General features: G+C 46.8%; 5 protein-coding genes and 1 non-coding gene across 8 annotated transcripts; 5 read left to right on the forward strand and 1 right to left on the reverse strand.

The window, feature by feature from the left end:
• Positions 1-122,141: 122,141 nt before the first annotated feature.
• On the forward strand, positions 122,142-778,719 carry Dpp6 (dipeptidyl peptidase like 6). 2 transcript variants are annotated; one of them, XM_059257772.1, is made up of 26 exons: positions 122,142-122,366; positions 450,735-450,849; positions 471,016-471,114; positions 522,601-522,695; positions 541,510-541,584; positions 591,060-591,112; positions 609,533-609,614; positions 658,402-658,522; positions 685,745-685,899; positions 689,120-689,217; positions 704,039-704,162; positions 705,756-705,794; positions 716,224-716,331; positions 718,210-718,301; positions 719,569-719,616; positions 721,406-721,524; positions 750,696-750,743; positions 764,007-764,105; positions 766,255-766,324; positions 767,635-767,829; positions 771,359-771,413; positions 773,750-773,861; positions 774,845-774,903; positions 775,634-775,706; positions 775,795-775,868; positions 777,733-778,719. In XM_059257772.1, exons 1-26 carry the CDS (start codon positions 122,142-122,144, stop codon positions 777,877-777,879), a joined length of 2,580 nt encoding a protein of 859 aa, XP_059113755.1. In that variant the 3' UTR covers positions 777,880-778,719. The 2 variants fall into 2 exon arrangements, with proteins under 2 accessions (XP_059113755.1, XP_059113756.1); XM_059257773.1 differs by lacking the exon at positions 122,142-122,366 and adding an exon at positions 335,014-335,409.
• A 14,847-nt stretch (positions 778,720-793,566) lies between these two features.
• Positions 793,567-841,921, reverse strand: Paxip1 (PAX interacting protein 1). The gene is made up of 21 exons (XM_059257774.1): positions 841,829-841,921; positions 838,946-839,080; positions 833,968-834,011; positions 831,617-831,680; positions 824,208-824,321; positions 820,929-821,555; positions 814,285-815,050; positions 813,833-813,927; positions 810,320-810,415; positions 809,176-809,313; positions 808,554-808,675; positions 807,600-807,784; positions 806,681-806,724; positions 802,831-802,901; positions 800,973-801,075; positions 799,605-799,773; positions 798,163-798,263; positions 795,734-795,868; positions 795,573-795,648; positions 795,426-795,490; positions 793,567-793,905 (listed from the first exon to the last, which is right to left on the reverse strand). The coding sequence occupies exons 1-21, from the start codon at positions 841,907-841,909 to the stop codon at positions 793,894-793,896; spliced, it is 3,243 nt and encodes a 1,080-aa protein (XP_059113757.1). The 5' UTR covers positions 841,910-841,921; the 3' UTR covers positions 793,567-793,893.
• LOC131907610 (U6 spliceosomal RNA) lies at positions 816,234-816,340 on the forward strand. The gene has a single exon (XR_009378499.1). It is a non-coding gene; the product is annotated as a U6 spliceosomal RNA (small nuclear RNA).
• A 42,902-nt stretch (positions 841,922-884,823) lies between the features above and the next one.
• Positions 884,824-899,512, forward strand: Htr5a (5-hydroxytryptamine receptor 5A). Its single transcript, XM_059256649.1, has 2 exons — positions 884,824-885,564; positions 899,180-899,512. Exons 1-2 carry the CDS (start codon positions 884,824-884,826, stop codon positions 899,510-899,512), a joined length of 1,074 nt encoding a protein of 357 aa, XP_059112632.1.
• Positions 899,513-1,031,765: 132,253 nt separating this feature from the next.
• Positions 1,031,766-1,041,171, forward strand: Insig1 (insulin induced gene 1). Of its 2 annotated transcripts, XM_059257775.1 has the most exons (5): positions 1,031,785-1,032,189; positions 1,034,074-1,034,198; positions 1,035,111-1,035,277; positions 1,035,767-1,035,866; positions 1,039,301-1,041,171. In XM_059257775.1, exons 1-5 carry the CDS (start codon positions 1,031,838-1,031,840, stop codon positions 1,039,328-1,039,330), a joined length of 774 nt encoding a protein of 257 aa, XP_059113758.1. In that variant the 5' UTR covers positions 1,031,785-1,031,837; the 3' UTR covers positions 1,039,331-1,041,171. The 2 variants fall into 2 exon arrangements, with proteins under 2 accessions (XP_059113759.1, XP_059113758.1); XM_059257776.1 differs by lacking the exons at positions 1,034,074-1,034,198; positions 1,035,111-1,035,277; positions 1,039,301-1,041,171 and having other exon boundaries at positions 1,031,766-1,032,189; positions 1,035,767-1,035,849.
• Positions 1,041,172-1,126,992: 85,821 nt separating this feature from the next.
• En2 (engrailed homeobox 2) lies at positions 1,126,993-1,133,217 on the forward strand. The gene is made up of 2 exons (XM_059256650.1): positions 1,126,993-1,127,968; positions 1,131,176-1,133,217. Exons 1-2 carry the CDS (start codon positions 1,127,308-1,127,310, stop codon positions 1,131,490-1,131,492), a joined length of 978 nt encoding a protein of 325 aa, XP_059112633.1. The 5' UTR covers positions 1,126,993-1,127,307; the 3' UTR covers positions 1,131,493-1,133,217.
• Positions 1,133,218-1,153,433: the final 20,216 nt, after the last annotated feature.

Here is a 1,153,433-nt window from a genome sequence, read left to right on the forward strand (position 1 = left end):
AAGACCTTTTAAGATTTGTGTTATATCTGGTGGTTAGCTGTGGCTGGTTCTGTCACTCTGATCTTTCAGTGTTCACCCCAATACCTGGCTCTGGGTTTGTTTTTTGCTAATAAGACTTCTTAAGATTCATGCTACAAGGCCCTCAGATGCTTTACTTTTTCTAGTGTGACCATTCCATTTTAAATCTGGTTGACAGAATAGTGCTTACATGGGTAGAATTAGGATGGGAGATGTCTTTCATTCTGGTGTTTTCTTATGAAGGAAAATTTTCTTAGGGGGTTTATCTTTAGCTGTGGTTATTTAGTGTGTCTGTTTGTTTTTAAGGCATTTTCTAGGAAATGTTAATTATCACAGATTAGACAATCATTCTAGACTCAGTCACAAAGGTTTTTCATGGAGTCCTTTTCGATACATATGTAGGAGGTATGTTGACATGCTTTTATGCAAATTCTAACATTCTCTGTTACAATAACAATGCTAAAGAGAGTTAATGCATTTCTAAAGTTTTATGGGACCTAAAACTTTCAAAATGCTGAGAAATGTTGCAGAACCACTGTGCAGATATTGGTGGAATGGAATTTCTCAGAGTAGTTACGCCTGGAGATGGATTCTATGCTGGATGCGGAAGTGCTGAAGTATTGAGAGGTCTCTACAGCTTGGGCCCCATCTTCCATCCACTCCAGGGACGAGTGCAGCATCTGAAACGATGGCCACTGTGGTTAAAAGAGGAAAGCAGAGCAGAATATGGGGAGGAGATGCTGTGACCAGTCAAGTGATGGCAATGGAAAAGCTTCCTCTTCTTTTGGAAATATCAACTAACACTAAAACCAAGTGAGGTAAATTCAGCAATGCATCATCATTCAGGAGATGTGCCAGTCCACTTTCCATAACTACAACAAAATATCTGAGATATATCTACAGCTGTTAAGAAAGAAAGGCTTATGCCGGGCGGTGGTGGCGCACGCCTTTAATCCCAGCACTCGGGAGGCAGAGGCAGGCGGATTTCTGTGAGTTCGAGGCCAGCCTGGGCTACCAAGTGAGTCCCAGGAAAGGCGCAAAGCTACACAGAGAAACCCTGTCTCGAAAAACCAAAAAAAAAAAAAAAAAAAAAAGAAAAAAAAAAAAAAAGAAAGAAAGGCTTGTTTGGGTAATGATTTCAGAAGTTTTGACCGATTGTCAGTCCTACTGATTTGAATGCGCAGAGTACCATGGGAATGCACCAGGTAGATCAGAACTGTTCATCTCATGGTATCAGGGAGCAAAGAGCAGGAAGAGTAGGACCGAGAGTCCCAGGATCACTTTCAAAAGCACACTCACAATAACTTCACCTTCTTTCCCCAGGCTTGCTGGAGTCTAGTTTCTGTTGCTGTGATAAAACAGTCTGACAGAAAGCAACTTAGGAGAGAAAGGAGTTTCTCTGCAAATCAATGTAGAATGGAATTTTCCATGGAGATTCCTTCTATGGGAGTGGGTTCCATGTTGGATTTCAGCTTATAATTCCAGTTCATTGTCCATTATTTTGGGGAAGTCAAGGCAGGAACTTCAAACGGCATCTTGCGTTACATCTCCACTCAGGAACAGAAAGAGAATAAATACACACATGATCACCGGCTTGCTTGTGTTCAGCTCAGTTTCTCCACTCTTACACAGTTCAGGACCCCTGCCTAGGGAATGGTGACACTCACATGGGTTGGGTCTTACATCAGTTAACTTAATAATTAAGACAATCCTCTACAGACATACCCATAGGACAATACAATGTAGACCATCTCTCATTGAGACTCATCCCAGGTGATTCTGAATTGTGTCAAATTGACAACTACTTCCTAGCAGCGTCTCAGGCTGGTGACCAAGCCCTCAGTCCATGGACCTTCAGGTGACGTTGAAGACCTAATCCATAATGGTAGAACTGTCTTTTGATCCCTGGGGATTTCTTCCTGGAACCCTGTTTGAAGAATGTGTACTCAGTCCCTTCTCTGACGACAAATTTTAGATTAGTATGGATCACTGCAGGTTCATTTTGCAATGAATATTATTCACAAAGCTTTTGTGATAACATTAACCTGTATTTCTCTTCCCCTCTTCTTTTCTTGAGCTCCTATCTGTTGAACACAAATGGGAGAAGCATGTCCAACATTATGGGTTTGACATAGTAAAAAATGCGAGCTGTGGGAAAGTTCTGGTTTTCTTGTGTAGATCCAGAATTTGAGTGTGGAGGTTGTGAAACACACTGACAATGGGCAGATTCACAGGAGAAGATGCATGCAAGTTTATTGACGCATAAGTCCACAAGAGCCATACACAATGTGAAGCTTAAAAAGGGGCCAGATGGTCAAGGCTTAAGTGCTTTCAGAGGGTAGTTTGTCGTAGGGGTGGTAACCAGTTTTAAAGGAGGCGTAGGAGAAATGACTGGACCAAGGAATGGAATCTGCAGTACCTGAGACAGAGTTCCTTGCTGTTGTGGGTGGGTCTAACCCTTGGTCTCCTCCCCTGTGGTGCTAGCCAAGCCTTCCTTGGTTAATGGCATTTCAGAAAAAGCTTGAAGGCAACTGTGTTCTTGGTGTGTCTCATCCTTAGGTCAAGAGAGATCATTAGGAAAGCCATTCCCTGCATCTGTGGCCCTTTTGGGGCTCCCAGTCTGAAGTCCAAAGCAGCTTATTTGGGGATATTGTTTTCTGAACCCTGACAGGTGCCTTCTGGAATTCCCCTGAGGGATATTTATGTTGAGCCCATTGAGGAGAGTGTAATTATAACCCAAATCTTCTCTCAACTCAGAAATCTCCTCCGTAAAGATCATAGAGACAAATAATACCTTCAGTATTTGAGTAAGCATTAGGCAGAATGTGGCATCTCGCAGGCAGTATGCTCTAAGATGGCACAGAGAGAAATGTTGCTCCACTGTGCAGCCAAGCAAATGAAACCCATTACATTCGTGTTTCCAAGATATACACAAACTAATACTGAGTAAAACAGCTTGACACTGTCCTTTTTCAGTTCATCCTAAGCTGGTCTGGTAGTTAGGACGTGTATCTGTATTGGCTGTTTATGGTTTCATCCTGAGGAAAATCAAGGTCTCCTATCTCTGTGGTGGGAGGTAGGTGGCTTTGCATCCTCGAGGAAGGTACCCAAGGAGGTTAGCCTGTGAACCTGGGAGAGAAGAGAGCTCTCTTCCTTCAAAGTGGGTTCCAAAAATTAGGGAAATGTATTCCTGGACCACAGGATGACAGAGGTAGCCCAATCCAACCACAGAGAGCTCTGAAGAGCTGACACAATGCGAACAACCACACATTCTGGGAGGAAAATGCTCTGAGAAAAGGGAGACAAGACATGCCTTCCCCCGGCTCCTCAATGAGGACAGTTAAGCCTTGTTTTTAATTTGTGTCTGTCTCACAAGCAGAACATTGAGGCCAGGACACCACAGATGCCCAAGCTTACAGACACTCAGTCCCTGAAATGTCATCATGGTTTGTCCAGAATTGATCCTGCTGGATGTATTCTTTCTGCTGATGATTGAACAGCAAGAAAACAGCCGAGCAGGACACTTGGGGTGAGGACTTCTGTGTCCTCTAGTCAAAGCATCAGCTGCTGCCCAACAGTGGATGGAAGAATTCTGAGGGATAGGTCCTAGGGCACTGAGCAAAGGGAGCAAGCAGCCCCCAAGCCAAGCTGTTCAGGAGCCTCACTGTAAGGCTGCTATTTATTCAGTGCTAAGATGTGGCAATCGGGATATACACCCTGTGCATACCACTGCTTACTAACCCAACTAACCCTCTACATATCTCTGTTTACTAGCCCAACTAACCCTCTACATATCTCTGCTTACTAACCCAACTTCTTCCCACTGCATCTCTGGATATAAGGAATACCTCCAGTCTTCCAATGAGGCTCAAGAAAGTTCAGTCAGGAAGTCATCTAGGTAGTAGAGAGGAGGCCAGCATCCAGTTCAGATATGCAAGGGTGTGTTGCTACTGCTGTATTCAAGACCTGACACTTTCTCTACCCTATGAGGTCAGCAACCATATCTGTCTCCTGTAACACAGGGAGAAGACATTGTCTACCAGTGCTGTTTGTGTTTTCTGAAATTGTCAGCCATTATACCTGACAAGGACAGGGCTCCTGGGTCTTGGCCACCCATGCAGAGAAGCAAGGATTTTCCCACCCAGGGAACTAAAGTGAGGCTCATTTAGGATTCTCCTGTGTGATCTTCAGCATGTTACTCTCGAGACAATCCGTTCTCAGCATCCTCATTGGTGCACTCCATAAGGAGAGAAGATGGGAAGTACCCCTCGAGGACTAACAATGCTTGAGTGTTCTTGGGAAGACAGTGGAGGACTGGAGTGGTAATGTGGGCACTTCATTCCTCCTCACCCTGACATTTTCCAGAACAATGGGGTGACAGAGGCGACACCCGTGCACTGTGCACTGAACAGTCTATATTCTAGAAACCTGAATGTACAAAACACAGCCCTGCCCCCACCCCAGGACCTGCTTTCTAGCACCAGAAACCTATGGAATGCCACCGATCCTATAGCTAATTGTTTAATGACAGGCCAGATGTGTTCTTTCTAGAAAGGAGGCTGAGATTTTTATCATTTCAGCATAGACATTGCAGTCTGGGGGTGATTTTTACAACTGAGAAATGTGTTTGGAAGCTCATATGTTCCAGGAAGACATGACAGATGAGAGAACTGTTTCCCTTAAATTGTCAATCCGTGGTAGAGTGAGATGTCATCATTAAGAATATATCTTACAGATGAAATAGCTGAACAGTTTCCAAAGAGAATAACTTAAATGGAGTTTAAAGGGAAGTCTATAATTTTTGACTGTTGTGAGGGACACCTGAGGAAGAACATAAAGGCTCTCATGACCAGGTGTAAAGATTTGCTTATTAGGAGCTTGAAACGTGGAGTGTGTGAAACAAATGAGCAACCTGCAAGGAGCACCACACTTGAGCTGTGGAGATGGGATAATGATGGGATCTTGGGACCAAATAACAAGGAACTGAGCTCAAGCGAGCCTTGGCGGTGAGATGTACAGGACACAAGAGCTAGGGAGAGTTACTGCTTGCAATTTCTTCATCCATAGGTTTATGACAGCTAAAGGGCCTGTGATCCCAGCTTTCATGAATAAATATAAACAAAGGTAGAAGGAAAATACCAGAGGCTTTGGTTTAACCAATACGAAAATCCCATTAGCTGAGAGAGACACTGACACTCCAGGGGCCCATATCCTGATGCTGTGCATGCCCATGGACTGGCAGCTGGAGTCCCAGTTCTGCGTTCCTGACAGAAATGGGAAGAGAGAAAGAGATCAGCATGCATCAGGACCACAAACAAGTAGAAACCATATCAAGGAAGGAAATTTGAAGTCAGTTGTGATGCTTAATGCAGGAGCGAGGGTTAGTTTCCTCTATCAGCTTGGCTGCTCAGTGCCCAGGCATGTGGGCAAACACCAGGCAGGGAGGACACAGTGCAGTGGTTGAAGATGAACCTGACACTTCAGCTTGTAGCTTTTGAGCAGAGCAAGTGGTCCAACCTAATGTGAGTGGATTTTGTTCGGTACTTGGAAGGCCTAAAGAGAGTCCCACCATGAGGGAATTCCACAGCTGATGCTCTTGACTGAGGCTCTCCTGGGCTCCTGTGCTATCCAACCTGCAGACATTGGACTTGACAACTCCCATGAGCAGATTCCTGGATGAGTGTTGTTCCTGTGGCTGTGGGTCTGTGCATGCTCTGTCTCCCCGCCCCCCTTCCCCAGGTTCTGTTTTTCTGGAGAGCTCCACTAACACACTAGGAAAGCAGAGAAAGAGGTGGGCAGTGTGCTGAGCACTGACCAGTGGCTCTCAGGGAAAGGTGGTCCAGCTCCTTTCAAACAATTATTAAAAGATTCATAACCTTTGATAGAAATGACAAGATAATATCAACAATCAAAATTGATGCAATGATATAAAAAATTTTAACTAAAGATTGACACACGAGGGAACGAAGTTCAAGCCCAGGTCCATTTATACAATTCAGAGATCACAGGGAGTCATAGTCTTGACTCGATATGTCTGCTGGGAATTACACTCAGGGAATTCTCAAAGTTTCTGATCTAACAGTCTGTATTTCTGGTAACACATATTATGAAGTGGTGTGGACCGCATGGTAACCATTGCTGCTTGACAAGGTTCCAGCATTTCAACATTGCAGACCACACTTCTCCAGAACCTTTTTACTTTTATTTTTAATGATTCTCAACATTAATGCCTTTCCTTTTGGAAAATTTTGTGTGAGTTTTGGTGAAGGATAAAAATGTGTATAATGGTAGCCTCTCTAAACAAAATAATTCTTTGGGAAAAAAATCCTCACCACCTTGGAACCAGGAATTCCACTGTGCCATCCCAATTACACCAAGAACAGGAAAGTTATTATTTGACACACCTGATCTCAAGGATGAAATGCCTACAGTTCAGATCCAGAGCTGAGGCCATTAAGGGCAAGAGTTCAGTTAATAAATACAGAGAAATCAGAATGGTACAGTATAATGGGAAAAGAGTAAGACATCAGGACCTTCCCTTTTGGAAGTGTTATGAGGGGAACAGGCCCATATAGTGAGACTAAGAAACTGTAGTATAGTGTCTGCTCCCCAGAAGAAGTCCTTTTCCCAAGGTCAAACATTTGGAAAGGGTCTCCATTCCCTGGGGGGCTTGAGGAAAGTTCCTGCTTGATAAAGCAGTCATTCTTCTTACCTCTAGCAAGAGGAACTTGTGGCCCTTCATTAACATATGACTGGTGCCTATTGTCAAGGTCAATGCTAGATTCCTCTACCTCTGATCTCTAGCCACACCCCAACTCACACGCCCCTTGTCTCCCCTTTAATCCCATGTGCAACTGTAGAGTGTAAAAGGCAGCCATCCTGATTCTGATTCACCCGCAGATCATGTCCATCTCCTCCTTCTCCCCATCCAACTCCACACATCCTCTTTGGGACCTGAACCCCTCCCCACCCCCACCTCCCCCACACCCCCATCTCCTCCACCCCCTATGATTCCCACCCCCCATCAATCTCCCTTCCCCCACTGAAGCAGGTCTTCAGCAATGAAGGGCTGGGGAAAAAAATTAATCTATTCCATTGAGGACACAGTGATAGTCTTAATTCAGAGGACACTGCTGTGGGTTTGAAATGGAAAAATCCAGACAGCCAGATAGAAGCAGAACCATGGAAATAGAGATTTAGGGTTTGGTTGTTTTGACACCACTCATTTCAAGATATGGCTAGAAAATTGCATATAGCAACTTATCAAAAATAGCCACTGGAAGGACTAAGGGTGGCGATCAGATGATCTTGGTTCCTGTTCTGACCTGACCCTCGGAAACCAATGTTAGTATTCTGACCCACCCCTTGGCTCCTGATGTAAAAGCCTCATTTTAAGGAAAAAATCCTCCTCTTCCTCTTCTCCCCCACAAGCTGTGCACCCCTGGCCCTTCTCTCCCTCTTTCCCTATCTTTCTCTTTATCTCTCTATTATAATAAACTTATTTCTGTGCAGATGCAGGTCTGGGTTGTAAACGTCCACCCACCACCCCGCCGCTGCCATGCCTGCATGGCATGGATTGCCCGCCAGCCCACCACTGCATCTGCCCAGCATGCCAGCATGGTTCCCTGCACACGTGGGATACCCTGGCCCAGCCAGCTAGGAATTCCCCATGCATGCAAATTCCTAACAGTCTCTACAATCAGAGAGCAGAGACCCTGTGGACTAAAGCTAGTGTCACCAGGGAAACTGGGGCTCCCTTTCAGCGTTCTTAGTGTCATTAATAAACGTGCTTAGAAATAGACTCAGAAGGAAGATCAATGGCAATTCTATTAGGGGTTTAAAGAGAACGTACAGGTTAGGTGGAAATCCCTCAGCCACCAGGAAGAGAGATGGAGAGAAGATCACACCGGCCTTTTTTGCTTGTTTGTTTTGTTTCTTTTTTGTTGTTGTTGTTGTTGTTGTTTTGTGAGGAATAGGCAGATTATGGAAGGAAAAAAACTCTCCCAAGAGTGGACATGGGATAGTGAGCTGAGGAAGGAGCCCCAAAAGGCATCTGGCAATGGTGTATGGTCTTCTGTAGGTCCCCTCCCATTCTGTTCGTATTTCGAGCACTTTGTTCAATGCATGCTCTGTGTGTTAGATGATGTCAGGGTGAGGAATCACTTCCAGTCTTCCTGTGTAAGCTGGCTTCTTGCACATGTTAATTTTTATTTAATGCTTTAAGTTCCTACTCCCCTGTCACACTCGTAAGGATTTTGTGGGAACTCTTCCTAACCAAGTCAACACGTGCCAAAGGAACTCAGCACTTCCACCTCTGGGGATTTCACTGTAGGGTTTCCTATCGACACGGCATGAAGGGAGTGACTCTCTGGTCCAAGTTTTTAATGAATGGGTGAAAATACCAGTGGCCACATAGAAATTAATTTAAAAGCCAGAGAGGATGGTACATGCCCATGATCCCAGAATACGGGTAGGAGGCAGAAGCAGGAGGGAATCCTCTGCACTCAGATGCTGCTTAGAGACAGAAGAGTGAGGCCATCTAGGAAAACGAATGGGAGAGAAGGAATGGAGACAGAGAAACTAGGGAAAGAAGACATGAGTTGTGTGGGAATGGACAACTTCAGCTGCTGGGGGTTCCAGATCAGACAGGACTGAACTAAGATGGCCTCTTCCCTGCTTTTGCTTAGGTTCATAGACATCATGTCTCTTGGAGTCTCCAGAGTGACTGTTGAAGACAGATAGCTCTCCCAGCTTCCTGCTGTTATAAGACAAAATGCCAACTTGGTAGTGTGGCTCTGTCCAGCTGCTGCACAGGCCTGTCTTCTCACACCCAGTCCCTCAGGAGTCCCTGGAACCCATAAGGTCTGTCCAGCCTCAACTAGTTTTGTACCTGCTATTCCTTCCCCAGGATGTTCTTTCTTTCTGGAATGTTCTTTGTTTGTATACTTTCAGGCTCCATGTGTTAACCATGTAGTTTTCTTGAAATTATAAGCTCTATTAGCTCAGTAGATTGGTTCACCTTTGACTATAACTCTAACAGGACATCCACAGATAGAGGTCTTATACCTTCCTGTTCACATTTTATATCCCATGTCTGACCATAGGCACTTAGCGTAATCCTAGATTAAATCAACAAATGTTGAATGGTCGGTTGCTTAAAGTATGATATTTTTTTAACCAAAACCTTTTTGTTGCCCATCTGCCCCAGTATAGAATTTTAGGGTACAGATAAGACAAATTGGGAAAATAGGTGTGCATAGATTATCAGGGAAGTCCTGAGCGCATGGTCACCATGTTAACAAAATCATGCCTGTGATATCAGCCATGGCTCTCAGTGGAGGCAAGGTGATGTGGAGGTCCAAGAATGGAGGTGGTGAGGAATGCCTTCTGCACACACATCGCACCGAGGGAGAGAAGTGTGCGTGGCCTCACATCCCTGCCAGCATTTGGTGTCAGCGCCCCTGTATTCTGACACCACTTTTCAAGTAATCTTCTTGTCCTGTCTCCTCCTCTTCAGAACACTAAGTGCTGACAGAGCCACTAAGCACCCACAGCAGCTAATGCCAGGCTCTCTGGCCAAAGCCTACACATGTCCATCACCATTTATCTGAAAACTTGGGTTGACATTAGCAATTCAGAACTTTCTAGAGTTTCAGAAACTTGATGCTTTTATTGTGTGTTATGCAACACCTCCAAGTGGTTCCTGAAGCACCATGCCATAACCATATTGTTTTTTTCTGTGTCAGAAGAATGATAGCTGCCTTAAGTAGACCAGATACAACTATCGACGGCCTGAGAACAGTTCCAGTGAGTTCCACAGTCAAAAGCATTCAGGGCACACCAATTGTCTGGTTCCCAAATGAGTCTCTAGGAGCCTCGTGGACTTTGCAGGTCTGGCCTGCCTGCACTATCTCCCTTGCTTGCTCTCTGCAAGCTGACATCACTGCAAGGCCACTTCATACACACCCAGATAAAATGGACAGGCATGGATGTCGAGGATGCAGGGAGGAAGTGGTTCGGGGTCAGCAGTGGGGAGATCAGTGAAGCCAGGGATGGGGCAGGGAGCCAGCCTCCCGAGACAGGTGCACCAGGAGCTGCACTTCAGTTGAAGGGCCCCTCTGCAGAGAGCTTGGATCCTCCCAGCCTTCATCCAAACTCTCTTTCCTATTACATTTCAGCTGCCAAAATAGCTCTTTGAATTTGGTGCTTAGAAGGATTTAGAGATGCTAAAAATTGCAGCTTTTCCTACAGAGCTATTTGTAAGAGGAAAGCAATGGAGGCCGAGAAGTGGGTTGTTGAGAAGAATAGGCTGGGGTTGAAAGGGGAACAGAAATGAGGATCAGAATTGGGGCAATCTTCTGCATATTGAAATTTCCCAAACTCAGTTTTCCCTACAGAGTTTAATTTTTCTTAAGGGAGGGAGAATTAAACTTCTCAGGTTTTGTTCACACACGGACATGCATTCTGCAGTAGGGGTAGCCTGAGCTATAAGAGCCTCCTGGCCAGACAGTCTGGGTGAGGTTCCATTAAACACTAATCAGCCCTTCGTAGCAGCTTTGTCTGAAGAATAGGAAACGTCAGTATCCCATAAGAAGGAGAGTGTTCTTCAGCCTGAGTCTGAGGCACCATGATGTCTTTTGAAAACCCTGCAGTTAAACTCACTTGGTGACCAAGGTTAGAGTCTCTCATCCATAGGACAGTGCACTCAAAGGCATCGCATAGACATGGAGCCTGGCTGAGAGTTGTCAGTCCTTCCCATCTTCAAATAATGGGCTGCAGATGGGCACCGTGGCTCCTCCCACTCTTACCATATCCATTATTTGATTTCAGCTGGAAGTCTGGAATTACTGCTTTGTCTTGAGTCTATAGGCTATATAAAACAACCTTAAAATCAGGGACCATCCCAGCAAAAGGCTGTTTTCTATTGTTTCTCCTAGATGGTCAAAGTACTTTTACTGATCATCATTCCCTCCTGTCTGGGTTCACTGGTCTTAGAGCTACAGTTTAGTGTGTTTGTGTGCATGTGTGTATACATGTGTATGTGTGTATGTGCATGGTCGCATGTGTATACACCTGGATGTATGTCTGTGCCTGTGAATGTGGAGGCCAGAGGTCAACACCATGTCATTCCTTAAGGGCTGTCCACCTTGTGTTCTGGGACAGGCCTGGAGCTCATGGTCGTTAACGTTGGCTGACCTGAAGGCCCCAGGGATCTACCAGTGTGTACATTGGCCTCACCCTCCAGCACTGGGATCACAAGATCATACTGCAATGGGCAGCTTTTCGCATAGGTTCTGAGGGTCAAACTAGGGTTCTCATGATGGCACAGCTAGTACCTGAGCAACCACACCATCTCCCCACCCCAGGAGCCATAGTTTCGATCAGTACAAAGACTGTTTTTCACCTGACAGTATGAAGCAACCAAGCTCAATCCCTCTTAGCACTGCTTTGCATGATACAAGATTACTGAATCCAAGCTTCAGGGACATTGTCACAGGTTGCTGTTTTAGATCTGAGAGACATTTTAAAGCTCTGCGTGACCAAGCCTCAGAACCTGGATGGATGTTGTGTGTGTGCCTCCATCTGAGGAAGGACAGGGGAAGTGCTCAGGCAATTCTGGAAGATTCTCGTTTGCAATTAACAAATCTTTACATACCAGAGCTTCATGCTAGAAATGTAAACTTTTGAAAATGTGTGTCAAAATCCTAGCTGCTTCTCTTGCTGTCTGAAGAGCTGGAGAGAAACCTACATTTTGTGTAAGTCCTTTCTTCCTTCCCTCCCTCCCTCCTCCCTCCCTCCCTCCCTCCTTCCTCTCCTCCTCCTCCTCCTCTTCTTCTCCTTCTCCCCCTCCTCCTTCTTCTTCCTCTTCTTTCTCCTCCTTGCCTCAAACTCACAGATCTGCCTGTCCCTGGGATTAAAGGCACATTACCACATCAAGTTTCTCTTGAGAGTCCAGTCTTGAACCAGGAGCTTCCCATCCCCTTCACCTGCAACCTGATATTTATTAGAATTCTTTCTTTGGGAGGAATCCTGTCTTCTGATCACACCTGTTTTTTTAAAGCATATTCATTTTCTGTCCTTTACACAGCATATTTGATTGTATAACCTCATTCATTTTAATATGTTTACAGAGCTACACTACCATTACCAGCTAGTTCTGTGCTATCTCACCTTAAAAAGAAACTTCATTCCATCTCCTAGGCTTTTCTTGAATGTATATCTTCTTGGGGGAAAGTTGCTCATTCTTTCTCTCTACAGATAAAGACACCTAGATCCAGAGAGACCGGTGGCTTTTGTTTCTCACTTACTGGGGTCAACAGTGCACCCCAGAGGAGCCTCTTTGGTGCACCAATGCCAAGTGTACTTGCCTCCGCTATGGCTGCCTCCTCTCTTGTCTCTCCCACACTCATCAATAATTGGGTCTTAACCCTCACTTTTATTCGCAATTTAAAATTTCATGATACTGTCTAGCTAAAAATCACTAATGTTTCCTTTTAGTTTTAATTAATGATGCAATTTGCTATTTAGCAGTGGAAGCTTTTCTGTCTTACAGGTGCATCTCTTAGAAGGAACAAATTTATTCTTATAAACTGGCTGGAAAATGTGTCAAGGGGAATGCACTAAAATTAGACTCAAAGTTGGAGACAAGACTCTATAATTTCAATTTTATAGAGTGCAGAAATACACTGCCTTCTCTGTAAAAGGTAATAGGAAAGTTTTATTCCAAAAGCATATCCAAAGTCACTGGTCTAGTAGGGAGTAGACAAAGTCAAGTTTTTGACCCATTTTTCTGGCATCCTGAGGGATGACTAAGAACGTAGTGCCTGGAAGTGACCTCCCAGTTCCATTCCTGGTGCCAAGCCCATCCCTCGCTGTCCTTAGAGCCATATAACATCACTCCCTCTCCATGGAGCTAATGATTGTAGTACATCCCACTCACTTTGAAATGATCAACACTTTAGGCCAGGCTTTGTGGTTTCCTTTTTTCAAATATGAGCTTGAGATTAGTGGGAACTGGGAGGCTCAGAATTTAAGATGATGAAGACAAATCTTTCATAAGGCTCTAAGGAAGGTCAGGTCATGTGTAAAGAAAGACAAGTCAAAGTCAGGACTGGCCACTGATGTTGGGGACACGGTTGTTGGATAGGGAATGCCCTGGGAAGTATGGGAAGCTGTCCATCACCTGCCCTGAGCTACTGATTCCCATGGGGTCTGAGCATCCAATGGGGTTTGAGGCTTCTCTCTGCATTTTTAATGAAGAGGTGATAAATAACTGCCTCCAAAGGTGGATGCTTTAGAATGTTAGAGATGGCATTAGTACACATGCCTGTGACATGGGAGCTGCATCTGTGAGCCACACTGCACAGAAAAGGTTCTTATGGGGACTTCAGTTGAAGAGCTTGGCAAGGCCAAGTGATGTGAGTTACCCCAGTGTGGTTCTCCTGGCTCTCCATTCCTAGGGTAAGGCAGGTGGTATTGGTGCTGGGTGGGTGATAGTATTCTGGGAGGAAAGCCTTGCTGAGAGAAAAGATGTCCTCTTGCCTTTGTCTCACCAGGCTTTAAGCTGATTCTGCGTGGAATCAAGTATGTAGAAAGAGCCATTGGGAACCCCAGGGTTCACCCATAGTGCCACAAAGTCCCTTTACTGATGCCACCTCCTCCTGGGCATTCTGCAGGGTTTGGGAATATAGAAGAGTTGCCAAACCTTATCACTGACTCAAATGTGTGAGCTGGTTTTATATGGCTACCCTATGTACGTAATAATGTATGGCCATTCTAGAGCTGTGTACTCAGGGCATGACAGGCCTCCTTTTTACAAATCGTGCTTCTTCAGAGTTTTGAAGCTTCTTCAGTAGCATCAGACTTGACTTCCAGCAGAGCTGTGTGTTGTCTCTACCTTTCTATTGATGAGGCAACATGGGACAATAGTGTCATAGCTTCTTGAAAATGGTTCAACTTTATCAATATTAAATGTTTTAATTCCAAATTTCTTTATAATCCATTTATATGATGAGTTGTGATGTTTGCTCTCAGACTGGAAGAGTCGTATGAAGACATGGGGGCATAATCGGGTATGTTGATAGCTGAAAGTAAATAGAGGAACTGTATATTAGCAGTAACTGCTCCGCAGTGTATCGTTCCCGTCGCTTCTGAGTCAGACACACTTTTCTGGGATAAAAACAAAACCATAAATCTTGGCATCTTCTTGGTCCCTTCCACATGACCCAGGGTACTCTGCTGGCTGTGGAGGCAGACACTGGGGATAGGGTGAAATATAATTTTGAACTGCCTGTTGGAGATGTCTCCATCACTCCTGATGATAGGCTGTGGAAAAGATATTCTGGTAAGGGCCCTTTCAGCTGAATCTTGGCTGGTGATTGATCACATTTGTCCTTTGGCTATTTCTCCCTAGGCAAAGGGATGAAGTAGGTTTTTAAGAACAGCAATGATGCCACCTCTGCAAGGCCAGGCCAGTCATGTGGATATCAGTGTGACCAAGGAGTTCTGGAGAGAAGAGCTGAGTGTTTCCCCATCCCTCAGCTGCATGGCTGGGAGAGGTGTTCTTGGGTTCCCAAGGACAGTGGCCAGGATTCACAGCTTGGAAAACCTTCTAAATCACACTTTGGTCCTGTGGAAGAAGTTGGGGAGATGGCTGAGAGGTTAAGAGCACTTGCTGCTCTTGCCAAGACCCAGGTTCAATTCCCAGTGCCCAGCCTGGATGACTCACTATCATTCATAAACTTCAGTTCCAGGGGATCTGATGCTGTCTTCTGGCCCCCACAGGTACTGTGTGCATGTGGTTCACACACTTACATACAGACACAGGTATACATATGAAATAAAAGTAAATAAATCTTAAACCACATTTGGATCTCCTTAGTGGTGTTTAGGAATGGCTGGCAACTGGTAAGAATGCTGTCAGGTGGATGGATAGAGAGGGGACAGGGAGAAGATCCTGGGTCCTCCAGGTGTAAGGTGAGCTGGCCTCAGGTCCTTTGTCCACCTACTCCGTGCCTGTGCTGGCCTTACATGTTAGCAGCCTCTCAACACAGTCTCCTGGGACAGCAAATTTGCAGAACTTTAGAGGAAGCTTGCTCTAGAGCAGTGGTTCTCAACCTTCCTAATGCTGCAACTCCTCAATACAGTTCCTCATGCGGTGGTGACCCCGACTATAAAATCATTTCCGCTGCTACTTCATAACTGTAATTTTGCTACTGTTATAAATTGTAATGTAAATATTTTTTGGAGATAGAGGTTTACCAAAGGGGTCATGACCCAGAGGTTGAGAACTGCTGCTCTAGAGGGACAGAGGCAAAGGAGTGTCCAGTTGCTATTTTGTGCACATGTGATTCTGCCATAAACTCTGACTCTAAGTTATATCAAAGAAAACAATATGTTGAGTGTTAAGTATCCAACATTAGCAAATTGTAATTGATAATTTGCCTATGGCTAAAAAAGGGGAATATGCTTTAGTCAGGGAAACACAAGCTCCACAAGCTCCAGTAGAAGGACTTTATTTATAGAGAGCGGCATTCTCTCCGCAGGGAGAGGGTAAGGGGGTGGGGGCGGGGTGGGATAGGGAGTGGGGGTGGGAGTGGGGGACGGTATGAGGCATTGTTGAAGGACCATGAGTGACTTCAGCCCAGCCCTCTCCTTACTTGGTTGGTGAGAAACAACAGGAAAAGGAAAAGCCAGCAAAACTGCTCTTTCCAGGGCTTGCAAGTGTGATTCTGGTGAATGAACCTGGGGTTGGAGGAGACCCAGGGCAAAGACTTTTCCTGGAGGCCAATCTCCCTACCCACTCCTTCAGGAGGAAGGCCCCATGTGTGGACAGATGGGAGGACTGGACACACAGACATAACCCATATCACACTTTCTGCAGCCCCAGGTTTGCCCTGGTATTAGGAAGGCATGCTTTCAATTCCCCACAGACGTGCTTTCATTCCCATAGCAGGGCTTCCTGATGTCTACAGCAGCCCACCTTCAAGGGCGATCTGGAATCTAATTATCAAGAATCAAATTGGACATGGAATACCTTTTAGGAGACTATGCATTCAGAATAACCCTATTAAAGATCTTTTGGGAAGTGCAAAATTAGCCTCCAATTTTTCTGTTTCGTAAGTACATAGAATAGACTCTAATGTGCCCAAAAACTTTTTTTAAAATGATAAAAACCTAAGCTTTGACTTTACTAATTTCCAATATTACTCTCCAAGATTTATGAGCCTTTATATTTTATATCAAACTAGATTGGTAGCTCTGTATTTGTTTTCAGTGGGATCATTTGTTTATAGAGGTCTTTGTGAAGTTGGAGAGTAGGTGAGCTCTTAGGTTATAAGGACACACAAGTATAGGCAGGGTGAGCTCTTTGGCCCTGTCTTAGTGTTGTTTCCTGTTGCTGTGATAAAATATCCTGACAAAAGTAACTTATGGGAGAAAGAGTTTATTTTAGCTTAGAGTTCCAGGGTACAGTCCACTGCAGCAGGGAAACATCAGGAACTTGAAAGAACTGGTCATATCACATCCACAGTATAGAGCAGAGACAATGAATTGGTGTGAGCATACCTGTTCTCAGCTCACTTTCTCTTTTTGTATAGAGTCTAGAACCCAAACCTAGGGAATGGTACCTCCCACAGTGGGCTGGGTCTTCTTTGTACATCAATTAACATAATCAAGACAATCCCTCCCTCCAAAGACATGCTCCCAGACCAACCTGATCTAGACAGTTTTCACTGAGAATAACTTCCCAGGTTATTCTGCATTGTGTCAAGTTGACAATGAAAAGCAGCACCTTCAGCTAATGGAAAGGACATTGCTCACTAGAACTGACGGAGGTGGCGTGAGCCCAGGGCCATTCTTTACCACAGTGGTGATGGCATGGGTACATCTCACAGTAAGTCAAGTGAGGTGACGGAAGGAACGAGGATGAAAATCTGTGTGGTTATGGAGCCCTTCTTCCTGCTAGATATATAGCAGGGCTTCTGTGGTCACTGATAATTAGCTTCTCTGAAGGGTGTTGAGAGAGGCAGCACCTGTAGACATGTCCCTGGGTGCTGTGGTTTGGATGTTGAATACCCCAAAAGTCCACGTGTTAAAGGTATGGTCCCTCTCGTGGTGCTATTGGGAGTTAGTGGAACCTTGCAGAAGTGGGGCTACCTAGAGACCTTCAACTCAATGTCACAGTCAGTATATACTCAATACATCACTTCATCGATTAAAAATAAAGGCTGGGGCTGAAGAAGCTCCAGTGGTATGTATGTGCATGATCTTGAAGGACAAGGGGGACACTATATGTTGGCAATTTCTCAGACCTGCACTCTGGAGAGAAGAGATTTGGCCATATGGTTTGTGTCAGCCAGCAGTGTGTGTCCCAGGAGGGAGTGATGTGTAGGCATAGGAAATGCTTGTGGCTCCCCATGCCTCTCTCTGCTGTGGTTCCAGAGCAGTGCATAGCCCAGAGAGAAGATATGCTGGGGCCAGAGTGAGGAAAACACTGATGACACATGACAGATAATGGACAATGAACAAAGAAAACACCTACACTCCCATGAGCCTCCAGAATACTGGAGCTGCTTGTAAACACAGTACAACCCAGCCCACAGCCCCTGGCAACAGGCTCCATCAGCAGGAGCCTCCCGAGAGCCTTTGATAATGACATTTAAAGTCTTACATTGTCATATTGTCCTAGAAAAGGGTTAAATGCTACTTTAAAAAACTACACCCGACTCAGTGGAATTCAAAATACATGTATTACATAACACAGGCAAAGTGGCTAGCATCTGACCCAGCCAGTGTGTGAGGAGCTTCCTGGGCAGGTCTTGGCACCATTATGAAGCAAGGGCAGGTTGCTCAAGGCTTAAGTAAACCAATGTTCCCATCTCCCATGAGTACAGCACACCACAAGCAACAGCAGAGTGAGAATTAAAGTATCCTGGTCTATTAGCAGCTGAGCAGGACATAATGGCCCCTGAAATAAGATGCTGGATCAGGACACGTCTCTGAGGTATGCAGAGTCACCAGAATGTTCCTCTTCTCCCTATTCCTTCCTTACCCACCCACCCCCAAGTTGAAATCTTAATTCTAGGACTTTCCATCCTGTCTGCAGGGGGTGGAGGAAGAGGCTCTGAGGAGTCTACTCCAGCCAAGCTCCTCCACCGAGCTGCACAATGGAGAATGTGCGAGGTGGCATCAGACCAGGAGAACCTGCCTATGCTGGCTGCTGTGGAGCAGAAGGCTGAGAAGAAGGGCTAGAGCTGATGTTTTGAACATCAAGCCAAGCAATGTGATACACCATCACACAGTTCAGTTGACATCTTATTCTTGAGTGGGGTTAGAGGCAAGAAAGCAGCCTGCAGTCCTGAGAACTCTGAGATGTGGGGAGCACAGCACCCCACCCCACCACATCTCCACCCAGCTGCCTATCATTGGCTTAATATTGTTTCTTCAGTTCTGAGATGAAAAATGATCTTTTCCCACATTTCATGTGTGTATGTGTGCATATGTGTATATGTGTGTTTGCCTGTGTGGAGGTATATGCGTGCATGAGTGTGTATTATGCACACGAGTATACACTTGCATGTGACACCTGGATTCTACCTTATTCGGTAAGCCAGACTCTGCCAGTCAAATCCAGAGCTTACTAATATGGCTAGTCTGGCTGGCCAGCTTGCTCTGGGGAGCCCCTGCCTCCAACCTCTGAAGCTGATATTACAGGCAGGCTGCCAGTGCCCATCTGGCGTTTATGTGGCTTCTGGGGATGTGAACTGTAGTCCTCACATGTGTGCTGCAAACACTTACCACTGAGCCATCTCCTCAACTTCTAATATAAAAATTATTTACATATTTTTCTATCTGTAGTATCATGGAGTATCTAATAAAGAATGGCATGTTGTGTTTTAGCAGAAACTATTCCTCCTTGTGAGTAGTCCTTGAGTTTGAAGAAGTCTTAGGAAAGGAGATTTCCCATGACAAAATCATCCTGCATCACAGAGAAAAGGTTTTGTCCTGCAGAGACTGGTCTTTGGAGAATAATTAAGAACAGAAAATCCAAGGCAGAGAAAGTTCCAGAAAAGCGACACAGGGCTCTGTAGTCCTCACACTAGTGTTACAATAACAACTACATGAGCTAAACGAGAATGACAAAGTTTCCTGGAGCTCACAGTTTGGAGGTGCGGTTCAGTGACGGATTGACCTGTTTGGGGACTTGTTACTCAGTCAGCCCAGGGTGATTTTTGTTCATCTGATACAAGGTAGAGTCATTTGGGAAGAGAGAACCTCAATTGAGAAAATGTTCCCACCAGGTCGGCCTGTGTGCAAGCCCATGGGGCATTTTCTTGACTAATGATGGACGTGGGAGAGCTCAGCTCATTGTGGGTAGTACATGGGTAGGTGGTCCTGGGTTCTACATGAAAGCAGGCTGAGCAAGCCATAAGGAACAAGCCAGTAAGCAGCATCCCCCCTGTGGCCTCTGCATCCGCTCCTGCCTTCAGGTTCCTGCCCTGTTTGAGTTCCCGCCCTGACTTCCTTCAGTGATGGAGTATGGCCTATGAGTTGTAAGGAGAAATAAATCCTTTCCTTCCCAAGCTGGTCTTGATCTGGTATTTTAGCATAGTGTTAGCAACCCCAACTAAAATATGTGATAAACAATATGTTTTATAATTGTTGCTGATAATTTTTTATTACTTACTGTTACGTACACATGCGCACTTCTAGAAGATGGAGCACAGCTTCCCGGTGTCAGTTCTCTCCTTCTGCCATGTGGGTTCTGGGAATTGAATTCAGGTCAGGTTTGGCAGTCAGTTCCTTTGTCTGGTAAACCATCTCACCAGCTTTGTATGCAGCATTTTCCTTGCTAAACAACCTTAGGCAGGTTGGCTGACAACAGCTAATAATTTGTACCTTACTTCCTTCTATGGAACATGGGGTGACTGTAGTTTGTGCCATTCATGAAGTTAAAATGAGTGATCCATTGGTGGTGGTGCTGATGGTGGGGTGGGGGTTAAATTTGCTGTCATCATCCCTCCAGATGATCAGCTTCTCTCTTCTCTTCACCTTGTGCCCTTTTTCTACCTCTGCAGACCACGGGGATGGGCACATGCTGTGATTTCAGGTCACAGAACAATGTCAGGTCTGATTGACCTTTGACACTGGAATAGAGATTTAGTTGTTGGTCTGAGTCATCGGTGGCTGATGCCAACAGGAGAGGAGTCCTGGGTCCTGGGTCCCCAGATGTGATGATGCGTGTGGGTCTGCCTGCTGGTGTGGACAGAGCAGTATCGTGAATGCACATGTTCTGTGCTAGCCAGGTGAGAACCAGAGGCCCACTGAGAAGCAAAATGCTGGGTATCAGGTATGACAGGTGGTGTCTGTCAACATGAATGTTGTAGTCCAAGACCAGATGTGGGGAATCTGCTGACGTTTTTCCCCGGCTCAGCTGGGCTGGGAGAGGTCATCAACTTGCAAGGCTGTGGATTCTCCAAGATTAGGCCAGATGCCCACCAACTGATCCTAAGAGTGGATGGTGGGGCTGTGGAATGATGCTGAGGATGGGGAACAGACAGTGAATAGGGAGCTTTGAGAGGTCTCCGATCCACTAGGACACTGGTTCAGGGTCTGCTGAGTGAAGTCCTAGGTTCTGATTTGGTGTAGAGGACAAATATGGACACTGGATCCTGGCTGTGTGCCTCAGGAGGTCCCTTCATTTCTCTGAGCCTCTGGATCAACAAACTCAGATACACTACCCCGTGAGTGAGTGAATTTACATGAGCAGGTGCCTGGTAGGTTTCCTACTGTGACACAATGGGGACACATTATGACACAGTGCTCTACGAACAGCAGTACAGAGCTGCAGCCGCTCCTTCCTGGGGACAGGATCTTTCTCGTGTGCCGGAGTGTTTTACCACTGTCTGTCACTCAGTCATCTAGTCATTCAACAGAGACTTACAGCACACCCCCAGAGTGCCAGCCACAGGCCTGATTCACAGCACCCCGGCCCTTACGTAATCCATGTCACCTGTCACTGCTCACCAGAGGGTTCCAGTGCATACATAAATCACGGCGGAGTAGGGATTGCCTCACATGTCTGGGAAACTCTCCCGCAACGTGCTTGCAGCCACATTTCTGTCTCACCAGCCAAGAAAAAGGGAGGGAAGACATTCCGGCAGCCCAAGCTCTGTGCAAGAGACCAGACATGCAAGAGGGAAGGAGGTATGGAAGGGCGGGGCGGATCCTTTAGGCTGTGCTTCTCATGTCTCTGCCACCCAAGGTGTGGTGCAGTTTTCCATCTGTTTTCAGAGTGTTTTAGAAACAATAGTGTATGTATGTGTGCTAGCACATGAGTGGTGTGTGTGAGTGTGTGTGTGTGCTGGGGGTGTCTGGTTCATAGATGGTACCTGTCCCTGCCACTGCATCTTCATCTGTTGGACAAAGACACAAGCTCCCCCGGGGCCTCTTTCATAAGCTTTCATGTGTTTGTGAGATCTCCTTCATTATGTAATCACCCCACAGCCCCACCTCTTAGAATCATCACAGTGGCAGTAGGACCCCAACACAGAAATGTCTTACAAGGAGATACAAGCATTCAGTCCACAGCAGACTTTCTGTCTGCTTTTTGTAGGTGCTAAGGTTGCTTCCCAAGGCTTTGTGTGCTCGGAAAATGTTCTTCCATATAGGCATGCTGTCAGTCTTAGCCTTATTGGAATATCAGAGGACATTGTCGCCCAGGCATTTCCATATCAATGTAAGGCACCTAATTAGAAAGGTGTAATGAAAGGTAGGAAATCTCAGTGTTTTGGCATCCCCACAGGAGGAGCCAGGGCAGGACAGGTGCAGAAAGGGCAGTACCCAGAATAGAGCGAGCATGAAAAGTGTTAAGAGGAAGCAAGCAAGTGACTTCGCTGTGCTTCTGGGCTCCTTCATCAGGGAACTGGCCACTTTGGATAGCTTGGGGTGAAGAAGTAAGGTAGAGTTACTCAGAATTGGCAGGATGGGGCCGCTAGGTTAGTAATAGATGACAGGTGAGGGCTGGTGGGATAGTCCCTCCTCAACAAGGGGTATCTAAAGTGTGACAGGACCACGGAGGTGGCCTGCAGGTGTGCAAACAGGATACAAGGTTTTGAGGAGAACAGGATGGGGGCCAGGGTCAAGGACAACAAGAAGATTTGAACCTGAGCAACTTCAAGACTGAGTCTCTTGAAACTCATGAAACCACAGTTTGAGGTTGAGAAATGATTGAGGAAGGCATCAACTTCTGGTGGTAGGGAGAGGGAGAGAGAGAGAGAGAGAGAGAGAGACTTAAGAAAGGAAGGCTTTACTTAGGCTCCCAGTTAGAGGACACAACCCATCATGGGGGGAAGTCACAGTAGCAGGGGTGTGACAGAGCTGTCCACACGGCTTCTGCAGTCCAGAAGCAGAGAAGCAGGGAGAGGCCATGGCTGGGTTCACCTTGCCTTCTTCTCTTCGTTTACTTCAGAGACCCAGCTGGTGGAACGGTCCCACTCATAGTGGGCATGTGTCTTCCTGCATCAATTAACCCAAGCTAGGCTCTGTTTCCTTGGGGATTCTAGTTCCTGTCGAGTTGATAGTATTCACCACATGGCTATAGCATTAGGAGCCCCCTTGCTAGATCTCAGAAAACCTGACATGCCTAGCTCACAGTCCTGGAGTGAAGAGCGTAGGGGAGCAGACTTCACCGTTTTGGGAATGCCTTTTGGACCTGGGACATAGTCCAGGGGCATATGTTCTGGACTGCTGTGATTACGCAGAAAATGAGTGTCTATTGATTGTGTCAACGGTGCAATGCTGACTTGGGAAACGTTAAGCTTGACTCCCTACGTGAACAATGCCGACTGCTTTGCCCACATGGCTCATTTCAGAACAATGAAACTAATTTTCTTTTATAGTTCTGAGAACAATTCTCCAGAAGAAATTCCAAAAATATTTTGAACAGAGGCTCTGCTCTCTGGATTGGCCGTGTGCCACCCCAAGGTGACTCCTGTGCAGGGAATTCTGCTCCCTGGGAGCCAGCTGTCCTGGGTGGCCTTTAGAGTGAGGTTTTGGTAACACTGGAGTCATCACTATTATGTTCACACTGCTTCTCTGCTAACTAAAAACACCAGCTAATTACTGGCAAGTCTAACAGCAGCGGGGATGAGTCAAGCTGGACCTGCTCACAGCAACACTTCCCATTCAGAGGGATGCACGTGCGCACTCACTTTCCCGAGAAAGACAGTTCCTCCTCCTCCTCACTCAAGCTCTGGCAGTCTTACTTTGTTGGTCCATGAGACAAATTTTGCCATCATTTCAGGTTTATCGCTAATTTAATTCTACTTTATTTATTTATAAAACACCAAGGAAGAAAAATCTTATTAATTGTAAATACCTAAAATATCTTATGAACATTGAAAAAAAAGAGAGAGAGAGAAAGAACTCTTCAAATTTATTATTCTGTCAGCCTCTCTCCAGAATCTTTCAGACTGTCAGACTCACATCTTTTTCAGAGATTTGTTTCTGTCCTGCCTTGAGTCCACAGGTTCTTTTTGTGTTTTTTTTTTTTCTCTCCCTTAGAAAACAACTGAATTCTAATATGCTGATTTTGACTCCTCTTGGGACTAGCAGGCTCTTAAAGGCCTCTGTTAATGGATGTGGAGAACCAGAGTGCTTATCCAGTGGTTTGCAGCTGTTTGTGACTTCATTTGCATAGTCCCATCAGCTGATCGCCGCCAACCGCAGACACCTTCTCTGCATGCCAGTTAATTTATGGCATTGTTGAGAAGTGGCGGCCTAAACAACTCATCAGGAAACCGCTCCCCCTCGTTTGTTCTCTCATCAGACCTGGAAAAGCACTGTCGATCATTTAGAGATGACAAAGACGGGAGCCGTAAAAGGCGAGAGTAGAGCTATTTCATCGTGTTATTGTACGGCTTGCCTTTGATGGATCAGCCTGCGCGGAGCAGAAGGGCCTTCTGATGGATAAGCCTTCCTTTTCCAACAGAAAAAGAAGAAGCCCCAACAGCAGAAGGACAGGAGGCTCTTTTGTCATCTCCCCAATCCCATGTGACAAGCCTGGGTATCAGGATGCAGCAAAGAAGTATTACTCCTCAGGCTGACCTTGAACCTCAGAAGGAAGATGAGCCATTCAAGTGATGGAAACTAGAGAACATAAAACCATTATGGCCTGGTCAACCATGCACAAGGTTCCAGAGCCACCTTTCTGAGCCAACACACTTTCTTTGTCTCTCTATGACTGTCCTCAGTTTCCTGTGAGCAAGGTGTATATATGTGTGTATGTGAATGTATACATATATATATACATATATATATATATATATATATATATATATATATATATATATATATGTATACATATATATTTCCAAAATCCCTCTTTAGTCTCTGAAGAGCCCATGAATATGGCTACTGCATGTGCCAGCCTTCTGTACCATGCTGGTTCTGGCTGGCTGGGACAGAGGACCATCATTGGACATTCCTCCTCGGGCTCTTCTGTTTCATTTAGGTAAACCACGTCCATGCTGAAAATGCAATTCAGTTCTCTCTAAGCAAAGGGAGAAAGAGACAGGGCATTCGGTATCTTTATCAGCACTGAGTGCTTCTGCCACCTTAAATCAATTAATTCCTTCTGATGATTCACCAAGTACCTGGCCATGTACCAGCTGCCCTGGGGCACGTTAACAGGCCAAGAGGAAATAGCATATGAGTCTTTCAAGGTTATGCTGAGTTATTTCTCCTTCCGCCCCATTCTTACCTTTGGTCAACATAGTCTTGGTGTCCTGTACTTCCCCCAAACCCCTCCTCTTTACATTTCCAATGTGCAGCACTAGACAGAAGACATTGTCTGGCAAGTTGTGACAAGCTTTTAGAGAAGAGTTGAGTAAATCTCTAGGATGGGGAGCCCAGGCAGCAACAAACTAGTCATCCACGTGCTTCCTCTATTGGTGAGTGACAGGCACCTGTAGATGAATTCCTAAACAGTCTTATTAAATAAACACAGAGTCAAATACAGGGGTAATAGCCGAAGAGATCAGAGCAATAGCCACGACTAGCCTTAGCTTACCACCAGCAGTAGCTTCCACAGAGAGAGCCTCTTCCTATGTAACCTGTGTTTTTATTGCCTTCCTATTCTGCCTTCTCATTGGTTCTAAGCCCAGCCACATGACTTTCTCGTCACTTCCTGTCTATACAGACCTCCAGGTCTCTATGGTTGGTACTGGGATTAAAGGCTCGTGTCACCACGCTTGGCTGTGTCCTTGGCCACACAGAGACTCTGCCTGCCATGTGATTGGATTAAGGGTGTGGGCTACCACTGCCTGACTTCTGTTTATGGCTATTTGACCTCTGATCTCCAGGCAACTTTATTTATTAACATACAAATAAAATATCACATTTCAGCACAAATAAAGTATCACCACAGGCACCCTCACTTCCATATAGCTAGATGGTACCCTGGGGCTGAGAGCAGTGACTTATGGCAATGTGTGTGCTTAGCTGAAATGCTGAGTCTCTGTTCACAACACCTGGCTTATGTTACTGTGCTCTGGTGGCCCTGCAGGAGCCCAGCTGCAGCAGGCCAACACTACATCCTTGAGGGTTGACTTGAAATTGGGTTAGAGACCATGGCCAGTGGTGGATACAAGAGCAGAGAAGGGATAGTTGGGGTCCAGCTTTTGGGGGGGCTGGTCAGTGGAAGATAGACATCCGGCTCTGATGGAAGAAAATCTTCATGTCTTAAACTCTAAGGTCACCTTAGGGTACCGAGGGGAGGGTCTGAAGAGCCCCAGGAGACTGTAGTTACCAGCTTCAGATGGTGAGGAAATGTGCTGTAGAAGAATGAAGCTAGAAATGGTCATACAATACTAAGTGTATGACATAAAAGCAGCACCAGTTTTTCTTAATTGTGACTACAACGGGAGCTGCGCTAGTCAGCGTGTCTGGGATTCTTTGATTTAATTTGTGTTTTCTTCCTCTTTTGCAACTACTTTCAACACCCTTTCACTCTGTGCTCATGGGAGAGTTCACCAGGACAGCTGTGCCAGGAGCTAGTTAGGAGAGGTTCTGGAACTACCCCTCATAGTGCCCACAGCATCAGGTGGGGCTGGAATCCACTGCGCTGCCTAAGTCTAGTTATTTATTTATTTATTTATTTTTGGTATGAAAATCTCATTCTGTTAAGAGAAAGGTGACAAGGAGCCAGCATCATTTGGGGAGGCCCAGGGGGTGTTCTCATTCTTGTGTTAGTGAGGAGAGCTCAGACGTGAGGATGGGGGTGGAGGGTTTTCTGTGTATCTCTCTGGCTTAGCAGAGTCCATTTCTCTCTGAAGAAATTATATCAGATCTTGGGTCCTTCCTCGCTGGAGGGAGTGGCAGACTCTGAGGATATGGCATCTCCACTGCACAGGCCCCTGGTATTTCTCACCCTTTCTCTCCTCTTCATTCTATTCATGTATTTGCCCCAGATGAGTGGGTAATTGGTCAGACCCCAGTGATGAGGAATACCCCACTTTGTATAGAAGCCCCACCACTGGGACAGCTAAATGGTGCTAAAAGTGTCAGTGGTATTTTCCACACAGAAGTCTAGCACTGGCATTCAGAACTTATTAGAATAAATGCACCTTTCCAGGGTAGAGCCCAAACCTCAAAGTCTTAAAGAGAGCAAAGAAAATGGCATTTCATCTTTCAGAAAACCATGAAAATTCTGTCTGTAAGTGACCAGATGCTAGAAAACGCCTAATGGATGAATTGAGAAAAAGCAGCATGATTCAAAACTGCTAATGTACTTGTGGCATGCCTGCCCACACTTTGCTGTCTAAAGTTATCGACGTTCAACCCCATGAGACTTCTGTGTCTCCGCTGAGCTTAATTTCTCTCCTGTCAACTTCTCCCACCCTCCCCCAGCACCACTGTTACCCAATCTTTCAGTCCTGTCCCTTGAAGAAAAAAAAAAACTGCAAAAATTATTGAAATACCTATTCTCAAGGGCAGGGAGCTCCAAGGGGGTCATCTGAGTCATCATATGGCAGAACATGCAGGAAGCTTAATTGAATCTCATCAGTACTGTCTGTGGTGGTTAGACACACTCAATTTGCACAGCCAAATCCCTCCTGCTATGGGATGTCGTTCTGTATGCTGTGAATATATGTTGCTCCCATTGGCTAATAAATAAAGCTGTTTTAGCTCATGGGAAGGCAGTTTAGAGGCAGGCGGGAAATCCAAGAAGAGATATAAAGAGAAGAAAGGAAAGTAGGGAGAGACGCCTAGATGCCCCCCAAGGAGCAGCAAGATGCCAGCAGACCAGTAACGCCATGGCCACAAGGCAACTTATAGATGAATAGAAGTGGTTTAAGTTATAAGAGTTAGCTAGCAAGAAGCTTGAGCCATAGGCCTTCCAGTTTGTAATTAATATAAGCCTCCAAGTGATTATTTTATAAGCAGCTGTGGGACCATGGGGCTGGACGGGACACAGGAAAATTTCCAGCTACACCCTCCATTAAAAATTCCTAGGTTGTAGACACAGAAGCACTTTTCCCACATCCGCCAATGACAACCCCAATGTAGAGTGGAACTCACTGGTGTGGTCTTCCACTATGACATCTTCCCCTCCTACCAAGAAGTAGAATTCAGTTTTCTGGGGTATTGCTTTAATTCTCCATAATCAAAATAAAAATATTCTGTAACATGGAGTGATGCCATTTGTGATGATGCCATTCTTACTTTCCAGTGCCTGGAAGAAAGTGCATGGCCATCACCCTTAGTCTCATCGGACCCAAAGCTATTAGCCATGACTATACATAGAAAACTCATAATAGCCTGCTAGATTTGACCCAAAGTCCATGAAGTGCAGGCATTGCGTTACTGCAGGTGTAATTTCCCTTCTGACTGCCAAGCAGTCTTCTCTCACTTCATTCAACAAATGTTTATAAAGAGCCTGTCCCAGGCCACAGCTGTGCATGAAACATGAGGCCCAGGGCTCCTTGGAGTTCACAGTGTCAAAATGGAGAGAGGCATTAGACAGTCACTGAGATTAGTGAAGCTATCCCTGTGACAGCTGTAGAGATCAGGGAAGGTCACTGCAACAAGTATGGCAGAGATCCAACTCATGCCTAGCTTGGAGACTCCTCCCCAAATGGGCTTCTTTTCAAGGCCTCCTTCTTTTGCTTGATACTTGTCTGAACCCATCAAGTCCTATGCTGGAGTTACAGAGATAAAAAGACGAGTTAGACATGCTTGTTATCCTCAGGGGACTCCACACTCCAGTATGAAAGACAGCCAACTTCTGTCACACCACTGAATGCTCTTTACCATGAAAGTAATGTGCTCATATGTTCTCTCAGAAAGAGGAGCTGAGTGGTACCTGTAGAAGGACTGGCAGAACCCCCTGATCTTGTGGGAATGCACGGCCACAGGAGAAAGATGTCACTGGCCATTGAGTAGCAGGGAGCCCCATCAGGGAGCAGAAAGAAGAAAGGAAAGAAAGCGATCTGCTTAGCTAGACATGGGCCCTTACCACAAATAACACTAACTATGGCATATGGCCTCTATCTCCTGTCTTCTTCCTCCGGTCCTGTGTACTGGGATCAAACCCTGTACAGATTCTATGTCATAATGCAAAAAGCTACTCACTAGCTCCATTTGGATACAGCTGGGACTTAGCCCTGCCTTCTTTCACACCAGAGGATGAAGGATACAGGGGTTTCTCCATCACAACTCCCGGTTTAGGCTTTGGTAGGGTTGATGCAAACTGTGGGGACAAGAATTCAAGAGCCTGGCAAATTAGACCAGACCAACGCTTGTCAGGAATAGGGTTTCAGCCATAGACTAAGATATAGCTGGGACATTTTTGCAACCAAACAGCCTTTTTTTTTTTAAAGTAGGCTGTGCTGGTTTGGCCAGGCAGTAGTGGCACATGCCTTTAATCCCAGCACTCGAGAGGCAGAGGCAGGCAGATTTCTGTGAGTTCGAGGCCAGCCTGGACTACAGAAGGAGTTCCAGGAAAGGCACAAAGCTACAGAGAGAAACTCTGTCTCGAAAAAAAAACAACAACAAAACAACAACAAAAACCAAAGTAGGCTGTGCTGGGTCAGCCTTCATTTCATTGCTGGGATATAAGGTCTCAGAGAGGTGAGATAATGTACCTAATACCCACCGTGTGTTACTCACACACAGGTTTGCCCATAGTCTAGCTACTCCATCAGCATCTATTATGTCCCCATTTCCCCTTGAGTGTCCCACAGGTCTCTGATGATTCATGTGGCTGAAACATCGTTTTTTAGTTACTCTTCTCATTGCTTCAAAACGCCTGACAAAACCACCTTCCAGGAGGAAGAGTTTGTTGAGACTCACAGTTCAGGGTGATACAGTCCATCACGGCAGTCAGGGTGTGGAGGCAGGGGTGGGACATGGCCAGGCTCATGAATCCTGAATCCAGTTAGGAAGCAGAGAGTCATGAATGCCAAGCTCCTGCTCAGCCTCCTTTTTTGTTAACGCAATCCAAGACCATAGCCATGAAATGTTGCCATCTACATTCAGGGTAGATCATTCCACTTTCATTAACACAACCAAGAAACCTCACTGACATGCCCAGGGGCTTGTCTCTTTAGTTGTTCTAAAACCTGCCAAGTTGAAAGGCAATGGTAACCATCAAAGTAAAGGGCACAGGTGGGTAGTTAGGTAAGGAATCTATTGTTGGACCTTGGAGAAGACAGCCTATGTCACAAGAAGTAGGTTACCAACCTAACTTCCTCTTGGGGTAGGACCCATGGTCTCCTCAAAATGTAGTACCCAGATCTGTTTGTTCTCCTGAAGTCCATGTAGCTTCAACATGAGGCATGTGGCCTTTTTCCACAGATTGCTGTAAGTAAATATTTCCCTCAGTATGCTCAGGTATTTGAGGAAACCAGAATATCTGCAGACACTGCTGGCCAGGGGTTCTGCATCTGGGAGAGCCATGGGGGTGCTGAGAGTGTGTTCTGCTTTCTAGGACTGACCAAATTGCCTTGAGAACTTTTCAGTCATAGACAGGGGAAGTAAGCGTGGGTAGAATAATAACTGCCGATGTCATGCCGTGCGTGTTTCCAGCAAGATGCTATCCCTGCAGGAAGGGTTCTGTGATGTTTGGAGAAGCATCCACAGTGACAAGAATTCCTGAAGGTTAGATGAGTGGATGCACCATGGGTGTAGAGCACACCATGGCTCTCCCTGATGTGCTAAAGGATGTTATTATTCTGCACTGACTGCTGCTGGGACCAGGGTGCCACATCTCTACCTGTAACCCATGGGTACCAGGTGACCAAGCCAAGGGTATTGTAGTCTTCACTCTAAACAGGGATAGTGGGGAGTTTGTCCTGTAGCCTAAGGCCTGGATTCCATAGGCAACAGAAAATCCCTGTTGAATAGACTTCTAGACCCCCAAGGAGCACATTGTCTGGGATGACCTGTTACAGCCCAGCCAAGTTCAGGTTGAACCAGTGCTTGGAGCCTTGTGTTTCATGTGTGTTAGAGGCAAAAAGGAAGTGGGGCAAGCTAGCAAGTGATTGTACTTGTTCACACACACACACACACACACACACACACACACACACACACACACAGAGAGAGAGAGAGAGAGAGAGAGAGAGAGAAAGAGAGAGAGAGAGAGAGATCTCCTCAAGAAGTCTTAGTTGCCACCGACCCTTCATAAGCTCTGGATCTTGTAGGAATGGACAGAAGTAGAGATCGATGGTTAGGAACAAAGAGGGTGGGAATAAAAACTGAGGCCTCTGAAGGCACGTGCTAAAGATATGTCAGAAGACAGACCCCCACCCCCACGATCCACAGACAGCCTGACCAGGTTCTGGCTGCTTATGGCAGGGAGAGTTCTATCTCTTGCCACAGGCACCTGAGAGACAGCATCCTTGGGTCCCTGAATCTGTCCATGCTCAGGCCTGGAGACCTGCCTTCTGGATCCACTGGCTGCATCCCTTACCAATCCTTTCGCTCTAGCTGCCTCTCAGCTCCTGCTTAGCAATTACTTGGGCAAGTCAGAAACCACCCTGTTCCACTCAGCACTGACCTTTACAAATTGTTGAGCAGGCTAACTCAAAGGTAGTGCTGGGCTCATGCTAAATTGTGGACATGGCTGGAAGTCTGGTTTTATTTTTCTTTGAATTTTATCTCCGTTTCCCTCACATTTACCCTTCTCTCAACTTTTATACTTCAGATTATGTAAGAACCTGCTTCTCACTGGCTACATATCTCAAGTGGAGTTTTCTTGATGAGGGGCTTATTAGGGACCCAAATATAATTATTCTATTGACTAGGCACTCCCTAAATGCTATGCCTGAAGATCCAGAGGCCTGAATGGCCAATGCATGATATCTCCTAGGAGCTAGAAGGATGTGTGGATGCCAAGAGTTCCTCCCCTCAGCCTCACATTCTCAAATGGAGCATCTGTCAGCGTGTATGTGTTTGTTTGTGTGTGTGTGTGTGTGTGTGTGTGTGTGTTTGTATGTGTGTGTGTGTGTGTGTGTGTGTGTGTGTTTGTATGTGTGTGTGTGTGTGTGTGTGTGTGTTACAGAGTCCAGACAACACCTGAGGTTTTTCAAGGACTGTGTCAGGGCCCCTGAAGCCCTCCCACACACATCACATCCTCATCCTGCACTCTGTCTTGTTCCTCCCACACAGAAAGACAGGACTGGGCAGCCTCATTAAGATTTCCTTAGGCATAATCTGACCTCAGATAGTTCCTTGTTTTCCTTCCTTTTATGTGTGAGGATGGGTCACAAACATCCCCAGGAAGCTGAACACTGGCTCCATTCAGATCCCACCATGGTGCGAATGAACAAGCCAGAGTTATTCATAAATTATTTCCAGAAAAATGTGCCCGCCAGCTTCAGTGTTTATAAAAAGCAATTTTGCTTCCCCATAAGCTAGGAGTGTTTATTAAACATGTAATAGAGAGTTTGTGTTTAATATTTACAGTCACTGTGTCCTCATCTGAGTAATGCCATACTACATTTAGAAAAGAAAAAAAAAAAAAAAAAAAAGAACCAGCACCCAGCCAGAAATGGGCCCTTCCCTTCCAGCCCGCAGTCTGTCTGCTTCCTCCCTCCTCCCCACTTTTTGCAGCTCCATGGTTCCCCACTTAGGCAAATGAGCATCTGCTGTGTACATGGAGAGTGGGCCAAGTGACACAACACAGGAGCCACGTGCCTGCCAGGGAAGCCAGCCCCAAGTCACCCACTGAAGGGGGATGCAGGATGAAGCCTTGCTGTACTGAGCTCTGTTGTGCCATTTCCCAGACTAGCCACTGGTGGAAGGGTGCATCAGTGGCTTGCTTGAATATAGGGGAAAGAGGAGAGTGACATGGCTTCAGCTCTGCTCCTGTGACAGTGAAGCTGTGTTCTGAGAGAGAGCCAGCAGCCGACCTGTGGAGGGAGGGAAGGTGGAGAGTGAATGACACTGCTGTGGTGAGAAGGACTGTAAGGGCCGGAGGGTCAGCCAGTCTCACTGTAACAGGTCAAGGAAGCCTGAGGAAAACACAGAGGAGGCTGATGCTCAGGTCACACGGGGTCTTGAAGGCCACCATGGAGTGGAGTGGCTGCTCGTTCTTGAACAAGCACTCGCTTTGAGGCTACAGACCTGGTTGTTTCTTACTTTTGCCTTCTGCTCTCTCTTGCTGTCTAGGAACACCATGGAGCTCCCTGACCACAGCCCAGGGCCACCCACCTTGTTGGTTTTGTGCCTGTGGCTCTATCTCTGTATAGCATGCCACTCTGTGCATTCCCCCGTGGAGCACGGGGCAGCTCTCTCTATTCTTCACTGAGAGCCCCTCACTTCCATATCCTCCTGTGATGCTGAAAGCACAGGCCTGCTTCTCCACATCCCCTCTACCCAAGGACTTAGTCATAGCTGCCAGGGGGTGCACTGTCAGTATTTGCAAATGGAATGAATAGAGCCTGAAGCAGGGATCCCAACAGAGACCATTGAACTGTCCCAGTGAGGAGATGCTGCTGCTTGGGTTGAAATGGAGGTAGAGATGGAATGATGGATTGGTGTCTCCTGAGAGAAGGACACTAGGAAAGCAGAGAGATGGAATGATAGGAGGTCACCTTGCCTGGGTGCTGGTGGTGGGTAGTTGTTAGATATGTGAACGGATCTTTCTCACTGATTACACTCTCCTTGGAGGTCTGCCTAAGGTCTTGTTTATGCCAATAAAACTGTTAGATGCTGTGTTTCCCCCAGGGTGCCTTTCTCAGTCAATTTGTGTGGAAGAGACAGACCAAGAGGTAAAGGGGTGTCCATAAAACTGGGGGAACAATTTCCAGTGGCATTGTGGGTCATGCTGTCATGTGCGTCCCTACTCCACATGGCATGCTGACCCAAGATTGGCTTTTCCCCAAATCTTTCTTTGTATTACAGTCAGACAATATTGACTTTCATCAATGAAGTGTCCACATAGAGCCTTCACTGTACAAGTTCATCTTTTAGAGAAAAATCTGGAAGAAGTCTATGAGAAGGTTCTATTTTTCTATAATGCCATAGCGTGCCTGGTGAGAAATGGTCAATAAATAAGGGAAACCCTTGATGAGGACTATGCAGAGAGCAGGCCAGGGTTGAGTGCCTAGAGGTTTAGAGGAGTAACAGGTGATTGGATATGGTTTTCTGGCTGAGGACGGCTTTCTGGAAGGTGTGCTAAGTCAAAGATGGATAAGATTTGCCCTCATCAAAGAAGAATTGAAGGGCTCAGAAGAAGGCACGTTGGTTAAAGGAAGTATAAAGACTGGTGCCATCTGCAATCCCAGCCTTGGAAGAAGGAGGCAGAGCCACTGACTAGTGAGATCAGCTATATCCTCAAGCTCTGGGTTTGACTGGGAGATGCTGCCTCAATGAATAAGGCAGAAGTGTGATTAACTATGATTCCTAACATCAACCGCTAGATTCCACATGCAAACACCCGTGTGTATGCATGCTCACACACATGCACACCACACTCACATGAAAACTAGAAGCAAGAGCAACTGAAAATTTTAGGCAGTATAGGAAGCAGTTTGGGCATGGAGGGAGAGGATGATGTAGTTATCCGTGCCTGCTGGTGCAAGCTGCTCATCCCCAGACGGTGGCAGAAGGACAGCTCTTATCCCGGGGATGCAGACCCCAAAGGATGAGCCCGATTCCTTCTTGACAGTGTGATGTTCCTCAGATGAACAGGGTCTCGTAGTGTAAAAGATGCCCTCTCCTGGAAGCAAGTTTCCTTTTAGCCAAAGGAATACACAGGAAGTCAAGGTACCCTGTGCAGGAAGTGCAAGCTTGCCTTTGAATACACTGGGCCTCAGCACCCAGGTTGCGGGTTTTGGTGTCCTGGGTTACAGTCACCTCAAAGCACAGGCTGCAGCTGAAATGACAAGAGCATCCATCTCACAGCTCTGAAGGCTGCAAGCCTAAAATAAGGACAGGGCAAGGTTGACTTTCCAGGTTGTGATGGAGGATTGACCCAGCCTCTCCCCTTCTTCACATTCATGTCTGGAGGAAAAATTGAAATCTTTTCCCTCCTAGGGTTTCTACAGTCCTATATGGAGTCCTGTAATTTAGACTACCAAAAGTGAGATTAATAAGGAAGAGAAGCACTAGGTTAGGAAGTCAAGTTATGAAGAGCAGGTCTTGCTGATAGAATGGGCAGTCTTGGGGGTTGGGGAGAGGGTGGCAGGACCAAGGAGAGGAGCTAAAGGAAATCAATGGAGGCACTTGGTGGCTCAGTGAGGCCCAGAACTCTGTCCCCTGTGCCAGACTCTGCTGTGACGTTTGCCTCCAGTTTCCAATGTCTTCATGCCCCTGCCTGGGAGACTTCGTGCCTGGGAGACTTGCAGCCCAGGGTCCTGCTCTGCTTTCATCGCCCGCACGGGGAGGAAGCTGTCCACACCTAGCTGCTGGTTTTTCCTGCCTCCCAGCTTAGTGAGCATCTTTGCAGCTGGAAGGGAAGGGGAAGTACCACAAACTGCCAGAGGAAATGCGGAATTGATTTTCTTTTCCAGAGTGAGCAGGCTCATTCGGTTGTTTTTAGCTAAAGTTGTGAGTTGGCATGCACAGTGACAGGCTTCGTTGTGACAGTGTCATGTGTGTGTCATAATACTTTGTTCTAACTCATGCCCTTCCCTACCACCCTCCCTATGCTCACAGCCCCCTCTGCTGCTTCTCTTCTTCCACCCAAACAGTCCCACAGGCCCCTGTCTATCTTCCTGTCACACACTCCATTCCCCTCTCTTCCTCCTTCCCTTAAGAACAAGCTGAGTGTTCATCACCTAAATGTTGAAGCTTTTTGTAACTTTAGCTCTGGATGTAATGCCCCAAACTATGCATATGTCTCTTACTTATAAACCTAAGTTCCCCCCTCAGGGATGCACTCACTTTGCTGCTAATGCAGTGAGAGGCACCTGGGAACAGGTAGAAAATTCCTCCTTCCCCAAAGCAGCTAGAAGAACGGATATAGTCCGAACGCAGAGGGCTCACAGGATAGGAGCTCCTGGAGCCTTGGGCAGGTGGCTGCTCTCTCAGGGGTATCCAGGAGTACAAAGGGGCTAAGCAGGAGTCACCCAGCCACAAGCCCCAGTGGTTTCCCTTTGGCCAGCAGCAAGTAAACCTTGTAGTGAGGGTGGAGGAGAGCATATAGCTCAGTGGTGGGCACAGGCCGGGGAGCTGCCAACTCTAGACCCAGGCTCAGAGTAGAGCATGTGTATATCCGGAAGAACCCAAGCATACTGGGGGCAAGGCAAAGAAGGTTACCTGAGATGAATATTTAAGAAATTGAAATTCAGGCTGGAAAGAAGGCTCAATGGTTAAGAGCACTGGTTGCTCTTCTAGAGGTCCTGAGTTCAATCCCTAGCACCCACATGGTGGCTCATTCCTGGCTGTAACCCTAGTCCCAGGGGGATACAGTGCCTTCTTCTGGCCTACATAGGTACAGTACACAGACATGCAGGCAAAATACTCCTGCACATAAAAAAATAATAATTAAAAAAAAGACATTGGAATTCGGCTCTGAGGATGGAGGTTGAATAGCAGTTTGTCAGGGGACATGTCAGTGTGACCAGAGGTCCCAGGGCTCAAGCATGGGTTGAGTCATACTGGGTTGGTCATGATGTGCTGGGGAGCTGGGCTAGAACTGAAACAGGATGGTACAGTGACAACCTTTTTCTATAAGTTCCACAGAGGGTTTAGTGGTCAATGGGGCCACAGCATAGTACAATCTCGCTGTGAGCACAGTTGCTTGTTAGCATTATCTATGGGCTAGAAAGGAGCCATGGGAAGCGAGGCTAGGGAAGAGAAAGACGATGAAGGTGTAGCCATCGCCCACAGAGGAAGATGCAGACAAAGAGGGAGGAAGACAAGGCAAGAAGATTGGGTGACAGGCTCGTTAATTCCTCTCAGAGAAGACTCTAGGGAGAGGAGACTCAGTTCTAATTTGACACTCGGGTGGGTGTTGAGCTTCTCCCCTGAGACAGGTGAGTGGGAACAGCAAGGGGCAGAGGTGATGGAAATTTAGTCAGCCAGATGTGGACATGTGGGGCTGAAAGGGGCATGGTGGTGGCACAAACCAAGCAGGGCATGGCTGAACCAGCAGATCAAGTTGGGGTCTCACTGCACATGTGGTGACGGAAGCCACAGTTATGCATGTTGTTCCAGGGGGAGTGTTCAGGGGCTGGAACCCAGAGCCCGACCCACACTTGGGAGGGAAGTGGGTAGACAGGTCTGTGGGAAAGCAGGGAGCAAAGACGATGAGGTGGGAGGTGGAAAAATGAGTATACCAAGAGCAATACTCAATTAGAAGAGAAAACTGCACCGTACTCAAGGATAACGCTGAAAACGCTCTATCAGTACACATGAGTGGTGAGCCTGGCCAGGGCCACTGCGTGGGCAATGAGGCTCAAAGGAAAGAGGAGGTGGACATGGGAAGCTCTGGGGTGAGTGACACACACGCTTCCAGGAGCTGGCTGTTCCTGGGGGCACTGGCACAGCAAGGAAGGAGAAACAGAGGAAGGGGGCATAAGAGACTGACCTTGCAGGGTGGTGGGGAAAGACCCTAGGGCCTAAAGCATGCCAGGCAAGTACTCTACCACTAAGCTGTTTACTGGAGACTTTTAATTAAGAAGGACCTGAACATGTGCCTGTTTGTGGTGGAGATGCTGATAGGTGAGAGGTTTTGAGCTGACTCAGGTAGGAGGAGAGGAGCCCGAGTACATTGTATGATGTGTTGGTCCCTTCTTATATGGACTAACCCAGGCATTGGGACTGCCCTCTGTCTAAGCCTTCCCTAAATGGAGACAAGCTATCTTGTTGAACACGTGTGATGTTAGTCATCCTACCCACCAAGGAATGCACATTTGAGTCATTGAGTGTTTGTTCACTTTAGCTTTGGTGGGAAGCTTCCTAAACTTTCCAATACTGTACATCAAATAATTCCCCCTGCCTGTTGTCCCCCAGGAAAACTCACTGCAGGGGAACAGCTCTGTCACCTGGGAAGCCTATCTTTGTGGGTTGTGGTGGAGCTTGCTCTTCTAAAGCACCAGGCCTGATTCTTGTTACTGCTTGCAGGGAGGATAATGACTCAGCCCATGGCCCGTGCTCAGTTAGTCCTGCGTCCACTGGACACAACTTTCTACTTCTCACTCACTTCTGGACACTCACCATCATGCATCACATCCCCAATGTACAGGTGATTGAAATAAGGCCCAGAAAAGTCAAGCCCCCACTGAAAGCTTTGTTGGCCCTTGTTCTGTCTTTGGTATCCTTGAGTGAGACTTGCTGAGATTCCAATTGTGCTTTGAATCCTTTCAGGAATGTGGAAATCAAATGAAATGTTTAATGAATACTCTACTGGGGGCGGTTCCAACAAGGAAGCCAGTGTGGACAACCTGAGGCTGCACAGACTGGGTTACCACAGCTCATAGTGACGGCTTACACTTCACAGAACCCAGTGTCCTCAGTCCTGTCTGGATAGGAGTTGGTCAGGTAGGGCTTCAGAGGCCTACTAGGGAAAACAGCCTTGCCCAGTCATATTTGATCAGCCCTTAGGATGAGGAGGACAGCAGGGAGGAAGGCTCTGAGAGACTGTTTTTGTTTCCTGTTTACAGCCATTAGAGGAGACTGCACTTGGGTAGCTTCAGGAAACCATGATTATTATGTGGTGTGTGTGTGTCTCTCTGTGTGTGTATGGCAGGGGGTGGGGGGTGGGGATTCTTTCTCATTGCCTAAAACATTTTTTAATCATTCTTACCCTAAGATCTGATTTTTATTTTATCACCCAAACCACAAGAATTAAATAAGAGTTGACACTGTCATTGCCCTTTGTGATAAGGGAATGGAAGCCAAAGAAGTTTGGGAAATTTGCCCACGATTGCAAATATAGTGAGAGATGGAATTAGGACAATGACACATATCTTCCAGAGTCTTGTTCTTCTAAGTACAAAGTGTCTAGTCTGCTGCCCACTTGGCCCTTAATGAGTAGTCTCCTCAAGCTCATTCACAAGTTGCTGTGCCTCCGGCAAGAAGTGGTGGACAAGAGATGAGGCTTGAAAAGGATGGGCACTTGCCTCCTCTGGTGACCTACTGCAAGGGCTGTGACAAGTCTTCTGTAATCTGGAGAAAGAGAGAGAGGGATAGAGAGAGAATATAAATGTGTGTGTTGGAGTTGGAGGCTGGGTACTAAATCCAGATCCTTATGCATGCTAGGCAGGCGTTCTACCATTGACCTGCCCCACAAGCCCCAATTTCCTCCACTGTCAGCCAAAAAGGTTAGATACAGCATTCAGATAATGATTCCCTGGGTTAACTGCTCAGACCTGATGTCCATTTTGAGACACTGTGGCATCATTCAGAGATCTCTAGAGAAAGAGAACTTCCTCCCCTTTCTACACAGACACACCAGGAAATGGATCACAGGATTGTGGGGCCAACAGGTTTAGAACCTGAGCCATACACTGGCACACTAGAAACAGACATGATTTCCATATAAGTCTCTCAGGGCAGGAGGCCGCCTAAGAATCCTTGGGGTTTGCTCTTATATTCAGTCCGTCTCCTATTTCTGGTTCCATTTCTTTGGTTGTCCCTAATACACAAACACAGGCTAAAAGCTCTTCTTCCTCTCCTCATCCTGCCCTGTCCTTGGGCTGGAGGACAGCAGGGTCATCTCAGCTGGCTCCACTCACTGTGGCTTCATGGCCATCCTGCCCTGGAGGACATCAGCTTGGCACTGCTAAAACAGACATGAAGACCTTCAGAGAACACTGGCCAGGCGTTCAGATGTCATTCTGCTGTCATACATATTTCACACACGGCACTGACCTTCGAGACCAGGAGGCCCATGTGGACAGCGGGAGCTCACCTGAGCCAGAAAAGCAGAAATGCTCTAATGACATGTATGAGGTGGAGAAGGTTAATTGTGGATTGTATTGGTTATTTTCTCCTTGTAGCAAAAAACACCTGATAAAAGCAGCTTAGGGGTGAAGGGCTTGTTTTTGGTTTAACAAGATACTTTTATGGCAGAACAGGCATAACGTCAGGAGCGTGAGGTAGCTGGCCACATAGCAGCCACAGCCACATAGCAGAGAGAGCTCAGCTTGCTTGCTCAGCCTGGATCCCAGCCCTTGGGATGATGTCTTCTACATTCAGGGTAGGCTCTCCCACCACAGCTAACTGAATCTAGAAACGCCCTTATTGTGTGCCCGAAAGTTTATCTTGCAGCTCATTCTAGATCCTGCTAACAATATTACCTACCACACGAGTATTATAAATGTGGGCAGACATTGTCCTTGCTCCATTCTCTTGGTGGGCTGCTGTAATGAAAGTGAGAAGATCGCAGTCACAAGAAGTCATGGCTTTGCATTTAGCCGCAGGTGTCATCAACCAGCAGACGTGGGATTCTGACTTTGGCTCACAGAATTCTCCTTTCCTTTACCTCCTGACCTGCTCATTTTTCATGGTCCTAAGGGAACCTTAAGTGTCCTGGTTCTCAGTGGGTTGAGTCTCAGGTGCTCGGTGAGCATGGACTCCACCTACCCCCTAGATTCATTGTATTTTGAAGGGACTCAAGATATAACCATCTTTCCCCCATCCTGAGGAAAGGGTGTGATTTATGGAGACAGCAAACACATTCCTTCAGGAAGGCCCAGTTGTGAGCTGTTTTTCTCCTAATTAAGTTATACTGTAAAAGAACTGTGTAAGTTCACTTGTATCTCAGTCTCAATGCCAAGAGAACTGTGAGATTTCTGCTCGCTTCCATTACAACTCACACCCGGACGTGATTACATGCAATAAGACGCTTCTTCTCTTCAGTTTTTAAGCAGCTTACCTGTTCTGCATGCTTTCCATCAACACGTATTAGGGCTAAAACTGCTGTGAGCATTCAGTGAACTTCTCGGCACCACTGATGTCAAATGGACCATAGGGCCTGGCTGGAGGCTTCCGAGGGCTCAAAGTCATAGGGAAAGGGCTGGACTCCTCAAAGGTTACCAAAGCTGTATGTGCACTGTGAGGGGGCTATGCTGTGTGTGAAGGTGTGAAATGCAATTACTCATTCCCTTCTTGACTCCTCTTCTCATTCCTATGAGTAACTTGTAATTCGAGTGACCGTTTAAAAATGCAAGACAAAGACAGATATTTGTCTGATTACATCTAATCCCCTCATAGATTTCCCTTGTTATCCTATCTGTCATGACTTTGGCAGACAAATTACTAGTCTCTCTCTCTCTCTCTATATATATATATATATATATAGAGAGAGAGAGAGAGAGAAAGAGATAGATAGATAGATAGATAGATAGATCAAGAGAAGACTAGTATACATGTATACATAGATGTATATGTGCTTGTGTGTACATATATAAACGTATGCATTTTCATATATGCACATGTAGATACATATATTTATATACCTAGGAATATATATGGATTGGGAATTGATAACTTCTGGGAATGAGATGTCAGTTTTTCTCAGGGGTGTGGCCTCTGCCAGGTCAAACCACATTCCAGTGGAAGGCTATACACCCCAGAGTTTATGGGCAGCACAAACTGTATTTAATTGATTTAAGGAATAAAAGAGGATAAAAGTTGGCTAAGTAAGGAATGGGAGTGTATCTGGAAGGATTTGGGTGAATATGATCAAAATATACAATGTGAAATTCTCAAAGAACTAATAAAAGTAAGAACACAATAAGTAGCATGTGATAGTATTTTTTTCTAAACATACATTTCACACAGCAATTTACTCATTGCGCTTTGAAGTACACCCATGTCAACCTAACAAATTGCCACACAGCCTTCTATGGTGTGCACTGATCACAGTCTCTACGTGGATATGCAAGTGACTTTCAAATTCTGCTTTTACCAACAGTGGCACAATCAGCACCATGACCTAGCCCCTCCCTGCACGGAATGCTGACCTTCCTCTCACAGAAGTACTGAGAAATGGGATGGCTGGGTAGGAGTTACAAAACAGAAATTGAATCAAAAGTGACAAGGAAGATTGCAAAGGGGTGGCCCCATCGCTTTATATTCCCGCCGATCTTACGTGGAAATACAAACTGTTCCCTTGCCTTCTCTGATAGAGTGTATTTTTTTAAACAAGGTAGTGTGTTGAGGTAGAATCCAGGGAGACACAGTCATGCCTTTGTGCCCATCCCAGCATGTTCTGTGAGTGCATTCACAATTAAGCATCTGTCATGACTCAGATTTGGGAGTACTTGTTGAGAAGTCCTGGGGTTGGTTCTCATGTCTGAATACAACATTCCTTGTGTGTCATAGATGCATTCTGTAGCGACACCAGTGGCAGTTTGATGTAGCCTTTTTGTAACTTTGTGTGTGAAACAAAGTTGAATGATGCAGGGATTCTATATGTGGACTCTAGTCAGTACCCAAAGGCCTTCAGACTCTGGGGCATTATGAACTTTCCAGGTTAGCAAAGCTTGACCTGTATCATTTCCTTTAAAGTACAGATGAGGTAAGAATGCAGTGAGTAAACAAACAGATGTTTCCCTCTCAAAGTTACTATAAGTCATGATGCTTATGAGTGCTGTCCCCCTTGGCACACACCATCACACAGCTGTCCTGTGCACGGTTTTGTACGTATTCTTTGGAATTCCATGGCAATCTCTCACACTACTTCAGAAATCAGGGGCAGAGGTTGATGCATTTTGACTTTTGAAAAACTCTTAAAAGTCATTTGGAGTGAATTCTAGCAAATGGGGTGCATGGTCAAACTCTAGTACTAGATATATGGTGTCACAAATACGGTTAGCAGTGAGGCTGACTTCCTTATGCATGCATCTCATCATTTGAAGCATAGTTAGCATGGTTTTAGTTTATCAAAACATATTGGTCATATGCTACAGTATGGCACCCCGCTGAAGTGAGGAACGTTCTTGCAGGAGAAAACCGTGATAATTTTCAAGAGACCCATAAAGGCTGCTAAGTGGAGGGAGTGGAAGATCAAGGACAATATTGAAGTTCAATTTATCACAGAGAATAGATGGAATGTTTTCTTCACTGTGCTTAATCATCATCTTGTTGGACCACAGCCAGCTCAGCAGCCTGAGAGTTTGGTTTGTTCTTCAGGAATAGTGTGTGTGGTTTTATGTTCCCTTTAGGGCCCTCAGAGACCATAGAGGACATCAAGTTATAGCCTACCTGAAATAATCTGAGATTGCCTCATGGCCTGAATGTACAGGTACATCCCCTTTGGCTTCCCATTAGGAAAAACACCAAGCATTCACAGATATCTCTCCAAAGGGTGAGAGGTCCTGCAGCCTTCCCAAAGGGTGAGGTTGGGAAATCTCCACTCCTTGGATGACTGGTTGGTATGCTAATGAGACAGCTGGAAATCGTGCTGTGCTTTGAGCCTGCGCGGATGTGATCATTCCTAACACCTCTTTTAATGACTATTAGGCTTTGAAAATTGCTCCGAGCTATTTTTAAGGCATCTCAGGATAAAAGGAGATTATCCAGGAAGGCGAGAAAGAGAAGCAGATGCCCTGCACTGCTCAGAACGATGAGAGTTGCTTTATGTGGGCTCTTTGTCCTCAGGGTCCAGAGTGAGGCTCACCTCGCCAGGCTGGTCTGTGCAAGGAATCAGAAAGCTGGAGCTCACATGGCTGTGAACTACATGTTCCTTCCCTTCACATATGCCCTGGTGTTGAGCTTGGGTATAGGCAGTGTAGGTACGGCACAAGGGCATTCAAGGTGGATGGAAGGGCTGAGGATATCGCTTTAGGAGGTAAATTACTGGCCTTGCAAGTGTGAGGACCTGAATTCCATCCCAGAACACATCTTTTCATTGTTATTTGTTTGTTTTTGTTTTTGAAAAGCTGAGCTTGATGGTATGACCTTATATCTCAGGGTTGGGGAGGCAAAGGCTCACGGGCCAGCCAAATAGGTCAGTTCTAGGACAGTGAAGACCTCAAAAAACCCTAAGGTAGATGATGTCCTTAGGAATACTACCTAAAGCTTACCTCAGGTCTGCACATGCATGTGCACACTTGGGCAACGACATTCACACACTTACCCGAACACATGACCACACACAGATATGCATCTGGAAAGCCGAGGGTCTCCTACAATACCATGCATCCAGGAAATTCTGCCCCAGAACCCAGGAGTCTATGTAAAGGAAGAATGTATGGTCCCTCAGAAGGCTTACTGTACTTGAACTTGAGTATGTGCTCAAGTCTCGAAGAGAAAGTTGCTGACAGGGGTGGAAGATGTGATGATGATAAAGGTCTTTCCTGCTACAGTAGTTTGAAGATTAGCCCTCTGAGATGACTCTTTTCAATCTCAGGCCCATTTGATACTGTCTGCAGAGTTTGTTGCTAATGACCAGCTCTTTTTTTTTTTTTTTTTAAGTCTGGTTTCTCCCACTGTTACTATGACAATAGTCTCTGGATTTTCTGTAAAGCTTTAAGAGTTTATTTTATTTTATTTTTTTGTTCTTGGGTACCACAACTTTACATGTTCCCCGATATTGCTACCCTTCTGGTCCTCACTGGCTGATCACATAAGTTGTATCACAGGGTTACTGAGTGATTTAGTCTGCTCCCTTTATCTCATCTATTACCTCCCGAGTACTGTATTTCTCATCTCCATCCCTTATATGGGTTTGCCTTTTTTTTTAAACTTCTTAGCTAACTTTTCTAACTGGCGCCCCATGGAGACCTCACTTTCAATGTGTCAGAATGTACTTGGTACTCCTTGTATTATCTGTCTTAGTAATGGTACCATTATCTCTCCAAGTGGAACAATCTAGAAATCTATGAACAATCTTCAAACACTGCTTCTCTAACCTGAAACAATTGTGCATTTTAGTAATGTCAAACTACAAGAAGTTTCTTGACGATGACACGAAATTTCTGGTTTTGTTCATAGTGTTCTCTTAGCAGATTCTCCTTCCTTTCTGCAGTCTCTACTCCTGACCACCCTTCAGGGCCCAGTTCAAGTTGTGACCCTCCTCCAGGCAGAATGAGCAGCTCCTATGCTCACATTCTCTGAAATGGTTTGCACCACCATTCATGATGCTTACTAAAGGCCCAGGAGCTAAGAAAACAGCTCCACAGGCACTTCTTTATATAAGGAATCTGCCTATGGAAACATGTGCAGTAAGAGCCAAGGAGGGCAATGCTTACATAAGAGAGAAGGTGAAAAGAGGAAGACAGTATGTTCCCGGAGTGGGAGGAGGGTGACCCACACAGGAAGGAGCTTGCTGTTCCTCTGCATTTGGAGCACCTTGCCAGATCAAGGAACTGTGGGGACTTAAGGTGACTGAAGGCCAGAAGACAGCCAGAAAGTACAGGTTCCCTCCCTGGTCTTCAGTTCATCTTGTTTGAGCTGGAAATGCTGTTTGTGTCCCTGTGCTGCTTGCTGGGAAGTGGAGGCAGGTGCTTCTTCATGCACAGCATGCACAGTAAAGCAGACTGTGCTGAGCAATGCAGCCAAATCTGCAATGAGAATATGCATAGGGAATGGTGTCACCCACAGTGGATATATCTTTCCACTTATCAGGATAACCCTCCACAAATAAGCCCACAGGTCAATAATCTAGTTAGTCCACCAAAGAGACTCCCTTCTAGGGTGATTCTAGACTTTCTGAAGCTGACAGTAAAAGCTAACTACCATACGACCTAATGATTGATTTTTGGTTCATAATCTCAGTCCTTTGTGGTGTTGAAGGTGTGGGAACTACAGTGTCTCTGACCACAATGGCAGAGGGAAGCAGATGCTGCCTCTTACCTGCTGACTGACCAGGAAGTCCAGAGCTGCAGACAAGAATTAGAGATGTTTATCACCTTCAAGGTGATATTCACCTCCAGTGACTTGCTGCTGCCAGTGAAAGTCCATCTGGAAGGTTCCACAACCTCCCAAGCAACAGCAACAGCTGGGGACCAAATTTTCATACACACAAGAGACCATGAGGGAGCATTTCACATTCAACAGCTTCCACCACAAGGACCTGTGAGGTCTGAGATCAGTGACATCCACTTGGGAATCTCAGTAGCTTCACCGATCTTCCAAAAACAGAAGAAAGATGGGTACTCAGCTCCATGACCCAGTGATGTGTTCATCTTTAGAGGGCCTTACATCTGGTAGGAACTGGCAAAAGTCAGCAGTGGATCACGTAAGACTAGCTCCTGGCCTGACACACTCTACTCTACTCTACTCACGTGATTTCCCCTATATTCAGCTCTATTCAAAGAGGTAGGATTTCCATGAATCATGACAAGGCTATTAATAATTTTTGCTCTATTAATTTTCTTGCATGGCAAAATAATTTATCTTTCAGCCAAGATTTCCTCAGTCTCAAACCATAACTCTTATACAGCTCATCTCATTATATTTATGTTCTAAAGTAACCTGGAACACATGCTTACTAACGCTCACATTAATTGACATTTTAGAATAGATTTTCAGTTTGTAAATTTTTTGAATATGTACATACTCATGTGTGTGCAGGCACATGTGTGTAGGTGCATGTGTGAGTTTGGAGGCCAGAGGACAACTTTGTCCACTGTGGGTTTTAACACACAGTTATTCACGAACCTGGAACTGAACAAGTAGGCGAACCTAACTAGCCAGTGAGGCCACAAGGACCTGCCTGTCTCTGCCACTCCAAGCCTAGTATTGCAGGCATACTGCCACACCTAGCTTTTTAATGTGAGTTCTGAGGATTGAACTGAGTTCATCATCTTTCAAAGCCAGCACTTTGTCAACTGAATCATCCCCTCAGACCCAGTCTGAAGTCTTAATAACAGCATGATGTCTCAGCATCTAGAACTCTCACTGTGGCGATGATTTCAGTGTTTGGTTATTTCTCCAGTTTCTCATCATCTACCCTTTGGTCATTCCCTTGGCCACTTTCACATGACTGTTAGGAATGAAGCCACACCTCCTTCGGTAGCATCCTCCACGGACTGGAGTGTGGGCAGCTTAGTTTCATCAGTGTGTGGAAATCGCACACACATTTCCTGTGTCCTGTTTCTGAAGTGTTACTGTTACTATGAATCCTGAAAGAAACCCTGCTGCTGGATTAGCCTGGAAACATGCTTAGTTTTACTCAAAAGTATAACCTGCTTCTGAATTTCACTAGCTTGAACTTAACCTTTCTGATCATACATACAAACTAGATGATGGTTGAATTCTCTGTGGAGAAAAATCATACCAGACAGATGTGTGTGTTAAGACCCTAGGGCTTGGTGAGAGCTTTAAAGAAGAGATAACTTTGGAAGGAGTTTATAAAGAGGAAGCCCCTGGCTTAGTGACAGACTGGCTGTGGAGGATGAATGAGAGAGGAATCAAAGAAGAATGATGAAAGCATGCTCTCTGGGGGTGTGGGGAAGGATTTATGTTGTCAAGCAACTGAATTGAAAACTTAACATATTCTGGCTTCTGTTAAGCCATCTTCAATTTCATTACCAGTGGCTCACATGCAGGCAGGTGTTGCATGGGTGTGTGCATGGGTGTGTGCATGGTGTGTGTGTGTGTGTGTGTGTGTGTGTGTGTGTGTGTGTGTGTGTGTATTGCCCCTCTGGGTCCAGCATGTCTTTCTTTAGCTCAGGAGGATCCTAGCCTTGTCATATCTGCTACCTTCACATTGTCCCCTTCCTATGGCCTCCTCACCCTGACCTGAATCTTTCCTTGAATGGACATTGTTATGACTTTCTGTTCCAGGGCAGAAAGAAAGTAAATACACTCCTCTGTGTTGCCTTTCTTTTTCTATGTTGCTTTGCAAGGACTAAGGTGTTATAAAAATCACAGTGAGCCTTAGAGAAAGAGGAGAAAATGAATGGTGTCATTTATCTTAAAGTAGGGCATCTCTGGTTAGAGCAGGACCTCAGGAGATGCAGCCTTCAGTGGGAGGGAGGTCATGTAGCATCCAGGCAGGTTTGTTCTATCTGCACGATGTATCCTAAGTTGGTTGTCTTGTTGGCGGTATGTAGACCTGTGCTGGGGTCAATACGCTAAGACTCCCCCCAATTAAATCAGCAATCTGTAATATTTAAGGGCATTTCTCTGGCTGTTCCCAGGAATCTCTTGTCAGGAAGAGGCTGGAGCATCTGATAAGAGCATGGCTTCAGCCTGAGCAGTCACCAGCCCATATAGCAGAAGTCACAGCAGGAACCACACAGAATGTCACTGTGCTTTTTGCAGTGATGGCAGGGAACAGGGTCTTACTGTCCCTTAATTTTGGTGACTCTGGTATCACCTGACCACTGGCAGTGTTTCTCTGGCTTGTAGTATGCAGGGCAGAGGCTCCCAGTCTCCCTTTGACTTTCTCTTGTGAACCTTAAGAGCTAGCTCAGCAATACAGGGGTCAGTGCTCTGTGGAACGAGTAGGGTGTGTTGTGAGAGAGTGTCAGCCCTCACTCTCCAGACTATAAAGGAACCCAAGCCAGGGTGGTTATAGCTGAGGAGGAGGAACCATAGACACCTTTAATTGCTTGATTTAGTCAATGATAGATGTGCTATGGCCAGAACATCTGTGACTGAGCCCATAATGCTTGCCCCTGATGATGGAGACTATACCTAGTTTTCTCTTGAGCTGCAAAGAGGGGACAAGGTATGCATTTGTTAGTGTTGCTGTTACTAAGGATACCCATAAATCTTGCAAGACACTGGCAAGTCAAGCTCACCTGGCTGTGCAGTCAGTCTACATCCCACAGCTCTGTCCCTCTACAGAACAATGTCCATGCCACGGCCCTGCAGCTCAGGGACCCAAACATGCTGCACAGTGACCTCATCCATCCTCCAAAGTGGTCCTGCAGTAAGAGTAATGGAAGGACAGAGGACTCCAGGAACTCAATGCAGAGCAAGGCTTCATATGGAAAACTTTTTATGCACCAGTGCACAGAGTTCTGTGATGCTGGTATGGGGTCTCTTCTCCTCCTGTTCCCAGGTTCTCCTGTCCTTACCTTTGTCCTTCATTCTGACAGGTTTGATACGTTGTTAGATTGTTTACTATAGAAAGTATATATCATTATATTCGTGAATTGTCATAGTTAATTTTGATTATCAACTGGATGAGATTTAGAATCACCATGGAAACATAACCCTGGGTGAGTCTAAAAGAGTATTTACAGAAAGGTTTGCTATAGTACAATCTTAAATGGTCTTATTAATAAAAACAAATCTGGAGCCAGGTATTGGGGTGAACGCTGGAAGATCAGAGAAGCAGAACAAGCCACAGCCACCTCACCTCGCCAATTCCTCCACTGATCCTGTTTTCTCAGACTGGAAGCCCCTGAGTCCTCATCCAGAATGAATCTCAGCTGAACTGTGATGCTACAAGCCTAAAAGCTTAACCAGCCAAATGCTTCTAGTTTCTGGTCCTCACGCCTTATATACCTTTCTGTTTTCTGCCATCACTTCCTGGGATTAAAGGCGTGAGTCACCATGTCTAGTTGTTTCCAGTGTGGCTTTGAACTCACAGAGATCCAAATGGATCTCTGCCTCTGGAATGCTAGAATTAAAAGCATGTGCTACCACTGCCTAACCTCTATGTTTAATATTATGGCTGTTCTGTTCTCTGACCTCCAGATAAGTTTATTGGGGTGTATAATATATCAACCACAGTTTGCCCAAAATAGAAAAGTAAATACTGAGTGGTAGAACATATTTTCCATGACAATTTTTATTAATATGTAATTCATAAGTTGACATTTTTTTAAAAGTATGCAATTCTGACACTTTAGTATATTCACAGATCTATGGGACCTACACTATGACCTCAACTGAAAATATTGTGGGTTGTTTAAATGGCTCCATAGGTAAAGGTGCTTGTTGCCAAGGCTGACAACCAAAGTCTGGTTCCCAGAACCCACATATTGGCAAGGGCGAACTCACTCCCATAAGCTGTCCACTGACCTCTGCATTCATGCCATAGTATATTCACGTACAGGTGCACAAAGCACACACACACCACCACCACCACCACCACACCTACACATACACAAAAAATAAATGCATGTAAAAATAAGTTAAAAAATTTAAACTTAGCACATTGTGGTCACCTTATGTAAGAAACCTTGCATTGCCTGGTGTGATGGCTATTCTTAGTTGTCAACTTGACTACATCTGGAATTAACTAAAACCCAAATGGCTGAATATACCTACAGAGGACTTTTTCTTAATTAAATTATTTGAAGTAGGAAGACCCACTTCTAATCTGGATCTTTGAAGTGGGAAGATCCACCTTTAATTCAGATCTTTTGAGGTGGGCCACACCTTTGCTGGCATCATATATAAAGAACATGAATATCACTGGCAAATCCATTCCTTCACCGGCATTAGAGCCTATTTTTTGAGATTCCAGCATATACTGAAGATCAGCTGAGCCATTCAGCCTCATGAACTGAACAACCACTGGATTCCTGGACCTTCCATTGGTAGACAGCCATTGTTGTACCAGCTGGACCACAGCCTGTAAGCCACTCTAATAAATTCTATAAATCCCATGTGTATATATTCATTCTATCAGTTCTGTTCCTCTAGAGACCCTAACTAATACAATTGGCATCCATTCTCATTCTCTCCTCTCATAGCCCTGGGAAGCCTTTCAGTTTTCATGGATTTGCCGGCTCTCTACACTTGGTACAAACATATTCATATGGTTAGGTCTTTGGGGACTACCATCTTTCTCATGGCATGCTGCTTCCTTGGTATGTGTGACTGAATCATCTCCACCTATGGTCCTGCCACATTTTCTTTGTCCATTCATCAGTTGGGGACATTTAGACTCTGCTCTTTAGGACCATTCTGATTAGTGGTGCTGTGCAGATTCACATGCAAGCTTCCTGCAGATATGCATCCATTTTTCTGGGCTAGGCACTTAAGAATGGAATTGCTGGGTCCTCAGGAAGCTACCCTTGCCCTGCCCTAATGGAGGAGAAGTTCAGGCTGCTGGAGAGACACAGTGGCATAAAGACCCCCCTCTGTCCTGGCCAGGGTCAGGGCCATTTGTCTATAGTAAAATCCAAATTGTCACAAGGTGTCAGTTGATTTCCAGAGTTATAAAAGCAGGTTTTGATGGTTCTTGTCAGTCAGTGTTCTCGACGCTGTGAAAGACGTCCAGATTTTAGGGCCCTCCCTCCAATGGTCCCTTGATGTCTCCTTCTCTTCACTCTTTCCTTGATGATATGCTAAGGCTCTCAGCCACCTTCTTTTGTGTTAATTCCTTTGCTTTTAAACTATATTAATGTTACTTGAACTTTGCTTTTAGCAGATGTATTGTGTTCTAGAAATCAATCCATTAAAGTACATTTTCCTTCCCCAAACTCTGACAGGAAGACACCCTAATCAGGGTACTTTGGTGAATAACATTTCCCCTGAGATACTTGCCAGTCTCTCTCTCTCTCTCCTCTTGCTCACTCGCTCTCTCACTCTCCCGCTCCCTCCTTTTCCTTCATCCATTTTGTGTTATCTTCTTTGAGACATAATTTGCATTCATTAAAAAATCTCCAATTTAACAGTGTAGTTTAAGGAGCTTCGGAAACACACAGTCATGCAGCACCATCGTGTTTATGCTGTTTTTAACAATTTTATGCCTAAAACCAATCCCTTCCTGAAATCTTGGCCCTTGGAAAGCCCAGGTCCATGTTCTATTCCTCCGGCTAGAGCAGTCCTAGGGTACCACTGGAGTGTCCTGCGTGGAATCATCCAGCACAAGCCCTTGTCATCTCTAGCCTCTTGGTGTCATGTTTTCAAGCTTCATTGTCTCTGCTGTGTGTTTTAGAAGTTTGATTTGTATGTTCTTGTTTGCTTTTTTCTCAGGATTCCATTGTGGGCACATAGCACAGTTGCATTTTCCATTTGACAATTGTTGGGTGCTTGGGTCATTTCCTGTTTGAGATTATTTCAAATAAAGCTCTTATCATTCTTATGAAGGTAATTCTGTGATAATAAGTTTTTATTTCTTGTAGAAAAATAACTAGGAATAAAAATGCTGCTTTAAAGTGAACTGATTTGACTTTGGGGGAGAGTTGGCCAATTGTGACTTGTGGAGCCAAAGATTTTTCTGTGTGTTCTTTTCTTCTATGAGTTCTGCTTTTGCATGTCTGGTTTAACAATTTCCCCCAAAGTCATCATGGTTTTTCTCCACTTGTTTCTAGAAGTTTCAGAGTTGTGATTTTTGCATTTAGTCCCACAACCCACTTAAAATCTGTTAGAAGCTGACATGCTAAATTCAAAAATGGTGCTTGGTGTTGAAGCTCAGCACACTGACATGGTGGTCAGCTCCCACCTGACCCTCCCAGCTGCTGCTTTGTTAGAAAATCCCTCAACCACTGAGTCTCAGGTCCATCTCTAGCTCTGTGGACAGTCTGACTCCCTTTATAGTACCTATTCAATGTCATGGTTAAGGATGCTTATTTAAAGTCTTGAAGTTTGGGTCTCATTGTATCATTCTGAAATCATTTTGTCTAGGCTGCAGGGATGGCTCAGTGGACTAAGAGCACTTTTTGCTCTGCAGAACCCATGTTCAGTTTCCAGCACCCACACTGTGGCTCACAACCATCCATAACTCCAGTTTCAGGGGATCAGAATGCCCTCTTCTGACCTCCTGAAGCATCAGGCACGCAGGTGGTACACATATATGCATGCAGGCAAAACATGCATATACAAAAAATAAAATAATTACACATTAAAAAAATAATAAATTGTCCGATATAGTGTATGCATAGTTCAATGTGAACTTTAGAATGAGTTTGTCAATTTCGGGAGAATTCAGCATCAAACAGGCTTGTGTGGACTCTGTACATCACTTTTTCAGGGTTGATGTGTTGGTGATGTTGACGGAATGTACAGGTAGACATCTTTACTTGGCTCTTCTGAAATTGCTCTTCTTTGTTTCTGTAGCTATAAATGCCTCACATTTTAAAAGGATCTCACTTAGTTCATATTTCCAGTGGCACATTGACATCTTTAAACTGTACTTTAATTGTTCACTGTTAGTGTGTAATTATTCACATTCATAGAATTATCTTTTTTCCCACAACTTGATGACCAGATGCATCAGTTTCCTTAGCTTTTCTGCAGATGTGATCATGTCCTTTGCAAATAAAGCCAGTTTCACACACTCCTTTCTAGTTTGTAGAATATCCATTTCCCTTTCTTGTCTTGGTGCACTGATCAGCACTGCCAGAACACCCACGAACTCACCTGGGCATGATGGAGCCCACACCTGGTTCCTAACTTGAGCGTGGTCACTCTTAAACCAAGAGGAAAGTTTTCTGAGCTTTCTCTAGGCAAAGTACATGTGGGAGTTCCTGGCATGTGAAATTGCCAGTATTCCTTCTTTCCCTTGCCCGAAGTGAAGCCCACATTTTTAGAAATAAATAAAGTGTTTTTCTTATAAAGTTTGATTTATTTATTATTTTATGTGTGTGAGTGTTTTGCCTCCACGCATGTCTGTGCACCACATGTGTACCTGGTACTTGCAGAATCCAGAAGAGGGTATCTGATCCTCTGGAACTGGAGTCACAGATGGTTGTTCCCTGCCATGTGGGTGCAGGGAACTGAACCTGCATCCTCTTACAAGAGCAGCCCGTGCTCTTATCTGCTGGGCCACCTCTCCAGCACCCAGCCCATAATTTTGACATGTGCTTAGTTGGGCTTTGTTCTGGTTTTACCTGCACTTGTACACAGGTGCATATTCAGCCAGAGACTCCATGAAGCATGCTAGAGATGGCCAAAGGTCCCACTGAGCACTTGGCTTCACAGTCTAGCCTCACTGGCCTCATCCAACTTCGGACTCTGTCCTCTGTTTTTTATGCTCGCTGTTCTCTTATGCTGTAGCTAGGAAGCCTGCTTCAAGCAGTGAGGTAGGCACTTAGAAACGCAGTGGCTTGTTCCCATCTCTCCGGTTTGCTGTGTGATATCGTCTACTATCCAAAGTCTGAACACTGTCATTACACATGTGTCTCTAATGACCATACTGAGGCTGAGACGAGAGAGTGTATCTAGGTCCTATTGTTCCATTGTGGCCAGAATCAAAACATACTCCAGGCCTACTTGAAATCTGAACTTGATCTTGTTACTATATGTTCAAAAGGAATGTGCATGAGATAGAAAATTCCACGAGTTCATTTCTCTAAACGGAAGAAAGATCAGAATTGGCAAACTGTGATTCAAGATGGCTGAGGGAACTTCTGAGAGGTACATGGTTCTCAGATATGCTTTAGCTGGGCCTAGACAAATAGCAGTGCTCAGACTACCTTGGAGGAAGATCAGAATAAGCACATCAGCATGTTGTGAGAGCTACTGTGCCCCACATGCACCCTGTCCTCAGAATGGCTCGGCCACCTCCTGCAAATTGGTTCTGGCCTGTCCAGCATGAAGTGGTTCTGCAAAGACTGCTAAAATTGTAGCATATACAAACTAATTTAGGCAGCTTGGCATAGGAATGCGTAGGCTCTGATGTCTTCAGACAGGCTGGAATTATTCCCAGGCTCAGAGAAGCAGTGGGGTTTGACCTCAATCTGCAGGACAGTAGCCCCCGGGAAGCAGCAGTAAACACATACTGATTGTGTTTGGGGCTGTGGGCAGGTGTTTAGACCTGCCCATTAAGTCTCTTGGTAGTGAACTTGTAAATGACAATGGGATTGTTGTATGAATTTGGGCAGGGCATTTAATATCTCTGCCTCTTTATTGTTTTAGAAGTCCTGAGTGTGAGAGGTCCACTGATTTTTGTCTTCTAATATTTGATGATGCTCAAATAATAAACTGGGCAAAAGCATTTTAGAGATTCATGAAAGAGAGGACCACACATCTACTAAGCATACTATATATTTTAAATAAGATAACTTATTAAAATTATAAGCCCAAAGTGGTGCAAGTATACTGACACGTTTAGAAATTAGCTAATTTGAGCCACTAATAGAGAGAACCAGGGTTTTTGAAGGAATTAAGAAATTTTGTTTTTAAAATAAAAATGATGATGAGCAGGCTAGAAAAAATGTACGATTAAAAAAAGGTAGCAGTCACCTTTCTAGTTAACCACACTTTAAACCTGGGCTACCGACAGCTCCATTGGTAAAGTGCTTGCCAGGAAAGCTTGAGGACCCAGGGGTTCCATCCCCAGGGCCTTCACCAGGTGTGGAGGCTTGTGTTGGTAATCCCAGTGCCGGTGGGGTGGAGACAGGAGAACCACTGGGATTTGTTGGCCAGTTAACCTGGCCTAATCCAGGAGGCCCAGGGTCCCTGTGAGAGACCTTGTCTCATAAAACAAGATGGAGAATTTCTGAGGAAGGATACCTGGGTTTGACCTTTGACTTCCACACACGCATGTACACAAGCACACATCTGCAGCATTGACATACACAGACACAGTCATACACCTGCAGTGCCTACACACATACACACACCCACACACACGCATACACACCCACACCCACACACAGTCACAACACACACATAATCACACACACAGTCACATACACACATAGTCAAACACACAAACACACACAGACACAGAGAGTCACTCTTTTTTTTTTTTTTTTTTTTTTTGGTTTTTGGAGACAGGGTTTCTCCGTGTAGCTTTGGTGCCTGTCCTGGATCTCGCTCTGTAGACCAGGCTGGCCTCGAACTCACAGAGACCCTCCTGGCTCTGCCTCCGCCTCCCGAGTGCTGGGATTAAAGGCATGCACCACTGCCACCAGGTGAGAGTCATTCTTTTTATAGATTTGAGTCTCCTTGGATTTCTTTTCTCCTTCACTCATAAAGAACAGCCTTGGTCAGTGACAGCTGCAGCCCTTGCTTGATTCGGGGTACCTTGGCTCCAAAGCCCCCACTCCTGTTCTATGCTATACTGTCTCCACCATGTTTCCAGACTAACGAAGATTAACAAAAATCATGATCGTGACCTAAATTTCATGTTCTCCCATGTTGATATTGGGCCAAAGCATAAAGAGAAAACTTTCATTTGGACTGAGGCCTTCCAGAAACGTTTTAGATCTGTGCTATTTTGCCAAATAAAGAACAAGAACGGTCATTGCAGTATTTTTTAGAAAATGTATCATATTGCCTTTTCCCGTTGACACTGCTTTAATTCCCTGTGGACCCATAACAACAAAACTCTGCTTGGAAGCTCAAAAGGCCTCTGGGCAAAACGACCCCAATTTCCCTGAAAGATAACCTTTTAGTAAAATATTTCTAATTGAGATTCTAAAAAACACTCTCCAGGCTTAAGTTGCCAGGCGCTGTTTCAGATGATCTTACCTCAGGCTGGCTCCACAGAATTTGTGAAATATTTCTTCCTCTTTTTTTTGGAAAGAATTGAGGATTCTTTCTCTTTTTTTAAGATTTATTAATTTCCACATATAAGGATGTCTGCCTGCATGTATGTACGCACACCTCAAGTTGTGCATGGCTGGTGCCCATGGGGACAGGAGGGGGTATGAGATCCCCTGGGACTAAAGTTACAGGTTTTAAGCCTCCATGTGGGTCCTGAGACTTGAACCCAGGTCCTCTGGGAAAGCACTTCACCTTTGAGCCATTTTCCCAGCCCTCCTGAATTGCAGCTTTATAAAAATCATCCTGGAACTTTATTTGAATAGGCAGCGGTGAAGAAACCCGGGCCAACTGTCAACATGACAGCGTCAAAAGCCAAGGGCCACTGTATGTCAAGTCAAGGTTGCTGTGACAGTCCTGTGCAGTCCTTGCAGGGATGTAGAGCTCATGGTGAAGATGGCTTTGAGAAAGTGTGTTTGTACAATATGGTCTTCATCATCATCCCTTAACAGTTTCAGTAGATGTGAAATGTGTTGTTTAATCAGGTTGAGATGGGTATTAGGTATGGGGTAATCAAGAGTTTTGATGCAGAAAAAAAAATGTTAGCAGTTTTGAAAAGCTCGCTGTCTGGAAATCATAGAGAAGCATCAAGTAACATAAAGGAAGGGTTGAAATCCAGCAAGGTGTTAGCCTTGGTGTTCCAGGACATGGAAATAAAGTGTCAGTCTGGGCTTTTCGGGAGAGGAAAGGCTACTGGGGTCTATGAACTGGCGCTCTGTTCATCCACTAGCCCCATAAGTCTCCTGCTGTCAGGCACCTTGGGCCTGCTAGAACACAGCACCCTGTTTCACCACCCACTCCAGGCTCCCACTGCCTTCCTGCAGTCCTTGGCAGACCCAGTCTCTGGGCTCTCTTGCTTTTCTCCCTCCTGTCCCCAACTCCCCTTTCTCCTGTGCCCTAGCATGTACCCTTTCCTAAGTAGATGCCAGGAAGTATGTAATGCGTCACGTGGTTCAACTCACGGCCAAGGTAGACTTCAGCCATATCCAAGTGCTCGGGCACTGCTTACAGGTGACTCGTGGGGCTGGGGAGCTGTCCACTCATGACTAAGGCTGATGGCAGCTGCCTTTGCCGTAACACACTCTGTGCTTCAATGACATTTCTTTGGTTATCCAATGGCATTCACCACGGAGGCTCCATGAGTATGTACTCAGGGTCAGCAGCTCCTTGAGATAAGTGTCATAGTGTGTGTGACCTTGTTCCCCAAGAACCAGCACTGTCCTCACACACTCTGACAGTCCTTCCACATTTGTGCACTTGTGCATGCATCATACACACACACACACACACACACACACACACACACACACACACTTTACAGATGAAGTTTAGGACAGAATTCACTGAATATCAATTATGCGGTGAATCTATGGTTACTCTGGGATCAGAAACTGCCCCAATTCTTAGTTCAGAGTGATTTCCCCTTATGTCTGCTTTTTCTCTCCAACATATTCTTTTTTTTTTTAAGGATAAAAAAATGCAGTAATTTAAAAGCTCCAGAAGTTTATATCATAAGACACCTTCAGTCATATGACTGGTCCTAGACAAGTTCACCAAAGCCTTTCACAGACTGGCATATCCAGATGCTTCCACCAGAAATTCTCACAAACTCAAGGCTAGCGCAGGCAGGGGAGCGGCTTGCCCAAGCTCACTGTGAATCTTGGTGCATGGGCTGTGTCATCAGGTATAGCTGTGTGGGACTCACTCTGATTTTGTTGCAGCCAAATGAATGTGATGGAAAACCACAGTGTCCTCTGATTGTATATTTGTCTACTGGCTTTAGGAAGGGGACCAGAAGGCGGCATGCAGAGCCCTGGTGCCATGAGAATCAGCATGTCATTCTTTCTTTCATGGGCACTTTGTTCATTGTTTAATCATGCTCTCATAATGTAAGCTTTTTAGAGCAAAGAGTTTCCACCTCATTTATAGCTTCTGTGATATGTTTCCTCCAGGCAGAGCAAAGTTGTGACCTGAAGTGAGGCAGGGATACTCCTGATCAGCCATCCTGATAGCTGGGAGGAAAGGACACTTTGGTAGCTCACCTAACACCAGAGGCACTAGCCTCTTCACTTCACAAGGTAGAGTGTTTTCCTGACAATCTGTGGAGGCTGAGCACCTGCTTGCCACTGGTCACCATATTAGAAGTAAGATGGACAGGATGGTGTAGGCAGCCTGTGTCTGCAGCTGATGTATGACTGAGCATTGCATCATGGCGTGTGTCTCTGTCTCCTGATAAGATGGACATCCCAGGATCCAAGTCTACATGCCTCCCCCTCATCCACGCAGATCTCTCTCAGTTAGCAGTCAGAGAAACTCAGGATGCCTTGAGAGAAGCAGCAGAAATGGAGGGTTGATGCAAAAGCAGAGAAGAGAGAATTTATTCTAGAGTCAAATACGAGTGATCACAACCTGGGGACACAGATTCAGCTTATCCCAAATTCCATGTTCCAACATGGTAACAGTTTGATGAAGTTTTCATAGTGACAGAATAAAGAATGTCATAAACAGAGGCACTTTTCAAATACATTGATAACATTGGGTAGGCGGTAACAGAGAAGTGGGGACTATACTGTAAGTTAGGGGTCGGTTAATATGTTCTAAGAGGTCTTTACCTGTCAATCACAAGAATGTTAGGTGGTTACAGAGATAGGCAACAACCGTTATTAAGGGACTAAAGATATCCCACTATGAATTGTGTGTGGGCCCAAGACTGCAACATTCCAACCTCTCCTTAGTCATTGAAGTTCTAATCAACAAGGCATACTGTGGTTTTCTGAGGAAAAACTGGTTGGGTGGGCTGAGATTCTTGGGGCAGGAAGCATTTCTGAGAGCCGCTATGCAAAGATGGGCCCACTCACGGGAGTCCAGATGGTCCAAGTTGAATCATTTCATTTCAGTGAAGCTTTGAAAGAGGCTCTTTAAAAATACTTTGCAGAAAGGTTTCGACCTTGGGCAGGCTTGGTGTGGTCATTCCCCATGCTGGCACAGATGACTTAGCAAATGAAGATGCTTTTCAATCCACTAAGGTGTTCTCAGCTGTCTGGGACGGTTCCTGAGTGCTTGCGTCATCAGGCCAGCTGGCTCCATCCTGACTCGCAGAGCAGTGTGGGTAAAGAAGTACTCCAGTAGACTTCCTTGTTTCCCAGAGCTTTCCAGTTCCGCACGTCACTAAAGGGAGTACAGGTGCCATGAGGACAACTCAGAGGACTCTTCCTTCTACCAAATCACTCATTTGCAGACCCCTCTGGTGACTTGAGCTGGTTTATGTTCATCCCACCAGGTGAGAATAAGACCACTACCACAATTTTGAGACAAATTTGAAGCAAGCTTTAATTAAATACTGGTCAGGATGATGGACTCTGGCCAGGTCCATTCCTGGGTTCCCAGAAAATGGCCAAGAACTACATTAACTAGGTGCTTATAAAGGCGAACCCACGAGACTAAGTACTTCTTGCCTTCATCCAATCAGGGACAAGCATACATCCTGACATACTTCTGACTAAGCACTTCCCACCTACATGTGTGCACATCTGGTGCAGCTGGGTCAACCAAACTTGTTTAGGGGAGTGAAAACATGTGGCTTTTTATCTCCCATAAACAATAGCCTCCAGCATTTCAGGGAGTATCTATCCTTGGGCAAAGGGCTTGCAGGTTAGAGGCATTTTTTGTTTCATGGATCTCTTAGGCACAGTAATGAAAACTTAAAACACAACATTGGCTCTTACAGTTTATAAAGGTCACCTCAAAGTCATTCCAAGGCCACAGTCTTGGTATAGCTTTGTCCTTGAGAGCTGATCCCCTCTGGAGAACTGGGGACAGGTTCCCAGTGCTGTCTGAAAAAAAGTAACTTCTTGGTGATTCTCACATCGTTTAATACACAGGGAAAGGAAAGAAATACGCCAACTCGCGCTTCTACCCTAAACACCGTCCCCAATGCACTTCCTTGGGACTTCATGGTTTGGTCCCACAGACCCTGAACAGCTGCTGGGTAGACTGGTATGTGCTGATCTCAGCCAGGCCAGCCATCAACAAGGGCCCTCAGCACCACCCTGAGAAAGTGCACAGGTCTCGCTCCATCTGCTCCCCTTTGGTGTCATTGATTTGTTGTCTGATTTAAATATGGAGTTCACTGTGCAGGTGTGTGAGTATAGCATAAATAAAAGGGCATCCTTCATGACCTGGGACCTTGACTGGGAGCAGATATAATTTATGAAGACAGAAGAAGCAGCCTGAATCTGCAGGATGCTTTGTCCCAGGCCAGGATAGAGCTGGTCAGAGAGAAGCTTGGAAGAGGGGGATGGAGGGGAGGGAAGACAGAATGTCATGGGGACCTGAACCTTGGAAGCTAGCCCCAAATACACCGAGAACAGTTCACAGCCACTTTCTAATTCCTCGCATCCCCTGGAGACTCTGTGGCACAGATGGGATTTCCTTAGTGAATGCGGTCCTAGGTTAGTGGTCCTCCCTTCCTGGTTCCCTTGGGTGGAGCATGGAGGGAGAGCATGGAAGGGCGTTTCATCACAGGCTGCATGACAAGAAGCTGGCGGCTCCAGCTCGACTCCCTGGCCAGGAAGGCTGACAGTGCTGGAGTGGACGCGTCGGCAGTATCTGGGGTCTGTATGCGCTCAAGGTGTTCACAGGAATGGCCACAATGTCCCTCTTGGTAGCATCCCATCAGAAGGTGGATACCACTGTGTCCTGGGGTCATCCTGTCATTCTGGTAAGGTGGCCTGTGTGTGAGTGTGTTGTGTGTGGAGGGGGAAGAGCAGAGAGCATGTCGCATTTGTTCTTTAGGAATGACAATTATTGATATTTGCACCTTTTTTTTTTGGTCTTCCAAGTTCCGACCTCACCTATCTTCTTTCTGAAGGGTGAACCTGACCCAGGGAGCTGAGGAAGGAGGAAAGAGTGGGTGGAGAAACAAGTCTCTCTCAGCCCACCTGGCAAAGAGGGTCATAGGGTAATCTCAGCAGCAGAAAATGGGAGAAAGACCAGATCCAGCCCTTACCTCACTGGCAGGGTGGGCAGCCTGCAGGAGTGTGTGAGCTTCCCACAGTGGATGGGGAACTGGAGTGGAGGAGTTACTAAGACCCGAGCAGTGAGTCTGGGGAATAAGTAAATTCCAGAAGGGCAGTTCCTGGGAACCTAAATTACTATGGAGATTGCATTGGTTTACTAAGACATGAAAACCGGGAATCAGCAAAAGGTATAGAAAGGAGCCTGATGCATGGGGACAGGCAGTGAGCACAGGGGCCACTGGAGGGAGATGGATTGCTCCATTCATTAAGCAGGGACAGCTTGGTGTAAGAAAGGAAGTCAGCATTCTGTGGGTAGAGCTCCGATGTACATGTCTGAGCATGCCCTTCCTTCACCCTTTCAGACAGGGTCTGGTAGGGGAGAAAGCCTGTGGGGGTGAGATACAAGTGGCCTCTGGTCTTGGGAGCCAGGAGTGCAATGCTCTGGTGTGAGGGTGAGTGTCTAAGTGGAGTGTGTGTTTGGATGAGTGTGTACATGCATGCTAGAGCAAATGTGTAAATGGGTGCCTCTGAGGAGTGAGCCAGAGGAGAACCAGGAGTATATTATGGAAGAGCAAAGCTGAATGGGAGTTGTGGAGAGTGTGGCTGTGCATGTAGCATTTGGAGTCATCCTGGGCTCTGTTGCCCCTTAAAACTAACGTGCAATGCTATGCTTGACTTTGCCAAGGTAGCACGCAGCTCCCAGCTGAGGTGAGTGTCAGGAGGGACCCTCTGAGTGTGCTAAGGAAAACATGGTTGGATAGCATTGGGTACAGATGGCACACTGGGAGAAAGACATGGGTGTCTGGAGGGATGCAGATTTGTGGGTGGTAGAAATCCAGGACTACCATGTCAGCCAGGAGAGTAGCTACAGACAGGAAAGACAGTGTCCACCAGGGACAGTCCCACATCAGCAAGCCCTTCCTGCTTCTGTCTATACCCCTTGACCTTACTTCTGTCATAGGCTTAGTTCTTAGCATGCTGCTGCCCCTAAACACTGGATTAACCCCAGGATACCTGGCATGGCCACCCAAAAAGATCCACCCTTTTAGGACAGAAAGAACAATTAAAATAGAAAAAAAAAAGAGAAATTGTTGGATTTCTTTTTGTCTTTCTCAAGATGCTGCAGTCACTTAGGCATTGGTGTGGGGATGTGTGCTGGGGAAGAAGTTTCTCCTTTATACCAGATCTTACTGCTTGGAAATTGTGGAGGGCTTCCAAGGACAGCTGCACTGAGCCTGCCTCTCACCCTGTTAAGTGCTTGGAGAGGCCAATGCCCCTCATGCTTGGAGCAGGATGGTCAGCAGGGCACAGAAGCCTCTCCCTCCTCTGTGTTTCCCTGGCACTGCCTCAGTGGTGCATCCTGGGGCCCCAGATCTAGCCAATAAGCTTAAAGCACCCTGAAGGAAAGGAAGACACCGAGTTCACTGAGCTTTGGAGTTCACTGAGCTTTGGAATGACGGCGATTGGATCTTGATGAAGGATTTTTCTTCCGTGTGAGTTGCCTCGCTTGTCTCTGAAACCAAATACCAGAAGAGACTTGAGGGAAGAAGGCTTTTTATGCTGGCTTATTGTTTCATGGAGAAGGATGGAGGGGGGACCAGTTCTTGTGGCTAGTGGTGGGAATTCCACATCTGCCAGCTGGGACCCACATCCCAAAGCTCCCACAGCCTCCAAGATAACACCACCATTGCTGGACCAACTGTTCAAACACATGGACCTGTGGGGGCATTTCACATTCAAACCATGGCAGCCTGATTTGATGAAATAGTATGTAAATTTTATCTCTCCTCTGCACTATTAAACGGTTGGTGTTTCCAGACACTGTGTGTGCAGTGCCCCACCTCAGTCTCACAGTGGGAGAAGATACGATTCCCCAGAAAGATGGAGAAGGAAGAGAAGGTGTTTGAAGACAAATGCACAGAAGAAAAGCCTGATGGCTGTCGGCACAGCTGGTGCATGGTTTAATACCAGAACTCGGTGGGGGAGGGGCTGAGGCAGGAGTGGTCGGAGTCTGAGGGAAGCCTGGGCTAAGAAATGGAGCCCTTGTCTCAAAATTAAATACAGGAACCAGGAAGAAAGAGGAGCAGAAATGGTGGAGAAGGTGTTCTGGGGGCTGCCCACTGTGGTCAGCACCAGGATGGGCGGGTGTTGGGCAGGAGGAAGAGGCCACCCCAGCCTGGGCAAGGATGGCTCGCAGCTTCTTGTAGAATGTTCCATGGCTCTTGCCTGCCTCTTCCCTCGGGTTCAACAACTTTAAAATAGCTATATTTATTTTTGCGTGAGCTTTTGGTGTTGTGCTATTTTTATACGATCTCTTCATTTCCCACTTTAGTTTCTTGAATTAAATGCTTTTCATTCTTAGAAGACAATAAGCGTCGAGTCAAAAGGTGTGAAAATGCCTCTGTAAGCTTTTAATAATTCCAACGAGATATAATAGGCTTGGGGTCTAAAAATGCTGTGTTTTGGTTTTGTCTTTTAAAGAGAAGTGGAGTTTTTAGCAACCAGGTCTTTTAGAGTTCCCTTTCCTGGTGTGAACCTCTGTGATCTTCTGTAACTACAGATCCTGCCCACACCTGGCTTTCCTCAGTGTTTCTAAACCATGGGCAAGTCTAAGCCCCAAGGGGCTTTAGCTGCTCATGGGAACTCACTCTGGGAGCAGCAAGCTGACTCTGGAACTGAGGCTCCAAAATGCATGCATGTGTGTATGTGTGTGTGTGTGTGTGTGTGTGTGTGTGTGTGTGTGTGTGTGTATGTTTGCATAGGTGTGTATATACTTGTGTGTGTGATTGTGTGCTATTATGTGTATGTATGTATGCTTGTGTGTGTGTGTGTGTGTGTGTGTGTGTGTGTGTGTGTGTATGCAGATCCATGTGGAAGCCAGACAACAATCTTGGCCCTCATTCCCCAGGAGCTATCCACCTTGTTTTTGAGATATGGTCCCTTAAGCAGGCTAGGGTGGCTAGCCAGCACACTGCAGGGATTAGCCTGTCTCTCCCTCTTCAGTATGTGTATATGTGGCGGGGTGGGGGTGGGGGGTTTCCAAGCACATGCTCTTTGATATGGTTTGATATGGGTGCTGGAGATAAAGCTCAGGTCCTCTGCGCTTAGTTTCACAGGCTGGGCCAGTTCTGCAGCCCCTCCAAGGGCTTTGAGTTTTAGCCTCCCAACCTCTCCAGCACTTAGTGTTTCTCCTCTTTCTTTCTCTGCTCCCTCCTTGCTCTCCTTGTTCAGATGCTTCCTTCTACGCCCAGCCCCTCTGTGCTCCACTACCAGGCTCCCCTGCGTTTCTGCCTTCCTTAGCTCTTTCGGTTTACAAACCCACCCACTGGGAGTCCACCTCTGCTGTGACTCCCATCCTCAACTGCTCACCTGCATCTGCCTCCGGTTCTGCAGTGACAAGTCTCACAGGCACGCTGCCATCAGCAGCCCATGCTGTGGGACTCTCCCACCGGCTAGTTCTTCAACTTCTGCTGTTTACCAAAGTCTCTGTTCTTCCAATGGTCTGCCTTGCGTGCCTCCATCAACATCTCTAATTTGTACGGAGTCTTGGCTCTAACTATGACTTTCGTCTGTAAATGTAGGATTCTTTGACAGTGTTCACTTCTCCTATTCCCTACCCCTGCCCCCTCCTCTGACCCGTGGGTCCTCTTTCCAGTCCCCTCTGCTCCCATTATACCTTTTTTTTTTTTTTTTGGTGTGGGAAATTTAAAGATTTGAGAAAATGCATGTTAACTGGGTATGGATTAATTTGTTTAGCATGATGGCCCTCTGGTTCCATCTATTTTCTTGTAAACAGCATTATTTTTTTTTCCTGATTGAGTACTACTCCAATTTATATACACCACATTTTCTATATTCTACCGTCTGTTGACCTTGGCTCATTTCACAACTTTGCTATTGGGGATAGGATCCATGAACTCAGATGTGCAGGAATCCCCGTCATAAGCTGCCTTTCAGCCCTTTGGGTGTGTGTATACCCAAGAGGTCACATCTGGATCCAAGAGCAGTTCTACTTGTAAATAGTTGAGGTATCTCCTTACTGACCTCTGTGACAGTTCCTCCAGTTTGCACTTCTGCTAATCATGGATAAAGGTCCATTGCACCCTCTCCAGTAGGTTGCTGTTTCCTTAATGGTAGCCATTATTACCAGGGTAAGATAAAATCCCAATGGAGTTTAAGAAATTGAGTGCATGATGTGAGCTCTAATTCAGACTGGACCATTGACTCCAAGTTCATGCGTCACTGTGACTTGGTGCTTTCACCCCCAAATACTGACAGGAGAAAATTTACAAGGAGAGACTAAGTGCCATGGGTATTTTAAGAAGTTGGTTCCCCTCTGAAGCTGTACCATAGGATATCAACCCCTCGGGGCCAACATCAGCTATCCCAAGTAAAGCTGCAGCTGTGGAGGCCAGAGACTAGCAGGGTGTGTGCTAGGGCCTTGGGTTTGAAGTTACTCAGGGCATTTTCAAATAATTTCAGTGGCCATCATTTTATACACATTTTATAATAATATTAGCTCCATGCAATACATGTCCGAGGTAACTTCTGTGTCCTGACAAAAGGTGTCTAGAGAAAGCATCCATTTGAGCGATAGCCTGGGTTGTTGAGGGAACTGGAAGTTTAGAGATATGACTATGTCTGTGATGATTCTCAAGAACCAGACAGGAGGGCTTGCTCCAATCAGAGACTGAAACTCATTTTTTTCTTGGTGTTCTGTTTCTTTCTATTAAAACGTTTCTCCTAAAATTCTAGTTTAATGAGAATTCTGATTGACTGAAAAGTGAATTTTTTCTTAATTCACATAAGTCAAAAGTAACACTGATGACCACTATGGAATCGATTTATTACTTGTTGTGTCTGTCAAAGATTGCAACTGGTCTGGTTACAAAATGTTCTCCTAGACAGCGCCTCCCTTATCCTGCAAACATGCTGGGCCTTCTGAATTGCCCCGAGCAGTGCTCAGTACCCCTCAGGCAATGTGTGCTCTGTTGTTTGAGAGTGCTGTTTACTTCACTTACTTCTGACTGTCTTCTGGTTTCCTCAGGAGCTTCAGAATTCATTCTTCTTTACATTGATGCCCAGTGGAAGGTGTAACCCTGAAGGGAAGGGAGGAATCGCAAGACTGGTCACGGGTTTTGTGAAACAGCATGGGGCTGAAATCAGTGTGGGTGCTGAAAGTGAGCCACTGGCTGGCTTCCCCATAGCCTAGGGGAGGACCAACAGCCAGAGAGAAGCTGTTCATGGCAACTGCCTGGTAAATATCAAGCATGCATCCACTGGCCATTTTCTGCTAGTAAAACTAAAGGGTGACTTCTCTCCCTTGTTCATTAAAGAAAAAACCAAAGAAAGCTGATGCAGTGGGAAACAGGCATTTATTTGAAAACCTCCAATAGAAAGCTCCGTACAGCTTTATTTGGGCTGTACCACCAGCATATAATGTGTACAAATGGTGATATAACAGGACTCAGGTCATTCCCAGCCACATGGAAGCACCAGGTAAGGCATGGCAGTCACTCTTACCTACCTCCTCTGTAGATCTAGGTGACCCATCATTTCTTCCCAGAGGTGAAGACCAGTGTAGTCTCAGCAAACATGACTGCTTCCGTCTCCAGGATGCTGACCCGTTCACCTTTCACCCAACATGTGAGGGAGCCTGGAAGAACCCTGAGCTCTAACTGTCAGTCAACCTGACACAAGGGCAGGGGCGGGGTGTGCCACATGCTGCAGTCGACCCCTGCTGACTGCATCACCTGCACCCACTGGGCCCTGTTGTTGCTGCCATGCATGAGCCTGTGACCATGGTGTAGAGCACAGCTATTGGACCAATGTTGAAAAGACACCCTGACTGTGCCTATGAATTACAGCAAAAGAGAAGCTCATCCTACAGAAAGAAGCAAGTGTCCATTGTTACTTCACTAGGGAGAAGTATTCTTCTTAGGACGATGAGAAAAATAAAGTATTCTGAGTCATTTTAAGAAATCTTTCTTTTTAAAAATATTTTTATTTTATTTTAGTGTGTGCGTGCACGTGTGTGTGTGTGTGTGTGTGTGTGTGTGTGTGTGTGTGTGTGCGCCACATGCAGGCAGGTGCCCCTGGAGGCCAGAGAAAGGCATCAGATCCCTTGGAACAGGAGTTACAGGCAGTTGTGAGCCAAACCCAGGTCCTCTGTGAGAGCAACAAGGGCTCTTAACTGCTTCACCATCTCATCGGCCCTAAGTATTCTTTTTGAGACAGTCTCATGCAGCCCAGGCTAGCCTTGAACTCACTGTGTAGCCAAGTACCTTGGATTTCTGATCCTCTGCTTTCCAAGTTCTGGGATTACAGACCTGTTCCACCACACCTGGTTTGATGTGGTTCTGGGGACTAAAGCCAAGGCCTTGTGTAAACTACATCCCCACCCCGACATTGTTTCTTAAATGTAGACACTAGCTAACCGATTCCTTTCTTAGAAGAGGGGGGATGGGGACCACGTGGATGCTCCTGCCTGTCTTCCAGGATTCAGTCACAGACTCTCTCAGGAACAGCTTCTGTAGCTTCACAGCTCAGGCAGCCATGGCTCCCCAAACCCCCCAAGCACAGCTGTTGGACCCCTGAGAAGAAGCGGACTTCAGTGTGTCAGTGTTGTACAGCTAACGTGTACAGGAGATGACTTATAGGAAAGGACAGTCAGAAAAGCACCCCAAGTCTGTAGTGGTCCCTGGACCTACCTGCGGACTTTGACAGTCCTCAAGGTCATTTCCTTTCAAGACAGGAGTTGTCACATTTTAAAATAGCCCCTAACAGATAATTTTTGCAAACCATTTTCCAAACAAGGTAACCGTAGGCCAAGAATAACAACCCATAAAACAGGAATTCAGAATGGCTGATATGTAGTATGAAGTTTGGGTTCCAGCAAAGTAGTTGTCCTAAAAACAAAGGGATTGATTGTTCCTGTGCTTGGTTGTTTCAGTAAATAAAGGTGCCCCGCACCATGGCAGGGACAGTGAAATGGAGGACAAAGGAAGCTCTTTGGAAAGAGGATTTCCCCCTGGAATGAGAAATCCATGGTCACTCTGTCCCACATGTCACCACACCAGGTGGTCCATTCAGTCACACTGAGAACTGCTTCAGACATCAGGATACTGCACTTATGCAACGACACCCATGTGACTCTGGAGGCTGGGTTCCACCCAGGAATGCAGGCTTGTTCTGCATGGACTGCAGCTCAGAGGCTCTGGAGACCTCTAGGTTGTTGTGAGCCTTGCTGCTGCTCTTCACTCTCCGCCCCAGCCTAGTATGCTCCAGTGTTCTCCTGAGCTGTCCAAACTGGGCCATGGCTACTCTATTTACATTTTAAATATCCATTTCCCACACACACTTTAAGCAAAGTCTTATCTGGTGAGAAAAAAAATGAAAAAGACATGATTTAGAAGTCAGTTTCATCAGTACTCATTTGGGGCTGAAGAGATGACTCAATCATAAAAGCATGGACGGTCCCTGCAGAGGATCCAAGTTCAGTTCCCAGCACCCATGTCAGATGGCTCACAGCCATCAATAACTCCAGCTCCAAAGGCATGTCGCCCTCTTCTGGCCTCTGCAGTCATTACACTCACACGCACATAGACACATAATTAAAAATTAAACCTCACTATCTGATATGCACCTACTCCAAACTTCACATTCCCTAACAATGGCTTCAGGCTTCTATCCCTGTTCCCAGCTTCTTTCCCCAGGATGGAGGTCTTTTTATTCTAAGTGTGATCACACACACACACACACACACACACACACACACACACACCTGCTTTTTATTCAGACGAGCCGATCATACTCATTTGTGGCTTTCTCTTTATCTTGGACACCACGAAAACCAGGCAGCTGACCATCAGATAAGACAGGTACATTTGTCACACACCCGACACCACGAAAACCAGGCAGTTGACCATCAGATAAGACAGGTACATCTGTCACACACCCAGCAGCAGTCGTTGCTAGGCGCCCACCCAATCCGTGCTGCTTGGGGTCTGGCATGCTACTTACATGTTAATAAGAAGATATAAACAAAGAGAGGCCTGTTGGGGGGCCATGAGTGCTAAGGAGAGCGATGAAGGGAGGGACGGGGAATGGGGAGGAATGCTCATTAGAGGGTGAGATGGCAGGAGGCCTCTCTGCCTCGGGAACAGCAGTGCTGAGAGAGAAAGGGCTGCATGTGGGGACATCTCAGAGGAGGGAGCACGGTGCTGGTTGCGTGCCTCTTTCTCTGGAGCCAGGGTGCAGGAGTCTCGCGAGCCAATGCCTTTTGTTCCTATCAGTCAAGCGGAGTGACTGACGCTGCTGTGCTTTTACTGGCCCAAGTTCAGAGGGAGAGAGACGCGTCACACCAGTTTGAGGGGAAAAGAGAAAAGAAAGGACACACTACGTTTGAGTGTACAGAGAAATAACCAGAAACGTCTAATGAGAAACACAGGTGGGACCCGAGAGGTTGGTTCCTACATAGTTAGCCAGTGGTCTGGAGTTGTTTTCTTTTTCAAAATAAAATCGCTTTATTTTAATTAACCCCCAAATAAAACATCGCGCTTGCCCATCTGCCAACGCCATCCATCTCTGAAGTTCTGTTCAGTGAGAACTCTCTTCTGTGGCCATTCTGAAGCACGGAGCTATAAAGAACAGGAGGTTTACTCAAGGTTCACACTTCCACTCTTGCATTTTTACCCTAAGGTAACCTGGTGCCAGAGCCATTGTTCCATATCTTCAGTTTAAACATCTTGATTAAATCAATCCTGCATTTGCGGGTCAGCCTGGCTTCAGTGTTTCCTTGGTCCTCCCAGAGTCTGACATCACTCTGGTTCTGGGTACACTCTGGACACAGTTTGATCTCAAAAGAGACTGCTGCTCTGCCAGCTGGGCTCCCTGCATCCTGCCCTCCGTGTTAGTGCCTCTCCTAAACCTCTCCAGTAATGGTCTGCTGCAGAGTGTGCCCCACTGTGGAGTCCTCGGCCACACTGCTGCAGCCCTTGCCATCTATCAGGCCTGGCTCTTGACGCGCAGTGGCAGATGAGTCTGCTGCTGGAGGCAGAGCTGCAGGGGTTGGCCTAGAAGCAGCTCTCAGCTAAAGGGCACAGTTGGTCAGAGGGATCACTCGGGAACAGCGGCTTCAGTGTCCATGGCTTATCCTGATTATGTGTCCACTCAGCATCTGGAAACACCTGTGTTACTCTATCAATGGCAAACAGACGCTTCTCTGATGAGGACTGAGAGATGCACTAATCTATGGGCATAACAACAAATCTCTAAGAGTCAACTTACTACTACGTCCCTTTAGCAAAGTAATAGCACTAGATTCCCCCTAGGGCCTAGTTCACAGTTTTAAAGACTGCCCCCTCCATGAGTCCGAGTTCCTGAGGCCCTGTCTCCTCTTACTAAATCTTGCATTGTAGTTGATGCTTCTAGAACTGCCTATCTTTTACCTTCCTCTGAGCACCATGAGATGCAACTATGTGAACCACACTTTCTGTGGCATCCCAGTGCTCCCTCAGTCAAGTTCTTAGTAGTTTTTAAATAAGTAGACTCCCTTGCAGGGTTCTGGATAGGGAGGGACTCATGAGGATCCACCTCTTCCAGGGGAGTTGTGGATGGCTGATGGTTGCTGTGGGAAGGGGGAGTCACACTCCTCAGTGGTATAGCAGCAGGTAAGTTACTCTTATCAAGTAAATGAATCCCCGTCTGTGCTCATGCCAGCAATCCTGATTGAGTGCAGGAGGTCCCAGAAGAATTGAAAGGGCATGAAAGTAGGAGAAAAACTTGTTGGAAATAAGGAGTTTGGTTGTGGAGTGGAAGGCTGGTAAAAGAGAATAAAGAATTGGAAGAATATGATCAGAGTATATTTTACGTATGTGGCTATATATGCTATACATATATACATATATTATATATATATAAAATATGTGAAAGTATAAATGACAAATAGTAAAAACATTAATATTTTGCTCATTAAATTAGAAACTGTAGAGAGCCAGTAGGGTAGGAGCTGCGGGGGGTCTTCATGGGACTCCTAAATTACTGAAAGTGATTGACAGCAGATTCTCCCTATGGGAGCTTCCCTGGCCAATGTGTCCATGTACCATACCCTCCAGCTTGGGTTGAGCATCTCAACACTCCCCTGTGAGAATCAGTGGCCATCATGTGAGTCCTGTGACCCCAGCGACTGAGCTGCATAGTTTCTTAGTATGCACTAACTTTCTCCAATGGCACCAATACTGTAGCTGTGAGGGACAGGAAGGAACTGACCTGAGCAAACTTACCAAGTCTGTGTCAAGTTTCAGACTCAGAATCGATTCCCGGGGCTCATCTGCTGACACTTGAAGTTGGCATGGGAATTGTGGACCTGAGAAAACAATGGTTACTCTATGAAACAGTACTTCCACTATCTCTCTACCCAGCATGCCTTCCCCTGCCAGACCTGTGAGGCAGACCCATGAGGCTTAGCTTGTCCTTGATGGCTCAGTGGTTTTGTTTGTTAGGCATCATCTAGCACCTACTATAAATCTCTGGTATTTTTTAGCGCACACACTGAGCACTCACTGCACTTATTGCAACATCATGTTAGATACTTTTCTGTTATTGTCATAAAATATCCTGACAAAGCAGCTTAAGGGAGAGAGGATTTTTTATTTCTGTCCGCAGTTCAAGGGTATTTCCCATTGCGGGGAAGTCATGGCAGCAGGAGCCTGAGGCAGCTGGTCCCATTTCATCCACAGTCAGGAGGTAGAGAGAGACAAATGCTGGGGGCTCAGCCCACTTTTTCCTTTGCGTTCATTCCAGGACCTTAGCCCACAGAATAGTGATTCCGAAGTTAAAGAGGCTCTTTCCATCGGAGTTATCTAAATCTAGATAATCCCTCACAGGTGTGCCCAGAGACTTATCTCTTTGTGATTCTAGATCTTCTTAAGTCTACTGTGTTAGGCATCAGAGATAGGGACAGGGACGATAATGAAAGACCAGGGAACATGCAGAGTCTAATTCTTGTCTGCCATTGTTATTTCCTGATTTCTACTTGAGTAGAGAAACAAGACTGACAGACATTGACCAGCCCAAATGCCTCCAAAGCAGAACATGGACAGAAAACAGTCAGGAAAACAAGACTAAGGAACTTGGCTTAGTGATGCCTATAGAACACTATGCATTTAGCCTTTGCTTTGGAGGTGGATGGGGAAAATGGGTTGGTTCTAGGTGTGAGATTTGAACAAAATGTAGTTGATGATTGTCAGAACCAGTGAGGGAACTACCAAAGAGCCTAAACACTGTTTTATAAACGCACATATATTGATGTTTATTTCAAATAAAAGAGCTGTAGGACCAGTTTCCCCAAAGCCAGAAACTTGGAACAGGAGCCAGAGAATGGACAGAGCTTGGCTGATAGTAGATGTCTGCATTCACAACGCTGGTCCTCCCTGCTGGTGTAGCGAAGAGTGAAGGAAGCAGAGGTTGATGGGGCACTGAGCTGCCCATGCTGTCCCTGATGTGGAGACATCCTGGAAAGAAGCCCATGCAGAGGTCCTCATCTGCTCTCAATAGGTGAGACATTGTCCCTGCAGACACAGGTCTCCCTGCGACCTCCCCCGCCCCCATCAAGACTGAGAATGTAGACTTCAGACCTGACTCAAGCAGGTCCTGGCTGCTGATCTCGAGGAAATATTGGTTTTCATGTGTTCATCTTTAAAAGAGGGTTTGGAAAAACAAGAGAAATCATCACAGCAGCTAATGTTTCCATATTTGTGATAGTGTCTCTTCTGCAGGAGTTCCCACCTACAATCTCAATGGGAATCTAGAGGTTACTACTCCCCCCGCCGCCATGGCTGAACTCTTGATTGGCTTCCCTCAGGTAATGCAGTGTGAAGGCCGGTCTAGGAGGCTGGGTGCCGAATCTATGATGTCAGATCTAGACCTAGACAGCCAAGCAGAAGGAGAGGCCCATGGAGGAGACAATGGATGCTTCACAGTGTGTGATGCTCATGCTGATCCCGGTAGCCTCCCAGGATGCCTGAGAACCTTCATTCTACTTCCCTCTGCCTTCCTCACCATTTCCACATCTTTGCAGACCAGCTAGCAGTGATGCACCATGGGACCTGAGGTGCCATGGGAGGTCTATAACATTCTCTTTTCATCTAGAAGACCTCTCAGTGAGGACATTGAAAGCCCAGGAAGACTCTCACCTTCTTAGCCTTTTTGGAGAAAGTCTTCCCCACCCTTCCTTAGAGGAAGGTATGAATGAGATAAGACTCCTCATGCCTTAATCAAGAAGTCATATGGCTTAGCCATGCTATACCTTGCTGTAATCCCCTGAGGAGGGATGAACGCTAATGTTGAATGATAGAGGTCTTTCTTCAAAGTGTTGAAGGAAGGCCCATGTGCAAAAACACAGTTTAAACATATGTTGGCCTTCTCCACTTTTTAGTATCTCTTCCTCCATCCATTCTCCTCTCACCTCCTCTTCTCCTGCTCTTTTTTCTGTTTCCTTTCACCTTCTCCTCTTTTGTCCTCTCTTGCCTCCCCTCCCTTTCCTCTCTTCTCTTTCTCTCCTTCTTTCTCCCCTCCCCCTTTCCTCTCTCTCTGCTTTCTTTCTCCTCTCTAGTGAACAAATGAGAATAAGAATTTCCCAATGGCCAGCTCTCACCTGGAATATAGCACAGAGCATTACAAAGCAAAGCCCTGCCCTGGGCACCGCAGGATGAAAACAGGAAGGAGGCTCTCAACTCCCCTCCCTTGCAGCCACATGGATGCTGGGCCTCACCCACTCCCTAGGAAATGTCTTGGGCCACTGGACCACTCAAAGGCTTGCTGGTGTCAGCAACAGCTATTAAATCCTCCTGAACTCTGCAGCTCTATGGGAAACCTTCAAATACCTGCTGCATGCTGGTCACAGGTGCGTGGCTGCAACATCGCTGATTCTGTAACTTTCTGTATGCTGCTGAATTCAGAAAACACTTCATCTTTAAGGATGCAGCAGGCAGTAGGTTTAGCTTTATTCACTATCTGACACCTAAGGGTGGGAAGTAGCTTCCTCTGTGATAAAACGAGTGTTCTGCTACAAGCAAGACATGATTCCACTTTTCACTCTTCATTTTCATTTCTCTCTCTCTCTGTCTCTCTCTCTCTCTGTCTCTCTCTCTCTCTCTCTCTCTCTCTCTCTCTCTCTCTCTCTCTCTCTGTGTGTGTGTGTGTGTGTGTGTGTGTGTGTGTGTGTGTGTAGGTGTGCCATGTGTGTGTAGGTGTCCACAGAGGTCAGAAGAAGGTATCTGATCCCCTGCAGCTAGAGCTGTAGGCAGCTGAGAACAGTTCTGTGTGGATGCTGGGAACTGAACTTGGGTCCTCCGCAAGAGCAGTAATCACTCTTCACCACAACCACCACAATCCATCTCTCCAGATGCCACCATCCCCAATTTCACTCATATAGACCAGCAAGGTCTGTATTGCTCCACTTTTTGCCACTTTCTGAAATACAGGAATCCCTGCAGGAGTTGGCCATGCCTCATTCATCATTGGATGTCAAGTCTTTGTCTCATGCCTACGATAATGTAGTTATCTCAAACTCACTGTAGAACTTCTTCCCCACCTCAACCCCCAACATTGGGAATTGAACCCAGGGCCTCATGCAGAAAAGCTAAGTGAACTATGGTAGACTACCTCCCCACAACCAAGCTTTGTGGAACCTCTAGTAACTTGATGCAGGATTTTGTAGCAAGCTCAAATCAGAGCTGGGATGTGAAAGGTTCCAGACAAGAGAGTCGGCTCTTGGGATGAAACCAGCTTACTGGGAATGGTATTAGAGCATAATCTGGATGATGTCTGTCCTGGGTATATGAGGAGATGAGGGAGGACTGAGACTACTGTGGCTCATGTCATCTTCTCTGTCACAGTGCTTGAGCATAGGGGAGAATGACTGACTGTAGAATTGAAAACCACCATATGTTAGGTGCTGTGTCCCTCCTGGGCTTCTGTGTTGGAGATTCAGCCCTGAGCATGGCCAGGAGGCAGGAAGACCCTTTAAAAGTGAGACCTCTTGGCAGGAAGTTGGGTTATTGAAGATGTTGGGAAAGGTTAAATTTATTCTTGTGGGATCCAGTTAGATCCTGCAAAATCAAATCACACACACACACACACACACACACACACACACACACACACACACACACGTATATGTATGTATATATATTTAAGTAAGCCTGATTTCCTGTCTTTCCATGCGACCTTCCCCCTTGTATAAATATACTACCACCATGATGCTGTGTCCATCCACATGTGCTGCAAGAGAGCTCTTACACATGCTAGACCATTAGGGCTGCCTTAATTTGGAGTCCATCCTCCCAAATGGAGAGCTAAACAGACATTTTTATAGAGTAACCAGCCTCAAGCATTTTCCTAAAGCAGTGAAAACACATTAATACACTATGTTTCTGAGGAGGAGAATGCAGTGATGACACATTTTGTCTGTGAAAGAAAGCCCAGGACACCTCCCCACCCTGCAGACATCTGTAACAGTCTTTGTCTTCTCAAAATGTCAAGGTAGCCTTCCTAGTGTGATACAGTTCAGGGGCTTGAGTTCAAGGGGAAGCAAGACCTTTAGGGAAGAAAGGCAAAAGGAAAGAAAACGAAGAATGGAGTGTGGTTCCTCAGAACCCTTCTCAAAAAGCTAGAACGCTGACTGTTGAACTGTTGAGACCTTTGAAGGTCACACACACGGCAGGTGCAGGGGAAGGTTCTGTGAACACTTGGTGCATGCCTCCCCAGTCACAAGCAGTGGGAGCCTGGAACTCCCAGACCAGCAGCCCAGGTCCAGGGACAGCATCCAGAGGACTGCTGAGAGCTTACAGGTCTTGGCTAAGTGTGCACATCCCAGATAACAAGATTTGAAGAGAGAAATTAAACCCTTGGGTCTGAAAGTTTTGAACAAAGATGAATTTTTTAACAGAGAAAATGGTATTACATCAGTTTAGCCATGCTCAAAATCAATTAATACTTGATAAAAGCAGAGCGTTTCTGATAAGCTCCTGACAGCACACTGGGATTCTTTGTAGGCTGCCTGCTGGGCAGTTAAGCTGTCCAGCAGACACCCGGTGCTCAGTAGTTTGACACCATAAAAGTTAGCTGTGATGGCCCCACATCTAAGCTGGCCTGTCCTTGGTCATGCTTCCTTATAAGTCGGGTTATAGGACAGCTTGCTAGTGGCCTGATCTAGGCTGAACATGCCAGGGTCTCTCAGCTGACCCACTTGCTCGCTCTACATCTCTCCTCTCCCCTTTTCCTTGAATCTAGGAGCTATGGTCTTTGCAAGGCCTCTGCAGAGGCACAAGGCAGCAAATGGATGCAAATCTGAGACTGAGACTCAGAACAGGCCTGTGGTCCCTTTCCCACATACTGATCCCAGTAAGTCAAGTGGCTGATGAGTGGGGAAACATTGCCTATCCCTTCTGTGGAAGAAACTACAGTGCCATGTGAACTATGACCACTAAAAGAAGCACAGAGATGTGAGGCACTGGTACTGATGGCCACGCTTTGACTGTTAAAGTGTCCCACTGATACTTCTGGCAGTCCTGGACTCTGAATATGGTAGACCAAGCCACCTGTATCTAGACTTCCGTCACGATCTCTTCTCAGTACCATTGAGGGGCTTTCTTAGGCTTGTTCAGGTTCAGACTGTTGCATTGGCAGCGAGCTTTTTTCCTTGGGGTTACTTTATATCATGGAGGGGGGTAATTTCTTCTGCCTTTAGTGTACCCTCCAGAATGAGATGAACCTGCCACCTGAATGGCTCATGGGGACACCGGACAGGGAATCAGTGTTGCTAGCTTGTTGCCTCCGGTCAACAGCTGTGTGAAGAATCTTGTAAATAGATGGACAGGGTAGTGGAGACCTCTGGGGTGTTTTTGTTAGTTAATACCTGGAATGGAGGGCAAAGAGCTCTGGGAACTGAGAAGAATCAAGGAAGGAGGTGCTGCCAGGGTGTGGCTTGAGGACAGAAAATAGTGCTTTATCAGCGAGAGTTTTCTGTGCCTGTGCTTCTGGCTGAGTGTGAGTATGCTTAGGTGTGTGTGTGTGTGTGTGTGTGTGTGTGTGTGTGTGTGTGTGATGTGTGTATGTGGAGGCCAAAGGATAATATCAGTTGTCTTTTGTATTCCACCTAATTTGAGACAAGGTCTCTCATGAAACCCAGAGCTCACTGTTTCTGCTAGGCCGTGTGACCATCGAGCGAGCCCCAGGGATCTTTCTATCTCTACCTCCCATCACTGGGGTTACAGATGCACATACCACCGCACCCAACATTTTCATGGGTACCAGGGATCAAACTCAGGTCCCTCAAGCTTGTGTGGGAAGCACTTTACAGACTGAGCCATCTCCCCAGCACTCTGAACTTTGGATACGTAGGAAGTGATGATAAATTATCCTTCTCCATACTCCGAGTTGTTTTTTAGAAGAACATCTGCACACGCAGCTTGAAGTCCCCCTACACCAGCTGAATCCATATCTCCTTGTCTCGGTAAGGTTATTAAGACCTCTGCCCACAGCTCTCAGGGATCATGTAACCACAGTTGACATGAAGACCTTCTGCAAGTTCTGACCTGGGCAAATGATGTGTGTGCTGTGTGCAAGGAAATCATGTGTTTATGGGCTGTTTCTCTCACACTAGCTCCCTGTGTGTCTATCTCCAGTGGTGGTTGCTACTAGTTTTAAAGAGGGTACAGCAGTTTTGTCACAAGACACAATTGCCTTCTGCTTTTTCTGTGTATTCATGGTTTCAAGAATGAGTGTAGACCTAACACAATAATTTGGTTTCATGTTCTATTAAAGCAGTGTCAAACACAGTGCAAACTCCTTTCCAAGTCTTTGATGCCTGACAGACAAACCTGGGATGGGCAGGAAAGGCCTATATTGTTTAGGTCTCATTTTTGATATATTTTATCATAATTCCTAAGTAATTTAGTCTGTGATACAGTTCTGTTCCTTATGGAATTATCTGGAACAATGTCTGGGCTGGCTGAGAAGTTGGCAGACTTTATGCAAGTGCGGAGGTGGTCTGCCTAGATCTACTCAGGAGGTTTCCTCAGGCTATGTGCAAGGGCTGCAGTGGCCTGTCTGGAATTGCTCAAGGGGTTTCCTCAGGTTATGTGCAAGGGGCTGCAGTGGACTGCCTAGATCTCCTCAGGGGGTTTCCTCAGGTTCTGTGCAAGGTCTCTGATACAGGGGACTGCTTGCATCCACTCATGGGATTTTCCTGGAGCTGTTTTTTCTAGCTCAGACTAGAACTCCACAAAGTATTTGGTGGTTAGTCCTTGAGGTCAGACCAGCATCTAACTGTCAAGAATGTGGAAAGAACTTCTTAAGGAAGAAAGGACATGGAGGAAGCCAGTCATCACATGCTTCATCAAGAGTAAGTCTGCTGAAGAGATGCCTTAAAATAAATCTTGTTTTAAAAAGTAGGTTTGGGGGCTGGGAGAGGCTAGGAAGGGGTAAGAAGGGGTTGCAGGAGGGGGGCTGAAGGGAGCACAGCAGAGAGGAAGTGTGGCCTCACCATTGGCAGAGGGAGAGAAGTGGACTTCACCTTCTTACTGTGTGTTTTGAGGAGTGGGGGGGGGGAGGCATCAGTGATGCAGAAGCTGGCTGCAGTGGAAGCCCCTCAGACCTCCATACTATCGCTTACTGCTGTTCATTTGCCCAGCACTACAGGCCATGAACTACTGGGCCCCCGCCTGCCTTGTCTCAGTTGGGTCTGCTAGGCAGAGTGGTTCCTGGGGCTCAAGGGTTGGACTTCTCCAGGATGGACAACCAGCAGCTGCTAGAGTAAGCCAGACCTTAGATTAGAAAAAGCCAGACCTGGCAATTAGCAGCCTGACTAGTGGTCATTGCTCAAGGTCCTGACAGATGAAGGAGGTACAATGATGAAGAGCCACACTGATGGACCCTTGACATTATCCTTGGCCCTGTGATGGAGGAAGCTGATGAGAATCAGCAGTAACTGATAGCAGGCTCATCCAGCTGGGTGGACCTGGCACCCTGGAGCTGATGGATCTCACTGCAGCAAGAAAGGCAGTGAAGAGTCTGGCTGCAGATGGAGATCTCAGTCTGGCCTTGCTGTCTCTGAAGCATTCCAGAGTCTTTTCTGAGTGCCCACAAGTGAGCTCATGTGCTATATTGAGCTACCTTTGAAATCACAAAGAGGGCCAACAACAATCCCTTTCTCTGACAAAGCGAACACTTGCATAACCAGCCACCAGGCTCCAGGGAGAGCTCCTGATGCTCATGGCAGAGACAACCCTAGCCCTATCCTGACAGCTGCTGGGACTATGCCTATGTTATTAAACCTCTCAGCCCCCTAGTTTCCCACTACAGATCTAGGACAGAGGACCCTTACATCATGGACTACCATGAGGACTAGAGTTACAGTCATCCCTCTCTATCTATGGGTGATTGGTTCCAGGGTCCCCAGATGATGTCCTCATCACCTAGGCACTCAGTCCCTTCTGTAACATGGCCTTGTTTTTGCACATTCCTTACTTGTGCTTCACACATTAGATATTATTTCTATATTACTGAAAATACCAAATACAATATACATTCCATTTCAATGGTTGTTATATATATTTTAAGCCATCTCTAGTTTGCTCATTATATCTAATGCAATATAAAAATCATGTGCAAGTTCTTACATCACATTGCTTATGGAATAAGAATACAAACAAATCTGTGAATGTTACATATAGATGGAATCCTTCCCATTTTTGCTCTAGCTGGTTGAATCTAGCTGTTGTTAATGACCATCCTGTATATAACCAACTCTGTTAGGGGTTCATCCCTTACATACCCAAGGACCTTAGTTGGTTCTGGGAACAGAGTTGAGGGCAGCCTGGCCTTGTTCAGTGTGTAGTCACTTTCTTTAATGGGGGCCTGGGCTTTGGTCTCACTGCATCAGCTCAATGAGAGACTCATTCTTCCTAAGATCCTAGAGGTTTAGGAAGAGGCCATCGAGAATCTGTTTGCAACATGGATTCTGAGGTGCAGGGCCATAGTCTGCCCCAGCCTGGGTATCACTCTGTGAGAGTACCTCCAGATTGTACCAGGCACCCTTCAATGCTGTGAGGAGTAAATAGTTCCAGAGGAAGCAGCACTGAATGTTTTCTACTCAAGGCTTCCCCTGGGAAGGGCTCTCACATTGCTTCTGCTTCACTCTTTGGTGAATGATGAATATTTGTGATAATGAGTTTCATAGCTCACTCTACTTCTAAAGCAGCATCCAATGTGTGAATTGGGTCATGCAACCCAAGGGAAGAACCGGAGCCTCTTAGGAGGACTCAGGGTCCCTCCTGCTACATATCCTCAGAGGAGCAACCAGGAGGATGCTCCCAATTACTTCTCTTGTCCTGTCACCAAAACCTATGAGCTGCCTCAATCTGTTTCATCTATAAAATTCTTATTTCCTCATATATCTTGAAAGATACATTGATTGGTCTAGCATTCCTGGTCTGTAGTTATTTACCTCCAAAGCTCCAAATGTTTCTTTTTTTCCTCCTCCTCTTCCTCCTCCTCCTTCCTTTCTTTTTTTTTCTTTTTTAGACAGGGTTTCTCTGTGTAGCCCTGGGTGTCGTTCCATAGACAAGACTAGCCTTGAACTCTGAGATTTACCTCAGCTCTGGTTTTAAAGGCAAGAGCCACCACATCTGGCTTAGAGCTTGAAATATTTCATTCGATGGTTTTTATAGTTGGTCTTTCTTTTTAATTCCATTGACCCTCTGCACAATAGGAATTAGACAAGTCTAGTCACTGAAGACATTTGTCACACTGACCCATTTGGAAAGGTGATTTTAAAATATTTTCTTTTCAGAGGAGGGATTCTAACTACTTTAAGCTGTTCTTTTTAACACATTATTTAATGGTATTTTAGTGTTGTTTTATTGTTGTTTAGTAACAATTTAATACATTGTATTGGTGTACATGGAATAAAGACTTTTTTGTACTTTATTAAACCAGTGAGTTTATTTCCCGTGTCTCCTTTTGTCTACCCACTATTTCCATGTCTGACGACCGCTCTCACTATGTCTCACCCTAACATCACATACATACTTAGAACCAACAGGGTGAAATTCCATCATTAAAAACTAAAGAGGCATGTTAGACAGCACGCTATTGGCAATGGAACCTGGACAATACTTATCAAACACAATAGGGAAAGATATCACTTTGCATTATAGAAAGTACAACCAGATGTCAACTGTTATAATAAATAAAGTGAGATGGAATATTTCAAACTGTTTAAACCATTTTCTTAAAGAGACTTCTTCCACTGCCAGAGATCTTGAGTGACCTCTGGGTCAGTCTTCTGGAAGCAATTTTTCATAAACTTGACTTCCACCTTGGGAAAACAACCACATTTTCTACACTCACTTGCATTTTTGCCTTACTGTCCTCTGGGTCCTTTAGGTGTTTTAGGATTTTTTTCCTCTGTTTTTTTTTTTTTAATGTGTGTGTGTGTGTGTGTGTGTGTGTGTGTGTGTGTGTGTGTTGTTGTTGTTGACCCTTTGACCTTGATGTTGATAGTTTTACGTTTTTTTCCATTCTGGTTTGAATTTTGTGCATTTTGGCTTGAGTATCTCACACAGATTTCTTCACTAGAGCTTTTTCTTCAGTTTCCTCATCATCTAAATCATCATTAGCAGCACAGTCATCATCATCAGCCACAGCAGCAAGTTGTGGTTTTTCTGTGGAACCTTGTTACCCCTTTCAAGGCAGCTCACTCCCAGACATGCCTCAGTCCTCCTGACTTCATCTCCTGACTGCACTGTAGGTGGTGTCCACTAATGTGCACAGGTCCTGACCCACACCCACACCCCCCGGAGACCACAGAGGACATCACTTCAAAGCCCCCGAGAGAAACTGCTGGTTGTACAGACATTTCGCGGTTGCCAGTGTCGCTTTAATCGGACCGCATTTGTAAGGCATTGCTTCTGCTTGACCATGTGTCATCTGTCTTCTGCCCCAGTCCCTAAACTGACGGTTCTTAATGGTAATCGGTGCTCATTTTCATCATTATCCACCTCAAAGTGATCATCTTATTTCTGAGGCCTCACAGGGTCACGTCCACGTCCATGGTGTCTTCATGAGGTGGAGGCATGCACTCTGTGTGAGAGAAGCCGGAGGGAGATAACTGTCTGCTCCTCCTCAGGACAGACAGGCAAGACAGACTTACACAGAGAAAGAATGGAAAGAAAGGAGGAAAAGAAGGAAGGAAGGAAGGAAGGAAAGAAGGAACTAAAAGTAGTAAGTATAAGCAGATATATAAAAATACCTATGAGAGAATAGAAATATATTTTTCCTGTTTTGTAGATGAAACACAAGTTAAGGCTTGTCATGTCTGTAGTTAGAGTGTCTTTCATGGTGGTTGAGGCTTACTTTCTTGTCCAGTAATACTTTGTCTCCATAGCTGAAGTCAAGATATATATTCCTTCTAGCACAGTAGAACACTGGCCAGTGGCTCCCTAGGCACTGACCCCAACTGGATCTTAAGGATCGTTTCCATGCTCCCGGTCTTGCCTCACAACTTGGGACCATCTACTTCATGAGTGAGTGTAGTCATACTATGACCAGGCTGGACATGGACAGTCATCCCCCCAGCCCACATTCCCTCGGGTAGAACTCAGGTATAACATGTCATGTGGCTCATGCACCCTGATGCAATATGTCTGGGCCATGCCTTCTCCTCATGTATTAGAACAACATCACCCACATTTCTGAGCTTATGCCAGCGTCTCTTTCATTGCTAAGCACTTCAAGGCACTGAGATCTAAACAGTGAAGACCTTTGTATTTTCTCTGGCATTTTCCTCCCAAGACTGGTGATTCAGTGAGGCCATATTCTATCTCATTTTACAAGAATGGAAAACTCGGAATTAGAGAATTTAAGTGACTTCCAAAGGAACTTGAGCTATCTATCATTCAAGTCCAGGGCCATGGCACCAGTTCATCCTCACCTAGCTGCCATTTGAAAACCTAGCATGGAAGAAAGCAGGAACCAGTCTCTTTGATGGCCATGCTGACGTCATGTTCCCAGCACCAGCATGTTCTTACTCCTTTGATCATGCTCTGTTACCACATGTACCTCAGGCAGCTGTGAGCGTTAAGCCTGACATCAGCTTGACAAGACCTAAAATCACGTAGGAGACAGGCCTCTGGGCATGCGCTTGAGAGACTTTCCAGACTGAGGTGATTGAGATGGGAGTGCCCACTCTACATGTGGATGGCACCATTCCATAGGCTGGGGTCCTGGACTGAATTAAGAGGGGAAAGTGCACTGAGCACCAGCATCCATTTCTCTGCTTCAGTGTGGATGCAAAGTGACCAGGTGCATCATACTCTTACCACCATGTGCTACGTTCCATGGTGTAACCTTGAACTGTGAGCTGAAATGAAGCCTTCCTTCTTTCAGATGCTCCTGGTCAGGTAGTTGGTCTCAGCAAGAAGGGACAGAATAAACCCAGTAGGTCTTTCCTGACTGGAAGGCCTCAATGCATAGTGGAAGTTGCTGCGAAGTTTTCCTGTTACCACAGAGAAATAGTTTCCCTGCCTGCTTAAACCAGCCCATTCCTCTCCTGAGGGTCTTCCGCACTTAGCTCCAGCCCCTGCCTCCTGGCAGAATGAACCTCTCTTCACACGTATTTGCAAGTAAGTCTACCCCTGTGTACTTTGCCGGGGCACAGCTAGTGGCCGTACAAGAGCTCCTTGTGGCTGGCTGTATTTCTTCAGCCCTTAGCTTCCTCTCCCTATTGGTAAGGCTTGTTCAAGTTGAGCTCAGCAGAGGCCAGGCCCTCTGGGAGTTGAGAGCCCCTAGCATGCCCAGGAAGCCACCACCTGTCCACAGCATATGGCACATGGCATCTCCGCAGCTCCAATTGCACCGGCAGCTGAGGTTTCCAACTGTGAGCTCAGCCGCCTTGGAAGACAACAGGGTTTAGCCGGTACTGACCTTGGCCTGCTAACCTTCAAAGACACCTGGTAGATGAAGTAGGTGCCTAAGCCCTTGTGGGCATCCCTGAATCTCCTCTCTGGCTCCATAGGAAGGCATTCTGAGGCCTACCTGGCCAGCCTCCTATTGATGAGATAGAAAATGGCCAGCCTCCTATTGATGAGATAGAAAATGAGGATTCTTGACCACAAACTCAGAATGTGAAGTCCCCTCCCTGGTATCCCAGCTGATTCATTCATTCAACACTTACAGCCAGCTCTTTCAGTCTCACTGTCCTCCCAGCAGGAAGGGGTCCCCATGCCTCTTGCTGTTCTGCTAGACCCTAGGCCCTTCATCATAAGGTAGCCTCACCCTGATGTGGCTTCCACCATGGAAAGATTCCTGGATGTGATTAAAAAAAAAAAAAAAAAAAACAAAAACAAAAACAAAACAAAACAAAAACAACAACAACAACAACAACAAAAAAACCAAGCATGGAAACACCAAGTGTATACAAACCACATACCAGACACTTTAGAATACTAGGACTTTGTATTCTGTCCAATTTACATAACTTACCTAAGGAAACTGACATCTTGGTGAAGCATGCATGTCTGAAGCCTCCTGGGTGATTTAGGAGGAAGTGTGCTGCAGTGCCCATGTGTGTGGGGGTGGGGGGTGGGGTGGGAGAGGAATCATAGGGTTTCCTTCTCAGGTTTGTTTACTACCTGACTTTTCCTGCCCCAAGACTGACTTTGCCTCTGAGTGGCCAAAGCAACTTAGCTTGCACGGAGTCAGGGTTTTGCCTTCAGTCAAAAGCTTCTAAATCAAGAATACAAATCAACTGCCGTTCTCCTCCAGCTGTGCTTTAGAAGCTCTTCTGAAACAGAATGCAGTGAGTCTGCCCCAGCAAACACAGGCATACAACTTTCATCCGCAATACCAGGCCAGCAATCTATAGACAGATGCAGCTGAGGCCCAGAGGGCGCTGGCACATTGCAAAATCAAACACAGTCCAGAAAACCCCCTGCCCAGACCACAGCTCAGGTACCATCTGAAATAATGGCAGTTGGAGCCAAACCTATCAATTAAACCAGAATCATAGATTTATCATTATATCTGTGGCTTGCTGCTTGCAGTGATGCCTCGTGAATTAATGAGCCCGTCACGTATCAATACTTTGTGTTGTTTTTAAAGCAGAAGATAAAACATGGAACTAGGTCCTGCTCCCAGGGACTCCCTTTCCATTGTATTGATTTAGATAGAAATGAAACACTGAACTCAGAGTGGTTCTGTAATTCATTTTTTTAAATGGGCTTTTATTTTTATCAGTGATGACTGGCACAGACTCTTACCTTGGAGAGATTCAGACTGAGGTCATTGAAATGGTCCAGAGTTTAGAAATTCTTATAAAACCCAACTGCGCAATTGGGTTGGAATCCTGCTAAGAACAGGCTTGCCTGTGCCAGGCTTGTGCCCGGTTCCATTTGGTTCCTGGCAAAACAAGCTTTGAAGAATGGCACTTGGTTTTGTTTATTTGGCATTTCAAATTCTGAACCTGCTGGCTCCCTTCCCAGTCAGAACTGCTGATGACCAAAGGTGTGAACTGCAGTAGCTCAAAGTGAAGTCAGTGGGGGTGACAGCAGTGTGTCACAGAGGGTATGCAGGGTGTATGGTACCTGGTGTGCCATGGAGTGTGCTTGCAATGCAGGGTACCCAGGTCCCCGTGTGCCGTGGAGGGTGTTGTAGTTCATGGTACCTGGGTCCCACATACCACGAGGTTGCTGTACAGTACAAGGTACCCAAATCTCAATGTGCCATGGAGAATGCTTTGGGTTTTATGGTACCCAGGTCACAGTGTGCTGTGGAGGGTGATGGGTGATGCAGGGTGGTGCAGAGTGAGCCTCCATAGTGTTCCTTTGGCTAATCTGATCGGTTTCCCTGGAACCACAAACATCTCTGCTCCTCCTTTCCCAAGGAAGAAAGCTCTGACAAAAACATGCTGGGCTCTAACTCTCTTCCTGAGATCTTGTAGCTCCTCACCAAATACGGTGGGGTAGATAGATGCCTGTCCTGCTTTCCAGCCGTGGAAAATGCATGCTCAGAGCCCACACCCCAACCCTAGTGAAAGCTGGCCTCTTTGATGGTGTTTTCATTCGGGCCCACTGCTTGGTTTGTCCTGTGTTGGGTTAACACTCTGAGCTCTGTCTTTGCATCATTCTGCTGCACAGTAGGCAGCTGAAATCTAAGCATCAATGGAGAGAGGGGAGAAAAAAAGACTCCTTTTTAAAGTGGGCTGTGAGGCCTAAAAAAGAAATCTCAGTTTGGGAACTTTACAAGCTCAGAAATGATTAAAATTGATTTGCCTTTTTACTGATAATATGGTATCCAAGGCGAGGGACCCCTATTTTGTGTATTATCTTCTCTACTGGGGCATTTGTCTTTACTTAAAACACTCTCTTACTTAAAGCAGAGGCTGGAGAAATGGCTCAGCAGGTAAGGGCACTTGCTGCCTTTCCAGCACCCCTGTTGGGCCATTCAGGACCACCTGTAACTCCAGCTTCAGGGAGCCTGACGCTCTCCTCTGGCCTCCTTGGGACCTGCACATATGTGCTTATATGCACAGACAAATGAAAGTAAATGACTAGATTAAAAAATAAGTCTAAAGCAGAGGTTTGTGTTGGCATGAAACCATCAAACAAAAAGACAAAAAATAATGAAGTGTTTGAACAAAATTCTGTTCCTTAAGGTGGATCTAAACAGTTCACCAAATATATTCTAGGGATTATTAACTGAGGATCAGAAAGACATGTTCTGGCATCACAGGATTCATATGTGATACAAGAACAGCAACATAGAGTGGGTACCACTAGACCTTTTCTTACAGCATCTAAATTACAATAGCAGGACAGAGTAGGCCCTCACACACAGCAAAGCACAGTGACATGAAGCCTCTTTCTTGGGGTTGCAGAAGATAGGGTACTGGAGAGGCTTCATGCATGCGCTGTCAAAGGGCCAGCACCTCTGTTCATTTCCTTTCTGCTACATGAGAGCTTCTTGTTACCGACTTTTTATTCGTTTGTTTTTTCAAGACAGGTTTTCTCTGTGATCCCTGGCTGTCCTGAAACTTGCTCTGTAGACCAGGCTGGCCTCGAACACAGAGATCCACTTGCCTCTGCCTCCTGAGTGTTGGGATTAAAGGCATGTGCCACCACTGCCCAGTTTTTCTGACTTTTAAAAGGAAATATTTTTCTAAAAGTGATGAACAAACACCTACTTGTGAGAGCTAAAAGAATAAAACCTCTAGAAGAAAATATGTGAAACAGAACCAACTGGAAATTTTATAACTCAAAATATCATATTCCATAAAAATATTAAGATAACTTTGGATTAAGCATTCTCTTTCTCTGTCTCTGTCTCTGTCTCTGTCTCTGTCTCTCTCTCTCTCTCTCTCTCACACACACACACACACACACACACACACACACACACACACACACTCCAAAAGCATAAATAACAAAGCAAAAACAGCCATGTGGACCTCATGAATAGTAAAAGCTTTTACACATTAAAGCACAACATCAACGAGGTGAGAACAATATGGAACCCTTCCCCTGGTCAGGCACATGGCTGCTACAAAGGTCTTGTCCTTATTCTGTCCATCTTCTGTCCGTTCTTCAGAACTCTTTTCTTCTGCTTATGGTGACTGTAGCAGATCGTGGATTCCATCTTAAGAACTTGAATTTTTAAAGTTTCCTGGGAAGACTTATGTTCTGTTGGGGTGGGAGGAGGGAACATTATTTTGCTGGTTTGACTGCTCAGTCCGTGCAGCTTCCTTTCAGGTTTTGTCCAGATAGATGTGTACCCAAGGTAGGTCACTGGACCTGCTGGTCCAGCTGCATCAACAGACTCTCTGATCTCTGCTTCTCCCACCTGTGACCCTGCTTCTTCGTGATCTCTGCACCTGTCCATGCCACAGGTTGAAAGCATCACTGGGCAGAGAGCTCAGGATGGCTTCTGTGCTTCCCTTCTCCCCCAGGCCAAGGTGTTGTATTGTTTGTAATCCACTAACACTTTTCTGAAAATGGCAATTGCATAAGTCTTGCCCAGGTTTGTCAGTGAGAGGGTAAATATGGCCACCCACAGCTCTGCCTGGCTAGGGGAACACGTCTCTCTCACTTTATTTTCCTTTACTCTGGTCTTGGTATATATACTTCAGCATATTCAGTATCTTGATTCTTTCTTGGGGAGAAGTTTAAGGTAAGTCATAAAGGAACCAACCACATTCCGAGTCCACAAAACTTTCAAGTTCAAGGGTGGGAGAAGTGGAGAGAAGACCCAGATTCAGACAGTTCTCAGCACTCATATTAGTCAGCTCACAACAGCCTGTAACTTCAGTTCCAGAGGTTTTGATGGTCTTTTTTGGACTCTGTGGACACCTACACATATGTGCACAGACATGCATATACAAATAAACAAAATTTTTAAACCCTCAAGTTTAAGCAAATTTAAGCCTTCCTGTTTTTTCTTTAAAGAGGGTTGAAAAATACATACATCGCAGTGTCCATAAAAAAGAAAACAGATTTGAATGCTAAAATTTGGGAGGACCTTGTGGAAGTCTCACTGTTTCCATGTAAATGGAGGCTGGTCTTTGGGTGTGATTAGATCTCACAGCAAGACAGCTAGGAGCATGGCTGCTGCCTTTATCTCTCAGTTCAGAGCCCCTGCTCTGTATTCCTGTCTGGGTCTCCCGTCTTGATTGGCATGCAATTTCTCCTGCTCCCTCCTGCCTCCATTCACTTAGGAAATTCACTCAGATTGTAAGAGGGACAAAATGTAAGATGTCTTCTGAGTCCATTTCAAATAACTGCTTGATTCTTGGACTTTAAATGAAGGCAGGCTGAGCTTTGTTCTGATCTGAGTCTAACAGAAAGGGGAAGGGGAAGGACCACCCACCCTCAGGCCTCCACTCAGGTACCCTCACTCTGCCTGGGCTCACCCTGGCCTGTGCATCTCTCTCTCTGTTCCTCAGGCTCTGTCACAAATGGTCTAATTTCAGGAAGGCAATAGTGTCTAAATTGGGCTTGGTGCATTTTGTTAAGCATGGATAAGATAAGGAGGCCCGACAGACAGGTCCTAGGTCATTTCCCTCAATGCCATAAGAGCTATAGGTAGTACAGAAGCATTGGAGGTTGGAGCATGTCTTTCTCCAGGGAGATCCCCTCCCCCATCTACGTAATGCCTCAAATCTGTACTAGCTCAAGGCCAACCTCATCTGTAGGTACAGATACGCTGTTTCCTGACTTCCCACTCTGAGTAAAATAATACAAGTGCTGCATTATTCACAGGCAGCTTTATGTCCTCAGTGTTCTGAGAACAAAACCTCCCTTCAGATCACCACTGTGCCTCCTGAGGGTGGGTGGTCAGAACCTGACTAGGATCCCATTCAAGGTCCAGCTGTGCAGTTCTTTACCTCAAGATGCCTGCATGGTATAATGGAGACTTAGGACGCTCACTCTGATGAGCATTGGCTTCCATGGTGATCTAGATTTCTTTTTTTTTTTTCATTTAGACACTTGAACTCCATTAAACGAAACACCAGGAGACTTTTCCACAGAAAGCTTATCTCAGTAGAACCAGAGGCGAAGAAGTTCCAGAAGAGTGGTCAATGGCTTCCCTCTGCCTTTGCTGTGGTTTCTGCCCTCATCTTACCTCTCTTCCCGGGGATGCAGGACATAGCTGGGCTTTGGCCTGCAGGGTCAGCTGCCCTCTCATCCTATTTTCCTTATTATATGTACTCAGAGGACCAGCCAGGCACCGTGTGTAGGAGTCTGAGCAGGGTGATTGTAGTCACCCACCTCAGCAGTGCCACTGAGAGCCTCTCTTCTGGTTGTGGGCCACCTGAACTAGGGGTCCATCTAGAGATTGCTCCCTCTTGGCGTTGGCTGTGTGCATCTGTCTGGTGCATTGTAGCATCTCAGAGCACAGCCTGGCTCCTGCTACACTCTCAGTGGTAGGTAACGTGTTCAATAAGGGACACTTAACGGCTACTAGTGTTACACGGGGAGGGAGACTCTGGAAATGAATGAGGGCAAAGGCCAGAGGCCATTTTTGCTCATTCAGTAAATTTCACTCAATCTGTAATGGGTCTTAACCACAGCTTTACTGTTCTCCTGAAAGAGCAGACACTAGTTCTTCCTGGAGTCTAGGCAGGCGATGGTCCCAGAGCGGGGACAGGAAGAGCAGCTCACAGTCTTCCAGCACTCGTATCCCAGCTCGTCTGGGCCTTCAGTACCATGGTTACCATGACATCACTCACAGGAACCTTCCAGGCAGTTCCCATGCTCAGGGCACAGGGTGACTGTGATATTAAAAGTAGCATTTGTTGCTCTTTATGCTCAAAGGAAATCAAGGTGAACTTGAACTCATTAGAAGCAGGGCTGAAAGCTCATTTGCATGAGCAGAATGTAGATTGGGGGCTTCACTCAGCTCAGACCCAGGGCTCCTCCTGAGCCCATTTGTTCTTAATTAAGAGCGATCCTGGGGGATAGGAAAGAGTTCAGAATGGCATCCTCACCCCCTCACCAGAACTGCTCAGTTTCCACTTCCCCCTTATCTTCAAAGCTTCATGCTCAGCCCTTAAAGCAGGTTCAAAAAAAGGAAACAGGGAAAATATAAAACAAATACAGTAAGTTAAAAAAAAAAACTACTTAAAATGCGTCTCTACACAGATGAATAATGCACATGATCCCAGCGTTTATTATCTGTGATGCATCTACTTAATATTAATAATCCACAGAGGAAAATGGCACCATTTTTTTTAACAAGTCCTCTGTGTTTTGCCTGTGAAATCTTTTGTGAATATCTTTTCTTACCTTGGCCCACCTTGCTAAGAGTTTGTTATCTCTTTTCAATTTAATTTTGTGAATAACATGGCCTTTCTAAAAGGAAAGCAAATATCCTGTCTACGGCTGGACGCCTCTCGTTCCCTTCAGCCACCGTCAAATATGTCTTCGGCTCTGCCATGTTCCTTCTTTTGTTCTTCATTTGTAGCCCCTGGGTCCTTGGTTGGTGTGCAATGTCACTGGCTTCCCTAGCTTTCATTCTGTCTCCAGAGATGTTTTATTGCGAGGCCAGGAGCCCATCTAAAGTACTTGAATTGTTTTCTAAATTCTCTCTCCTGTGAACGCAGCCATTAAAGACTTGTGTGAAGAATAAACACTTTTATAATGTGGCTGTCTCAAATTCTCAGGATAAGGTGGCTATTGATTTAGTAATAGCTAGCTAATAATGATCACATTGGTTCTCCCCCGCCCCCACTTCTGTTTTCTTCCTGTGTAAAACCTTTGTTGAGTAACCACAGCCAAGGTAATAATGGTTGATAGTCCATTAAAATTTAGTCTTCCTTGAGGCCATAGAAAGGCTTCTGTGGGACCTCAGATAAGGATCTCTGCAGCTTTGCTTGCTGGTTCCTATGGGAACCTTTTCTGTCTCAGAGTCTGGTAGCAGGTGGGTCTTGCAGCAGCAGGCCAGGGAACACAGATGACTTTAGTAGCTCTCACTGGACACACCTTGGGGCTCAGAGCAACTGACACACACGCAACCTTTCACACACACAGCCCTACACAGAGCAGGCCTACTATCTAAGATGTGGAGCTGAATGTTGGGCTTGACTTGTTTACATCTTGAATTTTATGCACATAGTTTAAATTTTCTCTCGAAATGAAACCCTTGCCAATGTTGTCCATAGAGACCTGATTACAGAATCTTAGATGTTTAGCATGGAATGGGGTGGGGGAGGGGGCAAATCTGGAGGACATGTAGAGGGACAAGTAGAAAGCACACTGACTGGTGTTGACTCTGAGCCCTGTGGGTCACAAGGCCTAAAGCTCATGTTTTGCCTGAAGATGGTACTTGTGAACAGAATAGCCTGGAGTCACAGTCAGTGAGAGCAGGGGTGCCAACTCCTCTCTGTTTGATCCAGAACCTTCTCTTCTACTCAGCCACTGCTGTATTTGGAGCATTTCAGCTAGTGTCCTTTACAGACTAGTTTTCCCAGCACAGCCAAGGCTCTGAACACTGCAAGGGGTGAGGAGATACAGAGTCCCTGACCTCAGTGAGCTCCACCACAGCTGTGTAGCATTTAGAGCAAGGATAAGAACAGACAGAGGATCCTGTGAGGCCAGAGCGATGCCCAGGGAGGAGTGGCAGGAGATGGGAGTCAAGTCCTTAAGAAGGGCTGTGCAATGATGGAGGGCAAAGGTAGAACTTGGAACAAGACACAGCTCCACGGTGAGTTAAATGCATAGGCATAACAAGTTGCCCTCCGCTGTGGCAGAATGTGATGAAAGCAGCTATGAGCCATTTCACCAGGGAGTTTATGACCAACCTGGAAGATACCTGATGTGTGTGGGAAGCATCAGGGACAGACAAGGAGAGAGAGCATGCCAGGGCCTCTCTCTGTAAGAGCCAGTACCACAGAGAGACTGATAAGAAAAGGACCCTGCCATCTCTGGCAGCACTGACCCTGTGTTCATATATCTCACACTTGGGGAGGATTGGGGGGCCCCAGGAATATCTAATGGTGGTCATTATTGATCACTCACATGCCCCCTGACAGCATTTTGTGGTCAAGTGAATATTTACCATGTTTCTACTTGTAGGATGAGGGCAAGAAATCATGCAGGGGACCTCAGATCCTAGCCTATGAGGAGTCATTCAGCTATAGGTGGGTTTCCCATGATTCCCTTCTGTCCTCTCAGAGCAGAAGATGCTGGGACTCGGGTTCATTGGTGCATGCTGTGCTGCTGCAGAGCCCTGCTCCCAATTGATGTCGCTGTACTCCAGGGAATGTGTCCCCTCTCTAAGTGGGATGAACCGTCCCTGTGTAGAATGGTCATTTGCCATGTGGGAGACTCCTCCTTACATGGGATGACCCTCCACCCTCCCCAGGTGGAATACCTTTCCAGGTAGGATGAACCACCTCCTCAGGTGGAATGAAATTCCTCAAGTGGTGTGACACATCCTTATGTGAGATGCCTCCTCACCATGTAGGATGACCCTCCCCATGTTGGGTAAACCCTTCCCATTTGGAATGATCCACTCCAGGTGAGGTGACTCTTTCTTACGTGGGATTGTCTTCCCCAAGTGGGATGACCCCTCCCTAGGGGCAGTGGCTCTAGCAGAGGCCTTTGTGCCCACTGTTTATCAGAAGCATCTCCACGAGGGAAGAAGACTACCTCTTCCTGTCTCCCACACAAACCCGTACCCATCTTCACATAAAATTGAGAAAACTTTATGAGAAGCCTTGCATATCAAACCAGCCCAGCCATCTCCCTGATGTGGAGCTGCATTGTGATGCTATGCTTCAGGTATTCTCTTTCCTTCCTTCCAGTATGTGTATAAGATGGGCATATACTAGGTCTTCAACTGGCTCGTTTCCTACTGGGTACCATGTACCTTGGCACATGTATGTAAGTAGAAAGTAGCATGCATCAGTTACTCTTTATATTGCTGTGATCAGGTACCTGACAAGCAACTTACTGTAGGAAGTGTTCATTATGGCCCACAGCTGGAGATCACAGTCCATCATAGCAAGAACTCACTGTGGCAGGAGCAGTGCACAGCTGTGGCAGATGTAGGGGCCCTCTCACATCTGATGGATCAGAACATGACTGCTGGTACTCTGCTCACTTAGTCTTCTTGCCCTCCTTGTTTGGTCTGGAACCTCAGGCCATGGAATGGTGTCACTCACATTCAGATTGGGCCTTGTTGCTTCAGTTAGATCTCTCTGGAAACACCCTCGCCCTCAGAGGTATGTTTCTCAGGGATTTCTAGCCCAGTCAGGTTGATGAGGATGAGCTGTCACCTGATGGGCTATCCATTGATTTCTTCTGTTCCCCCCACTGGTCCCTGAGTCTCTTTGACCCTCTTATTGAGGCATTGCAAGATGTTCACTCATGAGGGTCATCCTCTTTATTCGGGGGCCAATTCAAATGAGAGATTGACTCACAGATGTGAGCCAGAGATGTTGTATGTCAGCTATTTAGGTATGCTGAGACCCAGGCAAGTTCACATATGAACATATCTTCCAAAGTCGTCAAGACCAGCTCAAGTCTAACAGGTGGGAGCTGGTGTCAACCTCTCCTTAGGAGGACTCCTCTGGTTGCCCAGGCTTTCTCAAGACACAACATGTATAGGAGATGTGGAAAGAAGCAGGTCAGGAAGCTTCATGACAGCTCTAATTCCACTTCCTTGCTTGTTATGGAGAGAAAGCAATCTGTCGTGCCATTTATCAACAGACCTTTCCTTAGCAGAAGAACCACACAAGAGGTGATGACAGGTGCTGAACCTTTCCCCCTCCTTCCCCCTACACACTTTCTCCCTGTGTTTGCTCCTCCTCACCTCTCCTTCTCTCCTTTCTCCTGCTCCTCTTCTTCTGTCCTTTTCCTCCCTCGCTTGTCCCTCCCCATCCCCTCTCTCCTCTTCTCTCCCTCTCCTGCATCTGCATTTCACAAATAATAATAAGGGCGTGTTTTCTCACAACCCTTTGCACATCACAAGCCCACAGGGCTTTGCTTTCTGCCTCAGGGAGTCACTACATTTGAAGCCTTGTCTTCAAAAACAATTTTAGACATACAAAAGACTACTCTCTTGTAAAATATTTTAGATTTTTTTAAAAATTACTGCAAAATGGAGTAAATGGTGACAGAAGATATGCCTCTGTTAGAAACAAGTGTAGTCAGCTCTTAGGAGCTGGGGCTTCTGAGGCCTCTTGCCTGTAGCAGTTCCAGGTTGAGTTCTGCTTTCGAGCACTCACCTGTGAGCACTGATGCTATTATGTTCTGGAAGCTTCTGGAAGGTGCACTCACACTGGTGGCCACAGGAGGAAGTTACAATAGCAATCAATATCATTCCCTTCTCAGCAGCAAAAGATCTCTCTCTTTTTTTAAAAAAAGGTATGGATGAGAAGGAATCATGGGAATAAATATAGTGTTTATGGCTTGAATTAAAAGACCAAGCCTGGCACACAGCACAGCTATCAATCAACACAGAGTGTGTGTTGTCAGCAGCTTGATTCAGAGTCTGGTGAGTGGAGGTCTCTATGTGGAGTGTCATAAGCATCAAAGCTACTTTTCTGTGTATTACTTTTCTCATCTCCCACAAATCATGTTGCAGGAGATTGATGGTAATTGAATAAATTGCTGCGTGTACTTTGAGCCTGAGCTTGTTGCAGGCAGAACAGATTTATTAGATGATTGGTTTGATTTTTTTTCTCATGCCCATGCCCCTGGAGCAGTACTCTCCAAACAAAAGCAGAGCAACCTCCGCAGGGCTGGATGAGCAGGCTGCTGTCTGGAGGGTACATGGCAATGTTCATCATTGAGAGTCACCAAGGGAATCACTGATGGCCTCTCTGGCTGAGAGAGTCTCTGGAATCTCTTCTTTTGTGTTTTTCATGCCATAATGCCACTCTGATGGGCACTTTGTCACCTGACTCTGACTCATGTAATTCCCCTGTCTTACAAATGGAGAGATAAGCTCTCTCCCAGTGAGGAGGGCTTGGCTGTGTGTGGCCATCTTTGATCATCTGTGTTCCTTAGATGATACTTGCAGAATTGTTGTTGATGGGTATTTTGAACTCTTTATTTATGGGCATGAACTGAAGTCATCCAGGGTCACACAATCCAACAAGGTCACTTTACAGATGATGTCATTTGGCAGAGCCTAGGAATCATGCATGTCCCATGTCATCACTTACAATGTCTCCAGACCATTGTGAAAGGAGGAGTGTCTTAAAACCACAACTCCTAGGAATCCTCGGATGCTGGATTGTTTACTTTCCTTGTTGCTGTGGCAACAACAACTTAAGGAAGAAAGAAGGGTTTATTTTGCCCCACAGTTCCAGGGTACAGTACCTCATGACAGGGATGTCATGGCAGTAGGCAGTGATTCACATGACATCTGTAGTCAGGAAGCAGAGAGCAATGGGTGCTGATGTTCAGCTAGATTTCTCCTTTTATTGACCCAGGGCCCCAGCCCATGAGACACTGCCTACATTCAGGGTAAGCCTTCCCACTTCAGTTACATCCCTCAGGAAACATGCTCAAAGGCACGTGGAGTCTCCTGGGAGAGTCTATATCTGGTCCAGATGAACCATCACGAATGCTTTTAAGCCATAGTTCCCAGTGGCAGTAATGGCTGGCATGTCAGGACTTGACCTCCAGTGTTAGCTACATTTTCTAAGTAGTTTTTCTCTTATCATTTCATCTGAGAAGGGCTAGGAAACCACAAGAGCCTTGAGCTATATAATGAGGTTAGCAAAGAAACCTTCATAAGGAAAAGAGCCAGATGAATGAGTTTGTGTGGGTGAGAGAGGGTCAGCAGAGGTACCATGAGAAAAACTTTGGAATGAGTTAGAGAAAAACATTGCCCTTCATTGAAATCAGGGCTTGGTGCCTGGGTCTACATGGCTTAGCAGGACACCCCTTTCTTCCTGTAGCCTTTGTTGACCCATGCAGTATCCTTTCTCCCATCAGCTGTCATAACAAATGGGCCCAAGTCACTACTACAGTGATGAACAAGGCTGCCCTTTCTAGAAAACAATGGCTGTGAACTGCTTAGTACATTCAATGTCTTAATCCCCTTGTGCATTTGTTTTGTTTTATTAGGTAGACAGTGACACTTTAGAGGGTCATGAAATTAATTTATTGGGTCATATTTAACTTAAGAAAAAAATGTAATTAAAATTGTGCCTAGTACATGGTTGTTAGTAGAATAAGTGGTTGTATTCTTGGGGTTTGTCATGGGTACTGTGGTGAATGTGTGTGTGTGTGTGTGTGTTCATGTGTTTGTTTGTGTGTGTAAGACAGAGGGTGTTTACTGTATTGCAATATAAAATACATTTCTTTTTATTTAAATGTATTTATTCTTTGGGTATTGTAATACATACATACACACACATACACACACACACACACACACACACACACACACACAATGTATTTTGATCATACCCACCCCTCACTCCCTCCTCCTCCTAACAGACTTCATGTCCTCTTCTTCTTTTTCTTTTTTAACCCACTGAGTCCAGTTTGCACTGCCTTTATGTGCATGGGTGCAGTATGAGCAGTATACCAGGGGCCACATCCCTGAAGAAAATTGTCTTTCCCTTCACTAATAGCTATCAACCACCACAGCTCCTCAGGTAGGGATGAGACCTCATGAGCCCTTCTCCATTCATGCTCCACTGTTGACTGGCTTGATTTTGGTTGGGTCATAAAATGTGTTTCTCATAGCACACTGCAGTCACAGTTTGAAAGCCTTGGAGAGGAAGTAGATATGGACACCAAAGAGCTAATGCAGCAGAGGGCTCTGTTCAGACCCTGCATGCTCTGTCTTCTCCCCGGCAGACATCAGGAAAATTAGCTGTCAGCCCCTGGAATTTTCTGTTTTTCTGTTTGTATGCATCAGGCCTTGGGGCACATTGACCTGGGTTAATGAGATGGTTTACTCTAAGTATGTAACTCACAGTGAAGGTTGGTTTTGTTGTTGGATAGAGTGAGTAACTGAATAAAACCATGTAAACACTACTTGCTGATGTGACTAAACCCAGGACAGCCCTGGTCAGAGCGGATTGGGTAAGCCTCCTGGGTTGGTAGCACAATTTGGAGAGGATTAATTTTGCCATGAGATTCCACTAGCCTCCAGCGGCTTCGCACTGGTTCACCTAGACTGCCTCATGTAGTCTCTGTTTCCTGATTTTAGCCTGTATCCCTTTGCTATGAGGTATCACAGATACAAGGATGACCCAGGAAAGTCATCTGTCTGACCCTTGTGAGTCCGGGGAACCACTGAGGCAGGGTGGGCTCCAGACCACAACATCGGTACCAAACAGGAAGCAAGGGCGGGAGGAGGCTTTGGGGACACAGACACCAAAAGGGACCTTGATATCTAACTAGAACATGAAGCCCTAGGCTGGAACAGGATCTATGTGAAATGAAGTATTTTGTGACCATGGAGAAAAGATATCATGCTTTCCTGTCTGTGACTGCACTGATCTTTGGATATTGCTTGTTTGGGCATCACAGACAAATCTAACTGGGTTAGAACAAAGAGTACTAAATATTTTAATCATTTGCCAGCACCAATCAAGAGCCAATAGAATGAATGTGGAACAATAATAATAAAGGTATATTGGTCCATTTTCCATTGCTAAAATGAAATACTCAGGTTGGGTAGCTTATAAGGAAAAAAAGTTTATCTGGCTTGTGGTTCCAGGGGCACAGGACTGTAATACCAATTGGGTCATGGAGAAAGTGGCCTCAGTGGTGGAATTCTGGGTGAGGTGGAGGGGCTGCATGGGGAGATGAGAAGCTGGGCATCGATTCAGAAGTCAGGCTCACTCTGCAATAGCAACCCTCTGCAAGAATTAACCCTAGTACCAAGCAAACTCCATTAGTTTCTCCTTAGTGAAGCATCCCAGTGACCTAACCACCTCCCGCCAAGCCCCACCCCTTAATAATCCCACCACCTCTCAGGAGCTGAGGACTGAGCTCCCTATGCACACACCCCAAACCTTTGCACAAAGGAACCTCTAGCTTCCCAACATCATTGTTCTGTTCTCTGATTAATGATTTTAGTGACATTTCATTTTATAAATTATTTTTAATTATGATATATTGTAAACAAGTGAGATACGTCTTCAGAGTCCACATGAAGGAAAATCAATATAAAATCAGAATCCAGGGCCCTCAGGGAGAGCTTGGCAGAAGCTTGCCTGCCTGCTCTGCTTCACAGCAAGGATTCTTCTCCTGTTTCCCTGTGTGGTTTGGGAAAATAACACAAAAGAGATTAGTCGTTAAAGCTTTGAAATTTAATTACGATGAGGGAGTTCTAAAGGAAATTAAACATAGCATGATTACTTTTGAAAAATATAAATTCAATAGAGAATATTGGTGAATAATTCTTTCCATACTGCTAGCTCACGTTTTCTGCCATCAGGAGGTAAGAAAGAATTTTGAGAGCCATTATTAACTAATAATGGTTTCTAAATTTTTATGTCACTCCTGTTTCTGAATATTTTTGCATATTAATAATCTCCTTGGTTCTCCAGGTCTTACTTATTAGGACAGCCAGTTTGAGAGCTTTCTCCATCTTCTGATTTGAAGGGAGGCTTTCTTTCCATGGTAGGCTTGTGGCTGGGAAAGGGATGAGGAAGGAAGAGGAGAAATGAATGGCCCTTCATGACCCCACCTTCCTATGGAAGCTGGAGTAGCCACGGGATTCCAGAGCAAAGATATGGTAATCCCTAAAGATGGCAGTCCCTGCAGGACATCAGTAGGTCTTCAATGTCTTAGATCGCTCCTGCTGACACAGATCTCTTTCTCTCAGAAGCTGTGGTCTTCCATGCCGTCTATGGCAGATGACCTGTTTTGTGCATACTGGATTTTTCCCCTTCTCCCATTGTGCTGACCGCACATCAGACTTTGATGAGTTCCCTTTGGCTTGTATCACTGTGTGATCAGAAAAGACCATGCCTTTCATTCTCTTTACACTGCACTGTCATTGTTTCTTGGTGTAAATCTTGTAGCCTTCCCTGCCTGTCTTCATAAACACATTACACTTGCCCATGAATTTAGCGAGTGTCTCTTGATCCTTCATTCCTATAGACCTTGGTCTACGTATCTGATTCATTTTCCATACTTCCCTCATTGCTGGCAGTTAAATCTCTCTCCTAATGCCACCTTCTCACCTGAAAGGCTGCACATCCTTACTCTGTCTCTTCACCACTTGATAACACCAGACGACAAGTAAGTTTATGCATAGGGTCCTTTGGTAGGTTTTGCCTGCCAGGGCACACAGACTTCCAGCCCTAGCCCCAGGCTGCCCTGTGGGGGAAATGCCCTCTCCAAAACCTCCCGTGAGCCCCAGTTTGCCTCTGGAAGCCATTGTCCTTGGTGCCATCTCGCCAGCTGTAAGTATCTCAGGGCATCTGAATGTCCCTAAGCCAGGGGACATACAGACTAACTGAAGCCCTGGCCTGGCCTCTGCAGTGTCTCTGAGGATGACTGATGTAATGGGGGACTCCATCTGCCCATGGCTCAGCCATTACAGCCTCACAGCGGCGTGTGCTGTCACCCTTCTCCTGCTTATTATGCCTCTGGGAAGGAAGGACACAGTTCCTTCTTCACATCCCAAAGATCCTCTCTCTCTCTCTCTCTCTCTCTCTCTCTCTCTCTCTCTCTCTCTCTCTCTCTCTCTCTCTCTCTGTGTGTGTGTGTGTGTGTACATGCATATGTGTTTCACCCCTGAAGTTCCACAAACATAATTTGAAATAGGAAAATCCTAACCCTGAATACTGGACTTCTCCATTCCTGACGTTTTCCCATTTATCACACAGGGAAAATTCATCCTTTACCACAGGCCTGCGCTCTTCTTGTCTCATACATAAACATGAGATGATTTCCCAAGAGGAGCCAGGGCCCCACGCCATTGGATGAAAGAGAATACCTCCTACTTACCTATACAAATGTCTGACTAAGACTAGCTGCTGCCGGGTGGTGGTGCACACCTTTAATCACAGCACTCAGGAGGCAAAGGCAGGTGGATCTCTGAGTTTGAGGCCAGCCTGGTCTACAGAGCAAGATCCAGGACAGGCACAAAGCTACACAGAGAAACCCTGTCTCAAAGAAAAAAAAAAAAAAAAAAAGACTAGCTGCCCCTAGCATGTCTGTGAGTAAATTAGTGTAGTTTCAGCATTCATGGCCTGCAGATACCACAGGTATTTTCATATTACAATGAAAACCTTAGAATACTTGAAATTGAATTTACTCTTGCAGTTGCTTTGAGACATTAGTGGTGTTCAGCCACACACATCTCATGGCTTTGGAGTATAAGCAGATACTCTGGCCACTGTGATGATGGTCTATCCTGGGCAGTCCCAAGCCACACAGTCACCCAGCACAGAGCTTCAAGTAGCTCAACCAGGCATTAGGTTCAAAGCCTTCGGAGAGTGCGGAGTACCTGGAGAGCAGGCTTGCTCCTCCTTATGGAGTCAGCCACACAAATGTGCTTTCCTTATTATTTCCCATCTTTACCATTGAGTTCTGTGCTTACAGCCGAAACAATCAGAACTGAGCATCCATCATGGCATCCTGTTTCCTTGTCAACAGCAGCCCCACAGTCAAACGATATTATACATCTCAGACGAACAGCCACTGCACTGATACCTTAAAAAATACTTTAACTTTGCTGTGTTTTTCTGTGACATTAGCAATTACTAATAAAACAATTGCATTTTATTATGTAGATTTATGACCATGTTTCAAAATAATACACTTTCTCTGTCATCCCATACACTTTAGTTTACACACTTAAAAAGAAGCTTCATTACAGTATCCTGAGAGTTCATTGGTCTCTCTGGTTTGTTTTTGTTTTTGTTTTTTGTTTGTTTTGGTCTGGAGAAAGAAAAGAATGTTGAATCTTTTCTCTCAGCAAATATTTCCTTCTTTTCCTCCCACGTTTAGAGCATCCACACAACACCCTGTTCTTTTCAAATGTTTTTTCTTCTCCTGTCACCTCTTATGTCCTTCTCCCTCCTGTTGTCTCTTACCTTGTTGTGACTGTCCAGCACATTCTTCTGTGCCATCTGCATTCCTGAGTCCCAGGCCTTCCTAAGCTGGGCACCCATACTGCTCATCACAGTTAGCCTTATGTGTTCCCTGTGGTGGGGTTCTCCACTCATTATTTCACAGTTTTATTGAATCCTTTTTCCTAAGAACCTTCAGGGAATGGGGGTAGACTTAGGGTTCTGGCTCTGGAGCCCCACGTCTATCCTATTAAGTGTTGCTCTATGGAATCTTTCTACATAGGTAAGTGCCCATCGTCCTTCCTTTTATCCCCAGAGCACATGGGTACCTGAGGGTTTGGCTGGGTTTTTTTTTGTAAGTGTTCTTTCTGTCTTTCTACCCACCCCCACCCATTTTGTCTTTCTGCACTGGCTACACTGGGAAGAATGTCTTGCATTCTGACCCTGTGCCCTTGTCTCTATATGAAGATCAAGCATAATCTACCCAAGGCCACTTAGGGAACCAGCGTTCTTATTTAAATTCAATCTGCTTTCACAGTGGCTGCCCTGTCAGCCTTCACTGCCAGACTCTTAAGGCCTAGCCTTGCACCTCTGCCCCCGTGGGTTTGAATCCTTGAATTCTTCTACATGCTAAACCAACAGTAGCTTGCATTCCTTGGTTAATGAAGTTTTTTTTTTTCTTTTTTTTAAGCAAAGAAAAGGTCCATTTGTGACCATAGATTTGTTTGTTTATTTCATCTGTCAAACTCAACAGGATTTCCTGTGAACCTGAGGCACTGGCACACAGTACTCTTCTTACTTGGTACTGCTATTTCTGATGAGCAGCCTTCTTAACTCCTCATAGAACATGTTTCTGAACTCCGTTGCTATATGAACGGAACTGATAAACATGAGGTCACTTGTAAGCATCTTTGTAGAGACACCAGCAGCGCAGTCCTGCCCTGGTGACATGGGTGGAGAGTTCCCGATGACTGTGGAATGTGAGCTCTGTGATTCTGGTCCTGGGATTTGTGGCTCTATCAAGTTGTGGTTTTGTAATCAGCCATACAAGGCATGCCTTTATCTTGTATCTGTTGTCAAGAGGAAGGGTTTCTCCCCCTGCCCCCAAATTTAATGGCCATTATTTTCCCTAAAGCCGGAGATGTACCTGGACACATGCTCTGAAAGCAAGGAAGTGCTTCTGTGGTTGATGGTGGTATCCACACAGCTGGGAGAATGAAGGAGCCTTCTGTGTTCAGCTGTCCCAATGTGGCTGAGGGAACTGAAGCACAGGAAGGCGTGTGGTTGTTTAAAGTCATGTAGAAAGGGGAAGTGGAATCTGTCTGACCTTCAGTAAGCCTTCATCCCACCTCTATGCACCATGGGGAGTGGTGGCCTCTTTCCTGTAGCGAGGGTCCCTGAAGCAAATTCAGGAACAGCCTCTGCATTAGTTGCTTTTCTGTTGCTGAGATAAAACACCATGTCCCAAAGCAGCTCCTGGGAGAGTTTATTTTAGCTTACAGTTTCAGGGGGATAAGAGACCATCATGACAGGGAGGCATGGCGGCAGACAGCGGGCATGGCAGCAGGAACCAGAAACCGAGATCACATCTGCAATCACAAGCACAAAGCAGAGAGAGAGAGAGAGAGAGAGAGAGAGAGAGAGAGAGAGAGAGAGAGAGAACTGGAAGTGAGATGAGACTAGGAACTCTCAAAACCCACTGCCAGTGATATTCTTCTTCCCTCAAGGCTGCACAGTCTAGAATCACCTGGAATAGGGAGCCACAACTGAGAAAATCCTCCCATCAGATTATCCTGTAGACAAGTCTGTGGAACATTTTCTTGACCAATGATTGATGTGGGAAGGCCCAGCCCACTATGGTTTGGGTGGTGGTACTTTGTGGGATAAGAAATCAGGTTGAGAAAGGCATGGAAGCAAGCCAGTAATCAATGCTCCTCCATGACCTCTGCTTCAGTTCCTGCCTCCAGGTTCCTGCCTTGAATTCCTGCCTTGGCTTTCTTCTATAATGAACTGTGATGAGGAATGTATAACCCAAATAAACTCTTTGCTTCCCAAGTTGCTTTTGCTCATAGTGTTAATCAGAGCAGCAGCAGCAGCAACAACAACAACAAAGTAACAAAGACACTCTTCTTCTCCCTTTTGCTCCTGCAATCATTCATCCACTCTTACATCAACCATCTCCATGATGTAATGCCATACTAATGTGATCTGGCATCTTGGAACCAACAAAGGACCAATAAACCATCATTGTATATGTGCTACCTGAGCCATACATCTCTGCTGCTCACTTGTGTTTAAGGTTACATTCAGCTATTCTGTTTTTGCTTCTTTTCCCTGTATCATTGACCTAACCAAAGATCATAATAGCTCATCTGAAACAAAGTGGAGAGAGTTATCCCCTAACACTAGTTGACCTGTTCTTGTCATTAAACTCAGTCTCACACCTGCCAGTTTGGGTTGAGAGGGACAGCCTTCTCCAAAGTGGGGTCTTACTATAGCATCCTTCCATCCACCCTGATGATCCCTCAATCCAGCTACCTCTCAGTGCCCTAAGGTTTTGCAGCCTTGGCTGTCCTGAAGCCTCGTTTCTCAAGGAGTCTTTATCCTTGCTTTGGGGAGACATAGATCCTAGATAATGATTAGGTTTGATGGACGATAGATGTTCTCTGAGTTACAGAGAAGACAGAAATCATGGTGTGGTCCTGAAACAAATCTGCCTTTAGGCTTAAAAATAAGTACAATGTGCAAGTTGCACTCTGAAGCCCATCACCTTTATGTGTGGTGAGAATACTATGAAAGTAATGACTTTGGCTTTCCTTGTAAATTATGTGGATGTTGGGTCAGGTGTGGTGGCACATGCCTTTAATCCCAGCACTTGGAAGGCAGAGGCAGGTGGATCTCTGTGAGTTAGAGGCCAGTCTGTTCTACAGAGTGAGTTCCAGGACAGGCAAGGTTATATAGAGAGACCCTGTCTCAAAACAAATAAAAAACAAACAAAATTATGTGGATCCTTTCATTCATTATGGATAATGAATCAATGACATATCCTAGAGTGATGCCTTCCTTAAATGACTAATTTACTTTCCTTCCTGCTTCATATCAGAACACACAAATTTCATTCGTTAGTGTTTTCCTTGTGGAAATTCCATGGCATTGAGTTAGTAAGCCCAGGAATTAAGACATCCAGCTTCTGGTGTGGGAATTCCATCTGTGTGTACTGGTTCAATAATTGCACTTTTATCCTGAAAAATGCCAATGCACTTCAGCACACCTAGGAAGGCTGCGTGGGGTGCGTGAAAATGTCAGGAAACAAATATTTCCAGCAGAGGCAACAGACTGAAAGGTTTAAAGTCTCATCTCACCCGGATATATAGAGATTGTGTCCGAAAGTCATGCCTATGGGTCAAGGGCACAGTGATGCCAGCTGCACCTTGTAAATCTGCAGGATATGGTACCTGTTAGCTCTACTGATGGACATGGAGGTGATGCTTCTATATTCAGCATGTGATAACTTGCTCAGTCTTTAGAGGGATTTCTGGAGTATATTTAATCACTTTTTATTTTTATCATAATTTCTTTTTTCTTTACTTATTATCCGTGTCGGAGGACACAGGTGCCACGGCATGCATGTAGAAGTGAGAGGATAGCTTTGGGTAGTTAGTTTTCATCTTCTATCTTGTTTTGAAATAGGATCTATTTTTAAACAAAATTATTTTTTATATATATTTAAAAATGTGTGTGTGTGTGTGTGTGTGTGTGTGTGTGTGTGTGTGTGTGTGTGTGTTTTGCCTGCATGTGTATAATTGTACCACATGTATACTGGGTGCTGTTGGAGATCCAAGAGGGCATTGGGTACCCTGGAACTAGTTTGGATAGCTTCTGTGTGGGTGCTGAGAACCAAGCTCTGGTCCTCTGAAAGAGAAGTAGATGCTTTTAACTGCTAAGCTATCTCTCCAGCCCCTTATTATTTAATGTGTGTGTGTCTGTGTGTGTGTGTGTCTCTGTGTGTGTGTGTGTGTGTGTGTGTGTGTGTCTGTGTGTGTGTGAGAGAGATAGAGAGAGACAGAGAGACAGAGACAGAGAGAGAAGAATGAGGGAGTACCTGCAGAGGCCAGAGATGGTATTGAATCCCCTGGTCTTAGAGTTATACAGGTAGTTATGAGCTGCCTGACATGGGTGCTGAGAACTGAACCCAGGTCCTCTGAAAGAGCAGCAAGTGCTCTTAATCACTGAGCCATCCACTTCTCCATCCTAAGGTAGAGTCTTTTCCTTTGTTTTTGTTTCTGGCACTCTACATACTACAAGCTGACTGGCCCTTAAGCTTTTTGGAGTTTCCTCTCTGTCCCCAAACTTGCTGTAGTAATGAATATTGGAATACAGGTGTATGGCATCACATCTGGCTTTTTTATATGGTTTCTGAGGACTGAATTTGTTTACCAGATCTTCATGAAAATCACTTTGACCTGCTGGACCATCTCTCTGGCCCAGCAATCTCATTCTCCAGTGGTTTAAAAAAAAAAGGCGGGGGGTGGGGGAGACTGAGTTCAGGTGTCTTGCCCTGCAGTACTTTTGAGCCTGTGAGTTGGAATTTTGTATTCTTCTGTCTGTGAATTAATCTGACACTGGGTCCTGTCTTTCGTGGATAACTGAGTTGTAGAAAGAGCCAGGCTCAGATGGCTTACATGCGCCTAATACCCCAGGCATCACTTTGACCCTTCTTCAGGAAGCAAGATAAGAAATTATAAATGTATCGCATATACTGAACATTTTGCCACCCCCGGCAAGAGTTGTTTTCCCCTAGACTATAATATTTCTGAACAGAATTATTATACTATATCCATTTGCAGCATTCCAGTGTCCACAGAAAACCAATTCTGTACAGTAGGATAACATGGGGATAGAAGCACATCACACACAAGCTGCAACATTCATCCACATCCTACAGGGAGTGGCTAAGAGCCCTGAGGAACCAGGATCCTGACAGGCACATCACTGGTGAGTGTGCCCAGCCATCTGCAGCCACAGTAGCAATTGTATCCCAAGGCAAAAAGAAACCAAGAAGCAGTTTATTTGTGAATAATATTCAAAGCTTGAATATCATTTTGTTGGCTCTTTGTCTTCCTTGTGCAAGGTTGATTTGAGTCTTGATGCAGACATTTGAAAATCTCCTCACTCAATGGAAAACCACACCAAGCACAGAGTCAGTGAGCAAGCCAGACAAGAACATCCATGGGATTGGTAGGAAGATGGCTTCAGCCTGCTCCACAGCCAGAAAGACAGCAGCTGGCTTGGGACATGGAAGAAACAGTGGGAAGAGACTTGAGTTCGTGTGTAGTCTGTTGGCCTGCTCTCTCTAACACACCACTTTCAAGTGTTCACTGAACCAATCATGGTGTGGCAGCAATGGGGAAGCCTCCCAGGACTTTCTGCTAGAACCCTAAAATTCTCACCTAGAGCCACAGGTATCTCTCAGGAGTTCACAGAGAGCATTTCAAGTAGATATCAGTGGAGTGTTTTTTGAGAATCACTGATATTGGAGTTAAAAGCAACTCTTGGCCATCAAAATGATATCACATATGGATAAATGGGTGACTAAATAGTGTAAGTAGTCAATAGCTCCTTCTAAAGAGGTATGCTCAGGACTGCCTCCAAGGTGTGCAGAGAAGCACATGGCATGACAGACTTCCAGACATTGTAAAAGATTATTCTCATGTCATGACAAAGAGGACCCTGTAAAATATGCACACACCCATATGAAATACTTCCAAATGTGTAAAACATATTTTTTTAGCTTCTATTCAGTAGCATCAGCATTAATCTACTCTGGGAAGATAAACAAACATGGGGTTTTCTTCCTATAATAAATGGCATTTTGCAATACTGGTGGTTTCTGTAAGACACTTATTTTCCCAAGGATGGATGACCTTACCAGTAAAATATTTTTAAATCTTCAAGGAAAGCTCTTGCTCTTCACCCTATTAATCCTGCAATGGAGTTAGACTATTTTCAACCCTGAAGGTTGGGAGGCACAAGAGGACTCAGTGACCACTTCGCCTGTATGCCCAGTACTTTTCCTTGTTGAATCAAGGTAGAATCTCACGTGATAATTCATGTTATCACAACATGTTTTGATTGATTAAAATGGAAACTATTTGCCTTTGATATTCAGCCTGGGAGCCAAGGGTGTTAAGAAGCCAGCCAATCTCTCCATCATATAAAGCATATGGTGGCAAATTAAGAGTGAGACTGTCACCATGGCTTCAGTTCTTACACATGAGGTCAACTCAGACTTGCCTCTATGAGTTGTGGATTTTTGTTGTTACAACCTAAACATTTTATTTATCACATATTTGTTCTTCACTATCTGGGTCCCAGGCACCTGAACAGTTCCTGGCCAGGAGCAGTGAGGCAGACGGCAGGAGTCTTTCTCACACAGAAGCTTCACTCTTGGATTATGTACCGATTCCAGAGCTGGCAGGTCCTTCCAGTGGCTTGGAATGCCCCATTAGTGTCACTCAGCAACATCATTCTGCACAGGTTCTAGAGCCCATCATCCATCCCACTGCCTCAGTGAAAATGCTGGAAGATCAGTATGCATGATGAACTTTCTTCTTGTGTGATTTCCTGCTCTGTACATCACAGAGCTTTTGATGGAAACTTCACTCAAATACAATGTTTCTTAAAAGACTACAGAACATGAAAAGCCACAGAAAATGATCAAGGTTGTGTGTCTCCTGACTGAATGAACCATTAGCACAAGGTAAATAATGGTGTGATCTTTGATTCCCAAGACCAGTTGATTTCCTTAAAAATTCACACAATTATGCTTTGCTGAGGGACTATTGACAGTTAATGACTGCTGTGTCATTATGGGGATGCCACTATTTCACTATCCTCAATGGTGTAGTCACTGAGAAGTCGCCCATGTGCCAGTAAATATGCCACCTATGTTCATGCAAACAGCCAGACTTAAACTCTGGGTCCCCCCACACACACAAAGGACATGAAAGTACAATGGGGATTCTTGGTGAAAAGAAGAATTTCAGCAGAAGAGGGACTAGAATTCATTATATGCATGTATGAGGCTGTCAACAATAGACAAATGAATTCACAAGTTACAAACCAGAATTTACAAGTTACAAAGCAATCAGAGGTGGTTCTGATCTGCGCTTCACCAAGACCATCATTACACCACTTGGAAATTCAGTCTCACAGATTTCTGGCATGTGCTTCCAGGGAGGCTCATCACAGGGGAAAGGATAGGGTGTTGTTGGAGACTTTCCAGTGCACTGCCCCACTCAGGGAGACCTTGGTGGGAACCCCAAGTTCTAACACCTTCACTAGAGGAACTTTAAAATTACTAAATAAGAGGGAATATGAAAGATGTGGGATGATAAAGCTGCTCCCAAGCTGAATCTGCTTTTATTAATCTAAGCAACTGTTCCCTGGTTCAAACTCTGTGCCCTTAATGTCCAGCTTCCCTGACACATTCCCAGTCATAGGAGATGATACACATTTTTTAAAATCTTGAAAATAAATTGTTTTGCTTTTTGCTTTTTCCAAAATGAATCAATAAGTTTTTCCAGATTATGAAAATGCACTCTCTCCAAGAAGTCATGTTTTAGATGTGGCCATCCAGGTCGCTCTCCAGGGTCCTGAATTTAATGTACCATTTCTCAGAGTCAGCTCTGCACACATCCAAGTCCAGCTCTTCCCTTGGCTTTTTTTTTTTTTTTAATCTATAAGAGAAAAAGCCAATTCAGGTCCAATAGAGCTTATTTTAAATCCAAGAGTATCCTCATCTTCAGCAGAGACTTCACTACCACCTCCTCTAACCAGCTCTGAATTCCACCCGCCAATGGTCCAGTGGATACAAAAAAAGGCATAAAACCATCCAAGACCCCTTCTGGGCCACAAAGTTCCAAACCCAACTGTAAAATTCATTAAGAACAGAGTGTCATGATGGGACACTAAGGCTGTTATCAGCCCTCCTCTTCTGGTTACCTAGTTGTTCAATAAATAAGAAAGCAGAACTGGTTTATATAGTGACTTGATTTTAATACTTCCCTAAGCATGCAAACACTTGTAAACAAGCAGTCTTCCTTTTGGTAAGAATTAGTCTACCTTGCTGTCTTATTGCCCTCATGACCAGTTGGACACAGACATGGTGTGATCTGAAGGAAGGGTGGCCCTTAGGCAGCCTGGGCTCTCAAACTGAATGAACTCACATTTCTGAACTCCCACAGCACCCTCAAGTGGTGGCATCCAGCTCAGAGTTACTCTGGCACTTTCAGGTGACACCAGTGCTTTTAATTTGTTCTGTTTGGTTGCTTTTCCATAGATGGTTGAATTTGTCGGAGGAACATCGACATGAAAAGCTGAGAGAGAGTGGGGTGTGCATTGGATTGTTGGGTTGTAATGGCAGGGATGCTATCCCAGCAGAGGCTGCTGGTGGAGTTGGGGCAGAAAGAAGCATGGGGGAAGGAGAGCACAAGAGGGGAGACTGTGAGACTGTGAGAAATGGATTTGTCTCCCTCCTGCCTCATCTCCTTCATGTGGATGAATGCAAAGAACAAACAGCACACAGGTCCAACAGCTATGAAAAGCTGCCTGGCACAGAGTTGCATCCTATAATTCAACTGTCCTACTGTCCTTTACCAACATCAGACTCTCTAGAGGATCTTTGAATCACAGATGGTGCCTATTAACCCTGCTTTGTGGCTTGACCCCTTCTGGCAATAATTAAGGTCAACAAATATGAAATAAAGGGAAAATTCATGGTCAAGGCAAAGACCTTAAACATCAACACTTGCTTTCTTTCCAAAATGAAGTATATTTAGGAAATAATAAAAATAGTTATATGTGTTGAAAACAGTTTCTTCCCAGATACATTGGGTGTGGTAGTCTATGTACATCCACCCAAGCTGGGATTTTTCCATTGTTTGGATACTCATTCTGGTAACAGGTGTTTGGAGGCCTGCCTGGCCTGCCTGCTGTTCACTGGCAGGACATTTCAAGACTGTGCTGTCTTCTTGTGGCCCTCAGTAGTCTTAACATAGTAGAGGTGTCCAACCTTTAGACACTGCAGTATGACATTGTGATCTCCGAGTATGCTGGGATGCATGTATAGCTATCCTGGGATATGCATCCATGAGCCACAGGTTGGACATGCCTGATTGTACTATATTTCAAGTCAGCTTTTATGACACCATGTCAAGATTTACATCATTTATATCAGAAACCTTTTTAGGGACACAGGGTCTATATGTCTGAAAAGTCTGGATTATGTGTGTGTGTGTGTGTGTGTGTGTGTGTGTGTACATATATATATATATATATATATAGATAGATAGATAGATAGATAGATAGATGATAGATAGATAGATAGATAGATAGATCAAACTGTTTATGGAATTTCATTCTTGGCACTCAATGTATTTTGATAATATTCATCCCAGATACTTCAAATACCTATCCCTAACTCCTCCCAGGTCCACCTACCAGCTCTTACCCCCATCTCTCTGTGTCTTCTATTTCTGTAGAACCCACTGATTCCAATTTGTGCTTCCCATATAATACTCCTGGGTGTAGAGCCATTCACTAGAGCAATGGTTCTCAACCTTCCTAATGCTATGGTCCTTTAATACAGTTTCTTGTGTTGTGGTGACCCCCAACCATAAAACTGTTTTCCTTGCTACTTCATAACTGTAATTTTGCTACTGTTATGAATCATAATGTAAATACCAGGTGTGCACATGGTCTTAGGCGATCCCTGTGAACGCATCATTTGACACCCCCCCAAAGGGGTCTCATCCCCCAGGTTGAGAACTGCTGCACTGGAGCGTGGTTGTAGTGGTTTAAAGGAGAAATGTCCTCATAGTCTTGAGCACTAGATCACTTGGTCTCCAGTTGCTGGTGCTGTTTGGGGAGTTTTAGGTGGTGCAGCCACTGAAGGAAGACAGTCACTGAGAGTTGAGGGTTAAAAGCACGTACTTCTATTGTGCTCTCTATATTTTATGCTTGTTCTTCAAGATGTGAGCTCTCAGCTTCCTGTCCCAACTGCCATGCATGCTTCTTGTTGCCATGCCTCCCTTCCATAATGGACTCCTATCACTCTGGACTGACCATAAGCCCAAATAAACTCTTCCTTCCTTAAGCTGCCTCTAGTCATGGACAGACAAGTAGCTGATGCAATGGCCAGCCCACCAGGGGACACACCTTTAAAGAAAAATGACTCCTCCCTGCAAAACAAACAAACAAAAACAAAAAACCTGGTCATAGCTCCTGAATCAGAGGTGGAGGCACGTGGGCTCCTCTGCCCTCCGTGCTAGACTGCTGACTGGCTTGACCTCATGCAGATCTTATGCAGACAACAGCTGTTGTGAGTTTGTGAATGTGGTGCTCCAGCCATGTCCAGGAGGCTCTGTTTTACTCTGGTCCTCCCAGACCTCTGACTCCCACAGTCTCTTGGCTCCTCCCTCCTCTGTGGTCCCTGAGCCTCTGGGGGAAGGAACAGCAGTATACGTCCTCATTTGAGGCCAAGTGCTCTCTAGATGGCTGTTCTCTAGGCACTGACCAGTTGTGAGTTTCTGCATCATCTGCCAACCACTGCACAAAGAAGTGTCTCTGGTGATGTCTGAGAGCTGCTGTCATCCATGAGCCCAAAGAGAAGTTGTTGAAGCCACAGTGCTCTTCTCAATCCCTAGGCCCTCTCTCTGCACTTCATCCTGTTCAGGGCTGGTGGTCCTCTGTGCTTCATTAGCCCTGTGCTAGATACTCCTAATCCTTTTGACCACTGAAAAACAGTTTCTTCCACAGGCTCCAGTTGAGGGAATGTACCCTAACCAAGAGAAAGTCCCCCAACAGGGCCATTTAACGCAGAATTAAGGATATTGGCCACCTAAATCCAGAAGAAAAAACAAATGATTTGTTTTGGAGGATTAATTAGGTATGATGACCATAGTATTTTCTAGAAGTTTAAGTAAGTCTCCATCCTTGCCCCCTCCTTCATGTAACATCTGAAGATCTCAAGTGTATGACATTGCTAGGGTTCCCCACTCTTACACTCCCATAGTCCAAATAGAAAACCCAGGCCCAAGCCAGGCCTGTGATGAGCTGGGAGTTCCTGTGGTGGTGTCTGACTGAAAGTTCAGATCCCGAATCTCTGTGCTAAGTAGGAAGGCCCTGGCTTCAGGCAGCAACTTCGAGCTCTAGGTTTACATGGTTGCAAATGTGTCCCTTCTTCCTGTGGTCTCTAAGAGGCTGCAGGCTTCTGAGAACATAACACAGTTACGTTCAGGGACAGACAGCCAGGAGGAGGTGATAGACTGAGTGCTGTGTATGAAAAAGAAACCACTCCCACATTACCAGGAAAGAAAAACTGTAAAAGCTGCCTAGAAAAATAAGTTCTCCTAAGTAAAAGGAACAACTTCCTTGAGAATACACACTCTGCTGGGTGGACAGACAAGAAGGTCCACAGGTGGGCACCTGTCAGTACTGAGTAGTGAGGACTGTGTGAGCCGTGTTCACAGGAACATTTTCGCATCTTGCTTTCAGAAAGCAAAACTAAAGTTTGGGTTTCCTTCAAAGTCGCCATCCAGTGGGTGCTGCCCCCGCCCCAGCTTTCCAGAGCATAGGTTCTAGGGCCAATGAGCCATACATGCTATCTTTCCAGAACTCACCCACCATGAGAAGGTAGCTCTAACCAATGAGCCATACATGCTATCTTTCCAGAACTCACTCACCATGAGAAGGTAGATCTAACCAATACCAGAAAGAGGACATTCTTGTGAACCAGAATTTGAAGGTTCTGTGGCAGGGAGGGGGTAGCCGAAGGTTCCTCCAGTCTCCTTTGGAGGCTACAAACTAGAGTCACCGAACATGGTGATGAATGTAGTCTTCTCAATGCCTGAGGACAGTGGGCTGGAGAGAGCTCAGCAGTTAAGAGCACTTGCTGTTCTTCCAGAAGACTCTGGTTCATTTCCCTGCACCTATATCATAGGACTCACAACACCTTGAAACTCCAGTTCTAAGGAATCTGGCACCCTCTTCTGGCTTTTATGGTCGTATGCACTCATGCTCACACACACACACACACACACACACACACACACACACACACACACACACAGTATTCATGTTTTCTAGAGGAACAGAACTGATAGAATGAATGAATATATAAATTAGATTTATTAGAATGGCTTACAGGCTGTGGTCCAGCTAGTCCAACAGTGACTGTCTTCCAATGGAAGGTCCAAGAAGCCAGTAGTCACTCAGTCCATGAGGCTGGATATCTCAGCTGGTCTTCTGTATATGCCAGAATCCTGAAGAAGTAGGTTCTTATGCCAGTGAAGGATAGGACTTGCCAGTGAGAACAAAAGCAAGAGGCAAAAAGAAAGCAAGCTTCCCTCTTCCATGTCTTTTATATAGACTGGCAGCAGAAGGTGTGGCCCAGATTAAAGGTGGATATTTCTACCTCAAAAAGTTCAAACTAAAAGTGGGCCTTCCCACTTCAAATGGTTTAATTTAAAAAAAAAAAAAATCCCTCACAGGGGTACCCAGCTCCTTGGTTTTTAGTTAATTTCAGATGTAGTGAAGTTGACAACCAAAAATAGCCATCACACACACACACACACACACACACACACACACACACACACACACACACACTTAAATATAAAATATTTTAAAAGTGATGAAAAGACAGCAATGTGAGGTAGAAGAGTATGGACAGCTTCCTGTGAGCCTCTTCTGATAGCCACATAAATTGCTTAAGACATTACATTGCTCTACTTTCATCCAGAGTAGAAACCAAGGCTGGGTGTGACTTATTCCTGGGATGCTCTGCACATCTGAGATGCCATCATTTTAAGTGTCTGTGTGTTACTCCATGGAGAATTCCCAACAGGCTGCCTTCCCAGGAGACCAGAAACTATTTGTTGAGTTCAGGGCCTGGAGTTCTCTTTTTAATCTGCTGACTCAATACAGTCCAGATATGATCAGTGGCTAAAATGTTAGGCTAACGCTTGTCGCAAGCTACCATTCCGGTGTCTGTGACTGTGTCCACGGGCCACACTAGGAGTTGTGTATTTACCTAGTCAGCTTGTTAGTACTTTTGTGTTTTGTCTTAGAATACTTACAACTTCTGTATTCTATTCCATAGTGTATTTTGGATTTGATAATTTTATGTTTCAGAGATAAATTGCCTATTCAAGAAAGATGCTTAATGATTTGACCATCTCTAATAGCCCAGCATCCCCTGATGTCACAACTAGTCATCTCCATCTCATTTGGAGTTGAACTTGACTGAATGGTATCAGAGCCCTGAAATGCAGTTGAAAATATGGCTTCATATTGCTACTTCTTTTATCCTAAGAAGGCTAAGAAATCCTTCAAAGTCCTTTGCAAGCATTAATTTATCCAGCTTTTCCCACAGAGATGGAAAAGGCTCTGTATAAATGATGCAATTTGAGTATTGTTGGATTATAAAGAGATGTAATGACAGTGATTATGGGTGGGTTGCTGAGAGGACTGAGGTAATAGGGCCTATCAGGAGCTCAAATCAAGAGGCAAGGAACAAATGGCACCCGCCTCACCCTATTGTAGTGGAGAGTGGATCCACTTGTTGCCGTCTGTAAGTGAGGAAAAGGGCTGTTCAAACTGCAGGCTTACATGACTAATGGATTTATTTAGCCAACAGGCAATTTCTGTTTACCTGTCAAGCAAAATATAAATATAAGTCATTGTAAGGGGAATTACTTTTTTTTGTGTGTTCCAAATTACTATGATTTGAAATGCAATTAGCTGTATAGACAAATCAGTTTTAACCTTTATGAGGAAGAAATTGTTGAGCAGCGGGTGGAATAGAATGGATGGGGTTGCAGTCCACAGAGATTGAATTACCCACAAGAAATGGGCAGCTTCATTTCGATTTTATTGTTCCTAATAGAATCTGTTTTCATTAACGAGAAGCCACCATGTCTCCTGTTAGGCACACCCACATATGCATGAGTCAGGCTATGTGATGACAGGTCTTGCTTTTGCTCATGAGGATGTGATCACACACAGATTACATGTGCTACATAACTAGCTCATGAACGTGAGTATGTACATATAGATACTGAATATCACCTCTGTCTGTACAATGCATTGAATTTCAAGGAAATATACTGAACTATACCAGATGGCATCAGCCCATTTTTCAACCTGTAGGTATGTGCCATGGGAATTTGCAATGGATCCAAGTAACAGTGAAAAATAAAATAACATGGATTTTTATAATGAACATTTTAATGGACTTTAAAGGAGCGGGTTCAGGAAAATTAAGTTCATAGCAGTGGGTTTTCAACTTAAATATTTTTATTAAATTTATTGGTCTTTAATTAAGGACAGGTTTTCTTTATTGCATTAACTAAGCAGCAAGGCCAAGGCAGAGGTGCTGAGTGCTTTTCATGGGATCAATTTTTGAAAGCAAGGCTTTTTCCCCCTTTGTGGTTTTGCAGAGCTCTCTGCCAAATTGTATGCATTTTGGCAAGAAGGGAGAAGCTCTTTGTTAAAGCACAATGTCAAAATGTCTCTGGAGAGAGGCACCAAGAGAAATGGAATCTTCCCTTTCACTACAGAGGACAGGTCAACTCAAGGGCAGACAACACCCAGACACGTCCTCCATTCTAGGGTAACTTCCAATAAGCTGCTGAGCTAACCTCACATCAGTGAGGAAAGGGCTCTTCTTTTTGGATTCTTAGAAATTTCTTTCCCTGGACTGGATAGATGGTTCAGTGAGTAAAGGCACTTGCTGCCCAGTCTGATGACCTTAGTTCAGTTCCTGGGACCCACACGGTGGAAGGAGAGACAACTCCTGCAAGTTGTTACCTGACCTCCACAGGCACACGTGCACACACATACACATCCTAAACAAACAAACAAACAAATAAATAAAATTTATCCCCACCCTGGAGGAGAATCCTTGTTGACCCTCTAAAGTATAAGTCTCTTCTTGGGAGTGAAGCACCTGGAGACTCTTTCAGGATGCCTTGCTCCCTGTAGAGAATGGCCCGAGTGTGTTATTCTAAGGCAACAATTCTCACCTTTGCGTGTGTAGCAGTTATTCACAGAGGGCTGTTTCAGTATGGCTCTTAATCTTCCAGTCCTAGCTCTCTGTTTGGACAGGTCTAGAGTGGGTATGGCCCTAGAATCTGTATTCCTAACACGTCCCCATTGGAGACCGATGTAATATGCAATTCCCCACAATCCTCAGTGGGTTGAAAATGCTGTCTGATGACCGCACTCTAAAAAGCCCGGTTCTGCAGAGAACACACCTGTAATCCAGGAGGTTCTGGCAGTCGTCTTCTGATAAAGTTGTCTTTTGGTGAGCCTGCACTGTTGTAACTGCAGTGGGAGAAGCCGCATCTCTCCATTTTCAGGGAAGCCCAAGAGTTCATTCATGTATAGCACTCACCTGATGCACGTGAAGCCTGTCTGGTCTGAATGATTGCAGCTTCATCATCCCCACCCTACAACACAGCACAAACAGCAGGTAGTAGTCATTCGGGTACTTTCTGAGCAAAGATGTGAAATGCTTGTAGTAAGCGTTGTTATTTAGCTGTCAGTCATGGCATGCTGTGTAACAAATTGCCCCTAAGTTCAGATGATGATCCATGTTTTTACACTAATGGTTTTCCACTAATGAGTTGAGGTTTTGCTGGTCCACGCTAGGCTCAGCTAGATGCCTTTGCTTTGTGCTTCCCAACTGCATGGCATGGCTACAGCTTTGGGATTAGGTCCAGGTCCAAGTGGCAGCAGCTAACAGGGGACGTGTGTGCTTATGGCACAGAGGCCAGTCAGTGACACAGTGACCAGGCCTCTGCCTGTGTCGTGCTCATGCACTGGCCAAAATCAGTCATACCGTCGGTTCTGAGGTCAGAGAGTCAGGCAAGGGTCACATCCCTGAAATTATTGAGGGCGAGAGAATATTCTCTAAGTGATATCCCTGTCTGTCATGGTTTTGAATATGGAAATGGTGGCTTAGCTCAAAGATGAATCCTAACACCAGAGATAAATGGCTTGCAATTAGAGTCCCGTGTCTTCAATTGTGTTGAGGTCTCCTTTTTTCTCTCTAATCCTCTTCTCTCCAGACGTAGGAAGTTGAAGAAAGCATTATTAAAATGCAGAAAGGAGTGAAGCGAGTAGATTAAAACCTTACTGATTTTATAGAAAGTTTTCATTGAGTTAAAATAAATGTTTTCCTTTAAAACATATTGATATTTAATATGTCAAATAGCTGGAAAAATAATTCTATTCCCACTTTACCTTTGAGGTTTTGCTGAGTGCAGAATATATATATATATATATATATATATATATATATATATATATATATATATATTATGCAGTTCTTGTTTGAAATCTGTGCAGAGCCTACAGCCCAGTCTGTCCTTAGTAGTCATCTTGCAAAATCAGACAAACAAGAAGTGTGTATGTTGGGGTGGGAGGGGGACTGGGGGTAGGGGTGTATTCAGGGTTAAGAATGTGCTTCTCATTTTCAAACACTGTGTTTTATGGATATCTGAACGTTGGTTTCATTTATCCCAATTTATAGAAGTGTGCCCAGTGCTTCAGGGAAGACCTGCCTTCTGGGTGTGCAAAGGTGACCATTTTATCTTTCCAATATTAGTATTCAGGAAGGGTAAGGGTCTTTCAAGCTTCCTTTGTTGTCAGTTTAAAAATATCCTGTTGATCTACTGGATTCGATAATTTCTCATATTTGTTTGTAAACCTGTTCCAGGGAGCAGCGTATACAGAAGCAACCATAAGATAGGACAGAGAAAAGCGAGCAGGTGGACATTGGTTTTAAACAGTAACGAGGAGTGCACATCTTGACATGGAAGAGCCCACGAATCAGCTCACCACATTTCCTCCATTGACTCCAGTGTAGCGTACACCTCACATTTGCTCCTCTAGGCAGAAAAGTTGCTCCCGACTTTTTCTCTGGTTAAGAGTTTTATCGTTTAAATTTTTTATTATACCTGTTTATTTGGTGTGTGTGTGTGTATGTGTGTGTGTGTGTGTGTGTGTGTGTGTGTGTGTGTGTTCCACGGCACACTTGTAGAGGTCAGAGCACAGCTTGCAAAAATCAGTTTCTTTCTACTGCATGGGATTTGGGGATTAAACTCAGGTTGTCAGGCTTGGTAGCAAATACACCTGTGTACCTGCTGAGCCATCTCAACTGCCATACAATTTTTACTTTACAAATAAGATGCTCAAAGCCAAGTTGAGCCAGGGTTCTTAGACCCATTTCCTTCAAAGACACAAAGATCTGATCAAAAGGACCCTGGCTTTATTATCTCTCATAGTATCACATTCCTTACATTATTGAGGAGGGTTTTCCGCTTGATTAATTATGTGTCCTCTAAGCAGCAGACTTCCTCATTCTCTAAATCCCCATGGCCTCACTCAGGGTACAGTATTAACCTGCTTAATCTCACCCAGGGGATTTTACAGCATCACAGTCTCTAAATGTGTTCTGCAGTTTGTGTGCCCATGTTTAGGGGAAGGCTGGATCTGCAGGTGCATTGCCACGGGTTCATGGCTTCACAGTCAAAACCACCCCCTAAGATGGTCCTGAGAGCGCTTTGCTCACTGTGAAAGACAGAGAACATGGCCAAGTTCTCCATGGAGCTGTGTGCCTCCGTCAGAGTGCATCAAGGAATGCCTTGCACACAAACAGCTCTTCCCAGCTCTTCCCAGCTCCCCGACCGCCATTCCTTTCATGCCAGCCTGGCCAGGCTCTGCCTCTTTCTTCCCTGCCTCACCTCCTCTCCATTTCTTCTGTTCATGCTACAGATCTTTCTCTCTAGAGAGGAAATCAGTACTTTAATTCTTTCTCTGATTGTTTATGCAATTTTACAACTTTTTGTTTTACAATATGTTTAAATAGGAAAAATTCGTATTTTCAGAGTAATTTAATCGGAATTTTAAGCTTTGACCAAATTTTAAGTTGAATATTTACAGATTCACCAAAGAAAATAAATCTTGGAGACATATGCCCTTTCTATCAACTTATCATCACTAAACAAATGGTTCAATCTTGGGACTAAGGACAGGACTCACATGTTCAGCACACATAACACTCTAGCTGAGGACCAGAGTTCAGATCCAAGCACTCATATCAGGTAGCTCACAACTGCCCATACATCTAGTTCCAGAAGATCTGGAAGGGTCTTTGAGGGTACCTCATTGATGTGGTCATACTCATGCAGAGACACACAATACACTTAATGAAAATAGTTCTTAAAACTTCTATCATTAATTTATAATGGTTAATAGGCACTCATCTATAAAGTAGTGGACATGATAGTTAATGTAATTTCTATATTTTGCATAAATGTATTAACATATTATACATAGTTATTTCTGCTTGTGTAAAACTGTACATATGTCCTTAGCGTATAATAAGGAAGACACAAGCGACATCCACAGGTAATGATGTCAGAATCCTCAGCTGCAGTGGACGTGAATCCCTGAAAGACAGGGCCTGTCCTTTCAGGTGGCTAGCAGAGAAACCTTTCACGTGAAGGGCTGGGAGCCAATACTTTCTGAACAGAAGATGGAGTTTTTAATTTTATGTCCTTAAAAGCATTCAGTGGGTCATCTGAATTGTGGCATGGTGGCCAAAGCTCTCCCACCGCAGACTTTTGGGGGCCTCCCACGAAGTGAGTTCTGCAGCGATTGTAATGGGGCTTCAAGCTCTTCTTATTTTCTTCATAAAGGGAAATATCTCCAGGGTGCCTTGTGGCTGTCTATTCACAGTGAACACAACGGCTGTGGAGCATAGGATGGGCCGACAAAATTCTCCCGAAAACCAACTTCTGCACTGAGAGCTTGGGAGAGAGAGAGGAGGGCTGGGAGGAATGGGAGGTGCTTTGGGTTCCAACAGCAACCCGTGCTCAACACAGCGCAGCAGCTCACCTTGCTCTCAGCACAGCACGGCTCACCTTCCTCCATGCTGAGAGCTCTGCAGGGCACTCTCTAGCCTCCGCTCAGGGAGGTCCTCAGCTCGCCAGGTCTTCTGAGTGGCTGCCTCCCCTATGCTTTTAAAATTCTCAATAGCAACAGGGAAGCTGAGGGGGCTCCTGGAGCACTGCTGGGTGGTGGGAGAAGTCAAAATGGTCCTGGACTCATTGTGGGAGGGGACAGCTGAGTCCAAGCAGGTGCCAGAATTCCTGAGTCTCTCCAAAGTTCCAACCCTTAGTGGTGCTGCAGCACCCCAGCTCAGCCACAGAGGGCTGGATCAGGAGACTGCACACGGAGGAGGTGAACGACAGAGACCCAATAGTGGCCAGAGAACCACGAAAGACAAGGGCTCCAGAAGCCTACAGGGAAGGGTGGAGGAAGCAAGTAGAGGGAGATGCCAGCCAGGGCCTAGACTCAGTCTGATACAGTTTGCTCGTCTCTCCACACGGGGGCACTCAAGCACGTTCGAATGCGCCAAAATGAGTTTGTTATTGGAAGCCCTGGGTGCTGTACTGCCTTTAGGGTCAAGGCTTCCCTTCTCACTGCATCTCAGTGCCAGGATGGGGGTGGAACAAGGTTTGGAAAGGTTGCTGACCTCCAAGCCCTTTAGCGTTTCCCTGTATTTACACATAGACAGGCAGGCTGGAGCCAGGCATGCCCTTGAAAGGCGTTGCTCCTGAGGCTTGCACTAGGCCAGCACAGGAGTCCCGCGGCCTGTTCTAGACTTGGTCTTCCTTTCTTAAAAAGATCAGAAGAAAAATGAGTATATTTTTGAAATCTTACGTGGTGGAAGGAAGATGAGTCCGGGAACAGATGCTTCTCCGTGCCTACTCCTTACAAGACCTGCCCTCCTCTCCCACCTCCTCCTACCGTCCTGCACCATTCCTACCTCAGGCTCCCAGGGGTCTTTGCCAAAGTTAACCAAAGTCAGAAGAACAATACTAGGTGGGAGTCCCTGGGAGTCCCTGGAAGACAGCTGTGTGCTGCATCCCAAAGAGGATGCGATGGGAGCCATGGCCGCGAAGCCCCGGGATACCAGGGCAGTTAGGGTTTCTTTGCTCAGCCCTAGCCTCTTGAAGCGCTCTCCTCTCTCACTGGGGCATTCGGCCCTTGCCACGCTAGGAGTGCCCTAGCCCCGAACCCTCATCCACGACCCAACTGGTGTTCTAAGAGTCCTTCCGCATCCACCTCCAGCTCCCTGGGACTGGAACTCCCCAGGTGCCATCACGGCGGCAGGAGCAGGGTACCCCGCTGAGGAGGGAAAGGAGGAGCTGCTAGGTAGGGGCCAGGGCGGGGACCAGGAGATGAGCCGGGGATGCGAGCTGGTCTCTAGGTGGTGCCAAATAATGGGGCCTAGACATGTCCCCTCCCTTGGTGTGCTTCTGGTGTTTTGCTTTCCTTCCGTCTGTTTGGTGAGGCCGAACGTGGCTGTGGCGAGGACTTAAAAAAAAAAATAGCAAAGCAGAAAGAGAAAGCGATCACTCCGACCCCTGGCTTCCGCGCCGCCGGGGAGGGGGCGGAGAAGCTGAGCCAGGCAGAGTCGCTCAGCACCCAGGCGACTCGCGAGTGGCGCGGAGCGGCCGGGCTCGCCTTTCTTCTTTCCCCACCGCCTCCTTTTCCCCCCTTCTCTCTTTTCTGCTGGAGGGGGTGGGGAGAGAGGAGAGAGATAGAGAAAGGAAAATTTTTTTTTTTCGAAGCATCCAAGCCAGTAAGCCAGCTTGCGGCGGCCCATGGCTTCTCTGTACCAAAGGTTCACCGGCAAGATCAACACCTCGCGCTCCTTTCCGGCGCCCCCGGAGGCCAGTCGCCTCCTGGGTGGCCAGGGGCCGGAGGAGGACGCGGGCCCAAAGCCCCTAGGGCCGCAGGCGCAGGCGGCGGCACCCCGGGAGCGCGGCTGTGCGGGTGGCCGGCCCCGGTTCCAGTACCAGGCGCGGAGCGACTGTGACGAGGAGGACGTAAGAGCATCGCGGTGGGTGGGTGGTGGTGGTGGGGGCTTCGGCGGGAGTCATGGGCCTAGCGACTCCTGGGGGTCTCTGGGTCCCCTGCTCCTCTCTTGCCGTTCCCCCTGCTGTGCCTGAGCGCGCTCAGACACTCTCCTTGGCTCCTGATCTCAGTCACCATGGTCCGGAGCAGGTCTCTGCGGTGGTAGCCAGGAGTTGGTGGCTGGAGCAGGCAGGGTTTTGGAGCTGCGCCCGCTGGGATGTGGACTATGCTTGGAATTCACTAGCTTCGTGGATGTCTGTTTGTAGCCGCAGCCCGCTGTGGTTCCCAAGGAGGGAAATAGATCTGTGTATGCTTGGAGTTGTGTTGTATGTTTATTTTCCTGCTCTGAGGCTCAGGGAACAGCTAGTCCAGACTCCTTCCCCCTCCTTCCACCTGTCACTGCAACTAGCCAAGGTGGCCCTCCTCTCCTCTTCAGGCTGCCCCCCTTTTCACTGTCCCCAGACACCTTCTCTCTCTACACCCGAGGATTATACCTGTGGTGTGCTTTTCCAGAAAAAAAAAAAAAGAAAGAAAAAAAAAGAAAGTCCTAGCTCCAGAACCCTGGCCTCTGACCCAGGCCCAATACAGCTTTCCCTGCTAAGTACCATGCATGCAAATTTGGGTTGCAAGCCTGTGGGCCAGCAACTCTACTTGGGCCATCCTCCTTCCTTTAGAAGAAGTTCTCAGAGTGGTCTCTTACTCTTGAGGCTGGAAGTCTGGGCTTCACAGACTGAATTTACATACTACCTTAGTAGTCAAAGAGTCTTTCAGGGTACCAGTGGCTCCCGAGGTGAAATGGGTTGACCTTCCAGCGGGTCAGTGCCACGAGGACTTTCAGGGAGGGAGAGCTTTTTCCAAGACCTGGAGGAAACAGCCAGGCTAGCCCTGAGGCAGGCAGGTCGGGCTTGGCTGGTGTAGCCTTGTAGAAATAGGTATGTAGTGTTTGAGGAGTTGCCGCGATCCCTTTGCAGTGCTGTTCTGAAGCACCTGGGTCTTTGTACCAGCCTCTTAGTCTTCCTCACCCTTTCCGGGCAGCCCATTGCCCTGAAGGGAGCAGGAGGTGTGGCCGTGAGACCTGGAGGGTCCAGAGTAACAGGACTGGGTGCTTAGTAAGTTTTGGTGTAAAGGATGTGCATGGTGGGATGGTGCTTCTGGGGGTAGGGGATTTCAACTGCCAGATCTTACAACACCAGTGAGGCCACACTACTGTTAATAGTGGGGTTTGGTTTGTTCTGTGAGGCACAGGGACTACCACAGAAATGACAAGAGTTGGAGGGAAGCCCACAGACCACAGCGAGGCATCGTGCATCTTTTTCTCTGGTCATTTCCAGATTCTTCTGATTAGAAAGAGAAACCAAAGAAAGACTAATGACCCTCACTCCAGTGGGCCAAGAAAAAAGGAAAAATTATTCTGACATCTGTTTCAAAGAACTAGAATTCCTTGAGGAGGGTATCAAGCAATAAAGAATTCTGGAGGTTTCTATTTATTTAGGATCCTGGGCACATAACTGGGTTGCAACACAGGCAGGAAAGATGCACACCCCCCTCCCTGAAATCTGGCTTAAAAGCTTTGGATTGTGGTTCTGGAATGAGCTTGCTCTGCTAAGCAGGCTCTAGATGTCGCTAGCAGAAAGGACAGACAGGGCTGGAAGCACCAGCTGGTCTCCGCCCATCAGGATTGGGTTTGTTTGTTGTTTGTTTGTTTTTTTTTAAGATCCTAGCTGGGAGCATGCATCTCCTTCTTTTCATTTTGATGCATAGCTAGAACTGCTGCTCAGATAAGCCAAAGTCTGAGGTCAGTTGCAGATCAAGGATATTGAAGCAGTGTGACATGTGTCTCTGAAAAGGGGCTTTCTCAAACTCAGATGCATCATGCCCTGACTCTATGTTTGTATCCTGTAAAATACAGAAGTGTGTGTTTGCATGTACCCATGCACATGGGCATTGATCAAGTGTGTTTCGTGTACTGTGTATATATTTTTTCATTATTGGGTCATAATAAGCACATACATGTCCTACAAAGTAGCAGTTGTGTGGGATGAAGAAGCATGAAGGTTATTCATCAAGAGCTTTATAGATAATACAGCTGTCATGTGGAGGATTCTTGATACATGAGTAGATTTTAGCTGTTCTTACCATAATACCAACAAAAGTAGCCGTGTGAGGTGATGGACATGTTCATTTACATACTCATCAACCTTCCTACTTCTTATATGTGCCTACAGCATCATGATGTTTACCTCCTACCTTTACTCAAGAAAGCATAACTAAATTTCAAATGTAGAGTTGAACCAATGAAACAGAGCTAAATGTAGCTCCAATTTAAAAACATCCCTTTAAACAAAACAAAGCAAAACAAAAACTTCCCTTTTTAAAAAAAAAAATGGCAAAACATTTACCAAAAGACAGATGCACAAATCAAACCATTTTTCTTCCAAGAACAGAGGCTGCAGTTTATTTGCAATAAAAGGTCTGGTAAAGTTCTTTGGTTTAAAAACTGCTAGACATGTCAATCTCATCTTATCTTTTTTTTTTTTTTTTTAATCAAGTGGAAATCCTAGCAGAAGATAACGTGACTGGTTAGGACTACTTTGCTTTATGAGGAGAGATGAGGGAGGGACGAGAGAGAGAGAGAGAGAGAGAGAGAGAGAGAGAGAGAGAGAGAGAGAGAGAGAGAGAGAGAGAGAGAGAGAGAGAGAGAAACTAACTTGCACCTACTTATTTGAGGAACCTCAATGCTCCCCTTGGAGCTGTTCCGGGTGCTGAATGCTCTTTCCCCATTAGCTCATAGAAAAATCTCCATCACCTGTGTCTGAGTGAGCAGTCTGAATACAAGACTGGTGACCTCATCACAAGTCTATGTTCTGCCAGTCAGGCATAGCTGTTGCAATATACAGTGTGTTAGTTTGTTTTCTCTTGCTGAAATAAAACACTGATCCTTTGGGCTTGATGCTCCTGCATCAATCATTAATCAAGATAATGTCCTACAGAATTGCTACAGGCTAATCTTATGGACACATTTTCTCAATTGATGTTCTTTGACTCAGATGACCCAAACTTGTGTCCAGCTGACCAAAAAAAGAAAAGAAAAGAAAAACCAACCAGTACATACAGAAACAACTTCCCAGTTGGGGTCATCTGATGCTGGTAAATGACATAACTTTAAAACACAGTGGGTTTTATGTATCTTGCCTTAGACCCAGAGATGGAGATAAAAAGTGATATTATAATGACTAAAATGTGTGCAAACAAACATGAAGACTGGGAGAAGGCTCAGAGAATAAGAAGCTTGCCATACAAGCACAGAGATGTGAGTTCATATCCCCTGAACACATGTAGAAGCTTACCATGGTAGAGTCTATAATCTCAGTGATGGTGGTAGAGATAGGAGAATCCCCAGAAGTCTGTGGGCCAGCTAGCCTGCTGTGTGCAGTGGCAAGCAATGAGAGACCCTGCCTCAAATAAGATGGAAAGAGATGAACAACACCAAGGCAGAAGCATTGTGGTGCTCCCCTATTTTTCTTTCTGTCTCTGTCTCTCTCATTTTTTTTATTAATTAAGTAAAACAAACATGTCTGTGTATGATTGAGAAAAGGTAACTTCCATGAGATTTAAGGTACTTCTACAAAGACCCAGATGAAATCTAAAGAAGTCTGTATGGAACACTCCTCACTAAAGTTGAAGGGCTAGTGATGAGCTAAGAAGATATCACCCAAGTGCAGACGGTGTGACATTGTGACCAATGACCTCTTTGTCACCTGTGCAGGTCCACAGATAACCTCTTTGGGTTGTGTCATGGTTAATCACAATTGCTAAGTTGATGGGATCTGGAATCACCTGGGAACAGGCCACGGGGTGTACCAGTGGGGGATTATTTTGATTTTGGTTAGATTAGTTGAGGAGGGAAGACCCACCCACCATGGGCAGTACCATTCCCTGGGCTGAGATCATAGAGTATAGAAAAATGAGAAAGTGAGCTGAGCACCAGCCTTCATCAGCCTGAAACCTGACTGTGTTTGGATGCTGTGTGACCATGTATCTATCCCAAACTCCTGCTGTTTTGGCTTCTCTGCCGTGATAAACTGTACCCTGAAAATGTGAGTGAGAATCATACATTGCTTTTGTCAAGGCATTCCACCACAGTGACAAGGAAAGAAACTGAGATGATGGGGCTGTCCTAGGAGTTGGAAATAAACCCAGAGGGTCTTTCATTTTAATCAGTTTCCTTGTAAATTTTACATTTATTTAAACAAAAGCAATTGATTGGGCAACCCCTTTGCAGAACCAGTAGTCACTTTCATTTAGACCTCATTGTGTAGAGTTAAAAATAAGCTGACTCTAAAAAGCTACTGAAAGTGGCCTTTAGTGAAATGTAGTGACTTGCCACATCTTGGAATTAACTGTGACTCATTTTAAAATACCAGCTTTTGTCGGGACTGTACTTGAGTATTTCTCTCCCGTCTCTGAAATGGCTGCAGGGGCCTTGCACACTGTCACAGTGGTTCTTCTGTTAAGGATACATAGCCACTTCTGCTTTCTTCATTTTGGGTGACTCACATTCTCCTAATGATATTAACTTGTGGATGGCCTCATTTTAAAACCACCAACTGACCAAAGCTGAGATCCATTGATACACCACTGCCCATGATGTCAGTCAGCCCAACAGGTCCAAGTTCTCCATCCTGCATGTCATTTTAGCCCTCAGTCCATCTTCTTTTCCTCTACCCTGATTTTCCAGTGGGGTGACGTCATGTGTCCTTGGGATTTATCAGTCTTGTGACTTGTTTCTTAAGCAGCTTGCCACCACAAAGATGTCCATATACTCTGAAACCTTTTTCACCAGTGTTAAATGACTTTTAAATTTCAATTGCACATTATTTTCCTAACATGATAAAAAAAAATAATAAGGCTAAAGCTTTCTGCTGTCCTATCCTTCCCAGAACCTTCCTCATCACTTCATTGGCAGTGCCTAGAATACCCACCCCCAGAATGAGTATGGGGAATAAGGGAGTCATTTGGAGCTGTGACCAAGGAGGTGCCCAGTGCAGCAGTGTGCCTTTAACCTCCACATCAGTGGTACCTGCTGGGCAGATGCTGTGGGTACAGTAGAGGTGCTCACTGAGTCCAGCAGCTGCAGGGATGACTTACCATTGTTACCTTCTGCAAACAGTTAAGGTCAGCTTCCATAGTCTTTTCCCTGCCTTGGCAGCTTTCTCCTCTCTCCCCATCTACAACTTCTCATACACTACTAGCTCCAGTTTTCCTCAACAGTCCTCTTTGCCTTGTCTAACTTGGATGTAGATTTGCACTCTGTGCCTCGGTTACTACACAACCTGCACACAGTGTATCACAGACGTGCTATCGACCCTTTGATAGGATGCCCGTGCCATCAGATGATTTTTCCTTTGTCTCGGTGCCATCCTAACCTTTGTTCTAGATGACAGTCAATCTACTCTTCAAAGCTTCGTGCCTTGTGCTTTTCATGGTACTGTACGAATTCTCCCTCCTTCCCTCCCTCCCTCCCTCCTTCTCTTTTCCTACTCTCTCTGCCCATCTCTCCCTCCCTCCATCTTCCTGTTCCCCTTTGATCCCTTTCTGATCTCAGCCTTAGTTCTTTGATAATCATTCCCTCCTCCTTTAAAGTTTGGGTCTCTGGTGTTCTTTTCATCCCCCTTCATGCTTTCTTCACCTTCGTGCAAAGGGAACATGGTGCGTCCTGTGGCTCCTGCAGAAGATTGTGAAGACAGCTTTGTTACTCAGGACGTGCCTCTCTGAAGATAATTTGCTTTTACATTTGTTTTTGAAGTGGGCAATACTAGCATTGCAAGGGCTGTGGGATAACTGGCATGATTGTCCTGCCAAGGTCTCATAAGACGTATCAACAGCTTTGCAGATTATAACAAAGCATCTGCATGAATAGGTCACTAATTCCAATTGAAACTCAGCATAAATGCACATGAACCACATGCCCCAGTGCCCATGTTCCTTTCTTGTACTAAGATTTTCACTAGGTGAGCTTGGAGTCCCCTTGTCTCCCTGTCACACTCATAGCTCACCGCTGGACATAATATTTGGTTTCGTTTAAAAATATCTTAGAAATCTAAATTTTATTTAGATTGTTACTGCAGACTGTATTTAACATTAGAAATGTGAGTGCTCAGGTAAAACCAGTGGTCACTTAGCTTCACTATAAATTCTTTCAATAAACATTGGCCAGAGTCCGTGCTACGTACATAGCAAGGACATGAAAAGTTCTTCCTTCTGAGTACAGTGAACCTGGACACAGGAAGCTGAAGATGCTACAGGACGGTAGCACATTGTTCTGCACAGAGAGGCTTTGCCAGCGGAATGAGGAGGGAAGCCAAAAACAGCATCAAAGATGCCTCACCTCTGCTCTGCACCTGCAAGCTTCGGGCAGCACCACCCCTGCCTCATGTCCCCTGCACAGTTGCCTCGACCTGGGAGGAAAATCAGGACAAGAAACCAATCTTTGCACTTGCAACACTAACAAGAACAGGCTGCCCTGGCTTGTTATCGGGCGGGTCAGTTGTTAACTGTGAACCACAGCAAACAAATTTTGACATGTTAACAAGCTTTTGCTCTTTAAAACCAGCAAAAAAAAAAAAAAAAAAAAATGTGTCTGCGAAGCAGGAATGTGATCCCTTCCCAGGGGACATGAGCTGTTGGCAGTAAGGGATTTTGAGGCAGGTATGAAAGCCAAATTTACATGGCATGCTAGTTTTTTTAATTGCTGCCAGCACACATTTCCAAATTTTACATGGATCTGTTACCTAGAGGTTAAGGAGACCCCAGAGTATTAGAATTTCATAATACTAATTTTGTGCTATGGTGCTAGCTCATTTTTCCTATATGAGATGATCCTTCTTGTATCACTAGTGGGGAAGGGTTGTGTCTAGATGCTGGCCCTAGATGGCCTTTTTTTCCTTCCATATAGTAGAACTTTTTCATTTCTTACCCAAAGCTTTTTATCCTTTCCAGTCGGATTGATGAATGAGTTTAATTTTTGTGAGCAACTGGCAGGAGTTGCTGAGTGAGATGTACATGCTGATTGTAGCCGACCCCGCTCCTTTTAATTACTCTGATGATAATAATGCATTAATCAAGTGCTGGAGAAGTACTTCCCTCGATGCGCGATATTGATCCTCTCGTGCAGTGTTGCCTATAAAAATAATAATCCCGTGATCTTTTTAAAATTAAACTCTGCTTAATAAATTGAATGTTAAGGGCACAAGTGGACCTGCATGCCATGTCATGGTTTTCTTCCATTTCAAGATTATTGATTTGATTTTATAGAGATGTAAAACACGTGTGCCCTTTCCCGGGAACAGCTTTTGCAACATTTTCCTTAAAATTAGGTCCAGCCTTCTGAACTTATTTTGGGTGGAGTTTTTTTTTTTTAATTGATAACCTCTCATTTTCCAGATGACTAGACTACAGTGTCATCAAGTAGATGACACCAGACAAATCACATAGGTTTCTGGATTCCTAGTCTCACTCTTCTTCCTTTTCTTTATAAGCCACTGTAGTTAAGTTGGGAAATTAACTTAATTATGTCAGTGAATTGAAAATGGGGGCTGGAGAGATGGCTCAGTAGTTAAGAGCATTTGTTGCTCTTCCAAAGGAACTGAGTTTGATTCCTAGCACCCATATCATAGCTCACCAGCTGTAACTCCTTCTCCAAGGGATCTGATGCCCCCTCTGGCTTCTACGGGTACCCTCTTACATGTGTATGAGCATACACACAGACACACACAAATGTTTAAAAATATGTAGACATAAAATATAAGTCTAAATATTTTTGATTCTGGGTGGTTATACTGTTTGCTGGGGGAGGGGGGAGGCTGGGTCCAGCTTCATTTTTCTACTGTAAGATTCACCCACTTTCCTCAGTAGTTTTCCTTTTGTGCATGATAAGCAGCTTTATGTTTTCTAGTATCACTCATATGCACATTAAGCCTAGCCTAGCAAGAGTTCATTTTCGTTCCACCACGATGGTGAACATGCAAACACACACACACACACACACACACACACACACACACACACACACACAGGAAAGCTAGACTTCTACAAGACCTCTGAGATGCAGGGAGTGAAGGTACAGGGGTGGAGGGATGCCTGACTCTGGAGGGAGGTTTACTTGTTGGGGTACAGCTCTCAACAGGCCTTAGGGGGATGGCTGGCATAGAAAATGGATAACAGTGTACAAAGGAGGGGGAATCCCATGTCTCCAGATACAAAGCATCTTAGCTCCCCAAACAGCTTCTGTCTCTGGCAGAAGCACATAAACTTATCTCAGCCAATACTGAGTGAGTCTACAAACAACCTGCAGATGTTTGGAAGTCAGAAAAGTCGCCCTGGCTATAATCCTAGTGGGAATGAAAAATAGAAACACACACACACACACACACACACACACACACACACACACACACACATTTATTTTAATTCAAATGAAACCTAATTTTTTTTTTGAAGATCATCAAAGTCACTATAGAAATCAATTTTTAATCTTCTTTAGTGGATAGATTTCATGTCGGCATCAGCATTTACCTTAGATAAGTTGGGGCCAATTTTTAATATAGTGTTAAGATTTTTAAAAGTGGAATAAAGGATGTAGGTTCCTGTCCAAACTGGGAATTGAGAAAGTGGATTTTTTCCCCCTGTCTCCTGCTCTTCACCATTGTGGGAAGGTTTATAGACAGAGCAAATGGAACAAGTACAGCGTCTTTCAGACAGCAGTGGCCTCCTCACTGTGTTACCCACAATATATTCATCTAACCTGTATCTCCTCTCTTATATAAATAATATGTGCATCTATGTTCATAAACCACTCTGTGTGAAATGCACAATGTATGCACCTAACTTTAATATGTCCCCACATACTGCATGTCCAACGTCTCTCACCCCATGTGTCCACTCTATATTATAGATATAATCTGTGACAGAATAGACCTAAGGTGAGGTCAATCAGAAGGAGTGTAGGATTGGAGTGGGGAGTGTGGCAATACTTGGAACCAGAGAGCCTTCCTAAGGGGAGAGGTTGGAAGATGAGGCAGAGGTGGAGGATTTGCTCCAGCTTCCTGAAGATGTGATAATGGAAGACAGTATAGTGCCTCTCACAGAAGCTTGGGGAACAATGTCTGGTTTGCTGTGCCTCCCTGTCCATCTGTCTGTCCATCTGTCTAGAAGACACTGGTGTTGCAGGCCATGGTGCTCAGATCGGGTCTGCCTATATTCTGAGAAGCAAGTTGATGGCCTCATCACAGTCTGGCTAGCCTGAGTGGGCTGCAGCAGAGGACACGTGTCTTTCTTCTATGTCACTGGCCATCCTTTAGTTCTTGGCCCTGGTGTGGGTTCTGTCGTGATGAAGTGGTGGGTTCACAGACTGCTTTCTGAAATTATTATATATATATATATATATATATATATATATAATACGTATATATAAATATATACGTATTTTACACACACACACACACACACACACACACACATATATATATATAATGTATATAATGTGTGCCTGGTGTCAGAAGAGGTCAGAAGAAGGCATAGATCCCTTAGAACTGGAGTCACAGACAGTTGTGTGCTGCCATGCAGGGTCTGGCAATTGAACCCTGGTCCTCTATAAGAGCAGCCAATGCTCTTAACTCTCCAGCCCCCTCTGAATTTTCAGGGCAAATACCTCCTTTTCTGTGTCTCACAGGTTTTACAGTTCTCTGATAAACTGGTGAGGAAATTGTCCACAGGAAGGCTGCAGAGGCTGGGGTGCTAAGGCACATGGGCCTCACTGCTCCTTTCTCAGGGGAGGAACAGAAGGGTGATAGAGTCTGTGTGGGGTGTGTGGGGTGTGTGGGGAGCTGGTGGACCACAGGGGCAGGACCAGGCCTCTAGGTTGACCGCAGCACAAGGCAGCCTCCTAAATGTCTGTAAGGGTTCACTTAGGAATGTGGCCTCCAGGAGCCTGGGGTGGAGGCTGTGAAGTCAGCAACAGAGAGGCCGGGGCAGGCCCTCAGGGTTGACGTTTCTGGTAACGTGAAATTCAATTACTTTGTCCAAGCACTTGGCATTGTTTCTTGTCTCCATGATAGATACATGTATTTGGACCGAGGCTGTTTTTAGCTTAGAAGGTGAAGGTTACGTGCGTGCTTCATCTGAACATTTCCCTTCAATGCAGTCCCCTTTCCCCAGTTACTGCCATGCCTGGGAATCTTTAATTTCTACTCTTACGTGGAAAGGGCACTTGGGGAGTCTCTTCCTTACTTCCAGAATTTTAGCTCTTGCAAAAGTATAAGAAAGTCAACCCCATCTCTTTGCCCTCACTAGCTGTCTATTAAAGGGGGGGATGCTGGGGAAGGCAGGACACTGTTCCTATAGAAACCGAGCTGCTGGTACAGCAGGGCCTCTGGCTTCCATGTTGGGCAGCTGGCCTTGCTGAATGCAAAATCACCCACATTATTCCTCATTGCGTCTTCTGGCCTTGTTTAGCTCATGTCAATCAGCATGGGACAGGAGGCACCTCAGCAGAATCCTGAGGTGGATCCGCCCCTCCAGTGACCCTCGCTGACCCTGCTGCCCCGTGCTTTCATTTCACTACATTAGGGAAATTAGCATCTCAAATTCTGGAATGCTGTACTGCAGGGGTTCATCTCAGAGTCCCAGGATGCAAGGAGGACTTGAATGTTCCCAGCAGTCCCTCTGCATTAGCACCCTCTGCCTGGTACCTCAGAAGCATCATCCTACTTAAACAGAGAAAGTTTTCCAACTCTGCTCAGAGTGTTCCTGTCCCTTTCCCAAGTCCACAGTCGGCTTCCTTGGGTCCTGATCCTAGTTCATCAGGTGTCTGCTGTACAGGAGTCTTGCATAATTAGATTCATCTGCCAGGCAACCCCACCACAGGCAACCCCACCTCATCTCACTCAGAGCAACGACCTGAAGGTGTGATATAGTCTGTCCTTTGATGACATCTGGCTTAGTGGCTCTCATCTACCAAAAACATTCCCATTTATCTATCTACCAACCCCTTCTCCTAGACACCCCCGCCCCAAACACACCTTTATCCTCCTGACTGCTCCCATTGGCTGAGGCTCAAGTTTCCTCTAACATCACTTTCTCAAGAACTCTAGCCCATCCTCCCCTCCTTGGTTAGAATTGGAGCCCAGCCTATTTGCTACCCCCAGGCTTCCCCACCCCACTACCGTTTGATCTTCCATTGCCACAGCATTGAACACTTTCTGATACATTATACAATAGACTTACCGTGTCTCTTTTCATTTCTATTCTCCATTGTCAGAATCTTGGCTGAACTGGGAATAAGGACTTTGGGCTGTTTTGTTATCAAACATACATAATGCCTGTGACATCACAAGGAATAAGTAAGTCTGTTTGTGAAATGACTGAGTGATGGTACCAGACTCTGGTCTCTTCCATCTGAATAAACCTGCTTTCTTTAATCCTATTTGCCAATTTGTTTTTGTTGTTGTTGTTGTTTATGGTTTCTTTTATAAAGATAATGCTGGGGATTTAATTTCAAGTCTGCAGCATGCTAGTTAGGCTGGCCTGTTGATCTATCATGTTACAACTCTAAGCTAGCAAACACATTAAAATTGAAAACATTCTAAAAGCAAAATTTTTAAACTTTTCCTGTGGCCTCTTCTAGGTGTCTGAAAGGGAATTCTCTTTTCAATTCCCAGGTTGTTGGAGTAAGCAGAGGTTCCTTTTGACTGCTCAGCCTAAGAGAACAGATGGGCAAGTGATTATTAGGCAAACAGCGGTGTGGGGACTGGAGAGATGGCTCAGCAGTTAAGAGAAAGTACTGCTCTTCCAGAGGACTCAGGTTTGGTCTCCCACATTGGGTGCTTCATAGCTGCCTGTAACTTCAACTCCAGGTGATCAGATGCCCTCTTCTGGCCTCCTTGGGCATAGCACTCATGTATACATATAGATACACACACATCATACACATAATTACATTTTTGAATCTTAAAAAGGATAATAGAAGAACGTATTTTATAGAATCAGCATTTAGCATTTGCAACATCCTATATTGTTTTAATAAATTTGATAAGTATGAATTCAATTAAAATAGTCTCTAGTCATTTTGCTGAACTTTTTGGTTATTGGAGAATAGAAGCTAATAAATAGCTAAGAGTCCCACAAAGGGAAGTGATTCCTATAAGAACAGCAGGATAGTGAGTCACTTTGATCAGAACTTTGCATTACCTAACTCAATATAATTGAAAAGGAAAAAAAATCCCACACAGCTTCTTTTTCTATGGTCACATCTTTATCTGACAGGTAGGAAATCAAATGAGAGTATTTTTGAACCCTGCATCATTAGAGGCAAACACAAATTACCAGACCAAATGCAATGTTTCTGCCAGGAAAAAAAATGTTCTTGGGTTCTGTAATCTCTCTGAAATTGCCTGAGGCTCTCTGGCTGTGCATAGCACCCATTTCTATGATAATGTAATCAGATCAGTCTTGAAGGATGGAGCTGGAGCAGGCAGCTCACCTTTACCTTAGTTCTGCCCCTCTGCAGAAGAACTTGGACACCTGCCCTTCGGGCAATGTCAGGGCTAAAGGAAACATGTGTAGGACAAAGGTCTGCAGCTGCCAGACAGGGTTGGGTGAGGTCTAGGTTTTAGGTGTCTGCATGTCTACACTCCCTACTGTGAGCAGTGTGACAACCCTGGATACTTGAACCAAAGCCTGCCCTGTGAAGTCAAGACATCTCAGGCAGTATGCTAAGCAAGTAACCAAACCATGTCCTTCATCTAAAGATGCATTGCCATTTGTGACAAGTTCTAGAAGTTTCCCAAGTGTCCTAGTGCCCAGCTTCTTAAACTGTGAGATTCATCACTGGTTCGAGGTCATTTAACTCCATGTAGAGGTCATAGAAGTTTTGGCAACAGAGAGAGGTCTCTGAATGCACAATAACCAAGAGGTCACTCAAATACAAAGGTGCAATGAGTCAGAGGTGTTTCCAGCAACAATGGCCTGTGTTGTGTCCCTTGACTTCACAGCAGCCTTGATCCTGAGCTCATTTTATACGATATATTTATGCGAAGTGATGTTCTCAGCATCAATAATTATAAAATGAAAATATCAATCAACTCTGAAAAGTACTGAAGATGCTCTGTGTCCCAAAGAATTAAATATATATCCAAGATTGAATTATTTATATAAAATAAACAAGCAACCTATCTCATTAATATGCAAATTTATTTGCACTGTTCATAAATGATGGAGTTACATGTATCCCAGAGACTTGTGTGAAAATAAGTTTCTCTGACTGATCACCAGTAAATGTTAGATTTGGAGACATAGTATATATTCCTGTATACCTGGGGTGGAATAAAATTTTCTTAGGGAAAAGGGGTTATAAAAAGACAAAATTTAGGCACCCCACCTTAGTGCCTACGGTTAAAGATGCTGCAAACAGTTAATCCACTCTCTGGTCACTGGGTTTCAGTTGCCAAGGGGTCTCAGAACAGTTAAGAACAGAAGTTGTGTAGAAATACTCTTTCTGCTGTCATCACACCAGGACCAGGAATGTGATTCACTGGCAAAGCTCTAAAGCTCAGCAGCCAGTTCAAGTGCAAAGAAGATGGTGTCGGTAGGTCATCTGAAAAGCGTTGCACGTCACCAGAGATATTTCAAGCTGGCCCTCTGTTCCTGAGATGACCAGAGATCCCTTGTGTATCCATGGGGCAGCCAGCCACCAGCAGGGATGTCAAGCATAAGCTCCACAGAGTTGATTCTCTACCGCTCCTCTTGTATGTCCCCACAGGGCCCAGTGAAGCTCCTACAGGGAGTAAGGGTCTCAAGGCGGTATACACTGTGAGGCCAATTTCTGGATATCACTTCCAGTCTCTGGATATGAATCACAAGGCCCATCCAGTGTAGGACAGACCAATGACCTTGCAAAGAGGGTTAGAGGTTGAGGAAGAGGCAAAAAAAAAAAATGGTGGATAATTGGGGAAGGCTGCCATGGAGGAAACCTCAGAGGAGATGGATGACTAAACACAGCTTGCAAAGAGACATGGGGTATGGATGACTTCCAGGGCTGGTGGAATTTGCCTGTCCTAGCATTCTTCCTGGGTTTCAGGGAAGGCCCAGTGTGCCTGTGAGAACAGCTATGCTCAGCAGCATGTACAAGCCATGAAGTCCACTTTAACCAGCACCCAACGCAGACCTTAGGCTGTGATTTGGAGCCTTGGCTTTAAACTACTGTACTGCTCTGAATCCCAGGGGTCCCAATGAGAGCAAGCAGGGAAGGGCGGGACACACAACTAACAGAATGTTGCCCCCCCCAAAGCAATTGTGCTCTTTAAATATTTTACTTGAATGTGCAATTTCAGATGAAGAAAGAATTTGAGAATTGAATGAGCTCTGCTGGAGGAGCAGCCACTTATTCTATGAACTCCAAGATATCCAGCAGGCTTGCATGATGAGATGTTCTCATTACAGCTGAGAAAGGCACTGCATGGAGAAATGAATTGAGCCTGTACTCACACCACCATTAGGGTTGGCAAGACTAGACATTGTTGGTTGACTTAAAGGCCCCCGGAGACAGGAAAGCACAGTGGCACTGCCCGCTCCAGGCTCCGACCTCAGAGCTTGGACGCCGACCCCCCCATCACTCTCTACTCAAGGGCTTCAGCATTCTTACTTGCAATATGGGAAACAATTGCAGTCTGCCTCATGTCGGTTGGTGGTGAAAGCTGGGTTCATATGTTTGAAACACTGAGAATTGCCCTTGGCAGGCCACAGACTGGTGGAGTAGGTATGTCGCAACGTTCTTTTGAATGCTGTTGCTACAAAGGGCAGAGAACTGAGCGGCTGCAGGTCAGAGCTAGCTTAGGGCTAGAAATGCCATAGGTGCAGGAGGTTGGGTAGGTGCTGGTGACGTGACCGCTCCTGTGTGAAGCCAGCCATGGGCCTCGAGGGAAGAAGTGAAAATAGGCCATTTCCTTTCACCTGAAATAAGTTTCTGCTTCCCCATTACACCACAAGGAACAGAAAGATGTCCCCTCATGACCACCAATAATAACCAACCAGCAGTCATTTCTGTACCTGTGACACCAAATGGGGGCTCTATTAGCAGATGAAAAGCCATGCACAGACGGAAGTGAGAGACACAATCCCCAAGCCAAGAAAAACACATGAACACCTTAGGACCAATAGAGAGGAGAAAGGAAGTCACAAGGATGGAGAGCTGGAACCTAGTTAAAACGTGGTTCCTCTTAGAGTCAGTGGTCTCCAAGTGCTGGAGCCCCTCCTCTGTCTTAGGAGTCTGAACTCTCACCAATAAACTTTACTTCCCCTGGATTTTTCCATCTTTTAATTCCTTAATCAACAGAGGAGAACCCATACCCTAGCAGGAATAGATTGCATTTATATAATTTAATGCACAGGATATTGAGGAGCTTGGTTATGAGACAATTGGCTGATTGCATGCCCTCCTGTCCCAGTTTCCTTGAGCATGGCTTTGGGCTCATACCACCCTTGTTGGGGGTCATCAAGGAGACACGGTGAACACAGTGATAAAGGTTTCTTTCCCATCTGTATTCATATATGATATCCAGGCCCCAAATTATGGGATATAGAACGGAGCATTTGAAAAGTAATTAGATTGTGAGGCTGGGGCCCTGATGAATAAGATTGGTGTCCTTATAACAGACCCTAGAGAGTGTCCTAGCTCTCCATCTTCCTTGTAGGATACATTTGGAAGCTACAGTTTATACCCTAGTACAGGGCCCTCCCCAGAGCCTGACCACACTGACTGTGACCTCAGCAACCAACCTCCAGTGTGTGAGGAGTCGGTTTCTGTGGTCTCTGGTACCCATCTGAGTTCCACTCCACACTTCTCAGAGATGAGGAGGGCCATCCTACTTGGGCTGACTCTGGCTTCCCTGACGTAGAGGATGCAGCCTAGCTGTCTTCCCAGGGCCAGGGTGAAGCACAGGGGTGCAGGCAGCAGAGATGTGTGCTGACATGTCTGCTGTCTCTCCCAGGAGCTTTCACAGTGTCTGAGCTTGCTCACTTCAGGTGACTTATCAGACAGTGTGCCAAAGAAGGCAAGAACAAGAGGGGCCAACACAAGCGACACAGTGGAAATGGACCCAAGTTTGAGCTGGTCAAATCTTTTGAGGATTTTCTACAGGCTCACAGTTATCAGGATGAAACACTATGAGGTTGAAACCTTAGTAAATCAGATATGAGAGAATATCTGGTTTTCCCAGGGAGATGTGAACAGATGTCTATTTATCCCAAACGGAGCACCAACAAAATACCTAATAAAAACTTTGGCTTAGTGAACAAGAAAGTTGGTTGGGGTTACTTACAGGGGTGTGGGTAAGGGGTTACTTACAGAAGCATGGATGACTGACTCAAAGGCAGCATTGTCACCAAGAAGCCACCCCTGCCTGGGTGACAACTCACAAAACCTGTATGCCTGGGACTCTCTGTATGTTTTGCAGGTACCTGGGTTAGTTTGGAAGAATCTCTCCCCAGCAATGACTTATGCTTATCTAACCTTGGGAGGGGCCTTGTGGATCTTGTAATTTTCAGGAGCTTCCTGAGACTGCTTTGTGTTTCCTTTCCAAGTCTTGAAGGGATGTTTAAAGAAGAACTGTCAACACAACAGATGGTACATGGTTATAAAAATCTAACAGTTGGTGCTGTTAGCTAAAACATTCAGGGGCTGTGTGAATGTTCTGGAGGTTCTCACATGACCTGAAGGCCACTTACCTTCAAGAGCCAAAGTACAGTCAGTGTGACAGAGAAACTCTACAGCACTCTGGTACAACCAAACCCGGTGACATCCAGGGTTACCTACCTATATTTCTCAGGCAGGATTTCTCACAGCCTGTGCCTTCTAATCTCAAGCATTTAGGAATAGGAGTGTCTACCTCAAGAAGGTAGGGCACGTTTTGGGAAAGGATGAGAAAGGCTTAGAGAGGGCTTTCTCTAACTGTGAGGCAAGGTGCAGATTTTAGTGCAGTAAGTCAGAGGGAAGAGACAGGATTTTGAGTAGCTCCTTAACAGACAGGAAGGTACGGTGCTTCCTGTATTTTCTTCTAACTCCCCTTCGCCATCAGAGCACATCTGGCAGTTCGGAGTAGTCACCACCCGCTGGCATTCTTCCTGGTTTTTCTGGCTCCAGCTCTGGCCTGTGCTCAGAGCGCAGAGTTCAAATAAACTCTGTTGATGAGAAGAATATAAGATTTCACTTTAAAAATACAATTATGGAGAGCCTCATTTAATCTAATTCATGAGCATCCGTAGTGTGTGTGTATAATCAACTGTCAGCTTTGCAGTTCTGTCCGAGGAAGATTGGGTCCCTGTTAGTGCAGAGCTTAGTGGGGGGAACAGCCAGGGCAGTTTCTAAACTGTCCTTTGAAAATCTCTACACACAGGCTGGGGAGATGTCTTACTTGGTACAGAGCTTGTCTTGCAAGCTTGTAGACCTGACTTTGATCTTGAGGGCCCACGCTAAAAGACAGACATGGTAGAATTATGTGCTTATAATTATATGCTTATAACTCAGGGGCTGGACAGAGGCAGATAACTGGAGCTCACTGGCCAGCCATCCTAGCCTCAGCAGTGAGCCCAGGCACTGAGAGACATCTCAAAACAGCAAACACGTGCATAGTGTCTGAGGAACACCTGATTTTTTACCTCTGGCCTCTACATTCACACATTCACATACACACACACACACACACACACACACACACACACACGTTTGCACATGTATTAAGAGGTTTTCATTACCAAAAGGTTTAGAAAACATTAAATTCTTCAAAGTTGTTTTAATGGCTCCAGTTGCACTTCACAATGAATAGCAGAATACTAAGCAGAGGTATTTTTGGAGAGATTTCACACTTATTTGTGTCGGTTTAGGTTTGTGATGGAGTTTGGGGACAGAATTTGTGTGCCCCTTTTCATTCAGCAGCAAGAGGGATTCTTCACTTCTGTCTCCCATAGCCATCCTCACTGTGGTGGTGTGAGGGAAAATGGTCCCCATAGGCTCATAGGGAGTGGCACTATTAGAAGATTGGTCTTGTTGAAGTAAATGTGGCCTTGTTGGAAGAAGTGTGTCATTGGGGGCGGGCTTTGAGATTTCAGATACACAAGCCAGGCCCAGTGTCCTTTTTTCTTCCTATTGCCTGCTGATCCAGATGTAGAACTCTCGGCTCCTTCTCCAGCACCATGTCTTCCTGCATGCTACCATGCTTCCTGCCATGATGATAATGGACTAAACCTCTGAACTGAACTGTAAGCCAGCCCCAACTAAATGTTTTCCTTTATAAGAGTGTCCGTGGTCATGATGTCTCTCATAGCAATAGGAACCCTAATTAAGACATTCATTTCATTCCATCACACTGGTTTTGTTCTCTCTGCCCATATTTATTCCAGAGTTTCTATAACTAAACACCACTGATGGGAAGACTGAGGACAACTCCTCCTTGTTGTCTCAGAGTTCTGGGTGTTGGAGGCTCAATAACAAAAGTATAGAAGGGTCTCTCCCATCCTGATGATAGGGAGATCCTGCTGTGTCTTTTCTGGCTGTGAGGAAGATCCTTCTTTCTCTCTTCCAGCTGTGTGTCTTTGAACTGTAGAGTCCCTCAGTGTCTCTGTCAGCTACAGGTGGTCCTGGGAACCCAGGCCTTGAGTTGGCATCTCCTTAAGTCCTTGTCCTGACCCTCTTCCAGCCACCTTCTCCCACTCTGTCTCTTCTCTTCCAATAAACACAGTTACAAGAGCCTGATTTCCACATAAGATCATATTCTGAGAGACTGGGTTCAAAGAGCCTCTTCACTGACTGTTAACAGCAGCTAAGATATGGAATTGGCCTAGGTATCTACAGGTGAATGAATGGATTTCTAAATTTATGACATATGCACAATGGATTATTATTCACTCATTAAAAAAATAAATCCAATAATTTGCAGCAACACAGGGAAACGGGTGAACAGTTAAGTGACATAATCCACACAACATGCAATCAGGAAGCGTCTCAGCATCAGAGCAAGCAGATATGTGATTGTGACTTTTTCCTGGCTAAGCAATGCTCCATTTTTTCCCTTTCAGGTCACTGCCATTTTGCTAGAAGCTTTTAGGGCAGGCAACTTAATTTTATGGCTCCTTTTCCTGACAGCCCCACTAATTCCTCAATCTAAGCTTACTGGCACTCTGACATGCTCCAAGGGCCTGCATGCTCTGTACTGGAAGGGCTTGATTCTGTCTCAGTGGACACAGCCGGTGTCCTCCACATTCTCCTCCTACAGAGCCTGAGCTCCTGGTGGGCAGTGCCTTGGGAGCCTCCCTGTGACCCTGAGCCCATGCTGTCCACGTCTGCTCCTCATGGTAGGCATTCATTACTTGACACAACAGGCAGTCCCAGTTGGCAAATGAGAACATCAATGCTATACCTCTAGGGCTAAAACTAGGGAAGATGAAGGAGCCTTGCACAGGCCTCCACTCGGGGCACCCATGGGCTGTGACATTTCTACATTATTCAGTATTTCCACCCAGATGCCCAGCTTCCTGCTGGGTCTGGTTTAATAGGAAGGAAGCTATTTTTAAGTGTGTCCTTTTACAAAGCAGCAGCCACATCTCTTGGGGCTTCTGGTTCCTTCCCAGACAGTGGATAAAATCCATGTTTGGGGGCAAGCAATGAGCAGGAAGTTTAGTTAGGAAAGAAATGTAAAATGTCACAAGTCATTAAGAACAGCAGTGCCTTCGCTGCTCTGTGTGTCCAGCCTGTCAAATGGCTAAGTGTATCCCCCCAGGGACACTTGGCTGCCACAAGTTTGCCTTACAAAGTGACCCATTTCTGCACTCAATTGGGCCTTGCAGCCTGCATACAGCATTATGTCTCCGTCACCCAACCCCTTTGCAGCCTTCCTGACCCCTGAACCTCCCCTTCACATTCCACTCTTCCTGTCTCTTGCCTTGGCTCTCTAGGACCCCTCTGTATATTTCAATTTCTACAAAATGCCAATCAATTTTTTTAAGTCCACTTCAAGGTCATTTTGTCTCTGAGGTAGCTGTTGGAGGTGAGACAGCCCTTTGCTGCTCCTAGAGTTAGTTAATCTGCCAAGTGGTAAATCACATAGGCAGTACACTCCCAGAAACAGCCTCTCCCCCACCCTGCATTCCCACCCCATCAGTGCTTCCTGAATGCAAGGATGCATCTTCGTTCGTGTTTAGAACCTCTAGGGCTATGTAATGGTTATTATTGATCTGCAACTTGACAGGCTTGAGAATCACCTAGAAGATGAGCCTTGGGGAGTCTGTGGGAGATTTTAGTTTGGCAAGAAGACCCTCCCTGAGTGTGGTGGGCACCATTCCACAAGCTGGGGTCCTGGACTGAACGACTGGGGGAAAATGACCTGAGCACCAGCGTCTCTCTGCTTCCCGACTTCAGATGTGATGCCATCTCCAACCACCAAGCCTTCTCACTATGACAGACTGTGACCTCTGAGCCAGAATAAACTCTTCCTTCCTAAGGTTGTTTCTCCAGCCACTTTGTCACCTCAATGAGGAAAGTAACTAAGACAAGATGGGGACAAAGACATGCATCAAGTTTAAGACATGGACATATTTGGTGGAAGACAGACATCCTTCCAGTTTTTTTTTTTTTTAATGTCTCCACCCTGCGATTTATGACACAGGAAGGCATCAATAAATATAGTAGTGAAAGATAAAACTGACCTCCTGAGTACTACTAGTCTAGTCTGGGGACTGATCCATTTTCTCTGGGAAGAGCCAGATGGCAAAAAAAATTGGCTCATGTACCGTATGGTCTCCCCTTCAACTTCTGCCCTCTGTGGTACAATTGAGTCACAGACAAATAGGCATGAATGTGCCTGCTAAACTTGCTTTAAGAATATAGGGCCAGCCGGGCAGTGGTGGCGCACGCCTTTAATCCCAGCACTCGGGAGGCTGAGCCAGGTGGATCTCTGTGAGTTCGAGGCCAGCCTGGACTACCAAGTGAGTTCCAGGAAAGACGCAAAACTACACAGAGAAACCCTGTCTCGAAAAACAAAACAAAACAAAACAAAACAAAACAAAACAAAAAAAAGAATATAGGGCCAACTGGATTCAACCCATGGAAAGTGGTGGGCAACTGTCTAACTGAAAGTAATGGGAATTGAAGATTGCCAGGGATGGGTTGAATGGCCAACAGGCAGGCCAACCATGATATGTGCCATCTCTGCATTGAATAGAGAATTCAAAAAGGGTGGGTTGGCTCCTGGATCTGAGCTGGTGACCCAGTAAGGTAAAGATCTCATGATGGATATGTAGTAGCCATATGTCCTTGCCAGTCAGCCTTGCCTATTAGTGAAAGGTCTCATGGTGGTTGCACCATAGCCAAATGCTGGTCCGCTTTGCCTTTGGTTTGCCATGAAGCTGCTGAGAGGTACCAGCCACACCCATGTTGCAATAGAAGGGAATCTTTGCAGAACACTAATGAAAAAGGCAGCCAAAGGAAATCAGATCTGTCAGCAATGAAGGATGACTGTGAGAGGCTCTGGAGCGTGCAGGGGTCCCAGGGAAATGAGAAACACTTGAGGCCATACAGAGGGCCAAGGAAGAGGGCCTCTGTATAAAAACACAGGTTTAAGAGTCCCCAGAGCCCCAGGAAGGTTAGTCTGAAGAGCAGGGACTCAGGTACAAAAGGCAAATGATGTCTGGGCACATGAGGTCAGTTTGGGAAAAGTCATGTTTTTGTTGTGATTTCATCCCAGAAATGAGGCATCAACTGAAAGAGACAGGATTTGCCATTTGGAGCATCATTCTTACCAGGGCACATTAGTACATTGCTAATAAGGCAATTTTAAAGCCTCTTCAAATAACGAGCCCCCAATCCTCCCATTTGGCTTCATTAAAAAGCTCTGTGAAGATAGACAGCCAGAAAGTTTCCTGGCTATTCCCAGCTCTGGCAGGGCTATTCTGCCATGATGATAACTAGATATGGTCCCTTCCTGCCCCTCTCTGTTCCAACTTAGCCTGGCTCTTTTGAACACCAGAGCTGTTCTTAAACCATCACACTGTATCCTGTCCCTCTGGCCCTCCATGAAGCCGTGCGATGATCTGTTTTGCAGACATTTGCTTTGCCATGGCCACTGGGTCCCTAGTTCCCACAGTGTCAGGGTCTGCTTGCTTTGTTTGGCCGGCCTTGTGTCTCAGTCTCCCATGAAACTTGTTCTTGGTGCCTAGTTTGGGACTGAGCCATGGCCTTGCCTGAGTGCTTGGCCTTTGGGCTTTGTGATGATGGAACAGGGAAGGAGGATAGACGTTACTCCAGGGCTGCCATCACTGCTTCGGCCTCTCTCAGTGCAAGTCCATAGTGTGCTCACTGTAAACTGTCTCCTGGTCTGTCTTGCCACTGTGTGTTTCTCCATGGTTGTCTCAGTTCCCCATGGCTGCTGTTTCCATCACTGTATTTCACTAGTATGAACTCTGTGATGCCCTAAACAGACCCACCATCAGCAAGCTGGACACCTCCTCACCTTGAACACCAGCTCATTGCATTTAGATCAGCTACTTCTCTTTTGAGCTTTGACAAACAGGCACACTCTAAGGTGATTCTCACAAAGTGATGCTAGCTTTTTCACAAACCATCTCTAGTGAAGTGACCTGTTGTTCTTTAGAAACTGGAGCCCACAGATGACAAGACTGTGGTGGAATCTCCGACAAGACACACACATGACGGATCTACCCAGAGCTCTGTTTGTCCATCTCCACAGGAGATTCACTTCCCCCTGGGCAGATGGTGATTGCAGACACACAGCAAAGCTAACCACTGCTCAATCAGGCTTATACAGCTTCTATGTTCTTGATAAAAGAGAAAACAGAGCCAGCTGTTTTCCAACATCTGCACATGACATCCCACTCACATTTCCTCCCTCCTTCCCTCCCTCCCTTCCTTCCTTCCTTCCTTCCTTCCTTCCTTCCTTCCTTCCTCCTTCCCTCCCTCTCTCCTTCCCTCTCCCCCTCCATCCCTCCCTCCCTCTACCCTCTCTCTTTTTCTCTTTTTCTTTCTTTTTCTTTCTTTCTTTCTTTCTTTCTTTCTTTCTTTCTTTCTTTCTTTCTTTCTTTCTCTCTCTCTCTCTCTCTCTCTCTCTCTCTCTCTCTCTCTTTCTTTCTTTTTTAATTTTGGGGTTGAGTCTCATGTAACCCAAACATGTAGCAAACTTTATATGTAGCCAAGAATGATCTTGAACTTCAGATCTTCCTACCTCCACTTCCTCAGTGCTCTGATTACAGGCACATACCGCCACACCCAGGTTTTTCAGGGCAGAAGATGGATCCCAGAGCTTGCATGCTAGACAACCACTCTACCAGCTGAGCCACATTCCCAGCCTTCCACTCAGCATTTCTGGAAAGCTGAATTGATCACATGACTTGGTCATTAGGAGTCAGTCACAGCATCAAGGTGTATGTTCCGGGGACAGGCAGGGGACTAATGTTCTCCAGAGCCCACTGTGTGATCTCCTTGCACAGACTTCCTCCACAAAGCTCCTTTCCAGTGTGCGTTTAATGCCAGCAACACTAGAAGGTCCAGGCTCCCTCCTGTCTCTATCCTGGGAGGTGTGCAGCTCCTGCCTTGACCTCACAGCACCCATCTCAGTTCTGTCTTTGATCTCTCACCACTCTTATCATGAGTGGCAGACACTGGAGCATGTCTGCCATTTAGAAAAGACACCAATAAAGAAGAAATGGGGGGCACCATAAGGGACAAAGAGATGCCCACCTCACTGAAAATAAATACAACCAGGGTCTCACTGCCAAAGTATCCCTCTGTGAGAAAAAAATAAGCCCAAAAGAAAGTAGGTAAGAAAAGTAGATGGTGCCTTTTGCCACCAGTCTTAGTTAGAGTTTCTATTGCTGTGGGGAGACACCATGGCCATAGCAACTCTTATAAAGGAAAACATTTAATTGGTGTAGCTCACTTACAGTTCCTAGGTTCAGTCTATTATCATCATGGTGGTGTGAAGACAGACACGGTGCTGGAGAAGTAGCTGAGAGTCTTATATTTTGCCAACAACAGGAAGTCGACTGAGACACTGGGTGGAATCCTGAGCATAGGAAACCTCAAAGCCCACACCCACAGTGACACACTTCCTCCAACAAGGCCATACCCACTCCAACAAAGCCAGACCTCCAAATAGTGCCACTCCCTATGAGATTTTGGGGGCCAATTATATCCAAACTACCACACCACCCTCTCTGTCCCTACTGGTTAGAGGAGCACAGTCTAGACCCCTCATTAGGTGACATTCCTGTTGGCTAAGTTTCTCTCCCCAATTTGGTATCTGTTGGGGAATTAACCTTAGAGCATGATTGGGAAGGGCCAAGATTAGGACCAGGCTGGTGATGTAATTGACCCCCTCCCCCATCCTTAGCTCCAGAGTTTCTCAGAGGGGCCTGGCCTGCTGATCCCATGAATGTGTCCCAGGAAGGAACAAGGGCTGAGGGACTCTTCTGATCTGCCAGAATGAGGACCTCAGGCTGTGATGGCATTTTATGCTACAGACCCCTCTTGGTATCCCATTCACCTGCTGCATCCCAGTAACTTAGTTTTCTTACTTTACAAGCCCTCACTTGTGTCTAAATCCTTCCTTAATACAGTTGTAGTTATTGATTAGTAACAGCCGTTACTGCCTTCTAACGCTTTATAATCATGTACAGTACCCCTCGATGGACATCCTCTCAGGCCAGAGCCTGCTCCAGTCTATGCTGGAGTCAGGAGGGTCCAGCATGCCCCAGTGCATTTGGTGACAAATGTTCTCTACCCTGTCTCTTCAGATTTGGTCACCAGGGCCACCTGATGAGCATTTGGAATGTGGCTGATGCAATTGGGAACTAAACTTCAAACATTACTTCATCTATTTTAAACATATATCACTGTATATAGCTGGTGACTCCCACACTGGGCATCATGGGTTTGGAGGACCAAGATGGGAAATTTATACTCCAGTGAGTCACATGTTGACTCATTCCTTTTGATGTAAGAACCCTGGATGAATCTCTTTGTAAACAATGGGGTCTCAGTCCAGTACTCCCAAGTGAAACAGTCCTTATGTGAAGTCGAGCTCACTGCCTTACCCTGCCAGCATCTGATTCCACATGCAAAGAGTTTCATGGGAGCAGAGAGGAGACACTAGATTCCATCTCAAGGGTGTCGGGAACTGCTTCCTGGGAGACTGAGCAGCCATTGTGCCTCTGGAGGTGTTAGGCAGCCCAGGATGGAGGAGAAAGAGAACAGGTCCAGGCAGCAGCCATCTAGAGGAAGCTCAAAGCAGCCAGATGGGTGCAGGGATTCAAATACAGTCTGCGAAGGTGCAAAATGCTTAGAAAGGCACCTAGGATGGACTGTGTATCTTTGTAGCTCTTACAGTAGCTTCACGCTTCGGATGACCTTGTCAAGGTGAGGGAGAGTGCTGAGAGACATGGATGCAGACATCTCAGAGGTGTGCAAAGTCTTCTTTAGGCATGTTTGGTTTTGTTTTCTCTGACTTAATTATTCTGACTTCCATCTGGGGAATGGACCATTGTATTTGGCTGGGGCAGGGTCATCTAGAGAGAACGAACTTCATGAAGATCTTGCTGAATGGAACCTGCCTGCCTCCTATCACAAGCAGCGGAGTGGGACATCAGCTGGACATTCATTAGATCCTCATGTGTCCTTGTGAGTGAACTTGTGTCCTCCCCTCCAGTCCTCCATTTTCTGAACACTAACATCATTGGAAAGAAGTATCAGTGGAAACCATGGAAAAGGGGGGTAAGCAGAAAAGGTTTCTTGAAGGTTGGGTGAAACAATTAGGATTTGGTGCTGGGTTAGTGAAAGGTGAGGTGGGTAGGTAAATGGAGGCTTGTGGAAGCACCCAGGGATGCTGACAGGGTGCTTCCACGGAAGAGACAACCTCCATGGAAGAAATGTTCATACAGTGAGACATCGATGCAATGGTCTGCATTTTGATGTCATTATTCACTGTTGATATGAAGGGAGGCTGGGAGCATCAGGGTGCTTACAGTGCAGACTGCAGGATAGCAGGGGGAAAACAGGGAGATTCACTGCTGTGGACTTCAAGGGAAGCTCCTTCTAGAACTCAAGAAGTGTGCGTGCTGGCCTCGGAAGGCAAAAGCCACACAGAGTGTCAGCAGCCAGGGCAGCTCCAGCAAGAGCACAGGCTGAGAAGTTAGGATGCAACCTGAGAGCCTGAGGTGAAGACACAGGAGACATAAAGGAGACATACTCCTGAGTCCTCAGTGCTCTGGAACACGGGCAGCCCCTCCTGACTGCAGCATGGTCACATAGAAGGGCAGATGCCACCAAACAACAGAGTCAGTCATGAAGTACAGAAGACATCCTGTCCAACAAGGTCTGTGAGAACTTAGTAAATCAGGCCACTGAGGACTTCCCTTAAGTCTCTTAATATGAAGTTACCCAGTGAGAATCATCAAATAGCAATAAAGTTTCATCTCCCCTGTACATACACAGTGCAGGTGTACACACACACACACACACACACACACACACACACACACACACACCTCCCTTTAAGAAATAGAAAACCAATAAAAAACAAAACCCAGCCAAGGTGGCAGCAGCTGCTTCCCCATCAGTGTCAGGTGAGCGTCCTGTGGGCAGTAAGTGGGACCTTATTGCTGGCCAGAGGATGTGCTGGGCAGTCAGAGCCCAGGGTCCAAACTACAAACTACTTCCAGTGGAAGAAATGCTTGCCACATGTTCACCTTTCTCCTTTACAATGTGAGACAAGAACAGGGTCACTTCTCAAAAATAGTTGTGGCATATTTATCAATCTATCACATTCCTATTTCTGCAATGAAAACGTTCCGGAAAGTTGAGGTGTCTTCTGGGACCAATTGCATAACATACTGGTATCTAGATGATTCCATGTGATAGTCACACCCTCAGAATTTCACCCAGCTTCTGCAGTTATATCTCTGAGAGTTCCTTCTCCCCAATGACATAGTTAATGAATGTGGTCACCCAAAAGTCTTAAATAAAATAGACAAATCCAGTCTCTTCAATAAAATCTCCCTTAAAAAAAAGGCATCCCTCCCTTGAGCCCTTGGTTAAACAGAAAACCAAACTGACCAGCACATGGTTTTCTTCAAGTGTTTTTGTTAATTGAAGGCATGAGAAATGGCAGTGTTCATTCATACAATTTCTAATAGGTAAATTATCCATGGGTCAGTCTTAGCATTGATGAATAATATCTTTTGCAAGGACAGTATATTATTAAGTCACTCATTCATGGAGCCCTCCTCTCTGAATCCTGGACTCTGGGATGCCCATGTATCACATGTACACATTTTGCTATACAGCCCATCAAGAACCACAGAGTATAAAACACAGCTTATATATGTGTCTGCATGTCATTGTATTTGAGGGTTTTACCCTGAGAGGCTGAAATAGAACAAACCTCTCACACAGGGCTTAGCCCAGGTTCACTAATCAACAGGCCACTTGTACTGGTTGCATCCTTTTAAAGATGGGATACTGGGAATGAAACCAGAGCCTTATGAGTGCTGAGGAAGTGCTCTGCCACTGAGCCATGTTCCAGCCCACTGGTTTCATTTATGACCCTTGAATTTTATCTGAGGATGGAAAAGAGAGACCAAAGGCATGCTGTTGGCCTTCTGTGTGCTGACCACTGTGATCCCTTGCCTTGCTTTATCCCCCAAAGATTTTATTTTTATTTATATGTGGATGCTGGCAGAAGCCAGTAGAGGGCATTGGGACCCTGGAGCTGGAGTTGTAGGTGGCTGAGAACTGACTAAGGCCCCTGCTGGGAACTGAACTCAGGTCCTCTGAAAGAGCGTCCCGTGCTCCTAACTATGGAGCCATCTCTCTAGACCTGTGGGCTTTTCCTCTGAGTTCTCCAGCTGTGGTTGCTCACCCTTTACTAACTGAGACCTGGCAGGATCTACTTTATGGAACTTTCCAAACCTAGGATAAATTGCCAGGAATTACACAGTGAGCCCGTGACACCCACCGCCAGCTGGGTGGTGAGCAATACTCTGACAGACTTGCTGTGACCTGCCCACTCCCAACACCATCTCGCTCCCTCCCCATGGAAACATCCTTCCACGCTTCTTTGGTTCTGATGGTAGGCCTGCCTGTGTTATGCTGGGTACTCTGGTAAGCTCAGCTGTAGCATCTGGTCAATCAAGCAGCAAGTAAGAGGGTCCTCCCTTGTAACACTAAACCAGATTACTAGGGGAAGGGGGAGGATTCATCTTTTTCTCCAACTCTATTTTTTCGTCCATGGAAAAAGTCAAGTTGGCAAAATTAGCCTAAAACCTCAATCATTAAAAACCGAAAAAGTCAATATTCTCAAGCAGACAAAGCATTACCCATCCCCTTGACAGTTTCCATCCACCTGCCTGATCTGCGAAGAGTGGGATGTGTGGTTTGTGAGTGTGGCCAGCAGAGGGCAGAGTTTACTGCTGAGATCCCGGTTTTAAGGGTTGTGTAGAAATGCCGCAAGGCTAAGCAAGCAGGAGGCTTTGGGGGCGGGAGGGGGGAAGGAAAAAGAAAAAAATGATTCCTGTGTCAACAGAGGGGATCATCACATCTGGGAGAAGCTTCAGCATGCCCCCTTTGCACAGAGGGGCAGCCCTTCCCCGTCTCCTCTGATTCTGTCCCTCCCTCCGCGGTCTCTAGGAGGCTCTTTCGCAGCTGCTCTATGGTGTCTGATTACATCACCACAAACAAGACCCGTCCAGAAGCCTGGCCTCCTGCCCATGCTCACGGAACACCCTGAGCTGTGCCACCCCGCTAGGGGACCCTCACAAATGGCATTCAGGACTGTTTTTCTGAACGATGACAGGCCTCTGTGAGTCTCCCAGCCTTGGATCACTCGTGCGTGACTAAGTTGGGTCATTATAGCGGAGTCACTCCCCCAGTAGAGTTAGCAGTGGACTTCCAGCAGGTGTTTCTTCCCCAGCATCAGGGGCCTTCAGCAGGCTCTTGTCTACTAGTTTAGGATTCTGGTGCATGTAAGGGCTGCCAGGTGGTGGTGAGCCCACTGTGAATCTAACAGTTGTAACAGGCGCTGCTACTCCTGAGTGGGCTGTCTGAGCACTCAGCAAGGAGCTGCAGGGGCCGGCCTTCCTTTTTATGGTCCGATTAGAGACTCCTGTGAAAAGGCCGCTGGTCAGCTCGTGTCCCTGGTCTGTACAATCTGCCTGGCACGGGACAACCATAAGGCCAAACGGGGTGGTGTTTTTCATGATCTGTACTGTGTGGGGTGCCCACCGTTGCATATTTTAATTATATGGTTTAGGTAACACTAAACACATCAGAAATGTAACAGACCAAGACTAAGCAAGACAGTGGAGAAGAAAGGGTCTCTACCAACAGGACATTAATCATATGGCGAGGTCTCAGTGATTTTTTGTTTTACTTTGCTTAATTTTTATTTCACATGCATGGGTGTTTTGCCTGCATGTATGTATGTACACTACTTGCATGTCTGCTGCCTACAGAGACCAGAAGAGGGCATCAGATTCCCTGGGACTGGAGTTACAGACTCTCCTGAACTTCCATGTGAGTGTGGAATTGGAACCCAGGTCCTCTGGAGAAGCAGCCAGTGTTCTTAACTGTGGGACCTTCACTCCAGGCCTGTGGCCTTGGTACTTGTGACCTGTACCCTGCACTGAGTAAAGACAGGGTACTCAGACCAATGGGTGGGCAGACAGACACAGCAATAGACAGACACTTGTGCAGCTCCTACTGACTTGAACAGTTTCCAAGTGCAGGCTCCTGTAGCCTTTGCTCCCACCTGTGATGCGGTATTTTTAGCACCTATTTCAGGCTTTAGAGAAAATAGGAAAAAAAAAAAAAAAGGTTAAATCTCTTAAAATGCCAACTTGTACCTGGAAATTAGCATAAGAGAGAAGAGTTTTCACAAGTCAGTGGGAACATCATTTATCCCCCTGTGTGAAGAGTAGAAAGTCAGCTTCCCTTACCTGACTCCAGGAACTAAAGACTAAACTCTTTAAAATATCAGGAGAAAATAGGAACAGTTTCTGCAGAATGAGGCTATGAAAGAGCATTTTAATTAGGACACAAAATGTTCACATCAGAAAGGAAAAAGTGAATTATTTTTTCTGCATGGCAGAAGACAAATGAGAAATCTATAAATTTTAGGAGGCCCTGAGTCTTATGAATCTGGTGGCCTTGACGTCTGGTGACCTTTAATCTGGTGCCCCTGGTGTCCAGAGTTTCTGTATCCTGGGTCTGAAGGCCTTGATCTGGTGACCGTACATCTGGTGGCCCTGGTGTCTAGTGGCTCTGGGTCTGGTGGCCCTGGTGTTTAGAAGCCCTAATGTCTAGTGGTGCTGGATCTCGAAGTCTAGGTCTGGTGGCCCTGGTGTCTGGTGAACCTTCTGTGGCTGTCAGTGTCATAGACTGGTGGGTTCATTCCAGTAAGCCTGCAGAAGCTGAGGATGCCTGGAGCCTCATGGGGCAGGCTTTTCACTCCACAGGATGGCCAGCATACCTGAGCCCTGCCCTAAATGCCAGCAGAGCCCCTCCCTGTGATTCCTGGAAAATCCTTCCCTCTTTTGAATGTTTCTGAGGAGGAGATGGAAGATGAAGTTGAGAGATGAAATGTGTGGGTCCCTCCTCCCCCAAAGCCTCATTGCAAAAGCTTTTCTCTGGTTGAGGCTTTGGGCAGTGACTGCTTCATCCTTGCTTCCCTCAGGCATCAGAAATCCACTTGCCCTGAGCAGGGTCCTGTGTATCACTTCTCCCTACCAAAGCATCATATTTTAATTGACTTTTGGCAGGCAGATGAGAAGTGTGCTGAAAGGCAGAAAGGTCAACTGCTTCTGTGAATGCTGCAGACATTCTAGCACCTTACTGAAAAATAAAATAAAAACCTGCTAATGCCCTGGGGAAGTATTGAAAACCAAGAACAATTAAAAAATAAAGTATTTCTTACTACACATCTCAGCTGTCTGGACACACACCCGTGAACACCATTTCTAACTATCCATTAACCCTGCATAGACCTCCCACCCTGAAAAGAGATTAGATCCCAGGGCATATGAATATTCTCTTACCTGATGAGTGATGGGAAGATGTCTAAGGGATAAATGTCCCTAAGGTCATTTAATGACAGAGCTGTAAAGGGGTGTCTTGTCATGGTGCTGAAGACACTAGAAACCACTGTAAGATGTACATGAGGAAGATCTGGAGGCTAGACGTATTTAGGGACTTTTTGTTGTTGTTTTTAAAATATCTAGCCAACTCCTAAAAAAAAATGGGTGGTTGTCATAGCAACCTTGGTTTCACATGGCTTAGGGAAGTACATTCAAAGGGTTGGATGAGAGAGCCAGAGGAAACCACCTGGTTTAGAATTTAATTTGGGAGAATGAAATTCACCCAAAATGATTTATTAAACATGATTTATTTTTCTTCCAAGATGGTTATAGTTTTTTTTAAGTTTTTCTTTTGTATTTGAAATTCAGACTTCTGTGGATGAATTTCAGTGGAAATGCACAGAGACCTTCCTGGTCAAAGAACCCTGCCCTATTGCACAGGCACACTCTTCAAACCCCCCACACCCTGTGGAGAGTTCTGAGGGAGTGGTCCTCACACAGATAGGTGTGATTGAGCACCTGTTCCCAGCTCCTTGGTGATTAGAACAGGGTTTGAATGTCCTCTGCTCCCTTCATGATTACCCTAAGGAGTCCTGTGTCTTCCACTCCCTGTCTGGATACCCTAAGGAGTCCTGTGTCTTCCACTGCCTTTCTTGATACCCTAGGAAGTCCTATGTCTTCTACTCCTTGCCTGTTACCCTAGGAGCCCTTGCATTCTCTGATCCCTGAGTGGTTACTCTAGGAGTCCTTGGGAAAATGAAGCCCCAAGCAAATAAAGAGCTAGAAGATACTGATATACGAGTTTCCCTTGGAAAAGCAAGGGAAGTATGTGGACATGGCCAGGCTTCCTGATGTCCTGGCCACTATTCAGTGCCCTTGGATATCTGTTCACTGGTCTGCTCTGTCTTACAGCACCACACAGTCACACAGTCACACAGCCACATGGCCCTTCAGAGTTAACAGCAGAAGACCTGGGGAAACCCTGATGGGTAGTCACAGCCTGGCAGTCAGGGGACACAGATGGGCACCCCGATAGGATCACCCTGTGACCATCTTACAACAGCACCTAAACCAAGTTGGAAGTCAAGAGCCATAAGTTATAAGGAAACCTGCAAGTAGGTGGGTGGGGCAAGCCAAGGAGTGGCCATCCAGGAGAAGGCAGTAGAAAAAGACTTTGTTCAGAGGAGTACAGCAAGGGGAGGTGACCGGGGAGAGGCAGAGTAGCCATGCCCCATCACTCTGGTCTTGCTCCCAGGTTCCTACTCAACTTCATCACAGGTCCAAGGTCTTGGTACAAGGTGGCCATGTGTAAGGTGTACTTCCATGCTCTGCATCTAGGTACATGTGGCCGTGCAGGAGCTGCCCTCACTTGTGTCCCAGGTCTTGGTACTCATAGTCATGTATCAAGCTGTTTTCCCATGTCCCATATCCTCTGATTGCCTTCGATTGGGAAATATTATTGATATATCCATGCCACGGCTGACGGATGAAGCTAACTGGTCAGAAGATGGGAGCAACTCCAGAACAGGCTGCAGAGGTGGCATGGGACCTGCCACCACCTCGTGTCAGCAGCTCCTACAGAAAGATGCCACGAGCCAGTGTGGCTTGTGAGGAACAATTGGGTCTTTGTCCTCTGTTTTTAAAATGTCTCAAACTAAATCCCTGTCCTCAGGGTATCGACATGTGCCTGGGTCTTGGAAACACTGAATGTGTGGTGCTCAGGGTTTTGAGCTGTTGCTTAGGGAATTATTATTTTTTTTAAAAAAGGAATTTATGATGGTGATTTTGGGACAATTTAACATTACAAAGATCTTGATGATGAGATGTTGAAGTCCAGACCCACCAGGTTGAGATTGGACAGCAGGATGCAGGGTGAATCCCATCTCCTGATGCCTCATGTCAGGGAGGAGTGTACTCGAGACAACTTGGGGTATTTGTGACTCTGCCCTGCTTCTACCTATGGTGCTGTCTGTTGGACCCCTCTATTTCCATTGCTCATCTCATTGCCACAACAGCCCCTGACAACAGCAACTTAAGGTGAGAAGGATCCATATTCAGGAACTGTCAATCCACTGTGACAGGGAAGCGTGGTGGCAGTCTGCGGTGGCAGGAGCATGGGCTTGAGGCTTCTCGAATCTTGGTGGCTAGGAAACAGAAAGAATAGGACTACACGCAGGGTTGGGTTAAAACCCCCAGAGGCCCTGCCCCTAATACTCACCTCCAAAACCAGACTCTACAACCTCCCAAAATAGTCACCAACTGAGCTGTGTGTTTCAACACATCAGCCTGGGGGAGACCTTGCAGATCCAGACCATAATAGCATCGGATTCCTGACCTGAGTGTTGGGACACATAGGACATCCAATAGGCTATCAATAAGGACACGAAGCTGCAGTGTTCTGTGGCTTGGAAACAGCACCTTTTAGCAGCCATGTGGCCATTGGTCCTGCTACCACCTTTCTATGTCCTAGGCCACAAGATGCCAGAGGAGGAAGCAGTTGCCAGTTGAGGTGGAGAGGCCAGTGAAGGCTGCTAGGAGGGGTGAGCTTTGAGTCATGGTCTATGTAAAGGTTTAGTCAGGCAAGAGTGAAAATACGGACATGTCAGGAGCCAAGTGGTGATGCCACACTATCTGTGGAGTGTTCACAGGTTGTTGCCTGTGCTCTGTTTGCTACTTAGACCCACACCAAACCTTCTGGATGTGCCTTTCTGTGCTGGGTGCTAACTGTGAAGGGAATGTGTCTCTCTTCCTTCTAGACTGTTGTAGAATGCCACAGTTTCTTGTTAGCAAGAAAGCTGGCATGCTGTGTGTCCTGGGGGTGACTTGCTATATGGAATGAGAAATGAGGGGTTGTTTTTAATGTCATTCCTGAAGGTTTCCTGGAGGAAGATCTCCTGGGGCATCCCCCTATTGCTTTACATTAGAAATGCACTTGGTGACCTTTCCCTGGGAATAGACTCTTGTGCTGCGGGGCCTGTTCAGAGCACGCCAGCCCTCCTAGGCCTTGTCCATATGCTCAGACTTACTGGGTACACAGAAACAACAGCCCAAAGAATAATGGGTTTACTCTTCCAGGAAAGAAGGTGCTAGTAGGAACGGGACTCAGTCCTGCCGAAGTCTTGTTTAGAGATCCATAGGCCAGCTCAATATATCAAACACAAGGGCTTGAGTTCATATTCCCAGAACTTATATAAAATCTTGGAGGGTACGGCAGCCTCTTCCAGTGTGTGGGAGGTAGAGATGGGAATCCATGGAACATGTTGGCTAGCTAAATTAGCAGAAAATAGCAAGCCCTGGATTCAAATGAGAGACACAGCTTTGATACATAAGGTGGGGAGTGATGGAGAAACACACCCATCATCAACCTCTGGCCTTTACACACCTGTACCCGCACATGTGATTATACATGAACACGTGCACATATGCCACTCAGGTAAGCATGCAGGAAGACAAACAAATTTCCCAGTCTGGCTTTGAACATCTGTGAATGAATAAATAAGGAGTGTCATGTGTGTATAAAAGTGTTCCATGTCATCAGCCGTCAGGAAAATGCAAAGAAAACTAGGATGGGGCAACAAGCCTGTCACTCCCGTTAGAAAGGCTGTCATCAAAAGAATAATAGCAGATGCTGGTTAGGAAGTGGGGAAAGGGGGGCTCTCAGGCTCTGTTAGTGGGAATGTAAATGAGTGTAGCTATTATGGAGAGCAGGTTCCATGAAAAACTAAAAATAGATCTACCATCTGACTCAGCTATCACACATATTAGTATGTATGAAAGAAAATAAAATCAGCATGCTGATGAGATGTCCATATATCCGTGTTTATTGAAGCTCTGGTCACGGTGGCCAACTCACAGAATTAGCTTAAATGTCCATCAGCAGATGAAGAGACAAGGGAAGCACAGTGTAGATACCCAACAGGGTATCACTAAGCCACGAAGGAATGAAGTCCTGTGGTTTGCAGCTGTTCCAAGAAGAAACAGCGGATGTTATGTTAAGTGAAAAAAGCCAGACACAGAAAGGAAAGGACTGAACAGCCTCCTTGTGGAAACTGAGAAAATGCTGACCTAAATGTGACCTAGGATGCTGTGCTGGTAAGTTTTCCGTCAACTTGACACATGAGTCTAGAGTCATTTAGGAGGAGGGAATGTCATCTGAGAAATTGCCTCCATCAGACTGGCCTTTAGGTAAACCTACGGGCATTTTCTCATTTGATGTTTGTTGTGGGAGCACTGTGTGAAGTGCCACCCGTAGGCAGGTGGTCCTTGGTTGTATATGAAAGCAAACTGAGCAAGTCATAGGGAGCAAGCCAGAAAGCAGTGTTCCTCCATGGCTGCTGCTTCAGTTCCTGCCTGCAGGTTCCTCTCTGAGTTCCTGCCCTGACTTCCCTCAGTGGCTGATTGTGAGCAGGACATGTGAGCAGAGCAAACCCTTTCCTCCCCAAGTCACTTTTGTCATGATGTTCATCACAGCAACAGGAAACAAACTGATGTAGAGAGTGATTGACAGAGGCTGAGGGGGAATGAGACAGGGGATAAGGGAAAGCTGGATCTAATCAGTAGACTCTGCATGTATGGAAATAACACTCTAAATGTTATTAACATGTACAATGTACATATGCTATGAAACATAAAATCACTGAATAACTCGCTTTGAGTACATGCCCTACATCTGCTTGGGCTGCAGAACTCTGTAGTGCATCCCTGTCTGTCTCCTCTTTTTTTTTTTTTTTTTCTTCAAGACAGAGTTTCTCTGTGTAACAGTCTTAGCTGTCCTGTAACTCACTTTGTAAACCAGGCTGGCCTCAAACTCACAGAGATCCACCTGCCTCTGCCTCCCAAGTGCTGGGATTAAAGGCATGCGCCACCACCACCTAACCCATCTGTCTCCTCTATACAGGTCCCCCAAACAGTGCTCTTGCCTGGTCAGGCTTGATGTCCCTTGTAGTTTAGATTTGTAGAGGTGGGTCTCTGGAAAGCCAGAAAATGGATCCACCTGAGTTGGAGTGAAGAATAGGTTGGGGCTTTGGAATAACACTGTAGGGTGCTACTCTGAGTTTTTACAGTGTCGGCAAGTCACATAAAGTCAGTAACACAGACATCCTTGGAATGTGCTACAGCATCGTAAGTTAATAATTTAGATTGTAGATGTAGGAGCTTCTGTAGCCCGGGCTGGGCTCAAACTTGCTGTGTAGCTGAGGATGGCCGTGAACTCTTAGTCTTCCTGCTTCCACTGCCAGCATGCTAGGATATCAGACCAATGTGCTCATAGGCAAACTTAGTTTTTCAACTGTTTGCACTCCACAGTTGATGGAATCTGCAGCTGCAGAGCCTACAAACTTGCCAAGCTTGGTGTTACAGAACACAAGGGAATGGAAACAGGCAGAGACTGCTTTGACATATAGAAGTGACTTATGGAAGAAAGAGTATATTTAGGCTTGTGGTGCCAAAAGGGAGGTCTCTCATGCTGAGGAAGCATTGCACCAGATGGCCAGAGTAGGAAGCCAAGAGATCACATCTTCAACCACATGCAGAAAACAGAGTAAACCAGAAGTGGGGTGAGGTTACAAACTCTCAAAGTCCACTCACACTGACATACTTCCTCCAGCAAGGCTCTGCCTCCTAAATGTTCAAAAACTCCCCAAACAGCGCCACCAGCTGAAGTCTATGTGTTCAAATACCCGAGCATCTTTTTTATTCAAACCATCACAGGGACCAAGATCTCTGTTCTTCCTTCTTCTACAGGGTTGGAACAATCAGTGGGTGAGACTGGACTTGCTTGTGGAGAGATTGATCCCACTGCCATTTACTATAGAGAAGGCCCATGTTAACATTGACAGAAGGGGGCTGTCATGAGACTGTGCAGGTGGCAGTTAGTAGGAGGGAAGAGAGCAGAGAAGAGGGTAGCAAACACATTGGAGAAGCGCTGTGTACCGAGAACAATACAGGGGAACACCAGAGATCCTCCCTAAAAGCCAATGCCCATTCTTCTCCATGGTTTTTCCTCTGGCTGTTCCTAAACAAAAACAAGAGAGAATTAGGCTCTCTAGTAAAGAAAATCCCTCTGTGCTGTAGACCTTTATACTTTTAATCCATACCTATGAACACACACACATACATAGAGGGAGTGATGCTCGGCCAGGTAATGACCAGAGAGGGCTTCTTTGTATAGATGTTGAATCTCTGATGGGCTAAGCCCAGTGTTGGTTCAACAGACATTTGTGGAGCTCTCAGATCTGTGGGTAAAACACCTGTTTTTAAATGGCTTCTTGTAATCTTCATTGTGATAGGGTGGAGTACAGAGTTATGTGTCCCTTATTCCTTCCTGGCCACTTGGGGGGACACACCTTGGAAAGTACATGGAGCCCTTCATGGAATAGATATTTCACCAGCACCATGGACTGAATGGAATACCTAGCCACATAGAACAGTAGAGCCTGCTTCTCATTGACCTCTCCTGGGGAAAGCAGCCCTCCCGCCCCATGACCAACACCAGTTTCTGGACATGTCATTGGAACAGTGACCTTGGGCTCCGGAGTTTGAATCTCATTCTGACTCACCCAACAAGGACCCCAATCAGTGGATGCTGTCTTGTGACATCTCTCTGAGGCCCTGCCTGGTTTGCAAGAGCTGGTACTTGGAGAACTCCATCCTTCAAGGGCCGTTGACTTTTTAATTACATTGTGGGAGACTTGATTACTGCTCAGGCAGTTTGCCCAGGCTGCTCCTTTCAGCTAAACTCTGAGTAGAAGCCTTGGAGATGCTGTCTGAGACAGGAGGACAATGGGGCAATGGACCTTTCATCACCAGGTGCACAAAACCATGACAGTTTGAACTGAGCCTCGGCTGAGTTATCTGGGAGGCATGACCACCAGAAAAAATGACATGGTTAGGAGTTTAGTGACCATCAGTTATGCCTGGAGTCATACATTCACTTCCAGGTAACACATTCTTTTTTTTTTTTTTTTTTTTTTTTTTATAAAATTGTGTTCTCTTCTAGAGAGGTCTTGGTCTGTGTCAACACAAGAGCCATTCACTATCCATGGGTATTTAAATTCTATACAGTTGAGAGTAAAGTTTGAATGTGCTTCTCTGTGTTGGGGAAATTGCTCTATCAGTAAAGTTCCTGCCACACAAACAGGAGGATCTGAGTTCAGATCCCAAGAACCCATGTAAAAAGCCAGGCATAAAGGCAAGTGCTTGTAAACCCAGCCCCCACTGGAGAATAGGCAGATGCCTGAAGGTCTTTGGCCAGACAACCTAGCACAGTCAGTGAGTTTCAAGTTCAGTGAGGCATTCTGTCTGAAAAAGTAAAGGTGAAGACCGACGTGTGGAAGACACCAGAACTCCACCTTGGACCTCCACACACATGCACAAACATGTGCACACACTACACAATACAACAACACTTATACCGTGAAATACACATACACACACAGAGACATGCACACACACACACACACACACACACACACACACACACACACACACACACTAATTGGAGGAAATGGTGTTCTTCTGATACCAGATACATTTGAATGTCCAAGGGCCACTTGTAGTCCCCAATCACAGTGCCACCAGCATGGTGAAGAGCCAACCCTTCTCTCTCGGCAGACCCCTGGACGCCAGATCTAGACAGCGACCATTTAGGGCAATGTCAAAACTGGAAGCCACAGGGAGGGAGCTGTGGTTGAAAGGCAAGTGCTCTCAGATGGCTCAGGGAAACAGAGCTTGGATTTCCAAAGCACAGCTTCTGAGAGCTGAGCTTGGACTAACTGAAGGGCTGTGAAGAGTGGGCCTTGGCTCATGGGTGCCAATGTTTCTGCCAGACTGTTTAAAAAGCAGAGTGTGTGTCTCCAGGAATTGTGATTTTTCATTCCCTCAAGATGTTCAAACAGACCGATGTCCAATTCCTGCGGAGGCTGTGGAGGAGACTCCTGTTTAGATAGATGCGGTAAAGGCTCACAGGAAGAACTTGGAGTTTAGAGCCAGATACATTAGCCCCGAATCCCAGTTCTAGCACCTTCTAAATGTATGAATTTGCTTAACTCTACCCCCTCCAGCGTCTTCTCCATAAGCAATTGTCGTGATAGCATGCTGGGTACCATAGGGGATAACCAACACCTGGTCTTTCAGCCATGTTTTCGTCAGTGTTCATCACTCACCATGTTGTCAATGGCATCCCATGAGCAGGTCTCGCCCCAGACAAGTCTCACACACCCTAATATTCACCCCATCCAAGAAATGGAAATGGAAGGTGGTGAGAGCCACCTTCTCATGGAGAGCCAGATTAATCATCTGCAGCTTTTTTTTTTCTATACAATTTTACTCATGAAGTTTCAACCATTCTTAGCTTGGTTATTAAGGGTTGCAATTTCAAAACAGAGATCCCTCATACTGGGTGATCCTACACCCTATTCAATTTCAGGCATTACAATGCTGTCCTGAAGGTTTAGGGCAATGGTTTTTATTCATGATGATCTTGAGTGAGGCCAGATCACCTAGGCGTAAGTCTCAGAAGAAAGTATTCCAGCTTCATGCTTCTTGCAGCATTGCCTCTGACCATGCAGGGCTCACAGCTGCAGGGGACTGTGAAGTCAGGACATGGTGCAATCTTAGGAGTGGTTTGAGGCGACACTGAGGAGAAGTGGGGTGTTCTGGAAGTCTCAAGTCAGGTTCTCTCTAGGATAAGTAGGCAAGGTGCATCACAGACCTTTGTGACTCTCGGCAGTATTCAGGAGTTTTATTGCTTGTCCCTAAAGTGACACAGAATAGGGGCTACCCTTGTGCCGGAAGGAAGTCTCTCCAGATCCCTCCCTATGCTCGTCTGGCTCTCTCCTTTGCATTGTAACTTTGCTTGCAATATAATTTCAGTTTCCAGAATAGTTGTGTAAATAGTACAATGCGTATTCTGAGGTTCCCCCACGGAGTGCCACCCAGGTTTATTTTCTTCTGCATGCATGTTGGGAAATCTTTTTGTTTTGATTAAACACTTTGAATTTAATTATAGAAATTATTCTTCTTTACCATAAATGCTAAAATATGGACTTGACCAATAAAAAGGACATTTGATTACTGAGGCCCAGTTCCAGAACTAGAGAATTTCTAATGGGCAGATTACTATCCAATCTAGAATCCATATTCTAATTTTACTTGTTTTTACAGTATACTATGAACCGTGTTACCCCATCCTAGGATCTGATCCAGGTCGCCCAGTGTTTAGTTGTCATTATTTCTCTTTAATCTCCTTTGATCTGGAATATTTCTTTGCTGTGTTATGACCTTTATATTTTTTAAAGGGAGCAGAACAGATTTTCTGTAGAAACCTTTCACGCTGCTTTCTGTTTCCTCAAAAGAAGTATCATTAGAATGATTAAAATAATATATAAACAGCATATTCCCATACATACTGTGTTATGTCTTATGAATACATTTTTATCTATAAATACAAGCATACATGCACTTTATATATGTGGTGTGGGGCTTCCTGACTGAGAAAGAGGCTGCTTGTATCCTCATGGATACATCGTCATGTTCAGGGCTGGTTAGTGTGCCCAAATGCCCAGCATGTTCTAGAATCAGGTCAGTAAGCAATGGTTCCCGTTTGCTACAACTCTGTCATTTGCTTTGCTGCTATGGCCATGCAGTTGACAGTCTTCATCCTGGAGAGCCGCCAGCCCTGGTGGAGATCTCTGCTGGGTGTGATTCTCTTGCTGCACGGTGTGTTAAATAGCCCATGGGGTTCGATGTTCAGAGAGCTGCATGCTTTTGTGCCTGTCATCTCCATGTTAGGGTGTACGGCGTGCCTTAGCTACCCAAGCATATAGTGGGAAAGAAAGGGTGTGTCATCCACTGCTTGCTAACATGGGTTGGTCGGACAGGAGCAGCATTGAAGGTTAAGCTGAGAGCCTGACTCAGATAGGGCTTCTCCTATTCTCTGGCAAGGGTCTCTTCCTGTAGAAATCCTGTACTAGGGAGGATCTAAGGTACAGACTCCTCTGTGTACTTCCATTGTTTTCTCTACATTAGAGGCAGTCTGATGAATTGACAGGGTAAAGAAGCCCCAGACAGGACTGTGTACTCAGTGCTCTTCCAAGAGGACCCCCAACCTGAGCAGGACCAATGTGAGAGGTGCCGTATGTAGGGGGAAATTAACATTATCCAGTTCCTCCTGGTTTTGTAGCCTTTCCTGAGTGTGACCTTGGTTCTCTCGCAACATGCAATAGTATCTGAAAGGCTGATAATGGGAGGGCAGGTTGATGTAGATAAGCTAGGAGCTTGGAGTACCTGACTGTCTGGCCTGGGGAAGCTGGCTGCGGTTGCAAGGTGTTCACCAAGAAGGCTGTGGAGATCCAACCTCAGCTCAGCTCTGAAGCCTTAGGCTGGACACAGGGGAAGGACAGCTGCTGGGAGATGTTGCTAGGTGACCTGTGATGCTCAGGCAATGGCTGAGCTGGTACTGACTTCACAAGTGCTGGCAGAGCCTTTTAAATGACCCTTAAGGATTGTCAATATGGAGAACAGGAACACAGTGGGCATCTTAATGCACCATCGTATGCACACAGAGTCCTCAGCTGTGGTAGCCATTCAATGGCATGCATGATAGTGAAAAGTTGTAAATAATTTCACAGCCCATTTTTACAGATAAGAAAAAAATCCCCCAGAGACATTGTGCAACTTGATAAAGGTCTGCTGTGATCAGCCTCCAAAACTCCTGTATAGAAAATGATGCTAACAATAGACCAACAGTAGGTATTTCCATGAGAATAGCCATGTGCCCACTGAACAAGCTGGCAACATGAAGCTACCTGTGTGGCTGAGATGCTATGGGGCAATCCTCTATGCCTCTGGGTGAGGAATTAAAATGCTATCTCTTGGTGTTTTGTTCTATCTGAAACGGAATATTATGTCATCATTAAAACCATTTTTCAAGAGAATTCTTCATTTTGTAAGGAAATTAATATCACAGCTCACATTAAGGGAACATGGTGGGTCAGTAAACACTAACACTAGACAGAGTCTTGTAAATTAGATCAGCATTGCCATGTGAGAAATTATGATTAAGTAATAATTTCTACTTTATTCTTCTGACTTAATTTATTTATATCTTTAAATTAGCTTACAATTTGTGTTATTTTTCCATTGAGGTGATAGAATACTCTGACAAAAAGCATTGTAAGGAAGAAAGGGTTTCTTCTGGCTTATGGTTCCAGAGGGAAAAAGTCCACACTGGCAGGGAAGGCATGAGAGCCGGAGCTTGAGGCCAGCCTGGCAGTCAAGGTGCAGTGAGACCACATTTGAGCTTCACACAAGGAGAGAGAGAGAGAGAGAGAGAGAGAGAGAGAGAGAGAGAGAGAGAGAGAGAGAGAGAGAGACAGAGACAGAGACAGAGAGAACAGGAAGTGAGACCTGGCTACAGACATTCTAAGTCCACCCCCCGTGACAAACTTCCTCCAGCAAGGCCCCACCTCCAAAACATCCCATAACCTCCCTAAACAATACCACCAACTGGAGACCACATGTCCCCACATAAGCCTATGGGGGCACGGGGGAGCATTTTTATTCAAACCACAACACAAGGGACAGGTTTCTTTATGGCATTTGCATAGAGACTTAGTTTCTGTGTCCCCCACCTCCTCTTCCCTGTCTCTCCACTCTGCATGCCCCATTAGCCTTTACACCTAACTGTTCCCCTTTTGACTTCCATATCACATATGGCCTGTTGCCCCCATCCCCTCTCCTTTTAGACCTCTTTTTTCTTCTCCCATGGGAGAGGGAGAACTCCTTTCTGGCTTCCTGTCATCTACACACTCCCACAGGAATACCCACTGCCACAGAAGCTAAGCTCCACATAAGAACAGAGAGCACTGGTATTTGCCCACAGTAAGTTGTGTTTATAACAATGGATCGTGGTGAGTCGGCATAGTTGAGTAGCAAGACCATTAAAGGTCAAATTTGGGTTATACCATCTGCCCCTCCATTAGTGGCTCATGGATGGGACAGAATTGCCTCACCTGTGGTAGTGGCATGTCCCCACATTGCATGGCATGCTCTGGGCAGTTCAGACTTTCCCTGCCTGCCACTCAGCCTTCTGGCTAGTTTGCCCAACAGTGTGACCCACTCATGGCATTTCTCCATGTGACTCCTGGTCACCATGCCCCACCTCCCCATGTCAGTGTAGCATGGGGTACCTGGGTCATCCGGCTGCATTGAACATGCATCTCAGAGGCTGCAGACATGCCTGTCAGGTCACCCCATATCTCCTGTTCTAGAAACACTCTTAACTATGCCTTAGGACAGCAAACACAGCACTGGAACCCCTGAAGCTTGACTGGGTGAGGGGCCCACGTGCACATGAAGTCACATGGCTGCAGTCTGAGTCTGACTGCCTGGACAAATGGATTCCTTCTGATGCTGTGGTACCAGGCTTCTGTCAGTAGGAATGATCTGTGAAGGAGGGGGCAGAGGACAGTGAGGCTGAAGGAGACGGAGTTGCTGTCCGTCTGCGAGGTCCAAAGTTGCACTAGGTCATTTCAGCTTTTCACTGGATGCATCCCAAAGTGCCCTACCCCCACCCCATCCCATGCACTAGACCCCACTTCTGGAAGGGAGTATCCTTAAATAATTCATGGTCTTTTTTTTTTAAATCAACATAATGTTCAAGCTTGGGCAAGTGATAGAAAGACCTTGTTCATATATCATCCTGGAGGCAGCATGGCTTCCACAGAGGGCCCTGCCTCCTAGGGCCATTTTGCTCCTTTGAGGTTAGCCCCACCTGCCAGTGTGAGCAGTGTGGAGGTGCTAAGAGGGAAGAAAGATGTGGCTGTAACTCTCCCACATGCCAGGCTCCAACCTAGGAGGACAGAAGATGGCCTTGTCCCATGCAGCTTCCCTCACCTTCCGTGAAGGGAGCTGAGGATGCTTGATGGAGGGAAGACCCACTTGTAAACATCTACAAACACAGCAGAGCAGGGCTGTGCACAGCTTCAGACTTGCCCTGCAAATGATGGTTCCAGCACTCATTCTGATATCTGGAGACAGCTGAGACTATAGATCTGAGAGAGAATGGCAAGACAGAGAGGATCATATTTTGCACAAACTAAAAACTGTTAATAAAATGGTGGTTTTGATCTGTTGAAAGACAGAGCTCATTCAGCCCAGAAGACAGCAGGATCACCTTTCTGCATTGCTTCACCTTTATACATAAAGATCAACAATGCCAGTGCACACTAAACACAAGCTGGAGCATTCTTCATGCACCGGTTGTTCACAAATAAATGTTGATGAGTGCCCAGTACGTGCCAGGTACCAGGAGCTATTTTGAGAATGTTAGATACAGCCGTGAAAACAGAGGTCTTCACCAGTCTTGCCTTCTGACCACAGCATCTGAAAAGTGTGAACAAACAAGTTACTAAGCATGTTTCTATGCAGGGGCTGGGAGTATCTCCGGTACAGAGCACTTGCCCACCATGCACATTTGATTCCCCAGCACTGCATAAACCAGGCAGGGTGGAGGACACAGGCCTGTAATTCCAGCACTTGAGAGGTGGAAGCAGAAGGATCAGAAGTTCAAGGTCATCCTTGCCTGCTTTTCAAGTTCAAGGCCAACCCTGGGTCAACAACAGAAGGGCTGGTGCTCAGTGGGTCAGAGTGCTTTCTGCTCTTATGGAGTTCAGTTGCCAACACCAATGTTAGGAGGCTCATGACCACCTGTAACTCTAGCTCCAGGGATCCAATACCCCTGACACCCACCCAAACGTGCACATACCCACACGGACACACATATATACATAAATCAATAATCAAACCAATGTTAAAAAGCAGAAAATCATTATATGTTAAATATTGTTAAAGAGAATAAAAACACAAGAAGTGAATATGCATCGTCTAGGGAAATTGCTTTAAATGGTCACATGGACACTCACACTTGCTCAAAAAGCTAAAGAAAACAAGGGTGTGGGCCGTGGGTTATCCAGGGAAAGGAAATCCCCAGAATGTACAAACAATGCAACGATCCTGGGTCACATGGGCCCAGTGTGCTGTAAATTATCAAGGAGGCCACTGTGGGCATAATGGGGGTGGGAGCAGGCAAGAGGAGCAACTATGTTGCCTCTGACTTTGGTATTGCTGAGCACCTGGTGAAGGCTGGAGCAAAGAGGCACATGGGATGATGGGTGCTGAGGACCGCTATGAATGCCTGAGACATGACGGTGGTAACCTGGGCCAGGTTTGCTGTGCTAGAAGACTGGGGAGGTGAGGAGAGGGTAGACTTGACAATACTGACCTGTGAGAGACAGGTCACAGGGGCTCTGAGAATCAGACTTTCAGCCGAGCCCTTTCAAACGTAAGAACCATCTTCTGAGGAGGAGCCATACAGTGTCACAAGGAAAGGTTCAGGGTGATGTGGATTTGGGGAGTGAGATGCCTTGAGCATTCTGGGGAATATTTGAGTTTAGAATTTGGTGTAAGGAATAAACTCAATCAGACTTGGACAAAGGAGCACAGAATTCCAAAGTAGTGGGATATTTTATAACCAGAATTGCTATTTTTTATAACCTAAAGGTCTCTTAGAAAACCCAGTGAATAAAATCTGTCATTAAGTCTCCAAATTACAGTGTCCTTACATATAATTTAGGGCCATCTGTTCTCCAAATGCCTGTTTCCTGCTCCTATCTCCCCAAGTAGTCCTTGGCTTTTAAAGAGAAAAAATACTTTTCCTTTTGCCCTGCATAGCAAACTTTTCCCCATCCCCAATCTTATCCTGGATGATGGCTATCTGTCCATCCCCCACCTTCCTATCTCTTCCTGTTCCCCAAGCCTAGATTCTTCCCTCACTTCTCCATGGAGCTCCAGTAAGAGCCAGGCCGTTCTCCATAGCTACATGGCTCCCCACTGGCAGAGTGACCTCCATCCTGCCCTAGGTGGCTTCTTGGTCAGTATCATCAGGTCTCAATGTCGCTTCTCAGCCTTATCACACATGGCAGCAGACCACTAAGTGTCCTCTTTATCTCTGTGGATGATTGTTCACCTGCTCAGAATGGACTTGTTCTTTGACCTGAACTGACAGATGGTGAAGAGCATTGTGTTCTCCAGGTGTACCCAACTCATCTGTGGCACGGTGGCCATGTTCTTCCCAATGTATGAGGTACCCCCTTCTGGGACTGGGCACTATCCTAGCCCTCTTCAGTGAAATGAGTCGCTGAGTGTTCCCCTCTCTGCCTTGTTTCTCATCTGACCATCTCTCTCCCATGGTCTGATCATGCCTTGTCTTCTATCTCTCTCTTCTGCCTTTGGACTTCCATCTTCCACTGCTCAGCTAAAAGCTCCCGCAGAATGCCACCTGCCATTTCTGGGAGACTAGGCTTCCTCTGACCTTTCTGGTTCAGGTCAGGTGTTCATCCTGCCTGTTCAGTTTTATCCTGCACTTTACACTACTATCACATGTGACTTTGTGTTTAACTGCCTCTGTGCCATTTTCCCTGCAATCCAGAGAGACCTACAGAGAATGGCCTGAGGCACTCGCCATGGGAGCACCCAGCCTGAGCTTGGTTATTTTCTTCTTTTCTCTTTCTTCCCACCTGTTTCCTTTCCATCTTTCCTTCCTTCCTTCTTTCCCTCCTCTTCCTTCAAACACAGGTGGATTTCCAAGCAACAGAGAGAGAAAAGTTAAACAAAGCAGGGCCTTTGGCCAGGTGGATGTGTGGCAAAGGAAGACATATCAGATGAGAGAGGAACCAACAGTTATAAAGATGCAGCGAACCGAACACCACAAGCTGCTCTAATTTCCTTGTGGGCACATCTGAGCTCTCAGTGGGTCTTTGTGTACTTTGCTAGCATTCCTCTGCCTGACTCGGTCCCTCTATCAACACTGACTTCCTGTTTCCTGTCTCCCCGCTGTGCTTCCAGCCCCTTGGATCTTGATGATAAAAGTCTCCCTAGAATCACAGGTTGTCAGGGATCTGAGGCTCCCAAACTGTGAGTTCTTTGTACAGGGCAGAGTTTCCCTGAAGCCCTCCCTCTGCATCCTGCTTGGTTTCCATAGAAACCCCTCATCTGGCTGCACATTCCCGTGTCCAATGGTCACTTAATGTTTCCGTGTGCGGCTGCTTATTTGCCCTCACGTCGTCTTCTCCACTGGAGTGTGAAACACATTTCGTATATTTTAGTATTTTCCTTAGGATCCCTCCTTCACTTCTGCACGTTCCTATCTGCTGTTATGGAACAGGTGGATTAGTATATTGTGGCTCTAATCCTCTTTCATTTTTCACTCCATCTTTTCCATCTAATTCCTTTCCCCTCAAGATTGATGTTTCTCTCCTGTGCTTACAATGCTCAAGATTGGTCTCTAAAGCCATGCCAATTCAAGCCATCCACAGAATCTTGTGAAAGACAACTTTGTATGTCCTAATCAACATACAGTAAGGATAATTGAGTAAGTCTTTGAAATTGGAATCTACCCGTCCCCAGCCAGAGGCCAGCCCCATAGCATCAACCTGTTGACCCAATTAACCTCATCCACCCTGAGTTCCTCACTCACTTAATCTCTGTCCCTAAGTGGTCATCTACTCAGGACACTGCTCCAGAGAGACAGAGTGAAGATTGAGGAGAGGTGTTTCTGTCTGCTGGGCTCAGGGCCAGCACCTCTGAAGGAGGGCTCAGTCTACACAGCCCATCCTTTCCCTTGGGCCTTCTTTCTATGATTATTTTTTTAAAATAATAGTTTTGTTCTTTGAGACTTTCATACAATGTATTTGAACATACCCCCTAACTCCTTCCATTACTACCCTCTGTACCCTCCATCCCTTCCCAACCATGAAATTTTTTCTTTTTCCTTCCCCCACTGAGTTCAATTTGCCTTGCCCAGCTACTCAAGAGTGGGAACTTCTCTGGCATATCACCAACCTATGAAGGGTCATATCTTTAAAGAAAATTGAGTCACCCTCTCTCGGGAACTATAAAATGCCAATAGCTCCTCAGCTAGCAGTGGGATTTCATGCCCCTGCTCCCCAGGCTGGGATTTTTGTCTGGGTGGAGATTGTGAAGATCTTGTGTGTTCTGTCGCAGAAATGACGAGTTCATGTGTGTACCTGCCTTGTTGTATCTGGAAAACAGTTTCCTTGATGTTTACTAACCACCTCTGGCTCTAGAATCTTTTCATCCCTTCTTCCTTGAAGATACATAGGAAGTGATATTCGCCATCCTTACAGTATTGTTTCCTTAAAACATCTGGGCTTCTTTATGGGAAGAAATCCCCACAGTGAGTTTAGAAGTCAGTGACTTTCTTAGGAGATAGTTGGCTAGAACATGTGGCATTTGAACATGATACACCCCTTTCTTGGACTTGAGAAGCTTCTGCTGCAGGCTGCCTCTCTGGTTTTCACAATACATCATGCACACCCCTTCCTTGTTCCTCCTTCACCACCTGCAGGTCCTTATGGCCCCACACATCACTCATGACCTGCTTCACTCACAGTTGAAGGATGCTGCTAGGAAGAACACCTCATCTAGTGGATTAGCGGGTGAAGTTTCCTTGGTATTTTTGTCTAGACCTTGAGAGATTTTGCTTCCTGGAAAATTCAGTCATATTTTATGAAGATCATTTGTCAGTGGCTAGAAAATTGGCCACGCATGATGCAGCCAGGAGGACTAATGAGCTTTTCCTGAAGCACTTTGTCAGTGTCGGGTGCAATGCCCACGGTGGACCTCACTTCCACGGCACCCGCTAGCATGTTCTGGTGACGAGGACTCCATATTCATATTGCAGAGCTCCCCCAGCTGCTCAGAGTCCTCTGCTACACGGAGTTTCTGAGAAGTCCTTCAGCTTTCCCAGAGGCCTCTAGATTGGAACTTTGCACATGAGGAAACCCTGAACCTATGAATAATTCATCCAGAGGGCAACACCAAGAATAAGGCATTCTAAGGAAGATTGATATCTACTCCATCCTCCATGTTCTGGCAGCTAGTCCAAGACGTCAGAGTGTGTATAAAGGCTCAGTGGAAGAACAAGACCCAGGCTGGGGGCCCTGCATCTCCAGGTTTGTCGGATGGTAACACATCTGTAGGGATGATAACAAAAAAGTGTGAAACAGAAGTATTCTAATAGAAGATATATAGTCAGAGCTTCATCACACCTGGTACTCCAGGTCTAGACCATCTGCTAACAGCCACGCTGGTGTCTAGTTCTGTCTGAGTAAAGGCTGGGCTATGGCAGTTTGCAGTGGTCCCCTGTGGCTCTCCAGTGAGCACCACTACATCCATATCCCTGTTGGAGAACCTCTGCCCTCGGGCTTTAAAGAGATGAATCTCAACTCTGTCTTGCGAACCACTACTCAGCTAACTCTAGTATGTGGCTCTTTCCAGTGCTACCCCTTCACACTGCCCATCCATTCTTCATATGTATCTGAGATTTAGCTATGACCCAGGGCCTCATGTTAATTCCCAGTCTTTAAAATCCCACCCACATTGCCTCATGGGGAAAAGGATGCCTTACTGTCTCTCTTCCCTCCTATGGCTCAGTTTTTTACACATGGGAACAGAGAGACAGCCTTCTCACTGTTCCTCCTGTCACTCAGGGAACTGCTCAGTCCCTGGTGTATCTGTTGGCCATAGGTCGGGCACTTAGTTCTCTGGGGTGAGCAGTGGGGCTTATACTCTGGCGAAAGGGCCTAGCAAGCCTGCTGCCCCCTGCTGTGTCCTCTACACTGTGCTAGGTGCTGGGCACTGCAATCATCCCTTCTGTTTGTGGAGATTCAAGGCTATCTAGATAGAAAAAAACGTCAAAATCAAATGGCTAATTTCATAGCAAACAGGAGGCACTGAGGCATGAAGCAGGGCATGCTGGTTCAAATGATCTGGGAAGAGAGCTTCCCTGAGACGATGACAGGTACCTGACACCCAAGAGTAAGCTGGGACTAACCTGTCCCCAGGGTCAGCTGAGAGTCATTGCATAGTTTCCAGAAGGAAACAAGGGCTGGAAGGAAGGGGCCTATGGCTGGGCAGTAGCAAGGCCAAAATTGGGGAAAATGGATTTCAGAGCAGACACCCAAGGAAGCAGATTGCTAGTGATGGCTTCCCCAGGGAAATTGGACCTGGGAAGACACATCCTGTCAGGAATGTGGAGAAAGGGAGCCGTGCACACTGTTGCTGGGAAAGCCAGTTAGGACATCCGCTGTGGAAAACAGTGTGGGGCTTCCTTTAAACAAGTAAGTAGAGTTGGTATTGGACCTAGCATCCCCCAGCTGAGTGTGTACTCAGTGAGCTCAATGGAAATTAGATGAGACTGCGGAGAGACGTCTGCACCTCCATGTTCATTATATCACTGTTTGCAGCACCCAGGTGGGGCATTCCCAGGTAAAATGGGTGGGCTAAAACATTGTACATTAGTTGTTGTCAACTTCATACATACTAGAGTCCCCTGGAAGAGGGACGCTCAGCTGAGGAATTTATTTCATCAGATTGGCCCATAGGCGAGTCTATTGTATATTTTCTTAATTGCTAGTTGATGCAGGAACGTTATGCCCACTGTGGGGTGGTGCCATCTCCAAGCAGGTGGGCTGGAGGGTATGAGAAAGGTGGCAGACACTCCAGGGAAAGGGCGCCCACAAGCACCTTGCCTCCGTGCCCCCTGCTTCAGCTTGTGCCTCTAGTTTTTCCCTTGGCTTCCCTTGATCACAGACTTCGACCTCTAAGCCAAAGAAACCCTTTCCTGCTCACACAGGGTTTGGTCAGTGTTGTACCACAGCAACAGAAAGCAGAGTGAGACATGATATCTAAGTCTACGGAATGCTATTAGACCATACGAAGGAAGGCAGTCCTATCGTTGGTGCAGCATGGGCAAACCTGGAGGACTTTAAATGGAACAAACTAGACATGGGAACAAAAATGCCAAGCACCAACTGCCATGCAGAACCCAGAAACCTCAGGTTCTAGAAGCCATGAGTAGAACAGCAGCTTCCAGGGGCTAGAATCTGTAATGGGTGGATAAGATCAATCCAAGGGAACTGTTTTAGTTAGGAGGAGTAAGCTTGGGTGATCTATTGCACAGTGAGGCAATTAGTTAGCAATGATGTAATGAGTCTTGGGAATTTGCTGAGAGAATAGAAACTAAATGCTCCTCTCTCTCTCTCTCTCTCTCTCTCTCTCTCTCTCTCTCTCTCTCACACACACACACACACACACACACACACACACACACACACAGAGTTAATATGTGAGTGAGGGACCTGTCCATTACAAAGGTTTAAATATTACAAAAGCAAATCTCAAATCCTCCTGTTACATCCCATAGAGATGATCATAATGTGTGTGCCTATGTGAGTTTGTGTATGTCATAGGCCCACACATACCTGTGAGGGCCAGAGGAAGACATCAGATCCCCTGGAATGAGTCACAGGAGGTTGTAAGCTGCCAGTGTGGGTTGTGGGAATGAACCTGAGTCCACTATAAGAGCAGTTAGTGTTCTCAACCACTAAGCTACTTCTCCAGATCTGTTAATTACATTAAAGAAAAATGAAGATTGAAGTTAGAGCTTTCCCCCACAGTGGCTGTGGCTCTCTGCCTTCTGTCAGGGCAGTGGGTCCTGGTGAAGCCAAATAGTAGTCTCAGCCCCGGATTCTCTGTACCTGGTGATCAGCAGACTCAGGGATACCCTGGGGCCCTTGACAAGCAGCCTGAGTATTAGGGCCAGTTGGAGCTCTAGTGTTGATTTGGTTCTATTTGAACTTGGGCAATTTTCATTGCCTTTGAAATCTCATTCAGTTGGGTTTAATAACAAATAAATAATTCATGGGGCCTGGAAAATGAAAGGGAAAGGAAAATAAAGAAGTATGTCCTCGGCAATGAACAAAGGGGCACCTTGGCACTCAGCACCACTCCCAAGTGTCTGCTCCCCGAAGACTCACTCACTGTTGAGCAGATTCATAAGACCAAAAGAGGGAGTGTTAACTCTCTCAGGCACTGAGCGCTCTCCTTCACCCAACTTCTGGGGACCAGGAGTTGGCTGGAGATAGACAAGTGGGCCCTCCCTGTGGCCTTGCCTCCTGCCACCAATCCTTACCAATCCTCTCAGTGGCCTAAGAGTAATCTCTCGCTCTTGTTCCTTTGCATCAAAAATGATTGGCTTAGATAAATGTCAAAAGTGGCTAAAAGAGCTTTAAATATTAAAATGATACAAAAAGTCCCCCAGGGATCACCTGCTGGTTACAAGATGTGTGTGTGTGTGTTTGGAGGGGTGAGTTGGAGCTTTCCTTCTGACTTCCTACGAACAGTGCTGGCCAAACTTAATGGAGTCATCACCCCTTGTATCCCTAACAAAGGGGCAAGCAGAGTATTCTTCTCTGTGCCTAGAATCACTTAAGAGGTAGCTCAAAAATAGGTACACAAATCCAATCAAGGCCACAGGTATAATTTTTAGGCTGTAGAATGTCTGGATACTGGATGTGGGGAGGAAACAAGACAAGTCTATGATGGGACTACTGACCTCTCCTGTTGGTTGGCCAGTGTTGGAACCAGGGTGTTGTCGGAGCAGGTCCTTTCCAAGTCAACTCACACATATCCGCCACAGATGGCATACAGGCTGCAGTTCAAGATTTGACTGTATGGACCAAGGTTTTTTTAATAACTAGGAAAGTAAGATGACATGAGAAAATACTTATTTTAAATTATGAAAATGTTCTTACACAGGAAAAGATCTGGAAAGTAGAGTCTTTATTCTTGAGTTGTCCACCACTCAGATTTCCTTTTTTCAAAAAGATGTCTATTGAATTATTTAGATGCCAAATGTCTGTTTTTATTTTCTTGAAATAATCTTTAAAAATAGGTATGAAATACATAAGCAAAATGTTAGTGATTGTCAAAATCTGAGTGATGGCTATGTGAAAAATAATTATAGTGGATGCCATCTGCTTTCCACAGTGGTTGAAGTAATTGTTAAAAGCTGACCACTAAGAATCTCTTGCAGCTAGGTTCCAATCTTTGCTAGGGAATTATTTGTCCTGATGGGGGACAAGGATTCCCTGATCTGATTGGCAGCCCACTGGCCACCTGATATCACTTGTCAGAGGGGTCAGGCCTCTGAAGCAAGGCCCTGGATTGGCATGCTTTGGGGCTGAATTAGCAACCAGGGACCTCAGAGCCAAGTATTCTTCTAGGGAAGGAAAAGTCCACAGGGTAGGCACCTCAGACCCCTGATGGAGCAGCATGCAGATGTGAGCTGAAGTTCCTGAGGGAAAGAGAGAAACTAAAAAAAGAAAGAAAGAAAGAAAGAAAGAAAGAAAGAAAGAAAGAAAGAAAGAAAGAAAGAAAGAAAAGGAGAAAAGAACTGTACCTATGTTAAAGATTCTAGTAGACTAAATTACTGAACTTCAAAATTATAGGGAACTAAAATGTTGCAGAGCAGAGACAAATTAGCTGTTGTTAGACCCTTTGAAAACCATCCACTGTCATTCTTGGGTCTCACCTCACATCTGTGGTTATCAAAACCTTAAAACGTATTCTACTTCCAACAACTAGCTTCCATCCCATCCCAGCCTCATACTAGTAGGAGCCATGGAGCCACAGTGCCTCCCCCATTATGTCTCTGAGGGTTGAGAGAATCAGAAAGAAGCCTAGCTCTCAGCTCTCTTTGGGTATCCAGGGAAGAATCTTGACTCAACAGTGCATCTGGTGCTGATCTCAAAGTGGACACACTGGACTGACGAAAGTTTGTAACATAGATAAAGACAGAAAGGAGAGGGAAAAGCATAGAGGGAGAGTGGATCCCTTGTCTGACAGAACTCAAAACCTAGCTTCTACCAGCCCCACAGCTGAGAAGGTCCTCAGACAGCATCTGAATCCTCCAGCAGCTCCCTGCTTTGCTGCAGCCCACCCACCCATGGCCCCAGCAAAGTATTTGGAAAACACTTTGATGTGTGATTTCCTTTGTTCTATTGCTAATAAAATTTCATGTACCCTCTTCTATAGTGAAGCACATTATTTGAGGGTAAGCTAAATTTGTGTTGCCAGGCCATGGTCACTCATATTTGGCTCAAGAATAAACTCTCTTATTCCCTTTAGGGTGAGAGCCGTGTTTTGCACTAACAGAGAGAAGGCAGGAGAGAGTCCATGAAACCCTAGTTGGGGTGTGGGGTACAGAGCACAGCTCTTAGTGCTTTGTTTAAATATTGATTGATACTTGATTGATTTTAATTGGCTGCAAAGTTTCATGTGGCTCAAAATAAACTCATGGATAACTTGACAAGTCAGAGCAGTGGGGAGGAAGGCATTCTTGGCTGTAGCTTTCTAATGCAGTGCGTTTATCATCTGTGGTTTGGGGCTGAGGATCAGGTGGGGTGTTCTGAGGTGGGGAGGCTAGTATCCTGCTATCTCCAAATGCAGCTTCTCATGCAGAAATTTTCAACTGAGTGTCTCCTATCCCATCCACCTCTTGTGTGTGTTCTCTTGATGTCTCATCCAGGCTCAGCTTCTTACCCTGAGGGGCCATGGAGCCATGGTACTGCCTAATGATATTACTGAGGCTTGAGAACACTGGAAAGAAGTCATAGCTCTCAGCTCTGCTTGGTCAGTCAGGGAAGAACCTTGACCCTGAATCTGGTGCTGATCTTAAGTGTCTATACAATAGTGAGCAGACTTTGTAAAACAGACAATAAAGGCAGAAAGTAGAGGGAAGAGCATACAGGCATTGCAGGTCCCATCTCTGACAGAAGTATGCAAAATTAGCAGAAGGGAAATCAGCAACATATTATAACATAGAGGCTGCAGCCAGGAAGTGGGTGGGGGCAGTGATGGCCCTGGGTACCTGCCCAGAACAGCAGCCACCCTGGCCTGCTTTGGGGGTTGCATAAAAGGCTTATAGTTCCCATCTTAGAAGAGAAAAGGGCAAGGGTCCTTCATGGACAGAAAGGCAGGGGGCAGGCAGACAGAAGCTGTATTCCAAGTTAGAAAGCCTTCCACAGGAAGGGCATCAAGTTGTCTGGATACAGGGGAGAGGAGTGGCAGGGGAGCCAAGCTGGAGTGCCTACAGATAAACAAATGGAAAAGAATGAGGAGGAGTGAGAGGAAGGTACACTTAAACCAGGAAAAACATAAAGAGCAAAGCTTGAAATGCACATCCAGTCCAGCAGGATAGGGGCCCCCCGTTCAAGTTCACAATAGATGCTTTTGGATGAGTATGGAAAGGAGTTTGGGACTTGTGCACATACAGGCTTGATGGGAGCTACAGACCTCCTCTTGTTTATTTATTTATTTTTTTAAGATTTATTTATTTATTAAATATACAGTGTTCCACCTGCATGTATGCCTACGTGCCAGAAGAGGGCACCAGATGTCACTGTAGATGGTTGTGAGCCACCATGTGGGTGCTGGGAATTGAACTCAGGACCTCTGCAAGAGTAGCCAGTGCTCTTAACCTCTGAGCCATCTTGCCAGTCCCTTGTTTTTGTTTTTATTCATATGTGTGTGTGTGTGTGTGAGTGTGTGTGTGTGTGTGTGTGTGTGAGTGTGTGTGTGTGTGTGTGTGTGTGTGTGTGTGTGTACATGCACACATGCATGCAGGTGCACACGGAGGCCAGCAGGGGGTGTGAATTCCCTGGAGCTGTTGTTGCAGACAGTTGTGGTTACTAGGAACCAAACTCCGATCCTCTACAAGAGCAGCAAGCATTCTCATCTCTGATCCATCTCTCCAGCCCAGCCCCTGTTAGTGTTAGTTTATATTATCTCTGGTGCCATCATTACTGATGGTGAACATGATTTTTCAAGCAGTGCACACTTGATTCAGCTGCTGGGGTTCCATCCATCCATCAGAGAGTGAGACTCCAACAGTGCAAGTTTAATCTGTGTGGACAGAGCCACAGTGGGCTCCATCATTTGTCTCTACGGTGCCCAGGTCTCCCAGCTACAGCACAGCGATGATAATGCCTGCCTTATAAGAATGTCATAACAATCACGCAGGAACAGCCATGTCAAACACTTCTAAATGTGTCTGGCAATCAATAAGCACTCAACAAACACTGCGTGAATATTGTCACAGGTGTATGTGCTGCTGAGGAACCTGTCACTGCGAATCATGATTTATGCCAGGGGCTAATGGAAAATATTTATTTTGGTTATTTTCTTGTCTAGGTAGCACTGGAGGGGATAATAAAAATATAAACAGGCAGGTATTTCCCCTTTGTTGGCAAGCATGATTCGGTTGATGAAATTAGATGTCTCCGCTTGTCTATTTTTGTTCTGTCTTCAGACTGGAGCAGAAAAATCCCATCTAAAAGGAAAGAGACCCTCCAGCAGGGTTTTGATTGACAGGTGACTGAACAGCTGATTGACAGCAAGTTGCTATGGTAGAAGGGTCAGCAATTAAGGATAATGCTTCCACATTGTAGAAGTACTCATATACACGAGGTAAGATCCTTTTCCTTACACAAATAATAGCCAAACAGGAGCTGGAGACATGGTTCGCAGTTGAGAGCACTTGTTGCTCTTGCGGAGGACCCAGATTCAGTTCCCAGCAGCCACATGACAGTTCACACCCATCGAGGTTGTCCAGTGCCTTCTTCTGGACCCCAGGGGTACTGGGCACACACAGTACAATTATATATATATATCTTTTAAAAGACTTACTTTATTGTGTGTTTATGGTATCCTGGCTGTTGAGTCATGGTGCTTACAGTGAATGTGTGGATGACAGTGTTACTTTGAGATCTTGCTTTTAATTCAAGCACACACATGTGCTCTGTGTATGTATGTGTGTGCATGCATGTAAGTACACTCTATGGCCACAGGTCAACATTGGGTATCTTCCTCAGTTGTTCCCTACCTTACTTTTGGAGACAGAGTCTGGCTGAGCCTGGAGCTCACCAATTTGACTAGACTAGCTGACCAGTGAGGTCCAGGGATCCGCCTGGCTCTGGCTTCCCTCGGCTGGGCGTACTGGCCCATGCCACAGTGCCTGGCTTTTCACATGGATAGTAGGGATCCAAACTCAGGTCCTCATGCTTGTACAGAAAGCACTTTTCCAACTGAATATCTGTCTCCCCAGCCCTGGATTTTAATTGTTTGGGGTAAGTAAGTGGCTACAGCTACAGCTGGATCACATGGCTAGTCATTCTGGTTTTACGATTACATGGATCCTCTATGATGCTTCCAATAGAGACTGTATCACTCTCCATTCCTACCCAGTGGTACACAAGGGTCCATTCCACATCTTTTCAACATGTGTTATCATTTCTTATATATAATAACTGTTATGTCTGGCAAAGGTGACATCTCGCAGAGGTTTCAGTTTTTGTTCCTGTGTACCTTGTGGCCATGATGAATCTTCTTTGGAGCTTTGTGCTCATTGTTCAACCGGCTCATTTGATCCTTTCCCATTAGCTTGTAGATCTCCCTCTGCACAGATTATCCCCTGTCGTCAGATGCATGGCTGATAAACATTTTCTCATTGGGCAGACTTCTTTTCCACTCTGCAGACTATTTCTTTGGCCATACAGAAGCTCTGAGTTTCATATAATTCCACCTGTGAACGTTTACTTCAGCTACCTATGCTTACCAAGAAAACATCGACTATATTGATGCCACAAGGCATTCCCATGCAGCTTCTTTTAGAGGTTTCACAGTTCTGGGAGCTACATTTACATCCTCTATCCATTCAGGGTTCTTTTACAATGTCAGAGTCGGGTTTCTTTCTTTGCATGAAAGCCCAGGTTTCCCAGTGCCCTTTTTAGAGATCCCGTCTTTTCGCCCTTGGTGTAAGGCCCAGGCTTCTACTGTCATCAGAGACTGGAAGGTTCCATCAGAGCAACTGTTCCTAAGAAAGAAGTAAACCACTGTATTGCGTAGAGAAAGAAGGTTCTCTGTTTGAAGGTAGTGTGGTATCCCGTACAGCAACAGGAGCTTCCTGGTGCTCGCACACATTCTGTGTGATTCCAGCCCCCGAGAGAGGAACCTGGGCCATTTTCCTCTGGAGAGGAATAAGGTGCTCAAACTGGAGCCTGACTTATCCCAGTTCCCAGAGAACCACCAGGTGCTCAGCAGACACCAGGCACTTTCCAGCTCCGTGGCTGGCTCATTCTCTGTGGGAGAATTTTGTTCAGCATTTACTGAGGTACCCTGAGCAAGTAAAACTCCCTGAAGCTCAATTTTGCTGTGTGAAAAATGGAGGGTGCAGTGTCTATACCACAGGGGTCTTATAAAGGCAAAGAAGGGTCCTCTAAAATGGTTCTTCCCAGTTCTTACTCTGGTACAATCATAAAAGTTAAACTTAGTTACTGAAGGCCTGATGCATCCCTCAGTGGCCAGTCCAAACTCATCAGGAATTACGTCTTCCTAAGAAAGAGGGCCTAAGTTTATTCTATCCCAGCCTGATACAGGGAGAGTTTCAGAGCTTAGAGGCATACCCAAAGCTATGGATGGACCTCCGGGCACCTGGCAGCAGGTGCCAAGTGAGGGACTCCACCCTCAGTACCAATGTTCCACTTTACTTTCCGTAGTGGAAGCCTCACTGTAAGCTTCATTGTAAACATCACTATAAGTCTCACTGTAAGCCTCAAAGCCAGTGGATAATGAGCCTTGGTAAAGGGTTCTTGGATGTAGTTGAAACTATAAACATGAGAACACATCTGTACCCTCATGTCATCGTGAGCTTCATCCTACCAGCTCTCATCTGGGATTGAGCTGAGATGATAATGTATGTCTGCCACCATTTGAATGTAAAACATCTCCCACAGGCTCATGGTTTGAATACTTGTAGCAGCTGGTGGCACTATTTTGGGAGCTTTGTTACGTCCAGGGAAGGAATTTTAATAGTAGTATGGGGGTTGGTAGGGCATGAGTACAGTTGTCCACAGAAACCAAAAGGTGTCAGATCCCCTGAAGCTGGAGTTATAGATGGTTATAAAGCCCCTGGTATGTGTCCTGAGAACTGAACTCCTATTTTCTAGAAAAGCAGTAAGTGCTCTTAACCATCGAGCTATTCCTCCAACCCAGTAGGATCCCTCTTTTGCATCCATCCCTTATGGAAACATCATGAAGAAATTATGTTCTAACTTCAACTATTCTACAAAAGCCTCTCACTAAATTTTAACCTTTAAAAGTTTTCACAGAAATTCCCATGAATCTACAAGGATGACCCCAGCTAAGACTCCTAGTAATAGTGGATACATAGCCTGAATTGGCCATCTCCTATAATCAGATTGGTAACTACCCCAATTGTCATCACAGAGACTTCATCCAGTAACTGATGGAAACAGATGCGGAGACCCACAGTCAAACATTAGACCCAGCTTGAGGAATCTTGCTGAAGAAGGGGAGAAAGGATTGTAGGAGCTAGAGGGGTCAAGGATGATACAAGAAAACCCACAGAAACAACTAACTTGGGCCCCAGGAACCCACAGAGTCTGGACCAGCAACCATGGAGCCTGCATGGGACCGACCTAGGCCCTCTACATATATGTGACAGCTGTGTAGCTTGATCTATCTGTGGGACTCCTAACAGTGGGAGCAAGGGCTGTCCCTAAGGCTTTGGCTGGCTCCTGGAGACCGATTCCTCATACTGCGTTGCCTTACTCAGCCTAGAGACAAGGCAAGGTGCTTGGTCTTACTGCAACTTGATACACCATGCTTTCCTGATACCATGGGAAGCCTGCCTGAACAAACAGAGAAGCAGTGGATTGGGAGGAGGGTGAAGAGAGGAGGGTGTAGAAAATGGGAGGAGAGGAGAGAGGGGAAACTGTGGTCAGGATGTAAAATAAATACATAAATTTTTGAAAAAAAAAAGAACATGGCAACACTAGAAAATTTTTTCCCAGAAATTCATACAACAACACCAGGTTAAACATGTGCTGCTCCCAATAAAACAAAACCTGGACTGAAATACATGTCTGAAAGTTATCTTCTCACATCTGTTCAGGATTCAAGCTCCCTTTAAATAAATGGCCAGGCTGATTTTATACTGAAATACCTTTTCCTTGTATCATTTCCACCTGTCATGGCTCCTCTTTATTCAGCCATTAGCTCAGTCAAACTTTGTTTAATGACATTTTCTCAATTATTCAAGACCTATCTCCTGCCCTAGGTAGTAAACTTGAGAGTAAGGCTAAGAAACAAAACAGTAAGAACTGTAAAAAGAAAATCAACCAAGCTGTGTACTCTGAATGGACTCAGCAAATGTACCTCTCATTTTTATTATTTTTTGTTGAGTCAGGTTTTGTCATGATCCCAGACTGGCCTTGAACTCATGATCCTCCTGCCTCTGCCTCATGTCTAGTGAGAAGCATCAGAATGGTGACCCCAGGACTCCAAAGGCTCTTACAGCCAAAGCCCTCCTTCCTTCCTCAGCCTTTACTTTCTATAGCAAATTGTCAATTTTCATCTAAATCTATAAATTAAAAGATTTCTTAGTTAGACAATCAGAAATTTGATCTAACCCACTCAGTCCCCAAGAATTTCATTTACCAGATGATCTACTAAGATATTCTGCTATTGACTAGAAGTTCAGAAAATTTAAGTTTGCAATTTCATAGCGTGATTTCAAATGAGAAACTCAAAATCACTTCTTAAAGGGGCCAAGGCATGAGACCCTCCCCCACTTAGTTCTGAGTTCTATAGAAGTAGTTTTACATTTTCTTAATGAGATTCTTGAAGGTTCAAGCAGTGAATTCATTGTGTATTTTATAACCATACTTACCAGCTCAATATCTCTGTCTCCCCTTTGGATCAACCATCCAGGTCTAGGACTGGAGAAGGACACAGACACTCTTGCTGCAAGTTTCTATAAGAAGAATGAGTGCGTGAGATTCCTTTCTCCTTTATAAAAGAATGAATATTATTTATTTGTTTGTTTGTTTATGTGTGTTTGAGAGGATGTGTATGCATGTGTGTGTGTGCACCTACGTACATGCACAGAAGAGGGCATTGGGTGTTTCCTCTTTCTCTCCCAGCCTGTTCCTTTGAGGCACAGTCTCACCTGCGGTTCACATCTTCTTTGCTAAGCTAGAAACTAAGAAGCCCCAGCTCCTTCTGCCTCTGCCCCCACACCCACCCTCAGAGCTGGGGATACAGGCATGCATGGGATACCTGGTATGTTGTGTAGGTACTGGAATCTGAACTCCAGTCCTCATGATTGTGCAACAGGTGTTCTTAACCTCTGAGCCCACCCCTCTCCCCCATCATCTGTTGTAGACTTTTCTTTGTTCTGGGATCCACATGACTTGGAAGCTGCTACTCACTGCAAGGAAACATAATGATACCCCCAAAGTGCATGTCAGCTGTCTTGAGCTCGGACAGGTTCAAATTACAGACTGCTGCTTGGTGACTGACTAATTGGTTGTTTGCAGACTCCAAACATCACAGGGCAGGTAGGTGGCAGGAGCTGGATAGGACAGAGGAGGAACAGGTGAGCAGAAAGGTAGCAAAGCTCCATCAAGGTTTTTGCAGTGAAGATCCCAGTGTGGCTAGAACTCTGCCCTGATACAGGGAAGCCTTCTTTGCCATGTGAGGATCAGCCTTGGGCTCCAGGGTTGAGGATGGAGGGAGAACAGGTGTTCCCAAGGTCACTTTTCAGAGACTGAGGCTACTGCAATCTCTTTCTTTGGGGGGAAAAAAAGCAGCCATCTGGCTGAGGTCAAACTGTTCAAGGTAACAAGAGTAGGGAGGGATGCTCAGTTACAAAGTACCTAAATATAGAGTATTGCATACATAGGCACACAGACACACACACACACACACACACACAGACACACACACACACACAGAGAGAGAGAGAGAGAGAGAGAGAGAGAGAGAGAGAGAGAGAGAGAGAGAGAGAGAAAGAGAGAGAGAGAGAGAGCACAGAACCTATGCAGGATGGTAGAGCCACCAAGTTTAGGGTCCAGGCAGCCTTAAAGACACCAGCTCTGCTCTGAAAACTGCAGCTATAGAATGAGTGACAGAAGTACGAGTCATTGTCACCCAACCAGAAAGTGCTTGGCAATCCATTCCTGAGGTCCTAGGAAGTGGCGGTGTGTTCATTTTAGGCAGGGACTCACGGATCTCAGAAGTTGATATGGAGCTGGTGCCACTGCTTGCATTTCCAGTGTGGGGTGGTGTGTGTGTGTGTGTTTGTGTGTGTGTATGTGTGTGTATGTGTGTGTGTGTGTGTGTATGTGTGTGTGTATGTGTGTGTGTGTTTGTGTGTGTGTGTGTGTGTGTTCCTATGCATGGGGGTAAAGGTGCACATGTGGAGGCCAATGGTCAACTTCAGGTGTCAGTGATCCACATTGTTTACTGAGACAGAGTTTCTCACTAGCCTGGAACTCACCATGTTGGCCAGTGAGCTTCAGGAATCTGCGTGTCTCCATGCACACAGTGCTGGCATTATAAGACGTCATGAGTGACTTTTTTAAAATCCGAGTTCTGAAGATTGAACTCAGGTCCTTATGTTTGCATGGCAAGCATTTTCCCGATTAAACTATCTCCATAGCCCTAATATCTGACATTTAAAAACAAACAAACAACTCGGGATTTATTTATTTTGTTTTATATGTATGAGTGTTTTGCCTGATGGGGATAAGAGAGGCTTTGTTATCCTGTAAAGGAGGCAGAGTCCTGCAGTTCCAGTTCATCCCACTTTAGTCTAGAGGTGACCTGCAGCTCCAAGGGGCAGTGGGGCCTCTGTTTCAGTTTCCCCTCTGAGTTTCTAAGGCATCCATTAGAAAAGTCACAGAGGGACCAGAGAAATGACTCATCAGTAAAGTTCTTGCCAAGCAAGCATGAAGACCTGCATTAAGGCCCCTAGCATTCAGGTAAAAATCAAATAAGGCAGCATACATCCTTACCCTATCACTAGAGAGAAAGGGTGTGGAGACTGGCAGATCTCTGAAGCACATTGGCCAGGCAGTCAAGAGATATCAGTTAGCTTCAGGTTCAGTGAGAGATCCTGCCTCAAAATATAAGTATGGAGAGTGATAGGAGAAAGGCAGAAAGATACTCTCTGAAGTCCACTATTAGTTTGCACACTCACAAAACATTTATACATCCATACTACTAAGTACACAAACCACACACACCATACAAAAACACACACACACACAAACCACACTCCACCCTATCACACACCACACTACTACCCCCACAGAAATATCTACACATTGTCTTTTCCCCAATTTCCTCTGAGCTTCCTTCTCTACTGTAGAAACCGGTATAATAACAGTAAACACCAGGGTACACTGTGAGGACAGCCCTGGCATGTCATAGCTCTGCATCAGTCATGGTCACACAGTGCACAGGCTGTGAACAGGTGAGGTCAAAAGCCCAACGTGCCTGGCCATTTAACTATGATGCACCATTTTTGCCATTGATATGTGATGCTAGTAAGTTCTCAGAATCTCTTCTTCACGTGGTTTTGAGCCATTGGTTGCCCATAGTCGTAGCTGAAGAGAATTGGGAAATTCCTTGATGCAGCACAGCCCCCACGCTGTGCTATCTGCATTGCTCACAGGTGGTGAGAGACCCCAGGAGAACCAAAAGAGGGTTCAGACTTGTCTCCCCTCTTCCCTGATACACACCCAAGCTCTCTTTCCAATCACAGTCCTGCTGTCCCCAGGTCTCATACCAGAGCTTCCAGTGCCCAAGAACCACAGTCCAAGTCGACAGTACTTTTATCTCCCTGACAGTGGAGAAGCCCAGTCTCTGGAGGGCTCATTACTCAGTGATGGTCTCAGATCTTAACTGTGACTGGAGTATTACCATGGCTCTCGAGGTACTACATGAGCATTTGAGTCTTACCCCTCCACCACTCTGCTTTTCTGGGTTCTGACTCCTGTCTTCATCATTCTTCCTGTTCCGTTAAAGAGTAGATTATATAGTATCAGGAACTCAATGGCTGTAACAGTTTTAGAATATATGAGAACAGACAAGGCCCTTACATTGTAAGATGGTTCTCTGAACCCTGTTGATTAGATGTTGTGCATGAAGAACAGTGGTGTGGGTGCTGGAATGTGGCCACCCCTGGTAGCATGCTTGACTGGCATGTAGGGTGCCCTGAGTTCCATCCCCAGCTCTCCATAAACCAGGCATAGAGGTACATGCCTGCCACCCCAGCCTACATAGAAGTCTCCAAGCCAGCCTGGGCTACATGAGCTCCTGTCTCCTAGTAAAATTAAATAAATAAAAAAGCAAGTAAGTAAAAGAAGGGTGGTTTGATAGGAAGTGGAAGGAAATACCCTGAGATTAAAAGTTCAGTCAAAGGAACTTATGAAGACTAATGCCCAAGGGCGTGTCAACGAACTGACTCACACTTGGGTAATTTTCTTTAGTATTTTCCTATGCTCTCATCTGGTTCTCTGTGTGTGATTGCATCCTGCCTCTGCTTGCTTTCGGTTTGCTTTGCTCTGGTCTCATCAGTTTATTAAAGATAGTGTGCTATTGATTTGGAGTCTTTCCTCTTTCCTGATATGAGTGCATGCTGTAGTTCCCCTCCCAGGACTGCATTCGTGGAATCCCCTAAGTTTTCAACACAAAACACATTTATTTCCCTGTGGTCTCTTCTTTAATCCATTGGTTATTTATGAGGGCATTGTTTAATTTCCACACATCTGTGTGAGCTATTCAGTTTCCCATCTATTATTGATTTCCAGGTTCAATCTCTTGTGATCCAAACCAAGCTTTTTGGGACTGAATGTCAATCTTTCTATAAGTATTGAGGATTGTTTCATTACCGAGTACCTGGGGAATGTCCAGCAAGCCCTGGAGGGAATATGTGTTCTGTTTGTGGGAAGCATCAGTCATAGTTCACAAAGCACTGAGAGTCTTACATAGGAGTTTTGGCAAGAACATGGCAGGGCTGTGATGATACACAAAAAAATCAGCTCGTTCCTCCCAGCTCAGATATGTCACCTGTTAGTACAGCTTCCGTTCCAAACTCCGTGCTGCCATCCGGGTTTGCATTCCTTAGAATTTTATCAAGCACTGAAAATATGCACACGTCCTTTGATTAAAATAGCATTTTCTCTGAGGCTGACAGTCATTAAGAGCACTCGGTGCTCTGGCAGAGGACTGGGGTTTGGTTCCCAGCACCCGTTTGGCAGCCATCATCCACCAGCTATAACCCTAGTTCCAGAAGCTGACATCCTCTTCTGGCCTCCATGAGCACTAGCCATGCATGTGACACACACACACACACACACACACACACACACACACACACACACACACACACGGTGTGTATGTATTCATGCACATTAAAAAATCTTAAATATCGTTTTCTCATGCTTTCCTTTCAGTACTTTAGAAATGTACACACGGAGCTAAGGAAGAAAGGACACAGTTCCAAATGGGGCTCCCTTCTCTCGGGAGCTGTGAAGATTGTAGTGGAAAGTTAATTAATTTGGGGAGCTCAAGAGTTTAAAATAATGATTAGAAGTGATGATCATGGGCCACTCCAGTGGAAGGAAGAAGGGTCCACAGCATACCACATGATCATGGAACAACATATGCTAAAGATAAGCCTAGGTTCCCAAAGAGAACAGGCCATTGGTGTACCTGCCACTTGCCAGGAGGATGATCGTGGCCTCTGGGAGTCTATGCTTCTCCATCTGTGCAATAAGAATGATAATAGCACCCGGTTTAGACAATTGTTGTAATAACTGGAAACATCCGAAAACTTGCCATGGGTATCTCTAACATCTAGCACAGACTCCTGTTACTTCTTCCCAAAAAAATTATTGGAGTTTCTTATGAACTGTCTGACATCCCTCCTTCTGCTCTTAGACCCTCCTCCCACTGAACATTAGCTGCCCTGTTTCCACCCATCATTTCCCTCTTCATCAGACCAACATTGTTTGGACCATCACATTCTCTTCCCACAGACCATCACCCCTCCCTCTGATCATCACTCTCCTCACTCTGGCCCTTAGACTAGCCTGTTTTCTCACCAGTCAGCCCTCACAAGTGGGCCTTAAGCAAGCAGCTGGCGGCAGCCAGACACCAATCCCTGCTGGCTGTTTATCTGTCCAGACAATCAGAACTCTATCAAAAGGTTGAAGTGTAAATAACACTTCAGATTATTTGTAGTAGGAAAATAGAGTCTCGGGGGACAGAGTTATAACAAAGACTATGAACTCCAATTGACTGAGTTGCCTTCCCTTTGGCCCCCAAGGCTTTTGTGTTTGACCTTTATCAAGTAACAACATCAGTAAATAACTATTTGTACTGCTGCCACTCATGGCCCAGATGGCTTTTCCCTCCAGACAGGTTTGGAGCTGCCCGTGACACAGTATTGTGAAACTGTCATGTATAGTCTACGCTCAACTACTGTTCAGTTAAAGCTCTCTCTCAAGCATTTACCCTGAATGGACATCAAGGAATTCACCATTGGACTTGTTGGGGATACACATCCATTCCAGCAAGGGATCAGAGGATGAGGGTGATGGTTGGTTGGAGGAGACTCTGGTGACCCAAGGGATGTTGCTCTGATGGAAGAGAAAATGACCAATGAAGAGAGAGTCAGTAATATTCAGGGAGAAGAGGATTTTAGGGTGGAAAAGAAGGGTGTGTTCTAGTCTCAGACAGCCCTCATCTACAGAAGGGGTGTGGCAGAGAACAGAAGACTGTGAATGGCTAGTCTTGTGTGAGCAGTCCATGGGGCACTTTGATACCACTGTGGGAAGTTGATGAGAGAAGGTCAGAATCTAGAGGGCCATCATTCAGAGCCTGCTGGGATGCTCATGAGATGCCCAGTGGCAATGTCAGTTCTATGAATGTGGCACACAGCCGAGATGTAGACAGAAATAAAATTCAAGAGCTTTAGTTAGCATGAGACTAGTCATTGCTTACAATAGCACCATGTTAACTGATTAGTGAATGATGGCATGTAGAAAGGAAAGGTTGATCAAAACAGTAGGTGCCCTTGGCACTCCACTGAATTAGACTAGGGTGGGAGAAGGGGCTGGAGGACATGAGAAAACAAGGACATGCCCTAGCATCTATGGGAAGGCTGGAGATGAACCATTAGTGATGCTCTGTGGGATCTGTAGAGATACTGCAGAGAACAATGTACCAAAGAGTATGGGAATCAAAGCCTGACTAGCACTCACTGAAGGGAGAAGTAATGATGTCACAAGAGTGGACTCTGAGAAATTTCAGTGTGAAGAAAAGCTGGGGCTGCAGCAGGGTGTGGTCATGGGTTAGTGGATGACATAGAATCCAATTCCTTGAAGTCCGTTCAGAACCTCACTTGCTCTGTTTTATATACTGACTACACTCCTGGAATTACAAGTACACGGTGATAATGTTAATATGAATTCAAAGCCTGTACTTCATTAAAATGATAGAGTCACATTAGAGGAGAATGTAGCCTGAAGCTACACTAATATGTATAAGAATAGCGGCCTCGCCATCAGGAACAAGGTGCTTCTTTTAAATGCTACAGTGGCTGGCTTGGAAAACAACAGGTTAAATGTGCAACCATGCACACAATGTGGCCTCGTACCATGAAGTCTGTGTAGTTACTTTCTATGTTGCTGGGGGGAATCAAGAGTTCAATTTGGCTCATGGTTCAAGGGTACAGTCCATCTTGGCAGGGAAAGTCTGGTGGCAGGAACATGGGGAAGCTATTCACATCACCTACAGTCAGCAAGCAGAGTGGGGTGCATGCTGGAACTTAGCTCATAATCAACTCTTTACTCTGTCGGGGACTCCGGCCCAGGGGCCAGCCACATTTCAGGTGAACCTTCCCAGTTTAATTAACCCAGGCTAGGAGCTCTTTCATAGAGGTGCATAGAGGTTTGTCTCAGATGATTCTAGATCTTGTCAAACTAACAGTCAGTGTCAATTATCACAGAGTCAGAATTGTAACTCATAGACAGTGAGGAATATGCCTAGGGCAGTTCCCGTGAACAAGGTGGATTTGTACCATGAGGATGTGATGATGGACAGGGTGTACTTGTACTGTGGATATTTACCAGTGGACAGGGTGAGTTTGTAACTTGGCTCTCTGTTGCTAGTACACCTTTGGTATGATAGCTCTCTGCATTTAGGAATGGTGCCTAGGGTTAGAGGTATGAACAAAAATAGTGGACCTCAATTCAGAGATTTAGTGGACTTGACTATTCCTGTTGGGACTGTGGAAGCTCCAGGAGTGTGGTGAAACTGGTTCTCAGGAGAACAGAGGCTTCCAATTCTTTGTTAAAGTATATTTTATTTTATTTACGTGTATGGGTATATGGGTGTGAGAAGGCACACGTGTGTGGGTGCCTGCAGTGGTTTGAATGGGAAATCTCCCTCAGAGTCTCAGCCATTTGAACACTTGTTCCCCAGTCGGTGGTGCTGTTCGGGGAGGTTCAGGGGATGTGACCTTGTTGAAGGAAGTCTGTCCCTGGAGGCTGCTTTGAGAGTTTAAACCCTCATGCCAGTTCAAGTTCACTTTCTGTTTCATAGTGGCATTCAAGATGTGAGCGCTCAGCTTCCTGTTTCTGCTGCCACGCCTTTGCCGTCATCCCTCTAAACATCTAGAGCAGTGAACCCAAATGAATCTTTGCCTCCTGTAAGTAGCTTTAGTAATGGCATTTACTCACAGCAACAGAAGTAACCAAGAGAGTGTCTGTGGAGGCTAGAAAAGGGTGTGTGATCCCATGGAGCTGGAATTACAGGCAATTGTGAGCCATCCATTGTGTGTGCTGGTGATCAGACTCCTATCTTCTACAAGAGCAGCAAGGGCTCTTTCATTTGAAAAAATGGTTTTACTTTTTATTTATTTTGTGTGAGTGTCTGCACATGAAATCAGAGGACAGCTTGTGGTAGTCAGTTTTCTTCTTCCACTATATGGGCTCCAGGGACTGAACTCAGGTCATCAGGCTTGGTGGCAAGCACCTTTCTACACTGAGATATGTCATCAGCCCCCACCCCCCAATTCTTTATTCCATTGCTGAGGTATTCACTGTAAACAGAACTGTCTCCTGGGTCTAACAAAGCCAGGAATACAGTAAAGAACACTTGGTAAAGGTCATTGAACTTAAAAGTGAAAGTTTCAACTTCTTTGGTTTGGGGAGAAATAGAAAACCTATCCAGAGACTCTCCCAGCATTAGCACATATGTAAAATGAACTTAACCTTTCCAGTTGGTTAAATATAGAACCATGAAATAGGGCTAAATGAAATTAACATGAAGGAACTTAAGTGTGTGGTGACCTGACTGTTTATCATCCAAACGAGGCAATGAGCAAGGGGAGAGTGAGGACTCATCTCTGTCAGGACAACTGCAAACTAGGTCATCCCTGGGACAGGCTTGGCTGTGTTGTTGCCTTGTAAGGACTTCTCATTTGTAAGGAACATTCCGTGGCACTCTGTCTTCCTTGGCATGACAGAGGAATGACCAGGACAATTCCCTCTTGATAAATCAGCGAAACTCATTTACAGGGTTTCGACTCCAAGGTCAACACAAGCTCACTTTTCCATCCTCATCACATGCAGTGATTTCTACACACTCCCTTAGGAGTTCTGTCACCCTCTCCCACTGATGCATGCTCCTGTGCCTCCTGGAGTCCACACCCAGATATCTATCTGATTGATATATATATAAAATAGAGTGATGACATTTTGAATATTGGTTATAGCAGTGGTGAAGTCAACTCCAGATGACTTCTGGGATAATATTTATGCTCCCCTGAAAGAGTATATCACTCAAATAAACACATCCCTATTTCCTAGTCATCTTGGCCCTTGTTGATTCCTGCCTGTCTTAGAACCCACTTCTTTGCCTGTGTTGCTGAGCACTTAGATGCAAGGCCCCTTCCACAGTCACATCAGCAGTGATTTGGGTATTCTGTCCTAAGTAACTCTGTTTTAAAGCAATTGGATTAATACCTCAGAGGAAAAAACAAAACAAAAAAGCCAATTCCAATGATTGCTGCATATCCTTTTAAAAAACACTGGAAGAGACAAGGGATACCAAAATAAAACAAGTTCTGCCCAAAACCAAGTCACATTTATAAGAGATACAGGAAAAAGTCCTCTCCTAGCACACATCCTCAGTACACAAGCAAGCAAGAAAAAAACCCTTCAGTGAGGATACAGAGTCATTCAAAGAGTGGACTTTACTCAGGATGCTTCTGCACTTGCTACATACTAGGTGTAGACCCCTGTGACTCCCACAGCCAAGCTCTGCTTGTGAGGACTGCAGTTTCTATTGCCTTGCCTGATTGTCCTTGAGCAAAGGGCAGTAAGGGCAGGGCCAGCATTACAACCTATGGCTTTCCCCTCTGACAATGTGACATGTCCCAACAGGGTACCCAGAGCTGGAGAGGAAGCATGAGTGGGGGTGAGGCACAGGGGAATGTGTGAGAGGATGCTTCTTGGAGGTAGCTGCCACTTCCTGCAGTCACACCATGGTAGACAGGGAAAAACTTGGATGGGAGCCAAATGAGGCATCTGGTAGCAGCTGTGGGATCTGTAGAACTATGTATGTGTCAGTGACTCTTGTCATCCATAGATATGCCCTGCAGTGTCTACCCAGATTTCAGATGACAGAACCATGACATCTTTCTCCCTCTTCCTACGCTGCTTGGGAGATCTGGATACTGGGGTGTCTCACCCATGTACCTCATTTTCTTAGAGTGCACATTTGAGCCTCAAATGATATTCTTCTCATAGTGTCTTATCTGAGGGCCAGCCTCAGGTTGAACACCTGAATCCTTCTGATGTCACATCAGGTGGCTGGGAGGATGAAGTCTCTTTGAGTAGAGAAAGAGAAAGAGGGACTATTCCAGGTTCTTGCATAGTGACCACTTGCAAGCTCAGACTGAAGTCTGAAGCCTCAAGACACAGAGGTCAGGCAAGGCAGATAAAAAGCCACCTCCAGATAGGTCACAAAATATGTCTTGGTTGTGGGCTTCAGGTACTTCTAGAACACGCTGAAGAGAAGTATCTTTGTGTCAGGGGTGGAAAACCAGTGTGAGCTCAGACAAGGCAGAGTGTGTTGACAAGTGAATAAGTGTGAGTGGGAGTCTGCAGCCAGAGGCTGTAAATGTGAGAACTCAGTACCTGCTTCCTGTTCCCACAGATTACTTGGGATGTGCAAAGCTGTGAGGTAGGGAAACACGAACAGTAGGTTTGGAGAATTCTGGATTCCATGCAACTAAATTCAAGGGTATATCCTAAGAGTTAATTTCTATTTTAAGATGATGAGTATTCCTTCAAGGCTTTCTACGTGGAGGTGAAATGCCACATAGCCCAACCTTGCATGGCCATGATCTATTATGCCTATAGACTATCCATGCTGGCTGATCATCCCCTGGGGCCTTACGGGGAAGCTGCTAGCCTGGACCATCCTAAAGCTGTTTTGCCTGGGACATCTCTGACTGTGAGTTCTAAGGGAGGCTTCAAATTAGCTTTTGACGTTCAAGGTCATCACTGGTAAATCAAAAAAAAAAAAAAAAAAAAAAGAAAGAAAAAGGAAAAAAGAAAAGGGCCCCTCTGAAAATGGGTCAACTCCTTCAGCTGCCTCCTGCCTTTTGTTCTGTAATTACAATGCACATCAAGAAAATGATCAAAGTCCTATTTGGAGAATATTGGATTAGCAGAATGTTTGATGAAATCAATAATTGGAATAGCGAGAGACTTTTACTAATTACATCTGGAAGGGCTAATATTGTCTGTGGGGATGAAATAGGAGGCTTTGTTCCTTATGTAAATGATGGTGGTATAAAAAATGTGTCTTGGAAGGATGCCCTTTGGACTCTGGTTTCTATGTGTCTAATGGAAGGGAATTCAAGGAGAAAAGGGTACACAGGCCCCCGAAACTTTAGATTCTAATTACACTAGAAATGAGTTCAGTCCATAAATTGGTACTCCTTTCAAAAGTTAAATATTAACCTAAAACTATAAAAAGAAATTTTATTTTTCATTAGTATAGCTTTACATACACACATTTTTCCTTCCTGTAAATCAAGTGTAACGTGATTTGTTTCGTTTTTGTTTTGAGGCTGGCCTCAAACTCATTATCTAGCCAGTGGTCTTCTGATCTTGCTGCCACCTCCCATGTGTTGGAATTAATGGTATACACCACTTTATGTGATGCTGGGGATAGAGACCAGGGCTTCATGCCTGCTAGCCAAGCACTTTACCAACTACAGCTCCAGCTCCTAACATGTGACATTATTACAGGAACCTGGTGGCAATATGTGTTTAGACCTTGTGGTTAGACCTTATTTATTTCTTCCTAAGCCCATGTTAAGCAAAAGAAAGATTTTTCAAACACCCCACACCCTCTTCAGTCCCATTTGTATCGAGACAGAAATCACCGTACTCAAATCTCCTTCAGCTCATTCTCAGAGAAACTGTGGCTGGACAGCTGATTGATTGGCCGTGTTTACTGCTGGCTTAGTATTGATCTACTAAGCATTCCCCTTGGCTTGCTAAATATATTCTATAGAAATCAAGTGAGGTTTAACTTAAAGGGAAACAAGTAACCCTCTATGGCTCTTGCATGGAGAAAGAACTCAGCTTGGCTATGCTAGCTGGGAAGACACAACGTCCAGCGAGTGGGGACATCTTCCTCCCTGCACAGGCACATAAGTGTGCCTCCTATGCATCCTGTCCTCCCTGTGTCTAGGTCTATGCCCTGTCTCTCTCTTTCTCTCTCTCTTTCTCTCTCTCTCTCTCTCTGTCTCTCTCTCTCTCTCTCTCTGTCTCTGTCTCTCTCTCTGTCTCTGTCTCTCTCTGTCTCTCTCTCTCTCTCTCACACACACACACACACACACACACACACACACACACACACACACACACACACACTTAGTGTCTCTTTACTCCATCACATCTCCTCCCCTCAGCCTGCAGGACTCTTCTGACTTAGCCTTTGTTCCGTTTGAAGGGTCCTGTCCCAGCCCTCCTCTCTCCTTCCTTCCAAAGCTTTCAGAAGCTCTACACAGAATAATACCTCGAGAGTCTCCACTAGGTTTCCTTGTGTGTGTGATAACATTGTAGGGACAGAGAACCTTTTATCATGGGGTCTGGCCACTCAGAATAACCCCTTGCCTTGTCTCCAACGTACTTGGTGTGCACAGGAGGCACAGCTCTCTGGAAACAGCCCTGGCCTCTATCCCTACCATGCATTTCCCACGCTCTCTGCCAGCCCAGAGCTGGTGCATCCTTCATGCCTGGCTCCTGTCAGCCTCTCTTGACACCATCCTCCTCTGTGTGAGTGGCTGCCCCCTCCCCAGTGCCTGCCCTGTGCTGCTGCTACTACTACTGGATCCTCATGCCTGCCTCACCTTGGTCTACAAAGACAAACAGATAAGAATAGGGAGAGATTGAAGCTGTGAGGGAGACAATGAATCATCACAATAGCAGTCGTCTACTGTCATGATTACACAGTAACGGCCACACAGTCAGCTCCAGGCCAGAACTGTATTTATTAATTACCTGTAAAATGGTGTCTTGTTCAGTCTTAAAAACAAGACATATTTTTGCCTACCTCACAGAAACAGGTTCAGAGAGGTCAGTTACCAACCCTGAGGTCACAGAACAGTTCAGCCACAGGCAGCTCTGTGCCCCTCTCCCACAGCTTCCTCAGTGGTACCCTGCCCAATGGGTTGCTAGAGTAAGACAATGCTCCAAGGGGCCCCAGGCTCTGAGTGGCTCTGAAGGGTTCTGCCCTGAGCAGGATCCTTTGTCGGGAGATGTAAAGGCATTTTGAGGAAAGCGGAGACAGAACAGGATGCCCCTCCTCAGAGGCCACGAGGCAAAAAGAGATAAGAAACTTCTTTTAATGTGGCTACAAGCTGACAGCCATCAAACAGCACGCAGTATCTCCATGAGACCATAGGAAAAGGATTCGCCAACTTCCTGGCCTCATAGTTTTTGAACAATTTTGAGTTCATCAAAGACTAGATGAAGAGAGAAAAATGTGTGTTCTATAGGAAAAACGGCAGGTTGGGCCCGTTCTGAACCTGGACAGCAGGTGCCTGCTTGTATCTGGAACAGTCAGATATTTTCAGCACGGCTTTTGACTCTGTGGGGCACCCTTGATCTTCCGCTCAATCAGCTCGGTGACTCATCTTCCTGGTTCAGACTTGGCGCAATCCCAGGGAGGCAGAGGGGCCAGTGCAGTACTCCCCACAGGACCATACGAGGCTCTATGGGCTTCATCCACCTCCCATGGCTGCTGACAATTAGGTCCACACCTCTGCTCAGCAGCCTGCTAATGTGACAAGACTCACTGTGCAGGAGAGCCCCTCAGCCAGTCTATGGAAGTCACGCCTGCAAGTTCACACAGGCGGATTCCATTTCCCATTGCATAGCATGGCTACTTGGCACAATCTTTGAAAGTCTGAAACATTTTCTCCTGTAGGGGGATGCTTGCCTATACTTAGTGAGACACAGTTCTCCAGTACCTCAGGGGAACAGGGAGGATGTGTACACAAAAACAAGACTCACTCTTCCATTCCCATTTATCCACTGGACATTCCTTAGTAGGCCAGGGCTGCTCTTTTGAGCATTGACACCACAGGGAAGAGTTGGAATCTTCTCTAGATTTTTCCAGTATGGTGATCTTGTGTCCATCCTCTCTTGTGCTGAAGTGGGATTACCAGATTTGTTCATAGGTCAATGCTTGCAGAAGGTGGCAGAGAGAGCAGGCAGGGTATTGACTTGGGGACAGAGAAGAAAGCATAGAGAAGACATCCTGACTCCCTCAGGGCAGATTTCCTGGCTGGACTCTGGCCAGTCCTGGGAGGGGTCCTGGCTCCTCACTTGACTTTCAGGAGGTCAGGCATACTGAGAGCTCCTCGGGAAGCCTTCTGGACATGACCTGGCTTTCACACCCATGAACTCGCTGCAGCTGTGGTTACCTCCACATGATCTTCACAAGATAGGACATGGTAACATCTCATAATCTGTGTGGGAGGGGCTTAGATTCCCCACTCCCCCAGGAACTGTTGTCCAGTAATGGCTGCTCAGGGAGGGAGCGTCATTTCTTCAGTGGTGTAGCCACTGGTAGGTTGCCATTGCTGTTGTTTCAGAAAGTAACCCCCACTCACACTCAAGTAATTCTAGTTAAACTCAGTGCATCACACCTAAAACAAGGCATGGGAGTAGGAAGGGGACTTGTTGGATAGAAGGGGCTCTTCAGGGGACAGGGGAAGTGGGATAAGGAAGGAAAATAAAAGATGAAAATGACTAAAATTCATTATGTGCATGTATCAAGCCATCAAAGAATTTAAAAAATGGAAAATAAAGCAAAAATAAGGTCTTGCACGCTATGGACACAGCAGTAGCTCTGACTTCCTATTACATGAGTCCTATGAACATACACTTCCTGTGAGGGCATACCTCCTGTGAACCTAAACTTCCCGTGAGTGAGTGCACACTTCTTGTGTATATAGTCTTCCTGAAACTGAGTATTTTCTGTGAGGTCACATTTCCTGTGAGTGCATCCTTCTGAGTACACATTTCCTAGGGCACATACTTCCTGTGGGTACACACTTCCTTGGAGTCTGTTATTTCCTGTGAGTGCACACTTCCTCTGAGTCTGTTACTTCCTGTGGGTATACACTTCCTCTGAGTCTGTTATTACCTGTGAGAGACACATACTGTAAGTCCATATTTCCTCTGAGCCCATACTTCCTGCGTATACACACTTCCTCTGAGTCCACACTAGCTTGAAGCACACACTTCCTATATGCAATCTCAGTTCCATAGTTGATCTGCATTCTTGAGACAGGAAGTATGTCTTGTCTGAATTTGTGTGTGCATGTGTGTGTGTGTGTGTATGTGTATGTGTGTGAGAGAGTATGTATGTGTGTATGTGTATATGCTGGGACATAAAATGCCCTTCGAAGTCATTGCTTCTTCAGCCTTTGACTTCTCTGTGCTCCTGCAGCACATCCTTGGGAGCTCTCCCTAAATACTATTGGCCCTTGTCCTATGATTTCATGGAAACCTGCATTCTCCTCCTATAGTACTTACCTAATAAGATCATTATTTAATGCCATCTGATGTCATACTAGGTGGTGAAACCAAGCTAGCCTCTTCTCTTCAGTGTCTCCAGGGTCAGATTTCACTGGAGCTCCCCAATTAAATGGGTAAATTACAGGTCAGGGTCTTCTCTCTAGGAGTTGTAATTAAATTTTAAAATGCACATGGGCTGTTTTTAGTATGGATTTCTTGTAAGAGAACGCTATGTAAACATAGCTTACTGATTTCTCTTCAACCTGACATGCAGTGGAAGCTAATGGCACTACAGCATACTCCAGAGCTTTGGAAACGAAGGCAGAACATGAGGATGGGAAAGCAGCAGTTTTGTATTCTGACGTCAGGACACATTCAGACACATTGCTCAAGAGTCTTCTAAAATGCTTCAAAATGTTCTCACAAGCCCTTGAATACAGCACCTCTTCCTGAGACTTGAACATCTCAGGCCTAGCACACAGCTTTCAAAAGCATGATCATAATTCCTCAAAAACAGCTTATTGGAGAAAGGTGGGGGGGCACACTAAAATGTTAACACTAGAACCATTAGACTTGTGAAAAGGCATCTGTATCAGACCCAGAAAGTTCTGGAAAACATTAGGTAATAAACACATTTAATGGTGGGAGACTTTGAGCAGTGGCTGCAAAATTAGGGTTTTCCCACTGGTGAGTTTGAGGTACAAAAATCTACCCCCTAAGATATCACTGTGTAGTCCCCTTGCATCACTGTGTGCAGCCAGTGGAAATGCCTATGGGGACCTCTCCACCCTCAAGCCTAGACCCTCTTCACAGATTCTTATAACTCCCTAAATCACCTACAAGGAAAATTAGCAGAAACCTGTTGCCGTGCATCTGAGGACCATCTCTTAGGTTTTCTTTTATGCTGACCCTCTGCCCTCAAGGACTCTGTCTCTGGCCTGTGATCATTTTGAGGTGACCTCTCCCTGTCTCCCTGCATAATTCTTTCACATATAAAGTTCCTGCTGGAAGTCAGACCCCTTCCCAGCCTGAATCTATCCTTCTCTCCACTCCTTGTAGTATAGTTCCATGCCTTCCACTTTCTGATAAAATCAGACTATACATGTCCACGGCTGCAGAGTTATAGTACATACAGGATCAGAGAAGCAGAAATGCTCAGGTGCAAGGAATCTGGTCCCTGCTTATTACTGATGCTATACAAGTCTGGTTACTGCTTTCCACACACATCCCTACCCTGGTTAAAAAAAAAAAAACAAAAACCTTCCTATCTGTGAAAGACTGAAATCGGCAAAGAATGAGGGTACATGGAAAAATGCACGTATTACCTTTTAGTATGAGCAGGCCCGTGTGAGGTTCTTTGCCAAGGGTCTGTGGTGTGTCTGACACAGGAGAACAATGCTCAGGGAGGAGAGGCAGCAGGAGACACAAGTGAGTGGAATGTAATTACCTAAGTTGGAACAGATCCAGGCTCCTTGGATTAACACACACCTTCATTGCGTGAGGGGAGTGATCACAACCACCAGCTGCCAGGACCAGACCTCTTCTCTCATCCATTCACAGGTACCAAGACAGATATATCACATGTAGCATCATGATTAACTTAAATTAAAAATTACTGGAGGACTATGGGGAGACGGGTCAACAGACAAAGTTCTCATCTCCCAATCATGAAGGCTAGAATTCAGAATCCCAGAATCCATGTAGAAGCCCAGATGGGCATGATGGCCTGCCTGTAATTCTGATACTCTAATACTAGAATCAAGTGATCCCTGGTGTAAGCTGGCTAGTCAGACTAGCAAAAATGATCACTCTGAGCTCAGTGAGAGACACTATCTCAATATATGAGACACTATCTCAATATATAAGGTGAAAAGATCAAGGAAGACATTTTAAATCAACCTCTGGCCTCAACACATGTAGACATACATGTATACCTACCTGCACATGAGCCTGTACACACACACACACACACACACACACACACACACACACACACACACAAAGGGAGGAAGACTGTTGTCTGCAGGACATAAAATTAGAGTGGCTTCTTCCTCCAAAGCATTGGTCACAATTGCCTCTTCTTATAAGAATACTATAAGAACACACTAAGACTCTTGTGTTGTCCCAGTAGTCATAGCAGGCTCATTCCCTGGGCACAGGGTTCAGTATATCTGAGCCCAGAGTCTCTCTCAAGCAGAAGGATCAGTATGCCATGTTGGCAATCTGTTTTCTGCTTGCAATAGACTCCTTTTTCAAAAAGATGTTAATTGTTGTTGTTGTTGTTGTTGTTATTGTTGTTGTTGTTTTAAGTGTTTGTGGGGGGTTGTGTGTATGTTAGTGCAGTATTCACAGAGATCAGGCAAGGGCATCAGATCAACCATGGAGTTAGTTACAGGTGATTGTAAGCTGCCCAATGTAGGCATTGAGAACTGAATCAGTTCTTTTGCAAGAGCAGTACTTGGTCTCATCTCTCCAGCCACAGCAGTAGGCTCTTTTTAATTCATGCCTCTTTACAAGCAAGGTTTGTTTTTTTCTTTTCTTTTTTTTATGGACAGGAATGATGTGGACTTCACTGCTTTGCTTACTTTCTCAGAAGTTCATTAAAAACTTCTACACACCAATCAAGGCTTTTGTTTGTTTGTTTGTTTGTTTGTTTTAATGGGACCCATCCAAGATGTTTCATATGTGTGGTGCCAATAAACACACTTCTCCAGGAGAACTAGTCCTATTTATGTAAAGTAGACACTTAATTTAACTGAATGGAAATAGGAAATGAGAGGAAGCCTGAGTAAGGCCCTGATGATGCTTTCCAGGGTGAAGGCAGCCTTTGGAAAAGCTCCAGATGCTGAAAACTGATGAACATCAGGATTAGGGAGGTCAATCAAAAATTTGGCTAGTAACAAATTCTACCAAGGACAGCTCACCCAGTAAGCTTTCTGAATCATTTTCATATTAACTAGACAAGAAAACCATCCATGTGAATATAGTTGCACCCAAAGAAGCTGAATCAACAGAAGTCTCCAGAACAACAGGGGCTGCAGGGATGGAGATGGAGGCATAGATGGAGACTGACAGGAATGGAGATGGAGGTATAGTTAGAGATTGGCAGGGATGGAGATGGAGGCATAGATGGAGATTGACAAGGATGGAGGTGTAGGCATAGATGGAGATTGACAGGGATGGAGATGTAGACATAGATGGAGATTGACAGGGATGGAGATGTAGACATAGATGGCAGGGATGGAGATGTAGACATAGATGGAGACTGACAAGGATGGAGGTGCAGGCATAGATGGAGATTGACAGGGATGGAGATGTAGACATAGATGGAGATTGACAGGGATGGAGATGTAGACATAGATGGAGATTGACAGGAAGGACTGCATTGGGACAGTTGCTTTCTGTGGTGACAGGGTCTAGGAAGCCCATGTTAGGCCATCTGCAAACTGGAGAACCATGGAAGGTGACTGTGTGGCTCAGTTCAAGTCCAAAGGCTTGAGAACCAAAGAAACTTTCTGTGTAACTGTCAGTCAAACCTGGAGACCTGTAAACCAGAACGCAGTGGTGAAAATTCTGGTGATCAAAGACTGGGATTGTGATGTCTAAAGTCACAAAAGGAAAAGTATCCCAGAAGGAGGTGGGAGACCCCCTTTTGTGGCATTGTCATTCTATCCAGACTTTAGCTGACTAGATGGCATGTTCCCATGCTGAGTGAGGGCAGATCTTCTGTTCTTGATCTGTTGATTCAAATGTCCATCTTTGTCTTATCCAGAGCTCTTCAGACACACCCAGCAATCTCAGCTCACCAGCCATCTGGGCAGCCCTTGATCAAGTTGATGAGACGAATTGCCTTCCCTGTAGAGCAGGGAGGAGGCTGAGTATCTGCTTCCTGGTAGGAATGACACTAACCTGTCAGTAACCCTTGGGGCTCCTCACAGCCTGGACAGTGCACTGATTTTCCCTGTGCTGGCTCCTTCTCTTCCCCACAGCATTCTCTCTGTGAGCTGCTCGTGGAGCAACAGAACTAAGAATTAGTCTCTTTCACACCCCCTACTCACCCTCCACAAACAGGGCAGAATACTCTGTGAAGCTGCCATAGCCACTGTGCCTGAGAGGAGAAGCCGCCCCTGTTCCTTGCAGCAGAGAAGCAACCACCAGCCACCCTCCCATCCCCCCACCCCCTGTTCTCTAAGCTATTCAACTCTGGCCCAGTGTCCTGGCCCAGTGCACCAGCAACATTCACACTGCGCTCCAGTTCCTGCTTCTGGATCCAGTTATTTCCCACCTCACAGGAGGCTTCATGGACCTCTGTGGCCTAGCAATGACAAAGGGCCCCATGAATGCTGGAGGAGCCTTGGAATACACCCATCAGCCTCCGGTGTGCATGGACTAGATCCAGTAGCAGGGGCCCGATGACTGGCTACCATATTTTGCAACTTACACATCTAACTCAACCTCTACACAACCTATCTGTGACCTTAAATGTGAACCCATTACAAATCCAAAGCCCACATCTATACTTAATTTACCCCAATCCCATAATTTCTTAATTTGTGTGTACTTTGAAGAAAACCACCACATTTGATTAAATTAACCATGATTCTGCTTGCCAACAGCAATCCACACATTTTAAAAAAAAAAAGGCACCCAATGTTCCACAGTCAACTAATTTTATTCTCACCAAGTTTTCTCTAAAAGGTTACAGCCCATGGACGAGTAGCCCTTTACTCTAACATACTTCATGCTTCATGCCCTATCCAAACCTAGGAGTCCTTGGAAATACCTGGAGAATTCACACATTAGCACAATGTGATGTAATGAATTGTTCATCTAGCACGAAATAAACCCACTGAGTTTTAGAACCACTGAAGTTCTTCTACTTCCTCCTCTTTCTCCTCTTTATGGTGCCAGGAATAAACCCAGAGCCCTATAGATGCTAGACAAATGCTCCCCTACTGAGGTAAATCAAACTCACTTCTGAATGGGACACCGGTGAGCCACCAAAGTGACTGGAGAATTGCCTCAAAGCCTTCCTGGAAGTAGGCAGATTATCATCAGTTAACACCTAGCTAAAATGCTTTAAGCTTCAAGACCTTCTGGCTCTCAGCTTCCTCTGCATCAATTTCGGCCTGACCCCATTAGATAGTGTCTGAAAGGCTCTTTGGTGAGGAGGTCTGTAAATGTTCAGTTAGTCCCAGGGCTGGTTGGAGGCCACTTTTGTCTTTGTTCTTTGTTGACAGTCTCTGGGAGCAGTTGAATCCACACCTGCTGAGCTCGATGATTGGGGTGAGTGTGTCACATCTGAGCATTGAAAGGGTCAGGGTTATTCGCAGACAGACCTGGCTTTCTGGAGTGCATGGTTGAGGGGGCTATGACAGGCTGAAGCCCCTGTGTGGGAAGGTACTCATTTCAGCTGGACATAATAGAAAACAGAATAGAGTATGTTTTCTTGCCCTATTGAAGAAGTCAGCTTGCGTCCTTTCGGCAAATTAGAGTTTCACTGGCCCTCGCTGTGGAGAAAGAGCAGCTTGCTACAAAAGCACCACATGTGCTTTGTGACTCTCTCGGCCCCTCCTCAGTATGGGTTGCCATTTCACAGGTGGAGACAGTGAGGGCTGTGTCTGCTTACTCTGAGTATCTGAAAACACCGGGCTCAAGTGTTCTGTTTATTACTGCGTCCCTGTCTCTCACTGTCTATGTCCCCAGAGCCTGGTCTCTCAGTGTTGACTTGCCATCATGCAGCTGCTCTTCAGGTACTGTTTGAAAGAACACATGTGGGTCTGAGGAAGGGTCACTAGGTTATGCCTTGGTGCTAGTTCCCAAATTCCTCAGAGCCCTGGGTGTGCTTCACGCCCCTTCCTTTTCTCTTACACCCACACAGATCTGCAGACCCTCTGTCTCTCATCTGCACCTGATTTTCTGTCAGATTTTAATTGAAAGGACATAGCTTATGCCTTTGTCATGCGTGACTAGACTTTAGGTAGCTCATTTCTCGATGTCCCCAGCAAAGACACCCCCAGCCATGACAGTTCTGAAGTCAGCACAGTCAGGAATCAGAAATCTTAGCCAGGGATCACCAAAGACAAGAGGAATTGGCAAACATCATTTATATCAGATGCATCAATGGGCCCTCATAGAGGACAGATTTGCCCTGGAGCAAAATTCACTTTTTTGGCTGCATTAGGACCCATCAAGAGGGGCTAAGCCTAAAGTTACAGCAAAAGATGGATATGGAGTCTAGTTCACATTTATGAAATTAATGAGATATTGCCTATTCAAAAAACTCTTCTTGTTTGTGGCTTCAAATTGAAAGACCCCTTATTCCCAGGACAGCAGCTAAGATCACCACACCATAAATGGATAATGACCTCATGCTTAATTCATTACACATGCACTTTGTTAAGTGGCTTAAATAAGTGATAGAGGTGGAAATTTAAGTACAGTATACAAGTGAAAAATATTTGAATTTAACTGAGATCAACACGAGGTACTAAATATTGGATAAGAAACTGGAACTCGGCTGGCACTGGATAATTTATTTGGTTTGAGATTTGGGTTTGCAAACTGAATATATAATTCAGCATGCAGTGAACATAAAAATAAATAAACAATCTGATTCTCCAAATGTATGCAGAAGTGGGCCAGGAAGGCCACAGAAGCAACTGCCTATGAGGCAGGATGGGGTGGGCTTCTCCTACATCCGATCTTTATGGAATGATGTTTGCACATTTATTTACTTCTGTTCTTTACTGACTCACTCCAGGATGCTCACTTCCACTAAGTCTTCAGCTCTGCCTATTTACACAGTTGACAGAACTGTGGAGACTCGGTCTGTATGATGCCGGCTCTCTTTCTTTGCCATCACTTTTATTTTTGTTACCGTCTTCTCAAAATGTGCAAAATGCAAACACCAAACAAGACCGCACCAACGCTTGAGACGAGTGACATTCACAACGATCTTGGTCAGCATCTCACCGGCGCAGCATCCATTTGATTGTTCACTGTCAACCAATGAAAATGTGGGGTCTCAGTAACCTCGATAGCCTTCCATATGCCAGCACAGCCTCAGAGCAGGTTGTTCCCAAGTCAGCTGACCCTCCTCAAATGGATGCCCTCCCCCTCTTTAAGACACCTTATCCTAAGTAGCAAGGAGATGTCAGAGGAACAAGAAAAGTGTCCTCTGGAAGTGTTGCCCGAGATTTAGGATCAGCCCTGTTGGGCGTTAGTTGAATGACTGCGAGGTTGGGCGTTAGTTGAATGACTGCGAGGTAGTACCTCCAGAGGAGGGAGGAGCAGAACCTGCTGTGCTCCAGAGCACAAAGGCAGCCGTGGCCGGTGCTTTGTGGGCTGACAGGCGTGTCTTCCCTGACCGGCTGCTGGAAAGTCTGAGCATTCTTATACAGGGTGTGATGGGCAATTTTGAGCATCAACTGGATTGAGGAGGGCCAGGGAAAGTAGAGAACCACACCTGGGACGGGGAGCGTGTTGTCCCTGTGAGAGCATCTCCAGACAAGATTGACTAAGCAGTGAGATTTACCTGACTCTGTGAGGCTCCATCCCATAGTCTGGAAACTAGCCAGAAGAAAAAAAAATAGAATTGTGGTACTTTGAATGAGAAGTGCCCTCCACAGTCTCGGACATTTGTACAGTTGGTCCCCAAATGATAACACTGTGTGGGAGTCTTAGGAGGTGTTTCTCCTAAGTAACTAACAGGTAACTAACAGGAAGATACAGCCCAGGCCTTCTCTTGGTCTGCCCCCTGGCCATGACATGAGCAGCTTGCCCCACACTCTAGCCACTGGGATGTACTGAACTCTGTGCTAAAAAAGAAGTTCCTTTTCCTTTAAGTTGTTCATGTCAAGTTTTTTGCCACAACAATGCAAAAGTACATAAAACAGGAACCATGGAACTGTCTTCCAGAGAGATGCTCTTTGGAGCTCATGTGTCCAGTGATCGGCTGTAGGTGGACCTGAAAGGATTCCAGTGGGGGTAACGGAGGATATAGATTGACCTCTCAGACAAGCTATAAAACTACTTAACATTCTAGTTTTGAATAGGCGATATATGTTTAATATAGAAAATTCAGCTGGCCAAGTAAATTAATAGCAACCTAACAAAAGAAGAAAAGAAAATCAAAGGTGATCCATAATATAAATGGCTGACAGTCTGGCAAATCTTCTTCCTCAAATTTTCCATTCCTGTGCAGTTTTATTTCCATCTAGATTCATGTAAACTGTACTTGTTTATTCAAAGAGGGACTCTTATTTACACACAGAAAATGACAGTACTGTGTGTTTTGCCCCGCTATCTTGTACAGAAATAAATTCCAAGCATCTTTGTGCATCACAAACTCTATCTGTCATCTTAACACCTTCCTGTCCTTCCAGGGCCAGCCACACCCCGATACACTCTACACCTAGCTATTAGTCTTTACCTCAGAGTTACATGGTTTTTAAAACATATTGCCATCATGTATTGGAAAGTTGTCCCTTAGGAAAGCCACATGAAACTGTGTTCTCATCAGCAGTATACAAGGGGGATTCCCTCAGGGCATTGTCATTGTTTCAATTGTCGCCAACATGATAGTTGGTAGGCTCCACAAATTTGCATTTTGTTTATTAGAAGAAATTGTACTTCCATGTTTGTTGACCTTTCCGTTTCTTAGCTCTTTGTGTTCATACAGCTCAGGAGTCCCATTATTTATCCAGCCACTCCATCATTTATTTCATCTACACCTGAGATGGTGGAATCTTCTCTATGTCATCCTTCAAGTCCGTGGCAGCCCCTGGCTGGTGCCATCCCAGCAGATGTTCAATGTGGGTTTGAGAAGACAGGTTGCAGTTATTGCCAGCCTCAGATTGGGTAACTGTAGCTGAAGGACCTCATTGAAGAATTTCCCATCACCTCCCTACCTGGCCTGTATGCGCCATGTAACTGTGAGGAGACCTAGCAGTGTGGTTAGAAGAAGTCTGTCTTCTGTGTGTCTGTACCTCTCCAGGTCCACATGTCCGGCACTCCAGCGCCAGGGGAGGCAGTGCTCTGTCCCATGCTGCATGCTTTCCATCTCTGCGGAATAAACCCTTCTCGGAGGAGCTCACAGGGATCTACAGTGTGCTCTCTGCCCCATGTTGCTGCAGGCAGCCTCTTTCAGATCTGCACATCTAGGTACCTGATGTCAGAAAGCAGGACGGTCCAGCAGAGTTGTGAGCAGCCCCTCACTCCATTTGCATAGCTAGGAAACCAGGGACATACTAAGGGTCCAAAACATGCCCTTCCCCTCTCCACCCCACGTACTTGAACTTTCTTTGTAGCCTCCTTCCAACAAAACTGGTCACCAGGTCTCAGGTCTCCACATCCTCACTTCTTTCTCAATCTTACAATGTCCTCTCCATTCTCCCCGCCCCCTCATGCTGCCTCACTCTTTCTTTCCTTCCATTCTTTCCTTCTTCCTTCTGTCCCTTTGTTATTGTGAATGATACAGGCATAAGCATAAGAATGGAGGGAAAACAGAAACATTTTCCTTTACTTTTCAAAATCCCTTTTAGATTACATGAAACACGTTTACACTTTCAACAGACACAGAAACCATGATCTATGTAGCCCAGCCTCATGTTTCCTCAATGAGCCAAGTCTCACAGATATCCCAAACTCTGCCTCTCCAACACACACCAGATCATACCTGACCCAAATGGGTCCCATTTAAGGCCATCCCATTTCGCAGGAGCTAAGGAGAATGGCGTTCTGACAATGGTATCCCTCCAGCCTTCCCTTCATGATGGCTATCTGGGCTCTGACCCAAAGAGCTTGGCAAGAGGCCTCTCTTTCAGATCATTATTGGGCAAGCTGGTAACTGGTGAGGTCCACTGCCTGGCTTTTCCTGCCATCTGGGTCTGTCCACATCTGGTGCCCACAATAGCCTGGAAACAGGTGGACAGAAATACCCATTTCCAGTGCTTTTGTGTACATGGATGACCCATGTTTCAGTCACATGGCAGAATTGGAAGTATATAGCAATATTCTCAGAGAGATATCTCAGTGAGATATCCAGGGCCAGGAGCTGCCCATTTAGACATGGGCCTTCCCATGTCACACTTCTTCCCCTCAGCTGGGATGATAATGCCAGGCACCCCAGAGGTTTCTGGGAGCCGGCAGCCAGTGATGAGCAGCACCACCCTGTGTTGTGCTGCTCTGTGTCACAGACAGAACTCCCTGGCTTCACTTCATCCATCTCTGGTGATTCTGAAGGATTTTCTTTCCCACTGATATTTAACTTATTCGGAAATTTCAAATGTCATTAAAGGGCATGTGCTGTTTTAGGGCATGAGTTTAAATTCTTTCCTATGCACCTCCATCTCCATCCTTATTACACACCAACACTGGTCCCCACAGCTTTTATAAGGTCTACAGAGGGTCACTGCTCCAGGATGTGAACAACAGTGTTGTGTGGCACAGTGAGGACATCATTTGTGTCCACAGGGATGACTTGCCCCATCCCAGGACCATACCCTGTAGCCTGTGACCCCCAAGAAGCATTGTGTCAATGAAATATTCTCAACACCAGTATCATCAGACCGCTTGACCTCCAGCTGGCCACTCTTTCTGGAAGCCTTATGTCCCGAGGTCTCCTTTTGCCTTCTGCTTGGCTCAGTGCATTGCTCAGTGGGGCTTTCTAAAGACCCCCACATCCTGGCAGAAGCCAGCCAGGAGGCTTGGTGCTGAGCCAGCTGACCCAGCCCCTCCCCTTCCTTCTGTATGCTGGATGGGGGTTACAGTGAGAGTCCCTTCCTCCTCAGCTCCATCTGGGGAAGCAGCTGCAGTTAGCCTCAGCATGAGTGTGGACTGAGAACTGTGAGATGGGGAGAGCCAACTTATGTGCAAACAAGATTGCAGATCTTAAATCACTCTAGGGGGTCTCAGCTGCTCCTCTTTGAGGACTCCCCACTGAGAGCATTTCAGGCTTATACATAGTAGGGTTTTATCCACAATGCTTATTCAAGTTCTAACCATACTTCAGGCATTGGAAGACAATGAATGAAGAAAAACTAGGGGCTGAGGAGATGGCTCAGGGGATAAAGCATTCACCGTGCAAGCATGAAAATCCAAGTTTGGATCCCCGGAATCCACATAAATGCCAGACAGGTGTGGCTGTCATGTGTAACCCTAGCACTGGGGAAGCAGAGACAGGGCACTCCCTAGGACAAGCTGACTAGCTAGACTATCAGAATTAGGGAACTCAGGTTTGTGTGAGACCCTGCCTCAGTCAGTCAAGATACCTGACATCAGCTTCCAGCTTTCCAATGAACACACACATGCATGTGCACCTGCACTCATATGCCCACACACATGCAAGCATGCATAAATATGTAACATAGAGAGAGAGAGAGACAAACATGCACACACATGCACAGACAGACAGATACACAGAAACACACACACACAGTCAGACAGACAGGCAGGCAGGCAGACACACATGCACACACATGGACAGACAGGCAGACACATAGACACACACACAGACATACACACACACACACACACACACACACACACACACACACGCATGCATGCACACAGAGAGAAATGGTTTACAGAGAACAGGTAAACACTTTTTAAGCTGCAGGGATTAAATTCTAAGTATTACAGGGGAAATTCTGTGAAGAGGTTAAGACAGGGTGAGGGTTGCAGGATGAGGGCTGCAGGGTGAGGAGAGCTACAACATGAGGGCTGGGGGAGGAGAGCTGTGTGGTGAGGAGGGCTGTGGTGGGAGGGCTGCCTCTACAGCAGCAATGTAATAGGACTAAGAGGTTACAATAAGGCCCTCTCACACCTGGGCTAATTACACTTGCTTCCCAGGCTAGAACAAGTTGGGGAAAGATCTTTTTGATGAACACTTTATTATATTATTGATGTGATTTGTATTATAATTGTTAGCAAAAGGAGACTGTAAACTTTGAGAAAAAACAGGGGCTTTTCCACTTACATCTCTTGAATCTACATCATCACAGACAGAAACTGACTCCATGGAACACTGGTAGCTTGGGGGCTGTGATACTACATGGCAGTCTGATTTTGCTGTTTTAGCTCATCTAAGAAATATGCTGAGTGGACCTTTGAACACATTATCATCCATTTGGAACTTATTTGTTGAAAATACTTTGCCCATAAGCGGAGAATAAGTAGAATTTTTATGATGCTATGTTAACTGTTGGCACCGTGGACCTTAGCATGCAAAGGACAACATGAATGAGCAGGGTATGAGAAACCTATCCTGGAACTACTTAGACGCCCACAATCCTACCCATCTGGAATCTAGTACCAAGGAATTGCCAAGATACAGATTTCTTTTTTCTGGGAGACCATATTGAAAGAGAAAGCAAACAGAAAATGTTTGCCATGTGAGCCGGACCTGATCCTAAGGGAAGGTGATATGGTGCTCATTTGCAGGACCCTTATTGGGTTAATCCATGTTGACAATCACAAAATCTCAAAGGAATGGCAATACTCCTGAGTTGTGGAATCCTGTCATCCCCCTCATCCCCCAGAGGATGCAGTGTGTCAAGACTGAATCCTCAGTGATGGTTCACAGCACTCTGCTCATGGCTCATGCAGCAGGCAGGGGCTTTGTATAGGTAGCAAACCCTCCCCAGCCCTGTGGCACCTGCTACTCTCTGTGTTGTTTAGTTTCACCTATAACTCAGCATCTAGCTTTTGATGACAAGTCCAAGGACATGATGGAGCAAGCAGGTGCTAAGGAAGTGGCTGCCAGTGTACATAAGGGAGCAGGGTGGGTATAAACTCCTCCGCGCAGTGGCCTATGAGTTGACATGATCCATGTAGCAGGTTACTATGACCAGAGAGAAGAGGGTCTTAGAGCTCCATCTGCGCTGTTCTTTCATTGCTGGGCTACTTCACAGAAATCAAAAGTGAGAGGCAGCCCCATTTCTTTGACCTCCTTTTGTAGGTTATAGAAATTCAGGCTTTTATCATTGAATGATAGAGATGGTGGATGTTTGTATAATGTCAGGCCAAAGAAATCTACAGACAGAAATAATGGTCACTAAGTGCTTTGAGGTCTGATCAACCCTATCCACTCTTTCTCTACCTTTCCATGCCAGATCCATACAAAGCAAATGGATGCTTCCAGTAAAATATTACTGACACCATTCAGGAAGCAGATAACACAGCCTCTGACCTTTACTCTCGCTGACCCCAGAAGCCTGTCAGTATAATCAAACCAGATGTTATTTAAATGTGGTGAACAACGTTATACACAGACCCACGTACACAGTTAGTCGTAGGTGGCAGGGTGAGTGAGACCCCTGGAGATGGGATTTGTTTCTTTCAAGTATTTCCAAAGGTACTGTAGTAGAATATAGAAGGTTTCTTTGGAAAAGAAACTGATCACATATTCAGGTGCACACACACGTGTCCAAACACCCAGAGCTGGGAGTCCAGTTCCAATCACAAGCTTGGGATCTCCTATGAAGGATGTGGAGCTGACAGACTGCTCACAGCTCAGACTCTACTTAGAGCTAGGCAGAAGTGTAGACAGAGCTGTTGGACAATACAGGCTGTCCATCTGCTCCACAGAACTGCTACCAGCAGTGCCCAGACTGAAAGGCAGGGCTGGCAAGTGCAGGCTGCTGCAGGTGTTTGGTGGATGGGTGATGGAGTCACCTTAGGTGCCTAGGTCATCTTTCCATACACCATCCTACTTAGAAGAGTTCTGAAGAGAAGCCCTGCAGCTGGTTGTCTCTGTGCTCTTTCCTCTGTAGCCTCCCCCCTTAGGCCCCTGGTGTCTCACACCTAGCAGAGGGGCACGGGTTCAGAGCCCTGTCACAGCCTGGATGTGACACTCCTAAGAAGGGATAGGACCATGGGGTGGCTGGATGGGGCCTGCTGGTCTGTCCTTCAGAACTGTTTGGGGGTCAGCCTCTTTAGGAGTTTATTAAGAATGAAGGGTTGAATGGGCTGCCCGGCAGAGCCTGGCAGGGCAGTCTCTTACAGACAGGTCCAGGCCACAGAGACGATGCCTGTGGCTCTCATCCTGCCCTTCAGTTCTGGCATGGCCAGATATGTTTCCAGAGCTCTGAGGGGAACAAGTCCACTGTTCTAGAAGTTTGGCTCAGGGGAACCCATATAGACATGAGTCAGCACGGCTTCTGGAAAATAGTGACCACTGAAGCAGCTAGGGCTGCCATTTGTGTGGGCAGGAGCCCCTCCTGGGGCACCACAGAACACCGATCCCCTCTTGTGCCTCTCTAGACGGCATGGAGGTACAGGAAAGAGACACTCTCTCACAATGGCCAGTCCTCCTGAAACTGCATGGTGCTTTTATTTTCACTGAAACCCATTTTTAGTTTTGGTTTCTTGAAAGTGATGTATGTTCAAAATTTGTAAAACAAAAGAAAATAACTTTAAGTTATTAAAGTTAAATAAATAACTTTAAATTGTTTATTTTTTTATATTTATTTATTTAGCGGCAGGGAGGTCACACATGCCTTGGTGTATGTGTAGAGGTCAGAGGTAAACTTGCTGGAAGTGGTTCTTTCCCATCATGTAGCTCCCATGCATCAAACTCAGGTTGTCAGACTTGGCAGTAAGCACACTTACCTGCAGAGCCACCTTGCCAACCCTAAAGTTAAGTTTGGTCAATTAAAAAAAAATAACAATCTCCCATTTCTCTTCTCCTTAATCCTAATCTCCTAATCTTGTTATCAAGTGGCTAAACTCTTTCATGTTTTTGGTTTGCATAGCATTTTCTTTTTAAAATTATTGGGGGGTGTGTGTATGTGTGTGTGTGTGTGTGTGTGTGTGTGTGTGTGTGTGTGTATCTGTAGTGTGTAGTGTGGTATTCAGATGACAGCCTATGGGACTTGGTTCTCTGCTTCTGCTCCATCCAGAGATTGAACTCAGGTCATGAGGCATCTGTAGGATCAAGTTTTCTGGGCTGTAGGGTTTCTTTAACCCACTGGTCTATCTGGCCAGCCCTCGTGGCGTTTCCTTTAGTGTGCCACAGGGTCTATAACAAACGTACGTGTTTTATATTTATTCAATAGACTGGACCTATTGCTATCCTGGCACACCAGCTGACAATGTGATATTTACCCTCTTTGACTTTCCCCATCCATACTCAGTGACAGTCAAGCCAATGGGGAATGATAGCACCATTGACCTTATGGACACATTCCTCTGTGTCTTAGTAGACATATGTGGGTGACAGTGTCCTTCCAAAGAAGTTGAACTGAAAGTTAAATGTATGAAAATACAAAGGTAGAAAAGGACAGACACATAGGTTCAGATGTGCAGGATTTCTTCCATCTTGTCCAAGGCCCCTGCAGATATCGGATCCTGGGGTGTCCACATCCCTATGTAAGGCACTGTAGTATTTATATAACCCGCCCCACCCTCCAGGGCACCCTCAATCATTTCTGGAATACTTAAGGACCCAAGACAAAAGAAAGGCTGTGTGAACCTTTGCCACGTGGAGGATCTAGGGAACAAAGGAAGCAGAAGCACCTGTGCCTGTGCAGTACAGAAGGAACTTTTGTTTTCCAAGTTTGTTCGACCCACAGTTGACTGGGCTGCAGAAGCCTCACCGTACTCTGCTGGCCGCTTTACAATACAAAGGTGAAATATGGTAGAAGAGCGCACAAAGGTTAATCATGGCACTGGCTAGTGTGCTGTTTGTCTGGTGGAAACAGACCTGGGCTTGGTCCAGAATGTACTTGGGCAGGCAGTGTGCTGGTTAATTTTCTGTCAACTTGACACAGTCTGGAGTCATCTGGGAATAGAAAGTCTCAGCTGAGGAGTCGGTATCATCCGATTGGCCTGTAGACATGTATGCGGTGCATTTTCTTGACTACAGACTTGTGTGGATGGCCCAGCCCACTGTGGGAGGTGCTACCCCTGTACTCATGGCCATGGGGTCTAGAAGAAAATGGGCTGAGCAAGCCAGTAAGCAGTGGCTGCACTCCTCTACAGCTCCTGCGGCTCCTGCCTCCAGGTTCCTGCCTTTCTTGAGTTCCTGCCTTGGCTTCTCTCAATGACATAAGACAGTGGTCAGGAAATGTAAACCAAATTCTACCCTTTCCTTTCTGCTTTTGATCAGACTAGAACAGGCAGAGGACAGCCTGGCTTGACCTGTGTGCAGTGAGGCTCGGGTCTAGATCTGAGCCCCACCAGAAAGGGGCCTCAGTCTATGGCCCAGGAATGTTTCCAAATGGACAACAAGCATGCAAAGATGGAATCCTCTCCTTGGTCCTTATGAAGAAAGTGACCTATGACCCTGTAGACACGTGTTTTACTAAGGTGTGACACAAAGTGGTAACAAATGGCTATTGAACTTGTGAACATGTGAATAGACACTAGCCTGTTGCCACTGTCATTCCAGGACCCGTGCGGCAATGCATCAGTCTGACCTCCAGCCACCCTGCATGTCACAGAGCCCCTGACTCACAGATCAGTGAGCAGAGCACAAAAGTGACCCCTGGGGCGGGACGCCCACCTGTGCTCCCAGCTGGGTCAGTAAGGTTTTGGATTTCAGTTACACTCATTTTTTGTTTTAACTGTAATTTTTTTATTTTCAATTTAAAAGGATCTATTAGTTACCATTAGTGAGTTGAGTTTTATTCATAGAATATAATTATGGATCAGAGACATGTATATTTTTGTAAAGATAATTGATAAGATTTTTATGTATTGAGTTCAAGAGTAACTCCTGAAGGCCTCAGAAGCTGAGATGAAAGCATCTGAAGACCAAGTGTGCTAGGCCGGGATGCTTCCTTCATGGGATGGTGCATCCATCGGTGAACTGGGGTACCTTGCTGTTCTGTATGAGCGGTACGGTTTATCAGCCTCTGGGGATTCTCCATGGCTCTTGTTTCCTGACAATGATGTCTGGGTGAAGGAGGAAAGCTGCTACTATGGAGGCAGGAGCTGGTGAAGTGGGTAGGATTCATCTATCCATCAGTGTATCCATCCACCTATTCCTGCTAGAGCCCTCTTTCATAAGGGCCACCTTCTTCCTGCCAGCTCCCTGTGGGACAGCTCAGACCTTGTCAAGGAGCCTGTATGACACAGCTGAGACTCTGAACTTGGGACTTCTAAAGGGAGTCTCACCAGGTTCCTGATGACAACCCAGCTGCCAGCACTGTGTGCTGCCTGGCCCGGCTGCACCTTGTCCTGGCACATGTGTCCCCCTACATCTGTGTTTATATCCATGCATTTACACAAAATGTTACAGGAGCCAGCAGGTGATGCTCAGGCCTCTCCCCACCTGCTCAGTGTGTCACAATTATGCCCAACTTAACATGGGACCCCATCTCAACCATCCCATTTATTTTAGAACTTCATTAACATAAAATTTACACACTATAAAATCCACCCCTTTTAAAGCTTATAATTCAGTGATTTTTTTTTTAGTGTATTCTGAATTGTGCAAACATCAACACAATGTGTTTTTCCATCTCTAAAGAGAAATCCTCTAGCCAGCCAGTCTTTCCTTGCCTCTGGCAGTCTTTCATCTACTGCTGTCTCTGTGGAATTACCTGTTCCTGCCATGTTATATAAGTGGACTCACACTCTGTGTGATCTTTTTTTTTTAACTTTTTTTATTGAAAAAATTTATACAATACATTTTGATCATGTTTGTTTTTCTCTTCCTTCAATTCTTCCTGGATCCTCCTACCTACCCAACTCTCTCTCTCTCTCTCTCAGAAAAGACAAAAACAAAACAACAACATCACTAAAATAAAAAAGCACACAAACCAAAAATCAAAATAAACAAGTAAAAGACAATAAGACAAAAAATAAAAGAGCCGGAAGAAAGCAAAACAAGTCCACAAAAATGCCATTGAGTTCATTTTTGTGTTGTCCAACTGCTCCTGGACATGGAGCCTGCCCTGAGGTGTGGTTAATATACCTAGCGAGGAGCTATTGGAGGAAATTGATTTTTACTATGTCAGTGAGTTTTGGTTGCAGATAGCTTTTTGGTTAAGAGTGAGAGCTTGTATGTACTTCCACCTCTCAATGCTGGGACCTCATGTAGCTTGAACTTGCGAAGGCCCTGTGTGTGCAGCCATAATACCTCTGAGTTCAAATGTGGATCAGTCCTGATTTCCTTGGAGCCATCCATCAGCTGTTGCTCCTGCAGCCTTCCCACCTCCTCCTCCACATAGATCTCTGAGCTTTACGGAGAGGGTTTGATAAAGACATTTAGGACTGAGTTCTCCAAAGTCTCTCACCCTCTATACAATGCAAGAAGAAACTTCTTCTCTGCTGAGGGCTAAGTAAAGCACTGAACTATAGACATGGCAGAATGTCATTAGGAGTCATTTTACTGCTCTGTTCCCTTAGCAGAATAATAGTGTTAAGTTTTTCCCTAGGCCCACGACTTGTCTAGTGTCAGATTCTTGTCTGCTTTAGCAGTGTTGGGTATGGGTTCCATCTCATAAAGTGGGCTTTAAATCCAAGCAGAAAATTGTTGGTTACTCCCATACCATCTGTGCCACTAATGCACAACTCTATCTTGCAGGCGAGTCACGGTTGTAGACTGCAGGGTTTGTGCCTGAGAGATATTGATGATTATCTTTCTCCTCCAATGCTGTGTAGAGTGTCTTCCAGTCCCATGAACACTACTCAGGAGGGGCGAAACTTCTAGTTAGGTACCTGCTCAACTTCTCTGTGTTTGGTGACATGTATGTAAGTGTTATTTTCAGCAATAGGGCCTTACCACCAGGTTGTAGAGAGTAACCAGTAACTGTAACAGTAGCCTATGATGTTTGGGGGTTTCCATGGGACTCCTTTACTCAACAATATGTAAGCCGTTCCTAGAAATAGAGGTCTTACTTGGTGGCATAAAATGTCTAGTTGGGGCTGTGTGGTTTTTATGATTAGTTTCTTTCCCTTATTAAGGATGTCCTGAGAGTCAAGCATGTTTTTGCATGTGCCTGAACATTATTTCTTGTTTGCTTGCTGTTTGAGACAGTGTCTTTCTGCATAGCCTGGGCTGGCCTTGAATTTTCATTCCTATTTTCTCAGCCACCTGAGGGCTAGATAGGTATGTGACATGACACTCATACCAATTTTACTTCTTTATACAGGTAGTGACAATCTGTTGCCTGGGCCAATCATGTTTTTTATTCATCCCTTATTTGCTGGACATTTGGGTACCTCCTTCTTTGGGGACTCTTACATATTCATAACACATTGACTTCAGTGAACTGTTATAATAGCTCTATGTAGAAATGTCTGTTAAATTTGTAATGGATATAATTAGCTATTTTTATACTTTTTAAACAAAGCTGGGTTTCTTCTTCCACAGACAGGGAACATTTGGACTTCTAAACATAAATAGTATTTGAAAGTAGGAGTCTACTCACACTGGCCTAAAGTTTAAATCAGCCTGTCAAAGATTTGGCTTGTCCTCACCTAACACTTCTTCAGTGGTTGATTGAGGTCAATGCTTCCCTGCCATTCAGTACAGTCTCTTTCTAACCCTGGTGTCCACAGCACACTAGAAACTGTGATATTTGAAAGATCTTCATTTTAACTGGGCTCTAGCTTCTTCCTGCTCTAATTACAGTTCAGATCAACAGTATCATGAAACTCCTCCACACCAAAGCTGCCTTTCATCCTGGGTTTTGGTTTGCCAATCAAAGAAGTTCTACAGAGCAGCAGCTGTGGCAAGCTGCCCTGGTTACCAAGGGAGGTGCAAAGCTTCATTGCAGCAGGTATGCAGACTCCCACCTGCCACAGAGCACAGTGAGCTGCCAAGGGAGGGAAGGTGTGCATTGCGTGACACTGTTCTTGGGAAGACATGAACAGATGCCACTGGTCCCAGGTAGAGAACCAGTGAGCATGATGATGCCACCAAGTCCACCGTGCTGAACCACTGGGTTTATTTGGGTGTTTACAGGACCGGGTCAAGGGGTCAGATGTTGGCCAGCCCCAGAGAGCAAACATTTCTCTGAGTTTCCTCTTTCTGCCTTTTCTATCTCCCAAATATTCTTCATCTTTTCTGTCTGCTCCACCGATCTGACTAGTTCTTCCTGTGTAACAACTCTAACTTTTGTGACATGGGTCTCTTCATCTCTTCAATGTTTCTTCCTATAACTTGGAAGTATCAATAATGGGTGATTGCCACACACACATACAAAACTTTTTTAAAAACATAAACAAAATAATCTAATTCATATGCTATTACATGTGGTGAGAAAGGAAGCTGGAAGATATTTCACTAGTGCCCACTTAACTCGGGTCCTCCTAAAATAGTGATGTGGTTTCTAGTCTGCTGACAGGGGGTGTGGCCAGTCATGTTTCTCAGCATGGCTTGTTCCCTGCCACTATCCACAGAAGTCTTCAAATTTTCTCTCCTGTCTTCTGGGACAGCACCAGGCTGTCTGCCAGAGGTCTCCACTCACTGACATATTGGGGAAGAAGATACCCTGATTCCAAGAAGTGTAGTACCCTTGTCCCTGTTAGCATTAATTGTTAACTTGACACAGCCTAAAATTACCTGAAGAGGCTCAGTTGAGTAATTGTATCAAGTTGATCTGTGCACATGTCTGTGAAAGATTGTCTTGATTCTTGCTATAGGAATTGCTATAGGAATAGGATTGCTATAGGAAGGCCTAGCCCACTGTGGGTGGTACCCTCCCCTAGTATGTGGTCCTGGTTTGCAGAAGAAAGTTAGATGAGCATGGGTCTGAGAAAGGCAGAGAATAAACCAGCTGGCAGCATTCCTTCATGGAGTTCCTGTTTGAGTTCCTTCAATGATGGACTGTAATCTGGAAGTGTAACCCAAATAAGCCATTTCATCATCTAAGTGGCTTTTGTTCAGAATGTTTTTTTCACAGCAACAGAAAGAAAACTAGAACCTGTCTGAAGAGCTATGATGTTCCAGAGACTCTCTTGTGAAAAGGGCATGGGTATAATTGTGTGTTCCCCCTGCCTGGGGGTTCAACAGAACACTGGTAGCATGTAAGTCTTTGAGAAGAGGGAGACATTAAAAGAGACCCTCTAGGCCTCCAACGTGAGCTACAAAGTGAAAGCAGCAAGGGGTATATTGAGTGATGATTTCTAGAAGGCTGCTCGAAGTCATACCAGGCTTCTGCCTAAATTCAGGGATAAGGGTGCTGGTGAGCTCTGAGCAGAGTTCTGCTTGGAAGTGCTAAACTGGCATCTGCTTTCTCACCATGAACTTACCTGCCGAGCAGTGTGTGCTGGCCAAGGTGAGTGAGCAGTTGTCCACATCTGCTTCTGTCTTTTAAGCCAGACCTTGAGGTTTGGGAAGCTTGACTCTACATTAACATTTTGAGCCTTCAAATGTGAACTTCCCTTTAAGGGGTTCTCACCAACTCTCCTTGCATGGTGCTTCCCAGGTGGGGTCTGATGCAGCTGGCATAGTCACATACTCTTTCAGAGGTTGGGACCCGCAGGGGCTTGGAGGTATCTCTAAGAGGCCCCCTGACATGAACTGCCTGTGGACTTGGTAGGAAGAATCTTGATTTTCAGTTCACATAGTGATTTTGTCACTTCATTAAATCCTGTAAACCACTTAGCATAAATCGTTTTCTTTGATCCCCTATAAAATATTGCTAAACAGTTAGGACGCTCCTTATTTTAGAACAATAAACTGAGGCTCAGGTGGGATTTAACATGGAGTAGGGAGTGTGAGAGATTATAACCAGACTTGTAAGTGTACTGGCCACTTTGGAGATCTGTGAAACCCGCTGGCTCCTAGGGCGGTGCACACAGTGAGAGCACATGCGGCTTGTGTCTTGCTGGGGACAGAAGGCCTGTCTTATGCCTGTCAGGCAACATCACCCCCCACATGGCTGCAGGGTCCGCCCAGCCTCATCTGGAGCTCCTGTCAGTGAACAAACCTGCTTCTTTCTGTTAGCATCGGGAGAGGCAGATGCTGGAGGTTGACAGGTGGCTGTGACCCTAGGGAGACCAGCCTCCAAGCAAGGCATGGCCATTGCAATTAAAGTGTTTCCTTCTTCCAGATGTCTTGTGATCAACAGGAAATCAGCTCAGGGGCCCCAGACTGAGACACAGAAAGTCCAGGCAGAGTGAAGAGAGAAGAGCCCAGAAGGTCTTATTATTCCTGCACTAGGAAGATGCTTAGGATCAATGAAGTAAATGAGCTGTTTCATCCAAGCCAGCTGCCTGCTCCAGGCCTGGAGAGACAGACAGACACATGACGTCATCCACCACCCTCAGATTGTCTCCATGGAAAAGGACTGCTGGATTGAAGGTGAAGGAAGTGGGCTGTGTGTGGTTCTGACCACAGGTCACCTCCTTCCCTTAAGACAGGGCATGCCTACTTTTTATCAGAAGCAGGGGCAGTAACTGCAGAGCAGGCTGGGGCTGAGCGTGGGCCTTCCAGCAGAGTGCTTGCTTGGACCCTCTGAGGGTCTTTAGCATCTCCTGTTAATTAACTCCAACCTGACCAATATTCTGTTGACAAAAGAACTAGCTTAGTGAAGGAATTCATAGTGACTCATAAGAGGGATGGGCAATACATTTCCTTAAATAGTAACGCCATCAGCAATCAACAGCATTCATGCCAAATATCCCACAAGCATGTTCTGCTGAAACATCACCCCTGCTCAGTAAAAAATAAGTGTCTGTCATGACTTTACACGATGTAATTAGTGTTAACAGGGTGGGTTGGTCAGTTGCATCTTGGCTGCAACTGGTTACAGCTGACTAAACTTAAGCTTATCTTCCCCTGAAAGGACAAAAATAAAAGGGTGGACCAGAGCAAAGCTAGTCCTGAGGATGGCCCAGCAGGGACTTGGCTGCTCTTAAGACCCGTCCATCCACTCTCTGCTCCCTCTGATGGCTCCTCCATTCAGAGAAGAGAGTCACTCACGAGTCGCAAAGTTGCATCCTCTGTGTCTGATTAGTGAAGGGGCTTGGCTCCCCTCTTCCAGTCCTAGCTATAAGACTCATGTGGGAGAGCAATGGAATGGCATGAGTTATGGGCTAGTGTGAGTTAAGCAACTTCTAGGAGAAGGGAAGGAAGAGAAGCTGTGGAAATGAAGGACTTTCATTGCTGGAGTTCACATGTTAGCTTTGTGGGTATGCTCATTAAAATATGTACCACAAGGTGCTGGGGAGATGGCCCCATGGTTCAAAACACTTGGTTGCATTCAGTACATACATACTTAAATAAATACAAAAATACGTCTTTAAGTAATAAATCTTCAAGATGTGAAGCAAAGGCTGGTACTGGTGGCTCGTGTCTATATTCTCAGTACTTCTGAGTCTGAGGCAGGAGGCTCACGAGTCTGAGGCCGAGATCCTTGTATAACAGATAAAACTGTTCATCTTGGAGAGAAGCTCACTAAGACACAGATGTTCTAAAGGGAGGTGGAACATTCCATCCATTTACGGGCAGGGAAGCTCCTTAAACCCAGGAAGTCCCTGAAACTGACCAGATTTACTAGCTCCCTTCTGTCTAAACTGTATATAAACAGCAAGGACTTTTGAAAGACAACAAAGCCCCAGCTAGCTAGAAAACACTCAGATCAGCCAAGCCACCTGGAAAGCACCCTCTTCAATCTGCTGAGCCCCAAGCAAGCTATGCAGTGTGTTTCAGGTTTCCAGATTTTGTGAGCTGTCACCCAGGCTAGGGTAGGCTTTAGTGATGCAGCTGTGTTTGAGTCATTTCTCCTCCTGTAAGTAATCCTCCAACCCATATTCCCGTAAATAACTTGACTGAAACTCCTTGGTTCACTCAGTTAGAGTGACGGTATCCTTACTATGGCCTTACCATTGTCTTGGTTACTTTTTAGTTGCTGTGAAGAGACACCATGAAAAGTTTATTTGGGGTTCAGAGTTCCAGGGAGTTAGAGTCCACAACCATCTTGGCAGGGCAGGCATAGCTTTGGAACAATAGCTGAGAGCTTATATTTTGTTACAAAATCATGAGGTAGATAAAGAGCTAACTGCAAATAATGTGGGCTTTTGAAACCTTCTACAACAAGGCCACACCTCCTGATCTTTCCCAAACAGTTCCACCAACTGGGAATATACTTTCAAACATATGTGCCTACAGGGACTATCCTCATTCAAAGCATTACTGCTATCCTCATCAGCTCTTCATCTGGAGACAAGATCTTCATTTAAGTCCCCCAGGAAGAGTGTCACACAACAATCTGCTCTAAAAACAAAACAAAACAAACAAACAAAAAAAAAAACAAGTGGACTGTAACACTCACTGCTCACTGTTGATCTTCACAGCTTGAAGCCTGGACATGGGGTTGCTGTGTGGGTGGCTTCCACCACATTCTATGATCACTGGGGCAAGAAGCTTTATCAGAAAACATTACTTACAAGTGTGTCTTGACCAAGTAGCCTGTTGTGTTTGCTAAAAACCCATAATGAGAATGGAATCAAAGCAAATAAATGACCTGTTTTCACATTTAGAAGCAGGGTTGGAGTAGATAGATGTTTTGGTGGATTACATTCAAATGAATCTTACATGGCAATTACATTCATTGAGGAATTTTGTCAAATAGAGTATGTTTCTCAGCCTAATTGAAATTTAGGTTGACATATTCCAATAGCAATAGCATTGTGAATATTTGTACAATACAAATAGCTTCTGACTGTGTCACGTTGGATGACGTGAAAGTCTCAGAAATGTTTTTAAAGAGATTTAGAAATTTTTAAGGAGTCTGTGAACAGTCTTAATTCTTAGTTGCTTTTCTGGAACTGAAATGAATGAAGCGGTTTGGCGGAGGTCCTGGCTCTTTCTCAGGGTGGAGAGGCTGCTGAGGCAGGAGCAGGGGCACAGGCTCCTCAAGGGGCCCAGTGGGTTAAAGGCACTTGACCCCAAACCTGAATTAGCTGAATTAGCTCCCTAGATTCCATCTGGTGGAAGGAGAGAACCAGTTCCTGCAAGCTGTCTTCTCACTTCTCTGTGCTTACCCACACCCATGCACACAAAACATTTCATAAGTAACAGTATAATAAAAATAATTTTAAAAGAAAGTAAATAAACCCTCTCCAAGGAAACCTGGCTTTCCTCACCCACCTCGTATATTGTACCACTATCCCTGAGCTGCCTGAACCTCCAACTCTGACCTGGCCACTCCTCTCCACCTGCCTCCTCACTCATCCACAGTCTCTCCTGCCCCATTTCATTCTCAACTTCCTGTTTTCTTTTTCTTTTTTTTTTTTTTTTTTGGTTTTTCGAGACAGGGTTTCTCTGTGTAGCCTTTCCTGGAACTCACTTGGTACCCAGACTGGCCTCAAACTCACAGAGATCCACCTGGCTCTGCCTCCCAAGTGCTGGGATTAAAGGCGTGTGCCACCACCGCCCAGCTCAGCTTCCTGTTTTCTATTCCTGACTTCCTTTGCCCCCACTGACCTGCTGTGTCAGTCTGAGCTAATACATGGCTTTTCCTGTCTTCCCATCCACAGCTGAGAATCTGTATCCGTGATGTGCAGCACAGTTCCTGGGACTGTGAAAGCAAGCTCAGCCTTCTTTTAGGCTCCTCCAAGGAAGGTCACTGAGGGAGATGAGTCTGGTTCCTAAAACTCAACATGGCTCCCAGGGGGCCTTGCTCTGACATCCAGGCTTCTGTGTAGAGCTGGAGTGGTTTCCTTGCTTAAGGACCTGCTGCCCACTTTGATTGTGAACAGTGCCCCTTGGATACTGCACAAGTCTAACACTGGGACCCTACCTGTGAGTCCTTCACTTCCATATGGCTTGTTTTCTTAGAGATTATCTGTGTTTCCTGCTTAAGGTGCCTGGTTTCCCACATGTGTCCTTTGACCATCTTTCTGGTCTAGATGAGTGTCCCGGCTAGCAGGATCTTCAGCAGAGACCCTAGAAGGGGGAATGGCGAATGAAGGGACAAGAGACACAAAGAATTGACAGTGAGACAACATTCTGATCAAGCTGCAAAATTTTATTTTTCTCAGGTGGGTTTTATAGAAGCAGACTAGGAAACTTTCTTTGGGAAAAGATCAGGGGACTGTTGAGTTGCCAAGCAACCCAACCAAGCAACCTAACCACAAAACATTGTTACTAATGGTCACTGTAGCAGAAAGATAAGGAAATGTTAAGTTATTTTCTAATAACTCAGGACTTGTCCAGGCATGTCAAAAGTTTCTGGTTAGTGGCTCAATACTGGACAACAGAAACTTAACTCAGGCAGGCAATATGGCATGGCTCTTAAAATTGTCCTCGGCAGATGAGTTTAAATGTGTGAGTCTTGTTCCTGTTTCTGACTATAATCCTTGTTGGGTAGGAAACAGTGTACCCAGTTATGACCCAGAGGCTTGAATTGTGCCGTTGGGGGCTGATGCCAAAGAAGCCAGGCAAGAGTCTTGCTGTTCTGGCATTTCTTTTTCTCCAAGGAAATTAAACAAGTGAGAATCTAACGTGAGTGGGAAGAGAGGCGGACACACAGCTACAGCCCAGGACAGTTTATTCTGTGAAAATGGATCTCTCGGAAGCTGCCATGGCCTTCACTGCTTCACCTGCTCTGTTCAGCAGCCTGAGCTGCCTTGCTGACTGTGTGGAGCAGACCTGCAGTTTCTGAGGCAGGTTTCAGCCTGGATCCACCTTCATGGGAGGCTAAGCCTTTGGTTTCTTGTCTCTGTTGTGACCCCAGGAGTAGAGCTGCTGGCTCATAGATCTGCCTGGCTGTGTTTTGCTCTGTTTTGAATTCTTTTCTCCTCATCGTGTCTTCACATGGCTCTTTGCTGATCAATCTCCACCCTACCAAGAAACAAGTAGAATAAATGGATTTGTTTATGTTGCTGGAGATGCCAGGTCCCAGTACTGAGGGAGCCTCAGCCTCTTGATGCTGCTTGCCTGTCTTCCTTCCCCTCTGCCCTCTCCTCCTGCCACCTCACTTGGCTTCCTCCTCCAGCTTCTCCTGTGTATTTTTTCCTTCATCTCCCATCTCTTCCCTTTCTTACATAGTCTAATTTTTTCCTTTTTTTTTCAATACGGGAATTGAACCCAGGCCCTTCCACATGTCCAGCAAGTGCTCTCTGGGTGGGTAGAGCCATCTCCCTCAGCTCTGGAGTCCTTTCTTTTTTTTTTTTTAGTTTTTTGAGACAGGGTTTCTCTGTGTAGCTTTGGTGCCTATCCTGGAGCTCGCTCTGTAGACCAGGCTGGCTTCAAACTCACAGAGATCTGCCTGCCTCTGCCTCCTGAGTGCTGGGATTAAAGGTGAGCGCCACCACCGCCCGCCCAGAGTCCATTCTTTAACTCAATGCTCCATGTCTAATTCAGTGATACCAAAACTGGGGGTTGTGTAAGTTACTTTTCTTATTGCTCTGATGAAATGCATGGTGAAAGCAACTTAAGAGAGTGAGCGATTCTTTCTGCTTGCAGTTTGAGAGTACTGTCCATCATGGGGGCAGGAGCATAAGGCAGCTGGAGCAGGAAGCAGAGAAAGGGAGGTGCCCATACTCAGCTCTCCTCAGTCCTTTCATTCAGTACAAGCCCCCAGTCCATGAAATGGTGCTCTCCATTTTTAAGGGAGTCTTCCCCTTCAGTTACCCCAATCTAGAAACCCCCTCACAGACATTACTCTAATAGATGGTTCTAGATCCCATCGTCTTGGCAGTCAAAATTGACCATGGCGGGGATGAGCCACTCAAACACAGGTTGGCGTGAGCCAAGCAGCGGCGCTGAAGTCGGGACTGAGGAGCACAGGGAGCCTGCAGGAGTGCTCGGTCCACATAACAGCCACTCTGCACTTACTGTTGGAGATAAATTATTCAGGGATGCTTTGGAGGGCTCTTTCTAAGTCTCCACCTCCAGGACTAGAGCTAAACAGTGTGTTTTGCCTGTGGGGGGATTTTCAGATGAGTTGATGTTCATTAGGTTAAAACCTCATTGATTTAATTAGTATTTATTTTTAATCTTATATAGAGTCATTTCTCAGCTAAACTGATTTATAGTGGGATTATTTTTAATACTTAATCCTGTCCATCACATGAAAATTGTGTCACTGACCCACTGTAGTAGGCTGCATTTTGGGTCCTTTGAGCCTTGTCCCAGTATTTCACCCGTGACTATGTGTGCACACTGCCAGAGGGACTTTGCAGATGGAGCCAAGGTTGATAAATAATCTTGAATAGTCAAGACGGACCCACTGTAATTGAGTGAAACCTAAGAAGCAAAAGAGGAGCTCCAGTAACCTGAAGCTAAGGACAACTTCAGGGGCAGCTGCCTCGAGGGAAAAGGCCTGAGACAGTCCTGCATACTAAGCACAAATGAGTGCACCATGGATTCTCCCTGAGAGCCTCCAGAAGACAGGCAGCTCTGTTGACATGTCCACCTTCTCAGACCCTGAACTGAGTCCAGCCATGTTCTGCTGGGCCTCTAGCTGCACTGGGCTGCAATAAGTAAGCATGGATGAGAGGGTTTCAGTAGGCCACCAAGTGAGTGGGAACCCAGTACATCTGCTGTAGCAGCTTCGTCCTCCTGGTCACCAAATCTCACTCTGTGAAGATGTGTCTAGATGTACGTTTCTGACAAACACCTGGGCAGTTCTTCCACATACCAGCCCTTGCAGACTTCTGTTGTCCTCCAGTACTTCTTAAATAACTCAGGAAGACCCTGTGGATCCTGAAATTAGAGTGCTCAGGCTATTGTACAAAATAGGTAAGCAGAATGCCCATGGAGATGACTTAGTGTGAGAAGCTCCTGCCATGCAAGTGTGAGGACTTGAGTCCACACCCCAGGAATCCACGCAGAAGTCTGGGTATGATGCAAACATTTGTGTTCTTAGCACTCCTGTAGTGAGATGTGAGGCAGAGACAGGGGAATACCCTAGAAGCTCATAGGCCATCTAGCCAGCCTGGTGGTACAATACCACAGAAACAAGAGAGACCTGGCCTCAAAAAAAGGTAGAAGGAAGAGCCAACTTCTGACAGTTGTCCTCTGACGTCTACACATACACCATGGTGTACACTCTAACACACATACACACACACACACACACACACACACACACACACAGAGAGAGAGAGAGAGAGAGAGAGAGAGAGAGAGAGAGAGAGAGAGAGAGAGAAGAGCAAAAAAGATACACATTGTCAGAATGCCTTCCAAAGCATTACAGACAAGAGTGTTGGTAAAACTTTATCAGAGCATGTGTGTGTCCAAGTATGTGTCCATGTGTGTCTGGGTGCATTTGTGTATATGTGTATGTGTGTCATAAAATGAGCATTAGTGTCTAAGAAGTGCTGCTCCAATGGGATCCCTTGAATCTTAAACCTTTCCCATGAAGCCCCCTTCCTGACATGGTGCCTTAGTTCCTTAACTTGTTACTGTGAGAAAACCACCTGACACAGCAACTTAAGGGAGAAGGGGTTTATTTGATTTACATTTCCAGGTTACAGTCCATCACTGTGGGGAAACCAAGGTGGAAGGAACACATCCAGTGTCACATCACGTCTAGTGTCATGTCATTCCACAGTGATATGTCACACCCACAGTATCACACTATGTCCCCTGTCCAGAGCACACACTTTCTCCACTCTTACAGTTCAGAATTCCCTGCCTAGGGAACATTGATGCCCACAGTGGAAGGGTCTTCTCACCCCAGTATAATCAAGATAATCATTCACAGTCTTGCCCACAGGCTCACATCATCTAGATAACCCCTTAGAGAGACTCCCTTCCCAGGGGGTTCTATGATGTATAAAGTTGGCAATTCATACTAACGTACATGGAGTGAATGGTCCATATCTTTCCACTAGCCCCAGTCCCTGAAGAGTTCAGAGGATAAGCAAAACCTAAGTCCAGATTTTACGGCTTGATGAGGCTTCATGTCTATAGAGGTAGCATTTGCACACCTGTCTTCAGTGTACTTTGAGAACACAAGGTCATTGCTAACTTAAAGATGAGACCTTTATATTGACAGCATCCTGCAATTACTATCAAGCGCTCAGCATCCGCCATTTGGTCAGGAAGCAGAGAAGTTGTTGAACAAACTGAAATAGCAGAGGCCTCAAGGACCACTGCAACCCTGTTAGAGTGCTGTCCTGCTGACCGCTGTGTATCGGTTTGTTCATTTTGGCTTCTGTCTTCAGTCTCTGACCGCAAAGCCCAAACCACAGGAAGGCAGAAAAGGACAATAAGTGGGCTTTCTTGACCCATCCCTCACAATCACCTGACCATTTGTGGAGTCATGTGAAAGGAACCACCCTGTCAGATGCCAACTCTAGCAGAGGATCTGTTAGTTCTCTGAAGTGTGAATAGCCAGAGCGCACCCATGATGCCCAGACACTAGACCCTGACAGCTGCTCACACCAGAAGGTGTTCACCAAGCACGGGTGTATCAGGAAATGATTGCTGATGTTAATTCTGGATTTTACAGGGCTTAAAAATACTTGCTGTGGCTTATCCTTTCTGATTCTGAGGCAGCTTCCTGCAGTTTGTGTTGAAGGTATGCATGGAGGTGGCAGAAGTTCTTCGGAAGCAGGAGGAAGAAAACACATCTCCTTACGGGCAAAGGGAGGAGCTCAGCATTCTTGGAGGAGCAAGGTTCTGCTTCGAAATGGAACATCAGTAAAGAACAAGACCCCAGGGAAGGCAGGGCAGTGGCAAAGTTTTGGGTCAGGGCCCTCCAAAGAATTCTGTGTGCGGGGCTGGTCATGGGGAAACAAGGTTAACACACTTGAAGGAGTGGCGGGAGATGAAATGATTGCCCCACCCATGCCAAGAGGAGTGAGGGCTGACCTATGTGCACTGTCAGGATATAGAACCGCAGGACTTCAGCAGGCCAGGAGGGGCACCCCAAGAGGGATGAAGTACTGTCTCCCATGGTCCTGTTAGGACTGAGCACTGGGCTCGGTTCTAGTTGCCTTAATAACAACAAGAAAAGAAGGTTTCTTTGTGCCCTGAATGGCATGCCAAGCATGAGCAGAGCCTCGTGTTTGTGCAAAGAATGCACAGTCACATTGCACATTGCACAGGCAGGAGGGGTGTCCCACGTGGCCCTGGAGCTCAGTCTAACCCACGGGTCCTGAAGTGGCCAATCTCCGAGAAGCCTCCGGCCGGGCGGTGGTGGCGCACGCCTTTAATCCCAGCACTCAGGAGGCAGAGCCAGGCGGATCTCTGTGAGTTCGAGGCCAGCCTGGACTACCAAGTGAGTCCCAGGAAAGGCGCAAAGTTACACAGAGAAACCCTGTCTCGAAAAACAAAACAAAACAAAAAAAAAGCCAGCCTGGCTTCCTGTTGCTTCCTCTCTTCTGAGTCTGAAAGTGACATCCACGGTGGTTTTTAGCACCATCTCCAAATTGTGGCATTTCACACCACTTGGTGGTCACCTAGGTACACAATCACTTTAGACTACTGAAGGAAGGCAAAAGCCCAGTGGAGGTAGCTTTTGGTATTTATTTAAAAAAATCAATAAGTCATTAATGTCCTTTTACACAAGTTAAGCTAAAGATGATATTGCAATTCTTAGTTGACTAATAGCCTAAAAACAATGTGCGATTTCACAGAAGGACTTTGTCTAGACATTTAGAACTTCCATGATGCCCTGTAAATATGCTAATTAACAGACTATTTGAATTCAGGTTAGTGTTTTAAGATTTTGAAAGCATTTTCATTTCCTTGAATCTATGGATGTCCCGTTTTTCTAAGTGGCACAGCAGGGAGACCTAAAGTGTTATAAAAATGTCAGAATCTGGTTTTTAAAGAAAAAGTCCTGCATAATTCAGTATCCTAAGTCTATGCTTTCTTACCCACACTTTCAGTGATTAAACGTTTCTTTTGATGTTCGGCTTCTCTGTGGTCTGTTTCCGGGGTGACGAATCTACCCTGCCTCCTCTCCCACATCATATAAATCCAAGTCCACATTATTTTTACCAACCATCCATTAAAAATTAATCAGTGTTTCTTGGTTTTGAGCCCATAGGTCTTACTTGCAATGGCTAGAAAGCCTGCCAGTTTGAAGCCCTGGGCTTGCTGTAATTTGGCCATAAGTACCAACTCCAGGCTCTCTCTGCTTGACTTGCATCTCTCTTAAGTGGGGAGCTGAACGAGCCTGAGAAATTTTACTTGCTCTGCTGCCATGCTGGCCCCGATCAATAGCGGACATGGACAGTAGATGCGTTTTGATTCCCAAATCTGAGAGCACGCCCCTCCGAAACTGCTGTGAGTGCTTCTGAGTTCCGGAAACCCTTCGCGCTCATGAGATTATGGCTATTCTGTTATCTGGGTTTCCCCTCACATGAGCTAATGGACTGTATTTCAGATAAGGGAGGCGTGTGCTGTCCAGACAGGGTGTAATGGAAAAGATGCTAAAATGTCTGCCCACCCCTACCGAGTGTGCCTTCTTCCAGAAACCAACTGGGGGTTAGAAACTTCCCAAGTTCTGTGGGCTTCTGCCAGACATCTCTGTTCCTGGAGGAAATGGCTTCCAATGAGACAGAAGAACAGTGAATGCTTCCAACTCTCCCCTGTGCCCCTTGGTCCACTGAGTTCAAGGAGCCCCAGCTATTCATTTATATCAACAGGAGGAAAATGCACAGCCTGCTCCACCTGCAGCTCATGGCAGGGAGGGTCCAGAACCAATTTATAAACTCTCATCTGGGTCCTTGCCTCTTTGTATGGCCTTGGACTGTATCCTAACTGGGAAAAGGTGATCTACGTAGATTCAGGATGAAAAAGACAGTCTCCTCACTTAGGACCTTGCAAATGCCACCACACATTGAAAGTTATGGGGAGCTGCGTACTGGTTGCTTAGGGTGACAACAAGGAGAGGAAATAATCTTCTGGATAGACCAGGTGATGACTCCAAGATGCACAGGGTCTGCGGAAGAAAGGCTCATCATCTCTCCTGGTCATTGCTAGTCTAAGAGGGTTCTGCTCTACACCACCCCACAGTGTCAGCCTGCCCGAGTGCTAGACCTCACAGCCAGCCATAGGAAGCATTCTAGCACTGAAGCTGCAAGGAAGTAGGTGCTGCCTGCCACAGCAAGTGGACAGAGCTGTCAATCACTCCATTCTACTCAACCGCCAAAGGCCCAGAATGGTGGTATGATGATAAAAGGCATGTCCAGAGGAAGTGGAGCATGTGGCAGGCAGAAGAATTTGTACCCAGAGATGATAACCGGGATTCCAGCCGAGAGACCAGCCACTCCCACCTTCCAGAGGAGAGGTATCCCCACAGTCTGCAGTTGGAGACGGTACTGCATTCCCAGGCACCCTCGCATGGGCACATTGTCTTCGCCTTCAACAACACTCTGCAGCCTCATGGAGAAAAGCATGGCTACATGCTCAGAGTCATACACAACTCCAGGAGGTCCTTGTGTCCCTCTGTTTCAATGTGCTCAGGACCAGGTTCTTGGCTGTCACGCTTTTCTCCTTAGAACTCTTTCCCTCTTCCTCCTCCTGTACCTTAGCGTCCCTGCCTTCAGTTTCAAGCCAGTGACTGTCCTGGTGATGTTTCACCCTTAGTCCAGAAGCAACCTGTTAAGAGACTAATGATAGCAACTTCTAAGCTCACACTCCAAGCACATTCTTGGCACACTTGTGAACATTTTGCCACTCATCAATCTGAGTTCCCAGTTTCCTTACTCTGGGTCTTCACCACTTTTCCATTCTCCATCTTCCCACGCTTGTCCCATTTGTGTAGGCGAGCGAGTTTTTCACAAGCCTCTTGGCATCCATTTTACCCCTGCCTGCCTCTGTGCCACCTTTCTGGCATGCGACTTTCACTGTATCAACAAACAAGCAAGTCCCACAAAGGACGTCCATTCCCAGCTTCTGTGTGATCATCAGGATCCAGAAGCACCATAATGCTCTTATAGTTCATCACCACATGAAACAAGGTATATGCGTGCCTACAAGGTGTGTATGTGTGTGTGAGAGAGAGACAGAGAGAGAGACAAAGAGACAGACAGAGAGACAGATACACACACACACACACACAGAGAGAGAGAGACAGAGAGAGAGAGAGAGAGAGAGACTGACAGACAGACAGACAGAGACAGAGACAGAGAGAGAGACAGAGCACTTTATTGGTTAGGAGAGGCTCCTGATATTAAGTGGAATCCTTGCTGCTCCATTTCTGTAAAGGTAGAAATACCTCAAAATAGTTGCTCCTCCAACTCGGTGGAGAGAGCACAGAGCCTCAGCATTCACCATCCATCTGTTCTTCCTCCTTTCCTTCCCCCCTCAATTGCTGAGCTCTTGTGTGGCTCCCACACAAACACACTAAGTGCTAGGTGAGGGCCTGAGGAGGTCACTGTAGCTTCTGACCATGATAGGATCTCCCGTGAGAGTAACAGCAAATGACTGAGTCATCCCAACCCAGGAACTGATGTCTGCCTGGCTCTTGTTCACAGCTAGAACATAACTACAGTCACTGGAACAGAGCTTGGCTTCAAAAGCCCTGTGCCTATGGTCTGGAGGCTGTCACAGAAGTGGGTGCTAAGAACTACAGGCTGGTCCTTCTGAACACTGCTTCACTTTGCCAAGCACAGGGCTATTGGACGAGGCCATTTGCTCCTCCGCATCTTAGATCTGCTAATTGTTCCTACTGTTCTCCTGCATAATGTCAAGTCAATCATAGTCAGTTCTCTATTTCTCTCAGTAGCCAAACTTAGCAGCCAGCAAGTAGCCTTTCTCAGGAATCACTGACAGCCCTGTGTCCCTTGGCATGCCAGATACATACCTTCCTGTGGTAAGATCCCAGACAGAATCAGGGACCCCTTGAGGAGAAAACCCTGCCTTGTCATACCTACCCATGGTGAGACCCTGCCCCAAACAAATGCAGGAACTAATTAAAGTACCAGGAGACCCTTGGCATTAGGCTGTCTTCCTACAAGCAGAATGTGATCAGCTATCTATTGTGCAGGGCCCCCCTGAAGGCAGGAGGATGACCAGACCATTCAGGAAACCCCTAGTCTCCCCGTGGGAGGTAGATCCCTCCTGGACCAGAGGCTCAGCCTGCTTGAGGCAGCTCCACAGCCTGTGGTCCCCAGAGGCTCACTGTCCTGTTCAGCTATTGGCTGTTTCTGCTCACCGCGAACTCTGTGGTTGTTAGTAAGCAGCCTTAAAAGCCAGGGAGTGTCCCTGCTGAGAGAGCCCTGAACATCTCTGCTTGCAGGCTAGATTTGGTGGCAGCTGCAGGGGCGGGCCTCACCTGGGATCAACTGGCAAGGATGAATACTTCCAAGCTGTCCCGGGTGAACAGGATAAAACAATTTTGGAGGGTGAGTAGAAGGGCACGAATCCATTTATTGGAAAGAAATGTTTAATTTTGAAGGGGGATGGGGGTTGCCGCTAACCGGCAGGGTGAGACTTGTAGAGTGAGAGTTCTTTATTTTACAAGGCTCCGGCTGGAGGTTGGCTTGGCTGTGTTTGATGCCTTGCCAAAGGTTTGGGATTTAATTCTAACTAATCTGCAGCAGATGCAATCAGCAGCCAGCTCAGCTTTGATATTTGCTCAGAGCAAAAGTTTTCTGGAAAAGGCAGGTTAGCCTTTAGCCACAGTGTTACCTGGTTCCTGGGTACCAGATACCACATTCTGATCGTAACCTCAGGAGCAGACATGGGTGTCGTGGGTGTGGGCTGAGACAGAGTCCTGAAAATGAAGTGCACAGGTGTGTTTCTTTCTGGCATTCTGTTTCTTCGGAAGCCCTGACTGACCAGAGGAAAGAAAGCTAAGAGCTTTGTGTTGCACTCACAGAGATAAAGGATGCAGGAAGGTGACTGCCATCTACTCCAGTATGGAATGTTCTCACACTGTAGACAATCACCATGATCCTGTGCCTTAGACACCAAGCTGGATCATCACAGGCAGCTTCTGGGACCTTTTGGCTCTTGAGCAGGATGGCAGAGCCCTGTGCAAATCACTTCTTGATCTCACATGCAACAAAGAAAGGACTCTTTCCAGAGGAGAGTCTTGGGGTGATGGGTCACATCTGTATTGAATGCCATTGTCAGATTCCAGTACTGCTTAGGGAGCTGGGAATCAAGGAGTAACTGGGCCCATTCTAAAGGGAGGTTTCTGACTTACTGTGATGGTGTGTGAGTCTGTGGTATTTTGAAGCTAGAACTGGCACCTTGCTCGCAGAAATGCCTTTAATCAATGAATAAATGACAAGCAGCCATGCTCTTAACCCCTTTCTTACAGCACAAACTGCTTTCTTCTCTCTGGCTGATGCTCCAAGATACTTAGGAAAGGCCTGCATGTATATACAGATGGGTTTTGTCAGTTGTATCTTGTGACACAATATCCATTAATTTTTACTTGCATTGATCATAACGTGAGTTTGTCAGTAATTCAAGACAAAGGGGTCTATGGTCTGCTTGATACAACCAAACCAATTTCTTCCCAAATTAAAACATATATAAAGTACATAAATATGTATTTCTTCTGAGCAAGGAGAAGGATATTAACATAGTTAAATGATGACCTCTTCAGGTATACTATAGGTGGTCTGCATGGCTCTGGACTGCAGAGACCTGGGTTCTGGGTCAGCCGCTTCATGCTCTTGTACTGTGGATAAAGTAGGTGGTTCCACTTACCTCTGACAGTTATCTGAACAGCATGAATAAATTTTCTCTCTCTCTCTCTCTCTCTCTCTCTCTCTCTCTCTCTCTCTCTCTCTCTCTCCATCTCTCCCTCTCTCTCCCAAACATCTGTCTGTTGGTGACTAGAGAAGTTTGATTAAATTTCTCATCCTGGGCTCTCTAGCTATTAGAGGACTCTCTCGGTATCTTAGGAGCTGGCTCCAGACTTCAAATTCTTCCTCAGGGTCATGGGTATGGTGGATCAGGTGCTTGATGAACCACAGGCTTGCTCAGTTCTGAGTTTCTTCTTCTACAGACTAAATTTCATTTTAGCTATGAACATCTGTATGCTCAGAGAACCCCTTGCACACAGAATCCCAGAGCTTCACCTCGTACTTGAGAAGGGGACCTCGGGGCCCAGAAGTGTTCTTCCTTTTAGCCTGGCCCATGGCAGTTCAAGAGGGCTTCCTCAGGTGGCTCTAAAGCAATGCCCAGGATTTCACCAGCCAACAACAGGTCTAGACAAGGCAGAGAATTCTGCAGAATCTGAGGAATTCCTTAATTATTTAGGAAATGGAAATGGGTGATATAATTACTCTTGTTGTCTGGTCTCTGAATTATTTACTCTCTTTTCAGTAGTAGTTTTATGGTAATTGCTCCAGGCTGCTATTAAGGACTTATTTTAAAACCCAGAAATAGATTAGAAGACAATGCCAAAGAGAGGATTTAAAAGTGTCTTAATGGCCTGGCAAAGTGGTTTTCTACTCACCTCGCCCTCTCGCTGCCTCATCCTGGGTGGATCTCTACTCCCAGGGAGTCTGGACTGCATAGTAGTCCCTGGCACTCTGACCTGCCCAGTGTGAACCATCTGCAGGACAAAGGTGAATTTGAAAGAAGTGCAGCTATATGTGTGTTGGGGGCATTTGAGGGGACACCAGGGCTCCTTTATAATGACAAGGACAGTATTTTAACATTTGGGTTGGGCACTGGCATGAAATAAAACTGTGGTATCATTAATAATGATAATACAATAACCTTAAGAACAGTGTTAGTTCTCTTATGGTTTTGATTTTTGAGGGGTAGTGTTGTCCTGAGACAGAATCTTCCTGTGTAGTTCCAACTGGCCTTGACTTCACTGTGCAGCACAGGCTAGTTTTAGGCTCATCATCCTCCTGCCTCAGCCCCCTGAGTGTGGGGACTATACACATGTGTCATGCCTGGCCCCAACATGGTTTTATTGGTAGTGAATAATTATAAGAAGGTTGTTTAGACAAACCCAGGATTGTTCCTGCCTGTAGTGGTAGGAAGAGTTTGGAATCTCTGTCTCAGTGGCTTCATATTTAGACAGCACATAGAATGGCTTGATTTCACCATGAAAAACTTTCAAATATGTTATTGGGTAAGTCCTAAAGCTATTTGACTCAAAACATATTAGATATCTACATATTGGTAAAGACAACCCAATTTTACAAGAAGAAAATTTGTATACTCTTTTTCTTTTTCTGTGTTATTGTTTGTGATGTGAAATTACTGCGATTGAGACATTTCACAAGTCACAACCATTAAAGGTGGAGTGTTGGGACAGGGCAGAGCAGCTCACAGGTTAGAGTGGGAATGATGGAGCAAGGCATTTCACAGGGTAGTGTTGGGATGATGGAGCAGGGCAGTTCACAGGTGAAGGTGGGATGATGGAGCAGGGCAGTTCATAGGGTTCAAGACATTTAGTTCTGTCATGTCGTTCCCATGTTTTTGTCCAAGGCAGTCAGTGCATCTCTCCATCCCTTACTTTTCTGAGTTGTAATCCTGGGGGGAAGAGGGGCAGATGCAGATCAAGTCAGCAGGCTTCTCTGTGTGGTAAGTTAGTATTGTCAGCAAGGACTCCTTTCCCTAACTTCTGATACTCAGGCTCTTGCTCCCTCTGTCTAAGTCAGAGTTCCATGCAATGGACAAGAACCATGTACACATCTGTAGACTGGGGTTCTCTAAGCAGCTCTAATGGACAGTAGAGTCAGAACAATTGTCTCCCTGAGCTAATCTGCTGGCTCTTTCTCCATCTCCCACTAAGGTCCTAATGGCCATTTCCCAACAACTGAGCTCTGTGCAGAATAGGTTGTGGTTGCAGTGATTCCTCTCCTTTGGTATGACTTTAACCAGCCCACCCCACCCTGTTTGAGGAGCCTGGTCAAGATTTTGGCTGTCTGTGAACTAAGCACTCATCAACCACCTGAATTTTTAATCTCCCAATGGAGCACTTTTCTTCTTGAGAGCTGTGAACTCCAGTTTCTAGGAGTAGAGCTCATGAAAACAATTTACTCCTCCTATGTATGTGTGTCCTGCCTGTACAGCAGTCATCTCAGACACGAAGTATGCAGGGATCAGCCCAGTCCTTTTTTGCTAACAAATCTATAGTATTGTAAAGGTGGGAGGATCAGGAGTCATGATAGGGTGGCTTGGGATATCTCAATCTGGTGTTTGTCTGTTGTGACTCTTTCTAGTCTCAAGAAGTTGACTCACAACCTCCCAGCTGCAGGTAGGACTCCTCTTGTGCTTTACCTCCTCAGTGCAAGCATGAAGCTGTCTGCTCACGACATGTATTCCACATCTGTCCACCTAGATGCTCTGAGAGTGTGCAGCGTTGATTTCAGTGTCCAGCCAACATCTGTGCTTTCCAATATCTTTACATGTTACCTAAAAAAACAACTTCCGTAAGAAGAAGGCACACATCTTTTTGAAACACTTGCCCAGATGGAATTCTGACCCTGGGTAGCTAAAAACATCTTCCATCCCCAAATGGCAAGCCTCCCTGCTCAAGTTTGTCCTGTATGTAACAACCTTAGTCAGGACTTCCCCAGAGAGGAAGACACATCTGAGTCTTTGAATGTGGATTTCAGCTGTGTCTTCACCTCTCTACTACTGGGTGAAAGAAGCTGAGTTGCTCCCTGTGAGAACCTTGGCCCCTTACCTATGATGTGACCAACATCAATGCAAAAGTTCTCATCTTAAAGCAAATATATTATAGCCAAATATGAGTGACCGTGACCAGGGAAGACAGTTGTACACTACCCTTAATACCAAATTCTAACATGGTCACAGTTTCGCGAGGTTTTTAAAGTAACACAACAAAGAAAGCCATGCATAAATAAAGGCAAAATGCATTGGTGGGGACATCAGGCAGGCAGTCATGGCACACTGGGGGGATCTGCTGTAGGACACAAAATCTAGCTGGTAATGTTCTTAGTCTTTGAGTTGGTGGGAGGTCAGAAGAGTCTGTTGGTATACTCCAAAAAGATTTTGCCTAGCAACAACAAAAATGGGTAGTCAAATACAGAGGTGAGCAATGGATGGCTATTAAGGGAGCTAAAACAGCCCAAGATAAATTGTCTCCAGGCTAGTAACATTCCAACTCTTAGCAGCCATGGGCACTCCAACCAGTCAGTCAACCCTTTAGTACCTTTAACACAGGTGTGGCTTTGTTTTCTATGAGCTTCAGTTTACTCTTGTTTAGACTGACTTTCTCGGAGCTCCCCCCTCACATCCCCTGGTGTTTTCTTCATGTAGTTGGGGAGGAGGGAAGACTAGTTTAAATCTGTTAATACACAGAGGAACTAAGGTATTGAGTATGAGCCCTTCTCAACCTGCTGACACACAAAGAATCCATAGACAAGACAAATTGGAATTGGGATTTGGTCCTTGGGCATGTTTTTATCTGTCTGAACTCACATCTCCTCCTCTGTAGATGAAGCTGGTAATAGTATAGTTTTCTTGAGGGAGTGGTGGTCATGTTGGTAGTGTTTATGCACACAGTAGAAACTACACTGGTGAAAGGCTGATCCACAGCTCATAGAGAAGGCAGGCTGAGTGTGCACTCAGAGCCCCGTTGTTTCTCTGGCTCACTCGGAGTTTCCACCCATGTCTTTGACGTGGTATGCAGAGCAGAGTGGTATCAGTGAGGGCTAGGGGTGATACCTGCTGAAGAAGGAAAACATTGCTCCCTCCTGAGCCTGTCAAGATAGTATAGCAAACGAACACTCTCCAGGTGGACCCTTCTTCACTTCCTCCTGTAGCTTTTTGGGGTGGAGATTAACAGTCTTTGCATTTGAACTTTTTCTTGTGTGTTAGCTTTTATTTTACTGTATATTTTTCTGTTTATGCCAGATCAAACTGCTTTCAGCTCTGGGGAGGAGAGAAAGAGCCAATAGGTTTCTTTCTCTAGAACTCTATGATCCAACTCAGGAGTTCCAGTCACCATGACACAGGCATTTTGTTGTCTGATAAGATCTTAATCCCATCGGACAAATTCTTAGATTCTATGGCGGGTAGCAGTGGCGCACGCCTTTAATCCTAGCACTCAGGAGGCAGAGGCAGGAGGATCTGTGAGTTCAAGGCCAGCCTGGTCTACAGAGCGAGTTCCAGGACAGGCACCAAAACTACACAGAGAAACCCTGTCTCAAACAAACAAACATGAAAGTCCTTAGATTCTTTTTAACCAACTCCCAAACATTCTTAATTTGCATCTTTCCTCAACATTAAAAGCTGAAGCTTACTGAGAAGTTGAGGACATTAGCGCTCCAAAGACTGCCTGGTGGATATGGAAAGACGAAAAATCAAGAACCAGGAAGAGCTCTCTTCTTTCCAGAATTAAAAAAAAAAAATCTGTGTGAAGTGGGTTTCCACTAACCTACCAAGGATGTAACTAATGTAGACAGGCAAGACTGGCCAGCAAGGAAGTCCCCACCCCGCTCCAAGGGTCCACTAGGAGAGTCAGAACACCACCATCTTCCCACTCTTAGAGGCAGGGGTGACTGGATCTACATGGGAACTGAGTTGACGGTAACACTCAGGCTTTGTCTGGATGGCAGAGAAGTGCACAGTGACTCTTGGAAGTGTTTTAGAATGCCAAGCCAGCAAGTCTCCCTGCGAGTTAGATTATATTATTCGCTTTTACCTCATACCATATATCCCGCAAACACCCCCCCCACACCCCCCCTCACACCCCCACACCCACCCCCACCCCCGGCAACTGCGTTCTGGAACTCAACAATCACGTGGTTTGCCTTCAAAAGATTTTTGGTCCCCGGTGTGGACCAGACAGATTCTTAGGGGTTACTATTGATTCCATGGATGAATGCTTCTCTCTAAAGGCCTAGAAGAAAAGAGCCAGGGGAAAGAAAGTCGACTTTTTTCTCCAGAATTCTAAAAAGACACAGAAATCTACCATGTTCTCGGGCCACAGTGGCTACTTAAGGAAAACAGCCCTGGTAGTTTTCTCAGGGGACAGTTCATGGAAGAACTATTCCTAAGCAGCACATCCCTCAGCACTTAGATTTGTAGCTTGCTTTAACTGAGAGCCAGGGAAGAACATGGAAAGTGTCTGCTGTCAGGCATTTTTGAAGAAAGCATGGTAAATATTTCATAAAGGGGAAATTAATACATGAAATGTACACTCTCTGATGAATTGCTTGATGCTAGCAATGGAAGATCTAGCCCCTGATACAAAGCTCACAAGCAGACTTGTGAATTGGAAGGTAGGAGTTGTAGTTAGGGTGGGAACTGGCTGCTAGGTTGAGAGTTTCAACTTTCCCTCTGCCATCTCATCCTCCAGAGAGTGGGCCATAGTTGTGATCATTAGAAAGGTGTACACATAATTAACATTCTTATATGGATTTTAGACTATTGTGATTTAAACTTGGCTCTTGAAATCTTAATGAAGAACATTTATTCTTATTATCCTTGACATGAGTTTGCAGAGACCACTTCTCAGAGGCAGAGAGACTTACTAAGATGCCTTGAGCAGCTAAGTACTGTCTTGTGCTCTATCTGTAAAAACTGATGATTACTTATCCTGTGAGTTTTGGTGAGAGATAAATGATGTCACCATACAATGTGCAAGCATATAGCTTCTTTCTCCTCCACAAATGTTACTGTCCCCTCTATCCAACTACAGTCCAAGGCCACATTCTGTCACAGCCAATGTCTATCTATTGAATGGAGAAATGGATGGATTGGATTAGTGAGAACATGAATGGATAAATAGAGCCAACCAAAGTTCTACATTAAGGTTCATTATTGACTTTTGAATCACTTAGCAGGATGTAAAGACTAGTTTTAACTATTTTTCTCCACTGATGAAATTAGCATTATCTAATCATCTGAACACAGCATAAGCATTAAAAGAGAGACACCCCCATTTCTGTTTACCTGTCCCTCCATGGGAAAAATATTAACCTTGGGGAATCCAGGCTAGCAGTCATTATCTATAGACATTTCATGTGCTTTGTTAGTCACTCATCTGAGACTTTGAGAAGGTTCTTTGACTTAGGAAGTATTGCAGACTATATCTACTCTACTATTTATCAATTAGGAAAAGAAAGCATTAAAAAGATAGATATTTGACTCAAGGCTTTCAGGGATGACTGTTGGTCGGTTTGTGTCTGTCAACACTTGAGTATCTTCTCCTGTGTTCACCCACAAGAATGCAGAGAGTAGATCAGGATGATCAAAAGGACCCATGTAGTTCAAGGTGCCTTGTTTTGACAAACATTTTAATACTGAATCAAAGTTTGAATCAAACGTTGCATCAAAAATCTCATTTATAAGTGAGTTTTCTTTTTGATTATGAATATGTTGATGATATCATTGATTTCTCATGAAAATACTTCATGAGGAAATTTATTACTTCCAGATAATAAATATGTCCTAGCCCTAAAATCTCTTCGATTTGTTTCCTCAAAAATTAACTGATGCCTAGTCATTAATTTAAAAGACATTTAATGACTTTACCTTTAGATACCAAGTTTCTTTGGCCTTGAATTGAAAATGTGAATAAAAACATAATAGGTGGGTAAATGATAGCTAGATAAATAGATATAGATAAATGATAGATAGATAGATAGATAGATAGATAGATAGATAGATAGATAGATAGATATAGACAAACAGACAGATAGAGATGATAGACAGGTAATTTCTTACTGTCTAATTTTTCTGACAAAATGCCTGGTAGCAAGCAACTGAAGGAAGAGTGAATTTTGGCTTACAGTTCTTAGGGACACACTCCATCATAGCAGGGACATCATGGGAACAGGAACACCAGGCAGCTGTTGCATTTCATCTGGTCAGGAAGCAGAGAGAGATGAGTGCTGCTGCTGGGTTCATTTCCTCCTGTGTATTGAAGCCGGAACCCAGGCTGCTGGGTGGTGTTGTCCATATATGGAGTCTCTCCATCAAACCTCTCTAGAAATGACCTCACGGACATGCTAGGACTGTGTTTCCAAGCTTATTTTAAATCTAGTCATGTAGAAGGTAAAGGTTAACTGTCATTCACAGATAGACAGATAAAAGATAGATAGAAAGAAAGAAAGAAAGAAAGAAAGAAAGAAAGAAAGAAAGAAAGAAAGAAAGAAAGAAAGAAAGAGGGTCCTTCTGGTAGTTGCAGACAAGCATAGAAAACCAGTGTAAACCATTAGTTAGAAGATGAGAAATAGCAGGAGGAAAGAGGGCTGGTATTCTTCAGCTACTTTAAAAGAGTAAGTTTTCTCAGAAGGCAGAGAACTTAGCACCACAATGAGAAGATATGAGATGCTTGAACAGGGAGTTCAAAAATCTCCACATTGACTAAACAAGCACTAAGCAGAACAATGTGACCCACGGAAAAAGATATGGAATAGTGTAAAATCCTACGCAAACAAGAAACAGTCCCCTTCATCTGGGGAAGGAGGTAGCTTAAAGCGGGAACTGGAGGCTGGGGCAGGAGCTGACCTGAGGCCAGGTGGGAAGACATCTAAGCTGAAGTAAGCCCATGGTCACCTGGGCATATGAACATTTCAAGTAGCTATAGATACCAATGCTTTTGCTATGCATGGTGTTCAGTAAATAATATTCAAGAATGAATGGAACTTTCTGCATATAGGTACATTTATCCCAGGAAATTCTGAGACTCTTAAGTGTTCCTAGTATTGTGAGTTATGGAAGAGTCAGTGTGCAGATAACACATGTGCTGCCCTCTTTCTTCCTGTAGTCCTTGTTTGTGGTTATTTACAGGCAGATTTCAACACCAGGTTAAAATCACTGCAATGACTGCTGTAAATACTCTCCGATCATCCTCTGAATACGTCAGTAATAAGAGGTACAATATATTCTATGATCACCTTTAGGATATGTTAGTGATAAGAGGTACATTATACTCTATGATCACCTTTAGGATATGTTGGTAAGAGTTACATGTGGTACAGACGTATGCAAGAAATCTCAGAGGTGGCAAAAGAAACAGGAGAGAGTCACACTTGTGTGCACAGCAGGGAGATCTTGTTTTCTGCACTCTCACTCATCTATTTGCCATTTGAAATTCTTTTCATAGTTTTGGAGGAGTAAGAGTTGGGTATTTGTTGAAAGAGCTATCAAAGTGTAGTTTAAATACAGGAGGGATGAACTGTTGCTGAAGTCTTGGCTACTGAATACGACTTCAGTAAACATGGAAGTTTAGTTGATGGATGAGGGGCCCTGAGATATCTACTGCCTCTTGGAGCAGCAAGGCTCCTGCAAAGCCCGTGTCCACTAAGAATGGTAAGCAGTTGGTAATGGTTAACACTAAAATTGTAAATGGTCAACACTAAAAATGGACATCAAGTTGAGGACCCAATACATTCTTCTCACATGTCTCATACATGTGGCATCTCCCTGTGTTTGGAAGCCCTGGTAACAGGTGTATGTAGGTTATGGGAAGGAAAGGGAAAGAGATGTGTTACTATGGCAACATACTTCCCTCCATGCACAGCAATGTGAAAAGAAGAGGGAAGCAGAGTTCATTCTTCTTCCCTGTTAAGTGGGTGTTGAGAATCCTGGCACCTTAAACAGCCCTATGCTAAATCCAGTACTGGGGTGTAAACTGGCCTCAGGAGCAGAAAAGAAAGGGGCAGAGCAGAAGTGTAAGCTTTCTGGCCTCTGAGGAGAAACCATGGCCACACATGCAAAGTAGCAACTTTTTCTTTTACTAAAAGAAGCCATTGTGCCCAAATTGAATTAGTCTCTAGGAAGTCTAGAGAAAAGATTATTCATAAGCTGCTAAACCTCAGAGAAAAAAATCTCGGTCCCAGTCTCTCTAAGGGCTTTTCCCTCTTAACTCCTGTTGTCTCACAAGTTAGAAACACCCCCTCTTCAGGTGCTGTCCCTGTCCATGTCCTTTGAAGCATCATGGGCAGTATGCAGATGTCTGTAGGCACCAGGAAGAGCCAAAAAAAAGTCTAGATATCAGAAAATATGACCAGAGGATGAAACAGACAGGAATTAGAAGAACCAGGGCTGCAATGTGAGTTATATGCCTGTGATACTCTTCATCTTCTTAGAGCCAAGACACAGGAAAGGCACTCAACAGAGGCCTCTCCCTTAAGCACTTCCTCCAGCCCTGGCCGCATGCCAGTGACTGCTCCCTGCCTCAGGATGTTCCTGAGCATTTTCTAGAACATTCCATGAGATACTATGGCAGCCTAGTTTAGTTCCGTGCTTCTCATTTTATCCCTTCTCTTTAGGTTTGTGGCGATCTCTCACCCTGGTTCTCTTTGAGACTCCCTCTTGGGGAATGTTGTTAAAAATCCTGACTTCCTTGTCTCCTCTGCATTGTGTTGTCTGGATGAGTCTTGTTCATTCTATAATTGGTATTTTGTTGAGTTTTGGATTTTTTTGTGTATTCAAATCTTTTAGCAAATACATGATTGGTGGATATTTTCCCCAGACTCAGTTTCCTTTTCTGATTATTTTCTGAAAAAATATCCTTAAAATGTATTTATTTTTACTTTATGTATATTATGTTTGCCTGCCTGTGTACTACATGTGTAAAATGTCCCCAGAGACCAGTAAAGAGGGCCCGATCTCCTGGAACTGGTACTACAGACACAGTTGTGAATCACTATTTGGGTGCTAGGAATCAACATGGGTCCTCTGGACAAGTAGTCAATATTCCTAACCATTGAGCTGTCTCTCCAGCCTCCGGAAAGTGTCACCTGACAGCAAAAAGTGTTCTTTGATGGTATCTAATCCACTGTTGGTTTTCTCACACACCCTGCCATGGTAGCATAGTTAAGACATCCTAACCTTGCATAAGACCCCAAGGTTTCCTCCTTCCTTCCAGGCCATCAGGCAATGGATCAACGTTTTGCGTTGGGGTCTGTGGTTTATTTCATGGTATTTCTTTATATTCCAGGAAGCTCATCCTTTTGCATATAGATGTCTGATTGTTGCACAACCTTGTCTTGAGCTGTGGCAACAGTGCATGCTACACGGTCATTCTGTGGTTCACACTGCCGGCAAGTATCAGGCCAGCCAGTCACAAGTGCAGCTCTCCGAGCCAGACTGCAAATATGGACAGCTGCAGTCAGCCAACAAACTGTGGAGTAAACAGTGTTGGTTCCACACAGGGACACTCTCCTGCACAGTGGCCAAGTTCTCCTCGTGTTTAGGACACAATATCCATGTTGAGAAGCCTGTTGAAAAACTACCAAAGAGAGGCTGGGAGAACTCAGTCTGTAAATTGCCTGCCTTATAAGCAGGAGCACCATAGTTTGATCCCTAGAACCCATGTCAAAACCATATGTGTGGTACACACTTGTAATCCTAGGCTGAGGGGTTAGAAAAAGTAGATCCCTGGGGTTCACTGGTCAGCCCACCTAACCTAGTTGGTGAGAACCATACCAGAGAGAGTCTATGTCTCCAGAAAAGCACAGTGGATGATGTCCCAAAGAGTACTTGAGGTTGTACTCTGGTTTCTACACAAATATCCTTACAAACAGGCAAGCACACATGCATATAAGCATGCACTTGCATATGCATATACACATACACAGAGTGTGAAGGACAATTAACACTGAATACCAGAGAAGTTGCCACAGGGCATTCATCTTGTCAGGAGATAATTACAAGGGAAACACCTCCCTTGTTCAAGTCCCAATTCATGGCCCATACAGTTGCTAGGTGATGTTCCTACAGGTGACTTCTATGATATCACTCCTCTTTATTTTATGATTTTCGAGATTATGTCATTTCTTCCCCTCCTTCATTCCTTCTAACTCCCCACACTCCCATTGCTCTTCTTTTCTTTATTAGAAGCCTTCAGCAGGCCTGCGCTCCAGCCCTAGAGGATGTCAGCCATGTCTGAACTTTCCACCATTCCCAGAAGATGGCAGGATCCCTGAGCCTCATCTCATTCTGTCCCTAGCTGTGGTCCTCCTGGCAGCCTCCCGTCTCTCCGATTGTCACACACCTGTTCACTGTTGCCATGGGAACATTTCCTATGTGGCACTGAGAGTTCCTGCCACTGAGCACATGTTTGACAGTGAGTAGGGTCAGTGGGACCTCCCTCCAAGCTTGGCTTCCAGGCCCAGCACTGATGGAAGCCTGCTTCGGCCTGGAGCTACTGTAGCGGTCCAACATCTGCCTGGAGTAAAGAGCTCTTGAGAGCTGGGTAATGAGTGTGTACACTGCGAGCCAATGTGTGTTTACTCCCACTCACCTGAATTTCATGGAGTGCCTTTAATTCCACACTGAATGTTGCCTTTATGAAGATGATTGCCTTTCAGCTGTGGGAAGTGCCTCCCTGCCTCCTTTCAGAGAGCACCTGGCTCCCTCTGCCTTCACAATGTCTCTGCCTTGCTGGGGAGCAGCCGAATGCCTGCACCCTTGAGGATCAACGCCTGCTTTAAAACCCTCCATCAGAGGGTTATCCTGTTTATTTCCATCTGCTCCACTTTCCCCATGAAACAACTTTTTAATTAAACTTCAGCTCTGTCCCTAGATAATTTTAGTGTTTCCCACATTCCTGACCCTGTGTCTGGAGATTCTCTCAGACACAGAGAGGATGTCCTGTGTCTGCTCTTTCAAGCCCAGGTTTCTCTGTTTGGGCCTGGCTATGTTTACCCTGCTATGGCTCGGCTAGGGTTTGTTGCCACTTAAAGTCATGTTGAAGATTAATTCCTCACTGTGGCAGTGTGGAGTAGTGGGATCTCATGGGAAGGACTGGGTCATGGGACAGAGGCCTCCCTTATGCACAGACCAATGCATCCAGTGGCCTGGAGTGAGGCTCCCTCCTCAGAGGACTGGGATAATCCCCAGACTCGGGTTTTCAAAGCATTCTTTGGCATCCATTGCTTTTTTCCTGACTTGGCAAACTGCCTGACAGAAATGGCTTAAAGAAGAAGCTTTATTTTGGCTCACAGGTTCAGGGGCATCATCAGTCTGCGGTCTTCTGGCCCTGCACATTGGGCTGAATATCATGTTGGTGAGGGCATGCGGTAGAAGCAATTCTTCCCCTCATGGTCAACAGGAAGCAGGAAAACAGGGAAAGGCCAGTACTCAAGGCTGTTTCCTCCTTCCCTCTTTTATTCCATGGGGCCCACAGCCTGTAGGGAGGAACTACCTACATTCAGAGTGAATCTTCCTGCACTGTTCTTCCTCTCTGAAAACACTGCCTCATATATAACCATCTGTGATACACCAGCCTCCTATGTAATTCTAAATCCAAGAAGTTCACAGTGAAGACTATGCATTGCCATGGTCTTTTGAGATCTGCCTCTCATTCTCCTACCTCCTGCCTTCACTGGAAGCTAAGCAAATATTGGCACCATGAGCTCCTGAACCATGTGCCTCTTTCCTTTATGACTTACCGGTGTCCTGTTTTCTGTCATAGCCACAAAAGATGGACTGAGGTCCCCTTCCATGCTGCCTTCCTTTCTTAGCTTCAGCCTCATCATAGATTTGACCTGTAACCAGACCTGTTTTGTTCTTGAACTTGGTGTATAGTTAGGTTACCTACATTTCTGTAACTAGGGCAGAGCCAAGTGCATTGCAGTGTCTGTAACACCAAGCGGGACTGTGGAAATACTGAATAGCAGCATCTGCCTTTCTGTCTGAGCTTGGGAGTGTCCTTTTCCCAGAACACCTGCTCATCAGGGACATTGCTGATGCATCCTTGTGCAAGCAATGAGTTTTCCTGGAGTGGGTAAGATAAAGTATTTCCCCAAATCTATCCATGCTCCACTTTTAGCTCTTGGAGATCATGAGGAAGGAGATGTAGGTGGTATCCACTGACCCAGTTCAGTCAGCTTCATCTATCAGCAAGGAGGGACCGTAATGAAGCCCTTGACACATCAATATCCTCATGCCAAGATGCCCATTTGTTCTGAATAAGAATCAATATTGTTCAATTCATATAGATTATGTCATCACACAGTTAATTTAGGATGTCATTGCTTTGCAGTTCATATCCTGACCTGGTTGATCCTAATGATATTTACCTAGAGGACTAACCATTAGGACAGAACAGAGCAAGTACCAGAATTGCCCACCTCCTGGGAGACCTAGGATTTCATCCCAGTAGCACAGCAGGCCCTGCAATGGCTCCCCTCCCCTCAGGAAGCTGCCAGGATTCACCCCCACTGATGACATCACTGGCACCCTGGGCAGAGAGCAAATCCATGTTGAGGGTTGCCTGGAACTGGTTCTCACACTAGGGGCTTGATGAGTCAGACACCCATACATGCTTAGGCGCATAAGCATCCTGGCATACAAGTCCCACAATAAAGGTGGGCTTTTATGTGTATATTACATGGCTTCCCTTATGAAGCCATTTTCCTTTCCTGGCACACAGGCGGGGTTGGTTGACTGCCCTGGTCACACTTGCACACTCTGTGCTCTCTCTCTCTCTCTCTCTCTCTCTCTCTCTCACACACACACACACACACACACATACACTCTCACACAGAAAGAGAGACAGAGAAACAGAGAAAAGACAAATGGCCCCTCGGTGTCATTTTTACTTCTAATATTTTTAAAGATGTATTTTATTATTTATCTACATGTTTGTGTGCTGTGTGTGTGTGTGTTTCTGTGGTGTGTGTGTGTATATGTCTATGTGTCTGTATGTGCATGTGAGTACAGATACCCACAGAGGCCAGAAGAGGGCATCAGAACCCCTGGAGCTGAAGTTCTAGGCCATTGTGAGCTGAGCTGCCTAAATATGAGTACTGGGAACTGAACTCCTGTCCTCTGAAAGCTAATAGCAAGTGGGCAAGAGACGACTTGGTGTCATGAGTGCACACCACTATTGCAGAGGAACCCACGTTACACAAGTGCAAGAGGATGTGGCGTCAGAGGATCCCCATGTTCTCCTTCCTTGTATGACTAGGCTTTGAGTCTCCAGCTCAGAGTGAGAGCTGGAATGGATAAGGGCCTGAGGGGGTGGGCTAATGACCTGGCCATTTACTTTATGTTCCTGTCTTTTAGAATCCTAAGCCCCTTTCCTTGTTTTTTTTTTTTTTGTTTGTTTGTTTTGTTTTTTGTTTTTTTGGTTTTTTTTGTTGTTGTTGTTGTTTTTCTGGTATGTCAGCCCTTGAAGCAAGCCTCAGTTTCCAGTAGCCATCTTTGGGGTCCTCACAAATCCTCTGGTATATATCTCTCACCTGGGCCATCAGTGTGCCAGGAAATGTCTCCATTCTGAGTTTGTTTTAGTACCTAGAAAATGTTAAGTTGCCAAATGTTTACCACTCTGGGCAGGTAACCCCCGTGACCAGGACAGTGTTGTATAGACAGAGAGAACTTTCCACCCTCCTGCTAAGGGCTCTGGCCATGCAATAACCACAGCACCCGTTTCCATTTGAAACAATACCCTTTGACTCTCCCTCGCCCTAGCTAAGGACATCTTTTCCAGATGAACAAAGAAAGCCTAGCTTTTGGCCCAGCATTCCTGGCATATTTCCAACAGGCTTCACCCTTGGCTGTAAAAAGATAAATGGCAGCTATGGTTTAGGGTGGTGGGGAGATGGGCTTTCTACAGTGCAGTTTTCCAGACAGTGGGGGTGGAGGTCAGGTCACTTGCTTGTCTGGTCTCTTTGCTGTGACAGGATTCCTGACATGGCAGCTGGAGAAAGGGACGTCTACTCTGCTCACTGTTTGAGGGTGCAGTCCATCATGGCGGACAGGCATGGTAGCAGGGGCCTGAGGTGACATCCACCGTCAGAGAGCAGAGAGAAATGAAGCTCATCTCGCTTGTGCCTATTGATTTAGTCTGGGTCCCTAGGTCATGAAATGGTGCCACCCATTGAAGTGGGTCTTTCTACTTCACTTTACCTAAGCCAGTGGATCTCTCACAGACATGCTGGAAGTATCATCTTCCCTGGAGAATCCGTCACAGGTCTGTGGTCTCATCTAAGCTCATCTAGCCACATTGAGATGGTACCAGTTCGGTCCCCTTGGTCCCATGGGCCCTTCTACAGTCCCACCATCCTTGCTAGGGGGCATGTCATACTTTTTTTTAAGGTTTATTTTATTTTTGATTATGTGTATAATGATTAGGTATATTTGATTGTGTGTTGTTTGTATGTAGGTGTTTGTACGTGTGTGGACATACATATTTGATTATGTGTTTTGTTTGTATGTGGGTATGTACACAGAGTAAAGTGCCCAGGAGGCTAGAACCAGACATCAGATCCCCCAAAGCTGAAGTTAGGAGGTTGAGAGCCACCCACCTGGGTGCTAGAATCAAAGTCAGGTCTTCTGCCAGTGAAGTGTGTATCCTTAAAGGCTGAGCCATTGTCCAGCCCCTGGGACACAGTTTTTAGTACATGTCCCCTGGTGTCCTTCCACATGCTGAGCTTCCTTAGAGTAGTTAACAGGGCTAATTTTCTTTCTCTGTCCCCACTTTACACAGAGCTGTGCTATCAGAGCTTTCTTCTGTTCCCAAATATCAGCTAACAGCTAACATGCAGGAGCAGGTGCCAACACACAATGTGCACACACACAAGCACACCAGCACCTTGCTTACTCCTGCTCTGGGCACAGACCAGGGCTGGACTTCAGCAGTGGATAGTAATGCTTGCCAATGGGAATGTCAGAAAGGTCAGAAACATGTGGGTTCAAGTTGTGGCCAGTTACTAGGGGTAGGTGACATTGATTAACATGACCAAAATTAAGATCCATCCCCTCACTTGGCAATGTGAGCAACAATAATGATTGTATTCATTCTTTTTTTTTTTTAGCATCAATTATGGGGATGGGCAAACTCAGTTTATCAAGTCAGTGTATACCTGAATGCTAATTTCCCAGCTAGCATTTGGGCACATTTTACTTGTGTTGATGCTAAGGTTCACAAACAGGATCAGACTGTGTTATGGACAGATGACGATCACTGTCTTCAGCTCAGACTCCTATGTTGGGAGCAACAGTTTCCTTGGTCTGAGTTTCCATGTCTTCTCACCGTCAGCAGAGGGACAGGCTGAATGAAGGTGGCCTCGTCACCACAGGTCTCTCTTGAGCCCCTGGACTCCTTGTAGAAGGCCGCCAGAGCTTGTGGGCCTGGCTCAGCACACTTGTCATGTGAGCATTGTGTCTTCAGAGTGTGTAGTCAAATGCCACCAGATGTTCACAGCACCGGTCTCTTCTCTGTGCTAAACCCCAGGAAAGGAGCCCTGGGAAGACACTCATTTCCCGTGCTGATCTTCTCTCTGTCCAACCACACAGCTTTGCCTTCTCTCATGTGCTCTGGCCTGCCTGATCCTCTTCAGGACCCAGCCACGAGGGAAGTAATAATGTATGGGGCTGATGAGTCAGCATCTCATTACCATGGTCTGACCTGGAGTGGCCTGGGCTCTGTCACCACTCTGTCTTCTACCTTGTGGGTAAGAAGATTCCAGAAACTTGACTCTAGGTTGCCTTGAGTAGTCCAGATAGGCATTTGACTTGCACCAAGTTGCTTCCTGCTGGGAGAGTGTGAGGTGGAAAAGTGAGGTTGTATGTTCCTTCTATCCACAGCTTTGAGAAGTCACTCAGGATCTGGGCTCACTGTCCATTGTATAACACAGAAGGCATCAATTCACCCTCACCAAAGGGATCCAGAGGAGGATTAAGGATTCAGTGATTCACAAGGGCTTGTATATCATAGTTCAGGTTAGCTTGGAACTCACTGTATAAACTGTGCTGGCTGCAGACTTGCAGCAATTCTCCTGCCTCAGACTCCCGTTGGTTACAATCACAGACGTAAACCAAGCCAGGCGACCATTGGCTTCTAATATCCAGAGTGACTTGTCATCTTTAGCCCACCCCTTCATGTGTCAGCAAACGGGAAACCCCAAGGAGGTTCCTTGGAAGGTTCCACAGGGACATGTCAGCCCAGCTGTCCAAGAGCAGGTGAAATTCCCACATGGCAAGTCACTGTGGGGATGGATGGGCAGCTAGCTTCTTCTGTGTTGTTGTTTATTCTGCATGGGAGGGTGTGCTTTGATGGAAACAGCAGGCAGTCCAGGTGGCTAGCCCACTCCAGCAGTCTTCCAGGTGGGTTTAGACCATGTCTATACAGAACAGTGCATACCTTCATCCTCTGATCTACTCACATGCATTGAGAGCCACTGTTTCAGCCCCACTGAGAAGACATCGTCATGCTCTGTACCACTCCACTCTGTGTATGCCACCGAATTTGAAGATGGCTTTGCTAGGTGCTCACTTCAATCTATACAGTTTTATCAACACCTTTACTCATGGCCACTATCATGCAACCCCTGACCCCTCATCAACCACCTCAAACATTATTTTCCTATGATTGTTTATATCTCCTTCTTTTGTTTTACATTTTTATGTGCTCTCTACTCTATTTTAGTCACCATCACCCCTCATCTCCCTCCTCTTCCTGCTGATCCCATCCTCTTTCTAACTAGGCCCTGATCCACTTTCATGCTCCTTTGTGCGTGGCTCAATAAGTTCCATTAGGGCTGTTCACAGGAGCATGGGTAAGGATTTACAGGATCACGGGCACCTTATCCATAGATACACTACTGAAGAAAATGATTCTCCCTCCCCCAATAACCATTAACTGAATATAAATCTTCAGGAAGGAGCGGGGGCCTTGTGACCCCCCTCCTTGCTCTGAGGCACAATGTGGACAGGCCCAGTCTTATGCAGGTTTTACAGCTACAAAGAGATCAAGAGTTACAGCCACATTATGCAAAGGAGGGCAGATCTCTGTGAGTTTGAAAAAGAGATGGGAGAGTGCTGGGATCAAAGGCATGCACCACCACTGCCCAGCATGATGTCTTTTTTTTCCAGTCAGCTCCAAAAGGACTCTTTGTCACCCATACTTCCTGCAATGGGAAAGATAGTGCCTATTCATGAGTCCTCTACTCCTGCTCCAGGCCAGCTCAGCACAGGGTAACACATCCCTTTCAGGCTTCAGTGAGTCCTGTTTGTTCACACATATTTGAGTCTAAGGGCTAACACGTCTCTGGCTTTTCTCTGACAGACTCCTAGTTCACCCACAGCTGGACATCCCGTCTCTTCTCAACCGCTCTTCTTCATTCTCCAGGTAGACTCCACCTACAGGAACTGAAACAGCTGGTTTCTCTGACTCTGACCCTTTTCCATCAGCATGTCAGTACCCACAGCCTTCTCTCTGCCCTCATTCTCCAAGCTCTGTCATGCTCTGTCCTGCATACACAGCCACCTTCCTTGGTCCCTCACCCTTTCCTTCCCCTTGCCTAGGATACAAAGTGGCACAGAGGGATTGAGTACAAGAGAAGACAAGAACAGGAAGAGGGTGGCCCCTTGCTGCCCAGAATCTTTAAAGCTTACACATTGTTTGTCCTGATGTACATAGACCGATGTGTCTGAGTTCCTGGCTCCTTTAGAGATTCCTGTCTCTGACCTCACCTGTTGCTCCGTGGTCTCACCTGTCTAACCAAACAATATGGCATGCTGCATGGTTAGCCACTTCCGCTCTAACCTCTTCTCCTCAGCATCTCGGGAAATGGTTGAAATGCCCTAGGAAAATAATGTATGTGACTAGAGGCTGTACTTCAGAGTAGTGGAAACATTCTGGAGAGGCAGAAGAAGTGAGTTTTTCACAAGGCAAATAAATGGACCAAATGAAACGAAAGTGCTCACTTTAACGTGGGTGCCACTATGCTCTCTGAGCTTCACATCCATCATTGTACGTGCATGCGTGTGTGATAGTGTGTATAGACACGAATTTGCAGGTGTGAGTGCATGTGCATGCAGAGGCCAAAAAGAGATATTAAGTGTCTTTGTCTGTCACTTTCTACCTTATTTTTTTTGACACAAGATCTCTCACCTGGATTTTAATAATTCATTGAGACTGGCTGTCCAGAGGACAGCAGGGATCCTCCTGTCTCTGCCTCACCTCCAACGCTGGGATTACAGGTGCATACTCCACACCAATTTTGCTTTTAAGGTGGATGCTGAGAATCTGAACTCAGATCCTCATGCTTGTGTAGCAGGCATGTTACTGAAACATCTCTTTACACCCCCCACACACACACACACTTAGTCATCTACTTGATAACACTTCAGAGATAAAGTGCCCAAAATCCTCTCAGATAATTCCTGGATACTACAACCACAGCCTTCACAAACCGTGGAGGAAAAACAAAGTGCACGAAAGTGTCCCTGTTCCCGGGACCAGCTCCATGTTCAGGTCCATGACAGAAACTCTGTCTGCTCAGATTATGAAAGCTATAAGAGAAATACCAAGAGAGATGTGAAGCATGTCATTGGCAAAGCCCAGGATCACACCCACGGAATATGTGCACCAAAGTTCCCACAGACAGGCCAGCTATTTAAAGTCCGACTCTCAGAATTGGCAAGTTAATCAGGAAGACCACAAGGACTCAGCCGTGTGCACTTTCTGACATTTTGGGTTCACAACTGCTGTCTTCTTTGTTTCCAGGGAGTAAAGGCTGAAATAATTGAAATCTGTACATGTTACTTTTAGATTTCATTGAGTGTACTTGTCACTTTACGTGATATAGGAAAAAAAACCACTGAATATCCAGCTTTCAAACACTTTGTTGAGTGCCGCCTGCTCCGTTCCTCATAGCCTTGCTCAGATAAAGCTGCTCATTAACAGTCACCAGAGAGAGCAGGATTTTGGACTTTTTAGGGCTGTATTGTTACTTTTATTTTCCAAAGAGTAGACCCCTGCAAACTCATTTGAAGTAAAGCAGTTACAGTTGGAGAACTGTCATTCAAATATGAACATTCATTTTTGTTTTTTAAATTTATATTTATTTGTGTGTGTGTGTGTGTGTGTGCCCTTATAAGTCATAGAGAGCATTGGTTGACCTGGAGCTGTGGTTGAAAAGCAGTGTTTTTAGCTGAGCAATGTCAGCGCTGGGAACTGAACACTGGTCCCCTGGCAGCCAGGGTATCCTAACCACTGAGCCATCTCCCCAGTTCCACACATTGATTTTTAAATGAGCCTCTACTTAGCTCTACAGAGTTAGACCCAGAATAGACCTTCAAATGCATCCTCTTGTTTTAACATTGAAGAAACAGAATTTGATCATTTGTTTTGTATAGGACTTTGAAGGGAAAAACTTCTCTTAACATTCCATCTGTTTCTGAGAAGAGTTTCTTCTAGTCTTTTATGTGTACAAGTCATCTTTATTTCTTGTTACTGTGGTGTGACTTGGTTAATGCTTCTTCATTCATTTCAGAAAGAAAGGCAGAAGTGTTGTGGGATGTCTTTCTGTAGGCTGTGAATATGTGTGTTGCTCCCATTGGCTAATAAATAAGGCTGTTTTGGCCTATGGCAAGGCAGCTTAGAGGCAGGTGGGAAATCCAAGGGGAGAGATAGGAAAGGAAAGGTGGAATGAAGGAGATGCCAGCCAGTCGCCCAAGGAGCAAGATGCCAAAAGACAGGTAAAGCTACAGAACATGTGGCAAAACATAGATTAATAGAAATGGGTTAATTTAAGACATAAGAGCTAGCTAGCGAGAAGCCTGAGCCAGTACACCATACAGTTTGTAAGTAATTTAAGCCTCTTGTGTGTTTACTTGTCTGGGTGGCTATGGGATGGCCAGGACACAGGAAAGCTTCTGACTACACAGAAGCATGGGCCTCATAAATGTTTGCTAACATGCCTCAATTTCTAGCAGTCCTATGGGTAGAGAAGACTCACTAATCCTTCTGGCCCCATCATAACTAACATGAACATTCCCACAGGAATCTTTATGACATATGCAGGGATGTAGAAATGAAAGCTTCCAAAATTAATCTTAGGTGAGGATTGTCTAGAGAAATGAAGTATCTCCCTGGCCAGATATAGAGCTGACCTCTGCTCAAGATGGCTGCCCCCCTTTCCCATACATGAATTCCCTCTAGGATGTGAAGAGTGCCAGGCAACCCAAGCTATGGAGGACCTTGTAACATTCAGAGAGCAGGGCTGATTCAGCCCACCCAGAAGAGCCTTGTGTTGTTCATCACCGTTCCAGTCATTCCCAGCTCTGTCCAGGACAATAAATATTAAGCAAGTGCTAGGTTCTTACCTAATTTGCAGAATTGATCAGACATTTCAAAAGCCTGATTCCCCAACAAAAGAAAATGGAGTGCTCTGTGCAAAGGTTAAGTGCATGGTTTAATTGGCAATTGTGCCTTAGGAGCCTATTGTGAAGTGATCACTGTTTGAGGGGATGCTTCGGATGGCACAGTCAGGGAAATACCTTTCATTTTTGACCATTAAAAGCCAAATCCCAGAATTGAAGCAAAGAAATGGGGCGGCCTCTGTCTCACCAGCATGCCATTTTTTTTCCCTCCTACACACTACCTCCAGCTCAGAATTTAGAACATATTAAAAATGCAGAGTTTAAAGATTCCTTCCTTACCTAAATAATTCATCCAAACCCAGCAGACTGTTAAATATCAGAGAGACCAAGTACACACAGCATCAGGATATTTTGGGTATTTACCACTTAAGACTAAGGACATGGCAACCTAACGGAGTCTAATAAAATTAATTTGGGCTGAGGAAGAGCATTTTTACAGCAATCGTTTTTGACAAAGGCATTTAAGGAAGTACCTGGCAGGAAGTGAAGATTGTCAGATTTCCTGTGATGGATGGCAAGTAAATGAAATGCCCTGCCATTTGTTCCAGCCAGGACTTGGAGCAGGCAGGGTGTCTTGGAGGTCATGAGGTCAGAGATGTATGTTGTCCCCAGAGAGAATGGTTAGGCTGCAGAGGCATACACTCTGCTTCATGCAAAGGCTTCCCTGTTCCTGAGGGGTGTTTGACACATTGGAGTGTCCTCTGGGTCCTAGGTTTCTGTCTCAGTTTTCTTTCCAGTTGGCTGTGAGAGAACACCTGACAAAGATGGTGTGGGGAGGAAGGGTTTCCTTGGTTATAGTTTATCATCGTGGGGAAACTGAAGCAGCTAGTCATGTCCACAAACAAGGACAGGGAGCGAATACATTCGTGCTTACTTTGTGCTCAGCCTAATTTCTCCTTTCTGTATACTCTAGGGCCCCATCATAGGGAATGGTGCCAGAGTGGGCAGGTCTTTCCACTTCAGTTAATGCAATCAAGACAATCCCCCCCAGACCTGCCCACAAAGCCAAGCTGATCTAGGCAATCTGTCAATAAGATTCCCATCTCAGATAACTTTACGTTGTATGAAAATGACAGAACTGGCCATCACAGCCACCTAGACCATGGCCCCTCCTTCTTTCTCCATCTTGAGGCTGCTTTACAAAAGGTTCTCCAAAATGTCCATGCTAAGGCCATTTTGATTTGGAAACCTCCACCTTGTGGCTGTGTCTCCCTGTGGCTTTCTTTCTATCTCATTATACTCTGAGCTTCACAGGCATATAGAGATTTCTGGAAGAAGATTAAACACCTTCAATGGACACGTAACTCTGTGGAGAACATCAGCCCTGCATGCTCCAGGCCCTCAGTTTGGTCCCCAAAACTGATGAAGTTCCCAGGCATTTGGGAGCAAGTTGAAGTTGAGGAAGAAAGGCCTTCTTCAGAGTAGATAGGGAAGGACATGATGAGCTAAGTGGGCTTTCTTTCCACCACCACCCCCATGAAACAATCTCTTAAGTATGGAGAAGCCTCATTGAAAACCACCGGGGATTACAATATTCTTACCCTCCAGTGAGTTCAGAAAGGGCTTTGTAGCCTGATGGCTGTAGCACACAGCTTGATCAGGATTCCAAAAGGAAAGCAGACATCATTGCCACAATAACGGCTGCCTTTCTGTCCAGAATAGAAATACCAGGATGGTATTACTCAATCTGCCCTTGCCAAAGAAGGAGTGAGACAGTCAAACACCATTGATACCTAGTCAGCAAGGGAAAACACTAGCAGATGTCCATCAAGTCCCAGTGGGCATTTCACTAATGCATGAGACTTCTGGGAGAAGAGTTCTATTACTTATAGTGTTCTGCCTGCATGTTTCACTGCAGGCCAGAAGAGGGCACCAGATATCATTACAGATGGTTTTGAGCAACCATGTGGTTGCTGGGAATTGAACTCAGGACCTCTGGAAGAACAGCTCATGCTCCTAACCTCTGAGTCATCCCTCCAGGTCAGGAAGGGCATTCTAAATATGGGCTGTAGGATGCTGCCTGAAACATTCCTCCTGATTTCTGATCAAACATTCAGACTTTGATCTCTCTGTCTTGTTTGAAAACACACACACACACACACACACACACACACATACACACACGCACATGCAAGAGAGAGAGAAAGAGAGAGAGAAAGAGAGAGAGAGAGAGAGAGAGAGAGAGAGAGAGAGAGAGAAACAGTGGGGAGGACATCTATCTCAACTGATGGTATTTCTGTTGATCATCCCAACTGATTAGCTAAATGATAGCCAGAGGCAGGGATTAATTGGAAGAAATGGAGTGATGGGAAATTGGTCCTACAAAAGATCAGTCCTTAGGACCGCCTCCTTGCCCCTGCCAGAGGAGGACATGTGTGGACCCTTTAAACTTATTGTCCTTCTAGGCTTTCAGAAACCCAATCTGCCACCTGAGACATGCCCTGTAGGTGTCACCATTGATACCGTGTCCCAAAGAGCATCAAAGTTCTTCCCAAGCAAACTTGTTTCTTCACCAGCCTGTCATGGTTCCCAGCATTCTCCCATGTGACCCTAGGCTAAAGCAGGGCTTAGATGTGGATTCAGGCTGAAGAAGTGGATATGGATTTCACTTAGTCATAACCAGGTGATTCACAGGACAGTACAACATTGTGATAACCTGCCTCACACCCCTGTTGAAGGGTTTCATGGCCAAACACACATCCAGCATGAAAAGCAAAGCCCAGAATGCTAAACCATGCAGAGTAGTAGGACAATTTCATTATAGAAGCCCCAGTGATTGTCTGGCAAGTAGGAGACAGCAAAACCCAGATCACCTCCAGTTCCTGCACTACCCCAAGGGATTGAGCAGAGGTGTTTTGGGGAGGGGAGGGTAGAAAGAGCCTAGATTTGGTGGGTGTGGATGGGTTCTTAGCTGCAAAATGCAGAAAGCCATTCTAAAAATTGATCAAATTGTCTACAATCGATCAAAGACCATTGACATGGCCATTGTGCAAATTGTTTGACTGCAAACACCAGGGATCAGGGGTTCTGCCCATCCCTGCATGAGTATCGTCCAATTTGAACCTAAGACAATTGTTCATGAAAAGTATGTTCTCACTTTATAAATGAAGAAACTGGCCCACAGTGCCTCATAGCTAGAAAATTACAGGCTTTGCGGCTCATCTACTGCTCATACCTGGACCTGTCTATATTCAGCCAAGTTCTCTCCGTTGACACAAGCCTGTGAGCAATGGAGACACAGAAGTATGATTGTCCCAAGATGTGCCAATTGGCACCTTTTCTAGTTTGATGTAGGTTGTCTTGGGAAATCAGAATCTCAGAGACATCCTGCTCCTCCTGCCTCTTGGAACAGAGTCTGTCTTAGCAGCTACTGGAATGGATTTGGTAGCATGCAGCCACATGGCCAGGGTAGGATGGTTGAGAGTGGAGCTATGACAGCAGACAAGTCCTACTTCTGCTCTTTACAACCTAACAGTTGGCTTGTGCTTTTGCTGACTTCTCCAGTGCCTGGGCTCTTTTAGACTCTGAGACAGATTGTGCCAGAAACCAAATGCATTCTATTTCCACCTCTTAAGCAAAAGTAGGAACTGGGCTGCAGGACCCACTAGTCAGTGGCCATGACTGTCTCTGCTCTCCATGGCACCCCAGACTGCCAAAAGGTTCCTCCCAAGGTCCACACCAGGGGTGAGGCCAACCTATCCTGAAAAAACAAAACAAAAAAAAATGACATGAAAATACTCTCTGAGCCTCTGTGGTGAGCTTGGTACACCTCACCCAGACACAAGAAGTATCTGGGGCAGGTGCACAAGCAAAGCGTATAGGCTAGGAAACTTGCCTGTGTCACAGTGGCCTGGAAATGGTGGATATCCAAGTACGAAATCACCCATCCTTGAGCAACCTCCTTTTCTCTGTGGAGGGAACTTCACCCGAAGAGAGCTGTAATGAGCCTTATCATATTTTCATGGCTGCAAGCTCTAGAAGACACCAGTTTTCCAATTTTAGGGCCATTTCCTTGGCATTTTCATTTCTCATATTTTTCTACTTCTTATGCCTCTGTAGAAATGTCAGATACATTGCCTGTATTATTGCAATGTTCCCTGAGAAAATAAAGACATCTGGCCTCTAGGAGCTGTGAGGGGACAATGGAAAATAAATGAGACTCCAGGACACACAAACCAGGGCCTCCGTTTGTGTGAAATGGCTGTTGTGAGAATGCTAACTTGCCCAATTCTGCCTCCATCATCAAAACACCAGAGCGCAGGTGACTGCAGTGCCTCAGGAGCCCTTCGTCCCAAATCGGAGATGATGCTGCAGGACGAAGCTCGGACAGCAGGGAGCCATAGAACTAACAGAGTGTGAGATCTGGAATGTCAATTTAAAAAAAAAAATGCATGTTTTCTGAGCATGGTCGGAATAGGAACAAAGATTCTATTCACTTAATTACAGAAAAGATTAATTACTACTATGTAGTCATACATAGGTAAGAAAAATCCTTGTCTTGATAATCTTGTCCAACTGGCAGAGGACTCATGCGAGCCGCTATCATGCAAGGTGGCAAGTGACAAGCAGACCAATGCAGGGAAGCACAAAGGTGGGGGAGGATGAGCCAAGAGCATGGTGTTGGGGACCTTGAGCAGAAGATATCCCTGAGCTAATGTCCAAAGAACAGCTCAGCCCACGGGACTCACAAGGAGACTCACATTGAGCAAAGCAGGAAAGCAGGCCATATGTGAGCAACCAGGCCAAGGCCTGACTCTGTGCACAACTCCAAGTGAAAAGAGGGGGCCTGGTCAGACATCAAGACAGATCTGGTGGTGACAAGTGTGACATGGCCCGGTGTTCAAGCTTTCCCAAACTCCTCTTAGCTCTATTTCTATTTGTGAGGCTAGACAATAAGGGGGCGTGTTTCCTGCTGGCAAGAGCTGAAGTTAGACATTGTGTCCATTTCCACAGCTGGGTATAACATACGTTGATTTAGAAATTAGGATTTGAATACCCTCACCCCACTGGTGTGAACCCCACCCCAGTCTGACAGACTTCCCCAAAACACTAGTCTCCTTGGACTAATGTCCTGACTGTTAATACAAGGTGAGAGGGGGAGGGGGCAGGGGGCAAAAGCTCCTTGGGAAGGCAGTACTTTTCCAGCCATCCCCCCTCCCATAGAAACATGTGGAGAATGAGCTGTGGGGTGACTTTTGATGGTTACTGCCACCTTCTTCTTTCTCTGACAATTGAGTTGAGTTTGTAAGTGGTGTGTCTTAGCAAACAGGAGGCCTCTGAAGACAGGTGACTAGAAACACTTGAAGCTCAGCAGCTCAGCAGCTAATGAAGAACACAATTGCTGCTGATTTGAAATGACGACAGGGTCCTCAGCTGTTGCCAGTGCCCTTAGCACATTTTGAATCTGTTTAGGTGAAAAATTATGGGAACTTTAAGACCCACAGCTTTCTGGAAATTGTAACAACCCAGTGTATCCACACAAGTATTAAGGCAGCATCTATTTCACACCAGAGTATTAGAAGGGAACCTAGGAGTGTGTTCTGGACGTGGAAATCCAAACAGCATTCATATGCCCATGGGTTCTCTGACATCTGAGGAGTCTTCTGTGAGTGCTAACCCACCTTGGTTCTCACCAAGAAAGAAGGATGGGATGGGATCAACAAATGGTGTGTGTGGAAGAGTCAGATCTACATTCAAACACTCTGGGCCCGCTTCTGATCACTACATCCCTACATTCCACATACTATATAAACTCTAATTGTATATCTAAAGGAGGGATGGAGGTATGCATGCTCCAGGACTGTGGTCTGTCTCAGTGAACTAGTCCTAGTTTGCTAGGTAGGTTTGTTTTTGTTTGTTTTATGTATGTATGTATGTATGTATGTATGTATGTATGTATGTATGTATTTTTCTATTATCAGCTTTATACAGTATAAATTCTTATCCTAATAGTGAAATGTTTCATTGAGGCTTGCCCAGTAATTGAGTAAAACCAAAACTTACTATACGCCACAGTCATCCTAGGGTCCCCCCTGCTATGTAGCCTCCCTGGTTCTGTGGGTTGCAGTCTGATTGTTCTTTGCTTTATATCTAGAATCCACTTATGACTGAGTACATACCATATTTGTCCTTCTGGGTTTGGGTTACCTCACTCAGGATGATATTTTCTAGTTCCATCCATTTGCCTGCAAATTTCGTGCTGTCATTGTTTTTTCTTTGCTGAGTAGTACTCCATTGTGAATATGTACCACATTTTCTTAATCCATTCTTCAGTTGACAGGCATCTAGGTTGTTTCCAGGTTCTGGCTATTATGAACAGTGCTGCTATGAACATAGGTGAGCATGTATCTTTGTAGTATGATTGAGCATTCCTTGAGTATATGCCCAAGAGTGAAAGGATATCCCATGCTCATGGATAGGTAGGATTAACATAGTAAAAATGGCAATCTTACCAAAAGCAATCTACAGATTCAATGCAATCCCCATCAAAATCCCAACACAATTCTTCACAGACTTGGAAAGAAAAATACTCAACTTCATATGGAGAAACAAAAGACCCAGGATAACTAAAAGAATCTTATATAATAAAGCAACTTCTGTAGGTATCACCATTCCTGACCTCAAGCTCTACTATAGAGCTATAGTAATAAAAACAGCTTGGTACTGGCATAAAAACCGACATACAGACCAATAGAATTGAATTGAAGATCCTGACATTAATCCACGCACATATGAACACCTGATTTTTGACAAAGAAGCCAAAACTATACAATGGAAAAAAGAAAGTATCTTCAACAAATGTTTGTTTTTTCTAAATCAGCTTGGCACAGTTAGGTTTATCTAGAAAGAGGGAATCTCAATTGAGAGAATGCCTCCATCGAATTGGCCAGAAGGCATGCCTGGGGGGCATTTTCTTGATTGGTGATGATGTAGGAGGTCCCAGCACACCATATGAGGTACCACCCCTTGGCAGGTGGTCCTGGTCAGTGTTTACTATAGCAACAGAAACCAAATTAGGACATTTAGTGTACAGAAACAGTTTAATACAGGTCTACCTTCCTGGGTCCTTAGACTTCACGGGAATCATCAATATCAAGACATTGTGGACCAAGGTTCACTTGGGAAGATCGGTAGCATGTGAGTGGTTATAAAGGTGAGTGACACAGGACAGACAGATGGTGAAGGCCTTCTACTAGTCATCAAGGTCATGGCTGTGGAAGATGACTTGGCCTTAATAACAGCAAGAGACACCAATCTTTCTCACTTACATCATAGTCTTGCTACTCAAAGGAGGTTCTATGAATCGTGTCCCAACGAAAGTCTTAGAAGGCACAGCCTGCCTCCCTCCAGGCTCAGATGAGATCCCCAGACCTTCAGTTTGCACCTTGTAAAGGTGTCCTGGCCTGTATCCTTGCCTATCTCCAGGTCACTGGCTTCCCTGGCTAAGTCATCTACCCAGCTTAATGAGGTAGGAGAAAGCCATTGTAGTCAGTTTGCTGAGCATGAAGCTAAAATTTTTAACCGTCAAGAAAAATAGACATCCATTCTCTCCTTTTCAGTGAGGTAACCAAGGAGGCAGTCATGGGTGCAGTCAAAAGTTGCATTTCCTGGTCCTCCAAGTGCCGTGCTCTGACTGGAACTTCAGTTTGAGGCTTTGTAAGGGCAAACCCCAAGTAGTTTCTTTCTGAATGTCTGAGCAACATCAGAATCCTGAGCATCCTGGCACCAGTGGGAGCCAGGAAACCTCCAGCCAGCTCAGAGGAGACAGACACAGAAATGGAAGCTCTGGAAAAGGGGGCAGGGAGGCCTCTTGCAATGTGTCCTGAGATGTGCTCTCTCTACCCACAGCTTTGGCCAGCTGCATATCTTTCTGTGTATCCATGGCTCCCTTCTGAAAAATCAGTGGACAGACATGTATTTAAGAATCCACATGCGCCGGGCAGTGGTGGTGCATGCCTTTAATCCCAGCACTCGGGAAGCAGAGGTAGGAGGATCTCTGCAAGTTCGAGGCTAGCCTGGTCTACAAAGTGAGTTCCAGGACAGGCTCCAAAGCTACACAGAGGGACCCTGTCTCAAAAAAAAACAAAAAAAAAGAATCCACAATCAATGCTGTTACCATGTGAAATGATATGTCTAGTTGAGGAAGAAGGTCTAGAGTACTATTGCCCACTCTTGGCCAGGGGACTGGGCAGGATAGTGGAGGCTTATGGTTCCCATCTGGGATGGCTAAAAGAGAGGAGACTGCAATGTGCTTACAAATGTTGTCTGAGCTTCTCTTTAAGAGAAGTGTTGGGAGAGAATGGGTTCAATCATTGTGCTACAAGGCAGCAGGTAGCATGGGGGAGACGGCACCACATTCAGCCACGGCACTGAGGCTCCAGAGATGATGTGTTATCCTTGGACAGGAGAAGCTGTGCTGGACACAGTTGCATCTTGGGATAAAGTGGACTTTATAGCATCATCATCATCATTGGAAGTAAGTTTTTATGTTATTACAGAGGTCCCCTGAGTATTAGGCTAGACTGACGCTTTATCTGATGGTGTACCCATCCACCTATGGAGGAGAGAAGGGAAAGGGCCACAGAGCAGCTGTGAGGTGTGAAGCTTCTACTGGGAACTGCACCTCCAATCTTGAGCCATTTCATTCCCCAAGTCCATGAGTGAAAGACAAAACTGTCCAGGCTTTAAACAGGAGCCTCTCCCTAAGGGAACTGACTTTAAAAAATAATTCTCAGGTTCCCTTTCAGAAAACATTGTACATAGGTGCCTCTTGGCTAAGTTACTAAGGTGAACATATGACCAGGGGTTTGGTGAGCTGTGAGGTCATCTCTTACACAGGAGTGTGGGGGTAAGGGTGTTTCATCCAACACTAGCCCATGGGACTTTCAAAGGTTGTGTCTATGAAATGACTAACAATTACATGATTGTACCCATGTACAGAGATGGGATGGGATGGGATGGGATGGGACAGAAGCTTAACTACAAATACAATCTCTGAGATGTCATTGTATACAGGGTATAGTAAGACTAGAGTATAGACATTAGAATTATCCCTAATTATTTCGGAGTTAGAGACTCTTCCCCCCACTGTGTATATGTCTGTGTTTGTGCATATGCACACACATATGCACATGTGTGTTGGCGTGTGCAGGTCTTCATACGTATACATGCATGTAGAGACCAGAGATTGACCCCAATTGTCATCCCTCAGGATCCTGGTTTTATGAGACAGGGTCTCTCATTGGCCTGGAGGTGACTGATTCAGCTAGGCTAGGCTCGCTGGCCTGAGTCCAGGGATCCTCCTCTGTCTCTCTCTACCCAGTATGGAGATTATAAGCATGTGCCACAAGACAATTTGCACATGGCTTCTGGGAATCAAACTCAAGTACTCACACTTATAAGGCAAGCACTTCATCCTAGGACCCATTCTTACCAAATTACATTTTTAATTAAAATGACATAAGAACTGCTGAGCTATCAACAAACCTCCTGGTTTTGTCGTTGTTGTGGTGGTGGTTTCATCCCACCCGTTGCCTGGCTTCCCTCACTGAGAACAAGGCCCACAGAAGATGGCTACAGAGGAAGAGGTATAACCCAATCCTCTCACTAGGCTTGGACTCATCCTCAGCCCTGCAGCACCCTGCAAGGGTGCCAGTGAACACTTCTACCCACTTCCTTCTGTCCAACTCAGGATAGACAAGCTAAAGAGGACCACTTGACTTCAGAGGAATAGGGAAGGCATGGGCCTGGTTCCTGAATGCACAGTAGTAGTCTGCCCAGGGACACAGCATGATGGACAGGGTGCACATGGGCACAAGTTAACTCATTATGGGCACAGTGAATTCATTATGCATCTTACTCTGCTACAGCCCACTGGGGTTTATTTCTCTATGCAACCTGGGTTAATATTTTAAAAAGAAGCCAAATAAAAGAAGAGAGCAAATATCTTATGTTTTGGCTTGATCTGTCCAGCAAGCATTTTCTGTTAGATCAACAGTCAACAAGCTGAGATGGACTTGGGATAAGCACTGTTTGATGGTGGGAAGAAGGCAACTTGGGTTCCTGGAGTAGACAGCCATCTGCCTGTCAAACACAACAGAAGAGCTCAGTAGAATCCTGGCTTCTCATTCCCAGCTTGTGTGTGTCTCCTCGATATTTCATTAATTACTGTTGCCCAGACTTACACACTACCTTCAGAGGTGTGAAGGGGCAGATTTATCCTTTAAGGTAACTGAAATTTCATGTTAATATTAAATCAGATTATTCCGTCAATTCACCACTGTTATTGGGGATGGAGTACACTTTGTGCTTACTTACCTTTAGGTGGCCTAATGCTCGGGAAAGTGAATTATTCATGGGTTTTCTTTGGGTCACAAGAGACCTTAATATAGCTTTTGTTTCCTAATGTATTTGATAGGCTCTTGTGTAAGATCACATTATTCGCAGATGGCTGGCAGTAAAGTAAATTTTAAATTATACAGTCTGCAGTTTCTCACTAAGAGAGGGTAGGAGGTGATTCATCATTGTGCCCATCTTCCTGTTTACATGAGGACATATAATTCATGCTCAGAAGTCACAGCACAGCTCATATGGAAGTTCTCCATGCATACAGCAGAATCTCACTCCAAGTCTAGCATCATAAATCACATTTCTATCAAACAGCATGGTTAAAAAGGCAAGCATATGTCCTTTAAAATATATGGTTCCATCTCTAAATCCCAGCAGATGAGACAAAATTAAAGAATTACCAAAAAAGCAAGGGCTTAATTTTTTGCTTTGTATGTGTATGTGTGTGGTGCATGTTTCTGTGTATATATGCATGTTTGCATTGTGAGTGCAGGCATGTGGAGGCTTGGGGTTATGTAGAAAGTCATCATCATTCTCCCACTTTATTCAGCAAGGCAGGGTCTCTCAATCAAATCCAGAGCTCATCAATCTGGCTAGTCTGGGGATCCCTGGCCCTGTCTTCCAAGGCAAGAAATACAGGCAAGCTCACTGTTGGTTTGTTTTGTTGCCTTGACACAACCTAGAGTCACCTGAGGAGTAGGGGACCTCAATGGGGGAACTGCCACCATCTAACTGGCCTGTGAACCTGCTTGTGAGGGCATTTTCTTGATTGATAATTGATGTGGGAATGGCACCAACTCTAAACAGGTGATTCTGGGGTCTATAAGAAAGTAAACTCAACAGCTACGGGAGAAAGCCAGTAAACAGTGTTCTTTCATGGTTCCTGCCTCTTCTCTTGCTTGAGTCCCTGACTTCAGTGATGAACTGTTGTAAACTGAAATAAACATTTCCTTCCTGAGTTGCTTTTGGTCGGTGTTTTTCAACAGAAAGAAAACTAATATATTCCCTCATGGCCACCCAGCATCTTATGGGGCTTTTGGAGATCCAAACTTCTGCCTTCATGCTTGCATGGCTGATACTTTAATTACTAAACATTCTCTGTAACCTTCAAGCATTAGAATCTAATGGATGGATGATTTAATTTAAGGGCACCTGAAATTTGCATCTCAGCACGTATTGAAGAGGTGCATGTGCATACACTTTCTAGGATGGGCCAATACAGGGAATGGTGAATTCTGAAGAATCTTTGCAGCATTAAGCTTTGCTTTCTGAACTATATTCCTCCAGGCAGGGTTATATGACAGACTTGACCAAGGAAGAGATAAAAAGGCTTTCTGAAATTCTGTTTAGTGCAATATGAAGCCAACTGTATTAGTTAGTGTCCCATTAACTGTGAGCCAAGACACCCATTAGGGAAGGAAGGGTGTCTTGGCTCACAGTTTGTGGGGATATAGTTTTACCATAATTACATTTTACCATAGTGGAAAACATGGTAGAAAGTACAGCTGCAGGAGTGTGGGGCAGCTGGTCACATTGCATCTGCAGTCAGGAAGCAGCACGAGAGAGGCATGGTGGTTCTCAGTTCACTTTTCCCTTGGTGCCTTTTTAGTCTTTGTAGGACCTGGGCCCATAGGACAGTGCTGTCCACATTCAGAGGGGATATTTCTCCTTCAGTAAAACCTCTTAGAAACACCCTCACTGACATGCCAAGAGGTATGTCTCCTAGGTGATTTGATTTGAGTGAAGTTGATAAGGGAAATTAACCATCACAGAACACTTTGTCTGCCACCTCATTGACCTTCACCTTGTACCATAGGATGAAGTAACTCTGTTAGAATGAGGGACCCCAGACTCAGTCATATTCTTAAATCACCAAACAAACTAATCTAGTTTCCTTTTCATAACTGTGATAAAAAACACTCTGACTAAAAGCACTTTGGGGAGGAAAGGGTTTATTTGGCTAGGTCACTGGCCATCACTGAGGGAAATCATCAGGTCAGGAACTCAAGTAAGTACCTGAAGCAGAAACCATGGAGGAGCACTTCGTTCTGACTTGTTCACTGGCTCACTCTCTGGCTAGCTCAGGCTTGTGTTCAGCTAGCTTCCTCATTTAGCTCAGGGCCATCTTCCTAGGGAGTAATGCCACCCATAGTGGGTGGGGAACTCCTACATCAGTTAACCGTCAGTGGAGAAGTCCCTCACAGTCATTGAGAAAGGTGGACACTCATTTCCCAAGTGACTTTAGGTTGCATCAAGCTATAGTTAAAACTAAATAGAACACAAGGATAAAACTCCATTGTGAAATTTACCTCACCAGGTCTTTGCCTTGCAACTCCCAAGTTTCTACTCATGGTCCAAAAGACTAGATTTTTGTGATGATTTGCATCCTTCTGCCACCCCAGACTTCACAGATTGGAACTTAAACCCCACAGTGATGGTAATCAGAGATGAGGTCTTTGGGAAGTGGTTGTCTCAGTTACTTTCTCACTGCAGTGATGCAGTACCCAGGCAAAAGCAACCTCAAGGTAAAAAGGCTTATATTAGCTTACAGTTCCAGAGGGTTAGAGTCCATCATGCCAGGGAAGACAGAGCAGCAGGCAGAGAGGTCCGAAGGGGACAAACTGGTTCTGTCCAGCACCTTCTGTAAAGTTATCAAACCCTTTGTAAAGGCCTCACTTCTTAGTACCATCTCACTAGTGAGTAACTTCCCATGTGGGTTTGGGACCCAGTCAGCTCTTGGTGCAGACACAGGCTCTTCTCCGCAGCCAGCCCAGCTTCCCTCCTTTATTACCTCTGTCAAGCACAGACTTTTCAATGACCTTTTCAATCCTGTGACTCCATGACTTAGTTTTTTTATATAATAAATCATAAGAAGGTGGCTCAAATATTGAATTTTTTATTAAAATGGTTCTGATAATGACTTCATTGCTCTCTGAGGCTTCCAGGTCTTCCAGGATTCTAGGGAAGCTGGCCCCATGGAGGCATCTGTGAATGGCTATTAACCTCCACCAAATTGGAAATACGGTAGCTGAACAATATTGGAAGGGGGCCAAGCCATTCTCAGAGATGATGGCCACATTACACCATCCTCACTTTAAATATAACGTTTTGCATTATTTAAAAGGCATATTAATTAATGGGAAATTGAGTATCTAATTCAATTTTCCCAAGCCTAGTTATTGGGAAGAGTCTTTACTCTGCTCCATTCACTGGCCATGGGGACAAAAACATCTCTCCAGGTGAATCTCTGCAATGTGGGGCTGCTTCTGAACTCTGCCTTAAACACCAGGTCTACCTGTTCCACTTTTCCACAACCTATCAATCGCTCAGACATACAGGCACATGCGCGTGCATGCACACACACACACACACACACACACACACACAAACACACACACACACACACACACACACGGATTTTTCACTTCTAAGCTTCTATTCTTTCCCACCTCTTCCATCCAGCAGCCCATTTGAATGCCTCTTCCAAACCACATCTAGAATGCCCATGCTTCCTTCAACTCCACCATTCAACACACAGCCCTTAAATGCTGCGGATAAAAGGAAGGAGAAATTAAAAGTAAAACCAAAGATGTGCCTCTTTCAGTAAGATCTGCACAGCAAGAGTGTGTTTCCGGCATCTCCTTACCTGCCTCATGGGCACACACCTCCCTCACAGTGCATCTGTGTTGATAGGTGTGCGGGAGGGATGGGGTTCAAACCACATGAGCTTGACTGACTGTCTCTGGTAGCTTGGTTGGCAAGAGAGGTGACACCCAGCCTCAGGGATCGTGGAAGGATTTCTGGAAGTGGTCATTTTATTCATCACCCAAAGCCCCAATTCTCCCTCCCAAAATCCTGTGTGTTAGTTACATTTTTGTGACTGTGACAAGGATTTATTTTGGCCCAGGATTTGAGGGTCCAGTCCATCATGGCAGAGAAGGAACGGTGGTGACAGGAACATGAGGCGGCCAGTCACATTGCACTCACAGTCAGGAAGCCTAGAGGAATGCTGATGCTCAGCTCCTTCTCTCCTTTTCATTCAGAGCAGGACCCCAACCTATATAGAGAGGGTGCTGCTTGGGTTTAGGGTGGGTGTTCTCACTTCAGTTAACTGAGTCTAGACCAGCAGTTCTCAACCTGTGAGTCACAACCCCCTTGGAAGATGAGTGACCTTTTCACAGGGGTCACCTAAGACCATTGAAAAACATGGATATTTACATTATGATTCATAACAGTAGCATAATTAAAGTTGTGAAGTAGTAATGAAAATAATTTTATGGTTAGGTATTATCACAACATGAGGAATTGTACTAAAGTATCATAGCATTAGGAAGGTTGAGAACTACTGGTCTAGAAACTCCCTCACAGACACCCAGTCTCCAAGGTGATTCTAGAGCCGGTCAAATTGGCAGGCAAGATTAAGACCTCACACCTGTAGTAGAAAGTCTTATTCAAAATATTCTTGATAAAGTTGAAAGTTGGGTTGTAGGAACCAAGCTGAAAATTATTGGAGTAGAGTAGATTGCTAGGGAGATGACAGCCATGTTTCCTGCAGACATTAGACATACTAGCATGTGTAGAATCTCTTCTGGTCTCATGGCACATTCCCAGCCCCAAGCTCACCATTGTAACAAGGCTTTGTTCATCCACAAAGATATGACCAAGAACTGTGGTGTTATCTGCAAAATGGGGGACCTGTGGGGAGCTATGGGAAGACCAAGTCATGACCAGGGAATCATATACACACAAAGGAAATAGCCATTTTTCCTTGGAGTAAAGAATAGATAGGAAGGGCTTGAGTATGCAGCTAAACAGAGCAGCACAGAAGCCACAACAGCTTGATGAGGACAGGGGTAACCTGTCAGATGAAGTTACTTTAGCACAGATGTGGAAGAAAGTGACCTGACCATCAGCTCAAAGGCCACCTGCATCAGAACAGCCTAGACCACAACCGAGGGTGATATGGTGAGAGATACCACATTAAAAGACACCATGATGTGAACTTAACCTGACAAGATGACCCCCTAGCCACGGGCTTGAGAAGAGGCAAGATGCAGGCAACAGCTCCATCTTATGTTTTGAATGACCACAGAACCCAGCTTGTGGGAACAGCACATCCTCTGTGCACCTGAGCTTGTCCCCATGCTCCCAAAATCAAATTCCACAGAACACAATATTAAAATGAGATATAACTGTCTCTTTAAATTTCTGTATACATTAAATTAACCAATGATCAGAGAGTGGACACTCTAAATCCCTTGTTGGATCATGGCAGCTTGAACACTGTTTTCAAGATGGAAATGACCACTGTGCCCAATGTACAGGATTAGATTTTGAAATTGCCCAAAATCAAGCAACACCAAACAAAGACTGCCTGGCTGTGCAGAGGCAGTGAGCACCAGCAGCTCACTGTCGTGAAGGGAGAGGTATCTGCAGCAGACAACTGGCCTCTTAGTTGTGAGCCTTTTGAAAGCATTTTGATTTCAGAGCAAGTTATCAAAAATGGGAAATTGCCCTTACAGCTGTTATACCTTGATTTTCAAAAATAAAAATAAAAATGTGTACAGAAAATACAGTTTTGTGAGAATCATCCATAAAATGTTAAGCAAAGAGTTTCTTTTTAGAGGAACTAGCATACAGAGAGGTGAAGTCTGTGATGGAGCTGGGTAACAAAGCACTGCCTGGCAAGTGCGGGAAGCCCCAGCTTCCATCCCTGGCACATCATAGAAGAGGTAGATGTAGTGGGGTTTTCACCATGGAAAATGGACTTGGGAAGATAACACTTACTGTTAAGGATGTGGAGAAAGGGAGCCTTGCACACTATTGCTGAACAAAGTGAGTTAGGACAGCCACTGTGGAAAACCCTACACACACACACACACACACACACACACACACACACACACGCACGCACACACACACATCTTTGTTTGTGTATCATTTCCTCACAAAACTAAAAGCAGAATCAGCACATGGCCCAGCAATCCCACTTCTGGGTCTATGTCCATCCAGAGGCAATGGATCTGAACCTCAGAGACGAGCTGCATTCTGTATTCAATACTATCCTACCACTCTCAACAGCTAAGATATTCTAATGCCCTAAATGTCCTCGATGGATGGATGGATGGATGGATGGATGGATGGATGGATGGATGGATGGATGGACAGACGGACGGATGAAAAAAATCCATGAACATACTGGAGTACTATTCAGCCTTACAAAGAAGGAAAACCCTGTCCTGTGCTCTGGCGTGGATGAACTGGGGGCATTGTGCAGAGTGGAGTGAGTCAGAACCGGAGGCAAGTGCTGCAGCACACTCTCTACTTTAAGGGTAGAAATAGTCCATCCACCTCAGAGAAGCAGCAGGCGGAATGGTGGCTGCTGGGCTGGGGCAGGGCAAGAGGGGCTGTGGCTCAAGCATTGGGTTCAAGACCTGTTGTACCTGCTACATAGAGAGCGGTTCATTCTCCCTGTTTTGAAATGTGCTGTTAGGAGGGAAGAGCACAAGTTAGCTGTTTGTAGAACCCCACCAACAATAGCACAAGTTAAAGCACTGTGGCAGAGGAACCTAAGTGAGTCCTTCTTCCCCGCTATCCAGCCTCCCGACAACCCAACCCGAGGCCCTCTTCCTAACCTTCAGCTCCTCCTCCTGTCCCTTAGCTCCTCCTCCCTTCCTTGGCCTTTCCTTTCATCCCTCAGCTTCTCCTCCTGACCCTCAACCCCTGCTCCTGTCCCTTAGCTCTGTGCCTAATATTGCCTAGTACCTCCTCCTGTTGCTGGCTTCTCTGTCCATACACTTGCCCACATCTTCCATCCCTTGGCCCCTCTGTACCCTCTGTACTATGCTAAGCTGTCAGCCACAGGAGATCCAGGACAGATGAAGTGGGCCAGGTGAGACAGTGGCCCTATGTATTGTGAGCCGTCTCACAAGCAAAGCTGAGAAGTCCAGGGCTGTCGGGGGCTACCTTTGATCCCAGGTCTTGGCTCTCTTTTTCCCCACAGTTGCAATTTATTTAACCTGCTTAGAAATTTCAGGAGGAAAGTAAGTGGATGCAAAATCAATAGCGATGAGCTGTCTCCCATCCAGAATTATCCTGAGGGATTTCTTTTCTTTACCCCACTAGGAACAGGCAGATTTAAAAGCTATCATTACAAACGCTGCAGTCCGAGCCTAATAGAACTAATAATCCAATGGGGTCTGCAGATCAATAATTCTCAAATTGGTTTTTGGAGCCCAGTAATTCCCAGAGTGCACTTCAGGCTGACTTTGACACTTCATTTTGTGGATGACCAGGGGTGATTTCTGTGCCATTGGAAGATACCAAGAGGAGACTTCAAACACTAGTGTTGGAAGGCCTGCCTGCAGAGATGCCCCTGGCCAGTCATCGGGTCTCTCCTCTGGGTTTTTCCTTGGCATCTTAAGTTACCTGATACTCTGGTTTAATTAGTTTAATCGTTTACAACTTATTTACTATCCATCAGTAGACCTGTATCTGATTGCAAGAGAAGAATAAAAACAGTTGCCAAGAACTTTGTTCCAAACAAGCCACTGCTTTTGTTTGTTTGGTTGGTTGGTTTTATTTTTATGTATTCTTTTTCATTTCATACAAGTATACACTGTGTCTTGATCACATCCACGTCTCACCCGCTCCCTCCAGCTCCCTCTAGAAATCAGCTCATCACATCTCCCTCCCAATTTCAAGTTTTTCTTTTACAGTTTTTTCCATTTTGTATTTGCCTGTCTGTATGTCTGTATCACATGCATACAGTGCCCATGGAGGCCAGAAGGTGTAGTATCCCCTGGAACTAAATGTTACAGGTGGTTGTGAACCACCATGTGGGTGCTGAGAATCAAATCCAGGTCCTCTGGAAGAGCAGACAGTGCTCTTAACTGCTGAGCCATATCTTCAGCCCCTGTACTTAAAAAGAAAAAGATTCCTGAGTCCAGCGAGTGTTTCCCATATGCACATGGTCACTTGGTCATTTACTAGGACTTGAGGAACCTATCAGTGGCCATGTACCTGAAGGGAACAAGCTCTTCCCTCCCAGCAGCCACCAACTGCCAGTAGCATCTCAGCTAGGGTCAGGGCATGTGAGCCCCTGCCCCCATGCTGGAAGTGTTAACTGTCTATCTCATGCCAGTGCAAGTAACCACAACCATTTTGAATTTTTGTGTGTGACAACCATGTCATGTTCTACAACAGTCTCACTATCTGCCTGCTGCACCAAGTGGGAGACTCCAGCATCCCCTGCTTGGGCCCACCTACACAGCCCAGTAGCCTCATCACTATTTTGTGATGATTTTATACCAGAGATTCCGTTCTAGCATAGATAGTCCCAGAAGACAATCAGACTGGTGATCCAGAAGGAAGACAAGAGCCTAGAAACTGGGCACATCTGTCTCCCTTCACTTAGTAAGATCCTTATGGGGCTGGAGATATGGCTCAGCGATTAAGAGTGCTTGCTGTAGGCTGTCGCTTTGCTTTGTTGACCGTTTCCTTTGCCCTACAAAAGCTTCTCAGTTTCAAGAGGTCCCACTGATTGATTGTTTCTCTCAGTGTCTGTGCTACTGGTGTTCTATTTAGAAAGTGGTCTCCTATGCCAATGTGTTCAAGACTACTTCCTACTTTCTCTTCTAGCAGGTTCAGAGTAGCTGGATTTATGTTGAGGTCCTTGATCCACTTGGACTTAAGTTTTGTGCACGGTGATAGATATGGATCTATTTGCAGCCTTCTACATGTTGATATCCAGTTTTGCCAGCACCATTTGTTGAAGATGCTTTCTTTTTTCCATTGTGCACTTTTGGCTTCTTTGTCAAAAATTATTTGTTCATAGGTGTGCGGATTAATATCAGGGTCTTCAATTCGATTCCATTGGTCCACATGTCGGTTTTTATGCCAGTACCAAGCTGTTTTTATTACTGTAGCTCTATAGTACAGCTTGAAGTCAGGGATCGTGATGCCTCCAGAGGTTGTTTTATTGTACAGGATTCTTTTGGCTATCCTGGGTTTTTTGTTTTTCCATATGAAGTTGAGTATTATTCTTTCCAGGTCTGTGAAGAATTGTGTTGGTATTTTGATGGGGATTGCATTGAATCTGTAGATTGCTTTTGGTAAGATTGCCATTTTTACTATGTTAGTTCTGCCTATCCATGAGCATGGGAGATCTTGGGATGGCCAAACACCCTAATTGTCGTGCTAGAAACCTCATCCAACTACTGATGGACCTGGAGGCAGAGATCCATGACTAGGCCCCAGGTGGATCTCTGGGAGTCCAATTAGCGAGAATGAGGAGGGTTTATATGAGAGAGAATTGTTGAGACCAAGGTCGGATAAAGCACAGAGACAAATAGCCAAACAAACGGAAACACATGAAATATGAACCAATGGCTGAGGGGTCACCAACTGGATCAGGCCCTCTGAGTGGGTGAGACAGTTGATTGGCCTGATCTGTTTGGGAGGCATCCAGGCAGTGGGACCGGGTCCTGTGCTCATTGCATGAGTTGGCTGTTTGAAACCTGGGGCCTATGCAGGGTCCCTTGGCTCAGCATGGGAGGAGGGGACTGGACCTACCTGGACTGAGTCCACCAGGTTGATCTCAGTCTGTGGGGAAGGCTTTGCCCTGGAGGAGATTGGAGTGGGGGGCGGGCTGGGGGGAAGGTGAGGGGGGCGGGAGGGGGGAGAACAGGGGAATCTGTGGCTGATATGTAGAACTGAATTGTATTGCAAAATAAAAATTAAAAAAAAAAAGAAAAAAAAAAAAAAAAGAGTGCTTGCTGTTCTTACAAAGGACTGTATTCAGCTCCTAGCTCCCATGTGACAGCTCACAACTACCTATAACTCCACCTCCAGGGCATCGGATGCCCTCTCCTAGCCTTGGTCAGTACTACATGCACATTGCTCATACATAATTGCACACATAAAAATAAAAAAAAATAAGGACCCCAGGCTACTACCTGGTTCACAGGAGCACTGGATGGCTTTAAACTGATTACACATGATTTTAATGACAATATAATGCATTTGACTAGTACTTTGTTTGCTCTGTTGCTGTCTTAGCCTGATGAAGAAAGAAGAGACTATAAGTCAGGATCTATAGCTGGAGGCCATAAAGAACGTGAACAATCTTTATGAGTCTCAGTTGGTCCATGCCTCCCCTGCTCTACCTCCACCCTCACTCCCCATATCAAAACCAGCATATGTTGGGCTGTTGTCCTATTCTGAGACATAGACAGGCCTGTGGGAGAGGCAAGAAGAGCATATTTGGTCCTCCCCCTTCTCAAGAAGCAGATGAAGGTTTTCCCTGTACAGAACACCCAAAAGGAGCTATGTCTGGCTTGCTCTTACCCAGCAGCAACAGTTGACACTGCATCTGTTCAGATGCCAGGACATGGACGCCAGAGGTGTGTTTTGGCCTTCTACCTTCCTGTGGACTGGGAGTGGACCATAGTAGGATAGAACAGGATGATGGCATGAAAAGTGAGAGGTGAGTTTCATGGGGCTGGAGATGGAGGCAGGAGACTCCCTGGATGCTTATGAGCCAGCAAGGATGATGTACATAGCAGTGAACAGCAAAGGAGACCCAGAAGGCAGGGAGCAACACTTGATGTTATCTTCTGACTTATACACACACGTCACACTCTCTCTCTCTCTCTCTCTCTCTCTCTCTCTCTCTCTCTCTCTCTCTCTCTATCTATCTCTCTCTCTCTCTCTCTCTCTCTCTCTCACACACACACACACACACACACACACACACACACACACACGGTGGGGTAATATGCAAGGTGAGGGAAATTTAAAATATGTGTGTGTGTTCTTTTTGTCCAGGCGTTTAACAGCCTTCAGACATCACACCTGCACAGCCCACACGGGGTATCTGTCCCCGCTTCTCTAGCGGTCTCCACTAGTATCCTGATGCTGCCAAGCACAGGAAAGATAGGCAGAAGTCAGCAGAAAACATCTGAGCTCAATTACACACGATGGAGAAGGACCGCAGATGGAAATAGATGGGGGAGGGGGCGCGCTGAAGAGAAGCCAGCAGCCCAAAGGGCTGACGTCTTGAGGAGACTCTCAAGCTTCTCTCACTATTTATGTGACAGATCACCAACTTTGTTACTGGTGATAAAAATAATCCACTGCCAGCCACTGTGTTTTGAAGGGAGAAATGTGGCTAAAATTATCTCACTGAGAAGGAAACTGACATGAGAGAGCATCTAGAGGGAGACAGAAGTCTGCCAACTGGGAACCAGAGCACCCTAGAAGAGCTGAATTCAGAGATGATCCTTTGAGAAAGATCTGGAACAGAGAGAGTAGCACTTCTGCTTGTAATTCTGAAGAGAGGATGGAGTATGAATGGTGGGTAGCTGGGAGGGAAGTGCTTCAGGAAGCATCCCTTCTCTTGCTCATCCCGTGATAATGTAGCCAACTGCACAGTCAGCTTTAGAGAGCAGGATATCAGCAGCCTGGGATTTATGTCTACTCGAGTAAGCGCTGACCTGCCCACTGTAAGCATGGCTATGACCACCCACAGTTCACACGGGGAATCCTGGCCTGACATGGAGAGGTCACCTGCCCAGGTGAGGTCATTCTTGTATAGTATGGACCCCAGTCCTTACAACTGGTGCTCTAATACGAAGAAGGAATCCAGACAGACTCACAGCTAGAGCAAACATGACAGTATCATGTGCAGGAGGAGGTTGAGGCAATCTTAGGTTTTCCCACTCCAACTCACTTTTACCAGAGAAATGTTAATGTGACCCCAATGTAAGTATGTGAAATAGATATACAAATTAAAATTAATCCTAAAGGAATTAATTTAAAACATTCTTTAGTATACATATAATTTTTAAAGATGAGAGCAAGTTTGCGCAATACATTGGTTAATTTTCTGGTTGATGTGATATAAAAACGAAGGGAAAGAGAGTTACTTTCGGCTCACAGTTCAAAGATATAGTCCACCACGGTGGGGAAGGCAAGGAGGCAGGAGAGTGAGGCGGCTGGTCACACTGCATCCTTGGCTTTCCACTCACTTTCTACCTTTTATTTAGTTCTAGTCCTCAACCCATGCTGACGCCCATCTTCAGGGTGGGTCTTCTTTCTCAGTTAAGTCTCCCTGGAAATGCTCTCATCGACACACCCATGTGTCTGTTGACCCATCACACATACTAATGACATGTGCTTCTTTTTACATAGAAAATTAAATCTTGGTTGAAAACTTGATGCTTCAGGACATGGGGCATCTTCAACACTTCTTAGAGTCGATCAGTATTTTGATCTTATGATCGTTAATGCTCAAAACACCACTTTGCATAAATACACAGTACAAAATGGCAGAGCTAAGTTTAGTGCCATTATAGAAGTGCTTGGAAATTCTGTCCTAAATCCTAAGCCAAAAATTCATTTAACATTTTTATGTGAAACTCAAGGCAGCAAATGAAACAGCAGTCTTTACAATCAAACACACTAACACGAGATAATTAAACTACGTGTGAGTCTGGTGCCACATGCAGAGGGAGATTGCTGAAAGTCGTCATTTTCTGGAAGTGAGCCCCTGCTTGCGGAAGAATAGAAAACCATGTGTATGCACGAAAAACCCTGCAGCTCAGACCATGCCACAGTCTCAAACCCGAGTGGGGGTGTTTCAGGCACCGTTCTCTGGCATGGCATGGAGAGGCAGTGTGCACGTCACAAGAGTGCATGTTGTGTGTTCAGAGCCAAGGCTGCAGTGATGGGATTAGGTCTGTGGCACAGAGAAGTGCTCCCAGAAACACCTTGGTTCCACTGGATGTTTGATTTTGAACTATTTTTTGCTCATTATGCAGAAATCTTCCATGTTGCCCCATTTTTCATGAACCCCACATTTAGTTATAAGACAGCTGGGGCAGAATGTGCACTTTAGGAAGCTGGGATCTAGATGATGCGTCTGCTATAAGCTAAGGACTTCCAAATGACCACCCCTGGCCAACAGCAGCAGAAAGAGGCCTGGAACAGACCCATTCTCCATGGTCTCAGAAGGAGCCAACCCGGATGTCACCTTAATCTCAGACTTCTAGTCTCCAGACTGTGAGGACAGCTTCCTGTTGGTGAAGTCATCATCTGCTGGACTTTGTTACAGTTGCTCAGAAATGATACTTTAGAAAAGTACCCAGTAATGCAAAGCAGAAGCTTTGCATGGCTTCAGGAGTTGTGACCACAAATATATGGAGAAGGAAAGAGGGAGGTTAGGGCAACTTTGGAATTTCTTCATGGGAAAATGAAGGTGATTTTTCAGGGCATGTGAGGTTGAGCTAGGAAAAAAAAGTAAAGCGAAGGAGAATCATGTTTCTAACCCCTTCACAGGTCAGTCAGTTTTTCAGAGTGTTTTTGGTGGCAGAGCACATGGGGTGAACCAGGAGGTGAAAAGACTTCCATATCCATGATACCTTTCTTTTAGTAGGAAGGAGATTTCAGCATAGAAAGCAGCAGAAAGGTGACAAATGGGAGAGAGCCTGCTTGGGGGTGTGGCCCTGTGGCTTTGCATGGCTAGATGGAGCAGTCTGGAGTAACAGTCTGTGTGTGGCATTCGACATCAAGGGTGGGGAGTTGTTCATGTTTCCATGACAGTGAGATGTTGTGCCTCCGGGCTGAGAATTTCACAGAAAAAGTCTGGGTATAATCAGTGACCTTTAGCATATCTCTATTTTTAACTTTCTAGACACTTGTCCCAAAAATAGCAGTTCTCCTCCTGAGGTCACAAGGCCTAGGTTCTTCTCAGTGCATTTCCGCGAAGCATCTATTTCTGGGTCCTGAGGCACACCTTTGGTTGTGAAGCTCTGTCTATAATCATTTACCTGGGAAGAGCATGGAATTCATACCCGATCCTCTACCCCCAAAACGTACTTGGCCACAGACAGTTCCCTGGAGAACTGTCTACCCCGTTGGAAAGGGACAGATGGATCAGAGTCCCTTTTGTCACTTCCTAGGTACTAAGGTTCTAAGAGACAGATGTAAGAGTCCTTCCAGAGGCCCCAAATTAAACAAAATGACTGATCTAAGTCTAGAGATGCCAGTAATCTGGGAGCACACATCACGCAGGGGCCTCTAATCCCTAATCGATCTCTTGTGTGAGAGATGTGAAGTTTGAGGTCCCACAGCAGTGACAACAAAGATTCCGGAAATTCAGACATACCTAGGCTATAGTCCTGTCTCAGGTAGATCATGTGAGGTGGGCTGGCCTCAAGATGCCCCTCACAGGTCTGGGTTCCATGGCCCTGTTGGAGACACAGCAAGCCTCAGTGAGCTTTCTGGAAACCTCTGGTGTGGAGAGCAAGAAGGTCAGGGTGGGTCCTGCACATTAGGCTTCTGTTGTTTGGGGAATCGCTCCACTGAGATGTGATTTGTATGCCACGCAACTCAGTCATCAGAAGTATTCCATTCAGGTTTTAAAAGTAGATTTGCATGGTGTTACAACAAGTACTACAATCAATTCTAGAATATTCTCATCACCTGAGAAAGATTCTGGACCAGTCAGGAGTCACTTTCTACCCTGTCCCAGAAGCTGACCACCACCCGTCTGCCTCTATGCATTTGGTGACATCGGGGCATTACAGAGGTGGACCCATTCAAAGGGTCCCTGCTTGCCTGGCTTCTTCACGGAGCATCCTGTTCCCAGGATTCACCTATAGTATGAATGAGAATATTTTCCTCTTTCTTGCCAAGTTAGCTCACATTCAGAGAAACCCCTTTCCACACAGGCTGCTCACCTGCACCTGCTCCCCTGCATCTGGGACTATCCCCTCTCCATTGCTGCAGAGGAAAAGCCACAGGCAGTGGGTGTGTGCTGCCATAATCCCTGGGTCCTTATTTGTCATTTTCTTTCACTCACAAAAAGAAAAAAAAACCCTATGGCACAGTGGATGGGCAGGCTACTTGGAAAATAAGAAAAAGGGTAATGCATGTGGCTTAAGAGTTTGCAGCCCCCAGAGGGTTTGGATGCCTCTGTTGGGTGGCTGAACCCGGTGCCCGTGTGCTTTCCCCTAGGCCCCTCTCCTTCCAAACCGTGTCTGTGCACTCTGGGGCTCTTTTCCTTGGGGTTCAAAATGACTGGCGATGATTTGAAAATGTCCCAACTGAGAGAGAGGGAGGGGCGGCACTGTGGCCCTTGACATCAATGGAATCCAAGGCTAGTGGCAGCCTTTCGGACGGCACGCGGAAGTCAGGGTTCAGCAGCCTTTCTTCTTCGCTGCCTGCCACCTCTAAGCCTGCCCTACAAGTGCCTGCTCTGACTCCTGGCCTGAGGATTGTTTGAGACACCTAGGGGGCTTCCTTAGTATCCAGCGGGCATGATGGTAAAGTGCATGATGGTGAGGTCAGCGCACGGAAAGTGCTAGGGGAGAGAGCTGTGACCTTAGTGGCCTGTCTAAGAGTTGATCGTAGAAGCAAACTGAAATATGGGCACTGCAAAGCAATACCCAAAGCAATCCACTTCACCCAGTATGGAGTTGAAAGTACTCCAGGTGCTCAGAGGGTTCCCTGGACTGAGTAATGAGCAGAGCCCCAGCCAGGTGCCTGCTCACCTGAACTCACCTGGGACCCTGTTTATTGTCCAGCCTCCCACCATGTTCTGGCCTGAGCCCCTCAACCTCAACACTCTTATCATCAAACTTGCGTATCATTCCCACTTTCTTTATCTTCCTCTTCATTTCCCTCCTTCTCCTTTTTCTTCCTCTTCTCTCTTCTCCAGGCCTCTCCTTCCCCATGTGTCCCCACTTTCCCTCCCCCTTTAAGAAGACATCAATGTCATCCCTGTCCAGTCGATCATTCTAGGATCTGTGTCCTCCAGGTACTCAGGCACTCAGTTCCCCTTAAAATCACTGTGCGGAAACAGTACCTTGTTGTGGCAGGGAGGTGGTGGAGAGTCATCTAGGACAGCCCAGCCTGTCCACGTGGTAGCCACGTGGTAGGCATGGTGTCAGGCAATGGGGGAACAGAAGGGGACATCTGACTGTCATGTCTGAGAAGCCCTAGAACATTCCGCACCACCGACTTTCCCTCAGCAGAAGGAAAGCAAGCTTTGGATCCCACGAGGCCATTGCAGATGTCTGAGGCATCTTCCCCTCGCCTGAGAGATGTGTTATCTGGTGTTTTTAATAGCACCGTCTGCCAGTGAGGGTGAAGCGCTGAGCTGCAATATTGATCTTGTCACTTTGGGGAACAGTTTGATATTTAGGGTTATAAATAGCATTTTCATTGCTCTGTTATCATGTTGAAGACTCATTTGATGTCTAAGCCGAAGAATATAATTTTCTTATCAAATATGAAGATACACACTTTTCCTGAGGCCTGAACTCAGGATTCTGAAGTCATATTGACACATACTAAAGAAACAGTTTTTCTGTGAAGCCTTCATAATTCAGGAAGGGAGCAAAACTTCTCTCCTGTAAGATGAGATGGAGTACTCACTGAGTTGATAATCCCATCATTGTTGAACGTTCGTCAAGCCCTGTCTCTAGTCCAGCCAGAGAGTGTATGATTTACATCTTGTGACCACCTGATAAGGAAATACCATACTCATTGCTGTGACACAGTGGCAGCCCAAATCATGGGACACAGTGCCACAGGGCTAACAAGGGGCAGAACTGAGAGAGGAGCAGGAGCCCAGTCTACAGGGCCACGCTGGACACTAACCACAGACTGCCTCCTCCAGTTCGTGAATGTCTCTTAGATTTGAGCAGCCTGTGCGTGTCTCTGTGAGGTGTGATTGGTTTGGGAAACATAAACAGCAGGTGGTCTGGCCAGAATTTTTTCCTGTTTGAAATATTACATTTGTTAGTTTATTTATTTTTTTTATTTTGTATGGGGGATGGGGGGAGGTGTGCCATAGTGTGATGTGTCCACCATGTGGTTCCCAGGGATCAAACTCAGGCTGTCAGGCTTGGCACCTCCTGAGTCATCACACAGGCCCCAACCAGCAAGCTTTCAAATGAGTTCTTGCCCACCCTTGCCTGAGACAGAGCTTGAGGTCATCTCCTGTGAGCCGGCTTAGTAGGCATCTCATTTCCCAGGTGGAATCAAGGCCCTGGGTTTTGCAGGGAGACCATGACACTGCCCCCAGAACATGCCTGTCAAAATTCACTGGGCTGAGTTTACCCTTCATGTGTGTATTTGCCGTGGTGTAGAAACCCTGAGGGCTCCATCCAGTTCATCTTGTGATCTTATTAAGAATAAAATCTACTCTTAGCATGTTTCCTTCTGTGTGTAGCTAAGTTTGCGTGCCCAGGTTTGACTGTAGCCATGTTTAAGGTAGTGCTGCTTGCATGGATTCTCATGGTTGCCTTCGAGTGCCACTGTGGAAAGGACATGCAACCACACAACGGTCACTGCAGTGAGAATCCTCATTCCTAATGTGCTCAGACCTGCCTGGATGAGAGGTTCTGTCTGAGTGTGACCCATGGGCCTGCACTCTCTGAAATGTATTTCCTTCTGGTAGAACAGGAATGGAAAATGGCCACTAAGATTTCCACTTTCCATCCATTCTTCACCCAAGGCAAGATGGCAGAGGAAGAAATAAAAGAGTTGGATAAACCCCTGTCCCCTGCTACATCCTTACTCTGAGCACACAGTGATGTTTGAAAATGACTGGTTGATCTTTTTTTTTCCTGTGAATGTTCTTCAGTGTACCTACATTAAGGACATGGCCCAGGATGCACAGCCAAGGACCTGACCCACGTTTATAAACAGCATGGCTCCATTCCATCAACATTCTCTAATTGCTATAATGATGATTCCTGGAGGAAATGAACAATGGTAGTTGTTTAACTGCTGTCATTACATTTTGAACATAACAGGTAGTGCATCTGCCCATTCCATTCATTAGACATGAACTTTGTTCAGGCTGTGAAACCATGTCATGTGTTTGGAAAGTCCATGAGGTGCTATGAACTTCAGGAAGGCTGTGACGGGAAAGATTCAACATAAGAACAGGAGGCCAGCTCACTTCATTTCCTTCATTTGCTACTGGAACTAACTTTAACTGATGAAGGTATTACTGGGCTTGCACAAGGTCAAGCCAGTCAGCATCCCAGCACAGAGCAGGAACAGGCTGATGAGCCCCATCCCTCGCTGAGGAGCTGTGGACAGTAGATTGCTGCTCAGGGAGAGAAAGAGCCAGTGTTATTTAGGGATATCGCACCTGGTAGGTTGACCCTGCTTCAGTGGATGGCTTTACATTCCTTAGCATTTGGGAAGCATTAATAGGACTTAGTGGGCAAGACAGGGGTATGAAGGTGGGGGGTCTAGGAGAGTAAGGTAGATCTGGGAGGAGTCAGAGGAGCAGGGGATTGATTGATATGATTAAAATACATTGTATGCATGTATGAACTCTCAAAGAATGAGAAACTATATTAAAACCATGTGTCTATGTAACATAAAATGAAATGAAAATAGAAGAAGAGATTAAAACAACCTTAGTCATCCAAGTTTATAAAAGCAAACTTTCCACTTAGAGGAACTGCCTGAACAAATGTAGGAAGGCACTGCTTGTCCATCTCTCTAAAGCAGAGCTGGGATGCTTGGTGCTCTCCCAAGACCTGAACCACACTCCTGCTGAGGATGTTCTTTTTGCTGTTCACAGAAATCTGGGTGCCTGGGGGATGTGAATTGGATTTCACATGTGTGATTATTAGGTTTTTATTGACTCAGCAGGGAAAATATGGGGTGATAAAGCCGGTGGGGGGAAGCTGTTTCGGGCTCAGCAGTCACACCTAGTCTTGCAGTGTCTGTGAGGTGGTCCAGCAGGTAAGGGCACTTGCTGTCAAGCCTGGTTCCCTAAGTTTGATTCCCAGGACCCATAGGACGGGAAAGAAGAACCAACTTCTGAAAATTGTCTTCTGACTGACACACACAGGCTGAGAAAAGCATGCACAAGCACACAAGTACAATAAATCAATAAACGTAGCTAAAAAATTTAAAGGAAAATTTTATAACTAGAAACATATTAATTTATAATTAGTATATGTTAAATAACAATGCAGGACATGGACTTAAGGGTAGCCTGAGGACGGCCGAAGAAATGCTGACCGAAGGAAAAGCAGATCAAAAGAGGTCCCAACAGGGCAACAAAGACAAGAAATGGAAAAACACAATGAGCTGTGTCTCGGTGACTAAAGAGCCACTGAGGTAGGCAAAGACACATGCAATGTGAGTCACAAAAGGACAGAAGAGAAAAAATAACTAAAATACTAACTTTAAACCCAATGCCCGTAATAACAAAATCACTGAAAACATAATATTAACAAGAAATGCTCTAGAGTAGCCTGAGAGAGAAGAAATTCACACAAGGAGACACCGCTCCAGCCAGCATGAAATTTCTCACTAGAAAATGCTAGAACAATTTTTAGAAAGCTGAAAAAAATGGGGAAATGAAAACAGGCAGAAAGATTTTTCTTTCAGGTAAAATAACATTTTTAAATAAGTGAAAACTGGGAATTCAATCCATTCAACCTGTGCTACAGGATACATGGAACAAAATTTCAGGTTAAAGAAAAATAAGACCCAAACTTGAATTTCCAGGATAAACTCAAGGACACAAGTAATTATAAATAAATAGAAAATATTGTGCATGTGTGCATTGTAGTCCTTAACCTACCTCTTAAAATACTTTTATTGTATGTGTAGGGATAGATAGATAATAGCTTTGATTTTTGTATAGCCTCTGTTCATTCATCATGGCCATGTTCTCCTTTAGTTCTTTAGATATACTTACAATAATGGATTTTAAATCTGATGGTTCAACTGCGTGTAACTCCAGCTCCAGGGATCTGATACGCTCTTCTGCCTCCATAGGCAACAGGACTCACTGTGGTGTACATATTCTCACACAATCATACACATGGACACAGGATTTAAAGTAATATAAAATCCTAAATAACACTGGATATGGAGCTGATTGAAATTAAAATTTTATAAATTTCATTAAAATTTATTACTGTCTTATGTTTATGTGAATTATGATAACCCTGAATCCAAGGTGAGCCTGGCCACTGTAATTGTTGGATTACCAAACAATAGAATTCCTGTAAAGTAGTTGAAAAGAGATTGCTAAAAATATTTGATTTGCCACAAGTAAAGCAGTAACAGAGAAACAGAGAGGGATCAGGAACAGCGTGGTGCTCTTCACCTACTGTCAATTGTTTTGATGAAATGAACTGAACACCCAATGGGACAATGAAGGTTATCAGATGGAATATTAAAAAACAAAAACAAAAAACACACCGTGTACAAAGGACTCACTGCAAAAACAGACACATAGGTAGGAGTGGAAAGATTTGGGAATGTAAGCTGTAAACATGACTGTGGAGAGCAGCTACTGGTGAATACCAGGCATGGTGGGCCTGGAACAAGGAATGCTAAAAACAGAGAGAAGGGCAAGAGAGATGGCTCAGCAGTTAAGACCACTGGCTGTTCTTCCAGGGGGCCTGGGTTTGATTCCCAGCACCAATGTGGCATCTCACAAACACGGGTGACTCCAGTTCTAGAGGATCCAGTGCCCTTTTGTGTCCTCCATATGTACCAGGGCACTTACCGGCAAAACATTCACACATAAAATACAATAAACAAATCTTAAAGAAGAATAATTCTAATCAGTTATATAAGCTCTGTGTAGCATTTCTCTCTCTCTCTCTCTCTCTCTCTCTCTCTCTCTCTCTCTCTCTCTCTCTCTCTCTCTCTCGTCCTTCTTCTCCTTCTCCTCCTTCTTCTTCTTCCATATCCCCTCTCCCACTCTCCTCATATTTTCTTTTTTCCACTTACCTGGAGTTCATTTTGCATTTCCTTTTCTGACTTCCTACAGGGGACAGTTATATCACTTTTATGATTTTTCTCTTAATATAAGCACTGAAATCTGCAGGTTTCTCCCCAAGCAGTACTTGCACAAACTCTCAGACCTCTAATATGTTGTTTAATTATCATTTAGCTTTAATCATGAATTTACTTACCCTATTCTTTATGCTTTGAGCTTTTCTTAAATATCTTATTTTTTTATTCCTACTATAATTGTCATATGATTAGACAACATACCCCTCTTTTTTGTTTTTTTTGTTTGCTTTTTTTTTTTTTTTTTTTCTGACAGGGTTTCTCTGTGTAATAGCCCTGGCTGTCCTGGAACTTGCTTTGTAAACATACCTCTTTAAGACTTATTTTTTTTCCTATTTGTTTTAATGGTTTTTGGAAAAAAAAAAAAAAAGATCTCATGTAAACCAGGCTGAAGTCAAACTTGATGAGTATCCAACGGTGGCCTTGAGCTTGCTAAGTAGCCAAGGATGATTTTTGAACTCCTCATCCTCCTGCTTCAGCCTCTCAAGTGCTGGGCCTACCACCTGGGCCACCATGCCTGTTATAAAGAATGCATACTGTTAAACTGTTAGCTAAAAGTTCTATAAGTGCCAATCAAGTCAGGATGACTGATGGTGCATTGTAAATCTTCTGGAATCTTCCTGAAATGATTCTGAATTGTTCTGTCAGTTATAGTGTGAGTGATGTGAGCACCCCAGGACTTTGTAGACTGAGGCAGATTCATCAGGTTTCTGTGTGTCATGTATTTCAATGTTCTGCAATTGTATTTCTATATTATTTTGCATAACTCTAATTAATTGACTACTTTACTATCAAACATCTCTCCTTGAATATAAGGACTTTTTCATTTTTATTTCCTATGTATGAGTGTTTGAGTGTTATACTTGCCTATACATACATGCACTGTGTGTGTGTCTGGTGCTCATAGAAGCCAGAAGAGTGTGCCAGACAGTTGTGAGCTACCATGTGGGTGCTGGGAACTGAACCCAGGTCCTCTGCAAGAGCAGCAAGTGCTCTTAATCACCAAGCCAACTCTCCAACCACCATAATAACAATAATTAAGATATCATATCATTTTCGATTGGCCCATGGCTTATATTAGTTACTTTTTCATTGTTATAGTACCTGAAAAAAGCAACCTAAGGTAGAAAGATTGATTTGGACTCACAGTTTCCGAGGGTGTGGGGGGTCCCCTTTTCCTCTCAGCCTGTCTGACACCAGGTCCAGAGGGCAAGAAGCAGTGGCGGTGACAGAAACCTTTGTATGCAGCTCATGAGCACGAACTGAGACAGACTTTGGTGAATCGGCTCAATTTTATTCCAGAGTATAAGGAATATATAGGATTGGGGAGCCTGGGGACAAACTCTAATTTGCTTTAAGTGGCAAATTCCTATCACAATGCTTTGTATGTGGCAGTAGGGTCCTATCAAAATGGCTAGGGCACTTGCCTAATTACCATGTGGGTCACCAAGGGAAGAACATTTGCAGGTAACTGTGTCAGGGTCACCCTTGAGATAAGTCAGGCATCCTGGACCTAGAGACATCCTCCAGACAAGGGCAGGTAGAGAGCAGGAAGCTTTGCTGGGGAGTTTCCATGTTGCTGAGCTTAGAGAAAGCTGCCAGGCTATGGTAGACTGCCACCTCTGATCAGCAGGGCATTCCAACATGAGAGTTAAAGTGTACCATGGGAGCAGCTCAGACCACAGAGGCAACAGTGTGTGCAGAGGCTGGTCATATTCCCATGGACCCAGGGAAGAGAGGGGAGGGGAATGTGCCTTGGTATATGCTTTATTCTTTCATCTTATTAACTATGAACTTGGGCTACTAGATCATGGAGTGAGGCTATGAGTTATGCTGCCTAAGACTCACAGACATGATTCTGGGACATGCTGGTTTTGTAAGTCCAGTGAAGGCAGCCATGTTCTTCTCTCCCCTATGACATACCCCAGGGAAGTCAGATTTCAGCACTCCTTCAGGGGTGTGCTCCTTAATATTTATAAAGAGCACTCTTCAGGGCTGAAGGCTTTGCTCATGTTCCTCTTGGCAATGAGTAGAAGGTGAGCTCTGGGCCCCAGGGAGAAGTCTAATGTGTCTTGGTCTTAGCTCCTGGAATGCACTAGACCCTGACCATGACACTCATGACCATACCCAAACACACCAGGACTTGCAGCTGACTTTATATGACCCCGGGACTCTCTCTGACCTTCCAGGTTGTCCCCTCTGAATTAGAACTTCAATCATACTCCTTCCATGTCCTCTAATGGCCACCACATGGCCTGTACCCTGCTCACCCCTACGCTACCCTCCAGCATGGCTGTTATGGGAGATAGTGGGTGTGCACATGTAGGTCCTGATGGCTTGTGGATGACCTTGAACTGCTGTTGCAGGCTTTTGACGGGGGCTTGCAGGACATTTTTCTGCCTGTGAACTTGTGGAAGAGACAAATGGATTTCTTTCCTCTTTCTGATCTTATGTGGGAACTATAAAAAAGGTGTTTTTCCCTGGTTAGAAAGAAATGCCTTTCCCAAAGATGAATTCAGACAGCTTTATTTAATAGAAAACCCAGCTTGTCTGTCTTTAAATACAGTCTTCCCTGGTGACTTTTTTCCCAGCAAGAAGAATGAGTGTCTTGACTGAAGGGAGGCTGTGTGGGAACAAAGGAAGGAAGAGCTGTTAGGAGAGAAAGGGGAGGGAAGGCAGTGTGGGGTTGAGCGTGCACAGGGGGAGGGGAGTCGATGCCTGAAGGCACATCAATTCCTCCATCGCTTCTGCCATTTTGAAACTCGCAGTTAATTGAAAAGACAATATTGCAAGCAGGGCACATGACTTTGCCTATAGTCCAAGCACTCAGCAGACTGGGACAAGGGCATCTTTATGAGTTAGTTGGAGGCCAGCCTAGGCTAACAGCAAGGTATAGGACAGACTGAGGTACAAAATAAGATCCAGTCTTGAAAGGAAAAGGGAGAGGAGGGAAAGGAAGGGGAGAGGAAAGGGAGGGAGAGACACAAACACTGCAGTTTGTACCTCAATTTCTCCATTTGCTCATGGGAATGGTCGCACAAGTGTATTACAGGGTAAGGAGAAGTTATTCACAAGGGCCTAGTTTACGCAAGGATGCTATTGCTTCTCAGTGAGAATTTGCAGTGTCCACAGGGCAGTCATCAGAACAAGGGGCAAAGTGCTGCCCAGAGACAGGCAGAGGTCTCCCTAGAACCACTGACCTCACAGGCTGTAGGTGGTCTGGAAGTGAGTGGATTTAAAGGACAAAACGTCCTGAGAATCCTGGGGGAAAGAGAGTCCTACATTCATATAAGAAGATGGGCAGGAGGCCTTTGGAAGTGTCTGCTTCTCAGGCAGAGGTAGCAGGAGACTATGGGGGGACATGACAGAGACAGTAGGGTTCAAATAGGACCTGAAACACTACTGTGAAATAGGTATGACCTGGGGCTTGCAAGGTCCAGCCTAACCTTGACCTAGTATGGTAGGAGGTTATGTTCTTGGGTATAAATGAAGATGCCCAGAAACTAGATTTTATTGGCCTATATGGTGTGTGTGTGTGTGTGTGTGTGTGTGTGTGTGTGTGTGTGTGTGTGTGTGTGTGTTGCTGCAAAGAAAAGAAGCATGGTGGAGATAAAGCTGATTTGGGAGAGAGTGCCATCTGTGGAGGCTGGAGATGAAATCCCAGGCTCTGGTTTCCCAGGCAGGGAGGTCTCTGGTGTTCAGGCTCATTAGGACTGCAGATCTGCTGTTATCGTGAAGCCAACTGACCCTCGGCCACATCTATTGCTGTTTTAAGCTCTCTGAAGACATTTTGCTGTCTTCGTTCCTTCCTCTGAATAGGCTGGCCACAAAGGTGGCTGTTCTACCTATGCCCACACTGTTCCTACCAGCAGCGTATGAGCTAACACTGAAACTGTTCCTCATCAGCTGTTTCTATGATGTCAAAGCAGAATGTGCCCTGACATTTACAGATGATGACCGATTCTTACAATCCCATGAAAGATTTAGGTGGGACCCTACAGAACATCTGCAGTAGCTGGGAAACAGACTTACCTGTCAGGAGCCAGAGGAGATGGCCTTCCCATGGTCACCACTCATGAACAGTCAACTGAAAACTCTGTCACCGCTCTTCTCCAGACTTTCTGTCCTGGAGGAAGACATTAAAAGCCTCAGCTCGAGGGAAGCAGGCCCAGGGAAAGTCATGTGGAAGTTTCCCCTCTGTTTAAGAGGTTTGTAACTGGATGAAATAGAAGTTAAATGAACATCAGAGTAAATATTCCTTCGGTCGCTCCCAGGAAGACTGGAAGCTAACAGTAGGGAAAGTGATGGAAGCTGGCCTGAGGGCTGTCTGGATAAACTGACCATGAGCAATCTGTGCAAGAAAGTTCACATTACTGTCGCCATGCTGTTCTGAGTAAACACCCTTTGCCGAGGAAATAGACATTATCTCAGACTTCTCTGTGGATAAGTTGACTGTGCAAAGAAAAAGTGGGGCTGGGGATGTAGCTCAGCTGGTAGAGTGTTCCCCACACGTTATCCTAGTGCTTAGGAAGTGGACCCATGAGGATTTGACATTCAAGACCAGCTTCAGATATATAGTGAGTTCAAGACCAGTCTAGGATACATGGGAGTCAGTCTCAAAAAAATAAAAAATAAAAAGGTGGAAGGGGGAGAGAAAAGAAAGGCCCAGTGAGTCAGCCCCCCTTGGGAAGGTCAGAGATGGGGTACCCATGAGCCCCCCATACCTCCATGTTAATAGGAAACTGGTATATTGCTCATCAGCTGTAGTGAGCAGAGCCCTCCCCACCTGAAGGAAGTTAGCAAAGCAGCTCCTCAATAAAGATGATGATGGTGACTGATGATGACAAACACATGCTGACTAGAAATAGGGAATATAAATACATATATTATATATACATACACACACATATATATACAGATATATACTCATTGTTGTCATTCATATTCATTATCTTATTCCCTTTCTACAGATGATAAACTCAGCAGTTACAGAGGGTATGGATGTGATTGCTGTCACCTTGACCATTGACTGTGTTTGATGTCCCCAAGTTCCTTCCACTGAAAATATGACCACTGTTGGACACATGTTTGCTCTGACTTGTCTTTTACATCAGTTTTTGCTTTTACCGATACAAAATCAAACCCAAGAATCTCATTGTAACTATGTATTTTATAGATGTAATTAAAGATGGAGTTACTTTATTTATGAGTTAGGTTTATGGTTTAAAAGCTGAGAGCTAATGTCACATATCACAGCCCATTCTGACTTTTCAAAGAGAAATCATGGCCATGCTGAATTCCCTGAGAGAAATCTAAGAGGGTAGACTGAGTTTCATGGCAGTGAGCACAGCCGTGAAAGATGCTTTGGCGACCATGTTATACCTATGGAAACGAAAGGGATATTTAAGGCTGGGTCCGGCAAAGATGGAGTCAGAAGCTGAAAATGATGTGTGTTAGTGTTGAGGTGCAATCACCAAGCTTGGGAGTGGTGGGGGAAAGGGGAGCAGTCACATTTTCAATGAGTTAAAATTAAAGCTCGAAGCTTCAATGAGTGAAAGAACAGATGCCACACATTTTAATGAGTACCAGAGCAGGAGAGAGTCTGGGGTGAGATTTTACAGAAAAAAGCCAAAGGGAGGAGCAACAGGATGCTGAAGCTAATATGGGGAATAAGGGAAGGGGGGATGCATTTTTAAGTAACAGGAAATGAGTAACTGTAAATCCAAAGAAAAGGAGCGATTAAGAGAGTGTGCAGATAGGGAGAGAGGTGTGAAAATCCCATGGGTGGGAGCTAATGAGCACAGGAGGGACTTTCTAGGACCGCTAGCCTGCCCAGGTGGACAGGGCAGGTGTGAGGCATGATGAACGAGGTGTGTTGAGGCTGCGTGAGTGGTTCGCCTCCACACCAGGCGAGAAGAGCTGAAGGTCACATTCTGGAAACGGAAATCCATTTTCCAAGGGGCAGTGTGCAATGTTAAAAGGTTTTATGATTATGCCAGAGGAGACAGTTAGACAATTAGCACTCTCTGAAGGTTGACGAGGCAAAGGCTGTAGATGAATTATATCCTAACAGTGTGGAGAGGAAAAGCCAGTGAACTGTGAAATCCTGAGGGTGTGTACCACTCCCAGTACCTCCGAGGGGCCCAAGGGTAAGGGAAGCCTGGAGTAGAAAGCTGGGGGCAGGCATCTTCCTTGGACACCAAGCAGTTCTGTGCAGAAACACGGGTCTCATCTCTTGCTGTCTCTGCCCTCTTCAAAATATCCCACCTCCTTCTTTGTGTTCAGCCACCCTCCATGCCTTGTACTTGGTTGACTGGTCCAATCCTAACACAGAATGTAGATGTTTCCGGAATGTTAATGCCGCAGAACTGGAATGGTCTCTGGATTCCCAACACTTTCTCAGTTACAGGGCTCATTACATAGTCAACACTTACTTGTGAAAAAGGAGGTAAGACTGAAGACTTGCTTCATTCTTAGATTTATTTTATTTTTAATTATGTGCATGTAATTGTGTCGGGGGTACACATGAGTGTAGTTACCCATGAAGGCCAAAAGTGTGTGTGTGTGTGTGTGTGTGTGTGTGTGTGTGTGTGTGTGTGTGGTCAGAGAACAAGCTTCACTGTTGATCTTCACCTCCCACTTCTTTGAGACAACATCTTTCTTGTGTTCACCAAGTGAGCTGGCCCATGAGCTTCTGGGGTTTCCCCTGTCTCTGCCTCTACCTCTCCACAGGTGTTCTGAGATTGTAGCACATGCTGCCATTTATGTAGGTTCTGGGGATTTGAACTCAGGTCCTCACACTTCTGAGAGAAGCGCCATTTCCACTGAGCCATCTCCCCAAGCAGACATCCAACAGTTCTTGCCACAGAACATTCGTGCCTCGGAACATCTCCACATTTGCTCATCGTGAGTAGACCAGGGTGGTGTTATCTCCCCCTTAGCAGTTCTCTCAAGACTTCAGGAGATATATGTGAGATCTCCCTGTAAACCGCTGCAGAACCTGCAGCACGTCTGCCTCCGTGAGGGTCAGGCAGAACCCTAATTGGCTCTGAGATCTAAGAACTGACATAGGGAAGACAGATTCTGCTGCAGATTCTAGCATGGTATGATTAAAGTCTGATGACCGGAAGAGAAATCACTTCCCGGTGAATTATGAGACTCAATTTATGGAATAAATTATCGGACTAGGTTTTTAGAAACTCCAACAGTGGTTATAATTTATCTTGATTATAGAAAGGTTTCATGAACCATGCTATGCAAATTATTGATCTGCTTCCTAAGCACACAGTGCAGGTGCAGGGCCCTCTGCAAAAGTCAGACACTTCTTTCTCCTAGGCATAGTGCAGCAGCCTGCTGTTGCTTAGAAATGGAAACATTTCCTCCATGATCTTGAATGACTGTATGTGTATATGCATGTGTTCATGTGTGTGCAGGTGCATGTATGTGCAAGTGAGGTTATAAGACAGGCTTGCATGTTAGTACTATCCAACCTTTTATTCTTTGAGAATCTTACACAAGCATCTAATTCATTTTGATGAAATACATTCCTACCCCCACCCCTCCAATTCCTCTCCTACCTCTTTTCCACGGTCTCTCACTGGCCTAGAATTTGTCACATAGCCTGATGTGGTTAGCCAATGAACCATGGTGATATTCTTGTCTCTGCTTCTCCAGCAGTGGGATTAGAAGTGAATTCCACCACGCCTGGGTAGAACTCTATGCAAGGTGTCTCCCCAGCCTTTGAATGGCCATGGAACTGGAGCTCAACTATGCATGCCCTTCACATTATCAGATATCTCTTCAGGAAGCTAGAATCTTCTTCCTGGTGGCTATGATTTGACTGTCTCTTGTATTCTATCTGCTCAGGCTGCAGTTCAAAGACCCTGGGGCGCTGGTGGTTTGTGGTCGGTAAGTTTTAGAGTCATCCTTGCAGAAGGAACAAACATTTAGAATCTGGATTGTTGGCAGGTTGTTCTCAGTTAACCCTTACTAAAGTGAAACTTCTCATTCCCCACAGGAGCATTTCTGGAATTGTCAAATGCCAAATGCCAGCCTGAGGCTCTGTGGAAGCATCAGGAAGTGGTCAAGTTTTGAATTGACCTTGTACTCAGCCTCACCTCAGGGTCATGGAGGAGACTTAGATGTGCCCACCTTCAGCATGAGAGCCTGAACTTTCCATGCAGTTCTTTTGCAGGGTGTGCCCAGGTAGCTCTTTGTCTGTCATACATATTCTTCTGTTTCTTCTTCACTCTGACCACCCCTTTCTACTCAACCCCACTCTCTCCTGGGAAGGTAGATCTCCTGCTTAGAACACTCTAAGCCAATGTCTAGACTAATGGGGAAGGCTGCCAAGTAAGACACACAGGAATGCTTTCAACATCTGAGTCAGAGGCACATTTGGGCAGATACCATGTCTGAGCGATTTGATGGAGAAATGTCCTTGTCTGGCTGCCCTTGGCTGGAAGAGATCCTCAGCATCAACCTTGTCCACTCATTCACCTTAATCTCAGCCTTTCCTCTCCTTGGCTCCCAAGAACCAACACCAAAGTGCAAATTTGATGTCACTTCCCGTTTCCATGCCCTAATGCATCATGGGAAAGACTGGGGAGTCACAGACATCACTAGAAATCACAGACTTACAGGGCAGTCAATGGAACTTTGAACAAGGATGGGTTAGAAAGGGGTTAAGAGGATGGGCAGAGCAGTCAGGTGCCCACCCCTTCACCTATCCAAACAACAACTCAATATCCTAGTACGTTCAGAAGGTGTTTCACTGGGATTCATTAAGCCAGTAAGTTAGTGTTCCTGCTATATGTTCCATCATCAGAACAATCCAGTTTCTGCTTGTAGCATTACCACTTGAACATAAGAAAATGGACACCCAGAAGGACGTGCTGCCCCTTCAGTCAGAGTGGCTTCCCCATAGAATTTGAGCAAGACTGGAGAGCTTGTGTAAAGGAACTGGCCCTACAGACCATGGTAGAGCAATGTCTGCATTTGACCTGCTCGTTCAAAGGCTTTTGTTATGTTTTTTATTATGTTCCTCAAAAAATTAACAAAAGCAATAAATACATGGGATAGGCAATGCAAATGACAACAGCCATGTTTAACCCATGAAGAAATACCTGAACGTGTGAGTTCCCTGGGAGCACGTGCTGTTTAAACTTGTGTGGTCTTTAAAAGTGTTTTAGGGAAAACTGAGTTGCAGATAGGGATGATATGTTTCTTCCATGACACATAAAGAAGACACAGAAGCCTGATTTAAAATACTAGCATAGCTTTGCATATGCTAATTGGTCGAGAAATATATAAGCACTATAGTGGCCTTATGCAAGGCTGGGTCTGCTTGGGAGAGAGGCTATAGCTTGGGAGCATAAGTAGGGCTTCTGATGTCAAGTCAATGTCTGGGAACCCAGATGGGGTTATAGTGACCTGAGGTGGTTGGCAGTTCCCAATGGTTTATGCGTGCATGTGAGTGTACACCCGGTGTGTGGCTATAGGTTCCACTCCGGTGCTCTGTGCTGTTTGCTGTATTGACTCAATGTTCCTTGCAGTCAAAATTATGCAAAAGCAAACATGAGATTAATGCAAGTTTTGAGGTCTGGGGACACACTCGGTGGTTAAAGTGCTGCTATTTACCCAGGAGGACCAGAGTTCAGACCCCCAAACCCACCGAAATGCCAGTGGCCCACCTGAAATTCCTACTTCAGAAATAGGGACAAGGGACTTAGCTCCAGAGCAACATGACTACATCTGCAACGACTGCAGCAAGCTCTGGGTTTGGATGAAAGACCCTGCCTCAATGAAGGAGGCAGAAGAATGATGGAAGGTGATTCCCATCATCAACCCTGGGACCTCACCTACATGCATGTGCTCGTGCACTCATGTGCACCCCCACACATGCATACAAAGCATACACACACACACACACACACACACACACACACACACGCATGCACGCACGCACGCACGCACGCATGCCATATACACACACTTGAAAATGGGAGAAAACAAAGGAAAATTCAGAATGTTTTGTAATCCGACAATAGCCTGAAAGAGAACTGTATCTTTAATGCAAGCATGGCAATAGACCAGAGTATGCCTGGGTCCTCGATCTTTGGAGGAAACTGGGCGGAAATCTACCAAGTGCCTAACCAAAAACACAGATATATAAGAGCAGGAGTTTTGACTCAGTATGAAGCCTTTTCTCAAAGGGAGCAATTCTGTGAGAAATAATCAGAGACCTAGAGATAACTGTGGTGTGGAAAAGAGGGAGGGGGTGTGGGCTCTGAGGACAGCCATTCCCGCAGCTGTACTATGGTATTTAGCTTACCTTAGGCTTACATACATTGAGGTGAGTAGGTGTATTTTACAGTCTAGGTCTCAGTACTGTATAAACTGGGTGTGCTGGGGCATTCCTGCAATCACAGAACTGTGAAGATAGAGGCCGAAGAATCAGAAGTTCAAGGTCATTCTCTGAAATGTTGGGAGTTTGACCTAGGATACATGAGACCTCAAAGTAAGGGAGAGACAGAGGGAGGGAGATGAAGAAATGGGCAAAAGAAGGGGGAGGGAGAGAGAAGGGGAGGGAGATCTGGAGTCAGAATTTTTAAATTTAGAGCAGACTAAAATGTTGAAGGAGAAAAGAAACAGAACTTAATCCTTCTCCATCCTAGGAAGCTGCATAGATGTGGGCAAACTCAGTAGGTGTCCCCCCACCAATTATACAATGAGGTCCTAACTGACTGGCTGGCTTCTGGATACATCAGAGAGTGAGTATGTTGAGATATAATAAAGAAGCCAAGTTACTGTGAGGTGATTAGCAGCAGCCTGATCCAACATGACTGGTGATCTTCTAAGAATGGTATGTTTGATCATATAGTAAAACATCAGGAATACCCTTCACAGAGGGATGGCCACATGAGGATGCAGATAGAAAATGTCACCTACCAGCCAAGGAGAAGAGCCTCAGAAGCAGCCAGCCTTACTCACTTTGATCTTGGACTCCAACCTTCAGGACTGTGGAGAATTAGATTTCTGTCATTTAAGCCATCCAGTGTGTGACACTCTTACAGGAACCCTAGCAAAGAAGTATAAGTAGATTAGGCATGGAGGGTGAGAAATGGGGGCTCTACTTTAAGTGTCCTCTAAAGAGATGTCCAGTAACCCTCAAAGGAAGAAAATGCTATAGGCAAAGTGTACATAAAGTATCCCATCAAAGGTAAAGTGGGATAGAGGCATTTGTAGGCAGTAAAGCCATTCCCTGACTTGGGGCCAAATGTCTTTCAGGGCCTTCCTTGGACCCCAGCTACTTCCACAGCTAGCCTTCTGGATTAACTACATTTTCTACTTACTGACCTTGGCTGACAGTCAGTACAGCAAGGACAGAGAGTGGTTTGTAAGAGTTTCTATTTGATTAGGTACTAGAATGGAGACAATTTTCCCTCAGTCTGGGCCAAGAATCTGCTCACCAATTCGAAGGGGTATAGCTTGATATGAGAGTGTTATCAACTACTCAATACTTTCAGGTGGGTGAAAATTTTGGTTTCCAATCTGGAAAGCAGTCAGGCACAAGGTCACCTTGATGCTCACATCAAAAAGATAGTCCAGACTAGAAACCCATGTCTCTTTCTCAAAAGGACAGGGAAAAGGAGGGCAGAAAAACAGGGTGAGAGAGTCATAGAAACTGCAAGCTATGCCAGATCAGCACAAGAGGGACAGAGAATAGCTGGGGAGAAAACTGGGATGTTCTGCTCTTACTGGGACAGATTCTTCTCCTCTAAGACCCACTTAAGAGAGGCAATTAGAATAGGTTAGGTTCTAGTTCCCCCTGAGTCCTGTCTAATTCCATAGCTGTTTGTGGGAAATGTCTGATGTTAGATCACCCACCACCCACCCACCCCCCCTACACAGCTCAAAGTTTTATAATATTTGATGGAAGGAAATAGACATTAAGATGCAAGACCTCATGTCATTTTGACCAATAGGGTACCATGCAAAGTGAGTGCTTCATTAATTCCTGGTTTTGACATCTATTTTTTCTTTTTTTATTAAGAAAATTTTTCATTCATTTTACACACCAATCAAAGATCTCCTTCTTCTCCTCCCGCCCCCCCCCCACAAGCCTCCCCTCCCAACCAACCCCAGACTCCCACCCACAAGGAGGCAAGGCCTCCCATGTGGAGGCACATTCAGTAGAGATAAGTCAAAGCCCTTTCCTCTGCCTCAAGGCTGCACGAGGTGTCCCATCACAGGTAGTGGGCTCCACAAAGCCTGCTCATGCACCAGAGATGGATTCTGATCCTACTGCCAGGGGGCCTCCCAAGCAGATCAAGCTACACAACTGTCTCACCATGCAAGGGGCCTAATCTAGTCTTGTGTAGACTCCACAGCCATTGATCCAACTTCCATGAGTTTCCTCTAGTTTGGTTTGGTCATCCCTGCATGTTTCCCCATCATGATCCTGATGCACTTGCTCATAGAATTCCTCTTCTCTCTCTCTTTGTGATTGGCTATGGATCTCTGCATCTGCTTTCATCAGTCGTTGGAGGAAAGTTCTGTGATGACAGGGTATTCACTGGTCTGATCTCTGGAGCAAGCCAGTTCAGTTCAGGTACCCTCTCCACTATTGCTTCCCAAGTAATAACACCAGTAGCATAGACACTGAGCACAACAATTAATAAATGGGACCTCCTGAAACTGAGAAGCTTCTGTAAGGCAAAGGACACAGTAAATAAGACAAAACGACAGCCTACAGAATGGGAAAAGACTTTCACCAACCCCACATCTGACAGAGGGCTGATCTCCAGAATGTATAAAGAACTCAAGAAACTAGACATCAAAATAACAAACAATCCAATTTTAAAAAAAAAATGGGCTGTAGAGCTAAACAGAGAATTCTCAAAGGAAGAATTTCAAATGGCCAAAAGACATTTAAGGAATTGCTCAGCATCCTTAATTATTAGGAAGATGCAAATCAAAATGACTCTGAAATACCATCTTACACCTGTCAGAATGGCTAAGATTAAAAACACTGAAGACAGCTTATGCCGGAGAAGGTGTGGAGCAAGGGGAACACTCCTCCACTGTTGGTGGGAGTGCAAACTGGTATAGCCACTTTGGAAATCAGTATGGAGGTTTCTCAGAATATTGGAAATCAATCTACCTCAAGACCCAGCTATAACACTCTTGGGCATATACCCAAGGAATACTCAATCATACCACAAGGACACATGCTCAACTATGTTCATAGCAGCATTATTCTTAATAGCCAGAACCTGGAAACAACCTAGATGCCCGTCAACTGAAGAATGGATTAAGAAAATGTGGTACATATACACAATGGAGTACTACTCAGCAGAGAAAAACAATGACATCATGAAATTTGCAGGCAAATGGATGGAACTAGAAAATATCCTGAGTGAGGTAACCCAGACTCAGAAGGACAAATATGGTATGTACCCACTTATAAGTGGATACTAGATATAAAACAAAGAGTAATCAGGCAACAACCCACAACTCCAGAGAAGCTAACTAACAGGGAAGACCCAAAGAGGGACGAATGGACCACCCTGGGAAGGGGAAATAGATGAGATTTCCATGAGTAAACAGGGGATGAGGGGTAGACAATGGAGGGTAGGAGATAGGGGATGAGGGTATAAGGGAATGGGATGGTTGAACTGGAACAAGGAAGGTGGGGGAATGCAATTAAAGAGATACAATGATAGAGAGAGACATAATGGGGATAGAGAGAAACCCAGTGCTAGCAAAGTTGCCAGGAATCCCCAAAGATGACCCCAGCCTGGACATCCATTTTTGAGTCTTGTTTTTCTTTGGCAGAGCTGAGGTGGAGCCCAGGGACATGCTTGTAGGCAAGTGCTCTACCACTGGGCCATCCCCTCAGACCAGCACATCTATGTTGGCCCTTGTTTTCGAAAGGCATCTCTTGTGATAGCCTCATTCCAGGTTCTGTTGCTTTCTAGACACTTTTCTGCTGTGGTCTTCTTAGAGGCTTGTATGAAGGTGGAATACTATAAAAAAACAAATTGCATGGGCAACTAGATTTCCCAAACACCACATTGACATGGAACTCAAGGAGACTGTGCTTGTTGAAAAGTCACCTTTGTGTTCAATTATCCTTAAATCTCATTATATATAATGCATCTACTAATGAAGAACCCAGGATGTTCAAATCAAAACATGATATGCATGAAACTTGCAACAATGGTTTCAGACTGTGAACTATTTTGTGGTAGGGCCCAGAAGCACACCCAAAGTCAGCACACACACACACACACACACACACACACACACACACACACACACACCTCTCATGGTGCCATTTGTGGGTGTGGGCTATCAGATTTTGTCACAGAGTTTTGGATCGAACTCTTGTTCAAGCTCTAAGTAGATGTTACTTTAGACAAGTCATCTGTCTCTTTAAGTGTACTTCCTCTTGAAAAGTGGAAAACAATAAACGATTTAGATTATTATGAAGGTTAAAATTATATTAGCAAAAAACCTTAGCATAGAACTTGGTGGAGAGTAAGGAGAGCCCAAGTTAATAGCTGTAGTGATGATCATTATGTTGGTGATGTTGATAGCAAGGATAGTGATAGTGGTGGTGATTGTGTTTATAGTGACAGTGGTAGTTAGTGATGGTAATGGTGACAATAGTATTGATGGTGGTGATGTTGATCATAATGGGTTGGCATTGGTGATGTGAAATGGTGTTGATATTGGTGGTGATGGTGATAGTAGTGATGGTGTTGGTAATAGTGATATGATGATGGTATTGCCAGTGACAATGATAATGGGATGATGGTATTGAGAGTGGTGATGGTGGCAATGATGTGCTGGTGATGGTCATGATGATAGTATCAGCTGTAGTGATGACGGTAGTGGGTCACATATGATGTTGATAATTATGGTGAAGGTGATGTCTAATTATTATCTCTTGCTGTGATAAACTATTCTGAAAAAAAAAGCAACCCAAGGAAAAAAAGGTTTATTTGCCTCAAGGTTATAGGGTACAGTCCATCATGGCAGAAAATTGGGGCAGCAGATACTTGAAACAGCTAGTTACATCCACAGTCAGGAGCAGAAGAGCAATGGATGCATGCATGTTGGTGCTCAGCTTGCCTTCCTTATCTTGTATAGTCTAAGACACCCTGCCCATGGAATGAATAGTCCTGCTCACAATTGAGATGGATCTTCCCACGTCAGTTAATGCAGTCCAGAAGTCTCTCAGACATTTCAGAGCTAACATTAATCCAGACAATCCCGTATAGCTGCCAGGAGGCTTGACTCCTAGGTGTTGAGTTGACAATACCCTCACAGACGGTCTTGGTGATGTTGCGTCCTCCTCCTTAACTAAGCTAGAGTCACTGAGTTTTGCAAAAGTATAAACCAATGCCACACTATTGATGACACTTGGAGGAATAAAGCTTTTGGTCAATGAAATATACTAGTGAGGATAAGATAGTTCCTTATCTGAAATAATTTACTGAATAAATATTTTAAATATTTTTTTCCATTTTAACTTTCGCTAGAGACTAGACTAGCCTCCTCTATTTAAAAAAAAAAAAAGCTTTTGGGAGTTCTCAGTAACTTCTCAGAATGTAATGGATTTCTGAAGCTGGGTTGAAGAAGCTGCAGGTTAGCCTTATTGTTTCTCAAGTCTGAAAGTTGTGGCTATAAGGAATTCCCCATACTTGCTGTGTTCCATGAGGAATGGAATTTATGCTTTGTCCTCAACATTATTTGGAAGATGAGGTACATCTATACCAATGTAGTGATCTGGACAGTAGATCAGGGTGTCTGGTGAGGACCTACACCATCTTGGATCAAAGATGGCCATTTTCTGTATTCTCTCGTGGGGAACAGGGGAGGCAGAGTCCTACTCTGGAATCTCTACTGATACAAGTACTAGTTCCAGCTACAAGGGACCCTCGCAACTTCATCGTGTCCTAAGGGCCTCACCTTCTAATAGCATCACATTGATAGTTAGAGTCTCAGCACATGAGTTGAGAGCACACACATTCAGACCACAGCAGACTTTCTCCAATAAACTATATGGTTACTGTCCGTATAAAGCAAAGCAGGCTGAACATGGATCATTTTAAGGTTTACAGCAGGAGAGCAAGGAGCCCATCTTCAGGGGATGGAAGATATCTCTAAGTGCTCATCTCTGGATATGTCTGGAGCCATTTAGCTATAACACAGAACTGAAATGGTGCTAAGGGTAACTGAGCTCTGATTCTAGTCTGTGAACAAGAAACTTACATTTGAAATGAATGCCAAGGCAGTCTAGTTACAGTAATGCCCTGTGTGGCTTTGCTTTTATTTTGCTTCCTGTCTGCAGACAGGCTCCTCAGTTTTGCTGGGCTTTGATTTTTTTTTTTCTGTTAATATGTGAGTCCAGGGGTCTGGGGAGATGACTCAGTTAAGAGCACTCACAACAGTCTGCAACTCCAGTTCTAGGGGATGTAACACCCTCTTCTGATTTCTGTAGGCATTGAATGCAAGTGGTACACACACATACAGTCAAAGCTCGTACACATAAAATAAAAATAAATCTTTTTTTTTTAGTGTGTGAGTTTGGACATATTTAAGTTAGAGTCACGTAGATCTATATCTTATAGATCTTTAGAATTCTTTAAAATATTCACAAACAAGGCAATTCTCCCAAATAACAGAACATTGCTGTTTAAATGCTTCTCCCAAGCCCTGAAGGTATAAATTAGACACCTGCCTTCTGGTATTGTCACAAATAAAAGAAAAGCAGGAAAAACGGGTGTGATTCTCTTGTCATTCTCAGACATGTCAGTTTTGTGTCAAGCCGTAAATAAGGAAAAGCACACATGCACACACACATGCACACACACATGCACACACACATGCACACACGCAGGCATGCACGCATGCACGCACGCGCACACGTGCTGTCTGTGCTGTCAGTTAGGTACTTGAAACTCTGGTCCACACTGAGATCTCCATTTCATGCTTTTCTCCCCATGATTAGCTAGTTCTATCCAGCTCTAATTTTTCTTGAAATTGGAGGAGGAAGATTGAGTTTAACGTGTTGAAAGGAGAGGGGGGTGGCTCTTACGGATTTCTTTTTCCACAGCCGCTATGCTGTGTCGCTATTACGTGTATTTAATCACGCCATTATCAAGTTGGAAATTAAGTGTTGCCATCCAATTTTACAACATGTGCTTGGGGTGTTGATCTGATTATGCTGGATTGCTATGCGTGAGAGATGCCTTACATTAATTTAGAAAACCTGACTACGACTGTTTATGAAGTAATTTTATGGAGGAAACGATTTCAAAGGCATAGTAGAGGGGGGAAATCACTTTTCTGAAGACTAGCAAAAGAGAATCTGGGAAGAATGTAGTGTAACAGCATAGCCTCAGAGGGAACTGGGATCTATAAAGGGCTTAGGAAACCATCACCTCCGATGTGGCATGGGCCCAAATGGAAAATAGAATACCCAGGATTCTGTGTTTGAGGCTCCTGAATTTCAGACTGAGCTGTCTGATCCATTTGGGTCCAGGAGGTCAGAGTGGATTTTTCCTGAGGGAGAGCTAAGCCCCAGCCTTGGGCACGTATGTCCTGAGTTCCGGGAGAAGGAGTCAGGGCAGGGACGCTTCTACAGAGCAGGCAGTGGTTTTGCCTCAGGTATCTTCTCTCTAGTTGTGCCTGTGGGGGACTCCACTGTGGGGCTAGGGCTAGATGTGATTGCAAAGATAGGCCATGCCATCCTACGGCCCATGTGACTGTCTCCTTTATCATCCACAGAACACCTGGTTTGTGAGGACCAATTTTCCTTTTGTTGAAAAATCTCTCTGTGCAAAATAAAAAGGAGTGTTAAGCTCACTAACAAGGCATCTTAGCATGGTAACAAGCTGTGATTAAAGACTGGGCCCCGCTCAGCAGGGCAAGCACTCTTCCTGGAAGTTTCTTGGTTTCCTGATGTCTGTTACTTGGGCTCAGAGGACTTCCTGTCTTCATTATTCAGAGAGAAGAAGCTCAGAAGTTTTAAGTTAGGAAGTAATCTGTGCACATGGACTGTTGTCAGTTGGGTTTGTCTCTATGTAGTGTGACGAGTCAGTGACTCCCTGTTTATATAATCATCAAATCAAACTGGAGATATGTGGGTTGCCCCTTTCTGGGGGAGCCAGGAAATACTCTATCAGCCCTTGCAGTAGCTCCATGGCTCACACTGCCCACCTGAAGTAAAATGATCTCATGCACTCAGTGCTCAGATCTAGTCTTAACCCAAACCCTCAGACTGAACAGCTGGTGTGGATCAAAATTCCTCAGTCCCCTAGGCTTCCCATGTCCTGAAACAATCTTACCCATCCTAATGGATAGATGGGTACCCCTCAACAACAAGTACCCCAATTTTGTCACTTTTGAGCTGCTGGGTGCTACCACAGTGTTGTGAAACGGCTAAGCCGCATGAGCATCTGTGTCTTGCCCCGTGGTTCTCAGCTGGGCTGTCTCCTAATATGAACTCTTAACAGGATGGAATGATCATCACAGTGACAAGCACGGCTCACTAGAGCATCACAGTAGACCTCAGAGGACACACCTGTCACTTCGAATGGCTCTTTGGGGACATCTGTGAATTTAGTTCTTATAGTGTGTTAGTGTAACTGCAAAGGACATTAATCCAAAGGGAAGCATTCTGCAGACTGTCAGGGCGGGCCTGACACGAAGAAGGCTTCATCAGTACTCAACGCCACCTGATTCCACAAAGGCCCCGGGCAGAGAACACAGCACAGTCCCTCTCCTCCAGTCTGGAGTGTGCCTTGCTGTGTTCATAGATGACAGGGACATAGGGGAAAAGGGCTGAGGGAGATAACTCGGTAAATAAAGCCCTAGTTATGAAAGTATGAGGCCCAAAATTTGGATTCCCCCACCCCCAGAACCCACATGCTGTGTTTTTTTTCTTTTCGCTGTGATAAAATACTCAGACAGAAGCAGTTTTAAGGATGAAGACGTATTGTGTCTCACAGTTCATAGCGTGGAAGCCAAGGCAACGGGAACCTGAAGCCGCTGGCTGTGGTACGTCTGCCAGAGTCAAAGGAAGAAATGGATGACTGCTGCTCCTGCTCAGCTACCTCTCTCCACTGAAGTGCAGTCCAGGATCCCAGCCAGGGGATGTCCCCACCCACAGTGGGCAGGTCTTCCTACCTCCGTTAATACAATCAAGATAAACCTCCAGGGGCATACTCAGTGATTCTAGATTCTGTCAAGTTGACTATTAACACTATCACACAGAAAATTCCTAATGGGTGTGGTGGCCCATCTACAATCCTGGCTCTCAGGAAGCAGAATGGAGCAAGCTGGCTACTGACATGAGCTGAATAGGCTAGCTCCAGGTTCAGAGGGTGACCCTGCCTCAGGAAATAGAGAGCGATCAAGAGGATACTTTATGTCAACCTCTGGCCTCCACACAAGTCTGCATACATGTGTACCTACACCCATGTGAGCACACACACACATGTACAACCCACACATATATACAAACACACAAAAGAATATTAGAAGAAGCGATTTCTAAAAACCAGAAAAAAATAATGAATTCTGTTATTTGCAGCAACATGGATTAACTGGAAGGATGTTCTGTGAAATTTACTGATCAGCTGGCTGGGACTCTTTGCTCGAGCTGGATAGGAATTATGGGTAGGTGGAGAAGAGCTCTTCCAGTATCAGCAATCCCAGTCAGGTACCCATGGCCAAGGGGCTTTCAGCTCCAAAATTAGAAGTCCTGGAATCCTTTGCATTCCTAGGCTTCCGAAGCAGTGGGCAGCAGCAGGCTGCAGTGGGTGGTGCCTTTTAGTGTCACAGTTTCCATCCAGGTGTTAGACTTCCCCCTACACCAGCACGTGTCAGGGGCCCGGGCTCACAAAGCTCCCCAGTGCTCTGGAACTCTTGCAGTAAGGACAGTGCCTCTCAATGTCTCACCTTCAGTCTCTGCCTCTTCTCAGCCCTCGCTGGCTCTCTTCACCTCCGCTGCCACGGCTTACGTCCCAGCCATTCCCTAGACCCCCTCCGCTCCTCTCATGGCTGCTGTCACTCACTGCTCTGCAGCCTCTCCTGCTACTCCCATCACGTCCGCTGCTCCCCTCTCATGTCCTCACCAGCTCGGCGTGGTCTGCTAACGACAAAGATCCAAAGGTAGGCAAGGAAAGTCCACTCGGGTCAAACCTTCCATTGACCCTAATGCTGCAAAGGCCTGGGGACCACACAGGAGGGGTCTACCAGCCCACTCTCAAATTGAGCCTGCTTATGAGGTCAGAAAATGGGTGTGTGCACCAATCCAAGCAGCCCTTCATGCAAACGCAGGACTGTTCTGCACAGTCATGGCACAGCCCTTCAGGAAAATGAGAAACTACACTTGTATTAATCCCTTCAGTTCAAAGAATGAGGTTCCCACAGTCACAAGTCTTCGGCTGGGCCGCTGGGAAGAGTGCTCTCCCTCTGGTCTTTGTGGAAGAAACCTCAGGGTCTTTCAGAGTTCTGGGTCTTGTGACAGCAGAAGTCTGGCTCAAGATGTTTGGAATAATCATGGCTAACCTGTACCTTCTGGAGCTGGAGTTGTGTTTCAGCAGCAAGCAGCCTTGATTATCTTGCCATTGTTCTCACGTTGTCTATAGTATGTTCAAAGTGGCCAGTGCTGACACAAGGTTGGCAGGGGGGCGGGGGGGGGGGGGTCCAGTTAGCTGTTTGACCAGCAGTTCTTCCCCCAAGAGAGCACCAGGGAAGAGACTAGCAGGTATCAATTAGAGAGTCAAATAACCCCTGCCCCCAGCATCTTAGCTTATGTAAATAAGAGACTGCCTTTAAAAGGGAAGTCTGTGAGGAAGGTTTACCATTCTCAGGAGAGTGCTTTAACCAGTGCTGTTCCAGGACAGGCTGGGTCCTTCTACTCTGTCTCAGAAATGGACATAAAATCAAACACTGTGGGATCACGATTGCACTCAGATGTAGACTCTATGAAAGCTAATGCAGTAGTAGTTGAGAGTAGACTGGCAGTCATAGAGGCTGGGAACCATGGGAGGTGGGGAATGAGAGAAGTTAATCAAGAGGTATCGAGCGCTAGTGATGGGAGAATAAGCACACCGTATGGTGAATGATTGGCACACTGCACTATTTCCAGATCGCTACAAGAGTATTTTGAATGTTCCCAGGACAAAGGCATCATGCCTTTATGAGATGATAAATACTGTGGAGTACCCTGGTTTCATAGCATAAAACAGCAAAATATCACACAATCGCCTATAAAAATGTGTTACTAGGATGTGTCAATTCAAATCAGAAAAAAGACAATTGTCCTGATGTAGGCTTTCATTGGAATAAAAAAAAAAACAGAGAAGTAGAAAATGCCACTGAATTTAAAACATTTACATTAAAAAACAAAATGTCTCAGAAGGATGGACAACCTGCCTTTGAACCAGCATACTCTCCACAGGTCCTTGGGACATGATGGTAAACCACACATGGAAGTCTGTGCACACACACATACACACACACACACACACACACACACACACACACACACACACCAACAGAAGGTAAAATTATCTTTAGGAGCTCAGTTTTCTTCCTTCCTTCCTTCCTTCCTTCCTTCCTCCCTTCCTTCCTTCCTTCCTCTGTTTCTTTTTCCTTCCTTCCTTTCTTTCTTAAAGAAACCATTTTCAGTTGTACTACAATTACATCACTGTCTTCCCTCCCTTTCCTCCCTCCAACTCCTCTCAAGTCCTCTACTCTCAAGTTGATAGTCTCTTTTTCATCTATTACTAACACTGTGTCCATACACACCACACATAACACACAACTTAAATAATGGAGGAAAGTAAAGCATCTTACTCTGTCTGGTAGCCGTGACTCACCTTGGCACAGATTATGGTGGTGTCCACACTCCTGTGCGGGTGGACACTGACCTCACCATCTGCAGCGTGAAAACCCTCTCACATGAGTGCTCCGCCATGTGTGGTCTGACCCAGGCTGAGTGACCAGGTCAAGGTGAGCAAGGTCAACATGACTCTTTGCTCACACTTCGATGAACAAGGCTCAGCCACTCAACACAAAGCCAGAAACTCCTCCCACCGCACCCCACCCCCGTGGCTGACTCCATCAATAGCTACTCTGTTCTGTTAGAAAGGAAAAAGGGAGCTGGAGATGACCCAGTCAATAAGTGCTGAGGCCCTGCATTAGATCCCTAGCAACTGCTTAAGATAAAACACCCGAGCATGGGGCTGGAGAGATGGCTCGGTGGTTAAAAGCACTTACTGTTCATGCAGAGGGCCTGGGTTTGGTTCCCAGCACTCACAGGTCATCTTATAATATATCTCTAGTTCCAGGGAATCCAGTTCTCTCTTCTGGCCTCTGCGTTCACAGGCTACTACACTGTGCAGTTACATACATACATGTCAGCAAAACACTTGTACACATAAATTAAAGTAAATAAAAAATTAAAAGCCCAGCATGATGCTGCATACTTGTAATCTCAGCTCTTGGGAAGCAAAGCAGACAGATCCCTGAGTCTCGCCTGCCAGCCAGCCTAGCCTAGCGTACTTGGCTAGATACAAGGCAAGGAGAGACCCCGTCTCACACAGCTTGGTGGGCAGCACCCGAGGAACCACACCTGAAGTGGACCTCTGACCTCCACATGCACACACACACACACACACACACACACATACACACACACACACACATATTCACAAAAATAAAATAAATAAAAAGAGGTGGGGAGATCAGCAGAGAGTCCATCCTGGGCACATGGGAGGGATCAGCAAGCAGGGCCGACCAGCCCTAAAGCCACCGAGTGAATGCAAGAAGCCAGACTGAGCAGTACTGAGTTGTCTCAGCCTTTCACTAGCTTGCTGACTCAGAAAAAAAAAAATCCAACTTACAACACTGTGGGAAATAGTTTCGCATTCCAGAAACTTCCAAATGGCTTTCACTTGCTGTCGGATGAGACGCTTTCTTTGAAGAATTTGTTTAGAGCTTTGTTTGCACATGCAGCCCGGAGAAAACTCATGGGCTGCAGTGGCTGTCCTCACCCAGCGTGTCACCAGTGGGAGCAGATGGTGTTTATCATGGCTTTAGCATATGACTGACTGTCTTTTCCTCACTCGAAACTATGTGCAAATGAGAATCTTTGTTTGTAGAGAAGTAATTTATTGGGGCTGGAGAGATGGCTCAGATATTAAGAGCAAGTACTGCTCTTGCAGTGGACCCAGATTCGATACCCAGCTCACAACCACCTGTAAGTCTTACTCCAGAGGATCCAATATCCTCTTCTGGATTCCATAAGTACTCCACTCACATGAGTACATACCTACACACAGACACACATAGATATACACATAGTTAAAAATGAAAGGAAAATATTTATAAAGGTGTGACTACTCAGCACTCAATCTAGCACTTATACAAATATGCATTTTTACCTTCAAAAATGTTACCTACAGATGTACTCATTCTGTTAAGGCACCATCAACTAACATGTTTGCAGATTTTAAGTGTCTCCACTATATTTTGAAATATGTTCAATGGTATCAAATTATAGTCCTTCCAATAAAGATTTGTCTACAAAGTATGTGATGGATATGTGTATGAGCTAGTTTTGTGCCAACTCAACGCAAGTTAGAGTCATTTGGAAGGAGGTGCCCTCAGCTGAGAGAGTGCCCCCACTTTTTGGCCTATGGCCAAAACTGTGATACATTTTCTTAATTGATGATTAACATGAGAGGGCCCAGCTCATGGTGGATGATGCCACCTCTGGGACTGGTGGTTCTAGGTGCTATAAGAAAGCAGGCTAAGCAAGCCATGAGGGACTCGTGAGGAAGTAGCATTCCTTCATGGCTTTGACTTCAGTTCCTGCCTTCAGGTTCCTGCTTTGAGTTCCTGCCCTGACTTCCTTTCATGAGACACTATAACTATAAGCTGGGGGAAAAAAATCTTTAAACTCCAAGTTGTTTTTGGTCATGATGTTTTATCACAGAAATAGAAATACTAAACCAGTATGCTTACATGTGTCTAGTATGTGCATACAGGCATGTATGTATATGTGTTGTGTACATAAGTGTGTTTGTAAGACATATATATGCATGTGAATGAATGAGATTGTGTACTATGGATAATTTTGAGGCAGGTATGGTGAATAGCATGGTGGATTTGCTGTTTGGTGTTAGGGTTTACATAACCAGTGTGTGTGTGTGTGTGTGTGTGTGTGTGTGTGTGTGTATGAGAGAGAGAGAGAGAGAGAGAGAGAGAGAGAGAGAGAGAGAGAGAGAGAGAGAACATAGCTGTTGTGGCCGGTTTTGTGGTCCAAATGCAGCCTTTCATGTCATTATCATAGGAAAGAGAAAATGTCCTTCTCAGGCTACAGCTACTTATAGGACAAACACGTAAATAGAGTCATTTAGAGCACAAGCATGTGGCTCTACTGTCATGACATTGAGTTTCTTTCTTGCTGTGCTTCTATACATAACTGCATAATTGTTTCCATCCACATGTCGGTAGTTTGATTTCTGAGCCTAGTAGGAGCTCCTGAGAGAGTACACCGACATGTCTGCTGGAAAACAGAAAGTCCTGAGTGGAGGATGGCTTCACCTCACACTGGGGTTGGCAAGCTGCCTCTGTGAAGGGCGTGCCACACATCTCTAATCTGCGCCAATGCCCAGGCCTTTTTGTACTCACGGGATTTAGCCTTAAACAAGAACTCACACCCCTCAACTCCAGAGGAAACAATTCCTACGTGAAGCCGTTCTCAATCCCCCATGGTAGACTGTGTTATTTCCTATTGAGATAAACATATTAGCCCGCTGTTTTGAATTCTAATGTTTACATCCTACCCAGAGATTAGAGTGGGATGTAATGCTGAGTAACGTTAAGAACCATCAGTAGGACATTGTCAGAGAAAAGTTGCATTTAACCCAGATCAACGTTAAACAGTTGTTTATCTCCCAGACTTCATTCAGTCAACACGCCGGCAAGGAACCGTTCTGGTAGCTGGTCTGCCACTTCTGCCAGCCTTGTTTCCAGCTCTTCCTGTTCTGTGAGCATTTGCTGTTTTACTTTCGTAAATGACTCCCGTTCCAGGGCTCTGCTGTGTTCGAGTGAAATGTAAACATGAATCCCTCCGGGCATCAGGGACTCTAGCCCTGTGGTCACCTGCCATGGTGAACACATGGTGGTGTCCAGGCTGCTGGAAGGAATGGGCCACTGAGGCAGGGGTCTGATGCACACTCAAGACCCCACTTGTTCTGCTTTCTGCTCTGCCCCTTTGAGCTGCTGATCACTTATGCATGAGATGCTGAGGATGTTGCCGGTTGCTGTGGGGACCAGGCACAACATGTCTAATGCAAAACTTGGTCTTATTGTAGCTGTTTAATAGATAATGGCCACAATTATAACTATTAATAGTTAATTAACTACTAATTCAATTTACATTTGGATTTAATTAATATTCATAATGAATGGGTTCCTTATCTACTCTGAAAAAAATATTTTCAGAGTCAAATAAATCATTCTTACAAAAATGACAATATTGACATTGCTGTGTTCCTTACGTCGCCTCCCTCCAGTTCCTAGATGTAAGCGTCAGCATTGACGGGCTGCTCACCCAGAGCCAGACCCCACTCTACACATCTTACAAATACAGATAGTCCCTGGCTTATGATGGCCCTCCATGGGTGCTTTCAACTACACAATAAAGTAGACATAATCTGAGGTAGGGAAGCCATCTTTCACATTTAAATGTTGACCTTTCCCCAAGTCTATTACATATCTCATAACAATGACAAAGAACGAGACAAATGCCACTTACGGATTTGTTTTGGCTTGCAGTTGGAGGGGGCGGAGAAAACACTGCAGCGGGAGCCTGAGGTAGCAGGTCACATTGTATCCATAGTCAGGAAGCAGAAAAAGACGAATGCTGATGCTCAGCTTTCTCCTCTTTATACAGTCTTGGACCCAGGCTCTCACAGTGGTGCCTTCAACATTAGGGGTGAGTTTTCCCACCTCAGTTAACCCAGTCTAGAGACTCCCTTGCGGACGTGCCCAGGGGGTAACTCTTGAGTAACTGCAGATCCCATCAAGTTGACAGCATTAGCTTCACACCAAGTCGATATGTAATGTGGTTCTCTGTTTTGGAACCAGGAAGTACCAGCTCTCCCTCAGCCCTGATCACAAGGGGAGGCAGCCTACACTCCATGCTACGCTCTTTTGCTGAAGCCAGGAACCTCACCAGCGTGGCAGGTTACATGCAGACTTCAGCTTAGAGGATTGTAAGCTGATAGTGGGCTTTTTGGAGTGTAGCCCCATCCTAAGTCAAGAACTGTCTATCAATGTGCAACCTTCACAGCCATCCCAGAAGCAATCAGTCTCATCCCAGTTTCACAAATGAATCAGCAGGTTAAGAAACTCGACCCCAGGCAGTGATGATACAGCAGACAGCTAGCTGTTAAGTAGCATGGATACCATTTTAAATGTCAGAATGTGTCTGTCAATGGTCAGCTGCGTCTGCTAAGAGGTGTCCTTATCCTGCAGGTCATGTCTTCCTTTGTGCCTCTCTTGTGACCATCCTGCCATAGACTTGCTCCCAGCTTGTTTATGAGCCACACAGGCATGCAGACCCACACAGTGATACCATACATGGTAAAGTCGCCTAATCTGACCGAATCATTAGAAAGCAAGCCTATCTGCAGAGTACAAGTGTCCATCACCTTGTGATGGACAGGATGCGCTGCAAGGTAGTAGGGCTGCAAAGTAGTAGGAGTGTATGTCATGAAGCACTGCTGAGGTCTGGAGTGGGTCTTGCGTGTTCGAAACACTTACAATGTGACATTTTGTTCCTCTACATCACCCGTGTGTGGCCTGAAGAAGACTGGCATCCAGAGTTTCCATCCAACAGTGGCAGCTTGTGCCAGGTTCTAATTCCTTGGCCGTCCCATCCGATGACTGTACCTCACCGAGTTCATCTTACAGCTGTCTGAAAGGGCACATGTCCCTGGCAGTCTGCACAGACTTCTTTAAACAGTGTACAGGTAACAAGGCAGAGGTAGCAGTAAATCATAGTGATCTGTGTTCCCAAGTAACTCAGATTCCTCCTTGCTGGCTCCTTTGGAGAGATACATCCACTGTGGGCAGATACAGCTCCCCCGACAGACTCAGATGAAGGGTCCAGTCTGCAGCCCAGCGGCTTCCTGCCCAGGCAGTCATGTGTGCTTTCCTGTGTTGCAAAGGGAATTATAAGTGCTGATTAGACACCCAAGGGAAAGTGCTTGCACCAGCCTTTCCCTGAGAAGGGAAACTGTACAGAAACCTCTCACGAGTGCCTGGGTAGATCAATACAGAGCGGTTTCCCAGTGGGATTAGAAGTTACTGTAAATGTCTGGTTGAACTGGGAGATTAACTAAGAGAGAATCTTGGCTCTTGAGGGTCGCACCCAAATGCTAAAGTTCCTGTGACATTCAGGTCAGGAATCAGCTCAGTCCGGGCTCAGAACATGGCTGACTTACCTCTCCAGTCTCCGAGGCAATGAGTGTATTTATCTACAGACACAGGATGGCTGACATTCTGCCTCTGGTTCCCATCCTGTTGTGGAATATCGAGTGATCTCCGGAGGCAGCTGTCTCTGGACTGGGACCAGTGCCTCTTTGCCCTGCCCATCTGCCCTCATCACGTAATCTGCTCTCCAAGTTTCCCATTACCATGATCACCAGCATGTGAGACAGAAAAGGGGGGTGTAGACATGAATTCTGCATTATTCGGGATCCTGGATGTGGTATAGTTGTCTAAGTTTGAGCAAAGTACTGCAAGGCTCTTTGCCTCAGTTTACCAGTCATCGAAATAAGAGTCATTATCACCCACTTGACAGGGTTAATTTAAGAATAAATGACTTAGGTGAGGTGGCTCAGTCAATAAATCTCCTGCCTTGCAAGCAAGAGGACCTTAGTTCAATCCCAGAACCTGCATAAAAAGGCAGTGTGTGATGGATCACATTTGTAATTGCAGCTCTGGGAAGGTGGAGGCAGGTGGATTCCCAGGGCTTACTGGTTAGTCAGCCTAGCCTAATCAGCAAGCTCCCAGCCAGTGGATGGTGCTTGAGGAATGACATGGAAGGCTGACCTGCAGCCTCCATATGCATGCACATGCATACACACATACCCATGCACAGATGTAAACCACACACTCACCACACTCATGTACACACACTCATGCACAAATGTGCACTACACACACACGTACAGACACACAGATGCAGTTGCAGCACACACACACACACACACACACACACACACACACACACACACACACCCTGTGGGTGCACACACATAGAGTAAATGATTTAATACTTGGGTAACTGCTGGGAGGCCTGGAATACAGCACTTGCTCATGAGACCAAGACACAGACATCGTGGTCATCTTTATTCTATAATCACCAGGAAGCATGGACAAAGCAATGGGGGAGGCAGCACTTTAGCCATTTGGGACAATCTCACTCCAGGCAGAGCTCTTCTCCTCAAAAAACTTGTTTTCCATTTGAGCTCACCAAAGCAAAGTGTAGGTGGCCGAGTGCTGTAGACTGAGTCATGGTGATCCCATGTTCCCTGAGGCTGAGGTGAGCAGAACTGTCATGGATGTACACACGTTACATGTCACACACACACTGGAGAACATCTGTCTCTATTTCAGTTCTCATCATGGCTGCCCCCTTTGCAGGTGTCAGACATCAGGATAGCTCTTTCAGAATTCAAGCATCACATGGCTCTCTGCTGTTCAGATGTTTCCAAACCGCTGTCTTATTCCATCATTGTGACATGTATGTCAGGTAGCCATGGCAGGAAGCATTTCTCTGACAGACAGATGAAGAAGCCAAGCCAAGAAGCACCTCCTCAGCTCATCATTCTAGAATAGGAAGGTGTGTTCTCAAACTATTCTTCTTTGGCTTTCTGGACCAATTCTTGACCCAGAGAGCCATGAGGTACTTGTGAGGTGGTATTTGTGTTTGCTCATTTATACACCCAGGGATGTAAAATGCTCCTGGATCCTTCCAGAACTATAAAACTTGCAGAAGTGTCTAAGTCCTCTGAATTTCAGCCAGCCAATTGTATTGCTAAAATTAAAAATAGCTCAAGAACCAAAAAGGATAAAAAAAAAAGAGAGGCTCAAAGAATCACAAACAATATTAATTGCAGCATTTTAAACAACAGTCAATGGGGAGAAACATTCAAGTGTGTGGTATATCTATTCAATAGAATATTACTCAGTCAGAAAAAAGGTGAAAAGAGTTTCAGAATGTGTTATAAGATGGATGAACTTTAAAGGCATTATGCTGAGTGAAACAAGGCAGACAGGAAAGGACAAATATTGTATTATTCCACATGTATGAGACATCTAGAACAGACACATTTATGAGACAGAAGGCAGATTATAAGCCATCTTATAGATAGATGATAGGGATAGAGAGAGGGGAAAATATTGCTTAATGGGTAAAAAAAATTGTGTTCATGGTGACAGAGATGGTTTGAGAATTCTGGTGTTGGTTGCAGTGTGTTGGGAACATATTTGTGGCCACATTGTTCATTGAAATGACATATTTGTTACACGGCAAAATTAGAGCTGTTTTTAAGTTTCTCCAAGGAAATACTTTAAAAAAAATATAAAAGCCCACAGTATAAATCCATAGGGAGTATTAGAAATTGAGAGAAGCATAATAGGGTTTTTGTGCACGTGTGTGTGTGTGTGTGTGTGTGTGTGTGTGTGTGTGTGTGTGTGTGTGATGTGCTTCTTGGTATGTATGTGCACTTGTGTATGCAGATGTACAGGTTGTGGGTATGGTGAAATCAAAGGTCGACACTGCCTGTCTTTCCCCAGTCACTTTTCACCTGTATTTTTGAGGTTGTTGCTGATTCTGAAGCTCATGAATTGGCTGACTAGTGAACCCCAAGAATCTACTTGTCTCTCCAACTCTCTTACCCCACCCCACCTGCTGAGGTTACAGACATGCAGCACTACAACAGATATGCAGCATCGCACCTGGCTTTTTACACGGGTTCTGAGGATCCAGACTCAGCTTTCATGCTTGTATGGTGAGCTGTAGTAACTGAGTCATCTATCTCCTCAGCCCCAGGTTTTACGGATTCCATGCAGTAAATTCTGACTGTCACAGTGTGGAGGTGATCCTGTTTTAATTCCTTGTTTCCTCTGCTGTGAATGTGTTAAATGCATGCAGAGTCATGACTACAGAGAGCACTGTCTGTGGGGAGAGGACTGTCCGTGAGGAGAAGGCAGTCTGTGAGGAGAGTACTGTCTGTGAGGAGAAGACAGTCTGTGAGAAGATTGTCTGTGAGGAGAGGACTGACTGTGAGGTGAGGACAGTCTGTATGGAGAGCACTGTGCATGAGGAAGACTATCTTTGAGGAGAGAACTGTCTATGAGTAGACTGTCTGTGAGGAGAGCACTGTCTGTGAGGAGAGCACTGTCTGTGAGGAGAGCACTGTCTGTGAGGAGAGCACCGTCTGTGAGGAGAGCACCGTCTGTGAGGAGAGCACCGTCTGTGAGGAGAGCACCGTCTGTGAGGAGAGCACCGTCTGTGAGGAGAGCACCGTCTGTGAGGAGAGCACTGTCTGTGAGGAGAGCACCGTCTGTGAGGAGAGCACTGTCTGTGAGGAGAGCACCGTCTGTGAGGAGAGCACTGTCTGTGAGGAGAGCATTGTAGACAAGGCAGGCTCTGTTATGTTTCACTCTGTTCCACGGCCTGATAATGAAAAAGATGAGAGTTTACTTTTGAAAACTCATTTACTCTCACACTCTCAAGACCCATTTGTCATCCATTTTTCCTGTCATACTGAAGGGAACCTCTAAGAAAATAGAATTAATTCACAGAACTGGTTTTGTTTGTTTGTTTGGTGTTTTGTTTTTTTAATGTGCGTTCCCTAGCATGGCCTTCTCAGCTTCGGATACTGGAGTAGTTACTTCCTCTTTACAGCGACCAAACACCGGACAAGAAACAATTTAAGGAGAAAGGTTTTGTTTGTTTCTTTATTTATTTGGGTGTGAGTGTGTGTTGGTGTGCACGTGGAAGCCAGAGGAGAGGCCTTTGCGTGTCTTGCTCTATCACTCTCCCCCTCATTGCTTTGAGACAGAGTCTCTCACTAAACCTGCAGTGAGGCTGCTGGCCAGCAAGTCCAGAGGCCCTCCTGTCTCTGTTGCCCACAGTGCTGGGGTTACAGGCACACCCAGACATGCCTGGCATTTTCCCGTGGTGCTTGGATCTGAGCTCTGTTCCTCATGCTTCTACACCAAGAGCTCTTATGCTCTGGGCCATCTCTGTAGCCCCTGCAAGCTTTTATTTTGTCCGGTGGTTTGAGGACACAGCCCATGAAGATAGGGAAGGCTTATTGTCAGGAGAAGCTCATGGTTGTGGCCCTAGGAACATGAGAATGTTTGCTTACACTTCTATGGGTCAGGAGACAGAGAGGGCCAGGAAGCAAGGCTAGGCTGGAAACCCCAAGGCCTGTCCTCTCATAACTTGCTTCTTGTAGGTAGGTCCCATTTCCTATGGAGGACGTTTAACACCAAATCACAATGTATGTATACCATACATTAAGAAAGAGTAGGTCTCATTTCTCCCAAACCAGGGAACAGATAAGGGAACTTACATTTTAAAGAATGCGAAAGGGGTTCACAAAGAGAGAGAGATTTGGTCTGAAGTCAGACTGCAGCTCACTCAGCAGCCCCAGGCAATCCCATCATCTCTGTGAACCTCACCATTACCATGGAGGACATCATGTTGTGATGCTTAATTCATGGGCTTCTGCCCTCGCCTGCCCAGGGTGGACACTGAGCCTGGGGACAAAGCCACAAGTGCCGCAGGCCGTAGCAGGCCATTCAGAGAATGCCGCGCACAGGCAGGTAGGCAGGGCCACAGTCTGCATGTCTCAGGAAGAGACCTCACAGAGTACATTCCCCTCTCAGCAGGGAGCTATGGACAGGTCCTGAATTGTAAGGCAAACCTCCCCAATAACAGATTTTGTGGGCAGATAACCTCAAGCCCAGACAGCAGAAGACTCCGTCCCTCTCCTGGGCCACGCAGCTTCTCTGTGGCCTGGAGAGCTGTGGTGATTTAAATGAGAACTATCTCCATGGCCCGTGTGTATGAAGGCTTGGTCTCCGATTGGTGGTGCTCTTTGTGGAGGTTATGGAGACTTGGGGCTGGATCCTGCTCTGTCACCTTCAGGATCCCCCATCATCCGGGGACAAATGAGGAAACGTCTCTGGCTGGCATCCCTACAGGATGCAGGCCCCATCCTCCTCTCACATGAGGCAGCTCTTTTCTCCACCCGGCAGGTTCCTTCTGTTTAGCAGAGAATGCAAAAAATGACAAGGCCCCTCCCGATGGCCTTCAGGGTCATGTAGTCTGTGCAAGTGCTGTGACCTGCAGTTGCCAGTATGGACATCATGGAGCCAGATGCCGCTCTGACTTATCCTTCCTCTGGCTGGGCTCCCATCCAGCTCTCAGGTCCGGTGTTTCTTCTGCACCTTCTTATTAAGATGAAATTCTTGGTAAGTAGGTGATTACTTCTGAGGATGTGGCTCAGTGTGAATTTTGTCCTCATGTGAGCAGCTGCACAACATGTGGCATTTACTTCAACAGTGACAGCAACTATTCACTGGGGAGATCTGCTCCAGGAAGGATTTGTCAGACTTCTGTAATTTAGCCAGAAGAATCAACCCAAGCGGGACCACCTGTACCCAGGCAGGACCACCTGCACCCAGGCAGGACCACCTGTACCCAGGTAGGACCACTTGTACCCAGGTAGGACCACCTACCTAGGCAGGACCACCTACCCGGGCAGGACCACCTGTACCCAGGTAGGACAACTTGCACCCAGGCAGGACCACCTGTACCCAGGCAGGACCACCTGCACCCAGGCAGGACCACCTGTACTCAGGCAGGACCACCTGTGCCCATGCAGGACCACCTGTACCCAGACAGGACCACCTACCCAGGCAGGACCACCTGTACCCAGACAGGACCACCTGCACCCAGGCAGGACCACCTGTACCCAGGTAGGACCACTTGTACCCAGGTAGAACCAACTACCTAGGCAGGACCACCTACCCAGGCAGGACCACCTGTACCTAGGCAGGACCACCTGCACCCAGACAGGACCACCTGTACCCAGGCAGGACCACCTGCACCCAGGCAGGACCACCTGTACCCAGGCAGGACCACCTGTACCCAGGTAGGACTGTCTCTGCAGCCCAGATGGCTATGATACCTCTTGCTTCAGTGTCTCTTGTCTACCAAGCAGTGTCTCTTGTCTAAGAAGGCTGGTTTCCCCTCTATGTCCATCCAGCTCTCTGAGCTCAGCCCTGAAGAGTACATAGAAGTCTCTGCCTTCCAGGCTGGCTTCCTGCACAGTTAATTCCTGGCTGAGGTGGCCCCGTTCTTTCTTCATCCCTCATCATTCCTGGCGTGACTTCTGTCTTATGACTATTTCTGGGGCCTGGAGGTCCTATGACCTACCACCTTTACCAAAACAAAGTGGGAGACAGGGATTGGTTGGAGGGCATGGTTTCTTCAAGTCTGGGCTTGGAAAATTGGGGCAGAGACTGTACCCTCATTGGAAAGCATTCCCTATTTTCAAAAGGAGAAATAGTCTGGGGTTGGTAAACGGGGTGAGGGTGGAAAGTTCTTTGAAGGTCTTGCAGGCCAAAACTCACTCCATCTTTTCTTTGGGGTTCTCCTTCAGGCCTCCTCCTGTGTCCCTATTAACACACTAATTTTGCAAAGAACAGTGATGGAGGAAGAGGGACAGAGGAGCTGCCACTGACTACACTGAGTTAAGATGAGCCAGGACACGGGCTTGCTTTTCTTTTGCTGATCAAGGCCTAGCAAAGCCAAGGCTTCTCCTTCCTGGGCAGGCATGGCCCTGCTTTATGAATTTATTTTTATTTCTCTGTAATTCCTGTTCTGTTCTGTTCCATGACCCACTGCCCAGAGACATGAGCAGCAGAGGACTCAGCCCCAAAGGGCAGACTCGCAGTGAAAAGATCTCTACCCTGGGCCTGGAACATAGAGATGTGACTAGGGTGTAGGAACCCCATGCCACCCTCTTCCCCGGTTTGTAGGACAGGTAGACCTTATTAAAATGTATCTGCCACTAAAGTCCTATTGGAGGGAAGATAGAAATGTCCAAAGGGCTCCAGATAAAACTCAAGATTTTTGCTCTGCCACCGACCAGCTGTGTGACCTTAGGCCAGAAACACCACTTCTCTGTGCATCTACCAACTTCAGTGACTCTTCCTCAGGGTAGGAGAGATAGACTATTCTGGCCCACTTGCCAAGGCAGCTTTGAATACCCGTCTTCATAAAGTACTAAGGCTGTTGTCCACATGGTGCACTTTAGATTCATACAGGGCTATTTCACCCACTGGACACTTTGCCTCTCAGTTTTTCTTTTTCAAGTGGCAAGAAAGGAACTCTCTGGGCCTGCAAATATCACTGGTATTTAGTGAGTGCTACAGTGCATCGGGCATTGCTGTAAGCGCTTGTATATTTCAGTGGGGAAAAAACATCAGACACATGTTCCTATGCCTGTTGACTTGATATCCTCCTGGACATTTCAGGAGATCTAGCTACACAGAGACAGAATGACAGTTACACACAGAACACACAAGTCAGGAGCTATTTTAAAATCGGGAGTGTGTTGCCAGGCTTGGTCACTTTGTGATGAACTAGCCATTGTCCCGACTCCTTCGCTTAAGTTCAGAGAATAAAAGGGCCGAAGGGTGACAGACATAGGAAAGAGGAGCAGGCAGAGCGTGGAGAGGGGAGTTCCAGGACAGCCAGCACACACAGCAGGAGGCCGCTGGAGGAAGATGAAAAGGCCAGAGTAGACCAAAGGCATGAAGGGGACACAGTCCAGCATAGCCAGGGTGGGAGACAAAAAGCAGAAACCCACCAAGGCAGAAAAATACTTCTTAGCCTTGTACATCTCCGGTTTCCAGCAGGGGATGAATAGACATGTGTGTGGGGTTCTGGGGCCATGCCATGGCAGGTCCTATTATGAGAGACCTCCCCTAAGTCAGTGCTCACCTAAGCCTCAGATGCTTAGGGAGCACCCACAATGCACCAGGTACAGGTGATGGGTGGAAACAAGGCAGGTAGGTCTCTGTCTCCGTGGTACCTCATTTGGGATGGGAGCTAGGAGGTGAAAGTGACTCTCATCTCCCAAGCCACTGGTATCTGTCCTGGACACTATGATCAGATCCAGATGGATTCTGTGCACATATCCAGAGAACAAGACTGAAATTCTATACCTATACTTTCAGCACCCCACCCCCGAGCCCAGAAACCCATGTGAATGTCACCCCCAAACCCTGGTCTCCTGGCCCAGGCTTACTACTGGAGCCAAGCTGACTAGGAATTAGAACATGGGACCAACGGGCAATTGGAGTGAAAGACAATGAGTGTGGAGAAAACGGTGCTGGGTGTGATGGCAGATGGGAAAACTTAACAGATGGATGAGGCGTGGTCATCGCTGTGAAGTCTAGCTGTGGCAAGATCACTGACTATCCTATGTGAGCCTGGTGCAGGGGTAGGAAAAGGGGCACACGACAGAGGAAAACACCTGAAAGACAAATGTATCTAGAATTGGCCAACCTTGCTCTGGGCCTTGGAGAGACTTTGGTCTGCTGTAGCTAAACGTCTCCAAGGAAGCAGTAGATGCTTGCCTAGCTGCTGTAGTTTTCAATGGTCCCCTGATGAGGTCCCAGTTGCTCCCTTTGCTCTTTCCCTTCCGTTTTTACGCAGGTACTCCTTACATATTTCTTGGGCCACTCCTGCAAATTCCCTAACTGAGATCTCTTCCCCACACTGTTTCCCACTCTCTGCTGTGAGCCCTTTCCAAATGGCCTTTTGCCCATAGTATTTCACAGCTAATACCTTTCAATTATCTGCAGAGAAGACTCTGACCCTTCAGCAGTTATGTGTATTCATCCTCGGAGTCCAGCCTGACCCTCATCTGAGAACCTCCTGAACTGCTGCTCCCGCCACTGGCCTTTCCCCACGTGCTACCCAGAGCCTCCATGTTCAAGGCCACTCCACTTGATAGTCCTCCTCTGCCAGTTCTGCTTAAAACCACCTCAGTGCTCTCTAGACTAGTTATATTTATTTCCTTGTTTAGCCCCCAAAGTCTTAGTTTGGGTTTTATTTATTATGCGAAGAGACACCATGACCACAGCAGCTCTTATAAAAGAAAGAATTTAATTAGGTGGCTTACAGGTCAGAGGTTTAGTCCATTATCATAGTGGGACATGGTGGCATGCAGGCAGACATGGTGCTGGAGAAGGAACTGAGATTCCTACATCTTGACCCATAGGCAACAGGAAGTGGTCTGAGACAGTGGATGTGGCTTGAGCATAAATGAGAACTCAAAGCCCACTTCCACAATGGCATACTTCTTCCAACAAGGCCACACCCACTCCCACAAAGCCACACCCCCTAATAGCACCACTCCCTTTGGGACCATTTTCTTTCAAACTACCACATCCACCAAACTAAGAGTCCTTCAGAACCAGGCCATATTTCATGTATCTGTGTTCCTCAGTGTCCAATGGCAGCTGGCATGTTACAAGTGTTCACTAAAGGCTTGGAAATTAAATGAGAAAGAAACAATACGGGTAACTAGCTCAAAACCTGACAATAATCTCTCTCTTTTGATGACTCTCAGTCTGTACTTTCAGTGGATATGTTCAGCTGCAGTCGTAAATGTCCCCAAATTCCTTCTGATTCTATACAGAGAGGTCATTGAGATGAGCAAGCATTGGAAACCCTTACATGTTGATTTGTAAGTGACCTTTGGTCTGTTCTTCACTCACAGCTGACTTTAAATTGGGAATCAACTTGCATTTGAAAAGGAAACTCTGTGAATTACATGTTCCCCTGAATACAGGTCAGAGCTGGTTTAATTTGGTCTTTTGCACTCTATACAACAAGTTCACTTCTGCTCATCTCAAAGAGGTTCCTGTAAGTCCGAAGTCCCCAGAAAATAGGACTTCGGTGGTTACAGACCCTGGGACAGCCCTGGGTCTCTCCAAAGCAGGTCCTACTCTCTTCTCCCATCTTCTTACCCCTCCATGCACACCTCCTCTCCCTCTTTTGGCCTCTGGTATGTGGTCATCACTGTTAGATCTGTTTCTGTCCAGCCTGGGCTGTCCTGCTTGTCCCCGCAGCCTCACCTGTATCACTGGAAGTAATCTACTCTTCGCTCTTCTGAATCCTCTTCTTGAGAGGAAGGGTAAGGTTGGCCTGCTTCATCTCTCCACTTGAAATGTATGCCCCCACATTGGCTCAAACACCCCTGAAATCACTCTCAATTTTGTCCAAAGAGGGAGATACACGGTTGGTTTTCAGTCAGAATCAACCAAACAAGAGGCCTTTTGCCTATTTCTTCTGATGCTATTAACAGCTCAGAGAAGAGAAGCCAATTCTGTCAGCCCTTGATACACTAGTATGAACAAGCACATGGACTCCATTAATTTTTAGAGAGTCAGTAGGAGTCCACACATGTCAGAACACCACTACACCTTAGCTAACGAGAGATGAGGTCCTAAAGGCAGAGGAAGAGGTCCAGGAAGAAGGAAACAGTCTAGAAATGATTTTCTGCCTTCCAGTTACTCCCCTAGGCAGCTCAGCCAAGTTGACCCATGAACAGGTTCTAAACGCTAGCTAGTGCCTTCCATTAGCTGAGTCTGTTTCCAATTGATTTATGAGTGATAATAACCACAGAGCATAAAAACCTAATTGTGGTTTTGAAATCTCCACAAAGATGGCATTTACAAGTTGAGCATCCCTGATACCCGATGCCTTGCTGGTAACCCATGCCTTCCACTATTAACTAAGGGCTTCACCTCTCATCCTACCAAGATGGTGTAGAGCAGTAGTTCTCAACTTGTGTGGGTCATGACCTCTTTGGAGGGGTTGAATGGCCCTTTCACAGAGGTCACATATCAAATATCCTGCATATCAGATATTTACATTACTATTCATAACAGTAGCAAAATTACAGTTATGAAGCAGCAATGAAAATAATTTTATGGTTGGGAGTCACCACAACATGAGGAACTGTACTAAAGAGTCACAGCATTAGGGAGGTTGAGAAACACTGGTGTAGAGGGAGCGCTGGTCTTTGTGTTCATCCTGCCTCCTTCCCAAGCTACGCTTCCAGCCTGGCTTAGACTGAACCCTGGACACCATGATCCATGTCCTACAGTTCTGTCAGCATTCAGTTGGGCCTGTGTGTAAACTGACATACCTGACTATGATCCGCATGCGCTCTGGGAGCTCGCCCTCAATTGCTAGACACCCAGGCGGACTCAGTGTAGTGATGTAGTTTATTGATGGGCCTGATAAAAGGGAAAGTCAGACAGTGTTGGAGCGATGTATGGGAGGTGGGGAGTGGAGCGGAGCTGTAGCACATGGTCATAGGTTCACACAAGGCTTCCAGGAGAAGCTAGTCAGAGCCCTTAGGAAGAGGAGGGCAGCTTTGGACAGGGTGAGACCATAGGTTTGGCCAGATACTGTCCCTGTGGCTTGTATAGAATGCAGTACAGAGCTTTCCAGTGTCTCATATCTGTTTATAAGGTCAGACCTTCACTAGGAGTCAGAGACACAACGTTTTCTTGTCTATTCTCTTCATGCTAATTGCCACAACAGGCAAGAGAGGAAGTCAGTTTCACAGTCTGAAACCTGTCAGTTATCTCTGGTGCCGTCTCTGTTTGCTTGTGCTGTATCCCTACTAAGTAGTTGTCTTTAGTTTGTTTTTTTTTGTTTTTTGTTTTTTTGTTTTTTTTTTTTTTTTGGAGGGGGCATCTAGTAGAGATGCTAACATCCTGCCATAGTTTGGATTAGACTGTCACTCAAAGCCCATGTGCCTAAGGCTTGGTCCCAGTTGGGGTTATTGGGAGACGGTAGAATGTTTGGAGTGCATCTAACAAGAGGTCTTAGGCCACTGGGGATGTGTCCTTGCCAGCAATGGAACTCTCATCCCACCTCTCTGCCTGGTGTTCTCAGCCATGAGATGACCAGTTGGCTTTGCCGTATGCTTCCACCTTCTGCCTTAGACTCAAGGCAATGGGCCAAGTGATCATGAACGCAAGACCCCAAAGCTGTGAGCCCAAGGAAAACCTTTCTTCTTTATGAGCTGATTTTCTCAAGTATTTTGCTACTGTAACAGAAAGCTAACATTCCTTATGTCATCTATTACTCTAAGGACATAGAGTGGGCACACGTATGTGGTAGTGTGTGTGTGTGTGTGTGTGTGTGTGTGTGTGTGTGCACGAATGTGGGCAAGTGTGCACACATTAGCATGTGTACATGGAGGCCTGAGGTTAATGCTGGGAATCATCCTCCCCCCATATTCCACCTTATTCATTGAGGCAAGATCTTTCAATCAAACCCAGAGCTCATCAATATGCTTCTCTCATTAGCCAGTTTGCTCTGGGGCCCTCCTTTCTCTGCCTTTTAAGACTGGAATTGCAGGCTGCCTACCATGCCTACCTGGTGGGTGCTGGGGATCCAAACTCCAGTCCTAATGCTTGCATAGCAAGCGCTTAACCACCGAGCATCTCCCCAGCCCACAAAGTCTGTTTAATGGGAAGGGCTGAGCTCTAATTGGTGAGACCTTCCACTTGTCACAGTGTCTAGTGGAAGAGAGCTTTAAAAAGAATGTCACTGCATGTCTGACTTACACGCCGACTGGGTGGAATAATGGGAATATCTTCCAGGGGTTTCTTCTTTGGTATGCCACGGGCAAGGCGCTTCCTTCCCTCTCGTGACCATCCCTCCTTTCGTGCTTTCTCCTTTGGAAACTGCAGCAGCAGCAGTGTGGGTTGAGACTCCCTGACATGGCAAACTGTGGAGCTCTGGGTTCTAATGGTCTGTAACTGGGGAGAGGGGGGTCAAAGTGGAGCTGAAGGCTGAAGTAGGACTGAAGGGAGGCTAGAGCCCCCAGTGATGGCAAGGCCACTCCTTCAGCCCCTTCCTGAGGGCTACATGTGGGACCTCTGGAAGGGTCCTCCAGCCTTTACCTTCCTCCTCCTGTCTTCTTTTCTCCACGGCAGCCAAGCCAGTGCTGCCCCCTTCTGCTCTCTCTCTCATTCATAGACTGCCTTGTGAGGTCCTTGAGAACCCGCCCCTTTGCAGATGAGGAGGACCTAGAACTTGTGGCCTGGTCTGACCTTTCCTGGAGCCTCTTGAATTTGACCTTAGAGCCCTCTTCCTGACACTCAGCTTCCTATGTGCTGAGCCCTAAAGAGACCTCCAGCTAGCCATATCCTGGTGCCCTTCAGTGTCACTGGTTGACAATATTTTTGTCACTTTACCCTTTCCTCCTGGCTGTCCTCTGCTGGGCCTTTTAAGTAGCAGAAAGCCAGGCTTCATAGCTTGTGCCCTGCCAGCAGGATAGAGGACTGGGACTTACCATTGAGAAATTATTAGGACTTGCACACTGGTGCCTTTGATGGGTGCAGAGCACTTTCCCTACCTGGCCCTGTGCAGAGGAATTCAAAACCAGGCCAAGAATCCAGGCAGCTGAGCAGTGATGCTGCAGGGAACACAAAAAGCATGATGGGAAAACACAGAGGAGAGGAACTAAGCCTCTGGGGGCTGAGGGCAGGCAGGACATTTGAACAGGACAGCAAAGGGTGGATAAGAGCTCAGCAGAGGGAAGCCTGTGTGTGTGGCACTGGTGAGAACCGTGGGGGATGACCTGCTTCTTGGGCACCTGTGTTGAATGCTTTCGCTTAGACCATACCTTCCTAGAGGCATGCTAAGTGCTTTAGATCCCTGTTGCTTTCATGGGCTTCCAACTTTAAGCAGCTCATACACCTCCATTCATACCAATCTCCAAAGCCAAGTCAGATGTGTCTTGGCAAAGCAGGGCAGTCAGGATTGTGTCGACTGGTCCTTCTCTGGAAATTATCTGCTTGTGTCTGCTTTCTAAACCATTTTATGCTAAAAATAAAACATCTCCAATAAAACTTTAGGAAAATCCTCCTACACTGGGGACAAAGAATCTTCTTGACAGTAGGAGTTATCATCCAGGGGTCAGTCACATAGATGAACAGAGGGCCTGCAAAGCCAGGACATGAGTGAGGCCCTACAGGATTTGTCCTGGGGGCTTCTTAAGGACATCTTTCCTGACATGCCATTGAGCCCAGAGTGACAGTAGTGATAGCTGAACCAGCCCTGACATGTGTCCCCCAAACAGTGTGAGGGCTTGTTCCACAGCTGGCATCAAACCAGAGCTGACTGAACAGCCCCAGAAATTTTAGTCAGAGCCATTAAAAATCATAGGCAAGGCATCTGTCGCACTGCTGTCGCCAAGGTCACCCAGCAGCAGGAGGCACCCGAAGAGGAGCTCATGATACCCTGCCTAGAACAGCCATCGTGTGCAGCCCTGCCTGGGGGCCAGCAGGCCCTGGCTCTGCAAATGTGCTAAGAAGCATGAGCTCATTTAGGGACATCTGGGGAAGGCAGAAGACAATGAATGGACTTGGGACTGAAACCTGAGGATTCTGAAGTGAGGTTTGCAAGAATCAACACCATTATTATCAGGGAGCTCCCTCCAAAGTCTGGGTACAGACATAGGTGTGTGCTGATTTTTAAAGTCCTCTTGCAAAATGGAGCATTTTAGGACTTTGGTGGTCAGCCTTGGACTCATGGGTAGAGTTTCTAGCTGAGAGTAATTTGGGGAACACATAACCTAAAGAGTGTGGTGCCAGCACAGAGTCTGGGAAGCTAGGGAATAGAGACGGGATGTACAAAACAACAACAACAACAAAAAAAAAAAAAAAAAAAGCGCCTTTTTTTTACTATCAGCAAGAGCCCTGGCTGAGGAAACATTCCCTCTGTAAACAGGATTAAAACAGCTCTTTCTCAGGGTTACTATGAAGTTCAAATAGGACAGGGCAAGTGCTAGGGAAATGCAGGCCACTGGGAGGTTCCTAGTTTGTGTGTATGTGTGTGTGTGTGTGTGTGTGTGTGTGTGTGTGGTGTTGTTGATGATGATGATTTTTACTGTTTCCTCCCTCACTTAGAGGAAAGGGAAGCTGAGATTTGGAGAAGTAGGCCTTAGAGCACATGACCATCAACGGCCTAGGCCAAGACCACCTTCCCCTGCCTTCTTCCCTCTTTCTGTCTCTTTCTTCCTTGTCCCAGGAGAGGTGCTGCTCCTGGCTGAAAAGAAGCCAGGGGTGTTTTTCATTCACAACACGAGCCTGAAGACTGTGGGTGCCAAGGACATTCTTCTCATTGTTCTTAAAATAGAGAAACAATTTGAGAACGAAGCAAATCCAAATCACCTGAGTGCAACCCCCTGCCCTTGTTCCACTTCTGGCTCAAGAGGTGCACCAGCCAGGCTCTTAAGGAAAGAAGATTGCATCCTTCAGTCTAGCAAATGGTGGTCAAAGCTTGCCCTCGAAGAGTAAGAGGCTGGCCTGGCTCCCTGAAACTTGGCATGGGTCTTCTCTGAGTATCTACCCTGGACAATGGGCAGAGCCATAATGCACTTGCTAGGACTGGTCTTCCCAGGAGGAAACTCAAAAACAGAGGAGGTGGCAGGAGAGCCTCAGGCTGTGCTAACCTCCACTTAAGAATTGAGGATGAGGCCAATGACCTAGGGTTCAGTCTTGTTCTGGCCTTCAGTTCAGTGTCCTCAGCAGTGAGAACCTGGTTGCTAGGCTTCTCAAGCTAGAAGATGGAAAGTAGACTGTGGGAGCCTGCTCCCACCTCTTGAAGGGTTCTTAGGTGGAGGAGAGAGGAATGAGGAAATACTAGATAGAAAGAGAGACCTAGCTGATGAGAAGAAAGACAGAAACACAGGATAGCTTTGGGAGGACCTGGGTCAATACTCAGCTGCCTCATCCTTTATTCAAAAGGACTTTTTAATAATATGCCAAGGGGAGAGGCAAAAGACTTCCCCTTGCAAGATCAAAGCACACTGTACAGCCAAGTGTAGACCTTTCCAAACACCTGGTAAACATGTCTGTGGCCAAATCATCTCCTTATGCAGCCTTGCTGGGTAAAGCAAGCTCAGATTCTCCGACCCTGAGGAAGTTCTCACTAGGAAGCCTCTGTGGGCTCGCAAAGCAGACACAGGAGAAGGGTGTCCATCAGCTTAGAGAAAGGGCTTTGGGCTTCCTGGTCACTCTGACACAAGCAGACCTCGTCTTCCCTAGGCTAGGCTTACCAGGGGTCTCCTGGTCTGGGTGGTCCAGGTCCACTCACTGCTGCTTCCTGTGTCCTCCCCTGTGATTCTTGCCTGCTCATATCTCCAAGCCTCAGATGCTGTTTCTGTCTGGACCATCCATGGTTCCTCACCCAGGCATACAGAGATGGAGTGGTTCCCAGGACAGAAGGTTGGTACTTAAGGAACTAGATTCTCAAGGTCAAACCCAAACCACAATTTCAGATGGGCAGGAAGCAGCTCCACTGCTGGAGGCCAACTTTTCCAGAGAGGGTGTCAGCAGTGACAGTTGGCACATGGGGGTCAGGAAGCTCTGCCAGGACCCGATCCCTCCTGCTAGTTTCCAGTGTCGGTGGGGTATGTGTGTTTCCTTGGACCCCGGATGACTGCTTCAATCAGTTGGTTGTACCTGCTGCTCCTCACTCATTTATATTTTCAGGAAACTGTTCATTAAGAAGAGTTTCTCTGGCAGGTGGTAAATGCTACATGTTCATCTTTGCAACTCACCACTAAGACACCTGCATCTCTGCCTCCTGTGCCCCCTCTTAACGGAGTTTGCGCTGTTTGCATAAGACACAGGCTCACTGTGCACTTCCTGGTTGAGTGAGGCTTGGCACCCAGCTCTTGAGGCTGCTCGGCTCCTTGGGGTAGGTGTGTGGGAACGAGGAATGTGAGAAGCTGTTGGGATCAGCAGAGGGATCCAGGACTACAAGGCCACAGACAAACCTTGGCTGTGTCAGTGCCAGTGCCCACTCACACACATCTGGAGGAGAAGGTGGCTAGAAGCCCACAAGTCCATTTGGCAAGGCTGGCTTCAGGGATCTGAGAGGCACTGGTGGAGCTGGGATGGGAAATAAGAGGTCTCTGGCTCTGCACACCCAAATCAGTGTGCAGCACCCGAGCCTGCCAATAGGGCACTGTGCAATCTTTGCCGTGTATGTTTACTGGCTACTTTGAAAACCATTCCCTGCAAAACTGAAGGGTGCCCCCTCACAGACACAGCTCTCACAGGGAAGGGCTGAGATCAGCATGAAATCTTCAAGGTGTTCCTGGAAGGGCCTTGAGCTCTTTCACCTTGGATCCTTCCCTGACACCAGAGACACATCTTAGGAAGGTGCTCTGGGCTGCCTGCTGTCTAGCAAGCTGGAGCAGGCTCAGCCCAAAGGAGCTAACTCTTGTTTGGAGAACTTGGAGCTGATCTCTGGCTCAGGAACTTAGGCAATATTTCTAAAAAGCCCAGCAAGTATTGGGTGGGGAGGAGAGTTCAAAGAAATGAGTATGAATCTCAGCTCTGCCATTCAACTCCAAGGACAGGGTAAGTTTTCATCTTTGATCTGCACAGCCTTGCTGCCTTGTGGGGCACACATGCTCGCTTTGCTGGCTGTTAACATCTCTGAAGGAACACTTGAAGAAGGTACCTGTAATTACGCATGGGACGACATAGCTTTGACCTGGCCAGAGGTTCTCTGCATGCACAGTAATCTGCAAAGACTTGAACTCCAGAGCATGAACTGAAGTACTTTATTTCTCCTACCAAGAGGTTGTGATTAATTGTAAAATATCAACAAAAGACACCCCCTTTCCATCTTACTGTAGCAAGAACACTCGTGGGACCTACCCCACTAATAGGTTTTTAACTGTGTGGCACGGCAGTCAACTCCAGGCTCAGTGCTATACCGCAGATCTCAAAATGCATTCATCTTGCAAAACTGAGTCATTATGTCTGTTCATTAGCAAGCCCCTCTGCCCTCTCCTCCAGCAGCCAACCACCATTGGTTTCTCTGAGGATATTTTAGAGACCTCCCAGGGATGTAAGAGTTACCCTGCATTTGCATAGCTTCACCTGCAGCTTCTCATAAGGCAGGACTCTCTGCTCTTTCACCTGTAAAAACAGCCAAGGTCAAGTGTACAAAGAAGCTAGCATCTGGGGACCCGGCACCAGAGAATCGCATGGAGAAGTTCTGAGCAGAACAACCAGGCTGGCCCCCCACTTATACTCACTTCAGCACTTTTCCACATAATGACTCCTGTGGACAAAGCTGATGGATGAGGGGGTGAGAGGCAAAGCCTGGCCAGCCATCGGAAATCCCTTCGAAATGTTTTCTGTCATCTTACAAATGTCAGCAAATTGTATATGATAACCATATTCAATTTAGATGTATCATTCTATTTTGAGCTCTTTACTGAGAAGTGAAATGGGAAGAGCCTGAAGGAGTTTCCTATATGCTCATGGTGCATAGCTCAGCATCCCTGGGGACCACTTCCCATTGGACTGAGGTCCCTGGGGACAGTGACTAGCTCTCAGCTCTGCTGCTGCTCTTGTCTGTGGATAGCAGCTCACAGCCTCTGAGGGGAGCAATGAATCCTTTCTTAGATGGCACAGATGGTGACTTAAGACTTAACCTGTACCAGGCAGCTTTGGTTAAAGAGGAAACTCCAGGAGACAGCTGTGTTGAGACTGCAGTGTGTGGCAGGGGCTGCTGATTCTGCTGATTGGCTAAGGTCCTCAGGGGCTGAGGTGTTTCCAGGGGACAGGCCAAGAGTGGCCGTTTGTTCCACTACATGCTCCTCTTTCCCAAGGCTCTGTTTGCCTTGCTACTGGGCCCTAAGAATAAGTGTGCATAGAGACCCCATGCCACAGTGGCTTCCAGGCAGGATCAGGGATGCAATGAGGCTGTGGCGGGCACCTTCCACAGTCACAGGAGCCTGTGACTGCACAAAGCCCCTTCCTAGAGTCTGCCTTAGAGGCAAGGTCTTGCACCTGCCTTTCAGCAGCATTGATGATCACTTAGACTCTAAGCACCCTGGTCAACAGGGCTGTGATGATAAATAACACAGGTGTTTGTTTGCCATTTTAACCATAGCCAGTGCTGGAGTGGGGGGCGGGGGCACCTGACTCAATGCAGACAGACAGACTGAAGCACACTCCCGAGTGGCAAGCTTGCCACAGTCTTTTTTTCTCATCCTCTTGGCCAAACAGTGTGAGCTATTGGCTATCATGTAAAAAAGTTATTGGAATCATTACCAAGTAACTACCCAGAGCAGAGTGAGTCTGGGCTGTGGGGGAGCAGGCAGGCATCTGCAGGGATTTGAATTTGCCTGTCAGTGACCGATTGTTGTTCTTGTAAAATGACTGGGCTCAGGACTCCTGAAGGGACTGGATTCCAGGACAGTGTCTCTGAAATTCCCGCTAAATGGAAACCTAACAACAAAAATCATGTCCCAGGACATAATTCCTAAAGTAATTAGTGGCCATTAGTGACATCATCAAGTAGCCAGGCTCTTTCCAGTAAGTGGCTACCTGTAGCCAGAGCCTGTGAGAGTGAAGAGAACCAGAGACCGAGAGCAAAGGAGATGCCCTCAAAGGGAGGGCACAGAGCAGAGCCAAGGCTGAGGGAAAGACTTCGGGCATTGCCCACCCTGAAGCTTCTCTGCTGGTTCAGGAGCCATCCCCACCTGAACATCCTTGGTGAATCCTGATTCCCTGAGAGTTTCTGGTCCAACGTTCGGTATTACAGTGGTGTCTGCAGGAGCAGGAAGCAAGAGTTCAGGTTGGTAGGAGGCCCTGGTGGGTCCAAGATGGAAGCCCAGGTCTCAGGCGGACCACCGGGCACTCACTGTATGCTGCCTGGCCTTTTCTTGGTGGTCAGATGCAGCAAAGAGCCTGTGGCCTCTAAGGAGGCCTCACAGGCTGAGCTCTTCTGGGCTTTGTTTGATTTTTGTCTGATAGAGATCCATCCACTCTCAAGGAGAAACCGAAGTTTTCTGACTTGTAAAGAAAGACAAGGGTACACCAGTCAGCATCCCAGTCACTGCAGAACCGGCAGGGCCAACAAGAGTGCCTCTCCAATCACCCCAAATGACCCGCATTTTTTTAGCTAAGGATAGGAAAAAAGACATCCCTCTTGAGCCCCCTACCCAGGTGGGAGCCATGGGGCCAGTACTGCTGCAAGCAGCTGGTTCAACCATGGGGGCGCGGTGGCCTGGATTCATGATGGGTGCGTGATAGATGCAATGACAAGGCTGCCGGTGCTCGGGGTTCTTCTGTAGCGTCCACCGGCCGCGGCCCCTCCGCGGCCCCCGCCCCAGCCCTAGCCAGGCTGAGCACAGCCGGAGCATGCGCCTTTGCGCGGCCGCGGCCAGGAGGCGGTGGGGAAGCAGCGCGCATCGCTCGGGCCCCTGCCTGCACCCAGCCGCCAGTTGCCGGTTGCTAAGCAGTTATTGTTTCTGTGGCGATTGCAGAGGCTGTGGCTAATTGGAGAAGCCCCACTGAGCAGCAGCGTCTTCCTCTGTGGAGCCTGTCTCTGCTCTTTGCATTTAAAGAGCAAACTAGGCTGCTCTTCCCAGCTCCCTCCCCCACCGCCCCCCCAAAACCTGGTGATTTCGGAAGTATGGACTAGAATTGCTCTCCTCACCCTACCATTGCGACTCTGGTGCCTCCAAAGTCACAGTCAGACTCCTCCTGTCTCTGGGGTGGTGATTGCCAGGACAGACCATGACCACCGCCAAGGAACCCAGCGCCTCGGGAAAATCTGTACAGCAACAGGATCAGGTAAGGCTGCTGGGGGTGGGTGCTTGTGTGTGTGTGTGTGTGTGTGTGTGTGTGTGTGTGAGAGAGAGAGAGAGAGAGAGAGAGAGAGAGAGAGAGAGAGAGAGAGAGAGAGAGAGAGAGAGAGAGAGAGAGAGAGAGAGGATATCTGGTCTGTTGGCTGTCTGGAGCTCTAACCCCCAGGTTGATGTGTGACAGGTTAGCACACCCTGCCCTACCTCCTCTATTTTAAAGGCTACCCTGGCTTTATCAATAACTGAGAAGCAAGGTGGACTTGCCCAAGCAGCTTTGGACAAAGGGTTCTCTCTTTGGGGCTGCCTCATTTAACCTGTGTTAGTTGTGAATATTCCCAACTACTTTGTAATTGGGGGAGAAAGGACATCGCAAGCATCCATGGAGCAGGCTGATTGAGACCCTGCAAAGGGACTTTGCTGTGGCTCTAAGACAGGGCAAAAGCAAGCACACCTGGTAAAGGAGCTTCCCTCCCGTGCCTCCTGCCCCTGCCCTCCTCCTCAAAGTGTCAGTGACAGAGACAGGCTGTGTTCCCCAGGGCAGAGAGCACACTGCCCAGAATAATGAGGATGTGCCAGGAGGCAGGGGAGCCTGGCTGACTTTCAGGGCAGAGGGGACACTTAGGCTTGCTTAGAGTCCTACAGGAAGAGGAGCTGTCCCTGCCCCAAGAGGATTCCCTTCTGGCATGCATGGGGAATGGATGCCTGACTGCTGGGGATACTGTAGCTCTCTTCCTAGAGGGTCTGAAGGGCCGTCTGTCCCTTGATGCTCCCTTGACATCAGGAGGTCTCTAAAGCAGACTCTGGGAGACTCTTCCAGGTCGGCACAGCAGTATACCCGGTTTCCCTTATGGGTCTAGGTTGTCCTTAGGTCACTTTTGCCAGTGTTAAGGCAAAGAAAGGAAGCCCCCCCCCCCAGAACCGGGAAAGCCAAGAGTGTCTTTGGGGACAATATATGAAAAAACTGAACCATCAACTATTTGGAAATACTTCAAATTTGTATTTAGTGAGAGCTCTGTCTTTGGAGGTCATCTCCCAAAACTCATTTTTTTTTTAAAGGTGAGTGCCTTATTCTATCATGTAGAGATCTCACATACAGTTTTGTTACTCCTGTGGAGAAAATTTTGTAAAACTGGAAATCTGAAAAGTCTTCATCAGTGTGAGCATTTGGGCAAGGGGTCAGTGTGAGTATTTGGGCAAGTATTAACGTTCAGCTAAGCTGGACAAGTTCAGAGCAGGCAAAGCAAGTCCTCCTCCTCATGAACATCCTGTGCAACATCTGCTCCTCAAAAAATATTTCCACCCCAAATTAGCATCTCATAATTCAGTCTCCTTTTATTATAGTCTCCTCCCTTACTAGGTATGGCATTAATGCTCTCTGGGCTTTTCTGGGCTATAGATCATGAGTTTGAGAATGCTTGTTACTGTTCACAGTTGTAAGCAGGGATCAGGTGCCCAGGGTTCAGCCAACTTATGCAAAAGAACTTTTCTGGATTCTGTGTGATTTTCTCTTATATTACTGGGTCTTGGCATGCACAGGAATGTCAGTGTTGAATAGGGTGTGGGTTATGCATGATGCACAAGCTCTTGGTGTGATTTTAGACCTTTATAGCCTGAGAAAGCCCCCTATTCTTGACCCAGGTTCTTTTGTGGGAGATGGACACTGTTGTCAGATGAGATACAAAAGCAGCTTTGACTCCAGAGGCCACTTTCCTTGTATTGCAATCAGCAGGCCCTTTCCTCCCTTTTCTAGTGGCCTGTTCTTGACTCTAAGAATGTCACAGAGTTGACCCCATCAAGTCCATAAAGAGTGGTCTAGGAGTGAGTGAGAGGAGAGCAAAATGGGTGGAGGCCAAAGTCTCACATTTTAAAATGATATATGTACACATAAACATGTTCACATACACATATACTCACACACACACACAAACTACACTTGCTCACCTACCACACATTCCCATACGCAACATGCTCCTGCATGCTATTTTAAAGTCTGTTGAACAATAATCTTAACAAGCCCAACACAAAAGGTAAAACAGGATAAAATGTGTCTTATTCCTCCACTATATACAGTTTTCTTTAAGCTCTATGCAGCAGGGTGTGGTGGTCACAGCGCTTGGGAGGCTAAGGCAGGGGCATTACCACAAGTCAAGACCTGCCTGGGCTACAAAGTTAGAGACTTTCTCAAAACCACCCCCAAAACAAACAAACAACAACCCAAAACAGTTCGTGGTGAAGACTGCAGAACTCGGCTGCTCATTTTCTTTCTGTTCCTTCTTGCTGGTGGAACAGGCAGTTGGGGAGTCATGGGAGCTGTGGGAAAAATCTGCTCCAGTGGTCCTTAGGGAGAAGGTGCACTGCTTGTGGTTTAGCTGTTGGTTTTGTTGTTGTTGGCTTATTTGGCTGTGCTTACAAACACCTGGCCTTCCTGGTGCCATCATAATCTTGGGGACTGGTTACCTCACACCCTAATACCAAAAGGTGGTGATATGAGGCCTTAGGGCCAGCTTCCAGCTTGCTTAGAAAGTGTGTGGAGTGTGGACTGCTACAGTGAAGAATCGATTTCTTCTCAATAAGCCAAGCGCAGGTACCCTCTTCCACCTGCCCTGAAATTTGGGAACCATTCATGCAGTGGGGGAAGGGGAGAAATAACTGCCCTATGCTGAAAATCACCACAAATTGATTTAAAAATGGGAAAAGGTGTACAATAATTTTCCATCTTTCCCCAGTTGATAGTATGGTTCTCCTTGCTTTCTAAAAACCATTGTGAAATAGATGAATATGCATAATGAGTTGTTTGGACCTTTGGTTTTTAAAGGATGCACTGAATGAAAGGGAAAGGGGACTTTCACAACACAATTACTCTTTCTTCTTGAAGATTCTGGATGATTCTGTGTGGGTTTTATGCGGGTTAGGTGTTATGCACATGCTGTGGTATGTAAGTTTGGGGGTTTACATGCCACAGTGTGTGGGGGGGTGGGATACACATGGTGTGTGTTGGGGGTATGCACATGCCATGGTTTGTGTAGCAGCCAGAGGACCATCTTGTTTTAGATCAGGCTCTCTTGTTCACTGCTGCATATGTGTGTTAGGATAGATGACCCATGAGCTTCTGGACATTCTCTCCCCCTTCACCTCCTTGCAGGGTGTGCTCGGATCACAGGCGCTTGCATGACTGTGTCTGGCTTCATCTTGAGTCTGGGATCCAAATTCATGTTGTCAAGTTTGCGTGGCCAGGGCTTCACCATCTGAGTCCTCTCCTCAGCCTTTAATCTCGTTTTAAGTACAGTAGAATCTGCCCCAGAATGTTTGGAAATAGCATGTTTGCTAATGTGAGTGGGATATATTTACTCAAGTGCCCCGGAGGTCACTCAAATGGGACTGAGCTGTTTTGGGGACATCTGAATCCACCCTGGCCTCCCCTTACTCCTCCCACACAGAGAGACCAAGAGAGAGAAGCAGAAAGGATGAGGGTAGTTGGGTTCAAATTTAGCGAGTTCTCATGGGAAGACTAAATCCTGCCTCAGAGAACCAAATTAAAATGATATTTCCACTTAAATTTTTAAAAGAACAGATTTATTTTAACATATGCTATCCTCATTTCAAATGATTTAAAATTGGAAAGCAGTAATCAGTAATGCTATTCAATAAGAGAAGACAGAAGGATTCATTCTGGATTTTTCCAATGAGCCATAAAACATTTGCTCAGCTTTTGAGCAGGAATAATATTTTAGTGATATAGATAATGTATGGATGTGTGTGTGCCTGTTTGTATATACATAGATGTATATTCACAAACACAGACATGCTCAACACACACACACACACACACACACACACACACACACACACACACACACAAAAACACATGTAGCCCTTGTGTGTCACAGAATCACAATTGTAAAGATCTCAAAGATGCATATCCCATGTCACTGTGGAAACCAGGAATCTTTCAGCATGTGAGTTATCTGTTCCATGAAAAGACTGTTCCAAAGTCTCCTCTGTGGAGATAGCCATGTTCTGTTTGCCAGCTTAGATCTGTGGGTCTCATGTAGGAGATTGAGAGGTCTGCTGTTAATGGTCATGAGATGTGCCCATTACTTTCTGTTGCTTTTGTTTTGTGACCACTATCAACCCCAAAGAGCCTGAGTGTCCCTTAACCTACTAAAGTGTGGTCCTCAGAACCTAACCTTGACTGCTAAGTTAAATCATTTATCTGAACATTTTAAATAATACTTCAACAGAGGAATGTTTTTAATTTGATGGTAGAATCCTGGAGCTAGCACAGCGGCTGGAGCAACTGTTAGAAGGCATGGGATTCAAGCTATAGACAGGGGGTTGAATGAGCACCTGAACAATGACTCCTTAACTTTCCTGCTCTGTGTACTTGGAACACAACCTTGCCACTCCTTAGAGCACCAAGATTCAATGCTAAGAGAATCTGGGTTCGACCATCATAAGAGTTCAGCTTTTCATGTAATCATGTTAAAGGGAAAGGCAATGTGAGGTACCTGCATTTCATGTGGTATTAGGGTGCCAAGGGAGGTTGATGAAAACCAAGAAAAACAATATCGGTTTTAAGAAGGTCAGAGCTGACATACCGTAGGGTCACGATAGGAGAAGAGGACATTCAGAATGCAAAAAGTGCCTTTGGTGTCAATGACTGTCATAATCACATTCACAGAAAGTGAATTCCATCCTGAGTAGATTCCAAATCATCTATGGCTCTGTGGATAAGACACTGGGAAGATCCAGGTAACCCTCATAAAGCCTGTGAGCTTCCAGAGTGAGGTGCTGGATGTCATTGGATGCAGGGTTACCCTAGAGAGCACAGCACTGGAGCTCTGCTGCAAGGGACACTGGGTGGCCTTGGTGTGCTATGGGGAGGAAGGAGGCTGGCTACCACATGCTGTCCTCATGGAAAGATGTTATACTCCATCATAGACTCGGTGAACTAGGCTGTGGACAGTTCTAAATCTCCTGGGTCCGTATCACACAGTGTGTTCAACAAGTGCATTCAGAAGGGTCACTTGGTACACTAAATGAAAGCCCAGGTAATAGGAGGATGGTAGGAGACCTTTCGTCTCCAAGCTGACTGCTGCATTGGACCAGTTCAAAGAATGGAAATAAGCTACCCAACTTTTCCTGTCACTATGATAAAAATAGTCTGACAAAAGCAGCTCAAAGAAGAAAGAGTTTATTTTGGGTCAGAGTTCCAGGGTCCAGTCCATCATGGTGGGAAGTCAAGGCATCAGGATCTTGAAGCAGCTGGTCACATTTGCATCCACCATCAAGAAGAGGGGCATGAATGTTTGTACTCAGCTCACTTTCTCATTTTTATACAGCCCAGAATCCCTGTCTAGGGAATGGTGCCACCCACAGTGGGTAGGTCTTCCCACCTCAATTAACCTATCCAAGATCACCCATTCCCAAGGTTTGTATCTCCTAGGTGATCCCAGAGCTCATCAAGTTGACAGCAGTGTACATACTTGCTGGAAAATGCTCTGGTGTGGTAAGTGTGTTTTACTACATTATACCGGCATTCTGCAGATTCTATACCAACCCAGTATTGGTGTTGTTGGTGGGGTGTCTTGGCTAAGACCTGTGAATGATATACAGAGTACCTGGGGACCTTGAGAGTTGGTGAGGGCTTTTCAGTGTCCTTCGGAAGGTCTAGCCCCAGTGACACATGGAAGCACTTAGATGCTGATGACATCCTGTCATGAGCAGCACTCTCTTTTCTGTACACAGGAAGTGTGGCACTGTCCTTAGGAGAGTGAGCTATGCCGGTGTGTGGCGCTTCCAGATCTGACCCAGTAGACAGAAGAGGCTCCTGACTCCCTCCCCCTTTGGAAAGAGGGAAGAGTCTGCTGATGTAGAGTTCACACGTTGAGAAAGAGGGTGCTGCTTGTGGGGAGAAAGGGTTTCCTACATGCCTCCAGAGGTCTCTGTGTGGCTCTCTAGCCTTCCTGTGAGAAGCTGTGATGTTGAGTGGAGGCTGTGCCTGTGAGAGCCATGGTTTTCTGAGACCGGGTGCCTTTGCTTCAGTTCTGGCTCCCTGTGATTGTGAATGGGATGGCAGATGACCATGGGGCCACTGAGCCCTGGTCTGCTATAGTTCTGCTTGTGGCTGATATCCCAGAGTCCTTGCTGACTCTGAGTGCCTAAGCACCTTGAAGTGGGGAAATGTAAGGGGTCTGAAAAGGTCTCCACAGACATCCCAGAAAAGGGTCCAAGTGCGAGAAGCTGCCTCCCACCCTTCCCTTTGTACTCAGTGCTCCACTGCCACTGTGTCCCCACAGCAGCTAGAATGTGATTTGCCCAGACATGACTTTTCTACCCAAACTTCCATGCATGCCCATTCCCCTGAGTTCTGCTGTGTGGTAACAAAAAAGAGAAAAAACAATTTCAAGAGAAGGAATGAGGTAGTACAATACACTCCTCTCTGAGGGAACTTTAATGGAAACATTGGGGATGAAAGAATGGAATAACTAAAGGTTCAGATTTTAGGGAGAAATATTTGGGAGTATTTGGTCATGACCTTTAGTGGGAGACTCAGGTGTTGGCAAAGACAGCCTTGGCTCTTTAAGTCCTGGGCAGTCTGTGCATGCCGGAGTACCTGTGACTCAGAACCCATGTGGACCTGGCCTCTCTCAAGCAAGGGCCACACAGCAACTCCCGGGGCTGCTTGGAGGAACCGAGCTGCAGCGTGCAGCAAGCCAGCCTCCTCATTCTCCCCAAGAGCACTGTCTCTTGGCAGAGGAAGCAGCAGGAACGCCACGGGGCCCACTCTGTAGTCCACCAGTGGTGATACCAGCACATTGCCCGGGCAGCACCGTCTGCTAATTCCCAGTGACAACTTATATCTTATTCCCTTACTAGTCTCTGATCAATTTTTAAAGAGATTTAACTTCCTCTGCCAGAACTTAAGCAAAGCTGCCATCCTCCATCTGGGACCTCTCAAGGCAGAGCAGCATCCCAAGGGGCTGGGCTAGTTCTCTGGAACAGAGGCTTCTGGAATAGGGCTCTCTCTCTCTCTCTCTCTCTCTCTCTCTCTCTCTCTCTCTCTCTCTCTCTCTTTGTGTGTGTGTGTGTGTGTGTGTGTGTGTGTGTGCGCGCGCGCGCGCGCGCGCATGTGTGTATAGGTTGATAATGAAATGTAGGTATAAATCAACTACTGATTGAAACATGAAAACCACAGGTCGACAGGGCTCTTCTCAAACAATGATCCACAAGTTCAAGCACTCTGGGACCCTTCTTGATTGTCTTGGCCACCTGTTCTCTAGGGAGCTTGGTTGAACTTCTCAATCCTGTTTTGAACTATGCCCACCCCCACATCCTATTCTCTTTTAGAAATCTAAAGTACTCGGATTTTAAATGGTGGTCTTAAAATTATAAAGAAAAATCCCTTTTCCGTATTTGGAGGAGGCGCCGTTTCTCCTGCATAGGCTCTCTGAGGCTGTTGCACTCTTTGTCTTCACACTTCTCAGAGAGGACACGGACTGGGGGTCCCCAGGCTGGTCCCTGCGCAGGAGAGAGAAGTGATCGTGTTGCTGATGATAATGGCTTGTCCAGGGTTCTATCCATTTGTTAGTCAGATGTTGGCTAAGAGGCAGAGCCGTATTTGGATAAATAGATACCCTAGGCAGAGGGGAGCTAAAGGCAGGTAATGAAGGGCCGAGTGGAAGCAACTCCAGGCCAGGAGGGCAGGACTCCCAGCTCTGCTTGGACCCGAAAGGCTGGGGAACTGAGGGTAGGAACACACAAGTGATGACCTGGGAGGGTCCTCTCCAGCACGGCATATAGCATATATGGTGCAAGCAGCAGCAGATGAGTGTGAGTCTAGAAGCGGGGAAGGAAGCAGAGCCTGCATGGACTCTCCCCACTGGAGAGAGCGGGAATCTGAACGTCTCCTGAGCGGCACGCCAGACTTGGGCTCAGATAAGTGGTAGGAGTGTGCTTGGCTCAACCGGCTGCGTCTCCATGGATGAAAAATGGACAGTAGAACTAGAAGTTTCTGGCTTTCTTGTATTCCCCCACCCACTCCCACCCCGATATTTTGGAGATGGTCTCACTGTGTATCGTGAGCTATCTAAAATTTGTGTCAATCCTCCTGCCTCAGATTCCCAAGCCACTGTGCCTGGCCAAGTTGCTTTGCTGATTTTTATAGAGCTAAGAGGGGTAATGATTTAACCAAATGCCAGTTTACTCAGAGAGAGCAAGGTATCATTACATTGTACTCTCTCTCTCTCTCTCTCTCTCTCTCTCTCTCTCTCTCTCTCTCTCTTTCTCTCTGTGTGTGTGTGTGTGTGTGTGTGTGAGTGTGTGTGTGTGTGTGTGTGTGTGTGTGTGTGTGTTTCTTTAAATAGTCTGACAGAGATGCCTAGCAAAACTCATGACAGAATTTCTGTGTCTGGCTTTGCCAGGCAAAATCAACCCTGTGCTCTCCAGCTCTGAGCTGTAAGTGGATGACGAAAGAAGGAGACAGGAAAAAGACAGTTTTACTATTAAAAAATCATGAAGCTTCGATGTCTTAGAATCCCCCTTCCTTCTGTCATCCATTTCAGCTCCTAGTGACAAGGGCTGGGAGAGGGGGCACGTGGCTTTGCCTTGCCAGCAGCCTCTTCCGTGGGAACTAGAACAGCTTACTGTGGTCTGGACACCCCAGCTGCTCCTTCCAGCTCTCCCACCTGCTTCTGAGGGAACTAGGTAAATCCAGTCTGACTGGACATTTGGAAAATGGTCATTCTTGGTACATTGTTGCCGTGGGAAAAGGCACAGATTTGGCTCAGAGTTGGCCAGATGCTCCAGGCCTACTTACTTAATGAGCACTTAGTATGCACGCTGATCTACTTACTTAATGAGCACTTACTATGCACACTGATACAGCCACAGTATGAGTGAATCTTCCCATTGCCAGCATCTGACAGGAGCTCATGCCCATCCTAAGGTGGATTGTTCTATAAAATTGTGGACTATTTGATTTTGAATCATTCTCGGGGCACAGTGACATTTGGACTTTTGATGCAATAGCAGAACCCTTCCCCTGAAGGAAATCAGCCAAGGCCGGTACAGGAAGGAAGTGACAGTGCTTCCCTGGTGTCTCCAGGATGCCTCTGCAGAGTCCAGAGCAGGTGGAGCACAGACCTAACTCCAGTCTAATTTAGACAGGAGGAGGCGAAGCTCAGAAGGGCAGAGTACACCATGAAAATCATGTAGTCGGTGAACTGCAGATTCCGAACACACACACACACACACACACACACACCTTTAATTTTGTTTTAAATCAAACAGTCTTGAGTGAGATATAGCAAAAGTAATATGTTCAAAGATTAACACAAAAATTGGTGTTACTTGGAAACTGCAAAACAGACAAAGGCATCCAGAGATATGGATGGATGGATGAAGAAACCTGTCTTTGTCTGGCATGTAGCTCAGTAGAGTTCTTGCTTAGCACGTGTGAGGCGCTGCATTATTCCTTGTCAGCAGGCACACACAAAGCACCTGTGTGGTATGAGCTGAGGGAAGGTATGCACTCTCCTCTGGGTAGCGGGGCACTGCTGTGGCTCTTGGCTTCCTTGGCTTCTGGACAGACACATGATTCTCCTCCTTATTGCACTAGCCCTCGGTACAGTGGGGTTCCTAACAGCTTTTCAAAGTCAAGTAATTACATAATGAGATGCTTTTGAAACAAATAAGATGGGGGAGGGGATAGAATGATAGAACGATGGAGTTTCTCCCCAGCTTCTAAAAGTAAGCAGTCACTAATAGATGATGTAGGCTTTGGGAGTGTTGCAGCAGGAAGTTGTCTGTCTCGTTTTACCTGTGGATCACTTCATGAGTAGTGGTTATATCACAAATGTGGGAACATGGGTGTGCAGGGGCAGGAAGGGTGTTCCAGGTCACCACCTGCACAGATCAGCAGGGGTGCAAGGATCGAGATTCTTAGATGATCCAATCGTTCGCAGGTTTAAACTGAATCACACCTATGTGGGTCATGAATGCCTGGACTACAGATTCCTTTTGAGGATCTGATGAGAGCCATCAACCTGTGGCATGGATATAACCCCAGCACTTCATGGACCTTTCCTTTCTGCACAGAGATTCTAAGATGCATACCCCTGCTATCTTCATTTGTTTAGCACCGTGATAGCATAACCTAAAGGTTCCTCAGAATAAACACATTAGTGGCCATACTGTGCATGAATATAACCAAGCAGTCAGAACCTCTAGGTACTGTGCTAGGTCCAGTAACCACAAGATGCACAGGTAGTCACCAAGCAGCCGTTATCTCTGAGTGTTGTGCTAGGTCCCTTGACCACACTGTGCACAGATAATAACTAAGCAGCCATAACCTGTGGGTGCTATGCTAGGTCCAGTGGCAACACAATGCTTAGAAAGGGCAGCAAGTATGGTCCAGAAGAATGATCAGAAGGAATCATGGAATGATCAGGAGTAGGATACCTCTGAAGCAGAGGACAATAGATGTTCTTACCATGTTGGATGATGCACAGTTGAAGGAATGTGTAGCTAAGAGGAGTTGACTAGAGTCATGATGAAATCCTTAATTCCTGATTGAGGGGTGGGTGAACACTCATCAGAAGATATAGGCTTTTATAGTCTTCGTTATCTGGGATGATCTAAGATGTTGTGGATTTATGTCCCCAGTCCCAGATTTACCTAGGAGGTAGGACAGGCTGTTCTGGTTGGGACTGACATGCTAGCTCAGATTGCTCCAGAAGAAGTACTGACATCAGCCTGGGTACTCAGATATCTGTGTCTTACGCCAGCAGAGAAAGTTTCACTTGGGGCCCAACGTACTAAAGAGTCTAAGATTTTACCGTGGCACCTCTGTACTTTCTCTGGCACACAGCCATAACCTTGCAAAGGACCCAGAACGCTCATATTACTCATCAAATCTCCACCCCAAGTATAGCTCCCGAAGCCTGCCTGGCTGACCTGTGTGCTGAGAGAGTCTGTTGGTGAATAGCAGTCACCTTCCTCTCTGTTCTCTAGTGAATGACCCAGCGTAGAGAGCCTCAGGTTTCATTCACACACTCAGTGAAGTACAAATGAATCAGCATTCATAGCTTAGAGAAAATCTGATTCCTCATCCAGATGACCACCTCCTCTAGGTTGGTTTCCCTGATGCTGGGCACATCTGGGTCATCCTACCTGTCCCAGAATTCTGCCCATACCTGTTATATACAAACCATTTTTCTCTACTTGAGAAGGGTCTCACCTGAGACACCAGCCAGGCATCATTCTGTCTTGCTGTGACTCCCATCCACAAGGGAGCTGATATCTTTTCATTCCACAGCTGTGAATGAACAAGGAAATGAACTGAAGCTGGAAAGAGCTGAGCAGTGGACACTGTCACCAAAGACCTTTGTTGAGAGTCTGAAGCTGACATTCCAAGCCTTCTCCATGCAACAAAGTGATTTCCTGGGCAGGCAGCATCCACAGGGACACTTCATTTATTCAGAGAAAAACAAACATGAATTTGGGGGCCAAGTTTCTAATTCTTATGGGTAGGAAACGCCAGTGAGCAGGAAAGAGCATAGATCAGGGGTCAGAAAATGAAGGATTCTGGGACATTTGCCCCATGGGGCAATGAGTCTAGGTAGAAGGTTGTTGGGCTTAAAGAAATGTTTTCTTTAAGTTTCTTTATGTTTAGTATGTGTGCATAGGGTGCATATGCCATAATGCATGTGTGGACATCAAAGGATAATTTGTGGGATTTAGTGTTTTCCTTCTATTATGTGAATCCTGGAGTTGAACACAGGCTGTCAGGCCTGGTGAGACACCTTTAACCACCGAGCCATCTCACTAGCCATTGTTGGACTATTTTTTTTTATTTTAAAAGATGTATTTATTTTTTATATGTATGAGTGTTTTGCCTGCATTTGTATATATACAGCTGCTTCAGAAGAGGGCATTGGATTCCCTAGAACTGGAGTTAGAGCCAGTTTTGAGCCACAGTGGGTCCTGGAAATTGAACTTGGGTCCTCTGCAAGAGCAACAAGTGCTCTAAACCTCTGACCCACCTCTCCAGACCCCATACTTTGTTAAACTTTTTTGTTGTTGTTGTTGTTGTTTGAGACAAGGTTTCTCTGTGTAGCTTTAGAGCCTTTCCTGGAACTCACTCTGTAGCCCAGGCTGGCATTGAGCTCACAGAGATCCACCTGCCTCTGCCTCCCAAGTGCTGGGATTAAAGGTATGTGCCACCACACCGCCTGGCCTAAACTTTTTTTTATTCAAAATTTTTTTTTCATTTTATATACCAACCACAGTTCCCCCTCTTCTTTTTCTCCTGCTCTCCCTTCCCTTCATCCTACTCCCCATCCACTCCTCAGAGGGGGTAAGGCCTTCCTTGGGGAGTCAACAAAGTCTGGCCTACCAAGTTGAGTCAGCACCAAGACCCTCCCCACTGCATCAAGGCTGAGCAAGGTATCCCACCATGGGGAATGGGCTCCAAACAGCCAGTTCATGCACCTGGAATAAGTCCTGGTCCCACTGCCGGGGGTCCCACAAACAGATCAAGCCACATAACTGTCACCCACATTCAGAGGGCCTAGTTTGATCCCATGCAGGTTCCCCAGCAGTCAATCCAGAGTCTGTGAGCTCCCACTAGCTCGGGTCAGCTGTCTCTGGTCTCCCCATCATGATCTTAACACTCTTGCTCCCATAATCCCTCCTCCTTCTCTTCAACTGAACTCCAGGAACCTAGCCCAGTGTTTGGCTGCAGGTCTCTGCATCTGCTTCCATCAGTTACTGGATGTAGGTTCTATGATGACAATTATGGTAGTCACTAATCTGATTACAGGGGAAGGCCAGTTCAGACACCCTCTTGATGAACCCTTTAATGAGGAAAGGCAGGTTCAAGAAGGGTTGAAGACTGGCAGATTCTAGCAGAAGAAAAATTGTTTGTAAATAAATGAAGGAGTTAGTGATAATGAAGTGTGGTTTCAGACTCCGGCTATGGTAATGTGTGGTCACTGTGGTGTGGTGTGTTCACTGTGGTGTGGTGTGGTGTGATCACTGTAGTGTGGTGTGGTCACTGTAGTGTTATGGTATGATGTGGTCACTGTAGTGTGGTGTGGTCACTGTGGTGTGACATGGTATGGTCACTGTGGTCTGGTGCTGTATAGAAAAGAGGCAGAGGGGAGATTGGAGAAGTAGCTCAGCAGTTAAGAGCACTGGCTGCTCTTCTTGGAGGACCTGAGTTCAATTCCCAGCACCCACATGGGAGCTCACAACTGCCTATAATTCCTGTCCCAGGTGATCCAACACCCTCACACGGACATGCATGGAGCCAAAACACCAATGCACATAAAATAAAAATCAATAATAAATTTTTTTTTAAAAAAAGAAGAGGGTGAAGGGGATATGACTAAACTGGGTCACATTGCAACTTTGGGGGAGGAAGCTGATAGGAAGCAAAGGTTCACTTCCTGCCACATCCCCCCACCTCAGTGCTGCCAGGCTTAGAATTGAACAAATAACCAAGTTGGAGCCGTCAGCCTGAGGCCTTTGACTGTTACGCTCACCATGCCTGTACCAAGCTCTTCTGGTGCTGCGTGTCAGAAATGTCCATGAGCTGGTGAAGCTTGCGCTGCTTGGTTCTGGGTGACGCGGCTGTCATCCTGCAGTGGTGAAAGCAGCAAAGACAGTCTAGAGTGCAGCACAACGTCAGTATTGCATGCTTAGGAAAGTCTCACAGCAGGGCTGGCTTTAGATCGCCAGATTTAAATTCTGAAGAATTAGGGATAGTGTAGAATAAACATAAGATTAGCACATTTTTATATTTATTTATTATTTATTGCATGTGTGTGTGTGTATACATGTGTGTGTACATGTGTATATGCATGCACATACATAATACACATGGGTACGGGTGCATGCATAGGTGGATGCTGGAGGATAAAATCAGGTGTTACTCCCTAGGAACCATGTTCCCCCTTTTAAAGGCAGACTCTCTCACCGACTTGGAACTCTCCAAGAAGGCTAGACTGACTGGCCAGGGAGCCCCAGCAATTCTCTGTCTCAGCTTCACCAGCCCTAGAATTATAAGCTTGTGTCACATGACCAACCTTTTTTTTTTTTTTACATTGTTCTTGGGATCGAACTCAGGTCTTCATGTTTACAAGACAACATTTTACCAACTGAACCATCTCCTCCGTCCCAGAACTTTTTTATTTTTAGTTTATTTTTATTTAGTAATTATCTCTACAGAAAATCTCTGGCTTGTATAATTGTGTTGTACTTGCTTGAATGGATAAATAATACTAAAGTAAGAAATAGTGATTGAGTCAAAAAACAATTTAAAGAATAACGTTCTCAGATTGCAGAGAGGCCATCTGTGTATTTGTGAATTTTCTGGGGTTGGTTTCGGAAAAATGATCTCAATGGATGAGCACTGTGGAGAGAAATAGCATAAAATCTATGTGTGTTTTGTACTCAAGGCTTCATTTCATGAAAGAAACACACCTTTTAATTTTGTAGAAGTGTTTGGATTGGTTCAATGTCTTGCATTTTAGGAGAGCTACAGAGAATTTAAATGAACAGATTAAAAACTTTCCAAAATGTTTGCATATCATTTGCTATTTGAGAGAACCCTTACTTCTAGCCTAATCACCTCTTAGACAATACTTAAAATATTTACAAAGATCATGTATTGCACAGATGCATTGAGAACCTTGTACAGATGTTGGGTTTTTGTTGTTGTTGTTTGTTTTCATAGCAATGGTTGACTCATTCTTTGTCTCTCTCTTACTCACTGTTTACATGAATTGGAATGCTGGTGTTTTCATTTTCCTGTTAGAAACCTAATCAATGTAAAGATAATGAGCTCAATCTTGGGACAAGAACCTATGAAGCCACAAATCAATGTGTCCCCATCAGCCATCCTGTGTCTAGAGCACCCAAGCCACTATTACCAAGAACAAACGCCACATCATTGAGATCCTTGGGAGACAACATATATCCAGAAAAACATTCCTTGGAATGTTAAGTTCCTTGGCTGTTATTACCCAGCAAGTTGATGACATGGCAGCCCACTTCCCACTGTGACAGAGCCAGAGTCTCTGTGGTGCATGGTGTGGGAGATGGGGGGGATATAATATACCTCCTCCTGAAAGGTGAGGACAGAGCAGAATCTGCCCTTTGTTACTCCAGAAGTATTGTTTTATTTTTTCTTGGGCTCAGTAGGTAGAGTGGATTAACCGCCCAATATCGTTTGTCCTCAGCCACACCCATGAATATATATACATATACATATATATGTATGTATGTATGTATGTATGTATGTATGTATATGTATATATATGTACACTTAGGGTTGGTCTGTATAACTGGTTGGAGAACAGTGTTGCACAGCTTGTGTGGCAATAAGAGTGACTGATATTTGAGATGTGCACATTGTGTGGAACCTCCAGCCGTCTCTTCCTCTGGTTGTCACTGCAAAGACTTACACTGATTCTCAAGTGGTCCCAAGGCCAGCACCGGCAGAAGGAGACTGCCATCGCAGGGCCATGATTATACATGCAGAGCATGGCTGCATGCAGCCCCCGGAGCCCCTATGTCCTGAGTCTCTCCAGCAGTCCTGGTTTTATAAAACAAAGCTTTACTTGGTGATTATCTATTCACATAATTTGTATTGATATAAAAATTAAAATGGACTTATCTTCTCCCCTTAAACTGTCTTACTCTGAACTTGGTAACAGTTTTACTTACAAGGACGAGGTTAAAAGCCCAGAATCGATCGTTCTCTTCTCTTCTCTTCTCTCTCTCTCTCTCTCTCTCTCTCTCTCTCTCTCTCTCTCTCTCTCTCTCTCTGTCTCCATTATGCTAACATACAGAGTAGAGTAGCCTACTGCTTAGGATTCATATGAGGCCCAATAGCACATCTATAATATGCAAACACAAAGGCCAATGTGAACTGAAGACTCCAGTTTACATAATGCCAGTAGCCACATTAAAGATTTATAAGTCCCCAGAAGGCTGTGAAATAGCTCATGGTTGAACACTAGGTTGTTGGTCTCAGTGCCACAAATAAACAAATAGATAAAAATAAAGTAAGAAAAACAGCTGGCTAATTTTACAATGTTTTTGTAAGAAATTCCTGGACTGGATTGAAACACACCTCCTGATTCCTGGATTCCTTGGGAAGACCATATCTACTTTTAGAAGTTTTGTATACACAGGCTAGTAAGATGGCTGGTCTATAAATGTATCTACCTCCAGGAGTGATGAACTCAATTTCATTCCCAGAACCCATATAGTGGAAGGAAAAACTCCTGCAAATTGTCTCCTGACCATCACACATATCCACAGCATTCACATATGCACAAAATAAACAAATAAAGTAAAAACAATTTAGAAAAAAGGATTGCCATATACAAAAGGAGTTCCTAGGCAGTAAACACGATAGCCCTTGTCTTCAAGATGTTTGAAACCTAAAACACACTCACATTAGCCAGATAGGTCCCCTTGATTGCTTGTACTTAGGAGAATATCACAACTATGGTGTACACACACACGCACACACACACATTGGGTCATAATAGAACAGGCGTCTTCACAGCAAAGCTTCACAAGCCATGAGTAACAAGCAGCCCAGACCTTGGGAGTGGAGGTTCCTTATGAGCTGCATGCCACGCAGGCAGGGATGCAGCCATGCACACACTTCTGTTATATAGCTGCTGGCAGAAACTAGCCTGCTTGCAGAGAGGAATGGGCCCATTATCCCTTCTCAAGGAAAATAAATGCAGTCATGGAGACCATTCAGACGCAGACACACCATCATCCCTGCATGTCTTTAGCTCTGTGTGGAGCAGTTTAAAGCACACAGAGCTGTGTATGTTGCTGATAAAGCTGTAAGGATGCAGCCTCCTTGCCAGATTGTCTTTTCCAAGATGGCACTAATGTGAGGCTTTTTAGAGTTTATGTAGAGTTCTTTAAATTAGCACAGTTGTACTAACACCCAAACTCTGACATCTCTGTTCAAACAGAGAAAAAGAGAGGCTCACTTGCATGGGCCATGGAAGCAGAGGGCTGCACACAGGCACATATATGTGTGAGTCATTCCATGCACCTTTGTCTCTGGTCTGGACTTTGCTCTGAACCTGCTCACAGGTGACTGCATCAGCCACACACAAAATGCATGTCTGCTTCCATCATTGGCCACTTTTTTTTTTTTTTTTTTTTTTTTTGGTTTTTCGAGACAGGGTTTCTCTGTGTAGCTTTGCGCCTTTCCTGGGACTCACTTGGTAGCCCAGGCTGGCCTCGAACTCACAGAGATCCGCCTGGCTCTGCCTCCCAAGTACTGGGATTAAAGGCGTGCGCCACCACCGCCCAGCCATTGGCCACTTTCTAAGGTGTGTTTGTTGCTATTGTTCCATGGGCTTACCCGTTCTCCTGTGTGCAGGTAAATGATCCCCTTGATGGGAAATTCCAGAAACTGCAAGGTGCTGAAGGTGCTGGCCTCTGAGCAGCCTGGGTTTGCTGTTGCTTTCTCAATGTTCAAGGCCAGCCCCTCTTTCTTTCTCTGTCAACCTCAGGATCCTGGGAGGAGTGCCATGTTCATTGTCTTTAGTTCTGTAGGATTTGGAGAATAATCTTGTGGCTCTAGTTCCTCATATCTTAAAGTTTGCAATCAGTTTTAAAACCTGAATTCATCCAAGTCTGAAATGGTAAAACCCACTGATATTATAGCAAGGTCTGCTGGGTTTGGTATGGGTGCAGGAAGGTGAGATGCACCAGTGAGCTGATAGAGATGTCAGCCAGAAAAATGGACGGACACTCATAACACCTGTACATGCCCCCACACACACACACACATAGAGACACACAGAGAGACACACTCATCTTTTCTGTTTATAGTTAGGAGAAGTGGGAACAGAAGGAGAGGTTGGGTACTGGAGGCCGTTTCTTCAGGGCAGAATCATGAATGGAGGGTAGAGTGGGTGATGTCCCCAGAAGACAGAACTTGCTTGTCCTGTCTGGAGACTGTCCACATTTGGCTTGTGACAGTTCTTACTGAATTCCCCCTGTACACTGAGGCGTCAGGAGGGGATGTCTGCTCCTAGACACTCCATACCTCTCCAGCACACTGGGCTCAGCCTGACTTTGTTCCTGGTGATGTGCTGAGTCCCATCTGCCCATGGGCTCCTCTGAGCTCTTCTCTTGCAGGGGTGGCAGTGTGCACCTCTCTCTGGCTCTTCACTGCTCACTGACCCATGTCAGAACCAAGCTTTACCTCTGTCCTGCTCTCTCACTACAGGCACCCCAGGATATGTCATGGCCTGGGGTTCTGCTACCCCAGACCTTTCTTGCTCTATTTAGCAGGACCATGTTTTGGTCATAGCTGCGGGCTGCTTCCCCCATGCCAGTTTCCTAGTCTAATGGGTGTTTTCTTTACTTTGTGAATATTGTGAACTTTCATGTGACATGGAAATCATGGCCCTTGCTGGCACAACATGGAGCTCCATGGGTTACTCAGCCCTGACAGCAGAGAGGCCATCTGTTCCTCAGATACTTCTGGGGTGGGAACTGTCACTTCCCTTTCCGTGGGCAGAGAGGGAAGTCGAAGGCCAGTTTGTCATCAGGGTCTGGTAGATGTGGAGCAGCAAAGTTGGAGCTGGACTAGCTCTCTTTATTCCTCCCATCACTGGACTTCACATTATATCATGGTCATCTGTTGAGGAGAGATTTGGAACCCAGAGAATAGGTAAGAGTTTAAGACTTTTCAGAGTGCTACGTGGAAGGGGAGGCTGTCAGTGGTGCTCCTCCCTCCCTCCCTCCCTCCCTCCCTCTCTCCCTCTCTCCCTTCCTCCCTCTCCCCCTCTCTCCTATACATGTACATGTGTGTGAAGGTGCTTGTGTACATTTGTGAGCTTACATGTAGAGGACAGAGATCAACCTTGGGTGTCATTCCTCAGGTGCCATCCACTCTCTTTCTTTGAGACAGAGTCTTTCATTGGTCCAAGACTTGTCAATTAGACTAGGCTGGTTGGCCAGAGAGCCTAGGGAACTAACTGCCTCTCTCTGCCTCCTCAGTACTGATTGGCGTCCATCCCTGGCTTTCTTTTACGAGGGTTCTAGGAATCAAACTCAGGTCCTTGTGCCTGTATTCCAAGTACTTTACTGACTGAGTCGTCACCCTGGTCTCTCTGAGCACTTGTTACAACAAAAACTCTGTTCCCTAAAACCTTCTCACTGGTCTCAATCACCTTGAGCTTCTAACGGCCACATTGCCTCCAGAATCAGGAATTGCTTGGCATTTTTTTGTGAAAGACAGATGATGGAGGCTCTTCTTCCTAGTCTTCATGCCTCTGAACTCTGCACATCCCCCTAGCTAGAGTCTGATTTCCTGAATGCAAATCCTGGGACTAAGAAGCAAAACTGCAATTCTGGATCAGATGTTTACATGAGCTGTTCACAGAGTGAATTATCCAGTCCTGTTTGTTTTATTCTCACTGGAAACTAAAGATTTGGTGTTGTTCTACTTACCACTGAAATCTCCATCAAGGCTGTGCTCAGTGAACATTATGAATAACTAGTTGTGTTTTTGGCACAAGCTCCTAGAGGTATAGGCCAAGGGCATGTGTTTAAAGGCCTCAAATAACAAGTATAAATTGTGTCTCTGTTACTTGACTGTCTTACCTGTTTGGCGGTTTTATCTTTACCAACTGCCAAATAACAGGCATGCATCATTTTAATTGAACCTTAAACCTGACACTTTTATTGAAAATAATGGATTTCAAGTTATTTTTCATAGATAAAGGCTGAACGAAGCTGGGCCTTTCCTACCAAAGCTTGTCTGGAGCAAGCATGACCTTACTCCTATGCTTCAAGGAAAAAACAAAACACACTTGAGATTGGGCAAAAATTGATCAAACTAGCCCTCCAAAGACCTGGAATAAGATGATTCAGGGAGTGAACCAAACTGAACTGTGCACACGTGTGTGATGAGATGACCCTGTGCCTGAGGCCTGTGACACTGAACCCTGGGTTCTCCTTATGGTGATGACTCAATCTATATAGGCCATATCAGCCAGTCTTTCATGTCTGTACGTGTTCCAATGTGATCCTCCTGCCTCAGCTGCCAAAGGAGCAGATAGTATGGGTGCACTGGAAATATGAGGCTTTAGCCTTCATATTGTTTCATTATTTTAGAGGATAAAGTCAAGGCTCAAAATCTATACTTTTAAATAGCAAAATGGCAGACACTCTGTGGTGAGATAGTGCCAGTCACCTCAGAGAAGACTGACTGCTTTCTCTAGCTGTTAGGAGAGACTCTATCCAGATCCCAAAAGACTCATATTTGTACTATTTATCAAGAATATAAACTCTAGGGCTGGAAATGTAGTGTAGTTTATAGAGTGCATGGTGTGCACAAAGCCCTGGGTTCAGTCTCTAACTGAATAAAGACAGGCATGGTGGCAAGTGGCTGTGATCCCAGCACTGGGGAGACGGAGGCAAGAGGATCAGAGGTTCGAGGTCATCCTCTTCAGCTTTGTGGCAAGTTCTTAGCCAGCCTGGGCTGTGTGAAACCTTGTTTTTTGTTTTGTTTTCTTTTTGCTTATTAAAAAATGTGAAATGTGGCTATCTTGGTTTATTCCATGATGCTTCAACAGAATTCCTGGGAGCAGGGGATTTTTGAAGGAGAAAATACATTTCTAACATTTCTAGAAATGGTGACATCCAAAGTTGAGATCCTTCATCTTGTGGTGATTGCCCTTGGTTGGAAGGTAGAAGAAGAGTAAGAAACCATGAAAGGGACAAGGGAATCCCTATGTCAGGACCTTCATTAGATAAACAGTCCACTCCTGTAATAAGGGTATTTATTTCCTCTTAGTGGGCTTGCCTCCTCACACTATGTCACTGTGGGGTCAGGTCTCTAGCACTTGACTTCTGGGGAACACAGTCAACTCATGGCATCAGCACACAAGTCTATTGCTCCTTCAGACTGTAAATACAGACACAGCTTCGAGCTGACTGCTGTAGTCATTATGTAATTTAAGTGGCTGGTGCATAGAAATGATACCATTTTCCCACCATGATTTCTTGTTATAGGGGTAGGTTGGTTAGTAGTAACTCATACCTTTGTCCAAGGGATGTGAACAATTAGATACTGTGAGGAAAAGAAGGTGAGGAGCCTCCATAATATCCAGGCAGTGTTCAGTGTATCCCAGGAAGACAGACATCGTTAACAAAGCAAACCTGGGTGTATCAGGCTTCCCATTAGCAAGAAGTTCACAGCATCCTGGGACGGGGGCACTAGCATTTACTCTTTTGGGTCAGTCCCAGTTTGCTTGGTGCCTGGCCTCCTTGGGTAGCTGTTGGTGTCTGTACACAGATGAATAACTCTGGGAAAGAAAATTTGTCTAGACTTCCAAGCATTGTTGAAAATTACAAGTAAATAGTTCAAAACTGGGCACAGTGGCACACATCTGTAATCCCTGCCCTCGGGAGTCAGAGGCAGGAGGATTGGTTGTTCAGGGGTAGTCTGGTCTCCTTCGTGAATTCCAGGCTAGCCGGGACTACAAAGCAAGACCCTGTATTAACAAAAGCAGCAATAGCAACATCAAAGAGGAAATGCTTGGGGCAAAGGGTAACAGAAGGAAACAGAAAAATCAGTCATTATTAGACTGAGGATAGAAGCCAGTTTAGAGTGCTTTTGATATATCCCAACGTTAGGCATATCCCAATTTGCATAGGACATTCTTCCATTTTGATAGTTGTCCTGACTCATGGTTTTGCAGCAATTCTCTTTATTCTAAGCAGAGTCTTTGGGGGACATGCCATCATATGGCCAACCATTGTATTAATGAAGAATTAGTAACTTAATAGAAATGGAAAATAAGATAAAATCTTTTATGGCACAGTCATTTGAAATCTGTTCTGACTTCTCTGTATTTATTAGTTTTTGAGAAGTGATGCTGACTTCATTTCTTAGAAAAAAAATGTCGAGAAAATATCAAAGCTTTTCTTTACAAAGTGGAACTGGAATCCAGCACTCAGAAGACTGGATGTCTGTTTGATACTGCCCGTTGATCTTCACTGTCCCCATTTGTGCTGGCTGTGGCGTGGTTTGGCTGGCCGGGAGGAAACCGTTCTGAGCTTGCTGATAATTTGCTGAAGGAAGCTCATTAGCCCCGGCTGATGCATCTGTTTTGACATAAGTGGGAATCGGAATTCCTAAGAGCCATTCCTGGCACATTAGTGCTTTGAAGGGAGGAAGCTGCTAGGGCTGACTTCCTGGGATCCCCTGGTGGAGGCAGCCTTCACCAGGCCTGTGAGCTCAGGCTGGTCTTGGTCAGTGGCCAGTGACTAAAGAAGAGGGAAGGATGGTCTGCACAGCTCCATGTTCCTTCCCTGAATATCAGTGGTCAGCCCTGGAGAACGGTGTGTGGGAGCAGATCGTGCCTTGGTGGTGGACTTACCAGGAAATGGCCCGTCACAGGAGGAGATGGAAGGGAACAAGTGGGAAGACTGTGAGCCGTGGAACAGGAAGCTTGGTGGCAGACAGTGTGTCCCATATAGGGCAGTGATAATGTCATCCCACACGCTAATGAGGATGGGGAAATCTCAAAGGCCCACCCCTAGATAAAACACCACAGGAAATTAATGAATGCTGAACAATGAAGTCAGTCTTCCCTAGGGGTGAGCCCCCTAATTGGTTACCCAAAACCAAGTACTCAGCCCTAATATATGTGTGTGTTTGTGTGTGTGTGCACATGTATACCTGTATGTATACATGTCATAATTTAAAAAATAAAAAAAAAAATGAGAATCAAAAGGCTTGTGAGGTCCCTTCTTGTCACACCGTGGTAGTCTGCAGTAGGAGATGTGAACTCTCCTGGGGACCAGGGGCCTAGGAAGGATTCCTCCCAGTGAATGGGACACTCACCACCCTGCTTTGCTCTTTTTCAAGTATGGACAGTTAAGTAGAAAATGGGGAGAGTTGGAAGCAATTACTTTGGTGAGGATGTGGGTCTGAGAACCCTCTCTGCTGATCCGCTCAGCATGGTGTGAAATAGCAGGGAAGCCCTGGGAATCCTATTGATTTTGGATCAGTATCAAGGAAGCATGAAATATTCAGGCAGGAAGGAGGCTCAGTGGACTCTGCAGTGAGGGAAAGCAAGCACATAAAATTGAGGAGTTTGTCCCTCCTGTCCCTGGAGAGCAGGTGAGATCTTGGGGTCACAGTTCTGTCATGTTGTAGCCCTTGTTCTTCCAGGATATTGTGTGTGACCTTGGAAAAAATCAATCCTTCTTTCAGACTCTATTCCTTTAAAAAATGGAAGCTGTGTCTTCAAGCCTGTAGGTGGGCTGGGCAGCTCTGTGTATCATACCACTTTTAGCCTTCATGATACCTCATTATCTATAGGTAGCTTCTGCCATTCCTTCTGTGAATGTTTGGCACTGGTAGTGTGGAACTAAGGTATCCTGGACATTCCTTTGAAGTCAGTCACTGCTGTGTGTGTGTGTGTGTGTGTGTGTGTGTGTGTGTGTGTGCATGCATGCTGCCTCTGTATTATTCTCTCCTCTTTGAGGTTTCTTAATCCACAAAATGAGTATCTACTCTAGGAGGACTGGACAGTAGGTAGAATTAGCAGGGGGAAGAACCCTTTTGAAGGTTCATCCATCTCTCATTACCTTATGGGCAATGTAGTCTTACTTAGTGCATAAGGGCTCTGTGGAATTTTCGGGACAGCAATATAAGGCTTGTATTTTTTCTGTGTCCCACCTGCTTGTGAGGAAAGTAACTGAAAGTCATGATGGGTCTCACTAAAACTGCATTAGAGGGTGGCTAGACAACTGTTACACCAGGAGAGTGCACACTGAAGAAAGAACTCACGTTTGCCCATGAACTGCTGAGACTGAGATTCTCCTGTGCCTGTGAATCCTCAGTTCATCCAAGAGGGTTCCACTAATCATTGAGAGGAGGGGTGAATTTTACATGAAGTGGAACAAAAGATGGTAGCTGTTGAGTCAAGAAGATTCAGCTGTGAGAAACACTTATAGGGAAGAGCCATTGGGCTGTTGTGTGTTTAGGTTTCAGCGATCTGTGCCTGTCATCTCTCAAGGTGGAGAGGATGTCATATGCCATATGGTCATTAGCACAGCAGGCATGTTAAATATAGTCGAGTGTGGAACTAATCGCCTGCTGAAGAAGGGAACACTTTGTCAGAGCTCATGCAAATCTGCTCTGATTTACTCTGCTCCTATCCCTGTTCTGCATATGCTCAGCAAACCTCAGGGTTTAAAAATCATGGTCTAGTACGTACATGTGTTTACCTGCACTTGATGATGGTGTGATCCTACTATGCTTTGGTATTTTCAATAATGTGTATTGTATTAGAGTCTGTGGCCAAGGGTCACTGAAGAAAAGCAGAGAAGCAACCAAAAGTGTGAACTTCATTGTGTCTTTACCTAACATTTTCAAAGATCTATGTGCACCTGGAACAGCTGGAGACTATGCAGATGCAGGTTTCTCCAGATGCTGCACTTGCTGCTGTGCCCACGTGATGCTGGTGCTACTGGATCAGGGTTAGCCTTTGGATGACCTTTGTGTATCTACATGTTGCACTTGTGTCCACTGCAAAGACGTTGTCTGAGTGCTCTTCACATATTTAGACTCAGGCTATAGGACCAACAAGATCTGAGAGGTAAAGATATGTAGCTATTGTTTCTTGAATTCGAGTTGGACAACATGCAGTGTTTTGGATTCTGGGCTTTTTCTTCGGGGGAAAAAAAGAGCCTTCCGTGGTCAAGTTCCGTGAGTTTGTTTGCCTCAAATACATTTTTTGGGAGTGTGTTTTGGTCTTCTCATGTACTTGCTGCTCTTCCGGCATCCCGCCCTGACTCAGGCAGCTCCATCACTGGACAGAGAAGAAATTCTTGCCTGGAAAGTAAGATACACATCTAGGTCTTGGGCACAGGGGAATTGCAGGCCTCTCTGGGGGTGGCTTGGGTCCAGGACGTTCCTCCTCTTTGCTGAAGGAGGAGTGCCTGACTGGAAAGCTCCTGATGGTACCTTTGCTTCCAGCCCCTTCTCAGAGAGCCCTGGCCTCCTCGGAGTCACTGCAGCCGCTGTCTCGAGCGGCCGTTTGAATAGTTCCACTTCAGTTGTGTTTGTTCTCGTTATTTCCCGGTGGCTGTCAGGAAGAGCTACTTCATTTCAGCCATCCCGGTTTAGAGAGAGATGACACAGTGGATGCTGAGGAATTCCACACATTTCTCAGACGTTTGTTTAATTGATTGTTATCAGAAGATGATGTCTGATTTCCAGGCTGCTGTTAATGTGAAGGGAAGACTCGATCCTTTTCCATCAATGCCTTGCAAACACCCCATCTTATAGCCTCTACACCAGTGTTGCCAATACAGCCGCATACTGACAGTTGCTCTTCAATAATTCTGCACTGAAATCATGAACACCAAGTACTGTAGATTAATGCTTCACACAGCCGTAAAGCCCAACTCCCAGGCTGGGTTTAGATGGTTTAAGGCATTGATTTCTCTCTCTGACAACTCAGAAAATACTGGGTGCTAAAAAAACTAGGCAAAGAGGTTGGTAAATCTCTGTGGCACCTTTGTTGCTTGCTGTAGAGAACATCGGTGAAATGTATCATTTTTCTTTATTATAAGATACGCTGGGGCTTTGAAGATAGTTCTGGATCATTGTGAAAACAAGAATTAGAAAAAAATAAAACCTCATTAAACTAAAAAAAATCTGGAATCAACATTCAGTTTGATAGGTGGGAATTAATTCAATATCTGACTTTATGCAAATTTAATTATGAGGTCCAGTCACTGTGATTACATTGTATTCTGCAAGGATTCCCAGCAGGCCTCTGTAATCCTCACACCTGTGGAGGAGGCTGGAGCAGAGGTGGAGGTTACCCTAGTTCATTTCCTTAATGTGGCCTTGTGTGGTTGGAAATTAGATTTGGGTTGATATTTTCCAAAACACATCTTAGAGTCATTTTCGTAACTCAATAGTGTAACTGCACAGCAGTGTCTGTGAGAGGGTCAGCTCCGTCCTTCTGTTAGAAGCCACACCAATTGAAATGGTTCTGATCACAGGCCTATTATCACCTCATCCTCACAAAGAGTTGTAGCCATGGAGAGAGGCTTTTTGTGCTCTTTGTATCTTGTTATTTCTCTAAACACAAGGCAAAGAGGAAAAACCCCATTTGCCCATGTTCTTTTTGGTTGTAGCATTCAAAGCCATGAATTTCCTGACAGCTCCCCCAGGGATATTGCCCCTATACTATTAGACACTAGCTGTTGCTATAACAAAATGCCCCAAGGTCATCAATTTTAAAAGAAGGCAGGTTGATTTGAGGTCATTGTTTTGGAAGCTTCAATCTGCTTTGGGAACCTCATTATGGTGGAAATGCTAGGCAGAAGCAGGAAGGAGGGAGAGAGGGAAGCCATAGGCCCCTACAATCTCCTCCATGGGCACTGTTTCCATGACCTAACCTCTTCCTGCCCCACCTCTTTTTAAAAATATGTATTTGTTTGTTTGTTTATTGGAAGTAGATGGGAATGCACACCTGCCATGGCGTGAGTATATAGATCAGAGGACAATTTGCAGTTGGTTCTTGCCTACCATCATGCGTGTCCTGGGAATCGAACCCAGGTCTTTGTGCTTGGCAACAAATGCCTTTATCCTCTGAGCCATCTCACCAGACCCTCCCCCTCACAATAGTGTCACAGATGAGGGGTAAAGCCTTCAACACATAGGCCTGTGAGGAGTAAGCCATCACACACATACATCACACATACATCACATACTTTCTAAAATGGGAAGTCTGTAAGGGGTGAAGGAAGTTTGATGCCAAGGTGGAAATGACAGATGACACTGATGTGCACAACAACAGTGGTCCCTACTCCTAAGCACCTCAATGTCTAACTTCAGTGTTGGGAAATCTCCAAGGTCACCCTCACCTCTTTCACGGACTTCAAGTTCAGGAGCCTTTGGGGCTACAGTCAGACTCAATGATTTGGTAGAAGACATTATAGGAAGGCTTGGGAAATTCTGGGCATCTGGTCAGCTTCCCTTGCCCATTGGAATTGGAGATAGAATTGATTCTTCCAGGGACATCAAGGGACTATTACTCAGGAACCCATCCAGTCTTAGATATCTGGAGTTTTCACTGGGACGACATCATGCCCCACCCTCAGCCATGGTCTCTTCCTCCAGATTCTGAGCTGATCCACCTGACCTGGAGACCCAGCTAAGTGCATTGTTGGCATCTAATATGTGCTAAGCCCCACTGTCCTGGATCACAGATGTTCTCATCAGTCAGGATACGCTTAGAGACTACCTTCTAGGAATAGAAACCGAGGCCAGGCCTCTCCTTGGTTCTGAGTGAAGAACAGCCAATGTGGAATCCAGTTGTGGTAGGCAGAGTGGTCACTGGTGGTAAGTTAGAGAAAGAAGACATGACAGGACTTAGCTGCCATTTAGTGAACTCTCTCCTCTGCTGAGGAGAAAACGGGGCTCCCTTGTCTAAGTGGATATGAGTGTTTAGGCAAATGGCTTTGAGGCAGTTCTGGGCTAATGCTGAATAGGAAATGGAACAAAAGATTTGAAGATCACTTACCAGTAATACAAAGAACTGTGGTAACAACTCTTTCTGTGACTCCAGAGGTTGTGGTATTATATACGGCAACAATGGAGATGCTGATGTGAAAGTCATGGTACTGTTGGTCCACCGTGTTTGGCCTTTGATAGAAGCTGTCCTTTTGACCCCTGTGTTTACCCATAGCTTAATTCCAGACTCTGTTTATAGGCTGAAAGTCATTCATTAGCTAATCTTGTTGCAGCCCAGAGTAACAAATGCTTTCTAGATCTTTGTTTCCAGATACCCTCCTGGAATGTCCCTGGTCTGCTTTGTCATGAAACTCCATATCTTCAAAAGAGAGAGAGAGTATAATCTCTCCTCACATCCCCACTGTGAGGAACAGGATGTTTGTGGACCAGGATGGTATTAAAATTTCATCTGCCATCATTCTACTTCCTGTTATTTAAATTTAGGACATAATCATAGTGCTATCAGAGCATAATAAACAAGAGTTTATTATGACATCTTTTACATATAAAAATCTACATATTTAATAGTTGCAGATGGGTAAAGTAGACAGTTCCATATCTGCAGAATCATGGTAAATTATGCCCAAAGGAAAACAGTTAAGGGTCTACGGAAATCCTCCTTTATTAACAAAGTGTCAGCAAAGTCTAAAGCACAGACAGTTTGACCAAATGTTTGTAGTAATACTGTAGCCTGAGCTGATTGTTTGGACACCTGCTAGGGTTGTGCCTGCAGAGCAGTGAAGGGGAGGAGCTGGGAAGTCCTCCTCAGTTCCTTTGCCACCACTTCCCTGGCACCAGAGAGTGGCTGGTAGCACCTTTGCAACCTCACCCTGCTACTCAAACTTGACTGGAGGCATGGGTGTGGGGCTTGGTGGGGCTTTGGGGGTAGGGGTTTGGAAGCTGATTTTTCTCCACCATGTGGTGAGTTTCGTGAGTGTTTTTGATGAATCTACAGTGAGGCTTTGCAGACATTGATGGTGCAGGGAGGCCGAGGAAGAATTGAGTGAGCTAGGGACAGAAGCATACCAAGAGAACATGCAAAGAGATTCCTAGAAGTGCTGGTGATCAGAGTGCCCAAATAGTATGGTAGGGGCAGGCTGATAGCTCTTCTTCAGTTTGTGTCTTCAGGATGAACCTCTTGCATTACCATGCCCTGCCCCCACTTCTGTGCGGATACTGAGGAGGCAACCAGAGAAGGGACGGAATGCCAGTTCTTGGTGTAGGAAGTGGAACCTGGTGACATGGATCTTTTAAGCAGAGTGGGCCTCAGAGAAGAGGAGTCCGACAAACTGTGACCAGCACATCTTCTAGAATGCCAGGAGGAGGGGGATCAGGCTTCCCACACATACATGGCCAGGTGGTGAACTGTAGCTTCGTTGTAAGTCATAATGGGGCAGGTGGCCTCAACGGATGGACAGGTACCTGAAGTGGCAAAGACACATGGACATGTAGAGAGAAGTCTGAGGAGATAAATCATCTTCGGAGTCTTTGTCTCCAGGTGACAATGAGAGAGCATTGATTTCTGTTCCTTTATACTTTTCATGTCTTGGCCCTCAATGTGGCATTTTGAGATATGAAGATGGGGCAACTCAGTGTGCCTGCCCTAATTTCCTTTCTGTTGCTGTGATTAGAAAAAAAAAAAAGCAGCATAGGGAGGAAGAGGTTGCATTTGGCTCACAATCCTGGTTGTTGACCATTCCTTTAGTAAGGACAAGGTAAGAACTGAGAGCATCATACCCAGAGCCAAGAGCAGAGAGAATAAATGCATGACCACTGGACCCTGCTGCCTGTTTGCTCAGTACTCAACTAGCAGGTGACTGTCTAGATCTAAACATGGGGTAGAACATTTGCAGATGGTTTTGGATCCATCTCAGAGACTCATTTTGCTACCTGCCATTTGCCAGGGAACACTCTGCCCTATAGTCCTTTCACTGGATGATGGGCAACTGGTCCCAATTCAGTGAAGACTCAAAGCTGTGGAAACCAGACAAGGGACAGATAAAGGTAGCATTAAATCTTGCTACAGTCTTCCTTCTGGATCTGGTAACTTTGGGGACAGGTCTTTGCTATGTTACAGAGCCTCTCTCAAAGCAAGAACATTCACCTGCTGCCACTTGAGGGATAGAGCTGTTCAATGTTGTTTCTAAACTCCATAAAAGACCTCATTTTGAAAATGGGTCTAAGATGGTTGACTTGCAGGTTGAGCTTCTTATCCATGTTTGTAGAACAGTCACCTACCATCATTCTTCAGAAAGCAAGGCAGCCAGAAACATATGAAATCACTATAATAGGCTTGGAAGGTGTCCCTCTCCCCACAGGTGGTGCATATGAGCTCTGCATCCTTACCAGTCTGGTACCATGTGTCCTATTACATGTACCTTTCTGCTGCTTCTACTTTTTCCATGGTTCCCAGTCCATGTTTTATAGTATAATATTAAGGCAGGTGAGAATAGGGAATAATTTAGTAAACTGGGACTCTACTTGGCTTGAGCTAAACACATATCTCTCTTCTAATAATGCATTTGGAACCTAGGACTCTCACCTGCACTCAGTATGCACACACACACTCCTCCAATAATGCACCTAACAACTTGTGTGTGTGTGCATGTGCTTTAAACAACAGAAATAGATTACCCCCTTAGCAATCCCTTGATAATGCCATATTCAATGCATCCCAGAGCACATCTGAAACCAAGAGAGAAGGGCTGATCTGGCCTGAACTGTTTTTAGGTGCATGAGCAATAAGGCCAACTGTGTCTTCAAAGTGAGCTTTTAGGAGGAATCCCTATCTGCCATCTTATGCCTCTGAACAATTAGATGCACATGTCTCAAATCAGATGCATTATGAAAAGGGGCATGGCTCACAGATCAAATACAAGCCCACAAATCAAAACAGAGAAGTACCCAAACCCTTCCCCCATTTCTCTTGAGCTCCATAAACGGAAGTGTCAAACAGTAATTGGGGCCCTTGAGTGTGTTCCCTCACGTAACCTGTTGTCAACGTTGATGATACCTTCCTTTCTAATCTTCACTATTGCTTCCCTTTGAATAGTCTCCTTGCTACGTTGCAATCTGTGTGCACCTTTATTTCATTCTTGAATCTGGTGCCAAGAGCCTGGAAGCATCTGGCCCAGACAGACCCCACCACCCGTAATAGTAGCTGCTCAATAAATACCAGGCGCAGCAGCTGCCGCGATCTGAACTCGTCTACAGGGTGGCAAGTATAGCGGCAGGTGGTGCTCCTAACCATGCCAAGCTTCTCTCTGCCTCACATCACCTTCAGCATGCTCCCACTGCTTCAGCTGTCACCTGGCAGCCAAGCTTGTTCCCAGAATTGAGATGAACGTTCACTCTTTTTCACTCCTCACACAGGGACTCCATCTGAGGTCAGATCTGGGATACATAAAGGCAGGTGAGACCCTTTGTGAAGGAGAAGGTGGTGACCAGGATAATCTCATCTCTCCCCCCGCCCCTAGCAGTGGCATCTCACAAGAGCCACATGTGTTAACTGTCACATGTCCATCATGGCTTCCTCTACAACAAGGGTTCTCAGCCTTTCTGAGCTGTAACCCTTTAATACAGTTCCTCATGCTGTGGTGACCCCCAACACACACACACCATAAAATTATTTTTGTTGCTACTTCATAACTGTAGTTTTGTGACTATTATGAATCATAATGTAAATATTTGTGTTTTCTGATGGTCTTAGGTGACTCCTATGTAAGAGTCGTTTGATCCTCCACAGAGCCATGACCCACAGGTTGAGGACCACTGATCTGCTGGATGAAGGTCCTAGAATCAAGGTTTCCCTGGCCCCTCAACTTACTAAAGGAGAATAATTCTTTTTTATTTTGCTTGGTTTTATGCACACATGTAACATATTTAGATCAAACCCACCCTTACCCCTTCCCCTCCGATGCCTCCTACCACTCCTACTGTCCCTCCCAATTTCATGTGCTTTCACTTTCTGAAACCCACTGAGTCCACTTAGTGAGATGAGTACATCCGTTGGTGTAGGGCCATCTACTTGAGCGTGAATAGCCTGTCAGGACCCACATCCCTGATGAAAACTGTCCCCGCCCACAACAGCCATCGGTTGCCAATAGCGCCTCAGCTAATGGTGGGACTTCATGAGCCCTTGTCCATTCATGCTGGGATTTTTACTGGACTGATCTTGTGCAGATCTTGTTCACAGCCTCTGTGAGTTTACGTGTGCAGTGCCCCTGCCATGACCGGAAAGCTCGGTTGCATGGTCATCCACTGCTGCCTCTGGCTCTTGGAGTCTTTCCATCCTCTTCTGCAGTGGCCTCTGAGCTTTAGGGAGAGGAGTGCAACAGACATTCCATTTAGGGCTGGGTACTCCATAGCAAATGTGAGTATTTCTTTAATCAAAAAAAAAAAAAAACCTGTCATCATCACACCTGAATTGTGAGAACTTAGCTTTTCACCAAACAAACATCGATATTTTGCCAGTTACTGTTTGTATAAATGACCATTATGATGATTTGTTGGGCATGGTGCACACGATTAACCTATGAACAATATGTGGACATGGGCCATAAACTCTGACACTCAAGATCCAAGCCGTACCATGGGGGGAATGTTTCCCACCTTAATAAATAATTACTGTGGTAGATGAAGAACACAAAATTGACCCAGGAGGAAAATAAATTAGAACTGAACATCCACCGCAGTCCTGGGGCAGTGCATTAACCCTGAAGCAGCCACACAGCTGCCACTGACTGGAAAACGCTGTCCTTTCAAAGATCTCGAATGCTCCTGGGACAAAGGCCTGAAGGTGGCTCACTTTGTGTTCTGACTTGAATTCCCCACTGGTGTTTGTGGAAGTGTGTGCATCAGTACATCCAATGGATGTTGTGTTATGCAGTGTTCTCTGGAAGAAAAGAACTGATAGGATGAATATATATATATATATATATATATATATATATATATATATATATATATATATATATATGAGCTAGATTAGACTGGCTTATAGGATGTGGTTTGGGTAGCCAAACAATGACTGTCTCACACTGGAGAGGCTGAGAATCCAGTAGTTTCTCATTCTTCAAGACTGGATGTCTCAGCAGTTCCAATCTGGCACTGGAGGTTGGGAGGATTCCTGGAGAGCTGCTGGTCTTCAGGCTCCATCAGAAGCCTGAAGAAGTTGGTTCCAACGTCAGTGGAGCAACTTTGCAGCAATAAGATAGATGAACTTTCTAATAAGACTGAGGACAAACAGGCAAAAACAGTTTCCTTCTTCCGTGTCCTTTGGTCTGGGCTGCCACAGAAGGGGTAGCCCAGATTTAGGGTGGGTATTCCAACTTTAAATAATTCCAGTCAAGAAAATCTCAGGCAGGCTTGGTGGTGCACAACTTTAGTCCTAGCATCCAGGAGTCAGAGGCAGAAAAATCTCTGAGGTCAAGGCCAGCCTGGTGAGCTCCAGGACAGCAAGAATTGCATAAAGAGACCCTGTCTCACAAGAAAGAAAGAAAGAAAGAAAGAAAGAAAGAAAGAAAGAAAGAAAGAAAGAGAGAGAGAGAGAGAGAGAGAGAGAGGGAGGGAGGGAGGGAGGGAGGGAGGGAGGGAGGGAGGGAGGGAGGAAGGGAGGAAGGAAGGAGAGAGAGGTGGGGAGGAAGGGAAGGAAGGAAAAAGGGAGGGGGAGGGAAGGAGGAAGGGAGAGAGAAGAAGAGGAGGAATAGGAGGAGGAGGAGGAGGAGGAGGAGGAGGAGGAGGAGGAGGAGGAGGAGGAGGAGGAGGAGAAAATTCCCCATAGTGTGCCCAGCTGTTTGGGTTTTAGTTTGTAGTAGAGTTCGCAACCAAGATTAACCATCTCAGATGGTTTGTGATGATATTGGTCATTGGTCAGGTTCTCTGTGGGACAGGACAAAGTAAAATGTGTCTTGTATCCAGTAGCTCAGATTGAGAGCCCATGCCTGCATGGTCACAGAAAAAAAGGAGATAAATTAAGAAAATGTATGGTGTACACCTATTACTCAATGATCTTGGAGCCCAGCCCTTCAGTTGGTACTTGGTATTGAACACAGAGATGAAAGTTTCTGGTCTAAGACCTCTCTGGGAGGCTCTTTGCCTGCCTTACTTCATTGACAAGTATAGGCCAAGAGGTAAGGCAGCAAGTACTGCAGAACTTGGGGAAGGGATGGTTGGGATGTGGATGCTGCTGTAGTAGGCAGATGCTCACAGCTAGGGCTGCCAGAACTCGTCATGAGCCCAATATCCAGGACCCCCAACAGCTGCTGTACCAACCTGCACTCTCACACAGGGGTGTGAGTCCAGGTAGAGTCCACAGTAGCTCTAAGATGTATGTGATTCAAACTAAATGCATATCTATTCTGAGTTGTTGGAACCCCCACCATGGATGAGATGAAGCAAAGATGAAAAGATGAGTCAGAGGAGAGAGATGTGCAGGGTTGGCACAGAGCTCAGGGATAAAATATGAGGGCAGAAGTAAAAAGGAGAGGCTGTATGCTTGGTGGTGGTCTGCTTCACACAGAGTAGGACCACCTACCTGTGCAGTGTGGGACATGATCTGCCCCCTCAGTGGATGGGGGAAGGCACCCATGCCACTGGATGTGGAGTGTGAGGCTGGACAGGTTTTGTTTGCCACTGGGGATTTAATGCTGCCGACCAGAAAGAGGTGGATGTCAAGGCAGCTCACTCCCACAGGTATTATCCCAGATATAGAAAGATCACTCCTGAGCTCTGGTCCCTGAGCTGTCCTCATTGCTCTGCTAAGTGTAGGCTAACTCTTGTAGACAGCAAAGCAAAGGAAGGAGGCTTCAAGAGATGTTCAGCTGCACTGCTGAGATGCTGGCCTCACTGTCCTACAGACGACAAGCCACCATGCCAGGGTGGGATCCATCTATATCTGCACAAGACTTCCTTTAACCTCTCCTAAGGTACTTCCATTTTTGGTGAAAATATTGTTTTAAAAAAAAGCAAATAAGCTAAACCAGTGCTGGATACTTTCCTGGAGGACTCTGGGTCAACATATCACAGAGACACATGCACATCCATGTTGACTACAGCTCAGTGCATAACAGCTAAGGAATAGAACCAACCTAAGTGTCCATCAACCAAGGTATGGGCAAGGAAAATGTAAGCTATTTGTCTATCATCTGTCTGTCTGTCTATCTACCCACAATTTTTGTTATTTAACTACACACACACACACACACACACACACACACACACACACACACACACACACACAAAATGGGATTTTATTCAGCCATAAAGAAGAGCATAGTTGGATCTGGAGAGGTGCTGTAGCAGTTAAGGTGACTTGCTGCTTCTGCAGAGGGCACAGGTTCAATCCCCACCACTCACATCAGGCAGATCCAAGCTGTCTATAGTAACTTGAGTTCCAGAGGCTCTGATATCCTTTTGTGGCCTCTACAGGCACCTGTACATGTGTAGTTCACATACAGATGAGCAAGCACACATATACATATATCATAAAAACAAAAAATGTTTTAATGAACAAAATTATATTGTTCATAGAAAAATGGATACAACTATAAATGATCATACTAAACAAATTAAGTCAGACTCAGAGAGATATGTTTCTTCTAATTTGTAGACCCTAGATTTTTTTTTTCTGAGACAGGGTTTCTCTGTGTAGTTTTAGTGCCTGTCCTGGATATTGCTCTGTAGACCAGGCTGGCCTCAAACTCACAGAGATCCGCCTGGCTCTGCCTTCCGAGTGCTGGGATTAAAGGCGTATGCCACCACCACCCAGCCGACCCTAGATTTTATAAACTCACACATTTATCTGTGACAGGAAAGCAGACATGAAACTGTCCAGGGAAACAGAGAGACTACGGATATGTTAATGAAAGGGAGACCAGAGGAGGAACATGGTAAAGGTGCATTATGTGTTTGTGTGAAAATGTTCTTAGGAAATAAGGAACACTAGATATAAGGCAATAAAAGTGCAGATAATCATTGGGTATGATGGCATGCACCTATATTCCCAGCACTTGGAAGGCAGAGGCAGAGGAATCACAGGTTAAGACCACCCTGGGCTGCAGAGTGAGGCTCCATCTAAAAATAAAAATAAAAAAACCTCAAAAGGCAAAAACACCCAGAGAGGATTTATTTGCAAAATGTTGACTACTCTTCAGTACCATGGTGGGGAGAGCCCTAGGCCAGTCCCTTAGAGTGACAGCCCCTTAGGCCCAATCTGAAGTTCCAAGAAGCCTATCCTCAAATTTAATAGGGCTGACTGAGTGGGGTCCTGGCAGGGGATGCCACCCCACTGCACTCAGAGCTAACTGTGGAATGGACAAAAGCCTGTGCTAATGCCATCCTATCAGCCCAGAGTGCTGGCAGATCTGAAGAGGCCCTCCATGTATTCACCTCTTGACCTTCACAGACAGCCAAGGACCCTCAGGCAGGACCATCACCCCATGCTCAGGGGAGCCATGAAGCCTTTCCCAAGTGGTTGAGGATGAGATGGGTGACCTCTCAGTGTTCACACTGCAATAAGGACCAATGCCAATGGGGAAGCAGATGGACCCATGGGTGCTAGCTGTGAGGTATGCACTTGCTGCGCTTGCCATGGTGTTCTGAAGGATCAGTTGGCTGGGAAATCTCATCTGTCTGAGACTGTGCCACCTTGAGCCTCAGCCTTCTTGGTAATCAATCCATCTTAAAGGCATGTGCTGTATGATTCATGCTTTCAGTTTCAGAAGAATAGGTTTATTAGGTATATAGCAAGCAAAACTAATATAATAAATACCAAGTTACAGATAGAAGCAGCAGGTAGATAGCGAAATATTGTGTAGAGTAACAGAACTGAGCGAGCAAACAAGAAGTGACATCATTAAGTCAGGCTTGCAAATATGCAGTAGAAATCAGCTGGGCTTGGAGCCCCTTCAAGACAGCCTGCTGGAGTTTCTGATAGAGTCCCAAGCAGGGTGAATTGTCTCCTTAGGTGAGGTTTCCAAGTAAAAGAACAAATAGAAACAAACTCATATTGGGTACGTACAACATCCAACAGAAGTGACCTGGGAAGTAGAGACAGTCAGATGGAGTTCCCAGTGAGATTTCTCTCCATGCTGAGCTTCCTATGGCTGAACTTCCTGTTTCCATTGTGGGCACCTTTATATCGCAGATGAACAAAAGGAATGCCTGTTGGAAATGGTCTGCCTTCCAGCTATTCTCAAGGACGAGGCATTTCACTCTGGAGCTGTTGTCCCCATTTATATTACAGAGAGCCCGGGACCCAATCTGACCTAGGACAGGGGGTTTGGGGGGGACACTGGACATTAAGATGGTTGGGTCAGAAATATGTGGAGCAATCCCATTACAGAGCCAGCCCCTCAGTGAACTCAAACAACACATGACAACTTGCCAGTAGAAAGTGCATTACAGAAGGAGCTGCTGGGGAACTCCGCCCTTGGCTTCCTCCTGAGCACATTTGTCTTGCATCTGGGTGGCATATTCCACCTGGCATTTCACTGAAGTTCATCTGGGTTCAGGTGGCTCCCTTCTTCACCAAGATGGCATGGACATGGGTAGTAGAGTTGGGAGTTACTTACTGTGTTTCAAAGGGCCCTTGAGCAGAGGTTCCTTTGCAGAGAACTGTCCTTCCAAGTATCCATGCTCTGCCCAGCCAGAAGTAGCTCCTTTTATGGCCCAGATCCCTGACCCTTGGTACCATTTGATACCAGCAAGTCTTTCCGGAGTGATGGGGTGGGGTGCTGTGACCCAAGGGTATCAAGACAAGAAGCTGAACCTCTGGAAGATGAAACCTTGTAACACACCAAGGAAGAATGAAAGAGAGAACCCCCAACTAACTTGTGCCATAAAAGATTTGAAATCTGAGATAAGGCTGAGGAGACAGCTCAGTGCTGTGACCTGCACAGCTTTGGGGCTGATAAGATTGGGGTGACAGGGAATGAAGAAAGACAGACATGTGTACAGAAAAGCTGGGACTGTGTGGGCTGTGGGCTTTGATGGAGACGCACTGGGGCCTGGGAACTCAGAGAGCTTATTATACATGCAGGAAGGAGGAGGAGGTGGGTTAGCAGAGTCACTGTGGGGGAGTGCTTGTAGGCTGCAATCATCTGGGGGCAGGAAGCTACTGCTGAGAGTGTTAGCATGCACTGCTTGCTAAAGTCGTCATACATCCTCAGACGAGGGGGAGGCATTGCCATTCCTGTGAACCTGACCCAGGGAAGGCTCTCCCACTCCCACGATCTGAGGCGTTTGGGTCCTTGATATGGGTGTGCTCATGTCAACAACAGACATTCACTCAGAACTTCCTCTGTTCCCTATAGCTCAGTAAAGAGCTTGTCATGCAAGCATGAAGACCTGAGTTCAAGCCCCAGCACCCACATGAAAAACCAAGCATGGAAGTACGTGCTTGTAATCTGAGCATGGGCATGTTGGCTGGGGGCAGGTGGGGGCAAAGACAGGTGAGTGCCTGAGGCTTACTGCCTAGACAACCTAGCTAAATTCGATGAGCCTCGAGTCCCAGTGAGAGCCCTATGGTAACCACAGGTGGCCACTGGCCTCCACATGTGTACAGACACATGCAGACACACATGTACACACAAACACTTGCGAAAACATAAAGTAAATACATCTGGAATACTGAAATACATGAAAAAAAAGCCGGGGGAGGGGGTGTGAGGTACTGCTAGGACATGAATGATTGATATACCAGAAGAGCAGGGAGGGACCAAGCCCACGGAGTGTGGGGCTGGGCTTCTTCCTCAGGCAGCATTGGTCCCTGTACCTGCCCATCAGGACACCTTGAGTGTGCTTGCAACCCTCTGTCTCATTTCTCCCATCAACATCGGACATTGTGTCAGCCAAAGTCCTCCGCTGTGGGCTGCCTCACAGCCTCTGAGCTGTTTCAGGGACAGACCCACCATTGAGTCTAGGGAGACAACCCCTTTACACAGCATCCTCTTTAACACTCATTCAGAATTTGGCACCTCTTGCCTTTCTGTCCCCTCTGAACATGACCTGCAAGCCAATGGGAGAAGCTCCTTTGCTGCAGGGGGCAAGCACAGTCCTCAGTCAGGCTGGCACCCATTCCTTTTTCATAGAGCAGACTTTTCCCTTCCCCCAAAAGCCAGTCCATTTCCCCAAGCCTAGTGAACCCCTGGAAGCGCCGTCAAGGCCCCACATTGCTACGCGCGTACCAGGCTGCACGTGAAGAGGCTGGATGATTTGTTTGCTTTTAAATAAAGTGCTTGCTTGTTGTGCTGTGTGGGGTTGGTCCTTGGCGGCCACTGTCACATTATAAACATGCGCAGGCTGTGGGGGAAATGTGACTTAATAAAATATTCAGCTGCCTTTCTTCTTTGAGCTATATTAAGCTGCACATGTTCTGCGTGGCAAATGGCACTGATTCAGAATGCACAGGGAAAGGAGTGAGGCCAGAGATGGGGTAGGGGGCAGGGAGCAAGGGCCCAGGGCGGTCTATTTTCAATTGAGTAGTTGACTGGTAGAAATGTGGGGTGGGAGAAGCTATGGCTATCTGCCCATACTCACGGGGAGGGGCTGTGCGGCCCTCTCTGGGCCTGGTGCTTACTAAATGGCCTTTCTCAAGAGACCCTAGAATAGGATCCCTCCCCTACAGGCTCTGAAGCTGCTGGCTGTCAGTTGTTGGACTTGGTCTATGAAATCCCATAGCACCTGGGCGACAGTTTGTCTCCCACTTCATAGAGACCGACCTAACACCCAGTCCTCATCCAATGATTGGTCCTGTCCACTCATAGTCCACACCTATTCTTCCATGGCACTACTCAGGAACTTAGCAACTGGTAAGGTAAAAGAGGAAGACACCGTGGAGTAAGAGTGGACAGTTATAAATTCTCTCTATTAGGCCTATTCTCATGGCCCTGCTATGACCTGGTCAGCAACTTGGCAGGCTTGTGGTGTAGACTGTGGGCTACATTATACACATCAGCCCCCCCTCAGAGCCACCTTAGTCCATCAGGATTGATGTGCACACAACCAATAACAAACTTGGCAGTTGAAATATGTCATGCAGTGGACTTTTAATGCTTTTTGTTTAATGTCTTTAAAATTATTTTTGTTTTATATGTATGAGTATTGCCTGCATGTATGTCTGCATCATATGCCTTACCTGGTGCTGGCAAAGGCAGAAGAGGGCATTGTTTCCCCTGGAATTGGAGTTACAGATAATTGTGAGCTACCATGTGGGTGCTGGGAATTGAACCCAGGTCCCAGGAAGAAGAGCCAGTGTTCTTAAACACTGAGCCATCTCTCCAATCCCATGTAGATTTTAAGTCACCTATTTCATAGGGAGAGATGCAAAAATGCCCAGCACCATACTTTCTCATACTCTCTCTGTTATTGCATTGTGAACACAGTACAGTGGGACAACGCCTTAGCAATAAAATAAGAAGAAACACCCAAACCCGTTCCTCTCAGCTCAGCCTCACAGACGCCTGTTGGAGTCTCTTTTGTTCTTTTCTTCCTCTCCCTTCTGTAGCTCTCTTGCACAGCGGCCTCAATTCTCTCGACCTTCACGTGAGTCTCCTGGTTCCCAGGCTGTGGTGAATAACTGTCCCTCCGCTTTCAATGCCATCTGTGCTAGTACGCTTTTAACAACTGGAGGCCCGACTTAGAGTTCTATGATCTTTTTGCTTCAAAAGGTGTTTAAGAAATATTTCCAACAACTTAATAGTTACTAAATATCACAGTGTTCAGGAGCCGGTCACTAGCTGACAGGTGTCAGTCACGTAGTCCATCTTGATTCGGGCAAAAAGTCTCTATCACATTATTTTTAGTAATACAACACTACTTTTGTCCACATGGTTCTCCCTACTTTACCACATAGAATAGTGAGGCCAGGCCACCTTAAGTCACGGACTTGATGCCTCCTAGGTGGAAGTGTGGCCTAAAACCACTCCTGTCACAGAAGGTGGCTCTGCTCCAGGTGGCTGCTGTGGCAGCATGGACACAATTTAAATAATACTTCTCTTCAGGGCTCTTTTCCTTGTGATGTTCGGACTTCTTTCAACATTGAGGACATATAAATTGCATTTAGCTGTGTAAACATATAAATCACATTCTCCAAAGACTGGATCCAAGGCTGTACTGAGAGAGTCTCATTTCTAAGGCCATTCTATTATTGTCATGATTCACAAAGAAAATGAAATCCAAATTTTTCTGAACTTCTCTATCTCCCTTGGACATTTGAAAAACACAAAAGCATCTAACTATTTATAGAAGATGCCAACTAGAGTTTCCAAAAAGTGGGGCAAAAAGTGAAGGTGTCACGCTGTCTTCCCTTTCTCCTGGGGCTGTCTGGTTGCCCCAGAGAGCTCTCTGCCCTCTCTCTTCGCTATCTGGAGGCTGTGGTTCATGTGGTAGAGGGGTTGGTGTGGGACTCTGCGAGATGCCCACTTTTGAGTCTTCCATTGTCTGCAGTCACAGGTGCCGCTCTGGAACTGATGAGCAAAGCCAGAGATGGCGGTGCAGAGAGGGGCTCCTCAGTTTGGGACCGGTTCTTCCCCTCTACTACACCCCAGAAAAGTCCAAACGTGAGATTTAAATTCCTCCCTGGGAGCAGCAGCAGCAGCAGCAGCAGCAGCAGCAGCAGCAGCACAGTGAGCTAAGAAAATAGGCTTCAATTCAATGTCTTGTCCTAGATGTTTAGTTTGGGGGTGTGGGAGGCAGAAGCAGATTAGATTAGCTTTTATCCTTGATGATATTTAAGATCAAAATTACTTTTTACACTTGTATATGCTATCAAAAAGGAAGAAAGAGAACTGTTACTGTCCTACCCAAATTACTGGCTATTTCTTGGTTGCCTGATCCTAGAATGTAGCTGGGTAAGGTCAAGTGTTGAACTGAAAAGGCACTCTGTATAGGACTATTAAAGGCAGCACCTCCATAGTGGGTGGGGCTGCCCCTCACCTGGGAAAGCTGAAGGAATGAGACTTTGAATAAGTGACCATCTGGTCACACATTCTAAGATGGATACATTTAGGTAACCAACCACCTGAGCCTTTGAGAGGCTGGAGTCTTCAGGAAACCTCAAGGATGCTTGACATGAATTGGAGGAAGGGTTGCACTACTCACTCTGAAAAGGGATGTGGTTGATGATTGGCTGGCCAAGTTGATGAGAGAAGGATGGATGTTCCAAATGGGGAGAGTGGAAGGTTGAGCCCCAAGCCCCCAGGTGGGGGGAACAAGTGATTCCCCTAGCAGGCCTGACACCAGCAAGCCCAGAAGATGGAAAGGAGTAAGTGTTTAGAGAAGGTACCAAGAAGAAGGCCTACCTGACACACGCACCATCCAAGCCACAAGGAAGAGTGTAATCTCTTATACCAGGGTCAGAACCAGGGACCAGCATGGATCAGAGAGTGGGACAGGATCCAGGGAGCCTATGAAGAATGGATTCTGCCCCACCTCCCCCTTCTCAAGACTTTGAGTCTTGTAACAGTAAAGGTACTGCAGAAACAGCAGCCTGGTCCCCGCCCTGGGCTTCCTCTCATAGCAAGTAGCTCTGCAGTGGCTGCAACTTCTCCTAAGGGCCTCTGGGAATAACAGAAGGATTCATCACCTTGATGACTCTCCTCCTGGAGGCAAACCCATTGTCTGACGAGTGCACATAACAGTCAGGATTTCCTCTCTGGATATTGATGAGGACACCTGACAGTTCTGGTACTTTCCATCCTACAGAACCTTGGGGAAAATTTTGTGATTTAAGGGGGACAAGAGTGAGTTCTACCATGTTGCCTCTGCCCTCTATGAGCTCTGAATGTGTCAGCACTGACACCTCCACTTCTTGAAAGTGGCTGAGGGACAGAGCAGCTGCTGCTGGGGTTCTCGGTGGGGGAAACTGGTCCCTGAAATGATCTATGTGCTTATAGCAGGTGACCTCTGACTTACTTCTTAGAGAAGCTAAGGTGGGGCAAGGGCATCAAGTGGTTGGTGGTGATGGTGTGGGGATTTTTTTTTATTTTTATTTATTTATTTATTTATTTATTTATTTATTTATTTGGACAGGTAGTTTTAAGCCACCTTGCATCTGAGTTGAGCTTTGCTGGGAAAGACCTGAGGTGCATTTACAAATTGCTAAAAGGAAATGAGTTTGGGGGCTGGGGTGATGGTTCACTCCATCAATTGCTTGTTGAGCAAGCCCGAGGACCTCACTTTAAATACTTAGCACCCACATTAAAAAGCCTGGGTGTGGTCACATGTGGTCACACTCTAATATGTTCAGTAAGAGAGGCCCAGTCTCAAAAGATAAAGATGGATGTGAAAGAGTGTGGTGATGTTTTATTTGTGTACCCCAATAAAACTTATCTGGAGATCCGAAGACAGAGCCAGACACTAAATTAGACATAGAGGTCAGGCAGTGGTGGCACACACCTTTAATCCTATCACTCAAGAGGAAAAATCCATCTGGATCTCTGTGAGTTCAAGTCCACACTAGGAACAGAGCCAGGCGTGGTAGCACACGCCTTTAATCCCAGCACTTGAGATCTCATGTCTTTTCTTGGGAAGGACACACACCTTTAATCCCAGGAAGTAATATGGCAGGACACAGAAAGGTCTATAATGCGTGAAGAAACAGGAACTCATACTCTTGAGGCTGAGGATTTCAGTCAGAGGATTCGTGGAGTTGGTGAGGTAATAGCTGGTGGCTGTGGCTTGTTCTGTTTCTCTGATCTTTCAGTATTCACCCCAATATCTGGCTCCAGTTTTTTTATTATTATTATTAATAAGACCATTTAGCAATTTGTGTTACATTTGACGCCCAATGTGGGGAAGACATCTGACATTGAACTCTGGTCTCCATTTGTACAAACACACTGATAAGTGGAGATGTCTCCAGTCGGTTCCCCAATCGAGATAGATGGTAAATTGAGTCCTGCTGTCTGCTGATTCAGGTGTCACTGAAGACCTGAGCCTCATCTGAAGCTCTGGGATTCAGGAGCTCCCTGGGCATGTGCTACCTGAATGACTGCTTTGTATCTCCTTTTCCTATTTGTGAAGGATGAACAGAAACACAGTTAGTGTAGGAATGGAATGTAGGCACCTGTGTACAGTTTTCTAGCTCCTAAGGAAACTTTATCTCACACTTGATGGTAACTCATTGTCCACCATCACTGCTCTGGTAAGGCTCCTTGACATTCAGAGTATGCGCAACCACATACTGGCGGTGGCTCAAGCAACAGACATTTATTTCTCATGCTTCTAGATGATGGAAGTCAAGGGCACAGCACCAGCAGATTTGGTGTCTGGTGAGGCTGTTTTCTAGTCTTCATCATAGGGCTATGGAAACAGGTTAGCAGTCCCCTGCATCTCTTACAAGAGGCACCAACTCTGTCAGAGAGACCCCAGTCTTACCATACCTCTCCTGTTAACTCTGCTCCTGAAGTTTCAGGTAATAGCCTGTGGGTTTTTGGTGCACAGAGGTGCCCTGCAGGTTGAATTCCTACAGCTGAGCTTGAGTGTGTGCTTAGGAAGCAGCAGAGAAGCTGTTTGTTGTATAGTCAGCTTTCCTGAGACCTGCTAGCATCCCCTCTTTAGTTTGGCTATTCCTCTGCCTGCTCCTCCCAGGCTGAGCCTGGCACATCATGCTGGGTATTAGCAGTTAAGAGTCAAATCCATACTCCACTCACCAGCCCCTCTGAGTTTCCTGCTGATTAGAATCATTGCCATGAAGTTCATCTCCCTCCATATGAAGGGTGCCCAATCTGCAGGGTAAAGGGAAGACCACTGTGTCTTCGTGCACAGTGCACAGCGTCTGCTTGAGCACCTCAATGGAAACCCTTTGCATCCTGAAGGACCTGAGGCATGACATCAGATCCCCTTTACATTGAGCACATGATCACATCCACACATGCTGGAGAGTCACTTTAAGGCTTTTAATGCATTACCATGTCTTATAAATGGCCATTTGTTTGAGTGAAAAATAACAAATGATGCCCAGGGACACATGAGAGCCACAGGATTAGAAGTAAATAAAAATGTACTAAGACCAATGAACTCTCATCTGAAGTGTTTCCTAGACCTTTCCCTCCTCCCTAGCTCATCTCTGCAAACCAATCAGGAATGAGAAAAGGAACACCTTTCACTTTAGCAAACACCACTTACACCAGAGAGCTCCCTTGGGACATCCCTGCAGGTCAGCCAGAGTGCTTCCACTGGCCAAATCCAGGCACTTTTGCCTCTTTTATCCATTGACAGGTTGAATGCTATTTCACACAGACCCTGAACTCTTGATTCAGGATTTTAAAAGTCAGCTTGGTTGTATATTCAGTGGAAAAGATCAAACCAGTATTCTGTAGCCTTAAATGCAATTGCTGGTTTAAACAATGGTGTTTTAGGCAGGAATTAGTTTTCAGAACATTAAAAGATTCCAGCAATAATATTTACAAATCCTTTCATATGCATGAAAAATTAGCGACTAAATCTGGCCATTAAAGTATAATCTTTATTTGACCAAAGCATGGTATAAAAATGGAATAAACTGCAATTTATCTTAGCTGACAGCTAATTACCTGAAGTCTGATTAAAGGGAAAACTAAATTTACTTAATTAGTGTTTTGGTGTTTTAGTCTGTGTACATATAAATATGCCTATCTGTTCTTCTACATGAACATTGCTAGAAATAAATTACCATTTTCATTTGGTCCCATTCAGAAGCTGCCAAACTCAGGACAATGTTGGAAGAATGGTTGTTTCGCAGACAATGATACCAGGTGTGGGCAGACTATGAGTGTGATAGGAAGAGCGTGCTGATACTGGGATGGGTGGGGGTGACCAAGCCATTTTCCGTATCCTTTTCTAACGGGCAGCTAACTCTTTGGGTAAGCCAGGCCTGCCAATACATCCTGGCAGTGCAGAAGAGGGCTCTGCATATAATTAAACCCACAAGGAAAAGGGGCAGGATGCACTAAACAGGTGTCCTGGTGCCTTGGAACTGCCATTTGATAGGAGTGATGCTGGTCAAGGCTTTGGGGAGTCCAGGGTCCAGAGGTGTCTGAGACCATCCCAACTGCTGTGCACACCAGAGACACAGGCAGCAGCGTTCTGGGTACTGTAGTAAAGCCATCTCTCTCTCTCTGAGCCTCTTGGGAGTTGAAGAAGCTTGAATTAATTTTTTTAAGTGATGCAGTGTGTCTGTCATTGATGGTGAGGTGTGCTTCTCGGAGGCAATGAAAAAAATGGATCCTATTTCATAACCCAGTCTGTTGGTATTGTGAAAACAAGACCGTTAATATTCAAAGTTATTTTGAAAGCTGTATACTGATTTCTGTCATTGTGTTCATTTTGTTATGTCTTCTCAGATCTCGCTCCTTACCTCTTTTGGCATTGTTTATTTGTTCCCCATGACCTCCTAAGTGTGTTTATCCTCCTCTTCAACCCAGACATTCATTCCTGCATCTTCTATAGAGATGTCCTAGTATGCCTAAGTTTCTTTAATCTGTTTTTAATCACTGAAAGTTTTTACCTCTCCTTCAACTTTAAATGATGCTATTTTTGAAAGAAAGAGACTTTTTTCTGACTTAAATGTCAGACCTACCCAAAGTTCAGTAATATGCTTATAAATAATTGGGCTAAAATATCAGTTTTAAGAAGCACTGCAGCTTTTAATCACAATCCACAAAGGCATAAAAGTCTTAATTAAGTCTGAAACTCCACTCGCCACACGTGAGGCTTCAGATCTCATTCTCCGCTCGCACCAGGCTTCCTCTTTGACTGTGTTGAACAGACCCAGGGAAACAGCTAATTAACAAAAGGACAGCAGCATAGACACAGGCCAAAATGAGAGCAAAAAAAAACTCTGGTCCTGGGGACAGTGGGAGCTGGGATCCTAGCCCCACATCGCCATCTCGTGAAGACTTCTGGGTCCAGTATCTATTTGTCCATCAACCCCACTCTGCTGAGTGGCACTGCTACTCAAAGAATGGGCAGTTCTCCACACAGTGACTTCTGATGGTTCTCCTAAAACTGCCAGGTAGACATTCAAGTGGGGAACATGACGCCTAACAACAAGATAAAGAGAGAGAGAGACAGCTTCTAGAACCACTGTCTTCCAGCCCCTCCCCTCTTCTAACAATCATTTCCAGAACCATCTGTGGTGGTTTGAATAAGATGTCTCCCATGGCCTCGGGTTTTGAACGCTTGGCTCACATTTGGTGGTGGGCTGTTTGGGGAGACTTAGGAGGCGTGGCCTTTCGAGGAAGGATGTCACTGGGGAAGGGCTTTGAGGTTTCAAAGGCCACACCATCCCCAGTTCACTCTCTCTACTTCCTGCTAGCTGTTTAAGATGTGAGCTTTTAGCTTGCTGCTCCAGTCGCCATGCCTGCCTGCTGCCAGGCTTCCCTGCAATGATGGTGATGGACTCTCACCCCTTTGGAAGCATCAGCCCAAATAAGCCTTTCCTCCTGTAAGTTGCCTTGGTCTTGATGTTTCATCACAGTTACAGACAGGTAACTAATCCATCATCATCTTTGTTTATTCTGTCACTTGACCAAATGGCTCCAGGGACACACAAAATAAGATACTGTGGGTAAGAAATGCCACGAGTCTCCTGGGACTGCAGGCAATCCGTGATCCCTGTTTTCTCCCATCTTGCTTCAGGGCTTTAGAAATCCTTCCTGTCTGGTCAACAATGGTTGAGAGACAGCGTTGGACGTGAGTTGGCTTACTCAGGTCTTCAGGAACATGCCGTGCAGGCGCAGTCTCTCAGGTTGGCAGAGGGAATGAGGAGGCTCAGAGGAGTAACTGATGACATCCTAACAACCATCATCCACCATGACACCAAGGACAAGGGGACAGGGTGACTTGAGGTTTTATGGCGTGACCATAAATGTTGGAGTGGGAGAGCATGGGATGGCGCTGGAGTTTTCAGTTAATTGCGTACACCCTTGACTCATAGGCACAGCTGAGTTAACACAGGCTTGGTATGCTAGGCTGTGGACTGTCAGGACAGGGTAGACGTGAATTTGTGTTTATGGAGTATCTCCAGGAGATTCTTAGGGAAGATAGGGTTTGGGAAAATAATGAGCTTCTTGTAACATGTCCAGCATGGGTGGCTTACAGCTGGAGTCACAGAGCCGGGGCTCGACCCAGCCATGCCTTATAAGGTCTAAAGTGAGACACTCAAAGAGGCCTCGGCACGCATTCCTCCTCCTCTTCAAAACCCCAAGAGTGGAGAAATGTGTGTTCAAGGTCTAAGTGGGGATTTCTGCCTCTTAGTCTGGAGGTACAGTACAAAGCAAGTGCTAAGATTTGGTTCTGTTATTTGTGTGTGTGTGTGTGTGTGTGTGTGTGTGTGTGTGTGGACAATTTTTTGAGTCAGAGATAAGAGATTTTGTGTTGAGTTCTACTCAACAGGCAGCTATTGAGAGAGCAAATCTTCAAGGATGAGAGGGGCGTGTGCCACCTCTCTGACCTCAAGGGGAGATAAGCTGATCTGGTGGATTTGACAGCCACTTCTGATCTCTGTGCATACCAGGCACACACATGGTGCACATATATACATGTGAACAAAATGCTTATACACATGAAATTAATTAATCATGTTAATAATCCAGTGGTCAAGGATCTGTCTGAGGGGAAGCATACTCATGAGCATTAAGTCAGTCCTGGCTCCCCTAGGTGTACCTTAGGATGATGTAACCAGCCAGGCCTGCACGGAGGCAGATACTTCTTCTGGAAAACATAGAGAATGGATAGCCAAAGGGCAGATGCAACTGTGACCTGGAGCTAGAAGGTTCTGTGAAGTATTGGCAGGGACATCAAGGGGTGGAAAGATGAGAAACAATGGGACTTTACTTACACTGGAGTTAAGACTCCCCAGGGGCCTGAGGTACATGGCCTACAGGATGAGAGGTCATCTTCCTTCTGGGCACAGGGGCACTCTGAACCTGTCAAGCCATCACATGGTGTCACATTGTAATAGAGTCAATTGCAGGTCTTACAGGAATCCAGACTCTGTTACCTGTTTGGTCTGGGAACCAGATCATACTGAGTGGTATAAGTAGTTGCATGCTTAAAACAAACATTATTCTAAGATAGTCTGAGATGAAGGGGGAGATGCTGTGGTCCACTAGAGACAATCAGAACCACTGATGTGGTTAATCAGAGTAACTAAGCAATGCTCTGGGGTTCAGGGGTCCTTCATGGGGTACACTCTGGAGCATCTGGCTATATGGAAAGAAAGCTCTAACTGATGTCTTTTTTAACTGGATTCTTTCTCCCTCATGGAATTGAGGAACCAATAATAAAGCTGAGAGCTGACTCTACAGTGAACCAAGATTTATTGTTGGCCAGAGAAAACAGAGAAGCCTGGAGAATAACTCACAGGTCAACTTCCCATCAGAACAAAGGAAGACGGTCCTTTGAAGTGGAAGGAAAGAATGGGGAAGGTTTTGTTAATGTTGGGAGATTCATGACTGTTTGGGAAAGGATCAGATCTACCCTGGAAATGAAGGCCCAGCTTCGCAGAATCTTTACACAGTGATGTTTTCAGTCTGGGCCAGCCATGGTGGTGCTGGTGGGTGGGGGTGTTATTAGGGCACAGGTCACAGCAAGGTGGTAATTAGCTTGGGGTGAGGTGGGGTGGGGTCAGAGGAGGTGCAAAATGGTCTCCCTTATGACTCAGCCCAAGCTGCCTCTCCTATTTTCTTCTGGCTTCACAGAAGTAACAGAACTCCCTGGGGTCTGTGTGGCTGCCTAGATGGCCTGCTTGTCTGAAAGAGAACACTGGTTAGCAGAAAAGACTGCCTCTCAGAGTCTGAGAAGAGGTGCACCTGGTCACAGACCCACAGGCTGAAGCCCTGTATGGGGGGACCTCACACTCCACTGATTACCCTGCAAGTCCCATTCCCTCAACGTGACTATGACAGAAGGGCTGTGGGATGGTGGGGGCATCTACAGGAGCCTCCTCTGCTTTGTAGGTGGAGTTGGCTCTCATTACCAGAGCTTTGCACTGAGCTGTAGGGCTTCCTGCCAGTCACCACCCTGCAGAGGGCCCTGCTAGCACTTTCCTGCTCCCAGCCCAGGAGCAGCCACTGGTAGTTGGTGTGAACTGTCTGTCATTAGGAACAAGTGAGCAATGGACAATGGGAAGAGCTGGCTTCCACTGCCCTTGCCCCCCTCTCCCATCCCAGGCTCACCCCAGACAGGAAAAGCTACAGGCATGGTCATAGAATTGAAAGCAGCCAGCAACCAGGCTGGCACCGGCTGCAGAGTAGGAGATCCAGACATGTGTCTTCTTGGTTCTCATCCCACCTTCCAGGTGACCATGGATACAAATCTAAATAGTATAAATAGTTCTGGCAGGAAGAAGCCAATAACATTGTCATGTGGACATAAGGCCAGTTCTAGGAGTTCATCTCAGATGAGACCCAGAGCCTGCAGGCCCAGCCCCCTGGGGGTTCTTCAGATGAGACCCAAAGCCTGCAGGCCCAGCCCCCTGGGGGTTCTTCAGATGAGACCCAAAGCCTGCAGGCCCAGCCCCCTGGGGGTTCTGTCTGCACAGCAGTAGCACTCTGGCTCACTCCACCATGGCCTGGAAAGGGGTCCAGTGTCAAGCTCTGACCTAGGCCTGCTCAAGGTGGACATGGTATTATTGGTGGTATGGGACAGAAACCTCTAATAGCTGCTGCCCATCTGACCCAGGCAGGACTCCAGTGTGAGAGAGGCAGACATCTAAGGTGGCAGCTGTCCTGAGCTGTCCACATTTGTCCTCTGAAGCCTGATGACTGGGGCTTGATTTCAGGGCTAATTACAGGGAGGCTTTCATTTGTTGGTTGGTTGCTACTTTTGTTTGCTGTATAAACCAGAGGAATGAGCCGCTTCCAGTCAGTCATTCCTGTATTAAAACACAGACTGTGTGTGACCCCAGCAATGTGAGGGGGGTGGAGCTGCCCTGGGGCCTTTGTTGGGGCTGCAGTGGCACCAGTGTGAGCAGCCAGCACTTCAGCCGCCCAGTCTCAGGGGCCTGGTGTGAGAAATGACAGTCTTTCAAGGACACGGGGGCTCGTCTGCCAGTCATTGCGGGAGCCTGTCACTTTGCTCCCCTCCTTTCTTGGCAAGCTGAATATAGTTTCTTTGAACAAAACTTTAGTCTAGACGTACTCTTTTCTTTATAAAAATACATCTTAATTTTTATTAATTCTTTGACAATTTCTTACAATGGGTTTTGACCCCTATCCCGATTCCTCCCGGATCTATTCAGCTTCCCTACCCACTCAACTTTGTGTCTTTTCTCGTTTTTAGCGCCCACCCATTGAGTCTACTTTGTGATGCCCGTATATTATTGGACATGTGGCCTTCTACTGGAGCGTAGGTGACTCTCGGGGGCTACACTCTAAAAGAAAACTGGCTCTTCATCTCCCTTCAGCTATCAGTTGCCAATAGCTATTTGGCAAGGTGCCCGCCTCCCCTCGCCAGGTTGGGATTCTGTCTGGCTTGAGCTTGCTCGAGGTCTTGTGCGTGCTGTCACGACTGCTCTGAGTTCACTCACGCAGCTGCCTGCTGTGTCCCAAAGACCCTGTTTCCTCCTGGTCACCCACTGCTTCGGCCCCCTCTTCTACAGTGATTCCTGAGCCTTGGAGGAGGGGCTGTGATACAGATGTCTCATTTAGACTCGGGCACTCTGCGGTCTCTAACTCTCTCCACCTTGATCTGTTGTGAATCTCTGTGTTAATTACCATCTACCGGGACTAGAAGCTTCTCTGATGATGGTTGAGAGATACACTAGCCTATGGGTATAAAGATAAGTCACTGGGAATTGGTCTAATACTATGACCACTTAGCAGAATAATAGTAGTGTAACTCCACTGGTGCCCATGACCTGTATAACTACATCTTTCAATAAACATCGAGAAGCACAGGGCTCAGAAGTTACGAGAGCACACTGCTTTTCCAGAGTATCCAAATTTAGTTCCCAGCACCCACATCACGTGGCTCACCACTGCCTATCACCCCAGCTTCAGTGGATCCAACATTTCCACAGACACATACATACATGTAACTAAAATTAACAAAAATAAGATCTCTTTTAAAAAGTACAGTACACGTACAGATGGTTTTGCCTTGCAATTTATAGAACATACCACATAGTAAACTGTGTTTTCTAGTAAAGTAAACTGGTTCTTATATTTATTCTGCTCCCACAGATGGGTGACCCAAACTTGATGCACCATACTAAGGTCATTGGCTAAGTTGTCGTCTTAAAGGGTCGTTGACGTGTATGTGTTTTTAACAACAATAAAGATATCTATTCCCTCACAGTGATCTGAAGAGTGCTTAAATGACTAAAAGGAGCTGTAGGTTCCTTTGATGGTTAAAAATAGCATTTCTACCACGTCTGAATCTTTTGAGGTAATGTAGAATGAAAGACATCCATGCAAGCCAAGCATCTAACCCACTAAAATTACTCTCCAGCCGAAGAGGAGCTGGTTCCCCACTGCATCGGGAGACAGACAGTGTAGACTCAGGCTAGGAAGGTTGTGGTAAAGAGCCACTGGAGGACAGCTGTCTATGGTAAGGACAGGCAGGTGGCTGTGGCTCACAGGACAAGCATTCTGTCCTGTTGCCATCAGGCTCCTCAAGAGACAGTTTTTGAAGAAAAGAAATCTTGTCACCAAGTTTTCTTTCCCAGTAGCTGTGACTTTCAGAGTCTAACAAGAAATTTCCGCCATGGTCTAGCAGGACTAGGCTTACTCAGTTGTCTTTTCATTAAGCTGAATTAGCTGTGTGTCCAGCACTGGACGAGGCACAGGGTTTCAAAGGCAATAGCAAACTATGGTTATGTGTCTCTGGGTATCAGCCCTGGCTCTGTGAAGTCAACAAAGCAAGGGAAGAACCTGTGCCAAGGTCATGGCTGTGGAGGGGTCAACCCCACCTGTCCACATGGTACTGGAGACAGTCTGTGCAGAAGGGATACAATTTGGGGAAAATACCCTTTAATTAAATTTGTGTGTGTGTGTGTGTGTGTGTGTGTGTGTGTGTGTGTGTGTGTGTGTGTGTTTGTGTCCATATGCATGCATGCTGGTGGATGCCACAGCTTACACAGACCAACTGTAGGGAGTTGGTTCTCCTTCCACCTTGCTGAGGCAAGCTCTCTCTCCTTGTTTCTGCCTCTGTGGGTTTTCCATCACTGCAGGTTACTGGCTCACAAACTTGTGACACTCCCCTGTGTCTGCCTCTCACCTTTCCATAGGATGTGCTGATGTTCACCACCACATGCAACTTTTTGTGGCTTCTAGAGATCAAATGCAGGAAGTTGGGCTTGTTTGGAGAGTGTTTTTACTGAATCTTCTCCTAGGACCAATGTTTTAGGGGTATTTTCAGTCTGCAGATGATTGAATCCAAGGGGTCAGAAACAGAGAGTTGACTGCAGTTACAATGACCTGCATGCACATCAACAACACAGGCGAATGACATCATCCTTGCCTCCACACCATTCCCAAGTGCAGTGGTAGCACAAACTTATGCAAGAAGAAAACAATGTGAGTGATCTACTTTTTAACAAACACAATCTGTATGGTGATGTAAGCTTCATTGATTCAGGTCTTTGATTTCTCTTAATGTAATAGTTTTCCAGGTGGTGGTCTCACGCATCTTTAGAAGTGAGTCAGAGTTCCTAGATGTTTATGAGGGTGATAGAACCAATATAAACGTTTCATTCTTTGGCTTTATTTTTTCTGATATTCCTATACTGTTTGATTTGTTTTGTATGTTAATAGGTGTGAAGGTTACACAATGCACACACTAATTTACCATTGGCTTCTCAATCTACTAGTCCATATTTGAAAGAGTTATTTCTTCCCATGGTTTCCACAAACTCGCTTTTCATTATGGTGAACGTAAAATCTGGCTATTTCCTCTATGTTCACGAGACTCAGTCCAGAGCTAACCAAATGTGCACTCAATGACCTGTTCTCTTGTTGATCAAGAGACTTCAGTCATGCCTGGTTTGTTTTAAAAGTTCCAGCATACTGAGCCTCTGACTCTAGAGAAAGGGAATGGATTGTCATAGACTTCGGGTCATCTCTAAAAGCACAACACTGGAAACAGTCCTCGGTCCCCTCCTCTCAGGTTGGATTGTTTACTTGCCTGCAAATGTGTCTTTTTCATGTCAACTCCCACTGAAAATCATTGAACCAGTGCCGAATTCAGAATGCATACAAGAAGGGGGAAAAGGACCAGAGGAGCAGACCTCTGGAGTCAGGGTGGAAGATGGTTGGCGAATTTACTAAAATTTGACACATGGACATCAGCAGCTAGAATTTTGTGACGAGTGAGATTTCACCTTCTAAACAATTTTACCTGGAATTCTAGAAGTTTAAAAATATAAATAAAACTTTATTGGCCAGAAGCCCAACCCAAAGCTATTATAAAACGAAAGATGTCTATTGCTGTCTCTTGCTATCTTCCTCAGATGTCTCACAAGAACATGGAATGATGGTTCTCTGACCTTAAGACATAAAACAAGAGGTTAAAATAGAAGGAAATTCATGGAAAATTAAAATTAAAAAAAACACACGTTTGTTTCCTCTGGTCTCAAAGCAAACATGTGTAGTGCCTCCTTCATTAATGCATTATCTTTCGAAAGTGCTCTGGGTTTGTCGGGATTGAAATAAGATTCATTTAATCAGCGATCGCAGTTCATCTGTTAAATTGCAGCACTTTGCTCTCCATTTGTGAAATAATCTTCAGACTAATGAAGTAAGGTCAATTGCATGCAGTTTTATTCTAGCCCAATTGCTGTTAATTGCATCAAAGGCTTTGGTAAGGTCAATAAATGTTGGCTTTTTATATCCTCTCTTGAAAGTGGCAGGAAATAATCGTCTTTCCTCTGTAATGCATTCAGGCCTGGGGCAGTGCGGAGCAGGAGGCCATTAGATTTGCATTACCTGATCAGAAAATGTTCCATTTTCAAAGAATTGGAGGAGAGACCTGGATTACCCAGTGGTTCTAGTAGAGACATCTTATTCTAAGCACTCCTTTGTCATCCTCAGCAATGGCCCCAGTGGAGACCCATGCCATGTCCCCACACAATGACCTGTGTCTCCTCAACAGCTCTAGCTAGATGGCAGACTTGGACTTTCTTTTCGTGATCATCTGATTGAAGTGAGACAGAGTTCTCCTCTTAATTTTCCTTGCCCTGTCATGTTTTTGCACAGCTTGGGGCCTAGAATCCTTACTAGAAATGATGAGGTACTAAAGGACAGACACACGGACACAGAAACAGAAAAGCTGGGATCAGATGGGGCATGCTTGCTCTGGTGGAGAGGCCTCGGCACTCCAGAAGCATGTGTATTATATACAGCTGAACAAGGGGGTGGGTTTAGCTAATCTTGGTGAGAGTGATCTCCGTAGGGGAGCAGTCTTCAGGCCACAAATGGGAAGAAAGCTGTGCTGGGCATTTTCTACACATACTATCAACATCTACACATAGATCAGAAAAGAAGGCTTTGCCATTTCTCTGAGCCTAGAGTGGGGAAGACCATGTGATTTCCATGGGTCTAAGCATTGGGTTCCTTGACAATGGCTATGCCAATAGCAAACAATACATACTCACTTAGAACTTTGCTTGCTCCCTACATTGCCCCAAACAGTATCTGCCTGAAAATCCATCCAACACATTTTGTGACATGAAGTGTTTGAGCTGGCAGACCTTGGAGCTGCTATCTAAGGACAAAACAAGATACTAGGATCCAGGGTTGATTAGGGCGGAGCTGTGTCCTTGTTACTGCTGCAGAATTGAAAGGTGTCCTGGGATTTAACTCTTTAAGATGAGCATACTCACAACCACCTTAGTTTGTATATTCTTGGTTCTCTCGCTCTCCCCTCCCTCCTTCCTCGTGCCGTGTGTGTGTGTGTGTGTGTGTGTGTGTGTGTGTGTGTGTGTGTGTGAGAGAGAGAGAGAGAGAGAGAGACAGACAGACAGACAGACAGACACAGAAGAAGGGGAATATGTGTCTTGTGAGCTATCAGGCAAGCAGTAAAGATGCAGGATGAGAGAGAGCCGGTGGGTGGTACTAGCATAGTGCCCAAAGTGGTAAACTTGAGGTCAGTGACCCACTCCTGGAAGAGTTGCACACACCCTCTCTATGTTTTGCACTCACATAAGGTCGCATAAGGTCACAGCTCTCAGAGAGTATGTTTGATACACCAGCTGCTGATAGTGACTTCTGGTCCCATACACAGTATCTCCTTTGCAGCAAAGAACTCAGCAATATCCTTCCAGTAGCTGCTGCACTTGGGTGATTTCTCACATGCCTCACTGGAAAGACTGAAGGCACCAGAGGAAACTGGTCCTTTCATAGAAGTCCTGTGTCCCAGGTACCAGGGCCCTGAGTGCTTCATTGCACAATCTGAATGCTGAGCAACTCACCAAGGTGTTCAAACAAGGTGGCATTTTGTGGCTGCAGGTCAGCTATTACCACTGGACTAGGGGTGCACACCTTTAATCCTAGCACTCAGGAGGCAGAGGCAGACAGATCTCTGTGAGTTTGAGGCCAGCCTGGTCTATAGAGTGAGAGCCACACAGAGAAACCCTGTCTTGAAAAACAAACAAACAAACAAGGCAAAAGAAAAAGAAAAGAAATGTGCAGAAAAGCTTGTGTTCCTGCACCTGGGGCAGGTGGAGCTTGAACTCCAACGAGAATAGCAGCCCAGAGAAAACCAAGCATGACATGTGGTAGCCTTACCCTTTCTGTCATTCAACTTTGCTTGCTAATGTCCTGCTCCCCTAGATGTATTCAAAAGCCTCCCTCACCATATCTCATTCTTTGTAGCACCTTTGAAATCCTACTTACAGTGGCATATGTCCTCCACTAGGGGACATGAAGAGGGTGAGGAGGCATTGTCTGTTTGTCTAATCTCGTCAGCCCTCAGGACAATCCCCAGCTGGAAAGCCTCAGAATCGTTGTTGAGGAAGTGGATGCACTTATGAATAGGAATAGATGGTCAGTGCTGAATTCTGTGTGCCGAAGTCTGAATGATGACTTCTTAAACACTGGGACCATCTCCAAAAGCAGGCAAGGCCACCTAGCCCTTTGACACCAAAGTAAGACACATTACTGAAGGTGTCCGTGCATCTTACATGCATACATATTATGGACAGTAGTTTTGAAAACAACCAAAATGGTTCCTATGTAAACCCTACTACTGTGGCTGTGCTAATTGAAGTGACATTTGAGGAGCACTGATTTTTAGGACTTGTCTTATAGAAGAGTGAGCATGGAGACATTAAATCTCACAAGCAGTGAATGACAGAGACTTTATTTGACCCTAGGAAACCTGCGCTGCTGGAGCTGCATTCCTAGCCTTGGTGTTGATAGGTGCATATACCCAAACGTACTCAGTTACCTTAGCATCAGAAAACATAGGATAGGCAAGTTGTGATTGGTCAAGGTCACCTTACTGAAGAGTGCAAACATCTGAATGGAAGGTGGGGGTCTGGGAAGCTGTAGGCAGGCAGTAGGATGCTTTGCTAAGGTGGGCAGAAGTGCTGCAGCAGCTGCCCACAGCCGGGCTGTGTGCAGAGAGAAGCTTATGTTGCTGCTTGGCTTAGAGATGTGAGATTTTCAGTTAGTCTCCTCTTGGCTCACTTTACCACACCGGTGACAATCCTTCAAGCCTAAGAACTGAAACTGGCGTGCATCTCTTCTCAGGTTGCCACTTAGTAGTTGGAAGCCCAGGCTGTGTTAACTCCGTCTCCAAACATCCTCTGGGTGCAGGGTACCACTGTGCAGTGCAATTCAGGGATGACTACCCACTTGCTTCTTGGGAAATACATTTCCAGACCCTATCTTAGTTAGGTTTTTATTGCTGTAAAGAGACACCATGACCACAGCAACTCTTATAAAGGAAGCATTTAATTATAGTGGCTTGCTTACAGTTCAGAGGTTCAGTCCATCATGGCAGGAAGCATGGTGTTGTGTAGGCATGCATGGTGCTGGAGAAATAGCCGAGTGTCCTACATCTTGCAGGCAACAGGAGGTTGACTGACTGTCACACTGAATGAAGCTTGAGAAAAAGACCTCAAAGCCTGCCCCCACAGTGACATACTTCCAACAGTTTCGGCGGCCCAGATTAAAGGTGTGCCCTCCAGCCTCAAGGTCTGGATAAAGGCATGTGTCATCCAGCCTCCTCCAACAAGACCACACTTCCTCCAACAAGGCCACACCTCCTAATAGTGCCACTCCCTATGAGCTTATCCTGGCCAAATGCTTTAAAACTACCACAGACCCAAGTCTGCCCTCATTTTAAGGTTCCTTCTTTGATCCTACTTTGAAGTGACTCCCCTTACCTTTCTCATTTTATAGCGTAAGTGACAGGCTCAATGTCACCCCTACTGAACCCAAACCAGCACAAGGTGATCCTTCAAAGACACAAAACACAAGACTTGAAAACTGACCCAGATGGGGCCTAGACAGAATGGTGGATGTGATATATTGACATTCTGAAAACACCTTGATGTGGTGATTTTCAGCAAGTATATTTGTCACACGTTTGTAGGCTCGGTTCTATATAAAAGACTTGAAAGCACAGTAGGGGGTAAATGTGTTTTAAGTTGTCCAGACACGGCTGTGAGCTATTTTCTAAGAGTCCAGCATGTGTGATGTATAATTGTGTCTCGGGGGGGAAAAACCCAACTCAGTGACATGGAATAAGAAAGTTAGGAGGAGGCTTCAGAATAACAGGAAACAGCTTAATCCTCCTCCTTTCATTCCCACTCTCCTGAACAAGAACATAAAGGAAGTGGGAACAGATGAGTAATTGGTACCCCTGACTGTGACACCCATGGCCAGACCTATGAGGTCTAAATTGCTACTTGATTCCTAAAATATCAGGTTTCTGGGACACATGGCCTGTCTGGGCACAGTGGAGGAGCAAGGTAGGAGATAGCAGGTGTCTTCCTGGGCGTATACCTGTGTCTTCTGATTATGAATGACAGGAAGGTCTCTTTCCCAAATTCCAAACAAAAAGCCAGGAATCATCTGCCCAGACAGGACTCCTCCCACCTACTGGCAGGGTGGTGCCGACTGCAGCTCCATCCTTGCCATGGTTACAGAGACTGCATATCTCCCTGGTTGCATGGTAGTGTGGATAGTGTGATCAAACCCTTTCCCAGACAGCCTTTAATTACAGTATGTGTGCCGGGGAGAGAGGAATGAGCACATAAACACACCTCCACGTGAACAGGTGCTTCAGTTGATCTGGGAACACCCCTCAAGAGGGTAGGAGATGAGCAGGTGAGAAGGGGCAAACCAGAATCAAATATGCCGACTTGAGGTATGCCCAGGGCTTGTCCCAGCAGAGACTTGGGCTTGCTTTCAAGTCCTCAGATCAGATTCTTCAGGCAGAATTGTTTCAAGTAGCCTGGACTTTGAAGGCTAGCTGCTCCCTGGTTGTGGACGTGTGAGAAGGTGTCTTGCAGAGCAATTGGAAGCATCTGCCTTTGTGTGTTGAAAAGGAACTTGAGTTTCCTTACTGGGAACAGGATCACTGTAGTGCATCTAGTTTTCTGAAAGGAAGGCAAAAGCACGTGGTTGGTCACTTCCTGTGTGTAGTGCTGAACGTTCCGCCTGACTTGAATGTATGGTAGGGGTTAGGTGCTAATTTTCTGCCCTCCCTCTGGGATCATCTGTCCCTGTTTGGAAGTATTGACCTTGTTGATTTATCTATTGGGATATGGAACAAAGGTGCTATGTAGTTTAAAATATATTTCTAGGAGAGCAGAAGGAATCACCACTAAGGCATTAGCAAGTGTGGTCCAATTCTAATTTATAAACAGAAGCCAAAGGAGACAGCTAAACCTAGAAAGGACAGCCACCAGCATAAGAAAGTGAGGCCTTAGAAGTCTTTTTGTGCTAGCACAGGTTCTAAAAGACACAACTGGTGTACCTGAGTGTCCTCCCCCCAGGAATGGATCACACACAGGTGTGTGCTTGCACACTGTCAGCCCTGCTGTCTGCCTGAACATCTCCAGATAGCCAAGCTGGACAGGTGTCTGGGTTGCTTCAGGCTGTCCCTGAGACCCCATTCCTTTCCCCTCACCTCCAGGGTCCCCTGGCTGGTCTGGGAGATGCAGTTACCCCCTCTGTGCTGTCTTTCATATCCACATGACAGTGAACAGTTGCCCAGCCCTCTCGTCTCCACGCCCCGCCTTCCCTGTACTTCACTGCACCTTTTGATTACCTCTTCATTTTCACCTGCTCCTCATTCTTGCCCTTTATTCTAAGTGTGAGCAGAATGAAAAAGAAAGACGTTCATGTGATGAGTTGACGAAGCCATAGTCAAAGTCAGCTGTGTAAAGGGACTGAGCTGAGAACTCGGGCCGAGGAGCAGTACCCCAGGACATGCTGCCTCCTCCTCTCAGTAACTCCATTTTTCTTTAAAAACCGGGCTTCAGGAAACTGGAAGAATAACCCTCTAACTTGGTTTCACTGTTTTTATTAAGTTAATTCTTGCTGCTGCAGATCTGCATCACATTATATAGAAAGAGACCTCCGCTGACTTCGCGGGGCTCTCTCAAAGCTCTCTCATCATATGGCAAGTGGTTGCCTTGCACTTCTTGTATGTCGGTGACTTCTCCCGTCTCAACTGCTCAGCAATACCAGAAGAAACAATTTCTGTTAAGTTTGGACCCATCGAGAACTTTGAGGGAAATTAAAATTTTTTTTAGCAAGTTTACCATTGCTCAATTCATTCATTTTTCTTGTGGTAAAACATACATAATACAGAATGCACCACATTAGCTAATTTCAGATGTGTGATTTCATGTGAAAGCTGTGTACCGAACAACTTCTAGGATGCTGTGGTCATCATACCCTGCATCCCCAGGACCTTCCCATCAACCTTATCTGCAACTGTCACCAGTTGCCAGCCACAGATACCCAGCATGACTGTCTCTGTATTGACCACCCAGGGGACTGCCTATGTGTGGTCTCTTACATGTCTGGTTTACTTCATGTGGCACCATGTCTCTGAGGTTCATCCATGTTGTTGCATGTACCAGGATTCCTTCTTTTCTTAGGGCTGAAAGTCTTCATTTCAGCTGATGGACTTACTTACAAACACTCTGGCAGCCAGCCTATCTGCACTCGGGGCTCAGGGCTTCCAGAAATCTGACTAACTCCGGGAGCTCCCGATGAAGCAGGAACAGAAACCACTGCCTTTGAATCAGACAGACTCCAGCTGGCATCCTGACTCTGTGACTAACAGCCAGGTGACCTTGGGGAGGTCACTTGACCTCTTTAGTTTCGTTCTTATAAAATTCAGACAGCAATTAAAAAAATAGTATTAGTATCCCCTTTGGATCAAAGGATTGGTTGGTGAGTGATGGGGGCTAGTACATAAAGGATTCACTAGGATAGCAGTCAGGGTCGTGTTGTTTGCGAGACCAACTTGTATCTCTGTGTGTGTGTGTATGCATGAGTGTGTGCATGCACCTGTGTGGATGTATGTATGTGTGTGTTTAACTGTATGTATGTGTTTGTGTGTGTGTTTGCGTGTGTGTGTATGTTTATGTATGTGTGTATATGTGTATGCACATGTGTGTATGCATATGTGTGCATGTATGTGTATGTTTAATTGTATGTGTTTGTATGTGTGTTTGCATGTGTGTATATGATACGTGTGTGCACATGTATACAAATATATGAGGACGCTGGAAGACAACTTTAGGGGTCATTCTACCATCTATCTTGTTTCTTGAGACAAGGTCTCTCACTGGGGCCTGGAGCTCACTGCTCAGGCCAGGCTGACTGGGGAGCCAACCCCTTCAGCATCTTTTTGTCTTTACCTCCCCAACCCTTATATTACAAGTGTGTGCTACCTTGGCTTGTAAAATAAAAGAAACAAAAACTAAAACATGGATTCTGGGGATTCAAACATAGGTTCTCATGCTTGCAAGGCAAGCAGTTTACCCCCTGAGATAGCATCCCACCCCAAAGTTGTACCTTCCTGTCACTGTGCCTGTAGCCGACACCATATGTGCCTTGACAGGAAGGCTGCCCAGGAGTGCCCACCCTTGTTTTTCAAGCCTTCATGGATCTCTTGTCTCTCCTTTTCTCATGACTGAAACAGCCAAAATTATAGTTTTCACTAATCCTACAGGAGTTTATTGATACTTATCACACAATAGACACTGAATGCATGTTATCGGCCCGCACACATATGGACAGAAGTGGATCTGAGAGGCATGTGTACTTGTAAACAAGAGGCCATCTTGATTATCTTCCAGAGGGAACAACAAGGAAAGTAGTCCTAGAGTGTCGTGAGTGGAGGGTAGGCCGAGAAGTGCTTTTCTGAGGAGGAGACATGAGTGGGGCTTGGCATGAAGCTCACAGGGGTGAGTTATGCATAGCGCCAGGGATGTTTTAAGTAGAGGTAGAGAAAATTCTAGAACATATAGGTAGCACTAAATTTGGTGCATTCTCGGGACAAGAAGTAAGTCAACATGGCTACGGAGTGTGAACGGGACAGGGTAGATGGAAATGAAGATTTATGTAAGACGTGGGAAGGCACAGGGCCTGAGAACTTTGGATTTACTACATGTGCAGTGTAAATCTTGTCCTGGATCAGATGTTTGTGCTCCCTAATGTTCACTGATGCCCTGACCTCAAAGCAAGTGTTTGGAAGTGGGTCATTAGGGTGGAATCAGTCCACCCTGTGGTGGGATTGTACCCTCCTAAGAAGGGGGAAACACTAGAGTCCTGTCTCCATTTCCCTCATAGCATAAGGACCTGTGGGTAAGGTGGCCATGCACACCCTCAGAGAGCCCTCATCAGGGTCAGAACATGTCAGAACTTTGATCTTGAGAAATAACTGCTGCTATTTACTATGCTTGGCCAATAGGAAACTGCTCTGGCAGCCTGAGCAGACAGAAACAAAACCGTTCTCCAGAGGGCTTGTCTGCTTCTCAGGGCTTGCATCTTTTCTAGGACCACCACTGACTTTTATAGCAAACACTGCCTTTTAATTAATGGATGCTGAAAATGGAGGACGAGCCAAAGATGTATCCAGCTTGCCCACCTTGAGGAGCTAGCCAGGCCAGCCTCAGGTCTGGTGAGGTTGACACAGGCCACATCCCTACCCCAGTGATGCCTACTCAGCCAGCCTTCCTGGGACCAACTTGCATTCATATTGGACCTTTGACTATGTGCTGAGCATCATTTTCATTCGGCAGATACTTTCAGCAACCCACCAGCATGGGGTCATTAGAGATAGTCATATGCAGTTGAGGGGCCACTGGACCGTGGGTCTGAGCAGATGGTGGCCATTATTGTGGTTGAGCTTAATTTTGCTGAGAAAGCTGAGGCCACTGATGATGGTTCTGTTCTTTGGCTCAACTTTAAAAATGCTTTTCACAAGAATACTCCAGTATGTGAGGCAACACTAACCAGAGAACACACTTCTTCAGCACTTCTGTGTTGCTACAGCCATGCCTGTCTTTATAATACATAGCCTCAGGCTGGGGAGGTGGCTCAGTGGAAAAGGGTGCTTCTCTGTAAGCTTGAGGACATGAGTTCAAATCCCCAGCACCCACATGAAAAGTGGGCCATGGCTACACATACCTGTGTCCCCAACATTGGGGACAGACAGAAGCAGAACCCCCGCCAGCCTAGCCAAAAAGAAAAGCTTTGGGTTCAGTGAGAGTTACTGTGTCAAGGCAATAAGACCACCACAGAGGAAGATACATGGACGTCCTGAACTGGCCTCCATATGTGCATCTATGGACTGCATCTATGGACTGCATGCATCCACATGTTCATATGTGTCATACACACACACACACACACACACACACACACACACAAAAGTGTGTGTAAAAGTGAGAAGGATTATTTTTCTCAATGGATGGAAACTAACACCTTAGGGGATTTTAAAATTCCACATCCCTGCTCATGTTGCATAGAGCAATGTCCATGAATATGTAAACCCAAGAAGGAACACATGTCCTGTGGAATACATTTACATTCAGCTCTTCACACACACGGTGACCCTCCCGGTTAATTGACTTGCGGCGGGTAGTTTTGGATACATGCACAGCACTCCCAGAGCAGGTCTGTTACCCACTACTCCACAAAGCTAATCTCTCTGGTTAATAGTTTGCAGCTTGAGTCTCATTAGTGGGAGAACTCCTAGCCATGCTTGGCGGTAATCCTCTGCATTCATTTGCTGTAATTTGGCTCCTGACTGGGGGATATTTTCTCCGTTATTGTGTGGTGGGTTTTCCTAGCATTCTGCGTTGAAAAATGGCAGTAATCTTGTAGCCTCACTTCAGAAGGGATTCCTTACTTCGTTGTCTGAGATGTACAGCAAACATTGTAATAATATTAGATGACAGCAACCACTAACAGTCACTGGCCATACATTACACATTTTGAGTTCCAAGGGGGGTTCTTTCATGACTCAATTCTCATCATTCTGCAAGGAAGTAATTCTCATCCACATTTCTTATATTGAGAAGCTGAGGCCAAGAATGAGTAATTTTGATTCTGTCAGTAACTGTCATGAGATGAAAACTCAAGCTTACAATGTAGTCTCCTTTCTCTTCAACGTAACTCCTCAGACATGTGACCATTACCCACAGAGCAGACATGGGCACAAGTGTGAAATCCCAGGCGAGTCAGAGCAGACTTCAGCACCGTGACTGGTTGTGTGGAAAGAGGAGTCAGTCTGAATTCCCAGGTGGAATCATGGGACCAGTTTTTCTGGGGGATAATAGAAATATAAGTGTTGCGGTCATTTTAAATAAACTTCCATTATTATGTGGAAACACTGCACAATCTCTGGTTGAGGACTGTGCAGTTCACGCTTTGCCCTGTTCATGCTTTTATCCCCAGGACCCCCAAAACTGTGAGACCACTCAAATATTTTTTGAATGGGGTTGAATATATCATAGCCTACCTATTGCAGATATCCGCTCTCCATCATGTTCAGTCTGTAAAAGCAATGAAGTGGAATGAGCTCTCGGATCACGTCAGGAGAAGTAAGGAAATCAAGGTAGCCACATTAAAATAGGTGTAAGCAACCATCAGATCACAAGGCAGGATTCCACAAAGGCTTCTGCATCATTTTAGGTGTTCTTGTTCATTACAATAAATAAATAAAAGTGGAATCACCATTCTGATAGAGAGATCTAATGGCCAAGCAGCACTACCAGCCCTGGGGCCAAGTGTACATGCCCCATCATGAGGCCACCAGCAATACACAATGCCATTTATGTGAATGTCATTGTCAGAAATACTTAGTTTAAATAAATATCCTCACATAAAGCTGCCTTTACACAAGACAGCTGGCCTAGATTTGTATGAGCAAAAGAGAAAGCAGTGTCATTTGAGTGAGAAGAAACTGCCTAGAAAGTGTCCAAGTTGTCAAAGAGGAATGGATCTGATCAACAGGGATAAACTAGATGTCCTGATATGCCTAGTGTCTGCCTTGATTGATTCCTTGTTTTAAAACAGAGAAGACATCCCTCATTGCCTGTGGAGTCATACCTATGTCTAGCTAATATATAGAGCGTGGTGGGGGAGAGGAGCGAGTCAGGTACTCAGCTCTGTTAGGTGTGATAAATAATGCCTGAGGGGCATGTCAAGATGGAAGAGGAGAAGGTGGGTGGTAGGAAATGCATGCTGAAGTACTTGTGAAGTCCCTTTTAAAAGATGTATTATTTATTTACATGTGTATTATGAGAATGTGTGTATGGGTGCCCTCAGAGACCAAAAGTGATTGTAGGATCCCTTGGAGCTGGGGTTACAGGTGGTTGTGAGTCACCCAACCAGGGTTCTAGGAACTGACTGAGGCTTTAAGAACAGCAGGTGCTTGTAACAACTGAGCCACTTCTCCAGCCCCATGCATCTTTTAAAAGCTTAACAAGGATTGCATATATGTACATTTATGTATGAGTGTGTGCAAATAGAATGGGAACCAGAGTGTAAGGTTCTGAGTAGTGGCCATGCCTCCACCAAGTGTGGTTGGGTGGTCATTGTCCTGCCCACCTGCTTCTCCAGAGCTCTCTTGTTCTTCCAAGTAGCAGTATGGGGTGGATCGATACCATGCCTGTGTGCCTCAGGGTGACATATGAGGCCTGTGCTTCTGGCCCACTACATCACAGGACCTGTATGTACTTCTCAGAGGGGCCCGTGCCTTCAGGGTATGTGTGTTCCACCACTCTTTTGGGGTTTCTATTTGTGGTTTTCCTTCCTTCCCTACAGTTCCCCTGACTCCCTGGCCCAGTGTCTGTGTTATAGCACTTAGATGGCAGGGAGGGGTGGGGGGATGGGAGCTGGCAGTGTAGCTGCTTCCCAGCTATGGCTGTCTTCCCTTTCTGCTTCTCCAGCCTCTGGGTCAGCTTCCCACAGTTTTCCCAGTAAGCACCTTGCCTCATGGCTTCCTCTTTTGTGGGTGTGTGTGGGAGGTTTCAGTGTTCTTAGCTGCCACAGGGGTGTGTGTGTGTGTGTGTGTGCACATGAACATGTGTAAGAGTGTGATCATCTGCCTCTGTGTATGCACCCATGTGTCTTTGCAAGGTGCACATGCACATGTGTGCATTTGAGTTGGGCTGCTTGGTTGAGTGCAAGCCATACTTACTATTCCCCTCCGCCTGATTTCTATGTCCTCCACAGTGGCTCTTGCTCTGGGCCTCTGCTTTGTCTTGATGTTTCTGCGCCAGTCGCTGGCAGCAAGAGAGCATGCATATTTAAAGAGAGCCTCTGCCATAGGTGGCTCCCATGGGCCTCCCTCTGTTTGGTGGTATCTGCTCTGAGCAGGTGCTTATGGTCTGTGGCTCAAAGAAGCATCCTGAGTGTGGGGCCGGCAGTGCCGAGGGGTGGTCCTGGCAAGCCATAGCCTTCTGCACCTCACTTTTGAAGTGGAGGTCACCAGATGGTGGTGTGCAAACTGTAGCGTTTGGGGCAAGGTGTTAGCTGGACTGCACTAAGCATCCAGGCAGCTTAGCAGATAACCTGCTCGGACAGTAAAGTTTACTGACCCATGTCCAAGAATTTGCCCTGCTCCACTGGGATGGCGATCAGCACAGAATGACAATAGCCAGAGATTGCTTCTGCTGGCACTCTTCATACATTTCCTAGTAACTGTTTTTATATACATGTTGTGGGGTGTGTGTGTGTGTGTGTGTGTGTGTGTGTGTGTGTGTGTGTTATGCATGTCTACACATGCATTTGTGTATGTGTACGTACACGTGTATATGTGTGTGTGCTTTTGCATGTGGAGACCCAAGGTTGATGTCAGGAATCATTCTGGATCACTCTTCTGTGTGATTGAGGCAGGGTCTCTCAATCAAACCCAGAGCTCACTGATATGGCTAGTCTTACTAGGCAGCTTGCCTCTGCCTCTGAACTTGAATTACAGTGGGCTGCCACTTTGTGTGGGTTTCTGGGGATCAAACTCTGGTCATTACACTTTACTGCTGGGCCACCTCTCCAGCCCCACCTCCTTGACTCTTTAGCAGAGGGCAAACCTGCCAGCCACCCACTCGGGTCATTTTTTCTTTCTTTTCTGTGTGATTGGCATCCTGAATTTGAAGATTCCCCTTGAAAACTTCCAACCTGCCAAACCACAGCCGGGAGACTGTCACCTGATTCCGAACATAAGAATGAACTTGGTGATGAGGTGGTACACAAGTGGCAGCCTCAAGCTGCTACTGGCATGGGGCTGTTTCTGGTGAGATCCAGGGTGAGCAGTCAGAAAACTCCCATCCCATCTCTGGCAGAGGCCAGCCCAATAAGAGCAAATGCTGTGGACAGTATGGTGCTTGCCCCAGCTGGTCCCCTGCTCTTCTGAACCTACCATCTGCACCCATAAAAATCCTCCCTTCCCACCCCCTTCTCTGCAGCCTTACACACTCCTGTTTTCTTTAGATTCCACAATTAACAGACTTGCACCTTAGTTCGGATCCACTGTGAAAGCATCACTTAGCACCAAAACCTTCACCATGCATCACCTTGCAGGACATGTTCATTATTCCTGAGTGTGGAGCATAATGACTTTTAGTCAATTTTGATATAAAGAAGTAAGCGTGTGCCATCAATAATCACCAGAGAAAATACAACAAAACTGCTTTTCCCCTGACAGATTTATGATTCAGCAGCATTAAAAATGTGTGAGTGAATTCTTCAAAGCCGTGCCCATCTCTGCCATTCACGAAAGGATTCTGTACTTGGCCACTCTGGTCTCCCTGTTTGTTTTTTCTGGTCACCCTCACTACATACTGTTCTGCCCTGGCTTCCTGGGATGTTGTGCCTTAGCTCACCAAGGCTCCCTGTGTCCTTCTAGACAGAGGATACTTGTCCTCATTTTACAGTAAAGACTAGAGAGCTGAATGAATGATAGCATTACTATGTGGTGGCAGGACTCAAGTTCAGGTCTTTATACAGCACAGTGTGCCCTCCAGTGACTCAGTGTGACATCCCCTGACCTCAGGGATGTCACTAAACAATGTGAAAAGGCTTGAAACCTAGAGTTTAATACTGGTGGCACCAGGAGCAGGCTGAGTCTCTTGGGTAAGGAGGCCATTGGGTTTCTGGTCAACTGGAGGACCCTGACCTTGGTAGGTATTTGTTGGGGAGACTTGGAGGTGGAGGGTGGGGAATAGGTGCCTGGACTCTAAAGGCATTGGGAGGGAGAAAAAGAAGAGTGAAGTCACGGGACAGGAAGAGACTGGCTCACAGGGCCCACTGCCGTGGGAGGGGGGAATCTCAGGCCACCGCCATGTTGGTTCCTTCACTCACTCTGAGCTATTATCCATACTTACTGTGTGAAAAACACAGTAAGGACCAGATGAGTGAGTTAATTGAGTTTTCCTGCCAAGAAATGGGAAGCTGTGGCAGGATTCCGATTTGACTCTGACTCGTATCTCCAAGCTGTTATTTTTTCATCAGGTGGTTTTCATTGAACACCCAGCTTTATGCCTTCCATCATGAAGACCACACACCCCATCATGGTCCACTGATATACCCGTGGCCTGCCAACCAGGGGTATATCAGACTGTGGGGAGAAGAGGCGGGGCTTACAGGCCAGGGCTGGAGTTCTGAAGCTACCCTGTGGCTGCACAGCTGAGAAAGTCCTTGAATCTCAGTGAGGAAGGGCCCTCCCGTCAGCCGAGATGCCTATTGTTGCCTCTTGGGCTTCTGCACTCACTGCTCCTCCGGATTACTCAGGAACCTTAGCTTCAAGTTGGTGGAACCTGTGTACAGATGCCTTAGTGGGAACATAAGGCATGTAACACAGGTGTGCCAGAGTGCATTCAGACAGGAAGTGAGAAGATGGGATCTCCTGTGTTCTGCCCAGGGGAAGAGCTCCCAGCAGGATGAAGGCTGGGTTCTTCAGAGGCCAGTGGCTTTGATGATGAGGTTGACAGGTGCTCTTGTAGAGAAACAGGAGGCCACAGAGGAAGACACTGAATCCCTCCCCTAAGTGGACCTGTTATCATAGTTTGACTCTCCCAGGCAGACAGTCCTTTCTCACAGACCCTTGGGGTATGTGTGTAGCAAATGCTGCTAGCTCTGATGTCCCTTTATCACCTCTGTGGCCCTCATGTGTTTTAAGGGATGAATGAGAGGGACTCGCTAAAATTTGAATGGTTCTATTGATGTCTGTTCCCTTCCTTGATGTTGCAAAAAAGGTCACAGCACTTACCTACATTGAAATATTATGAGAGTATGCATGTGAAAATCTGTGACCTGCTTCATATGTGCTAAGCCTCAGAACATGTATGGAACAAAATGGCTTACCTTCTTTGGCCCCAAGAATCTGTGAGACCAAACCCATCAAGTTCCAGTTCACGTGTGTGTGTGTGTGTGTGTGTGTGTGTGTGTGTGTGTGTGTGTGTTCCCTCTTTGCAATGGCTGATACTTCCTCAGGGTTCCCATCAGTCCCTACCAACCAAGAGTGTCATCCTACCAGACATACACACCCCATCCCTCAGTCTCTGTCTTCTTTCCCTATGTGACACTGGACTATTGACCCAACATTCTAGCCACCACTGATCATTCTAGCAACAATGGCCCGCCCGACTTTGTGTCAGTAAGTCCAGGGGGCAAAGTGAACCCTCAGAGCCAACTGTGGGAAAGCTGGAGCTTCTGTCCATAACTGAGGGCTCTGGGTTTTCCCTGGATTGCACTCCTAACAGGAAAGGGGTTGGTTAGTTCAGAATAAGAGTGGTAGACCCTTGCCTAGTTAGAAAAGCAGGGCCAAGGCAGAGGCTCATGGCTGGCTGGCTCATGGCCAATGCACTATACTGGAACATCAGTGATCTCTTGGGTTAAGACTGCAGCTAGCTAGACAAGAGAGCTCCCTGGGAGGAGGGAAGCACGAGGCCTGTGATGGCCTCCAGCCGCAGCCTTGTTCTTGGCCTTTGTTCTCCGTACTTTTCTCTTTGTATCAAAATACCCAACGGAAGGACCTGAAGGAAGGAAGGATATTCTGGGTCACAGTCTGATGGTGGAGTCAATCATGACAAGTAAGCCACAGTGGCAGGGATTGGTCATTTCAAACAGTGTCTGTGGCCTGTGACATATGTACCATGTCTCAGAGTCTAGAACATAGGCGCTCAGACATGTCCTCTGCCAGCCTCATGTTATCCCGCACCACTCCCATCAAAGTATTTCCGATGCTCCCAGCCCAGTCTTAGAGCCTACCTTTCCGTGACCCTGTTTCAGGCATTCAGCTTTTTGGCACCTTCTCTTAGAGGGCCAAGATAAAGCACAGTGTAGTGGGTGGTTGTCTGTGCCATGCCCTGAAGCACCGCCCCACAGTGAGGCAGCAAGTAGATGCTAGGTACCTGCTCCTTGGGCGTGGCCACCAGGGACCCTTAGGACCTGGGATGCACACATATGCACATCCCTCTCTTCACTACCTCGTGGTCTTGGATGCCGGTGCTGATCAAGGCAGAGCTCTCCAGAGAACCGCATTGGACCATGCCCCACCACTCCAGGATTTTGTAACCAACTCCTTTATTCTGGTTGTGAGTTAACCCCCAAATAAATTCCTTTGACCATCAAATAGACTATGTGGACCTATCCCATTACACAGGGCCCTCTGGTGCACCATACATGCCCTGCCCTTTTGCTGCATAACTATGCCATTGTCCTTCTTACCCATTGACTTAGAATCCTGTGACCCTTGAAGGTGGGCTCATCATCGAGGACAGGGGTCACCACTCCCTCATCTTCTATGTGGCATGTGTGTGCACCATGAGGGAAGCACTGAGGGACATTGTTGCATGAACAGATTGCAGGGCTGAGTTATTCTCAAAATCTTCCCTCTTCTGTTCTAAAAATAGTGAGTTTTCTTAAAAAGACATTAGTAATTGTTAAACTCAGTTGTTTCCATATTTAAAGAATCACCAAAATTATTTGGTACAGGGATTAGGGAGATGGCCCAGCAGTTAGGAGCAGGAGACTAGGGTTTAGATCCCAGCACCCTCATGGCGACTAACAGCCTTCTGCAACTCCAATTACATGGAGGCTTAGCGCCCTCTTCTGGACAACACTGGTACTGTTTTCTCTGTCTCTGTCTCTGTCTGTCTCTGTCTGTCTCTGTCTCTCTCTCTCTCTCTCTCTCTCTCTCTCTCTCTCTCCCTACACACATGCACAAAGGCAAAGGCATACATCCAAGTGGGCACTCATACACATAAATTAACAGTAAAACTGTTAAATTTTCTTTTGGTGCACATAAAAAAAAAAAAAGATGCCTAAGTGTCCCTCAGGATACCTGGAGTTACTCTTTCTCGAGGTGGGCCCTTCAGATCCAGCCTCATCCCCGTTTTGCACAGTAGAAAGTACACCTTAGGGTGGAAGAATCAGTCTTGTATCCCACCAGGTATTCTCTGTGGAGATATGTGGTCTAGCCTACTGTACCTTTGCTCCAGATATGTGTCCTCCATGTGCTTGGGAAGTGAGTATGTGGTGGAACACTGTCATTCACATGGTGGGGTGAGGGGGGGGGGGGGACATGGCTGGAGTGTGGACCAGGCTCTTAGGAAAGCAGAGGCATGTGACCAGTGTCTGCAGCCGGAGGTTGATTCCAGGTGAAGACAACATCTATCCATTGCTGTTTAAGTGAAGTTAAAATTGGAGGACTGAGATAATCTAATGGAGTATTCCATTTGTCAGAGGGTTATGTCTTATTTCTTGGTGATTTATTTCCTGTTCAAATATACTCTGTACTGCAAATGACATTCCAAGAGCCCATTTCTGTCCCCTGAGCACTTGAATTCCTTCCAAGTGGTAAAGCTGCTGTGGTTTAAGCTGGTTTGGAAAACTGTCATTGAGGGTGATGGATTACCATCCCTGCAGTGGGTGTTCAGCCTCCACAGAGTTCACAGCCCCCTCACCTGAAAGACCCAATTTGTGTGGAAATGTCACTCAATTATTTAGAAGTGCATTCTTGCTGACATCAGCAACTCCAGAGGCATTGGAGAGTTGGGGGGAGGGGGCTCCCTAAGTCACAGCATGACTGCTCACTGCATTCCCTGGAATGCTCAGCTGCAAGATAAGGGTGGTTCATAGCTGGTGTCACCTTCAGGGAGGTTCTTTATGCCTTGAAACTTACTTATGTTTTAGTTTGGGATGAAATCAGAAAATTAGAAATGAAGAAAAATAAGATGGCTTTGTCAGCTCAATGTGTGCTCAGGATTGGAAAAGTTTCCAAGAAGCCTTTTTCCACGTTTTATCGTGTGTGTGTGTGTGTGTGTGTGTGTGTGTGTGTGTGTGTGTGTGTGTGTGTGTATGCTCTCATTTGCACATGCACACAGGCACATGCATACCGTAGAATTTGTGTGGTCAAAGGCAAACCTCAGGCACCAGTCCTCACCTTCACCTTGTTTGAGACAATGTATCCGGCTTGCTTCTGAGTACATCCGGCTTGACAGCCTCTGGTTTCTGCTTCCGTCTCACCATGGGAGCCCTCAGGTTATATACCTGTGTTCTGGTTTCTGCTTCCGTCTCACCATGGGAGCCCTCAGGTTATATACCTGTGTTACTGTGTCAGCTTTACAAGCGTTCTGAGAACCCAATCTCAGGTTCTCACTCTTGCACAGCAAACCCCTCACCCACTGAGCCATCCATCACTCAACCCCCAAGACACTTTACCTTAAAAATTCTTTCTATGTGGAAAAGATCATTGTTCAGATACTTTCATGATGCCTCCTTGATCTTATGTTACTTTCTGTTTTGGAAAATTGACCTTTTGTGGCTTGGAACTAGAGTCAAACAATAAAATGTTTTATAATATTTTATGATACCTTCCTTCAGAGCCTAAATATTTAGAAATCAAAGGCAAAGGATCTTATCTTCAAATTTATAGGCTTGATGCTATCTCACAGATGTACAAGGATAGGCTGGTTTTTCTGACATCCCTAGAATTCAATTGTCAAGTTTATTCTTAGATAAAATCCATTTAATCAAAGTGCACATGGTAACTTTCCTATATAGCAAGCCAATTCTTTCTGAAAGGATTAAGTATCTGTGCTTTGAAGTCTGAAGGGCAATTATTTCAAAGCCAGATTAATGCGATTTGACCTCATTTCTAGGCGACGGCATGATCAGTGGCCTTGTGAGAGTAGCTTTCACTGTAAATATGTGAGTTTACAGAGTAAGAGTCTAAGGATAAGTTTTCCTACTCCATAGCCAAAGGTTTACACTCCAATCCATGGCCTTCGCGAGCTCTTCTTTGTAATAAGATGCCACTGAGGGAAGAGTTATTTGTCCTGTTTATCCATTGCACTAGTTCACCTTTATGTTGCTATGACAAAATACCAAGACCAAAAGCGGCTTCAAGGAGAAAGGGGGCTTATTCTGGCTTGCTGCTCCGGAGGGATAGAATCCATCATGGCAGGGAAGACATGGAAAGCACAGTGGCAGGAGCAGGAAGCTGGCAGATCTCATTTTCATGCACACACAGAAATCAGAGAGAGGAAAACAGGAAGTGGGGTGAGGTCCTAAACCTCAGTGTCTGGCCCCATTCTTCCTCCAGCAAGGCTCCCAAACAACACCGCCAACTGGGAACCACGTGTCTACATACGCGAGCCCCTGGGGGACACTTCTCATTTGAACCACAACATTCATCAATTCATTAATTCTGCAAATGATTTATTGAGCATCTACTGTGCGCCCGTTGATTTATTAGGTGCTTAGATGCAGATTAGGAGGCGGCAGTGCACAAGCTAGCATAAAAGACGCCAGCAGCGAGAGAGATGGGAACGAATGAAGGACAGCGAGAAGGGCAAGATCCCCCGCGTGCAGGGAGGGCAGCCATGTATTTACACGGGGCCTGGCGTGCCTGAGTATCTCGCAGGCTCTGGAAGGCTTTGTGTTTTATTCTGAGTGGGAGGGAAGACACTGGAAGGCTTCATGCCTGAGTTTAAACAGCTGTCTCGGTAAATAGTTGACTCTGAAGCCTATTTAAGGCGAAATGGGCCTAGGAAGGAGACCACTCCCAGGAGGTCCTGAAGCAGATATGGGACCAGCCACACAACCCTGCCAGGGAGAAGCATAGGCTGGCAAGTCTGGCAGGGTTGGGCTGCCTTGGCCACCACACACTCTGAGACTATCCAGTGTGACCTTGTCTTTTTCAATGAAAAGCAAAGTGCACATTGTTTGTCCATCTGTACTGGCTGTTCTGCAGCATCCAGGCTCAGGTAGCCTTTGCAGGAAACTCTCCCCATTGCCATCCTCTCTGCATCAGCTGAAGAGCTATGCTGTATGCAGTCACCACTCCTGGGTATTTCCCCAAAGCCTCCAAGTCGGCGTGTCGCAGAGACGCTTGCACATCAGTGTTCACAACAGCTGTGCTATGGAACCAAGCTAGGTTCAACCAAGGAACAGATACTGGAGACATGGTGTTGGAAATATGGTATAGCTACACAATGGCACTGTTTTCAGGTGCAAAGGAGAATGAAGTCATGTGTTTGCAGGAAAATGGAGACAACATATTCACAGAATGAAGCCAGCCTCAGAGAGACAAATGTCATGTACTCTTCTTGCAGTTCCTAGATTTACATAGATACTTAAAATTACACATGTACGCATGACATGAAAGCAGAATAAACTGTCTATAAGGGAACTAGTGGGCATGAAAAGGGAGAGAGGAGGCATGTGGGGGATGTGCTCGACATATAATATGTATATGTTGTCAACCTTACAAAGAATGGGTTTTAGAAGAACGGTCCCAGTGTTACTCTGTGGCCTCAGTCTTCTTGTCTATATGTGGCGTCCAGCAGCCTGCCTACCCCATGGGATGGAAGGAGAGGGTGTCCCAGAAGATGTCAGTGCTGTCCCTGTTGCCACACCATCCTACAACCCCACCTGTCACTGTCACTTCCTTTGGCTGCACACTTAGCTGCTACACTCACAGCATCATGTGCACTGGCCATACTCATTCATCCAGCCCTCAGGAACATCACCCTAGTCCGGAAGTAGTGTACACAGGATTGGCAGGCAGCTTTTCACTGGTTGGCATTGGTCAGTGATCTTGGCCGATGCCATCTGTCCTTTCTCTGATGCCAGCCTTTCCAGAATCATCGATGCTAAATGGGTGTTAGAGACGCTTCTGCATCCCTTCTCAGCATCTGCAGACACATCCCTGCAGGTGCATCTTTCCAGACTCCAAGTCATGTCATCTCTGCTATACTCTCCATTCATGTGGAACCCAAGGAACTTTGACACATGAACAGGTCCATCTGGGCACACTCTTCCTCTGCCATTCTTCCTCCTACCTTAGACACACCACTACTGCCTCTCACCTGAGCCAGTCCCAGGTTCTGGGCTCTCACTGGCTCCCCAGGACCCAGTGGCCAGCACACACAGGTTGACATGATGGCTCTTAAAGTGATAGTGCTAGAGTGTGAGTGCAGGTGGAGGCTGGGTAGTGAATCTAGCCAGGGCTTCTATGACAGAAGCGTGGTGTTTACGAGTCCATCAGCACAGAGACTGTATGGGTATGACCAGGGTGCCAGTGACCAGGACTTCAAGAGAACATCTGTCTGCTGTGTCTTCTGACACCAGCATGTGGAGGAGAAAAGAGAAAGGAGACGGGCTGTGGAAGCTTCTGGGTTTCCATGTGAGAAGGTGAACCTTTCAGGAGGTGCTCACCTAAGAAAGGAGTGTGTGTGACTGAATTAACCTGAGCTCAGCCGGGTAGAAATGGAAGTTGATGTCCTTTTCTTTCCTATGTTGACTACACTTTGAAACGGAGGCAAGTGATGTCAAACAAAGCCCACAAAGTGACTCCATGCAGATGGGCTGCTCCATCACCTGCCTTCCCAGCATCCTCTGTCTCTGCACTGGGTTAAGTGGCATGCACGGTCTTGGGCTTCAGGGCCTTTAAGACTGGGCACCGGTCGGTCACCGCGGATAGATTGTCTGTTTGCCTTTCCTAAGAAGCTCCACCCAGGAGCTATAGGGAGACTTTGAGAAGAGAGAGAGTCACAGCTAAACAGTGCTTGTGGTGAGTCTTTGGTTAATTAGAAAATTAAATTAACTGTAACACCATTCCCAGAGCATTCTGGTTGATTTATGTCTCACTGTATCAGGATTGGAGACATCTTGGGAGGCCTAAGGTTGTAACTGTGAAGAATTAAAGGACCTAGGAAAGAGGGATCGGAGCTCATTTGAAAGATGCTGATGCTGAGACCCTCTTGGAAGTTTCCAGGCCAAGGTATTTGGTTTGTGAGTATGTGAGGTGGCCATAGGCTTGGGTCTCAAGAGCCCCCAGCTGAGGGTCACGAGCTGCTTCGAAGAGAACAGAAGAGCAGAAAGCTGTGTCCTTTACTGCGCAACTGAAAAAAGTGTGTCTGACTTTAAACCCGGGATGAGTGGGGCTTAATGCTTTTAATTTGAATTTTAAATCTCAAAGTTTTTTTCTTTTTTCACCAAATATCTGCCACCTTCCCCAGTTTCCAAGTATCTGAATTAGACTAGTTTAGAAAAGTACAGAACTGGGAATTATCTCTTCTCCTGGGGGTCCAAAAGTCTAAATGGATGAAGGGATTTCATCAGCCATGATAAGAATTAAAAGTAAACTTTAACGGCCCCAAAGAGAGCCTAGTCATAATGTCTGTGATTTCACAGTTGGGAAACATCTTGAATCCATAGGAAAGCATGGAGACAGATGCCAGTGTGAACTAAGGCTGGACCGTGGGTCAACTGCTGTTTATATGACTGCCACAAACAAACAAACCCAGATAGATGGGCCACTCGGGCCACATTCAGCAATGCAACTGATTGTAATTCTCTTTAGACCTTTTATATCTAAGAACTTTGGGGGTGACTTTGTTCCCATTTTCAAACTGTTTTTTAAATTTTTATCTTCATCATGTGTGTGCATAACATGTCCAAGCATTTTTTTGTTTGTTTGTTTTTTTGAGACAAGGTTTCTCTGTGTAGTTTTGGTGCCTGTCCTGGATCTCACTCTGTAGATCAGGCTAGCCTCGAACTCACAGAGATCTACCTGGCTCTGCCTCCTGAGTACTGGGATTAAAGACATGCGCCACCACCGCCCAGCTATCCAAGCATTTTTTAAAAGTGGTAAAATTTATATAGCCTAAATTTTACCATCATGGCCAGTATAAATTGTGCCATTCCATAGCAGTAATGCACTCACAGGGTTGTGTAACAGTCGCTGCCATCTATCTCTGCAAAACTCTCCACAACACTGTACCCTGTGCCATCCTCCCAAGTCCCCACTGTCCCATTTCCTATATGTGACTGCTCTAAGTACCTTACAGAGAAGGCACATTGCAGTGTTGATCTTTAGGGACAAGCTTTTTCGTCTTAGCATCGTGTCTGCAAAGTTCATCCACGTAGTAGTGTGTGTCGGAATTTTTCCTCTTCCTGCGTCTGAACAGCATTCCATTATAGTTCTAATCACATTTTGTTTGCATTTACCCCTTGATGGACACTTAGTTTGTTCTCATTATTGCCAATAATCCTGCTGTGAGTATGGGCATATCGGCCATTCTTTAAGACCTAGTTCTTGGCTCTCTCAGGTGTAGACCTGGAGATCTGTATTCCAGGATCATACTCTAATTATGCTTTTAGTTTTTTGAGGGACCACTGAACTATTCTGCACAATGTCTGCCTTCATGTTTATACATTTGTAAGTGTTAAGATCAGGAGGGTGAGTCCCAGCTTACATTCCCCACCAAGAGTACACCCACATTCCAGCTTCTCCCATCCTCCCTAACATGTGATCTGTTTGTTTTTTAATGGGCTCCCTCTGGGTTGAGGTGAGGTCTCCTTGTGTTTGACTTTGTATTCCTCCTTGGTTAGTGACACTGAGCATCTCATCTGCTTTTTAGCCATTCGTGTATCCTCCATGAAGAAATTAATCTTCATGTCTGGTAGTCATGTTTTGAAATTGGGTTCCCTTTTGCTGTTGAGTTTTAGAAGTTCTCTATGTATTCTTGATAGTATTCCATTATCATATATGATTTGAAGATATTTTCCCATTTTGTGAATTGCCTTTTACTCCACTGATACTGACTTAAATGAAAAAATTTAATGTTCATGAAGTTCAGTTTTCTCTCATTTGGCTTTTTATACCTTATTTATTTAAGGCATGATTGCCAAACAGCTGTGAGCTTTCCCCCCTGTGTTTTCTACTATGAATTTTACAGTTCTATCTTACATTTGCTTCTTTGGTGTATTTGAGGCAATGGTTTTGTACATTGTACATGGCAAGCTTCTAACTTCATTCTTTGTTATATGTGGAGATCCATTTTCCCAGCACTGTCCTTTGAAAAGGCTGTCCTCACTCATGGAAAGGCCGTGGCACCCCGCAGGACTTGTGTGACCCCTGTGGGAGATTGCTTCTCTTCTAATTCACTTTATTCCTTTGTGCTTCTACAGCGTTCTGATGCTTTAGCTTTATAGCAAATGTCAAAGTCAGGAAGTGTGAATCCTCACATTTATCCTTCTTTTTAAAAATCATTTTACGTATTTGGGGCCATCTGGGAGCCACATGAACTTACAGATAGACTTTCTATGTCTATAGAAGGCATCCATGGGCTTTGAACAGGGATTGTATTTATTCTCTTGGTCATGTTGGTTAGTGTCCTTCTCTACTCAGGCTGTTGGAATGGGGGTGCATTCTGAACAGTGGGAACTTGGTTCTCACAGTTCTAGAAGCTCGGAAATCCAAGGTCAAGGTGCTGTTAAATTCTGTGTTTAGTGAATGACAACTTCTCTCCCTGTTTTCACATGACCTCATCTGATGGAAGAGACACACAAGCTCCCATGAGCCTCTCTTATAAGGACACCTTGGTCATGACTTAATTACTTCCCAAAGGACTCATCTCTTAAACCCATCATACTGTGGATTAGGTTTCAACATACATATTTTGGAGAAGTGTAAGCCTCAGGCTGTGGGAATGAAGCTGACATCTTAATAATAGCCCCATCACAGAGCACAGGGAGTGTTACTCTTTATTTATGACTTCCTCCATTTCTTTCAGTAATGTTTTGCAGTTTTCATTGCATAAACCTTTTACCACTTTTGTTAATTCCTAACTATTTGATTCTTTATGTTGCTCTTGGCAATGCAATTGCTTTAGTAATTTTCTTTCCAGGGGTTTCATCATGAGCCTGTGAAAATGTGACTGATTTCTGCATTCTGACTTGGTGTCTGGCTGCTGCCTTGAAATCATTTATTTATTATAACAGCTGTGTTCAATGGTATCTTCAGAGTTCTCCACATCAATGGTCATGCCTGTGTCCTGTGTAGATAGAGATGATCTGCCATTGCCCTGCCCCACATTTTTTCTTTTAGCTATTTCTTGGTTTGGAGCTTCAGTAAGAATTCTGCCATGACTGTAGAGGTGTTTGCTGAAGGCAGGCACCCTGCCTTGTTCTTGATCTTAATGGAGAAGATCTCCGTCTTCACCATGGAGTGCTGTTTGCTCTGGGTCTTTCATGTATGCATCTTTTTCTTTGAAGTGTTTTCCTTCTGTTCCTATTTTGTTGAGTGCTTTTATCATGAAATGGTGTGGAATTATGTCAGATGCTCTCTCGGCATCACATTGCGATCACATTGATTAACTTTTACAAGTTTCTATAACTTTGGGTGTCTATATACTTCTGAAAATTTTTAATTGATCTGATTCATCTCTCTATAGCCCTCACAGATGGGACCATGATTCTGACACTATGTGGGGAAGGGGGAAGCAGGAGGATAGAAGGAAAATTCTCTCTTTCACTTGCAACTTCAGAGAGAGAAACTGACCAGCTGGTGCCTTCCTGGGCCAGAAGAATGCTGTCACCTGCTCATGTTTAAAGGGGAATCAAAGCCCAGTCCTTGAAAGGAGGCAGCAGAGTTGAAAGACCTGGAACATTGCGAGACTAGGAACATTGCTTTCTTGTATAAAGAGTTGACTCTTCTTGTTAGATCACATACCGAGATATTTTTAACTGAGATAAGGCATTGCAATCAATAGGTAAATACACATGAAATGAGATTAAATAGATTTGATCAAAATATACTGTATGTATGTATGAGATTCTGAAACAATAAACAATCATTCATTTAAAAAAAAACAAAAAAGAATAAAATGGTAATTTTAAAAAGCGAAAATGAAGCTATTTTTGACACCCCCTCCCCAGGTTCCTAACTGCCCCCAAAGTGCTGGGAACCAAACCCAGGGCATTATGCTTATTAGCCAAGTGACTTACTACCGAGCTACAACCTTAGCCCTTGGTTTTATGAGACAGGATCTTGCTGTATAACTCAGGCTGGCCTCAAATATGCCACTCTCCTGCCTCAGCCTCTCACTTGTGATGATTGTTTAGCAATAAGTACTCACTGAACAATTGTATAGAGTTATGAAATTTTTCCATGATGTTAAAATTTAGTCTGCTTACAAAAATGATAATGGAAAAGTCATTCAGGCTGAGAAAAAAATTGAAGAACAACATTTTAGTATTATTTTTCATCCATAAGCTCTGTTAGAAAAAGAGAGATAATCCTGGAATAATTAGATTGTTAAGAAAGGAAGTTGGAGAAATGGCTGGGTGGTTAAGAGCTCATGCTGCTCTTCCAGGCTACAAGAATGGGATTCCCAACACTCATGTCAAGAGACTCACAGATCCTGGAACTCTAGCTCCAACTATCCTGTCTGGCCTCTGTGTATACCTGCACTCATATGCATATACCACCACCCCACACACACATATACACATAAATAAAAGTACATATTTTAGAAATAATTGTTAGAAAATAATTCCTCCTCCAAAGTAATGGCTTTGCTATACAGTTGCATCTGCATTACTAAATTCAATATCCCTCATGTTGTGTGTGACAACAGCAAGAGAAATTACAAGCAAATCACCCATAATGATTTTAATGCCAGCACCCTGGGCAGCTAATACTGAGAGTCATTCTTTCCGGAAGGAGAAGCTTCTGAGACTCTGGCAGACAGGTTGAGGTTGCAGGGTTTTGATGGATTCTAATGTACTTGTTTACTATGAATGCTCCTGAGATGTCAGTGGAGAGTGGACCAGCAAGGACAAGATGCATGCCTTTGCCTTGAGCTCTGTGCAGTAGTTGGGAGGCAGCTGTGGCCTCTTCTCTAATGAATGGCCCTCCTTCCTCTAGGTCTTGACATCACTCTAGGTCTCCATGTTTTTGAGTGTCACAGCCCATCTTTTAAGTAGCATAGTTTCCAGGAGCAAGGTGCATTTGTTTCAACTTAATCTCAAGTGTACATTTCTAGTTTATAGCCACAACTGTGATGGTATAAAATACGGGGTGAGGGAGGTGGAGAGATGGCTCAGTGCTTAAGAGCATACACCTCTCTTACAGAAGACCTGAGTTTGATTTCCAGTACCCACACCGAGTGGCTTATAACTGCCTGTAACTCTAGCTCTGGCAAATCTGACACTCCTATCTGGCTTCTGAGGGCAGCCACATCCATGTACACACACACACACACACACACACACACACACACACGTACATACACACACAGAGGGAGAGGGGGAGAGAGAGAGAGAGAGAGAGAGAGAGAGAGAGAGAGATCCTTAATATATATATATTATATATTATATATATTAGAGAGATCCTATATATATATATGTCAATCTTTAACACATAAAATGTTTAGTGAATCTGAATGGTCGTGATATGTCAGGGCATAGTGTTGAGGGAGAAAAGACAATGGATTGGGACATCAATGTGGCAGGGGTTTTACATACTCAACTCATTAGTAATGCCATGAGTTTCACATTATAAAGCCCATGTTAAAACATAAGAATGTGGGGCTCACACAATTTCAATACTTTGCCTAATCACTCTGCACTATTGATTGCAGAACCTGGACTCAATCAGGAACTGAATTTATCTCCCCAGATTAGCATGCTGCACCACTACACTGCTAAATTTACCTTCAGATTCATTTATAAGCTGAATGCAGGGACACCATCTCCTTTTTCATTTACATTCCAAAGACTTAATGACCAATCTGAATGTCCTTGTATTGGGGCATCAAAGTGAGTTTAGGAAGAAAAATGGTAATCTGCCATTATCATTCTCTCTCCCTCTCCCCCTCCCTCTTTATCCCCCCCTTTCTCTCCCTCCCCCCTTTCTCCTTCCTTACCTTCCTCCCCCCTCCGATTTCTGTCATGCTGATTTCACCTTAAACCATGGGACACATTGACAAGCAGAAAACCCTCTGTGGAAGGTCCAGTCCCTTGTCAACCTTTCCAGGTATCATATTCTGGAGTCTCCGGGCAGAATTCTCTGGGGAGGAGAGGATGTTTTCAGGCCTTGTTTATTTGTCATTTCTGCCTCCTAATTCCCTTTCTTAAAAGCAGCATTGCTCAGGCACGTGACTCCGGGTCATGTTTATAAGGCACACTTGATTGCTTAGGAAAACACATTGGAAAAGCCCTCTCTTCGGGAGGAAAGATGCTGTTTTTCCAGATTAAGTCATCTCAAGTAGCCCTCAAGAGGGACACACACCTCCCCTGCCTTTATTGGAGCTGTTGTAAGAGGGGCTTCTTCATAGTGGTGGCGTTAATGATTAAAATTGGGTAGAACATTGAAAAATGCTGACCAAGTGCCGACTCTCTCCTTGTAAATGAACGAGAGCAAATAAAGAGGACAGTGAACCTCAGGTTCCTCATACTCCAGAGAATCTCCACTATTTTGATTGCTTCTCTATCTGTTGACCAGCCGTTGACAGGATCTAGAATGACTAAGAGACAGGGCTCTGGGCGGGATTGTGGGGGATTACCTTGATTATTTTAATAGCTGTGGGAAGATGCATCTTGATTCTGGGGTGGGGATTCTGGATTGTATAAAGGGAGCTGAACACTACCTTGTGTCCATCGCTTTCTGTTTCCTGACTGTGGGTGTGATACAACTCGATGCTTCAAGCTCCTGCTGCCTTGCTGTCCCTGTATCTTAGTTAGGATTTTAATTGCTGTGAAGAGACACCATGACCGTAGCAACTCTTATAAGGGAAAACATTTAGTTGAGGTGGTAGGTTACAGGTTCAGAGGTTCAGTCCATTATCATCATGGTGGGGAGCGTGGTAGCATCCAAGCAGACGTGGTGCTGGAGGAATAGCTGAGAGTCCTATATCTTGCAGGCAACAGGAAGTCAGCTGAATCACTGGGTAGTATCCTGAACATACGAAACCTCAAAGCCCACCCCCACAGTGAATCACTTCCTCCAACAAGGACACACCTCCTAATAGTGCCACTCCCTATGAGATTACGGGGACCAATTACATTCAAACTATCACACCCTGCCTTGATGAACTGTACCTTTCTCCCTTATGTTGCTTATGTCAGAATATTTTTATCACAGCAGTAGAAAAAGAAGCTAATACCATCTCTCTATTTTGAAGAAGGAGGGAAGATCTCTCCAGAGAATTGTTTGTTTCCCTGGTAACCATGGTCCTATAATTTTGTTTGTGTTGTTGACCCAAATTCAATCATGACTAACACATTTAAATCCAACTATAGTTCTGTACCCCAATACCCTCAGGCTTTCTTCATCTTCCTTGTTACTTTGACTAGTTTATGTAATTTTTTAGATTTGGTCATTATTTTGTAAAGATGAAATGTAGCAGAGCTTACACATGAACTTGCGCTGGCCCCACTTGGATGCCAGGTGCTCATCTATTTATACCTTTGCTTCGGTCAACAAATACAGAGTCTGTGCTGAGCAGCATCTATATTGAGGTCACACTCGGGGGAAAGAACTGTTCGTGTTGCCATGGGAAATAAGTCTTTCTTTGCATACAAGTAACTTAGGAGAGGCAAAGGTTGCTGCCTAAAGATAGATAGATGCAAGAGAAGAGTCCGTGGCTAGAAGGGGGAGTCACAGATCTGGCCTTCCTCTGTCTGTCCCTTGTCATTTTCTGTCTGGCCTCTGTCTGGCTGAGATACTTTTGCAGTAAGGTGGGATACTCCTGATTTCATGTTGAAATTGTCTCTCTTCGTTTGGTGAAGCTTGCTCTCTTGCTTTCTCTACATTCCCGAGTGTCTTTCTATTGCAAAGGGCTTCTTGATCTCTTGCTTCCACATCCAGACAGAATTCTACTGGAGTCACTCAGGTGCCCAGGGCCAGCCTCAGTGAGGGACAAGAGCTAAGGGGAATTAGAATGTTGGGCATCCCTGCTGTGGCTGCAGCTGGCTCTGCTTTGGAGCAAGGCTGCCAGCCCTCAGTGCAATGGTAGAGGAGTGTGCTTGCCTGAGGACCAGGCAGGTCTTGTGCAAGGGAGCCAGGCCTGGGTGAGTGAGCAGAGAGCGGGAGCTGTCTTCTGGGGGTCACTGACTTACCAGGAGGCTGTGCAGAGCACTCATCGTGTCTCTGTTGACTGTTTTGTGAGAATCAGCGCAAGAAAAGGAAACCTCTCTGGTCTGTGGGTCCTCCAAAGCTTCACAACTTAAAAAAATGTGCCTTTCAGTGACTATACCCAGAGAAAGGTGGCACACTTTAGTCCCAGTGCCTGCAAAACACGGGTTTCTAGATCCAGAGGCTGAGGGACTCCTCTGGTCTCGTGAGCAAGTTCAGGAGGCCCATCCAGATGAAAAGGTCAGTGTGACCTTCCAGTCACTGGGACACTGTGCTGACAGGAGGGCACCGTGCTCGGTGGGAGTGAACAGAGAGCATCGAGCTGTTGCTCCTGGAGCCTGAAGCACCTGCAGAGTTCTCAAGTCTTTGTGTTTCATGATTACCTGCCTACACCCAAGGCCCTTTTTAGAGCAGTTCCCACCCACTGTCCCCGGCTGGTATGAACAGAGGAGGCTGAGTTTGACAAGAGCTACTTCCAACAGCATCCACTTTCCAAAAACCAAACAGATACAAGGCTGTACTCTAGACTAATACTATGTGGCCAGAAATTAGCATCAAGAAGTACAGGCCCGGTGTTGTGTGACTATCCTGCCTGTGCTGAGGATGCCAGGCTGGCTTCAAGTCTACAGCTGAGTCTAGGGGACGTCCCTTGACTCTTCAGCCAGCCTGCCTTTCACAGATGGGTTGGCACCCCGGAGCTGTTTTCCTACAGAAGGGAATTCTAAACTGGAGCCCCAGTTCTGAAAGCACTTCCGCCATTGATCTGCCTGTTGCCGCCCTAGTCACAGCCACATGAAGGGCAGAGCTGTCTCACCTTCCCTGAGAACCACAAGTTCTCATGGAGCCCAGGCCCAGCCCAGGCCTTTCACAAGATTTCAGTGAGCTGTTGACAGAGCAACACTAGCTCAGCCCTAGAGCCTCAGGAGGACCTGTCCCAGGCTCCCTCACAAAGCCGTGGAAAACCACCAGCTTCTGCTCGCCACTGTGTGGCCCCCTCGGGTGGCTTCTGCAGAGCAAGGGCACAGAGGGAGAAGGAAGCTGTGATGCCTTTTATAACTCCATCCTGAAGTGACCACACCATCCTTTGACCAAAATCTCTGAGTCACTAGGCAGGTGTCTTAGTTAGGGTTTCTATTGCTGTGAAGAAACACCATGACCACAGCAACTCTTATAAAAGAAAACGTTTAACTGGGGCTTGCTTACAGGTTCAGAGGTTTAGTCCATTATCATCATGGCAGGGAGCGTGGTGGCATGCAGGCAGACATGGTGCTGGAGAAGGAGCTGAGAGTTCGACATTTGAATCCACAGGCAGCAGGAAAAGAGAGAGACTGGGACTTCCTTGGGCTTTTGAAACCCCAAAGGCCACCCTCAGTGACACACTACTCCAACAAGGCCACATCTCCTAATCCCTCTCAAGTAATGCCACTCCCTGATGACAAAGCCATTCTTATTCAAACCACCACAGCAGCTGTGTTGAAGGAACGTATAGGCCAGGCAGACTAGGAATTGGTGATGAGGGGGCCCAGCAGAATGCATCTGCTACAGCACAGCAGCACAGCTTACTTACATACTCCGCTCTTCACAGCCATCATTGAATCATTTTGTCCAGTTCCAGTCTTCTGTCAATGGGGTTGGTTTAGAATAAAAAAAGAAACTATCATAAATAGGTTATTTGGGAATCACTGTAGATACAAAATGATCTGTAGAGAGATGTATACATTTGCAGATAAATATTTTGGAATGAAACTAAATATTTTGTAAAATCCTTAATTTTTCATGACATAACATTATATTATAACTGAAAAAGACCATGAGTTACTCTTGATATTGTCTATTTCCTATCTTTATTCATATGATCCTAATTAAAATGTTTCTTAAGAAAAGTTACAATTATTAATCATTTAATAGCATGGTAAATTATGCCATGCTTATCCAAAGGCTCCTCTTGACAACCATCTTCCAGGCTCGACTGAGCCTGTTCTCAGGAGAGAGCAGCCACGGATGCTCCAAATGGAGACATTTGTAAGTGGTGGTAACTATCTAAAACTAACAGACGGGGTCCTCCAGCATACCTTTATTCACTGAAACTCTAGACCACTGATTGAGGAGCCGTTGGGAGCTTGGGGAAATGGCCTTAGTTGATTAAAGTATTTGCCATACAAGAATAAAGGCCTGAATTTAATTCCTAGAACCCATATACAGAAGCAGACATGGTGGCCCACTTGCAACCCCAGAACCGGGGAGGTAGAGGCAAGCCTAACCTAATCAGTGAATTCTCGGGTCCCAAAGAGAAGTGTGAAGTGCTATCTCAAGAAACAAGTTGGATGGCTCCTAAGGAAGGAAGGAAGGACTCCCAAAGTTGACTATTTCTGGTTCCCACATACACACATGAACACACACACACACACAATTTTGACCCTGAGAATAGCTGTAGAATGTGGGAGCTGAATTGGATGCACAGGTTAGAAGTGGCAGTGAAGGAGATACTGCGTTTCTTTGAAATTCTGGAATTAAATAGACTGCTCAGTGGTGAGGTATCAACACTGTTATTGGGAAGAGAACATGGCTGAATAAAAAAGGTGGATACCATATAGATACCTGAACCTTATGCTATGAGTTGCTCTGACCCTTAGTTCTAGGGTAGAGACATTTGTCCACAGTTCCAAAATGGCTGAGGTAGAGAAGCTACTGGTTAAAGACTGAGGACTTAGAGGACAGGGTCATATATTCAGCAGGAAACGCCTCTTACTGCTCATCCATTAAGTGAGAACACTGCAATGCTAACTGGCCTGTTTGTTCTCCTAACACTGACACACAGCACAGGGTTGTGGTAAGGTTCAGCTCCAGTCCTTCTCTCAATGGGATGTCCTGATGGCCTCCAATATGACCTTCACCCCACTCGTGGTTGGAGGAGCAACCCTCAACCACAGGCATCACAGAGAAAGGATGCATCTTGCTGCCCACAGGATCTCCCTAATCTCCCAGAGACCATATATAGCACTGTAGGAATTTAGAAGAGAGAAACTTGGGGAGGCTGTTGCTGCAACAGATGCCTCCTGAGATCTGAAGAAGGGGAAGGTTTTGGCATGGCAGATTTGAGAGGAAAGCCAGAACAGCTGAGAAGGTAGCTTAAGAGGTGGGGCCCGGATGCTGCTTTCCTTCATATCCTGATCCCTCCCATTCCCATCCTCACAGGAGTTCACAGCATCTCTGGAACCTGGGCTTAGAAAGCTGAGAGCTGTAGGGTGATGTCACTTCCAGGAGGTGGTAAGGAAAGGTCACCCACTGAACCTGTGTGAGGCGTATGAAGGGAGCATACTGTGAGGGAAGGAGCCCTGCACAGGCTCCTGGGAAGGGGAGCCTGCTCTGGGGATACAGGGCAGTGAGCCTGATGGAGAGGATCCTGCTTCTGTCTTATGTAGTCCTTTGGTGTGGTTCTCCACACAACAGAGTATTCATTGAGTTGTGGGTCTCAACCTTTGCCCTTCTTAGGAGACCAGGAGCTGCAGTGCATACGGGTCTCAAACCTTGTCCTTCTTAGGAGACCAGGAGCTGCAGTGCATACCGGCCAGCTCAACTCGGCTCTGTCACCTTTGTCTTTTGCTCTAAAAGAAATCCTGCTTGGTTTTCAAATGGCTGCAAGAGAATTTGCTGTGGGTGTGGGTGTGGTTCACAGTCCATCACATGCATGCTTAAAATTAGCTTGGGTTGTGTTTAATGCACACAGGACTGAGCTTAGTGAGGATCTTGAAGCTGGTGTATGGTTCCTCTTGCCGGACTTCAGGTGGTAACTGGTCAAGGCCGCTTTCTGATCCCTCAGCGCTCTGTTCATAGAAGTTCAATGGCTACTCAGAAAGAGCACTAAATCAACATATGTCCAGGCTCGTGGTAGCGGCACAGCTTACATAAACAACTATGCTGGTCAGGAGCTGTGCAAGTAAGGGGGGACGTTTTGGACTCCAAAGGATTGGAAGAAACTGTCAGGAAAGATGAATAAATGTTACATAGAGACAAAAAAATGTGGACTCTTTAAAATACCAACTGGAAAAACAAATAAAAGAGCCAGAAGCAAATGTTTATGGCTTGTAGGGGGAGGGGTGGCTGTCTTTGAGCTGTAAGTGCAACCACAGGAATCAAAGGTCATAAAGACCAACTTCATGAAAGTGGTAGACGTGAAGAGATGAAAGAGGAAACATGGGTGATTTTTACTCATAAGAGTATCAACTCCTGGTCTGCAGATGGTTCACTCGATGAATTGTTGGCCTTCCAAGTGTGAGAGTTCAATCCCCAAAACTCACATTTTATAAAAGGCTGGGTGTGCTGGCATGCACAATGCTGGGGAGGCGGAGACAGGTGGATCTCTGGGGCTCACTGGCCAGCCAGCCTAGCCTGCTCCACAAGCTCTAAGCCTGGGAGAGACCCTTTCTCAACAAGCTCTAAGCCTGGGAGAGACCCTTTCTCAAGATAGAAGGTGGACAGCGTCCAAGGGGTGACATCTAAGGTTGTCCTCCAGTTTACACACACATGCACACGTGTGTGCACACCTAAAACACTCAAACATGTGAATACCTGTACATACATTCAACTACAGCAATAATCAAAGACATTCAAATTGAGACCAAAAGGAGATATTTTCCTCGGTGAGTTATTAGATGCTCTGAAAATCCACAACTTTCAGTAAAGTAGCCTCCTTCCCCCAGTGCTCTGTTGAGCCGTCGCTAATGCTGATGCTTGGAGAAGGTCTGGCTTGTATTGAAGGAACACTGAAAGTATCTATATGCTTCAGCCAAAGCCTTCTTCCAGAAGCTTGTCCTAAGCAAATACCATTCTGCACAGGCTTGATACAAAAATCTGCACCAGATGTTTATGTTGGTATTTTAAGTAGGAAAAAATGCCATATAAAATATATATTCAAGTCATCTGTCAGCTTAGTAGTAATAGCAATTATGTGCCAACCACTGTGGCTGTATGTACATGTGTCTATGCATTATGCATGTTCGTGTGTGTGTGTGTGTGTGTGTGTGTGTGTGTGTGCGCGCGCGCGCGTGCATGTGTGTGTGCGTGCGTGCGTGTGTGTGTGCACGTGTGCGTGTGCGTGTGCGTGTGCGTGTGTGTGTGTGTGTGTGTGTGTGTGTGTGTGTATACACAGCTGCACATCTCTCATCTAGGAATCCATAATAATGCTCCAACACCTGACACTTTGAGCACCCTTGTGATGCCACAGAGAGGAAACCCCACACTTTGTTGCCGCCTGTGACAGGTGGCAGTCCAAGTGTGGGTAACACCAAGGCTACTGGAGGAAATGGCCTCCCATCTCCATCTGCAAGGCCCGTAGGAAGTCAGTGAATTTACTGTTTATACTCGGGCTCAGCCTGCAAGATAGCTCCTGATATAGGAGCCAGTATTCTAAAATCTGAAAATTCCTCAAGTCCAGAGCTCTCCAGTCCCCAGCATGACAGATAAGGGCCTCCCTTCTAGTATTCCTACATGTGTGGGTGTGTGACATTCACTTCATTTTCAGAACCCACTGCAGGCGGGAGGAGCTGCGTCCACAGTTGGTGGTCAGCAGAGCCCCAGGCGTCCTGAGGTTTGCAGTCCTTACTCCATATGGCAGGCTCCAAGGAAAAGGGAGGTGATATTAGTGCAGGCCCCCACAGCTCATCTTTTGTGAACGTTTCCCAGTACCAGGTGAGGATGTTTGGTTTCCAGTAATGTTTTGTTGAGTGCATTCACAGCCACTTCACTTGCTCTAAATGAAAACAAATGGTTTATTTTTGTCAATGGTTCAGTGTTATGGATTCCCTCAGGAGCTTCTTTCCTCCTGGTTTGTCATCTCTTAAAAACTAGAAATCTTTCCTGAGAGTACTAGAAAGTGAATACATTAAAATGCAAATGAGAAAGGGTGAGTAACCTGGGGCGCAGGGAGCTGCTTGCCTACCTGAACTCTCTGGCTCTGCAAACTCAGAGTGCCAAAGTGCTGGCCCAGCAGAGGATGATCCCTGGGAGATGAGGGGGACAGCTGCACATGCCACCCTGGAGGTTACCTGGACTGGCTTGAAGTGGCATGAGACAGAGGCCACAGAATGCAGAGCAAGGTTTCCAGTATAGTCTGCGTGTAGCTCTGCTGGACACACATGCTTCTGGAAGAATATTTTCCTGTTACCTACTGAAGATACTCAGGAAGCATGATATAATGGCTCATTCTGTGTGGGTGGAGTCTCATTCAAGTGCCCCAGGAGCTTAGGAGCTTCAGAAAGGCCACAGTGAAGATCCCAGTGTTGGGAGCTCACTGTTAGGAACCCAGTGTTAGGATCTCACTGTGTCTGCATGTGAGCCTATGGCCCCTGTGCATCTCTGCACTCTGCAGGGAGGCTGAAGATTCTGCACTGCATGCCTTTTCAGGGCTCAGGCATTAGGGGTTCGTGCCAGATATTTCAAACTGGTGTACACACACACACACACACACACACATACACACACACACACACACACACACACACACACACACACACACACCTCTGAAAGTTTAAGATCATTTCAAAAGATTTTACCAAGTCTTTTCTGTGTAGCTTTAAATTCTTTTCTGAATCCATCACCAAAACCTTCACAGTTCATTGTTCAAGAATCATTTTATGTATGTTACACTTGACTGTCCCCTTCACTCTAGAAGAGTTTGGGGAGGAAGACATTTCTATTTTAATTTTTTTTTTGGCTTTGCTATTATCTGTACACGGTGTTCTGCTTGCTTGCATGTACCTGAACATCAGAAGGGCACCAGATCTCATTGCAGATGGTTGTGAGCCACCATGTGGTTGCTGGGAATTGAACTCATGACCTCTGGAAGAAGAGCCAGTGCTCTTAACATCTGAGCCATCTCTCCAGCCCTCTATTTTAATTTTTATTGCCATTTATTTATTTATTTATTTATTTATTTATTTATTTATTTATTTATTTATTTATTTGTGTGTGTGTGTGTGTGTGTGTGTGTGTGTGTGTATTTGGAGGTGTGAGCACATACCCTGGCTCATGCAGGGAGGTCAGAGGACACCTTACAGGAGCCAGTTCTCTCCTTCCACTGTGTGGATCCCGAAGGTCAGACTCAAATCCTCAGTCTTGCTTGCTGGCCCAACTTGTGGGCCCCTCATCTGTCACATTTCTTTACTTCCTTTCAGTATCCAGCTGCTCCAAGAAGCCAGCTGCCAATGGCTTTGCTTTCATGCCTTCAATATGGATGCATGTTTTCCCCACCATGACACAGCCCATCTATGTTTAGACATTTGTCCTTGGTCCCTCCCCTTTCTGCAGCTCCTAGGGTCTTGGGAGAGATGTTGATTTAGTTAGCCTATATGGTTGGGAGATTTTTTTTTGATTGTTTGTTTAATCTCAAGATAAAATTTAGGAACTTTTGTGCTAAAAAGGGAAAACTAGCCAGGTGAGGTGACACACTTCTATAATTCCAGTGCTCAGAAGGTTGAGGCAGGAGGATTGCAAGTTCAGAGCCAACCTGGGCTACATAGACAGGCTATGTCAGAACAACAAAAGTGGAAACAGTGACTCCTTTTGTCAGTGTCATAAGCCTTTGTTGAAAAGTGTGTGACCCACCCCCAGATTGCTGGGGTCTCCGTGTTCCTTACTTTGTCCCTAATGTGACACCCTTGGGTGGAGGTCAATTCTCTGTATCCACTGACAAGTTTATAGTGTTGGTTGGTGTCTTACTAACTGCATCTAGGCAACCTTACACAAGATGTGTGCTCCATCTCTTGATTTCCCTAATTAGGGATGGTAGTGGCATGGGACTGAAAAGGCTGTGCCAATGGTTAAATGAACTGAAAAACTGCTGAAAACAAGCCTGGGCACACTGAGCATCTGAGACACATTTGCTGCCCCATTGGCTGCTTTGAGTTCTGGTGTAGCAGAGCTGTCCTCATGTGTATGCAAGGTTCTCTTCAAGCTAGCAAAAGATCATGTTAAGCAAATCTTGATTTCTAAGAAAGACCAAGCATTCAGGAGGCAGAGACGGAGGCAGGTGGGTTTCTGTAAGTTCAAGGCCAGCCTGGTCTACAAAGTGAGACTCAGTCTCCAACAAACAAACAATAACAACAAAAACAAACAAAAAAGAAAATTGAGATGACACAAACTTCTTTTAATGATAAAGAATTTTCCAGAATGCTCAGTGTGTATGTGCAGAGCTTTGGTGCCAACAAATTTATAACTTGAGAAGTTGGTCTGTCTTCACGATGCCCTGTTGGGGTCTTCCTGAGATCAGCATTGAGAAATCAAAGTGATTCTTGCTTGAGTCTTTGGGTCAAATCTTAATATGAAATTTTAGTGGTTATTGGCTTTTTAAAATACTTTTGCAATATTGCAAATATTGCAAATAATTTTGCAATATTGCAAATATTGCAAATAATTTTGCAATATTGCAAATATTGCAAATAATTTTGCAATATTGCAAATATTGCAAATAATTTTGCAATATTTTTAGGTTTATAGAAAAGTTTCTAAGAGAGGATAAAAAGTTGTGAACCCCCTACCTTCCCCTTATCATAGCATCTTACTTTCCTATGGCACAAGTCACAACTATGACACTGACATTGTTCTCCAGCTCTAAACTAAACTCCAGGCTCAATTTGGATATTGCCAGACTTTCCATTAATGTCTCCTTTGTGTGCCAGACAGAATCTTGATAACTGTACAGCATTTGGTTGACCCGTCTTCCCAGCATCCTCTGCTATATGGTAATTTCTCAGACTTTCTTGGCTTTTTCTGACCTTGGATTATTTTCATATATCAGTATAACTAGGACTGTGTTGTATCCTGCCCCCTCTCTCTATTGACTTTATGACCTGATGTCCCCAGACCTCACAAATGACTATACGTGAGTTAGGGACTTGGAGGATATAAATATGATTAAATAAGGTCATTAGAATGAAACTTAATCTGATTGTTATCCATATAAGAGAATATTAGGAGCCAAACAAAAGGATGGGGAAGCCTAGAAGCCAAGGGAAGAGGGCTCAGAAGCCAGTCCTGCTGACACACTGATCTTGGACTGTGAGTCTGAAAATGTGAGAAGATACCTGTGTGTTGTTTAAGCCACTACTATGGCAGCCCTAGAAAACTTCTACCTGCCTGTGAATGTAGACCTACGTGTTTAAGCTTTTCCTTCTAGCCCATTTCTGTTGATCATGTTATTGCTGAAATGGTTCCAGTCCTGATCCCTGAAGGTGCTTCTGGGTTGTCTCTGGACAGCTTCTTTCTGAGTACTGCCTTTCTGGTACACAGGATACTCCAGGCTGTGTCTTCTGTGTTGTGGCTCTAGGATCAACCATTTGCCCAGAGTGCTGGCCTCTGTGTCTTGAGATCACTGGGGCCTGTGGTATTGTGATCAGCATCTGCCAACCAGTGGGACTAGATTGCTTCATGATAAACCTTGAGGGTTCTAGTCGCTCTCCAAGGTACTGGTTTCAAAAGTCTGTGCTTTCCTTGAGCTAAGGGACAGGGAAAGCATGCAAGACTATCACACTTCACCATTCACACTGAAAATAAGGGCAGGCAGGAATAGCTTGAGTGAAAGGAATGCAAAAATCTCATAATGTAGTCATCAATGCCTATCTCCTTGCTAACTGATCCTTTGAAGGGGGAAGAGGAGCACATCTGTGAAGAGAAACTGTGGTACGACACCGTGCTGAGTGTGAGCTAAGAGTGAGGTCACATGGCTTCAGGTTAGCTTCAAATGTGTCTCGGTGATGGCTTTGTGGGGCAGTATGCAGAAGCCAAGGCTCAAGGGACTCAGGGTAGAAACATTATGCACCCTGACAGCTGTTAGTGGTAGAACCTGAAGAAAGTATAACGAAGTTCCTGGGACTCTTTAATTCTAATAAACAAGCACAAACTGGCCCAAATATTGTGATGGTTAATCTCAACTGCTAACTTGATGAGCTCTAAAACTATCTGGGAGACAGGCTTCTGGACATGTCTGTGGAGGATTTTCTTGATTAGGTTAATTGAATGGGGAAGACCTACCCACTGTGAGTATCACCATTCCCTGGGCTGGGAACCTGAACCATATACTAGATGATCTGAGTGCCAGCACTAATCCCTCTATGATTCCTGATTGTGGATGTGATATAGCCAGCTGCTTCATGACCCCACTACTTTGACTCCCCTACCGTGGCGGACTGTACCTCGAACTGTGAGCTAAAATAGACTCTTTACCCTTTGCTTGCCTGGGTCTTGTACCATAGCAACAGAAAAACAAGCATCTTCTTGGGTGGAGATATATCAGGACCAATATTTTGCTAGGTATATTTTTCATCCCTGAAACAGATTAAATGGTGTGAGTCTTTTGGTGCTGTGCACATGTATTTGATAGTAACCGATGTGATATACTCTTCTTTTGTCTTGTATCTTTCTGGCATGATCTGTGTTAGGTAAAGAGGTGAAGTTAGTTGTAACTAAATAACCAAACATCTATTTTCACTTAAGTATCTTTACTCAATGGATGTTAAGAACAAAATGGATTCTACATTACTAACATAATAGACTTTTAATTCTACCACTAATAAGCACCAAAGTCCCATAGAGTGCAAAACTTTGTTCCTTTCCTTTTAAAAAATTAAGTTTAGTGTTTTCCCTTAGAGCCTGACTCATTTGCTAGATTAAAACTCATTAAAGGCACTGTTTCACACATGGGGAAGCATGCTGATTGCTACAATTCTTTCTCTTTATAAAGAAATAAATGAATGAAAACAACATGAAGATTTGTAGTTCACCCTTACATAGTGAGACTTCTACAAGGCTTGCCTGTAGGAATTTAGATACCAGAATGCCCCCCCCACCTGGCTTTGTGCAAGATTCATCCAAACAGCTACTTCAAATACCAGCTATTCTCTTCCAGGTCACCAAGGGCATCCCTCACTACCTTTCTCATTAAAGCTTAAATGACCTTTTAAAAGAAGAGTCTCTGGAGTTTAGTTAAAACGTTTCAGAGATGGACCTGGAGTGGCATCCTTCACGCCTGTCTGGTTGTGAAAGCACTTGATATGCTCTTCAGTTCTTCAGTGTGTGCAGGTTGGTGGCGGTGGTCCTTCCCCAGTGTCAATCACTCACTAGATCTGTTTAACTAATCTTTCAGAAATCCCACCACACCAGCCAAAGTCACCCATACACACAAAGGCATCTGTAAATGCTGCTTAACTCAGGATGAACTGAATTTCTTGATGTGTTTTTAAATTTTGATTATAAGTCACTCTTAATATTGAGGCACCTGGTCCAATGCTTATGTAGAATCTGCATTTAAACACATGATTCTGTAGTTTAGGGATCAGTGATTTTTGTACACTCTTGACAAAGGTGGAGAAAAGGGTTATGGAGAAGTCCTTGGAGTCACCTCAAAGCTACCCTGGGCATCCTCACCCTTGCCCTCCCTTCCTCCCTGGTCAGTTTCTCCTGTGTGTTTGAATATACTTGCATATGCCTCTCAGGGGATTAATTTTCCTCCAACTTCCTGTGTGATGCCTCTGCCTCCAGCCCTCTCTGCATTTGCTCGGAGATCATAGGCTGTTGCTAGGAAGCCTGTTACATATTGCAGGAGTCTTTGATACCAAGATAAGCCATGTTGAATCACAGCACTGAAATGTGAAGAGTGGGGTTGTATGTAGCAAATGGTTTGTGGTCCTTTTTGTTCAGAGGCACCATCTTCTACTCGTGAGCCTTGGTTGCTTCCTAAAGTGAAATATGGAGTATTATTCAAGCCCATGTTTTGAAGCTACATTAGAAATATATTTAGTTTGGGATAATTATTATTATGTGAGAAATATAAAGCATTAACTTTATACTCCATGGAACTTTACATTCTCGTTTAGCTCCCTTTTCGAGTATTTTCAATAATCAGTCATTACCTTTTTTGAGATGGGGCTCACTGTGTAACCCTGATTGGCCTGGTAAACTTGCTATGTAGACCAAGCTGGCTTTGAACTCACAGAGATCTGCCTACCTCATCCTGTATGTTAGGATTAAGACATGTATCACTAAGCCTGACAGGCATTAAAATTCTTTTAAGAATTATTTAATTTTATTTTATGTGTATGTGTGATGTGTATGCATATATATATATATATACATATGTATACATACACACACACACACACACACACACACACACACACACACATATATATATATATATATATATATATACACACATACATACATACATACATACATACCACATGTAGACAATACCCATAGAAGCCAAATAGGGCATTGGATCCCCTGGAATTGGAGTTATAGACAGTTGTTGGCCACCATGGTGGGTGCTAGGAACCAAATCTGGTCCTCTGCAAGAGCAGAAGCTATCTTAACCACAGAGCCATCTTTCCAGCCCCTTTTTTGTTTTTAGTCAGTCTTACTCTGTAATCTTTTTTTCAGATTTTATTTGTTTATTTTTGTTTTTTAAGACAGGGTTTCTCTGTGTAGTCCTGGCTGTTCTTGAACTCCCTCTGTAGATCATGATGGCCTTGAATTTAGAGATCTGCCTCCTGAGAGCTGGGATTAAAGGCATGAGCCCCTATGTCTAGCTACTGATTCTATTATTTATTTGTTTTTTTTTCTTTGTTTGTTTGTTTTGGTTTTTCGAGACAGGATTTCTCTGTGTAGCTTTGCGCCTTTCCTGGAGCTCACTCTGTAGCCCAGGCTGGCCTTGAACTCACAGAGATCGGCCTGGCTCTGCCTCCTGAGTGCTGGGATTAAAGGCGTGAGCCACTGCCGCCCTGCTCTATTATTTATTTGTTGTGGTGCTGTGTCTCAAGCTGAATGCTCTATCATTGCATTATTCCCCAGACCCACAACAAATTTTATATCTCCCCCCACCCCCCAGATAGAGTTTCTCTGTGTAACAGCTCTGAGCCATCTCTCCAGCCCTTACTCTGTAATCTAATCTGGCCTAGAATTTAGTATGTAGCCGAGGTTGCCCTCAAATGTGCAGCTTCCTAAGTGCTGAGGTTAAAGGTGTTAGTTACCACTCCTAGCTTCAGTCAGTGTTTCAAGGAGTTGTGGAACATTCTAGAGCTAGAACACCAGGAAGTTGCCACCATCAATCACTCCAGGCAACAGGTTCTGGAACTAGCCAGTTGCTGAACCAATGAAGAAAAGGAGCATCCTAGAACTCAGTGTTCAAGTCTTAGATCCCAGAGCTCAGGTCTCCTTGAGAAAGAACCCACGGGGCCTGGCTGGAGTTTGCCACCTGTTATTCTATGTTCGTGAACAGGTTTTGTCATCTCTCAATAACTAGAGAGCACAGAAAAATGAACACAATAAACTGCATTGTCAAAGCACAGCTTTATTGGCAACAGGCATGTCTGCAATGATTAATGAATTGGAAAATTGAAAGCTGCCTCCCTTAATCACTTGTACAAATTAATTGTGTTTTGCAGTGTAGCTGAGGACTTTGAGTGCATTCTTCAAAGCCAAGTTTAAATAGAACTGTTGAGTGTGAGTTAGTTTTCTCTTTAATACACCAGTATACAGATCAAGAAGTCACTCGAAAGTGCTGGTAGAATTTCCCAAACTTCACACTAATCCCTCCTGTTATGGGAAAAACTTGAAGGGAGCAGAGGTAGAGTCACAGTGAGCTCCTCCCTCTCCTCCATGGACTCCTCCTTGAATTGGTTTATGACCCTCTGTTCTCAACATTCTTTCCATGGGAGGAAACTGTTACTGCCTTCTCCGCCAATGTGGACTGTTTGAAAAGATGCTTACACTCCTCCAAAAGGACTTTAAAAGTAATATTCTTGGGTTGGGGATTTAGCTCAGTGGTAGAGTGCTCCCAAGGCCTGGGTTTGATCCTCAGCTCCAAAAACAGAAACAAACAAAAAAAGTAATATTCTGCACTGTCCTGTCCCATCCTGAGTCATGCATGAAGATGTGGAACCCAGATATGCCACAGACAAGGATTCTTCATCTTCACGGCAGGTAGAGACCAAGTCACATTTGCATCTCTTGAACAGGCTAGAGCTTTGGTCCCTGAACAGAGGGAGATGTCCAATGGAAACATAATAGGTGGGCCAGAAGATAGCTCAGTGGGTAAGTACTTGCCTTAGAAATATGTGGTGCTAAAATCACCCCTCAGATCCCTTGTAAAAAGAGATAGGTGTGGTGTGGTGGTGTGTGTTTGTAAAGCCAATGCTAGCGGCATGAGGACAGAAGAACCCCAAGGCTCCCTGTCCGGCTGAAATATATATATCTCAGTGTGTGTGTGTGTGTGTGTGAGAGAGAGAGAGAGAGAGAAAGAGAGAGAGAGAGAGAGAGAGAGTCATATATATATATACATATATATATATGTATATATATATATGTATATATATATATATATATATATATATATATATATATATATATATATATGACAGTGCCCCATGAACAACACCCAAGGCTATCCCCTGGCCTCTACATCTATTACACATACACATGCATGTGTCCCTGAACATGCATGTGCACACACAGAGAAAAAATAAAACCCAATAGCTGATGAGTTTATTTCCTCCTGCCACTGGGACTGCCACTAAACACATGTTCATTTGCCTACACCCTGAAGCTGGCAAGTCTGAGGTGGGCTTCCCTCAGATCCAGTCAAGGTGTGCCGGCTTGGTTCTGCATAGAGGCTCTCAGTAAGTCTATCCTCCTCTCCCGCACTTCCAGAGGCTGCCCACGTTCTTTTTCAGAGCCAGCAATAGTCAGCTGTGTTCCTCTGAAGCCTCCTTGCTTTTGCAAACAGCCAATACCTCTATAACTTCATTGGTCCCAAGGAAAAAATCAGGTTAATTTTCTATTTTGAGGCCTGGTGACAAGGAATGTTAATTTCATGTGCTCTTTAATTTTCTTTTCCATGAAATACCATGGATTTCCAGACTCTGGGAATTATGGTAGAGCCATCCCTGTGAGACAGTAGTCTGCCTATCATAATTAACTGAAACACTTATTCCAATAAAGAGATGCATGGATCCACTTGGGTTTTCATATGCCGACTCTGGTTAAAAGGAAACCCTCTCCCCAAGATTTGAACTGCGATCATGACATACATCAGTAAGATGTTTATAAATGAGAACTACATTAGGAAGCAGGATAGTAGAAGCCACTTGATCACTGTATGACCTTAGGTAAACCTCCTCCTAATGATGGTGGGGAGGGGAGTAGAGGAAGGGGCTCAAGGATTTCCTGTGTTCTGTGAGTGGAAAGCCATGAGTTCAACTTCTACAGTCCCATTTAAAGACCCATGTTGGTCCAAGATGAAGATCATGGAGAGCAGCCACATTCTCCGTGGTTTGTTTCTATCCTAGACGCGCTTGAAGCCTGGCCCACATTTAGAGCTCATCATTTCTCCATTGCATAAGCAGTTTCCCCATTGTGTAATTAAGTGCAGATAAGTCCCCCTGTAAAGTGCCAGAGGGATGGCTTATGCTCTCCAAAAAAGATGGGCATGACACCTAGCTTCCTTCTGCCTTGGAAATGAGTTGATGAGGTTCATTAGGGCTGGCTCCTGGTCTTTTCTGAAAAATAGGAGCTGGATTCTAACAGACTATCATAATGTACCTCAGGCTTCTTCTAGAAATAGATTCCAACTGTCTTTCTCTCACGGGAAACCCTCTGCAACACTGCAGAGGAACTAAGACATTCTCACAGTGGATCCCAGTCCACAAAGTAGCTGGAAATAATTCAAGATGGCCATCCCAGACAAGTGTCTGCAAACGGAGGCAGGTGGTACAGCCCCAAGTATCCATATCCCCTGAGCTTGACCCAGGTGTATGCTTCAGATGGGACATCTGCAGCAGGAATCTTAAAAGTTCTTATTAATAAAATCAAACCTGAGGCCAGTTATTGGGGTGAATGATGGAAGATCAGAGAAAAAGAACAGGCCACAGCTAACCTCACCTGGCCAACTTCTCAGCTGATCCTGTTTCCTCAGACTGGAGTCCTTATCCTCTGAATCCTTATCCAAATGAATCTCAGCTGAACTGCTGCTCCAAAATGAAACCTTAACCAGCTAAAAGCTTCTAGTTTCTGGTCTTCACGCTTTACATATCTTTCCTTTCTACCATCACTCCCTGGGATTAAAGGTGTGTCACATGCCTGGCTGTTTTCAATGTGGCCTTGAACTCACAGAGATACAGAGGGATTTCTGCCTCTAGAAGGCTAGGATTAAAGGCATGAGTGGCACCATTTTCTAGCCTAAGTATCTAGTGGCTTTTCTGTTCTCTGATCCCAGATAAGTTTATTAGGGTGCACAATATTTTGGGGAACACAATACCACCACAGACATCCCTAGAACATTACAAAAACCTGATGTTGTCTCTGAATGGGAGCAGAGAGAATCAGCACACCCAGGAGTGTGTGGAGTGTGGTAGGATCTCTGGGCCCATGGGGTTCTCCTCTTGCTCTTTTATTTATAGGTTAGTTTGGGGAGAAATGTGGGAATTTTAAAATGGGTGGCAGTGTTTGAATGTCATGGTGCTAAAAGAAAAATTTACTGTGAAACCTTGGCATTTATTTCAGGACTAGACTTGGCTCCTTGCTACTGTAGGTACATGGAATGGGATATATTCTGACAAACTTGGTTTTCTGTGTTATCTTGCCAATGTGGTCACAATAATTGTCCTGCTACTTCCTAATCAAGGGCCAATCTAAATGCAAGATTGACAATAGGATGGTGCAATCAAATATACATGTGTATTTTACATATTTTTAATCTTTTTATTATAGCCTTGAATGGAAAAATGGAAATCCCTTTTGTTTTTTTTAATCAATCAATTAATTTTTTCTAGCCTGATCAGTTTACCTATCCTTCCTCCTCTCCTCCTAGTCCCTCCACAACCTCCCCTCTTACCCCTAGCCACTATCATCCACCCCTCCTCCTTTCTCTTCAGAAAAGGGCAGGCCCCCCCCATGTATATCATCCAGCCAAAGTATATCAAAATTCAGTAAGACTAGGAACCTCCTTTCCTATTAAGGCTGGATGAGGCAGCCCAGTAGGAGGGGAGAGTCCCAAAACCTTTCTACTTTTTATTTTAATATTTTATTAATTATTTGAGAATTGCATACATGACTATAATGTATTGTGATCATATTCACCCCCAGTCCTCCCCCCAACTCCTCACAGATCTGCCCCTTCTTGTCTGGGGGCTCCTGTGTGCATGTGGGGACACAGCTGATGTCAGCAGCCTTTCTCATTCTTCCGCTTTATTCCTTGAGAATGGGTCATTCAATGGAACCCAGAGCTCACCCACCTGTATTACCAGTCTGACTAGCTAGCCAGCTTGCTCCATGGATTCATCACTACCTTTCAAGGTGAGGCTGGAATTGAAGGCAGACTGCCACACTCACCTGACATGTATATGAGCTCTGCAGATCTAAACTCTGGTCCTCTTACTCAAAAACAAGTGCTCTAACCACTGAGCATCCCTCAGGCCCTGGAAGGTTGTTTAGCTCACATTTCTATTGTGCTATGTGCCATTCACTTCTCAGGTGACTTGTACATGAATGCCTTCTGTCCTCACCTATAAGGTGTTCAGGGAAGGGGACTCTTTCTAGAAATTCCTATAACCATGACAGGGTCATATTACAATAGTCTTGTAGTGGCCTTCAGACACTACAATTTCTGGCCAACCAGAAATGTCTAACTCTTTAAGTCTGGCTCCTAAGGGGCTAAATTGCATTGCCTTGTCCAAGAGAAAACTACAGATTTTCACATAAGGCAGGCCTTAGGCAGGAGTGGCATCTAAGTTTAGAGTTGGTGGCCGTGACTTTTCATTAAGTTGTCAGCATGTCTTGAGAGTCATATTAATACCATGGCCTACTGACGTCATTTAAAAGAGACCAAGATGAATGGAAACCTCTGTGTCCCGAATTCCGAAAAACATAAGGTGAGCCTGCCATATGAAAACACGAGTTAGAAGTCTGGCATCACTTCTGTTAAGAGATTTTGGTTGAAACTTGACATGAAAATTCCTCATAGAATTCCATGAAATGCTTCACTGCTGCTATAAAGAAACCTAGGGAAGTCAGAAATCAATTGGAAGCATTGGCCTCTAGGGGTAGGAAAGTCAGCCTAAATTGATACTTATTCTGTGTTACTATTTAGCATGTAACACCTAAAACAAATGAGGCCTTTCACTGGCACAGTGGGTGAATGGAACACTCAGAGGAACGGAACACTGTGTGTTAAAAATGAAAAGAGATTCATTCTCAGAAATGTCAGCTTCCCAGGGGGATGCTGTTGAGGGGTGTCTACCTTAGAACTCAAGTCCCTTCTACTCCTTTATATCAATGTGACCTTGGGAAAATCCCTCCGTCTGGGAGCTTCAGTTTCTCACCTGTCTGATCGAATCCATCTGAGTCTTGTTTCATGCAAGTGAGAAGAATTCTGGGTTCATTTGGAGTTGTTCTGTGGAACCAGTGTGAGCAACTAAGAGCTTTGGTGTCACGGCCTCTGCTGGAGCCATCTAGCCATACAGCAAGACAGTGGCAGCTGGCCAGGAACTCATGTCCACTGAGTTGGGAAGCTTGGCTTCCCATGTCAGCTTTCCATAAAAGGAAACACGCATGTCTAGAGAAATCTTTGGCATTTCTCTCCAACGTTTTGGGGGTGTTCCAGCATTGGCATCTGATGCTAAAAAGGATCTTGTTAGGGAACAGTCACATGGCACAATCCCGTCTTGTAACACATCAAAGAACTTGGTAGCAAGAAGCAACTAGACGCCTCACTGTCACAATCAGATATGGGGTCACACAAATACAACTGGAAAGATATGGAATTGTCATTGTTGGATAGTGCTGCCATCCCAGAGATGACACCCTGTTGGTACTGGGTACAGGAATTTTGCCCAAGTGTGGGGATGGGCCTGAACTAGATGACCAGGTGATGGTGTGGCTGTGACCCCAATAGCCAGCTGAGTCAGGCCTACTATGAACCATCTGGACCATGTTTCAGTGAATGAACTCAGATCTGATGCTTACAATTGTTTCCATGATATGGTGCACTCTGGCTGGTGCTGTGTGCTTGCTAGACCACTGGCAGCCTTCCTGACATTCTGAGGCAGAGCCATGGATGACCAGCCACTGTCACCAAGTCAAATGGTTGTTTCCACAATTTTCTGGTCCAAGAATTCAGTGTCTGAGCTTCTTGCCTTGGGCTGCTGGCTGTCATTCTTGCAGGGTGACAGCTTCTGTCACCTCCAGCCTCAGGCCATTTGGAACTGTAGATTCTAACCAAGATGCCATATCTGCATTATATGCAAATAGGCAGTATGGTGACACTGTCAGCTTAATGATGCAGGACACTGTGGAGGCTCAGAGCAGAGGCTCTGCTAGTGTTCACAGTTCCTTTAACTTCCTAGGCAACCAGCTGATAGAGCAGAATTCTTCAGGCTAGGCATCTTTGTCCACAGACCTGGAGGCTGGAAACTTGAGGTCAGGCCTTCTGACAGCTTCTGGGCAGCTCTTCCGAGACTCTCCCTGACCTGTTGGTCTCTGTCTTCTCTTTTGTCCTCATATGGTGGAGAGCAGGCAGCGAAGTCTTACTTTTCAACCTTGCAAAGGCACCACCCTCAGGTTGCTTTGTTGGTCAGGGTCTCTACACATGAACTAAAGGGAGATGTATGCATTCAGACCATGGTGCCTTCACTGGAGCACAGCAGAACTGTGAAACACTATAACTTCACATAGTGTCACAAGAACTATGATGCAGCATATTGGCTACCCGTGCCACACTGTTCATTGTTCTACACACTCTTTATTCTGTTTACTCCTCTGTTCACCTCCCTGAAGCTTGTGTCACCACCTACTCAGTGTTCAGGAAGTGAGCATCAGTTAGTCAAATACATGATAGCCGCCCAGGGACGTGTGACACTAGCCCAGTGTCATCGGAGACTTCCTTTCTCCAAGTTGAACTAAATGCATGCGATTCAGGAGGCAAGAGCCATGCATCAAATGTGTGAAGAATTCTATGACTCAGAGCACTGAGAGGCTAGGGACAGTGAGAGGCTGGGGACAGTGAGAAGATGGGAACCCTGAGAGGTGGGGTCACTGAGAGGCTGGGGACACCGAGAGGCTGGGGACGGTGTGTCCCACACTCACACACTTACATTCAGGGGGGAGAGCAGCTGTGCTCTAAATGAAAAGACAAGGAGACACTTGGGAAGGGACAGACCACAGATCCCAGGGAGAGATGAGGGAAGACAGACATCTTCAGTCCAGAGATGCAGGTGGCAGAATCTGTGGGATCAGGGATACTTGGCATGAGTCATAAGGAGCAGGTAGGGTTTGCCCATGTGTCGGTGGGATGTTTGGAAGAGGACAGAAGCCAAGACATACATCCAGGAGAGAAAGGTGTCCTGAGGTTAATTGCCAAGGGGACCTATTCAGAGCAATGACTGGGCAACTGGGAATACCTCGCCTTCCTCTAAGATTAATTGCCCAACAGAGCCAGCTGATCACACCACAAGAGCCCTCCTGTGCCCATAGAGCATGCCTTTCCCTGCTCCTCTTTCCCTTCCCTGTAGATCTCTGTGCAAGCTGCCCAGCTCTGAAGAGACCACAGAGAAACACTCCAAGCTGGACAGCCAAGCTCATTGTCAGACAGCCTCTATCATCAGAGCAAATGCCAGGCTCTATTTGTCTTAGCTTTTAACTGGCTTCCTTGGGACTGGTATTAAGGACCTGCTTCTCCTGGTGTCTGCCAACCATGCAGGACCATCTCCAGCTGCCTTTGGTTGGGTCTGCAGTTCCAGGCCAGGCCCATCTGCCCCTGGACCTATTCCAAGCCAAGGCTAGAAACTCGGTCCTGCCAGGACCAGGTCCTTGGCTTCTCAACCCTCCTCTTCTCTTGGAAGAAAAATGTGGAGATGGCAAGGCTGTGTCCTGAATAAATCAATCTGTCATTCCAAGAAGGAGCCTACATGACAGTCAGTGTGATGTCTGTCCTGAGTTAGTCAGAGACAATGTTAAATCAGGTTAGCTTAAGTGCGTAAATTCTAAAGAATTTCATGGACTCAGTTGGCTGGTATTTTAACAGTTTTTTGTTTTGTTTTGTTTTGTTTTTTGTTTTTTTGAGACAGGGTTTCTCTGTGTAGCTTTGCGCCTTTCCTGGAACTCACTTGATAGCCCAGGCTGGCCTCGAACTCACAGAGATCCGCCTGGTTCTGCCTCCTGAGTGCTGGGATTAAAGGCGTGTGCCACCACCGCCCGGCTATTTTAACAGTTTTTAATCTAATGATTCCCTCCAAGATTGCTTATGTAATATTGCTGTTTCATTTTTTTTTTGGACTAAAAATTTTCAGTGATCATGGACTCAGTTGGCTGGTATTTAACAATTTTTAACTAATGATTCCCTTGAAGATTGCTTATATAATATTGCCATTTCACTTTTTTACTAAAAATTTTTAGTGAGTTACAAAATAATGTTTATTTCTGACATTTTATACATGTTTATAATTGTCTTTGCTCATTTCTACCTATTACCCTTCTGTTGGCACCATGCCACTCCCTAAATGATGCATATACTTACATGTAGATTCATATATAAGAGAAAACATGCAATGTTTTCATTTCCTTTCTATTAGCCTCCCTTTATTCCTTACCTCAGAGCCCTCCTTCCCCAAACTTATCCCCCTAGATACTTCCATATATTTTTTTCTTTCTTTAGTTGAAATTTTTATTAGTTCTATGAGAATTTTTACAATGCATTTTAATTATAATCATTCCCTTCCCCAACTCTTCCCAGATCCATAATCCCTTTCCTACACAAGCAAATATGTATCCTCTTTTAAAAAATATATCAAGTACAATTTGTGCTGTTCATGTACTTTATCATGTGGGTCTTTCCACTGGAGTATGGTTTGCTGTCACAGCTGCTAAATTCATATGTGCTGCTACCCTGCTGCATCCAGAATACAGTTTCCTTATAGTCGTTCACCACCTCTTAGTCTTACAATCTTTCTGTCCCTTCTTCCATGATGATCCCTGAGATCTTAGAGGAGGGGTGTAATACAAATGCCCCATTTAGGAATGAGTACCCCACAGACTCTTCTGCTATGAACTTGGACCAGTCTCTGTGTCAATCACTATCTACTAAAAAAGGAAGCTTTTCTGATGGATGTTGAGAGATGCATTACTCTGTGTCTATAATGATAGGTCATTAGGAGTCAGTTTAATGCTATGTCTGTTTAGCAAAATAATAGTATTAGTTCCCCCTAAGGCCTATTAACTGTCTAGGCACAGGTTTCTGGCTCTGATAATGGTGTGAGGTGTGGGTTTAGTCTTGTGTAACGGGCTTTGAATCCAATAAGAAAGTGATTGGTAACTCCCATGACTTTCATGCCGCTATTGTACAGGGGACATGTCTTACCAGTCTGGTTTCTATTGTAGCTCACAGGTTTCATAGCTGGGTAATATTGGTGCAATAATAATTTTATTTCCTATAAGTGTGCATAGCACCTTCCAGCACTATGAAAGCTAGACAGTAGGAATGAAACTTCCAGGTCAGCACCAGCTTGATTTTTCTGTGGTCTATGATTCAAGTAATTCTGTAGATAATAGAAAGCATGTGACATCATCTTCCTGAACTTTCACTGAGCATGATGATCTCTAGTGTCACATGTCGTTTCATTCTAGAACACAGTGTTCTTCCACTGGCAGTGACTATTGGGATCCTTTTCTCTTATGTGGCAGCCTGTCATGGTTGCTCAATCCTAGCAGTTCTAGCCCTCAGTAACTTGAAGCCTGTTGCTTGCTACATGCCCCAACCTCCTGGAATGCACGGTCAGCAGGAGACACCAAGAGTGCCTTTTAGTAGTGGCGTTCTCTTTCCTTTATTCTACCTGTGGATTAGGATGGAAGCTCACATCCCATGTCCTCTTTCAGGCAGGAGGAACGTGTCTGTCTCAGGGCCTGTTCTGTCACAGCAAGATGAATGGCCTGGCAGCAGCCATAGAACACACTAGTTTTGTTGCTGTTGTTGTTGTTGTTGCTGCTGCTGCTGCTGCTGATGCTGCTGCCTTTTGGTTTTATGAGAGGCACCAGTCTAGCCACACAGCCTTCTGTGTGAGAAACGTGTTTATAAAGTTTATGTTTTGCAGCAATACATGGAATTGCAGAGTGGATCTCTCCTGTTGTGAGTTCGCAAACAAGCATGCCACTCATTTCAATCTGGTAAAGATAAAGTACGCAAAAGGAAAGGTGTCCCGTGGAAGGGTGGCCTGTAGAAGGGTGCCCCGGGGAAGAGTATCTCCAGGAAGGGTGTTCTGGGGAAGGGTGCCCTGGGGCTGTAGCCCTGTGAAGCAGGCAAGAGTTTGGCTTGGCACTGGTGCCCTCAGGCTGCCAGCCAGAATCTTGTGTCTGCACAGGCAAGTTTCTCAACTGTTAACTATTGTAGGAGTGGCTTTTACTTTTGAAAGATCACCATCATGCATTCTTACTTTCCTGCAATTGTCAGGTACTGGGCAATGGAGGTTCATGCCACTACTGGAGACAGTGGCTCCAGATGCGACATTGTAAGTGTCATCTGAGCATCCTACACCCTGTGTGACTAACCACAGGCAAAGAATTCCAGTTTAGCCAGCCTCAGAGGGCCTATGAGGCTGTGTCCAACATGGACATCCAACAGCTTCTAACGTTACTTCCATAGCATTATGTTGAAAAATATGTGAGACTTTTCAAATCCCATATCTGGACATATCCATTGGTTCCTTTCTGTCCTAGGGAATATGTAATTATTATTTCTCTTGTCCAAAAACCTTCAGATTATCCAAAGATGCTATACATGAAAGCATTAATTATGTTCCACCCTGATCCAGATAAGTACACTAATTGCCACGACCTTTCTTATGGGTCCAGATCTCTAACAAAATAATCACTGTTTGCCCCACTTTCATCTCCGGCAAGTTCCTTTCATCTCTTGTTTGAGGTCAAGTCAAAACACCAGCTTTCCCTTTCATGTTGTATGTGCTGTGTCAATGCTCAGGCCTCCAATCTCCTTAGGATATCTTAAGCTGCGTTTGATTCTTAAAAAGCCATTTTATACACAGCAGAAAGAAAGATGCCCTCAGACTTGCTAAAGCTGAGTAAAGACATTGGGTCATTAAAACAAAAACAAAACTCTCGGCTGGGCTGAGAGAGCTGAAATAAACAGGAGCATTCTGAACTTAGCTTAAGAAGTAATCCTGACACATACAACTTCCCGATAACTTTAATTTGGCTTCTTGACATGTAAAATTTTTCCATGTTTCAGGTAGAAATTATTTGAAAATACACTATGTAAATAGCTACTATTAAAAGGCTACCATAAGTCTACCCCTTCCCTCCCTCCTCTCCTGACCCCCACCTCTTCCCACATCCCTTTTTATATGCTTCCTCTCTTCGGTATCCTCTCCTGGGTTGGATGTTCCCATTTCTCTTTTTTCTCATTTTTCTCCCATTTCCTCCTTTCTTCTCCTTTGTCCTGAGCTGCTGGCCTATGCCACAGCCTGGCACTCAGCAGGTCATTTGCATCATCTACTTCTAGGCAGAGTGCTCCTGCCTTCTGCCCTGCAGAGGGGCCCATCCCATAATGGCAGGGTGAGTGGTTCTTGGGATGCCTAAGTTTCATGGTTTCTCGGACCCATGCCTATACTCTGAAACTGCTTTGTTGATGTCACTTTTGTGTCCATGGCTACAGCAGACTGAGAAAAGTTGAGTGTAACATGGATCCTTGGTGTTGATGCAGAGTAAGCATGGGAGACGTGGAGAAGAAGAAGAAGCATAGAGAGGAAAGAGAGGGAGAAGAGGAATGATTGATAGAAATGATACGAACTCCTGGTGTGTTTCAAAACTCAGACTTGCCCCAAGTTCCTCTTGGGAGATGGATCTGTATGCAGCCTCCTCATCAGAGGAATGATTGATAGAAATGATACCAACTCCTGGTGTGTTTCAAAACTCAGACTTGCCCCAAGTTCCTCTTGGGAAATGGATCTGTGTGCAACCTCCTCACCTGTGTGAGGCCAGCATCACCCGAATGTGCTCTTGCTTACCTAGGTCTGTCCTATACCCAGTTATTATTGTAGCACCAGGATAGGAGTCACCAACGAGAAAGATGAAGTCAATGAGCCAGTAAAAGAGAAATAGGCCCAGGCATCCAACAGGCTCCCAAGTGATTAGTGATGGACACATGTCAGTTGCTAAATGTCATTAAGACTTGTTCTTGCCATCTTGTGGTCATTTGTTCTCCAAATATGGAAATGCAATGATCAGAAGGCCATTTTTCTGCTCAAAATGGATGCACCATTGATTTTATAATTTGTTGCAACCTTCCACTTATAGTAAATTGTCTATGATCCATAAAAGAAATTTATGTCCAAGCTTTTCACAGAGAATAAATATTAGGAAGAAAATGCATCCAAACAATAGAACAGAGCCATGTAATGGAAGGTCCTACATTAGGGTTTGTGTTGTTTACTTTCTTCTAGTGATTTTTATCATTGCCCTGTGAACACGTTGTATATTAAGGGTCTGATTCCACATTGGCCTAGTGTTTCCCACACTACAGCATGGGGAAAACTCCAACCTGTTCAGCACATCTCTTATTGATGTCAACAAACAAAGTGAATCATTAAGTGATATCCAACTTCCAGAAGTTGCTGAGGATGGCTTAAGAAATCCTCCACCAGCTTCCCATTGAGATTTAGGTAAAAAAGAAAGCAAGAGAGTATCTGTGAGGCTGGCATTGTCTGAGGCTGCTCCTAGGGCTTCATCATCTGTGATTGTGTCCAGCCATACCCAGTACCAAGTACACGCCCACTGTACCATGTGTCCCCTACTTGGAAAAATGGCTTCCTTTCCCTTATCTTTGTTGATTTATTTAGCTTATAGGTTTGCCCATTTTGAGCTTTTATATTGATGATATCAGTTATTCATAACATGTTCCTTAGACTCTGATTATTTCACTTGAAGTTCTGTTTGCTAGGCTCGCCCATGCTGTGCTTGCAGCAGTGGGCTGTTCTTTGATTGGTGGATTGCAGTGAAAACCATGGAATAAACCACTGTGGTAGAAAAACCAGCAACATCTCCCCCAGCTCCACCAAGATGTCAGCATTCAAATCCCAGAACAAGTGATTCTGAAGAATATATGTTGCATGGTAGAGGAGGATTAAGGCTGCAGTTATAATTACGATACTATGAGCATTAATCAAGAGCTGGGGGGATGGTTCAGTGGTCAAAACATTTGCCATGCAAGCCTGAGGACTGGAGTCTAGATCCCCAGGACTCATGTGCGTGTTGGGTGGGCATGGCAGGCCACTTGCAATCCCAGCCTCAGAAGGTGGAAGTAGGAGCTACAGAGCAAGCTAGCTAGAAGACAAGCCATATTGATGAGCTCTGGGTTGATCTAGCAATCCTGCCTCAGTGAAGAGTAATGGAGGATTATTCCTGACATCAGTCTCTGGCTTCCACATACATGGGCATGTACATGCACTCCCACCCCTGCGTGCACACATATGCATTGCACACACTCAAATGTATACACACTTGAAAATGGAAAAATAAGAGTATCACATTATATCCTTGTGTCTAATAATTCTTCCACTGTTAAATGCTTTTCTTATTTTTAAATTAATTTACAAAATAACAGGTTTCCTTGGGGAATTTTCATAATACTTAGTTTTGACAGGTCTCCTCCCATCCACTCCTCTCCCTGCTCCTTCCCCTGCCTCCATACTTGTACCCTTCTGCCCATAGTGTTTCCCTTTCCATTTTGTGCCACACGTGCTGAATGTCTTTCTACTGCTTGGATGATGTTAGACCAACATCATTGCTGGGGATCTGCTTAGGTCCCTTCCCCACCAGCTGTAGGCAAATCACTGTACTTCCTTCTTGGTAAATTGATACCCAAAATCAGAAAGGTCCTGGAAGCAGCTGGATCTCCTGTGTGCCATGCTTACCAGCCCTGGAGCTGGGCTTTGCTTCTGCTCAGGGAAGTGCCCATGATAGTAATACATGGGACAGAAAAGACAGCAGGACTCTAGAGGGTCTGAGTTTGCTAAAAACCACCTAAATTTTTCCTGGAAAGAATAACTGCCTATAGCTGATGTCTTAGTTAGGGTTTTTATTGCTGTGAAGAAACACCAGGACCATGGCAACTCTTATAAAGGAAAACATTTATTTGAGGTAGCAGCTTACAGTTTCAGAGATTTAGCTCATTATCATCATGACAGGGAACATGTAGGCAAATGTGGTGGTGGCTACATCTTGATATACAGGCAGCAGGAAGTTGTCTGAGACACTGGGTGGTATCTTGAGCATATATGAGACCTCAATGCCCACCTCCACAGTGACATACTTCCTCCAACAAGACCACACCTACTCCACAAGGCCACACCTCCTAATAGTGCCACTACCTTTGGGGGCCATTTTCTTTCAAACCACCACGGCTGGATTGCTGGTCTTTCCAAAGAATATTGTTTTTTAAAATTGGCAAATTAGTTAATTCTAAGCCAATAGCCAGGCATGGTGGTGTACACCTTTAATCCTAGCACTTGGGAGTCAGAAGCAGGCAGATCTCTATGAGTCCAAGACTAACCTGGTGAACAATCTTCCTCAAGACCAAGCTATACCACTCTTGGGCATATACCCAAGGAATGCTCAATCATAAGTGGATACTAGATGTAAAGTAAAGGATAACCAGGTTGAGCAAGGCACTGAACTACTTCCCTTGATGGACTCTGGGGTTGATTCTTAAGAGAACAGTGTAGCTCTGTAGCCTGAACTAATTTGAGCTATGTAGACAAAAAAAAAAAATCAAAAGGAAATGTTGAGAACTATAGGAATCCATAATTTTCCTGCTTTTCTTTTTCTCTAGAGAGCAACTCATTCTCTGATCACAGCTTTGCTGAGCTGTAGACTAGGCTTGGGTGGGGGTGGGAGGTACTTGACTGGTTGAGGGTAGATAAGATGCCCAAGTCTATACCCTCAGTCAGTAATATGAAATCACATTATATGAAACAGTCAAGTTGAGAAGTTCCTAAATAAATGTGAGAAAGGGTGAGTGGATCCCAGACAACCCCAAAAGCCACAAGAGCTAGTAGGAAAAGCAGCAGTAACTGTCCATTTAACACAGCTTAGTCACCTGAGAAGGAAGTCTCAATAGAGAAATTTGACAAGATTAGATTGGCCCCTGGGCATGTCTATGAGAAAGTATCTTGTTTGTTACCTGATACAAGAGGACTCAGTCCACTGTGGGCAACTCTATTCCCTAGCAGGTGGTTCTGATCTGTATAAGAAGGCTGAGTGAACATGAATGTGACAGGCCCCAAACAGTGTCCCTCCATGGTTTCTGCTTCAAGTTCTTGCTTGACCTCCTGCCCTAACTTTCCTCAGTGGTAGACTATGACCTGGAAGTGTAAGCCAAGTAAATAAAATCTTTCTTCCCTTAAATTGCATCTAGGCAGAGTGTTTCATCCCAGAAACAGAAAGAAACCTAGAGCAAGCATGGTAGAAGAAAGTGGATAGAGGTCAGAGGAGGAGGAGGGCCTTGAGAGCATTGCCTGATGGTCCTGGGAAGTATCTGTTCCTTTTCTTTCTCTGAGATGAATTGCTAGTCTTCTAAAGCTAGGCTAGTTAACCTAAAGAAAGTCTGATTGATCAACAGAGGTTTTACAGAAGGCAGGACTATGCTTTTACATACACACACACACACACACACACACACACACACACACACACACACAAACACCAGTCTACCTGAATCGGTTGTTCACTTGAAGTGTGTTCCCTTGAATCTAGCCTTCACTGGCACTTCGTGGCTATACCCCTCACACTCACAGCTAACAAAGCCACTCAGAAGAACCTGTGAGACACACAGGGCTGAGGAGAGGAGAACCTGGGTGGGAGGGGTTGCCAGCTGGACAGTGTCAGAATTGGCCCTGCAGCAAGATAGGCTTCTCACGGGCAGCCCAGAGAGCTACTGGCATATGCATACCCTCTGCAAACCTTTAAAATTATTAGTTGCCTAATCTTGGTTTTTTGTTGTTGTTGTTTTGGTTTGTTTTTTGTTTTGTTTTGTTTTTTCTATATGGGGAGTCAGAGTCCTGTAATCTCTTCATGCTTCTAAAAAGTGCTTGATAGAGGGAGTTGAAAAGGAAAGGATTGAATATACTCCCTACTCCCTGATGAGAGGGCCATCTGGTTGACCCCTCTGCTTTCAGCAACAAAAAAATAAAACATGGAACCACCCACTGTCCCATCGTGACCAGCAAGTTGTACCCATGCCATCACTGCCACCTCCTGTATCACAGCCCCCAGTAATGCAGTCTTCTGTTGCAGGGATGCCTTTGTTTGCTGGGAGTTAGTTCATCTCCTCTCACCTCTGCCGGGTGCTGCATCTGCTGCCCTTTTAGCTATGTGAAGCCATGTGTTCATCACGTGAGGCAAGCATGTTAAATGTGTGTGTCTGAAACATTTATAGCTGTCTGCAGCTTGATGAATTCTGGTCTCCAAATGCTAGAAGCTGTCCCAATCCTCCCTGCAAGAGTTAAAACCCCAACTTCTCATGTTGGAACTTAGAGTGCAATAGAAAGCTCTTCTCTTTCTTCAGGCCCTTCTGAGTTCACTTACTGTTGTATGTGAGACGTCACTGCGTTATTTAGCAGTGATGGTGATAAATAGCAAAGCAATACCTGATCACCTGACGTTCTCTTAAGTTACAGCCATGACTTGATACTATATTTGGGTGTGTTTGAGCCAGAAAAGGTACATGGCTAATCAAATAGTGGATGTTATATTGGTTTGTGGTCATTTTAATACCTTCGAATGAACATCCAGTGGTGGATGAAGATGTGTTTATACAAGTATCTACTTAGAGACCATCTCTATCCTACTTCATTTTGGCTTAGTTAATATGAGTTGAAATGATGGACATTATAAAAGGCAATATTCTCAGATCAATGGTATAAATACCTGTACTGAGGTCATGTGTCCTTTGTTTTTGTATAGATTTTCTGTAGAATTAATGATAATTATTACTATTTAACTGTTCTATGCAGTACTTATTATTAGATATTAATAATGCCTCATTTGTTTTTTCAAGGAATCCCAGTAAGGATCATAAATTATATGACAATCCTAATCTGAAGGGAACTAAAGTTTAGTCTCATTATGCCATAAGCCTGTTGAGTTCCTAGATTTGTTCATCTTTTGACATCCTTTAGTGATGTCTCCAGGTATCCCTCCCACCTTGCACCCATGCAAAAACACACATGTTATTCCATGAGGGTGCTGAGAGACTAGGATAGGTGAGAGGCCCAGGGAAGGGAGACCTGAGGAATGCTACAACTTGCTCACAGAGCTGTAGAAAGAATACCAGGCTCATGATAAGTGGCACATATAGAAACCGACACACAGTATGTGCTAACTTAATATTCAAGCATGGTAACTACTGGTCAAAGTTAGTAGTGTGGACATAAAGAAAGAAAGGGAGAAGAGAAGACCTGGGGCTGGCAATGTTCATCACACTTGAGTGGGATTCCATGGAGATTCCATGGGGCTTTGACAAAGGAAGTCTCCAGGCCAGCCTGTGCAGTAGTCTAGTTCATGAGGGTATTCTGTGAGGGGGCTGTTCTCCTAAACAGGGCTTCATGCTGGATTCATTGTGGAGACAGTCTCTCCCTGACATGAGGAGGGACAGAGCAGGTACTCAGGGCGCTGCAGGAAGAAGGGCTGGAGAGCAGCTAGTGGCAGTCTGAAAGTTGGCCGAGGCTTCCGACACTGCCCTGTGTCATGAATGAAATGGTACCTGTTGGTTTGGCCTGTCTCCCCTGTCATGCTCACCGGCTTCTCTCTTCCTGTGGTTCTTTTAGGAGCTGGTGGGGAGTAACCCTCCACAGAGAAACTGGAAAGGCATCGCGATCGCACTGCTCGTCATCCTGGTCATCTGCTCCTTGATCGTCACCTCAGTCATACTGCTGACACCAGGTATGGATGCTTTCAGAAATGCAGTCACAAACATATTAAAATGGGCAGTTTTGATATGGGATATTTTCTAAGTAACTGTTGACTGTACAGTTTATTCTTTTTTTATTTTTTATTCATTTTACATACCAACCACAGATCCCCCTCTTATCCCTTCTCCTGCTCCCCCCTCCCCACCTAACCCCCCCAACCACACCTCATCCCCTCCTCCAAAAGGGTAAGTTCTCCCATGGTGGGGAAAGCAAAGACTGGTACATTCAATTAAGGCAGGACCAAGCCCCTCCCCACTTTATCAGGGGTGTTTGGCCATATGTAATGGGATCCAGAAAGCCAGCTCATGCACCAGGGATAGATCCTGATCACACTGCCAGGGGCCCTTCAAACAGACCCAGCTACACAACTGTCTCCCGTATACAGAGGGTCTAGTTCGGTCCCATTCAGGTTCCACAGCTGTCGGTCTAAAGTTCGTGAGTTCCTATGAGCTTGGTTAAGTTGTCTCTGTAGGTTTCCCCACCATGATCTTGACCCCCCTTACTCACATAATCTCTTTTCCCTCTCTTCGACTGGACTCCTGTTACTCAGCCTGATGCTTGGTTGTGGATCTCTGCATCTACTTCCATCAGTTACTGGATGAAGGCTCTATGATGATAGTTAGGATATTCACTAATCAAATTATCAGGGTAGGCCAGTTCAGACGACCTCCCACTATTGCTAGTAGTCTAATCTGGGGTCATCCTTATGGATTCATGGGAATTTCCCTAGCACCAGGTTTCTCTCTATCCCCATGATGTCTCCCTCTATCATGGAATCTCTTTCATTGTTCTTCCACTCTGTCCCTGTTCCAGCTTGACCATCCCATTACCTCATGTTCTCATCCCCCATCCCTTCCCTTCTATTGCCCCCACCCCCAGTTTGTTCATGGAGATCTTTGTTTCCCCTTCCCAAGGTGATCTGCATGTCCCTCTTAGGGTCCTCCTTGTTTCTTAGCTTCTCTGGAGCTGTGGGTTGTAGTCTGATTATCCTTTGCTTTACATCTAGTATCCACCTATGAGTGAGTACATACCATGTTTGTCTTTCTGAGTCTGGGTTACCTCACTCAGGATGATATTTTCGAGTTCCATCTATTTGCCTGGAGTTTCATGATGTCATTTTTTATGCTGAGTAATACTCCATTGTGTGTATGTACCACATTTAATATATCCCATGGTCTTCCTGGGTGTTAGAGAAAGGATAAATTAAGAAAATATTCGAGCAACACATAATGACTGTGAGCCAAGGGCAAATTACTTATTAGTTAACACTGATGGAGTTAAATACTGATGGATCCAGAGACAAAATTCTCTCAGGTAAGTAAAACCATACTAGAATCCAATGTTGCATTGCATTCACCTGCATGGCCTGTGGAGTTGCTGAGACAGAATTGCTTGGGAGCCTCGGGGATGGAAAGGTCTTTTAGTTTAGTTTAGTTTTTTAATTTTATCTCCACATTTGTGGATAAAGTAGGGTGTGGGATGGGCTTCCCAGAGCGGTGGGAAAGGAAGCCTTTGCTTGTAAGGTGGCCATGTGGAAGTGTCACCGGACAACACAGGGGCCATAGATAGCAGTATCTGCTGTTTACTCCATCATCCGCGTCACTTTAGATGCTCATGTGCAGGTGCAAAAACAGCATCACTCCAGTCCTCAGTGAGCTGACTGCACATGCATTAGACTTCAGGGTGGGAAAGTGAGTAGATACTGCAGTGTGGGAGAACAGAAGGTAAGTGCGAATGCAGACAAGTGGCTGACCCATTAGACCAAGATGTAAAATAAACTGGTATCTTTTTTAAAAGGTGGTAGACACTTCAGAAAAAATAAGAACTGCAGACCAGTGTTCCTTGTGAAGACACATGCACAGAAAGCTAGTAGCAAGCTAACACAGTGGTGTATAAAGGCATTACAGGGTGTTGGACAGATGGTTCTGCTGCTAAGGTCAGAGAGGATCCAAGTTCAGCTCTCAGTACCCACATCAAGTGGCACACAACCACTTGAAACTCCAGATCCAGAAACTCTGATGCCCTCTTCTGACCTCCATAAGCATTTGTACTCATGTGCCCATGTACACAGACACACAGACACACATACATAAATAATAAAATTTTAAAAATATATTATATGTCATGGCCAAGTGGGATTTATCCTAATTCAGAAGTATTAAGTCAACATACAAAAATCAATGAAATACACCTGTATTAACAGAACAACATGCAAACCTACAGATTTTATAGACAGTCAAAGTGCATCAGTACCCCTGAGTGTGAGTGGAGTCAGAGGCCAATGTGTGGGAGATCTGTTCAGTCCTTTTGTGTCCCAGTAATTGAATACAGTCACCAGGCTAGGGGATAGGTGCCTTTCCCTGCCAAGCTATCTCACAGGCCCTCACTGTCTTAATAGTATCTTTTTTTCTAATTTTTTTTTAATTGTAGTGTGTCTGTATGTCTGTGTATAGGTTTGGGCTTGTATGTGTAAGTGCCTTCAAAGGCCAGAAGACTTGCTGGGAACCAAAGTCCAGGCCTCTGGGAGAGCAGTATAGACTCTTAACCACTGATCCAATGTTCCATCCCCTTTGATAGTATCTGGTAATACACAAAAGTCTTTAAGTTTGACAAAACTCTATTTCCTCTTCGGTTATTTATATGTTATGGGTCATAGTAAAGGATGTGTTTTTAGTCTAAGGTTACAGAGATTTATTCCTGTTATCCTTCTAAGAATTTTAACACTTTTAGTTCTTGTATTTACATCCTTGATCCCAGTGAGTAAGTTTTGTGTGGTGGTGTAAGGGAAGGCTCGGACCTCATTCTCTGTGTGTGAACACGCAGTTGCACCCACATGGTTTGTTGACTCTTCCATCCCCTTGTATAGTGACAGCCACTTTATGGCTGTGCAGAGTTAGTACAGAACTCTCCGTTCAAATCCACTGATGTACATATCTGCAGATATGCCCATATCACAGCATGTTAACAACTGCAGCTTTACGCTGTTTTAAAATTATGAAGTCTGTCTGCTAAATGCTTATTCTTAATATTGCTTTGATTTCCTCACATTACTATAAGAATTCCAAATAGATATTATACTGGTAATTTTAGTTACTTCTCTGTTGCGTGATAAAATACCATGACCAAGGCAAATTATAGAAGAAAGAGCTTATTTTGGCTTATGGTTCCTGAGGGTTAGTTCCCATAATGTCAGGGCAGAGACGATAGGCGTGGTGGCTAGAGAAGGGTGCTGAGAAGCACAAAGCAGAGAGAAATGACAAGTAGACATGACAGTAGAAATGACAAGAGTCTTTAAGATCTCAAAGCCTACCCTCAGTGACATACTTCTTCCAACAAGGCCACACCTCCTAAGCCTTCCCAAACAGAGCCACTAACTGGGGACCATGTGTTCAAACATATGAGCCTATGGGGACATTCTCATTCAAACCTCCACAGTAAGTTATTATGTGCTGTGGAAGCTTGCTGAAAGCAGACTCTGGGAGCAAGAGGGTCTTCCCTTGTCTCCAAAAGTTTTGTCAAGTCTTCTTCCCCCGAGTCAGGAACTCTCAATGAAAAATGATGGATAGTTATATTTTAAAAAAGAACATGAGATAAGAGCCTTTCTGTATGGAATACCATACATTTCTCCCCATACTGAAGAGGCTTCAACAGCAGTTCTGCAGGACAGGTCCTCATCTTGCCCTCAGCGACCTGGAACTTATCCACTTGTACAGGACAAAAACATTGATTGAGAGACTGGAATCTGGATGAGTGGTGTGGAAGGGACTGTGGGCAGATTAGAAAGACAAACACTTGTTTTGTGAGTGCTTCTGCTGAGTGGATACAGCAGGGACCAGAGCAAGTGCAGAGATTTAATTAATACGAATGAGCTGGGACTCTCTCTGGATCTGGAGAGCATGGGGCTGCCTTTGCTTTCCTCTGAGCAGAGCTGTGCTTTGATAACAAGTGACTTTCACAGCTTTGGTCCCACGGTCATGTCACACTTCCTGGGGACTTAGAAGGAGGTAGTGGTTTTCAGAGATTCTCCTGCCTGATGTGAAGTTTTGCCAAGTCCACCTCCCCCAGAATCAAGGGTTCTCATGAACATTACTCAGGAGTGGAATGTGGTGGATGGAGTCAGCTGGTGGCAACACGGCCATGGTACACAGGGCAATGAATATCCCCAGACCTGAAAAGTGGCTCCTGGAACCTTCCTAACAGCTAACCCTGGTGGAACTTTACATCACTTCCATGCCATAGGAGCTGCCACAGAGCAGCCTCCTCTAGCCCCAGTAGAGAATACAGTCACTGCAAAGGTTTTGCCAGATGGTGACCTCAGCTGTCAGAGAAAGATACTGTAGAAGGCAGCTAGGGCCTTGAGTGAGGCTCCATATTCCAAGAAGGCGTTGAAAGGGGCTGTTTCCTTTACTCTTCTCTTGAAATAAACATATGGTTGAGCCTTATCTAGCCCTTTGGTTCTGGAGACATCCGTGGGTGGTGTCTGTTTCTGTAGGTTGTGATGTTGGGGAACTATGTGTCCTGGGCTTGAGAGGACCAGGCAAGCTGAATGCTCAACACAGAAGCCATGCTGTAGGGCTCTCCTGGCATGCCCTTTCTGTGTTCCCTCTCCTAGAACAAAGTAAAAGCTTTTGTCTTGACACTGAAAATGGTGCCAGGTGTTCTACCTGTACTGTTCTGAAGTGTCCCCAGATCCCCTTGGATGTGGAATATCCTCAGAAGAGCCCACAGAGCCAGGCTTGTCCTCCTTCCAACATTAATAATCCCATTAGGAGCTGCAACTTCTCTGCTAAGCACCAAGCAAATATAGAAAGTGTAAATATGTGTGTTCTCCTTTGAGCTAAAAGCGAGGAGGCAAGATGTCCCAAGTGTTGCTATCAGTAAGAAAAATAAAACTGGAGGGCCGGGTGGGGCTAAGCTCAGGGTACCACAGGAGGGAAGAGGGCTGCAGTGCAGAGTCCTCAAAAGAGTGGCCATACTTGGGGATATGTGAAAGCAGTTTGGGGCACAGCCCCATGGCATTGCCCCTGCCCCCACACAACCATTGTTTTCACTTTGATAGACTTGAGAAAACTTCTAAAGTGTGTTTTCCAAGCACTTGCAGATTCTGGCCTTGTGTCCTGGAAACTCAGAGTCTAGAACACACTCCACCACACTCAGTTCTGGGCTCATTTGCTTTGGTCTGTCTGTGACCCTTTCCCAGTGCTCACAACCCAACTCCAACTTGGCGAGCAGGATCTGGTGGGAGGGGGTGCTCTGGGGCAATGGGGTTCTGGGAGGTTCTCTTGGTGATTCTGACAGGCAAAGTACCTTGCTCTGTGGTTTAGGCTGATAGTCACCAATTACTCACTATCCATGTCTCTCTGAAGGATCTTGAAGGGAACATGACCTTTCTGGTTGCCATGCATTTCTCCCTTGTTGGGCCATGTTCTTTTCCAAATTCCTCTTCTGAGTAATAGACTTAAAGTTACCCTTTTAATTTTCAGCTATTGACTACAGTAGCTGTCTGTCTATAATAGGTCACACTATTACCTGGTGTGTACCATTCAGGGCAGCTGCAGTTCCTACATTCTGATGAGACTGACTACCATGGTCTGCACTATAAAGGGTCTGACGACATGATGGAGTTTGAGTTACATTAGAATGTTTCAGACTTTGCCTTGAATGGACTTCTGAACAGAGTGTGTTCACACTAAACACACTCCAGAGAAATATAATGAGAAAGCCACTGACTTTGAGGATCACACTGAAGACTGGCTTCAAGACCAGGCCACACTGAAGTTTCCAGAAGTAAAGATCAACTAGTGTTTGGTAGTAGAAACTTAAAGTACAGATTACTTGTGCTGGAATGTCACCACAGTTCTATTGAAATACAATGCCCATGACCAACTGTCTTAGCTGAAAAATTACATACTTGTTCATCTTTGCCCTTGAGAAAAAACTGTACCCATTGGATATGAGAGAAGTCTGGGAAGTCATCCTGAACCATCACTAGCATGCATGTTGTTCAGAGATAGCCTTGCTTGGAAGACAAGGAAGACCACAGTGAGTGCTCAGTCAGATGGAAAGACTGATGAATAGAGGCTGTGACAACAGAGAGGGAGAGACATGGACACCAGACTTGAGCTCTGAGATTGGTCTTGGTTTCCTCCCACTGTCTATAAAGAGGAGATCACAACCATCTCTAGAATCTGATAAATGCTTTAATATCATCCTATCCCTGGGGAGGAAAGAGAAGGAGGACATGAACACACCCTAGATGTTTCTGAATGTCTGTACATCACCTGCTAACCTGGACTAGCAGGTTATTCTTCAGTAACAGATCATTGAAGGGGAGAACCAGGGGATCAAAAAATAAAGAGATGGTAAATGTTGGGGTTAGGAGGTATTACACAAGGTGTGTCTTATACTAAGCAAGTTTAATAAGAAGTATGGCATCTTATATACAGTTTTCAGAGGAAAAATGGGATAGAGTCAGTGGAAAAGTATCATACTATGGGGTAAAGTCAGCAGGAGGCGAATCGAGCAATGTTGCACGAAGAGAACACAGTGTCTCTCAAGAGCACTGCAGACAGAACACGCGGAGGCCTTGGGACTGAAAACCACAGCCCTTTAAGGGGGAAGAGTTGGTTTCTCAGGAGCCAATGCTGCACCTCTCCCAAGGCCCTGACCCAGGCCATTACTTGACCTGCCAAGCACATTACTTGTGCTGGAATGTCACCACAGTTCTATTGAAATACAATGCCCATGACCAATGTCTTCCTTCTCCAATCATCAGGGCCTCAGAGAAAGCCTTGGATCAGCCCAGCCCTCAATAATCTGCCATCGTGGATGTCCATTAACAAGACTATGTGTGTGGAGCAGCAGAATGGGCACTAACTTTGTGGAGTTTGAAGGTGTCTGGATTGCTCCACAGAGCAAGTCCTTGTCTAACTTGGTGGCTCAGTTCAGCCCCAGCCAGCTTGCCTGTCTCTACCATCATCCTCAGCTCATTGGCCTCGTGTGTTATGTGACCCACACAGGGAACTGAGGAGGAACACTCACTTTATCCATCACTAAAGAAGCTATGTCTCTGGGACTAGCCAGGAGGCAAATCCTTTGATGAACCTGTGTCTCCCAGAAGTTATGGCTGTGGTGGCTTTTGGGAATGTGGGTCTGTGGAGTGAGCAGAGGAGTGGCAGTAACTTCCAGGGAGGCAGCCCTGCATGCCCACCACACAAGGGAGACCCCTAGATTTGAACTACCCAAGGTCCATGGTCTGCAAACCTTGAACCTGAACAGTGCATTCAAATGACTCTTGCAGTTGAAGCAGACCTGAAGGAGTTCTGTCGGAAGGATTGGTTTTTGCAGCCACTAACCTTAAAGTGAGTTGCGGACTCCACTGAGCACTGGGTCCTTGGAAGCATCCTTGACTTCTCTTCATTAACTCTAGAAGAAATGTCTAGTGTAACTTGCTCATTTATGGAACCCTTGCACTAAATGCCCGTTTTCATAAGAAATGGCAATACACACTTATTATTCATGTGTGCGTTAAGGCCACCAGCCAACACAAACACAACCATGTGTTTACTTGTAAAGGACACTTTTCAGACCTTGCTCTGTTATGCTCCAATTTTAAAGACACATAACCCACGGGAAGGAGCAAATCTTAATGTTTTCTCTGGAGCCTGTCATCAAGAAAGCATATTGGAAAATTATAAACTAATGTAACACACATCCAGAACAACGCACTCCAAGATACTGGCTGTTATACTGGGTGATGGTTTAGTGAGCAGTCTGGCAGGACAGTTACCAAGGCAAGCATTTAGGAGTCTAGGTCAGTACCAGTTCAGAGTCAGAAACATAGAGATGTTTGTGTAATGAAACTGAAGAGAAATGGGCCACAGTGAACCAGGCAGGTCAGGGACCAGAGGATGATCCAGGCTTAAGTGAGCACCAACTTCTTTGGAGCAGAGCTACTGCCTTAAACCCCACTGGACCCAGCAGCTGGGGCATCTGCAGGGATCAAGAGTGCACTTGGACTTTCTCACATCATGGGTTCATATCCCACAAACACTGGGCCTCTCTGAACAAACCTTGTGGTAAAATCACCAGAGTTTGTTAATTCATCATGAATAGAAGTCAGACTCACCAGCCTCTTTCCCACTTGCCTCTTCTTACTCGGGTTCTTTTTCTTTAAATGTATTTATTTAACTGTATGTGGATGTACGTATGCCTGAGTGTATGCATGTAATGCCTGCAGAAATCAGAAGAGAGCATTATATGCCCTGGAATTAAAATTTACAGATGATTGTGAGCCACCATGTAGGTGCTGGATCTTCTGCAAGAAGACCAGGTGTTCTTAACTGCTAAGCAATCTCTGCAGACCACATGCCCAGATTCTTCACACCCTTCTGAGTTCAGTAAACGAATTATTACTATATATGCAGAGGGACTTCTAAAGTCCTGGCTAGTAGCAAATGGAAGAGAGATCTGTGGTGGGCTAGACAGTGTCTTCACAAAGATCTTCCCATTCAAACCCCTTACATGGGGATGTTCCACAGCAAAGAAGGGGAGGGTCTTTTGTGGTTATTTGAGGCATCTTGAGATGGGCTTATCCTGGGTTATCCCACAGATTCTAAGCACATGGACAGACAGAGTTGACAGAGACAGAAGAGGAGATATCCAGGTCCTCAGGAGGCAAGGGCAGACATGATGCTTCACTGGATCCAGGCTCTCTGATAGGAGGCTGAAGATCAGAGCAGATGTTTCTTCAGAGCTCCAAGGATGCAACGTTATTCACTGATGTGGTCCAGTGAGATAGCCTCTGCCTCTGTCCCCAACATTGTGTGAAAATAGTATTCTGCCACCTCTACCACAACCAGTGTTAGGCTATGATGCTTTGGTATGGTCACAGTGGGATGCCTCTTTCAAGGTGACATGGATGCCCATGCCCACTCTGCAGGTTGAGAAGTCAGGGCTAGAGAGAGCTGTGTACTCAAGGTGAGAACTGAGCTGATCTGCCCATGCCTCTCCTTCCACTCTTTCCACCCAGTGCCACAGAAATCAAGCCCTGGCTCCTTCCTTGTCCTCCAGAGCACTCTTTTTGGCTGGGAGTTTAGTTCTTATTCATCTTTGCCAGTGGGAAAAGAATAGAAATGTGTTCAGCTTAATGTGATTTTTTTTTTCAAATTTAAGAGAAAAAGACAAGCCTGTCTCCCGTACTGACTTTTCATTTCTGTTTCTACTCTCCTGTTATGTACTCAACAGACAAAAGTTTCATGCACAGCCTGAATTAAATTCACAGAGATGGCAATTAAACAGAAATCAATCAATGGGGCCAGCAAGGTTTGGATTTAAAATGTACTTTCCATGGAACAGGTGATACTTTCTAGAACTAAGGCTCCTCTCAGGGTATGTGTGGAGTACACTGCATGGCACAGGGGTCTGAGCTAGTAGGTCTCCCTTGTTACTCCTGCTCAAGAGTTGACCACCCACCCATTCTCTGTTGGGAGTCCCGCATGCCTGGGTCACACTGCCATATGCTTTGTCATTAGAAAGGCTCAGTCGGCTGACTTGTGTTGATGGGTCATTTACACACATTGGCTAAGTTTCTACATTTAGGTGAGAATACAAGCTATGGCCACAACATAACTGTAGTATTTACTTCTCTCGCTGCTGCTACAAAGTACATGGCCAAAGCAACTTCAGGAAGACGTGGTTAGGAAGGCAAGGGGCAGAAGCATGAGAGAGATGGTGCTCAGCTCACATTCCCCCTTTTGATTCAGTCCAGGACCCCAGCCACCCACATTTACAGTGGGTCTAACCTAATCTAGAAACTCCCAGACATTCCCAGAGGCTTGTTTCCATGGTGATTCTAAATTCTATCAATTTAGTAATCAAGAGTAACCATTACATGACTTTATTAACATTTACTGTTGTTAAGAATATATATAAATTTTAAAACAAACAGTAGAAAAATAAATGAAGTAACAAAAGTGACCATAATAGTCCATTTCTCCTGTCATGAAATGCAGCTCTCAGACTTTATCATTTCACTGTTTATGGTTTTAGTGTTCACTCAGTCTTCATATTATGTTTACTGCCCTGTGTTCATGGACTGCCAACCTTGAAAATCAGTCACCTCATTCCATTGCCTTCCTTTTCTTTACTCAACAGCATTAAATGAAATCCTTAATCCCTTTATTTCATAACAATATGTGAACATGGTTTTATATATACATTCTGTGTCCATCCATCTTCCATGTATCTCTTGTATCTTGGGAAATTCTTGTGTCCGGAAGCCTCGTCCACCATGGGCACATATTCCACCACCTATGCCCTGCCTCCTAGGCTTTCTCTCAGCTATGGAAAATATTTCAAATCTCTTCTCTCCCTTTAACAAAATCTCTAATGAAATGATAACAAGATTGCTTATTAAATAAAAATATTAATAACTTTATTAGTTAAGATTTATACTGCTGTGAAGAGACACCATGACCAGGGCAACCCATAAAGGAAAACATTTAGTTGGGGCTGGCTTACAGTTCACAGGTTTAGTCCATTATCATAATGGCAGGAAGCATGGTGGCGTGCAGGCAGACATGAGAAGGAGCTGAGAGTTCTGTGTCTGGACCCGTAGGCAGCAAGAAGAGACAGTGAGACACTAGGCCTAGCTTGAGCTTCTGAAACCTCAGAGCCCACCTCCAGTGACACACTTCCTCCAACAAGGCCACACCTCCTAATAGTGCTAGTCTCTATGAGCATATGGGGCCATTTTTATTCAACCTACCACAATTACACATTAAATGAATTTTTCACTCTCACATTTTCCTCATAGACTCTGAAAGTGTGGCTGTAGCTATGAAAGGTTACAGTGTGTCACTAAACAATTTGCTGTCAAGCACTCAAGTCTGATATAGTCTGATTTCCTCAGATACATCAAGAGCTACAATTAGCTTCTTGCTACTTGGACCCTGGATCCTTAAGCAAACTGTTTTCTTTGCAGTTCTGTGGGGTTATTTCTACAAGACTGGGAAGAGTAGACAGTATGAGTGCTTACAGAGGATGTGCTAACTGAATGTAAAGCAAGCTAGGATGAGGATGAGGGCATCATCTAGCATCTACCTGCAAACACTGTGCTTTTGTGTGCTCGTCAAGAGAAATTTGGAGATAGCAATAGTTTTGTTGGTCAGGTCGGGATACTGTAACAAGATACATCATCTCATGGGTGCACCCGAGGTTGTTCTCTGCGAGTTCCCTTTGGCTTGCTGATGGTAGCTTCTTGCTGTGTCTTTCTCTCTCTCTCTCTCTCTCTCTCTCTCTCTCTCTCTCTCTCTCTCTCTCTCTCTCTTGGTGGCAGAGGACTGCACATAGAGAAACTCTTCCACCTCTGTCTCCAGTCACCTCAACATTTAGGGCCCCAACAAACAAATTGTGGCTGGTACACCATTCCATAAAATCAGTTCACATGGGTGTCTTGGATGGCCTTAGGCACTAACACAGTCTGCCTTCTCACCTTTCAAGATAGACACCTACCCTAATTACAAGGGATAGTCACTTACATCTTGTGAAGACTTGAGTTTGGACCCCATACTCCAGATGTTTCACCAGGTGGAGTGGCTTGCACTTAAAAAAATCCCTGAACAGGAGAGATGGAGACAGGAGGAACTTGCTGGCCAGCCAGCTCTAATCTGTGAGCTCCAGGCCGATGAGAGTCCCTATTTCTATTTTTAAAGATTGTCTTTCACTTTATTTCTAATTATGTATGTGTGCATGGGTAAATGCTCATATGTGTAGGTGCCCACAGAAGCCAGAAGATGGAATTAGATACTTTGAAGCTAGAGTTGCAGATGGTTGTGAGCTATGTAGGTTGGGTGCTGGGAGCCAAACTCAGATTCTTAGCAAGAATCCTAACTGCTAGCCGGGCGGTGGTGGCGCACGCCTTTAATCCCAGCACTCGGGAGGCAGGGGCAGGCGGATCTCTGTGAGTTCGAGGCCAGCCTGGGCTACCAAGTGAGTTCCAGGAAAGGCGCAAAGCTACACAAAGAAACCCTGACTTGAAAAACAAACAAAAAAAAACAAAAAACAACAACAACAAAAAAAAAAAAACAACAAAAAAAAAAGAATTCTAACTGCTAAGACATCTCTCCAGTTCAAAGAGCCTATTTTAAAGAAAAAATGGTTGATGTTCTTGATGATACCCAAGGTTGCCCTCCAGTCTCCACATGCATGCACACCAATATGTACACATAGATGAACAGTTATACACAGGAGTGGGGGGGTGAAGGGCAGAGTCGTCAGTCCCAGTGATTTCTCGGTGTAGTTGCAGAAATACTCTCAGAAGTGAGGTGCCGGCCTTCTCCTGGCTGCCCCCTGTACTCCTCCTCTATTGCAGAAGGCAGTGTGCACTTGTGGCTGGATGGTTCAGCAGTCTGATTCAGCTCGGGTACTAGGGACTCAGCAGCCTTCCTTCATTTCAGACTCTCTGCTCCTTTGAATCACAGCTCCTAAAGTTTCTGCGCAAAGTCAGTTCTGAAGGAGCTCTGAGTCTTCCATGTATGCCCTGGGGCTGCAGTCCTCTGCACAGGAGGCTCCCCGCAGGGCCTTTGTAGGCACCACCATCTCTGTCTGGTCCTGTGGAGATGGTTGGGAGGTGCAGAGTCACACACAGGCTCTTCACAGAGCCTTCTGTGGGGATGAATACTTTGGCCTCTTGATCTTTCTGGCATGTGAGCAGCTTTTTGCCTCTCAAGAGTCAATCTCTTAATTTTGCATGTTTTAAAATCTGAAGAAGTGAGACTTTCCTCCAAAGAAAATGCAAGCATAGCCAGTGAACATATCATTATTAGATTTCCCAATAAAGAATGGATAATTCTTGGGAATATTATCCAACCGAGAAGAAGGAATGGGGGAGCTGGGGGTTCTTTGTGATTGAAGTGCTTGCTGCACAAGCGTGAGGAGCTGAATCTGGACCCCCAGGACCCTCAGTGCTAGGCAGGTGGGGCAGAGAGAGGACTCTGGAGGTCACTGGTCAGATAGCCTAGCTCAAATGACAATACCCAGGTTCTGTAAGAAAGACCCTACCTCAAAAATAAGAGAGAGAACAATAAAGAAACATCTGTGGGCTGGAGTGATGGCTCAGTGGTTAAGAGCTCTGCTCTTCCAGAGGACCCGAGTTCAATTCCCAGCACTAATCCAGTTCCAGGGCTTCTGACACCCTCACACAGACATACATGCAGGCAAAACACCAATGAACATAGAGTAAAAATAAATTCTAAAAAGAAAGAAAGACATCTGGCATCAGCTTCTAGCCTCCACATGCACATACATGGGCATGGGCACACACATGCACACACACACACACACACACACACACACACACACATACACAGAGAGAGAGAGAGAGAGAGAGAGAGAGAGAGAGAGAGAGAGAGAGAGAGAGAGAGAGAATGAAGTGCTATACAATGTTGTGCACTGCAGTATAGATAAACATGGAAGCATGATGCCTTTTTTAAGTTTCTTTTAAAGACAATATTGAATTTACAATATTGATTTCACAACTCTGAGACTGTACTGAACCCACTAAGCAGTGCCTTGGCAGAGCGAACTGACATGTGGATTTTGTCTTATTTTACTTTTAAATACAATCACTTTTTCTAATTATTTCAATAAAGGGGTAAAGTGAACACATACACACAGAGCCTATCTGTGTATAAGATGAAGTCATGGGTAAGATGTAACTCACTAAAGGAAAAAGGTCAATAAATTGATTTTAAAGTTTTCATTTTTTAAAATATATATAGAAATGGACTGAAAGGCCTGGAAGGGGGTTGGATACTATTGACGTATTGAATTCAGAAGCTTTGTAAACAGTAAATGAGAATTTCTTGTTTTGTGGGCATGCATAATAAAGGTGAAGGCTTAATTACCAGTGTTTTAATGAAAAAGTACAGTGTGTCTATTTCTGCTGTTAGTTTTCATGGGTGGTTTTGACAGTGTGAACTTATAAGAAAAAAACTTTTAGGATAAATTATCATTTGTGGGACTTTTGTATACTGTGGATATAACCATAAACAATATATTGCAGCAACACTGAGCCTTATTGAAATGAAATAAGCAAAAGCAGTGAGGTGGATTGGAAAAACAAAGCTTTCTGCATTCCGAAGAAGTTGTCTGGGCATCTGCAATGTTTGTGGTTCCTGAAAAGATGAAGTCATTGTCTGTCCCTTAAAAAGAAAAAGTAGGCCGGGCAGTGGTGGCGCACGCCTTTAATCCCAGCACTTGGGAGGCAGAGCCAGGTGGATCTCTGTGAGTTCGAGGCCAGCCTGGACTACCAAGTGAGTTCCAGGAAAGGCACAAAGCTACACAGAGAAACCCTGTCTCGAAAAAAACCAAAAAAAAAAGAAAAAAGAAAAAGTAAAGAAAGCCAAGCTCATACGAAATAAAAGTGTGAAGACAGTGATAGATTCAACGCTAACTCTTTGTAGAAGAAAAGATGGTGTGGCCATTTTGGTCCAGTCTGAAAGAAACATCCTACAGAGGGGCTGAGGGCAGGTTTTCCTATAATCCTTCTGCTGTCACTCACGTGAGGTTAGGTGTCTCAATGTCATTCTCAACCCAGCCATAGTTACTTTAGTTTTATATCCATGGTTGGTGCATTCCAGAGCAATTCTGCAGAAAAATACATTTTGCTGTGTTTTGGCATCAGTCTCACTGTGTGGTAGGAAAGAGTGTGTAGTCACAAGTTTTCTCCTGTGTCCCACCTGGTCCCACAGCCACTGAGACCCAAGTAAACACAAGGAGGCTTATATTATATACAAACCATATAGTCTATGGCAGGCCTCTTGCTAGCTAGCTCTTGTACCTTCAATTAACTCATTTCTATTAATCTGTGTTTTGCCACATGTTCTGTGGCTTACTGGTCTGCTGGCATGTTGTTCCTTGGGCAGCAGGCTAGCATGTCTCTCTCCTCTCCTTTCTTCTTTCTGTCTATCTGCTTGGATTTCTGCCTGCCTCTAAGCTGCCTTGCCATAGACCAATACAGCTTTTATTTATCAACCAATCAGAGCAACCCATATTCACAGCATACAGAAAGACATCCCCCAGCAAGAGTGCCCCTGGATCACAGTTGCAGCCCTTCTGTCTGGAGGGCTTCTGTGTAGGTATGAGATGCCACCTTCTTGGTTCTGAGCAGAGCTGGCATCTGATGAACTGTCCACATTAGCTGGAAAAGAGGTTGGAAAGCCCCAGGTTCATGTTACATTTTGCTGAGCTCTCCCTGTCCTGGGTTCTCATGGAATACTGCAAACATTCCTTATGGTAAGGACAAGGGAGGGTGAGCAGTGTCTGCAGCAGGTGTCCCTGGGTGGCTGTTTGCACTTTAAATAGAAGTTGAATGGGAGTGCTGCTTCCAGCTCATGGCAGAGCCTGGTGCAGGATGCACAGGCAGACAAACACTGGCAGAGCCAAGCAGGTACCCTCGGCTCTCACAGAACCCTTTCCTTTGTGCCAAGCCATGTGTGTTAGGCCAGTCCTCATGGAGCAGGTGGTGCTGGCTCACTGAGTGAGGTCATCGGAACACCTGAGTGTAAATAGGCAGCTTCCTTGTTGCTGCCCTCTTCTGCCTCCTCCTCCTTCTCTTCTCTCTCTCTGTCTCCTCCCTCTTTTTCTGCTTCCTTCCTCTCTCCCTTTCTTCCTCTTCCTCCACTTCTTCTCTTTTGTTTGATTTTTGAGACAAGTTTTTGTATGAATCTAGGACTAGCTTTGAGTTACGGTCTTCCTGGCTGAGCTGGTGCTACAGATACGAGCCACCACATCTATTCCCCATGTTCTTCTGAAGTATTTGTAAGGGCATTGTTCTACGTAAGAGAAGCCATTTGACTGAGCCTCAGCAGGTGAGTCCCACTGCCTCTGTGGAACTACCTTCTCCAGCCCATGTCTCCTTTGGGCATTGGAAACTGAGTACTTGGGCTGTTCTACCTGCCTGCTGCACCTCTTTGGAGAAGTCACATGAAGTCTCAGTGGTTCCAGTTTCCTTCTCTGCAGTGGCTATTCTGCCTTATTCTATGGGGATTATAAGAGGCACAGTGCCATTATCTCTTGAAGACTGTCCCCACCCCAAAACGGCCAAGAAGGGATGAGACACCATAGAGTACATGCTGCAGATGCCACTGCTTAGCATGTCCTAGGGTGGTGGAATTATCTCAAGTTTTAAAATCCCTACTAGAGAAGATATGCTCAACCTTGTTCTATTTAACAACATCAGTGTCCAAAAAACATCTTAGAAAAAGAAGTGGGGCTGAGCAACTCACCTTAATACTGACCCTCATGTCTATATCACCCCAGACCATGGGAGACCTGGTAATCAATATGACAGGTTGATTAGAAGAAGCATATACTTATCTAGGATCAAGCTAAAGAGCTGAGAGAAAATCACTTTCCAGTGATTCCTGAATTCCCATAAGGAGAAATCCCAAGTGTCAATGCTACTTCTCTTGTCTCCACCTCAAGGCTGGCTGTCGGGTTAAGAGGGAAGCTAGGCATGTATGCTTCCCTGTCTTGGCCATAGGCATAGAGAAATTATAGAGCAACACACTGATGCGTAGCTGCTCTCACAAACAGCAACATGATTTCCTCACACACCTGGAATGGAATGGTATCCTTGAAGGAAATACCAGGCAGAAACCCACAGAACCTGAACACATAATAGAGGGTGAGAATATCAGTGAATAGGAGAGGCTGCAGTTTGGGGAGTGCCCTGTCCTAAAGCTGGGCTCATTGTGAGAGGAGCTGGAATCACGACACCTGTTTAGGCAGCAGATCACATGAGAGCTACTCGGGAGCCATGATCCAAACACTGTGTCCAGACCATCAGCATCATGTGTAAGGCCATACCGCCAGGAGTCCCCCACAACCCAGGACTACTGTGTGACAGAAGCTGGGCCCCAGTGGAGTGAAACACCAGATTAACCCAAGGAAAGACTAAGGCTAAGGAATTCAGATCCAGAGGGAAATGGGAAACATCGTTCTGGGTTTTTGTTTTTAAAAAGAACTATAGATGTGATTAAAGAAGATGGAAGCTAAGAAAGAGGAGCCACTGGACTTGGAAAAGCTAATCAGGAATTATAGGAATTAACATATGCTGATTTACATTTAAGAATTTAGGAGCTATGTGAAAAAGAACAAAATTAGGGAGACAGGACTGAAGGAATCAGGAAGATATGCTCAAAGACATAGAAGCCAGCAAGAGCTGTGTAGGCTGCCTGAGGGGCTATGGGGCCCAGGTAGAGCTTCAGAAGCTGGGGCATGAAGGACCAGGGAGAGGTGATTCCGAATGAGGTCATTGTTATAATTTCTGGTATGAAGAGTCCTGGACTGTAGCTACAACAGACTCTTGCCCCAGATTTGAAAAGGAAACCCACAAGAGAGCATCGTCTAACAGAGTGTCTAAACATAATGAGAGCATCTACCTTCATCTCGAGCTGCTTCCTGCACATGCCGTCGGCTTTGCCAATAAACCGCGTCCTCAAAATACCAAACCCACTGGCAGTTCTTGCCTTGTAGCCCTTCCTAGTGTGGATGTTCTTTTGTTGCCTCTGTCTGGGCTACACTGTTCTTTCCTTAGGAAAGCCTTCCCAGAATTCCTCCTTCAGTCTTACTCCTGTCGACCACTTCCCAGAATTCCTCCTTCAGTCTTACTCCTATTGACCACTTCCCAGAATTCCTCCTTCAGTCTTACTCCTGTCGACCACTTCCCAGAATTCCTCCTTCAGTCTTACTCCTGTCGACCACTTCCCAGAATTCCTCCTTCAGTCTTACTCCTGTTGACCACGGGGTAGACCCGGCAGCCTCAAGGCTCTTGCACTGTTGCTGTTCTGTTCTGGTTGCTTGACTGACTTTGGCTCCCGAGGTTCCGTGAGCTTCCTTGCATTTGGGGTCACAGTGGCTCATGGACACATCAGTTAGTTGATCGTGCCCATTGGCACCTCAAAAGTCACAGGGAATGAATCAAACTATAAGTCAGTGGATTATATAGTTGCCACACTAGGCACAGAGACACAGCGGAGAACAACTAGGGAATGTATAACTACTTATGGGCAAAGTTAAGTTTCCTGCCTAAATAGAACACACACACACACACACACACACACACACACACACACACACACGCAGTGTTCTACCACAAACTTCCATGTTTATTAAAAACTTTAAAAATCAAAATAAGAGTTTGTAAGTTTATTTATTTCATTTTATGTAAAAATGTAAGTGCCCACATATATGTATATGTACCACATACATGCCTGATGTCCATGGATGCCAAAACACATCGCATTTTAAAGTGTCTCTTTCTGTGGCTTCTTCAGTGGTAGATGAAAGCCATGTGAGAGGGAAGGGCTTGGCTTGTTTTAAGTTGTTGTGTTGGGAACCTTTTTTGTTCCGTATGTGACTATTGGTCATGTGTCACAGTAAGAACACCTTTGATTGTATCTCTTTGCAATTTTCAAGACTTTTGTTCATAGTAATTCCACTTAGTATTCAGGAAACCAGTCCATCCACAACTTCCAGTGTATCTCAGAAACGGTACAGTTGAAGTGGGGTCCCTTGTTAGTGTAACAGGAGAAAGGGAGTTGATAGGCAGGCCTATGTGCTCCACACAGGGACACACAGATTCTCCAGTGAGTTCTGTAACATGTAACATCCAGAGAAGCCAGAAGGAAGGATTTCAAGGTGCCACAATAAAACCTATGAACTGAAATCCTAAAAGCATCAGGAGCTTCATCAGGAGCTTCATTCAGAGATCATTCTTTGTTCCATATGCAATACCCACAAAGCTCCTTGCTATGGCCAGACCCACTACACATTTGGAAATAGAAACATTTAAAAGGCAAATGGAGCCACAGAGAGCAAGCACAATGATGGCCCCAAGATGACTCGACTACCAGAAATTGGAAAGAAACAGAAACTTAACAACCAGAAACCAAATGCAAAAAAAAAAAAAAAAAAAAAAAAAAAAAAAAAAAAAACCAGTGCCCTGGGGCAGATTGCTTGGATATCATGCATAAGGACTTAGGTTCAATCCCCTGAACCCCTGAAAAAATAAAATAAAACAGCCACACAAAAATCAATGCCATCTCATGCACTGCTAGTTAGCTGAGATCACCCCACATCATAGCGGAGCTGATAAAATGAAGACCAAAGTCTTTAAGGAAATCCAGTGAATTTAGCATCTTCCATTTAAGAAGACAGGGAAGGAAGCAAGCATTCTTGGTAGACACAGTATTGGATCCTTCTATTGAAGGTATAGTCTCTTACTCACGTAAAAATAAGAGAAGTAACTTGGACGGCCTAGCTTTGGTATTCCAGCTGTTCACTCAGGCCTCCTGGAGAACCTTGTGTCTTTCCTAAGCAGATAAATGGACTTTGTGGCTCTAATGGAGACAGCCTCTTCTGAGGGAGAGCTGAAATCCAGGACACTTTGACCTCCATAAACAGGATAAAAGCTGGCAGATTTTCAAGCCTTCTTGAGATGGACCATTAACTGAGCATGTCCTTTCCGGATGGATATTAGTTCACCAACTTCCTAAGCTTCTCCCAGGTGCTTCCGGTCAAGATGGGGAGGGCTGTCCTGGGAGTCTGCAAACACATATTTGGGGTGTCCATTGATCCGAACAAGGACTAACCCTTAACCCAAAGATGGCCAGGGACAGGTGACACAACGGAGGCTGAATGTCTGAAGGATGTTTCTTGTGTATTTCAGCTCCTAGCAACCCACTTGTCTACATGGGACCATTGAGCTCTGTTTTGGACAAGCATAGCTTTTCTCTTGATCATCCTTACCAGCCTTGAGACACATATTGATTTCTGTACCTAAGAAAAAGGATTGTGTGTGTGTGCATGTGTGTGTGTGTGTGTGTGTGTGTGTGTGTGTGTGTGTGTGTGTGTAGGGAATGAGGCCATTTTACTGAACCATGATGGCTTTGTCATAGTTTTTGATAGTCTCATTAAAGAAAAGCAAGACTGGCTTTCATCCACCATCCACAATCCAGAATTGTGTTTGACCGTGCTCGCTATTTCTGAATGGCTATTACAGCGCCTCATGTGGTCTCTTCTCCATTGCAGTGTTTAACTGTCTCTGTCCTTTCTTTTCTTTTCCCCCCAGCGGAAGATACTAGTCTGTCTCAAAAGAAGAAGGTGACTGTGGAAGATCTTTTCAGTGAAGACTTCAAAATCCATGACCCGGAGGCCAAGTGGATAAGCGGTGAGTTCGTGGCTTGGAGCACCTGGGAGGTGCCTCCCACCCCACCTCCTCTCTGTCACCCCTGTGTTTGTCCTCTCCCTCCCTTGTGGCTGTGAAGCTCTGCAGAAGGTCTGATCTCTGGCTGTGACTGTCAACACATTGCCATCATAAGAACACGTGACCCCGGGAGGGCCACTCCTTACTCTACAGGCTGCCTCACAGACATCAGCGTGCCTCAGCTTTGTGAGAGAGACGTCTGTTGAGGACCCATCCTCCATCATCTGCCATGTGTCACCTCCCTCCTGGAGCTGGAATTTCCTCTCAGGGAGAGGAAACATGTTGCTAAGCAACAGAGCCCATGGTGCTGCTCTGCTGAGCCTGCCTTCCTCATGGTACCAGTCCTCTTCCCCGCCTTCAGTTCACTTTCACTCACCAGGGAACTAGCTGTGACCAAGGACTGCACTGGGTCACTGCCAAATACAGGGATCTGTGCAGACCCTGAGAAACGTGCCTTCCCTCTCGACTTTAATCTGGATCCAATCTCATTTTATAGTTTGGGGGACTTTTTCTTAAGCAACCAAACAAAACAGAACCGAGTACCGATGGCAGTATGTTCCTCTTGATGCCCAGGATGATGAATTTCATCTAAAGGGTCTGAAGTCCCATGAGCCTGCTCCCTGGCCCTCCCTGGCAGGTGGTATCTCTTCTGCTGTGTCTGTGGCTGTGCATTGCATGATTTTCCCTTTAGGGAATGCCCCTGACCCCTCAGGTTGGCAAGCCTTTCTAGTGCGTCAGGCCCAGGCCCAATACTAGAGCATTCCAGAGAGCAGCAGATTTCCTGAGAACCTGACAGGGCAGAGCTGGTCTGCCGCACAGTGGGCTGGCCACCCAGCTGACCCCCAGTTTCGTGTCCTTTGCCGCACAGTGGGCTGGCCACCCACTTGACCCCCAGGTTTTTTTGTTTGTTTGTTTGTTTTTGTGTGTGTGTGTGTGTGTGTGTGTGTGTGTATGTGTGTGTGTGTGTGTGCAAGAATGCACACATTTGTGTTTGGGCAGGTCTGAGCACTCAGGCAATGCTCAATGTTAGACCTTGAGAATAAAGTACAGTCTCGTTGGGAGCCCAAAGATGTATTCTGGAGAGAAACTTGATCCTAACTCAATAGATGCAGAGAGACGGAATCCTGCTGCCTCACTCTCCGTGGGAAGGCATTTTGGAGACTGTGAGCAGTCTTAAATGGATGGCTAGGGTTTGTTAGATAAGAGAGAACAGACCTCTGGGAAATGTAAGTCTAAAACATCAGCCTGTGCTAAACTGTGATCAGAAGACCCAAATGCAAGCTGAGAGACGATACCCAGAGATAAGAAAGTAAAACAAATCCAAAAGGGGTGTGTGTGTGTGAGTGTGTGTGTGTGTGTGTGTGTGTGTGTGTGTGTGTGTGTGTGTACAGAAACAGATTCCAGGGATACATGGAAGGGTAGAAATATGAGGTACCAGACCCAACTCTGGGGCTCAGAGATCACTGGAGGAGGGCCTAGAAAGATTCCAAGAGGGACCAAAGAGTAGAGCTGTGGACTTTTTTATTAGGTTGCCATGGTTTCAGACAGCCTAGTCCTAAAGCAAGAGTCTAAATGAAATGAGCAGGGTAGTGGCTGTGGAAGAGAAGAGGAGGGGAGGGGAGGGGAGGGGAGGGGAGGGAAGGGAAGGGAAGGGAAGGGAAGGGAAGGGAATGGAAGGGAAGGGAAGGGAAGGGAAGGGAAGGGAAGGGAAGGGAAGGGAAGGGAAGGGAGCATGTAAGCCATGAAATGGAGGCGCAGGTTGTGTAAGTTGCTGAAAGCCAGGGCCCTTTCTCTGAGCTGCCCCCCCCCCCCCCCCCCCCCCCCCCGCTGCTGTCTGCGGCATGTGCTGGGGACTTGTTCTGACTAAATGAGAATGGCTTCCTAGAGATGTGCCGACTCCACCCAAGGGAAACCAGCCAGAGCCCTTTTCCCCAAAGTGGGGGGTTAGTTTAAGCCTCCTCCTCTTCTTTTTCTTCACTCCCTCTTCCCCCACTTTCCCTCTCCTCCTTGGGATAATCTTCAGGGTGTCTGGTAGGTCTTAACCTCTCAATAAGTACCTCACACCTATTAAGTCATTTGTTTCTCACAGATTCCACCAGCTCCATTTTAATGTGTGTAAACTGAGGCTCAGAGTGTTTAAGTAGCTCAGCTTACATCCCATATCAACCTAATTTTCTCTGGTATTCACAAACTGCTACTCCAGGTGGAATCCAGGTCTCCTGTCTCCAGGAAATTTCTCTTGTAACCTCACCAGCTTCCTTTTCAGGTTTTAACCAGTTTCTGGGCTGTGAATATTTCAGAGTTCCTACCATCTTTTTTTTTTTTTTTTTTTTTTTGGGGGGGGGGGTTCAGGACAGGGTTTCTCTGTGAAACAATCCTGGCTGTCCTGGAACTCACTCTGTAGACCAGGCTGGCTCTGCCTCCCAAGTGCTGAGATTAAAGGCGTGCACCATCACTGCCTGGCCCATCTTTTTAACTTCTCTGTTCTTGAAAGTCACAGGACAACCAAGTGCTGGAAGGAAATGGAGACTTTCTCTACTGAGGAAGGAACTTAGATTTTTTTGGACACATCAATCACTGGTGTTAACATGAGTCTTGGGTTTAATATTGGGGCTCATGGTCTAGAAGTAAGGCCCTGTTTTTATCATAAAGAAACATGCTATGTTGGAGTTTTAAGACTATAGGTTGGTTCTTTTTAAATAAAGTAATAGCTTCATTGGTAATATAATAATTGCATAAGTGATTAAAATGTAATTGATAGTATAAAGTTGTAAAACCCCCAGCAAAGCTCCTTGGCCTCCGAACGGCCATTCTGACCACTGAGGTGTCAAGAGTTGGGACTGGGCCAGTGTTTGTGTGGTATCATTATAGCAGCTGAATGATGCTTGTATTTGTGAGGTGATCAGAATAGCAGTTTTTATTTACTTTATCGTTTCTTAAGCCCACCTCCTCTGAAAGCTTGAAATCTTCTAGAATCCTGAGACTCTTGTAGGACTTCCTTGTAGATTTATTACAATGGAGAAGGGCAGAAACTAGCAGATCTGACAAGCTCCCTGCTTCTGGGAGGTTCCTCCCGCCTGCTGGGGAGAGACTGGTGGCAGCTAGGTCCTTCCACACGTGTGCTGCATTAAGTAACGTCTCATGTTTGTGACAGTCACTGCATTACCTTCTCTACTTTGAGGACTGTCTTAGTTACTGTTCTATGGCTGCAAAGAGACACCATGACCACAGCAACTCTTAGAAAGGGAAGTATTTAATTGGGGGCTTGTTTACAGTTTCAGAGGCTTAGTCCATCATCATCATGGCAGGGAGGATGGCAGCATGCAGGCAGGTGCTGGAGAAGTAGCTGAGAGCTACATCCTGATCCACAGGCAGAGAGACAGACAGAGAGACATTGACTGGGCTGGCAGGGGCATTTGGAACCTCCAGGCTGACCCCCAGGTACATACTTCCTCCAACAAAGCCACACCTCCTAGTCCTTTTCAAATAGTGCTACTCTCTGACGACTAAGCTTTCAAATATATGAGCCTGTGGGGGACATTCTTATTGAAATTATCAGAGGGACCTTTTCTGCAATGTTCCGGGGTTTTGTGACATGGGACAACATTGTGGCTACCACTTCTTTCCAAACTAAATCACCTCAACCCAAAGTGATGGGCAGTCTCAAACCTTCCCCTCTCTCCTCACCCCTCCATCCCTCATCCATCATCTTCTTCAGCAGAAATGACTTGGGAGAGGTTGCAACACTCACCCTGCCTGTGTTCACCTACCAGTGACCCACCTCCTCTCCACACAGCATCTAAAGAAATCATAGGTAAACTTTCACTGGCTTCAGGAATAATTGTAGGGAACCTCTTCTCCCCTGAACATTTTGTGAATGAGAATATGCTGATCTTGAAATAAATGCATCCTCATTTCTGTCCCATTCCACATCCATATCTTGCCCTTCATATTGTCCATGTTCCCACTAGGGTTCCACATGGTCTCCCTGTCCTCTGCAACCTGGGGCAGCTGTCTACCATGATCTCTTTCACACTCTTTCACACATGCCTTGGAACCCACTCTAATTAGGCATCTACCCCAAGCTCCTGAACTTCCTCTTGTCAAGGTCACAGAGGACCTCCAGGTTCAGGAATGCCAATGTCATTCCTCAAGGTCATTTCTTAGACCTTCCTCCCTCTGAGAGCAGTGTATGCTGGAGTGATTTGCCCTTCTCAAGGCAATCCTCCTCACTGATTATGGCCCGGCCGTCCTGTCCTCTGGTGTCCTCTGCCTTGCTGGTAGCTCCCTGCACCTCAGGCCTCTTGCTGGTGGCCTCTCTTCCTAGCACTCTCCATGATGGAAGTCCCAGGCCCTAACTTGGTCCTGCCTTCCTCCACCTGCACACTCTTGCTGTCAGTGTTCTGACCACTCCTAAATGCACATCTCCAGACCAGAGCCCTCCTTGGACTTCCCATATGCCTCAAAGACCTTACAAACTTAACCTCAACACGCATCTCCAAATCTGAGGTCCTGATCCCATCTGAAACCATAAACACACACAAAGAAAACAAATCTATGTCCCTCCAATAGCTCCCCAATGTGGGCTGATGGGAAACTCACCCATTTGAATCTCCTGTACCATCTCTACATGCTGCTTACTTGGCAAATAGTCCCTTTGTAAGCCTGGCTGGGATTGATGTTAATTCTAAAATGAGGGTATTGTGTTTTTACATGGAGTCCACCACCCACCTTGTCATTTTTCAATTCTTTGTACAAGACAGAGTTTCCTACTGCCCAGGCTGGACTCCAACTGCCTATGTAATAAAAGATAGCATGCCCAGTGCAGACTTTCTTCTGGTCACGCTCATTTTCTTGAATCCTGCCACTTGTTGGCAGAGAGCCCTCTGTGTCTTGGGACACAGAGCTGGAGAGACTGGAAAATTGGAGAAAATTGCCTCCTTTGAATGTAGGAAAGTATCAGCTGGCTGGTTGATACTGGAAAAGTATATGTTTGAGGAGATAAAATTGGCCTTGGTGCTCAGGGCTCAAAGCAATTTGATTTCCAAATGTGTTTTAGCCTCTCCATGTTGTTCTGAAGAACCAGATGGGTTTTTTTTTTTTAAGCTTGAGGGGTTCAGGGAATTTACACTTAAAATGGTTTGTGTTTTTCCACAATTTTGGGAGACCACAATTTTCCATCAGAAGCAGGAACCTTAGAGTGGGAGAGAGTGAAGACATACCCTGGGCATCACTGGCTGCAGCACCCTTGCCTATGGGCACAGTGACTACAGGAAAGTGCCCAGGAAGGGTGGGGTCAACAGAGCAAAGCTGTGTCTCTCTGCCTCAGTTAGTTCCAAAATCCCTGACCAAGGCATCTCAAGGAAGGAAGAGTTGATTCGGCTCATAGTTCAAGGTACAGTTCACCATGATAAGGATGGTGTGAGCACAGGAGAGTGTGGCCTTTGGTCATGTGGCATCTGCAGTCAGGAAGCAGAGAGACGGACATTGGTCATCACAGGTTTCTATTGCTGTATAAAACACCATAGCCAAAAGCATCTTGAGTCGAGGGAAGTCGTGGCAGGAACTCAAGCGAGATCCCGGAGGCAAGAACTGAAGCAGCAGTATGGAGGAATGTAACTTCCTGGCTTTCTCCTTGGGGCTTGCTCAGCCTGCTTCCTTATGCAGCCCAGGACCACCCGCCCAGAGGTGTCACCTCCCACATCACTCATTAATCAGGAAAATGCCCCACTGGCCAATCTAATGGAGGCATTTTCTCAGTTAAGGTTCCCTCTTCCAATATGACCCCAGCTTGTGTCAATTTAACAAAAAAAAAAAAACTACCCACCACACTGGTGCTCAGCTCTATGTCTCTTTTTATTCAGTCCAGGACCCCAGCCCATGGAATTGTACCTTCCACAGTTCAAGTAGGTCTTCCCACCTCAATTAACCCGGTCTAGATAATCTCTCACAAATAAGCAGAGGCTTGTATCCTAAGTAAGTCTAGCTAGATCCTGCCAAGGTGACAATCAGTATTAACCATCTTACTGCCCAGTGAGTGGATGGGCATGATGGGCATGAGACGAGGGGTCATCTGAAGTCACTGCATACAGTGACCCTTGAAGCACATCTCCGTGCTGTGTGGCAGGCCTGAGTTATAAGCACTATGTGGTTGCACTGTGTGTTTGTGTAGACAGTTGACTGCCTTTCCCTTCTGTTATCATCCTTGAGACCACGCCTTTCCTCTGGAGCCGAGAACCTTGCTGTTCCAGCCTTATTTCTCTGGTGGCAGATGCAGTCACACCTGACCATACCTATGCTCCCTCAACGCCAGCCTGTCAGCACTGTTCTGCCCCCTCCCCCAATCTAGCCCCTACACTTCCATATGTGAGATAAAACCTCAATCTGCTCACCCTTCTCCAAAGCTTCCTGTGGGTATCTCCCATGTTTCCCACAGGAAGAATGTAGAAGGCAGGTAGCATGTGGTGTCGGTGGCCATACAAATAGCCACAGTTGCTGCTACATTACGTATCTCCCTGACTTCTGTCTCTCTGATTCTATTTCGATCTTCACTAAATGCAGATGGGCAGAGGCTGGGTCACATATCAGATACTTACATTATGATTCATAACAGTAGAAAATTACAGTTATGAAGTAGCAACAAAATAATTTTATGCTTGCGGGGGTCACCACAGCATGAGGAACTATATTAAAGGGTCGCAGAGTTAGGAAGGTTGAGAACCACTGCTCCAGAAGCTAGGAAAATGTGAATCAAAGAAGTTAAATATGCTGTGTGTGAGATGGCCCATGACTATAGTCTCAGCACTCAAGAGGATGGCATGGCAGTTTGAGGCTAGCCTGAGCTATAGAATAAGAACCTGTCTCAAAGAACCTGTGTGGATGGAGGAGGAGTAGAATGGAGGTGGGAGAAACTATAGGGGAACAGGAGAAGAGGAGGGAGGGGAAACTGTGATCTAGATGTAAACTAAATGAAAAAATATTAATTAATAATAAAAAAACTGTCTCAAACAAAAGAGCCCCCTTTTCAGACTTGTCCAGATGGTTTTTGAAAGCCCTGGGTTCTCCTGCCTCAGTGTACCTTCCTGGGTTTCCTGTCTTCTTTTCCCACGGCACTGCCACTTCCTCTCTGCAACATGGCCTCTGCCAGCTTTCCATAACTTCTTGCTTTTACTTCTATCTCTGTCTGAAAATGTTTTGAATCAAAATTTCTCTTTATAAATTCCCATTCACTCCTTATGGCTTGACCTCAAAGAAATTCTCTCTAAATTTTCCAGATTAGAGTTAATTGCAAAGGCCAGACCTGTGTCTTCTCTCCTGTGGCAGCTAGAGGGACATCTAAATAAGGGAGTGACCAGCTGCGCTCTTGGACACCACCGTTGGCTTCCTGAAGTGCTCAGTCTGCTGCCACACCCTAACAATGACATGATGTCTCGTGGACCCTACTGCTGCAACTGTTTAGTTCCTGGTACCAGTACTCCAGTCCCCATAGTCCAGTGTGAGCCAATGGTCTGTCATCAAAGAGGGATGAGTTCTGACTCTTTATCTTTGGCAAGTGTTACTTTCCTGGGAAAATTAAATACTTCCCTACTACAGCCCATGCCCTACTGGTTGATAGATCCCTTTTTTGCATTACAAAGGCCTTTTTGATTTAGTGAAATTTTATGTTTGTGGGTTGGGTGTGTACCTGTATATGTACATACATTTTTCTTGAGAAAGGGAATCTCAATTGAGATTTCTGTGCCATTTTTCTCCTCAGCATGAAGACTGATTTTTTTTATAGGACATTAAGCATTTGTTTCAAGAACACAGAGACTTCAGGGATTTATTTAAGGACCTCAACATGCCCTATAGCCCCTGTTCTCTTCCTCACTGGAGTAGATGAGCAGCTGGGCCCACAGGTGGGAGATGGGGACATTCTTCATGGCAGTCATGGCTGGTCACCCTTCATGGCAGTCTCTAAGTCCAGGACAGGTGGTCTTCCACATGCCAATGCAGCCAGCCTAATACAACAAAAATGTTTTCACTCCAGCAACCCTCAGACTTCTATTTGCACCAAGTTAAGAGTCTGAGAATTCAGATGAGTCCCAATATCACAGCCATTTGGGCTGAGAGTGAGATGTACTTTGGTACCTTTTCTACAGTGGTTCTCCAAAGGCGCACCAGAAAGCCCATTATTCTTCACAGGGTGACCCTCCCTGTTAGCACTTATTGTCTCAATTAAATTATCCCATGTAGTCCTTAACTACGGCAACCTGCTGGAACCTAATTAATTATCATTGACATCTTCCCAAATATGGATCACCTTCTTAATTAATAAGAGTCTCTTGATCTCTCTGTAATTGAACATAACCCCCTGGGGGGCTGTGGGTCTTCTACCTGCACCTACATTCATGGCCAGGTGGCTATTTCCATCTCTTACCTTCATAGTTAGCTTCTCCGGGGCCTTGAATACATTACTGTAATTATATTTCACTCATAGGCCAGACTTTCTGGCCTGTAATAAAGTCTTAGTAAGTATTAATTGATTAAATGCCTGAGTCAGCAAGTGAGAAGCTACATTTGTTTTGGTTTTGTTTTCTGTTACTGTAATAAAATGTCCCAACAAAAGCAACATATTGGAGAAAAGGCCATTTACTCATAGTCCCAGGGTACAGCCCATCATGACAGGGAAGCCACAATGGCAAGAGCTTGAGAGAAATGATCACAGCATATCAAGAGTCAAGAGCAGAGAGCAATAAATTCATACATGCCGCTGTTCAGCTCCCTTTTGTCCACCGCCTAGGGAATGGTGCCACCCACAGTTGGCATGTCTTCCCACTTCAACTAACATAATCAGGAAAATCCCCCCACAGACGTGCCCGTAGGCCAACATGATATAGACAATTCCTCAATGAGACTCCCTGCTCAGATGATTCTAGAATGTGTCGAGTAGACAGTTAAAACTAACCGGCATAGACTCCATGGAAGAGTCCATGGGGCAACTACGTTTCTAGTTGATTGAGTACTGACTAGCTTCTTTAGTCCTCATAATGTTTGGCACTTTAAGAAATTCTTCGTGCATGTGTGATGACGGATATGATCCTGTTATCTTGCTTCAACTAGCAGTCTCTCGTAGAACATAGGGATGGTACTTGTGTGCTCTGCCTTGCGTGTTGCTCACCCTTTCTCTACTGAACATACTTGCAATCCTAACACCTGGGAGGTGAGAAAAGAGGCACTTGAGTTGAAGGCCAATTTGAAATATGTCTGAAAGGGGCAGGGTTCGTGGCTGGAGATTCAGCTCCCAGTCGGGATATAGCTCTGTGGTCTCTACCTTTGCAAGGTGAGGAACCAACAAGTCAATTACTTTTCCTAGCTTCTCTCAGCTCGCATTGTTAGGCATCTTACTGCAATTTGATATGCCATGTTTTGTTGATATTCATGGGAGGGCTGCCCTTTTCTAAATAGGAGCTGTAAGGAATGGATTTGGGGGGGGGGGCAGAAAGGAGGTGGGAAATGGGAGGAGTGGGCAGAGGGGAAACTGCAATGGGGATGTCAAAGAAAGAAAGAAAATGGAAATGAATAAAGTAGTGGCGCCTGGGGCTGGAGAGATGGCTCAGTGGTTAAGATCACTCACTTCTCTCTCTCTCCTCTTTTTTTTTTTTTTTTTTTTTTTTTTTTGGTTTTTTTGAGACAGGGTTTCTCTGTGTAATTTTGGTGTCTGGATCTTGCTCTGTAGACCAGGCTGGCCTCGAACTCACAGAGATCCGCCTAGCTCTGCCTCCCAAGTTCTGGGATTAAAGGCATGCGCCACTGCACCACCGCCTGGCCTCTCTTCTCTTAGAGGACCCAAGTTTGGTTTCTAGCTCCCACCCTGGACAGTCCACAGCTGCCTGTAACTTTATCTTAGGAGGATCTGATGCCCTCTTCTGACCTCCACCCACACCCTCACTCACATGCACGTCCCTCCCCTCCCCCCAACACAGGTACACATAAATAAAAGCATAAACTACATCTTAAAAGAATTATAGGAATGGTCGTGGCCTTGATGGGGACAGTGGAGCCTCTGCCCCTTGCTCTTTCTGTCTTTCCGTGTTGCAGGTATGAAGTGACCATTTTTCTCTGCCACACATTTCAGCACTGACACAGTGCCCCATCCTGCAACAGACACCAGAGTCCTAAAAGCTACGGACTGAAACCTCTGGTACCAGAGAAGGCTGATGAGAGCAGGAAGGGAGGAGAAACATCACATTCGGTCCTCACCCCCTCCCAATCTTGTGCCCTCTATTTCCCCCCTATTTTCCGATTTGTGATGCCTATATGCATAGGTCTGGAGTGATCCACTGGAGCGTGGTTGACCTACCAGGATCACACTTTAAAGAAAACTGACTTCCTTTCCCTAGCAACTATCAACTGTCAACATCACCACAGCTAGGAGCTAAGTCAAGAATTTTAATACGGGCCCCACCCCTTCCCACCCCTTTGTTGCCAATCAAAATGATGGAAAACTGGCAAGGCAGCAAGCACTCTTAGTGAGAATCTCTGTAGAGGCCTCTGGAAGCATCTAGAAACTGGCCCAGAGCTCAGCATAGAGTTCCTTACTTAAAACATAGAGTTCCTTACTTAAAAATCGGGTTCTAACAGGGCAGGATGGGCTGCATTTTAACAGGCATTGGGAACCAGGAAGTGTCTGTGAAGGGTAAGACAATGGCCCCAAGGGCTTCTCCTCTCCTCCGACTCTCATCTCCTCAGCCTATGCCACTCTTTGTCCACGGTGCTTTACCTGCCTGCTATTGCTGGTCTGTTCCAAGGCTGGCATCCTGAAGGTCACAGCAGAGGGGCTGAGGTGAGAGGTGGGTCTGTCAGCAGCCTCTTACAGCCTCCCGAGGCCCTGGGGCAGCCAGGTGCAGCGTGAACTCTTTCCAACACATGCTATTAGCTTATTTCTGCTGCTTCGTTTATTTTTATGTTAACGTCCCACTTCTTCCCAAACTCCTCTGAGAATCAAATACTGTCTCCTGTAGTTAGGATGTGCAAAGACCAACTCCTACAGATAAATGAATAGGCTGAGCAGAATAATAATAATAATAATAATAATAATAATAATAATAATAATAATAATAATATAGTTATCCAAAAGACTTGGATGAGTTTGGCTTTGGGTTTTTTCCCCAAATTTTTGTTTTTATTTATCTTGTTTATTTTTATTTATGTGTCTGTGTGACTGAATGCCACATGAGTGCAGTGTAGATAGAAGCAGGAAGCAGACATCAGATCCCTTGGAGCAGGAGTTACAGGCAGTTATGAGCTGCCAGTGGTTTCTGGGAACCGAACTCAGTACTCTGCAAGAGCTGTAAGTGTTCTTAGTAACTCAGCCACCCCTGGCCCCTGGCTTTGTTTTTAATGATTTCCTGTGGATATGTTTTCTGTGCATCTGTGATAACTTGGGGGATGATGAGTTCTAACTCAAAGATTCTTTTTTAATATACCATTTTACTAATCCTTTGAGAATTTCATACATGCACACAATTTATTTTGATCATGTTTACCCCTCACCCCTCCCAATCTTATGTCTTCTTTTTACCCGCTTATTTTCCAATCTATGCTGCTCATACATGCATGAGTATGGAGCAATCTGCTGGAGTATGGTTGACCTACCATGGGCCACACCCTCACAGAAAACTGTTTCCCTTTCCCTAGCAACTATCAACTGTCAATAGCATCACAAGTAGGAGCTAAGTCAAGAATTCTATATGGGTCTCACCACTTCCCACCCCTTTGCTGCCTTCCACTTACCACTGGACGTATAGTATAAAGGGCTCATGGCTAGAGGTCAAGAAGGTGTCCTCAGAGCTCAACTTCATCTACTGAAGATTGAGTTTAATGTGGCTGGGGAAGGAGCCTGATTAGGCTGTAAATCTCTGTAATATGTCTGTGATAAGAGCCTGCCACATACCCAGGAGAGGGTGAGCAACTCTCCTCAGCCCTGAGAAGCACCCTTAGGCTGAGCTCAGAGGGTAACTTGCAAACTTGCAATAGAATGTAAATAATGTAATTTTTCTCAGTGACTTCAAACACTGAAAGAAGATGAAAAAATGATGTTTATCCTAAAACCAGAGTATGTGGTTTAACACACAAACTTCATGGGGACTGGAGAAAAGGCTCAGTGGTTAAAAGTGCTTGCTGCCCAATGTGGGCAGTTCACAACCACCTGTAACTTCAGCTCCAGGGGATCTGACACCCTCTTCTGGTCTCTGTGGGACACACACACACACACACACACACACACACACACACACACAGAGCATACACGCACGTGGACATACACACATCCACATCACATATATAAAAATAGAAGTCTTTTTTTTTTAACTTAATGTTGGGTTGAGATCTCAAAATAAGTCAGGATGAAAACAAACAAAAAAAACCCCAAGTAGATGGGAAATAAAATTAGAGCCCACTGTTTCACTGGCCAGTGAACATTAGGAACAATGGCCACATTAGCATCCCCTGGAGCCCTTCTTTAAGCTATTAAAAGCCTTTCTTCCTAATTACCCAGATCCCAAGACCGTGCTTACAAGGAAACGTGAGGTAGTGAAAGCTCGAAGTTTCAATTTCACTTTGACTCTCAGGAGAGTCTGTTTTCCTTTTGATTTCCATGTCTTCTTCAGTCTACACCTCCTGGCTCCCTTGAATCAAAGCCATAGAGAGAGGAAAAGACCAGCAACAACACCAGCTTCCCACCCACCCTGTGTACAAACTTGATAAATGGAGTGAAAGGACGAGGCAAGGATGCAAGGTCTGATTTGAAAGGAATGACTCGAATTTCAATGAGCACCCTTGAGTCTGGCGATTTACTATTCTTCTAGGCATGCAGGAAGGCACAGGAAAGAGGCTCAGAACTGAGGACCCCTGAACAGGACCTAGCAATCTCCTTTTCTCATTTGCTTGTTAAAAAAAATATTCCACTGGTGTATCTTCTCGTAGCTTCCCCTCCTGGTTAACAACCTCCTCTTGACCTGTTTTCATGGACTCCATCATGGCATCAAAGTCTAGCTACATCAAACAACATAAGCAGCTCAAACCATCTCCTTGAAGCACCTTTTGTTTGCTCTGCCTGGTGGGTGTGGGACATGGGACTCCGGTTTGGTGAATGATTTGGAGTGGCAAAGACATACAAGACCTGGTCAGTGCCTTGTAGGCACAGCATGAGGCATGTTTTAATTGTTTTGTTTCAGAGGCACTGGTTTATCTTCATTTGATTGATCACATCAGGACTGTCTTGGTAATATGGCATACAATGACCAGCACACACTAGTGACGTGAATGAATGTATATGGACTTGGGTTTTTTCTGGAAATCATTTGCCAAGTCAGTGCAGATGTAAGGTAGTAGTGGGTCCTAGTTTTCTCTCTGTTGCTGTGATGAAACACTCTGACAAAAAGCAACTTACAGGAGGACACGGTTAATTTCACCTAATCCTCCAAGGTCATACTTCATAACTGAGGGAAGTCGAGGCAGGAGCTCAAGGCAGGAACCATGGAAGAACACAGCTTGCTGGTTCACTCTCCGGCTCATGCTCTCATACAGCCCAGGCCTACCTTCCTAGGGATGGTGCCACCCGTAGTGGACTGAGCCTCCCATACCAATCATTAATGAAGACAATCCCTCCCAGACATGACTACAGGCCAGTCTGATCTGGGCAATTCCTCACTTAAGGTTCCCTCTTCCCAGATGACTCTAGGTTGTGTCAATTTGACAATAAAAAAACAACCAGTACAAAGTATAAAAATCCCACAACTACAACATGAAGAACATAGGTTTTAAAACAGAAAAAAAGAAAAATGAAAGAGGAAGATGAGACAGGGAGATTACCTGTACCTAAAGTATATGTTGATTTCATAGGCATTTCAGAAGACTTAAGGACCTGGGTGCTCTAAGATATTCAAGGAGGCTCCCCACTCCCCACTTCCCGTTTTTCTCTCTGGCCTCGGGTTTGTTCATCCTTCCTCCCCTTCATCCTCCAGCTCCCAACTGTGGATGATATCATACCAGCAATTAGACATGCCTAAGCCTATTCTTTCTGACTGGTGGCCTCTCTGTTCCTCACATGGACCAACTGAAACTTCAAAATGTCTCTGAGCCTCCACAAGGCTAGTGGCTGACTTTGTAACCAAGACATGACTTCAAATGTGTCTGCCTCCGAAATTCCAATGTGGACCCACATGACTGCACAGAAAGACAGCTCCTTGGTGCAGAGGAAGCTCTGATTCCTTCAGCTTCTCCCTCTGCATCTAAGGACACTTTCTGAAGATCAACTGTGAAGTCACACTTAAGGACTGAAGCCCACCCAGCCCTGTGATATGACCCAGTAACACCCTAGGTGCTTTTATACCCATTTTCCTAACCAAGACTCATTGGCCCCCATCTGCAGCTTAAACTGGGATTACCTCAGGACACAGTGTGTGTTTTTTAAGTCCATTAGCAACAGAAGTGGCACAGAGCTGATATGGGACCATTCAATCATAACTGGCACTCCTCTGAGGTGACATCACCTGCCTGTGGCAGGAGTCATGCATGTGACAGACTAGGTCTCCTCCAAGCTCACACTGAAACAGCTTTTCCAAGATTCCTGATTGCTCATGTGTCAAGATGGCTTTAGGTGTGAGCTGTGAAGGACACTACAGGTGGGCAGATGATGACATGAACCTGCTCCTCAGTCCCTGCTTATGACATCATCAGTAAGCCCAGACCTGTAACTTCCAATGCTTCAGCTACCTGGGGACCCCAGGCAGGTGCAACCTGGGATAGCCTCTAAGGAAATTTTATTTAAGTTGATACGAGCATTGAGACTTAATGGTGCATTGTTGCATTGAAGCACATAGTCTACAGAACTGAAATATTTGGATTTATTCTGTTCTGAAATGGGATTGCCTTTGTCTTCGTCTTGAGTTCCTGGAGAGATAAAATCAGTACAGTAAAGCAGGAGGGCGTTTCTAGACTTGCCTCAATTTGCTCGTTTATATTGAATTGCTTGTTATTCAGATTTCTTTCTTCAATATAATATCTTTATTCTTGGAGAAATGCATACATGCATGTAATGTCACCCCACTCCTCCCCCTAATCTTCCTAGATCCACCCCCACCTCCCACTCCTCCAAACTTGGTCTCCTCTATATTTTTTTTATAAACCAACGAGTACAGTCTGTGCTGATTGCTTGGCTTTCTTGAGCTATACAATGTATTGCAACGCATTTTTAGATTTGTTTTTTATGTGTGTGTATGAATCCCTACAGGTATGCCTGTGCACCATGTGTGTGTAAATACATGGGGAGGCCAAAAGAGCATATTGGATCTCCTGAAACTGGAGTTATAGTTAGTTGTGAGCTAGCTGATGTCAGTGCTGAGAACTGAACCTGGGTCCTCTGAAAGAGGACTCTTAACCCCTGAACTGCCGAGCAATCTCTACAGCCCCATGTTATAGTTGTTGTTTTAAAGAATTGAAGAGCAGAGAATAAATTATGGTTTTGGAGTCATGCATAGACCAGGATATAATCCTTAAGCCCTGTGTATAGATGTGAGCAGGTGTTCTGCTCCTGGCTTTTGTGTCGTGATCAGCTTTGTGGATTCTTTCCAGTGTGGCACTGCCAGACTTGTTCAGAGAATCCTGGGAGGTGAGATAAGCCAAGAAGCCATGAGGGCCGTCTGACAGGGTCACTGTGCTACCCACACAAACGATGAGATCGTATGACTTTAGGAAAAGGCATCCTGTTTATAACCTTTAGGAGGTCAGTATTAGCAACAACCAACTTGCATAGTGACAAGTCACACAAGGGACTTGGCACTCAGGATTATCTCATCTGAAAGAGAGGATCTCTTATCAGATCATTTTACAACAATTGTCCTGAGAAGATGGGCATGTGGCCACCTTGTCGACTGTGTCAATGCCTTGTTAACAAGACTTTGTGAGGAGAGGGAGCCCGACTATTTGCAAGGGATTCTGAGTCCAGCGTTCTCACTTCATCCTGCCTCCTCCAAACCAGTCAGCTCCGTGCGTGCTTGCTCATACTTGTCCACCAGCAACAAAAATAATGGTGAAAAAATGTCAAGCCAGAGGCCTCCCTTGGGCCCTTCAGACTGGGAGACATTCTCACCAGGTTAACATAATGAACCGTGAGTGCATCCCCAGACGGTGAAGCGAGAGTTCAAAGAAAGGGCAGCTTCTGTCCCCGGGAGCCTAAGGAGTCCACACAGGTGACATTTGCATCAAAGCGGTATTTGAACATAGCTCGGACTTTGCCAAGGGAAAAATGGTTGGTGGCTTAAGTAGAAGGGAGGAATTTCTAATGTGAAAAACAAACAAGGCTGAAATACTTGCGGCTTGTGGGAAATGGATCAGCACGTTTGGGGTTTAAGGCTGGAACATTCGAGAGACTGGCAGGAACAAGACCTCCTCGTGAAAGGGCATCAGATCTTGAAGTCCTTTAGGGTGACTGCTCTGAGCAGCAGGACTCTGGTGATCTCTGTGTGGTGCACCCTGCCTGCTTCTTTCTTTGGGTGGTAAAGGTGGACAGTAGGTAAGAGCTGTGCTGGGGATTGAATGTGAAACTTTTTGTACTTGAAACGTGGTCTCCAGCTCTTTTAGACTTTGGAGAAAGCTTTAAGAGCTGACATCTTACTGGTAGAAGTGAGTCCCTTTAAGCTAGCCTTGAGGTTTGCTAAGTCAGTTCCCCTGCCTGCCCACTTTCTGCTTCCTGACTATGGATGCAATACGGCCAGTTGCCTCATGTTCCTGCCTCCATGCCTTTCCCAACCATGATGGGCTGTAACTCTTCTGACTGTAAGCCAAAAGAAGCCCTCCCTCACTTAAGGCTTGCCAAGTATTTGGTCCCAGTAGAGAGAAAGGCAGCTAACACAAACTGGGAAAGGACATGTTGCCACAGATGACTGTTTCTCGGCAAGTGCTCAGAGGCTACCCCTAGGCAAGTAGAATGTTGTAGGCAGAGCTACTCCTTCTAACACACCAGGACATCAGGTAGGAATCGGAGATATATGCATGAGCAGCAGTATGTATATAGCTGGTGGAGAAAGGGGTCAGGAGAGTGAGGCTTCATGGAGCTTGGCTTGCAGGCTTGGCTAATGAGCATTGGAATATTCCTGCTGTAAGAGAACATGCCCCCTCTCTAGGGACCTGACCACAGGAAGCGCAGGCCAGAACACATACTCATAATGGATAGTTTACAAGGCATAGTCGCAGATTTTCAAACAGAAGATTCTCACAATTATATATCTTAAATTTTAATGAGATACCCATGATCTGTTAAGGATTTTTTTTCTCTCTGTGGAATAAACATTAGCAAACTTAATTTATTCCTGCAGAAATACAAAGGTAAATTGGTCTCTGAAAAGCATTCACTAAAATCCTTTTTTCTCAGACTTTGAGCCAGCAAATCTCCTGCCTAAAAAGAATAAATTAATTTTTGAAGAGTAAGATGAAGGAGCTATGAACATGAAAGTCATAAAGAGTCACTTAACGCGACTAACTTGACCCAAAGGGGGCTCTGGGAGCCCAGGAGTTTTGCTAAATAAGAATTGGCATATGGTAGAGGGTCCTGTGATTTGTAGCAACTGTCCCTGGAGGCACCTTCAGCAGTATAGTCCCCTGAAGGCCTAGGAAGTTGTGCATGTGGGCACAAATCCAGCAGAAAATTCAAGCTCCTGTATGCCCACCTAGGAACTGGATCTTCCATTCCACTGTAAGCTTCGCTATTCAAAGAGGCAAAGAGTCTGCTCAGACCTGGACCATCACACCATCCAGAAGCACCTCAAGTGAGTCTGAAGGGACCCAGTGCCCACTTCTTACCACTCAAAAATGTGCTCTGAGAGATTGGCAGACATTGTCCTTCACATGGCTTTGAAGGGCCGAGTGGTAAAGAAATTGCTGCACGAGCGTGAAGTCCCAAGCTGGCATCCCTGGCATCCCTGGCATCCCTGGCATAAAAAGCTGGGCATGTCAGCATGTGTCTGCAAACTTGTTGCTGGGGAGGTGGAGATGAGGATTGGCTGACCAGCCGGTCTAGCCAGACTAGTGAGCTCCAGGGTCCAAAACAAGGTAGAGAAGAACGCTTGACGCTCACCTCTGGCCTCCACCTGTGTTTGTGCACACACATGCACAGATCCGACATGTCTGCACCCAGATCCGATATGTACATACACACAGACAAAACAAGTATCGCTTTGCAATGAAAAAATGTGCACCTGACCACGGCTGAAGAATTGGGGAGGTTTTTTTGGTTCAGCTTGTGTTACACTCAGAGAACATAAAGACGTTTTTTAAATGTTTAATTTAAAAAAATCTTCCTGGAATTCTGTCTTAGAAACTACAAAATAGAATCTATTTTGACATTCAGTAGAGGGCAGTTTGGCCCCCAATGATTCTTATGCTTTATCTCTCAATTCTTTTCTACAGAGAGTTGGAGATGGGATATATTGTACACACACACACACACACACACACACACACACACACACACACACACACACACACACACACACACACACATTGGCTCAATGGTTAAGACCACTGGCTGCTCTTCCAGAGGACCTGGGTTCGACTCCTGGCTCACACTCATCTATAACTCCTGTCCCAGGAGATCTGACACCCTCTTGATGTGTCAGTGTCCATGTGGAAGACTGAGTTTTAAACTCGGTGTTCTTCAGTTAAGAACAAATAATCATTTTAGTTGAATTTTGTTTACTTACTAGTTGATAAATGATGTCTCCAGTTCCCTTGTTCATTTTCTCAGCACTCTTTTAGGCCCAGAGCATTTTGTGAACCAGTGCCCTCTAGTGGCTAAACTTAGCAAAGGCAATGCTTTAGTCTGGCTGGAGAACTGACTGTAAGGCCAGCATTTTAAAAGCAGTGACCTTGCTGAAGATGTATGTATTGTATATGTTGAGCAAATAGTCATGAAGACAGATACTATCCAGCTTGTCAACTGGGCATATAATTTCTTGGTCACTGACCTATTAATTCACTTATTAATATATAATGTTGCCCTGGGTATAAATTTAGCTGCATGTCATTTATAATAATGTTAATGATGTGACATGCCATCATTTGAGCAAGAACTCTGCCTTCTGCCAAAGCTGAAAGCTAATAATTATTTTCTGATATAGTTAGGTGTGATGGGGGAGACATGAGTGCAGGAAAGGCTAAGTCAGGGGACCCACAGATGGGACCTCATTTTTCAGAAAAAAATTACACTTGTCTCATGTTTCTTTTTTTGTCCAACAGATCATTACAGCCCCAAATCTCAGGACCATATTTCTCAGAATGCAAATTAAATACTCCCTCTTAAAATAGCCCACCTTAACTAAAAATAAGAAATCAGGTGGGTTTTAGTCTAAAAGACGAAAGAGCAGAGTGAATGGAAGGTAGACCTTTTTTCCCTTCTTTACTCATGTTGCCGTAGAACTCCTTAAAATGAGATGGTTTGCGGCTTGTGGGTTGCAGTTTCAGTCCTCAGTGTGTGCTGCCAAGCACAAAGGTTGGTCTACGCAGTCGGAGGGATGGTGTACGAAAGACTGCAGTCTGAAAGAGCAAGCCCCTTACGGGTTTAGAAAAACGGCATTGAAAACAGTTCCAGGTGGTCATAGAGAGCTGGGACTCTGTCAGGCATGCATCCTTGTCACTAAGTCCTGGTAGCAACACTGCAAGACGAACACCATGGTCCCATCACAGTCTGCCCCTCAGACATGGGACCCAGGGCTGCGAGGCACTCTCGCTGCTCTCCACGCTCCTGTCACCCCTGACAAGCCTTTGCGTAAGTCTGTCCCGTGACCTCTTTGTGAAGTAAATGTTTACATTTTAGAATAGTTGTATATTGCAGAAAGTCATGGAGAGGACAGCGCTCCCGCATGCCAGCAGCCGGCTCCTCTGATGTTGCTTTTTGTGTCAGCATGATGCGTTTACCACAGTTTATGAGTGCTGGTAAACCACCATTAACTGAAGTCTAGTCTTCTTTCATACTTCCTTAACGTTTAGTAATATGTTCCCTGATACACACACACACACACACACACACACACACACACACACACACACACACCATCCATGGCACCTAGTTGCCTTTAGTCCCCATGTCTTCCCTAAGCTCTTCTTTCTGTGACACCTTCTCAGACATTTTTATTAATGTTATGCATTACCCAGGCTGATCACCCAAACTGATTGCCTCTGTTAAGCTATCCTTTCATTATTGGGATAAATCCCACTTGGTTATAGTGTATAATTTTCTTTAGGTTGTTGGACTTGGTGTGTTAACATTATTGGGGGGAGGTTATAGCTACATTCCTAAGTGATGCCACAGTTTCTTTTTGATGTCTCTGGTTTGCTATTTCTTGGGGGAAAAGGCTTCATAGGATACGTTCAATGTGAACCTGGTTTGTTTACTGAAGGGTTACTTGACTGGATATGCCATTGTTGGCTGATCACATTTTCCCAGTGTGTTGAGTGACATCCCACTGTCCTAAGAGCACCACAGCTTATGATGCAGAATCTGCTGTTAACCTTATAGAAACTCCTCTCCTCTGGGGAACTCCATTAGGTGTTTATTAATGTATGTAATAAGACTCCACAGATCTCTGAAGCTCTGATCATTATTCTTTGTTTTGTTTCTCAGACTGAATAATCCTACCTTATCATCAAGTTCACAGGTTCTTTCTTGTTTTTAGTTGCCAGAGTTGTGAACCCCAGACTTGCTGTGTAGCTCTTAGGGAGGAGCTTGTTATCTTTATTGGTATTCTCTATCTGGTGAGACACGGTTGCCTTCATTCCTGTGCTGCTCACAGCATTACATGCTTCTGTTCTTATCTAACTTCTGTTCAATCTGCATCCTTTCTTCTCTAGATGGAGTGTGTTTTCACTTGGCCATGGACATTTAAAATGACACAGCATATCAACTCTGGGGATCAAACCACCTTTCACTTTATATCTTCTTATCACTGATTGCTATCATCATCATTATTGTTTACTTAATGTCTTCATGAACAAACTCACTCATGTCTGCATGCTTTGTTAAGTGTAGACACCAAAAGTCTATTTGTTGCACTTAGTGGTCAAATATGATTGGACAGAGGTTCCTTTAATTATCTTGACCCAGTAACCTCTCAGATTTTGCCAAATTCTGTTGGCCTGCTAAAGCCATAATCGGCCGACAGTTTACTCCTCTGCAGTGGTCCTCACTTCCTGTTTTCTCAGTCTCAATGGCAAGAAAGACCAAGGCTCTTGTAGATCTTTCTTGGGCACAGTTATAGCTCTGGCCTTCTGGAACCTAGTAATGTGTTGTTCATGACTTCCAAAGCCCTCTGGCAGCATGTTCCTTGGTTTTTCCTATTTTAAGTATTTTTAGCAAGGCCTTGTTACTTTAGCTGATACCACCACTCCAGGCGATTCTTATGTTAAATAAACGCCACTGGTTACTTCCAATGCATTTCCCCAAGAAAAGGCCATTGCAGTGAGTGAGCTCTGAGTCAGCTCACAGAACCCTTAGGTTTCTAACCACCTGTCAGGTCAAATAATAATAGTCAACCCCCTGTGGGGCTTCAGGGTAGCCCTGCACTGCCATTGCCCCTCCAGCAGCTTTTAGGCCACCTATCTTCATAGCTTTCACTACTGTGAGGCTATACACTTTCAAGCCTTCTAGGGAGATGGGAAGAAGCAAATGGAAAAAAAAAAAAAAAAACACAGCTTAAAATGCCCAATGTTTTCCTGTGACTGAAGTTTGGTGGTGTTTGTTTGGTTGTTTGGTTGTTTTTATTGAATAAATGTTCCTCAGATTGTTCTAAAAATCACTGCATAATTGCTGAGGTTTGGGAAAGTTCACCTTGACAACATTAGAGACTGGTTTTGTGGGGAGCGGACTTTCAAAGGTCCCCATGGGCCATTCTGCATGTGGCTCCCCCTCTGTGGGATCATACAGGCTCTTTTCACAACTCCTGTGTAACTGATGTTGAAGGGTTCCCAGGAGGATTCTCTGCTTCCCACTGATACTTGCACAAATTGTCAGAATATCTTAAAATTTCACGAATTCCTCTGCTGCGAGGAACAGTGTGTTAGAAGAGAGTGGTTTTTATGTACAAAGCTATTCAGCTGTTGTGTCTTTATTAGTGCAGTCATCAGAAGGAGAAGCACTCTGAGGCATTTATTCCACAATTCTGGAATGCCTGGTGCTGTGGGCGAACAGCATCCTCCTGATGTGTGCACTTTTATTTGTCTAATGTATCACGTTGATGATGTCACAATGGGCATGTAGCTAAATTCCTCTACTTGACCTATACAACCATGGCTTCCCACTGAGAGCCCTGCATACCTGCAAGATGGATCTGTGCAGTCATAGACCAGCTGACCCTAGGCCACTAACCTATTTAAAAGCAATTTCTCTTGCATTCTTTTCTACACAGAATGCTGAAGGAAAAAAAATGAAGACTCCGCCAGGCATGGTGGTGCACGCCTTTAATTCCAGCACTAAGGAGGCAGAGGCAGGTGGATCTCTGAGTTTGAGGCCAGCCTGATCTACATAGCAAGTTTCGGGCCATCCGGAGCTACACAATAAGACTGACTTAAAAATATAAGAAGACTCACAATATCTGAGAGAAAAAGGAGAAGCTTTTCCTCCCTCATTCTCTGGCGGCACTCAGGGTTAGCTCTGCACTTAGGACAGCAGAAGTAGGACATAGGACACCCTGTCACTCCCAACACCCCTTAGAAGCTACTTGGTTTGATCAGGAGGTAACTAGGGAGAGGGACCATTAGAAAAGTTCTATTGGGTCAGTTATGACAGTGAATATAAATTCCAGGTCTCATTTCCCACCAACAGGGAAGGGCATACCTTCTCTAAAATGCTCTCCATGAGACCCGAAATTAAAGACCCCCGATTTCTGAGCCTGAGATCATTCCAAGTTCACCACAGTCTCCAGCAGATGCAGAAACTGGTTCCAAACGAACAACTGTGTTAGCCGACCTCCTGAGGCTTCTTCTCTGATGGCCTCTCAGTGGGACAGGCCGCACCACATCTTCGTTATCAAAAGGACTTTAAGCTGAGTGATTGAAGGTTATAGCCACTAATGGAATGACGGAGATGTTTTTTTTAAAAATGAACCTTTGTACAACTGGAAAATATTTAGAAAGCATACTCCAATAAAGAGGTTCAAGAACGCTCAAGGTTGAACATTAAAGCATAATGATATATACGAGAAGGGTCAGTGTTTGAAGACTTTGTGCTGGTGGTTTTGAAGCAGGCTTTAAAGGAATTTATGGGCGTAGATTAATGAGAGTCTTGAGGCATTCTGGACCGAAGATACAATGTGGGCATAGGTCAATCCTATGAGGCCACATCAGGCAAAAGTGGGGCTGGCAGGGTGCATTGTGTTACCACTAATTATTCATCCATTGAAAAATCTCAGAGGCCCTGGCCTACAGTCAGCCAGTCCATGACAGCACAGCTCCATCATGCGGCTACCCAGTCCTCTCAGTGGAGAACCAAGGTCATTGCTAGATTGTTTGTCAAGATACTGTGCTAGAATGTACCTCTGGAATGTTCCATTCTTGGACATAACGATTTCTTTTGGAGTAGCTTAGAATTAGTTTAGCATTTTCTATGAGCATCCGTGTGCTGAGGACGTAGCTGTGCTGTCTAGTTTTGTGTCAACTTGACACAAGCTACGGTCATTTTGAAGCATGAACCTCAACTGAGAAAACGCCCCGCCAGACTGTCCTGTGGGCAAGCCTGAGGTGAATTTTCTTGACTGGTGATTGATGTGGGAGGATTTAGCCCATTTATAGGTGGTAACACAACTGGGAAGGGGTTCTGGGGTACAAAAGAAAGCAGGTTGAGTAAGCCATGAGGAACAAATCAGTAAGCGACACTCCGTCACAGCCTCTGCTTCAGCCCCTGCCGCCTACCCTGCTATGGAGGTCCTGCCCTGACTTCCCTCAGTAAGGGGCTGTGTAACCTGTGAGGTGTAATAGACCCTTTCTTCCCTGTGTTTCTTTTGGTCCTGGCATTTTCTGGCAGAAGAGAACCCAACCAGCCCAGAAGCTGCGTTTTTCTTTCTGCTTTGTGCTCTGGAGGCTCAGGTGCCTGTGAGCTCAGCACAGCGGAAAGAGCCCGGGGGATTGACCTTGGTGATATTTTGTTGAGTTGTTAAATGCTCTGTTCCTAACTCATGCTGGCTTGCCAGCGGAACCTCAAAACCATTGTGAGTGATCATCAGGAAAACGCGAGAGGAGGTAAAAGCCTGCGTGCGGTAGCTTATTATTATATTAATTGCCAATGCCATGGATAGCTACAAAGCTGGTATTAATTGTTGGGGCTAGAGAGAAGAGCACTTGCTGCGCCTGCAGAGGATCTGGGTTTGGTATCCCAGTGCAGAGATGGCCGCTCACAAGCTGTAACTCCAGTCCTAGGGGTCTGATGTCTTATTCTGACCTCAGAGGCCACCAGGCACAAATGTAGTACATATACATGTATATAGGCCATACACTCAAATACATAAAACATATTTAAAAGGTCTAGTATTGATTTACAAAACTGAACCTCTGACTAGTAAGCTACACAAATATTCCATTTTCTAAGTTCTTACAGACTCTTCCCATTGTAGTGTTTCATCCACTTTTATATTTTCAATGAAATTTGTTCAAACATTAGTTGGCAATGTCATTTTTGCCAGGCTATGAATGACCCTAATGTAATTCTCACAATATTTAAACCATCAAGTGAACAGTCTCCTAGCTGTGGCTACTTTGGCAACCACAGTAAGCAGCACCTTGGTGCTCTAGTGAGGAAAGAGGAAACCGGCTGAGCCCTACCGTTCCAACTAAAATCATGGCGGTCAAAAACATTCTGTGTTGTCTTCTGATTTGGGTGTGGCTTTAAACATCCTTGTTTAACCTTGATTGCCACATTCAGGGTAGGTCCTCCACTCACAGATGCACCCAGAAGTGTGTTTCCATGGTGATTCTACACCCAGTCAAGTCAATGAAAACTCATCATCCATTTTCTTGGTAACATCAATGATAATTCTAAGATTTAGCCTCACTTTTGGTAGCCTTGAGTACTCGATGGTAGAGAAAACAGAATTGCCAGGGAGAAGATGTGGCTTGGTACTCATTTACATTGCCATGAGCCATTTTGGTTTGTGGAAGAAACACCTTTGATGGAGAGGTTGGTGAGGTGATCAGCATTGCACCTTGTGGTAACTCATCACTGTTGTATCAAATGCTTGAGAGAAATAGCTCAGAAGGAGAAAGATCTGTTAGACTCGGCCTTTCAGAAGCTCAGTCTGTGGTTATTGGGCTCCATCATTTGGGGGCCAAAGATTAGGAAAAGAGTTGTATACCTCATTGTGGCTGGGCCACAGAGGGAGCAACAGATGGATAGATGAAGGGAGAAAAGGAGGAATGGAGGAAAAGAGAAAAAAAACAAGGTGTGTCTTTCTAGGCGATTGCCCCCAGTGACCCCTCACATGATCTAAGCCTCCTATTATATTTGCCATCAAATTATCAACCAGCAATGTCTTATTCCACTGACTAGGTATGAGGCCTTGTGGTCTAATTAGAGCCAACTGGGGACCAGGCCTTCAACATACACCACATCGAAACTGTAACAGACTCTAAGTGCCCAATCATTCTGCCCCCCAAATGAAACCTCACAGCCTCACAGCACACACTTCAAAACATAAATCAAGTGTGATAGGGAGAGAGTGAAATCATCTCCTCTGGCCAAAAAAGGCATTCTTAATGAGCTCCTGAATTTTCTAGATTCACTCTTATTTCTGATCTTGGAAGAAACTTCATTGGGAGTATTTTTGTTTGCTGCATGAAGATCCATCAAAAGCTAATGGCATGAGAGGGGCAGGCATCAGAAACACAGGTGTCTAACCCCAGGGCTAGAGTGCTGGGTGTGAGCGAGGTCTCCATTTGCCCCCCTTGTCCTCCAGCAAGGCCAGGTGTATAGGAATTATCCAGGGAAGACCTGATGTTCTAAGTTGTAATTGTGTGATCTCTGCAGAGCTGAGGCAGATGTGTCCAAACATTTTTCTGGAAACAGGGAGACCCCTGGGGACCTCATGTATACATGAGTAGGTCAGCACTCTGCACTAGCCTAGCCCAGGCAGCAGCTGCCACAGCAGTGAGCAGCAGACGCCAGAGAGGCCACATCTCATGTGCAGTGAGGAAGCAGAGTCTGTCTTAGTTATTGTTTCTATTGCTGCAATGAAACACCATGACTAAAAAGCAAGTTGGGGAGGAAAGGGTTTATTTGGCTTAGAATTCAGCATTGCTGTTTATCACTGAAAGAGGTCAGGACAGGAACTCAAACAGGGCAGGATCCTGGAGGCAGGAGCTGATGCAGAGGCCATGGAGGGGAGCTGTTTACTGGCTTGCTTCCCATGGCTTGCTCAACCCACCTTCTTATAGAACCCAGGACCATCTGCCCAGGGATGGCACCACCCACAATGGGCTAGACCCTTCCCCATTGATCACTTATTGAGAAAATGCCTTGCAGCTGGATCTCATGGAGGCATTTCCTCAGCTGAGGCTCCTTCCTCTCTGATGACTCTAGCTTGGGTCAAGTTGACACACAAAATCAGCCAGTACAGAGTCAGATGCTGATGCTCAGCACACTCTCTCCTTTTCATTCAGTCTGGGACCCCAGCCCATGAAATGGTGCTGCCCACATTCAGGGGTCTTCATGCCTCAGTTAAACCTCTCTGGAAACAGCCTGATAGATATACCCTGAAGTGTGTCTCCTAAGTAATTCCAAATCCTGTCATATTGACATTTAAGACAAACTGTTCCCAAGAGTGGAACCCCAACATGCATGAGTCTTGTCCTGTAAGATTAAATATTATTTTCACCCCATCTTTTCCAGGCCCAGGCCAACATACACGTGGAAAACTCCATAACCTGACTGAGGTTACACAGTTGCTAGCAATTGTGGGAATTTTCAGAGTAGGAATGTATTCCACTTTTTTTTTTTTTTTTTTTTGGCCCCTGATTGTAAAATGAAAGCAAGGACTTCTTCACCTACTATGATCTCAGAGATCAGTGACTACTGTGAAGCAGGTCCCTCCTTCCCCTCAGAGCTGAGGGTTTTGGCCATATCACTGGCATCTTTCAGATTGGTTGATGTTTGCCCTTAATTGAGTAGGCATCAGTAATCACAGAAGATCTTGGGCAGGTCAAAGCCAGAGTGAGGGATATTGTGATCAGCCCCAGAGCCTGAGGACAGAAGTGAGTCTACAGCAGCTCTCCAGCACCACCACCCCTAGAGGTGGTGGGCAGATGGCAGCCTGTGAAGAAGAAACACAGACCCCAGAAGCCACTCAGATGGTCTGATAAAACAGATGGCTGTAGGCAAGCCACACACTGCAGGAGAGACCCACATCAGGCCAAGTCTCACGTGTGACACCGGCCAACCCTCCCTGAAGGACACAGCCCACTTGGCCTGCCGTGTCACTAGGCACTTTGAGGCTTGACAGACATAAATGAGCAAAGCAGGAAGAGAGAATTATCCCTCCACAGGAGCCCGCCTCCCTCCTTCGGCAGAGTGAGAGCCACTGATGCTGACTCAGTCTCTCGGCTTTCCAGCCCAATGCCTTAGCTACAGTGTTCTGGCCAGAGACCTCCTGTATCCTGCAGAGAAGCCTGCCTTCAGGGGGTGGATGGTGTGGAAATAGTACTAGGGATAGAATCCAGGGCCTTACATGTGCTAGCTAGGTCAATGATATATTACTAAGGCGTATCCCACTCCTTTTTCCATTTTGAGACAGGATCTCACTAATTTGCTGGTTTTGAACTTGTAATTCTCCTGCCTCAGCTTCCTAAATAGTTGGGATTACAGGCTTTACACCACCAAGTCCAGCTTCTCCCCCCCACCCAATTTTTTTTTTAATAAAAAGAACTTACAGAAAAAGTAAAAAAGAGGTCTAGGAGATTGTTTAGTGAGATAAATGTGCTTGCTGCCAAGCCTGACCATCTGAGGTTGATCCCCAGCACCTACCTGGTAGAAGGAAGCAGCAGATTCCTACAATTGTCCTCTGACTTATACAGGTGCATTGTAGTACACTTATGCCCCCATCAACCACTAACTAACTAACTAAATAAATAAATATAATGAGACTTCATAAAGAAAAATCTAAAGGATAGTGTGATACGTGCCTGTACCCAGCAATATGGCTGTGCCACCCGCATTACCACCACTACCAGAGATGTGCACTGCCTTTACCCCAAGCTGTGGCCTTTGTCAATATGTCTTGTGGGAATATTTGAATGTAAATCCCAGCACCATTTCCACTCATCTCCAAGTACTGAAGCATGCACATCCTAAGACACTCTTCCCGCAGGACAAGAACATGATCATATCTGCCAGAAATGCTATGATCCCTGCTGTCTATCCTTGGAGCCTCAGGCCATATGTAAATGTCCTCAGTCACTCTCAAAGCACAGCTGATGGATTGAGGGAAGGATCACAGTTACAGATGATCACATCTCTTGAGTGTCTCTCAAAGTGTTGAAGCTTCTCCTTTACCTTGAAAACAGGTTATCTCTGATTAGGCCAGTCACATGGAATTTCCCATGGTGGGCCTGCCTGACAGCGTCTCTTCAATTAACAGACAAGTCTGTACTGTCTGCTTATTCAATTGCTAGGGACTCTAGTATTGACAAGTAGGCTAAAGAGATAGCCACCAAATTCCTCCATTATAAATGTTCTTGTTTGTTTTAATCCCCACACTTAAGAGACTGAGGTAGTGAAACTGTCAAAAGTCATAGGCCTGTCTTGACTATATGAAGAGATGTTGTCGAAGAAAAATAATGGATTACATTAAATTCACACATTAGTTATCCAGTGAGATTGGCATGTTTTCTGTGAGATAATATTTGGTATTAGACAAATATTCTGTCAGTTTTTCACCAAACCAGGTCAGTGGTTCAGTTGGGCAGTGTCTCTAAAGGCTCGTGTGTTGAAGACGTGATTAGTCCCCAACGGGTGGATCTCGCCTTTGAGGGGTGATTGGATCATGAGGCCCTGAACTGATAAATTAATACCTCAGCTGTTTTGTACTATGATGGATTATGTAGATGAGAAGCTTAGCTGGAAGAAGCAGGTCCCTGAGGAAATGCCCTAGAAAGAAATACTCTGCCCCTTTCTGTTCTCACTCTGCTTCCTAGCAACCGTGAGGAGAGCAGCCTCCACCACATGTTCCCGTTGCTGTAGTATTCTGCCAGACCTTAGGCCCAAAGCAGTGGATGCAGCCAACAGGACCTCCGAAAGTGCTAACCTAAACGACTCTGTGTTCTGTTTGAAATGTTTCTCCCATAGCAGCAAAAGCTGACCACCTTCACATCTCTGAAGGTCCTACCTGAACTTCAACAGGAATCACAAAATGTGGACCTTTTGAATTAATCATTGCTTTATGTTATTGAATTTACAATTCATTGGGACAAGGGGCTATCACCCAGACACTGGCGAGTTCATGTGCTTGAGCTGCCAAAGAGCAGGCCAGGTCCTTGTGACTTACTGTAAATACGAGTTTTCACAGTAGGACTCAATACCAAATCAAATTCGGCCATGGGAAGGACTCTGTACTTTTCAAACTTTTTGAATATGATAGGGGAGACTCATGGATTTTCTTTTCTTTCATCTTTTTAATGTATTCAGTATACTTTAATCAGTTTTAGCATTCTTTTGATGTTCAAATTATCCTCATCAGTCACCACCCACCATCATGCCATGCAGTGTTTGTACTCACACACCTGGCCATTTGCGACTCACAGTCAGACAGCTCTGCCCGTTTCCAGGCAGTTGTGTATAGGCAGATGGAGAGCCTGCCGGCTATAGCTGGTCCAGAATGTCTTCCCTGTTGGTGGCTAAGGCCTCTCTGCTTCATGGGTCAAGTCCATTTATCTCATGATGATGGGAGAAACCAAGAGAGGGCACTTACAGCTGGGTGTAGCCTCAACTGCTTCCCACTCTTACTGCTAACACCCCACTGGTGATTGAAGTGGGCTTGGTCCAGGGAAGTTAGCATAGGATTTGGCAAAGATCTGGGGCCAATGTTTCAGCTTGACACAGTCTTAACACGCCGCATTCATTACATGTCCCAAAGTCTTTGCACTCTGACCAATAAGAATGCCCAGATTTGCACTCTACTCTGTCAAATGCAGAAGTACCCATTATTTCCAGGAACTGCTGGCTGTTTACAGGAAAAGGGTATCTGGCTATCATGAGTCTGGTCCATTTCTACAGACAGAATTAGCAAGTAGATACCGTGGAAATAGACGTTTGTCCCTGATGAAATCCCCTTTTGCAAATTTACCGTGATAGGATTTTCACTTCTGCTAAACTTGCATGATTTTAACTATGTATCTATTTTCTCTCATACAGAGAGAAGTCTCAGTTCCTAATGACACCAACAGAATTACTTATTGACTGGGAGCCACACCAGAGTGTGACGTGTGATTAGCGGGGAACTTGGCTGCAGCAGTGGGTGTAACTGGCCTCTGTCAAGTTTCTTTCGGGGAGAGAATATGGCTGACTGGTGGTGCACGGGAAGCAGGCAGCAGATGAGCCAGCACACTGTAAACACCTCTGGGTGAACGGTGTCCCTTGGTGGTTTTGTTTTCTCTGCATCCTCCTATGCCCACCTTTTCTAAGTATAGTCCCATGGAAATGAGTCACTGATCTGCCTTAAACACATGCAGGGGACACCTTCCACTTTTGCTCACTGCTGCTCTGTGGAACAGTTCTCTGGAGTGCGGGAAGACTGTGTATCTTCAATTTCAAATAAAAGAATATATTTATCATTTTAGGACATTAAAAATATACGAATTTCAAAACACATGGCTGTCCTTAACATTTCCTTGATATTTGGGCTCTTAAATGTTTTGGTGTCAGGGACAGGACCCAGAGCCTTGCATGTAGCAGGCAAATTCTCTGCCATGGAGTGCCACTCCAGCCCCGGGCTCCTGTTTTTAAAGTATTGGTTTCAGTGGCACTTCCTAGAACTCCTCTCACACTGTCAACCACATTCTCATGAAAGATGCTGTGTGATGTTCGGGTTTACTCTAATTTCCTTTCTGTGACTGTGACAAAACACCCTGACCAAAAGGAACTTAGGGGCAGAAAGGGGTTATTTCAGCTCACTGGTCAAGGCCCATCACTGAGGGAAGTCAGGGCAGGAACTTGAATCAGAAACCATGCAAGGACACTACTTACTGGTCCACTCACAGGTTCATGCTTAGCTAGATTTCTTACACAGCCCAGAACCACCTGACTAGAGAATGGTACCGCCCACAATGGACTGGGCCCTCCTACATCAACTAATACTCAAGACAATTCCCCTTAGACATGCCCACGGGCCAAAAGATCTAGGCAACCCTTCAATTGAGACTTCTTTCTCAGGTGACTCTGTATTATGTCTGTCAGATAGACAGTTAAGGCTAACTAGGACAGGGTTACTCTGGATTGTTTTAAGTATTTACACATCTCTTATGTCTACAGCCTCCACGTTTATGGTCTATAGGTAGAAGTAGATCATTGGTGAGGGACATCTGCTCCCCACTTCTGAGGACAGCCTTCAGTTTGTTCTTTGATGACCATAGCCTGAGAAGAGGGTCTTTTCCAGATGAAAGGTAAATTGTGATATAAACTAAAACATTCTCTGGGGATAAAATGCACCCACTTGCCATAACCTTCTAGATAAGTCTATGTGGAGGAGCTTCCTGCAAGGGTAGGAGTGTCCATTCCCAAAACATCAGTGCTGCCAGCCACATGGGCCCTTGAGCACAGAAAGTGTCAAAGGAGTAACTCACTTTCAAATGGGACTTGACTTTTAATATTGGTAGGAGCATGGTGAGTCTTAGCACAACCATTCTAGATCATTAATATGATTCGGCTAAAGCATTTGCATGTGGCTTTTGTTTCCCTTTCACTTACTTTTTTGGCATTCATTCAGTAGGATGGGGCCACAGCGTGTGAGTGGAGACCAGGGGACAACTTTGCCAGTTCTCTTCTCCCACCATGTGGGTTCCGGGGGTAAAAATCAGGCTTGACTGCATGCCCTCTCCCCTGCTGAGCTGTCTCCCAGCTCTGTATTTCCTCTTTAAGTGCAATTCCTGAGTCCGCTTTCTAAGCATTGCTGGCTTAACCTTTGGGAACCAAAAGAGAAACAGCTTTTACTTTACTGTAGTAGTGTCTCTCCATGTGGATTGAACACCACCATGCCTGCCTCCACATTCACACCCCTGAACAATCACCATGCCTGACCCCACATTCACACCCCAGAATGACCACCGTGCCTGCCTCCACATTCACACCCCAGAATGACCACCATGCCTGCCTCCACATTCACACCCCAGAATGACCACCATGCCTGCCTCCACATTTACATCCCTGAATGACCACCATGCCTGCCTCCACATTTACATCCCTGAATGACCACCATGCCTGCCCCCACATTCACACCCCAGAATGACCACCATGCCTGCCTCCACATTCACACACCTGATCTCTGACTTAGGAGCAAAAGACTTCAGCATTTAGCCTTGTTACCAATGGTCACTGGAGAAACATGAGAAAATAATATGCTAAAGTTTTCAATGGACTTTGATAAACTCCACAAACACAAGTCATCTCAGCAGCCCAGAGAGATGTAGTGAGAGGATGAGGCCATGTGGACCCACTTCCAATTCCACTACATATTAAAAGGTACAGAACTGTGGTGATATTGTGTTCCCCAAAACATTGTGCACCCTAGTAAACTTATCTGGGTTCAGAGAACAGAACAGCCATTAGATACAGAGGCCAGAAAATGATGACACACACACCTTTAATCCTAGCATTCCGAAGGCAGAAATCCATCTGGACCTCTGTGAGTTCAAAGCCACACTGGAAACAGCCAGGCATGGTGACTCATGCCTTTAATCCCAGGAAGTGATGGCAGAAAGCAGAAAGGTATATAAGGCATGAAAAGCAGGAACTAGAGCTGGTTAAGCTTTTAGGCTTTTGAGCAACAGTTCAGTTGATATTCATTCTGGATGAGGACTCAGAGGCTTCCAGTCTGAGGAAACAGGATCAGCTGAGGAATTGGCAAGGTGAGGTGGCTGTGGCTTGTTCTGCTTCTCTGATCCTCCAGCATTCACCCAAATACCTGGCTTCATGTTTGATTTTATTAATAAGAACTTTTTAAGATTCGTGCTACACAGAACTGTAAAATCCATTTAAGTTTTTGTTAGCCTTTACTATGAGAAATTTAAATTTTAACCAAGAGTATAAACAATAGTAAGTAAACCTAAGTAATTTATAACCTGATTTCCACACATCTTTATTATTACTACTTTACTTATTTTTTTTATTTTTGCTCATTTAGAACATGTATATAACATATTGTGATCGTATTCACATCCCATAATCCTCTCTTACCTTCCACTCCTACTGACGCCATTCTCTTTAGCAACCCTCTTCTTCAATGTCTTCATGTTCAAAGCTTGTGTGGCTAGCATGCTGCTTGAGTTGTCTTGTCATCTTACACAAGCTAGGGCCATCTGGGAAGAGGGTCTGTCAACTGAGGGATCACTTCCATCATGTTGGCCTGTAGGCACGTCTCGTGATTGGTGCGGGAGGGCCCAGCCCACTGCAGGCAGTCCTGGGTAGTGTAAGAAGGCGGGCTGAGCAAGCTGTGAGAACAAGTCAGTCATCCTCTATGGCCTGCTCCAGTTCTTGCCTCCAAGCCAGTAGTCAGCATTCCTCTATGGCCTGCTCCAGTTCTTGCCTCCAGGTTCCTGCCTTCACATCCCTCGAGGACGGAATGCAATGGGAAGTTGTGAGATAACATAAACCCTTTCCTTCACAAGACGCTTTGGCTCAGTCTTTAGTCACAGCACCAGAAATCAAACTAGTCCATGTGGTCATAGCTGCAGTGACTTCATGAGAGCAATGGCCATGTTCTGCTCGGAAGACTGTCTCTCAGCACTCCTCCTCACCCTCTGGCTCTTACAGTGTCCCTTAGCTTCCGAAGGGGTGATAGAGATGTCCCATTTAGGGCTCAGTACCCACAGTCACTTATTCTCAGCACTTTAACCAGTTATTAGTCTCTGCACTAACCATTGTCCACTGCAAGAAGAAGCTCCTCTGGCCAAGGCTGAAAGCAACACTAGTCTCTGGTTATAAACACAAGTATTTATACGACAGTTTGACATGACCATTGAACAGGGTGTCAGTAGGATATCCCCCGATAGGGCCTGCCAATTTACCCAGCTATTTCTCAAACACCAGTCTTCTTATTGCTGTGTGCAGAACTCCACCAGGAAGCAAACTCCATACACAGTGTCACCTTACCCTTTGACACTGTAGGAGAGGCATCTCTAAAACAGGAAGACTCGCCCTGTTAAATAGAAAAACAACCTCCATGTCTTCCTTTTAAGAGTTTACAAAATCCTGGCATGGAGAGGGGAGGTGGGCACCAAGACCCACCCCCAGCCCAGGAGCTATTGCGAGTTATAGCTTCCATGAGAGGGAGGGTCAGTTTTCTTTAAAGGTGTGACCCCTGGTAGGTGGACAGCACTCCAGAGGATAGCCCCACACCAATATGGGCAGCACAAACTGGATTTGAAAGCATTAAAAGAAATTATATATATATATATATATATATATATAAATTTTGTTTGAGTATGGAATAGGGAGTGGATCTGGGAGGAGCTGGGGAAGAGAAGGGTGAATATGACTGAAATAGTAGTATATGAAATTCTCAAAGATTAGTAAAAATATTAAAGATGATGGCTTCCCATCAGCATTAAAAATTCTGCTAGTGTTTCCATTTCTGATTGTCATATAAATATCAGGATTGATAGGAGAAACCACACCACTTCCCCTGCTCCTTCTCAGTCTCGGTCATGTTTGTGGTGTTGTTAAAACATCCCTCAGTCCTGTGCATGTCCCGTAATTTCTAACAGCGGCTCAACTAACCTGATTATGTGAGGCCTCTATGTTTGGAGGTCTCACTCTTCACACCTCATGTTGCATTGCCCTGTGACACTCATCCTTGAGTGGCACTTTACACTGATTGGACTTTCCCTTGGGTCATTTGCAGTCATAATTGATACATTAGGACCTATTCCATATCCATCAGCCTCTCCCCTTCAATCACAAGAGGTTCGACCACAAGAGCCTCTCTCTATCTGCATTTTAGTTGCTCAGCATGTGCATCGTGTAGAAAAAGGAGATGTGTTTGAGTCTCCCTCTCATTCACTGTATTTTGAAGGATGTGATGGGTTTTAGTGCCCACCCCCAATGTTGACCAGTGGGTTAAGTTGTCTCAAGTATCTCGCCATGTGTGTAGATGTGCAACACTTGATAATGAGGATCTCTAGTCCATTGCAGTTGTTCTCAAGCCCACCTGAAGACATGGAATCTTTTAAAGTTGGTCTTTGAAATTTTCTGCTGTGGTCCTGAGAGGCACTGAGCCCTCCTGTCATGGACCTAGAGTGAGTCATTTGTGGAGTCTGGATTCATTTGGTGGGGAAGGGCGTCCCTGAGGCTGCAGTGTGGGTGCTGGGAGTGACCAATCAATATTAGTATCATCTTTCTGATCTTCACTGTCACAGGTTATATGTGTATCATATACTGTTATCAGAACCTACATAAATAGGAGTGAATGGCAACCAGGAAATAAACTAGGTGACCAACGCTGCTTCTCCTAATAGTCTTCAAAACTAATAGAAAAAGGCTGAGAGAGGTATTGACTCAATTTCTTTCATCATGTACAATATTTATCACATAAATTAGAATCTGTTGTGATGTACAGATTCCCTGTGGATTTAAACCAAACAGGTGCATGAAGTTCACATCTGGGAACAGAAAGGAAGGCAGTGTCTTAGTTTGTGTTTTTATTGCTATGAAGAGCCACCATGACCACAGCAACTCTTATAAAGAAAACATTTAATTGAGGGTGGCTTGATTACAGTTTCAGAGGTTTAGTCCACTATGATCATGAAGGGGAGCATGGCAACATGCAGGCAGACATGATGCTGGAGCTGAGAGTGCTACATCTTGCAGGCAACAAGAAGTTGACTGACTGTCACATTGAGTAAAGTTTGAGAACAGAGTTCTTAAAGCCCACCCCCACAGTGACATACTTCCTCCATGAGACCACACCTACTCCAACAAGGTCACACCTCCTAATAGTGTTACTCCCTTTGGGGGCTGTTTTCTTTCAGACCACATTTCACTCTCTGACCCCCAATGGCTTATAGCCATACCATAATACAAAAATGTATTCTGTCTAACTTCAAAAGCCCCAAGAGTCTTTAACAGTCTCAAACTTGTTTCAAAGTCCAAAGTCTCTCCTGAGACACATGACAATCTCTTGACTGTAAACACCTGTAAAAAAAAAAAACAGAATCAAAAGGCAGATCATATACTTCCAACTGTAGGCAGAAGTTTCTGTTCCACAAGCTGCTCCCAAGTAACTACACATAGGCTTGATATTAATTATAAATGCTTGGCCAGTAGCTCAGGCTTGTTATTAGCTAACTCTTACATTAAAATTAACCCATATTTCTTATCTATACTTTGTCACATGGTTTGGTACCTTTTCTCATGGTACAGCATGCCCATCTTGTTTCTCTCTGCATCTGCTGGCAACTCCTCTGACTTCACCCTTCTTCCTCCCAGCATTCTCAGTTTGACTCTTCTACCTAACCTTATCCTCCTTAGCTACTGGCCAGTCAGTCAGCTTCTTTATTAAACCAATCACAGCGACATATATTCACATAGTGTAAAGAAATATTCCATATCCTACATATAATGGCACAGGATATACATTACCATCCCAAAATGCGGAAAAGGGAGCACAATGAGGAAATGCTGGACCAAAGTAAAACTGAAAACCAGCTGGACAAACTCCAAACTCTGCATCTTCATGTCTGATATTTAAATACTCTCCATATCTCCAATTCCATCCATTTTTGTTGACTGCGACACACTTCTCTCTCTTGGGCTGGTTCCACTCCCTGTTAGCAGCTCTCCTTGGCAGGTATCCCACAACTCTGGCATCTGTAACATACTGGGTAATTACAAAATTCCAACCATTCAATATCTGAGATCCACTCACAATCTTCTGGACTCCTCCAAAGGGCTTGGGTCACTTCTCTGGCTCTGCCCTCTTGCATACACACAGCTCATCTTCTAGGCTCTGGCTGGCTCCACTCCACTGCTGCTGCTATTCTTGGTTGTCATCCCATGGTACTGGCATCTTCAAAACCCTGGATCTTCTGCTGCAACTGGGCTGCACTTTCACTAATAACCTCTCATAGGCTCTCCTCATGGTGCCAAGCCTCAACTTGTTTGCATGACCCCTTGTTTGCATGTCCTGGGCCTTCAACTGCCACTGAAGCTGCACCTTCACTAATGGCCTTTCCTGGCCTCTCACAGTGCCAAGCCTCAGCTGTTCTCCATGACTCCTTCATGCCTTCAAAACCAGTACCACCTGGGTAACACTTGCACATTACCAAGTCCAGCTGCCAGCACCAGGTACAACCTTGGCCGTCTCTGGTACACAGCGTCTTTGTGCTCTCAGGAAACACTTCCCAGAAGATTTCACCTCAGTGATGCTGATCTCTTCTTAGTCACTGCTAATTTCTTAGCTCTAGCCAACCAGTGTCAAGTATCCCAGCAAAGCAAAATTTTGCTTTAGTAGTTCTGGTATCTTGTTAATCACAGCTGATTCTTCAGCCCCAGCTCACCAGAACCACAGGATCTTAACTCCTTTCTTCTTACCTTAACTTTAAAGCCAGAACAACATGGCCAAAGCTGCCAAGTTCTGCTGCTTGCTGGGGCTGGAACATGGCCCCCTTGTTTAATTACGTCTTCACCAGCTTTCTGTCCTTCACTGCCTAAGCTTGGCTGTAGTGGGTAGCTGTTCCAGCTTTGACCTGGAAGTACTACTCCCATTGAGGCTTTGGTAACTGTCATGCCTACAAGGCGGGGCCAAGACAGGAGCCCTTAAGACCCGACATCCAGATGGGCCGGCGCTCTTGGTTCCTGGATCCTGGACGCTGGAGGTAAATTGAGCAGAGTTCTCCAGAGAACACCACTGGACTGCACTACATCTTTCCCAGACCCTGTAACCTATCCCTTTACTTGTAAGTTACCCCACAAAATAAACCTCCCTTTTAACTACGTGGAGTTGCCTTAATACTACAACCAATACTTGGCTGTCCTGAAACTTTCTCTGTAGATCAGGCTGGCCTGGAACTCACAGAGATCTGCCCGTGTCAGCCTCCCTAGTACTAAGATTAAAGGCATGTGCCACCATTGCCTGAGGTCACCACTCCCTTTATTCCATTTCTTAATCCGTTTATCTCCTTGAACAGAGGATTTAGCTCTGTTCCACTTTCTGGTGCCCTTTTTCTCCTCAAATATTTTTCCTTGCTCAGCTTGCTCCTTTCATTATAAATCTTCATTAGACTTACCACTAATATCCACACAGCAGAGCCTATACTAGGCTGTCTTGAGATTTTTTTCTGCCAACAGAATTAATCCAAAACTCTTCACTTTAGCCTTTGGCCGACTCTTTGGACAAGGGCAAAAATTAGCCATTTCTTTACTAAAGTATCACAAGGACGATTTCTAGGCAGCATACTAAAATTCTTCTCTAAAACCTCTTTAGTCATCTCTTAACGTTTCAAATCATTATCAGCACCATTGTCTAACATGCTCCTACTGATATGTCCCATTAAGCAGTGCTTAAAGCATTCCACTGCTTTCCTAACCCAAAGTACCAAAGTGCATATTACTCCAAACAAAAGCATGGTCAGGCATATCACAGCAATACCCCACTTCTGGTATCAATGTCTGTCTTAGTTTGGGTTTTTATTGCTATGAAGAGCCGCCATTACCACATGACCACAGCAAGTCTTATAAAGACAACATTTAATTGAGGGTGGCTCGCTTACAGTTTGAGAGGTTCCACTCATTATGGTCATGAAGGGGAGCATGGCAGCATGCAGGCAGACGTGGTGTTGGAGCTGAGAGTGCTATATCTTACAGGCAACAGGAAGTCAACTGACTGTCTCACTGAGTGAAGCTTGAGAAAAGAGATCTCAAAGCCTGCCCCCACAGTGACAGACTTCCTCCAATAAGATCACACCTACTCCAACAAGGCCACACCTCCTAATAGTGCCACTCCCTTTGGGGGGCATTTTCTTTCAAACCACCACAAGCAGCAACATTGTTATAAGATCCCCAGTTCTAGAGGATTCATAACATCTTTTAAAGTTTCATCATTTGAAGCATTTTTTTTGTTTTGAAAAATAATTATTTTAATTAATAAATTACTGTTTATACTCATGGTAAATACGATATCTTGCTGTATGCATAAATTGCACTTTGTGATCTTTGGCAATTTTATGTATGTTTGCTCTCCCCCTTCTCCCCCTCTCTCATGTTTCTCCCAACCCTGACACACACACTCTCCTCCCTACAGGTCCCTTTTGCACATTCACGTATTCTTGTTTTGTTGTGTGACACCTGGTTTTAACCAGGACCATATGTGTGGCCACCAGTTTGGAGCTATCCACTGGAGCCTGGTGAGCTTACCATTTGTTACACAACAACCAAAGTTAATGACTGTCTAGCCTCTAGAATTCATTGTATGCAAATAGTTCAGCCCCTCTCTGATCCATGATTGACAGGGCCAGTCTTACTCAGGCCCAGTGCAGGCAACCACAGCTGTTTGGGCTCTTGTTTGCAAAGGATGACTGTCAGTCCTGAAGACAGCATTTTACAGCTCTTCTCCCAGCTCTTGTATTCTTTCTGCTCTCTTACAATTCTCTCTGAGCTTTAGACATCATATAGCCATGAGGATATATCCACCACTGTTCTCTACAAAGAGAAGCTTCTTTGATTAAGGATGAGAGCAGCATTTGTCTATGGTATAAATATAAATATTTAAAGATTTGTTTTTATTGTTTTTAAGTGTGTGTGTGTGTGTGTGTGTGCGCGCGCGCGCGTGCGCGCAAACTCACAGGAGTGCAGGTATCCCAGGAAGCCAGAAGAGGGCATCAGATACCCTGAAGCTGAGCTACAGGTGGTTGTAAGCTACCAATCTGGGTGCTGGGAATCAACCTCCAGTCCTCTGTAAAAGCTGCACCTGTTGTTAACCACTGAGCCATTTCTCCATCCCCCTAGACATAAATATTTAGTTTGGTACTGTGTGGATTTAGCTAAACCGTACTCATGATATTTTTTTAATGCATGAACAAGTAACATAAAGTTAACTGACAGACTCTGTTCTGAGTAAATGACTGGAATCTAATTTTTGGAAGACTCAAACAATAATTTGTTACAGCTATTGAATATTTTCACATCTCAGTTTGAGGAAGTGAAATGAGGAGTAAGCACCTCTGTCTGGGGACACCCATGTCACCCATCTCTGGTTCGTTAATTATTTTAGCTCTGGAGAATTGTACTGTACACAGAATAGTGACAGTAAGGACACCTTTGAAGTGCAGAGTATTCGGTATTTGGCCCGTGACAATAACCAGCAGTTAGTGGTGCCCTAAGCTTTTGTTCAGTCTCTCAGACTCTGTGTGCTTGGAACCTTTGTGGTGATATTTTCATTTTTAATCTCCCTGTCACCATGGTATCAAGTGCACTTCCCTGTATGACATCATCTCCCTGTCCCTGTATGACATCATCTCCCTATCCCCATGCCATCAAATGCACTTCCCTATATGACATCATCTTCCTGTCCCTGTGTGACTTCATATCCCTTTCCCTGTGTGACATTATCTTCCATGGCATCAAATGCAATTCCTTGTGTGACATTATTTCCTTGTCCCTATATGGCATCATCTCCCTGTCTCTGTGTGACATTTCTCTACATCATAGTTATATGGATAAGAAGCTCTGACAACATCTCATGAAGAGACACAAAAGGTATAATCTGGAAACCCAGGACATCCATCCCTATTTTGCCTAACTCCACCTCTGACACACCTCTTCTTCCTGGGGCCATTGCTCCCCACAGTGACTCTGCAGGTGGTTTCTTGAGGAAGGCTGATATTTGGTGAATCAGTCTGATGACTGTATTAATTTGTTCAAATCATTGTTCATTTATTTAACAGCCAATTTCACAGCTGTCACTCTTCCAGATGTTAGAAAAGCAGTAAGCATGGCCTCTGATAACTGCGTGCTAGGAACAAAGCTGAGCATATACAGCTCTGGCCAGCTGGATGCCTGTGAGGCAGATGAGCAGTGTGTACACTGAAAACGGAGATGGATTGAGTATGTAGGCGGAACACCTCACACTGGGGGTGACCTTTATGCTGAGCCCAGGGTGTGCTCACCTGGTCAAGGCAAGCAGAGGCAGCTGTGTGTGGAAGCACAGAGCTGTGAAGGGCGTGGTGGTGTTCAAGAATGCAGAAATTTAAAGCCAGAGAAGGGACTCTGGGAAGAGTATGGGGGACTGTGAGTGATAATGTGAGCCCCAAGAATTTGGCCAAAATAATTTCTGCTGAAGAGATTTTTTTTAAAGGGGAGGGAAATTAAAATGGTCGTGGTCTTATGTAAAGTCCACTATATTTGAAAACTGTCATGTGTTGTTTGAGCCCTCTGAGAAGCTGATTCTGGAAGAGGGGCTGCCCCTCCTCTACTTCAGATGCAAGCGTGTTTGTCTCAAAGTGTCCTCCATAGCCTCCTGTCTGGGGATGAGCTGCCCCCAACTCTGACAGAGTGGAAATATTGTGTGCCCTTGCTTAAAGGAAACCATTCCTGACAGGTGTTTCTATTGCTTATAAAAGCCCCATCAGTGGGAAAGAGAAGCCAGAAGCTAAGCCATGGCGAGAAAGCTCATTGGTGGCTTGAACATGACTTACCCAGAAAGGCAGACAATGAGGTGTCTTTCATGAATGCACAGTTTATTGTTCACACTTCACAGAAAAGGAAACAGCTCACAGCAAATGAATCCAACAACTAATGATCTAGCTCTAAGTGATGACATCCAGAGGCAGAGTTCACTCACAGACAGTGGGTAAAGGTGGCACAAACGGTCGCAAATCCAACATCCCAGTGCACAGCAAGCTACCACATCGATGTTGACATCCATGTTCATGTGAGTTGGTTCTGGTTCTGCAGCAGTTGCTCTTGAGAGCAATGGAAGCTAGCCAGTCACAGCCTCAACTGTACTTAAGCAGGTCAACCAAGGTGCCAGACACTCAGTGGTCAGTGCCAGGGCAGAGGCAGGAAATCTGGTAGGAGATGTGGTCACTGGAAGGGTCCCTTGTTGCTAGGGTATGTGGCTTATGTATGTTGAGGCGTGTAGGAGACCAGTGTCTGCTAAGCTGCCTGGAGCCTGAGGTTTTATAACATTTCAGAGACTTGTCTTGTCCTTGCAGAATTTTTGGTCCCTGGTTTCTGATTGGTGTAGGCCATCAGCTCTCAGGCACTACTGGTTACACCCAGGTGCTTGCCCCTGATGTCAGTACCCTCTGATGTCAGCACCTCCTGATGTCAACAGCCCCTGATGTCAGTACCCTCTGATGTCAGTACCTTATGATGTCAGCGCATTGAGCAGAATTCCCTTAATCTTTGTTTTACCTTGTGTTCTAAGTATTCGGCTTCAAGTTTCCCAGTCAGTTTCTACTGTATGTGGTGAGCACCAGATTCGATGATGTCATCTCTGTTACTATTTGTTCTTCTACTTGGAACTGTTGCCCAAGGGAACACTCTTCTCTGCCTTGGACTCACTCTATCAAGAACTCCAGCTGGTCACCTTAAAGGAGCTTTCCTGGTCAATTTCTGCTGGATATTTTGAGCACTAGAGTTGATGTCTTGCTATCATCTATCTGTTGACCTATATATCTGTCTCCCCATCCATCATCATCTCTAACTATCTATCATTGCTATTTATTCTTTTATTTAGCTTGCTGTATACTAAGTCTGTACTTCTATACTACACTTGATACACTTATTCAGAATTGAAAAGCTGGTGATTCAGAACATACAGAACACATGTGCTATAAGGAAGTGAGTCCGATCAGGAGGCTGACAGAGCAGTCTACAGTGAGGTGAATGGCAACCAGGGCTGGGGTAGGAACCCTGGACATGAGGAAGCTAGGATCTGAGAGCCTGTAAGAAGAATCAGCATAGAGAGAGGTGCAGAGGAATCTCCAGCAAGCACCCCCCAACATCTTGGATGGGCCTACAAAGCACGCGGGTATGGAAAGGTTCAAAGCACTTTAGTCAAAGGCAGAATGTTGATGCCATGAGTGAAAATCCTTCCCCAGAAGCAAAGCAGCTTCCTTTCAGCAAAGAAGTCTGTGGGCTCCAGCAGAGGAAGCAGGGAAGTGGGCAGGAGCCAGATGCTGAAAGTCCATGTTGTCTAGGACATGACTCAAACTTTCCTGACTAACAAAGAACTGAAGAAAGACCATCCCTCAGCAGGAAAGAAAATGAGTCAAATTTGATCCAAAAGGAAGCAGAGTTTGGAACCAAGAAACAGAGCTATGTTAAAGATTGGCATGAGCGTGTTTTCATTGAACTAAAACTCTGGCAGAGAAATATGGGGTCTAGACAGGAAAATAGAAGTGATAAAGAAGCAAAATGAAATTTTCTAAATGGGAAAAGATAAATTACAAGACTGAAAACTGATTGGTTGGCTTGATCAGCAAATGACCGTGGCAAAGGATTGAAATGACCTTGATGGGAGTCCAGGAGAAATTATCCAAGGCAAGCAGAGAGGAGGGTGTGGTGAGGAAGGAGATGGAGATGGCTGGAGAGATAAAAGATTTCACAAGTGTGAAAACTAGAGTCTGGATTCCCCCATCATCCACTTAATTGCTGAGTGGGCATAGTGACCCGCCTGCCATTCCAGAGACAGAACCAATGGGGTAAGCTGGCCAGGTAGACTAGCTGCATCAGTGAAGTCAAAATTCAACAGATTGACTTTGTTTCAATGAATAATGTAGAAGGCAGTCGAGGAAGACTCCATATTTGCACACCTGTGCATGGGCATCTGCACACACATGTGCACCCCCACACAAATACAAATGCTATGCTTATGTACAAACATGGAGAGAGAAGAGAATCAGAAACCTGGGAAGTGATATCAAACTCCCCAGTGTATATGCAACTGGAAACCCAGAAGGAAAGGAGTTGAGTTAAGGGGTCAAAATGGATAGTCAGCAAACATGGCTTAGGAGTGTCTTAGTTACTTTTCTATTGCTGTGAAGAGACACGATTACCAAAGCAGCTTACAGAAGAAAGCATTCAATTGAGAGCTTATAGTTTCAGAGGGTGAGTCCATGACCATCATGATGAGAAGCGTGGCGGCAGGCAAGCAGGCACAGTGCTGGAGCAGTAACTGAGAGCTTCCAGCCTGATTGGCAAGTTGGAAAGAAAAGGAGGAAACTGGGAATGTCATGGGCCTTTGAAACCTCACGTGCCACCCCAGTGACAAAGCTGCACCAACTTCCCAAACACTTGGACCAAGCGTCAAACAGGGCCTCGGGGGACCACTCTCAAGGGGTGACGAAAGGTGCACATTTTCAGAGAGCAGGCATGCAGAAACCAACAGACCAAGTCTTCCAGAAGCCCACTCTGAAGCTCCTGTTGAGCCTCTTGAAACCAACACAAAAGCACCAAAAGAAGGTGCCACTGGGAGCCAGGAAATTCAATGGCTGCCTTCCTGTTAGAAGCTGTGTCAGCCATAGGAGAGTGCCAAAACTTCAAAATGATGAAAAGAAACTGGAACATCATCAACCTGGAAATAGCATTCAGAGAATCTTTCAGAAATACAGGGGAAAGGAAGACATTTTCAGAAAAGGTAAATAAGCATGTTGACAGTGAACCCACATAACCAGAGATCACAAGACTCTTCAAAAGCAAGAAATGGCTCTGAGTGGGAACCCAGGACCTTCACTAGCAACAGGCAGCAGCAGAACTGAGAAAAGAAATGGATGCAGCATGAGATGACTTTATCTTTATGACTTTTCACCTTGACATGTTTTGCAACAGGCAAAAATGCTAACATTGTGTTATGGAATATGCAAAGTATGTTGGTATAACATCATGACAGCTGCAGTAAAATGGGAATAGATGGGCCCTGGAGGCTCAGCAGACTTCTGTATTTCATAAGAAGTAGAGTTTGTCAGCTGGGAAGAGCTAAAAGCTTATATTACAATCTCTAGGGCAGCCACTACCAAGCTAGTGCAATAAAATGCAGCTGAAATTGGTAATTAGGGAGACTATTTGGTTTGTTGCTAAGCCACTCGCTTGTGGTTTTGCTTTTGTTGCTGTGTTTTCCAGGGTCTTGCCCCCAAAATCACTGCCCAAGCCAGTGTCTTATTACTTCCTCCCTATTTTTTCTTTCTAAGATTTGAATTTGTTTTATGTGTGTGTATCCAGAAGAGGGCATCAGATCCGTGATGCTGGACACAGAGGCAGTTGCAAGCTGCCTAATGTGAATACTGGGAAACAACCTCAGGGCCTCTGGAAGAGCAGCAAGGGCTCCTGACTGCTGAGCCGTCTCTCCAGCTCCCTCTGTGTTTTCTTGTAGAAGTCTGAAGGTCTCAGAGTTTGTGTATAAGTCTTTGTTCTATTTTGGATTGGTTTTTGTATGGAGTATGGAGTAAAGTTCGGTTTCCTTCCTGTGTGTGGATACCTGGGTTTCACAAAATCATTGATCCTTTTTCTCATGTGTGTTCTTGGTACCTTTGTCAAAAATCAATTGAGAGTAAATATATGGGTTTTTTTTTCTGGGATTTCTATCCTGTCTCATTGACTGGCTTCATTGCTTTATACATCTGTTTTTATGCCAACACCATAGTGTTTTCACTATAGCTACTTGACATAGGTTTTGAAATTGGGGGTGTGGTGCCCTTAGCTTTGTGCATTTTTATTTAACATTGTCTTAGCAACTTAAGGTTCTTTGTGGTTTCACAGGAAATTATGTTTTGTTTTTTTTTTACTTCTGTAAAAAAATTACATTAAAATTTAGACAGAGATTGTGCTACCTCTGTAGATCACTTCAAGATAAACTAGATAATAATATAATTCAGCATATTAAATTTGTAAGATGAGGGCCTGGAGAGGTGACTTGGAGGTTGGAAGTGTTTGCTGCTCACTCATGAGGATTAGAGTTTTGATCCCAGTAACCACAGCAGGGGGGCGGGGGACTCACCAAGGCCTGTGACTGGAGCTCCAAGGGATCTGATGTCCTCTTCAGTCCTCTGTGGGGGCACCTGCACAGACATGTACACGTACACTCACACAGACACATGCATAAATAAAATAAATCTTTTTCAATTGTAAGATCTGGAGGCTGGAGAGCTGCCTTGGCAGGTAAGAACACACGCTGCTCTTCCGGAACACCTGAGCTCAGTTTCACTGGACTGCTCACAGCTCCTACAACTACAGCTGCAGGGACCCCAACACACTCTTCCGCCCTCCACTAGCATTCATGTATAGGCGGCATACATTCACGGAGACATACAACACACACTGAGGCATAATAAAAGTATATCCTTAAAAGTATATAAAATGTAGCTGTTGCCACTCATAGAAGTAAATTGTTAGCTTTGATAGTATTTTCTTGAAAGGGTTGAAAATATTATACTAAAGACCCAGTGCTCACCCTTAAAAAGTCAGAAAAAGAAGACGGACCATGGTAAGGCTAAAGTAAACAAAACAGAAAAGGATAGAGAAGAAGGTGGTTGAATCATGAAGTCAAATACTGAGATGAAAATCAGTGACTATCTACAGAGTCTAGAGGACAAGAAACACACAAACTGCCCTTTCCAGAAAACTCCAGGGCCAGAGCTGCAATTCTGTATCCTATGAAGTCACAAACTATCAAACTCCTGAAAGGATAATCAAATAGTACTGGGAGCAAAGTCTATACTGCTGGGACTGAAGACATGAGACCCCAAAATATAGTGCACTGGGATCCGAGGGTCACTACAGTAGCAGAAACAAGAGTCCACTGGCCTGTCCTCCCCAAAGCAGGATGCCAAGGACCTCTCTGGCTTGCTCTAAAGCAGGTCCTAAGACCGCTGCAGAAGTGCCTCCCTGACATGCATATAAAGGGGGTGTTCCTATCACTAAAGACTCAGGGGCAGAGAGGACAGGTGCTGTGAATATTTGTTGCTCTGATTGGTTGATAAATAAAGCTGTTTGGCCTATGGCAAGGCAGCTTAGAGACAGGCAGGAAATCCAGGAGAGAGACAGGAAGAAAAAAGGCAGAGGCAAAGGAGTCAACTTCCCCCCCCCTCCAAGGAGCAGCATGCAATGGCACACAAGTAAAGCCACAGAACACGTGGCGACATATAGATTAATAGAAATGGGCTGAGTTTAGTTACAAGAGCTAACTAGCAAGAAAATTGAGCCATAGGCCATGGCTATGCAATTTGTAATTGGTATAAGCCTCTATGTGTTGCTTGGGTCTGAGAGGCTGCAGGACCAGGCAGGACTGGAGAAAACCTTCTGACTACAGACATAAGCTTTCCCATTTCTTTGATTCTTCCCTGAAGAGTCTTATTCCAATAAAACTCTTTTTTATTAATTTGGCCACTTTTCTCTCTTTCATTTGTTTTTTGCTATAGATGAGGAAAAAAGTTTTCTTCTTCCTACACTATTTAAAAAACTTTACATACTCTATCACATGAAGAATTTTCTTGAGTAACTCACCTTATCAAAACAGATCTAAGAATAAATAGAAAATGTGAATAGCTCTGTATTAATTGAAGAACTTAAGTTTGGGATCTTGAACCTTCCACAAAGAAAATCTGAGGCCCAGATGATGTTATTACAAAAATATGCAAATCCAGGCTACATTTGTTCATAAAGTAGAACTGGTTCAAATACTTCCCAGCTCATATTATGAAGCCAATAATGCTCTTACTCTAGAGCCACACAACCAGACAGAAGACCAAAACTAATCAGTATCTCCCATGATCCTAGATGCCAAAGCCTGAGCCAAACATCATTGGATTAGAACTGAGACTCTGGGAAGTAGCACACTGCAGCATTGCACAGTGCAGTGGGACTTGTGCTGGGGGGTGCATCTGAGAACACAGCTCACTGGATTAACCAAAACTCACATGGCGACTTCAGTGTTGGCAGAAAAGCATTCTGTAATAGTCAACAACCTTTCAAGGGGAGACCTCTCAACAACTGAGCAATACCAGATCACAGACTCAGACTTACAAAGTCTGCTTAGGAGAGCAATTACAGCTACTCTCAAGCTCGGTGGTGAAATGCCGCCCCCTACCTAACATCAAGAACAAAGCAAGCAGGCCTCTTAAAGCCTCTTTGGCATTGTCCCTAACAGTCTGATGATGCTCACCAGGCCTGAGCAGAAACACACTTCTACCTCGTTATCCGACCTGGTTTTGGAAGTGAAAACCTTCTTAGGGAATCTTTCTTTTTTCAATGGACCAGAACTAAAAAGTACATTGAGTAAAGCTGCAATAATGAAAATTAACTTTATGTTGAATCAATAGAAATGACCAAATAACAGCTAAGTTACTATTACAATACCATAAAATGCCAGAAAATTTGGGACTGATGTATTAGGTGATGATCAAAATCCATCTACTGAAAATGACTTTAGTGTCAACATGACTCTCTAAGAAGATGTAAATAAATTGTTTGTGGGCCAGAGGAATAAACTGTTCTGGTTAGTCATCTTGACACAAACAGGAGTCACTTTGGAAGAGTAAACCTTACCGTCTGATGATTGGACTGTGGCAATATTTATGGGGCATTTTCTTGACTAATTGTTGGTGTGGAAGGACCTAGTCACTGTGGAAGGTACCACTCCTAGAAAGGTGGTCCTGGGTTCTATAAGAAAACAGACTGAGCAAGCCATGGGGAGCAGGCCAGTAAGCAGCACCCCTCCATAGCCTCTGCTTCAGTTCCTGCCTCCAGGTTCCTGCCTTGAGTTCCTTCCCTGACCTCCTTTCATAGTGGACTACAATCTCTAAGGTGTAGTAAACCCTTTCCTCCCCGACTACACTGGTAACAGTGGTTATCACAGCACCAGAGGAGTCATTAGGACACTAGTCTCCCCTTCTTCCCGGGTACCACTCCACTTTGATGTGTATTAATATGAAAAGCTTCACCTGTCTGCATGCAATCTTGAATGTACAGATGAGAGAAATCCCAGAGCATTTGTCTTCTGAGTCTGACTTCTATCCCTCAATATAATGATCTCCAGTTTCATCCCTGGTCAGAATGTATGACATACAATTGAAGGAAATTGTCTTTATTAAACCCGTCATTATATATAGTGAGTATACTTCAATTAAAAAAAAAAATTTTGTAATGCTCAAGTGAGAGCAAGAGAAAAGGGACCAGGATTGCCATGGCAGCAGCAGTCCTCAGGATGAACTGTGCAGTCTTTGCAATAGTGTCCTGATCCAAAGTGCTTTTTTTAAGTTTAAATGTTTTCAGAAAAGCGCGGATGTAGACTGGACAGCTGAGGAAAAGCAGGACAGAGTTTCAGGCTTTACTCACTTTCCCTAAGACTTGCTGGAAATCTACAGAAACCATCAGAAGGTGGAATTGACAAAGGAACAGACATGCTGGCAGGAATGGAAAGCCATAAGCTGAAGCCTGTGGTCCAGGCCGGCTAGCGTGGCGTACGCTGCGGGCAATAACAGAGACCCTGTCTCAACCAAGGTAGAAGGACCCACATTCCAGGCTGTCCTCTAACCTCCACACCACACTTTGGCACATGCATGCCTGAACTCACATACATGAATACACACATACACATACACACACACACACCTGCAAGTATGCACAGATTTTTAAAAAAGATTTATTTTACAAGTCCCAGTGTGGTGCCATGCAGGATGAGGCAACTCACTGGTACACACACACACACACACACACACACACACACACACACACACACTATAAAAGTAATCATTTTTTAAAATTCATTCTTTGTGAAAGCTAGAAAATGAAGAGAGATGGGTTGTATCAAAATCAGTAGTGACCACTTTTTGCAGACTTCATATAAAACCTATGAGCAAGCAGCCTCCTGAGAGCTTTCCTAAGCGGAAACTTCAGAATTTGTGGAGTAAGACTAACCCCACTGTGATGATGCCAGTGGGTAAAAATATCATGGTTTGCTCCACAGGGGAAAAATAAGAATTGTGTGACAAGTAGCAGGAAGTATTGTCAGCACAACAAAGGAAAACAGTGCCACCCACACGTCAGTCTGTACCCTCGGCACTAAACTCCCAAGTCTGATTTACATAAGGCATACAGCGGATTGCACTGGAACCGAGCAGGCGATGGGGACACCTCCTGTCTCCCCATATCTGTGCACACTTGACTTCTACTTCCCTTTCAGATTGGTCCAGTCTGCGTGGTGCTTTTTAGCCAGCTCTTCGGTGTAAAATGCCAACCAAGTCAGGCCTCCCATCTTCACTCCTCCAACCCCAGGCTGTGCCCCGCCTTTCTATCCATAGTCCCACCCTTCAGAAACTGCACTTGCATTGCCTGCAGGCATAGATTTACATACACTTGCACACTATTTAGTATGTGGTTTGTTATTATGGGGGTAGGGTGTGTGTGTGTGTGTGTGTGTGTGTGTGTGTGTGTGTGTGTGTGTGTACGCATGCAGGCATATATGTACATAGGTATGGAAAGAAGAGATTGAGCACATTGTCCACCCTGTTATTTGAGACAGGGTCTCTCATTAGCCTGGAGCTCACCGAACAGGCTGGCTAGCCAGTGAGCCCCAGGGATCCACCATCTTTGCCACCCAAGTGCTGAGATTAGATACATGCATGCACCACCATTCCTGACACTTTTAAGTGGATGCCGGGGCTCAAACTCAGGACCTTATACTTTCAAAGCAAACATTTTACTTTCTGAGCATCTCCCTAGCCCCTAATTCTCCATTTTCTAAGGGAACAATTGGAATTTTGAAAAGACCAGAGTCACCACAGCTGGTGATAGATTCAAAAGATATCCATGGCAGGAAACTGGGGAACCCATCTATAGAGTCATACCAGGAGCTTATGGACAAGAGCGAAGTTGGCTTTCAGGGTGTGGCCACAGGTAATTTCAGATCCAGGAGACCATCAGCACCTTCTTCACTACCAGCTGTCTACTCCTCTATAGCAGCAAACTCCATCTGCTTGGTGTATCCACTCTGTGTGCCTTGCCCAAGACAGTGCTACATCCACTCAGTCTGCACACAAGTGCTTTGCGGTCTGTGTGGAGCTTGTCCACAGACAAGCATCCCTGGAGGCCACACTTGTGGAGCCGGAAGTAGGCGCCGCGCTTAAAGGGCCCCTCTCTGAGATGAACTACACAATTCATTTCACACACATCCATCAAGCTCTGAGGCGGGTTTCTGGGTGGCTCATGTTTCTTTTCTATTTCCCCTCTTGTAGATAAAGAATTCATCTACAGAGAACGGAAAGGGAGCGTCATACTGCGGAATGTTGAAACAAATAATTCTACGGTGTTAATAGAAGGCAAAAAAATTGTAAGTACTCTCTCTAATGACCAGGATAATTTCAGAGTAATTTTTTTCCCCTCCTTCAAGTCAATAAAGCAGAAAATGACTTTAGGCTTCAACTTTCGGTCGAGCCGAGGAGAAGCATTAACTTGTAATACCTCTGGCTGAGCAAGTAAAGATAATGAGAAATTGAAAGCACTAATTTAATAAGTTGAAAGCCTGCTTTTTTTTGGGGGGGGGGTGTCCTGAAGATTTTTCCACAGGTGTTGGAAGCAAGTGTTGCATATCAAATATAATTGAAAGATAAAGTCCGAAGGCTTTCACACATTTGTGGAACAGCCGCAATAAAACCCACAGAATAATACTTCAAGAGAACTTGCTTAATTTTATTTAAGAAAAAAAAATCCCTGCTCAGGGAATATTGACTTAGGTACCATAGCTGTGTCATGATAGAGAGCGTTGGATACAGTAAGGGTTTTTTGTGGTTTAAAATAAGTACTAAGCCAATCTGAAGGTACTGCTTTTTCAGCCAGGAAGCCTTGTTTTGGATTTGTGTATGAAAATATTAGCAAAGCTGACTGGTTCACTACCAGAAATCATCAGAGGGGAATTGATTTCCTTTCTTTGTTTACAATGCACTAGCACTTGGTGTTAGGAGAAGTGCCCTGTGAACCTGAAGGCTGATCATTTTCTTGCCTGCTTCCTTTGGGACAGTAAAAGGAGGAAGCAAAGGTGAACATGTGAATAGTGAGAATTGAAAAATGGCCAAATGTCCAGGTCAGAGTGATGATAAACCAGCTGGGGTGAGACTCAGACCTGAGGAAGAATCCAGGCTGATGCAATATGGACAGGAAGAGCTATAGAAGAGGCCAGTCTGCCCCCAGAGAAGGCCACAAGGCAGTGATGGCCAGGTCCAGGAGCTCTGCCTAGGGAAAGGAAGGGGGGCTTCTTCACTGACCACCCATCCTGGACCCAGCGAAAGCCGCCTCTACCCTTTGCTCCCAGGGACATTCAACTGCCTGTTGCATTTTTCTATTGCATTTCCTTCTGCTATAGGATACTATGTCTTTAACACAGATGTATCCTGCTTTTTATATAACCTGGCCCTACCCCATGAGAGTGTCACTCCCAGAATCATCTTGGGGTTCAATCAAATTATATTCTCCATAGAGGACTAGGAGAGAAGAATGTGCCTACCCTATTGCACTAAAAGATCATTTGGGGTAGAATTTCATCTGACTCAGCCTACTTCAAAGACTAAAGTTACAGGAATGTTTTTACATGCTTGTCAGGAAGAGAAAACACTCTGCCTGCTGCTGAAAGGACAGACATTTCCAGCTTAGGGTGTGGTTTAGTCCAAGCAGAGAGTATATGTACAGCTGTGCATACAGAAGACACAGAGCACAGCCCCTTAGGTGTAGGAGAGATGGCTCAATGGTTAGGGGCACTGGCTGTTCTTCCGGAGGACCCAGGTTCCTAGCACCTCATGGTGGTTCATAGCTGACTATAACTCCAATCCCAGTGGATCCAATACCCTCTTTTGGCCTCCTCAGGCACGAGGCACATATGTGGTGTGCATGCAGGCAAAACACGTATACACATAAAATAAAAATAAATAAGTCTTTAAAATCAGTAGTTTTTAAGAGGCCATGTTTAACTGAGGTTGTCTTAGCCAAATAGTGAGACAATTTCAGAATCCACTCTAGGGACAGAAAAATGTTCACCTCACACATTAACTGGCTTATTCCATTTACCACAGTCTTTATTGCCCTGAAATGTCACAAATGCACTAATTTACAAACATTTATTGGACACTGAATACATGCAATCTGATCAATGGATAATTTTTCACTCAAAGCCACATTTAAATGCTGCCAGAAACAGAGTTTTAAAAAGGAACACAGGATAAATGTCACTTAGCGGCCTGCACTGTCATTCAGATGCAGAATCTGGGTTTGATTCCTTCCCAGTTGCTTAGCTGCTGCAAGTGTATGGGCTCCTGTTTCTCCGTTTCCAAGTTAAAAGCAATTTCTCCTGCCAGCCTAGAACACGGGGGCTGCTGTGGTACCTGTAGACCGCGTCTTCCTAAGGTGGGGCAGGGGGAAACCAAGGGACAGGGAGCATTGTTACTCTTCTCATTGCTGTGACCAAAACCCTGACAAGAAACAACTTAAGGGAGGTTTATGTGGGTTGGTGGTTTGAGGGGGCACAGGTGGTCATGAAGGGGAAGGTATGGCAACAGCAGGCCCTGTGGAGGAGGGATCTCACAGCAGGCCCTGTGGTGGAGAGATCTCACAGCAGGCCCTGTGGTGGAGGGATCTCACAGCAGGCCCTGTGGTGGAGGGATCTCACAGCAGGCCCTGTGGTGGAGGGATCTCACAGCAGGCCCTGTGGAGGAGGGATCTCACAGCAGGCCCTGTGGTGGAGGGATCTCACAGCAGGGCCTGTGGAGGAGGGATCTCACAGCAGGCCCTGTGGTGCAGGATCTCACAGCAGGCCCTGTGGAGGAGGATCTCATAGCAGGCCCTGTGGAGGAGGGATCTCACAGCAGGCCTTGTGGAGGAGGATCTCATAGCAGGCCCTGTGGAGGAGGATCTCACAGCAGGCCCTGTGGTACAGGATCTCACAGCAGGCCCTGTGGTACAGGATCTCACAGCAGGCCCTGTGGTGGAGGGATCTCACAGCAGGCCCTGTGGTGGAGGGATCTCACAGCAGGCCCTGTGGAGGAGGGATCTCACAGCAGGCCCTGTGGAGGAAGGGATCTCACAGCAGGCCCTGTGGTGGAGGGATCTCACAGCAGGCCGTGTGGTGGAGGGATCTCACAGCAGGCCCTGTGGTGTCAAGGAAAATGAAGCTGTATAGAAAAGAGATGTAACTGTGCAAAAGAGCTGTGTGGAGAATGTATGGAGAATGTAACAATGTGGAACATATCTATGTGAAGACAGAGATTTTCAGAGAAAGAGATTTTTAAGATGAAATAATAGAGAAAGTTAGCATCAGAAAGTATGTGTATTTCCCCTCAGACAGATAGAAACTTATCTAGCCCTCAGATAAAAAAGTTTCCTAAAGATACCCTGAGGTCTTCTATTTACAACCCTGGAGCAGCTCTCGGGAGCTGGCCTCCCCTAGACTGCATTACCATTCCAAAAGGGAGGAAGGAGGAATGGGAGAATACCCAGGAATGGTCAGACCCAAGCAAAACCAAAGCCAGGCAAGGGAAACACCAAATCTTGCAGCTCCATATCTAGCATCTGGGGCTTGTGATGAAACTATCTGGGTTCTAATGGACACAGGTAGCTCCTCCCATCCAGCTCTGCTGCTCTAGCACCTCTCTCTAGGGTCACCTTCATGATACCTACAGCTTCTCTCAGCAGTTGACCTATTGTCCTAGCATCTCCAGCATCCTGAGAGCTCCAGTGCATCTTAGCCTTCCTCTTCAGAGCTGCATGCACAAGCACATGCAGGTGCTCCAGCCTACATGGCCTGCCAGTAGCTCTCTGGAACTGGGTACAAGATCCCTTGATACCTTCAGTTCACATTTTTCCTGCCTTCAAAACAAGTACCATGTGGATAGTACTGTCAAGTTCTGCTGTGGACTTGGGATGGAGCTTGTCCACCATGGACAACTGCTGCTGCAGCCTCTGTGCACTAACCCTAGGGAAACACTTGCCAAAACAGTTGCTTTCTGGAACCAGGAGCCCCTGTGTGGTGGTTTGAATAGGTATGGCCCCCATAGACTCGTGTGTTTGAGTGTTTTGTCATAGGGAGTGGTACTATTAGTAGGCATGGCCTTGTTGGAGTAGGTGTGGCCTTGTTGGAGGAAGTGGGTCACTAGGGGTGGGCTTTGAAGTCTCAGAAGCTCAAGTCTGGCCAGTGTGTCTCAGTCTTCCTTTCTGCTGCCTGCTGATCTGGATGTGAAACTCTCAGCTCCTTCTCCAGCACCATATCTGCCTAAACACTGCCATGCTTCCGGCATGATGATGATGGACTAAACCTCTGAAACTGTAAGCCAGCCCCAATTACATTTTTTTTTTCTTTATAAGAGTTTCCGTGGTCATGGTGTCTTCTTCACAGCAATGGAGACCCAAGCTAAGACACCCTGCAGCAGCATTCCCAATTTTGGCTCCTTCCTTTCAAATGAATTTTTATTTGTACGAGTTAGAGCCTTTGGTAGGTGGGGCCATGCCCTCAGCCCTTCTGCTGTCCCATTGCAGGGCAAGGACTTTTTCTTGAACAATTACAGGCTCTTTTCCAGCGCGTCCTTGGTTGCAACTTTGAACTTATTCAAGCTGTTTTTCATCACCAGACTGCACGTTTTTTCTGTCTTCCTGTAACACTTGATCTTTTTCACGGTAGGCCTGGATAAAAGTAACCATGAGCTACAGCCAGACCACAGCCTGATGCTCTCCTGCTTTCACATTTTCTCCACCAAACAAATCAGTCCATTACTTTTACATTTCTATGTATTTATTTTATGGGTATGGGTGTCTGGATGTATGTCTGTGCACCACATGCATGCCTGGTGCCCGAGGAGGCCCTGGAAGAAAGCACTGGATCCCCTACGACTTGACTAACAGAAAGTTGTGAGCTGCTGTGCTAGTGCTGAAAACTGAACCCAGGTCCTCCAGAAGAGCAGAGTACTCTTAACTGCTGAGCCATCTTTCTAGCCCCTAGTCCATTACTTTCAATTTAACCTCCTTCAAGTGCTCAGCTAAAAGGTCTGCTACAGCCATAAGTTGTGTTTTATGACTGAGTATCAAGGTTGACAGAACAGAGGTGAGCAACTCTCTAGAAACATCTGTATAAATAAAAGGTGTGGAGGACCCATTCAGCACCAGGGTCATGACCTTGAGCTTTGAATCTGCCTTGCCACTTAACAGCACTCGAGGACTACAGGACCCCTACTATTTGTAATGTCTGCCCTAGTCCTGACTCTCAGGAGTTGTGATGGTAACTGAGAGATTACATATAGCATGCTTGAAAACATAAGCCATATGTGGATTCCAGATGCTGGTCTAGCCTGGAGAGCTTAGGCAGTACTCAGGGTACAGGTAAAAGGAATGAGGTTATCTAAACAGGAAGACCCAGAAGACAGCCAAGGCCATGGGAGCATGGTAAGAACACTGCTGTATTGGGCCATCCAAGGGTCCAGGCAGCAGCAGTAGATAGCAGAATCTGGGTGTCCAGACAGCAGTAGTAGACAAGCAGAATCTTCTTCCTAATAGGAAATGGACTGCTGCTGTACAGAGGGAGGCCAAGTCCTCCCTATCACTAACGCTGTTAGTGACACTAACAGTTGGAAAATAAATTTAAAAACCAAACCCAGCCTGGTTGTGGTGGCACACCCCTTTAATCCCAGCACATGGGAGGCAGAGGCAGGCGGGGATATCTGTGAGTTGGAGGCCAGCCTGGTCTACAGAGTGAGTTCCAGGACAGGCTCAAAAGCTACACAAAGAAACCCCCGTCTCAAAACAAAACAAAACAAAACAAACAAAAACCCAAACCCAAAGTCACTTTCACATGAGTTACATTTGATGTCTCAGGAATTCTAGAACATTCTATTTTACTCATGCTTTAAAAATAACTTAAGTATTACCTTATTTTCATTGTTCTTAAAAAGACTCTTTGTCAACAAAGGAGGTCTTTGGTATATCACACACCTTTTGCCCTGAAAAGTGAGCCGGCGTGAGGAAACCACCTGCCGCTGTATAGTTGTGGCATAGGTCTGGTAATCATCCAATACCTAAAAAGTCTAGTGAGTTTCTCCTCTGCTACACAGCAGGCTGTTTTCCCTCTCCTGCTCTGGCACCTTCCTTTTCTCGTGGAGGCGTGGTTAAAGTAGCCTTACTATGTTTTACTGACATAATTAAGTAGGTTTTTTGGGCCCTAAATTCCTAAGGACATTTAGCATCAGCTTGAAAGTTCTCCCTGAACAGAACAGAACAAGACTTCTCAGGAGGAGAGGCCTGCGGCCTGTACTTGATACTTAGCTTTCTACAGCTGGACTGTCGTTGGCTTGTGTTGGTATTTTAACTCCCCTTGGTAAGGAAGCTGAGATTGTCCACGATCAGAACCCTGGCTTCACCCTGGTACACCGCCTGGTGATTCTGCAGGGCTGCTTCCGGGGAGATGGCTGGATTGGTGTATTTTCAGATTTTAGGAATGGGAATGAGAGGTACCAGGTTCAAGAGTGAGGCACTGAGAAGCATTGTCCTCCAGGGAAACTCTTTATTGGAGGAGAATTAACAGTATATACAGTACTGTGAGTTCTCAGGACAGAGTCCTCCAGGAGAGGGAGAGAGAACCTTCCATTCCAATAGATAACATGGGGTAGGGGGAGGCTTTTAGTGACTACAGGGTCATAGCAGGTATTCCCTGTTGGCTTCTGGCAGCAGATTGGAGGGTAGCAAGGCTCCACCACAGGGGATGTGGCCGGGTCTGTGGGGTCACAGCATCTGTTGTCTGACTTCTGTGACACACATACTTATTCTGTGCCCCTTTTACTGATAATACCAGTGGCGACAGCAACACTTGTGTGTCGTTTAAATTGTGCCAGACGTTTAGGAGGAAGCCTGGGAAGACGTTTCAAAAGCAATAAAGACTTTTGTATGTTTTGAGTCACTCTGGGGAATTTTCCACTAGTAAACAATCCGAGAGGTACGATGGCTTACATTAACAAAAATACCTGGAACTCAGAAGATGAGATGAGCGGGTAGAAATGGTGAATTAGGATGTAGCCCTTGAAACACTAGCTCCAGAGGCACTGGGAAAGCAATTCATGACGCTCTATAAAATACATGAAGAATACAAGCAGGACGCTTATGCATCCGCAAGTGATGGAGGGCATCATCATTGCATCCAAAAGGCCAGGAATTAAATATGAACCGTGCAGTCGGTTCATCTTGCTGGCTGGCAGAGCTCTGTGTTGTTTCCTAATGGATTTACACAGCTGCTGTCTCATGGCATTTATTCAATAATTTTAATCTGATTCATAAAATTTGAAGCACATGTTCCAAAGAGAATAGACATTGCTGCCCTCGTAAGATGACTATGAAGGACTGTATGGATGCCTGGAAGTTCTTGGAAGGGAGAGCGGCTGTCAAGGAAGCATTTGTGCCAAGCTTCTCCCTGTCCTCCTCCCTCTGCCTTCCCTCCCCGCTAACTTACTTAAGCTAATTACTTATTTTAGTCACCAAATTAACATTTAAGTAAAACAGCATTTTGTTTCTCTAACTTACATTTCCTTTTGATTACTATTAGACATAGAATTTGAGTTTTATCTCGGTCTCTTCAAATTAATTAATTTTGACTCTTCACAAGAGGGGTGTAATTAGGCAACTGCTCAGAGCAGCCACAGCCGGCGGAGGAACTGCAGGATTCCTGGGGACCACAATGTGAGGTCCCCTCTCTTCCTGTTTCCTTCCTCCAGTGAACCACTGATAGTAACTGTCACTTGCTCCCTTTAATTAATTTCTACCTGGGACTTCATGCACTGTTGTCCACTCTGACTTGTGAGGTGATAAGTTTGAGAGGAGAACTAAGTCCGTGCCTTCTGCCTCTTACCCTTTCCTGACCCTGAGTTCAGGGCACAGTTGTACCTGGGAACAAAGGAAGTTCTGATGGGCGTCATCACAGGAGGGAGACAGCATGGCCCTGAGGCTACTCAGCAGCTCACCGTGGCCTGAGCCCCATGTGATGGACATGTGGTAACACTGACAGCCCAGCACAGCCTGCAGGCTATCTCCAATCTGAGGCTGGGTTTTGCTTAGCATGGGAATGAACTCTAGAAGAGATAGCTTTGTCTTGGCTATCACATGGAAGCTGGCAGCTCGTGCTGTCCCTCAAATGCTCTGCTTGGCTACGGACTGATTTGCTTCAACTTGAAATTTAGATTTCTGGCATCTCCTGAAAAATAGGAAGATCTGGTGGCCATGGTTCCTTTTATCACAGAAAGCAAAATCTGGCAGGAACTCATGTCTCAGCCCCTCAGATGGGAATGGGGCTGGCCAGCCCTACAGTGCCCACTCCTGACTCCTATCCTTCTGATCCAAGTTCAAAGTAGGTCTTTCCCTCTCAGTTAAGATAATCTCCACAGACATGCCCACAGGCTAACCTAATATAGACAATCCTTCACTGAGATTCTCTCCTTTGATAATTCTAGACTCTGTCAAAGATGGGCAATTCAAACCAACCATCACACCAGGCCACCTCAAGACATGGGATGCCGCAAGGTCTATAGGGTAAGGGGCTGGTAGTTCTTCACACTCTGAGCACCTACAGAGTAACCAGAGGAACCCCAAACACTGCACAATCACGGCCTCACATAGCTGAAATTCTTAAGAGACCTACAAGCCCAAATACTCGATGATTCTTTTATTATTGTATTACTGTCTTAGTCGGGGTTACTATTGCTGTGTTGACCCACCAGGACCAAATAAACTTGGGAAGGAAAGGATTTATTCAACGTATGTTTCTGCAGCACTGTTCATCACTGAAGGAAGTCAGGGCAGAATTCTGGAGGCAGGAGCTGATGCAGAGGCCATGGAGGGGTGCTGCTCATTGGCTTGCTCCTCTTGCTCCTCATGGCTTGCTCGGCCTGCTTTCTTATAGAACCCAGGACCAGCAGCCCAGGGATGTCACCACCCACCATGGGCTGGGCCCTCTTACATCAATCCCTAATTAAGAAAATGCCTTACATTTGGATCTTATGGAGGCGTGTTCTCAATTGAGGTTCCTTCCTTTCTGATGATTCTAGCTTGTGTCAAGCTGACATGGAACTAGTCAGGACAATTATTTAATTTGGGGGGAATTTCATACATGAGTACTATATTTACATCATTTCCACCCCTCTCTCCCCACCCTTCAATTCTTCCTGTGTCCTTCCCAACTAGTACCCCCTGGTGTGCTATATATATATATATATATATATATATATATATGTGTTTAGGACTGATCAATTGGAATCAAGAGACTTATCAACAGCCATTAGTTGCCTGTAGCTTTTCATCTAGGCATGGGGCCTCATGAAATTTTAGTGTTTCCTGTCCATGTTGTCATGTTAACGGGTTTGTCATTGTGCAGGTCTTGTTTGGGTGACCATATTGTTGATACTTCACGTGTGTATACTTCCTATTATATGTACGAGACACTATCACATGGGAGGTGTCGTGGCCTCTGGCTCTTACAATCTTTCTACCCCTCGCCTTCACTTTTTCCTGAGCCTTACTTGTAGGAGGTACATTGTAGATGTACAAACTGGGGCTGGGCCCTTATTCTCTGCATTCTGACATTTGTGAATCTCCATCGTAGCCTCTATCTGTTGCAAAAGCAAGTTTCTTTGATGACGGGTAAAAGCTACCGCTACCTGAGGGTATAAGGATCAATATTTAGAACATAGTTAGAAATTATATTCATTTAAGAAAACAGGAGTAGCAGGCTCTCCTCTAGGGTCTGTGACCTCTCCAGCAGCCACAGGCAGATGGTTGGATTTACAGTACCAGGCAAGAACTCCGTCCTGTTGAGCTGCCCTTAAGTCCTATTAGATGGTTGTTGTCTTCCCCTTAGATATGAGGGCCACTACTGCACCCTGGGGATATCTTGCTATTCTGGTCACTGTTGTGGTTCATAGGCTTTACAACTGGGTAGGAATGTTGTTGATTGCTTTCTTCCCTTGGCAGCTTACATAACACCTTCCAATACTATGAGAGCCAACTCTCAGGGAAGAGGCTTCCAGATCAGTTACAGCTCAATTCCTCCAAGCCCTGTGTCTGAAGGATGCAGTGTCTTCAGCAAAAATAGTTGAGAAAGTAAGAACCTAAGTTGTACAGCTGATGGCTTGGAGCTGAGAGAGCTTTGATTAATTCCACACGACAGTGGATTGGCCTTGGCCCCAGAGGACACCCCCCAAGATGCTGTTAATGCCTGCATCCACGAGCTGCACCAAATCCTATGGTCTATGCCCACCCTCAGTGAGCACACCATGGCCTTAACTCCCGAATATTGGAAAATGACAGACAGTAAAGGTAGTGTCCACTTCTTTCCTTTTTCACACAATTTCATGGGTAGGAAATTCATTCCTATTGTAGCGGGAGGTTTGTTTTCTGTTTCCACATGGAGTTGGGAACTTTTCCCTTAAAGGAAACGTGTCAAGGCCTCTCCCTGGCACACTCAGATTGCCAGCCTTGCTGCTTTTGTGCTCTTAGATCATCACTGTGTGAGATAAGAATGGCTTGACCACAGCAGGGCAGTATCATGACAATCAGTCTGAGGCTCCTGCTGAATGATGAATGAGTTGGTCGTGTGTGTGCTGTATGGGTTTGCTGGGCAGAGGCACAGTTCACACTCAAGGCAGATGGCATCTGAAGGCATGTGTCATGACACCCCACTTTAAATGAATTACTTCTAGAACTTTCCGTTTACTGTTTTCAGACCACAGTTGACCCTGAGTAATGGATACTGCTGACAGCAGAACCACAGGTGAGGGGTCTGCTATAAGCCATATTTTGAGTTCATGGGGGACATCTGTGTCTTAGCAGGCTGAGGCTGTGTTCCACCTCTAATAAGAGTGCCATGCTTCCATACTATGGAAGCACATGCTAGGGGTTACTCCTAGAGGTCACTAAATATGCTCTGAAATAAACAAGATACAGAACTGTAGTTAGAGTTTTCTTCAGTCCTGCCTGGCCCACAGTCAGGACAAATCTCTCTCACCCACCAGTCCCACAGCCACTCAGTCCCAACCAAGTAAACACACGGAGACTTATATTACTTATAAACTGTATGGCCATGGCAGGCTTCTAGCTAGCTGTTTTTATATCTTAAATTAACCCATTTCTATTAATCTATAAGTTGCCACATGGCTCGTGGCTTACCAGTACCTTACATCTCGCTTGTCATGGCAGTGGCTGGCAGCGTCTCTCTGCCCCAGCCTTCCTGTTCCCAGAATTCTCCTCTCTCCTTGTCCCGCCTATACTTCCTGCCTGGCTACTGACCAATCAGTGTTTTATTTATTAACCAATCAGAGCAACACATTTAACATGTAGAACATCCCACAGCACAGAACATACAATTTAGCCTAAAGACTACAGATGTGGGGAGGCTCAGGCATTACCAAGGTCAGAGAAGACTCGTCCAAAGCTGTCAGAACACTCTTTGGTGGTAGATGGTCAGCCTCCCTCCCAATCTGCTAATCGGTTACTGCGCCTTTGTGTTTTTCCTGTCATGTTTTCCCTAGTGACCTCAGTCCTAGGAGAAGTTCCTGAGTCTGACTGGTTCCAAATGATGACTGTAGATGAGAGAAGATGGCAGAGGCAAGCTCAGAAGTCCGCCAGTCCACAAGCCTCCTTCCTCATGCACAGGGCCAGGCAGCTGTCGCTCTGACTTTGACACATGTTCAGTTGGGTTGCATGTGTGACTTCTTGTAAGTCAGTTAACCCTTTCAGTGCTTGCCTTCTGCCTCACCTCATCTAGTACTTTCCGTCTTCTCTCTTTATGAGTTTTACAAAGAGATTGTTCTAAAAGCAGCAAAGATTTTGCTATCTCCCCACTGTCTGCCAACAGGTAGGAGCACTTACTGTTTCACACATTTTCCCTCCATTTATACCATTCCTACAGCACAAAGCAAGAAGACAGACAGACTATAAAAGCTTGTTAAAGGTTTGAAAACTTTTTTTTTTTTTTTGGTTTTTCAAGACAGGGTTTCTCTGTGTAGTTTTAGTACCTGTCCTGGATCTCGCTCTGTAGACCAGGCTGGCCTGGAACTCATAGAGATCCGCCTGGCTCTGCCCCGAGTGCTGGGATTAAAGGTGTGTGCCACTGCCTCCTGGCAGGTTTGAAAACTTTTAAAGATGATATAAAAATGTCAACTCTCTAAAGACTGACACCAAACATTACTACAATGCTAATTAGAACTCTGATAAAATTTTAGAGTTAAGCACTTAAGCTTTTATTAACATGGATTAATTATGTATAATGAAGAGTCTCGTGCCGTTTCCATCTGTTTGTGTGATCTAGTTCATCACAGTCACCTCCATTTGCGTCCTTTGGCCCCTCCCACTCCTGCTGAGGCCCCTCCTTCTCCCCACTCAGCCCTTGTTGGTTTTCATAGCTTCTTGGGTTTTGCTGTTTTGATGAGCCATTAAGTTTCATTAGGATTGCTTACAGGACCATAGCTACAAGGTTAATTAAAAGAATAGGACACCTTACCAGCAACTGTACCACTGGAGAAATGTCTCTCCCTTCCTCAATCAACTATTAACACACGACAGAGGCATCTTAAAGAAGGAAAAGTCTGTTTGGCTCAATCCTTCATGACACAAGGCATGGGGAGATCACTTTCTTTTTAGGGGTGAAAGCTCGCAGCAGCAGGAGTCCATGTCATGACAGACCAAGAATCAGAGAGCATTAGAACTGAGGCTGGCCTATACCATCAAAGGCCCACCCCTAGTGGCCTACTTCAGTCATGTCCTATATCCTAAAGCTGGAGAACAAGCATTCAAAACACAGAACTATGGGGGATATTTCTGACTCAAAGCACAACCTCGTCTATAAGACTGAACACCTGAGATAGCCATGAAGTCCTCACGCTTACAGTAACATGAGCCCTGTTACTTAACAGTGAAAGTTCACTAACAATATCACACTCTCATTAACAGCAACAACAGCTTTGCCCCCTTGCTGTGGCCGGGCCTGATTATTACTCCCTGAATGTTCACGTCGGTCACAAGATGGAAACAAATATTATTTCCATTTTCAGAAGCATGAGCAATTCAAGAAATTCTCAAACTTTCACATAGAAAATGGTGTAAACAGGATGCCAAACACAGGCTTTCTGACCTCACAGTCCAGGCTTAAGACGGTCTGACTTTACACAAAAGTGGACAGGGAGTGGTGGAGACTAGAGAGTTCAGGAGGTGGCTCCAGTCACATGAGGCTTTGACTCTGACTCATGTCAATGGTACGAGCTGAGCTGAGGGACACAAGACCCTCCTAGAGGGCCCTGCCGGTACCACTGGAGAGCATGTGACACCCAGAAGTGCACAGAAGTCAATCCAAATTGTGATAAAGTCTATAATAGTTTTTAAAAGTCAATCATTTGATTTAACACAAAAGAATTTCTCAAAAACTAGGAAGCCCAGAAGCTGTAATAAGAATGATAACTACATTTAGACTACTTGGTAACTTTTAAATTTTAGACATTAAAAACATAAATCACTACACAGATGGATGATGTTTACAATTCTAAGTTTACTAAGACATAACATTTGAAATCTATGAATACTTCTTCCCTGTGGGTTGGTGAAAGTCAAGGAACCAGTGGAAGGAGAGAAGGTCACAGGAATTGCTCAGTGGAGGCTGAAACGGAGCCTGATTGCTTGGCAGTTTGTCTGTCTGTTATTTACATTAACAGAAAAAGTGGGCCTAGGACCTAAATGTCCACAGCCATGGAGGTTTGGGGACAGGCTCATCACAAAGGCATGAGGTCGCTCTAAGACTGGGAGCTGGGACTTCTCTGAGCATACCTCGAATGCTTGCTGCCTTGGCTGATCTTGACCTCATTGAACCCTCATCAATGGGCTGGATGCAGCCTGATCTGGGTGCAGGAGGCTGCATCTTCCCAGCTTCCTACAACCTATGTTACATCAGCTTCAGCACTACCTCCCTTAATACAAATTAAAGCTAATCATTTATTTATTTAGAAAATAACTATAATTCAGAGGCCATCACTACAGATGCTAGGAAGGTCATAAAACCTTAACCCAGTAAACTTGACAACATACATAACCTGGATGACAACATGCTTGGTGTGGTGGTTTGAATGAGAATGGCCTATATAGGCTCATGTGTTTGAATACTTGGTCCCCAGTTGATGGAACTATTTGAGAAAGATTAGAAGCTGTGGCCTTGGAGGAGGTGTGTCACAGGGTATGGGCTCTCTCTGCCTCGTGGTTGTGTCTCCAGATAAAAGCTCTCTCAGCTATTGCTCCAGCACCATGCCTGCCTGTCTGCTGCCATGCTCCCTGCCATGACAGTCATGGACTCTCACCCTCTGAAACTGTAAGCCCCAAATAAATGCTTCCTTTGATAATCTTCCTTTTTGAAAAAAACAGAAAAGGGGAAGTGCTGTGGGATGTCCTGTATGCTGTGAATATATGTTGCTATGATTGGTTGATAAATGAAATGCTGATTGGCCAGTAGCCAGGCAGGAAGTATAGGCGGGACAAGCAGAGAGGAGAATTCTGAGAGAAGAAGGCTGTCAGGAGATGCTGCCAGCCGCCACTAGGAGAAGTGTGATGTAAGATACCGGTAAGCCACGAGCCACGTGGCAATTTATAGATTAATAGAAATGGGTTAATTTAAGATATAAGAACAGATAGCAAGAAGCCTGCCATGGCCATACAATTTATAAGTAATATAAGTTTCTGTGTGTTTAATTGGGCTTGAGCGGTAGCCAGGTGGACACAGGAATACTCCAGTTACAGTAGTGTCTTATCACAGCAATGGAAAGGTAACTAAGACAGCCCCTTATGGCTGTCATGAATTGAAGGAACAGTTTTGAAACTACATCTAGAAAATGTAAGGTTCAAGGGGCTTCTGAACATTTAAGGCAGAGATATCAATTTAATGTGAAGTTTTACTATGATATGAATATTTCCCCCAAAATTCCTGTGTCAGAAAAATAGCTCCCAAATTCTTCTGTGAATGAGGAAGTGGAGCTTCTTCATAATAATCGGGAGTAGATGAGACTTTGGGGATCCGGTCCTATGATGACACCAGTGGCTTTGTAACGAGAGGAAGAGACACCAGAGTTGGTACCCTTGCTTTAATCTCAATGTCACAGAGCAGCCAGACAAACCTCACCAGATGCCTGTGTCTCTCTCTTGGAGTTCCCCGATTGTAGAACTATGGACCAAATCAACTATTACTCTCTATAAATTTGTCTCAGATCCTTTGTTATAGCACTAGAAAATGGAGAAAGACAGAACAAATAGCAGAGGATGAAGAAATACTTCCTAAGTTTATTCTATAGCCAGCAGCACTTTGAGATGAAAGCCCAACCAATATACTACTAGAGACCAGTTTCCCTCATGCTCACAGATGCAGAAAGCTTCAACATAGCATGGGGATATTGAGCCCAGAAACATTCACAGGAGATAATACATCATGGTTGGATATAATTTATTCTGGGAATGTATGGTTGGCTTCACATCTGAAGATAAAACAATATCATTTATCATATTGACAAACTAAAGAGAACAAAACAACAAAATCACCTCATACATATATAAAAGGCATCATAAAAACCCAACACACACTTATTATGAAATCTCATAGCAAGGTACTAATGGGTAGGTGGATGACGTCACCTTCAGAGAGCCTCAGAGGCCACCATACAAAAGGGCAAAGGCTGACTGCCTCACCTTCATAGTCCGGAAAGCTAGCAATGCCCACCTCCTTCACAGTGCCAGCACTTCTGTGGAGTGGGATTGAGTACCACGTAGGAAGAGAAGAATCTATCCACAGAAAAGATGACTGTGAGGAAAATTCCAAGGAATCTATATTTTTAAAGCCACAAACCTAAACTTAGTAACACTTCTGAGTGTAAAGTCAAGATGCCCGAATCCAATAAATCCCTGTATATTAGCAACTCGTGATTGTGTATTGACATTGAGACACCATCCATTTTTGTATCTGTGAAACATCCATCATAGTACATAGAGATGAATGTAACAAAACAGAGGTGAGATCTGCATGAGAAAAACTACAAAACTGTGGAGGGAGACTAAAGATGGGAACCAGCAGCCTTCCTTTTGAGGAGAACAGACAGTGTGAGATAAAGTGGATGCTAACTTGGCAAATGGTTAGCTCACAGGAAAACAAGCAGAATGGTGCCTTATGGAGCACAGAGACAAGGCTGTTTGTGACTTCATCTGTCACTAGCCGTTGAAGGACTTACCTAGAAGGTGGCCTTAAGGAAATGAAAGCTTGGAAGATTCCAGGCAGAGAAGAGTAAGTGCATACCTTGCAGGGCTCCATGCCTGGCCTGCTCTGGGATGGAGTAGAGAAAGGAATGATGGGAGAGAAGCATAAAGACGATAAATGGGCAGGCTATGGGGAGGGGACAGGGCCAGGCTGGGCCTGCTGGTCATCAGAGCCGTAGTGGTGACCTCTGGTGAGGTGGGAAGCTCATGGGGATTTCCAGCAGGGAACTAGACGGTGAATTACACATTTCAAAGTGTAACACCCTAACCACCGAGGGGAGACTGGTTGCCAATGGAGTCAAGAGCCAGGGAAGGATCTCAAGGAAGTGTGCTCACCCAGGTGAGGGTGCCAGCTGAAGCAAAAGTGTGGGGGCTCAGAACATGTTTCTACAGAAAGCTCGGAGAATTCTGAGCAACTGAATAAAAGATACAAAAGAGTAGAGAGAAGGGGAGAAAAGAGGGTGGTGGGGGAGGAGAGGGGAGTTAGACACCACTGTGAGCAGTTACTCTCATTTGAGAGGAGGGAGGAAAAACGGAAGCTGGAAAGAGAGGACAGAGGATGGGGATAAGCACCAGACATCCAGGTAGAGCTGCAAGAAAACAGTTGTCTACTTAAGGTCCCATCCGGGCTTTGGGTGTCTCAGCAGGGTATGTGTACTTCTTGGGGGTAGCTGCGTGTGGTTTTTAGAGTCCTAAGATTACATGGTGTCACTTAAGGAGTAGTTTTCTCTAGAAAAGTGAAGGTCCCAATGTTAGACCTGCACCCCGAGGCCTGGAGCTAGAGAATGTGGGAAGCTCTAAACAGCAAGAAAAGACATAGGAGGGAGGTGGGCGTGCGTGCGTGCGTGCGTGCGTGCGTGCGTGCGTGCGTGCCACCGATTGCGGACAGTACTCTGGAGAGAGGGGAGGGATCGGTTGTCTAGTATGGTGACAGCTGAACTATGGCATTTACCAAAACAACACCCTGGGTACCAGAAGAGGAGTGATTTGGATTAAATAGTGGGGGTGGGATGCAGGAGTTCAGGAGAGAGCAGGGGAACATCAGAGCATAGAATACTCTCAGGCAGTTTCAGCTGGTCAGTCTTGTGCAGATAAGGCCAACGTTACCTGTACCATAGATAACAAGGAGTGACTATGCCTAGGAGCTAAACTACCACAGAAACCCCAAGTGACACCTACAGTGGTCAAAACTGAGAGATGATCACATTACAAATTACTTCAGAGGAGGGTGGGACTGTGTGTCCACATATCCACAGTGGGGTATAAATGCCGTTTGTGGAAAATTATTTATCAAAATCTGTTGAACTTTTTTTAAACTACCATTCATCATCATTCTAGCCCTTAAATGCCTAACCTATAAAAACAGTTATAGGCCCACATCCGTAGAGACACGTGGGTGGAGTCTTTAGTGTGGTGCTGCTCTTAGTCACAGCGGATGGGAGCTGCTGTACGGTGGCTCCCCTGTTCACAGTTTCTAGAGCTGAGATTCTCCGTGTGACGAGGTTTACTGCACCCCACAGGATTACAGTCTCAGAACATTGGAGTCATCTCCATCATGGTAGGAACACATTTGAGCCATCCTGCATTGGTCCTGCGTTGGTGTGTCAGCTGAGACAGACCACAGAACATTCTGCTTTCTTGCTCAGCTCTCACACTGCAAACAGTTGCTTTTTCCCTGTGGACTGCAGAGCACTGTGTTTTCCACATGCTTATTTGTGGGTGTTCTCACACTTACAGGGGTTCCCATGTCTAATGCTCCTGAGAACTGGAGTGCACCCAATGGAGATAATGTGGGTGCAGGCTCATCTTTGTGTGGCTGTTCCAGTGCTTCTGGCTAGGAGTTAATGTTAATGGTTCAGCCATGCCTAGTCAGTAAGGTATCTTTAAACAGAAACACACAATTCAGAACACTACATCTTGATCAGTGCGTGAAAATGTGGACACAGAGGTGTGAGGAGCAAAGTCCTGGGTTCCCCTAGATGTGGGGATCCAGTGCGCACTGGTTTGGTGTTCATGGTGGCTTTTGGAATGCAGCCACTGAGAACCACCCTGCCTTTAGTGAAGACTGCATGAATGAAGGCACATGAAGGTTATACATCTAGCACAAAGAGCAATAATCCAGACAAACCAGCTCCTTAAGATCCCATTGCATGGGAAGAAGCTGAGACACCAAGATGCATAAGGCATTATCATTTTCAATGGTGTGGCTCACTCTCTAAGTGGTCACTGCAGCACTGTGGAGTGATGGACACCAGGCTGATGATGAGGGCCTTCGGGTAGGTGGGAATGGGGTCAGAGCAGGAGTGTGTGCAAGGGCAGAGGGCAGAGTAGGTCAGAGGAACCTCATGGTTGGCGATGCATGTATTCACAGTGAGGGCTGTAGACAAGGGAATCTGGCAGAAAAGCAAGCATACCCTCTGTGTGCTGACTCCCAGGGAATCCCACATGGTAAAGAAACAAGTTACAGAACAGTGTGTTACTTCTGTTTAGTGATAACTCTGCTGAGCATATGCTTCTAAATATAAGAATGAAAGAAAAAGATGATAATTAGGCATTGAGAGATTGGGGGTCTTACAGGAAAATGATGCTTGTTTTTATGTTTGTTTCCACTGATTTGCTTCAGCAGACGCAATAAGGACTGTTTTGTTGAAACTTGAAATACAGCACAAATAGAATTTTTGAAAGCATCAATTAGCTACATTTTGATTGGCTAACTAAGAAAAGATATAGCTGTACTTAATGTTACTGGTTCACTGCTTAACTTATCTCAGTAGAGGATTTTGAGGGTGTCTCCAGTGTTACTAGGACCCAGAGTTGTTATGGGCAACACCTGTAAATTCTGTTTTCTTTTTTCCTCTTAGGAATCCTTAAGAGCCATCAGATATGAAATATCCCCGGATAAAGAGTATGCGTTGTTTTCCTATAATGTGGAACCGGTAAGTCTGACTCTTGCCCTTATGTAGTGGAATGGTTTTCTTTGCTGCTACCTTCTGAGAGTGCTTCCTGAACGCACCTTCCTCATGACCTCCAACCCTGAGACCGTCTGTATACCCGGGACAGCCCCTTTCGTGTGTCATACTGCCACATAGCAGAGAGGAGAGACATAAAATCATTCTTGTCAGGAAAAACAATGACTCCTTTTAAGAGATGTTTCCTGGGATTTTCTGGAGGAGATGAGTCTCCTTGGAGCTACCCCTTGTACTTTTATTCCCTGGTTCCCAGTGAATTGTTCAATTTTAGCCCTAAAACAAAAGGCGGCTGCCAGTGGGTTCTGCCTGCACTCCCTGGCCATGCCGGAATCCTGATGAAAGCTAAGTCACTTTCCCTCATGTATATTCTTGTTTGCTGGTGCTCTATCAATCTCCCACCCCCTAAAACTTGCTGAAAATTTCTCACCCTGGGTTTGAGCAGCTGCCTAAACATCCATTCCCTGGCTGGCTCTTTCTCATTCCCAGCCCCTTCCAGTTCACTGGTCTCCAGTTCTCCTGAGATCATCTAGTTAGTGTTTCTTGCCCCTCCCATGGGGTAAAACTCCCTGAGAGGTGTCTCATGTCAGAGAGGCTCTGTGCTGAGCCTTGCATGAGAAGGGGTATTGATTTCAATCTTGTGGCATAAGCCAGAGAATTGGTATGTGTAGAGCAGCAACCCAATTCTAAATTTTCTAAAAAGTTTGGCAACTAGGTTATTTATGGATGTTTCAACTTTATTCCAATAAATATAGACCTTTGAAACTCTCTCTCTTAATTTTTTTGAATGTCTGTTATCCAAGAGTGTTCATTTTCAATCTCTAAATTCTCTGGGACAGTTGGGCATCTGGGTCTTTTTGCTCGGGTGAGTCTCAATTCTAAAGGGAGAACTTTCACCTTGGCACTGCCTTATTTGGTGTGCCTAGCCCTCAGCTGGCTGCCTTAAGCTTCGAGCAGCTGAGCATGGTGTCCACAGAGCACAGCTCTCACAGCTCCCTTCACCACCCTCAGAAACTCCCGAAGTTTGGTGCAATCAGGTACCCGAAGTGCTCTGGATTTTCTGCTCCAGACTGAAGTTCAGGCTGTCTTGAATCGTTTAATCACTGAATCAGCCAACAGGGGGGTCCAGTGTGTCCTGCCCCCCAGAAACCTTCAAAGCAAATCTTCCTCAGAATGTTCTGAAGGAGACTGTCAGGTACTCAGTGGCACAGGAGTACTCTTGTGCTTGGTTCCATGTATCTGTGCATAGAAGGATCCTGTGCCAACTTCTCTCCTCTTCCCCAGGACTCCTTTGAAAGGACACCCTGGGGTCCCATCACAACTGACAGCCACTTGGTAAAGATGATTTTGTCTAACATAAGTTTTTTTTTCAAGAGATTGACAATGGTTTCTGATGATTATTAAAATATTACACTTGCAATACTGAGGGGGGCGGGAAAACAGTGGGTAATAGCATTTGTTTTTTAAAATATTTTTTAATAAGAAATTTTCTACTCACCCTACATACCACCCACAGATTCCCCCCTCCCCCCTCCTCCCACCCCCTAGCCCTCCCTCCCAAGCCACCCCCAATCTCCACATCCTCCAAATCAAGGTCTCCCATGGGGAGTTGGCAGAGCCAGCACACAAAGCCAAGGCAGGTCCAAGCCCCTCCCCGCCGCCGTACCAAGGTGCCACACCGCAGGCACCGGGCTTCCAAAAGCCTGCCCATGCACCAGGGATGGATCCCAATCCCCCTGCCTGGGTGTCCCCCAAACAGTTCGAGCTAAACAGCTGTCTCCCATATCCAGAGGACCTAGTCTAGTCTCATGGAGGCTCCACAGGCATTAGTCCACAGTTCATTGTTCTCCACCAGTGTGGCTGGTCATCTCCACATGTCTTCCCATTGTGGTCTCAACGCCCCCCTCCTTCTGCCCTCGGAATCCCTCCTCTCTCCATGGAGCTCAGCCTGGCGCCCCTGCATCCACCGCCATCAGTCACTGGATAAAGGCTCTATGATAACAGTTAGGGTATTCACTAGACCGGTCACCAGAATAGATCAGTCCAGGCACCCCCTCAATCACTGCCAGCGGTCCAGGGTGGGGTCATCCCTGCAAATTCCTGAGAGCCTCCCCGACACCCTGCCTCTTCCCACTTCCATGATGTCTTCATCTATCACGGTATCTCCTTCCCTGCTCTCCCACTCTGTTCCCCGCTCCAGCTTGACCCTCCCATTTCCCTATGTTCTCACCCCCCCATTAGTCTTAACACATGGAACACTAGCTAGAAATGAGACCTTTGATGTGACCCTTTCTCACACAGCAGTTTTTATTGAAATTTAAAATAAGGTCAAAAACAAAAGTCCCATTAGTTTTCTCAGCCAAAAGAAAACACAAAAATGATTCAAAGAACAATAAAAACATTTAAATATTTAAAAAGTATTTGCTTCTTGTGATAAACACCATGAGCAAAAGCAACTTAAGAGAGTAAAGGGTTTTTCTGGCTGACTCTTCCAAGTCAGGATCCATCATCAAGGGAAACAGGGGCCAGAACTCAAGGCAGGAACCTGGAGGTGGGAACCGTAAAGGGAGAGTGATGGGCCCACTTTCTGGCTTGCTCTCTGCTAGTGTCCTTATACAGCCCAGACCCACTTGCTAGGGCTGATGCCTCCAACAGTGGGCTGAGCCCTCTCTTATCAATCATCAGTCAAGACAGTTCCTCACAGACTTGGCCACAAGCCACTAATACGGAGGCAGCTCTTCAGGTGAGGTTCCCTTTCCCAGGTGATTCTAGACTGTATCCAGTTAACAATAAAAACTAACCAGCAAAATATGAAAATTCCGTAGTATAAAGTCCATCCATACTTCTAACTTGAGCAGAAGTAGTTGCTAATGGTTTCAGTACTGAGTGGCTACTATGCCATCAATTGTGAGCACCGATTCCCAGAATCCTTTCTGTTTCTGGAGGAGACATGAAAGGGGATGTGCATGGATTTCTGCTTGTCCATCTGGTGGGGGGACGTCCTAACCAGATGAACTAAGTTGTAAACATTTCTAGAAAAGGGGGTGGGTGCTTTCACAGGGAAAGTCCTAGCCTGTAATTATGGAATAAGTGGGATGGAACAAGGCTTCCTAAGCTGTGGTTAGTAATTATTATTAAGAGGGTTAGGTTAACAATATGATGATTAGTTTACTAATAATATAAAAGAATTCATATGCAAAGAAACCTGAGAACTGTAATTAAAGTTAAGTGTTTCCTTACTGCAGCACACGGTTGAAAGGTTTGATATCCCCAGGGGATGCACAGCATTTCCCAAGGGACCTTTTTTTTTTTCAGTTTTAACATAGTGTTTGTATTAATTTTTTCACACAACCTATTCTGATTACATTCCTTCCCCCTACCCAACTCCTGTCAAATCCCTCTCACCACCCTATCTATCCAACTTCATACACTCTCTCTCTCTTAGGGAAAAATAATACAAAACAAAAATGCACACATAAAAACATCAGGGTCTATTTTTTCTCTACCCCCAAGCACGGGGCCTGCCCCGGTATGGTTGACATACCCCGTGTTACTCCACTGAAGAAAACCAGCCCTTCCTCTCCCAACAGGCATCGACCACAAATAGCTCCTTGGTTAGGGCTGGGACTCCAGGCTCTCTCCCTGTGAAAATGTAACTTACCAAGTATATTTGATTGAGAATAAACTCAATCATGTTTCTCCAGACATAAAGTACCTGTGGGTCTGTAAGCAGTGTGCCTGGAATGTGGAGTATCGTGTTTCTATGCATGTGGTCCCGGCCTTACCGTTGCAAAGCATATCTATTTTCTATGTTCGCCATCTCATCTCTTCCCTAATGATTATTCCTGCCTCAAAGAGCTAATGTTTGTCACATGAGTTCTGTTTCAGAGACAGAAAGAACTTCCTGTCATTTCTTAGGGCACATCTTCTAGAGAATTCTCTTAGAACTGAGCTAGATATCATGGGAATAGTAGGTTTTAATTTGTAGTTTGAGGGTGATACTAACTCCCAATAAGGAAAAAAAAAAAAACGCTTTAAAACAAGTCTACCTCATTAGTGCAGTCCTGTTCCTTCATGCAGAGAGTGGCTGGCAAGCATGACACATTTCCTAAACTCTGCGGAGGAAGAGAAAAGATAATTGAAATTGCAATATCTTAGATCATTTCAAAATATATGCACTTTGTGAGAGGAAAGAGAAATTCTATCTGCAAAAGATCCTCACTTAGATAACACTTTCCTTAAAAGCCCTGAATATTTGCAAATAATTTGACTTCCATGTTTAAATATGACATTGAGAGGGGTTGTTTTCAAAGCCCCTTAACACCATTCTATCCCAAATAAAATAGCATTTTGTCCAAAAGTTGTTCTAAATAAAGGCCAAGTCACTCAGTCACCAATGCATGTAACAAGAGACCTCAACACTCAGTGGCTTAAAACAAACAATATCATGGTTTCTGTGGGTCAGAAATCAGAGCTCAGGTTAGCTGGATCTGTTGACTTTGAGTCAACAGGCTGATGTCAAGAGTCATTATCATGCCTGGGTGTTATGGCACAGACTTGTAATCCTAGCACTTGAGATGCTGAGGCAGGAGGACTGGTATGAGTCCAGTACTATAGTTCTGGGGGGATCTATGTAGCATCTTTATTCTACTGATCCTGAAACATAACAACAGTGAGACAGCAAGACTCATCTCCTTTCTCCCTAAACTTCATTGTCATGCAAGTACTGAGTTGCATAATGAGTTATAAATCAGGATCCTGTCTCAAAAACTGTTCTCAACATCATCATCATCATCATCATCATCATCATCATCATCATCGTTGTCGTCATCATCTGGGCTACAGTTACATCTTGAGGCTCTGGTGAGGAATGGTGCATCCCAAGTTCCTTCACATGGATATTGACAGGGATCTCTGATGGGCTCTAGGTCAGAGAATAGCCTCAGGATCTCCCCCCAAAGACCCTGGAAAATGCAGTGGCTTGTTCTTGGAGCAGCAAGCAAGAAGAGTGTTGACAGGGTGGGTGCTGTCAGTACTTCTGATCCATTGCAGAGGCCCCCTCATCTTACCACAGTCCATTTGCTAGAAGCTAGATACTGGGTCCAGCCCATCACAAGAAGTATGGACTGGCAAGGTGGGAAGTCTCTGAAGCTGTTTCAGAGCTTGCCCCTGTACCCTTGTCTCCTTGGTCCTCTTTCTCACATGGCTCCCAAAGCTCCAAGAAGTCAGAGAAACAAGGAGGTGTGAATTCAGCATGGCCATGAGAGAGTGCCGTGCTGGGGGCATGGATGTTCCCCTCACTCTTTTTTTGTGTTTGCATGATAACCAAGTTTATTGGAGAAGGGAGATGAGCTAGTTGTTAGTGACTCAGAATTACTAGGCAAGCCAATCTGGGTAACACCTTCCCTGCCTGGATTCGATACAGATTTAATAAATGGTGAAGAAGGAGCCTAACACAGTTCTTAATAGGTAGTGCTCCCTGTCTCACCATTGTTGTGTGTTCAGGATCAGTAGACTAAAGACACAACATAGACCCTCAAAACCATAGTATTACTATGATTGTCTTGAGAATCCAAGTTCAAAAAAAAAAAAAAAAAACAAAACCCTGATTTTGTGTGTGTATGGTAATTTTACTACCAAATCTAAAACTTAGCAACAAACTTATATAGTTAGATTTCCTTGAGTTTGCTGGTACATTTCTTAAAGAATTTTATAAGTTATGTACTCAGAAGGGAAAATATCACCCAAAATGAGCCCTATCTTATGCTTGTACTTGCTGATGGCACCCCTGGCCAGCTGGGGGTGGCAGTCAGGTGCTCTGTTATTCTATATACAGGTGGTGATTTGTAGAGATGACTGAGACTCATACCTAGTGTCATTACCAAGTCATATGACTCTTGGCCATCTCCAACATGCCCTGTGGGCATTGGCACTGAAGCCAGAAATTGACCTGTGAGACTTGAGCAGCCCCAGGTAATTATCCTTCCTGGGAGACAAAGAGTGGCATTTTCTTGATTCTCTAACTCTTAAAATATTTCCTATGCTGATTTTTAGCCAAGTAGCAGACATTTGATCATTTTTGCTTTTCTCCAAGTTGGGTAACAAATGCCAGTGATGAATCAGGAATTTGAAAGGTCCCACACCCCAACAGCTTCTATCTCAGAGGGGAGTGGTGTGAGATACCATGGTTAGCTCCCTCCTCAGACCAGCTTCCTCCTCAGAATAGAGAGGCCTCCTCCTCCTCCTCCTCCTCCTCCTCCTCCTCCTCCTCCTCCTCCTCCTCCTCCTCCTCCTCCTCTGAGAGGAAATATGCTGAACAGCTTCCACCTCACAGAGATGATTGGTGCTGTATAAGCTTCCTTTTCGCAGGGGAGAGGTGTCCTGTACAGTTTCTTTTCAGGGAAGAGGAGTGTGAAGAACCATATATGGCCTCTTCCTCAGAGGGAAGAGATGTGAGGTACTCTGTCCTCCTCCCTCCTCAGAGCACATGGTGTGCTGAGTACAGCTACCCCCTCAGATGAGACATGGTGCTATGCAAACATTCTCCTCAGAGGGCAGAGGTGTCCTGTACAGCTTCTTCAGGGCAGAAGGCTGTGAGGTGCCATTCACAGTTTCTTCCTCAGAAGAGAGAGAAAGCTGTGTAGAGCTTCCTCCTCAGAATGGGGATGGTGCTGTGTAAGCTTTCTCCTCAGAAGGCAGAAAAGTGTGAGGTACCATCTACAGCTCTTTGCTGAAAGCACATGGTATGTGCTATGTATAGCTTCCTCTTCAGAGGGGAGAAACTTATTCAGATGAGAGAGCTGCCTTGTCTACCTTCTTCAGAGAGAGAGAGAGAGAGAGAGAGAGAGAGAGAGAGAGAGAGAGAGAGGTAAGGTACCAAGTGTAACTTCCTCCTCAGAGGGGAGATGATGCCATATAAGCTGCCTCAGAGGAAAGGGGCATCTCATATAGTTTCCTTGCCATAGGAGAGAGGGTGCATACAGCTTGTAGCTACATGCTTCTCCCCTTACATACTTAACCCCACTCAGTACAAAAGAAAGACATTTTCATGCTGTGCTGTGTACTACAGGAATGAAACAATTTTCCTATTCAAGAAAAATCTTTTTCCTGCACTTTGTTAGTTAATGTAGCCTATTTTACTATCTGAGGGACTTTGAAATGTATTATTTATGTAAAGCTGGAAATCACCCAAACATGGATAGACCTGATTCAGCATATTTGGTGAAATGAATCCCATCTAAATTCCATGGTCTTCCATGCACATCTTTGGTGGATATGTGTGTGTATGCATGCATGTGTATGTGTTATTATTATTATTATTATTATTATTATTATTATTATTATTGAACATGAGGGCTAGAGAGATGGCTCAGTGGTTAAGAATGCATATTGTTCTTTCCAAGGATCTGAGTTCAGTTCTCAGCACCCACATTAGGTTGACTCAAAGGTCAGTGCCTGCAGCAAGACTTCAGACTGCTTGGCTAGTCCTGATTCTCCAGCAGCTCCTGTGATGGTAGGAGGGGAGATTGGCTTTCAGTAATGCTCCCTCTCCTCTGGAGAAGATGAGCAGCCTCCAGGACTCCATGGAATTGCACCCGCCAACACCCACATTTCCCTTTCTGTGTGTCCTTCTAAACAGCGTTCTTTAGTAGCCAGATCTCTTTGGTGGTGGGTATTTTCTTTTGTTTTTGTTTCACTTTGCTTTGTAATTTCATACAAGGTAATGGGTTTCGTTGTGGCCTTTTCATCCCTATTTTGGTCTTGTTGCTCCTCCTCCCCAAACCGGCTGCCCATGCCTTTGCTCAAGCTTGCTGCTCCCCTTTCCCCGTTTCCTCCCTCTGCTCCCAGGCCGTGTGTGTTTGAGTACCTTCCTCTCTCCAGCACTTTTTTTGCTGTCATGGTTACCTTTCTAGGTTAATGACCTACACTACCCTGTATATATGTGAAATTTATGATCTAAGATCTCGCATGAGAGAAAACATGAAAACATGTGGTATTTGTCTTTTAGAGTCTGGTTTATCACATTTAACATAGTAATCTCCAGTTCCATCCATTTTCCTGAAAACGTCTTGACTTCCTTTGCAGCTAAACCCAGTTCCATTGTGCACATATACCACATTTTTTTCTGCCTTTGTCTGTTGATGAACATCTAGCCTGTTCCATCTCTTAGCACGAATGAGTGATGTGTTGACAGTAAATGTGGTTGTCAGTATGTCATATATCCAGGTTGGGGAAACCCGAGCAAAAATGGTAGAAGCTAGAATTATTATCAGAAAATAAGTGCATGGGTGGTGTATTGAACAAAGACAGAGCTTGTGATGAGGTTAATAGAAGAAATGGGCCAAGAAAGGAGGAGTCAAGGAGCCAATGGATGTTAGCCAGCTGTCCTAGAAGTAAGGGGTAGCCCCTTTCTGGGGGATACACTCAGTGGTGCTTTGGGGAAAGAGGGGACCAGAGAATTGGAGACAGTCTCATTGTGGGAGATGACACCAGAAAGGGCTCCCAAAGGGGCCAGGATGACCTCCTGAGGCCAGGCTCTGTGCAGGTAGGACATGGAAGCATCAGCATTCTTGGGAGAAGCTAGGACCATAGAAGCAGCAGGTGTTTGGGAAGTGGGGGGCAGTGGAGAATTGGAGCACACAAGCAGGCTAATAGGCATAGCTGAAGCCAGCTGGGGGACAGCACTGGCGACCGCCTGCCTCAGCATCCCGATCACGGCTGTGATAATGTAATCACGATAATAACTCTTAAAGACCACCAGCTCGGGGACAGACTCTGCACGAGCTAATGTAACCAGTGAAGTTTGTGTAATTGGTAATAAAGAAAATTAAATGTAAATGAGGAGAGACACAGGTTTGCTAAGTGACACGGTCAGATACTACACAGAGCATACTTAATTGTCTTTACTGTGAATGCCCATCACTGTAATGTAGCAAGAGGGAGAAAGACTCGAGTCCTTCCTGAAAGATTTGTTCTTATTTCCCACTCTGCTGTCTATGATTGAGGGAGAGCTGGTGAACAGCAATTATATGCAGGGACTCAAGGCTGATTAATATGGAACAAGCTACCCTGGCCATCTGAGCAAACAATTAGGACTTGGAGACTTGCTGTGGACCATTATCTCTACTTTGTGGCTGGAGATTTTCATACTCCTGAAAACAATAAGGATTAGTCAATGTGCTGGGTTAGGAACGACTCTACTTGTGATTCAGCCCCCATTGTGTCACAGAAATGATTTAAGCAAAATGTGTAAGTCAGATGCCATCTGCAGCCTTGCCGGGTGTATGACACAGTCGTCCACTTAGCATGGGTGATATTGAACGGCCAGAAACACTCTAGACTATGTGCTTGCTTTGCTTGCAGGCCACCAGAATGATGATTCCAATAGTCGTAGACTGACTTTGCAAGATTTAATTTCAAAACCTTTTGAGTTCCCACTTAGTCCTCAGTGTGTTCCCCAGTAAGGAGACCGAATTCTTTAAAGTTTCTGGCCCTCTTGACATCATATGGCAAGTGCCTTGGAATTCAGTCCTTCACAGAGCAAAAGGTTTTCATCTTCCAGCAGGCAATGCTTCTGCCTTATGGCTTACTTTATTCCTGAGTTTTATTATCATAAAAAGCCTGAGCCTGAGCGATGGAGCCCTCGGCCACGTTCTGGCAGGCTCTGCATGCTAATGCACAGTGGTACAGCTTGGCTGGCAGGGTTTGCTGCTACAACTGCTGTGGTGACACTTTGGACCAAGTCCATTGCTACAGTTTTTGAATCTCTAGAAATGACTGAGTAAATGTTGCATTGCCTGAACAATCCCTAAATCACATGTCGCCTTTGGCCCCTCAGTGCCCTGCCACCACTAGATGGCTATAATTTGACAGGCTCCACAGTGCCTTTTTACAAGAAGACTACAAGGCTTTGCTTGCAGGTGTGTGTGTGTGTGTGTGTGTGTGTGTGTGTGTGTGTGTGTGTGTGTGTGTCTGTGTGTCTGTGTGTGTCTGTGTTCTTGGGTGCACAGAGTGTCTCACAGAAGGTGGGAATGGAGAGGAGTTTGTGCTGTTAATCTTCCAAAAGTCTGCTGTGTAATAAAGGAAATGCATACTGGAAAACATCATTCTGTGAAATGAATAGAGTGAGTGGACAACAACAGTGTTGGGACATGGCTGTGACTGTGCTTGGCACCTCACCTGACTGCTCACAACTTTGGGCTTTCTCCATGACTTCTGGCTGCCATGACAGCTACCAGAGATGACCCATTATCAAAAGAAGAGCAATACTTTTTATTATTAATACTGAAGCTAGCATTCAAAGTAATGGGTTACAGAATGGTGTTTGCATACAGCTGTCACTGGACCCCATCCTTATCCTCCCCTCTCTCCAGTCTCTTCATCACCTCTTGTTGACCCCCACTCTTTCCACAGATGGCTTCTCTTCTGCTTTCATGTCACATGACTTCCCCTGCCCTTTGTCCTAACACCCCTCCTTATTAAGATCACCCCTTCTCTCATGTCCCCCCTTTTTTAATTTTTGTAACCATGGAGTGATGGACTATGATAGTACTGGAATTCAGGAGTGGAGTAGATAGCCATCTAGCTCTAGTTGGATGGTCTCAGAGATAATGTGTAGTGTAAGAGGAGTAGATAGAACTAAAGGCCATTCCTCACAATCTCCTGCCCATGTGCTGGCTATGGTGTGGACCTCAAGGGTTCCCAACACTGTTACCGTCTGCTTCCCCACTCATCTGCCTCCCTCAAACATCCAAGTGTGCTCAGATCTCTTCATCATGAAGCGAAGTGAAGACAGAGGAGCTCTGCTTCTACCCATAGTTCTCTCCTCCTCTTCCTCCTCCTCCTCCTCCTCCTCCTCCTCCTCTTCCTCCTCCTCCTCCTCCTCCTCCTGACCTTCATGGCCAACTGCTGAGAACAGAAGCATATGGACACAACTCTTCTTTTCAGTCTCCACCCTCCCCTCCACTATGTGCTGAGTCCCAGGCCTCCTGACAGTTAGGACAACGGGTCCTGCTTTTGTCCCCATTTACAGAGGAAGACACTGAACCTTAAGGAGGCTGATGATACTGAGTCACACAGTGAGTCACCTCCCTGGGCACCATGACCTGCTATGCTGGATGACCAGCCCTCTACACATGCCCCTCCCCACCACAGAGAAGGGTGCAGTGATTCTACCAGCAGAATTCTTGATTCTGGCTTCCCCTCCGCAAGCCCCATGGCCTCATGGCAGAACTGAGGTCACTTCCCCCTCCCCATAGGCATCTGGGCTACATGCTCAGCTGTCTTCAGCTGCCCCTTTCACCTGCTCAGCCAAGAATCCATCCTGTGTGCAGACGTGGTGGGTCTTCCTCATAGTTTTCTGTGAGGTCACCTTCTCTTCTCAGATGCATACTGTCCCTGAGCTGCTTTATCTACTGCTGCAGTCCCTGCACGGGGCACTGGCTGACACCAGAAGCACCTGGAAGGAAGTCTCCCCCATGCTGACTTGCAGGCTCTGTCTAACCCGACTGTGCAGGAAGGATAGCCAGACATTGATTGTGTGTGCTCCAGAGTTTAAGACACAACCCTCCAGATGGCAGTGACCCAACCAGTCCTGCCTCTGTGCAGCTCCCTTGCCATGGCTCCAGATGTATGGTTCCCACTGTCTCCTTCCAGCCTGGAGGGACTTGGACACAGTGGCTATAAACTGAACCCATCTCTTCACCTCAAATTGGACACTTCATGCCTGTAAAATCAATGCAGTAGGACCCTTCATGCCTGTAAAATCAATGCAGTAGAAAATACACCCATTGCCGGGACTCTGAGTCTAAACCTGTGTCTGCCCTGGCCTGGGTGTCCCTGCCACTCCCCAGCCTTTCATAGATGTCCCATCTCTCCTTATCGCCACTGTCTGGTGTGTCCCATCCCTATCTGTCACCTCTCCATGGACACTTCGTATCATACTTCCCACACACACACCATGCTGTGTTCTCCAGATTGTCTTCAGGGTGACGATTCTGCGTGCTAGCTGGGTGACCCATTCCTCAGCTTGGCTTCCCCCACTGTCCCCTGCCACAGTCTTCTGAGGCTCTCTTCCAGAGAGATCCTGGTTTAGCCATGTCCACTGCAGCGTCCGTCACTCTTCCACTCTCCCATGTGCCCTGTGCTGCTCTCAGCTCCAGCCTTCGTCCCCTCGGCCTCCTCCATTCCAGTCTCAGAATCCTCCCAACCCCTTCATGTCCCCTCAACAGGAAGGCTTCCCTAGCCACACAGGTGTGGGAGGTTTCACAACCCTTACATCTCCACCCCAAGTGTGGCTAAAGTTCCCTGGGTCGTGTTAACAGTATAATAATGGCAAATCAGAGTTTCATTCCACCGAAGTTCAGCCAGTAAGTTTGTGGGGCTTGCTCATATGCAGGAAGGGTTCTTGACTGGCTAATGGGTCACCCCCAAGTCATCCCAACTAGAAAGTCTTCACCAGAATAGATGGTTGTTCTCTACAGCCACATGGCTAGAGCCCCCTTTCCCTAGTCTTCCCTGCCTATGCACTCTAGTCCCTCCCTGAGACCCCAGAGATCACTTGCAATTAGAACAGAAACTCAGAAAAATGGCTGGAAGAAGGTACCAGATACTAGGTGGGGGTCCAGTGAGTGTCCACACCCCTTCTAGGAGAGAATGTCTGGAGTCCACATGTACAATTATGATGGGCTCAACAAGAGGGTACTGCTACTCTCTTGAAGACAACAGCAATTTGGCTCAGAGAAAAGAGCAGGACAACACAGAGGACTTTTCAGAGCTCAGCAGGTACTTATGACTGATTCATAGCCATTCCTGCAGGATACACCCAGTTACCCAGTAGGGTTGTCCATGACAGTACTAATGGCCCCTTCTAAGGCAGGAGAGTCCATGCAAAGGGAGTGTTGGCCCATGTTGTCAGGAAGCCTGTCATGGCTGGAAACAGTCGCAGCTTCTGGGGTTTTAATATCTTTAATAAGATGGGCTTTGGATAAGCCACACAGACAAGAGATCTATTCTGCTGAGGTGTGTCTCACTGCCATTCATGAAAAGAAGCCTTTAACATGATAAATATTGAAGAATGCCTCACAGTTCGTCTTGACAGCTCGGAATGCACCAGATGCACACAATACTACTGCTGGCCCATTGTTATGGTGCCACCCACCTGTTGGGAACGCCGTCCTTGCTTTCAACTAGGAAACATTTTTTTATACCATGGAGTACAAATTGAATTTTTTTTCCTCCTCTTCTGCTGGTGATAAGTTTCATGGCTGGTGCAGTTCTGTGAGTTTTGAGACTTGTATACGCTCTGTAACCAAAAGCAGAAATCACAACCCTAAAAAACCTCATTGATCTAGAAACCTCCTTGGGCTGACCTTGTAGACAAACATCTCTGCCATGCACAGCCCTTGGCAACTTCCGGCCTTCCTCTGTCCCTGCAGCTTGGCCTTTCATAGAATGGCATATAACTAGCAATGAATAGTATCTAAACTTTCAGGTCCAGCTTTAAAGCAAGCATCTTCACATTCAAATATGAGGAAAATCTCAGGTTACCCCAGCACTGTTTTGGTTTCACACTTAGGACATTAAATATTTCGCCATAAGAACTTATCTGTCATTTGGTGTCATATGCAATACCAGATTAAACTGGAAGATGGGCCAATAAATGCGTAACTTTGGCGTCAACAGTCAGGTGGCCCTCATTGACTATCCCACCGTGGTCCAGCTGCAGAATCTCTGCCCTCAGAAAGCCTGATGAGGCGGGGAAGCCACTCTAGGACCCAGAGAGACAGGAGAGGAAAGCTGAGCCAGTGCCTAGCCCTGTGAACCATCACTGCTAACCTGCAGAGGCTGGAGGCCGGGCTCCAGGGACTTGAAGTGGCCTTTCACTTCAGCAGGAAGAAGCTAGGTCACCAGCCTGGGGCAGAATTAGGGCTGAACCTGGTGTTGAGGTTCGGGGAAGGTAGCCACTTAAGGCAGTTGATGGGAGTGGAGTCGATCTTCCCCGGATCTTAGAGAATGAATTAGTCTCTGGGGCAGGAGAGCAGAGCCAGAACAAAGGGCCCTGTAGAACATGCACCCCAGCATGTATGTTTCCTGACTTAGGCGGACACTTCTTACCACCAGCCTCAGCGCCCATGCTCCCCACCCCACCCCACCCCCCGTTCCTGCTGTGTATCCTGCTGCTTCCCCAGCCCCGTGTGTCATGGTCCTTGTTGCTATGGAAGGAGCAAGGTTTACAGGACTACCTCTGTGGTGCTGTGGCTCTCCAGGGAAGGGGCCAGACTTTTTGTTGCCTGTGATGCTGTGATGCTGAGCAGGTGGGGACACTTATAAGAACCAGGGCCACTGGGAAAGATGTCGCTGGTCTTCATGCTTGTCACCTCTCACCTCTTCTGGTTGCAGCTTCACATACCTCTTTGTGTATCCCCGTGGAGCCATACCCAAATGTCACTGCCTAAGAATGGTCCTAAGCACCACGTGCCCACAGTGGAGCCATCATGCCTGGGTTGCAGATATAGCTTGCACACCTCCCTAGAGCACATGCTGGGTTTTTATCTCCCAATCCCTAGCCTCCTCTTTCCATATCAAAACCCCCTCCTAGAATAGGCTAAGGACCTTTCTGAGATGGCTCACTCATTTCCCACTCTAAAGATAAGGAAAGTGAAGCCTAGGAAATTTAATTGCCACCATGGTGGCCCAGCTCTGTACTTCTAGCTCTCAGGAGAAAGATCATGATTTCAAGGTCAACCGGGGCTACATAACAATAAGACCCTGTCCCCAAAGAAAGAAAGAAGCACAGCCAGAAAATAGGAGCTGATGCCTTCAAAGCCACGTGTCTTGGTAATGGCAAAGTCCAGCCTATAGCCCATTGTTTTGCTCAGGGCCACTATTTTCTATGGCCTGACTCATCTCTCTTTTTGGCTACCCTGTATAAATTTATGTCAGCAGCCAACATGTTTAACACAAGATTGGCTGCTTGTCCCACACAGGTGGATCTCTTTCAGACACAGCAAGGAACAGGGCCTGAGGCTCTAGGACTTGCTGAGGGAACTAGTGTATATCTGCATCTCCAATGTGGAAAAGGCATTAGGTTGTCCAGGTACATGTGCTCCTTCAGATAATAACAGAGCAGCTGTGGGTGATGTCAGGTTGGAGAACCACAGGGAGAGCCTTCACATCACATGCCTCATAGGTGCACAGGCATTGTGTGCTGCTGGAGAGACAGGCCCTCACCAACCCTGGTAAATATCTTCTCTTCATATTACTCAATTTCCAGGGTACCCCAGAGGTATAACCATCAAGAAGGGTTGGAACCTCATGGCTAGAATGACTTGTTCTGAGAGATCCTAGCAATGGGCCCCAATAAATATTGACAAGGGGACAAGCTAACTCCAGTTCCCTCATGCATCCTTGAATGGCACTATGGCAAGCTTCTGGATAGAATGTACACCTGTGTGCACATTTAAAGTTTCTCCCGGCCCTTACAGAAAGAAGCAACCCTTAGCTTAGGTTTCTGTAGCTATAGTTTTCCTGGTCCTGCCTGGCCCAAGGTCAGGACAAATCTCTCTCACCAACCAATCCTGCAGCCGCTCAGACCCAACCAAGTAAACACACAGAGACTTATATTACTTATAAACTGTATGGCCGTGGCAGGCTTCTTGCTATCTGTTCTTATATCTTAAATTAACCCATTTCTATTAATCTATAAGTTGCCACATGACTCGTGGCTTACCAGTATCTTAACATCTGCTTCTCATTATGTCATCTGGGATCATCTCTCTGTCTCAGCCTTCCTCCTCCCAGAATTCCCCTCTCTCTTTGTTCCGCCTTTACTTCCTGCCTGGCTACTGGCCAATCAGCACTTTATTTATTAACCAATCAGAGCAACACATTCACAGCATAGAGAACATCTCCCATGACTGAGACTCTTCTTGTCTTTGTTGGCCTATGACTGATGTATTCTAGGACTTCATCCAACAGGTTATACTGAGCTGTCTGCTTATATACTCAGAACTTAGTCACAGTCAGCAAATTAAAGAAGCTGGCTTCTCCCTGGAACCCAAATTTCTATGAGCCTCACTGAACTAATCATGTGTGTGTTCCTAAGACATGTTCTCATTAAATTGAAATCTGTAGTTTTAAAATAATCATAGAGCCTTCCTCTGTGTCTGGAGGCAAAAAGTGCCTCTGGCATTTACTACATGATCATGACATGCATACAGCTACCTATACACTGGTGATAGATGGTCTATTCATTAATGAGCAGAAGGCTCATTAAACTGGAATGGATCACTCTATTCTTGCAAAGCCATTTGTTAACCCAAGCAGCATGTGGTCACTGAAACCTGCCTGCATGTGCCACTTCACCCACACCTAGGTGTTAGCTGCTGCCTGAGTGTGCTGGTCCTGGGCTTGTTGGTTACTTTTACTTTGCTATTTCACCAAGTTGGTAATAGCAGGGATGGTGGCACATGTTCACCAACTTTAGCAGCATCTTTTCATACCCAGGATTCCACCTGTTCAGTGAGGCCGATGAGCAAATGTGTTCTAAGAAAGTGGGTGCACACTCCCCTTCTTTACCTTTCTCGCAGGAAGGTAGACTTCTCCATGTGCCTATTTTCAAAATTTATCATTTTTCTTAGTTCTTCAAGAATCTTGTACATTGGGCTTTTAACCATTCCTCAGGAACCACTGCAGAAAAGGAGACAAAAAGGCTGTAAGAGCCAGAGCAGTGAATGAGCACAAGAAAAGAGTGTTCTCTAGGCATAATCAGCACATACAAACTCACAGCAGTCATGACCCATGCATGGTGCATATTTCAATATATTCTGGGGGTCGGAAGTCAGAATTTCAGGGTCACAGAGACAGTTGCAGGTGTTCACATCACGTTCTAGCCAACATTTCTTAGGGTAAACTCTCTGAGCTGCTGTAACTCCATTCTGTAGAGAGTTGACCCTAGTGCCCTTCACTCCTGAGGCCGCATTTCTGACTTTGCCAAGTGCTTCTTTAACCCAAGTCTGCTTTTTAAAACTCCTCCTCCACTGAATGCTATTCCATCCTCCACACAGCAGGGTCTTATAGTTGAAAGTTTCTGTCCCTCTGGCCACTCCCAAGTAACTGCACATAGGGTAATATTAATTATAAATGTTCGGCCAATAGCTCAGGCTTGTTACTAACTCTTACATTTTAAATTAACCCATATTTCTTATCTACACTTTGCCACATGGCTTGGTACCTTTTCTCAGTATGGCATGCCCACCTTGCTTCTCTCTGCATCTCCTCAAAACTTCCAGACTCTGCCCTTCTTCTTCCCAGCATTCTCAGTTTGGCTCTTCCACCTAACTTCTACCTATCTAGCTATTGGCCAGTCAACTTCTCTATTAAACCAATAACAGTGATATATATTCACATAGTGTAAAGGTATATTCTGCAGGGTTCCCTGTTGAAGTCCTATAGTTGTACTGTTGAGTACACCCACATGGGGCTATCCAGCTCTTTGATGCTACTGATGTGACATGGTAGCTCAATTCATAATTTTATTTTATTGTAATTTACTTAAGTTTGCACAGCTCTCCCTCATCCCAGACAACCCTCCCCCTTCCCATAACCAGTGGTCACCCAGAGGTGGCACAGCCCTACTGCAACACCAAATGTATCCTTTTCTGTAGCTACCCTGTGACCTCCATGGGCCTGAGGGCTACTCTTTTGCTAGACGCTGGTTTTTTCTTTACACAGTTGAGGGTGTGCCCTGGTTCATGTCTCCAGACTACTGGCATCTGAGTTACCTTGTGCAGTATCTGAATAAGTGATTGACATAATTAGCTGTGAAATGTGTACACAGCTAAGTGCATTATCCCCTGGTGTGCAGATCTTATCCCATCTGACCTCCTGTTCTTGGCTTCTTACAGGAACTCTAGACTTTTATTTCATTCTGTGAATGGGGCAGTGCTAAGGGAGAGTCAGGGAGGTTCTTTCTCTGACTAGGAAAATGAAGCCTCTTTGCCCTTGGCTGTCATTATCTTATTAAAATAAGATGTTATAAAGCAACACTAAAGATGCTGCTGTAGAAGCATCTGGAATTGTCTCTCATGTGGCAAAGTGGCCCATATCTGTGGCAGTTGGCTTTTTCTGCTGCCATAATAAAATACGTTTCTTAAGGGCTATGGGCCGCAGTAGGTTGCCCATGCTCTGGTGGGTAGCCGTTCACCCATGGGCATGTGGGTGTCACTAACTGGACTCCATGGGTCATATAAAAAATAAACTAAGAAGAAGACATGAAATTGGGAAGGAGGGCGATATGGAGGTGAAGGACACTTGTGGAGTGAGTAAGATGGAAGGGAAGTGTGGGGTGGGTGTGGTTGAAATACATTGTACGTATCTATGAAATTCTCAAAAAAATTAAAAAGTAAAAACAAACAAACAAGTAAATTTGTCTAATTTAAAAAAAAAAACACCCTAGCAGAGCAACTTAATGGGGGAAAGGGGTTGTTTTCACTCACAGTTCAAGGTTACAGTCATCGTGGCAGGGAAGTCACAGCAGCAGGAGCCCGAGGCAGATAGTCACATGGCATCCACAGTCAAGGAACAGACAGAGAGGTGAATGCTTCTACTCAGCTCACTTTCTCCTCTTTATAAAGTCTAAGATCCCAGTCCAGGAAATGGTGCCACCCACAGTGGACAGGTCTTCCCACCTCAATGAACCTAATCAAGACAATCTTTGATAGGCATGCCTAGAGGCCTATCACCTTGGTGATAGTCGGTCTCACCAAGTTGACAATTGAGATTACCTAACTCAGTATCCCTCAGTGGAGTGAGTGTCTCCAAACTTTGAATTCACTGAGAGCACATGTGCCAAAGACAAAGGAAAAGTAACACATAAACTCAAGTCTGCTTTCCTTTAACCAAAAACGACCTCTTTGTCTTTTTTAGAGCTTCTCTTCTGCATCATCTCTTACTGTCTCTTCAGAGCCTCTCGATCTTGCATCATTCAGTTCTATCCTAAATAGAAGGTGCCTCCATGATGCACCTGCATTTGAAATGAAAGAGCATAGCTTGGCAGTGTGGCTTTCGTTACTAATAAAGCAGGGACCATTTACTCAAGCCAAGATAGTCTGTTCTGTTTGATGTCTTACTGACTGTACACTGTCTCTGGCAAGAACAACAGGATAGCGGCTATGCTGAGTGAAGGCGGGGAGTGGACAAAGGAGAAGAGAGTGGGTAGTATAGCTCTGCATCCTGGGCTATGCCAGGGGAGGAATAAAGCTTCATCTAGGCGGCAAAACCAAGAATGATAGTCATGCAGCTCTCCTGATGTGTCCAGAAAACATGGTTTTATAGTAGCCATCTGCTGCCTCTGACCCTTGCAAGCTTTCCCCCTCCTCTTCCTCAGTGATCCCTGAGCCTTGGGAGCAGGGGCATGATATAGATGTCTCATTAAGGGCTGAGCATTCTGCAGTCTTTTAATCTCTGTACTTTGACCAGTTGTGGGTCTGTGTCAATCACCATCTGCTGCAAATAGAAGCTTCTCTGATGAAGGTTGAAAGATGCATTACTCTATGATCATAACAATAAATCATTAGGAGTAAGTTTAATATGGTGTCCACTTAGAATAAAAGTAGTAGGTTCTTCCTCAGGGCCCATGACCTGTCTAGCCACAGGCTCTTGGTCCAGAATTTGGTGCCAAATATGGATTTCATCTTGTGGAATGGGGCCTGGTACCAAGGGTATATGGGAAGCACAAAATGGGCTCAACGGTGGGTTGAGAAGAAAAATAAAGAGAACACAAAGTTGGTTAGGCAGGGAAGGAGGGAGGGGTCTTGGAGGGGTTGGAGAAAGGGGGATGAATATGATATGAATATATTACACAAAAATCTAAAGAATAGACTAATTTAAAAAATGAGAAAAGGCAGTTTAGCATCTTCCTTCAGGCATCTTGGTATTTACTGCTGGCAGTAAGGTTAGAGACCATTGAAGCTGGTGAACCTCAGACCAAGTCACAAAGAGCACCAGGGAGAGGTTAAGAGACCCTGGGTAGGACCTGGATGGCATCGGCTTCCCCCTGGGGTTCCCCTCCTCTACCCATCTGAGTCTAAGTTGTAAGACATCTTGGGCATAGGGAAGAAGCTGTTGATGGAGACTTTAGATCCAGTTGAGTGGTGGGTTCAACCTTGAGCATGGTGACTAGTGGTGATGACTGATGGCAGTGGTGTCTGTAGTGGTCATGAGGATGCTGGTGGTACCATTGGCCATAGGGAGAATGGCAGCAATCCTGCTGCTCAGTGTGATCCTGACAGTGATATCCATAGTGATGATCTGAGACAGATCTGAGGAGTCCTAATGGGTATTGTTTCTCTGTGGCTTCTCTTTGGAAAGGAAAGGAGATCATTAGAAGTCAGGAAGGAGGCACAGGGACAAAGGGCACATAGGTCCTCAGATCTGGGGATGCTGGCATCTGCTCTGCTGCATGCTGGGAGTGCAACTGTCAAAGATGAAGGCGTCACTGACTCGGTAGGATCGATATTTCCATATCTAAATATAACGGCCTTGGCCCTGTGCCAGCAGAGAAGGCCACAGCTGCCAAGCCTGCCACCAGCTGGAGGCTCTGGCTTTGTGTCTTCAGGGAGCACAAGGTCATCCTATCACGGACAGATTCCAAACAGCCGAGGCTGACGAACAGAACTCTATTAAGGAGCTCCAGGCCAGCCTGTTTAGGGTCACAGGGTGACTTAGAGGGGCATTAGGAGGAGGGCTTAGGTTCCCTGACTTCCACACTCTGTGCAGTATAAGTATAAGGTCCTCATCAGAGGTGAGATTGCAGACTGGATCAATGGACACATCTGATAGTACTTGAAAGGCTGAGGCAGAAGGATCAGGAGTCTGAGTCTGTCCTGGGTAACATACAAAGACTGTATCTCAAACACAGCGACATATAAATAAGACCACAGCCTGGCAGCACACTGCAGGAGTGCTGGGGCAGAGGAGTGAGCCCTCCCCCAGAATGATATTAGCAGCTTCCTCTGACCCCTTGGTCCACCTGCAGAGGACTCACGGGCTTGATGTCAAGCCCTGGTGGTCTGTTTCGAAAGCCCTACAGACCCCTAAGCAATGGAAGCTGGAAGTGGCACCCTGTCCAGCTACCAGTAGTGTTGCATCGGGATACTCACCCCTTCTCTTCTGGCTTCAAACAGCTCTCACTGACATCAGGAAGAAGAGAGATATGAGAAGTCAAGAAAAATAGATAACTTAAGGCATGTCACTAGAAATCACCCTCAGCCAGGCGGTGGTGGCACATGCCTTTAATCCCAGCACTTGGGAGGCAGAGGCAGGCGGATCTCTGTGAGTTTGAGGCCAGCCTGGTCTACAGAGCGAGTTCCAGGAAAGGCGCAAAGCTACACAGAGAAACCCTGTCTCGGAAAAAAAAAAAACAAAAAAACAGAAATCACCCTGGCTATGGCTCAGTGGGCAAAGTATAAAGTACTTACTGTGCAAACACAAGGACCGAAGTTCAGATCCACAGAACCCACACAAAGATGCATGAGGCATCACACATCTGTAATCCCAGGGTTCCTATGATGACAAGATGGAGCCAAAAAAAACCCCTGGAAGCTTATGGGCCAGGTATCTTGGCATACACAATAGCAAATAACAGACACTGTCTCAAACAAGGTGGAAGGTAGAACTAACACCTGAGGTTGTGCCCTAATCTACACACACACACTGAGAGAGAGAGAGAGAGAGAGAGAGAGAGAGAGAGAGAGAGAGAGAGAGAGAGAGAGAGAGAGAAATGATTTTTCAATTAAAGGGAAAAGTGGAAGTACCAGCCTGCTGCATCTCCGCTGACACCTGTCGGGCAACTTTTCTGTATCTTGTGACAGGTGACTTGGCCCCAGCGTCTGCTGAGAACTTTTGTGGCCACAGAGAACACCACAAAGCACAAAACAGGCAAAGCCCCTGCCCCTGCAATGGTTCATCCCACCAGGAAGAGATTATAAAGAAGTGGCTTGTAATGTGTTGGGGGTGATACATGCCCTACACGAACGGGAATGATAGGGCAAAGGGGTCATCAGAGGCAGTCTGGGCAGGAACGGCCTTTCCAGGAAGTCACAGGAAAACAGACTTAGAAGGAATAGAGTGAGATGTGGGCCTCGGAGTAAAGAGACAGTGGCACTATGGCTCAGCCCTGGACTGAGTGCTGACCATCAGAGGCGCAAGCTGGCCAGTGAACAATACTGTGAATGCTCTAAACCAGCAAACAGAATGATATTTGAGTACCTCATCTTTAAAATGTAGTGACAGGCTCACAGCCACCCCCTAGCAGCTTTTATCCTTCCTCACCCTGCTCCCAGACTACTTTAAACACTACTTAGGTAATGAGTACATGACGGGTGACACCCTCCTCTGTGCAGGCTGGCTGGAGCAACGTAGCTCCTGACCACAGAGTGATAGAATGTGAACAAAACACACCTGCTCACCTATGTTCAGGCAAGTGAGAGCTCACATGTGAGCAGTATAGGGGTGAGATGAGCAGTAGGGAGAGGCAGCTGCATGCACAATTAGGCTTCCCAGCATCCTTCCTAATCATATGGTGGTGTGTCAGCATGGGAGGAGGTCCTGTATGGGCCCCTGACAGGTGTTGCAGACACACAGGTCTATCTGCATCCCTATGCCAATGCTGCCTTTGCATAGGCACAGATGTAGTTTACAGCACCATTAGATCCAGGGCTCTATGCCAGCTAGTTTCTGATTTACTTGGCAGGAGAGCAGAACAGCAGGTCTTGGCTGGATAATGATGTGTACTGCATTGTTAGTAAGTCCTGTGCGTGAAAGCTACCTGCACAGAATCACAAACTCATATTCTCTCTCTCTCTCTCTCTCTCTCTCTCTCTCTCTCTCTCTCTCTCTCTCTCTCTCTCTCTCTCTCTCTTCTCTCTCTTGCTCTATGTCTCTATCTCCCCATGTATGTATATGTATATGTGTGTTCATGTACGTGTATAAGCATGTTTATATGTAGGCCAGAAGTCAAACATGAATGTCATTGCTCAGCCACCAATCACTTTGTTTCCAGGTAGAGTTTCTCAGTAGAACCCGGAGATCACAGTTAGGCTGCCTGGCCAAGCCCAGGGTTTCCCTATCTCTGCCTACTCACCAACATGCCTGGCTTCTTATGTGGGTGTTGAGTTTAAATTTGGAGCCTCATGTTTGCATGGCAAATACTTCACTACTATGAGCTGCTAATATCTCCTCTGACCAGGGTCACAGGTTTTCTTTTGCACAAATATCTGAAAAGGTAAGAAATATGAGATCTTACTAACACTTAGCTGGTTCTCAGTCACTGTGCCGAACAACTTATGAATGGGACTTGCTGAGGTATGGGCCAGTGATTGTCAGCCTAACATGCTATTCATTCAGATCCTCAGCATGTGCATATTAAGAAAATCAAAGCAAACTAAAGTATCATGTCCTCTATGGACCCCAGACACATGCTACCAATGTGTGTCTAGATAAGGAGAGAAAAATAATGGATCGTGTATCCGGAAAAATGACATCTTGCCTCTGAGCACTGTCCTTACAAGGAGGTCTTGTCTGTGCCTGGAAGTTGATTCACAGGAATCCTGTACCAGATGGGACAGCCAGGCTGCCAGATGTGAAAGTACTTCACCAGAAGCCAAGTATTTGTGGGATGTATTAATGGCATCCCCATCACTAGATAGATGACAGATCATGGGATGGAAGGTACGCCTTGCTAGATTCATGCTCCTTGAAGATAGAGAACATGTCAGCTAATAAACTAGATAGATGACAGATCATGGGATGGAGGGTACGCCTTGCTAGACTCATGCTCCTTGAAGATAGAGAACATGTCAGCTAACAAACACTGAAGAATGTATATATGAATGAGTTCATGAATGTGCAAATATATGCATGCATGCAAGAATTAACTAATGCTTGCACAAATGAATGAGTGAGTGAGTAAATGACTGAATTAATATATTTATGCATTAATGGATGAATGCATGGAAATCAGTCTACTTTTCATAGGTAGTTTCTCTTTCCTGTTGGTAATCATGTAAGACCACAGCAGATAAACTGTAAAGAAGTGGTATACTTGGCTTTGTGGTTCTAGCTAAGAGTCAAGGTGCTTCATCCAGGGTCAGGCTCCTCACTTGCAGAGCTCTTGACAGTGTCTCAAATCACTTGGAGAGACATGCAGGAAGCAAGAGGGAAGTGCCCAGACTGCTTCTGTAGCAGACACACTCTGGAGACTATTCATTGACTCATTAGTTGCATAATAGATGGATCTGTTTATCAAAGCTGATCCCTAATTGCCTCCTAAAGGTACCCCCCAGCCCACCTCTTACTACCTTGGAATGAGGTTGAATTCTGCATGGATTTCAGAGGGACAACCACATTCAGCCATAGCCTACAGCGGTGATCACCCTACTCTTACTCCAGGTCACCGTGGGCAGATGCTGTCTGGACATGGAGCTTATACAGGGCTTGAGGCCCCCTGATTCTTTGATATTGGATCATGTCCACTTTTGCATTTTTATTTACTTCCTCAGTGAACACACTGAATACTAGCTTTAAGCATCATGAAATAATGTGCTTCACTTTGCTGTCTCCAGCTCCCTTGCTGGAGAGGTTCACAGGAATCCTGTACCAGATGGGACAGCCAGTAGTGCTGTGAACCATATGAACTATGTGAACCATAGTACCTACCACAGCATTGATTGTACAGTGAACTATCAGTATTGACTTATAGTATGGAACCTACAGCTCCATTGGACTTACAGTATGGAGCTTACAGCTCCATTGGGCTCATAGTATGGAGCTTACAGCTCCATTGGGCTTATAGTATGGAGCTTATAGCTCCAACTAATAGAGCTGAATGGCTCAATGGGTCTCTCATAAAATTGCAGAGCTGACCTAGAACAGACCAGGACTGTCACCTTTCCTTGTCTCTTATGGGCTATGTGCAGAGACCTGAGCCCCTGCAGGTGTTCAGAAGGAGCCCCCAGATCAAGTTGTCTCACATGTACCAGCTCAGACTCCAAGGCTTGGTTTCCATATACAATCAAGTCATAAGGTAAAGGCAACTCTGGGAAGTTTGAAGATGTGCTGAGCAAGGGGCTGAAGAGATGGCTCAGCAGTTACAAAGACTTACTGCTTTTTCAGAGGACCAAGGTTCAGTTCCCAGCATCCACATGAGGGCTTACAACCATCCCTAATGCCAATTTTAGGGGATTCTGTGCCCTCATCTGGCCTCAATAGGCACCTGCATGCATATAGTACACACACACACAAACACACACATACACACACACACACACACACACACACATATAGACACATACATATAGACATAAAGATTGTGTCTTCATAATAATAGATAATAAATAAATAATAGATAATAACTATCTGTTAATTAATTGATATTTAATAGATGATTGATAGATAGACAGATGTTTTCATTCATTTTTAATCTATCACTGAATCTTGTGATGTGAATGTTGACAACATCTCAGGCGGTGTGATTTGTGGCCAGCCTCCTAGCACTTGTGTAGGCCTAGAATGCAGGGGCACGCCCACAGTCAGGTTACAGCTCAGTGTCCGTTAGCTAGCCCCCATTTGTTGGTGTCACTGACTCCAATTAAACAACACTGGTGCATGAAATTAACAATCTTATAAATAGATTCCATCAGCTGGAACAAACGAGAGCCTGCCATTCTCCTGGGGACCCTTGGGCATCATCCTAGCCAAAGTCTGGCCAGGGATATCTTGCTGACTCAGGAAAGAAACCCAGCAACTGCACAGATGGGTGGCCTCCTGCCTTGCACTTTTGGAACTCAGCTCTGATGTCAGCCCAGCCATGTGCACCTCTGCAAAACAGGACCCTCATGGAAGCCTGTCGGTTGTGACTTTTCTTATTTCTTCACAGCCTGCTTGTCTTCAGGAAGTTGAGGTGTTCATCCTTAGCTTCTCATGAAACAGCTGCCTCTGGTGCTGTGTGTTGACATTTACTATAAATTCCAGAAAGAAGGGGGTTGAGTGGCAGAGGGGCCCCAAGAGCAGCTCCTGGTCTCCTTAGAAGAGACCCTGCTCAGTGGGGCGGGCGCTCCCAGGGCAGCATCAGACTCAGATGCACCTAGCTCCCAGGTGTACCCACGTCAGATGAGGAGCTCAGCTCTTCCCAGCTCCTGCCGTGGGTACAATCCAGGCAAGTGACCGCTCTGCAGTAGGCACAGGCAGTAGCCCTGTGGCTCTAAGCCCTATTCCTCTGTTCTGAAGTACTCAGATACTCTTATTGTTTGCTTCTGGCTCCCCAAAATAACTGTATAGCATCAACAGGAGAGAAGATGGGGTCTTCATTTCATAAGGGAAGACAGTCCAGGTCATCAGTGAGCTTGCACAGGAGAGCAGAGGCAATGACATTGGCATTCTCTCTCAACCCAGTCTTCCCTCAGGATGTCCTCCACAGTCGCCCATCCTTCAACTGGGACAACACATACTTTCTCCGGCCCCTTGAGTTGCAGTAAAGACTCACCTTTGCTGAGGACCTTTTATCCTCGTCTGCACAGAATCAAATATTCTCTTTGGGAAACAGTCCAGAGAGTGGAGATACAGCCCCAACATAGGCAACCTGACTGATGCTCAGACTTCTGTCCTGCCTCTCAGCTCTCTTGGGAAATTCAGGCTCCCCAGATTCGAATCTCCCCCCCCCTTGTCATTTGTCATCCAGTCCTGAGGCGGCCTCATAGAACAATAACATCTGACCGTGTGACGTATGCCAGGCTCCGTGCTGAAAATTTTATGCGTGTTATCTCAGAGTGTCACCACCAAGAACCCGCCATGGAAACTGTCGGTGTGTCAGAATTAGCTTCAGCTGTCAACTCCACACAACCCAGAGTCAGCTGGGAAGAAAGAATCTCAACTGAAAAAATGCCTCCTTCAGGTTGGCCTGTGAGCACATCTGTGGGACATTTTCTTGATTAACGGTTGCTTTGAGAGCATCCAGTCAACTATGGGCAGTGCTACCCCTGGGCATGTGGTCCTGGATTGTATGAAAAGGCAGGCTGAGCAAGCCATGGGAAGCAAGCCAGTAAGCCGCGCCCCTCCATGGCCTCAGCATCAGCCCTTGCCTCCAGGTTCCTGCTTGAGTTCCTGTCTGCCTTTTCTGGATGGTAGGGTATAACTTGTAAGTGAAATAAACCCTTTCCTCCCCAAGTTGCTTTTGGTCATTGTTTATCGCGGCCACAGGGAACAAACTGGGAGACAGTGTATCCCAATTTCACAGGTGAGCAAACCCGGACATGGAGAGTCCAATGAAATAGCCAGGTCCCTGAGCTGATAATTCAGAAAGCCTAATTGCAAATCTAACTCTGTTTTCTAAGCGTGTTTTTCTTATCTTTTCCACCACATTAATACAATACCTGGTCTGTTTTTGTTGCCTAATCATGAACCATTTCTGATGTATATGAAAGAACACAGACGGATTTGTTTGTTGCTTTTTAGTCCCAGCTGGCCTGAAACTCACCATGTAGCCCAAGAACTCAGGATCCTCCTGCCTCAGCCTCCCGAGCGCTGGGTTTATGGGCATGGGACAACATTGGTCAGATGTTGGCCAGATGGCATTATTTATAAACTCCTATATGTAGACCTCTCAGACCTAGCATAAGTAATGCTGATGAGGGCCATGGAGATCCTGAGGATGAGACTTGGGATGCTGCCGATGGCCTCATGAGGTGTCTTTGATCATGCTTTCTACTACTGAATGATGTATTTTGTCTACTTTTGTTATCAGTTGGGAAGGACTGCGACCTCGCTCTATTTAGCGATTCTAGTTTTCTGCTCTAGTCTGTCCAGCTTTGCTTAGTAACTGCTGGTGCTAGCACTGTTACCTGTATCCAAGGCTTTTGTGCCTCACTGGTGAACCAGCCCTCATTCTGCTGGTCCAACACCTCTCTGTAAACATCGCTGTCCTGCTGTGACACTGTCCACTGGTTTGGCCGCTGCTGCTCCCTCTATTAGTGTTTCCAGGACATAACTTTTGCCACCCTTTTAACCTCTCCACATATTTGTATTTAAAGTATGTTTCTTCTCAATAACACATTGTTAGATCTTGCTTTTTCTTTTTAGTTTGGCAACCTCTGCCTTTTAAACGGGTTATTTAGATAAAGGATCTGCAAACGATGGCCCCAGAGCCAAGTTCAGCTCACTGCCCAGTTCAGTAAATAAAATTTTATTGGAAGACATTGTGAGCATTTGTTACGTGTCGTCTACGGCTGGTTTTGCAGAGCCGGAGTGGTAATTGCAAACTGTAGCCTGCAAAGCCTGAAGCATTGACTGTCTGTCCCTTCCCAGGAAATGTCTGCTGATCTCTGGTACAGACCGGTTCCCTCGGTGGTCTGCCCTAGATCTAACATCTGCTCTTCCTTTCCCTCTGCTTCCCAGCTGCCCTCTGGGTTCAGTTTCTCTGTCCTAGCTGATCCCCGGAGTTGGTCATTGTTCAACCTCGGTTCTGCACTGGGCTATTAGCTTCTCTTTTGTTTCTCTGTAGTCATTCTGTTTACAGTGAACATCTTTCATTAGTCACGGTTCACTTGTAAATGAAACAGCACCTTACAGACTGTAAACCCTCTCAGAGTACGTGCATCTCGCTTTTTCATGATTGTCTAGCATCTTATTCCCATGTGCGCTTATATTCCATAATATTGTTGTCATTATTTTTAGAGAAGAAAAATCAACTATCTTTAAAGGAAGTATAAAGCTTTATGCTTTCATTTCTCAGTTCTTTTTGGAGTGCATGTGTCTGTGTGTATGCGTGCATGTGTGTGTGTGTGTACATGAGTGCGTGTGTGTGTGTGTGTGTGTGTGTACATGAGTGCATGTGTGTGTGTACATGAGTGTGTGTGTGTGCATGAGTGCATGTGTGTGTGCATAAGTGTGTGTGTGCATGAATGCATGTGTGTGTACATGAGTGTGTGTGTGTGTATGTGTGTGTGTACATGAGTGTGTGTGTGTGTCTGTGTGTATGCGTGCATGTGTGTGTGTGTGTACATGAGTGCGTGTATGTGTGTGTGTGTGTGTGTACATGAGTGCATGTGTGTGTACATGAGTGTGTGTGTGCATGAGTGCATGTGTGTGTGCGTAAGTGTGTGTGTGCATGAATGCATGTGTGTGTGTACATGAGTATGTGTGTGTGTGTGTATGTGTGTGTGTACATGAGTGTGTGTGTGTGTGTGTGTGTGTGTGTGTATGAGTGAATGTGGAGGCCAGACAGTGATGTCAGGAGTCTTCTTTGATCACCCTCCATTTTGTTTTTTGAGACAAGGTCTCTCCTGAACCTGGAGCTCACTGAGTTAGCTAGACCACCTGACCAGCAGTCCCAGGACCTCTGTCTCTGCCTCCCCAGAGCTAGAATTAGAGGCTTTTTAAAGTATCTGGGGGCTGGGAATCAAAAGTCAGGTTGTCATGCTTTCCCAGACCCCATCTCTTAATTCCTGATCTTCATTATGAAAAGAAATTTCCTGTTATAATTTTTTCCTTCTGCCTGAAAAATCTCTTTTTAATTTTTTATTCATTACTTACTTACTTACTTGTCTGTTTAAAATGGAGTCTTGCTATGTTGCCCTGGTTAGTCTCAAACTCCCAGGTGAAATGATTGCCTGCCTCAGCCTTCTGTATGCTGAGATAATTTACATGTACCATTATGGCAAGGCTTGTGGGAATAGCCCCTGATACTGTAAGGGGCTTTCACATGAGTCAGGACACAGCCTTCCTGCTTCATCCAGTGCCTGTTGGTGTTCCTATCTAAATTTTGTTGAACAGAGAAATTATATCTATCCATGCAAAGAACACAGCTTTCGCCTTAAAGGGAATAACGGAGTTTATTCTGGAGACATTTTGAGTGACAGTGGCCTAGAAATACAGATCTAGACACCATGACCATGGTAATTCTTACAAAAGAAAGAATTTAATTTGTGTTTGCTTCCAGTTTTAGAGGTTAGTTCATTATTATCATGGTGGGGAGCATGGTGGCACACAGGCAGACATGGTGCTGGAGGAGTAGCTGAGTGTTTTACATCCTAATCCAGAGAGAGAGAGAGAGAGAGAGAGAGAGAGACAGAGACAGAGACAGAGAGAGAGAGAGACTGACTCTGGTCTTGGCATGGGCTTTTGAAACCTCAAAGCCCACCCACAATGACACACTTCCTTCAACCAGACCACACCTTCTAATCCTTTCAAATAATGCCATTCCTTGGGCTTATGGGGGCCATTCTTATTCAAACAACCACAATCCCTAAAGATCTCTAATCTAGCATTTATTTCTGTCCTTTGAATCATAAATGTGTGTTGTATCTTCAGATGGTTCATTTTTTAGCACACATATGGGTATTCTTGTTTCACTTATTATAATATCATAGTGATTTATTTAAATAAAATGTCCAATGTTAACCAACCATTAAATATGCCATATTCAATTATAGTATATTACTATACTATGATTATATTCATATTATAATTATATTCATATAGTATGTTACTATATTATAATTGAATATGAAGTATTTTTAAAATATACTTTGCTGAGTGTATTTGAAGGTCTTTGTCTCTCTCTCTCTCTCTCTCTCTCTTTTAGTTCAGAAGCAAGGGAGTACCCATGTGTGGGTCATTAGTTCCCTTTTAACTATTACTTAAGGTCCTTGGTGGTTATGGTTCCACTTGGGCATAGTTTTCCTGGACCAACTCTAGTATGGGTTTGAAAAATCATCAGTTATATTTAAGTTTTCATCATAATGAATTGTCACATCTTCTTATATATTTTAATGCAGTGACACTTTATGTTTTGTTACTAATACTGTTTGTTACTTTTCTGGTTTTTATCCTTATCAATTTTACATAAATTTGCATGTTTTATTCTCAAATACCTATGCTTGACTTTGTAGTTTCTTTTCTTTGCATTTCTCTCTCTCACTCACTTGTTAGTCTCGACTCTCATTGCCTTGTTTTTTCTGCTGTCTTTTTAAAAAATGTTTTTAGTGATTAAATTTGTTCTGCATTGTTTAATCTCACCCCTACATCTCTTATGTCTCCCCCACCCCTGCCCCATATACTCCCCTTCCTGAAGGTTCCTTTCCCACACTCATATCTTCCGTGTTTTTGTGAGACCTTTGATTTTAACCAGGACTGTCTACTGGCCATGAGTTTGGAGCTGTGTCCATTGGAGCCTGGTAGGCACATCATTTCAACTAAAGACAATGGCTGTTCCCCAACCCAAGTCTATCAGTCACAAGTAGTTTGGTGGGAGTGGAGGGCACGAGCCCCTTCCTCTGTCCATGATTAGCTTTTGACAGGCCCAGGGAAGGCAACCACAGCTGCCGTGAGATCATGTTTGCTATGGCTGTTATGCCCTGCAGTCAAATTTCCTGGCTTTTCTCCATGTCTTCCAGCTCTTAAGCTTTTCCAGTGTTCCCTGAATCTTCAAGAAGGTGATATAAATTTGTATCATCTTTACAGTCAGTTTCTTTTCTAACTTTTGACATGAAGTGACAGTGCCTTAACTTTAATCTTTTCTCGTGGCTATGAGAACAGCTATCTAGGTCCCTCTGTCACTTCAGCTGTCTCCGATCTTGACATGGAATATCTTCTTACAATGTGTGCTAAGTATATTTTTTTACATTATGGTAATTACTAATATCTTATTTTCAATACGTATGTGTATGCTTTGGGGATCTTTTACCAAAAAAAAAACATCAATTTTCTAACAATGCAATTTGTAAGTTGAAATTATTTATGATAAACTAATAATGTACTAATTGGTAAATTAATTACATGTTATAAATTCATAACAGTTGTATGCTAGCAATCAAAGCATATGCTGAAATGGACTTTAGCTATATATTTGAGACTTCCTGGGTCTACTACTTAATAAACTTCCAACAGAGAGATGAATTCAGAATCATTGAGTGGTTTCCTAAAATGTGCCCTAGACTTTAGATGTGGCATTGAAATACAAGTTATAAACTTTTTTGGGTTTTTTTTGTTTATTTATTTATTTATTTATTTACTGAGGGGTGGCATTTGCCTACCATGGTGCACCTGTGGAGGTCAGAGGACAACTTACAGGACTCAGTTCTCTCCTACAACATGGGTCCCACAGATTGATCTCAGGCTTGGCAGCAGGTTGTTGCCTGCTGAATCATCCCACTGGCCCTGAACTACTACATTTTAGTGTGGTTGGTTGGCCTACCAGCTTTTGAGAACAACACTTTAAAGTTTTGTAATTCTATAAGCTTTTGCTTTATGTGTTGTAAGACCATGTTGTTGAGTGCCTATGGTTCTGGGCTGTTGTAGTTTCTGGATGATTGCTTCATCATTAATTCATTATTTTCTTATCCCTAGGATAGTATTATGTTTTTTTCTCTCAATCCTACTCATATATTCCTCTGAAGTTCTTTTGCTCATTGTATGGAATAACCTTAACTCTTATCTTACACTTTTCTTAGATCCTGTAGTTTAACTATATTTTCCTACATTACATATATGTTAAGCATTCAGCTGAAAGTTTGACTGTCCTCTAATTTTTATGATGCCAAATAAACTCTGACATTGTTAAGCTTGTAGTGTATGGTAGAATACTATTTTAAGGTGTGTTACTTCTGTTTATGTTGCATTTGTTTAACTCTGTGAAGCTGTGTTACTTTGCCTGTCTAAAACACCTGATGGTCTAATAAAGAGCTAAATGGCCAATAGTAAGGTAGGAGAAAGGATAGGTGGGGCTGGCAGGCAGAAAGAATAAACAGAAGAGCAATCTAGGAGCAAAAGAAGCAAGGTGTAAATGTAACCGTCTTGTTAAATAAGAAACACAGAGCCAAATACAGAGTTAAAAGCCAAGAGGTCAGAGCAATAGCTAAGAGCTGAGATTTAAAAACTTATCCTTCACATTGGGTGCCAGATGCAGCACGAATCTTCAAAGTTCTTATTAATAAAATCAAACCTGAGGCCAGTTATTGGGGTGAATGCTGGTAGATCAGATGCAGAACAAACCACAGCTACCTCACCTTGCCAATTCCTCAGCTGGTTCTGTTTCCTCAGACTGGAAGCCTCTGAGTCCTCATCCAGAATTAATCTCAGCTGAACTGCTGCTCGAAAGCCTGAAAGCTTAACCAGCCAAATGCTTAACCAGCCAAATGCCTCTAGTTTCTGGTCCTCACACCTTATATATCTTTCTGCTTTTTGCCATCTCTCCCTGGGATTAAAGGCATGTGTCACCATGCCTGGCTGTTTCCAATGTGGCCTTGAACTCACAGAGATTCCAGAGGGATTTCTGCCTCTGGAATGCTGGATTAAAGGTGTGAGTACCACCATTTTCTAGCCTTTGTATTTAGTGACTGTTCTGTCTCTGACCCCAGATAAGTTTATTAGGGTACACAATATTTTGGGGAACACAATACCACCACAGCAAGGAGTGAGAGAATAAGGAGAGGAGGATTCTAGGGGCCAGCCACCCAGCCACCCAGCCACACAGCCAGCCATGGAGTAACAGTGAAAGTAAGATTACAGAAGTAAGAAAAGGAAAAAACCCAGAGGTAGATGGGATAATTTAAAGTTAAGAAAAGCTGGCTAGAAACAAGCCAAACTAAGGCCAGGCATTTATAATTAAGAATAAGCCTCCATATGTAATCTGTTTGGGAGCAGGGTGGCAGGCCCCCCAAAAGAGCAGAAACAACCAACAACAGTAGCTTCTGTTTTGCATACCATGCTCTTTCTGTGGCTCCTTTTTGTACCTTCCCTAGGCATTTCAGGATTTACAAATGTTCTTTGCTGCTGTCTTCCTCTTAAGTCGTCACCTCTGCACCTACATTCATGTGTTGTTGGTCCTTGCATCTTACTCCATCTGTATAACTCTCCCTGCGGTCATGGCCACCATTGGTTTCCACTCATTTCTTGGTCCATTGTTGACAGCTACCGCCCATGTGTTCCTAGGTCCAGCCTCCTTAGCTGTCTTCCCATGGGCATCCACGGCTGATGAATGAGTTCAGCTCTTTCATCCTCATATAAATAAATGTTTGAACAAGTTTTTAGATTGACATTTTCTTGCATTCTGAAGAAGATAAACCATTTTCTTCTCTCCTGTTGTCACAGGCTGTGAGTCTTTCTACAGTGCAACTTGTTCTTCAGCAGAGAACCTTCTTTTTCCTGACTGCTTTTAGCACTTCAGTATTTCCCCATGATTTATGAACATCAACAGTCAATTTATTTGTATGAATACTGTAACTCTCTTTACTTTGAGCAACTGTGTTCAATCTAAACACATTCTGAGTCCTGTTTTTGCTATTCGAAGAAAACACCTTCATTAGGAGGCCCATGGGCCCAGTCTCTAATGCCATGGAGAGTTGAGCACCTATTGTTCTTCTGAGGTCACTGAATGCAGTCTAATATTCAGGCCTGATGCCCTGTTAGGCAGCCAGAGGTGGTAGCTCAGTGCTTGAGTGACACATTCCCGCCTCAGTCTGGCATCTGGAGTCTGCCTTGTGTTAGGCATCATGGTCTTTTAAGACAGCTTTGCTGTGTTTATTTATTCAGTGGACATGTCTTCAGTGAAGTCAGTGACTCAGTGACCACACATGGATTAACTGTTATTAAGAATATGACTACAGAACCTGGGAAAGCTGTTGCTGTCACTGGTGAATACAGCCTGCGTTATTGATCTCATATGTATAACTTTTGAAAATGCAATTGTGTTGTTACCTTTGTAGAAAAGCATCCTGGTTTACCATGTTGTGCAGAAATTAAAACAGCCATATTGGTCCAGAAACATTAAACTTAGTTTTTTTTTAATCATTTGTATGGGGTTAAATGTGTATTTAATGGTATTAAATGTGTAAGGTCTTCTCTCTGTGGTTTGATTGCAGAACCTAATAAATTGTTCTCTAAATGATAAAAGAATGGAATGGCACTAGAAGATTCTGTGTGCCTGCTACTCCTTGGACAGACCACTTTTGTCAGGTCAGGATTCTGGGTGGGAATCTCCAGGTGACATGAACATATAACTGGTCCAGGAAAGCTGGGACCCCCATGGCTTGTGGCACAGAGGATGAACTTAAGTGGTGGTGAGCCCAGATTTAAAATGCCATGTAGATAAAGAGGAAAGATAGTTTAGTGTCAGTTCTTACAAAGGTGAGGGGATTGGGAGTAAGAAGAGGCCTGATACTAGATAAGCTGCTGAAACTCGAGTGAACGAAGTCTGTGTCGGGGGGTCAATAAAAGAAAAGTGAGCACCCGGGAACAAGAGACTCTGAGTCACAAGCAAATCCCTTCACTGGACCATCCATGTAGGAAATCTCACAGGAATGCCACTCTCAGAGAAGAGCTTGCAGGAAAAAAAAATGTACAAATATGCAAACCCCTTGGAAGACGGCTGGGTAAAGGAAGAGCCCTCATCTTGCCCAAAATATTCTTAAGAAACCAAACAGTATGTTCATACTTAACAGAACTCAGATGTAAATACTCAGCAGTGGGACTTTATGCCCACCTTCCCCACTCTTGGCTGGGATTTTTGTCTGACTGGAGCCTGTGGAAGTCTTAGGAATGCTCAGTTGCTTTCAGTTCATATGTGTAGCCACTAGCTGAGCACTTAGCGGGCAAGCGTGAAGGCCTGAGTTCAAATCCACAGAACTCATATAAGAGTCAGATGTAGCTGCCTGCATAGATATAACCCAGTGATGTGGGGGCAGGGGCAGGGGGGCAGGGGAATGCTGGCTGCCACCCTAGCTCCAGGTTCAGTGAGAGACCCTGTCTCAGAAGAATGAGATGGAGAAGAACAGGATACCCAACATCCTCCATTGTACTCCACATAGGTGCATGAATGCGCGCACACACACACACACACACACACACACACACACACTTTTAAAAAGCATTAAAAGGGTTCATGGCACAGCCTAGTGGTAGAGCGCTGCCTGGCATGTGTAAGGGCCTGTGTTTGTCCCCCAGTGCCACACGTAGTTTGATAGTCTTCACGCGGAGTCTTAAACAGCGGAGCATTACTTTCAGCCAGAAACCGGGGTGGGAAAGCACTTCAGGAGAGAAGAAAATGAACAGCTGCCTGATGCCATAACATACCCAGCATTGCATGGGGTAAAAAGAAAGGATGGCCTATGGTAAGGAGAAAATGGGGAAGGGTCAAATCTACCCTTTGAGGTGCCTGGCTCCTGACGAGTCATGTGTTCTTTCTTGCAGCAGATGTGACCTCTTTAGCTGAGACTGTCGTCTTGGCTTCAGGCAGCACTTGACCTATGCTGTTAAAATCTTACATTAGTGATACTTCAAATGCTATATTGAAATGCAAGTAAAAGCAATCCCAGTTTGTTTTTACATTGTGTGTGTGTGTGTGTGTGTGTGTGTGTGTGTGTGTGCAAGCTCGCACACACATGCATGCCTGCACGATTCCATTTTTCTCTTCTGAAAATCTCTGTTGTAGTCTCTTGTTCCCGGGTGCTCACTTTTCTTTTATTGACCCCCTGACACAGACTTCGTTCACTCGAGTTTCAGCAGCTTATCTAGTATCGGACCTCTTCTTACTCCCAATCCCCTCACCTTTGTAAGAACTGACACTGAACTATCTTTCCGCTTTATCTACAAGGCATTTTAAATCCAGGCTTACCACCAGTTAAGTTCACCCTCTGTGCTACCGTGGATCTGGTCACCTGCTAGAGATGGAATTGCACTCTTCTTTACATCACAGATGGGTCACATAGTTAACCATGTCCAGGGCTAATGACACTTGGTGGCCAGGGCCTTTGTCACCTCCAACTTCCAGCTCACAGGTTTTATAAGTGACATGACCGTGAGTCATGCTGCCATCCACCTTGGTAAGGTAGGTGAGATCTTTGTGCCAGAAGAAGCAGAATGGCTCTGGTGAGTGACAGGACACTGCTGTGTACTCACACGGTCACTGTCCCGCGGGAGCTTGGGAGCTGGGAAGGAGCAGAAGGGCCTCTTGTTCGCCTTTCACAAAACAGAACACAGGTGTTCGTATGATGAAAGGGAGTGGGGAGGGGGGAGAGACAGACAGACAGAGAGAAGAAATACAACTTGAAGCTCTGTGGATTACCCTGAGAGATGCTCTGTGTCTTATTTCTGGAATTTTCATTTTGCTTCCTGGTCTCTCGTAGACATCCCTGGGAAGTTCCGCTTTTGTACCCCTCAGCCAGCCCTGCATCTCTGGACAGAGGCTGCTCTTGTTCCTGGCTGTGAGGAACAACACCCACACGTCATCTTGTACACGTTACTTACTGAACACCAAGACTTTATTCTGAGGTGACTGGAGAGTCACCAGCTGCTGTGAGAAATAAGAGATCTCCCACTTACACTCTGAACTCCACTCCCCTGATGGAAACAGCTCACAGAGACACAAAACAGCCACAACACAGACATTGATCCAGTCCTGGTCTTACTCAGATTTCCTGTTTACTTACATGTGTGTGTGTGTGTGTGTGTGTGTGTGTGTGTGTATGTATGTGTGTGTACATGTGGATATACCTGTGCATACACACACACACATATGTAGTATATGTATACAGGTGTGTGCATATGTGTGTTTGCATGTTTACATGTATGTATGTGTGTGTTTGCATGTTTAAGTATGTGCGTGTATATATCTGTGTGTGCATGCATGTGTGCTTTTACATGTGTTTTTATTTCTGTGCAATTCCATCATTTGTGTAGGACCATTTGATTACAGCCTGTTACTGTGTGGATGTGTCTCTCATCAAAAAGTGTGTGTTGAAAACATAATCACCAGTGCAGCCATACTAAGAGTGAAGCCTCATTGGAGAATTTCCTGGGCAGAGCCCTCCTGAATGGATGAGTGGCAGCTCTCCCTCATAGTCTTCCCTACCTTCCTCCATGGAACAATGCAGAAGACCTACAGCAGACTCTGAAACCCCCTCCAGAACGGTGACGCAATACATTTCTGAGCATCACAAGTTACCCCATCTGTGGAATTCCTTTGCAGCAGAGCTAAACAGATTAAGACACCACCACAACCAAGACACAGAGCAGCAGGACCCTGGCAGCCCTGGAACTGTCATCACCAGTATCACTTTGTCATTTCAGAATGATAGTTATAGGCAGCATCACAGGGAAGAAACTCTTGAAGACTGGCTTTTGCGCTTGGAGAATTACCTCAGTTTCCACCCCAGTCGTTACATGTCTCATCTGCACTTTGCGTCACTAGGTGGCGTCCCATGGCCTCTGTGAGGCAGCTGAGCCTCAACCATAGACAGGTGTCTGGGTAGTTTTAGCTGGTAGTGATGCCTCTGTGATCATTCGTAAGCGTTTTGTTTTGTTTTTAATGTGGCTGTAAGTTTCATGTCTATGAGATGCATCAAAGAATTCAGCAGTGTTTTCTGAACAGGGCAGAACCACTGTGTTCATGAACTCCACAGCGGTGGTGGTCGAATACATAAGAACTGCCCCAGATCAACATTCCATATGGGGGGAGGGGCTCATGAGCTGAGGAGCTGTTGACAATTGATGTCTTCTTGGGCAAAGGGAATCAATTTTCTTTAAGAGTTCAGCCCCTGGTAGGTCAACGATGTTCCAGCAGATGGCTCCACACCCTTGAATATATGGGCAGTACAAATTGGACCAGTGGGCTACAAGAGAGAAAAAAGACACAAAGCTGAGAAGAGTGGGGACAAGTGAAAGGGACCTGAGAAAAGGTGGCGGAGTGGATGTGGATGTCATCAAAATACATTGTATGCATGCGAGAAATTCTCAATATATTCACATATATTTCAGAAAATTATGTAAAGGAGAATAAGGAAAAAAATTATATAGTGTTGACTCTGGAAAAAGAATCCAGTTTCTGAGTCATGTGGTGAGTGGACATTTAGCTCTTCCTCCTCAATGTCACTCCTGTTATTGCTGGATGTTTCAGCCACTCGGATGGAAGCTGCATTGGTCATGTGAGGTGCTGTAACAAATTGCCAAAGGCTGGGAGGCTTATAACCAGCAGTTACTAGTCACGGGTCTGGAAGCTGCAGGTTCACTATCCTCTGGCAGCATCTCACCCAGCAGAACAAAGGCATAAGCTGTGTACTGATACTGGGGACTGACCTCATTTGTGACAGCTTTCTGCCTTGATGACCTCATGTAGTCCTAGCCACCTACCATTGGCGCCATCTCCTGAGCCATCTTGTCACAGGGGAGAGGCAAAGAACAGTGCTTCAACATTGGAACGTGGGGGACAGATACAGCCTGTGCACACGCTGTGCCACTTCCAATTTGTGTCTGAGAGTCTCTGCATTTTCTTCTGACTGTCAACCAGGGGTGACAGAGTCCGGCTGCATTAGCCTTTCTCCTGAGCTGACGTGTGTCACTGAAGTGGGGGCTTCCCCTGACCCCCAAAGCCAGCCAGGGTCTCACTCTGTCTACAGTCCCACATGCCTCACCCAGAGCCTTTATGGTCTCCTGATTTTCTCAAGCTTCTGATCAAATCGTTATTCCTAAACTGGTAACAGCTGGCAGATCAGCCCTTCCCACCCACCCCAGAGCCTCTTAATTCTAGAACATCAGACACAGATGAAGCTGAGCACCAGGCCCTCCATGATACAACTGGGGAGGATATCATGGAGGACTGGGGGGGGGGGGCAGCCATCACTTCTCACTGGGCCAACAGAGCCTCTGTGGCCACAGCAGCCAGGGTCACCCTCCCTCCGCTTGCCTCGAAAGTTCCTCTCCTCCCTCCTCCCTTCTGCCAACCTCTCTTTTAGCAGGCCTCCTCCCTTAGTGCACTGCCTTCCTGCCGCAGACCCTCAGTGATGCCCAGATCCTCACTGCTCCTTTCTGATAGTCAGGCTACAGAATGAGCCTCTCTTTGCCGCTTAGCCCATGTGAGTTTTAGTTCCCTGTTTGTGGGTAGGATGGAGCACAGAGGAGTTGCAGTTTCTTTGCACAGAACACTACCAGGATCCTGATGAAATGGCAAAAAAAAAAAAAAAAAAAATCAGGGACAGGGCCTTCTGTCTTGTGGGTGTGTTTTCTGAAACCCCACCCCTTTGCCAGGTGGGTCTTTGATGTGAAAGGAACAGTTTTCCCTTGAATCCATGTCCTGCGTTTTGTTACCCTGAAAGCATTACTTACTTTTATTGTTGGTTTGTTTTCTCTGCCAACGTTGTCCAGCATTTGCTTTGAAACTTCTGCTTGGAATGACTTGGGGTCCTTTATTGCCTGTGCTGAAGTGAATGCCAGCCACTGAGCAGTCACTAGAGGCTGCAAACGCAATTCTCTTGGGAGGGAGTGTAAAAGGTTAATGTTGGATTCGGTTGGAGCATCCTCAGGTACTAGCGGTAACTAGCCAGAGCATATCTATGAGGTAGTCGAGTGGTAGAAGACTGGAAAGGCCTGGTGTAGCATGAATCTTAAAAGGTCTTATTAATAAAAACAAATACAATGCCATTTATTGGGGTGAATGCTGGAAGATCAGAGAAGCAGAACAGGCCACAGCTAACCTCACCTTGCCAACTTCTCAGTCAATCCTGTTTCCTCAAACTGGAAGCCTCTGAGTCCTCATCCGGAATGAATCTCAGCTGAACTGCTGCTAAAAGTCTAAAAGCTTAACTAGACTCTAGTCCCTGGTTTTTATGCCTTATATACCTTTCTGCTTCCTGCCATCACTTCCTGGGATTAAAGGTGTGTGTCACCATGCCTGACTGTTTCCAGTGTGGCTTTGAATTCAGAGATCCAGATGGATCTCTGCCTCCAGAATGCTAGGATTAAAGGTGTGTGTGCCACCATTTTCTGGCCTCTATGTTTATCTAGTGGCTGTTCTGTCCTCTGACCCCAGATAAGTTTATTAGGGTGCACAATATATTGGGGAACACAATATCACCGCAGCCTGGTGCTGAAGACATTTCTGCCAGATACTTCCTGGAAACATGCCTTCCACAACATCACAAAGTGGGCAAGGCATGGCCATCATGGCTGCCTTCCGAGGTTTATGTCAGTATGTAAACTAATTTCTTTCTTCAAGGGGCTGCTGTGAGGCTGAGCATGGCAGATATACATGGAGCCCTATAGGTGTTTCATGAAGTGGGGCCTGCCTTGGGTGCTGGTGTCACTGGAGTCCCCCATGGGCGAGTGAGAGTCAGAGCTTGAAGGTACATTTCCCAAGGCCTTTCATTGTTCCTCTTGGGAGAGAGTTGAGGTCAGGTATATCTAACCAGGTACCAGGAAGTCTAGCGTCCTGCTCATCTTTGTCACTAACAGAATTCTGGGGCCAAAGGCTCCTGTCACCTGTAAAATGATAAGCGAATAGGGGGTAATCCTTAGGGAGTCTCTTGGTGGATGGTTCTGATGCTTTATACCTATTCTGGGATGGCCAATGATATGTGATTGCCAACAGTAGGGGGGGAAACAATCCTTGGAGCACCCCAAGTCATGTTGGCATATGACTTCCACACTTAGCAAAATCCCTGCCTTTCTAGATTCATTATTCATCATAGAAGGCATCAAAATCTTCCTAAATGAGCATTAGTTTGTATTAAATTAAAAAATATTACAAATCCACCACCCCCCACCTTTTGGGGTGACTATACATCCATGTTGGGTGTCCTACTTAGCCTTCACTCTCAATTTGACATAGGCTAGAGTCACCTGAGAAAGGAGTCTCTATTGAAGGACTGCCCAGATCAGAACGGTGTATGGGCATGTCTGTAGGGATTGTCTTGATTGTTAATTAATATAGGTAGGCTCAGCTGGGGGCGACACCATTCCCTAGGCAGGTGGTCCTGGGCTGTATAAAAAGGCTAAGTAAATATGAGCCTGTGAGAAAGCCAGAGAGTGAGCCAGCAAGCAGCATCCCTTCATGATTTCTGCTTCAAGTTTCTGCTTGAATTCTTGCCCTGACTTCCATCAGTGATGGACCATGACCTGGAAGTATAAGCCAAATAAACCCTTTGTTCCACAAGTTGCTTTTGGTCATGGTGTTTACCACAGCAACCGAATGAAGTTAGAACACTGTATGTCATTTTAGCATCTGTAAGGTGTGTTAAAGTGAGAAATCCATGGAGTCTACTTAAAGGGCAAAGGGATTTAAGAAAGGGAAACTCACAAGACAGAACAGAGTAATTGTTGCAGGTCCTGGAAAAGTGAGGCATGGTCCCATGCTGTTCTTCTGCCTGAGACTGTCCCAGCATCCAAGCCCCTTCACAAGGGAGTGAAGAGAGCAGCCTACATGCATCTCTGTTCTTAAGAGTCACCTTGAGCCACACCCCAGGGGCAGGCACTTCAAGGTCATAGGTATGTAGGACCTGTTACATCTCTAGGGGGGTGCTTCAAGGTCATGGACAGAACAGCTAACCACTACAGTGTGTTCTCTTTGAGCACACTCACAGTGCTGTGTGACATCATCAGCATCTATGAATAGAATTTTTCACCATCATCCCCAGTGAAAACTCTGTAGACACTGGACAGTAGCTCTCCCCTGCCTTGCCTCCAGCCCTGGGTACTAATCCAGATACTGATTTTTAATTTTTATGTATTTATATTATTATGTATGTGTGTGCACATGGAGGACAGAAAAGGGTATCTGATATTCTCCTCTGTTACTCTGCCTACTCCTTTGAGACAAGGTTCTTTTTTACCTGGGGTCCTTGTTTTTTCAGCTAGGCTGGAAACCAGCAAGCCCCTGTCTCTGCCTCCTTTGGAGCTTGGTAGAGTTATAGGCATGTGTGGGATATCCTGCTTGTTATGAAGATAGTGAAATTGAACTCTGGTCCTAATGATTGCATAGCAAGTACTATTACTACTGAGCCATCTCTCCAGCCCCTAGATTGTGTTTTCATTTTCTATAAATATGCTCACTCTGTGGCCTCATGTAAGCAGAATCATGCATCAATTATCCTTCTGAGACTTGGTGCTCTTAGCATAACATACCCTCTGGTTTTCCCTCCCTCCATCCCTTCCTTGCTCCTTCCTTCCCCTCACCTCCCTTTCTTCCTTCTTTCCTTCCTTCCTTCCTTCCTTCCTTCCTTCCTTCCTTCCTTCCTTCTTTTTTGGTGGTCCTAGAGATTGAACACCGGGTCTCACACATACTACATGAGCCATCTACCACTAAGTTATATCCCCAGTCCCCACTTCAGACTTTTCAAGTTTATTTTCTATTAAGATTACATTTATTAGCTGGGTGGCAGTGGTGCATGCCTTTAATCCCAGCACTCAGGAGGCAGAGCCAGGCAGATCTCTGTGAGTTTGAGGCCAACCTGGTCTACAGAGCGAGATCCAGGACCGGCACCACAACAACACAGAGAAACCCTGTCTTGGGGGGGAAAAAAGATAACATTTATTTTTACTTTATGTGTATGTACCTGAATGTATGTCTGTGTGCCATATGCATGTAGTGTCTACAGAGGCTAGAAGAGGGCATCATATCCCCTAAGACTGGAGTTACAGACAGTTGTGAGCCACCATGCAGGTACTAGAAATTGAGGCAGGGTCCTCTAGAAAAACAGTGAGTGCTCTCAACCTCTGAGCTGGCTCTCCAGCTCTGCCCCAATCCCAGTTTTAAAGACAGCTTCCCCCACCCCAAAGACTTTTGGAAAGAGGTGGGCTGGCTGTCGTCTTCCTGAGATGCAAGTATGGCTGCCTGGGGAGTCTATTACTTGATCTTAGCAGAGTCAGAGTTTCATGGAAGAGCCAGTGCCTCTGGGTTCGGGGACATCATGCTATCTGCAGAGAAGGGACCTGTTCCTATGACCTCCATCTGTCCATCTGGAGGCTACAGGCCTTGGCTGAGTCTCTATGAACCCTCCAGATTGTCAGCACAAGTCGATTTCCCAAACGTACTTGGCTCTGAATGCTCATGAGCCTATAGCAGCTCCCAGCAGTTGTTGAACGAATTATTTCTCAGCTTGTTCCCTGAGAGATCTTAATGCAAGCCTCAGGAAAGAATTGGGTATCTTCACTTTTCTAAACTGATTCCATTGCTCTCAGTGTCTTTTCGAAATTGAATTCAGTCACGCCTGGATATGCACAGGGAAATGGTTCAGGGTTCTAAGGATACAAAATCCCCAGAGGTCGATGTCTCCAATGTACAATGATATATGAGGATTTTCAGATGACCTATGCAAGAACTGCTCTGTATTTTAAAACATTGCAAAGGTTAATTTGGGTTTTCAACTTTCAACAACCTAGAATCTCCTGGGAAAAGAGCCTTAATAAAGGATTGGGCATGTCTGTGGGGGTTGTCTTAATTATGTTCATTGATACACGCAGACCCAAGGTAAAAGTAGGTGGCACTTCTCCTGGATTTGGACCCTGGACTTTGTAAGAGTAGACAACTGGCTGAGCACAAGCAGCATGCATTCCTTCTCTCTCAGCTCTTGACTTGATGTGACAAGCTGCTTCAAGTTCTTCCCTTGACTTTTCCACAATGATAGACTGTAGCATGGAATTGTGAAATGAATAAACACTTCCCCGCTTAATGTTGCTTTTGTCAGGGGATGTATCACAGCCACAGACAGGAAATTAGAACAACCATCCCCAAATTACCTACAATGCCTATTGTGATGTTGAATGAATTGACGTTTTATTACATTGTTTGGGGCAATGACAAGAGAAAGCACTGCTTGTATACATTAAGCATATGCACAAATTATTGTCAAATGTTTTCTATCTGTAACTGGTTGGATCTGTGGATGTGGCACCTGCCAATGTGAAGGGCTGAGTGCACTGTCTGCTGCAAACAACACTCTACTGTCTATAAAACTGACACAAAGGAAGTTCTAAACGTCCTTTTGCTCTTATGTTGTAAGAAGGTCAGATTCAGAAGAGAATTCAAGGGAATGTAAAGCACAAATCCACAAGGTTGTGGGCTGGAGGGAAGGAGGCTGGCATGATAACGATCAAGCTGTGGAAGATGGCCTCACTTGGCCTTAGTGATATATGCGCCCACTGTGGTTTGTGGTGGGTAGGGTCATAGCACTGTGAGCCCTATAAAGGGCAACCCTTTTGGTGTCTTCCAGCTGCTAGTGGTTGGCAATGGCTGGTGGTTCTTGGCATTCCACTTTTATGTGCACCATTGAGACCTCCCTCTTCCTACCAGCTATTCCCTGAGACTCCCCCGGTATCCTACTTCAGTTTGCGCCTGTGTCTCTGTCCGTGTGTGTGTGTGTGTGTGTGTGTGTGTGTGTGTGTGTGTGTGTGTGTATGTGTGTGCGTGCGCACATGTAGAGAGAGAGGACTGTGTAGGTACATGTGCCACAGCACTTATGTGGAGGTCATAGGACAATCTGGCATGCCAATCATTACCTTCACCTTGTTTGACACATGATCTCTTTACTATTCATGGCTGCGTGTGCCAGGGTAACCCATCTGCAATCTTCTAGGAATTCTCCTGCCTCTGCTGCCCCTTATCTCACCATAGGGATGCTGGAATTACAGGTGTATGCTACTATATTTGGCTTAACAGGAATTCTGAAGATTCAAACCCAGGTCTTCATGCTTGCGTGGCAAGTATTTCACTCACTGAGCCGTCACTGTGCCCTTCTTTGTCCCTGTGTGAAGCACCCCAGTCACGGTGAAAGAGCACCTGCCCTAATGCTCTTACTTTCACTTAGTGACCTGTATAAAGACAATTTTTGAATATGGCAATGGTAAGGGCCTCAGAAAACGGGTTTCACAGTTGGGGGAAAGCAGGTTGGTGTACAGTTTCTGGATAAACTCTGAAAAAGAACAACTAAAGTCATTGTGGTCATGACACACAGGGAGGTACCAAGTAGATCTTCTGACCTCTCAGAGTGTGTAGCCTGTGTGCAAAACACACCTGTTTCACCGAGTATTCTCATGTGTTATGTTCTTAGTACTGTCTCATCTCCCATTCCTCATTTTATTAGGTGACCCACTCCATCACCTCCTTGATGCAGACATTGACACACACCTTTCTCCAGTGCACTGCACACAGCAGATGGCCAGTGGACATTTATCAAATGTATTGATCAGTGTTCACTCACCCATCTTACCAAAAAAATGTTTTGAATGCAGATCTCAGAGCTTGAGAAGAAAGTTGGTGCTACTAAGTACTTTTACTGTAGATTCAGTGATGGTTTCCAGGTAGGTGGAAAGGGCTAGCAGTAGTCTTCTGGTCTGTAGAGAGAGCCACCAATGGTCCAGATAAACACAGAGAACTTGGGTCTTTCATAAGGCGGTTGTGGCAGAGACAGTGTGACCGATGGGAGAGGCACTCCAACCAGCAGTAGAAACTGGTGGTGGTGTAGAAACAGTGTTAGGTATGTGTGAACACCTGAAGCTCCTTCCACATTATGCTACCTTGGGCCTTGATTTGTGACTCTGAGACTCAGTTTCTTCATTTGAAAAGCGAAGCCAGGAAAGGCTGCTCCTATGACAAGCCTTGGTGGTTTGGATAAAAATGGCCAGAGTGTCCCTCATAGGCTCAGATGTTTGAATGTTTGGTCCCAGTTGGTGAAACTGTTTGGGAAGTATTAGGAGGTATGGTCACATTGAAGGAGATATGTCATTGGGGGTGGGCTTTGAGGTTTCAAAAGTCCTTGCCATTCCCGGGTTGATCTCTCTGCTTCAGGCTTGTGGATCTGATTACCATGCCTGCCTGCCTGCTGTCATGCCCCCTGCTAAGATGGTCATAACCCCAAACTCTAAGTCTCCAATAAACAGTCTTTCATAAGTTGCCTTGTCCATATTGTTTTGCAACAGCCATTGAAAAGTAACTAAGACAGAAGTTGTCATGAAGGTCAAGGTAAGGAATGCAGAAAGGTGTTTCTTAAGTCTTGAAGACTTGCAGAGAGTATTGGGAAGTTATGTTTGTTTTTGCCTTGTGTCTCTACATGGCCTTTGCTATGGGAAGCGTATGTGGGAGACAAAAAAGACAGCCAGCCAGCAAGAAAGACAATGTTGTTTTCTCAGGGAGAATTAGCTGTGAGTCAGCAGAAAGTTCTGGCAGAATGGCACAACAGAAAAGCAGCGAAGTAGGAAGGCAGCTGCCAGGGTAAGGACAAGGCCGTGAGCAGCCTGGGAAGAAGGCAGGAAGAACAGCTCTGGAGGGCTTGCTCTCTCAACCTCTCCTTTGGACTTCTTCCTAGTCATACTTTGACTGACTTCACCTGTTCCCAGAAGAGCCTCAGACCTATGACACAGTCACTAGAGTTGAAATGTCCCAGTGGGGATGAGAAGATGATTTAAAAAAAAAAAAAAGACATGGCCAGATGTCTTTTGCTGGGGTATAATAGTTGGTCGGTCTCTTTTCCAGACATTTTATGTCAGTTCCCCAGGATGTGTAATTTTCCTCACTAGTGCAGGCATAGAGTTGAAAATGGAAAGTTCTCCTGTTGCTTTCTTCTTTCCACAGTGTATGTCAGGTAGTTTTTTATTAGCCTTTCCGTTGTCATTGCTTCAAGAATCGCTTGCAGAATTTCAGTGCTGTTTGGTGGCATATTGAAGGGGGACTGCAAAGATGGGTCAGCCAGGGCATGAGTGAGTTTCTGCCCTTGGTCCTAGGCAGGAACAAAGTCTACTGTGCATGATGTATGCACAAAGCATTTTATATATTTCTTCATCTGGTGCTATCCTGGATTTTTCAGTTGGCAACAGTGAACTTGGACTTGTAGTAAAGGGCTGAATAATGCTTGTTGTTTTGAAATAGAACCACATCTCCCTACCCACTGCATCCAGAAGGCCAGCCTGGGTCCCATGTGTCTGGTTCAGGGATTTCAAGATCTCTAGAAGCACAATATTGTTGACACTTAAACACTGTTTGCTTTTATATCTGAACCTGTTTTTCTAAATAACTCCATGTCCACTGTAATGCCCTGGAAGTTGGTTCAGTGATCATACCAGGTCAGAATCTCTCTTCCTTTGGAGGCTTTCTTCCATCATCAGCAGCACAATTCACCCCCAGTGTCATGCAGTGTACTCTCCATTCATTGTCTTCCTTCATCTGCACATCTCTTACCTTTTATCTGAAAGGTTTCTGCTTTGGGATTAAAGTAGGACAGTAAAACATTGCATTAGTGTACTGATAAGGAAACAGCAGCATGGCAGGGACTCTGATGATATTTCAAGCCCACCAGGAAGATTGGGGTTCATTCTAACAGGTCTCAGAGGAAAGGGGACATTTTCACACCACTTGGTTGATAAGTGGCCTGCAGCCAGGCTGTCTCTGATTCCTGAAGAAGAGGAGTGGAGAGAATTCTGGGGAAGGAATTGTGACTCTGAGGATGGGGTAGAAGGGCACATTTAGTTAAGGTGTACCCCTCATATGACTAAGGGATGTGCCACCACCAGCACTCCATGATGTCCTGGAGTCTGACAACTTGAAGTCTGTAAACTTTGTTGGGGCAGGACAGAGTAAGAATGATGCCCACCATTCTCTGGAACTTGGGAACCTGGGGAGTGTGTTAGGAGTTAGACATTCATTCTTGGACCAGCTCTCAATAGGCTTGCCATTTCCTCTACAGCAGCCATGAGAAAAAGGCTGCTGCAGATGGGCATGGCTTTATCAACCCATAGTTCAAAACCTAGCATTATCCTTAGAAAGTTAGCTTCATGTGCTAGCTGCCAGGCATTCTTCAGCACAGGCATCCCTCCGCACAGGGCATCCCTCTGCCCTCAGAGGTTCCTCAGGTATGAGTGGGAGTGAAGTAGGATCTCACTCTACCCTAGAGAAGAAGCGGCTCTATAAAGAGCTGGAGGGGCATGCTGACATTTCCCGAGCTGCTGTACCCCCTTTCTCATGGGTACCCCCTTGAATTCTCTTCACTGTTTACAGATTAGGAAATATTCTCCTGCCTCAAAAGATCAAAAGAGACCTCTATAATTTAGGGCTCCAGAAGTTTGGAAACTGCTGGTGTCCTGCTCTCTGTTTTTAACACCAGCTGTTTCTAACTCTCCTCTTGCAGTGAGCCCTGGTTTATCCCTCTCAGAAGCCAGAAAATGTCCATCAAATTGGATCAAAGGTGGAGAGTGTGCCCAGTCTTGCCTCCAGTTCCATGCTCATTGCAGGCCCAGAGTTGAGGCCCCAGGGGACCCCTGGCCATACTCTGCAGGAACTTCAGAATTTTAAAGGTCTTTCGCCCTGCCAGGTCTCGCTGACCATGTCCAATGAGCTCCAATGACCACAGGCCCCCATTAGTTCTGTGCTGTATTTAGTTTAGATGGAAATACAGACTCCTAATTTAATAACTAACCAGGTAGCCATGGAGATGACATCAAGCCTCCAGCTGCCTGATAAACCTAGTGAATGGTGGAAGTACTGCAAACCGGGTATGCAAATTGTCGTCACTAAGGCTTTGCCTACAGGCTCCGCATAGGCTGCCCTTGGCCTCTGGTGTCCCTTAGGATTCAGAAATTTGAAAGCCAGGAATCACAGCCTTGGTCTCAGTGCTCTCTTTTCCTCTTCTCTCTTGTAGGTATACCAACACTCCCACACTGGATATTACGTCCTGAGCAAAATTCCTCACGGGTAAGATGGTTCTTTCTTTTTCTCTCCCTTGGAAATCTGCAGAACAAAGTGAGACAGAGGACACTGAGGCTCTGCCCAGCCCACAGGGCAGGAGCAGGGCACCATGGATTAGAAAAGCCCTGTGGCTCTTCTTCTGATAACAGGACCAAGTTAGCAGAGGTCACTTAGTCCAACTGCTGGTACCTCTGTGAAGTCTTCTCCCCTAGAGCAATGCTGCCTCTGATTCTGTGGAATAAGATCACCTGTGCCTCCACATGGGGTGTGCATGCTGGATAGGACCCAGCTCTCCTAGGCAGGCCCTTGGCTCTATCCTCACTAATAGGAAGGAAGCCCCTTACTTCCCCGCATGGCATCAGAAACAGAGCTTCACGATGGTGAATGGACAACTGTGGTCATAGATCCAGCAATGCCTTGGGAGAGGAACCAAAGCAATGAGTCCGTCTTGGTCACAGGAAGAAAGAGCTGGCTCTGCCCAGCAGTCCCAGGGTGGTGTGTGTTTGTGGTTTACGCTCTTCACTGGCATAATTGTGTTCCCAGAAGCAAGTTCTCAGTGATTTTGATCAGACCACCCAACCTCATGCTGTTTCACGACCTTGAATTATGTTGCTAAGCCTACCTGGTCTTTCACAAGTACATAATCTAGGGACATAAACTCAACTGGCAAAGCACTTGCCTAGTGTGATGAATTAAGCTCTAGGTTCAGCCCCAGCACTGCATAAACCTGGCCTGGTGACACAACACTATAAACCCAACACTTGAGACACGGAGGCAAGAGGATCAGAAGTTCGAGGTCATCCTGAGCTACATAGAGTTTTGCAGTCAGCCTGTGCTACATGAGACCCTGTCTAAAAAAATACAAAATACACAGCTTAGAGTCCAAGGGCACACATGAAAGAGAAACCCTGAGCAGGAGTGTTGACAGATTTTCAGCTCCAGGTAGGCACATGTCTTTATATAGTGGTGATATAATTATATTACCTAGCCATTGAGCCCCACAGGCTAGGACACCAGTAAAGTTTGGTGAAGCCGTGGGCTCAGGTTAAAAGGCAGCTGCAGTGCTGACCTTGGAAAGCCCACAGATGTGACTGTTGTTTGTATATTTACCCTTCCTCTCTCTTCTCTGCCTGCTCCTCCCTCTGCCCCCTCCCATCCCTAAGTCTCCATCCTTTGTTTCTGGGCATCTTGGTCCCAGCCTCCCATTGTCTCCTGCATTCTGTGCTCTCTCTCCCCCACAATGTTCTCAGAGAAGGCTAGACGCTCAGGGCTTGTCCTAAAAGAGATAGACCTGTGCTGTCAGCCTCATCGAGCAGCTTCTACAAATGTTCAGGTTGAGACACATTTCCCCGGCAGACTTCAATAAACAGCAGGAGCTGCTAAAACTGTATTGTTCTGGAAGAGAGCTTTAGCCACAGCATGAATGTTTAGACTGCTGTCTGTTTTTCCCGCTAAGCTTGGGTAGAATGAGGGCATGTCCTTAGAAAATAAACATGGCAGAAGTAACTTCATTTGGACTGCAGACAAAGAGGTGTCTGCATGGAGATAAAGAAGAAAATGTGTTTGACAGGGTCTTGTTGGTTTAGTCACTGTATTAAACTAAAGAAACCGAAAGTGACTGTACATAGTAAAAAGAACGTACCCATGGTCGGGGGAGATGGTTTTCTGGTTAAGAGCACTTGCTACTTTTCCAGAGCACTGGAATTCAGTTCCCAGCACCTATATCGGGTGGCTCACAACTGCCTGAAACTCCAGCTCCAGGGTACCAAACTCCCTCTTCGAGCTTCTGTGTGCATCTGCACTCATGTGACATACACACACAGCAACACACATACACAGGCATAACTTAAAGCAATGACATAAATCTTTAAAAAGTGAAGCATTCTCAGGAATCTTTCATTAAAGCATATCACAGCAGATGTTACTCAAGAAACAGGAGTCATCTTACTCACCTTAAAGCAGACAGACACCCTCAAAGGTCATGGCACGCAAGAATAAAGTGATACCTTGAGACTCTTCCCCCATTTGGGGAGCAATGAATGTGTGGAACATGCTGGATATTTCATTCTGTCTTACATAAATTTATGAAGCTCAAGGTTCCGCACACAGTTTACACCTGACATATTAAGATTTTACTGCATCCGAGAGGATTTAGGAGAAATGGATTTCAAGAATTTTGTATGAGTGTTAGGTAAAGCAGCTGGCAAATCTAAGGGTGGTGGAGAGGCTGGGCTCTGGGCTTATCTACTGACAGCCTTGCCATCGTTCACTTCCTACATGAGCCCAACACCAGGAAGCAACATTGGGCATTTGTGTGTGTGTGTGTGTGTGTGTGTGTGTGTGTGTGTGAGAGAGAGAGAGAGAGAGAGAGAGAGAGAGAGAGAGAGAGAGAGAGAGAGAGAGAGAGAGAGAGAGAAAGAGAGAGAGGAGAGAGTGCATGTGCACATGTGTGAGCATGCAGGTGGAGGACAGAAGTCAATTTCAGCTTGTTTTTTTTTTCTTGAAACAAGGACTCTCAGTGTCTTACCAAGTAGCCAATGAACCCAGAGATCTGCCTGTCCACGCTCCTCCTCAAACACTGATATTGCAATCCTGTACCACCATGCTCTCAGGCTTACAAAGCAAGTACTTTCGCAAGCCCCTCCCTGGACCCTGCTTTGGCTCTCCTTAACTAAAAATAGTTGTAGTGATCACCATCATGTACTGATTGTGTTCTGTGTATCTTGGCCCCTGTACCTTAAGTGTTAAGCTTTAGGTATTCTTACCAGTATGTTAAATAAGAGCCCAGATGGGTTGAGTCACCTGCCCAACACCTCACAGCTGGAATCTCAGTGCATGGCTGGCTGGCTTCCAAGCCTGTGTCCCTAATGTCACCCCTTTGGAGGAATTCAAAGACAGATCTGATGTAACCTTGCAGAGTACAGACATTAGAGCTGTAAACATCAGATCTTTAGTGAGGCAGGGTTCGGTTATCTCCTACGGATTCACACAGAATGGGCAGATTATTCATCCATAGCCTCTACTGAATGCTGAAGCCATCATCCCACCCTTCCTTCACTTTAGCCCACTCTGGGTCCACTGAAAGGCATCATTCTATCTTCCCAAACCTTGTCTTTTTTTGTCCTTAGATCCCTGGCGGGAAATTCATGCACTAACCAGTTTCCGATGCTGTCAGAGTCTCTTCGGAGTTGATGGCATGGTGGATCTCTGAACTGGGCCATCTTTCAGTCTGTAGCTTTTGCAACCTCAACCTTCAAAAGGTTCCTTCACACAGGAATTACATAGCCCAGGGTCTTATAGTTTCTTTACCTTCCAAGTGCTGGAGTGACAGGTGTTCAGCACTGTGCTGGGATAAGTTTCCCTTATCCCACACAGATCCTTACTTGTCCCACACATTTCCACATTTCCTCCCAGCATTCCTCCTTTTGTGTTCCAGCCAGAGGTCATCCCAAGTTCAGAATGAGAGTGTCTGTCATTTCTAACTTGAATTTTTAACCAGCCACAGAAGGGTCAAGCTAATGTTTCAGTGCCCTCCAGTTCTGGGTGTCATTCCTATTTTACAAAGGCCAGAAGAGATTGGGGTGCCTCTCTGCCTCTGCTCTGTTGCATATCTCTGTCTTGTGTGGTTAGCTTATGTGCTTTGGTCTCTGCTGCTGGAGCCAGAGAGAACTCAAATTCATAATGAAGCGGAAGCTACAGTGAGGGTGTCAGACAGCCAAGCCTGCATCAGTGCAACACCCGAGTGCCTGTGGATAGGTCTGTTTGACTTTCCCCTACCAAGTTTTTAAGAACTCTATTCTTGGAAGACATGTGTACCCACATTGTTTACTTAAATAAAAATAGAGGAGGGTCATTTGTAACATAAGGCATTTCACTAAAAATTTTTATGTCAGAATTTCCATTCAATAAGGCAACTTTCCACAGTGGATATTAGCCACACACTGCTAGAAAGATGGCTCAGTGGTCAAGAGCACACACTGCTCTTCCAAAGGGCCTGAGTTTGGTTCCCAATACCCACATTGGGAGGTTCATAACCACCTGTAACCCCAGCTCCAAGGGATACGATGCCCTCTGCTGGCATCCGCAGGAAATGATATGCACATGTACATAGCCACACATGGACACATAATAAAAATAAAACTAAAAGTCATTTTTAGAATGATCGGTTATATTTTTCAAACAAGTTTTGGTACAGTTTCTCACTTCAACATTTTTCTGGCATGATTCTTTCCTTGAATTTGTTCTATCTTTGGACTTTATTATTTAAAAGTGTGTGTGTGTGTATGTGTGTGTGTGTGTGTGTGTGTGTGTGTGTGTGTGTGTGTGTGTGGAGAGGGAGAGGGAGGGAGAGAGATATTAGGGTCATCCTGAAAGTCCCACAAAGAAATGAAAAGATCAACGCTTCCTGTAGCAGAAATAAATTTAATAAAACTGGGCAGTAACTTCATCAGGAAGCACTGACACTTTGGGGGTCTGAAAACTCAGAATGGTAATAGAGCGGAGGCTAACTAAGATGTGTATCAAAGATATTACTTAGATGACAGGCTATCTTCTGTGGGTAATAGTGTCCTAACTTTGCTCAAGCACAAAAACTATATTGCTTTAGAATTGGACTTGACTTTTTAGAGCCACAATGTATTTGAGAAGATACCGAACTGAGTCACAGGTCCTCCTGCCTAGATCTTCTCATTCCCCTAGTATCCTGGGGTGCAAAAAGATTTTGTTTATTTAGGAAGTGGGTGCTCCCTGAGAGACAGCCTAGCAGCACACACAGGCTTCCACAACTTCAGCTTTTCAGTGACAGGAATTCCAAGGTCAACCCTCACCCCACTGGCTGTCTTGCTCTGCTTTCCTTCCATGGGCCTTGGTTTCATATTTAAGAGAGAGGTGGGGCAGGAGATAATGCCCATGCTCAGCCTCTGGAGAACTAAGGACAGGAAACACAGTATAGGTCAGAAAATATTTGTTGAAATGCTACATTATTATTAATACTTCATTAAACAACAAAACTCGGATGAGGGCATTGTTTTTGTTTGGGTTTTGTATTTTAATCTTTGATACAGGATCTTACTATGTAGCCCAGACTCTCCTTGAACTTGCCATCCTCCTGCCTCAGCCTCTCGACTGCTATGAGTGAGGGCTACCACATTTAGGCTCGGCTGCTGTGCTTGAGAACTGCAAATTTTGTCGTAAGGAGATACAAATTTGTACAACCACACTTGATAAAGTAACTCTAAGTATTATCTTGATTCTGAGAAGTAGATCTTCCTTCCAAAATCTAAGAAGGAAGATGGGCAACTCAAATCTACACTGAGCTGAGCCTGGTGGTGGCTCAGTCAGTTTTCTTTTAGTCAGTCAGTTTTCTTTTAGTTTATTCGACTAGATAAGACATGAAAAGATGTTTGAGGCCTGGTTAAGGCCATCACCAAGCGTGGCCTCTGCAGTGTGTCCAGGCTGGCTAGAATGTGAGTGCACACCCAGGGCACATGGATAGCAGCAGAGTTGGGTGAATTTTAGGATGTGCTTGGAGAATGAGTGACTTGAACCCCAACCTAGTGTGGTTGCTCTGCTTGGTAAGAACGCTCAAGACACGTTGAGCATAAGAGAGATGTTTTGAGCTCTTATCAAGACTTAGCACTTGAAGGAAAGTGAAGATGAGCAGCTTACATTCAGATAGGGGTTGGAGGGGGTATAGCTCAGTGGTAGAGCATTTGACTGCAGATAGGGGTTTGGGCAGTGTGGGCTCCTGCAGACATCGGCCATGGCAGAGTTCAGTGGGCAGGGAGGTCAAATGGATGTGCCTATGGGTGGGTGGCTGGTGTTCTCTTGGAAAATGAAGGTAGATGTTGAGTGTCTGTGTCACATACCCTTTTAAACAATCCTTGGTGACATGTCCTCAATTATGAATTGAGCCTGGTGAGTAGAAAAACCAAAGCTAGCAAGCTCAGGAAGGCACATGGAGAATTCTGAGAATCCAGGTCTGCTCCTCTGCAGCTGAGCCTGTCTCCTTTGTGGAGATGTCCAATGGTATGCTGGTCCCCAGGACCCATCGGGTACACGCACAGAGACACACTTGGACTCTGCAAAGTGAGCAACCATCACAGCTGCCAGAACCTGCATCACTGGATTGTTCCTACCCCTTTGAGAAGTGCTAACGTGAGAGCAAGCTGAAAAGATATTCGGAGAACGGCATGCATTGGAGAGGGAGGGGCCTACGGGGATTTCCAGAACCATGGACAGTTTCCCATACTCTGTGAGCCCGGGACTGGGTGTAACTGCTTCCCCTTCCTCTCCCCTCACAACCCCCCACCACCACCACCCCCCACCCTCCGTGCCGGTCTTTTCTGGTATAGCCATCTGTGACCAGCCATCCCACCTGTGTAAGCACAGAAAAGTGGCTGCTTCTCTGGACACAGTTACTCCACCCAGAGCAATATGGTTATGAGATCATCTTAAGGGTCTACTCCGGTGTATAGGAAGCACTGCAGCATCTGTACGTGGCACATACATTCTACAAGGCAGCCCAATCCAGTTAAGCGCCTTCCTAAGACTTCCCGGGTCTGCCTACTCTAACCTATCCCTCGGGCTCCACCTAGTGGGATGTAGAGTTAACTTACGCCTGCATTTCGGATTCTTGCCCTTGGGAATCTGTGTTGTTATAAGTCAGTATGTCTAACATACTTATTTATCTCCTCCTCTGGGCTACTGATGGCTTTCTTGTGTGAGGAATCACATAGGAGGTTTTAAGTTGTGCAAAATTAGAAGCACGTATAAGTCAGTCTCCTGGACAGAGCTGTGTGTGCGTGTGTGTCCCCCAAGGGCAACTGTTCACAGATCTGTCTGCAGATCAGTACTACTCTGCATCAGACTGATGCCCCTGGATGGCCAAGCCTAGAAAATAAATGCTATGGTCACCACAATGTAATTGATGCCTAGCAAGGGCTGGGTACACAGTGGACAGGTGCAAGCCACATGCTGCTTGCTATCTGGTGCATTTCACATTGTTTTGGTCACCTGCCTTTCTGCTCAGTGCTTTGGACCATTCTTAGCAAAGGACTAGTCTGTCTGTCTCTCTCTCTCTCTCTCTCTCTCTCTCTCTCTCTCTCTCTCTCTCTCTCTCTCTCTCTGTGTGTGTGTGTGTGTGTGTGTGTGTGTGTGTGTGTGTGTGTGTGCAATAGCATCCATATTTCAGCATTGGCTTAGAATAAGCATGGAGAGCAGCCTTGACCAAGATGGAGGCACCAAAGGTCGGTGGGAGAACAGGTCTATGTAGAAGATGGGTTGGGAAGACTAGTGAGAAAAGAGCATGCACAGACATCTGTCCCATGATGGGCTGATTGCAGCACAATTTGCTTACAGCAGAATTAACACTCTCTGAATTCACTGTTCAGAGGCTGGCCCAATAGATGTATTGCCCACAGCCAAGATGGGGAACATTTGCATCACTCCAAAGTGCTCCACACCCTTCCTACCCCTCTGGTTGTCCCTGGCAACCACCATGTTATCTGTCCTCCCCTTTTGTTTTGATATAGTTGCTTATTGGGACAGAGTTTCAATCTGTATCCCAGACTGTCCTGGAAATTGCTTTACAGTTTGGGCTAGCCTCACATTTACAGTCATCCTCCTGCTTCAGCCTCCTAGGTGCTAGGATTACAGGCATGAGCCAGCACACCTGGCTCCCTCTGTCTCTCTAGAATTTGTACACACAGAGTTGTACCATATGTAGTTGGCTCCTTCCCTGGAGGAGATTCACTTCTTTGAGATTCCCATGTTGTAGCAGGTACCTGTAACCTATTATGTGTATCTGAGAGTTTGCATTCCTACAACCTATATCTGATTGACATCTAAGTTGTTTCCCATTGGGGGCTGTTATGAGTGAATCTGCTGTGAATGTTTGCGTGTGGACATATGTCTTCCTTTCTCTTGGGTAAATACCTGGAAGTAGACCAGCTGGGCTGTATAATTAATATGTGGTTAGTATGGTAAAAAAAAAAATTCCAAAGTGTTATTCAAAGCAGCTGTGCTATTTAGAGCACACACACACACACACACACACACACACACACACACACACACCTTTCTTTCAATATGTAGCTTTTTAGCCTCTTGCCCTGCACCTGATCACTGCACAGCTGGAGGATGCTACAGTGTGCTGGGAATGGCTCTGTTCACCGCTTAGAGCCTCTGGCTCTGCATGTATAGAGCTACACTCCCAACACATCAATGCAAACCTACATCTTCCTTCTTGGTGGGCACCCAGGGATTCATTGTCTGACCTTGAGGAGCTGCTGGCTGTTTCCTTGTCTTCCCTTAAATGACCTCTATGGAACACTTTATAATTGATGAGGCCAAATAAGAAATGAGACTAGAGGTAAAGTGGGGTTGCCATGGGGGCTGAGTGAATCTTGAGCATCATGAAGAGGCCTCAGGCTCTGTGTGCTGGGTGAATTCTTCATTTCTTGGCTAGAATGTCAAGAAAACTTTCTTTTGCAAGAACCACCTTTCTCCAGTCCTCTCAGGAAAATTCAAGGGAAGAAAAGATCCCAGGCTGGCCTGCTTGGTCCTGTGTTGACTAGGGCATAAAGTGTGGAGTCTGGAGCTTCCCCGTGTGGATGGGTTGACAGCAGGGTGGCAGAAGTTCATCTTCAGGCGTGGGGTTCCCAGCTGGGAAACAGCTTCACTTGAGAGAACACGGAGGGCCTTCTCAGTCTCACTAAACATATTACATCCTGGGAATAGCATCACAAGAAAGACAGGCAGGCAGCTGGGACTCCCCAGAGGCAGAGAGGGTGCACAGTGCCAGCCCAGGCTTCTGGGCTGCCCAATAGGTATTTCTGCAGCTGTCTTCATAGACAGGGCGCATGGGGACACATCATGATTCACCCACCCAGTTCCAAGAGTTTCAAGACAAGACCAGAGAGTGGCACAGAATTGTAGAGATGGCATTCTCCTGGCACAGTCCAGAGACTCTTGACTCTATCAGAAGTGGGAAAATAGGATTTTGGACACTCAAGAAGCACCATGGCCAGAGCACACAGTTTAGAAAGGGCTGCACAGAAGCAATGCTTCTGAAGAGTCCAGATTAGAATTTCACCCCCACCCAGCCAGCGGCATTTGTCCTTTCCACTGCTACAAAGGAGGCTCCAACTCCACCAGGAGGGTGGCAGGACCTGAACTCTTCGGAATTAATCTTTCCCATAAGCAGAAATTTAGACAGCCAAGTTTGTAATAACAAATGAGAAGGTCAAGGTTTTATATCTCTCTGTGCATCCTAATACTTATTCACCACACTTATGGCCCTGAGGCAAATTCCTACAGACCTTTAGAAGTTCTGGGACACCCGCTCAGGGCATTGCTAGTGTGAACTCATGAATTTCTAGGTACCTGCACTATGCTGTATACTCATGCTGTACCCACTGCCAGTGCTATACTAAGTACCAGTACCCCACTAAGTGCCAGTACTGCACTAAGTATTGTACTAGGTACTACTACTACTAGGTATAAATAGTACACTAAATACAAGTACTAGTAATTCACTAGGTACTCGTGCAGTACTAGGTACCACTACTGCACTAGGTATAAATAGTGCACTAAATACAAATACTAGTAATTTACTAGGTACTAGTGCTGTACTAGGTACCACTACTGCACTAGTACTGTCTAAAAAGGCTAGAGAAGGCTGTGGTTAAAGAATGAACTGAATGCCTTATCGTGTTGGACTCCACCAGCCTTCCATGTTACATCCTGCAATCTCACCGCTGTAACTCTAAATCGACTCTCTCTGCTCCCGTGGGGTTCTGCTCTCTTCTCTTCCCTTCCATTCCTTCCCCAGTGCCCCTCCTCTGCCAGCTAAGCTCAGCCCTGAGCAGCATAGGCTGCTAATGACTACAGCCCCACCAGAAGCCGGGGCTCTGTGAGTCAGGGAAGGACACTTGCCGTGGGCCTCATCATGTCAGGCATCGCCCAAATTGGCCCTGCTGCGGCTCAGCTCCCATCTGTAAGGATGGACTCTTCCCTCCAAAGTACTCCAGTGGCATTAATCATTCTCAGCCTGACTCTGCTTCTGTAGGTGGGTGGCCTCAAGAAGAGGGCTGCTGGGACTGCAGCAGGACACCGAGGCACCCTGGCAATGCAGTGTCTGCAGCTCTCTCTGGCTGCAGTCTGTGGCATTACCATGACCTTGGCAGACCCTGGACTTTCTCCACATCCTGGAAGCCTTTCCCCAGCACTCATATATATTCTCAATAACAGGACTGTCTCGGGCTCTTGTCTGATTACAAGCCTCTAATCCAGTGAGCTCAATCTCAGCTCTGCCTTTAGAAATGGAAAGGACTGGCCAGGCAGACTGAGGGGAAATCTGTACTCTCCTAACTGTCCTAAGAATTTGTGGTGGAGTCTTCCAGCACACAAGGAAGTTTCTCTGCCACAGACTTCGAACCCATTGGCTAGCAGTTCCATCAAGTGCTCCTGGACAGAGGCAAGAGAGGGGAAGCAGTCACACAGGCCGTTCTTCCAAGGCTGTGAGATCTCAGGAGCTTTGACTCCTAGATGGCTCATCATTGATATACTTCCTAATTCCTCATATTGACTTCCCTACTTGAAGCTCTACAGGGTCTCACAGGGCTAGCTTTCCTATCTCCTGTAGTCCAACCTACCATCACTCACTTTGTGCTTTAAACAGAAAAAAAAAGAAAGTATACACATTTTAGCTGGTTTGAAATAATTCCTCAAAAGGCTTCCTTTGTCCTCACATAACAGAAGCACCTCCCACAGAACTCCAAGCACCACCTCCATAATTATGTAGACGTGCATGTAGATGTCTGTTGCATAGACATCTGTATAGATGTCTGGTGAGGCTTGGAGCCTCGGCCTGTGCCCTGTGTTCCTGAGTTCACCATGAGCACATGGCCAGTGCTCAGTCCCCTCTGTCAAAGTGAGCTGCTGAGCCCAAGTTGCCTCTTTGACTAGGCCAGTTCTTGGGCATCAGTACATCTTTTATATGACTTGTGTTAATTACGACTATAACCATGGGTGGAGAACGGCTTGGGAAATTTGCTCTCAAGACCAATGAAAGCAGGTCCCCAAAGTTGGATCAGACACCTGTGAGTTGGTAGAGAACTGTAAGGGAAGGGATAAAGGGAAATGACCCCAGATGTGGAGACAGCAGAGCCCCTGTGGCCTCTTTGGATGGTGGACCACGTGAGCAGCATCCTAAAGGATGTTGTTGACTGTCTTCCACAGGCTCCAGTCTGGTCTCGTGACCCACACTGGGAAGAACTCTCTACCTTCCTCCTGTGTCCAGCTCAGGGAAGGCTGTGTAATCATTTATTCCAAAGTGGAATTGTGCAGAAGGATGAACACAAATGCTCTTAAAGGAATGGAGACCTGTGTTTAATGATATAGATGTGAGACAAGCCATCTCTCTGATTGCATCTGAAAGAGACCCAGGCTCACAGAGGAGCTGTCCAGGTGACTGGGCCCCCAACTGTCCCTCAGTTTCCAAAAGGGCAAGTCCTAGCATGGCAACAGTATGTTGTAGCATGCCAAGTGAGCCTGGCCACACTATGTGAGAGGAACAAGGAACCTGAGGATTATGTGCACACAACCCATCTGCCTCCCCCAGCAGCAGAGCAGTCACATCTGTCGGCTGACTCCCAAGAACCTTGTTCACTTCACAGTGACTGGTGAGGAGCCACCCCACCTCCAGCAGCATAGAGTTTCTCAGAGAGGTGAAGCCATCAGCCCAGGGCTGCACAGCCTGTTGTGACTGGGGCCTCGTGAGCCCAACACTGCTTCATCCTCATGGGGCAGTCTCCCACACCACCAGTTCTGACGGGATGATCTGTGGCTGGACACACTGACCAGACGGCTCCTCTAACAACAGGCCCAGGAGGAATGAGACCATGAGAGGGATCTGCTGTATAGGAAAAAGAGAATGCAGAGTTTGGGGTCTCACCTGCACCAGGGAGTGGCTTTCAGGTTGGGGGTGCTGGAGGCCAAGCAGAGAGGAAGCCACCACTAGCCTGTGAATTTTGGCCAGCGCTACTAGCTCTGTGTTGACAGTGAGAAGAAAGCCTGGCTTAGCAGCCTTTAGCTGTCCCATAGCACAGGACAGACAAGGATGGGGTGCTTAGACTGCCCATTATTCAAGCTTTCCAGCAGGGTGGGCACCAGTTAACTCAGGCAGGGCTTCCTCTGCACTGGAGGTCAACTCAAGCTCACTGGAGGATATATGAAAGAGAAGGGCCTAGAACATGCCTTCCTTCCCTCCTGGTCTTTCTTACCCTTCTCCTCCTCTCTCTCCTTTCTTGCTTCCCTTGCCAAGCTCTTTTGATACATCCTTCTCATACCTCTAATTTACAGGTCTAAATTATACAGTTCGATGGTTTGTGGCGTATTTGAAGAGCTTTGCAATCATTACCTCACTCTGCTTTAGAACACTTAATCTCACCAAAATGTTTCACAGTCCAACCAAGCCCCAGACCCATCCTGACCTGTCTCCTGTCTTCCTTTAACAGGGTAGATTGAGGGTGGACTGACCTGGGGTCGTAAGGCAGACATGAGGCATAATAGGGCAGACTCTATTTCCATGTGTCTTCACAATCAGTGAGTGTGTCCATGAGGCACATGGGGTCCCTCAGGAGCAGTTCAGCCCAGCTGCCCCATCACACTTCACTGATCAGTGTCCAGATCCTGCATGAGGTAGGGGTGAGGGTGAGGGCACTGATCTAACACGAGCAGGGTTTAGCTGCCAGCCACCGTGGAAGTACTGATGGCATGGGACTCCTGACCCACAAACTTAAGTGAATGCCTTAGAGTTTATGAAAAGGGCCGCAGGACTAAGGAGGTTTCAACTCTTATGAATACTATTCTTAGGAACTAAAGGTTGCTAATCTGCCCCTTGCTAACGTACTATGCGTTTGTAATCAGTGTGTACCTACTATGGATAGCACTTACCTAGGCCTGAACATGTGTCTTTTTGTATCTCCCACTCTGCTAAGCATATGAGAAGACTTGAGAAAACTCACAATACTTGACATTGAAAATGTTAGGGTTTTTTTTTATGATTTAGTCATGAAAGTTTAGAGCCAGGAAAAAAAACGCAAATTTTAGCTTTTCTTCCTCCCAAATGCCATTGCTGTTGGGGAAGCTTTTCAATCCCTCAAAATAGCTTTGGAAGATAAATGAGCAAACTTGGCTGGGCGCTAATTCACTCTTCAGAATCCAGTATGATTTATGCCCTGTTTTGTTTATTGCTCAAATAAGCAAAATCAGAATGGATCTTGTGATTATTTTGAGCTATGTGAGGTCCAGATCATTTTATTCTTCCTTAATCATTTTTTCACTAATCCATCTCTACCCAGAGATGATTCATCACAGAGCCTGATGCACATTCTTAGAATAAATGAGTAAAGAAAGATAAAGGAGGAGGGATGGGGGAGGGCACTAGACAGCCCCCAAATTAATCAGCAAGTCCCTTTGTGTCCCTCCCTCTTACATACACACTATGAATTTCAAAAAAACCTAGTACATGGTAGGGACCACAGGCCGGACTGTCAGGCATGTCCAGCGTTTTAACACTGGGACACGATGTTGTCTTTGTCTTCTATAAAGTTCATACTCAAGAACCACATAATCAAGTTACAAAATACAATATAAATGAATATTCATAATGTTTTAAGTAAGCTTATGAGTTCTGTGTTGGGCTGCACTGGTAGTTATCACTACCTTCATGTGGCCCGTAGGCCACAGGTTGGATGCACATGTGACACCTTGGTTATGCATCAGAGGTTACTGCTGTAGTCTTCTGCGTGAGAAAGGGAACTAGGCCTTCTCATTTTTTGAGTCAGTCTCATACTGAACCTAGAGCTCACTGGCTAGCCAACAAGCTCCAGAGAGCCTCTTGTTTCTTCCTCCCCGGTGATGGGGTGGGTCACAGGCATGTGCCTCCACACACAACCTTTACACAGAGGCTGGGGATCAGGACTCGGGTCCTCATGCTTATGCAATGGGAGTTTTACCAACTGAGCTATCTCCCAGCCCTAGCTAACCATGGGGGGGTGGATTAAAAAGATATGCGGGTAAGAAGGCCAGCAGGGCTTAGATGTGGACGGGTGCTGCTCAGGTGAGGTGCTTCCCACCACTGTCTTGTCTAGTTTGTTCAGGGACCCTGGAGGGTTAGGAACATGAAAAAGAGAGAGAGGACTGTGAAAGTGAGTGTAGTCCTGGAAACAGGCCAAATCTGAGAGCTTGAGCTCATTATCTTCAAAAAAAAGAGGCCAGTCTGAAGAGACTGCAGATGTGGGACCTTCTAGAACAGGCAGAACCAGAAGCTGAGAAGACAGTGGTTGCCAGAGAGGGTAAGTGAGAGCGTGTGGAGCAAGCAGCGAAATTCCCTGTGATACTGACACAGTAATGTGAGGCAAAATGCATTTGTCTAAACCCATAGGGCACACACAGTAGCCGACGAGCCCCAGAGTCAACCATGGGGTTCGGTGAGAGGTAGCATAAATTGACGATGACAAATGTAAAACCTAGACAAGATATTAATAATGTGCATACATTATTGTCAGCTCTTGTAAGCACTTAGAATGATTTAAAGCACGGTAGTAATAATAAAGTTTTCCCAGAAGCAAAGTGCAAGGGAAAATAGTCCTGGCTCCCGACTGGATTATGATGCATTCTTCAGACAAGAAGAGGATGCTGACCTGATGCTGAGGGACCAGTGTGTCTTGAGAAGGTGTGCTATCCTGAAAAGCCAGTGGGATCTTAAATATGCTGGGGGTTCAGGGATGTCACCTGTAGAGGAAAAGAATAGGACCAACAGGCTGAGGAGGAAGTCTCCAGGCCACGGCATACGTGTCTCAGCTGCAAAGGGACAGAGACAAGAAGCAGGACTTGGCAATAGGAACCTCAGATGCAGGTGGATATGACCTTGTGGTTCTGCCCACCTGCTCAGCAGAGAAGCCCTGCTTGGGTGCAGCACCCAGTCCTCAAAACACAGAGGAGTGACAGGTTCTTCCTGGAGGTGAGCACAGGGCCATCTGCCTGCCCCACACAGAGGAAACAGAAACAGAGATGAAGGCATGAAATGAAATTGAGAATCCAGGACTCACCAGAATGCTATGACACCACAGTGGTCAGTGGTCAACTGAGTCACACACACACACACACACACACACACACACACACACACACACACACGGTTTTCATGCAACTCTCCAGTGGTTCTCCATCATGTGTGTGTGCATGAGGCAGATTCAATGGAAACTTTGTGTTTGCAAGGCTGGGCAGGACTCTCTAAGTACCATCACTGTGTAGGGGCCTGGATAGATGATGAGAAACTGCAGAATATTCACTAAGCAAGGACATATAGTGGGTCACCCTGAAGCCTTCTTTTAACTAGAAAGCACAACAATCTGATGCCATGGGATCCCAGTGTGAAAATAGAGATTTACTTCAATATAGCAAGCATAGGTGATGGGGTGGTGACCTCAAGCCCGGTTTCCTGCCACCTGTACCCTTAGGGAGTCACCAGTTTGCTTTCACTGCTGAGTCCCAGAGAGCAAACTTGTCTTATGTCTGATAAATGATTGGCTGTTTTAAACAACTTTCATATAGATAGCCATTACAATAACACTTTATCGGTACTCAACCCACTGGCCCAACTAATTAAATGAAAAGCTGAGGACACACACATGCATTATAATGTGTGGCCAAATTAATTACCTGTCAGTTTATCAAGGATGAAGCTGGCATCTGAGGAACATGGCTGCGGGAGCCCTGTGCTGCCCATCTCTGTGTGCAGTGCACTACTGGATGTTACCCAACAAGGCGAGCATTAATATTACCAATTCACACGTGGGAAAAAGTAGTTGGCCTGAGTTGCTCTATCAGCCCAAGCTCTGTGCTGTTAGTGAGGGAATCCCACCACTTCCTGCCTTTCTCCCTGTGAGGACACCCTGGATGGATGGCTGCTACCCCAGCAGGCAGCTCATTTGGGGGATCTTGGAATCATTGGGTTAAGTGTATGAGATGTTAAGAGACTTGCTAGGTAGGAAAGAGGAGAGACCTGTATCTTTGGAGTACTGTTGACTTAGTACCCATCATTCCTCTTGGCTTTCACACCATTTTTAGATGAAGAAGGCCATGCCCCCACTTCCTGAGGGGGTACCTGTGTCTCAGTTGATTTGATACAAAAGTATGGGCTCTGAGAAATGCTACCCTCCCTCACCCTTCTTCTCTCTACCTGTCCCACCCAATCTTGTAGCTAGCTGACCAACCTAACTGGCTTCAGATTATTTGCTTCTTTTTTATAAAGGCCTTCATGCCTGCATATGTTCTTTAAATCCCTGTAAGAATTACAGCTAGAAGACTGCACATGCCCCTCTGAGATTTTTGTCAACCATCACAAATCACTCTATCGTAGTTTATGGAAAACTTTGTTCTTTTTAAAGGGGACAAAAGGGTTAAACTAACCAACAATAAATATGTATTTTAAGACATTCAGACAGTTTTTTGATTTGTCAGCACACTACAGACTGATAACTCATGCTCACTAGCATGCCCATCACCTCACATGGCCTTTTTTTTAATGATATAACTTTTAAAACCTACTCTCTGGGCTGGTGAGCCGTCTTAGCAGTCAAAGCAGTTAAGAGCACAGGCTCCTCTTCAAAGGACCAGAGTATGGTTCTCAGCACCCATCTAGGGAAGCTCACAGCTTCTGGTAACTCCAACTCTAGGGGATCCAACGCCCTCCTCTGGCTTCTGCAGACACATGCGTGTGCACGTGCATGTACACACCACACACACACACACACACACACACACACACACACACACACACACACGGAGCGGCAGGGGGTGAGTCTGGAGTTTATTAAGAACCTGTCTGTGATCTGCAATGTCCAGACCCCCCATGTTTCCTAGCTTCTGTACTTCCCTGAAGACTGTTGTCCCATCTGCCTCCCCCATGTCTGACCCCTGTCACCTGTCTTCAAACTCCGCTGAGGCGATGGGGAATCTCGCCTCCCCATCTTCTCCTCCTCTGTTTCCTCCTGGTTTTGCTTGTCTGCCTTGATTCTGGCAGTGTGGCTCAAATTACTCTAGAATTTTCTGTGTTTGAAACCCTGGTCACTGAAAGGCCTGGTTCACATTTCTTCCCTCTTGCTCCCTCCCCTTTGTGAGACCCTAAAACGCAGTGCCTTCCTTTCCCAAAGACAGGTGATGACTCTCCCATTCTCCCCTTATTCCTGAGCAAACACTTTCATGGCTCTGTTTTCAGTGCAGGAACTATGACATCAGGACAGGTGCTCCCCTAACCATCCTGCTCCCCGAGAATGCAGATGCCATTCTGCAGGTGGGGTGGTACTCTCAAAACAATGTGAAGACCGTCCTTTCTACCTGTGGAGTTTTCATAGTGTTTTATCATGGCTTTTATTTATTAGGACATTTGAATATACAGACAGTATTTCGTTGTCAATGTATTTTCCATATCTGTAAATTAAGAACGAAAAATGTGGGGCTTGGGAGACGGCTCAGTCGGTAAAATGCTGCTGTGACAGCATAAGGAGTTTGTATACCCAGCACCCATTTGAAAACTAAGTGCACATACTTGCAATCCCGGCACTGGGAAGGCAGGTTCCCGAGAGGTTATGGGCCAGCCAGGCTAGCCAGATTGACAAGCTTCAGGCTTCGTGAGAGACCCTGACTCAAACATTAGGGTGTAGAGTGCTTGAGAAAGACATCCAACATCAACCTTTGGCTCCCACATGTACATGCATGCATGCACACACACACATGAGCATGCATACATGCATACACAGTTCACACGTGTATATTACAAACCGGCTCCCATGTAGACACAACTGAAATTTTTACAAAATAAAAAGGAATGAAAAATGTAAGAAATGTTGAAAAGGAAAAATATCTTTCAATTCTTCTCCCTCTCTCCCTCTCCCGAATCCTCTCCCTTTCTCAATCTCTGTGTGTGTGAGAGAATACAATTCATTCTGAGGCCACTGGCTTTCGAAGGTCAGGATGACCTGGCTTCATACTTAGAAAAGAATTATCTACGAGGACAGCCAATGATGAAGACATCGGGTGTGGGATTTATTGCTGCTTGGCTGTGGGTTTTGTTTCATCTGAACTGCCCTAGACATTTTAAAAATTGATCTATATAGTCCTCTGCATGTTTTCTCCTGATGAATATTTACCATTTGGATTAAGTAGCAGTGGACGCATTTCAGCTTCACATAAATTATGTACGTCTGCAGAAATCCGGTGGAAGCTGAGTGAGACGTATTGTTCAGTAACTGAGAGACAGGAAAAGAGGAAGACTCCATCAGAGGATAAGTGGAGACACAGTATCTTCTCGGTTCCCAACATTGTGCTTTGTTTCTGTTTGTCTGTCTGTTTCCTCAGGGACCCTCAGAGTCTGGACCCACCAGAAGTCAGCAATGCAAAGCTTCAGTATGCGGGGTGGGGCCCGAAAGGCCAGCAGCTGGTAAGCAAGCCGGGTTCAGCAGCCGTATTTTGATTTTTACTAAGTTTGTGTTTTCTAAACTGTTTATTACTGAACACATTTGATGTGTGTATATATGTGTATGTGTATGTGGTGGTTGAGTTTTCTATAAATGCACCAAAGTATCTGATTATATAAAATCATTGTTTCTTTTCAGATAGAGAATTCTCATTTGAAAAAAAAAATGGACCATGGTGGGCTGGAGAGATGGCTTAGAGTATAAAGTACTTGCTATCCAAACATGAGGAACTGAATTTGGATTGCCAAACCTTCAGAAAAGCCAAGTGTAGTAATGTACGTCTATAATCCCAGCACTGGGCATGGTAGCAGGCAGACCATGGGGACTCCTGGGCTAGCCAGTCTAGCTGAAATGCAGTGCTCTAGGTTCAGCAAAAAAAGAAAATTTAGAGAGTGGCAGAAGAAGACACCTAACCTCAACCTCTGACCTCCCCGTGTGTGTACAGACAAACACAGCCACCACACACATGCACACACACAAATGGAATGTTTTATTGCACTCAATAAGTTTCCTTTCCTGTGACAAAGCACCTGGAAAAACAACTTAACCAGGAATGAGTTCCTCTGGGCTCAGGGTTTCAAAAGTGTCAGTCCATGGTTGGCTGGCTCCTTCATTTCTGGGCTCATGAGGAAGCAGAACACCATGGTGTGTGGTCAAGCAGAACTGTTCACCTTATGGGAGCTGAAAAGCATTCCTGTGGGAGTTTGTGGTGTGGGAGGTAGCACACTGGTGAAATACACTCTTCAGTGGCATGCCTATAGTTCCTCCAACCAACCTACACCTACTATTTGATGTATCTGGCTATGAATTTGTTGATGGATTATCCCATGAATGATATCAGCATCCTTGTGAGCCAATCATCCCTCAATGGTGCCACTGCCTGGGGACCAAGCTCTCAGCACATGCGTCTCAGGGACCAGAGTATACCCAAACCATAATGCATTCTTAGTTCTCATATCCAGTGTGCCTAGAGTGGTGGCCCCTGTAACCATGTGCATGAATGAAGTTTCTCAGAGGACTGCACGGGAATCATCAGTGTGCTGCACATTGCTATACACTGTTCTGAAAAGTCACACTCATCCCTGGAAGTTTATGGAGAAAGTGGACATGTTAATCATTATGAAGGCATGCCCCAGTGAGCTGTGTCAGCATGGGGAAGCTTCCAGAGCTCACATAGCCTTGACAGTTTGACATCAAAGGTCTTCATGGACCCCAAACCGAGATGTTTAAAGTCCTGTGAATGGCAAGGATAGTGTATTGGTTACTTTCCTTATTGTTGTTACAAAATACCTGACAAAGCAATTCAAAGAAGGAGGACTTTATCACAGTTCACAGTACGGAAGTCCTGTCCATCATGATGGGGAAGGCATGGCTCCAGCAGCACAAGGCAACTGGTCACATTGCATCCTCTGCAAGGAAGCAGAGGGAGATGAACACTGAAGTTCAGCTCACTTTCTCCTTTTCACTCAGTCTGGGACCCCAGCTCATGGAAAGGAGCCACTAACATTCAAGATGGGTCTCTCCATTTCAATTAACCTGATCTAGGAATGCCCTATAGACACACCAGGGGTGTGGTTTCCTGGTGGTTCTTGGTCCTGTCAAGTTGCTCATCAGTGGTAACTACCAGAGACAGTGTAGTGGAAAAGGCCTTGGTGTGAATGTACCCATCCCTAGCTGACCATGGCCACTCGTGGCTGTGAGTCCATGGTGGGGATGAGCTGAATAACTAAGAGAAGAATGTGTATGTCATGGCCCCAGCATGACAGGTGTCACACCCAGGTGACCAGGTAACCGCTATGAGTCCCGTTTAGCTTCATTTCAAGAGGCAGGGTCTCCCTGCACAGCCCCTCTGGTGTTCAGATCTCACAGCTTGGTGGCTGTGTCTCAGTCACCACTTTGTCTCCCATCTGGTTGCAGCTACGTCCTTGGTTGCACCTCAGTCCCATAGTCTTGAGTTAATTCAGAAGAGCAGAAGCACTGGGCCTCAGAAGACTCTTATTCCGCAAATGTCTAGCCAAATGGAGATTTCAGTGGGCCTAACTGGCCAAAATCAACGTAGCACTGGGAAGAGCCATTGAAAGGGGTCCCCGGGGTGGAGGGTGACAATCCCTCAGTGCTGTCACAGAAAGCACCTGCAGCTTTGTCCTGGAGCCTGAGAAGTGTCCTGCTGCTGCAGCCTTAAAGCTGACTAATCAGTGTGGCTGAAGAGATGGCTCAGCAGTTACGAGCACTTGTTGCTCTTCCAGAGGACCTGAGTCTGGTTCCTAGCACCCATGTCAGACGGCTCACACCTGCTGGTCACTCCAGCTCCAGGGGACCTGACACCTTTTCTGGGCTCCACAGGCACCTATGCATGTGGCACACACACACACACACACACACACACACACACACACACACACAAGTAAAATCTTTAAAAACAAGTTTTTAAAAATTTAAAAATTTTTAAACCTTCAGTAGAAGTGGCCAGTGCACTCCCTACTGGCTGGTCCACAGCCCAGCATGCCCAGCCTGGCACCCAGGCCCAGCCACAGCAGTGGGGGAGGAGGAGGGAACTGAGAAGCTGCATCCTTGCAGAGTGGTCTCTTTTCTGTTGCTAAGAAAAGGACAGCAGCTCATGGTTTCTTACCGAGGTCTCTGTGTGCCTGACATGCCACCTGCTCCTTATCAAGCCATGGTTAGCAATAAGCCTCTGGACGTGCACCCTGCTAAGTTCACACCCAGGCCCTCCGATAGTGGAGGAGACCATGCTCACACTCCAGAACTCCATCCAGTGGCATTTGGAGGAAGATGAGTCTGTAGATGATGCTTCCAGCTTCTCATTAGGTCAGTCCCTTTCCTGTCCAAAGCCATTGCACAGGAGTGAAGCCAGAGGATGACAAACATGACCTTGCTTGACCTCTTAAAGAGTAACTAACAACAAACAGAGCAGGTGTCAACCTGATGGCAACAGCTTCCCTGATATGACTTTTCCAGTGCAGATGCTCTGTCAGGAACCCTCTGTAAGGCCAGTCCCACATTTCACTGTGGGAATTTTTTTTGTGTCATATACAGTGCCTTGTAGGGTGTAGCTAGGTCTCTCCTCGCCATCTAAGCATAAAAGTATAAAGCAAAGAGTGCCTGGTGCTCAGTAAGTATTTACTGGTGTTGGAAAAACTGAATGCATAAACGATTGCCTAATTAGCTCTTTAGTATCTGTGTGTGGTCCCAAGCATTAAGCATAGACTAATCAGAGGGTGGTAACTAGCTGGGACCTAGGACTGTGTGTTCAGCACTCACAGTGAGGGAATAGTACTCCCTTTCTGTTTCAAGGAACTTGGTGTCCAGTTTTCATTGCTGACACTTGGGTTTAGAGTGGGAACAAACAGGCCCCTTGAATCCTTGAGTTTAAACCTACATTAACTCAGAAATCCTTACTGTAGGTCTGTGTACTGACTCTAAGAAGCACTCTAACCCAGGGTGGGGAATGAGTCCTATATGTTGGAAATCAGCAAAGTCCTGTAATGGCAGCTGCTTGGGGCCATGCAGGCAGGCCTGTGGTTTCTGCTCCAACTGCTTCTTTCTTACTGTTTAACACAAACACAGTTGTGGACAGTGTAGAAATGAACACGTATGATCATGTTATGGTAAAACTTCCAAACCTAGGAAGATTATCCTGACCCACTGGGTGTCCTCACCTGAGAGAACCCTCACCCCAGGGCCACCACTGTGAGTGCAGTCAGTCCCCGAGCTGTATGTCTGCAAAGGAAAGCTGCAATCAGGAGCCTTGTGAACATTAATCTATTAAGTGACAGGCAACAAATCCCTCCTCGCCGTTTTATTTTTAAAGGTAAATATTGCTCCCTGCAGTAAATCTGCTCTAATGATCGCGAGTCATGCCGCAATGACTGAATCTCCTTGGGGAACAGAGAACACAGCTGCAGTCAGCTCCACCAAGGAGCTTTCAGAACCCCACAGCCCCGCCATTCAGGGTGCTGAGTTATGCTTATGGTATGGAGCCTTGCAACTCCTAGGAATATGACCAGTCTTTCTGCTCATCTTCAACCTATCTCTGTGTGCCTCTGATAGACAGCTCTCACTTGGAGTCAGCTGTACAGGACTTCTAGATCCTGTGGTCCAGAATGAGTGTACCTGAGTAGATGGTCAGGGTCTTGTGCCCCATCACAGCACAGGGAGACGCCAGGCAAGATAGCTCACACCTATAATCCTAGTATTCAGAAATTCAGAAGGCTGAGGCAGGATTGTAGAAGCCAGCCTGGCCGCAAATAAGCTCCAACCCAGTTTGGGCTACCGTGTAAGACCCGTCTTAGAGAGGGGGGAAGAAGAAGAGGAGGAGGAGAGGAGAGGAGAGGAGAGGAGAGGAGAGGAGAGGAGAGGAGAGGAGAGGAATAAATGGAGGCAAGGGAGACATCTCCCCTAGGGATCCCTCATTCTGCTACACCAGCTCCCATTTGCTGCATTAGTGTTACAGTTTGCTCACAACAGGGAGCCACGTTCTTCCGAAAAAAACGTTGCCAAAGCTGAAGATGTAGGGAAATAAATTTGGCCAAATTAATCAGGGCTCACAGAGACCCTATGGTACCCAGGCAGAGTTATGGCAAGTGTGGAATTTCACAAGTGTCCATCTTCCTTGTCTCCTCTTCAGATGAACCTCTGCCTGACGGAGGAGCCCAGAATTTCTCTGGAGAGCTCTGATGCTCTGGAGGCCCCACCTCCCATTTGTGAGGTTGCATCCATGCTCCCTGCACTGATCAAATCAACTGGCATAGAAATAGCTTTTTGCTGCCCTGGATTTTGCTTTGCCAGAGCCATTTAATCAAAGCAGACAGCCTAGAGGCAAGGCAGTGGCTTCCTTTTTCTTCGAATGAACAGCTGGAGTCCAGGCTGCTTTCTGTCTTGAGCTGGTCAGTGTAGGAGCTCTGGAAGTATGCATGAAGTAGCTGAGGGTCAGGGTTAGAGCAGGGTGTGGAGAGGGAGCTTTCTTCCTGTGGACTCAAGAATTATGGGAAATTTTTGCAGAGACAGTACACAACATTAGACAGCATTGAGGATTCAGGACTGGACTCTGCTAGAGCTCTCAAGATCACAGACCAAGAGACGGCTCCTCTCAGGTTGGCTTGCCACCTCGACAGTGATAAATGAGCAGCTTTGAAAAGAGCATTTAATAAGGCCTCTGGGAAATCTTCAATAGCCCAAGATATGAAAAATGAAGAGCAATCGGTGAAGTTGTCCAGGAAGGCTGTGGGTGGTGGGAGTGGGCCTCTGAGACCGCACACCTCAAGAAGCAGGTGAACATAGCACGTGGGGGTGGGGTGTTCAAGGAAGGAGTTCAAAGGTCTTACTTCCATCTGAGAAGAGGAGGATGCTTGCTCTTAACCTCCCTACTCGTGAGAGGCTGTGTTAGCAGCATCAGGTGACTGTTCTAAAACAGGAGAATACAGCTAAGAAGTCAGGGGATTTAAGCTAGACTTGATGATGAAGTACTCCACGGACTGTATGGCTGTTTAGACCTTAGAATAGTTTTCCTGGAAAGGCCATGGGCCCAGGGAGTCAGGAATCATCACTCAGATCAGTTTGTGTATTTGGAGGGTTAGGATGGCAACTCTCTTGGTAGGATGTCAAGGCAGAGTGTGCGGTGTTCCCAAGCATTCTCCCTTCCCCCAGAACTCTGGGGAAGGGCCACTGTGGCTGATGAGTGCTGAGGCTGGCCAGTTGGCCACCAATGGAGGCCAGTCCTTGCCGAATGTACACATCTGTCATTTTTTTCATGAACTCATTTGCTCTCTTTCCAAACCCTTCTAGACACTGTTGGGTTCTGGGAACTTGGGAGAAAGATGATCTTTTTTTCCCACTGGCCTCTACCTCTCGCAGAAAGCATTTATCTCATGAGTACTCATGGGCTCTCAGCCTCTGTGTCTGTTCCCTCTCCCTCAGTCTCTCCTCCCTTGAAATGGTCCCCAACCTACTGTTATATATATCCATTCCAGGAAAGCATCCATGATAGTGATGTGTCTTAATTGCTGTTCTATTGCTATAAAGAGACACTACAACCAAGGCAACTTATAAAAGAAAACATTTAATTGGGGTCTTGCTTATAGCTTCCTGACCATCATGGTAGTAGGCAAGTGGGCACAGTGCTGGAGAAGTAGCTGAGAGCTCATATCTGATGCACAAGCACAAGGCAGAGAGAAAGAGAACTGATTGGGAATGGCATGTGCTTTTGAAATGCCACTAACAAGGCCACACCTCCCAATCCTTCCCAAATAGTTCCACTAACTGTGGACCAAGCATTCAAACATATGAGCCTATGGGGACCATTGTCATTCAAACCACCACACAGGAGCTTAGGAAGTGGACAGTTGCTCTGTATGTGTGACCTTTTCATTTTTAACCAAGACCCTTATATCCTGATGTCTTAATGAAACATTGCTACCCAGGGCACAACTGTGGGAACAAGCTGCCAATTCTGGGCCTCACAACTGCCTGCTTGATCCAGTCGTCATCAGGTCAGTTCAGCTCAGCAGCAACTCCCAGCTGCCCCCTGAGGTCTGACCTCCTGCCCCAGCTGGGTCACTGGAATCGTGGCTGGCTCTGGCACCTGCCCACATGTGCTCTGATGTCTCAGCCCTTTTCCTCCCTCCCCTTCTCCACCTACATTCTCCACTCTGCACAGGCCCAACTTGAGGCCTCCCCTTCCTTAGTGACAGATGTCATCAGAGCCATGACCAGGTGGTAGTGGCTCTTCAGACAAGTCCATCCTCGGGTTGTTTGTCCCTTATGCCAATCAACAGCTGAAGGGAATAGAGGGACTCGCTATGTCCCTCTCTTTAATGCATAGGCCCATCCCTCACCCTCCAGACAGTATGTTGACTCATTTTCCAGGAGTCAGTGAAGGGTTCAGAAAAATCTGACCTGAAAGTTTTTCACACCCACCCTGATTCACCATGTGGCCTTTAGGCCTGTGCCTTAAAGAGTGTTACAATATTCCATTACAGTCCATGTTAGCACAGTGCCATCTCAACCAGAGATGAGGTGCCCCCCCAAACACCAGAATGGCCTGTGGAATGGAGTAATAGTGTGGGAGGTTATAGCCCTGAGGATGGAGCATCTGTCCTGCAGCCATGGTGCAGAGCAGGGCCTAGGGAGAAGGGACACCCGCCTCGCCTCCTCTTGTATGGCCAAGAGCAGACAGAAGGGTTTGGCGGCTGCTGCATCTGCCCTGAACCATCACGCATACCCAGGTCAAGGGCAGACAGGAGGCCTCTGCCAAGCTGGGAGGGAAACACCAAGAACCAAGAAGAAAGCGGCTTTTAAATCCAGAAGACCCATTAGAAATTCCAAGGGTTTACCACAGACCACCTCTCAGTCTGAACTATTGACGTGGCTAAATTTGAGCCCTAGAGGGAAAAGAAAACTATTGTTTTTGCAATAATCATTACTAAGAAGAGCTTTAGAATAGAAAGGCCAGGTTCAGATCTTGATTCTTGTAGTTAGGTGAAAGCGTGACTTTAAGATGCCAACTCCCTACCCCCCTGCCCAGAGCCTCAGGTTCCTCCCCTGGAAATGGGCTCCTCCCTACTGTCATCTCTATCCACAGGGCAGGAGTTCTCCTGACAGTGGACAGAGTCACTGCACTTACTGAGTTCTTTATTAAAAGTCACTGTGTGCCTTGATGCTATAACATTCACGTTAAGGAGGTATAGAGAGGGAAGGAAGCAACGTGTGTGTTATCAACGAGAAGTTTGGTGTCTGGAAGGGGAGGCAGCTTCCTTGAAGAACAGTTTAGCCGGCAGATGTCTCTGTGGGTGTCCAATGGGCTCAGTGACACATTAGTGGATTGTGGGTGACCCTCCCAGGCTGCACGTCCTGCCCTTCTTCAGGTCAGGGGAGCAAGGTTGGGGTTCAGGAAACATGATGCCAATTTGCCCTCTTCTGAGTCTTTAGCTCCCCATCAGTTGGTACCTGTACCTTTAGGAAGATACTGTCAGGTGACAAATGATGCTCCTCTTCCTATAGCTAATGTCTTCCAGTATCCAATAGCCATGCCACCCAGCACCTAAAGAGCCATGTTACCAAACTCCCAGAAAACTGTGCCAACCAGCCCCCAAGAGCTACACGACCCATATCGCCCAGCCACACCACCGATTTCACCCATCCCCTCAAGCCATGACACCAAGCCCCAGTGAGGTCCATAGTCATCTGGCCCCCAAGAGTCATATAAGCCCAATCCCAGGTAACCATGCCACTAGGCCCCAAGAGTCTCTTCAGATTGATGGCCTCACTAGACAGCAACAAGGAACTGAGTGATGGAGGCACCCTGCCCTGGATGCAACTTTCCCAAGGGCATTGTCACTTATTGGGGCCTGCCTAGGCTAACAAGGGGCAGGGAGCATTGTCCTGAAGTTGACAGATGCAGTGACGGGAGCAAGATTGATCTTTCCAGTGAGAAGAAAGTAGTTAATGAAACATTGTGTGTGCAGAGAAGACCAGACCAAAGTGACATCACATTAATAACTTATAAACGCTAATCAGTTTGGGTTAATTTGGTATTCATTGTAAAAACATTTATCATGGGCCCTGAATCCATGAAAGTAGCCAAGAAATTAATATTGCAGGGATGGAACTTGCCTTCTGTGTTCTCGAATAAGGGTGGAGGCAGTTTAGCAGGTGATTAATGAGCTTTACCAAGGGTCCCTTTCAAATGTAACATGTCTGTCATACTTTGCAGCTATGTGGGGCCAAATCACTTTAATATCCACTTGCACTCAAGTAAATAAGGCAGATTCTTGGCAATTGGCCTGAATGGATGGAGGAGGCCACTGCCAGGATCATGGTTAAGGAAAGGGGAGAGTTAGGATTCAATTATTGAAGATTCAGGAAACCCACTCATGCTACCAGCCATCTTTCTGAAAGGATTAAAGACTATGAAAGCAAATTTATAACTGTGAGATTGTAGAGGAAGTGGAAAAAATGTGCAAATTTTAACCTCTGCCATGCCATGACAACAGGAGAAGAACCTAAGAGAAAATTCATTCATTAAAAATTGTAAGATGCAGTAAGAGACATAGAGCGTACCTACGCTGATGGAACACAGGTTTCTCAGGGGAAGCTAAGCTAAGTACATCAGTGAAGCCACAGCACTGCCTTCAACACAAATCATAAAAGCTGGAGAATTCGAAGTGTTTACCAACGGCCATTTGGGGAAACCTGACCCAGACCATAATAGTAACACTAATCTTAACCCCAACCATGACCCTAATACTAACCCTAATTGAACTCTAGCCCTAATCCTAACCTTAACCCTAGCCCTAACTTTAACCTTGACCTTAACCCTACTATTAACCCTGGCTCTAACCCTAATATTAACCCTGACCCTGGACTCAGACTCTGACACAGACCCTGACCCTGATCCTGACACAGGCCCTGACCCTGACTCTGACCTTGACCCTGACATTGACCCTGACACTGACCCTGACACAGACCTTGACCCTAACCCTGACTCTGACCTTGACCCTGACATTGACCCTGGCCCTGATCCTGACACAGACCCTGACCCTGACCCTGACACAGACCTTGACCCTGATCCTGACACAGACCCTGACCCTGATCCTGACCATGATGCTGACCCTAATCATAGTTTGGAAGAGCCATCACACAAGTGTTACAAAATTATGATTGGAAGAGACAACCTCCAGCATGGGGGAAAACACTCGCAAATTATACATCTGAGAGGGAGTAAACATCCAGAACAGATAAGGAACTCAATAATAAAAATATAAATAATCTGATTTAAAACAAGTAATGGGCCTAGATTGATCAGAATGGTCCACTAGTATATGAAAAAAAAATGTTTAGAGGCTGGAGAGATGCTTCCATGGTTAAGAGCAATGGCTTGTTCTTATGGAGGACCCAAGTTCAGTTCCGAGCACCAACATGGTGGCTCACAACTGTCTGTAACTCCAGTTCCAGCACATCAGATGCTTTCTTTGGGCCTCTGTGGGCACTAGGCACATAAGTAGTACATATACATGCATGCAGACAAAACATTCATGCACATAAAATAAAACTGAATAAATCTTTAAAAAAAAAAACACTTAATATCAAAAACCACTAGGGAAATCAAGTGGAAGCCTTAGGGAGGTATCACCTGTCTGCATTGAAGTGGCTGTCATCAAAATGACAGTAAGAGTTGGTGAGGATGCAAATCCAGCCTCTTGGAAAACAGCACAGTGGCCCCAGAAAACTGAGCACAGAGCTGTCACACATGATCCAGCACTCCCACTGCCAGGCATGCATCCATCAGTGTGTGGAAGAAGCCTCTGTACCTGAGTTCACTGTAGCACTGCATCCCAAAGTCAGCCTGTACAGGATGAGTGGGGATCAAAGTGTGTCATGTACACACAATAGAAAACAAGAAAACATCAAAGCCTGTCATTGTGCCAACAGACACAGAGCAGAAGCATTATGTTAAGTGAAATAAGCAAGGCACAGAGAGACAAGAACCACAGGACCCTACTCACAGGTCACAACTGAAAAGGTTAACCTCAGTGCAGCATAGAAAAGAACCTCCATTACCAGAGGCTAGGAGAGCAGTGGGAAGGAGGGCTGGAGAAGTACAAAAGGAATAGGCCAGCGAGGCAGTGGAACCCAGGCTTAATGAAATTAGGAATAAAGGCATGTGAGCATTGTAAACACGGCCTGACCTCATTGCATGTTCCCATCCTCGTCAAAGCTTCCTTGATGCAATTGTGGCTGAAATGGTGTAGTATTTCTTATGAGAATTCAAATTTGGATCAGAGTCTCCACAGTATTAGGTTAGGGAGTTTCATGATCATCTATCCAGAGGTTAGGAGCAAGACCAAAGCTCTACATCCAGGAAGGCTACATTTAAGGATAGTGTAGAGATGATATAACAAGGCAGGAATTAAAACCGCCTTTGTAGACTTATTGAGGGAGTGAATGGCTGCAGCTGTGTCTGCAGTGGTGGAGGGATGCAGATGCTGAAGATCTGAAGATGTTTCCTGTGGCCTGGAGTGGGCAGCTATCTGCTCCCATGCTGCTAAGACTGCTCCGTACTGCACAAAAAACTCTAGGAGATGTCCCGTTTGGGCGGAGGTAACACCTCTCCCTTGAAATCTCCAAACTGTTTCATAATTGGAAAAATGGCTCCATGCCCTCATCTACAGTGAATAATCATGACCTTTTCTCCCTCCCAGTCCCACATCGCACGGCAGTTAATCATACGCTTCTTTGTTTTATTATTCCACTTTTCTCTTTTGAATAACTTTATTTCCCAGATCAAATGTGAGCTGTTCAAGGACTAAGGATGTTTTCCATCACATTTGTGGCTTCCACAGCCCGCTGCTCAGTGTGGAGCAGAATGTGGGGTTTCAACGGATACTTGCTAAATGAGTGATATCCTGTAGTGAAAGTAAAATTAAATGTCAAATTTATGGGTATAAGTTCCAGAATTCATGGAAATTGGAAAAGCTTGATGTTATTACCTAAAAGATTTTAGATTTAACAACTTGTCTGATGGTTAATTAACTCAGCAGCTCACACCATGAGCAACCCCGAGGAAGGGCACTAGAATCTTCAGCCAGGTTTTTTTTTTTTTCTTGAAATGTTTACTCTGCTATGAAAGACCTTAAAACTAGGATGTAAGTTGTCATTGTTGAGACTTGCCAGGCTGAACTGAACAGACCAGAAGGTCAGAGCTGTTTCGATTCCCAAGGCAATTCAGCCCTACTTTGTTTCAAGGCATGAGAGAAGACCTTGATCATAATATCATGGGAAATGAAAGAGTCAGACCTTAGGGATCCATGTCCTCCACTGCCCCCATCCTAACCACCTTGGAGGTGATACCGGGGTAATTTTTACATTGTTAAACATGGATAGGGTGGGGATGAGATATTTGCAGTACTCTTTAGGGCTCTAGGATTGACCTAATTTGAATGCTCAAGGGAATGAAGAACTGATTGTACAGAGGATTCTCTGTGGGGGGGAGCAGTCTCTGTAGGGGAGCAGTCTCTGTGGGGGAGCACTCTCTGTAGGGGAGGAGACTCTGAGAGAGCAGTCTCTGTGTGGGAGCAGTCTTTGTGGGAGAGGAGACTCTGTGGGGGAGTCGTCTCTGTGGGAAAGGAGTCTCTGTGGGGGAGCAGTCTCTGTGGTAGAGGAGTCCATGTAGAGGAGCCATCTTTGTTGGGGAAAGCAGTCTCTGCAGGGGGAGCAGGGTCTATGGGGGAGCAGTGTCTGAAGGGGAGGGGTCTATCCAGGAGCAGTGTCTGTAGGGGAACAGTCTCTGTCTGGAAGCAACCCTCTTCAGTCAGGCCACAAACTTTTCAAGGGAGAAAGCTATGGTGGACATTTTATGCACACAGGGTCAACCTGTTCACTTGGATCTGAGGCAGACTTTGCTGTCCCTCTAAGCCCCATCCAGGGAAGGGTTTACACTCTTCTAGATCTGAGGCATGGTTCTTAACATGGCTAAGCCTGTATCAATAATATACATTCATTCACCCAGGACTTCACTCACACCTACAATATTTGGTGCGCTTACATGCCTCTGAGAACTTAAGGAGTCTTTCTAATATGTCTAAGCCTTTTTGTCAAAACGGACTTCACAGGACTCTTCACCTGCACAGTTAGTCCCAGCTGGCCATCAAGTCAGTCATGGAACCAGACAGATGTCTCTGTGGTTAAGAGCATATGCTGCTCTTTCAGAAGACCTGATTTTGGTTCCCAGCACCCCGTTAGGTGGCCCACAACTGCATGTAGATTTGAAACCCTTTTCTGGCCTCTGAAGATACTGCACTTACATGCACAAACCTACAGATAGATTCACAAACACACACACACACACACACACACACACACACACACACACACACTCACTCATGTTCTGGTGGAAGCTCTGCCTCAGGCCCTGGCACCCATATACCCAAAGAGTCTGGAATGTTCTGGTGGAAGGTCCAACTCAATTCCCCTCCCCCATCTTTCTCCCCAAACCCACCTCCTCAAAACCCTCCAAACAGCAGCCCCTCCCCTAGAGCTGCCCTTCCATTCCAGACCCCCGCCTCCTCAAAGCCCACCAAAAGCAAGCCCCTCCCTAGGGCTGCTCAAGACCATGCCTCCAGGGTATTTAAGGCCTGGTAGCCATATTTGCCATGTGACCGTTCTGTGACTCTTCCCCTGTGACTCTTCCCCTGCCTTCCCAAGGGTCATCCAGGATTGCTTTGCTCATTAAACCTGGATTTATTAATTTAGTTTGATTGGCTTATTACATCAGCGGCAGCAGTGGGAACCCAGCAACCGGGGACTTAAAACTTATCAACACACACACACACACACACACACACACACACACACACACACACACGGGGAAAGAAATAAAAATAAATGTTTTAAAAGAAACCTTTATAAATACTGAAAAGTGGCCATATTTCTCCATGACATGGCATTTCTAACAACCCACGAAGCTCTCAGGAGACATGGGCATCTTATTTTTCTAGAAGAGCAACAGGCCTAAGCACAGATAGCCAAGGAGACCATTTTGATGGCAGAATAAGTTTTATTTCTTTGAGAATATAGGGGTTTTCATGCAGATTTAGTTCAGCTATTTTTACTCCATAGAATGTTCAGCAAATGAAGGAATTGATGTTGTCTGTTTGTTCTTTGACTTGTAAACCTAATCACGTCTCCAAATGCTTTTGGTTTTTACCATCATGGCTTCTCTGGCCATGCACAATTGACGTCTCATTTTAGTTTCCCCGGTTGGTCCACTTTGCGGTCGTATATTGTACTCCGTACTTCTCCATGCTTTAAAATGAAAACTTGATCACAGTGATACTTCAGTGCATAATACTCTTATTGTTAGACGCCACCAGTAAGACACAGCCCGGACCCCTCAGCATGCTGTGCATGCCTCATCCTTGCCGCCAGCTGCTCTCTGACCTCCTCAGCTGACCTTTCCCTCCAGGCTGGGTACCAGCGGGAAGAAGCAATATGTAGTTCTCTAACACCCCACACCTTCTCACCTCAAGTGCTCTCATCTATTGTTCCTCCAGTTCAAAGTGCTGTTAGCGTCCTTCACTGATGACGTCAACCTCCTGGAACTGGGCTCAGGCCTGCTGCTGCTTCTGCCTTTATCAGCAAGCCTACCCCACCATGCGTCTCTTCTGATTACTTACTCTTCTTCCCGATCAAACTCTAAGATCGGCTTCACAGAACTACCTTCTCCATCTCACTGACACTTCTCAGCCCTTGCTGCAAAGATGGCTGGGAGCAAGTGTAGATGCTGAACAATGCCACAGCTAACGCACGTTAATTACCCAAATGCAGCTACCTCTTCCTTCAAGCTTATTTTATCATTTTTTTTCAAATTATTGAGAAAGTTATCTGACCTTTCTTCTTAAGCCACGAGTTATGTCATAACTTTTTCTCCCTAAAAATCAGCGAGTCACCATTACCCATACTGTCATGTTCAAAGTCAGACTCAGCTGGATTCCAGGAACTGAAAAACGCATGTGTAGGCAACTGTATTTATTTAATTAAGCTGACTTTTCCCTAGCCATACAAACTCACACTTTTTGAAGTTAGCCACATGTATTGCCAACAGAAGTTGTGTCATATTAGAATGTCCCCGAAGTCGCCTCCCTCTGCTTCATCTAACTACCAGAGAACAAAGTCCACAATGGAGTTTGTTCAGTGAATTTTGTCTTCTAAATTCCCTGTGTGTCCCCACACTGCAGAATCGGTTCCCTCTGACATCTCCTTAACCAAAGGCTCAGGATAACAAAAGAACAAATCAAATAGTAGAAAAGCTGCTTGTCTCTTCTAAGCCGATGAAAGCAATAGAGACCCCTCATTGGTGCATTGTCCACAGCCCTAGCAGGGTCGTGTTTGAGTCTGTGATCACAGCACCAAGTTGGTCAGCATCCATTCAGCTGCCTTTTATGTCCTGTGGTGGAAAGAAACGTGCTGAGGTGTTTGCAATTTCCTGGTAAAACGGTAGAGCCCGTAAATCCTTCCCTCCAATAACCCTAAAATTTTCCTAGCCAAGAGCTCAACAGCCTGTGCACACTTCATAAAACAAGAGACCCAGTGGCTGGTCACAGCTGAGACTGTCCTTCAAGGTCCCCACGACTTGCATAGGCACTCTCACCATGGCCAAGTGCCCAGAGGTCTGCTTGACTGGGACCAGGAAGGAGTGTGCACCTCAGGATCCATTCAAGTTTCCCAAATGCTTCTGGTCCAAGGTCACCTTGAGCATCCATGTATGGAGGTCTGCACAGAACCAGACCTGAGTGACCTCATCAATAAACCCCAATGCTTCTGAGTAATGAGCCCAGTGTCAGGGAAAAGCATATGACACATAAGAATGTGTTCTGAGCTTCTAGGCCACTGACGAGAGTGTGTGTTGTATCTGAAATTACCAGTCCAAGCATCTCCAGGGAACCTGCTGTTTCTAAGAGGTGGCTATGTTCCTTACATCCACAGGCACTTAGGGCAGTCACCAGCCATGGGTCCTCCTCATACCACTTAGGCAGAGCAACCCTAAGATCAGGATGTTACAAATTTGCTTTGTTTCTTTTTGCTTCCAAATCCAGATGATAAATTACAGTTATGCAATATTAATCATCTTAATGTGATTTTTCTCCCATAGAACCTATAATGAGGTACCAAACAACAGTCTGTTCCAGTAGAAGTAGTGAGTTTTAGACACTGAGTCAGCCCTGTGTGCTGGGTAGCTTAGGATCTATTACCTAATGTAGTGATCTTTTATTTCAGGTCTCTAGTGTCTTGGTCACTATGTAAGGTGTTTTGTATATATTTTCTGTCTTGCACACAAAACCTCTGCTTTGTAGCGGTAAAACATGTTCATCAAACAGATGAATGTCCCCACAGCCACAGAGTGGTGGCACAAGAGCAGCAGCCCAGGTGAAGCCATCCCAACCTCACTTAGCACCACCCTCTGGGGCCACCACTTCTCTCAAGGCCACGTAACTTAATGTCTAGAAATCTTGTCCTGCAGACATAAAGATTATTACTGCGGATGCTGATATCTATGTTCAAGGCCACCCAGACCATCTATAATACACAGAAGCCAGATGCCTCCCAGAATGGCCTCTGCTGTCATTAACTGGAAGACATTAATTTCCCCTACTCTGGGCATTCTGAAAGTAAATGACGCATCAACCCAGCTGATGTCTTTGCAGGTTGCAGAAATGAGCTGCCAGCCCCCAAACCAGAATGAACCCCAAATGAAATCAAGTCTTTCTTCTTGGAGAGGAGGGTCATTAGGTCAGATGGCATGATGCACAGTCATCTTGCATGGCATGTGAGCCCTGTCAGAGTACATAAGGCTTTATGCGTCTCTTCCCAGAGGTGGCCTCCCTTTTTTTTTTTAAGTTTTCCACATGATCTTATTTTCAGGTGTATTTTATATATTTCTGAATTATCTTGTAAACGAAGGTGGATAATGTGAGTGCTCATATTCCCACCACTCAGCACGGAATAAGAACATTACCAAGATGCTTCGGGACTTGCATCATCCTCTGTTCTGTCCCCTCCTCTGCCACATGCATTTACACTGTCCCAGTATGTCCCAACTTTATGAAAATGCTTTACTACATGTTTCTGGATCCCTATATAATATTTCATGTGTGTTTTTAACTTGATGAAACTGCTGCCATGTGGCTTTGTGTTTGCATTCAGGCTTGCAAGTGGTGCTCATGAATGTGGGTGCCCGTAGCTGTCATGACTGGGCTTCAGTGCTGTGTGGTCGCCTGTTGCACTGTGCCATCATGCCTTTTTCCTGCTTGTGGATATGCAAGTTACCTCATTTTTCAAATACTTATTTATCTTTATTTGTGAATGTTTTATATGCATGTGTGTATGTGTGTGTGTGTTCTGGTGCCCATGGAAGCCAGAGGAGGGCATAGATCCTCTGGAATTTGAGGTATGGACAACTGTAAGCCATTATGTGGGTGCTGGGGATGGAACCTGGGTCCTCTGCAACAGTGCTGTTTACTGCTGAGCCACCCCTCCAGCTCCTCTTTGATCCTTTTTTACATCTTACAGTGGGCTGGGTACCATTTCACTGGTGCTTCCTAGCAGAAGTGTGTCAGTTTCTGTAGACTTAGCCTTGCACATCTTTGGTTGCTATTGAGGTTGGATGTCTTCCCATTGGTGCATTTCCCATTTGTATTACATCTTCCGTGAACACCGTTTGTGTCTTTTTGCATGTTTTGTCTGGGGAGGTTGGTAACCTCTGTGTGCATCTGTATGACTTCTTTGTGTATGTGGGATTCTAATTCCTTTTCAGTTGCTGATTCATAAAATCTGGCATAACTGTTTCCCTTCACTTGGATGTGCTGTGATAGTGAACCATGTTCATCTCAATGAAATGCTTTCCTTTATGGTTTGCATTTTTCATGTCTTCTTAACGAAAGCCCTTCCTATCATGAGGACTGAGATTCCCCATTATGGAGTTCTAACACTTTTATAATTTCACCTTTCACAATTATGTCCTTAATTCATCTGAAGTCATCTTGGGGATCTGGTATGAAGCACCTTCATTTTCCTACTCCTTAGGAGCAAGCACTTGATTGACAGAACCATTGGTTGACAGAGTCTCCTTCCCTGATCTTCAGAGCTGCCTCTGGTTTTCAACAGCTGGAGGAGGTGTGAGGACAGGCTGTTTTAGCCTACTGCACTGTGGTGGTAACAAAACCACACATTCTTAATTATCATAGCTTTACCCTAACATGAAACTATCTACTGCTAGTTCCCCAAACACGTTGTTTGGCAAGGATCATGGCTGTCTCTTGCACTCTGTATACATGTATTCATGTATGTATCTTTCTACACACCTATGCCACAAACACACAAATTAAATAACCTTATTCAGTTCCTTTAAAAACACTTGGAAAATCAGCATTGATTTCATCAAATTTATACACAAATTGAAGGAGAATTTATAAGTTTTTGCTAATGAACTAGCCAGTGTGTGGTGTGGTTCCCAATTTACTTACTTTTTATAAAGATTTTATTCGCTTGTATGTGTTTATGTGCCTCCCTGAGTTTATGTGCACTACATGTGTGCAGTGCCCTTGGAGACCAGAAGAGGGTGCTGGATACCCTGGAACTTGAGTTTTAGACAATTGTGAGCCCCAGGTGGGTGCTGGGAACTGAACCCTTGTTTTCTGCAAGAGCAGTCAGTACTCTTAACCACCGCCCTATCTCTCCAGTCCCATTTACTTTTTAATAAATGTCTTTTACTGGCATTTTATAAATTTTTCCATAAATTGACTGCAAATTTTTGGTTTAACTTTATTCTTCAGTATGTTCCTTGGGTAATTTTTTAATTAATTTAATGTAACTAAAAGTGTTTCTCATTTGTGTGTGCTAGTTACTAACGACACTTGACATTTCATGCTAATTTCCCATCCTGTAACCTCAATGACACTTATCATTCTATTCTACTCTCCTGTCCACGTATTCCTTTAGATGAGGATTCAGCAGCCACATTCTCTCCAGATGACAACAAACTCATCTCTTCCCCTTCACTCACTTCTCTTTGCTTTTTTTTTTCTTACTCTACTGTTCCCTCTCCAACTACCAGCCCTGTACTGAAAAGACAGAAATAATCATGGGGAAGCCTCATTTTATATGTGATTGTGACCATCGATGTTAATTGTCAAATTAATGAAATCTGGTATAACATGGGAAACATGTCTCTGGTTGTGGAAAGTGGAGGCAGTTATCTTGGTTGCATTAACTAAGATGGGAAGACCAGCCAACCATGGGTGGTATTATCCCCTGGCTGAGATCCTGGGTGGTATAAATAGAGAAAGGGAGCCAAGCAGCAGCATGCATCCATTGCTCTCTGCTTCCTGACTGTGCATACAATGTGACCACCTTAATGAACTGCTCCCTTGAAATATGAGATGAAAGAAACCCTTTCTCCCTAAAGTTGCTTTTGTCAGAGCATTTTACCATAGCAACCAGGAAAGAAGCTAAAGTGGGTCATTAAAGAGATGCCTTCAGGTTTCCTGTTTAGTGTAAAATGGAGATTTGTTTGATATCTTCAGAGAAATATATATCTATCTCTCTGTTGTTGCTACTCCTGTGATTTGTATTCTGTTCTTTACCTTGGATTTGGAAACGTGTAAGGAGGGTTTTTTGCACTTGTGAATGGTTTTGTAGTTGTTATCCTTTAGCTGTGGTGGAAGTCTGTCTGTCAGTCAGTGCAAAACCAGCCTTGCTTTGCTAGTGAAGATCCCTTGGCTTTGATGTCACTTATTTTCATACATGCATTTATAAATTTTAAATCTGGTATTTCCTTTGGGACTTTTTTCTGCATTCATAAGTGAAATTGGCCCAACACTATGTTAAATTATGTTATTAATTTGACTTTAATTGCTTTATTAAAATGATACTTAATACACAAAAATATCTATAAACCTTTGTTACTAAAAATCCAAATATAATTTACTAATTAACCTCTATAAATCTAGAAAATCAACCAGTATCAAAACAATGCTGTTGAACCATCAGGCTGGCTCACTGGGTGAAGGTGCTTGCAGCCAAGCCTGATGACCTGAGTTCAATTCCAGGGCCCACATGATGGAAGGAAAGAACTGACTCCTGAAAGTTGTCCTCTGACCTCCATATGTACCTTGGCGCACGCTCACCTACCTTCATGGCTGTATACACAGAATAAACAAACAAGCAGATGTAAAAAATGCTGTCAGTTTGCAGTCCCTATGATTTACTGAAATTGCCAGTGTCGATGGTTCTTACTGTCCTGTCATGCCCTCATGTCTCTAACACCTTTGCTGCCATTGTCAAGACCCTGTTTCCCAGGACTGTTCTTAACTGAACCACTAAGGAGCCTCCTTTGGAGCAATATCGCAGGATATCATCATTATTACTCTGCTCAAGAGAAGCACATTTTTGATAGGAAGTTCCCATCTAGTCTTCTTTCTGGTCCCCAACAATTATAGTTCTTGAGAACACAAACTCAGGAACTAAGAGTCAATGATAGAACTTGGCTATCAGGTAAGCATCCAGTTGACCAGAATATGTGATGTTCATTTTAAGAGTCTTTTAAGAGTCTTATCACAATAAATGTAAGACTTCAAGGGCTCTGTCTTTTTTTTAAATTTATTCTTTTCTCATGCAATACACCCTGATCCTCACCCTCCACTCCTCCCAGTCCCCCCACCTCCCTTCTCCCCCAAATCCACACCTCCTCCATTTACCTTCAGAAAAGAGTGGACCTCTCAGAGCCCAAACACAGTAAAACAAGATACAATAAGACTAGGTACAAACCTTCATATCAGGGTTGAGCAAGGCAACCCAGCAGGAGGAAAAGTATCCCAAAAGCAGACTAAAGAGTCAGACACTCCCACTGCTACTGTGAGGAGTCCCATAAAAACACCAAGCTAACAACCATAATATATATGCAGAGGACCTAGCACAGATTCATACAGGCTCCATGATTGCTGCTTCAGTCTCTATGAGCCCCTGAGCTCTCAAGCTCTCTTAAAATATCATTAGTCCTTAGATTTCTAGGTTATTGCGACTTGGTTTAAGTAACACCCAGGGTTATGCTTACTTATATATTTATTTCCAGAACCATTAATAAGAATTGCTAGCTGCCTTGAAATAAACACTAGCTTCCCATTGGTAGATGAATGATGACTATAGCTGACATGAAGAGGAAGAAATTGTAGAAAACCTTCTCAGGAACAGGTAACTTGATTTTCCACCCAGAGCAATCACTGCCTTTCAGGATGATGGAACCAGTACAGAAACCGACTCAGACCATCCACCATCAGAAGGTGACTGTGAGTGGACAGACCTTCCTTCCTATTGTCCCATGTCCACCCCACAGGAAATCCTTCATCATTTTCCCCTAGAAGGCTGTGTTTAGTCTCATTGTAACCTGATTGATAGCAGGAGTTGAAAATAAAACAAAAGCTGGGTCCTTTTGTTCTACCCTTTTCTGCCTCAGGGTGATGGGCTTGGTGCACTCCTCCAACAATTTTTATTCTGTGCCCCTGGGACCAGCTCCTTGCTGCCGGTGTCCGATTACTCTATTCTCCCATGTGGGTTAGCTCATATGGTTTAAGAAATGCTATTGTGACCTACAACACTGTTTGGGGTTTTTGTTTTTTCTTCAAAATGCACCTGCCCCCTTGGTGCATTGCTTCTCTCTGAGCTTACATAGCCAGGATCCCTCCATGTTGTAGAATAAAGGAAGGATCATTCACAATGCCAGGGATGTAGTTCCATATGTCACATTGGAGAACATTGGAGAAGATGAAGCACAGAATAAAGAGATCATGTGACTTCCAACTCTCCCTCCAACTGGAGATTGCAGACGAGAGAACCACAGGTGTGTCCTCAGACCTGCCAAATTCTGAAGGATCTGTCTGTCTTTAAATGTTTTTGTTTTTATTTTTTGTTCATATAAGCACAATTAACAACTCCTATAAGTTAACCCTGTGAATCAGCAGTAGAGAGATTTTTTTTATTCAGCTGGTGGCACAGAAGAGAAGAGCCATTCTCTCACTCCCTTCCTCCAGCTGCCTGAGACCTGGAGCCCAGGTGGTGTCCATTCATGAAGGACATGAAAATGAGTGTGTATGATAGTTTGACTGGAATTGGCCCCCAGAAGCTCATAGGGAATGGCACTATTGGGAGGTGTGGCCTTGTTGAAGTAGGTATGGCCTTGTTGAAGGAAGTGTGTCACTGTGGGGGTGGGCTTTGAGATCTCTTTTACTTAAGCTTTGCTCAGTCTCACAGCTGACTTCCTGTTGCCTACAAGATGTAGGACTCTCAGCTTCTGCTCTAGCACCGTGTCTGCCTACATGTTGCCATGTTCTCTGCCATGACTGATAGTGGACTGAACCTCTGAACTGTAAGCAAACCACCCTAATTAAATGTTTTCCTTTATAAGAGTTGCTGTGGTTATGGTGTCTCTTCAGTCATGGTGTCTCTTCACAGCAATGCAAACCCTAAGACAGAAATTGGAACCAGGGAGTGGGGTATTGCTATGCTAGGCTTAACCATGGTTCTGTTTGAAGGAATTTGGATCTTGGGACTATGGAAAAGCAGTTGAACCCCTTAAGTGATGCTTACTGGGCCATACTAGTAGGAACATAGAAGACAGTTGTGCTGAGTGTGATTTGATGAACTGTGAGGGGATACCTCCAGAGGTTTCAGAGGAGAAGAATTTTAATATGTTACATGGAGATCGTTCTTGTGATATTTTGGTGAAGAACGTGCCTGCCTGAGGCTACAGTTGAAGAGTTTGGGATTAATTCCATTGGCAGAGGAAATCTCAAAACAGCCTAGTATAGACTTTGTTGTGTCATTATTAGTGTTAACTCTGATGAAGATTTATAAAGAAAAGGAGCAAGCTAAGCAAATGAAATTACAAAATGTACAGATTGAGAAAAGGGTATAGAGCTAAATCTTGTGTTCAAGGAGATAAACAGATTAAGAAATTGAATAAAAGGAGTGGTGACCTCGGGACATGATCCCACCCAGCTAAGTTTCCAACTTGTGAAAAGGAACTAAAGAAAAACTTAGAGCTGGATGTGGTGGTGTACGCCTTTAATCCCAGTACTCAGAAGGCAGAGACTGGCAGATCTCTGAGTTTGAGGCTCTGGTCTACAGAGCAAATTCAAGGACAGTCAAGCTTAGGCAGTGAAGGTAATGATCAAAAACAGAAAGCTAGTGCAGATGTAACTGAATGAGGGGGTCAGCCCCAGCAAGCAGCGGAATTTGGCAGCTTCAGGACATGTGGTTCTGGCTTAGAATTAAGAATAGAAGAAATTGGTTACAGAATTTGCCTTCATGCCTAGAGAAAGCTGCTGAGGCCAAGTATGTGGCAGGAGTGTCCCCGATTAGAGGCCTACAGAGGCCATTGTGAAGCTATGATGTTGAAGCCTGGATTGTCTTGGAGAACCCAAGATATTAGAAATGTCAGAGTCATGGGATACCTGCCAAGAAGAGGTACTAACAGAGAGTGGAATCAGCCCAAGAGAAAGAAGTATGTTGCAGTCAACAAAGCTGAGAGGAGTTAGAGATCTGAGGAGCATTTTGACATCAGACATGAAGATGCAGGGATTGGAAATTGCCCTGCTGGTTTTCACTCTTGGTTTTGGTCCAGTATTTTCTCATTGTGCTCTCTTCCCTACATTTTAGAATGGTCATGTATATCCTGTGCCATTATATGTTGGAAGTATGTGATCTAATTTTTTTATTTTGATTTTACAGGAGGATTGCAGTAAAGAGATTGCCATGAGTCTCAGAAGAGACTTTGAACTTTTACACATTGTTGAGACTGTGATAGACTACAGGGACTTTTGAGGTTGAGCTAAATGCATTTTTGCAGTATGATATTGTTATAAGCTTATGGGGGCCAGGAAGTAGAATGTGGTAGTTTGAAAGAAAATGGCTCCCAAAGGGAGTGGCACTGTTAGGAGGTGTGGCTTTGTTGAAGTAGTTATGGCCTTCTTGGAGGAAGTGTGTCACTGTAGGAGTGAACTTTGAGTTCTCCTATACTCAAGCTGCTCACAGTGTTTCAGTCCACTTTCCATTGCCTTCTGATCAAGTTGTAGCCAGCACCGTGTGTACCTGCATGCCGCCATCCTCCCCACCATGATGATAATGGACTGAACCTCTGAAACTGGAAGCCAACCACTCCAATTAAATGTTTTTTTGTAAGAGTTGTGATTATGGTGTCTCTTCACAGCAATAGAAACCCTAACTAAGACACTACCTCTTTACTTCCACAACATCCCTTGACAGGTCTTTTCTACCCTGTTTACCAATGAGAAAACTGAGTCTCAGAGGGCTATTGAGTTAGTTATTTTAGGTAGAGCTAGCATTATTCAGCATGGCACATATTGCTTCACTTTCCTGGCCAGTGGTGTTGAAGAAGAAATCTAACATTTTGGATCTGTGCCAAAGACCTAATGATTTTTGTGCAAGTGATGAGAAAATTACAAAATGAAGAAATGTGAACTTGAAGCAAGACCATTAGCCTTTTTGACCTTGAACCTTCTGGTTCGATTTTCTCATCCATAAAGGGAGATGATTAAGATGCCTCTTCTGTGTGGTTATCAGGTGGATCTGAAGTGATGTGTAAGATAAGAGAGCATGGTGCCAATCACACGAAGTTCAGAGCAGGTAACCTGTAAGTAATACCATTTACCACAGGGCATTTGGGCAACCACAGTGACTTCCCATTCCATGTGGCTGCACCCTCACATACTAAGCTACTTTTTGGTGTCTTGAGGGGAATAATTTAGCAAGCTTTTGCTGTCAAGAATCAAGATGTTGGGGGACATTTCTCTTGGGAAATTAGATTTTCCAGTTATGATGTATGCAACTCAGGCATGGCTGCAAACTTTAAAAAAACATGTCAATCCAAAGTTCAGGGCATCAAAAGCCCTATCCCCATGCTAGTGCATGCGTGTGTGTGTGTGTGTGTGTGTGTGTGTGTGTGTGTGTGGTGTACTCTTGTGTTCCTATTCACGTGTGTGTGCAATTGCATTTGTGTGCTGGTACACAAGCATGTGTGTGGAGGCTAGATATCAACATTAAGTGTATTCTTTTATTACCCTCTACCTTAATTCTTGAGACAGTCTTTACTGATCCCTGGAGTTCACCTATTTGGCAAAACAAGCTAGCCAGTGAGATTCCTGGATCTGCTCGTTTGTGGCTCCCCAGGGCTAGGATCACAGCTATGTGCTACAACGCCCAGCTTTTGACATATGTGCTGAGGATCAAACTTGGGTCCTCATGCTTGTGTGACAAGCTCTTTATCTACTGAGCCATATCCACAGCCCCCATAATACTTCTATTAAAAAACTCTTATTTATCTACTAACAATTATATTTGCCCTAACTAGAAGTCTTTTCAAGTATGAGCAGTTGGTAATTTGGCTTCCCTAGAAGTGATTAGTCTAAGGCCATAATAGCCTCCAGTTCAATGGGGACTGCAGGGTAACTGGCTAGCTGTGAGCACACTACTTCTCTAATAAGGAAAGTGGGTGTTCCAGAGACCGTGAAGGAAGGCCCTTGTCCCAGTGACCCCATCACCTCCCCCTCCCATCATGTTTTTCTGACGCTAAGTGTATGCAGCTTGGATAACTCCTGATATTATAAGGATTTAGAGATTTCGCTTTATTAATTAACATTTTCATTTTGCTTAAATTCTGGAGTGCACTGATTTTCCAGAAGTGCTAATTACCAACCTCGCAGCACAAAGTCAGCCGAATATTAAAATCTTCCATCACGTGCTCCCTCCTGAGCTTGGAAATGTCCTCACTCAGGCCTGTAGGCAGGTGGGAGGCCCTGGCAGTTGCCGCTCACAGGCTGGGTGGGGGCCCCTCATTCTATGGGAGTTAGGGCCACGTCTGTCTTTAAACAGATCTGTTTATTGGTGTCAACACTGATGTGTCACCAACTTTGTTAGGTTTTTGTTGCTGTGACAAAACACAATGACCGAAAGCAACTTGGGGAGGAAAGGGTTTATTTCGCCTTAAAGATTACAGTCCTTTGTGAAGGAAGTTGGGGCCAGAACTCAGCCAGGAACCCGTGGGCAGGGACTGAAGCAGAAGCCATGGAGAGACACTGCTTACTGGCTTGCTCCCCATGGCTTGCTCAGTCTGTTTTATTATACGCTCCAATCCACCTGCCCAGGAGTGGCATCACCCACAATGGGCTGGGCCCTCCCACATCAATCACTAATTTTAAAAAATGTTCCAAAGGCTTGCCTATGGCATAATCTTATAGAAGCATTTTTTTTTCAATTGAGGGTCTCTCATCTCAGATAACTCTAGTTTGTATTAAGACAAAAAGAAAGGAAGGAAGGAAGGAAGGAAGGAAGGAAGGAAGGAGGAAAGGAGGAAAGGAAGGAAGGAAGGAAGGAAGGAAGGAAGGAAGGAAGGAAGGAAGGAAGGAAGGAAAAGAAAAAGAGAAAAGAAAAAAATAGAACAGTGACATCTCAGACTCAGGGCTACTTCCAGCCATCCTTTCTACCCTGCAAATCAACACGGAATTCTTGGCATGTGCCATGTCACAGCCATGAAACCCATTAAAAATCCACAAGGCTCTGAAAAGGCCTTCAGAGCCTTAGGACAAATGAAAGGAGTGACCCCCAAACAGCCCCTGGGTATCGTAATGAGAGATATACACACGAAGGGGACTGTATGTCTGTGTCTTATGCCATTTCTGTTGCTGCCACAGAATGCCACAAACCAGGAAGAGCAGAAGTTCATTTCTCACAGTTCTGCTGTCTAGACATCCAAGTCAAGGCTCTGGTAGAGTTGATTGACAGGGAATGGCCTGAAGGTCAGCTTCCAGCTTTTTTCTCAGTGTGTCCTCTCATGACAGAAGCTAAAGAGTTCTCAGGAGTGTCTTTCAGTTGGTCACATCCTACCCATGACGACTCCATCATGTGACTCCATGGCTTCCAGGTGTTCTGCTTCTCATCCTGTCCCCTTGGGAACCAGGCTCCTAAGGGCCTGAGGGGGAATACCACACAAAGACATGGGAATTTGGAACTCAGCTACACATTTCCCATGTTGACCAGAGGGGTTTTCCATCTAGGCTACAAGAAGAGAGATCTATCTCTTCTTGTCTCTCCCTGTCATTGATGGGAGCCACCTAAACCAGTCATCTCAGATAAACTGAGGCATTCCCAGGAACCTCTTCTCATCCCAGAACAGTGCAGGCAGCCCATGCTATCAACTTCTCGGGCTTGGAGCCACCTCTGTACTTGTACTTAGCCCATGGGAGATAACCCCTCCTCCTTCCTCTAGGATCATACGTACCTGTATGTGTGAGTACACAAGATCTTTGCTATGTCTCACCTTGGATTAGCAGGTTCACCTGTTCCCAGTATGCCTAAAACATGAGCTCTGCCATCTTTAAGAACATTTTAAAGGCTATCCCCTCTGTTTCTTCATCAAAACTCATGTGTCTCTTGTCAATGAGCAGTATTTGAGGAAGGATGTACGTAGAGGGTCTAAGTGGGAATTGGGGCAGATCAGGACCCATCTCACTGGTCTGGGACCTCCCATGGGAGTCACGGTACCGTGGGGTTAAGTGTGACTAAATGGAGAGAACATATCCATCCACAGATCATGGTACCCTGCAGTGGGGACTTGCAGAGGGCTGATGAAGACTGTTAGTCAGGAACCAAGAACGTGTGCATGCCATTCTGTGAGTCCATTCGTTTTCCAGAGCCCTACAAACAGGGCCTGAGGGACATAAAGACAAGACATTATCATGTCCCCAAACATTGGCATGACATATCAAGAACATAAGGGCTGAGTTTAGGAGCCAGAGCCTCATGGTCCCACTAAAAGGCAAGAGGACTCAGCTTGCCCTCGGCTCCAAGGAGTGAAGTAACACGTCATCCATAGTAAACAAGCATCTCCTGTGTATGGCAAATGCGGCGGCGATGAGTCTGGAAGGTTTCTCAGGGGGATGGGTGGATATAGGCTCAGCACAGGCAGTAAAGACAAGATATGCAGCCCTAAAGCATGCTGGGGCTGAGGCAGGAGACTAAGTAGATGGACACCAGAGGCAAGATGAAGACTTCAGCCTGGCTCTGACTAATTGGCCCCAAGCTGTGATATATAAGAAAATGAGTTCCTGTGAATGCACAAGTGAGATCTGAAACCTGAGCCTTCTGCAAAAGCCATGATCTGCCCCAGGAAGTGGGGGTGGGGGCGGAGGGGATGGGACAGACCTAGCTACAGGCATTAAATGCCCATGGGAGTCCCTAGGTCTAGCCCACAGGATCTTTCTAAAAGTAAGATTCTGAACTCTTTCTCAGATACTTCGTTCCTCTCAGGCCATGGGGGCATTGGTTTCCATCACAGGAGAGTTACACGGTTGGGAAGGGATTGTGGCTGGTTATTGTCTCACGTTCTTTGGTTTTTGTTGTAGTTTGTCAAGAGGGAAAGTGTCTTTGCATTGTAAACTGGACAATGTGGACACTGAAGGGCCTCCCACAAGACCTTGGATCTAGTGACCTAAGGATCCCCTGGGCCTTTTGAGGGTTTGAACTGAATCAGGAAGAGAGATGGAAGATTAAACACACTCATAACCATATCCAGAGCATCCCCAGGGCTGGCTAGACTTACATTGTAGTCCTGGGAAAGCCCCTGCCGGGACATAAAGTTCCCAAGTTACCAAGACATCTGAGGTCTTGGTTGGAGACAAGTCCTCCACCTCCATAGCTGAAGTAGACTGTTGAGGGTGGAAGAACAGCCCAGCCCTGAGGCCACAGGTCACAGACCTGAAACTGGCACCTTGTCCAGACCCAGCTCTGCCACCTGCTGACTCTGCCTCAGTGAGCCGACTACCCAGCTTCTCCTACCTCAGTTTTTCTTAGGTGAAACCGCATGGGATGCACTGAGGATGTAGTTAATGCCCTTTTAGAGCACAGTAATGTGATCAGTGCTGTGGTGTGGGTGGCCAGAGCCTCACATCAGCTGCTTACCTGGAGCTTACCTGGAGCTGGTGCACAGGTTGGCTACAAGGGGCCAGTCCCCAACTGCACAGTCAGACTTGGATCTCAGAAGGGAGGAATCTAAGACAGGCACCAAAAACTCTCTCACGGACCAGCAGGTCCCTCCCCGAGCCAGGTCCCCACCCAGCCCCCTCCCCCCTGCCAGGTCCCTCCTGCCGCCATTAGGAGAGTACAAGTTCCTGCGAAGTCCCAGGACCCTGCTTCTGTCATGGAAGCTTGAATTACTGATGCTACTGCAGAGCTGTCATGCCGTTCTTACAGATATTAAGGAGGAAGGAAACACAGGGTGCAAACCATGGATTTCCCAGGAGCTCCGTGAAGGTCACACAAGGTCACTTTATGAATAATGTCTTAGTTTCCTTTCTAATTGTTGTGACAAAAATACCTTGACAAACGCAACTTAAGGGGGAAGGGTTCGTTTTCGCTCACAGTTCCAGGTTGCAGCCCATCAGAGCAGAGCAGTCATAGCAACAGGAGGCTGAGTGAACGGGTGGACTCACAGTCAGAAGACAGCAAGAGGTTTGCTTGCACTCAGCTCACTTTCTCAGAATATTTTATTTTTTTACACTATTTTATTTAGAATTTCATAGGTAAATATTGCTGCATGATCCTAGTTAGTCTTAACAATAAAAACCCAGAGTCAGATATCAGGGGTGAAAGCTGAAAGATCAGAGAAGCAGAGCAGCATGCCACTTCTTAACTCTTTGAAATCTCAGACTGAATGTGTGGGATCCTTTCTCTAGGAATCCTGAGACTGAATGGGTGGATCCTTTCACCTCAATTACCCCAATTAAAAGATCCCTCATAGACATGCCAGAGGCCAACACAATCCAGACAACTGCTCTTTGAGACTCTTCTACAGAATACTACAGTGTGTTAAACAGACAATCAAAGCAGGCCATCACAGATAAGGTCAGCCTAGGGGCATGGATCATGCAAGGTTCCTTGTCAAGTTAGTGCTGGAGCTGACTTTGGGGCTGGTCCAAATCTACCTTGCTGTGAGATTTAGTAAGATATGTGTCTATGACCAGACTGTAGTAAGCTTTTTTGTCAGCCACCTGCTCACAAATAATGACACAGGGACTTATTAATAATTTTGAAAACTTGGCCTTAGCTTAGGCTTTTTCCCCATCTAATTCTTATAACTTGAATTAACCTATTTCTATTAAGTTACCTCTGCTCTGTACCATGTGTCCGACCTCTTCATGTCTCCCTGGCGCCTCCTCCTGGCCTAGACTCTTCTTCCCTCCCTCCCCATTCCTCTCTTTCCTTGGAAGTCCCACCTATCTCTCCTGCCATTGGCCATTTAGCTCTTTACTAAACCAACCAGAAGCACCTTAGGCAGAGACACATCTTTACAGTGTAAACAAATATTTCATAACACCAGCCCTTAGGAGTGTCTCCTCTCCCTACCTCCCCTGGGATGCCTTCCCTCAGCCAGCTGTTTGTCCATACTTTCTATTGAGAAGGAGTATAGTATAGTCATCCCAGCCCCCAGGGCTTGAAGGTTTTCAGTGAGTCTCTATAGTGCTCCGGAATACAACTGGGTATCAATTCCATTGGCCTGGATATTATTGGGCAATAGAGAAAGAGCAGCAGGTGTGAGGTGAAAGGGACCATTAGAAGCGAAAATGTTTCTGTTTCTAGAAGGTGTCTGCTATGCCCAGATTAGAGCCACCCTTCTAGAATAATATTCTGTGGCTCTGTCAGCACCCACAGAATGTGGAAAATGTGTCTGGAGGTCATTTCCATCACATAGACATGCCACAGGCTTGGGATGGCAGCAATTCCACTCATCCAGTTCCCAGGGTCATCATGGTACTTGATAAAATTTTATCATGTGTCTCTTTTCCCTTTGTAAAAATACTATGGAGCCGAGAAAGTAGAATATATCTCATATATATATACATATATATATGTATATATATAATGTATATAATAGAAAAAAGCCTTCATTTACTAACACTGACAGACCCACAAAACATAATTACTATTAATATTTTTGTTCTGTTTCTCTCTCCCATTTCCAGGACTGCATGTACTTTCTGAAGTTATAATTAATTTGATAACCCAACCATTTTGCCCACTATGACAAGATCAGCTATTTAGACAATTAAAAGCCTGTTGTAAACAGGATTTTAATAGTTACATAATCTTTCAGGGAATAGATTTGGGAAAATTTAACCAGCTGTTTTCCTGTTGACAGCTAGGCTATTTATAGAATCCCATATTATCAGTCATGCTGCAGAACACCTCTGCACCAAAAATGCTCCTGAAGTGGAATTATCTAGTCAAAAAATATCAACAATTTTTTAAATCTCTTGATTCGTACTTGCAAATTGTGTTCTGAACGTCTCATCACCCATTCTGATTGCAGCCTCGTCAGATCAGGTGAGCATGCATTCGTAGAGAGATTATGCTAATTTTATGATTTTAAAAAGCCTTTGCCAATATAATTCAATTCCGCCTCTACTTAAATCAGCTATGTTTAGTTATAGTCCATGACTAATTAAATGTGCATGTATTTAATAGTAAATTGGTTATTTTCTACAAATTAATCCTGTTGATATCTTTCTTATGAGTTGTCTGGTTTAGTCTCAGGTCCATTCTTCTTTCAGTGGCTAACAAAAAACAGGGGGGGGGAGGAGATCATGGATGGAGGAGGCTGTGGCAACACCTTTGGGTACCTCACACCCAGCCAAGTGATGGTTGGTTCTGTCAGTTTGACACAATGTAGAATCACCTAGGAAGGGAATCTCTTCCCAGAAAATGCCTGTGAGGGGTTTTCTTGATTGGGTTAACTGAGGTGACCTACCCTGGTTGTGGGTGAAATACCCCCCATCCTGGACTGAATGAACAGGAAGGAGGAGGTGAGCATGGGCCTGCGTACATTTAGTCATTGCCCTCTGCTCTTGACTGGGGATGTGATGTGACTAGATACTTCAAGTTCCTGCCTTGACTTCCCTACGGTGCTGGGCTGTAACCTGGAATTGTGTGTTTTAAGCCATCTCTCCCCTACGTTGCTTGTGTCAGGGCATTTTGTCACAGCAACAGAAAACAACACTAAGTCAGCCTCTTCCCAGCACATAGCTCCAAACTCTTCTGAGAATTTGTATTCGAGATGGGGACATCTGGGATGGACAATCATCCCTAGAGTCCTCCCGGGAAGGTGGTGATGGGCAGGGCCATGCTCAGGAGAGGCAGAGCCAGAGGAAACAGGTAGTACAAGGATGTCTGACTGTCTGCAGCCTGGGAGGAGTCCCTGCAGGTAGACCAGAGTATTGGTGCTCATCTCTTCACACTGAATCGTGTGCGTGTCAGGCACTGGGGAACTTGGAGGGAGGAATGCAACAGATGACGAGTTTTCCTGGGATATATAGGGGAGGCCACAGCATACGCTCAAACCAGGAACCACCCCTTTCATATGTCAGGTGTCATCAATCCACATGCTAAGTGTCAACATTCAGATTCACTTGTCTAGTGTCACCATTCCACCCCACATGCTCAGTGTCACCACTCACACACCCACTGTCACCCTACACACCCACTGTCAGTCATTTCACACACCCACTGTCACCCCACACACCCACTGTCAGTCACCCCACACACCCATCACCATTCCACCCCATAAGCCTAGTATCACCATTCCATCTCACATCTCTAGTGACCATTTCACCCCGCACAGCCAATGTTACTATTCCATGTCACATGTCTGATGTCACCAGTGTGCATGACATGCCAGTACAATCCAGCCTATTCAACCAGGGACACTTGAGTGACATATCCCCGGTAGCATTTCCATTTTGCTAAAATTCAGTGAGTATTCATATTTGGACAGTATGCCAAAATATCCCAGACATGCTCCATGAAAAAATTGATTTTTCTATCATCTTAGGATGATACTGGAAATTCATTCACTTCTTTGGAGTCAGAGAATGGCTCTTGGCAGCCGATGAGGCTTGAATTTAGTTGCAGTACAGAGAGACTTGCGTGGTGCGAGTTATGTCTCGGATTTTTTTCCAGCAGTAGATAAATCCATCAGTTCTCTCCAAACTCATGGAATTCAGGGGTCATGGTGTCAAGTCTGTGTGCAGGCCCATTCTGTCTGAGACTCAGCACTGGTCTGTGCCTAGAGCAGGTGTTGTCTGTAATCACTGTTTACTATAGACTTCCGGCTGAACGAGGCGACAAGAACTGGTGTGGAGGTCTCATGGTCACCATGCACTGTATCAAGAGGGCTCACATCCCCCCGTTGGCTGGGTTCCTGCCAGTGTTTGACCCAATGGATGCGGACAGGTCCTAAGAATGATCATTCCTCTCTCATGCCAGGCCCTTCAAGAACCACCGATCCTGAGTGGCACAAGATGCTTTTCTGAATGGTCTGTTTACTCTCAGTGTCACAGTGGGCCACATTTGTCTTCTTCAAAGTGAAGGTAATACTGGCCCTTCCGCAGTGTTGGGACAAGGGCAGCACAGAGCTTGAGTTGTTGACTCAGCTCAGGTGCAAATCCTAGCTCCTCATCTTCTCAGGTGAGCCCCTGCTGAGCTGTTGGCCCTACAGTGGGAGGAGCGGCTCATGGTGATAGGACATCATAGGATTGTGTACATGAAAATGCTAAAGTGCTCAGAGCCTTGTCTGGACAACAGTAAACGCCTGATGAGTGGGAAATACATTTGTCTCAGAATCCCTCCGTGCACAGCAAATGTGTGCAGAAATGGCAGTTGTTGTTGGGGTTCACTGGTGTATGCTTCCATCATACAGCAAAGAGCAGCAGGACTGCATACACTCTGTTGCAGGAGTGTTCGGATGCACAGGCAGGTCTCCACTGTCCCAGGGACCTCCATCTTCATGGGGGGAAGGTAGACGAGGGCCCAAGTTCTGGCCATTTGGATGGAGAATATAGACAGGTCTCCTCGGAGCAGGCAACTACCTGGCAGTCAGATGGCAAGACATGACTCCAGATCTAGAGCTCCTGAGCAGAAAGACCTCAAAAAGACAAGCTTCAGGGGGCTGCTGTCCACTGAGACATTTCTGAGCTTACCAAGGCTCCTCAAATGCTATGTATGGAATGTGTTCAGCTTCTCTGGGTGAACTATCAGTGAGATAATTTGCACAGACATCCAAGTATTTCAGCCCAGGGCAGCCAGATGCTGTCCCCCAGCATATGCATGAGCAAGGTGCCCAGGGACCTCAAGTGAGAGCCCTTTCAAGGCTCAGCTACGATGTGCCTCCATCCCCTCACTGTCCCGTCAACACCTTGCTCTTTGCTCTGTCTCATCACGCATGCAGAGTGGGCTCTGTCACCTGTGTGCTAGTGTTTCCCTTATGAGGCCATCCTCTTTGAGCCCCTTGAGACTGTACACCAGCGACCAAGAGGCAGGCATAGCTTGGCCTTCTCCCCTACTCTGGCTTTGAGTGCTGCCCATGGCCTGGGCTCCCCCATCCTTCTTATTGGGTCCTTGAGATCAGTATATAGGCTAAAGTACCATCTAGTGTCACTGAGGTGGCAGGATGTGCAGGATCTGCTGGTGTGGCCCATAACTTAACACACTCCATGGTTTCACCTGCTAGACATTCACTTTTCTATTGCTGCCTAGGTAGATTTGTCTTCATCTCTGCGGCTGCCCACTGTGAAAGGCTTATGGATCACCACATGGCAACAGAGTCTCCCTCAGTAGCCAAAATAATAAAACTTCAAGTTCTCCTGTGGCAAACACTGGAGTGCCATCTCCATAAATCACAATATCAATAGCTGAACTTAGCCCACAAGCCAGCATGCACTGTCTGCCATAACCACACAGATCTGTGCCTTCAAGCACAGGTAGGATACCCTGAAGCAGATGAAGACCTCCTCAAGGGTGCAGATCTATGTCATTCATGGTCCCCGGCATGAGGAGAGCCAGAGAGCAGGAAGGGAGACAGGTGGAGACAGAGGCCTGGCAGTTCATCAGGATGGACATGTTTGTTAGATGTTTCAGCTATAAAAGACAGGAGCCTGCCTGGAACCAGAACCAAACAAGAAGAGCACATCCCCATAGATGTGGTGGGCAATGGTGTTTAGCACCTAGCATAGCTGAATCCAGGAACTCATGGTATTCTGGAGCAAGTCTCTTCATTCCCTTCTGGTCGTCCTGGGGACTGTCTCCTCCTCACCCCCTCTATCCATCTTTCCATCCCCCTCTTGAAATCTCTGGCTAGATTCCTGGGTACTCATAGCACTATAAACAGTCCTCTCTGTGTAGTCAGAAAAGATATGTTCAGCCCCACCCCCCAGAGCTGTATCATTCCAGCTCTTGGACCCAGGGGCAACAAGCAGGCAACCCGGACTCTCTCTAAGGCTGAAAGAGTCAGGAGTCCAGCACTAAGTGCTCATCCCTGCTGTTGCAGGAACAGAAGCCTTGGACTACATACCATTCCAGTGCCCAGGGGGGATGATGGCAGTATGCCGACAGCCTCCCACTCCAAGCCACAGAGCAGAGGGAAGAGACAATGCAGTTTAAAGGAAATGGCTAGCCCTACCTACCAGTGAGGCTGAGCACATACTCCAGAGCCATGCCCCGGGTACATGCTGCAGTCATTTTGCTGGTGAATATCTCACTGGCCCAGCAACTGCGACTGTGCTGAGGATTCGGGCAACATAGCTACCCTCAATGCAGGCCAAGTGGGTGTCTTCTTGCATGAGGACTGCAGGGTCCAGGTTTCCTGTGAACACTCCCTATGTAAGTTGGCCGTGCCTCCTAGCACCCTAGCGGTGCACAGTACAGCTCTAGATACCTTGGCCCTGAATCATACAAAGGAAGATGTCTGCCCATGGGAGAATGCTGATCCTTCTGGAGGACTTATTTGATGCCACTGCTTTCCTGGTGGCACATGAGACCAGGTGCTAAAACAGTGACAAGCTCCAGGGGTAAAGAACTAGACATACTATATGAAGAACACGGGGCTGAGCCTGGGATGCTGGCCCTGAGTGGGATGGATGGCTGTCAGGTGCTGCCTGGGACAGTACAGAGTCTCAGGTGTGGATGACAGTGCTGGCTAAAGACAAAGAGGGACTGGGGAATAACTATAGATACCAAAGCCACTTTCACAAATAGCCCAACTTGGTTTGAGGCTGAAGAGCTACGATGCACAGGAATAACTCCAGCTCCTCATGACCACAACCAGAGATGGAAACCGTTTTCTATGCCCACCCAGAGGGCCACATTTGGTGTGTCTGGAGTGACCTTATGATTTCCACACCTGACCTGCCTCTAGTGATTTGTGGTAGACAGACCAGACCACTATGCTCTTCTAGACTCCTGAGTAACTACCATTCCCTTCCCCGTGTCTAGAGTAGCATCAAGTTGTAGGGATTCTACACACTGAACTACTAGCTGAACTACCTGGCTCACTGTGTTCTCATGGCCACAGTCGTCCCTCCTCTGAGCTCTCTGCTGGTTTCCCTTATCCATTCTGCTCTTCCATACGATGTGTATGGTGGGGTGCTGTGGGATGTCTTTCTGTACGCTTATGTGCTGCTATGATTGGTTAGTTAAGCATCTGCTCTGGCTTATGATGAGTCAGGTTATAGCCAGGCAAGAAATCCAAGAGAGAGACAGGAAGGAGAAAGGTAGAGAAGAGAGAAGAGAGAAGCCATCCGCCCAAGGAGCAACATGTAATGGGATGCAAGTAAAGCCACAGAACACATGGCAATACATAGATTAATAATTATGGGTTAAGTTATAAGAGCTAGCTAGTAAAGAAGCTGCCATGGGCCGTACAGTTTGTAAATAATATTAAGCCTCTGAGTGATTATTTTATAAGCGGCTATGGGTCTGTGGGTGAGACACAGGAAATCTGACTACACCGAGGAGAGCAGCTCTCATTCTCCCCTTTAGATCAGTCAGCCACTGGGAGAGCACAGCCAGCCCTTCAGGGATTCCCCCTGTTCTCAGACAAAGGAACACAGTTATTTGGGTGTCTCTAGGAATCTCATTAGCCACCCTTGCATCTTCCTTAGCCCCATGCCCACATCCTCTGCCTTGATCCAGCCAGCCCAGCCCTCTTTGTTCCTCTGATGAGTGTGCCCTGACTGTCCCAGGACCTCAGCAAGTGTAGCCCTCTCTCCCGGGTTGTTCTTATCCTAGCCACACCCTGTTCACCTTCTGATCTCAGTTCAGGTGTGACTGTCCACACTGACCTGCCAACCCTGCAGATGAAGTGGATAGCATGCCCTCTTTCTGTCCTTAAGACACTTGAAGGCTCCTCCCAGCAGTTGCAAACAGTTGCTAAATTTCAGAAAGCCTTTCCAGACTATCCTATGGTCAGCACCTGTGTCTCACAGACCCACTGTGAGGAAGGGAGTTTATGAACCACATAGGTTTGTGAAGTTGTGGTGCACATTGCTCCCATGGCTGAGACCACCTGTCTGCCCCTGGAAGCATTAGGAATGTTACATCTATATACTTAGTTATGAGGTTCCCTCACTCCTGTGTCAAACCAAGTATCTCTACCATCAACACTGAGTGTGCTGTTTGGAGGGTTTTCCCCTTTAGAATTTGAAAAGTAATAAATTACAATTCTCTGCGCAAAATACAAGTTGAGCAGGTATGGAACGTCCTGAGATTTTTTTCTCAGTGCACGTCTTGGGAAAGACTTTGTCTACTCTGTTGAGAACCATACTGGTGGGTAAATCACCATGGCTCTTGGACTCTCTGACTTGGTTCTGGGAAACACTGAGGAAGGGCAGTGACCAGTACTCTCTGGAAAGATGTGTGACAATCTGTCTTAAACCCTCCACTTTCTCCTCTGGGTTCTGCCTTTTGGGGCTAACTCCAGTCTTAACTCACTGGAATAGAGATTTAAGGGGATACATTACTCTGAATTGTAGGAAGGGGCAGAGGACGTGTTAGAGCAGGGGAAAGACAAGGTCCTGTGATGAGATGGCATCATCAGTGGGGAGGCTGGGCCTGGCCTGTGATACTGATGACGCTAATAGCATGTTACCTTTGAATGTGTTCATACGGCTTTGTCCTGCAGATTATCACCTTTTATCCTTAGAGGCTCAGCAGGTGTGATCATCCATATTTTATGGAAGGGGGAGTCAAATGGGAGAGCAGTTAAGTGGGGCTTTGCCACATCCTGCAGCTGCCTGCCCAGTACCTGAAAAAAGGAACCAAGTCTGCTGGATCTCAGGCTGACAGAGTAATGGGAGATTGTGAAATAAACTGGTTATTATTAAAATATGAAGCAATAAAATACCAAAGAACAGCATGTGCATTATGAGCTAATAACATTATTATTGATTCTGAGACTAGACTGGGACTTTGAGTCATTGCAAAAATCATCTAGCTCCTCAACCATAGCACTAAGAGGTGTTCTTGGGGCTGACACTATTAATATGGAATTGGTTAAGACGTACCAAGTCTTCAAAGCTGTCATAACCAAGATTACTGGCTGTCCCCACCAAAATGACAGATTGAGGATAGAAGGCCACTTTGCCTCCTCAGACAGTGAAATGGTTGAAGTACAGGGAAAAGAGATAATGTTTATATTGTCTATATATCGACAATCAGTTCATGAAATTGAGCTCCATACACAGGGAATGATTTCCAACCATTTGGGGCAGCTTCCATGAGGGGCATGTGTGAAAGTATGCATGTAAATCTGTATGTCATCACCCTCTTAGTTCTCAAGCTGCTGAGTCTGCTGCTCTCCTGAGTTCCTGAGAAAGCAGCCAGGCACATGTGTGTAAATCTATGGGTCATCTCCCTCCATGCTCAGGCTACTGAGCTCTCAAGTTTTGGGAGAAGTGGCTGTCAAAGAGCAACTACGCTTTACTTGCAGAAATCTTTTCTTCCTGATTTTCTCTATGGTAATGTTATTTTACTTTTATATTTACGTGTGTGTGTGTGTATGCACGCTCATGTGCATGTGCCATGGCAGGCATGTGGAGGTCAGAGGACAATTTGTGGGAGTCAGTTCTCTCCTTCCAACATGTGGATTCCAGGAATTGAATTCAGGTTGTTAGGCTTGGCAGCAAGTGTCTTTGCCCACTGGGCCATTTCTTTGGTCTTATCCATGATAATTTTAACTGATATGTAATAACTGTACATATATGGGATACAATGTGATATTTCCATACACATATGTACAGTATGTGGTAATCTAGCTGGGGTAATTATCATTTCTGTTTTTGTGTTGAGCCTATTCCAATTCATCTCTTTGGGTGTTCTGAGATAGACTGTAAATCATTCCCAGTCATAGCTGCCGTGTGGCGTAACAGAACACCAGCCCCAATCCTTCTGCCTCAAAGTGAGTTTGTATATAGCTGAACATGTCCAGCCCTCCCTGAGTGCTTTCTTCATTTACATAATGTGAGAGAAATCTCCTTACAGGACGTGCAGGCTGCTTCCCCATGCGCTCTGCCCATCTGAACACTAGGAGAGAATGTTGCATTCGTAGTGGTATTGAGCATTGTTTTTGTTCTGGCTTTGATAAGTTGATAATCAAAATCATCACCATGTAGAGCAATTTCTTCCCATCATCACAAACACACTGGTACTTTTAGCCCTCTGTGCAATTCTTTGATCTGCTTGTTCATGTCCTTTGGCCATACATCTGTAGCACAATGAGCATGACTTGTGATTTCCATTAATAGAAATTTGTCTCAGGAAAATAAGTCACTGACAGTGCTTCTCATATAAAAATGCACACAGCATCACTATTGCAGTAAGAAATGGAATGTACATCAAACAACCAAGGGACAATTAATGTACTACACTGGGGCTGGAGAGATCGCTCAGCTGTTAAGAGCGTGTCCTGCAGTCGACCCAAGTTTGGATCTGTGCTGCCTGGTTTGATGTCAACTTGACACAAGCTAGAGTCACTGGAGAGGAGGGAGCCTAAATTGAGACAATGCCTCAATAAGATCAGGCAGCAGGCAAGCCCCTAGGGTATTTTCTTAATTAGTGATTGATATGGGAGGGCCCAGCCCATTGTAGATGGGGCTACCCCTGGGCAGGTGACCCTGGGTTCTATAAAAAAAAAAAAAAAGCAGGCTGAACAAGACATGAAGAGCAAGCCAGTAAGTACCATTCCTCTGTGGCCTCTGCACTAGTTCCTGCCTTCAAGTTCCTGCCCTGAGTTCCTGCTCTGAATTACTCTGATAATGGTCTGTGGCCAGTGAAAATGTAAACAAAATAACCCTTTCTTTCCCAAGTTGGCTTTTGGTCACTGTGTTTCATGACAGCAATAAAAACCCTCATTGTGATGGGTTCCCAGCTCCCCTGTCAATCACCTCATAACCACCTGTAACCCCAGCTCCAGGAGATCTGTCCACATATTCCTCTTGCAAGACAAGAGAACCATTGTAAGTGAGTGTAAACATGGCCCTGTCTTACTCCTTGGAAACTAATGGTCTTGATTCTACAGAGAACTCCCAGGCTCATGCTGAATGAGGAAAGTCCCTGCGATCAGAGTTGGTGCATTCACAGCTGCCTCCAATGTCTACGGCTGCCATCAGCACCCACCGTTCCTCTCATCCAGATGTACTTTTCACATACCAGGCTATCTGCCAGGAGACTTGACAGTCTCCCTTTGCCAGGTTTCCAGACAACAGGAACATAAAGTTAGCAGGAGGCTAAGTTGTACACAGGAGAACAGAGAGTTTTTCAATCTCTGACCCATCATTGGTGATTCTAACTTGCCCTCCAATGGCCTGTTGCTGAAACTGCTCCTGGGACTAGAAGGGGCCTTTGTAGTTTGTACAGAGACCATGGCCATCAAGAGACCAGCTGACCAGCACTCCTCAGTTGTGGCTGAAGGGATCTTTGCTCAGGTGCTCTCCGCCACCTACAGAGGACATACCACCTTCACTATTTTATTTGTGTGTGATGTTCCAACAGCGTGAGTTGGCCATGGAGTGTTTCCTGCAGTGTTCCCAGCCTCAATGGAGATTTTTTTTCAGCAATGTTGAGAAAAACATAGCCTGCTTATGATCATCACCTGGTCAAGGTTGATGATTTTTCCACAATTATCCAAACAATCTGTTTCACACTAACAGATGTATCAAAGCCAAGGCCCATCTGCCACATGCATCCAAGGACAACTATGAATGCAGCCCAACAGAAAATCATAAACTTAATTAAAATATGAGGCTTGTCTTTTATTCTATTTTTGATAGTTTTGTTACTTGTTGACATACATAATTCTCAATCATAAGCTTTTAGATGACAGTGGATTGCAGTGTCAACAGATCAGAAAAACCTGCACAAATAGTTTCATATGACATTTCATGACATCAGCTGAGAAAATGTCAGTAAAGTCATGTTTGATGGAGTAACTCAAAAGGAAGAGCAGAATGGACCACGAGAGGCAGCCGGAACCTTCACCACCACTGGAGATAATCTTGAGCCCTGGAAAGCTGTGTAAAATAGTGCTGAGGGAAGCTTAGGAAGTGTGCTCACTGAGGCTTTTAATCACCACAGGGGGAGACTCTACTTTCAGGTTTGGTGAGAGGTGTTGGATTCACCATAACTATTCCATTTCCCATCTGGGGTAAACGGCTCTCACTTCAGTCAAACTGGTCATAGAATAAGTAATCAATTTTCTACAGGTATTTTCTGGTTGTAAATGTTCTTGGGAATTTTAGACTCACCATAGTCACGGAAGGAAGAACTCTCTTACAGATAACCCTTCCCAGTCCTCTTCTGCGATGAAGGAGAGCAGATGAAGTAAGGCAAGGGGCATGCCAGAGTTGGGCAGCCAGCAGCTGGAGAGCACCATCCAGGCTCTGCTTCAAGTCTAGTGTCCTTCCTGTCCTCATCCCACGCATTGCTGTGCCACCGTCTTTTTGTCAAACGCTAAGCTATTCAATATGGTTCCCTTTGGCCTTGGTTTTCCAGGACTAAAAGCTAATTGCACCCAATTATAGTAATTATCGCATCCCTGGTTCCTCATGTAATTAAGCCACCTCTTTAGCTGTGTGTCTCTTTCAGCTGTATGGAAACCAGCCTCAGAGCATGTGGCTTCACTTTCCCTTTAGTGTTCTTGAGTTGGTTTTATAAATACTAAAGGTGTCTATTTTCACACACATACACAGAGTGGAAGTCCCCATTAGTTATAACCCAGATGATTCAGATTATTATTGTTCAGATTAATACTGGTAGAGCTTTCTTCCATGAAAAGAGGAATAATAGTGTCTTAGTCAGTGTTCTATTGCTGTGAAGAGATGTCATAGAAAGTATTTAATAGGGGCTTGCTTACATTCAGAGGTTTAGTCCATCATCATCAAGGTGGGAAACATGCAGGCATGCAGGCAGACATGGCTGGAGAGGTAGCTGAGAGTTCTACATCCAGATAGGCAGGCAGCAGGCAAAGAGAGAGCCACTGGGCCTGGCTTGGGTTTATGAAACCCCACAGCCCCCTGCCAGTGACACACTTTTTTCAACAAGGCCACACCACCTACCTAATCCCTATCAAGTAATGCCACTCCCTAATGACCAAGCATTCAAATCTCAGAAACTATGGGGGCCATTCTTATTCAAATAACCACACACAGGAAAGACACCTTTGGGAGCCCTGTCCCTTTCTGACTTTCACTGGGAGTCTCTGGTTGTTTTCCAGTTCCTAGTACCTTCTTCAAGAAATGGAGAAAGATACACACACAAAAGTAAAGCAGCAATTAGTTTTATTAAGAATAAAACACAAGTAAAAGCTTTAGATACTTTGCCAAGAGAGGCAGTGGCCCACCTGAATGTGAAGTGCTCAGGAACCTCCATCATTATTTGAAGCTTACTTGTATTGGGTCCTAGAGAAAGAGGAGCTGGTTGCTAAGGGTGTAGCTTGGGTTATTCTTTGTTTTGAATGACAGGATGGGTTATATAAGCTTTTCTCTACTCAAATGCCTTTTCCCATAATGCATCTGATTTCAATCATATGCATACCTACTTATGCACAGGCATGAGATGATAATAGGGTATTCTCCCTAGAAGTTCACTCAGAGGACACAGTTTGCCATACTGCACATGCGCCCAAAATGAGTCTAGGCTATATCAGAGCCCTATCTTCAATCCCACTGTGGTGGTTTGAATGAGAATGGCTACCATAGGCTCATATGTTTGCATAGTTAGTCTGCTTTTGGTGGAACTGTTTGGGAAGGATTAGAAGGTGTATCACTGGGGGTGGACTTTGAGGTTTCAAAAGACTGGAGCCATTCACAGTGTGCTCTCTGCTTCCTGTTTGTAAATGAGGATGTGAGCTCTCAGCTGCTGCTCTAATGCCATGCCTGCCTGTCTGCTGCCATGCTCCCCACCATGATGGTGATGGACTCCTATCCCTCTAGAAATATATGTGCTCCCTTCCTCCTATAAGCTGCCTTGGCCATGCTGTTTGTTCACAGCAACAGAAACCATAATTAAGACAGAAGTTGGTGCTAGGGGTAAGTACTAATAGTTATTTTTCTTTTGCTGCAAAAAAACAATCATGGACCAAGGCAAATTATAAAAGAAAGCATTTAATTGGGCTTACACTTGTAGAGGGTTAGTGTCTATGATGGCAGAACAAAAGCATGGTGGCAGTACCATCTGAGAGCACACATCTTAACCTGCAATCAGGAGACAGTGAGGGAACACTGGGAACAGCTCTGGTCTTTTGAAACTTTAAAGTCCTCCCCCAGTGACACACCCCCTCCAATAAGGCTACACCTCCTAATCCTTCCCAAATAGTTCTACCAATGGGGGAACAAGTTTCAAATATATGTGCCAATGGGGACCATTCTCGTTCAAACTACCACACACACACACACACACACACACACACACACACACACACACACACACATATATATGTATGTGTATATATATATATGTATGTGTGTGTATATATATGTATGTATGTATGTATGTATGTATATGAACATGTTTGAAGAAGAATGAGGTGGAGATTCAACCATAGCAAACCTAACTCAGAGAGAAGAGAAAATTCTGCCCTTCTCTGTACACAGCAGGGCCAAGAAGAAGGTAAACAATGTACTAGGGCAGCTTGCTCAAGAATAAGTGAGTGGGCATACTTGGGCAGCAAGAGATAAACCTGTCCAGGAGGGATGTGAGGTGGGAAATAAGTGAGGTAAGTGATGACAGGGAATCCCAAGCAAAGTTCTGCAGACTTTTTAATCCCGTGGTCCCAGGAGGCAGAATAAGAGGAAATCATTTTTTAAAGGGCTGTTTGCTCAGCTGCTATACCTCGATGCCTGGAGTAATTTCAATATGATTGTCAGAAGAACTGAGTACTCATCCATTTTCTTTAACCTTATCACTGGAGCACTTGCTAAACGTGGTGTGGATGAAGAGGAATTATGACAGGCTATCTAAAGCACTTATGAGACAATTTGGGGCTGCAATGTCCCCCTCAAATAGCAGCCTGTCAGGTAGAAAGAATTGCAACATGGGTCCTCAGAGGATCTGCTTTCCTACCCACTGGACAAGGCTTAGTGTCATCCTCAGGCCTTCTCCCTGCCTATGAAGCTCTTGGTTCCTCAGGGGTCTACATACTCTCAGCTTTCTTCTATGGAGGACCACTCCGACCCCTGTATCTCCCAATGTGTCTCCACCTGCCTGTGGAGTGTTGGAGGCATCTTGCTTGCAGCCTAGCCAAGTTCAAATCTGAGGACCTTCTCCAAGCCCTCCCTGTTTCAGCTCTCCCCTCCCTCTTAGACATACCACCTGTGCAGTCCCCCAGGCATGAACCTCCTTCCAGGCTGCACTCTCCACATTTTGTTTCTAGTCAGTCTTACATTCTCATGTTCTGTGTGCTTTCTCTGTCTCTTACAGCCCTAGCCCCCCGCTGTGTCTTCCATCACCCCCAGCCACTGTGATGTTGTTTCTAAAGTATTAATTCACTTCTGGTGTTCCCCTGTGCCTCTGCTTCCCATTCCAAAAAGAAACTGATCCAAACCTCTGTGGGACACAAGGCACCCTGATGTGCCCTGACTCCCTCCCGTGATGTCTCTTCCCACCTAACAACTCCTCCAGGCTACTAGGGATGACCAAAGCACATCCATTCCTGATCTTCAAGCCTTTCTCCTATTCACATCATTATCTGACAATTTCTTCCTCCAATCCATAGTCACTTGGCCCCAAGTGCTTGAGATCACAGAGATAAGAGTGTAACACAGAAGTATCTTCAGGTCGTGGTGGATAGGAAGCAGAGAGAGAGAAGAAGGGAACAACGAGAAGGAGACCAGCATCCTGCCTTCCAGGCACTCACCACATGCTGGAGTTTCTAGAACCTCCCTGGATTCATTCTTTTTCTTGTGGCTATGACAGATCTCCTTAAGGAAGGAGGAGTCCATTTTGTCTCCCAGTTTGAGGGTACTATCCATCATGGTTGGGAAGGCATGTCAGCAAGAACGTGAGGTCATCACATCCAGAGAGAGACGAGTGTTAGTGCTCAGCTGACTTTCTCTTTTGTTACAGTTGAGGACCCACCTAGAGAATGGTACCACCTCAGTCAGGCTAGATCTTCTTCAATTAACCTAATCCAGAAGCTCCCTCACAGACATGCTCAGAGGTTTGTCTGACAATTAGCATTAGCCATCACACTCCCACAAGAGCTCCCCCTGCTGGGGACCAAGTGTTTTTAACATGGGTGCCTGTGGAGGACACTTGATACCCAATCCACAAGGGAATGAAGAAAAGAAAAGGTAAATGAGACCTGATAGAATATGCATCTTTTGTGTTCCCACTCACATGGTGCCTTCCCATGGAGCCTCTACTAACAGCCTAGACAGACAGAGTGAGTGTGTAAGACAATGAACAGGAGCAAGAGGCATGCTCCTGAGACATGCTGTGTGAGGTATATGGCATGCTCTTCTCAGCACTACATATTCATCTATTTACTCATCTTCACACCCATGCTAAGATCACCTTCTACGACCTGCCCTTAACAATCTATTTCCTCCAGCCAAGAAGTTGCCAGAAACTCCCAAAGTAGTGTCACAAGGTAGGGACATCGACTAAAGACAAACATTTCCCACAGAAGCCAGCAACTGGCCTGAGGGTGCATCCTACCCATCATGCTCCTGGTACTTGGTGTCTACTACCATAGCCCAGAGCACCCTGAGCCATGTGGAGCTGGGTTCTCGCTTTGAGGTGGAGCTGCCACAGGCCTCTGACAGCCCTGGCTCCCCTGTTGTCACATGTAGCACCTCAGCCCGGCCTGCAGGGAAGAAGGAGCCAGCCACACAGACTTTAGTCATGGAGGACCTTCACTACCAGATGGTAAACTGTGTTCTGAAGTGACAGGAAATGGAACCCAAAGGCATGAATGGTCCTTTGGTAAAGACTACTGTGGCTGGAATCTGAGGTGAGCTAGGGTATAGAAGGCCACTTTCTGTGTTAGGTCAGGGAATATGAGTGATGTAGCAGGCCAAGGCTGAGAGGCTAATGTGGGCTAGGCAGAGGGATTGAGACATGTATGCCCAGGTCTTAATGTTAGCAACCTCTTCTGGAACATTGTCAGCCCCTGCCATATCCACTTGGAAGAGTAAGAGCCTGAACCCTCTGCCTGCTCGGTACCAAATGGGTAAAGAATGAAAAGCCAGTATCCCAACACTGATGGGCCAGGAGCTACACCCCAGCACTTCACTGTCCTGTGCCCAGCACCACAGACCCACAGGCAGCACAGGCAATGTCTTACCTCCCCTACGTGACATCACCACCAGAATGCAGAGCAGCAAATGTGAAGAATGCTCAGCTGAGCACTCCTCTCTGCAGCCTGCTCCTGAAAGCCAAAACAGAAAAGGCCTTAATACCCATCACTGCACATTTTATTTATGCAAAATACTAATTGGCTACAGCCTGACTTGATTCAAAAAGCCACTTCCAGCTGAGTGCATAAAAGGAGCTCAAATTTAGGGGTTCATCGTAGGCAATCCTGTTAGAACAGGTGCCTAAATTAAATTAGGATGTGTCCTTGCTTCTGGAAGGTTTCCAGCTTGCTTCAGGTTGAAGTGAGTAGCACATTAGAAAGCGGGAAGCCTACACTGAAAACCAGTGACTAAAGAACCTTCCAGAGCCACCATGCTGTAGTTCCACAGAAAACATTCACAGGCCTGGAGGTGCAAGCCTGTCATCCCAGCCACTCGGGGAGCTGAAGCAAGAGGATCCCAAGTTCAAGGTCAGCTTGGAGAGTAATAAATAAAAATAAAATAAATAAATAAACTAAAATAAAAAGTTAAAAGGAAAGCTGGAGGGTAGAACTCAGGCAAGACCCTATGTTCAATTTCCAATACTATAAACAAAGAAAGTACAAAATAGTCCATGTTTTTGCTTTTCTGTATTAAGCAAAATACTTACTCTCAATTTTTTTTTCTAGAATTTCTTTAAACAAAAACAAACAGCAAACAAAACTGGCTTTATTTCCTCATCCGTTCTCTAGCTGGTGTGGTCTGCATACTGTGAAGTTCAGATCCAGATGCTAGAGGCTTGGGTGGAGCTGACTGGGACTCTGCAGATAGGCTGACTTGGTGTGACAGCTTGGGAGCTGGGCTAGTCCCTGGGCCACTGAACCTTGAATTTGACTGCACATCAAAGTCACCAGGATGTACTTCAAAATATTACTGCCTGGGTCCCGCTCCAGAGCCTCTGACTGGACTGATGATCTGAGCAGTAGAGATTTTTTTTAAGCTTTCCAGTGTCGTCTATTATGTGTTGCCTTCTGAGAACCACCCCATGGACCAACTCTGTCCCCTCCCCTAGGAAGCCAATAATGCACCCGGGGCCAGACTCTATTTTGTGCCATAATACAGTTCTATTAGTGTGTTGCCATCAGTCTGTGGCCAAAGAGAATGACCAGAAAACCTTGCCACTACCCATCGTCCCAGACCTCGGCTCACTCATGCCAGGTCTGCTGCTTGCTACCCGCTGCTCCGTCTCCTCCCTCTGTGTGGTCACATCTGTGGTGACTACAGTCATCCTGTCAGACTCTTGCCCCTCTTCTCTGAACACACAGACACTGGACTCACCCTCAGCAGGCCTGCATCTGAATGTGTGGCCCCCTACCCAGACATTAGTCAGCAGCTCTCAGTGACTGCCAGTCTCCTCCTGCAGATCCTCAGAAACTGGCTCCCAGTCCCTTCTTTATTAATCCTCTGCTCCCAAGAATCTTGCCCCCATTTCTCCACCTGCTTTGTGAACTCCAGATCTGGTCTCTCTCTCTGCTGTCATCCCACCCCACCCCCAGCTTGTCAATCCCTCCTGATCCCATGTGTTCAGGTCTCAGCTGAAAACCTCTTGTTCGGCATTTCAGCATGTGCTGTAACATAGATGACCCTTGAAGACATTGTGCTCTGTGAAATTAACCAGCCACGGAAAGACAGACACTGCCTGGTACATGAGCAGCCTCAAGTGAACAGTTCACAGACAGTTGGAGCACAGTGCTACGTGCCAGGGTCTGTAGAGAGATGACAGGGGCTATGCTTCATGGGACAGACTGTCAGTTGGAGATGGTGGAAACATTCCATGGGTGGACAGTATGATGGTGTGAAAGTGCTTGGTGACAATGAACTGTGAATTTTAAAGTAACCAGTACAACTGCCCTTCCTCTTTTGTAAGGAAGCCTGTCCTGCCCTGACCTGGGCCAGACAACCCGTGACTTCCCAGATTCCCCATATCTCCACCCCAGGTTAGCCCTTGCCAAGATCTGAACTCCTCAAAACATTGTGAGTACTATTGTCACATGGTGGTACCCACCTACCGCCATCCAGACACATGACAAGTTCAGACAGGCACTAGCCGTCCCAACTCCCTGTGAACGCTGAAAGATGTAGAGCTAGATCTCCAGCCCCCATGGCCTACAATTTAACCACCAGGAAAAACCACGGTGCTGAACTATCAATCCAATTCCAAGTACCACTGTTCCAGTACTCAGGAGTATCAAGCCACAAATGATCCAATCATGACAACGCGGATGTTAAATTGACAAACGATGGTGACACTGGGCAAGCTCTGCAGAGTTTGAGTGTCTGATCAATCCCTAATGTGGGTTATGTTGCAGGGGAATCAGCCACAAACGATTCCATGACCACCTTTATTCAATCAAATACACACAGCAGGTGAACAAACGCCGGGCAGTTTCAAACGTAAGAACACCTAAGCCCACTCCCTGCTTACTTCTGCTATTGTTTCTTCTTTCCAAATCAGATATTTATCTTTGAGAACAACATCTACTACTGCGCACATGTTGGGAAGCAGGCAATCCGAGTGGTCTCTACAGGGAAGGAGGGTGTGGTCTACAACGGCCTCAGTGACTGGCTGTATGAAGGTAAGACCTGAGGGGTAAAGATGCAGAGTATTTGCCCACAGAGCAGCTGCTGCAGTGCTGGATTCAACTTCTGGACTAGCTTTCTTTTCTCTTCGACTTAGTTATAAATTAAACTTCAGTTTTCTGAAGGCCATTGAGCTCCAGGGAACACCAAGTCAGCATTCATGGGTGGCAGGTGCAGGGACTCACAGGTGGTAGATGTGAATACTCACAGGTGGCCAGGAATGGGGGAGTCACAGGTGAGGAAGGATTCACAGGGAGCAGATATAAAGGCCTTCACTGAACCCACTGGTGCTTCTATAAAAGGAGAGTTGCTTCATGGGGAAATTGTCTGAGTGCTCCCAGTACAAATGTGTGTGTCCCTCTACCTGCTCCAAGAGTTAAAACACCTGTCTGCATCTGGGAGAGGTCAGATGTTTTAGTTGTCTTGGTGTGACACAGTACCCTCAGTTGGATTGGGAAGGATCAGGGATGCTCTTGCTTCATGAGGGCTAGTACCAATTCCTCCTGGAGCTATGCATTTCTTAGGCCTGGACTTACGCCTGTGGGAGCATATGGTATGGAGGGGCGATATACTTCCCATCACAGCTCACTGAAATCTCAAGTTTCAGCAGATTGCAAGCACAGCCAGATGTGCCACATACCCCAATCAGAATATGGTATTTTTCTATCATCCCAGAGTCCCCTGAGCCCCTTTCTGGTCAATGCCCCCCTCCCCGCAGCACTCTCTTCTGGAGATCCCAGCAGCTCTTGCTTCTGTCTGACAGACAAGCTGAAACTGCCACATGCAGGCAAGGGGGCTCTCCAGCCAGTCTCCTTAGAGCCCCAGTGCTAGTCGGTGTTCAGATCACTCTTGAGAACCCAATTTCCAGGTTGTCCTCTGAGATCCAGGGCAGTCAGCTCTGAGACTTAGTTTCACATGATCCCCTAGGCCATTCCTGAGGGAGCTGATGGAGTGAAATAGATGTGGGCTGGCTAGTGTCCAGGCTTGCTCTGTACAGAAATGGCCCTGGGAACAGCAACCCAAGCTCTCCCCACCTCCATCCAGATTACTCTAGAAGGGCTGTATTTCTGCACTGGGGTGCAGGCCCATGTGTGCCCAGAAGTCAACAAGAGAGATCATCTCACATACCAGATAAAATCATCAAGAGAGAGGACCCTGTAGTCCTGTGCCCCAAGAGACAACCAAAAAGCCTTTGAGAAACCACCAGAAAACCAAGCCCTGTTAGTGCCTGCTCTGTGAGAGAGGCTTTACTACGCATGTCCAGCCTGTGATAACAGTCAGGAAAGCATATCTAAATCATAAACTTACTTAAAAGATAATGACATATTTTTAAGATTTCTTTGGTTACTTGACTGTGCAGATATTGAGTGAGAATTTTCTACATGGTAAATGGGTACACATGCCCACCACTTGCCTATATGTGATGCCTTCCAAATCTGGATTGGGCCTGCTATCTATCTTGCTTGGGAGTGGTTAGTAGCAGGGTTAGTAGCAAATGGGGTTACAGGGTCACATGTGAGGTCCATCATGACCTTGTAGAGCTATTTCACCTCTAAGAACTCAACATGCTCAAATAACACATTGGAGGGATCCAATATGAGTTGTGACCAGAACAGATTTAGCACAACATGGCAAATGGCAGGCACTAGAGGATCCTTACACACACACACACACACACACACACACACACACACACACACACACACACATATATATATATATATATATATATATATATATATATCCTGTTACACTAACAGTGGCTGTATTAATTATTGTTTAACCTAGTCACTGGCATTTTTATTGCAAAGGAAAGAATATATTATCTGTTCTAGTTTCATTCTGTTATTGTGTTAAAACACTCTGACCCAAATCAATTTAGGGAAGTGAAAGGTTTATTGCTCACAGGTCACAGCTCATTGCTGAGGAAAGTCAGAGCAAGAACTCAAGCAGGAATCTGAAGTAGTATCCATGGAGGAACACTGCTTGCTGGCTTGCTTGCTGCCTGTGGTAGCTTTCTTACATGCCCCAGGGAATGGTACCTACCTAGGGAATGGTACCTCCCACAGTGGGCTGGGCACTCCTACATGAATCAAGATAATCCCCCACAGACATGCCCACAGCCCAGTCTGATGTGGGCGAGTCCTTAGTTGAGGTTCCCCTCTCAGATGACTCTAAGTTGTGTCAAGATGACAATTAGGGTGAACTAGGGCAATATATTTTTAAAAGGAGTGAGAGAAAGAGAGAGATGGAAGCATCCAGGCAGGATTTGCCACAGTTTAGAAACTGTCTGTCTTGAATTTCATGGGAGGCTGGTTCAAGCTAAGCTCCTTGAGGGCCCCATAGAGAAGGGCCTTGGGTCTGGCTGCAAGAGCCTCAGCTCGCTCTGTAACTAATCTCCTTAATAACATCCATAGCCAGGAGGTTTAAAACATCTTTCTCGGTATCTCAAAAAAATAAAAAATTCATTGCTTTGCCATTCAAGTTAAGCTTAACCTTAGCAAATCCATTGAAAAGATTCTTTATTTTCTTCAAGGCATTTACAAGAAATCATGTAGCTATGTTAACAGAAGCTCAAATATTTCAAATCAATCTCTCAGTGATGGGGCAGCTTAATCTGCTTACCCTTGTTCCCTGGATGGTTCTATATGCTGATGCTCAGACTTCTGAAACTGGGAACCTGGGAGCCCCGGGGGACACTGTGTCCTTTTTTTTAATAACAGGAGAATAAACTTAGAAGATTGCCTTGGCCTAATCAGTGACTTAACTGTTTTATTTCCAGGCTCTTGCTTCAGAGCGGGCAGGGAGTAGATGGGAGAAATCATACTCAGAACATTTGCAGAGGGCCCTGCTTGCCTGGAAGGGTTAGTTCTGAGAAGCAGCTAAGACACAGTAAGCGAGAAGCATACTGCAGTCTGCAGTTATTGGCAGCAAGACACCACATTGATTTTTGTTTCCCAAAAAGAGCCTCAGACATATTGAACACTTCAGAGTGCTGGAGACAGAGAGAGAGATAAGTAGGAAGCCTGGGGGCTGCTGGGAATCTCCATCCCTTGAGCAGAAAGATCTCCTGCCGGTAGCTACCAGGCAAAACCCCGGCTCAAGGCTGGCTGTGTACCCCACACCATCTTCTGGGTAACTTTCCAGGGCTTGTATGGACCAGAGACTAGTTTTGATGAACAAAATATGCATCTTTTGTCCTGTGAGGAAATGCCATGTAGCATTATGGAATTACAGTTTAATAGAAAGAAAAAGACAACTTGATAGTATTGGCAGCTTTAAGTTTTACTGAACTTGGTTCTCTATAAACTAAATTTAAGGTGTTACTAGAGTGTTCTGATGACTGTGAAGGAATGTTCCATGAAGAATCCAGGCTTTGAGCAAGGCTTAGTAATTCAAAATGCTCCCAATGTGGGAGCATTTGAGCAGAGTTGTAATTATCCAAATTTTTACAAAGGTTCTTTGTTGCCATGGTTACAGAGCTGGTTGCTACCCTTTGTTTATAAAGTACTGTCAGCTCATTTTCATCCCTATCAAGTACATGAGCTAGTGAGGACCAACATAGAATTGTTGCTGGTAGTTTTCTAATAACAAGAATTTAAGTCCCTAAATGTTCCTATTAAGTGATGAACCAATCATCTATTCCTCTCCTGCTAAACAGCAGTGTATAGGACCCAAACCTAGCATGGGTGCTCAAAGGCATGCTGCTCTCATACAATGGTCATGTCTGATAAGAGTCATGGGGTCATCTGAGAATGGCCCCTCTCTCCTTGTGTAGAGGACTAGGAACTCTCATCCCAACTCATATGAAAGGATGGAGAGAGACCAAGGGACTACGAACTTGAGAAACTATTCACAGAACACAGGCTGAAGCCATAAGAAGGCTGAGGCCACTAGGACCTGAGAAAGTGGCCTGGAGGATATTTACTTAGATTTTTTTTTTCAGTCAGGTTTGGTATGGATGACATTCCAGGGCTGACCTTTAACCTTACTATTCCACAGAGATAAGGTGCTTGGAACATGGGATCAGATCAAGAGAAACTCTTTGGCAGGGCAATGTTGCCCGTGTGGGTGTGGCAGGGGCATGCTCACTATGGCCCTTGAGTAGCTATACCTGTTGCCATCCCCCCCCCAACATGTCCTGAAGACCATCCCCTCAGGTGGTTCCTGACCAGCAGTGACCAGATGGAAGGGATGTTGGGACAGTGTGTGCTCTGCTGTGTCTTCTGCAGTTCTCTGGGAAGCAGTATAGAGGGAGGGAGCCTGTCTGGCCATAGGAGCCCTCTCCCCACTGATAGTAACTACAGAGAGGCTGAAGCTGGTTTTGAACTCTCTCCCTGGTTTGGACCTGTCCTGCTAGACTGCTTCTTAGTCACTGACAGCTGCTATCTCTGGGAGCCCAAAGTTCCTGGTGATCAGTTGTAGGAATTCAATATTTTGAACACCGTATTGGCTCTACCTGTGGTGTCCAGAGGAGGCTGTGGAAGGAAAATTAATGATGGAAATATCTAAATGTAATCAGCACTCACCAAATGTTCTGCCCTCTGAGGTGCCGTACAGCAGAGCAAAGGAAAAATGGATTAGCCACGATTTAAGCAAGAGGCTTACCGCAGCTAGGATGTAATGTGACTGGAAGACTATTTTCACTGCCTGGCTCTCGTCTCCAATTCCATACAGCGTCCCTGGCAGCTGACAGCATGGGGACTGTCTCTTGTGGAGGTGCAGAGGAAAAGATGAGAGCCGTGTGGTAGAGACGCATTCTGCCGTGACAGGGCATGGAGTGAGATGGTACTTCTCTGTTCCTCTGCTTCCTCTGATATAGTGCCAGCCAGATCCACATGTCTGGTTTTACACAGATCAGCCTAAGAGCAATGGACGAAGACAGGGAATCAGAATCAGGACACAGCATAAAATGTGGCAGCCATGTCCAGAGCCAGGACAACCAGGGGCCTCCTCGTCACTGTTCAGCTGTCCTATGCCGATGCCTCCTCTCTGGCCCCACGTCCTGTCAACCCCTCCCCCACATCACCTCTCTTCTTGCCTTTCTATCCTGTCACTTCCACGGCACCAAAATTGAAATGTGGGTGTGTCTTCAGTGACACCGAATTATTTTCTTGCACGTGACTCTTTCCTCTGGATCACAGCAACACTGCTCCCTTCCTCTGTGATGACAGAGTGCTCTCATCTCACTCAAGTTGTCTTTAAAGATTGCCTCATGGCTATTGATTTCTTTAGTCAAAGAATTACAGTGCAAGGGAGCTAGTGTGGAGTTGAGAACATCTGTCCCGGGTGAGCCAGCTGTTTCTGTAAGCGGACAGATAATAAATTGCTTGAGTTTGGCAGGTGATGACTTGTCCGTGCTCAATTCTGTTTTTACAGTGAACAAGCCGCCATAGACCCCAAGAAAACAAATGATGTGCCTGGATGCCAAAAAAAAATCTTTATTTATGGACAATGACATTTGCTTCCATGTAATTCTCCCACATTATTAAATCATCATCCTGTTTTTCATCTATTAAAAAACATAAAACCAACACTAGGGAGTTAATTCAGTTGGGGATGGCTCAGAGGACCCGTGTAAATGTCAGCCATGCATAGAGGTTGTCCGAGATCCCAGCACTTGGGAAGCAGAAATGGGGTGGAGGTGGGAGGTCCTGTGAGCAAGCTAGCTGGCCAGACTAGCTGAGTTAGAGGGCTGCAGTTCACAGAAAGGCTCTGTCTCAATATGTAAAGTAGAGAACAGTCAAGAAAGACAACAGATGTTAACTCAAGCCTCCACATACACACATGTGCCTGTGGACACACACCTGAACATGTGTACCTACACCTATATGAAAATACACATATGCACAGACCATGCAAACACAGACACACACACAGACACACACACAGACACACACACACAGACACACACACACACACAGACACACACACACACAGACACACACACAGACACACACACACACACACAGACACACACACACACAGACACACACACACACAGACACACACACACACACACACACACAGACACACAGACACACACACAGACACACACACACACACAGACACACAGACACACACACACACACACACACACACACACACACACACCCCAATTCTTAGCTCATGGATCATACAAAAAGAGGCAATAAGGAGAGTTTGGCCTAAAAACCATGGAGGGAACTGGTAATCTAGTTGGGAGTTTCCTATGAATCTTAGAGCTGAAAGACCATGATAACTTGTAACTGAGTATTCTCTTCCCTGACTTCTAGAACAGGTTCGAACAGAGCCAAGCTAGAGGAGGGACGTGTCCAGCAGAACTGACATAAGCAAGAGCAGATCACACACATCTTTGAAGTTTGAACTAACAAAGTTCGGGTGCCAGAGAGGTGGTTCAGGGGTTAAGAGTTCTGACTGCTCTATCATGAGAACTGGAGTTTAGACCCCAGCACCCATGTCAGGTGACCCATGAACCCCTGTAACTTCAGCACCAAAGGATCCAGTGCCCTCTTATGGCCTGCGCACACACATACACACACACACACACACACACGCACACGCACACGCATGCACACACACTCACAGAGGGACATGAGGATAAAAATTTTACTCTTACAAAACAAAGTGCATTTGTCACCCTTTGTCACTCAAGCCCTCTAGACCAGAATGGCACTGAGGTCAATCAGGGTCCCAGGCTTCTGCTCCACCCCCTTCACAGGTGTCACAGCTTCACTGTGGACAAGGGAATGTTCCGAGGAGATGCAGGCTGGATAGTAGGTGCCAAGGGTGGATATGGCAAGACACTTCTGCTCATAACTCACTGTCTAGATGTGCCATATGCCCTCCAGGGTGCCAGAGTACCATGGAGCAGTTGCTCAGAAAAGGGGATAAACAAGCTTGAGAAGCCATTCTGCATTACTACCCTTGTGACTCTGTGAGCACAATACCTGATCGAAGCAGTAAGACGGGAAAGGGTCATTTGGGCATGTGGCTGTTCACATCATGGCAGACAAGGAAGCAGAACAGACTGTGACCAAAGGCAGACCTTCTCCCAGCCAGGCCCTACCTCCCAAAGGATGCACTGCCTTCAAAGTTGGACAGGCTATTCCAAATAAGAACGTGTAGGAGACATTTCAAAGTCAAACCATAAGATTTCTCCCTGGCCCCCATAGGTTCATGGTCATCTCATAGTACTAAATGCAGCCAATCCAAATTCAAGAACCCCAAGTCTTAACAGTCCCAACATGGTTGAAAAGTCCAGAGTCTCTATTAGTACTCAAAACAGTCTCTCAGCTGTGAGCGGCACAAGGTTAAAAATTATCATTACAAAAGAAGAATTGTGAAGATAGCAAACCCTGGAAGCACTCTCTTTCCAAAGAATCTTTCATTTGTATGCTCTGTAACTGCCAATGGGTATGGTCTTGTCCTCAACACCCTTTTCTACAATTGCAGCACAAATGGTCTGACTCGTAGGGGCACTAATCTTTGTAACAATGTCTTAGTTAGGGTTGCTATAGCTGTGATGAAACATCATGACCAAAAGCAACTAACATTCCATTTAACAGTTTACCATCAAAAGCAATGAGGACAGGAATGCAAGCAAGGCATGAACCTGGAGGCAGGAGGCAATGCAGAGGCCAAGGAGGAGTGTTGCTTACTGGCTTGCTCCCTGTGGCTTTCTCAGCCTGCTTTCTTATAGAAGAACTTCAGAACCACCAGCCCAGGGGTGGCTCCACCTACAATGGGTTGGACCCTGCTCCATTAATCATTAATTAAGAAAATGCCCTATAGGCTTGCCTACAGCCCAATCATGTGGAGGCATTTCCTCAGCTGAGGCTCCCTCTTCTCAGATGACTCTAGTTTGTGTCATGTTGACATAAAACTAGCCAGCACAGACAAGCATAACCATTTTGTCTGTGCCTGATGCTTGCTTTGTCTGCATCAAACACACTCTTTTCCTGGTTCATTCTCAAATCCTCTACTCCATGTTTTGTTGGGATTATCACTATATATCTTGCTAAAGGCAGCAGTAATAACCATGCCAGGTAGTATGCTACCTTGAAATTTCCTCTGAAAAAATTCATTTCTCAGTGACTTTTAAATTCAGCCTCCCTCAAGCTTTCAGGATACATTCAGACATAGCCAGATTCTTTACCATAAAAATGGCCTCTCACCCGGGTCCCAAAGGAGCCCTGTTCCCATCCGAAGCTTCTCAGCAATCTTTCCTGTCTGTGTTTCTATCAGGCACTGGTCTTCTCAACACCCTGTGCAATCGGTTACCTGCCCGACTCTGCTTCCAGGGTCCAGGGTTCCTCTAGACTGCATCTCCACACTTTTCCAAGTTCCTCCTGAAACTCAGTTCCAAAGCTAAGGAAGCACACTGTGATACTTAGTCACAACAGCGACCTGACCTCCCTAGTGTCAAATTTTCTGTGTCAGTTGCTTTTACATGGCTGTGACCGTAACACCTGACAGAAGCAACTTGGGGAAGCAAAGTTTATTTGGTTTGTAGTTTCAGAGCGGTTTGAAGCCGTCATAGTGAGGAAGGCATGGCTGGGCAGCTCCATCTATGGCAGTCAGAGCATCAGCAAGAACCTATGTGCTTCAGCAGGAAGCAGAGGAAGCTATACTAGAACCAGGATGTGGTAATAGCCTTCAGAGGCTCCTCCCTATTAATCTACCACCTCCATGCGGGCCCTACTAAGGGCCTGTCTTTAAGACAGCACCACAAGATGGGAGCCAAGATTCAAAACATTAACCAGTGGGGTGCGGGGGAGCATTTCAGGTCAAATGATAGCACTCACTGAAGAATTCACCATGGCCCACGTTCTTGAAAACAATGGACATCCAATCTACTGACCCAAACAGAAGATGGAGTCTCTGGAGAGAAGACTCTCACAGCATCTCTAAATCAATGGGACAGTTAGAGAGAGCCAGGCTCACAGTGCAGCATCTGCAGGAATTCAGGGATGGGCTGGCTGGGATGCTGTTCTGAGGGTAGGGAATATGGGGGGACGTGGTAAGAGGGCTGCATTGTCCTCCCAGTTCACTGGTGGTGTAGTGTCTTGACGTTGGAGATGACTCATCCTCTATTGGCCCACCCAGAACAATTGCAGAAAGGCATGGGGTGAGAGGTTAGGGTTTATAGTATCTTGTTGCAAAATCACTTTCTGCTTCATGATTCAGGGATAATAGCCTGGGGGCAAGCCAGATCTTTAGCTTTCATTAACTCTTAGGTGAGCAGCTATATAAATGCCTCGCACACCTTGTGTGAACTTCTTCCTTGGCAACTGTAATGTAGTGGGTGTGACCCAGCAAGCATCCTTCCAACTGCCAGAAAGAAACATAGGCATCATGCCCAATGACAAGCAGGACCTCGCCTCAGCAACTGCTGTGTGGCACAGAAATGTGATAACTGCAAACCTCTGGTTCTGGAAATCAGGGCTGCATCTACATTTGATGCAAGTCAATACAGGCTTTGAGCATTTTAGAAAGATTGTTGATCATTTTTAACTCAACATAAATAGATGGTTTGTTTGACTTCATGAAAGAAGAGAAATCTGAGGGCACACAGGACGAAGTCCCCTTAAGGCTTGAAAAACCTTGCTGACAATTAATTGCTGAATCTCAAGAGCAATGGGTAAATGACGTGTGTTCAATGTTTGTAGTTTTAAGGCTTTTAAATTATGCATTGGTAGCGCGAATAAGACAGATGCATCTGCACCCTTGGGGTAGCATGGTGAAATTTAAAATCTACAGTAGATACATCTGATACTTGGAGGCTCATAAGCTGGACACTAGCCTTAATTATTCTGTTCACTGTTTGCTTCTTGAGACTTTTATTTTTTTTCTCATACAGAAGCTTCACTGTAGTGAGCTATATAACTCTAAACTCCCATTTCTAATGTTTTCCTTGTCTAATAGTGCCAGGGACACACAGTTTAATGACAGAAGTCTATGTTCATGCCTCTTGGTTTTAGAAGGAAATGTTCAGCCGTCTCTAGTTCTACTGAGCATCTCTGGAGGCTCTGGTGGCAGAACTGTCCTCTGACACAATAGACCTGGGCCATGCACAAAGTATATGGCTCTCCTAAGAGTTGCTGAGCAGCCAGATGCAGAATTCTGCCTCCCTGAGTCCTACACGGTCACCTGCTGGACTGCCCCCACAGGAAGAACCTACCCTCTCTTTCTGAAGACATAAATACATCTGGCAGCCAGTTCATTAAAAGAAAAGCCAGTAGCTCTGTGGGTACCAATCTGAAAGATGTTGGAATTTTAAATAGATGTTGCCAGAAGACATTTCTAGGAGGTGCTGCTCCATGAAGGTCTGGGACTCTGTGCCACCCTGAATGGAGTTCTAGCACCATGCCTCTATTCACTGGGACTCAGTCTCTATGGGTCTACTCAGAACCACACTTTTAACCCCTTCTCCTGAACACAGGGCATCCATTAAAAGTGACACCCTATCTGCCACTATGTGGCTCCCCTGCAGGTTCCCTGTATCTCAGCCCAGTAAGGGTGAAAAATTCAGGTAACAAGATACATCCCTGGCGATGCTACAGGTGCTTACTGTGGCCCTCATCCTGAATTGTGTTTCAAGTCTCTGCCAGGCTCCCAGCCTCTGGTTAGCCGCTGGGGCTCAGCAACACGGATACTTGGTGAACGGGGAGGAGCAAGGGGAGAGAAGAGAATTCAAGAACCCTTCCCTCAATGACAGTGGGCCGTCAGCCCAATTAGGAAGCAAAGACAAACCACAGGTATCAACTTCTGTCTGTCGCTCAGGTGTAGTCCAGGCATTTGTCATCTCCAGAGCCACCGCTGTTGGCTGCAATTCCTACCATGGGAAACAGTGGTGCTATAGCACCTGCACCTGTAGTTACGGAGTTCATGTAGCAAGATGGCATTTTGCCACACCCTAACTGCATGGCATGCATCCGCAATTACATAGACACTTTGGGGAATAACTATGTATTCTGACTTGAGAATGTAGAAGGAAAATTAGAAAGCCAGGCAACCATCCATCCAAGAAGTAGTCTGCCAAAAGATTTGTAAATCACTCCATAGCTCCTTCTGTTGAGGGATGATCAGAACATGTTTTCCCAACTCTTCCTCTGTCTTTTATTATGGCTTCAGATCTGGGACCCTGGGAAGTGTGGCCCAACACAAGCTTCTCCTAATACAGAGACTTCAAAAAAAGGGGGGGTTGGCTTAAAAAGTGGTTGTCCCCATGTCACCCCATCTTGGGGACTTCACAGCTGTGTTAAGCAAGGTTTGCTTCCTCCAACAGGGCCACTGGGTGCCCCAGCTCTGTTCACATAGTCAGAGATTCTCACTAGTTCTCTCCAGGCCTGGGCATTTGGGTGCTCTGGAGAAGGTACTGGGGGCTTAGGGACACAGGGCAACCCTAGGGTTTGATCTCTGCTCCAGCAAAGTACTCAGCATGTCAGAGCCCCTCACTCTGCAGCCAAGCTGAGTTTTCCTTTGGCAGTATGCAGAGGGCAGAACCTGACATTTTGAATGGTTGTGCACATTTGGGAAGAATGAGGCAGAGATGAATGGGATGGGGGGCAATCGTCAGCTGCAGCTGGCAGTACCCCAAAGCAGCCCACAGCACCCCTCAGCGGTCCGGTGGAAACAGATCCTACTGAGGGCTCCAGTTCTGTGACTTCTCTTGAATCTTGCCGACTTGACTCCAGGGTACCGGAGATGTGAATTTACTGTCTCCCTTCCAGAGATTTCCACACCTACTCTGTTTCATGGGAGTGTGAAACTGAGTCCGGAAAACACACCGTGAGGGACAATGAGAACCAAGAGGGGAATTGGAGAGCGTGTAATAGGACACCTTTCAGTCTGCTGGACCCAGACATCCGGTCTCAGGCTTCAATGTTGCCTCTACTTCCCACAGTAAACAACAGCTCTCTGTATGCACCAAGACCCCAGCAGTGTGGAATTCAGTGGATCTGGTACCTGCTTTAAAGACACCTTGACAGGCCTGATGGGAGGCTGTCAGTGTCACTCTTGTGTAGCAGGAATCTTAGAAGGTCTTATTAATAAAATCAACCCTGTGCCAGGTATTGGGGTGAACTGGAAGATCAGAGAACCAGAATAAGCCACAGCTAACCTCACCTGGCCAACTTCTCAGCTGGTCTTGTTTCCTCAGACTGGAAGCCTCTGTGTCCTCATCCCAATGACTCTCAACCGAACTGCTGCTCGAAAGCCTGAAGCTTAACCAGCCAAATGCTTCTAGTTTCTGGTCCTCGTGCCTTATATACGTTTCTGCTTTCTACCACCACTCCCTGGGATTAAAGGCTCGCTTTCTGGGATTAAAGGCGTGAGTCACCATGCTTGGCTGTATCCTTGAACACATGGATTTCTGCCTCTGGAATGCTAGGATTAAAGGCATGTGCTACCACTGCCTATCCTAAGTATCTAGTGGCTTTTCTGCTTTCTGAGCCCAGATAAGTTTATTAGGGTACACAATATTTTGGGGAACACAATACCACCACACTCTTGCTTTTGGCATCACTAGAAATTCAAGGCACTTCCCCATGTAGGAGGATGACAGACCCTGTTTCATGATGCTGTTAGCCAGGTTGCCATATTTAGTGGGTAGCTGGCTCTTCAGTGAGCTGTTCACAGGTCTCTGATTCTCCCCAGTGATACATAGACCCCTGAGAATATGGAACTGGGCATGTAGCTCAGTTAGAAAGCCCTGGTAGACTCGCTTCACAGCCCTGCGTATAACCAGGTATGGAGCTGTAATCCAGCCCTTGGGAGGTGGAGGCAAGAGGATCAGGAGCTCAAAGTCACTCTCGGCTCCGTAGTAAGTTGGAGGCCATCCTGGGCTACATGAGGCCCTATCTCAAACAAGCAAGAAGATACAAGCCAAGCCATGGGCTTTAGCCCTGTAGATACTGCTCCAGGAAAAGTCTCACTAAAAATGTCTCCAATCATAGAGTATGTCTCCAGTCTGTCTCCACTTCCCCACACCTGCCAGTGCCTTAAGAGAAAAAGAGGCTGCAAATTAAGGTACTCAGAAGTGTCCTTGGATTTGCCGCACAGCATGGCTGGCCTGGAAGGTGAAAATTCTGTAAGAAAACCAAAACAACTTCAGCGCAGGAGTGAAAGATAAAGATGCGCCTTAGGCATGCGCAGAACAGACTCCCGCTCTCAGGGAGTTGATTTGTGAGAATTTGCTGCTCTCTGATGATAATGAGCCTCACAAGCACTGTGTAATATGCAAATAACACAGTGCTGATTAGCATGAGAGGCTTCAAGCCTTGCGAGGTAAAAGCTGCATTTGCCTTCTGGCTTGATGTTCTCTGATTTCTTTTTTAACCCCCCATTAAATTCTGCTCCCGGCACCTTGGATAACGTATTTAGTGGCAGGAGAAGGCAGCAGATGCAAGCAAGAATAAATAAGATTTTCCATATTTAGAATGAGGCCATTTATTTCCGAGTACAGATCTATCAGGCGTGTTATTTATGTACTTTGCAATTTTTCTTGGACCCAGATTCCAAGGGGTGCTTTGGTGGAAGCAGGGCTGTACAGGCCGTCATGGCGACAGCTGAGCTCTTGGCACAGTTCCTGTAGGATGAGCCTAATTCCACCTCACTGGCTCCACTCTATTTGGGTCTGTTCTTGCCTCATTAAAAGACGACAATCTGCAGTGCTGAAACTAGCCAGGCAGATGGGTTCTCCTGTGTTGAGCCGCACAACAGAGTGGAATACCACAGGTTAGCAGGGGAACAGCATTCTTATTTACACAAATGCAGAAATCAAGTAACTAACCAAGCTCGGCCCATGCCTGCCCTGTGATTGGGGGTGATGGGCAGGATGATTGCCACATGCCTGCATCTTACAAATGCTCACTAACTACTATAGTAGGAAAACACATGCACTTGGCTCAGTGACACCTGCCCTTCCCATCTCATTAGACTGCAGTGAGGTTCAAAGGACACAGCCACACATTGTTTGATTGGACGTTGGGGAGAGATGGTTTATGCAGCATTTAAGCAGAGAAAGAAGGATGCTCAGGCAAAAAAAAAAAAAAAAAAAAAAAAAAAAAAAAAAAAAAAAAAAAAAAAAGCCTAGCCTATGTAAGAGTTTGCAGAGGTAGCTAGAGAACATTCTAGTTTTAGCATTTGAGGTGGGAGAGAAGGGGCATGACTAAGTGGAAACATTCTGCCTTGGACCTGAGTTCCAAAAGCATTAATAAGATTTGGGACTCTCCACGAAGTCCCCAGTGTCCCCTGTGGTCTGTTGATGAGAATATTAAAGGCCTCCCTTGTGAGAAGGGCAACTCCAGGTTGGGCATGGGACACAGCCCTGATGTAGCACCTCCCTACTCTGACTTTCTTGGTAGACTAGTGACAAAATCCCTCCACTGTGAGATCCCCTCCCTCCCTGTCCCACCCCAAGCTTGACTGTTCCATTCTGCCTCAATCATCCCTGATAGAGGTAGCATGCTGTAAGCTCTTCTCAAGCTTCTGGAAGTTTCTCCTGGGGTGATTTGTTCATACAGTAATTCTGGCAGCCAGAGTTACTTTTGTCTCTTCGGCTGGATTACAATTTGCCAAAAAACAAAACAAAACAAAATGTCAGGGGCAAACACTTTGCAGCATGGTTCGGGGCTTAGGATCCTCTGTGCTATTTAGATTTAAGCAAAGGAGAATTCACTCTGTCTGTTGCTTGTACTAGAAAAATAAGTTGACATTTTCTGCCAACCATCACAAAACAAACAGAAGATTTATTCAAAGAGCCAGATAAACACCTGATCCTCTGAAACTCAAGTCGATATTCTGTCTTTACCTTGGAAATGACTCCACAGGAAGGAGGCAAAATCAGACCTGGGCAGCCTTCTCTAACTCAGACATAAGTCCCATAAAACCAGAGAGATGTCACTTACTGTTGCTCCCTCAGCCTTGCAGGACCTCGTGGTTCTGTGTCACTTACCACTGGTGACTCCAGTCATCATTTTGCAAGTGTTCTTGGAATAGACGTGCTGGAAGAGGGATCAGAGACCACAATGGCAATCTTGCCTTGCAGAAAGCAGCAGAGATACTTCAAGACCCTTCACAGATACTGCCTATCCGCACAGTCACACTCTTGCCCTGTCTGCCCTGTCTAAGGGAAAAGTCCATCTCCCCACTGTGCTTTGTTAGAAGCCAGAGAAGGTTCTAGAACTTCAGCATTTGTGGGAGGAACAGAGAGGACATGGTTGAGCTGGGAACTTCTGGACAGGTACAGGCCAGCTGCTGCTTCCACTTTTTTGTTTTTGGTTTTTGAGATAGGGTTTCTCTGTGTAACCCTGGCTGTCCTTGAACTCACTCTGTAGTCCAGGCTAGCCTCGAACTCAGAAATCCACCTGCCTCTGCCTCTTGAGCGCTGGGATTAAAGGCATGGGCCACCATGCCCGCCTGTGTCAGCTTCCGATCCAGGATACATTCCCTGCCCTCTGATGGAAGCAGGTGGCAATGCAGTTCAACCGAGTGCTAGAAAACCTTCCCCAGGCCTCCAGCGAGCACTGAGGTGCTGCACTGCCTGTGCTTCGGTTTGTTTTGAAGTCTGTTGTTGAGCGCTTTCTGTTTGCAAAGCACTTTCAAAGGCTGTGTTTGGAACAGGTACTTCTCAGTTATGGCCTGTTCAGAACACAGACTGTGCAGACTGGGTCGAGAAAGCTAGAAGGTTCTGGGGGTGAGATGCTGTTGTGGACATGGAGACAAATCAGTTGTGCCCCCATGCTGTACTGGAAACAAGGGAAAGACCAGAAGTAGATGTAGCACTCAGGAATGGGCGTTCACCTCAGATGATGCATCTCAGTTTAGCTCAACTGGAGTCATTCACAGAGCACCTCCTAGCCCCTGCATGGTGTGGACATTTGCCCTCTAGCTGGGGATGAATTCCTCCAGGACATCACTCTAATACAGAGGGACAGTTAGCAAAGGAACTGAGGGGTGTCCAGCACAGCATGCCTACTACAAATGGCCGGATTCCCCTTCTCAGCAAAAGCACTCACATCCTCACTTCCGGTCCTGTCCAGACTCTAAATCACACACTGTCACTGTGTTCTAAATAGCTTATGTGGAGCTCAGGTCAGGATGCTGGAGTTATAAGGTGGTGGTGAATGGGTATGGCATGGAACTGTGCAGTTTGAGAATGTAACATCATGTAATAAATGAAGATATGCCTAGGACCCTAATCCACTGTTCACCCTTAGAGAAGACCCTGAATGTACCTGTCACCCTAATTCACTGTCCATCTCACCCTGAGAGGAGACACTGGGTATACCTGTGACCCTGATCCACTGTCCCTTCACTGTTAGAGAGGACATTGGCTATGCCTGTGACACTGATCCACTGTCCACCTCACTCTTAGGGAGGTCACTGGGTGTGCCTGTGACACTGATCCACTGTCCACCTCACTCTTAGGGAGGTCACTGGGTGTGCCTATGACAATGATCTACTGTCACCTCATGCTTAGAGACGTCACTGACTTACCATCAGCATTATCCTAGCATTAGGCCCATGCAGTTGCCTTTCTCCAATGGTAGAGACAGCTACTGTTATCACTGTCAAAGGAATACTGGAGTTGGTAAGGACTTGGTCACCTCCTGGTCAGCTTCCCCATCATGAGTGCAGCTTGGACTTGAGAATAGGTTAGCTAGCCTAGGGACACAGTCTTGGCTTAGAGTAGAATAATTCTAACGTGTCCATCTGGAACCAGAACTTCATCCTCTGGAGTGTAACACACGGTCCACTGTGTGACCCCAGGAAACAGAGAGATGGGCAGAGGATGGGGACTGAGCAGGTGAGAAGGGCTGAGCTGAGCCCAGGGTGCGCTTTGCTGGCTTCCATTCAAATTCTACAGCGAGGGGACATCTTGTGTGTGTGGCTGACACCCGTGCTACTGCTACTACGCATGTGACAGAAATAGGTTCCCATTCACTTGGAATCCTCACACCAGCCTGAGGAGTAAGGGTGGACTCTTGTTCTTTCACTATTGAAATCAGAAGTAAGTCATGAGACAATTTTGCAGGGCCCAGGAACCACCTAAGAGCCATTCATAACTTAGAGCTAATTAACCTTTTCTTTAATAAACCTTGCAACCTAATTTCCTGTCTGGTACGTATTGTGTTTTCATTGATATTAGGAAATAATTATACAGAACATCTCAGTCTGATTAGGGCAAATGCTCGTGAATTAGGGTTTTCTTTGAATATATGTACTAGATGGTCCTCCCTTCAGTTCTTCCTAAAAGCAAATCTTATTAATTTTTATATAATATTCTGTTAATTCTTTGAGAATTTTATACAATGTATTCTGACCATATTCATCACCCCCCAACTCTACTCAGATCCACCCAACCCCCCCCCCCACTTCAAGCCGATTGAGTACAGTTGGTGTTGGTCAACCACTTTTGGGTATGGGCCTGCCCTGGAGTGTGGTTGACCTACCAGAGGTCACGCCATTAAAGAAAACTGACTCTCCCAAGAAGCTGTCAAATACCAATGGCTCCTTGACTAGGAACAGGACTTCACCCCCCCCCCCAGACCCCTCCATCCTGGGTTTTTGTCTGGCTTGAGCTTGCACAAGTTTTGTGCGTGCGGTCGCACCGTTGTGAGATCTCATGTGCAGCCGCTCCACTGTGTCCGGAATCCTTGCACCGTATCCTTGCAGTTGTCCACTGCTTCTGGCTCTTACAATCTTTCTACCCACTCTTCTTTGAAGATCCCTGAGCCTTGAGGGGAGGGATGTGGTATAGACATCACATTTAGGCCTGAGCCAAACCGTAAAGAAATATTACCTATAGTTTAAGGCAATCGTTTTGTTTTGTATCAAATATGTCTTTCATAAGAGGATGAAAATTAAAGCCTGCCCTTTGTAAGAACTCTTGGTAAACACAAACCATGGCTGGTAGCTGAGTCCCTGGGTTTAAAGTTCTCATCTGGGAGTCCCTGTTTCTTTTCACTTTCTGATGCATATTAAGAGAATGATCAGCTTTGGAAAAACAGCAGGAAGAAAATTATAACTGTAGGGAAAGGAAAACTCATTACAGAGTTGATAATCCATTTTACCTGAGACACTAAACCAATCACTGGGTAGATTACTATGGTCACATCAAAGCTACAGTGTTATGTGCAATGTTCTGCTTGAAAGTGGACATATTTCAGGAACAGTTTATACAAGCTTTGGTCCATCCTGGGCACAGGTGCCAGCCACCTCCAGGCTGCCTGGCTGCCTGGCCTGGCCTCAAAGGGGGCTCATAGGTAGGAGAGTTAAGGCTCTTAAGTTCCCAGAAGCCAAATAGCCTTGAGCTCTGATTGCACGCATGGGCACTGGTGTGGTAGGCGAGAGGGTAGAAAAGGAGATGGACGAACAGCACTGACCCCATAACTTCCCACCCTGGGGCCCCATGAGCTGTTGCTGGAGGTGGGGACTCACAGTGCCCACTGCTGTGACTGCTGTTTGGGGGAGGGATCTCTCATCCAGCAGTTGAGCCCATCTGTGTTTACCAGGAACTCAGTGCTGCTGGGTCTTAGAGGAATTCAGTGAAAGACACACATGCACACATGCACACACGCACACACACACAGTGTTTAGCCTATATTTTTTTAAGAAAGGAAAACAGAGGCACCCAGAATTAGGCTTCTACCTGAGGTTAAGAGAAGGGTATACTGAGTTTGAAGGTTGGAGATATTGGAAGGAAGCAGTCTGCGCTTCCTTCGGTCTCTACCTTCTGTCAGTCCTTCCTCCCTGGGTGCACTGGCCCCCTGAGGAGGAGCTGCTGCTGCTGCTGCTGCAGCGGGGAGGTAGTATGGTGAGCACAGTTGAGCTGCAGTGGCTTACTTGGATTGTGCTACTGCAGAGGAGATACATCTTTATACATGACATAAAAACGAGACACTAGGGCCAAGTGGCTCAGCAGGTAAAGGCATTTACCACCAAGCCTGGGGATCTGAGTTCAGTCCCCGTGATTGGAGGAAGAGGACCAACTCCTAGTTGTGTCTGACTTCCACACACTTTCTGGGACATGTACCCACGCACAAAATAGTGTAATGATGTAACAATGTAATAATGCTTGTTTTTGGAAAATAAGCAGTGGAAGGCAGCTATGGCGAGATCGGTGAAAATCTGCCCATTTCCTCCTCAGCAGTATGAGCCTTTGGCAGTTTCCTTTTTCCAATTTCATGGGCAGGATGGGCTGCTTCCCTCTCCACCAGAGCCCGCAGGCCCCTCGTGGCAGGCTCCGATCCTCTCTCAGCTAACCTCTTCACATGTTTGATTATCACTTGATTATCTCCCCCAGTGAGGACCCTCTTGTGCTCTGATGGCTCCTTCACATCCGCTCTCAACATGCAGTGTGGCAGGGAGAAGGAGATGCTGCTTTCTGATATGAGCCTCAAGCAGGCACAGAGCCTCTTCAGGAAGCATCTCGTCCCTCTTGCCCAGCACAGAGTGGTGACAAAAGATCATGGGGTCACCCACAGGCCTGCAGCCAGCAACTGCCACCAGAGGCCAAAGACTGCCTTGTCCCCTCTCCTCCCTTCCTGGCCTGAGTCTTTCAGTTCCAACTCCAAGCAGGCCCTAGCTCCCCTCTTCTGAGTTCCAGCTGGGACTTCCACATTACATATGACCTTGAACTAAAACCTACACTCCTGTTTCTCAGGGAAGAGCCAGAACCAATCAGCAAACACTGTACTCATACCCAGACTGTAGGGCTTCAAATGATGCCTCTGCTCTCCAACTCACTATGTCTCTAAGAATGCCCCTGAACTCCTGATCCTCCTGCCTCCACCTCCCTCCTGGTTCTTAAATTATTCTCAGTGTGTCTGTCCGTCGTGTGTTCTCAGTCTGCTGTGTTAGGTTGTCACCGAGTGAATGGATGGCTGGATGCCAAACAAATGAGTAAACGAGAGCTTTGAGATGTTGTATCAATAGTGGAGTAAAAAAAAGAAAAGGGGTATATGCATGACACTCTGGTATTCATTTGGATAAGAGGTCCATGAATTGAAGGCTTTGGGGCCATGACTTCAGGTCCCTCAAGTGCCCATTAAATAAAGATGGAGAAAGAAGGGTCAAGAAAAGCCATAGCAACAAGGGTAACCCAGGAACAGGAGCCTGCTTCCTGGCTCAGGTGTTCCCTTTGCTTCATTTTTCCTACACAAAACATTAGTCATTTAAGTTGCTCTGAGTGAACCTGAATATGATGACCTTGGACAGTGACGTCTTTGGATTGGGCTGAGCCTGGCAGGGCTCTCTTCTGTACTTATAAGGTATACAAAGGCCAGGGGAGGTGTGCCCTGTCTGTGACGCTGGCTGGCTGGCTTCCAACTACTCAGAAACAGCTCTGCTGCAGAGGAAGGGACCATAAGTGTACAGACCTACCTTTTATGCCCTCAGCCCACTGAGTCAGAGAGAATACACATGCAAGAGGGTTTAGGAGAAAATAGATTTCTTCTGTTTCTAGTGAAACAGGAACAGACCCTGGCCTCTTGTCCTCACTTTGCCTTGACTCAGAAAATGAGACCTATGGACCTGGAGAGACTATCTGTGGGACATATTAAGGGTCCCTGTGGGATACTAGCTAGGACTGTTTTCAGAAAAGTCCCCGAGTTTTCCTATTTCCCTTTCCATCTCACATCTGTGGCACTCTGAACCACCTTCGAACTTCCTTCCAGCTGAACTTGAATGGTGGGTCTGTAGATCAGGGACCCCTGCACCCAGCCACCAAGAGGACTTCACATCCTTGCCACTGTGAGGGACCTTTCCTCCAGCCCATAGGTTTGGGTCCTGGTATCAGTCCCTCCCGTCTGAGCTGGATGTTGTCCCCAAACAGCTGTCCACCAGGTCTGTACAATTGCCCTTCTGTGTCCCTTAGCAGTGAGCTCCGTTTTCACAGAGCTGGCCAGATGGAGAAAAGCACACCCTCTACCTGGGTCAGGTCTCCTGTGGATTTTGATGGAATGCCAGCAGGCAGCCTTCCCTTCCACTTGGAAATAGCAGTAACTGTCCAGTTCTGCATGGTACCTGCTAGAGGAGCAAGCTGTCCAGTGAAAAGCCTGATCCTCAGGGGTTTCCCATCTTAGGGGTGTCTGAGGCCCAAACCACAGTGTCACACCCTTATCTTCACCCCAACCAGCAGGAAGCAGGAAAGAGAGGCAATGATTGTCACACCCTGTCCCCTGTGCAGAATCTAGACTCAGAACATGCCACACCTGCCCTTTGGAGACTAGTAGATGGTTTTTCTCTCCATATGACAATAACTTATTGACTCTCTGTCCAGAAGCAGAGGTGGCAGGGGTGGTGGGAGTAAGTTCCAGGCTCCACCACTTTGCCTTCCTGATTTCCTTTGGATGTCTGTTTTCCCCCAGGTCCACTATGGTCTGCTCTGATCGCTCCCATATCACTTGGAATTGGCAGCTCCCATGTTGTTTGTTATGAACTTCTAAACTGTCTCTACCATATGGCGCAGGCCTTTGTGCAGGTGGGAGGCTCAGGCTTTGACCAATAATGTTAACACAGGCTTTCAGACACATATTCCAACATCTGTTGTCACTGCATGTTCTTCCTATGTCTGTCACCTCTCCACTCCTCAGGACACTGGCCAGATTGGACTAAGGTCAGCAAAACCTCAACCTAGTTTACATGTAATGACCACTGTGCATCAACCTGTTTCCAAGTGAGGTCATACTCAGGTAGGGTGAGAATATCAACATTTCTTTTAGGGACATAGCTCTACCTGTGATGCTGCTCTGGGGGAACCTATAATTTCTCCATTTAAGAAGGATTTTTCCCCAAAACTGGGAAGCAGACTTCATGTGTGATGCCATGGCTGTATACACTCTGACCCAATGCCAGTGCCCACTTGATCAGAGAACATGCTTGCCTCCATCCAGCCATGTTTTGTCTTGTGTTGCATTATGATATACAGGTGAAAACTGTACATGTATATGTCCATCCTGTATAACTACTAAAACAGTCTAGTTAGCAAATATATGACATCCTGCGTGTCCTGTGGGGAGAACACCTCAGATCTCCTTTCAGTAGTTTTCATGTGAATGATGCATTAGTGATCCCTGTCATCCCGGTAGGGATTGTCTTCTTGACCTCCAGACTCAGGCCCTTTGACCCACATGCCCCTACTCCTCACCCTACCCACTTCTCCTAGTTAATTTCTATTGCTATTATTTAAAAAAAAAAAAAAGCACCAGGATCAAAAGCAACTTGGCAGAAAAAGGGTTTTAGTTCACCTTACAGCTTGCAGTCCTTCATGAAGGGAAGTCAGGACAGGAAACTGGAGACAGGAACTGAAGCAGAGACCATGGAACTCTGATTACTGGCTTGTTCCCCATGACTTGCTCAGCCTGCTTTTTGTGTACCCCGAATCACCTGCCTAAAGATGACACCATCTACAATGAGCTAGACCTTCCACACAATTCATTAATCAGGAAAATGAACTGCAGGTGTACCGACTGGCCATCTGATTGGAAGCATTTTCTCAATTGACGTTCCTCTTTCCAGATTACTCTTGCTAATATCAAATACACACACACACACACACACACACACACACACACACACACACTAAAAGCAACCAGGACACTGCTGCTGGTCACTGCCTTCTCTCTGTTTCTATTACTCTATCTTTTATAGATCCCACATGCAATTGAGATTGTATGCAGTTTCTAGTTTGTCTTCCTGTGTCCAGCTTATAACACTCAGCCTGGTGTGCCCCAGGTTCACACTTATTACAGTGTCAAGATTTCTTTCTCTGCCAGTCATTCAGGCCCAGACTATGCACCAAAGCTGGCTGTGGAGCTTCTGCAGGAAAGAGGACACAGTACTCCCCATCACCAAGTCACCACAAGTCATAGTCCTCATCCGGGTAGACAGCACTCACACACCCACAGCATCTCACCAGTTTGCACTCCACTTCACACTTGTCAAATGTGGTAGCATGAGAATGGAGGCCTCCAAGCAACCTGTATGACATTGACCTTTATCCCTTGAGTCAGTTGGAGGTTTGTCCCACTAGACACACCCTTAAGGCAGTCCGCACAAATGAACAACACTGCAAATGATTTCGTCAGCAACAGGGAAACCAGCCCGTGTTCCTGTGAGCTGAGCTGTACATATCCTCCCCTTGCGTCTTAAAGAGAAAATCATGGATGAGCTGGTGTCCTCAAATGTGAGTGTGTATGTGTGTGTGTGTGTGTGTGTGTGTGTGTGTGTGTGTGTGTGTGTACTGAAATTGTGCCCCAACAGAGCGAGGTAAGTGAGAGGAAAACAAGTCTTCCTGCTTCCTGAGTTATTGTACTTGCTTAGAAAGGTGAGCTGTTCATTTTGTTCCAAGCAAAGGGTTCACGGAATAAATCCTCTTGATGAAATGGGGATTCTTTCCCTATCTGCAGATCTCTGTTTTCGAAGTACATCTGGCTCATCCAAGTTACACAGACGCCTCATTAGGTGAGGGATGTTGGAGAAAGTATTTGCAGAAGATTCAGAAAAGGCTCTGTTGTCAGGGTTCCATCTGCCCCATAGTTCCCTCTTGGTGTCTTACATTTAATTCTTTCCTTCATGAGCAACCAGCACACAGAAGCACGAAAAGCAAACAAAAACAAAACCCACCAAAGAACAATGTGCCGAAGGACGTGAGGGTAGAGGGAGTGGGAAAGTCTGCAATCCTAGTGTTGTGGGCTCTGCGTTTTGGAGTGGCAGGATAGCCCCACCTCTGTGTGTGTGTGTGTGTGTGTGTGTGTGTGTGTGTGTGTGTGTGTGTGTTCCTTGTGTGCAGGTGCACATGTGTGCATGTGTGTGTTTGTGTGCAGGTGGAGGCCAGAGAGAAACCCCTAGTGTTGATCTTCTAAGTCTCACGCCCTTTTTTTCTGAGATGAGACCCCTCATCAGTAAGTAGGCTAAACTGGTCAGCTGGCCAGTGAACCCCAGAGATCTGCCTGTTTCCACAGCCCCAGCCTGGGGGTTCCAAGCATGTGCCACCATTCCAGACTTATTTTACTTACTTGTCCTGGAGACAGGACCCAGGTCTCCTACCTCACACTTTATCAATTGAGTGATCTCTCCATCCCTAGAATATCTTTCTAGATGCCCCAATCTTACCATGGGGTGCAGTTTACAGTAGCTAACATATGCCCACCCACCCCTGCCATGTGTCACTCTTACCCACGCACTCCAGGTTCTGGCCCAGCTGTTACAACTCCAGAGGTACGCTTTTCTTTTTTTAGGAACAATGCATTTACTCTTACACAGGCATTCCCACATTCAGTAGTCTGAATGAGTTAAAGGGTGAATTGCCAATATTTTTAAATAATTTTTATTAATTAAATGTGTTCTTTGGCAATTTCATATATTTATAAAATGCATTCTGTTTGTTTCCACCCCCCGTTTTTCTCCCACTGCTGTTATCACCCCCTCCTCTCTGCAGGTCTGTTTCCTACTTGGTTTGGTTTGGCTTGTTCGTTTGTTTTGTTTTGTGACTATGATTTTAACTAGGACTCTCCGTGTGGCCACTGGCTTTAAACTATATTGGGGCCCACTGGGGTCATCATTTGGTACCCAACTGACGAAAGAAATGACTGACCCTTCTCCAGAGTACATCATTGCCTATAGTTCAGCAGAGTGTGGGGATTAACTCTCCCGCAACACTAGGATTGTTTCACAGCATTAATGTTCTCTGAGCTTGAACTCACTGCTCCCTGGCGCTTGGTGATGGAATTGATAGAGACTCCATTCTCTTGTTCTGGTTGTGACCCTCCTTGGCTGTGCTGCTCAGGCTAAAGTCCCATCTCCTATCAGGCTGAGGACCAATCTAGAAATGAGATGTACACTGTGAGATGTGGGAGGAGGAAGGGATGGAGGGTAGTCTGGTTTGCACGAGACTGGCATCCTGTCATCCCAAAGATCTAGGCGAGTTACTCTGAGTTCAGTCAGGAGGAGCTGAGGTGTCATCTCTCCAGGGCTTTGCTGTGACTGTGCTTGTCTCTTCATTGGCTGTCTCTGCATGGCCAGCCACCTTTCTACTGGGCTTGCCTGGGCTGGCTCTTAATGGATGTCTGAAACAGAAGCCAGCTATGAGGCACCTCTGCCGCCTCCCCAGACCCTGGTCCTCCTCCTTCTGCCCCAGCTCTGCCCTGCTAGGCCACAGTGACTGCCAATTGGTCCCTTCCCTTCTGGCCCTGCAGTGCATTGTGTTTAGAAGGTGGCTGTGTTTTCCAGAGACCATCTATGGGGGCTCATCGCTCACTGTGCCTTGTGAGCACTCCTGCAGATCAGGTGATGCTGCATAAAGTCATTTTTGAATCACCTCATTCCAATCATGCACGTCAAAGTCAGCACTCCCTCTGCTGCTGAAGACCCAGAAAATCACAAGCCCTGAAGCCTAGCCTGTGCTTTCCTCCTCCTGCTGCTCCTCCTCCTCACTCACTCACTCACTCACCTCTGTGTCCTCACGAGCACTAGAAATGCCCTATGGAGCCGGATGGACACCGTGAGATGCCAGCACAACTGGAGCAGGTGTCAGGGGGCTGCACTGAGCCCTTTCATTTCACAGATGGGGACTTAAAAATAGATGGACAGGTTATGACATGAACCCTTAATCCCCCTCTGACTGGCTCTGTGCTCTAGCTCCTGAGCCTCCCCATAGCTCCTTCTGCCCCACGGCCTGTCTTCGTGAATGTGCCACAGTGTGAACTGGTTTTCGTCTGGTGTCCTTTGTAAAGTCATATTGATATGACAGTCTGCCTGGCCACGGGGGATGGAGCAGTCAGTAAAAGGGACCTGAGTTCAATCCTCAGAATCCATATAGAAAAAAAAAATCTGGGCATGGTGGTGCACACCTTTGAACCCAGCATTCAGGGAAGAGGCAGGTGAGTCTTTGTGAGCTGGAGGCCAGCCTGGTCTACATAGTGAGTTCAGGCCAGCCAGGGTTAGATAATGAGACCTGTCTCAAAAAAAAAAAAAAAAAGCCAATCATAGTAACATGTGCCTAGTCTGGCCTACTTGGTGACCTCCAGGCCAATGAGAGACCCTGTCTCAAAAAACAAGGTGAACATCATCTAAAGAACATGTGAGATCCTCCTCTAGTGTCCACACAGATCACACAGCATATGCACACATGCACCTGAAAAACACACACACACACACACACACACACACACACACACACACACATCTGCCACTGTATAACAGTCCAACTCAAAAGCACTCATTAGCAGAAAAAGGAGTTTGTCATATGTATCAAATATTATGAAGAAAAGGTAGAAAATTAAATGAGATAATTAAAATCCAATGATTACCCAGTTAAGGAAATACTCCTTAGGCCCAGGAATCAAATTTACACAAAAGCCAATTTCACGAAATCAGCCTGTGTTCGGCCGAGCTCTAGTTTACCGTGTCAGACTTCACCGTGGGTATCAGACACTTCTGAGCCTGGTGAGGGGAGCTGAGCTGAATGAAAGCTTAGAGGTGAAAGCAGACACACAGGCCCAAGGTGTCGCTTGTCCCTGGCCAGCTTCCAGGGTCATGCAGCCCCCTGCAGTCCCCAGCAGACCCCTCTAACCCCCAGGAGCCCCCTCTAGCCCCCTCCAGCCCCTGCAGCCCCCTTATGGCCCCCTGAAGCCCTGCATCCTCCCTGTGGCCCCCTGAAGTCCCCTGAAGCCCCCTGTAGCCCCCTCCAGCCTCCTGAAGTCCCCTACAGCCCCCTGCAGTCCCCTACAGCCCCCTGCTGTCCCCTGAAGTCCCCTACAGCACCCTGCTGTCCCCTGAAGTCCCCTACAGCACCCTGCAGTCCCCTACAGCCTCCTGCAGTCCCCTACAGCCCCCTGCTGTCCCCTGAAGTCCCCTACAGCACCCTGCAGTCCCCTACAGCCTCCTGCAGTCCCCTACAGCCCCCTGCTGTCCCCTGAAGTCCCCTACAGCACCCTGCAGTCCCCTGTAGCCCCCTCCAGCCTCCTGAAGTCCCCTACAGCCTCCTACAGCCTCCTGCAGTCCCCTGAAGTCCCCTGTAGCACCCTTTAGCCCTGCAGCCCTGCAGCCCTTTGTAGCTTCCTGTAGTCCCTGCAGCCCTGTAGCCCCCTGAAGCCTCTTGCAGCCCCCTGCAGCCTCCTGCAGCCCCCTGCAGCCCCCCGCAGCCCCCTGCAGCCCCATCTCCCCAGCATCATCTTCTGCTCATCATTCTCTGCTTTGTTTTCCCACAGAGGAGATTTTGAAGAGCCACATCGCGCACTGGTGGTCACCGGATGGCACGAGGCTCGCCTATGCCACCATCAACGACACTCGGGTTCCTCTTATGGAACTGCCAACCTACACAGGCTCTGTCTACCCCACCGTGAAGCCCTACCACTATCCTAAGGTAGGCAAAGAGCAGGCCCAGTCAAACTCAAGTCATTCACGTGCTCATTCGACCACTTGTTCCAAATGTGGAGGCCAGCAGCACAGGAAACACTAATGTAGCATTCAAGTCCCATCGTTGTGGAGTTGAATTTGTTGGCATATTTACTTTATTTTAAATAATTGAATGACCATTGATTATTTGTCCGAGTTCCTTAGAAGCAAAATAATTACGTCGCCCCCGCTCAGTGACTCCAGGTGACAAAAAGCCTCCACTTCTGCCTCCTTATAGATGCACATTCTGGTAGGTTAGAAGGGCTTCTCTCTGTCCAGGTTCCCAGGCTATAGAGAGGCTTGTTGTCCAAAGCACTGCAGGGTCTGAGAGCTTGTGCTCCCCAATATCCGTATGTTGAGACCCCAAGATGGTGGGGTTCTTGAGACGTGATCAGACCATGGGTGAGGAGCCCCTGTGATTGAGGTTAGTGTCATATGAAGGAGATCCCAGAGAACTCTCTCTTCCATCCCAGCCAATGTGGGGAGGCAATGAACAGGCTCCATCTCTGAGGCCCTGGCCCTCACCAGACAGGAAATCAACAAGAACCTTGATCTTGGACTCCCAGCTCCAGAGCTGTGAGGCTTACATCCCTGTTGTTTATAAGTCCCCTGGTCTTGGATATTTTGTTATAGAGACCAAAGTAGGCAAAGACAGACCTGAGCCAGTGGAACAGCCAGGGAGGGTGCAGTGACGTGGGAGGAGCCTCCACACCCCAACTCTGCATCACATCACAGCATCCATGCACAGGGCAGGTCCTGATGCAGAAACTTCCATGACCCCCTCACCTGGAGGCTGACATCCAGGAACATGGATACAGCTCCAGCTCCTGAGGTGCACACAGCTGGCTAACCTACTTCTCGACGGCATCACCAGACTACTTTAAGGCCAGTGGAAAAGTAGGATGGCACTCTTGTTGCTGGGCCCCACATCCTGCCTCTGCCAGGGAATGTGTGAGCTGAGGCCTCCTCACCCACCTGGTTCATCTAAAAGCTAGCAGTTCATGCTCCCATACTGTGAGAAGTCCCTGGGCCTGTGAAGGACCCATGATGAGAATGAAGTATATGGGCTCCACATGGTTCCCAAAAACATGAGCCAGAGGAAGCAAACACCTAGTGAGCTTGTCTGTTCCAGCTGCCAAACAGAATATCACCGACTTAGGCAACTTTGACCACAGTAGTGTCCTCACAGAGGTTGGACGTCTGAAATTGGGGTGCTGGTGATCCAGGTCCTGGTGAAGATTCTCTTCCTTGTTGGCAGACTAATGCCTTCTCTTGAGTACCATTCTTTAAAACAGAGTCTCAACTGTCCCAGGCTCATCTGGAACTCTCTGTGTAGCTGAGGATGACCTTGAACTTTTGATCCTCTACCTCTCAAGTGCTGGGATTACAGGCATGCATCACCATGCCTAGTTTACACAGCGCTGGAGATTGAGCACAGTGCTCTGTGTGTGCTGGGCAAGCACTCTACCAATTGTGCCACACCCCCATTATTTCTTCACAAGGCAGATATGAGAGCTCTGGTATCTTAATGACCTAATGCCATCATGGGGCCCCACCCACATGACCTCATCCACCCTAATCACCACTCCAAGAGCACACTTCCAAATATCACCCACCTAGGGCAAGAACTCCAGCATAGGGATTTGGGGTGACTCATTCAGTCCATCTGGTGGTACAGACTCCCACCAGTAGCCTTTGGGGAGTATGGTCAGCGCCTGTTGGGGTCCCAAAGTGGAGGAACATGAGTCGCCGAGGACACAGCCTTGTCTCCTTTCCTCTCCTAGGACAGCCTAGCATAGATTTGCCATTGACTGGGTATCTCTGCTCTTTTCCCCACCAGTCTCCATTATAATGCAAAGTGCAGGTTAGCTGGACTCAGTTAAAGATAGTATATAAGACTAAGTCCAAATTCCCTAGTCCCTCTATATCCCCTAATATACACATGCACACACACACACACACACACACACACACACACACACACACACACCCCAGCCATACACATACACACCACTCATACATACATGTGCACACATATATACATACACATACATATATCCTTACAGGTGTCGTTATAAGTGACAACCTAAAATCTAATAGGTTCCTTGATTTGGCAGTGTGCTATGGGACATGTGCTCTCAACCAGGAGTTAGAAAGTGAAATCTTGCTCAGGACTTGGGGTCTCATGTTTTAACAGAAATTCCACAGACTGACGGACAGAGTTCTGGGGTTACTGCCCTGTTCTTTCCTACTCCCAGTCAGAGCCCTGAGTTGTACAGCTGCCAGCTTGTTCCTTGCTGTGGGACAGATTCCTTCTAGCCTAAATGTACAGAGAGGATGAGGACATCAGGGCACAGCAGCCCTGATGAGCCACGTCTCTCCCAGCCCCTCTCAGTCCAGAATTTGTTCTCCAGAGAGAGAGGATGCCTGAAACTGATCAGGACTGCGGCTCCTTACTGAAGAAGACACTCCTGTGAGCTGTGACCCTCAGATCAGTGTTCCATACCAACTATGCATGTCCCACTCTCGTGTCCATGACCCTGCCCCTCTCTCTGCCCTCCTGCGTAGTTTTCTTTCCTCTCATGGCTGACCAAGCACCCCCTGACACTGGCAGGCTGAGTGAACTGGGAGGAATGGGGAGATGACAAGCTCTGGGAAGGCAGCGCTGACCCAGATATCTCTTTGTCCCCTAAAAGTTCTGTATATTAGGCCTAAGAGAGAACTCAGTTGGTAAAATACTTGTCGTGTAAGCATTAGGCCTAGAGTTTGATCCCCACATAAAAATCTGGGTGTGGTGGGATATAGTTGTAACCCTAGCACTGAGGAGGCAAAGACAAAATCCCCAAGGCTTACCGATAAGCCAGCTTTGGTGGGCTCCAGACCCGTGAGAGACGCTGTCACAAGAAAAGAAAGGGGATGGCAACTAAGGATGCTTAACACCCAGTGTTGTCCTCTGACCTCCAAACATTGCAAACATACACATATATGGACACACACACACACACACACACACACACACACACACACACTGATCTGTCCTCAACGTAAGTTATGGTCTTTAGTATCAAGCTCCACAGTGCCCAGATATGAGTCTTCCAGACGAGATGTTGCAAAGCCAAGGGGGGCTCCAGACCTTATGGCCACTCACTCACACTGCTCCCTCACAGCTCTGTCCCTTCGCTTTACAGGCTGGCAGTGAAAACCCCAGCATCTCCCTCCACGTCATCGGCTTGAGCGGACCAACCCACGACCTGGAGATGATACCACCTGATGACCCCCGCATGAGGTTGGTTTCTTGCACCACTGGGTTAGGAAAAAAATCAAAGAGGAGTGATTATTGTAGCATCTCCAGAATGGGCTCTCTTGTAGCACTGGCTAGCTTCCAAGACTTTGTTCTTCCAGCCTTCCTTGCTGATGTGTGGTTTGCTTTCCTAGGGAAAATAAAGTGGGAGCATCAGGCAGCATATACCTTTATTCCTTACCTTATATCAGGGCAGATAACCTGCCCCATGGGAGGGAGGGTCCTCTGGAAAAGCATGTCAGGTCAGCCCCTGTCTCAGCATTTGCACAGCAGACAGATGACATCCTCTAGATGACCAAGTACAAGAAAATCCTGGAACCAGATTTCAGGGAGCAACATCCCATTTTCAGGATTTTAGAGGACCTCTAGCTGACCAGCTCCTATAACTGCCTGATGAGTCCTTCTCTAAGAAGGTCAGACCTCCCAGTGGGTAGCAGCCATGTGCTTCAAAGGGCCTGTGGAAAATCATGTTGGCCAATCTCTACCAACATCTACAGATTTTCTAGTTAAATCGGAAAAATGGGAATCCATCTAAGTGACATGATTTGATTATCCACTTCGCCCTTAGAGTCAAGCAGTCTGGGGACTGATACCATCGAGAGTCCAGTTCCGTAGTCATTGTACCTCTCTGGTGAGAGAGAGGGAGTACAGTATCCCAGGCCCCGCACATCTAAGGCTCAGCATGTCTATAAATGGAGCTGTTTGAGCTGAGAACACCCAGTCTGGAGACCCAAGCCAAAGTCTGCCATATAGTTAGCCTGGGCCTTCATGTTTCAGTCACTTGCAAATCTCCACATTATTAGAAGTTTCTGACAGTTTCTGGAAGGGCAAGTGCTTGGCTCTCACTCCCCTGGGGAGGGTTCTCCACCACATGCTCACCCTCCACTCTCCTCTTCCTGACGTAGCACCCCCCTTTCCCCTAATGTATAGTTTTCTTCACTCCCACGGAGAGTCACCCAGCAAGAGCACTCATTTGACATCAGTAGACAGGGCCAGAAGGGAAGATGGTGGAACCCAGTAGAATTGTGCAGGGGCCTTGGGCACTTGGGGTCTGAGCCCTTGCCAGACAGCATTAGGTACCCCTGCCTGAGTTCTCATAAACCTGAGCCCACACAGCTTCCTAGGGCAGGCAGGTCTCTGGTGGCCCATCACTGGGCAGTCCCCGCTCCATGTGCACTGGTTGAGGAAGACCAGTCAATTTGGCTGATGATGGGGTTTTTTTGGCTGAGATAAAACAGCTCAGGTTGTTGTCTCCTCATCTCTCCTGAAGAAGATCCCTCTATGTCATCATTTCCTTCTCAGCCAATCTCTGCCAAGCCTCCAGGGGCCTGGTCCAGCCAACATGCTGAATTAATATGGAAAGTCACCTGGAAAATTTCAGCCATCTGTTTGAGTTAATTGGGAGTCTCGTTTAGTCAATTTGGTGATGCTGTTTCCACAGGCTTGATTAGCTTCAAGGACAATGAAAAATTAGCTGCAGTCAGGACTTGAAGTTTGAAGGCTGGCTTTCAGGTCTTCTGCTTGCTCTAATTTCTTAAGCTAAATGCAATAACACGCTTCGTGAGTAACACAAATTTGTAACACGGATGCCACTCCACCTACTGATTCTCTGTCACACTTCGTTGAGATTTTTTTAAATTTATTTGTTTTTATTTCATGCATGTGAGTGTTTTTGCCTGCATAGACATATGTGCACCACATGCATGCAGTACCTACAGAAGCCAGAAGATGGGGCCAGAGGCCCTGGGATGGGAATCACAGATGGTTGTGAGCCACCATGTGGGTGCTAGGAACCAAACTGAGGTCCTCTCCAAGATCAGCAAGCACTCTTAGCCTCTGAGCCATCTGTCTAGCCCTGCTAGAGGCACACAGATGTATCAGAATGCAGTCTCAGTGTGAGCACACAGTATTTGCCTGTCATTCTGCCCAGAACTAAGAATTTAGTAGTGAGTGAGCATGAAGCCTAGAGTGTAGAGGGTGAAACAGACATCAGGCAAAGCCTTATAAACATGTAAACAACTGTGGACCTGAGAAGAATCATGAAGTTGTGTGGAAGAGGCCATTTGCCTGGAGATAACCATGTCACAGGCTAGACCAGAATTTCTCAGCCTTGACACAAACAAAATCTTGGGCCTGATGAGTCTTGTTGTGGGGCTGCCCTATGCATCCTGGAGTCCTGGGTCCACCCTGATCCCTCTCTCCCTACCCCTAGCCATGAATGGAGGAGGTCTCCTGGCATCAGCAAAGCTCCAACCAGAGAAGCCCTGGTATGAAATGAGGTTCCCTGCCAACTGACTGGATTCAGTCCCCCGGCCTCAGCCATTTCCAGCCTCTCTTGCTTGTTCTCTCCTCCGTCAAATGGAGGGAGGTGCCCATCACAGATGTGTGCAGTCTTATGGGCAGCTCTGGAAACTTTAGGAAGTGATGCAGGGAGCACAGCCCTGACCCATGCAGTCATCAATCCCCTGGCTGTAAGTATTCCCTGCAGGCCACATCTCTCCCCTCAAAAGTCCCCTGCTTGTCAAAGAAGTTCATGTTCATGTAGCTAACTGGCTGCCTAGCATCACCTCTGGACATTATCAATTAAGTGGTCAAATTATGGTTCCCAGGTGAGACAGGGCCTTGAGCTGAATGTTTAATTTACCTCCAGAGTTAACAAAGGATGCAAGGAAGTGTTCAAATGGGTCCAGGTGCCATTTGAGAAACTAAATATCTAGAGAACACTGGGCAGACATATAGCACTGAACTTATTGGGTTCCTGCTGGTCCAGCAGGCAGAGTCCAGAAGATTCCCCTACACCAACAGGACTGAAAGTTGCCCAGTCAGTCAAAAGCAGTCAACACAGGAAGGGACGCTCCTCATGATTTTGCACAATCTCATTGGCCTCTGCAGGAGGGCTGGATGAGGTCGTCAACCATTTCTAAATGGCATCTGAAACTGGACAGTCTTTTGTAAGCTGGAATGCCTGGTCCCCTTCCTACACCCAGGCCCTGCAGCTTTCCCATCCTGGTCTAGGCTACTCCATCTTCACCTTGAACAGAGGCCTGATTGCCCTTGACTGCAGCAGGAATCTGCTCCTCCTTCACATCCTTCCTTCTGCCTAGCAGCATCGCCCCCATGGCCTGTCACTCTCCTGCTTCCCTACCTACTACATCTGCAAACAGTAGCTGGAGTGACATTTGAGCCACCTCGGGTCATGAGGCCCCTGCTCAGAGCATCTGCAGCTTCCCCCCTCATGGAGGAAAAGGACAGCTTCTATGACAGCCTGAACACTCAGTCACTCAAACCTTCTGCTGGACGGATCACTCTAGCAACCCCCCTCCCAAGTCCATTGCTAGGATCTTCTATGCCCTGAAAGCCCTTTTTGAGAGCTCAAGGTCACCTGCTCTCCCCTTCAGAACCAGGGGATCTGGAGAGCCGGCTTTTCTTTATTGACTTGTTCCAGTTTCTGCCCCCCACTGCAATGTGGAATGGTTGAGGCAGGGATGCACACACACACACACACACACACACACACACACACACACGTGTGCGCGTGCGCACGAGCACACACACACACACACACACACACACACACACACACACAAGTCTATACTACCATTCTGCAACAGGCAGTGGTGTGTTATTTCAGTTCAGGACACATTTGCTGAATAAGTAAGTTCATTTAAATATTAGAACCAAAGTTCCTATTTACATGGAATTTTGAGGTAGATTTCTTCATTTGTGCTGATTCTTTTCTGAGGATGGAGGCTAATGTTTTAGTATTAGACATTGGTGACATCCTCCATCAAGAAACAGTGAAATGGGGGGCTGGAGAAACGGCTAGTGAGTAAGAGAGCTTGCTGCTCTTCCAGAGGACCAGGAGTTTGGTTCCAAGCACACCGGTCGGGTGGCTCACAACTACCTGTGACTCCAGTTCCAGGGGACTCTGTCACCCTCTTCTGGCCTCCATAGGCATCCCCACACATGTGGCATGCACATACAGAGACAAAAAAAAAAAAATAAAAAGAGTAATACTTTAAAATTATAAAGTGAAATAAGACACTTGCATTATGCAGGGTATAAAGGGGACTTTTTAAATGCCTTGAGGTGGGGCCGTGAGATGAGCACTATGGGTAAAGATGCTTGCAATGAAGCCTAAAGACCTTAGTTTGTTCCAGAACTGACTCACAAAAATTGTCTTCTGGACCTCCACATGTACACTATGGTATTCATGCACACACACATACGATTCTAAGAAATCTTAATGCCCTTAAAAATAGAGGAAGAAGTAACCAGGAGTCCTGGGAATGCAGGCCGGCAGTCAGCAGGCAGACACAGGGCAGAGAAGACACGAGGCACTGCCTCAGTTTCCCCAACATTCTTTGCCTCCGCCCATCCTGGCTTCTCTGTGTTATGCTGGCCCTGTGAGTCTTTCCGCGTGGCTCCCATGCCCTCATTTTCCTAGGTGCCGTGTACTGCATTAAGCACTTAAGCAATGAGGAGTCCCCATGGAAATGCACAGTCCCCAAAGCTGTGACAGCACCCTTCTGTGGGCTGTGAAGAGACAGGGCAGGAGCCACATGTGGGAGCGAGAGGGGATCGTGTGGAGGTATTGAGAGCACCTCACAGACACCTCAGGAACCTGCCAGCAGCAGAGTCGTCTTGAGAAACTTGTGTCAAGGAAAACTGAGACTGGCCCTGGGGCACACATAATTCATACAAGCACTCCATACACATAAAATAAATAAATAAATCTTTTTGAAATTATGGAATATTTAAAAACATGGATAGACATGTGGTTCTGGATATAGATGGAAATAAGGAATAAGAGACAGGGATGTATTGTAGATACAAGTGTAGATACAGATCCCTGTTTTTCCCGGGAGCGGTGCAGAGATTGTGAGCGTATATGAGTGTGTATCTAGCATGTACTGTACTGTACTCTCAGACTGTGCACAGGGACTTGCTGTGCAACTGTGTTTCCTGAGCAGCTGACACTGGCAAGTCTTCTCTGCCGCCAGCTCCTCCTCCACACGCAGTACCCATAGAGCAGCCTGTGCTAACCCACGTGTGAAACCCGGCCTTCCTCCTTTCCAGTTTAGACACAGCGCCACACTGTGGTGGGTCCTGTCTACGCAAGGTGGGTCCTGTCTACGCAAGCTCTTATTGGTGATGGGAATGGTGTAGTCATTCCAGGCTGGGCAGTGAGAAACCTTTGTCAATTCACTGCCAACGCTTTCATGGAGTCACTGCCAACAACGGGATTAGGCGTCTTCACTGTTTAAAAGGCCTAGCTCATAGAAATTGGAAATTGGAGTCTCAGAAGTCTCCTCAGATGCATCTTCAAGGGAGAAACAGGGAAAGTCTGGCACTCGTTGCTGTGACTCGGGTGTCACGGGCATCCTGAGGATGTTGTCGGGAGACAGTAGTGAATGATGAGCTCTTTGGCAGGCCTGTGAATAGAGTAGACATCAGCACAAAGAGGCGTTGACGTCTGAGTGTGTCGGCAGCGTTCTGGAGGAGGTTTTTTCCAGGCTGTGTTGCAGGGCTGGTGAGTCGGTTGATGGTGAACACAAAGGGCTGGAGTGACAGCTAGTCTTCTCCCCTGGGCCACCGCTAGCAAACCAGTACACCGGTTTGAGGGTATCTGCAAGAGAACAGGCCTTGACAGGATCTGGTCTGCGGTTTGTCTTTAAACATGTCTGCATGCACTGAGGCATGGGAGAATGGACGAACACCCGCTGTCTGCCAACAGCAGGCCAGTGTTTTGCTTCCATCTTCCTACTGCCTTCCCATCTCAAGGGTCCTGATACTCCTAGGGCTTCTAAAGGTTCCTCACTTCTCTTACATTAAACACACACACACACACACACACACACACACACACACACACACACCACGACTTACAGAGACCCAAAACAAGGCAAGTGACTGCTAAAGACACCCCTAATCTATTACAGGGCCGGGCCTGGGTCTCTAAAGCCGGAGTCCATTGCCACCTGAGCTCCTACCTGGCTCTCAGGTCCCTCTGGAAGCAGAGTTCCCTGAAGTCCCCGCAGATTGTCATGGTCAGGACACATATTCAAAATGCTTACTGTAGGCCCGATGTTCTCAGTGCCACCAGCAGGGACACTGGGAAGGTTTGATTAGTGAAAAGCAGGCTTGTTCAAGGACTCGTCTGTGAGCAGGTTTCTTCCTGTCACCAGGAAACAGCTGCAGCACGTTGTCTTCTGAGCTGAGGGCCAAGGGCCTTGCTGACTATCCCATTCCCAGGAATTCTCTATCTTTGCTATGATGAGCCCTGCCAAAGAGCTACCCAACATAGCCATGTCCTCCTCTCAGGACCCTATGCCTGGTGGAGTGCTCCTAGGAATCCACAGCCTCGGCAGAAGAAGATGACTGTAATCTGAGGGGTAAAGAGCCCACAGGCCATCTGAGAGATTGGCTGTCCCAATGCCTTATAAGCATCGTCACACTGGAGTCCTCATACCAGGGAAAACCAATGAAATAGTATGTGACCATCTCATAAAAGCAACTCAGCGAGTCTAAGAGATAACTCAGTGGTTAAGAGAACTTGCTTCTCTTCCAGAAGACACAAGTTCAATTCCAGCACCTGCCTGACAACTCACAACCATCCTTAATTCCAGTCCCAGGGAATCTGATGCTCCATTCTGGCCTCTGTGGGCACTGTATACTCATGGTGCACATACTCATGCAGGCAAAATACCCATACACATAAAGAGTTTTTTAAGCAGAAGAAAGTATAGGGAGAATACTCCAAACTTGGGAGTCAGTGAGCAAGTGACATCAGAAACAAGAAATGTTTCCATAATAAATGAATAAATCTTTAAAAGAAAGTTTTCTCTGAGGGCAAGGGCCTGCAGAGGACCACAGCATCATAAAGAAGTTGGGTTAGCAAGGGAAATGAATGGCCCATGGGCTCTGATGAGGTCTGTAAGTGCTCAGTCACTGGGTGGGCAGGCCCTGCTTTTCCATGCATACTCGGGTTGTGATAAGCAAGACTGTAGGCCCTGTATTGAACAGAGGGTCTTGACAAAGATTGACACAGCAGAGGTATCGAGCAAGCACAGTGAGCACTGTGAGTACCGAGTCAGGCAGCAGGCACTATGAGCAGAGTCAGCCAGCAGGCACTGTGAACACTGAGTCAGCCAGCAGGCACTGTGAACACTGAGTCAGCCAGCAGGCATTGTGAGCACCAAGTCAGCCAGCAGGCACTGTGAGCACAGAGTCAGCCAGCAGGCACTGTGAACACCGAGTTAGCCAGCAGGCATTGTGAGCACTGAGTCAGTCAGCAGGCACTGTGAGCACCGAGTCAGCCAGCAGGCATTGTGAGTACTGAGTCAGCCAGCAGGCATTGTGAGCACCAAGTCAGCCACAGTGGAACACTAACTTAAGATCAAGCATGGAAGGTATGTGTAGTGGTCTGAAAGAAAATGGCCCCCAAAGGGAGTGACACTATTAGGAGGTGTGGCCTTGTTGGAAGAAGTGTGTCACTGTGGGGGTGAGCTTTGAGGTCTCCTATGCTCAGGCTACACTCAGTGTCCCAGTTTACTTCTTGTTGCCTGTGGATCAAGGTGTAGAACTCTCAGCTCCTTCTCCAGCACCATGTCTGCCTGATGCTGCCATAAATCTCTGAAACTGTAAGCTGCCCCTAATTAAATGTTTTCCTTTATAAGAGTTGCCATGGTCATGGTGTCTCTTCACAGCAATAGAAACCCTAACTAAGACAATATGTATTCAGTGGACCCCAGCAGATCAGAGTGAGCAAATTCCCAGTGGCCAGGGTGGATATGAACAGGGTGGCATCAGGATGGAGCTGAGCATATGATCTAGAGTCACAGCCAGAGTGGAGGAATTTGAAACAGGAGACAAAAGCCAGACACCAGACCTCCTCCTCCCACCCTCACAGAGGGAAGATGTGAAGAGTTACTCAAGTAGCCTTGACAGCAAGCAGGTGTCTACAGGCTATTCACAGCCCAGCATGACTAAGTGCAGATGTTTCCTTGGCAACAAGATGGTGTCATGAAGCTGGTGTCAGGCTGAGCATCAGTGATGCCCTCTCTGGGAGCTGCAGAGATCTTGCTGTGCCTCGGAAGCCACTCTCTGTGTTCTTCATCTGTGAAAAAAGGGACCTGAGTCCTTGAGGCTCAGAGTCCACGGGGCTCAGAAATTCACCTGATATGTTAAAGACTCCAGCATTTACCCTCAAGGGCTAACATTTTCTTTGGTGAGGCATTTGTCAAAAGGGGCAGCTGTGACCAGACATATCTTAATCCCTCTGTATATCAGACTATGCTCCAGAAGAGAAAAGACAGCCCTCAAATGTGCTTAACTCCACAGTATTACAAAGCTGCTTCTTAAAAATAAGTGAGCTGGACCAGGAGACCCCAGGAAGCTGTAGTGCCCATGACCTATAACAACAGGGGCTCTGTTGTCATCTCAGTGCTGGGGAAAGGGGGAGGGGGTATTCTAACTGGGTCACAAGGGCAGAGAGAGCCAAATGGAGCAAGCTACCAATAGGCTGGGACCTTTGGTTGATGGAGGACTGTGAGGAGGGAGCCACAGAAATAAATACCACCATCTTTCTCCCTCCTCTTTAGCCTCTTGAAAGTCCCCTATAGGGCAGTCAGAACCCTGATGCCATCTGTCTTAGTTACATCAGCATTTAATTGAGGCTTGCTTACAGTTTCAGAGTTAGTCCAGGATCACCATGGCGGGAAATGTGGTAGCAGGCAAGACGGCATGGCTCTGGAGCAGTAGCTAAGAGCTCACATATGATGCAAAAGTTACAAGCAGAGAGAGAACGGGACTATTACTGGCATAGGTTTTTGAAATCTCAAAGTCCACTTTCAGTGACACACTTCTTCTGACAAGGTCACACCTCCTAATCCTTCCTAAATAGTCCACCAGCTAGAACCAAACATTCAAATATATGAGGGTATGAGGGAACATTCTCATTCAGACCATCACACCATCCATACAGGTGAGCCCTGACACAAATACAGAGCAGAATGGAGGAAGCAAAGGGCACCTGCAGGAACACATAGGAAACACTCAGCATGCCCTCATATGACACCGGTAATTTGCCCAGGAAATGCCTAATACATATTGGTGGACAGTGGATAGGTTGATATATGAGCCTGTGTGGATAGATGTGTGATGGATGGGTAGATAGATGGGTAGTAGATAGATTGGTAGGTTGGAAGGGTGTAAGGATGTGTGGAATTAATTAGATTGGTGGACAGTAGAAGATAGATGAATGTGATGGATTGGATTGGATGAATTAATAAATGGATTGGATGACTGAATAGATGGATTGGCTTGGAAGGACTGGAATAGATGAGTGGATGGATGGATGAATGGATAAATGACAGGATGGATAGATTAATACATAAGTGAAAGATGGATTGGAATGAGAGAAGATGGATAGATACAAGATGGAAAGGTTAATTGAGCAAGTGTATTGGATGAGTTAGCAAATGGATGGATGAATGGGTGGGTGGATGGATGGATGGATGGATAAATGGAAAGTAGATGACAATAAATGAATAACAGATGATAGACAGATAAGAGTATTATGAGTGGATGGATGGATGGATGGATGGATGGATGGATGGATGGACAGTATGGTAAACAAACGAATAAACTTTGACTACATTAAAGTAGAATACAGAGAGGGCTTCCATAAAAATGACTCTGGGGGCTGGAGAGATGGCTCAGAGGTTAAGAGCACTGGCTGCTCTTCCAGAGGTCCTGAGTTCAATTCCCAGCAACCACATGGTGGCTCACAACCATCTGTATTGAGATCTGGTGCCCTCTTCTGGCCTGCAGGCATACATGCAGACAGAATACTGCATACATAATAAATAAATAAATATTTTTTTAAAAAAAAAATGACTCTGTCACTCCTCTACAATGGACACTTTCACTGCTGCATCACTAACTGTTAAATAAAGAACCCATAAGTGCCACGGTGTGTTCTCTGTAAACCTGTTCTCTGTAAACACACCCTGACAGGCAGCCCTGCTGTGTCTCCAGCCCCTCTGATAGAAAAAAGAGAGAACCATCTCAGTGAAAGAGAAAGTATGGAGAGGTATTGAATAGCCATCTGTTTGAATGTGTTACTTCTCTGTTTTCTGCAATGCCCTCGGCCTGCATACATCTTAATAGTTGCACAATGACTCTGAGGAAGACCCAGACAGGACCGTGAACTCCATTGCAGGCAGCGTTGTGCTCAGTGTTATGGCAGCTTGCTCAAAGCTGCCCTCTACTAAAGCGCATCCCTTTACAAACAAATTGCCCTCTCACAGTGCATTCTCTTCCAGCTTGGTCCATGAAATAAACATTGCTTTAAGATGCCAGAGTTAACTGCAAGCTCTTTGTGTCACGAGACTTTGTTCCCTTTGCCCTTTATTGCCACAGGCTGTCAGAGCCTGTGCCAGAATCAGAAATACCAAAAAGTGACTTGGCACATTAATCCCTGTGAGAGAATCAATACCCATTCATATTTTATGGTAAACAAGTGGGCTAATCAAAAATTCATCCACTGCTCACCAGCAAGCTCCTCTGTGCTCTGAGCTGAAGGCACCTCCTTAGCCAGACTGCAAGTGCCCTTCCCTTAGGCTCCCAGGCACAGCCTGCTTCCCTCCATAACATCAGTCCCTGAGCTAAAGTTAAAGGCCTGCTCATCCAGCCTCCACCCAACCTGTGAGCCAGTGCCTGCCCATCAATTTACTTAAGTAGAACCCTGCCGTCCACAGCATCTGCCCTGAGTGCTCTTAGAGTAACTGTGAGTGAAGAGCATCCTTTAGCATGGAGAGACCATCAGAAACCTTTCCAACTTGAGTCCAGCAGAATGATTTTTGCAAGGGAAGGGGGTGAAAAGAAGAACTCTTCTGCCGTCAGTGAGGTAGTGACATGAGAATACACTCTCAGCACTCACAAGTGCATCCATGAAGCAGGCTTCAGGAAGCACCCAGGGCTGGAGAGATGGCTCTGCAGTTAAGAGCACTTGCTGCTCTTCCAGAGGACCCGGGTTCCATTCCCAGCACCCACATGGTGGCTCACAACCATCTGTAACTCCAGTTCCAGGGGAACTAATGCCCTCTTCTAGTCTCTGCAGGCACTAGGCGAAACTCCTATAAAAAAAAATGGAAGTGTACTCCTTGAGCACTCAAAGAAATCTGGAAATTTGCCCAAAGGAGATGGAAACTCCAGATGTGAATGTTGACAACAGGTTCAACAAAGCTGGCTGAGCCACAGGAATAAGAAGCAGTCCATACTGTATCCATGGACATTTGTCCAGAAAATTTAATGAGAGGAGATGAGGAGTCAGCAAACAAGCTGCATCCCTTCTGTGCCAGGTCCAGCCGCAACTTCCTCAGAAGGGTTACACTTCCCATCTAGCTTTGTCCTGTCCCTTAACGACTTCCTGCTTTCTTTTCATTCCATAGCACTGCATCTGTCTACCAAAGCATCTACACACATTCAAAGGACATGGATGAGGGGCAGGGCTGGAAGTAGAGACCTATGGTTTGATGAAAATTCCATATATTTATACAATGTATTGTGTTCGTCTCTACCCACCACTGTCTCCCTCTAGCGCCCACTAGTGCCCCCGCACCGTCACCCTCCTGAGTCCATGTCCTTTCATGTTGTTTCCAGTAACCCCGAGTCTGATTTATGTTGCCTGTAGGTGCAAGCATACATGGCTACCCACTGGGGCATGGGCGGCCTGTTAACAGTCACATCCCCAGAGTGACTCCCTCCCAGCCCTCAGTGGCTAATAGTTTATCTGCCAAGGATGGGGACGTGGGGGCCTCTCCCCTAGCTGGGACGCTGGCTGGCTTGATCTTGTCAGGCAAGCACAGCTGCTGTGAGTTGGTGTTTGCAACATCATCGTGCCCAGAAGTCAGCATTCCACAACTCCCCTCCCCGATCAGCTCTTATGTTCTCCCCCCTCTTCTGCCATGTTCCCTGAGCCCTGAATCAAGGGGTGGTGATACTTCTTGATGACTTGTTCCAGAAGTGCCCAGCCCAGCCCAGTCCCACCCATAGCATGCAGCTTGAGGACACTTTTTGGTGACTGTTCCACAAGTCCCACTGATGAGTTGCTTTCCAGAAGGGAGGTTGTGTTCATCCGTCTCTTTCCGGTACTTCATATATAAATCAGGAATAGGAAGTTTGGAATAAGGGCCACTGCCTTTAGCTACTAGTGCAGGGAATTTTCATATAGCCAAAGAGGTGCAGAGTGAATGTGCCAACATTCAAAACAGGCACAGGTCCCTCATTAGTGTGAAGGCCATGAGAGAGGCAATCCTCCCAGAGCCCTGGATCTCTCTCCTTCATCCCCCACAGGAGTAGTGTTGCTGGCAGTAAGAGATGGTTATATGTGCCTTCCCACCCACTCCCTGACTGCCTGTGCACAGCAATTCCCAGGAGGTCATTAGCACACATTCATCCCCAGGGCCCTTCAAGCTGCTGACCTCCATCTGTGTGTGTATATGTATACATGTAGCAGTGAGTACATGTGTGCGCATGTGTGTGCACAAGTATGTGAGGGTAAATGGGTGAGTATGGAGGTGAATTCATGTGTGTGCACACATGCATGTATGCAAATGTGTACACATGTGTGTGGAGGCCAGTCAGCATCAGGTATTTTTTTTCAATTACTTGCTATCTTAATTTTTTGAGACATAGTCTCTTCTAAATCTGGAGCTTGCTAGTTCATACTGGCTGACCACATGTCCCAGGGAGCCCCCTACCCCCAATATTGGGACTTTGGGCACACATTCCTGGGCCTGACCCTTTTATCTGATGTCTTGGTTTTGGTTTCTGCTGGTGTGATAAAACATCATGAGCAAAGCAACTTGGGAAGGAAAGGGTTTATTTCACCTTCCAGCTCTTAATCTGCCATCCAGGGAAGTCAGGGCAGGAACTCAGGCAGGAGTATGGAGGCGGGAACTGAAGCAGGGGCCATGGAGGAGTACTCCGTACTGGCCTGCTCCTTGTGGCTTGCTCAGTCTGCTTTTTTTTTTTTTTTTTTTTTGGTTTTTCGAGACAGGGTTTCTCTGTGTAGCTTTGTGCCTTTCCTGGAACTCACTTGGTAGCCCAGGCTGGCCTCGAACTCACAGAGATCCACCTGGCTCTGCCTCCCGAGTGCTGGGATTAAAGGCATGCGCCACCACCGCCCGGCTCAGTCTGCTTTCTTACAGCACCCAGAACCACCAACCTGTAGGTGACACCTTTCACAGTGATCTGGGCCCTTCCACATCAATTATCAATCAATAAAATGTACCACAAGTTTGCCTGAAGGCCAGTCTGGTAGGGGCATTTCCTCAATTTTCTCATGCCTCATCGAGAGGCTATGAGACACAGGAGCACACCTCTGGGGTATGTAGCTAGAAGGACATGCTGCCTCTCACAGCGGGTGTCAGGACAGGGGACATGGGAGGGTACAAAACCTGTAGACACTGTGCCCAGATCCACTGGGCCTGCAGGCTGGGGAGCAGATGGCATGAACAGAAGTGGCCTTGTTTTAGAAATCTCAGAACACAGAAGGTTAAAATCATGCGAGTTGCTTGTGTCTAGAAATGCCTCCTGTTTGAATGTAGATGTGATGTATTCCTTACCCACAAGGCCTTCAGAGGTTCCCAGGACTGTGTGGGGCAGTTCCAGGGCCACTCTCACCCCTACCCAGTGAGCCAGACCTTCTGTTTGGAGGCTGTGTGCTCGACCTGTGTATCAGTTCAGTGACTGAAAACTGATCAGCAGGTAGACTTGGGGAATGAGCAACAATCAGCCGTTGGGTTTCCTGGTTAAGGGAGGCCTGGCTCCAAGTGCCCACTTATTCAAGCCTTTCTGCCGCTTCCAGTTCACCAGGGGTGCCTGGTGAGTGTGCCACTGTTGCCTGTGACAAGAGATCTGGTAAGAACACCGAGTGTTCATCCTCAACAGCAGATCTCATTGTAGAGGACAGGCAGGCGGCTGAACATGTTAGTGGCTTCTAGAACATTCTAGGAAGTCACCTGAGGATACCTATTTGGGGCACTTACTTTCTTGACATTTTCTTCTTCCTTTTTGATGAAAAGTGGGGCACCCCAGCTTTGGAGAGTCCTGAGCGATAGAATTCGTCAGCACAAGCCTCCCACCCCACCCCACCCCCAATATTAACATCAGGCCACTCTGAGCATGGTGCTATTTTCAGGTTTGGGTAAAATCCAGCATGTGACATCAAACCAAGTTCACCGAAGCCCAGGGCCAGAGCCATTGTCCTTAACCCTGGCTACCTTTTCCTTAAAGAGTGAAGAAAAGAACCGAACCCTCAATAGCCCAGCCTCAGAGCCTCTGAAGCTTAACCCTCGGAGGATCCCCTGTACTGCCTCACTCAAGGGCCCTGCTCCCTCACTCTCAGTACTCACCCCTGCCTCTCTGCCAGGTCCTTCTTCGCCCCACCTACCCAATGCATCAGCTTGTGTAGAGTTGTGCCTTTGGTGGGCCTGTGATGTGAAATTGAAGTCAGTAGAGCCCCAGCGAGAGCATAGGACACCCCCCTCAAAACTGGTGGGGCGCTCCAGTGTCCCCATCTTCGGTTTCAGGGCCCCGCTGGTGAGGGCAGGTGCTGAGGGTTAACTGACCACCCTGACACTCAGCTTTCCATAAGGAGCTTGGACCCACATGTGTTCTTGGATGACCCCGTTTCAGAACCCCACACCTACACTCACCGGCTGCTGTATCCAGAAGTGGAGTGTGACCAGATCCTGGTGTCCATTGCCCCTGCTCACACTCTTGTTTGTGTTTTCAGGGAGTATTACATCACCATGGTGAAGTGGGCCACCAGCACCAAGGTTGCTGTGACCTGGCTGAACCGGGCCCAGAACGTGTCCATCCTGACCCTCTGTGATGCCACCACAGGTGTCTGCACTAAGGTACGGGGACAGAGGAGGGGGTGGAGGAGTGGCCACAGCATGGAAGGCACTATCCAATCACTTGGAGCCCCTTGGGCTGGAGAAATGAGAAACCCTGCTGAACCCTGTCATTGATGCTATGTCCAGCCTCTGGTTTGGTGCCACCTGGTGGACAAGTCAGATATTGCTACAAAATCCCTGGGCATATCAGAGCAGCAGCCTTGGGGGTCCTCACAGGCAAGGGTCTGTTTCCCTTCACACTGGCCACTGCTGTGCTAGGAACACTACTCTCCTCATTCTCTGTTTCTCAAAGGAGGAGGGGACAGGCCCAAGACTTGACCCAGCTACAAGTACTCAGCCCAAGCATACCCTCCCCTGTCCAACACCCCAGAGTCAGGTGCCCTAGCTCAGGTAAGGCAGGTCCAGGCAGACCAGCAGTATGTCTAGGACAAAAGGCAGCCCAGGGCACCTTTACCTCCTGGCCAGGGCAGCAGACTGTCCTCCCTGTTGCTGAGCCATAGCCCTAAGAAAGTCACCTCACATTGAATTTAAAAGACCAAGTGAGACTCCAGGCAGATCTCCCAGAAACGGTTTTGACCCTACGTTTCTATTTTTCTAGCAAGAAACACCAGTCTTTTGTAGGTTCACTTAGACCTATGGGTTCTATCAGGCAGCTCTCAGCACACTGCCGAGGGGCGGGGGCGTCTCTAGGAGGTCACAGTGAGCTGTCCCTGCCTCTGACACCTACCTCATTGGGTTGATGTTTCCTCTGGGTGGTTCTGATGGGCTTGCTAGAGGAGAAGGTGAGTGAGGCAGGGATCAGGGCTGGACATCTGTGCTGAATTCCACATCTTCTGTGCCTGTCCTGATATGCCCACCATGAATAAGGAGTGGCCACTCCCAGTGCCACAGGCGGTGCAGACCAAGCACCACGCTGGTGGCCCCTCAGGTGACAGCAACTGAGAAGAGCAGTCATCTGGTGCTTGGGCATGATGGGTTTGTATGTCTTTGCACACAGTTCTGGAGAGCAACTTTCATACATGCTATGACCCCTTTTACCTGGCTTTGTTTCCCATGATTGTTTCTTGGAACTGTAAACTGGAATTTTGATTCACAGTGTCCACTAGCACGCACGTGCACGCGCACACACATACACACACACACACACACACACACACACACACACACACACACACCAGTTCCAAACAGTGCAGCACCTGAGGCTTGCCCTAAAGGGATACCCTGACCAGTGGTGATAGCCATGTAGAAACACACCCAGCTAGTGTGGCTGCCAAATGGGCACAGGCTGGCCAATGGTGACCAGTGACCACCAAGTATTAAAAATGCCATCAGCTTCCGCAGGGCTGCTCACTGCTGTGGATTGCCCTGCTTGTTAAGGACAGTGGCATTCTTCTTGCCCAAGGACACTTGTGCTAGCATATGAGCCACAGTATGGGACGAAGAGAAGAACAGGGATTACCTCTCCACTGAGAGGCCCCCGTGGCCACTCTGTGTGAGTGAGCACAGTTACCATGTAGATGAAATTAAATCATTCTCTGTACAGTGCATGCAAACAAACAGAAGTCCCTTTCTAATGCTCCAATTCCGTTTCAGAAACACGAGGATGAAAGCGAAGCTTGGCTCCACAGACAGGTAACTCCACACGCCAGTCCCCATGTTCCCATCACCCCGACCCCCTAGCCCAGTGGTTCTCAACCTTCCTAATGCTGTGACCCTTTAATACAGTTCCTTGTTGTTGTTGGTGATTCCCAACCATATAATTATTTTCATTGCTATTCTATAACTGTAATTTTGCTATTATAAATCATAATGTAATTATCTGTGTTTTCCCGTGCTCTTAGAGTACATCTGTGAAAGGGTCATTCGACCCCCTAAAGGGGTTGTGACCCACAGGTTGAGAACCACTACCCTAACCCTTCACAGGGATGGGTACCATGGTTTTCATGTATGGGAGTCGCTTGGGAATCCCCACCTGGGATCATCCAAGTATGTATGCTGTTGTGATTGGGGCAGTGTGTGTTCTCCTGGGATACTTGGCAGACAGTGCTGTAGAAGCCAAGTTCCCTAGGTGGTAGTTTGGAAGTCATTGCCCATCAGGACAGTGATGGGAAGGATCTCAGCTCCCATTCAGATGATGTAGTTGGCGAGCTCAAAATAGTGAGCCCAGAAAATTGCCCAGATGTGGTCTGCAATGGAAGGCAGGTAAAAATGTAGTTGGTACTCCCATTTATTCATAGGCATGGTTTTATAGATCTCTCAGTGAGAAGTCTCCTTAGAAACTTGACCCCAGAATCATCCCTGGGATTTTTTCCACATCCATAACTCAGAAAGGCACCTCAGAGCAGGTTCTGGAGGCTGGAGACTAAAAGAAGTTAGGGGTTTGAGGTATGGCTTGCTGGTACCGCACTTACGCAATGTGTGAGCCTGAGACTCTTGGTCCCCAGCACTGAAAAGCAGAAATCAGTCAAACGGGGTCAGCAGGGGCTGGTGGGTAAAATGTATACTGCCCTTGGCGAGAACGGAGTTCATACCACAGCCCCAAAGCCGAGTGGCTCAAAACTGCCTGTAACTCAGCTCAGTGGTCAGACACCCTCTTCCGACCTCCAAGAGCCCTCACACTCTTATGCACATACACACAAATACACATAATTTTTAATTAAAATAAATCCTTAAAAATAAGAGATACCGGAGAAGCCTAGGCAAACCACCCTGTGATACATTTTTTTTGAAATAACATACCCAGAGAGTGACCCCTAGCGCCAGTAATTCCTCTTGATTCTTTTGTCTCATGCCTCACTCTTGCATTAGAAAGAATGGACAACATTCAGAGAACTTCTTATTTAGTCCACCAGAGGCAATAAAGATATCTTCAAATCCTGTTAGAAAAATCAAAGCAGATTTGAATCCAAAGAATCATTGCAGAGAAGGCTAGGGATGTAGCTCAGTGATAGAGCCCTTGCTTACCATGTACAAAGCCCCAGGCTCCATTCACAACAAAGACTATAAAGGAATTATGACTAAGGAACACAGGTGTGTGTTTTTATTGACATGTAGAGTCCATTTGTTGAAAATCCAATTGTCAGCAATGGCTCCTGTGTTGGTTCCTTTCCTGTGGCTGTGATAAAACACAAGGCCCAAAACCAACCTCCAAGTGAAAGAGTTTATTTTGGTTTATGATTACAGAGGGCTGAGGGCCCGTCATGGCGGGAGGCAGGACAGCAAGGGGGAGACATGTGGCAGGGACAGGAAGCTGAGAGCACATCTTCAAGCACAGACACAAAGCAGAGGAAGCAAACTGGAAGTGGGGGGAGGCTATGAACTTTCAAGGCCCGCCCCCAGTGACGTACTTCCCCCAGCTGCACCACCTCCCCAAACACCACCTCCAACAGAGGACCACCTGCTCAGACACTTAAGCCTCAATGGGGCATTTGTCATCCAAACCTCCGCAGCACCCAGGCGTACCCTGGAACTCTGATGACCACACATCTTTTGTTACTTATCAGAGTAAGAGCCTTGCAAATGCACAGTTACTTCCAGACATACCTTTTCTCAGCTCAAGGCCAATCTTATCCAAAAGAGGAATGGCTCAGTGGAGTCACTTTATTCCCCTCTTTCCAAGTTTGGATACCAAGTCCAAGCCAGGAGGTTATCAAGAGAGAAGACTCAGGCACCCCAAGATACAAGCATGCCCAGAGTTCTTCATCCCACCTGGACTATGAGTATCTAAAGTGTTATTTACATGCTCATCTTATACCAGGTAAAATGCCAAATAGGAAAAATATAATCATTCTTAAATCTCTCATCTATATTATTGTCTATGTTAAACTGCTACTTAATTGCATCCAGTACCATGCTAGACTCTGTAAGTTTTAAAAATTATTACCGTCAAAGACATATATGATAAGTCCACAACTAACATGAAACTCAACTGTGACAAATGAGAAAGCCTTCCTGTTGTGTGACACTGTTCCTGGGGAGATAAACATCTACTCACCCCAGATAGGGAACCAGTGCCAGACCAAAGTAAGGATGCCACCCAAGTCCAACTTGGTAAACCAAGGAGCTTCTGTGGTCTTACTCACAAGTTAGTGGGTGAGGGGATGCTCAGAAGAACAAAACTGATTCAAAGACAGCTGCTTCAACAAAAGCCCACCCCAGCATGAATGACAGATCACAAAAGCTGGAAACCTGGAGCTCACTGTGCAACCTACAGACATCTCAACAGCTTGGAGATTGCCTTTTCCAGGTAATTCAGTTGGCCTGAGTCACTCCTAATTGGCTTGGCCATTCTTATAGCTGCTATATTCTTGAGAAAGGCAGGACTGAGTAACCCTGGTCAGCTTCAGGGACTTCCTGAAACTATTGAGTTGTTTATTTCCTGAGTGTCCCTGAGGGATGAAATGTTTCACCTCCCCTTAGATTCACCTCTCTTTTTTTTTTAAAGATTTATTTATTTATTTATTTATTTATTTATTTATTTATTTATTTATTTATTTATTATGTATACCGTGTTCTGCCTGCATGACAGAAGAGGGCGCCAGATCTCATTACAGATGGCTGTGAACCACCATGTGGTTGCTGGGAATTAAACTCATGACCTCTGGAAGAACAGCCAGTGCTCTTAACCGCTGAGCCATCTCTCCAGCCCTCACCTCTCTTTTATCATCTGTATATTAATGAGCTTCCTTCCATGACAGAAGGTTTTCATCGTGGAGGAAACTGCTACAGAAAACGTCTGTAGCAGAAACATGAGGTGCAAAGCAAGGTTTACCCACTCTCGTGGCTTCTATTCATCATGGAACTGAGAGTCCCAGGCAGAATAACTAGACAAGAAAGAGCAATGAAAGGTGTCCACAACGAAAGGAAGGAATTAAATTCTCCCTGTTTTCAAAAAGGAGAATATTAAATTGTTTCTATTTTCAGATGGCACAATCTTATGTGCAGTAAATCCTAAAGATTTCACACATACACACACACACATATATATATGTATATATGTGTGTATATTTATACATATATATTAGAATAAAGACAGTAAATGTACAGGGTACATAATCAATGTATAAAAATCAGTAACATTTCTTCAGCAGGATTTCCTGAACTCAGCCTAATGTTTGGCTGTGGGTCTCTGCATCTGTTTCTACTAGCTGCTGGATGAAACCTCTCTGATGACTATTAGGCTAGGCACCAATCTATGAGCATAGCAGAATACCATTAGGCATCATTACATTGACTTTTTTTTCTCCAGTAGTGTTTGATTCTATCCTAAATCACTGGGCCATCCAGCCTCTGGGTCCTGGCACTGCAGACATTGTCGGGTGTGGGCTCACTTCTCTGGCATGGGTCTCAGGCTGGACCAGTCATTGGTTGGCCACTCCCACAATCTCTGTGCCACTCTTAACCCATGACATCCCATAGGCAGAACAGATCATGGGTCCAATGTTCTGTGGCTGGATTGGTGTCCTAATCCCTCCACTGGAAGTCTTGCCTGATCACAGGAGATGACCAGTTCTGTGAATTCTGCTGAAGAAAGAAAGGAAGGATGGTAGGAACTAGTGGGGTGAAGGAAACCACAAGAAAATTCACAAAATTAACTAACTTGGGCTCATAGGACTAAACTAACAACCAGGGAGCATGCATGGGACTGACCTAGGCCCTCTGCACATATGTGACAATTGTGTCATTTGGTCTTCTTGAAGGACTCCTAACAGTGGGAGAAGGAACTACCTCTGACTCTTTTACTGGCTTTTGGGACCCTCTTTGGGTCATTTGAGACATAAATGACCAACAGATACATGAAAAATACTTGACATCACTAAGAGAAACACAGGTTGAAATCACAAAGTGAAATAACCTTACAGCTGATAGAATATTATCAAAAAAGACAAAAGATGTGTATTAGAGAGAATACGGAAATACAGGGAACCTTGACACACTATTGGCAAGAATGTAGTTCAGGAAAGTCTCTGTGGAAGACATCATGGAGGTTCCTCAAACATCCCATTACTGGGTGTATATCCAAAGGAAACGAAATAAGAATACTGAAATTACTCCTGTGTCACTGCATCACAGTTACAACAGCCAAGACGACCTGATTGTCCAGCAAGAGACAGAAGGCAAAGAAGACATGAGATGTAAGAAGGAAACATTGATGAAGCTAGAGGATACTATGATAAGTGGCAGAAGCCAGGCACAGAAGGATGAACACTACATGCATCAGTTATTCATCTTGTTGCTGCATAAAATACCTGACCGATAAACTCAAGGAAGGAAGAGTTTATTTAGGCTCAGGGTTTGAAGTGATACAATCCACCATGTGAGGGAGTCATGGCAGCAGGAGGGCAGCTGGTCACATGACTGTATCCACAGTCAGGAAGCACAGAGATGAATGCCGGTACTCAGTGGGCTTCCTCCTTTCTCTCTCTCTATTCAGTCTGAGAACCCAGGCCACAGATGGTGTCACTCATAGAGAGTCTTCCAACAGTTAATCTTGCTGGGAAACACCTCACACAGACCCCAAGTTGCACCTCACCAATGTTCTAGGTGGTTCTTAACCCAGTAAAGTTGGCAATCAAACTAACCACCATTAACTGCATGTTCTCATTCAAAGGACAGAATAGGTGGTTATTGGGAATGGATGATGCTGGGGGAATGTTGGCTGGTGTCAGTTTGTTTTCAGGAAAAATCAGCTCAGGCAATTCTAATGCACAGCCTGGTTCAATCATTAAAGTGCTGTATTCTTTACATTTACACAGGGCTAGAGAGATGGCTCAGTGGTTAAGAGCGCTGGTTGCTCTAGCAGAGGACCCAGGTTTGATTCCCAGCACCCACATGGCAGCTCACCAGTCATCTGTAACTCCAGTTCCAGGGCATCTGATGTCCTCTTCTGGCCTCCGAGGGCTTCTGCATGCCCATGGTGCACATAGACTCAAACAGTCTCATGAACACATACACATAAATTTAAAGAAAATAAGATTTATTAGTAGATTCTAAGTTGTACTTGAAATTAAAAAGTTGTATGTATCCATTAACTCCATTTGGTCATTCTTCAATGCATATATATTTCAAAATAATATTTTTATTTGATAAATATAAATGTTGTCAATTAAAATATTTTAGCTATAAAGACATGAATCAGCTACTCTCCTTCAGCATATGTTGTATGTGGAATGTATCAGGATATTGATCCTTTTATCAAGGTTGAGTAATACTCCGTTACATGGATATACCACAAGTGCCTGTTGAAGGAGTCCCAACTTTGGCAGCTGTGGCTGGTACTACTGAGGCCATAATGCTGAGTGAGAAGAGCAGACACAAAAGGCCCCCTGTGGTATGCTTCTGCTCATAAAACATCCAGAATAAGTGCAACCACAGAGGCAGAAAGGTGGCCAGTGGTTGTCAGCATGGTGGTGGAGGGTGTTTTGGTTGGGAGGGAAGGGAGACAGATTCAGAACTAGAGGAGGCAGCCGTATGATGTCATGAATGGGCTAAATGCTAGGATTGCTCAGTTTTGTTAAATGCTCGACTCATGAATTTCACCTCAATAGATTTTTTGGAAATGAAACAATGAGAGCATAGCATTGTTCCCATCTAGATGAGATTGCTCATAAATCCCAGGCATGGGAGTGAACTAGGCTCAGAAGCTGTGTTTTGGTGTTCTGCCTCTGACAAGGGGCAGGGGGGGGGATGGGGGGGGCCTGGAGCAAGCACAGAGAAATTACACAGGCCAGGTTTGAAATGAAGTAAGAACAGGCTCCCAAAAAGCCCTGCTAGAAGTATGTTGGGGACAGGGGACAGTTCAGTGTCCTTGCACTCTACCCCAAGGGACTTCCCCTGAGCAGCTACTTCCTATCTGGTCTCACTCCAGTCCCTGGATGGACACACTGCCTTGTCTGGGGATGGATCCTCCAGCTGTCCTCCACTGTCTTCCTCTTCAACATCACAGAGTGGCTACAGAGCCAACACCAGCTGCATTTTCCTATATTTTCTGACTGAACATCTCACCACGTGGGAGAAAGCCACCAGCTCAGACATGGAGTGTGAAAGTTGCACTCCCAAACAGCACTCAGGAAACCAGGCCCTTTCCCAGCAGCCTGAATACGGAGGAATAGTGGCATTAAATTAGTTATTTTTACTGTTTCAAAATGCAAATTTCTAATTCACCAAGCAAGTAGCTGATATTTGAGGAAGCAATCACTTTAAATGTGTGAGAAACTAGAGCTAGAGAAGGTGGCTGCACAGAGCCATGGATGCACTAAAGGCCCATCTTGTTAAGTGTTTTATTAAAGCACCGCGTTCTCTACAGGAGCACTTGTCTCTGAGACACTGTGTGGCTCCTTCAGGCAGCCCATCCATTCGCACTGGATAGGTGTGTTCCATCCTGGGCTGCCATGGCAAGCCACAGTGAGGCTGACCATCTACACATCATGATCTGGAACCCTATGGGTTGGCCAGGGATGCTGTGACAAGCCATGGTGAGGCTGACTACCTACGTACCACGGTCTGAGACTCTATAAGGGGGTCATACTACGTAAGCTCCAGAGAAATTCAATTTCAAATAGCTTCCCAGTGCATCGTTTTTCCCTAAAGGGATTCATGGACACTATTTTTGAAATTGATCTGCATCCTTCTGCATCCTTTGTGGTGCTATGGTGTTGCAGGGCACCATAGGAGCCTATGTAAGACTGGGCTGCCATCAGCTGCCAGGAAGCCACGGGCCACCCCTTCAGGATCATGAGCATTTCTCATCAGAGGCCACAGGAATGACTTAGGGAGATACACTGAGGCCACACTCCATGGCCCATCCACCTTCTGTGTGTTACAACAGCTTGCTGCACACATCCCAGATGGCCCTGTAGACCCAGGGGGATCCTGTCTGCTCCAGTGGACAGTTTCCCCACTGTGGTGCTAGCAGGGTGGCTGGCCTGCAGCAATGCTACCAGCCTCGGGTTATCATGGCCATCTGCATGCCCAGACCTCATCCCCTGCTCTTCTCTCTCCATCTCCTTCCTGGAGCCTCACAAGGGACCCCACAGAGAACCCCAGAAGCCAAAAAGAATGGGTCATAGGCATGCATATGGCTAGCAAGGGCCCTCCCCTCTAAGAATATGCTAGAGAAATAGTAAATTTCTCCTGGCCACATGCATGCCCATCACTGCTGCCAGACTGGCAAGTTGGCCCTGGTGCAGATCCATGACGGCCCTCCAGCCCCAGCACACTTGGGTGTTGAACTCAGAACTGCAGCCTGGCTGAAGCTAGTCTTGTGGGTGAGTTTCTGGCTGTCTTACATATTTAGCCAGATATTTGGTTTTATGATTTCAAACTTTGGGCTAGAAAGTCAGAGGACAGGAGCAATGGAAGAGACTGGCAGAAGCCACACAGAGACTGCACTCCTGGAAGGCTGGCTGTGGAGTTGGGCCAGTCGGCAGCTGAGCAAGGAAACCAGAATCCCCTAACATCAAACAAGAGGCAGAACTGGTATTAAGATCCCAGTGCTCACTTCAAAAAAGCTGTGCACTTTGCCACTAAAAGTTTATTTACTGGACTGGGGAGGTAGCTCAGCCAGTAAAGGGCTTGCCATGTAAGCATGGAGAACTGAGTTCAACCCCCATAATCCATAAAAAAAAAACATAAGGCATGTGGGACAAGCTTGTGCTATGGGATGTCTTTCTGTATGCTGTGAATATGTGTTGTTCCCATTGGCTAATAAATAAAGCTGCATTGATCTATGGCAGGGGAGGATGGAGCCTGGCAGGAAAATCCAAGAGAGATAGTAAGAGGAGAAAGGAGAGTTGGAGGAGACACCAGCCCGCCATTCAAGGAGCAACATGTAATGTAATGGGACATAGATAAAACCATGGAACATGTTACATAGATTAATAGTAATGGGTTGAGTTAAGTTATACAATCTGGCTAGCAAGAAGCCATGGGCCATACAGTTTGTGATTAATATTAAGCCTCTGAGTAATTATTTCATAAGTGGCTCTGGGACTGCAGGGGCCAGGTGGGACTGAAGAAACTTCCGGCTACAAGCTTGCAATCCCGACACTGGGAAGGTGAAGACAGGAGGATCCTTAGGATTCACTGGCCATTCAGCCTGGCCAAATCAGCACATCCCAGGCCAGTGAGAGACCCTATCATAGAACACAGGGTGGACAGTGTCCTGAGGGAAAACAGCCAAGATTGGCATCTGGTCTCCAATGTACACACACACACACACACACACACACACACACACACACACACACACACGTTTACTACATGAGCAAGTTTCCAAAGACTGGCAGATGCCTTCCTCGGCACATTCTGAAAGGTCCTGGAAAGCAGTGGACCAATGACCTCAGAAGCTGAGGCCTCTTCAATATGGGTACAATGCTTCTGTCCAGAATTAATCATATTACTTTTAATCTTTGTCCAAAGTGCAAACATTTCCCCCAGAAAACTAGGGGACTATTGCCTCGTCCATCCCATGGTTGGCAAACAGAAGTCCATCTAAAAAGCCAAATTAACTGCTGATCTTTTCCACTCCCTCTCCTGTTAAATACCACACTCCCAACTCTAAATAGAAAAATCAATATTTGCAGATTAAAGGTTTCATTTTATTGCAAATATTCATGAAGATTAAATGTCATTTTAATCACATGTTAGTTCATTTCTCCGAGCACATCGTGTTTGCATGTGTTCCTTCACTGTGGGGAAATGAGTTTTTCCTGGGCCAGCTGCGTTTTGTTTACTGTTTGCTCTCATCCCTGCATTATCAGGCAGCCTCTTGAATCACAATATAGATACACCTTAGCCATAATTGGAGGAGCCAGCTAGTTGGCGTTTACTAATGGGAACCTCCAGACTCTGATTTCAGAGTGTGGCAGAGATGCTCCTGTACCAAAATCACTCTCTGCCCATCGGTGGCCACTTCCCCCTAGAGCAGGCTACGAGCTGCAAGTACCTGCCTGCTCAGCTGTTGGGGTGCCAGGAATAGAGCACAGTAACAGGATACCCCTCGGGTTTTATATCCAGTTGGTAGCCCTGCCCCCAGGATTGATTTCAGAGAGAAGTGACTGTTGTTCAGATGGATGCACCATCTAGTACTTACCTCTTTGGGATGTCCCTAGTGAGAGCTGGGCCCATAAGGGCTCTTTCTGCTGTCTGCATTTTAAAATAGATACAATTGGTCCATTTGACTACCTCCTCAATGGGTGAATCAGTGTGAGAGATTTTATTAAGGAAAACAATAGACGACAGGACTAGAAGAGGGAAAAGTGCAGTCTGTGACTATTCTCCCCAGTTGCCTTTGGGCTGGTGTATGATAAAAGTCAGTACAGCAGCTTTGCATGCTCACAGCTTTCACAGCAGCTCTTGAAGTCCAATGTGTCCCCAGGCCTAGTTCCCACTCCTGAGGTGTGTTTGATGTGTGCACAAGCCCATTTCTTCACTGATCTTTGCACACTGGACGTAACTGCCCTTTGGATGTGTATTTGCAACTGTGTGTGTGTGTGTGTGTGTGTGTGTGTGTGTGTGTGTGTGTGTGCAGGGTACATGTACATGTTTGTGTAGTATGCACAAACATGTATGTGTATGTGTATGTGGAGGCCAGATGTTGACATCAGGTGTCTTCCTCAGATGCTCTCAATCTTATTTTTTAAGATAGGCTCCCTCCCTGAACCTGGAGCTGACCAAGTACATTAGGCTGACTGGCCAATAAACTCAAGGGATCCACCTGTCTCTGCTCCACAACACTAGGGTTATAGACCCTTGCTGCAACTCCTTGCTTTTTACATGGTTCTGGGGATCTGAACCCAGGTCCTCATGCTTGCACAGCTGAGCCATCTCCAGCCCTAGTCTGTGACTTTATGTGCCCCTTTCTCCCTCTGCTTTTAGAAAACCAAAGGTCTAACTCTCTAGTCCCAAAGAGAGTGAAGGCCCCACACAGACCCACAGACCCCCACAGCTCCCTCTGTCATTAGAAATCACACATGGAATACCTGAGGGTGCCCCTCTCCCCACTCACTCTCCATGCTCCTATACAGTTTTGTGTTGATGGGCTTATCACCTTTGTCCACAGAATGAGGAGCCCGTGTTCTCCAAGGATGGCCGGAAGTTTTTCTTTGTCAGAGCGATCCCACAAGGGGGACGGGGGAAATTCTACCATATCACCGTGTCGTCATCCCAGGTAAGTCCCACTGCTTTCTATGCTGCTGTGCTATTGGTCCTGGCCTCCGGGGGAGCACACTCACCCTTCCCAGGACCTCAAGGGGCCTTGGGAGATTGATGTTCATGGATGGATTCCAAGGGTGAGGGCGGCATGGCGTTTGTCTAAGTGCAGAGGCTCTGAGCAGGGCAGTGACTGGAGTCTAAATTTTTACTGATACTCAAGAACATGAACATGGAATATGACATTTCTAGCAACAGTAGAGGGATACAGGAACTCACTGGCGGGTAGCAATGAGGATTCAAGATGACCGCTGAGTACCTGTCTGTCCGTCCTGACACTTTCCCTTCCCTCAAGACCACCTTCTGCTCCAAGTCTTTTATGAGTCTCCTTCTAACCACAGTACTGCCTCTACCCTGAGCCAGAAGCATATCTGACCTTAATGATACCGTAGCTGCCACTCAGATTCACCTGCTCTTGTCAGGCAGCTTAGGATAGGTGTGGCTGAGCGGGGAAGTGGGCATCTGGTGAATGCCTGTCTGCAAGCACTGTCGCCTCCGGGAGAGCTGCCTGGACGCTGAGTTTTGAGACCTCTGTCCTGAGACAGATGGTGGGAGGGACAGGCGTGTGCTTGGCACTCTGTGTCACCAACCCCATCCTCTGTGTGCAGGCTTTATTTTAAAGCTGACTGGGGTGATCAAGAATGAGGGCAAGTGTATAGAATGTAATTAGGAAGAAGGCTGTTGGGAAACACTGTGGGTAGGAAGTGGGAGGCACATGTATATGGTGGTGGACCCAGAAGAAAGGCCACAGGACCATCCCCTCAAGGAACATCTGGGAGGGAGGAGAGAAGGGCACGGAAATGCCTTGGGTGGGAATGATGGCTACTCCCAGCTTAGGCAGGCATTTCTGTTTTCTAGCCTCTCAATCATGTGACTTACAGGATGTCCAAAACCTCATTTGATTTGTTCATGTTCTCACTGGGGCTGTTTCAAGCAAGATTTAAAATTTTTTTTTGATGCTTGCATTCAGCCCTAGTTTCTAAATTGTTGCAGATGATCAGAAATTGCTGAGAACCCCTTAGCATCCATCAGAAAGTGGCTCCCACCTTGCTCCGGACACCCACACTCTTGCCCTGGCCTCTGCTTCCAAGCTGAGGACTGCCTGAGGGTGCACTGCCTTCCTGAATATCCACATCTACACTCAGGTACACACACACACACACACACACACACACACACACACACACACACACAGAGCCTGCTCCTAGGTCGGCAGCCTAGTTAGGCTCCATCCCCTCCACACTGGCTCCCCAGAGTATATACCATTCAGAACAGCCACCCACAGCTGCACCTCAGCATCCCGACTGAAATTTGAATGCTGCTTGCACCTGGAGCTATGATGGCAGGTCCTGTGTGACTGCAGTACAGGGCTCTGGGAGACACTTGAGAAGTATGCTAGCTGAGCAGGAGTCACAGTCGGTCCCTGTGGCACCTGGACCCCAGGAAAGAATACAGAGACAGCCAGAAGAACTACACTGAGTTCCTTCTTCCCAGCTCCTTCCTGAATTTGCCTGATTTTATCCTTTCCCCTACACATCTTTCCTCCATCCTGGGTCCTAACACGAACATTAAATTCACAAGTGCATTGGCCTTAGGTGTGCATCTGTAGAATGTGGGATGAGGTACCAGGAACAAGCCCTACAGAGGGACCATGTGATACTGCCATCAGTGACACTCAGACCAGGGAGTGAGCGTCACAGAGAATGCTGAATTCAAGCCAGGCCACACGGAAGAGAAGCAGGAGGCGGTGGATATGGCCCCATTCTGACAGGCTCCAGAATGAGGGACCAAAGCTGGAGCCCAGTGTCTCCTTCCTGACATCTTGTCTGTATTTCAGCCCAACAGCAGCAATGACAACATCCAGTCCATCACCTCTGGGGACTGGGATGTGACCAAGATCCTGTCCTATGATGAGAAGCGGAATAAGATGTAAGTGAGAACCGGGGGCTGGGTCCCAGGAGCTGTCTCTTACTGCTAGCAGATCCACTTGTTTTTAGTCAGATATACTGGAAGAAGGAAAACCCAGCTCAGGAGGCCTCCTCTGCCCTTGGAGATCATAGCACTCACCCCTGGCTTCATGATGAGCTGAGGTACTGACTCAGCCAACTTCCAAAGCTACAAGGCACCATGACAGGGGGAAGCTTCCACAGTCCAGTGAGGCAACATGGATCACAGAGATTGTTGCTCTGTAACAGCTATTTACTGAGTCTCCATAGACCTGGGCACAGGCTGAGGGCGTCCCCAGCACAATCTCACTAATACTATGGTTATATGTTAGGATAGGTATGCTTGCCCATTTAAAGACAAACTAAGACATGTGCTGGGAAGACGGTTCCGTTGTTAAAGTGCTCACTGTGCAAGCATAAGGACCTGAGTTCAGTCCCCAGGACCCCCATAAAATGCCAGGCATGGTGACATGTGCTTGTGACCCCAGTGCTGGGGAAGTGGGGCCCTGGAGCTTGCTGGTCAACAAGTCTCGTCTAATCAGTGAGCCAAGTCCCAATGAGAGATCCTGTCTCAGAAGAAAGCAGATGGACAGCTCCTGAAGAATGATCCCCAAGGTCAGCCTGTGGCCTCTACAGGCAAGTGCACACATGTGCGCCTGTGTACACATACACCTGCATACACACAAGCAGGCACCTATGTGCACATACACACATGAAATAAAAATAAATACCAAGATGCAAAGAAGTTAAGCTGCTTTCTCTGGATTGCTCAGTGGCTAACAGGAGGTAGCCAGATTTCACTGTGTAGGCATCCAGGCCCAGCCCTGCACCTGATGCTGTTCGGCCTCACTGCTCACCCAGGGGACACTCACAGCCTTAGGAGAAAACCAGCAGACCAGGTTTTATGGGATCATATAAAGTCTTCTCTAGTCCTTGCCCATCAGGAGGTTACTAATCTGTAGGCAGACCCGCATGTTCACATCTAGGTGTATACTGCCACTACTACATCAGGACCAAGAGCTCTGGGGCCAGGATCGGCGCAGGAGATACCTGATGCTGACAATGTGTCCCTCTGCCTATAACACCTGGCCTTCCCCTGCTGTGGTCATGAGTGTGGCCAGACCTAACGTGAGCATTGCTCATTCTATAGGCCACGGTCCCTGAGAGGCACTGTGTGCTAGGGTAGGGCTTGTGGCCTGCAAATGTGCCCTGGGGCAAGCTAACCGTGTATACCTTCCCCATGTCCACAGCTATTTCCTGAGCACAGAGGACCTGCCACGGAGACGACAACTTTACAGGTAACTGACTCCCAGGCCAGCGGGGGCCTCCTGGCCTCACAGGATCACAGCTCCACAGCAGATGGGAGGCAGCAAGGGCAGCTGAGTACCTAGAAAGCCGTGGAGAGTAAAAAGTGCAGAAGCCACCAGACCCAAGGCCTCAAGTCTTGTTTCTGCTTTGGTCAAATTGGTGTGTACACACACACACACACACACACACACACACACACACACTTCTTTTCTCCTCTTGAAGAACTCTGCCTGTCTTACTCCTGTATTCAAGTGTTACCTTGGCAGACTGCCCTCATCTGTGTGTTTTGAGGACAGCTGCATCTGGTTTGGGAATGGAGCAGTGACTGAGTGGAGAGGAGGCTGGCTTTGCCATGTCCCTTCAAGCTGCATGCTGGCTGGCTGGCTGTGTGAGGTCATGGCCCAAGTTCCATGACCTCAAATAATGTATAAAATGAGTAGGCATGCTAGGAACCCAGAAAGGGACCAGATCTAAGATCACCCTCTCAACAGTTCATCCTGTTAACTACCCCTTACTGGTGTCACGTGAGAGGGCTTTGTTCTGAGGTAAACTTGGTTCCTACAAATTCAGAGGAAAGGAGGAACAGTGGGTGTTTCCGGACACTTCTTAACTGGGAGAGCTGCAGCTGGCTTCTCCCTGAGTGTACAGTGGCCACTGGAAGGGGCCTTGGGCAATGTGGACCAGAGAAGCTAGAGAAGTCCCCAGCACACAGAGGTCTCCCCTCCAGCCAGGGGACTCCATGCTGAGTATAAGGCTGCTGTGAGTGGGAAGGGCCCTGCTATCATGGACCTGCTTCTCTCTGTAGACTGTTTACCACTATAAGCCTATATCATGAACGTCAGGCTACCCAGTGTATAAAAAGCAGGAAGGCGGCGGCTGCCCCTCCCCTGTAACCCGTAGCATCTCTCTCCCATGACATCTTCATTCTCAGGAAGAAAAGCTCCACGCTGGGGGCTATGCTCAGAGAGGAACTTTCCCAGTGCCATGTGAAGGCAGCAACTTCCTGATCTAGATTAAACCTGACCAAGTGGGCCCCAGGTGGCGTCTTTAGTTGGTGTTTCTCACTCCCCTCATCCTCAAGCAAGAAGCAGCATCACCAGCCTTCTGCTGTCAGGAGAACTGGGCTCTGGAAACATTCGATACAAGTTCCTTGACATTCACAGAGCTCCTTCCTATTGCACTTGGCACTCAAGGAATGTAGAACTCTCCACTGTTCCCAGACGGCCAATCACCTGTTCTGAGAGTCACTCACATGGGTAGAAATTTCCCTGTGGTCATGCCCATGACCACTGTAGATACCCATGATTATTCAAAATGATGGCATCCATGACTTCATTAGGTAATAGTGCCCACAGTACCACCAGGTGAGGGTACCCATGACAGCACCAGCTGACAGTAACCATGACCCCCACTGGATGATGAATGGTAACCATGGCCATGTGATAGTACCCATGACCAGGCTGGGCAATGGCATCCATAAATGCAGTCTCCACACCTTGGTCACACCTAGCCTGCAGCTTTACTGATGGTCAGACAGCTGCCATCCAGGACCTGAAGAACTGAGAGGTCTCCAGAGTCTGGAGGAAGTATGGGTTAGGAAGGCTTCTCGGGAGTGGAGTGAAGTACCAAAGGAGTGTTGATGGGAGTGAAGCTTAAGGGGTTGGCAGCAGGAGTGATGGGGTAGTCTCAGAGGAGAGGCCCCTGCTGGGGAGTTCAGGGCTGGATGTCTGTGATCACGCCTTCCCTGCCACTGTTCTCACTGGCTCTTTGCTCCTCCAGTGCCAACACAGTGGATGACTTCAACAGGCAGTGTCTGTCCTGCGACCTAGTAGAGAACTGCACTTATTTCAGTGCCTCCTTCAGCCACAACATGGACTTCTTCCTGCTCAAGTGTGAAGGTGAGTAGTGGCTGTCACCCCACACCTGTCTCGGGTGGATGCTGAGGTCTGCGGGCAGGGGCACACATAGGACAAAATGGGTGTGGTGGGAACATGGCGGACTGCAGGATCAGGGACACTACTCATGACTGCGTTCACCACATCTTCTTGCAAAGACTAAAGCTCGTGGGGGCGAGGAGGTCTCTGTGTTGACCTACATCTCACCTCCCATTGTCCCTAAAAGAACAGTAAGCTGTGAGTTGCTTGGGGTACTTAGCACCTAACTGTGCCTGTGCTGTCTTTAAAATTGACAAAACAATCCCAAGATTCAATTTTCCAATATCGAGGATTGGGGTTATAACAGCCACAGAAATACAAAATACAAGTTCTTAGGGCCCAACTCATTGATCCCAAGCACACAAGTGGTCTTTACGGGTGTGTGTGTGTGTGTGTGTGTGTGTGTGTGTGTGTGTGTGTGTGTACCCACGTGCACATGTGTGTTGTGGTGCACAGGTAGCAGTCAGAGGATAACTTTTAGGAGTTGATTCTCTCCTTCCACCACGTGAGGTTGGGGAACAGAACTCAGGTTGTCAGGCTAATGGCAAGTGCCTTTATCCGCTGAGCACTCTCACTGACCCGTGTGCAAGTGTTTTTCATCACACCAACCAGAACACTGAACCAGTAGATGCAGAAAATGTCTTTGCATCTTGTTCTTGTCTGTTGGAATGATTGAACCCCTTAGAAGATAAGCAATAAATATGATCCTAGGCAAAGAAGTCTCACAAAACTAGACCTACTGAGATCCCCTCAAGAGTGGGTACCTGTGCTAAAGGAAGGGGCTGAGATCAAGAGCAGGCCCCTCTCTGGCTAAAATGACAGTCCTGGCAGTCATAGGTAGAGGGGGGTGATTTTGTATGGCAGGGTCTTAGGAACCTGCTTGCTCCTGCAGAGCTCAGAAACATACTTTCTTGACTGATGTCACCTAGAACCCTGAAAAGCTGAGGCCCCCAACATTCTTCCAAGATGAAGGTGATCCTGGTACAGGCTTTCTAAAACACATTAGTTCCCTGAAGCTTCCTGTGCCAAGCCCCCAACTCCTGTGCTTCTCAGACAGGTGCCTACAATAGGAATTCAGTTTCCTATCTCTGTTGATGACTAAGGGTGTCCAGACTGTGGCACTACAATATGTGATATCACTTTCTAGTCCTGAACAAGTTGAGGTCCATTTTGGGGGGATCAATGCCCACCTCATGAGTTTGTCCCCTATGGGATTCCATAACCTGTTACCACAGGCAAATGAGTGGAACTAGAAAAAAATAATCTCAAGTGAGGTAACCCAGAAAGAGAAATATGATATTAATTCACTTACGTGTGGATATTAGCTGTTAAGTCAATGATAACCAGGCTACAATCTGGCCCATAGGCAAACGGCAGTTTATGAACATAAAAGGGGAAACCCCATGTTAGGATGAGGTATTTAATTTTAATTGGGCATGTTAATTAGGTAAGCCAAAGGGGGTTTTGGTTGCTGGATTTCAATACTTTGATAGCTGGACGTTGGTGCTCAGCCTCAGGAGGAGGAAGTGGCCAAATAAGGGCATAGACCTTGGTGTTAGATATAGAATAAGGGACCAAAGGATACAAATAGATCGCATTAAGAAAAATAAATAGGCTGGGTGGTGGTGGTTCATGCCGTTAATCCCAGCGCTCCAGAGGCAGAGGTAGGAGGATCTCTGAGTTCGAGGCCAGCCTGGTCTACAGAGCAAGTTTCAAACATAAGATGGAAAGTGATTGAGAAAGGCCACCCATGTCAACCTCTGGCTTCCATTTATGCAATATGCCCATACATATGAGCACAACACACATTCTAATAATAATAATAGTTAGTAAGCAAAAATAATAAAACAGGGGGCAGGAGACCAGCCCCTGAGAGAAGTTGCTGACCATAGGGCTGAAGAATGAGTGGGATTCTAGGCCAAGTCCAGGCTCAGTGAAAACAAATGGCATGAGGGATTGATTTGTGATGTCTGCCACATACCATAATGATGGGGGGAGATAGCAGCCACATGGCATGCGTCTATCACATTTGAGGTGATCATTCCTTGAGAACAAATGGATACTTCCTTTAAAACATAAGCTTCACATTCCAGTTCATCTGGGATGGCAGCAGGGAGCTGCACCCTCACCCACCCACTCCTACTGCAGAGTGAAGCAAGGCAGGCTATGGTTACAGACTGAACCGCTTAAGGCGTCATGGTCCCTTGAGATAAGAAAGCAGCATGCCATGAAGAGGCAGACAGGACTAGGCAGGATGCGCCTAAACATCCCCTGAGGGTTTCTGACTCTAGTCGCTTCTGTCTGTCACTCAGCTTTTGGATCAGGCAGCAGACATCACTAGCTTCCTCCAGAGTGGCTCAGGATGTTGCACTTTGGATATCAAATGATCCCAAAGGTCCTATACTAAAGGTATAGGTGCTTAGCACCCTGTAGAGCTGTGGGGAGGTGGACTTTTATGGGTGTGGACGAAAGGAAGAAATTAGGCCATTGGGGGAATGCCCTTGAAAAGGGACACTAGAGCCCTGGTACCTCCCTTTCACTTCCTCGGCTGCTGTGAGGAGGCAACAAGCTGTGATCTGCCACATTTCTACCTTGAGGCTCGGGCTCCCTGTAGGCTGTAACACAAGGGAGCCAAGCGGTCATGAACTGAAATCTGTAGCCATGACCCAAAACCAACCTTTCTTCAGGAGTTTTGCCACAGCAGCCAGCATCCTGCTCTGTGCTAAATCAGCAATGTAAGCAGGAATACTGGAGCATTTGCTAACTCACGAGTAGCCCCGGAGCTGTGGAAATAATAGGTAACCTGCATCTTCACTGATAAAGGTGTACCATTATCTTTAGACATGTAGAAGGAGATCAGCTCCCAGAAGCAGAGTTAAAAACAAATGGTTAGGATGGCAAAATGGCTCCCTAGGCAAAGGCCCTTGCCATCAAGCCTGAGAACTGAGTTCTGTCCCTGGAATACAGATATATGATTGGTGGAAAGAGAGAACCAACCCCTGCCTTCCTCCAACTTCCACATTCATGCTGTAACATTCATGTATACACACACACACACACACACACACACACACACACACACACACACAAACACTAAGGCATTGTTAAGAAATCACTCGATCAACATGAATGGTTTAGTTCTGTAAGCTACTTTGTCCTCTGGATAGCTCCCACACTGAGTTTCTGAGGCATTAACCTTGGCTGCCCTTTCTAATTTCAAATTTGTCCAAGTGGATGTTTAAAACCAGGCTTGAGGCTCCTTGGAGCATTGATAGTGGGTTTGTGAGAACATCTGCTCACTCTCTCAAACATTTGGAGCAATTCCCTTTGAGCCTGCGTATACCAAGAGTAGGGAGGGGAATCCTGAGGCAGGCTGTGTCCTCAGTGGAAGTTCTGTGAAGAGTTCGGATTATCTCCCTCACCCATAATGGAAGCCCAGCCCCCAGTGACACACCCAATAAGACCATTATACTCCTCAGTGACCATGAAGCAGATGTTATCTGTGGTAAAGAAACTATTCAGCATCCCACTGGCACCCTCCCCATTACTGGACCTGTGTGATGCACTGGCACTTGGTGACTGTATACCTCCCTCCCTGCAAGATGAGAGGGTGTGTTCTGTATGTGTCACCTGAAATGTCCATTTAAAGCAGTGGCATTCTGTTTGGCAGTAGCACCTTTAAGATATGTCCATTCCTCTCCTTTCTGGAATGCTTGCTGTAGTAAGAAAGGCTTTCTTATTGCCAATCACTTTGCCTGTGGGATCTCTGCCAACTTTGCTTCTGGTTGGAATGACTACCGTGTGCTTCACATTATGTATTTCTATGCAAGATGGCTTCCCCAGAGCAATGTTTCCATTTTCTGGGTATTTACAGAAGGAATATAGAAATGAAAGGTAAATAGTATCACTGAACCACTGGGGAGAGGGACACAAATCACAAGTGGATTTTGATGGTGAATATGAGTGAGTAACACAAAACGAGAAAGCCAATGCCAGGTATACCTGGCACCCTTGGTGAAAGGGGTGACTGTGAGGGAACAGAGTAGTTAACTTTCAGAATTTGAATTCTGAAACACCAGACAGGGTAGAGGTGGCCAAGGCCAGGAGCTAGAGCTGACCGTGAGTTGTGGGGCTAGGAGTTTTTCCAAGCTGCCACCTCCCACAGTGCTCACTCACATCAGGAGACCTGGCCGTGGAGCCTTTAGAGTGGACAGTGAGCCCAAGCAGAAGGGAGCTTTGCTCAGGCTACCTCACCTCTGAGTGACAGGCCATCTCATCACCTCCACCCCAGGGCGCTGACGCCAGCATCTGCAGGGACCAGTGTGAGAACACAAACACCTGGATACGAGAGTGCCAAGGACCAGCAATGCTTATGAGAAGTGGGGTGCAAGGCCTCATTAGCATGAGGGAAGGGTGCCCTGGGGAGAGGAGTTGAAGTCCATCCCCACCACCTGCAGGAAGGCTGACTGCAGCCACCCCCAGATCTAGAAGGTGCTACCTTGCTGACCAGAAAGCAGGCGTTGGGAAGGAAGTAACCAGCTGCTGGGCCTAACAGCTTTACTGAAGTGACTGTTTGAAGTTCAAAAGCAGCAGTGAACAGATTGATTGACAGTAACTGCTTACCAGTTTCCCGGGGAAACCCTGGGTGTTGCTGGATGTTGCTGAATGCACATCAGTGAAGGCCTGCACTGTAGCCCAGGGCAGTCTCAAACTCATGATCCTCCTGCCTCAGCCTCCCGAGTGCTAAGAATCACAGATTTCACTACACTGGAAGATGTCTGTATGAGACCTTCCTTCGCTCCATAAAGTCTTCTCCTTTGGGAAGAATAAGAACCAGAGCATCACCAAAGGGGACCATAGAGCAGGCAACTTGTGGGTTTCCAAAGGCTCAAAAAAGTTGAAAATTCCAAGAAAAGGAGAGCCGAGGCACAGAGACTCGAGAAATGTAAAGTGTTTGTAGAGACTAGAGAAGAAGGGGCAGAGAATGAGCCAAGAGTTGATGGGGAAATGCCCAGGCACTGAGAGAAAGAAAAGGCCTACTGGGCATGGCTAGGAGAATAGTAGAGCTGGGCATGGTGGTGCTGCCTGGGATCCCAGCACTTGGATCAGGAGCTCCAGGGTAACTTCAGGTGTGTAAAGAGTCTGAAGCCAACCTAGACCCATCTCACTGGTCTTGGAAGATAAGCAGGCCTGGGCTCTGCTTGGTACTTGGAGAGGACAACCCTGTATCACAAAGAGAGAGAGAGAGAGAGAGAGAGAGAGAGAGAGAGAGAGAGAGAGAGAGAGCATTCAGCAGTTTAAAAAGTTGCTTGATGTGGTCCTTGTTGAGGACCTGGATTTGGTCCCCAGCATCCACATCAAGGCTCACAACCATCCATAACTCCAGTTCCAGGGCATCTGATGACCTCTTCTAAACTCCATAGGCATGAGGCATGCACATGGTGCACATACATATATGCAGGCAAAACACTCATAAATACATAATAAATTTTTGGTTGATAGAAAATGTCTGACTTATCAATTAGGGCTTGATGGTAAAAACCATAGCCTTTTATTAACCAGCTTCAGCATTCATGAAATTCAAGCCAAACTACAACAGTGCTTCTGTCCCGAGTCATCACCGGACTAAGTGCCTGGAGACATGGTAATGCCTGTAACACACCACTGACCCCTTTGTCACCCACCCCTCACTGTCACATAAAACCTCTGAGAAACCACAACTCTTGAATCTTCTCAACCATGGTGTCTATCTCCTTCCTCAGGGCTCTGGAAGCATTTTCTGCCCCCAGAGGCAGGACCTGTCTCATGGGCCTCTACTCATCAGCCTTTTAGTAAAATGTATACATTTAGGCTGCCGTAACAAAATACTGTAAACCAGGCAGCTTCTGACCACTGAAAGTGTTCTCAAGTTGTGGAGGCCGAATGTCCAACATCAAGGCAGAATGAGTACTTGGTGAGAGTTGGCTCACGACCTGATCACCTCCCCAAAGATTCTTCCCCTAATGCCATCACCTTTGGGGGAGAGGGAAGAATCTAATGCTTCTCTTTTTTGAGTGTACATCAATGTTCAATCAGTGCCTCATCATGGAATGGTGAAATAAGTGGAATATTTGTTGACTTGATTCCAGAACATAACAGGATTCCATTGGTGTACCCAAGACCGTGTCAGCCCCTTGTAGACACAGAAGACATGCACATCTTTATCTCTGCTGATAGACACCCTCTTGGCACCTCTTAAGGCACACCTCACTCTCTCTAACCTTCCTGATTCACTTTCCTGCCCAGCATGTCCCTCCTGACCTAGATACTTCTGTTAGTGTTTTTGAACACCCATCTTCTCCATTCATGCATAGCCTTGGCATGTGTAAGGTCTCATTGCATCTATGGCTTTAATCCAGCATTTAGAGCCACACCCTGTGCACTAGAACACTCTGTCAGTGGATTTCTGGGTGACAGGAAACAGTATAGTCCTAGTTCAATGTCATAGTTGTAGGGGGCTGGAACGATGGCCTACTGGATAAGAGCATGTACTGCTCTTGCCAGAAGACCCGATTTCAGTTCCCAGCACTCATGTTGAGTGGCTCACAATCACCTGTAACTGCAGATCCTTGGGATCTGACGCCTTCTTCTGGCTTTCAAGGGAATTGCACTCAAGTACACATACACACCCACACATAGACACACATAATTAAAAAAAAATATACACTCTTCTTTAAAATCACAATTGTACCCTAGAACTTACTAGAAACAAAGCCAATTCATGTGCCACTGGGAAGGGAAGTGTACTATAAATCTGCCCCTCACGATGTAAGATGATAAAATAGTCTATGAAACATCAATTATTGTTATTCATAAAAGCACACTTACAAGATGTATAATCATGGACCTTGTTCTGTGTGAGGCATCCAGGTGTCTGTAGGCCTCTGGGCATGCTTGGACACTGTTGCTGATCCTGACTTGTAGATACAGTTTTGGGGAACTACTTTCCACTCAACACGGTGAGGCACTGAGAACTGTGCCATCACTATGTGTCGCTATAAAGTAAGTGACATGCATGTGGTGAGCGCCGATCTGCTAGGCTCCTGTACCTGATGTACCAGGGCTCATCACCAGAAGCCAGAAGCAGATGCCAGTGACAGGAATTCTTTGGAAGGTCCTTTCTGGACTTCTTTGAATGTCTCAGAATCCTTGCCATGTAGGAACCTGTGATGACCTCTTCACCAGCTGCCTCTATAGGGTGCCGGAGGGACCATCTCAAGATCCACACAGGTTCTTCCTCCAGTCATTGATGCCTCTGGTCTCAAGTTCCAATGTTTGTTTTAATCATGAAAAACTAAATGCACCCAGAGATCCTAAAATAGATTCTGTGTATTGTCCAAAACCTGTCCATCTGTGAGTTCAAATTTATCAGGTAAATTTCACTAAACTGTGTGTTTTGCAGACTTGACCATTGCCAGGCACCCAAGACAATGCCAAGTTCATCTTCCTCTGTGGTTGTGCTGGTTACTGTTAGTGGCTGACCTGACAAAATCTAGGGTCACCTGGGATATGGGCCTTCAGGCATGTCTGTGAGACTGTTCATGGGGGACTATCTTAGTTACATTAATTGATATGGGAAAACCCCACCCACTGTGGGTGGCACCATGCCCTGGCTAGGATTCTGGACTGTGCAAATGGAGAGAGGGAGCTGAGCAGCAGCTCAGGCATCCATTGCTCTCTCTTCCTGACTGTGGATGTGATGGTACACCAGCTCCTTCAAGCTCCTGCCGCTGTTGACATCCCACTTTGACGCAGAATAAGCCCTTTTCCCTTCAGTTGCAGTCATCTGGATGTTGTATCTTAGCAACAAGAAAAGACGCTGAGACAGTGATGACTGGGAAAGTCCACCTTTGTGATGTGGACAAGGAGGCAGTGCTCCCAGACCAAAGAGTTTTGCCCCAGCCAACATCTCTTCACGGCAATAGAAACCCTAACTAAGACAGCATGAGATGATGAAATTATAGCTCCGCTCTTCCTTTCTTCTTTTTTTCCTCCCCTCCCTTGCCTTCATCTCCTCATCTTCCCTTTTCTCTCCATCCCTCCCCTGCCTCCCCTCTTTTTTCTTCCCCTCCTTTCCCCTGGATTCTCCTAGTTGAGTCCTAAAGCCTTTACTGGGCAGGGACAGAGTCGGCATGCTCACAGAACAGCCCAGCATGGGGTGGCTGGTCCATCCCGGTGATAAGGATATCCATCCATCTCTGGGCGCCACTCGGGTGGGAGTCAGGCCTGGGTGTGAGGAGATGATATCCCACAGGGAGGATGTGGCGTGGAGCCAGCATGATGGGGAGATGGGGGGTATGGAAACTATTGTACTTATGTCACCCCACCCCTTCTAATCCCTTTTTGAAATAAAGTCCCACTACGTAGCCCTGGCAGCCTTGGAACTCACTATGTAGCCCAGGCTGGCCTCAAACTCATATAGTTTGAGATCCACCGGCCTCTGCCTCCCAAATGCTGGGATTAAAGGCATGTGCCACCACACACAACTGAAAGTGTTTTCATTCAAGGAGTGGATTCAATGAGTTAGAATGTTAGTGATAATAAGAGCAAAGTTTCTTGCTGTTGGTCATGAAGGTTGAAAAAAAATGAGGCCATAGAAGAAAGCTACAGTGAAATCGTAGTTGGCGCTGAGGTGGGATACTGAGTGGCCATGTGAGACCTGGCTTCTTCAGTGAGCCTTGGCTGTGAAAGTGTTACAGGGACAGTCAACCAAACCCAAATAGAAAGTGATTGCTCTGGTGTGCCCTGTTAGCTTTGGTAATTATGTGGTGATATTGTGAGCATGTAGGGGGGAAGCCTTGCCTATAGGAAGCACATAGCCCACAATATTTGGGGATGGCCACATGTGCCATATGGAGATAGTAACCCAGGGCCTCTGAGAACTGGACAGGAGTTTTTAAAAGACTGGGCATGATAGCTCATGCTTGTGATCCCAGCACTGGGGTAAAAAGGAGTCTGAGAAGGTAAAGGTCATTCTCTATTACATAGTAAGTTATAGGCTAACCTGGGCTACATGAGACTGTGTATAAAAAAAAAAGTAAAAGGCTTCTGTGGTACTGGGGATTGAACCTAGAACCTTGTGCATGCTACCTCAGCACATGGCCACTGAGATAAATCCCCAAAAAGAGATTCTGAAAGGACGCCGATCCATTGAAGAAAAGCCCTTAAGTCTATCTGTCTTTCTTTTCTTTCTTTCTTTCTTTCTTTCTTTCTTTCTTTCTTTCTTTCTTTCTTTCTTTCTTTCTTTCTTTTCTTCCTTTCTTTCTTTCTCTTTCTTCCTTCCTTTCTTTCTTCCTTCCTTCTTTCCTTCCTTTCTTTCTTTCTTTCTTTCTTTCTTTCAAGTCTCTTAAGATAAAACTTAGGGCAAAGCCAGTGGATTCTTCCCTATTTAGAATGAGCAGAACATTGTGTTGCCTTAATCAGGTTTTCCTCTTAATGACAAGAAAGCTTTGGAGGACCTAGGAATCACTGAGTAACCACTGTGTTTCCCCACCGTGCTTCCCCAAAATCAGAACCTCACAATCCTCTGGTTGTGTTGGTTGTTAGCTGACCTCTTGTCCCTCAGTTAAACAGGAACATGGCTGTTTGGCCAGCTGGCTCAAGATGCTGGCATTTCTTCTCAGTGACCTGCTGCATCTCTCTCTTCATTAACACAAATTAAATTCACTTGAAGTAATTGATCATGTGACCTTACAAAATCACATGCAATCCAGCTTCCTGAAAAAGTGAGGACCTGCTTGGTGGACCTTTCAGTGGGGTGAGGGGTGGGGCACCTCTGCAGCTGCCATGTTTCCCCTAAGCAGGCCATGACCTTCCCCTCCCTTGGACATCCAGCTTGTTGTGAGAAGCTTCTGTGTGTGGACAGTGAACACAGAGCTGGGATGAGAGGTGACAGAACACCACTGCCTCTGAAGAGCTCGAGGGGGTGAGAGAGGACACTTTAAAAAAAAGCTGGCATTCTGTCCTGTGGGTGCTGTAATACCCCTATGGGGACCGACAGCAGGGCACTCTCCTACTGCATCCCACAAACTCTACCAAAGCCAAGATACTACATGTGCCTCAAGGCTGCTGATACACTTAGGGCTGAATCAACATGTGTGGAATGGCTTGGAGAAGCATCTCTGCAAGGCCAGTGCTCACCTTCTTCCTCCCCAGCAGCCAAAATACACACACTCCATTTCACAGATGAAAGAGTCAGTCCCATGGCACCAGCGAGTGGGATGAGAGCCAGGTCTTCCCATCCCTGAACATGTCAGAGGCCCACGAGTGCAGGAAGCACAAGCGAGCATCGTCTCTTGTGCACAGTGGAAACTAATCTTTGCAGAAATCTCTTCCAGAACTCCTTGTGGAAGCCCTGGGTACAGCCTGGACACAAGAGGGCACTGCAGCCCTGCCCATCGGTCTTCACAGAAACCTCTCCTGGGGTTTGCATAGTTCCCTATTTGCAAGGGTTTCCCCGTGTAAAACATCACCACCTGGATTGAATCTGCCTGACTCCCTGGGGGCCACGGAGAACTGAGCCATGGCTTAGAAGAGGCCTTCTGGGGTACCCTCTGTCTGGCAGACATTGGATTTAATGTTAGACACTCGAAGATGAAACACAGAGGGAGACCCTGCCTTCAGGGAGCCCAGAGTCTAGGATAAGGAAATATTGGGGGACCCTTAAAGAAGGATGGCTGGCTGCAGGTTACCCACGTGTCCCTAGAGCCTCAGCTCAGGCCAGGTTCTTTCTCCCTCGTGGTGGGGCTTTGAGGACCTGTGAACAGTTCAGAAGAAGAAGGGAGAAGGTACAGTGTGGCACAGTCTGGGGAAAACCTGCAAGCCCTGGTTTTAACTGTCAACTTTACGTAAAGTAGAGTCATGTTGAAGAAGAGTCTCCGTAGGGGATTGTCTAGACCAGGTTAAACTGTGGCCACATCTGTGAGGGGTCTTCTTAACTGGGTTAATTGTGGTAGGAAGACCACCCTGAATGTGGGCAGTGCCATTTCATGAGCTAGACCCTGGACTGAATAAAAAGGAGAGCACATGAGCTGGGTACAAGCATGCATGCAATTTTTCTCTCTACTCTCAACCATGCATGAGACCAGATGCCTTACGATCCTGCTGCCTTGACTTCCCTGTAATGAGGGACAGGACTCTGGAACTGTCACTCAAATAATCCCTTTCTTCTTTAAGGTGCTCTTGCCAGGGTATTATTAATATTATTATTATTATTATTATTATTATTATTATTATTTAAGAGATTTTTCTCTTCATTTTACATACCAACCACAGATTCCCCTCTCCTCCCTCCTCCCTCCCCCCAGCCTTCCCTCCCAACCCACCCCCATTCCCACCTCCTCCAAGGCAAGGTCTCCCATGGGGAGTCAGCGGAGCCTGAAACATTCAGTTGAGGCAGGCCCAAGCCCTTCCTCCCCGCACCAAGACTGTGCAAAGTGTCCCACCATAGGCACTAGGCTCCAAAAAACTGGCTCATGCACCAGGGATGGGTCCTAATCCCACTGCCTGGGAGCCTCCTAAATAGTTCAACTGTCTCGCCTATGCAGAGGGCCTAGTCCAGTACCATGGAGGCTCCTCAGCTATTGGTCCACAGTTCATGCATTTCCACTAGTTTGGCTAGTTGTCTCTGTACGTTTTCCCATCATGATCTCAATGTCCCTTGCTGGTAGAATTCCTCCTTTCTCTCATCGATTGGACTCCTGGAGCTCGGCCTGGCACTGCTTGCCAGGGTATTTTATCACAGCACCAAGAAACAAAGCTGAGACGATGCTGTGAGCATCTGAGAAGGGACTGGTCAGTGGCAGGCAAGAAGGGAGAGAGAGAGGCAGCAAGAGGAAGGTGGCAGAGATGCCATGTGACAGCAAAGGGACGAGAGGGAGGTGTATGCAAGCCAGAGAGTACTGGCCGGCTGTAGACCTGCAGTTTCATGACACCAGCTTTGTAGGGCTGCAGTCAAGTTTAGCTTTTAATTTTTAAATTCCATTTTGATATGTTTATTTTGTGTTGGAGGTGTGGGGTGTGGTGGTATGCAGGACAACTTGCAGGAACGGTCCTTTGCTTCTACCGTTTGACTTCCGGGGAATGGACTTGTCAAGATTGACAGCGGGTGCCTTCGCCTGCTAAGCCATCTTGTTGGTCCTGTGGTCAAACTGTCTATGATTTGAGAGCTAGAGCAGAGTCTGTCGTTGGTACTGCCGGTGGTGGCGGTTGTGATGGCAGTGACCATGGCATGGCCGCTGCCACTGTGTCCCTGATGGTTTCGATGGTGGGTTCATGAAAAGGATGCTGGTGTTGCTGATGCTGCTGCTATATTGATGATGCTGTTGTCTCTGTTGCCACACCTCTGACTCAGTATCCCAGAGGTAGCCCTTTGGTCACTCACACACGTTGCCCACAGTGAGGGAAGCCATTTATAGCCATCATGTGGGTGCAGGGAGTTGAACCCAGGTCCTCTGGATGAACAGCAAGTGCTCCTAACCACTGAGCCATCTCTCCAGCCCTCAGACCAAAGTTTCTGACAAGCAAAGAAGATTTGTGTGGACACAGAATTCTTATTTTCTGTGTGGATGGGCGGTCTCCATGGTCAGTGGAACTGGATGTGGAAAACCTGGTCTAAGATGGACTCTACTAAGCAGGGCAGGATGCATGACACACCTTCATGCCAAGGACCATGGGGATATTTAGATACACACATCTCTATTAGATCACCAGCATGGTTTCAAAACAAAAAATAAAATGGGGAAACTTGCCTGGCCAAGGAAACGTTAGCCTGGACAGGCGGACCCTTGCCTGCCCTCTGTCTCTCTCTGTCTCTGTGTGTCTGTCTGTGTGTCTGTGTGTCTGTGTGCCTCTCTCTCTCTCTCTCTCTCTCTCTCTCTCTCTCTCTCTCTCTCTCTCTCTCTCTCTCTCTCTCTCTCTCCCTCTCTCTGAGACATGCCATGCCATGAGCACAGATGCCCTGTAACAGCAAAGTGTTAGGAGGGATAGGAGGGAGGTGGATGCAAGGCAGAGAGTGTTGGCCACCACCAGGATTCCCACGGGCCACTTAGAGTACAGTCTTGCAGATGCTGTGACCTTGGACTCCAGGCCTCCAGGCTGTGTGCACACTCCCTCTAGGCTCTCCCTAGCCATCTGAAATGCCACTCTGACTTGAAGTTTGCTGAAGGGACTTGCTGTAAGGCAGCAACATCTCTAAAACATATCCCTGGCTCTGCTGAAGAGGCTGACCCTGAGACCTGTCTCCAGCCCTCAGAATCAGCACCCACCCTCTCTGCCTCACCTGAAAGTTAAGTGCTGCCAGGGGACTTAAGACTATGGCCTATGGGGAAGGAACCAAGAGCTGTCTTCTTGCTTAGACACTGGCTGTCCGCCTGGTTTAACAATTCTGATACCAGAACTGCTCTTATGATCTCTCTGAAGTCAGTGGTCCATCTTACAGCTGGAAATGCCTTTGTGCCAGCCATCCCATGTGTCTGTCAGTGCAGCTGGAGGTGGGCACGGTTTCCACAACTGTGAAGGTGTTGGCATCCCAACAGAGGGCAATGTACTGATACCCTCAGGCACACAGTGACCTCCTAGAAGGCTTCTCTTGAGGCTCCTGAACCTTTAACCCTTTTCTGACCCACAAAGTATGCTGTGCCCAACTTCTTAGTGCCACTCCCAGAACCACCTCTGGCCTGGTGCCTCTTCTTTGGTTTCCCTTGCATAGAGAGGAGCCCCTGGTGGGGGCGATGCTGCCTTTGGCTGACTCCTGATCCACACAGGCCTGTCCCACCCACCCTCAGCCCTCACAGGGAGCTGAACCTCCAGACAACTATAGTGTGCTGTGGAGGAGCTGGTGTTTCAAAGAGAACATCTGTTCTGTCACACTTTAGCAACATGGTTATTAAAGCAAGAGGAAATTAATCACAGTTGTCACTGTGTGTTCAGACCACTCTGCTGCTTCCTCTCTGTGGAGCACTCACGTGTGTGCTGTAAAATACTCCACTGGTGTTACACACTGTTGGTTTTGTTTAAATCATTCCTAATCTCTCACTGATGCGATCAAAACGGAGAGGAAGTTGGGAGGGGGAGATTTTAATTGTGAAAAAAAAAAAAAAAACCCTGAAGGATAAACTTAAGGAGCGAGGTGTAGACCAGCACCAGTGTACAATGTGCACACATGTGCAGCCACACACATCCAGACACACAAGTGCAAACCTGCACACTCACACTGTTGCATATATATGCACTTGCATATCCTTACTCTACATTTATAAAAACAGTGATAACTCATTTCTTCCTCTTTTCTCCCCAGTCTTGGTGAGGTTTCCATTTCTTTGTTTGTTTGTTTGTTTCATGTGCACATGTGGTTTGCATGTGTGTATGGATGTTTGCATGCATGTAAACTTACTGAGCTAGGAAGTGCAGCTGAGGGTGAATACTGGGGTCTCCTGTTTCTCTATAATGAAGTACGAAGTCAAAGAGCTGTTCTGGCAGCAGGCAGTGTCGGAGCTGCTTGGGTGTAAAAGCCGCCGTGGCCCCTACAATTCTGCACCTCCATTTATTCATAGAATATGAATATGAAATAGATGTAATTCCCGCTTTGAGGGATCCCTTTAAGGAGTAAATGAGCTGCTACATGCAAAAGATCAGAACAGTGAGTGGCACACAGGACACACATGAGCACATGGCATAACAGGGTCAGTACTTGTCATTATTATCATTGTTTCTATGGCCACAAGAAAAGGATGCACAGTCAGAATCTTACAGAGGAATTTGGAGCAAATACTGAGGATACTGTGGAGGAGAAGGAAGAAGGGACTTCTGGGTGGGAAGAGAGGGTGCAAAGATGTAAAACATACAACCCTGACTGGAAGAGAGAGCCATGTGGCTGGGGCCATGGCCCCAGATCAAGGTTGAGAAGGTCTCATGTCTCACACTTAGGTGTAGACACTATCTGTGAGCTGTGGAAACAACCAGAGTCCTAATCAGAAGGGAGCTATGGTTGCAACTATGGAAGTCCTTGGGCGTGAGAGAGACAGCGGGTGAGAGGCTGTGACCATGGAGATGGGAGACTTTCAGCAGGCAAAAGAGAGAAGATGTATGGAACGCAGCACGAGGGAGAAAGAGAGCGAGTATTAGCTGCCTTTGTTCCAAGCGTGGACCACCTGCAGCCATGGGCTGCATGCAACCAAGGGAAGGAAGCTCCACCCAAAATCAGAAACTCACTCAAAGCATTGTGAACTTGGTTTTCAGTGACTTTTGGTACCTAGTGTGTGGTTTGTAGACGTGGACTTTGTGGTTGTCAGTGTCATGTAGTGTGTGGTTTGTAGACGTGGACTTTGTGGTTGTCAGTGTCATGTAGTGTGTGGTTTGTAGACGTGGACTTTGCGGTTGTCAGTGTCATGTAGTGTGTGGTTTGTAGACGTGGACTTTGTGGTTGTCAGTGTCATGTAGTGTGTGGTTTGTAGACGTGGACTTTGCAGTTGTCAGTGTCATGTAGTGTGTGGTTTGTAGACGTGGACTTTGTGGTTGTCAGTGTCATGTCAGAATGTTCAAAGGGACATGCCTGGGTGATGTGACTCACTCTTTGGTTTGGGATTTAGTTTTTCAGAGACTGTATCTTGTGTATCTCAGGCTGGCCTTGGGGATGACCTTGAGGTCCTGACTCTCCTGCCTCCATCTCCAGAGTGTAGGGATTACAGCCATATACCACCAGGTTCCATTTATGTGGCGCTGGGAATGGACCTGTGTGTGCTGGAAAAGCACTCTGCCAGCTACACCCCCAGTCCCATGATTTGTTTATTCTATTCCCTTTGAGGCAGGAAGAAAAAACATATGGTTTAGGTTCTTAAGTCATTTCTGTCAAATGCAAGGGATTCTGGGGGCCAGGATATCACCTTCCCTGCAACCAAATGTGTTCCTGCTGCTGCCGTTGAGACACTCAGCAAGTAGCCCAGACAGGGTCCCAGTGACATACTGTGGGGTGAGGACCTGGGTTTATCCAGCAGAAAAGCACACAGAACATGAAGAGGAAGGTGGACAGAAAACTTAGAAATGATGCCCATGGAGGTCCTTGAGACTGAGGCGTAAGACATGACCAGCCTCCAGGGGCCTGCATCTCCCACTTGCAGAAGACATCTGTCCTGAGTCAAGGACTGATCAGATCTGAGAGTAAAGAACTCACTGGTCACCCACACTAGATGTGTGGTCTGAGTGTCTCACCTGTCATAACTGGTTCATCCAAATGAGCACTGTCCTCTCAGGAAGATGAGCTCACATTCCCACTAGGAGGTTTTAAAATTCCACTGAACCCATCATCCTGACCCAGGCTCAGGAGGAATACACAGCCCCTCCCCTTGAGCATGCTTAATGATTGACAAGGTTCCCTGTGCATCCTGCCACAGCATGGTCATTACCAAAGACAGACAGGATCTTGCATGGCATCTAGGCATGTGACAGGAAGTTGTGAAGAGCCTCACCATAGTCACTAAGGTGACTTGGCCATGAGCATCGTTTCTTGAGGAATACACACCACCAGTGCATCAGCTGCTCATTCATTTAACCAGACACTATCAATTGGTGATGTACTATGGAGTTCCTGCACAGTTTTCCATGTGGAGTACCAAGTTTATAAGTTGAAGTAGGCTTTGTGAGCTCTCACCTGTAATCCTATTACTTGGGAGGCTGTAAATTTAAGACCAGTCTGGGCTACAGGGAGACCCTATCTTGATGAAGATGATGGTGACGATGTGGATGATGATGATGAAGAGGAGGAGGAGGAGGAGGATAATGGTGATATACTAGGTTGCTAAGTTCCAATATTAACTGATGACACAAGACATAAATATACCATTGGGAATCAAATTTAGATGAAATTGTTTTGATTGAAAACCACCACTGAACTAGAACCACAACATGGCAGGCCAGATACAAGCTATTACTGTCCAACAGTCAGGATGGTACCAGGACCTTTGAGAAGAGAGTCAGGAAAAGCCTATTGAAGGGGCCAGAGGCCCTGGTCCAGATTCCAGCCCCAGCACTTTAGAGGACAAATCAGACAGTGTGTGTGCATTGAATCATTTTCTTGTAGGTTTGCCTCTTTCACAAAACTAAAACCTAAGCTCCTGCCATCACACTCAGAATTCTGTACAACCCCTAAACATGTCCCTGGGGGCTGACAGATGGTGTCCACCTGAAATCCCAGCATGTGGGAGGTAGAGGCAGGAAGGTCAACATTCCAAAGTCATCCTCAGCTACATAGTGAGTTCAAGGCCAGCCTGGGCTACATAACACCCTTTCTCAGTAAACAATTAATTAAATTTAAGTTTTCAAATGTCCACCAGGGTGACAGGATGATGCTGTGGTGACTCATAGGTCTGGAAGCTTTTGTAAAAAGTTGAAGAGGTTGAAATCCAGGAGTCTGCCAAGGCACCTTTAAAAAAATGATTGTTATTGTTTCAATTATTAGGAAGCTTTCTCTTCCTCAAATGCCTGTCATGTGCCTAAGATTCCCACTTAATTTCTGCCACAAGTGACTACATGCCCGAGAACAAGTCAGCATGGTGTAGCCTCTTCGTCATCCATGAGTGTGGAAACCAGCCTACCCACCTCCACAGCCCTCACTGAGCAATGCCGTTCAGTCTCTGCCTGCAAAACAGAATCACTTTCAAGTTCCCTCGACAGAAAATTGGATTGAAGCAAAACTAAACGCCGTGGGGCCCAGGCAGAAGGGATTGGGTAGGGGGTAGGGATGAGACTAAATCCCAGGTTTGATGTCACCGATAACAAGGCTTCAAAATCAGACAGCAACAAAACCCTTCTGTAGTGTTGACTGGGAAATACTGACTTAGGAACAAATATTTTAATTATCTGCTGTCGTTCGGGTAGCCCGCTCGCTCCCTGTTTGTTAGGATGATCATATCACCTGGGTGTATACACTTTCTGCAACAGCCATACATAATTCATGAGCTGGTAAATAAAGAGATCTGGAGTCTGTGCGCAGCAGGGCCCTAGCCAATTATCTCCGCCGGCCAGAACCTGCCTCCCTCGCCTGTGTGCAGCTGATCTTTGAAAGCATTCATCAGCGCCGGCAGCACGCGCGTGGGGTCGCCTGGGATGTAAGAGTCTCTATTGTTTACACACTAGGAGGTTGGCAGCGGTGGGAGCTCAGTGTCAGAGCATCTTCCCGGGATGCAGACGGGAGTGAGCAAGGAAGATGAATACTGTCTCTATGGATGTAGTTATTCTGTGTCCTTCTTCGTCACATCATTTTCCACCTGTGATTGTCACCTCTCCATCCTGCCAGACAGGTGCAGACTCATGCTCCAAACCAAATGGGGCTAGAAGGCGGTAACGCAACTGAATTTCTCTTTAAATGGAATCCAAATGTGTGACCCTGTGTCCACCGGCCACTTTAATCTACCATAGTGTTGTGGTCATAAATCCATCTGCATATTTCCCCTTTCGGGAGCAGTAACAATTTGGAAGTCAGATATTTAACTTTCATTAAAATAGACTGTCACTAACTAAAGATTTTGAAAGGTTTTTTTTTATTCTCTTCATAAACAATGCTTAGCAAATACAATTCATCTCGTGATATTGGTGACAAGCACTTCTTGTGTTTGTTTGAGCATTTATGTTCCCTGTTTTTTGAAGATTTATTTTAATTTTATGTGTGTAAATAAAAATTGATTTGCCAGGCAGTGGTGGTGCACACCTTTAATCCCAGCACTCGGGAGGCAGAGCCAGGCAGATCTCTGTGAGTTCGAGGCCAGCCTGGTCTACAAAGAGAGTTCCAGAAAAGGCACAAAGCTACACAGAGAAACCCTGGCTCAAAAAATAAAAAATAAAATTAAAAAAAGATTTTTTTTATTTTACATGTTCTGCCCACATAAATGTGAATGTGCATGCAATGCCCTCAGAGACCAGAAGAGGGAGTCCGATCCCCTGAAACTGAAGTTACAGGTGGTCGTGAACCACCATGTGGGTGCTGGGACTTGAACCAGGATCCTCTGGAAGAACAGCCAATGCTCTTAACCTCTGAGCCATCTCTCCTGTCCCACTTGTGTATTGCTCCAAGGTACACTGGCCATAGGGCAGGCTGTTGTTGAAGATATCAGAAATGTTGGAACAGGGCTGAAAGAACCTTAGATACATGCTCACATGAGTTTAGGAATGTATGCATGAGAGTATGTAAATATATAGAACCAAATAGTAAAGATCTGGCCTCACTGACAGAGGAACTTGTAAGGAAATACAGTTGTATGTTTTCACACATCCTCAGACTGGGTGAAAATATATATATATTATATATGTACATATATATACATATATATACATATATGTATATATATGGTAGCAGAAGGGTGGGCTAAGGGAGAGCAGAGTACAGTCCTGCTTTCCCCATCTGCTTCCGTCCTCCACTGTCCTCTCCGTTCAGCTGAGTGTGGAGCCTCCTTTTTCTTCTTTATCTTGTGTATGTGTGTATGTGGGAATGGTGTGTATGTATATGTGGAGGGTGTGAATGGTGTGTGTGTGTGTGTGTGTGTGTGTGTGTGTGTGTGTATGTGGGAATGGTGTGTATGTATATGTGGAGGGTGTGAATGGTGTGTGTGTGTGTGTGTGTGTGTGTGAATGGTGTGTATGTATGTATATATGTATGGGGGGGTAAATGGTGTGTGTGTGCATGTGGGAATGGTGTGTATGTATATGTGGAGGGTGTGAATGGTGTGTGTGTATGTGTGTGTGTGAATGGTGTGTATGTATGTATATATGTATGTGGGGGGTAAATGGGGTGTGTGTGTGTGTGTGTGTGTGTGTGTGAATGGTATGTGTGTATGTGAATGGTGTGTATGTATGTGGCGTGTGAATGGTTTTGTGTGTGTGTGTATGTGATCATACATGCACTGTGTGTCATATATAGAGAGGCCCACATTTGACATCAAATACCCTCCTCTGTTCACTTATATATTGAGGCAGGGTCTCTCACTTGAACCAGAGACTGCTGATTCAGCTCATTTAGCTAGCCAGCTTCCTCCAGGGATCTCCTGTCTCTGCCTTCTGAGTGCTGGGATTACAGGTGGGCTGCCACACCTGCCCTGGCGTTGACATGGATGCCAGGGAGCACTTCAGCTGCTGAGCCATCTCCCCAGACTCTGAGGCTCCTTCTCTCCCCGCAGCGTGCTCCCCAATGCTGTTGCCAGTTTGGATTTCAGAGAGAGATTCCCCCCATGGATCTGTTAGCGTTCAGTCAGATAGGCCTGCTACCCAGAGGTCTGGGATGCTGAGCAGCTATCCGCAGAGCACACAACATGGAACCTGCTGCAGAGCACACCATTGGCTGCTGTAACTTCATCCAAAGCTGTCACTGCTCCTGCAGTAGAAACCCAGATGGGAGCTGTCTGAAAATCAAAACATCTAGCACAAAGCCAAAGCTCACCCTGGGTCTCCTGACCACTCTCTGCTCACAGGTGCCAATATGTGGCTCTCTGCACCATGAACTTCTGGTGACTACGCTCACTGGTCAGAATTCTGGCTGCCTTTAAATGTAAAGCAAGATGATTCAGGTTTTAGGCTCAGGAATCTGCACAAGCAACAGCCAGCTCTTGAGCAGGCAGGGTGACAAAATGGCAAAAGCCTTCTGCCACGTAAAGCTCATCTTAGTGATGGCTAAGGGAGCCTGGGGCAAGGTGTGCCGCTCAGAAAGAGAGGGGAGAATACAGAGCAGTTTTAAACTTCAGTGACAAAGGCCTGTGTTCACCGCCTTTGCCTTACGGTCACCGAAATGCCTGGCCAGAGCAACTTAAGGGAAGAGAGATTTGTCTTGGCTCATTTGCAGAGGGATGCAGCCCAGCACAGCCAGGAAGGCAGTGTGTGGCAGAGGGAACATGTTCACATGGTGACCAACCAGGAAACAGAGAGAGTGCCTAGAAGCCAGGGTAGACTTAGTCAAAGACCAACCTCTGATGGCCACTTCTGCCAGAAAGGCTCCATCGCTTGCCCAGATAGAGCCAGCAGCTGGGAACAAGCCTGTGAGGAGCATTCACATTCAAAACGGAACACACCCTGTGCACCTCATCAGGAATAACACTCTAATTGTGGGAGACGGGCTTAGCGTGTGATACAGACTCCCCCCAAAATCTTATGCGTGTCCCCAATGTTTTTAACATGTTCCTTCATCTCTTAGGGAAATCTTTGGGAGACGATAACACAGATCTGGTCAAAAGGTCAATTTATGACTCTTCTACTTGGTCTTTGCTTCTTAGGAGAAACTCATTTTTATTTGGGTGTTTTCCTAAATTATCCATCAGTTTTCAGAAACCGACCATGGTGATTTGAATGAGAAATGTCCCCTATTATCTCCGGCGTTTGAACACATGGTCCCCAGTAGGTGGGGCTGTCTGGGGAGGTTTAGAAGGTACAGCCTTGCTGGAGGAAGTACGTCATGTCACTGTAGCAGGCTTTGGGAGTTTACCGCACTGCTGTACTAGCAGTGTGCATGCTCTGCTTCCCGCTTGTGGCTTCTGATGTAAGCACTCAGCTTCCTGCTCCTGCCGCCATGCCTGATGCTTGTGGCTGTGCTTCTCCAGCACAATGGACTCTCCTCCCCCTGGAACCATTCACCCAAATAAACCCTTTCTTCTATAAATGGCCTTGGTCTTGGTGCTTTTACCATGCAAAAGAAATATAACTAATGTACCTACTCACCACAGAGATCTGGAAGCCAGTGGGTATTGCCATAATTTGTGGACAGCAGAAAGTGAAACCCACTGATCTTCTGTGGGGAAATACGATGGCACTGGGGCCACAGGTGGCCCACAGAGTTAGGGCACCGCCTACTCTGGGAGGAGCTGACCTCAGGTCATGTCATAACTTAGATAAGCAGTGCCCTCAAAAAGGCTCATGTGTTAAAAGCTTAGCTGCCTGCTGGTGAGCTTCTGAGAGGCGATTGGACTGTGAGGGCAGACCTCAGCAGTGGTTACCTACTAATGGGTTCACAGCTAAATGAACTCTGTGGAGGGAGCATCTGCTTGGAAGAAGGAGGTCACTTGAGGGGGGGTGCCTTGAAGGGAAGACCCTGGCCCTGGCCTCACTATCCCCCCCTTCTCCTGCTTCCTCTCCTCCTTTTTGCCTCTTTCTCCCTCTCTCTTCCCTTCCCTCCCTCTCCTTCTCTTTTCCTCCCTCCCTCTCCCTCTCTTCTCCCACCTCCCTCTCCCTCTCCCGTATCTACCAGGAGGCAGCCAATCTGTTCCACCACACACTCCCCACTGAGGCCTTAGCATGGCCCACAATGAAACCAAGAAGCCCTGGGCTGAAAGCACCACCCAGCATAAGCCCCTCCTCCCCTGAGCTGTCCCCTCCCCTCGGGTGTTGTTACAGCGATAAAATGTGATATGCATGGGTCAAGACTCTGCATGGGTTGGGGGGACAACATTGTATTCTGTGGAGACAGGAGGGTCCTTTGGGTGCCTGTAAACTTGAGCAGTGTCTTTTTTAGACTTGAGAAGTCTAAGAAATTTGCTCTGGGAAAGTTGTAATGATGATGGCCCAGCTGAAACACGGCTCTCAGACCTGTGAAGGAAGATGTGACTGGTGGCACTTAGTGGGAACTAGAGGTACAGAGCCACAGTAACCTGAATTATTAAAAACAGGGCATAGAGAATGGTCTCAAGAGACCTTTTATCAGCCTAATTTAAAGTTTCTACCTTGATATGTCATGGCCAAATTAGCACTTGGCGGGCCATTCATTAGCCGTTAATTTGTTCACCAGGCATTACACATGCATTGCCCACTGCCCTTTTGGGGTGGGGAGTGGAAGGATGCATAGAATTGTGCCAGGTGGGGGTGGGGGAGACTCCGTATGTGTCTCTCCGGCTGGGCGGGGTAGAGGTAGCTTGACTTTTGAAAGTTGCAGCTCAGCCAGGGTATTTACTATCTGCTGCGCAGGCGGCAGCACCTGTAAACACAAGAGAAATACCTGCAACCACAGGACAAAGACCTGACTCCCAGGGGGCATTAAATTAGCAATTGTGCAATTAAAACGGGACCAAGAGCAGACATGAAGACTGTGCAAGGCACGTGACCTTGAGATGTGCTGTGTAATGCTACAGAAGGCACATTTTTCCTGTTGGTTTTCAGAGATACAGCATATTTCTGCTAACCACAGTCACGGCGGTATTTCAGACCACTTGAATTTACTTCTCTTGCCTGTCTAGGAGAAATTTTGTATCCTTCGATCGGCATTTTCTCCCTGGTCACCAACATTCTACTCCCTCTATGCATCTCAGGAACTGTGCTCATCTTTCTGTGTCTGTCTCATTTTACTGAGCAGAATGTCCTCTTGGTGTATCCCTGCCGTCACAGATGGCAGAGCTTTTAGGGGATAAGCAGTGCTCCCAAGGGAATACGCTGTGTTCTTTGCCCAGTTATTCAGCGATGGACACTTGGTGGCTTCAGTGTCTTGACTTGTGTGGACAAGCTTCGGTGGTAGAGGGGTGCAAGTATCTTTTCAGCTTTCTGACTTCATTTCCTTGGGGTAAACACCCAGTAGTAGGATACCTGAGCCAGCTGACAGTTCAGTTTTCTTTGTAAGTTTTGACACACTTTCATGCTGTTTTCCACACTCACTGTACTATCTCACCAACAGTGTTCGAGGACCCCTTCTCCACATCCTCACCAGCATGCTATCACTTGTCTCTTGGAAAGCACCCTTCTAAAAGGTGTGGGATGGTGTCTCATTGTGGTTTTAATTAGATATCCACAATCAATGACTTTTTTTAGTAGTTTTTTATATACTTGTTGGCCATCTTTTTGTCTTTTTTCAAGGAATGTTTACGTAGGGACTGGAGAGATGGCTCAGCAGTTAACAGCACCCACTGTGCTTCCAGAGGACCTGAGGTCATTTCCCAACACCTGTGTCTGGCTGCTCACACCCTCCTATAACTCCAGCTCCAGGGGATTCAATATCTTCTTCTGACTCTGCTAGCACCCACACACACATACACATAAGGATAAAACTAAATATTAAGAAAGAAAGACCTATTCAGATGCTTGGAGAGTTGTTTTTTAATGTTTTTAACATGTCTGTGTGATGTGTGCTTATGTGTGCATGCACATGTGAAGTTCAGAGGTCAATGTTGGGTAGCTGTCTTGATCGATTTTCACCTTGATCTGTTTAAACAAGGTCTCTCATAGAACCTGGAGCTCACCAATTAGCTAGACTGCAAGCCTCCAGGATGCTCCTGCATCCAGTTCCACATGTTGGGATTACAGACTCTGCCACCATGCCCAGCTTTTACATGAGTCTTGGGGATCCAACTCAGGTCCACATGCTTGCCCAACCAACACTTTGCCTGACGAGCATCTCCTCAGCCCCACCCTGGGTTTTTCCACTGTAAGTTTTATGGCAATTAGAAAAGGATATGCAGAAAAGCTCAAATCCATCCACTGTCATATTTTCTAAGCAAGCAGGACCAATCTGGTTTGCTATTAAGATTCAGTGACATTTATAGGCATACATATGAGCATTTTTGTGTCTATACGTTTGAAATATTGGGGCTGCAGAGATGACTCAGTGGTGAAGAGCACTTGCTGCTCTTCCAGAAGACACAGGTTTGATTCCCAGCACCCACATGGAGGCTCACAATTGTCTGTAACACCAGTTCCAGAGGAGGACCCAATGCCCTCTTCTGGTCCCTGAGAGCATTGCAGGCACTTGGTGCAAAGGTATGCATGCAAGCAAAACACCCACACATACACAGGAAAAATAATAATAACTTAAAAATATACATAAAATAAGACAGGTGTGGTGATGCATACCTTTAACCCCAGAACTCAGAAGTCAGAGCCAGGAGGACTTTGGTAATTCCAAGACCAGCCTGGTCTACAAAATTTGTTCTAGGACAACCAGGACTGCATAGTGAGACCTAGTCTCAAAATATGTATGTAATAATAAAGCTTTTAAAGTGTTTTAGTATTTCCTAACATAGTTATGAAAGAAGATATAAAGCTCTTCTAGGTCTAGATCTGTCGTGGAATTTTCATGTTTGGGGGTGGATAATTGCATATAATATATTCAACAGTGAAAGTGTAAAACCCAATGTGAAGCTCCCCGGCTTCGTGTGGAACGGCTGCACTAACAGTACAGAAGTCCGTTCAGTTGTACAGATTTCGGGTCTGGTTCATTTTGCACGTGATTTTTTTTTTATTTGCAACGTTTTTATAATAAAAGTTTTTCAAAAATGCTTCTATGTAAATGTGGCTACATATATACAAACACACACTAGGACATTCTAGAAGGGTTTGGGAGGAGGGATGAAGTGGGTCCCTTAGCTGTCACTTAGTCCCTTTCTTTACTATTTGAATTTTTGTTTCAAGGCATGTATTACGTCGCTGTATTAGAAAATGAAAATTCATCCGAGCTCTGTGCCTTCCTCGCTGCGTGAATGAGACAAAAGACTTAAAGCTGGCTGTGCCACTGTTTTCTTGTCTGTAAACTGTTTGAAGCGTCTCTGCAGAAGGCCTGTGAGGATTGGACTTGAAATGATTCATAGGAGAGAGTTACCAGGATGCCTTTTACATCGTAGCCACTGAATAAATAATAATTGTTTACATTATTAATAAGAACATGGGGCATGCTCTGTTTGCAAATTTTTTCACCTCAAAATGTGCATGGCAAACAGCTGTAGGCTCTTTATCTCTCAATGACTGCTTGGCTCTCTGCACAGGCTCCCGGGGAAGGAAGGCCTGACAGAAGAGGTGCTCTCAGCATAAGCCTCCATAGTTTAACCCTGCAGTCAGTGCTTACCTGCCCATCGGGTGCACAGACAGATGTTCCGTGGCTTTCCCCCTCTAGGTAGGGAGTGCCAGGGTCATCGAATAAAACTACTGGTTACCTAGCACCTGTGAGTTTTAGGCAAACAACAATTAATTTTTGTCAGTATACCCTAAGTACCACAGGAATGTGTTTATAGTGAAAAAGTTTTCATTGCTTCTGGGAAATTCAAAGTAACCAGCTGCCTGATTTTTTTTTTCCTAACCGGCCTGTGTCTGGATGGAGAAGCAAGAGTCATAGCGTGGGGGAAGGGACAGGAGTTGCAGAACAGTCACTATAGAAACCAGTATGGAGGTTCCAGGACTGTATGATCAGCTGTACCACTCCTCGAAGAAGGCATTGCAGTCAGGAAACTCCAGAGCCACTTGTACTTGTCACAGCTTTGTTCACAGTGGCTGAGTCAGCCAAGGTGCCCACCCACTGGTGACCGATAAGGAGAATGCAGCATATACATGGGAGGGAAGTATTACTCAGCCATTAAGAAGAATGAGAATCCATCATTTTTACAAAAGTGGGTGGACCTGAGAGCATCATGTTAAGCGCTATAAGCCAAAATCAGAAAGACAAACAATGTACATTTTCTCTCATATCCAAAATCTAGGTTTTATTTATTTATCTTTTAGTTATTCTTTGACAATTTTAAATTTGTATGCAATATGCCTTATATACATATCCATCCCCAACTCCCCTCCCACTTCTCCAAGATGTCCCCAACACACACCTTTCCCACCTCCTGGTTGTTTTGATCTTTAATTATGTGCATGTGTGTATCTATGTGGGGGTATGCACACATGAGTACAGGTTCCTCAGAGGCCAGAGGCATCGAATCAGCCTGGAGCTAGAGTGGCAAGCCATTGTGAGCTGCCCATCGTGGGTACCAGAAACCAAGCTCAGGCCCTCGGCAAGAGCAGTCTACACTCTTAACTACCGAGCCATCTCTCCAGCCCCATTCTAGATATTTCTTAAGACAAGACAGTAGAGAAGACTATAATGGAAGAGAAAAGGAACCTGAGGGGAAAGCAGTAGGAGAGGACAAGTGAGATAAACATGATGATATACGTAAGTGTGGGGTTGTTACAGTGAAAGCCACACTATTTTGCGTAATGAATATGTGCTTTAAAAGGGAGGTATTGGGCCTCCTGGTCCTTCACTGTGTGCACTGAGTGGTGTCTGGATCAGTCCCAGGGCAGTCAGTCTCTGCTCTGCTGTGACCTCAGACTGTGACTCTAGCCCAGCAGCATACTCCAGCACACTCTGGCTGAGCCTGCCTCACTCTGCCTATCAACACAGAGCATCCTTCTTGGGCCTGGACCGGGCAGTCCACTCTCCAGATCTTGCTTGAGGTCTGTAAGCCATGCTGGGACCCATGGCAGATCCCTGGCCCTCAACTTAGCCATTTATCACATGGACCCCGGGAGTAGGCAGGAAGTTCTGACACTGACCCTGTGGATGCAGAGCTCCAGCACTGTTCTTCCTAAATATGCATTCTGTAACATTGATATCCCACACACACAGTTCCAAGCACCCCAGAGTCCCCAGCCAAGTGCAGATGGCCACCCTGGCCGTGCTATCCTCCATATCTCACTCACCTCGAGCTTGTTTTTTCTGCTTTTGTCCCTACCCCAGCCCAAAGGGTGGTGTCTCCTTAGTGCTCCATCTCACTCTTTCCGCGTTACTCCGAGAATGTATTTAGATATTGAAAATGGCAGCACCTGATGGAAGAAACACTTGTCCATCATGGAGCTGTGTCTTAATGCTGCAGATAAGGGATGAGAACAACTGTGCCCATAATGTCCAAGGCCTGACATCACGGCCTGTGCCATAGTACCCTGTAAGAGAAGGCGAGTGAGGGACCAGCCCTGTGGTCATGGGTGGGTGCTCTTTCAAGCAGTGAAAGGCTTTCCAGCAGAGAAGGGAAAGACCAGCCATGCTGAGATCTGGGGCCAGGAAGAGCAAGTGGCCCCTGGGGGCAGCTCAGCCTCCCTCAGACCCTGAAGCGGGCACAGCGGGCAGACCCAAGCGCGCAGAGAGCCACAGAGGCAAGAGGGTGTTGGGAGAGGTCCCCAGCCTAGCAGCTAAACATGCATCCACCCAACAAACATTGTTGAGGAGGCCTTCTTCCGGGACCTGCTATTGCTGAAGGCTGCAGTGGACCTGCGGGTCGCCGACGGGCAGGGGCTGTTGTCCTGGGAGCTTCCTCCTAACTCCTGAGACCCGAACAGCCCTGAAGCTGGGAAGGTTCCCATTGAAGGGGTTCAGTGAACAGATTCACACATTCAAAAACCACTCCCCACATACTGAGGAGTTTGCAAAAGCATCACAGGGGGTCAGAGACTAGAGACTATGGTGGCTTCCTTCCAGGGTTCTGGTGACCTTTTTATTTTTTCAAGCTTGAGACTTGAGTAATGTATACTGAGTCCAGAAAAGTGTTGTGGGGCTGCTGCTCAAGAGTGAAAATGGGGTTATGGGGCTTTAATCCAAGCACAATACTTTGTAAAATGGAGGTTCGTGCCATGTGGTGATCTGGAAAGCTGTACAGGAGTGACTGGTGGTGTCTGTCAGAATCGGAGACCTGTCTGTCTTGTTCAAAGAATTGGAGAAGCACACAGAAAAGGCGGAGTAGCCAGGGGCTTTCTCCAGAAGCTAATAAGCAAAGTATAGATTGAATACCCTTCAAGAGGACACCATCATAAAAACTATTTTTTCATCTTCAATTCTCATGTATGTTTGCATACTAGCATACATGTGTTTGTATATGAGTGTGGGTACACATGCATTTGTGTGTGCACATGCATGTAGGGGCCTGAGGTTAATGTCAGGAATCATCCTCAGTTGCTTTTCCTCCATATTCATTGAGGCAGACACTCTCAATCAAACCCAGAGCATGCCAGTGTTGCTCATCTCACTAGTCAGCCTGTTCTGGGGATCTTCTATACCTGCCTTCTGAGCCTGGAATTGGCAGGTGGGATGCCAAGCCCACCAGCCCTTCATGTGGGCTCCAGGGATCCAAACTCAGGTCCTCATTTGTGTGTGGTGAAAGCATCTCCCTCACTTGTCAAATGCCCAACTGTAGCCATCATCTCTACCATCAACAGGGGTCCTGGTAATTAACCTGGCTGCGATATTAGAGAGCCACATCTCTTCTGGCTCCATTATCCTCTAGACCCAGACAGTCCACACATCATAAGGAAAGCTTATTTTCTCCTTTTGTTCTACACTAATGACCTTGTTTTGTTTTGTTTTGTTTTCCTCTTGTGGTCTCTCTGCTCTCCGGACCCAGGCCCTGGTGTACCCACTGTGACTGTGCACAACACCACGGATAAGAGAAGTAAGTGCCGCTCCTCTGAAATTTTTCTGAACTCAGGAGAGTCGAAGCCAAGGTTCATGAGATAATCCAACCCACCCCCACCCCCAGCTCCAGGGCCTGAAGATGAATCGGGCCCTGTGGGTCCAATGGGGCCCCCTAGCAGCCACTACTGGTGGTAAATAAAATGGTCATGAGGACCAAAGTGACCTAGCTGAGGGTCCATGGTGTCCCTGAAAATGTCTAGGATCCACCACAGCCTATGAGTGCTGATGTTGGGTGGCCATTCCCCAGATAACCCAGGTCGTGGATGAAATCTTCTGGTAGCCCAAGACTGGTTGGATTTGAACAGCAGTCCATAGGGGGCTTCATTCTTGCCTCCTCTAAGGCTCCATGGATGCTCAGAGGTTTATCTGCCTGCAGGTCAGATGGTCATGTCCATGACGTGGAGATGCTACACAGCAGGGTGATTAAGACCCCTGGGCTGGAGAGATGGCTCAGCCAAGTGATAAGAGTTGCCTGAGGATTGTTAAGATCTTGGGGAGACCTGGCTGAGGACCATTACGGTGGATATGATACAGGAGAGAGATGCAGCTCAACTCCAAGTGCAGCGAGGACAGCTGGGGGTGGAGGGGAGGAGTAGAGTGGATGGGAGGTCACTGAGAGATGTCAGCAGCAGGGATTCTTGCTGATAGACCTTGTTCTTGCTGTGGTCAAGGGGAGGAGGGAAGAGGCAGAGGTAAGGGTAAGGACTTGGTCAGACAGCCAGGGTAATCAGAAGATTCTTGCTAAACTGACCCAGCCGGGGGATCACTGAGACTACATGATGTGATCCAAAGACTGGCCAGGGGCCAAGGTCAAGGCCCTGGGAAAAGGACATGGAGGACTCTGACTCACATGTGGCCAAGGACTAGGTCTGCCAAAGCACAGGACGTTCAGGAACCCCTAAAGGAACTCAAGTGTTCCCTAGACAAAGCCCCATGCAGACTACCACATGCACTGTGTGTTTGGGAAATTGGAATGCTGCATGTGGTGGATGATAAAGCTGAGAAGGAAAGGGACTGTGCCCTTGGCCCCTCCCTTCTACTGTCTCCAAGAAGCCCCATCCCTCTCCTCTGCCACCAACCCTTCCCACAGATATCACAGTACGGTGCCCTGCCCTAGGAGAATACCAAACTGACAACCAGCTTCTGGTGGAAGCATTTGAACCTGGGCAAAGCCGATTTGGTCAAAGAGACACCCTTTAGAAGTTATCTCAAGTTGTGGTAGGAGCCTGCTAGTTACTGAGATGTGTGTAGAGAGATTCAGAATTCCAGCATGAGGAAGAAAATCAGAAATAGACAGGTGACAAGATTCTTTAAAGGCAGAAGTTGGGGCTGGGGTGGGGCTCAGTTGATCCAGTGCTCCCCTAGCATGCATGAAGCCCTGGGTTCGGTCCCCAGAACCATGTGGACTGGGTGTGGTGACACATACTTGTCACCCCTACACTAGGGAATAGACTGGAGGAGGAACAATAGTTCAAGGTCATCCTCCACTATACAGCAAATTTGAGGGCAGGGGGGTGAGGCCTACCTGAACTCCATGAGAGAAAGAGAAAGAAGGAAGAAAAGAAGAAGGAAGGGAGGGAGAGGGAGGGAGAGAGGGGAGGGGAGGGGAGGGGAGGGGAGGGGAGGGAAGAGTGGCCATCAGAGTAAATAGGAACAAATGCTGAGAAGGTGTTTGCCACTTGGACAGTCTGTGCTACAGCCCCTCAGGACAGATGGGTTTTTAGAGTAAAGAGGCCTCACTCCCAAGCCTCATCTCTAGCCCACCTGGGGACTGTTCCAAGAGCCTGGGAGGTTTGAGGCTCTGGAGTTTCAGTCCATGTCCCCTGAGGAGTCTGGTACAACTGCTTAAATATCACCATTTGCCGTCAACACACTGCACACTCCAGTGGACACACAGCAGGGAAGAAACCCGGCTGTAGGATCGAGCTACAGCTTCCCACCCAAGTGGCCTCTGTGGTCTTCAGCAGCTTGACTATGTGCTCTTTAAGAAACTGGTCCTGTTTAAGCCCTACCTGATATCCTCACTTAAAAATCAGGCTGCCACAGTGTCTCAACATTGCCTTTCTTAAGAAAGTGTGTGCTGGAGCTGGGCATGGTGGCGCACACCTTTAATCTCAACACAGGCAGAAGCAGGTGGATCTCTGTGAGTTCAAGGCCAGCTTGGTCTACAGACTAAGTTCCAGAACAGCCAGACCTACATAATAAAGATACCTTGTCTCAAAAAAAAAAAAATGTAGTCAAATATGGTTGTGCACATCTTTAATCCCAGCACTCTGGAGGTAGAGGCAGGCAAATTGGAGTTTGAGGCCAGCCTGGTCTACAGAGTGAGTTCTAGAACAGTCAGGGATACGCAGAGAAACCCTGTCTGGAAAAATGAAGGAGAGGAGGAGGAGGAGGAGGAGGAGGAGGAGGAGGAGGAGGAGGAGGAGGAGGAGGAGGAGGAGGTGGAAGACAAGGAAGACAGCATATGCTGTTTGTATTTGCTGACACGTAAGAGCTCATGGACAACTTCCTGGTACTCTATGCAGATTCTCCCTTCTTCCAACTTGGTGTTCTGTTGAGAACTGAGTGAAATGAGTGGCGTGGTCTAACATCGTGGCTGCATGCCTGTTTCCTGGATGAATCATTGCACTGGTTACCCAAGATGTCCACTTCTACCTGTGTGTGGCATCCTCGGTGTCCATTTCCCCTTAGTGTGAGGACACCGTTGTATTGGATTAGAGCCCATCCTAGTGATTTCACCTAAACACTGATCCTCTTTGCAAGTAAAGCCACCTTCACCAGTACCAGGAGCTATAGCTTCAACGTCTGCGGGAATACGAGGTTGTATGTAGTTCAACCCACACATGACAACTCAGGGTCTTCTCTATGAGGCCCACATTCCTGGATGTTCCTGGATATGAAACCCCCATAATCTTTACCCTACAGGACTCCAGGAAGAGAGAGTATGGACAGAGCACGTGGGGTGTCTTTGTGTGGAGGCCCAGAGCCAGCCTATGTCAGTTATGTTGGCTGCAACCCTGTCAGGAGGTGCTCCTGGCACACAGTAGCTCACAGCCATCTGCAACTTCACTTTCAGGGCATTCAGCTCCCTCTTCTGGCCTTCATGGGCACTGCACACGTGTGGTGCACAGACATACATGCAGATAAAACACTCCTACACATAAAATAAAAATAAATAAATCTTTCTTTTAAAAAAGAGTTTAAACCAACCTGGGCTATATTAAAAGACCCAGTCAAATAAGTGAAATGCAAAATAGTGGATTATAAGCACCTTCATGGTATTCCTCACGGTATTCTCTTCCCTTCCTCCAGGAGGGTCTGCTCCATTTCAGTGAGGAGTGGGTTGAGGTCTAGTTTGCAAAGAATCCTGCCAGCTAAGACACCACTTCTCCTAGAATCTGACTGTTCAGGAGCAAACAGCTTCAATGGGAGGAAAAGGGAAGGGAGTGTTTAAAGAGAGAGCAGGAGGTCAGGGAGAAGGGAGGGGAGGCTGAGAGAGGGCAGCAAACAAGCCTCAGAAAATGCTCTAGTGAGCTCACACAGCTCTGAGGTGAAAAGTTTATGTCTGAATTTAGTCTGTGGGTGTGTCTCTCTCAGGCACACAAAATGCAAATGACTTACAAATAACTGTCAGAGCAGGAGCCCAAAGCCCTGGTCCCCGAGTGCCAGTCAGCTGCCTTCTGCAGCTCCTGGGAGCATCCACTCTGACAGGAGCAGGCCAGGTCTGCCTGGCAGGAAAAGCTGGGCTATGGGCCCTGGTCAAGTGTCAGAGCCAGCACTGTGTATACCCTCCAGGTGTCTGTGGGAGTGCGTAACTCTCTCCCAGTGTGTGGAACTTGTAATGTGACTGCTAGCCTGTAACACGCCACAGCCCAGCCTAACACCACTTGAAATGACAGCCTGGCATGTAATGCCCTGTGCTTGTCTCTTGTCTTTCAAACTAGTGACTCGTGGGTGAGGCCACACATACCTTCCACCCTAGGCACCTGGTCTAGGTGACAGTATCTTGTCCATGCCATGGTCAAAGCCTCTTGGCAATCTCTGCGTCAGGTAACAATCTGCAGCTCACCATGGATGTATGCCTCAGACAGGCAGCAAAGCTGATGTGTCATGGACCAGCCTTAGGGCCCGGTAGGGTTCAGATTAGTCACTTTCTTCCAGGATTAAAAAATCCCCAGAGTGCCAGGTGGTGGTGGCACATGCCTTTAATCCCAGCACTCAGGAGTCAGTGACAGGTGGATCTCTGTGAGTTCAAGGCCAGCCTGGTCTACAGAGTAAGTTCCAAGACAGCCAGGGATACACACAGAGAAGCCTTGTCTCGGAAAAACCAGGAAAAGAAATCCCTGGCAAGAGAACAAAAGAGACAGTCTCAAACAAAGTGGAAGGTGAGAACCATACCGAAGGATGTCCTCTGACCTCCATGCATGCACAATGATATGCACATGTCCATACTTACAGATGAGCATACAGAAAGAGGGGATTTAAGAGCAATAATAAGCCCCTGAAAAAGTTCCAGGAGCAAGGTAAATACGCAGTGAGGCAACCTAACCTGCAGGTGACAACCTCACCAGCCTGCAGTGGGGTGCCCGCAGAAGCCCACAGAGTGTCTCTTAGCAACCAGATGCTCTGTTCTCATCCTCTTGCCTATCCAGACTGGTGTCTTCCAGTCAGGCTCCCTGAATCCAGCAGCTTTTCAGCATGTGTGATGGGCCATGTAGGGCAGGACCACCTGGAATACTGTATGCATTTGTGGACTTCTCAGCCCAGGTTAGGAGAGTGGAGGCACGAACCTTGGATGAATTTAACAAAGTACCCAAGTGGTCGGCTGCATTTCCAGTCAAAAAAGGTGGATCCTCAGAGTGCTTTTTCCTTTACAGGCTGAGTGAGTATCACCAACCCAAAAATCTAAAACCCAAACACTCCAAAATCTGGAACTTCTTGAATATAAACATGTCAATATGTGACAGGCTGTGGTCACAGTATAGATCCACTGATAATACCATCTGAAGTTGCCTTCAGGCCAAGGGGTTACCATGTCCATGAAACAGAAAAGAATCTAGTATTCAGACTTGAGTCTCATGCCCAGATAAACCATGGAACATGCAGAGACTCTAACGTCTGAAAGAACAAGGAATCTGAAGTTCCCCTTGTGCCTGCCCAGCACTCCAGTGAGCAATTCTCAGGCCACAGCTGCTGACTGCTCAGCTGCCTGGACCCAGGACCCAAGACCCAGGACCCAGGACCTCCAGCCTTGGTTGCCGAGGAAACAGTAGCCTCTGGGAGGCCCCTGTTCCAATCTCCCTGCTTGCAATCTGCTGAGGGAACACTGAATCAGAGGCTCTTGCACCGTCTACTGCTAGGGCAGGGTGTGCAAAGCCTCTGGGCTCCTTCCCTGTTGAGAGTACACCTCTGAGTGGCCCTTGGGCTTCTGTGAGGAAACTGTAGCCCAGTGCATTCAGAGGGGCGGTGTGCAAGCCACTGGGGTCCATAACAGATGGTTCTGAGGAAACGGTAGGACGCCTTGCCTCCAGCGCCTGTGTTGGATACAAGTACAGTAAGGGGGTTGGGCCATCGGGAGGGCTAGGGTTGGATGACAGTGGAGCTTGTCATTCTATTGTAGCACAGCCCTGTTAGGAGAGTTGGAATTACTGTTACAGGGAGCTTGGTCCTCCCTCTTGTCATCACCCCCGGCCTCCCTGCCTCTGGGGATACTCGACTTTCCCCACTTTAGGAAATCCTATCTCCAAACAGAGCCTGTGGGGCGTTGGCAGACATGACTCTGAATTATTTAAAAGCTATTTCCTTAAGAATGTCATTGTCATGGGCACCAAAGGCTCCTCGTGTGTCTGAGGCTTCTAACCACTCGGAGATGGAGAGAACACCAGAGGAGCCACATCTGTCTGCTGCTGGTTCTGGCGTTCACATAGACGGGAGTGCAAGGCAGATGCTGGCTCCAGGCCCCTCGTGGGAAGGGAGCTGGGATCGCAGGCTGTTCACGGGCAGCTGTACAGCCTCTGGGAGAAAATGGGTACACTGGTGACATCTCATGAGCTGGGTCCGTGGACACCCCATCCTGCCCATCTGTGGTACCCTGAAATCCAGTTCAGGAGCTCTGGAATCCACATTCCTGGGTTTCCTGGGTTCCACACCTCAGTCACGTAGAAGACAGGTTTCTCTCCTTCCCCACATTCTCTGCAGGCTGTTTGGGGGGGGGGGTTGGTTTGGGGGGTATTCATTGTTGTACCTGTTCAATGCACATGCTGAGAAAGTTCTCTCCCACCAAACCACACTCCCAGCCCTGTCAACTGTTTTTGTAAAGATTAGAGCCATCCCAGTTGGCATCTGGCAGTTGTGTGACACCCACCAGACACTCTCTGGTCTCTCTGTCCCTCTAAGTATACTGTGGGCCATCCCCACCCTTCCGACCCTCTACGGACAGAGTGTCACCCAAAGGCATAAAACACTCAAGAAGGTGGAATCCCAACAAGCACGCAGTTACAAAGGGCCTTTGTGCAGTACTGCAGAGCTAGACTGGTGCCCTGAAGGACCTGAGGCGGCCCATCAGACCCTCCTCCTAGAAGACGTCTGGTATCAATGGGCTATAGGGTTAGGAAGGCCTGAGAGGGCCCAAGGTCACTGCAGATGTCGAATAGAAGGGTAGATAACCACAGGGCACAGCTAGCCAGGGGCTCTCTTCTCCCAACTCCTGGAAGAGGAGGGGAGGGGAGGGAAAAGGAAGGGAGAGGAGAAGAGGGAAGAGGAGGGGAGGGGAGGGGAGGGGAGGGAAGGGGAGGGGAGGGGAGAGGAGAAGAAAGGGGAGGGGAGAGGAGGGGAGAAGAGGAGAGGGAAGAGGAGGGGAGGAAAGAAGGGGCCTCAAGAGCCCCCTTGTGAGCTGGGAATGTAGCTCACTTGTACTTGCCTATCATGCACAAAGTCCTGGCTTTGATCCGCAGCACCAGATAAAATGGGCATGGGATTACACTTGAAATCCCAGCACTCGGGGGTAGAGGGAGGAAGATCAGAAATTCAAGGTCATTTTCAGGTACATAGCAAGTTGAGGCCAGCCTGGGGTACATGGGACCCTGTCTCTAAACAATTAAACAGAGCCACCTTGCCCCTAAAGTTCAGAGACAGGAGGCACATGCTAACCAAGGTCTTGTAGTTTTTCTAGAGCCCTTGGCCCTCAAAAACGTGGCTCTTCTCCGGCCGCAGCAGAGCAGGACAATAGCCTGCAGCCATCTCCTTTGGCACAGACGTGGCCAGCGAAATGGACACTCATCTGCTGTGGCATCTGTCCCAAGACAGTGCCAGAGACCTCCAAGCTGTGGCTGCAGGGTGGAATTCTGCTCTCAGGAAGTATAGCCAGGCCTCAGTGGACAACCTGCCCAGCCGTGGAGGACATCTCTGGTGGCAGGTCGTGTATACAGTGCACAAAGAGAAGCAGGCACCAGTTCTGTGTCCTGGTGCCGGATTCATCCCCAGCTCTTACAGCACACAAAGCAAGTTTATATCTAACAGCTATAGTTTTCAAATATTTAAGGAGCAATTTGGTGAGCAGGAAAAATGGTTAGCCAGATGTGATGGTGCACACCTTCAATCCCAGCCCTGGAGGCAGGGACAGAGGCAGGTGGATCTCTGTGAGTTTAGGGCCAGCCTGCTCTACATAGTGAGTTCCAGGCCAGCCAGGACACACCCCCATTTAAATGTAAACTGAGTCAACAGTCCACAAATAATGCGTTCGAGAGTCTCCTCCTGTGCGTTTGGGTTGTTCTCTGAGAGCTTTTCCTGGGGAAAGGACTGCAGGGGGCTGGGGTGTGCCTCAGTGGGAGAGCGCTTACCCAGCGAGCATGCACATAGCCCTGGCTTCCAGCCTCAGCCCCAAACAGAAAAGAACAAGAAAAGCTGCACCAAAGACGTTTTCATTTGGGTGAAGAGTCATGACGTGATCCTGTGAAATCTGAATTCACTCCTACCCTCATCCCTTCCAACAGTTTTAAGCCATTTCTTCTTCAGCAGTCAACATTTTGCATCCTTCTTTTCACTCTTTAAACTGACGCTGACATTCCCCTGCCTCCCCTAGAATCCTGTGCCAACGTCGTACAGGCATGAAATCATTTAAATGGTTTTACAGTTGCTGTGTTCATAAAGCCATAATGAACGATCACGTGTTCATACAAAGCAGCTAGGACACATGACACACCATTAGTTATAATCACACGCCATGAGGTATAACAGGGGTGAGATCCTCTAGTGATACAGCTGTGGTGTGTGAATGGGCACTTCCTCCGAATCCCAGAATACCTCTGTAAGAAACAGTGTGTGCAGGCCGGGAGGTGGTGGTGCATGCCTTTAATCCCAGCACTCTGGAGGCAGAGCCAAGCGGATCTCTGTGAGTTCGAGGCCAGCCTGATCTACAGAGCGAGATTCAGGATGGGCACCAAAACTACACAGAGAAACACTGTCTCAAAAAAAAAAAAAAAAAAAAAAAAAAAGGAGGAGGAGGAAAAAAAGAAAGAGAGAGAGAGAGAGAGAAGAAAGAAAGAAAGAAAGAAAGAAAGAAAGAAAGAAAGAAAGAAAGAAAGAAAGAAAGAAAGAAAGAAAGAGCCGGGCGGTGGTGGCTCACGCCTTTAATCCCAGCACTCGGGAGGCAGAGCCAGGCGGATCTTTGTGAGTTCGAGGCCAGCCTGGGCTACCAAGTGAGTTCCAGGAAAGGCGCAAAGCTACACAGAGAAACCCTGTCTCGAAAAACCAAAAAAAAAAAAAAAAAAAAAAAGAAAGAAAGAAAGAAAAGAAAAGAAACTGTGTGCATTCTCCTGCTTCTAAAGTGTTCCAAAAGCACTGGAGTAGGTCGAGGAGAAGAGTTCTAGTAACTCCACTACTTGTTTAATTTTGTTTTCTCTGTGTGGGTGTTTTTCCTGCATATATATCTGTGCTTCACTTGGATGTCGTCTGCCTTCAGAGGCCAGAATAGGGCATTAGATCCTCTGAAACTGGAGTTACACTTGTGAGTCACTTGGTGCTGAGAATCTACTTGAGTCCTCTGGGAGAGCAGCCAGTGCTCTTAACCTCTGAGCCGTCTCTCCAGTTCCCTCTACCTTTTAAAATTCCTTCCATGTTGTATACCAAAAAAATGACAACCTACCTACCTCCAAAGATAACAATTAGAGGTGTATTTATTTCGAGCCTAATCATATCCCTGGGCAGTCAGTTTTGCTGTGTCAAAGGGCCACAAACCTTCTATGCTGCCAGAGAGTCCTTGCCTGTCACCAGGAGTTGTCTAGGTCAACCCAGACCTAGTGGTCCCAAGTCCTCAATGTGGAGTCCACCTGCTGGTACCCCAGGAACAGATAAAACTCAAAGGTCTGTTTCACTTGTGTGTGAGGCCTTGATGGAAAAGACATGGGAACAAACACATGAGGCAGAGACCTAGGAGTCAACTCCACAAAACTTTCTGTTGGTCGTGAAAAGTCTTCTGGACCCCAGAGGTACTCCCAGCAACCTTCTGAGAAGGGTCAATGGCCAGCTTTGAGGTCTCATAGAATCCTGGATAGACAAGCTGGCACATAACAAACACCAAGTGGAACATAAGCCAGATGCATGGTGTCCATACCCTCAGGTGTCTACAGGGAGAACTATGGGAGACCCAGAGACCTCACTTCCTGCAAGCACCTCTCAGGGGGCTCTGAAGCACCAGCAGCTGACCAGTGTGCCAACCACAGCACCACCCTCCGTGAACATAGTGCCCCTGGATGTTGGATATACACAGCATCCCTCATCATGATACCCAGCACAACGCTGGGAAGACTAGAGATAAGACCAGTTATCTGAACCCTGCCTTCAAGATGCTCAGCATCTATCCAGGGAATCAAGGAGAGACTTGGGCCAAAGAAAAGTCACTCTGTGTCACAAGCTGTCAAGCTGACTGTAGCAAGGAGACATAGAGGCCTCAGAGTAAAAAGAGGTCCAATTGAGGTGAGCAAGTTGGAAAGTCTTTATATCTCTGGATCTGCTCTTTGAGTTAGCTAAGGGATATAGCCTGGGGTTGATAGATGGTCTCTGCCACGAAAAGCAAGCACAGAGAAGAATGACGCTTGGGGAAGCAATGAAAAAGGCCAGTGAGGACCAGGGGTCGGGGGATAGGACTGCCTGACCATCAGCAGCCCACATGGCTCAGAGCTGCTAGAGAAGCAGCGTGTACATCATCCGCCTACACACAGCCTGGAGAGTTGTAGCCTTCAGGAAAGAAGCCCCAAGCCAAGGGCCAGGCAGCCCCTCTCCCCTCTAAATCAGTGGCTTGTGGTTTCCATCGCTATCTGGTCACCAGTTTTCCAATGACTAGGCACAGTGGTGATTGCTCCAAGCCCCAGGGCCATGTGGGAACAGCCCGCAGGCCACACGGCCCGGGGAGTGGCTTCCTGAGCAGACGTTCGTCTCTGTGGGCTCACTGTGTCCAGATCTGATAATAGCTAATTCCACCAAATATTAGAGGGGCTCACATTTAATTAAGGAGTGGCCATGTGTGTGCTGCAGCCTGGAGGTCCCTGCTGCCCTGAAGTCAAAGGCAGAGTCCTCCGGGAATGCACCGATCTTTTCTTATTTCTCCTCTGAGCTCCTGCCCTCTTTGAATGCAATTAGGGAAACAAATAAACTAGCTTAACTCAACTCCCCCGTGAGACCGCCAGTTCTCTGCTGATAAACCCGGCTGTGTGGGCAATCATTAAATGAGAAATCTAATATTTAACTAAATTTAATAGTCTGTTGCTTTGGTGCTCTTCTGCAGAAGGTAGGATTTCAATAGAGAGGAGGGAGCTATTCAAAGGCAGCCTGAATAGTCCGTGAGCGATTAGAACTTGCTACGCCCCACACAAGGCCAGAACTGCCAGGGCCCGGTGTGGGTGATGGGTATTTGGCTGTGTCTGCATTCACTCTGGGAAAGCTGAGCTGGGTAGGCAGCTGCGCACACTTGTGATCTGAGTTTGAAGCTCTCCATCCAGAACGGCATGTAAGATTGTAGAGTTACATTAGAGCCGGTTCATACAAATTATACATAAGGAGAGTTGGACCAATTGGGAGAGGCTCTGAATAGGTCCTGGCACTTACCTGCTTCCACAGATGAAGTTCCCCACAGGGCCCTGGTGGCAGAAGCTGAGTGAGAGCAACGTACCCATCTTTGCTGGGCCTTTGCTGATTGTGCCAATCTCCATGAGCTCCGGTGTTTGCAGCCAACACCTGTTCCCACGTCCCTTCCCCATGCCACACCTAGGTCAGTCCCTCATTCAGGCAGAGCGGTAACAATGGAAGCTTCTTCCCAGGTTGTCTTAGAGCTGTGATGAAACACCACGACCAAAAGCAACTTGGAGAGGAAAGGGTTTATCTCATCATATAGCTCACCCGGCGAACTCAGGGCAGGAACTGAAGCAGAGGCCATGGAGAAGTGCTGCATACTGGCTTGCTCCTCGTGGAGCGCTCAGCCTATCCTCTACAGAACCCAGGACTACCAGTGCAGGGGTGGCACCACCCACAATGAGCTGGACCCTCCCACATGAATGATCAATCAAGAAAATGCACTCTGCCTTGTCTACAGACCAACTCTCAACTACAGGGATTCTCACCTGAGGTTTCCTATTCCCACATGACTCTAGCTTCTTTCAAGTTGCCATAAAACCAGCCAGCACAGGGGTTACAAGGGACCTCCATGTGCTAAAGCTTTGAGATAGCATCTGACAGTCTGCCCTGATTCTTACACTAAGCTGGTGCTGGGACCACCAGTGAATGGGGTCAGAATCATGGCATTCATTGAATATTAACTTCCATATGTAACTTGTCTTTCAAGCACCCGAGACTCTACAGTCAGTTTACTGAATGCTTTCTTTTCATGATGGTGTTGGCGTCACACATGGAGCAGGGAATGGTTAACAGTCAGCCCTGTTTCCTCAGGCAGCCTGAACTCTGGGACCTCACCGAGCCTTAGGCTTCCTGAGACCCCTGGAGGATCTCTCAGTACTATTTATTTGCGACCATCTTGGAGGGGTAGCAAAAGGCCACACAGGGAACAGGGAGAAAGCCTCAGGCAGAAACCCAGGGGTGGCCACTGTCTAAGGTGAAAGTTGGAGCTGAATGGCCACATGTGGCTGGTGACTTGCCAATCATTTTCGGCAGCTTATCAGTGCATCACAGGCACAGGAAATCTCCCATGCCCCACCCCTCCCGGAGGTCACAGTCCCTGCTTCTGTGGATGGTGACAAACCTGGAGTCACACAATGCTGTGTGTTACTCAAAAATAAAACCACTGATGACAGCATCCATGAGTTAACCTCTGATGCCTTTAAGACACATGCCTGTAGGGCAGTGTTGGTGTAAAGGGGTCATGAGAGACCCCAACATTCTTCATAGAACCATGGCTTTCAAAACATTTCCCAATGCCAGCCTTCTGGGGAACTGGAAGAGCTTCAGAGTCCCTTGAAGACATTTACATTGAGCCACAGCTAACCCTACATGTAACCTTAGAGAAGAATAGAAAAGGAAGTCTTGTGGGTTTATTATATATGAGATGACAAAATAAGGTGGCATGGCCATTTCAGCAGGTGAGCAAAATGGCCTTCCTCCTTTCCAGCTGAAGAAACGTCTGACAGGGTATTTGTGTGTTGCAACCTGAGAATGAAGAGCCATGCAGATTAAGCCACAGTACAGAGTCAACTGAAGCAGACTTAGCCCGCATGAAGGAGGCCAGGCCCTCAAGTTGTGAAACCTTGTTCATGGGACTTTGCTATCTGTGACTATGGTCACCAACTCCAAGTCTCAAAAGACCAGATAACCTACAGGTTAAAATAAGAAATCTGGGGTTAGGATGGCTGATAAAGGTAACAGTCCAGTGACTTCTCTGCTGTCATCGCCTGGTTATGGTGGCTATTTTTCCCCGTAGATAACTAGTATTGCTTTTGCTGAACCCAACAGACTTAGAATGGGTCATACCAATGACAAATGTCAGGGAGAACAGAAGTGTGTGAAGAAGGGGGTGGGAGGACCGAGTGCAGAGATCTCTGATCTGCCCGTGTTCCTGAGTTGAGGGTAGGACCGTGGGTCTAGAATGAGCTCTCCAGTAGTTCGCCTTCTCTCCCTATATAGTGGCAAGCGACCTACAGGGATGTTCCTGTGAAGCCGTATGACAGGCATGTGAGAACCTCTAGCCCACATTGGTCCCAGAATCCAATGTGTCTCTTTGTTTTGACCTTTCCAGAAATTTTTGACTTGGAAGCAAATGAGCATGTGCAGAAGGCCATCAACGACCGGCAGATGCCTAAGATTGAGTACCGGAAAATCGAGGTAGAAGATTACAGTAAGTGCCACTTTTCTGCCCTTTGAAGGGTCAACAGAATGCCTTGGAGGCTCCAGCCCCACCCAGGTGTCTTCCCTGCTTGGCCACCACTCTATCCCCAGCTCACTACGCGAACCCTCAAGATGATCTGGTGGCAGCAAAAAAAAAAAAAAACAGAGGCAGAGCTCGTGATTTCTCTCAAGAGATCAGGACGGAACCTCTCCTCTGGTCACATCTGGGAGAACACTGTCTGTCCTTCTGTCCTCTGTATTGTGCCATCTTCCTTGCTTAGTGTCCTGCCTCCAGATGCTGGCTGTGAGTTGGTGAGAGGCATCCTTGGTACTGGAGAAATGCATCCCCAGGGTGTCATTGTCACCACCTGAGGCATTCTCGACACTGCTCTCCTGCCTCTTTTCTGTCACACTCCAGCCACTGGCTGGTTTCTTGAGTGCTGCCTTGATGGTAGGCTGTGAGAACCACCCTGTTTGCCGCAATCAGCTAGTGGCAGCGGGGCGGTTATCAAAACCTCATCTCTCAACCTGTGTGGCTCCCAGCTCAACCTGGCTGGCCCTGAAATCATAGCTGTCCATTGTCCTTAACCCTAGAAAGCCCCCAGTGCCCAGTGTCCACGAGCCTCGTCTCCTTTCCTCTCCTTTCTGGGTTCTTTTGCAGCTGGGCAAAGTACTGTTTAGTTAGTAACAACTTAGACCCCCCCCAAAGCTCAAAGGTACCCCGAATCCTTCATTCAGATCCCTCTTGCCAGCATCTCTGCAGTCATGGCCAGGTCTCGATTCCTGGGAGGATTCTGGCTGATCCACAGTCACTGGCAGAGCTTTGGCTGGAGAAGAGAGGGTGGCCAGGCTTAGGGCAAGCAGACAAGACTCACGGAGGGGCCGGTGGAGCCATATGCCTTGCAGACATCTAGTACAGCCATTGCTAAGACACCTGCATCAGCTGCTTCCGAAGGTCCACCCCAGGGTAACCACACCATGTTTTGTGGATATCTCTGTGATACCCCGCGATGCCTGCCTCTCTGCCAGCCCCTGGGCCACAGATCCAATTTGCAAGCCATTAACAGTCAGGCTGAGTCAGTAATGAAAGGCTGCCTGCCACAGAGCAGGCTGCCAGGGCTGGGGTGCTCTGCAGTCACTGCACTAGAAAGCCACTAATTCCCATTTAATTGCTGGGCCTTGGTAATCGGGCGGTAGTTACCCTCAATAAACAAATTCCTGCTGGGGCAGTGAGGCTTGTTCTGGAGGTGGGCTGAACAAAGAAACTGGTGTGGGATCATTTCCTGAGGCTTCATTATTACTGCCCCCACCTCCCACCCACCCCACCCCACCCCCGCCATCTCATGCTACAGATGACCAAACCCAGTGACCTTGGTGGCCACAAGAACAGCACAGCTATACCAACTCCTTCCCTAGGGTTCTGTCCTTGAGGATCTAGCAGCTTGTCAGGCCTGCCTGGTATGAACCTGCAAAGCCACTTGTCATGGTAGAGAGGTGCCCCTCACCTCTCAACTGAGCACAGCTCTCACCTCAGCATACCCTTCCACCTCAGCCTCTTCCTCTCCCAGAACCACCTGCTCACAAATATCCATCCCTTCGGGTTGGAGAGCTGGCTCAACAGTTAAAAGCACTGGTTGCTCTTCCAGAGAACCCAGGTCCAATTCCCAGCACCCACCTGGCAGCTCACAAGTGTCTGTAGCTCTAGCTCCAGGGGATCCAACACCCTTTTCTGGCCTCTGCAGGCACCAGGCGTGTGTGTGTGTGTGTGTGTGTGTGTGTGTGTGTGTGTGTGTGTGTGTATGTGTGTATGCAAAACACCCATGCACATAAAATAAAAATAAACCTATCCATCTCCAGTACATGGCTAACCCAGCCCTCAAGTGCTCTCACTGTGTGGAATTCTGCCACCAGCAGGTACCTGTGGGAAGTTAACACACTTCTTGTGTGAAAGGTGACATTTGAGCTTCAGATCAGAGATAGCTACCAGGCCAGTGGCCTGCCCAAGGACCCATACCACGTGGTTGTGGAAGCTCCCGCTGTGGATTTCCCTTCCCTCCCCCAGAGCATCCACAGAAAGGCACACACAGAACCAGGGTCCACGCTGGTCCACCCCTCCTGCCCCAGCTGCCCTGACCTGGCTGTGTTCCACCTTTCCCCAGACTTGCCAATGCAGATCCTGAAGCCGGCCACCTTCACTGACACGGCCCACTACCCCTTATTGCTGGTGGTGTAAGTATGAATGCCTCTCTCTTTCTCCAGGCGCCTTCTTGGGACTCAGCAGTGGAGGGGAGGGGGAGGGGGAACCCGGAAGGAGAAAAGTAGAGTACATGGTGCTGTTTGTTTCATTCTTAAGATAGGGAGGTTTGTCAGCCAAGGATGGGCTTTTTCTGTAACTCCTGAATCCGCCCCACAGAGGTAGAAGCGCAGTGGGGGTACCCAGGTACCAGTGGCGTGTCTTTTTTAACACTGTACTGAGATTATGAGAACGTTTCCATCCTTGACAAGTATATGGGCCCATGGTCGTAGAAGATCGTATCATCTAGTGACGTCTTCAAATAGCTCAGTTTGATGTTTATACCGCAGCACAGCCGTACAGCACAATTCTCACAACACATCCCCACACTAACTGCAAAATAATGACACAAGAGCCCCTCCCACATCTGTCCTCACTGAGTCCAGCCCTGACTCTAGCCCTGGCCATTTCCCATGATTTAAATTTCCACTGGGAATGCTTTGGAAGCCACAGCATGGTGTCCTCGATAGAGGAGGAAAGAGCCAAGTGCAATGCCCTACCCTCCTCACAGTGAGATCTTCAAATGCCTGCCTCCAGGAGAGAGTGCTACCTCACCCTTCAAACTGGGAAAAGCCCTGGGCCAGCCTGTGTGTTGTTTCTCCCAACCTAATAAAGGAGGTTTCTAAGCCAAGGAGCCGCTGGAGGAGTCTCTATCCTGGGCACTCAAGTGACGGGCATGGGGCTGGGAGCAGACCAACCTGAGTCAAACCCCCAGCAGGAAATGCTCACCAGAAGAAGAGTTCAGGGGGGCGTAACTGAAGTGTTTGCCGCGCCAATACAAGGACCTGAGTTCCGTCTCCAGAAATTATGTTTTAAAAAAGCCAGGCACGGTGACATACCCTGTGATCCCATCACTGGGGAAACAAGCAGGAGTGTCCCTGGGCCTCCCTGACTTGGCCAGCCTGAGTTCCAGGCCAGGGAGAGACCCCAACAACACAAGTCACATGGTGCCTGAGGAATAACACCAGAGTTCTCTCTCTCTCTCTCTCTCACACACACACACACACACACACACACACACACACACACACTGGTGCACACTCATCCTTGAGATGACTGGGGTGCCTTAGGATTCTCTGAGGGGTATGTGAATGATACCTGGCTCACCCATCCTAGACAGCAGAACCCAAGGCGATGGAGTGGGCATAGAAGACCAGGAAAAGACACACAGCCGCCCAGGAGAAACCTTCTCCGATGTGGTATTTGCCAGCCACAGCATAGCATGCTGAAGACCTCTCTCTCCTAGGGACGGTACGCCGGGGAGTCAGAGCGTGTCAGAGAGGTTTGAGGTGACCTGGGAAACAGTGTTGGTGAGCAGCCATGGAGCGGTAGTGGTCAAGTGTGACGGCCGAGGCAGCGGCTTCCAGGGAACCAAGCTCCTGCACGAAGTCCGGAGGCGGCTGGGCTTCCTGGAGGAGAAGGACCAGATGGAAGCTGTGAGGTGAGCAGCCATGCTGATTGGGTGGGGGTGGGGCAGGGAAGGTGGAGAGGATGCTCTCTGTCAGCTGCTGCTGCTGCTGCTGCCTGCACACACATCCTGTGTTCGCACTCATAAAGCTCTGCGGACAATTGCATGTACATCTCCAGGGAGACTGCCAGTGGGATTCTCCTGAAGGCTTCCAAACTGACTTCCACACAGCTTGGTGGCTTCTGTGTTGAACTGATCTAAGCACGGGGCAGAGGCTAAGACTGAGCTGGGTCTGTGTATTGAACACTTTTATTATCTCTGTGGCCAAGTCCCTCCCAAGCCACAGCTTCTGGGAGGAGAGGTTTATCTAAGCTCACAGTTCGAGAAGGTGCTGCAGGGTGCATGGTAGCAGGAACCTTGGCTGGGACGCCTCGAATCCCATGGGGTCAGGGAACAGAGGACAGGAAGTGTGGCTGGGCTATACACTTGAAGGCCAACCCCCCAGTGACCCACTTCCTCCAGTGAGGCTTTACTTCCTAAAATTTCCCAAAATATGCTGCCAGCTAGGGACACATGAGCCTTTGGGAAACATTTTATACCATTGCAATCTGCCTGGCTTCTCTGTGCTGTGGCTTCTGTGGTTGGGTGTGCAGTCATCTCCAGGACGGAAGGAAGGAAGTCCAACCAGAGAGAGACTATGACTGGGGGTGGCGCACGGCCAAGGGGTCACCTCACTACGAAGAAAAGGGCCCTGTGCCTATGAGAAACACCCTCTGGACTCTAAGCGGTGACCCATATTCAGTGCTTACCCTTGCTGCCACCAAGTCAATGAGGCCCACCAAGTGCCACCAAGGAGAAAAGAAGCTTAGTACCAAGGGACGGATGCTCAAAACCATGCTTGACCTTGTCCTGGACATTTTAAAGGCGCATGAAGAAACTGTGCCAGAATCTAGCAGCAGGCCTCCAGGCTCACTCTGTGGAGGGCTTGTGGTGCTCAGGACTGTGAATGTGGCTGGGCATTGAGATTGAAGCAAAAAGTCCCACCACCCTGCAGAATTGGAGGCTTTGAAGGGCAAGGAAGAGCCATGTGACATGGACCATCCTAGTGGGTGTGTTCATACGCTTGCATATGATGGGAGAGCGTGGATCTGGCTGAGCTCCTCTGTGTACTGGAGACTACAGCCAGCCAACATCCCACACGCAAAGCTCCAAAGCTTCCAGGGAGACGTCTTGGCTGACTTTTCAAAGCATGGTTTTTTTTAAAAAAAAAAACGCAAAGGGCCTTTTCTTCAGGGAGTATTAGCGGCCTTTGTGTCATTGATCAAAATGGCGAAGGAAATGACTCAAGAGTGGAAAGGTTTATTTGGCTCACAGTTTCAGAAAAGTCAGTCTGTCGTGGCAAGGGAGGCGTACCAGGATTCCTGGCAGTGAGAGCGTGGGGAGGCTGTTCTTCAGATGGTGGTAGCTCAGGAAACACAGCTAGACTAGAACCAAGGCTGAACCTTCAGAAGCCCGCCCCCGGTGCTTCACTTCCACCATCTGGTACCCACCTCCTAAATGTTTCACAGTTTCCCCACACAGCCCCACCACCCAAGGAGCAAGTGCGCAAGGCTCAAAACATGAGCTTGTCAGGAGAGTTCAGATTCAAGCCACACCAGAAGAGTATTAGCGGGCTAAAGACAGACAAAATGATATCTTCAAACGCCATGAATCTTATAGACAGAAATCACATGGGGCTGGAGTGATGGCTCAGTGGTTAAGAGCATTGGCTGTTCTTCCAGAAGACCCAGTTTCAATCCCCAGCACCCACATGGTAGCTAGTAGCTCAGAACTGTAGTAACTCCAGTTCCAGGGAACCTAATGCCATCTTCTGGCCTCTGAGGGTATTGCATGCATGTGGTGCACAGACAAAACCTCCACACACACAAAATAAAAAGGCACAGACAGGAACATCTCAAGGGGCCAACCATCATGGAAGGCATGTCTGTATGTCTATGAGGATGCTTTTAACAGAAGTCAACAACAAACACACACACACACACACACACACACACACACACATTGTATTTGCCTTTAAGGCAAGGAGCCTCATAGGCTCTGAAGGTCCACAGAGACAGCAAACCCCAGGGCTGGAGCTCCAGAGACCAGCAGCGTCAAGAAGATGCAGGCTCTGTCCATCTCTATAGCCCAGCAGGACAGCCTCACTCCAAGTGCCCTTTCTCGGTTGAGGACAGCCATGACTAGGATAACATCAGCTTCCACAGTCTTTCAATGTCACTGGCTGGTCAGGAAGACAGAAGACACTTCCAGAAACTTCCAGAAAGGAAGAAAGACCTCCTTGCCTCAAAAGCAGCCTATTAACCTTCATTTCCTCTCCCTGGACTTGCCCTGCATGATCTAGAACCCAGAACCGCACACACCAGCAGGGAATAGCCGAGAAACAGTCGCGAGGCTGGGCATCATCAGCAAGCAAGCCGCGTCCTCAGACAGTGAGCCGGCTTCCCAGGAGACCAGGTGGCCCTGATTCGGGCTGTGGGATAATTCCTGTCAGAGGAAGGACGGGGACAAATGAACACTGGCTCCTGTCTGTGAGGAGGAGGAGGAGGAGGGTGGGTGGCTGCCGGCAACCCACACTCCACACGACGGACGTCCCGGGGAACGTGAGGCAGCGTCTGGACAGGCTGGGGTTGGAGGGGCCTCACGGGAGCCATCATAGAGCTGTCCTTGACTCCTGCCTCCTGCCGAGTCCCCTTCCCTGGGTTCTCCTCTTCTTACTTCATCCCATCTGGCTGGACTCGTCCCACTGAGGCTCGGTGTCTCCTCCCTGTTACGGAGAACCCAGGAGAAAGATCAAGAGTCCTTCAGACTCACCCTGTGAGGATGTGGTCCCTGGAGCCACTCCCTCAGAGCTTGGGGACAAAGAGCTGAGGGCTGATTTCATCCAGTCTCTGAAAACAAGGAGTGAGTTCAACAGCTAATCAAAAGCAACAGCAAACACGCTCTAGGGAAAAAAAAAAAAATCAGTGATGCCACTCCTCAACCACAGGCGCTCACAGAACAGGAGCCCAGGAATGGTTGTAAGGTGTGGCAGATTCTCGGTGTGGATGGAGGAGACTGAAGCCAGTCCATCATGCAAACTCCCTGAAGCTCTCTAGCTCTGGATGTCCTCCACCTGCTCATACACCTCTGGAGCCCTTCTGCTGGGTGCAAAGTTCCCTGTAAGGATGTCACATAAACCGGCACCTTGCTACAGAAGAGAAGGTGGTGGAAGTGCAAGGGGCAAAGGGGGCCAAAGGGACAGGGCCTCTGGTGCACTCTGCTGCTTCCGAGGTTCAGCTGTGCACCTGGAAGTCCCCCGGAAGCCTAATCAGGGTGCTTTGCATTTAGGACATAAACACGGTGAGCACCAAATAAATAAAAGCAATAAGCAACTGTATTTAAAATCCCGAGATCCTTTCTGGTTCGAAGAGGTTCTTCATGCATACTATGGCTGATGGCTGTGGAGAACAGGCTATAGAGGAAACCCACCTAGCCCTCACTCGGCTCTTCCCTCTGCCTGCAGGACCATGCTGAAGGAACAGTACATTGACAAGACACGGGTGGCTGTGTTTGGGAAGGTGAGTCACGCTGTCTTCCGTCAGGGCTCCTGGGTCTGGAGTGCAGAACTGTGTCTTACCACCATCAGTTCCCTTCTGAGCCACTGAGGTCACCGTTGGCCTTGGGGGAGGGAGAGAAAGGAGTAAGAGTTAGGGAGTGCAGCGTTGTGGGGAGGGCTTGTCTTTGGCCTTTGTCACATGTCCTAGAGGGAGAGAAAGCAGGTCAGGCCCTGTCAGAGAACTCCACTGAGCTCCTCATTCCTTCCCTTGCAGACCTGGTGAGCTCTGATGGGCACTCCAGGAGAGGAGGGGACAGGAACCAGGGCGTGGACACCTTCCCATGGACAACTACACTAATCCCCACATTTGCTCAGACGGAAGGCAGGCTGTGGGTTCCCTGTGGCTAAACCAGAGCAGTTTCCACCTGGCAGCTGATGGCATAGCCTTGGCTGACCCATATGGGCTTCAGTGGAGGCCCAGGGATGGGAATTAGGTCTCCAAGGGCCACTTATATGGCATAGTAGGCCACCCTCCCCTCCTCATACAACTGAGACTGGAGACCCCTTATTCTCAGAAAGCCATGAGCTCACGGCTGTGCACCTCTTTCCTCCTGTGGAGGCCCCACCCCATAGTCAGCACCAGAATATACAGGACAGACTGGTGAGCAGTGTATACTGGGGACCTGACAGGGTCATGTGGGAGACCCCAGAAACAGGCAGAACAGAGCCTGTTACTGTTCATGACTCTCACTAATACCTGACAAAAAGTAACTGGAAGGAAAAGATTTATTCGGCTCCTAGTTCCACGATGGGGAAGGCATGGCAGCCATGGTAATGGAGTTTGCATTTCATCTCTGGGGGGTGGGGTCAGGAAGCAGAGAAGGCAGAGAGACTGTGGCCAGAGGTAGATTTGGCTGTGACCTTATGTCTTAACAACTGAGCTAGGACCCCAAAACCTCTTCTTATTTAAAGAGGGTATTCATGGCCCAATCAATGCCTGCCAGCTAGGCCCATGTCCAAAAGGTCCTATGGTCTCCCAGAACCATGTTACTTGCTGGGGCCTCATGTCCAAAACGTGGGTCTAAGGAATCATTTCTTCTGAACTTTAATCCACTTGAGCACCTGCAGAGAAAGCTACCAGAGACTGTCTTCTTGGCTCAGAGGCAGAACAGAGCCTGGGGATAGGTTCTGAGGCTTGTTCTAGACACTCCTGCCTCTCTAGGGCCAGCTAGATCACTGATAAACTTAACTGGGTGTCTGTACTCACCACACCCCTTGACCTTCACATGCCTGACTTCCCAGCACCCCGGTGCAGAAATGAAGGACCAGAACCTGAGTCTTCATTGAGCTTTCCTCTCCCCAGACATATCCAACTGGAAGGCGAGCTAGCCCTGCCTTCTTCCTTCGTATGAGACAGTACGGCCCACTGGGACCACGTCACTTTCTCTGGCCACAGCAGGCTCAGGGTCATATGCATACAACTGTTTTCAGCTGTGTGTTCACACATGTCAGCACACAGGCTCACATGTTCTTGTGTTCCTTTGCTTATATGGTCACATATATATATTATAGATGCTCACGAATGTTCGCCTCTCCCTCCTCTCTCTCTAGCATGTTCACTCATACACCCACTTACTCACATAAGCCTTCTACAGCATCCTCTGTTCCCTAATTCTCTCAGCCCATTCATGCTCAGGGGAGTGTCACATCTGTCCTGTTCCCCTTGGCTTTTCTCAGCAGACTGTAACACTTGGATGGTACCAGACAGTGTTGGGGTACAGCTTCAGGTAGGAGACCCATGCTGGAGTTCCCCGTACCCAGCAGTCAGGCCACATGGGTGCTCAGGGCTCACCCTGCCTGCGGGACACACGTAAGGGTTTCATGAAGCCCTGGGCCGGGGTGTCATGCAGGCCTGTTCTCCACCCTGTCACTGGGCTCTGGTTCAGCTTCTGTGGGACTGCACAGAGACAGGCACTGGCTGCAGATGAAAAAGTGGAAGGGAGGATGGACTGGAATGCTGGACACCAGCTGGACACCTGCCTGCCTCTGTCACCATCCTAGGCAGAGCATGTGATCTCTAGGATCACATAGAGGATCTCTGTGTCATTAGCACACTTACCCCAGGTCTCTGGGTACTGGGTCCTGAAGAGAGGGAGACTGTGTCACACAACATGGAACCAGCTAACTGTTTAGTGTCTCATCTATTGCCCAACAAGGATATTTAAAGTTCAAATCTTTGAAAAACTACATGAACACATATACATTAGGGGCTGGCCTTCAGGGACTGAGGCTAGTTTCCTACTGAGTTGTGGATAGTGACCCCCCCCCTTGCCTCTTTTCCTTCCTTATGTCTCCTAGGATTATGGTGGTTACCTGAGCACTTACATCCTCCCAGCCAAGGGAGAGAATCAAGGTCAAACTTTCACCTGCGGCTCAGCGCTCTCACCAATAACAGACTTCAAACTCTATGGTAATGGCCTTGATGAGACCCAGGGTGGAGCTGCAGCATAACCCCACCTTTCCCTTCAACACCTCTGTGCCCAACAGCAAGCACCCCAGTGTATCAGGACCCCCTGGGGCAGGAGGGAAGTCTCTAGTCATTGTTTGGGGTGAAGGTGGTCAGTCCACCAATAAGCAATGATCACTCTCCAAAACCCAAGGCCAGCTCACGGTAATGACTTCAGAAAAGCCTGTCCCTACAAATTGGGAAGAGACGGGTAGCAATGCCTAGGCCATCTTTCTTCTGCTGCAGCAATATGTGTGCTGGGCAAGTGCAGAGGGAGGGAGGAGGAAGAAGAGGGCTGGGTGGTTACACACGGACCACACTGGTGATGGTGAGGACATTGCTCCTCCCGGGACAGAATCCAATGGGGGTCTAAATTCTGCCTGCCTCGGTCCAGGCCCACAGATGGCACCTGGCCAGCCCTTCTCTGTGCAGAGTGAAGCTTCCTATGAGCAGGACTAGAGCTGGCGATGGGCTGGCGATGAGCTGGGAGCACTGCCTTCTCCATCACCTGGCACACATCAGGTCATATGCAGAATCAGGATCTAAGCTGGTTTAGAGAAATCCACCAGGAATGACACATTTAAGCATCTCCCCACACACTGTTTGGCTCCCATGCCAATGCATAGGAGATTTAGGAGACAGCTTTTAAATCGCAAAAATTTAAGTCCAGTATGGTGGTGCATCCATTTAATCCCAGTACTTGAGAGGCAGAGGCGGGTGGATTTCTGTGACTGTGAGGCCATCCTGGCTTATACATCAGGTTTCCAGACCTGCTAAAACTACATAGTGAGACCTTGTCTCAAAACAAAAAGTCTAGCAACAAAAAGCTTAGCCTGCAGGTAGCAGGAAGACGGCCCCACTCTGCAGCCTCGTCCCTTCCATCTGGGCCCTGCCCCATCAGAGCCCTTGAGGACCGGGGATGACCCCTTCCCTTTGCCTCTGTCTAGCCTCTGCATTTTCCGAGCGGTACCTTGGCCTCCATGGACTCGACAACAGAGCGTATGAGGTACGTTGGGCATCGCTGCTGTTTGGCAAGACAGGGAACCAGGTGAAATTAGCCAATCTATTCTTCCCCTTCCTCCCATCTCCCCCTCCCCGCTCTCCCTCCCAAGGGCCAGGGCCTCTCTACCATCCAAACCTTGGAATCCTCCTCACACTGTACTGAACTAGATCAACGTGGCCTCTGTAAGCTCATCTCTTTTCATGATTGGCTTTGGTGGGTGAGGGAGAGAGACGAGAAAGCCTGGGATGCTGCTGGCTCTTGGGTGCCCCTGCTCCCCACATCAAGGCCAGTTCCCCTTTGGGAGGGTGAACAGTGAACTGTGTAGTAACTGTGTTACTACATCCCAGTCATCCTGTTGTCTCAGAGTGTTACACACAGCATATCATCAGCCATGAACAGGCAGAAGGCCAGAGTCCTGTGGTCAGGACATGGACAGAGGGACAAGCCTGTTCAGTGTTGCTGGGTGACATGATGACCCTCTAAGGTCCTATTCTTGGAGAACTCCCTTCACTTTTTCCTCTTCCCTTCTCTAAGGGAATTGCTGTTTTCCCATGACACAGGTGGCCCAGCTCTCCAGGAGCCTGGCATGTCCTTCCATTTCCCTTGACCCTCTCCATCAATGTTCACACACACACACACACACACACACACACACACACACACACACACACACACACCCTGCTCCCTGACCATGCCCCACAGCTAACCCTATCCCCTTGCCCCACACGTGCAGATGACCAAGCTGGCACACCGTGTGTCGGCCCTGGAGGACCAGCAGTTCCTGATCATCCATGCCACAGCTGATGGTGAGTGCACGCCCCCGGGCCTCCTGGTGCCGAAGGCCCCCTGGGTGGTGATGTGAGTTTTAGCAAACGTTTCTGTTTTCCTCTACAGAAAAAATCCACTTCCAGCACACAGCTGAGCTCATCACGCAGCTGATCAAGGGGAAGGCTAATTACAGCTTACAGGTATGGAATGCTACCTGCTAGGTGTGATACTTAAAACAAGATAGCCCTTGTCATGGGAACAAGACTGAGTGGGGTCCACATCAGATCATGCCAGTCCTCTTCAATGGATAGCAGCTCAGCTCTGTATCCAAGCCACCCCCATTTCACCCCACCCTGCCCCACATTCCTCCCCTAAGCAGTGAAGACAGCCAAGCCAGCACGTGCAGGCCCTGGCAGTGTGCTGTAGGTGTGGGGGAGGGCTGGTGTCTCAGCATAGGTGGGTACTGAGCCTTCTCTTTCTGACTCTGTCTGGGCAAAAGCCCCTGTGAGTGTCCCAAGCACCTCTACCCTCTGTGGCTGTGATTGAGCACTGCCCATCCCAGAAACCAAACCCATGACGGTCTTCGCTGGCATCCACTCCTACCTCTTCCTAGCAACACCCAGGAATGATGCTGGAAACTTACCTCCTCCTTGCACTCTGGGTCCTTTGATAAAACAGCTATAACCTCGTTATCTTTTAAGATTCAGGGGCAAACAGGCACCCTGTCTCCCTCACAGAGTGTCTGTCTGGTTTTGACCTCCATCTGCCTCTGCATTCAACATTCAGTGACCTGCATTCAACTCAGTGTGGGTTGAGCAAGGAAGGGGCTTTGGCCTGAGAGATGCTGAATGAAGTAAAGGGCTTGGTTACATTACATTTCCGAGTGTGATACCCTCTGGATTTGTTAAGTCTACTCTACACACATCCTGGCACCTGTGCCTAGGAAAGGACTCACCTGGGGCCATGCATGCCAACACAGCAGATCCCTTCATAGACACTCAAGAGTTTGCGGTCATGACAAGCTCCAGGGGAGAGCACAGGGACAGGGGACAATGCTAGAGGGGAGGTATGCTACCTTACTGCCTTCTTAAATCTTATGAATGTACATACATATTCCAGGCTAATGGCATCATTAAAAAAAATAAAGAGGAGCGTTACCCTCAAAGGCATAAAAAGAATACAGGATTCATTCAGAATGAGATTGGGCTCAGATGATAAAAACGACAAGATTCCAAATCATGCTTGGCTTCTCATGCCATGTACATGCAGGATCGGCACAGTGCCTCTAGAGGACAGGTTATGTAATTGCACTGGCCATACATGTGTGGCATGCGTGTATATCAACCATCCCTTGTCTCAAGCCTTGTCCTGGTGCCTTTGGGTAGTGTAGTATTCAGTTCTCACAAGAAAAAATTATGAGCCAGACTCTATTCAATTTTCCTTTTCATATCACCTGGACCCAAGACCCAGCCAAGTGAGTGTGCACCAGCACATGAGGGTTCAGAGAGGAGATGGCCTGGGGCTCATTCCCATCCTCAGAGAACCACTGAGCCAAAGTCTGTCTCTCTTCTCTCTCTCTCTCTCTCTCTCTCTCTCTCTCTCTCTCTCTCTCTCTCTCTCTCTCTCTCTCTCTCTCTCTCTCTCTCTCTGTATCTGTGTGTGATATAGGGCCTGTGACCTATAGCTCCTGAATATGTACCCAGGTTGCAAAGTAGGACAAATAGCTCTGGCCAGAAAGTGTGCTAAAATGGTGTTTTCCAACTTAGCCAATCCTTACTGTAGCCACTGCCCTTGGTGAGGGGAAGGAAGATGCCAAGGGAGGAGATTCTGGGGAGACGGGTAAGTTTTCATGACCTGCTAGGGCTGCAAGCACCCCTCTGCCTGGTACAGAAACAGAGCTCCCCAGAGGCAAGGACCCTGACCCTGGGACTCCAGTGGCTAGGAAATTCATCCTGCTTCATGAATTCAGTGTGTGGAGCTTGGCTTTTCCCATACTGCGTGCCTCCAGGAGTCCCTTTAGCAGGTGAACTGTGGAGGAGTAACCTCCTCCTTCTCTCTTCACAGATCTACCCAGATGAAAGCCACTACTTCCACAGCGTGGCTCTCAAGCAACATCTGTACCGGTCCATCATCAGCTTCTTCGTGGAATGTTTCAGGATCCAGGACAAGCTACCGACAGCCACAGCAAAGGAAGAGGAGGAGGAGGACTAACCACGCTTGAGACCTAAGCACAGACATGGCTCTTTCTACAACAATATGCAACTGAAGAATCCTCCCCGCCGCCACCCTCTCTCCAAGGGCGGTGGAAGTGGAGGTGTCGACGTTCCATAGCATGTGTCTCAATTCTGAAGGCCATTCGGTGGGGGCAACAAGCTCCAGGTGGAAACAAGTCACCACATAGCCTGGAACAACCCCACCTCAGCAGCATCGCCTCTTCCTGGCCCCCAATGACTGGCACATCCCATGTCCCTCCCCCAAGGGGACAAAGTGAAGGACAGATGACAGTGAGGGCACACTTTGAGCCCGAGAAAACCGGCCCTTAAGTTCAAGCTTTCTCTCTGTAACATTCACGCACTGCGTTCATGTTCTCAACCGTGAGTCCTGTCTGGCTTCCTGTCTGACAGAGCTGTGCCCTGGCAACAGGACAGCATGGTTGTCTCCGCAGTGTTCACACATGCCTGGCCCCTCTCTGTGGTTAAAAGAGCCCCCACTGTCCCTTTCTGCACCCAGAAAACAGATCTTTTATGTACAAAGTAAGACTATAGCTCTGCCCATGGTTAACCTTGTAGAATTACTTTGTATTTTTCTATGGTTTTAACTGGACACCCCACTGTCTCTGCCCCCCCCCCCCCCGGACTGTCTCACTCTGAGTATTCTTTCTCTCCTTTTTGTTGCTTTGCTATGCTTTCCATGTTGCACTTGTTTGGGTAAAGAGATCATTCTGGAACACCTGCTGTCTCTGTTAGACTTGGTGGAGGTTTTGCAGACACCAAGGACACAGAGCACCCAGCAGCCCTCACTAAAAGTTCATCAGTGAAACCTTCTTTCCCCCGAGCGACTTGCCTGTGGATCCACCATCCATCACATGTGTCCTTAAAACTACTCCTCTTCCCCCCCCCCACCTTGATCAGTCGTCCGGTCTTTTCAGGTGACATTTGGTTAAAAATCACAAGACAGAACACTGGTTCCACTCTTAGGTCTGCTGAGTAAGCCCGACCGGGTCATCACCAGCCCCAAGGCTGGCTCCTCTCTCCTGCTGACAGTGCTGTCGGGGAGCCCCACCCCACCTCAGCAGCCTTGTAAGATACACACTGACCAGATGTGTGGCCACTGTCTCCCATGTATATTTCATTTCATTGTATATAAAGCAAGAAACGTGTGTCTGGCCTTGTGCAGTCCCCTCCCCTCCACGGCGCTAACCTTGTGTTGAGCTTGCATGCAGACACCTCTGCTGATCTGGCCTCTCCAGAAGTGCTCGTTTGAAATATATCAATTGCCATCATTTCCTTTCAGGACTGTTGACAACCTATATGTCGGTACTAATCACCCCAGTTTCCACTCCTGCTGGGGTGTCCTAAAACCTTGTCCTCAGAGATGTGTCCATGTTGATTTTTTTTTTTTTAATGTTTGGGGGCTTTGGTTCCGTCCACACGAGCTTGGAGCATTGGTTCTTGTTAGGTCTGTTGGAAGAGTTGAATCCTGGGGTTTTCCATAGGTGATGCATCACCATTGGTGAGAAGGGACCTCATGCTGACAGACAGAACATGCTTTCACTACTTCAACAGGCTTGGCTGGCAGCAAAGCCCAGGAGGTCTGAAAGGGGGAGCCAACTCTGGCTGCAAGAACAGGTCGGAGGGCCGCGGGGATGTGGCATGGTAGCATTTGTCATCCATGGAATAAAACATTATTTTACCACTCAGGTTGTTCTTTCCTTACTTTCCTCCATTGGCTCTGTTGGAAAGTGTGCAAGGCTTCAAGACATGGTCTTTGTTTTCTTTTTCCTTTGGAGTGGGAGAAGGGTGTCTCACTATTGAGCCCTGGCTGGCCTGGAACTCACTATGGAACTCACCAGGCTGTCCTCGAACTCAGAGAGTCACTTGTCTCTGCTCCCAAATGCTGGGGTTAAATGTGTGCACCACCATGCCCAGCCTGCTTTGTTTTGTGAATGCAGAGTGGAGTTTGCTTTTTATTATTAGCATGCATCATACATAATAATGGCTCTTGTGACATCTTCATACGCATATATAATGCATTTTGGTCATATTCACCCCACTGCCCTTTCTTGTCCTCTCCCACTTTTGCTGACCCCTTCCTTTTCTCAAACATCCCCCTTCTTCCTGCAGGGCGAACCGATGAATTTGACTAGGGTGCTGACATGACCATGGGTGAAGGGTTATGGGCAACTTACCCGTGACACCACCACTGAGGAAACTGGTTCCTTCTCCTCCAGCCACATGAAATATCAGTAGCTCCTCAGGGAGGGTGGGGCTTCATAAGCCCCTCCCACATCCATGATAGCCGGTTGATGGGCCCAGTCTAGTGCTGGTAACCACAACTGCTGTTAAGTTCCTACATGTAACAGACATACCCTATCTAGGGGACAGCATGTCACAGCACTCCCCCCATCCTCTGGCTCTTCTAGTCTTTCTCTCCATCTTAAATGATGTTCGTGTCCCTTGGAGTGGATGACATTGAGGTCCCATTTAAAGATGAGCATATGACAATCTCTTACTCACTACTTTGGCCCATTATGATGCCCACTGCAAAAGAAACTCCTCTGACCAAAGCTGTGAGCAGCACTGAATTGTGGATATAATCACAAATACTTAGAAGGCAATTTGAGGCACTCAGCATATCCATTAGCTAAGCAGCAGTAGTAGGGTCCCACCAAGGCTTCTGCCCTTCCCAGTCATGGCTCTTGACTAGGTTTATAGTACATGAATTCCCCCTCCAGGGGAGCCAGGCTCAGATCCAATCAGAAAGTGGTTGGTCATCCCCATAACAGTCATGCCACTATTATACCAGTGGGCGCATCTTGCCTGGCAAGTTGCTAGTATAATATCCAATGTCCACAACTAAGGAAGACTATTGATGACTTTTCTCCTCTACTAGTCTGCATTCTGGCACTATAAAAAGCTAGCCATCAAGGAGGAGGCTCTCAATTCAGTTCCAGGTTTATTTTTTCTGTCTCCAGAAACCAAAGTGTGTGGTGTCTTCAGCAAACCATGTTTGAAATATTCATTACTCTCTGAAACTGATGCATAGGGAGCCCTGAATACATCAAGTAAAGCCCATATAGCATGGGGCTGAGCATGATGACTCATTCCTGGTATCTCAGCACTTGGAAGAGTAAAAATGGAGTTCAAGATTATTCTTAGCTACTAACAAGTTCAAGGCCACACAAGACCCTGTATCCAAAAGAGAGGAAAGCAGATGAGGAGGAGAAGAGAAAAGGGGGAAAGAGGAGGAAGAGGATAAAGAGGAGCTGGAGAGATGGCTCAGTGGTTAAGATCACTGGCTGTTCTTCCAGAGGAAGACCAGGATTTGATTCCCAACACCCACACAGCAGCTCAGAACCATCTGTAACTCCAGTTCCAGGGGATCTGACACTCTCTTCTGGCCTCTGTGGACACCAGGCATGCACATGGTTCACACACAGATGCGCAGGCAAGACACCTACACAGATAAAAAATCAATTTAAGAGGAGAAGAAGAAAGAGGATGGGAAGAAAGGAAAGACGGGGGAGGGGAGGAGCAGAAGAGAGAGGAGGGGAGGGAAGGAGGAAGCTCCCTGTGGTAGCAGCTCTATTGAGAGTGGTTGCAAAGCTAAAGGCATCAACTCTGCTCAAGTCAATCAGAGAAGACAAGCCCCTGTTGTAACCAGGTAGGGCGGAGACAGAGCTACCCCCCCACCACCACCACCACCACCACCCCGGCCGCCCTGTACTAAGAAGGAGTCTCAGTGGGCTGCAGTCCTACCAACTAGAAAACTTCAGAAAAAATGCTCAGGATGTAAATCCATCCATCCCCTGTTGTGATATCACTAAACTTGGTGTAATCACGGTGCATACCAGAAGCCAAGACTATTTCCAGAATCATGTAGGCATTGTGTGGATAATATGAGGGATGACTGCAGTTGCCTCCCTACACCAGGGATGTCTGTCTGGCCCATCAAAGACGTTCACAGACTTAAAGTGCTCATGGTCCCGGAGGCTCCCCACAGGAGACTCTGAACTACCTCTTATGCCCATACAGGTGTCTTTCCATCAGATCCTGGGCACAGGTGCACAGGGGCGGGGATTCACTCTCAAAGAAACAATGGGAACCCATGTAAAGCCAAAGAACTCACATCTTCACAAATCCTCCCTGTTCCTGCTCTAAGTGAGACTGAAAGACAGCAGGGGACACACAGAATACCACGGTTAACCTGGAGCTGCCTTCTGGCACTACCTAAAGGCTGGCAAGGGCAGGGGCTGGAACAGGAAGGTAGAGTTTGTGTTGGGGACAGTTCCTCAAGGAGGGGAGACTACAGGCAGGCACTGTGGCCTGAAGGACACGTCACTTTCAGGCACAAAAGGTCAAATACTTCTTGTTTGCTTTTGGGGGCAAATGCTGGAAGATATAACGCTAAGGCCCAGAGTGTTGCTGAGGGAATGGAAGCCAGAAAAGGAACTCCCAAGTCAGAGAGGCACTGCTGGGTTAAGATTCAACAGGAAGAAAACTCTTCAAACCAGGCTACTGTAACATGAAGGAGACTGCTGTTCTGATTCTGGCCACCTTCTAGGTGATGGGGCTTAGATAAATAATTTAGAGACATTGGGGTGGTCTCCAGCTGGGAAGCAGAAATTATAATACTCAAAACCAGAGCAAGGCTGGGAGTGGAATCCTACGTCATATGAATGTCACTTGTAATCACACCTCCTGTGGACATCTTGTTGCAATCTCCTGAAGCTCCTGTTGGGAGGCTGAGACCCAGGGGCAGGGACAGATGGGACCCCAGCTTCCTAAGCTACAGCTATTTATACCGTGAGCAAGTGTGCAGGGTGTTGTTCCCGCAGTAGACACACGGCAGCCTAGGAAACAGAGTCCGCTCCTGGGAGCCTAGAAGAGTCAAGGAGCAGACTTAGAGCAGACTAGGCAGACTTCTACAAGCATGAGGAGATGAGGGTACTGTTGGGGAACCTCCCGAAAAGGTAACATTTAAGCCGAGGCTGAGGTCAGGTGGGCAGTGAAAACACTTGGGAAGGGGGTGACAGCAGAGAGCCTCCAGCCGGAGAGCCCCAGTGTTCTCAGGGTGAGGCGGAAGCCAAGACCGAGGCAGGAGAGGACACTGGCCAACTGAAGCCCCTCAAGGACATCCACTCCAGCCTCTTATCTCAGCAGCTCCCTCTCACCTCAAGGGCCAGCACAGACCCCCTCCGGTAGACTCACCCAGATGATGTGTGTATGTGTGACATTCACATCAGCAAGGCTCCTGGGGTCCAGGCGGTCCAGGCCAGGCACTGCTGCAGAAGGGCAGCTCTGGCCATCTCAGAGTGACTGTACTGCCTCCTAGCCCCAGCCCTCTTCCTGCTGCCCCCTGAAGTCCGGAGTCACACACACACACACACACACACACACACACACACACACACACACACCTTCCTGGCTCAACCACTGAGCTAAGGCATTAGACAGGATCCCTACTGTCAGCCCTCAAGAAGTTTTCCGGGATCCCCACAATGCTCACATGCCGTGAGTGCCCGTGCCACGCTGGGAGTGTGACCATGTGGCCAACTGTGGTAGATGAGGTAGATGTTCAGAGAAGGCAAGAGGCTCCGCAGCTCCTGGGGGTGTCTGACTTTCTCCTACCTTCCCTCTCCTTCTCTCTCCTCCCACCCCCTTCTCCCTCTTTGCCTGGCTCGTGGATAACTCAGCTGCCATCTTGTGAGAACATCCCCATAATCCTAAGCTGAGTCCCAGGTGGCTAAGAGACAGGTAGACACAGGAGTGAACCTGAACACGGGTCCCCCAGCTCCATGGCAGTGTGAAGGGGCTGCATTCCCTGGGACCAGCTTAATGCAGTCCTAAGAGAACCTGAGCTGGAGACAGGTAGGAAAGGAGCAGACGTCTGACACTCGGAAACTAGACAACACACAGAGATTGTTCTGAGCTGGCAAGTGTCAGCACCACACTTGCAGGGTAGTTTACTCCAACCCCGACACTCACTTTGAGTCCCCAGTGCAGGAAGCCATATCTGAGCTGCTTCGTGGGACCCAGGGATTCCCTTGACCTGGTCTCAAGACACCAGAGGTCTCGCCTACTGGGAACCTTCCATGCATGTGGACACTGCCTCTAGGTAGACAGTGGGGAAAGTTCTATGGCTACCTGCAGGCCTTTCTGTGGCTCTGTGGCCCTGTGGCCCAGTAGCCCTGGCTTGCCCTTCAACTGCAGGCAGATTCCCCTGGGTCAGCCAGAGTCACACAAGCCAGCAAAGGCCTTGACATTCAGTTTTATAAAATGGTTAAATGAATCTTAATGATAGTCAGGGCCCGCTCCATATCAGATAATGGAATCTCGCAGCTCTGGTGCTGATCCGACAGCTGCTAGCAGCCACAGAACCAGAGAAACGGCAGCCAGGTCCTGTCTGTATCTTCAGAGTAAAGTCAAGCCGGGGACTCCCAAGGTCGCCTTCCCTGACACACTATAGCTGAGCCCGCTGTGATGTGTGGTGCTTGCTAACTGGTATTTCTCCATCCAGACTGAGTTCTCAGTGTGCCCCAGACACAGTGTCACACACAACTGTCACAGAGAAGGGAGTGACCACGGCAAGCTAGCTGCTCGGCTCCACCTGTGTCTTGTCCTCAGTCAGAAGCAGGAAACCCCCATAAATAACACATCAGATTCCACTGAGGGCATTGAGTCAATAGTGAGGACACAGCAGGATGCACATGCAGGGCACTGAGTCAGTAGTGAGGACACAGCAGAATGCACACTCAGGACACTGAGTCAATAGTGAGGACACAGCAGGATGCACACTCAGGACACTGAGTCAGTAGTGAGGACACAGCAGGATGCACACTTGGGGATGCACACTCAGGAATGCACACGCAGGGCACTGAGTCAATAGTGAGGACACAGCAGGATGCACACTTAGGGATGCACACTCAGGGCACTGAGTCAGTAGTGAGGACACAGCAGGATGCACACTCAGGGCACTGAGTCAATAGTGAGGACACAGCAGGATGCACACTCAGGGATGCACACGCAGGGCACTGAGTCAATAGTGAGGACACAGCAGGATGCACACTCAGGACACTGAGTCAATAGTGAGGACACAGCAGGATGCACACTCAGGGCACTGAATCAGTAGTGAGGACACAGCAGGATGCACACTCAGGGCACTGAGTCAGTAGTGAGGACACAGCAGGATGCACACTCAGGACACTGAGTCAGTAGTGAGGACGCAGCAGGATGCACACTCAGGACACTGAGTCAGTAGTGAGGACACAGCAGGATGCACACTTGGGGATGCACACTCAGGGATGCACACTCAGGACACTGAGCTCTCAGTGAGGACACAGATTCCCTGCTGTTCTGCTTCTTGTGAATGGCACTTCCTCTTGGAAGCACAGCAGAGCTTCACGTGAAGAGGAAAGAGGAGCATTATGGGGCCTGATTGGTTCGTACCCCTGAAGCCTGACAAAGGGCCCATCAACAGGGGCTGGCAGGTGGGTGGGGGCCAGCTAAGGCCAGTATGGAACAAACTCAGGGCCAGAGGCTCTAGAGTACAATCCATGCAGAGATCTGCACTGAGATGGCCTCTCTGCTACCCGTCTTGGTGGAGAGTATCCAAGGCCTGCAGCCTAGGCATGCATGAGGGCTCAGCGACTGGGCTAATCAACTTGGCACAGGCTAGATCATCAGAGAAGGGAACCTCAACTGAGAAAAACGTGTCCAGAAGATCAGGCTATATGCAAACCTGCAGAGAATTTTAATTAGTGATTGATGTGAGTGGGTCCAGTGCATTGTGGGTGAGGCCATCCCTGAGCTCTTGGTCCTGGGTTCTATAAGAAAGCAGGCTGAGCAAACCATGGGGACAAAGCCAATAAGCAGCTCCTCCATAGTGTCTGCATCAGCTCCTGCCTTGCTGCGGATCCTGGGAGGGGACTATCGAGGGGCTGGACCCCCATAGTCCCTGATACTGCCTCCAGGTTCCAACCCTGTTTAAGTTCCTGTCCTGACTTGATGGATGTGGAAATGAAAGCCAAATAATCCCTTTCCTTCCCAACTTGCTTTTGCTTGTGATGTTTCATCACAGCAATAGTAACCTGATGTGGGCATAAAGTCTTTTTGGACACAGTTCACTAGGGAAACCGGGAATTTTAATCAGGCAGAGGTGTTTCCTCAAAGGAAGAATTAACTATTTTCTGCCCAGAAGGCTGAGAGTGGATATTGTTAGCAACCTGGTGACCCCTTTGCTATCTGTGGAGGCAGACCTCATCCAGAATGTTTATTCCAGACTCTTCCCTCCCTAGACCTTTATCTTTAGCTCCCAGCTAACAGAACCCATCTTTAGGGGAGATGTCACATGTACTTTATGGCCTGCTGACCTCTATGCTCTCTCAGTCACACACCACACTAGGTCCTTTAGCTGTAGAACCCACCCTCATGGTCACATGTACTTTATAAAGGAGTTTCTATGTAGTCACACCTTAAGCTTTATTGTGCACCTGGAATTGGGCTAATTGTTGCCTGGAACATCTTTGGCAAATTGTACTGTTTTAAATATACTGACAATGAACTGCCTGGCATCAGACTCTGCAAGTTGAATCCAGGTTGATGAAGTCAGTCTGCACCTGGTTTTCATTCTCACCTCTTCAAGGTTTGCTTCCCTGCCCGGATACCTGCAGAGTAACCCAAACTAAGACAGTGACTGCCAGGCCCTGGAGTTGGGAGGAAAAAAACAACACTGTCCTGTCATCCTGGACACCTCATCAGGGAGATGCCCATTTCAAATCATCATTGACTATCTCAGCCCCTAGGTGGAGTGGGTCTGTCTGTGACCTGAAGAAGGGAAGAGCTCCTGACTGGATCCCAGTCAGTAAACTGGGAGGATACTGTCCATCACAGGGAGCCCTGGGACATCAGATGGGCTGTGAGTCCCACCATGGCACAATAGCCTCTGCTACAGAGAGAGCCTGGAGACGTTGGCTCCTGAATCCTGAGCAGGAAATCAGGTAGCCAGGAGAAGGCGTCTCAGGTTGGCCTGCACAGGCAGAGGACCAAAAGTTCTGAGGATCTGTAAATGCTGCTGGCAGGTAGCTAGCATCCCAGGAGCTTGTCAGGAATGCAGAGCCAGCAAGCAACTGGTTCTGGGCCCAGGAGCTGTCCAGCATAGATTCTGGAAAAGGCGCCAGGGATAAAGTGCTAGGGATAGCAGAGTTGTTCAACCTGTCATCTGAGATTGGCCAGCAGGTGGCAGCAAAGGCCACACTCTGACCTGGGTCTCACAGGCGTGTTAGGTAGGATCAGTAAGGGTCCCAGGACAAGGACATCGTTTCCAGAAGGCCCCTGTGGTAGAACTATGCAGAAGAACTCAGACTGTGCACTCCCCTCCTCTCTCTTACACACACACACACACACACACACACACACACACACACACACACACACACTTTGTTTGCTAAAGCAGGGACCAGAAGCAAGGCTCCTTGGGAGTAAGAGATGGGTCTCAGGCAAGCTTTACAGGACAGGATCTGATGTCCAGGGAGGGCACCCCAAAAGCAGTCCCTCTAGTCCAGTATGGGCATAGTGCTGGGGAGCCGGGATGCAGCCTGAGGCCAGTCAGTGCTTGGGAACCTGTACTGAGATCTGCACTTGAGATCTGACGGGCCACTATCTGCCATGTGCTCCAGATTGAAGCTGTGACAGGAAACTGAAGAGGCCAAGGCTTTCTTTACATGGACACAGGGAGAGTGGGTCCTGGCTGTTAGCAGTCAGGGCAGAGAGGCAGCCATGTCTGAATCTTGTCTATCACAGCAAAGCACAGCATGTCTGGGCTAAAGATGTGGAAAGTTGCTTCCCATAGTCCTGGAGGCAGAAGACCAAGGCCAAGTTGTGGGTAGGGCTGGCTCCTCCTGCAACCTCACTTCCTGACTCACAGCATCTGCCATCCACCTGTACTCTTACGTGGCCATCTCTCCATGTGTTACCACCTCTTCTCAGGGCCCCAGGTAGAGCTGGATGTGGGAGACAAAACCAAGAGGATCACAAGTTCAAAGCCAGCCTTGGCTACATAGTTAGAAAGTGGGGAGATGTTGTAGGAAAAGCAAAACCCAAAGGATAGACTCAGACCAAACTTGGCCCAATACGACCTCTTTAGCATAACTCCCTTGCTGATGACCCCTGTCTGCTGAATACAGTCCCATTCTGAGGAGCTGGGGGAGAACACAGCAGAAATGAGAAGCTTAGGTCATCTGATTGCTGACACCGGGCTTTGCTCAGGCAAGTGTTGCTGGGATGACTGAGGACCAGCATGGCATGTGCTTACCAGGACATAGGACTCCAAGCTCCAGGAAGGATGGGCAGGCTTGGAGTCTGGCTACTCTCGGGTCACACCTAAAAGAGTAGTACCCCCTCTACTTTGCTTACTTTTTACAAAGGGGACTCCAGCAGGCTCTGTTGAGTCCCACTTGACTGTGTCTAGTCCCAAATTAATCTTTCTGAAATGGTGTACTGGGCTTTTTCTTCTAAGCCACCAACCAGCTCCCAAATCGTAACACAAAGACTTATTAGTTTTGAGTGCTGAGCCTAGCTTAGGCCTGGCTAGCTCTTTTAACTTAAATTAACCTGCTTCTTTTCATCTACCTTTTGCCTCGGGGCGTCTTACCTTTCTTACTTCTCTGTACCTTATTTCCACTGCTTCTCTAGGTCCATCTATCTGACGGCTGCCTGTCTTCAGGCCCCAGGCATGTTCCTCATCCTCTCTTCCTCCTTCTCTCAAGCCTAGATTTCTCCTCTTATTTATGCTCTCTGCCTGCTAGTCCTGCCTATCCTTTTTCTGCCTGGCTATTGGCCATTAAGCTCTTTATTAGACCAATCAGGTGCCTTAGGCAGGCAAGGTGAAACAGATGCAACACATCTTTACATAACTAAACATGCATCCTTACATCATTAAAAAAATGCAGCATAAACAAAAGTAAAACACCATTACACAGTTAAAGTAATACTCTGTAGCATATACAAATGTAACACATCTTTGCCCAGTATATTCCACAACAGAATGGTTTCGATTTTATTCCCTCCAAAACTAGAACTACTCATTATTGATCATTTTAGTTCAAAATATTTTGAGCAAATGCCTCCTAAGCATTTGGAATTTGGTAAACACCCTTCTAATGCTGCTTGGAACTGCTAACCACAAAGGCAGTGGCTTGAAATAAAACAAAACCCCATTCCCTTACAATTCTGTAATCAGAAGGCTGGTTGGGTCTTACTAGACAGAAACCAAGATGTCAGACCTCGGCATGGTAGTGAATGCCTTTAACTCCAGCGCTTGGGAGGCTGAGACAGGAGGATCACAGGTTTGAGGAACACCTGGGCCACATAGTGAGTTCCTGTCTCAAACAAGCAAGAAAAAATGTAGAGGTCCACAGTCTGCAGAGATATGAGGGACATCTATCGTCAGCTCACCCTGGGCGCCATTCCTCAAACTTGAAGGACTGAAGTCCTCGTGTTCCAGCTGACTGGATCCGAGGGCTACCTCGGCAGCTGGGGTGGAGATGTTTTGTGACCTGCGGTACAGCATCCAGATACTAACCCAGGCTGAAGAACTCGCTCATCTCTTAGGCCTCTTTCTCAGGGCTCACAGGATCAGGCTGGACCACCTGAATAACCCAGGATAAACTCGCCATTTCAAGGACTCATAGCCTTCACTATGCATGCCTATGAGTCCATTTGCCACTGATGCCACATGGCAGTCATTGGTTCTATGGAATAAACCCAGACATTCCTGCGAGCTACTCACAGAGGGTCTAAACCTATCTCTGAGGCTTTACCAAAACAGAGGAGAAACCGGATTGCAACAGGCAACCGCATGCCTCCCAGGTCCATTTCAGCCTACAAGAGAGAGCACAGAAGACAAGCAGCAGCAAAGGGGTGTGTGTGTGTGTGTGTGTGTGTGTGTGTGTGTGTGTGTGTGTATACTTGCAAGGTTTAGGGAAGGCATCACAAGCCCTCAGCATTTAGAAAAGCCCATCACATAGGAACTGGGCACTTGGATTAGGATTAGCCAAAGAGGCAGAAGAGTGACTGGGTAGTAGGAAAGGTGGAGAGGGGGTGTCACAAGTGAGATATGACTGTAACTAGACAAGTAGAATCTTAATTTGGGGAAACTGCTCATGAACTGGAGGGGGAGACTATGGCACGAAGGATGGAATTCCTGCTAAAACTGATGAGGGGGAAGCAGTAAGTCTGCTGACAGCGGGGGGTGGAAAGGCATTGGAACAGGCCTGCAGTACAATGGACAAGGCCAGGTAGCAAGCAAAAAGGAGAACTGGGGATGTGACTCAGCTTCGAGAGTGCTGGGTTCAATCCCCAGGATTGCCTAAGGTTGGCAGAGTAAGGGCCTGAAACCCCAACACCAGCAGGTGGAGGCAGGGAGGACCAGACTTAAGGTCATCCTCTGGTGCTTAGCCAGTTTGAGGCCAGCCTGGGACATGTGAGACCCTGTCTCAAAACAAAGACAAAGGACTGCAAGAAGGCTTAGCAGGTGAAGGCACTTGCCCCCAACCCTGACAACCTGAGTTCAGTCTCTGGGTATAAGGAAAGAACCAAGGCTTGCGCACTGTCCACAAGTTGTCCCAGGGTTTATTTATGTGTTTATTTATGTGTGTTGTGGCACACGTGCTTCCTCCCACTCTCTCTGGGTAACTATTTTTTGAAGAAAATGAGAATCAAAATTGAAGCTGTGGTGCCTATGGCACCAGAGACACAGCAGCCATCGTGAAGCACAAGGAGAAGGGGGTCTGAAAGGCTGGGGTGGAGGTGGGGGCGGGCAGAAACTCCCCGAGAACAGACTCTGTAGGCTTCCAGCATCAACGCTTTAGTACTTTTTTTTCATTCAACATGAATCCTGTGTGAGCACTTTGTGGAGCGGAGCTGTGGGATAGTTAGCTTTTGATGAACACTGTTCCAATTTCCAGTCAAAATATTTAGAGGAAGAGTACCATGCAGCTTCTACTAGGAACTTTACTACACAATTTAAACACTTTAATTGGCAAATACCCGCTGGCGGTGTGTGATGACGTTTCCTGACACTCCAGACTCCTAGAGAGCCCAGGTGCTCTTTCCTTCCAGACCAAGCACCCCCAGGAGCCACACACGCCACCACCACCCCTGTCCCTAGATGCCCTGTAGGCAGAAGCAGTTTTAACTTAAGACACAGTGAGGCTGTCCTGTAATGGTTTGGACACACACACCCTGAACACTGCCACTCACTTAAATCACTACTACTGGCCATGCTGGAAAAGAGAATCAGAAGTGACACAGTGGTGACGCTCATGGTGACAGTTCACCAGCTTCCAATGTAACCAGCTGTATTTATCACTGGCCACTAAAAGGTGCCTGGGATAGAAACTGAAGCTTGGACGTTACAAAGTTAATTAAAAATAGACACACTCAATTATCAGAAAACACTTTACTTTAAACAAGTGAGCAAAATATAAAGCTTTACTTATTTATCGAGACAGGATCTCACCACATAGCCCTGGAGAGCTCAGGATCTCTATGTAGAACAAACTGGCCTTGAACTTGTGATCTGTATCTCAGCTTCCCAGCCACTGGCACTACAGGTGTGCACCACCATGTTCAGCTGAATTTTTAAAAATACTGAGGCTATGTAACCGAAACAGTATTTATGGATATATTGGTTACACTATAAAACAGAACACTATGATTAAAAATTATGGCTACTGGAATGTCTTAAATGTGTAGGCGGCTCATGTTCTAAACACCCATTCAGACAACAGTAGAAATCAATACAACTTTCCTTCCTTATGAAACACCGCTTTTCTCATTTATCCGTCATCTTTTTACCCCTCCAACCTACCCCAGGCTTAAGCTTTCTAAGGCACTTGGCTCTGGGCAGCTCCTGGAGTTAGGAGGGCTTATTTCTTGGCATCTGTCAAAGGAGATGCTAATTGAAAGGTTAGTCAAGCCAGTCATACTTCTGTGTTAGTTAAACATCCTGTCTCCTGCCCAGGTGACAGACGTGACATTCCACCAATGAACCTACACACACCTTCTTCCAGGGTCTAAGACACAGGACAACACGTGGCATGCTGGCCAATCCGTTTGTCCCTGTGTCCACGGCTCTTCTCCTCACCCACATTTCCACACTCGGAGCTATTTCATGGTAATAACCTCAGATCAAAGGCCAGCTCTACAGTGAGTTTCGGAGGTTGCTTAGACAGTCACATGCTTCAGAGCGGACACTCCAGGACAGTCTGTGAAGACACCGCCTGCCTGTACAGCGCTCTGACCAAAACTGCCACTCAGGATGTCTCAGTTCAACAGAAGTGTTTCTACAGGTAACTATACAAACAGCCCGAGGTAAAGACACATCAGGTCACCAGGAAGTCACCAGAGATCCAGCCTAGCAAGGAAACATGCAGGTGGGAGACACTGGTCCTTCCTGTAAAACATGACATTGCATGGTGACACCCTAACACAGCACGGTCCCCACCATGCTTTGGAGTGCAATCTCAGCACAGCGGGGCGGGCTGTGCCCAGCCGGGGAACAGGCTCGTAGCGTCTATGTAGTAACTGCCAAGGCTTCCAGCTCACTTCCTGGAGCCCACTTACCACACCAGTGAAGGGTGGCTGCTTATGAAATACCACCAGAATCTATTTCTTCAGAAGTTAATTCAAAATTACTCTGCTGTCTGCCGAGGGCCATGTGTGGGTCCGTGTTCCTGCTGTAGCTGGGGTCTGTGATGATGTTGTGTGTGTGGAGGGGGGAGGTGTCACAAGAACAATGTGTTGAAATCTGAGGGCTGTGCTGAGCTGGCTCCGCCCATCACCGGCCATTTGATAGCTGGCCCTGCCCCTCACTGGACACTGCAGCAGGAGAGGTGGCCCCACCCCTCACCATGCGCATAGGAGAGCTGGCTCTGCCCCTCATCTGACAAGGGGTGGGCCCAGTGACCCAGATCAACCAGCTTAGGCACCACCCAGACCCACATCCTGGGCCTTGGGTTGGGCTACCCTAACATCTACCCTATGATCTGCTGGAGTGCATGAAGGGACTGGTCCTGCAGTACAACCGCAGGATCTCCATGACTCGGGGCAACAACAGAATATCCCAGAGGAGTTTGGGTCCAGTGATGACCATGTGCCAGAGGCCTTGAACCAGACCAATGACTCACAGCAATGAACATTTTGCAGGCGGGGCTGATTGGACAAAAAGGTAGACTGTGTGACACACCACAGCACCCAATGCCACTAGGATGAATGCAGAGGTGTTGGAAAGAGAGAAGAGCAAGGTGGCTTTTTTTGTTTGTTTGGTTTAGTTTTTAATTAATTTTTTGGAGGGTTCTTTAGTGGGGTATGCTGCAGGAGTGAGGGGCAGATATGGAAGGACTGGGAGGTGAGCAGGAGAAGGGTGCAAGATGTGAAATTCCCAAAGAATCAATAAAGAATTATGTTTACACAAAACTGCTGTGAAATGTCTCAAAATGCCATCTAGTTTGATGAATACCATTTAAATTATGCAAAGAATATGACATTATAAATAATCACTCAATTCTAAGTTCAAAAGTACATTTATTTAAATGTGAGCAAGTTATCAATATAAAAGAAAAGAGTGTAAGAAATAAAAATAATCAAAGTACAAAACATCTCAAATCTTTAACATCCATAATTTAGACAGCAAAGTCTTTATTTACATAATTTTATTTGTAGATGAAATTTCATACACTTTTCTGAAAACACATAGAAACCTAAATTAATCGAAAGACTTCATGTGGGCTCTTAGGCATATAATACAAAACATAATTTATGTTTCCTAGAATAAGATCACACATCTTAACACGATGCAGTCAGTATTGCATGTCTTCCTGGTAGAGGCCTCTCCCTAAGGCAGAGCTGGAAAACAAGGCCTCTGCAGGGAGGGAGTCCTGGGCTGCACGCTGCCAGCAGCTACCCTTGTGCTCCAGGCTCCGGGCTCACAGCACACAAGAGGCTGTCAGTTAAATTTATATGTGGCCTTGTTGAGGAAAACGGTTTTCACACACAAGGCAGCAGGGTCACACTAGCCAGAGCCCCTGTGTGAGAGAGGCAGTTCTAGACCACCTCCCTCTGCATTCAAGACAGTCGGTCCCATTGCACACTTCACCGCCCAGGTCTTAGGAGATTCCTGCTCGCATGCACAGGCTCTCTATCCAATACACAGGTAGCTGGGTGGAGGCACCCTGCTTAGGTGACTCCAGCGTACGGTCAACGCCAAAGCCCAATCCAATGCACACTCCCGATGGTTTCCTGTCCCAAAAGCTACCACAAAAACCATGTCCTCAAGAGGGCTGTCACCCTAACATCTTCTGTGGGCAACTTTTAGGCTAGCAGTGGTTCTCAACCTTCCTAATGCTATGACCCTTTAATACAGTTCCTCATGATGTGGTGACCCTCAACTATAAAACTATTTAGTCGCTACTTCATAACTATAATTTTGCTACTGTTATGAATCAAAATGTAAATATCTGATATGTAGGGTATCTGATATGTGATCCCTGTGAAAGGGTTGTTTGACCCTCCCAGGGGTCATGACCCACAGGTTGAGAACCACTGGGCTACAGGTATGGAGCAGGCCCACAGATGACTAATGTGACCTGAAAAGCAACTCTTCCATTGGAAAATAAGCATGGGACAGATGGTCCCAGGGAAAAGCCTGGAGAAGACACAGGAGGACATGCTGCATAAAGACCAGATGCTGCAGCACACCTGCCTCCCGTCACTGCCCCCAGCTCAGTGGCCATGAGGAGGAGGTTCCCCACCAGGCACTCCCGCTGGCTCCTGGCACTCACTCTGTTCCCAGTGCCACCCAGCGGAGTCTCCTAGTCCACATTTTACTGGGCTCTCTCAGGCCAAGGGGAAGTACTTAGTAAATGCACTCAGCTGGTGACACCACACCGATGAAGAGCCAGGGATGACAGCACTCTGAGCTGGGTGCCATACACGGGGGATGATGGCACACTAAAGGAACCACCTCAGCTGGGCACAGTGGCTCACTCCTGCAATGCTCAGGCCAGCACTCAAAGCTAAAGCAGGAGGGACGCTGGGAGGCTGAGGCCAGCCTGAAACAGAGTGAAACCTCTCAAAAATGTGTCCTTCCTTCTAACTGGAGATTTCCTCATATGGACTGTCAACTGTGTAACAGGCTTCACTTCTTTCCTGAGAGCCTGAAGAGCCTTTAGCTGTTCAGACACTTACCCAGCCACATCTGTAACTTACAGGAAGCTGCTATCAAGCTGTGTCCTTTCCCACCTCATAGCTGGAGTGTAGAGCACACCCCTCGGGTACTGGCTGCACCATTTTCTATGGGGTGTAACTATCAAATCCTCGAACACCTACACAAGCCACACAGGTCCCTAGTTTGTCACCTGCTGACGGGACTCTCAAAAGGGCTGCTGACTGCACTCTGGAACAGCAAGGAAAGGTCTGGTGACAACCTGTAAATGCACCGTCTTCCTTGCCTGTCCCCGCTATGCACCTTCGTAAAGGATATGATTCGTAGTCCAGTGTCTGTGTGAGCACTCCTGTCAGAACAAACTCCGCATTGTGCACATCTGAACGGAACAGAACCCAAACCGTTAGGACAAGGCTACCGTGAACACACGCAGGCCGGCGCGGGGGCGTGGGGAGTCATACCTATTCCTCTGGCAAAGTACTCTCGACATAAGTGCAGGTCATTCTCACAGGATATTAGAATGATCTCTGACAGACTCTAGGGAGGAGAGAGAGCTCATGAGTGAGGGAAAGACATCCACGTGCGACGACAGCGCTGCCTTCTCAGGGCTCCGCTCTCTCACCTTATTCTGCCTGTGCTCCATGAGCTTCCGGAAGGACGGCTGCTTAGCTAACACCTTCCCCCCTGCGCACTCCACAATCGCCTTCATTGTCGCAAGGCTCGGGCAGATGCCAGGGGTGATGTAGAAATACTTGGTCTAGAAATAAACAGAAGCACGCTTTCTGAATGTTTTTAATTGCACACAACTTTTCATAAATCGGGCCCTGAGTTTTTTGTGTATGTTTTTTTGTTTTTTGAGACAGGGTCTCTCTATGTAGACCTGGTTGTCCTAGAACTTCCTTTGTAGATCAGCTGGTTCCCCACTCACAGAGATCCTCCTGACTCTGTCTCCCAAGTGCTGGGATTTAAAAGCATGGACCATCTTATCCAGTTCTGAGATTTTTGACAAAATCATTTAACTTTCTAGAACTATTAAAGTTATATTCCCCACCAGTTCCCTATCTACCCAGACATGCTCAGGAGTTAGATGAACACTTCCCCCCATGGTCAGTAAAAGTAACCACATTTAACTGCCTGTGGTCAATCTGCAGACATTAATAATCAACAGAAATCAAAACACTTCCCTTGATGTAAAGGAGCCCAAAACTTGAACACTCTACTTCTCTCTCCTTGTCTTCCATCCTCTTTCTTTATTGTGTGGGTCTGAATCTGGGCCTGCCTGAAGGCTATCTTGTGAATCTGTCCCTGTCCTTTGGTCTGTTTCCATCCTCCACAAAGGTTTTCCTCTCCCCTTGACTGAACAGCATAGAAATCAACACAGAAGGTATCGCCAACCAATGACCAATGATCCAGACAACAGACAGTACTACAGACATGACTGTTTATCAAGCAGGATCCAAATGCTGTATTCAGCATTCATGGTGGATATTCGTTTAAGATGGCTTTCAGTCTATCTGCTGCTTCCAGCAAAGATTATCAGACACACATTCAAACACACATGCATTACTCTTACTTAGGTCAGGGGCATGGAAGAGTACATAATTAAAGTACATCTATGCATTAGCTTAGGTTGAAAAGGCTGATTACATGGGAAATCCAAGGCAAGAAAGGTTGATTGTTACCTCTCTCTGTCTCTCTGTCTCTGGATTTTAAGACATAGTTTGTCTGTGTAACAGTCCTAGCTGTTCTGGAACTCACTTTGTAGACTAGACTGACCTTGAACTCACAGAGATCCACCTGTCCCTGCCTCCTGAGTTACAGGACTAAAGGGGTGCGCCACCACACTTGGCGTACATTGCTCTCTTAAAGGCTGTTTAAACAAATAGGCTTGGTACCCAGTAGGACAGAGTCTTAAGTCTCAAGTAACCCCACGGTGTATTATTAGTTCCACTGTGAGGTCTCTAAAAGTTCCATTCTCTTAGAATCTAAGATATTTTTGTCACAATGCATTGCCACAGCTGTGCCAACTACAAGAACCAAAGCATTCTATGCCAAGGCAGGATGATGGCACACATTTGCCAGTCTGTGTAAAATGCCAAGGCAACATAGCATTTGGCCACAGCTGCCTGCCCAGCAGCAGAACACCAGCTCCACTCCTGCTGCTACAGACAGACTAGGAAGTCTCACTAACACTGATGCTTTCCTAGGCTCATTGCAGAACTCTCACAGAAAAAAGGAAACATTCACAAAACTCAGACCCTGGAGGTAAAACTGAATCTTAGCTTCTGAATCATTCCTAAGAAGTTCAAAGACCAAATGATTTTTATTGGCTACTTAGTTCTTGGATATAAAAAATACTTCTAGGAGCTGGAGAGATGGCTCAGAGGTTAAGCACACTGACTGCTCTTCCAGAGGTCCTGCATTCAATTCCCAGCACCCACATGGTGGCTCCCAACCATCTATAATGAGATCTGGTGCCCTCTTCTGGCATGCAGGCATACATGCAGGCAGAACATTGTATACATAATAAATAAATAAATCTTAAAAAAAAAAATACTTCTAAACTGTCCTAAGTCTCTTATCTAACAAATATTTAAAATATAGACTTCTAAATTTTCCATTTAGCCTTCATTCAGGATATTCCCAAGTGCCTTCTCTAATGGAATACACATTTATTGAGACTAACACAAGTGGGAGCCTTCAAAGACTTGTTAAAAGTAAAAAACAAAACAAAAAACTTTAGGTCTCTTACCAGTTCAATTATTCAACATACTCTTGAATCCTTTCTCTGATCTACTCATTAGGTTACTGTAGTAATTTCTTCATCAGACTAAAGAGTGTTCCCTACAGCCGAATGTGGTGGGGTACAAGAGACAGAGACAAGAGGACCTCTGTGAGTTGGCAGCCAGCCCAGTCTGGTCTACAGGGAGACCCCATCAATATTCCTTAGGATGTGCCACACTCCCTTGCAGAAAGAGTAGCCATGAAGTGGGAGGACAAGACCTGTGTCACATCTACTTAGTTCTACAGGGACTTTCCTTCCCAGCGTACCTTAAAGAGGGGAGAAACGTGGGCTCGCTTTAAGGACTCTTCCAGACTGAAAGAAAAGAGCACTTCTGCCTCAGCATCTCGCAGGACATAGTTCTGCTCATCTGGAAAACAGAACAGTGCATGCTCTGAAAGGCACAGCCCTGAACAGGGAGGCAGGTCCACATGCAGGCAGTATACACTACCCACAGTCACACTCACCCTACCATTTGGGTACTGTCCTGACTATTTTTATGTCAACTTGACACAGGTTAGAGTCATTTGAGAAGAGGGAACCTCAGTTGGGAAATTGCCTCCTGTGGTGGTTTGAATGTAACTGGCCCCCATAAGCTCATAGGGAGTGGCACAATTAGGAGGGGTGGCCTTGTTGGAGTAGGTGTGGCCTTGTTGTCTGTGTCTGTAGGGGCAGTCTTTGAGGTCTCCCTTGCTCAAGCTATATCCAATGTGGAAACAGACTACTTCTGCCACCTGTGGATTGAGATGTAGAACTCTCAGCTCCATCTCCAGCACCATGTCTGCCTGCACACTGCCATGTCATACCATGATGATAATGAACTAATCATCTGAAACAGTAAGCCACCCCAATTAAATGTTTTCCTTTATAAGAGTTTCTGTGGTCATAAAGTCTCTTCACAGCAATAGAAACCCTAACTAAGACACCTCCATAAGATCAAACTGTATGTAAGCCTGTAGGGCATTTCCTTATTAGTGTTTGATGGGGGAGGGCTCAGTCCATCGGGGGCAGTCCACCGCTGGACTGGTAGTCCTGGGTACTACAAGAGCAGGCTGAGAAAGCCATGTGGAGTAAGCCACTAAGTAGCATTCCTCCATTGGCTCTGCATCAGCTTCCGCCCCCAGGTTCCCACCCTGCTCTATTTTCTGTCCTGGCTTCCTTGGATGATGAACTGTGACACGGAAGTGTATACAAACTCAACCCTTTTCTCCCCAAGTTGCCCTTGGTCACGGTGTTTCATCACAGCAACAGTGACCCTAACTAAGATGGATATGTTTCACTCACTTCCCTTGAAAACAGCCAGACTACAAGAATAGGCAAGTGTTCTTCTACCACAAAGCTACACTGCGGCCCCCAGGGTGACTACTAATAGGAAGACCCAGCCTGTTAGAGCTTCCACAGAGCGCTCATCAATGGGCCCCAACGAGAGAATGTGGTAGATGCTCTCATCTAAGACTTTAAGGTGCAGCGGAAATTGCATTTTATAGGCACGATTCCAGAGCAATGTACTAAGGATAATGGCTGCACAGCTTGTCTTTTCCCCTGATGCAATCAAAGACTAAACCTTTATGTCGTATAGTAGAATACAAAGATGTCAGTCAAAGAAATCCCTGTGACAGGAATTAAATTTATAAGCTTAAATGAATAAACAAATCCAAGAAGACGCCACAGCTTTGTCGGTGAAAAGGAGCAGCCTCGGCACGGCACCCACCAATGAACTTCTGGCACTTGAAGCACTCCTCCAGCCACTCGGGAGTCACGATGTGTTTCACCACAGAGATGGCCGTCAGGAACTTCACGGTGCGCGTCACCTTGCTGGCGATGAGGTGGGTACACTTCTTTGTGGACTCAGCAACTTCCCCACCCAGGATGTACAGCTTCTGAAGCCACAAACACACCAGAAAGGGAAGCGCGTGTCAGCAGACACAGAGACCAGCTCCAGGACAGGGCTGGCGTGCCTTCCTCAGCTGCACTCAAGGACGGGCAAAGCAAACCACAAGAGGACAGCACAGAGCACCTCCAATGGCTGCCTCAGCAGCCAGCTCCACACAAACTGGGTCAAAACAAATTCTCCAGAAATCAGCAACTCCAACCTAAAAACCCAGAGGCCCCAGGACCCACTGCATTACAGACACTATCCTGATATGGACCGGTAAGAAGCACATGGACCCCATCTCTATCTAACAGTGGCATAACTAGGGACTGAGGCATACATACCTAACAGACTGCTTAGATTTTAGAGGTATGAAAATGAATTGTACTAAATTTGTAACAGCAGTGTTAGTAATTTCTTCCTTAAAAAAAAAAAAAAAAAAGAGAGAGGTGCTGGCAAGATGGCTCAGTGGGTAAGGGCAGTTGCCCTCAAGCCTGATGGGAAGAGTCATTCCTGGAATCCACATGGTTGAAGGAGAGAACCAAATCCTACAAGCTCTCCAGGTGTACATGATCTCCAGATATATGTACACTATGGCACATGTGCACCACCCTGCCTCTAACACACACAGAGCACACAAAGTAAATAATTATTTTTTAAGTAGAAAATGTATGAACCCAACCTCATATAGTCATAGAATTTTTAACCATCTTCCAGCAAAACAAAACTACCAATGACCAGATCCCACCAAGCCCTCAAAACATGTATTTATAAATGTTCTATTATCACCATCCTCCCCACCCACCCAGGGTAGCCTCCTTCTTCCCCAGAAAACTAACCATGGGCAGACCATGTTCTCAGAGAACCTGCAGAGGTCCAGTGCCCTTCAAGCCTAAAGAAAGGCTTTATAAAAATACCATTCACAAGGCCCAGACTGTTACGGTAACAAAACAATCTAGTAACGAACAAGGAAATAACGGCATTGAACAAGGTGATTACAAACACTATCACGGGGCTGTAACAGGCTGCTCCTGATTCAACAACCACTGTCCATGCTACCTCAGCAAGGAGGGTGCCTCATGCAAGCTAGTCAAGCTCTCTACCTGAGTGGCATCCCCCAGCTAAGTGCCATGTTAATAAATGGCTAGCCTAAAGCACATACAAACAGAGAGGACCCTGCTCAAAACCTTCAAACACGATTTTCACCTTAATGTACTGCTGAACTTGAACAGGCTCAAATCCAGTGAAGAGCACATAAGGCGTCAGCTCCGGAGTCAGCTTCTTAGTAGGAGGTGGCAGGTCTTCGATTCTGCGACACACACACACAATGAGGACTTCAAACAAGTGCTCTTTAGGGAACCCAGAACTTAAGAAGCTTTAAGAACTTGAGTGTTGGGGGTGGGGGATTGTGATGATGTCCTTTCTCTCCCACCAATTAACATACAGCTCCACTCCAAAGGATGCCACCTGGAGCATCAGAGAGAAGCGAGCATCCAGATCATTCTTGTTGAGAACAGTGCTCTCAGGTGGGCATGGAGGTGCACATCTCCAATCCCAGCACTTGGGAGACAGAGCCAGGAAGATCAATTTAAAGCCAACCTCAGCCTGGACTACATGAGACCCCATCCAAAAAACAGTGAGGCCATGCTCTCCTCTTCCCCGTAATCATGGTTCAGTCCTGCCTTAAGAAGGAAGAATGTAACACTAGTTTTTGTCTCATTGATTTACCAGCTTGCCCAGAATAGCAGTCACTCTTCACATTAACATATATGTTCCCAGTACAGTGGCTGCTCTTTATGTTAACATGTTATGTTCCCAGTACAGTGGCCACTCTTCACATTAAAGTGTATTTTTAATATTTTCACTTATTTAATATTTTGCCATGGGGCTGATAGAACCCACAGCAGCTTCACCACACCAGGCAAGGGTTCTATGTCAAGCTTTTAAGAAGAATCTCAAGTGACTTGGGTAGCTCTCTGTCGTTGGTCATGAGGACAGATGGAGAGAGTGTCCTGGCATGTCTACACTGTTCAACTCTAGTCCTGTCTTCACTGAGGCACTGCAAGGCACAGTTTAAGTAAAAGCCTTTCGTCTTAGACATTTACCTTCAATGATCTCAAATCTTATTTCTCAGTTTCTATGGAAATGAGATGGTCTGGAAAAACTTTCAACCTTATCTGTGGCCATTTCAACAGCTTTAAAAAACCGAGTTTTACTCAACCTGTGCTCTGGGTGTGAAGAGTGGAGAGAGAGCTGAAATGAGCGATGAGGACATGCTGATTGCAAAGGGTCCCTAATAGCCCCGGAGGGTCATGGGAGAGACCAGAGCCCCTCGGCTTGCTCCTGTTCGCTGTGACTTCTGCTCTCAGGGAGGCAGGACTGCTGGCCAGAAACACTGCCTCCACATAAGCCAGAAAGTACACATGTAATAACACCCAATCAGCACGCAGCGTGCAAAGCACACAAGTCACTCAGAGAAGTCTGGGCTTTCTTTCCCAGGGTGGCCTCTCTGAGGACACACCCCGAAGGCCCAGCACCCAGCACTCAGGAGCACTTCCAGCACTTTGAGGGACAGCCTGTCTCTTACCAGCAGCTGCTGCTTCACACATGGTTTGGGTAAAGTTTTGCTTAAGAAAACAGTTCTAGTTTTTCAATAAATAAGAAAGAAAAGTGCTTAGTCACTTAGTATCGCTCCAATGAGAAACTGTGGTAATGCTGCGTGGCAACAGGAAAGAAATCCTAAGTCTGATTTACAATTATGTGTATGAGTATTTGCCTGCATGTGTGTCTGTGTACCATGTACATGCCTGGTGCCCAGAAGAGGGCATCAGATGCCCTAGGACTAGATTTATAGGCAATTGTGAGCTTTCATGTGGGTGCTGGGAACTGAACCCAGGTCCTCTTCCCAGCAGTCAGTGCTCTGAACCACTGAGCCATGTCTCCAGCCCCTCAAATACAATTTACTATGACAATTCTCAGAAACACTTGACAGATGGCACCAATCTTCCAAAGCCGACCTGTGAAAGACAGGCAACTGTAAGGGGGCTTGCCCTGCTGCACATACCTGGCTCTTTTAGAAGAAGGCTGGATGTTGGCAACCTCATTTGGCTTCAGCTTAGGGGGTAATCTTACACCCTGTAATTAAAACATTGTCCACTTCAATCAAACAACCTCCAAAAATACAAAGGCTTTCAAGACAATGTCTCCACCACCCCCAGCACCACCCCCAGGAGAGAACCACGGCCATCGCTGCTAGGAAGGATGGGATGGCATGGGCCAGGAGCAAAAGCTAACATTCCAGAGAACCTGTCTTTTTCCTTTCTCCTCTTTTCTGTTCACCAAATCCCTGGATACTTAAAATGCCTGCCTATTGCCCTTACCTCTCATTACACAGAGAATCCTAAACCATCAACTCTGCATCTTTATTTCAAGATTTTTGTCCGGTGTCCCAACCTGGAACATGACAAACACTATCCATGCCAGTACATCTCCCTAAAACAAAACCAGCCTACACCCGAAAGTCAGGGGACAATCAGATCAGCAGTGCTGTGAACAAGGTGAGGTGCTGACCCTAGCAAGAGCCTCACGAACCAGAACCAGTCCAAGGCCCTGTCCTACCTCAGTGAAAGGCCTCACCCACCAGCCCAAGCCATTGGTCCAGGACAGAAGCACTCCCACATGACAGAGGGGAGACTCGAGACTGCCTGCGGGCCCCACCTCAGGGGCCACCTCCACTATGCCGCACTGTGCATTCCTTCGCACTGTCAGCTCAGAGGCCTTTTTTTGGAAAGACACTTTATTTAGGTAGGTCTGGTGATCCAGGCCTGCATAGTGTAAGGCCAGTTTAGGCTACAGCATGAGTTCAAGGCCAGCCTATCCAACTTAGTAAGACCTCGTTTCAAAATCCAAAAAAGCCTAGCCAGTAAAAAACCACTGTCCAGCATGCATGACACTGATAAATCTCCAGCACCATTAGATAAACAAAACCAAACCAGAAAACCCCACCACCTTTACTGCTCACATCACTCTGTTCAGGATCCTTTTCTGAATCTGGTGACACACCCAAGAAAGCCACGCACACCTCCCCTGCACTGTGCACCTAGCAGCCTCAGAGGCCTAAGCAGATGACCACACACCGTCTGCAGGCTGGCGGGGACTCCTCTCCACCATTTCCTAACCCCCTAGTCAGGAGGGAACCAGCCTGGGAAGCCCTGTCCACTTCTTAGTATGGACCATGTGGCTTGTGAGATGACTCTGACTGCCACTTTGCCACCTAGGCCCACCTCAGAAATTCTTTCACATGAGCAGGGAAGACACTGGCTTTTGCTGATGTGTCTGAGCTGGCCATGCTCTATTAAAGTCATAATCACTAGTTTAAGCTAGAGAAAAGTATGCATCTGACAGGAGGCTCGGCTTCCTGCAGGAGTGTGAGTCAGCAGACCCCGCAGTGCACAGCCTGGACTCATCTCTGTGCTACAGAAAGTGCCCCAAGAGGGCTGAGCATGGTGGTGCACACCTTTAATCACAGCACTCAAGAGGTAGATCTCTGTGAGTTCTAGGCCAGCCTGGTCAACACAGCAAGTTCCAGGACAGATAGGGCTACTTCGAGAGATCCTGTTTCAAACAAATACAAAAGAAATGAAGGCCCTGCTATGCTGTGTAGGCTGTCCCTAAACTCCTACCAGATAAGAACCCTCCTACTTGGGCCTCCTGAGTAGCAAGAACTACAGGTACATAGTCCACGTGACTGGCTATAGAAGACCGTTTTAAAACACTACAGGTTAAAGCTAGACATGCTAGCTCATTCTTATAATCCCAGCACGTAGTCGTTTTCAGGTACACATCAAGTTCAAGGCCAGCCTGGACTCTACAAGGGACCCGTCTCAAAAACACACAACGAAGTGGGGGTGGGACCTGCAGGAGCCAGAGGTTGGAAGTATGAGGGCCAGTGTCCTCTAGATGGGACAGGGGCGCTGCACTCATGGACTCACAGCAACTGTGACTGCCTGCGTAAGACCTGTCTGTACAAGATAGAGCCAGTCAACACTCCAGCATGGGGTGGGGTGGGGTGGAGTATCTGAGCACATGAGTCCTGCCCCTTGCTGAGGAGCTATTGATAGCTGATGGCCTCTTGGCAAGGGAGAGTCAAGTTTTCCCCATGAGTCCCTGTAGGTTGACCGTGCCCCATGGCCATGCATATATGGGCAGCACTCAGTGGGTTTTGTTTCTGTTTTTGTTTTGAGTTTTTCAAGACAGGGTTTCCTCTGTGTAATGCTGGCTGTCCTGGAACTCACTCTGCAGGCCAAGCTGGCCTCAAACTCAGAGATCCATCTACCTCTGCCTCCTGCCTGAGTGCTGGGATTCAAGGCGTGCACCACCACTGCCCAACTTCATTGGGCTATTTTTTTAAAAATTAAAAAGAAGATATGAAGCGGGGACTGCAGAGGACTAATGGTGGGGAGTTATGGAGTTTAAATGAGAATGGCCTCCTTAGGCTCATATAGTTGAATGCTTGGTACCCAATTGATGGAACTGTTTAAGAAGGATTAGGAGGTGCAGCCTTGTTGGAAGAGGTGTGTTGCTGGGGCTGGGCTTAAGGTTTGAAAAACCCATACCTAGCCCAGTCTCTGTCTCTGTCTCTGTCTCTGCCTCTTGCTTGTGGATAAAATGTGAGCTCTAGGGGCTGGAGAGATGGCTCAGAGGTTAAGAGCACTGCTTGCTCTTCCGAAGGTCCTGAGTTCAATTCCCAGCAACCACATGGTGGCTCACAACCATCTGTAATGAGATCTGGCGCCCTCTTCTGGCCTGCAGGGGTATGTGCAGACAGAACACTGTATACATAATAATAAATAAATAAATCTTAAAAAAAAAAAAAAAGATGTGAGCTCTAGCTACTGCTCTAGTCATGTCTGCCTGTCGCCATGCTTCCTGCCATGGGGGTCACGGACTCTAACCCAGTTAAATGCTTTCATCTAGTCAGGTGGATCTCTGTGAGTTAGAGGACAGCCAGAGTTACACAGAGAAACTCTGTGTCTAAACCCTCCCTGCCATAACACTTCCTTTTATAAGCTGCCTTGGTCATGGTGTCTCTTTATATCAACAGAACAGTGACTAAGACAGGGATGAATATGATTGAATTCTTATATAAGTGTATGAAATACAAGAGTAATAAATTAAAAGCATAAACTACAAATGCTTGTAAAAGACCTGTTAATTTATTTGTGATAGGCACGTAGTCCTAAGCCTACAGTAGTCACTACCCAGCAGCAAAGCCCTGTTCTCCCCAGGGTAGGGACTCATGACAAGAACAATGGATCTAAAGCAAGTAAACACTAACAGAGCAAAGCCAATCTCATCAAGCCTTAAAGATGAGAATGTAGACAGCTCCCACCAGCCAATCTGCAACTAACAGCTTCCAGAATGTTCTATCCTGAAATGGCCTGCCAGAATATCCAATATGACATGACCCTACCCTGGAACCCTCAGGAATGTTCCCCCAAGAACAGGGACCTCTGTGGCCTGTGTTGGGTCATACCTCTGCCACTTCCAGCGTTTCTGAAGGCCTTGCCCACTAGCTATGAAAAACAGCCGACATCTGACAGTTCTGCTCCTTGGATCCTGGAGTGTGACACAGCTCTCTGAAGCTAGCAAAGCTCATTCATACATGTGCCCTCTCACCACCCACACTGACAACAGAGAAACATGTAGACTGGTATGTTACACACTTATGACATGGAGAAGACACCCTTCATAAGCTACCAAAGGAGAAGCTAGCATTCACACACATGTCCACTGCATTTGAGTAACACAGCAGCAGCCAGTGTGTGTGTGTGTGTGTGTGTGTGTGTGTGTGTGTGTGTGTGTGTGTAGGGGGTGTTGACATACAGGAGTGGCCACTGTGGGGTGTGGCGTACCATCAAGAGCTCCGCAGTCACCTTCACTGGGACCCTCCACGCATCTGAAAGAGAAAGATGTTCATCTTCCACATGGAATGTATACACAAGCCTGCTGTAAGCCCTTCCTAGGCAGGGAACCTGGACACACAGGCTTGTCCACGACACTCATTCAGTGCAAGTGTAGCTAGAATACTGTAGCTCAAGTTTCCAGGACAGGTGAGGCAAACATGGTTGATGCTTCCCATACAGTAATTCACAAGGGTTCGGGCTGTGTGCAGTGTCCCGTTCTGGGAAGAGCACAGTTATGAGGAGAGGCAACAACAGGACCCACAAGGGCCAATACACAGGTGCCGGCCACAGGGAGCAGTTTGTGCTGTGCAGCAGAGTGGACCTGAGGCAGGCATGCAGAGAAGTCTCTGTAAGGCCTGGGCAGCCCCTCATGAGAACAGCTGCATAGTGAAGGCTGAAGAAAACTCTTCTCACTACGAACGTTTTCTAAACGAAACCGGGCTGCTCAGGGGATGTGAACACACAACCGGAGCAATGCTCGCTTGGCAGAATTAAAAGCCAGGGTTGTATTTCACAGACATGAATTTTAAAGATGAATAAAGGGTCTTAAAAAAAAACAAACAAAAAAAGCTGTGTTGCATCTTATGTCCCCTATCTTCATGGGACAGTCCTCCCTGAGGAGCTGTATAATACCAAAGGGCTGGCCACACAGGCAGGGCACCATCAGGGAGTGACAGTGACAAAGAAGGCATCACCCCAAGGAGAAAACGGGGTGTTCCCAGCTCTAAACGCCTCTCAGACACAAACCCAACAACCAAACCGGGGTGGGGGTGGGGAGGGAGATGATGGGATGGGGATACTATGTCCGGAGGGAACTAAAGCAAGTGGCGGTGCCAACAGTTTTGACAGCACACGAACCATCACTAACCTAGAAGACTCAAGACCAGGTGCGGAGTGGGCGCGAAGGGGTCCGGCAGGTTGAAGGCGGTGTAGCGGCCGTACTGCACCTGCCGCAGGGCCTCCAGGTTCCCCAGCAGAATGTCCCCCAGCCACTGCGCATTCACACACGGGATCCGCCACTCTTTGGCCTTCTCGTACTTCAAACCGCTTGGTCTTTTTTGTGAGAAATGACATTCAATGTTAGTGTCATCTTACCATGAATTCTTGTCTATATTCAACAAAAGTCAATTAAAAAAACCAAAAACTAATAAAAGTGGCAGGCATGTTTCAGCAAAGCTGTCAGCAATCCAAACTGGAGGCCAAGGGTAGTTAATCCCAGTCTCTAACTTTACCCCTATTCCTGGTATCTAAATTCATCCATTCACATTCTGTTACTTCATCCATTCACCAAGTGAAGTCTTTTACAGATGCTTCTGCTGACAGTACTCTAAACAGTGATGCCTCTTAAAAAATAGAGACAAAGACTGCTTATTAAGAAAAAATGACAGGCCAGGCATGGTGGCACACACCTTTAATCCCAGCACTAGGGAGGCAGAGGCAGATGGATCTCTGGGAGTTCAAGACCAACCTGATCTACACAGTGAGTTCCAGGATAGCCAGGACTACTTAGAGACCCCATTTCAAAAACAATAATAAAAACAGAAAGAATAAAAGGCACTCCTGAGTGGAAGAGGGCTAATAGTGAGCTAGGAGACAGACACTCAAAGGCCTTTCTACAGTATTAAGAAATGACTGTTGCCAGGATAGAAATGCATGCCTACCCAGCACTTGGGAGTTGGAGGCAGAAGGATTGCCACAAGTTTGAGACCAGCCTGGCTTACAAGAGGCTATGTCTCCCCTAGACAAACCAAATCACCCAACTATCTCCACGTCCCTCTCCTTTGGGCAAACAGGACTGAAACAGCTTCCAAGCCCAGCTTACTCTTTACAGATGAGGACCGTGTTGCTACGGCACAGGTACCCTGTGTACTTGGCACCTGCCAGGTACGCCATTAACTTCAGGTCATCTCTGTCATTGTCAACAAATCCAGTCACAGAGATAATCTGGGGAGAAAAAAGCAAATGAGATACGAACAGAGTGGCTTTGATTTTACTTTCTCATGCTCCTACGGCATTAGGGGATGTATCTGGCACTCTCAATCCTGAGAGCATCAGGAGAATAACTTCACTGATGGAACATGAAGCATACAGCATCCTGTGGCAGGAAGAGATAAGGAGCTACGCTCACAGGGATTTCTAGCATCTGTGTAATGCTACTGTGGTAATTTCAGGTTACTGTGCTGAGCACACACACAAAGGACAGCTCTTTATTTTCCTCGCTCACTCAGACTCTGGACCATTTGGCTGCAAGTGCCCACAAGCACTGACCAAGTTCTACCTAAAAGTAGCTGACTCATCTGAGGATTGCAGTATCAATGAGGTAAAATGGCACGTGTCTTGTTCCACTGCTATGGTGGCCATGGCACACAGGAGAGAGTAAAAAGCAACCCAGGAGTCTGGGACAGAACTGTGGAGGGCCAAGCAGGAGAGGGGGCAGGCCTCACATGCTGTGAACAGGGTTTGCCCCCAGGTGGGAATGCCACAGGGAAATGCAGGGCTCGATGGGGTGGCACCAGTTTCTTCTTCTTCAGGACTGTGTTGAGCCAGTGCGCGGTGACGCACCGCTTCCTCTCCCGTAGGGCCTGGCAAACAAAACAACGGTCATGTTGTCGCTGGCTCTTTGCTGTACAACTAGGTAGAAAATGGTCGGCTTGCATAATACAACGCCACCTTCCCAGAAGCCAGTGAATCAGAGTCCACTTCCAAAAGATATGAGGTTTCTGGCCTCCCAGGGCACCTACACACATTTCATACACTCACAAAGAAACACATATACACGTGATTAAAATTAAACCCTAAAGAAAAACTATAGTCAGAAATGACTCAACATAATCCCCCAACAAAGAGAAATGCCCCATCCCCTGCATACAAAGCATGGACATATAACGCACTCCTCAGCTTAGCCACAGATGAAGCTCACCGTCAACAGTATCTAACAAGGTGGTCCTAAAGTCACTGTCACATACACAGTAACACCCACCTGTCAACTACCAGGAACATTTTTACAAAAGAGAAGAAATGAAAACCTCAGGGATAAGGAGGTGACTCTGGGAGGAACTTAGAGCCCAGGGTTTACTATTTGCTCTTTCAGGGTCTTACCCTCAGAAGCTCTTGCACGCAAAACCCCAAATGGTGCCAAGTCCCATCTTGAGGGTCATCTGGATGGTGACTAGGAGGGCCTGCCCTTTCTCTGACTCTACCTAGAACTTCTGAACCCCCTCTATCGCCCAGAACTGTCCATCACAATATAAAACCCAATGAAATGGCTGTCTTATTTTTGGAGACAGGAAAATATTCTCTGGAAGATTATAAGCACTGTGAGGTGAGGAAGCAGTAGCTACCTTGTCTAACACACATGAGGTTTGATTCCCACCACCACAAAAACTGAACACAATGGTACATGTCTCTACTACTCAAGGGGTAAAGAGGAAAGGATCGCAAGTTTAAGGTTGTCCTCTGCTACACACTGAAGTCAAGGCTAGCGTGGGCCACATGACACTCTGTTCCCCAAACACAGTATGCACTTGCTTCTTGGGCTGCACATAGCAATGCCACTGCTTCTCAGTCATAGTGGCCATTTGTTCTTACCTGGGCATACATACTACTGACTTGGCTCTCGCAGAGAAGGTGTGTGCATCGGCTTGTGAATGTGGGGTCCACAGTGCCACCATGTGCCTGGATTATCTATACAAGAGACGAAGCCAAACATGCCATCAGCTCCAATTATTCAGGATACTACAGAATTGTGATTTCAACTCAGACAACTCTGAAGAGAAGCCAGGCTACACTGGCATGGTGCATTCACCACAGGATAAACAGCACCTAACGGCAACATTCACACACCATTCACAGAACCTCCCCCAGCACTCTAGAGTAGCACTGTGCTACTCAAGTTATTTCACAGAAGTGGAATGCAATGTTCATACTTAAAACCGAGCCTCTTCAGCTCAGCACTGCTGACATTTTGACCAACGGAGTATGTGGGGAAGCTGCCTGGGTGGTGCATGGGGTCCAGTGCTCACCCTGACTTCTCACCGGGCACCAATGGTGTCTCGTCTAACTACCAAATGCTCCCAGAGCAGATCCACCGCCCTTACAAACCTTCACACTGTAACAGAAAGCCACATCAGATGTAGTGTGTAAGACTACATCCGAGCGGCTGGAGATGCCTCAGCAGAGATGAATGAGTACTGCTCTTCCAGAGGACTCAAGCTCAGTTCCCAGCACCCATGTATCTGCCTGTATCTCTAGCTTCAGGGGATCCAAAGCCTCAAGCATCAGGCACACACACAACATATATGAAACATATGAAAACTGATTCCAGCTTTGAAGAAGGAACTATTCTATCCTGATACTGGTTTTATACCCTAGGTATCAGCCAAAAGGCTGTCACCACAGAGAACTGAACATTACCGCGCAGCAGCTGAAATGTAAACTTAACACTGAAACAGACCTGTCTCCATCCGATTCTGGTTTCATCTGCCACTTTTAAATGCAGTGTTTATTTTTATTTTAACTGGTCATAAGTTTAGCCTCAAGGGGATGTGACAAAGACAGCAGTTCCTGCCTTCACCGGCTTCCCACCACCTGAGCTGTGTCCTCTGATAATTACTAATACATTCTAACGCACACATGCTATGCTATTACACTGCTTTCTGATCTTACACATTATCTACTGACCTTCCTGTGTGAAGGCCAGGTCATCCAGGCGGCTTCCCATGGTACCCTAAGACAAATACTCCTCCTTGTTTAAGTTTTGTTTCCTGATGCTGACCACTACCTCACCCCACCCTTGACACTGTTGTCTCGAAAGTGTCCATAGAAATGCATGTAAACTGTGTCCTCAAGTCACATATCCTCTCAGTAAGCCTCAGGGCTTCCTCCCGCATTGCCACAGACTCCTCCACATCCTGCTCTTGGTCTTGAGTCACTCAAGGAAGAAGGGGCACAAGCCAATTGCTGCACCATGGCCACTCAGACAGCTGCCATGCCCCATGGGGGGAGGCCTTGGCTAGCCCAGGGCATGGCAAGCACTCCCTCAAGCCACCTGCGAGCAACTGAGTCACAGCCAACCAAGCCATCTCATTGGCTTCCTCAGCAAGAAAGAGCAAGCAATCCCCTCACCTTCCTTGCCCCACCTGCCAACTCTTTAGCTCTGTTTTCACATCTACTCGAAGTTCCCTTCGTGCTTACCCAAGGGACTCCTTCATCACCCAGAGTCAAATCCTATTTCTTGGCTGCCATGTACCCCTTGCTGGATCAGTGGCTTCCAAGCAGAGGTGTGGGGGAGGTGAGCACCCTGAGCTGGACTCATCCACACTCGGCAGCTGCATTCATCTGATGGGCAGGCTATATGCTATTCAAACCAGACATCAGCATCTCAACGGATAGTGGCCCTGCAGCCTATGCTGAGCCCTAGCCCCTGGCCTGGCCCTGATCTTAGCAGCCTCCCTTGACTAAGCCTCTAGTTTCTCAAGTGTCCTGGAAACACCGCTGCTCCAACACCGCTCCTGTCCCTGTTTAGTCTGCCCGTGTATCCCAGCTGTGAGCTGTCATCCTTGACAGCTCTCTTCCCCTCTCTGTCCCAACCCCCCTTCTGTGGTACTGCAGGACAGGGGTTGTTAGCACAGTGGGGAAGCACCTGCTTCTCGAGAGCAAGGCAAGTTTAACCTTCAGCTCAGAAGAAAAAAAGGAAAGGTGAAAATCAGAAAAAGACCAAAAACAAAGCAAGAAACTTAGGCTGCTGCCCTCAGTCTGACCCTTCCTTCAAACACGTTAGCAAGCTAATCTGACAAGAGGCCTTGGGCTCAGTCCCCAGCACCCCAGAAACTGGGTATGGTACACATGCTTGTAATCCCAAGTGGCTGCAATAAGTTCAGCTGTTCAAGGTCATCCTTAGAATTCAAGGACAGCTTCTGGAGAGATCCTGCCTCAAACAAGCATATGAAACTCCACGCTTCTTGTTTCATGATCTTTGATTCTGATTCTACCTTTCATGAAGCTTCTCAATACCCTATTCCACAGCTCCCAATTCTCCCTACTTTTTGGCCGCTGCAGCCCCTGGATACCCTCTGGCTCCCTAGCCGTATCCTCATACCTCATCCTCTCCTGGCTGGCGCACCACTCACCTGCCTAATGAGCCCAAAGTCTCCTTACCACACAACACAGAATCTAATAACTCCACTTACCCCTTTTCTACACAGCTTGTAAGAAAAATCCAAATTCCACTATCATAGTACCTAATAAAGTACTGAAAAACAACCCTTGTCTTTGAGCTCCCTGACTCAAGAGCTGCCCAGGGCTAGACTTGATGGCAGTCCCCATCAGTGTCACAGGTCCACCTTCATTAGGCTGTTCTGTCTGGATCATCTCCCCCTATTCCTGCCCTAATTCCTCCCACGGACAGTCTCATGATCACCTCCAACAGCTCTAACAAGTCCTGCCCAACCATGGGCTCATGCCCCTTTTCCAGGCTCCTGCATGTCCTAGATCTTCCCATACTACCACAATGCCTGCCTCTATCCTATTGGCTTGCCCAGCCTCTGCCAATTCAACATTACCCAGTCTTGCAGCACTGGCACCTAGCAGAGGTCTAAGCACCAGGAAGAATGCTTATAGTGAATAACACTCAAGGTATGTTTCTATTCCAAACTCAGACAACTGAGTATATATAAAAATAGCTAAGGGTGTGTGTGTGTGTGTGTGTGTGTGTGTCTGTGTGTGTGTGTGTGTGTGTGTGTGTTTGTGTGTGTGTGTTCCATTTTGATTTGGAGCATGATTTTAAGAAAGACTTTCCTAACTTTTCCTTTTCTTTAAAGGCATCCATAAAATAATGAATAAACGACTAAATAAATATATGGACTAGCATTCCAAAATTACACGTTACAAGTAGCCATTACCCCTGAAAGAATTTCGCCCAACACTCCATCTAGTACCTAAGTGACAAAAGCCCAGAAAGGGATGGGTACCTCTCCAGAGGGCAGCATTCATGACGGCACCCATCATACCAGAGTACACACAGAGAACTTGGTGCATGAAGCCATCCAACCAGGCAACCAGCCTGCACCCTCAAGCACACAGCCCCCGGCTTCCCCAGCTCACCCTTTTCCAGGTGGCCAGCAGCTGCTTATCCGACATCTGCTCGGGATAGTCCGCAATCGCAAATACACATCCTAGCAAGAAGCCTTCTTCTGGAACTAGAGTAACAGACGTGAACATAAAAAGTGCATTTTGATGTTTAGTTTGAATCCATAATCTAACTACACTTGAAATGTTGCTACAAATATACTAATCTACATACAAAACCAGATCATTAAAAACAGGACATAATTCGGGTCTAAGCACTAAATCCTCAGCATTTCTCCTGAGGCAGCCTGGATACTCTGTGAACACTGACCCTCACTGCAGTGTGTGAAGTACAAAGAGCCCTAATTATCTCATTGTAACGCCTGCTTGACAGGTATGAGACTCACACTCCATGGGCGGCAATTATTGATACGTGCCATACTCTGGGAGCACTTGTAACTTAGGGGAAAATAGGAACCACTACTAACTCTCCACTGCCGGATCATGTCCAAAAAGCTGCTGCTGCTGCTGCTGCTGCTGCTGCTGCTGCTGCTGAGGTGGGGGCTGCAGGGGCAGCTGCAGGGGCTGCTGGGGTGGAACCTGGTGCTGTAGTGCCTGGGATGTTTGGCTCAAGTGTGTTGCTTGATTCTGCATCTGTTGCTGCTGCTGCTGCTGCTGCTGCTGTTGTTGCTGCTGCTGCTGCTGGTGCAGGCGCTGGAGCTGCTGCTGCTGGTGCTGCTGCTGCTGGAGAAGGTTGTGCTGTTGTTGCTGCTGCTGTTGCTGCTGCTGGAGCTGTGCTAACTGGTGTTGCTGGAGCTGCTGCTGCTGCAGCTGATGGAGCTGCTGCTGCAGGGCATGCTGCTGCTGAAATGACTGCAGCTGCTGTTGAGGGCGATGCAGCTGCTGAGGGTGTAATGGTTGCTGTGGAAACTGGAGCTGCTGCTGCGAAAACTGATGCTGATGGACTTGCTGAGGGAACTGATGTGATGGCGGCTGGGGGTAAGGCTGTGGCTGTGGCTGTGGCTGTTGCTGTTGCTGCTGCTGCTGCTGGAGCTGCATGATCTGGGGCTGAAGATGCAGGACTGGGTGTTGCTGCGGTGGCTGCTGGGGAGGATGGTGCTGTTGCAACATGTGTGTCTCGGGAGCGCCTTTAGACTGGCCAAATAGCACAGCACTGGCAGTGGGGTGTCCCTGTTGGCCATGCGCCACCTGCTGCTCTAGGTTTTTTGTGGGTGCTGAAAGGGACTGTAAGATCTAAAAAACAAAAGGAGGGCCAAGTCACTACCAATAATTACTGAAAGGCACTACACGCTCCCAGACAAGTAACAGTGCATCCACGCAGCTGATACGCCAAACCGCTACATAACAGAGACCAGACAGCAACACCCCACGGCTCTCACATGTACTTTGTATTCAACATCCAGAGAGCAGGATGCTGAATTAAAAAACAGAAAATGGACTAACAAACACTGTAGCTTCAAAATGCTCGGCCAGTGAAGAGCTTGCTTACCAAAGCCTGGCAACCAGGGTTTAAGCCCTGGAACCCACTGTGCAAATAGGGAACTGATTCCCCGAAGTTGTCTTTGATCCACCCCCACCCCTCACACACATACACTGGGGCCCTGATTCACACCCAGGGCAGCAAACAAACAAGCAGCAGCATTTGGTCCTGCGCAGGCTGGGCTACTGGGAATGTGCCACTCTCCAGGGCAACCCTTCCCTCCACACCATGCTTTGCCACTGACGAACCAGAGAGTGCTCTGGAGATGGCAGCCTCGGCTCCAACCTCATCACAGGTGCAGCCATGCTCTACGTCTTCTGCCTCTAGGAATCACCTCCACTCAGATAAGGCAGGGAACACAAGCTCTCACCACCACAGCAACTCAGACCGCAGCTATGTGCAGCACAGTCCCCATTCCTCCCTCGCCGTACCGTGCCCTGGGCAGTGCAAGGGACATAGAGGAGGGGGAGACGGACTCTAACAAAAGGCATGCTTAAAGGCAATGTTAGCTGGACTTGCTGGTACGGACCTGTAATTGCAGACTTGGGATGTGGAGGCAAGAGTATCAGGAGTTCAAGGTCAACCCTGGCTACACAGGGAGTTCAAGGCTAGCCTGAGCTACACAATTCAGTATTCTCAAATAATAATAACATTATTATTAAGAGGAGGGAGGTGCTGGAGAATGGGACATGCCAACCTGACATCCTTTGGTCAGTTCTCCAGAACTCACCTAAGAGCCAGGCACCTGTCATCTTAATGCTCCTACAGGGAGAAGGGAGGCAGAGACTGGGGATGTAAGGAAGCTCAGGGTTCTCAAGCACGGTGGAAGGCAAGGCAAAGTCTTGCTTACTTTGACCTCCACATGAACAGTGTAGTAGAGGCACGCCCCTACACACATACGACACACATACGAACAAAGACTGTTTTAAGCAAATGGTGATCACTTCTGCAGCACAAATATTAAAACTGGAACGCTACAGAGAAGATTAGCATGGCCCCTGCAAAAGGATGACACACACATTCCTGAAGAGTCCCACAGCTTTGGGATAGGGGAAAGCTCACAAGGCCTCCACTCTACAGAAGGAGCGAGAGGCAACTGAGGAGAGCTGAGAGCAGCAGGCTTCCCCAGAAGAGCTCACCAATTGCTTATCCCACACCCAACGGTCAGTCCTAAAAACATATACAATTAATAAGGTACAGACTAAGCAGGTTCTGTTTATGTATTTAGGAGTACACATACACACACAGATACATAATAACAATTAATGGAGAAGAAGTCATGGATTTGAAAGAGAGCAAGGAAGGGTATATGAGAGGGTTTGGAGGGAGGAAAGGAAAAGGGAAAATTTCAAAAAAATAAAAACTGGGCTCATGAAAGCAATCTTTCTTTTGTTTCATATAAAGATATATGCCAACACTAAGAACAGTGCTTAGAATGTACAGCTGTTTAATAAATGTCTTTAAAGAATTTTTTTTTTAAAGACAGTGTTCTGCCTTCCTAAGAAATCATTACAGCTATTGACTATCCTTCCTCAAACAAGCATCAGAAGGGCAAATATAGAGACCGCCTGCCCCACGAACAGGCCAAAGCAGCCATCTGGTGCACTGCCGTCCTCTGCACTATCAACCCCACCCGAAATGACCCCAGAAGAGATGCCCCACAACACAAGAGCAGCTGCCAGGACAGGCATGGGGAAAATCTGCAGTCAAGGAGCACCGCCCGGACAACTCCTGGTTCTGAGAGATCAGTGGATACAGCAGACTTTGATGTCTATGTGGGGAGGTCATATGGCAAAAAGAAGAAAAGAAACCCAGTGGCGGTGGCCCACACCTTTAATCCCAGCGCTTGGGAGGCAGAGGCAGGTGGATTTCTGAGTTCAAGGCCAGCCTGGTTTGAGGAGTGAGTTCCAGGCATCCAGGACTACACGGAGAAATCTGTCTTAAAAAAAAAAAAAAAGAAGAAGAAGAAGAAGAAGAAGAAGAAGAAGAAGAAGAAGAAGAAGAAGAAGAAGAAGAAGAAGAACAGCAACAACAACAACAACAACAACAACAACAACAACAAAAAAGGACGTCGGAGAAGGGCATGTCGGGGCTGTTTCTGCCCTGGGCCTAGAAGCAAAGGCTGAAATGTTCCCCTGCCATGGCTCAGCCTGAGAAGAGCCATTAGCATGGGGGGCGGGGGGCCGGTCTCTACATCAGTGGTGGGGACAACCCCACCAGAGCTTCGCTGTGCTCACACCACCCTCCCATCTCATCTGCCCCAAGCTGAGAAGGCAGCAACCTGAGGAACCCAAGGGAAAAAAGAGTCCCAAGGACTTGACTATGTGACCATGCCACCTGCAAGCAGCAATTCCAAACAGACAGCAACTTTGAATCCCCCCTCCTTCAAACTGATTATCCGAGTCCCTGCTAGAATACAAACAGCATTATGACACACCACACAAGCCCTAGCTGGGACATACTTGCCATCAAACAGGAGTCTGACAGACACCTTCAACCCCTCCACCTTGATCAAAAAAATCAAACTAAGTCTTCCTTGTCTAGCACTCTGCAATTCATTTTCTGTACACAGCGGTGGGGACTCACGGGAAGCGCCACAGTGACCCGAACCTACCTTTGCTGGGCCAGTCCCCGGCCCTCAGCTCCTTTCAGACATCTGTCTATGTCTAAATCCAAACACTCAGGAATCCTCCCACTTAAACCTGCATGTATGTGAACACAGACAGCAAGAGTATAGTAACTGACCAGCTCTAGTCAGTCACTAGGGGGTTAAACACCAGTCCAAAGCAGAGGGGGATACCCATGCCTTCAATATTGATGCATGGCTGCCACTCAGAACTTCTCATGGAAGGGAGGGAGGGATACAGACTCTTGAGCAGCCACAAGCCTGCCACCTCTCACACCAGCTCTGAAATCTTTTTAGTCAACATTTCCAAGTGTTTATGGGGCAAGTCCACCTGGACCCGATAACCTTTTTATCTTCCCTCCTGGTGGTGTCACCCGCTCTCAAGTCCTGAGGTCAGAAATGTCCACTCTCATTGCCTCCAGCCTACTGACCATAATACCCCTCGCTTCCAAATGTTCCCAAACCCACTGGCTTCCCAACACCCTTCTTGCTGTCCTCCACTGCTCTTCTCCTAAGCCCAATCCTACTTTGTGGCTATGAGGCCACACAGCTCCTGCCTCCTGGACACTGGTATGCAGGAAGGCAGGGTGGTACACCCTCCGTCCTGGGGCTGGAACCACCTTTCTGTGCAGTCCAGTAGTCCCTACCTCATACTACCCACAAACAGATATGCCTGGTTTGTCAGATCTGGGGCCCCCTCACCTCCACGCCTTCCTAGACACACTGAGGAGCTATGGTCAGTCATAAAGGCATGTACCTCATCAACAGTCACTTGACATCTGGGAAGGGACAGGGGCAGTCAAGCAGGAAGTAGTGGGATCTTAGGCCACCAGAGACTCATTCCTAAAGGGGCTACAGCTTCTGGAACACTAGTCCCAAGTTTTTGTTTGTTTATTAAGATTCATTATTTTTCTCTTACATGAACAGTTGTTTTGCCTGCATGGATGCCTGTGTAAACATGTGCATGCAGTGTAACATGTGCAAGCCTGTGTAACACGTGCATGCAGTGGCTACTGAGGCCAGAAAGTGGTAGCAGATCCCCTAGTACTGGAGTCAGATAGCTGTAAGGTACCACATGAGTACTGGTACTCAAACCCAGGTCCTCTGGAAGAGCAGCCAATGCTCTTAACCACTTAGCCATCTCTCCAGCCCCAACCTGGTCAGCTTTTACCAAACTATCACCACCCCAAAAAAGTCTGAACTCCAGCCTGTATGGAGAATCCTGGAATCTGAGGAAATGTATTTTACTATTTTGACTAAAGCAAAATGTACCTGTTACTTTGACATCTCCAAAGGTCACAGTCCAGGCTCTGTCCATAACCACTTGCCTGTCCACCACCATTGGAACCATTCTTTCCACAGGGCTCCAGCTGGGCCCTCATCTTCCCTTTGTCCAGCCTGAGCTCCCTCTTACGTCCCAGGTCGCATCAAAGCTGTAGTTGCCAACCTAAAGTAGTGCTGGCCATGCCCAGAAGTACTGCCTTCTGGTCTCTGAATCAACCACCTTGCAGTCTCCCACTCTCCTCAGACCCAGGTAACTCTCTTCTATCAATCTCGCCTCAGCAGCTGCTTTTCTCTTGTCAACACCTAAAGAATGGAGTCACCTGGATCTGGACTCCATTCCCTCCACTGTCTCTGGAATCCCAACCATCAGTATTCACTGCGCAAGTTACAGGCATGGTTTTCTAAGCATCTCCAACCGACAGAGGTTTTCATAAAGCCCTCACCACAATTAAATCCAGAGAAATGACTCTTAACACCACTTCACAGCCGGGCGGTGGTGGCGCACGCCTTTAATCCCAGCACTCGGGAGGCAGAGCCAGGCGGATCTCTGTGAGTTCGAGGCCAGCCTGGGCTACCAAGTGAGTTCTAGGAAAGGTGCAAAGCTACACAGAGAAACCCTGTCTCGAAAAAACAAAAACAAAAAAAAGATTAAAAACACCACTCCACACCCAGGCCATTCAGAGTTCCCTATGTCCACTTCAAATGGCACTGGGTCCTGCCTCAGGTTGTTCCCACAGCTGAAAACTGTTCAAGAGAAAACAAAGAAGGACAAATCTGCCAGAGCAGAGAAGCCACCAGAGCAGCTCTTGAACAGGAGGACTTCTGGCTGCCCATGCCCGGCTGCTCCCAGCATGACCCGGATGGCTCCTGCTTCCTCCTACTTCATGCACAGTCTCATCTGCTCCAAAGCTGGAGAGCACTGTGTGGTGTGGAGCCCATTCACCTCCCTACTTCTCAGACGTCTCCCTGCCCACATCATTCTTCTCACACACCACCTGAAAGGTCTCCAGGTGTCACACCTGCAGCTCTTTCAATGCAGTAAAATCTCTGCTCACTGACCAGGATCCTCTCTAGCACCTTCTTCTAGCCTCCTGTGGAGCTTTCCTGCTTCCTTCCCACCTACCCCCACCCCTTTATAACTCTTCATCCACCCGACAGACGTCAGCACACTCCTACTCCAATCCTGGATGCTGCCCATGAAGAAAGTGCACATTCTTCCCCATGGCCAAATGACAAGCTCCTTGTCTGTCTCTCTCATGGCTTTCTCACACCACTCAGCTCACTTCTCATCATGTTCTCAGGACAGCAAATCCGTGCCGGCTTGGGGTTTTCACCCAGAGCTGTGTCCCCAGTTCTCTCCACAACCTTTAACTCAAGCCTGACTGACATCACCTCCTTCGTGACTCTTCCTGCCATCAGTCTGACGGCAGACTTTGACACTGAAATACACAGTAACATGCACCAACAGGACAATATACGGAGACCCAGAGTTCACTCCCGGGTGACACAGGTGGACACAAATGACACACTACCAGGCCACAAGGCCTCATGTAGCCACTGGCAGGTATTTATCCCCCACTGGCTCAAATGTCACCATCTGGTTCATGCCTGTTTAACATGACCGTAAAGAAGTTCCCACAAAAATGGGACCCATAAGTATCTGATCTGAAGGGTCACAAAATCCCACTCTTGAATGCAGCCTTCAGCTTCCCGAGACTTACGTGTGCAACATTGGATGGTCGGCTGATCTGCTGGATGTCGGCGTTGTTTGTGATGTTTCGCAACGTCCGGACAGCTGGGCTCCAGGTCCCTAGCATTTCTGATCGCTCAGAACTCTGGAGGTTTTGTCCAGCAGCCATCAAGTTACCCCGAATGTCAGGAGGCAGGATGTCCCCGGGGACAGGTGGGACATTGGCACACAGGTTAATAAGTCCTGGCCCTTTTCCCTGAGGCAGCCTGCGCTGGGCCGTGGTGAGTGGTGGGGCTTCAGCAGGGGCCCAGTTCAAGCTCCGCTCCTGCTTTTCAGGGGATGAATCAGAAGAGTCATCAAACATCAACTCCCCTTTAGACACCTCAGCTCTGGGCTTGGGAGAGAACGGTTGGTCAGCAGGAGAGGCTTCTGGAGAGCTGGCCGCACTCGACTTCTCCTCGGTGCTGCCCTCGTTCTGAGAGTCCTGCTCTTCGTTGTCTCCCTCCTCCTCCTCCTCCTCTTCCTCCTCCTCATAGATGATCAGACGCGGATGGTAGAAGGCCTCCTCCTTCCTGCTCTTCTCAGACACACAGTCCAGGACCCAGTCAGGGGTGACAATCTTAATACTTGCCCTCTTGACAGCACGCTCGTATTTCTCCTAAAAGTGAAGCATAAACACATTTAATGATGCTTTCCTCTCATCCTATAATCATGCATTCAAGGAGGGAGTTTTAAGTGGGACAGGGATACAGAGCTGCTGCTGTCGCTGCCTGCTACCCAGAGGCAAAACCCACGACTGTATCTGTGAGCTAGAGCTGTCAGAGGTGCCACAGGATGGGGTTGTTGACTGAAGCAGGAAGCTTCTAAGATTTGGTTTAAATGAACTTTACAGGTGATGTTTTAGTACATACAGAGAACTAGAAATCTACGGAAAATGATAAAGTGAAGACCTGAAATCTATTTATATACACAAATGCTTTTCACAGAGCTGTCTGTCCAAAACAGGCTGACATTCACTAAGGGAACTCTGGGCAAGTGCCTTCAAAACAATACTATAAGAATGGTCACAGGGGTGTGGCTGTCCCCCCAACCCTACCCAAAAAAAAAAAAAAACAAAAAAAAAACGGGGAAGTTAAACACACAGTAAGAATAAAACTTAAAACTAGCACTAAGTGACAAGACAAGGTGTGATGTTAATATTAACTGCCAACTTGGCACCTAGGAGGCAGGCCTCTGGGCACTTCTGTGAGAGATTCTCTTGATTCTATTAACTGATATGGGAAGGCCTAGTAATTGTGGGCAGATGATGTCCAAACAGAGGATCCTAGACAGTATGATGGGGAGGGTAAGCTGATTGCTGGCATGCATTTGCATGCATCGCTCCCTTCTTCTGACCGTGGAGATGCCACTAGCTCCCTTCAGGCTCCTGTCGCTGTCACCTCCCTGCCATGATAGAGCTTCTCCCTTCAGCTGCTTTTGCTAGAGTATTTTCTTGCAGCTACAAAAAAGAAACTCGGGCATGTTAGTGAAGGACTGACAGGAGCAGGTCTTGGGAACGCCTCCCAGGAAGGCTGTGACTAGGACACAGGTGGGAGTGACTGACTGCCTAGTGAGGAGGGCAGACAGGCAGACAGTTATGAGAAAAGAGCAAAGAATGGAAGGAAGAGGTCCACCTGCATCTACCTGCCTCTTGTGAAGCTTCCTGGACAATCAAAAGTAATAAAAGTGGTTTAAAAAAAGTGTGCAAGTACTGTTCAGTCAAATCACACCCATTTGCTTCTCTCTGGCCAACACACAGCACCAAAACTAATGCCCACATGCTTCCAGAGAACACACAGCACCAAAACTAATGATGCCCACATGCTTCCAGAGAACACACAGCACCAAAACTAATGCCCACATGCTTCCAGAGAACACACAGCCACAGCTGCAGTTTATGGTGGAGCAAGGACGGCACCAGGCTGGGGCAGGGACACAGCAGGATGGAAGAATACTTCCAGCCCTTGAGAAGGCCAGACTCTGTAGAACAGGTTACTCCTTACTGGTCAAGGTTTCACCTCAAAGTCTACTCCCAACTTTGGAAAGTAGCTCAAGGAAATGTAAAATAGGGGGCAGGATGGGCCCCTCCAGGGCATCAAATCCTGAAAATGCAGCAGGGATTTTGTGTAAACAAGTTTCACAGGAGGATTAAAAGATTTAGATTCCTAGCCAGGTGTAGAGCTGCAACCTTTAGTCCCAGCACTTGGGAGGTAGATGCAGGTGGAGCTCTGAGTCTGAGGTTATTCTGGTCTACATAGTGAGTTCCAGGATAGCCAGGACTATACAGTGGGTGGGGGGTGGGGTGGATTTGAATTCCATTACATACAAGTTTTAGGAGTTGGAGGAGATTTATGCAATATGGGTCCTTGGTGGACCAGTTACCTTTCACAGGAAAAAAAAAAAAAAAAGAGTTTCTCACAATAATGAGTTCGAGACCAGGCAAGGCTACATAGTGAGACCCTGTCTCAACAAACAAAGAAAATAATAGCTAAGTAAAGGACTATGAGCAGGGCTGGGATCACAATGGTGAAAGGCTACAGCTAACAAAGGGGGCTGGTTTCAGCTGCTTTGTTCTAAACACACACGTGCACATCGGGAGGGCAAACAACACTGCCCTTCTCCAGGAGCAGGTACCAAATGCCTTGTTTCTCACCCACCCACTTGTGAGTGTTCTCCTAGGCTGATATGCACACTAGAATGCTAGTACCTTCCTTTTGGATTATTTTCTCCCTGCTGCTGCGGAGGACCTAGGGCCTCAAGCACGGGAGGCAAGCACTCACCACAGCCCAGAGCAGACTATGCAGCATCAGCATCAACACCAGAAGGTAGGAATCTGCCCATCTCCTGCTGACTGCCCAACGTGCTGTTGGAACCCAACACCCAAACCCAGGTCCTTTGGAAGAACCCTAAGTGTGCTTCTCAAGTCCTCTCTCCAGCCTCCAGATAATCAATGAGTAAGTAAATAAGTATTACAGGCTGAAGTAAATTCAAAGACAACGCTTGACAAACCCACCCTATTCATGTACTTCCTCTTAAACTCGTTAACTTATAATCTCACATCTTTTATGGCAGAAACTGATATAAGCAGCTTTTGCAAACAGAATCTAGGCATTGCAAAGAGTGTCTTTAAAAACACTTCTGATTCGTGTGTGTGTGTGTGTGTGTGTGTGTGTGTGTGTGTGTGTGAGAGAGAGAGAGAGAGAGAGAGAGAGAGAGAGAGAGAGAGAGAGAGAGAGAGACATTAAGAGGATGGTGCATTTGAAGTGCTTACCCCCTTTGGCTCTGGAACAATCAAATGTGTGCACTTCTTGTTGAGGTTCAGCTGGCAATTGCCCCCGTGGAAAGTAATCAAGGCCCACAGGGCACTTCTGTCCTCAGACGACACCTGCAGAAAATAAGAAACACGACTTCACCACACATTCCGCCATTTCTCCATTTCTACTTCATTACACGGCCGTGTCCACACAATGCGTGCGTTCAGCAGTGGGCTCCCTCAGTCAGCTGGCCAGAGGATGCTGCTAAGAAGTAAGAGCAGCACTCAGCCGTCCTGCCACTCCCAGCAGCTTCACAGATAAGAAGCCTTTTCCATGTCACCAACTGAGCAAAACTTAGTACTGTCCTAGGCTGGGGAAGTAGCTGGGTGGTAGAGCTTGCCTTACATATACAAGGCCTTGGTCTAGATCCCAAACACCACAAAATAATTTTTAAAAATTGCCATCCATGGCTGGAGAGATGGCTCACTAATTAAGTACACTGACTGTTCTTCCAGTGGACCAGGGTTCAATTCCCAGCACCCACATGGCAGCTCACTACCATCTGTAACTCCAGTTCCAAGGAATCCAATACACTCTTCTGGGATCCCTGGGCATTGCACACATGTGGTGCAGACACAGACATACATGCAGACAAAACCCCCATACATATAAAATAAAAGCAATGAATCTTTTTAAAATTCCATCTACACCCCAAAGGCTGAGTAGAGGATTTTGGTCGATTAAAAAAAATGATACAAAAAAAAACTAGAAAGGGCAGAAAGATTCCATTTTCCATCATTTTTGAAAATGTTCAAACATCAAACTTATATTTTTAGAGGCCAGTAAGATGGCTTCCTGGGTAAAGCACTTGTCATGCAAGCCTGATGGCCTAAATTCAATCCCAGGAGCCCACGTAAAAGCAAGAGAATCAACTTCACAAAACTATCCTTTGACACCTGACCCTCTCAAGAAAAAGTTAATCATAAAACTTTTAAATCACAGTTACAAAGAACTCCTTCAGAATTAGTTAACAAATACTAATTATGACAAGTATAAAATTACAAGATAAAAATACAGTGGATGGAAAGCCAAAGAGAAAACAAACGTTCCATGGGGAAAGCCTGAAGCAGGTGCAGAAGCCACAGTCCTGACACTTCGGAGCACTCCGCCCTGCGGCCACCACTGCCTGCCCTCCATGTGCAGAAACTGTCACATGCCTCTCAGACGAACCTGACTACAACCGTGGCACACAGAACTTGCCATCAACTGCAGGGACATTTGGGAACTGTGAACACCGGCACCTGACACCCCAGTGTGTCAGCCCAGGTCCAACTCTACACACAGTGCCAGCTGCTTCTCTGAGGCAGGACCTCTGGGAAAGGACAAACTAACTTTTAAAGGATCCAATTTAGTCTGAAAGGCAAAAGAAACACTTAAGAAATGTAACGCACATTCACCTTAAGATAATCGCATAGGCACAGGAACCTTTTCTGGATAAACATATTATAAATGAAGACTATGGGTGTTAGTGAAGCCTGGGTTTGTCTCTACATTTGCTTCCAGAACTGATAAACAGCTGACTTCTTAATGCCAGCAGTGGCCCCCGTGGATCCATGGACAGCCACTCCTAGAAGCTGTTCTGTATCCCACACTGCTCTGACTACATGTGAGCTTTCTAAAGTCACTTTCAATCGGTACCTGACCAGGCTACTCCATTAGTGGGTTCCGGCAGCACTTGCAGAATGAGGTTCAATTATCCAACAAAAGACTGATCCCATGACTCACTATGCAATCTCTATTTAAAATGAGTGAGAAAACCTCATCTAGATGCAGCCTTACCACTTGAGTGGCCATGTCGGAAAGGACTGGCTGCTTTACCAGCTACAGTAACTGACCTTCACTGTGCACATCCTGCCACAGGCACACACCTCACCAGGCAGGGCGCATACCCAGGAGGACTGGATCACTCTCTCTGACAACCAGCCCATCAACTCAGAGCACACTGGAACTGAGCACTGCAAACACCCACAGCAGCTCAGACCTCTGCTGCAGGGAGACTGAACTCCACACCTCCACACCAGCGACTGCCACCTCCTGGCCAAAGGAAACGCGAGTACTTTTATTTTCGCTTTTACACTTTTCTGTAATCTCCAAATTTTCAAAAGCAATCTCTTCAAATGGGAAAAAGTGCTTTTCTTTTTTAAAAGGTATCTTTCTGAGTCATGTTGGCTCCAATGCTCTACTGCCTCCTCCGTGTCAGGCTGAATCCCAGCTCTCCAGCATGGCACCAAGGCAGCTTGGCCTGCCTGGCTCCTGTGCCAACCACACCTAAATGCCATTGTCAACACACTAAACCACCTATGTGCCAAGCCCTGCTCCTGCTATCACTCCTCTGAGCGCTCACCACATTCCAACAATCCGCTTTCTTATCCCATTGCCCTCCCAATGCAGAATTCCCTGACTCCCAAAAAGACTTGCTCCCCTGTACTACCAAGTGGCACTCCTCTCAGCTAGGCATGGTGGTGCATGCCTGCAACTCCCACATCTGAGAAATGGAGACAGAAATTCAAGGCCATTTTTAGTGTCTTACTTTACTGCTATGAAGAGACACCATGATCAAGGCAGCACTGAATTGGGAACTTGCTTACACTTTCAGAGGGTGAGTCCATGCCTATCATAGTGGGGAGCAAGGTAGCAGGCAGGCATGGTGCTGAAGCAGTAGCTGAGAGCTCACATCTGATCCACAAGCACAAGGCAGAAAAGAGACTGGACCTGGTATGGGCTCCTGAAACCTCAAAGCCCATCCCCAGTCACACATCTCCCCCAAAAAAGGACACACTTTCTAATCCTTCCCAAACAGTTCCACCAACTGAGAACCAAATATTCAGATATATGAGCCTACAAAGGTCATTCTCATTCAAACTACACTTAGCTACCCAGAAAACTTGAAGTTAAACTGGCCTATATGTTTGGACTCTGTCTTAAACAATTAGAGAGAGAGAGAGAGAGAGAGAGAGAGAGAGAGAGAGAGAGAGAGAGAGAGAGAGAGAGCGCGAGCGAGCCCCCTCCTTCTGCTCCGCACACACGAGGAGGAAGGCCCATGATTCCAGCTTCCATGCTCCCCTCCTCAGCCAGCTAACACTCCTTACTAAACACTAAGGTCCCCATATGATGTCAGCCCTAAGCTGATTGACAGGGAACCGTACCGATAGCCACTTGCAGCCTCTCAATCTTGGGCGCACCTGGCCAGACTCTCCGTCAGGCTCCTGACTTCCTCTCCAAGACCTACCCAGCACACTACAGAGCTCTCTGCCTATAATAAGACCGTTTCTGCAGGCAGGAGCCCTCTTCCCCATCTCTCCCAGTATGAAAAGACAGAGCCCTATGGAATCAAGCAGGCCTTGCTCAGGTGGCCATGCCTGAGTGTGGGTGCATGGGCTCATGCAGTCCTTGCTGAAGGCGTGCCAAGCCTGTGGCAGTCTGCATGCAGAGCAGAGCCTAACCATGAGGACAGCTCCTTGTGCTGCCCCTACACCTGTTACAGCGCACTGCATTCCTCCATGTGTCTGGCTGTGTGCAGCCTGTTCGTTTCCTGAGGGACGAGTTATACTGTAATTAATGTGTACCCCAAGTCCCTGAGCTTTCATGTTGTACATATTTGTTAACACAGCTTAAAGCAAATTAACATTCTTTAGCAACCATAAAATAAATATTAGTGTTCCCAGTGTACACTAGAAGCTGATAGTTGCAGGGTTCTGCCCTTTCTTAAAAAGTGTTTGTGTCAGGAGCAGTGTTGGACTCTCTGAGAGTTCGAGGCCAGCCTGATTTATACAGCGAATTCCAGGACTACACAGAGAAACCCTGTCTCAAAAACAAAACAAAAAGTGCTTTTACCTCCCAGTGAAAACACACTGGGGTTTTCAACTAAGTTCAGTAAGTGACTAATGTGACAGACATGCATTAAGAAATCCATAAAGATCTACTGCTTCTAAATTTGGTTTTTCCTACTCAATGAACTTGCTAAAGGATGTATGATCCTGCCATGACTTTGAGCCCCACAAATGACACACCCACCTCCCAGTGTCTGGACAGGCATGCTGTGGCCACAGCCCCTCACCTCATTACTTTCCATGGGTATCCTCCCCATTCCCCAGGCTGACCACCCTAGGTGTCCACAGCCCAGATCCCAAGACCACTTAGAGGCCTGTGTAGCTCCTGAGCTTCAGGGCCTTGGCTTATTAACCTTGCCATCTTTTCTCTCCTGATACTGGGCCACAGAACTAGACCGAAGGAGCACACACAACCACACACAACCATCATTACAGACTCATGCTGATCCATTGCCCAGAAAGCAGCTGTTCCTATGAATACAAACAAAAACAGTAGCATCCAATCCACTCCTCCGACTGCTCCTAACCAGTACCTTGCCTGTCCAATACCCTCTCCAAGTACGTTCAATCCCTGTAACTACATGCCTTACCCAAGGGTCTTTCAGGGCCCTGCTGCCTCTCCCCTATGCTGAAGAACTCCCATCATGCCACGGGTCCTCCAAGTTGTTCCGTGTAGACTGCTCCTGGATGCCCCAAATCCCACTGCACACCAGCATACTCTCATCCCTTATACACCAAGCTCTACTTGATTTCCCATCAGCATGCCCAAGCCTCTGGCTGAAGACACGACTGCTCTGGCTCCTAACTTCGGCAAAGGCACTGACCTCACACCACATAACGGACAAGCCCTGGAACCTGGGAGTTTCCCACCACAGGTAGGGTCCATGCTCCATCTGTGAACTCGGCTCCCAGTCTTCATCTCTGTTCTCCACAGGTGTAAAATTCTAGTGTCCATGCTGACCCCCATCATGCCCACAGCTCTCAGACAAAATTTCCTAGTACTAATCTGCCACTTTAATCTCGTTTTCCAAAGTTTCTAATGTAAATGTTTATAATCCAAAATTAACTATGTAGCTAAAACAGTAAGGGCTTCTTTCCCAAGCCCAAACTCAAGGAGCTATCTCATAGTCTTCCCTGACCTCCCTTGGCCAACTAGCCCTGCCTTCCCCCAACACCAAGCACACCAACATGGCTTAAAGGCCTTCTGGACCCAGTCCCATCTTCCTTCAATCTGCTCCACTCCAGGCCCACTCAGGTCACACTCTGTCAAAGTGTGTGTGCCTCCCCCCTAAGCCAAACTAATACCCTCCTTTCTAAAGCACAGTCACACCTGGACCTGCCTTCATCTTTCAAACAAAGCATGGCATGTGTGCTACAACCCCATTTTAGATGTTAAATGCCACTTATTACATCTACTACTACTGTTGTTATACGTTAACTACTAGTCTAAGACTAAAAGTGTTTTCTCACACCCAACTCAGGTTAATATTTAATAATATCCAATTAGCTCACTTAAAACCCTTTAATCAGCCAGGCAGTGGCAGCATACACCTTTATCCCAGCACTTGGGAGGCAGAGGCAGGTGAATCTCTGAGTTCAAGGCCAGCCTGGTCTGCTGAGCGAGTTCCAGGACAGCCAGGGCTACACAGGGAAATCCTGTCTTGGAACCTGCACCCGCCTCCCAAAAAGACCTGTAATCATCTTATATTAGCATACTTTTGGCTTTCTTGTTTCCCCAAGTCAAATCTACTGAACCTCACATCTCTGTCCTCCCCACCCCAACTCAGCCCGGCCTTCTCCCTTTCTCAGAGTCTGAACCCCTCCCTTCCGGCAGAGGCAATGCCTATGGAACCCTGATGCCCAATGGATGTCAGAGTAGGGAAGTGAGACGCACTGCAGATGAAGCACATGGTGCTAGTAGAGATGGAGACATGTAATATGGCCTCACTTCCCATTCGTCTGATGTTGAGTATGAATCTGGAAAACACACAGACTGTACAGAAAATAATAGAAGCCGCATATACCAGAACCCCCAGCATTTACAAGTTTGTACATTAACCAAAATTTAAGACTATCCTCATGTAAATATACACATATACAGATGGAGGAGGGGGGAAGCACTAAAAAATAAAGTTAAAAAAAAATACAAATCTCAACAGACTCCTGTGCAAAGAAATAAAGGGGTGGCTTTAATGATCTGCACCAAACTGATGCAGCAGAACACAAAGAAGCCTCTATAATTCCCCAGAATTTCTAGAATTTATACAACAGAAAAGAACAAGGAACTCCAGAGAAACTTACTTACTCATTGCCTGGACAAAGGAGGGGTCACTCAGACTGGCAACATCATGTGTTAAAGGTTAAGTCTAGCCAACAACCTAACAATGGTAACCCAACACGCCCTGGTTCCCAACCTGCCTGGGCAAGGCTGAGGGAAGAGGAAAAAAAGGCCAAGGCCTCCCCAGTTCACAAGCACCCCGCTCTGCTCCTTTCTCAGAGGCCTGAAGAGAGGACGACAGACCAGCCCCTCAGACCTGCCATCACAAGCACCCAAGGACAGACAGTGGGACCACTGTGAACTGCACCATCTCCCACCTAAGTCACTGATTTTGGCACACTGTTTAAAGAGGACAGCCCTGACTTTGTGATTGCTGTTGTAGCTCCAGCTTTAGTCAGCTGCGGTTAGAACAGGACACTACTCCTAAGGATGTACTTTAAAACAATACCCACCTCTCTCAGGACCCAAAATGAACCACCATCAACATTCAGTTCCTCCATTTCCTGTTTTCCCTGGTTGCCGTAACGCTGTGTATCTGTTATATTCAATTTTTCCACTACTATCATGACCCAACTTTACACACTTCTATAAAACATCAATTATCTAAACTATTCTGTAAGTGTATGAGATAGGGTTCTTTAAGCACCTCCCTATAGCTGCCTGTTTCTGACTTTGCCCTCCCATAGATAACATGTGCATGGCCATCCTCATTTCCAAGCTTCTCAACACTGGGAGTATTATACAGTTCTTGATAATGCTAAACCTTCTCAAAGAGTTACACTGACTTTGCCCACAGTGAGCAGTATATCCCCTGCATCCTCACCAGGACTAAATGCATCATTACAAATATAATTAAGCAAAAATTCTTATCTCATTATTAAAATGTTCATCTGACTAAAAACTATAGCAAATAGCTTGATGAGCTAATATAAGCTGAATGCACTCCTCAGAGTCATCTGCTAAGGTTGTTATCTTTTTCTTTTAGTTCATCTATATGAAAATCCCTAAGACTACAAAGCTGAGTGAATTTTGTCATCTTCTAATTTCAATTAGTTATTTTTCTATAAGTTTTAAATATCTGTATTTCTTTAAATTACATATGTATGTATATTTTATAGTTAGACAATGTTAAGTGTGCTAGAAGTTGATTATCAAATATAGTCCGTTTAGCACAAGAATTCTAGGGAACTGGTTAACAAACAGGTCACAGGTCCAAGCGCATGAGCGCTCAGAAGTCATAGATAATAACCATGCTTACCTGAGAAAGGCAGGCAGTGAGTCCAAAAAAAATCTGACAGGACTCTGGAGAGAAACCATTGACTCTGTGGGACAGTTATTAAGATTGCAATGAAGTAAGACGAGCAGCACAAGGGAACTCCACTACATGAGTCCTGCCGGCCGCCAGGGCAGGCTCTGCCACCTCCCTCCCGCTTGGAGCATTAGCAAGTGACACAGGCTGAAGATGACCAGACTGCAGAGCAGATGGGAGTAAAGCATGAAAGGAAGCGAGCAATTTCTAGTAAAGGACATCACAAAATCCAATTCTCTACTCATGTCATCACTAAGACAGACACAGTGTGTTCACTGGAAACTTCCTGACTCCCAACTGTTACCTAACTATACACCACGCAGATAAACGGAACAGACACACAAACACACACCCTAAAAAGCAATGTGCAGAGGATGTCACAATGCAGCACCCAGGCTGTGCTTGTCCCACACAGGGCTCCTTCCTACAAGAGCCTGTGGGCTCTGAACTCAAGCAGGACAACTCAGGGCCCTAGAATCCCTAAAATATAAATTCCCAAGTCCATCCCTAGTTCTAAGGCTGATTGACCCATTCTTCTGAGTTCCTTCTGAGATCTGCTGTGCTTCAAAGCACTGATAGAGAAGGTCTCCTGGAGATGGAGTCTTCAACACAATGGAATGCCCAGAGTTCTAAACAGGTGGGAAGGACCCACTGAGATAGGTGGACTACAAACAGACTAAACTATAATTGCTGTTTAGACCTCCCTTATGGATACATGGACAAATCCTAAATGTAGGCCATCCCTGCCCGTAATAAATGGAGACACAGGCACAGAGCACTCTGATCTATTAGCCAAGGCCTTTCCACTCTGCCACCTAACTTCAGGGCTTCTCTCCTTCTAAAGATGGGGGAAGACACCAACAAATCTCAAGGTGACCGTCAACCAAACTTGGGCCTTCATTCTAGTGCTCCAGTTTCTTTATGGACAGATAGACAAGAGCTCAAATGACCTTCCTCAGGAAGACTGGTGTAGAGAAAAGGTCCAGAAAAGACATCATGGATAAGACACTTGACTCCATCTCAGAAAGATCCACTTTCCTGGGGTTGGTTGGTCTGTCTGTTCGAAAGCTGTGCTTATAAAGATACAAAACAACAAAGAACCCTTTACTCTTTGGATTCTGAATGAAGAATGAGAATTTCTGAGCCAGAACTGCATCTTCCAAGAAGAGTTGCTGAGGAAGGCTTGAGCATCTGAGGCCCTTGGTAGTGCTCAATTGAGTGAGTTTCTCTGCTCAGACCTGAGTATATACATTCAAAACAGCTGTGTGACGAAGTGTGTCTTACAGCTGTAAGACGAAGTGCCTTCAATGATGGTGTCCTTCCCAGGTGACCAGCCTGAACTTTAGTGTGGTTCCTGGATGGCAGAAATGATTTCCAATGTCAAGTTCTGCTTGGACTGCCTCTCTAGTGAAGCTTTATCCCGACAGAGTAAACCAGAAGTCACTAGGCCTCTCCCAGGAGGAAACAGAAATGGTGGAGCGTTCCAGTTGGGACCCAAGACAGGATGCTGGCAGTCATGAGGGGGAACTACGCCATGGCTGACACAGGTGATGAGGAAGCTACCCAGGGTAGAGTGTTTGCTTCTGGTTTTGAGACAGGGTCTCATTTCCTGAGGCTAGCCTTAAACGTTCTTCTGAAGCCAAGGATAACCTTCGACTACTGATCTTCTTGCCTCCACCTCCTGAGTGCTGGGATTAAGGACATGCGCCAACATGCCCAATTCATGCAATGCTAGGGACTGAGCCCAGGACCTAAAATTAAGGTAGCCAGCCCTTTATCAACTGAGCTGCAAGCCGCCCACCCCCACCCTCCTACAAGCCCCAGAATAAGACCATCACCACTCTATTTTCACATCCAAAGCAAGGGCTGAGTGGAGGAGTGAATACACCTGACATACAATCTAACTAACTAAAAGATGAATACTTATCAAACCAGGACTTCCTTCGAGTTTTCTCTACGAGTCATTCATGTCTTTCTCACCTGACTTAGAATTCTAAAACTATTTTTTGTCTACATAGACATTGTAAGACTGAAAAGAGCTAGAACTCTGGGTCCTCGCCACAACTGCTGGTCACTACTTTTTGATGCAAGTCATGACGAGGACCAGGCAAATACCATTTCATACAGGAAAGGAAAGAGCAGGGACAGAGGTGCAGAGGAAACAGGTGGTCCCACTCATGAGCCCACTGACTCAATGCATCTTAAACCCACAGCTATCCCCCAGACCCCGATCATGAGCCCACTGACTCAATGCATCTTAAACCCGCAGCTATCCCCAATCTCGATGTAGAAAAGGATACGGCAGGAGAGCACCACACTGCACGGACAGAGTCACCCAGGAAGGCTGAAAAAGAAAAGAATGACACAAATCAAAAACCATTCACAATCTGTGACCAAAAGGAGGTGACTTCACTAATAGTTGCTTCTGGAAATCAAAAGCTCCGTTGTGACCCACTAGAGACATCCACCTGTAAACAACATGAGGACCAGGTAGCAGTAACCGAAGATTATGTGCCCAAGCCACAAACCCTAGTCCCAAAATGAAGCAGCCACTGCCTTCCTTAGGCTTGTGACAGATACTTAAGTTTAGGTCCACACCCTACTGCTGCCCACCTCACACACCAGCTCAGCCCAGTCAGGGAACAGACTAAATTCACAACGTTTTGGTTCTATTTAAAACCAAGGATACACAATATTTGCATACCTTTTTTTTTTTTTTTTGAAAAAAGTCTTCTAATCTTATGAATTCCAAACTTGTATTCATTACAAGGTGAACTAACAGCTACCTTCTGGGTACTTTGTATTCTTGGAAAATTAGCTCACCTTATATTTCTAATTCAGTTTGAAAAATTAGACCAACTGTTACTATTCTAATAACTCTATTTCAAGAAAGGACAATCTGAAAGTCTAACAATGACCCCCTGTCAGCCAGCTCACTTCCAGATGCTTGGACAAACAAAACACATAAACTTAACTGCTCATTACTGAGACAGCACCGTACTCAGCAAACTACATTCCAGATCTGTGCAGAGACGGTGCAGGACTCTGGGCAGACACTGAACAGGAAAAATGCAGTCTCCATTCATGCCGATCAGTAAGGCAGACACTACGGTCAGGTCTATCTTACTGCCTTGAGACCCAGAGTGTGCCCTACATAGCATTTTCAAGTGACACATGTAATTCTTCTTCTTTTCTTCTTCTTCTTCTTCTCCTCCTTCCTTCTCCCTCCCTCCTTCTCCCTCCTTCTCCTTCTCCTCCTCCTCCTCCTTCTTCTTTTGGCTTGAGATAGGGTCTCATGAACCCCAGGCTGGACTCAAAATTGGTATGTAGCCAAGGCTGGCCTTAAGTTTGTGACCATACTAGAATTCCAGGCCTGTACCACCATGCCTGGCTAAAGTCTGTTCTCTATGACAAGAATAGTAAAGTTTACAAAATGAAGAGTGCTGTAACTGGGGTAATGAGGCATGAGCTTCCCCAGAGGCATGAGCTGACTTACTGGATAGTACGGGGCTCTGGCAAAAAGCCCTTACCATTTCCTTGCTATAACCAACACTGCTCCCTACTTTCTGATAATCCTGATCAATTCCAATGAAATCTAGGTACTGAGTCAACATCAATCACCTGTACTGGACCAGGCATGGTGGCGCAAACCTGTACCCTTGCAATAAATTTGGCAGGGTAGGAGCACACAGCCTAGACCACATACCAAAATCATTTTGGAAAAAAAAAAAACAACAAGCTTTGTGGCTGACTCTTCTGAATTCAGAACGCCTTCTAATGGCCAAACTTTCTCCCCAAGAGGGACACCCCGAAGGCATAAGAACCTGTGGAGCTACAATTGAGCTTACAGGAGCATTCCCTGAAACAGTACTGCCAGCTGTCAATGCCGTCTGCACCCAGAAGGCTGTCACAGCCTGCAGCAATGGACTGTGAAGTTTGGCCTGGACAACAATGGTGGCACTTTTCTTCTGTTCAGTGGGAAGGAGCCATGGGGACCCCAAAGTGCTCTCAGGCAGCTTTAGAAAGCACCAGTTTGGCCGGGCAGTGGTGGTGCACGCCTTTAATCCCAGCACTCGGGAGGCAGAGCCAGGCGGATCTCTGTGAGTTCGAGGCCAGCCTGGGCTACCAAGTGAGTTCCAGGAAAGGCGCAAAGCTACACAGAGAAACCCTGTCTCGAAAAACCAAAAAAAAAAAAAAGAAAAGAAAAAGAAAGCACCAGTTTGGAAATGTACCCCTTTACATTACATCCACCCAGCTTCACAGCCCTAGAGAGCCTTCACAAAGCCTGAGTAGGGCTCCTCAACTTAAACAACACTTCCAAGTCCATTCCAAGTGGAGGAGGGCCACCTCTCCAGGCACCAAGAGTAATGTAAAGCTAGACCCACTGGTAAAGTAGAATGGAAACAGGTTAGAGATGGCTCAGCTATTTTGAGCACTGGCTGCTCTTCCACGAGATCCAGGTTTGATTTCCAGCACCCATGTGGTGGCTCATAATCATCTATAACTCCAGTTCCAGGAAATCCAATACCCTAATCTGGCCTCCACAAGAACCAGGCACATACATGGTACACAGAAACACATGCACACAAAACACTCATACAAATAAAATAAAATAATAATTTAAAAAGTCAGTATCCAGGTTATGGTGGTTTGAATTAAGAATGACCCCTATAAGCTCATATAGTTGAATGTTTAGTCACCAGGAAGTGGCACTTTTGAGAAGGATTAGGAGGTGTGGCCTTATTGGCGGAAGTGTATCACTGTGGGTGGGCTTTGAGGTTTGAAAAGTCTGTTAGGCCCAGTTCTCTCTTTGCCTATGGATCAGGATGTAGCTTTCAGCTACTGCTCTAGCACCTGCCTGCATGTTGCCATGCTCCCCACCAAGGTGATAATGGACTAAACCTCTGAAACTGTATGCATACCCCCAGTGAAATGCTTGTGTTAATCACAGTAACAACAGAACAATGACTAAGATGGAAATATAGGCCAAAGAATCTGCCTGCCCCTGAGAACCAGGCCTCACCCATCCGCCACCCCTACTGCTACCCCCAGCTAAATCCACATTCCAGTAGCTGCAGGAGATCAAGGACAGGCCTCGGCTCAGGCTCAGGATAAGGCAGGAAGTGCCTCCAAAGACTCAGCTGCAGGTTGGCTGTCTCCCTGTGACAAAACACAACAGTTACTGGCTAACAGGGGCACTGCCACAAGTGACAAGTGGACCGGGATGCTAACATGAGCACCTGATCAAGAACGCCAGCCAAAGCAGGTAGAGCGGACAGGGCAGAGTCTGCCATAGTGGTACCATGGCAGTTCTGCTCTACTCAGCCCTACAACTTCGTAATCGCCATTCTGAAATGCCACCTTTTAACTGGAAACTCCTCTTGCAGGATGAAGGCACCTGCACTGCTGGCCGGAGTGCACTGATCCTAGAGACAGTGGTATCTGGCGATTTTATTACATTTTATCAGGTGGGTGTACCCAAGTATTTACCTACTGTTCATTTTCCTTTACATGTCAGCAGTTTCAGCAACTTATATTTGTTTTTGTTTTGGAACTGAGGATAGAACCTGGGGCCTCATGTATACTGAACACTGCCCTACCACCAAGCTACACCCTTAGTCCTGAAGTACAAATGTCTATGTGCTGCATATGAGAGAGATCTGCATATGTGTGCACCTGCACACAACATCAGGTGTCCTACTCTGTCACTCTCCACCCTAGTCACGGCAACAGTCTCTCACTGAACTTGAAATTGGCTGGTGGTCAGGAAGTCCCAGCAATCACCATCTCCATCCTCCCCTAGTACTGAGGTTATGATATCCATGGCCACGCATAGTTTTCGTGGGTGCTAGGGATCAGAACTCAGGTCCTCAAGCAAGCAAGCTCTGTTATTCATCTGTCATTTATCTCCCCAGCTCTGATTATTAAATCATGTGATAAGCTATCTTACACATGAATTTTATTTCATAGACTAAGAGGGGTAACATAAAGTATTTATTGCAAAGGGAGTCTTGGGGTCAAATGTGTTAAGATCCATCACTATACTTGGTCTGGCAACAGTGACCTAGGCCCAAAACCATGTTTGTAAGGTAAACCTTTCCCTCTCGATCTGCATGACACACACGACCACTTTCCTACACAATGGCTGACAGACAGCAAGCTCACAGGAAAGGCGGGCTAGGATGCAAACTGAAGAGGCAGCCTCCCCAGCTCACAGCCAGATGTCTGGCAAGCTTTAGCAAGAAGAAACAGGTGAAGTGCCCAGGAACCACACTGAGCACCAATCTTCAGAGACAAAGGGGGCCTGAGCAAGCATACGTGCTGATGTACAGTTGTGACCACTATATTTACTGCTACAAATGAATCGTCCTCTGGCGTGGTAGTTTCCTGACGGTATGGGTCAAGAACCTCTGTGACTCCTGAGGCAGACCACCATTCAGGCTCATTTTCAAAGTCAAGTCTGCAAGCCTGCCAAGTTTTCTAGACCCCAGATGCTGGCAGGGCACCACATCCAACAGCCAGCCAACCCCTCAACACCTGATCTGACCCAGTCACCTCACTCCTAACTGCTATTGTAGAACCATGGTCACTGAATTGCTGGCTTCTTAAAGTAAAGCACTGACCAGTATGAAGAGGGGTAATGGCAGCAGGCAAGGAACAGAAGTGAAAGGCCACCACAAAAGTACCACATCACATACCCGCATCCTGACCCAATAGTCCCCACAGTACAGTATGCAGGTGAACAAAAGCCGAGAAAACAAGTGCCCACAGGTCAGGCTGAAGAACAGTCCAGACAGCCACCAGGTGGACAGCTAGTACAGCAACCCTCATCAGGGGAGATGAGGCAGTTAGCAGGGCAGAGGCCTCCTCCCTTCAGCTATGCAGATGGAGATCAGGACCACCAGGGAAAGGACAGCTGCCTTTCAGAAGTTTCTGGAATCAAATGTCTTCCTATAATGTAAAACACCTATCTGACAAGGCAGCCAAGCCATTTCCTAGGGCAGGTTTCCTGGGCTGGAGAGCTGGCAGGAAATGACGGTAAGGGAGTACACCCACACTGACCAGGAACTACTTACACAGCAACCCTGCCATGCAGTCATAGTACCACAAGCCCCAAAGTTAAGGCAGGTGACTGAAGTTCAACGGTTTCATTCACCCGATGGCATCCCACTTAACACTGACCCCCACACACCAAGCCTGGCAGAAAGCCCTGCTATAGGGCAAGGCACTGCTGTGGAGACACATGACTTAAGGCAGAGGCTCTGACTTTCTACTGACCTTTACAACAGGCAAGTCAAAGACCTCCCGGGCTTCTCCCACCTCGGGGTTGTCCCCATCCTCTGAAATGATGTGTGAGGCCAACGCATTATAGGAGACTTCCTTGGCTTTCCCAGCTTTAAGAAGCCGAATAACCTAAGAAAACAGAACAAACAACACAATTAATTTAAAATAAATAAGTAAATAAATAAGCCAGGTGGTGGTAGTGGTGGTGGTGGTGGTGGCGGCGGCGGCGGTGGCGGCGGCGCATGCCTTTAATCCCAGTACTTGGGAGGCAGAGGCAGGAGGATCTCTGTGAGTTTGAGACCAACCTGGTCTACAGAGTGAGATCCAGGACAGCCAGAGGTATACAGAGAAACTCTGTCGCGAAAAATTAAAAAAAAAAAAAAAACTGAATTGCCTTCCTGATCAAAGAAGTCATTATTAGCAATAATAGAAACATTTAATAAAAACACACCCTGTATTCTACAGACAAGCCTTTTCTTGAGTGATAAAACCAACGAAATGCTTTGGACAATAAAATGCAGCAACCCTGATTCACAGTCCATAGAGACGCGGTGGCCAGCTCCTAGCCATCTGCTGTCCTCCAGACAGACAGGAGACACCAGAACGCAAAAGTACCTGCTAAGTTCTACAGAGTACCTGCTCCGGGTCTCCAGCCCAAAGGCTGAGGACTGGCAGTTCCACCACAGTGAGGAAGTTTCTGGAGGCAGAGACCTACCAGGAGAATCCTTACTTGTGGGTGCCTATCAGGCAAAATGTACACTGAGCCCAGCAAGGGAGCTCAGCTCCAATCATGGACAGTGTAGTCTTGGGTGCTATGCACAACAGTCTTTCCTTAAGTCATGGAAGGCTGGAACAAAGGAAGATGGCACCACCAGATCTTACAGATGGACATCAACAGAGGAACACATGGGTTGGCTTAACAGACTTGTTAAGACACAACTGTGACAATTCTCACAACGGCGAGAGGCAGGTCACTAAAGAAATGTCAGTAGCCACAGGAGGAAAACGGGGTAGAATTAGCCAGACAGTAACTAGACAGGGTGTAAGCATAACAGAAAAGCCAAGATGGAAATGCTGGCATCTTCTGGAGGGGCTGATCGGAAGCAGAGAGGGGAAGGGGCACTGCTGCCCTTCATTCAAGTGTGGGCACACTATTCTTTGGCCCCATGTGATAGAGACCTGGCAAGAGACCTCCAGTTACACCCAGAGGATCCTGCTCTCCAGAGATCATAACCAGCTGTTACAGATGGGAGTCAAAGTTCTGAGAGTCACTGAGGCAGCCACCTGGCTGCCAAATGCTAAAGACTTGTCACGTGGAGCTAAGAATGGTATCAGAGGAGAGTAACTTTACAGGAGAGTGCATGCTGTTGTCAAGGAAGAGCCGAAAGCAGCACAATGCCTTGGATAGTCTGCTGACCATCATCTAAGACCCAAAGCAACCCAGTAAGTGTGTGTCTGAGGCATGGAACATCAACAGTCACCAGCCACAAGCCATCCTGCCTAGACCCCAAGCACCTTCAGACACATGGACTCCATCCACCTGCTGCAGCCTTGCACTACATTCAGGGACATGCACACAGCAAGCTCTCCCTGGCCTTCTCCTCCTCAGGTCCCACTGCTTTCTTTTCATGACAAATTTCCAGAAACAACTCTCACTTTGCTGTCCATCTTTTCTCTGCATCAGCTCTTCAACTCCCTGCAGTGAAACCCTTCCCATCAAACTGTGGAAACTTGGGTTTCAGACACTGAGGACATCAAAACTTCTTCCCAAACGGCACATTACTAATTCTGTCTCATAGAAGCCACCTTGTAACTCCGCCCAGTGACCATCAGGACACATGCCAAGTACATATAAATGCCTTCAATTCCTAGCACATACATTCCACACAGAGAAAACAACTTCTTATGCTCAATATCTGCTTACTTAAGACTCAGCACCTACAGCACCTACATCTATTCATAGATGCAGCATTCAAGAATGCTCTTCTGCAGCACACCGTGTACCAGGCCCAATGCCTGTACTAGGGTGCTCACCACCTGTGAGCTTCCTCAACCTTCATCTCAAGCCTCAAGGAATAGGTGCCCTGGCTCTAAACCTTTAAGAAAACACACTATTTCAGATTACAAGGGCATGCCGGGGAGATTTTTTTAAGCACTCGGATTTCACACATAGTTGGGCAAACAGCTCAGTTCAGTGTGTTCCTGGTTTCAAGTGACATTTGGTCCAGGTCTCTTGTAAGAGCCAAAGTCCTGAAATGAAAAATAAGAAAGGGTGAAGAGAAGAAAGGTGGTGGTGGTAGTGGGGTGATCAGAACTGGAAAAAGCCTGTTATAAACACGCATCCTGATCACTCTGGGCTCAGCCAGAAGTCTCTGTAACCAAGACCCAACGGACCTCTGTTACTAGGATACAAGTACGAGCCTCTGGAAGGCCATGCTCTATGGTTCTTAGACAATTCCTTCCGTAGGACCCGTCACGAGACACTGAAGGCGACACAACTGTACGCATAGTTTAGGAAGGAAGATGTCTACAACACTGTCCTTAAGATACCACGACCACAGGCAGTGTCCTGTGGACAGACCCACGGTTACTCGCACGAATCACTGTGACCATGTGGGTAGGGTACCTTCCACACCTACCGTACAATCCACCCTTAGGGAAAACCAGGGGCCGAGAGGGCAGGCCCCTCTGCAAGGGACGCTCTCTGCAGGGCCCCGCAGGATGCTCGGCCGGCGGCCGCACCGGGTCGGTGCTCGCGAGGCCCCTCCCGCGGCCCTTCGCGGCCCGGCGTGCCCCGCGGCTCCGGCCCGGAGTCCTGCAGGGCGTGCGCGCGCCGAAACGGGATGGCACGACGGAGGGGCCCCGCGCGGGCGGTACCTGCGGGTCGATGTCGCCCACCGCGTAGTACTTGACCTCGCGGAACAAATCCTCCGGAACTTCGGGCGCCGGTTCCGACATGATCGCGGCGGCGCGGCGGCGCCCGGCCCCGCGTCACCGGCCCGCCGCGCCCAGCGCCCGCAGCGACGCCAACTGCTCGGCCGCACAACCCGGGCCGCAGCCGCCGCCGCTGCCGCCGCACTCCGACCCGCGCCCCCGCCCGCCCGAGGCCCGGAGCGCGGGAGCAGCGCGCGCCCTGAGGCACGTACCACCGCACCCGGCCGGCAGGGGAGCACGTGGGACTGCCCATCCTCCGTGCGCTAAAGAGCTCCTCTTCCACGGCTGCCCCTGGCCCCTGGGCCAATGTTGTGTATTATTTCGCACCGCACAGGACAGCCCTGCGCTTGCCACGTTCCCGAGACCGAGAACCGAGAACACGGAAAGTCACTATCCCCTGCATAGTCGCGGTGGACCAGCCAGGAGGCGGGGCCTGGGCGGGGCTCCCGTCACCCCGCGCGGCCACCCGGCAGCGCATGCGCGAAGGGGCGGGGCCTCGGTGCGGAGGGTGACCGGCAGAACTCGGCGTGCGGGATTGTGGTGTTGCCACCACTCCTGCTGGGAGGCGCACGGTCATGCCTAAGGCCAGGCGGGCCCTGGCTACCGCTCAGTTTTCTTCGTCCGCTCCTTCCGCGTCTGCTGCTGCAGTCGGCCGGGAACAGAACCTCGGTGAGGCAGCGTAAGAGCAAAGTAGGAGACGACGACATGGCTCAGCAGGCAAAAGCACCTGCCGCCAAGCTGAGTACTATCCCCGGGACCCACGTGGCGGAAAGCAAGTACCGGCTCTTGCAAGTTGTTGTCTGACCTGCACACACACACGTGGCACACACACATACTGAATAAATGTACATCTTTCTATGTGTGTTGCAGTTTTCTCAGCACGTATGTTTGTGCCTGGTACCCCCAGCGGTCTGAAGAGGGCTTCAGATCCCCTGGAACTGGAGTTATCATGTGGGTACTGGGAACCAAACTTGGAAATGCAAGAGCACCAAATGTTCTTAACTGCTGAGCCATCCAAGCCTTAGCCAATTTAGTTTATAAAGGTAGACAGCAAAATCCATAAAAAATTATCTTCGTCTCTATTAAATGTGTTGTTCAGAGTTACAGGAAACACTGTCAAGTTGAAACTTGTGGGTTTTCACAGAATGACAAGTCCTATCACTGCGGTGATACTGTTCATTAATCAGGCTCTTTGCTTTCTGTGACCTTCATGCAGATTGAGTATTGATGTTCTTAGAATTTCTTCAAACGAATAAAGAGCAGGGCTATTTTGTTTGATAGCCGTCAGAGAATAAACACCCTGCTTATTGCTCATGCTATTTCAGGAAATGTATAATATATATTTAATATTTATATACATATATATATGTATATATACACATACATTATATTCCTCTCAAAAAGGTAAACTGAGTTTGGTAAGAAAAAATGCAAGTGTAAAGGGCTGGAGAGATGACTCAGCAGTTAAGAACACTTGTTCTTAATCATCAGAGGACCCAGATTTGGTTCCCAGCACCCACATGGCAGCTCACAACCACCTGTAACTCGAGTTCCAGGAGCTTCAGTGCCCTTCTGGCCTCTGAGAACACTGCAAGTACTGAGTGCACAGAGAGGCAAAAAAATGAAAAAGGAAACCAGCAAAAATAAAAGTAGTGCTGGAAATATTAGACCCAGTCTACAGTGAGAAACCAAAGTAAGTTATTGAGATAGTATTTGCCCAGGTTCTTTGGGAGTCAATAGTGTGTGTGTGTGTGTGTGTGTGTGTGTGTGTGTGTGTGTGTGTTTCTATGTTATGAATGATATATGTACATAGGGGAGTCCAACGGTCTATACCTCCAGTTCCAGGTGTTCTGAGGCCCTCTTCTGGCCACCAAGATCACCAGGCATGCAGATGGCACACATACAAATTATGCAGGCTAACAGAAAATAAAAATAAATTGCCAGGCAGTGGTGGCACACAACTTTTATCACAGCATGTGGGAGGCAGAGACAGGCAGATCTCTGAGTTCCAGGCCAACCTGGTCTACAGAGTGAGTTCCAGAACAGGGCTACACAGAGAAACCCTGTCTTGAAAAATAAAATTAAATTAAAAAAATCTTTAACAAGTTAAAAATACATTTGAATATTGTACACAGTGGTTTCATTTTGTTGTTCAGTTTGGCTGGCTGTACACTCAAAGTTAGGTATTATCAAATTCAGTTTAGATTTATAGGCTACAGCCGGGCTTCTTAGTACATCCTGACTCCATCTGGGGGTCAGAAAGGAACCGACAACAGTAGGTTTCCAAACATGCAAGGATCTAAAACACTTCAAAGCAAATGTGTGATGAATCCAAGGTGTTTCTTGGATATATAATGTGTTGCACCCTGCAGCTTCACTGCAGCCTTAGTTCTGAATACACACACACATGCACATACACCCATCTGCATGTGATGGTCATACCATGCAGTGCCAGCAAATGCTTCCTGAAGCACCTCGGTTCCTTCTCAGGACTGTTGTCCGCTATGAATTCTAAGTAATCCATGCTTGTTAATCAAAATTAGCAGCCGAACTCCTCTTGTACTTCATAAAAGGAAGCCCCAAACAGTAATTGGAATCCCTGAGTGGTCTCCTATTGCCTGCTGTCGATGTTGTTTTAAAGATTGGGGTGGGGGTGGGGGCGGTGGTTGCATGCCATACATGTTCAGGTGCTGGAAATGACCAGCAGAGAGTGTCAGAAACCCTGGAACTTGAGTTATAGGAGGTGTATATAGAAAGCAAACCCAGGTCCTCTCTAAGAGCAGCAGCTCTCCTAAGGACTGAACCACCTCTCCAGTCCCCCACTGCACCCCATCACTCCTGAAAGTACTTCTTTCTGACCTGTACTGCCGCTTTGCTTTTGAATACAGCTTTACTGCTTTGCAAATCTGGGTGTGTTTGTTTCAATTCCTTCAACAAGGAACCAAGAACACTGAAACACCCTGTCAGAGACTGACTATCAGTAACACCTTGAGTGGGAAAAGAACAAAGGACTTATTCTGGCCGCTCTGCCTCCAGGACCTCCTTGTCTGCCTTATCCCTTCACCCTGGGCTTCTTTCCTACCCCATGCATCCGGCCGCACTGGGGCCCCTTTATTCCTCTACAGATGATCCTGACTTCAGCATGCTGCTTCGGATTATGTCTTCCACAAGAGAGACATGAAACCTGATAGGGACAGTGAGATGTGTTTTCTTTAAAATATGTCTGCATCAAGAAGCTAACAAATAATGTGCATCAGTGAAACTGATCCTGGTGGAATGAATCAGGTGCAACAGAGATCCATAGATGGGGTTCCTGTGTGCCAGAAGAACTGGGGAGGCTTTGGGTGGGGTGGGGGAGGGTTCTTTTCCTTTTTTTTTTTCCAAAGCTGAGGACCGAACCCAGGGCCTCTCCACCACTGAGCTAAAACCCCAACCCCTCTTTTCCTTTTTTAAATGAAGCGCTCAGTGGTGCTTGCCTGTAATCCCAGCACACAGGAGGTGGATGTAGAAGGATTGAAGTTCAAGGCCAGCCTTGGGCAACACAAGACCCTGTCTTAAAGAAGAAACACTGGCTAAGGGAGACATGTAAGGAAAAGAAGGTACAAGCATCTCAAGAGAGTCTCATTCAAGTATCTTAACATCTACATATTTGGTTTGGGTAGCTATACTACTCAAAGAATTTAAGAGATTAAGTAAATTCCTTTAGTATACTTAAAAAAATAAGGTCACATTATATATCCTAAGTTGACATTGAACTGTTCATGTTCCTTCCTACTCCCACCTCCTGAGACTAGAGTGGTGCACCACCACACCTAGATAGACTGCTTTTTATCTAGAAGATATTTATTTAGTGATTAAGATTGTCAAGCAGGGCCAGGTGTGATGATGCACACCTGTAGTTAATCTCGCACTTGGCACTTGAGAGGCAAAGGCAGGCAGATCTCTGTGCGTGCCAGGTCAGCCTGGTTTACATAGGAAGTTACAGGACAGCCAGGGTTACAGAGGGAAATCTTGTGTCAAAAAAACAAAACAAAAAAAAAGCTTCTTGGGTGGCTCCGAGTTGCACTGCAGAGATTTACAGGCTTAGACAAGGTCAAAGCAATCTACTCTTCCGGGTCAGAGGGAAGTCGACAGTATATTTTGATTATAGACATGGCTCCTAATCTTAGTGATACTTCCTTTTTAAATTTTAATTTTATTTATTTATATCTGCATGTTTGGTGTGTGGGAGCATGTGGTCCTTTTCTGTTGCTGTGATAAGACACTGTAGCTAAAAAGAGTCTATAGAAGGGAGAGTTTATCTCAGTTTACAGTTCTGAAGAGGGTCCATAATGGCAGGGAGGCATGGCAGTGGGCAGCAACAGCAGGAAGCTGAGAGATCACATCTTCAGACACAAGCCAAAGCAGAGAAAGAGAAGTGGAAGCAAAAGGAGACTGTCAACTCCCAAAGCCTGCTAGAGTGGCATACTTCCTCCAGTAAGACTCCACCTCCTAAAGGTTCCAGATTGAAAGTCTCTACCTGCCTGATCTAATTAGGACAGGAAAAGTTCAAGCTTGGAGACAGGAGGATCCTCATTTGCAGCATTCTGGATGGAAAGGTATAATCAGCAAACCACATAAGCAATAAAGTATAGAGAAGATTATGCCCAAAGATGAGCACTAAAATTGGGATTTTTTTTTGCCCTCACGAGGTGGAAAAGGATGCTGGTGAATCATCAGAACAGAAGGCAATCTGATGCTAGTCAGAGTACTGACACACAGCCCTGGCTGAGGGGAACACATACAGAACACACTTTAATAATGATGCTCACTTTGCCACTTTCCTAGAACGGCTGTCTCCATTATCTCTATTTATTTATAAAACAAGCACACAGACTTTGTTTGTTTGTTTATACAGAATTTCATGTAGCCCAGGTTGGCCTCAAACTTCCTAGGATAATCTTGAATTTCTGATCCTCCTGCCTCTGTCTCCCCAGGGCTGAGATTATGGGTGTGTCCTACAAAGCCTAGTTTAGGTGCACTGGCCATTGAACCCAGGGCTCTGCACATACTAGGCAAGCGCTCAGTCAACGGAACTACATTCTCAGCCCCCAGCTTCATTATCTTAGCTTCTGAGTTTGAGTGAGAGCCCATAAATGGGTGAGGTGGAACATACCTGTTGTAGAATATTATTTTAAGATGTGTTACATTTGTTTATGCTGTGGAACATTTGTTTAATGATGCAAGGATGTGTTGCATTCTTTTATGTTGCATTTGTTTAACTCTGTGAAGCTGTGTTACTTTGCCTTTCTAAAACACCTGATTGGTCTAATAAAGAGCTGAACGACCAATAGCTAGGCAGGAGAGAGGATTAGTGGGCCTGGCAGGCAGAGAGAATATACAGAAGGAGAAATCTGGGAAGAAAAGATTGAGGAGCAGAAAAGGAGGAGAGGAGAGAAAGGTAAAAGCCCAGAGGCAGAAAGTAGATGGGATAATTTAAGTTAAGAAAAGCTGTCTAGAAACAAGCCAAACTAAGGCTAGACATTCATAAGTAATAATAAGTCTCTGTATATACAAAATATAGTGGTTTTTTTTTTTTATTCTTTGTTCTTTAGTTCTTTGGGGGGCCACCACCCAGCTCCCAAATAAATGTACAGAGGCTTATTCTTACTTACAACTGCCCAGTCTTAGCTTGGCTTGTTTCTAGCCAACTTTTCTTAAATTATCCCATCTACCTTTTGCCTCTGGGCTTTTACCTTTCTCTATTTCTGTACTTCTTTCTTTACTTCTTACTCCATGGCTTGCTGTGTAACCGAGTGGCTGGCCCCTGGAGTCCTCCTCTCTTCCTCCTCCCCTCCTCAATGTTTTCTCCTCAGATTTCTTCTGTATATTCTCTCTGCCTGCCATGCCCACTTATCCTCTTCTCCTGCCTAGCTATTGGTTGTTCAGCTTTTATTAGACCAATCAGGTGTTTTAGAAAGGCCAAGTAACACAGCTTCACAGAGTTAAACAAATGCAACATAAAAGAATGCAACACATCCTTGCATCATTAAACAAATATTCCACAGCATAAACAAATGTAACACATCTTAAAATAATATTCACAACACCTACCTACAGATTTGAAGGTGTGTGAAAATAAAACTGTTGCTCTGGACTGCATTTTCATTTACTCAAAAGATCCAGTAACATTAGTGTGGCAAGTGAATACATTTGTTTAAAATAATTGAAATGGAGCAGGGCAGTGGTGACACACCGTTAATCTCGGCACTCAGAAGGCAGAGGCAGACAGAGTTCTATGAGTTCAAAGCCAGCCTGGTCTACAGAGCTAGTTCCAGGACAGCCAAGTCTACACAAACCCTGCATCAAAAAACTAATAAATAATAATAATAATTGAAATGGTTAAGCATTCAAATTTGGACAAAGGAATTAGGCTCCATTAGCTTCTGCATGTAAGTATAACCCTTGGGCAGATTGGTCACGCTTAATTTTTTTTTTTTTCTTTTTTTTTGAGACACGGTCTCATGTAGGCCAGACTTGCTGCATCTTCAGCCCAATACAATATATGCTTGTGCTTACCAGTGCCAGGTACAGGAAGTCCCTGCTGAATTAGAAGAGTCTTGTTTTTGGAAAGGGTTCCTCGCCTTCCTGTGGATGAGAACACAGTCTATGGAGACCTGTCTCCTGTCAAAGGATTTGGGGTGCTGACTTCAGAAAATTGTGTTTGCTCACCTCTATACTATGTCAGCCCCATGTGTAAGACCAATCTAAAAGGTACGCAGAGGACTTAAAGTACGGCTCAGTTGGTAGAGTGCTTGCCTAGCATGCAGGCAGCCCCGATTCAAGCCTCAGCTCTGCATGAAACTGAGGTGGTGATATATACCTGTGAACCTAGTACTTGGGAGGAGATACAGATAGAAGGATCAGGAGTTCAAGGTCATCCTCAGCTACATATTGAGGCCAGCCTGGGCTACATGAGACCTTGTCAAAATAAAATTGAAATAAGCCTACAGAGCTCTAGATTTTTTTTTTTTTTTTTTTTTTTTTTTGGTTCTTTTCGAGACAGGGTTTCTCCGTGTAGCTTTGTACCTTTCCTGGAACTCACTTGGTAGCCCAGGCTGGCCTTGAACTCACAGAGATCCGCTTGGCTCTGCCTCCCGAGTGCTGGGATTAAAGGTGTGCGCCACCACCGCCCGGCGAGCTCTAGAATTTCTAACGGGAAAGTCTAATAGCTTAGATGTTTTTTGAGCTTAGAAACACCATTTTCAGTGGCAACACAGAGTACAACCTAATAGTTGCGTTGTAGCTCTCAGACTTCCTCAGAGGCTCCCGTATGCCCTGTGTGTGGTCCCTTCAGCCAGGGCTGTGTGTCAGTACTCTGACTAGCATTAGGACTACACACAGGGTTGGACTTGGTTGCCAAGTGTATTTCCAACTTGCCTGTGGGTTCAGGGGTCAAATAAGAGTGACCATAGCTAGGAACACAGATTTAGGGGACCCTAAATTCCGTGTTCTAATGTGGTCTCAGTTTTGGGGAAGTTTTTATAGTAACAGAACAAAGAACGGCATAATTGAGGCACTTTTGAAATTCCCTGGTGGAAACATGAGGTAGGCAGCTACAGGAAACTGGGGAAGGCTGCTGCCATAGGCCTCAGATGCTGTCTCAGGGTATTCTTAGCCTTTGGGTGGTGGGAGTGAGGAGTCCGTACGTTCTAGATGATTTGTCTAAGGGTCAGGTATGGAGGAGGGTATCAAAGGAGCTAACAACTGGCCCAGGATACTTGGGTTCGCACATTCCAACTCCACAACCACCGACCTTCTAATCAGTTCATCAGCCTGGCAGGAGCTGCGGTGGAGGCTTGGTTCTTTCCAGGACTTTTGTTCACACCTCCAACAGCAGCCTCTGGTCTGATACTCCCAAGACAAATCAATTTCCTTCACCAAGACAAGGGAGTCAATATCTTATCTTTTCCACTATCATAGAAAGATGACTAGAGGGAGGCCCAGAGAATTTTAAGTGACTCTTGCCCACGGCCATAGTGACGAGCACAGTTTGAGTTAAACCTTTCTTATTGGAGGTATTTGAATTCATTCTTTTGAGAAATCAAAGAAGAAGAAGGGTTTTTTATTCCATAAATAATGGAAGTAGAAGTGAGACAGGCCGGGCGGTGGTGGCGCACGCCTTTAATCCCAGCACTCGGGAGGCAGAGCCAGGCGGATCTCTGTGAGTTCGAGGCCAGCCTGGGCTACCAAGTGAGTTCTAGGAGAGGCGCAAAGCTACACAGAGAAACCCTGTCTCGAAAAACCAAAAAAAAAAAAAAAAAAAAAAAAGGCCGGGCGGTGGTGGCGCACGCCTTTAATCCCAGCACTCGGGAGGCAGAGCCAGGCGGATCTCTGTGAGTTCGAGGCCAACCTGGGCTACCAAGTGAGTTCCAGGAAAGGCGCAAAGCTACACAGAGAAACCCTGTCTCGAAAAACCAAAAAAAAAAAAAAAGAAGTGAGACAAATGCTCAGAAAATATGTTTATGACAGAAAATCTCCCTGGGCTGTGAGGAGCGCACTGTGTCTTTGCAGCTGACATCGGCTCCTCTCTCGAAATTGGTTGAAGAGAGAGAGACAATTGCCAGGTCTACACTCAAAACTTCCTGATTCTAATGTCTGGTGTCAATTTTAATTTTCTGATTTAATTAGTTTCCTAATTAGAAGGGTTAAATTAATTAACCTCATTATTTACTATATATTTAATGGTTTCGCCTCTGGAGGGATTTACTTCATTTTCAATAATTGGAAAGCTCGTGACAAGAGGGAATATTGGCATATCTTACACTTATTGTTTGAGGATGAGCATCCGGCCTAGGACCGAAGGTGGGAATTTTAGGTGAGGGATCAGATGCAGCCAAAAAGATGGCTTCCCCCTTGTTTGGAAACAAGACATGTAAAACTTGAATTGAGGCTCAATTGTTACTGTCAATTCAGCGTTCAACAGAGCACGTCCTTCAGTTAGAGCCAAAAAAGCCTTACACCATAGAATCCTCTGTTACAAGAATCTGCTCTCAGCCAGGCTTGATGGCGTACACCTTTAATCCCAGTTCGCATATATGTGAGTTTGAGGCCAGCCTGGTCTACTTAGCAAGTCCCAGGCTAGCCAGGGTTACACAGTGAGACCCTGTCACCTCTTGCCACTCTGTCACTCACTCTGCCACAGGGCCCCTCTCTTGTTGCTGCACATTACAAATGCTCTCTTCCCACCAGACTGCACCCCTGGACTTTGCCCAAACACACTCAGAACCACCTCGTGTCTGGCTTGGTTCCCTCTGAAAGGAACTAATCTCACCTCCTCTTCTCATTCAAGTGTCCCTGTTTGATGGCATCTCTGATGTTGGCCCCTCTTCTGAACACACAGGGATGTGAACAGATGATACAGACATACCCCACAACGTGGGTCAAGGATGACCAGCCTCGCCTAGTCTGGACTAGCCCATCTCAACTACTAGGATGGCTAGTGTGATGTGTGGTACCTGATACCTGGGGAATGGGTGGCAGATCAATGGAGAGCTGATGGGTGCATTTTGAATAAAGCAGTATCACTCTTGGGGGCTTTTCATGTTAGTTTTAAGGCAGCATGGGAGATAATCATTATTTTAAAAGTTTAAAATGTAACTCTTCTATGAAGCTTCTTTGCTATTGATTAAATGAATTTTATTTTTAATTTTGGTGTGTGTGTGTGTGAGAGAGAGAGAGAGAGAGAAAGAGAGAGAGCATGCATGTGTGTGTGCACATGTGTGCTTTTACATATTGAGCTATTTTGCCAGCTGCAATTCAATTTTAAGATTTTTTTTTGTTGTTTTTTTTTTTTTTTTTTTTGCTTTGGAGCCTGTCCTGGATCTCGCTCTGTAGACCAGGCTGTCCTGGAACTCACAGAGATCCACCTGCCTCTGCCTCCCAAGTGCTGGAATGAAAGACATACACCATCACCTCCTGGCGTCAATTTTAAGATTTATTTTATTTTTCACTTATGTTTATGGGCAGGGTGTACACCTTTGTGTGGAGTTGTTGGAGGCCAGAAAAGGACATCGGCTAGAGTTAGAAGTGGTTGTGAACTTGCAGTGTGGGTGCTGGGAACCAAACTCAGGTCCTCTGAAAAAGGACTTTAAACTCCCAAGCCATCTAGTTCTCCAGCTCCTGAATTTTACTTTGTAGATTGGGAAATAAATTGAGGGAAGTTAGGGCTCCATTGGACTCCCCGCTCCAACCCCACCCCACCCCCATCCTCGCCCCCATCAAGGTCAGAAGTCACAGGTGGTGGCCTTTTAAATCTGCATGGCAGTGGACAACAGTCTTAGACCCTATGGTGCAGATGAACTAGGCTTTGGCTCAATAAAACTCCATGTAGAGTAACAGGCAGTGGGCCAAATGTGGCCTGTGGGCACTGGTTTGCTGACTTTGAGTTAGGCTTCCAAGGTCACAAGCCAGCAAGTAAAGTAAACAAAGACAGCACCCAACAGGTGTTCCCCACCCTACTAGCCTGAGTGCCCAAGTACGGTACATTCTGTTTCTGTGATAATCTCTGGACTCAGGAGGTCTGTTGGAATGCTTGACCATCAGGAAGATGAGGGAATTCAACTAATTAATTAGTCAAGACTTTGAAACCCACAGAGAAAAGGACCTCATATTAAGTGCAAACTATCATCCTAACTAATATATTTGTGGCACTTTCATTAAATTTTCTCTCAGATCTTGAGAAATATGTATCTCCTGGCTGCCAAGAGTTTCGTCTTAGCATAATTATGAAGCCTCCCCCAACAGCCGTGTTTCACTTTGTGGTCCTCAGTGGGGGATGGTGCCAGCTGCCGAGACTTGATGGAGCTGTTTAATTTGAGACTTATTAGTTCAGCCCAGGTGAAAATGAGCGGCCTTAGTGAAATTTGTTCACTGAGTAGAATCCATGAACACACGCCTGTGGTGAGGCAAGCTCCTGTAAAAGGAGTAAGGTTATTCTACAAAAAAACCTGAAAGGTCCAACCACAGAGAGTCTAGGGACATGTGTCACAACATTAAAGAAACCACTTTAATTACAAAATAGGGCATTTTAGCATTTGGTAAACATATTTTAGTTTGTCTTTTTCTTTTTATTGAAAATAGATTCTTTTCTCACATAATATATCCTGATTATGGTTCCCCTCCCTCTACTCCTCCCAGTTCCTCCCCTCTTCCCTTCCCATCTGGATCCCCTCCAATTCTGTCTCTCATTAGGAATCAAACATGCTTCTAAAGGATAATAATAAATCCAAACAAAACACAATATAATCAAATAAAACACCAGAGTTAGACAAGACAAATAGAAGGAAAAGAGCCTAAGGAAGGCACCAGAACCAGAAACCCACTCGTTCACACACTCAGGAATCCCATAAAAACACTAAATTGGAAGCCATGATATATACAAAAGGCCTGTGCAGACCCCTGCAGGCCCTGGGCACGCTGCTTCAGTTTCTGTGAGTTCATATGAGCTTTGATCATATTGATTTAGGGGGCCTTAATTTTTTAGTGTCCTCCATCTTCTCTGTATCTTATACTCTTTCTGCCTCCTCTTCTACCTGGCTGTCTGAGCCCTGAGGGGAGGGATTTGATAGAAACATCCCATTTAGGGTTGTGTTGTAGGGTCTCTCACTCTCTGCATAGTGTCTGGCTGTGGGTCTCTGTTTGTTCCAGCTGCTGCAGAAGGAAGCTTCTCTGCTGGTGGCTGAGCAAAGCACTGACTGATCTATGGGTATAGCAGAATGTTGTTAGGACTCATTTTAGTGCTATGTGGTTTTGGAACAGTAGATTTTGGTTTTACCCTATGTTCCTGGGCTATCTAGTCTCTGGATCTTGGTCATTCAAGCAGTGTAGGGTACCCATTCCATCTCAGAGCGTGAGCCCTAAATCAAACCAGATCTTGGTTGGTAACTCCCACAAGCTTTGTGCCACCATTACTCTAGCATACCTTGTAGGTAGGACACCATTGTAGATCAGAGGATTTGGGGATGGCTTGGTGTTTATGTTTTTCTTTTGGTAGTGTGCAGAGTACCTTCCTGTACCAAAGATGACAGAATGTAGGGGTGAAGGCTCTATGTGGGCACCAACTCGACTTTTCTGTGTTCAGTGAGTTGCGTAGGCATTGTCTTTGGCAATGGGGCCTTACTGTCAGTTTGTGGAGAGCAACCCATAGTCTTAGCCACATCCTGGGTTATTTGGGATTCCTATGGTACCTCTTTGGCTGACAACTCGATTAGCTGTAACCTAGTCCTGGAACTGGAAGCTTCATTTGGTAAAGAGATGGCCAGTTGGACTATGTCTCCCCCATTATTTGGTGATTTCATTTAGATCACCTTTATTTATGTTCATACTTTAGGAAGCTTCCACTGTATTAGGTTTCCACACTACTCCTTAAATGGCCCTTAATTTTAGCTGTCTCTCCCAGTATTCGCTCTCATCCCCTCCCCCTCTGTCTTAATCCTCCCATTCCAGCCCCGACCTGCCCCAATCCATCCATAACCATGTATTCTATTTCTCTTCTGGTTTTTTTGAGTTTGTGTTATTTTACATTTTTTAAAGTGTCTTAATTTATTTATTGAACAGATACAAGTACCAACCTTGCACAAGGCACTGTTCAACATATTTGAGAATCCTATCACTGAACAAAATAAACTTTAAAAAATGCTTTTCTTATTATAGGAGGTAGACAGAAAACACACAAAACCAGTATATCATACAGAATTTTTTTTAACATAAAAACAGGTTATAATTCCAAAGTCCAGGGTTATTTGAAACTGGAAAATATTTCCTCTGTAGAAAATAGTAAAAATGATAACATTTCCAAATAAGCCCTTTTAAGCCAAATGATAGCTGAATTATAAATATAAATATTGATTAAATTCTGGGATACAGAAGAAACCTATTTTCATCTGTTCAGAGAGCTATGTTTTACTTAAGTTGTGTAAGTGAGATTCCTATTCATCTTCCCCTTCACTGTTTGATTTACATTTTGCTATAGGCTAATCCATAATCTAAAAAGATTTTAGCCTCCCCTCCTGAAAGTACAGCCAGCATATCCTTTCATCAGCTTGATATGGTACAAATTCTTATCCTAATAGTGAAATGTTTCACTAAAGCTTGCCCAGTAATTGAGCAAAACCAAAACTTTTTATAAGCCACAGTCATCCTAGGATCCTCCCTGCTAGATAGCCTCCCTAGATCTGTGGGTTGTAGTCTGAGTGTCCTTTGCTTTATATCTAGTATCCACCCATGAGTGAGTACATACCATGTTTGTCCTTCTGAATCTGGGTTACCTCACCCAGGATGATATTTTCTAGTTCCATCCATTTGCCTGCAAATTTCATGCTGTCATTGTTTTTCTCTGCTGAGTAGTACTCCATTGTGTATATGTACCACATTTTCTTAATCCATTCTTCAGTTGACGGGCATCTAGGTTGTTTCCAGGTTCTGGCTATTATGAATAATGCTGCTATGAACATAGTTGAGCATGTATCTTTGTGGTATGATTGAGCATTCCTTGGGTATATGCCCAAGAGTGGTATGGCTGGGTCTTGAGGTAGATCGATTCCCAATTTTCTGAGAAACCACCATACTGATTTCCATAGTGGATGTACAAGTTTGCATTCCCACCAACAGTGGAGGAGTGTTCCCCTTGCTCTACATCCTCTCCAACATAGACTGTCATTAGTGTTTTTGATTTTAGCCATTCAGACTTGATCTTCTCATTCCAGCCCTGCCCCACCCCAAGCTATCCATAACCATGTATTCTATTTCTCTTCCTCTTTCTTTCTTTCTTTCTTTCTTTCTTTCTTTCTTTCTTTCTTTCTTTCTCTCTCTCTCTCTTTCTCTCTCTCTCTCTCTCTCTCTCTCTCTCTCTCTCTCTCTCTCTCTCTGTCTCTCTCTTTCTCTCTCTCTTTCTTTCTTTTTTCTTTTTGTTTTTTTGAGACAGAGTTTCAGCTCTGGCTGTCCTGGAACTCACTCTTCACTCTGTAGACTAGTCTGGCCTTGAACTTACAGAGATCCGCCTTCCTCTGCCTCCTGAGAACTGGGATTAAAGGCGTGTGCACCACCTCTTTACCCATTCTTTTTTTTTTTTTTGTTTTGTTTTGTTTTTCAAGGCAGGGTTTCTCTGTGTAGTTTTTGGTGCCTGTCCTAGATCTCACTCTGTAGACCAGGCTGGCTTCGAACTCACAGAGATCCGCCTGGCTCCGGAGTGCTAGGATTAAAGGTGTGGGCTGCCACTGCTGCCACCACCACCACCACCACCACCACGTTTCTTTACCCATTCTTATGTCCAGGGACCTGTAGGTTGTTTCCAATTTCTGCCTATTATTACTACAGCAGCAATTAACATGGTTGAAAAAGTGTCTCTGTGGCAGGATGAAGTGTCTTTTGGGTATATGCCTAAGAATGGTATAGCTGGATCTTGATGTAGATTGATTTCCATCTTCGTGAGGAACTGCCATACTGATTTCCATACTGGCTATTCAAGTTTGCACTCCCACCAGCAATGGATGAATGTTCCTCTTACTCCACATCCTCACCAACATGAATTGTCACTTGTCTTGTTATCTTAGCCATTCTGACAGGTGTAAGATGAAATCTCAAAGTCGTTTTCATTTGCATTTCCCTGATGACTAAGGATGCTGAACATTTAAGTGCTTCTCAGCCATTTGAGTTTCCTCTTGAGAATTCTCTGTTCAGATCTGTACCCCATATTTTAATTGGGCTATTTGTTTACTTGATATCTAGTCTTTGCTTTGTTTTGTTTTGTTTTGAGTTCTTTATATATTTTGGATATTAGCCGTCTATCAGATGTGTGGTTGGTAAAAATCTTCCCATTCTATGCCAGGCTGAGTTCGAGGCTATCCCAGTCTACAGAGTGAGTTCCAGGACAGCCAAGTCTACATAGCAAAACCCTGTCTTGAAAAAACTAAAAAGAAAAAACTTTTTTTTCTATACTATAGCCTGCCACTTTGTCTGAGTGATGATGTTCTTTGCTGTGAAGAAGCTTTTCAGTTTCATGAGGTCCCATTTATTAATCATTGATCTTAGTGCCTGAGCTAATGGTGTTCTGTTCAGAAAGGCTTTTCCTGTGCCAATGAGGTCAAAGCTGTTCCCCACTTTCTCTTCTACCAGATTCAGTGCATCTGGCTTTATGTTGATGTCCATTTGGACTTGAGTTTTGTGCATGGTAATAAGGATGGATCTATTTGCATTCTTCTACATGTAGCCATCCTGTTTGACCAGCACAATTTGTTGAAGATGATTTCTTTTTTCCATTGTGTCCTTCTGTCTTCTTTATCAAAAATCCTGATGTGTCCATAAGTGTGTAGATTTGTAGCTGGAACCTCAATTTGATTCCATTGATCAACGTGTCTGTTTTTGTGACAATATCATAGTACAACTGGAAGTCGGGATGATAACTCCCATACTTCTTTCATTATTCAGGAGTGTTTTAGCTATCTTGTGTTTGTTTGTTGTGTGTGTGTGTGTGTGTGTGTGTGTGTGTGTTTCCATATGAAGCTGAAAGTTTTCCTTTGAGAGCCATTTTTAACACATTCACAAAGAGAAAAGGCACTCAATATTAAGTACGTAACTTTTTTGTTTCTTCATGTGTTTGTTTTTCGAGACAGGATTTCTTTGTGTAGCCTTGGCTGTCCTATAAACAGCTCTGTAGACCAAGCTCAAATTCACAGAAATCTGCCTGCCTCTGCCTCCAGAGTGCTGGAATTAAAGGCGTGTGCCACCACGACCCAGCTTAGTAATAACTTCTTAAATAAAATTTCCTTTCAGTGTTTTTATCTGAACAGTATTTGAATGTTAGGTTTCAAACAGGTTTCAAGGCTGTACACTCAAAAGAGTATCCCAGTCACTCTGCTTGTGAGCATTCTAATACCAATGAATTGTCAAGACACATTTCCAGGCATATTAAAAACCCACACATGTGGACATTCTAATAACCTGCTTAGTTTGCTTTCTGCTGCTATGATAAGACAACGCGACCAAAAGCAACTTGGGGAATTGCAGTGATTTGAATAGGAATGGCTCCCATAGACTCATGTGTTTGAATACTTGGCCCATAGAGAGTGGCACCATTAGGAGGTGTGATCTTGTTGGAAGAAGTATGTCACTGTGGAAGTGGGCTTTGAGGTTGTATATGCTCAAGCTGGACCTAGTGTGGGATTCACTTCTCCTGCTGCCTGCAGATCAAGATGCAGAATTCTCAGCTCCTTCTCCAGCACCATGTCTGTCTGCATGCTGCCATGTCCAGCCATGACAATAATGGACTAAACCTCTGAAACTGTAAGCCAGCTCCGATTAAATGCTTTCCTTTATAAGAGTTATCATGGTCATGGTGTCTCTTCACAGCAATAGAAATCCTGACTAAGACAGGGAAGAAAGGGCTTATTTTAGTTTATGGTTCCACATCACAGTCCATCACTGGAGGAAGTCAGGGCAGGAACCTGGAGGCAGGAACTGATGCAGAGGCCATGGAAGGATGCTGCTTACTGACTTGCTCCTCACTGATGGACTGTGATGTGGTAAAGTAAGCTGAAAGAAACCCGTTCCTCCCCAAGTACTTTTGGTCATGTTGTTTTATCACAGCAATAGAAACCTTAACTAAACAGAAATACTACCAGGTCATGGAGTATTGCTCGGACAGACCTGACCATGTGTTTTGGGGAGGATTGTGGTGGCATTTGAACCCTGGGCTAGAAAGGCCACTGAGTCCTCAGAGCTTAATGAGCTGTTATGAGAACTTACAAGATAATGCTCAGAGCATCACAGAAGATGAAGGCCTGGCTTGTGACGTTTTGGAGGGAAGCAAAGATTTTACTGGGGCTGTTTGTGTGATAGAAACTCTAAGACAGTACTGCATTCCATGAATGCGGCTCACAAGGAATTCTCTCCTCAGCTGCAAAGCAGTTCATTTTCATCACTTAAGAACAATCTGCTCCTTAGAAAGACAGAGACTAGTAATGTTGTGGAATATTATTTTAAAGTGTGTTGCATTTTTTCCTACTGCTTTTGTTAATAATGCAAAGATATATTTGTTTGATTAAATAAAATTAACCTGAGAGGAGGAGGCTCAGTCAGCAAGTAGCTGACAGGAAGTAGTAGGGAGGAACCATGAATAGCAAGGGTTTTTAAGTGGGGGCTGAGAGAAGGACACTGGGTTTTTTGGAAGATGCCAGCTAAGGGAGAAGGTTAGCTACTTGCTATTTATCCTCTCTGAGCGAGCAGAACTCCACCTCAACCTTTGAATCTTTAATTCTTTAGAGGGATAGAGATTTAGATAAGTTCCCAAAGTATCTTGGAAAGAGTCGGTACCTGAGGGAACAGAATCCCCTCTGGCTGCAGCCCTTGCCTGCAATCTCTGATTAGGACAGTCCTTGCTTAAAAGGGAGCCACAGTTATAAAGAAAAACAGCAACTAAGAGCAAGAGTAGTCAGGAGCTACAGGATGAATCAGAAAGGTCACATCTAAGACCTAAACATAAGACCCCAAACTTTTCAACACTAGAGGAAAACAGGAAATGTGTTAAAGCCTTGGTATTGATCTTTTTTTTTTTAAGTTAAGACTTGAAAGTACAGGCAATAAATGCCAAAACTGACAAATAGGCTTATATCAAACCAAAGTGTTTCTTTATAGCAAAGGGAACACACTGACTGACAAGATGGAGGAAGGCATTTGCAATCTTCTCATCTGTCAAGGGATTCGTTTCCAGAACGTAAAAGGTGCAAACAGTAGCAAAGGCAAGTGGGGACAGTAGATCCAAATGACATTTCTAAAAGAAAAAAATGAATACAGTCAGTAAGAATATCTTTAAAGGCTAGGCATGTTAGTGCATGCTTTTAATTCCAACACTTGGAGGTAGAGTCAAACAGCTCTCTGTGAGGCCAGCCTGGCTTACACAGAGAGTTCCAGGCTAGCCAAGGCTACATAGTGAGAACCTGCCTCAAACAAACAAGAATGTTTTTTAAAGTGTTCAGCAGTTATAGACATGGCTCAGTGGTTAAGAGCAGAGAATCCCAGTTTGGTTCCCAGCACCAAGTAGGATGTCTCACAGTTATCTGAAATTCTAACTCCAGAGGATCTAATGCCCTCTTCTGGCCTCTGAGGGTACCTGCTCTCACCTGTACATACCCCCACACAGACACACATATATACATAATTAAAAATAAAAAAAGGGGCTGGAGAGATGGCTCAGAAGTCAAAAGCACTGGCTATTCTTCCAGAGGTCCTGGGTTCAATTCCCAGCAATCACATGGTGGCTCACAACCATCTGTAATGAGATCTGGTACCCTCTTCTAGCCTGCCGAGACACATGCAGGCAGAACACTGTATACATAATAAATAAATAAATCTAAAGAAAGTAAAATTTTAAAAAAATTAAGTGTTCAGCTTCACTAATGTAACTGAATGTTCTGAGAAAGAAGCTGTGCCTTCAAACTGAAAGCCTCTTCAAGACTGACAGACTGATTAGAATTTCAATAATTGTGGAGAGTTTAGAATGTTGAAGAACCAGAGCAAAATGTTGAGGATCCAGAGTAAAAGTATAATTGATCTTGGACTTTCTTCAGCCCCCTAAATAGCCATTATTTATCCCGTCTGTGTTGGACATAACATTCTGTGGCTGATAGGTTAAAAAACCTTTTGGACTGTGTTATCTTAAAATGGTAGTACCCACCAACAAAGGGCTAAGAATACTGCCATTAACATCTAAGGCCTATATATCTCCATTTTGTTATAACTGGATGGTGGAGGTTTGAGTAAAAATGGCCCCCAGAGGCTCATATATGTGAATGCTTGGTCACCAGGGAGTGGAACTCTTTGAAAAGATTATAAGGATTAAGAGACACAGTCTTGTTGGAGGAAGTGTGGCCTTGTTGGAGGATGTGTGTCACTGTGGGTGGGGTTTGAGGTTTCAAAAGGCCATGTTAGGCCCAGTTCTCTCTTTGCCTATGGATCAGGATGTAGCTTTCAGCTACTGTTCTAAGCACCTGCCTGCATTTCGTCACACTCCCCACCATGGTGATAATGGACTTATCATTTGAAACTGTAAGCCAACCCCAATTAAATGCTTTCTTTCATAAGAGTTGCCTTGGCCATGGTGTCTCTTCCCAGCAATGGAACACTGACTAAAATGCCAACCTACTTGATATACCCACTAATGAGTCGGAGGCAGAGAATGACTACTAGGAAACATTGTCTCCTGGACAAAGCAGGGTAGCAGCACATATGAACTCTCAGCTGTGTGACAGCATGCACCAGACCTGTGCAAGCTCCAGCATGGAGAGGGGAGGTGGACATGAAGTCCCACCCCTAGCTGAAGAAGAGCTATTGGCAACAATAGCTTCTGGGACAGGGAGAGTCGGGTTTTTTTTCTTTTTTAAGAGTATAGCCCCTGATAAATCTGCTACACACCAGTGGAAGGCCACATACATAAGAGTATATGGGCAGCACAGATTGACCTTGACCGGTTAAGGGAGGAAGAACGATGAAAGTTGGGTGGATAGGAATCTAGGAGAAGTTAAGGGGTAAATATGATTTTAAAAAATGTATCATATGACATTCTCAAAGAAGTAATAAAATGGCACAGAACAAAAACCAAATGAGGGGCCTGGAGAGATGGCTCAGAGTGGTTAAGAGCACTGGCTGTTCTTCCAGAGGTCCTGAGCTCAATTCCCAGCAACCACATGGTGGCTCACAACCATCCGTAATGAGATCTGGTGCCCTCTTCTGGCCTGCAAGCATGCATGTAGACAGAACACTGTATACATAATAAATAAATAAATCTTAAAAAAAAATGAACAAAAATCTAGACACCCTTCTCAGCTCTTGGAATAATGGCATTTCTTTAAAATATAATTCACTTGTCATAAAAAGGGGGAAGTCCAAGGATTGATGAATAACAAAGTATAGTAACAGAAAGATTTATAATACATTAACTATTTAAAAAGAAGAGAGAAACCCACGCCTGCAGCAGCAATCACTGTAAGTTGTCTCAATGTCATCCCAGACCCCTGTCCTCGCCTTTCTCTGATATGTGGGACAGGAAGCTAAGTGACACCTTTCCTGGCTTCCTTTATAGCAAGAACTGGCCTGATGACAAGGGAAATGTAAAAGTGGACGATCACTGGGATGCAGTAGATGCAGGTGCGTCTAGAGTGACCCATTTTTCACACTGCCAATAAGAGGCACAGGTATCACTGAGCAAAACCATACCTCTTATACCACCGTTTCCTTCCTTCCTTCAAGTGGACAAGACAGATGTTCAGAAATGCAACCACAAGGGGGCAAGCCACTTTGCAAAGCATGAGGCATACCGAGAGAGTAATCAGGGGTCCTCATGGTACCAACCTGCCATGCTCTGACCCTTGACTGTGCATCCCTAGAATCCTGTCTCTTGGGACACTATCACTTTGGAATCATCGTTCCCTAGCCATTCTGCTACTTGCTACCAGGTATATTCTTGGTTTAAAAAAATGGCTGCACAATAACACAAAAAGCAGAAGGCAGCTGCTGGCCAATGGTTCTGTTATTTAAATCATTTATAGTTAAACTTACTGAAGAGAAAATTTAACATTCTTTTTCAAATCAAGTTTATAAAGTCTGGTATAGTGTCCTCATTTCAAGTAGCCAATGGCCAAAAATTATGAATAAAGAGAAATAATTAGGCATTTATCCTTCTTTATCTCTTCTTCAAAGAAAAATATGTGTGAGTTCAAGGCCAGCCTGGTCTACAGAGCGAGATCCAGGAAAGGCACAAAGCTACACAGAGAAACCCTGTCTCGAAAAACCAAAAAAGAAAAGAAAAGAAAAGAAAAATATGTATATGGGAGGTTGTGCACATGACTGGGGTGCCTACAGAGGCCAGAAGAAGGCATTGGATCCCTTGAGCCTGGAGTTGTGAACTGCTTGATGCAGGCGTTGGGAACCAACCTTGGGCCTTCTGTAAGAGTGATACCTACTCCTCACAGCTGAGCCGTCTCTCTAGACCTTGTCCCATCATTTCTGTATTAACTGTAAGTCAAGGCCATTAAATAGTTAAGAACAGTTTTCAAAATACTGCATCTACTGATTGAAGGTCCAGTAACGGACGTCACCATTTAGCAATCTGGAGTGACATGAGGGAGCTCGGAGTTGCTATCTTTACAGTTAGTGAAAATCTGGTAGGAACCATTGTAACAAAGCAACGACAAGGATAAGATCTGAATTCTCCATCAAAATGTGTAAGTACCTTCCAAAGGAAGGAAACTGGAGCTTTCTGGAGTAGTCCTCTCCTGCTCCCCTCCCTCACCCAAATTCACACTGGAATCTGACCAACCTTTTAAATCTCACTTGGAATTGATAAATGTATATGGCAGAGAACGTGGTGACTGATACAGTTCAAGTTGCAATCAGCTAAATAAAATCATGGTATTTTGGAAGGTGGAGACAGTCTCTGAGATGGAGATGACCTCTGTCTTAGTGACATTTCCTGTTGCTGTAATAACATATCTGACAGAGGTAACTTAAGGGAGAAAGGGCTTATTTTGTTCCACAGTTCTTGGGCACAGCCCATCATGGTGGGCAGAGGAAGGCAGCAGGAGCTTGAAGCAACTGTGGTCACATCCCATCTACAGTCAGGAAGAAGACAGTGATGGATGCTGATCTTAACTTACTTTCTCCTTTTTTTTTATGATGCCACCCACAATGGATGGGGCCTCCTACAACAATGAACTGTTTCAAGATAATCTTCTACAGGCATACCTAGAAACCTTCTCTTGGTGAATCTAGAGATCACCAAGTTGACAATTAAGACTAATTAACACAACCTCTAAATTAGAGAAAACCTCTGAGATGGAGAGGACCTCTGAGATGGAGAGGACCTCTGAGATGGAGAGGACCTCTGAGATGGAGAGGACCTCTGAGATGAAGGGGACCTCTGAGATGGAGAGGACCTCTGAGATGAAGGGGACCTCTGAAATGGAGAGGACCTCTGAGATGAAGAGGGCCTCTGTAGTTTGCAGGGGAGCTTCTAAGATGGAGGGGACCTCTCTATGTTGAAGATAGCCAGGAAGTGTCCAGGTTTAAGTGGAGTACCCCATGACTCCATAATGATGATTGTGGAGGCCAGACACCTCTTCCTTAAACCTCACCTTATCCCTAGGATTAGAGACTATCAACAAGAATGCCCATAGTCCCATGTCTTAAACTCCCTCATGGATTACAACTCCTTTAGAGTCAGAAGAGGTAGTTATTATTTAAATTCACTTTCCTTTCATGTATGAGTCTGGGCATACCACAAGCACTCACTATAGGAGACTTTATGTTTCCTCACAGCAGGATCAATGTCTGATTATTTCCTCTGTTCTTAATATCTAGCCAAATTCCTACTATAAAGTAGGCATATAGTAAAATTGGTTTTATGGAACTGAATACAGTTAGGGAGCTGCTATTCAGTAACCAGTCAGTCGAGTCTATTCAGAGAAGGGTTTGTAAGAAGCATAAAATGCCACTAAGTTTGGCTGGTTCCACTCTGTCTTTTCTTTCTTGTCCCTCGGTCGGTGCCCTCTCTACTGCCTCTGCCAGGCTATACTAGGGGCCTAAAGACAGGTTCATAGAATGATGCCCAGGTGTGTGAACAGGAGCTATAAGCCAGGCCCACTTTTCAAGGGGGAAGCAAGGACACCAGTGTCTTCTCCCCAGGAATGAGCAGCTTTCGATGAGTTAGAGAAGCACCCCCCTCTCCACACTGGTCTTCTGAAATTAGTTCACTGTACCAGGACTGTCTCCCCATTCTGCAGCAATTCCTTCTCTTGCCGTTTTTAGAAATGACCACTAACCCCAGTTTGCACAAAGGGCACACAAAGCTGAAGGAGCTCAGCAAGACAACTCTTTTCTTTAAAAGGGTGTACCAGAACCCAAACTAGGCTAGCAAGCACACAGGGGCCAAGATGGTTTCTGTCTTTTATCCCTGACATAGGTGGTGACTGTGTCTCATCCCATTGGTGAGAGCTCAGAGTTTCACAACCTGACAAAATTGGCTAATTGGTGCAAAGGGGAAGGCTGAGCAAATATGAGTCTCTGCTGGGCTAACTACCTTTAATTAAAACAAACAAACCCTAACTTTTCCCGTCCAGTGGGTTCAGGCTGACATCACTAGCCAGCAATGGCTGCCTTTGCATCACTTAGTACCACGGTAGTCTCGATGTTACTACAGCAACCAGACAGTGCAGAGCCTCTGTGTTTTCATTCTCTGTTGTTGGTTTCCTAAATGTGGATATTCTCCGTGCCACTATTTTCTTAGTTTATCAGTGACACTTTCGAATTCTTTCTGTCTGAGGCTTGCTTCTCTTGCATTTGAAAAACAAATTCATGGGCTCAGCAGGTAGTACTTGTCATGTAAGCCTGATGACCTGAGTTCGACCCTGGAATCCACCTACAGGTGAAAGGGGACAACCAACTACATGAAGTTGTTCTATGACCTCCACATGCATGCACACACCAAACACACACACACACACACACACACACACACACACACACACACACACACACATACTGGGTATGGAGGCACAGGCCTTTGACTCCAGCACTCTGGAGACAGAAGCAGGCAGTTTAAGACCAAACTGATCTATAATGAGTTGCAGGCTAAGTAGTGAGACCCTGTCATAAATAAATAAATAAATAACAAAAAATTAATAATAATAGTAAAGAAAACAAGTTTGTGAAAAGTGCTATAAATTACAAACCATAGGAGATAGACACTGATTTTGGCATTAAGTGATTTTAAAATTTAGAATCCAAGAGTGTTTTTTTTTTTGAAACAGTGTATAGAAAAATAAAATGGTGAATTAAAACAAGATTGGGGCTGAAAATATAGCTCAGAGGTCCAGTGTTTGCCTAGCAAACCCACTGTGTGGGTTCCTGGGTCTAGTTCCCAGCACAGAAAAAATGAACATATATATAAAAGAATGCGGTACTAGAATCTTGGTGTGGGAAGTGGCCAGCAGAGGGTAGCAGGGATGTCTCCTGGGCAGAGCTAACTCATCCACAATCTATACTTTAAATGACTGTTGGGCGATCTGTGGGCCCTTTGAAGTTGAGAAGCAGAGTATGCAGGACAAATGGCCAGTCCTCCTCAATAAAGCCACTACAGGAATGAAAGATGAGGGCCAATGAGTCCTCATGAAAAGTCTAAGGAGACACAGCAACCAGGCATAGAAGGTGGACCCACCTGGGTCCTGATTTTAGCCCAAGAGCAGAGTGGTGATCCTAGTAAACCGACTATAAAAAGGAAGGGACTGGGTGTAGGACCAGTGATACATATTTTAGGTATGGTGTTTTTGTTTGTTTGCTTTGGGTGTTTTTGTTTGTTTGTTTTTGTTTTCCCCTGAGACAGGGTTTCTCTGTGTAGCTCTGGCTGTCCTGGAACTTGCTCTGTAGACCAGGCTGGCCTTGAACTCACAGAGATCTCTCTGACTATGTATGCCTCCTGAGTGCTGGAATTAAAGGGGTGTGCCACCACCACCTGGCTGTTTTTTTTCTTTCTTTCTCTTTCTTTCTTTCTTTCTTTCTTTCTTTCTTTCTTTCTTTCTTTCTTTCTTTCTTTCTTTCTTTCTTTCTTTCTTTCTTGCTTTCTTTTTTTTAAAGACAGGGTTTCAGGCTGGAGAAATGGCTCAGCAGTTAAGAGTACTGACTGCTCTTCCATAGGACCCGGGTTCAATTCCCAGCACCCACATGGCAGTTCACAACTGTCTGTAACTCCAGGGATTCTGATACCCTTACAGACGTACATGCAGGCAAAACACCAATGCACACAACATTATATATATACAGGGTTTCATTTAGCCCAGGCTGCCCCCAAATTCTCTATGTAGCCAAGGATGGCCCTGAATTTCTGCTCCTCCAGCCTTAACTTCCTAAGTGCTTGAACTGCAGATACTTTTGTTTGTTTGTTTGCGTTTTTTGTTTGTTTGTGTTGGTTTTTTGTTTGTTTGTTTTTGTTTTTTGAGACAGAGTCTCACTATGTAGACCAAACTGGCCTAGAACTCAGAGATCTATGTGCTTCTGCCCCCTGAGTATTGGGGTGAAGTCTTTATTTTTTCTTTTTTAAAAATCCTTACAGTTTGAGCCTGTAGCATCCCCCAGTGGCTGGCATTCTGACCCTGCTCCTGAGCTGCTCGTGGTATTATTTGGAGGCTGTGGACTCTTCAGAAGGTAGTGCCTGGCTGGCAGAAATAGAAACAGCAGCATACTTGCATTTGTTCTGCACTGTTTCTGCTTCCTGGCTTTCTGCAGTGAACAGTCTCTGTCAGTCATCCCAGCTGCCATGTGAGCTGCTCCATGGTTCCTTCCCTGCCATGGGACTAAGATCCTCTGAAACTGTAAGCCAAAGTAAACTGCCCTACATTAAGTTGCTTTGTCAAAAAAAAATCTGTCTCAGCAACACAGAAGAATCAAAAGTAGACACAAATGCTAAAAATAGTTAATAGATGTAATAACATCACGTGATTGGTTTCAAAATAATCCAGTTAGTGTGTGGAGTAGATGAAAGAATGGGATGGGAGCAGAGAAAACTAAGACAACGGTTGACCCTGAATTGAAACAATGGTGGGCATATGGGGGTTTGTTATACTGAACGTGTTAAGTTTATATGTGTAAGGATTATGTCCTTAATTACGTCATCAACCTGTGATGGAGTCCCAGCCTAAAAAGCGGGCGTGCCCTCTCTGTGCTCTCCCCCCGCCCCACTCTCTCCTTCCGTATTCTCCCCCCTCCCCATGGTCTTTCTCTCTCCTCCTCTCTCTCTCTCTCTCTCTCTCTCTCTCTCTCTCTCTCTCCCTCCCTCCCTTCCTCTCTCTCTCAATAAAGCTCTAGAAAAGGTAACCACGGCTCGTGACTCTTCCATCACCAATACGTCCAGCACTCTCCTCCGTCGGCATGGCCGCTGCCGAGCGCTGCTGCTTAACCAACAGTATGTCTTTGAGTAATGATTTGAGATATTCAGTCTTTTCTTACAAACATGTAATGGCTGTGTGCCTGCTTATCCTCAGGTGTCCTCCTCTCCCTGGGTGTTAGAATTCCTAGCCACTCCCCCCATGACATCGAATGTGCTAGCAAGATGCTTGGTCAACCCAAGGCCTGAGGTCCTACATAATCCCTGTGCTGCGTGATCACATAATCTATGCGCATGCATGGCGTAGCTACATAAACCCATATGCGCATGTGCAGGGGAACCTATAAAAGGAGGTTCCACTTACCCCTCCCCTGTCTTCCTGCAAGATCTTTCCATAGGCCTAAGCACCCCCTTCTGTTCCCTTCCATTAATAAACTCTTACAGTGGGTTTTGTTATAGCACGTGGCTTTGCATGGTATACAGCACTGCTTAATGAAAAACACTGGGTCCTTTGTTTCCCTTTTCTGGTCACTTGACAAACCAGCCATTTTGGAGTCGTCTGTGAGACTGGACTTCAGCCTCTGAGGAATAGTCAAGTCTCCCCTTATGCTGAGAATGAAAGCCATAGGCCATCTTGGTGCTGCACGCTTGCTAGCCCAATTTTGGTCACTGTGAAGGGGCCCCAAAATAGCCTGACCACACAGCAGCCGTGACAGGCTTAGGGGCCTAGACACAGCTCCATGACAGTCTTACTGGCAGGCAACACCCAGATCCAGAAAAAGCCTTAAGCTGATACCACCCAGGGATCTACCCAGGGGTGAGGAAGTACCTGACATCCCAAACATTCCAACCATTAGATAAGGTGGCCAGAAGTCCTTGAGTCTAGCACACACCTATTTTTTGTTTTACAGATACCCCTAGACAATTGTCAGCCAATCAGGGCCCTGGACCCTGGAAATCCCCTCACCCCAACCTCTGCTATGATAAAAACTCTGCCCCACCTGAGTTCAGGGCTCTCTGCTCTCACTGCTGTGTCGGACAGACAGAGGGACCAAGCTCTGGAGCTTGAAATAAAGGCTGTTCGCTTTTACATGAGGGATTCGATCTCTGTGGTGGTCTTTTGGGTGTCCCCACGACCTGGGCATAACAGTCACAGCACACTCTTTTTCACAAAAAGAAATTGCCTTGCCTGGTTACTTTCATTTTGTTCATGTGTTTCTTCGTGTGACACCAAGCTTATTCATTTCTAACAATGGGAACATTGATAAGAAGGCATTAAGACTACATTTTTGCTTGTTTATGTCTTCATTTCCTTTCCACTTGCTATGAGAACCTACCCTGGCCAGGTGGTGGTGGTCCATGCCTTTAATCCCAGCACTCGGGAAGCAAAGGCAGAAGGATCTCTATGAGTTCCAGGCCAGCCTGGGCTGTAGAGTAAGTTCCAGGAAGGGTTCCAAAGCTACACAGAGAAACCCTGTCTTAAAAAAATAAACAATCAAACAAACAAAAAACCAACTTAATGAAGACAGGGTTTATTTTAGCTGACAATTCCAGGTTACAGTCTGTCATAGTAGAGAGGGCAAAGCAGTAGGCACTTAAAATAGCTGCTCACATCACATCCACAGTCAAGAACCATCAAGAAATAAATAATGCATCCCTATTGCTCAGCTTACCATTTCCATTTTTATGCAGTTAGGAACCACCTGTCTAGGGAATAGTGCCACCCACCATCAGATGGGGTCTTCTACTGGAATTCCTGGCCACTCCCCCAGCTATATGACCACACATGCACTGTCCAGATGTTTAGTCATTCCAAGGCTTTACGTCCTACATAATCCATGTGCTGTGTGATCACATAATTTGCATGCAGCGTGATCACACAATCTATGGGCATGTGTGGCATAGCTCCATAAGCCCATATGCGCATGTGCAGGGGAATCCATAAAAAGTGGGTCACAGACTCCTCCCCACTTCTTCCCATAGTGGGTTTTGTTGTGCCTGGTGGCTTTCCTCACGTGGTAAACAGTGCCATTTAATGAATAACATTGCGCTGCACAAAACCAAAGTCTTCTCACATCAATCAGTGTCATCAAGACAACCCCCTAGAAACATGACTGACAGGCCAACTGGGTCTAGACAATCTCTGGCTGAGATTCTCTTCCCAGGTGGTTTTAGATTGTGTCAAATTGCCAATTAATACTAATCATCACTGTTTGCTTTATTAGTTACTTGTGTGTTTTTGTTCCACTTTGTTTCTGAGACAGGTTCTCCTGTTATAGCCCAGGCTGACCAGCAATTTGCTATGTATCCCAGTGTAGACTTGAACTCTAGGCAACTCTCCTGCTTCAGCCTCCTAAATTCTGAGATTACAGAGCTGAATGGAAAAGGGAGCCTCCAAAAGTTCTGTGGGGGCAGAGCAAAGGCAGGAAGAAGAATACAGCACATTGAATCAGACCAGACCCTCCTTGAACTAAAATCATGCCCCCAAGACAGGAAGAACTAAGCTGTCAGACAAAAATCCATGTACCAGAGCATCAGGAAAGAGATATCAAAGATCTTTTGACTACAAGGTCCCAGATGGCTACTCAGTCACAGGATACTTAGGAACAAATATAGAGGTACCATGATAAAGGTGTCCTTTGATGGAATGCTTGGTAGACGTGGTGGTGGAGCTGATCCTCAACTCAAATTGCCACAGTGGTTTCTCAAATCCACCCCCCTTCCTGGACCTCCACAGATAGGACTTTTGACTGAGGAGATGGCTAGCCTCCTTTTAAGAGAGCCCCTGAAATGTGGTCACTCATGTATCCTACACACGTTCTTACAGCCAGGCATGATGGTGTATGCCTGAATGCTTCAAATGATGAGGCAAGAGGCTTTCCAAAAGTTCAAGGCCAGTCTGGGTTAAATCATGAGTACCAGGATAGTCAAGACTACACAGTGAGAAGTGTCTCAAAACTCATTACCAAAACAAAAGACAAGTGAAATCTTTCTCGGGCTTCATCCAGAGGGGCTGTGGTGTGATAAAATATGGTGACAAAAGCAATTTAAGAAAAGGCTTATTTTGGCTCATGGTTCAAGGGCCAAGTCAATCATGACAGAGAAATCAAGGAGGCAGGAATTTGAGGCAGCTGATCACATTATGTGTGCAGGAAGCAGAGAGAGATGAATGCTGATTTCTTACTTACTTTTTCCCTCCATGCCTCCTTTTTGGCTAATGTTCATTTTATTGATTGACTGACTGACTGATTGATTGATTGATTGATTGGTAGAGGAATGGTGCCCAGGCCCAGTGCACATGTGGAAGTCAGAGGATAACCTGAGGAGTCAGTTCTCACCTTCCACTTGAAGGTACTAGGGTTCGAACTCAGAATCTAAACTTTGGCCACAAGCATTCTTACCCACTGAGCGATCTCCCAGGCCCCACCACTTTCTCCTTTTTACACAGTTTAAGATGTCAGTCCAGGAAATGGTGTTGTCCACGTTTAGAGCGGGTCTTCCCACCTGAATTATCGCTATCAGCATAATTCCTTACAAGCATGCCTCGAGGCTAACCAAATACAGACAATCCTTCATAGCTGTGCCCCGAGGGTTATCTCCTAGGTATGGTCAATGTCAGCTGTCACAGCCAGGGACAAGGAAAATGTTTGACACTATGAGAGTCTCAGGTTTGGGCTATCTGGGATGATCACATCCTTTAGACCCAGTTTTGACCTCAGCTGTAGCTGAGCTGGACAGTTCCTGCAGTCCTGGAGGACACAGGCACACTAAGGCATCTCCACCCTTTTGCTCCTAGGTTTCCATCCACCACTCAGATGTCAGCCAGTTCTTTCCCAGTGGTTTCTCTGAGGAAGATGGGATTGAACCCAGGGTACTGCACATGCTAGGCAAGCATGTTGCCATTGAGCTACATCCCAAAATAATCATCCTCTTATTCTTTTTTAATATATATTTTTTATTTTGTAATTAATTTAATTTTACATATCAGGCACAGATTCCCCTGACCTGCCTCCTCCCACCCCCAGCCTTCCCCCCTCAGTCTACCTCTCATTCCCACCTCCTCCAGGGCAAGGTCTCCCCTGGGGAGTCAGCCCAGCCTGGTAGATTCAGTTGAGGCAGGTCCAGTCCCCTGCTCCCTGTACCAAGGCTGAGCAAAGTGTCTCAACATAGGCCCTAGGTTCCAAAAAGCCAGCTCATGCACCAAGGACAGGTCCCGGTCCCACTGCCTGGGGGCCTCCTAAACAGTTCTAGCTAATCAACTGTCTCACTTATCCAGAGGGCCTGGTCCAGTTCCATGGGGGCTCCTCAGCTATTGGTCCACAGTTCATGTGTCTCCACTAGTTTGGCTATTTGTCCCTGTGCTTTTTCCAATCATGGTCTCAATATCTCTCGCTCATAGAATCCCTCCTCTCTCCTCGCTGATTGGACCCCTGGAGCTCCACCTGAGGCTTGGCTGTAGATCGCTGCATCTACTTCCATCAGTCACTAGATGAGAGTTCTATCATGACAGCCAGGGTGTTTGGCCGTCCTATCACCAGAGCAGGTCAGCTCAGGCACTCTCTCGACCATTGCCAGCAGTCTACAGTGGAGGTATCTTTGTGGATTTCTGGGGACCTCTCTAGCACTTTGTTTCTTCCTATTCCCATGGGGTTTTCATTTATCATGGTCTCTCCTTGTTCTCCCACTCTGTTCCTGATCCAGCTGGGACCTCCCGCTCCCCTAAGCTCTCTTTCCCCAACCCTTGCCCTCCATTACCCCCCCACCCCCAGTTTGCTCATGGAGATCTCATCCATAAAGGGAGGCTACCCTAAGAAAGACACAGGGATCCCCCAATGACAGAGAAATGGATGAGATCATCCTCTTCTTAAAACATTATTTTGACTATGTGTCTGTTGTGTGTGAGTGTATGTAGAAGTGAGTGCAGGTACCAGCAGAGGCAGGAATCAGATGTCCTGGAGCTGAAGCTACAGGAGGTTTTGAGCCACCTGATATGGATGCTGAGAAACACACTCAGGTCCTCTGGGAAAGTAGCAAGTGCCTTTAGTCAGTGAGTCGTCTCTCCAGCCTCCTTTCTCTGACACTTCTGCCATCAAGAAGACCTCACCCTCATGACCTCATCTAAGCCTAGTCACCTCCCAAAGGCCACACATCCATGGGCCGTCAGCATAGAGTAGAAGGAACAGGTTTTCACCTCCTCAGCTTTTGGGACACCCAGTCGGTCCACACACCATCTGCTCTGTAATGCAGTCTCGAGATCCCTGCCTCTGCCATCTGCAAACACAGCTCAGGCTTTCCCCCAAACAACCTATTGACACGCTCCCGCTGAGTTTGCCCCATCATTGGGTCCTCTGGCTCTCTTGCCGGGGAAGTGAGTCCTGCGTCCTGACAGTGCCCCAAATCAGTGGGTTCATCTTTGTCTAGCTGTATATTCTGGAATCCTTCATTCATCTTGAGAAAATCAAACACTTGGTGCCCTCCCTCCATTCCTGCTGAAGTCTGCTAGATAAACCAGGCAGCACTACAGCTCATGGTCTGTTTGTTTCCCCTTTCCTTCAGCTAGGTAAGGTTAGTGTCTGAGACTTTGCTCAGTGGTGCAGGGACCCAGGGCCTCACACACACTGGTTAACATTCCACCTCTAGCTGTCCCTCTAGCCCCAAACACTTGCTTTGGTGCAGAAACCAGAAGAGGAAGAGCAGATACTGAGGGGACAGGGACAGGAGACCTCTGAGGTGGCTGCCAGCACAAAGGAAAGGACCTCTGCTGATGTGAGCTTCAGGGGTTTCTCAAGACCCCATGTCCTGGCTCCCCAGGGATGAGCTGGACTGAGGAATGTGCTTCTGTGTATGCTGAGGTGACAATAGGACATTTAGACACTGCATTTAAGCTATCCCCCAAGAAGCCAGATGGCTTCAGGAACTGCAGACAGACTTGAGCCCACAAAATGTCATACTCACTATAGCTTTCCTCCACAGTCACAGAAGACAAGTGCTATTTCTAAGTAGTTTTCTAGCAAGGCATGGGTGCATACCTGTAGTCCAACTCTTGAGAGGTGGAGGCAGGGGAATCACAAGTTCAAGGCCAGCTTCATTACAAACCACATTTGAGGCCACCATGAGACTTGGTCTCACAAAACCAAACAAATAAATGCATATTTTTTTAAAGGTAGCTTTCTGAGTTATACCTGGTAAATGACCGAATTAACTTATGGACCTGTGAAGCTAGTCATCCATGGAAGCTCAGTATATTGGAGTATGGCTGTAAGTGAGCACTTGGGTGGCTGAGACACAAAGATGGCCACCAGTGTGAGGATGGCCTGTGCTTCAGAGTGACTCTCTGTCTCTGCCCTGTCCCCTCACACACACACAAACCATGGGAAAGGACCTGGTTATCTCCACTCCTCTCCTCTGACACTGCCGTGTGCAGTTGAAGTAGAGATGCCGGGAAATAGAAAACTAAGACTAATGGCTGTAGCATGAATCTTAGAGAGTCTTATTAATAAAATCAAACCCGAGGCCAGTTATTGGGGTGATGCTGGAAGGTCAGAGAGATAGAACAAGCCACAGCCACCTCACCTGGCCAACTTCTCAGCTGATCTTGTTTCCTCAGACTGGAAGCTTCTGTGTCCTCATCCCAATGGCTCTCAGCTGAACTGTGCTCAAAACCTAAAAGCTTAACCAGCCAAATGCTTAACCAGCCTTACGCTTAACCAGCCTAATGCTCCTAGTTTCTGGTCCTCATGCCTTATAAACCTTTCTGCTTTCTACCACCACTCCCTGGGATTAAAGGTTTGCTTTCTGGGATTAAAGGAGTAATGAGTCACCATACCTGTCTATATCCTTGAACTCATGGATTTCTGCCTCTGGAATGCTAGGATTAAAGGCGTGTGCTATCACTGCCTAGCTAGTGGCTTTTCTGTTCTCTGACCCCAGATAAGTTTATTAAGGTACACAATATTTTGGGAAACACAATACCACAAATGGCAGATCCTGTATCTGTTCCAGGACGGAAAGACGTTTGTGTATTGGAGGACATGGTCCTTGTTCTTCATTAGCTGCCTTCTAAGTTGATGATTTAGTATTACAAAGGTCACAGCAGTTTAAGGATTTATGTTGGCTCCCTTACACTCCAAAAAATTCCAAAACAAAACCATTGAAAATTACCCTGTACTTCCAGCATGTGTGTGAAACAGTCTCTTCCCCAAATTCTACTGGGGTGACTTTGTTCAATAGAAATTAACCACACAGTGGGATCTTCTCTAGAAAATTAGCTACCCTGAGTTTTGTATTTATGCCAGTCTTAGTGTGCACACTTACAAAATACTCTGAAGAATGTTAGCAGAATCTTGGTCCCCATCTTAATTTTTTATGGTAACACTTATTTTTGTTTTGTATGGGGGACAGGGTGCATGCCATGGAGTGTGTGAAAGTCTGTAGGCTAGAGGACAATTTGCAGAAGTTAGTCCTCTAATGTGGGCCTCGAGGATTGAACTCAGATCCATTAGGCTTGGTGCCAAGTGTCCTTATCCACTGAACCATCTCATCAACCCTGTTTTGTTATTGCAATACCAAACACTGAATACAGAGCCTCACACATGAAAGCTACATTCCAATCCAGGACCCCTCTTTTAATAGCATAACACCTTTTTCCAAAGAGGAACTTCACTTGCTGCCTTAGATTGTATTCTCTGGGGTAGAGAATCATGAGCAGCTTCTGCTGGGAACCCCACCTGGGAGAAAAACCCACAAGGAGATAGGGAGAGTTGGATACCAGGGTCAGGCTGGTCACCGTGTGCATGTATTGGGCCTCAGCCAATCCTGCACGTACCTTCCAGCAAGAACGACCTGTCAGAGCTATCCCACATTCAGGTAAAGGGAGCGGGACTCTATAGAACTTGGACAGGCTACCCATTGGGACAGCAGACAGTTTGCTAGGGGGATACTCACTTCCCAAGGAGAAGTCTGTGAGCTTTTGCCAGCTGAAGTTCTGTGTCTTAGTTACTTTTCTGCTGCTATGATAAAAATACCCTGGAAAAGGCCCGGGCTGCTGCTGAAGGCCATGTCTGGGTCTGTGGCCCTATAGCAGCCAGGGGTTGGGTTGACATCTGTGGCTTCTGCACCAAGGGCTTTCTGGATACCCGGGGTCAGCTCAGCCACTTGAGTCCATGTTGGTGTCCAAGGGCCATGCTGCAGCTAAGGCCATGCAGACCCGAGTGGCTTGTGCTGCTACCCAATGCCATGGTGACATCCAGGCCAGAGCTGAAGCTGAGGGTCATGTCTGAGTCCACGGCCCTACTGCAGTCAGGGTCTGTGTTGATGTCCAAGGCTCCTGTCACCATCAAAGGCCATGAGGACATCTGAGGTCTGAGGCCATGTTAGTGTCTGAGAGCCATGCTGCTGCTGGGGCCCGTGTTGATCTAAGTGGCCTGCATTGCTACCTGGGGCGATGGTGACATTCAGACCCAGCTGCTGCTCAGGACAGTGTCTGGGTCTGTGATACTGCTTCAGCTGGGGTCTGTGTTGATGTTTGTGGCCTATGCCATTTCAGGGGCCATAGGAACCATATATGTTGAAATCAGAGGGTCATGCTGAGCCAGCCCCACCCTTTGCTGTACCAGGGAAAGCTGGCCCCTAACCTCACAGGAGACCTGGCCCCTGCACTTGGAAGAGATGGATGTACCCTTCACCATGAGGGAGAACTGACCCTGACTGCATGGACATAGGGGAGCTGGCTCCACCCCCTCACCTGAGTCAGGTAACCCCAGTGGCCTGGACTGACTAACTCAACTACCACCCATACTCACAGCCAGGCCTTTGGTTGGTCTACCCTAATATCTACCCCATCTAGGACTTGCTAGAGCTTGTGAAGGGACTGGTCCTGTGGAAGATTCCTGCAGGCTCTCCATGACTAGGGGTGGCCGAAGGACGTCCCAGAGGAGTTTCAGTGAGGATCCAGTTATGATGGTATACCAGAAGCCAGAGGCCTTGAACCAGATCAATGACTCATTGCAATGAACATTGTTAGTAAAGCTGATTGGACGAAAGGGTATATATACTATATGACACACCATTCCCAATGTCACCGGGATGGATGAAGAGGTGTTGGCGAGGCGGAAAAGATGGAGAAGCAAAGAGGTTTCTTTTTGTTTTTGTTTGTTTGTTTGCTTGCTTTGTTTTTGTTTTGGTTTGATTTTTATTTTTTATTTTTTATTTTTTTTTTTTTAAGAATTTTTTTTTTTAAGATTTATTTTTTATTTATTATGTATACACTCTTCTTCCTGCAGGCCAGAAGAGGGCGCCAGATCTCATTACAGATGGTTGTGAACCACCATGTGGTTGCTGGGAATTGAACTCAGGACCTCTGGAAGAGCAGCCGGTGCTCTTAACCTCTGAGCCATCTCTCCAGCCCTTGGTTTGATTTTTAAAAAATTTTTCTGAGGGGTGAGGGAAGGATATGGGGACTGGGAGGTGAGCAGAATTAGGATGCATAATGTGCAATTCCCAAAGAATCAATAAAGAAATTATGTTCAAAAGATACCCTGGAGAAGGCAACTTAAAGGAGGGAGGGTTTATTCTGGTTCACAGTTCCAGGAACAGTCCATCAGCAGGAAGTCACAGCAGCAGGAGCTTGACAGCGCTGGTCACATGGCATCCTCAGTCAGGAAGAAGAGAGCAGCACATGCCAGTGCTCACCTCAGCTGTTGCTGTGCTTCGTACAGCCCAGGGTCCCTATCAAGGAAGCGGTCCCACCCACAGTCAAGGGGTGTCTCTGCACACCATTAGTACAATCAGGGCAATCCGTCACATATTCTCAGCACCTTAATATAGAGAGTCCCATACACGTGTTTCCGGAGGCTTGCCTCATAGGTAATCTGACAATTCACACTAACCATCACACCTAGCCTCCTAGAGGAGACCATACAAGGGCAGAGGAAGGGGTCTGGAAGCTCATTCATTACACCCCAAACCTACTGCAGCTTACAGTGTTCTGCCCGTCAAGGGCTATGGTACTGTAGCCATAGGAAACTCACTGCCAAGGATACTCACTGGGTTAGACATGCATCCCACTGTCTGCAAGCATAAGTCAAGTGTTAAGATCAATCCACATGATCAATCCACGTGAGTCTATTTAATGGGTAACGGAGATTTATTAAGATATAAATTGAGGAAATACACTCACGAATACAGAACCGAGTAAACAGTTCTGTTCTGACCAGGAGCAAAGCCACCTGGCAGTTTGATCAGACCAGGAAGCAGGCAGCAGGGAGAAGGGAGCCCCTTCTCCCTTCCTTTTTAAGAGGTCACATACAATGGCAAGAAGCACAGCCTCCTTCAGGTCCTACAGCCCAAGGTCATGGGGGGAGCAAATACCACTACATTTCCCCTTTTTGTCTAAATAAGAAGGTTTTCTCTATATCTATCTATCTATCTATCTATCTATCTATCTATCTATCTATCTATCTATTTTTGGTGTTTTGTTTTGTTTTGTTTTTGTTTTGTTTTGTTTTGTTTTGTTTTGTTTGAGACAGGGTTTCTCTGTGTAGCTTTGCACCTTTCCTGGATCTTACTCTGTAGACCAGGCTGGCCTCGAACTCTCAAAGATCCGCCTGCCTCTGCCTCCCAAGTGCTGGGATTAAAGGCGTGCGCCACCACTGCCCGGCTATTTTTGGTTTTTTAAGGCAAGGTTTCTCCGTGTAGCTTTGGAGCCTGTCCTGGAATTCACTCTGTAGACCAGGTTGGGCTCGAACTCACTAAGATCCGCCTGGCTCTGCCTCCCGAGTGCTGGGATTAAAGGTGTGCGCTACCACTGTCCGGCCAATAAGAAGGTTTTAAACTTAATGCAAACTACGTACAATAAGAATGATTGTGAAGTATTGTACAGGAACAACAAAGGGTAATAACATGAACAAAAATGCAACTACAACCAACAAGAACAACATCAAACAAGAAAGACATGCTAAATGTCCAGAAATATCCAGATTGTAGGTAAATGGCAAATTACCGAGATTTCTCCAATAGCTGTCCTATCCTGAAGATTCTAACTTTAATATCTAAAATGTTCTTAGCTAAGATATGAGATGACTATAATTGTAACTATCTCCATCAAATTGTAACTCCATCAAAGACCTGAGAAAGAACATAATAATACCTAAGAAAACAGAAAATGCAAGCAAGCGATTTCTGAAATTCTTGTGAGAATAGGCAGAGACAGCTGGCAGCCTAGACAGTCACCTAAAGTTTCTCATCATTGTTGGGGCATCCAATTTGGCTACAGGCCTAGAGTATCTGACAGACCATTTTCAGAAGCAGGAATTCTGAAAGACCATCTTACCCTGTCTTGGCAGAGTTCAGTAGTCACTTTTCCTTGTGTCCTGTTCATTGAGAAAGGACAGTGTTCATACTGTCAGCAGTTGAGGCAAGGGCAGTTCTTTGCCCAGCAGGCCATTTTGTGCCAAGAAGAAGACAAACTTCCGAACAGAAATGTCTTAGAAGCCCAACATTCTCTCAGAATCAGATCAGTGCTGCCAAGAGCAATCATGTCTCACATCAATAGAATTCTAAGTTATCAAAACATTTAAATGCCATATTCTCTAGGCCTATGAAGTGTTTGAAGATTACCTATCCATCTGACATAGGTTTCTGTAAATCTGGACAACCTAACTAACATAACTATAGAAATGACAAGCATGGGTGACTATAGTTCTGCAAGTCTTATCTACCTAAATAACCTAAGGATTAAGGCTACACATTAACAAGGTAAACAGTCTATAAGCAGATGTACTGTATAAGGACAATGATCTCAAAATTGTGACAATACACAAAATATCTTAAATAGAGGTAGAAATGTATAGTGCAATATGCAATATGACAGCAATATCCTTAATATGTATCAATATACAAAACATTCTAAACAGAGGTAGAATATACATACAGTATGACAAATATAATTTTACATTTGTATCAATATACAAAATATTTCAAACAGAATTAGAAATATGTGTACAATACAACAATTATAGTTTTATATATGTATCACTATACAAATTATCTTAAGTAGGAATATAAGAATAGTTTACATTTGAATCAATATACAAGAATCTATATCTGTGCAAATTATCTAAGACTGATTGCTAAATTAGTTTACTAGTAGATACAATAATTTACCTTAATATACTATACCTATCCATTCCCCTTTTTTCTTTTCCAAAAAAGAATCCTGAGTCTAAGTTTTATTGTCCTCCACCCAACCCTATAACCATCCACCCATAGCCCTGAGAAAAATGAAAACTTTGGGAGAGGGGCATCATTTTTTTAGAATTGCGTCCTGCTGTTTAGGGGTGATAGTATCTCTGTGGGGTCCTGTAAGAAAGCTTAGATAGTTGGGTCTCAATAGGACTAGCTGTAGAGTCTGCAGCCAGTCTCAGATGAACTTTGCCAGTAGGTGAGACAATACTTCAAATTTCCTGCTTCACTAAAATGTCTGCCAGAGACTTTAGACCTGTAGGCTGAAGACAGATGCCCTAATGTTACAGAGGAACTTTGGATGACTATCCAGTCAGCCAGCTGTTTCTGTCATTTCTGGAATTATGGAAGTTGCTTGCAATGCACTTTCTGTTTACTTAGGTAATATTATATCCTTCTGGAATCTTTGATGTAGTTAAAGACTAGATAGTTATAATTTTCCTTGGTTATGATAAAAGATAAATTAGACATGAAACTTTAGACTCACAAATATAAGATAGATGATGGAATATTTTCTTTAATTTTGTCAAATACAAATAGACTAGATATTTTAACTGTAATTCTCACTTGATAACTGTTCTATTTTATGTAATTTTACTATGTTAAAGTTAAAGCCTTCCTTTTTGATTAGATAGTAAAGGGGATGTCTTTCTGTATGCTGTGAATATGTGTTTCTCTGATGGGTTGATATATATAAAGCTGCATTAGCTTATGGCAGGGCAGGATAAGTTTTGGCAGGACATTTGAACTGAGGATGAGACAAAGAAGGGTGGAGTCTGGGAAGAGACTAAAAGCCACCACCAGGAGAAGCAAGATGTGAAAGTACTAGTAAGCCATGAAGCCATGTGGCAATACATAGATTAATAAAAATGGGCTGAGTTAAGTTTTAAGAGCTAGCTAGCAAGAAGCCTGAGCCAATAGGCCATAGAATTAGTAATTAAATAAGCCTCTGTGTAATTATTTTATAAATGGCTGCAGGACTGTGGGGCCAGGCCAGACCAGAGAAACACAGGACCATGGGCTGGGTGAGATTGGAGAAACTTACAGCTGCAGTCAAGGCTGCTACACTGTGCACTTAAATCTGGAGAGCCCGAAGAGCTCAGTGGATAATCTGGCTACAGATCTTGAATTCCTAATCCTCCTGCCTCTGCCTCCTGAGTGCTAGAACTATAGGCGTGCACCAATATACCTAGCTTTGGGCTATAAATTTAAGTGGGGCAATTCAGAACACACTTATCTATTTGTCTTAGTTAGGGTTTCTATTGCTGCGAAGAGACACTATGACCACAGCAACTCTTATAAAGGAAACTATTTCATTGAAGCTTGTCTACAATTTAGAGGTCTAGTCCATTATCATCATGGAGGGACATGGTAGCATATAGGTAAACATGGTGCTGGAGAAGGAGCTAAGAATTCTACATCTTGATCCACAGGCAACAAGAAGTAAACAGTATCACTGGGCATAGCTTGATCTTAGGAGACCTCAAAGCCCACCCCCATAATGACTCACTTCCTCCAACAAGGCCATACCTATGCCAACAGAGTCACACTTCCTAATAGTGTCACTCCCTTTAGGGGCCATTTTATTTCAAACTACCACATCCATTATTTTTAAAAATAAAACAATGACTCCATTACATATTCACATAAATGATATGTCTTTGTAAAAAATATTTTCCAAAACTTGAAATTACATTGCTTAATCTTTTTGTGACTCTCTTCAGACATCTGGAATCTTGTATCTGTCCCTTCAACCCATCTTCTGGGAGATGTTCCTTTCTTTTAAGTTGGTAAAGCCAATCCAGTCTCTCTCTCTTTTTTTTTTTTTTTTTTTTTTTGGTTTTTCGAGACAGGGTTTCTCTTGGTAGCCCAGGCTGGCCTCGAACTCACAGAGATCCACCTGGCTCTGCCTCCCGAGTGCTGGGATTAAAGGCGTGCACCACCACCACCCGGCTCCAATCCAGTCTCATACATAGCTGTAACTGGAAAATGGAGGAGGATTTAAATACTCTTTTCAGATAATTACGGACATTTTTCCTGTGGTGCTATATCAAAACTCAGTAAATGCTAATTTCTGAATTGTTTGTAGCACACAAACAAACAATTAAAAAAATCCTATTGTATACTTTGCCTTTTGAACTGAGTCAAATTCCATTCAGGATATTGTCATGCCATGCCCTGGTAACTTGGGTATTGACTTGTCCAGACTTTCCAGATGGTGACACATTAATAATGCAGTATCATGCAGCTGGAGTGATGGTTAAATGGTTAGGAGCCTGTACTGCTCTTCCAGAAAACCTGAGTTTTGTTCCCAGGACCCACTTCAGGTATCTCACAACCACCTGGAACTCCAGCTCCTGAAGATCTGATGCCTCTGCACTCCTGCACACATGAGTATATATCCCAACCACATATACAATATTTTAAATAATCGAACAAATCTTTAAAGAAAGAATTGCATTCATTAACCTTATCATCAAGCTCAGCTCACAGGTCTCTAGTACCTCTAAGCTGCCAGATTTCCAATGGTGGATTCGAATGTTCCAGAATTTTGTTATGGATGAAAAATACTGGCAGCTGTTTCCCTAAAAGGTTTGCTTCACTCATTTGAAAGAAAATATCTGCTTTACGTGCAAGACAAAGAATGGTAGTGTATCTGTCCATAATTCTTTCAAGGAAAAATTGTTATTCATTCAATATACTTCCAGTTCTTGCTGCGTGGTGGTGCCTGCCTTTAATACCAGGATTTGGAAGGCAGAGGCAGGCAGATCTCTGTGAGTTTGAGGCCAGCCTGGTCGGCAGAGCAAGTTCCAGGACAGCCAAGGCTACACAGAGAATCCTTTCCAGAAAAAAGCAAACTAAACCAAAATCAAAACTGAAAACCTTCCAGTTCTAGTCAACATATACATAATTATGATTATGTAAATAGAATTCCTCAGCATAAGCATCTTCCCTTATTATCAGAAGGACCATGCACGTGTCCCACATTTGCACCTCCATCATGAGTGTTAACATTGTAAAAAACAAGTATTACCTTAACATTGTTGCAGAAAGACTTTGACCCCAAGGAAATTCACTGAAAGGGGTTGGGACTACTAAGGGTCAATGGCCATTTGTGTGTGTGCATATGTGTTACATGTGCACATGAACTCATTCATGTGTACACAGGTGCAGAACTCTGTGTGTGTATATGTATTTGTGTGTATGTGTGTGTTTGAGCACACTTGTGTCAATTTGTTTACATGTGCATTGGGGTGAAGAATTAATGTCTCTGTGGTTTTCTTTTAATTTGCTTGGAGATATATATAATATTTGAGACAGGGTCTCACTGTGTAGCCCTGGCTGCCTTGAACTCACAAAGCTCTACCTTCCTCAAGCTCGAGTGCTGGGATTAAAGGCTGCACCATCACACTTGGCTCAGTGTCCCTGTTTTTTAAGTGTCATGGGCCTTTTCTTTTTCTTTTTTTCTTAAGGATTTGTTTATTTTTATTTTATGTATATTAGTGTTTGCCTGCTTGTATGTATGTGCATCACATGTGTGCCTGGTGCCTGTGGAGGCCAGAAGGGGGTGTCTTATTGCCTGAAAATGGAGTTGCAGCCAGTTATGAGACACTACCTGAATCCTAGGAACCAAAGCAGGTTCTCTGCAAGGGCAGCCAGTGCTCTTAATGGCTGAGCCATCTCTCCAGCTTCTTCAGTAGTGCTGCAGGAGAGACTACTGTAAGCCTCTTTCTAGGTGTCAGGAAACAGGCACCCTAGCTCTACACCTCAGCCTTCTCTGAGAACAGGACAAACAGCCATCTGTCTCCTCCTCTAAGGCAAACAACTCTTTAAGTGAGGGCACTGAGCTTACCCACCTAGGAGGCAATCACGTACTGAAATCTGGAGGGGGGAAACAGTACGCTAGACTGTTAGTTAAGTACCTCACTCGGAACACTTGTGCACAACACCCATTGGAAACCGAGATGCCGCTCGGGGCTTCAAAATCACCTCCAGGGGGGCGTGGGTACTGGAGAAAGGCTTTAGGAAAGTTTACTAGTAAACTGGATCCCGGCCACTGACCAATCGGTGAAGAGCTAATGGACCTTGGACAGCCACCAAGCTGCGTGCTGGTGTAGGCGGCAGCACCGTGGACAGCGCCAAGCACCGCAGCTCGGGAGCCAGGGGCGGAGAGAGGCGGCTTCATCAGCTGATGCCTTACGTAGCGCTGGATCCCCACTTTGCTAAGGCCGGTCCAGGTGGGCGCGCCAGCGTGCGTTTTCGGAGTAGCAACCCCAGGCATGGTGGAGAGAGGCCAGCGTAGGGCAGAAGACCATCTCTAGAAAGCAGGTACCTGCGTGGCTTCTTCAGCATCTGGCTGTTCCCCAGGGCGCCACTGCCCGGAGAAGGGGGTGGGGGAGCGGGCAGGGAGCAATCCCGGACCAGCGACTGCTCTGACGCACCAGCCGGCTTCCAGGAATCCACCGGCAGAGACGATCCCAAGGATGCTCTGCTGCTGGCGACCAGACAGCGGTCTCCGCCGAGGTGAGGAAACGCAGACATGTGATAGATTAGGCGAGCCCTGGCTTCTAGACTCAGCCCCTTGAGTCCGCTTTCCAAATCCCTAAGGATACAGAGTCTGTGCGGCTTGCAGCCTAGCTCCTCCAGACTCTCACTGATTGGAGATTGGGGTCAGGGTCACAGGCTCTTGACAGAAACCTCTCCACTAGTCGGTGGTCGCAAACATCTCTAGATTGACTCCGGTGGGCTCAGTGGCTACACTGAATCTGAACGCAGGTGTCCTGGACCAGCGATGGATCTGCCTGTAAACTTGACCTCCTTTTCCCTCTCCACTCCCTCTTCTTTGGAACCCAATCGCAGCCTGGGTGCGGAAGACCTGCGCCCTAGTCGGCCCTTTCTCTCAGTTTTCCGAGTGCTAGTTCTGACCTTGCTAGGCTTTCTAGCCGCGGCCACGTTTGCTTGGAACCTGCTGGTGCTGGCCACCATCCTCAGGGTACGCACCTTCCACCGCGTCCCACACAACCTGGTGGCGTCTATGGCCATCTCGGATGTGCTGGTGGCTGCGCTGGTCATGCCACTGAGTCTGGTACACGAACTGTCCGGGCGCCGCTGGCAGCTGGGCCGGCGGCTGTGCCAGTTGTGGATAGCGTGTGACGTGCTCTGCTGCACAGCCAGCATCTGGAATGTGACAGCCATAGCCCTGGACCGCTACTGGTCGATCACACGCCACCTGGAGTACACACTCCGTGCCCGCAAGCGCGTTTCCAACGTGATGATCGTGCTCACCTGGGCGCTCTCTGCGGTCATCTCTCTGACCCCGCTACTCTTCGGCTGGGGGGAGACGTACTCTGAGCTCAGCGAGGAGTGCCAGGTCAGTCGCGAGCCTTCCTACACCGTGTTCTCTACCGTGGGCGCCTTCTACCTGCCGCTGTGCGTGGTGCTCTTCGTGTACTGGAAGATTTACAAGGCCGCGAAGTTCCGCGTGGGCTCCAGGAAGACCAACAGCGTCTCCCCCGTTCCCGAAGCTGTGGAGGTGGGTGCTACAAGGATCGCTAAAAATACTTCACTTGCATCTGCAAAGGCTTTCTTCTCGGCAGACCTCCCCCGAAGTCTATGGAAGGTGAAACTCTCCAGTTTAGGAAGATGTAGGCAAGGGAGGGCGCAAGCGCCAGAGACTACCTTTGCTTTAAGCTCTGAATTACAGAGTCCCTCCTGTGTTGAGTGTCTGGTGGGTTGTTTTCTTATGTGGAAATTGTAGGGTTTGTGGTCGTATCCTATCGGGTCCACTTTGGCACTAAAGTTCTGTGGATGGACAGCATCCCTTATAGAACATCTGATGAAGCTAGTGTCTGGGGAACACTGGCTCAGTACCCGGGGAAGGGGGTAGCGCGGGGGGGGGGGGGGGGAAGAAACGAAAAAAATCTGCCTTTTTCTGCATTAGTAGTGAGGGAGCGTCTGAGGAGGGAAGATTAGAATGATTGACAGGATGATTGCCACACAGCAGGCACATCGGTTGTGTTGTGTTCTAGGCTCTTTTGCAAATTATTATTTCTAGGTTGTCATTTATCATTCTTCAGTGTCCTGTCTAATCATCCCTCCTCCCCCCCCAAGATTAAAGACAACTGTTTACTGTCATCCTGGTGCCTGCGTTTGGTGTCTGCTTTCCTTGCCTTATGGTTTGGACCACTGCCTTCTGGGCCTATTTACTGCAGCCCCATCAGACCATGGGCACCGCTGAGGATCACCTGGCCTATCTGCTTTCCCTTTGAGTAATATGCAGGAAGAAAATCAAGTTTCAGAACAGATAGCTCCCCCCAGATCCCTGTGGCTGGCCTTTGAAGCAGACAATCTCTACAAGGAAGTCCAGCTTCCATCTTCTGCCACCCACAATTCCCTATCTACCTCTCCTTAACTCCTGGAAATCTGACTTGGTGATTCAATGTTCTCAAACTCCAGGAAAAGGAGTCAGCTCCCTACCCATTCATTGCTGAGGGCCTCACTTATGTACTGAAGTTAGATCAGACAAGAATACAGTCCCGGTTTTCTGTTGCTGGGCTCTGGGACAGCAGAATACTTTAACTGAATGTGCTGGATGTGTTGTACTGGCTTGATGTAAAGGTAAGCCTAAGTAAATGGTGGTTCTTTGTGAAGACCTTGTCAGTGTGGCTGCATTCCTAGTCATTCAAGCTTAGGGCACAATAGGTGGAGGAGGTAGGGAAGGGGCAAAGGGAGACATGGCTCCCTGTTCCTCCATCTAGAGCAGTGGTCCTCCACCAAGGATGATGTCTGGACTGCCTGGTGATTCCTAATAGCACAGGATGGCCCCACAACAAAGAATTTTGAGGATCAGAATTCACTGAACTGAATTTTGGAAACTCTACTGTATCCACCAAAGAGCCCAGAGCTAGGTTCTAAACTAAATAGCTTTAGGCAACTAAAGCTTGGGTTCCACCTCTGTTTCCCTGGTAACAGAATGCTTTGCTCTTCCTTGGAATTTAAATTACCATAAAAAAAAAAAAAAAGGGTGAAGGTTGTTCTGTCTCTAGCCTGAGTGGAGACCTAACATTTCAAGCAGCCAAAAAGGAGGTGGAAGGGATAAATTACCCCTAATGAGACAATGTACTTTTCCTTTCCAGAGGCCTCTTCTCTGGCACAGCCCCTTTCAGAATCTGCCTGGTGTAACTTGGCCCGTTTTCTTCTTTTTATCTATTTCCCTTTCTTTCAGACACTGGCCAAAGGCCAAGTGTGCTGTCCCTGGTTCTCGGGCTGTCTCTCGTTCTCTCTGAACTCCCTCTCTTCTCCCTGGGGCCCCTTGCTGACCGCCAGTGCAAACAGCATGGCTCTTTCTCTCCCTCGTCCCCATTTCCCATCCATTGGCAGCTTCGGAGAGTCACAGCTTCCCCGCCCTGTTGTTTTTCTTTTAAACTCCAATAAAATTATCCCCAACTTCCTTTCTAGTCTGCTTCTAAATTCTTTTATGAATGAGTGATGAGACTGACAGTCTAAAAGGTGAGCCTTCTCAGTTTCCCCAGGAACACACTCAGACTCCACTTATGAACCCCTTTGGGTGTTCTTGGTCTCATTAATAAAATAATTTAGGAATAGACTCAAATGGAAACACAAAGACAATTTTAGAATTTGAAAGAAAATCTCGAAGGCAGGCAAGCCTTAAAATCTCAGCCGCTGCTGGGCAGCACTCGGGAGGCAGAGCCAGGCGGATCTCTGTGAGTTCGAGGCCAGCCTGGGCTATAGAGCGAGATCCAGGACAGGCTCCAAAGCTACACAGGGAAACTCTGTCTCAAACCGCCCCACAAAAAAAAAAAAAAAAAAAAAAAAACAAAAAAAAAAAAACCCTCAGCCGCTGCCCAGAGAAGGAGGAGAGGAAGGGAAAAGTCATTCAGTTTAAGCCTGTTGTAGAGATCGGACGAAAGGTGGACAGGAGGCCATGGGGTGGGGAGGAGGCTTTAGGAAGAGTAAGGAAGTCCAAAATGTTGGGGGAGGGAGCCCAAAGTGTTAAGGAAAGTATGCTTGGAAAAGAGACAGAAGGAGAAGAGAAGAAGTTACACTTAGAAAAGGAGCAGGCAAAACAATGTGGTTGTAGCCGTAAGCTACTGCGTGGGGACTTGGGGAAGAAAATCTCAGTACCTCATTAAAGGACTGATTACTTCACCTACCTCTGCAGCATGGCTTAAGGAAGCCTCAGTTCCTAGGGGTGGTTTCTTGGCCAAGTGAATGATCCTGCTCAGCTGAATGTTAGGTCTCCATTCAGGCCAGAGACTCACTTTTCCCCCCTACTCTAACAACAGGGAGATGCTGGGTAGGTCCGTTAGTGATTGGGGGTTGGGGCTCATTACAAGTAGTGACAGAGGACTTACCAGTCAAAGGAACAAAGCTTTGATTACTGAACTGAGGCTGGGGAGCATGGCTCAGTCAGTGTGTACTTTTTTTAAATTTAAAAACATTTCTTGGGGAACTGGAGAGATGGCTCAGTTGTTAAGAGCATCCGCAGTTCTTCCAAATAACCTCAGTGGGATTTTCAGCACCCACATCTGTAACTCAAGTTCCAGGGGATCAAATGCCCTCTTCTGGCCTCTGGGGGCACTGCATGCACATGGTACACAGACTTAGATGGAGGCAAAACACTCAGTAAATAATTAAAAACAAGCATTTTGCAAGTGTCCACGGCGGCCAGAAGAGGGTGCCGGGTCCCCTCCAGCTCTCTGTGAACTGATCTTCTCTTCTCCTTCCTAGTGCGGGGACTAGAGGTGTAACTCATCATACCCAGTTTATTTGGTGCTCAAGATTGTATCTGGGGCTTGTACATGCTGTAAGCATGCTACCAACTGAACTAAATCCCTAGCCTCAGTACATTTTAAAAAATTTTTATATGTACAGGTGTTTGTCTATATGTATATCTGTGTACCACATGTGTGTCTGGTGTCTGTGGAGGCTAGAAAAAGGTGTTGGATCCCCTAGAACTGAAGTTAGAAATGGTTGTGAGCTGCCTTGTGGACACTGGGATTTAACCGGGGTCCTCTGAAAAAGGATCCAGTGCTTTTAACCACTGAGCCATCTCTCCAGCCCCCTTGGCACACTGTTATCAGTGTAAAAGGACAGGTTTCTGGGGACTCTCATGCAGCTGCATGAGTGCATTGGGCTGCAGTTCCTCTTGCTTGTGGGGTGTCTACAGGGACTCCAGGCCCCTTGCTGCCTTTTCGGTAAAGCTATGGTCTGTAGTGTAAGCATTCTTAGCTACAATCTCATCCCGAGTGGCAGCACAGCTCGTTAGGAAACAGCCAATACTCACTGAACTCTAGGAGAGTCACAGACGGAAGGGCTGTCTTCTCACCACCAGCACCCACGTTTCTCAAACCTTTGAGAAATGTGCTGCATAGCCGCAGATTGGTCTTCCATTTGCTCTTTCTTATCACCTGGCACAAACAAATCGTTTTGTCTGTCTGTTATTTGTTTATGGTAGGGTCTTCCTATATAATACAGGCTAGCCTGGAATTCCTTATGTAGCCCAGGTTGGTCTTAACCTTGAAAATCTTCCTTCCTTAGCCTCCAAAATAGATTACAGCACCTACTATGCCCAGCAACAAAGTATTTTATTAAAGAAAAATTTCCCTAGGTTTACTATTTTAAATTTACTGCAAACCAGGTTACCTTTGTCTTTCAGATGTCTTGTCTTTTCATTGTTTTACATTTTGTGTGTGTGTGCCTCCGTGCACACGTGTAAATCAGAAGACAACTGGTCAGAGTTGGTTCTGTTTCCAACCGGTGTATTCCAGGGCTCAGACTTAGGTCATCAAGGTTGGCGGCAAATGTCTTTACCTGTTGAGCCAACCAGCCATTCTCAGGTAACTTTCATTTCATTTATTTTTTAAATTATTTTATTTTATGTGTTATAGGTGTTTTGCCTGCATATATATATGTATACCATGTGTGTGCCCAGTGCATGCAAAGTCCAGAAGAGAGTGTTGGATTCCCTGGAATTGAAGTTACAAATAGTATTGGTCTGCTATATGGGCTGGAATCAAACCCAGGTCTTTTGGTTGAGCAGCTGAGCAGTGGTTATATATATATATATATATATATATATATATATATATATATATGGGGTTTTTTTTAAGACAGGGTCTCTCTGTGTATCCCTGGCTGTCCTGGAACTCACTGTGTAAACCAGGCAGGCCTCAGATTTGGAGACCTGCCTGCCTCTGCCTCCTCAGGGCTGGGATAAAAGGGGTGGAGCCACCACACCTAGCTGAGCAGCTAGTGCTCTTAACTGCTGAGCCGGCTCTCCAGCCCACCCCCAAGTAACTTTTAAATTATATACCAAATGAGTTAACTTTCTATAGTGTGAGGGTTAAAGGTAGCTTTAACTCAGTACAAGCAGGGCATCCACAGTGTAGGCAGATGTCCTCTGAAGTTAGAAGGATGGGGACTTGGTGGGTGATTATGTCCCCATTGGAATGACTTTAGTAAGCAGATTTTGGATAGTGACTTTGTTTATCAGTTAATATGAGATATCTATTTATTTATTAATTTATTATTTATTTATTTATTTATTGAGACAGGGTTTCTTTGTGTAACAGTCCTAGCTGTCCTGGAACTTTCTTTGTAGACCAGGTTGGCCTCGAATTCACAGAGATTCACCTGCTTCTACTTCCCAAGTGCTGGGATTAAAGGCATACACCACCACCACTTGGCAATTATTTTTATTTATTTATTTTTTTGTTTTTTTGTTTTTTCGAGACAGGGTTTCTCTGTGTAGCTTTGCGCCTTTCCTGGATCTCGCTCTGTAGACCAGGCTGGACTCGAACTCACAGAGATCTGCCTGGCTCTGCCTCCCAAGTGCTGGGATTAAAGGCATGCACCAGCACCACCCGGTTTATTTTTAATTTTTTATTAATTAATCAATTAATTTTTTCCCAGCCCAATCACAGTTTCTCCTCCCTCCCTCTCTCTTCCCCTCCTAGTCCCTCTCCCAAGCTCCCTCATCCACTTCCTCTCTCTTCCCTTCAGAAAAAGGCAGGCCTCCCATGGATACTAGCCATCCATGCCATATCCAGTTGCAGCAAGACTAGGCACCTCCTGTCCTAGTAAGGCTGGATGAGGCAACCCAGCAGGAGGAAAGGGTCTTAAGAGCAGGAAACAGAGTCAGAGACAGTCTCTGCTCCCTCTGCCAGGAGTTCCACTATCTGGGACTATGGGGGTCCAGCCCCTCAATAATCCCCTCCCAGGGTCCAGGAAGAATCTACAACCAGCTGATAATTTAATCTTTGATGATATAAAATGAATCTAGGTACATGAAACTCCTTAGTCCATACACTTTATTATTCTGTGTTGGTCCTTTCTCTACATAGCTTCTATTCTGCTCTCATGCCTAGCTCCTTTCTTGCCTGATTTCTCTTTACATTTATCCACTGACTTGATTCTCTTATCTTGGTTCTGCCCCATCTGGGTTCTCATCCATCTAGTTCTTTCCCATCTTAGCTTCTCTCTCATCTCCTTTTCTCTCATCTTGTTCTTCCCCATCTGGCTCTTCCTCATCTTCCATCTCATTCCTCTGGTACTCTCTTCTAGCCCTTCAATCTAGTTCTTACCCATCTCAGTTCGTTCCTCTCCAGTCCTTACCCATCTAGTTCTTCCATTCTCTTTTTTCCTCTCTCTCTCTCCTCCTCTCACTCTCCTTATTCTCTCAGTTCTCCCCAAGTCTCTCAGAAATCCAGTTATAAACCCAAACAATAGCAGTCTTCTGGCAGAGCAAGGTCACCAGGCTCGAATTCTTACAGGGTCATAAAGGTAGATAAGAGTTTTCCCCAGGCAGTGACCACCAGGCTTTTTTTTTTACAATCCAAAATGGGAGTAGTAAAGGAGAAGGTCAACTGAGAACTAATGATCGGTTAGTATATCAAAAAGGGAATTTATGTGCTCAACCTACATTCCTAGAAGTGGTTAGGTGAGAAGTTAGGAGTCTATGATGTTAGTAATAGAAAAGGAGGGTCTCAGGTCGCACAAGAAAGAAGGCTATCCGCCTGACCTAGGGAGCATGTGTTTCCACAAGGGTGTGACCTTAGTTCAGGAGATTGTTTGGCCTTGGATGCTTGATAGGTATTTTAGATAAATACACTGTTAGTTCTCGGAAGCATGCATAGCATTACAAGAAAATCACTATAGGAACCAGTTAATATATATACAAAAGCTAAAATATCACCAAGACTTCTTAAGCCATGGCTTGACCTTCGGAAAAGTCCTTGACTTTTCCAAGTAGTAGCTTTTGTGATAGTAGCTGAATTCCATTACATTTTCCTGCAGCTTGCAGCATCCCATGAGAAGACCAAGTCACACAATTGCAAAACATGTGCAGAGGGCCCATATAATTTCTCTGGTTGGTGGTTCAGTCTCTGTGAGCCCTTAAGAGCCCAGGTTAGTTGACTCTGTGTTTTCCCATGGTATCCTTGGCCCCTCTGGCTTGCATAATCCTTCCTCCCACTCTTCCACAGGATTTCCTAAGGTCCATCTAATGTTTGGCTTTGGGTCTCTGCACCTATTTCCATCAGTTTCTGGGTGAAGGTTCTCTATTGACAGTTGGGCTAGGCAGCAGTCTATGAATATAGCAGAGCATCATTAGGAATCATTTCATTGACTTCTTTTTTATTTTTTGCCAGTCATGTTTGGTTCTCTCCTAGGACTCTGGGCTGTCCAGTCTCTGGGTTCTGGCCCTCCAGGCATTGTCAGAGATGGGCTCCCTCTGATAGTATGGGTCTCAAGTTGGACCAGTCATTGGTTGGCCACTCCCATAATTTCTGCACCACCTTTGTCCCACCATATCTTACAGGCAGGATAAATTGTAGGTCAGAGATTATATGCCTGGGTTGGGGTCCCAATCCCTCCACTGGAGATCTTGTCTAGTTACAGGAGATGACCAGTTCAGGCTCCATATCCCCCATTACTCAGAGTCTTAGCTAGGGTCACCCTCATAGATTCCTGGGAGTTTCCACTGCACTCAGTTTCTAGCTTGAGATATTGATTCTTTTAAGGTGCCTTCTGCTAATAGATTATGAAAGATATAGATAAGTGATAGATGACAGTGGTAGATGATAGATAATAGATGACAGATAATTGATACATGATAGATATAAAGAGATGAAAGACAGATAGACAACTGATAGATAATCTATTAGTACATGGGTCTTAATCTAGTCTCCCATATCTCTGGGTACAGAGGCTTAGTCAGGTGTATCCAGAAAACCTCATCTCATACAGATCGCTGGCTTTTACTTTTTAAGGCTATTTGGAAATATCTAGCCTCATATCGAGTATTTTATAAGTTGCTAGGTTTATTGTTCCATTTACTTCTTATTTTTTAGTCCCTTTACTGAAAGAAAAGACTGAACCAGGCATGGTGGCAAATGCCTTTAATTCTAGTATTTGGGAGGCAGAGGCAGGAAGATCTCTGTGAGTTCGAGGCCAGACTGGTCTGCATGGTGAGTTCCAGGATAGCCATGGCTACACAGAAAACCCAGTCTCAAAAAGACAAACAAAAAATGAAAGAGAGAGAGAGAGAGAGAGAGAGAGAGAGAGAGAAGGAAGGAAGAAAGAAAGAAAGAAAGAAAGAAAGAAAGAAAGAAAGAAAGAAAGAAAGAAAGAAAGAAAGAAAGAAAGAAAGAAAGAAAGAAAGAAAGAAAGAAAGAAAGAAAGAAAGAAAGAAAGAAAGAAAGAAAAGAAGAAGACTGGGCTTCAGCTAAGGCTTCATTCCATCAGCTGTGGGCTTCCATTCCACACAAATGCTGCATGGATGCTAAATCTATTCTCTGTCTTTGTTTGCTTTGCAATTTTGCACCTTTGTTCAGTCATCCCATGCAAGGGAAGCTTCTGAAAGCACCTTATGTAATCCATATTCTATCTTTATCTTTATGTTTAAATTTCCACAATTGGCTTAGATAACTCTTTTCCTCTCTGTCCTCCTTTTAAATATTTCCAAATCTGAAGAGATGTCAACTCAGGCTGTGACAGATCCTGGTAATATCGTTTGTTTGGTAGTCTAATTAAATTCTGAATTCCATAACACATTTCTGCCCCTTTCTCTGAAGTTTAGGAAAAAATTTCCTTTATGCCCCTGACTCTGGTATAGGCTTTGAATTTACAGTTTATAGATCTGACTTTATATCTAGTGAGTTTACAGAATGCTTCAATTTTTCATGAACAAAAAAATCTTGAAGAAAGGGCAGTTCATTTAGGAAGTTGATAGAGCTCCCAGAACATGCTAGAGAGAGACCCCAAGTGGGCAGTGTTGTAGGGCCTCTGGATATCAATTAAACAAGCTGACTGGGGCTAGACAGAGATGGCTCGGTGATTAAGAGTACTTGCTGTTCTTGTAGAGGACCTGAGTTCAATCCTGGCACTCATATCTGGCAGCTTACAAGTCCAGCTCCAGGTGACCTAATACCTTCTAATAGACTCTGAGAGCACCGGCATGTAGATGCACATTCGCACGTGCGTGTGTGTCTGTGTGTGTGTGTGTGTGTGTGTGTGTGTGTGTGCGTGCGCGCGCGTGCGCGCGCGCGAACACACACAAAACAAATCTTTAAAACAAAAAAGCATGCAACTGTAGATGCTGCAAGTTAATTGCACAGCATGGTGGCGTTTGCCGGTACTGCACTCTGACACCAACTACACCTTATCCCAAGATCTAATCCAAGATCCAAGAGCAGACTTCTAGCTGAGGCTCTAGTTACTTGAAGCAAACACCTCAATACGGTGATCTGGCACAAAGACATCCTTATTTGCAAATTCTGGGATAGCAATAGGAGCCCAGGGGACCAGCAGGAACCCAAGGAACCAGGAGTGCCTGAACAAAAGGTACCTGGAGCTGGGGTCCAGTGAATGCCTTTTGGTGGGGAGATATCATGGCAGGTCCTAGAAATGGTCTCAGTGTTACCTTTAAAACTGGCCAAGGGTGGCACAGCTGTGACCCAGAGGCTGAAATGAAAAGAACTAGTGAATCTATGGCCTAGGCAGTAAGAAAAATTTAATAAGAAGTCTAAAATAGGTCTTTTAATAAAAAAAAAAAAAAGAACCCAGAGCCAGATATTGGTGTAAATGTTAAACGATCAGAGAGACAAAGGAACAAGCCACAGCCTCGTCTCACCTCACCAACTCCATGAACCCTCTGAATGTCTCTGAAGCTCTCCAGCCGAAAAGCCTTTAGTTCCTGTCTCCTCGCGCCTTACATACCTTTCTCCCAGCTGTATTACTTACTTCCTAGTACTGGGATTAAAGGCATGTGCCACCACTCACTACCTGGCTCTGTTTCTCTCCTAGACTGAGTCAATCTCATGTAGTCCAGGGTGGCTTTCAACTCGCAGAGATCCAGATGGATTAAAGGTGTGTGCCACCCGTGCCTGGCTTCTATGTTTAATCTAGTGGCTTGTTCTGTTCTCTGATCTTAAGGCAAATTTTATTAGAGTACACAATATATCACCAAAGAGAAATCCCGTCATCTCTAACTGTTCTTAGGAGAAGGGAAATCATAATTATCTCAATGAATTCAGAATGATCGGGCTCAGGGTGAGTGGTCATTCTGTGGGGCAGAGGCCAACGTCATCTGTAGAATGTGAGTACTCAAAATGATTGGTTTTCAGAGTCAGGTTTCTAGGGTGACTTTGACTTGATTGGCTGGCTCCTGAGTGAAGGCTGATGATTACTGGCTTGTTTACAAGCATGTGCACTGGGAACTGCATTGTCCTTGATCAGAGGAAGAGGTTTAGACAACCAGCAAGCCTCCTTGTTACCATAGCTACAGCACAAGCAGTCTGTCCCTGAGTCACCACTATGGAGAGCCTTCTTCTAATCTGGGAATCTGTTTCTTAGTGTTCTGGCAGGTCCAGGTGACCTGTCTTGCAAATCACCTGAACCCACCCTTTAGAGCTGAGAGTCTCTGTCCCCCAACTTCAGCACCACAAAGCAGTGGAAAGAGCATGCTAGATTTGTAGTAAAATCATAAACAATTATTTAGCATATCAATATTTTAGAAAACAAAACAAACAAACAAAACCCAAGAGCTCTGGCAAGTGGTACCTGTCCCCAAATAACTCAGTTTTGAAAGACAAAAGGCTGGTAAAGCTGGAAACTTTCTGTGAGTCTGAAATTGTGCAGCGCCTTTTCTAAGTGTGTGTCAGAGTTGAGAGGATCTGGCTTGGTCTGACTGCTCACTCTGTGTTAGCCTGATTCTCTCTTCCTGAGATCTGCTAATGAGTGCATTAAACTCTTATGGCAATTGGTACATGTCATTCTACAGACCCAGTTAAGTGCTTCACTGAAGCCATCGATTGGCAGAGAGTAGACAGCCAAGTCCTGGAAGGCAGGGTGAGCACACAAACCCAGAAATGAGAGAAAGTGGAAACTCTTCAAACAGCCAGGATCTCCTACCAATGGACCTGACAGCTCCGTGGACAGTGATTTCAATCATTGAGCTCACTTGTGGGGGGCGGGGGAGGTGCTGGTGTTGAACACAGCACCAGAACATGGCCTGAGAGAAGGATCCATGTTTCACATGGAAGTGTGTCCCCGTTAGTTGACATCACCTGGAGTGACCTGGGGAGAGGGAACCTCAATTGAGACACTGCCCAACTCAGATTGCCCTGTGGCCATGTCTGTGAGAGAAGGTCTTGACTGATGAGTGATGTGGGAGGGTCCAGCCCACCGCGGGCAGCACCACGCCTAGGAAGGTGAGCATGGGCTGTATGGAAAAGCTAGCTGAGCATGAGCCTGTGAGTCAGCAATCAGCACTCCTCTGTGGTTTCTGCTTTAGCTGCTGCTTAGGTCCTACCTTGACTTCCTCACTGATGAAGAGTGACCTGGAAGTGTAAACTGAAATCAACCCTTTCCTCTCCAAGTTGCTTTGGGTCATAGTGTTTAGCACAGCAACAGAAGGAAAACAGAATTTGGGGTGGGGGTGTGCTTTTCTGAGAAATATGGAGCTCTGTTACCAAACTCTGAAGAATTCCTGATGCAAAAACGTGCCCCAGTGTTTCCATGTCTCCAGCACCCCTAGTATCACAGCACCCCATGTTTTCAGTGTCCCCACTGTTGCTGTTACCCTCAGGTTGCCAGCAGTCCTGTGGCCACCAGCAATGCCCAGTTTGGCCCATGAAAATAAAAGGAGTGATGAAGACCTCCTGAGGGAGGAAGAGTCAGAGGGAGGACCTCCTGGGAGTCCTGAGGGAGTCTGTTCTCTCCTTCTCTCTTGAAGTCTACAGTCATAGAACTCAGGTCAGCAGCTTGGTGGCAAGCACCTTTACCCACTGAGCCCTGCACCTGCTGTCTGAGTTAGGGTTTCTATTGCTGTAAAGAGACACCATGACCACAGCAACTCCTGTAAAGGAAAATATTGAATTGGGTGGCTTATAGTTTCAGAGGTTTAGTCCATTATCATCATGGCGGGACATGGCGGTGTGCAGGCAGACACGTTGCTGGAGAAGAAGCTGAGAGTAGATAAGGAGCTACATCTTGATCCTGTAGGTAACAGGAAGTGCTCTGAGTGTCACACTGAGTGAAGCTTGAGCAAAGGAAACCTCAAAGCCCACCCCGACAGTGGGTCCTCTCTAATGCTGGGCAGCAACAGTAAGCCACCACCAGTTAGCCTCCAGATGGCAAAGGAAAATCACTGACCTCCACAGGGTGCCATGTAGCTGGCTGGGTTAGGGTACCTGGTATGAGAGATATGGTAAATGAATTTTCAGTCTTCACTATTTTGTTTATAATGAGCTCATTAGGAGATATATATATATTACATACACACACTTTTTTTCTGTTAAATTACCTGACAGAAGCAACTCAAGGGAGAAAGGCTTTGCATTGGCTCATGGTCTGGGGGTACAGTCTATCAGGGCAGGGAGGTCATGGTGTCAGGAGCCTGAGGTAGCTGCTCACACTGTCTGTGCCGCTGGGAAGCAGAACCAGACTGATGATGGTGCTCGGCTCACTCTTTCCTTTTATTTAGTCTGGGACCCCAGCCTATGGGATGGTGCCACCCACACTGAGGGTGTGTCTTCCCTCACAGACAAGCCTGGAAGTTAGCCTCCCGGGGATTCGGACTCCACCCAGTTTGTGATCCCGTCTTCTGTGTCTTTGCCACCAAATCCACATGCCTCATGCTCTAGTTTCAGTTACACTGCTGTGATAGAGCACTGGGACCAAAAGCAACTTGGGAGACGGGAGTGTCTATTGGAGCCTATAACGCCAGACCACAGTCCATCATTGAGGGAAGTCAGGCAGGAGCTTGAAGGCAGGCCTGCTTCCTAGCCCACACAGCATCACCTCTAACCGAGGAACTCACTGCACAGCCCAAGAAGGACAGCAGGAGACATGGAGGACGCTTCTTGCTGGCTGGCTTGTAAGATGGCTTAGTCCAGTGGTTCTCAACCATCCTAGTGCTGCGACCCTCTAGGACAGTTCCTCACGTTGTGGTGACCCCAACCATCAAATTATTTTCATTGCTACTTCATAACTGTAATTTTACTACTGTTATCCACCGTAATGTAAATATTTTTGGAGATAGAGGCTTGCCAAAGGGGTCACGACCCACAGGTTGAGAACTGCTGGCTGAAACTCAGCTGGTTTTATTATTATACCATTCAGGATGACTTGCCTAGGGATGATATTGCCCATAGTAGGCTGGGCAAACACACACACACACACACACACACAGAGAGAGAGAGAGAGAGAGAGAGAGAGAGAGAGAGAGAGAGAGAGCGAGCCCACAGGCCCATCTGATCTAGGCAATTTCTCAGATGATTCTGCCCTATGCCAAGTTGACAAGTTGACAGCTAAAGCTAACCAGGACACCCCACGTTCCACGTTCTGCTTATTTTTGCTGCCCCTTTAGCTGATGAGATAGCCACAAACTCACTTGCATTGAACTCTGTGTGTTGCAGCATCCTCCCTTTTCTAACATGCAGACCCCCTGGCACAGCCATTGCACTCCTCTACCCCTAGTTTATGGGATCCACCACCTAAACTCCAACACTTCCTTCGGAGCGGCTTGTGGGGCTCAGGCCCACCTGTACCTGGGTTCAGCTTGGCCACCACCTGGCGGGTGTGAAGAGTCTGTTCCTTACAAAGTGTCTGTTTGTACCTTGCAGGTGAAGGATACTACTCAACAGCCCCAGATGGTGTTCACGGTCCGCCACGCCACCGTTACCTTCCAGACAGAAGGGGACACGTGGCGGGAGCAGAAGGAGCAGAGGGCGGCCCTCATGGTGGGCATCCTCATCGGGGTGTTTGTGCTCTGCTGGTTTCCTTTTTTTGTCACAGAGCTCATCGGTCCCCTGTGCTCCTGGGACATCCCTGCCATCTGGAAGAGCATCTTCCTGTGGTTGGGCTATTCCAACTCCTTCTTCAACCCGCTCATCTACACAGCCTTCAACAGGAGCTACAGCAGTGCTTTCAAGGTCTTCTTCTCTAAGCAACAATGAGGGGCCATCTGGGAGTGCCTTCTTCCCGTAGCTCAGTGGGCTGTCCTGTCCCATGAACCTTTGCGGTCTGCCCAGCAGTGCTGAGGACAAGATCCGTCTGCCAAGGGCACCAGGGTCACATCGGAGCTCAGCTCACCTCACGTCTGTGCTCATGGGTTGGGAGTTGTCTTCTCCTGAAGGCTCTGGTGGCTTATGCCCCCAATCTGGGGACTCTCCCTTACTCTGTACCAGCAGCCACGGACCTGGCCCACAAAGTGCCCATTCCTCCTCTAAATTCACTCTAGCGTGGCCATGAGAAAAGCTGACCAGAGCAGACAGGAGGGAGGAGAGAGGGAGTGAAGCAGCAGGTAGAGAGAGGCAGAAAGAATGACAAGACCTAGAGCTGCCGGCAATCACACACACCTGTAAACCCAGCACTCAGGAGACTAAGGCAGGGTGATCTCAAATTTGAAGCCAGCTTGGGCTACATAATGGGTTCAAAACCAGCTTGGGCTATCTAACGACAACAACAAAATACGCCAGTGAGGCTGTTGGCAGAGCAGCAGATCATACGGCCAAACTTCCCAGAATAGCTAGTCATCATGTCAGAGTTCTGCTCTGTGGTCCTAGAGTGTATACCCTAATACTTCCTGAGTCCTTCCTGATATCCGACCACAAAATTCTGTTCCTAAACATAGCAAAGCACAGTCCCACCTGTGAGGATGGTGATTGCTGTCTTTATTGTTTTGTTCATGGTAAACACACACACACACACACACACACACACACACACACACACACACACACACACACTGCAGAAAGGGACAGTTTCCAGTTAAAATCAACTCAGTCCATCATCTTGGAACTGGAAAAATGAAATATTTCCTTTCATTCTGAAACAACTGTTCACGGAAAATAGAAAAAAAACTACTAATGTCACAGAATTTGTCAAAATTATTTGCTGTGGGCTGTATTTTTGTTTTGTTTTGTTTTGTTTTGTTTGTTTGTTTTGTTTTTTCGAGACAGGGTTTCTCCATGTAGTTTTGGTACCTGTCCTGGATCTCGCTCTGTAGGCCAGGCTGGCCTCAAACTCACAGAGATCCGCCTGGCTCTGCCTCCCGAGTGCTGGGATTAAAGGCGTGCGCCACCACCGCCCAGCTGCTGTGGGTTTTTCTTTGTGTAATTCCTTCAAATGTTTCTGGCCTTAGTGTTTCATCATCCCTGGATAAGTAAGACTCCAGATTAGTGATAGCTATGAACTGTTGACTTCTCAATACAGTTTCACAGTTGGTGACTGCAAGGGTCTGTTTGTCCATCAGTAACACTCAGTAGTAGGAGTACTGGTCACTTTGTTGTTGTGGTTTTGTTGGTATATGAACCTGACCAATAGGCCGTAAGATTGGCAAACAAGGGTCACTTATGGCCTCTCTCAAGTTGGCAGTGTAACTGGTAAGTCTGGTAAAGACAGAGTGTTTACACGGTCACAGAAAACCTTGGCTGCACCCACACCTCCAAAGGCAGCCTGAGGGAGCTCTGAGAGCGTTAGCAAAACAGCTAAAGTGATAAACGGAACCCCGCCGTGTGTGCTGACTTTTCCCACAAACTGAGGGTGGAGGCATCAGAGCCCACCGAGCTGTGGACCCCTCTCAGCACTTGGTTCTCAGCAAAATCCTGAGTGAGCAAAAGCACCTGTGAGAAACATCATGCTTCTTTTACAGCCGTGTAGGGGCTGTTTCCTGAAGAATCCTCATCCAGGGCGTGGACCCTCAGAGCTAGCCGGGTGATGATGCTGGTGCAGAGAGCTGGTGTGTGTCTTCAGTTGACTGGAAGTGCAACAGCTCCATCCTTAAGACTTTTGGGGCTTTGTTTGGTTTTTGTTTTTTTGAGATAGGGTTTCTCTATGTAACAGCTCTGGCTGTCCTAGAACTTACTTTGTAGAACTGGCTGGCCTCAAACTTGAAGAAATCCACCTGCCTCTGCCTCCTGAGTGCTGGGATTAAAGTTGTGTACCACCACCGCCTGGCTAAGAGTTTTTAAGTATTCATTTATGTTTAAGAGAGGGCCTCACTAAGTATTCTTGGCCGTCCTGGAACCTACTGTATAGACCAGACTGATCTTAAACTCACAGAGAGCTGCCTGCTTCTGCCTTTGCTGAAAAGGTGTGTACTACCATACCTGGACCAAGAGTTTTTTAAATCCAAAATTCCCAATACTCTGGGGCCCTTTTTCTGGGAGCAATGGCTTGAACCAGTCACACATCCTACTAAGGGACTGGGTCTAAGCCAGGCTGGAAATCAAACAGAATGGCTCACATATCCATGACTGTTCTCATAACCAGGGTTTGCTAAGTGTTTGAACAAAAGCTTTGCTTTTTGTTGTTTTTGCTTTTGTTTCCTGGCTTTAGTCAGATATAAGAAGTTTTTTGTTTTTGTTTGTGTTTTTGAGTCTGAGTCCTATGAAAACGATGCACATAGAATGTTCTAAACTGTGCAAATTCTGCACTGTGTCCTTCATGTCTCCCCTCAGCCTTTAGATGGAGGAAAGGAGGAGTGTGCTAGTTTCTCTCCACTTCTCTGTAGCTGCATGTGTAAAGATATCTAGCCACTAGCGACCGCCCACTCAGCTGCATGCTGAGATCCCCACAGTCACTTTAGCCCATCCTACCACCCAGAGGCTTCTGACTGCCACCACTTTTATCACCACACGGGGCAGCTTTGCCCATAGCACCTCAATTTAAGACAAACCTCTTACTCATCATTCAAAACGTCTACAAACTCTTGGGCAATAAAACTCCATTATATTCCATGTCCCGGATTCCTCAAGTGCACAAATTAAAACTGTGTATTGTAACATGAACGTACAGGCATATTATACTGTATATAATAAATTATACCCATCAACATTCCAAAATAGAAAATTTGTGGTAATTTCTTTGTGGCTTTGACATGAAGTTATCTTGGATTTCCTGCAAAGACAACCTTTATATGAGAGTGTGAATGGATCTAGGGTGTTAGACAGCCATCAGCGTGACTGTACACATGTTGAATGTGGACTCCTGTCTGTACAAAAGCAATGCAATGAAGAACTTAACTGGGATCTCCTTGGATTTTTCCTTACTTCTGTGTATATCTTACTTGGCATACTAGACTCATAAATTGTTTAAAATACAGACTTACTTACTTCCTTATTTTTCTGTCCCCAAGATCACCTGGAACCACGGGGATCACTGGGCATTATTGCTTTTCATTGTTATAATGGGGGATGTGTTTGTTGAGTGCCCACAAGTAAAGGAATGGCCACAGCATGTGGAATCCAGTGCAAACTGTACCGTGTCTGTCTATTTGAGATTCCCGGTGGGATTTCTCATCCAGTCTCAAATTTCTTTTCTTTTTTTTTTTTTTTTTTTTTTTTTTTTGGTTTTTCGAGACAGGGTTTCTCTGTGTAGCTTTGCGCCTTTCCTGGAACTCACTTGGTAGTCCAGGCTGGCCTCGAACTCACAGAGATCCGCCTGGCTCTGCCTCCCGAGTGCTGAGATTAAAGGCGTGCGCCACCACCGCCCAGCTCAGTCTCAAATTTCAATATTTATCTTACTGGTTTTTCTTAAAGGTTTATTTGAGGCTGGAGAGATGGCTCAGTGGTTAAGAGCACATACTGCACTTGCAAATCGCCTGAATTCTATTCCCAGCACCCATATCAGGTGACTCACAACCACATATAACTCCATCTCTATGGGATCTGATACCTCCAGCCTGAGCAGGCACCTGTACACATACACACATGTGCAAACCTAATTTTCAAAATAATAAATATAATGATTTTTTTAACCTTTATTTTTTATTTGTATGATTGTCTACTATGTGGATGCAGTGCCTGAGTAAGCCAGAAGAGGGGACCAAATCTCCTGGGACTAGAGTTACAGATGGCTGTAAGCCACCATGTGGGTATTGGGAACTGAACTCAGGTCCTCTGGAAGAGGAGCTAGTACTCTTAACCACTGAGCCATCTCCAGCCCCAATATTTTTTTTAAGGTTCATTTCTTTTAAACCTTTCATTAAGACTGAGAAAGAGGCGAGATCTGAGTGCCCCTCACTGCCCCATGATTCTATATACTTTAGTTAGAAGATGATATGATCAAATTACCTGAATCTCTAACTGAGGCTATTATTAGTCTCTTCATAAGATGAACTTGTACATTATCATTTAGACGTACTTAGCATCTCCCAGACAACACTTAAATCTTCAAATGTTACCTAGGGCATGGAGCACAGAGTACACAAGGAGTAAATACCAATTAATTATTGTGCTTTCATCTTAATGCAAGGATGTATTGACAAACACATCACAAGGGGCATATGTTGATTTGTGTCTCTAGTATGCAATTCAAATATTTGTGGAGTGCTTCCCATTACTCTTCTAAAATATTTTTTAAATTATGTGTGTATGTGTGTGGGCTTGTGCATGTGAGTGCAGGTGCCTATGATGACCAGAGGCAACAGACCCCTTGAGGCTGGAGTTACAGGCAATGGTGAGCTGCCTGATGTGGGTGCTGGAAACTGAACCCAGGTCCTCTGCAAGAGCAACAAGTGCTCTTAACCACTGAGCATCTCTCCACCCTGTTTCCATTGCTCTTGAAGGCTAGTATGTGGTAGGGTTAGTTGTCCATGAAAGTCATAGCTGAAGTCAGTCACTAGGAACACCAGTGCCCATTCCTTGGGCCCATACTGTTAGGACCACTTTTCTCAGACAGGCTTGAGGAGGCTCAAGATTCCCTGAAGGTCCTCTTGAGGGTGAGTAGAAGCATGCTTACAGAACTGAGAAAGAAGTCACATCTCTGCTGTCCCATACAGACAACACACTAAGGGGATGCTCTCCTGTGATGGATGACCTGAGTCTCTCTGGGTCATCTGAAGGCTTGTATTTTCCAGGTGCAGTAGTGACAGGTGAGAAGATATTGCTGGGTCTATCAGCACTAGGATCATTCAGTGGACTTTAAAAATATTTGTTTTTATTTGTGTGTGTGTGTGTGTGTGTGTGTGTGTGTGTGTAAGTGTGAGTGTGAGTGTCACATGTATACAGTACCCAGGAAGGCCAGAAGAAGGCATTGGATCTCCTGGAGCTGACTTAGGGGTGGTTCTGAGCCAGTTGATGTGAGTGCTAGGCTCTAAACTCAGGTCTGTCGACAGAGCAGTATGCTGTGGGATGGTGTGTATGTCAAGTGTGTAGCTAGAGTTTTCCTGCCTGGCCCACAGTCAGGACAAATCTCTCTCACCTGCCAGACCCACAGCCGCTCAGACCCGACCAAGTAAACACAGAGACTTATATTGGTTACAAACTGTATGGCCGTGGCAGGCTTCTTGCTAACTGTTCTTACAGCTTCAATTAATCCATTTCTATAAATCTATACCTTGCCACATGGCTCGTGGCTTACCGGCATCTTTACATGCTGTTTGTCATCGTGGTGGCTGGCAGTGTCTCTCTGACTCAGCCTTCCACTTCCCAGCTTTATTCTCCTCCTTGTCCTGCCTACACTTCCTGCCTAGCCAATGGCCAATCAGTGTTTTATTTATTGACTAATTAGCAACACATTTGCCATACAGAACATCCCACAGCACAAGTGTGTTGCTGATTGGTCAATAAATAAATCACTGATTGGCCAGTGGCTAGGCAGGAAGTATAGGTGGGACAAGGAGGAGAATAAAGCTGGGAAGTGGAAGGCTGAGTCAGAGAGACACTGCCAGCCGCCACCATGATGACAAACAAACAGCATGTGAAGATGCCGGTAAGCCACGAGCCATGTGGCAAGGTATAGATTAATAGAAATGGATTAATTTAAGCTGTAAGAACAGTTAGTAAGAAGCCTGCCCCGGCCATACAGTTTGTAAGCAATATAAGTCTCTGTGTTTACTTGGTCGGGTCTGAGCGGCTGTGGGTCTGGCAGGTGAGAGAGATTTGTCCTGACTGTGGGTCAGGCAGGAAACCTCTAGCTACAAATGGCGTCCAACGTGGTGGCAAGAGTTTCCACCTAAAAGCTGAGAAAAAAGATTCTAAAACAGAGCTAAAAACAGTTCCTAATTGTCTCTCTCAAATGAGCAGCAGCTGCCGGTTTGAGCTACTTGTGGGTTCCTAGCATGTGTGCTCAACCTGCCCTATGGCGGGAATGAGGCCTCTGCAAGTGGCACATTAAGCTGCGTAGTGGATTTAGCCTTTGCTAGTACAAAACAAAAAAAGAGGTTTTTGAGCTACACACTGCTTGGATAAAAGCATAGACCCACGATAGCTCCCAGAGCTGGCGGAAAATGGACCACCGCCATGTTGGGAAGCTGAGGTGGGCGGAGCCAGCAGCCACAGCTGCTGCAGTTTAAAGCAATAGATTCACAATAAGACAGATTCAGATGTAATAGTTTATAATGTGTGTAAAATATACATAGGCTTGAAAGAGACAAAAAAGGTGATATATACAGTTATATAAACAAATACATAGTTTTAAAAAATAAAGTCTTTAAAGAGACAATAAAATTAATATAAAAAATAAGCCACGTGAAGATGAATATTACACAGAGAATCTGGATTGTGTTGTCTTTGGGATTTTTAACTGCAGAAAAACATTTGATTGTAAAAGCTGTTGAGTTATGCCAAAATGTATATTTTAAAGGTATCTTGACTTCAAAATTTGGATATAAGGATATGTTACTTTGGAAAAGAGTCTCTGCTTTTGTTCCCACAGAAAGCCAAATGCTATGGATTTGTTCCAGATTAAGATACATCAGGTTTGACCAACTAAGACCCCCTGAAAGGTCTCCAATGACACCATGGCCCAGATGATCCAACATCCAGAATGGTTTGAAGGCAACTGGCTCAGATGATACACCCTCATGGACTATTTCATAATCCTAAAATTTTCTTTGTGTCCCCATAAGATACAGCGCCCCCCTCCAGCAGGAAGTAGTAAGAGAAGCTACGCCCAAATTCCCAAATATACCAAGCTGACTTTGGAGATGTGTAAAGGTTAAAACCTTCCTTTTTAAAAAAAGAAAGAAAAGGGGAAGTGCTGTGGGATGGTGTGTATGTCAAGTATGTTGCTGATTGGTCAATAAATAAATCACTGATTGGCCAGTGGCTAGGCAAGAAGTATAGGCGGGACAAGGAGGAGAATAAAGCTGGGAAGTGGAAGGCTGAGTCAGAGAGACACTGCCAGCCGCCACCATGATGACAAACAGCATGTGAAGATGCCGGTAAGCCATGAGCCATGTGGCAAGGTATAGATTAATAGAAATGGATTGATTAATTTAAGCTGTAAGAACAGTTAGTAAGAAGCCTGCCGTGGCCATACAGTTTGTAAGCAATATAAGTCTCTGTGTTTACTTGGTCGGGTCTGAGCGGCTGCGGGACTGGCAGGTGACAAAGATTTGTCCTGACTGTGGGTCAGGCAGGAAAACTCTAGCTACAGCAGTATGTGCTCTTACCTGCTGGGCCATTTATCCAGGCTCCAGACTTACCCTTGAGATGAACTTGGGATGTGTCGTTTATTCCTAGAGGAGCACTTTAGTTTCTGTGTGGATTCTGTTGAGATCATGATACTGTCCTCACACAAGGAAGTGTGAGTACCACACCAGGCCAGCCACACAGAGACAACATGGGGCAGGAATGTGGGGGAAAATGAGGTGTTGTCCCGAAGTCTGTTCCATACTAGGCAGCAGAGTCCCTGCTGTTCTTCCTTACCAGCCTCTACCTGATGCACAGGGCAGTTCCTGTGATGTCTGTCTGTCTTCCTACATCTACAGGGCAACTACTCAGGACCTGCAACCTCCTGTCTTCACTGTGCACATGAGGCACCAGAGCTGAGGGCACAGCCATGATGGGTGGATCGAGTGAATCCACTAAGAAATGTGGATCCCAGCTACTGTCTTCAGCCATCCTCCTAAGGAGAAAATGGCTCCCTTCCCAAGGTGAATGAAGATTCTTGGGATACACTTGGTTGGGTGCCTCTAGTGTACCAATGGCACTGTGCCCCCTTCCCATCATTTTTGAAGCCTTGGCCTAAGATTCCCCCTTACCTTCTGCACATGATGCTCACTCTAGAGACCAGAGTCAAAAGGGCACTTGCTGCTCTTCCATGCATGGCTCGGGTGTGGCTGCAGCTCAGACCAGAAGACACACTTTCTGCCTGAGAAGCCCCAAGGCTGCAGAGGTAAGAGGGAGGGCTGTTCTCATGGCGTGCGTGAGCAGCTGCCTTTTGGAAGGTCTCACCCTGGCTCCTTCAGGACACTAGCTGAGCTCCCCTCATGGCCATAAACCTCTGAGCTCCTATAGCTCAGTAATTTCTAAGCTTCCTGATTTCCCTCCATGGGGAGGTGGTGGCTGCTTCCTTAGGCACCAGTTCCATGCCAGGGCCAGGTGTTCTGTCTTTGGGAACTGATTCCAGAAAGCACAAAAGAGGAGGGAAGCCAGCCTGTGGTGGTGTACTCCAGCAGGCACCTGAAAAGAACTGCAGACCTCTGGGGACCTCAGCAGTCACTCATCGGGGACAAGGGATTTGGGACAGTTGTACAGGAATCTGCGATTTAACTACAGGAAGTTAAATCGACTGTTTAACTTCTGACATGTCTACAACAGGCCAAAAGGTTCCCTCCCCCAGTGTAGTGAAAGACACAGAACTCACAAACAGAGGCCATTGTGTGGAAATGGGCTATCCACTCAATAAGCCAAGGGGTGTGGGTGGGGAGACGGTCCATCCAACACTGGGACCTCTCACCACAGCTTCCTGGAGGCCATAGGACAGTTTGTCTCCATCCAAACAAGCTTGTGCAGGACTTTTGCCAACTCCTAGTGTTAACCCCGTGGGGCAAGAGTAAGACCACTGCCACAATTTTGAGCCAAATGTGAAGCAAGCTTTAATTAACCACTGGCCAGTGTAGGCTGACTTTTCTGTCCTGCCAGCCAGCTCCCAAATAATTACAGAGAGACTGTTTATTAATTATGAAACCTTGGCCGATAGCTTAGGTTTGCTTCTAGCTAGCTCTTACAAGTTAAATTAACCCATTTCTATTAATCTATGTGCTGCCCTGAGGCTCGTTTACCTCATCTATGTATTGCCCATCCTTCTCACTGTGTCTGGTGGAGTCTCCTCATGACTCCACCCTTCTTCTTCCCAGTGTTCTCTCTACCCTGAGAATCCTGCCTAGCTATTGGCCAGTCAGCTTTTTATTAAACCAATCAGAGTGACACATATTCACAGTGTACAAAAGGATTATTCCACAACAGGCCAGGATGATGGGATTGTGGTCAGGTCCCTTCCTGGGTTCCCAGAAAATGGCAATGAGTCCCATTTTGCAGAGGCTTAAAAAGGCAGCCCCCATAAGGCCACCGTATTTCCCATCAGGTCCAATCAGGAGCGAGCATATATCCTGATATATTTCCTGTCTGCATACCTCACCCCTACAGGTGATCAAGCACATCAGGTGTAGTTGGGTCAAACAAACTTGTTTAGGGGAGTGAAAACATGTAGTTTGTTATCCCCCATAAACAATAGCCTCCAGCATTTCAATAACCACCTGTCCTTGGGCAAAGGGCTTACAGGTTAGAGGCATTTTGTTTCATGGATCTCTTAGGCACAGTAATCAAAATTAAATTAACTAAAATTAAAACACTGTTGGCTCCCACACTAGAACCATTTACAGAAAGTACTTTCAGCTTCTCTGCAGCAGTGGTAAATGTTCCTGCTTTCTGGTATAAACCCCACGGGAAAGGAGAGCAATCAGGACCGGAGGTGGTTTTGTTGTTGTTGTTGTTGTTTTGTTCTTATTCTGGTGAGAATTGGCTTCTTTGGGGAGTGTGCTGGATAATTTTAACTGTTAATTGACAACCTAGAACCACCTGAGAATAGAGTTTCTCTCTCTTTTTTTCATTTTTAGACAGGTTCTCACTTCCTAGTTGGCCTGAACCTTGCTATGTAGACAAGGCTGTCCTCGAACTCAAAGAGGTGAATCCACCTACCCTTCCCTCCTGATTGCAGGTCTAAAATCATGTGCCACTGTGCCCCAGGTGTTGAAAGAGTTCCAGTGGAGGGGTTATCTAGATCAAGGTGGCCTGTGGGGGAGTGTTCTGATTGTCAATGGAAGTAACGACCCACCCTGAATGTAGGCAGCTCCATTTTATGGGCTGGGTCCTGGACTGCTTAAGAGTGAAGAAAGCTTTACATCTGTCCAGGTCCTTCTGGCTTTCAAAGTCTCCATTGAGAAATCGGGTGTTATTCTGATAGGTTTGCCTTTATATGTCACTTGGCCTTTTTCCTTTGCTGCTCTTAATATTCTTTCTTTATTCTGTACGTTTAATTGTTTAATTATTATGTGGCGAGGGGACTTTTTTGGGGGGTCTAGTCTGTTTGGTGTTCTATAGGCTTCCTGTATCTTCATAGGCATTTCCTTCTTTAAGTTGGGAAAGTTTTCTTCTATGATCTTGTTGAATATATTTTCTGTGCCCTTGAGTTGGTATTCTTCTCCTTCTTCTACCCCTATTATTCGTAGGTTTGGTCTTTTCATGGTGTCCCAAATTTCTTGGACATTTTGGTTCATGACTTTGTTGACTTTAGTGTTTTCTTTGACTGATGAATCTATTTCTTCTATTGTATCTTCAACGCTAGAGATTCTCTCTTCCATCTCTTGCATTCTGTTGATTATGCTTGCATCTGAAGTTCCCAATCGTTTTCTCAGATTTTCTATTTCCAGCATTCCCTCTGTTTGTGTCTTCTTCATTTTTTTTATTTCCCTTTTCAGGTCTTGGACTGTTTCCTTCATTTGTTTCATTGATTTTTCTTGATTTTCTTTCAGTATTTTATTGTTCTCTTCCAGGACCTTTTTGATTTCTTCTAATTTGTTTGCCCTTTCCTCTAGTTGTTTGCAGCGTTCTTCACATTTTTTTGTCTTTTCCTCTACACGAGCCTCTAGCTTCTTCATGATGACATTCATAAGGCTATTTTCTTCTGCTTCTTCCAATTTCTGATGTTCAGGTCTAGGTGTTGGAGGAGGGCTAGGGCCTGGTGATGGTGTATTGCTATTCATTTTGTTGTATGTGTTTCTGCCTTGACGTCTGCCCATCTCCTTGTGGTTCTTTCTTGGCCTTATCCGCACACTTGGTTCAGACAGAGCTGACAGATTCAGGAAGTCTCTCTCTCTTGTCCAGATGGGAGCTCTCTTGTCCAAATTGGAAGTCCGGGGCAGGATGGGAGCTCTTGTTCAGAAGGGAAGTCCGGGGGAGGATGGGTGCTCTTCTCTCTCTCTCTCTCTCTCTCTCTCTCTCTCTCTCTCTCTCTCCTCCAGATGGGAAATCCGGGGCAAGATGGGAGCTGGGGGCCAGCCTCTAAGTCTCAAGAAGAGGCTTGGGGCTCGGGCGGATGGGCGTAAGGGCAGGGCGTGGAGACTGCAGGGTCTGCCAGGGGTCTTAGAGAAGAGGATCCTTCCTGGTGGGGCTAGAAGGGAACCTGCCCTGTGACCAGAACCTGGGGCCAAGTTGGGCAGGTCTTCCCGGGAGTGGCTGGTGCCCAGGGATGGGGTTGGGGGCAAGTTGGGGGACTCACCTGTGCTTCAGAAGGGAAGTCCGGGGCAAGATGGGAGCTGGGAGCTGGGGGCCGGCCTCTAAGTCTCAGGAAGAGGCTTGGGGCTCAGGCGGATGGGGATGGGGACAGGGCGTGGAGACTGCAGGGTCTGCCAGGGGTCTTGGAGAAGGGGATCCTTCCCGGTGGGGCTGTGCTTCAGAAGGGAAGTCCTGGGCAAGATGGGAGCTGGGGGCCGGCCTCTAAGTCTCAGGAAGAGGCTTGGGGCTCAGGCGGATGGGCGTGGGGGCAGGGCGTGGAGACTGCAGGGTCTGCCAGGGGTCTTAGAGAAGGGGATCCTTCCCGGTGGGGCTGTGCTTCAGAAGGGAAGTCCAGGGCAAGATGGGGGCAAGATGGGATGCAGACACTAAGAGACCATGGATGTCAGCCTAGACTAATATACCCAGCAAAACTTTCAATCATCATAGATGGAGTGAACAAGACATTCCATGACAAAGCCAGATTTAAACAATATTTATCCACAAACCCAGCCCTACAGAAAGCACTAGAAGGAAAATTCCAACCTAAGGAAGTCAGATACACCCTCGAAAACACAGGCAATAGATAAAGCCACAGCAGTAAACCCCAACGAAGAAAAGTACACACACATCACCACCAAAAAATAACAGGAATGAACAATCACTGGACATTAATATCCCTCAATATCAATGGACTTAATTCACCTATAAAAAGACATAGGCTTACAGAATGGATACGAAAGCAGGACCCATCTTTCTGCTGCATACAAGAAACACATCTCAAATTCAAAGATAGACACTACCTAAAAATAAAAGGCTGGGAAAAGACTTTCCAATCAAACGGTCTTAAGAAACAAGCGGGTGTAGCCATCCTGGCTGGTCTGGAACTATATAGACCAGCTTGGCCTTGAACTCAGATCCACCTGCCTCTGCCTCCTGAGTGCCAGGTTTTGGGTTTTTTGTTTGTTTGGTTTTTGTTTATTTATTTTCTAGCCAATCATATTTTCCTATGAGTCTTTAAAACAATAAAAACTGACTTTAAAAAATGTTATGAGCAGTGCTCATGTGGGTATGGTGGGCCTGGGAGACTCCACTGCACGGAAAGAACAGGTGATGGAGGGATGGGAGTGATGGGGGAGCAGAGCGGCGCATGCGCTGTGGAGAGAGGCGGAACTGGTGACATGAGAGCAGTGACGAGCATGAGAGAGGGCTGAGGTCGATGGTGGATCATGTCATTGCCCAGTGGGGTTGACCAGATGGTGTCCAGCAGCCCAGAGCTTACTTAGATGCAGTCTTAGCTTCCAAACAAGCTGCCTGGCCTTGGGATCAGCCTAGCTCTGGGCAATGACAGAGGCCTGAGATAAGGGACAGTCCACTTTCTAGATTGAACCTTCTCAAAGGGCCACTATGTCCTGTTATGCCGCTGATAGCCGTGTGTGGGTCAGTGGCCCTGATGTGGCTGGGGTCCAGGTTGATATCCGAGGACCATGTTATCACCTGATGACATTTGGATATTCATGGCCTGTGCCATGGCCTGAAACCATGTTGATGATCCATGGGATGTTTTTCCCTGGGGACCAGACTCATGTGAGTGGCCTGCTCTGTCACTTGAGACCGTGGTGGTGTCTGGGTCTGGGCTGCCACTCAAGGCCATGTCTGGGTCCAAGGTCCTGCTACAGTCGGAGTCTGAGTTGATATCTGTGGCCCATGTTACCACTGAAGGCCACTCAAATGTACTACAGCCTGAAGCCAGGTTGATGTTCATGGACCATGCTGCCACTGGGGACTGTACTGATCTGAGTGGCCTGTGCAACCACTTAAGGCCATGGTGAGTCTATGCTTCTGCAGAGGGCCATGTCTGGATCAGTGGCTTTACTGAGGCCCAGTCTGTGTTGATATTGGTGGCCCATGTTACCACCAAAGGCCAGGCAGATGTCTGTGGTCTATGCAGAAGCCTAAAGCCATGTTGGTGTCCTTGGTCCCTGCTGCATTGGAGGGCCTTGTCTGGGTCTATGGCCCTACTGCAACTTGGAGCCCTGCTCGTGTTCTGTGCTGCCAGAAACCATATGGAAGCCTCTGATCCACAGTCCCTAAAGAGCAAATAAGCTACTTTGGCAGTGATATAGATGATTACAGATGCAACTGATGCACAGTGAGAAAGAAGGACATGGAGGACTTTTGTGGCAACACCTACCTGCACCCCAACCATCCCCCGCCCCTCACCCCAAATAGTAACAGCCTAAACAGGAAGCCATGGAAGGGAACTCTTAAAAACTGTGATAGGATGCTGGAGTGTCCCTCTCCACAACAGATGGCTTCCAGCAGAGTGAGGGAGGGGAAGGACTCAGCTCTGCATAAGGGGCAGGCCACCGAGAGTTTGACCATGCTCCAGTGAGTATACAGATGACACAAATTGGTTGTTGCTGCTGTTGTTTTTTGCTGGGGTGGTGATGGTCACAAGGGGGGGTGTTGGACAGGAAAGGGAAGGGAATGTGATAGGAGTGTATGATGTGAAATCCTCAAAGAATCAATAAAAACATTATGTGGGGGAAGAAGTTATCTTTAAAAAAAAATGTTGGGCTGGATGGAGAGGTGGCTCAGAGGTTAACATCATTGGCTGTTCTTCCAGAGGTCCTGAATTCAATTCCCATCAACCACATGGTGGCTCACAACCATCTATAATGAGATCTGGTGCCTTCTTCTGGTGTGCAGACATACATGCAGGCAGAACACTGTACATAATAAATAAATCTTTTTTAAAAAATGTTATGAAAGGCCCTTGATTTTTAAGTTTCAGGGACTAATAGAAAAATACTTCCAGCAGGACATGGTGGCACACACCTTTAATCCCAGCACTCCGGAGGCAGAGGTAGGGCAGATCTCTGAGGCCAGCCTGGTCTACAAAGTGAGTTCCAGGACAGCAAGGGCTAGGCAGAGAAACCCTGTCTTCAAAAAATAAAAACAAACAAACAAACAAACAAATAAATAAATAAATACATACATACATACATACATAAATAAATAAATAAATAAATAAATAAATACATACATACATACATACATAAATAAATAAGAAGAGAAAAGGGAAACACTTCCTCCAGGGGTTCAAGAAGGGAGAAAAATTGACCCCTCCAGACTATATGTAATTTGTTCCCTGCCCCCCCCCCCCAAGCAGAGCATAGTGGCACACACTTGTAAATCCCAGCACTTGGGAGTCTGAGATAAGAGGATCAAAGTGCAAGGCCAGCCTGGGCTCCACCCTCTGCCAATCTTGTCTGGAAATGGTCTTATGGACACTTCCAGAGATATGTCTCCCTAATGTGCTAGGCCTTCTTCAATCTGGCCCTGGTTGTGAGTTAGACAGGGAGCCCTCAACAGGAAGCAAAGCCTCCACAATTTTGATCCTTGGCACTGTTATGCCCAGATCGAGGGGACCCTCAAAAGACCGCCATGGAGACTAAATCCCACATGTAGAAGCAAAGAGCCTTTATTTCAAACTTTGGAGCTTAGTCCCTCTGTCTGTCTGACACAGCAGTGAGAGCAGAGAACCCTGCGCTCAGGCTGGGTGGGATTTTTATCATAGCAGAGGCTGGGGTGAGGGGATTTCCAGGGTCCAAGACCCTGATTGGCTGACAATTGTCTAGGGATATCTTTAAAACAAAAATAGGTGTGTGTTAGACTCAAGGACATCTGGCCACCTTATCTAATGGTTGGAATGTTTGGGATGTTGGGTACGTCCTCATCCCTGGGTGGATCCCTGTGTGGTATCAGCTTAAGGCTTTTCCTGGATCTGGGTTTTGCCTGCCAGTAAGTAAGCCTGTCGCAGAAGCTGGGCCCCTAACTATGCCTGTCATGGCTGGGGTGTGGTCAGGCTGTTTTGGGGCCCCTCCACAGCACCTAGTTCTCAGTTGCTTCATCTGACCTCTCCATGGTGCTGACCATGGCTGTCTGCACAAACCATGAACTCTTGTGCTGACCAATACCAGTGCTGCTTACCCACAGCACAAATTGGGCACACACTTTTCAAAGCAAATGCTGTCTCCTTCCTAGTCACCAGGGTATCTGTCTACCTGCCAAAATGCCAATTAAATAGCAGCGGCACCATGGCAGGAGTTTTGAAAAAACAAGGTAAGTCCTGAGACATCTGATCTGAAAGGACTTCCTAAACTCCTCTGTCCTTCAAACTCCACCTCTCTCCTTCTCTCTTAGGTCTCATGTAACCCAGGCTGGCCACAAACTTGCTGTGAAGTCGAGGTTGCCTTGAACTCAATCATCTTGCCTCTACCTCCCAAAGTGCTGGGTGTCACAGCCAGTTACTCAATTCTATTTCAACAGAGCCTTGAATGAGTGGATCACACAGAAAGCTCCTGTCTGGGACTCCTTCCTCCGCAGCAGGGAGCCCCCATGCTCAGAAATGCCTGCAATGATCACAGCTGTGTTTGAAGACTTTGCTCACATGCCAGCTAAGAAGCCAACCTGAGATGATTGACGTCTCTAGGAAGCCTCGTCTCAGTTTTCTTGTTTGATTTCTGTACTGCTGAAGGTAAAGGCTGGATGTTACCCTGAGGGAAGGGGCTTTCTCTTTCAAAGGAGACTCAGGCTGTGCAGCAAAAGATAAGACCACATTCTGAAGTGAAGCTGATTCTGAGACCCTAAGTGATATTGTATCATAGTGAGAGATGAGCCTAAGAAGCAGAGAGTAAGGGGTGTGTGTGTGTGTGTGTGTGTGTGTGTGTGTGTGTGTGTGAGAGAGAGAGAGAGAGAGAGAGAGAGAGAGAGAGAGAGAGAGAAAGAAAGAGAGAGAGAAAGGTAGTGTGTGCGTGCGTGAGTGTTGCATGTGTGTGTGTGGCACATACAAGCACATGGATGTGTGCACATGAGAGGTCAGAGGAGAACACTGGGGGTCATCTGCCACCCCTCCCTTATTGCCCTGAGAATGGCTGCTCACTGAGCTGAAAGCTCACTATTGTGGCTAGATTGGCTTGCCAACAAACTCCTAGGATCTACCCATCTCTGCCCCTCAAGCCTAGGGTTACAGTTACCCAAGCCAGTCTCTGACATTTTACTTGGTTTCTGGGGATTCGAACTCAGGTCGTCATACTTGCACAGAAAACATCCTTACTAACTAGGCTGTCTCCCAGTCCTAAGATGACAATTGTTTTGGTTCCAGGAAGAAAAATAATGGAAAAAGCAGGGATGTCTCAGGGACAGGGCCCCCACTTTACAAAGATAAGGTCAAGCTCCTGACAGAGATGCTATGGGTTTTGCCTTACTAGGAGTTGTGTGTGGAGAGCATGACCAGTGGTCTCTGCCGGGAGAGAGAGAATCCAACTTGAAGGGAACTCAGTTGTAGGAAAGTAAAGCTTTCAAAAAGTGTTGGTGAACCCAAGCCTGGAGTTAGTCATAATCTAAGAAATCAGGGGTAACATAGTATCCCCAAGGGACAGCAGTTGGGCAAAGAGTATCCTGAGCAGACAGTAGGTGGCCACAGAGCCTCTGGTGGGCAGAGTGGCCTGGAGGACTCAGGGGCCACGGCGAGGCACCAGGCAGGCTGAGAAGGTGCTGGGGTGCAACCTTGGAGGTCCTTCTGGGCTTGTGTGGCTGCTTGCTATATGGTGCTCTATGGCTCCCCCTGGTTGTAAGTCCCAGAGAAAGCCTTCCCTAGTCACTTCCTGGTTCAGGAAAATCTTTCTTTGATTACAACATCCAGATGGGTGGGGCTCTCCAGCTAGCTAACCTCTTCACGGAGGCTTTCTACACGCCTGCTGGGGAGCGTGACCGATGTGCTAATTAGTTGTTTTTTTTATAAGGATGCCAATCCCACAGGGAATGGGTCTAGGCTGGCCATCCTGTCACCCATTCTTGCTGCTTCTGCTCTTGCAACTCAACAGAGAAGGACAAACAGGACCCATGGGAGGGATATTCAAGGTCACGGTCACTGGTCAGCTGACCAGAATGAGGATAGGTCAGGGGACAGACTCTGCTTCCAGGATGGGGGACGGAGACAGGGAAGAATAGATGCTGGTCACTAGCAAGCTTGCCCAGCATGCCAGAGGCTTCATTCCTACCTTCCTCCTTCCTTTGACAGGACCTTGCATAGCCTAGGCTAGCTTTGAACTCACTATGTAGCCGAGGATGACCTTGAATTTCTGATCCTCCTCCTTATATGTCCAGAGTGCTGGAATTGCAGATGTGTGCCTTATATGGTTTACAAGATGCTGGGGATTGAATCCAGGGCTTTTGCATGCCAGTTGTGTGCTCTACCAAATGAAGCTGGGATGTGTTTTAACTGTTTTCAGTAAGAAAAAATGAAGACACAACTTTACTATCAACCAGAAGAGAAAATGGAGCACCACTAAGCACCAGTGAAGCCCAGGTACTTGTATAAACTATGAGAAAAGGAGATTATAACACATCTCCCTTTTAAGGAATTTATGAAAGAAGGAAACACAGCATGATGCTACCCTATGATGTCGACCTCATGATATCACCCTCACACTACCTCTATAGAGATGTTACCTTCATGATGCCAGTCACATGATGCTACACCTCGAAATGCCACCCCTCAATGCTACCTCATGATGCCACCCTCACAGTGCTCCTCCCATGATGTCACCCTCAAATGCCACCCTCACACTACTACTCTAGAGATGTCACCCTCACAGTACCACCCCCGCAACGCCACCTGGTGCCAATTTAATGAGGATCTGATGACCTACGTGGCCTCTTCTACTCAGAAAGCTTCAGGCCACACAACTGGAGCTTACCTCTCTGGGTTACATTCCAGGTGACTGGCCAGTTTCACTTTTAAGATATTTTCTGACGCTCTTGTCAAGAACCGAATTTCAATCAGAAACAAAAGTGTTTGTAACCTTGAAAGCCACCCGAGCTGGAGACCAAGCTTTGAGTGGCAAAGGGCCCTTTTAAATGTATTTCAAATAGACTAGTTTAGCAACAAATTTTTGGCCCAATAATGACAAAGGCAGCCAAATGTTTCTCTTTGAAGTCTGGCTGGGAAAGTGCTGTGTGCTTCCTGATGAGTCCCCCCGTGGTTTATTAAAGTAATCAAGGCTTGTTATAGAAAATTCCAGCAAAGTGTGTTTTATTATCTTTCGCAGGGTGAACCAAACAAGGCATGCGGTGCCCATCTGTCTGCTCCGGGTGCAGGGACTTCCAGGGCGAGAGGAGGAGGGGACTCTCTCTGTCCCTTCTTGCTATGTAACCCTCTTGATGGGTGGACATGACGATGCACCATGAATTATTAATAGAAGAAGCTGTGAGGCCATAAATATTCAAAGGGGTACATCTGGTTTCCCCAATGCCTTATGTAAGGCAGAAAACACACATTTTCGTTGAGGCAAACAACTTGTCAACCCCAAATCTCTCACTTGCCTGGGCCCAAACACTACAAGGAGAAAAAAAGAGTCTCTGACACATCCCATAAATGTCCAGCTGAGACACACGGGTGTGGGAGGGAGAACAGGATTCGGTCTGGAGAGACATGAGCGGCAATGTCACCGCGTCCCCCAGGGGATGCGAGGCTGTCTGCAGGGGCTCAACAGGGGGGCAATCTTCCCTCCCGCTGTGAGCAGCTTGTTCACACAGGTGCAGCGTGACATTTAAGAACATTGTGTGAAACTGGAGAAGAGATAGAGAAGGGCAGCCGCCAGGGGAGTTTCAACATGAGGAGCGGGGCAGGGATTGGGGGCCCTCCACGACACTGGCAGAGTCACAGTACTGTGCTTCTGCCCATCACCTCCCACCCGGACCCAAAGATGGAGCATACAACATTTCTTCTGGTGCTAGGAAGCCCATTGGTATCTGTAGGTCTTTAAAACAATTTGTGTGTGTGTGTGTGTGTGTGTGTGTGTGTGTGTGTGTGTGTGTGTGTGCTTGTGTGCTTGTGTGCAGGTGCTCCATGGCCCAGAAGACGGCACCAAATGCCCTGGAACTAGGAACATTACAGGCACTTTTGAGCCAACTGATTTGGGTGCTGGGAATTGAAACTGGGTCACCTGCAAGAGCAGCAAGTGAGCCAACAGATACTTTTAAGAAAAGATTTAGGCCTGGAGAGATGGCTCAGAGATTAAGAACACTGGCTGTTCTTCCGGAGGTCCTGAGTTCAATTCCCAGCACCCACATGGTGGCTCACAACCGTCTGTAATGAGATCTGGCTCCCTCTTCTGGCCTGCAGAAATACATGCAAACAGAACATTGTGTACATAATAAATAAATAAATCTTAAAAAAGATAAAAGATTTACTTACTTCTATTTTATATGTATGACTGTTTTGCCTAGGTATATATGCGCACTGAATGCATACAGGGCCTGCAGAAGCCAGAAGAGGGCGTTCGATCGCCTTGGGTCTTTTTATTGTTGACAGATACAGAACTGTACATATTTGGGGTTACAATGTGCTCTTTCAAAATGTATAAATACACATAGCTATATATAAGCTGGGCAGTGATGTCTTCAGGGTAATTAGCATAACTGTCATCTCAAACAGTGACTCTTTGTGTTAAGAACATTCAAAATGTCCTTTTCTGACTGCTTTGAAAAATCCACATGAATATGAACCCCAGGCATCTCACACATTTGCTATGGACACGGGAGCTTACGTTTTCAGCCTGTGGGTGGGAATATGTGCTGTTTATGTTTCTGTATTTGGGTTCTTCTGTTTGTTTGTTTTGAGACAGAGTCTCTGTACATAGATCTGGTTACCCTGGAACTCACTATGGAGACCAGGCTGGCCTTGAACTCATGGAGTTCTGCCTTCCTCTGCTTCCAGAGTGCTGGGATTAAAGGCAGGCAATGTCATGCCCAGCTCTGTGTCTGGCTTCTTGGACTTAACATGATGCCCTCCAGTTCCACTCATGTTGCTGCTAACAACAGAATTTCTTTCATTCTCTACAGCCGAGTAGCATTTCTTTGTACATACATGTCATGTTTTCCTTATCTACTCATCTACCAATGAATTCTGGGTTCACTCCAGAGCCTGGCTATTGCAGACAATCTTGAATGAGCATGGGAGTGCAGATGACATCCTGGTCCTCTTTCTGACCCTGACACGGAGCAGCAGGCTTGCTGCTTTGGTGGGTGCTGCAGACTGCTGTGGGGCACACGGGCACTGTGACACTGCTGATTCTTCCAACACACAAACTCACAATGGCCTTCCATTTCTGTGTGTCCTTGCCAAGGCCTTTCCCCAAAAGGGATTAGTCCTTCCTTCCTTCCTTCCTTCCTTCCTTCCTTCCTTCCTTCCTTCCTCCCTCCCTCCCTCCCTCCCTCCCTTCCTTTCTTCCTTCCTTCCTCCCTCCCTCTCTCTTCCCCCTTCCTCCCTTCCTTTCTTCCTTCCTTCCTTTCTATGTAAGATAAATCTGTGGGGGGTTCTTAACTAGGCTTTGCAGAACCCTTCTTCTTCTTCTTCTTCTTCTTCTTCTTCTTCTTCTTCTTCTTCTTCTTCTTCTTCTTCTTCTTTTCAAGACAGGGTTCCTCTGTGTAACCCTGGCTGTCCTGGAACTCACTCTGTAGATCAGACTGGCCTTGAACTAAGAGATCTGCCTGCCTCTGCCTCCGGAGTGCTAGGATCCAAGGTGCATGCCACTACGGCTCTGCACAATACTTCTTAAACCAGCCATTTTGCCTCTGTGTTATAAAACCCTAGTTAGTCCCTAGAAGACGGCACGTTACTGCAACGGTTCTACAGCCAAGCTCACCCCACACCCTCAAACAACGGACAACCATGGAAGTGGGTGACTGCAATGGGGAGGGGGTTGAACAAAGAGGAAGTGTGCTGTACTGTGGATTCAGTCACACGAGGGGGGTGAGAGCATCCCTTTCGGCCCAGGAGTGGGGCAGAGGAGTCTGGAACACAAGGAGGATGAGCCGAGCAGTACTGCCCTGCAGGAAGGGCACAGTTCCCAGGGATCAGTCGCAGAGAAAACCCAACAGCTATTTACCTGTAGTCATTGACACACTGTGCTTGGCTAGAGCTCACTCAAACACTGCAGTGTTCTTAAGAAAACAAGAAAGTGGGCACTGGAAAGATGACTCCAAGGTTAAGAGCACTTGCTGCTTTTGCAGAGGACCCAGGTTCTGTCCCCAGCACCCACATGGAAGCAGAGCCAGAATGATAAGCTTTCGGGCCAGCCAGGCTAGGCTCCACAGAGCAGCAAAAACAACAGAGACTCGGCTTCAGCAAGGTAGGAGGAGAGAACCAACTCTCCAAAGTTGTCCTCTGGATTCCACATGCACTCCATGACACACGCCATATGCACTCAATAAGAAGCAATATTGAAATCATGGTGATCTAGCTGCCTTCAAAGCTTTGTAAAATGCTTTATTAGCATTAATTATGTATAATAATGGATTTTGTTATGCCATTTTCATACATGTATGTAATGTATTTTCATAATATTCACCCCATCACCCTCTTAAGTCCCCCTCCCACTCCTGCTGAACCCCTCCTCTTCCCAGCTAGCTCTCCTTCCACTTTTATGCCTCTTTCTATGTGACCCAATGCGTTCCATTAGGATTGCTCACAGGAACATAGTTGAAGGGCTATTGTCAGGAGCATGGGCATCTTACCAGTGGATACACCACTAAGAAACTGTTTCCCTAGCAACCATTAACAGCACATAGATCCTCAGGGAAGGGTAGGGCCTTGTGAACCCTTCCCACCAGCCTTTTTTATTTTTAATTTTCAATTTTTTTTTCTTAGATTGTAATAACCAAAGGTGGTAGATAGGATAGAGGTGCTCGGCCCAAACTTTCCCCATCTGCCCCTATATGGCTCTTCAACATGGGGCTGGACTTTCCACATGAAACCTAACCAAGCTTTGAAAACGATTTTAAACACAGAAAAATAGAGCCAAGAGCAATTTCTTCATCTTGTGTCGCTCATGCCTGCTGCGATACAGAGACCCATCTCCTGGCAACTGCCAGCACACCATGGGCTAAGCCACATGGCGGGTTCCCTCAGTCTCACACTAGCCATGGTACAGAGAGGCATCTCCCAGCCGCGTGCACAAGCACCTCCCTCCAACTTTCCATGACTCTCTGCTTTCTCTGATAAGGAGGCACAGAGGCATTCTGCTGAGTGGTCATGCCTTGAGGACAGACTTATCTTCTCCTTGGGCACTGTGGAGACAGCAGGCGCCTAACTGATGCTGGGCACACATTGCTGAATACTCAGGGGCAGTGGAAATCCTGCTGTCCTCAGGAGCACCACGAGCAGTTTCTTCAGTGAGGAAACTAGTTCGGAAGTTAAGTGTGGATGTCGATGTTTGCTTCCCAAACACCTCCTGCACGTATATTTCAAGGCCTCTTCCTCAGGTGGTGGCTCCTTTCACCAGCAGAGCCTCCCCAGTACGCAGGGTAGGGCATGAGCTGTGCCTGTCGAACCTCCGCCAGAGTCCACTAGGGGAGGGCGTCGGACAACCAGGAAAAGAACTGTCATACAGTGCACAGCTGCCCCCTTTCCTGCACCGTGCTCAGGGTATAGAAATCTCCATCCTACTGCTGCAGTCGTGGGGCTCAGCCCCAGCCATGACTTCTCATGACCTGGAGGACTGTAGTGAGGTGCAGGTACCTGGCTCTGTTCTTTGGTCTAATTTCAACTGGGAAAAATTTTTTAAAAAAAGCTCAGGGACTGGAAAGATGTCTCAGCAGTTAGGAGCACTTACTGCTCTTGCAGAGGACCTGGGTTCAGTTCCTTGAACCCACATGGCTTCTTTGGAAGCTTCTCTTCAGACTTTTTTTTCGTTGTTAAATCGTGTTGTTTGGTTTGGCGTTCAGCTGTAACATTTCTTCACATATTCTGGAGACTACATTACTTTTCTTCTCCCCCTCTCCCCTCCTCCCCCCCCCTTCTTCTTCTTTCCCCCTTTCTCTCCTCCCTTCCCTATAATCTCCACTTTCCTCTTCTTCAGAGGGAGCCATGTAGCCCAGGCTGGCCTTGACTGTAGCTGAGGATTTCTTGGAACTTATGATCCTCTTGCCTTCACCCTTCCTTGGGAGGACCTGGTCTATGTGGTACCGGAGACTGGACCCGGGGCTCTGTGGATGCTCTGTGAGGGATCGCCCACCCAAGCCGCATCTCCAGCTCCTCGTTTCCCTCTAAGAGTGTCACGGGTTTGCTTTTGGTATTTGGGGTATCAGTTCAGTTTGTGTGCTGAGGTAGGAGCCTAGTTTCCTCCTTTACCCGTGGTGTCCAAGTCTCCCGACATGTTGGGCACAGATTTTCATACCATTCTTGGGGAACCCTAAGCTCTCTATGTAGCAAGTCGTTAGCAGTAAGCCTGAGCCCAGATGCTCTCTGACTCCTTATTTCAAAATGTGATCCCTTCCTTCCACATGTACCTGTCATTGTGACGCCACCCCACCAAAGGATCCTCACCAGAGCCTGGCTAATGCTGGCATCATGCCTTTGAGCCCCTAGACCCACCTGTGAGCTAAACAAACCTCTTTTCTCCATAAAGTTAGCTTGCCTCAGACATTTCATTATAGTAATGCAAAATGAATTACTCTATGTATGTTGTGACTGGTGGTACCCAAAAGAAGTCTGGTAACAGAGCGGAGGACACAAGGATCCCCTTCCTCTGCTTGCTACTAGCTCCGAGGAAGGACAAACAGCTTGGATGTGAGAATCAGGATGAAGACATGGACTGTCTGTCTCTGTGCAGAGGTGGCACCACCTGCAGAGGGAGCACAGGGAAGCCCCCAGGGACAGCAGCTGGACCACAGTGAATGGCTTTTCCTTGTCTACTGATGACACCCAACTTTCATTAAGACAGCAGAGGGGCATGCTGCCCGCATCTGCTCTGTGTGTCCTGAGGTCACTGTGAGCTTTGGACCCGTACCCCAGTTCTCACCCAGCATCAAGTTTCAGGGCTGCAGCTGAGTTTAAAACTGTGTCTGCTGCTGGGACTGCCCCCTGAGACCAGTCTATTTTTCACTTTTCCCTGGAGAATCTTACCTCACCCTGCAACATTAAGTGACAATATCATTTACTCCTTTGCCAGTCCAGGACACTGTGACATTTCTAGGAGCTACTGCTCAATCCTGAGGGAGCAATTAAAATTCCAGTAGGGATCCATTGGGACTGAGCAAGGGAAAGGTATTGTCCTCCATCTGGGTGCGGGGCTGTCAGGAGGTCTGGGATAGTCTTGACTCAATAGCTTCTCTGTAGCTGGTTTTCACAAGCATGGTTCCTGTGTGAAGATGCTAATGGATTCAGGGTAGGGACATTTTCAATACAGTGAAGAGTGTCCATCAATGTAGGGGACACTAGGACCAGCTTTAGAATGACAGCCTCTTGGGTTTTGCCTGGGGACCCTAGCTTCCTGAGTCAAGAGGAGAGCTTGGTACAGTGGGAGAGCCTGGTACATTCTCACCCTCATTTGCCTTTGAAGGTCACATCTAGACTTTACAGTCAGATTCACTACCAAAAGTAGCTATGAGACAGAAAAGACTAATGCTAAGTAATGCTGAGGCCACCTTCCAGGTACATCGCCATCCCTTGGTGCTCCAGAGTCTACTCAGGTCTGGTTGGTTGATACAGAGGCACTGTGGGGACGCACCCGTGTGCATCTAGGAGGAAGTAGACTTGTCTCCTGAGCCTCCCGTAAACGACTTCTAATAAGCTGTCCCCAGGGCCTCGAAGCTGCACAGTCCCCTCCTTAGAGCCTGAGCCTGGTTTGTCTCCTGCTCACAGATCAGAGCTGCCTGGCCCAGGCTCACTCTGCTCCTCTTTGACTGAGAATTTATTCAGTTATAATGACAAAATTTGACCAAGATCAGATTAAACAGTAAGAGCCACCTGGCGCCTGAAGGGTTAGCGTATGGACACAACTGGTTTCTTTTCGTTTTGTTTCTATTTAATGTGTGTGTGTGTGTGTGTGTGTGTGTGTGTGTGTGTGTGTGTGTATGAGCACGTGCATGTAGGTGTGTGTAGGTGCACTTTCCCACGAGGATGGGCAAGGGAGCCAGAGCTTGTTGACTATCTTCCTCAATCAGTTCTCCAACTCATTTTTAAAAATGTATTTATTTACTATGTATACAGTGTTCTGTCTGCATGTATCCCTGTAGGTCAGAAGAGGGCACCAGATCTCATTACAGATGGTTGTGAGCCACCATGTGGGTGCTGGGAATTGAACTCAGGACCTCTGGAAGAGCAGCCAGCGCTCTTTGCCTCTGAGACATCTCGCCAGCCCCCAACTCATTTTTTTTAAAAACTTGTGCCTGTTACCATTCTTTACACATTTTCCATTACATTTATTTATTGTGTGTATACACAGATATGACATGCATGCCCGGGGGAGTCAGAGAACAACTTGCAGGAATCAGTTTTCTCTTACCATGTGGGATCCAGGATTGAAACCCAGGTCTTCAGGTTTGACGGCAAACACCTTGATCCGGTGAGCCATCTCACTAGTCCCTCATTGTTTGAGACAGAGTCTCTCTTTGAACACGGAGCCCGCTGTTCTGACTAGGCTGGCCAACAAGCCCCAAGCTTGGATCTGCCTGTCTTTGCCCCTCAGCACAAGGGTTCCAGGAGTGCTGTCATGCCTAGCTTTTACGTGGATACTAGGGCCCCAAACTCAGGTCCTGTGCTTCACTCACTGAGCTGCTCCCCAGCCCCTCTCTTTTAAACAACATTTTTTTATTCCAGACCAGATTTAGCTTTGGAAAAAAGTTGCAGAGATAGTACAGAGTTCTTGATTGCACCGTCCATCATTTCTCCTATCTTAGTATCCCAGTTACTGGACTCATGTGACTTGTTACCAACTAACATCCACACTTTATTCTTTTTTAATTAATTTTTTTAATTGTTGTACCCATTTCAAGAAACCCCCAGAGACCACCAAGGAGCCGGTTTCCGATACAAGCACATAAGGGTCCTTTTATTGTCAGGTTCGAACCTGGGCTACCACATGGCAGATGGAGGGAAATGTGGCAGTGGTGGAGGGCCCAGAGGTAGAGAGTTTTTATAGGAAAAAACTGCAAGCTGGGAATTACGTGCTTTGGCATCCTGGGATTGGGTAGAAGGGATATGGGACAAGGTGATTTTTTGAAACTATTGGTCTAGACTTTTGGCATGAAACCATATTTGAAACTATTGGGTTGGACTTTTGGCAGGGAACCACAACTTGCTGAGCAGGATTATCTGGACTGCTCAGCAAGATTATCTGGATATCTTCAAGGGCCATAAACCACAGACAGAATGTCTGCAGGAGCATGCTGCTGGCTGTATTTCTCCTTTAGCGTGCGCACAAGCTGATCTTCTAGGTGACAGATACCAGGGAGCACAGTGAAGAGGACTGGCTCTCTTTCAGTGTCTTAGTTACACTTCTATTACTGTGATAAACCCCATGACCACTGCAACTTACAAAAGAAAGAGTTTACTTGGATTTATGATTCCAAGGGGCTAAAAGCCCACCACCGTCCATGCAGGTAGGCAGGTGAGATGGCAGGAGCAGCTGCTGAGAGTTTACATCTTGAACCACAAACACACAGCAGAGAGAGACCAAGAGAGTCCAGGGAAGGCAAGGCCTTAAGCGCTCAATGCCCTGCCCCAGTGGCATCCTTCTAACAAGACTACACGTCCTAAAACTACCCAAATGGCACCACCAACTGCAAAACAAGTATTTACATGTCCAAGACTGGGGGTGGCATTTATCATTCAAACCATCACATCCAGACAAGAGAGGAGTTTGTGGGTGCCTATGGCCTTCCCAGGGACCATCTGGGTGCTATACTGTAGGGGGCAGAGAGGCAGGACTCACCAGAGAGTCCTGCAGCTCAGGAGAGGAGCAGTCCTGCAGCAGTGGTCCATCCGAAGATGTGAGGCTTGGGGAGGGCAAGGAATTCTTGCAGACTCAAGGGCATCTCACCGAATTCCTGGCCCCTAGATCAAAATAGCTAATAAGAAACAATCCATAATGATAATGATGGAAATCACAAGACAGCCATCCATGGTCCACGAAGGGGCCGAAATCACCCAGACTTGTCAAGTGATTATATTAGCTGTAACTTCACAGGATTAGAAATAATTGCAGATAACCCAAGGACCAACACACATTCACACTCAAAAACAAGTAATTATCATAATCATGTGAAAATATAATGAAGTTGAGGTCCACACCCATGTATGCTGCATGTTATGTGTTTCTACTTGGGGACGGGCACACAGTGTACAAAACTATGGGTGAATCCAATGTGAACTGTGGCTTTCAGGGGACTATGCCATTGTGCCCACCTCAGGGAGGGGACACCAATACTGGGAGGGTTTTTTATAAGAACCTGCACATCCCTTTCATTTTAGCTATATCCTAGCTGCTCTAAAATGAAGTCTTGGGAACAGAAGATGGGAAAGAAAGCATCAACACCTACATACTGATTGTACATTAAATGGTGATACTGTACCAGTTAACAAAATGTCTCATTAAAAAGACATATAGAGGCCCATGAATCTTCGACATTTCTGCCTTTATAAGGTGTCAGCTAATTCTCCACAACTCCCTTTTAGTAACAAAATGTTACTAAAGCAATGGTCACACAGTGTTTGGAACATATGCCCCGCCCTCCCTCAGATCACCGCTAGGAGAAAAATGGACTCCAGGATGGGAGGGCCCTTGCAGTCCTGTGGAGCAGTGGTCACTTGGTAAGGACGCCAACAGACACAGATGAATTTGACATATGTTTTGGAAAGTATGGAAGAAGCAGACCCCTCAGCCTAGTCAACAGCCAAGGCATTGTCAGGGCCCTAGCTGGACCTCAGAAGAGACACAGCCATCTGTGTATGTCACCTGACCCCAAGAAGCTGTGTGAGCTAAGGTATTCCCTGAGGCCTCAAGACCCTGACTGGATGTTTGGTATGTGGTGACAGTCAATGCATTAGATAAACTTTGCACTGAGCAATTGACTTCCTGCTGGCTTGAGACGCCACCCATCCTATTTGCTATAGTCTTTATCTCCCACTGGTCTGAGTGAAATATGGAGCCTTGCTACAAGTTTTTAATGCTTACTTCCCTGTATAATGCAGTCTCAAAACTTAAGTCATTGTGTGTACTGGTATTTTTTCAACTTTATAAACTAAACCCGAGGAATGATGACCAGGTTTCCCAGACAATAGCCTCTGAGATGAAGATTTGCATGTGGGAATTTATTAGGTATACCCTTGGGACCAACACCTGTGAGGGCAGCAGGACCAGGAAGCAAACCTCACTGCAGTGTGGAGAGGCCAGGCCTTCACTAGCACGCCCAACCGACCTAAGCAGACAGTACCTTTGCATCTTCTGTTGACCAGACATGGATGAGGGGTTGTCTCTAGGGTTAGAGTGAGGGCTGGAGAGTCATCTTGGAGAAACAGCACTTTCGTGCTAAGGGCAGTTCTGAGGAGAGGAACACTGAGCGACACTCCCAGAAGCTCCAGGGAAACTCGGGCCATGTCCTGCAGAGGGGCTCAGCAGCATCCACATGATGGCATGTCTTCAGGCTCTGTTTCTCTGTCCCCTTCCCACTCTAAGCTTTTCTGGCACGTTACAATCCCAAAAGGCCTTGCCACATGAGTCCCCTTGGTCTTGGACTCCTCGGCTTTCACAATTGTGACAACACATGTCTGCTCATCACTAGTTACCTCATTTTTTTTTTTTTTTACAGCCGCATGACACAGCCTAAGACAACTCACACTGCCAGGATGGTCATGTACAAATGCAGCAGCAGCTGGCTTCCTTGTCTGCCCTGCAGTGGGAATGACCCAGTTTGTATCGTTAAGCATGGTGCTGCAGTGGAGTTGAGTTAAAAATAGTCTGCTGTCTTAGTTACAGTTACTAGTGCTGTGATGAAACACCATCACCAAAGGCCCAAAAGCTACTTGGGGAGGAGAGGGTTGATTTTGCTCACAGTTCCATGTAACAGTTCATCATCAAAAACAGCGAGGACAGGAACTCAAGCAGGGCAGGAACCTGGAGGCAGGAACTGACGCAGAGGCCATGGAGAAGTGCTGTTTACTAGCTTGCTCATCATGGCTTGCTCAGCCTGTTTTCTTATAGAACCCAGGACCACCAGCTCAGAGTACCACTACCTACAATGGGCTGGGCCCTCCCACATTAATCACTAATTAAGAAAATGCTCTACTATCTGGGCATGGTGGTGCAAACCTTTAATCCTAACACTTGGAAGGTAGAGGCCAGCTTGGTCTACAGAGCAAGATCCAGGAGAACCAGGACTACACAGAGAAACCCTGTCTTGAAAAAGAAAAAGAAAAGCAAACAAGAAAATGTCCTACAGGCTTGCCTACAGCCTGGTGTTATGGAAGCATTTTCCTAGTTGAGGTTCCCTCCTCTTAGATGACTTTAGTTTGTGTCAAGTTGACATAAAACTAGCAGGCACATCTGTTAACTAATTTCTAAAGCACCTCTTTTGTATTTTATTTTTATTTACATGTACATTTCACTGTGGAGGAATGTGCATATGATTGCAGGTGCTCATGGAGGCCAGAGGTGCTGGATCCCTCGGAGCTGGAGTTACAGGTGGCTGTGAGTCACCTGATGAGGGTGTTCGGAACTGAGCTTGAGTCCTCTGCAAGAGCAGTACAACATCTTTAACACTGAGTCATCTTTCCAACCCCATAGTCTGTTAATTCAAAATAATATTCAAGATGGAATTATGGCTCAGTGGTAGAGCACTTACCCAGCATGCACTAGGTTCTAGGTTTGACTTCCACAACAACAACCACAAAAACAAACAAACAAACCTCCTGTGAGGGCTGCAGAGATGACTCAGCAGTTCAGAATACCTGCTGCTTTTGCAGAGGACTCAGGTCCAATAACCAGCACCTTCCTGGTGGCTCCTAACATCCTATAACTCCAGTTCCAGGGGGCCCTTTCTGACCTCTGAGGGCACTGGGTATGTGCGTGGTGCACAGATATATTTGCAGACAAAACACTCATACACATAAAATAAAATAAATAAATCTAAGAAGTAAAATTAAAAGCAAAGTGCTGAGATCCTTGATGACTAAGCAACAAAATGAATCTGAGTTGTGTTTTGTTGCTTCCTCAGCCTAGCGCCAGCATCTGAAAGACACCCATAAAATATTAAAGCACACAGAACTCAGGACTTGTGATGGACTGCAGTAATATCACCAGTGATGACCTTGAGACAACCCACACAGTGACAGGGAGTCTGAGTGGTTGCTAGGCACTGCATCCGATGGCCTAACCCCAGGTGGGTCCCTCACCTTCCTGTGGCTTACAGGTTTTTATCTTATGAAGGAGGAAAGTATGGCTCACCAGACGCCTGCCTGGTGCTCATATGATACACAGAAGTAATAACTACTCCTTAAACACTCCTAAACTATTATGCCAGTTGTCCCAGTGGGCACTGCTACTCTGATGGCTTATTTAATGACTTCTGCAAGCACATAAAAATGATATATACTTATAATTTGGGCGAAAGAACATGAGAGAAAGGAGCACTAACCGGAGGGAGCCCTGGAGGGTGATTTGTGTTTTGTTTTAATATTATGGGGCCATGACATCACCATGTTGGTCCGTGGACATGAAAGGACAGGGTTGGAGAAAGGGAGGAGAGGACTGTGGCCACCCAGCCGGGATGGTCTCTGGATTTTGATGTAGGCCCCATCATGTCCTATATCCTTTCTGATACCCAGGTACCCTGTAATCTCAGTGGTGGGGGATTTGGAAAAGACAGAGCTGGATTCTCACCCCCATTCTATTTAACTTAACTAGTGTTTGTTAGGTTGGGAAGAATTAGGTGTGAGCCTTAACGCTCTCATCACAGAGGAGTGGGGTATGGGAGAGTGGTTAGCTCCCATTATTTTAAACACTGTGAGAGGCAGTCAGTCTCCAGCATCTCTAAGCCCCAGTAACCCTCTGTATAAATCTCACTGAACCCCAGTCTTCCCAAGCTCCAGTATCCCCGAGTCCCAGCATTCCTGAGCCCCAGAATCCTGGTGGCTTCTCCTCCTGGATTCAGATTCAAGCTTGGGGCTTGTGTATCCGTTGGGAGTCAGTCACATGTCTGTGCTGACTGCAAGAAGACTAGAAAGGGACTGGAGGGCTATTTGGTACCTGTAGTAGAAGGCAACTCAGGCCCTATAAGGAGATACACCAATCCCTGGGGTGGAACGGGTGTGGATTCTAGGCAGCCTGAAGTGTGAGAAAGGTTAACCAAGGCTGGGAATCTGAATTGATAATTTCTGTATTCTCTCTTTGTGAGACATTTTCAATGGATAAAACATAAGTTTATCCACAAGGCTTTGAAAGCAGCTCAAGTCGCCCCTCATGCCCAGAGTACAGAACCAGCCAAGTGGAAATAGCCCTGCAGACCTGTACTTGCCTGCAAGCATCACCCCAGGCCCCTAACAGCATCCAACTAAGTGCAATGCACAGAGATCAAGTGTTTATTGTGAGCCCACTGTTTGTCCAACTGCTCCCTGGAAGCTTGGCAACACCCTCCAACTGCAGTCTAATGCAAAGGCTGAAAGGATACTGGATGGACTTTGTCTCATCGTCTTTGGTGCCAGCCAGAAGAGTGATTCCAGGACTGAAAAGCACTCACAGGCAGCTGTTCCCATCAATAGCTGTCTGGCTAGGGTGACCCTACTCTTAGGAGCCACAGCAGAGTGGGGTGCAATCTCCCAAGATTAGCATTTAGCCAGCTATCAGAAGCAGAGAGCTGGGCTCACCCCACATGCAAAGGAGAGCAGCCCAGTCTTTGACTAAATAATAAAGAGCCATATCCCAGGGCAGTGGGCAGGGACTGCCTTGCTTACAGCCGTGACAGAGGCACCAAGTGCTGTACAGCCCCTCCCAGCCTCTGCCCGCCCTGCAGATGCCGGCTGTAGTATCCTCTGAGCATCCGGAGTTGAGGGTACCCAGGAAGAATCAAGGTTAGGGAAAAGACCCAGCATCCAGCTTGCCCAGGGAAACCATTGTTTTCTTGCAAAGGACAGTCACCATGCTAGACAGCCTGGATGCCATGGTGGGGTGACACTCTGGGTAAGGGAACTAGTGGCTTTCACATACTTTTGAAGTTATGCACAATGAGATGTAACTTTTACATTGGGGGGTGGAAAATAACAGGCAATTAACAAATTTTCCTGGAACTTATAAGCATTCTGGTATTTTCTACCATGCTCTAGTCCATATTTTGAAATTTATTTTTTATATTGTGTGTATGTGTGTACCACAGCACACTTGTGGGAGTCCAAGAGTGTGCGGGAGTAAGTTCTCTCCTCCCATGTGAGTTTCAGGGATTGAACTTGGGTCATCAGTGGGAAGTGCTTTTACCTCCTGGGTCTTCTATCTGATTGTCCTTCCATTTGTGAACACTTTGCCCTTACCTCAGTACACATGTGGACGGAGTGACGGGGTCTGGTGGCATCCCAGGGCTCCCCTACCTTCACAAAGGGCTTCTATAGGCTCCAAGCACTTCATGTGGAGACACTAAGACCTTCCAAAAATTCTTGAGCTAAGGGAGGGAGTGTTTTACATTCTGATTTGTCAGTTCCCTCATGAACATAAAAGCAACAGATTTCACCATCAGATACTTGGAAGATTTTTCAGAAAGATCAGTAGATGTCACCTGTTAATTCTCTCTCTAGAAAAATCCACCCTGCCCATGGAGGTACACTCCATGTCCTCCTCCTCTGCTGACATCACACGGTGTGAGCGTTTTCTTGTAATGTCCTTTAGAAATAAGGTCTTAAGTATTTGCACACTGGGGTACCATTTAGATAGAATCACACCTCTCAGCCCTTTTGTTTGGAGACATTGAAATGCTTTCTTCTGCAAACAACCCAGAAATGAAGATTTCATGGCACAAAGGTCTAGCAATATTTATTTCCCTTGGATATGTGATTAGAAGAGAAAATTACTAGATAAAAGAATAGCCATTTTTAAAATTATTTTTTAATTTGGGGAAGGAAAAAAAGATACATTGGGACTTGGGAGATGGCTCAGTGGGTAAAGACCTTGCCTCGCAGGTGTGAGGAACTGAATATGAGTCCTCAGAATCCGCATAAAATGTAGGCACTGTAGCACGTCTGTGACCCAGTGTCCCACAGCAGGACAGAAGGCACTCTACCAACTGAGCTGCATCCTTACCACTGACAGCCTATCACTTATGCCTTATTCTCTTTGCTAGACTCAAGTAGGTCTGTATGCCTGGCCATCCTCAAGGACACAGAATGATTCAAGCTGTGAATTCCAGGGTACAGTGTCATTGGGCGCAGCCTTAACCTGTAGCATGTGACCCCCTGATTAAGACATTTCTGTTGTTCTTGGAAGGCATCCTCCCTGCAGCCCAGACCAAACATCTCATATGCCAAGCTATTGACTTCCTCTCCTTCTGAGATATTGGCTTTTTTTTTTTTTTCAAAAGAAACTGAATTTGAGATAAACAGGGCTTTGAGTACGCAGCCCTTTGGGGTTGAACTTTACCTTCAGAGTTTTAAAGACAGAAATGAGCTCTGAGAATATAGACCAGCTTTGGCTCCGTTCTAACATCACGTTGATTCTGTGACATGTAAATTGCTGGAGTCAAACCTTTTCAACTCCTGGACTTGAAGACTGGACAACTGTGAGTGCTTTGAAGCATCAGTTGTACCCACCTGAGAAAGCCTGTGGTAACTAGGTGCTCAGACTGCTGCTGGTGTCCCTGGAAGGAAACAGATTCTGCCCAACAAGTGCTTGTGTGGAGGGAGTGGGCTGGCCTGTTTTTCTGTGCAGGGATGGTGGGGCATGAGCCTCTGAGTCTTTTTACGAAGTATGTACGTGTGTCCACATGTGTGTGCCTGCATAAGGAGGTCAGAGGTCAGTGAGCAACATCAGATGATTGTCAGGTATATGCTATCCACTTTTTTTTTTTTTGGCCTGGAACTAGCTAGTAGTTGAAGCTGGATGGCCAGGAAGGCCCAGGGATCTGCCTGCTTCTGCCTCTCCAGCTCTGGGGTTATGAGTGGGAAATACCACATTGACCTTGCAAACAGTCCCCAGCTCATGATGGCTGCGTTTTCATTTTTTCCCCAATTAATCTAATGGTGTAAAAATGCTATGCATTCTGTAGAAACTGTACTTCAAGTCTTGAGCTCCGTTCTCCCCCAGGGAGACAACCAGAATGCCACAGACTTTGGAAGGTACCTAACAAACAATGGACTTTATCATGAGACATGCTTTGTGTTTGATGGCACTGCCTGCCTGGGCCCTGGAAAGTAGGCTGTGCTGAGCTGCTGTGTTCAGCAGACACAGGCATTGAACGTGAGTGTTTGAGGTTTACAGTGGGTTTATTGAGATGTGGTTCCACAGTGAGTGCAGGAGCCCCTATAAAGAAATGGATTGACAGAGTCCTGATAGCACTAAGTTCTGCCTGCTGCTACCTCAAGCCCCTTTTGGTGATGTGTTCATGCTCCTGGGGTTGTGTGCAGATTCTAGCCCATTCTTTTTACTCTAGCAACCACAGTGTTATCTGACATTTCTGCATACCTACCTCAAAATGCTCTCTTGTTAGTCTGTGAAAACCAGCCACCAAGCAGTGAAAGCTAAGTCCCTCCACAAGGCCCTGGGATATCTCACATTCCAGCAGACACGCATGGATGCCTTGACCCAGGTGAGTACAGATCATCAGTATCCCATGTAGCTTTGCCTTGATGTACCTCAGCATCACTGTAATAAAACTGCTTAGGGGTGCTACTTAGACAGGCTTTTTTTTGGTCAGGGGGAGACCTGAAAAATGGGACACAAGGAGAAAGCAGGGGAACAAAGCGTGTCATGGGGTGTTTAGAGCCCTTGTCTCCTGCTGTGTGTGCAGAAGCCATCCTGAGCAGAATGCTGCCTGCCTCCGTGTACATAATTGTGAACCCTGACCTTTTCCAAATGCCCTGACCTTTCTAGACAGTGTGTATTCTTCTTATGGAGTGAAGAACAAACAGCTTTGCTTGTCCTGGCTCTCCCTCAGGCTCATGTTGCTTAGCAGTGTGGGAGCAACCAATAAAGCACCATGAGAAGCTGCCTACAGGGCCAAGGCCACTGCCCAGCACCTGTTCCTTCTGGCAACCCCCAGGCTGACTGCAGGCTGCATGCACACTCCAGGGTGGACTCGGCTGTTGCTCTGTCATCCATCAGCACAAGCTTGAGGTGGGACCTCACATCCCAGCTGATACACCTGGATGTCTCTGTCTCGGGTGAGCACAGACCAGCAGGTAAGCCTCATCCCAGCCACATCACTTGGCTTTCAAACAGAATAAAGTGTTTTGTGGTCTTTGGGTTGGAAAGGTCTTCTCCACTCTTGCTGTCCTGAGACCCGTCCTCAAGGGCCCAACCTCCAGTCGTTGATAGACAGGCTTCCTGTGGCACAGTGAACTTGGTTGGTGCTAAAGCTTTAAGCTCCAGTTGTCTCCCCCACCTTTTGAGCTGTAGGTATTTCCATAATCTAGTTCATAGTCATTAATTCAAATAAAGCTACTTAATAAAGCGTGAGACTAAATGTGATTTATGTTTACAACATGTGTTCCTGGTAGCTGTAAACAAACTATCTACCCCTCTCCCCACCCCCACACATTTACTTACATTACAGGTACATTATAGGGTTCAACTTCCCCATGGGATCAATCTGCTCAGGGATGATGATAACACAGGACACCAGAGTCACAGGAAGAGAGATGTCTGTTGCCTTACTAAAGCCGAAGACTCTGAGCCACTGAAGACAGCTCCATCCTTGGACCCTCAGGCCAAGGAGAAACATTATTTTTTTTAAAGGGTTAAAATGATTTCTAGCGCCGGGCGGTGGTGGCACACGCCTTTAATCCCAGCACACGGGAGGCAGAGCCAGGCGGATCTCTGTGAGTTCGAGGCCAGCCTGGACTACCAAGTGAGTTTCAGGAAAGGTGCAAAGCTACACAGAGAAACCCTGTCTCAAAAAAAACGAAAAAAAAAAAGATTTCTAGCTTTATCAAAAATAATCTATTCATTTTAATGTTCATGGATATTTTGCCTGCATGTGTCTGTGCACCATATCCATGCAATGCCCACAGAGGCCAAAAGAGGGGTTCAGATCCTCTGGAACTGGAGTTACGGATGGTTGTAAGAAGTCATGTAGGTGCTGGGAAATGAACACAGGTCTTCTGCAAGAGCAGCCAGTGCTCTTAACCACTGAGCAGTCTCTCCAGTCCCCATACATTTTTAGTTCATTTTCTGCCATTTGCAACCTAGATGTCTGATGTTGGGGGAGGACTGGCACTTCAACAGGAAACATTGTCTGTCTTGTGAGAGATGGCTGCATCTACACATCCTTTGCACAGACAAGATGTCCCCCGCCCCCCAATAGCCAACTGTCCCTGCTTCCTTTTAGGTTCACAGGAACATCCTCAATTCTGCTCTCTGGCTCATTTGTCTCAGACTGGAATGTCTTCCATCAGCATCCTTCCCTCAGTGAAGGATATCAGTCCCTGTATCAGAGTCTCGGGCATTCTTGTCTCCTGGCTCCTCACAGCCCCTTGAGGTTGACCAGAAAGCTCCCCTAGTCTCTACTATAGCCATGGACACACCCTTACTTTTTTCATTCAAAGGCAGGAGCCACTCTGAAGAGGATTCTGCTCACTTGCTGAAGAGAACTCCCTTCTGATCCCTCTCACCATGCATTCTGAGGATCCTTCCTTGCTCCTCTGTTGCCACAAATCCCACACCCCCTGCTCCACAGAGGTGCATGTACTAGCGAGCAAATGGATATTTTCTCTTTCAAGCATCAAGTGGTCCAGGAGGGCTCTTTCTCACTGAGGTGGCCAGCACTGGTGTCCCACCACGCTCTGATGAGAATCTTAACCAGGATGTGAATCAGCCAGCATTAGTCTTAGTCTTACTCATTGTTTGGTCTGTCTCTTCTTCCCTCACACTGATCTGGACTGACCCAGTCACGTCCACATCCATGTTCATTGTGGGCCCATCTTCCCCAAATTAGCAGTGACTTCCTTAGTGGGTAAAGAGCTGCACTTCTCATTTCGTTGAGCATTGACAGATGAAGCTGCAGTTTCTGAGGAAATGAAGCCATCAGCTCTTAGGTGCCCCTGACATCCTCAGCTGTGTCTAGGCTGGAGAGTCACAGGCCCTCAACGTATTACTGAGAATAATGGGCAAAATGCAAGCAATTATCTGTTGAGTTTGGGCCATGCTTTGGTGAAGTGGCAGAGAAGGGCGAGTCCTGCCCTTGGGTCATATCAAACCAGAGCCCAATGTGAAATAATATAAGCTAAAAGCCTGGATTGGACTGGTGCTGTCTGGGGTGCATCTCCATGAGCTGCTCTCAAACCCCTGCATGTTATAATCGAGTGGACAATAATTGCACCAATTTCTAGGCAGCCCTGCAAGGCAAACCCAGAGTAGGATTTTTGTTGTTGTTGTTTGTTTTTGTTTTTGTTTTTTTTCAAGACAGGGTTTCTCTGTGTACTTTTGGTGCCTGTCCTGGATCTCATTCTGTAGACCAGGCTAGCCTCGAACTCACAGAGATCCACCTGGCTCTGCCTCCCGAGTGCTGCGATTAAAGGTGTGTGCCACCACCGCCCGCCTCAAACCCAGAGTAGATGATGGACACTTTGAGCCTTGCTGAAACTTGTCTTCCTACCCAGAAGTCCATATACAGGCCCTGGCTGCTGGCCTTATGTCCAGGCCCCCAGTAATGAAGGCAGAAGAACATAACCTAGGCTGCCAGCCGACTTACCCAGAGGCATGTTATAGCGAGATATCCAAGGGAGTCTGCTTAATGAGTGAGTATTAGGGAGTTTATTAGACTATAAGTTGGGGGGGAACAACTCACTAAACAGGATAAGGCAAAATTGTAGCAGAGTTCTGGAAGGCTGATGGTCAGTCCCACGCTGCTTCTGCCACCTGAGTCAGTCCATACTGTCCAAGCCCACGAGGGAGAGAAGAGAGTGAGGTGTATGTGCCTCTCATCCTAGGGGCTGGTATGTCAAGGTCATAGGTGGAACAGGTACCCACTACATCATGTCCTGAAGGAGAGAGTATAGGCAAGGACTAAGGCACATGCCCGGACAGGAGAGGCACCGATCCTGGGAAAGACCTCAGCATGGCCAGGTGTAGAGACAGCCAGGAGTCAACAGAATTGTGCCTGTAGTCTGTCAGACTGGGCATACTCTAGCCTAAAAGATGTGGGAAAAAGAGTCAGGAAGGAGGGCCAAGCTGATTTTCCAAAGTCATTGCAGAACACATCCCACATGCCTTCAGCTTGGTGACCCCTCCCCACTGCCTTTTCACCTTCCTGTCAATCATCTTGTGTCTTCAGACTATCCCGCAGGAAGAATGGATATTCTTACTAATTTGCACCAAATTATTTTCACTATCCAACTAGTGCCATAAGGCTTAAGCCAATATTAGAAATATGGTAATTTTCTAGGTTAAGTGAATCCCAGACTCTTGGATACTGAGCATAAGTCTCCAGGCAGGTAAATTTTAGTAGGTAAGGAATAAGCAGACAGGGTGATGGTGCTTGCCTTGGTCTGTTTTACATTGCTGTAATAGAATACCAGAGACTGGGCAATTTATAGTCATAAGAAGTTTATTAATAGGTCTGTAGGCTGGAAAGTCAAGAGTTTGGCACTGGCATCTGGTGAGGAGCTGCATGCTGTGTCATAACCCAGTGGAAGCCATCACATACTGAGAGAGTGTGCACACAGGACAGAGAGACCGGAGCTGACCTCAGCCTGGAATGGCAGCCTCTGCACACCCCTCAGGCAGAGCCTCTGCAACCTAGTCACTGTTTAAGGTCTTGTTTTATTTCCTTTTCTACACCCAGGGGTGTGTGTGTGTGTGTGTGTGTGTGTGTGTGTGTGTGTGTGTGTTCACATATGTGGAGGCCCAAGGATGAGGCCGGGAATCATCCTCTGTGGCTCATCCACCTTAGTCACTGAGGTAGAGTCCCTCAATCGAACCCAGAGCTTGCCGACGTTTGGTTTTGCAAGCCAGCTTGCTCTGCCTACAGAGGCTGGAACTACAGGTAGGCTGCCATGCCCACCCAGCATTTATACAGGTTTCTGGGGATCTGAATTCCAGTCCTCACACGTGCATGGCAAGCATTTTAATGACTGAGCCACCTCCCCAACCCAAGGGCTTATTCTAAAAAAAAAAAAAAAGAAAAAGAAAAAAAGGTCCCAAAGACAGCTACACACAACAGTGGAGTTTTGGAGGGAAGAGTGAACAGGGACAACGTTAAGATCACCTAGTGGCTCCAGCCCTGGGCTGCTAGAGAGATCTGGCTAGCTGTCCCTGTTGGGAGCTAGCTGCCTGCCCCGGTGCCTGCAGGTGAAGACTATCTCACCAGGGATGCTGAGACCAGACTCAGGTTCTCTGTGCCACAGTGACCCACAGTGTACCACTCTGACTTAGTGGCATTGTATATGGTGACAGGAGTCCTGGGCTTGCAGCTGGCCTGCCTGGCTTTCCAAAGTCCTAATTCTGTCTATCACAGTTCTAGGTAGCCACAGGCTCCTCAGAACCTCAAAAGTGAATGGGTTTCATTTTCCTGCTTTAAGCCCTGTGATTACCAAGTCACATCACATATCTCATGGAATCTGCCCTCTCTCTGAACTTCTGCCCTTGCTGGTAGCTCTGGTGTCTCCAGACCACACACTTCTTTGGCTCTCAATAATGGGCATCTTTGTGCCCCTTCTCAAGAAGAAAATGAGCCTGCCCAGAAGTTGATGTCACCATCTGGCCGAAGCCACTGGAGTCAGCAGGTGGAGGTGTGAAACCTCCAGGAGTCTAGGAGAGCTGATCCTTGAGGGCCAGAGCCTCTGGACTGAGTCAGTGGCTGTGCACAGAGCTACCCCATGGTCCTGTATCTGCTGCTTGCCCTCTAGGTGACCTTGACCAAGATATTTCCTCTCTCTGAAACTCAGCGCTTCATCTGTATAATGCTAGCAATAATAACAGAGCTTTCCATAAGATGGATGAGAGGAAAATGCAGTTGAGGCTTGTATTGTTGAAAACACACACACACACACACACACACACACACACACACACACACACACACCTTTACTTGCTGAACCATTTTGCCAGTCACATCTTTTATGGCTTTGTTTGCTTGTTTGTTCCTGACTATTGACACATCAACCCTCCCCCTCTGTCTAAGACCCGAGACTACAGGTGTGCCCCACCACACCTAGCTGGTCCCTTCTTGTCTCTCTCTTGACATCTCTCTAACTTCCTCTCATGACTCAAAGTCCCTTGTCAGATGCTGGTCATCAACCTTGGACTTCCTAATCTCCAGAACCGTGAGAAATAAATATGTTTTCTATGTAAGTTATCCAGCTTCTGGATATTCTATTACAGTAACATAGACTGAACTAAGATTCAAGGTCACAGAACACCAACAACATATAAATCAATTGCATTTTTATGTAGTAGCAAGAAAATATACAAGAAGTAATAAAACATTTCAAATCCCTATAAATAAATATAACTAAAATATGAATAAAAAACTTTTCCCCAAAACTGTGAAACATTACTGATATTAAATAAGGCCTAAAAGTTAGAGAGTTGTTGCAATGTTCAGAGATGGAAAGACTCAGTGTTATAAATACACCAAAACTCCCAATTTTTTTTTTTTTTTTTTTGAGGCAGGGTTTCTGTGTAACCGCCCCGGCTGTCCTGATGTGGAGGCACACATCTGCAATCTCAGCACTGGGGAGATGAGATGGGACGATCTCCGGGGCTCACTGGCCAGCCAGCCTAGCTGAATCAGTGAGATCCAGGCCAGTGAGAGATGCTGTCTCACAAAACAAGGTGGACAGCTGTCCTGAGGAATGACCCTCAAGATGGACCTCCGGCTTCTACATGCACACACTCACGTGTGCACATGCACCTGCCATTACCAGCGCATACTCGCACACGTATACACACATTGGTGAATTCCTCAAAACTACTTGAAAGAGGAACCAAATACAAAAAGAGGCATCTCCTCTAACCTTTGTGGAGAAAGTCAAATCGAGGCAACATTCATCTGCCCTTCAGAAAGACGGGACAGTGGCCACCCAGGGCAGACACAGACGGCTTCTGAGAGGACTGCTGTCTCCTGGGCTGGCTGGGCTGGCTCGGCCTGGGAGATCCCCTGAGCTGTGAAGCTATGGTTGGCATGTTTTTCTGTTTGTGCTAGACTTCAATTAACTTCAGCTAAATAAAAAGAAGAAGGTCCACTGGCTGAGATACTGGCTTGTTCTATACTAGAGCAAGTTAGCAGGGCAAAGAATGGGGAGCTGGCGCTGAGGCTCGGGAGGGAGGGAGACAGGAGAAACAGAAGTCTGTAGGTTGAATGGATGCAGTGAGACATGTAAGTCTCGAAAGGAAAGGGCGAGTCTGCACCCCAGTTGTCAATTACGGCTCTGCAATTACAGCTGGGAATGCCCCCTTCTCATTATTGGACCATGAAATCTCCCTTCCAGGAAATAGGGTGGGAAGTAAATTGGAATCATTTTTAGTTCTCATGAAGGTTCCAACCTCAAACAGAATAAAATGTCAAGTTTAATGATCCCTCCCAGCACTGAACTAGAAATCAATTTTTAACTCGTTTATTTTGCCACAGCCAGGTCACCAGCAAATCCTCAGTATATTCCTTGAAAGTGCAGCCGCCAGCTCGGCCTGCTCTGCCTCATTTCTGCACAAACTATACCAGACTTTTACAGAGAAAAACAACCACATCAATCAGGAAAGGAAAGCCCCACTAGAAATAAATTGAGAAATTAAAGTACAGATAATATGATTTCCCTCCTAGAGAACAATAAAGCTGGATGGATTCCTCCGATGCAGGAAAAGTTGAAACGTGAAGTTAACACCACAGAGATCATAGAAGAAATTTCAGAATATCTCTGTGACCTCGCAAGTGAGGAGGTACTTCAACAAAACCCTGAGACATCACACACACACACACACACACACACACACACACACGTATGGACATACACAGTGTGCTTGAGAAGTCAAAACAAGGCATTCTGTTGGTTGAAGGAAGTCATGGGCAAGGTGAGCAGGAACAGAGCAGAGGATATTATCAACAGCTCCAAACTCACAGCCCAGGGCTCCTGAAAACAAATGAGAATAGGACGGGGACCACAACAACAGCAACGACAATGGCTGAACAGTCAGTAGCTTGAAAGAAAGTCAACAAGCTGATGGCTGGAAAGGGGACTGGAGAGGACCAAATTCAGGGCCACGCAGGAGGCTGGGAACTGAAGCCACACAATTAAAAACATGCCTGTGGTGATACTTTGCGTGTGCTCTAACAAATAAAGCTTGCCTAAAGAGCAGAGGGCAAAGCCAGCCACTAGTTAGCCATAGAGGCCAGGCAGTGGTGGCACACACCTTTAATCCCAGCACTTGGGATCTCATGCTTTTGCTCCCAGTACTTGGGAGGCACACACACCTTTAATCCCAGCACTAGGGAGGAGGAAACAGGAGGTGATATGGCTGGGTGGAGAAAGGAACCTAAGTCAGGAGGAGACAGGAGCTCAGTCCTTTTCTGCTGAGGAACTGGTGAGATAAGAGGTGGCTATAGGCCGGGCGGTGGTGGCGCACGCCATTAATCCCAGCACTTGGGAGGCAGAGCCAGGCGGATCTCTGTGAGTTCGAGGCCAGCCTGGGCTACCAAGTGAGTTCCAGGAAAGGCGCAAAGCTACACAGAGAAACCCTGTCTCGAAAAACCAAAAAAAAAAAAAAAAAAAAAAGAGGTGGCTATGGCTTGTTCCTGTGTCTCTCTGATCTTTCAGCATTTATCCCAATATCTGGCTCCAGGTTTTTATTAAGACCAATTAGGATTCGTGCTACACATGCCAGGCAGGTGTACCCTTGAGTGAGGGCCCTGTAGACTGCACCCAAGAGGCAGCCTCTCAAAGCAATGTCACACTGCCTGATAGGAACTGTCCTACTATATTAGTTACTTTCCTTGTTGCTACAACAAAATACTTGACAAAGGCAACTGCACTAAGTGTTTCTTTCGGCTTATTGTTCAAGGGTGCAGTCCTTGGGGGCAGAGCATGGTGGCATGGGCTCGTGGCAGCTGGTCACACTGCGTCCACAGTCAGAAAGCAGAGGGAGGTGAATGCTGGAGCTCAGCTCACTTTCTCCTCTAAAAAATATTGACTTATTAAGATGTATTTTTTTTAAATTATGTGTGTGTATGTTTGTCTGTATGTATGTGCATCTGTGTTTCAGTCTCATGGAGGGCAGGGAAGTTGGATACTCCTCGGAGATAGAATTATAGGTAGTGGGTCATCCAGCCAGGGTGATTGGAACTAAACTCAGGTCCTCTGCAAGATCAGGAAGTGCTCTTAACCACTGACCTTTTATTGTCAAATCGACACAACCTAGAGCCACCTGGGAAGAAGAACTCCAATTACCTAGAAGAATGTCTGTTGGGGGAATGTCATGTTAATCAAAATGGGAGGGCACAGCTCACCGTGAGTGGCACTATTCCCTACCAACCATTCCCAGGTAGTCCTGGGCTGTATAAGAAAGCTAACAAAGTATAAGCCTTAGAGTGAGCAAACCAGTAAGCAGCATTCCTCCACGGTTCCTGCCTCCAGGTTCCTTGAGTTCCTGCCCTGACTCCCTCAGTGAAGGATTAAGGCCTGGACACTTAAGCCAAATAAGCCCTTTTCTTCCCAAGTTGCTTTTGGTCAGTGGTTATCACAGCAACAGAAAGGAAACCAGAACACACCTTGAAGAAAGAGATTCTTGGGGGAAGTGTGTCCTAGCCGCATGCTCTGCTTGGCAGTCTCCTCCATTCTACTACAAGTTTCCTTGGGTTTAGCTCCCTGTGCACTCTCTGCACATTGTCTTGGTTCCTTTGCCTGGGGATGTGCTGATCCCATCTTCATTTCTAAAGGATGCTTTTTGACAACTATAGGTGAGTGTTTTGTCTTGGTTTCTCAGCCATTTCTTCGATGACATTTCCACATCATGTTTTGACCTCTACAGTGTCCAACAGGAAGTCAGTGGCCAACAGGAAGTCAGTGAGTATTTGAAGGACAGTGTCCCTGGGCAGTGCACCAGGAAAGAGAGCTAAATGTATACTGGAGCCGGCAGACCAGACATGTATAAGCTTCCCTCCCAAGGGTTAGCCACCTCTTCCAACACAGGCCTCACTGTTGCATGCTTGCCCCTGACCTGGTCACCTACACCACCTTCCTTCTCCACCCACCTGCATAATTCCTTCCTCAAGACAGTTCTTAGAAACTGTCCATCTCCTCTATCCATCTGTCCCCAAGGATGGGCTGTTGGGATACCTCACTGGTGTGGAACCAAGAAGGACCGACCCTCCCAGAGTCCTTAGCAGCCACTTTACCTGCTGAGATGTGGCCTCCTGGCAAGTGGCAGTGATATCTGATGCAATGGATGGGTCCCCTGGGTCTATTGCTGAACAGGTCCCTGATCTATGACTTCAGAGAGATACATAGAATTCTCAGTGTGGCTCAATTTCATTGTCATTTATATGAAATAACAATGAAATAGCATTTGATGTGATTCTGAGCACGTCCTTCTGGTCTCTGATTGGTTGTTCATCTTACTATCAAGATGAGTAAAATGTCTCCAGAGAAATCAAAGAGAAACCAAACCAAAATACACCAGGACACTTTAATACATCCCTCCATGGCTGATGTGTGGAACCCTCTGGACCAGGATCTAAGCCAATACTCTGTGTTGGTTGCTGTACCTGGTATGATTTATCTTCTGCAAAGCAATACAGGCATGCCATATGGCCCAGAGAATCGCCACCATAAGGCCCTGACTTCAGACACCAGCTGTGAGTTGACAGCTCACACCACTACCTGAGACTATGTTAGAATGACCACAGCACTCATGGAGCTAGTCTTTGTTTTTGAGACAAAGTCTTACTACACAAGCCTTGGCTGGCTCCAACTCATTATGTAGATCAGGCTGGTCTCAAACTGACAGAGATCCACCTGACTTTGCCACACCCAGCAGGAGTGCCTTATTCTCAACTGTGAAGGTTTTATTATAGTGAAAGGACCCAAAGCGCAGCTGGACAAAAGAGTAGATGCAGAGGGCAGAATCCAAGGTGGTTCAAATATGGCACCCTACCCATCCTCTGCCCATAAGTCCTAGATGGGGTCACTTTCAGTGTGTGATAATCTACTCGTAGTCCTGCCATCCATGGAGGGAAAGGTGACTTTGAGCTCCATCACACACTGCCTGCATGGCAGGTCTGCAGGCTCTATCTCACCAGGTCATAGATGACAAGACGCATTCCAAAGTCCCAGGCAAGTGTGCACTCCACTGGTCAGACATAGGTGGGAGTGGGTGGTGTCTGGGCACATGCAGGCAGCCAAAGGCCAAGGCATAGTTCTCTAAGTCAGACCTCTACACCACACTGCTGCCATCTCCATAAGAGGGTATAAAATGCATGGGTCTCAATATATCTATCTTGGGGTAACTCTAGCCAAGCAAATGAAAGAATCCTATAATAAAAAAAAAAAAACTTTAGGACATTGAAGAAGATATCAGAAGATGAAAAGATCTCTCATGCTCATAGATTGGTAGGACTAATATAGTAAAAATGGCCATCCTACCAAAAGCAATTTACAGATTCAGTGCAACCCCCCATCAAAATCCCAGGACAATTCTTCACAGGACTTGAAAGGACAATTTTCAGTTTCATATGGAAGCACAAAAAAAAAAAATCCCAGGATATCTAAAACAATACAGAATAATAAAAGAACTGCTGGAGTTATCACCATGGTTGATCTCAAATTGTACTACAGAGCTATAATAATAAAAAGAACATGGTATTGGCTTAAAAACAAACATGTTGATCAATGGGGTCAAATTAAAGACTCAGACTTAAGTCCACAGACTTATGGACACCTGATTTTCGATAAGGAAGCCAAAACTACACATTATAAAAAGACAGCATCTTCAGCAAATGGTGCTGGTCACATTGGATAGCTGCCACACAGAAGAATGCACGTAGAACCATACTTATCACCCTCCACAAAACTCAACTCCAAATGGATCAAAGACCTCAACATAGAACTAGATACACAGAACCTGAGAGAAGAGAAAGTGGAGAACAGCCTTGAACTCCTCGGCACAGGAAAAGACTTTCTGAACAGAATACAGTTAATGCAGGCACTAAGATCAGCAATTAATGAATGTGACCTCACGAAACTGAAAAGCTTCTGTATGGCAAAGGACACCATCATCTGGACAAAGTGGCAGGCTAAAGAATGGGAAAAGATTTTTACCAACCACACTTCTGATAGAAGGCCAATATTCAAAATATGTAATAACTCAAAAAACTTGACATCAAGACAATAAATAACCCATTTTAAAAGTGAGGTATAGATATAAATAGAGATTTCTCAAAAGATGAAACACAGATGGCTGAGAAACACTTAAAGAAATGTTCAACATCCTTGCTCAGCGAGGAAATGCAATCACAACTACTTTGAGATTTCATGTTACACCAGTCAGAATGGCCAAGATCAATAAAACAAATGGCCTATGCTGGTGAGGATGTGGAGTAAGGGGAACATTCATCCATTGCTGGTGGGAGTGCAAACTTATACAGCCACTATGGAAATCAGTGTGGTGGTTCCTCAGGAAACTGGAAATAGATCTACCTCTCTTGGGCATATACCCAAAGGATGCTTCATCTTGCCACAGAGACACATGCTCAACCATGTTAATTGCTGCTCTCTTCATAATAGGCAAAATTTGAAACAGCCTAGTGTCCACCAATGTAAGAATGGATAAAGAAAATGTGGTGCACTTACACAATGGAATATTACTCAGCTGTTAAAAATGAAAGCATGAAATTCACAGGTAAACGGATGGAGCTAAAAAAAAAAAAATCATCCTGAGTGAGGTGACCCAGACCCCAAAGACAGATAAAGTATATATTTGCTTACATGTAGATGTTGGCTGTTACATCTTCAGTAAGCAGGCTACAATCTACATAACTACAGAGGTTAGATGTAGAGTAAGGGACCAGAGGGACTATCATAGTAAGGGACTATGATCTTCCTAGGAAGGGGAAATAGAATAGACAGTTATGGATGGATGGAGAGGGTGGAACAAGGGGATCTAAGGGGAGACGGAGGGGAGAGGGGAAGGGAAGAAATAAAAGGGAGACAGTTAAAACTAAGGGCCATTTGAGGGGTTGTATGGGAACCCAATACAGTAAGAAGATTCTTTTCCCTCTTTTATTGAAAATAGATTTTTTTCTCACACAATATATCCTGATTATGGTTTCCCATCCCTCTACTCCTCCCAGTTTCTCCCCTCTTCCCTTCCCATCTGGATCCCCTCCCATTCTGTCTCTCATTAGAAAACAGCCTTCTAAGGGACAATAATAAAATGTAACAAAATAAAATATAATAATATAAAACAAAAACTAACACATCAAAGTTGGACAAAACAAATGAACAGAAGGAGAAGAGCCAAGAGGAGGCACAAGAACCAGATACCCACCTGTTCACACACTCAGGAGCCCCATAAAAACACTAAACTGGAACTATACCATATACACAGAGGATCCGGTGCAGACCCGTGCAGACCTGTGCATGCTGCCTCAGTCTCTGTGAGCTCATAGAAGCTTTGGTCATGCTGGTTTAGTGGGCTTTGTTTTCTTGGTGTCCTCCATTCCCTCTGGCTCTTACACACTTCTGCCTCCTCTTCCACAGGGTTCCCTGATGGAGACATTCCCTTAGGGCTGAGTGTTCCAAGTCTCTCACTCTCTGCATATTGTCTGGCTGTGGGTCTCTTATTTGTTCCCATCTGCTGCAGGAGGAAACTTCTCTGATGATGGCTGAGCAAGCCACTGATCTATGGGTATAGCAGGATGTCATTAGGAGTCATTTTATTGCTACTTTTTGTTTTGTTTTTAGAACTACCCTATTTGGTCTTACCCTCAGTCTCTGGACTATCTAGTCTCTGGTTCTTGGTCACCCAAGTAGTATGGATTTCATTTCGTGGAATGGGGCTAAAATCCACCAGATACTGGTTGGTAACTCCCACAAACTTTGTGCCACCATTGTCCTAGCATATCTTGCAGGTGGGACACCATTGTAGATTAAAGGGTTTGGAGATGGCTTTGTCTTTAAGTTTCTCTTTTGGTAGTGTGCAGAGTACCATCTTGTACCAAAGGTGCTAGAATATAGGTGTGAAGGCTCTGTGTAGGCTTCTCCATGTTTAGCAAGTTGTTGCCTTTAGCAATGGGGCCTTACTGCCAGTTTGTAGAGAGCAACTTATATCTTATTAACAGTCTGGCTTGTTTGGGGATTCCCATGGTACCCCTTTGGCCAACAACTCAATTAGCTTTAGCCCAATCCCGGTACTAGAAGCTTCATTTGGTAACAAGAGATGGCCAGTTGGGACTCTGTCTCCCTCAGTATTTGGCAACTTCACCTAGATCACCTTCTTATGTATCTATCTTAGGAAACTCCTACTGTATTAGATTTCATTCTACCCTTGAAATGGCCTTTCATCTTAGTTGTCTCTTTCTTTATAGCTTTCCTCATCCCCTTCTCCCATCACCCTTCCCAGTAGACCCTCCAGTTCCAGCCCTCCCCTTATCCATCCATAACTATATATTCTAGTGCCCTTTCCCAACGAGATCTGTCTGCACCGCTAGCCCCTTACTCTGTACTTAATTTCTGTGGTTCTATGGATTGTATCTTGGGTATCATTGACTTAACAGCTAACATCCACACACAAGTGAATACATACCAAATTTCTCTTTCTGGGTCTGAGTCACCTCACTCAGGATGATTTTTTTCCCTCGTTCTATCCATTTACCTATAAATTGCATGATTTCATTTTTTTAAATTGTGTAAATGTACCACCAAATGAGAGGGAAAAGGTCAACACAATGCCAGCTACAAACCCTTTGATCTACAATTGTGACCTGCCTGGAAGATATACTGGTGTAATGGTGGCACAGAGCTTTTGGGGTAACGAGCCAATATCTGATTGTATTCCAGGCCTGCTCCATGAGATGGAACCCACCCGCAACACTGCATAGTTAGCCAACCTGAGACTAGACAGGCCAGGGACCTAGGTAGATCCAAACACTACTGTTCTGCTAAAGGAACACAGCAATAAAATGAGCAGTGGTGGCCTATGCCTTTAATCTCAGCACTCAGGAAACAGATGCAGGCGGATCTCTGTGAGTTTGAGGCCAGCCTGGTCTACAGAGTGAGTTCCAGGACAGCCAGGGCTACAAAGAGAAATCTTGTCTCAAAAAAAAAAAAAAAGACTCCTAACAACATTCTCCTATACTCATAGAACAGTGCCTTGCTCAGCCATCGTCAGAGAAGCTTCCTCCTGCAGCAGATGGGAACTAATACAGAGACCCACAATGAGATTAAGTGCAGAGTGAGAGACCTTGGAACATTCAGTCCTAAATGGGATGTCTACATTGAATCCCTCCCCTCAGAGTTCAGAGACTCTTGAGGAAGAGGAGGTGGAAAGATTTTAAGAGCCAGAATAGATGGAGGATACCAAAGAAAAAAAGGCCTTCTAAACCCAGCAGGATTGACATACACATGAACTCACAGACACTGTGGCAGCAGGCACAATCTAAGGCATAATCTAGGCGCAAGCCCCCATCCCTAGCCCGAAACTATCTCCAATTAACAACCACTCACAAAAGGAAAATTATTTTTCTCCAATAGACTTTGGGATTTGTGTGTGTGTGTGTGTGTGTGTGTGTGTGTGTGTGTGTGTGTGTGAATGTGTGTGTCTTTGTGTCTATATGTGTTTCTTGTACTTTTTCTTTGGCTCTCTTCATGCTGGTAGTTTGTTTCATCCTACCCATGTTTGTTTACTTTTATTTAATTCTATTTTGTTTTATATTACTTTTAGATGCCCATTTCTACTCTAATGAGAGAGATAAAGGATGTGGATTTGGGTGGGTGGGTGGGGAGAGGATCTGGGAGGAGTTGGGGGAGGGGAAGATCATAATCAGAATATATTATATGAGAAAAATGTATTTTCAATTAGAAATGTGCTTAAGGAGAACCAATGCACAGCTCACCGCCCTTCTGCTTCGGACCGTTTTCCAGTTGGTTCTTTAGTGCATAGACTTCATACAAAAATCATGGTGCAACAGAGTGCCCCAGCCAGGCCATGAGCTGCAGTACGACAAACCATCCCAGGGCAAGAGTCCCGGTGCAAAAGCTGTCTCTCTGAACCAGCTATGCTGACATTGGCTCTGGAGTTTAGGATAAAGATTCAACAGAAAAGTAACCAGTTTCTTTCAAGGCTAAAGACACAAACGTACTTGGTCCTCTTGGCAGCCTTGTCCTTCCCAGAAGCCAGAGATGCCAGAAGTGTTTGGGGTTTCTGATCCCTGATCTAGTTCCTAAATAATTTAGGGTTACCTTATCATATGGGGGGGGATGTTAAAGCAGCAATAAAGGTCTATTAAGAGAAAATTCCTAATCAAGAGAACAGAATTTCTGGCCTTGGAAGAGACCGAATATTCCAGCTGGGCCAGTCAATCACCTCTCAGGAAGGAAGGACCACCCCTAAGAAGTTGGACTCAGGTCATGCTAAAGAGATAGGTAGAACAATTATTTATTTTTTCCTCTTTAACGGCATGAAATTTATTCCTTGTGATAATTAACAAAAGACAGTGATCCAAGAATTATTAGGTATGTGTATAAACCCACCACAACATATGCATGTATGCAACCTGTCTTAGTTCCTTTTACCATTGATGTGATCAAATACCACGACAAAAACAAGAATGCTATGCAGCAGTGGTCACTCTGTCCCACCAACCAGCAAGTGGGTCCCACCTGCCCACTGCAGGCACTCCCAACCCTAGGCCCACGTGGCCTCAATAGTCAGTATCTCATGTGCATGCGTGCACAAGGATGGAATCCTCATCCCACAGGACTGTAGCCTTGCAATAACTGTAGCCAGTTGAGGTATCCCTCAACTCCATATAGAGCAGTGGCCCTCGGGAAGAGCCAATCTCACCCACACCTTGATCTGAAACTTCAGCTGCAGGGCTGTGGAAAGTGGGTGTCTTGTAGGTTAAGCCACCAGGACACAATGGCAGCTGATCTGATGAACTGCCATCTTGGGGCTGACGGAGAAGACTCAGCCTTCCAGGCAGTCCTTAGAGTTATTATTCTAAGCCAGTGGCAGGGGTGTGACAAATAGACACTGAACACAACCAATCTTCCACTGACCTTCCCCTCAGTCCCTTTCCCTCCCACATCAGGGGATGATGCTCTGAGAAATGTTCACACCTGGTTTCAGGAAGGTAACCCAGACCTGGGCAAGACCCTACACTTCCAGGAGTGGTCACTAGGTGGCACCAGCACCCGGCAGAGCCACAGGTTCTCTGTGCAAGGCTGGGCTCTACTGAAGACAGTGAGGGATTCTAAGTCTGGTGAATTTAAATGACCAAAGAGTAAATTACTTTTCTTTATCTACTGCTATTGTTCTGGTACGACTGCCAGTCACTGTCATGGTTGTGAGTGTTGCATCCTAACAGTGACACATTCCAACTGTAAATTGTGCTGTGCTCTAACTGTAAAATACACACAGGGATTTGAAAGACTAATACAAAAAGAACAATTGCTTATCCATTTTGACGTTGATCACGTTGGGAGTGTGATGTTCTAGCGCCACCAGCTTGCTTTATTTCCTGTGGAAGGCCCTTCAGCTGACTTGAACCTGCTCCTGACATGTCAGCAGGTGTCCACAGCAGAGTAGATCATGTCAAGGTAGTTGTTCTATTTCCACGAGGATCTCTGTGGATTTGCCCATGACCAGCAGACCCACTGATGATGGCATCCCATGGTTGCTCATCTCACTGACTATTTCACTGCCTAGGTCAACAAATCTCACACAGATCAGTGGTTAAAAGCAGTTCCTGATCTTCCAGAGGACTGAGTTCAGGTCCCAACACCTATGTCCTGTGGCTCAAAACCACTGGGAACTCAAGCTCCAGGGCACCTGATAGCCACATGTGGTCTCTGTGGGCACATGTGGCATACGCTCCACCCCAACACAGGGATCTCATTCATCTATGCCTCAGTGCCACTACAGTGTGCCCTGCGATGCTGTTCCTTAACCCCTTGGGGGAACTGGATGCTGTTGTCAGGTGGGTCCAGGACATCCCCTCAGCATCAGGCCCTCCCTAGTTTCTGTACATGGCTTCACATTCTCACCCCCTAAAGTAAGTGCTGTATATACCATACTTCTGAGAAACCAGCATGCAGACGAAATCTAGAGAGACAAGACAAGTTCAGGAAATCATTTGCTATCAGTTTTTTCCTCCTTTTGTGAACTGAAGTACCCAGAAAGAAAAAAAAAGTCACACCCATAGACATTCAATTTGATGGTCATGATTGTGGAGTGTTAGACTGCTTCAGATCCAGAGACAAATGTAGAGCTATCTTTAGCCTCTCTAATAGCCAGTGATAGCCCACCACTGTGTCTGACCTAACATCCTCATGGCCATTAGGTGAAACCTTTTGAAATGTAACAAACTATTGGCTTCCAGCAACCGAAAGGCTGAGAACATCACCAGACAGCACCAAGTTCTCCGAGTTCTCCGATGGATCTCTCTGTTTCTCTGTAACCAGCTACCTGATGTTCCGACTAACGCAACAGTGTTTGACTGGGACGTTCTTTGTTCTGTCCTATAATCCACTGTGTTCCAGGGAGCACCACCATTTCTATTTTGCTCCAGAACAAACTGTCTCTTATTCTATTTGAAGTAAGGGCTGTGATTTAATTTCAGAATCATATTAATTTCCAGAGAGGGAAATGAAAATAGATTGCTTCAGTGATACATGTCCACACACACATACAAAAAAAAAAAAGCTTTGAAAATTGCATGAGATAGACTCATAAACGTGAAGTAAGAGAAACAAAACCCTGATAGCACAGAAGTGAATACAAGAGTTACAAGGCAGAAGTGGGAGGAGCCAAGTGTGTACCCCTCCCCCACGACTCTCTCCCAGTGGGCAGGACGTGCTCGGTGGCCCACAGCTGACCACAGAGCTCACTGTTACCTTCTGCATTGAGGCAGCCTCCTTTACTCACAGGGATTTGGGAGAGTCTGATACAGCAGTATTGAAACCAGCGCGGCAGCTGAGACAGGGCCACTGTTGTGTTCCATTTCTTGGGGCGACCCAACAAACAAATCTGTTCACCCCAGACAAGGCCCCTCCAACACACCAAAGGAGCCCACCAGGGAAACTTAGTGGATCAATGAGCTCATTGCCCTCATCTGCAGCAGCATAGGTGAGGGGTTACAGTGTGGGGATCCCCAAACAGTCACGTCATGAAAGCCACACCCCCATCATGGATGACAACCCCCATGGAAGCTACATTTTGGAGCTGCATTTTCAGCGGACCTTCTATGCCCTAGACACTCTAGCACTCCCAAGATCACTTGCAAAGGAAGGCAGGAGGGTGTCATGCAGGAACCCCGGGTGAAGATCCAACAATCTCCTCCCCTCCTACTCCAGAGTGTTAACTGCCCGTCCCGTAATTGTGGCTGTATTGGTCTCCTCACTTCATTGTCATGGCTACTGGACCCAGGTTAGCTCTACTCCAAGTGTTATCTGGTTATACCTGGAAGAAAAAGCCATACCACACAGGTATAAACCTGTAGTCTCAGCTAGGTGGGGGTAGGGGGGATGCTGGGGCAGAAGGATTGAGAGCACCAAACAAGCCATCCTGGGCTACATATCAAGAGCCTGTCCCAAATAAAAACAACAACAACAAAATAAGAAACTGAGGACCCACACCTATAGTCCAGCTACTTGGGCAGCTGAGACAGCAAGATCATTTGAGCCCAGTAATTGGAGGCCAGCCTGGCAGCATAGGGAAACCCTATCTCAATCAATCAACTTGAGTGAACGAACCCTCCGGGGTATGACAGGTCTGAGCCATGACTAAGAAGGCCAATGATAAACCTCCTCCCACTTACACCACATAAGGAGGTGGCCTTCCTCCCAGACAGACGCTACCCTGGATGAGAAGATTGGGGCTCAGGCCATAGAGCGGTGCTCAGAAGCTTGGAATGGGGAGGTGGCACCATCCTGGATACAGGCAGCACGAGGTGGGGCGGGGTTAATGCTTTCCTTCATCATTCTCAGCTGGAACCAGCACTGGACACTGTTGGAACAGCACGGAGGCTGCATTAGTCACTTTCCTGTTGCTGTGATAAAACCCATGACCAAAAGCAGCTTGGGAAGAAAGTGTTTATTTTGGCTTACGGTTCCCAAGGGAGAAGAGTCCACCATGGCAGGAAGCTAAGAGCTCATACCTTCAAATGCAGAGAGAGTATACTCTCAAAGCCCACCTTCAGCAAGGCCACACCACCTAAACCTCCCCCAACAGCACCACAAACTAGGCAACAAGTATTCAAACCACCCCAATGATAAAACAGAAAAGCAAATAGGTCCCTGAGACAGCCGTACAAAACGCCTAGCGTTTGCCTCCTTCTGAGCTACCTGGTGCAGACCTAGAGCCCATCAGTCACACTGGCTTCCGGAAGTGCTGCCTGTGAACTGCCCAGCTCACATATGGCACCTCATCCGATCCACGGAGGCCCTGAGGCAAGGAGATGAAGCTGCCTTTGTTTACTTATTTATTTTTGGTTTTTCGAGACAGGGTTTCTCTATGTAGCTTTGCTCCTTTCCTGGACTCACTCTGTAGCCCAGGCTGGCCTTGAACTCACAGAGATCCATCTGGCTCTGCCTCCTGAGTGCTGGGATTAAAGGCGTGTGCCACCACCACCCGGCCGAAGCTGCCTTTGTTTACCCTCTCTGCCCCGTGGGTCTAGGGTGAGAGACTGGGGGTGGGGAGGAGGCTGGGCTTGAATCTGGCAGTTGTTTGACAAGCCCCAAGACCCTGATGGAGAACGGGACAGTGGGGATATTCTGACCACTGCAGAGCCTGGGGAGGGCCCAGCACCCACGGTCATCACAGTGTGTGCTACGTGGAAACACCTCAGCTCACGTGTTAAATGTTGGTCCTCAGCTGATGGCGCTCGGTAGGAAGGTTCTGGGAACTTTAGGAGGTTGGGGCCTGGCTGAGAGAAGCAGGTTCCCGAGGGATGGCGGAGAACATCACCAGACCTAGAAGCAGGAAGCAAGGCCAAATGAAGCAGGACAGCTTCTCTGGGCCTCTGTACTCAGCCATCAGGCAGGAGGTGGGCATGGCAGACAGTTCACAGGGACGGGCCTGCCACCCTTTAACACCAGACGATGCCTACCTGTTCCTAGTTTCATTTCTGTTGCTGTGATAAACTACCTGGTCCAAAAAAAAAAAAAAAAAAGCTACGCAGAAGGGACTCGCTCACTGCTGACCTTTCCAGGTGACGGTCTATCAGAGCAGGAAAGTCAAGGCAGCAGGGACTGCAGCTAGTCACAGCCACGGTCGGTAGCAGAGGGAATGAACACACGCACGCTTGTGCTCAGCGAGCTTTCTCCTCTCTTACACAGTCCAAGACCCAACCCCAGGGCATGGTGCCACCACGTTTAGGCTAGGTCTTCCCACACTGGTTAAGGTAGCCAATCCCTACATGCACGCTCACGGGCCCATCTGATGTAGACTGTCCCTCGTCAAGACTCTCCCTAGGTGACTCTGGGTCTTGTCGAGTTGACAGTTAAAACCATCCGCCACACCACTCTCCCCCAGGTCCTAGGGGAGGCAAAGCTAGAACTTCCGGTTTTAATTTGGACCGTGTCTTCCTGCATCCTGTTGACAGACGTGTTGTTTCCTCTTGTCTTCCACTCACGCCAGCTCCGCCGTCTTTCCTTGTTGAGCTTGCACTCCTCCTGCCCCATCTCCTCTGCGTCTGCCCAGCCCTGCAGCTTGCCTCCCAGGAAGGCCTGCAGTGCAGGGACCCACTCCAGCTTCCATGGTGGAGGACTGGACAAGCCACACACCACTGGCATAGCATATGCAGAGCTACCTGTCATGGACCAGGGGGACTCACAGGAAAGTCCCTGGTGCTGTCATCTTTCCAGCTGGTGGGAACCCCCAGCAGAACCCCGCAGCACCGACTCCTGGTTTGCTTTGTCGTAGGGACAATGTAGTGGCCAAAGCTGACCTTAAGGGGGATGGCCACTTCGGTGATGGGGAACTCCTTGCCAGCCCTCCAGCTGGATGCCTTCTAGAAACTTCTAATCAGCCTCCATTGAGGTCACGCCTTGTTGAAATGGGCAGAAACACTCGATGGGGATGCTGAAAACTTGGACATGTGTGGGAGCGCACGTACTTGGGCTCAACTCTATTGTGCTGCCAAGTAAACATTGACTTGGTGTTTAGGTTCTGTCAATATTTACCTCTCGAGCTGATAAAACCTGGTGTTTACTTCTGACTGTGGTCCGCTGGCTGGCTTTTCTTCCTACCTACCGTTAGCCACAGAGCTTGAGAGTGGGGGTTGGTGGGAAGCAGCAGGTCACAGACCCCTCGTGGAGTAGAGATCTGCAGGATGCTTCTCCTCTCGGGCCTCAAAGTACCTGAGTGGTTCTGAAGATCCTGGTACCTGTCAGTGACATTCACTGGCTCCTAGTTGCATGGAAGAAGCATAGAGTGTGTGTGTGTGTGGGGGGGGTACTGCCTAAGTTTACAAATGGCAAACGTTGGAGGAGACAGCTTTCTAGTTGACTGGACTAAATAACACTCAAATTGGTTTCATCCGGCTACACACACACACACACACACACACACACACACACACACACACACGCTCAATCCATGCACCGACTCATGGTGTTTCAGTCAACAATGGACTGTATGACAGTCCCTGAAGACCTTAATGGAACTGAAAAACTCCAATCACCCTATGACAATATAGTTGACACGTATCCATCATAGTGCGACCCAATCCCCTACTGCTTGGAAGAAACTCCAGAGATGCTATGACAAAGGATCCTTGAGTCCTCTCCCAACATCCGGCTTCTGTCGATGGGTACTGCTGGAGGAAGCAGGGGTCCCTGCAACACCTCCTAGCCCTCTTACTGACATTTGGTGGCTCCTAGCTGCATGCAAGAAGCACAGAGTGGGGAAGCTGCCTAAGGTTTGCAGTGCCCTCAGGATCCAGCACAGCGGAGTCCAGCATCAGCACCCACAGCAACGCCAGGTTAACAGATGCTCAGCGACCAGCACCCCGGGCCCCAAGAGCTGGAAGGTTGCCTGTCTTGACCCCTCTGCTGCATCGAGGGCTCCTGAGGAGGGCCTGGGATCCCACCTCTTGCCTTCAAAGGACAACATCTTTCCTAGAGATTTAAACAGGGAAATGGCGAAATGGGGCAATGCCAAGCACACTGTGTCCTGCTCTGGGGAAGGAGGGGCTCGGGCAGCAGTGAGAGGTGTGATGTGATGTCAGTGTCCTCCAGGTGTCAGGGTGCAGGCACAACTCTGGGTGTGTCTGTGTGGTTGGTTCCAGATGAGATCAACATCTGAATGGGAAGATAGGGTGAAGCCCATCTCCCCAGTGTGGCGTTTATGCCTCGCCCAGCCCACTGGAGACAGGCACAGACTAAAGGGAGGGTGAGGGAGCCACACTTGCCAACTTCAAGCTGGACAGAGGTCGCCTCCTGTCTTTGGAGGGACTATCGGTGCTCCTTGACTTCCACTGACTGCACATCTTCCAAATGCCAAGGAAGTGTGAGTGTATTCCCGTGCTTGTGCACTTGTATACACACACACACACACTCACACACACACACACACACACACACACACACACACACACACCATTTTCTGAGAAGTGTGTTCTTGGATGACCGTCCCAAAGTACACTTACATAAGGCTAGGAGGAACAGGACAGTCACTCCACACGGCCTGGATATGCATGCTGGAGTGGAGTATGATAAACATGAAACGTGTGAGGCTGCTCTCGTGACCACACACACTTTTTATTTTATATATTAAACTCGCATATATAAATATTATATATCCTTTTATTATAAAGAGAATGGGCACCCTGCAAAATAACAAAAAAACAGTGTCATAGTGAAGACAGCAGCCCCACCGCCACCCAGTGTCACCGCTGAGCACAGTGCACTGCTCTATGATGTGGGCTGGACTGTATGACTTGCAGCACAGTAGGATGCATCCCACAGCATCCCAGACACGCAAAGCATGCACCGAGCTAGGACATGATGGCTGTCACTAGAGGATAGGAATTTTTCAGCTCATTACTATGGTCATACATGTGATATGTTTCTGGCCAAAACATCATTACATGATATGTAAATGTGCGTGCACGTATGTGTGTACGTGTGTGAGCATATGTGTGTACATGTATTGTATATACATATATGTGCAGGCTTGTGTACATCTGGGTGTATGTATATGTATGTGCACATGTGTATATATGCATGTGTGTGAACACATGAGTGTGAGTACATATACATGCACATGTGTGTACAAATTTGATTGTGTACAAATGAGTACACATTTGTGGGTGTATGCTCACATGTACATGTATGCACATGTATGAATTGTGTGTACGTGTGAGTGTGTACACATGTGTGCATGCTCCTGTATGCATGTGTTCACACATCTGTGTACACACATGTGAGTTAGTATGTCCATGTGTATGTGTATACATGCATGAGTGTGTGCACACATGTGTCTGAGGATGTGTGTATGTGTGCATATGCATGCATGTGCACACATTATGCAACTGTGTGTGAGTATGCACAAGTGTGTGCACATGTGTGTATAAATCACCTCTCCATATCCTGCCAGTTTTGCTTCCTACAGAGCTCTGAGGTACCAGTACATGTACCCAGGTGACATCTCACACTTCCGACCAAGCTTTTGCCCACCATTGATCCTGAAGAAGCTGGGGCTATGGCATCTGTGAATGACCCTGAAGAAAATGATGAGCATGAGCCTGATATCCTGAATGGACACAAGTCAGCAAGTCACCTGTGCGTGGCCCTCAGCCATCGGGAGCAAAGCTCGGAGCCCACAGGAGGTCAACAGCAAGGGAGTGACCCACTGTGTCTAGTGAGACCCCTGGGGAAGCAAATGAGACAGTGACATCCGGTCCAAGGGCTCCCAGATGGCAGGGCAGCAACCGAGGGTGACGGTGATCTCAGGAGGGGTTCAGCGAGGGATGAGGACGAAGAAACTGAGAGCAGCCCCAGCCCCAGCAAGAAGGCTGATCTCGCCAGGCTCTGCCTCCCACAGGATGTGGGGCCCGCAGGGGCTACGCCTTTAGATGCTGTGGGTCTCTTGCTCCTTCTCGCAGCTCAGAGCCAAGAGCTCCCACTGTTGATAGCCGCCTGCTCCTCTGTGGCCCTTCTAGCCTCAAAAGGATGACTCAAGACTGGGCACCAGATGTGACATGGCAGATTTGGGGAGCAGGTGCATGAAAGACAGATTGAAAGCCATGTGCCCTGGGCCAGGTGCCACCCGTGTGCACGCCTCTCCTGTTACATCTGCCAGCCACCCTCACCCCTTGTGGCCCTGTGCTCTAGCCACACATGTAGTTTCCCAGAGTCAGGGTGAGGAGGATGTGGGGATGTGGCAGGTGCCTCAGCTGGCTTGTGTAGTGGGCTCAGAGCAGCACGGTTGCTGTGCCTTTCCCAACTGGCATACCTGAGGGGCATCACCCCTTAGTTCCCACAGCCCTGTGGTTCCTGTCTACGGGCTACCTCCAAAACCAAGCTCTCCAGGCCTGGGTCTACACACACTCACCCTGCCACTCCCAGGGAGAGTAGACCAGCCACAGTGGAGCATCCCAGCATCTCACCTGCCTGACTTCATCCCACAGCAACAAGACTCATCGCAATCCACTGCAAAACCCAAGAAGGCAGTGTTCTCTGTGAAGACTGGGAGTCTTGCCCCACCCTACCCACAGCAGCCCCAGCCCCTTCTGAACTGACACCCACTTGTGTCAGTGAGGTTCTGGAGCCACGACACCCCAGAACATTCTTGGAGGACTGCTGGGCCCTCCATTTCCCAAACCATAAGCCTGGCACCACAAGGCTCTAAGCCAGACAGGAAAGTGGACCGCACCTGCCGAACACCACCTCTTTTCTTGGAAAATCTGTGTCAGGTTGGCACACCGTACGGTCACCTGGGAGGAGTGTCTTAATGAGGAGTTATTTAGATCAGCTTGGCCTGTGGGCAGGTCTGTGGGGGATTGTCTTGACTGTTAATTGAGGTGAGGAGAGCCACCCTGAATGTGGGTGGCATCATTTCAGGAGCTGGGCCCTGGCCTGCGTGAGAGTGAAGAGAGCCAGCTGAGCAAGCGAGGACGTGGTTGGTCTCCCAGCTCTGCCTGTGCTTGTGAGGTGACCAGCTGCTTGAGTTCCTGCCTTGACTTCCTCAAAACGATGAGCTGTAACGTGGGAACTGCCAGCCCACCACGTGCTTCCCCAGTGCTCCATTGCCTGTCCTCAGGGTGTCCGTCACAGCGTGAAGGGATGCACAGAGTGAAGCCGTGGTGGGTTCACTGTTTGCAAATTCCACCAGGACTTTCAGGTCTTGGTTTTGTTTCCAAAGTGGTGATTCCCCAGGTGATGTGGAGAGATAGGCAAGCCCAGGACAAAGGTCCCTGGTCGTGTCCAGACTGCAACCAGGTCCTTCCTGTGACAGAAATCGTGACTCTGAACTTCCCAGAAAGCCAGTCCATGCCTCTCACCTCATGTCACCTGAGAAGAGTGAACACCCCTTCTTTCTCTTTCCCGGCACTGCCGAAACCCTTCCCAAACATCAGGTTTTCATTGACTTTGTAAGGTTGGTGTCCCGATGACCTGGGAGGACGCACAGAGCTGAGGACAGTGGAAAGCAGCAGAGCCAGGCTGGGACCCGGGAGTCCAGACCCTTGCTCAACCAGGTCAAGTCTGAATGAAGTTCTTGACCACGGTCTTTCCACAGCCGGAGCCAACCTGCTCTCTGTTGCTGCGAATCTGTATCAAAGGTAACAACTCCGAGCACAGAGCCCCCTCCAGCGCCGTCACCCAGCAGTCATCTTGTCACTTCCTCAGTCCTCTCCCACTTCCCATCTGGGTACAGTCATAAAGGAGAGGGGAGGGATGCCCTCCCCCAAGTCTGCCCAGGGCCAGTATCCCCCTCCCTCCCTGCTGCCTCACGTGTTCACACTCTAGAGCTCACGGCAGAGGCCGGGAAGGGTATCTCTGAGACAAACAGAAACCTGAGGTGCAGGTCACAATGGATGTAGGGACCCAGATGCCCTTTGTCTTCCCAGGGGACTCTGGGCACATAATTATCCTGGTCATCCTCCTGAACTCTGGGGAAGAGGAAGCAGTGTCCTTTCCCAAGATGGCTCCTCCTTCCCCAGGCAGCCTAGCCATAGACCCGCTCTCCAGCAGAGCCTCCCCTGACTGCCAGTCTCCACACAAACATGGCCCATTTCCAGTCTTGTCCCCATGAATGCTCACCCTGCTGCCTGCCCCTAAAGAGAGCAAATAATTTTACAGCTCTGAATGCACCCAATCTTGTCTGATCTCAGGAGCTAACCAGGGTCAAGCCTGGTTAGTGCATGGACGGGAGAGAGCTTCCGTTTCTGTGACTAAGTGTCCTTGCACACTCCCACATCTCACCTCACCTCATGGGCCTGGCTGTATGTGCATGTGTGTCTTCTTTTAGCATTCAGACACTGTCACAGGACTGTTGGTGCACCTAGACCCATGGATGGGCACACCTCCTGTCCCCAGTTCCCTGTGATGTACAGGGAGCTCTCTAGAAAAGGAGACACCAGCCTTCACTAATAAAGCAGAGGTGCCAACCTCACAGGGTTGTGCTGAGGGTAACAGCCACTCAACGGCTTTTAGTGTCTGGACTATTCTCATTGCCAGGGTTGCAGCCCTTAGCTGCTGTCAATCACATTGACCCCAGCTCGACCTTTCTTTACAAGGTGTCATTGTGTTGTGGTGGAGTTTTGTTGGAAGCTTCAAGTCAGCAATGGATTGCATTCCTGTATCCATCTGAAAAGCCAGCAGGTTTCCTCAGAGACTACTGTGTAGGTTAGAGTCCAACCGAGCCTGACTGACCCAGAGTCCCAGGCGATACCCCATGCATGCTCAGTAAGTTTTCCAACACAATGAGTGTCTTTTAATACTGAAAACTATAACAACTTCAGAATGAAAGGTGGCGCACGCCTTTAATCCCAACACTCGGAAAGCAGAGCCAAGTGGATCTCTATGAGTTCGAGATCAGCCTGGTCTACAGAGCAAGATCCAGGACAGGCACCAAAACTACATGGAGAAGGGGAAAAAAAAAAAAGAAAGAAAGAAAGAAAGAAAGAAAGAAAGAAAGAAAGAAAGAAAGAAAGAGAAAAGAAAAGAAAATTTGTTGAATCTAAAACATGGAAAATTCCATAGAAACATTTTGAAATTTTCTAGAAAACTGGAAGCTTCCATTTCTGTGACAGAGTGCCCTTCCATGTCCAGCTGCAGCTGCTCCTAATCATGGACTTGGGTAGAGGATGGGGTGCTCCTGGCATCCAAAGGATGGAGCCAGGGGTGATGCTCAGGCTCCCATGGTACTCAGGCTAGCATGTGAAAGGGCGGCTGTAGAGAAATCAAGCCCAGAGAAACTCCAGCTCACAGCACACAGAGCAGAGGCAGGGGAATGCTCACAAGCAGCATCACCTTTGCTAGTGCAAAAGAAGCGTGACTCAGGTGCCATTGGGAGACAGGAACTAGGGTGGCTTCAGCCGGTGCACTCCACAGCAGGAGGGGAGAAGGTGGCAGGTGGCCAGAGATAAGTGTCACCATGGAGTACTCAAGCCGTGTTCCTTCTGGGAGGTATGCTAGGACTTACACACCTTAGTTCCACCCTAAGCACTGAAGTCACCACAGCTCTTGGACCAGAGAGAACATGGGCTGCTCTGAGCGCAGCACGAGTGTCCCTGCCTGCCGCACTAGTTAGTTTCTCATTGATTTCATCAAGTACCTGACAAGTAGTGACTTAAGGAAGGGACCGTTATTTGGGCTCACAGTTGGAAGGGACAGTCCATCATGGTGGGAAGGCTTGGCGGCAGGAGTGTGAGGCAGCTGGTTACACGGTGTCCACAGCAGATAGGAACTTGGGTCAGGTTAGAAAAATCCCAAGGACAGCCTTCACTGACCAGTTCCTCAAGTGATCCACTTCCCCCAGTGAGGCTTCACCAACTAAAGGTTCCACAACCTTCCCAAAAAGTACTACAAGCTGAGACCAAGTGTCCAAACACATGAGCTATGAGAGACATTTCACATTCAAAGCACAGAGCTTGGGAACATGGATACGGGTTACCCTAAATGGTATGTCCACTGCGGGAGCCATTACGTGAATTTATTAGGAACATCAGGTAACCAGGTTAGCTATGCAGGGAAATCTCTGCTTTAGACTTTAGGTGTCATCCAATGACATTCTTAGCTTTTAGGTTGGTGGCAGCTAGTGAGTGGTCTGTATGGTTAATATACTCTAAAGGATTTTCCTGGCAGCTAGAAGGATGCTCGGTCAGACACTGGAATGAGTCCAATCTTGGTTGTCAACCTGACACATGCTAAGAGGGAACCTCAACTGAAGAACAGCCTCCATCAGATTGCCCTGTAGGCAATCTAGGGGCACTATCTTGATTGACGATTGATGTGGGAGGGCCCAGCCCTCTGTGGTCCTAAGTTTATATAAAAAAGCAAGCTGAGTAAGTCATGGAGAGCAGGCCAGTAAGCAGCACTCCTCCATGATTCCCACCTCTGTTTCTGGATTGAGTTCCTGCCCTGGCTTCCCTCAGTGATAAAATGTGATTGGGACATGTAAGCCTATAGCCACAGCCGCTCTCAAATAATCACTCAGAGGCTTAAAATAAATTACAAATTCTCAGCCAATAGCTCAAGTGCGTTACTAACTAGCTCTTATAGTTTAACCCATTTCTATTAATCTATGTGCTGCCCTGAGGCATGTGGCTTTTACCTCTATCCCATTTTGTATGTCCAATTCATTCTCTGGCTGGCTGGCGACTCCTCTGACTCCGCCCTCCCTCATCCCATTATTCTCAGTTTGGTTTTCCCGCCTAACTTTATCCTGTTCAGCTATTGGGCAGTCAGCTAGTTTATTAAACCAATCATAGCAACATATATTCACACAGTATATAGAAGAATTATTCCACAGCATAAGCCAAATAAATCATGTGGCTAATTTAGTGAACCCCGGCTCCCACTGCAGAACTTCAGGGAAAAAAAACCTCACATTTAAAAACATGAGCTTACCTAGAGGGCAGCTCAAGGTAATTCCACTAAAGTCAACTCTACATGATCTTCCCAGACCATGTGCTGCTCCCATGTCAGGCCAGTGAACTTCCTCACAGGTCTCCTCAGCAACCAGACACTTCTCATCCTTCTCATCAGGATGAATGCCCCTCTTACTCATTTGGGACTCTTTCTGGGCTTCCCCATCCTTTTTTCTGGCACCAAGCCTGAGCCTCAGTTCCACGTGAAGTTGGGGGATGACCACTTTCCCCAGGGCTGGGACAACTGCTCAGGCCAGCAGGCATTAGATCCCAGAGGAGGCAGGAATGCTGACGTCACAGGTAAGGAAGGACCCAGGCAGAGACCACTGAGCTAACTCAGCATCTTCCCCTGCATCCTTGTAATGCTGTTTGCTTTGTTCAGGGAAATAGAGCAGCAGAGGAAACTGAGGCACTGAGCTCCAAATACTGGGTTGTTGACATAAAAACATAAACTCTGCTTTGAGTAAATAAGGAAATAGTTCATCCTTCTCCAAACACCAATGGCTATGGCCCAGGAACTCAGTCAGCATGACATGTCTCCCCACAGTGAAGGTTTCCTGAACTTTCATGGTCACAAAAATAGAACACCATGAATCAATGTGTTTACACAATACACAGGCAGGGTCATGGGGAAGGCTGTCACACAAGGTGGGGAGGGGAGTGTCACAGGAGCGTGTCAGAGCGTGTCTGCGGCATTCACAGCCACTGCATTGGTAGAGGGTGGGTGTGTCAGGCTTAAGCACACATTCCAAAGGTTTTATGAAAGTCACAAGGCATGTCTGTCTTTTCATGGGACTACAGATAGCCCAAGATCCTTTTGGCTTTTGACCTATAACACTCCAGCTCTCCGTAATCACAATGTTCTACTCTGCCAAGGCCGAGCCATCTGAAGGGTCATTGGGTGTGTGCAGCTTCTTCTGAGAACTGTGGCTCCCTGGGTCACCCTGGGCAGCAGAAAGGATGGGTTTGGCTTATCAGTACTACCTAAGACCCATGCACAGCAGCCCCGCACAATTCTGGATGTGTCTCTCAGGAGCTCGAGGGTACTGCAAGCTCCCAGGCTCCCATACTCTAGTGGACACAAAGGCCTTCTGGCAATTCTGGTATACAGTCAGGGTCTTCTGGGGCCCCAAGGCATAGCATGTTGTCTTGCTCCATGGGGGTAGGGGTTCCAGCTTTTTCTGGACAGCCCTCTGGGCCAGCTGTTCCCCAGTTCTTGCTTCCTTCCTCTTCCTTGCCTCCCCTCCTGTGAGTCAGGAGCCATGAGGGCCCACATGTCCGTAGTATCAGCTCTCAAACATGGAGAAAACTTACATAGTTCCCTCCCAACCAGCATCACCAGGGGTATGTCTGACCACCTCCCCCGAGTAGTGCTGGGTGTTGTTATCTGCTTAAATGACGGACCACCTATCTATAAGCCGACCAACAAGGTCTGCCACAGCAGCACACAATCAGAGCAACCACAGCCATAGGCCAAGTCCAACCACAGCTGCTGGGTGGGAACTGCAAGTGGGTGCAGCAGGCCGGCCTGGGGGGTTGAGGGAGGACTTTCCCACCTCTCACCTTGGTGCCTTGGTCCACCTGGTCTTCGTCTTACAAAGACACCAGTCAGATTGCATTAGGGCTCCCTCCAATGACCTCAGTCTGCTTTAATGATCTTGGCAGAGTCCCTGCTTTCAAACAAAGTTGCATTCTGTCATGGGGCCTTCTGTTTCTTTGCAGGATGCTTTTCAGTGAACATGTGGCTGGATGCACCGGAGTAGGCCCTGTGGAAAATCCTTAGGAGAGTTAAGGCTTCACGGGAGGCTGTGGCCCAGGGAAGACACAGGTATGTGGTATCTAGCGGCCCTAGGTTTGCTTCACACTGTCTTCATGCTCAGCTCCAGAGCCTCTCTCCTCTTTCATTCAATGTAGGGTTGACTCTGACCTCAGCTCCTGGAAAAGGCCACAGGTAAAGTCCACAGGGAAAGAATGAGGTCACACAAAGACAACTTGTGTCCTTTAGGAGGACAACCCATGTCCTCCTAAAGAGAGAGAGTCTAAGGGCCCAGGACCACGCTGTGGGCCCAGGCACAGCATGCATGAGGGCTGGTGTGTTTATTATGGTGTGATAATTGTTTATCACACATGATGGTCCAACACTCACCTGCAGCTTGCAACATTCAGATTGGGTTAATGACCAAGTCTTTCCTGTTTTCCTGCCAGCATCCATTACAGTTATTAGTGGGAGGCAATGTCCATCATCCCATTTAACAGGTGACTAACCTGAGGCACAGTACAATCATGGCCTGAGACTTGCTATGTAGGCCAGGCTGGCCTTGAACACATCTTTTTGCCTCAGCTTCCCAAGTCCTAGGATCTCAGGCATGTACCACCACACCCTGCCTTCAACCAACCAACCAACCAACCAACCAACCAGAAAGTCTCCGTTAATAGTTTTACAATAGTTAAGGTAATCAAATGGTCTTTAATTTTCACAATTTTGACCTATCCCACCCTTTTCTAGCTATTCCATTGGAGGTTGTCCTTCAGGATAATAAGTATTAACAAAGTGGCATCTCTCCCTCCCACCCCACCCCCCACCAACCGGAGTGCAAGAATAGCTCAAAGTATTTACCACTGAGCCTCTAAACCCCAAATGCCACCCACCCCAAGATGTGTGCCTAGCCATCTAAAGTCTCACACTCAGTTATGAAAAGAATGAATATGGCAGCGTCCACAGCTAAAGGTTAAATAAACACTGGCAGACCCCATGTGTGCTGAAATATAATGCAGCCACTGAAAAGTAATTGAGCAACGCTTGCAATACAGGTTTGCAAAGTAAACTGGACCCATGCAGCTGTAGAACCCAATTTCCTAACACATACGGAAGGGAGTAGGAGGGAACACACAGTTTATTTGTAGTAGCTGCCTCCAAATAATGATTTTATTTCCTTCTTAATTGTTTCCTACATCCTCCCAATTTCCTACAGCAAGCGAAGGTCTGCCTGTTGACGTGAAGATCGTTCTGGCTGGCTTTCTTGCGGTACCCAGCTGAGGTTACTTACCTGGGTCCTTCCAGCTCCAACTTTGTGGATGATTGGGTGGCCTTGTCCTGGACACACTTGGGTTGCACGGACCTCTCTGAACCAAGCCCAGTGGTGCTGCCAAGGGCACTGGAGAGACCACAGTTGCATCAGTTGTGTCTTAAAGGGCCAGGTGGAAAGCACCACGTGCCGAGATGTGGATGCAGACCTATGCAAGCCGGGGAGGAAGCCTAAAGACCCTGTTCTGACTGTCCTGCTGCCCTCCACTCGCACAGTCCTCTCAGTGCCATGATGAAGTGGCTGCTGGCTGTTTTAGCGCTGGGTCACACCGGCTCCTTCACAGTCGCCAGGATCCCAACACAGCCACACTGAGTCTCCTAGGAAAGGCTGGCTTTGGTGTGGTGTCCTATGATGCCTGCCCTACCTACCACTTCACCAAGCTCACAGCTGAGGCTGTCCTGTACCACATCCAGCAGACACTGCATGTCACAGACCCTGTGTCTGTTTCTCCACATCTGCTCACTCCCAGGGGCTCAAGCTCTTCACAGTTTCTAGAGCCCATTTAAGTGAGCAAGCCCTTGCTGGCCCCCACACTCCAAGGGATACCTGAGGGTCTGGTGGTAGCATGTAAGGTGCCAGCAGCTTCCACTATGAAGAAAGAGCCACTTGGGAAGGAGAGGAGCGGGACTTCCCCAGCAGGCTTAAGGATAATCACACCACATTGGTGTCATGCCTGTCCGTGAGACAGCCCGATCAGTTCTTTTTGTTGTTGTTGTTGTTTTGTTTTGTTGAGTCAGGATCTCTCTATTATGTAGGTCTGACTGTCCTTGAACTCAATATGTATACCAGGCTGGCCTTGAACTTACAGAGATCAGCCTGCCTCTGCCTCCTGAGTGCTGGGATTAAAGGCATGGGCCACCATGCCTGGCCCCCAGACCAGTCCTTGAAGCCAATCTGACTCCTTAAGGCCTGAGTGAGGCTGAAGGACACCTTGGGGAGAGAAGAGGTGCTGGCCTTAGCAGAGCAGCAGTCCTGACCACACTGCCTGGGCCTGTGAGGTCCCTACCCTAGGGGTGCAGGAGCAGTCTCCTGCTGCAAGCTCTGCCCTAATCCACATCCTAGATTCATCAGCTTCTCTGCTGGCAGCTTCCTGTCTAGAACCCAGCAGGTCTTAGGATGTGCCTCAAAAGGCCAGTGGGGAAGGAGCTAAGAAGTTGTGGCAGAAGTTAAGAATACTGACTATATTTCCAGAGCACCCTGAGTTCAATTCCCAGCACCCATATGGCAGTTCATAAATGTCTGTGACTACAGTTTCATAGGATCTGGTGGCTTCATCTAGTCTCTGTAGGAACAGACAAACAGGCATGTAAAACACCCAGACACATAAAGTAAAATAATTTTTTTAAGTCAATAGGGGGCTTGGTATGGTGGCATAGGTCTTCAGTTCCAGGACTCAGGAGACAGAGGTAGGTGAAACTTTGGGAGTTCATAGCCAGACTGCTCTACATAGCCAGTTCCAGGCCAGTCATGGCTATATAGTGAGACCTTGTCTCAATAAACAAACAAATAAATAAATAAACAGGTCCATAGGGAACAGGTGTGATGATCTTGTTTGCCCTATAGTGAGACCCTGTCTCAATAAATAGGTAGGTAGGTAGGTAGGTAGGTAGGTAGGTAGATAGATAGATAGATAGATAGATAGATAGATAGATAGATAGATAGATAGATAGATGGATAGATAGATAGACAGACAGATAGAAAGATGGATGGATGGACGGACAGACGGACAGATAGACAGATAGATGAATAGAATAGGTGAATAGGCACTGGGCACAGCCATATCCCAACCAAAGCTGCCCAGGCCTCTTGTGTCCTCTCCTGTGACCAGTATAGATTCTGGTCCTAGCCCTGGCCACAGCATCCAAAGGCATCTCATCTTCCAATGGTCTGAAACCCCAATATTTCTAGTCTTGTTACTCAGTTCTCTCCATGACTCGCCCTAAGATGGCCCATATCCCCTTACTCATGATTGTCCACATGCTGACCACGCAGGAGCTCAGAGCACACCCTGAACAAGCAAACAGAGAGACTTCCCAGGGAAGACGGATATGAGTGTTACAGGAGGGTGACACAGATATTCTAAGAGGAAAACCACACTCCCAGGTGTAGTAAATGAATTTTTCTTTGAGCCACCGGCTCATAAAAAATGACACGGAGATTATTATTAGTTATGAAAGCTCAGCCTATAGCTTAGGCTTGTCCCATTAGCTCTTATAACTTAAATTAACCCATATCTTTTAATCTATGTTCTTTTATGTGGCTCAGTTACCTTTACTCTGTACTGCTCATCCTGCTCCCTCTGCGCCTGGCTCACAACACCACCTTTCTTCTTCCCAGAGCTCTCTCTGTCCAGAAGTCCCACCTATACCTCCTGCCCATCTATTGGCCGTTTAGTTTTTTATTAACCCAATCAAAGTGTAAAGGAATATTCCACAACATTTTCCCCCTTTTTTCTAAATAAAAACAAAAGGTTTTAACTCAAACAGAGTAAAACTATATACAATAAGAACAATTATCAGGTAAGAATTATATTTACAATGTCCAGTCCATTTGCATTTGGCAAATTTAGAGAAAATACTCCATTATCTACCCTATCTGAGACCTAAGTTTTATACCCAAACCATTTTTTGTCATAATTTATATTACCATCCTAAAATATCTTTTTAGACCTTAAAACATTTTTTTGGATAATCAACTTAAGCTTTTATGTTTTTCAACCTTATAAACTTTACATCTCTTATATAAGTTTCTTTTCTGAATTTGGTAACAAGGAAAACTGTAAAAGTATAACTATCTAGTTACATATATCTAGTTCAATTCCCCATCAGAGACCCAAGAAGGATAAAATATTACTTGAGGAAACAGGAAGTACAGAGAAAGCAACTTCCAAAACTATAGAAATGACAGAGACATCTGGTTGCCTGGACAGTCACCCAAGGTTCCTCTGCAATGTTGGGGCATCCAACTATGGCCTTCAGGTCTGGTATATCTGACAGACTTTTCTATGAAGCAGGAATTTTGAAGGACTGTCCTGCTAGTCGCTTTCTTTTGTGTCCTGCGTGTCCCGTTTGAACAGCGTACTGTCAGCAGTGAAGGCAAGGGCAGTCCCTTGCCCAAATGTCTAGCTTTTGCCATAAAGAAAGAAACTCCATGTGGAGGTTCTTCAATGCCCATCATCCTTTTCTGAAGTAAATTGGTGCTGCCAGGAGCAGATGTATCTCACTGTCATGAAAAGCCCTATGTTATTAAAACATTAAAATGACATATTCTATAGGTCTCTAAGTGTTTGAAGACCAGATATCTATTTAAAATACATCTCTGATTGACCTTCAAAGTATACCTAACATGACTATAACTTTGATCATTATAGATGACTATTAACCTGTATTTCTTTATTATCCTAAATAGCTTTCAAGGACTAAAACTTTACATTAATCTTTTAAATGAGCTGCATAGGTACAATACCTTAAATAAGAATAGAAACATATATACAGTATAACAAAAATAACCTTAAATTTGTATCAATATACAAAAATCCACATCTTGCCAGGCGGTGGTGGCACACGCCTTTAATCCCAGCACTTGGGAGGCAGAGGCAGGTGGATCTCTGTGAGTTCGAGGCTAGCCTGGTCTACAGAGTGAGTTCCAGGAAAGGAGCAAAGCTACACAGAGAAACGCTGTCTCAAAAAAAAAATCCATACCAATGTAAAATATTTGAGACTAGTGATTGTTCAAAAGTAGATTCAACAATCCAACCTTTTATCCCATCATTTCTGTATTATATCCTCCCTTTTGCCCTTCAGAAAGAGATCCCTGAATCTCATCTCCTTTGTTTAGCTTTCTACCTGACCATGACCAGTAAAAATTTGTAACCAACCCCCCTAAATAATCATAAATATCCATAACCCACCGAATGGCCAAAAACCACCCACCCCACCTCTTGGGAATGTAGGTGTCAATGCTCTCTTCCCTGCTTCTTTTTATCTGGGAGCAGTGACATTTTTAGGGGACCCTGAAAAAATTGAGATAATGGTCAAGTCCTGGAAAAACTAGCCATAACATTTGCTGTCCAGTCTCTGTGCAATGAGAAAGTGCAGGGCTTATCTGAAGTCCTGGCTGGAGTAGTCTGTGAGGCTGGGTCATCAAGTCAGAAGCCTTGAAACTGTTCAGAAAGCAGAACTCTGAGGAAACTGCAACAGAGGTACTCTGAGAGGCTGGATCACCTGGGCCACCCATTTTCATTGGTGTCTGGACACCCTGCTCTGAAAACTTTCAAAGGTAACATACATATCTGCATTAACACAAGTATGGACTGTGCATTGCACAAAAACCAGTCAAAGATAATTTTTTTGTTTTGTGTTTGAGTAGGTAAAATATACACAACCTGTTTTGTAGTTTTTCTAGGTTTATTTCTTTATTTCTGTAGCCAGGATTTTCAGGGGCATCTTCCTCATTCAAACCTGATCTCTACCAACCTTGTAGGAACCCAGAGCCTTTCATTTTCAGTGGAAAGAAAAGCATAACCTCTTCCCCAAAGCGATACATTTTCTGACTTCCATTTTAAAGTTAAGGCATTCCCAAAGTATCTAGGGTGGTTTAATTCAGCAGTCCCTCTTACAATCCCATGTCTCTCAGCAGCTGTCAATCTCTGTATATAAGCATTCAAAACATTTAATATCAATAAAGCATCACACAGGATCCAAATGCTATGTGTATTTCCCATCTTTACATGGCTTTTTAAAAATATTATTTTATCCTCTTTTTAAAGACTTTATTATTTTAAACTATTTTTTTTCTCTATGACTGTCTATCCCCATTTTTTTAAAAGCCTATGCACATCTTTTAAATACACTGTAACCTGTTTGGAGGGTTTTTTCATCTGAATCTGTCTTTATTGAGTACCTATAGCATCCTCTGATAGTGTGAGACAACTCTCCAACTGCTATGTCAGCCACTGGCAAGGCTCAGCTTAGCACATGGTGCTGGCAGCTGGCTCCAGCCCACAGACTGTAGCCGGTAGCTGCACCTATGTATGCTGCTGAGCACCAGCCTGCCTGAGAGACTGCAGGACTAGGAAGCTATATCTGGCTCCTTGTCCAGAACTTTTCTTAGCTTTCTCAAGCCCTACGTTTGGATATTTGAGCTCACATATTGGACACCATGTGTAGTAGACTGGTTTTTCTTTGGGCTGCCAGCTTATAAAAAAAAAAGACATGGAGACTTATTATTAATTATTAAAGCTTGGTCTATAGCTTAGGCTTGTCCCATTATCTCTTATAACTTAAATTGACCCGTATCTTTTAATCTCTGTTCTTTTGTGTGGCTTGGTTACCACTCTGTACTGCCCCATCCTGCTTCCTCTGTGTCTGGCTCTCAACTCTGCCTTTCTTCTTCCCAGAGCTCTCTCTGTCCAGAAGTTCCGTCTTTACCTCCTGCCTAGCTATTGACCATTTCTCTTTTATTAAGACAATCACGGGGCTGGAGAGATGGCTCAGAGGTTAAGAGCACTCACTGGCTGCTCTTCCAGAGGTTCTGAGTTCAATTCCCAGCAACCACATGGTGGCTCACAACCATCTATAATGAGATCTGGTGCCCTCTTCTGGCCTGCAGGCATACATGTAGGCAGAACACTGTATACATAATAAATAAATAAATCTTTAAAAAAAAAAAAAAAAAAAAAAAAAAAGACAATCACAGTGACACACCTTCACACAGTGTAAAGGAAAATCCCACAGCACCCAGCGGCTCTGACACCTTCCTATGTGCTCCTGGGAAAACAGGGACGGTGGCATCAGAATTGCTGCCCACAATGTGCTGTGGCAAAGTAGTTGTGCTCAAGTTCTGTTTGAGGCGGCCTTATCTGTAGGTTATAACCATGGGAAGTTCTGTGGACAAAGTCCCTTGTGTTTGTTTTATTTTAGTGGTGCTGGTTTGTGGTTTGTGGTTTTGTTTTGGTGTGACACACTCATATTCTTCACAGGACTGTCCGTTCTCATTGCCAACAGACTCTGGCAAATACTGATAACACTTGACTCTCAACGAGCAACGGACTTGTCACTTGTGCTGAGCCTAGCGCATGCTGGGGCTAGCCATCACCTCATCTTTGCTTCCTCCAACTAACCCTGAAGCCCGTCACAGAACGGGTGTTAAGTCTGTGTCTCTTAAATCCAACCATTAAAACTAAAGGATCTTAGAAGAATTTTTTGGTGAAATTTATTCAAAACATCAAAATAAACACCTCTAGCATGATAGTACTTTACAAGCTGCAAGCACTCATTTATAAGTAATCTAGAAATAAGAACTGACCAATGACTTGACAGGGCACCCTGAAGTGTCCCACATCTGGCAGATGTGCATCCAACTTCCCCGTGCCTCGCTAGAGTGGATTTGGCTGTCTCTTTTCACACATCCCTGCTCCCATAGAGATAGTGCTAAGCCATGCTGGGCATTTCAGCCCTGAACACTCACAGAGCAGCAAGGCTTCTGAGTGGCCTCCTGAGCTGTGGCTCTGGGTGAGGCTCTGAATGGATAGGCTAGGAGTCTTGCAAGACCATGGTGGGCTAAGAAGAGAGACCCAGGGTACTGCAGGCACCTGCCTTTGCAGCTATCAGCTGGTACCAGCCAGGGGGTCTTCAGGACAGATGCCATATTGGATGAACATGTCTGGTGAAATGAGAAGGCAGAGTTGGAGGATGACCTCTGAATTCAGGAATTTGTACCCGGCTGGATGTCAGAGAGAAAAAAGATGTCTTAGCAGGGACATGTAGAGGCTTATAGCTTAGGAGGCTCATGTCAATGGCTTGCATCCCTGGATCACGGGGTTCCTGGGGAGAGAATCTGTCAGAGGGCTATCAGGCTCAGATTGGGGAAATAGTGGGGACTAGAGCTACAACACCTGGCAACCTACTTGGAAAGTGAACACTACACACAGGGAGTCAACAACAAGCCAAGGGTGATAGCATGTGACCTCAACAGTAGGAGGTAAAGGCAGAAGCATCAGATAAGGAGTTCACAGTCACCCTCAGCTACACAAACACTGTCTTTAAAAAAAAAAAAAAAAAAAAAAAAAAAGCACTATAGACTCCTGGAAGCAGGGATACTTTAGCTACAGGGAGAACGCTTCAAAATGAGAAAGGACCAGCAAACCAAACAAAGAGACTCAAACTTAGCCATCAGAAACTCAGTGTAGATGGGGGCAGAGAGCCACAGAGGGAAAGAGTAGAGAGAGAGCCAGAGAGAGGGAAAGGAAGCAAAGGAGGAGGAGGGAAGAGACTTTGCCGTCTTTGCCGGCACTCAGGGAGGCATGAACTCTCTCAGGAAAGGCCTTCCCCCTCCATCTCCCTGGGACTTGCGGAGGTGCGGAGGTGTCGGTGCAGCATGGCCAATGCCACTGCAAACGTTGGTTTATTTAATTAGAGCAATGATTCCAGGCAGCATCAAGGAGCCTATTAGAGCCCCTACTCACTGCCCGCATTGGGGGGGCTGCTCACCCTGACCCTGGAGGCTATTTTTATCCTCTTGATCTCAGTGTGATTAGCAAAGGCAATTAAGCATGGGGATCAGAGCTGGCCTCAGCCTTAGATGTTTCTTAACACCCAGGAAGGGCTCGCAGGGATGAGGCTGAGTAAGTGCAGTGTGCCATGAATGAACACCACAGGAGAGTGATGGGAGGATCCTGCTCTGCCTCCAGAGGGTGTTCTACAGAGAAACGAACAGGAGGGGGCAGCTCTCTTGCTGCTGTAGAGGTCGCCTTTCCCATTCTGTGCATGAGAACTGATAAGATACTGGAAAAAACAAATTCACCCACGCCTCGCCAAACACCTCTCCTTTTATCTTAGTTCTGTAGCCCGAAACTAAAGGCCCTAGCAGGCCCTAGTGGCCTTGGTCTTGATTGTTTGAGACAGGGTCTTATGTGTATCCCAGATTGGCCTCACTATAGAGTCGAAGATGACCTTGAACTTTTGTCCCCCCTGCCTTTACCTCCTGAGTACTGGGATTCTAAGCATGGACCACCATGCCCATTTTAGTATTTTTTTAATGGGGTGTGTGTGTGTGTGTGTGTGTGTGTGTGTGTGTGTGTGTGTGTTCTCTGCTTTCAGCATCTGGGTCTTGGGGATTGAACTCAGGCTGTCCCGCTTTAGCAGCAAGCCCCTTCACCTGCTGAGCCAGCTCACTGGCTCTCTTTTAGCTTTTTTGGTCTACTTATTTTGCAATGGTCCTATGACTTCTATTTTTGCTTTTGAGAATCTCACACTGTAGAGTGTGTTTTGGTCATGTCTACCCCCTCAGTCTCCAGTGCTGTTTTAATGGGAAAGTATTAAGTAGCTCCTCCTTCCTCTCCTTCCTCCCCCCCCTCCCTTCTTCTTTCAAATTTCTGAAACCTAAGAACCACCAACATTTGTAAGCCACAAAACAAACCGGATAAACTTGATATTCCCATTGATCCCGCTCTAGTCAGAAAGCATTAGGGTGTGTGTGTGTGTGTGTGTGTGTGTGTGTGTGTGTGTGTGTGTGTTGGGGGGGTGGGGTAGGGTGGATATTCAGAAACAAGGGACAGAAAATGAGGGTCAGAGTTCTCCCTGTGAGTGAGGAAGGCCCTGGGGTGGTCAAGGAGGGGCAGCCAGGCTGAACCCAGCTGGGGGTGGCTGGTGGGCGAGGGCAGACATGACGAGGGGACTGGACAGGAAGGAGCCCAGAAGCCTCCTCAGGAGCCTAGCTAAGTAACTCCACCCAGTCAGCTGTTCTCCACACCAGGCTGCAGTAAAGCAAGTCTCCCTTCCCCTGTGGGCCCGTGTTTGGCAGAGTGACCAGAGAAACAAGGGACACACAGACATAATTTCCCCAGAGTCTGGTCTCGCCTGTGCCTCAAGTTGTCCAGTCCCCTGATCACCTCTATTAAACAGACACCAAGGTTTCCCTCAATTCAACCAAGTGTCTGGTGTGGGTGCATGTCTGTGTGTCTGTGGGAGGTGGGGGGTGTTTGGCAACTTCAGGAAAATGTAGCTGTCCGTGGTTCTGCACCACTCTGTGGCAATCCCTAATAAACTCATTTGACTCATGTGAATTAACTTGAATAAATCATGCTTTGGGCTGTTAGTGCTGGGAACACTTGGGGCAGATGTTAATTTACGCCCCACTCCTAGGCCTCTGTGCCCGCTTTCTCACACCGGGGAGGTCATGGGAGCTGGACCTGGTTGCACCGAGCAGTTACACACACCAGGCTGAGGGAGGAAAGTGAAATGATCCTTATGTGAAACAATTAGAAAAACCTATGAAAGAAAAGAAAGAAACATGGACTTTTCCCACCATTGCCTATCTCTTTAATTATGTATTTAAAAATAGATGCCTAGGAAGACCAAAAGCTCAAACCGGGGCACTTGCTGTGATGACTTGAGACAACATTTTTTCTCGTCTAAAGAGAACCACAGAAGGGGGAGGGCGCCCTTACAGATGAAAATCTCTCCTGTAATGTCATCCTTCTGCCATCCCTGCTGGAATGTTAGTGTTGAGATTGTGTGGGTCCGTGCGGTCACCACAGCGGCTGTGAGCTCAGGAGTATGACGACGGCCATGTCCTGTCCAGAGGCAGCACCTCCCAGCCCTCTCCCCTCCCCCAGCTCTCACCTTCCATGATGTTCTCTGAGCCCTGAGTTGCGAGTGGGTTTGACAGAATGTCTCATCTAAGCTGACTACTCAAAGTAGCTTCTTCCTGGCACTTAGGAGTCTGCACTGTCTGCTGCTCATTGCCCCAAGAATGTCTTTGATTAAGGCTGGGAGCAGCTAAGTCAGAGTCTGTGTAAGCTTTGTTTTTGTTTTTTGTTTTTTTTCTTTTTTTTTTTTTTTTTTTTTGGTTTTTCGAGACAGGGTTTCTCTGTGTAGCTTTGCGCCTTTCCTGGAACTCACTTGGTAGCCCAGGCTGGCCTCAAACTAACAGAGATCCGCCTGGCTCTGCCTCCTGAGTGCTGGGATTAAAGGCGTGCGCCACCACCGCCCGGCTTGTGTAAGATTTCTTTTCAGTTCTTTGCATAAGAGTCCAGAGAACCTGAAACTGCCAACCCAGGCTCCTTCCACCAGTAAACAAGTGTGCTGGCATTCTTTGCTTTGTTTTAGATTTCTTATTGTGATTGAAATGTAGTATTACAGTATCTAATTATACCTGTACTGACTGCTTGTGCTAGACCTAAGGCTGTATGTGAACATAATATTACCCCTGCCCAAGGAAATTAACACCTGCATTCAAAATATTTTCTTTTTAAAAATCATTTTACCCTAATTAATGTGAGAGCCAAAGTTACATTTTAAGTTTTAATTACTATGCCTTAGAGATCCAGGAAACAAAAATGCCTCTGATCTGCAAACCACTTGCCCAAGGACAGATAGTTCCTGAAATGCTGGAGGCTGTTGTTTATGGGAGATAACAAGCCACATGTTTTCACTCCCCTAAACAAGTTTGTTTGACCCATCTGCACCAGATGTGCTTGATCACATGTGGGGGGGGAGGTCCACAGGCAGGAAATAAATCAGAATGTACACTTGATCCTGATTGGACCTCATGGGAAATGTGGTAAATTATGGGTTTTGCCTTTTCTGTAAATTTGTTTTGTTTTGTTTTGGTTTTTCAAGACAGGGTTTCTCTGTGTAGCTTTGTGCCTTTCCTGGAACTCGCTCTGTAGCCCAGGCTGGCCTCGAACTCAGAGATCTGCCTGCCTCTGCCTCCCGAGTGCTGGGATTAAAGGTGTGCACTACCACCGCCCAGCGCATTTTGCCTTTTTAAGCCCCTGCAAAAAACGTAACGGGGGCCATTTTCTTGGAAACCAGAGATGGATCTGGCCAGAGAGTCCATCAACCTGGCCAGTATTTAATTAAAGCATGCTTCAATTTTGACTTTAAACTGTAGTAGTGGTCTTATTCTCGACCAGTAGGATTAACATTAACTCACAAACAAAAGCATCACACAGATTAAGGATGACATCCAAACACCTGCCTGGCCCAAACTCTATGCATCTCAGTGAACTTCTATACAATCAGAATGACCATGCTGAAATTATGGAGCTTCACTTCGGGTTTTACACCCTCTTTCTTGATTATATTACTTTATTATTGTTCTTGTTACCTTAATATCTAAAAGGTTTAATTCAATTATTAACTACGAAAAAAACTTAAAAAGTATGAGAGTTGAAACTATGAATTAGCTCTCTATCCTCTTTCATGACTCATGTACATTCTATCCTTCCTTATCACCTGAGAATACTCTCTCTTGGTCTAAGTTATATACTATACTTCCACACAATCTGTTTATTATAGGCTAGGATGCACATATGACAGAGGACATGTTTTGTTTTGTTTTTTTTTTTGTTGTTGTTGTTTTTGTTTTTCAAGACAGGGTTTCTCTGTGTAGCTTTGAGCCTCTCCTGGAACTCACTTGGTAGCCCAGGCTGGCCTCGAACTCACAGAGATCCGCCTGGCTCTGCCTCCCGAGTGCTGGGATTAAAGGCGTGCGCCACCACCGCCCGGCATGTTTTGTTTTTTCTTGCTGAGTTTGGGTCACCTCACCAAATATTCTAAACATTCTACTTCCTTTCTTCCTTTCCTTCTTTCTTCCTTTTTTTTTTTTGGCAAGGGTTTTAAGACAGGGTTTCTCTGTGTAGGCTGGCCTCAAACTCACAAAGATCTGCCTGCCTCTGCCTCCCAAGTGCTGGGACTAAAGGTGTGCACCACCACTATCTGGTTATATTCTACTTTCTAAGTTCACCCACTTTCCCCAAAACTTCATGACTTCATTTTTCTTTGTAGCTAAATAATATTCTATTCTGTGTATGTAACACATTGTCATCATCTATTCATCTGTTGACAGACATAAGAAATGTTTATTTTGCAAGGAAGTAGTTGTACAAGAGGAGATGTAGTGGCTGGTCTTAATTAGCATCTTGACTGGGTTACAAGATGCCCAGGACTGGATAAGTGAATGCACTTCTGTGTGGCTGTGGGGGTGTTTCCAAAGAGGTCTGTCGTGTGAGGCAGTGACTGTGAAGATTTTCCCTGACTGGGGGCAGTAGCACACAACAAGCTGGTAGCTGGTGCAGAGAAGCTAGAAGAAGGCAGCATCCGCACTGGCAAACGCTTCTTTCTGAAGGAGGGTATCTAACTCTGCTGGCCATCAGACTCCAGCAACACCAGGGATTTCTGGAAGTTCCCAGACTTTCGAGGCAGACCCGGGACTACTGAGGTTGTGGGGCTTCCTCATCAGCTTCCTAAGCCTGGCTTTTCTTCTGTGTGTGTGCTCCCGGGTTGAACCTACAGTCTCTGCCTCTGAGCACTATCACCATCAGTCTGGCTTCTTGCCTTGACCAGCTGCTTGGACCTCACTTCTTAGATACCCAGCCCTGTTGAATCCCCAAAGAATCCCCCTTTGTTACATCGCTACATATATTCCATTGGCTTTGTCCCCCTAGAGAAGCCCAATTAAAACAGAAGACATCCCTTAATGGCTGAAGAACAGCATATTCCATCCCCACCCCATTACAACCACACATGTTGATACAGCAAACACTGTGTGTCTGCAGACACCTAGGTTCTTTAACGCAGTGGTCACTTGCTGGCCTGAATCTAAGTGTCAGGGATGGATGAAGCACCACACTTTGGGAGCAGGTCAGCATCTCCTGTGTGATTTTCCTTTTTTTGTTGTTGCTTTGTTGATTTTGTTCAGTTTTGAGGCATAGTTCATCATGTCATACAGCTCAGGGCCTCCATGTAGTTGACAATGACCTTGGACCTCCGATCCTCCTGGCTCTACTGCTGTGGGCCACAAAAAGATGAAGCAGGAGTTCGGCTGACAACAGCAGAAGCTAGTACCTGGGAGAAGCAGGGCTCTTCCAGAGGAAAAAGCCAAGGCTCAAGGAGTCTTGGTGATATCAGCTTTCAAATATATATTAGCCGGTTCCTGCAATGATTTTCTTGTGTGCTATGGTTGTTGGTTACGCAGCGGCGCTCATGGCTGGTGGCCATGCTGACAGAGGAGAGTGCTGGATGTATCGGTGACGGAAGAGTCAGGAGACATGGTTACCTTCTAAAGCTTTATTGAGAGAGAGGGGAGAGAGAGAGAGAGAGAGAGAGAGAGAGAGAGAGAGAGAGAGAGAGAGAGAGACCGCGCGGAGGTGGGGGGGGATATGGAAGGAGAGAGTGTGGAAAGAGAGAACACACAGAGAGAGCATGCCCGCTTTTTCAAGCTGGTGGCGTCGTAATTAAGGACATAATTCTTACAATGGTAGCTTTCCCATTTAATTCTTCTTCTAAGAACTTCTAACAGTGTATTTTATGAGTTACCACTCAAACATTCAAAGACAAATGGCAGACAGAATAAGCATTCCAGACCTCCTGCTAGTCTCCTGAATTAAGGTAAATATCCATAGGGAGACACCGCCTGCCTCAGCCAGGCAGACAAGGTGGACATTAGGTACATAGCTTTGTTTCTGGTGCAAATTAAGCTCAGACCGTCCTTTCTTCCTCAGGCCTAATGGCACCCCCCAGAGTTCCCCTCCAACAATTAGCTCAGAACAAAAGGGCTTTTTTCTTATCAGGTGCATTCAAGCTACGACACAGGTTTCCTAGCTATGGAGCAGACTCACCCTGCCCGACCAGAAAGCAGCAGGGCATCGTATTGCTGTATGTGTGTTGAGACGGGTCACAGGAAGAAGAGAGGAAGGAAAGATGGAGATAGGAACGAAGATGAATGAAGATGAGGATGAGATGGAAAGAATTTAGATGGAATTATGAGAGGACAGGAGGAGAAGGGACAGAGGGGAGCTAAGTATGAAAACAGAACTGAAGCTGTGTAGACAGAAAGAGTTTTGTGTAAGTAGATTCATTTGATATCCCTCAGATCAGTATCCCCACTGCTTACAGCGTCTTCCCCAGGACTCTAGGAGAATCTCCTCAGGGCAGACACCTAAGAGGGGTTTCGATACTCTACCTGTTGAGTTTTGGGATTACAGGAGTACATCACCATACCTGGTGCATGTGGTGATGGCGAATGAACCCAGCATTCCATGCATGGTAGGTAAGTACTCTTAACAGCTGAGCCAAACCCCAGACTCCTGCACCCTTTTGAAGAAAGTGGACAAGACCCACCCACTTTGCCCAATGGCCTCCCAAGAGCTGTGTGCTGTAGTCAGTAGAACAGAGAGTGAACACAGACACAACCATGTCCACTTCGTGCTCCCAAAGCCAGAGGGTATGTTGGCTCCGTGTCTCAAGTTGGTTCAAACAGAACCAACTCTGGCTGGTAATTAGCTGACCTTGAGACAGGAGACTATATCTGATCACCTGGAAGGTGTGTGTAGTGGTAAAGGACAGATCTCACCGACCAGCCTTTAAAATCAGAAAAAGCAAGCCGATGAGTCACAGAAGGAATGAGAGGCCAAGCCAGTAAGAGTGGTGTCTGCATGAGAACAGAGGGGGCCGTCAGAAGAGGAGACAGGGAAGGACTGCCCTTTCTCAAACTGGCTATAAAGCCAGCCTGCTCTGCCTTAGAACCTGCCCTGTGGTCTTCCTGGCTGGTTCTTATCTGTTCTATCCCAGTTACCTGGGGATATATGTCATCAGAATGTCTTTTTTTTTTTATGGTATGTATATGTATATATCTGAGGCCAGAAGAGGGTATATTAGATTCCTTGGAAATGGAGTTATAGGTAGTTGTGAGTTGCCCAAAATCATGCTTGAACTTGAGTCTTCTGCAATTGAAAGTGTACATTCTTAACCATGGAGCCATATCTCCAGCCAGAATGCTATTTTTACTATGTAGATTTTTTGTTTTTGTTTTTTAGGCTTTTTTGAGACAGGGTTTCTCTGTGTAGCTTTGGAGCCTATCCTGGAACTCACTCTGTAGCCCAGGCTGGCCTAGAACTCACAGAGATCTGTCTGACTCTGCCTCCCGAGTGCTGGAATTCAAGGCGTGTGCCACCACTGCCCACCTGTTTGTTTTTTGAGACAGGGTCTCATATAGTCCAGGCTAGCCTTGAGCTCATTGTGTAGCTGAGGATGACCTTCAACTCCTGATCCTCCTCCTTCTGCCTCCTAGGTGTTGGTATTGTAGATGGGCCCTACCACACCACCAGAGTGGGTTGTTTATTTATTTACCTATTTATTTTTGCTGAAGACCCTTTCTTGGTAGTGTTATGGCCAGCATTTATCTATATCTATCTATCTATCTATCTATCTATCTATCTATCTATCTATCTATCTATCTATCTATCATCTATCTATCTATCTATTTATCTTTGCTGAAGACCCTTTCTTGGTAGTGTTATGGCCAGCCAGTGGCATGCTCATGGGGTTGAAACATCCAGAGATGCTCCTTATGAAGTGAGCACCTGCCTTGAATTAACTGCTCTTCCTGGGGAAGGCAGGAGCCAGCAGTCAAGATTGAGTCCTGCCCAAGGGCTTTGGGCCTTGATGGGCCATGGCAAAGCCTCTGATGCCTCTACTTGGGAACATATTCAGCCCTGACAGGTACAAATGGGTTTAAAGAACAGAAGCATTCATGGGTCAGCTTAGATCCTTCCTTGGTAGACCATATCTTGTTGAAAGTGCAGAGGCCACTTGAGATGATCATGCCTCCATTGTGCCCATTCTGCACATGGAGATTGTGAGAACAGAGTCACCTGGAGGGTAAACAAATCCAGGTGTGAGACCTGAGGCACTCTTGGCTGCTCCAGCCAGGACTTTGCTGGCTCTGACTTGAAGAATTTCCTGCTGTCATTGCCCACACCTCCTTGAAATCTCATCAAAAGAAAGAAGTTTCCAGCTTTTCACCAGAAAGACCCTCCACTGAAGCTGTCCCAGAGACAGACCGGATGTTTACACACTTTCGATGAACAAGAAAAGCCTGGATGTTGCAGGGACCAGGCTTGGCGGGCTGGCAGAGCAGGTTTCTGGCCCGGAGAACTAAAACTGAGTTCACAAAACATCCTCTCTGCTAGGGCCTCTGGACATGCAACTGTGTGTCACCACAGAGTCTGGGTGGTGTCGCACTGTGCCTAATTATAGGGCATGTTCCACTCACAAAGAGGCAAGGAAAGGCTGGAGCCTGGCAGGCTGGTGTTCCTAAACTTCTGTGACCTCGTAGCCCATTATTAGCTTGGCTCAGCAGCATAGTCTGTCTTCTTGAAGGCGCCCATCTTCCTGCTCATGGGAGAAGCATGTGCTTAGCCAGAAAAATGGTTTTACTCACACACAGTCAGATGATGAACACAGCAAGCAAGCCCTCTCCCAACAACCTTTATTTTAAGTTTTCAGTAGACCCACATGACTGGACGTATTTATGAGGACTAGTGTGGTGTTCTGATTGGTATGTCTATCCAGACCTGACTAAAAGGGCAACTGGCATATCTCAGCTCTCAGCTGTCCCCATTTCTCTAAGGTGGGGACCACACAGATAGCCTTCCCACTTCTCAGGGGCTTCCATGGCTGCCATCCATTGATTTTACAGTGTCCCTGTGGCATGGTGTAGAGTGGGCATGTCCCCTCCACTGGAGAGCTCCAAAGAGCAAGGAGCTAGGCTAAAAGCTTAACCTTGAAGCTAGAGGGCTATAAGGCTGCTAAAGGGGACTCCTGCTAACTTCTCACTGGCCCCTCCTGTGTCACACCAGACCTGCTATCATGCAGACATGTGCTGAGACATCAGCTCTCCACTTCACCACTTGACTCTTTCTAAGGTGGCATCCCAGCCCTTGTGTGTCAAGGCTGATTTCCTGATTCGGCTGGTTTGGATCGTTGGAGACAAGATCTCATTCTGCAGTCCAAGCTGGCCTGAAATTCACGATCCTCCCACCTCATCCTCCTTAGAGCTAGACTGTTAGGTGTGTGTCACCATACCCAGGTTGACGTTTAGGCTGCAGTTTCTGAGATACAACCTGGAAATCACATTTTTAGCAAGCTTCTAGGAATTTCTAACATGGGTTCTTGGAAACTACTATCAAGCTAGGATAGAACACTCTAAAAACCAAAAAGTATACTAATGATTAAGCTGGGACAATAGCCAACCACAAGGCAGATGCTTTGGCTGAAAGACGAGTCCTGCCTAGCAAGCCACACACAGGGTGACATTCTTCAGAGGATCATGGGAGGGACAGCACTGGCTACTCCACAGTGACCTTGACTCACACTAATCCTAAAGCATCCCAGGAGTGTGCAGCACCCCTGTGTTCTACAGTTCAGACTGGAGAACAGGCTCAGCCTTCTTCCCTGTACCTGGGATTCTTTTCAAGTGCATGGGTTGGCTTCAACAGGCTCATTATCATCAGGGCCAAAGTTCATCACTCTCCTTCTCATTGTTGCCCTGTCTACATCCAAAAATAATTCATGGGGCTGTGGAGAAGGCTCAGTCAGTAAAGTGCCTGCTGCTCAAGCATGGGGTCCTGTGTCTGAGTCTTCCCAGAACCCATGCAAAATAGCTGGACCTAGTGGTGCACACATATAACCTCAGAGCTGGAGAGCCAGAGAGAGGAGGATGCTGGGGGGTTGCTGGGAAACCAGCCTAGCCAAACTTGCAACTTCCAGATTCGGTGGCAGAGCCTGGTCTTAAGAAATAAAGTGGAGAATGACTGAGGAGGACACTTAAAAATGACCTCTGACCTCCAAACGCACACACACACACACATGGAAATAGGCACCTGTAGATACATGGGCATACCACAAGAGTGCATGCACAGGAGTGCACACACACATGCACACACACACACACATGCACGCACTCTGAAGCAGCAGTGTATTTACAGCATTTCTTAATCATACTGCAGTGCTGCCCTCCATTCTCTCATAAGAACAGCCAACAGCTTCTAACATTGTGACTTCCTGCCCCCCTCAGTAAGAAGAAAAAAAAAAACCAGATTTTTAAAATCTGTTCTCCACATGGCTATCTTGACCAAAGATTCTATATCTCAGCTTCCTAGGTAGCAAATTGAGGCTGCATCCAAGTTCAGGACATGACATGAAAATAGGATCCGCCCATGTGTATTCAGGAAGAGTGCCAAAGGGGGAACAGGCAGACATGTTCTTGCCCTTCCTCGAACAGTAACCTAATGCTTGGCACTCCGGCACCTATCGTAGCAAAGGGTACACATTACCCTCTCTCTATTAACCCGGTAGCTGACTGTTACCAGGTAAACCATAGCAGGGTCAAGTCTCCCTTATCTTATTGAATAACAGTCCCAAAGCACAGGAGCTGGGATGCTGACCACTCATGTGTGCCAGAGAAGCCCCCACAGGTGGCAAGGGAGGATGTGCTATACGTTTGCGTGTATAGGAAGAAACATATACACAGGTCTGGTGGGACCCCAGATTTCAGACAGCACTGAGGGTTCCTACAGCTTATCCTCTGAGGATAAGTGGGTGATACGCTTCCAAATTCAGAGAAGAACGTAAGTTGCCCAGAGAGGCAGAGAGAAAGAGAGTAAGGGGTTGGTGTAGAAAGGGCACAAAGTTCAGTGTCCAGATGAAGAAGTTCTGGGTCTGCTCTGTAACCCTCTGGGGTGCTTATCAGCACACCTCAAAATGGTAAGACAGCACGTTTCATGTTATGTGCATGTTACCACAATTGAAATAAAATGTCAGAACTGGATTTCTTCTCTGCACTTGCTCCTTGTCCACCCCGACACTGATGGAGGGTCTCTGTGTAGCTAGAACCGAGCCTGAGCCTGTAGCCCCATCTCAGCCCTCCCTCCCCGTCTCGGGCCTGGTCCTGAGTCCTGTACCGCCTTGGTTCCGCCCCATATTCCTTCAGAAGTGTGGATCTTTTTCATGTGACTTAAAAGACATTTATGAGGCTTCGGGGATCTAAAGCACTCTTTAAACTTAAAAGCCAATCTTGGTAATGAGCTTTAAGAAAGCACATTAATTCCTAAAGCCAAGGTGGAGCTGGGGCAGAAAGGCTAACCCGAGGGCCTAGGGGAACTAGCGCTCTTTAGAACGCATTCAGTGAGAAGAGGAAAAAGGAGTGGTGCTGTGTAAGGCCCATTCTTGTATGTAACAAGCATTTAATGAGCGCTTAGTGTATGCCAGGAATAAGCAGTAGGGCTCCTGATCCCTGGTGTCCATAAAGTCAGACGGAGGAAATCCGCAGCTCAGCTCTGTGGCTGTGTCTCCTGAGAATCGATGCCCCTTTGTGGTTAGATATACTTGAAGCTGCAGATAGGTTGTCTCCACTACATCAGAAACTCAGGCACCAGGACACTCTCCCTGCCCATTTCCTATGGAAGACCTGGCCTCATCACAGCCTCACTTACACCATGATTTTGATACCTCCCTCACCTTTGGTGGGCTCTTCTAAAGAATTAGGGGAAGAGGTACCCTAAACAGGAAATCTGGTCTATCAAAAAGGGTCATGTTGCCCTACGAACCTGCTACCCAGCTCATAAATGTCCATTATAATAACTTTAAAATCCACAACACAGAACCACTAGGGTATCCTTCCCTACTCCCTACCATCTTGGGGCAACCCACCCCAAATCTCTCTTCCTGGCATTTGTTTTGCCAAATAAAAGGCTGTCTGTGTGGGGCTGGAGAGACTCTTTATGAAGTATGTGCTCAGAGGTTCACAGTGCATCGCTGCATTTGCAGAGGACCTGAGTTGGGGTCTCAGTACCCGTGTGAGGCTGCTCGAGCTCTAGGGATCCAATGCCATTTCTGGCTTCCATGGGTACCCCCACACACATGCACAGACGCACATACTCACAACTACAAATAAAATAAATCTTAAAAACTGAATGTGCTTTTCAACTGAATTTTAAGTTCTTATTTAATGGTGTGAATGTGGGACAAGGAGCTGTGCACATGAGTACAGTCTCCGACAAAGCCAGAAGCGGACATCAGAGACCCTGAAACCACAGTTATAGGCAGTTGTGAGCAACCGTGCGAGTGCTGGGATCCAAATTCTGGTCCTGCCATAGCAGCCAGTGAATGCTCTTAACCACTGAGCCATCTCTCCAGACCCTCAACTGGTTTGTTTTTTTTGTTTTTTTGTTTTTTTTTCTGAGAAGACAAATCTCTAGGGTGCTAAACTACTATCTTTTCAGATCATTGTTCTCTGAATAAAGAGCAGTTTAATTAAAGACTCAATCCTGTCCCTGTTCCTTCTCTTCTTCAAGTGACAGGAAGCAGGGGGCTGGTCACAGCAGCAGGACACAGCCCTGCCCCATCTCTGCAGAAGTTTAATATGCCATCTCTGTCCCAGGCACACCACATCTGGATGGACTTGGGCAAAGTCTTGGCTCTCACAGAGCAAGCATGACATTATGAAATTGGGCTAAAGGTTAAACAACATGGGACAATTGTTGGCTGATTAGAAACACGGGAGAACAATGTAGAATGGGTAGGGTAGTGGGGCTCTGGGGAGATGACATCTGAGCCAGAATCAGGTGACAGGAAAACAAACACGGGAATGGTAGGTTCTAGAGAGGATTGACCAGGCAGACAGGCAAAGCCGGCACTCCAGGCCTGGGAGATCATCTTGGTGGGAGGGGGTTTAGGGTGTAGCTACATTCGACCTGGCTGCTCTGTGCCAAGCAGAGCATGAGGAGGAGCAGAGGCAGGGACATGAGATAAGAGTGGGTGTCACAACCGGTCAAGGGTCAGCCTGGGAAGGAACATGTCCTCAGCACGGTGACAGAACACCTAACAAAAGCGACTTAGAGAAGAAGGGCTGACCTTGGCTCAGTCTGAGGATCCGGTCCTCTACGGCAGAAGGTTCGGCAGCAGGACTAGAAGGCATGGATCCACAGTCAGGAGGCAGAGAGACGGGGTGCAGCTTGCTTTCTCCTTTTCGGTCAGTCAAGACCCTACCCCAGAGGATGGTGCTGCCCACAGTTACTTGGGGTGGGTGTTCCCATCTCAGTTTACATCATCTAGAAACTCCCTCACTGATATGCACAGAGCTTTGCTTCCATGGAGGTGATGATTCTTTTTGTTTGTTTGTTTTTGTGTGTTTGTTTTTTGAGACAGAGTCTCTCTACTAGCCCTGACTGTCATGGAACTCACTCTGTAGACCAGTCTAGCCTCTCACTCACAGAGATCCTCCGACCTCTGCCTTCCCAGTGCTGATTAAAGGCATGTGCTACCATGCCTGGCTCCACGGCAATTTCAATTCTGTCGAGTGGGTGGTCAAGATTAACCGTCAGTTCTGAAAGCAGAGACAGCCAGTTTGGTTGGTTGGTTTGGATGTCCTGAATAAGCAAATTGGGAAGCTCAAGACACTTTTCAAGTGTTTCAGGCACTGACCGTGAGACCCCAGCCAAGGCACTGTTGTCGTCTACCCCCCCCCCACCCCCCCAGCCTCTGCTCCCATCTGTAGGATGCCCCGACACGATCCTCTGTGGACATCCTCTTGGTCCACACAGGCTATAATTATGAGGTACAGTGGATGGGTGGCTCAAACAGCACATCTTTTCCTACAGACCCTGAAGCCGGAAGTCTGAGGCCAAGGGGCCAGCACTATTAGGTTCTGGGGCACATTTCCTCATGGGCTTCAGGATGTCCTCGGGTGGTGGAAGGGATGCAGTACCTAAGGCTCCTTTACAAGAGCACCAGTCCTTTTTCTGGGGGCTCCCACCTCAGGCCCTAATCACCTCACAAAGGCCCCACTTCCTCAAGGCGTAAGGGGTTTATTTAGCATGTGGATTTTGGAGGGACATGGTAAGCACCATCCTTGTGGCAATAACAGCAGGCTCTGTGGTAGGCCAGTTGAAGAAATGCTGGACACCTGGGTCTTCAGTATCTTGTAGGTCATGGGCTCTGCTCACGGAGACAACCAGGTAACTAGGACCTGCCTTAGTCTCCTGCCCCATCACTTCCTGGAGTTGGACTGTCTCCCTTCTGTACAAACTGCTCCTCTGCCATTCTACTAATGCCCCCTGCACACAGGACACCAAAATCCTTCCGGAACTATCCAATGGGGGTGTTTCCCAGGACTTTCTAAGTGCTCATAGTCTAACAAGAATTAATTTCCAGGGAGCCAAAAGTGGCCCCACAAACAGTGAATAAGGGTCTTCCTTCCCCACATTCTCACCAACATCTGTTGTCTTCTTGATGGCCATTCTCACTGGGATTAGATGGAATTCCCTGATGGCGAATGATGTTGACTAGCCACTTGTATTTTGTTTTGTTTTGGTTTGGTTTGGTTTGGTTTTGGTTTTTTTCAAAATGTTTCTCTGTGTAACAGCTCTGCATGTCCTGGAACTGGCTCTGTGGACCAGGCTGGCCTTAAACTCACAGAGATCCACCTGCCTCTGCCTCCCAAGTGCTGGGATTAAAGGCGTGGGCCACCACTGCCCAGCTCAATGATAACTCTTATAAAGGAAAATATTTAATTGGGGCTGGCTTACAATTTAGAGGTTCAGCCCATTATCATCATGGCAGAAAGCATGGTGGTGTGTAGGCTGACATGGTGCTGGATAGATAGCTGAGAGTTCCACATCTGGATTGGCTGGCAGCAGGAAGCGAGAGAGACACTGCCTGGCTTGAGCATCTGAAACCTCAAAGCCCACCCCCAGTGACATATCTACTCCATCAAGTCCACACCTCCTAATATTGCCACTCCCTATGAGCCGATGGGAGCCATTTTCATTCAAACTACCACAGGTTGTTTTGCTGGTCTTAGTTTCTGAAGTTCTGTGTACTCTAGACACTAACTCCTCTATTGGAGGGGCAGCTCCCAAGGATTTTCTCCCACTCACTGACAGCTTGTTGTAGAGAAGCTCTCAGGTTTCCTGAACTCCCTCCCACTTGCTGGTTATTGGTTATTTCCTGAAGGTGGCGTCCTGTTCAGAAGGCCTTGTCTACACCTGCCTCTCGATGATCACTCCCTAATCTGTTCTCTAGCACTTTCAGTGCAGGTTTTCTGTTGAGGTCTTTGATCTACTTGAGGTTGATTTTTGTGCAGGATGAGAAAAAAATGATCTAGTTTCATTCTTCTACATGTGGATATCCAATTTTCCCAGAACATTTGTTGAAGAGGGTGTCTTTGCTCCAATGAATGTTTTTTATTCATCTTTGCCAAAATCACGTGGTTGAAATCATGTGACCTGTGGTCCTCCCTCTATTCTGTGTGTCTGTCCTGTGGCCCTGTGTGTGGTTCCATGTCTTCATTATGCGGCTCTCTAGTACAACTTGAAATCAGCTATGGTGAAAGTACCAGTGTTGTTCTTTTCGCTCAGGACTGCTTTGGCTAGCCAAGGTCTTCCAGGTGTCCATGGGTATTTGAAGGCTATTTTTTCTATTCCTATGAAGAAGGCCTTTAGGATTTAGATCGGGTTGTATCCATTGGTTTCTTTCTTTTTTTTTTTTTCTTTCTTTTTTTTTTTTTTTTTTTTTTTTTTTTTTTTGGTTTTTTCGAGACAGGGTTTCTCTATGTAGCTTTGTGCCTTTCCTGGATCTCGCTCTGTAGACCAGGCTGGCCTCGAACTCACAGAGATCTGCCTGGCTCTGCCTCCCGAGTGCTGGGATTAAAGGCGTGTGCCACCACTGTCCGGCTCCCATTGGTTTCTTTTATTAGGTTAATTTTCACAATAGTGAGCCTTGCAATTCATAAGCATGGGAGGTCTTTCCATCTTCTAGTGTCTTGTTCAATTTCCTGAGTGTTTTAGAGTTTTTGTTGTGCTCTTCTGCATCTTTGTTATGTCATCCCATGGAAATATATATATACTTACTATATATATAGTATATATATAGTATATATACTTACTATATATATAGTATATATACTATATATATATATATACTATATATATATATGGCCATGAGCCTGGCCGTAAGCAACTGAGCTGTCTCTCTACTCCCAAGGTGTGTTTTTCCTGATTTCTTTCTTAGGTTTTTTGTTGTCAGCATATAGGAAGGCTGCTGGTTTTTGTATGCTAATTCTGTATTCTGCCACTTTGCTAATGCTAAAAGTGTTTGTCCGCTCCAAGAGTTTCCTGATGGGGTCTTCAGGGTCTCTTATGTGTAGAATCACATCATCTGCAGATAGAGACTCTGGCTTCTTCCTCTCCTGCCTGCTCCTTTTGTCTGCTTCTATTGTCCAGGACTTACTGAAATGAGTGGAGACAGTAGACATCTAGTCTTATTCCTGAGACTAGCGGAAATGCTTTGAATTTCTCCATTTAATACAATGTCAGCTATGTCTGTCACACACATTCTTTATTGTGTTGATTGAGATATATTCTTTTTTAATTTATTGTATTTATTTATTATGTATACAGTGTTTTTTAAATTATGTATACAGTTCTGTCTGCATGTATCCCTGCAGGCCAGAAGAGGGCACCAGATCTCATTACAGATGGGTGTGAGCCACCATGTGGTTGCTGGGAATTGAACTCAGTACCTCTGGAAGAGCAGCCAGTGTTCTTAACCTCTGAGCCATCTCTCCAGCCCTGAAATATATTCTTTCCATTCCAAATTTCTTCAGAGATTTTAATATGAAGGGATGTAGCCTTGGCTGTCCTAGAACTCACTATATAGGCCAGGCTGGCCTCCAACTCAAAGAGATCTGTCTGCCTCTGCCTCCTGAGTGCTGAGATTAAAGACATGTACCAGCATGCCCAGCACAGAGCACCCTCTTCTTCAGGGGGACAACCCAGCACTTTATTCAGCCTAGCTCTTCCTGGGGTTGGTAGGAGTCCTGGTCAGGCCGGGGCTCAGTTCTTGTCCCCTGCTTACCTTAAAGACAGCTGTCTGAGCCAGGCGGTGGTGGTGCACGCCTTTAATCCCAGCACTCGGGAGGCAGAGGCAGGCGGATCTCTGTGAGTTCGAGGCCAGCCTGGGCTACCAAGTGAGTTCCAGGAAAGGCGCAAAGCTACACAGAGAAACCCTGTCTCGAAAAACCAAAAAAAAAAAAAAAAAAAAAAGACAGCTGTCTGTGCACCTACCTTCCCTGGAGTTGTGCTGTCTCTCAGTAGGTGTCCCAACTCACAGGATACCTTGAGGTGGATTCATTTTATAGACAGTGGGATGCTGGGATTCCTTTTATGGATCACTGATGGGATGCTGTTCCCAGGTGTCGAATAGGTAAGGGTGTTGGATAGGGTCACTTCAACTTGCATAATGAATCAATGGGTCTTTTATGGCCTCCTGGTCTCTCAAGTTCTCCTGGAAAAGAAGGCTGAGTGTACCCCCCTCCTCTTAACTCACCATATAAGTACAGAGAGAATGCCAGGGGACCAGAGTCCCCACACTCTGAGAAGAGTTTTCCCCAACCAGAGCTCCAGACTCATCTTGCATTGATGGTGCCTGCCATGGGCAGGGACAGCAGCCACTATCAGAGTACTCAGGGTCCCAGCACCAGGTCTATCCCCCTCTATGGCCTTTGCTCCTCTTATGGGGTGAACTGTGTGCCCCTAAAGTTCACACGGCATAGTCTTAACCTTCAGTACCCAAGAAGGTGACCTTAGTAGGAACCAGGCTGTTACAGATACAAGAAGCTGCAGGGGGGCCATTCAGGAGGAATACATGGCCCTAATCCCATGGTTCCTGGCCTTGTAACAAGACACCAAGTGAAGAGAAAGAGGATGTACAAGAGAAAGATTTAAAAAGATGGAGAAATGCCATCTGCATGCCAAGAAACATCAATAATCATTGCAGCAGCTTGGAGAGGCCTAAGACTGCCCTCACTCAGGACCTCAAAGGCCAATCCTCTGAAACTGGGTCCATCCCTCCCCAGCCACAACTGAGACAATCATAAAGGGTGCTGATGCTGCTCCATCTGCAGGACTAGGCAGCTCCCTGAATTTCCCAATCACCGTTCATTTTCTCAGGCTGGGTCAGGTCAATCACCCCTGCCTCCACCTCTCTGCTGAGCAGGTAGCACAGAAGGAGGAGGTGTGGAAAGGGAAGTGGGTGGGGACACATGGGGACACTAGGAGGAAAGGAAGACTCTCCAGGGTTTCCACTGAGGGATGTTGTGGGCTGGAGCCCAGGCACCGGGTATCTTAGGGAAGCAATGGCAGCAACAGAAGTCTTGAGGATTGTCAGTGAAGTGGACAGGGTCTCCGGAGAAGTGGGATTTAGCAAAGCAAACTTGAAACACCCAGGCTCATTCCCTTCCACTCTGTCCTTTGAGTGGAGCAGAAGTTAGTTGCTGTCCCAGGAGCTGGCCCAAAGACTGGAGAAGAGACACTATACTCTGGTTGGCAAGTGACCACAGGCCAGCAGACCTTTGTCCCAGTGGGTCTCTCAGTGGTCAGACACCCTCCAGATTCCCTGACCCCCACGTGGTCCTGGCACTAAGCCATCAGTGCCAAGAGAGTCCAGCTGCCCACTTCTCTTGGTTCAGCCCAGTCTTGTGACAGTACATGAGGTGACTCAGCCAGCTTTCCAGAATGGCACAGTCTTTCCAAGGGGAGTTGCTACTTTGCACTTGGGAGACACATCCAAGTTCACAAAAACATCCTGTTTCTGAACTTGGCTCAAGGAACAGAAATCAGAGAGGACTGAAAGCAGATCTCTGAGCAGCATGGGGGGCTGGGAGGAATCAGGGTCAGCCAGAGGTCAGGGAGGGAAAGCCACCATGGGGACATGTTTAATTAAGGACTAGGTCTCAAGATAAAAGATAAGTGTGAGAAGGAAGTGCTGGAAGAGGGGCTCATGCCACCTGTAAGAAGCATTTAGAAAACCGGAGCTGGGACTCAGAAGTCACCAAAGTCACAGAGGCTCTCCCACACTGTCACACTGGTCTAGATCGGGACAGGAGCTGACACTATATCCAGTGGGCTTTCCTAGAGGGCGTGGAAGGATAGAGCTGGTTCCCAAAGGCTGTTTATGAGGTGGGAAGCAGGTCAGGTTTTGCAATCCTGCCTGAAAACAGGAGCGCTCAAGTAAACGGGCTTGTGACACTGTCCCCAAGAGGGAAGGCTGCTCTGGTGTTGCAGCTGCTCCTTTCCCTCCGTGTCAGGGTGCCAATTTGCAGCAGCTGGGAGAATCTGCTGATGGCATTTGAGATGAGAGGGCATTAACAAAGCTGTGACAGCAAATCCTGCCGCAGGGTTGGAATTAATTTTTCCCTCATTAATAATATCCTAATTTGCATGATTAATATGTCATGATCCATGAACGCAGATGACTAACAGTACAATCTCTGAACAAAAACCAGCCACCTGCTGAGCAAAGAGAGTAAGACAAACAGACAATAAGGACAACTATATGCAGGAGACACCAGCTCCCCCAAACATCGCCAGCATCACAACAGCTATCCGAGGAATGCAGAGAAGGATATTCCTGAGGGCTCCATGGCGGGAGGAGCTCTGGGTGTACCTGCCACTCCTAGGCTGCCATTGGACAAATCCGAAAATTCCAGACAAGGCTGATGATGGCCTGCTGGCTGAGCTCCTTGCCTGGTGTCTCCAACTGGCCCTAGGCCAAGAGGAGGGATGTTCCAGGCCACAGTGGTGCCACCCCATCAGCCCAGATCCGCCTCTTTCCGTAGCTGCAAACCTCAGCTATTTTTGGCCTGCCAGCCTGGGTCAGGAAGTGGAACAGGCTGATGAGCAATGAGGGAAAACACCTGTGGGATGTCTTCAGCATGTGACACAGACTGCTGGTGATGCTTGAAACTTCTTGGGAGCCATAGCTAGACACAGGGGTCCCCTGGAGACTACACTGCATTCCTTGACTTGAACCTTTGAACATCTCAAGCTGCCTGCTCTGCTCATGGTCGCCTTGTTTCAAGTCTTCACTCTGAATGACTTATACAAGCGAAGGGAGGGCCAGTGTCACTAGGAAATACGATCTTATGGGGCCACCGTCATGTGCGCTGCTCTATGTCAACCATTCTGTTGCCGTGTGGCACATGGCTGTGTCATATTACACAGCAGAAACATGCTCAGAGAGTATGATGTAGGTAACACACACACAAGCACACATGCACACATATACACAGGTGTACATATACATATATGCATACATGGTGATTACAGTATGTTCATTAGCTAACATAATAATCACTTCATTATACACATGTATATCAAAATATTATGTCCTTTTTTTTTTTTTTTGGAGATGGGGTTTTTCTGTGCAACAGCTCTGGCTGTCCTGTCCTGGAACTTGCTTTGTAGGCCAGACTGTCCTGGAACTCACAGAGATCCTCCTGCCTCTGCCTCCCAAGTCCTGGATTAAAGGCCTGGGCCACCATGCAGAAAAATCCTTAATACTGTGCTTTTTTGACCCAGGATATCCCAAATACTATCTCAGCAGATAATTTAAAAGTTTCCAGTCACTTATTGGATATTGCTCATTAGAGTTTTGTTGTTGTTGTTGTTGTTGTTTTTGAGACAGGGTTTCTCTGTGTAGCTTTGTGCCTTTCCTGGATCTCACTCTGTAGACCAGGCTGGCCTCGAACTCACAGAGATCCGCCTGGCTCTGCCTCCCGAGTGCTGGAATGGGATTAAAGGCATGCGCCACCACCGCCCAGTGCTCATTAGTTTTTATTCTAAACCTGTGGGATCTGGTGCATACATTATACCCCACAGCGGACTGTAGTGTAGACTGGCTACATTTCAAGTGCCCAGAAGTCACATATGGCTCATCAGATCACGTGTGACACACAGGTGTAGTCCTTTCTGCTGGATGTCAAGTATGGAATGTTTGTGTCAGCCTGCTGAATTTCCATGATAAAACCCCAAGATGCTGGAATTAGGAGGTGAGACCTCTGGGAGGCAATGAGGGCCAAATCAGTCCCAGGGTGGGGCCTTCACACTGCAATTTGTGCCCTTTTTAGAGACAGACATTCTCCCTTCTCCCCATGTCTCCATGTGGAGACACAGAGGAGGGGGCCACCTACAAGCCAGGAAGAAAGCCCTCACCAGGGTGGCCATGTTGCATGTTGCCAGGAACTCTTGGTTTGGACATGAAGCCTCTATAACCATAGGAGGATAATGCCCTCGGCCTGGGGTATTTGCTTCCAAAGCCTAAGTTGAGGCACAGGCCCTGCATGGCACAAACCCAGCAGAATAGGGATCTGAGACCAAGAGCTGGGAGGCCAAGGCTCTCAAAAGCCCAGCTCACCCTGCCTCCCTGCCTCATGACGGGAGTGAGTCACTGTGTTCAGTGCTGTGTGCAGAGACTGAAATCCCTGCCTCCAAGCTCCCTAGCCTTGGCATCAGTAGGCTGCTTAACTCGCAAACTGGATGGGAAAGGAGCCATCCCCATGAAGCCTGCTTGCAAGCCAAGATCATTGCTGTAGGATCTGGGCAGAAAGTAGCAACTACCACCAGGCACCTGACACCGGGAGGGGCAGGGGTTTGAAAGGCTTCCGACAACACAAAGCTGTTTCCTTCAGGGGTTGGACCATTGCTCACAGTTAGATGTTTGCCTGATGTTCAACAGGCCCTGGATTCAAGCCCCAGCGTTACACACAGAGCTGTGCTGTGGCCAAAGGTCATTCTGGCCTCTGACCACATCTCTTGGGACACCACTTTCACCTGTTGTCTCCATTGTCCCTGAGTCATACACCAACAGCCCTGTACAGTTTTGGATGTCACCTTTCCCATTGTGAGACATTAAGAAATCCGAGTAGAAAACACAGAAATGCTGAGGCCTCGGAAAATTAATTGTCCAGTGTAGGCATCAATGACGGACCAATTCCCAACTCTCTCAAGACCAGAACTTAATATTCTGGAAGGGAACCCAGAGACTTGGCAAATCACTCTCCCCAAGCTGTCGTGGTTAGCCTGTGGATCCAGCAGCCTCCACAGAGCAGATGAAGCTGTATCACAGGACCCAGGTGTAGGCTCAGAAACACGAAAGCACACGATGGCTAGAAATCATCTGAAAAGCCTGGGAAGGTCAGGGAAATGTCCTTAGGTGAGCACTTTGGGCCCCGGGACTAAGCAAGCATAATCAAAACCATCTGACGCTGTGTATCTGTTTCCCTTCGAGACAGCCAGCCTGCCCTTGGCAACAAGCACAAGAAGCTGGGGCTGAAGGTTCCGGCCAACCCACAGCAACCGGACAAGATGTGAGGGTCTCTGGGATGTTGAGGGGAGCATGCACAGCCACTCACAGAAAAGTGGCGAGAGGGAGACTGTGAAAGAGACACTCTCCATGCCTAGTGAAAGGTCTCTGGGGAAATCGACTGAATTCAAGGCAAAGTTCAGTATGTGGGGATGGAAGGCCATCCAGGAGCTTCTGCCAAGAGGCCAAACCACAAGAGAGTCCGGTCACAGGGCTGGGGTGAGGCTTGCCTAAGAGAGCAAGCAGGGTGGACTGACTGTGAGGTTGCTGGCTCATGCAGGGTGCTCACCACTCCCACACAAGAGCTGCTGGGCCACTACTGTTGTTACTCTAAGGACTCAACTCAGCAGGGTGCAGCAGGGCTGACCACATCTAAACCAGGTCAGTGCCCAGAGCCAGTCCTCTGTGGCCCTCATGGGCTCGTTTGGAAGCCTCGCTCATCATATGTCATCTCAGCTGCTTCTCAAGACCCTACCCTCTAGCCTACGCCTCCATCCACCATTCACAAATGCATTCCCGGATCCATCTCCACCCACAGGTCCCTGTGCCCAGCCTGGCTCTATCTTAGGGCTACCTCCAGCCTCCCCGCAAGAGGAGCACGGGTGGGAGCTGGGCACAGCCTGGCTTCTGCAGCAGCCCCCATCTTCAGCCCTGTGCTGGCAATAGTAGGTTCTTTGTAGTCCGGGAGGAGTGGCCTTAGAATATGTGTGTCTCCTGGGTCACATTTAGTCATAGGTACAGGTTAGACTGGCCCCACCTGGCTGTAGATCCAGCTCAGGGTAAAATTTGGATAATGGGGGCTGGAAAATGTCCATCTCACTAATGTAACCATTTCAACTTCAGTTTACATCAGATTCATATTTTCTGATTATAAACTAATGCCATAGCATTGTGAGGAATTGAACTATGGCTTTACATATAGCTATTTTTATAAGTGTTGTTTTGGACTGTATTTTAGTTTTTTGAGATAGAGTTTCATATAGCCTAGGCTGACCTTTAACTCATTATATAGCTGAAGCTGGCTTTGAACTCCTGATCCTCCTGCTTTTACCTTCAGAATGACGGGATTATAGGTACACTTGGCTGGGGTGTATGGTTTTCATTCACGTCCAATAACTGCAGCCTAAACTCACACATATTTTCCTTTAACCATTCTTTATGTGTGTGTACACTAGCAAGTGTGTACACAGGCAGGGCCATAAACGTAGTTAGTATCTAGTACCTGACGGGTCTCCTATAAGGGTTCCTATAAGGAACATATCCCAGTGTCCAATTGCTCAATTCACCATTGGATGTTTCCTTTGCTCACATCACCACCAATTCTGCACTGGGGACAAAGGAGGACACAAGGATTAGACATCCCCCTGCTGTTTGAGGAGTCATGGGGCTGTCAGTAGGTTTTGCAAGGGGATATACATGGACCTAGCTCTCATAAATAAGAACTGCATTGCCAGACGGGCAGTGGTGGCACATGCCTTTAATCCTAGCACTCGGGGGCAGAGCTAGGCGGATCTCTGTGAGTTCAAGGCCAGCCTGGTCTACAGAGAGCCAGGACAGGTACCAAAACTACACAGAGAAACCCTGTCTCGAAAACAAACAAACAAACAAAAAAAAGAACTGCATTGCCTTTCTCCATGACACAGTGGCTTCTGTCCTTATACCACTGATATTCCTAAAGTATGGCCATTAGGGACCAGGCCAAGGCAATGTGCCCTACAACCTCCTCTGGCACCCTTGACTTGGTTTGAGTTGGCTGGGTAGAGCTCTCATCTCTAGGTTAAGGAGCAGGCTTGCCACTCCTTATGGAGTCTCTCACAAACATGCTTAGGGCCCAGGGAACCATCTCTGTTCTAAAGGAAGTGCCACCCATAGATTTGGGTAAATAAAATCACATAACGCCACATGTCCCTGCCCATCTCCAGGACCCTAGCATCCCCTCAACCATCCAGTCTGCTTGAGCTTTGTGTTTAGGAATACGTAGCCAGCTGTGGCCCTGAGAGAGCTTGTGGCAAGTTCTGAGCCCTGGGTCCTCCTACAGGAGGCTAGCAGCCACATCGTGGCCCAGGAGTTTGCTGGATACTGACGATATGACCGGCAGCAACAGGAAGGTCTATGCACAGAGTGAAACCCCACACTGTCCACTGAGACCCTTCCCTGGCTCGTAGGATGGGGTTGGGCGTCCCATACAGTTAGGGCCCAGTCTGCTCTCTCCCTCCAGCCAGTAGAGCCACAATGGAGCTGAGACAACTCTGTATAGGACAGGACCCATCCTGTCCTGGGAAGACTAGCACACAGCTTGAACAGCCACTGGAGCTTAGCTTCATTCACCCTCAACAACATGCCCCACCCTGCTCTGCATGAGGGTCAGCTGAGTCCTGTCCACTTCCTACTCCATCCTAAATCCCCAAGGGCACATCTACAGAGAAAAATTCTTGATATCTGTGTCCTCTCCACCACAGCCCAAGTCACAAGTACCATCATCTTTGCCTGTGGTCCAGCCTAAGGGAAGCTTGATTGTGACATCTGGGAGTATTTCCTGGGTCCTTATTTCTCCAGGCTCCAGAGCTGGGACTAGAATGAACAACTGTCCCTTCTGGCATCAGAGGGGCCTTGGCCTATTCCTGTTTATAATCACGTCCATCCCATCAGCCTGGTCTTCCCCAAACTGGGGCCTCCACAAATTGCAAATCACTGGCTGATAGAGGAGGAGGGTTAGCATATGAGTCACCAGTGAAGCACAGCTTGTGTAAACAGTCACATAAGCAGTGATGATCTCATTCACAGAGAACTAGCTAGTGGCTTTATCCATTTTGTTTGTTTGAAACAGAGTCTCACCCCGGAGCCCTTACTGATCTTGAACTCGGCAATCCTCTTGTCTGACTCTCCCAAGTGCTGGGATTATGGGCATGCTTCACCGCACCTAGTTTATTATGATTTTGTTACTGTTTTGCTATTGAAATAGGGTCTCTTATAGTCCAGGCTGCTCTCAAACTCATTACATTGTTAAGGAATCCCTTGAACTTTTGATCCTCCTGCTTCTTTCTCATAAGGACTGGGATAATAGGAATAAGGCCCTCATACTCAATTCATCATGATCTTTTCACATTTTTATGTGTAGTGTATGTGTGTGTGTGCAAGTGCATGTGTGTGCACAGAGCAGAGGCTGACACTGTGTGTCTTCCGCCATTGCTCTCTTTACCTTTGACGACAGGGTCTCTCACTGAACCCAAAGTTCCCCGACTGGCTGGCCTCACAGCCAGCTCCAGGGATCTTTGTCCCTGCCTTCCCAGCTCTGGAGTCCCAGGTGCTCACAACTGTCCAGCTTATGTGGATAAGGAAGACCTGAACTCAGCTCCTCATCCTTGTTGAGAAGGCACCTTGCCGACTAGCATGTCTCCAACCCCTTGAATGGTTTGTAAAGTCTTTTTTTTTTTTTTTTTTTTTTTTTTGTCTAAGTAGTTAGTCTGTTCTGAAATAATAATTATCATTTTGGAGTTTTTTGTTTGTTTGTTTGTTTGCTTCTTCCCTTAAAATTTGCCTGTGTTTGATACATGTAATTGAGAAATGTTTTTATTATGCTTCATTTTCATTTATTTTCAATTACTGTTTATGTTTAATATCCTCCATTTTTTAAATTAAAAATATACAAAATCCATACCCACGGCAGCTTGCCTTTTTCAAAAATTTGGAATTCTCTTCATTTGTCTTTAAAACCACTTCAAACTTAAAGGCTACCTTATTAAACATTTAAAGTGTACTTACCAGCTTCATGGTTGTTGTTTTTTTAAACATTATTTTAAAAGAAGCATAGGCCGTTGTGGGCTTGGAAACTAGGTCACGGTAACACCTTGGGCTCCATGGAAGTTCAGGACCTTCCAGGTCACCAGTGCTCTGTTGGTACCTATGGGAACTTCATGTTCCTTACAACAGAGAACAGAAACTACAAGAGGACCTGTGCTACCTGGGGGGCAGGGCGGTCTCAGGCTGGTTACAATGTCAAGAAAACCAAGCTGGAGTCCAGCCCTTAGCAGGAGGGGATGGACACAGTCCTGGGACCCAGCTTTTCCTGGTAGAAAGGTGCTGATGGCCTTATATAGAAGACATTTGGGGTGTGGTTGGTGAGTGATTATGCAGCTAAGCCTGTGTTGTGTGGTGTGATATGATGTGGCAGATCTGGGGACAGCCCCTGGTCCTTTTCCAGGCCCATGGGCTACTCTGAAGGACCCCCACTCAATTCTCTCTGCCTGGGTAGCCTGTGACTCTGGTCTCCAGCCCACACTGCCTCCTTCTGTGAGGAGAAGGGCCCTTTACCATCAGCTGAGCTGTCTCTGGCACTGACAACCAACAGCCATGTATTAGTATCAACATGTTCCCGTTGACGTGAGACTATCATATCATTCTATCTGAAATCATGAATGACACGAGCCAGGAGCAGTAGCACACACCTGGAATCCCAGTAGTTCAGAGTCTGCAGTGGGGTGATCAATCTGGAGTTTGAGGTCACCCTGGGTCACATAATGATTCCAGAACAGGACAGCCCAGGGCACGTAGCGAGACACCACCACCACCACCACCACCACCACCACCACCACCCCGCCCCATCTCAAAAAGGAAACCCCAAACAAAAATAAAAACATGGGCTGCTTGTCACCTCCTACTGTAGGATGAAGGGCTGTGTGGATTCTTAGGTCTCTCAGTGGGTGGTCCCCATTGGTGACCAGTGGTTGACAGGTCACCAGCTAGAATGATTTCAAGCTAATCACTATGCTAGCCTTTATGCCAGGTTACCTCTTTCCCTGAAATCAAGGAAATAGAAGACAGAAACATCTCCGCATGCCATGATCTTTCTGGGTAGGTTTACCTCGTCTGTAACCTGTGTTGGATGGAGAGTGAGTGGGCAGCATAGCCCCCAGTGCCCTCTGTCCATGGCTGGCCTTGTCTTCCACTCCCCCTACTTTTAGTGAGAGGAGGCATCTTAGACATACTCCTTCATATTAAATGTAGCTGATCACTTCTAGTCTTGAGGACTTCCAGGTGAGGGGCATCACAGCCCCTTCATGCCTGTTCCTTCCTCACGGGATCTTCGCCTGGCGCAAGACACTGTTCTCTGGGGAATCAGGTGTCTGTCACCCAACTGGCTTCTTGTGGCTTGCTTACTGCACTAGAGCTCAAGAAATGGGGATGGTATCACACGGCCCTGTGACTAGTCAACCATTCCTAGACAAAACCAAACCCAGAGGGAAGAAAGAGACCTAGGGCACCCTGAGTTTGCTCTCCAGAACCCATAATGGAAAAAGAAAGAAACAAATCCCCGAAATTTTCCTCTGCCACTCTGTGACAGGCACTCACACACCCAGCCACACATTACACACACACACACACACACACACACACACACACACACACACACACAAACACACACTCACAGATACAAATACACTAATAATAAATAAAAAATAAAGGCCAGTGAGAGACTCTGCCACTCTGTGACAGGCACTCACACACCCAGCCACACATTATACACACACACACACACACTCACACACTCACAGATACAAATACACTAATAATAAATAAAAAATAAAGGCCGTGAGAGACTCTGTCTCAAAAAAAAAAAAAGATGGAAAGGCATCTGATATTTTAAGAATTATGGAGGAAGTGCATCAGACATTGTCCTTGGTCCTCCATACACACATACACACACACTCAGAAATAAAAAGAAGCCAGTACCAGAAAACAGGCAACAGTTCCAAAACACAAGAGCAGAGGTAGGGCAAGGGCCACCAGCCAGCATCTGAAGTTCAGGTCACTTGACAAGCAGTACGCTTGAGTCTGAAGGTAACAAATGACAAGGAGTGACCAAGAAGGACAGCCCAAGTCCGTCTTCAGCAAGTCCTCCAACCAATCAAACCCGAAGTGACTGAGTAAACAAGAGAAGTGACCACTCTTCCTTACAAAAGATTCCCAGTCGTCAGTGCCGTCCGCCCTCCCAAGCACTGGAGTACCAGCCCCTCAGTTTGAGTTGTGGCCTTACAGAGTGGAGTCTGGGCGTAGGCTCCTTAGCAGGTCAGGGGCTCCACCTTTTCTCCCGGAGGAAGCTCTTTCCGGCTTCTCATTTTCTCTTTGGCATCTCTAGTGGCCAGCTTTCCCTCGCAGGCCCTGGGCCATCTTTACATGACGTAAGAGCCAACACTGGAAGTGCAACAGTTGACCTGTGACAGACAGGAATGGGGGGTTTGGCAGCCTGGCCGTGTTGGACAAAGGATGATTCAGATCCTGGACAGGACAGAGATTTTTATCTCACCACGCATGAACTAAAACCTTACAGTTTTCTGGACATTTTCACTTAAAACCTCCTGACCTCGGTTGGACTCGAGAAACTGAAGCTGGGGCTCCTGGGCTGGGGCTCTGGACAGGGCAGCCCTTTCCCAAGGAGCCCGTGCAGAAAGGGAGGTCCTTCCTCAGGAGTGGTGTGGGAGGGAGGTCCTCCTATGGGCCTCCTGGTCACTCAGATCTGAGCTCAGGTACCTTCTGGCACGGTGAGGCTGAGGCCTAGGTGCTGAACATCACCGAGTGAGGGTGGAAAGTGGTCTCCATCCTTACACGGGAGACAGAAGCCACTCCATCTTGTTCACACCCCCTCAGCTTTTCATTATTGTTGTTGTTACAATGTAATTCCCTCTGTGCCCCAGAAGTCTTTCTGCAGGGATGTCTTACTCTCTAAACCCAGGGAACTGAGAGAGGAATGGACTCAGGTATTGAGAGGACCTGGAATGACCGGGTGGGGTGAAGGGCCTCTCTTGGATAGGCCTGGCTTCCTAGAAACGAGCAGAGGAGCTGGGGACAGAAAGGACCTTGACTGAAGGAAGGATCCAGTTCTGTATTCGTTACAGGTACTCCCTTTGGCAACATAAGAAACTGAGTGAGGGGCTGGAGAGATGGCTCAGAGGTTAAGAGCACTGACTGATCTTCCAGAGGTCCTGAGTTCAATTCCCAGCAACCACATGGTGGCTCACAACCATCTGTAATGAGATCTGGTGCCCTCTTCTGGCCTGCAGACATACATGCAAGCAGAACACTGTATACATAACATAATAAATAAATAAATCTTTAAAAAAAAAAAAGAATCTGAGTGAGAAGGGGGGCTGGAAACATGAGGGCACTGGATCATTTGACTAGCAGGCACCTAGGCAGTGATACATTAGAAAAAGATTTACTTCACAAACTCTAAATGCCAGCGAGATGTGGTGGCACACACTCTTAATCCCATTTTTTGGTAGACAGAGACAGGAGGATCTCTGTGAGTTCAAGGTCAGCCTGGTGGTAGGTTCCAGGCCAGCCAGGGTTACATAGTAAGGCTCTGTCTAAAACAAAAACCTCACAAATCGATGGGCTGGAGAGACGGCTCAGCAGCTAAGAGCACTTGCTGCTCTCACACAGCACTGGTGCTTGGTGCCCAGTGCCCACACCAAGGGGCTTATACCTGCCTGTAATTCCAGTTCCAGGGGATCTGACACCCTCTTCTGGTCTCCATGGACTCCTTGCACATATGTGGTGTGTATGAACTCATGCAGGCATACACACATACAAAAAACTAATACATGGATAGGTTTGTTTAAAACATCCGAATCTTTGGTTATTTTTCCTTTTCACTGTTTGTATGTTTTTTGAGACAGGGTCTCACGTAGCTCAGGTTGGTCTCAAACTGGGTTACATAGCTGAGGTTTGCCTTCAACTTGAATGATAGGTCTGGCCCTGGCTGACTAGTTCTTAAAACAAATTAATATATTCAGTCCTGAGGAGTGCCTCATATTGATTGTAGATGGAAAAGAAAAGATGTGCCAGAGACTTTGAGAAAACCGTTTTGTTCCCCTCCCAAACAGAAAAGGTCAAGTTTAGCAGACTCCCAGACCAGAGAAACTGGTTCTGTACAAACATATCCTGCGACAATCAAAGGGGTCAGAAACAAATTGATGATTCTTTTTTTTTCAATTGAGGTTAAGAAGAGCATTAGCGTCACTGAAAGGTCATCAGCCCCTGTGATGTAACCCTGCCAGGCACTGCCATCAACGTCACCCCAGAGCATACGTACTGCCCCTGCCTACCAGGCACCACCCCAAATCAGAGATGTCTCTGCCAAGAAGGCTGATGGCAAGGAGTCAACAAAGGCATCACACGCCGGTGGACCTGGGCCTGAAGGTCTGTGGTGAAAGCCCAGGAAGGGCACTCACCCTGTTCTGATGGTCCAGTTGGTCCCACCTAGCCACGACTGGGAGTCATGCCACGCCGAGCTTCCCTGACAAAGTCAGAGTGCTCCTTTACACCTACTGTCATGGGGACCCCAAAGATGATCCTGGACACGACCCTTGCTGTATTGGCTGCTTTCCTTATAATTGTTCCCAGATGCCTGACAAAAAGCAGCTTATGGGAGGAAGGGTTTGCATTGGCTTGGAGTTCAGAGAAATGCAGCCCGCCGTGTTGAGGAAAGAGTGATGCACCAGGAAGCAGGTATGAGTGTTGGTGCTCAGGTCCTCTCTCCTTTCCCCCTTTTTATTCTGTCTGGGACTCCAGCCTGGGATGGAGTGACTCACTTTCAGGGTGAGTCTTCCCTCTTCAGCTACACCTCCCTAGCAACAGCCTCACAGGTACACTCAGAGGTGTGTCTCCTAGGTGATAGCAAACTGAGTCAAATCGGCAATGGAGAGTAATCATGTCTGCTTTCTAAGGATTTAGCCCAGTGGGGTGGGGGGGCATACTAGGCTGTAAACACTTGTGAGCCAGAGGAAGAGAGGGAAGCAGTGGAGGGAAACTGGAGGAAGACTACAGGCATGGAGGCAAAGAAGCGGGAGTCACCAGACGAACCGCTATTGCTTTGCAGAGGACGGTCGGTCAGGTGAGATCAGCTTTCAACAACAACACAACTCCCAGGAGCCTCATTTCTAGAAATATAACTTTAAATGAATGGACACAGAGCTGGGAAAATATCTGAGTGGGTAAAAGGCTTAGCGTGCAAGTGTGAGGGCCTGAGAATCCTCAGATCCAACGTAAAAACTGGATTTACAATGTAATCAGCTATAATATCAGTGGTCTTACAGGGAGATGAGAGGTAGAGACAAGAGAATCCCAGAAACTTACAGGCCAGCTAGGCTGACATGCACAGTGTTAAAACAATGAGACCCTGTTTCAAAGACAAAAAGATGGGAAACAACACTCAGGACTGTCCTCTGCCCTCCACATGTACTGTGGCATTCATGACCCCATGTTTATACACATGAAGTACAAGGCAAACTGCACTTTTGTCTCTCATAACATGTAATCTGGGATATTTAAGTGTTCTCTGCTAAGATTCCTTCACAAGAGGTCCTCAGGCTCAGGACTGTGCTCACTCCTGGCTGGAAAAGTGACTCAGAACTAATGCAATCAGCTTGAAGGAGAAGCCCAACCCTGCTGATTTATTGCTTGATCATATTCCATACACACACGGTATGTGATGCCTGAGCCCCAAAACTCATGGCTTTCCCAATTTCCTAATTCACTGGGCCAACACTGGTAGGATGTTTAACCCTTTCTCCAATCGGTTTGTTAGTGTCTAAAGGAAAGCCAAGGGAGGAGATGAAGCTAGAGAGCGATGTAAAGTACATTTTCAGGTGGATATTTTTATTAAAATTGTGTTCATGTTTGCACAAGAAAAGACAGAAGAAATCAGCCAGGTGCCTGTATCTTTGATGAGGAGGGTCTTTTTAAAGCCTTGTTGTGGGTAGCCCAGGGAGCTGGCTACCCAGTACCCAGTACCCAGTACCTGTAGGGTGGCTGCCTGAAGGAACAAGGGTGCAGCACCGATTCACAGGGGTTCCACTTGCAGATTTGGTACCTTGTCTTGAAATAGAAATTGAAGAGGAGAAAGTAGATGTCTGCACTGACATGGAAAATAATGGCTCAGCGTGCTGGAAAGGTGGCTCAGTGGCTAAGAGCACAGGATGCTCTTCCAGAAGACTCTAAGGTCCCTGCAGAGTCTCCACATGCTGACTTCCTGTGTCTTGGGTTCCCCTTTGGACAAAGGATGACTACTCCCTGATAACCCGGCACCCACATTATATGGCTCATAACTATCTGGAACTCTAATTCCAGAAAAGCCAACATCGTCTTTTGCCTCCATGGGCACTGCACACACATGTATGTATGTATGTACACTCCAGCATACCCATACACACACATTGTCTTAGTTAGGATTCCATTGCTGTGATTAAACACCATGACCAAAAGCAACTTGGGAAGGAAAGGGTTTATTTCAGCTTACAGTTTGTAGTCCATCATCCAGGGAAGTCAGGGCAGGAACTCAAAGCAGGAATGGCAGGAGCTAATGCTGAGGCCATGGAGGGGAGCTGCTTACTGGCTTGCTCCCCATGGCTTGCTCGGCCTGCTTTCTTAAAGCACCCAGGGCCTCTAGCCCAGGGATGCCACCACCCACAGTGAGCTGGGCACTTCCACATCAATCACTAATTAAGAAAACGCCCTAGAGGCTTGCTCACAGGCTGATCTTACAGATGCATTTTCTCAATTGAGGTTCCCTCCTCTCAAATGATTCTAGATTCCATCAAGTTGACAAAAAACTAGCCAGAACACACATTAAATAAGTAAATAACTATTTTTTTTTAATGATTCTGCCTTAAAGAAAATAAGGAAAGAGTTATTTGTGAGTGAAGTCAGAGTGGCCATGGCCCAGGGAACATGGGTTCAGGTTACCCTGAGTGGCAAGTCCCATCATGAAGGAAGAGACACAAACCTTTATAGTCACAGAACAAGAGAAAACAGTAAATCAATGCATTGACAATGATGTGGGGCAGAAGAAGCCAGGAGGGTACACACAACAGCAGAGATGGGAAAGCCTGCCCTAGGTTTCAGTGTTCTCTTGCTCACGGGCTTCTCTACCTTTTCTGGTTCTCTGGACCACACTATATGAAGACTTGTCTCGGGCCACAGATCAACATTCTTAGCTTTAGGGCTTGTGGAGCCCAGAGGTCTGCTCAGCTCAGCAGTATGTTTTCCTACATGTTTACAAGGATGTTGGGTCATATAATGAGGCTGAAAGCAAATGGAGGGCCTGAAACCACACAGGGCCATTTTGGCTTGCAACATAACATCTCTCTACTACGACATCCTAGTTGTCAGCTAGGTCAGCCCACAGGATCTTTGACACAAAGCTAAAGCTTCATCTACCTATGCCCTGGTGCTATGCTGCAGGACCATACCAAAGGACAATGGTGGCAGCCACATCCCGTTCCCATTTCAGAAGGGACACTGAAGAACAAATCAATAACTCAATCAAACAAATGCCCCTGACACAGTGGCCTTGAATCACCAAATCAGGACAGGGAGGACAAAACCTGCAGGCACGGAAAAAAGCAGCTTCCCCACAGGGCCTCTGTTTAGTTAGGTCAGTGCTCCTATTGCCCTGTGCTAGCCCGCCAGCCCCCCTTTCTCCAGGGCTAGCAGAGACAAGGCTGTGTGGGAGACACACAGTAGGCTCCAGGAATCTCTATGGACTGGCTTCACAGGCTACCTAATTGAGCCCTGGGACCCCTGGGGATAGAGGCCAGCCATTTCCTGGGAACCAAGCAAAACACTGAAGCCCTGAGCAGGGTGTCCCATGCCATGATATGGGAGCTGGCATTTTCTGGACCTGTATCTGGTCCATAGGGGTCCAACTTTGAGGAGACAACGGAGGAAAGGGTGGAGGAGAGGAGGATCAAAGGGAATCAAGCTACTACAGATGCTCAACACAAAGCCAAGGATGGGGTGTTTCCTACTCAAAACTCAGAAGTCTAAAGGTGCTTGCAAAGGGCCAGGGAGATGGCTCACTTGAAGTGCCTACTGTACAGGTGAGGGCCTGAGTTTGGATTCCTTACCACCCACGTCCCAAACCAGATGCAACCCTACCTCTATAATCTCGGTCCTGGGAGGCGAAAGAGGCTGATCCCTGAAGTTCATCGGTCAGCCTGCTTAGCTAAACAGGCAAGTTCCGGGATCAGCAAGAGGCCCTGTCTCAGAAAATAAGGTGATTAATGATAAAGGAAAAAACTGCTCTGGCCTCCATACACCTGCACATACACACACACACACACACACACACACACACACACACACACACACGCACACACACACAAAAAAAAAACCACACACACACCACATACACATACCCCCCCCCACACACACACACACCAGCATGTACATACCCACATAAACATATAAACATGTCCACACACAAATGTAGCCTCCTCCCTTACATTTTTTCCATATACTCTTGTTTATTTTGGTTGGATGGCAGTTCTTCAATATCATATTCAACAATAATTTATCTTTTTTTTTTCAAGAGCTTATGAAAAAATCTTTAAATTTTCTAAAACCAAAGAGTAAGAGGAGGATCTGGCTCTAAGTTAGAGACACCCTTAAACACCAGCAGATAGGTACCTTTCACGTGTGTTTTGTAACTGCCTCCTGATGTCTACAGAAACTAGAATTCAACAAGTTGATGGCTTTTTCAGGTCACAGGTGAATGGTCCTGTGAGTCCACAGCATGATTCACAGACCAGGCTCCTCCCTGCCACGCCCACCACACTGACACTGTGGTTAGGACAGCTGTGGCCAGCAAGGAAAAGGGCTTTTCTCCTGATCTCTGGGCAAGTCAACACAGAGTGCCTGTAGTTGGTAGGGAGTGAGCCTGGGTTTCCACACTTGCACAGTCCTGGAGTGAAAATCTGAGTAGTGTTATACTTGGGGACGTGTCCACCTGTTCATGTAAACTTTGTCTCTCAATATCTAAGCTTTTTGCAAGGTCCCTCCCTGCACAGTATGCTATCTCTCTGATAAATGGACTTTCATTGTTATGAAATGTCCCCACCCCACCCCCACTCCCTGTCCCCACCCCGTGACCTCCATGAGCCACTTGTATTAATAGCAGCTCCCCAGCCTTCAGGTCTCCTCCTTCCTAGCTTCCCCTTATATGTTGGGTCTTTTCATGTTGGGGAGACAGCCCAGTGCTAGAGAGCTATAAAGTATGCTCGAGGCTCTGGTTTGACCCCCAGCACCATATGCACACAACTGAATCAACGCAATGTGTCTCCTGTGACCCGAATACCCTTGGCTCGTGCACCTTTAACCCCTTCTCCTGGGAGGCTCAGCCACCCCACTGGCTGGAGCTAACAACAGCTCAGCAGCTGGCACTCATTGCTCCCTTTCTTTCTTCCTTCCTGCTTTTCTGGGGTGGATCTTTAGGATCATATTGCATCTAACCTTTAGCTGTTTATTTTCCAATCGGCTTTTGAGCTATTTCCTAATACATTTCCCATCATTAACCACACAATACCACAAACGGTGAAAGTTGTCCAGAAGTGGGTTTATTTTGGCTCAGGAGTCTGGGCCAAGGCTGAGACACCAATCTGATGACAGTCTTCCTGCTGGCAGAATCCAGGGGCTGGCAGAGCATCTAGGCAAGAAGCAGGGAACCCCCCAGCCATGGGGGCTGTGCCTGTGGTAGCAGATCTACCCTGAGGTAACCCCACCCATTACCCACCAATTCATTAATGACACAGGTGAATGGGTCTCAATGTGTACACAGAGGCCCCATCACCTCTTAATACTTAAAAGGCCAATTAAATCTCAATGTGTCTTTCAGCGGTGACAAACTAGATTCAAACTATAAGTTTGTATCTTTTCATAGTTTTTAAAAACTGTTTTTCTCGTGTTATAACAAAATGTGTGACTTAAGATTCTTCATGTGGTTAAAGCTTTCTGTTAAGTGTGCACTTCAGTGACATTAACGGCAGCCACAGTGGTGCACACCCATCAGTATGTGTAGTCCCCACCACCTAGTCCCAAGCCTTTACTCTCACTGAAACCAAAATCTTCATTCTCAGCCACCTTCCTGTTAGCGTTTGCCTCTCTGACTGCCCCACCTTTGAAGTTACCACTTCACATACTAGAACTTTGCAGCTACAAAAATCCACTTAGCCTTGCTGACCTGCTCAACGCCATCCAGTTTAACCCCACACGTTGCTATGGCTGCTCTCCTGAAACAGCCACAGGTGTGTTCTAAAAAACCGGGGGCCAATGTAAATGCTAGCTCCTAACCATCTCAGGCCCCTCCTACAGTACTTTGTTCCTGATGCCCTGGGGGCTGTGGCCTATCTGGCAACTCTCACAACAGCTATGACAGTCCCCATGTGGGAACCAGAAGGCGGCAGCATCCCCACAAAGCACCCATGAAACCCATTCCTGAAGGCAATGTGTTTCTGAAACTGGCTTTGAAATCCATGTGCAATTGAAAGGAGTATCTGAAACAGAATAGTGTTTATGGGGCCAGGGACCATCTCACACTCTTGCAGCCAAAAAGTTCTATCCTGTCTGTAATGTGTATGTTTGTGTGTTCATGTTTATACATGTACATTTTCATGGAGGTGCACAGGTATGCACAGGCATGTGGAAATCAGAGGTCAACTTCCAGTATCTTTCTCTATCACTCTCCACGATATTGTGTTGAGACAGGGCCTCTCACTAGCTCAATGACTCAGCTGAGCTTTCTGGCCAGCAAGCCTCAGGGATCCTCCTGACTTCACATCCCCAGCATTGAGCTTACAGACACACCTCACCATGCCTGGCTTTTTATGTGGGTACCTGGAATCCAAACTCAGCTCCCCATGCTTGCGAAGCTAACACTTTACCAACTGAGCTATCTCCATAGCCCTCCAAATTCTCAAAACCATGGTACCCAGGTCTTTGAATTGCCAGCAAGGTACTGAGAACACTGTTTGGATTCTAGAAGTTATGTCACAAATCAGAAGATGCCAACTGTCAAAGGAAAAAGTAGACCATCAGAGACATCAGAGTACTGAGCAAGCCCAGGAAAGTCACTCATGATGCAGTAAATGGGCCAGGCATGTTCTGCAGTGCAGGGAACACTATAGAAGCATGTACCCTGTAGACAGAATGAGTACAAGCATCCCAACAGAGTACACGCGGCTGCATATGACGTCCTTGGACGGCCTCTCAGTTGAAATGGGAATTCAGTTTACATCTCCTACAAAGACAGTTGCCTTCTGGGTTCTTACTCCAAAGAAAGGAGGGCACTGGGGTCTGAGGCTAGTCTGGCTGGTCTCTGGGGGTGGGCAGTCCTCTCTACCTCCATCCTATTTCTGATGAGCTTGTTAAATTAGGGGCATTAGCCTGCTTCCTTTTTCCTGGAAAATGACCTCACCCTGACATGGGATGATAGAGAGGCTGGATACCACACACTTCTCTCCTCCTTGCTTCCTCCTCCACAGTTCACTGATCTTGCAAGACTTTCTTGGTTGAAAAAGTCTCTCTGAAGACAATCTTTGCTCTCAGAACTGTCTCCTTACGACTTACAAACATCTCTTTTCGCTGGTCCCTAAATCTCAGGCTCCATTTAACGGACAGAGGTTTGGCAAGTGTCTTCTCTCTTTAGGAGACCTTGGGCTCTCCTGGCGTGTGAGAGGAGCCCTGCTTCTCGAGCTCAGCCCCTTTGGGAAAGGAAGGAAGGGTTCCTCTGCTTACAAAAGTGCCTGCTACAAAGCATACAGCAAGTCGTTTACCAGAGCTCAGTGTGACCCTGCTTATTTGCTTTGGTTGACTTGGGGTCTCATGCAGCCCAGGCTGGCCAGGGTGTCATACAGCTGAGGATGACCTTAAACTCCCAATCTACCTGCCTCCATCTCCCAAATTCTGGGATCACAGGCATGCACCCCACATGCAACTTAGTGTTCTTCTTGTGGGTAGTAATGAGCGTGTGTGTGTGTGTGTGTGTGTGTGTGTGTGTGTGTATGTGTGTGTGTGTGTATACATCAGCTGGGTTTTCTATGTATCAAAAAGGTTAAGGGGCTAGAGAGATGACTCGGTGGTGAAGAGCACTGGCTGATCTTGCAGAGGTCCTGGGTTTGGTTCCCAGCACCCATCCAGTGGCTCACAACCATATATAACTCCAGTTCCAGCAGATCCAATACCTTCCAGCCTTGGTTTCCCTGGGCACCAGGCACACACATGGTGCACAAGTGTACATGCAGGGAAAACATTCACATGAATAAAATAAAAATTAAATTTAGAAAAATTTTTAAATAAAAAGGTAAAGGAGTGTGAGATTTTTCTGTTTTGCTTTTATTTTGTCTTTCTTGTGGTAGTACAGATAGAAGCCAGGACCTCTCACATGCTAGGTAAGCCTCGAACGTGAAGCCACAGCCCAGCCAGACATACATGTCTGCATACATGTCAGTGCACCACATCATGCCTGTTGTTGCCCTTGGAGGCCGGAGAGGGTGTTGGAGTCCCTGGAGCTGAACTAGAGATGGTTGTGAGCCACCACATGGGTGCTGGGAATCAAACTCAGGTCCTCCAGAAGAGTAGCCAGTGCTCTTAACCACTGAGTTATCTCCCCAGCTCCAAAAACTTGACATCTTTAACAAATGTCTCCAGTCAAACAGAAGGCAAAGCCTCTCAGAGGTCACAGTGCAGACAAACCCCTGAGAGCTACTGAACCTCGGGTTTGAGGAGCTCTTGGTAGGTCTGAGCTTCGGTTTCCCTGGAACCTTCAGGGATGCTGACCGGCAGACCCAGGACAGCAGCTGAGGACAAGCATCCATGTTCTGCACACTGAAGCGCTCCTCTGTCCCCTTTTTGGAATGTAAGCATTTTCCTAGTGTTTGATTATTAAATCCACAGCTGTGGACTCTGTGTGGAGCGAGGTAACATTTCAGAGCTGTCAGTTACATATACTTGTTATCTCAACACATACCTCAGATAATAAATCGTGTCCATACAAAATGACTTCTTGATGTTGTAACTAACAGTTCACTGCCGAGTAGAGTAACCTGATCTTCACCCAGGAGATGGCTACTGTTTCCTTGGGGGCAAAACCAGTGCCAGTGAGAACAGATGCCAAGTGACGCTAAGAAAAAGGACGTCAGCAAACCCCAGGCACAGAAATGGGTATTTGACAGGACAATATTTACCTTAGGCTAGCCTAAGCCAGAAGCCTGGTTTTGGATCAGCCAAGATCCTGCATCAGAGCTACCAGCAGAGAGAGGGAGGGCTGTTAGAAAGCAAACTGCTGGGCTGTCTTAGCCTCAGGACTCAGGTATGCAGCTTGGCATGAGTTTACCGGCTGGATATGCTACCCAGAGGCCCACAGACCTAGACCCCATTTTGAAGAGACTGCCTTTTGGGGGTCTTTACAAATCATCTAATCCTGGGGTAGGTCCAGTTCAAGACAACTGCACGTGGCTGGTGTACTCAACACAGTTCCCGTTCCTGGCTGCTCCCCAGAAAGCAAGAACTTCAGCAACAGGTTCAGAGAGAAACGGTGATGCTTAATGTCGTCAACTTAACAGGACCTAGAATCACCCAAAAAACAAATTTCCGGGCATGTCTGTGAAGGAGTTTTTAGACTGGGTTCACTGAGGTAAGAAGAGCCACCCTAAATGTGGGCAATCCTATTGCCTGGCCTGGGGTCCTGGGCTGAATAAAGGGAGAAAGTATGCTGCATGCCAGTGTTCTGCTTCCTGACTGCTGGTGCCCCACACTCAGGCTGCCATGCCCCGCTCCTGGGATGGACCACACCCTCAAACTTTGAGTCCAAACAAGCCCTTCTTCCCATCAGTGGCTTTTGGTGGGGGTTTTGTCACAGTAACAAGACATGTGACCCTTGCAAAAGACACAGAATAGCACCTTGGACATCAGGCTTCTCCTTCCTCCATTAAAAGAACAGGCGACTAAGAATAAAAGCAAGATCTGTCTCCACTCAGGTCTCTCCAGTCTGTCCCAGACAGCATCAGTGTGTCCTCACTAGAACATTCTATTTGTCTATAATGGTGAGTTGGGAGGACTCAGCCAATCAGGGAAGCCTTCCACACCTCACCACCCCAAGTTATTCTGACCGGGAAGTAAAGAGCTGCCAACAGATGAGTGGCAGTGAACTTGGGCTAAAGGTTCCATTGTTCCATGTGTAAGGCGAGCAGACACCTGGCCAGCCCCCAGGTTCCCTGAGCCTATCTACTTTCAATTAGAGGTGGGTGGATTCAGGGCTTCTTGTGTTGTCACATGGCAGCCACACCCCCAGACTACTAATGGGCCTCGCCTTTGCCCTCTGGACAGAGAATAATGATGACCTTGAGTATGGTGCAGAGAGGCTAATCTCTTTTCAGACTCCTCATGCTAGGAACTATTGCACTCATTTCCTTATCTAAGCAGGAAATCAGTCCAAATTATAACTCCCAAGATTCTAGTTGTTGCAAAAATTAATTTCATTGCCTTGATTAAATTGTTATTCGGCAAAATTTAAGGCATAGCAAAAGCAAAGTAAATGTAACACTAATGAAGTGTTCTGACCTTGTTTATTAACAGCCCTGCCACATTTTAAAACTGTTACTGGAAGCCAGGCAGTGGTGACGCATGTCTTTAAACCCAGCACTTGGGAGGCAGAGGCAGGCGGATCTCTGTGAGTTCAAGGCCAGCCTGGGCTGCAGAGTGAGTTCCAGAACAGGCTCCAAAAATACACAGAGAAACTTTGCCTCAAAAAACCAAAAACAACAAAACAAAACAAAACAAAAAAACCAGCCTGCTACTGGACACTGAAAACAACAAAAAGGTTAAAGCCCAGCATAAGTGCTTTTATTTTCTCTGACACTAGGGATGGACCAGGCCCCCATGTGCTAAGTGAGCCAAGCTCTCCTGCTGAGATGCACCCCCAGCTCTAGCTTACACAGTTTCACATCAGCTCTGGCTAAAAAAATTACTTAAATGGGGTGGGAGAAATGGCTCCACAGTTAAGAACACTCACTGGGGCCTGGAGAGATGGCTCAGAGGTTAGGAGCACTGGCTGCTCTTCCAGAGGTCTTGAGTTCAGTTCCCAGCAACCACAAGTGGCTCACAACCATCTGTAATGAGATCTGGTGCCCTCTTCTGCCCTGCAGGGATACATGCAGACAGAACACTGTATACATAATAAATAAATCTTAAAAAAAAAAAAATTTAAAAAAAAAAAAGAACACTCACTGGCCTCGCAGAGGACCCCCGCACCAACATGGTGGCTCACAACCATCTGTAAGTCCAGCTCCAGGGGGTCTGATGCCGTCTTCTGGCCTCTAAGGGCACCAAGCATGCACATGGTACACATACATATATGCAGGCAAAATTCTCGTACAGTTGAAATAAAAATAAATCTAAAAAACACTTTAAATAAATGAGAAAACACAGAAAATCACTGTGAATGAAAAGCAGAATAGGAGCCATCTGTCTCCAAGAAGCTGAGGGAAGATGGAGCTGAAGACAAGAGTCACTGGTTATACCTTGCACACATGTGGGGCTCTGCTTAGAGACAGGGACTGATAAGGAGCAAAAGGTATCTTACAAAAAAGGGTTTCCCCACACTCAGCTGACTATGCAATTAGATTCTTTTATCTGAAGTCAGCACTGGAATCCGACCAAAAAAAAAAAATAATAATAACAGATGCACATAAAACCTCATGGTACAGGATATCTCACAGCTATGTTTTCGATACTAGATTGTGTGAGATAATCCATGAACATCCAAGGATGTAAGACTGTTTGGGAAATCTGTGACCCACACAGCCCGTAGAACCAGTAAATCCTCTGGAAGGGTATTTGTATTGTTGTCCTAGGGAGAACTGAGTTGAGAGACCGAACACAAAGTAACAAAGTGATCCACACCTGTAATCCCAGCATTCCAGAGGCTGAGGCAGAAGGATTGACATAAGTTTGAGACTCACCCTAATTAGAGTGAGACCCTATCTCAAAAGAACAAAACCAAAAAACAAAAACCAGTAATAACAATAGCCACAGTCTGACATTATTTTTGACATGAATTTACATGAATAATGAGACATGTAGAAAACCACAGTAGACTAGCTACTCGGCAGAATAGCTACAAAAATGTCGACCATGACCATTCCCTAAATTTAGGACTGGAGGCCATGTTCACGTTCTTGACTTTTCTCTATTTTCTGACTACCTACAATAACTTGATTCTTTTGCAGAACTAAAACCAAAACTTTTGTAATGCAATCTTCTCCTCCTCCCCTTCTCCCCACCCACTTCTTTCTGGGACAGTGTCTCCTGTAGCCCAGGCTGGCCTCCAACTGGACATGTAACCTAGTATGACTTGGTCTTCCGCCTCCACCCTCCTAGTGCTGAGATCAAAGGTGTATGCCACTATACCTGGCTTATGCCAATCTTTTCTTTCTTTCTTTTTTTTTTCCCCTTTAAAATTTTGTTTGTTAGCTGGGCATAGTGGCACGTGCCTTTAATCCCAGCACTCAGAAGGCAGAGACAGGTGGATCTCTGTGAGTTCAAGTCCAGGCTGGTCTATATAGTGATTTCCAGGACAGCCAGAGCTACACAGTGAGTCTCGGGGGAAAAAAAAGGAAAAAAAAAAAAAAAAAAAAGAAGAAGAAGAAGAAGAAGAAGGAAAAGAAAAAAGGAGAATAAGAAAAATTGTTTTTTATTTTATGTAAATCACTGTCTGCATGTATAAATGTGCACTATGTACAAGCCTGGTATCTGTGGAAGAAAAGGATGTTGGATCACCTGGAATTAGAGTTACAGGTGGTTGTGGGCTCCCTGATGCAGGCGCTCGGAACTGAACCGGTCCTCTGAAAGAGCAGTGTGTGCTCTTAACTGCTGAGCCAATCTAGCTCCTCACTTCTTCAGACTGTTAATCACGTGCTCTATGTTAGGAACTAGGACACTGCTGGTGTGGCTGAAACTCTCATAATCAACAGATATGTTTCCTCTCTATAGAAGTTAGAAAATACAGTTTTCTACCCGAAATTGGAGTTGGTTTGCTTGGTACTCCTATGTTCCTGGAGGTTATACCTGTGATCTCCATTTTCTTTAAGTGGAAGACAGACAGGCATGGACTAATTGGTGTCCCTCATAAGGGTATGTGTGATGGTTTGGATCTGAAATGTTCATACAAGCTTACATGTCGAAGGTAGGTCCCTGATGTACTGTGTACAGAGGTGGGGCTTCAGGGACACAACTAGATCTGTGTGAATCATTTCACTGAAGGGCTTATAATTTGATGGATACTTAGGTGCTGGCACTTACTTGAAAAGAATGGGTCCTTAGGGGCTGTATCTTGTTCCCAGCCCCTTGTCTGCACCCCTTCCTGGATGCCATGAGGCCAGAGGCTTTCGTCCCTGCCATGCCACAGGCATGAAGCAATGGGGCCGGCTGAATAGGGACTGAAATCAACAAACTTGTGATTGGTAGTAGTCACTGTTAACGTGAAGGTTTGTAATCACCCAGGAAACACACCTCTGGGCATGGCTGTGACTGCGGTCCCACAGAGATTTCACTTGAGAGGGAAGATCTGTCCTAAATCCCTAGAGATGGGTCCTGTGGGCTGGGGGGCCCAAGCTGAATCAAAAAGGGGGGGATGAGAAAGGCAGACGAGCACTGGCATTCACTGTGGGTATGATGTGTTCTGGGTCCCTGTACTACTACTACCGCTGTCCCTTCCACCATGAGGGCCTGGATCCCCCTAAACTGTGGGCCAAAAGCAAGCCTTCCTTCTTCGGGTGGCCCCTTGACAGGGGTTTGGTCAGAACAACCAGGAATCAAATCATTTCTCTCTGGCATTTTGTCACAGTGGCTAAAACCTAACAAATATCCTGGTATCTGCGAAGTGACTTTATGAGGAACTGGGGTCTTTGAAGATATGATGAGTTGAGATGAGGTGGGTGGATACTTGATCCAATGGGACTGTCTTTTTGAGATGAGAAAGGACACCGTGTAAGCACAGAAGCAAGGTGTGGCAACAGCAAAGCTGGAAACGGTTCAAACAGAAGGCAGGAGCAGGGGCTCTGCCAGAAACCCCAGAGGCAGGTAAGGATGGAAGGACCCCCACTCCCTTGCTCTGGGACACAGGGCCTTGCGGATCTACCGTGCCTATCAAGTCAAAGTCTTGTGCCTCACACTCTCCTAATATGGTCACGTATCTCTGCTGCCCTAGGTCCAAACACCCAGAAATCGACAGCTGTTGTGTTAGCATACCAGCCCGTTCAGCAATTCTGCACCCCTGCAGCATCCTGAGCCCTCAGAAGCCTGTTTCCAAAGTTTCAGAGCCACCTCAGAGCACGTGAACAGAGGTGACAGGCTAACCCAAGAGTTAGATCTTTTTCTTGCTGGGAGGGGAACAAAAAGAGGTGTTTGTTCTGCTGGAGCCTCCCAAGACACAGAATTCCCTGGGATCATTTAAAGAAAGACTCTTTAGTGGAGAGGCTGCCTGGAAGCCACAGCCAGAACTGAGGAAACCAGCAGATGGTGAAACAGGCAGGCAGGCAGCCTAAGAAAGCCATTCACATTGCTAGGGGGAAGGAACAAGGCTGGGCAAGCCTGAGCACCTTGAGAGCACCTGAGTTGAGCTATCAGGGAGTCCACACCCATCCTCCCATCTCCTGCCAACACCTCCCTCTGGCCAAACAACATTTGCCTCCTCTAGTGGGGAAGCCTGTAGATCCCAGACCAGGTAGACAAGAGATAACGAAAGCAAGAGTACATGGAGATGACCAGCATGGGTGAGGAGGGCTTCTGTGGCTGGCCACTTACTCCTAGAGAAGTCGACCAGGGCCAGCCATGGATGCAGGGGAGCAAGAACCAAAGAAAATGCTGGCCATGCATGACACTCAACTGTGAGCAGAAATCTAATGCATGAGTGAACATGGGAAGGTGGGGAGGTAAGGCCAGTGGACACCAGAAAGGAAGCTTTAAAAGAACAGGACCCCAATGAAGGCCACCTTCCATTCCTTAGCCATGATATTCTGCTAAGAGGACTGCTTAAGATTTCTACTCATGACCATTTTTCACCTGAGAAATTTTACCTACTCCAGGTCTGGTGGCATGAAAAAAAATGGTCCCTATAGGCTCATATATTTGAATACTTAGTCACCAGTTAGTGGAATTGTTTGGGAAGGTTTAGGAGGTGTGGCTTTGTTACAGGAGGTGTGTCACTGGGGGGTGGGCTTTGAGGTTTCAAAAGCCCACACCATTCCCAGTTCTCTCTCTCTCTCTCTCTCTCTCTCTCTCTCTCTCTCTCTCTCTCTTCTCTCACTTACTCACTCTTGCTGTCTTGTGCTCTCTAATTTGTGCTTATGGATCAGATGTGGGCTCTCAGCTACTACCCCAGCATCATGCCTGTCTCTCTATTGCCATACCCTAGGTTGTGGACTCAATAACCTTTGAAACTGTAAGCCCCCAATGAACTATTTCTTCTGTAAGTTGTCTTGGTCATGATGTCTTCACAACAGAAAAGTAACCAAGATACCAAGGCATATATTCTATAAAACAGGTATAGCAATAAAATATTTACTGATGATAAACCGCAGAGGCATTTCTTTTTAAGCAATTCTTTGATATATATCTAATTTGTTATCTCTTAAAGACGGAAGCAAATTTGCATACTAATGAGACGGATGTGTTTGTTTTTACATAAGGAAGTGACTCATGGTTAAATATTTGGAGCACAGGATGGAGACCATCTTTGGTGTTTTTCAGAGGTGAGTGATGTTTGTGCATGTTTGTGTGCAATGTGCATGTGATACACCTGTCTACAAATGCATATGAAGGCCAGACATTGACGTCAGGTTTTTCCCTCAGCCATTTTCCACCTTATACACTGAAATAGTATTTTTCACTTGAACCCTGAATGCAGCAGTTCAGCTAATGTAGTTAGCCAATTTGCTCCAGGATCCCTTGTTTCTGCCTCCCCAGCACTGGAGTTACAAGTCCACCAAGAGGCCTGTTTGGCATTTAGTGAGTACTGAGGATTCAAACTCAGGTCCTTATTTTTACACAACAAGCCCTTTACCCACTGAGCCATCTCCCCACCCCTGATCAATGTTTTGATTTTCTAAAAATCAGTACTAAGAACATTAGCTGGAAGTTTTCCTATGTCCCACCAGGTCCTGCAGCTGCTCAGACCCAAATAAACATACAGAGGCTTATATTATTTTTCAAACTATATGGCCAAATGGCTCAGGCTTCTTGCTAGCTGGCTCTTACATCTTAAACTAGCCCATTTCTATAAAGCTATACTTTGCCATGTGGCTTGTGGCTTACCAGTATTTACATCTTGTTTCTTCTGATGGCGGCTGGCAGCATCTTCTCAGCTCTGCCTTTCTCTTTCCTCTCTCTCTAGTTGGAATGTCCTGCCTAACCTTATTCTGCCTCAACATTGGCCAAACAGCTTTATTTATCAACTAATCAGAGCAACACATATTCACAGCATACAGAACAGCATCTCACAGCCAAGAACTCTCCTTCACATAAATGTATAGTATAAAAATGTCTGGGGTCATTTCAGAAATTGTTTAAAAATTCTGCCTTAATTCTAACCCGATATTCATGGAACAATTGTTTATAAATCCCCAATCAGCTTAACAGTAGTTTTTAAAATCAAACAACCTAACCCAAAGATACATCACTTTGATACATACCGAAGAATGATGGTAAGAAAATCTTGGCCAGGCGGTGGTGGCTCACGCCTTTAATCCCAGCACTCGGAAGGCGGAGGCAGGCGGATCTCTGTGAGTTTGAGGCTAGCCTGGTCTCCAAAGTGAGTTCCAGGAAAGGCGCAAAGCTACACAGAGAAACCCTGTCTTGAAAAACCAAAGAAGAAGAAGAAGAAGAAGAAGAAGAAGAAGAAGAAGAAGAAGAAGAAGAAGAAGAAGAAGAAGAAGAAGAAGAAGAAAATCTTAAGATTTATTTTCTGTAATAAAATTGTTGTATATTTCTAGAAGAGCAAAGACTTTTCTATGTACAGAAAGAAACACTGCAAGTCACAACATACAACAGTCTGGAATCTGAGTTGAGTATTTCAGGCATTGTTCTCTGGTGCTGTGAGGTGTGGCGGCATGCACAATGAATACACAGGGTACCCACCCACCTTCCCACCATTGCCCACTAGTGGCCCATAGCCTAAAATATGACCACATAGGAGAACACTTCTCACATCCTCCCTTACCCCTTCTGTTTCCAGCCCTACCCACTCTTTTCCAGATTGACTCTGACCTTGATGACATCACTGCCCACACACACTAGAGCAGGAGGCTCAGACCCCAGCAGTTCCAGTGACCCATCTTGTATCTTGCATAGTCTGTATCTGCACTCTTCATGGCTAACATTCATCACTGGCCCCACCCCTTAGGGCTACATCTCCTGACCCTCTGTCCCACCATGAGCCTGACTGAAGAACAAGATGTGGTCTTTCCGCTTTCATTCTTCTTAGATACAGGAATGGGCACACACAATTGTGGTGATATTTTGTGTATGCTCTAACAAATAAAGCTTGCCTGAAGATCAGGAGATCCAGTCTAAAAGAGAAACAGAACCAGGCAGTGGTGGCACACACCTTTGATACCAGTACTTGGGATCTCATGCCTTTAATCAGCACTAGGGAGGTGGAGACAGGAAGCAATATGGCTGGGTGGAGAGAGGAATATAAGGCAGGAGAAGACAGGAGTTTGGGTCCTTTCCAGGCTGAGGATTTCGTAGAGGTAAGAACTAGTGGCTAGCTGTTCTGCTTCTCTGATCTTTCAGCTTTCATAATGATATCTGACTCCGGGTTTTTATTAATAAGACTAGTTATGATTCATGCAACACACAGTGGCTGCCTGTGTTGTTGTAAGACACCCCTGTCCTACTAGGAAACTGACAGACTAGAGGAAGCCACACACTCCAGAGTCCTTCAGAGTGTTCTTCTAGCCATTGTTGTCTGTGTAGTCCTGAGTACACTCTGGAGGTTTAAGAGGAAGCAGGCTTGGTTCTGAGAATGGTGTGTCCTGGCCACACCCTGTCTCCCAATCAAGTGGAAACAAGCACTTGTGCCTACCCCTGGGGCCATGCACCAGGAGAGCCTAATGGCAAGCTGACTCTCTAGGTCTGGTGACTCATCCCTGTGGGGTATGATAGCTTACCAGCCCATGACCTCCATCTTGGGGAACAGAAGTAGGACTATTAGCACATATGGGTCTCTTCTAGAAGCATGTTGAACCCTGAGGGCTGCCACTATTAGCAGGGGGGGTGCAGACTAAGGACCTTTCTTGCTCATTGCAGTCTGGAAGACTGGTCAGCATGAAGTCAACCTGGCTGGTGATAGAGAGGTGTGTGTGGGCAGCATGCAGGAGCTTGTCTTGTTGTAGTGGTATTTGCTCCACCCATGACCTTGGGCTGAAGGAGGCAGTGCTTCTTGCTGTGACCTCTTACAAGGAAAGGGAGACCATCCTCAACCAGACAGTGCCTCACAAGCAGGGACCTATGAAGGCCACAGGCCATGTAGAGAGAGCAACCACAACCCAGGCCTGACCTGGTGCTGCCATGGACAGCAGAGACCAGATGATGATTTACTTAAAATACCATCTGCCACTTTGTGGTCCTTACTTACAGTCCACAGAGTCATAAAACTACTGTGGTTCTCCAAGGACACGGGAAGTGACTGTGGAACAGGAAGTTTGCTGTTAATTTCAATACTAAGTACTTAAACAATGTGGAGCTTAAGCAGGACCTTGAGCCCATGGTATTGATTAGGGTGCATGCTAGCTTGCTCAAGGAGACAGAGACATAGAGAAGCCTATGGAGGAGAGTGCAGTCACCTCCATGAGGAAGAAGGGGGATGGGGTGTCTGGAGTTCAGCCGGCTGCTTGGTATGACTGTAACTGCACCCATGCTTGCTTTATCCCTATGAGATAATGATGGTGACCTGCACACCATCTGACCACAGCGAGGCAGAGCACTAGCTAAACTATCGTCAATAGAAGTGAATGAACAAGGATGATTTGGGGACACAATACCCCCATAATACTGCCATGCTCCCTGGCGTGACAGCCAGACTTCATCCTGGCTTGTTTCTCCAGCTCTATCTCCTTGCTCAGGAGTCCTTGGAGTCCCATACAGCAGGAGCTACCGTCTGCCTAGCCTGGCTTCCCTGTCCACATGTGGGCGAGCCTCCTAAGTGTCTGAAGGACCCTTCCATTTCCCTCTCTCTCCCTTTTTTTAAGCGGTTAGGGTTGAACTCAGGGCCTTGTGCATGCCAAGCCAGGGCTCTGCTACCACTGACTATACACCATCTCTTTTTTCTTAAGACTGAGCTGCCCAGGACAACCTAGAACTTGTCATTCTCCAGCCTCTGAAGTGGGATGACAGGCCTGGAACACCATCTTGCGTTCGGATTTCCAGAGCTCTTGGCATGGGCTTCAACAAGAGCCAATGCCCTGAAATGCTGTCTTCAGGTCTGATGTGGCAGACATGAACCTGGAGCTAGGTCCTGACACTCAGCCTGTGAAGTGTGGCCTGGGTAGCAAAGGGACTCCAGATGTGGCTGTCAAAGCCCTTGAGATAATGATGGTGTCTTCTGATCCACCTCATCACCTCCCAAAGGCTCCACTTGATGCCTCATGTTGAAAATGGGCATTCCCAGCCGAGAACAGAGAGAGAGAGAGAGAGAGAGAGAGAGAGAGAGAGAGAGAGTGAGCTGGGTTCTTTAGGTAGTTCTGATGTAAATATAAAGTCCTTGGAAGTGAGAGGGCGGCAGGAGGAAAGCCAGAGGGAAGAGGGACAGAAGGAAGAGGCCTTGAGCCACAGGAAGCAGGCAGTCTCCAGAGTCAGGAAGGGCAGAAACAGACCCTACTAGGGTACGCAGCCCCTTTCACATTCTAGACCCGAGATGATAAAATCACACTGCTGTGAGCTGCTATGCATCGGCTCATTTGTCACAGGAGCCACAGGGGACTTACACCTGATATCAGGTTACCTCTGTGTTCCTAACTGAGCAATGGGCATGGAAGGAAAGGAGTGTGAAGGAGAACAGGAAGAGGAAGTGGAGGGAAAAGGGAAGAGGAAGAGAGATGGGAGTGGAGAGAAGGAACAGAGGGAGAAGTAGGTAGCGAGGCGGGGGAGGGGGGAGTAGAGGAAGAGTAAATGTGGAGGGAGCAGGGCTGGGGAGGGGGAAGAAGAGGGAGCTGGGATGGGGAGGGAGGAAAGGTGCTCCGGGGTAAGGAAGGGGCAGGGGACCGCCAAGGCAAACCCTCTGGGAGAGCCCTGCATTCACTGCTCTCCTCCCAGCTGGGCTCCTCTGGGAGCCTGAGAAGGTTAGGGTAGCTCAGCCTTCCCTTGGGGGCCAGTGTGTCTGCAGCATGGGCTGCCACCCCAGGCCTTTCTCCGATCTTCCTTGCTGCTCCAGCCCTACCCCAACAGAAATTCACCTCCGGGCAGAGTTGGGAGAGTATGGAGTCCATGCAGGTAGCCTTACATTGATCAGGGCCTGTCCTGCTCCTGGTGACCTCATCTCAACTTTTTTGCATCTGCAGTGACTCTGTTTCCTAACAATGGCATATTCTGAGGGTCCACAGAGGACACAGGTTAGAGGACACTACCTACCCAGCACCCCGCCTACCATCCCCAGGCTCTATTTTCCTCCCTGCTATATTGCCCACCTCCGTTGTTTCCCAAACCCATTGTAAGCCTTTGTCAGCCACGTTGGCCTACACAAGCCTTAGTCATCCAGGCCTTGCCCTCCTGGTGCTGTGCTGACCAGCGCCCAGCACCTGGTCATCAAGCCATTCTGGACTTTGCCCATATCTGCAGCATCTCCACAAAGCACTCATCCTCAACCCTTATCACCACCTGGCTGGGCTATTCACCAGTCGCCTACCCAGGACCAGAGGTGTCAGTTAGCTTCACTATTTACCATGGGCTGCTGCACCAGGCCCAGCTGCCAGAGGGCAAAGCAAAACAGCCTCGCCCGCCTGTGCTAAAGTCCCATGTCACCAAACTGAAACTAAGCTGTTATCTGACTTCCAAGAAATCGGGAGGCAACAGCCAAGTTCCCCAAACAGGCCCTTCCATAAGTCTCCTGCCTTAAGCCTTACATGAGCTAATCCTTGCAGAAAGTGCCGGAAGGAAGCAGTGATCTGTCAAACAACCCCGTCCTCTGCTGCTGGGTTCAGCCAGGCTGCCTGTAAAGCCAGCCTTGTCTGCCCCAGCTCTGCTACCCCAGCACTTTCGGTCTACAGGATCAGAGGGTGCCTGGTCGGTTCTAGAATCAAAGGTAGAGGCAAGTAAGATCGGGAAAGGGGGCAAAGATTCCTGCATGCCTGGGGCTTGTATCTAACTCCACATGGGCTCCTCTGTCCTCCCAGTCTGGGGGCCTCTTCTGAGCTGCCCTCTGCTTCTCCCTCCACCTCCCAGGGTTTGGGGCATGACCCCATCAATCACCAGGCCCCAAGCCTGCCTCACTGGTCCTACTGTCCTGCCTTTTCTCTGCCAACAAAACCCCCAGAAGTCCCTCTGCTGATCTAGAGATTCACACACAGAGTCACCACACCTTGTAAGCCAGTGACATTGCTATGACAAATCTCATCAAGCCTTCAACCCCAAGAGAGCAGCTCCCCATCTTCCCAACCCCCAACCCGCCCTCACCTATCATCAGCCCTTCCTTCCTGCACAGTGGCTTTTCTGGGGAGATGTGAATAATGTCCATTCATCCCAGGTAGGGTGGTGACTACAGACCAAAGAAACCGTTCCGCCGAGTTTTGATTAGAGAACTGGGGTTAATTACAGGGGTGCGGGGGACACAAGGCTGTCACCAAAGGGCTCACTGCAGGCTGGAAAGATGGCTCAGTGGGCAAGGGTGCTTGCCTGCCACCAAGACTGATCATTTGAGTTCAATTCCTGGGACCCACATTGTAGAAGGAGAGAAACCACTCCCCAAAGTTGTCTTCTGACTTCCACACATGCACTGTGGAATGCACACACACAAATATACAAACGAAGAACGTGTTGGTGTCTTTTACAGCCTCCTCCAGCATGATTGAGGACTCCCCTGGAGCTCCCCGCATGGCTTGCAGACATCTCTACCTCCTCTCCCCAGCAACTGCTTACAGCTTAGATAATCTCAGTGAGGGCTCTCATGAATTCCTAAGCGTCTCGAGCTTTCTGAGCCTGCCACCAACACACACAGGGCAGAGTTTCCTATTCCAGAACATAGCTACACAAGAGAGCCTCCCACCCCACCCCCAATCAAAACCACTGACTCCCCTGAGGGAAGACTTGCCCCCTGTCCCTTGTCTGTCCCCAGCAGACTTAGTCCCACAGCTACTGAACTTGCTCTCTTCCCTCCAGCTCCATACCTAACCCCACCTCTTCACAACCAAACCCTTCAAGAGAGGTACCTAGTTTGTGACATCACTGTCCCCTTCCCTCATAGCTGCCCAGTCCCTCCCCTGGGATCCTACTCAGGCTGGCCCCTCAGAATGTTCCGATGGGACTGCAGAATGGTGTGGCTGCCTTGGGAAGCAGAGTTTCCTGTAAGATCTTGTCATTCCAATCTTGGCATTTCCCCCAAGAGAAACGGAAATGCACACCCAGAGCTATGCACATGTCTTTTCTGCAGCATTATTCATAATTGTCAAAAAGCAGACACAACTCAGATGTTCAGTCAGTGAAAGGACAGACCAAATGCAGTGTACCTGCACAATGGAATATTAGTCAGCCATAAAAAGGAACAAAGCATTACTGTGGATAAACAGTGAAAACATGCTGTAAACGATTCTGTGTACAAGAATGCTCAGAACAGGAAGCCCACAGAGGCAGACAGCAGCTTCGTGGTGGCCTAAGGCTAGGGAAAGGTGAAGGGGTAGCAGTGACCTTGGGGAAGGCTGTGCACCTCCTGAATATGTGAACTCAGTGGGGGCCTCGAATGAGGAAGCTGTACATTATGTAAGTGAGGTTTCAACCATGGCATCAATGCCGTGCTTTGAAGACGTTCACGTTCATGGTCACTTGATAACAGGTTCTACTGTGTGTGAATGACTCCAGGAAGCAGCATGGGGGCTGGCAAGATGGCTCAGTGGTTAAGGCCTACATTCAATCCCTGGGACCCCCATGAAAGGAGGGAAGCAACTTCTACAAGTTGTCCTCTAACCTCCAGCCACACACACACACACACACACATACACACAAATAAATAAATGTTTAGAAATGGAAAGGGGAGCTGGAGAGATGGCTCAGTGGTTAGGAACACTTGCTGTTCTCTCAGAGGACCCAGGTTTGGTTCTCAGTACCCACATGGTGGCTCACAACCATCTGTAAGCCCAGTTCCAGGGGATTCTATGCCCTCTTCTGGCCTCTGTGAGCACCTGTACACATGTGATACACATACATACATTCACACACACACACACATTAAAAATAATAAATCTTTAAAAAAATAAAAACTGAAAAAAAAGCCACATACACTTCCACATAGGAAAAAAATACCTGGAAATACATACTCTGAAATCTTACCAGCAGCTTTTGCTTGGTGGTGGGATGAAAGTTGATGTGTGTGGAGACCAGAGGTAGATGTCAGGAGTCTTCCTCAGTTGCTCTCCCCTTTTTTTGAGACAAGGTCTCTCTGAACTCAGAGCTCACTTTTTGGCTAGTCTATCCAGACACCCAGGTCTAAGGGTCCTCTCTGTCTCCCTAGTACCGGGGTTACAGACATGTGCTGCTGCACATGTGGCCCTTTATGTGGGTTCTGGGGATCAGAATCTGGCTCGTATTCCTGTACAGCAAGCACTTGACTGACTGGGTCGTTACCTCGGCTCTAGATACGATTATATTTGCTGAATGTCTACAGTGAACATGGGATAAGCTTGTATTAAAATAGCTGATATATCTCCTTATCTATTCCATTTTAATAATACAAGCCTGTTGTTCAAATCTTAGATGGTCTTTTAATAAAAAAAAAAAAAAAAAAAAAACAGAGCCAGATGTCAGGGTGAAGCTGAAAGATCAGAGAACAGAACAGCCAGCCACTAGTTCTTACCTCTATGAAATCCTCAGTCTAAAGAGAATGAGTTCCTGTTTCCTTACACTTTATATACCTTTCTTTTCCCTGCCATATTACTTTCTGGGATTAAAGATGTGTGTGCTTCCCAAGCAAAGGCATGAGATCTCAAGTGCTGGGATTAAAGGTGTGTGCCACCACTGCCTGGCTCTGTTTCTCTCCTATGCTGGATCAATCTCATGTAGGCCAATGTGGCCTGGAACTCACAGAGACCCAGAGTGATCTCTGCCTCCTGGGTGATAGGATTAAAGGTGTGTGCCACCACCGCCTGACCTCTATGTCTAATCTAATGGCTGGCTCTGTCTTCTGATCCCCAGGCAAGTTTATTAGGGTCCACAATATATCACCACACAAGCCAGAGTGATTATTGATATTATCCCACAAAGAGTGCAGGGATACAGATAAAGGCAGTGGCTGACTCACCTTGCATGGTCTCCAGGTGAGTTCTCAGTAGCTGGAAGCACCTGCAATCAGGGAGTCTGTAATGATTAACATGAAGTGGTACAGTGAAGCACCCAGGAACTCTGTTTCAAAGGCATCTCCCTAGCAACCCCACTCATCCTCAGGGCCAGAGAAGGGGCTCCTGATCTTCCATTTCCAGTATGCATAGAGAAACTAGCAGGCCTTAGAATAGTTGGATATCACTTTTGGTAGTCAGGGTGCATCTCCAAGAGTCTTAGTTCAAACTTATCTACCATCACCCTATGGAAGTTTCATTCACTGGATATGAGGGTAAATTGTTCATGAGTCCATTAGAGACTGTGGCAGCCCCCATGGGACCCCAGGGAAACAGAGCACAGGATGGGTATCCTTCATGGTCTGCAGGGCACCTTGGTCTGTGTACCACAACAGATATCATGGTTTAGGACCACAGTTTGCTTTGTCCCAGTGGAGATGAGATGGCTAAGCGGCCGCAGAAGTTAGGCTTTGTGAGTACTGGCTTGAGTAAGCAGAAGAAGCAACCAAGTGAATAGTTGGTAACAGAGCAACTGTCTGAAGACATCACTAGCCCCTTTCCACACCAGAGGCAAGTGACACAGAAATCCACAAAACATTAGAAGCTCCAGGCCTGCCCATAAGGACTATGACAACAGAATCCTTGGAGAGTCTGTAAGGACAATCAAAATGGCCAGAGACAAAGGGACTGGAATACATCTCCGGACTCAAAAGACAGATGCATGGTGCTGGCGTGTGGGTGAAGGGTCTGAGCGGCAGCCTGTCCCATCATGCCAGCTTCCTGAAAGTGACTGACAAGTCTGCTCCATAGGGCCAAGTTTCCTGTGAGTGAGTGATGTGTCTGTTCCTTAGGGGCAAAGTTGTGTGTATTTACACAGGTGCAGCTTTCTCAACATCTAGAGGACCTGCAGCTGATGGATGGGTGGTACCAGAGGCTGCACCTGCCACATCCCACGGTAGAGACTCACTGTCATTAACAACTTCCTATTAGCTGAAGCTGGGCAGCCCCTCCTGCTTTTTGCTGTGGAAAGGGCTCCCACGTTGCTGTAACACAACATACAGTACTGATGCGCCCCCACACACACACCGCACCCCCGTTTGTGTGCGCCCGCGCGACCTTCACAAGCTTGCACGGGCCAGCGTGTGGAAAACAGCCAAGACCCAAACCGTAGCATTCCTTGAAGTCAAAACGGCTTCTGAACAACGCATAGAACCGCCAACCTGGCTTAAGAGGCGAGTGGACGGGTTGTGAGGGAAAGGCAAGGAAGGCAGCCGGGCCACCCACACCCGTGCTGTGTCATGCTGGGAAACTGACCTCCCCCGTGAACTCTGAGAAACAGCCGGCTGAGGAGGGTGACTTTTACTCTCTTGCCACGGAGCCACATGCCCTGCCTGAGGTCACACGGCGCCCTTTCAGGCCTGCTCACCGGCCCCGTGGCTTTAGCCGGTGGGGTCTTGGCTAGGGGAGGGCAGCTCTGAACCGGGTTGTGAACCCACAGACCACATGTCACATGCGCTCGGCCCTAGGGATCCCCGGGTCTTTTGAGCACTGGCAAGGGTTTGCGCTCTGGATGTGCGCCAGGCCCCTGGGGAACGAGAGGACCCCCGCGTGTGCGCGTTCTTTCGGAAACCGAGGTCGGGCAGCGCATTGCAGGGCAGGGCAGGGCAGGGCAGCGCCGGACCTTACGACCCACGTCCCGCCCGCCCCGGTGGCGGCCCGCGCGGCGCGCACTCGCCCCAAGCGCGCGTGCCGGGCACCGGCCCCACCCCCCCGGTGGCGTGTGCGCACGTCATATGGGCCGCCCTCCTCCCATTGGCTCCCGCCGCCTCACCAGACCCCGAGCGGACAGGCGCGCGGGCAGGGCGGAGCCGCCGGGAGACACGCCCCCCAGCGGGGCGCGCGGGTGGTGGATAGGCTGGGCGCGGCCACGTGACGCCACCGGCGGCCCGCCTTATAAGCGGAACCCGCGCGGGACCGCGGCCGCTCCTGGGCCGTCCGGGCGCGCTACCCGTGGTGTCGTGGCGTGCTCCTCCCACTGTGCGCCTGGCCGCCGATGCCCAGGCTGCACGACCACGTCTGGAGCTGCCCAAGCGCTGGCGCTGCGAGGCCGTACAGCCTCCCGCGAGGCATGATTGCGGCAGCCCGCTGTCCGCAGGGCCCCGGAGCCCCAGAGCCGGCGCCCCGGGGCCAGCGAGCGGGAACGGCAGGATGCGGCGCGCGGCCCGGCAGCTGGCACCACGACCTGGTGCAGCGGAGCCTCGTGCTCTTCTCGTTCGGCGTGGTCCTGGCCCTGGTGCTCAACCTGCTGCAAATCCAGCGGAATGTCACGCTCTTCCCCGACGAGGTGATCGCCACCATCTTCTCCTCCGCCTGGTGGGTGCCCCCATGCTGTGGCACGGCAGCCGGTGAGTGCCCTTCCTTGTTCTTGGAGTCGGTGGGGCGGGGGGGGCGGGGGGGGAGGGACACGTCAGCTGTTGTCACCCTGAGTACGAGAAAGGGGGGACGAGAGGGTTGGGAGCCCCAGACGCTGGCGAGCGACAGGCGGAAGTTGGAGGGACTAGTGATGGAGATGAGGTCAGGAGATAATTGGCAGTTTAAGTGGAGGAGTCGCAGCTGTCTCGCAGAGCCCGAAGCCAGGATTGGCCGCCTGGAGAACTGGTGAGGGCAGCACCACGCGGCCATTGGCTGCCTGAGCAAACGTGCTACCCCGCTGAATAACTGAAAACAAACCGTCACGTGCGCTCAAGAGTCTGTTGCCAGGGGACAGACTTCTCCATACTTCCTTCTGCTGATAGTGAGTGCCTTGTGGCTAGCAGCCAAGCCCTCTGGAACTCCGTGGCCCAGTAGACTTGGGACAGGAGTAAAGGAGGAACCCTTGGGCCTGAGCACACCGTATGGCGTCACCTCTCAGGCCCAACGAAATTTGTGACAATGTGACAGTCTTTTTTTTTTTTCCATTTTGCTGATTTTACAAAAAAAAAAAAAAAGTTGAATGGTCACAGCCCAATAGATCCCTGCATATCCCTCAATGCACATCATGGGTTTGAAAAACATTGTCAGGTGCTTCTGCCCATCCCACCCTCCTCCCAGCCTTGCTTGTCTTTGGCCTGTGTAGGTGGTCAGCATAATTTCTGGTGCACCTTTTCTCCAGTGTGGTGAGGCACACCTGTGCCTGGGGCCACAGGACAGCAGGAGCAGCTCCTGCCTGCTTTGAAGTCAGCTTTTATTGACTGCCTGCCTGTGCTTTATATGCTGGCCTTCTATGCTGGGCTGTGGCTGAGTCATGGGTTAAAGGTAATATGCAGAGTACTTGCTGTTGATTCCCAAGGCTGCTCTCAGGCTCCCCTGCAGCATTCTGGGGTCCAGCCCTGTGACAGCTGTCTGCTTCTTCCAGGAAGGCTGATGTAGCCACTGGGAGGAAGTTGTCATCTTTGTTTTCAAAGCACTCTACCACTTTGGGGCTCTATTGATTGAACATTCTTGTTCATTTGGGGCTGGGGGTGGCCTCATACATGTTAGGCAAATCATTTGCCACTGAGCTATTACCCCAGCACTTAATAGTTCTTTGGGGAATAAGATGTAGAGTTGATATTCAGTGTTTTGCACATATGGAACATAAAGTTTGTCATGGAAGTTTTGAGGAATACCTGGGACGGTTTCTCTCCTTATCTGAACGTGTGGCTGAACAGCATCTTTCTCATCACTGACAAGGCTGAATGACTATTCATGCCAGACAAGGTGGAATGGTAGCCTGAGGTCTTGAACTTAGCTGCAACTCACATGTACCTTGTGTCCCATGGGGGCTCTCCCTCTTGTACTGCAGACACCCCTTCCTTCCTGTTTTTGACTCTCTGGGTCTCTTTCTGGAATGCCCAGCTTGCTGCTGTCTGTCCAAATGTTGAGTTGTCTGAGTCTGTGTCTGTGACGATTCCTAACTCAACCTCTTCCTTCTCTGCCCTCCACTTTACTTACATAATCCTCATTTCACACATGAGGAAACAAACAGGAGGTGGCACGGCCACCCGAGCAGCCTGGGACTGACAGCAGCGCTCTCCCTTCCTGAGGCCCTTCCCTTCCCACAGTATGAGACTTGTCCCACTGGGCCCAGGTCAGGGCCGAGAGAAAGCAATATGAGGTAGCCTTGCCACAGCCTTTTCCTACAGGTGCTTTGTGCTACAGGTGACAGACTGCCTAGGAAAAGAAGTGGTTTGGATCCTATTAATAATGACCATACAAGGACTAATTTTAGCCAGTGTGTTCTAATCCTGTTTTTGTTTTTCTCCAAACAGCTGTTGTCGGCCTCCTGTACCCCTGTATTGACAGTCACCTGGGAGAACCACACAAGTTCAAGAGAGAGTGGGCCAGCGTCATGCGCTGTATCGCCGTGTTCGTTGGCATCAACCATGCCAGTGCCGTATCCTCAGCTGGTGTCTGTGTCCAGGGTGTCATATGGGTGTGTTAGGGTATATTGTTACTATGACCAAGAATTGATGCTCATTGCCTCATCCCTGTGCTTTAGAGGAATTCTGGGTCCAGCTTCTGGGGCCTTTTACTCATCTTAGAACACTTGAGCTAACACCAGAAGTGAATATACTCTGCCCCTCAGTTACTGTGGCTCTCAGTGGACTTTATTCCTCTTAGCTTCTCCCCCACTGACATGCTTGTTCCTGTGATAGAGAATTAGAGCCTTGCTCAGTCCAAGGCTGGTCAAGTGGCCCCTGGCCTTCTAGTGTCCAAAGCTGACACACTCCCTTCATGCAATATGTTGTGTTTTTGTGCAATATGCATTTTCTGTGAAAATGGTTGATTTGATGGCAAACCCTTCAAATACTACGTTTCTAGAGCAACTTGGAGTAAAAGATTGTACACCAACTTTAGGGGGCTCTTTCCTTACTCAAATGATTCACAAGTTAGTTCTGATAGTGCTGATTGACAGGCACTGAATTAATAAACTGACAGACTTACTTCTGCCCTTCTGCCTGGGGTGGCACAGAGACAACATGGAGGTAGTGCCTGCTTGTCTCCACTGAAAAGTAAGAGGGCAGGGTAGAGACAGTATCTTAGCAAAACTTCATTGCTTTTGACCAAATGCCAGTAGAGGCTCACAGCTTTCAGAAAGTTTACTATTATTACTCTGGATGTGGTACTCCCAGGGGATGCGGGGGGAGGGGGGTGTTCGGGGGCGGGGGTCTCAGGTTTGTTCATGTGCCATCATTATAAGCAGTAAGTTACTGTATAATGATGTGGCCTGTGAGTAATTCTGGGGTTTAGTTTTTTTTTTCATATGATAAATTAGGAAACTTTTCCTTAACTTTTGGATCTCTAGAAATTGGATTTTGCCAATAATGTTCAGCTGTCCTTGACTTTAGCAGCCCTGTCTTTGGGCCTGTGGTGGACGTTCGATCGCTCCCGAAGCGGCCTTGGGCTTGGGATCACCATTGCCTTCCTAGCTACGCTGATCACTCAGTTTCTTGTGTATAACGGTGTTTACCAGTAAGTGTGTGCTTTACAATGTTGCTTTGCTTTTGTAACAACACTTGCCTACTAAGTGTAGATATTTTGTGTGTTATTTGACTTTTTATGCAAAATAACATGGAAATCTCAAAATGCTTTTTCTTGGCTCATATTAAAAACTCACTATCAGCCGGGCGGTGGTGGCGCACGCCTTTAATCCCAGCACTCGGGAGGCAGAGGCAGGCGGATCTCTGTGAGTTCGAGGCCAGCCTGGGCTACCAAGTGAGTTCCAGGACAGGCGCAAAGCTACACAGAGAAACCCTGTCTCGAAAAACCAAAAAAAAAAAAAAAAAAAAAAACTCACTATCCGTAACTTGGTGAAAGTAAAGTCTGGTGGCCATAAAACATGCCTTTAGACACTGACATTTGATGTTACCTGTAGCTCACAAATGTCTCCTATACCCACATGACGGGAATCCTGGACCCCAGGCTGCCTGCATGGCTAAAACTGTCTTGTTTCCTTCCTAGGTACACATCCCCAGATTTCCTCTATATCCGTTCCTGGCTCCCGTGTATATTTTTCTCAGGAGGCGTTACAGTGGGAAACATAGGACGACAGTTAGCTATGGTGAGTGTCCTGAGCACTTGAGACTTTTCAGCTTGACCAAGAGATTTTGTGTTGATGTGTGTCTCATTAGGATTCCTCAGCAGCAGTTGGTGAGAATAGTCTATGTTAACTATAAAATGATCCATAGCTGGGTCTTCCCTAAGTTACGATGTGTAGATTTTTAACACTTGTTCATGCTGGAAAGCAACCAGAATTTCAGGATGGCTGTGTGTATTGCAGCTGTGTCTTGCGGTTTCCCTGAGTTCATATAACCCCTAGGCAGCCACATTGTCAGTTGCTCTCTAGCATGTGTGCAGACAGTGCTGGGGTTCATCTTGTCCAGGGACAAACCGCGGGACAGCTTGGGTCAGCAAGTACTCCCTACCAAGAGGCACCTGAGTCTAGGCACAGGGAGGGAGTCATCCAGAGAGCTCTGGATCATGGCTTGACCTCTGTGTAAAGGGACCGTCTTGTTGGAGTACTAGGTCTCTTCTTGGAAGAGAAAGCAGTGCCACCTCCTAACATCCAGGGTCACTTCTGAGGCAGCTGAGTTCAGAATCTTGTAGCAGGTCTCTTCATCAGGCAGCAATTGCCACATGAACACTTTAATTTTGAAGATAATGTGGACATGTTATTTCAAGATGACTTTGACCCATGGGCTTAAGTGAACATTCCAGAAGGGTGACTAGGAAAGGGCCATTGTGCACAGAGATGAACTGTGGGGCTTTCTCTGAGCGCTTATCTCAGTATTTCATGCTAGTTTTAAACAGTCATCTGATACCCACTCATGAGAAGCTGCATTTGAAGGCCACTTGGATAGCTCACAAAAATACGAGTCATTTCTAAAGGCTAGAACTAGAGATGTCTTTCTCTTCTGTCCCTGATAACCCTCTACAGATCACAGCCAGTCAGAAATTCTCTTGTCCCTGATGGAGAGTTAGAAAGCTTTCCTCAACATTAAAAATCTTGTCAGAAGCCAGGCATGGTAGGATACACCTGCAGTCCAAGCACCTAGGAGTCTGAAGCAAGTGGGTCTTGAGTTGAGGCCAGCATGGGCTACATATAGAGACCTTGTCTTAAAACATAAAAACTAACCCTCCCCCCCCCAAAAAAAAAAAAAAAACGGATTCATATCACATGAAAACATGGCGACACTTCTCCCTCCCACGATCATGCCCAGGTGGTTATCAGTGGAAGGAAGGCCTCCTAGTACCTCATGTTTTGAGATTTGTCCGCAGTCTGGCAGAGAATCCCTTGGGCTTTTGAACTAAGTTGACCTCAAGCAGGTTGACTAGTTTCAGTCTGAAAGATGTTTGGAGTTGTAACATCTGGGCTCGGGATAATGTGTGGCGGCCAAGGCTCTCATTCTTTTAGGAACTTAGCATGCCTGGGAAGGAGTGGACATTTGAAGCATGTTGGCCGTCTGTACACCTAGAGGTGATGATCCTAGAGGAGTTGAGCCCAGCCAGCTTTGAAGTCTTTCTAGGAACCTCTGCCGCCCTCCTACTGTTTGTCAGGCCTCTATTCTTGCCTCTAGTTCCTGAGCATGAGACTCTGGTTACTAAGAAGGGTGCCCATCCCCAGGAGCTCAGCTGATGGCATTACAGTTTCTATGTGTGGTAGTGCCCTTTGTCCTGTGTGTCTGAGTACAGAGCCTTGTCATCAGCCATCATTAATAGAACCTGCAGGGTTTGCTGTGTGCATTTAAAAATGATTGCAAACAGCATCCAAGTGTATGGCAGCTTCTTGTCACCTCACCCACGGGGACACTAACGGTGGAGCTTGCTCACTGTTGTTGGATTCAGTTTGTCTTTCCTGTTGTCTCCTGACACAAGAGTCACTGAAGACGCATCTGCTGCCCATGTCCATTGTTACTAATGGAGCCCTCAAGCTGTGAAGTAGAAGCTATGATTAATGTGTTTTAAATATGGAACTTGATGTTTGCCCAAGTGTGTGCAATTTGAGCCATGCTACTCATTAATATACTATATGGCCCTTTAACATATAGCATGTACCTTTCATTCATTCTGCAAATGGATATAAAAACTGGTGTAAACAAACCAAGGTCCCAGGTGCAGTCTTGCCATTTAGATACACCTACTGGGGCAGCCAGGTGCCTATGTTCGTTCCAGTGAATCTCTGCCCATTGATAGCGTCTTGGGTCTTTTGCCTCTTACACTAATTCAGGCATAGTTTTAGTCTCCTGAAGACGGTACCTTCTAAAATTGTGTTTTGTCTTTGGAATCAGTAAATAGATAGTATAATTTGATGGCTTAACTTTTCTTTCCAACTGACTTGTCGATAGTCTGACCTGGGCCAGGTGTGGTGCACACCCCCCTTTTTTTTTTTAATTAAGAAATTTTCTACTCACCCTACATACCACCCACAGATCCACAGAACCCACCTCCTCCCTCCTCTCACCCCCCCCAGCCCTCCATCCCAAGCCACCCCCGATCCCCACATCCTCCAAATCAAGGTCTCCCATGGGGAGTCGGCAGAGCCTGGCACACGGAGCCAAGGCAGGTCCAAGCCCCTCCCCGCCGCACCAAGGCTCCTCAAGGTGGTACACACCTTTAATTCCAGCATTTGGGAGGCAGAAACATGCAGATCTTTGTGAGTTCCAGACCAGCCTGGACTATACTCAAAAAACGGGGGGGAACAAAAAAAGAAGAAACACTAAACTACTTTAAGTTTGCTTAAAGCCTCTGTATGTCAGCTTTGAGGGAAGCACGTTTTCTGGAAAGCATGCCACACTCTCGGGGTGGCTTTACTCGGACCCCCATTTCTGTCTATCACTCATGGTTCCCAGAATCTTATTAAGTATGACTGCTGAATGTGGGAGAACTGAACAGAGCAGGAGGTCTCTGGACTCCCAGAGGATGTGTGAATTGAGGTTTATCTCTCCTGCATTGGCAGCTTGTGGTTGCTCTGTCCAATCAGCTCTACCAGTGAGACACTATCCTGCACATGGTCAGTCCTGCAGGCCTGGCCATGGTGGTGATTCCCAGGCTTGAACTGCTGCCAGGGCAGGTATAGCAGAGGCCTCAGGTCTGACAAAGGCTCCAGCAGAAACCACCTACCTTTTCCACAGTAAATCTGATTTAAAATAGGGCCCTAACTGCACCAAGCCAGCTCTCGGGTGCACCTGTGCTATCTCGGTGTGGGTGGTGGTGCTTTGATAGTGTTTGCTGTGGCTGGTGGCTTCGTCACACATTTGTCATTGTCTGTCTGCATAACAGGCTCCATAGAAAGGGGTTAGCAGCACCGCTTTCTCTGAGGTTTGGATTGTTGTAACTTCATAGGTGAAGAGCTAGGTTTGTAGCCTTGGCAGCCTGAAGGGCAGTGGTGGAGCTCATTCATCCTGAGCCTGACGACATCCCCAGGCCAAGGGAATTGTATAGACCTCAACAATTAAAGCATTCAAGCACTGACTTCTCTTTTTCTTTTCCGCACAGGGCGTTCCAGAAAAGCCTCACAGTGACTGAACTTCAGGGCATGGTTCAGAGCGGAAGCAGGATGCGGAGACACTGGTCCTGGGTGTGATGAAGACTCTTTTTCCTCAATGTCCCATTTAGACTGGGCTGACGATGATAAATGACTCCTGAAGAAGTGTTCACATGGTCTAGACTAGCAAACAGAGGCAAGGACTACTGACCTAAAAGTCTTACCTTGCTCACCCACCCTCACACCTGTCTGCACTGGAACATTCCATCCCAGGCTGTATGTGAGAGTGGGGCAGGGGGCCAGTTTCCTGAGTATTAGATTTCATTCATCATTCAAAGCAAGTTGCCATATTTCAAAGCCTTGAATCAATGAATTACCAACCTGCAGTTTTGTGTCAGTGCCCAAAGGGGAGAGGTTGATGGTGCTTAACAGACATGAAGTATGTGTAATAAGAATATTTATCCAGAATTAAAATAGAGGGTTGTGTAAGGGGTGGGAGAGAAGAGCAGCAGTGAGGTGGAGGAAGGTCATGCTCCCAGTAGGTCCCAGTGCAGCCACATCTCCAGGGCATGCTCAGGCAGGTGCTCACATGTGGGCCTCACCAGTGTGGGAACCATGCTTTTCCCTGCCAGGGGTTTGTAGACAATCTTACTGAGAGCCAAGGGCAGCGCAAAGTCATGATTCTGCACCGTGATGCTGGACTTCTCACCTCAATTTAAATGAAGTTTTGTCCATGAGCTGGACGATCTAAGAGTGGGTAGCTGTCTGTGCTGTTTCAGTCATAATGAGCCGAAATTGTTTCTGTCACTCCAGAGTGGAGAGGACTTTTCCACAGCCCTATGGAGCTTGCAATCTGTGATTGCCTTGTAAAAGGTTGAGTGCGCACGTCACTGCGTTAAACACACGGTGTCCTGTATGCATTGAATGGCATAGACCACGTGGGACCTAATTTGCAAGTATTGGGTCTTCGACTTCAAGTGCAATGTGTATGAAAACCAATCTGAGCCTTGTATTCTCTTAAATATTTATTTTATTTTATTTTTTTTTACCGCGTGAGCTGTTCCAGAGAAGGGTTCTCGGGTCATTTCAGAGCTGCGTGGAGGTGAGCTTAGCAATACTTCTGTCAGCTGTGACGCTCCCTCAGTCACACCCTCCACTGCACCCTAGTCCTCTGACATACTCCAGTTCTGTGAGTTTAGTAATTTGTACTTACAAATTTACTTTTTTTTTTTTGTATTCTGCAATGTAAGTGTTTTTGGTTTGTTTTAAATTCTGTAGAACTGACTCGATGAAGCAGAAGTTGGGCCCTAGGCAGGACAGGAGCTTGGTGCCTGTGTGGACATCTGGGTTTGGGTTCACTCACGTGGTGATGCTCATTGGGGTTTTGCTTATTTTGTTTTGAGGAAAATGTCTGGAGTAAACTGGTTTTCTGAAACTACTTTGGTTAGGAGAAAATGGGTTGTTCTGGACTTTGGAGCAACCCTTAAAATTTCCTGGGAATAAAAACGAATGGTTGGTCCTTCGAAGGCATTCTTCAGCTAAGACTTAAGTGTCTTACGAAAACCACAAGTGACTAGAAGAAGAGCAAGTGAACTTGGCGATGTACTTGATCATATATGATGAGTATTTTTTTCTCTTAAACTGGAAATAAATCTGGTAGAAATAATGTAGCCAAAAAATGTGAATCCGAAGGATATTTTTGCCAATAGCTTATAGCAGGTACATTGAACCAAAGTGATCGAATTTGTAAAAATGGTAATTAGTACCAACCACATTCACTGTCCCCGATCTGAACACCCAGCGAGGTTCACGTCCATGCTAACTTTGCAGCGTTGTGTTCTTTTTGCATTCTTTTTTTACTTTTATTAAAGGTTCAAAACCAGCTGTTGTGTTTCTGAGTTTTTCTTTCTTTCTGAGGAGAATGGCACCTTGGTGTAGAGTGTTAGGATTCATGGGGAGAGGGTCTTTCAGTTTGGAGATTTGACACAGCCTTTGGGAAGTGCCCTTTGAGGATGTTTCCTATGTGGTAGGAGCTAAATGGAGCCAAGAGGAACCTGTCACTGCCCTTGCCCCGACTGGTATGCATAAAGAAGCTGGTCCATCACTCTGTCACCTGATCTTGCAGGCTATTGGTGGCAAGGTTTAGGGTGGAGTGATTGGTGACCTTATGCAGAAAAGCCATCTCTTGTCCTCCCTGTGCTAAAAGAATGCACTCTACTTTCAGAACAGTTCCACCATTCTTAACTCAGCCTTGATGGTGGCCTGAAGCACTGGTGGCCTTATTGCTTTACTGAAGGTGGACCGTGCATTGGAACACAGACCCACACCCATAGATTCCCACTGCATTCAAGACGAGCTTGACACTGAGCAGCCCCAGTGGTCACGATGTTGGTGTGCACATTCTCTGGCTGGAAACCCAGCATTTATGGGAAGGAACCCAGTGTATGCTGGCTCCAGCAGAGTGAGCTCACTCTAAACTTGTGTTTTAGAGGCTAAAACTCCCTGAATTTCACTGGGTGTTCCACGAACTACAATTTCATGAAAGGCAAAGTATGAGATTCCCAAAATATTCCCACCCACTTCTTCCAAGACTTTTGAGAAGGCTGAGTCCAGAGGGGCTCAGTATTGACTTCAGTGACTTCATTTGCCAAGTTCTTCAGATCCCCTGGGTATTTACATGGGGATCTGCCTGACAGATTTAGATTATGGTGGGTATGTTGGTAAAATGGAAAAAGGCTGGCCCACATCTCCCTACCTTTTTTCCCACCCTTATGGAGTTGGACAACTGTAGCTACAGCTGCTTTCTTCCTGGAGCTTCAGATCTCTGTGTGATCATGAAACCACACAGCAGCTAACAGCCTTAGGGTCACCACAAAATCACACCAAAGACTCAACTTAGTCTCCATAATGTGCTGTGGGAAGCTGCCTGCTCCCGACCCATCTCCCTTCTGGTTTACTCTTGGGGTTGGGAGAGGCTCATAAACAGGCAGCAGACTGTGTAGGTTATATTGACAGACAAGGGTCCAGAAATAGATCTGAGTCCTGATATCCCAAGCATACTCTGGATTTTCCTTTAGAAAAGTGAATGAGTGAATAACAACAACCTGTGTTTCTTAAGATGCTTAGGAAAATGAGCCAGGCACACCTTTAATCCCAGCACTTGGGAGGCAGAGGCAAGATCTCTGAGTTCAAGGCCAGCCTGGTCTACAGAGTGAGTTCCAGGACAGCCAGAGCTACACAGAGAAACCCTGTCTTGAAATAATAAGATAGGAAAATATTAATGAACACTGTGTGCCAGATGTGCTGTGCCCTGGAAGCCCAGCATCCACAAAATTGGTTTCTTCCTGGACAGGAGCTGGGTAAAACCCATCAGGCTCAGGGAGACCCCGTGTGGTCATGTGGAGATGTGAGACTCCCAAATGAGACATGACTGGTGTTTCAGTGGCTCTGATCCTGCCCAGCATAGGTATTCAGGAAAGCTATGAATGGGAAAGAATTAAGGAGAGGGAGGGAGGGAGGAGCTTACTTCAAACACTCAGGTGTGGGGTGTAAGAAGATAGTGGTCATTAGGCTAGCTGCTAGACTCAGTCCTTGGCTGCTAGTTAGGAACATCAGGAATTCCCGGGCCCTGGGTTGTCTCTACAGGAAGAAGGTAGTCAGGTCCAGGAAAGCATCCCTATCTCAGGATGACTGCCTCCACTCTCCATCTAAGGGCAGGAGTCTGCACCATATCTCTCTGCAGCTCTCACTGTGCCCCACCTTGCACTATGGGTTAAATTGTACCCCACACCTGAAAAAGAGGTTCAAGTCCCAACCTCCAACAGCTCAGACTTGCTTCCAATAAAGTCCTTCTACAACTCACATTCATTCTATCAGTTTTGTTCCTCTAGAGAACCCTGACTAATGCAAGGTCCCTAGGGTGGCCCTAATCCCAAATGACTGATGTCCTTATAAGGAGGGAATTGGGACAAATGGGCACCGATGGGGAGAGAATATGGAGACCTGTCTTAGGGTTGTATTGCTATGAAGAGACACCACGGCAATTCTTATAAAGGAAAGCATTTAATGGAGTCTGGCTTACAGGTTCAGAGGCTTAGTCCATTTTTATCATGGTGGAAAGCATGGCAGCCTGCAGGCAGACATGGTGCTGGAGAATGAGCAGAGAGTTCTACATCTGGATTGGCGGGCAGGCTGCAGGAAGAGAGAGGCACTGGGACTGGGTTGAGCATCTGAAACCTCAAAGCCCACCCCCAGTGACACACTTCTTCCAACAAGGCCGCACCTCCTAATAGTGCCACTTCCTCTGGGACTATGAGGTTCATTTTCATTCAAACCACCACAGACCCACGGTTAGAACACCTGTGAGGACAGGACTAAGCCATGCACTCACAAACCACAGGAGACCAGGGCCTGTCTGAAGGCATGGAACACACCCTTCCTCACTTCCCAAGGTAGCCATCTGGCCCTTCAACTCCTGGCCTCTGGAGAGCCCACTGGTGCTGTGTGAAGCTCCCAAGAGCAATACAGCTTGAAGTCCAACCTCACCAGATGGGGGGGAGGGGGTGTGACTGGGTGGCACCAAAGCTGTTCAACCCTCAAAGAGAAGTGCAGCCATGAAGCCTGCTAGGCTGGAGGACTGTGGAGACAGGCAGGAATGCACAGTGCATTTGTCTGGAGGGGCCTCAACAAGGAGGGAAGAAGTGTGGGAAGAAGAGAAGGATGGACGGAGAGGAGGAAGGTTGCTTGACTGATATTACAGCCAACAGACCACAGTGGGTGGGGCCCAACCAGAAACCCTCCGGATTCCACCCCATGGGGGAGGGGGGTTCTAGCAGTGGTACCAAAGGGACACCCCCCATGGATAACTAAAATTGGGAGACACCACCCGGGTGATGAAGGTCCCTGAGGGCCACCCTGCTTCCTCTTCTGAAGAGTATTCAATGCTCCAGAAGTCTGTGAGGCGGGAGGCAAAATAGGAAATATCTCAAATAATTTCTATCAAAGATGGCCAGGTGTAAGAGGTTGGAAGAGGTGCCCTGTCTTGTGGGATGCTCACTGAGGCAAACTATGGTTCCCAGCCACAGTGAGGGAGAAGAGGCTCTGTGTTGTCTCTGTGCAAAAAAGGTGGATGCTGTTACAGCTAAAACCAGCCAGGATCTGGAATCTGAGGACCTTTGTGAACAGGGAAAAGTTTGCTATTCTTAGTGGCTCAGATTTTTTTTTTTAAAGATTTATTTATTATGTATACAGTGTTCTGTTTGTAAGTCTGCCTGCAAGCCAGAAGAGGGCACCTGATCTCATTATGGATGGCTGTGAACCACCATATGGTTGCTGGGAATTGAACTCAGGACCTCTGAAAGAGCAGCCAGTGCTCTTAACCACTGAGCCATCTCTCCAGCCGAAGTGGCTCAGATTTTAAAATCACCAGCAACCACAAAGGGTCTCAGACTCCAGCACTAGATCCTGTCTGGATCTACCTGTATCCCTTTTGGCCTTGCCTCCCCAGCAGCCCAGGAGGTCAGAGAGAGCTGAGAACCCAGGCAGAGGCACCCTGCCACTTGACCCCCTCACCCAACTCCAGCCAGTTTTTGATGACAAAATCTTCTGCCTTTGGCCTACAGCTGTTCCTCTTGAAGGTCCACAACCAGATCACATCAGCAAAAGCTTTAGAGATCGTGTACATCCGCGGCTCGGCCACCTTCACACTCTGTCCCTATAGCTCCTAAGTCCATTCCCTGCTTTAACTATTCCTCCTGCTGGAACCCAAGCCCTGACCTGTGGCCTAGACACTGCTCCCATGTTCCCAAGGAAGCCACTACCCTGGACTCTGCATTGACCTACATCCTCTTCATGGGGCACCCTGTTGGGATGTTTCACACCATGAGCACTGTGTGCCCTGATTCACTTCTAATGCGGTGCTCCCAAGAGTCCCTTGCCCACCTGGAGAGAATCTGTCCCCTTCCTATTCTGATGACAAGCTTGGTAACTATTTGAAGGCCAGATTCTTCCCACTGCCAGCCTGGCTCTGAGAACATCTCTGGTGCTTTGTGGTCTAGGCAGCCAGTGGGCACAGGCTCAGGAATTCAGCTCCCTCTGATGAAGGTGTCCACGTGTCCACTTGTCACATGCTGTCTTACTCTTTTTTTTTTTTTGGTTTTTTTTTCGAGACAGGGTTTCTCTGTGTAGCTTTGCGCCTCTCCTAGAACTCACTTGGTAGCCCAGGCTGGCCTCGAACTCACAGAGATCCGCCTGGCTCTGCTTCCCGAGTGCTGGGATTAAAGGCGTGCGCCACCAACGCCCGGCTTGTCTTACTCTTCCTGAATGGTTGTTTCCCTCTCTGCAGATGAAGATGCAACCCCAGGGCTTCTGAAAACCCCAGAGAGATCCCATGAGGGATGCTAGGCAAGGGAGGTCAGAGAAATCATTCTTAAGATCAGAACTGAGGCCGGGGTTCCACCCATGGCCATGTGAACTCCAGTGATGAGTCCTCAGCATCCCACTCACATTATCTGCAAAGTGAGGGCAATAACAGGACATACCTCCTGAGGTTGTGGTTGCATGGTAAGAGCATGAGTTCAGTAAACATTAGCTAGTGTCGCCATCATCATTACTACCACGGTCATCCTGTTCATCCACCATACCATACCATACCGTTATCACCATCATCATTATTGCTATCATCACCAGCCTTCACTGTCATCACCATGACTCTCATCACCATCATCACCACCACCACAGCACAATCATCTTCATCATTATCATCACCATAGTCATCGTCACATTCATCCACACCTTCATCACCACCACCATCACTATCATCACCATCTTCAACACCACCATCAACATCTCTGGATTAACCATCATCATCACCACCACCATCATCACAATCTTTACCATCCTCACCACCACCATCACTATCATCACCATCCTCAACACCACCATCATCATCTCCGGATTAACCATCATCATCACCACCATCATTACAATCTTTGCATCATCACCACCACCATCATCATCATCTTCACCATCCTCACCACTGCCATCAGCATCACCATATTAACCATCATCATCATCATCATCATCTTCTTCACCATCATCTCTACCACCATCCTCACCACCATCCTCACCCTGCTTTGTTGGCTTTACTTCTTGATCCTCCACCAGGGAGCCACCAGTGGAATTCCACAACTCCCATTTCAGGGCCCCACCTTCCCTCTCCAGGATCACCAGCCAAAGCACAGGCACAGCTTGGGTCTTCAAAGAAGTGAAAGCAACAGTCTTTCCTAAAACGGAGAAGCGGTGCATTTGTCTTTAAACACCGCTGCCATCCCTCTCCCTGGCTACCTAAACTGTTCAAATATTGAGCATTGTTTTTACGGTTTTTAAGCTACGATAGAAATACCCTTGCTTTCCAAAAATGCCAAACATCAAACTAGACAAGAAAAAAGTGCAATTCTCTCTTCCCACTTCCCAGGAGCAAATAGCATTAATAATACAGTGTGTAGTCTTCTGGATATTTTAAGTTACACGCACACAAATAAAATAAAATAAAATAAAATAGATACACAGCGATGGTAGGAGTTTTTGAAAGCTCTGTTTTGGATTTAGGTGAAAATGAGTGGGCTGAGAGCAGCTTCCCTGAGAACAGAGCTACATTCGACCACCGTGGTAGCACTGGGCTCCTCACCCTGTGCCCCGGGTTCCTACTGGACCCTGGGTTATTCTCTCATTCCTCATGAACAGGCAAACGGCTCCACAGAGGAAGCCCAGGAGTGAGGGCACACACTCTTCTCGTGAACACGAAGCACTGTCACCTCCAGCTCGAAGGAGATAGGGTAAAGATGGAAGCTGCTGCCCCAGGCAGGGCCATGTTCCTCCAGGAACCAGGGCTGCTTGTACTTCTTCTTTGCCATGGGCCACTATGACACATTTCCATGCCACCTTTCCTAAAAGCCCTAGGGGACTCTGGGAATGCTGAGACAGAAGGATCCCTTTAGCTCATTGGCCAGCCAGTTTAGCCAATCTGAGCTCTGGGTTCAGTGAGAGATCCTATTTCAAAAAATAAGCACAAAAGAGGAAGACACCCGAGGTTGGCCTCTAGCCTCCACATGCACACACTCACACATGTTCACACCTAGCCTCCACACACATGTACTCACACATGTTCACAACTAGCCTTCACATACATGCATGCATACACACATGTTCACACCTAGTCTCCACTCAATGCACTCACACATGTTCACACCTAGCCTCCACCCAATGCACTCTCACATGTTCACACCTAGCCTCCACATGCACACATGTTCACACCTAGCCTCCACACACATGCCCTCACACATGTTCACACCTAGCCTCCACACACATGCACCACCCACACAAAAATACTATTTAAAAACATCCCGCATGACTCTGTGCAGAAAGCTTGGTACCTGCAGGACTTCAAGGTCAGAGGAACCATCTGGACCTGGTTGAGAAGGTAGCAACAAAGAGTGAGGAGTTTTTTTGGGGTTTTTTTTTGGTTTTTTTTGTTTTTTTTTTTTTTGTTTTTTTTTTTTTTTTGCTTTTTTGTTTTCTTAATGGATATCCAGGATAGTAATCCCTCCTCAGATGTTAGGTTTTCGATTTCTCTTTCCCATCCCACAGGTTGCCCTTCACTGGTTAATCTTCCTTGACCAACGAATGGGCTTTGAAATGCCCTAGGAGGCATACCACTGGGTGTGGCTACCAGGGTGTTTCCAGAGACACTTAACTGACTTTCTGTTTCCTGACCATGGATGCAGTGTGAGCAGCTGCGTCGTGTTCCCACAATTATGCCTTCCAACCACAGTGGGCCGAACCTCCTCCATCTGTGAGCTGAGGTGAGCCCTTCCTTCCTCAGGCTCCTCTGTCAGGCATGTTGCCACAGCAACAAGATGACTGAGGAGCATGCCTCTCCATCCTGCTGACTGCACTGGTGCCTGTGCCTTCGCTGGAGGCAATCCTGTTCCTCAAGTCTTGTTCTTCAGGCCCGTGCTTCTGATGTCATGGCCAAGAACTAACTGCCAAGCCTAAAGTCAGGTCCCTTATGCTCTTCTTCTAATAGCTGTCTAGTTTGGAGTCATGTCTGCAACGGTAATTTTAGCCTACAATGCAAGGTTAGACTAAAATTAGGTACACATTCCCTCTTTCGCCTATGACCATTCCATTTTCGCAGGACCATGTGTTGAACCTTCTTGTCCCCATTCAGTGGTCATGGCACCTTTGTCACAGATCATGTGACCACATGTGCCAGGGTCTGTTTCTGGGCCCTTTGTCATTTTCGTTTGGTCTGTATTTGTCCCCTCCACTCCCCTGAGCAATGACTGCACCTGCTAGTATGCTTTAAAGGCGTGCTGTGTAAGGCCTTCGTCTTTGTTTCTTGGGCTCCCTTGAGATTCCACATGAGTTTTGGAATGACTTTGGGGTGTTCTGGCGACAATGCTTCCAGGCACATCTCCATGTCCATAGTATTAGACCTTCAGTTCTGCCCTGGTGATGTCCACCATGAGCACCCTGGGCCGCGGTGACTTCCTTCACTCAGAAAGAGAGAGGTTCAGCCGGTGGTAGTGGCACACGCCTTTAATCCCAGCACTCGGGAGGCAGAGCCAGGCGGATCTCTGTGAGTTCGAGGCCAGCCTGGGCTACCAAGTGAGTCCCAGGAAAGGTGCAAAGCTACACAGAGAAACCCTGTCTCGAAAAACCTTAAAAAAAAAAAAAAAAGAAAAGAAAGAGAGAGGTTCATCAGGTGCCTCCGAGTTCCAGGACCTGCTCTTGAGACGGTGAGCAAATGAGAGAGCCTGTCTTCTGGAAGTCCCTTAGAGAACAGAGAAACAAGACTGGGAAGTAAGTGTAAGGAAAACAGCAACCATGGAGAATACGAGAGAGGAGAGTAGGAAGGCAGACTGGGATTCTAAGTAGGGGTGGTGAAATAAAACCTCTTGAGGAGGTGGCTTAGTCCGTGCTCCCTGGAAAATGGCCCAAGGGGAGTCTCACATGCTGGGTCTTTCTCTCAAGGGTCCACCCTCAGTCCCAGCAGTAAGGACAGGGTTAGGGTAGCTGGGCAACAAGGCAGCCTCCCAGGCTAAGACATCGCTGGTCTGACTGCTGTTTAACAGACAAGCCACAGGCAGCTCCGGCACTCCACCTCCTGGTGTTTGCAGGAAGCTTGATAGACAGTCCAGCCCCAGACCGTCCCGCTGAGAAGACCTCTGCCTGCACCTGCTCCCTCCGGTGCAGCTGGCTCTGGGAGCTTATCAACATCTTGACATTGGGTGGCCACTGTAGAATCTGGTTCCTGTGCTTAGCAAAGATGGCAGGAAGCAACCCAGGCATGTGCTGACCAGCCCTGGGCTGGGTGCCTCACGGCAATGGGAATCAATCTCTAGGGAGCCCAAAGACAAGCCAGTCGCCAGTGTTTGAGGGTCAAGAGGCACAAAGATCCTTCATCCTGGGATGGGAATACCTCACCTTTTACTGTGCTGTGCTGTTTTATTGACTAGATTTCTTCTTGAGAGCACGAGGACAACCCTGATCGCTCACCTTAACGAACAATGCCAAAGCCAGCACATGTCCAAGGACTGTCAACACCTGACCCTCTGAAGCTGCGGCAGCAGAGTGACAAGTTCTAGATGGGCTGTATCTACTCAGCTTATCTCCAAAGAGGCTGAACTTCCCCCTTTGGGTGTGTGGCCCCTGTTTGCCTCCCCGGACTGTGGAAACCTGGTACCTTGCCAGCACCAGCTGCCCCCTTTGCACATGTACATGGGGGGTGTATGTGTGCACATGAGTATGTAGGGGGTGAGCATGCAGTTGCATGTTAAGACTAGAGATGGCCATCATGTGCCTTGCTCTATCACCCTGCCTTATTCCCTTGAGACAGGGTCTCTCGGTGGTGGAGCTTGCTCTCTATTAGCAGCTAACCTATTCCAGTGATCCGCCGGTCTCTTCCCCTTCCAGGAACACAGGCAAGCCCTTTCACATGGGTTCTGGGAATCCAGCTCAGACCCTTATGATTCCACAGCAAGCCCTCTTACCCACTGAGCCTTCTCCCCAGCCCCACTTCCCCCTTAAAGTAGCTACCGACACAAGTGAATACAGGTCCCAATTTTTACCCTGTTGCTGTTCAGAGCATTGCCGTCTGCCTACCAGCTGTGTGTGTTTCTCTTACAAATTTCCCATCAACCCCTTTGCCCATTTTTCAACAAGGAAAATATCTGCATTTACAGCCCATCTGCATATCAGGGCTGTGTGCTCTTCGTCCCTGACATGTGGTGACAGGCCTCGTGTATGCTTCCTCTTCCTCTCTCCTGAGAGTGTCTGAGCTGGACCAACAACCACCATCTAATGTCACATCCTGCCTATGTGTGCCTCTCTCCTCCTCGATGACATCAAGCTTGCCCTATTTGCAAGGCTAAGTGTAATGACGATAACGTCAATCAGTTGTCTAAAATATACCAGACTCTGTCTCTGGAAGGGAACAGTTCAATTCCCTTCAGAGGAGACTCTGCTTAAAACTTAAAACCACCAGGACAACTCTTCCAGCTTTAGAAATGCAGCATGGGATCGCACAATATCCAGCCAATGATCCAGTGGGTGAGGAAAGCCGTGAGAGCGTGTCTGCTGGATTAGAGGTCCCATTGTGGCTGGGACGATGGAAGCATGGCAGGGAGAAGCTGGGTCCGAACCCAGAACTTGGAACTGGACAGACAAAGCACTGTCTTGTCTCCCTCCTGGTGCCCTCATCCCATGCCTGTGGCTTCTGAAGAATCATGTGCTGGCCTGTGCATCGTGACCTCAATCTCAGCTGTGTTCTATAATAAAACCGACGGCCTTGGGAAAAGCCGAGGAGAGTCACCAGGTAGACAGAGGCCTCTGAGCAGGGGGTCAGGCCACCCTCATCGCTGGAGTTTGTCTTAGAGTCTAAGAGACCATCATGTGGAAGGCACTAAAGGTTAATGTCTCACTAATGCCGCGGAGTGACAACCAGGGTGTCTTTTGTGAGGCCATCCCAAGACCGTCTAGACTGAATTGGACATAGAACACATGGAGTGGTGAGCACACATAACATGTGCCCCTGATGTTCCCGTCACTGACACACACAGGACTCCCGGGGAACCTAACACCTTGACAGGAATGTGGCCCTCATCCAGGTGAACCCGTGAGTCCTGAGGAAGGGTAAGTTCCTAGACACCATGCCTAAAGAGCATAATCACTACACAGGACTCTCCATGTTTCCTTTGGTCCCTAAAGTAATGGAAGAGAAGAGCTTTGTGTGTGTGTGTGTGTGTGTGTGTGTGTGTGTGTGTGTGTGTGTGCTTAACAGTGTGTGAACAGATAACAGCAGGGTCTTAGAAGAGCTACTTGTGCTTAAGAACACAAGGCTGAAACTTCATAAAAATCCATAGACTTCCTCTAGGTTCCATGTGACCCTGCCCTCCACAGTGCTAGTCGCAGTCTGTCCTGACCAGTTCTCTCTCTCTCTCTCTCTCATACACAGACACAGACATAGACACAGACACACACACACACACACACACACACACACACACACACACACACAGAGCCAGAAAGCTCCTGGGATCTGCCTGACTCTGCTCCCCAGTACTTGGGTTACAAGCCTGGCTTTTCGGTAGGGGCCGAGGATTTGAACTCAGGTCCTCATATTTGTATGGCAAATGCTATTACCCATTGAGCCATCCCCAGCCTCTATTGCATATATTTTTATGCATCATAATATTTTAAAATAACAGCACCTACTAGAAAGAGAAAAGTTTGCATGTCAACCGTACCTCTTGACAAACCAGAGCATTCCTGCACTAGCTATGGACTGCTTCTTTTTGTCTTGGGTTCTCCTGCCAGCTCGATTTATTCCCGGGGCCCACTGGGGAGGGATGTGGTTTCAGGGCATCACTGCCATTGCATTGTCATCCACCTTCTCCAGCACACACAGACTAATGGTAACGAAGTGTCAGTTCCCTTGTTAACATCCCATCAGTGCCTGGTGTTTCCATTCGGCTGGGAGTAGCCTCTCTAGCAAGAGACCCCAAGAACATCCGGCTCACAGAACAGAGGGGCCACTTCCTAGTTGTGCACCAGGCAACAAATGAGGCTCCAAACATGAGGCCATGAACAGGGTTCAGGGCCACAGTCTTCCTCTTAGACAAGTGACGCGGAATGTATGTACCACTGGTTACAGGATAAAATACATCTGGTGACTCCTAATCCCTGGGCTCAGGAGGTTGTGTCTAGTGACAGGGTCTCTAGAGAGGTGGTTAAGTGGTGAGTCCTAACCAGTGCAACTGGCGTTCTTGTATGAAAAGATTAGGATGCAGACACGCGAAGTGGGGTGACCGTGTGAGTCCCAAACAGAAAAGACCACCTGGGAACTAAGGAGAGAGGCCTCGGGAGGAACCAGCCCTGCCCACACCTTGGTCTTGGAGTTGCAGCCTTCAGAACTGTGAGAGGTGAGTGCTGTAAGACATCTGGCCGCTAGCGCAAGCTGATGGACGCCGCTCCTCACCCGGCTCTGAGGAGAAAGGCTGCATGTCAAAGCAACTCCCAGTGAGTGAAGAAATAAGACCGCCAGGGTGTGCTCCCACCTCACCCCTTCAGAGGAAGTGATGACATGGGCGGGTGGGTGGCCGTGTGGGTGGGCTTCCAGAAGTGTGGGTCTGCTGACAGTGGTGACTGTGACGGAGGGGATGCTGTCCCCTGCCTCACTAGTGAGGGTCCTGAAAGCATAAGACGTGTTTCAGAAATAGCTCTTCTCTGCGAGTTCAAGGCCAGCCTAGTATTCAGAGAAAGTTCCAGGACAGTTAGGACTACACTAAGAAACCCTGTCTTGAAAAACAAAAAAAACAAAACAAAACAAAACAAAACCAAAAAGGAAAAAAGAAAAAAGAAAAAGAAAGAGGTTGGCTCTTGCTGGGCATGGTGGAATACAAAGATTTCTGCGAGTTCAAGGCCAGGCTGCTCTATATAGAGAGCTCTAGGACAGCAGGACAACATAGAAAGACCTTGTCTCAAAACAAACAAACAAAAAAAAAAAAAAAAGGAAAGAAAAAAAGAGAGAGAGAAAAGAAAAGAGCGGCCCTTGTGGCTGCGGGGATGGCTCCGTGGTTAAGAGAGACTATTGCACTTCCAGGATCCGGGTTTGGTTCCCAGCACTCAAGCTGGATGGCTCACAGCTGCCTGGAACCCTGGCTCCAGGTGGGATCTGACGCCTCTGGATTTCTCGGGTGTTCATTTCCTCATCACTCACACACGGACACACATACGCATATATAATTTAAAACTTTAAAAAATAATCTTTTTTTTTTTTTTAAAGAAATAGCCTCTTTCTAAGAGAAACAAAATGCAGCTTAGTTGATAAGGCATTCTAGAAACTTTATCCATTGGCCTATGCCTTCCTCCCACCTCACAATGGGCAGGGGTCCCACTTTGGTACACCAGTTAGTCACGACACCAGTATCAAGGCCGCTGCTTGGTGTCCATGGTGACCTGGGCTCCTTACACATTCTTGGTTTTAACTTTTTGCATAATTGCAGGTGGCAGCTGGCGGGTATGACTCAGTTGGCAGAGTACTTGCTCAGCGTGCACAAAGCCAGAGGTTCCTCCCCCAGCACCACATAAACCAGGTGTGGTGGTGTTCATAATCCCAGTAGCTGGTAAACAGAGGCAGGGGGATCAGACGTTTAAGATCATCCTCAACTACAAGGGAGTTCAAGGCCAGCCTGGGCTGGAGAGCCTGTCTTATAAAAGGGGGGAGGTGGGGCCTGGAGAGATGGCTTAGTTAAGAGCACTCACTGCTCTTCCAGTGGACCCAGGTTCAATTCCCAGTACCCACATGGCAGCTCACACCTCTCTGTAACTCCAGTTCCAAGGCTTCTGACACCCTCACACAGACATACATGCAGGCAAAGCACCAATGAACATAAAATAAAAATAAATTATAAAAAAGTAAAAGAGGGGAGGCATATTGTCAATGTTTTATTCTCTAAAGGCTTATTATGTTTAAGTGCGTCTGTGCATACGCGGGAGGGTGGGGATATATGGTCATGTGATGTGAGTGTAGGTACCTATGGAGGCCAGAGCATCTGCTCTCTGTGGAGCTGGGGTTACAGACATTTGTGAGCCACCTGACATGGGTGTTGGGAACTGAACTGGGGTCCTCTGCAAGAACATTGTGTGCTCTTCACTACTGAACCATCTCTCCAGTTCCATTTTACATCTAAAGCAGTTTTCCAGTTTGGGGCTTGGGCAGCATCCCTGTAGGAAGTCTGTACCGTGTCAGAGAAGGGGCATCTGGTCCAAGAGCCTCTCCACTTATCCCTGTCTGCCATACCGGGACGGCACAAGGGGCAGTTTCTGACTACACTTGATACAAGGCCAATCTCTGACCAGGAGAGAGTTGAGACTTGGGCCCGCCTGCTCTTCATGTGGCTGTGCACACACAGCAGCAAATTCCTGGCCACCTCCGGTTACAGCTAGCTGAAAAAATGTTCCACTACAACGTAGTTTTCAGAACACAGCATCAGCGCCCCCTGGTGGCCACAGTAGCACCCTTGTTTCCCCCGCAGCCCGACAACGCCTCATTAGGGAGAACTGGGAGACAGAGCAAAAGGCAAATCTCAGCAAGAATGTTGTATGTAATCTGTTCTTTCTGCTACATAGAAGACAATCTGGTCTTACGCGGTGTGTTCACTGGAGGTTATGTGGCTGTGTTCCAGCTTGTTGGAAACGAAGGTTTGAGAGGAGCCAACACGTACGTGGTCAAAAAACACCAAGTGACAGAAGGCCAGATTTCAAATGCAGCAGAAATAGCTATGAGATATACCAGCCCCCTCACAAGCTGTCTGTCATATTGCTGTCACTGGCCACCAGCTCACACCCTTGGGCAGCCAGCTGTTCCTGACAGAGCAGGGGAGCCAGCCACATCAATGAGGCGTTCTACCTGGCCAGGCAGCCCCCAGGCTCCTTAAGAAAGCGGGATCTTGATCTTGCCCACAGTGGGGAGGCACAGCTGGAGGAGTCAAGAGTGCAGGGCATTGTGGGGTGAGGTAGAGCAGATGCAGAAAGGGGAGTGTCTGGTGGGAGCCAACACCTCCCACCACCTCGCGAGCTTGGATCTAGACAGGTGCACGCTTGCATTCAGACACTGCAGCGGCCCAACCATCTACCTGGCTGGGCACAGCACAGGGCATCTATTCCATCCCCAGCCATGCCTGTTACTGGGATCGGGGAAGAGGGAAAGTACTTCTCGGTGATCATTTGAAGCCAGCCAGGTAGGAAGCTTTGCCCCCAGGGCCCAGGTAAAAATTGCAACAGATGCTTTGGCTGCTGCCAGGATGAATTTGTAAATGAGTCACTTTAGAGGTAAGCGCTGTAATAAAGGAAAATGTGCTTTCTCCCGTCAGCTGGGGGGTAGCAGCTGGAAAATCCATCAAGAAGAGAAGACCAGAGTGTCTCCCGCATGAGAACAGCAGGGACACCCCTAAGGTGACTGTGGGAGGGACAGAAGTCTCACTCCTGTCAGACCCACTGTTCCGTGGCTTCCCTTTATCCCTGGCATCAGAGGACAGGCCAGTGGAAGGTGACACAGAACACAGCTGTGACTAGCTGTAGACAGTGCTGGGCAGGGGAGCACTTAAAAAAAGTGTCCCCCCAAATGCGGCCTACAGACCACAGTCACCAAGGCTGTCCCATGGGCCCAGGTGTAACCAAGTACTGGAAAGATACAGCAGTGAGTGGAGATGTCAAGCGGCTTCTAGCAGGAGCTGTGGCCACGTGAACAGCCCTGCCAGGCCCTGAGCCAGCTGGTTTGTGGCTGAGTAGAGAGCAGAGCTAAGCTGTATGAGATAAAAAGATTCTGCCAAGTGTCAAAGGTATCTTCCCAACTCCAATACCTTCCCTACACTTGTACCAGTGTGGCCAGTGACTCCGCCCCTTTTCCCATAAGGGGTTCCCCTGCTTTCCAAATGCTACTCTCTGAACATGCTCCAGAGCTCTCTTCTGGTGACTCAATTCCAAACCTATTCTGAATGTCATAATCAGGCCATTCACTGCGGCTCAATAGGCAGAGTGCACAGGTGCTGTGGGCAGCCCCCAGCCATTTAAGGACAGTCCCCAGCACATAGATGATCATCCACTACTCAGCCCACACCAACCAAGTTTTTTGTTTCTTATCTCATGTGTGTAAGTGTTTATCTGAATGCATGTATATGCACCATGTGAGTGCAGTGCCCAGTGAGGCCAGAAGAGGGCATCAGATCCCTTGGAACTGGAGTGACATATGTGAGCCACCATTACAGGTGCTAGTAACTAAGCCCAGGTCCTCTGTAAGAGCAGGGAGTCCTCTTAACAGCTGAGTCACCTCTATCCCTGTCACACACACACCAAGTTTTGATGCATCCATCCACCTTTTGTTTTGTTTTGTTTTTTGGTTTTTCGAGACAGGGTTTCTCTGTGTAGCTTTGCGCCTTTCCTGGAACTCACTTGGTAGTCCAGGCTGGCCTCGAACTCACAGAGATCCGCCTGGCTCTGCCTCCCGAGTGCTGGGATTAAAGGCGTGCGCCACCACCGCCCGGCCCATCCACCTTTTAAAAGGTGTTCAGAGGGGCTGGAGAGATAGCTCAGCTGTTAAGAGCACTGGCTGCAAAAGCCAGGTGGTAGCGGCCAGTCCCTTTAATCCCAGCACTCGGGAGGCAGAGGCAGGCAGGTCCCTATGAGTTCTAGGCCAGCCTGATCTACAGAGTGAGTTCCAGGGCAGCCAAGGCTACTCAGTGAAATCCTGTCTCAAAAAAGAAAAAAAAATGCACTGGCCACACCTGTACATATAAAATCATAATTTTTAAAAAGTGTTCAGAGTATGAAATGATCTTGTTGTACCAGTATTATACCTGGGTGTTGTAAGCCCTAAGACCCTGTCTGTCCTAAGGCAATATCTGTCCTAAGGCAATATAGATGTGTCGGACATACAGCGGGGAACCATATATGGATTGCTATGACGCCACCAGGAGCCAGGAGCCACCAGCAGTTGGAGGGAGACCTGGGACAAGTCTTACCTTCTTCCCTGGCATAACCAACAGTTTGACTTTGGTCTTCCAGCCCCTGACACATGAAGAGGCAGCTTCCCTTGTATAAGCCACGTCCTCTATGGTCCTTGTCACAGCAGTACCTGGAAATGCGTGTGCCTCACACCGATTGGAACGCCTGTCACCCTGACACTCTTTGTCTTCCCCATTTCTGGGTCCATTAGAGGATGAGGTGAAGGTATGGCAGAGGACAAAGCAGAAGAGACCAGCAGGTGCCTGAGACTGCAGTTGCGGGGGGGGGGGGGGCAGGGGGCGGTTGGTTGGGGGCAACTGAGGCTGGCGGCACTCCCTGCCTGGAGGGCATCCAGATAGCCTCAGCTGGAACATAGCCATGTCGCTGGCTCCTCTCCTCCACTCTAGCCAAAGATTCCCTCACCAGGGTGAAAAAAGAGCCCCTGCAACACTTCCTAGTCTTGGGCCAGCTCCTGCTGCTGCTGCTGGGACAAGGCAAAGATGCCCTAGTAGGGGATGCTCCTTCTCTCTGGCTAGCCAGTACAGAGTTGTGTCCAATACTCCAGTGGCACAATTCTCCCATAATCTCTCGGGCTCCCTGTGAAGATACTCCTGCATCAGCTTCCAGCAGCTAAAGGAGCTGTGACCGACTGGTTCCAGGACACCAGTGACAGTGACTCGGGAACCCTCAGGCTCGTGTATCTTCAGCCCCTTTGCTCTGTCCTGGGTGTAAGATTCAGACACAAGAAAGCAGGAGGCTCCAGGAAGCAGCTCTCAGTGGAAAAGCATCCCTCTGCAGGCACCAGAGGTGAGGGGCTCACTTCCTCCACACTAAGTGAGGAACAGTAACAAGGAACCGCAGCCATGGGCTGTCACATCACCAAGGACGAGGTCAGCTCTGACACCCCTACACTGCTTCGCCTTCATGACCATTACAGGGAAGGAAAGGGAGGCTCAACAAGATCAGAAAATGGCCAAGCCACCGCTCACTCCTGGCTCCACCCACATTTACTAGATGAACAGGGGCAGCCACTGCTCCCTCCCCAGCACCCCAAAGCTGTCATGAGGATCAAGGACACAACTACAATCTGAACTCCTGGGAAGGCTGTTTGTTCTGAGGTCCAAAAAGTCTATGGCTGCCACTCTGCATGGTTGAGATTCATGCATAAGTGGGGCCCCCGCCACACTCTATCCACCTCCAAAAGGAATATCTTGAGGGAGATACACTTGGATGCGGGAGCTCCTTCAAGGTCCCAGAGAGCAGGGAGACTGCTTGGATAATGACTGTGCTCATGCAGAGTTCTGTGGGCAAAAGGTGCTGTGCGTGTCTGTGTGTGCATCTGTGTTCTGTGTGTGTGATCTCTATGTGTATATGTGTACACATGTCTGAGTGTGTGTCTGAAATGTGTGTGTGCATATCTGTGTATGCACGTGTATGTTTGTGCATGTGTGTGTATGTCTCTGTGTGCAAAACTACATGTGTATGTGTGTGTTATATGTGTTTCTGAGTCTGCATGTAGATCTACATGTACACATGCATGTCTGCATGTACATATGCATATATTGTATCTGGTTCTATGTGCACATGCCTATGTTTTGCATGTGTGTAGGTCCATGTATATGCGTATGTCTGTGTGTGTCTTGAGTATGTCTGCATGTACATGTGTACATATTGTCAACATGTATGCAATGTGTATTGTGTGTATGTGCACATATATATGTGTGTGCATGTTTGTACATGTCTTGCATGTATGTGTGTACAGGGGTATTACTACTCTTTATCCCCCCCACAAACAACAGTATAAAAACCATCTAGCCCCATACAAAGGGAAACATCCATTGTCCTCTAGTTAGAGGGTCTGAACCACAGATCGGAGCAGGTGCAGCATTATCATTTAATTTGTCTCTGTGCCTCTCCTCGGGTGGCAGCCATTGGATATTTCAGGTCCCATCACTCTAATGTCTTTAACAATTTAAAAGCATCAACATGTAAAAAATCATCCATCCTCCTTCATGAGAACATCAAGGCCATTAACCTCAGACACAATTCCATGCAACGCTGTGCACACAAAGCTTCATTCCACGGTGGGATGCTGTAACCAACACTCTTCTAGAGCACAGGCACTCTCACCCAGAGATGCTCAAACAAGGTCCAGGTGTAGACTCTGGTTCCCTGCCTCCTGCTGGGAAGGAAAGCTAGGAACACCCACACCACACCCATCACCACACAGACACACACACCGAAGTTCAAGGTCAGCCTGGGCAATGTAGTAAGACCTTATATCAAAATACGAATAAAAGGGAAGGAGGGGCCATGACTCGGCTGTAGAGCCCTTAGGTAGTGGGTGTGGTCCTGCGTTCAGGCCCCAGGGCTGGGGAGTCTTCTTGTCTGGGAAGCTTGGCATTGCTCTAGAATTTGTCTGGAAGAATCCTAGTGTGCTGTGGCTCCTGATGGAGATGGGAGTCTGCGGACATCCCTGACATGTAGTGCCACTCTGTGGACCAGCAGCACAGCTCTTCCCTGCTCCTCCTCCCCCTTCTTCCTCCTCTTCCCTCCTCTTCCTCCTCCTCCTCAATTTCTCCCATTCTCCTTGCTTTTCATCTTTCTGCTTCATCTTCTCCCTTCTCCTGTCCTCCTCCTTCTCCTCCTTCTCTTTCTCCTCTTCCCCTTCTCTCCATGACACTGTCACTAATACCCCTTATTATTTTTATTTAAATTGTGTTCAGGAAACCAGAAACTTCCTCTGGGAACAGAGCTCTCCAGAGGGCAGATCATGGCCCTCCAGCCAGGAGGCCTCCAGGAACTGGGAGAGCAGTCTCCTCTTCAGATTGTCACAACACAAATGGACAGACAAGCTGTGCAGCCCACACGATTACACTGGCCCTGCTACCTCTGCAGTTTCCTCTGTCCCTGTCCTTCATGTTCAGCCTGACTCCACTTCCAGACTGTCATTTCATGATCAATCTTGAGCGACCTGTGCTAACACGCTCTTGACTGTCTTTAGAGGTCTGCTTGAGCCCCAGGACCCCATGTGTCTTCCTCGTCACTGTCTGGTCTCACTCACGGTAAGTGCTTGGTGAACTCTTGTTGAATGAGTAATAATAACTCCAACCAAGTTCCTAGCATCTGAAATTGTGGGTGTTGATGGAAGACCAAGGGTGTTGCTGTGCTTGGAGGCAAGCATGGGTCATGTGGATGGTGCACACCGAGTCCCTGCCCACACAGGATTTAAGCCATGGTGACTGGCTAGTGATCTGAAGAATAAGCACACTTTCCTAGCCTGCCCATGAAGGATAACTTGAAAGAAAAGAAAGATGCAGGAGCACCACACTAGATGTCTGAGCAGGTGGGATAAGCATCTCCAATAGGAAAGAAGGGGACGAGGAGGGATCTACTACAACATTCCCTAGGGGCTGGCCCACATCGAAACTCTTCAAATCCTTCACGGCATTGTCCCTGGGTCACAAACTGCAAAGCAAATACACTGCCTTGGCTTCTGGGCTGCTTTCCTTCAGTTTAGTCAAGCAAGACTCTTCCTTGGTGCTCCCAAAGCCCAGACTCTGAGCTACCATGGAAGGAAAAGCATACAGGGAAGGCCCTGCTATAACCTGCCACATAGGTGGGCTCTGGGCTTCCTAGAATCTTTGCCTGGGCACTGGACTGGCCCCCATGCGTTTTACTGCAAATCCCTCTTGCTGTGTCTGCTCACACAGCCTGGAAAGGGATAGTGCCCAGCTCACACTGACAATGATCCTCGCCTTCCTAAGATAGTCAAACAGGAGAGGCATGGGCTCTCACTTGCTTTGAAAGACAGCTTCAATCATTTTAAAGGCCTGAGATACACACAAAGAAGTGTCACACTTGGCCAACGGTCTCCTGTAAACAATCTTTGCCCTCAGAAGGGAAAGAAGGAACTTTGAGATGATGAGAAGGGAAGGGAGGGGCCTTGGAGGAGCAAGGACCAGAGTGGGTCCCCTCCCTGCAACTGCCTCTTCCCTCCATCCCCTGCCTCAGCCTCTGTCCTGAAGCCCAAGGCAGACTTGCATGTAGAGACTGAGGGCCAGGTGGCAAAACACGCCTGGGTCTCGGTCTGTCCACTCAAGGCCACCACACTATCACAGCGGGGACAGCAACTCCTACCATCCCCATGTCCCAGCCAGCTGTGTGTGGTTAGATCAGCCAGACTGCTGCTGGCAAAGAATTCTGACATAGCTCTAAGCCAACACTCCTTCGCTCAAGGTCACGGGCTTTAGCTCTTCCCTGCTCCGAGCAAACACCTCCTTTGCAGCATGCCACAGGCAGATGGTGGGCAATGTCACATCCTCCAGCACCGGGCAGTGCGTGAGGACCCCTGTGGTGTCTGCACCAGGGGGCTCTGAATACTCTGTGAAGCAGGCTCAGCAGTGAACTGCAAATAAAGCCACTGGTTTGTCCTGCATCCCACTTTCTCTAGGAAGGGCTGGGTCTGTGCTCTCCCCACCGGGAGGCAAGACTGGTACCACCACCGTAGAGAAATAGTAAGTATGTACCTTTTCTTGATGATGGTTTTTCTTTTTGTTTTGTGTCAGGAACTGACTCAAGGCCTTGTGCACACCAGGCAAGCATTCTGCCAATTAACCACATCCTGGCCCTATTCGAATTTATTATTATTATTAATCATTGTTATTATTGAGACAGGATCTCACTACTTAGCTCAGGCTGGTCTCATACTTGGGATTCTCCAGCCTTAGCTTTTCAAGTGCTGGAATTACAAGCATGTTCCCACTATTATAACCTCTTTGAGTGTGTGTGTTCATGTGCATACATGTATGTGGGAGTGTGTGTACATGTGTACAGCCCTAGCTAGGCTGGAACTTGCTAAGTAAATCGGGCTCTCCTCAAACTCCCAGAGATCCCCCTGTTACTGCCTCCTCAGCAGCTGGATTAAAAGTATACAGCAGGTTTTCGTTTTGTTTTCAAACAATATGATGACAGGAGGCTGGGGAGAAGCTCCGTTTGCAAAGTGCTTATTGCACAAACCTGAGGACCTGAGTGTGAATCCCCAGCACCCGTGGAAAAAGCCAGGAGTGGTGGCACACACCTATAACCCCAGTGCTGGGGAGGTGGAGACAGGAGGATCTCTGGAACTTGCTGGGCAGCCAGTCTTCTGAGTTGGTGAGCTCCAGGTTCAGTAACAGACCCTGTCTCAAAAGCAAAATGAGACTGGAAGCCATTGAGGAAGACATCAGATGTTGACTTTGGCCTCTGCACACATGCACACGCTTTACACACGCCCAACCCACACATATGCGCACAAAGACCATTCCTGGCTGGGGAGAGGTTGTTCTGTTCAGCTCTTTGAGGTAGCACAAGCCATGTGAGAAATAAACCTCCGCTAGCCAGGTGGCCAACAAAGAGACCAGCCCCCATGGTCAGAAGAGGAGGCATCATTCCTGCATCTCAGAATCACATTCCAGCCCCCAGCAGTTACCCTGAGTAAGAGCTACTGTGATTATCTTAAACCATCCATCTTACCCTGCCTGCCTGTCCTCGGGATTCACGTTAGGGGCTGTGGCCTAAGCCTGTCCCACACTGCCTTCTCCCCCGATCCAGGACATCGCTTGCTGCTTGTTCTATGGCCCTGTGTGCCGTGTCTCTAGGACCTATGAGTGTGACAAACATCTGCCTTCTAAGCTCTGCGCATGTCCCCTGTGGCTATGTGTGTGCTCAAGTGTCTGCTGCCAGCCCGGGAGGACAATTCTTGAAGGGTTGAGGCTAGAGGGAGGCAGCTCCCTTGCTTCACGTTCCCAGGCCTTTGCATCTCCCTTTCCTTGGGGCAGACAGGAGCAGAAGGCACACTGAAAGGCTAAGGTGACATCGTAGCTGGGAGAAGTCAGCTCTAGAGGAGCTGGCCTCGCGGGCCTCGGTGACAAAGTCCCCTGGATGGCGACTGACACAGAAATGCACACTCTTGCAGGCCTGGAGCAGGAGCCTGTTAAGTCTTCAACAGCCACCGCTGTCTCTGAGGTCACGTGCCAGCCAATCCTGCAGGCCAGTCCTTCCCGGTCCTTCTCTGGCTCCACTGATCCTGTTCTACTTGGCTCCGTTTAGCTTAGATGTGACCTCTGTGTGTGTCGTGTCCCACCCCCCCCCTCCATACTTGTCAGGAAATCTTATTCTTGGCCTTATTAAGGACACAAGCCATTGTCCTTAGGCCACACCCACTCCATGATGACCTCATCCTAACCTAGCCAATCAAATATTCAGTTCTAAATAAGACCATGTCCTGAGGTTGTGAGAAGGGTAAGTTTGGGGGACTTTGCGCCATCCCAGGGAAGCAGCAATTGCTCATTTGTCCTGAAAAGGTAGGTAGGTAGCTAGAAGGCTACGTAGCTAATTGGCAGAACAGGAACAAACACTGTGCCTCTGTGTGTGCGTGTGCGTGTGCGTGTGTGTGTGTGCCTCTGTGTGTGTGTTTGTGTGTGTGTGTATGTGTGTGCCTTTGTGTGTGTGTTTGTGTGGATATGTGTATGTGTGTGTGTGCCTCTGTGTATGTGGCGTGTATGTATGTGTGTGTGCATGTGTGTATGTGTGTGTGTGTGTGTGTGCGTGCACACATGTTAGTTACTTAGGCTTGAACCTATACATGCTAGGCAAGCGATCTACCACTGAGCTATATCCCAACTCATTTTTAAAAAAACTTTTTGAGACTGAGTCTCACTAAATTACCCAAGCTGGCCTTGAACTCACGACACCACCCTCTCATACCTACCAAAATAGCTGGAAATTACAGGCCTGAGCCACCAGAGCCACCAGGGAGGGGGAATCTCTACTTCTGACTCCCTTTAAGAGCAGCCTCCACATGGCAGACCATTGCAGCCTGGGCTCCTGGGGCTTCATTCCACTAGCACCCTTTGGTATATTTCTAGTGTCTAGCTATGGAGTGACCCTTCAAGCTGACTGGATTTCTGTAGAAAGGTATAGGGAAGAGGTTGTCTGTAGCTGGAGAGCTTCTCTCCAGGTCCCGCTGAGTCCCGGCAGTCCGACAGCCCACTTGTAAAATAAACACACAGGTGCTTATATTATTTACAAACTGTATGGCCATAGCAGGCTTCTTGCTAACTGTTCTTATATCTTAAATTAACCCATTTCTATAAATCTATACCTTGCCATGTGGCTCGTGGCTTACCGGCATCTTCACATGCTGCTTGTCATGGCTGTGTCTCCCTGACTCAGCCTTTCACTTTCCAGAATTCTCCTCTCTCCTTGTCCCGCCTATACTTCCTGCCTGGCCACTGGCCAATAAGTGTTTTATTTATACAGAACAATATCCACAGCAGTTGTCAACGATCTCATGAGGGGAGGAGAGCTGCTGGACTGCTGTCAGACAGCAGCTGAAGTCCCGATGCTCATGGGTCAAGTTAGAGCCAACCAGCCTGCCTACCACTGCTTGAATTGTCATATTGGTGAGATAAGAGCATCTACTGCTCTTCCAGAGGACCTGAGTTCAGTTCCCAGCACCCACATAAGACAACTAACAACTGCCTGTAACTCCAACTCCATGAGACCTGACGTCATCTTCTGGCTTCCAACGGCACTGCACGTGCTTGGAAAAATGAACTCATTTTTAAAAGGACTGTGCTAGGTACAACAGAGGCAGCAGGCAGGAAGGTCTTCTGTTGAGGAGCATCTGAGTCAGCCAGGGAAAAACAAATGTAGATCTAAAAAGCCTTCTGTCACGGAGACACTACAGCAAAGTAGAAGAATAGCTGTAGGAGCAAGAGAGGAAAGGGGGAGAAGGTGCCCCCAAGGGCTTCTCTGGGCCAGTGGCGACAGAGGTCAAGAAAGCAAACTTGAACTGATCTACACATACGTGGGGAATCAAGTCTCAAGGCCTCCAGGACCCCAGGGCCGTAGGGCTGCCACTACTGAAGCCAGGAGCAAAAGCCAGGCTTTTGTAAGCCCAAAGGCTCCGTAGGATCTGGGGTGGGTATGGCCTTAAGGCTCTGAGACAGAGCTAGAACTGGCTTGTGAGGGAGGGGCCAGTGCTCCTCAGACAACGCTTCCCAAGGATAACACCGAAGTGTGTGTTGCAAGAAGAATTGAGAAGCCCATCATGAGAGGCACCAGCTATTGGGAGTACCTTATCCATGTGCTGTCATTAGATCCCCTGACTTAGGGGACCATGACGAGACCAAGACTGGAAAGATCTAGGCAGAGATTTCTGGTGTGGGGGGAATAAATGAACAAAACCTGTTCTGGAGTGAAGGCGTCCCACGGTTGAGGCTGTCCTGACCTTTGAATCTCGATGCCCTTGCACAGCAGCTTAGATTCAAGGCTGACCATCCCCAACTAGGGAAGAGGTTTCAGATTGCAAGACAGACTCACCTCAGCCCTGCTCATCTTTTTCCCACACCAGGCCCCAGGTTTGATTTTCTGTGAATGAAAATCCATTTGCCACCTGCATAGTGCCAAGGAGCCTGGCTCCAAGACTTCAAAGACACGTGCCTGCTGCCCCCAGGGCCCGCAGACACCTTCCCTTCACAGCTAGAGCCTTCCCTTTTTAATTTAAACTTTAATTTTAAACTTTAATTTTGCAAGTCTGGACAAAGTGAATGTCAAGAGCATGGGTTCCTCCTTCATCAGTAAAGTCAGCAGAAGCTGGCAAGGGACCTTGAAGGTGGGAAATCCAACTCCCCGTGAGTCCTGTACAATGAGGCCACGCCAGGGCAGGAGAGCTGTGATCCCGAGGACTGATGGCCTTGGTAGCTCTCTGTGTACTCCCTGCTCCACACACAGGGACTCTAGTCCAGGAGGGTCAGCAAAGAAGATGCAGTGGACGGCCCAGGAGCACACTAGAGGTCAAACTAATCCCGTCACTATGCAGAGGAGGCACGGAGAGTCTTTGGGAGAAAGGACTGAGTGAAGGTCCCTAGGTCAGAGTTCTTGCCACTCCTGTCAGTGTCCCACCCCCACCTCACCGCCCCACCCCGTCTGTGTGTGCGTGTGTGTGTGTGTGTGTGTGTGTGTGTGTGTGTGTGTGTGAGCATATGGGTGTACAGGTGCCTGTATGTATGTGTGCACGTGTGCTAAAGACCAGAGATCAACATCAGGTGCCCCAGGTGCCCTCCTCAAGAGCTCTCCACCTCCTTTTTTTTGAGACAAGGTCTCTCTCTGAACCTGGAGCTCACCAGTTCAGCTATACTGGCTGGTTGGTGAGCTCCAGGGATCCTCCTGTCTCTACCTCCAAGTGCTGGGGTTGTCAGGCTTTGTGAGTGGGTGCTCTGGGTCTCCACTCCAGTCCTCATACTTGCCAAGCACCTTACCCACTGCACTGTCTCCCCAGCCCTCTTTCTGTCCTCACTTCAGGCCTGTCTCCCTTCTCTCTAACACGCCCTTAGCCAGCACTGACTGGATCCAAAAAGGTAAGATAGGCATTTCTGGCCTTGCTGAGCTCTAAGGAAAAGACAGCCAGAGGTCAGTGTGAGTCCTGGGCTGGACCCTAGGCTCTGCCGAAGGTTAATGGCCGGTGTCTACACAGCAAAGCCTTGGAAGGAACGGCGGAGAAAGCTTAGCTTTCTTCTAGATGTGCTGTCAAACAGCATCCGCACTGTCTCTTCTTTTTAATTGGCACTAGAGATCGAGCCCAGGGCGCTGTGTGTGCTAGGCCTAGGCTCTGCCACTGAGCTCCATCCCTATCTGAGCATCTACAAGCTCAACTTCATCTCATCGCTCTGTAGAGGGAATGCCCTTACCTGTTACTGCTCACACATGGCTCTCAGCTGTCCTTCTTATGACTCCAGGACCCTGTGCCTGGGCAATGACAGCCTCACCCCAGCTGTGCTGGTGTCTCCTCAGGAGAAGACACAAGTCACTGGTGGGAACAGGTGTTCACGACAGAATTCCAGAGGGGCTCACCCGCTGCCCAGGGAGGAGGTAGAGACAGATGGATTGGGCCAGCTGTCCACAGGATTATGGCCAACAGATGAAAACCCAAGAAAGGGGAGAAAAGACCAAGGTCAAGAGGTTAAGCTCATACCTGGAACCCTTCTGCTGGAAGTGACTGAAGAACACGGGAGACCAAAGGAAGCTTCTGTAATCGATGGCAAGATTCCGGCTGCCTTCCTCAAGCCTGTGCTCCGGGCTGGGTCAAGACTAGGGGTGCCGAGTCTTTCTACAGTTCCTCTGTTTGTCTGGGCTCCTTCGCTAGATTTCAGGCATGCTCATCTGTGGGAGAGGCCCTGCTGCTGAGGAGGGGGAGCCCGGCAGTCGATATTTGACTTCCAGCGTCCGTTTCCTCGTCTGTACAATGGGAAGAACACTGCCCTGTGAGGCCTGCTGTGGGCTTCTCTCACTGAGTGGCAGAGTGACCCCCTCACAGGTAATTGCTGTCCCTCACATGCCACCCCCTCCTCACACATAGTTTGAATTCTCAGAGTCACGTCTCTCTAGGACCTCCTTTCCCGTCTGTGGAGTGGAAACCTGTGCGGGGGCAGCTTCTGACACAAAGCTACCCTGAGAACACATCGCCCACACTACTTCCTGTCCCAGCAGCCATTTCTACATGGCCACCATCCAGCCCTACCCCAGCCATCTACATGGTACAAGTGAGGCTATTTATATCCTGTAACTTGCTATTGATATCCCCTAACTTTCATCCTAGACGAAAATACCTAGCGATGGGAAATGGGAAATCCTTGTTCCACATGCCAGCTAGAACACTGGCAGGGCTGGGGAAAGCCTTGTGCCAGTGGGTGTGGCACCAGTGACTGGGACACCAGTGGCTGTGGCACCAGTAGTAGAGCGTGGATCATTCTAGTTAGGCCTGTTGGTTAAATCTAAGCTGCTTCAGGACCGGGCTAAACTTGAGGGCTCTCTCCCCAGGAAGAACAGACATTGCGACAAGTTTGCTAGCGGCCATAAGCCAACCCACCTGCCTATGTCCCTAGGACCTAATGGAATATTTAATGGTCCACAGCAACAGCCTGATAAATATGTTAGCTCCTCATAGCAGAAGTCTCGGGGATCTGCCTCCATTTCCCCTGGATGACTCTACCTGGCCAGCCCTTTGGCTCTCATAGCTCACTGCCGAGGTGACTGGTCGTAGAACTGAGGCAGACACTTTGTTTTTGCTGTCCACAGTTTTAAAGTACATCAAAGTGCCAAGAGCGTTCTGGAAGCCCCTCCTCGTAGGGGCGGAGCCAGGGCAATCTGTCTTGAAAGGAGCCCAACAGGGAGCTGATGCCCAAGTCAAACAATAAGAGAGCAAATCTAGGAAGCAATAAGGTGAGGCCAGATCCTGAGGCTTCGCGTAAACCTGAGGGAAGAGGCACCAAGGAAGGCTCCGCAGGGTCTGCTATCCGGCACAGGGCTCCACAGGGTCTGTTGCCAGGGAGGGCACAGAACGAGATCCCAGGGGATCTGTAGCCAGGCTGGGCACAGCGCAGGGCTTCATGGGATCTCAGGACTGCACATAGACACAGAAAGGGAACAGCAGGGGCTAGCATCTCTAGAGGCAGGTCTCCTCAAATGACAGCCCCTTCATAGGCATGCTGCCATGGGAACAGTGTGGCCTTGCTTCTCGTGATGTACAGTGAAGATGCTAAGTATGCCTAAAATCACCCATGTAAAGTGCTGCCAAGGCACTTGGCCTGGGTAAGTCTCTAGGTGAAGGTGCGTCACAGCTCTTAAAACTGCTGCCGGTCCCATGTTCCTCAGCCACTGTCCATACCTCGGCACGGTGGCCAGGAGGCAAGTTCGTTCATCCAACTCCAAGACTCCTTAGACTAGATACGCTTTTGCTAGACTTCTTCAAGAACCTAGCAGGCTCAACAGAAGTGCTTGGGAGTCCCGCAAGATGGGTGATAGTTCCGCACCTGAGAACTGAGTCACAGGAAGCGAAGGTGAAGGGAAAGGAAATAAAACTATCTGATAGGTGGTCACTGCCACAGAAATAAAGAACAAATTCTGCTTTGAATTTCCTGGCTCCCTGTGCAGGGATGATGAAGCAAGCCAGCCCAGAGGACAGGCTCCATACCTCCTTCCTTTTCCCAATGCCAACAATCTGTACTGGTCCGTTTGGGAGCCAATCTGCTTGGGGGTCACTCAGTTTGGGTGCTGGATGCCAGGTACTTTGAATACCTTACAGGGTGAGGGGACAGCCTGCAGGAAGAACTAGGACACAGGGCTTAACTTTTCCTGGGCGATACCTACCACTCTGTGAGGCCCAGGGCTTCTGCAAGTCTGCATCCCCGGTTCCTGACTTCCTGAGCTGAAATGGTCTCAAGATCTCTCTCTCTCTCTCTCTCTCTCTCTCTCTCTCTCTCTCTCTCTCTCTCTCTCTCTCTCTCCCCCCCCCCTCAGTCTCACACAGCATCAGTGGGGCAAGAAAGGTTAGAATAACAGAAAGCCAGTGTCCAATGTTACCAGAGGTCCTAGCTTTATAACCGCCTCCCCCGTAGCCTTGGAGGCTGTGATGGACTCTTCCAGTGTCTTTGGGACCTACTAGAGGGCATTTTAAGAAGTTGTGCCTGGCACTGGACTTGACTAAGACTTTAGGGACCAGAGCAGAAGGATGCCAGGGAATGCACATGAGGAAGAGTGAAGTGTGCTATTGGATTCCTCCAGGAGAACCTAGAGCCGTTCCTGTCCTGAGAAGGACGTTGGCTGAAGCAGGAGAAATTGAAGATGGGAGCAGCCTACACTGATCTCCACCCCACCCCCGTGTGCCCCATGCAGTTGTAGACACCCACACTCCCTCCCTCTGGTTCTTGCTCTTTAAACATAGTTTAGTGTCCAGTCCCCGGTGTTCAAGGTGTGTCACCAAGGAAACCAGTGGCTTTGGGACCATATCTCCTGACGAGAAACACCAGAGAATCCCATTCCCACCTCCTCCAACACAAAGGCTTCTAGGGCCCTAGTCAAAGACCATGGGAGAGGGGGAGGGAAGAGAGGAGAAGGGGGGAGGGGAGGGAGAGGAATAGAGACAGAAAACTGAGAGAGAGAGAGAGAGAGAGAGAGAGAGAGAGAGAGAGAGAGAGGCTCAGCCCCACCCCCTTAGCGATGATAACCTAGGGTGACTCCTCTATCTCTGGACCTGCAAGAAACTCCCGAACAAAACAGGTCCGTGTTTTCCCCGGTCAGCTTTGGCTAAGGTGGGAGATCAGGAACTCCCGCCTGCTCCTCTTGCTGCCCACACCTGACCTACACCTCCACATCCATCAGGCCCCACCACCAGTTGCTGCCACAGGCTGGTCTTATGGTTTCTAAAAACCCGAAAAATCTTCAATGGGGTGGGTTTTTTTGTTTTTCCTCTCAGGCCCTGTCGGCTCCTCCTATAGGTGGAACACAGGCTGGTAAAGGGTCTGTTAGCCTAAAAAGATAAGAGGTGTTGCAAGCAGGAGCCTACTTCCATAAAAAGCCGAATGCTGTGTTGCTATTGTGGCCTGTTCCCTAAAAAGTCAAGGGTCACTGCACAGGAATTAACAATTTGACTATTTCCTAGTTCACTACAAAAGCAGCACCCAGCCTTCAAAACTCAAGCACTTAACGAAGATGGTCCCTTGCGGATCTGCCCACGCTTACTAGCACGCTTCCTGCCACGCTTATAGTACCTTCCACATAGCTATAATGCCAAAGGCACAGGCTACTAGCACGCTTCCTGCCACGCTTATAGTACCTTCCACATAGCTATAATGCCAAAGGCACAGGCTCCGGCTTTCTTCCCTCTTCAGGAACCTCAAAGGACCCCTGTGAGCACCTACCCTGCCCTCGGAGGACAGTGGCACCCCGGCTGCCCACGCTCCTGGCGCCCAAGCCTTGAAGTCCACAGGCTTGGATTCAACTGTTCAGTTTTCCTGTATGCGTTTCAACCCTCCGAATGCACAGACTCATTTATTTATGTTTTTAATGTAGTAAATGGGCAGCTAAATGAATTACGATTTGTAATTTTTATGGTTAATTTGAAATCTCGCTCTTGTTGGCTAATCCTGTTAGTTGATGGCAAAACAAGGAGAAACTGTCGTCCTTGCTGTGATTCTAACAAGCATTTTATGTTAAATTACAGCGGGCTAGAACAAAAGAAGAAGCCGGACTTTCAGGCCCAGTGAAGAGATCCCATTGCCCCGGACCCCAGCTCAACCCTCGCCACAATGCCCGTCCACCTCGAATTAGAAAGGCCTGCTCGGCTTGTGAAGGTCCCTGGTGCTCCGCCTGAAAGGGGTGCGGAGCTTCTCTTGGCAAGAGAAGAGATGCATGCCTACCCTTCTTCTCTTCGTCCTTTTCCAGTCCTTATTGGGAAGCCATTTGGGGAGTAAGATGTCCCTTCTTCCCATTCCTGGGCCCCCAGCTTCCCGCTAGTCAAGGTGACCCCTGGATTCTTGCAGGAGGGTTTTGGAGGATGGTGCGGACATCCTAGTATCTCCATGTGAGCCTGTAAGCTATGGAAGGGGCAGAGGACCCTTTCAGCAACCTGCGAAGGCCGATACCGCTCGGCGCGCGTGTAGGAGGCAGCGCAGGAGCGTGCGCCAGGGCTTGTTTGCTTCTTGTCGCGGGCGCCGTGTTTCTTGTCCCTGGCGCCTGCTTCGCGCCATCCCAGTGAGTTTGATTGAAATGCGGCCCCAGGAAGGTGTGGAACCCAGAAGAGGGTGCTGGGCGGGAGGGGTGAGGAAAGGAACCTGGAAAGAACCGGGAAGGACAGGCCCGGAGTCACGGCAGGGCAGCCGCGCTGCTAGCTGCTGGGGGACTGCTATTTTGAAATGTGGCTGCTGCCCCTCCGGGGCGCAGGATACCCGGGTCAAATGTCACTTCCTCTGGCAGTCAATCTCCAATATTCCTTGTAATGTTTTTAAATGGACGAATTCATTACTTGGGGACGTGTGAATGGAGAGCAATGGAGAGCAGGCTCGATCAATAGCGTCCACTGATGGTTCATTTTGCACAGCGGAGCGGGGACCGCGGAGGAGCCGAAGGAAGACCTAATCAATATCGCGCACCACAGGCTCGAAAAGGTCATTTAGGGAAGGTGGAAAAGTTCAGGCTCCCGGGCGAAGCCTAATCGCCCCTCGGCTTTCCCTGCGACCCCCTCTACCCCTGTCTTTCTAGCGTACTGGCATCAAGGGCTGGCTGCTTGAGAGAGAGAGACGATCAGGTCCACACATGCTGTCGCGACACGCCCACGCCCAGTGTCCGTATTACCCGCACACACGCAGGTGAACTCAGCCTAAAGCCCACACTAGCACTTCTAGCAGTGTAGGGGAGGGTCGTGCGAACACACACACGCATGCACGCACACACACGAGGCCTCGGAGTGGCTGGGATGAGCGCACAGGTGGAGCGGGTGATTCGGAAGATCAGCCTGCCAGCCCCGCTGTTGTTAACAGAAAAGGTCAAGTAAAATTAAAAAGGAAAACACCTCCCACATCCCCTTCTGTCTTGCCAATGGTCCCGTGGGGCTCTAGCAGGCAAGGCTGGGCACATGAAGGGTTTGCCAGGAGCCCTCAAAGGGGGGATTTCAAGCGGTCCAACAAATGCAATATCCAGAGGGGGCAGGCAGCCTTAGCTGGAAAGCAAAAGCCGAAATCTGAGCCCTGATCAGAAAGAGATAGATTTCTAATAGTGTTGTCTACACATTAACATGGCTGAAGGAATTGCTTCACTGCCGGCCACAACCCCGAGTTTGTGGGAAGGAAATGACCTGCCAACATCCCTCCACCCCTGACTACCTCAGTATCAGGAGGTGTTCCTCTCCTTTGGGATTATGCTGCTTGGCCAAATGGAATGGTTATTTGACCCACCAGAGCCTGTATTGCTCTGGTTGTATACAGCTATTGTTTCACCTTACACACACACACACACACACACACACAGGGGCTATGCAGACACAGAGGGTGGACTTCTGGGGGTCTGGAGAGCTATATGAGTCTCTGAGGAGGAGCAATGGGTACCATCTGCAAGGTGCGTACATCCAGGAATTCATACCTTGTGTGTATGTGTGTGTGTGTGTGTGTGTGTGTGTGTGTGTGTGTGTGTTCCTTTCTATGTCTCTGCAAGGAACAGAATCGCCTTTGGGCGATTGTGAAAGCTTCCTTAGGTCTCCTGAATCACATTGGAAGCCCTACCCCACCCCTCCATCTTTGCTTCCTCTGAGAGAAAAGATAAAATGGAGAAGAAATACTGCCATTTTACTCAAAACTCAGTTATTGACTTGGCTGTTCAGGTTGTGGAGATCTTGCCTGTCTAAGTTCTCAGTCAGAGACTGTTGGCACTCACTCCATGATGGGTTGTGGTCAGATTGGTCAAATGTCCAATATTCACGAGATAGACTTGACTTGAGCAGCATATTTCCGTTTGGTTTATCTAAAATGTACCTCTTTACAGAAAGCGTTTTCTCTGGTCCCTGGTCAGGTGGAGCATGCCAGAGATGTTACTCACTCTGCTCCTGCTCCGTATTCTCGTCATTTAGTTGAAACCAGTGAAGAAAAGAGCAAGTTGTTTGTTTTTAAAGGTTCGTTTAAGTATGTTAGTACAACAAAATGAAAACAGTTTGCCAATTATACCTTGAAGTTCCTCACAAAATTGCATCTTCTAAAGGACAACCGTCAAGGGGTCTTTGGTGCCAATATTTTCTGTAAAGCGTTCTTTTTACCTAAATTTGCTTCTAATCAAGCTGCTCAGACATGAATGCTGTGTCCTTAATTCAAAGGCTAGCGCTTGTTGTTTTATTTACACATATTGACATTTCTCATAGGAGTTAAGTTTCTAAGCGCAGTGTGCCCGGGCAGGAGGCAAACGCTGTTTTTAGAGGCAAGTTCGAATAACAACCACACTTCTAGGAGCCTCACTCAAGCAGAAAGAATCCCTTTCTGTTCGTTAACATTTTTGAGCCAGAAAATTAAAAACAAATATTGAACTTCCCAATTTGGAATTCAGGTGGGCATTGAGCGCTAAACTTTTGCAATGCATACTCAATGAACTAAACACAATCTTTACTAGCCAAATAAAACTCCCTTCCTATGGTTCAAAAACAAGTTTGAATAAACTGAAGGATGAATAAAATTCATGGGGAGTACTCACAGAGGGAGCTGACATGTTTGAACTTGGCCAAGAGACAGCTTTTGGACGCTGCTCAATTCAGGGGCTTTGATACAGCTAGTAAAACTATATTTAGAGCGGATAAATATTAAATAAACATGTATACCTACAAACCTATTTACAGCTTTCATGTTGCTCTCTTCTTGTAACCCAGCTTTTATAACAGACTCGAGTTTCTCCACAGCTCTCCCCAAACATGGTGGACTGACAGAGCTCCCTAAGTCTGTCCTTTTCTTTGGGACTCTCCACCTAACCAACCGTTTCCCCTGAATGGGGCTGCAGTCAGAAGCAGGAACTGGAACCCATCAGGGTCCATCCACTGTTTAAGGTTATAAGAGATTTCTAATGTAGGGGCCACTCTAGCACCAATCAGAGACACATCCGACTAGACTAGATTCCCTCAAAATGGGCTTTGTTGAGCTCCTTGGCTCTGGGGCTAAATTCTTATTAAGTATCTCCAGTATTTTTCTTATACTTTGCCGGGGCACAATTAACATCTCTGATACTTATCTCTCCCCAACAAAAACCAATCTGTAAAAGTCTCTAGAGCCAGGGGCCTGAGGCTCAAGACTGATCAAGGAAATGGGGTTCCAGGAAGCCCCAACATGGTGCTTTTGCATTCCCTGGGCAATAGCTCTCATTCAAACTTGAGGTACTTGTGTCATGACTACTGGAAGCTGTTAGTCTCCAGACCAATCAAAGCAAAAATCTAGTGGTCCTGTTATTAACAGTATCAGTGAGTTAGGGGTGAAAAGGCAGAGGCCCCAGGAAAAGGCAGAAGCCCCAGGAAAAGGCAGGTTCTGGCAACTCTTACTTCCCGTGAATTTGCCACGTAAAAACCACTCTGGCCTCCCTCCCTCAGCCTCCCCACTGCCGAGGGGTGAGTGATGTTCCCATAGCATCTAATTCTGTTCCTGTAGTTCTGCATTTGCTGTTTCTCCTTTGGTCTCAGAGGCTGCCTCACCGTTACCTTGGTCTTCTAGCTAAAAGAGCAATGTTAGTCATCCTCTAACATTGACAAGGAGACCCAAATATCCAGAACCAAGCCAACAGAGCTGACACCACACCACATGTGTACCTAGTTCCAAGCACTTGGCATCCTCCTCACAGCTGGCTCTTCTTTCTGTTTTACCAAGATATTATATCCATGTTCCCTAGCCTGCTCCCTGCCTCCCTGCACATACACACACACACACACACACACACACACACACACACACACACACACACATACAATCAAATCAAGTTCCAAGACCAGTAAGCAGGGGAGAAAGTTCAAGTTCAGATGGGAGGAACCATCCATGTATGTTCTACCCTCACCTTTTCTAGCTCCTCAGGCCTAGCATCTGGGGATACCAGAGCCTTCAGGAGACAGGAGACACCCCCACCCCCCACCCCACCTCACCCCCACCTCACTCCCATTCATAGCTTAAAGATCAGGAAGAGACTGAAAGGACAAGCCTTTAAGGAACCTTCTGGAAACAAGTAACTTTAAAATGAGTCTCCACTAAGTAACCAGAATAGAGTTTAGACCAAAGAAGTTGTGCTCTCATCCCATCTCTGAGAAGATAACAGACCCCGAGCCTTAGCAGTGAACTAAATTATCGATTCCTTTTTAAAAAGGCACCCAAGCATGAATTTGCAAGCCACACCATTAAAACGTGGCATCAGCAAGATTTGGCTTTGCAGAGTCCATTACTTCTTACATGCATGCAGATCTATGTTAAATATGGAAAAGAAGAAAGCCGGGAAGACAAAGCCTTGAATCTCGGTTTTTATCTGCCAGATTAATACAACTGTTAGTGACACTCTTCTGAAATCACCCAGAGAAAGCCACAGAAATGCCCCACCCAGGAATTTTGCAGCTTCTCTGCTACAGACTGCTGGGCAGCAAAGAAAGGAAACCCAGGCAAAAACACTCTCAGTTCAAACAAACTTGTGCCTGGCAGCTCGGAGACCAGGCGGTGTGGGAGCTGTCTGCCGGGGCTTCTCAGGAGTCAGACAGTCTTGGAGGGGGGGGGGGGGGAGTACCTGTCTCCATTTATAGAAAGAGACGTTCTAAGTCCGAAGCCTAAAAGGGAACTGTCTTGGCCTTCCTCGTTCTCAGCAGACCCTCAGAAGGGCAAAGTTTGATCAGCCTGCACTTTCTTTTACTGTGGCGCTGAGCTTTGCCCAGACCCACATTCCACTCCCAACCAGAACAGCAAACCCCTCCAATTTTGGATTGGATTCTGTCCCTCTAGCTTTCAGCCTAGAGAGAACCTTCGGAAAGCCACAGACAGACTTGATAGCTTCCAAGTGCTTCCTGAACCGTCCTTGGCTACTCAGGGAGCTAGCTGCAGCCCTCTGCCCCCAAAGTTAATTGCAAACTTAAACGATTATAAATTCTCTCTTGCCTCACCCCAAAGACATTGTGTTAATTTCTAACACACACAAGAGCCTGATTAACAAACCCAGACTAAATTTACATGTGGCAGAAAGCAACAGACTTAGTTTTAAAATAATAAACGGGCCAGGTTTTTGCCAATTCTTCTCTCTCGAGATTTGATGATCTATGATCCCTGCTCATAAGTTTTTAAACACCCTTCTCTGCCTGGATATTTTAAAAAATGAATCGATTTGTAGTCCTCGCTGCGGTTGCCTGTGGGGAAGGCGCCCGCGTCGGCAGACACCTCAGCAGCGGGAGTGGGGTGTCCTTCCATCAAAGAGACGCCAGGGGGCAAGAAGCGTTAACAAAGGCCGCGCTTGGCGCACTTCCTTTATCTACCCGTGCGTGTCACACGTTACAGGGAGAGATGTCATTTTGCAAGGTTATAGTCTCCAATCCCGCACAGCCTTCTGGCTCATCATTTACCTCTTGGGCACAAACAAACAGCCTCTTTAAATAAAACCAGAGAAGGGAAGCAGATACCTTTGTACAATTAAAATCACAAAAGAAAGCCAGAGCGTACTGAACCTTGCTGGTAATCCGACTTACCTTGCTCATACTTTGGCCTAATCCTATTTTCTCCTGGCACTACAACGATTCTGCAAGTCCACGTTTTTTGTTCTTCCAGAGGGTGGTTTACCTAGGCAGTTAGGCTGAGGGGTGTTGACCCCCTAAAGTGGGGGAGAGGTTCGGTGGGGCTGCTTTCTTGCCTGCCGGGCCTGGAGGTCCCAGTGCAGAGGCGGCTGTGCGAGACAGAAAGCAAACGAAATCACTCAAGGGAAGCTTGGCTGGAGACAAAACACATTCAATTTCCTGACGACTTCGCTTTCCCTACCGAATTATTTGCTTTTACAAAGGCACATTAAACAAATTAAACACCAAAAAAAAAAAAAAAAAAAAAAAAGAGTTCCTTGGCTCAGAAAATAGCTTTGCTAAAAAAAAAAAAAAAAAAAAAAGGATATGGTAATAATAATAAGAAATGAAAGAAAACAATAACATGTCAGGTCGTTAAAAGAAACTCTTTTTGACACCTCAAGTCCTGGCAAATTTGTAGTGTCATCCTTCGGGGGCAGCTCAGACAATGGGAGCCTGTGCTAATGTCTGCGGCAGTCCAGGAAGCTCGCACACGGCTTATGTGGGCATATTTTCACACCTTCGCCTTCCAAACCGCAGCCCCCTGGGACTGATCCGGGCTTCAGGCTGGCCCCTCGTTTCCAGATAAGTCTGGAAAAGGAGATTTGTTCTGAGGTGGGTGGGGTGAGGCGCACGGCGGGGAAGGAGCCAAATATTGCTACCTTTGTATTTTAGGGTTTTATTTCTTCGCTACATCCCCCTCCCTTCTCACCTCCTCCCCAGTATCGTTTCTCTTTGAAATGTCATGAACTTGGCGCTTTCAGACCGAACCTCCGGGCTCAGGCCTGAGACAATGGGATTGTCAGAGGGCCAGCGCCAGCTTTTTCTGCGTGTTCACGGAGCGTTAAGCCTTTATCCCACAAAACGGCTCCGTGTGACCTGGTCAGACAAAAGCCAACCTCTATCTTCCTCTCAGAGGGGACCTGGGCTGAGCCCCGCATACAGTGGCGCTGCTCTGGGGAGGGGTGTGAGAAGGCCGCAGAGCTAGGTCCCTGGCGCAGGGGTGTGGGCAGGGCAGATTGCCCGGTCCGCCTGCATTCACCCAGTCTTGGTGGGCACCTGTTTCGGAGCTCTGAGGCTCCAGCGTCTCCTCTTAGGCCCATACCCTGGGTCCCTTCAAAATTGGCAATGAGTGCCTTTGCAGAGACAAGGCCCTGCAGCCTTTGGCCCCGGACTCCTCCAGCATCCGACCCCTCCCCCACCTCCCCATACCCTAAGCGGTAGGTCCTGGACGTGTTGGGCACCAGTGGGGTGGGTGAGCCCTGGGGCCTGTGAGGACCACACACAGGAGCCATGAGCTTGTCTGTGTGTGCACGGGTGGGTGTCAGTGTGCCTGTGTAAGGGACAGCGACAAGCTGGCCGAAGGATGACTTCCTACAGGGCTGGGTTCTCAAGTGAACCTGTTTGGGGTTTCCATGGACCTTATTGGAACTCCGGAGCGTGGGTCCCGTGTGGTGAGTGTCTGGGGCCCTGGGTCTCTCAACAACTCTGCCCGGTACAGGTAGACTCCCTCCTCCACAAGGCATCCGCACTCTACATCCCTATTAGAGGGACATGAGCTCTCAGCGGGGTGGTAAGGGCAGGGCCCAGTGAGTGTGCAAAGTGTGGGCTGTGCGTGTGTGCGGAACTGGGGTCCCACTGCAGGCATCAGAGGCCCCACTGCCCAGGCCTTGGGCATTACACAGTGTAAGCAGGCTACGCTACGAGGAAAGACGGAACAAGATGGAGGCTGTGAAAGCGCTGGAGGACCAGGGGCCCTAGCAAGGGGGGAAGTAGGAGTTCGGATAGTTCTCCCTTCCTACTCCAAATTCAAATCCCGGTGGCGGAGGGAGGGAGGGAGTTACCCAAGCATACTTACCCCTATCATTCATCGCAGAGCCTTGGTGCTTTGGGGTTCAAAACAGCAGGATTCCCTAGAAGAATGGGAGACTGAGGTTTCCCTGAGAGCTGACCAGGATTTTGAGTGTCTGGTATGTGTGGGGGGGTTGGAGCCAGCGGCCAAAGTCGGATCCATCTTCCTCTATTATTTATTTATTTAGAGACAGGGTTACTCACGGAACCTGGAGCTCACTGACTTGGCAAGACCAGCTAGCTAGCTAGATCTTGGCGGGGAGAGGGGGAGCAGGGATGGACGGGGCGGATGCGGGGCAGGGTAGGGGGGTGGGGGGGACGGACCATTTCCATCCCTGGGATTCCCACCATGCCTGGGGAAGTGACAAGGTCTTCGGCTCCAGAGCTGAAGCTGGCTGGGAGGATGGGCCTCTCCATTTGCATTTTCTTCCCAGTTCTGAGTCAAGCACACCTTGCCCAGGTTTAGAGCTGGAAGGAGGGAGGAAAGACGGCTTCCCTGAGTTTGTCTGCTTCTCACACCCGCAGAAAGAGGCTGGTGGGAGAGCAGAGCTCAGACAGAGACGGCCTTGAGCTGCTTTCTCTGATTTTCGGCCCTCATCTGATTCATCCCAAAGGGAGGTGGTTGAGTTAGTCTGCATTGCAAAAGCCTGGACCATGTTTGTTTGTTTTTTTCTTATGCATACTTGTATGGTATAAATATATTTATTCCAACTCCATCAGAGGGGCGCAGAGTCCCTGCACACAAGCATCTCACTTCAGTCTTACCTTATGGGAAATATAAAAGATGACCTCGTACGGGGAGGTAGGAACTTATATCTTAAATGACCAAATGAAGCTGAAATAGAACAAAAGCATTTCTGCAAGGGAAACAGGACCAGCAGCTCTCAAGCTCAAAGCGGGGAGGCTGGCTGAGGAGGGATGGGAGGCAGATGTGGACCCTGACAGGCCCCCAAGTCCTAGCCTGGACCAACTTGACCTCACTATTAAAGCTTGATGAAGAAATACAGGGCCAGCGATGCAGCTCCCTTGGTAAACTGCTTACCTACCATACGGGCACAAAGCCCTGGGTTGAGCCCCCAGCACTGCATAAGCTAGGTCTGATGGTGCACACACGTAATCCCAGAATTTAGGAGTTGGAAGCAGGAAGATCAGAAATTCAAAGTCATCCTCAGCTACATAGCAAGTTCAAGGCCAGCCTAAGATGCTCAAGGTGGTGTTTCGGAAAAGAAAGGAAAAAATACAGATGCATTTTGTCTAGTGTCCCTCCCCATCTGGCAGGGGCTGCTCTAGCTGACTGCTGTCAGTCCAGGATACTTCCCCACAGGAAGCTGACCTACTGTTTGCCTGGCCTATGCTTGTGGCACAGTAAGGACTAGAGTGATGAAGATGGGACCCAGGAAGGAAGTCCAGGTATGTCTTACCTGCCCCTTTCCTCCCCTCCCTCCCTCAGACAAGGTTTGTTACAGGAGCCTCCCCAGGACTCCCTATGCCCAGCCCTGCCTGCCCAGAAAAGTGACTTCTAGGATTGCTGGGACAAAGCACCACAGACTGGGTGGCTGGGGGAAAAAATCAGAAATGCCTTCTCTTGTGGCTCTGGGAGCACACAAGACCCCAATTCCGTGGCCCTATGGGTCTCCCACAGATTTCTCCATGAGTGTCTATTTGCAGCCAGGTTATAGTCAACGTTCAACACTTCCTGGATGCTTCCTCTCCCTCCTGCTCCAGTGGAGTGTGTGTTCTGAACAAACCTGGCTTGTTGGGCCAATTGGCCTTCTTCCTCTGCAGGTGGGAAAGCTGTTTTCACCCCTTAGCAATCCCTAGCTCCAGGCTGTATAGGCTGGCCGTGGCCACACAGGAGGTCAGCTAGCTAGTGGCCTTCATGGCCCTTTGGCTAAGGCTTGATGACCCAGCTGAGGAGCTACCACTACTCAAAGTCTCCCTAACTGGCTAGTCCCCTGCCAGGAAGACCTGGGGACCAGCTTCCCTCAAAACTCTAAGGGAGAAGCACCTGATGACCCGTAGGTCACCCTGGTGACACCTGAGGTCAGGTTGAAGAGACCCTCCATAAGTCCCTTCTCCTCCCCCAGGGTCTCTGTTGTTTTGAAGTGTTCCAAAGCCATGGACACAGGGCCTCTTCCTGCCCTGAGCCTGCTCAACTTACTAAGCTGGGAAGCCAGTCTCCTCCCCTCTTCTGGGAGGCCCAAGAGGTTGCTCCTCCCTCTTTCTGGGACCAGGATGGGACCTCCAACACCCCTGCCTTCCTTATAGCCAGTCTGCAGGCACCACAAACCAGCCTCGTCTTCCACAATGCTCCATGTCCACCCTGCCAGGGTGGAAATCTGGAGGCATGTCTCTTGTTTATGTTTTCCCTAGCAGACAGAGCCTTGCATGGGGACATCCAGGGACATCCCTGGCCACATCTCCTTCCCAATCATGAAGGACTCACCTGGGAGCTGTGCTCCATAGATTTGACATAGGGAAGCATGGATTCAGAAACCCTTTTCTACCCTCCATCCCATGACAGGTAAGAGGAAAGCAGTCCAGTTGCAATAGGTAAGGAAAAGATGTAGATTAAGTCCCAGATGACCTCCAACCCAGGGCATTCAGTGTTCCGTCAGGTATATGATGTGGTCCACATCCTGCCTTGTTGCTCCCAGTCACAGGGAGGGACCTCGGGCTGTGGGCAGCATGCTGAGGCATGGATCTCAGGGCAGGGCCACTTCATTTCCCAAAGACTTGGCTGGGCTTTCATGGCCTCTGTGGACAAGACTGCTATTTCTTTGCCTTCCAGAACCTTCATGCTCAGGACTCACCCAAACAGACAATAATGGAATTGTAGGAAAAATGAGCCTGGTTCTTCATGGCTGCTGAATAGATGCATGTGTGAGATACAGGGAGAAATGCACGACCATACAAACCCTTAAGCAGCAAGTACTCTGAGCCAGGTACTGGTCCACACACTTTCAAACACCCACACTTCTGACCTTAACGTGTATCTGTGAGGGGGGGGTGCCAATCTGCATTGTCAACTTGACAGGATTGGGGATCACCGAGGAGATGCATCTGAGGGAGTTTCCAGAGGTGTGACTGAGGAGGGACACCCTACCCTGAATGTGGGCAACACCATCCCAGTGACTGGGGTCCTGGACTGAATGAAAAGGAGAAATAGAGTGGATACTCAGCATTTGTCTTGCTCTGACTATAGACGCAGTGTGACCAGCTGGCTCACCCTCCTGCCACCATGCTTTCCCCACCATGATGGAGAAGCTATGAGTCAAAACAAAAACAAAAACAACTTCTTCCTCTTTGAGTTACTCCTCATGTATGTCTTTGTAATTTCTTTATTCTTGAGAATTTCATAAGTGCATACAATGAAATATGATCACATCCCTCTCCATGTCTCCCCTTTCAATTTCCCCCACCATGGGTGAGAAGTTACTCCCAGGAGCACAGGTGACTATATCACTGGAAAGCCCACAGAAGCATGGGTAACTCAAGAGAGCTGTTATCCTTGGAGCTCCTGGGAAGACTTTTAGGCAGCTCCACTGACTGAAGAAGACACTCCTCTCCCCATTGTTACAAGGCTTTCTGGTGAGGGGCCTTATAAATCTTGTAAGTTTCAAAAACTTCCTGAAACTTTTGAGTTGTGTTCATTTTCTGAGCCTAGTAAGATTCCTTTACTTCTTGAGTCTTATATGGTCCTTCCTCCTTGCAGGAGGGAACATTTCTCTTCTGAGAAATAGCAACACAAGAGGTTTACTCTTCTAAAAAAAAAAAAAAGAGCCCTATGGAGGCCACATACAGCCTTCCATCCATGGAGCTGGACCAGGAGCAGGACCACATGGGCCCTAGTCTGTCAAACAAGTTTAAACCACCTTCTGTAAGGGCTTTTTAGCTCCAAGCACTTGGCATTTATCGTCTGAAGAAGCAGCTGTGCGTCCACCAGCATGGGCTTTCTGTGGGGTGCTGCTGCTGTGGCCAGAGGGTCAGTTGAATTCTGTTTAATCTGCTTGCTCTGCTTCATCCCATCCCCTTGAGTCCGAACAATGCATCCTTGTTGCAGATTCAGCTTCAGGGGAGGCAAGGCCTTTTAGTCTGAGGCTCCTCAGGCTGAGAGGCCACTGGATGAGAACACATGAGGTGGAGTTTATTTGAACTATAAAGTAGATTAAGATAGAAGTAAAAAGTATGGGCCAGTTCTCTGCAGTAAAGAGAGAACTCAGGTCCGGTGAGGCATTGGCATCATAGGGCAGGGGGTGTGGAGGTGCAGAGGGAGGGGTGCTGTGTGGTTCTGGGGTGGAATGAGACTCCCCTCTGACACTTCTGAGTTTCAGACACTGTGATGCAGTGAGTCGCCCATCACACCTCCTCTTACAGAAGAAGGAATTGAGGCGCAGTGATTTGCCCACTGTTCTCTGCACCCCGACTTATTGATTCCACTGATCCACACTTGTGCTAATGAGGCCTGCCTGGAGTTTTTATACTGGTTAGGAAGTCAAAACCAACCTCAGGAAGGCAGGAGAGAGGAGGGGAAGGGGTAGAAGAGATCATGGTATAATGGAGTTTGCGAGTCAGGTGGGAGCTCCAGAAAGGGAGGAAAGCATGGCCTTTCTCAGGGCAGAGGATGGGCAGGACTGCCCTCTTTAGCAGGCGCCTATCTGTCCATCTGTTTCTAATGCTTGCTGTGCCCCTGGAGGACTCACTGTGAGATGGTAGAAGCCCTGCTCCTTAGCCTGTCCTGACCAGCTGCACACTTGGGACCCCAGCAGTAGCCACCTCAGGGTCCACCAACAGTAGAGCTGGCTGCCACCTTCCTCCAGAAGTCTGGAGGAGCCAAGCATGGTCTGCAGTGGACTCAAGGACAGGGATGACTCCCTTAACCTAATCTTCAGTCTTTCCTGTTCTGTGTTGTTGCTGTTGTTTTTCACTATGTGGAGAAGACTTCATTAGTTTCTTAGTCAAATCCATGCAGTTAAAACCTTACATATACGGTCCATGACCTTGTGCAAATTGGGAAATGAAATTTAACATTACTAGGCCAATATACATGTATATCAAATTATATATAGATATGAAATGTACATAAATATATGTGCATTATATGTACAGACATAGATTACATATGGCTTTGTATATAAATATGTGTGGGTTATATTCACATATATAACTATGTAATTATGTATAATTTGTAAATATATATTCACACTAAAAGACCAACAATAGCAGAACATTGTACATCGGCTGTTCCAGGTTCACAGTCATCTGAACAAAATTGTAGAAACATTTATTTTAAAGTTAAAAAAAAAAAGTCCAGATAACAATAAAATAGAACACAGCAAAAATTCTGCTACTGTTGTAATCCCTTTCAATTTATCCTCTTCTTAGAGCAAAAAGGTCTCTGAGGACTAAACCCAGCAGGCTGGCCCATGCCCCCAGGAGAGCTTGCTTTCCAGGGGCACAAAGATGGCAGTTAAAGCCTGGTGGCTCCTCAGAGCAGGGCCTGGTTGAAGAGCAGGCCAGGATCCCCAGGGGGAGCAGCCAAAGAACACCCAAGACAAGCTTGAAACTCTCCAGGGAACAGCTGAGAGTTGGGTAGGGTACCCTAGGGAGATGCTGAGGATGCTGGGCTCAGCCTGAGAACCCAAGGGGGACTGGAGCGAGAGGCAGGGCTGCCACCAATGAGACTTACTTGGAGAAGAAAGGAGAGCAGGATAAACCCACAGCGGAGATGGGGCTTTATCCTCAAGGCAGTGCCTTGCCTAAGGTCTGAAGTGGATGATCAGATTGTGAGAAGAATGGATGGTGGGAGCCTAGGGAGCAGCTAAGGGATGCCTGGGAGAACACCTCCTCTAGCATACAGATAAGTCGGCTCCTCCTAGGCTGAGAGGCAGGGATGGGGCAGCCCTAGGGTAGCAGGCAAGGGGCAAGAGAACCAGCTTCACCGCACATGTACTATCTTTCCTGTCTGCTGTGCGTCCTTCCCATTGGTCAAACCCAGTGGGAAGTCACAGATCTGGGGGATTCTTTAGTTATATGCAAACAGTACAGGTTCCTTAGAGTTCAGGGCACATAAAGGTGGTGATGTGTGATGGGTGAGTGGGGAGATTGTCTCAGTTGGAGGATGGGTGAGGGGGACCCTTAAGATGTGGGGAGCCCCTTTGCCTTACCAAGCTGTGATCCTTACATAGTTGCAGGTTAGACCTGGAATCCATCTGCTTGCTGTGAGAATTATGGAAAGAGGTCAAGGACTCATTCAAAGAGAGAGTAATCCAGGAAGACAGCAGGAAGGGGGCCTCTGTCCACACACATCCCTTTCTGCTCCTGTACAATAGTCAACTTGATTAGACTTTAAAATCCCGCAGGAGACACACTACTGGACATAGCTTTGAGGTCATGTCCAGGGAAGTTTAACTGAGTCAGGAAAACTTCACCTGAATGTAGGTGATACCATCGTTCATCCCTCTCCGCTTCCTAATCTGAGGCTCAATTTGACCACCTGCATCATGCTGCCACACAGCCCCGACACTTGTCTTTGCCCCAGACCCTCTGTGTCCTCCTGTATCTGGACCTCCAGAAACCCCAGCACTCCCTGGCTCTCACTGTCTTCACCTGCATCCATCAGGAAGGACCTCACAGAAAAGGTGTCTCTGCCCTGAATGGATGGAGCCCCAGTGGTACATTTCAGGCCACAGTGCAGGAAAGACTCATTGAGGTGGGGTTCCTTAGTCTTAACACCTTTTAAAAAAAAGAATAAGAAAGAAAAGAAAAAAGAAATCTGGCTTCTTAACTCCATCATCCATCAATTCACTACCATTAAAAAAAAAAGAACTCATGGGGTCTTGGCATGACTTGCAAATTTCTCGCACCTCCACCCCTATGAGCTGGGGCTGATAAATGTTTGACTCCAGGCTGCTCAGGCTGCAGTGCCTGGTGCTCTCTGCAATTTCACTGGCGGCTGAGGAACCTGTGGCTGCAAAGAGGATGCATTATTAATCCTCCTCCCAGCCGCGCTGTTTGCTGTATTGAAACGAGCTCCCCGACATTTTAAAGACTCTGGCAGGCAGGCAGGCAGGCAGGCAGGATTTGGAGCTTGGCGGTGGACTGTGAACTCTGAGCCCGCTGGCAGGTCAGCACAGTGGCCTCCTTCATAGTGTGTCACACTCATGGATTCATGCAATGGGAAGATAGATGCTCTAACGCTTTTCATTTTGTGATATTTCCCAGGAGAGATCAGGCTGTGGGTTTTTCTGGTTAATGATTTCTCCACTCAAACATACACAATTTATGAAGACACACTGTTCCTAAGACATAATGTGGAACCTGTTTGAATTTAGATGGTGGCATGCGGGGAGTCAGTTCTGTCTTTACTGAGAACTGCATTGATGTGTTGGCCTAGCTCCTTGTCTCTTCTACATGTTGAAGCTAGTTTGTGCTGAGAATCATGTGTGAGCCACAGATGGCATTCATCCCTGAGCTCCAGGCTCAGATGCTTCGACTGAGATTATGCTCTCCTCAGTACAAATCAAACTGAAGGGAAGGCTCAATGACGAACGAGGAACTTTGGCTCTTTGTTGCTTAGTTCAGACCAAAGAGCAGGTCATTTCAGCTTCTAGAATGATTTGGAGTGACAGCCTCATCCCTGCCAGTCCTGTGACATCCTCAACAGTCACAGGATCTGTGTAGTTTCAGAGGGATCTGACACCTTCTTCTGGCCTCTGAGGGTACCAGGCATTCACATGGTACACAGACATACATACAGGCAAACACTTATAAACATATAATTATAAAATAAAATATTAAAACAATAGAGGCTTGGGAGACAGCTCACAGGTTAAGTGTGGTGGTATTGTGTTCCCCAAAATATTGTGCACGCTAATAAACTTATCTGGGGTCAGAGAACAGGACAGCCACAATATTAAACATAGAGGATAAGCAGTGGTAGCACACGCCTTTAATCCTAGCATTCCAGAGGCAGAAATCCCTCTGGATCTCTGTGAGTTCAAGGCCACATTGGAAACAGCCAGGCATGGTGACACACACCTTTAATCCCAAGAAGTGAGCCTTTAATCCCAGGGAGTGATGGCAGAAGGCAGAAAGATATATAAGGCGTGAAGACCAGAAACTAGAAGCATTTGGCTGGTTAAGCTTTCAGACTTCTAGCAGCAGTTCAGCTGAGATCCATTCTGAATGAGGACTCAGAGGCTTCCAGTCTGAGGAAACAGGATCAGCTGAAGAACTGGCAAGGTGAGGTAGCTGTGGCTTGTTCTGCTTCTCTGATCTTCCAGCATTCACTCTAATAACTGGCCTCAGGTTTGATCTTATTAATAAGAACTTTTAAGATTCTTGCAAAAGTTAAGAACACCAGCTGCTCTTGCAGAAGACCCAGGTTGGAATGCTAGCACCCACACTGTAGCTCACAACCATTTGTATTTCTGGTTCCATAGGATCAGGTGCCCTCTTCTGGCCTCTGTGGAAAGTGCATGCATCTAGTACACATACATACATGCAGGCAAAACATAGACACATAAGCTAAAAACATTTTTAAAAATAAAAATAAAGGAACAATACTATGGAGTGAATGTGTCTGTTTTCCATGGAAAGTACACAGTTTAGTGAAAGCAGGTAAAACAGTTATGTTGCTTGAGGAATGGTGCTGGATTCAAGGTCTGGAAAAAACAACTTGAAATTCAATTTTAAATCCATGTTTCTCTAGATGCTTTAATTTATGTTGCAACCCCCAAGTATGGGCTCAGATTTCCCCCATCAAGTCTTATCTTCTTTTCTCAACTCTCAAGGGTTCTGTGGGGGAAGGAGGCCTTTCTCTAACATACACCTGGCTGGTGGGCTCTGAGACATCCTCTGGGAGGGCCTTGACGGAGAGGGACAGAGCATGTGCACTGGCTTTGGCATGGCTTTTCCTGACTTGCTTCAGGAAAACTGTAGTCTCATGCTTGGCTCTTCTCCAAGCAACGTGTAGATGGTTCTGGAATGAGTCCCCAGGGACTTCCTTTCCTGTGCAGACAGAAGTCCTGGGGCCTCATGCAGGAGCCTATCAATTCCCCATTTCCTTCCAAAAATGGATGAATGTCCCTGGCACATCCCTGTGCCTGGTTAACTTGAACTATCAATCCAAACACACCAGGATGGAGAGTGCATCTGGTCTTGTGTCTTATTAATAATCTCGCCCTTTGGTGGCTTGCCAACTGTTATGGGCGTGGATCTGAGGCCAGAGGGCACCTGCTGAGATTTCCAGGTTCATGCATCCTGGAACAAAGAATTGGACCAAGGCCACATGGATGGTGATAAAAATAGAGACAGGTTGTTAAGAAAGAAACAGGCACTCTCAGGAGTGGAAGTGAGCCAGAAAGCTGGGAAAGGTCGGAGGCTCTAAAGCCGTGGGCAGTAAGAATCCTGCGTCTTTGTCAGTTATTTACATAGGTCATCTTCTCTGTCATTGGGAGATCCTAACTGGACATCATGGAGGGGTTTTCATGTCTGCTGCTGTTACAAGGAGCCTGTTACATGGAGTGGGGTCCTCTGCCACTAGTTTCTTCTGTATATTGTTACTCTTGATGCCTCTGGACCCTCCCTGTCTGCATTATTCTCCAACAGAGGTGAGGACATGTAAGGACGAGAGTGGAGAGACTGGAAAGCAGTGAAATGCCTGAGCCTGCCTACCAGACCTGCCCTTCTTCTGCCCCAAGCACCTATACCACGGGCCACTTGGAAGCAGTGGAGGCTAGAGTGCCATTCCTGTTCAGCCCCTGCTACAATGCAGAATCTTTTCAAAGGTGTCCTTGGAAAGAACAGCACAGGCTGTTCTTCTCTTGTGGCTAGGGCTGGTGTGATCTGGAAGAGGCAGGGGGAGGCTCCAGGGAGAGGCATCATCTGGGAAAGACCTCCTTCTGAAGCAGATATCTGGTTCTAGGCTGCCCGTGTGTCACTGGCTGACAAAGACCATAGGCTGCTGCGGTCCGATATTTACATTAAATGCAGCACAGAGAAAGAGACCCCACCTGGTGCTGACCTTTCTGCCACCTCTGCCACCGCTGTCCTTCCTTATCCCTTTCTCTACCACTAAAAGCAAAACACTCACGCCTACGTGGAAATGTGGGAGAGTGGCTGTGTTGGGAGTGTCCAACATGCATGCTCAAGCTTCCTCAGAAACAGGGAGCCTGAGACACAAAGGCGAACAGTGTTTTCAAGAATCATGGACTGGAGGCTTCAGCCAGGTGAAGATGAATGTGCGTCAGCTGTGGAGTCACCCAGGCTGATGTGGAACCCTGCTGTTCCCCAGCTGTGAGGAACATGATCACATACTTCATTCTTTTAGACTTCCATTTCACTATCTGCAAAGTACACTTAAACACCAAGAGAGATATATGCAAGCAGATAATGGGATCTAAAGCCTTACCCCATGGAGGGATACTCAGAGATGTTCACTGTGTCTGTGATGTCTCACCTTGCTATTTCTGTATCAGGCTTGGACTTTGGACCCTCCCTCACAGGAGCATGTTCACTGAGCACTCGCTGTGTGTGGGCTGCAGGAAGATACACACGTGGAGGCAAAGCACAGAAAGCCTCTTCCTGGAAAAGCCCACAGGACATGCAGGCCATGGGAGCATGGATACAGGGACATGACTTGCATAAGATACCTGGGGTACAAGGAGTTTGTCCTTCTGTTGGGTGTTGAAAAGGGACAGACACAGTGAGAAGACATAAATGAGATCAGAAAGAACAGTATGGGCCAAGGGACACCTGGCAGGTACTCAGAGCTGATGGTCAGGGGCAGTGCTTGGTAGGTGTGGCTCTGGCTAGTTTGTGCACAAATAGCCAGAACTCTATTCTGTGAAGGGGGCAGGGCCAGGTTTTTGATCAGGGAAAAGATTGGTAGCATTTTGATCTAAGAGGATAATCTTGCCAGTGTGATAGTAAGGGCAACTGGGGCTTGGGATACACTGAGTAATCTGATGGTATAGTGGACAAGAGCTGAAACTGGAATGACCTTGTCTACTCTGAGTCTGCTGCCATCTGATCCTTGATATCCATTCTCTAGGACCTTAAAGATGTTCAGACAGCTGGTGCAGGGAAGTGTGACCCTGGCCCTGTCCTTAGGCCGATCTCCTGCTTCCCAAGTCTACTTCCTTGGGACTGGCTAGTGGTCCATACCTGGTTTATGCACTCCTGGATCCCATTGTGGTGCCTGAGCTGCAGAGGTTCCAGCACCTGTTCCTGACCCACAGTCAGAAGGTGTCTTTGCCTAAAACCACATGATCTCAGTGTGGGGACACAGGTGTCCTGGCTTCCCAGAAGCCAGGTTGATGCTGATGGTTGACACTGGAGAGCTCATTTCTACCTAGCTCAAGCCAGTCTTGTCAGATGAACTATTTCAAAGCTAAAACCCCCTTTGGAAGAGATGGTACTCTCTTCTTATCCACACAGGCTACATCCCCTACCCAGAGAGTACTGAGCCCTGCCTATGATGTTCCTTCCACAAACACGCATGCCTATGATAAAGTTTAGTGTAACTTTTATTTGAGCACAAGCACAATGATAGCACAGCAGTCTGTGTGGTCAGAAAACTACAACAGGAACTAACAGGCAGGCCATGTACACAGCAAGGAAACACTGCATAATGATGCATTATGTCCAGGGCTAGACGGCAGAATAGCTTGAAGCTCCCTTACTCTAGTGTGGATGGCACACAATTTTAAAAAAAATGATTATCTATTTTAGACTCTTCCATGTAATATTTTCAGGCCATGCTTAATCAAGGAAACCAAAACCATGGATAAAGGAGCCTCCTACGTGTTCAAAGAGGGGCTACAGGAGTGGGAAGATAGACCCCGCCTACGAGTCCTCCCTTCCTTCTGCTCTGCCTGGCTCTCTGCTGCCTGTCCCTTCCACATTTTTCCTTGCTTGCCTCCTGTTCCTGCACCTGCACACCCATGCTAGTTGACCAGACCCGGGGGTTGTCATGAGAAGGGTGTTCTCTAGCACTTGAATCCACTTCTACAAAGGCACAGCCCTTTATGTTGTTTGTATTGTGGTGTCCTGCAGGGCTTGTGATACTGTACTCAGTAGATGCAGAAATGGGTCTCACCTGAAGAGAGAGGACAGCCAGGGGCAGGGGAAACCAACTCACCAAATCCTACATCTGCATTTATTTATCTCAAAGACCAAGGGATCTTGACAGTGGGTGGTAGAGTATCCAAACAACAGTGACTGTCCCTAATCCTAGAACTGGGACCTAAAAGACACAGGTGGAAAATACTCCATGAAGGCTATGGCATCCTTTTGTTCACAGATAAGGAAACTGAGGCTCAGGGAGTTGGGGCCCATCAAGTATCAGGCAGCTGATGAACTAGAGGCAGGATGGAACCTTCAGGAGTCAGTTTTCTCCCACTGTGGGTTCTGAAGCTCAAACCCAGCTCATCACGCTGTGGGACAAACACTTTTAATCACTGAGCAATCTTGTTGGCCTGCTTTCCTGATGCCTACACGCCTGCTAGGGTTTTCTCATATGAGTCGAGTCAACCTCAGTTTCCTCCTGATTGATAAAGGACAATACATGTCCTCATTTAATTGGAGATTCCTCTAATCTAAAATTCAATCATTAAGCCTAAAAATGAGGGTACATTATACCTCTGTTCAGGGCAGCTGACAGTCCTTTTGTGATAGCGTGACTCTAATTAAACAGACAGGTGGGAAGGGAGAGGGTCAGAATTCCTGGTGACACCGCCCGGGTGGACTTGAGCTGTGACTGACAGGAGTGGATGGTGCCCGGTTCAAATTCCCCTGGAACTTCAGGCGGCACCATGAGCTGCTGGTCAAATGAGAGCTGCCGCCGCCAACGTGGCTTCCCGCACCAGCCCCACTCAACAATGCAAGCACACAGCGGGGCTGCGTGGTGCTGCGGGCTCCACCCTGTGAGCTGCACAAAATCAAAGTTTTCACTTTGCCAGCCCAGAAACGCTGCCAGGTGCTGGCTTGTGGCATTTCTGTCAGGAAGCCAGCTGCCATGAAAGTGGGTTTTAATTCCAGCCTGGAGTGGCCTCCCGCATTCTCTGCATGGTTTCAGAAGTTAAGTCGGGCTCCGCTTTCCCTGCAGCTAGAGAAGGAGGAACCAAAGCTTGGAAGAGTTGGCACCAGTCTGAGAGCCAGATTAACACGGGCCGGCAAAGGACAGAGGCCTGGCTGGTTGCACAGTAGCCATGCCTCCTCACCCTCAGAGCCACAGGCCAGAGAACCCAGCCTCTCACAGCTGAAAAATTGATGGCATGGGGGGAGAGGGGTCTGAACTTACGATCCCAGCGTAGTATTAAACCAGAGAGGAAGATTCTTTGAAGAGTGGGTGAGTCTGGATGTAACCCAACAATCCAAGCTTCCCACAGGTTCTGCTGCATCCTTCCTCCCACTCACTCACCTCAGCCTGGGGGTCCCTGGCAAATGAGTCCCAAGCGAAAGCCCTCCAAACTGGCCCCCACTGCTGTGAGATAAAGCGGTGCTGCCTTTGTTTGCCTTTTCCTGCTTTTCTTCCCTTAAAAGACAACCCTTTTTCAGACAGTGGTGGCTATCTGGATACAGCATGGTAGGGAACACGAGGCCTGGAGCAGAGGCTGCACAGTCTGTCAGTCAGTCTGCTCTTGCTGTGACAGGGCTACAGGAACGATGGCCCCAACAGCCAAAGGGTCTCCACAGGCCATCGGGGGCAGTCCTGCTTCAGTCTGCTGGCCAGGTGTGAGTCGGTCCCTCTTGTCTCGAAGTGTGAGGACCGCAGGATCCGGGAGTGTTTTCGTGTGTGTTGGTTGTTATGCTAGAGAAAGATGCCAGCATGGGACTTTGTCAAATTGTGTAAATATGTTCCATTTGAGTGTGTTTTTCTTTATGCATGCCAACCCATGATATCTAAGAGCCAGACACTCAAGGTCTCAATAAAGCCAGAGTCCACTGCTGGAGTGCCCTCTGTCCTTATTCACTAGCTGATAGTGAATAACACCACTTCTGGCATGATCGCTGGCTTCCCTTTGGTACTCCAGCCTCTCTGGGGCCTGTGAGGAATGCATCTCTCTCATTCTCGCATGTTCCCCACTGTGTCTCATCTTATGTGCACCCCAGAACAAATTCCCCCGTCAGTGTTCTCCACTATGCCCACTGGAGAGAGAACCACATGGTCCAAACGCCAACAGCGAGCATGCTCCGAGTGTGATGGCTAGAAAGAATGGAAAGACACGGGAAGATTCCGTTCGCTCTCAGCATGGCTGCTGGGCTGGGTCATGGAGCTAGCTTCTGCTACTCGGGTGCTCCTGGATGTCTGTCCTTCAGACTTGGATGGACACCATGAACCTTGATGCTCTCGTAGCTTTCAGCTCCTCCACCAGGCTGTCTAAGGCTCCAGCTTGCTGGAGATAAAGGAGCTGGAGCCTTCTCAGCCTCCGCAGCTGTGTGAGCCAACCCTTCATAGTAAATTATGCCTGTATCCAGTTGCCTGGTTTGCCTGGAGAACCCTGGTAAGATCCACTGCAGGCAGTTTTGGGGAGACAGCAATTGCTCAGGCTCCCATGTCCTGCCTCATAGACCAAGAGGCTCTCTCCCTCCTGTTTTCTCCATCCTCTCACTGTCTCTCTTCCCTACAAGACTTTCCCTCACCTCTGTAGAACCCAGCTCAGCAAGGATAGGCTCCTGGCCTCCTAGGGGACCTCCTTGCTCATGCCTCACTCTGGACACAACCATGGCCCTCTTCTGAGACACTGAGGATACAGGATGGGCAGCAGCCCTTAAGCGTCTTGCCCAGTTAATGAACACTGGCTCCCAGCTTTCACCTGGAATTGATGGCTCTCTGGCTCCCACAGGGAACTACTACCTCACAGGCCCCAACAGGTGTCCTGGAGCATCTTCATTAACGCCTGGAGGGGCTCAGGAGGGTGAGAGGAAGGAGACTGGGAACAGGTCCCAAGAGAAGTATCTGGTCCCCAATTCCTTGGCCAAGGTCGGATAGGTTGAACCCAGCCCACAGGTGTGTGTGTGTGTGTGCGTGTGTGTGTGTGTGTGTGTGTGCGTGCGTGCGTGCGTGCGTGTGTGTGTGTGTGTGTGTGTGTGTGACAACTTAGCCCATCTATTTGTGTGGCATGTTTTCGATTACTGCTCCACCACATCCCACAGGAGGCCTGCCACCACCAACCAGGGAGCAGGGAGCTGGGGAAGCACAGTGTTTTGAAGATGTCAGCAGCCAGGAGGATCAAAGGGCCAGCCCGGAGGCTGCTGTCAGCTCCCAAGCACATAACTTCATACAGCCGCTGAGATCTGTACATGGCTGCCGACACAGCCCTCTAAGGGTATGGGGACACCTGGCTTGTGGGGAGTCCAGGAGAGCTTCTCTGTGTGAAGATTGGGAGATCCAAGATAGTGCCTGGCATTCTCTAAGTCTCAAGTCTGAGGGACAGGTGCCTGTCTGAAAAGGTAGCGACTTCTGCACCAGCTTCGAGCATCTTTCCAGAGGCAAGGACTCCCATGGATATCTGAACATTTGGAAGGGCTGGTCATCCTTTCTTTCCTTCCCCCAAGAATAAGCACAATGATGTAGCTTCCAGGTTCCCGAGGGGCAGTTGAGGAAGCAGGCCCAAACAACCCGACGCTGAGGGACTAGGAGCCAGCTTCTAGCAGTCACTTGTTCTGTCCTTGTTCAGCTGAGGAGAAGTTCAAGGCCCTTCTGAAGTCATGTGTCCACAATTCCCTGGTGCCAGCCTGTTGTACTCATGGGTCCTGCCCTGGCCTTGGGTCTTGGGTCTCCTGTATTCTGGCTCCTCCTGCCCTCCCCTCTTCCTGAGGGGAGCTATAGCGGACCAACCTGGCACATTGCCTGGCTCTGCCAAGAGACACCCAGTACCCATGGGCAGGAGGATTTGTCAGGTCCATCATCCTGCTTCTGTCCTTCACAAAATGGTCTTTTTCATTGTTTCCAAGGGAAAAATGGGAAGAATAACTGAAAAACAGAATAACAAGTAAGATTCCCCTCAAAATAAAAATGTTATAAACCCCTTGTCTTAGGGTTACTATTGCTGTGATGAAACATCATGATCAAAAGTAAGTTGGGGAGGGAAAGGGAAAGGGTCTATTTCACTCACTCCTCCATATCACAGTTCATCACTGACAGAAGTCAGGGCAGGAACCTAGAGGCAGGAGCTGATGCAGAGGCCATGGAGGAGTGCTGCTCACTGGCTTGCTCTCCACAGCTTGCTCAGCCTATTTTCTTATAGGATCCAGGACCATCAGCCCAGTGATGTTCTCATGCACAAAGGGCTGGGCCCTCTCCCATAAATTTCTAATTAAGAAAATGCCCTGTAGGTCTGCCTACAGCCAATCTTATGGAGGCATTTTCTCAGTTGAGGTTTCTTCCCCTCAGATGACTCTAGCTTGTATTGAGTTGACATAAGACCAGCCAGGACACCCAAATATAGATCTGGCTTTTTAAAAAAAATCCAGGTTGGAGGTTCCTGGCTTTCCCATGGTCTCAACACTGTAGCCTTTCATGCTGCAGCTTTCCCATGCTCAACACTGCAGCCTACCACCCTGCAGCTTTCCCATGCTCAACACTGCAGCCTACCACCCTGCAGCTTTCCCATGCTCAACACTGCAGCCTACCACCCTGCAGCTTTCCCATGCTCAACACTGCAGCCTACCACCCTGCAGCTTTCCCATGCTCAACACTGCAGCCTACCACCCTGCAGCTTTCCCATGCTCAACACTGCAGCCTTCCACCCTGCAGCTTTCCCATGCTCTCTGCAGCCTACCAGTTCCTCCAGCGACAACCGTCTATGATCTTCTCTCCTAGGTCCTCAAGGTGACAACGGTCAGACATTCAGGAAGAGCACAGAATTCACAAGGGTGGCTGTGCCATCCTGGGGAAGAACTGTTTTCCCTTGTGGGAGATGAATGGCTTTCAGGATCCCATCTGTTTGTTGAGGGCTTGCTTCTAGGGCCTTGCACCCTTTGTTTGGAATGAGGCTGGTCCCAAGACCCAAACCCAATTCCAGTCTTCACTCTGACCATCCCACTAAGAGCTCAGAGATACCCCATAGCTGTGCTGTCCTTCTGTGTCCAAAGCCTTCAGAAAATTATTGTTGTGACTTGCAAGATTTTCCTACACCCAGCATCTTCCTTGGTCCTCTTGTCACTGACCCAGGCTGGGGACTTGGATGGACAGCTCTTGGAGTCCACATCCATGATGGTTAGGGTTGTTTGTTTGTTTTTAACTTGTGTGTACATGTGTGTCTGTCTGGGTGCCTGCAGTGGCCAGGAGAGGGCAATATGATGATATTGCCTGGAGCTGGAGTTAAAGATGGCTGTGGGCTGCCCAATGGGGGTGCTGTGGTCCTCTGGAAGAGCAGCAAGCACTCTTAACAACTGAGTCTCTCTAGTCCCTTCTCGTGATGATTAGTCTTGCCAACTTGACAACCTAGAATCACTAGGAAGGATCTGAAGGAGGAATTATCTGGGTTGGGTTGGGCTATGGGCATGCCTATGAGGGATTTTCTTGGTTGAGTTAGTTGAGGTGAGAAGACTCACCTTGAATATAGGTATTATCATTTCATGGTCAGGGTCCTGGGTTGTATAGGACTAGAGAAAGTGAGCTGAGTGCTAAATATACATGCGTTTCTCTCTCTCTGCTCTGACACTGCATGGGATGTGACCAGCAGTCTGAAGCTCCTGCTGCTGTGACTTCTCTGCCAGAATGGACTATAACCTGGAGTTGTAAGCTAAAATAAACCGCTCTCTCCTAAGGTACTTTGGCAGGGTATTTTATCACAGGGACTTAATTTGCTTTCTGTTGCTGTGATAAACACTGGCCAAAACAACTTTATTTTATCTTACACTTTACAGTCCACCATCAAGGAAAGTTAGACCAGGACCCTGGAGGCGGGAACTGAAGCAGAGGCTACGGAAGAGTGCTGCTCACTGCCTTGCTCCTCATGGCTTGCTCAGTTTGCTTTCTTATACAACCCAGGACCACCTAACTAGGCTTGGCACCACTCACAGTGAGCTGGAACCTCTCACATCAATCCTTGATCAAGAAAATGTCCTACAGACACGACCACAGGCCAATCTGAATGAGGTAATTCGCGATTGAGGTTCCCTTTTCCCAAGTGACTCCCATTTCTGTCAAAGTTGACAAAACCAACCAGCACAGCATCAGAAGCAAGACTAAGAGAACACCCCAGTTCAGCAGCGGGGTACAAAACCCCTTGCCTGGACACCCAATTGCAAGGGGCCTTCAAGACCCAGTGGCTGGAAGCAAGGTAGTACATAGGTGAGACAACACTCACCCTTGCCGTGACCTGAGTGTCCTGTGTCAACCTTCTGAGCCTCTGTATCCTCAGGTGCCCGTAAACTTGCAAGGCACACAAGAAGTGCTCACAGAAGGAGAAGCCTTGGAGTCCCTGCCTTGGTCGTCCCTCAGCCCCTCTTCACACCATAGACTCCTCTAGCTTCGGGCTCCTGAGGCATGGGTTCCTCCTGTCTTCCCAGGTGGATAACCCTCCTCAGGACAAGGGCTACTGCTTCTTTGCTCCTCCTCCCCGAAGTCGACAGGAGTCCTGAACCATATACACAGGCCACTTCAGGAGAGACTGGGAGTGGGAACTTACACCAGATAGAGCTGAGGGCAAAGACTCTCATCTATGTAGGAAATCCCAATCTATGAAAAAGGCCAGCATGGGACAGCATCAAGACCTCAGCTGTGATGGTGACATTTACTTATAATATTATATCTCATTTGCAAACATCGATAGTTTTATCTTGTTTGACTGCTAAGTGATCCACAGACTTTTTTAAATCATTTAACCATCAAGACCAACCAAAGTCAAGCAAATTTCTGTGATTTTGAGGCCAGTCTGGTCTACATAGTGAGTTCCAGGTTAGCAAGGACCATAGAGTGAGACCTTTTTAAAAAAAAAACAAACCACAGAAACAACTTCCAGCCTCTGCATGGCCTTGACAGGGTGCCCTCAGAAGTGAGATAGTGGCCAAGCCTATGCTCCCCCTTTTACCCAATGGGTATAATGGACAGCACGTCAGTGACTGCAATGGACTCAGTCAGGCTGATCTTACCAGCCTTGCCTTCCGGCCTGTAGAAGTCCTCTTGAGACACCAAGGGAGAAGACATCTATCCACTAGACCTCAGGTAATGTGTGCTGGACACCCACCCCAGAACAAGAGCTAAACAGGAAATCAGACTCCAAACACTACACGTTTAATCTGAACCCATCAAGAAAGAGATGCAGCTGCAGTGGCTGAGAGCTGTGGGCTCCAGCTCTGTGCTAGTGGTATGAAGTAGGTTCTGGAAAAATGTGGGTGAGTGTGAATGTAAGTGCTTGTGGGAATGTGAGTGGGAGTCTGCTAGTGTGTGTGTACCACAGTGAGTGTGGAAGACCCTGCACACATGTAAGGTTATTGTGTGATCATGTCTATGTGTGATAATGAAGTGTATAGTGTGTGTGTGTGTGTGTGTGTGTGTGTGTGTGTGTGTGTGTGTAGGGTGTGTGAGGTGTGTATGCATTCAAGCTGTGGGTGATCTCCTTTCCCGGGAGCAGTTTATCTGAGGAGAATTCTCCCAGCCCATATCAAGTCCAAAAGCCTGGTGCTCTTGGTAGCTGTTCTTTGGAGAACCAGGACCTTGGGACCAGAAGGCTCCTCATAGTCTCTGAAACTCACTCTGCCCCACTGGTCACTGACCTCAAACCTCTGAAGCTGGGGCCGAGAGGAGAAAGATGGGCTTAGTGGCTAAGCCCTGGCCTCTCTCTGATCCCCTCACAGCTTCCCTATCTAGCCTCTTTCTCCACTGGGAGAAGTACACAGGTAGCCTTGTACATCGTGGAGGCAAAGCAGACACCCAACTCTCTCCTCTTCCCTGTGGGATTCCCAGGGCTCCCCACAAGCACAGAGCCCCCGTAAAGTGCAGATCTGATCAGCTCCCACTCTCAAAGGGTGGGGACTTGGCAGAGCACCTGCCTGAAGCCATAGAGCAGGCCTTCCCTTCCTGCTCCCCCACCCCCACCCCACCCCCACCTCCCACACCCCCCCCCCACACACACACCCCACACCCCTGCAACAGCCAGGGAGTTACTTACACCTGGCCTCCACAAAGGAAATTGCTCTGATAATATCTTTCCTTGAATTGTGTCTGGAACTAGTGTTGGAGAGCCTCAAAGCCAGGCCTACCTGCCTCCAACCCCAACCGGAAGAAGGCCAATGGTACATTACACTTGCCTAGTTAGAGGAGGTTAAACTTCTGGCTGACACAGGTCCCTGCCTGTGCTGAGGATGCCTGACTGTCAGAGAAGGCCCGGGGAAAGCAGTCATCGCTGCAGACCCTCAAAGTGGTGCTAGGTGTGGCTGTGGAGCGGGCTCTGCAATGACCATGCCGAGGCCCTTCTCTGAAGGGGCCTGACTAGGGCCATGCCTCCTTGGCAAACAGGAGATTTTCGCATGGTTCATTCTAGAATATCCACAGACCATCATGTTCTCCCTGCACCACTGTGGACCCACTGTCAGCTCCACCCTTTGTTATGGCTGCCATATTGTACATTCTGTTCTTGTCTCCTCCCACCTATACTTGATGGCCCTTCCTGCCATGTCCTGAATGGCTGAGTCCTGGAAACCTGACTGGGGCGACAAGGAAGAAAGGACAGACACACATACAAAAAAGCTGGGATCTGGCACTCTGTTGGAAACACCAGCAACAATCTGGGAATGCAGTGCATTTACTTTATACATCCAAATCAAGGAGGCGGGTTTATTGTATACAGCTAAACAAGGAGGCAGGGCTAGCTAATCTGGACAGAAGGTCTCTGAAAGAGAGCAGTCTAAGGCTGTAGTCACCCAGAAGGAGGAAGTTGTCAACATTTGCCAGAGCCTGACCTGGGAAGGCTTTGCCACTCTCATGGGTCTGCGGCACTAGGTCGTTGAAATGGCCTTAGCCAGGCACTTTCACTCAAGACTTATCTACTCTTTGCTCATTTGCTCAGGGCTGCCTCAGCTTCCCATACCATCCATGCATGGAGTCAGTGCTGACACATCCCCCTTGACCTCGGGTTCTGTGCAAACTCATCTGGAGCACCTCAGTTGCTCCCTAGCAGGGCTGCCATAGCCCTGTCTTCTGTCACCATCCTATCTACACTATGAATCAGGGGTCAAGTTCTTAGCCCTCCAGTGGGCATAAAGAAGGCCCGGATTCCCAGGCTTGGTTTTCAAAACTACTGTGAGTCACAAAGCCCTAGGCCTGAGCTGCCTTGAGATTGCTGCTGGACTGTTTCTCACCTGGCTGGGGAGGGATGTACCAGATGGCTGTAGAGATGCTCTCCCAGGTAGGCTGTAGAACCATCTGACCCAAGGCTCCCTGTCCACCAGCATCCAAGGCTTACTCTAAGGCAGGGCTCCTGCTCACCAGATATGAACTCCATCCTCACACAGTGCCAAGTGGACTGTCCCCATCTTGGTGGAAGCCTCAGGCTCCAGGTGATGGGGGAGCAGGGACAGAAGGGCCCCGATTCCCATATGGAGATACAGAGCTGTGCCTCCTGATCCCATTAGCACCAATCAGATCTGCATGAGAGGAGCTCCCTCTACCCTCCACGGGGCGAAGGTGGCTGTGTTTCTATGCACCTAGGTATACAGCCCAAACACGTGCACATGCATGTGCACATGCACATACATCCTCATATACATACATTTACACATATTTATACATACATATATGCTTGTACATGCACAAATATACCAATGTACATATCTGTGCAATGCTCACAACCAAGACATACCTGTGCACAGGCATGTATGTGAGGCATACTGTGCCATGGCTGCATATGCACACAAATGCATATACATAAGGTACATGTGTATATGTACATATACATTTGGTATGATGCCTACACACATTTACATTCATGCATATACCCCACCTCCAAATGCTCTAAGCTCTAGAGCAGCCAAGTAACTAAATGCAAAACTGAGGTATGATGCAATGAGACCAGAGTTCCCAGGTGCAATAGGCTATCCTGAGCCAGCAGGATAACACTGAGCTGGGGATGGGGCTGACTGCCGCAGGGGCCTTAGCAGGTCTCTAGAACTCAGCAAACCAGGACAGGGGATATTTGCTAAAGGGATTCTATCACATTTTTTAAAAATCTACCTTTCTTCTTCCAAGGCCTCCAGTTTAATAACTATCCAGGGCTTACCCTTAAACTCACCGCAGCTTACCACTAAGGACTTTATGACAGATTTGCCACTCATCTGAAAAGTGGCCTGAATCCAGGTTGTTAGAGCTGATAGATTTATCAAAGCTCTTGCTGGCTCTGAGCGGGAAAGGAGCACCCAGAAGCCAAGAGAGGAGAGGGGAAGTGTAAGGGGGAATTAGCAGAGGAGGCAGTAGCTGTGCTGCAGGAAAGGGGGCCAAGGCAGGGTTTAAAAAATAAACCTCAGAGGATGGAAAGAGCCTCTAGTTTCCAAGCAAAGGCATGCATGTTCTTCTCTGCTCCACTGAGGCAGCCCTGCAGACCTCAGCAAGTGTGGAGCAGGCTCAGCTTCAACTTCCGAGGCAACAGCCACATGTGCAGCTCCTACGCAGAACCTCTGAGGCCGGGGAGCCTGACAAGTCTGCCTCTCCTGCCTGCTGCCCAACTCTACCATTATACTAAAAATTTACCCAAGCCCCTCGCTTCACAGATAACTGCTGTGAAGAGCTACCTCTCTCTCCAATCCTCTCTACACTCTTCAGGGACTTCCCCAGAGAGGTGGCCTTAAACCCTCCATCCTTGCCCCACTGCTGGTCCCTGACTCCAGTGACATCTTCTGCCTCAGTCCCCAGAGGGCTTATGACAGCTCATTTTCTGCACAAACTTGACTGAGCTGTAGATTGCCCAGAGAGCTGGTTCAGCAGGATTGTGTTGAGGGCAGTTCCATGAGAGATTGTTGGAACCAGTAGCCCGAGTGGAGATGGCACTCCCTCACATGGAGGGCTTATCCAATCAGCTGAGGTCTGCACAGGACAATAAAGCTTGAATAAGAGAATTCAGTCGACTTGAGTGCTCTATCCAGGACTGCTGTGGGATGTTCTGTATGTTAAATGTGTTGCTCTGATTGGTTAATAAATAAAACACTGATTGGCCAGTAGCAAGGCAGGAAGTATAGGCAGGACAAGGAGAGAGGAGAATTCTGGGAAGTGGAAGGCTGAGGCAGAGAGCCACTGCCAGCTGCTGCCATGAGAAGCAACATGTGAAGATACTGGTAAGCCACGAGCCACGTGGCAAGGTATAGATTACTAGAAATGGGTTAATTTAAGATATAAGAACAGTTAGCAAGAAGCCTGCCACGGCCATACAGTTTGTAAGCAATATAAGTCTCTATGTGTTTATTTGGTTGGGTCTGATTGACTGTGGGACTGGCGGGTGAGAGAGATTTGTCCTGACCATGGGCCTCTCTAGCTACACAGGACACTGACTTTCTCCTGAATTCAGCTCAGCACCCAAGGTTTATGCTTCAGCATTTCTGCCTTGGACAGGAACTGACCCACCAGTGTTTCTGGACTTTAGCTTGTAGATGAACAAGAGTGGGGCTTTTTGCCCTGCATAAACACTTGGGCCTATTCCTTATAATAAATACATAACACACACAGACACACACACACACACACACACACACACACACACACACACACACACACACACTGATGCTTCTTTTTCTCTATAGAACCCTGACAAACACAGGACACATCTCAGCACCAGGTCAAAGACATCTTATGGGGAGAAGACAAGCGTGCCCATAGACTCCAGTAATGAGAACATTGAGCCCACCCCTCAGACTTGGAGTCTCCTGATGCTCCCGGGTACTCTTGGTCTTCTTTTCCTGCTCAGCCACTTGTCCCACTCCTGACGATGGCCCAGAGTCCTCTTCTTTGAAACCACAGCAGATACACCTCTCCTTGCACTGCATCCCACCCACCACCATCTCTGTTGGACCCCCACCCCTCCCACCCCCTACTCCCACTGATCCAGTCTGCTGCCACACCTCACAGAACCTCAGGTCACATTCGATAGGACACAGGCATGGAAAAAGGGAACGTGCAAACAACACACTTGCCATCCTCACATGTTCTTAGACACACTCGTTCAATAACCACAGCACGAGTGCAGCCAGCCCTGGACACACGCAGGTTTGAGGTTTCTGAATCACTAACTAGTGTTGCTCTCTTGCACAAGGAAGTAGCCATTTGGCTTGATGGGGAGGGGCTTCAGTAGACAGGACAAGGGTGCAGAAGACACAGGACACTGAGATTCCTAGCTCTGCACCAGAAGGATCCAGACAGACTTCCATTTACCAGTTGTGAACTCGAGTAGCTTAAACACTCAAAATGACCAGCGTCCTTGTAAATTGGGAATTAGAGCTGAGTGGCCACAAGGCTGAAGCAGCCTACAGACAACAAATTGTTATATAGTGCACACTCAGTAACCATCCACTGCCATAGCTTTACCACTATGACATCCACAAAGAGCCCAAGCTACCAACAAAATCAAGGCATCTGTCCCTATCTCACACATTTGCTGGTGTGATCTGACTGTGTGCTGCTGTTGCTTGTTTGGAGGAGGAACCTGATACAGGGGCTCCACCATGGGTTTTAGTGGGAGTTCCCGTAAACCCCAGCACAGCACTGTGCACTCACAGGCTAACAGAATCTAAGGTTCTGAATCATCTGAATGTCGTGTGTGTGTGTGTGTGTGTGTGTGTGTGTGTGTGTGTGTGTGTGTCACGGGGAGGGTGGTGGATGTTGAGTTCCCAGAAGATCCACAATCCCTTTTGATCTGTGCATTCCCATGCAGGACACCAGCAGCTTTGTCCAGGTTGTGTTCCGACAGCAGAAGCAGTTAGGACCACTCAGTGCCCTTTGCATGCCTCCCATGGTGCCCTTGTGCACACTTCCACAATTCCCCTGCACACCTTTCCCACAGTACCCCAGCCTCTGGTAGCATTACCCCTTGCTGGGACATTCACCCATGGGACCAGCAGGCACACCTTATGAGTCCTTAGCCACTTAGATGCTCAGTCCCCCTTTCTAGAATGTTCAGAAAATGCCAAGAGTTCTAGAAGAAACATGGCATGCCCCCTGAAGCTCCACATTACTCCCCCTACCCAAACAGATCTCAGTGTGGGGTGCTCTGGGGCCCCAGCTGGAAGAAATGCAACAAAAGACAGCAAGTATGAAGAATGGGAGACAACAAGTCCAGCCCTCCCTTCACAGATGAGGCTGCTCTCAACAGCGGCTGCAACAAGGACAGGCAAGAGCCCTTCCGCAGGACTTCTCAGAGCCTTTCTTGCACTTGGGGAAAGAGGACCGATCTGTACCTGGGTGCATTCATTCCCTCTTCTGCAACGGAGCCCAGGGCAGCAGAGCTATCGTCTTGAGAAAAATGTTGGAAAACCAAGTGCTGTCATCCTGCAGACATTCTTTACACCTTGGGCTCATTCGCCACATCTTACATCACAGGGGATGTGTTGTGCTTGGTTTTAATTCAATTCAGCAGGCACAGTATTGGTGTTAGTACTGAGGGTGCTTGGGGCCTTCGATCTATAATTCTCAACCAAGATGCACACTCGACATCTGGAAATTAAGATGTCAGAACTGGGCACATGTCAGCCTCCGTGATGATCGGCAGCACCACTGGGTGGAAAGATGCTAAGGTTAAAGGCATCGCCCCTGCCTCCTTGAGCCCCAGAGACCATATGGTCGAAGCCACCTGCCAGCAAGCAGCCTCTCCACCCTGGGCAGCACCAAGCTCTGCAGACCTTCCCCAAATGCTTCACAGACTGCACCTCCTGTGGGCTATCATCAGGCTATCAGGGCTACCATCGCTGCGGAACCCTGCAGCGGGAGGTCGCTCATCTGGGGAAAGCTTTCAGGGGTCTTTAGTAAGGCACAAGACGATAGCTCTGCTGCCCCGGGCTCCGCTGCAGAAGAGGGAATGAATGCACCCAGGTACAGATCGGTCCTCACGACTCAGCCTCCCCGCCTACGAGCTAAGTGACTCAGAACCACTTGGCTCACTCTTTTGAGAGAACCTCAGCTTCCTCATCTGAACACGCAGGAACAGATTCTGAAGGGGAGAGGTGCACGAAGGATGTATTCAGGAAATGCCCCTTGGGAGACTGCTCAGAGCATTGGGGCAACATGCAGGAGAGACTAGGAGTCAGGGCCTACACAAGAGCCACAGGTGCCCAGGACAAGGGATGCACATGGCTGAACTCAGCACAGTAGGGCAGATGGACACTCAGCAGGTACCTGTCCTGAATCCAGGGCTCTGTGGGGGTAACAGAGAACAGGACATGGCTGGATATTCCCAGATCACCATGTCTGCTGGCAAGTGGCTCAACCGGCCTGAGCAGAGGTCACCAGAGAGCCGTCCCCAAACTGGCTGTAGGGAGGCAAGTGCATGAGAGGGGTTGGCCTAGCATCCATGAAGCGTGGCCGTCACCCACTGGGGACTGCATCCTCAGTGGACTGTGCTGATGACTCAGGATGTTGCCTGGCCTCTAGCCAGGGCTGGCAAGCAAGTGCCCACCCTCTCCCTCCATTCCCTTCCTGTTCCTGCCCCCACAGCTTCAGCACGTTAGTAAGCCAGGGTTGGAGGGTCCTGATCACAGTCGCCTGCAAACCTTGCTGAATCCTGCCAGCCTCTGTCCAGCTGCTCTTCGATGGCCCTCCTGTTCAGGGGCTTCAGGTTGTGAGATGGAATTCTGTGTGACACAAGGCCTTCAAACCTCAATACAGGCCATGGGTTGTAGGAACTGGGGTCTATCACATGTGCCAAAGGCCTGGCCCCAGCAAAACACATACATGCTCAAGTCACAGTCATCCCTGCCCTCGCTTGATCCCCACTCGGAATCTCTAAAGGGTCTCCATATCCCTGGCCTTAGTTGCAGCCCAGCATGGGAATGGGCCAGCTTCCTGTGAGTCTTGCTAGGGAGAAAGGCTTTTAAACTGCCTCCAGGTAGAGGCTAGGGCAAGTGCACCTGAGGTGTACAGGGAAGGCTCAGGACATAAAGACCTCAAGCAGGAGCCTAGAGGCAGGAAGTGGAGTGTAGACCACAGAGGACCCCTGCTCACTGGCTTGCTCCTAATGGCTCACCCTGCTGATTAATTTTGTACATTGCAGAACCACGCGTCCTAGGGCAGCACCACCCACCATGGGCTGGCCCCTCCCACACCAATCACTAGTCAAGAAGATGCCTCACAGATGTGCCCACAGGCCAATCTGATGGAGGGAAGTTCTCAGCCAAGGTTCTCTCTTCCCAGATGACTCCAGCTTGTGTCAAGTTGACAAAAACTAACCAGCACAGAGGGCAAGGTCAGGGGAAACACAAAGACACCCTGCAGCTCTGCAGTCTGTTTCTCATCTTCTGGAACAACCAGATTTGAGCAGTGACCTGGAAGACCACTGGGTCCTGGAACTGGTTGATTCCATTTCAGCCAATCTCTGGTCAGTGACAGAAGAACTTTTATTCCATTAGTATCACTCTTCTATTCTTGCCTGCATCTTCTTTGGACTTGTAGATACTCATTCTTCTCTTGACAGACAGAACAAGATGCACTCTGTAATTATCGTGTTCTCACCATTGATCCTACGTGGGAACATGCCACTTAGAAGTGATTGGAGGGGACCCCATCAGTTGTGATCAACTGACCAAAACACACAGACTGCACAACCACCAATTGCCTTTTAGCCTTGATGATGACCTCATACAACTTGTCAGGCTACAGTTGAGAGGACTCAGACACCCTCAGGGTAGGAGCTGCCCCAAGCCACACACTGCAAGTTGGAAGAAAAAACCTTGGTATGTCATAGGGCACAAAAGTCTTGCTGTGGGAATGAATTAGTCTCCTCTGCAATGCTCTTTTCTTCAGGAACTGTCTGAACTGGGTAGCACTACCCCCAATCCTCCAACACAAGCATTAATGGGATACTTACCACCTCCCCCACATCCACCTCAGAACAGCATTGTGTTATAGGGCATAATATTACAGCTGTCTAGTCTGGTGGCCCTGGAATTAGAAGGATGCTCCTCTGTCTCAAGATGTTTCCTGAAGAGACTTAAAGAAATGTCAGTTCCCTCCAGATAATGAAGGCATTGACCAACCAAAGGAAATGCTCTGTCTGTGATGGTTAATCTTGATTGCCAGTTCAAAGGGATCCAGAATCAACTAAGACTGATTTCTGAACAGATCTGGAAGGCGTTTCCAGGAAGGATTAAGTGGGGGGAGCATTTCCCCAGTGCAGGAAGCATCTTCTAGGGCAGCCTGGATATGAAGAAGTCCAAGGGAAGGCAGGGCTGTTAGCCTGTCTGCCTTTGCTTGTTATTGATGAGTGCATCCATTCTGTTCCCGCTGTTCCCATCCTCTGTTGTCATCAGGTGCTGGCTTCTTTAGCTCTCCAGGAATCCTTCAGACCTTTATCACCAGGTAAGGATGGCTGAGGTGTCCAGCTTGGTGGACTGAGCAGCTACTGGGTTCTCAGCTTCTCCAGTCCACAAACAGCCACTGTTGGACTACTAAGTCCCCACCATGCAAGCCAGTCTAGTGAAACTCTCTTTGAATACATGTCCATTCCATCGCCTCTTGTCCTCTGGAGAACCCTGACAATGCTCTGTCTGCAGGGAAGAGGGGCTGCCTAAAGAAACCCACTCTGATCCTGGAGCCCAGAATTGGGGAAGGATGGCTCAGATAAGGCCAGTGAGAGAAACACAGTTTAGCTCAGATCAGAGCCATCTCTGCCCCTGTCGAACTGACTTGTGAAATCAACCAATCACAGAGCAGGACAGCGGAATCCTGGCCCTAGGGCCCAGGACCAGGGAAAGAAACACAGCCTGTATTTGGGACCTGAGCCAGAGAAATGAGCACTTTATCCCCAAACCCAGAACCCAGGAAATATGCCCTGACTCTGAAACTAGTACCAAAATAACACTCTTGGCCCCTAGAATCAGAGTCAGTGAAAGAAACGTGCCCTGGCCTTAGAGGTACTGTCAAAAAGCCAAGAAAGGCCAGTGAAAGAAACACAGTTTGGCCCTGAAATCAGGGCCATCTCTGCCCCTTGCTCACAAAATTGGCCAATCCCTGGGCAGAAAAGAAACTAACCAATCACAGTTGACTCCGCCCCCTAGACATCCTATATAAACCACCCTGCCCAGTCAGTTGTGAGCTGTTCTCTCCATCCTGGTAGAGGCAGCTATTCTCCTGGACTCCTCCTTCCCAAATAAACCTTTCTCAAAAGAGTTTTGGATGAAGATCCTGATTCACTAGTGCACAGAAGAACTTTGCTGGAACGTCCCATAGTGGACTGAGCAAGGGGGAGCTGAACAGAAGAACCTTGCTGGGATGTCCCATAAATGGTGGACTGAGCAAGGGGGAGTTGAAAAGAAGAACCTTGCAAAGACTTCCCATAGTAGACTGAGCAAGAGAGAGCTGGTAACACTGAGCCGGAGACTGTGGCTCTCCAGGAGAGGAACAGGATTGCTGTGTCCTGTGGGGAGACCATCCACCATCACACCAGGTATATCCTGACTTTCCCGAAGAGTCCAGTTCCAGGCCTGACTCTCCCGAGAAGTCAGAAAAATTTCCTTTCCAAGGTTGGGCTGTTGTTTTGCAGTCTCAGCCATCAGAGCTGTGCTAACAGCTTCAGGTGCCCGGGACACCTTCAGGGCGGAGCTCTTGTTCTAAGTAGCTCGAGGTGGCCGGGATACCTTACCCTCTAGGGCTGAACTGTCTCCTTGCAGTTTCAGCCATCAATTTACTGACATTTTGGTACTGAAACCCAGGACACCAAACCCAGAGTTTTTGCAGTTTACTTACACTGTCCAGGTCCAGCTTGCTGGGCAAACCAAGGCTACTTACAAAAGCATAGGTAATTCAAAGGCAGCTCTGAGAAGCCCCGCCTCTCATGTCCTGGCAAATAGAGTCCCAGGGCCTCTTGAGAATCCCATGGGCCTCTAGAGCCCCCTCTTCTTCCATGATGGGGTGCTTACAATCTGTCTTATGAGGGTTTCGTGCAGGTCATCAGAGACGCTCTGCTTCACAATGGAGTCGGTCATGTCCAGCCCATCCATAGGCCTCTCACTCCAGTGTGTCACCACAACAACATCTGCAGCTGCGCTTCTTCCTAACATACGGCTGCTAAGCAGGAAGCCAATTCTGACTGGCTAAGAATTGTGTGGGAAATACATTTAAAATATAACTCTTCGGCCCTGGCCCAGAAATTCTGCTTTGACTACTTTAGGCTCTGGCCAGGATGGTGCCACCTTCACGGAGTCCTCCATGGAGAGTGGGACACATGGGCCTTCTGCATGGAGAAGATCATTCTGCTGTGTGTCCTGTCGGACTTCCTGGTAGGAATCCCAGTCCTAATCCTGTCTGACTGTTTACCCACAGCTCTCCATTCTGACCACCCAAGTCCCCGCCCTAAATCAGAGCCACAACTTTGAGATTCCTCTGAGGCGGTCAGGACCCCGGGGTCTGTCCATTCCTCTCATTGTCTGTATATTATTACTACGTTGGTTATAACCATATCACATTGAACCAGTAGGTGCCTCTGTGCCCCAAACGGAAAATTAATTAAGTTTAAGGCTTCGGGTTACGTAAAACAAATTAAGTCTCTGCTTCACCAATTTATGTCTCTAAACCTTGACTCTCAGTTTACTTAGGATATGAGATCTTTGAGTAGAACAGAATATAACTTAAAGAATGGAAGCCATGTGGATATGAGATTACATGAACCGACTCAACTTTAGAACTAGGTCAAAAATAAGGTTTTTAACCCCTGTGCATGGGAGAACTCCGGGCCGTTGAATTATTCATGCTACCGTGCATGCCACTGTTTTAAATGAGACGACGGAACGTTGGTTTGGAAGGTCATTACACCCAGGAAAAATGCAAATGGGTTTTCCTTCTTTTTAATTGTCACAGCCTGAGAATCGCCCCCACGTGGAAATGAAATGGGAGCAGGTTCCATCCCTGGTGGGGAGACCAGCTCCTCCACTGACACCTCTTCTCAGATGTAGAGTGGGAGCCTGTTCCCCAGGGCAACATCTTCCCCGTGGAGACCCCCGCCCCCACGCTTGATGGGTGAGGAAGAGAAGGGAGATACTATTTAAAGCATGTTCTAATAATCGAATAATAAGGCGTCTCTTTCTTGGAGAGGGGGAATTGGGGGCGAAGCTCAATTAGCCTAGAAAATGTCCCCTCAGCCTGACCACTGAGCATGAGTAGTCCCATCAGGATCACTCCTGGGAGTCCTACCACAGCTCTTCCATCTGAGGGCCCAGGAGGTATTGGGACTTGCTCAGGGCTGCTAGCTATTTAATGATGAGTGGATGTCTGACTCCCCTCTGGTCCCCAGCCTGGTGCTCTCCTCTCTGTACCTCTGGTCTAACATTAGCAAGCCTGGCAGGAGATACAGCATTTCTGAGCAGGAGTCAGGTTGGCCCCTTCAGAGCACTAAGGGAGATAGTCTCAAGCCCTGGCCGGCCACACATCCCTTGTGCTCCTGTCCTAAGCCAGGAACTCCCTTCCTCCAGCAGTTACCACCAACCTGAATACAGGTCTACCTGCCCGGTCACCGTGGGCAAAGTCAGAAGACTGTCCTCCTCCTGGAACCACAGACAAGGGTGGAGAGACAGGTACACAGAGTCCCCAGGCTCGGGAAGGTCTCCAGCCCTCAAGTTCCAACAGCTGCTTCCACCCAGAACAGCCATGGCCAAGTCTTTGTGTGCACAGCATTACACAAGGGACTTGGAAAAATGTGGATTCTTTGGGTATACCCAGCACTCGAGGTGCAATGGTACTTCAGTGAATACATGTGGCTTTCAGAACGACTCTCTGTCTGATCCCCTCCCTACACCTAGCAAGAATCACTCCGATGGCCAGAGGTATGAGCATGAGCTACTGGCTTGGGTACTCACAGGACCTGAGCTGGCCCTAGGACAAGGCATGCTCTGAACATTCCTGCCATGCCCCTACCGACCTACAGACATGCTCTGTAAACAGAATAATGACCTCCAGTAACAATGCCCATTCCCCAATCTCTGAACCTGTGACTGTCACCTTACACAGACGGGCCTTTGCAAGTGGGATTGACAGGGAAGAGTGCCTTGTGCCTTCTACTTGCTGATCTGCCCTTCTGGCCTAACAGGCACTGAGACGGTCTGACTCAGGAGCAAGATGTGAGGCTGGCCTGACTGGAGTTCAGGGGTCAGTGGGCAGACAGGCTGTGAAGTGGTGTACCTGGAGGACAGAGCTGGGCAGGGGAGGGCTGGACTGCAGAGAGGAGGAAACACCTCACAGCTGTCCACTAAACCTCTGGCCCACCTGGGTGCCTGCTCCTGACATTTGTCCTTAAAAGAGGAAGCTGAAAGAAAAGACCTTGGGTCACTTTTTCCCACAGTGGGCATCAGAGAACCCAATGACAAATATATCCCCAGGATCAGCCTGGACAGACCCCACCCCAGAATACAGACAGCTCTGAGCTGAAGTGTGTCAGGAGGCACCAACAGATTAGAGCCTCCTAAGCCTCAGGCTCCCAGCATAATGGGGTGGCCCTACTGCATCCAACCCCTGCACTTACCTCTGCATTCTAACTGCCTCCTTCCTACCTTCCTACCTGCCCCCACCTGCCTCCTCACCTGCCCCCACCTGCCTCCTCACCTGCCTCCTCACCTGTCCCCACCTGCCTCCTCACCTGCCCCCACCTGTCCCCACCTGCCTCCTCACCTGCCCCCACCTGCCCCCACCTGCCTCCTCACCTGCCTCCTCACCTGCCTCCTCACCTGCCTCCTCACCTGCCTCCTCACCTGCCCCCACCTGCCTCCTCACCTGCCCCCACCTGCCTCCTCACCTGCCTCCTCACCTGCCTCCTCACCTGCCTCCTCACCTGCCCCCCACCTGCCCCCACCTGCCTCCTCACCTGCCTCCTCACCTGCCCCCACCTGTCCCCACCTGCCTCCTCACCTACCCCCACCTGCCTCCTCACCTGCCCCCACCTGCCTCCTCACCTGCCCCCACCTGCCTCCTCACCTGCCTCCTCACCTGCCCCCCACCTGCAGCTATTATTTTACATTTTACCCGTGTTTTTAACTGTACAAATTAATGCAATTTGGGGTGTCACTTCTTCATGTGTACTCCATGCATTAATGAAACCAGCATCCAGCTTTCTTCCCTCCTAATCTCTCCTCATCATTACTCTGTGCTGAGGTTGGCTTTTCCTTAGCTTCTACATCAAGAGAACATGTATGGAGCTAGTCTGTCTGTGTCTGGCTCATTTTATCTCACACAACATCCTCAAGTTCCATCCATTTTGCTGCAGATGGCAGGATTTCATTCTTCTTTATGGCTAAGTAATACTCCATCATGTATCCATTCCACATGTCTCCATCCATCCCTCCCTTAACTGGTGCCAAGGTTGGTTCCCCATCTGGGTCATTCTGAATGGTGTGGCAGGTCTCCCTGGTGTGGTGACTTCATTTTCTTAAGATAAGTACCCTGAATTAGAATAGCTGGTAGCTGGATCATATGTGGTATGACAGAGGGGACATGTGAGGGCCAGGGTGCAGACACACAGCCTGCCCTTCATGGGGAGCAGTGTAGATCAGTTGATACAGGGGTTGGATCCAGATAGATGAAGAATAAGGTAGACATTATGGATGGGTAAGATCCATCAGTCCTGAGGACATGGCCAGCAACTTCTACCCGAGAGGAAACTAGAGACTCGCTAGCACTAGGCATGCTCAGAGCCAGCACCAGACTTGCTGGGGCTTAACCTAGAGGTGAGTGACATGGTCTTGACTCTTGAGTCCTGTCTTCTTGGCCTCTGTGGCTCTGGTGCTAGAAGTGAGAACTCAGTTCCTTGAGGTCCTCAGGGGCTCTCAGAGAGAGGGAGTCATGGATGCCAGGAACTGAATGTGGCTGAGGAGGCAGGGCCAGCTCAGAAGGCTTAGAGGAACATGTGGCTCTGTCCCCAAGGTCTGCTGGAAGGAGCTTCAGCTCCTGATGACATCAGCTTCTCAGTGAGTGTTTTCCTTCCCCTGACCGTGTGGTCCCTTTCTCCTGCACTCCTTTAGTTCAGTTTCAAGAGCCAAGTCCTCCCTGTCTGACTCTTCAGGGCCACTACCTGCCTTGCCTTTCTTTTGCACAAGGTGAAGCCAGATGCAGCTCTCTGCATGACCTACAGGCCTTCAAATCTTCCCTCGCTTGGCCAAACAGGTTTTCATTCTTTCCTATGCTCCTGGACTCTACCATATCTGTATCTAGATGGGCTTTCTCGTCATTCTGCACTCCCCATGGCCTGCTCAGCTTTCTGCAGATCGTGCTGCCTTTGCCCCAGCCTCTCTGTCTTAGTTACTGTTCTACTGCTGTGATGAAACACCATGATGGGGCAACTTATAGGAGGAAACATTTAATTAGGGGCTTGCTTACAGTTTCAGAGGGTCAGTCCATGATCATCACGGCAGGGAACATGGAAGGAGACAGGCAGGCATGGTGCTGGAACAGGAGCCAAGAGCTTATATCCTGGTCTGTAGGTAGCAGACAGAGAGAGAAAGACTGGGCCCAGCATGGGCTTCTGAAACCTCAAAGCCCACCCCAGTGACACACATCCTCCGATAAAGCCACACCTCCTAATCCTTTTCCTATAGTTTCACCAACTGGGGACCAAGGAATATTCAAATGTATGAGCCTATGAGGGCCATTCTCATTCTCTACAGTCTGACTCTAGGCTGGGGACCAGTTTGACTGGGATGAAAAGTGTAGTGGTCCTGAACCTAACTGTCATTTGTCCTCCATATGATGTAAATGCAGACGGAAACAGCGGAGAACATGATAGACAGACCACCTGGCCTCCTCCAGCAAGTAACTTCTGTAGTTGAACTTTCTTTTCTGTCCACAGCCCCCAAATATTGACACAGAGACTCATTAATTCTGAAAGCTTGGCCTTTAGTTTAGGCTTGTTCCCAACTAGCTCTTATAACTTAAATTAACCAGTTTCTACTGATCTGTGTTCTACCATGTGGCTTTTTTACCTCTCTTCCATTCTGTACATCTGACTTCCTCAGTGTCTCGCTGGTGTCTGCTGCTGCACCATATTCTGACCCCGAGTTCCTCTCTCTGCCCAGAAGTCCCACCTAACCTCTCCTGCCTAGCCACTGGTTGGTCAGCTTTTTATTAAACCAATCACAACAACACATCTTCACACAGTGTAAACAAATATCCCAAAACAAACTTCCTCTGTCCAAGTGTGTGTGTGTGTGTGTGTGTGTGTGTGTGTGTGTGTGTGTATGTGTGTGTGTGTGTGTGTGTGTGTGTGTGTGTGTGTGTGTGTCTGTATACATCAGTGTGCCCTCCAGGGTGTACAGAGTCCAGAGGTCAACATCAGCTGTCTTCTATTGCTCTCTACCACATTTTTTGAGACAGTGTCTCTCACTGAACCTGGAGCTTACTGTTTGAGCTAGACTAGCTGGCCAGCAAGCCCCTAGATTCTCCTGTTCCCCCCTTCCCTTGTCCCAAGAAATGGGGTTAAGATCTGTGTCCTACCCAGCTCAGTGTTTCTGTGGGTACAAGGCATCAGAACTCAAGTCCTTATGCTTGAGCAGAAAGCACATTACCCACCAAGAATCTCCCCAGCCTGTCCTCTTCCAACTTTGTCTTTGTCTTGCCCTGGAACCTTCTCCTTCATCACTTCAGCCTGTGCTCTGAATGTGACCCTCAGCTCAGCTCCTCCACACTGCCAACACATTCCAAAAGCCCCACTGCAGAGAGCTGCAGTCCAGTCACCCCGTGTCCTCCACCCCACCCTGTGGAGAACTGCCCACCCAGCAGAGCCATTGCTCTGGTAAGAACCCTTCTTTGTTCTATCCTCTGCATCCGACTTACCTGGACCCAGCAGCCTTAACACATCACATGTGGGCAGGAGTTGCATGGCTCCTGTCACTCATTCCTTGTAAGCTGGGTCCAGGCAGTGACCCAGGGTCTACCTCAGGGTTTCTAATCATCCAGGGAACTGAAAAATGCCTTCCTTCCCTTCCTTTTGGGGGAGTTAGCTGCTTTGTGCCCCCGAGTAGCTCGTGTTTGTCTTCCTCTCATGTTAGCTAAATAATAATATCATCCAAGTGACTTTGGGGGAGTTGGTACAAGGCGTTCCCACTTAAAAAGAACCAGGAGCCTCGGCCCAATGATCATCCTGGATCAACTGTGGACACTGGTCAGTAGCAGACATGGGCAATGGCTGCCCAAAGTGAGACAGAGCTATTCCCATCATTGATGTGGTGCAGCTGGGTTACTGCAAAGCTCTGGAGACTGGAAAGCTTGTCATCATGAAAGTCAAACTCTGCAGCAGAAGAGCCGAGGAGACTAAAGGTGTTAGGGATGCCTGTGTCCTGGTGGTTTGGAACCACACAGGGAGACTCATTGCATGTTAACAATTCTTTTCCAATAAATAAATGAATAAAGTAGACAGCAATGGAGGAAAAGATCTGGCCTCAACCTCTGGGCTTCACGTGATCACACAGGTCCACACACACACACACACAAACTTGTGTACACACACAAGAATTCCATTGAGTCCAGACACAGTGGCTCACACTCATAATCCCACAATTTGGGAGACATGGGGAGAAGGACGGAGGCCAAGCTGAAGGCTGGCCTGAACTATACAGTGAGTTGCAGGATATCCAAGATTACATAGCATGACCATGGTTTTTTTTAAAAAAGAAAAAAATGTCCTTGAATATTATTTTGTCAATCTCAGCCCTTGAAAACAAGGAGGAAGAAGTGGGGAATCCCTCATGGGGAAACACTGCCGAAACACACGGTGTGCAGAAACACAGCGGCCATGTAGAGGAGTGCTGGTGTGTCCAGCGCAGTCTGATACATGTGCCGTCACAAAAGAGCCGTGCCGTGTGCAAGAGAAGCCTGGGAGTCCGGAAGCAACGAGCAAGCCATATCCAGTTCTGATGGCTCAAAGATGTCCTCCAGCTACTTGGAAAGCTGAGGCAGGAGGATGGCCAATCGAGGTCAATCTGGGCAAATTTGATTCTGTCTCAAAATAAGAAGTAAAAAGAGGGCTCGGGAGTAGAACACTTGCCTAGAGTGTGTAAGGCCACAGGTTCAACCCCTTAGTACTGTAAAAAGTGGGGGGGGGGGGAGAAGGAAAGAGAAAGGAGAGGACAGGGAGGAGAAGGGAAGAGGGAGAGGAGAAAAAAGTGAAGAAGGAGGCTGTTTGCCATTTGTGGAATCCCAGAAAGCCCACAGTTATTTGACCTGGCCGGTGAAACATGCCTTCCCTTGTGAGCTACACACGCACTAGGGTCTCTCCCTGTATGTGAACCAAAATAACGAGTTGCACAAGCAGCGGTAGGAATCCTACCATCTCCTGTGAAGCTAGCCCTTAAAAAAGTGATCAAAAATAAAAATAAAAACATATTACTCTTCATTCTTAGGACTGACCTTCTATTATTTGGGGGATTAAAACAAATATTCATCAAAACATACTACGTAGTGTATCTTATTGTCACTGAAAGCAAATAGACTCACTAGTGTATTTTAAACATTGCAATTTCTAACACAGTAAATAAATATCGATAGATAGGTTGTAAATAAGCAAATGTGCTTTCAGATCCTTATTGACTTTTAAAGGTGTAAAGAAACCAGGAGGTTTGGGTGTGTTGGCACCCTGCTGCTACACACCAGCCACACCCCACCTCCTGAAGGTCACCTTCAATGGTGAGCCTGACAGTAATCAAGCTAACTTGCTTGTACCTTGACGATGGGTAGCTGTTATGGTCTCTCTAGGCCAGTTTGTGTCCAAGGATCCAAAGGGAGAATGTCCTAGTGTATCAGGAAAGCTGTGACTGAAGGACAACCCTCACACCGCACCTTCACCCTCTAACTCCCCCGCCCACCCCCACCCAGCTAGGGAGTAGCTGGGTGGCCCGAGACTGGCAAGGTCAGGTCAGTCTGCCTACTGAGGGAGGCAGGGGGTGGAGCCTCAGGCCTCCAGGGCCAAGGTAAAAGTGTGCCAGAGCAGTTGGGTGAGTGGGTGAGACTGGAAGGTCACTGGTGGCTGGGCAATGGGGCTCAAAGCCCACTAGGGAGTCTCGGGAGACAGCTTCACGTTGAAGCCTCATTTCAGAGAGGTGGGTGGGCAGCCATTTGGTGGGAGCTCAAGACTCCGCCGCCGCTTCTTGACTGATGGCAGGAGTAGGTTTTGGGGAAAGTGGTCAAGTTCAGGAGAGAACATCAGAGTTGCGTGTTTTGACTTTCCCTTGGCTCCACAGCATCTGAACCACTCCTGTGGCTGGAGAAGTGAGTGAGGATGATTCAGCCCGCTGAGAGAATTTAAGGTGAGGACCTTGGGTGAGGGGGCGGGGCATAGCCAGACTCCAGCCTTCTGTCTCCCTGCCCCGGAAAGCCCTAACTAGGCCTGGTAGCTCGCCCCTGGATAGAATGGGCATTCTGCTAGTGGAGCTGGAACTGATCTTGTCCGATGGATCCAAGGGTTCTGCCCCTACGGGTGTTCTTGTCCATGTCTTTCCGGTTAGGTGCCTCTTCCCCATCCCACCCAGCCAGATGTTTAGCCGTTTAGACTTTATCTTGGATCTTCATTGGATGGCAGGCCTTCCCCCAAACAATAGCTTTTTAACGAGGTGTCCGGATCTTTTGCTACAGTGATTTTCCCTCTGGGCTACTGAGGATGAGAAGGGGCGCCGATCCGTAATCTCCCCTAACCTCTGACCTCTCCCTCCTCCCCATTGCGCTCCCTCTCCTGCCCTTCCCCTTCTCCAGGTTTCTCCAGGAAAACAGCATACAGACTTAAAGTTTGCACGTCAGAGTGCTCAGGAGGCAATGACTGAGAGAGGCCTTTCTTCTCGGGTGTGAGACTCAGATGCCACTGAGACCCAACTGGCCAGAGCGAGAAAGCCCTTGCGCACTTGCGCGTGTGCAGATCGATATCTGCGGATCAATTCCTCTTTCTAAAAGGGAGGAGGGGGTTCTGGTGAGAATGAGGTGGGGAGAACGGTTGTGGGTGTCTGCTCCTCTCGTCCCCTCCTCCAGTACGAGGACACCAGGGAAGCAATCGATGACGTTAATTTTAAAGGGTGCGAGTTGGCAGCGAGGGCCTTGAAAGACAGGGCTATTCAGGGTGGAGACCGTCGTTCGGAAGCAGCTAGATCAGGTCTCTGGCTGTGAGCCTTTGCCCAGGGTCTCGAAAAGAACTCAAAGACACGCGCGGGTGGTGTCCGCAGGAGCTGTGTCACCAAGGTCCGTGTTGGAGAGCCTTCTAGTTTTCGGGTGGGTGGGGCAGTGCTATTGCTGACCGTGCCACCCTGGAGGGCCACCCTTTCACTGAGCTCTGACAACAGGCTTTGAAGTTGCAGTCTTTGCCCGGGCCCCCTCCGCTGTCCCGCCCTGCGCAGCGCAGAGCAGCACGGCGGCGGAGTCCGCTGCGGTAGCCCTAGCTTTGTCGCTAAGCACTTACTGCAGACGCTCATTGGACCACGTCGGTGGGGCGAGCACAACCCTCTGATCTGTGAGCTGGGAAGAGCTCAGCGGTTCATTCACAAATCCGCGCCTAGCCGTCCGTCGATGTGCCTGGGGTGGTGGGCTCAGGGGAGGGGGCCTCATTCCTGTCGCGTCCTTCGCTTCCAGTAAGCCTTTCAAGGCACGAGATGGGGGCGGGGGGTGGGTGGAGGAGGGGGTGCGGGGAACTGGCTTTTGCCTCGGAGGAAAAGCTCTGGGGCCAAATAGTGTCTTAGTCCTTAGTTCTGACTGCCTAGCTCCGGGCTGTGTAGCACGCCCGGAGCTCCTCCTTCCTGGAAGACAAGGGTGCAGCCCTAGCGCCTTGTTTCAAGCCAGGAGAGGCAAGTGTAGACCTCCATACCCCTCCCAGAGCTCCCTCTTTGGGCGTCTTGGTGTGTACATGAAGTCACTAGGAATCACTCCCAAACTGCTTGCCCAGGAAGTTGCTGCCGGAGCAGATGAGTAGGTGTCGGATAGCCACAAGGATTTGATTTTCTCCACTCTTAAAGGAAACTTACTCAATGTCGCCCTGGGAATCTGACACTAAAAGCTCTGGCGAAGGGATTCCCCTAATCAACCTGGTAAAGCGGAGGGGTGGGGGGTGGGGGGTGAGTGGAATTAGGAGACCGGAAAGAGCAGCTGTGCTCCAGGGAGACTGCTAATTTGGAAAGGAGAGGCTGGATCACTGGCTCCTTCCCGAGTGAAGAGAAGCTCTACCCACCCATCGACCCACACGCACCGACACCCACCCTAGCAACACACAGCCAGCTCCTGCTGACGCGCGCACTCGCGGGACGAGCTCACGGAGCTGAACTTGGCTAGCCCGGGTGATCTGGCTCTCGGCTGAGCAAAGGAACCGCGTGCTCCACTCTGCAGTTCTGGGTCATTCCACAGGGAGGTGGGGAGCGCGGGGCCCCCTCTCCTCCCGCTCTGGCTGGTAGACAGGACCGCTGCGGGTGCCGGGGAACGCATCTGTCCCTCAAGCCAAGAGCCAGCGTAAGCCACTGCCGGGGCTCCACCATCACTTCCAAGGATTGCAAGTACCTGGTTCCCCAGAGAGGGAGCTCTCCTAGCAGCAGGATCGCTTTTTTTTTTCCTCCTGGTTTTGTGTTTTCTAGAAGTTTCCAATACAGAAAGGAAAATCTTCCTGGAGCAGAAGGGTTTACAAGCCTGCAATTAGGCTGTTCCCGGACCCCGGCCTACACTCGCGTTTGGGGGTGCCTTTACCTCAAATCCGTTCTGGCCTCTGATTCCCGAGAAAGCCCAGAATGAAGTTTCCAATCTAAAGAGACAGCGTCTTGCGCTTGGTTCTCAGGCCGCAGCCTTCAGGGCTGCTTTGCCGGAGGCTCTGCTGAACTTGTACACACTAGAAACTGAAAGCTCTAAGGGTCGCCCAGCGTGTGACCTTTGTTGAAGAAACCTGTGCTTTGTCTACAGAATGCCTTACTGTGTTTTGGGACCCAACATTTTTGGGTCCAGGCCCGAAAGGGGTTAGAAGGAACCCCTCCCCCAGGCGCAGCGCCCAACACCTGCAACCCAGAGGCGGCACAAAACGTCCAAGGTCAGCCCCGGCCGGCCATGCAGACTACGAACTGAAAACGGGCAGCTAATTAGAACAGCCCGCATTTCTTGCTCCTGATGGATGGGGGAGTGAAAATCCTCAGGAATGTGAGGGCATTAGCTACAAACGCGAGATACCCTTGGCATATCCCATTTCCTTCTCCAGGCCCTGTTAACTCTCCAAACGGTGTTGAGTTGCTCACCCTTTGCCTTCTTCAGAGAGGCTGTTTGTCTTACAGGATTAACCGATGAGAGACACACAGAATCCAGAAACACCCCCAAAATAAAATGATCACAACACAGAGAGGCTTCCAGAGAGAACAGGCATTTTTTCTGGGTTTTGCTTTCTTTGGAGCCAGGGGTGCTGGGATGGGAGTAAATGGAGAGGTGGGCTTAGTGAGAGGCACACAGTGGCACCCCATCCCTGCTGGCAGTGAGATCTGGCTAGGGTAGGCTGGGCCTTGGCAAACTCTGGGGACTAGAGGTGTGACAGTAGAGCCCATTTGAGTGAGTCCATGAAGGTCATGACTGAGGCTTTGTGCTCGAAAAAGGTCGCCACGCTTTGATAGCGTTTGCTTCTGAAGATAACACTGGAATTGCCTGGACACAGAAACTACCCCCCTACACACACATACACACACACACACACACACACACACACACACACGCACACACGCACGCACGCACGCACGCACGCACGCACACCTAAGGATGTGTACAGGTCAATGAAAAGTACACTAAAGAAATGATTAACTTTGCTGGTCTCAGAGGAATTAGGCAACGGTTTAACAAATGTAAAAGAATTCTGAGTTAAATGCACAGATTAGTCATATCTTTATGTTTGATAGAGTGAAAATTAATTACTTCTATTATTTTAATTTATTCGTTTAAAAATCCCTCTCCCTCAAGTTAACCAAGTCCATGCAAGGTGAGTGCAATCCAGTGATGTTCCTTTCAGGAAAGGGGATAATGTTTGGGCATCATCTTCTCCCAATGGGGTTAGTTAGCATCCAAACAGATGTAGGTAGCTCAGCTGGGCCCACCCGAGCGGCTTTACATTAAACCTGTACTTACAGTCTAGCATCTCAGTATTTCCAAGAGACTTCAGAACGCCACCTTTCTGTGACTCTCGTAGGGGCCAGAAGAGAAGGTTCTGTGAGGTGAGTCTCCCCTAGGATTCTCTCTTGAACTTCTTGCTTTTCCCCCCTAAAACCAAGAGGAAGGTGGTGGGCACCCAGCGCCTATGCAAAAAATGAGATTATAGAGTGTGTTCGTTTTTCTCAAACCTCATAATCTTGTATTCCATTTGGTCCAGTTTGAGAGTACTTGGTTGGCTGGACCCAGAGGGCCATCTGGAAAACCAAGCTCAAGGGTGCACTTTCTAGTCTTGGCGCCACTTTCTTCCTGGACGCCATTCGGAAGACTTTTTTTCCCATCTTTGGGCTTCCCAACACCTCAAGAAATGGTCTGCACCCCTACAGTGACAGGTGTGGTAGATCCGACCAGAGCCCTGTTCTGTGGGGGCCAAGTCTGTTTGACTTCAGTGTTCCCTTTCAGAGCAGTGGGCACGGCTTGGCCTTCCCCAGTTCCACATTTGGGCCAGGATGAAGACTAGAAGTACAGCAGGGTAACCAAGCCGGCCAGAAAGGGGGCAGCTATAGGCAATTGGAGGAAATCAGGTTTGCCAAGGAGGAAGCAAGAGTCCTGGTGGAGAAGATAAGCCCAAGGAAGCCTGGGTGGTGGCCGCCGAAAGGGTATACCAGCACCAGTAAGGCAATTTGGAGATCCTCCAGGAAGCAGTTTTCAGCTGAGCTTGTAGAAAGTGGTTTCTGCATCCCTCCACTTAGGCTTCGAAGTTGGCCCACCTAGTACATCCTTCTGGCTCTCCCAGACTCTCTTCCTGTGTCTCTCCAGTGAGCGCTTCACCCCCTCCTTCTATGGCACCCAAGGAACCTTGATTAAGCCCAGTCACTTCCCAGATGATTCTGGTGCACGTAGTCTAGCAGGCTGAAAAGGGAGCGTTGTGCCAGGCTCAGGAGCCGGGCCCTGTGCCGGCTCCTACACACAAACCCGGCTCTACTAGCCCTACAGGCTGCTCCCCAAATCGGAGACACAACAAAGACTAAGAGTCTAGCAGATTTGGGCCTAGTGCCCCCAGCCCCCTTTCCAGGGCTGTCCCTGGCAGTTTAATCTCTTCCTTTCTGGGGTTATCTGGAGGTCTTCCTGGCTGCAGTCTAAGTTGGGTCACAGTCTGCAGGCCTGCCCTTCTCTCTCAGGTGAGCACACACAGGAGACCTCGACCTCCGTGTCCGCTGCCCTGTCCTCCCCACCATCCTTTGATTTTAGCCTTTGTTTGAAGGCGGGTCCCAACGACAGCATCAGGAGCCTAGAGCTGCTTGCCTCCCGGGTGGAGGTATTTCTGCCGCTGGTCTTACTTCCCACCCAGCATCCAAAGCCCAGGGTGTGGGCCTCCTCGACTCCCGCCAGGGTGCAGGTCTGACCAGGCCTGATTTCGCTAGGACGGAGAAGTCTCTCTCTGGAGCTGCTCCGCTGAGCGACCGACGAAGACCTCGCACTCGCTGCTTTCGTTATTTCCGGCAGTTCCCGCACCACCTAGAGCAGCGAGGGCAGTGCAGGATGGGCCGAAAAAGCCACCTTCCCAGGGCTCCGTCTCCAGAAGGGGGACTACAAACCACAACAAAACAAAAAGCCTGCGACCGACGCTGGATGCGCAGCCAGGCTCCAGCATCTGCGGCAGCTGCTTTCGATTGCAATCCGCTTCAGAGTTACTAAGTACGCTGTGTGGACGTCGCTTTCCCCTTTGTGCCCTCCGAGGCCTCTCTTTGTCCGCTAGCCTCGGACACACCGAGCAGAGTTCCATGTAAGCGGGTGCTTTGCGGGCCCGCTGTTGGTCCCTGGTACATGCTGAAAGGAAACGGTGTTCCGAGGCCGCAACGGCCAGAAACGCTCCAAGAGGGACAGATGGCCGCTGCTGGTTCCTCTAATGGAGCACGGAGGTCTGCGGACATGGGGCGCTGAAAGCCGAGGAGAGCCCGCGCAGCGCAGTGGCTGAGCCGAAGAAGCTAGGGCGCTAGCGTCTCCTCATCTCAGACTCAGGGTAGAGCAGATCTGGAAACGTGTCCTTCAAGGCACTCCGCAAAAGCACCGCCACCCCTATCCCAGAAGGCGTAAAAGGCCAGACTGAACCCCCAAAACGCACTAGAAGCCTCTTGAAAGCCGGATCGCTATTTGTGACACTTGGGATTTCCCCAACCCCAAGGTACTATGGCTTGAAGTACCTTCACCTCAGCTTCGCCCATTGGAAAGGGTAACTCTTTCCTGGAGTTTTCATTTGGGGTAGCTCCATAACCACCTCGGTATTTGTTTTTGGGTTCCTCTATCCTTTCTTCACAGTTCTGCCTTCTACCTTCAGCCCCTCCCTTCCTGGGAGCACTCTGACAACTCGCCTCTGTTCTTGGCCTAGCTGGGCTTGCTCTGGGAGACCCAGGCCCAGGAACAGCCTAGGTCCTGGAGGCAAGGCTGTTCTGAGGGTTTATGTTCAATTTGAGTCCCGGGCAAGGAAAAAAAGAGTACAAAGTCCAGCGCCTTTGGCTTATCTAATGCTAGAGCAATCTATCTGAGGCAGAGGTTCCCAAGAAATTAGAAAATACACCAGGTGAGGGCCTGTTTTCATGGGCCAGGTAGGGAAACGGACTCGGAATGGGCGCAGGAATGTCTGAGCTCTAGCAGTCCATATGTCGTCTAGTTTAGGAGACAAGAAGAAATCAGAGCGTTCATTCACTGGCTGGTGATAGCTCAAGTCCCCAAGTCATAAAATGGTTTTGTTCATCTCTGCTCACTGGTCCCATGTTCATAGAGGCAGGTAGACTATGAGGTTTCTCCTTTCTCTTTCTCTGCCCTGCTCTGTCTCTCACTAGGAAGGACCCAACAGGTATTTTCCTAGTCAAAAATTTTCGTGAGGCTGCTGGTGGTGGCACATGCCTTTAATCCCAGTACTCCAGAGGCAAAAGCAGGTGGATCTCTGTGAGTTCAAGGCCAGCTTGGGTCTACAGCAAGAGTTTCAGGACAGCTGGGACAGTTATACAGAGAAACCCTATCTCAAAAAAACAAAACAAAAACAAACCCAACAACAACAACAAAAAAAACATTAGTGAGGACCCCTTCAAACGAGAAAAATAGAGACAGGAGGAGATATACCCTTCCCCTTAAGTGCAGAGTGGCTTCGCCACTTAGACACCCTGTCTGTCTTTAGCACCTACCCAGACCAAGTGTGAGTCCTGGTGGGAGTTGTCTCTGTGTGCTAACATTCCCTGGAGCAGCCTTTGGGAATTACTGCCTCTGGTGAAGCCTGCCAGGTGGACACTGCACAAGGAGGACATGGCTGAGTGTGAGTGCAAGTCTAGACACAACCGCCAGCAAAGTGTGCCCTTAGTCCGGATAAGCTGGCGGGCCTCCACGCCTGGGCGCTGCTAGCCATTATTCTTGCCCTTCACCAGGACCTGGCAGCCCCTTACAGGTGCCACCTGGAGTTCAGGTGTGGTGGCCCACCAGGTAGAGTGTCTGAACAGCAGCAGCCTGGGGCCAGTCACCCAGCAGGGCAAGTCTGGGGCCTCCCTCTGCTCTGATCCCAGGCCCTGTGAGGACTTTTATTATTATTCCAGCACTCCTGTGCCCTCTCAGCTGCCCTTCTGGGTGTTTCTCAAAGTTAATAAATTTCCATTAAAATGCTTTTTTTTTTTAATGGACAGGCGAGCCTGTAGTAACCAGTATGTTTGGTGGGGAGAGAAAGGCAAACTGGAAGGACCCTGGGGGAGGTGGGAGGAAGAGAATAGAGAAGGGCCATTCTGTCAGCAACTGGGGAGAAGTTTAGAGGGGGAATAAAGACAAGAGAAGGGGAAAACAAATTGGGGCCCGCACCCTGTCACAGCATTCCTATTCTTTCAAATTAGCCTTGCTTTCCCGCAAAACCAGCTTAAATGTTTTAAGACAAAGATAATGACATGGGTGGCCTGGTAGCTCAGTGTAGGGGCTGGAGAGTTCTAATGACGGTGTGTGTGTGTGTGTGTGTGTGTGTGTGTATGTGTGTGTGTGTGTGTGGTGCCAAATTGCCCGCACAGCTGCATTCAGGAACACTTTTGCTGCGGATGGTTTTGAAGATTTGTCTAAGCCGTCATCACTCCTGTCTCAAACAGAAGACTGTGTTACAGCCCTTCTCAAATCATTCCTTCATTTCTTCCTTCCTTAAACGGAGCCCTAAATTGTGCTCGCACAGCTAAAACTCTATGTTTGAGTTCCCGAGGAGCCACTGTCCACGGGTGGAATCCTTCCATGTGCACGCGCCGCCTGCACAGGCACAGGCATGCATGCTGAGAGTAGGTGTCTGTAGGAGGAGCACCTCGCCTGGCGATTAGGACTGGATGCTGCTGGATAACTAAAGTCAAATGTAAGTGACAATTTTCCCCTCCACCAGCAAGGAAAACGGGTTACAAACCTCCCTTTGTATCTTGGTAGCTCATTTAATCTTATTTATGCATTTTTGTGCAAGGAATTGTGGGATCTCTCCCCACCGTAAACAATATAGGAATGTTAAAAATAACGATCTTCCAGCGCCTGTCCACTTAGGCATAGCAGTGACCTGGCGACACTGTCACAAGGTTCCTCAGTTTTCCGAGCCGAGAGGAGACCGGAGAGATACTAACGAGCAGAGCGACGGATCTGGCTAGGTTACAGGCTCCCGCGCCCGGAGCCCTGAGCGCGGCCGCTTTAAGGGGGGGGAGGGGAGGCGGCGGCGGGGGAGGGGCGGCAGGCGGTTCCTGTCACCAAGCTGCCGCCGGCGCGTCACGTGGATGCGCGGCGCGGCGGCCATTGGCCCGAGGCACGTGTCCAGGAGACCGGCCCGCGACGTCACTCGAGGGGGCTCTGTTAAAAATAAGAACAAAAATCCAGAGTGAAAGTGTCTCAGGTTGCGCTAAGTGGCCTGAAATTTTCCCGAGCCCGCGCGGAAGCCGAGGCGGCGAGGGCGCGCAGACCGGGAGGGAGCGCGGGAGGCCCAGTCCCGCCCGGCCTCCCGCCCCTCACCCATGCGGCTCTGGCCGCGGTACTGCGCGGGGCTCAGCGGGGGCGCAGCCGCTCGCCCGTGGGGCGCCCCGGCCCGCAGCGGGGCGGCGGCCTGGCGCGGGGAGCCCCGGGGCGGGCGGAGCGCAGCGCGGGCCCGCGGGCCTCCATGTGCGTGTTGGCGGCGGCGGGCGCGCTGAGCGCTCGCGCCCCGCAGCCTCGAGGGCCGGCCGGGCCAGGCGGGCGGCGACGGCCGAGCGGTGGCGGCCCGAGCGGGCCCCGGCGGCGCTGAGCGCGGGGAGCGCGCTGCCTGCATGCGTGCAGCTCTGGCCCGCGGTGGCCGAGGCGGCGGCGCCGGAGCCCGAGGCTGCTGGCCACCGAGAGGAGCGCGGAGCCGGGCAGACGTCCCAGGTCCCCGCTGGAGTGCGGTGACCGTCTAAAGCCGGGTGCGTCGCCGAGACCCGGACCTACCTCCTTTGAATCTCCCCGCGTCCTGGCCAGGCGGGAGACTCTGGTTATTTGCTAAGGCGCTTCGTGGATCCGAACGTGGCTCGGCTCGGAGCACGCCCGGCGACCTGTAGGACTCCAGCCCTGGCCGCGGCCACCGCTCGCGGCTTTGGAGGACTCCGCTGGGTGGGGGCTCGCGGGTGTCGGTGTGTGCCGCGCGCGGGCCGGCCGGAGGTTGCTTTTGGAGGAGGGCCGGTGGAAAGGTGGTTTGGGATTTTCTGTGAAGCATGGAGGAGAATGATTCCAAGCCCAGCGAGGCAGCGGCGGAGGCGCAGAGGCAGCCGGAATCCAGCCCTGGCGGCGGCTCCGGTGGCGGTAGCAGCCCTGGCGATTCGGACACCGGCCGCCGGCGGGCTCTGATGCTACCCGCGGTCCTGCAGGCGCCAGGCAACCACCAGCATCCGCACCGCATCACCAACTTTTTCATCGATAACATTCTGCGGCCTGAGTTCGGCCGCCGAAAGGACACGGGGACGTGCTGTGCCGGTGCGGGCGGAGCGAGAGGCGGCGAAGGCGGCGCTGGCGGTACGGAGGGTGGCGGCGGCGCAGGCGGAGCCGAACAGCTCCTGGGGTCCGGCGCCAGGGAATCCCGGCCGAACCCAGCGTGCGCACCCAGCGCCGGAGGGCCGCTCTCCGCCGGTGGCGGCGACTCTGCGGCAGACGGAGAAGGCGGCTCCAAGACACTTTCGCTGCACGGCGGTGCTAAAAAACCCGGCGACCCAGGGGGTTCCTTGGATGGGGCGCTCAAGGCCCGAGGCTTAGGCGGCGGTGACCTGTCGGTGAGCTCCGACTCGGACAGCTCTCAAGCCAGTGCCACCCTGGGCGCGCAGCCCATGCTCTGGCCGGCTTGGGTCTACTGCACGCGCTACTCTGACCGGCCTTCTTCAGGTGAGCCCGTGGGACCGGGTGTCCCAGCCCGTGAGACTGGGGAGGGCTCTTCCCGGAGAACTTACACAGAGGGAAAGAATCACATTTTCTCCTGAACACACACACACAAAGGCGCTCACTCCTCACCGACAGCGGCCCTGTCTCGCCAATGCTGGACAGAGCAGCGGCCAGGCAGTTGGAAGCAGAACTGGTTCCAGGGATACAGACTTAGGACAGTAAAAACAATCTCTCTCTCTCTCTCTCTCTCTCTCTCTCTCTCTCTCTCTCTCTCTCTCTCTCTCTCTCTCTCTCTCTCTCCCTTTCCCTTTCCCTTTTTGTGGACATCTTCTCGATGCCCTTAATGCCCTGCCCCACAGCAGTTCTTTAGTGGGAATGGGGGTAGCTGGAAGGTCCTCAGGAAGTGAGCACTGAGTCGGTCCCACGCCCACCCCGCAAAGTCTGGAACCCGGAAACTCTCTGCCACCCTCAGGTCCAGAGTCCCTCGCAGAGCCTGTAATTCCCAGGCTGGGTGCTCTTCTTCTCCACTCTTGGCCTAGGGTGACCACTGCGGAGGAGCAGAGGAAGGGCTGCTGGGAAGTGGTGAAGACTGAGACGCGTTTCTCCTTTGTCACTTTATTTGGCGAACCACGTAGTAGCATCACAGCATCCTGCCAGTAGGCAGCTTGGAGAAGGTGCAGCCATCCCAGGGCCTCCATCCCCCTAGTAGAAAGGAAAGCTTCAAGGGTTTTATGATGCTGCCTAGAGTGAGAAAGAGGTAGCTTCCAGGGGTAGGGGGGAGAGGAGGTTTGGGACATATTTTCTTCATTCATTTACAATTTTTAAGACCTCATAGAAACCACCAGCTACATTAGATGCGGGTCTGCGATTAGACGCGCCATTAGCAATGGGTTGCATTTGTCCGGGAGCTGAGAGAGGCCCCGCTAACCTCCCCCCCTCCCCAGTTGTTTTACGGGTGTCCTTTACCTATGTACCTAGCAAGACTGGGTCGCTCTCGACTGCCTTCTTGCAGCATTCTGTGTGTTTCTGATGAAATCCAAATTTTTGCTGCTAGACCTGAAATTTGCTCCATTGTTCTCGCCTCCCTCCTTTGTTAATATTTAATTAACATATAGGCTCACAAAGCCGACTGGCCTTGAGTCGCGGTCGGCTTTGTGCGGCGACAGCGCGCGAGTCCGGGCCGCGCCAAGCCCTGGCGGCCCGCGGATCCTGTAGCATGGCCCGCGTGGCTCATCTCGCAGTTTTCCTAGGCTTAACGAAACCCCTTCCCTGTAAGTAATTTTTCTTTCCTGGGCGTTTAAGAAAGAAAGGAGGGGCAGAAGGTACTTGCTGAGGTTTGACTTTGTTTCCCTGAGTCCCTTAAGAGTTTGCCTTTTAAAAGAGAATTCACAGGAAGAGGAATCGAAAGTACGGTCTTAAGGAGACGTTCTTTCTCTGAAATAAGAATTATCGGAGACTGGAGTGTGAGTTATAGAACAGGAACCTCAGGGTGGAGGAGGCTTGGAACACAGAGATCTGGTTCTTCCCGGGGAGGGAACGAGGAGAGTCTGAGATCCGCTCCAGAAGTAGGAGGTCAGGGCTGAGTAGGCCAGGCCTCTTCCATGCTGAGCCTCCTGTCCTAGTATCTTTGAGGGTCCCAGGGTCCGCCCATGGCCCTAGAAGCCTCACTGACCAGGTAAAAGCCAGGTCCAAGGGCGCCGAGCCCTGCTCCCTTGCCCTCCGCATGGATGCGAAGGTGACTGTGTGTAGCGTGGCTGGTGTGTGTGACCATGGATACACCCCAGACACCAGGACTTGGATCTGCACCGCCCTGGATCTCCTCTGGTGCTCACAGACCCTTTTGGGTTTGCCCTCAGATGAGAGCACCCAGATCCCACTCGGCTGGTGGTGAGGGAGTCCTCACCGGCCCTGCCTCTGCCAGCTGCCCCTGGCGCCTGCGTGGGCACCACTCTGGACAGCGGGTGGACGTACTACGCAGTCGGTTCCCTTCGCCACCCCTGCCACCCCCGCAGCGCAGGGCAGAACATTGAGTCCCTGGCCCTGAAGGGGGAGGGTCCGGCCCTTTCCAACCTCTTCCGCTTCCAGCGGAAGGGGCCTCCGTGAAGGGACGGCAAAGCGCCTCGAAAGTTGATTCATGCTCCTTGCATAGAGGAAGAACCAGAAAGAAGGTCTCTGCTTCTAGCCGGTGGCCTGCTGGCCTTTCCTGCACCCTGTGAACTTTCTGACCCCGACAAAGAGAACCCTCTATCCCAACACTCTTAACACTTCAGCCTTTCCCTGGGATGCCTAGGTCCTGGGACCTTACCACCCACCACACTGGCCTCAAACCCGGCCACTCCACAGGGAACAGGGGTGGGACCAGTAGTGGAACCCTTCGTGAGGAAGCTGTAGAAAGGGTCACTATATGTTCTTCCTCAAGGTCAGTGGAGCGGCCTGTTTCTGCTGAAGCAGCCTCGGGCCTGGGGTGGGCGGCGAGAGGGGCAAGCCTCCATGGTCAGCCCCTGGGCGGGAACCAGGCCCCTCTCCTAGGCGGAAGGACTGAAGGGGGAGATGCCAGAGGCTCGGAAAGGATGTGGTGCTTCATTAGAGTCCTTCAAGGAAACAATGAACTTGGGCTCATCAGGCCACACAAGAGGGGGGCTCCGGTGATAGCTCAGCCCTGAACTCTCTTTGTGAACCCTACTGCCTTTGGCGCCCTGTTGGAGGTTATGTAGGGAAGGGGACAGGATCCCTCCCACCCCGACTGACTAGCCTACCCTCTTCTGCAATCTTACCGCATCCTCCCTGCTGGGACAGTCTTGGAAAGAGAGGAGAGAAAACCAAACACTAACAAACAAGGCCAGAAAGTTTTTAGTTGGGCATTCCTTCTTCAGTTATCTTTTTATTAGGATCCCCTAGTTTGCTATAGGCCTTTTAGCTAAATCTGCCAATCCATTTCATTTCCACTCCCGCCCACCCCCCACCCCACTTTCCTTCCGGACAGTGGTTTACCACACACACACACACACACACACACACACCGTCACACACACCGTCACACACACTCGCAACCCACACTGTTCAGCCTTGTGCGGCCTTGGGCGAGTCATTTCCCTCTGGAGTCTCTGGAACCTCTCAAGCTTGGGTGCAGGGGATGCGGGGTGGGGGTGCGGGGGCTGCGGTAAGCAGGTAGGCTCCAGCAACCAGTGATCTCTGTCCTCTCTCCTACAGGTCCCAGGTCCCGAAAACCAAAGAAGAAGAACCCCAACAAAGAGGACAAGCGGCCGCGCACAGCCTTCACTGCGGAGCAGCTGCAGAGACTCAAGGCGGAGTTTCAGACCAACAGGTACCTGACAGAGCAGCGGCGCCAGAGCCTGGCGCAGGAGCTCAGCCTCAACGAGTCTCAGATCAAGATCTGGTTCCAGAACAAGCGGGCCAAGATCAAGAAAGCCACGGGCAACAAGAACACTCTGGCAGTGCACCTCATGGCACAGGGCCTGTACAACCACTCCACCACAGCCAAGGAGGGCAAGTCGGACAGCGAGTAGGGCGAGCAAGCAGGGCGGGCGGTCTAGGGCCGCGCGAAGAAACAATGCAATAATTTAAAAACCGTGAACAAAGGGCCAGTGTACAAAGATTATACCAGCATTATCTGTGAAAATCCCGTGTATTAGCTATGGTTCTACAATAATCTATGTACATATAATTTACAAGTGATGTAAAATCCAAAATATCTGACTATAAAATATTTTTTGAGTTTTTTTGTGTTTAAGAGGTTATGCTAATTTTATGTTGTTATTATTATTCTTTCTGCAAAGGGGGCTGTTTAGGGTTTCAGCTTTTTCTTTTTCTTTTTTAATCCCTTAAGCTCCATTATGGGACATCGGACACTTTTTTTTTTTTTCGAAAGAAAAAAAATTAAAACAACTTGCTAAAGTCCAAAGATTTTTATTGCTGCATTTCACAGGACTGTGAACCGAATAAATAGCTCCTATGTGGTCTGTGGGCTCTGCCGCTTGCTTTGTGCTGGCTTGGGAGCGCTGTAGGAAGTGCAAGCCTGGTGATGGAGAGCTCTGGGCTTCCGTGGGGAGAGAGGACGCAGTTTTTTGGCTGAGGTCCGAGGAAGCCCACGCAGGCCCACGGCTCTCCAGGCACCTCTCCATGCTGCCTCTTACTGCCTCTCCTCCCAACCACCTCAGAGGCCCGCGCTGGCCACCACCGTATGTCTGCTTCTGTGTCGCTGATCCCTGTCCTGCCACAGCCCCGTAGCGACCTGCCAGCGCCAACTCTTCCACCTTGAACACTGTGGGTAGCGCTTGGGGTCTAGGAAGAAGGGGAACTGTGACCTGAAGGCTTGAAGGCGTCGCTGCTGCGGGGACAGCTAGCCCTGACCCAAAAGCCCTACGGAGATCAGCTTCAGGGCCTGGCAGAGCGAGTTGGTATGTCTTCCTTTCCTTTTTCTTTTTCCTCCCTTTTTCTTTCTCACTTATTTTTGAGTGGTGAATACATGTATGTGTACATACTCGTGTATGCATGTGCACGCATACCCTAGGCCTGTGTGAAGCTGGGGTTCTGGAGCTTGCGGCTACCTTGACTCTCAAAGGAACTCGGAACCCTCCTGAATCTAGAGGAAGTGTGTAAATAATCATTTCTTATCACTTTTTGTCTTGTTTTGTTTTGTTTTTTAAAGAAAATATACATTTTATTTTTTGAAGGTGTGGTACTGTGTAAATTAAATATATTCAATATATCCCTCACCAAGTACATATATATATAATCAAACACATTATATATAACTCCACACTGTCTTCTGTTTAGTGTATGGGAAAAGGTGTCCAAATGCCCACCTTGGGCCAGCACAGCGGCCCAGGGGTGTTCTCGGCTGAGCTGGGAGTCAAGCTGCCTGCTGAGGACCGACGGTGGATTTCTCTCTTTGCCTTAAACCTCTTTATTTCACTGCGCCAATACTTTCACTTTGTACATATTAGTGCCAACCTTCTGAAAAGGAAGCTATAAAAACAAAAGTTGTAATTTAAAAGTCTGTGAACAACCATTTGCTGCTTGGGAATCGGTGAAACGACATGCCTTTTAGCAGGAAGCAAATCTGTCCTTTTTTAAGTTTATAAGATGTGCATTTTACAGTATCAAATATTTATAATCTTATGAGAAATGGATGAATGTTCCCTACTTACAACTGTGGTTATCAAAATTGTGAACATTCCCACCCGTGCATTTTTGTGTGTTCAAATTCTTGAAAGTTACATTAAATAAAAAGAAACGACTCTTTATTATAAAATGTTGGCAGTGGAAGGTGGACTTTTTCCATGCTTCTGTCTGAGCTCAGGAACCACTCTGAGGCGGTCTCCCCAATATCCAGGTGCTGCACCTAATCTTGAAACAAGAGGAGATTGTTTCTTTTAAATACTGAACTTGGAATATCTAGCATGTAAATACAGAACAGAGGAAATAATTTCTGCCCCCATTAGTCTCCCGGAGGAATGAGTCAAAGCATGCTTCTTCCACTCACTGGAGTTTCTCCAGTATGGAAAATCTAACTAACATGTTTCCCCACCCCTCCCCACTGGAAGCATGCTGGATGCATGCTGCATGCAGGCGCTCACTGCTGGCTGGGTGGAAGAACTTGTCCTGGAGATAAATGCTACTTCTGTTTCCCCACCTCCAACCCCCAAAGCAAAGGACATCTCCTGCTTGATTCAGGGGAAGGGGGGGGGGGTGCTCTGGAGTGGCTGGCTCTGAGGCAGGGTGTTGTGCGGTTCACGAAGCCAAACTGCTGTATTTCCAAACTTTCTTGGCTTGAAAGAAAGATGTTTTGTTTTGTTTTGTTTTCCCAGGAAGAGAAACTCAGTGTCAAGGATTGTTTGTTGCCAAGGGCGACCTTCTAGGCAGTTTGAGTAAGACACTGGCCACTGGGCCATCAGGGATTCCCAGGCAGATGCTGGACCACAGCTCCTGCCACTCAAGGGACCCTCAAGGAATAGGGTTGGGCCCACTTTGGGGGCACCAAAGCGAACAAGCCAGGGTCCCCATTTTCTACACACCTCTGAGAGTTTAGCTTCAAAACACTGGCACAATTTACATTAATCTGTTGGCCTCCCTCCATTTTAGTAAAAACACAGCAACATCCATCTACTTTCAAATCGTAACACTGTTGGGGTGTACAGCGTCCTGAAGTAATGAGCTCCCAGGTCCCACAGGCAGCCAAGCAGACGCCAGCCTGCCAATAATGCCAGGTTTTTTGGATTTTTTTTTTTTTAACTTTGTTTTGTCTGTGATAGCGGACTGAACTGGAAGGGCTTCAGATCCTTGGGTTACTGCTTGCTTTGGCCGGTGTTACTCTCTTCTTTTTCTTCAAATGCAAGTTACCGGAGATGGCGAGTCATGCTGAGCCTGAGCTGTGCCAGCTTGATCTCTCACCTGGAGGAAGCCAAAAACAAAACAAACAAAACAAAACAAAAATAAATAAATAAATAAATAACCAAAACAACAACAACAAAAGAAAAAAACAGTTCCCACCAGCCCGGAGTATAAGGCACCTTCCTAGGTACTGCAGATCCTCAGATTCTGACCGGGCCTCTGCAGAGCTGTGTGCTTTGGAAATGGACACCCAATGAAGACACCGGAGCATCAGGGAGCCAGGGCCACTCGGTTCTGGCTAGAAAGTCACCCTGCAGGAGATGGGAATCCCAAGTAGGAGAGGAAAGTTCGTTGGTGAAGAAATCCTTGCCTTTTGGATCTCAATCACTCTCCTGCCCCCGGCCTTGGTGTGTCCCAGCCTCACCCACGCCAGCTCCTTCTACAGTTCTCCACAACCCACTGAAACGAGGGGAGAGCCCCGCAATTCAACCCAGAGAGAACTGTGGCCTGCTGGCCCCACGAGTTGGCCCCCAACAATGGTGTTGACTGAAAAAGCCCAGCCGGACACTCCTATGAGATGCTCTTGCTGACCTAGTTCTGGTGGCCTGCACTGTTGTCAGAACCTGGGGGTCCACTCTGCCCAAAGTCTGTCCAGTGTGGACTTGGCTCCAGCTTCCTTTTAAGGAGGGGGAGGAAGGAAACTCCTCGGTGACCCCAACTTGATCTCACAGAGTTCCAATGCTGTGATTTTTTTTTTCTTGAGTGGACAGGACAAATGTAGGGGGACTCTGGCTGCCTAACACTGGTGGAACTGGTGCACACCACAAATACCCAAGCCCCATGCCTGCCTTGAGTACCCCAGTTCCTGTCTGCCTTGAGCTCAGGCTGGAAGGTAGAGTTTTTGGCAGTCCTCTGCGAAAAGTCATTCTGTCCCCTGCTGGTTTAATATCCGACCTCTGTGGTCTCCTTTTGCCTAGGCCCTTCCCTTAGAGCCCCAGGAGAGTCCCGGCTCCACCGAAAACTGCAGCCTGCCAGGAGGAGCCGCCTCACACTGAGAGGTTAATAAGGACTGACGCAGACACAGGGCCATGGCACCACCCCTGAAGGCATGGATTGCGCCAGCGAGGCAGAAATCGCCCTCCCGAGACTGATCTACCCCCACCCCTGAGCTCCCTACGCGGGGCCTCAGGGCTGGAAACCCCTTCTTTGCGTCTTGGTTCCATCCCGGCGGAGGGCTAGCTGTATCTGGGCCTAGAAGTAGGGGAGTCAGGGAGCCACAGAGGGGTGCAGCGTTAGGTTCCTCGGACTCTAAGGCAGCGCCGGGCGCGGCGGGGAGCGCTGGTGCGCGCATTTGCAAGCAAAGCCCATAACGCCTCACAGTTGCACGACTGGAACCCTGAGTAGACCATGCCTGTTTTTTATTAATAACCTCAAATACCTCATTATGCTTATGCTGCCTGCCCATGGAAAAGAAAAGGGCATTCTTGAAATCGCCGGAAATGTAATAATATTCATTAAAGTCGTTCCTAATTATATGATTTAATCAAGCGTGGTGGGCCTGCGCTTTGCTCTTGCCTGCAAGAAAATCGAGGGTGGTGTTACTATTGTTAGTGTTGGTATGGCCTCGTCCTGGCCGCCAGTAAGACTTCCAGCTCTTCAGCTGAGGCCCAGTCCCCTCAGATGAATTTAGGGGCGCTTCCCTGAAGGCAGGGTTCCCCTGGAAAGACTGCTTAGTTGTGAGTACGAGGTAAGGTTCAGGCCTAGTCCAAAGCAAGGCCTAAGCTACTCCTGGAGCTGGGCAGGATTTCTACTGGCCCTAGGGACCATCTGTGTTCCCGGCGGAACACCAGGGAGGCTTTCTGGGAAAACAGAACTTCGGGTCCCGCCCCCTCCAGGGCTGAGTCCCGCGCAGCGCCTGGAGCAGAAACAAAGAGTGATGGAGAGGGATCTGCCTCCTGGCTGCCTTTTTACCCCCTCAGCCTGGAAGGCGTCCCAGAGAACCCTTTCCCCCGGTCCCCACCCCCAAGACACAGAGGAATGAGGAGCCGTGCCCCGCGCCACTTGTTCTTTAGGGAGGGGTTAGATGGGCAGCTCAGCCAGGAAGGGCAGGGTCCCACCGAGCCTCGGATCCTCTGTAGGAGCTAGAAAAGGTGGCCCTGTTCGGTCACTGATGGCAGGACCGTCTGGGGGAAGGAAAAACAGGCCTGGCCACTGCTTGCTGTTTGACTCATCTGTCCAGACGTGAAACTTGGCCGCGTGGTCCCAGCGCGCTGCCTGCGGAAGGGGCTGACTTCGCTCCTTTCAGCTGGCGCGTTGGGGTTCTCGCCTCCCGCCAAGTCCTTTGTCTGGATGGGGGCTGTCAGGCTCTGTCATCGTGGCTTGCCCTCCTCCTTTCCCCAACCTCTACCCCCTCCACTAACTTCCTTTTCTCTTTTCTCTCCTTGGATGGATAGTCAAAGGCCCCAGCTGCAGCACAAGGAGCGTCTGCCCCTCCTGTTGCGACTGCCCGCTTCCCCGCGGGTCGCTAGGACATCCCTCGGTGCCCAGGGTTTTGCTTCTGGCCTTCTCCTCTAGACCAAAACTTGTCTCATGGTTCTGGGGAGCTTTGCTCTCCACTCTCAGCATCAGCAATACATCGAATTAAGGAAGCTGGAGTTCCATTATATTTAGGCATCAAGAGAAAGAGCACAATTACCTGCTCTTTGCAAAATTCTGCTCCTGCCAACCACCCCACTGTTACTATGGGCTCCCCCGATTTTTTTTTTATTGCAGTAAAACATCAACATTCACCATCTTAACCAATTTTCCGTGTATACTTAGGTGGTAATATTAAACACACTCGTAAATACCCACAATGCTGTGAAATTGTCACCACTGCCCATCTCCAGAACTCATAAAAAAAAAAAAAAAAAAAAAAAAAGCTAAAGGGAACCAGTCCTTGCCTCTAACTCCCCACTTTCCTTTCTCACCCTCTCCTTACCTTCCATCTGTGCAGTCTGAGCATCTGGAAGGTCCAAGGGTAAGGCATTCCCTCATACCACAGTCTCCTGGTAGCTTCCAGGGCTGAAACCTCCAGGTGAGAACTGGGACCCTCCAGTCACCCAAGTGAAATGGTGGAGATGCTTACATGCTGGCATCTGTTCGCTTAGGGGAAGACTGGAGCCTACAGAGAAAACATAATGTTGAGCTGTGTTTCAGCCTGACCAGAGGCTTACAGTTTTGTCCAAGTGGCCTGGGGACTACTTGGTTCTGTGTTTTTCACACAAATACTTCTCTCAAGTCCCCAGTGATTTAAGACAGGTGGTTCTATGGAAAGCGCCAGAGTTTTGTTTGTTTTATTTTGACTTTGCTGCTGCTTTTTTGAAGTCAGGGAACAAGCATCAATATCTCTCTCTCTCTCTCTCTCTCTCTCTCTCTCTCTCTCTCTCTCTCTCTGTATGTGTGTGCTATGTATGTGCTCTGCCACTGAGCTACACCCCTAGCCCCAAGCTTTGACAGCAGAGCCCTGTGTTCAAATCCCAGCTCTGCTATTTACATTCTGAGCTAGTGTGTTATAGACTCCCTGGGAGTGGAGTCATTCTTTTTCAAACAGAAAGAACATCTACCTAATGAGTTTCCTGCAAGGGCTTTTTGTGAGCTAATGAGCACAAAGGCCTGGTGCTGAATAGGCTCCGCAAGCGGGAGGCTTACCGGCTTACCCTCCTGGCTGGGCTGGCGAGTCCCTAGTTTTTGCTCCCAGCTGCGCCCTCCCAGCGCAGGGGCCTCCGTGCTTCAGGCACCCACATTTTGGTTGCTTCTGCTAACCAGCACGACATCTGTTGTCTAGGCAAAAGTAGAGAGAGGATAGAAGATACAGTAGCTAGGAGAGGCATGTTTGAGGGCAATCTGATCTACTCAACAAAACTCTCCCATACAGGGAGAGGGAGAGGAACAGGAGAGGGAAAGGGAGGAGGAAGAAAAGGAGAGAAGAAAAAAGGAAAGAAAAAATCTACCTAGTCCTAGAAAGTGGGGTGATGACAGAAAGTAAGGAAATGTGGTAGGACTTTCTAGCACTTTCCAGAAATACTGCTTCCCCGTGCTTCATGAAATTGCTATTTGTTTTCTTCGTGTTTGTAGAGTGCAAGCATAGACACCCATCTCCAGTCTAGGGTGTGATTTATTTATTTTTGAGTCAGAGTCTCAGGTATCCGGGGCTGTCCTCACACTCCCTATATAGTTGATGATGACCTTGAACATTTGATCCTCTTGCCTCTGTTTCCCAGTGCTAGAATTCAGACCCATCCACCACATACAGGTTGTCTGGTGTTGGGGATGAACCCCAAGGCTTCATGAATGCTAGGTGAGCTGTGCCTCTTGAACTACACTCCAACTCCCACTGGAGGGGTTCATTTTGTTGTTCTGTGTTGGTGATTGAACCAAGGGCTTTCCCTAGCATACTAAGAATCTCCAACCACTTAGCACAGCTGACCTCCATTTCAGCACACACGTCCCCAACACACACACACATTGGTCTTGACTTGGAATAGATGAGGCGTTCAGCCTGGGTTTCTATAGTAGGCATGCAACTGTTCACACACCTTGTTGTCTGGTCCACATGTTACTTTCTGCTTCCAGCAGAGGTTGCTTGGGGTGAGGAGGTTGCTAATGAGGCCAACCTCGCCCCAAGCACATAAAGGGGACTCTCCCATCCCCAGGCCCCAAACCAAGCTGCATGATTGAAGGTCACCTCCAACCCTTGTTTGTGGGTGGTAGTCTGTGCACACCCCTTGCATCAAGCCACTCCACCGTGTGGCTCTTCCCACAAGAATGAATGGGCATCTTTATGATAGGATGAGCTATTCAAAAGCGAAAGCTCTAACTAACCCTTTTCAATTAATTGGTGTTCCTATAGCTAAAAGCATAACAGGCTTTGATTACATGCTAACTAGAATGAAGAATAATCCTGAGTTAATTATGTGGAGATAATTTTATAATTATATCATTCCGTTTAAGAAGCAACGTGTTGTTAACTTCCAATTTTAACAGGAGTGACTGTTCAAAAGAAAACAACCATAAGCCTGCACCTGTCAAAAGACCTCTTGGGCTGTGCCTTGGCTAACAGTTAGCAGTTGTCACTTGTGAGTAAGAGAAAGTGGAAATCACTCCCTGGGGACTCACAGAAGAGGCTCGTCTGAGCAGAATACTGCCCAGCACTGCCCTTGCTTCTCCCCAGCGCTAACGCCATCTCCATGTCTGTTCTTGGCAGCTTGGATGAACAAGTGATGCCCAAGGGGCTGGTGAGTCCTGGGGGAATGCCCGGCCTTTGAAGCTCTCCGATGGGATATCAGTAGAGGATGAGCATGGACTGAAGGTCAATGCCCAAGCACCCCGGAAGTGGTCCATTTCCATTTCTTGCAGAGAGTAGTTGGCACAAACTCTAAGGCCAGGCATGATAGGCACTCTACCTGAGATATTCCTTCGTCCTCCTTCCTACCCTGTGTTACCATCCTCCAGCCATACTGGAAGAGGCTTCTGGTGGCCTTGGAGGAAGGTGACTGTATCAGGTGTCACTCTGGGGTGATTTGGGGCTTCTTCTGATGACTGGAGAGCTTTTCTAAGCAGTCCTGAAGGATATGTGGTAGATTGCCACAATATGGTCAATGTGGTCGTTTGTGAGTGAGAGACACTGGAAAACATTCCCTGGGAGATTTATGTTAGCTGAAGGAAAGTCCAGCACTACCCTGATCCCAGTGCTAAGCTGCCCACCTTTGTTCCTATTCTGGGCAGCTCCCCAGAGAGAGAGAGAGAGACAGAGAGACAGACAGACAGAGAGAGAGAGAGAGAGAGAGAGAGAGAGAGAGAGAGAGAGATCCTGACTTAGTTGTAATGTTCAGATTTTTTTCTTTTAAAGTGATCAAAAATCTATTAGACTCAAGGAATTTTCCTTAGCCGACTGTACTTCCTAACTGAGGGGTAACTGGGGGGAGGCTCAACATGTGTGTGGAGAGAGACTCCTCTTATGCTGAGACAGGAATGTCACATGGAAATGGAAATAGTTTGTTGAGGAAAGAAGCAAAGCCAACATAAGGAGCCATAGGCCCAAGAGCTCGTGCACCATATACCCAAGGCCCTTATGCATGGTTCCAGAACGGACATAGCACCCACCTCCCGGGGTTGGCGGAAGTCACCACACACCCTTCCACGCAGGTAAGAACAGCCACAGAGCCAAAGCTCGAACCATTCACTGCTTTCACTCCATGAAGATTTGCAGCTCCCCACCCCATCCCCAAACCCTCCCTTCCCCCAACAGGGATATTTTCATTCGTACTTTTTAAAGAAATGCTTCCTGGTCAAACTTGAATATGCAATGAGGCGCTGGAGCTTTGTGGCGGAAATATAATTAAACTGGTGAAAGATGTAAAAGATGGAGAATGGGGATGACATCAGGCCGATTTCACACTTGGCAGTCGGATAGCTGGGCCCAAGCCGTTCTGGCCACGCAAGGCAGATCAAAGTGCCCTGCCACCACTAAAAAGGCAAAAGGAGACTTAAGTATGCTAATCCCCAGGACAAATATATTTTAATCTTGTTAGAATACAAGTTAATGCCGCAGTGCAGTGGCTGAACTTGGTTAGGCAGTGGAGACCCATTTTTATTTTAGCTATGAATAAGGTGGACCTCTTGGTTTTATTCATCAGCAATGAAAGTACATTTACAAAATGAACCCCTCTTTGGACTGTGTTACCCCCACTTCAAGCTTCCCTGGCCGTGGGCAGGGATTCTGGAGGCCCTGGACGGGCCTGGTCTTTAAATGGGATCACCTCTCCATAGTCTTTGGGCAGAGGGTCCTGACAGCTCAGCTCATTTGGTGGGAGAGACACAGGGAAACTCTGAAATTAATTAAAAGATCCTCCTAAGCCGTTCGTTTCCCTTTGGGCTTGTGGTTTGACAACCAGACCAGTTCCTCCTCTCAGCCCCTCTCACTTTAATTTTTACAACGTCAATTTTCATTACTATTAATTATTTGCTGAGCTCCAACTGTATATTTGGTGTGGCCTGATTAGCACAAAGCTCTTAGGTTTAACCTCCCAGTGATGGTGAGTGTGAAGGTCTGTGTGTGTGTGTGTGTGTGTGTGTGTGTGTGTGTGTGTGTGAGAACTCTCAGTCACACACAAGAGAGAAAAAAAATCACCTATAATGCTCCCTTTGAAATACAGCCATGGGTAGAATACTGTACACAGTCACAAATGTATCTGAACAGCTGCCTGTGAGCCAGAGTGTGTGTGAGAGAGCAGTGTGCTGGCGCCCTGCGCAGCGGAGCTGTGAGGTCACAGAAGGTTAAACTGCCCTGCAGAACCTGCCTGCTGAATATTGCTGATGGCAGCCGTCTAAAAGGCAATTTCTGTCTCTCTGCTCCAGGGTGTGTTAGAATTCCATCCGCCTCAGGCAGAAACCTGGCTTCCCCGGCTGGGAGCCTCTCCTCCCTACATCCCACAGCTGCCTGGGCCCCCAGTTGTGTAGTGGGGGCAGGCAAAGCAGAGGTACTCAGTCTCCAGGACCTGGTGCAAAGGGGCTGTCACGCTGCAGGGTGAGGTGTCTCCTCCCCCACCCATCCCAGGTGTGTACAAAGCACACAGGCACAGAATGACCTAAACACAGCACTCAATGGCAGAGTTCCAAGTGCTTGGGGAGGGAAACTGAAGGAAGCGAAGCAATCAGCAAGCAGAGATCTGGAAGAGAAGCCCACAGTCCTGGTCCTGTCTGTCCTCTCGACCCCCCAAGCATCCTGTTACCTTTAAAGACACTCCAAAGCTTCCTTCCTGTGTCTGCTCCCCAAGCCAGGGTTTCCAGACACATTTTACATCCTTCTGATTGATTTGCTGTTTGCTTGCAGTGCTGGGGTTGAAACCCAGAGCGTCACACATAATCATTAAGCGCTGTATCACTGAGCTACAGCCCAGCCCTCCTTCTGTCCTAAATAGTCATACTTAAAATGTATTGAGTTGCCACCATGTGCTAGGGTTTTCATTCACTGGGACCCCATAACAGTGCTACAGGCTAAGGAACTTAAACACTAAGAATTCACACCCTAGGTCTGGAGGTGGAGGTCAGCCTCTCTTCCTGTCCTCTGCTGTTGCTGGCAGTCCTCTGTGTCCCTGGCCATGAGACTCACAGCTCTAGGCTATGTGTGACTCTGTGACCACATGGCCCTGTACCTAGTGGGTCTCCTTCATAGAAGGACATCTTCTTAGGAAACCAGTCATTTTGGATTTTTTTTTTGTCTGTTCTAATTTAGTATGACAACTCCCCTTAGTTTAATCACATCATTCACTAACCTCCCTTCCAAATAAAGTCATATTTTCAGGTTCATGAATGTGGGGGACAATATTCAGCCCAGGGCATCCAGGACCAACCACCTCCTGAAGATTGTTCCCTTCCCACTGTCCATCCTTCCTATCACCTCCCAGGAGGGTGGCTGAGCTGGGAGGAGGGGACTTGTTTGATGAGCCAATGTGCAGCTGTCTGCTGTGTGATATTACTCTTAGACTCTGTCTAGGGTGAAGTGGGAATTTTTATGTCACCAGTAACATGCTTGGGCCCAGCTGCACTGCATACATGTGTCCTGCAGGAGACACTGTCCTGGATCCTCTTGAAGAACAACCAGTGCTCTTAACTGCTGAGCCATCTCTCCAGCCCCCATTTAGCATCATTTTTTTTCATCTTCTAGGGATAATAAAAAAGTTGAGAGCCAAGGCAATGTAGTACTGTTCCTGCGTGCTTGTCCAGGTGGCTAGTTAAAATCTAGCCCGTGTTAGGTTTGCCAAGCTATGTCCTATACAAGGCTGTGTCCACCCCAAGGAAGCAATGTGCTCCTCTGCTTTGCACGAAAGTGCAGCCCATTTGCCAAGGTTTGTCCCAGCTGTGACTACCCAGATGAGGAGACTTTCTCCAAGTTGTACAAAACTATTCACGATGCCAGAGAAGGATGCTCAGAAGAGAAGGCAGAGAAGACACACGCTCTGCACTGGAGAGAAGTGAGGCCCAGGGCCTTCTTATTGAAGACAAAGCCAAATCAAATAAAAAACAAAGGTTGTGACTGGGGCTGGAGAGACAGCCCAGTGGTTAAGAGCGTTGGCTACTCTTGCAGAGAACCTGGGTTGGGTTCCCAGCACCCACACCAAGGTGTTCACGACCACCTATAATGCCAGCTCTAGCTCTATATCCCCTCTGGCCTCTGTGGGCACCTGCACTTATGTGCACATACTCAGTCACAAACACAAACACACACATAGACACACACATGCCCACGCACGTGTAATTTTTAAAAATAAAGCTTAAACAGGTCATGGTGGCTCACTCCTTCAATCCCAGCACTCAGGAGGCAGAGGCAGGTGGATCTCTGTGAGTTCGAGGCCAGCCTGGTCTGCAGAACGAGTTCCAGGACAGCCAGGGAGATACACAGAAAAACCCTGTCTCAATAAAACAACAACAACAACAAAACAAACAAACAAAAAGCTTAAAAAAAGATATAAATGCCAATAGTTTATTATTAACAGAGTTATTTTTACAGGAGTATATGTAAATATTTATAATAGGGTGTGTGTGTGTGTGTGTGTGTGTGTGTGTGTGTGTGTGTGTGTGTTTCCTCCTCTTATTCCTACCTCCCCTTTTTGAGATAAATTTCATTATGTAGCCCTGGCTGACCTGGAACTTGCTATGTAGACCAGGTTGGCCTCAAACTAGGAGATCCTCCTGCCTCTGCCTCCTGAGTGCTGGGATGAAAGCTATGTGCCACCACGCCCACCTTCTTCCTTCTTCCTCACATTGTCTCACTATGTTGCCCTGGCTGACTTTGAACTTATGATTTTCCTGTCTCAGCCTCCTGAGTGCTGCAATTACAGGGGTGTGCCACCATGTCTAGTTATGTGTATGTACATATCTATCTACACATATATGTGCATACGTTCTTTATAGTACTGAAGTGCTATATGTGTGTGGATATATATGCATACACACACACACACACACACCCCTCCACACACACACGTGCACTCCCATATGCTCTTTACAGCACTGAGTGCTTAGAGCACTACTGTCCTGTGAGCAAAGAGGCCACTGTCTTTGTCAGAGCAGCTGTGCTCACTTTCAAGAGCCCGTCAGGGTCTTGCTTGTTCACTGTCAATGTTCTCACAGAGGAGGTGTGGGAAGGCTCCGAGGACCCTCACCTGATCTTCCTGCTGCTCCTTTTTGCCATGTGTACCATTCTGCCCTAACTGCACTTGCCTCAGAGTCTGGGTATCAGGGGGTGCTAGAGTGTATGGGGGGGGGGACTCCTATAACAGAAGGGGGACTCCACTGCACAGCCCTGAGGAAGCCATCTTCCATGCTGGTACTCTGTCCATCCACACTCCTGTTAGCAACCCCTCACCCACTCCGTAATACCATTAACTGTCTTGGTTCCCCAGGGAGAGCTTGAGGGAATCCTGTTTTGGTTGGTTGTCTCCCCAGGGAAGGACTTCTAGAAACACAGGGACCAAGTCTGGAGCACACAGTTAGCATGGAGCTGTGCCCCAGCTCTGGAGGAGGTACCCCACCCTCCTTGCCTCCCCATGAGATGTTTAGTGAGGCAACAGCTTTCCCTCTTGACTGTGGCCTTGCTCTGGCCAGGGTCCTGTGAGCTGACGTCCTGGCCCTCATCTCTCTTCTAGTTTGCTTTCTGTTGCTGGGATAGAGACCATGACCAAAGGCAGCTTGGGGAGGAAAGGGGAATTTGGCTTACATGTCTGATCACAGTCCGTCATAGAGGGAAGTCAGGCCAGGAACCTGGAGGCAGAAACTGAAGCAGAAGCCAGGGAGGAATGCTGCTTACGGGCTTGCTCCTCACGGTTTGCCCATCTTGCTTTCGTATGCATCCAGGACCACCTGCCCAGGAGTGGCACCTCCCACAGCGGGCTGGGCCCACCACATCAACTGCTTAATCAAGCAAACACCCCTGCAGACTTTCCTTCAGGCAATATGATGGAGACAATTCCTCAGCTGACATTCCCTTGTCCCAGTGTCCTGTGACAAGTTGACAAGAAACTAAGCAACACATTTTTGTATGTGTGTTTTGGTGACAAGTGTAGGCTAGAGAGGGTGCTTGGGGGGCCCAGAACCAGGACGGCGACTGTGACGCTCCTGTCTGCAGACGGGTCACCTAGTTCTCCACCTGCAGCTGTGGCAGCCACCTTTCCTCATGCTCAGCCCCGGGGGCATTGGGGTGCAGCAAGCCCTCCTTTAAAACTCGTCTTTTGGTGCTTCTGGGATTTGGAGGGTTTGAAACGATCACATGACGTGGCTGTTGCTGCCACAAACACACTACAGCTGTGGCTGCATGTGTGAGACCTGAACATGTACAAGAAAGACATGAATGTAGGAGGGAGGCTGGATGGGAGGAAGGAGGGAGTGGGGGTCGGAGGGAGAAGAGTAAAGGTACTGTGAGCCAATGTGATAACAGTGACTTCATAGAAGTAGGAAACTGACCAAAAAAAAAAAAGCGAAATACTAAAAGTAACGAGACACGATCACCCCATGTGAGTTTGATGCTTGATATTTTGAATATTCCGATTTCTCCTTAAGTTTTGTCTCCTGATGGTGGACACAGTCAGGAGAAGGCCCTGGCAGTTTCTGCATTCCTTCTCAGCTGTAGGCAAAGGATTCTCTCAGGCTATTCTGTAGGTGAGAGGGGCTTAAGGCTGGGGCCTCAGCACTGCACTGCTGAGCAGGTCAGAAAGATCCGAAATGCCAGCATCAGGACCCAGAGCTGTGTCCAGGAAGGGCCAGGAGGTGATTCTTCTGGGTCACTTCAAGACAGGAAGGAGCTGTGTCTTACATGTGTCACCCACACTGAAGCTATGGGTTTCCATGTTTGTTTGTTTGTTTGTTTGTTTGTTTTGAATTCCAGACCGGTGCGGTCTCCTTGCCACTTTTATGACTGTTCCTGTCACACAAGGAGCCACTCATGCTGGGGCATTGACTCCTCACCTTATCCTGTTCTGGGTCCCTCAGCATCATGCTTCTCTTTTTTCTTCAGTGTATGGATTTTTCTCCTCCAGTGAGGACTTCTATGTCTGACATCTTCCCCAGTGAAGGAGACTAACAGCAGCTCCCCAGATGTCTAGGTCAAAAGGCTTTGTACAGATGCGCTTCATTCTGTGAGTCTTACCACAAACTGGCCCTCTCCTAGGAATAGACCTGACAGGGAGGTGACTCCTGTCCTCCCTCGGTGCAGCTTTTTTTTAATCTAGTGATGACATCCCTGGGTGGAACCAAGAACATGAGATGTTCTCTCTCCCTTCCGCCAGCCCAGCCCATCAACACGCACTGTGGACAGCCCTCCTGTGATGCCAGTGAGTATGCATGGTGAGGCCCAACATGACTGTGGCACCCAGAAATCCTTCCCAGGACATTCAGCCTCTAGAGCTCACATACAGCTGCAGCGTCTCCCTGAGGGTCAGGAGTAGATACATCATCAGTTATCTAAATACATCATCCCACAGATCTGCATGGAACACGTCACCCACAATGTGCTACTTGGAGCATGGTGCCCCAGTGTGTCACCTCCCACCTAGTAGAAGAGGGTGATCTGCAATGTGAATTCACCCAGACACTCACATCATCTAGGCTACACTAGGCTTCAGATTTGCTAGAAAAGGCCAGCTACATCTGAGGAGCTATTTGGATACTGTTATCCAAGGTCTGGGCAAGAGGGAGTAGCTGAGGCAGGACAGATTGCCAGCCAGCCAAGCCTTGTTGCTGCTCTCTGGGACATGGTCATGGATGAGCTGACCGTTCACACAAGGACCTAGCCCTGGCCTCGAGCATAGGTGATGTCTTTCCTGTGAGCAGGAAGCTTTGGGAAACCTCACCTTGTAGAGGCTTCTGGGGACTTCTGAAACAGCTGCTGGGACACAGAAAGCCCTCCCCAGAGCAGAGGGCTAGAAGGCAGGTTGAGAGAGGCAGATAAAAGGGGCTCAGATGATGACTCAGATGGCTCTTAAGGACCCTGTCCTAGGGTGCTGTGGGCTGCACTCAGGCTAAGGAGTGAGGTCCATGGAGAACCAGGAAGCCAGATTGGGCACCCTCAGTACTCCGTCTCTGAGCTGGTGGCCAATTATGCAATGAGTTGGGTGGTGTTCAGACTGGAAACCCACCAGGAGCCTCTCAGTGGCTGGGGACAGAGCCACTTCATGCAGATTTCAGAAAAAGGCCACACAATGAAGCTGGTGGCTGTGCCTGACATGGCCCAGGTGGTTGACAATGACTACCATACTGTCAGGGTCTCCTTTGCTGTTATGTGCCATCCCTGGAGCCCCAGTTCCATTCTGGAAGGAGTGAAGCCTCTTTGCCTCATGGCCAGCACCGGTGTTTGGGCTCAGCTTAAATGAAACCTTGCTGGTCTGTGAAATTCATCTAACCAGCACTCTACCCTCTGTGACCATGCCTGGGACTTGCCTTGGCTTTAGGAAGCCAGTGGGTCAGTAACTATTCTTGAGGCTGGCTCCCCCTTGCAAGCAGTATGCTTCCAAACACTAAGCCTAAGCCTGCCTATAGGCTGGCTCTCCCTCTCCAGAAGCCCCTCCAGTTCTTACCCATACCTAGGCCCCCCAGACTCTCCTGTCCCCCAAATTATGATTGCTCAAAAAAGCTCACATGGGCCTCCAGCACAGAATGCAGCCTGGAAGAGATCAGAGTCCCTATCTATTTACAAAATTCCCCTGGACAGATGCTGGCTCTGTTCCTGGTGTGCCCACCACTGAGGTTCAAGGACAAGTTATTGTCACTTAGCAAAGGTGCTTAGTGACCTTTACAAAACTAATTTCTTGGCTGTTGCTGTGAATTCCCAGGAGGTGTGTTTATATATCAGACCACCATCACCAAGCCAAAGCTACTGTGGGAAGGGCTAGGTGTGGGGGAGGAGGGAGATGCTCACTCCCCAGTGAGATGCTGAATCTCTGAGAGGCAATGCACACATCTGTTTACCACCCTTCATGGCTCCCCCACTTGCTCATTGTGAGGCTGAGAGGGGCACTAGGGTCAGAATCGGAAGAATAGATGTGCGACTCCAGGAACGTTCCTATCTGTGCCTGTTTTCCCATATGTAAAACAGGAGGAGGATTCATGTCAGCAGTGTGTGTGTGTGTGTGTGTGTGTGTGTGTGTGTTGTAGGTCAGAAGACAGCCTCAGATGACCTTGTTCAGACACATTCCTTTTTTTAAAGACAAGATTTTTTCACTGGCCCCAAACTCACCAAGAGGGCTAGTTTGGCTAGCTAATGAGCCCAAGGGATGTCTCCATCTCCCCAGAGGGACTTGCCACATGCCCATCTCGGGTTCTGTGGGTTCTGGGGATTGAACTCGGGTCTTTGTGCTAGTACAACATGCACTTTACCCACGGAGCCATCTCGCAGACCTCATTTTGCATTGCTATAGCAAATACGTGAGAAAAACAAGTTAAAGGAAGTATTTATTTCGGCTCATGGTCTCGCAGGTCACAGTCCTGGCTCCACTGGTTCTGATAAGGCGTGGGTCTCATAGCTCATGGTGCCAGAAGGCTACTTATTACTTCATGGCAGACAAGAAGCAGATTGTGGTAGGGGACATCCCTCCACCCACAGACCCTCCCTAAGCCACCCTACTTCTTCTATTCAGGCCCCACCTTTGAGAGGTCCCAGAACTGCCCACAATAGCGTCACTAGCTGGAAAACAAGCCACCTACTCCATGAACCTGCACCTCACATCCAAACCAAAGCGAGAGCTTTTTATATCAAGCCGTGGAAGGAGTAGCTACCCCCAGGTCTGGATCCCTGGGGCTCCTGCTTGCTTACCTGCTTCAGAGATCTGCCTCCAAGTGAGGCTGGGACCCCTGCCTGGACCAGATCAGAAGCCAGCTGTATCCAAAGACCCCTCCACCCCACCCCACCCCTTCTGTGCTCTTTTACCTGGGTCTTCTACTTCCCCTCCTACAGGTTGTCTTGTGGGTCCTGTCAGTGAATCCCTCCATTCCAGGTGACAATGACTGTGACCTGTGGCTGTGTGACCTTGTGTTCACTGCTGTTCAAGAAAACACAAGAAGATCGAGACAAGCTCTGAGAGCCTTGGGGCTTCTCACTGGCTTTGTATTTGTGGGTCACAGAGGCCTAGTCAACATAGGCACACTCATGAATACATCTCTACAAAGCCAGCATGTGTCAGGAATCAGCCAGGAAACCATGACTTAGTCCAGACATGTCCTGACCTCTCGTGAGTCAGGCTTATAGTCTTGTGCAGCTGGGCATCATCAGAAAACCTGATTTCTCTGTGGAGACATGCAGTGGCACCTTCCATGTGCCAGCATGGTTGCAGCTGGCCATGAGGCTGCCGGGCATCTGCAATGTGACTGGTACAGTGAGAAGCATTCCAGTGACACCAGTGTTCTCCACTTCAGTGTTGGACAGAGTGACTCCTGTTCATCTACAGGGCCTCACAGCCATCCATATACCAGCCCTCTCCACCAGAGCCACCGCAACTGGACACAGGAAGAGGACAAGCCCAGAACCTCCAGGCTCCTACAGTGCAATGTGGAACACTGTGTCTGCTGACCTGCTGGGTGATCTAGCCATCCATTGCTCTGTTTGACCAAGCAGCCCCACTCTGAAGTCCTGCTACTAAGACCAGAGAGAAGGCACCAGGGCAGACATATCCAACTGAGCCACACTCTGTAAGACCAACACAGAATCAGTTCATTGAGAACATAGATTTGCAGGCCTTCTTCACAAACCCAAATCCCCAGGGGCCTGTGGCTACAGTAGGAAGAGGGAGAAACCATCTCCCTGGTCTACGCCCCTCTTAATTCTTATTCACTGACGTAGCCCATTCACACTAGGAGCCAGCCAGAGTGAGTGATGAGGCAAGTCCCCATCTACATGGGATATCACTGTCTTCTCCCACTGCGGACCTATATGCTTCTCATCATGTCAAAATCCACATAACACCAACTTCACCATTATAGCCATTTTTAAGAGTGCATCTTAGCACTATCAAAGCTCATCCACATTCCTCTGTGTGACTGTTACTGCCACCCAGACTGCAACTCTGCACTCTCCACCCCAGCCTGCCACTCGCCTTTCTGCCTTGTGCTTCTGACTGGCCACCCGAGGGTCCTCTGTGAGTGCAGCTATGCTGGCTGTCCTTTGTGTCCAACTAGCTTCACTGAGCAGTGCAGATGGGCTGGAGTCCAGGTCCAGCAGAACCCAGGTGGCAGCTACTAACATGTGGCCGAGGACAGGGCACCCCATACCTCCACTCATGCCTCAGCTTCCTCATATGTGCAGGAGTGTCTATTTGGGGAGACTAGAGGACTGCTCTCTGTCTCTCTCTCTCTCTCTCTCTCTCTGTGTGTGTGTGTGTGTGTGTGTGTGTGTGTGTGTGTGTACACGTGGAGGCCAGAGACGGACGTGACGCTCCACCTTGCTTTTTGAGACTGAACCTCTTACTGAGCCTGAGCCTCCCCAGTTTGGCCACACCAGCTGCCTAGGGATCCATTTGTCTCTGCTTTCCCAGCACTGGGATTACGGAGTCGAGCCCGCTTTTTGCACAGATGCTGGGAATCTGGACTCAGCTCTTGTCACACAGCACACCCTTCACTGATTGAACCTTGTCCCTAGCCCTCAGAGTAAGGTATTGTCATAAAAAGCTTCAGACAATCCCCACTCAGTCTCCTGCCACCTCTGCCCTCACGGGAGCCCTGAGCAGAGCCCCAGAGCTGCCGCTGTGCAGGGTCTACCTCCCTTTTCCCAGAAGACTCTCCTGCAGCCTTACCTGACGTGGGCTAAGAGGACATCATCTGCCATCTCCACTTGCACCCAAGTCTCTGGACACACTGCCAGGACTTTGGTCCTCACTCTGACACTCAGGGTGGAGGACTCACCTCAAATTGAGCCCCAGTTTGCTTCCCAGGGGTTCACAATCTGGTGCTTCACACAGTAGAGGTCAGTGAGGGGTCAGGCCCCATTACACATATTCACCTGTGCTGACCAGCTAGGTTGCAACTCCCTGCTGAGAGGTCTGTTCCTGGAAGTCCCACTGCCAAGGGCAGTTTTGCGTAGGAGTTGGTCTTGAGCAAGGGATGCTGGTCATCAAGGTGAACTGCCATCCTTTCTCCTGAAAACCAATCTTCTGGTCCAGGCACGTGCTGCTCTGGGGAGTGGTGGATGGTCTGTGGCTCTGACAGGTACCACTAAGGCTCCTGCCCACCTGGACAAAATCCCCACACCGTCAACAAGTGCTTACACATCTAGGCTTCCTGCCATGCGATCCAGCTGCTTTGGGTCCTGTCCTGGGTCCTGTGGATCGTATCCCGGAGGCCTGAGGAGCACCTCCCCAGATCCACACTTAGGTCCCGTCCCCACTGAGGTCTTCCCATGGGTTTGATCCTTCATTTTCAGTGGCCTTGTTTCTCTCCTTCCTCCCCCTGCTCCTCCTGCAAGCCCCAAACAGGTGTCTGTACCCTCCCTAATGAGGTCGGAGTGAGCGGCTGCCTGGACAGTGAAGGCCACACCCTTTGGAACTGTCCTGGCCCCCCAACCCATCCCACATCCACTGGCTCTGGCCCATCTCTGGTTCTCAGTCACTCACAGAGAGGTGTTGGGCTCCTCCTCTTCCTCCAGATCCAGGCCAGCCAGACCTGAGAAGGATCCTGCCATCATCTGTGCTAAGAGCCCCAAAGTCTCAGGTCAGCTCCTTGGTTTGGGTAAGGAGTCCCATGGCACCATAACACCAACCGTGTGGTGCCTTTGTGGTGAGTGCTCAGCCCCTTGGAGTGGACTTTGCTTCCCCCCTGTTCTACCAGTGTGCTAGTGCAGAAGCAGGCCCCAGTCCTAAGAGGAATTTCAGGGCAGAATTCCTGAGAAGGGATTCTAGTACTTATGCAAAGTATGCAAGGGGTGGAGCAACTGACTGGAACTTCTGAGCTTCTAAATGTGTACATTCCTGCTTAGGATCTTCTTGCCGGGGACTGATTTTGCATCATCATCATGGCAGAGCTTGGGGACCCTCCTCTCTCTTGGCAAGCTCCTGAGAAATCCCTGGGAACCATGGGTGGACGAGGGTCTGCATCTATAGAAGTGGCTGTAAGGTGAGGAGGGGGCGCCTCTGGGCTTCAGGAGAGCCATTTAGTCTAGTGGAATACTAGATGACCTAAGATGACATATAGAAGCAGGGATGGAGAATGGCTTGTTTGGGTGACATCCGGAGTCATGGACTGTGTGGGGTTAGGACCCGCGGCCTGCTTCTGGGGACCATAGCCACAGATGGCAGAAGGGCGGGAAAGAGGCGGCCACAGCAGGGTACTGGGAGGGAAGGCTGGCACTAAGCATGGGGTCTGAATTCAGAAACATGAGACAGAGTAGGGCTCTTTGGCTGTTGTCTCAGTTGAGGGGAGAGGTCATGTCTAGGCATCCCTTCTCATTTGCTCAGGGAGCAGCATGGGGCACTGGGCACCCTGGCAATGAACAAGGACGGCGTTTTGTACTGTGTCACTGGTGTTCAGAGCTCCGTGTGAGCAGGCTCTTCCCAGCCACCGTACTGGCTGGTTGGGACACCGAGGGCCGGCGTGGGGCAGAATCTGTGGGCATGAGGAGCTAAAAGCCCAGGGTTCCTTTCCCACCCCTTGCCAAGCTGCCATGATCAGTACCCATGGCTAAGAAGTCCTCAAGAAGGAGCAAGCAGCGCCAGCTCCCAGATGCCGTGCAGGACCCTGGGAAGAGCCAGTGCTGAATGGCTGCTAGGCTTGCCTGCATGCATGGCTGCGTCTTCTGTGTTGTGTGTGACTTTAAACAGAGGGAATGCCACTGCCTGAAGAGAAAGGGAGGCCATCTCTGGAAGTAGTTGCATCCGCTCTCACAGGAGTCCGGGCTGGACTCAACCCCCCTACCCCCCACCCCCCACCCCCCACCCCCCACCCCTGCCTGCAAGCTTGGTGGTGACAGTGGGGCTCAGGACAGCAGTTCCAGGGTAGGGAAAGGCTAGGACATCCGTGCTGGGGAAGGTCTGGGAGGCTGTCTAAAGGACATCCGTGCTGGGGAAGGTCTGGGAGGCTGTCTAAAGGACATCCGTGC

Source organism: Peromyscus eremicus, chromosome 3 (genome assembly GCF_949786415.1).
Source record: "Peromyscus eremicus chromosome 3, PerEre_H2_v1, whole genome shotgun sequence".
Lineage (NCBI taxonomy): Eukaryota > Metazoa > Chordata > Mammalia > Rodentia > Cricetidae > Peromyscus > Peromyscus eremicus.

Coding starts and splice junctions, on each gene's coding strand:
- Paxip1 (XM_059257774.1), bottom strand. CDS start 841,909: ATGTCGGAACCGGCGCCCGAAGTTCCGGAGGATTTGTTCCGCGAGGTC. Junction 834,012..838,945: donor TTGACTTGCCTGTTGTAAAG/GTCAGTAGAAAG, acceptor TTTCTTTTTCAG/CCTTCCTGGGTGACTCTGTC. Junction 801,076..802,830: donor CCTTCTTCTAAAAGAGCCAG/GTATGTGCAGCA, acceptor TGTGTGTCGCAG/AATCGAAGACCTGCCACCTC.
- Dpp6 (XM_059257772.1), top strand. CDS start 122,142: ATGGCTTCTCTGTACCAAAGGTTCACCGGCAAGATCAACACCTCGCGC. Junction 689,218..704,038: donor CCTGATGACCCCCGCATGAG/GTTGGTTTCTTG, acceptor TTGTGTTTTCAG/GGAGTATTACATCACCATGG. Junction 766,325..767,634: donor TACCCCTTATTGCTGGTGGT/GTAAGTATGAAT, acceptor TCTCTCTCCTAG/GGACGGTACGCCGGGGAGTC.
- Htr5a (XM_059256649.1), top strand. CDS start 884,824: ATGGATCTGCCTGTAAACTTGACCTCCTTTTCCCTCTCCACTCCCTCT. Junction 885,565..899,179: donor CCGTTCCCGAAGCTGTGGAG/GTGGGTGCTACA, acceptor TGTACCTTGCAG/GTGAAGGATACTACTCAACA.
- En2 (XM_059256650.1), top strand. CDS start 1,127,308: ATGGAGGAGAATGATTCCAAGCCCAGCGAGGCAGCGGCGGAGGCGCAG. Junction 1,127,969..1,131,175: donor CTCTGACCGGCCTTCTTCAG/GTGAGCCCGTGG, acceptor TCTCTCCTACAG/GTCCCAGGTCCCGAAAACCA.
- Insig1 (XM_059257775.1), top strand. CDS start 1,031,838: ATGCCCAGGCTGCACGACCACGTCTGGAGCTGCCCAAGCGCTGGCGCT. Junction 1,032,190..1,034,073: donor ATGCTGTGGCACGGCAGCCG/GTGAGTGCCCTT, acceptor TTCTCCAAACAG/CTGTTGTCGGCCTCCTGTAC. Junction 1,035,867..1,039,300: donor TAGGACGACAGTTAGCTATG/GTGAGTGTCCTG, acceptor TTTTCCGCACAG/GGCGTTCCAGAAAAGCCTCA.